The 1153433-nt window shown below is 35.7% G+C and overlaps 1 protein-coding gene, 1 non-coding gene and 5 pseudogenes across 2 annotated transcripts; 3 read left to right on the forward strand and 4 right to left on the reverse strand.

Moving 5' to 3' along the window:
- The window catches only part of LOC140502346 (ribosome-releasing factor 2, mitochondrial-like), a 22425-nt pseudogene extending 874 nt beyond the window's left edge, over nt 1–21551 (forward strand).
- Nucleotides 21552–134429: 112878 nt separating this feature from the next.
- LOC140500592 (large ribosomal subunit protein eL21-like) lies at nt 134430–134977 on the reverse strand (annotated as a pseudogene).
- A 28440-nt stretch (nt 134978–163417) lies between these two features.
- On the forward strand, nt 163418–163524 carry LOC140502942 (U6 spliceosomal RNA). Its single transcript, XR_011966660.1, has one exon. It is a non-coding gene; the product is annotated as a U6 spliceosomal RNA (small nuclear RNA).
- Nucleotides 163525–327570: 164046 nt separating this feature from the next.
- On the reverse strand, nt 327571–327962 carry LOC140502347 (RNA guanine-N7 methyltransferase-activating subunit-like protein; annotated as a pseudogene).
- Nucleotides 327963–828406: 500444 nt separating this feature from the next.
- Nucleotides 828407–837707, reverse strand: LOC140502348 (protein MEMO1-like). Its single transcript, XM_072606576.1, has 3 exons — nt 837350–837707; nt 829427–829672; nt 828407–828873 (listed from the first exon to the last, which is right to left on the reverse strand). Exons 1-3 carry the CDS (start codon nt 837705–837707, stop codon nt 828407–828409), a joined length of 1071 nt encoding a protein of 356 aa, XP_072462677.1.
- Nucleotides 837708–995087: 157380 nt separating this feature from the next.
- LOC140498261 (cyclin-Q-like) lies at nt 995088–995837 on the forward strand (annotated as a pseudogene).
- A 66492-nt stretch (nt 995838–1062329) lies between these two features.
- Nucleotides 1062330–1063205, reverse strand: LOC140502349 (pre-B-cell leukemia transcription factor 1 pseudogene; annotated as a pseudogene).
- Between the last annotated feature and the right edge of the window lie 90228 nt (nt 1063206–1153433).

The raw sequence follows: 1153433 nt of genomic DNA on the forward strand, positions 1-1153433 counted from the left end.
GTTTTAGGGGAGTTTATCGAAACTTTTGATTTGTTACCAGCTGAAAAGTTATACCCTGCAGTAGGTAGAGTAACAATGGCTCAGAGTGCTGTCTCCGTGCTCTGTGAAAGTGCCCTGAAGAATAAAGGAGTCAAGCCCTTATTAGATACCATTATTCTGTACCTGCTTTCTCCTGATGAGTGCAACAATAAATTTGTACAGTGGCATAAAAATGACTTGAGTGCCTTGGCATTTTAATGTTCTCCATGACAAACAATGTGGGCCTCTAGTTTTCGTGCACATTTATTCTGGTACAATGAAACCCCAATCAGTGGTCCATAGCATTAATGGAAACTGCACAGAGAGAATAAGCAGCTTAATATTGTCTTTGCTGACCAGCATATAGAAATTCCTTCTCTGACAGCAGGCAATATTACCCTAACTGTTAGACTTAAACAGACTTCCACTGGGGATACCATTGCTTCATCCAAGGCCTCAGCATTAGCTGCAGCCCATAGAGCTGGAAAGAATGAAGGAAAAATACACAGAAAAACATGGAAACAAAGAGTCTTTTATTGGCAGGGTTAGATATTCCAGAACCTGTCTTCTTTTGTACCATAGAACTCCCTTCAGTAGCCAAACAACCAGAACTGGATCGAGCACTGAACTGATTTCAGCATGAAGATCTCAGTTTAAAAGTGTGGTTAGATCCTGACTTTGGACAAGCTGTTCTCTGTGGCAAGGGAAAGCTGCACATTGAGATCATTAATGACAGCATCAAGAGGGAATATGGAGTTGAGACCTTTCTTGGTCCTCTACAAATAGCATATAGAGAAATTATCCTAAACTCAAGACATGCCGTATATATGTTGGATAGAACTTTAGGAGAGAAAAGAGGTTTAGTGACTGTGGAACTGGAAGTGAGTCAAGTGCAAGAGAAAAATCTGAATTGTTCTGTTTTTTCAACAATTTTCAAAATCCTGTTTGACTTTCAAACACAAAACTCAAGAGAAGCATGAAAAGGTAAACAGGAAAGCTAAATCATAAACGACTTTCTAAAGTTGAACTGTTTACATTCCTACATGGAAAGAATTTTCTTGAGACTTTTCTCAGTATTTGAGGAGTGGGAAAGATTGTACACATACACACACACGCACACACACACAGACAGAGAGCAGAAATAAAATTAAGGGGTAAGAGGGGAATATCTTGAGAGGAGAAAGGGAGAAATGGAATGGGGCAAATTATCTTTCACAAAAGTGGTAAAAAAAAGCTTTTACAATGGAGGAGAAAAGAGAGAAGTTGAGAGGGAAAAAGTGAAGCTTATTGTTTTCACATCTGGCTCAAGGAGGCAATAACATGCTCACTCAACTTGGTATGAAAATCTATCTTACATTACAGGAAAGTAGAGGAGAAGGGGACAAGAGGGGTGGGGGATCATAGAAGGCTGTGTTGCGAGGAGGGAATAATTAGAAGTAAACATTTTTGGGGAAGGACAAGGTCAAAAGAGAGATGAGAATAAATGGGGAGCAGGGTAGAATGGAGGGAAATATGGTTAGTCTTACACAACATTATTGTTTTGGAAGTCTTTTGTAGAACTACACATATGTAGCCTATTTTGAATTGCTTGACTTCTCAGTGGGAATGTGTGGGAAGGGAGGAAGGGAGAGAAGTTGAAACTCAAAGTTTCAGGAGCAAATGTTGAGAATTGTTTTTGCATACAACTGGGAAATAAGAAATACAGGTAATGGGGTACAGAAATCAATCTTGCCCTACAAGAAAAGAGAGAAGATAGGGATAAGGGAAGGGAGGGGTATGATAGAAGGAAGGGCCTATTGAGGGAAGGAATAATCAGAATGCAATGGGGCAGCTAGTGGTGCAGTCGATAGAGCACCAGTGCAGGAGTTAGGAGGACCTGAGTTCAAATCTCACCTCAGACACTTGACACTCACTATCTGTGTGACATTGGGCGAGTCACTTAACCTCAATTGCCTCATCCTGGGTCATCTCCAATCATTCTGATGAATATCTGGTCACTGGATTCAGATGGTTGTGGAGGAGAAATGAGACTGGTGACCTGTACAGCCTTCCCTCACTCAAAACAAAGTCAATTGCAAGTTATGCCATTATTTCTCTGATGGCATGATCTTCTTAGGCAACAAAGAACAAACACACACACAATCAGAATCCAAGGCACTATGGAGTGGGGGGAGGGGAGAGATGGGGAGAAAATTTGGAATACAAAATATTGTGGAAATGAAAGTTGAAAACTAAAAATAATAAATAAACATTTTAAAAAAAGATAATATAGTATGTACATGCAAAAAGTATGAATAAAATGTTATTATAGTGCCTACTAAGGATAAATCATTTATGGTGTGAGGTCCAGAAAAAACATTATGAAGAAAATGACACCTTTTCCAGTCCTTGAACAATAGGTGAGATATTAATAAGATTATATGACAGGTTATAACATTCTGCTTATACTGATGAGCAAATAAGTTCTGTGAGCAAATACCAACACCATTGCTACTGACATTATCTTTATGGTGTTCTCAAGGAATTAAAGAGTCAATATACTGTCAATGGTGACACAGCTAGTATTTATCAGAGGCAGAACTTGAACCTAGATTTTTCTAACTCATATACTGAACCTCTACATAATACATTTCTCATTATTTCTCATTCCCCCCCTCTAATTTATGCCTAGCTCTTTAAAAGTTCTTACTTTATCCTCTCATACCTTCTTCCCTTCATTCTAACACAGAAGTGAAGCTTCTCTTTTTAGCCTTTTTCTTAATCCACTTTTTCCTATACCATAAGTTAAATGTACAATATAAAATAACAAAGGTATTATGAAGTATATTCTGAGTTGAGGGTATATATGCATAGATTTATTTTCAACATTCTAAAGAATAATTCTAAAATTTACATGAGTTTCGTGGCACAGGACATAGGAATTAAGGAAAAACTTAGAAAATACAGGTGAAATATCCAAGACATATAAAGAAAATATATGTAAATTACTCCAAACAATTATAGTGCATTCTATAAAATACCTATAAAATAAATATAACTTAAAGTGCTAGTGTTTTCTCTTGCTTAACAATATCCATACTTATTGAAATAATGTATTATTCTAGACCTTACCATCTTCTGACATCTCAATTGTAAATTGATATTGTGGCTTTTATTGTGTTTCCAAAGTTATTCACATGCAGTAAAGCCTCTAGATAATACCAAGTTAAACTTTCAAGTTTATATATCAGGGTCTTTCATCAATGGAAAGCACAAATACATGGTGAGGAAAGTTGATGGTTATGAAGTCCAACTTTTCACACCAGCTAGAGAAAAATAAAAAAAAAATCACTTCAACATATATGAATATTCATTAAGCCTTTACATGACCCATATCAATATTGGAGAATTCTCCCAGCCCATCGACTTTGGCACAGCTCTATTTATTAGAGTATTCCTAAAAAGCAGGAACTTTATTCTAGTATTTTCAAAAGCTTCTTCAGTTCTTCTAATCCAACACCTTAACACTGAGATTTGTCACTTAACAAACATGAGGTGAGGAAGTTATAGTCTCTCCTATCACAGATCTCTTCTTTATTAAGAGGTGAGTGCCCTTAATGAAGAACCCTATACAAACGTATTGTGAATACCAATGACTTTTGCCAAATTCCTCATCCCTTGGGCACTTCCCAACTCAAATTAATCTGCTTTTAGTAATGTATGGTGGACAAACATCTGATTTGTCATTGCTAATGCTAAGCAGTGAACAAACAGACTAATTAGACTTACACTTCTCCATGAATACAATCTTTTTTTTTGAAATTAACCAAGGTATCCGAATAGAATAAGAACAAACTACCACTGAGAAATTTTGGAGGTTCTGATAGGTTTCTTTCTTACCAGAATTAACAAGATTTCCTCACTGCCCACACAATGCCTTTGTATATTCTCGAGAATGGTCAGCTGGCAATTCCCCAAAATCTGTGTCAACCCCGTCAACACTCTTTTGGAGCTGATTTCAGTCTAGGGGTGGGGGTACTGAAGGAGCCAGCTCTAGTCATGGAGTAGGAATAGACTGATACTTGGGGCCTCAGGTGAAATGATTTTTTAAAATAATTTTAGATATGTTTCCTTTGTTGTTAAACATGTAATTTGATTGTTAGTTTACTTCAGAATTACTAATAAAGTTACATATAATATTTTTTCAATTGGTGGTACATCTTGTGAGAGGGACAATGTACACATAGGGTTTAATAATTATACCACACAGATGCTTAACTTATTAATGAAAAACATCTAAGAAAAAGAACTTACTCATAACAGCTCAATCACAAAATGGAGGACTGAAATAAAATTGAATGAATTATGTTAAGTTGAAAAGCAATTATATTAATGTATTAAAGCTTATTCTCATTTCATATGTCAGACACTTCTTCCAATGTTGAATTGCTTTTCATGTCTCAAACATGAAAATGATGAAGCTGTCCATTTTACATTCCCTTCTAAGCTGTTTCTGATTTTCCAGATTTTACCACCATGCCCCAATATCCCCTCCCCTATTTGGTTCCCTTTTTGGAGGTGTTTCCCTCCAGTAGAATAGAAGTTCCTTGAAGGAAATGGATGTCTTTCTCTTTGTGAATATCTGAATCCCCAGTCCTTAGTATAATGCCACTCACATAATAAGTGCTTAATCAATATTTAATGGCTGACTGCCCTGTGGGTTCACAGTTCTATGCAAATAAATGCCTAGAAAAAAAGATACAAAGATATATGTGTTGGGGAAGGGGAGGAAAGTTTCTTTGTTGTCTTGTTTATATGAAGTTAATATACTCAAAGATTGATTTCAGACAAGTTGTGGAAAGCTTCCATTACACCTGAAATGGTCTCTGCATATCATATTCTTTGTATTCACTCATTATGTTCTGCAACTTTGATAAATTATGAACAGAGAACACATATCTATATTCTATATTTACTCATGTTTGCTTATTACCCCCACTCAGTCATCAATAATAAAATTTCCTTGAGGACAAGAACTGTTTTAATTTTTATCTTTGTATTCTAAGTGTGCAAGACAGTCCTCATAGATTTTGCGTAAATGTTTGTCAAAGTGAATTGAATTGTTGTTGAATTACCTTTTTTTCTTTATCTCTTTCTTTATTTATTCATTTATTAGTTTATTTATTTATTTATTTAACTTTTAACATTCATTTTAACAAAATTTTGGGTTCCAAATTTTTCTTCCCTTTTGTCCCCTCCCCCCACCCCCAAACACCCAGCATTCTAATTGCCCCTATCACCAATCTGCTCTCTCTTCTATCATCCCTCTCTGCCCTTGTCTCCATCTTCTCTTTTGTCCTGTAGGGCCAAATAACTTTCTATACCCTTTTACCTGTATTTCTTATTTCCTAGTGGCAAGAACAGTACTCGACAGTTGTTCCTAAAACTTTGAGTTCCAACTTCTCTTCCTCCCTCCCTCCTCACCCCTTCCCTTTGGAAGGCAAGCAATTTAATATAGCCCAAATCTCTGTAGTTTTGCAAATGACTTCCATAATAGTCGTGTTGTATGAGAATAACTATATTTCCCTCTATCCTATCCTGTCCCCCATTACTTCTATTCTCTCTTTTGATCCTGTCCCTCCCCACGAGTGTTGATGTCAAATTGCTCCATCTTCCCCTTCCATCATCCCCCCCCCCCACCCTACTTAACTCTTATCTCCCACTTTCCTGTATTGGAAGATAGGTTATCATACCAAAATGAGTGCATTTTATTCGGGGCACGACATACCTTTCATCGGTTTTTCAGGTCTCTCTGGAACAGAAATCTCCTCTGCTCTGTTGTTCTATGGCTTCTGTTGGTCCAGAATTTGTTGGGAGTTCTTTTTTGCGGATATTTTATGTGCTGTGGGTTTGGAGCTAGCGTATGTGTGTCTTTCTACTCCACAGTCTTGGCTCCGCCCTGAACTATCTTGAATAAACAGAAAATCCTTAGATTTTCTACCTTATCCTGATCCAAACTTTATTAGCTTTGTATGTTTTGCTATTCCATGTGATTTCACTAAAGTATCTCATAAGTACGTGCAACTATGCATGTGTTTACATATATGCATTTTAATTCATTTATTTTTAGCTTTTAACATTCACTTCCATAAGTTTTAAATTTTTCTCCTTTCTTTGCTTCCCCAAGACAACACGCAGTCTAATATAGGTTGTACATATACAGTCTTATCAGGCATATTTTCATATTAGTCATGTTCTATGGATGAATTAGAATGAATGGGAGGAAATATGAGAAAGAAAACAAAACAAAACAATATGAAACAAAAAAAGATAGAAAAGGGTATGCTTCAATCTACATTCAGACTCCATCAGTTATTTCTCTGGATATGAGTAGTATGTGTGTGTGTGTGTGTGTGTGTGTGTGTGTGTGTGTGTGTGTGTGTGTGTGTTTGTATGTATGTACATTTGATTCTTTTTTTGATCTCTTTGGGATATAGACCTAGAAGTCATATTCCTGGATTAAAGGGTATACACAGTTTTATAATCTTTGAGATCTGGTAGAACTAATTTACTTTCTTTTACATTTTTCTTTTCACTAATTTCTTTGATATTCTTGACCTTTTGTTCTTCCAGATCAATTTTGTTTTCAGTTTTTCCTAACTCCATAAAATATTTTTGATAGCTTGTTTGGTATGCACTGAAAAAGTAAATTAATTTAGATAGAATTGACATTGTTATTGTCCTACGCATGAGCAATTGATATTTTTCCAGTTGTTTACATCTGACTTTATTTGGGTGAAAAATGTTTTGTAATAGTGTTCATATAGTTCTTGGGTTTGTCTTGGCAAGTAAACTCAAAATATTTTATATTGTCTACAGTTATTTTAAATGGAGTTTCTCTTGCTGCAGAGTTTGTTGGCAACATATAGAAATACTGATGAATTTTGCGGATTTATTTTATATCCTGACACACTGCTAAAGCTGTTAATTATTTCAAGTAATTTTTTTGACTTGGTTCTATAGAATTCTCTAAGAATACCACTGCATTATCTGAAAAGAGTGATAGTTTTGTATGCTGATAGTTTTCCTAATGTTGGTTTCCTAATATTGGTTTTGTGCTGTAGGGCCTCCAGAGCTGGTAGCTCACCTGCTGTACTGCAGTTGTTCTTCCTAGTCTCACTGTGCCAGGGCCTCAGTTCCTGACTACTAATTTTCTGTGTTAGGGTTGGAGGCCTGAAACTGGCACATTGTTCTGCTAGCCTGTTAAAATGGCATCATGGGGCCTTAGTGGCTCATTTTTACTGGGACTAGGGGCCTCCTGCTGGCTAGCCTAGATACCACCTACACTTGCCTGTGCTCCCCATTTTCCCAAGTGAAGCAGAGCTTTCCTGAAAACCTTCTATGTTACCTGGGGCTGGAAATTTGTTTCACCATGTTCTTTTTTAGGTTCTGATGCTTCAGAATATGTTTTGAGTAGAAAGTGAGGAGAACTCAGGCAACTTTTTGTCTTTTCTCCACCATGATGTATCTGACTCTCACATTCTCTATTTCTTAAGAGAAAATATATTTGAATAATTTCAATAGAAATCTACTAAAACATATTTTCCCCAATTTTCATGAGATACATTCTTCACCAACATCTCATCATTTCAGTAGCTTTGGTTGAGTAGCTTTTAGTTCAATAAAATTAATCTTATTTTTCTTCCTTCCAGATAATCAACTATTCATTTCACATATTTTAAATTATGTAAAGCAATTCTCAACTTTCATTTAGTAGATGACATGAAAATACCACTTCTACGCTCATCATTCAGTTTTCTTTTTAGGAAGGCTTCAAAGTAACTAGAAATTATTTCCAGATTTTTTTTCTGGTTGGGTTATTAATCCTAAATAAATCAACAGGGGGTAGGTTATATAAATCTTGACATAATTTTTATTGTATCTCAGATCAGTGCAGAAACACATAGTATTTTATGTCAGGGAAATCTGATTATGGAAGGCCTATATCAAACCACCAATTTAGACATTAGAGAATCACAAACATGTAACATGTTTCTTCCTCCTAATCTTAGAAATATTTTTCATTTAATTTTATAGAACTTTTGAATACTTTTTATTTTTCATTTGGAATAAGAAATTTTGATTTTCTCTTCAATTTTTTAATTCAACCTTGTTGGAAAGATACTTATACTTTAAAAAGATTGTATTGCTGATTTTTAATATCACAGGCATTTCAACACTCCTTCACCCAACTTAGAGTTAAGGGAAAAAAATTAAAATCTTCCTTAGGGAAATGAAAAAAATGGACAAAAGCAAAAAGAAATTGACACAGTGACTGAATCTGACAGTATGCAAAATATTTTCTCCTGGTAGTTCCTTGTTTCTCTTCTATGAGGAAGAATGCTTCATTATATTTCATTATAATCTAGGAATTTTTTCAACTATTTATTCTGCTTCCTTTTGTCTGATATTATTTACACAGTTGAAGTCAATAAGTAGTCCACGGTAGGCCTTAAAAGTCTTCGCAGTATATATTTATATCATCTGCTTATATATTTGGAAATGAAATTTTTATCAGTGATAATAGAGAAATTCAAATATCTCTCACTCTCAATTTTCTTCAATTATATCTTGAATTTACTAAAATTTTATAATTTTTGACCTGAAAACTATTTTCTATATTCTCTTCTTTTATTTAATCAATCTATCTCTTCCTAGATATATTTGTGAAAGGTCAATGATCTTGATCTTATTGTGTTATATGGTATGAAGAATCTTAGTCTGAATGAGCAGGTCAGTGGTACAGTGAATAGAGAATTGGGACCAAAGTCGGGGGACTCATCTTCCTGAATTCAAATCTCACTTCAAATATGTACTAGTTGTGTGAGCCTAGGCAAGTCACTTTACCCTTTTTGCCTCAATTCTTCATCTATAAAATGATCTATAGAAGGGAATGACTAAATCAACCCAGTATCTTTACCAAGAAAATTCCAACTGGTGTCATAAGGAGTCAGATACAACTGAATAACTACAACAACAAATTAGTGTGAGCCAAATTTATACTAAAACTCTTTCCAAGTTTCCAAGAAGTTCTTGTCAGAGTAGAAACCCTTCTCTCAAACATGAATGTTGTTATATTTATAAATCACAAAGTAACTGTTTTATACAGATTCTTTTCATTATTATGGTAATTTATCTGTATCTATTTTCCTTTCTTTTTATCACTTATATGGTAGACGTTATGCTGAATGCTGTGCATACAAAGAAAGGCAAAAGGTAGTATTCTGAAAGAGTTCACAGTCTAATGGGGACATAATGTGTAAAGCAAGTTTAAACAAGATATATATTCATGATGAAATAATAGAAGGGAAGTATTAGAAATAAAAAGATTGGTAGAGGCTTCTTGTTTTTTGGCTGCTCTTGCTTGGGGGGAATAAAATCAGTTCAACTTGGAACAGGCTGGGTTTAATATGTCTATAGGACATCCAGTCTGAATCATTCCATACACAGTAGGAGATGTAAGACTGGACTTCAGAAAAGAGATTAAGGAAGCATAAGTTGATCAGAGAATAATTGTTATAGAGATAATTAAATACATTCTAAGGCATCTAGGTGGCACAGTGGATAGAGACTCTAGGTCTGGAGTCACAGATTCAGATTCAGACATTTACTGATTTGGTGGCATTCAGCAAGTCATTTCACCTCTTCTCCCCTCAGTTTCCTCAGTTTTAAAATATGAATGATTGAACTTTACAGGACGTTTGAGAGAATCAAATGACATACTTGTAAAGTGCTTAGTACAGTGCCTGAAACATAGTGGAAATTATGTTATTTATTATTGTTGTTGATATTATAGTCATTGTCATAGTTACATGGATGCTTATGGTATTACCAAATGAAGAGGAAAGAGAGGAAGGAATAGGAAAGAGGTCTGTGAGAGATCCATTTTTGACAAGCATAAATTGGATGAAGTTCCAGCAAAAAGGAAATGAAAAAGACTAGTCAAATAGGTAGAAAGAGAATAGGACAAAGTAATGTCACAAGAAAATAAAGAGAGAAGACTATCTGGGAGAAGAAGATGATCATACATCAAAGTCTCATCCTTTGAGATCCATGCCATTCATCCTACTTCTTAATCAAAATCATAATAGCTGTTGTATATAGACCATCAGGTCAATAAATCAACAAACATTTATTAAGTGCCTCTTATGTGCCACGCATGATACTAAATGCTAGGGATGCACAAAGGGGCAAGAGACATTTCAGGCTGTTAAGGAGCTTACAATCTATTGGGGAACAAAACATGCAAACAGATATACACAAAGCAAGAGCTAGATTGATAAACAGACAAGACAGATACACATAGATACCACATAAAAATGCATATATGTAAGCATATATGTGTATATTCACAAGTGTCAGTATATGTGGAAATATGCTTATATACTTTGTGTAAACATGTATGCATGAATGTGTTATATATGCCTTGTGTAAATACATGCATACATACATTTATGTATGCGTATATACATATATACATTTGTGTGTATATATATATATATATATATATATATATATATATATACATATATATATAGAGAGAGAGACAGACAGACAGACAGAGACACAGAGACAGAGATAGACAGACAGAGAGAATTAAGAGGATTAGGGAAGATGAAATTTTACTTGAGACTACAAGGAAGCCAGATGTATCAGTAGCGGAAGCAGTGGAGAGAGAGAGTACCCAGACATGGGGGATAGCTAGAAAAAAATCTTGGAGCTTGAGAAATAAGGTTTTTTCTCTGAAACAGATAAGAGGTCTGAATTATGGAATCAAATAGTTTGTGTTGGGGAGTAAGGGGTAAGAAGACTGGAAATTTATGAAGGGAACTAGGTTAAGAAGGTCTTTAATTATGAAACAGATAATTTTGTGTTACTCCTGGAGACAACAGGAAGCGACTAGAGGTTATTAAGTGTGTGTGTGTGTGTGTGTGTGTATGGGGGAGGGAGGGAGAGAGAGAGAGAGAGAGAGAGAGAGAGAAAGAGAGAGAGAGAGAGAGAGAGAGAGAATATTAGAGGGTAAGGAGGAGCTTTATGACAAATTGAACCTGTATTTAAGGAAAATCAATTTAGTGTCTAAATGTAAAATCTACTGGAGTTGGCCAAGATTTGAGGAAGGCACACTCACAAGGAAACATGCTATCACAGTAATCCAGATTAGAGGTGATGAGGGTCTGGAATAGAATAATGTCTGTGATAGAGGAAAGAAAAATGAATAATCAAAAGATTCTTTAAAGGTGAAACTGGCATACCTTCCCACAACACAGGGTATGAGGGAATGGAAAAATGACAAAAAAGAAAAAAAGAACTTACTATAAAAATGTATGAAGGTCACAGAGAAGATGGAGACCTAAATTTGGGCAGGGGAGACTGAAGAGGGAGCAGAAGTCAGTGATGTTAAAATAGTTACAAGTGAAGATTCAGAGAAAAAGCATAAATTAGAAACAAGCTCAACAAGAATTCCTGGAAGAGGGGGGAGGAGCCAAGATGGTGGAGCAGAAAGATACACATATGCTAGCTCTGAACCCACAGCCCATAAAATATCTGTAAAGAAGAACTCCCAAAAAATGCTGGAGCAGCTGAAGCCACAGAACAACGGAGTGGAGGAGATTTCTGTTCCAGAGAGCCCTGAAAAACAGACAAGAAAGGTCCATCACGCCCTGGACCCAGAGCAGAGCCCAGCCCTGCCTTGGCCATACAGCACCTAGAGGAACAGATCCGAGCAGGCTTCAGGGACAGAATCTCCAGCAGCTGCGCAGGTTGCTCCACCCACAGGTGCTGGGGGTGAGTGAGAGAGTCTTTTTGGCTTGCCAGGAGTGGGGTGTCTCTATGTCTTGGGCACCCTCGGGAGGCAGTAGCTGAGGCAGCAGCAGACAGGGGCTCCCCAAGCAGGCAGGAGCTCAGGATACATTGTTGAAGGTCCCTGCATAAACCCCTGAGGGAACTGAGCACGTGAGACTGTCCTGCCACAACCTGATCACCTGATCTTAATCTCACACAGAATAGCAGCCCTGCCCCACCCAAAGCCCTGAGGCTGGGAAGCAGCATTTGAATCTCAGACCCCAAGAGCTGGCTAGGCAGATCTGCAGGTGAGGTGGGGGTGGAGAGGATACTCAGATACTCAAGACACTGGCTGGGAAAATGCCCAGAAAAGGGAAAAAAAATAAGACCAAAGAAGGTTACTTTCTTGGTGAACAGATATCTCCTCCCTTCCTTTCTGATGAAGAAGAACAAGGTTTACCATCAGGGAAAAATACAGAAGTCAAAGCTTCTGTATCCCAAACATCCAGATTAAATATTCAATGGGCTCAGGCCATGGAAAAGCTCAAAAAGAATTTTGAAAATCAAGATAGAGAGGTGGAGGAAAAACTGGGAAGAGAAATGAGAGGGATGCAAGAAAAGTATGAAAAGCAGGTCAACACCTTGCTAAAGGAGACCCAAAAAAATGCTGAAGAAAATAACACCTTAAAAAATAGGCTAACTCAATTGGCAAAAGAGGGTCAAAAAGCCAATGAGGAGAAGAATGCTTTCAAAAGCAGAATTAGCCAAATGGAAAAGGAGGTTCAAAAACTCACTGAAGAAAGTAGTTCTTTCAAAATTAGAATGGAAGAGATGGAGGCTAATGACTTTATGTGAAACCAAGAAATCACAAAACAAAACCAAAAGAATGAAAAGATGGAAGATAATGTGAAATATCTCATTGGAAAAACAACTGACCTGGAAAATAGATCCAGGAGAGACAATTTAAAAATTATGGGACTACCTGAAAGTCATGATCAAAAAAAAGAGCCTAGACATTATCTTTCATGAAATTATCAAGGAAAACTGCCCTGAGATTCTAGAACCAGAGGGCAAAATAAGTATTCCAGGAATCCACAGATCACCTCCTGAAAGAGATGTAAAAAGAGAAACTCCTAGGAACATTGTGGCCAAATTCCAGAGTTCCCAGGTCAAGGAGAAAATATTGCAAGCAGCTAGAAAGAAACAATTCAAGTATTGTGGAAATGTAATCAGGATAACACAAGATCTAGCAGCTTCTACATTAAGACATCAAAGGGCGTGGAATAGGATATTCCAGAAGTCAAAGAAACTGGAACTAAAACCAAGAATTGCCTACCCAGCAAAACTAAGTATAATACTTCAGGGGAAAAATTGGTCTTTCAATGAAATAGAGGACTTTCAAGCATTCTTGATGAAAAGACCAGAACTGAAATGAAAATATGACTGTCAAACACAAGAATGAAGAGAAGCATGAAAAGGTGCCTGAGATGCTTCACAATGATGCTAGTGACCATGGATGTAGCCGCTGGGGATATTTTCCGTTACAGAATGCTGGGATTCTACTGGGTTTTGGCATTATGTTACTTATTTCTGTTTTTGAACATAAAATTGCATTCAGTATAAATTTTTAAATTGAGGTCATTAGTGTTAGAATAAATCTTTTCTACTTATTTCTTGCTATATTACAGGTCATAGGGGAGCTGGGTTTTCTTGTTTTTTATTTTGTTTTTTATGTGCTTCATAGAGTTTGTACTCAATAGTACTTGAAATTTTTTATTAAGTATTGCTGTTAGTTATGACTATAAAATTGGCTACTGAAGTAACAAAAGGTAAGTTTTAATGATGTTTAAATTATTCTGTTCTGGAAATATAGCTATGTTGTTAAGATTCACCATTATTTACAGCTTTGCTGTATGGACAAGTTTATGTGGTATGGCATGGCATGGTCTATATATATAGTTCAGTTTAAAACATATTTTTTTTCGCTGATTCCTTCAGAAATTACTTTCTAACATAGTTTTTCTCAGACCAGATTTAAACCTCTGAAGTTCTTATGTAATAAGGAGTAGTGGAGTCCTCAGTATCCTAAGATATGCCATCTATAGGAAATGGAAGATCTATCCTTGAAATTAATATGAGGAGATGTAAAGAAAGAAAAGGACCTATGAAGCATAAGTGGTAGTCTGAAGTACTATTATAATTACAAAAGAGTCACTAGCTATTTAGCAGGTAAAGAAAGAAAAGAATGTGAAAACTTTGAAATTGAATGAAAGTTTAATGGGTATACTGCAGAAAAAGAAACATTTTGATCATTGCTGTTTTAATATACTATACTCGGCTGGATACTTCGCCCTCTTTTTCTGCTAACAATACGAATAGCTTGAATAAGATGATCATCATAACACCACGCAGTATAATGGTTGGCTGAAAAATCTCAAATCCTAAACCATAGTGTGATGGCATAGGAAGCTTAGACAGGAAATTCTTGCTTCTCCAGAACAGTTTGGAAATGGGATGTCCTTATTACTTGTGACTTGCCCTACATTCCTTTACCTAAGCTACTCATTTTCAAAGGATTAGAACAGAATTACTTGCAATCTCAACTACAAGTACTAAATCCCAAAAACCACTGAGAACAATTTGATCTTTTTTTTTTTCCTTTTTTTGCTAATTAGGAAGGCACTTCATGATCTTGAAAAGCCTCAGGGTCAACATTTTGAATATTGCTTATTATTTTGTGGTACTTTAGTTGTAACCTTGTGGCATGTCCTGAGAAGCTTGTTCTTTAAATAAATATTTTATATCAAAAAAAAAAGAAATGAAAACAAATAAAAGATATGAAAAGACAATTAACAGCTTAGTAAAAGAGACAGAAATATATGCTGAAGAAAATAACGCCTTAAAAAACAGAATTGACCAAATGGAAAATCAAAAAGAGATGTGAAAGGCCCACTAAAGAAAATCATTCCTTACAAATTTAAGGTTGAGTAAGGGGAAGTTAGAGAATCCATGAGAAATAAAAAAAAAAAATAAAGTGAAAAGAATGAAAAAAAAATTGAAGAAAAAGTGAAATATCTCATGAAAAATACAAATAAAGTATAAAATAGATCAAATAGATATGGTTTCATTATTGGATTACCTGAAAGCTATGTTCAGTGAAAGAACCCAGATATTATACTTTAAGAAAATATCAAGGAAAACTGCGTTGATATCTTAGAGCCAATTACAAAATAGAAACTGAAAGAATCTGCCAATCACTGTCCAAGAGAGATCTCAAAATGAAAACTCCCAGGAGTTTTATGTTCAAATTCCACATTTCCCAGGTTAAAGAAAAAGTACTTCAAGCAGCCAGAAAGAAATAATTGAAATACCACAAGCAGTCAGATTCAAACAAGATTAACAGCTACCATGTTAAAATAGTAGTAGCATTGGAATATGATATTTCAAAGGGCAAAAGAACTGGGATTACAATAAAGAATAACCTACCTAGCAAACCTGAGTATGTCTTCAAAAGAAAAAAAATGGGTATTGAACGAAACGGAAGATTTCTAAGCAGTCCTGATGAAAAACCAGATCTGAATAGAAAATTTCACTTTCAAATGTGAGTCAAGATAAGTATGAAAAGGCTAACATGAAAGAGAAATCATAAGGTACTCAATAAGGTTAAATTGTTTACCTATATGGGAAGATGATACATTTGTCTTCTAAGAAGTTTATTATTATTAAATCAGCTAGAGAGATTCTGCATAGAAATATGACACAAGAGTAAGTTGATTATATTGGAATGATGTAAAAATGAATAGGCAAGAAAGAGAACAAAGGGAAAAGAAGAGATAAAACAAGGTAAATTATTTCAAATAAATGAGGTGTGCAAGGAAATACTTTTACAGTGGAGGGGATAATCACTGTGAATGTGTGAATGTGACTATGATGAATTCAACAATAAAATGGAAGTCAAGCAGCAGCAGATTTTGAGTTATATTCAAAAAGCACATCATCACAACAATCTTGTACTGGTTAAGAAATAGAATACCATTTTTATGATATTGACTGGGCTTGATAAGATGGCCTTATGAATGCTAACTCTCCTACCTCCTTAAGTGATCTCATTCCATACCAGCTTGAAATATGGATTGCCTTGTCTTTCATCTCCATTCTATCACTTATTTTCAATTTCTACCTGGCTAATAACCAATAGCCTACAGTCTCCCCTATAAAAAAAAAAGTAATTCTCACTTAATCCTTTCATTCCTGGTACTTATTGTGCCATATCTTTTTTGTTCTTAGTAGCTAAATTCATCAAAAAGAGTCAGTGCAATTGACGCCTCCACTTTTTCTCCTCCCACTCATTTCTCAACCCCATATGATCTGACTTCCAACCTCATCATTCCACTGACACTAGTTAATTTCATCATTCCCTGAAACTGCTCTCTACAAACTTACTAATGATCTATTGCCAAATACAATTATTTTTTCTCCATTCTTATTCTCCTTGACCTCTGTCACTGTTGCTTGTTCTTTAGTCCTTGATATAATCATCTCTCTATGTTTTTGGCATATCACTCTCCCCTGGTTCTCCCTTTACCTTCTCAGGCTCCTTTGATGAATTCTCATCCAAATCATATCCTCTACAATAAGGATCTCATGGACTTCAGACTATTCTGGACCCTCTTATCTTCTTCCTTTAAACTACTTTACTTCTCAAACTCATCAGCTTCCATGTTTTTAATTGTCATCTCTATACTGATAATGACTCTCAAATCAATCTATCCTTCCCTACTCTCTGCTGGTCCCCAATCTTATATCTCTAAATGCTTAATGTGTATGTCAAACTGGATGCATTGTAGAAATATTAAACTGAGCAAGTCTAAAACTGATATTACTATCTTTCCCTCTAAATTCTCTCCTCCTCCACCTTCCCTCTTATTGTAGAGGACAACACTAACCTCCCAGTCCCTTAGGCTTGAAACCTAGTTACCATCCTTATTTCCTCACTATCTCTCATTCCCCATAACTAATCCATTATAAGGCCTGTCAATTTCACCTTCACAACATCTCTCAAATATATTCTCTTCTCTGACACTACCAACACTCTGCTTCAGGGCCCCACTACCTCACATTTGGACTGTTGTAATGGCCTGGTATTGAATTTTCTCTTCTCACTTCACTCAGCCACTAAAGTGATTTTTCTAAAGCACAAGTCCAATCATCATACCCTACCACCTACTCAATAAATTCCAGTGCTCCCTATCACCTCCAGGATCTAATGTAAAATTATCTCTTGCCCATTTAAAATATTTTATAATCTTACCCCTTCCTATCTTTCCAGTTTTCTTACAACTTACTACCCACAATATATTCTTTGATACAGTATGATGGCAAGCAAAATAGAATCTTTTGCTGTTTTTGTTTTAGTATAATTAAGTGTCTCTGATTGAATCTTGCCTTTATCAATCAAGAGTCTTTTTTACTAGGAGTAAAGTATAGAAAGAAGAATATATTTAACTGGAAATAGTACATATATTTGTACTGTTAATTATTTTAATGTGATTAAAGATCCTCCCCACTTACTAATGGGCCTGCTCATTAAGGTAAGTTTGATTAGAGAAGATTTGTAGGAATGCCCATGCCTTTTGTTAATGAGACATTGATTCATAAGGGTTGTGATGCCCTCTGGCTCTAAAAAAAGGCATAAATACTCTGAGTTGAGGCTTTACCTTGCAGTTTACTGAATGGAAGTGTTGTTTGACCAGAGGAGGGCTTTAGGAAGCTGCTTTAAGGAGTCATCTGACTTTGAAAACCCAGATATTGATACTACCCTCTCTGGTAACTATGGTTAGACAGTTGGAACTGTCTGTTGAATTCAGTCAGAAGCAGTCATGTCTGTTGACTTTTGATTTCTATGTATTTTCTTTGAAGTTGAGAGTGCTGACTCCCCTGAAAAAGGTGAATGATATATGTGCTTGATTAAAGGAATGATATATGTGCTTGATAAAAGTGATTATTAAACCGCTCAAAAGTTCCTTTTCCTTTTATGAATGCAGATATAAGAACCTGTGATAGCAGGCCTTCCTGTGTTTGTTGGGATGCTTACTGATATACCCAGTTACACTGGACATCCTGCTACTCCACAATGAGACATTTCACCTCTATACTCCAGGCATTTTCTCTGGTGGACATCTATTCCCGGAATTCATTCCCTCCTTTTCTCTGTTCACTGGATTTCATGGCTTCCTTTAAGTCCCCAGCTAAAATCCCATCTTCCACAGAATGTTTTCCCTAAACCCTCTAAATTCCAATACCTTCCTTTCCTTCATTACTTCTGATTTATCCCTTATATAGTCTGTACATATTTGTTTGTTTCCCTGATTAGACTGTGAGCCCCTTGAAAGCAAAAACTGTCTTTGTCTCTTTTTGCATTCTCATTGCTTAGCAAATTGCCTGGCATATACTAAGTGCTTAAAAACTTTCGATTGACCAAACAGACTCAAATTCTAAATACAGGTCAAGAATGATGAGGATTGAGAAAAGGCCATCAGGCTTTACTATTAAAAGAACATAAGTAGTTTTGGATGGAGCAATTTCAGTTGAATGATGAGTTCAAAAGTCAGACAGTAAAGCATTAAGAAGGAAGATCATGTAGACAACTATTGTAGATGCACTTCTTAAGGAGTTAGCCATAAAATGGAATAAAGAGATGCAATGATATTGAGAGGGGATAGATGTAGTAAATAAAGGTTTTTTTTTTTTTTATGAGGGGGAAAAAAGAGGTGTCAGTAGCTTGTAGGGAAGTAACAAGTAGGAAAGAAGAAAGTGGGAATGACAAAGGAGGCAATTTGCTAGAGAAGATAAGATAGAATGGAACACGTGTGTATTTATATTGGTTTGTTTTGTCAAGAAGGAATTCAACTGTATAAAACAGGGGTGAAGTCAGAGATAGTGGAAACTCGCATCTGGAATTAAATGAGTTAAAAACAAGGCGTTAAGAGGAAGCTCTTGGACAACAGGTTCAGCTTTTTAGAGAAATATGAGACAAGGTTATTAGCTCAGAGACTGAGTGAAAGAGAATTCAAAGTATTTTGGGGAAAGATGAAAAATTTTAGAAAAAGGTTGTCTGGGGCATAGAATAGTGAATCAGTTTTGGAGGTGTAGAAGTATTGCCTTGCTGAAGTAAAAACATGATTGATTCATATAATATTAATTTGCAGTGAATCTAGTCTGCATCGTTTTGTAATTTTTCTGCAGCTACATTTAATAGAATGTAAGAAAGAGGACAGAAGATGGTGAGGATGATACAGGGCTGGAGTTTAATAGGGAAAAATAGCGAATAGGATTAGGTGACAAGAAATTCAAAAGAAAATGTCAGCATGGAGTTCAACTAGATTACTAAGAAGTCAGATTGGAGAAAGGTAGAGAATATCCATTGCAGGTATGAAAAGAAAAAATGGTTCTAAAGTTGGAGGATGTTAACAATGAAGAACAGGACTTAGGGTTGCAAGTTAGAGAGAAACGTGGAATGCCAATACATCATGATCATTTAAAGGAATTTGAGAGTTCATACACATGGATGTGGAACATTTTAAGGTATTGGAATAATAAAGAGTATGACAATCTCTTTGCATTACTGAAGAGTAGGCCATGGAAAATGAGTGACTTTAGTAATTTGGAAGCAAGGGATTTGAGGGATTATCAATTTTTTTGTATTCTTTCAGTATGAGAACAGTCATTGGGAAGATGAAAGAATGTCTATGAGCCAGACAGTGAACTCATCAAGAATAGAATGGGAATGTGTTGGGTTTGTTAAGTGTCAGAATTTTGATTGGGTGGGAGATATGGATTGAGTGAACTTCATTTTATGAGAGTGATGGAGGGAGAGAGAAAACTGACAATGAAGAACAAAACGCTTCCAGCTTCTCCACCTCAGCTAGTGATTGGGCAATAAATTAAAGCATAACCAATGTATCAAAGGGTAGCCAAGGAGGTTATGTCATTAGGAGTGATTTGAGTCTCACTGAAAGCCAGAAGATGAAGGGAGTATAAAAAGAAAAGATTTAAAGTGAAATCGTTTATCATCTGCAGAGAACATATTCCAAGGAGAAAATTGGAATGGGTTAGTAGCTCCAGACTGAGAAATGTGGAGGCTAGATTGAGGCGAATAAAAATAGGGGATGAGAACCAAGGCAGGCAGAAAGAAGTTTGTATACTGACCATCAAAAGTTCAAGTTCACTGGTATTAGAAGTTTATGAATGGGCAACATTTCCTACTGATTGCTGAAAGATATGAGAATGGTTACTAACATCTGTACTGGTTCAAGCTCAAGGTGAAGTCATACATCTTAAGGAGCTCATGAAAGAGGACCATTTTGAGTGAGTTCTCTCTTACTGTTAAATGCAAGGCTGCTCAGGATATAGGCAGAGATAACAGAAAAGAAGTTCGCCTGATACATTTCTGGCAGTAAGAGTCTTCTGAAAGAATGAAGAGGCCAGACCAGCATTTAGTGGCATGATTTCTCTCTAATATCCCTCTAGAAGGAAAAATACCATTTTCAACCAAGTATGTCTTTTGATGCGCCCTACATGGTAATATAGAGTAAAATATAGCAATGTCATACTTCTCTCTTACTGTATTTTACAAAATTTTTATTCTCATGATTTCTAATGACATTGAAGACTTTTAAGTAAATTTTGTTACTTTGTCTAATTTTAATGATGATGATGATGGTGATGAGGATAATGGTTAGCATTTATGTAGTGCTTACTATGTGCCAGGAACTGTGCTAATTGTTTTACAATTATTATGTCATTATGTGGTTGTTATAGCACCAAATCTGTATAATAAGTTAGGCAAGATTTTAATTTTAATTGCATTGGTCTGTTAAAAACATGAAAATTGTATATCTCTCCAATCATTTGAATCTTCTAAAAATATAAATAATCCATGTAATCTATATTAAATAAATCATATGCCTCTTATTAGATCAAATCACAGACATTTTATTAATTTTTTAATAATTGTGAATTAAATGTCTCTTTAATTCTTACTACATAATATTAATGTAGGAAACACAAGCAAAAGGTAAATATAAATGGAAACAATGCTATCCTGAATAAGGAATACAAGAAAAATGCAAAAATCAATGACTTGGAAAGACAATTATTAAAATAAAATAATGTACCAAAAATTCTGGGTTGCAGCTAAAGCAGTCACCAGAAAAAAAAAAAATTCATTGTTTTGAAAATTTATATTTATATAGAAAAGAGAGGGGTAGTGAGCTGAGTATGTATTTTAAAAAATTAAGAAAATCTACTAATAAATAAAGTTAAAATGCACACAAAAGAACATTTAAAAACTAAAAAAGAAATAGATAAAAGGGGAAACATTATAAGATTATAAATAAGTCCTTTTTTTTACAAATCTGACAGAAGCTGAATTTAAAATTACATAGTATTTTCACTCAGCTCTTCCAACTTTTTAAAAATATTTCCTATCAAATATTCAGGATAATAATTTTAAAAAATTATAGTTTCTCATTTATCCAGTCAAGGAAAACTTAACATTGAAAAAGAGGTTTGTCTGTGGATACTGGGGAAAGGACTTACCAAAAATTTACATAGAAAAAGGACGACCACCTCTGGAGCCTGTGCATAGCTGCAGCAGCCATATGGGCAGCAGCAGCAGTCGTGTCACTAAGAGCAGTAAGACACTAAACTGATCAGAACTAATTAAACAGAGTACCCCTGTGCTAGCACTGGGTACACGATCCAGCACCATTTGGCAGTTGTTTCAACCATCAACAGAACGATATCCATATAAACCCAGAAAGCACAGGAATAAATGGAGCTTTCATTAAAACAATAAATCACACGGATCTAAAACCAATATAATCAGAAAAATGAACAACTTTACCAAAGTTATAGAATGTAGAATAGTTGCACAAAAATTCCAAGAAAATCCAGCAAGAAGAGATACCAAAAAATTATATTGGTGAGCTAGGAAAAATAACAACAAAATTCGTCTGGAGGAACAAAAGGTCAAGAATATCAAAGGAATCAATGAGTGGGGGGAGAAAGGAAGGTACCCTAGCAGTATTAAATCACAAGTTATATTACAAAGTAGTGATCATTAAAACAATTGGGTAATGAATACGAAATAGGTTAGGTGATCAATGAAAAAATTGGCATATGATATACAGATGTAAGCAAACGACCACAGTAAACTAGCATTTGATAAAGGCAACATTTCAACCCATAGGAGCAAGAATTCATTAGTTGACAGAAACTACTCAGAAAACTGCAAAACATTCTAGCAGAAACTAGACATAGACCAACATCTTACATTATATGCCAAAATAAGTTCAAAATGAATATATGACTTAGTTATATCCAAAGCAAATTAGGGAATCATGAAGGGAAGTTGATTATCAGATGTATGGATAAGAGAAGACTGTATGTCCAAACAAGAGACAAATAGGATCATAGAAAAATAGTTAATTGTGCTTACATTAAATTTAAAAGATTTTGCATGAACAAAATCAATGCAATCATATTAATTTGTCATATTTAATCTCTGTCATTTTAAAAACAACAAAACATTCCAGACTCTATGATTATAGCAATGGCCAAAGAAAAAATACTAAGCCAAACAGTCATTTTTCCCAAAATGCTCACAAAATTTTGTAGAAGGGTCAATTAGATTTTGATATGAAGCATTTTTCTAATAACAAAAATTTTAATTACTTGCCGCAAGTCTTCCCAATAAATGCAAGGCATAAAGCAAGCTTCTTCCATTCTAAGACTTCTAAACTATTATTTGAGACAAACCTAGAAATGATACTTTTGCAATAAGTTACAAGAAAAAATAGGGATAAACATTAGCATCGACAAGATAGACCTCTCACTATCTCTAGATGACATGACGGATTTATAAAGAGGACAAATATGAATGAAGAGAGATTAACATTTGTATACCTAAAATTATATGATAGAGGAGCAAACATTGAAACTTTATGAGTAAAGATTAAAGTAGTCTTGTAATTCCATGGAAATGGCTTGTTAAATAAACAGTGGAAATAATCAAATTCATTAGGTGACTTTTCATGATATTTAGCACAAACTGATTAAGGAAGAGCACCCTCTTTTTCCAGAATATATGAGAATAGAGGAACAAAGCATTTTAGGGGAAATCAGGTTTAACCAACATTTTACATTACTTTCTACAATAAAATGAAAGCAAATATGCAACCTGAGTATTAACAGTTATATATGAACACAAACACATACATATGAAGTGCAGAGAAAGAAATATTATTATTCATAATGATAACAAGGGGAAGAGTTCTTAAAGAATAAACAGAATGAAAAGAGATAAGATACACAATTTCATTTATGTGAAATTGAATTTTATAGAATGAAAATTAGACAACCTAATTTGATAAGGAAAATCACTGATTGTGAAAAAGCAACCCTGAATAAAAAAGACCTCATAAGAATCTAATATCCAAGCTATACAGACAATCAATTAAAATGTGTATTAAATCAACCACTGTTCCTTAATGAATGAGGGATTAAAAGACATTAAACAACAGTGATCAAAACAAGGATGGAAAATTATTTACAAGCATATAAAAGATTACTCCAAATATCTAATAGTAAGAGAAATGCAAGCTAAAATCATTCTGAGGTTTCATCTCATGAACAGAAAATGATTAAGGATGATAAAGGATAGAAATAGTGAATGTTGGAAGGTCTGTAGAAACTTAGACACACTGTTATAGAACTGGTGAAGTGGTGATTTAAATCAACCAATCTGGAAAACATTTGATGTTATATGAAGAAATTTTTCATTAAATAAATGAATATAGCAAAGATGTTCCTATTATACAATATTGTTTGACATAAGGTATGAATTATTAGCTCTTACAATAAGGTATGAGGAGAATCCAATACCCTTTGCCCCCATCTGCTACTCATATACTTCAAGCCCATCTAAAAATAGAAGGAAAGGTTCTGTATATATAAAAGTATTAGTAATCCCATTTTGTGGTCACAATGAACTAAAATTAAATAGTTGATGATTGAATAAAGATGGAAAATGAATAGCTAAAATGTTGTAGAGTAATATGATAGATTATTTTTGTTATGGTTAATGACTGAATATAAAGAAAATGAAAAATTCAGAAAAAAATAAAGTCATATAAATTAATGCTAAGAGAAAGGAACAGAACTAGAATAAAAATAATAATATAGACAATATGTATAACAAGATAGAGAGAAGTTTAAAGAGATTACTATTTTTTTTTAACTAGGGATAAATAACTCCCTCTTTAATTGGAGAGAGTAGGGGCTCTGGAGTGCATTTATTTTGACAAAGCTGATGTCTTGGTTTTTACGAATTGCTTTTATTTTTTGCTAAATCTTTATTATAAAAATAGCTCACTGAGCTGAAGAGGAGTGATATAATCAAAATAAAATGTAAAAATTAATCAATAAATTCAATTCTAAAATAAAATAACAGCCACTTTATATTTGAAGCATGTTTATTAAATCTTATTTTTCGTTGTCTATTATGCTTTACTAAGAATTTATCTTTCCTTTATTTGCCTGTCTTGGATTTATTAATTCTATTGTTACCTTTCCTGAGATTATGATTACAATTTAAAAAAAATTACTTGACGCATAATTGATTTTGTTCTAGCCAATCATTTTCAGTCTGTACATATATATGGATCAGTTTACATGTGTTTTTTATATTGAAAATATAATTTATTTCTGTGTGGCTTTATCTATTTCTCTATTTTTTTCTTTTTATTGGGCAATTTAGTCTACCTTACATTATCTCCCATTTAAGTCAGCAATTCATCTCTACAGTTTCTTTTATAAACAGTAATGTGAATCAAATTAATTCTGCCGTAGAATAAAAATTCCTTTAGAGTACAATTTGCGTAGTTTCAATTTTTCCCCTAGTGCCTATATGCCTGACACATGGAAAGTCATAAATGTTTGTTGACTGATTGATTCCACCAACTTCTTATACCTCCTAATCCCCAAATCTATCTATTTTTATTTTATAATTTTTCTGTTTTTTCTTTATTTTATTCTTCCCTTTCCCAGTTCAGAGTGTAGTACCTATTGAAATCTACTCTTTCCTACACACATATATACACACATACAATGCATGCATGTGTACATACACATTTCATTTTTATATTACTTACATTTCTAATGTATTCCACCCTTTCCCCTCTTCCTTCTTATCCCCTTGATGCTCCTTCCCTTTCTTTGTCAGACTCATATAACAGTACATTTACAAAAGGAAAGAAAAAAACCGTTCAGCAAAATTAACATAGTCAATGAAAATATTAGACATTACCAGTCGTGCTCCATACGCATAATCTTCCATTTTGGTAAAGGAGTATATTGAAGGAAGGGAGAGGGGGCATGTTCATCTCTTCTTCAGAATTAAGCTTCTTTGTTATAATTTTGATGACATTCAATTTCAGTTGCTTTATTATTGATATTATTTTTAATGTTCTCATTTAAGAAGTACTATTTTTACTCTATGTCCTGATCTAAAGTTCTAAGTTTCTGAATGGGGAGAATTATTGATATTTATCCCTGACTTAGACCTACCATCATGTTCTCCAATGTCACCTCATGACAACACAAGAATATCATTCCCTCCCTTCATCCCTTTCTACCTTTTGCTCTGTTATCTACATAATGATCCCTGGATATGACAGTTCAGTTCAGTAAGTTTCCTATGACTCCATTCAATATACCTGTGATTTCGTAGAGAAAACTACTTTGTCCTTGTACCTGCATCAAATTTACACATACACACATGCACACACACATACTTATAAGTAAAATATGTATGTGTGTATCTATACGCTTGTAGGTAGTCCTTTATTAAAGTACAAGTGTCTCATTGATGGGAGAGACCCTCTTTTATTTTGTGTGTGTATCCCTAACACTTAGCACACAATCTTGCACATACAAGATGTTTGATATTTTTTCATTCACTTGTCATTTGTCACATTCAATGTGTGTGTGTGTGTGTGTGTGTGTGTGTTTTGGCATATGCTCATGCATTCTCTCATTTTTCAAAGTATTTTTTCTTCTATTTCTACATTGTTGCTGTACAATTCTGTTGTTCTATTTTTCAAATATTATAACAGAATGTCTTTTCAAAATATGCTCTAAGCTTGAGAATAGCTTTCCCTAGAATCTGAATATTGAGTTTGTGAATAACATATCTAAGATTTGTAGTAGAATCATTTTATACAATTATAGTATCATAACAAATGATCCATAACAAATACCTATGTCTAAAAGCTGATCAAATCTAGCTGGCTACTTGGAAGAGGTAGGAAGCAAAATAGTTGCAGTACATATTCTTAGAACCGTAAATATCTGTATATATTTATAATATATAATGGGAAATAATTCATCACCTATGAAAACATCTTTAAAGATATTCGGTGGGCTATTAATAAGTTGAGATCTATATTTAAGGAATACTGCTTTTCAGTCTTGTATAGTCTCAATTCTGATACATTTCACATTTTTAAAGTCCTTTATAGAGTAGCTGAGCATTGTCTTTTAAAAATCATTTTAGATTAAATGGAGATACCTAGAATTTCTTAAAGATTTAAATATCTGAAAAATAAGCATTATTGCTTTAAAAGTAAAAGAACCAACATTTGCCTTCAGGGAAGAAAAATTCTTGTCTTCATGCATATATGCAGGGTTTGTTTTTTTGTTTTGTTTTGTTTTGTTTTGTTTTTTTAGTTTGTTGTTCATTTTTATTAGAAATCCATAAAGATCTGAGTTTTTCACGATTGGTGAAAGTAGGAAGACATTTCTTTTAATCCTAGAAATGAACCTTGAGCCTTTTGAAGTTCTCAATTTACTTAATTGGATGACAGAAAAAAGAAAACTTGAAAAGTTTGAAATTAAACACTATTTTAAGGTTAATTAAGCCTGACACCCATCTTTTATATATATAGCTTCTGGACAGTTTCAACACATGGTACATAATTCCTGGAAGGCTATTCTTTTATTGAGTCGTGTGAAATATCAGGACTAATAGTAAAAAATTATTTATTGCATAATTATATAAGATCTAACCGATAAACAAAATGAATTCTTGGAATAATCATAACACATTAGAAGAGAACCAGAGTCAAAGAGAGATATTTTAAATTCTGTCTGTTCTGGGTTAAAGCTTTACAGTAAAAGAAAAAATCTCTAATTAGAAGTACTCAAAATTGGAGGGAAATGAGGATTTTTTTTCAAGTTGTGGTAAAGTTTAGGAAAAGCTAAAAACTGAAAAAATAAGAACATTGCTTATAAAGAGATTGAATGATACTTCTAAAACTATATAATAAAGATCAATGGTGTGGAAAAAAGTGATATGTAAAGAAAATTTTAAAGCGGTTTTGTGATCAAAACCAACTTAAGTATAATTGGAAGAAACAAATTCATTAAAAGATCCTTAATCACTTGAGATCTTCTACTTGAGGAAATATCATAATATAAGGGACAAACAACAGAAAGAATGAGATTTTATCAAAATTATAAGACATAAAGGTCAGCTGACAATAGAATGACAATATATTTTTATTTCTAAATGACTTTAATTTATATTTTATTCTGTCACGAAAGTTTCTTCATCTTTGAGAGAGTTGAAAAGAAAATATCTTCAAAACTAAGCCATATTGAAAAGGTTTAATATTTTTATATCTACACATAAATATATGTGTTTATGTATGAATACCCATTTATATGTGTGTATACCACATTCATGGATCTCTCTACTCTGTAAAGGAGTTGGATGAGAATATCTTCACATTTCTATTTTTGGGGGGTATGCTTCTTCTTTGTAATTTTGAAATACTCTCTTTTAAATGTGTTGTGTTTGTTCTTCCTATTTTGTTGTAGTTTTGTGTACATCATTTTCTTGAAGTGAAGTAAGCAGAATCAGGAGAAAATTGTACACAGTACCAGCAATATTGTAAATATGATCATCTGTGAAAGACTTATTAGCTATTCTGATAAATACAACAATCTAAGACAATTTAAAGGGAACTGTGATGAAAAAACTATCCATCTCCAGGGACAGAACTGATCAATTTTGAACAAAAATTGAAGCATAAATTTTTCATTCTCTTTTTTTCTTTCTTTTTAATGATTTTTTTGTAACATTGCTAATATGGAAATACGGTTTGTATAACTTCACATGCATAATTGATATTACATTGCTTGCCTTTTCAGTGGGTGAAAGAGGGATGAGGAGGGAAAGAATCTGGAAATCACAATTAAAAAAAAATAATGCTAATTACAAAGATAAGAAAGAAAAAGAAAGAAACCATCTAGTCTAATCCATACATGAAAAGAATCAACACTACAGTACCCTGAATAAGTGATCATTGAACCTCTGCTGGAAGACTTCTGAAGAGAAGAAACAATATCCTTCAGGCACCCAAATGCATTGTGAGATTTAATTATTGAGATATTTTTTTACTAAAATAGGTCTAAATGGACCTATTTTCATCTTTCACTCTTTGCTCCTGGTTCTACCATCTGCAGTAAAACAGAAGGAGTTTACTCCCTCCTCCATATGAAAACCCTTCAAATACTTAAACAGAGCTTCATTTTGGAGGCAGAGACTAGGATGACCACTTCTTTTTTATTCCTCTAAAGGCTTCATTCCTGACCCATCTCCATAATGCTTCTTCATGTTAAAGAAACCCTTTACCCTGGAAGTTCATTCTTTTCCCTGGACTGCTTTTCACACTGGAGGTACAATCAGCTCCTTTTTGTCAGTTCCAGGGATTGCCTGGATCCTTTCAAAACCTCCATTTCAATAAAGAAGTCTAGAAAAAGCAAGTCTTACTTCCTCTCCAGTCTGCATTCCTGATCCTCTGGATTTTGTTTGTCAGGTTAATGATCTTGCACAGCCCTCCCTCATTCAAATCAAAGTCAACTGCAAGTCCTGTCATCATCTTGATGTCATGGTCCTCTTCAAGAACAGCTTCCTCTTCCTCCCAATCTCCCTCTCTCTTTCCCTCTCCCTCTCCCCTTCTCCTCTCTCCCTCTCCTGTTCTATCCAGGGGAAGGTGCACTCTATGGCCAAAAGCTGCCTTTTTCCCTTTGGGTTTTCTCGAAGATCAAACCTTAAACCCAATTCACTCTGGAGTTCATAGAGAGGACAACAAGTCCCCACCCCTAGCACAGAGTGAATGCAATTACTAAATAGTAATTTTCTCTTTTCCCCAGGAACCCCGAAGTTCTTCCCTTCCAAGTTTGATTTTTTTTTTTTTATTAAAAGGGCTATCCCATGAGTACTACTTAAAGAAGTCTATTCACTGAATGGATGTATCTCACTCAAAGTGAGAATATGATACAATCTTAGCCTGAAAGGGCAGGGTCCCACATTGCATCATGGGGCATCTCTGGTCCTCCTGATGACTATCAGGTCACTAGATCCAGATGGCTAGGAGAAGAAAGTGAGGTTGATGACGTTGCACAGTCCTCCCTCACTCAAATCAAAGTTAACTGCAAACCCTCACTCAAATCAAAGTCAACTGCAAATCATGTCATCATCTTGATGTCATAGTCCTTTTTTAGAACAAAGTACAAACATACAATCAGACTTTGGAGCTGAATACCTTGCTTGCTCATGCCCTACCTCCTATTGTGATCTCTGTTATGTATTTTCTTCCCCCATTAGAATATAAACTTCATGTGGGCAGAGGTTGTCTTTCTGTTTGTATTTATGGTCTTAGCATAGTGTCTGGTACATAGTAAATGTTTAATTTAGTAACATAGTAAATGTTTAATAACTGCAACTGCTCTAGTCTTCTCAAAGATAAACTTCCCCTGTTACCTAATTGCTCCCCTCAAATCAAGGAAACAAGGTCCTTGACCACTTTGGCTGCTTTCCTCTAGATACTCTACAGTAATTGTGTCAAACTCAAAAACAGATTCATATTAACATAGAGAATCACAAATTAACATTATGTATATTTTATTTTATTTTTACTTGTTTTGTTAAATATTTCCCAATTATATTTTAATCTCCTTTGGGCTGCAGGGGAGTTTAATCAGCACAAATCTGATAACTCTGATCTAGAACTTGTCAATGTCCTTCTTGGACTGTGGTGCCCAGAGGCAGGTACACTATTCTTGTTAATATTTGAGGATACTAAAGTATAATGGGACCATGACTTTTCTATTACTGAAAGCACAAAATCACGTTAGCATTTTTGACTGCTACATTATACACTGACAATTCAAATTAAACTCACAGTCCACAAAACCAGAACTTCATTCAGAAAAACTGCTAGCTGACTATGCCTACCTCATATTTGCAAAGTTAATTTTAAAATCCAAGTGAAAGACTTCATATTTATACTTACTGAATTTCAACTTATTACATTACATTCAAACACTATTCTAAATTACCAAGATTCTTTTGAATTTTAACCCTGTCATCTCCTCTGTTAATTATCTGTCCAAACTTCATTCCATCTGCCCCTTTGCTGGACATGCCATGATTGTTTTTATTCCAGTTATTAATAAAACTATTAAATAATGCAAATTCAACTCCCCACCTTTGGAGTACACCATTGGAGACATTTTTCTATGTTGATATTGAACCATTGTAACAACTCTTCTTTAAATCACAGTATTCAATTATTCATTTAATCATCCATCTTATCCTTTCCATAGGTTTCTACCTTCTCTGCTAGAATAGCATGAATACTTTATTAAACTTTTGCTAAAATATAGGCAAACTACCTACAACCTTCCTCTAATCTACTAATTTATGTATTAACATTGTCAAAAACAGAAAATGACCTTGGTTTTGTAAGACTCTAATTTAATGAATCCATCTTGGCTCTTTATTGTCACTACTTTCCTTTTCATGTTACCCATAAAATTTTTAAAATAAAATACTTGGAATTTTCCAAAATTATAGCCAAGCTGATTCACAATTTGGAGAATTTGTTTAGTTTATTTTTGAAAATCAGGACATTTTTACCTTGTCAAATCTTATGATCCTTGTGTTTTTCATTATCTTTCAAATATTGACAGTTTTGTAGTAGTCACATTTACCTGTTGTTTTAGTACTGAAGTAAAAAAGCTCATTAGCACGAGAAGACTTGAATTAATCTATGGCAACAAAATATTCAATTAATATCAACTTCCTTACCTTGTGTACCAATTTCCAAGTCAATTTTATTTTATCATTTCTAGTGTAAGGATCATTCTCATTCAAAGAGAAAAAAAGAAGCAAATCAATAAGTAAATAACTCTGCTTCTTCTCTGTTTTTAGTTATCATCCCACCCACCATAAGAAAAGATTCTATTCCTTCTTTTTTTCTTTCAATATAGCTAAAACAAGTCAAAATGCAACCCCAAGGCAAAAATAAAGAAGCAAAAAAAAACATAAAAATTTAGTCTAGCCCTTTGTATTTTCTTTAATTTTCCTTGGAAATTTCAGCTCTTTCTCAGACTTAGTATTCCTGACTGTATTTTTACAATAGCAGAGCAGTGTGTGTGTGTGTGTGTGTGTGTGTGTATGTGTCTGTGTGTATGTACATATGTGTATATTTGTGCATATGCTTTTATACATATATCCTCCAATTCACACACATGCTGAGGGAGTCAAGCTGCTATGGTTGCTTATTATACTACAAGGTAAGGGAGGCACATTTTCCACTGGCCTGAAGCCTTGCCCAAGTCTCTTAGACATAACAACAACAGCAATAAGTCTCACATTAATATATTGTTTTATGGTTTTAAAAAGTGAGTCCAACACAACAATCCTGCAAAGTAAATGTTTCAGGCATTATTGTTATTTTTAAGAGATGAAGAAACTAATTGAGAAGGGTTAAGTGACACAATAAATAGTGGGGCTAGGATTTAAATTCAAAGTCTCTCCTTTTGTTCCTTCCACTTCATTTCTCCCTTTCTCTTCCTCTTCATCCTAAAAATTGAGAACATTTGCTGCTGTGAGTGGTGAGGAGAGATCCCCCTAAAGCCTCCATCCCCAAAGAGTTTACAATTTGCTCTTCTACACCACTGTGAATTTGTGGATGGATAAATCTGAAGATGTTACTAGCCAGTAAGCATTAGAAGTCAGAAAGATAAGAGTTCAAATCTAATCTCAGGTCTTAGCTGTGTGATCCTGTACAAAGTACTTAACTTCTGTCTCAGTTTCTCCTCAGTTGCTCAAATCCCTTTCATTTCTGTCTACATGAGGGCAGCATAGTTAGTAGTGTTTGTAAATTATAAAGGGGGATGGATGATTGATAGGAAGGAAAGAATGGGGAGGGGAGTTGTTCTGGGTCCAAATGTTGCTGCTGACATTTAATGTCTGGGTGACAATTGACAAGTTACTTAACTTTCCTGAGTTCTGAAGAAAGTGTTAAGTTATACCTTACAGCACTATATATATATATATATATATATATATATATATATATATATATATATATATATATATATATATATATATATATATATATATATTCTCTTGAAGGAAGGTTCTTTCTCTTGAAAGCATCCATCTTCCTACCCTTCAGTAAAAACTTCAAATCTCTTTTCAAGTACTAATTTGCAGCTCTCTATTTCCTTCCTTTTTACCTTGTTAAACAAATTCTTGTACTTATCTTCATTCTGACAAAGGTCAAGTTTCCCCTACTCAGTGTTAGATTGTACCACACTTTGCTTTATCCCACTGGAGGCTTGCTTGTCTTTCCTTAAGACTCTCTTCATTCTCTGTGGAACTCTACAGTTTGAAGAGTTGTGCACAGAGTGCTTTCACCTCTTCCTCTAGCACTAAAATCAGCATATAATTGGAACTCAGATAACACTTTTACTGTTAGGATAGAAATCCAATCATCTTACATTTAATGCTTCTCTATATAGTCTCCCCCACTGTTCACAATGATTGAGAAATTTATCTTTCAAAAAAAAAAAGAGTATATTTAAATATTTAAACATTAAGCTAAAGTACCTCATTAAAACATTTTTTTAAAAATACAATCACTTCATTATCTTGACAAACCAATTCAACTTTCTTTCCTTAGTTTCAGAAATAGCACCATACACTCCTCTTCTAACCTTACACCTATCCTTTCCATTTTCACCAATATACCTCATTAACCAATTCATTCTTCAATTTGATATGTTATCTATTTTTTTCCAGTTACCTCTTACCTGACCTTCTCTATTCCTTTTCTTTCCTGAATTTACCTCTGTGTAAACCACTCTTTTATTGTCCTTACTTGATTTACATTTTATTTAATTGTCCTTAATTGTGTTGCATCACTCCTTCATAGACTCTGAACCATTAAGAGAGATGAGATTATTTTCCATCAGACTTTCCTCATCCTCACCCCTCCAATTTTTCCTCCCCACATTCAATCTCTGACCAACTTCACTCTTGCAAACACTTCAAAGTTACCTACTCAACTTTCTTCTCTGGCTATTTCTCACAAATTAATTTACCCCCAAAATCAATTGAATTAATCAAGTAATTTAACCTAACCCTTCTCTAAACAAGAATTCTCATAATATCATTAAGTGGACATCCAGACTTTTATTAAAGGCCTTCATAGAAGTCCCATATCCCATTAGAAGCTCTAGAAGCTCTACTTGGTACACGTTGCCTTTTTTTTTTTCTCCCAGTATATCCAGTTAAAATTTGTTGCCCCAATATTCACATATTGTTTCTAGGTCTGTTCTCTGGGGATAAGAAAGAAAAAAAAAGTTGAAACTTCCCTCTATATAACAAGCATTTCAGGTAAATTATCATTTCCTATATCCCAGGTCTTTTCTTTTTCAGGTTAAATATGCTTAGTTAATCCAAACTCTCCTCATACATTATGATTTCTAGTTATTTTATCATTCTGGTTGCCCTCCCCTGAACTTCTTGCAGTTCATCCTTCCTACAAAGTAACTGTCTAATATTTTTGACTCTATATAATATTTTAGGTATGTTCTTGACAGACTACATCCTGCAGGACTATTAACTCTCTCATAATCCTATACCTATCTTAATGAAAGCTAAGGTTGTATTACATACTTTGGTTGCTTTTCACTGTCTACTTATATTATACTTAAAGTCCACTAAATCCCTCGAATTTTTTCCCCTTTTTTCTTCATATAGTTTATTATAAAACTATTTAAATATCATTTTTATTGTTATGAATCTTAAAAAATAAAGATTAACTTCTCCCTATAAAAAAGAACAGGAATACAAAGGCTTTGTGTAAAACTGTTCATCTTAAATATATGTGTCTTGCTATCTTTTTTTCATTTTATTTGGTTTTGTCGAGATGAGTTAGTTTGGTCATTTTAAATATATAATGGAAATTGTAATACCTTCCTGCTTGCCTTAGTCCCCTTCTGAACTTCCTTCTGTTTATATTAATTAATTGATATTCTTTTCTTCTTTTAAAGACATATTAACATCACTTTCTTTTACTCTCTTTCCAAAACTCTCTCTCTCTCTAGTCACATAAAAAAAATTCTGTCAGCTGTGTCTGAAAATATACGCCTTATTTTGCATCTCATTCCATCACTTCTCTGCAAAAAGAAGGGAAACCTTTTTCTTCATCATTCCTCTGGATTCATTATTGATTGTTTCATAAATCACACTTCTTAAATATTCAGATCCATTTTCCTTTACAATATTTTAACTATTGTGTGAACTGTTCTACTTCTGCTCAATGTATCAGTTAATCCAATTTCTCCTTGTCTTTCTGAATCTCTGCCTTTCATTATTTCTTATTGTATGATAATATTCTATTACATTAATATCCATTTCATTCATACATGGTGATATTTACTCCTGTCTCAATGGATGAGTACCCACTCTTTGTTTCTAGTTCTTTGCTAAGACAAAAAGTGCTATTGTAAATATGTATGCATATCTGATTCCTTTCTTTCTGTAATTTTGTCATCTTCTGCCCCCTCCCTTTGCTAACTGTCTCCTAACATCTTCTCTCCCATCTTGTACCTGAACCAATGAAGGCATTATACCAATCATTTCAAGTCCTGAGGAGATGAACTGAGAGAAGTGATGTTAATCGATAGTTCATATATTACCAACACTGAATAAGACAACTCTATTCCTTCTTTTCTTTAATGGATCCTGCTTCTGCCTTATTCCTTTTATAGTCCTATTATTTACTTGCATTAGTTTTATGTGAATGTTTTGGAAAATTTCCTTCTAAAATCCATGAGTACCAGCTTAGGCTATTTTCACATTGGCTGGTATCTTTTGTAGATTTCTGGATTTAGTCTTATCTCATCTTTCTTTTAACTCAGTTTTCTTTGAGGATGAATTAAACCAATCCTTACATGATTTTTCTTTCCTAGCTTGTTAATTACTGCTGATCTTCCACAAGTTCTCATCTTTACTCCCACTTGAGATTCAAGGATGAGAAAGGCAAGGGAATTAGCGTTAGTATATCTCTCAGTCAGTAAACAATTGTCAAGTGACATCACTATGCTAGGCACTGTGATAACTACTAGAGATACAAATGTAAGACAAAAAAAAAAAAATCTGCCCCTGTTCCGATGATGCTTAAAATCTAATTTGAACTCATAGATAATATGGAGAAAACATTGAAACAACTAAGTATGAACAATATTTATACATGTTAAACTGGAGGTAATGAATAGAAAGAAGATACTAACATGAAGGAGGATTAAAAAAGACTCCTTTTAGAAGGTAGAATTTTACATGAGAGTTGAACAAAGCTCAAAGAGAGAGATAAAGTAGATAGATAATTCCAGGGATTGAAAATAGTTAGAAATAATGTTCAGAATCAAGAATGGGATATTGCAAAAGAGGTATTCCGGTAAATGTTTAACAATCAATCAATGCTCGGGGCCTGTCCCTGTCGCCTGGAAGCTTACCTCTCCCACAAGCCAACTGCTTTACTGGTCTTCCAACGTTCCGGCCCCTCCTGTGGGGGAGGGGAATGGCCAGACAGTTCACCCGAAGAGGCTGCTCACTGCACTTTATTCACTTTCCCTTTCCCTTTCACTCCTCCTGACCTTCCCGGGTTCCCCCTTATATACCCTGCTGTAGCTCCTCCCATGTTCCGCCCTGGAGGCGGAGCCAGCTCCGTAAGCGGCGTTCCCAGCACCGAAGGCGGGTTCTCACCCCCGGGCATCTCCCGGCTCACCAGGGGGCCACGGTCCAGAGCTGGGCCCTCTACAAATCAGCTTTGGGGGTGGAATATATCAGGAAGCAATATTAAGTTTAATCTGCTTAATTAATATTTTCTCCCTCAACTTCCTAAATCTAGACATTGGCAATAGACAATAAATTAAGCAATATGTAGTATTTATTGATTTTTTGAAGTATAAATGCTTGTGCTGAAAATGTAGCCATCACTTCTCTTGAAGCAGTTAAAGTGAGCTACAACATCCCATAGTTTATATATAACAAAATGAATTTTGCTGGAACTTTATGATAACTTTTTTCAGATATGTTCAAATAGGATTTTTGATGCAATGCAGAAAATAAAGATTATTTCACAATAATTTCGAACTTAAAGATTCTAATGGACTTAAGGATATACATCATAAAAGAGATCTGGTTTCTTATCATGAATTTTGTCTTTGATTTTGAAATTTAAGTAGGAATAAAACAATTTGTAACTCATTGATGTTCCCCCAAAATCAACATATTTTCTCTTTCTCTATTTCTCCTCCTCCCTAACCCCCTCAATTTAACTTATTAAGTTGCAAAATATGTTGAGATGGATTATATTCATTTCAAATCAATATTCTCTGATTCTTTGATTATTCTCCTGGACTTTCACAATACATAACTATAGGCTGAATTAGCTCCTCCTATCTTCCACTGACAGCAGATAAAACAAGATAGGCCACTGAGAAGCGTAAACTAGAAGGACTACCATCACTCACAAATTTGAGAATAACACCAGAAGCAATGCAGAGTAGATGGGGAAAGCTACTGTTTGTCCCATCATGGTTCATGCTTTCATTACCACTAATTTCTCCATTCTTAAAAGCAAAGATAGGTAAATGTCTGAACTGGCAAAAATAAACAAACCAACAAAAACAAAACAATATTTTATCACTACTTTCCATTTTGCCTGCTTAAAGATCAGCCCCATGTGGCTCCAGATACATGGGTCCCATATGTTTCTGCAACAGTAGTGACTGCCCAAAATGAAAGTGCCAAGCAGCCTCCAGAATGGCACTAATCTAATCTATCTCTCTCCAAAGTTATTGATTATGCTACAACACTGGTCCCATTTCAGAAAATACTGTTCAGTCTGGTATTCATCATTTTTGAGGTTATTCAAGGTATCATCATCTGCAAAAAATTCTTTTTTTTTTATTTGCATGTTTCCTCATACAAAGATTGGGGGCATTTTTATCCTAAAATAGCAAGTTATGTACTACCTTTTCAGGTACTGCAATTAGGAAAAAAATACAACAATGAGTCCTAATTAATCTGCAATGATGCCTAATTACAATCATACATCATCTAACAGAGATTGTGGTAAATTACCTGGCATGTTTGTTCTACTTTTCCTAAGAATTTATTGAAACTTTAGGTCAAAAATATTTTAGAATTCTTCAATTAGTCACTCATTAAGAACCATCATAGGAATTTTAGTAAGACTAAATTTTTATAATCCAATAATTGTCACATATGTATATATGGAAACAAAGAGATAAAGAAAGTTTGTGTGTGTGTGTGTGTGTGTGTATGAGAGAGAGAGAGAGAGAGAGAGAGAGAGAGAGAGAGAGAGAGAGAGAGAGAGACAGACAGAGAGAGAGACAGAGAGACAGAGACTGAGACTGAGACAGAGACAGAGACAGAAACAGAGACAAGCAGACAAACACAGAGACAGAAAGAGAACGAGAATCATTATTAAACTATGAGACAGGAGTTATACCCACCTTCACGAATCACAATCAGTAATAAGTTGACTGAATTTATTTGATGGTATATGAATACTATTTTAGAATATGAAATGGAGATTGATTATATACAGGACATAGATTTAAACAATTTTAAATGAAGTATAGGAAATGCACATCCATTATCAAAATAGTGAGCATTTCAGAATTGCCTAATTTCTCCACCATCATTAGAGAATGAGGCACTACACTGCACATAAATTCTACAGACAATCAAAGCTTATACTTTAAACTCTTTTCATGTATATTTTAAACATTTTTTGTTGAAAAAATCCATATATTCAATAATTCCTTGTCTTTTCAAACAGAATAATTATCTTTTTGCTGTTACTTTTAGTAATTCTTTAGTAGATTTTGGGTTTTCTTTCTGAACATATGATGTCATCAATCCAGGAAACTGCAGTTAAAGAAGCTCATTTAATCAATATAGTTAACGAGCAAGGAGTGTGGGGGGCCCTAAGAGATTGAGGATTTACCTATGGTAAAAAAAAATCTATTGTATAACAAAGGTAAGCTTGTGACTCAGGTATTTCTGACTTCAAGCACTAGACTCAAACCACTACTGACTAAATCTTATGTACACACATACACACACACATAACTCAAACGTATATTTAATAATCATTTGTAGTTATGTGATATAACATTGTGCCACAGTACAACAATATTGAAGTGAATATTGAGTGCACTAAATAATCCTAGAGTTTTGTGTTTTCATGCACTTTAAAGCTATACTCTAGACTACTTTTATATCTTCTTTTTTTCATTTTTCCAACTCTTATTATATCTCTGGTTTCTAGTTAGATGGTGAATTGTATATAACATTCTAAATTAATAAATCGGAACTTGATTCTATTCACCTGCTAGAGAGTTAACAGTAAGAATATTCCACATCCCTATGGAGAGAGTGTTTTAATCTAACTTCTATATTCGTGATTGTGTGCCGAATAACTATTTCTTTGAATTCTTAATTCTTGTAAGACTGTACTTATGTTTTAAAATCTCCCCCAAATATATGTATATATATATATATATTCTTATTTTTATCAAATATATATATATATATAATTATAGGGAATTACTATACAACTATTAAATAGTATGTAATTGTTATATAACAAATTATAACATTATTATTGATATAAAGAATCTTACATATTACTCTATCATTTTTTCCAAAGGAAATGTAAAAGGTTCATTGTGTGCTTAAAAAGAGAAAAGTTTTCTCTGAGTTTCTAAATGTTAAATGGTCAGAGATCTTTTATCATTTTCGTACAGATACATGAAAGTAGAATAGAGACAGCACAAAGTAAATGAAGAATGCGTAAATTAGGAGCATCCACCCCAAATATTTACATGGACCATCTGGGCCCTACCTGTGGTAGAACATTCCGAGCTCGTATTGGTCTAATTAGCCACAGTCTGACACACTGAAATTTCACTTTATCATGGTGATGTCATTTTGATTCTCTTTGAAGATGAAAGACAACAACCAACCAACCAACAGATGTGAATTATATATATATGTATGTATGTATGCATATATATGTATGTATGTATATATACATATATGTGTGTGAGTGTATGTGTGTATATATATGTATACACACACATATATTAAGTTAATTAGGTAATGGTCTCAAGTTTCAAATTCATTTCAACAAAATTTAAGTAGCCACTATGTGCAGAGAACTATGGAAGAAAGGAGAAAGATACCTAGAGGTTTTCTCCCTTAATATATATATATATATATACATATATACATATATATGTATATATATATATATATATACATATATACACATATATATGTGTATATATATGTATATATGTTTATTTTGCTTTAAAACTGCACAAAATTCCCAATATCAATGACCCACATAATGACTGATGGAACCTATAAATTTCAATTCCATTATTATATGGAAAGAAAAGAAGGAAGTGCGCTTAATCCTGAACTCTGGGCCAATATGGAACTCACACTTACTATTTGACTTCTGCTTCCTTTAAATATTGTCTTTGTTCATGTCATTATGATAATTTTTTCTTTTCTGCTTTCTTTGCCATATAATAATTTATAATTATATTATGTATTGTATTTATAATATATAATAATTATAATTATATACATACAATTATGAAAATATGTAATTATATATTATATAATCTATATTACATAACTATATGATGGGGACAAATAGAGTAAATTATATAATATAACATTATATTATATAACATGTTATATAATACTAATGATTATTCCTAATAATTCATAAAGTTTTCTCATATTTCTCTGATTTTTTTTCGTATTTGACACTTAAGGCAGCAAAAATTTTCTCTTACATTAAAATATCGCATTTTTATGCACTGTATGGTTTTTCAGTTTATAATTTATATGTATCTATTCTTTTGTTTATTTATATATGTATATATGCATACGTGTATTGTATACATATATATGCTTACATATACTGCATTCCGCGTCATCTCCAGTCATCTTGATTTATACATTGTCCCTGGACCCAGATGACTCCAGAGAAGAAAGTGAGCTTGGTGACTTTGTATAGTTCCCCTTCACTTAAATCCAATTCACATGCTGGTCATGACATCAGGAAGGTGATTCCATGATCCTTTTGTGAATGAAGGACAGGCAACAGTATATAAACATATGTGTGTGTGTGTGTATGTGTGTGTGTGTATGCATCAGCGCTGTAATGTTATATAGGAGCATTTGCTTTCTGTAATTGGCTTCCTTGGAATTTATAGCCAGCAGAAGGGACATATAATAAAAAAATATGAATAGATTAGTAACTTTTATCTTATTATATGAAAGAGTTTGCAACAATTATTGGAAAGATTCACCACTATCTCAATAGTACTATAGTGTGCTGCTGTTTTGGTTGTCTGTTTACCACAGGGCTCTCCTAACTTCTGCACATACAAAACAAAACCAAAAACAGTATTTGATTTATAAATATTTTGCGGAATGGGTGTGGGGTAGTAACTCAAAATTAATTTACATTTCATTATAGTAATTTGAGGTATTTTCATGATTATTAATAATTTAACATTGGTGTCACTGACTTTTGTTAATTTCACTTTGATTTTTTTTTATATTTTTGTCATGTATATAATGTATATTTCAACTTATTCCACATCCGTTATTTTTATTGTAGTAACATTGTTCTTCTTTGTACAATAGTAACTCTATTATCTCTACACTTACACACCTATGAGAGAGAAATTCTGATTAGAGCAGACACTGATTCCTCTGAAGTGATCACATTATTAAAATATTTGCACACATTTCCATTTATCTGGAATCACTACACAGTTACACAACTTCAATCAAAGTTAATTTGAAAATGTGAACACTTCAGGAAATTTATTATTCTCATTATTTGGTAATCATCAAAACACTGGGTACTGGATAACAAATAGAGTGGTAGATCAGTGAAATAGATCAGATACCCAATATACAGTAGTAAATAAAACTAATAATCTAGTGTTTGATAAAGTCAAAACTTTTGGGGTAAGAACTCAGCATTTAAAAAAAAATGTTACTAAGGAAAATGGTATGAAGTTTGACGAAAGTTAGGCATAGATCAAAATTTCATACCATAAACCAAAATTAAGACAAAATGGGTAAACGATTTAATCATAAAGATTGATATTATTAAGTATATTAAAGGAACATGGAAAAAGGTACCTACAAGATATATTGGTAAGGGAAAGTTTATGACCAAACAAGAGATAGAAAGCATCATGGGAAATAAAGCAAATAATTTGATTGCATGAATTTAAAAAGCTTTTTTACATATAAAACTATTACAACCAAAATTAGAAAGAAAACAAGAAACTAGAGTGGGGGGAATTGGCAACAAGTTTCTCTGATAAGCATATGATCAATTTATTTTTTTTCTAATAATTGCCATCTTTTGCAATCTGAATGATTCCTACAATTACAGCATAAATAGTATTCTTTCTTTTTTCTTTATTCCTATAAAATCACTGTGCAAGTCTGGCATCTGCACAACTCATGGGAAGAAAGGATATAAAGGGAGAAGTGAATGTAGGTAAACTTTATATTTTCAATATAAGTTCCAAGAAATATTTTACACCTCCCCTCTCTCACTTTGGCCTGAAAAATCTTCAACCTAAAAAACATGTTCTAAGAAGAGGAGGGGAGTCTGTGGAATATGATACTTTTGTCTTCTATCTTCTACATTCAAATTACTGCAAGTCATTTCCTGATTCACGTCAATAGATTATGCTGTGCTTGATACATGTTATTTGTCATTTTCATCAGTTTTCCAGGTAGTTCTTATCTACAAGAAATTCTTCCCAGGATAGTTTGTGTTCTTTGGATTTTAGAATTCTAGTCTAAGTATGCCCAACTATTTTTCAAAATTATGATGCTATGATTTTCGCCTTTCTTTCTTTTTAGAGAATATATCTATTATTTGTATTTTATGAAGTTATCTAATGACCTTACATTTTTCATTTTTTTCTTCTTGGTTTTTAATAGTATCTCAACTTCTCTGCTATCTCATCTAAATTAGGAAATACTTTACACCTCCCTTCTCTCACTTTGACCTAAATTCCCTCTTCCTTTTCCTGGGTATATCATATTGTTGATTCACTGACATTGAACTCATGGCCTAAAACTCATGCCAGAATTAAACTTATGTAACACATACATTTTCTACATAAGGCACATCATAGTTGTGAGACTGAAAGTGAACTTAGAGATATGTTAGACAGGGCCAAGAAAGTGTTAAACCTTTCTTAGCTAGTACTGGCTGACTGCCACATTTAAAGAAGTAATAAATACTAGGGAAAAAAAAATGACATACTTGCAGGCAGGTTCTGAAGATCAGAAGTCCGTGGGAATTTTTTTAAAATACATGTTAAGTATTATAGAGAAAAAGAATTAAGCAAAAGTTTGTTTTCAACACAGTAGGAAATATATATGAAACATTTCATACGTATTAACATCTGTAGGAAATATGTATATTAAATAAGATATCTTTGGACACACAAAACAATGTTATATATTGATTGGTTGATGAAAATATTTTGACCTAATGCTGTATCTCCTCTTGGAACAATGATTCAGTATTAATTAATTCAGTGTTTGCAATGACTTCATAAAATATAACTATCATGAATGATAAAAATAAACTGTATATGTGTGTACACATATATATGTATAAAACAAGTATATATACTTACAAAATACATATATATGTATACATATATATATATATATATACGCATACTTATGTACATGGGCTATCCAACAACTTATTACATGATAGTGTCATCATGTGCTTTGAAAGGAGGCAGAATAGAGACCCACAGTCTCTTATTCCCCCAGTCCTGAGAGGGGGAGATTTGGGAATTTGGCACTTGTCACTCTGTTCTCCCTAGAGAAAGTGGGTATTAGATTATGATTATATGTATCTGTTCCCTTAAATATTATTAGTCTAGGGGATATGCTTTTTGAGTTCAAGCTAATTTTTTATCAGTGTTTCAATATTGGGAAATGGAAGATGACAAGCACTATATGCAAGGCTTGACCCCTATGCCTACAAATTTCTGTTCCTCAATGAACGTAGAGCAATAAGCCAAGTAATCCATTTATCTAAATTGGTAGCAAAATAAAAATCAGAGAAAGTATATGTACAAGAATATGTACCACAAAATACTGAGTAAAGGTGTTACTCCATTGGAAGCAGGGTAACTCAGACCAACCAAAAGACGGAGTTCTAGCGTTTACCGCAGGGGAAGTTCCCTGAATTCTCCAGTGTAGCAAGCTGAAGACTGGGACATGATGGAGACTGCCAGCTTTTCTCATGTGTCCCCAAAGGCTTTTACTTCAGTAACCCAGCATATGGTTGGTTTAAAAACAGAAAACAAGAAAATACAAAAATCCCAGGGCTGTATCTCAAAAAGATCATAAAAATGGGAAAAGGTCTCACAGGTACAAAAATATTTATAGCAGCTCTTTTTGTGGTGCCCAAGAACTGGAAATTGAGGAAATGCCCGTCAGTTGGGGAATGGTATGGAAGTAATGGAATACTATTACACTATAAGAAATGAAGAGCAGTCAGACTTCAGAAAAAGCTGGAAAGACTTATATAAACTGATGCTGAGTGAAATGAACAGAACCAGGAGAACACTATACACAGTTACAGTCACAGTGTGTGAGGACTTAACAGCAAGGCAAGGACCTAAAAACATTCTCAAAGGACTCTAGGTAAAATGCCATCCATATCCAGAGAAAGAACTATGGATTCAGAAAACAGAATGAAGCAGTCTCTTTTCTCTTGTGTTGTTTTGTTTTGTTTTTCCTCATTTGTTCCTCATTTTTTTCTCCCATTTTTTTAAATTATCCAATGTAACATGAGTAATGTGAAAATATGTTTAATATGAAAGTATGTGTAGAAAACATATAAGATTACATGCCATCTCGTGGAGGGAGGGAAAAGGGAGGGGGAGAGAATTTAAGACTTATGGAAGTGATTGCTGAAAACTGAAAACAAATAAATTAACTAAATTAAGAAAAAAGGAAAAAAAAAACAAAACTGGTAAGATACGTAAAAACAAATTAATGTTTTATAGACCTGGGGGGAAAGAATTTGCAGCACAGTACAAAAAAATAAAAGCATTATTTTCTTCAATTTTGTAATTCTTAACTGCTGAAAAAATCAGAATAACATCACCATTTTAGACAACAGAATTTATAGCTGAGCAAGGAAACATAATTTAGATCATATTATTACTGTTTTTAGATTATGTTATTGCTTTAATAAATTTCCTTAAACAGAGAGAAAAAGAAATATCAGGATTTTGACAGAATTCAAAGTTGGATTGAGTTCATTTTTAGCACAAAGAAAAAGACATATCACTTTATTCAGTGGATAACTCAATATTTCTTATCACAACAACTGGAGTTTTGTCAGCAATAGCTTCTGAGCAGAACTTGGACCAGATTATGATAAAGACTTTGACTGAATAAGGTCCAGGGGGGCAAACTATACTAGGTAAGAAAAATATCAGGTTCATTTTCTGAGGTTTCTCAATCTGAATTTCTTTTGGAAACATCAGGATTTGGCTCATATTTTGTACCACTCAGAGTCTCTTCTGGGAATGATAGAATTTGACTTGTTGTCTAGGTCTCTGCAGCAAATAAAGAAGAAATTGCTATAAAAATCCTAAGCCCAGAAACACTTCAAATACAACCTGACACTAGAGGCCAAAGATTGATACTTATATCACAAACACACATATGCTCAAACACGCACACACATACACCATAAAAAACATCACTTTTGTTTCTCCTGCAGGAGACATCTGCCTTCCTTTCATTATGATGGAATCTTTCATACTTGTACAATTCTGGGTGGCACTCTCTCAGAAAAGTATTTAGGCATTGTAGGATGTCTCATCATCTCAGGGATATTAACAGTCTTTGTCAGGAAACACCCCATCATAGTTGGAAATGGCTAGAATAGATATAACTTGAGGATATAAATATATAAATAAGAATATCAATCATCAAACAATTATTCTTCAGCACCCTAAAAGCAAGTCAGCTAGCATATGTGACATGAAAAATTTATATTATGTCAATAAAATCATTTCTATTGGAACAAAGCCTTCATCATTAGGGCAATAAGAACTAAGTTCAAAGGGAACCAATGCTTTCTATGTCATTTTTTATGTTGTTCAAGAGACAGAAGAGGGAAAGAGCCTTCCTCTTGGGCCATATCTGCCACATATAAATACTGATAAAAAGATATTTAGGTAGATTAGTCTTAAAACAAAAGTTTGAGTTTATGTATCATTAATTTTGAAATTTTGGAGTTCTAAATTCATGTTTAATTATCTGCTTTACTGTCAATGATAGAACCATTGAGCCAAATGCTCCTCAAAAATGACATTCCAATGGTGGGTCTCTGGGGAATAATCTAACAAATTTTCTTGGAAATCAGACCCAAGAGAAGAATGGAAAGGACAGAGGGGCTTAATTGACTTCATTTCCCTACCTGGTTTTGGAGACTGAATCAGGAGATGTCTAAGATCTTCAGACACTGAGTGTATGAACTAAATCCTCCGAAACAATTATTATAAGTGATATCTCACTCCTCCTCAAAAAGCAATGATTTCTGCAATCTCTAGACTCTGTCTAGCATGGAAGAATTTTCTTATCCTGTTTTGTTTTTTTTTTTAATTCAATCTGTGGCTATTTCAAGAACACAAATGTGTTTTTGAAGTGTTTAAATCAATCAATAAATGTTTATACAATACCTACAAACCACATAAATTTCTTTGTTTTTATAAAACTTTCAATGAAGTTGGAAATGAGGTACAAAACAGAGCAATAAAGGAAATTAAATATTTACTAAATCCTGTAGTGTTCACAGAACTTTGCTAAATCTGCGGGGGGTCATGAAGTTCAGATGAAATGTGGTTCTTTTCCTTATGTACCTTATAGTTTTGGAGAAGGATAGAAAATATACATCTAGCCATAATGCACAATGTTACATGATACAGAGTAGACATAAAGAATTACAAAGTGGGAAGTGAGGTCTAAGGAGGAAGGTATTACAAAGAGTGTCGGACAATGAAAATGACCTAAATAATAACAACTACTTCAATGACAAAAAATAAATACATACATATGCATATGCATTTGTGTATGTGTATATAAACATACACCTACAAAACACACGCATTTACTGTTAGCAGCAGATAGAAGAAAAAGAGATTAATAGAGTAAAATTTTTTCTTATTTGTATCCTCATACATACTGAGATTGGGAGAAAGATCCTGAAAATTCATTAAACAAAGTTATGTCTACTTTCTTCAATGTATGGAAAGTCATTACATGACCCCAAGGAAAATAAGCCAGTGTTTTCTCCTTTTCATCATTCCATAATAGCTTTCCACTAGGGGAATGTGGCTATAGTAGACATCTGGAAGTGATTGGAGCCAGATTAATTTATGAAAAACTTTGCTTCACTCAACAAGTTTTCTACTAGGGTAAGGTGGTTGGGTTGGATATCTAGTCAGGAAGGGATTCAAACTAATTTTGTGAATGAAACTTTGATGCATATTAATAAGCATGTACTGAGTGTTAACCAAGAAGGAATGTTTCATCTCATTAATGATCTTTTAGCCTTTTATGTGTGGCAGGTAGATGGTGCAGTGGATAGAGTGCTAGGTATGGAATGAAGAATTCTTGTCTTCTGGAGTTCAAATCTAGCCACAGACACTTTACTAGTCATGTGACTCTGGACAAGTCACTTAACCTGGTTTTCCTTGGTTTCTTCATCTCAACAATTAACTCAAGAAAGAAATGGCAAACTCTAGTATTCTTGCCAAGAAAACTCCAAGTGGTACAAGAAAGAGTCAGATATAGCTGAAAACAACTGAATAACAAGCCTTATCTTTAATATATTCGGTTATCAAAACACTCAAGACAATATAAAGGAAATTAGAAAATATTAATGAATGAATGAAATTAATTTATTAATTTCTTACTACGTACAAATCACTGAGAAGAAAAATGTGTCACATACTAGTCAGGGCAAAAAATACCAAATCATAGTAGCTAGATAGTGGTATCTGAGAATGAGAAATCAATGAGATAGTGAACCATAAATGAGTGAATTGGCACACTTTTTGTTTTTTTATAGCAATTACAATGTGAGTTTGATTTTGTTCCCCAAAAGAAGAGTTTGAAAAGCAGAAAGTACAGTTGGGGGTAGAGGATAGTCTCTAGTGGACTGTATATGACCAGGTCAGATACAAGGTAAGATATAAAGTCAGAGCAGAGGAGAACAATAAATAAGAGGATGATGAGAGTTTGAGTTCAATTTTTCATCATTTAGAAGTGAATAGTCTCTTTCAAAGAAATGAGTGAACAACATTCATTCAATAAATATTTATTGCACACCAACTCTGTTTAAGGCACTGTGTTAAATTCTGCAAGTGCATTGGTGAAGGTTTTAGGAAGTTTGAACTGAAAATCTCTAATTTTAAAAAAAAAAAACTTTGAAAGTATAAAGTATAAAGATTTATGACTAGGTAGAAATTCCATAGAAATATATCAGGTGGGGAAGGAGCCAAGATGGTGGAGTAGGAAGACACACATATGCTAGCTCTGAACCCACAGCCCATAAAATACCTGTAAAGAAGAACTTCCAAAAAATTCTGGAGCAGCAGAAGCCACAGAACAGCATAGCAGAGGAGATTTCTGTTCCATAGAGACATGAAAAACCAACCTGAAAGGTCTGTCTCACACTGGACCCAGAGCACAGCCCAGCCCTGACTTGGCCACCCAGCACCAAGAGGAGCAGATTGGAGCAGGCTTCAGGGCCAGACTCTCCAGTGGCCGCTCACGTACGTCTACCCACAGGTGCCAAAGGTCAGTGAGAGGGTCTTTTCAGCTTGCCTAGAGGGGAGCAGGGTATCTCCATAATATCAGGTCCCCTCAGGAAGCAGCAGCTGAGGCAGCAGCAGACAGGGGCTCCCAAAGCAGGCAGGAACTGTGATCCATTTTTGAAAGTCTCCATATAAACTCCCTGAGGGAACTGAGGCCCGTGTGGCTGCCCTGCACTCACCTGAGCACCTGAACTTAATCTCACACTGAATAGCAGCCCTGCCCCCACCAAAAGCCCTGAGGCTGGGAAGCAGCATTTGAATCGCAGACCCCAAGCTCTGGCTGGGCGGATCTGGAGGTGAGGTGGGTGTAGAGAGAAAACTCAGAAGTCAAGTAACTGGCTGGGGAAATGCCCAGAAAAGGGAAAAAAAAATAAGACCATAGAAGGTTACTTCCTTGGTGAACAGATATCTCCTCCCATCCTTTCGGGATGAGGAAGAACAATGCTTACCATCAGGAAAGACATAGAATTCAAGGCTTCTGTATCCCAAACATCCAGAATAAATAGTCAGTGGGCTCAGGTCATGGAAGACCTCAAAAAGGATTTTGAAAATCAAGTTAGAGAGGTGGAGGAAAAACTGGGAAGAGAAATGAGATACAAGAAAACCATGAAAAGCGGATCAACACCTTGCTAAAGAAGACCCAAAAAAACGCTGAAGAAAGTAACACCTTGAAAAATAGGCTAACTCAATTGGCAAAAGAGGTTCAAAAAGCCAAAGAGGAGAAGAATGCTTTAAAAAGCAGAATTAGCCAAATGGAAAAGGAGACTCAAAAGCTCATTGAAGAAAATAGTTCTTTCAAAATTAGAATGGAACAGATGGAGGCTAATGACTTTATAAGAAACCAAGAAATCACAAAACAAAACCAAAAGAATGAAAAAATGGAAGAGAATGTGAAATATCTCATTGGAAAAACAACTGACTTGGAAAATATATCCAGGAGAAACAATTTAAAAATTATGGGACTACCTGAAAGACATGATCAAAAAAAGGGCCTAGACATCATCTTTCATGAAATTATCAAGGAAAACTGCCCTGAGATTCTAGAACCAGAGGGCAAAATAAGTATTCAAGGAGTTCACAGATCACCTCCTGAAAGAGATCCAAAAAGAGAAACTCCTAGGAACATTGTGGTCAAATTCCAGATTTCCCTGGTCAAGGAGAAAATATTGCAAGCAGCTAGAAAGAAACAATTGAGGTATTGTGGAAATACAATCAGGATAACACAAGATCTAGCAGCTTCTACATTAAAGGATAGAAGGGCATGGAATATGATATTCCAGAACTCAAAGGAACTAGGAATAAAAGCAAGAATCACCTACTCAGCAAAACTGAGTATAATACTTCAGGGGGAAAATGGTCATTCAATGAAATTGGGGACTTTCAAGCATTCTTGATGAAAAGACCAGAGCTGAAAAGAAAATTTCACTTTCAAACACAAGAATGAAGAGAAGCATGAAAAGGTAAACAGCAAAGAGAAGTCATCAGGGACTTACTAAAGTTGAACTGTTTACATTCCTACATGGAAAGACAATATTTGTAACTCTTGAAACTTTTCAGTATCTGGGTAGTTGGTGGGATTATACACACACACACACACACACACACACACACAGCACAGAGTGAATTGAATAGGATGGAATCATATCTTAAAAAAATGAAATTAAGTGGTGAGAGAGAAATATATTGGGAGGAGAAGGGGAGAAATGGAATGGGGCAAATTATCTCTCACAAAAGAGGCAAGCAAAAGACTTTTTAGTGGAGGAAAAAAGAGGGGAGGTGAGATAAAAACATGAAGTTTAGTCTCATCACATTTGACTAAAGGAAGGAATAAAATTCACACTCATTTTGGTATGAAAACCTATCTTACAATACAGGAAAGTGGAGGATAAGGGGATAAGCATGGCGGGGGGTATGATGGAAGGGAGAGCAATGGGAGGAGGAAGCAATTTGAAGTCAACACTCTTGGGGAGGGACAGGATCAAAAGAGAGAATAGAAGCAATGGGGGGCAGGATAGGATGGAGGGAAATATAGTTAGTCTTACAGAACACGACTATTATGGAAGTCATTTGCAAAACTACACAGATATGGCCTATATTGAATTGCTTGCCTTCCCAAAGGGAATGGGTGGGGAGGGAGGGATGAAGAGAACTTAGAACTCAAAGTTTTATGCACAGTTATTGAGTACTGTTCTTGCTACTAGGCAATAAGAAATACAGGTAAAGGAGTATAGAAAGTTATATTGCCCTACAGGATAAAAGAGAACATGGGGATAAGGGAAGGGAGCGATGTTAGAAGAGAGGGCCGATTGGTGATAGTGGCAATTAGAATGCTCGGCCTTTTGGGGTGGGGGGAGGGGAGAAATTTGGAACCCCAAATTTTGTGGAAATCAATGTTAAAAGTTAAATAAATAAATTTAAAAAAAGAAATAGATCAGGTGACCTTAGAGGGTTGCAGATACAATGTGTGCAAATAACATAACATGATAAACAAGAAATCTTATTTTTAAAAAGTAGGTTACATTAAGACAAGAACATTATATAAGAGCAAGGAGCTGCAAGTCTCATTGTACCCTTTAGTGATCACCCTACCTCTGGAGAATTCTGTTCAGTTCTAGGTGGCATGTTTTAGAAAAGACGTTGATGAAATTCAAAGCATTCACAGGACAGCATCAGGATGGTGAATGGTATCAAGTTCATCACACACAAGGATCTTTTGAAGGAAATGAAGATATTTAGTCTGAAAAAGAATAGACTAACTCGGGGAGAGGGAAGAGAGGGAAAGAGATGCAGAAATGATAGCTGTCTTCAAGAATTTGAATGGCTGTCAAGTGGAAGAGGGATTATATATGTTCTGCTTGGCCCAAGAGGAGCAATAGATGAAAGTTGCTGAGAAGCTGATTTAGAAAATGTCACAAAATATTTCTGACAATTAGAATTATCTATATGTGGAATGGGTCACATCAGGTTTTCTTTCACTGCAGGTCTATGAGTAAATCCTGAATTATCACGTTTTAGGAGATTGCATAAGGAATGTTTTATTTTTTCTTAGCTGGCTTAAATTATACCTCAAATTCCTTGTAGCTAATATTTTTTTTTGATTCTGTCATTCTGTGATTCTGAACTCCAATGAGGTAAGTATTATTCAACAAAATTAAGTAATTTTTGTTCTTAAGGTATATAATGCTATAAGTCTAATATATTTTACTTCTTTTTTATTACCACTTTCAATGAGGGGGAAACACATGCTGTACTACTTAGACTTTATATGTTAGGGTCCAGTGGAATGTAAATACGAAAATAGGACTGATCCTTACCGTGGCTAACCAAAGTTTTGTTTCGTTTTTCCTGAGGTAATCAGGTCATTATGACTGTCACTGGGTCATAAATAAGACCAGATTCTCCAGGGCTCCAGAACTTTTGCAAACATCTCTTAAGAGATGCATTGGGTGAAGGAACTGGGGATATTCAGTTCCTTATCTATAGAGACGTTAAGATTAGTGAAGCCATAATTGATGCCTTGAAGAATTTACTGGGCTTTTATGTGGAAAAGAGGTTAGATTTGTTCTGTTTGACTTCAGCTGTTGAAGAGAGACATATCAGGTCCAATAGAAAGGAAATTTTGCTGATATTCAGAACTACTCAAAAGTGAAATAGTAATAGGTCCTATTTCATTTGAGATCTTCAATCCAAAGCTGAATAAATATTCATTGGGGATATTGTAGAATGCCTTTTTTGAAAATGTATGGTTTATACTAGAGTAGTGCTTAGGTCCCTCCAAAACTGTGCTTCTATGATCATGTGATTTTGTAATAGTAGCTTGTGGGGTCTTCATCCTGGGATATCTCTGTAATGCTTATAACATCCTGAGGAAGAAAATGGCATTGAAAATACATTACAGAACAAGACTTAATGAGCAAAGAAAAGCAGCAAAAGGAAAATGAACTGTCTCCATCTCATTGGAGTTCTTTTTACCTGCTTATTATACTTTTCTTTCAGGGCAGTTCAGCACTTGTTCAATGTTGACATAATCATTGCAGCTGTTAGACTTCTGCGGAGCTGGTTGCAATCTGTTGCAACTTTTTTTGAGGCAGGGGAGGAATATCAAATTTTATTTTGTTTCTGAGGAATAAACTAGGAATAGAGCTGAAGGATCATCAAGTATAGAAGCCCTGACTTCTGAACTTCACTGTCTGTGTCATATTGCCATCTTTCTTCAAGCCTTATCATGTCATTTAGATTCAGAGTACCTGGATGAAAATGCCAGATATGACACTTTTTACATGTGTGACTTTGAGTTCAATCACTGGGTCTCATTTTCTCTGTGGAAAAAAATCTATAATGCTAGATGACATTTAGGGTTATTTGAACTCACTAATTTACCACCATACCTCAGCTCTGCTTTTTCATCCTGGGACTTCCTTCAGTACCTGGGGCCTTTGTACCCTGGAACATCCGTGCTGATCCTCTTCTATTGGAGGATTTTTCTATTGTATTCTTTTAGAATCTCTATTTTGGGTACAGGTCCAGGAGAACCATGGTTCATTCCCATTAAGGATGTGCTTCTGACTCTCTGGACTTCATCCCCATGCTCCCATGGATATCATCTCCCCAATCACTTTGATTTTCTGCTCCTTTTTATGTGTAGTCTTCCTCCTGGCATAAGGCCTAGCTTATAATAAGAGCTTGATAAATACTCATTGCCTGCCTCAAAGCTCTAAATTTATAATCCTATAACTTGAACATACAGTAATGTACTAGCCTTCAAATTCATATACCTACTTCAGATTTCCCTTTTAACTAATCCTGTCCTTTCCAGGAAAATATTTTCCTAGAATATTAGTTTCATCAAGTGAGTACTTCAATGAAAATCTTCATTAGTTTCTTTTCCCTCTCAATAACCTCAGATTGGTCAACTACAACATTTTCACAAGAAAATCATCTGGAATTGCATTGCTTGTCATCCTTACCTAAGCACCATAACTATATCTCTGTGGTTAGGACTGCTAGGACTTATGATGAATTGGTAACCTAGTATAGTACTTAGTGTGTAATTCATAGGCCTTATTGTTATATATAGCCATATATATTGTTATATGTAGTTATATATTTTTTTAGTAAAACACAAAGTCTAACCTTGGCTGTGAGAGAAAGCCTTCAGATTCCTCCAAAGTATTAAGTCAGAAAAGGAACATCATAATCTATATATATTTGAGTGTTGTCTCTTTCATATCTTTTAGTACCACCCCCACCCTCTGTTACCCATCTCCTATATCACCTCCACCTATACTGGTTATGTGGACCAAAACTTCACACAGTCATGGTAAAAGTGAAAGCATTCTATGGAAATCTACACTGCCTCAACTTCTCCCTACCTCCTATTTCAATAATCCTTATCAGGATCCTATACTAAAATCACCTTTAACCAGGCCTCTTAAACTCCTCTGAACCATCTTGAGATGTAAAACATTAGAAACCACCCTCAGTCATTCATGTCCCAATATATATGATAGGCTTCTCATAAACCTTCTTTTAATATTCTTCCAATATTGACATCATCTTACATTTTTCTCTTTTGACTCCACGTGTGTATGTATTGCCCCTACTAGAGAGTCTGTGCCTGAAGGAATGGGGAATCTTATCAAGTATATTATTACTATACATACATAAATACATACACACAGGTATGTGCATATGTGTGTATATAAGCATATACACACATATGTACATATACATATGTATGTATACATATACAGATGCATATATAATACACACATTATATATATATACATTTATGCATATGTACATGTGTGAGAAAGCTAAATAATAATTATGACTAGACTGTACCCTGTTGAAGACTTGACAAATATTATATATCATATTATAGAAGGGGATCTAAGGATGTACAATGTAAAACATGCAGTTGACATGTGGTTAGTTATGAAATACTTTTTTCTCTTTTTTTTAACTCAACAAATAGATTTCTGGGTAGGGAATGGTCATATTTAGAAAGGAAAGTGTAAAGACAAAAGTTATCAATGATATATTTGTATGAATTTTGGGGGACATGCGTATACATATATATATATTTAATAATATAAATGGAAAGAAAAATAATAAATTAAAAAACTGGATGCTTTTTTTTTTTTTACAGTGACAGAACATGGCCCTCGAGAAAAGTTGAGAAAATGAACCACTCTGCTTCTTTGCAGAGGTAGGGGACTATGGGTGTAAAATATTGCATATACTGTCAGACAGTTGATGAGTTGGTTGGTTTCGCTGACCTGCTTGCTTTTCCTCTTTATTAATCTTTCCTAGAGGGGATAGCACAGCAGATAAGGGAGGAGAAAGGGATATTTAAGGAAATGAAGGTGAAGCTTAAAAGAAAGATGTCAATAAAAATAATCTAGTCCAGTCTCTTAGTCAGTATGAGAACCTGCTCTGTAAAATCACTGACACAGAGCTATCCACACTTCTTTTGCAGTCATCAAAATAATCACTATGGCCATTATGTACCAGAGACAGGAAATGTTTGGGAGGATTTTACTCATTTTTAGTGTTTTTATTCACTTTGAGCTATCTTAAATGTTTCTATTCTTTCTGAATACCTGATGCTGTATTTTACAATGATTTTTAGACAGACTTTTGAATGCAATGTAGTTTGGTGACAATAAAAGCCTTAAACAAAAAATGTTTAAGATTTGCTCTTCCCTTGGTTGCTTTCATAAAGTTATCTTCTGAGAAAGAGGATGGACCCTTTAACAGCAAACCTAACCTTAACACACCCAGGATGGCCTGGTAGGACAGCTTCTTTGATCGTTTTGTAAGCAAATGACAGCTTCAAAGGGGTTAACAATCATTCTTTAATTAAACATATATAAATCATCCACTCGTTCAGAGAAAAGGTCAATTGAATGTGAAGAAAACACAAATTGAGAAAATACAAGCAGAGAAATTAGCACAAAGATCAACAGACAGGGCTCTGTTTGGCAAAGTAATGCAATACCACCACATGGGAGAAGTACCAACAAGAACTGAGTGGGGGGGGGGGGAGCAATTCTTAAAAAAAGCCACTCACAGTCCCATCAAGGGAATCAAAATGTCCTTCTCATAAGCGAAACTCCCAAATCAAAATACCATGTTCCCAGTACATATAACAAAAGTTGGGCTCCTGATTGGTCCAGAGCTAGTAGGTAGGAAATCTACATAACTCAGCACAGCTGGGAACCATTAGAGTTCAAAAGAGATCAATCCTTTAGATGTTTTCAGTGAGCCTGAGAAAGTGAACTCAGAAATAAAACAACAAAACCCCACTTGCTTGCTCTTACAACACTAGATTGAGAAATAGATAAACAAAATACTGTACTTGAATATAATGGAATATTGTCCCCACAAAAACACAAATGAATGTTCAGAAGGGAAGTAAGGAAAACAACACATGAACTGATGGAGAATGAAGTGAGGAGAATGAGGAAAATGATGTGTCCCATGATTACAAGATAAGTTGAAAGAAAAAAGGAAAAAAAAGGAAAGTGATCAATGAATACTTACGATGGGCCCTGGGGAAGATTTAATAAAATGCAATTTTTTTCATGCTGCAGAAGAGATTAAGACATATAACATATAATGTATTGCTAATATTTTACTAATTATGTAGAATTGCTTTTTTGTTGTTGTTGTTTCAGAAAATGTACTTCTTGATAGGGGAGTAGGGAAGGAAACTAATTGGAAAGATAGATGTAAAAAGAAAAGTAAAAGGAAGCATCCCTGTTAAAATTGAACTCTTATTAAGGAATTAAGATGTATAAGGGCTATAGTGGGCAGTTAAGTGTAAACAAGAACTCATTTGAGTACAAATAAAACCTCCTTTGGAAAAATCACTGATGTGACCTTTGTTTGAGGGAAACTCTACTTGTTACCTACCTATCCATAAAATGAAAATCTTTCATTTCTTGACTTCAAAAGTACTCTCTAGTTTCACATCCATAATTCTTTGACCCTTTCCCTAGGGAAAAGAATAAAAATGATAAAATTAATTTCAATAGTATTTGTTGTTCAATTGTTTTTAGTTGCATCTAATTCTTTGTGAACCCATTTGGGGTTTTCTTGGCAAAGACACTGGAATCGTGTACCATTTCCTTCTCCAGTTCATTTTATAGATGAGGAAACTGTGACAGAGTTAAGTGACTTGCCCAGGGTCATAGGGCTAGTGAATGTCTGAAGCCAGATTTGAACTCAGGAAGATAAGTAGTCAGACCCAGTACTCTATCTACTACATCACTTCCATTCAAACTGTTACAGATCCATTAAGCATCATTCTCTGATCTGATTATTGAAATTCTTTAGCCTATATAGTTCTTTAAAATTCTTTTGAATTTATGGAACAGACAGAAATTAAAGTCCAAATTCACAGCAATTCTCATTTAAAAGGTTTCCAGTGGAATGGATTATGTTTATGTACACAATTAGAAGGTAAAACTCTCTCAGATTAGGCAGGGATTGAATTTCCAACCCTGCACTAGGAAAGGTCCCTCTCCCTTTCATGTCTCCCATTTGCAATCTCATGCCACAAACAAAGGAACACCTAGCAACATCAAGATCAGTCAAACATAGATGTTTATGAGAAATAATATTAAATATAGCAAATGTATTTTAACAGAATACCTTTAAGAAAAACAGAAGTGGAAGTAAGGCTATGACAGAATAGGGCCCATCTTAGCTGACTTGTTTTTGTCAAGTAAGTACCTGTAATAAAACATAGACTTTCACCATACTTTCCAGCCTGTCCATTTATATAGAGATCATCTCTAACAGTCTCAAAGAAAAGAACTGTAGCTGTGACAAACACCTGCAGCTACCCCAGTAACATCAACTCTATGAAAAAATTAGCACCTCTCCCTTCTTCTTTCCCAGTTCCAGAGTTCCCTAATTTGAGCTATAGTTAAAAGTGAAGAGGGAGGTGGAGAGATATTTATTCCCTTCATCTGCTTTTAAAGTCCTCTCTTCACAAACTGGAGGAAAATATGAAGTCCAGGGTCCTTTTTCTTTTCAACCATCCTACCCCTATCCAGGGGTTATTGCATTTCTATCATGAAAGGCTTTGCCAAATACCTTACTGAAATCCATGTAGGGAGTTAATTGGAATGCAATGCTTTGTATTTAGTCATGAAATTCAATGAACATTTTAGGACATCATTTCTTATTTGCCTTCAAGAGACCTGTAATATTTTTCATATCCTTCATATTAAATAGTCTTTCAAAAATTTGGATGAATTTTCTTTCAGGAACATAAATTATTAAGAAGAACTCTTTGTAAGGTAGAATTAGCAAGAAATGTTCAGGGACCTTTCCACCCCCCAAAAAAATGGGAATAAAATTCACAAAGGTTTTATCTACTGCATTTTCTTATTCTATCAGTTTAACAATCCTTTCAAAAAATGAAATGAGGTTTGTGTAACCTAATTTTTGCATTGCCTTTTTGGCAGTGACATGATAGCATTCCTTCCTTTCAACCTTGCAGCCATTACTTGCTGCCTTCCCCCTCCCCATCTACTTAACATGAATTGCTTGGGAGTTATAAATCATGCTGAATCTTTGTCTATTAATTTCACATGAACTGCTTTTAAGCCAAGTCATCAGGAACCTGAACTTTTGCAACTGATTTCTGTGAAGCTAAGTGCTGGACTTTACATTTATTCCTATTCAATTTCATTTTGTTCTTTTGAGCTCATTGTTGCAGATTACTAAAACCTTTTTGAATCCTAATTTTTTCATTCAGTGCATTAGAAATTCTGCTCAGATTTGTGTCATCTACAAATTAGATAAAATTGACTCCTTTTTTTATTCAAGATATTGACAACAGAATTGAAAAGAATAGAGCTGAGGAGAGTTATGACACTGAAAACCAGGATCATCTATTTGATCCTGTTGCTAGGTTAGGTATGACCAAGGTATAAAAGGAAACTTTAACCTAAGTTAACATCCACTCCAAGTAGCAAAAGACCTAGTCCAGTAAAATACTAACAAAATCTCCAACTTGGAAGTGTCCAATTTATACCTGCAAAAAAAATCTCCTCCCACCCCAATCCTGCAGAAGTCTAATGTTTCAGAGATGACTATTCTATGTTGGATGAGAAGCACGTTCTATGGCTTGGGATTGACTAGATCCAGTGGGCCACAACTATATTAAAACAAAAAAAAAAGTATAGGGGAAAGACATTTGGGAGGGTAATAGGGCAAGGTATATAGAGATAGAAGAGGGCATGAAGAAAGGAAGCTAACATCATTGCTCACATTTAGTTCACTCTTTCAGTTCTGCCTTTTGTAAAGGCTAGTGGTTTAGGGTAAAATGCTGCTTGTTTTTACATGCTTATTTGGTTTATGTTTTATTCAGTTTTAAACATTACATATTAAGTATCTAGTTGCTGCCATTCAACTAGGTACAAGGTATGAAAAAAGGCAGAAGAAGAAGAAGAAGAAGAAGAAGAAGAAGAAGAAGAAGAAGAAGAAGAAGAAGAAGAAGAAGAAGAAGGAGAAGGAGGAGGAGGAGGAGGAGGAGGAGGAGGAGGAGGAGGAGGAGGAGGAGGAGGAGAGGAGAGGAAGAGGAAGAAGAAGGAGGAGGAGGAGGAGGAAGAGGGCCTTTTTCAGAGATGTTATGGTAAATGCTTAACAAATGGGCCTCAAGAAAAGTATAGCATACTGTAATGTTTGGCAATTTCTGAGGTTTAAAAGCTCATGTTGAAAATTTAGCAGCAGATTCAAGCTTGATCTAGCACGTTTGTGTCAGGCATTCATTCCAGTAATAGTAGTACTGTGTGAAAACCATGTATGAGGAAAAGACAGTTCTAATCCTATCCCTGCTTTACTTCCACTTAATTGGTTTTTATTTTATTTTAAATTTTGTCAAAAGACTATATTTCATACATTACAAATAAGAATTTTATTAATACCTGTGACTGATTTTGCCTTTAGGTTGTATTTTGTACTTTGCAAAAGGATTGTGTAAGAGAACATTGGGAGCTGCTCAAGACAGGACTTTCTCAAACCCAGCCAAATACCTCTAATCAATTTCTGGAGCTACAGAATCTACAGAATGATAGAATGAATCAAATCTCCAGCCTAAGACAGCCTGGAAGGTCACTGGGAAGCTTCTATTGTGCCACACTGGGAGCAGAGCACAGTCCTGTGTGGACTGATCAGGCACAGAATGGAACTGTGCAGGCCTAAGGAAAACTGAATCTCTGGCACCTCTGGTGATTTGCAGACTTCACAACCCCAAAATACTGAGGAAAAATTGGAAGTTCAGTGGAAAAAAACTGATGGACCTATGTGAGAGAGTAGAGTGGTCTGGTCCCAGGGCCACAGCAGAAGAAGTGGTGGAGGAACTTGCAGCAGCTTCAGCAGGGGCACAGGCAGCAACAATGGCTGTTTCTGGAGCTCTAGGCCCACAGATTGTGGGAGATAGAGCAGCAGATAGTACACCCTCTCACCTGCATATAGCCTTGAAAGGGCTCAAAAGTCATGTACATGACTGGAGAAATGAGCAAAAACCAGAAAAAAGAATCATATTATAGAATCTTACTTTGTTAATAAGGAAGACAAAAATATACAAAGACAAAAAGACAACAACATCAAAGCTCCTACATCCAAAGCCTTGAAGAAAAATGTGAATTGGCCGCAGCACATGGAAAAGCTCAAAAAGGATTTTGAAAATCAAGTAAAAGAAGTAGAGCAAAAATTCGGAAAAGAAATGAGAGTGATGCAAGAAAGTCATGAAAAATGAGGCAACTATGGTTAAAGGGGATCCAAAAGTGCTGAAGACACCTTAAAGACACTTTAAAAAATAGACTAAACCAAATAGCAAAAGAGATCCTAAAAGTCAATGAGGAAAAGAATACCTTAAAAAGCAGAATTGGCCATATGGAAAAGGAGGTCCAAAAGCTCACTTAAGAAAATAATTCCTATTCATTTTTAGTGGAGGTGTGACCTGATCCAGCCATTCTGGAAAGCAATTTGGAATTATACCCAAAGGGCTACAAACATGTACATACCTTTGCACCCAGCATTACAACTTCTAGGATTGTATCCCCAAGAGATCCTAAAAATGGGAAAGGGTCCAATATATAAAAAAATTGAATTTCATAGTTCTTTCCCTGGATGTGGAAGGCAGTTTGCCTTAAGAGACCACTGGGAATTTTTTAGGTCCTGTGAAGGGCTAAGTTTACCAGAAAAATTCCTCACACACTGTGGTAACTGTTGTGTACAAAGTTATCCTGGTTCTGCACCTTTCACTCACCATCAGTTCAAATAAGTCTTTTCATGCCTCACTGAAGTCTTCCTGTTTATCATTTCTTATAGTACAATAGCATTCCGTTACATTCATTTACCAAAATTTAATCAGCCATTCCCCAATTGATGGGCATCTGCACCGGGCCTGCTGGGCTGTCGCCTAGAAGCTTACCTCTCCTGTAAGCCACCCGCTATACCGGTCTTCCAGTGGTTCTGGCTCCCTCCTGTGGGGGAAGGGAATGACCAAACAGTACACCTGAGGAGGCTGCTTACTGCATTTTATTGCTTACCCCAGTCGTCCCGACCTTCCCGTGTTCCCCCTTATATACCCTGCCGTAGCTCCTCCCATGTTCCGCCCTGGAGGCAGAGCTCAGCTCTGTAAGGGGCGTTCCCAGCACCCGAAGGCAGGTTCTCACCCCCAGGCGTCTCCAGGCTCACCAGGGGGCCACAGTCCAGAGCTCAGCCCTCTACAGGCATCCCCTTGATTTCCAGTTTTTGGCCACCACAAAAAGTGCTGCTATAAATATTTATGTACATGTGGGACCTTATTCCATTTATATAATCTCTTGGGTATATAGTTCTAGAAGCAATATTGCTGTGTCAAAAGGTATGCATGTTTTGTAGCCTTTTGGGCATAGCTCCAAATTGTGCTCAAGAATGGTTGGATCAGCCCACAGCACCACCAACAATGAATTAGTGTTCCAACTTTCCAACATCTTCTCCAGAAATTGTCATCTTCCTGCTTTGACATGTTAGCCAATCTGATAGGTATGATGTGGTATCTCAGAGTTGTTTTGATTTGCATCTTTCTAATCAATACTGATTTAGAGTATTTTTCATGTGACTATAGATAGCTTGAATTTCTACCTTTTGAAAATACCCTGTTCATGTCTTTGACCATTTATTAATTGGGGAATGACTTGTGTTCCTGTACATTTGACTCAGTTCTGTATATATTTTAGAAAAGAGGCCTCTATAAAAGATAGTGGTTTCAAATATTCTTTCCCAGTTTTATGCCTCCCTCTGAATCTCAGTTGCACTAGATTTGGTTTTGCAAAAACTTTTCAGTTTAATGTAATCAAAATTATCCATTTTGTACTTCATAATGCTTTCCATCTCTTGTTTAGTCAAAAATTCTTCCCTTCTTCATAAACCTGATAAATACACTATTCCTTGTCCCACTGATTTGTTTATGGTATCAATCTTTATACCACTATCACGTACCCATTTAGACTTTAGTCTTGTGCATGCTGTCAGGCACTGGTTTCTGCCACACTCATGTTCAGTTCTCCTAGCAATTTTTCTCAACCAGAGAGTTCTTGTCCCAGAAGCTGGGGTCCTCGGATTTATCAAACAGTAGATTGCAATATTCATTGACTACTATATCTTGAGTACCTAACATTTTCCACTAGTTTACCCTTCTGTTTCTTATCCAGTTCCAAGTGGTTTTGATAATTGCTGGTTTATAATAAAATTTGAGATTTAGTAGAGCTAAACCATCTTCCCTAGCATTTCTTTTCATTAGATCCCTTGATATTCTGGACCTTTTGTTCTTCCAGATGAATTTTGATATTATTTTCTACCTCTAGAAAATAATTATCTGATAGTTTGATTGGTATGGTATCGAATAAGTAAATTAATTTAGGTAGAATTGTCATTACTTCTACATTAGCTTGGTCTACCCATGACCAACTGATGTTTTCCCACTTACTTAGATCTTACTTTATTTGTGTGAAAAGTGTTTTGAAATTGTGTTCATATAGTCCCTGGGTTTGTTTTGACAGGTAAATTCCCAAATATGGTATAGTGTTTACCCTAGCTTTACATGGAATTTCTCTTTCTATCTCTGTGTCACTGGGCTTTGTTAATAATGTGTAGAAATGCAGAAGATTTGTGCAGGTTTATTTTGTAACTTCCAAATTTGCCAAAGTTGTTCATTATTTCAAGTAGTTTTTACCTGAATCTCTGGGATTCTCTAATTATATCATCATGTAATCTGCAAAGAATGATAATGCAGTTTCTTCTTTGCCTATTCTAATTCCTTCAATTTCTTTTTCTTCTCTTATTGCTACATGTAACTTTTCCAGTTGTCATATTGAATAATAGTGGTGGTAATGGACATCCTTTTTTCACCCCTGATCTTACTGGAGTACATCTAGTTTGTCTCCATTGCATATAATGCTTGCTGAAGGGTTTAGGTAGATAGTCATTATTTTATGGAAAGTTCCATTTATTCCTATCTTCTCCAGTGTTTTCATTAGAAATGTGTGTGGTATCTTGTCAAAGGTTTTTTATGCATCTTTTGAGATAATCATGTGGTTTCTTCTAGTTTGGTTGTTGATATGATCATTAATAGTTTTTCCAACTTTGAATCAATCCTGCATTTCTGGTATAAATCCTACCTGATCATAATATATTATTCTCATTATAAGCTGCTCTATTCTTTTTGCTAAAATCTTATTTATAATTTTTGCTTCTGTATTTATTCAAGAATTTGCCTAGTTTCTGCCACACAGCATCCTAATTTCCCCAGCAATTTTTGTCAAATGGTGAGTTTTTAAGACAATAACTTGAAATTTTGTTTTATCAGATATGAAATTATGTTGGGTGCTTACTACTATATAATGTGTATGTAATCTATTTCACTAATCCATCATTCTATTTTTTAGTCAGTATAAGATTTTTATGGTGATTACCACTTTGTAATATTGTTTGAAATCTGCAACTGCTAGGCTATCTGCCTTAATGTTGTGTTGTCCCTGTGATTCCCTTGATATGACCTTTTGTTCTTCCACATGAATTTTGTAATTTTATTTTCTACCTTTATAAAATTATTATTTCATTGTTTGGTAAGGTACTGAATGAATAAATTTAGGTATAATTATCATTTTTATTATATTGGCTCAGTCTACACATGAGCAATAAATATTTTCCAATTGTTTGATCTATCTTTATTTGTGTGACGTGGTTTATAATTGTGTTCATATAATCCCTGGGTTTGTCTTAGCAGGTAGATTGCCAAATATTGTATATTGTCTTCCATTATTTGAAATGGAATTTAACTTTCTCTCTTTTTACTGGGTTTTTATAGTAGCATATAGAAATGTTGATGATTGCTGTGACTTTATTTTATATTCTGAAAATCTACTGAAGTTGTCAATTATTTCAATTAAATTTCTAGTTGATTCTTTGGGGTTCTCAAAGTATAAGATTACACCATCTACAAAGAAGGATAGTTGCATCTCCTCATTGCCTACTTTTAGACCTTCATTTTTTTTCTTCTCTTGTAGCTAAAGCTAGTATTTTTAGTACAATATTGAGTAATAGGTGGTAATGGACATCTTTCCTTCCTTGTTGATCTAATTGGGAAGGCTTTAAATTTATCTCCATTAGAAATAATATGTACTCTTGGTTTTAGATAGATACTACTTAAAATTTTAAGGAAAACTCCATTGATCTGTATGCTTTTTGTATTTTTAAAAGGAATGACTATTATATTTTTGTAAAACAAATTAATTTAAATCAGAATCCTACAGAAGTAAATGAATCCTAGAAAATCAAGTAAAAATCTACTTAAAATTATAAACAACTTTAGCAAAGTTTGAGGATATAAAATAAACCCACATTAATATAACGGCAATCTGATTAAGATCTTTGGCTGTTTTTGTTTTGCTAAAAGTGCCTCTGATTGAATAATGTGATTGGGAAGGATCTTTCTCATTCATTGATGGGCCTGCACATTGTGGGAAGCTTGATTAGAGGAGTTGTTTTGTAAGAGAGTCCCACGTACCGTTTGTTTTTCTTTATATTGAGGCACTGGGTCATAAGGTTATGCCTTCTGACTCTAAAAAGCATATAAAAACTCTGAGGGTGAGGTTTTACTTTAGGGCTTACTGACTGGAAGTGTTTCTTTGGCCAGAGAGACTCTAAGAAGCTGCTGAGGAGCCACCTGTCTAAAACCCAGAAGTTGATACTTCCCTCTCTGGTAACTGTACATGTATGTAATGGTCAGATATTTTGAAGTATGTCTGTTGATTTTTTATTTCTCTGTATTTTCTCTGAAATTTTAACTTCGGTTTTCTCTGATACCTCTGTTGATTAAAGTGATTGTCCACCCCTCAAAAGTCGCCTTTCCTTTTCTACATGCAGAAATAAGAACCTGTGATAGCAGGTCCCCCTGTATATGTAGGGATGCTTACTTATACAATAAATCATCAGCTTTTCTATATGTTCCTAACAAAACCAAATAACAAGAGATGGAAAAAGAAATTTAAAGTTACTGTAGACACTATAAAATATTTGAGATTCTACTTGCCAAAAGAAACCCAGAGACTATATGAACAAATTACAAAACACTTTTCACACAAATAAAGTCAGATCTAAATAATTTGAAAAATCACCATTTCCTTGTGGGTAGACTGAGCTAATAAAAATTACAATTCTACATAAATTGATTAAGTTATTCAGTGTCATACCAATCGAACTACCAAAAATTATTTTATAGGGCTGGAAAAAGTAATAACAAAATTAGTCTGGAAGAACAAAAGTGCCAGAATATCAAGGGAATTAATGAAATGAAATGCTAAGTAAGGCTCTGTAACCATGCCAGATCTTAAATTGTATTATAAAACAGCAGTCAAAACTACTTGGTTACTGGCTAAGAAACAAAGGTTATGTACACAAGACATAGCAGTCAATGATTATAGTAACCTAATATTTGATAAACTGAAAGACACTAGCTTCTGGAATGCTGGGAAAAATGGAAAACAGTTTTGCAGAAACTGGGTATAGACCAACATCTTATACCACATACCAAAATAAAGTCAAAATGGATAAAATTTTTAAATATAATGGATGCTACTATAAGCAAACTGGGAAAGCAAGCAAGAGTTTACCTGTCAGATTTATGGAGAACAGAAGATTTTATAACCAAACAAGGGTTAGAGGACACTATGAAATGTAAAATGGATGATTTTGATTACATTAAGTTGAAAAGTTTCTGTACAAAGCCAATGCAAACAAAATTAGGAGAGAAGCAGAAAACTGGGAAAGAATTTTTACAACTACTCTCTTTGATAAATGCCTCATTTCTAAAACATATAGAGATCTGAGTCAAATTTATACTAATACAAGTCATTCCTTAATTGGGAAAAGGTCAAAGGACATGAACAGGAAGTTTTTAAATAAAGAAATTAAAGTTATCTATAATCATATGAAGAAATGTGGGGCGGAGCCAAGATGGCGGACCAGAAAGACACACTTACGCAGGGCCCTCCCCACAGCCCATAAAATACCTGCAGAGAGGAACTCTCAACAAATTTTGGAGCAGCAGAAGTGGAGAACAACAGAGTGGAGGAGATTTCCAGCCCACGGTGACCTGAAAGTCCCATGGAAACGTCAGTTGTGCCAGACACAGAGCCGAGCGTGGAGCCCAGCCCAGCCTTGGCTGAGCAGCACAGTGTGAGGAGACTGGGAGGAGGATACCTCAGAGGCAGAATCTCCAGTTGCAGCAGTGCGTCTTCAGACCCTCAGCCCATAAGCACCAAAGGTCAGTGATGGGGTTTTATTAGATAGCCAGGAAGAGAGAAGGGCCTTCCCATAGCTCCAGCAGCAGGCAGCGGCTACAGAGCCTGCACAGCAGCCTGTATGTAAGCTCCATTGTTGGAGTGTAAAAACTCCTAGGGGCACTAATGAGTCTTAGCTCAGCCCTGGGTGGAGGCCCTGGGAGAACTGGTCTTTGTCTCACACTGAATGGCAGCCCTGCCCATCCATCTTATCTGAAAATCAGCCCCCAGTGCTGACTTGGGAACTGAAGGCCAGGTGTCTATGGAGAGGTAACTGCTAAAATTCTGGGCATAAAAATCCCTCTCTGAGTCCAGACCAGTACACACTTGATTGTGCCACCTTGGAGGAACTGAGATCTCAGATTCCCAGAGTATACCCTACTCTTGACAAAGGACCAAAAAGTCAAGTAACTGGTTGGGAGAATGCCCAAAAAAGGGAAAAAAATAAGACCATAGAAGGTTACTTTCTTGGTGAACAGATATCTCCTCCCATCCCTTTGGATGAGGAAGAACAATGCCTACCATCAGGGAAAAATACAGAAGTCAAAGCTTCTGTATCCCAAACATCCAAAATAAATATTCAGTGGGCCCAGGCCATGGAAGAGCTCAAAAAGGATTTTGAAAATCAAGTTAGAGAGGTGGTGGAAAAACTGGAAAGAGAAATGAGAGAGATGCAAGAAAAGCATGAAAAGTACGTCAACACCTTGCTAAGGGAGACCCAAAAAAATGCTGAAGAAAATAACACCTTGAAAAATCATATGAAGAAATGCTCTAAATAACTGTGGATTGGAGAGATGCAAATCAAAACAACTCTGAGGTACCACATCACACCTATTAGATTGGTTAACATGACAGAACAGGAAAATGATAAATGCTGAAGGAAATGTGGGAAAATTGGAGCACTAATGCATTGTTGGTGGAGTTGTAAACTGATCCAACCATTCTGGAGAGCAGTTTAGAACTATGCACAAAGGGCTACAAAAATATTCATACTCTTTGACCCAGCAATACCACTTCCAGGGCTGTATCTCAAAGAGATCATAAAAATGGGGAAAGTACCCACATGCACAAACATATTCATAACAGCTCTTTCTGTAGTGTCCAAGAAGTGGAAATTGAGGGCATGTCCATCAGTTGGGGAATGGCCAAGCAAATTGTAGCATATGAATGTAATTAAATACTATCCTGCTATAAGAAAGAAATGATGAGTGGTGGAATTCAGAAAAACCTGGTAAGACTTATATGAACTGATGCTGGGTGAAATGAATAGAATGAAGGGAATATTGTACACAGTAACAGTCACATTGTGCAATGACTAATTTTGACAGACTCAGCTCTTCTCAGCAATTCAAAGATCTAAGACAACTGCAAAAGACTCATGATGGAAAATGCTATCCATGTTCAGAGAAAGAACTATGGAGTCTGAATGCAGATCAGAGCATACTATTTGTTCTCTCTCATTTTTTGTTTTTTTTTTTTTTCATTCTCATGCTTCCTCCCATTCATTCTCATACTTCTTTACAACATAACTAATGTGAAAATGTGTTTAATAAGAATGTATATGTAGAGCTTATATCAGATTGCATGTTGTCTTGGGCAGGAAGGAGGGGAGAAAGGTGGAGAAAATTTAAAACTCAAAAACTTATGGAAGTGAATATTTACAACTAAAAATAAATAGATCAATTTAAAAAGAAATAAGAAATCTATATCTACTGATCTAATTATGTTTTTTGTTATTATTATTGAAATAGTTAATTGTGGTGACAGTTTTCCTAATATTGAACTAGGCTGGCATTCCCAGTACAAATTCCACCTTAACACAATGTATAATCTTCATGACATATTGCTTTAATCTCCTTCCTAAGCTTTCCTTTAAAATTTTTGCACTGATATTCATTGTTGAAATTGGTCTATAGTTTTCTTTCTCTGTTTTTGCTTTTTCTGCTTTAGGTATCAAAGCTTTATTTGTGTTATAAAACATATTTTAGGACTCTTATTTTTCTGAATTCTTTTCAAATGATTTATGAGTACTGGGATGAATTTTTCCTCAAATGTTCGGAAAAATTTACTTGTAAATTCACATGGTTCTGGGAATTAATTTCTTAAGCAACTAACTGATGACTTGTTCATTTCTTTTTTCTAAGATAAGGTTATATAAATATTCTGTTTCCTCTATGATTTAATCTAGGCATTTTATATTTTTGTAAGTATTTATCAATTTCACATAGACTGCCAGTTTTACTAGCGCATAAGTGGGCAAAATAAATGCTAATAATTTCTTTAACTTTCTCTTTTGTGATGCATCCACCCTTTTCATTTTTGATACTGGTAAATTGGTTTCTTCTTTTTCTTTTTTAATGATATTAAGGAAAGGTTCATATATTTTACTGTTTTGTTATTGTTGTTGTTAATCCAGCTTCCACTTTTATTTATAAGTTCAATGGGTCTTTACTTTCAATTTTATTCATCTCTTCTTTGATTTTCAGAAACTCTATTTTGTTGTTGAATTGGGGGTTTTTAATTTTTCTTTTTGCAGCTTTTTTTAGTTGCATGCCCAAGTCATCGATATGTTCTTTGTCTCTTTTATTGATGTACATATTTAGAGGTACAAAGTTGCCCTTAAGTACTGCTTTATCTGTATACCACAGATTTTGGCATGTTGTCTCATTGTTTTCATTAAAAATTATTGGTCATTTTTTTCTGGTTCATCCTTTGGCCCACTCATTCCTTAGTATTAGATTATTAATTTTCCAATTAGCTTTTAATATATGCTTCTACAACACATTATTGAGTGTACATTTTATAGCATTATGGTGTGGAAAGCATGTATTTAATATTTTTCCTTCTCTGCATTTGGTTATGATGTTTCTATGCCCTAATACATGGTCAATTTTTCTAAAGACGTCAGGTACAGCTAAGAAAAAGTATATTCCTTTCTATTTCCTTTCATATTTCTCCAGAGGTTTATCATATCTACCTTTCCTGAGATTCTATTCATCTTGACTTTTTTCATATTGACATTATAGTTAGCTTTATCTACATTTGAAAGTAGTCCACCACTAGTATAATTTTACTATCTATTTCCTTGGGTAATTAATCCAAGTTTTCCTTTAAAAATTTTGGTTCTATGTCCCTTGATACATGTTTTGTATTGATGTTACTCCATTGTCTATGGTACTTTCAGGAAGACATTTTTCTTTTAAATTTTTTTTTTTTTTTTGCTTTGTGTGAGATCATCATTGCTACTCCAGCCTTTTGTCCTTCATTGGATACATAATAGATTCTGTTCCAGCACTTTATTTTAACTGCGTGTGAGTGTGTGTCCTTCTGTTTCAGGTATATTTCTTGTAAACAATGTATTGGATTCTGGTTTCTAATCTACTTTGTTATCAACTTCTGTTTTATTGGTACATCATATTCCCATTCTGTTATGATTAATAACTATCCATTCCTACTCACTCTTTTATTCCATTTATCCTTTTCTCCGTTTAATAATGAATAAAACATATGGCTTAATTGGACAAGTTACTGATAAGGGCAAAGCAGAGAATGGGAAATCCAAATGAGGAGACCTCTTCTAATTCAGTTTTCTTTCTACAGTACTTTCAGTTCTAGCATAAAAATCAATAGGACAGAAAATTCCTCTACTAAAGAGCACAATGGAGCAGCTAGGTGACATAGGAGATATAGTGCCAGGGTTAGAGTCAGGAAGACTCATCTTCCTAAGTTCAAATTTGATATCAGAAACTTGCTAGCTGTGTGACCCTGGGCAAATCTCTTAATCTTGTTCACCTTACTTTTCTCATATGTAAAATGAGCTGGAGAAGGAAATAGCAAAACACTTCAATATCTCCACCAACAAAACCCCAAATGGGATTAAAAAGAGTTTGGACATGACTGAAAAGACTGAATGACAACAATAGAACACAGTAATGCAGCCACAAAAGAAATAAATTGTAAACCTATTAAGAAGTCAAAAGATATTTTACCCCTCCCATATTGTATTTGTTCTTGAATTTTAGGAGTATTTCTTTTTAAAAAAAATCATAACACTATAACTACATATTTTTATTATATTTCCATTCCTACATTAATCTCATACTAAATCACAGAAATGTGAGTACTTTGGCCAGAGATGAAAGTCAAGAAGGGCCATCATCCTGTGATTTGGATTTATGGAAATCTATTGACCTTTGGGAAAATCTCACTACCCAGGGAGATTCTGATTAAGCTAACAACTCTGTTTTTTCAGACCTCTCTCAATCTGCTAACAGTACCAGTACTCATTTTCTCCTTTTTTTCTCATGAAAAAGATACACACTCTAAAATCAATTAAATATATTTTTTGTTTTGCCCTAAATGAAGATATTATATGGCAGGCTCCAAGTCCATAATTTAAAAACAAAATCCATTAATGGTTCCTCTTTCTCTTTCCTCTCTTTCCACCACTTCTTTTTGTTCCAATGAAGTGACCTCCCATAAAGGACAGACTTGAAGCTCTATGTCTAATATAATTGTATTTGAGATTTTCTCTGTACTTATCCTATCCCTGAGATCAGCACCAAATTACTGAATGTACTAATTTCCATTTTTTCTTTCCTTTTTTTTCCCCTACTGCTGTTAATCTGAGTCTCAGTAATTTGAAAATTACTGATTAGTATGCAGATTTTGGGATCTTGGAAAATCATAACCCTTTGGTTCTCTGTAATCACCTGAGATATAATTTAAATTTCTCAAAAAGAATTTTACTGGTCACAAAAAAAAATGGGAAGCATAAGAAAAGAAACTTAACCAATATAGAATTAACAAATTACAGGGTACAAGGATATAAATTTATACTGCCTCTGATTTAACCATAAGTGGCTAACACAGTTACCTGGGTGAATTAAATTCTGGGTGCATGTTCAATCAAGAAAATTTTCTTTACATGACTTCCTTCTTACCTCCAACTCAAATTCAGATTCATTCTGCTTCAAAATGGTATTCTTTCTCAGCTTTCCTCTGACTTCATTAGTCAGTGTGCTTCTAGGTATAACTAATCTCCCAAATATCAGGTAAGACTAATTAAACATTTAACATCTGTTCTAACACAGATGCTAGGTTCATCTATTAATCTTCATTTATATCAGTTCTTGTTTTTTGTTTCTTTGTTTTCTGGTTGCATAAAGCCTTGTTGCATTCTGATGAAGAATATGGAACCTTTCTTAGATTGTTTGAAATAATTTAAAGAAACGCTAAATTTTAGTTAAATATTAGTGAAAATAAAGATATGTATTTCCCATCTAAGTTCATGGAGCCCACACCTGATTTAAATTGATGCAAATCACAAAATTGCAAAATTGTACATGCATGGCATGCTCAATAATTACCACATAACATTTCCATGAATATAAGTGGATGGTCATTTTATCAAATACTATAACTAGTTGCTCATTTTCATGTTATAATTATTAGCCAAATTCAAACACATAGATAAAACAAAGGGAAATCTGCATAGCAGAGTCATTTACTGACAGCACTTGTTTACTCTACTTTTTATTTTGCTTTGCACCCCAACTATTATATCTACCAATTGTAGAAAGAATTCGATATTTCCAACCTCTTGCCTCCCACCAAAATGTGCTGTTTCAGTAGTGATCCCCTCTGCTCTGGATCCAGCACCTCTCTGAAAATGATTAGCAATTATTTTAATTTACAAGGAAAGATGACAATGGCATTACATTTAAATAATGAGTTAGACAAATTGGGGGCATGTTTTTAATAGAAGTCATTTTTATCGACCCACTCAAAGCAAATTAAGGAAATGTTTAGCAACTCTAGATAGACATAGGGTTTTCCCTGGTTTTGATCTTGGTATTATGAAATAACACTAGACCTAGTGAGAAGATTTGATATCACAGTTTAATTCTGCCACTTATTAGTCTCTTCCCTTAATTTTCTCATGTGTACAATAGAAAAATGATTTTTGCACTAACTTCTTCCTAAGAATAAAATAAAAATAAATATACATGATACATTTATGTTAGTAAATCTAAATAAACTATTTTGAAGTTTAGTACTACATATGATAATGCTGTATGATCACGTCCTTTATGTCTAATGGCCCAAATTTTCCTATTAAAAAAGAATTTATCTAGAGTTTTAGACCAAATATCACTTTGTTCATCTCCATAAAGTTCAGTGAGAGACAATGTACCTATAAAAGAAGCATAAGATTTGGGGAGAAAAATAATGCCCTGTGACAATTCAAAAATAGTAAAGTGCTCCAGGGGAAAACAAAATGCAAAACTTTTTTTTTAATTGCAAGTCATCTTACTGATTAGTTTCCTAATGCAAATAACTGATAAGTTGTCTAATTATAAACCATTCTTAACCTTTTGTCTGCTATGAAATATGGTTAATAATTCCATGCCTAGCATGTTTTTGGCACACAACATATTGTTATGGGTATTGAATTGGTGCTTCTGCAAGAAGAAAATGCTTAAAATTTCAAAGTGGCACCCATTTCACCTTTTTTGCTGAAACTCATTCCAGTGATCCAGGCATAACAATAAATTGGTTGCATGACTACCATTCTCTGCACAACAAATTGCCACAGAAAAGCTAGGACAGGAGGGGAAAAAACTCTTATTCAAACACACATCTTCAATAATACTAAGGGGGTTGTACCCAATTACTAGCAAGCAAAATTGATTTTTGTACACATGTTCTATCTTTGTCAGGCTTTCTGCAGTGCAGAAAATCCAACCTAAGGTAATCAAATATAAATTCATCCAACTGGCGCCAGATTCTCAGCTGTTAAGATCTCATTCTCATCAGTTCCACAGGATGTGGAGAGAGATGAGAAAATCCCTTGTCAAATGAAAACAAAAGTCAGAGTTCAACTCCAAAGAAAAGAGCATATGCCTTTGAATTTCTGTTATGGAACTTGGTTTGGCTTTTGTGATGTCTTCTTTAGATCAGTGAACAGTAACATTTAACCTTTAAAATAAATTTTCATTGAATTTCATTAATATTAAGAATGCCTTTACATGAAAGTGAGTTACTTGAAATTCAGAGTAGAAAGTCAATGTAATTCCATCCCCCCAAAATGAGGAACTGATATATGGCAATCCTTTTTTTTTTATTTTTTTGGAAAATAAATTTAAAACATTAAAAGAACACTTGGGAAATTTGGCATCAGACATGCCATTCTTATACATACAGAATTTTTAAAAATCAATGTTACACAAGTAAACACAATGATAAATTTTCTAGTATAAGCTATCTTTTGAGAATGTTTTGAACTTTTTAATCTCGTTGGGTATTGGGAATCTCATTATTATATCTCTTTATTTGTTAAATCATATGCAAGGATTTTTTCCCCTTGTTTGCATTAGGAATGAAGATTTACTAAGTTAAGGAAAGTGAAAATGCTGTTTAACTTGAAATTTATTTAAGATTTGTATAGTACCTTGTAAGTTAGAATTTCTCTGTCTTAATTAAATTTTAAAGTAAAGTAGTACAAATTCATGTACTCATTTATTTACAAAACATTGAATAAACAGTTGACATGAAATAATGATACAATCAAATATTTTATTCACTGGAAAAATCTTTATATTGCAAACTTAAAACTGAGTGTTTTGTCTTCTTTGATGGAGGAAGGACAGAGCAACATAGAAGGAAATTATAGAACTCATTTTATTAAGTAATATGAAATAAACAAATGAAGTAAGTTAATTTCAATTTGTTGAATTAAGAAAATGAAGTAGTTATGATGAGGAAGAAATGGGAAATAGTACCTTAAAAATCCACAAATCCACAAAACTTACATTAAAAGACACTTCCGAGATGATATAGTTAAACATGTATGAGAATAAAAGCTTTCTAACATGACCTGTGGTTTTATAACTTTAGCATGAAGTCCTCTAGTGAGTTATTATCTTCTCCTCAAGCCCATTTCACTTATATTACTGTTAAACATACCTTGTTGTAAAATCCACCCATCACTCCTAGTTCTTTCTCTGGGACCAAGGAAAGCAAGTGTATTAATACTTGTTAACACTTCCACACATTGTTCCTTTATGTTCTTAAACACATTTACTAGGTTCCCCGCAAATCTTGTTCCCAAAGTGAGCTTTTCCACATCTTTCAACTTCTTCTTCAGAGGGTTGAAACTTGAAGCTCTTTAACATCCTATATGCCTTCCTCCAGGTTATTAATGTTCTTCCTAAAATATAGTGCATAGAATGGACCTGAATAATTCAGTATGAATGCACATCACTATGCAATCAACAAGCAAGGTAATTTTTTAGGTGTTGCGGTTTATTTATAATATCAAGAATGATGAAGTTCACCACAGCCTAAGAATGATGAGATCTATGGACCAAAAAAAAAAGTATTTTTATTTCTTCCTTTTTACATATTGGAGATAAAAAAAAAAAGACTCAAAGACTCAAAGCAGGTACTTTGCCAGCTCCATGAGATATTATTTAGGAGCAGGCAATGCAATGTAATCCTACTTTTTGCTTTCATTTTTCATGTAATAGAAAAGAATTATGAAATTTAAAAGATAAAAACAATTTTTAAAGGAATTCATACACAAGGCATATAAGAAAAATATAAGACAATTACTTCTTCTCAAGTAGATTCTCAGGCACTGAAGAAATAATAGAAGTGATTCTGAGTTTCTGGCAGTGATCTTTGAGAGACCATAGAGAATGGGTATAATTACATATGCAGGATTTGAGGGTAAACGTTTTCCCTATCTTCAAAAGATAGAAGGAAATGGAACCATGCAAATTATTTTAAAATAAGCTTAAATTTGCCTTCTGGCAAAATTCTAGAAGACATTATTAAAAAGATGTTCACTGAACATCTAGAAAAGGAAACTGTGATCAACAGGATGGCTTTATCTGTAACATGTCATCCCAGACTATGCTCATTTTCTTTCCTGACATGGTTGCTAGATCAGATCAGAAAAATTCTACAGATATATTTTAAATAGATTTGACCAAAGCAAAATATTCTAAATGTTTATAGCAGAACAGGAAGCCAGACTAATGCTAATATTACAGAATTTAATAAAGATAAATGTGACATATATTTAGACTTAAAACAGAAACTTCATAGAAACAAAATGGGAGTTTTACTTGAGATTATTTAGAAGCACTAAACCTAAATATGTGTCATTATTGAGGGGAAATACTGTTTTGCTGTTGATTTCTCATTTAAAGCAAAGTCAAGTTGATGCCCTTTCTTTTTTATTGTATTCATTTCTGAATATCCCCCAGTCCTATTTATTCCACTCAGTCACCCTTGTAACAAAAACAAATTATACAATTAAAATAATAATGCAGCAAAACAAAATCACAGATTGATGATGCTGACAGCATAGACACAGTCTCTAACCTTTTTAGTTTAAGGAGGGAGACATATTTTATCATCTCTTTCCTTGGACCAACTTTAGATATTATATGTATATGATACTCAGCTTGATTTTATTATTCATTCCATTTGCATCATTTTCATAATAAAGATTGTTTTCCTGGTTCTATTTATTTCACTTTGCGTCAGTATATAATGTATTCTTATGCTTTTCCAAATTGCTTATTCTTTTGTTTTTATAGCACAATGATACTCCTCATATTAATCTACTACACGATATATTTTGCTATTTCCTCATCTATGAGAATCCACTTTGATTTTAGTTCTTTTTTATTATACAAAGTGGCACCATAAATCATTTAGCCCAGGTCCAGTAGAGTAGTTCTTATTATATTTTTTGGTTGACAGAGAAACAAGTTTAAGTGCAATTAACAAAAATGAAACATAGAAACTGGGCATAAGGAAGAAGCCAAGATGGCAGAGTAAAGGCAGAGACTTGCTTAAGCTTTCCTCCAAACAGCATTAAAATAAATACCCAAACACAATTTCTAAAGCAGAAGAACCTTATAAAGGACATGGTGCAACAATTTTCCAGCCCAGGAACTTAGAAGGTCAACAGCAAGGGTCTGTTTCATTGAGGTAAGAGTACAGCACAGTGTATAGCAGGCAATGCAAGCACACACCCTGCCCCAGAATGCAAGGAGAAAGCCTTGGGGGTGACTGAATCAGCTGCTTCCAGAGCTCTCAGCTCCAAAACAATAAGGAGATAAGACAACTAGTTGGAAAAAAGAATATAGAAAACCCTTTGCTGGCACTGGGAACATTGTCCATACACAGTTCTGGTTTGCAGTCCCAGGGTGAGGAGGAGCATTAACAGAACTAGGAACCCTGTATGGAGTTGTAGGGTAAAAAACAGTTGTTTGTAGTCACTCACCAACAAAAGGACAAACCAAGAGAACAGTGACCACACATCTTCTTAACTCATATCATCTTAAAAACTTTAAAATTCAAACCTCCTCCAAAAATAGCTCTGAAAACAACAGTATGAGAAAGCTATGTCTTGGGATAGGATGCACTCCAACCAAGGAGTAGAAACCAACTTAAATGTAAAATTAAAAGTCAAGAAATAGGCTAGGAAAATGAATAAACAAACAGTGAAGCCAAGATGGTGGAGTAAAAGCAGAGACTTCTAGAGCTCTCCCCCCAAACTCAGCCAAATACCTGTAAAAATGACTCAAAAGAAATTCTGGAACTGCAAAACCCCAGCCTCCAAGAAAAATATGAATTCCTCTCAGGACATGAATGAGCTCAAAAAGGAATTTGAAAATCAATTAAAAGAAGTAGAACAAAAGTTCAGAAGAGAAGAGAGATGTGACTCAAGAAAATCATGAAATACTAATCAACTGCTGGCTAAGAGGAATCCAAAAAAATACTGAAGAATATAACACCTTTAAAATAGACTAGCTCAAATGTCAAAAGAGCTCCCAAAACCAACAATGAAAATAATGCCTTAAAAAGAAGAACTGGTTAGACGGAAAAGGAGGTAGAAAGGCTCACAGAAGAAAATAATTCCTTAAAAATTAGAATGAAGCAGATGGAAGCTAATGACTTTAGGAAAAACCAAGAAATTATAAAACAAAATCCAAGGAATAAAATAAATAGTAGACAATGTGGAATATCTCATTGGAAAAGCAACTGACCTGGAAAATCAATCCAGGAGAAACAATTTAAAAGTTATTGTACTACTTGAATGCCAGGATAAAACAAAGAGCCTAGACATCATATTTCAAGAAATTATCATGGAAAACTGCCTTGATATTCTATAACCAGAGGGTAAAATAGATATTAAAAGAATCCACCGATTGCCTCCTGTAATAGAGCCCAAAAGGAAAACTCCTATAAATATTGTAGCCAAATTCCAGAGCTCCTATGGTCAAGGAGAAAATATTCCAAGCAGGCAGAAAGAAACAATTTAAGTGTCATAGAAATATAATCCAGATAACATAGAATCTAGCAACTTCTACATTAAGGCATGGAAAGACTTTCAATATAATATTTCAGAGGTCAAAGGAGTTACAACTAAAACTAAGAATCACCTACCCAGAAAAAATGAGTATAATACTTCAAGGGGGAAAAATGATTATTCAATGAAATAGAGGACTTTCAAGCATTCTTGATGAAAAGGGCAGAGCTGAATAGAAAATTTTACTTTGAAACACAAGAATCAAGAGAATCATGAAAAGGTAAACAGGAAAGAGAAATTATAAGGGACTCACTAAAGTCAAACTGTTTACATTCCTACATGGAAAGATAGTATTTGTAACTCTTAAGACTTTTCTAAATACTGTTATAGTTGGAGGGATTACATACATATAGACAGAGGGGACAGGTTGAGTTGAATATGAAGGAATGATGTCTTTTAAAAATAAAATTAAAAGGAGAGAGAGAAATCTGTTTGGAGAAGGAGAAAAGGAGAAACAGAATGGAGTAAATTATCTCTCATATAAAAGTGGCAAGAAAAAGCTTTTTCAATGGAGGGAAAGAGGAAGTAGGTGACAGTGAAAGAGTGAACTTTACTGTCATCAGATCTGGCTTAAGAAGGGAATAACATACACACTCAATTTGGTATGATTATCTTATACTATAGGAAAGTAGGGGAGAAGAGATTAAATGGAGAGGGGAAATAATTGAAGGGAGGGCCAATGGGAGGAGGGGATAATTAGAAGTAAACACTTTTGAGGAGGGACAGGGTCAAAAGAGAGAACAGAATAAATGGAGGGGCAGGATAGGATGGAAGGTAATGAAGTCTTTCACAACATGACTGTCATGGAAGTATTTTGCATGACTACACTTGTATAACCTATATCAAATTGCTTGCCTTCTCAATGGGAGTGGGTGGGAGGGAAGAAGGGAGAGAAACTAGAACTCAAAGTTTTAAATGTTAAAAATTGTTTTTACACACAACTGGGAAATAAGACATATAGGTAATGGGGTATAAAAATCTATCTTACCCTACAAGAAAATAGAGGGAAAGGGGATAAGAGAAGGGAGGGCTATGATAGAAGGAAGGGCAGATTGGAGGAAGGAGTAATGCATGTTGTCTTAGGGTGGGCAGAGGAGAGAGATGGGGAGAACATTTGGAACTCAAAATCTTGTGGAATTAGTGTTGAAAGGTAAAAATTAATTGATTAATTAGTGGAGGGAAAATATAAACAAATAACAAAGAAAGTTACTATGGTGACAAAGAACATCAAAACACAAACTCAGAAGATAGCAATATCAAAATACTTACATGCAAAGCCTCAAAGAAAAATAAAAATTGGTCAGAAGCCCCAAAACAAATCTAATAAAAGTCCAAGAGCAATTTTAATAATCAAATAAGAGACATAGATAAAATAGGGGAAAAGAAATGAGAATGATACAAGAAAATCATTAAAAAAGAGTCAAAAGCTTGATAAAAAGAGACACAAAAAGTACTGAAGAAAATAGCACTTAAGGGCAGCTAAGTGATACGGAGGATAGAGCACTAGGCCTGGAGTCAGGAGGGTTTGAGTTCAAATGTGTTTTCAAACGCTTGACATTTACTTGTTGTGTGACAAATCACTTAAAGTTGATTGCCCTGATAAATAAATAAATATATAAATTAAAAAAAACAACTAAATAAATAAATAACAAACAAACCAATAAATAAATAAATGAATAAATTATTAAATAAGTTAGAAAAGCAGAAAAGAAAATAGCACCTTAAAGAAAATAAGAACACAATAGACCAAACGAGAAAAGAATTGCAAAATTCGATTGAAGAGAACTCCTTAAACAGCAGAATTGGCCAAACAGAAAAAGTAGATTACACAAATTCACTGAAGAGAACTCAATAAAAAGTGGAGTTTGACAAATGGAAAAAGAAATATTATAAAAGCTCCCTGAAGTTAACTAATTCTAGGACTTAGTCACTTACTATTAACCTGATAGTCCTCAAATCTCATGTTTTTGGGACCAGGTATCTTACATAGAACCAAAGTACTTGTCTTACAAATTGCTGATCTTAACTTTTCTATTGATATACCTTCTATTGTGAATCCAGCATGGTCTGATTGAGTGATGGGTTGCTTCAATGCTGATCAGGGATTATATTCTAAATGCGACTTAGAGCATTTACTTTACAAGAATATTTTGAAGGTGAAATGGTAATGCATATAAAGTGCTTTGCAAACCTTAAAAAATGCCTGTGAGTATATGTTTCCATTTCTAACAGTCTATATATCCAATAATATTTTGAAATGTAAACTAGAGATTAACCAATTCATTCTCTTTTTAAAATAATATCATATTAAAATGGAAAAAATGAAACATAAAAGCTAACAGGATTTCAAAAATCCCTCTTCTATCAGTTTCATGCCTATAGGGAGGCATGCTATCTGGTCCATGCTTCTACAAATTTGCACCACCAAAACTTGGTAGATGGATCCTTTTTTCAAGTACTATATCTGGTCACTATGCACTATTCTTGTTTTAATTATGCAAAACTATCAAGCAGTAACGAAATCTCATTTGTTTCATTTCCTTTACTCAACTATTGTGATACTATAACTATGAATTTCACCAGCATCTTCTTGAAATTGTTTTCAGTGTATTCTACTTTAGGGGTTCATAAAACCTATATAAGTCCAACATGATACTGAAAGAACTCTAAAAAAATTACATAATGGCCTTTCATGATTTCTCCGTGCTTATTTCTGGTTCTACTTCCCAAGAATTTGGCAATTACATTATGCCTTACAATTTTGCAAACAATGGTCATATTTTCTTTATTACCTTATGTTTTTCCCCCAGATTCAGTCAGTGTGTTTATAAATATCACAGCTAGATCCTTACAATATATGTAAGTATTGTTTTCCATATATGTATCTCTCAAAGAACTTAACCTAGTTCTTGGCTCATAACAGGCAGTCCCTACATTGATCTCTGAATTTTAATGAAAGAGGAGAGTGAACTTGAGAATTCTTTCTGTCCTCAAAAAAAAATGTGTCCTTTGGTGTAGACTAAAGATCTGATAATTGAGGGTAATTCTAAAAATAAATTTAAAAAAATAAAACCTGAAAAATGCCCAAACACATATAAACAATCCATAATGGATTACTAAAATTTGATGAGATTTTACAATTTTCAGGAAAAGAAACTTTAATTTTCTGTGGAAAATATGCCATGGTATAAAGAAATAAAATAAAATGGCTTTACTCTTCTTTTCCTTGAATACAAATGTGAACAAAATGCTCTAGTGACAGGAAAATATGTCATACTGTGTGGCTTCCAGAAACATAAGGTCAACCAAAGGGTTTTGGGTCACCACACAAATGAAAAATATCAAGATCATAAGGATCGGAAAAAATACTACAGTTGTTTTACAGAACAAAGTGTGTTTCCCTGTCTAGATATATCATTCTCAAAGACAGAAAACTCCTTTTCCCTGCTGACTTCACAAGATCCAGAGAATAGTAATTCCTTAGTGCAGGACAATATTGGACATTTCTAGAAAAAAAAAAAAACAAAAAAACGAGACCAGAAGCTCAGTATTTAGATAATGGATTCTTTTGTCCTTGTTACTAGGGCATAGTAACTGTTACATATGTATATGTAGTATTCCAATGGAACCTGTCTGAACAGGTTTGTTCAGAAGTTAAGAACAATGATAGCAGTCAACAATAGGAAATAAAGGACTGAAAATATGGAGGGCATAGAGTGAGTAAAATTGTGAAGTTATGAGTATGTTTGGTTTGTCATTTGCAAAAATGTATCGTGGGTACATCATTGAAGCAGATAGAACTTTGGCCTTAGGATTTTGTAAAGGTGAGAGCTTAGAAAAGATTTTGAATTTTTTAAAACACATATGTCTCGATTAAAAAATACACAACAAATTCAACTTCAGTCTCACCTATATTTACTCCCTACCCCCCATGCTGGATAAATAAAGTATTTTAAAGACAGTTTGATGATTACCCTTTCTTACAGTATTTGCTGCAGTCGTGTTTAAAAAGCACATGACAAAGAAAAATAGAGAAAAGAAGACAGAAAGAGCCTTTTATTCCTATGAACATTAATTCCAATTTCACTAACTTACTAGAAGCCATTAATTTATTCAGTATTCAGATATATGCTGAGATATGTACTATATGTATGTATGTATATGTATAAAATCAACTGCCAAATCTTTCCATTTGTACTTCTGTGATCTTTATATCTGATCTCTTTTCTCCATTCATATAATCTCCATCCCTATTCAATCTCTTAATTAACTCTCTTCTAACTAATTGTATGTATGTGTATGTGTGTGTGTGTGTGTGTGTGTGTTTGTATAAGCCTAATTGCTCTCTGTCTGAAGTCTCTTCCCATCCCAGTCTATCCTACGCAATCTTGCCAGTAGTTTTCTTTAACCATACACCTAACACAATAAATGTCTTATTGAATAAACCCCAGCAGCTCTCTTTTGCTTCTGGGATTAAATGTAAAATTTTAATTTTTAAAGGTCTTCAAAGGCTGGATCCAATATTCTTCTATCCAACCAAACTGGATTTTTCCATTTTCCTTTTGCATATTGCCCCATCCTCCATCTTTGAGCCTTTGCACTGGCCTTCCTAAGATGTGTAATGTATTCTCTCCTTTCCTCCTCCTAGAGATTATCTCTCTTCCTTACAGATGCAACTCAAGCAATACCTTGTACCTGGAGACTTTTCTGATACTTCCAATTGCTAATGCCTTCCTTCTCAAACTACTCTGTAAATAGTTTTATTGTCTTTATCTTTGATCTGTACATACATAAATATGTTTTCTTTTCTCCCACTTGAGAATGTAACCTCTATGGAAGTAGGGATTTTGCAGCTAGAATAGTGACTGGCATACGGTAATCACTTAATTATTGCTGATTATTGATTGATTAATATTGTGAGCTAAGTAATTTCAACATACTTTATAATTGGTTTCGCTGTTAGATTGTTAGGTCTGCATTTTTAAATTATTACTTCAATGAAATCTGTAATGTTACCAGCAAATAAACAATCAAATTAAAAGTCACTCAAAATGGAAAATAATTATTCTAAAATCATCTACTCATAAATTTTTAAAGAGGATGTGAATAAAATTTAAAGTTTGAATAGATATTATCTTCTCTTTCTAAAAAATAGAAAAGATCATTGCATTGTCATCTCTAAGAAGTGACCTCTGAAGGATTGCCTCCTTTTTTTTTTCCTAGGGGAGCTATTTAGAGACTTTCAGTTCTCCTTTCAATCAAGCAAATCCCCTCCCAAAAATTTCACCTCTTCATCCTTGAAGCCCTGCCTAGGGGGGAGTTGTTTAGTGAATACTGGACAGTGTACTGGTAACAATGTGAAGGGTCCACTTGATTTTAAATTACAGTAAACAACTGAAGAAAATAAGCATTGCTTTTGTCACTGCTCATGCCAGTACCCACTCTTTTACCACTGCTGCTGCCAAACAGGAGTGTTTCTTTGTAAATTGTTGTTAAGGTCAACGTCTGTGCCCAGAAGCTTTTGGTAATTGTCGCATTGGAGCCTAGTATCTATGCCCATAGGACATTGCTATCTACTTCTCCTGGAGCATGTGTCTTTGCTCAGGTAGGTGGCAACTACTTGAGATACTAGACAGAGTTGTGGGCCTGGAGTCAGGAACATCTGAGTTCAAATCTGGTTTCAGACACTTACTACCTTTTAAACCCTGGACAAATCACATAACCTTTTTGCTGTAGTTTTCTCAAATTTAAAATGAAGATATTAACAGTACTTTCTTCTCAAGGCTTTTGTAAAGATTAAAAAAGAAAATATTTGCAAAGTGCTTAGGATAGTGCCTGGTACATAGCAGTTACTATATAAATGATTATTCCTTTCCCCTTCCCTGTTTATTGTCTACTGGGGCTTGTGTCTCTGTCCACTGAGGTCAATTCTCATTAGTACTCACATCCCTGACTATTGTGATATTGTAATAGGAGCCCTTGCTTGGCCCTCATCACTAATTCTGGGGCCTGTTTGGTTTTTATTTTTCTTTCTGTCCAGCCTGGGTCAAATGCTACCCCTTTCACTAGAGTGTAGTAAGACTAACTCTATTGACTTAGGATGAATAACTTCATTTTGGTTTAAGCTTCTACTTTATGACTTAGTAGTTGTTATAAAGTCTGTGTTGTTGTTGTTGTTGTTTTCCTATAAAAAGATAAAGGTTTGAGTAGAATAATTTGGCAATAAAGTGTGCCCCACAAATTTGATAAACAAATAGTAATAAAGTGGGTTCCAAATATGGTAAAGAACTATCATGTGTACGTTGCCCCCCAAAAAAGATAAACACTTTCTAATGACTGGTATGTATACCAAAATGGGCAAATAATTGATAAATACTTCCTAATGATGTTAAGAAGTTAAAAATGTGATTGACAGGTTTCCTGTCATCATAAACTTTGAAAATCAATTGCTAATCACAACAAAAATGTAATGTGTAAACATCTTTAGCTAGAATCATAAAAACCCAGTAGAGACAAAGCCATTAAGCTGGGTACTAGGTGGCAATTAAGGCAAACTCTAGTGTATCCTGAATTCTGAAATGTGAAGACCCTGTGTAGACTCAAGAGAAGTCCAGACTGAAGACAATTTGCTAGAGTGCCACCTCAAAAGTAGATATATATAGCCAATAGTTGAGCAAAGAGGAAATCTTGTCATGAGCACAATTTCAAAACATACTACTATCTTTAGGAATAAGAGGTTTTTTGTTTCCTAGGGGGGTTGATCTTTGAAATATTGAACAGGCAACAAAGTTTGATTGCATGCATTAAAGAGTGAAAGTCCAATTAGTGTCAGCCCTAATAAGCATACAAATCAGAATCAATTTTACACATTCACTATGACACAGAACACACACATGACATAGAACAACTATCATTACTAGACCCTGAGGTATTCTTTCCCATAATGGAATAAAGTGCTGTTACAAGCTTGAATGCTACTGTTTTGTCACTGCTGGGGCATGATTTCATCCTGCCACGGAAGCCCTGACTCTACAGCACAACCCCAGCACCTACACAGAAGATAACTACAAGCCTAAGTTTCTACTGCTATCCTATCTTCTATAGAAGTACTGTGGATGCTGCCATTGCTGGAATTGTCTTCTGACACTGAGGGAAAGACACACAGCAACATAAAAGCAATAAAGCCCTGACAAACAAGAGCCATTTCTCCTGTGGCTAAGACATTTTTCCTGGAGTCTGACTTCTGTGCGTTTCATATGCCCTTACTGAGAGAGAAAGAGAGAAACAGGGAGAGAGAAAGAAAGAAATGGAAGAGGAAAAAGTAAGATCCAGATTGACAGTTTATAGTTTAGAGAAGAATGAAAACTTTTGAATCTGGTACAGCAGTCATTCTTGTTCTCAGCTAATAAAATGGGTGCAATTGTTACATTTGTCTCTTTCTCTAATTTCAGAACTATTTTTGTGCTCCTGTGGAGAATATATCATTGTTATTACAAATCCCTTTCTTAGAGGCTTTCAACAAAGAATCACCACAAAATGCAAGTTCCAAAACAGTGAATGCTTTCTCAAATTCCAACCTTAAAACAAACATATCTTTAACAATTACTTCAATGGGATAAAGAATCCAAAAAGTTCAGAAATTTTCCTTAGTTTGCATTCAGTCATTGTGTGGGGTCCTCATACAACTCTCAATCCATGGTTATGTCCATATAAATTTTAGGACTACTGATGAGGTAAAATATCATTTTCAGAAAGTCATTCAAATCCAAGCAGTTTAGATTAATATTACTGCCATAAAAGTGGAAAGGTTTCTCTTTCCAGAGGCCTCTCCTGAGGTCAAGAGGTGATGAAGACCATAAACCATACAAAAATATAGTCTCAAAAATATTTTGACTCATAATCAAAATCAATAAAAATTCACTTAGCTTCCATTATATGCTGGGCATTATGGTAAGAAATGCCCACAAATAGTTCTGAATTTGACTTATTCTTATCAAGGAAAAATGTTTTCTGATGCCAAAAATTTTTTGCCTCCTTTTTGCTTTGAAGATAAACTAATATTTTTCTTAAAAAAATTGTTTATGGATATTACTAATATCACTACCATTTTCCCAGTGTCCTTCCTCTCTACCTTCAAATGAGTACTCCACATAATAAAATATTTTTAAAGAAAAAAAGTCCTGAGATAGAGACAAGAGGGCAGAGTGAGAACTACTCACCTAAACTCTAAGACAAACTCCTACAGGTACATCTAAAAAGAAAATTTGAACAACGTTTAGAGTGGCAGAATCCAATGGGAGACAGTGCGGCAGATTTCCATTTCAGAACAGACTGGAAAGTTGATGGGAAGAATCTATTGCACAGGGCTAGAAGAGCACACAGCACATGGTGCGCAGACTGTACCAGGGCAGACCTTGCCATAGCAAACCTGAGCAGGAAACCCCAGGTGGTATGAAGCAGCAGCAGCAGCACTGCAGAATCTCAAACACAGCAGCCAAGGATGGGCATCCAGTAGAACTGAGCAAGAGAGAACCACAGAGCCCCAGGGAACTGCAGCAGCCTGCAGACTAAATGTCCATAAATCACCTACTTCTCCCCATGCTAACTTTGAAAAAATTCCAGAGAGTATACCTCCAGGAAAAATCCAGGAACAGTGAGATCAGCTGAAGGAGTAAACATTCTCTTAACCTGTGAAACTAGCAAAATCACAAAGGGAAGGGGGGTGGTTTCCTCTTGATCAGACTGAAAGGAACCAGTGCAGGATGTGAGCTGTCCCAGACAGCCCCACCTCAGTGAAAGGAGAGGAGATCCTGAGTCCCCAGGGGGTGGAGCCTCGGAATCCTCAACACCAGGACCCCAGACATGCCTCAGCACAACCAAGGGAATTGGGAAGATACTAGTGCAAATGGGATTCACGAACCACTAAGCCTACTTATGCTCAGAAGAGGAGACCTCCAGAGGCCAGACTACCCCTCCCCCACACTTAACATAGCTAACTCCAGAGTAACTCTCTGGAAACTCTGAAAGACTTCACCTGGCTTCTGCTTTTGCACACCAGTCATCTCAGCACCAGCATTCTAGATTCTAGGTAAAAGAATCAGAGGCCAGAATACAAAAAAACCTCAAGTTCTAAGCACAAGAACTGTGAGACAGGGCCCCTGTGACACAGAAGCAGAGATCTACTTTAAAAGCCAGTAAAAGGGTGATCATCATGAGCAAGAAGCAAATCAGAAAAGATAAAACCATAGAATCTTTCTGAAAAGAACCAAAACATGAATACCAAAGAGGTCTGAATAGACACTGTACTCCCATCTGAAACTTAAAAAGGGAATATGAACTGGTCTCAACCCCAAAGAGCATTCTTGGAAGACTCAAGAAGGATTTTAAAAGCCAAATTAGGGAATTAGAAGAAAAACTGGCCAATGATTTTAAAAATATAAAAAAAATCATAGAAGAATTTAAAAGGAAAATTGTATAAATGCAAAAGAAAGCACAAAAACTAACTGGGAAAATAGGACAAATGGAAAGGGAAGTACAAAACTTAACTGGAGAAAAGAACTCCTTAAAAGGAACAATTGGATAGATAGAAAAAGAGATGCAAAAGTTAACTGAAGAAAAAAATTGTTAAAAATTAAAATTGGGCAAGTAGAAGCTAATGAATCTATGAGACATCAAGAATCAGCCAAACAGTATTTAAAGAATGAAAAAAAATAGAAGAAAATGTAAAATATCTCATGGGAAAAGCAACTTACCCGGAAAATAGATCTGGGAGAAACAATCTAAGAATTGTAGGTCTACCAGAAAGCCATGATGGAAAAAAAAAAAAAAAACAGTCTGAGGAACATCTTCCAAGAAATCATCAAGGAAAACTACCCAAAGGTCCTAGATCCAGAGGGCAAAATAGTCATTGAAAGAATCCACAGTTCACATCCTGAAAGGGATCCCAAACTGAAAGCACCAAGGAATATCGTTGCCAAATTCCAGAACTAACAAGTGAAGGAGAAAATACTGTAGGCAGTCAGAAAGAAACAATTCAAATACTGAGGAGCTACAATCAGGATCACATAGGAACTTGCAGCTTTTACATTAAAAGATTAGAGGGATTGGAATATGATATTTGGTAAAGGAAAGGAGCTGAGACTACAACCAAGGAGCACTTACCCAGCAAAATTGAGCATAATATTTCAGGCAAGGAGATGGACACTCAATGAAATAAGTGATTTCCAGACCTCATGATGAAACGGTATATTGCCAAGGTAATATTCACAGCACTGGTGGTGACTATGAATATGCCAGTAAAGTTCTCAATTGCAAAATATAAAAGGCTTTCCACATAGAAGGCAGAAGAAAAATATTTATTTAAACACCAGAAAGCCAGATCCCAGAAACAGAAAGCAAAATTTGTCATGGTGACAAAGAAGTTAATAAACATGATCACAGCAGAGGGCAAAGCCATTCTCAAACCCCTGCTCCCTCAGTCAGGACCTTCTAACTATCAAATATCATAATGTGTCAGTTGGCCTGCTTTATGTCCCTTCTGACCTGACCCCATTCACTCACTTCCTCTCTGTTCTACTCCACCCTTCATGTTCCACCTCTTCAGCAAGTTCCACCTACCACATGTGACCCAGGCTTCCCTGGGATTTAAGTAGATCATATGGCCCTATTGTTTAATGAGAATGATCTTTCCATTTAAATTACTACTACAAAGGGCCGAAGCTCAGTAGAAAATCTGATCTTCAAACACAAGTGCAAGAGAGGCATAAAAAGGTAAATGGAAAAAAGAAACTTGTTATTCAATATGAGTATACTGTTTACATCTGTATAAGGGAAGATGATACTTGTCAATCTTGAGAATTGTATATTTATTGCAATATATAAAATGGGTATGCATAGATAGAGAAATAGAGGGAATGAGTATAAATTAAATGATGTGATGACAAAAATGTGATTTAAGGGTGTGAAGGAACTGCAATGGGCAATAGGAAAAGGAGGAGGCAGAAAAAGGTAAATTACATCACATGAAGAGGCTCCCAGTCCTTCGCGCTGTGGACTGGGAGCCAGGACTGGGAGCAGAGGGCAGCCCTGCCGTGGCCGCAGCACCGAGATTGCGCTCAGGGCAATCCCTTAGTTTGGCCCCATCCTCCTACAAGCTAGCAGCCTCCAGGCAAGTGAACAGTTTGTGCAGTATAGAAACAGCCCAATGACCCTAACCCTAGCACAAACCACCAGCAAGGCCTAGACCACATTGCTGAGCAGTAATGAAGCCCTTCCTCAGAACCAGAGGGCAAAATAAAAATTGAAAGGATCTATCAATCACAACCTGAAAGAAATCCCAAAATAAAAATTCACGGGAACATCATAGCCAAATTTCAGAACTCAGAGATCAATGAAAAAGTGTTTCAATGAGCCAAAAACAAACAATTCAAATTTAATAGAGATACTGTCAAGATAATATAGGATTTGGCAGCTTCTACATTAAAGAACTAAATAAATCAAACTTTCAAATAAAAAAAAAGAAATTGAGGAGGCGAATAAAATTTTGGGAAAGTTATGTGATAGATCTCTGGAAAAAACTGAATGGAATATGCCTTTTTTTAAAGTAGTACATAACACCTACATAAAAACTGAGCACATATTAGGATATAAAAACCTCACAAACAAGTGTAGAAACTCAGAAATAGTAAACATATCCTTTTCAGATTATGTTGAAATAAAAATTTTATTTAATGAAGGACATTGGAGAGATGACAATAATTGAAAAGTAAATAATCTAATCCTAAAACACACAAGTTAAAGAACAAATCATAGAAACCATTTGTAATTTCATTAAAGAAAATGATTACAATGAGACACATACTGAAATTTATGTGATGCCGAAACAGTACTTAGAGGAAAATGTATATCTCTATTTACTGTCATCAATAAAATAGAAGAAAAGATGTTCAATGAACTGGGCATGCAACTAAAAAAAGTAGTAAAGGAACAAAAGTAGTAAAATCCCCAATTAAACACCAAATTGGAAATCCTGAAAATCAAAGAAAAGATTGTAAAACTGGAAGTAAGAAAGCCATTAAACTAATAAATAAATCTAGAACGTGTTTTCTTTTTTGGGTGGGGGACAATAAAATCAACCATTGCTGCATTTAAATTTTTTAATAAAAGAAAAGAAGAAAACAGAATTACCACTATCAAAAATGAAAGAAGTGAATTAATCAACAATGAAGAGCAAATTAAGACAATGATTAGGACCTATTTTGCCCAAAATATAAATTATTCAGATTAACAGAAGAAATAAAATACTTAATCCAATCTTAGGAAAAGAAATTGAACAAACCATTAATGGAGTTCCTAAGAAAAAATTCCCAGGACCAGAACAATTCACAAGCAATTTCTACCAAACATTTAAACAATGAATTCCAATACTACATAAGCTATTTGTAAAAAATAGGTGGAGTCCTATCAAATTCCTTTTGTCATATGATGCTGATACTCAAACCAGGAAGAGTCAAAACAGAGTAAGAAAATTATACACTAATTTTCCTAATCAATATTGATACAAAGAGATTAAAACAATATATCACAAGGATAATACTACATGGAATTTATACCAGGTTTGCAGGTCTGGTTCAATATTAGGAAAACTATGAGCTAATGGATGTTATTGAAAACAAAACTAACAGAAGTCATATGATTATCTCACTATATGCAGAAAAGCCTACAAGACTCATTCCTATTAAAAACACTAGAGAGCATAGGAATAAATGAATAATTTTTTTTTCATTTTTCTTTTATGGGGTATTTACAGCACCTTGTTGTAAAATTTGGATTAAGTATTTGGCCATAGTCTCTGTGATGTCTGCTGGCCTAAGTATGCCATCTGCGGCTTGCACAAAACTCCCCCCAAATTTTCATTTAATTTCTTATGCTGACTTGTGATATAGTGAAACCATGATGGAGAAAGACATGATGTAAAAGAGATAACTGTACTTTTTAAAGATTGTGGGCTTTGTCTAACACTCAATAGCATTTGTGTTCAATGAGCTGTCAATGGTTGATTCTCCCAGCAGGTTGATTCTCCCAGCAGTAGAATAGTCTTGACATAATACAGAACTTAACACTTATCCTTGAGAATATGCAAACAAATGTTGTCTTGGGGGTCCATATTAGGATGACAGCAAAGTGTGACAAGTTTCACTGTGGGAACATTATTTGGGTAGCTGCCAGAGAACTCCAGGAAAAATCTGTACCATAGATCTTCATATACTGTCCCAGCTACCCCATGGATGATCCCAATGCATTTGAAGTCATTGTCTGACTTTGGGAAGGTAGGAATTCCTTTGTTTCCCAACATCATTAGGGTCATCAATTTCTCTTGTATCCTCTTGTCCATGGGCCTATGGTCCAATGGTGCATGCCAACCAGAGTCTCAGCCCCCTTATGAGAGACAGTGGTGGCATTGTTGGCAGTGACTGTATCAAGGTTCTTCAAGGCCATTGGGGATCAGAAGTAAAGGAAGAGAAACTCTTAGGAGGCGACTGTCTTAAAATTCTTTAAAGTATATAGAGAAAACTAGACTTTAAAAAAAAGTCATTTCCACAAGGAAACTTATTTAGGTAACTATAGTAATAATAATCAAGGTCATGCTGCATAGCTAATGCAGCAACTTCTAGTTATCTATGGAAAAAACAAAAAGCGAGCACTTAGATTTTCTGTTCAAAAATTTCCATTCATTTCTTATTATTTCTGGAATTTCATATTATTTCTTCTATGAAAACTAAACCAGATGATAGCAGAGATGATAATTTGACATTAATTAGCCCTGCTGTTCTCAGCCTCAGGAGCAAACATGTTCTAACTTCCTATTTCAGCTGCTTTTTGTCTCTGACTTGTTGTGGTTTAGGATTATTTAGGTGTCTACCTTGGTAATTGAAGTTACTATGGTACCAACATTGACTGAGTTGGGTGCTGACCTAGGGTCTCATTTTTTTGTTTCTCGTTGTCTTCTTCCATAGACTGTCTTTGACAAGAAGGCCCCTTTCAAAATCATGGTCTCTAACCTCTAAGTATATTTTGTCTCACTGATTTATCTTTTTCTCCTGCACAGTGGTTGTCAATGTCCTTCATCGTTTCACCCTCTAGAGGAGCATTGGAATACTGTGGTCAAAAAGTATAGGTACTCTATATATAGCCAAAGTGGTAGGGACACTGTTGTTGGGGATGGCCTTCAGGAACCTACACTGACCCCTCATTCTTTGCCATGCTCTCACTGTTCTGATATTTCTACTAGTAGTACTGTAGAGGACATCTAGAATGCACATAATGTCCATAATGATTATAATCAACAGCATATTTACTGCCTTGCACTGCAACACCACCAAGACATATAACATTAGTTGCCTCTGCCCTCTTTTCTCCTTAAGCATCAAACTCTACAGTCTCTCCATCTCCTACAATGTGAAGTACTTCTTTATGGCAGCCTAGTGTCCAAATACATCTTTCTTGGTGTCATTCCTGTTATTGAAATTATAACTGTTTCTTATACTGAACCATTTTACAATTCACAAAACCTTCCTTGCAATACTTTCTTGTCCACATGAGAGGCCACCAGGACCTGATGTAGCAGGGCACGTGGGATTAGAGACTACTGGGGGAGAAGGAAAAGAGAGTTGGGGAGGGAAGATGGGATTTTAATTTGGATAAAAGTCAAATGTTGTTTGTCTTTTCAAAGAATAATCTTTTAGTTTTGTTATAAGATGGTAGCAAATCAATTTCTCCTTCTATGTTTCATCTATCCTACTTAATCTCAGTTTCTTAATAGAGCATTGGGTATATCATTAGGCCTAGAGTGAGGAAGATCTCAGTACAAATTCAGGCTCAGACACTGACTAGCTGTGATTAAGCAAATCACTTAATTTTATCTGTCTCAGTTTCCTTAAGTGCAAAATGGGCATAATAATAGTACTTAGTTCATAGAGTTATTGTGAGGATCAAATTATATGATCTATCTGTAAAGTCTTTAATGCAATACCTGACCTGGAGTAGACAAAATAATGAGTGCTTGTTCCCTTCCTCCTCTCTTCCTTTATCTGTTGGTTTTCTTTTTTTTTTTTCCCAGATGAATATGCAATTCATTAACCTCCTTTAAAAAATTGCTAATGTATGTTTTAGCGGCATATTTTTTCCCTGAAGTCTTTTTATAGTTATATCTCACAAATTTTAGTAAGAAAAGGTGAATGAAAAAGTTTTAATGATTTTCCCACATTACATCAGGGTAGAGACATGTCCTCTCTTCACAGACTCTTGCTGCATCACAGATTTTAATAAGGTGGCATATTGTATAGTGTACTGTATTTGAAATCAGGAAGATAAGTTTGAAGTTTGCTTCAGATTCTTATTATTTATGTGACCCTGGGCAAATTACTAATGGTCTTTCAGCCTATTTCCTTATCTTTGAAAGTAGAATAATAATTGTACTTGCCCCATAGAATGGTTGGGATGATTAAATGAGGTGATACATGAGTGTGTGTGTATGTATTTGAGTATGTGTGTGTGTATAAATACTTTGTAAATCTTAAAGCACTATGCATGTGTGAGTTACCATTATTCTTCTAGGTATTGTTATCACTAGTATAATTTACATTAGGCAAACAGACAGCATTACAAAGTGGATAACATACTTACATTAGGGCCAGGAAAACCTGGGATCAAATCTCACTTTTGCCACATACTAAATATAGAACCTTGTGGAATTAAGTCACTTAAATTTGCAGTGCTCCAAAAATTGTGGAAACTCTCTATATCATTGAAATCACCAATACAGTCCCAATTCCTTTGTTTTCACATATTACTCTTACTCTTTAAAAAAGAAAAAGTTTAAAATAATGTGCCCTGTATGTTTTAGAAATATAATTAAGAAGGGAGGAAAATTGTAATCAAGCCCAGACATAGGTAAAGGAGGTCACATCAAAGCATACTTGGTATAGAAACATTGTTGTAATCTCTAAAAATACTCCAGAATGCCAAGAGAAATTAATTCATAAGGGATAGAGGTGCAAGGAAGGATAAAGCAGAGACAAAACAGAAATTCTGTAGAATTACAATTGGGAGTACAGTTTGTATTCCAATAAAGTTAAGTCTGAACTCAAGATAATGACCAACCTAGAAGGAAAAGCATCAGAATTTAATCCTCATGGTGCTGGACCCTCAAAATCAAAGCACTTCAATTTTATCTCTAATCTTCTTTTGAAACAACTGCAGTTCTTACAACTGCAAAATTCTTGGCATTGAATCATACCCAACAAAAAGAATATGCCAACAGAGCTAATTACCTGCTTCTATTTTTTAAAAAATAAGTGAGATTCAAGCGTTTTCCTGTGTAAATGGAGATAAAGTGGAAGGCAAGGCAGCCTAGATATAAAGCAGCAAGGTGCCCTGAGAAAGAGAAGAGGCAACATGTGCAAGCCAAGTCACTACCACCACCAGCTTGAATACCATTTTCTTTCAAATTGAAGAAAAGAGCCCAGGATCCTGAAACCAAGATCCTTGGGAATAACAATGCCACTATCATCCAGTGTCCTCACTCAGAGCCCTGGAAAGCAACATATGTGGAGATGCAACCTGACAATTTTGCCTACAGTGGTTACAGTCATAGCTACTGAAATCACAGAAAAGAAAGTCTTTAAGAGTGTCCATGTAGCTAAGTAACATGGCAACTGGGTAGAATAGTGGATAGAATGTGAGACCTGAAATCAAGAAAACTCTTTTTTAAGCTTATAGATAGCCTAGCTATGTGACTGTAGGCAAGTCATTGTATCCTATTTGCCTTAATTTCCTCATCCATTAAATGAGCTGGAGAAGGAAAGGTGAAACCACTCCAGTATCTTTGGCAAGAAAATTCCAAATGAGGTCATGTAGCACCAACACGATATTCACAGCACCTAAGGCAGCTATGAATAAGCTGGCATAATGCTGAATCTCAAAATACAATGCACTCTCCACATGGACTAAACACTTATTAAACACCAAAAAGCCAAATCCCAATACTACAAAGCCAAATTCATCACAGCAGCAAAGACATCTATACACTAAAACAATGCAGGGGGCACCACCATCCCCAAGCTGTCCTCCAGGCAGGACCTTCCCTCAAATGAATACTCATAGCTTGCTGTCTGCTTCCTCTCTCTCCCTCAGCTTTAACTGCTGTAGCCAACTTCCTCTCAACTCTGCTTCACCTTTCCTGATCCACCACTTCCTGCTCTATCCATTTGGTAAACTCCTCCCATCACAGACTCATGTGACTAAGGCTTCCATGTGACCCAAGCAAATTATATGGACCTATTAATGGATGGGACAGATCTTTCCATTATGCAAAAATACATTAACAATACATTTGGCCCCAAGATCTTTCATATCTTTTACATAGGTTAATGGGAATTTAGAGATAACAGGTGTCAACAGAACTTTACAACAATGTAACAGAGAAAACACGGGTATTCCTGGATATGGTACTGAAATATCTTGCCTCACAGTCCAATACTCAATATTTGGAATCATATATGTTTGTTTTTTTCCTAATCACAGATTTGGGGGTCATCATTCTGGGTAGAGGTGTACTTCCTCACAATAGTCTATTATTCAAATTACATAAAGTAGTGAACAAATTGCCTCTCCAATTTTGATAATTATTAGAACTTAGCTTCCCTAACTATTCCTTCAATAATCCATTCTTTGTTTCAGTAAACCCAGATGCTTGTGAATAGTATGTATTATGACATTTCCATTCTATATTGTTTAATATACTATATGTCTTCATTTCATTACCTTTGAAATGTGATCCATTGTCACTTTAAATCTGCATTGGGGTACCATAAAACAGACCTATGATATTTAGAGTTTTACAAGTGTTTTTCTGGGTCACGTTCTTATAGGGGAAAGCCACTAATACACCTGAATAGGTGTCAATATAAATACATATAAATTTGCATCCTTTATCTTGGGGTAGGGGAGTGTGTTATTCCTCCTTCACTTAATGACGACTTGCATTTGACTGTTTTTTGAGTGAGGGAGGGCTGTGCAGGTCACCAGCCTCACTTCTCCTCCAGAGCCATCTGAATCCAGTGACCAGATATTCATCAGAATGACTGGAGATGACCCAGGATGAGGCAGCTGGAGTTAAGTGACTTGCCAAATGTCACACAGCTAGTGAGTGTCAAGTGTCTGAGGTGAGATTTGAACTCACGTCCTCCTGACTTCTGCACTGGTGCTCTATCCACTGCACCACCTAGTGGTCCAATATAGTCTATGTGCCAGATCTGGGCTGGTACTTTTCCTCTTGCTATATCTCAAGTTACTACCCAAGGAACAGTTTGTATCTTTTCCATATATGACATTCCCCTTCTACTTATTTTAACAATGAGTAAGAGATACCAATACCTTGAGCTTGTGCCCATTGACAGGTGGCCTGGACCCTTAAATGGCCAGCTGTTTGATGGACCCATTTTTCCTAGTACTGGATCATCAATTGGTTTCACAGTAGGGACAATATGTTGAGTAGCAATCTTTGCTAGTCCATCAGCATGTGCATTTCACTCATATTCTAGCATGGTGAGAGTCATATGAGCATCTACATGAAAAACGGACAAAGTAGTAAGCAAAGAAATGTCCCATCTATCTTCCTATAGTTCATTGCCCCAGACGAGTTTCCCAATTTTGATTTTTCCACATGGGCATCCACATAGCTAACACATTTGTTACCGCCCATGAATCAGTGAATATATGTCACTGTTCTCCTTCTTCTGTTTTGATAGCTTGATGTACTGTCATGAGTTCATCATACTGACTACTTCCACCTTTCCCAGTACTTTACAAAGTCTGCCTAGAACAAGGGTATATGCTACCATTTTCCAATGTCTTTTGTAGCCCAAATAACTTGCTGTCCCATCAGTAAACCATGCATATCTCCTTCATTCTTTAGTTAAACCATCATATCCCTCATTCTTTTTTACCAAGGACTGTACCAACTTTGGTTCAGGGAGTATATAATTTCCCTCAGCACTATATTTGCTATAGATTCATGCAAAGCAGAAACTCTACTTTTGCTTGTTTTAAATCTATTTTGAATTTACCATCTCCATTTAATTATGCTAGCCTCTTGTGCATATCCAATTCTATTAGAATATGGGGTACTCATTACCCAAGTCATAATCAGGATTCCAGGCTTAATATTACTTCATGACTCAGTATCTTGTTCAGTCTCTCCAAAGCCCAGTATATAGCAAACAACTGCATTTCAAAGAGGTATGTTGAAATCCAGATGAAGGTAGATTGTTAGACCAAAATCCTAAGGGTACATGTCAGCTTTGTTGTTTGTGCCAAAATCTCCACCTTGCATATTCATCCTGTACTTCTAATTCCACCTGGCCACTTTGCATAGGTCATAAATCTAGGACCAACTGTACAGCAGCCTTGACTTCTTCAAATGCTTTACTCAGCTCAAGTCCCCAATCAAATTCATATTTCTTCCTATTAACTTTATAGAAAGGTTTCAAAATCTGTCCCAGATGTGGTATGTGGTGCCTCCAATATCCAAACAATTCTTTAAGCTTTGGGGCCTCTTTCTTATTGGTAGGGACAGGAAAATCTGGAATTTTTTATCAGACTTCCTGGAGAATCTCTCCCATCCCCTTATTCCATTGTAGATGCCAAAATTTTATGGTTCGAACTGACACTTAGATCTTTGCAGGGCTAATTTCCACCCCCTTACTTTTCATATGTTCAATTAAAAATGTCAAACTCTTCTCCACTTTTTTTACATTTTTCCCTGTATCATATCATCTATGTAGTAGGTAGGCTGTATACCAGGTAGCTCTAATTCATCCAAATGTTCAGGCACAATCTTATGATAAATAGTGGGGCTATACAGATATACCTGAAGCAAGTAGGTAAAGGTATATTATCTGCCCTGCCAAGTGAAAGTAAACTGGTCCCATTGTTTAGAGTATACTGAGATAGTAAACATTGACTAAATCAATAATTGCATTCCAAGTCTCATCACATTTCTGCCTCCTTTCTGTTAACATGATAGTATCTGGAACAGCAGCATACAAGGGGGAAGTCACCTTATGTAATTGTCTATAATCCACTGTCATTCTCCATGTCCTATCTGATTATCATACTTGCCAGACAGGATTATTCCATTGAGTCGTTGTAAGGACTAACACTCCTGCCTCAACATATTCCTTTATAGTACTGGTAATTTCATGTTGCCCACCCAGCACATGATACTGCTATAAAGTAATTACTTCAGAAGGTTCAAGTAAAGTGATTACGGTCCATTTTTATTTTTCCCACTAAAACTGTGTTAGTTCCTATCTTCCTTATTGTGAAATGGTATCTGAATCAAAAGAAGGTTTGATAAGATAAACACATAATAAATAAAAAAATGAATGTTTCTAGAGATATATCTATCTTTCTATATCTATATGTAAGTCTCTATTCATCCATCCATCCATCCATCCATCCATCCATCCATCCATCCATCCATCCATCCATCCATCCATCCATCTATCCATCTATCTATCTATCTATCTATCTATCTATCTATCTATCTATCTATCTATCTATCTATCTATCTATCTATCTATCTATCTATCTATCTGTCTATCTGTCTGTCTGTCTGTCTGTCTGTCTGTCTGTCTGTCTGTCTGTCTGTCTGACTGTCTGTCTGTCTGTCGGTCTGTCGGTCTGTCTATCTATCTATCTATGTAAAAAGCAGGCATGCCCATGAGGTAAGTGAAGGAACCTGTTACTGGAAAGAAAGTGAAGTTGTGTAATAAATGTATCTTGCTCCCTGATTTGAAACATACAGAGATATTCTATAATTGATTTTAATTCACTAACCATGTGGTGAAGAGGAATAATTTTGATTGATTATGGAGGTATGACTATAGTACTTTTAAAAAACAGTAGTCAGTTAGGGTGAATCTCTTGGATTTGCCTCCTTCTGGCCTCTCTACTTATGTCCTTTGGATTAGAGTGGGACATTAGACCCCCTCTCATCTGGAGATATTGTGAAGCTGAGAGAAAATTGACCTGCTGTTACTTTTTTCTGTGATATATTGATGCTCTCTTACTTCTGAATGAAGGAATGGGAGATACCTCAAATGTCTGAAATGTCATGACTGCAAATCAGGAGCTGGAGTTCATGCCAAGGTTTTCTGAAGCCAGATGGTAAGCAATTAAGTTATGATCTGCTTGATCTGCTTAGTTTAACTGTAGCAGGAATATTGAAAGACACATATCAGTTATACCACATTTGAAATATTCTTTGTTGGACAAATCCCTTATAGAAACAACTTAAGTTTGATCTCACTCTCCCCAGACAGAGGTGGTATAGGAGTCGCCTAATTGTTGGGGGGTGCAAATTATAGTATGCATGAAATTGCAATGAATTTGTAGCAAATATTTCTTTGTTATAGAAACTTTCTGTCAATTGGTTAAATGAAATTGTGTTTCTAATCTTCGGCAACTAACAGCAAGGGAAATACACCAGAAAAAGTGTTGGAACTTAGGGAATTAGGAAAATAAAATTCAGTACTTTGGGCTACCAGTGTCCTCTAAGCAAAAGATTTAACCAGGCTGGCTCTAGATAAGATGCTGACCAAAACCTAACTTCTGCTATAATATATACAGTTTTTCTTTAATTCTTTTTTTTGTATTTTTTTAATTTTAAATATGAATACAAAATAAGAAAAAAACAAACTTTAATACTAGAACTAAAATAAGAGAAAATAAGAAAAGAAAAAACAAACATAAATACTAGAACTTAAATAATACAAAATGAGAAAAGATGAAATAAAAAACATGACCAAGTGCACAGCACCATGCCAGAGAGGATTCACAATATAAAGCAATAAATTTCCATTTTAAGAAAGCCTACTAAATTAATACTACACATTGTACTGAAAGCTATCCATCTTTTCTCTGCTTCCTTGTAAGTTTTCTTGTGTTTTGTGCCATGCACTTTTTGCTTTGTTCCACATCTACCATCAGCACCCCCAGGCTACAGTTAAGTTTATAAATATGTATGTATGTATATGTGTATCTATATGTCTCTGAGTATATATATATATATATATATATATATATATATATATATATATATATATATATATATATATATACACATATATGCACATACACACATAAATATATGCACAAGTATAAATGTACACACATAAACTCATACACATACATTCTTACACATACATATACTTGAATATATACATTTATGCTCATATATAGACATATACATTCATATGCATCTATGTAAGACCATACAATACTTATTTGTCCTCTGTTTCTCTAAGCATAAGTAACTCCTTCCTTTATAAGTACAAGTCTTTTCATATTTTTCCAAGCCCAACAACTCATCATTTCTTACACTGCAGCAATATTTCAGCCTTATACTGTCTAGTTGCTTTAAGTAGTCAGAAACAACTTTGATGAATATGGTTAACACATAATGTATTTTCCCCATTTTTCTCTTCTGATTATATCTTTTTTATCCTTAACTTTACCTGACAACATGATAACCACTCCTACCCCTTTTCCCCCAACAAATTGTGCTCCTGGTCTTTATTTTATGTTTCTGTGTATCTCTTATTTTTTATCCCTCCTGACTTAACCTATCCCCCCCTCCAAGGATCCCTCCCTTATCTTCTCATTCCAATTAATCTAAACACCTTTCTATACACCCCTTAAACATGTTCTCTCACCCCCTAAAGATCCCTCCTTTATCCTCTCCCCCCTTCCTATAATCTTAGCATTTTATTTCTTTCTAAATTTTGAAGACTTTTATACACTTCTAATATGTGTTCATTGTTCCCTCAAACCCATTTCCAATTTAAGTAGGTTTCCAGAACTACTAGCCCTCTTTCTTCTCACACTTCATTTGTATAAGATAATTACTCTTTTTAGCTGTTCTGTAACACATTTCCTTTTTAAAATCATATCATACTTATGTCTACTCCAATTATTCTTATGAACAACTCAATTAGTAAGAACAATCGTAATCATAGAATTTACATTTACTCATCAAAAGAGATAAACAGTCATCCTTATTGAGTCCCTTATAATTAGTCTATGGTATGCACCTTATGTTCTTCTTGGCTCTTATATGTCAAATTTTCTATTAAGTTTGGATTTTTTTCTTACAAAATTCTGAAAGTCTGACAATTAATTGATTGTTCATTTTGTTCATTCAAGATTATGCTTAGCTTTTCTGGGTGTGATATTTTCAGCCACAACTCCTGCAGTCTTTTGGTATCACTGATGCTAGGTCTTGTTTGATTCTAACTGTGAAACCATCATATTTAAATTGTTTTTTTTTTCCTTGTTGCTTGTAAAACTTTATCCTTAAGATAAAGGTGGAGAGGTGGGGAGAGGGTTCAGAATTTGCCTGTTATACTCCTGTGAATTTTTCTTACAGGATCTCTTTCAGGTGCTGTCCAGTGGATTTTTTTTTCAATTTCTACTTTTCCATCTTATCCTAATGTTCTTAGGGAAATTTTCTTCAAATATTTCTGGTATTATTTTGTCAGGATTCTTTTTATGATAATAGGTTTCAGGTAGTGTGATTATTCTTGTTTTCTCTTCTTGATCTCTTCACCAGATTAGTTGTCTTTCTTATGAGATACTTCACATTCTCTTCTATTTTTTCGTTCTTTATATTTTGTTTTATTATTTATTGGTCTCTTATGACTTAACTGGTTTCCCCTTTCCCAATTCTGTTTTCCAAGGAGTCATTTTTTTCCTTAATATTGTGAGTTTCCTTTTCTAATTGGTTGACCTCTTCATAACCTTGTTTTTCTTGAATTGTTCTTTTTTTTTTAGTTTGTTTGTTTGTTTGTTTTTAGTTTTTCCTCAGTCTCATTTGATTTTTTTAAGTCATTTTTTAAGTTCTTCTATGAATCCTTTTTGAGCATTTGACATAACTCTTTGGGGTAAAGGAAAGTTTCTTTACTTCAGTATCCTCTCTGTAGATCAACCCCTCTTCTCTGTTCCCATGGTAACTTTCTATTATTAGATTCTTTCTCCTTGACTCATTTTTTTAAAATTTGTAACAACTTATTTTTGTAATCTCCTCTGGTCCTGGGATATGGTGGTAGTGCCTCTGGCCTTAGCTGCTTCTTCAGTTCTTCCCTCTGACCAGCAACCAACACTAAGGCCTCCAACTTTCTGTAAGTGCCCAGATCCCCCAACTTCCTTTCCCCACTTTTTCTACACTCACCATGTTTGTGCTGGTTCTTTATTTCCCAGAGCTATGCCTCCACAGCACAGCTGGAGCTCGTGTTCCTTGTCAGTAGGGATTCCTTCAATATTGCCCAGCTTAGACATCCAACTCCCCTCACTGTCTTAGGGGTAAAAATTCCTGTGGAGGTCAGCTTCCCACAACTCCAAGGCTCATTGTTGCTTGTTCTTTAAGCATGTGTGTGTGTGTGTGTGTGTGTGTGTGTGTGTGTGTGTGTGTGTGTTTGTCCTTTGTTGTTGAAGAAGACCATGCCATCAGAGAAATAATGACATGATTTGCACTTGACTTTGTTTTGAGTGAGGGAGTGCTGTACAAGTCACCAGCCTCACTTCTCCTCCAGAGCCATCTGAATCCAGTGACCAGATATTCATCAGGATGACTGGAGATGACCCAGGATGAGGCAATTGGGCTTAAGTGACTTGCCAAAGGTCACACAGCTAGTGAGTGTCAAATGTCTGAGGTGAGATTTGAACTCAGGTACCCCTGACTCCTACACTAGTGCCCTTATCCACTGCACCACCTAGCTGCTGTGTTCTTTAAGCAGCATTAACCTGGAGGTGTTTATTCCTCACAGGGACAAAACTTTGTTTTAAGATTTTCTTCAGATCTTTTCAGATTGTCCCAGTAGAACGACTGTTCAGCCCCTGCTCATTTAATTTTGCAGCTCAGTGTTCACCCTGAAGCACTATCTTCTTTACTTTGCATGGGAAATCTGGAAAGCTTGGTATTTTCTGTCCTATTCCACCATCTTCCCAAAACCTCCTATGATATTTAAAAAATTTTTTTCCTTGTATTTTGTAGGCATTGTAAATACGTACAAACACACAAGTTTTATTGTTTGTCCAAAGTTATTATACATTTAATAAAGTATCATGTGGTTTTGATGATTTTGTTGGTAAAATTAATTGTATTGATAGTTTTCCTAATGTTGAAATATGCTTATTTCCTTGGTATAAATGTAACTTGGTCACAGTAAATGATTTATTGGATAGATTGTTCTATTTTGTTTAACAAGATATAATTTAAAATGTTTGAATCAAAATCCACTAATATTATTGGTCTGTAGTTCTCAGTGCTAGATTTATCTTTTCTGGATTTCAATAACGGTTCTATATTTTTGCCATAAAATAATTCTGGAAGACTGTTGCCTTTTTAACACTTTTTTGAAAATATTATCCTAGTATTTCTATTGTTCCTTAAGAGTTTGATAGAATTATCTGTGAATCCATTTGGACATAGGAGGGTTGTTTTTATTTCTTTCCTTGTTTTTGCTTTTCTAGATAATTTTGATGCTCTTCTGCAGATTAGGCTATTCAAAATTCAGATCAGCATTCTGTTGCCGTGAATATTTTATAATTTTAAACATAACACTCTATTTTATTTTTCCAGTTTTGTAATTATTTACTTGTCTAAAATATATTTAAATGTGTGTGTGTAAATATTTATTGAAATATATAAACATACACACATACATGTATATGTGTTATCTTTTTGGCTTTTCTACTCATTTACTTGGGATTTTATCTTGCACATTTTTATTTGTTTCATTTGATTTTCTGTCCCCTTCTTTTATGAAATTTAGATATATTTTAATATGTTCAGTCATTTGCTAAAATCTTACTTTTAATTTTTATATTCTTTTTAATTTATAATTTATGTTTATGTAACTTCATGCTTCTTTGATTTATTAATTTGTTGGCTCTCTAATTTTATAATGAATATTAATTTTATTCATCCTCTACTTTTCTATTTTGGTAATATATATTTATAAGTACATGTTTGTCCTTAAGATTACATTACTTGCCTTCTAGAAATTTTGGTGTGCTCTTTCTTCATCATCATTTTATATTTCATTTTTGTATGAATTGTTCTTTATGCACATTTCTTATGATTACATTGAGTCTATAATTTTACTTTTTAACGTTTCTTTTTAAAATCTATTCATTACTACATAGAAACTTGCTTGCTTGGTTTGGTTTTTTTAGTTTCAACTTGTGCTGCCCCATACAGATAATACCATATGTTTTTACATTCCAATTTCTCTGGCAATTTATTCAATTCTGAATTTTCTGCTTCCTTTGTCTTTCTGATACATTGTTCAATTCTGAGTAAGTGTCATTAAAGTCTGCTGCTGTAATCCTCACAATTACGTTACTTTTTCCTTTATGAATTCAGATTCTATGCATACCTTAGCATGTGAGAGTAATATTTATTTGTTCTGTGTGGTTTCTTTAAGCCTAATATAATTTCTCATTTTTTTCTTCATTTATTATGTGTATTTTTTACTTGCTTTATCAAATATTGTGATTGTAATATTTTCTTCAAAAATCACCTGATGCAAGTTAAATTTGTGCCTGCTCCTCATTTTTTCTCTGTGTATATCTTTAATTTTTATAATTGTTTCTGGTTAACAAAATATTATAGGTTTTGGTTTCTTATCTAAGCAATTGTTCTCATACTGTTAGCTTGTTTTGTTCATTCATGTAAGCCTTTATTTTCCTGTTTTTTTTTTTTCCTGAATTAGGATCAAATTTTTACTCCACTTCACTTTTTCAGGTAGTACTTTGTCTCTGAGAATGTTTTAGATCAATGTACTTTAGGGCAACCCTATACTCACATATTTTCTTTCTCTTACTCTCAATTCCCTGTCCCTTCCTATATACCAAGCACCTAGGTGGCTCAGTGGGTGTAGTCCTGAGCCTTGAGTCAAGAAGACCACTGTTTAAATCCAGCCTCAGATATTTTCTAGCTTTGTGATTGAGCAAGTCACTTAACATCTATTTGCCTCTGTTTCCTCAACTGTAAAATGAGTATGATAGCAACACCTACCTTTCAAGGTTGTTGTGATGATCAAAGTAGATGAGCTTTGTAAAATGCTTAGCACAGTGCACGGTACATAGTAGGCACTATATAAATGCTAGTTATTGCTATTAGCTACTATGTGTTGACACCTTCCCTATTTTGGAGGTTTTATTTATTGATTCAGTTTTCTTTGTTCTCATCAGTTATCTTTTTTTTCCCTTCTCAATTAATAAGTTAATTTAAAAATTCCAATTTTTCTGGTCTCCTCCAATATCTATTTGTTATTTTTAAAATATCTGCCCACTTTACTAAATAAAAAAAAAAAAGACTTCTTTACCATGTTCTCTTCATTATTATCTTCCCTTTCTATTATAAATACCTATTTTTTTTTATTTATGGCATTTATAATGATGTATTCCTTCTTTCACCTCTTATTCACCTTTCTAAAGTTCTAAGATTGTTTCTAGTTCTAAACAGGTTTCTATCTCCATGTCTTTTAGGCTTTATCTCATCACTCATTTTATTCCTGTTGTCTGCCATTTTTATTAATTCTATTTCCTGAAAGAGGTAAATCGAATAGAAATATGGTCAGATGGCTGAAATTTTCTGGTGTACCAAAATAGTTATTCTAATTCTACCCACACCATGATAATTATCTTTCCTATTTGCTATGCAGTTTCCACTCTGGGTGTCCATGCCTTTCAATCATTCTGAATCCATATTCCTCGCAGAGACTTTAATTTTCCTTCATCAGAGTCAGGGTATAGTAATTATAACCCTCTCTCAGAGGAAGTTTCTTCTACTGCATTAGATCTCTGTATATACACCTTTCCATTATAATACAAATCTCTCTTCCCATGGGGTATCCTTCTGTGGAACCTTCACCAACTACTAAGTTGATATTAACTTGGAAGTTAGTGAAGAAGAGGTACTGAATGAGCCTTGGTGATTAGTGTTTTCCACTGTTAATTCATAAGTTGTTATTTTATTAGGCCTCTCTACTCATGTTCTATGGAGATATCTATTATTACTCTTCCTTGGGAACACAATATCTTTTCTTTAATTTTTTTTTTGGACAGTTAATGTGGACTGAAGAAGATGTACAATCTTCTGCCTCATCAGGTACATGATATAAGATTTGTCTCTCTCAACTTTCTATCATTTTTTTTGGAGGGTGAGGAGGGGCTGGCTAAGACATCTAGTGGAAGTAAATGGCATTTCCCAACAAAAAGTCTTTAATTTCAGTCACTTTAGACAGTTAAATATTTGTACTTCTAATGCTACCTTTGCAAATTGATGGAAACTGAGGATTATTGTTTGAGTCTTTCAATCTGAGATGAAGGGTTCCCAGTTAACAAGAGAATAATGAAAAAGAAAAAATGGCAGGCAAATATAGTAATACCAATTAAAATGTAATAGGGCAATGATAGCAGATAGAACAGCCCAGTGAAGCAAAAGTAGAGATGATTCAGCATCTTCTTATCTTGGCCTACTGCTTTTCCTCTCTTCCTTTAATTTCCAGCAAAATCCTACCTTCTACAAGAAGATTTTCTCAACCTCTATTGGTTCTAGTGCAGTTATTCTGTTCATTATTTCCTATTGATCCTATATATAACCTGCTTTTTATTTATTCGTTTATTTGTTGTTTTCTCCTTAGACTTGAACTTCTGAAGGAAGGGACTTTTGCCTCTTTAAAAAATATCCTCAGTGTTCAGCACAGTGGCTGGTACATTTTATAATTTCTTTAAATAAATGTTTCTTGATTGATTACTTTCCTAATGTTTTGTCTCCTTGACTTTATTCTTTGACAGGCATGACAGAAGCTTTAGTTGGTGAACAATATCAATAAATAGGGGAATTTTAGTATCCAGAATCTGTGGAGAGTATTTATGATAATGTCATTCACCTCCTGGCTCCACATAACTATCCAGACTTTATTTACATGTCTTAGATGATGAGGTTCAGACTCTGGGAACCTCCTTAAACTCCCCTTGAATATTCCCACTGAAATCTGGCCTGGCTACATGGTCTGTTACCTTTTGACTGCCCCACCTGCTTCCCACCCAATCCCTTCATTGTCTGATACTTCCCAATTGCCTCCAGCTATTTCCCACCCTTGATTACATCACTAGTTACCCAGTCTCATCAAGATCCTCCTTAGACCCTCCTCCCAGACTACTAGATCACCTCTAGATCTTTTTCACGGTCTTTCTGTACATAAGTTCCATGAAGGAGCTCAGATTCAATACAGCTCTGACTCTGTATAGCTGAGATTCTATCTGGCCTGCTTGTCCGTACAAGTGTCACAAATGGTTAAGCTCCTTAAGAACCAACCCAATATGGTGAACTCCTAATAAACTTTGTTTGACTTTGGCTGGAAGAAGTCTTGAGTCCAATTCATTCTACAGGACCTGGTGTGTCAATATTTTGAAGTCCCAAGCATCCCAAACCTCATATGATTCCCAGACCTCAACATAAAACACCTTCTCACATTGGAAGATCTCTTTGTTACCATATACCCCAACTCCCATTGGTGAGTTCTTCTCATTATCCCCATTTTTTAAGATATTCCCCAGTCAGTGATCTCCTCTCCATGATATCCATTCCTGACCCTCAGGACTTGCTTTGCCACCATGTCTCATGGGTACTTTCCCCCTCTGCCCCACTCGTTTTAGCTCCCTTTTATGTATTATCTTTCCTCATCACAATGTGAACTGCTTATCTATCTTTTTGTTTGCATTTGTCCTTAGCTCAGTGCTTGGCGCAAGCAAATGCAAAGTAAGTAAATGTTTGTTGATGTGACAAATTTGTAAAGATATAATGGACAAGTGGTAACTTTTGTTAATGTAGCTATTCTAAATTCCTTTGACAGTCTTGTATTAAATCACTAAGAGTAACTTAAACATTTTCTTTTTTAAAAAAATGCATCTCAAGTACTATAGAGCTTTAAAATTTACAAGACTCAGTCTTCACAACATCACACTGAGTTATGTTGCACAAATATTATCCCCACTTTGCAGGTGCAGAAACTGAATTTCAGAGATACTAAATAGACTGTAGAAAAAATCAATAGAGGGAACTTCATCTAGTGTTGTCTATGCCATACCATACAAGGTTATCATAAGAAGGATAGTGGGCAGCAGGGGAATGGGAAAATCAGGCAGTCAATGCACATGTTTCTTAATGTCTGGCTGTTTAACAGCATGTAGACAAATCATCTTATGATTGATTGAATTTTAAACATTTTATCATAATGTTTTGGCATTACTCAAACAGAACCCTGGGGCAATTTTAGTAGAACTGATGAATCTACAAGATAAGCAATCACACAAGAATGAAAAATAAATAAAAGCATGAATGATCATTACTGAAAAAATTGAAAACAAAAGTTGAGACTGAATTAGAATTTTCCATTTTTTAGTTAGACCCCTTTAGGAAATAAAGACTCTATAGACTATTTTGCAAGGAAATGGCAGTTACCTACATCCTTATTAGTTTCCCCAGAGCAAATGGCATTTAGACTTCAATCAGAAAATAAAGGGCACCAATAGAAATTATAATGTCACAGGTGCCATTCCTTTTTCAGGCCAAAAGTCACTTCTCCCTCTTAGCTATAAGAAAGTAAGAGGTCACTCAAATAAAACTTAAATTTAAAGCTGAAAATGAAGATTTCAGGATTCCTTCTTATTGAATGAAGCCATTTGATTCCCATCTTCCCTATGAGCTGCTTCAGAGCAGCAATTGTCTTTTTTGTCACTCTTTGTATCCTCTGTACTCAGAACATTACCTAGTATATAAGAGGTACTTAGCAAATATTTATTGACTATTTTTCCCTTTCTAACAATGATACTGTTATCTAATAAAACAGTGAGCCTATATTCAGATGTAAATACAAAGATGTCTTTGGTAGGGGGAAAATTTTAGGTATCTTCCCCTTCTTTTCCTAGCTCACTAAGGAGATAAAAATGAATATATGGAGACCTACAAGAAATGGTTTCTAGGACCACTTTTCTTCCTCTGATTCTGCTTTTTTTTGCCCACTTCCCACCAGATGCAGTATTTCTTCTCCAAACTGTATAGTGAATTCCTATCCCAAAGGTTGCCAGTGGCACATTATTCTCTAAACCTTACATACACTACTGTCTGTCCAAGAGCTGTTGGTCATGGACCATCTGATCTTTCATCCTTACCTTCTGTCCAGTTGTTTTGTTCTCCAGAATCTTGGGCATTGTCATCTGCCCTAATACTACACTCTAAAAACCACTACACCTTTCCATCAGCCCTGAAGCCTAATCCTTCTAATTTCTAATTCCATATAGTAAGGAATAACTATTCGGTTTTTTAAAGGCAAAAGAATGAGTGAAGATAACCACTACTGCAACTATAGTTCATTCATTAGGGAAATGATTTTAATGGTGTCCATGGATAAATGCTTGGTTTTGTTTGTTTGTTTGTTTAGAAAACAAGGAAGGCAGAGTTATCGATACCATTCTCAATAATGAAGACAACCAATGATATAAAAATTCTGAGCTTGGGCTCACACTGTATTGAACTCCAAGTTTCTTTTAGTCCTAGCTTGACTTTAAACTCTTATCACTCAGTTACCTTTTGAATATTGTTGCTTCCATATTGAGGACCTACATTCCCAGTCCCTAGATATACTTTCTGCCTTGGGACACTTTTTGAGTGGTATTTTATGCTCATTACTCTGATAACTGACATTTCTTCTCCACAGGTTAACCTCTTGCTTTAAGACCTTTAGAAAATAAAACTTTAGCACTAAGAATTTTTCTGACCACTATTGGCACTGTGGTCTACTGTTTAAAACAAAGGGGAAGAGAAGAGGCAAAAACATAGTTTGACATGAAAAATATGAGCCCAGTGCTTGACACAGTGTAGGGGCTAAAGAATTGTTTTTCACAAATTTCCATGTATAAAATAGTATTTTTGTGACTTAACTATTAACAACTTTAGTATGCTTAAGGACATATTTGCAGTGCTATGCTCATTAAGTTTAGTATGAAAAAAATAATAATACTATTGCCTTTTTCTAAATTAACATATATGAAAGTATCGTTGTCTGAGTATTACTACAACTTGCTTTATTAGAGGTTACATCTAATTGAACCTTCCCACCACACACCTACAATGTATAAGATAACTCATAATTGTTCAATCCTTGTTTCCCAATGTCAGTCAGTTATCAATAATTTCTTAGAATTTATTATATGTCTGGCACAATATTAACTGGACTACCAATGAAAGCAAAAAGAAAGATGATCTCTGCCCTAAAGGAAGTGAAATAGTAACAGGAATACAACACACTAAAGTAAGCTGAAAGTGTTTAAAAACAAGGTATTTACTGTTGGGACACAGAGAAATGCAGAAAAGGAAAATGGTGGATAGGAAAGAGATGACTGGCATGGATGCCCTGCATAAATGGAATTTCCAAGAGTAGCCCTTCACCCTTCAATCAAAGGAAAGGACCCTTCTGAGTACTTCTGAGATGTAAGTTCCAGGGCATATATAATCTTCTAGGATGAAAATCTTCACAATAGAGAATTTCTGAGGAGTATATTGTTGTAGGAAATGAAGAGGTGGATTGCTCCTTGGCCTAGACTATATCACTATGTTAAGTAAAAGTTTAACATATATTTCAAGGTAAGAAAGTCTCAATGTTTTGAAGAAAGCTTGAGTGTTGAAGATCTCTGACTCCCATTGGCAATCCACTTCTCTCCTCAGTATTCACAGTATAGAAACAAGGACCTTGCACTGTGGACATAGTAGAAAGTGACCTTCTTAATCTATAAACTTTTAAGTTTAGGAAGATTTTGTTTGAAACACCAATCAAAGAAGATAATGAAATATTTGACCATCTATATAAAAGCACTTTGTCTAGAACAAGCAAGACAGTAATCTCACTACATTCTTGTTTATTTCTGACTACTCTTGCCCCTATGAGTTGAAAGCCAGATGTATTACATTTTTGCACTATGCCTCAAGGTTCTCACAAACGCACATTTAAAAATTATTAACTCATTATATAGAAGAAGTGTAGTATAGAGAACAGAGTATTAAACTTAGTAAGACTGGGAATACCTCCTCTTACTAAGAGAGCATGGTTGAATCATTTAACCATTAAGTCCCTCATGCAATTAACTAGGATATGTCTGCTAAGCTAAAAACAGGGTTGATTCTACCAAGACTGAAGTAATATCTACACTAGAATTACTGATAATTTTTTATGGTCTCCCCCAATACCATAACTGCAAGAATAATAACTCTGAAGACAACAATGACTAGACTACCACTTCTATCACTAATAATGCTACTAATAATGGTAATGATAATGGTAGCTAATATATTTATCTCCATATACATGGCCTGCATATTTCAAAATGAACAAATATATCTCATGTACATTTGAATACGAGGTAAAAAAACAAGGAAAATTCAATATAACATACAAGACATTTTGAGGCGTTAGGGTGACTGTGAGGTAGTACAGTGGATGTGATGCTGGGCCTGGAGTCAGGAAAATCTGAATTCAAATCTGGCCTCAGATACTTATTAACTGTGTGACCCTGGGCAAGTCACTTAAATCTATTTGTCTCAGTTTCCTCATCTGTGAAAATGAACAGGAATATAAATGACAAACCGTTCCTCTATCTTTACCAAGAAAAGCCAAAATGGTGTTATATAATTGGATAGACTGAAATGACTGAACAACAGCAACAACGATAATAACACATGACATTTTTGCATTCGATATTTAAAATATTATGACTTTGAGTAACTAACAATCTTCTAAAATCTCTTGGTTTCTTTTTCTAAAGAAAATTATTAGTTCTTTGTCATTCTAGTAACAATTAGACATTGCTGACTGATTCTTTCACATTCCCAGAACTTGGCAGTTGATGTTATATTCTCATATGTGTTTATTGGTGGTAGAGAGTGGAAGGGATGGATTGGTAACTCCATTTAGAAGGTGAGGTAAATGTATCCTCATGCCCCTTCCAAGGGGAAAGACTTCTGTACCTTCACTGAAGCTTAAAAAATAAGCCAAATTCTGAAGGGGTCTAATATAGAATACTTTCTCTGAGTTCGGTATTTTGCCAAAATGGGTAATAGATTTAGTCAATTTAAGACGTAAATTGTCAATTTGATTTTTTTAAAAAGTAACTCAAATTAACTATTTAAATTGAGTGGTTAATGTATTCAAAGTCTTTTTTTCATTAATTTTATTTATTTTCAGTATTCTACAATCACTACCATACAACTTAAATTTTTTCCACCTCCCTCCCTGCTACCTTCTCCCTCTGTCCTCGAGACAGCATACAGTTTTATATAGGTTCTACATACATATTCCTATTGAACACATTTTCACTAGAGTCATGCTGTGTAGAAGAATTAAAATGAATGGGAAAAAGCATAAAACAAACTAAAACATAATACAAAAGAAAATGATCTGTTACATTCTGCAATTGAATTCTATAATTCTGTCTCTGGATATGGAAGGCATTTTGCCTTAAAAGATCATTAGGGATTTTTTAAGTCTTTGTATTGCAATGAAGCTCCAAGTCTACCAGAAAAAAACTCTCACACAATGTGGTTATTCCTGTGCACAAAGTTCTCCTGGTTCTGCTCCTTTCACTCAGCATCAAATCATTGAAGTCTTTCCAGGCCTCTCTGAAGTCTTCTGATCATTATTTCTTATAGCACAATAATATTCCATTACTTTCATATATCATCATTTATTCAGCCATTCCCCAATCGATAGGCATCCCCTTATTGAAAATCTTAAAATAATGTGCACATTAAATATTTTACACCAGATAATCAGTACACTATTCAGCATACTAAATTCTGAAAGCTGAATGTTCTATACAGCTGGAGACTAATTTTTTCTCTCATTGTCCATGAACTCTCAGTCACATTTAAAAGAAGATCATAATAAGTTGCTTTCCTAGATTAAATGATATAGCCACTTACTATTAGATTATCTTGTTGCATAAATTACTTTTCTTCAGGGAGCAAGACATCAAGTGTTACTATGTTAAAGCTTTCAGTTCTAAAGTATTTCATTTTCTAAAATGAAAAAATAATTTACATGGGTGGTAAGAGTTAATCTCAAGTCAGTTTAACTCAATGAATATTTATTAAAGCCATGTTATGTATAAAGTTCAATTTCAGGCAAGGTATTGGAGATTAAATAATTAAAATGCAATAGTATCTCCTTTCAAATTGCTTATGTTATACAAAGGGAAGGGGATGGGAAGTTTTTCAATAACCATGTGTATAAGCTATTAATCTTTGGTGGATTAAACCTACATTAAGAAATTTTTGGACACTGTGTATAGAGAGTAAATACAAAGTCATTTTCAGAGGAGGAGAGCACTAAAATATCAGGAAAGGCCTTCAATAGGATGTACTACCAACTCAAGTTGGGTTTTTAAAAAAGGCATGTATTCCAGGAAGATGAAAAGAGAGACAACATCCAGGGTCTGTGGCACAGATAGTACAGCCATAAAGGTGGACAAAATAAATAAATAAATATATACACACACGCATATATACACACATGTATATAACACATGTGTGCACATATACACACATGTATTATGCATGCATATGCTTGCATATGCACATATATACACACATTTGTGCATATATACATACATATATACACATATGCATACATATATGTATGCACACATACATACACACATGTATACACACATATCTATAGCTATATGGCATGTAATGAGATCAGTAAATAGTCCGATTTGGTCAGGATACAGTATATAGGGTTATAAATGTGTGATCAGTATAGAAAAATTGGCTAATATCAGATTACAAGGGGCTTTAAATCCAAGGTTGAAGTATTGTATTTATCCTAAACTAGGGGTTCTTAGCCATTTTTTGTGCCATGGATCCCTTTGTCAATCTGGTATAACCTATTAACTGAATTCTAGAATAGTGTTTTTAAATGCATAAAATAAAATATATGGTTAAAAAGAGCAAATTATATTGGAATTCAACTACTGTAATTAAAAAAATTCAGATTGTGTGGGGTTAAGAAATTCAGACCTAGAATCAAATGAGATCCAATGACATTTTCACAAAGGAATGGTGTAATTAGACTTAAACTTTATCCATTTTGAAGCTCTGTGAATCATCATTTGGAGAGGGGAAATCTTGAGTAAGGCAGGACTTTTGGAAGGCCATTGCAACAGTCCAGGAGAATGGTGAGGAAGGCCTACACTAAGGTGGTAACTGTGTGAATGGAGATGGTAGATATTATTATAGAGAGAGTGTTAACAGAATTCAGCAATTAATTGAATATGGATAGTGAAGGAAAGTCTGGAAAAAAATGCTTAGATTGAACACCTGGGTGAATAGATGAATTGTAGTGCCCTTAAGAGAAATATTTAAAGGAAGATAGGAGAAGGGGTCTTTTCAAAAAATTTAAATTTACTTTCTGACCCGTTTTTTAATTGATGAAGGAAAATCTGCATTTTTTTTCTTTCTTTGACCCTTTTAAACTATCTTACAAATTTGCTTAAAACATTTTTATGTCAAAAAAAGGTGTTCAAAGAAAATTAAACAGGGAAAATGTAGTTAAATAATGTATATATTTTTGGACAAACTTCAATCATTACCAAATTCAAGACAAGTAAATCTATAGACACACAGAATAAAAAATTTAAAAGGATGGGAAAGAAGCAAGACACTTAAAAAACTTAGGAAGTAAGGAAATATTTTCTTCTAGGTGTCTTCCTAGATGAATTTCTTCTTTGGTTGAAACCCAGTATTACCTGTTTCCTAATTCTTTGGGAGCAGATCATGTGAAACAGCCCCCAAATAGCAGTCCCCAAACAAAACGTATTTTCTTCAAAAGTTAAGTAAATATGGTTTGTATAGTTTCATTGCTAGTATAGTCCCCAGGCAGAGTATGATGAAGTATTCTTACTGTATCTAATATAAGTCTCATCGTAAGTCTAAAATTGCTATTTAACAGAATTTACATTTTCAAATTAACAGGAGTTTTGAGTCAATGATAATTTGCAATTAGAAATTAAAGCTGGCTTTCTTTCTTGTTTCCAGTGCATTGTGTTTATATATACTATAGGACAAATATATGAATTAAGGAACTTAATGTTTTTCGTGTGAACTTAAATAAAGTGAGAATCTCTAATAACTAAGATTATTCAGGACAAAAACTAGAAAATGGTTCCCTTTATTTACAAGAAGCCAGTTTAAACACACAAAAAAAGTGCTGATATTTCTAATCTTCATTGATTGTTGGTTTTATTTGAATATCGAATTTCATTTACTTCTTACTGAGTTATAATTAGACTTTCATTATCAGGTGCTTTATTCAAAATAAATGCTTTTAAGATCTCCAAAAGGAATTTAAATACCTCCTTGATGCAGTCTCTTACAATATTTTAGCTAAAATGAAAACATTTTTTTTCTTAAATCAATTATTTAACAAGAGAATAGATAGATATATGATAGATAAATAGATAAAATGTTCAGAAAGCATTCGTATAGTGCCTAGAATTGTCATAACTGCTAGGGATATAAATACAAGCAAGCACATTAGACCCTGTTCTCAAGGAGATTATATTCTAATTGTGGAATGTGGTACATACATTTTTATGTCTAGTTTGGCTCTCATTACAGTTTGGTGCATTTACTTTTTTATATAGAGTTTTTGTCTAACAATAGAAAGAAATAAAAGTACACAAACAAATTAGAAGATTTTTTTATTGATTCTTGAAAATTATTTTACGTTGTCCAGACTGTGATTTGCAGTACATTGCACAGAGAACTAGATCATTTGTCCATATATCTTAAACAGTCAAATAGCAGTGAATTAGATCTAGAACCAAAAGGGAAGAATTAGGCTGAAATGCGCAGTTATTTTAAATACTCCAATCTTCTCTTTGAAACAACTGTAGCTGTTATTATTTAGTCATTTTTCAGACACCTCTGACTCTTTGTGACCCCTTTTGGAATTTTGTTGGCAAAGATACCAGAGTAGTTTGCTCTTTCCTTCTCCAGCTCATTTTACAGGTGAAACAACTGAGATAAACAGGGTTAAGTGACTTGTTGAAGGTCACATACAGAATAAGTTTCTGAGGCCAGATTTGTAGTCAGAAAGATCAATCTTCCTGATTCCAGGTCAGGCACTCTATGTACTGGGCCACCTAGCTGCCTCTGAAACAATAGCCTATCTTTTAATACCAGTATTTTCCTAGTGATGTTGTATGGATATTGAATATGGAATCTCAAAATTTCTGGAGAAAAGAGGCTGAGAATCATTCCAAGGATGAGAATAGCAATTGAAATAGAGAATTTCATGTTGAATAAAATAGAAAAAGAATAATTGATAGAAACCCTTATCTACCATCAATATCCACATAATATAAGGAGATGGATATAAAGCCTTCCAAAACAGCATAATTGATAAATCCCAAGAGGTATTTATACGGGAAACAACAGTTGAGTCACACTTAATTGACAGACAGAAATGAAACTCTACCTAGAAGGCATGCCCATATTGATGCTACTACAAATCTGTCCAAGAGCTGAAGTAGAAAAAGTAAAAAACAACTTGGTTACTTTCAATGAAATATGAGATTTTTTTTCCCTTTAGGAGTATGTAGTTTATTTCAAAGACGTATTGTTGAGTTTTTAAACAGAAAAATAACATGCATCATGCTACATATATTACATATGTAACATGTAGATTTATGTGTGTGCACATATATACATATATAGATATATGTGTAGGATGATATTATAATAAATAGTAATAGCTCATGACACCTTTGTTTCTAACCCTAATGCCAAAAGGCAAAGGAATGTATCTAGAAAAATATTTGAAGCTACCCTAATTCCCCAAATTCAAAGAAAAATTGTGAGACTTATTTTCCAAGCCCACTACTACAATCAGTTTTTGTAGTTCTTTGGGGCTTTCAGATTTCTCTTTAGCCAACTGAAGTCATTAATTTCTTCTTTCTGTCTTCATTTTTTTTCATAAAATTATAGATTGTTAGAGCTAGAAGGGACCTTAGAGATCTTCTTACACCTTCATATCCTAACTCTAAGGAGCCATGTTTCAGAAAAGATTGAAAGGCATTGTCCTGGGTGGATCACACAGCTCATGAAAAAAGAATGAACTAGAATTGAAACTCAGGTTCTTGAACTACATTTGCTTTGTACCACACTTTTTCATTCATTTGGTTTATCTATCATCCATACCTTGCTTTTCCTTAATTGTCATTCATAATTTTTTTTAGAAACAGGTCACTTTAGAACTGGAAGAAACCATAGGGCAAATGCCCTCATTTTACAAATGAAGAAACTAAAGTACCAAGAGTCTCATTTATCTTTAATTATATAAGTTATTAGTTGAAGTCTAGGAAAGATTATTTTTTCACTATAACATCAGAATTTGTTATTCTTTTAATCATTTTTTCTTTAACTATACCTATTTCTTCATCAAATTATTCTCTTTCCAACTAGCTTCCTTGTTTCTGTGTGTGTGTGTGTGTGTGTGTGTGTGTGTGTGTGTGTGTGTGTGTGTGTAATTTTGTTTGTGTAGGTATATGCTTGTATGTGCATGACACTGGAAGCAGAGAATTCTGGTAAAGCTTGATTGTTGTGCTAATAGTGCAGCAAAAAAATGGACTTTTTCACTTCTGATAAATCCTCATAATTGTGAATTATTCCTTAAGACAGACAGATAATTTGGGAATGAACAAGTGGAAAGTAGCTATGGAAATTCTAAGTAATGCAAATGAAAAGAAGAAAACAGAAAGCCCTAAATTCATCTTGAAAACAGTAGCCTCTTTACTGTGGGAAGATTCAAAGTTTTCTATTATTGAGATTGACATACATTTTCCTTGGAATTTTGCTTGTCATGGAAAATAGAATACTGGACCAGGGCTTTCTCCTTATGTAAATGAAACACAAGATGGATTTCAGGGGCAAGTTCTAATATTCCTATTGCTATTTATCTTCTCCTGGGAATAAAACAAGTAAACTTGTACCTAACTGTAGTCTCTCCAATATAACCAGGTGGTCCCATGAAAAGCATCCTGCACTTAGAATATGGAAAACCTACATTTGAATCCTGACTTATAAGTTAACCTTATGACCTTAGGCAAATCACTTAAATTGTTCTCCCTTTCTGTTTCCTCATTTGTAAAATGTGAATAGTGAAAGCACCTAGGCTTCCTAAATTGTAGTGAGATCATACATATAAGGTGCTTTGCAAACATTGAAATGCTATATTAATGACAGCTAGTGTGTGTGTGTATGTGTGTGTGTGTGTGTGTGTGTCTTAATACAAAATTCAGGATAATCTAAGTGACTACTGACACAAAAAGAATCTTCCACCCAATGATTGCCATCCCATTTCAAGTATGAGATTTAGGATCTCTTCTGTTCTTGTGCCAAGAAGTTTAGCAACAGTGATATCTGCAAAGAGAAACAGGTAGAATCCTATACAAAATACAAGAAGAAAGAAAAAAAGAAAAGGGGTGAGGAAGGGGTTTGCATAGATTTTTGATGATTGAAGGCAAAACTTTTACAAATACTCAATCTACCACTGAATATATGGATGAAGCTTAAAGAAATGAAAGTCACATCAAAGGATGTCCAGTTTATTTGCCCAAAAAAATATAGATTGTTTTGATGAAACAATTATGTTTCATAAAGTTGTGCTTTATAATTATTTTTCAAAATTATGTTAATGATTTCTCTTCAGCTTTGTAATGTTATTATTTGTCAGTTAACAACAAAGCACTTACAAACACCTACTGTTGCTAGGCACTGTTGATGCAATGAAAAGTGAAATATTTCATAGGAAATAGAAAGGAGATAGGAGATGGATAGTAATAATAATGTTACAATTCTTCATAAATAATGCTTATGTTTTCCTTAGTCACTCCAGTTTTCACTCTTTCCTTGAGAACTTTCAAGGCAATGTAGCTGGCTATAGAAAGCAATACTTGTATACTGCTGCATGAAATATTTTCATTTGTAATAAAATATACTTTGGCTTGGGTCATGCACACAGTCTGCACAAAAATTGCAATGAATAAACGGACTTTTAAAAAGAAATTCAGTGGTTGGTGGACAAATATTCTGTTCAATAATGCAGCATGCAATTATTTAATAATAGCATAGAACCAAAACAGTAAATTCAGCATGTGGGATTCATTTTTTTTATTCATGTTCACATGCTTTGTGCTTTAATTGTATGAGGGATGCAAGGTCTCAAACACAAAACCTCAACAGATTTCAAGAATTATTTTTAAATTGGGGGAATTTCCATTCATTCCTTTAAGACAATAAATTAAAGAAAACATTCTTCATTTCTGCAACTTAGAGGGGAGTTTTATCTTTCTAGTTTTCTTATTAATGTTGACCTGAAAACTTGGTTAAAGAAAAGGCAGCAGGCTAAATGCATACATTTTGTGATTTAATTAATTAATTGGTCAATTCCCCATAAAGAAAACAGTTACATAATGCATTATGGAGCCAGAAATGTTCTGGCTACCCAGTGCAGAAATCTTCTGGCTTATATACATTTTGCCGTGAGAAAGGAACTCTCCTAGTTGAACAAATCATAAATTCAGTAAGACAGGACAATTAACAAAGCAATGTCAGTCAAGTCTTGAGATTCCAAGCTGGGTAAACATATGTCCCAGGTGGTAAGGAAATCCCACCACTAGTAAGTGGCAGGCTTCCTGCCCCAAACGATAACTGATGCAGGAAAGGGCAAACAATGTTCAATAGAAATTATGACGTAAGATGTCTATATTTTCTTTACCATTATTCAAGATATGTCATAACATAGTATGTGTCTATAGATAATAAGATACAAAGGAAAGACCCATTATTCAAGATATGTCATAGGTTAAAGGTCTCCAAGGAATGCAGAGTCAGCTTTGGCTGGCTTTTGCTGACATAGGAAGAGGCATTCTCTGAGTTTGCTTCAGAGAGAACAAAGAGATTATTCCAAAATTTTATATTAAACATTATCATTAAGCATCATAGAACGTTATAACAAAATGAGACCATGATGATGTCCTAATTCCCATTTTAAAGACAAGGACAATGAAGGAAAGATAATAATTCAAAGTTATGAAGCTAGTTAGTGGTCATGCTTCAAGGAGGAACTCAGGCAATCCGTGTTCTTTTCAATGCAATATACTTCTCCACATGAATATCTTTAAAACAAATAGACAGCAAATTTGTATTTTGGGGGGAAAATAAGTAATGCCTTCAGAATTCTTACCAAAAGAATAATGAATAGTCCTTGAGAGGCTATTCAAAAGCATTTTTGTATTGCATGCAAAATATTAATTTGAAAAGCCACATAAATAACATTTAATAATAATGAAAATAGTGGGGTGAAAGTGTATTGATTTACATACAACATAATAGACTTGTTTTTGTTCCCGATAAAATAAACTACTGTATTATTAAGGGTAAATTTCATATAATGGTATGTACACTTTTTAATCAAACTGGAAAATTTGTGCTTCTATATATTCTTTTAAAAAGCTATTTTAGTGAAATGTGAGGTATTTAAACATATATGAAAAGTATGAGTACAACATTTTCAAGACCAGATGAAATTCCAGATCAATACTATTAAAAAAAAAGACTGCATCTATAAGCAAAGCACTTAGAATTTGTTAGAACAAACCAGTTCTTATGTATGTAAATAATGGGAATGTAAAAATCAAGTTTTTATTGTCCCTTCCCAGATCTCAGTTCTAAAATTCTCAAACAAGTTTATGTGAAAGATATTTGTCAATCAAAGATGAACCTTTAATTAATTAGTTTATAGGTATGTATAGAGTAGATTATGAGTTCACAAAAAAAAAAAAACAACTTATTTAATCTTATTTCAAGATTTTGCCAACTTACTAATAGAAGTGATGCTTAAATCAACATGCTAGAAATAATCTTTTCCGAAGAATTCCACCTGGCCATGAGTGAATTTAGAAAAAAAAGGATTTTTATTTCACGTAATTTCTAATGGGTGACTTGGCTTTTTCTCCCCTTGTGATAAAGTGTCCCTTCTTAGGCACAAGCACACACTTAAAGACAATTACGAAATTCTTTTTATAATCATCCAGATTTGAATTTCCCACCTTGAATCATACTGGCCAGCATTTCAGGGTTCACTAAATCCCACTCACTGATTATATCTTCTCACTTCCACATTTTAATTCCCCCTCGCTTCTCATCTTCATTTACCTTATTATTTATTTAATAAAGGGAATGCCACGCCAAAAACATACTCTTAGTCTCCTCCCCATTTGTCTGCATCAGATAGCATGAATAAGGATTTACCTCTATTGCTAAGAAAATTGACAAAAGCATGGATTTGAAGATTGAACCCAGGATATCAATAATAAAGGTCCATTTTCTAAGACCTTGGCTGGGTTAGTGGATCTAATCCTCATCTTTTGTGAATGAGACCTGGCCTGGCAGTTCTTTGATATACAGGAAAAAGCCATTTAAGAACAAAAAAAGTAGTAGATATGCTGATTTTCAGGTGGCCAACACCCCCCACTACCCCTAAAAGCAGTTTTGCCTCTTATATTAGCTACTAGTATAATTTCTGTGGAAACAAAATTCTATTATCTATTATACCTTACAAACAGATATTATAAGAATTATTATATGATATTTTTGAGTTTCAAGGATTAAAAGGCATTATCACCTTGCAGTTGGACATTATTAAAAGGGATTAAAAGAATTTGTGATGGGGGATCAAGAATCCTGAGCTTGAGTCTGTGCTCTTCCTACACAATCATCAGTTGCATGATCTTGGATGGGTTATTTCCCATCTCTGAGAGTCTTATTTATATAAGATGGAAATAACAATAGCCATGCAGCCTTATTTCCAACTGTTCTGATGCACTTTGTAGACAGTAAAATATTCTACAAATAAAAGATGTTAATTTTATTACTTTTTATTACTGATATTGCTCCATCATTATGTATATCACTACATACCCCCTTTTCCAATTTCCCAGTTCAGGAGTCTGGCTATCATGCTGTTTAATTCCATCCTGTCTGTACTATTTCCAATCCATCCCTACCACTCACTACCCTAGTTAGGCCAGGCTAGAATATTATAATGCCTCATTAGTAAGAAAATACAGTAGCTTAGAAGAAAGATTGTTGTTTTAATTATTTACTAAAAAAAATAATGAATGGAAAACTTGTGTTTATTAGTACATAAAATAAAGTCGAATGTATAGTCTGTCAAATATACACAAAGCACATATATACATGCATGCATATGTGTACATATAAATGTGCATTAGTATAATAAATAGGTACATGGACAAGAATTATATAGCAAGAGAGTACCTCAGGAAAATGACAGCATGCTTTAAATGATCTTTAATGTCTCAATCTAACAAATATTTTCCCACATATATATTGTATAATTTTAAAATGTATTGAACCACAGACTGTCATAATGCTAATACAACATAATCTTTAAAAGAGAAATACAGGGAAAAAGATAAACAGAAGCAAAAGCAAAATAACAAATACTTGTGGAGAAAAAAAGGTACTGGTAAACAGTATCAAATGATTCAGAGATACCAAGAGGGACTGGGGAATCAATATAATTTCTAATCAAAGGACCATTGAAAATCTTGGAAAAAATAATTTAAATGTAGTAAAGAGGTTAGAAGCTAGATTTCAAGGAGATAAGAAGTAATTGGGGGCAAGAAATTGGATTAAATAGAGTAGTTATTTCTCGGTATTTGATTAAGAAAGGGAATAAATATCATTCTTTCTACTATAATGCACACAATTTACATTTTATTTTTTTTCTTTTCAAATTCTGTATCTACTCATTATTCAACAAATTACTTATACAAGAATATGTTTGGAGTGACTACTATGTTACTGTCATTGTAAAATGTCTGCAAGGAATATAAAAGTATATGATAGTGTTTTTGTTCTAAAACAGTCAAAGAAATATGTATATATATATGTATTTATATATATATATATATACATATATATATATGAATTTCACTGAACAGTTATACCTCATAGCATTCTTATTTAGCATGTCTGTGATAGGTAACTCATTTAATCCACTAAAAGACAGGAAATTATTAGCTCCAGATTTTACAACACTATATTATTTTTTAATATATAATTTATTTATCTATCAGTTCTCAACATTTCCTACCACAAGAATTTGAATTCAAAAATGTCTCCCCATCCCTTCCCACCTCCCACAGCAGGACACCATTCATCCCACCTACCCCTTCCTCTTGTCTGTCTTCCCTTCTATTATCCAGCCTTTTTCTATCCCCCTCCCCCTCTATTTTCCTGTAGGGCAACATAGAATTTGGTACTCCATTGCTTATATAGGTTAATTTCCAGTTGCATGCTCAAACAATTTTTAACATTCATTCTGAAAGCTTTGAGTTCCATATTCTCTCTTTCCTTCCCCATCCACTTTCAGCGGAAAAACAAGAAATTCAATATAGGTCATACAGGTGTGCCAATGCAAAGCACTTCCATAATATTTATATTGTAAAAGACTAACCATATTTCCCTCTTTCTTATCCTGCTCTTCATTTTTTCCGTTCTCTCCATTGACCTGTCCTCCCACAATGCTATTTGTTTCTGATTATCCCTTTCTCCAATTTGCTGTGCCTTTTATGATCTTCCCTCTCCTATCCTCTTCCCCTGTGCCTTCCTGCAGGGTAAAATAGATTTCCACATCTAATTGAATGTGTGTTATCTCTTCCTTAAGACAAATGTCATGAGATTAAGGCTCAATTATTTCCTTTCATCTTCCACCCCTTCCTCTCCATTGTAGAAGCTCTTTCTTCCCTCTTGTGTGTGAGATGATTTGCTACATTCTATCTCTCTCTTTCTCTTACTCCTAATACATTTCATTCAACAGTAAATTTTATTTTTTTTAGGTATTCTCCCTTCATATTTGGCTCACCCTGGGCCCTCTGTTCATGTATATGTGCATGTGTATAGATATAGATGTATATATCCATATCTATATAATACAGACAGACATACAAACATGTGCATATGCATACCTACACATATATAATATATACATACATATATACCCATACACACTTAAATACGCATACATACATACATATACATAAACATATATACATATATACACATACGCATATATGTGTTCTCTCTAACTGCCCTAATATTGAAAAAAAGTCTCATGAGTTACAAATAACATTTTTCATGTAGGAATGTAAATAGTTCAACTTGAATGAGTGCCTTAAGGCTTCTCTTTCCTGTTTACCTTTTCATTTTTCTCTTGATTCTTGTGTTTGAAAGTCAAATTTCTATTCAGCTCTGGTATTTCAACAAGAATGCTTGGAAGTCCTCTATTTCATTGAGTTCCATTTTTTTTCTTCTGAAGTGTCGTATTCAGTTTTTCGGGTTAGGTGATTCTTGGTTTTACTTCTATCACCTTTGACCTGTGGAATATCATGTTGCAAGTTCTATGATCCCTACGTGTAGCAGCTGCTAAATCTTTTGTTATCTTGATTGCATTTCCACAATACTTGAACTGTGTCTTTCTGGCTACTTGTGACATTTTCTCTTTGAAACTGGTAACTCTGGACTTTGGCTAAATATTCCTAGAAGTTTTCCTTTTGGGATGTTGGAGGAGGTAATCAGTAAATGCTTTCAATTTCTATTTTACCCTCTGGTCCTAGAATATCATGTCAATTTTTCATGATAATTTCTTGGGAGATTACTTGTAGGCTCTGTTTTTTAACATGGTTTTCAGATAGACCAATAATTTTAAAATATTTTTCTAAATTAAATACTTGAATTTTAAATTACAACTCCTGGATCTATTTTCCAGGTCAGTTTCTTTTCAAATAAGATATTTCAAATTGCCTTCCATTTTTTCATTCTTTTGATTTTGTTTTACAATTTCTTGGTTTCTCATCTGATCCATTCTAAATTGTAAAGAACTATTTTTTTTCGTGATCTTTTGAACCTCCTTTTCCATTTGGCTAATTCTGCTTTTATAAAGCATTCTTCTCTTCATTGGCTTTTTGGACCTCTTTTGCCATTAAGGTTAGTCTATTTTTAAAGATGTCATTTTCTTCAGCATTTTTGCAGTCTCCTTTAGCAAGCAGTTGACTCACTTTTCATAATTTTCTTGCATCGCTCTCATTTCTCTTCCCAATTTTTCCTCCACCTCTCTTCAAAATTCTTTTTGAGCCATTGCCTGAGGCCATTGCATATTTTTTGGAGTTTTTGAATGTAGAAGCCTTGACTTTTATGTCCTCCTCTTACAAGATGCTTTGTTCTTTTTCATCCAAAAGGATGGAAGAAAAATATCATTTCATTCAGAAAGTAACCTTTTATAGTCTCATATTTTTCCCCTTTTTGGGAATTTTCCAAGCAATTTACTTGACTTTTCAGTACTTTGTCAGGTGGAGGGTATACTCAAGGGACCTTTAAATTCTCAGTTTCTCCAAGGTGGCACAATCTTCTGGCCTGTGCTCTGGTGTGTGAACAACCTCAAGAACTCCTTTCTGCCCTGGAAGTGTTAAGTTGGATTCCCTCTCCATAGCCACTACCAGCTTCACCATGCCAACCAACCCTCTCCTCACCCCAGGACCACCACTCAGGCCTGAGATCCAGATCAGCTGCTTGATTCTCCCAGGGTCTTTAGGTTGAGGGTCTTTAAGTTGACGTTGCTTCCACAGTGGCTGCTGCCTGGGGTTGGGCCTGGGGTTGGATCACTCTTACTCAGGGGAAAGGGCTTTCTTACTGACTTTTGAAGCTGCTTTTGAAGTTTGTGGGTTGAGAAATCTGGGAACCAAGATGATGCCCATGATTCCATGCCCTGAAACTAGCTTAAGTCCTGTCCCTGCTGGGCAACCAAGGCTGTGCTGCACTCAGCTCTGAGCTCGGTGTGATAGACCTTTCCTGTCTACCTTCCAGGCTGTCCTGGGTTGGCAATCTCTTTCACTCTGTCTATATGTGGCTTCTGCTGCTCTAGAATTTGTTTAGAGTCACTTTTACAGCTATTTTATGGGCTTTGGGGGGAGAACTTGAGCAGGTCAGTCTTTCTACTCTGCCATCTTGGTTCTGTCCTCCCTTCACAATATCATATTCTAAAATACAATTGATACAGTTACATTAAAAAAATGTTAAAGTAATTATTTTGTGGTAACACTCAATATAGAAAGTGTTATTAGAACTATTTTTTTCCTATTTTGTAACATGACATTAACTTCATGAATTTAAGTAGTCTTTTAAGCATTAGCAAATATTTATTGTTTACTATAAGTGTGATATAAATGGATAGATAGATGGATAGATAGATAGATAGATAGATAGATAGATAGATAGATGATAGATAGATAGATATGGAGATAAGTAGATAGAGACAGATGACACAGAGATGGAAAGAGAGAGACGCCATCAAATCAAAATTTATATTTTGATGTTGTCTTGTGTTTTTGGAGGGAGTCACAGTAAATTTTTCTGTAAAATCAATTTGGAGCAGCTGACTTCTACATAACCTTATAACTCTAAGGTCATTTTGTTTGATGCTATCTATGAACTTTTTATCAATTTTTCTCTCAAAGAACTTTGAAGACTCCCAACAAGTTTTTCCAGATTGGACTGCATGGACCATCCTGACATCCTCATCCTATTAATCTTCCCTTTAAGAGAACACTGATTCATTGTCTAGAATGGTGAACATGATTTTTTAAATATATATTTAAGCAAATAGGAGTAGGGGAATAGGGGAAAAAATAGGGGAATGGGGGAAAAAAAACTTACATAGAGCATAAGCTAATTGCCAATTACAGTCAGTCTTTGAGGTAGGTGCTATTATTCTCCCCATTTTTACAATTGAGAAAACAGGTTATGTGACTTGCTAATAAATGTCTGAGATTGGATTTGAATTCATTTTCCTTACTCTAGGCCCAGCTGTCTATCTACTGATCCATGATCTCAGTCTTTCACTGCCTTCCAATTGAACTCTTTCAAGAGAAAAAAAAAAAAACTTTCAACACACTCATATGGTTCAGAAATCCTATTCTGGTCATATCTAGAAATGTTTATCTCATTATTGACATTAATTTTATCACCACTTTGGGAGAAGATGAGTGGGCAAAAACAAAAACAAAACCAATTTTCAGATCTCTAGACTTTTTTTTTATCATTGTATTAAAATCTTTCAAAGTTGTTTATTTTTTAAATAATGGTTTTAAATTTGTATACGTTGCTCTCCTAGATCTACTTTGTTCAATCTGAGTTAATTCGTAAAGATCCCACTTGTCCTCTGAAACTTTCTCTTGAATCATTTGACAATCATTTCAGATCATATGAACCTCAATTAAAATCAAAGTCTGAACTAATGAACCAGAATGCTTTGCTTTACTCTAAAAATTCCTTTTCCTGTGACATCAACTTCAAAGGCCAGATAAGGCTGAAGAGGAGTTTTCTTTGTGTTTGTGACAGGATTCCTGCAACAAGAGTCGTGGGACTTGTCTTATCTTGATATCCCAGAAGCATATGTCCTATAGGGGACACTCAGATATCCTGGGGTGGTAATTTCCAACTGACATTACTTTGTCAATTTTCTCATCTCACTGTGTTTATGACTTATTTCAGAGAGCTGTTCTCTTCAATGAATTGTTTTTTCACACTTTTAAAATCATTGGCCAGTTTTTCTTCTATTTCCTTCTTCAACTCTCCCAAAAGTGCTCTTTGTGAATGCGAGCAGTTCATAGCCCTTTCTAAAATGTTAATACTGACCTCTTTGGTATTCATGTTTTGGTCCTTGTCCCCATAGAAAGATTCTATGGTCTTTTTCTTCTTGCTTTCCTTCTTCTTACTCATGCTGATGACACTTTGTGCTAGAAGCTTAAGAACCTGTTGCTGAGCTGGTTGGTGTGAGAAAGCAGAGGCCAGATGATATTTTTTTTTTTTTTTTTTTTTTGCTAGACCTCGAGTTAGCTTGTTAAGTGTGGGAGAGAGGTGGCCTGGTCACAGGAGATTTCCTTAGCTGAGCTAGAGCAAAGGCAAGCTCAGGTGTTGGTGATCCTGGCTGCTCTACTGTCTTCCCATTTCCCATGGAGCACTGAGGCACTCCTGTGCTCCTGGTATTGGTGTTTGAGAGGCTTCAGCCCCCTGTAGCTCTGGATCTCCTCCTGTTCACAGAAGTGGGGCTGTCTGGGACAGCTCTGATCCCCCACCACAGTAAGAGAAATACTTCTTAGTGATTTTCCTAGCCTCTTGTGCTTTGAGACTGTTTGCCTCTTCTGTTGATCTCACTGTTCCAGGATTTTTCTGGGGAAATAATTTATGGTTCCTTCAAGGTCAGCAAGGGGAGTGGGAGAGATCATTTACTGATAACTCTGTGTGGGTCCAAGACTACTGACTCAAATAAAAATCAGAGACTTCTTAAGGTAGAAGCAAAGCAGAAAGATTTTATTATGATCTCGCAAGAAAGCACATCTTCTCTCTGATAAGTAATCAGGAGAGTGAGACAATTATAGAAGGCAAAAATAGAGATTATATAGCCCTAACACAGATCTCACCCTTCTGCTGGTCTTTTCCTCCCACTGGCTGGGAAGTGGCCTGGGGTCTCAGTGGCTTGACTCTGCAGGACTCCTGCCCTGGGCTGCCACTCCATTGTGCTGTCACTGCCTCAGGCCACCCTGGGGCTTTCCTGCTCAGGGAAACGTTGCACTGTGTCTGTATTTATGGCTCATACAACTACCATCCCATGTTATTGATAAAAAGCATATGTAGACCATAAATTTGAATTGAGATCATTTTAAAATGTATTTAGGCTTTCTTATTCTTTTATCAATTAGTCAGAAATTTTCTTCTGGCCCCATGTGCATGTATATACTAGCTTTAAGGGAATAAATTATGTGTATATGTGTATGTATACATATATACACATATATATATGTATACATACACATATACACATATATATCATGTAGCCTATTTGTCTGTCTTATCACATTATATTCATATATCACAGTTGGATTAGTTCTTCTGTATTTGGTGGGCACCTCTTAGTTCCCATGATGAGTACAAAAAGAGGTGATATATTTTTGTATATATCTGAATTATGTTTTATCTCCTTCAAATATTGGCATAGTTATGGTCTGTAGTTGAAGAAGGTTATATGGCATAATTGTCTGGTTGAGGTATATTTTTGAGTATGGTTATAAAGGATAGTTGTGTAGTCATGATATATTGTTGAATACTGACTTCTAGTAACTTTTGGTGCATAATTCCAAATTCCTTTCCATTTTAGTCAATTCACAGCTCTATCATGAGGATACTTGTACATCTATTTTCTCACAGACCATCAAATAATTTTTATGACAACTTTTTTGGTATTTCTGCCAGTCTGATAGGTATGAGGCAGAATTGCAGAGATGCTTTGTTTACAATTTCTCAAATTTTAAGAGGCTTTAGCATTAGTTATATGGTTATTAAAAGCTTAAATTTCTTCCTTTGAAAAATGCATGTTCCAACCACTTCATTATATATCAATTGGTGAATCTCTTACTCTAGTAAATTTGAATCTATTTCTCATATATCTTTCATATGGCCCCTTTATGAGAGAAATTCCTTGTAAATTTCCCTCCCTTCTTTAATGATGCCCTTTAAATTTTGCCCTCTTTAGATTTGTTTGAATAAAATCATTTTAATTTTACATAATCAAAATTGTCTATTTTATTTTGTGAGTTCCTTTCTATAACTTTTTTAACCATGAGTTCTTTCCCATACATGTATCCCAAAGGTTATTTAATTCCTTGTTATTCTAATGTGTTTTATAATGTGATCTATTATATGTAAGATAAATCCACTTCTTATTTATTTTGATAGATGAGGTAAAAGGTTAATCTAAAACTAATTTATGCCAGAGTGCAGTCCAGTTTTCCCAGAATTTTTGGCCAAATATTAAGTTTTTCTCTCAGTACTCAGAATACTTGAGTTTATGAAACATAATCTTACTAAGTTCAATTCTATATATGTTGTTCCTAATCTGTTCCACTGATTGACTTCTCTACTTTTAAGCAGTACAAAATAATTTTTGTTGTTGTTGTTGCCATGTCAGTCATGTCTGACTTTTTGTGACCCTCTTTGAAGTTTTCTTGCTGAAGATATTGAAGTCTTCTGCCATCTCCTTTTGCACCTCATTTTACAGATGGGGAAACTGAAGCAAACAGGGTTAAATGACTTGCCCCTGAGGGCAGATTTGAATTCAGGTCTTCCTGACTGTAGGACTGTACCTCTATTCATTACACCACCAAGCTGCCCCAAATCATATTACTTGTAATACAGTTTGTGATTTTGATGGGGTACAGATTCTAGAAACCCCCTTAAAATCTCCTTGAATCTTTCCATTTGATCTGGCATTTACCTCAGGCCATAAACCTTTCATTATCCCTTTGTCCAATTGCATCTGGCTGCTTTCCACCCTTGATCCTATCAAAATTTCTATGCCCAAATCTGTTCCCCTTAAACTAGCCTAGCTCTTCATTGTCTGTTATCTCCTGATTGCCTCCAGCTGTTTCCCACTCTTGATCGTATCAAAATCCCACTCTCTTGGTTCTGACTTCTGGTCACTCCAGTCCCATCAAGATCCTCCTTAGACCCCCTACTCAAGACTCTCTCTAAACCCCTCATCCCACCACTCCAGACTACTAGACCATACCTTCAATCCTTCTCATAATTTTTCTGTATATAAGTTCCATCTTGCCTCCATGAAGGCACTCAGATTCAATCTAGCTTAGACTCAATTTAACTGAGATTCTATCTGGTCCTCTTGTTAATATAAGCACCACAAATGGTGAGACTTCTTAAGACTCAACCCATTTTGACAAATCTTAAATTTTATTTTTCCTTGGCTGAAAGAAGGCTTGAGTGGAATTCATTCTAGTAGGACCTGGGATGTCAGTATTTTGGAGTCCCAAGCACCCCAAATCTCAATATATGGTTCTCTGACTTCAGCAATATGTTACTGATAAATCCCTTTGCTTTCCAGTTCTTTTTTTATTAATCACTCTTGAGTTTCTTGATTTTTGTTCCCTAATGTTAATGCTATTTTTTTCCTCAATCTATAAAATTTTCCTTTCGTAGATTTATACAATGCTAAATGGATTAATTTAAGTAGTATTACTTGTTTTATTATATTGGTTTGGTCTATTCTCGGGAATTTAATAGTTCTCCATTTTTTGCTTTAATTTTTGCAAAACATTTTTTAGTTATATTCATATAATTTTGGGAAGTATTTTGGTAGATAAACTCACAAATATTTTATATCTTTTTTTTATTTTTGGAGTGGAATTTCTGTTTCTTCCTCCTGGAGTTTATCAGAAATATATATGAATGTTGATAATTTATTAGGATTTATTTTATGTTCTGATATTTTGTGATATTTGTTAATAGTTACTTTTAAATTAAAATCTTAAGGATTTTTAATTAAATAATTTTGTCATCCTCAAAAGTAACTTTGTTACCACTTTATGTAGGTTTATTCCTTTAATTTCTCTTTTCTCTAGAATTTCTCAGATCATGCTAGGTAGTAGCAGTGATTAGATAGCTTTAGGAAGCTGTAGCACAGCAGCCACACCTTGGTAAACTCTTTCAGCAGAAGACTAAACCAGTTTGATGGTTACTGAGATCTTAAAACCTTTGGTAAATTGGGAGGGTGTCTATCTCAGGCATGTAAAGATGTCCTGTTGTGGAATGGAGAATGAGAACAGTTTTCTTGAATGGCCTTGAAGGTGATTGAAGCAGGTACTATGGAGCATTTAGAAACTGGATAGTCACTGAAGAAAACAAGGTGACCCACTGCATACTGAGCCATCAACTGTCATCTTGACTTTTGTCTTGCCATTGGACTCCAGTGACTGGAAGAGAGAATGAGACCAACAACTTCATGCAGTTGCTTCACTTTAATCCAATTTATGTTTGAATGAAAAGATGGCACCCATGCCATTTTAGCATTTTTACCTATTCCAAATTCCTTTGGTGACAAACAAGTGACAAAATAGCAGGGTATTGAAAGTTGTAGTCACAATCCTGAACAAAGCCTGGGCAGGCCTTAGAGTTGTCTTTTCACTGGAAGCAGCCCTGTGATTCAGCAGTTCCCTGGGTAACTGAGGAGCCTCCTGGTGTGAGAAGAAGCTACACAAGGTCCCCTAAAAATTGACTGCTTCATTCAGTCCTGACCTGCTTACCAATATCAATGGAGGGATGGGGAGTCACACCCTGTGGTCAAAACACATGCCAAAACAAGTACAAAAAAAATTTGGCAAGATGATTGCACTCATCTTCAGTACATGGAATTTGAGCACATTTGTGGACACCATGAAATAGAGTAAACCTGACAGGCAAACAGCTTCTGTAGTAACAGAACTCAGTAGCTATCCAATTCAAATTGTAGCCACGAGTAAAATGAGGCTGTCAAATTAAGGCCAACTTACCAAAGTAGGAGCTGGATATCATTTTCTGGAGTGGTTGTAGTGATGGGGAGTATCATGAAACTGGCATAAGTTTCAGAATCAAAACAAAACTAGTCAACATGCTTGTATGCCTCCCAAAAGGAGTGAAAGACAGATTCATAACAATATGATTGCCACCTGTGGGAAAGCACCATGCCACCATCATCAGTGCATTATGTTCCCACTATTACAAACCCTGATTATGTGAAAGAAAAATTTTACAAAGACCACATCATCAATGTGCCAAAAGGGGGCAAACTTGCAATTCTAGGTGATTTTAATGTAGAATAGGAACAGATTATAAGTTAGTAGATATCTCAGGCAGAAAATATCCTAATGTATTTCTGACTCTAAGTCCTGAAATTAGGATTCCTGCATTAACCTTCCATACCAATATCAATGTAACCTAGTCATAGTATATAATCTTTCCAATATGTTGTTGTATCCTATTTTCTATTTTTTAAAAAAAGTTTGCATCAGTTTTCACAATGGAATGTTGGTCTATAACTTTTGAGCTCTGTTTTATTTCTTCCAGGTATGGGTATCAAGATTATTTTGAAGTCATAGAAAGAGACTGAGAAAGTGTACTCTTTGGATATTATGGCAGTTCATATAATATTGGAAAGATATATTCTTTGAATGCTTGAGAGAATTCACTTGTAAATCCATCTGACACTAGAGTTTCCTTTATGCCATGTTTAATTAATTTTTTCTAAAATCATACAAAAATAGTGTATTTCTCTTTTCCATAATGAGTATTTTATGTCGTTGCAAATATTCATCCATCTTCTCTGTCTTGAATTATTTTTTAAATTAATATATACAATTTCATTTTCTTTTTAAAAATCAAACTAGCTATTTATCCTTTTTTCCACATAAACTTTGAGATTTATTCATTTGTTCATATTTTTGCTTTGACTTTTATTAATTTCTTCTGTAATTTTCAAAATTTTTTATTTTTTTTTTACTCTATTGTAGTGGGGTGATTCGTTTTTGTTCCAGTCTATCAATTGTGTTCCCAATTCACTGATTTTCTTTTCTCTCTTTTAGCTGTGAAAGCAAAAAGTTTTCCAAAAGAATATCATTTAAATATTCCACTCTGTCCCTCCTCCTTAATTTTCTAATTCAGGGCATAGTAGAGAAATCAATCACAAAATTCTAAAGATAGTGAAATGAGATGGGAATTCACTATGTATATATGGTTACATGTATATATGCACACATACATTCCTGATTCTGCTTGCTTCACTTTGGATAAATATATTGCAATGTATTATTATTTTTATTATTATCATCATCATTAATTTACAGAAGAGGAAAGTACAAGTGACGTACATGGAATGACTTGCCCAGAATTATACAGTTAGTTAGCATCTGAGCCCAAATTTGAACACAAGTTTTCATGACACAAAATCAAGTGGTCTTACTATACCAAATTACATTGGTCCTCTCAAATAATATTTTGCAGTAACATATTGAAGGCTTTTATAACTATTCTTTGTTAGTGATATCTCATTAACAGTTTTTGATGTATTTTACGAGCTTTCAGATAGAAGAGAGGTTGGACTACTTCTGTTTAACTTCAGAAAGAAGAACTAAATAAAAATTGAAAAGAGACAGGTTTATGCTTCATTGTTATATAGAAACTGATAACATTTAGAAGTTTTCCAAAAATGAAATGTGGTGGTTTAGGAAGGGATACGTTGTTTTTCTTTCTTAGCAAGCATTTCTAAGTAAAATGTTTATTTAGTGCATGGTTAAGTAAGATGACTTTTTATCTCCTTAGCAACTTTCAGATTCTGTGATTATCTCATTTATATTTTTTTCCTTATTCCCACTGGATAGTATTCCTAGAAGAATTTAGTATGTTTTGTGTTCTCAAACTAGATGATACGAAATTTAACAAGTTACCAACATTTACACCTCATTAATATTTAGCTTGATCGTTAATATAAAATACTCATCCATAAGGAAAGTTAATTCTTTTAGCTTACCAAATAATTTGATATCAACTCTTCCATAACACTAAGTGGAACACTTAAAGAGATTTACTCTACCTACAAAATGTCTCATTTCATTAGCTACACTTTCTTTTACAACTTTTCTCTGCATTCTAGAAAAAAAGAGGAATATGATTCTCAGAATCCCCAAATTTTTCATTTAAAAACTTAAGAAAGTTTTAAAGGATGAATAATTCGAAAAGGTTCAAAGTTTTACAAGTGTCCTGGACATTTACTTTATTATTATTATTGTTTTCATATTCCATGATTTTTTTTTTTTATTAATGCCATGAATTCATAGGGGATTGGTTCCACCAGCTCAAGTTCCCTGCCTTTGGTTCTCACAAAATGTGCTTCTCTGGGTGGAGCAAACTGGCATTCCAGTTGAACCCAAGTGCCTTTATCATTGTCCTCTTTGTTCTTCTGATCATTTTCCTTTACCCATTTCAGGAAGCTATTTCTGCTCTTAGAATGTTAACATGCTCAATATGCACATTAATTCTCTTTGCCAGAATCTTGCCCTTAACCTGTTTGTTTAAAACAATTCCTACAGCATGTTGAGTAACATTATAGACTAGTCCAGTATTGCCATGCTAACATTTGTGGGGCATTCCTTGCTGAACTGTGCCCATACCCTTTATATCTAAAATATCACCTTTCTTGAATATTAGCATAGGAATAGCCAAAGGGACAACACCCATGTTTGCAAAAGGCCTAGATAACATGTGTCATGTCCCTCTCCTTTTTCTTTTTATGTTTGTCATTTTGGCAACTCACTGGAATTCAGTGGAGCTGGCAGAAAAACTATATTTCTTATTAACATTTTTACTTTTCTTCTTACATCATTGTCCTTTAAAATTGTTCCTGCACTCACCAACTGGAAGTTGCTGTGTGGCAATACATTAAGCCAATGGGAAAGAAGGTAACATTCATCTGGGGCCGGTTCTGTCTCTCCCCCTCCCCAACAAAATTAATTGGGGCAAAGCTTAGACTGGGTTAACATGAGTTATTCAGCATTGGAAAACGATAAGCCAATGAGATCTAATCTCTAAGGAACACACCATTAGAGGGGAAGGAGATGAAAATGAGGAATAGAGGAAAATAAGGTGAAAGAAACTCTGTAATTTTACCAAAAATATCAGGAGGAAAAAACTTCAGACGTTGATCATAAGAAAACAAAGAACTTGGAGAACATTAATAGACTAGGAAAATGTGGAATTCAGATACAATAAATTAATTCACACATCTATGAATAAGAATTATGCAACAAAGGAAAATGACAGAACATCTGATGCAGCAGAGGACCCTGATGAAGCAGTGGATTTTGAAGAGAGCAGAGAACCAAAGTACCCTGCTTTTGAGCACTTATAAAAGTGAGGTAACTATTGTGACAGCAAAACGTGTGGCCCACATAGCAGAAATAACTGGAAGAACAGAAAAATCTGCATCTGCAGTGGCAATTCTTACCAATAAAAACCAAAGAGAAAACAAGTGTTTCAGAATGCAAATACACAGAAGTAAAAAAAAATAAGAAAAGGGAAAAAAAAGAAAAAAAATCAAAAATATCCTGTATCCAAGCAATACTTAAAGATATAGGAGACAAAATATGTAGACAAACTCAGAATTATAGGTTTCTCAGAAGAATATACCAAGTATAAAAACTTCAAATCCATAATGCAAGAAAACTTCCCAGAAGTTCTGAACATAGAAAACAAAGTAGTAATTAAAACAACAACATTGTTTACCTCTTCAGACAAAGAAAAGCCTGCAAACTCCAACACACACAATACTTGAATTGATAATTCCATAGAGAAACAACAAATTTTCAAATGACCATAAGAAAGACCTTCAATTACAAAGGAAAAAAAAATTGAATAAGACTATTCTGCACCAACCATGAAATTTTGGAAAAAATAGAATTATAGAGCTCAAGGTACCACCCCAGTTGTTCTACCCTGTAAATGTGAGCTTAAATATAAATAAGAGAAAAGCTGGATGCTCAATAATAAATAATTTGAAGCACTAAAAAGAAAGAAAGAAAGAAAGAAAGAAAGAAAGAAAGAAAGAAAGAAAGAAAGAAAGAAAGGAAGGAAGGAAGGAAGGAAGGAAGGAAGGAAGGAAGGAAGGAAGGAAGGAAGGAAGGAAGGAAGGAAGGAAGGAAGAAAGAAAGAAAACCAGTCCAGAGGAGATCATTTACTTCTCTTTTATTGACGACTTTCTCCAAACTCCCATCCCAATTCTAGTGCCTACCAGCTGCTAATTATTTCCTAGTTATCCTCCATAGAGCCTACTTGATATATTTTGTATGTTGCAGATCTTAAGCTCTCTAAAGTGGGGACTTTCCTTTGCCCCGTTTTTATCCCTAGTACAATGTTGGCCCATAGCAGGAAATAAATAAATGATTGATTCTAGAAATATCCCATAGTTAAGAAATTCAGGAGGTGTTATTTAATGTAACAGACAAGGACAGCAACAGAATTATATCAAAGAAGCCAATAAGAGATTTTTTCCCAAGTCTAAGATAGATAAAGGACAGATAAAGGATGGATAAAGGATATAGGATAGATAAAAAGACAGTACTGTGTTTACTATGGAAGATGAAAATATTATAATGACAAAAATATTAGAGACAAATGGAAGAAAATAGGAGCCTAAATTTCATGATTGTAAATATCAATAATTAAACAACTGAATAAAATGAAAAAAGAGTGATGATTTGATAAGAAAACAAAATCTCCCAATGTATTGCTTACAAAAAATATATTAAAAAAAGACATACATAGAATTAAACCGGAAGGATGGAAAAATTAGCATTAATCAAGTGAATCTAAAAAAGGAGGACTTGTAATCAGACTACTTCGAAAAGCAAAAATGTATGACGAATTCCACAATTGTCATTTACCACCTCCTTGTCTTTTAGATTATTTCAAACATCCATTGTTTAAATTGCTCTATTTCTTCTTATTTGCTTTAAACTCAGATTATTTAATTGTTTCCAAATATCTCTGAATTCTTGACATTCAGCCAGCAAGACAATAAGCATCTATTAACTATTTACTATGTGACAGGCATTGTGCTAAGCATAAGAGATGCAATGGAAGTAAAAAACAAATACTTTTCAAAACTGTTTAAAAAAATTGATGGACTTTATTCTGAACTTAGTAAATCACCAATAAAATGGGCACTTATGCACATATATCATTTCTACAAATACACACACATACATATATAGTACAAGTGAAAAAGACGACTCTGCATGTAAATATTCATATCCTTTATGCTCAAGTTTCTTTTTAAATATATAATAAATTCAACATACAACTTTGTAAGTTGATTTGATTATGTTTTTTCAGGCCTTTCTTATGCATCAAAAATGTTTCGACTGAATTTTTTTCTTTGGTAATTCTGATTCAGTCACTTACTATTTACCTGACAGGCCTCAATCAAATGTTTTTGGCACCAGGACTCCTACATAGACCTAAAGTGCTTTTCTTACAAATTGCTACTTTGAACCTTTCACCTGACATAGCTTCTGCTGTGAATCTGGCATAGTCTGACTGAATGATGGGCTGCTTTAGTGCTGCTCAGGCACCATATTCTAATGTGACCTGATCAGGACTGCCCCTAAATTCCTGAGATTCTGGTCTGGCCCTCTTTTCTGCTCTCAGTCTCTTCCTTACCCATAATATGCCTTCCATTTGCTCCAGTCTGTCTTTGTTAAGAGCTTCAAAAGTACTCTGAAAATATTTTTATGTATTCCTAAACAAAATGGAAAAGTTAAGAGGTCATTTTTCTATTTTTACATTGTTCCTTCTGATATATTTTACTGTGTTATATACATACACATGCACTCATACATGCATACATACATATGTATGTATAGATTTTACATATATGCACACATATATGCTGGGAACACATAACAAAACATTTCTACCAATACAAAACAGACCTATACCTCAAAAGAAAAAAATTAAAATACACTAATGTAACCTTAAAATACAGATACACACCCACATAAGCATATATATAATTAACATGTATATATATGCTTGTGTGTGTGTACATAAACATTAATATAGATAATTTATATATTACACAACTTCCTAAAGCTATGGCCTATACATCATACACACATATCTATAGAAATAATAAGCATAACCATTTTCCAATCATACAATAGAGTAGTACTGTGAAAAATAGAAAATAAATAATGACATCTTAAACAATGATTTCTCAAAGACCAAATCATGGAAATGTTGAGGGCTAGAGAGATAGAGGAACCCAAAGACTGGAGTTCCCTGTGTTGGATGTCTGAAAAAGAATTGGTGGACTTAAGCATTCTTGATGTCAAGGTGGTAAATATTTATTACACTTTTCAGCAGGCAAGAGTTTTTAGGGAAACTATAACTTTAGAGGGGTACAGTTAAAATTTATGTAGGATATTCTAAAATAAGATATGTGCCAAACATGCTACCTAGGTGATTCAGGGCAGGATAAGGGAGTTAAGGAGTGTTCAGTTCTTAAAGGAATATGTAGTTTTACTACCTACTGAGCAGATATTTTACCCAGAGTTCATTGGGAAATAGTGCAAGGAGAAAATTATATAGAGGTGTGGTTTTAGGCCTGAAATGTCACTAAGTCAACTAACTGTCAGGGTTGACTGAAGAGTACCAGGCTGCTCTCATCAATGTCTTATTGAAACATAAGGGAGTACACATACTCTAAATCTAAGATATATATGATTGGTCAATGAGTAGTAAATGTCATTATGACCCAGTACACAGCCAGTTCAGTCAGTACACAGCTGATTCAAACTAATAAATTCTATAGGTGCAACTGGCTATTGTATCAGGAAAAGAGATAAAGGTTTTACTAGGACAGGATGTCCTTGGCTTGAGGAGAAACTGCCTGGGACAATGCTTTGAGGCTAAGGAGAAATGTGATTTTTAGAGAAAAATGTGATTTTAGAATTGGGGTCCAAGCACAGGCACCCAAACACCTCATCAGAAACAAGTACTAAATCTGAAGAGAATTATGATTGATGAGATAACATACTAAAATGAATAACTATTGCAAGGGGTTTGAAACTCTTGGGTTATCAGGGTCATTGTGTCCTCAGGAGAAGTCTCTTGGGATGTCACATCCTTGCATGACTTATGTGATGGACCATCCTTAAGCAATAACCAACCTTCAGCAATTATGTTGAGCAAGAGCAGCAACAGCCAAGCACATAAGCTCAGCACATAGTGTATACGAGCTTCTTGCATGCATGGAAGTAGAATGCTTATATATACTCTAAGCTAACTGAGAATAAACAGAGTGCATACCATCCTTGATCCCACCTCATTCATTCGCACCCAGAAGAAAGATCTCATGTAGGCATAGATCTTTGGGGGACTCAACAACCTGTCATTAAAACAGTCCTCAAACCTCTGAATAAATATCTAAGCAAGGCAAATACTGAGCTGAGTCTATGAGTTTTAAAATTAGGAAAAAAAGTAAATTATGATCACTCAAAAGAAGAAATCTTTAAAATTAGAAGAAAAATAGAGAAAACTTGAAAAAATAATCAAAATCCATGGAAACTTAGGGTTTTTTATTTTTATTGCCATGGATATTATATATTATAATATATGATATTATGTTATAATGATTGTATAATATGTATAACCATATTGTATATCATATATAATAATATAAATTATAGATAAATATTATAAAATAACCAATTAGCTATGCCAATAAAGAGAAAAACCCACTGATTAAAAAATTAAAATGTTACTTTACAATAAGCAGCAGTGAAAATAATTTGTTGAAGACAGTACACGTAACTATGTGCCAGAAAAGTGAGAATGTAAGAATAATTGATAATTACCTATGAGAATTTTTTAAATAATGAAGAAAAGCAGACTCAGAGAAAGAGAAGAAATCAATGAAGCCTTCAGTTAACTAGGAAAATTGGGGGTCAGAAAAGTCCTGATGAAGTGGATTTAAAAATATATTTTATCAAATATTTAAACAAAGTATAATATCTGTTCTACATAAATTATTTTCAATAAAATAGAAGTCAACGTATGTCTTTCATAAGACAAATGTTCCTGAACAAGAACAACAATAACAAAAAGAACCATAGACCAATATCATTAAGAAACATTTAGGTGACATTTTAAATTAAAGTTTTAGCAAAGAGATTTAAACAATATTTTCAAGTCATCATTCACTATCACCAAATTGTAATTATACCACATACTCAAGGATGAGATAATAAAAGAAAAATATATAATTAATCATACTATATATATATATATATATATATCATATATATATACATATATGTGTATATGTATATATATTATATCAATAGAAAAAAACTTTTCTGACTAAATAAAACATTCTGTTTTGTTAACATACACACATTAAAAACCCATAGGAGTATATCTGTGCATGCATAATATATACACATTTATGGAGACATATTGAAAACTGTTGTAATAATTAAGGAGATAAAGTCAACATTTCCTCTTTCCTTAGTGCTCTTTTAGTACTAGAATATAGTTATATAGTTATAGTAAGAACAGCAAATTAAACCTATATACATAGACAAAAGGAACTGAATTTGTGCCTTGTTTGGAGATAACAAAATGTTTTACTTAAAAAAGAGCAGTACCTAATTTTAAAAATTAATCACATCAACGAGCAGCTTCAATAAAATATTGGGACATAAAGTAGATTAAAGAAAAAAGTAGTCATTATATCTATAAAGCTATAACCACAAAAAAAATTAGTTGGAGAAAATCATTAAACTCCACTTCGAATAAAAAGTAAGATATACTCTGTATCCCATTCCTAGGGAGGGAGAGAGACAGAGACACAGAGATATTTAGGTGGATAGTATACCTACATAGAGACATACATGCACATGTATACATATACACATATGTGTGTGTGTATATATACATATATATATATTACATTCTACGAAGAGTTAGGCACTGAAGATACAAAGTGAGATGTGATGATTTCCACCCTCAAGGCAGTTATAATCTAGTCAAAGGAAACAACATGTGCCCATACACATACGTGCACACATTTATATATAAGAACACATGAATATATACAGATATGTAACACATACAAATGCATGCACATGTGTATGCATATAAAATATACACAAGCATAATATATAAATACAAAAAATGCACATATGAAGTCCAGAATCATGTATATTTGCATGTACATATGCATGCATATAGCTAATAGAAATGAGAAAATTGTGAGGAGGAAAAGCACTAATAATTAAGGAGATCAGGAAAGTCTCCATGTATAAGTTCAAATGAGTTGAAATGGAAAGAAACAAGGGATTCCAAAAGATGGAGATAAAGAAGCAATTCATGCTAAAGATGTGAGACAGTCACTGCAAATGTATGAATACAGGAGATGGTGTGCTATTTATAAGGAAGTGTAAAAAAAAAGCTCAATTTAGCTATACAATAGCATGCAAAAGTAATACCTATCATTTACATAGAGATAAAATGTTGAGGAAATGTTTATAATTATCTCACTTGTTCTTCATAAAAACCATAAAGGAAGCTTATGTTTTTGTTCTTATTTTATAGATGAGAATATTGATACTAATAGAGGTTAAGTGAATTGCTCACTCAGTCCACAAATATCTCATGTCACACTTTAACTCAGAACTTCCTGACTGTAAGTCTGGCACTTTACTATCTGACCTAGCTGCCTAAGAGAAGAGGAGTAATGTGTGATAGGACTGGAAAAATGGTTGAGACCAAAGTGCAATGGACTGTATTTCTTAAATAAGAGATTTACGTTTGATCTTAAAAGTATTAGTAGAGGCATCCTGGGAAGATGGCTAAGTAAGTCAGAAATTTTTAGTTTCTGCACATTTCCTCCACAAACAGACAGAAAAGTGCCATGAAATGAATAAAGAATAGCAAAAATAAAGGAGTAAAGCAATTATCCTCCTAAGACAAATTAAGAGGACCTCATAAAAGACTTCAGAGGTTGAGGTTTGGCCTGAGTGAAGTGTAAACATCTGAAAGCAGATTCCACTGAATCAGCAAGCACTAGGCCCTAAGGGAAAGAGGCCAGGCCTCAAGAAATTTCACCTCATAAACTTTTACCTCACAAATTTCCATCTAAGGAATAGCGGAGTCTGAGTAAAGCAATATTTATTGAAGGACCCCCAGCTGTTTCTGGAAGCCAGGTCTAGAGGTGTTGACCAGAAGTGATGAAGGGCTGTGGCTATTGATAAGGAGGAATGAGACAAATTTTGTGAGTAGGGTGGCATAGGGAGTAATAATATTTTTGAGACAGCATGGGTAGGGCTGATGATGATGATGATAATCATCATCATCATCATCATCATCATCATCATCATCTGCTAAAATAAGGTAATTTAAAAATAAAAATGAGTAAGCAAAGAAAAATGAACCTAATTATAGATATTTTGTGTTAAAGAAGATCTGGGTTATATTCAGAGAAAGATAATAAGGCCAAAAAAAAGTCACTCCTATTCCAAAGAGCAATGTCAAATGGTCATAAGCCCAAAAAGAACTATTGGAAGAACTTAAAAAGGAATTCAAAAATCAGAGAGATCAAGGAAAATTAGGAGAAAAAATAAAGCAATATAAATAAATTATAAAAAGAAAATTAACCGAATGGAAAAAGATACAAAATCAATAGGAAGAAAATAACTCCTTGAAAACTAGAATTGGGCATGTGGAATCAAACTATATTACAAGATATGAGGAAACACGAAAACTAGAAAAAATAGAAGAGCATTAGAAAATAACTGAGAGAATGGATAGAGGAAAGATAATAGAAGAATTGTCAGACTACCTGAAAGTTATAATACAAACAATCTGAATATAATATTCCAAAAATTATTAAGAAAAATTGTCCTTAAATTCTAGAACAAGATGGTAAAATATAAATAGAAAAAAATCCACCAATCCCCACCTGAAGGAAATCCCAAGAAGAAAACTTAATAGGAATGTCATAGCAATTATCAAAATCCACAGGTTAAAAAGAAAATATTACAATTTACAAAAAAAGCAAAAAGACAATTTAAATGCCACAGAAAAGAGCAGACCTAGAAGCTTCTCCACTAAAATCTGTGGGTCTTGTAACATTATATTTGAAAGAGCAAACAAGCTGAGGTTGAACCCAAGAATAACTAATTCAGCAAAGTTGAGTACAATCGTGAATGAAAAAACAATCATCATTTAGTGAACTAAAAGCCTTTGGGGTATTTGTAACAAAAAGACCAGAACTCAATGGAAAATTATATATAAAAGACCAAGAAGAAATCTACGGAAATCATTACAAAATAATTATAAGGCACTGATAAATGTTAAACTTCTTGATTATGATATATGAAAATGTTATTGATATTAGTAATAATATTCCTAAAACTTTTATCATTATGAAGGCAGTTTAAAAGAAAGTCTGGAGTTGAGTTCTGCTTGATAAGATGATTCTAAAACATGAAATTGCGTAGAAAATGGTGAAAAGGAGAAAGTCTCATAAAAACTAGGTGTGAAAGGAAGAACTAGCACAGAGGAAGCAGGTCAGGATGGAGTACTGGTAATATTGGAACCTTTCATCTGGGCTGAAGAGGAAACGATATATACATCTGAAGAAATTTGAATATGTGGAATGAGTGAAAATGTGGAGTTATAAAAGACTCTAAGAATGAAAATCTGAATAATCGAACAAATGTCTACATTCTTGACAGAAACAGACACATTTAGAAAAAGGTTGAGTTTGGATCCTTGGGGAAAAAAAGACATGCTAGAAACATTTTGTTCCATTCCAAAGCCTCTTTTTCTTGATGGCATCTTCTAGAGTTTGTGGTCATAAGGAATACTGACTTTGCAAATGCTATGTTATGTTAATGAAACAATGGAACAGCAGAATAGGACTTAAAGGGATGTATTTAAGGAAAAATAAATTAAATTGGTGCCTTCTTAAGCCTTCAGTATTGTACATATTTCCATTTATAACATAAGAGGCATCATGGTATGGTGGATGAGAGATCAATTTTAAAGACAGGACAGACTGGTCACATCACCCTGAGCAAGCCAATGGAACTCTTAGTGTCTCAGGGAAATACCTAATTTTTTCTGTTGCAAAGCAGTTGTCAATTTGCATTGGTATGTTTCTGTATTGTTTTAGTTTTAGGTTTAAGGTATTTTTTTTTCTTCCTTGGGTGATACCCACATGCCTCAAGCATTCTTTTGAAATAGAAAAATTGACACAGTAATAAGCAAAGAAATTCAGATATATCACAATATGCTTCCTCACTGTATTGCTTAAGAGAGCTACGTATGAGTATTCATAATTGCCTACTTTGTAGAGAACCTACAACTATTTTTTGATCATACCCACATTGATGTCTAGATATGGTACTAGGGGAAGGAAGAATAGATTTTCCCAGTGTCCTCTTCTCTTTCTTCTCTAAGGACTACTTTAATTCCTACCAAGAGGAGAAGCAGGAAGCTAAGGTGAGAGATTGACTAATCCTCCCTCCTCAAGGAGAAAGGGGACTGAGCTAAAATTATATCCATTTGCTCCCTTAAAAATTGTTAGTCTAGGGGAAATGATTGGTGAATTCATGTTGTGCTCTTGGTTGCTGTTCAATAATGGGGGACAAACATCTCAAGCTATATATGCAAAGCTTGACTTTTTCTCATCAAATTCCAGTTGCATAAAGACAACATGTAGCAAATAGCAAATAGAAGGGGGCAAATCAATCCTTTTATCCAACTCAATAGAAAAAGAGAAATCACAGAATATGCCAGGTAATGTACAGTTCTTCCCTTAGGAACAAGTTAACTTATCTCAATGGAAAAAGTCTCAGATTTCACCCAAGAGGAAATTCCTCAAAGCCTCCAATGTATTAAAGACAAAGGAACATATTGAAGATTCTGGTCTCTCTACATGTTAGTTTCTTCCCAAAGCCTTTGTCTCTTTTTAAGAACCTGAAGAGAGTCTGGAACCATCAATTTCTCTCCTAAACCTGGAAGTGAGAAAACCAAGATTTCTTTTCTTTTAAGCTCTAATCAATTCCAACCCTAATATGGGTGTAGAACATTGAGGAACCAATTTCCATGAATGAAAATGGTCTTACACAAATGTTTTCTTGAGCCACAGTAACAGAAGTAATCTAGTTTAATTCCTAATGGAAGACAAAATTCCTTTAAAGTTTCCTTAAAACTGTTGACCTAACTTCAATTCAAATGTCATAAATAATAATGAATTCATTTCCTTATGAAATGATACACCTGTCATATTTTAGCATCATAAATTATTGGGCAATTTTTCCTTATATTGAGTCAAAAATTGCATTCCTATAATTGCCATGTATTGAATTTAGTTCTTTCTACATTCCAAGGATAAGCAAAGAAACTTTAATTCCTCTATTATATAAAATTATGGTTTTCAAATCTTTGAAGAAAGGTATTATGCACCCTTTATGCCCTCTTTTCTACAATTTAAACCTCCCCATTTCAGTAAAATTATCCTTATATGATATGACTTAGATTTATTTTTCATCAGTCACTCTATTTCTCCAAATATAGTTACTCTATACTTGTTTTATAAATAATTATTTTAAAATGAATGATGGCAACTCTTCCATTGTCTTTCTAGAAGAACTCCTCCAGCATTTTGACTATCTTAGATTTCCATGTTCAGTTAGGGATACTGAACAATGTTTTGTTTTGTTTTATTTGGGAGATGTGTTAGATATTCTTTCTATTGTTGACTAAAGAGAAACTGTTTGATTTTTAATATTACAGAGGATGGATTTGGTCAACATAATTAGAGATAATATTTTTCTACTATCCTTTTTAATCACACAGTCTATACAGACTCATTAATATTAGTTAAAGGTAGTTAGCTGGTTCAGCAGATAGAGTGCCAATCCTGGAGTCAGGATTGATTCAAATATACCCTCAGACATTTACTAGCTATGTGACCCTGGGCAAGTCATTTAACCATGTTTGATTTAGTGTCCTCATCTGTAAAAATGAACTGGACAAAAAGAGACAAACCACTGTAGCATCTTTGTCACAAAAACTCAAAATGGGGTCACAAAGTCACACATGACTGAAACAACTCACCAATGTCTATCTATGCTTGGAAGCATTGTTGATTAGAGTTGACATCAAATCTGGTCAAGAGTAGAGGTGCTGCATCTGGAACATTCATCTCAATGTGACACATGTCTAACCTTGTTTAAAGTGATTTGAATGATTCACTCTTAGAAGTACATGTGATTAAGTAGTTTAAATAAAATAAATATTTTGAAAAAAGACTGGACATTCAAAAGTTCTCTTCTAAAACTGATGTTGAACATTATTCTTTTTTTATTTTGTAGCTTTCTTTGCTTCATAATCACATTCTAAGACAATTTGTAATTACTTTTCATTTATATTTTAAGACAGTTGAAGTTGTTTTTGATAGCGAGGTTTCTCTAGAGATAAATGCAAAATAAATTTTATTCAATGTTTTCATGTTATGTTTTGCGGGTTTCAGAGTTTGAAGAGACAGAGGTCATCTCAGGCCATAGGTGAACAATATGTTTGACAAGGGTAGTTTTTTTTGGGGGGGAGGGGTGGAGAGGGTTTACAAATACACTTTTCCTATCTTCCCCTATTCTCTGGGCCCAGGACCCCTTAGCTCAACTTTTCCCTGAGCCATACTCAGCTTTTGAGCAGTATCTCCAAAAAGGGCACCAATTGTAACCCATGCAACAAACATCCTTTTTTGTAGTTTCAGTACAAAGAGAATGGAATTGTTCCCTAATATCTCATATGCTAAATTGTACTAGGAATTATAATTACAGTAGTGACACCTAAAGAACCATCCTACTGGCCTTTTTTGTTTTTATTTTCCATTCACTGATGTTTCAAAATCTAAATTAATTAATGAGCATAATGTATAGAAACATACACTCACTGACATAACCCTAACTCCATTGTCTCTTTAGGTTTCACATAAATAATATCAGTGGGTACTTTATTCTAAATTCTTTGGTCGTATTTTAATGAGCAATCTTATCATTAATCAGAACAGTAACTTGAACTGAAAACTTCTTACATCATTATGTTTGAAGGTCTAAAGAGATTCTCATCCACTCCATAGAACCACTGCTTCAGATCCTCTCAGGAGAGTTTGCTCTCTAAAATGAGTTGGATAATGATCATACTAACAGAAGTAAGACATTGTTGCTTTCTTTATTTGGTAGAAGTATTCCTGTAGTTCATCTCTGGCTGTGTAGAAAAGATAATCCTTTGATGTAGTAGTTAAAGAGAGATTGCATAATTTTAAGAAAATGCTTCCATAGATTGAGCAGATAATTTAACTTACTATTATTTTGAAACTGTTGCCTAACTTCTGCACCTTTCCTTAATCTTGACAGGTGAATTTCTCTATTGTCTTAAATATAAATTACAATACCAAAATAATGTGTGTTAGATTTTCAAAGCATAGAAAAGTTTTGTCCTTCTTGTACACCCTAAACCCTCCCCATCCCAAAGAAGATATTAAGAATTCATTTGATTTAATTAATAAAAAATATATTTCTAACAGTCTTATGTACACAACACAGAGTACAGAATTTTCTTCAACAACAATGCATCATTATACTGCCTTTTTCTGCTTTTATTTTCCATTCATTGATGTTTCAAAATACAGATTGATTACTGAACACCATGTCTAGAAGCATACACTCTCCCACTCAGATAGCCCTTATTCCATTGTCTGTTTAGGCTGCATATAAATAATATTAAAAGGTACAAATTTTCATTTAAATGGTTCCTTCTTTCCTTTTTCATCTGAATCACTTATATTTGTGACATGAGAATTTAATTCTTGAGAATTCTTCATTGCTTTTGGCATAAATATTTCTATAATTGTAAGTTATAGGATCTTATCTATGTTCTCTCTGAGCTATTTGAAATCTGCTCTTTTTAAACCTGGAGTGATGGCTGGACTATATTTTCATTATTTCTCCTTCACAATCATAATTGCAAACTAGGTGGTATAGTGGATAGAATGCTGGATTTGAAGTGAGGAAGACCTGAATTTAAATTATGTCATACACTGTATAAACCTGAGCAATTAATTTAACTTATATCAGTCTCAGTTTGAGCATCTGTAAAATGGATGTAATAATAAAAGAGCCTTCAAAATTTTTGTGATGATCAGTGAAATAACATGGAGCATATCTTCAAACTTTCAACTATAAAACAAATGGTACCTATTGTAATTTTCTCTATAAAATCCTTTCCTGATTGCCTTACTTGAAATTTATCCCTCCCTCACATTTCATATAGAATTTTGTTTAAACTCCATATTTGAACTTCGGATATTTTACTTGATTCATATTTGATTTACTTGATTCATTTATCATACTTATCATATATGTGTCTCATTTTCTCCATTGGAGTATAACCTCCATGTAAGAAAGGATTATTGGGGTTTTCTTTAATCTATTTTACCTAGTACTTAACATTTTGTCTTTTGCATTGTAGGCTTTTAAGAAATATTAATTGTGTTTGATTTAATCTTTATGCCTGATGTCTTTAGTGTGATATTTAATTTTTTCAAGATAATTATGTTATATAGAAGTAGAGAAGTGTAAATTCCCTTTAATGACCATCAAGTCCAACTCTTCATATACCAAGACTCCTCTGTGCAACAATCACAAAATGTTCTTCTACTTAAAGATCTCATAACCAGTTCTGAGGATTATAGTAGTAATTTAATAAAGACTAGAATATTATCAGAGTCAACAAAAAGTCAAGGATAATGCTAAGAATTGGCATGGAGAAGACTGTAATACAGTTGCTGAAGTTATTGAGGAAGACTTGAAGAGTGTGCTGGTGGTTAGTATATGATTGCAACAAGGTTGGTTAGTTGTTGACCTTCCTTCTAAAAGAGTACCAAAATGACATCACTATGTTGGATTCGAGGTACAATGTGTCTGACTGTGGATGACCAGACAAAATTCAGCTCAGAACTTACCACAGATTAGATAGAAATAGTCCACATAAATATTTAGAGTAGAGATGTCTCAAAATTTGTACATCTCACATTCTTTGAGCTACTGAAATTCTGCCTTGTTCATAGATCCACCATGCTAGATGGATGGTCCTGTGCCAGTCAATGCCTTCCATGTCTCACAATTGATTACAGAGTTTTTTAGAGAGACCTGAGAATGTCCTTGTATCATTTTGTTTGACCTCTGTGTGAGCACTTGCCTTGGTTGAGTTCTCTGTAAAATAGGCTTTTAAGCAAACACATGATTGACTTTTTATCAAGGAAATCAGCCCATCAGAGTTGTACCCTCTGCAGAAGAATTGGGATGCTTGGCAAAATAGCTCAAGAATGGACCTCAGTGTCCAGTACTTTATTCTGACAGGTGATCTTCAGGATCTTTGTAAAAGAATTTAAATGGAATCAATATTTTTCCTGGCATAGCACTGGTGTACTGGCCAGGTTTCATAGGACACAGTAGTGAGGTCAGTAGACCTTCAGTTTGCTAAACAGTCTATTATGTCTTCTTTCCCACACTTTCCTTTGGAGCCTACCAAACACTGAATTAGCACTGAAAATGTATGTATCAATCTCATGATTTATGTGCACATCTCTGGAAAGTATACTGCTAAGATAAGTGAACTTATTCATAGCACTCAAAATTTCTCCAGATGTTGTAACCAATAATTCCACTTGTAGATGGTGTGGTGCTGACTAGTGGATAAACTCTCTCTTTTTAGTGTTAATTGTTAGGTGAAAATTAGTACAAGCAGTAGATCCTTGCTTTGTTGCACCTCAACTTCAGAGGTTGCATTGAGTGCACAATCATATGAAAATGAAAGGTCATATACCAGTTTACTCCTCACTTTTCAGTCTTGACTTTTAACTTTCCAAAGTAAATAATTTACCATCAGTATGGTAACTGACCTTGATGCAATTTTCACCCACATTAAAGATATTTAACAACATTGATAAAAATATCATGCTAAAAAGTATGGGGGCAAGCCCTTCTTCATTTCATTGGTGACTGGAAAAGTGCAATAGCACCACACATATCCCAAACCTGTAAAAGAGTGCCACCATAAAACTAACATACAATACTGTTGAACCTCTCCAAGTCACAAAATTTTGTCACAATTTTCCATAAGCCTTCATGACTAACAGTATCAAAATCTTGCTTTGGTCAATGAATGTTGGCTAAAGATCTCTGTTCTGCTCCTGGCATTTCTCTTAGAGATGTTGAACAGCAAACACTATATTGACTATTACTCATTACTTTCTGTAGCCACATTGATTCTCAGGTGGATGACTATTTTGCAGGTGGAGGATCAGCTTATCAAAGAGGACCCTGGCAAGAATCTCTCAAGCAATGACTAAGATAGATATCCCATTGTGATTGTCACAGGACAATCTATTTCCATTTTCTTTATAGCGATGGAAAATAAAGGCATTCTTGAACTCCTGGGGGATAATCACCTCTTGCCATATAACCCAGAAAATTTCCATCACCTTTTGTATGAGCAGTGAACCTCCTGACTTGTAAATTCCATCTGGAATAAAATGAATACCAGGTTCTTTGACACATGAGAGGAGCCTAATGACATTCAAAACCCATTCTTCAGTTGGAAATTCTACTAGAGATGGACTGACTTCAACCATAAGTGTATGGCAAATGGCTTGAGCATTGATTGATGATAGACTATTGAGATCACTGTGGAAGTGTTGAGCTCATTTGTAACAGCAAGAACCCTAACACATATAGGAGGGCCTGCTGTACAAGTTCTTAGATCTGCTTTTCTAAAAGGAAAGCAACTTTTTGAGGGATCAACAAGCACTTTAGTCAAACACATATATCATTCACATAGCTTAGGGGAAAAAGTGAGCATCCTGAATATCAGAGAAAAATATAACAGATAAGAAAAGATCAACAGACAGATTCAACTATCTTGAACATACAGACATAGTTACCAGAGAGAAAAGCACCAAAATCTGGGTTTTCAAATCTAGGGGCTTCTTAATGACTGCCCAGAGTCTCCTCTTGTCAAACAAGCACTTCCAATGAGTAAGCCCTAAAGTAAAATCTCACCTGAGAGTATTTATATACTTTTCAGAGACAGATGGCATAACGATCCTTGAGAACCAGTTAATTTCTCATTAGAAAATTAACAGAAGATATGAGCCTTCCACAAAAAAAAAAAAAAAAAAAAAAAAAAAAAAAATTCTTCTAGTCACACTTCCCTTAATGGGCAAGTCCATTAATGGGTGGGGAAGATCTTTTTAAACTAGAATTAGAATTACACCATCTCTCCAGGAACATGTTCTTAGCATTAATCAATATGACTCCATCAGCACTGTGTAATTGAGATGCACCGTAGGTCTTTGGGCCATAAATAGCTTTTTGGGCAGCATAAAAAAAACTTTGAATTGTTACTATCAGTGTAAAATTGAGTTTCATCTACCTTCTTACTGAGCCAAGAATCCTGCATATCTAAACTGTGGTTGTACTTTACTTTTGATGAAGATAAATGCTACTTTCTTGGAGACAGATGAAATATGCTGCTGGTAAACCCTATGGAGTTCTCAGTTTTCACCAATCAGCTCCTGAATTTTCCCATTATTTTCATCAAATCAAATTTGAAGTTTGTGAGTATTCCAGCCCAGATGAATAAACGCAGTGCTGTACACCAAATCTCTGAAAGCTGCCCACCCTTTTCTGCTCCCCTGTTGCCAACCACATGGTGGCTCATTTGTGCCTCCAAGTTAGCAATAAACTGTTCATAGTTAGAGAAGCATTCCAATCAGCTGACATTAAGTCTTATGGTAGTCATTCTGCTTTGGGGCCACTGCCTTTGTTAAAAGCAAATGTTTAGCTTGCAGAGAAAAAGTCTATGATCAGTGCAGCACTCTGTGCCACACATTACTTTATCATTCTCTGTCAGTGCAAGTAAGGTGGGATTTTGTTGTTGTTTATGTTTTCCTTGGAATGTGAATTGTGAATGTGTCAGTTTCCTGAATAAGGTTTAGTTTTGAATAAATAAAGGACTTATTATACCTTGCAAGTCAAGCCTTTAAAATTCATAGCAGCATTCCGCAGGTATTGTGTTGATTGGCATTACACTCTCATAACCTGTCTGCCTCTTATCCTTATAATAACATAATTTATTAAATGCCAATGTTTTTTGCAAGGGTGCATCTACAAAGTTTTATTGCATTCAGATAAACTGAAAATGGTTTTACTGATGAGAAGGACATGAGATGCATGAGACTTCAGTAATAAGTGACCATTACTGTTGCTCTTTCCAACTCTATTCCTCCATAGGACTCCCTGCCAAATCTGATAGTCTGAGCCTACTCTGATATTAAAGTCATCCAGAATTATAAGCTTGTGTTCTTTTAGCACATTGATGATGAATGTCTCCAGGTCTTCACAAAATTTTTCTTTGCCCTCATCAAGGTTTGTTATGGTGGGAGCATAGGCATGATGGTAGCATGGAACTTTCCTGCAAGTAGCAGTATTGTCAAGTACCTGTCATTCACTCCATTTGGGCAGCATACAAACATATCATCTAGATTTGTTTTGATTAGAAAACCTAAGCCAGATTCACAGTGTTCCCCATCTATGTCATCAAGATGATACCCACAGTAGCAGCTATGAATATGCCAGCATATTTCCAATTTTGAATTGCAAGATATAACAAACCCTCTTCATTGAAGTGGAGCCAAAATATTTATTCATGTACCAGAAAGCCAAATTCATCATAGTAACAAAGAAATCCATCATAGTAATCAAAAAGTTTATACTCATTATCAGGTCTTCCAACACCAACTCTCTTAAGTAAAATCACTCCCTCTCTCACTCGTAACAGCTTTTTTCCTTCCTCTCTCTTTCGTAGCTCTGCTCCATCTCACTTCCTCTCAGCTCTGCTCCACCCTTCCTCGTCTAACCTGTCCTGCAACATGTGACTTACACTCATGTATCCCAGGCTTCCATGTGACTTTAGCAGGTCACGTAGGCCTATTGATGGATGGGAAAGATCTTCCCATTCCATTAATAATACTTTAATAGTACACAAGTGAGTTCAGAAAACCATGTATCCAGCTTCTATGTCTGTTAGTTGACCTTCATTTGCCAGTCTCATGTCACTCAGAGCTATTTGGGTTGAAAAACTGCTAAGCTCTCTCATAACAAAAACTGTTTATCTTTCAGATCTACTGTATTTCACATAGTTCATAAGTGTGCTTAAATTCCATGTATCATTGGTGAGTGAAATTATCTTCCCTAAAGTTTGTATATTTGTATTTGTGTGTGCTTGTTGAATACAGGGTACAATTCTCTCTTGCCTTGATAAGCAGCCCAGGATTGGGTGAAAGAGCCAACTTTTAGGGTACCTTTTCTAATCTCTAACTCACACCAAAGGTGAGTAGTGTGGTCCTTAAAAGGGCTGCTCAGACACCCAGGAAACTGCCAATTCCCACTGCTGCTTCAGTACAACGAGAAGACAACTCTATGGCTTGATCTGCTTGTCTGCAGGGTTGTGATTACAGTTCCCAATGTATCACACCTGCTGCCTTATCACTTGCCTATTGACACAGGACTTTGACATAGGAAAAAAATGGCTAAATTGGATGGATGATGTCTTTTGATTCTCATATTAATTGGATGTAAGTGTGGCAGCACTGTGCAAAGTTCTCAGCCTTACTCTCTCTCTGAGTCATTGGAATCCAGTGGCAAGACAAAAGTCATGATGGCAGGCAATGGTTCAGGATGCAGTGAATGATCTTGTTTTTCTTCAACATCCAACTAAGCTCTGAGTGCTCCACAGTGCTTCCTTCAGCCACCTATGATTGCCTTTGGTATAAATTGTTTTCAAGCACCCATTCCACTAAGGGAAGTCTTCACATGCTTGGGGTAGACAAGCTAGTAAAACATTAATGGGTTTGAGACCCCTCAGTTCCCCTCAACCTGGTTTAGACCATCTACCATACTATTACTAAAGTGTGGTCATTGTGCTTGCTATATGCTGTGTGTGTGTTTATCCTTCATTGCTGAAGAAGAACATGCCATCAGAGAAATGGTGACATGACTTGCACTTGGCTTTGTTTTGAGGGAGGGAGGGCTGTGCAGGTCACCAGCCTTGATTCTCTTCCAAAGCCATCTGAATCCAGTGACCAAATATTCATCAGGATGACTGCAGATGACCCAGGATGAGGCAATTGGGGTTAAGTGACTTTCCCAAGGTCACACAACTAGTGAGTGTCAAGTTTTTGAGGTGAAATTTGAACTCAGGTCCTCCTGACTCCTGTACTGGTACTCTATCCACTGCATCACCTACCTGCCCCCTTGCTATATGCTACAGATTCTTGGAGCCACATATGAGATCTAGATAAATCAGATAGATACCAAAAGTGGAAAACCATCCTGAAAATGGCTTGGCAGCCCTCGAATCAGAAGTACCAGTCTTCTCTAAACACCCTACACCATAACTGCAATATGGACAGTTATATGACTGAAGCTTTAATTGCATTACTCTCAAAGGAGGAAAAGTTTTTTATTGATGTTAGTAAAGTGCTTTGAAATAGCAATGATAAAAAACTAATATGGCAAGTCCTTTTCCTGGCTCCACTAGTTAAGGGGGGGGGGGGGAACATCATATCTGGCCTGCTTAAAATTAATTTGTAAGTAAAGGAAAGCTATTTCCTTCCTGGAGAATAAGGGGAGATTCCAAATAATGATAGTAAATTGATAAGAGAAATACTCTGAGATAAACTTACAGTATGGTAATTCTTCTGGGGGAATTTATTCTTCTCTCTTTTTTTAGAGTTTTTATATTGGATTTAAGGACCTAATTCCACTTCTGATCTATATGAAAACTTTGACCTGCTAAATATTTTGGTACCAGACCTTGTATGGACAGCTGATTGGCTTAACCCAGTGCAGCGCAAACCTCATGAGCTCAAATGATGCACCAGTCTCTGCTTCCCTGGTAGCAGGGACTATAAGTGTGCACTTTTATGCCAGATTCTATTTTATCTTTTTATACAGAGAATAGAAAGGCCAATAACAACGGATGGAGGATGTGTCCCAGTTACTGGATGTAAATTTGTTGGCTCAGTATGATCTGGAACAAAGCCACCTACCTACAGGGAAGTAGTCAGTTGCAAAGTTCCCATTTTTGGCTATATTTTGAGCAGGCATTGGTCCTTAGATGTGTGTGTGTGTGTGTGTGTGTGTGTGTGTGTGTGTGTGCACGCGCGTGTGTATGTGAGGGCGAAATATGGGATGCTTATGTGTATCCAAAACTTTCCTTCTCCCACAAGACAAATGAGAACTTCTATGAAGGTCCTATCGGAAGGGAATTGCCCTCATGGTAGAATTATTAGTTTGATGGCTATATGGACCTTTGCATTTAGAGTGGAACTCCAGTATGTCAGATGAATCACCTGCTTAGCACCACTTCATTAATGTACTTGTAAAAGTAGTCCAAACCACAAGGTGGTGTTATGAATCTACAGGATTGCATAGAGCCCTAGGGATAGTGATGGGTTTCACTGGATAGGAGAGAATTGTCCAGATTTCTTAGGGTCTATGGTGATTGATTTGTGTACTTTATGCATTTTTCTGTGAAGTAAAATAAAGGTAGGTTTTTGTTTTGTTTTTGCCTAATGTGCTCATTGTTACCTTAATTGCTTATATAGCACCCTAGAGAACATTTTTATATATCCCAACAGACTTATAACCTCAAACTATTCAAACAACATTCTGGTATTTTCCCAGGAGTAATTCTGGGTAGACAAGCTTAACAGAGAAAAATGTTTTAAAGGTGCTATTAATATTAGGACTGGCCCATGAAAACTCAAAGTTTGGGGTATTAAATTATTAATTCCCTTTCATTTGGACACTCTGGAATGCCATGATGATATTCAGATTACTCAGGAGCTTATACAATATGAAATGTCCTATCATCAATTGGCTATTTCATTATACTAATAGCCATAATTCTGATAATATTCATTATTTGAGAAGTATCCTCTGTAGAATTGACTATTACTAATATTGAATGACTTCACAGTTGTCCTCCACCTTATCATGCATTTGAACAACCAGTATTCTTTAAACTTAAATTCAGGAAAGGGAGGAATTGAATCTCTAAAATTGATTTCAAGTCAATTCCCATTACTTCTATGACTTTCTCATAAGACATTAGTAATAATTATTACATAACTTTGCAAGAGTTAAATTATAGGTTTACATTCTGTATACCTTCCATGCCTTATTCAATGCAATTGGGTTTTCAAGATGCCATATCCTTAAGAATAGAAGAATTAATGTATTTCCACAACTACACATTAATAATCATTTTCCTAATTAGTTCATTAGTACTACATACTATTATTTTAATATTAACCACAAAACCCACACAAGTACTAAAGATGCCCAAGAAGTAGAAATAATCTGAACTATTTTACCAGCTGTAATTCTGGTATTAATTGTTTGACCATCCCTATGCATCTTTTGCATGATGGATGAAATCTATAACCCTTACTTAACAGTTAGACCTATAGACTATGAAATGACCTAAGAAATCATAGGAAATGACCACATGCTGACTTGCAAACTCTAACTATTCAAATAACTTTCTGATCTTTTCCTCGGAATAACTCTGGGTAGACATAATGCAAGTCTAAGAGAGAATCATTTTGTAAAGGTGTTGTTAATATTAGGACTGGACCATGAAAACTCAAAGTTTTGGATATTCAGTTATTGATTCCCCTTCATTTATTCAGTTGTGTCCAACTCTTCATAATGTCATTTGGGGTTTTCTTAGCAAAGATACTGTACTAGTTTGCCATTTCCGTCTCCTGCTCATTTACACATGAGGAACTCAGGAAAACAGGGTTAAGTGACTTGCTCAGGGTTACATAGTAAGTATCTGAGGCTGGATTTGAACACATGAAGAGGAGTCTTCCTGATTTTAAGAACAGTGTTTTATCCACTGCCCACAGTTATTGATTCCATGAGTGTAAATAAAAAGCCAGTTCTGATCAGTAGTAGTTTTCTTTGTTTGTTTGCTTGTTTTCCCTTTCCGCAAAACTCTACAAACTTAAGGGACTATAAAAGAAGTAGAAAATCAGACAGAGAAACAGAGATTTAGAGTTTGTTTCATATTATCAGGAAAGAAAGGAAAATTCTAGTGTTTGCTTCACTGTCTCCACAAATCTGTGGCTTTTCATGTAAGTTATTTGCATTCTCTAACTTTACCCAGGATTGAAAAAGATAAGAGCATATAAAGATAGGGATGACTCCGTGACTGCTACTTAACTGTGTACATGAGCTATGTCAGCAATGTCCTTCTGGACTCACCTATACAAGAAAGACTGTGGCATAGCATAGGGAAATAGAAAAAACAAGGCAATAAATATTAATATAGCATTTACTATGTGCCAGTTACTATACTAGGTACTTTTTATAAATGTTATTTCATTTGATCCCATGCTTGGCATAAAGTCTGGCACATAATAGGAACTTAATGAATGTTTAAGTGGTTCACTGATCCTCATAATGACCTTGCAAAGTAAGTGATTATCCTCATTTTACAATTAATGAAACTGAAGCAGAGGTTAAATGACTTGCTCAGGGTCGTTCAGGTAGTAAGTGTCTGAAACTGTATTTGAACTCCAGTGCTCTTTCTGCTGCCTATCCCCTGCCTCTAGACCACAAGGACCTTGAGTAGAGCATTCTTCACTGGAGATGATAGCGAAAGATATATTTTCAGCATAATGTGTGTTATGGGCTAAAAGACTGAAGGAGAATAGGAAGAAAAATTGAAGTTGAAAGGTTTTCACTGATTAAATCAACCTCAGATATAGGAAGGGCTAGCTTTATGCAATGGACCATTTGTTAGACCTCTACATAAAGCAATTTTTATATATTATGAATTTATTCCAGTAGGTGAGGAAGGGTAGAAGGGAGAGAAGGAGGAAGGAAGGAGGCCAGTAGATCATACATAGTTCAAGTACACATGGGGACCTGGGATAGAGAAGTCAGAGCAGGAGGAGGAACACATAAAGGCTGGGTTTAGACAAGTTGGGGCCTAGCCATAATCTAGAGAAAAGGGTGAGGCAGGGGTGGGGGGGGGGGAGGAAGGGGAAGGTCAAGGGGATTGGAGAGAGAGACTTGGCAGATATGTGAGACCAGAAAAGCACACAGAGTGGAGAGGGCCAGGGACAGACGCACTGTGCCTAAGCATAAACAACAGTCTGAAGGTTGGACACACAGGCTGATTGGCAGTACAGGGCAAAGGTCTTCTCAATAGAAACTCTTAAGCCAAGCCTCTATCAGGTTTGGCTTTCACTTGGAGGTTTGTTTTTGTTTTTTATGGTGTGGGTTGGGATCCATTAGCATTGACCTGAGGGGCAGGAACTGAGAGACAACATAGTACTATACAGTAATGTTAACATAGGTATTATTTTAGAATGTGGGTTTATTTCTGAATTCTTTATATAAAGTCGAATTTACAATGCAAATTTATATAACTAGAGAACCCTCTGTATAATCTTTCAATCTTATAAACAGCAATACCCATAATTTCCATGGAACGATAATAAAAATGATGATGACTCAGAGAAAGTTCCTGAGATTTAACAGCCAATGTTTATCTAATACAGCCTGTCCCACTATGCATAACACTTGGAAAATAATTTCTTTTTTCTTCTTCATTTAAAAATAAAATTCTTTAGTAATTAAATTTTTTCTTTCTGGTTTTGTTTGTTTGTTTGTTTTCCTTTGGGAAGATGGGAGGAGAAAAGAAGTATGTTTTCTTTCTTTTTACCTTGCACTATGTGCCCACTATTATTGACAGAGAGAGTTAATTTTTCCTCATTTTATGCTTAATATAAGAAAAAACAAACCTCAGTGGAATATCTTTTTATTAGCAGATGAAATGTTCGTTGCCATTCTGAGCTCACTGTTTTCGTGGTTACTCTAATTATCCTTTATAACTTGCTCCTGCTTATTTTTATAGATCTCTCAATTTTCCCTCTATAACTAAGTAATTACAAAGCAAAGTATAGTTTTATAACAAGATAATTTAACCAAATTATAAACACTGGACACTTAAACACTAAACAGCTAAAGAAAACTACTTTATTAGCGTGAATATAGCAATATTCTGTGACAACAGATCAATCGTCAAGGAAAAACAATCCAGCAGAAGAGATTACATAGTTTAGAAATAAAATGCAGTAAAAATCTTAAATATTTACAGTAAAACAAACCAGGGATTTTTTTTTATTTAAAAACAACTCAGTGTATTTTCTTTAAAAAGTTAGCTGTTTCTGTTTCAATTAGGTGCTGGTGATGAAATGTCCATTGTAACTCAGTCCCTCTGGAATAAAATCTTCTGTTATAAATTAACTAAGACTCAAATGGGTAAAAACAGTATTAACTTTTGGCTACAACCTCAGTTTTTGTGTTTCTGGAATGAAAGAAATGATTATAAATAACCAATATCTTGTGGAGACTCAAAGCTCCCCTGGCCTTCATCCAAAATCCTGACTTCAAGTTCAGTTTTTCTAGAAGGACATTTCTAACAATGAGATTACATTAACTCTCATCTGTTCTTGATCAGACCCATCTAACCTTGCTAGGAATGTAGTCCAGGGTGGGGAAAGCTATTGTGTTCTGTTCTGGCATGAGTGGGCTATATATTCTTTGAACTGATAGCCTAAAGCTGTTGGTGGTCTGGTACAGAGATACTTTCCCAATCCAAGAGATACTCAGCCCTTCATTTCCTTTTTTTTTTTTTTTAAATAAGCTTTTTTCTTTTTTTTTTAAATTTAATTAATTTTTTTTTCAGTTTTCAGCATTCACTTCCATGTCTTAAATTTTCTCCCTCTCCTACTTCCCTTGGTCCCCGAGACAGCATACAATCTTATATAAAAATTCTACGCATATATTCTTTTTAAAAACATTTTCACATTAGTCATGTTGTATAGAAGAATTAAAACAAATGAGAGAAACCATGAGAAAAACCAAGCCAAAACAAAACATAACACAAGAGAAAACAATCTGCTTCATTTTGTGTTCTAATTCCATAGTTCTTTCTCTGAATGTGAATGGCATTTTGCCTCAAGAGTCCTTTGGGAATGTTTTAGGTCCTTTCATTGCTGTGAAGTGAGCCCTTCATTTGCATAGCCCACTCCAATCACTTTATTTAACCAATTAGACTTGATTTCTGTTTGATGGATAATCTTCTGCTTTGAAGGTATATAAACTGTGAGTGCACTACCATGATTGTCTTTGGTCCAAGAGAAAGTTCAAATATCCATCCTAGTATTAACAACCTGCTGGCCCTATTAATAAAATGATTAAATTACCCTGGAACTGTTTCTCTCAAACCCTTTTAAGCATCACAGGAAGTGGTAATATTTTACTTTTTCTGTCTGTAAAAATAACAAGCTTGTATTCTAAATACTTAAACTATTGATTGCTAGATCATGAGGCTTCAAGGAAAGAATTCGAAATAATAATAACAGGAAAAGACCCATTGTAGCATTGTAATTTGTTTTTAATGATCAATTAAATTAAATTCATTTCTATTCAATCAGTATTTGTCAGTGCCTACTATGTGCAGTTTGGTGGCATGGTTGTTAGAGTACTAGAAAAGAGCCAGGAAGACTAGATTTCTTCTTCAGAGTCTGAAATCACTTCTCTGTGTGACTTTGGACAAATATCTTAATGTTTGCCTCAGTTTCCTCATCTACAAATGGGAATAATGATGTCACCTACATCTGAGGATCATTGTACCAAATGAGATATTTATTTGTAAAGCACTTTACAAATCTCAAAGCTATCTGTAATAGTTAGCTATTATTGTTATATACAAAATACTATCCTAAAGAGTAAAAATAAAACATTTTCTTTCTTCATAGAGATTACAGTTTACTACAAAATGAACAGAATATGAATTCTATTAACATAATGGAAGATTCCTTAATTACTGATAATTGCATCTAGAGACACTTTGTGGGAATCATTTCCCTATCTGATATTGACTTCAAAGTTTCAATGTAGAACACCCAAATGGTGCCATTTTCCCTAATTAGTTACCTATTTTCTTCACTTGAATTTATTTTAAAATTTCATAATATTTTTAAGGCAACAAATTTATGAATTATACTTTTTCATGTACTTTAGTAGTGTTTACATTTGTAGAATATTAGAGTCAATAGTGATCTGAGTTTCTTTTTTCCATCTACAAGTTTTATTTTCTCTAAATGTTTCTTTTTTTAAAGGGGTAGGGAGGAAGAAACTATGTATTCCTAATGAAAATGAATTTGCACATATTCAGGTTTAACTCATTTGTACAATTTATTGCTTTATTTTCTTTGTAACTTTAGGGTTAAATAATTTAATTAAATTCAATAAACATTTACTAATCTCCTGTTATATTCAAGTTTTTTGTGACAGGTGATGGGAATAAGATAAGGTTGGCTCAAGTCATCCCTAAGGAGGTTGAAATCTTCTGAAGTGGTTATGATGAGGGCTGGAGAGATAAGGGTATAGGAACTCCAAGACTGCAGTTCCCTGAGTGAGTCATCTGTGAAAGAATTCATGGACTCAAGCATTGTTGAGTTCAAGGTGGTAAAGATTACACTTTAAAGCAGGCAAGAGTTCTTAGGGAACCTGCAACCTTAGAGGGGTACATTTAAAGTTTATATAGGATATTATATAGTAAAACATGTGCCAAATGTGCTAAGTATGTGATTCAGGGCAGGATTAGAGGGTGGTTAATTTTTAAAGGAACATGAACTTTTAGTGTCTACTATGCAGATATTTTACACAGAGTTCATCAGGAGCCCAAGTGGGGGCTACATGGAAGTGTGTTTTTAGACCTGAATGATAACTAAGTCAACTAGACATCAAAGCTGACTAAGGAATACCAGGCTATTCTCATCAATATCTTATTAGACAAGATAAATGTAAGGGAGCATATGTATGTCTAAGTCTGGGATACATATGACTGCTCAGTGAGTAGGTAATGTTGTTATGCCCCGATACACAGTCAGTTCAGCCAGTACACAGCCAGTTCAGACTAATAAGTTCTATAAGTATAGCTGGTTGCTGTATCAGGAAAGGAGATTTAAGTTTTGCTGGGGCAGGCTATGTTCTTGGGCTTGGGAGAAACTGCTTGGGATAATGTTTTGAGGCTAGGGATAAATGTGATTTTTAAAGAGAAATGTGATTTTAGAATTCAGGTCCAAAAACATGCACCCTAGCACCCTATCTGTTAGGCAGGGAAAGGCATGTAAAAATAAATATGACAAAAGTGAAATATTAAAGAGAAGTATCCCCTTGTAAAACAGAAGGGAACAAAAGAGGGCAAAACAAATTTAATTAGATATCTTTAAATTAGATATCTATTCACTAAGCAAACATCTCTAGAGCATTTAAGCATGCAAACATAAGGAGGAAAGGAAATATGAGAAAATATTTGTAAAGACTTTTATAACAAAATCTCTTTTCCATGAAGGATGATAGTGACACCATATTTGGATTCTAACATTATAGTTTCAGAGGTGCTTGGAGAAAATAAACATTGTACTAAAGATAGTAAAGACAGAGTAAGCATCTGGATTAGACAAAGTCTGAATAGAGATTTGTGAAAGAGAAATTGCACTATTGTGAGGGCATTCAGAGTTCAATAAAGCAGAAAGGAAAAATGATACCATAGACATTGAAAATCAAAACAAAGACCAAAACAAAAATCTCTGATCTAATTGATGTTCAGAACAACAAAAATATCAAAGGCAATGAAGAAAACACCAATTACTAGCAAACTATATGCTTACTTTAACACTTATGTAATTTTTTACTGAAATTAAGGCATTCATCAAGGGTATTTCCTTCAATGAAAATTAATGGTAGAAGAGGATCTTGAATAAATCAAAATCTGTGGCAAGACCATTCTTCTATCTAGCTATATTCCTTTACTTATCATGCATGCATGGTATACAAAATTTCAATTTCAGCCTACCTGTACATTAATATCAGCTTCTTTCTTAGTGTCTAACTGGTATCAACAGCATCACTACCACCAGTGACACTGCTACTACTGTTAATACATGTTATAGTGCTTGCTTCGACAGCACATATACTAAAATTGGAGCGATACAGAGAAGATTAGCATGGCCCCTGCGCAAGGATGACACGCAAATTCGTGAAGCGTTTCATATTTTTCAGAAAATGGCAAATTATATCACAGGAAGAAGTACAAAACTATAGTAGAGGGAAGGAGGGGAGGGAGATGAGCATTGTTTGAGAGGTACTCTCATCTGATTTGTTCAAAGGAGGGAACAATAATCTTAAGTAGATAATCCTAACTAGCTCTATAGGTAGTAGGAGGGGAAGGGGGAAGAAAGGGGAGGGTGGCTAAAAGGGAGGAAAGAAGCAATAAGAGTAAAGGGGACTAAAAGGGAGGGGGGCTAAAAGAAGGAGGGGAAGGCTGCAGGAGGAGGGGGAGAAAAGTGAATACTATTGAGGAGGGGAAGGGAGACGGGAGAGTTAAAAGCACAAATGGTGGGAAAGAGGGTGGAGGGAAATACACAGATTGTAATCATAACTGTGAATGTGAATGGGATGAACTCTCCCATAAAAGGGAGACGGATAGCAGAATGGATTAAAAGCCATAATCCAACAATATGCTGCTTACAAGAAACACATTTGAAACGGGGGGATACACATAGGATAAAGGTCAAAGGATGGAGCAGAATATATTGTGCCTCAGCTCATGTAAGAAAGGCAGGAGTAGCAATCCTAATCTCAGACAAAGCAAAAGCAGAAATAGATCTAATCAAAAGGGATAAGGATGGAAACTATATCCTACTAAAAGACACCATAGACAATGAAGCAATATCATTACTAAACATGTATGCTCCAAGTGGTATAGCATCCAGATTCTTAGAGGAGAGGTTGGGGGAGTTGAAGGAAGAAATTGATAGCAAAACTATACTAGTGGGGGACCTCAACCTCCCCCTCTCTGAACTAGATAAATCCAACCTCAAAATAAACAAGAAAGAGGTTAAGGAGGTAAATAAAACTCTGGATAAGGTAGATATGATAGATCTTTGGAGAAAATTAAATGGGAATAGAAAGGAATATACCTTTTTCTCAGCGGTACATGGAACATTTACAAAAATTGACCATGTACTAGGACATAAAAATCTCACAATCCAGTGCAGAAAGGTAGAGATAATCAATGCATCCTTTTCAGATCATAATGCATTAAAAATTACATGTAATAAAAGGCCATGGAAAGAGAAACCAAAAATCAATTGGAAACTAAATAATCTAATTCTAAAGAAGGATTGGGTTAAAGAAGAAATCATAGAAACAATCAACAACTTCATTCAAGAGAATGACAATAGTGAGACAACATACCAAAACTTATGGGACACTGCAAAAGCAGTTATTAGGGGAAGTTTTATATCTCTGAATGCTTACATAAATAAAATAGAGAAAGAGGAGATCAATGACTTAGGCTTGCAGTTGAAAAAGCTAGAAAAAGAACAAATTGAAAATCCCCAAGTAAATACCAAATTAGAAATACTGAAAACCAAAGGAGAGATTAATAAAATTGAAATAAAGAAAACTATTGAATTAATAAATAAAACCAATAGTTGGTTTTATGAAAAAACTAATAAAATTGATAAACCTTTGGTTAATCTGATCAAAAAAAAGAAAGAAGAAAACCAAATTAATAACATTAAAAATGAAAGGGGTGAACTCACCTCCAATGAGGAGGAAATTAAAACAATAATTAGAAACTACTTTGCCCAACTTTATGCCCACAAATTCGACAATCTAAATGAGATGGATGAATATTTTAAAAAATACAAATTGCCCAGATTAACAGAAGAGGAAGTTGAATACTTAAACAACCCCATCTCAGAAAAAGAAATTGAACAAGCCATCAATGAACTCCCTAGGAAAAAATCTCCAGGGCCAGATGGATTCACAAGTGAATTCTATCAAACATTTAAAGAACAGTTAATTCCAATACTATGTAGACTATTTTTGAAAATTGGGGAAGAAGGAGTCCTCCCAAATTCTTTCTATGATACAAATATGGTTTTGATACCCAAACCAGGAAGAGACAAAACAGAGAAAGAAAATTATAGACCAATTTCCCTAATGAATATAGATGCAAAAATTTTAAATAAGATTTTAGCAAAACGAATACAGCATCTTATCACGAGATTAATACATTATGATCAGGTAGGATTCATACCAGGACTACAGGGCTGGTTCAATATTAGGAAAACTATTAGCATTATCGATCACATCAACAACAAAGCTAACAAAAACCACATGATTATCTCAATAGATGCAGAAAAAGCTTTTGACAAAATACAACATCCATTCCTACTAAAAACATTGGAGAACGTAGGAATAAAGGGAACTTTCCATAAAATAATAAGCAGTATCTATCTAAAACCTTCAGCAAGCATTATATGCAATGGGGATAAGCTAGAAGCATTCCCAATAAGATCAGGGGTGAAACAAGGTTGTCCATTATCACCACTATTATTCAATATGGCACTAGAAATGTTAGCTGTAGCAATTAGACAAGATAAAGATATTCAAGGAATTAGAATAGCCAAAGAAGAAACTAAGTTATCACTCTTTGCAGATGATATGATGATTTACCTAGAGAATCCCAGAGATTCAAGTAAAAAATTACTTGAATTAATAAACAACTTTGGCAAAGTTGCAGGGTACAAAATAAACCCACACAAATCTTCTGCATTCCTACATATTAGCAACAAAGTTCAACAGCAAGAGATAGAAAGAGAAATCCCATTTAAAGTTAGGGTAGACAGTATAAAATACTTAGGAGTCTACCTGCCAAAACAAACCCAGGGACTATATGAACACAATTACAAGACACTTTTTGCACAAATAAAGTCAGATTTAAGTAAGTGGAAAAACATTAGTTGCTCATGGGTAGGCCGTGCTAATATAATAAAAATGACAATTCTACCCAAATTAATATACTTATTTAGTGCCATACCAATTAAACTATCAGACAATTACTTTCTAGAGCTGGATAAAATAATATCAAAATTCATTTGGAAAAACAAAAGGTCCAGAATATCAAAGGGACTAATGAAAAGAAATGCCTGGGAAGGTGGCCTAGCGCTACCAGACTTTAAACTGTACTATAAAGCAGCAATTATCAAAACCACTTGGTATTGGCTAAGAAACAGAGAGGTAGACAAATGGAATAGACTTGGCACTCAAGATGCAGTAGGCAAGGAATATAGCAACCTTCTGTTTGATAAACCAAAGGACCCCAGCTTCTGGGATAAGAACTCATTGTTTGATAAAAATTGCTGGGAAAACTGGATAACAGTGTGGCGGAAATTAGGCATAGACCCATACCTGACACCGTACACAAGAATAAAGTCCAAATGGGTACATGATTTAGGTATAAAGATTGATACCATGAATAAACTGGAGAAGCAAGGAATAGCGTATTTATCAGATCTATGGAGAAGGGAAGAATTCTTTACTAAAGGAGAGATAGAATGCATTATGAAATGCAAAATGGATAACTTTGATTACATTAAACTGAGAAGTTTTTGCACAACCAAACCCAATGCAACCAAAATCCGGAGGGATGTAGTAAATTGGGAAAAAATTTTTACAGCTAAGCTCGGGGATAAAGGCCTCATTTCTAGAATATATAGAGAACTGACCCAAATGTATAATCATACAAGTCATTCCCCAATTGATAAATGGTCAAAGGATATGAACAGGCAATTTTCAGAGGAAGAAATTAAAGCTATCTATAATCATATGAAAAAATGCTCTAAATCACTATTGGTTAGAGAGATGCAAATCAAAACAACTGTGAGGTACCACATCACACCTATAAGATTGGCAAACATGACAGAACAAGAAAATGATAAATGCTGGAGAGGATGTGGGAGAGTTGGAACACTAATTCATTGTTGGTGGAGCTGTGAGCGCATCCAACCATTCTGGAGAGCAATTTGGAACTATGCCGAAAGGGCTACAAAAATGTGCATACCCTTTGACCCAGCAATATCGCTACTAGGACTATATCCCCAAGAGATCATAAAAATGGGAAAGGGTCCCACATGTACAAAAATATTTATAGCAGCACTCTATGTAGTAGCCAAAAACTGGAAGTCAGGGGGATGTCCATCAATTGGGGAATGGCTGAATAAATTATGGTATATGAATGTAATGGAGTACTATTGTGCCATAAGAAATGATGAACAAGAAGACTTCAGAGAGGCCTGGAAGGACTTATATGACCTGATGCTGAGTGAAAGGAGCAGAACCAGGAGAACTTCATGCACAGCAACAACCACAGTGTGTGAGAGTTTTTTCTGGTAGACTTAGATTTTTGTAATAACACAAGAACTTCTGAAAAAAAAAAAATCCCAATGGTGGACCTCAAGGCAAAACACCTTCCACACTCAGAGAGAGAAATATGGAAGTCACTCACATAATGTAGCAGATCATGTTTGTGTATGTGTATCTGTTTGTGTATCATGTTCTGATTTGTAATACGGATTCTTTCATTTATCTTAGTCTGACTACATAGCATCACTATAGTGAAAATATACTCAATAGGAAAGTATATGTAGAATCTATACAGAATTGTATGCAGTCGTGGGAAGGGAGGGAGGTAGTGGGGGGTGGGTGGGGAGGGATAAAATCGCAATTGTATGGCAGTGATTGTTAAACATTAAAAAAAATAAAAAAAAAATACATGTTATAGGATGTCTTCATCAGTTTGCAAACATCTAGTCTTTTTCCCTGAATGCCAAACTTTCTTAGAAACTACTCTGTGCATTTACCGAATTTTCAGACAGTTTAAGAAAGGGATCAGACCTCATTTGTTCCACTCTGAGTTTTCTTTGTGAGGTCTACATCAAAATTTCAGGCTTACTTCATCATGTCTCTGAGAGCTTTCATAATCTTTTCACTAATGATTATTTCCTCTTCAAAATTACTTTTACACCTATTTAAAATAGTGTCTATTTATTTACTATATTAGACAAAGTTTGGCTTCTATTTTTTTCTCAATACGTTGCAATTTTCTTGATTTCAGAAACAACTTCACACTTGTATTTTTAAAAATTCCTTGAGAGGGCAGAGCCAAACAGGTGGAATGAGACCAACTACTCACCTAAGCTCTTAGACATACTCCTTCAAATACCTCTAAAAAGAGAAACTGACCATATTTTGGAGGTGCAGAATCCAATAGGAGACAGACTGTGGCAGTTTCACAGCACAGAACAGACTGGAAGATTGATGGGAAGAATTTGTTCCACAGGGGTGGAGGAGCACAGAGCACACAGCACAGAACTTCCTGTCCATGGAAGGGCTGAGCACAAAAGCCCTGGGGCAGTCTGAGGAAGCAGCAGCACGGTGGGATAGCATCTCAGGGGCAGGAACTCAGCAGAGTCGAGTAAGTGAGAGCGGCAGAAGGAGCCTCAGGTTTCTGCAGCAGCTGCTCCTGAGATTTCCAGCCTGCAGATTAAATGTCTGTAAGTCACCTACATGAAACTCCAAGAGCTAAAATGGTGGAGTGATCAGTAAATGCTTTCTTCCCCTCCCCTTGTTGACCTTGAAAGAACCATAAAATATTTCCCCAGAAAAATCCTGGATCAGCAGCATCAGTAGAAGGGACAAACAGATTTGAAGCACCTGAGGCTAGGAAAATCACTAAGGAGGATTCTTCTTACTGTGGTGGAGGACCAGAGGAACAGGGGGGTGGGACCTCACATCAGGACCTCAGGCATGCCTCAGCACTCCAGGGAAAATGGGAAGATACAATGACAGCTAGGATCACCAAGCACCAAGCTTGCCTTTGCTCTAACTCAGCTGAGGAGATCTCCAGTGACCAGACCACCATTTCCCCACACTTAACAAGACAGCTCCAGGGCTAAACTGGGGAAACACAAACAGAATTCACCTGGCCTTTACTTTTTCACACCAGCCAGCTCAGCACCAGGTTCTTTAGCCACGATACACAAAGCCTCATCATCATGAGTAAAAAGCAAAGGAGGAAGGAAAAGAACATAGAATCTTTCTATGAGGGCAAAGACCAAAACATGAATACCAAGAAGGTCAGTATTGACACTGTACTCCCATCTGAAACTTCAGAAGGGACTCTGAAATGCTCACATGCACAAAGGGCACTCTTGGAAGAGCTGAAGAAGGAAACAGAAAAAACATTGGTGAATGATTTTAAAAGTATGAAGAAAGAATTCACTGAAGAGAACATCTCTTCAAAAAGGAAAACTGAACAAATAGAAAAGGAAAAACAAGGAGAGAAAATTTAAGAATTATTGGCCTACCAGAAATCCATGATGAAAAAAAGAACCTAGACAATATATTCCAAGAAATCATCAAGGAAAACTGCCCAGAAGTGCTAGGTCCAGAGGGCAAAATAATCATTGAAAGAATCCACTATTCAACACCCAAAAGAGATTCCAAACTAAAAACACCAAGAAATATTGTTGCCAAATCCCAGAACTATCAAATGAAGGAGAAAATACTACCCATCGCCAGAAAAAAATGATTCAAATATCGAGGAGGTTCAGCCATTACCACACAGGATCTTGTAGCTACTACATTAAAAGAATGAAGAAATTGAAATATGATATTTCATAAGGCAAAGGAGGTGGGACTACAACCCAGGTTCAATTGTCCATCAAAGTTCAGCATAACATTTCAAGAAAGGAGATGGACATTGAGTGAAATAAGGGATTTCCAGACCTTCATGATAAAAAAGGGCAGAACTCAACAGAAAATTCAATTTTCAAGTGTAGGTCTCAAGAAAGGCATAAAAGGGTAAACAGGGAAATAGAAGCCATAATCCAAAAATAGGTTGTTTAGGAGAAACACATTTGAAATGGGAGGATATCCACAGAGTAAAGGTAAAAGGTTGGAGCAGAGTATATTGTACTTCAGCTGATGTAAGAAAAGCAGAAGTAGCAATCTTAATCTCAGACAAAGCAAAAGCAGAAATAGATCTAATCAAAAGAGATAAGGAAGGAAAGTATATCCTTCTAAAATGTACCATAGACAATGAAGCAATATCATTATCAAACAAATATGCTCCAAGTGGTATAGCATCTAAATTCTTAGAGGAGAAGTTATGGGAGTTACAGGAAGAAATAGACATCAAAAGCATACTAGTGCAGGACTTCAACCTCCCCTTCTCTGAACTTCATAAATCTAAGTTTAAAATAAACAAGAAAAAAGTTAAGGAGGTGAGAAAAACTCTGGATAAGGTAGATATGATAGATCTCTGGAGAAAATTGAATGGGGATAGAAAGGAACATACCTTTTTCTCAGTGGTACCTGGCACATATACAAAAATTGGTAATGTGCTAGGGCATAGCAACCTGATAATACAATGCAGAAAGGCAGAGATAGTCAATGCATCCTTCTCAGATTCTAATGCAAGAAAAATTATAAGTGATCAAAGGTCAAGGAAATATAGACCAAAAATTAACTGTAAACTAAATAACTTAATCCTAAAGAAGGAATGGGTTGAACAACAAGTCATAGAAACAATCAACAGCTTCATTCAAGAAAATGGCAATAATGAGAGAACCTAGCAAATCTTATGGGATACTGCAAAAGCAGTTCATATAGGAAGTTTTATGTCTTTGAATGCCTACATGAATAAAATAGAGAAAGAGGAATTCAATAAATTGGGCATGCAGCTTAAAAATCTCAAAAGAGAATAAATTGAAGATTCCCAAGTAAATGCCAAATTAGAAATACTGAAAACCAAAAGAGAGATTAATAAAATTGAAATTAAGAAAACTATGGAACTAATAAATACAACTAAGAGTTAGTTTTATGAAAAAATATCAATGAAATTTATAAAACTTTGTTCAAATTGATTAAAAAAAGAAAGAAGAAAACCAAATTACCAATATCAAAAATCAAAAGGGTAAACTCACCTGCAGTGAAGAGGAAATTTAAAATATAATTAGAAATTACTTTGTCCAACTTTATGTCCATAATTTCTATAATCTAAATGAGATGAATGATTTCTTTCAAAATATAAATTTCCCAGATTAACAGAAGAGAAAGTTGAATACTTAAATAACTTCATCTAAAAAAAAAAGAAATTGAACAAGTCATTAAAGAACTCCTTAGGATAAATCTCTAAGGTTGTACGGATTTATAGATGAATTCTATCAAACATTTAAAGAACAGCTAATTCCAATATTATGTAGACTATTTGGGAAAATTGTGGAAGACAGAATCCTCCCAAATTTTTTATGATAAAATATGATATTCATAACTACACCAGGTAGACCTAAAACAGAGAAAGAAATTTGTATACCAATTTGTCTAAAGAATATAGATGCAAAACCTTTAAACAAAATTTTAGCAAAAAGAATACAGCACATTATCATGAGAGTAATACATTATCATCAGGTAGGATTCATACCAAGAATGCAGGGCTGGTTCAATATTAGGAGAACTGTTAGCATTATTGATCATATCAACAACAAACCTAACAGAAATCATATGATTACTTCAATAGATGCAGAAAAACTTTTGACAAAATACAACATCTATTCCTATTAAAAACACTGGAGAGCACAGGAATAAATTGAAGTTTTCATAAATTATTAAACAGTATCTACCTAAAACCTTCAGCAAGCATTATATGCAGTTGAGATGAGCTAGATGCATTTCCAGTAAGATCAGGGGTGAAACAAGATGTCCATTTTCACCACTATTATTCACTTTGGTAGTAGAAATGTTACCTGTAGCAGTAAGAGAAGAAAAAGAAATTGAAGGAATTAGAATAGGCAATGAAGAAATTAAGTTATCACACTTTGCAGATGATATGATGATTTACTTAGAGAATTCCAGAGATTCAAGAAAAAAAACTACTTGAAATAATGAACAACTTTTTCAGTTATGGGTTACAAAATAAACCCACACAAACTTCTGCATTTCTATATATTACTAATGAAGCCCAATAGCAAGAGATAGAAGGAGAAATCCCATTTAAAGCTAGGGTAGACACTATAAAATATTTGGGAATCTACCTGCCAAAACAAATCGAGGGACTGTATGAACACAACTACACGATTCTTTCTGCACTTATAAAGTTAGATCTAAGTAAGTGGAAAAACATCAGTTGCTAGTGAGTAGGCTGAGTCAATATAATAAAAATGTCAATTTTTCCTAAATTAATTTACTTGTGCAGCTCCATACCAATCAAACTATCAGATAATTATTTTCTAGAGCTGGATAAAATAATATCAAAATTCATCTGGAAGAAAAAAAGGTCCAGAAATCAAGGGGACTAATGAAAACAAATGTTAGGGAAGATGATCTAGCTCTACCAGATCTCAAATTGTATTATAAAGCAGCAATTATCAAAACCACTTGGTACTGTCTAAGAAACAGAAAGGTAGACCAGTGGAATATGCATGATACTCAAGACACAGTAGTCAATTAATATAGCAATCTACTATTTGATAAACTGAAGGACCCCAGCCTCTAGGAGAAGAACTCACTGTTTGACAAAAATTGCTGGTAAAACTGGATAACGGTGTGGGGGAAACTAGGCATAGACCAATGCCTGACACTGTACACAAGAATAAATTCGAAATGGGTATGTGATCTAGGTATGAGAATTGATGCTATAAACAGTTTAGTGGCACAAGGAATAGTGTATCAGATTTATAGAAAAGGGAAGATTTTTGACTATCAAGAGATAGAAAGAGATAAACTTTGATGAAGTGCAAAATGGATAATTTTGTTTACATTAAGCTGAAAAGGTTTTTTTTTTGTTGTTGTTGTTTTTTTCACAATCAAGCACAATGCAACCAAGATTAGGAGGGAAGCAGAAATCTGGGAAAGAATTTTAGCAGCACGTGTTTGTGTTAAAGGCCTCATTTCTAAAATATATAGAGAACTGAGGCAAATGTACAAGAATACAAGTATTCTGCAAATGATAAATGGTCAAATGATATGAACAGGCAGCTTTCAGAGGAAGAAATTAAAGGTATCTATAGTCATATGAAAAAATGTTCTAAGTCACTAATGATCAGAGAGATGCAAATCAAAACAACTCTGAGATACCACTTCACACCTGCCAGATTGGCTAACCTAACAGAACAAGAAGATGATAAATGCTGGAGAAGATGTGGGAGAGTTGGAACACTAATTCATTGTTGGTATACCTGTGTGCTGATCCACCCACTCGGGAGAGCAATTTGGAACTCTGCCCAAAGGGCTACAAAAATGTGCATAATCTTTGACTCAACAATACTGCTTCTCGGACTATATTCCCAAGAGATCATAGAAATGGGAAAGGGTCCCTTATGGTCTAAAATTTTTATAGCAGCACTCTTTGTGGTGGCCAGAAATTGGAAATCAAGGGGATATCCATCAATTGGGAAATGGCTGAATAAATTATGATATATGAATGTAATGGAATACTATAAGAAATGATGAACAAGAAGACTTCAGAGAGGCCTGAAAAGAATTATATGATCTGATGCTGAAAGTAGCAGAACCAGGAGAACTTTGCAGACAGCAACAACCACAGTGTGTGAGGATTTTTCTATTAGACTTAGAACTTTGTTGCAATGCAAGGACCTAAAAAATTCCCAGTGGTCTTTTAAGGCAATGTGCTTTCCACATCCAGAGAAAGAACTGTAGGATTCAATCACAAAATGTACTAGATCATCTTCTTTTTTATTATGTTTTGGTTTGTTATATTATTTCTCCCATTCCTTTTAATTCTTCTATACAACATGACTATGGTCAAAATGTATTTAATAGTAATGTATGTGTAAAACCTATATAAAATTGTATGCAGTCTCAGGAAGAGAGGGGGAAGAAGGGGGAAGGAGAGGGAGGGAGGGAAAAAATCTAGGTTATATGGTAGTTATTATAGAACACTGATAATAAAATAAGACATTAAAAAAAGAAAAAATAACCCTTGGGCTGAGCATACTATCTACTTGACCCATAACTGATACTTAATAAACGCTAAATTGATAGATTTATAACTCTTCAATACATATGCTAGTGATAAATTTCTTCATGTTTACTCTCTGAAATTTGAAGGAAAATTCAATAGATAAAAATGTCTCTTGTCCCATCACATTTTTAATATGAAACCAATGGAATTCTCATGGTATTCATTATATAGATGCAGTAGAAATGTCCATTGCTGACTCTGCTCTGCATTTTCCTGAAACCTCAAGGTTCCCTGCATATCTGGCTAATGAAGATTAAAGCATTCTCCCTGCAGGTTGTTCAGAAAATGGGACATTTCTAGAATTCCCTATGCCTGTGGAAGTTTTAAGAGCTTGCTACCTAATAGCTTACTCCATTCTTGACTAATTTTCATTCAAAATTTTAAACCTTGTTTAAAAAAAAGAGGATTTTGTAAGAGATAAAAAGAAATATCACTCCCACAGTAACTTTGAAGTTGTAGAAGCTTTCTTCTTGTTGCATTACCATGTCAATGTATTCTGGGTAAAGTAGGGTTTTACTATTTTTACTATTTACTAAATAAGAATTTTACTCATATTTTTCAATTCTTCTTCTAGGAATGACGTGTCTAACCCCAAACTTCAAAGGATTTTTTTTTTCTATTACTCATTCTAGTCATGTGAGGAGTATTGACACATTCTTTTGAGCTTATTAAGCAAAGTGTAATACTTTCTTCATCTACTTACACTTGTGTGATCTGTGCTGGATCACAAGTAACTTTTATTTACATATTTTTGGTTTGTTTTTAATGCTTGGTCCTCTGCTATATTAAAAATAGAAGAAGAAAGTAAGAAAGGCTTCCATCATCTGACTATATATCTTTGTGATTGAATTATAGGAGGACATATATTTGACATCTTTAATTATTTAGAAATGGCACAGATAGATAGATAGCCTTAAAGCCAGGAATACCTCAGTTCATCATCTTCTTTTAACACATAATAATTGATTGATCTTGGGCAAGTCACTTAAACTCTCAGTACCTCAAGGCAAATAGGTCTATAATATGCTGAGTTGACATCAACCTACTTCAGATGAGGTAGTTTCCTATTTCTCCCTATCCCTATTGAATATGTATCATTTTTTTTCTTTGCAATACACAAAAGGTTGGAAAGCAAGAATGAGTTACTATCTTTAGGAGAAAATATCCAAATCAATGAGATCACATATTCATTTGAGGATTTAAGTATCAGTGATAATTAGATTCTGGTAAAGGAATAAATTTCAACATGCCCTAAAGTGGGGAGAGAGAGTTAACACTATAATAATTGCCATGATTTAAGAAGGATAGAATATTGGGCCATATATAAAGGATAATAAGGATAAAGATTATGTCCTATAAATTAGTCTAAAAATCAACTTCACAAATACAAAATAGCAATAGCATAACTTGAAATTAATTATTCTGGAAAAAAAAAATGTTGACCTTTTAGTGCATTGCGTGCTAGACATGGCCAACTATGTGATATGACTTCTGAGAAGGGTAATATATATTCAAGCTTCATTAAGAAATAAACAGTATCAAAGACTGGGAAAGTGATAGTTCTCTTATACTTTGCCTTAGCCAGACATCTGTGTCACTGAGTACCAAAGCTAAGGTAGGATAATACAAAAATGCAATGTACTGAGTCACAAAGTCAAAAAATAATGTATTTATTTATTATTCAAAGCAGGAGTCCTTAACTTACAATCCATGAACCTTAGTGTTTTTAAAATATATTTTGATAACTTTATTTCAAAATTTTCCTTAGTCATATATTTCATTTTATGTATTTAAAAACATTACTCTGAGAAGGGGTTCATAGGTTTCACCAAACTGCAAAAGAGATTACTGACACACTGTAAAAAGGGTGAGAACTCTTCGATTACAGACCTTTGAAATAATCTTCATTTTATAGCTGTGAAAACTTAGGTTCAATGAGGTTAATTCATTTATACAAGACCGTAAAGGTCTCTAAGTTTCTGTGATTCTGTGATTATTACATTTGACTTCAGGTATCACATTTTTAGCAAGGACATTCTACAACCCTTATAGAAACTTAGGAGGTTAAACAGATTGATGAGAGAACTAGTTAGCTTTCCACATATGGAAGAGCTAAAGGAACATCTGTTTAGAGAACTTAATAGAGGAATTAGTTTCTTCACTTATGATTTTTTTAAAATCTTACATTATTATAGCATTTTAACATTTCTGAAGTGTTTTCCTTCTTATAATGTTGGCATTTTGACTTATTTTATAAGGTGAAAAAATTAAGTCTCACTTCTTAACTCTTTTCAGATTAACAAGAAGAAACAATATTAAAATTATTTTCCTTCAACCTTGTTGTCTTAATTTCTATTAATGGTTGGAAAACCACAAAGAAAAATTTTGGTTCCATGAAAAAGCATAATAACTAATAATAACTGAAATAATGCTTTATGGATTACAAAACACTTTGTACATTTGATTACACAGTTATTGATTTAATCGTCACAATGACCCTGTGAGATTGGTATTACTGTTATTATTATTGCTCTCATAGTGGAGGAGAAAATTGAAAATTAGAGAAGTTAATTTACTCTCCCATGATAACACAGGTAGCAAGTCTTGGAGAAAAAAATTATAGTCTAGCCATCACTGATGCTAAGTCCAGAATCTTTTGTTCCCCTCTACACTACCCTTTGACCTGAAGAACTAAGCTTCTTAACAAAGGGAGTTATCCTTAGATAGAGGGATATTCAGGAAGATAGTGATTTCCTCTTCCCTGAAGGACATTAAGTTGAACCTATATATCCACTCATCAGATATGTTCTTGATAGAATTCTTGCTCTGATAAACTGAACCAGATAGCCCTGGAGATTCCTTCTAAATCTGAGAATCTATGATATTCTCATTTTTTTTAGTAATTTGTAGACTAGAAAATGGAGAAACAGCTTAAGGGGTGAGTGAGGTAAGATTTTTTTTTTAACCATTTTTTAAGCATGGGAATGTTTTTAGACTAAGGAAGAGTCAATGAAGAAGGTGCAAATGAAGATGCATACAGGAAAGAAACATATGTGTCAGGGTTATATAGGAAACAGAAGGTGACAGGAACACAAGTACATATAACTAGCTCTGTCAAGGAGAATGGTTTGCTATTCTGCTCAATCAATAAATAACATTAAGTGCTTACTATGTGTCATCCACTGTGCTAAACCCTGAGTAAAAAAAAAAAAAAAAAAAAAAAGAGGTGAGGGGCAGTCCCTCAAGGAGCTTATAATGGAATGGGGGAGATAACATGCAAACAGATATATACAAAGCAAACTATATGCAGGATAACAGGAAATAATTAACAGAGGGAAAGTACTAAGAGTGGTAGGGAAATACATTCTGTGGAAAGTGGGATTTTAGCTGGTGCTTAAAGGAAGACAAAAGGCCTGGTAGTTCCAGAAGGAGAGAGAGGGCATTCCAGGCAAGGAAATACACCTGAGAGAATGAGAGAGATGTTCCTGCAATAGTTAGGAGATAAGTATCAGTGGATCAAAGAGTATCAGGGAGTAAGATTACTAGAAGACTGGAAAGAAATGGAGGAAAAGTGAGAAATTTGATTTCATAGCTTTAAAAGTATTAATATTTTTAATCTATTCTTCCAATGGAATAAGTTTTTAAATTGTTGTAAAAGCACTTCTGAGACCATCAACTCCCTAAGCTAACATCACAATTTCAGAGAAGAATCCCCAGTGGCAGTCTGTAATAACATGTTGATATGTACCTATAGAGGTCATTTACTAATTTTCCTGTAGAGTGGTAATTATATTGATTCTCTTGTTTTTTACATTTTCTTTCTCAGTAATATCTAAAATACATGATTTGAAAATTTTCAAAGCAATTAGTTTTTTCCTGCTTCACATACACTTGAAAGTAGAAGGTTTCTGAACTTAAAATATTCACAACTTTGTTTTCCTCTCCCATTTATGATCTTCAATTTCCCCTGTTGATCTTTATCATCTTGTATCCAGTTCCTCTTTTCTATTTTTATCTCATGCTATATTTGAGTCTTTAGTCTTGTCGTGTCATAAATTTTGTGAATGTACCATCTCTTTTGTATAAGTACCCAGACAATTCTTAGTACTCTCTCTTTCCTCAATACGCCTTGATACATTTTGTATACATATTTTATACATTTTGTATTATTTAAGTGGAATATAAGTACCTTGAGGGCAGGAATTGATCTTTTTTTATTTTTTTGGCTATTGTGGACCTGAAATTTTGGTTAAAGGAGGCAAACATGCTAGGTGATATGCAAATCCAGTTTATTTATTCCCTTAAAGCTAGGTGAAGTAAACAAACTTGCACATACTAGGAGCCAAAGCATAAGTTCTGACTGACTGATAAAAAAAATGACAAAGTTTTTATGTTTTAGAACAATCCCAGGATGTCTGTTTCCCTCAGATTTATGATCAACGTATGTTTTAATATACCATGAGAAGGGAAATTTCTGAGTTAAATAAGTTGTAAATAAAAATTGGCAAAACACTTGACAAAGTAGTGTCAGTTGGAAATTACGATCTCAGGATATCTGGTTTTCCTTGTATAGCATATGCCTCTGGGATACCGAGATAAGAGAAGTCCCACCACTGTAGTTGCAGGTCACAAACAGGTCTTTGAAGTTGCTGGCACAGGAGAGGGCATTTTTTGAGTGAAGTTAAGCATGTATTAGTTCAAACTTTGGCCCTTATTGGGGGTTCAAATCTGAAATGGTTGTCACTATATATCTCCAGTGCCTAATTCAATGCTTTGTAAATACTAGGTACTTAATTTTAATTGAAATTATTTCCACTGGATTTCAGATGTTTCTGAAGTGGAAGTCATTGCAGCTTTTCTTTCCCATTTTTTGCTCCTCATAGTTAACTCAATTTACTTTCAAAAGATTTGTATTCCAGCTTGTTTGTTTGTTTGTTTTTACTGTTTCACTGGTTGTTTTGGTTTGGGTTTTTTTTTTATCTTTTTTTACTGTAAGTTTACACTTTCAGAGAATTTGGTTAATTTGTGTTTCCTTTAATACTTATACAGTTATGAAAATGGACAGCTTGATTTGCTTGAGTTCCCCAGTTATCCAGGTAACCAGATGAGGCCTGGCTATATTGGCTGCCATATCAATAATACTTTTTAGTGACTAAGAGTAAATCTAGATGTGTATGTAAAATAAAAGCAACTCTGAAGTCAATTAAGCTCATACAAACTTTGAAGCAGATTTTGAACCATTTGGTGGTTTATGGACCTCCTCTGTGGATAGCATTCACATAAATAATGTAATAGCAAAGTGTTAAACAAATTACTGAGGAGTGTGGATTTATTTATAGAAATAGAGGGGATAATGTTTGCAATATAGACCCATGTCATTCCTATCAGCAATTACATAAAGATTACCCTTAATTATCATTGCTATTTAAAGCCATTCATTGTGCCAGGAAAATGTTAAATCCATAAATTGTTATTATAGATAGCAAATGATGAAATATCTATGTAATAAATAGAAGACATGATCAGGGTCAAAATTAAATGTAAGAAGTTCACCATCCTTTGTTAATTAACTAATGAAAAATCTCCAGGAGCACTGGCATGGTGGTGCTGGTGGCAGCTGTGGAATGGGAGTCTTACTTGCAGTTCCAGGGAAGAAAAAAATGCTTTGGGTTGCTCACAGACCAGAGCCCAGGCCAGGAGAGGAATAAACACCTCTCCCTTGACTATGCCACTTTGGAGGAACTGAAAACGTACAGATCCTTAGAGAACAGCTGCACAAAACCTCTGAAGCCTAGGACAGTATACCTTCTACTTCACAAAAGACTTACAAGTCAAGTAATTGACTGGAAAAATGCTCCAAAAGAGGAAAAATAAGACTATAAAAGGCTGCTTTGTTGGTGAAAAGGTATTTTCTTTGATCCCTTTGGATGGAAAAGAACAAAGCATACAACTAGAGGAAGACAGCCATGGTTCCTACATCCAAAGCGTCCAAAAAAATATGCAATGGTCTCAGGCCATGGAAAAGCTCAAAAAGGATTTTGAAAATCAAATAAGAGAGGTAGAGGAAAAACTGGGAAGAGAAATGAGAGCAATGAAAGAAAATCACGAAAAACAAGTCAACAGCTTGTTAAAGGAGATCCAAACAACTGCTGGAGAAAATAGCATCATTAAAAATAGGCTAACCCAAATGGAAAAAGAGATCCAAAAAGTCAATTAGGAGAAGAATGCTTTAAAAAGCAGAATTGGCCAAATGGAAAAGGAGATTCAAAAATTCACTGCAGAAAATAATTCTTTACAAATTAGAATGTAGCAGATTGAAGCTAATGACTTTATGAGAATTCAAGAAATTATAAAACAAAACCAAATGAATGAAAAAATAAAAAAAAAATAATGTGAAGTATGTCATTTAAAAAAAAAAAAAACTTACCTGGAAAGTAGATCTAGGAGAGATCATTTAAAAACTGTTGGTCTACCTGAAAACCATGATCAGTAAAAGAACCTACATATCATCTTCCAAAAAATTATCAAGGAAAACTACCCTGACATTCTAGAATCAAAGGGTAAAATAGAAATAGAAAGAATTCACTGATCATTTCCTGAAAGACATCCCCAAAAGAAAACTGCTAGGAATACTGTAGCCAAATTCCAGAATTACTAGGTTAAATAGAAACTATTACAAAAAGGCAGAAGGAAACAATTCAAATACTATGAAAATACAATCAGAATAACTCAGGATTTAGTAGCTTGTACACTAAGAGATTGAAGGGATATGATATTCCAGAAGTCAAAAGAGATAGGATTAAAATCAAGAATCACCTACCCAGCAATACTCAGTATAATACTTCATGGGGAAAAACTGAATTTCAATGAAATAGAGGACTTCAAGCATTCTTGTCGAAAAGGTAAGAACTGAATAGAAAATGTGATTTTCAAAACAAAAATTAAATGAAACATGAAAAGGTAAACAGGAAAGAGAAGCCATAAAGGACTTATTAAAGTTGAACTTTCTACCTTCCTACATGGAAAGATGATATTTGTGACTCATGAGACCTTTTTTTCAGTATTAGAGTGGTTAGAGGGTATATGTATGTATGTATGGATGCATGTATGTATTCATATATATGTATGTGCATGCATATATTTATATATAGATGTGTGTGGGAATGTATGTATGTATATTATATATTGGTATGTATATGGACACATATTCATGTGTATATATACACCTACATGTATCTATATTTCCACATATCTCTGTCTCTATGTCTATATCTAGCTATATCTGCATCAACATCAACATCTATATCTATCTATTTATCCATCTTTCTATCTATCTGTATTATATAAACACATAGACAGAGGCTACAAGGTAAGCTGAATATGAATGGAAAATAAAAATAAAATGTATTGTGGAGTGGAATGTATAGGAGAAAGGGAAAAGGAGAGATAGAATGTAGCAAATTATTTCACATAATAGAAGCAAGAAAGAGCTTTTACAATGGAGGAGAAGAGAGGAGAGATGAAAGGGAATAAGTGAGCCTTATTCTTACAGGATTTGACTTAGGCAGGAAATAACACACACTCAATTAGATATGGAAATCTATTTTACCCTGCAAGAAGGCAGGGGGGAAAAAGATAGGAGAGGGAAGATAATAGAAGAGACAGCAAATTGAGGAAAGGTATATCAAAAGTAAACAGGTAGGAACAGGTCAAGGGAGAGAATGGAATAAATGGTGGCTAGGATATGTCTGTAAGAAATGTGGTTAGTATTTTGCAACATAACTGTTATGGAAGTGTTTTGCAAGGCTACACATGTATGACCTATATTGAATTGCTTGCTTTCTCAATGAGAGTGGGTGGGGAGGATGGGAGAAGATATGGGACTCAAAGCTTTAATAATGAAAGTTAAAAATTGTCTTTGTTTGTAACTGAAAATAAGATATACGGGTACCAGGATATAGAAATCTATTTTGCCCTACAGGAAAACAAAGACCACGGGTATAGAAGAAGGGTGAGGGGTAATACAAGGGAGGACAGATTTGAGGAAGGGGTGGATGGAGAGTATGCTGCCCTGGGGTGGGGATGGGGAGAGATGAGGAGAAAATTTTGAATTCAAATTCTTGTGGAAGTTGAATATTGAATACTGGAAAATAAGTAAATTATATATAGAGAGAGAAAAAAGAGAAATCTCCATGTTATTAATATAAACCCTAAAGGGTCCCCTCAACAATTTAACAGTTTAACAAATAGACTCATTGATGGGTGGCAGCCTGGGCATTTCTCAGTGAACCCTGACTGTTTTTTGACTTAGTGATGTTGCAGGCCTAAAACTACAACACCTTGTAGCACCCTCCTTGGGCTATTTCCTGGTGAACTCTGGGTAAATGCTTGTGCAGTAGATAATAGAAGTGCATGTTCCTTTAAATACTGATATCTCCTTTACTACTAACTAATCTTTCCCTGAATCACCCAGTTATGATATTGCATACATGTTTTACTACAGTTTATTCTACATCAATTTTAACTATACCCCTCTTAGGTTCCAGGTTCCTTAAGAACTCTTGCCTGCTGAAAAGCATAACAATAAATCTTCGCCAACTTGAATTCAAGAATGCTTGAGTCCATGAATTCATTCCAGATGACCCTCTCCTGTAATCTGGTCTTTGAGCAGTCCTTGAATCCCCCACCTTTCAAATCTTATCAGTGCCTACATTCTACTTGTAGGATAAATCAATTTCAGTGATTTTTTTTTTTAAATACCCAAAATCGCTAAGATACTACTACTTCCAAGCTGAAATTTTATAGACATTTACACTAAGCAAAGAAGCAATTGATGGTGAAGTGGATACAGGGCTGGGGAATCTGCCTCTTCTAGGCTGTATGTGGCATTGTAAGTCATTAGGTGCAGGCTTTTGACTTAGCCCCAGTTTTAAAGAACCAATCCTTTTACTAAGGGAATTTGCTCTGTGAAGTTTGGATTTAGTCAAATGGTTGCACTTAAGGATCTAGAAGGCCACATGTGGCCTAGAGGCCACAGATTCCCCACCCCTGTTAGGAATACTCATATTTTTGAGTTTAAATCTGGTCTCAAACACGTATTAGCTATATGACTCTGGACAAATCACTTAACACTGTTTGCTTCATTTTTTCTTATCTGTAAAAATGAGCTGGAGAAGGAAATGTCAAACTGTTTCATTATCTTTGCCAAGAGAAACCTAAATGGAATCAAAAAGAGTCAGAGACAACTGAAAAAAAATGATTAGACAACAGCACAAAGCAAAGAGGGGAAAGTGAGCAATCACAACTGTCTAGTTTTTAAGCTAGAAAAAGTTTCACAGACTTAAAAGAAAGAGACCTCAAAAAAGATATGACAGATAATTTCCCTGATTATTTACTTCTCTTAACTTGTATTAGAATAAATGATACAATAAAGTTTTTTTTACTTCAGAAAATCAAGGAAATGTGTGGTTTTCCTAAAATATCCATAGAAAAATAAACATTATTCATGTGCAAAGACACAAAATCTCAGTTTTTGCATTATTATTTTACCTACATAGGTATGATTCCACACAGCCTCTAAGGAATATTAGAAATGCAAATTAAAATTTGCTATTAGATAAATCCTAGCAGTGAATAGCACCAACTTCTCTAGCACCAATGTTAGTTTGGGAATGACCAGAGGACATTCAAGAATTCTACAATACTCATCTTTTATTGCCTTAACTCCATAACTCCAGATAAAAAGGTAGACACTTTTCACCATGTGTAATGATAATTTTAACTCAGGGCAGAAACAGAATCAATTTCTTACTCTTACTGAGAAGAAAACATTAAAAGTGAAATGCCTGTGTATATGTACATATATATATGCATATATATATATTTATATACACACAGAGACTATATATATATAATATATATATATATATATCTGTCTGTGTGTGTGTGTGTGTGTGTGTGTGTGTGTGTATAAGACTATTTACTACAGAAGGACAAATACAAATGCAAAGCTAAGCCTTTCTCCTGAGTGGTCACTCATTTGCAATGGTGGTAAAATTGCTTTTTGGATTTTCCTTCACCAAGACAGTATCATTCATAAGCCTGAACAAATTCTATGCACCACAACAGATGTGTCAAACTTTTCACAGATGTATGAGCACTCAACATATGGAAAAGTGTCAGACATGGAAGATGAATGAGGCAGGCAAAATTCTGTAAAATCATGTTCATGTTAAAGGGTATTAAGTTGCCCATAAGCTTTTGCTGAAACATTCTTAAACTTCTCTATTTTAAAGTCTAAATTTATTGGTAAAATGTCTATACTTAAATAGTAAACATACAACATATTGATTCACCTGGTATTGCCAATGGATATGTAATTATCTTCACAAATAATGGACATACACATATCCCCCCATATATGTGTGGATGTATGCATACATATATAAATATATGCCTATGCGTATGTGTGTATGTATGCAAGGATCAATTTACCCTGTAAAAAGGTATTTATTGCATTGAATGACACTCTAAAATATATTTAGCATGTGGGATTTATATATGTATATATATTTATATATAAATTAATAGCACCTCAATACTTAAAAAATAATTCTATCTACCATCTATCTGTCTATAACTCTGTTGCTCCACAAATGTGAATACTTATGTCTATGTCTATATCTATCATTGTAATTGTCTGTCTAACATTCTCATTCTCTTTCTTCCCATTTATTCTCAGACTTTTATACCTTTTCAACATTAACCTTCTCACCCTACTCCAGGGTTTTCTCTTCTGAATCCATCTGTAAAGGCCTTAGCCCAAAACATTCAGGGTTTCCTATTGCATCCTCGGCCATCTCCAATGGTCTTGATGAATATCAAATCACTGGATTCAGATGGCTCTGGAGGAGAAAGTGAAGGTGGTGATCTTGCACAGCCCTCCCTCCCTCAAATCAAAATCAATTGCAAGTCATGCCATCATCATTTTCCCCATGTTATAGTCCTCTTCAAAAATGAAGGACAAACACAACCTGTGAGTAGTCCAAGGTCCCTGAACGAGGACCTAGACAGTTGGTTAACCCAGCTTTTCCTCTACCTCTCATATTCTCCAAAGGAAGTAAATTTTGATGGTCAGAAGCTCCCCAGTTAACTTGGGGTTTACTAGCTAGATTCCTTCCTTCCTTCCTTCCTTCCTTCCTTCCTTCCTTCCTTCCTTCCTTCCTTCCTTCCTTCCTTTCTTTCTTTTCCTTTCTTTCTTTTCCTTTCTTTGTTTGTTTCTTTGTTTGTTTCTTTGTTTGTTTCTTTGTTTGTTTCTTTGTTTGTTTCTTTGTTTGTTTCTTTTGTTTGTTTCTTTGTTTGTTTGTTTGTTTGTTTCTTTCTTTCTTTCTTTCTTTCTTTCTTTCTTTCTTTCTTTCTTCCTTCCTTCCTTCCTTCCTTCCTTTCTTTCTTCCTTACTTTCTTTCTTTCTTTCCTTCTATCTATGTTCATTGGAGCTTTTTTCTCAAACCTTATCTCAGCTGCTACTCCCTTCTTTTAATGTTCCTTGACACCATCCTCCTCCATCACCCCTAAAAAAAAGGTCTGCCCCTATCAAGTGACTTTGCCTGGATTCTCTCTTTATACCAGGGTTATTTGTTCATATTCATACCCCTGTTATTCATCTTTCATTAAATTTTCACAGACTGCCTCATTTGGAAGGGACATCAGCAGCTTAGATCCATCAATGCCTGCAAACCAATTCCTACTAAAACATATGTGGAAAAGTCATCTACACTCTCCTTGAAAACCTCTGAAACCTCCAGTGAAGGGAAACTCACTGTTTCTCAATGTAATCTCAAGTTCATCTTGAGACTTCCTTTCTGCTGACTAAATATTCCTAGTTATTTTAGTACTCCTCATATATCATGGAATGTAGGTCCTTCTCCATCTATGTTTCCCTCCTCTGGGTTCTCTCCTCTTTATTAATATCCTTAAATTATGGCGCCCAAACTGAATACAATCTTCTCCGAACACAAATATGAGCTGGCCAGAGTGTCCATCTGAAAAAAAAAAAAACAAAAAAATCTCTGACCAAATAAGCGATCAGTGCATAGGTAGGTAGATAGATAGATAGATAGATAGATAGATAGATAGATAGATAGATAGATAGATAGATAGATAGATAGATATAGCATGCAACTGCAATTTGGGGCCACAAGAAATCTTTTTAGACAGATATGTCCAAGGAAGGAATTACAATGCTTTATACACTTAAGGAGGGTAGCTAGTTAGATAGACAAAACAGTGGGTTACGAGTTGCTTGCTACTTCAACTCTGCGGTAATTTGAAGTACAAGTTACGGGAGGGAGTAGTCTATATGATAAAACAACTGAACTGCAGAAAGGGAGGGATAAGAGGAGTTGAAGGATTACACAAACAAGGTCATAGAAATTTCCTTAAAAGGATCTCTGCCCAGGACAGAGCAGTTAGAAACTGCTGGTCAGAGTAGGGTAAGGGTCTGGAATTTCCTAGGAGTTGACAAGGGCATAGTAAAAGGGACACTATTACCTCCATATTTTCAGAAATTATGTGTCTTTAAATGGAGCTCCAAAACACATATGTATTTATTAATTATGTACAATATGTGTGTTGCTGTTCAGTTATAACAGTCATGTCCAACTCTTGGTGACCCCATTTGAGATTTTCTTGGCAAAGACGTTGGAGTAGTTTGCCATTTCCTTCTGCAGCTCTTTTAACAGATTTAGAAAACTGAGGCGAACAGGGCTAAGTAACTTGCTGAGGGTCCCAGGGCCAGTAAGTATCTGAGACTGGATTTGAACCCAGGAAGAGGAGTCTTTCCAATAGCAGGCTTTGCACTCTATTCACTGACCACCTAGCAGCCCTACTCATATGTATATAAATGTACTCACACACTTGCATGCATACACACATGCACCTACATATACATATATATATACATACATACACATACATGCGTACACAGAGAAAGAGGGAGAGAAGAAAAATAGGCCAAAGCTGTCCACAGCATTGACAGGTTAAGTGATTTGTATAGGGCCATATAGACAGAATATAATAACATGTTCAATATGTCTCCATCACACATTTCTTTTCTCCGAAGTATATGTCTAGTCTAGTATCTTTTGAATGACTATAGATCTCATCAATAGTAATGTTTTAGTAAAACACTAAAGAAATAAAAGCAGAGATGATATTGGCACCAAGAAAATCCATGGCCATAATCAATAGACCAACAAGCATTTAGTAAGTACCTACTATTTGCTAGGGACTGTATCAGTCTCTGAGGATAATAATAGAAGGAATGAAACAATTCCTACTGTAAAGAAATTTACTTTCTAGTGATGAATGGAAACAATGAAAACATAACTGAATGCTACCACAATATGTCAGAATTGGAAGGGACCTCAGAGGTAATCTAGTTCAATTTATACATAAATTAAAATCTAAAGATCTTCAGACTACAGGGAACTTGCTACTTCATGAAATATCCACTTTGAAACACCACTAATTGTTAGGAAGTTTATAATATATTTTGAAAAAAACCTTTCTGTTCTTTCTGCAAAGAACATTGTGTGCCCTTTTGAAATTTCCAATACGAAGTGGTCAAAACTGATGAGAGATGACAATCAAGTGTGAAATTGCAAATCTTTGTATCAATTATTGATGAGAGTTACCATTATGAGCATTTTAAAAGATGAGGTTATTGACATTTTGAAAAGTGTCTCCATCTGAGACACTTGTTGTAACAGGTTTCACTGTGGTAAGATATGGGTGCTTTCAGCTTCTGTTGCTGTATCCAGAATTTATCTAGCACCAGAGAACCCAGTAGAACAACTTTCCTGCCAAGAAACATTTCCTTTTCTCCTTCCTGGCTGGAGCTTGACTCGCATTCCCATTCCTACCACAGAGAATTTAGAATCCTGGGTGTTCTTAGATTCACTTCTCTTTCCTCAATTACGGTAGGCTATCCTCTCATTCAAACATCCTAAAGTTCTTACCAATTGACTGTACTAAACCCTCCAGATCTGTATTTCTCCACTATTGTAAGCTCAGGGCTCCCTTGCTTTTCCATCCACCCTGCAGCTTAATTTTCTTATATGTGTTATCCCCATTTTGAATGTGTACTTTTTGAGGACAAAGACTATCAGTATTCTGTTTTTATCAACAGTGCTTAGCTTAGTCGTAGGTATATTATAAGCACTTAATTGATGCTTTTTGTTTTCATTCATTCATAAATTATTCCATATGAAAAGCACATTTGTCTTTCAGCTTTATTTTGTAGGTGTTTGTGTGTGTTTGTGAATGTTTAAGAGTAGACAACCACAAAGGTAATAATAGACTGCTCAAGCTTGACATATTTTGGGGATTATTGAGTAACTACAAATTTATCAGAAGAAATGCAAGACCTTATTTGTTCATCTAGTGATTAGAACTAGCCAGCTGCTGAAAATTTTATGATTTTTTTTAATGATTTTGTGGTTGTCAAGTGAAGGATGCACTCTTGGAACATTAAAATAAAATGAAACAGGGTAATGTTCAAAATATATAATGCTTAAAGTATTAAAAGATTCTTTCCACTATTGCAAAAGTAAGATCAAATTAAATTCTCCCATTTAGAGACAGAATTCTGCTCTTGGAATTACTTTTTTTTATTCATTTAGCTCAATTGTCATATAAAATTTCCCTTAAGTGAAGCCAACAGATATTGTAAATTATTTTTCTTCTGGAAAGACCATCAGAAAACTAGCACTATTCAAATAAAATCTGTGATCTCATTGATTTGGAATTTCTCTACAATAATTCAGATTGTCAGTCATTCTTGCCTATCTATACATGCTTTCCTGTCTGAGATTCTTATCCATGCTCTCCCAAAATTTCTTCATGGAAAGACAACCCAAAATGACAGAGAACTTTCCCACTTTCTCCTGAAAGAAAAATAGAAAGCAATAGCACAAATTTTGATTTAAAATTCATTGTATCTGTGTCTTTACCAGGGATGGAGAAGCATATGTAGAACTGAATTAAAAAAAAATAAAACTATATACATACATATGATGGTTTAAAGTTAGCAAATGCTTTTCTGAGTAGGTAGTTTATTGTTATTTTTATTTTCCAGATGTAAAAACTGTGCCTTAGACAGAGGAAGAAACTGATTGAAAATTAGATTGCTGTCAAGTGCCAGAGGTAGAATTTAAACTAAGGTCTTCCTACTCAGCCTGGTCTTCTTTTCCTTATATTGTTTTCCCAAATCTGGCCTCAGAGATTGGGACCAAGAGATCGTTTACTAGCTCCACTGCTTACTAGAATGCAAAATACAGGAAGAAGTGAGCAGTAGCATGATTCATGGAAAGAATTATGAACTTGTAGATAGAAATTTGTGTTTCAAGTACTGGATCTGCTCATAAATGGCTACATAATATTGGATAAGTATTTAACCTCCTGTCAGATTCCTTTTTCTTCATCTGTAGTGTTGGGATTGTGTGAAATCTCAAAATAAATGATTTCTCTTGTTCTAGCTCTGACATTCTAAGACCTCAGAAACCTTTCTTTGAAGACTTTCTATTGCAATTAACAAAAGTTTGTGGGATACCTGCAAATTGACATCATAATAGGTGACATATAGTGCTTTAAAAGTTATAAAGCACTTTATTGATGTAAAGCAATTTGATTCTAAAAGGAACCCTGTGAGCTAGGCAATCCAAGACATATATTCAAAATCTGCAGTTAATAGAGAGCAAGTTGAGGTTTAAGGAATTCAAATTTACTTAACCACAATGATTCAACTGCGAAATTGCAAAGTAAGGCCTTGAACGACGTATTTTGCTGTGAAATTCAGCGTTCTTTTGCCCTTCACTTTTTTGAATTTTGTTGAACTCTGGAAAAATGTGGTTTCCATCCTCTATACAAAAATTTGGAGGATAGCATCAAGATTGAGTTGGTTCTCAGTGAATTGTATGTGGATGAAAAGTAAAGGTGAATCACAACAGCAGCCATAATAAATTTCTTCACTGAGAGAGTGTTAAAGGCATATGCCTTTCTAAAAACTGGCTTCTGCAGAATAATTTGTTGAATTTCCATTGCCAGAGTTACAGAGACTAGATGAATGCTTAAGGAAAAAGGATAGGTTGGTGTTTAGGAGAGAATGTCCTGTTGGGGAAAATATATAAATTGGTCTTACGGGAAACTTAATTAAACAGAATTGTAAGAAGTATAATATAGCCCTTTGGGAAGGACACACTATGTTACTGAAAGTAGAAAAACCTTTGCATTCAGATTTAATTTTTAAATGAAGGGGTTTTAGAAGTTCTAAAGTTGAGAATGATGGATGACTTTGCAGGCAGTCTGAAGGTGAATGAGTCAGCCTAGCCATTATCCAAAAGACAAATCAAGCAGCTGGTGTAGATGAAATTCTGTAATAGGAGAAAATTACATGAGAGAAGAAAAAAAAACATGAAAACTAAGAGTATAGTGAAAAATAAAAATGGTAGAAACAGTAATTTCATTTTCATTCATACTTTGTAAATGTTTACATACTTAAATATATGCAATATATCTACCATAAATATTGAATAAATTCATTTTCATTAATTTATTCAGGAACTTCACTAGATGCTGATCAGTCAACATACTTACATTGAACCTCAATTTTGCGATCTTTGAAATGGTAATAATAATAGCTATAGTGCTTGCCTGACAGATTTAAGGTATAATGAAATACTGTATGTAAAATACTTGGAAAATCTTAAAATATGTATATAAAATATAGTTTATATATGAATATATACATACATGGGTATTATTCAATTACTCATATTAAAATGACTTCATTGTTATACATTCATATTTATACTTATCAATTCAGTGATCATTAGGGTAAAGCACATTCAACCAAGAGACATTTCCTCAGAATTAGTAACAATAGTTGAAGTAGGTATATATAGCCCTTTGAATATATCCTATCATTTGGTCCTCTCAATAGTTCTATGGGAATGCTAGGTATTGCTCCTCCCACTTTATAGATGATGAATATGATAATCAGAGAGGTTAGGTAACTTTGCAAAGGTAATACAACTAGTAAGTGCCATTGATGGGATTTCAAACTATGCTGCCAACATGATTAATGGGATAATTGTATCTGTCAAATATTGGAGAAGACATATTAAAACAAACAATACAACAGGCTAATTGCTTCTAAAGTTGTTGGTGACTGTTTTGAGTAGTTAATAAGCATTTATTGGTTGTGCTGTGTATTAAAGATGGTAAGAAATGTTTCACAAAGTTTGAATATAGTTGAGAGCTGACACCATTGCAGGACTAAACTGCAAAAAGCAGCAACAACAAAACAAAATGCACACTGGCATTAAATGTATTATTTCTAGGACAATAAAAATAGTAGCAAAAAGTTGGAGGAAGATAAATTGAAAAAGCCAGAGAGTATTTGCTCTTTCTGAAGAAGAGCAGATTGGTCTTGGTCTCCAGGGAAATCACGGTGAGAATTTTCTAACTAGAAATGCAAGAAACAAATTCTACAACACATTCAGGGAAGGGAAAAGAGAAGGAAAAAAGTGATCAGCACCCCTAGATATTCTTTTGACTAGTTTATGAGCTCAGAAGGTGAGCTGACATGAGCTAAATTCTTGGGTGAAGACAGCATCTCTCTTTTTCATGACCCTTTCTGTGCATCTCTTAATACGCCTGGCTTTCTGAGAAGAAAACAAAAAATGAAAAAAAGTTAGGCAGGCCAATTCCCAATTAAAATGAAAAATTGTCAACAAAGAATGAAGGACAAAAAACCTACCCCAGTCCAGCTGCAGAGGTGTGTGTGTGTGTGTGTGTGTGTGTGTGTGTGTCTGTGTGTCTGTGTGTCTGTGTGTCTGTGTGTCTGTGTGTATGTGTGTGTGTGTGTGTGCATGCACACATTATATGTAGGGAGTGAAGATGTGAGTAATATTTTTTCCCCACACATTTTCCTGAGTGCAAATAAAACTTGATCATCTTTTCTTCCCGTACACAGAATACCTCTGAAATGGGGACTGAGGCTGAGTTCAGAGTGAAAATAACTCTTCAGGATTTTTTGACTCCTCCTAGTATCAGTATGAGATAGCTTTGAAAGTGGCCCAAAAGACTGTTTTATGGAACATGTAAACTGTCCTAGTTGGGTGGAGTCTTGACCAAGATTGAGGACAATGTTTACAGAAGATAAGGAAAATCTCATTATCAGCCCTTCCTTCCCAGACTGATTGATCTACCAGGACTATTCTCCAAATGCGGAAATAGAAAGGAAAAGACTTCAAACCTAATTTGGCTATTAATATAACAGAAATAGAATCACTTTTCTCACATTTAAGTCAATTTTTAATGGCTAGATTTCAATTAGGAAGAAAATAAATACTTTGAAATTTTATTAAATTATGATATGTCAGCTTAAGCGAAATATATGGAATATGAAAAATCAGTTCAAATTAGCCCACAAGTGAGTTTAATTGACTAATTCTATTTATAGAATAATATATAATTATTTACATAACATATATTTGTGTGTGTATATATATATATATGTATGCATAATTTAAAATGAGATATTGAGAAAATAGTAGTATAGTAGGAAAAAATGTGGATTTTGAGTAAGGAAACTAGTTTAACTATTCCCTTTGATTTTGTATCATCACAAATAAGTCATTGAGCCCCTTGGAACATCAGGTTTTTCACACACAAAATTAAGATAAGAAGAAGTGCTCTAAATCACTCTTAATTAGAGAAAATCATTACTACTTTACACCTGTCAGAGTGGATAATATGACAGAAAAGGAAAATGATAAATGCTGGAGAAGATGTGGGAAAATTGGAACACTAATGCATTGTTGGTGGAGTTGTGAACTGATCCAGCCATGCTGGAGAGCAGTTGGAATTATGTCCAAAGGGCAATCAAATTGTGCATATCATTTGATCCAGTAATACCACTTCTAGGTTTGTGTCCCAAAGAAATGGGTGGAGGGAGGGCAAAGGACCCACATATACAAAAATATTTATAGCAGCTCTTTTTGTGGTGGCAAAGAATTGGAAATTGAGGGAATGCCTGAATCAGTTGGACAATGAAAGAACAAGTTGTGGTATGTGAAAATAATGGAATACTATTGTACTATAAAAAATAATGAGCAGGTAAATTTCAGAAAAACCTGGACTTATATGAATTGATGGTGAATGAAGTGGGCAGAACCAAAAGAATACTGCATACACTAACAGTAATGCTGAGTGATGACTGGCTATTATTGACCTAGCACTTCTCAGCAGTAGAATGGTCCAAGACAATTCCAAAATTCTCATGATGAAAATTGTTATTCACATCCAGAAAACGAACTGTGGAGTCTGAATGAATATTGAAGCATTTTATTTTCCCTTTTTTTCCCCTTTTTCTTCTGTTTCTTCTTTCGTAACATAACCAATGTGAAATATGTTTCCAGTGATTCTAGGCTATAGCCTATAGCAGATTACTTGCAATGTTGGGGAAAGGGGAGGGAAGGGAGAGAGGGACAAAATTTGGAACTCAAAATCCTGTAAAAGTGGATGTTGTAATTACAAAAAAAAAAAAAAATGCAATTTCCAAAAAAAAAAAAAAAAAGGAACTGACTGAGGTGGCCTCTAAGTGCCTATCTAAATCTAGTACAATGAGCTTATGAAAGAACATATAATACTTCACAGACTAGTTAAGAATTTTGAATGAGATAGTATGTATAAAATGCTTTCCTTGACAAAACACTAAAAATATCAGATATTATCAAAATGATTCTAAAGAAAAGCAAAAGATACTATTGGTACCAGGGAATTTTAATTTTAAGCATGTGTATCTAAAGTGAACCAAATTTTGTAAAAACTGAAAATGTGACTTTTAATTGGCCTAAACTGGCCATGCTTCACTCTCCTACCAGCTGTTTCTGACTTTCTCTGAATTCCACCAATGTCTACTCATTAAAAGACTGCCCTCTCTCCCTGGAATTTAACTCAGTGCCTGGGGCATTCTCACTCAAGATCATCCATCCACCATGCTAGTCTCCTGCCATTAGGGAGTTCCCCCAGGACTGTTTTGCAGGCAAAAGAACAACTTGAGGCTTTATTCACCTTCCAGCTGCTCTATCTCTCCCTCTCTCTCTCTCTCCCTCTCTCTCTCTGTCCCTGGTCTTTACCAATACGCCCTCTTTTAGCTCCCCACTTCCTCTCATCTCATTTAAAACTCTGTTTTTATTAAGAGTGTAAGTCACTTGAGGTTAGGGACTACTTCTTTTCTTCTTATATTTATATCCCTTTCAATGTAGAAGGAACTTATTAAATTTGTTGCTTGCCTAATTCGTCTTAAAATTATCAGCTAGGAAGCAGCTGCTATGAGTGGTACTATCCATAGAGTCTAAAAATATGTCATGAAAACAAGATGAAATATAAGTTGTAGTAAAGTTCAGACTGTCAAATACTGAGGACAAATTTGTAACAAGAAAAGGCACTGTAATAATATCAGGATCCTCAGAGAGCATTATTAATCTTTAAGCATATTCTTTAACATTAAAGAGTTGTGTGCCTTGCTCTTTCCAGACTCAATTATTCAAGAGAATAGGAATCTCATAGGCAAAATCTCTTAATAGATATGATGCCTGAAGAAAAAACATTGGGATTAGAGAGAAAGGAGTAAGTTTTAAATCTTAGCTTTGTCTCTCTCTTCTTCTCTGAATGCCCTCAGGTAAGCTGCTTGAGGACAGACTATCTTTTCTCTCTTTCGTATCCCCAGCATTTAGGACAGTGCCTGGGACATAATAGACATTTAATAAATATTTATCAAATGAATGAATTAGGGGAATCAAGAGGGTAAGGAACTGAAAAAGAGAAGTGAAATTCAAGAGCAAGGATGCATTTATAATTTTTTCATCTACAAAACTAAGCCAACAAAGTCACCATTAAAACATTAAATTGATTTCACATCAGTATTTCAAACATAGAAAACATTTAAGTTTTCATTACTTTCCTCCCTCCATTTTCTTTCTGTCCATTTCCATCAATTGCTTCATCAACTTTTCTAGGAAATTCCTGGGGCTCATACACATAAGCAAGATTTAGCATTTCTGTAATTTGAGGCATACTTTATCTGCAGCATTATGAATCTTTTTATTTTTCTTTTTAAATTCTTTTTAAGCTTCAGCATGCCTAGTTTGTGTTTTTCTTTAAGCTCAAAATCTATGCCAATTGGCTCCAAAAATCTTGTTATGGAAAATTCAGAGACCAGGTGTTTCTGTATGTCATTTCCCCCCCAAATTTTGGCTGGGTAGATATTGTCTTGCCTATTTTTAGAATATTCTATTTTCCTTAATCACCAGGATTTCCAAAGCATAACACATTCTATACGATTTTGTCCTAGTTTGTTTTTTTCTTTTCCTTATAGATTCTTGAAATTCTCTACCCTGCCCATTTTATAACTCTTTAAACATCTATTTTGTGAGAATTAAGTTCCTTTCATTTTTGTTTTTTAACTTTTCTGACTTTCATTTTAATTTCTTGTACTTTACCCACAACTGTGTTATTTCCTTTACCAAATGATTGTAGCAGGTAGCTTTAAAAAATATTGTACATACACACACACACACACACACACACACACACACACACAACCTTCCTTTCAGTCCCCTGAAATTGTTTGAGTATTACTGGAGCTTAAACTTTTCAACCATAATCTTTCATTTTCATTACATGATCTTGACATTCAAAATACCTTTTAAATAAAAGGTTTTTCTCAATCAGACTATACTTACTGTATCAAAAGAAACTCATTGGTCATTCTTATATATATTTATACTTATTCTTTTCTCTTCAATACTGTTATATTTCCTGTTGTATCTCATGCTAATGATTATGCACATTGGTTTTGTTCCAGTTTCTCTTTTGTAATTATATTTTCACATATACATATTTCACATCTTTGCTTGCCATATGCTTTTGCCAATATGATATGAATATTGGAAGGGATATTAATTCTAGAATCAAATGACTCACACCATTTTACATTCAGTTTCCTGAATACTGCAATAACAACTTCTCCTCCTTCTAATATACAAAAGCAGCCCTATTATTTATTTCATCTTTATACTTCTGCTTTTATCTCACCTAAATAGTGAGGATGTGGGAGTTGGTCACATTATTATATTATGTCATTGCATATTCACACAACTTAGCATACCATGTCTTTTGACAAAAAAAGAAACATTCATTTGATCATTCTAACCCCATGAATTACTCAATATCTTTTTTTTCCTGTTGTGGCTAAACTTCTTGAAAAGATTATAAGAGATATATCTATCTACTTTCTCACTTCTCACTGATTTGATGACAACTTACAATTTCTTATGTCATCATTCCAAAGTTACCAGTGATCTTTGACTTGCCAAATCCAATAATGTTTATCTAAGAAAGATAAACAGAATTAAACTGTATGTGTATGTGTTGTTTCCCTCAAAATGGGCCAACATGCATGCATGGGAGCTGCAGCCAGTAACTGAGCTCACTTTGGGGTTAGTTATATATACCCTATATAATTTGAGCTTAGTTAGTTTATATAGCCTTTCAACAGGGGCTGATGTTACTATAGCATCATTTCACCCCTGGACAGAGAAAATATCTCCATACCACATCACTCCCACGTTTGGGTTCTTTAGACTAAAGAATCTGTCTCTACCCAAGCTTGAGTGGAACACATTGGGCTCCCCCACTTTAGATTAAATTTGTTGCAAGTTTGGGTGGAGTCTGACCAGGATCAGGAGAGTCAATGCAATCTTACTATCAGTAATGTCCTTGTTAACAAAATGAACTCAAAGTCAGGACTTTGAGGGGGGAGGAACCCTGACCCTCCTCAAAAAATTGGTTGTTAATAATCATTTTTCATATTTTCACAATATATCCTATCTGTTGCCAGGACCTTCCAGTTTCACTTTGTAACATTTTGTGATGTATCCCCTTCTATCCTCTGACACTGCAATACCCCATTGCAGGTTCTTCACCACCTCACACTTAGACTATCCTCCTGGTGATTTTGCTTGCCTCAAGTGTCTCCTCACACTAATCCACCCTCCATTTAGCCAAAAAAAGTGATTTTCTTAAAGGATAGATGTGACCATGTCACTCACCCCTTACTCAGTAAACTCCAGTGGTTCCTTATTGTTTCCAGGGTCAAACACAACATCCTCTGTTTAATTTTCAAAGACCTTCATAACCTATCTCCCTCTCTCTCCTTACATTTTACTTCCTGCCACATACTTTTTAATCCAGTGACACTGATCACCTTGCTATTCTTTTAGCAAGACATTTCATCTCTCATCTCCAAGAATTTTCTTTGGTAGTCCTCAATGCTTGGAATACTCTCCATCCTCGTCTCTGCCTCGTCCCTGAGGTAAGTCAAATTTTAATCTAATAAAATATCTTATCCCAATCTAAACATAATAACTGTCATTCACACATTCTTCTTCTGGTTTTTATCATTTTTTTTACCAAAATCAATAAATTATCATGCTTCCATATTATATTTTGTAGCTTTACAATAAGATTCCTATAGAAATACAGTAATCCATATTTAAAATCCCTTTATACACCAGTTTCCAATTTATTTCTTTCATTGTTTCAATTTACTGAAATTTTTACCCTGCATTTATTTATAGATGATGTTTTATTCTAGTATGTAATAGCTAAAGTCCAGGAACTAGAGTCAGAAGATATAAGGGCATGAAAGTAGTTATTAGTTGAGACTAGCAATTTTGTCTTCTTGGTCTGGAGTCAAAGAAACTGGGTTCTAATTTGTATGACCTTTGACAAGTCATTAACCTTCTCTGAATATAGCTCCTCTTCTGTAAAATGAGGTAGTTAGATCTGGTGACTTTCAAAGTCCCTTCTACTCATAAATCTGTAATCTTATGATACAAGACTGAAACTTTGCCTCAAAATCCTACTACTTCTTAAGGACACTGAATTTTCTGTTAATCAACGAGGCTACTCAAATCCATTTGAACTAACCATCATATCATCACTCTCTGTAGTATGGTGAATGGGATAATGTGTATGACAGCATTCTGAACTTAAAAAGTTAACTCAAATGCAAATGGTATTTTTTTTTCATTTTTTTGTTATTCAGTTGTTTCAGTCATGTTTGATTCTTCATGACCACTTTTGTTGTAAAGATATAGGAGTTTTTTGTCATTTCCTTTTCTAGTTCATTATCTAGATGAGTAAACTAAGGAAAACCATATATTTATACATATATGTGTATATACACACACACGTGTGTGTGTGTGTGTAATCAGTAATGCTAAGTTACAGAATGAGTTGAAAGTGGTGAAGGATGCTAAGGATGAGTAAAAAATTGAATTGTTTTAAAGATAAATTGTGATAAACAGGAGAACCAAGGAATTTATGGGATCTCTTAATAGAGCTGATTAGAATATTATAAGTAGCCATTAGGGACAAGACGGAAATGTTCAGTTCTTCCATTTAATATGGCTCAGAATATGAACTCTGAACAATGAATAATGGAACAAAGTGACGAAAAATCTGTTGAAACTCATATTAACCTAAGACAAAGTAAATATACTTGATGCTTGTCATCTAAATCAGATTAATTATACATCTTCAGAATCATAAAGAAGTATCAGACAGGATTATGTAGTCATTGTCAGTTACATTTGAAAGGTAATGAAAAATGGAGACGTGCCACAAGATTAGAGGATTTAAAATGTTAGCTTTTTAAAGACAGAATAGATTATTTAATTTACCTAGATTTTAATTTTCTAAAATTTTCAAAAAATTCTTGACAATATAACTCATACAATTATTGTAGGAAAGGGGGAAAACAATCATATAGGCCAATGACATTCATTCACAATTTGTTGGATGGCCAGATGCAAAGAATAGTTGTTAATGGTTCAATGTCAACAATGTCAGGAGGCAACTAGGTAGCTCAGTGGATAATATATTGGGCCTGGAGTTAGGAAGACCTGAGTTTAAATTTGGCTTCAGACATTACCTTTGTGACCCTGGGAAAATCACTTAATTTCTGTTTGCCTTGAACCACTGGAGAAGGAAATGGCAAACTATTACTCTAGGATCTTTGCTAGGAAAACCTAATGAAGAGTATAATCTATACATCACAAAGAGTTGAACATGACTGAATGACTGAACAACAAGAAGTCAGCATTGTCACAAGAGGATACCAATGGAGTACTCCAGGGAGCTATACTTGAACCTAAACTGCTCAACATTTTATTGTAACTTAGAAAAAAGAATAGACTCTATATTCATCAAATTTGTAAAATTTGAGCACTTGAGCTAACTCATTAAGTGACATTCAGGACCCAAAAGGATTGTGACAGAATAGAGCATTGGACTGAAAATAATAAGATTACATTCATTCTGGATAAATGAAAAATCTTATATTTGGGTACCAAATAATATCAGTTTTATAAATTCAAGATGAGGAAGTCATGGCTAAATAGAAGATTTTTTCCAAAAGAGATTTTGGTGTTTTAGTGAAATGCAAACTTAATATGAGGTAACAATGTAAAGCAACAGACACAAAATTTAATGAAATCTTGGACTGCATCAAGGAAGTCATAAATTTCAGAAACAGATAGTGATGGTTTCACTCCACTTTGCCCTCATTGGAACTCGTCTGGAGCATTGTGTTCAGTTCTGGGGTCCACAGTTTAAGAAGGATATTGATAAATCTGTGATTGTTGAGAGGAAGGCAACCACAACAAAGGGCCTCGAGTCTTTGCCATATAAAGATCAATTGCAGGAGCTGGGCAGATTTTGAATATAAGAGAGAAGACTGAGGTAGGATATGATGCCCATCTCCAAGCATTGATTTTCCTTGTACTAACAATCCTTCTGACTTTTAAATTCCTTGATTCTATGATTTTTTTGACCACCAAAATTTAGGAAAACTTTCTTAGTTTTCACAGTATGATCTAATCTATGCTGTTGGACTCAGTGTATGGCACATACAGTTATTTAATAAATATTTGATGATTAATTGAATGGTTCTACAGAATATATACACTGATGAAATTGCTTGTCCTTCAAATTTTGCTGAATAGAAGCATAGCTTTTCAAAGTTGTATCCCCTAATGCAGACTACATTTCTTTCCTCATAACGCAATAAATCTATGTATGAATTGATGTAAGCCAATGAAACTTTTTTCTAAGCCAATCTTATTTGATATGAATGAAACAACAAGACTGACCTTGAATAAAATAACCCTTTTAGGTATCTGATGAATTATATAATTTATTATTGAAGGCAAAAACGTTTGCTTATTCACTTATACATAGAAACCTTATCTAATGTGTCTAGATAGAAAATAAGAAAAAAGAAAATAGAAAATCATGTTTATGCACAGTCCTTCTCCATGTTCTATGGACAATGTTACAGTTTTCATAAGGAATGGAGGAAAAAGATGGTTTCATTTTTGTTTTGAGAGTCTTGAAATATTTAACCAAGGTGTATTATGTCCAGCAACTCCAAAATCTCTTTTCTAGCAAGCTATGGTGACTTTCTCATTCATCATTTTCAACTTCAAATGAAGTTAGGGCTTAAAAAACAAAAGAGAGATAAAACATGCTTTTCAAATGCCAACAACATACTTATCTTCTAAATACAAACATTTTTCAAATATTATTACTGATTTTTTTAATTCACATTTTAGAAGGAATCCAGAGTCCTATTCTCTCTAGCACCTTAAAGCAGGTATCTCCCCATCCCCTCACCCCAAAAAATATCCCACATAAAACTCTAAAAATAAACTACTGGATATATCAATTCCTTCTGTACATTTACTAACTTTTAAAATATATGTTTAATTACTCTAAGGGAAAGTAAGATCTGCTTTATATCTCACTGAAATTATCTAAAAGTATCTAGTGTATAGAATCATCTTTGTAAATAACATGAAGATCTCTGCCCAGTGAATTCGTGTCATATTTTTCTTTATACATTGTAGTATCACTATATAGAGAGAATGTGGTAAAGTATATTTGAATCCTGATTTGATACTTTGTAGTTTATTGACCTGGATCATTCTGTCTCCCTATTCTCCTTATCAAATGTGATCAGGAAAATATTATATTTACACTGAACTTTGGGAACCTAAATTTAATATAAATATCAATAATTGTTATTATTCTTTAAAAATGATTTTAACATAGTTTGGTTATACACATAAATTAACACCAAAATGTGCTCTTCCAAAATAGTTAAGCAAACCAATTAAAAAGAGCAATTATTTCTGTATGACTATTATATATTATATAGGGTTATATATTATAGCCTTAGAGATTTATCTGGGGTTCGTGAGAGGTTAAGTGACTTACCCAGGGTCACACAGTCAGTATGTGTCACTTACTGCTTTTCTATAATTGCCACCATACAGATTTGTAATCTGATAGTCATTTAAAGAAATAAAACTGAAGCTAACTCTGGTCCTGTAAAAATGAAGCAGTGGATAGATTGGTATTTGTGTGAGTAGAGCTATTGGACATCCTTGGTACATTGTTTGTGGGGCTAGAAGTAGAAGAATTGATGAAGCAGAAGCAGAAAAAGATGTTTTGAGAACAAGGGCGAAAACTTATGAAGAGAGAAAGCAATCCATGAATTATATAAAAGTGGTATCCATAGGCCAAGTTCTCCTATTGTACAGCCATTCCTTGTCTCTTTATTCATATCACCTGGAGCAAACTCCAACCCACCCTGTATTGATAATGCATATTTGCTTGTTAATGCAATTTTGCTTCATAACGGGAAAATCTTTCTCATCCTTTAAGAGGCCCATGTTACCTACTTAAGTCACATGGAAGTCAGAGTTACATGAGTCTGGGTCACTTGGAAAAAGAAGGGGTGGAGCAGGAGGGGTGGAATAGGAAGAGGCAGAGTTGAGAGGTAGTTAGTCAGAGAGCACTCAGAGCTGGGAAAGGCAGCTGGCTAGACTGAGTGAGAGAGCTGATTTATGATTTTGTTTAATGGAGCTGATTTGTAGAAAGCCAAGTAGAGGGAAGGCTTGGGGATGGTGTTGTTCTCTGCATTGTTACTGTATATAAATTTTTGTTACTGTGATGGATTTGGCTTTTTGGTTTTTGAATAGATGTTTTGCTTCTGTCTTCCATGTGGAGAGTCATTGTATTTTAAATTCAACATATCCAAGCTAAATTCATTATCTTTATTTCATGCCCTTCCTAGTAACTAACTTTCCTATTACCAAGTAATATTACCATGTATTATTGCATATTACCACATATAGGGTAATTACTATATACTATATACATATTACTGTATAGATGGTAATTTTACTATTACCATGTATTACCATATAAAGGCACAAACATCATCCTAGTCATACTACTTCAAAATCTGGGTGTCACGCTAGAGTCTCAACTTTCTTACCCACCTCCCACATTCTGCCTGTTACTGATTCACATCAATTTTACCTTTGTAGCCTCTCTCTTTCACTCTCCCTCCCTCCTCTATCACTGCCACAACACTGATGCAAACCTTCATCTCTTCACACCTGGCTTTCTGGTTGATATCCCTGGCTCAATACTCTTCCCCTCCAATCTAAACTCTTTGAATCAGCTGTCACATTAATCCTCCTGATTCACAGTCCTGACCATGCCATCCTTATATTCAATCAATTTATCTGTCATTTCCAGGATCAAATTTAAAATCCAATTTTCATTCAAAGTCAGAGTCAGCCTCTTTCCTACCTTTCCAGTCATATTGCATCTTACTCATGACCCTGCACCCTCTTTACCATGTATTCTGTGATACAGTGACACTAGTCACTTTTCTCTTTTTCTCACAAGTCACTCCATCTCCTGATTTAGACATTTCTGTTGAGTGTTTCCCATGTCTAGAAATTTCTTCTTCTTCATCACCACTCTTGATCTTCCTGGCCTTATTGGCTTCCCTCAAATTTCAAAATAAGTCCTACCTCTTCAAGAGGTCTTTCCCAATCTCCCTTAATGCTAATGCCTTCTATCTGTGGTTATTTTTAATTCATTTCACAAACACACACATGCACACACACACAAAGATGGTCTAAACCTAATTACTACTTATTTTCTTTATTTTCAAGTTGTTTTGCTTTGTTTTTAAATAGAGAGTACTTAAACAAAGCAGCTACCAAGGCTTGTTGATTTTACCTTTACAACATCTTTAGAATACTTTTGTCTCCTCAACACTGTCACCACCTTGTGTATGCTCATGACCTGAACTATTACAATAACTATTGGAGAGTTCTGTACAAAGACACCCTTTAATCTAGTTTATCCTCCACTAAACTGCCAAAGTAATATACCTAAAACGTGTCCTTCCGTATTACCATAACACACACACACACACACACACAAACACACACAAATATACATACACACCATTCAATAAACTCTAGCATGTCCCTATCACTTCCAGGATCAAATATAAAATCTCTTTGGTGCTCAAAGTCCTTCATAATCTACGCTCTCCACCTCCTCAGCACATATGTTTTCAGTCTCATTATACCTTATATCGCAATATGTAATTTGCGATCCAGTGACATGAATTTTCTTGATGTTCCTTGAGCAATGCACTCCATCTCCTGATTCTAGGTATTTTCACTGGCTGTCTTCAATGACTAGAATTATCTGCCTCCTCATCTCTACCTTCTGACTGCCCTCACTTCCTTCAGGTCCCAGCTAAAATCCCACCTTCTACAGATAGCCTTTCCCACCCTTCCCATTCCCCATATCTAGTGACTTCCCTCTATTGATTAACTAAAAGTTACCCTGTATAACTTGTTTATACACAGTTGTTTGCATATTGTCTCCTCTGTTAAGTAGTGAATACAAGAAGAACTTTATCCATTTCATGGCTTTATAGAGATTCAGAACTATGTGATTTTATCACTTTGAAATAAAAGTAATAGCTAGCATTCATACAATGCTTTATAGTTTGCAAAGTACTTTATACATATTAACTTAATTGAGCCTTACAGCCACCCTGGGAGGTAGGCACTGTACCACAGATTGAGAAATTGAAACAAATAGACGTTGTCAGTTCCTCAGAGACACATAGCTAGTCTGAAGGCAGGTTCAAACTCACGTCTTCTAGTCTGGGGGTCCAACACTATGCATTATACCACCTAGCTACCTCAGAAGGCTGAAAAGAAAACCTTCCTCTTACCCTGAGATACTTTGAAGACCTGGTTTCTATTTATTCTGGCTCTCTTCCTACTTTAATGTGCTCTATGCTCTATAATGTGTTCCTTCCCTTTTGTTATCTCAGTGGAAAAAAAATAGTAGATCTACTTTCCAAGATTAATGGCCTCCTTGATATCAAAATCTCAGTTGCACACCTAAATGGATGGAGTGTTACAATTGTAGTCAGGAGGTCCTGAATTCAAATCCTAACTCTGACATTAAACATCTTCTGCTTGGTCATGAACTTTGTCTGAAAAATGGCTTTGGGCAGGGGCAGGGCTGCTATTCAGTGTGAGATCAAGTTCAGGTGCTCAGGTCAGGGCAGGGCCACCTCACAGGCTCAGTTCCCTCAGAGGGTTTATGCAGAGACCTTCAACAATGGATCCAGGCTCCTACCTGCTTGGGGAGCCCTGGTCTGCTCCCTCCTCCGCTGGTGCCTCCTGAGGGGGCCTGAGTCATGGAGGCTCCCCACTCCCCTCTCGACCCCCCGAAGAGACGCTGTCACCAACCCTTGTCACCTGTGGGTGGAGGGACCCATGCAGCTGCTGGAGATTCTGTCCCTGAAGCATGCTCAGATCTGCTCCTCTTGGCTCTGGGCACCCAACACAGGGCTGGGGTCTGCTCCTTGTCCACAGTGCGAAGAACCTTTTGCGAGAGGTTTTCAGGCTTTCTGGAACAGAAATCTCTTCCGCTCCGCTGTTCTGTGGCTTCTCCTGCTCCTGAATTTATTGGCAGCTCTTTTCTACAGATATTTCATGGGCTGTGGGTTCGGAGCTAGCATATTTGTGTGTTTCTATTCCACCATCTTGGCTCCGCCCCCCATCTTGGCTCACCCCCTGAGAATTTTAAATATATTTTGGTTTTTTCATCTGAAAACTGCCATATCATTTGATCATTTATCAAGTGAGGAAATAGAGTGTATTTTTATAAATTTGACTATTTCATATGCATTTGAGAAATGTGGCTTTTCGTAGAGAAACTAGAAAATACTTTTACAATTTCCAAATTTTCTCTCCGTTTTGGCTGCTTTTAGTTTTGTTTGGGTGAAAACTTTCTAATTTTACGTATTCAAAATTGTTCAGTTAATATCCTGTGATCCTCTCTGTCTCTTGTTTGCTGATAAACTTTTCTCTTATCCATAGATCTGGCAGGTTAAATTTACCATGCTCCTTGAATTTAGCTGTGATATTACCCTTTATGTCTAAATCATATACCCATACTAACCTTATCTTAGTATACTTTGTAGGATGTTGATCTATACTTAGTTCATTTCAAATTGTTTTCAAGTTTTCTCATCAGCTTTCTCATTTAGCAAGTTCTTGCCCCCAAAGCTTGAATCTTTGGTTTGGTCAGACTTGAGAGTATTATGATTACTGTTGTGTACCTAATCTATTCCATTGATCTAGTCCTCTATTTCATAGCCCATGTCAGATTATTTTAATGGTTTCCATTTTATAATACAGTTTGGAATATGGAATTGCTAGGCCACCTTCCTTCACATTTTTTTTTATTGATTTGTTTTTCCAGATGAAATTTGCTATTATTTTTTCCTAGAACTGCAAAGTGATTAACTTGTAGTTTGATTGGAATGATATTGAATAATTAAACTAGTTTTATGGAATTGTCATATTAATAATTTTGGCTTGTTTATGAACGATACTTATTTCTAATTGTTGAGATCGCTATTTGAATGAAGAGAGTTTTATAATTGTGTTATACTCTTAACTCCTGAATTTGTCTCAGTGGGTAGACTCCCAAGTATTTTATATTTTTGACATTAATTTTTAAATGGAATTACTTTTTACATCTCTTCCTCCTAGGTTTTATTTGTGATTTATAGATATGCTATTTTAAAAAGATTTATTTTATAATCTTCAATTTTGTTTAAGTATTCAATGGTTTTAAGTTTTGGGTTTGGGGTTTTTTTTGGTGATTCTGTAAAGTTCTCTACCTATGGTTTTGTTTCCTCACTGATATTCTTATTCCTTAAATGTCTTTTTCTTCTCTTACTGCCATAGCTAGAATTCTAGTACAATATTGAATAGTGGTGATACTGAACATCCTTGCTTTGCCCCTAATGTTATCGGAAAGGTTTCTAGTTTATCCACATTGCAGACAATGTTTTCTTTTGATTTTAGATGTACATTGCTTATCATTTTAAGAAAGGTCCACTTAGTCCTATGGCTTCTAGTGTTGTTAATAAAAACGTCAAAAGTCTTTTCTGTATCTATGGAGATGATCATATGATTTTATTGTTTTGTTATGGATATGGTCAATTTTAGTTATTTTTTTTTAAATTGGACCAACTCACATTCCTGGTATAAAACTCAACTGGCCATGATTTATGATCTTTTTGATAGATTGCTCTAATTTCTTTGCTAGTATTTTATTTAAGATTTTTGCATCAATAATCATTAGGAAACTGGTCTGTCATTCCCTTTATTTTTCCTCTTCCCTGGTTTGCATATCTAAATCATAGTTGTTTCAAAGAAAGACTTTGAGAGAACTCCTTTTGAATTTTTTTTTTCCAGGTAACTAATATAATACAGAAATTAATTATTCTTTCAATCTCTGGTAGAATTCACTTCTAAGTCCATCTGGTCCTGGGGATATTTTCCCTGTTAAGATGCAGTTAATTAAGTATTCTATTTCATCTTCTGTTAATCTGGGAAATTTATATATTTGTGAATGTTCATCTATTTCATTTAGTTTATCAGTTTTGTTGTCATAAAATTGGGTAAAATGACTCCTAATAGTTCCTTTAATTTCATCTTCACTGGTGGTGCATTCAATCTTTCATTTTTTGATACTGGTAATTTGGTTTTCTTGTTTCTTTATGTTTAATCAAATTAATGAATGTCTTATCTATTTTATTGTTTTCCCCCCATAAAATCTGCTCCTACTTGTGTTATTTGTTTCAATTTTGTGGATTATTTTTACTTGCAATTATATTAATCTTTCCTTTGGTCTCAAAATTTTCATTCTAGTGTAAAATTGTGGATTTTAATTTATTCTTTATTATGTTTTTAGTTGCATGCCCAATTTTCTTTATCTCTGTATGTCTCTTTTAATGTAATCATGTAGAGATATGTATTTTTCCTTAAGTACTGCCCATATATTTTTGTTTGGTATCTCATTATTCTCTTTATCTTTAATGAAGTTGTGGATTGTTTCAATGATTTGTTCTTTGACCCACTCATTCTTTAGAATTAAATTATCTAATTTTTAATTTTCAATTTGTGTGTTCATGACCTTTTATTGAATGTATTTTTTTTTTTTTTTGCATTATGGTCTGAAAGGATACCTTTAATATTTCTACTTTTCTGCATTTGGTTTGAGGTTTTTATGCCCTAATACAATGTCAGTTTTGTGAAGCTTCAGTTTTCAACATACAGCCAAGCAAAAGGCATACTTCTTTCTGTTTTCATTCAATTTTCTCCAGAGATCTTTTATATCATGTTTTTCTAACATTCTATTAATCTCCTTAACTTTTTTCTTACTTATATTACGGTTAAGTTTATCTAGTTCTGAGAGGGAAAAGTTGAGTTAACCTACCAGTATAGTTTTACTGTCTGTTTCCTCCTATAACTCAATTAACTTTTTCTTTAAGAATTTGAATGATTGGGGGTGGAGCCAAGATGGCGGAGTAGAAAACCATACATACACTAGCTCTGAACCCACAGCCCATAGAATATCTGTAAAAAAGAACTCCTGGCGAATCCTGGAGCAACAGAGGCCACAGAACGGTGGAGCAGAGGAGATTTCTGTTCCAGAGAGCCCTGAAAACCTCTCACAAAAGGTCCTTTGTCTTGTGGACACAGAGTTGAACCAAGCCCTACCTCGGCCGCATGGCACCAAGAGGAGCAGATCCGAGCAGGCTTCAGGGATGGAATCTCCAGCAGCCATGCAGGTCCCTCCACCCACAGGTGACGGGAGTCAGTGAGAGGGTCTCTTCTGGAGATTGAGGGGGAGTGGGGTGCCCCCACAACTCAGGCCGCCTTGGGAGGCAGCAGTGGAGGCAGGTGCAGACCAGGGCTCCCCAAGCAGACAGGAGCTCAGATCCATTGTTGAAGGTCTCTGCATAAACCCGCTGAGGGAACTGAGCCCATGAGGTGGCCCTGCCCTGACCTGAGCACCTGAATTTATTCTCACACTAAATAGTAGTCATGCCATGCCAAAGCCCTAAGACTGAGAAGCAGCATTTGAATCTCAGATGCCAAGCGCTGGCTAGGAGGATCTGGATGCAAAGTGGGTATGAAGAGAATACTCAGAAGTCAAGTCACTGGCTGGGAAAATGCCCAGAAAAGGGAAAAAAATTAGACTATAGAAGGTTACTTTCTTGGTGAACAGGTATTTCCACCCTTCCTTTCTGATGAGGAAGAACAAAGCTTACCATCAAGGAAAGACCCAGAAGTCAAGGCTTCTATATCCCAGCCCACTCAATGGGCTCAGGCCATGGAAGAGCTCAAAAAGGATTTTGAAAATCAAGTTAGAGAGGTGGAGGAAAAGCTGGGAAGAGAAATGAGAGACATGCAGGTAAAGCATGAACAGCAGGTCAGCACCCTGCTAAAGGAGACCCAAAAAAATGCTGAAGAAAATAACACCTTGAAAAATAGGCTAACACAATGGGCAAAAGAGGTTCAAAAAGCCAACGAGGAGAAGAATGCTTTCAAAAGCAGAATTAACCAAATGGAAAAGGAGATTCAAAAGCTCACTGAAGAAAATAGTTCTTTCAAAATTAGAATGGAACAGATGGAGGCTAATGACTTTATGAGAAACCAAGAAATCACAAAACAAAACAAAAGAATGAAAAAATGGAAGAGAATGTGAAATATCTCATTGGAAAAACAACTGATCTAGAAAATAGATCCAGGAGAGACAATTTAAAAATTATGGGACTACCTGAAAATGATGATCCAAAAAAGAGCCTAGACATCACCTTTCATGAAATTACCAAGGAAAACTGCCCTGAGATTCTAGAACCAGAGGGCAAAATAAGTCTTCAAGGAATCCACAGAACACCACCTCAAAGAGATCCAAAAAGAGAAACTCCTAGAAACATTGTGGCCAAATTCCAGAGTTTCCAGGTCAAGGAGAAAATATTGCAAGCAGCTAGAAAGAAACGATTCAAGTCTTGTGGAAATACAATCAGGATAACACAAGATCTAGCAGCTTCTACACTGAGGGATCGAAGGGAGTGGAATAGGATATTCCAGAAGTCAAACGAACTAGGACTAAAACCAAAAATCACCTATCCAGCAAAACTGAGTATAATACTTCATGGGAAAAATTGGTCTTTCAATGAAATAGAGGACTTTCAAGCATTCTTGATGAAAAGACCAGAGGTGAAAAGAAAATTTGACTTCCAAACACAAGATTGAAGAGAAGCATGAAAAGGTGAACAGCAAAGAGAAGTCATAAGGGACTTACTAAAGCTGAACTGTTTACATTCCTACATGGAAAGACAACATTTGTAACTCTTGAAACTTTTCAGTATTTGGGTACTGGGTAGGATTACACACACACACATGCACACGCACACGCACACACACATAGAGACAGAGTGCACAGAGTGAATTAAAGAGGATGGGATCATATCTTTAAAAAAATGAAATCAAGGAGTGAGAGAAAAATACACTGGGAGGAGAAAGGGAGAAATGGAATAGGGCAAATTATCTCTCATAAAAGAGGCAAGCAAAAGACTTTTTAGTGGAGGAATAAAGAGGGGAGGTGAGAGAAAAACATGAAGTTTACTCTCACCACATTCCACTAAAGGAAGGAATAAAATGCACACTCATTTTGGTAAGAAAACCTTTCTTACAATACAGGAAAGTGGGGGCCAAGGGGATAAGCAAGGTGGAGGGGGATGATGGAAGGGAGGGCATGGGGAGGAGGGAGCAATTTGAAGTCGACACTCATGGGGAGGGACAGGATCAAAAGAGAGAATAGAAGTAGTGGGGGACAGGATAGGATGGAGGGAAATATAGTTTTTCTTATGCAACACGACTATTATGGAAGTCAGTTGCAAAACTACACAGATTTGGCCTACATTGAATTGCTTGCCTTCCCAAGGAAAGGGGTGGGGAGGGAGGGAGGAAGAGAAGTTGGAACTCAAAGTTTTAGGAACAACTGTGGAGTACTGTTCTTGCCACTAGGAAATAAGAAATACAGATAAAGGGGTATAGAAAGTTATCTGGCCATACAGGACAAAAGAGAAGATGGAGAAAAGGGCAGAGAAGGATGATAGAAGAGAGAGCAGATTGGTGACAGGGACAATTAGAATGCTCGGTGTTTTGGGGTGGGGGAAGGGGACAAATGGGGAGAAAATTTGGAACCCAAAATTTTGTTAAAATGAATGTTAAAAGTTAAAAAAATTTTAAAAAAAAGAATTTGAATGATCTAGCACTTGTTGTATATATGTTGATATCGACATTATTTTATTGTACATGATTCCTTTTAACAAGTATAGTTTCTCTAATTATTTTAATTAAGCCCATTTTATGCATATGTATGTCTATAATCTCACTTTACTAATAATTCTGTAGTCTGAAGAATGGGGAAGTTGTAATTCTTCTTGTTCCCCATTGATACTTCCAGATTTTTTCCATACCACAATCATTCAGTAACAATTCAATTGCTGATCTTAATAGGTTCCATAGAATTAATTATCATCTTTATGCTGATGAATCTCAAATCTATCTATCCAACTTTAGGCTCTCCTCTGAGGACAGTTGTTTGAAAGTTACCTGAAAAAAAAGAAAAGCTTGAAAATCTTCAGCTCAACATGGCAAAACCTGAACTCAATCACTTTCCCCAAAATTCTCCTTTTGTTCCTAACTTCTTTATTATTGTCAAGGGCAGTAACATCCTCCCACAACATAAGTGTCATTCTAAGCTTCTCCATATTTCTCACTCCCCTCCCCCATGTCCAATCATTTGCCAAGACCTGTCAATTTCACATTTATAACTTCTCCTTAAATACTCCTTTTTTTCTCTGACACTGTCACCACTCTGGTGTAGGCCCTGTACTATTGCAATAGACTGCTAGTGAGTCTATCTCCAAATCTCTCTCCACTTCCATCCTCCATTAAGCCAATGAAGTATTTGAACTAAATTGCATATTCGAGCATGTCACGCCAGTACTCAATAAATGCCATTGACTTATTGCCTCTAAAATCAAATACAAAATGTTTAATTTTTATTAAAAGCTCTTCTTAAACTAATCATCTCTTACCTTTCTAATCCTCCACCTGATTCTGATATGTACTCTTCAATTCAGTGACACTGGCTTCTTTTTTCTTCCTCAGACAAGATACTGTCCCTCAGCCGTCAATATTTTCTGGGGCTTTGAAGGATGCTTAAAACACTTCCTTGCCTCATCTCTGACTCCTTTAAGTCCCTTCTCCAACCCCATTTTCTATGGCAACCCTTTCCCAATCACTCACATTTCCAGTATTTACCGTTCCTCCCTCCCACTTATTCTACATATAACTTTTTGTATATTTGTTTGTTTCTTATTTCCCCCATTAGATTATGAGCTTCTTGAGGCAAGAGACTTTTTGCCTCTTTTTATATGCCCAGTGCTAATATAGCACTTGGAATGTGGTTAGTGGTTAATAAAAACTTGATCAGAATCTTTCTGATTCAGTGGCCATTCTACTATAAAACTTATGTCAAGAATAAGGAAGAAAAACATTTAGCTCTCCAAAGCAATAAATCATTTTTGATCCTTCTACACAGAATAAAACAAACAGTTTTGGTAAAACTTCTTTTCTTTTTTCTCTTTGCTATTTTGGGTGCTTACTTTTATTTTTTCAAATGGGGAAACTGAGGCTCAGAATAGTTACATGTCATGCCCAAAGCCATATAGGTGCAAATCCAGGTCTCTGTTAATGGTCTGTCTGAGACTCTTTCCACCACATTATTCTGACACACAAAGATGCTTGATTTTATAGGACAACACATACTTTGGTGCCAAAATGAAAAATGATGAAGAGTAATGTGTCCTAAAAAGCTAAATAAGTATGTAGTATGGTTTCCGGGACAACTTTGCGTTCAATTAGATGAATATTTTTTATTACTCATGTGTATTCAAAACAACTCAAATATTCATAGAGTATGATAGTTAGCAAGGACCACCTTGTCTAGTTCAATCCACCAATTTTTCAAATGGAGAAAATGAGATCCAGAGAGTATCCAAGGCCAAACAGTAGATAAATGAGCTAGTTAAGACTCCAGTCCAGAACTTCTGACACTAGACCCAAATTTCCTTCCATCACTTCATATTTCCATTCAAAAACTGAATAATCTTCTTAAGACATAGTTAAGATTCCCTGTACTTGTGAGTATAGAGCATAGAGTCCAAAAGGATTTTCTTGGCACTAACATGCTTTCAGCATAAGGCAGTTTAGTATGATATTCAGTTCACTTTCTTATTTGAAAATGGCAAAAATGATTCAGAAAACTGTTAAAATAATCTTCCCAAGTCTCCTTATTTCTCACATTTGAAATCACTACTGTCAGGTTGTAAAGGTCAAATAACAGGTAGGTCTATTTCTGCTCATAAGGGAGAAGTTTTTAGTTAACAAATTCACACAGAGGTATACACCAAAAACACTTTCCTAATTGCAGAGATTTTGCTTATGATATTTTGAACCTTCAGAAAAATTTAATATTGATCCTTCATATTGATATTTATGGCAACTATGAATATCTACTTCATTACAAAATTCTACATTCTCTAGCCATCTTTCCACAGTAATGATTACAATTTGCTGCAGAAGCAAGTATACAAGAATCTTATTATTGTTATTATTGTTTGCATTCAGATCAGACATAAGCTTCCCAAGTAGATCAAGTCACTTCTGTCTAAATGAATCAAACTACATACTTAATTCTACTGGCTTTGCATCTCCTTGTATAATACTAGTCTATGACTTATTATAGTTTGAAGTTTTTCTGATGCATCAAGGGCCTGAAATAAATAGGATAGAAGTCAGTGCTCAGGAATGAGATGAAGCTGATAAAAATCAGCATTATACTGGTCAGAGAAGAGGACATTCCCATACTCATTGGTGAACTCATGTATACACTGGGCAAGCAGGGAGTAAAGTGAAAGAGGAAAGGAGGTAACTAACGAACTCTAAATTGACAAATTCGAAGAGCTTTTTCTTATGCTCATTCTGCTTGACTTTCCTGAAAGTTTTACCATGAAAGAGAGCATTCCTTTCTTAATTATTCTTCCTTAACCTGGATTTCCATGTTGCTGAATTCTCTTGACTCTCTAACTTTAAAGGATGTCTCCTTTAAATATAAGTTTAGTGTTTCAGAAAAATACATGAAAATTGTAAGTGAATTTAGAACTTTTTAAAGCAATGAAAATAATCAAGAAATGATCCAGATGCTTTATTATCATTCATTCAACAACATTTATTTTTATGATATCCATTTACACATCTGTGATAATAGCTGGAATTATTAAAATGAACTAAGAATACTTACTCATGGATGTTATGTTTTTGTTCATAATGGAAGAAAAAGACTGCATTGGCAGAAATGGCTAATCTGGTTACCAATGCAGCCATTATGTTAAAATATATGTCTTTGAAGAAACACAATAACACAACTAGGATAGTATATAAAGTCATCTTGACCAGTTCCAACATAACTATTGGGCAAAGCAGAAAAATTCTGCATGAAGTGTGACCCAGGATATATGGAAACAAGTGCAAAGTAGTCAGTGTAGAAAGATTAAGAAATCATGTAGCAAATTGTCCTCAGAGAAAGAATTCAAGTCAACAAACAACTAAGCTCCCTAACATTCTTGCCAAGTGGAATACTAGTGCTTTTATGATGTTTGTAAAGGTTTCTTCTCCTAAAAACAATTACATTACTCAAATTACCACTTCCAATAACTTTCTTCTCAAGGCTTTCTTATGACTACCCATTAAGCAGAACCATATAAATGTGACAATAAACTACTGCATAATTTTAATCTTTGCTGAAACACAGAAAGCATAGCATTTATATTATAAGCTGGTTCACTCTTATTGAGCAAATGTGCCAAGAACTAATTTTAAGTGATAGATTTTTGTTTCTCCAGCATATATCCTTTGACTCATTGAGGCATTTAATAAATGTTTATTTCTTCTCTCCCTTCCTTCGTCCCTTCCTTGTTTCCTTCCTTCCTTCTTTCTTTCCCTGGGATTCATTAGACATAAATAACATTTGAAACAAGATATTTATGATTCAGTTGCATTGTTTTACTGTTTAGATGTAAAAATGCATTTGATTTGTACTTTTGTGAGAAATAAACTATTTTTTGAACATAAAAAAAAATGTGTCAGTAACTCATGATTTTTCTCCCAAGCCTCGAGTTATTTTTCAGAGTAAGCTTTATACCATGGAGTAGTTTAATTCATGTTCCTTCCTTCTCATTATTTTCCTTTGATGTGTTAAAGAGAATAGAGACTATAGAGAATAATAGACAATTTATCTTCTTGATAAATAATGTGCTGTTTATAACTTACAGTAGTTTAAGTTTGCTTTCTTCAACTAGGCTTTATGCGCCAAGCAAATATTAAATTCAATTGGTTATTTTTAAATATAACAATTATCCATTGCTGGGCAACAAATTAATTTGTCAAACTGTCAGTTCAGATATGTCTGATGGGGCACAAATGATGGACCTCTAAAAGGCCCTGGATTTTCCCACAAGAACCAGTCCCTGGAATTTACCTGAGGCACCTGGCCCATACTAGCCCACCCTGATTTCTTAATTAGCTTACTTGATTTTCTTTAATCCAACTTAGACCCTTTTCTCTTGGTTACCTCCTGACAAACCCAGGCAACTTGTCGCTCCTAGATCCCATCCAGATCTTCCGTAGTTGATATAAAAATATCCAACTTTTTATCATCAAATGCATAGATTCTTAAAATCTGGCCTGCTTATATTGGTGTCACGAATAGCACAGACTCACTGGAAGTCTGGGTCACTTCCATTGGTGTTATAATAAACTCATCTCTTAGACTGAAAGAAGGCTTGAGTGTTCAAATCCTTTTGAGGCAAACCCTCGCACTGTATCTTTGCATTTTGGAGTTCCCAGCACCCTGAGGCTCCTGCCCTCACAGTATAATTTGTCAACTTATTTTTTTCTTTTCTATTGGAGGGGCTATCCCCCTGACTACTTTTTAAAGAGGCCTAATAGCTGAATGGGCATTGCCTCACTTTAAGTGAGTACCTGAAAAGACCTTAGCCTAAAAGGCCAGAGTTTCCCATTGCATCCTGGGCCATCTCCAGTCCTCCTGGTGAATATCTGGCCACTGGATCCAGATGGCTTAGGAGGAGAAAGTCAGTCTGGTGACCTGGTACAGCCCTCCTTCACTCAAAACAAAGTCAAGTGCAAGTCAAGTCATCATTTCTCTGATGTCATGGTACTCTTTGAAAACCAAGGAAGAACACAACCTGTGAGTATACTGAGCTGCCTAAATGGGGACCCAGTTATCTGGGTAACTCAGCTCATTCTCTCTCTCAACCCAGCCCTCGCTTTTTCCTTCTCCTCTCCAAATGAATGTAAATTTTGATGGCCATAAGCTTCCCAGTTAACTTGGGGTACATTGACTAGATTCCCTTCCTTTCTCTCCCCTCCCTTCTTGTTCTCACTCCTCCCCTCCCCTCCCCTGATCTTTCCCTCCCTTGCCGTTCCCTCCCTTCCCTTCCCTTCTCTTCCCTTCCCTTCCTTCTTTCTTCTGTCCCCTAAAACCTTAGATCCAATGCACTCTGAAGTCCATGCATTGAACAACAGTGGGTCCCTGCCCAAACTCCACTCAGTGATTGTTTTTGGACCCTCCTGGCTTGAAGTGAATGTCAGTAGCAAGAATTTCTCTTTAAAACATAAACCTTGAGGTTCCTACCCCTCCCAGTGTGATATATCTATTCTTTTTTATTTTCCATTAAAGTGGCTCTCCCACTGACTGCATTTTAAAGAGGGTTATACACTGAATGGTCATTACCTTACTTTAAGCGAGTACCTGAAAAGGCCTTAGTCTAAAAGGCCAAGCTCTCTCATTGCATCCTGAGCTGTCTCCAGTCATTCTGATGAATATCTGGTCACTGAATCCAGATAATTCAGGAGGAGAAAGTGAGGCTGGTGACCTTGAACAGTCCTCCCCTCACTCAAAACAAAGTCAAGTGCAAGTCATGTCTTTGCTTACTGATATATATCTCAACCTAACCATCCTACCTGCAAATAGCTTACCTGCTATTTCCTATTTCTGTACTGATTTTCTGTTAAGCCTCATATAATGAGGTTTACCTCATGAAGACTGAGGAGGGACCCTTCTTCCAGATTTCCTGTTGTAAGAAATGATGAAATAAATTTCCAAAAATATTTCAGATTTTGAAATTCTTTCTCAAAACTAATGTAACTTATAATGTCTGAACCATATGAATTTTTATGAAAAATAGTGAGTTAATCCTTGTTGTTATTCTTCTTCCTTCTTGAAGAGATCCAGTGACACCATTAAAGTTATGGGTGCTCAAGACCCCAAAATACAGACATGCTGAGTCTTACTCAAATGAATTCTACTCAATCCTTCTTTCAGCCAAAGAAAAACAAAGTTTGTTTATGATCCACCATACTGGGAAGACTCTTGAAGAATCTGATCATTTATGAAACTTGTATAGACAAACTGGACAGATAGAATCTGAGCTAGATTGAATCTGAGCATTTTCATGGAGGCAAGATAGATCTTATATACGGAAAGACTAAGGGACTGATCTAGGGTTGGCCAAGTAATCTGTGGTAACTAGAAGCAAGATTTAGGGAGGGTCTTGATGGAAGTGGCCAGGACCTTAGGTGACTACAGGTCAGACACTAGCACCCAAGAAAATGGGATTTTGATAGGACCAGGGTTGGGAAGTAGCCTGAGGCAGTCTGAGGGTAACAGATTGTGGAGGGCTAGGCTAGGTTAAGGGTAACAGGATTTGGGCATTAAAAAGATAAATCAAATGGCAAGCTTCAAAGAGAATTGAAGGTGGGGTTTTCCAGGACCTATTTACAAATAGGACTGAAATTCTTTTGGGGTAAGGGAGAGAAGTGTTCACTTGGTCTTTTTCCCTGTCAACACCATTAAGGTAAAGTCTTAACTTTCCCATGGATTCAAATGAGGCAGAGCTGCAAAGTCATCAACTTCACTCTCCTCCAGAGTCATCAAAGAAAAAGGTCAAGAGCACTGGAAATGGTCCAGCATGCAGTGGCCTTTCCAAATTAAAGTATTTTTCAGGTCCCAGTTTGTGTGTGGCTATGCCCATTCAATGACTCAGGGATAGGTAGGAATTGAAACAAACAAGAGCCCAATTTGCTTATCACAAAGACATCAGTCAGAGAGGGGAATATTTGCTGGAGTTTCTGGAAAAACAAAATAATGACTATTTTACAATCATTCTAATTGAAGCCAACAAAACATAAATTATGAGCCATGGAGGCCTGGAATGGGGCTGTTATTGGCCGTTCAATGAAAGCCAAAGTGGTTTGGGTATAGTCAAGTAGTGCCATTTAAAACACAATGAGCTTTTTAAAATCTGTCTTTTTCTGAGCTACGTTTGAAGAAATGAAAATGAAAACTAGTAGGACAAAAGTAAACTGTCCTTGCTCTTTTGAAAAAAAATAAAAGAAGGAAAAGGAGGAGAAGTGCAAGGGGAAGAAGGAGGAAAAATAGCAGAACTCCTCAACTTCTGCTCATATTGGCAGGTTGATTCCCCAGAGGATTAGTACTACTACTACTGTTACTACCACTACCTTTTATTACTTCTACTCTTATTTAACATGATAAAGACAGTTAATAGTTCCAGGAACCTCTTTGACTCCTTCCCATAAATACACATAGCATACACAGGAGGAATAACCTTAAACTTCAACCACAATACTAGTGATGATGAGAGCTGGAAGGAGGGGATTAAACCCCTGCAAAGACTGGAGTAGCAGGGGCAAGTTGCCTGAAATGAATTCACAGACTTAAGTATTTCTGAGGTGAAGGTAAAGATTTATTACACTTTTCAGCAGTCAAGACTTCTTAGGGAACCTGCGATTTGAATGGGGTACAGGTAAAGTTTATATAGAATATTCTATGGTAAAACATGTGCCAAATATGCAAACTGGGTGATTCAGGGTGAGATTAGGAAGTGGTTAAGGAGTGGTTAGTTCTTAAAGGAACACACACTTTTGATATCTACTGCACAGATATTTTACCCAGAGTTCATTAAGAAATAGCCCAAGGAGGGGTACGGCTACATGGAGGCATGTTTTACACTTGAAACATCACTAAGTCTACTAACAGTCAGGGCTGACTAAGGAATACCAGGCTGATCTCATAAATGTCTTGTTAGATAAGATAAATGTAAGGAAGTATAGGTATGACTAAGTCTAGGATACATATAATTGGTCAGTGAGTAGCAAATGTCTTTATGAACCAGTACACAACCAGCTCAGTCAGTACACAGCTGGATCAGACTAATAAGTTCTATAGCTATGGCTGCTATAGCAGGAAGAGAGATAATGGTTGCTGCTGAGGCAGGCTATGTCTTTGGGCTGGGGAGGAACTGCTTGAGACAGTGTGTTGAGGCTAAAGAGAAATGTGATTTTTTTTTTAGGGGAGCAAGGGAGAGTTTGTTTGTCAAATTTATGGAAAATGAAGAAATTTATGACCATACAAGAGACAGAGATCATTATGAAATGCAAAATGGGTAATTTTGATTGCATTACATTGAAAAGTTTTTTTAATTAATTTATTTAACTTTTAACATTAATTTTAACAAAATTTTGGGTTCCAAATTTTCTCCCCATTTGTCCCCTTTTCCCACCCCAAAACATCGAGCACTCTAATTGCCCCTATCACCAATCTGCCCTCTCTTCTATCATCCCTCCCTTCCCTAGTCCCCATCTTCTCTGTAGGGCCAGATAACTTTCTATACCCCTTTACCTGTATTACTTATTTCCTAGCAGCAAGAACAGTACTTGACAGTTGTTCCTAAAACTTTGAGTTCCAACTTCTCTTCATCCCTCCCTCCACACCCATTCCCTTTGGAAGGCAAGCAATTCAATATAGGCCATGTCTGTGTAGTTTTGCACATGACATCTATAATAGTTGTGTTGTGCAAGACTAACTATATTTCCCTCCATCCTATCCTGCCCCCCATTGCTTCTATTCTCTCTTTTGATCCTGTCCCTCCCCAAGAGTGTTGACTTCAAATTGCTCCTTCCTCCCCACGTCCTCCCTTCCATCCTCCAGCCACCCTGCTTATCTCATTCTCCCCCACTTTCCTGTATTGTAAGATAGGCTTTCATACCAAAATGAGTGTGCATTTTATTCCTACCTTTAGTGGAATGTGATAAGAGTAAACTTCATGCTTTTCTCTCACCTCCCTTCTTTTTCCCTCCACTAAAAAGTCTTTTGCTTGCCTCTTTTATGAGAGATAATTTGTCCCATTCCATTTCTCCCTTTCTCTTCCCAATATTTCTCTCTCACTGCTTAATTTCATTTTTTTAAGATATGATCCCATCCTATTCCATTCACTCTGTGCTCTCTGTCTCTCTGTGTGTGTGTGTGTATGTGTGTGCGTGTGTGTAATCCCACCCACTACCCAGATACTGAAAAGTTTCAAGAGTTACAAATATTGTCTTTCCCTGTAGGAATGTGAGCAGTTCAACGTTAGTAAAGTCTCTTATGATTTCTCTTTGCTGTTTACCTTTTCATGCTTCTCTTCATTCTTGTGTTTGAAAGTCAAATTTTCTTTTCAGCTCTGGTCTTTTCATCAAGAATGCTTGAAAGTCCTCTATTTCAATGAAAGACCAATTTTGTCCCTGAAGTATTATACTCAGTTTTTCTGGGTAGGTGATTCTTGGTTTTAGTCTTAGTTCCTTTGACATCTGGAATATCCTATTCCATGCCCTTCAATCCCTTAATGTAGAAGCTGCTAGAGCTTGTGTTATCCTGATTTTATTTCCACAATACTGGAATTGTTTCTTTCTAGCTCCTTGCAATATTTTCTCCTTGACCAGGGAACTCTGTAATTTGGCCACAATGTTCCTAGGAGTTTCTCTTTTTGGATCTCTTTCAGGAGGTGATCTGTGGATTCCTTGAATACTTATTTTGCCCTCTGGTTCTAGAATCTCAGGGCAGTTTTCCTTGATAATTTCATGAAAGATGATGTCTAGGCTCTTTTTTGGATCATGGCTTTCAGGTAGTCCCATAATTTTTAAATTGTCTCTCCTGGATCTATTTTCCAGATCAGTTGTTTTTCCAATGAGATATTTCACTTTCTCTTCCATTTTTTCATTCTTTTGGTTTTGTTTTGTGATTCCTTGGTTTCTCATAAAGTCATTAGCCTCCATCTGTTCCATTTTAATTTTGAAAGAACTATTTTCTTGACTGAGCTTTTGAACTTCCTTTTCCTTTTGGTTAATTCTGCTTTTGAAAGCATTCTTATCCTCATTGGCTTTTTGAACCTCTTTTCTAATTAAGTTAGCCTATTTTTCAAGGTGTTATTTTCTTCAGCATTTTCTTGGGTCTCCTCTAGCAAGGTATTGACCTGCTTTTGATGATTTTCTTTCATCTCTCTCATTTCTCTTCCCAGTTTTCCCTCCACCTCTCTTACTTAATTTTTAAAATCCTTTTTGAGCTCTTCCATGGCCTGCACCCATGGTATATTTATTTTGGATTTGTGGAATACAGAAGCCTTGACTTCTGTGTCTTTCCCTGATGGTAAACATTGTTCTTCCTCATCAGAAAAGAAGGGAGGAATTATCTGTTCACCAAGAAGGTAACCTTGTATGGTCTTATTTATTTTTCCCTTTTCTGGGCGTTTTCCCAGCCAGTGACTTGACTTCTGAGTTTTTTTTCCACACCCACCACGCCTCCGGATCCGGATCACCCCAGCCAGTGCTTGGGGTCTGAGATTCAGATGCTACTTCCCAGCCTCAGGGCTTTCGGCAGGGGTGGGGCCGCTATTCAGTTTGAGATTAAATTCAGGTGCTCAGGTGGGGACAGGGCTCCCTCATGGGACTCAGTTCCCTCAGGGGGTTTATGCAGAGACCTTCAACAATGGACCTGAACTCCTGCCTGCGTGGGGAGCCCCTGTCTGCTGCCACCCCAGCTGCTGCCTCCCGAGGGGGCCTGAGTTATGGGGACATCCCACTCCCCTCTCGACTAGCCAAGGAGACCTCTCACTGACCCTTGTCACCTTGGGTGGAGTGACCTGCACGGCTGCTGGAGATTCTGCCCCTGAAGCCTGCTTGGATCTGCTCCTCTGGGTGCTGTGCAGCCAAGGTAGGGCTGGTCTCTGCTCTGGGTCAGGTGTACTATGGACCTTTTGTGTCAGGTTTTCAGGTCTCTTTGGAACAGAAATCTGCTCCACTCCATTTTTCTGTGGCTTCTGCTGCTCCAGAATTTGTTGGAAGTTCTTCTTTACAGATACTTTATGGGCTGTGGGTTCAGAGCTAGCATATGTGTGTCTTTCTATTCCACCATCTTGGCTCCTCCCCAAAAATGTGATTTTTAAAGAGAAATGTGATTTTAGAGTTGGGGTCCAAGCATATGCACTCAAGTACCCCATCAGTGAGGCACACATGTAAGAAATATAAGAAAAAATTAACTCACATTACCTGCTCTGGAAATCCTTCTCTGTCTGTAGAGATCTCATGAAGAACCCTAAAAAAATGTTCTTTGTCCTTCATTTTCAAAGACAACCAATGACATCATGAAGGTTATATCTTTACTTGCCCATGGATGTGATTTAGATGAGATGGAGTTAAACAAAGTCATTAGCCTCACTCTTTATTCCACAGTCATTGAAGTACACTGGCAAAACCACCTAGTTTCTTGGAACCTCAATTTCATCATATATGTAATAGGGGGTAAGTGGGTATACAGCTCGCCTCATTCTTGTGTTCTAGGGACATACTTGACTCTTGGCAAAGAAGGTCGTGCCTGTCACTAGACTGTTCTCAAATGAATGAGAATTTAATTGAGAAGATGGGGAGCAGCAGTAAGTGGAGGAGGAGACAGGACCCCTTGTCAATCCATAAACATTTATTAAGTGCCTATTTATGTGTCAGGCACTATGCAAAGACCTCAGTTTACAAACAAAAGCAAAAGAGAGTTCCTTAAATCAGGAATATACAGTGTAATGGGGAGAAAATATGAGGACAACTATGTTTAAAGGAAGCCAAAACTGCAGATCATCAATAGAAGGAAGGTAAGAATACAGTTCTGCTCTTTACTATCCTTGATTTAGAACTGATCCCCTTAGAAGTTATATGAATTTACAAGAACCATGCATTTTGATGCATCTGAAAGGAAATTTGAACTTAAGTGTTCCTCACTCCAAGTCCACTGGCACCTATACCACACTACTACCATCACTATCCTAAGTAACCTGAGTCAATTCTCCATTCCCAGCTTTATTTTTCTTATGCATAAAGTGAGTCAACTGGAGCAGACAGGCTATAATTTAATGTTCAATTTGAAATCCATGATCTATGTCTTTCATGACCTGGAGACCCCAGAAAAACTCTAGCTGTTCCCAGCTCCCAGAGGGTGTCTCTTTATCCTTTAGAAGTAGGGCCCTGGGAAGAGTCAAGTACCCAGTGATGAGGGTCAGGGGCACCACAAAATGTTGAGGTACAAGATCATCTTGAAAGAATTAGCTCAGGCTGTCTCTAAGTCAAGTAAAGGCATTTTTTTGGGGCAAAGCCACACACCAAGCAGGCTCCTCCACCTTTTAAGGAAAATACAGCTAAAGGTAGATCCCTGAGAGAGCAGACTTAAGGGAGATGGGTCCTTAAAAGAGACTCCAGCTTAAGAGGGATACATTCCACTTAAGGAAGATGCCCCCAGCTAGGAGAGGCTAGGGATTCTTGTAGAGTAAAACCTGTCATGGTAAGGGAGATGAGATGACCAGCGGGTTTCCAGCATTATCTATTCCATAGTTTACTCTTCACTCCCCCTTCATCTGGGTGGAAGGGTTGAGGGGCACCTGGTTAGTTTTGTATTTCATTGACTAGCCTACTTGAATCTCATTGTCTCCTAAAGTAACTTTAAGAGGTACTTGAGATAGATAATGGGCTTTTCACTGACCACTATTTGAATCTCATCCACCAGCGCCTCTGTAAATTCATTCTCATGTTGTGGTCTGAGCCACAACAAGGGCAGAAATCAGGGCATGGTTAATCTAGAGGGCTGTTTCTACCTTGTCTTGCTCAGCTTTTAGATGATAAGTTAGACAATCCCTCCCAAAGAACAGTGCTTCTGAGTGTGGGTCATTGGTAAAAAAAAATATTACCATGAAAGCTTTCACAAAATATGACCTCTCTCAAAGTCAGAAATCTTTCAAATGTGTTTTTGTCAACTGAGGACTCGAAGGAGAAGTTGAATGACCTCTTTTTGGGTATGTCCAATAAAAACTTGGTATAAACTACACATTTGACTCTAGTATATAGCTCTCTGAAAAAGAACCATAACAGCTATGCTACCTTCAAATTGATCTTTTGCAAAAGAATCTTCAAGTGCAAATACTATGAATATGGATCATTCTCACAATCAATTTGAAAATAATGCACAGCATAATTTCTCTTGCAATAATGCCCTCTGACTTTCAACCTTTGAATTTTCTTTATCATTTCTGCCTCAGAATAAGTATTTAATAATAAATCATAGAGAGTAATTCATTGATTTTTTTTTTTAAGATTGACCACATTTGTCATCATCATCAACAAGAAGTTTTAATTAAGCATTTATTCTAAGCAAGGCATCATGATAAATTCTGGGAATAAAAAGAAAGGCTATAAAGAGAGGTAGTTATTATGCATCCTGGTAAAGGTACAAAGATTAGATGGGAAGAAGTTTTTGTCCACATAGGGATTACATAATAATGAGGGTATATGGACTATATATATATATATATATATATATATATATATATATTGTGAATTCAACTGGCAAAAGTGGAATAGAGGATATTCCAGGACTAGGAAGAAACATGCACTTTTGCATAGAGGCAATAAAGCATAAGCTATTCCAGGGCAAGAAGAGCTTGGGAATATATTTGTCTGAGTCACAGAATAAAATCAGTGGCTGAGAGTATTATAATACACAAGGCTAGAAAATAGTATGCTAACACACTGTGAAAAGTATTGAAAGCCAGATAGAGCAGTTAGTTTTAATTAATATGTAGTAGGGAACCACTTGAAGATTTTTGACTGGATTGGGCTTGATCATTTCTTCCCTGATTTCCTTCAGATTTCAACTAAAATCCTGACTTCTACAAGAAGACTTTCAAAATCTAGTGGCTTCCTCTTTTGATTATTTCCACTTAATAAGTATTTCCTGATAGACTATTGGTGAGTAAAAATAGCCTGGAAAAACATATTTTTCTCCTATTAAACATAAAAGTGTTGACCATTTTTGTTATTTTCAGTATGACCTGGAATTCCTGCCAATCATAGAATATTTTGCACAAGTCCCTTTAATGGGTGGAGATAATTTTGACTTAATCAATGTGCCTGCCTGAAGGTTATGGTTGGCATCAGAATTTTAGAGAGATGAGGCACTATTTTTGCTTTGTTGCTCTATAGGGAAAAATTGGTTTTGGAGTTAAATTGATGGAATCCTAATAAAACTGCCGCCAACTCCAATATTCTAACTTCCTTATGGTCCACTCTGAACAGTATACTCACTGCCCATAGGCAATTCACATATTTGAACAGGTGTGTTCTTGTACTTAGCCACAGTCACATCATCCATTTAGCCCAAGACAGCACCACCATATCTAACTATTCATATTGACCAGACAGGACCCCAATATCTAGCCTATTTTAAAGCAACAAGAGCAGGATGTTTTACCACTGAACCATAGAAGGAACCTTCTCCCTTATTACCTAATCCCTTAACAAACCTCTTCTGTCTTTTCAATATTAATCATACTCTTATATTCTATGTAAATTTTGATTGTGTAATCAGCATCATATCCTCTATCAAATTGTCTTGACTTCTTGGAATTGCCAGTTCCTCTAAGGAACTTAGCCACTCACCAGAGAATGAAACCTCAAAGCCACAATAAATTTCTCTAACTGATTTGGAGTGGGCCTGAGTCTTCAGTCTAGGTGCCCTAAAGACAATTTCCTTTAATTTCTGTTGTCCAAGAGGTGATCCTGAATACTTATGACAGATGCTTCTTTTTCTATAAGAAAATCTACATGACAATCATTTTTCCATCCCTTGTTTGTTGGCTATAACTCTAGGTTGACTTAATGTGGAAGTTTCTTGGAAGGACTTTTACTCCATAATAATATTTTTCTTTTTATTGTTACTGTGAACCCTGTGCTGTATGTATATTGAGTATTTTTTAATATCTTTTTGATTGTTTTCCATTTTACTATGCTGAAATACATTGTAAAGGTATCCTTTTAATGATTATAGTAAATATTATTCTTTCTGAATGATTCTGTTTTGGTATAGTTGTTCAGTTAGTTGGATTCATATCATCAAAGTCAAAAAGACATGTTTTGAATTATAATCTGAGTATGCTTATCACCCTTTTCAAAATATTTTGGGTTATTGGTTGCATTTTTGTTATTTATTTCATTATTAGGTGTATTGTATGTAGCTTGTTATTAAGTGAAGCTTTTTAATGAACTCACAGGTCTCAACATTTCTTTATTCTGACTTAGGTAGTTCTTCTATATCATCTATCATTAAGTTTAATTTAGGCTCTTTTTTTTTTAAATGACTGTGATTCTCTGGTCAGAAATGTATGATTCAGAGAACAGCATTAAGAAACAATAGTATGAAACGCTTTCTTAAATTAAAATGTATTATTTCCAAATTTGTTATGATGTAGTACTAGAGGAAAATGAATAAGTTTTCAGTCTATTTCATATTTTACCTACCTTATTGTTGAGGTTCTAATACAGGACATTGGTTAGAGCATCAAAATACCTGGGTTTAAACACCTCTTTGGACATTTCCTTCTTATGTGACTTTGGACAAGTCACTTTACTTCCTTTGGCTGTAGTTTGCTCAAGTATAATATGGGAGACAGGAGTTGATGATTTTTGAGGTCCTTTCTAACTCTGTGATCCTATAATTCTGTCATTTGTACTTAATCATTTCTAGCAAATGAGAGTATTGGCATGTCTTATTTAGTAATATATTCTGTCTTCTTGTGTCACCAGAGCAGAAAGGAGTTACACCCACTTTGTTGTCCTAAGTGGCACTCTAACCCTCATGATGTGTCTGAGTGGGACCAGCCTACAACCTTATGCTGCAATGTCTGTTTCTTTGACTTTTAGGAGTAACAGCAACATTATGACTTGGGCTTTATTCTAATAAATCATTATGCCAGAAGCCAAATCACCATCACTCCATTGCTCTTGGCAAGCTTTCATGCAGCTACTGTAGTAATTTCATATAGATAGATATAAAATATAGTATGCTATGATATAAAAATATAATACGGTATATAATTGCACATACACACATATGCATACACACATGTATGTACATATGTCTGTATGAATTCACTGGATATAATTCTGGCTATAGTTAATTGTTAATTCAGTCATGCATATGGATAAAGGGTTACATTTTGGGTATTGTCAACATCATCATTATCATCATCATCATCATCATCATCATCATCATCATCATTATTCTTACTATATGAAACTGACTATAATATAGTGAGCTCTCATCAGAGAAGCATTCAAACAAAAGTCAATGGACAGTTAAAACATAACATATTCTAGATTGGTGACACTAGAAGAAGGATTAGAGATAATCTAGCCCACCTTTCTCATTTTAAATATTAAAACCTAAAACTTAGCAAAAGTAAATGGTTTGTTCAATGTCATATAATTAGAATTCATTAAGAATCTAGATTTCCTGATATTAAGTCCAACTTTAACCCCCTAGTATATCTCACTATCTCTTTAAGGGATAGTCTTGTTTCACTAGGTATTTTTTTTTTTGAAGGGGAGAAGGCAAGGCAATTGAAGTTAAATGACTTGCCAAAATCATACAATTAGTAACTGTCAAGTGACTAAGGCCAAATTTGAACTCGAGTTCTCTTTACTCCAGAGACAGTGTTCTATTTACTCCTCCACCTAGCTATCCCTCATTAGATAATCTTTAAGTTGTTAATAAAACTCAAATTCATATTCTAAATGTCAGCAGTCTATAATGCTTACAATATATATTGGATTTATCTGCATTCCTACTGCCTTTCTTTTCTTTTTAAATATAGTATTTCTAATTTTTATTTTTGAGAAAAATGACAGGTATTATGCTGTGATTTATGTAGCATACAATAAAATATATTTGGAAATAAAAAGATTAAGTTGATGTTATGTAGACAGATTTAATTAAAAACAATTATAATCTATATTTTGTAAATGTCGAAAATGAAACTTTCCCTCTTTATTCTTCTAGTTTTGGCTAAAGAAATATCAATTTGATGTATGTTCTGGTTAAAGCTTATAGATACTTCTGTTCTCACCTGAGGTTTACAGAATGAGTTAAGGAAATTAAAAGAATAATTTATATTCACTAATTTCTGTCTTTGGGGACAAACTCCTTTGGTGTAATTCTCATTTTGAAAGCACTTTATGTCAGTAAAAATTACAGCTGATTCATACTGCTTTTGGTACCTGCAAAAAGAAATTCATCTTAAGGGTTCAATTTGGCACTTTAGAAAAATCCAATATTTTGAAGTTTGCTTTTTTAAAAAAAAAGATAACTTTTTAAATAACAATGAAAAAACTTCACCTTAAAACTTAACTTTACGGTTTTAATCCAGAAGAGTGCAGTGTAGAAAAATAAATTTCTCTGATTTCTTTTAATCAATGAAGATTCTATATTCTTTGCTGTACCACCTGAAGTCTACTCCATTGACATCTATTCCTTGATTTTGCTTTAATACCCCTTGTTTCTAATATCCCCAAATGGAATGTTTCATTTTGAAAGACCTTTCTTCCCATTTAGTCCCACTTTCTCATTGGTTAGCTACTCCTGAATCCTTTATTTGGAGATTGCTCCCAGGTTAGCCATCTTTCATTCATTTCTGGCTCACCTTCTGATTCTTTAGACTCCATCATGATTCAATTCTCTTAATATGTTGTCATCTCCCAATAAAATGTTAGTTCATTGTAGCTAACTTTCTCTTTGCAGCTGAGGCTCCAGCATTTAGCATAGTGACTAATATATAAGATGTGCTAAATAAATGTTTCCTGACTTGATTGTTGAAATTAGCTTGAATTCAGCAAATATTTTATGCTTTGTTTTCTTTGTTCATGAGTTTCATACTGCTTAATTTCTTGTTCGTCACATAACAATACCTCAATAAGTGTTGAATCATTAAACTTTCTCCATCCTTTTTTCTAAATCATTTAATTGTAAACTGAATGCCAAGTTTTTCTCAGTCAATCAAAAATCAGAGCTGGAGAAAAACAATACAATTTCTAGATTTCTGGATATAATTACAAGATGTATTGTATTTCTCTTTAAATTTTCACTACATATACTAACTCACCTTAGGCCTCTAAATGTATTTGTATTCTTTAATGAACTCTCAATCCATTTCTATGTATAAGTGTTTCTTTGATTTGTTTGAAATTATATATATATACATATATATATATTTATAATTCTTATAGATCTTGAATACCAATGTCCTTACATAAAAGTTTACTTATTATGCATACTGTTCATTGATATTATAACCCTGGGGGGGGGGGGAAGATAAGATGGCAGAGTAGAGGGATGACCTGTAAGAGCTCTCCCCCTCACAGCCCTTAAAATACCTGTAAAAATGACTCTAAACTAATTCTAGAGCCGTAGAAGCCACAAAAGGACACAGAGAAAGACATTTCCAGCCCAAGGCAGCCTGGAAGGCTGACAAGAAAGGTGTGTTGCATCAGTCTCAGAGCAGAGCACAGCCCAGCCTTGGCCATGTGGCACGGCAGGGACAGGACCAGAGCAGGCTTCAGGGCACTACTTGCAGCAGCTGCAGTTACCAGATCCCTCAACCCACAAACACCAGAACAGCTTCAAAGGCTAGTGAGAAAGCTCTTTCACCTGGGTGAGAAGGGAACAAAATTCACCTTCACTAGGCCCAGCTCAAGGCGGCCCCAGCTACACCCAGTTCATTTTTGGAGCCCTTGACTTAAAGCCCCTGGGGGAATTTAGTTGCTGATATGGGTCTCAGCCCTGAGTGGCAGCCCTTGGGTAACTTGGAGCGCAGGCCTGGTGGAACTGGTGAAGGCTCTGGAGAGGAAATTCTACTCACAGATCTTGGGCAGAAAAGCTTACAGGAGCTCCCAGACCAGAGCACAGACCACGAGAGGAGTAAACTCATCTCCCTTGATAATGCCACCTTGGAGGAATTGAGAACTTGTATGTCCCTAGAGTACACCCTCCTCCTGACAAGGGACTCAAAAGTCAAGTAATTGGATGGGAAAATGCCCAAAAAGAAAAAAAGACTATAAAAAGTTACTTTCTTGGTGAACAGATATTTTCTTCCATCCTTTCAAATGAGGAAAAATGATGCATACCATCAGAGGAAAGCATAAAAGTCAAGGCTTCTGTACCCAAAACCTCAAAAATAAATATTCAGTGGTCTTGGGCCATGGAAGAGCTCAAAAAAGCTTACTTATTTTGAAAATCCAGTAAGAGAGGTGGAGGAAAAACTGGGAAGGGAAATGAGTGATGCAGGAAAATCATGAAAAGTGAGTCAGCAACTTGCTAAAGAAGACCCCAAAAATACTGAAGAAAATAGCCCCTTTAAGAATAGAAAAACTCAAATTGAAAAAGAGGCCTAGAAAGGCAATGAGGAGAAGACTGATTTAAAAAGCAGAATTAGCCAAAGGGAAAAGGACATTTAAAAACTCACTGAAGAAAATAGTTCTTCAAAATTAAAATGGAACAGGTGGAAGCTAATGACATTATGAGAAAGCAAGAGATTACAAAACAAAACCAAAAGAATGGAAAGAAAGAAAGAAGATAATGTGAAATATCTTATTGGAAAAACAACAAACCTGAAAAATAGATCTAGGAGAGACCACTGAAAAATTATAGGACTACTTGAAATTTATGATTAAAAAAAGAGCCTAGACATCATCTTTCATGAAATTATCAATGAAAACTGCTCTGATATTATATAACCAGAGAGTAAAATAAATATTGAAAGAATCCACCAACCACCTTCTGAAAGAGTTCTGAAAAGAACAGCTCCTAGGAATATTGTAGCCAAATTCCAGAGTTCCCAGGTGAAGGAGAAAATATTGCAAACAGCCAGAAAGAAAAAAAAATGGGTATTGTGAAAATACAATCAGGATAACACAAGATCTAGCAGATTCTAAGTTAAGGAATTTAACCTTGGAATATGATATTCCAGATGTCAGAGGAACTATGATTGAAACCAAGAATCACCTACCCAGCAAAACTGAGTATAATACTTCAGGGGAAAAAATGGTCATTCAATGAAAAAGAGGAATTTCATGCATTTTTGATGAAAACATCACAGCTGAATAGAAAGTGTGACTTTCAGTCACAAGAATCAAGAGAAACATGCAAAGGTAAACAGGAAATAGAAATCATAAGGGACTTACTAAAGTTGAACTGTTTACATTCCTACATGGAAAGATAATATTTGTAACCCTTGAAACTTTTCTCAGTATTTGGGAGTTGAAGGATTATACACACAAACACACACACACACACACACACACGCACACACACAGAGACAGAGACACAGAGACAGAGACAGACAGAGTCAGAGGGCACAAGATGAGCTGAATAGGAAAGGATGATATCTAAAAAAGTAATTAAGTGGTGAGAGAGGAATATATTGGGAGGAGAAAGGAAGAAATAGAATGGGGCAAATTTGGAGAGAACAGGGGGAAGATGAGAGGGAATAAGTGAAGCTTACTCTCATCACATTTAGCTTAAGGAGGGAATAACATGAACACTCAATTTGGTATGAAAATCTATCTTACACTACAGGAAAGTAGGGAAGAAGGGGATAAGTGGGGTGGGGGAATGATAGAAGAGAGGGCAAAAGGAAAGAGAGAGTAATTAGAAGTAAACGCTTTAGGGGCTGGACAAGGTCCACAGAGAGAATAGAATAAATAGGGGGCAGGATAGGATGAAGGAAAACATAGTTAGTCTTTCACAACATGATTATTATGGAAGTCATTTGCAAAACTACACACATATGGCCTATATTGAATTGCTTGCCTTCTCAGTAGGAAGGGGTGAGGAGGGAGGAAAGGAAAGAAGTTGAAACTCAAGGTTTAAGGAATGATTATTGAGAATTGATTTTGTATGTAACTGGGAAATAAGAAACACAGGTAATGGGATATATAAATCTATCTTGCCCTACAAGGAAAGAGAGAAGATGGGGATATGTGAAGGGATGGAGGTCATAGAAGGGAAGGCAGATTGGGGAAAAGAGCAGTCAGAATGTATGCTGTTTTGGAATGCATGAGGGGAGAAATGGGGAGAAAATTTGGAACTCAAAATCTTGTGGAAATGAATGTTGAAAACTAAAAACAAATAAATTTTAAAAATATATTATATCCCTAATATCACATTCCCAAACATAAATGTTGCCTCTTTTGACTATGCTGGCCAATAGAAGATATTCAAAATGGAACACAGCTCTTGAGCAAAACTCTGAAGCAAAGTAAAAGGAATTACGTTATGGTGATTTTACTTTTCGCTATATTCAATCTGTGCAAAACAATAATTATACATGGTGTACAATGTTCTGCCAAATAATTATGAAAGGAAACATATTTCTTTTCTGCATAGTTAGAAATTACATAAAAACCAAATATTTTAAATATACCAAATATATTTTCTATCTGTACATTTAAAGTTTTAGCCAATTATATGAGTGAATTTCTTTTTTACTTAACTTAAATTTCTCCCAGTTCTTCATCATAGAAAAGCATCTCTTATAAGAAAGAATATGTTTAAAAATAAGAGAGAAGAAAAACCAGTAAAAGCAAATAAGACATTAAAATATTTGTACATACATGAAAATTATCTATGTTATCCTTGTTTAGACCTCTGAAAAAGCAAGATCTTATATTTCTGTTTTGTAGCCAGTCTTTTTCCTTGGAATTCTAGAAAATGTACTTCAAATGCTTGTGGTTGTTCTTTCCATTTCCGTCGTGGTAGTTATGTATGTTAGTTTATTTATTCTACTTTACCATATCAATTCATAAAAGTCTTTGTATATTTCTTTTCATCATATTCTTTTCATTTCTTACATCAGGGTAATGTTCCATTGCAAAGTTTGCTTAACCTTTCTCTAATTAATATGCATGTACTTGGCTTTTTGCTTCTTTTCTACCCCTAAAAATAGGAGATTCATCAGTTGAACAAATTAGGTGCAAAATATACAGAAGGAAATACACACTCTGTACTAGTGTTTGATAAACTCAAAGTTCACAGATACTGAGGTAGGACTTCGTTAATTGACAACAAACTTGAGAAAAGTGAAAAGTAACTTGGAAGAGAATAGATATAGACCAATATTTAAAGGAGTGTATAACATGATAACCTCTAGATCAATAAAGGGTTTAGACATAAAGGGTGTTGTCATAAAAAAATTATAGGAGCATGGAATAAATTACCTTTCAAATATATAGGCATGAAAAGAGTTCATGATGAAACAAGAAATTCAGATTTGATGTAGATAAAATGAATCATTTTGATTGTTGTTGTTGAATCATTTTCAAGTCACGACTGATCCTGTGATCCAATTTGTTTTTTGGCAAAGTCACTGGAAAGACTTACCATTTCCTTCTCCAGTTCATTTTGCAGATGAGCAAATTGAGGCAAACAGGGTTAAATTACTTGTCCAAGGTCACATAGATAGAGTCTGAGATGAGACTTGAACTTAGGTTTTCTGACTTCAGAGCTGGCACTCTATCTATTTGCCACTTAGCTGTCCCATAATGTGGTTTACATAAGATTACTTTTTTTTGGTAAAAGCAAAGTCAATACAGTTGAAATAAAAGGAATGCAGGAAATTGGAGAAAAGTTAAAGCAAGTTTTTCTGATAAAGTTGTAATTTCTAAGATATATGAATAACTATTTCAAATTTAGAACAGTAAGAGATATTTCTATATGATTGATATATGATCAAAGTTTATTAATAGGCAGCTTTAAAAAATTATTTTATTTGTTTTCAGTTTTCTACAACCACTTTCATATTTTAGATTTTTGCTCTCCCTCCTCCTCTTCCCGTTCTTCCCCACTCCCTCCCCGAGACAGTGTGCAATCATATATAGGTCCTATACATTCTTATTAAATACATTTTTGCCTTAGTTTTGTTGCATTGAAGAATTAAAATGAATGGGCAATGCCATAAAACAAAACAAAACATAACACAAGAGAAAATGTTCTGCTTCATTCTGTCATCTAGTTCAATAGTTCTTTCTCTGAATGTGGAAGGTGTTTTGCCTCAAGAGTCCATTGGGAATTTTTTAGGTCCTTGCATTGCTGTGAAGGACTAAGTCTACCAGACTTGGTTGTTGCTTTGTGCAAAATTCTCCTGGTTCTGCTCCATTCACTCAGAATCTGTATGTAGAAGTCTTTCCAGACCTCTCTGAAGTCTTTCTATTCATCATTTTTTATAGAAAAATAGTGCTCCATTACATTCATATACCACAGCTTGTTCAGCCATTCTCCAATTGATGGGCATCCCCTTGATTTCCAGTTTTTGACCCACAAAGAGAACTGCTATAAATATTTTTGTACATATGGGACCCTTTCCCATTTTCTATGATCTTTTTGGGATAGAGTTTCAGAAGCAATATTTCGGGATCAAAGGGTATGTATATTTTTGCAACTCTTTGGGCATAGTTCCAAATTGCTCTCCAGAATGGTTGGATCAACTCACAGCTCTACCCAACAATGAATTAGTGTTCCAACTCTCCCACATCCTCTCCAACATTTGTCTCCTTCCTGTTTTGTCATGTTAGCCAATCTGATAGGCGTGATGTGGTACCTGAGAATTGTTTTGATTTGCACCTCTCTGATCAATAGTGATTTAGAGCATTTTTCATATGACTGTAGAGAGCAAATTATAAATAGCAATATAAAAATGTTCTAAATCACTAATAAAGAAATGCCACTTAAAACAATTCTGAGATACTGACACAAATGCACCTTTTTTGCTCTTTTTCTTTTTGTAAAGCAACTAACAATTGCAGGACGGTATGTGGAGTGATGGTGGGGTGGGGATTAATACATTAACATATTGTTTGTAGAATTGTAAGCTTGTCCAGCCTTTATAAAAATCAATTCATAACTGAGCCAAAAAGAGAAAAAAGAGAAAAAAAGAACTGGCAAGTGTAAAAAGACACTTATTTCAGCTTCTTTTGTAGTATCAAGGAATTGTAACCTGAGGCTAAGTCCATTGATTTTAGAATGCTTGAGCATGTTATGTTATATAAACATGATGAAATGCTTTTTAAATTTAAGAAATGATGAAGGGGATAATTTCAGAGACCTGCAAAGACTTGTATGAAATGAAATGCTGTTAGGTGAACAGAGTCAGGGGAAGCAGAACTTTGTAATACTGTAAAGGCAAACAAACTAGAAAGACTTAGAACTCCAAATAACACAATTGATTGGGTTTGAAAGGTAGGGCATCCAGAGACTCCTTGAGGATTGGAGTAATTCACATATTCAAGCATTCTTTAAGTCAAGGTGGCAAAGATTCATTGTTATATTTTTCAAAGCACAAGAGTTCTTAAGGAACTTGTGGACTAAAAAGGATACAGTTAAAGTTTATGTATGACATTCTGTAGTAGAATATGTGCCAAATATGCTAACTAGGTGATTCAGGACAGGATTAGGGAGTGGTTAAGGAGCCATCAATTCCTATAGGAATATGCAGTTTTACTATCTGTTGCACAGGTGTTTTACCCAAGGTTCACCAGGAAATGGTCCATGGGGTGTGGGGTTACATAGAAGTGTGGTTTTAGGCCTGAAATGTCATTGTCAACTAATGGTCAGGGCTAACTGAGAAATGCCCAATCTGTCATCCATCAATATCTTGTTAGACAAAATAATGTAGAGAGTATATGTATGTCTTTAGTCTAGGATACACATAATGAGGGGTCGAGGGTGCATATAATGAGGTGGGGAGTTGGTATAGATAGTCCAGTGGGTGCTGAATATCTTTATGAGCTAGTCCAAAGCGAGTTAAATTTAATGATTCTTACAATTATGGTTTATTACTATACCAGGGAGAGAAATAAATATTTTCCTGTGGGCTACTCATGAGTAACTGTTAGGTTTAGTGTCATTGGGCTAGGGATAAATTTCCAGGGATAGTGTCTTGAGGCTAGGGAGAAATGTGAACTTGGAATTGGAGTCCAAGCACAGGCATCTAAGGGTGCCATCACAATGACCAAACACAATTCCATTAGACTAGTGATGAGATATGCTACTCATCTCCAGCTACAAAAGTGAACTGAGAGCAGATATAGCTCTTTTTTTTATGTGATTAATGAAGGGTTTAGTTTTGTTAATTATGCAAGTTTTTTATATAATTTATTTAATTTTAGTTTTCAACATTCACTTCCACAAGTTTTGAGTTGCAAATTTTCTCCCGATCTCTCCCCTACACCCACCCCAGGACAGTGTGCACCCCAACTACTCTTTCCCCAATCTCCCCTCACTTCTATCACCCTCCCTTTTCCCATACCCTTCCCATCTCTTTTCCTGTAGGGCAAGTTAGATTTCTGTGCCCCCATTGCCCATATAACTTATTTCCCATCTGCATGCCAAAATAATTTTTACATTCATTTTTAAAATTTCCACCTTCTCTGAGAAAGCAAGCGATACAGGTCATACATGTGTAGCCATGCAAAATACTTCCATAACAGTCTTGTTGTTAAAGTCTAAGCATATTTCTTTCTATCCTGTACTGCTTTCCATGTATTCTATTCTCTTCCTTGTCCTGTTCCCCCACAACAGTGTTTGCTTCTGATTACTCCTTCCCCCAGTATGCTGCCCCTTCTAATATCTTCCCTCTCCTTTTCCCTTCTCCCTGTCTTCTTGTAGGTTAAAATAAATTTCTGTACCCAACTGAATGTGTTATTTCCTCCTTAAGCCAAATCCAGTGAAAGTAAGGCTCACTTATTCCCTTTCATCTCCCCCACTTTCCTCTACATTGTAAAAGCTTTCTTGCCTCTTTAATGTGAGATGCTTTAATAAATCCTACCTCTCGCTTACGCTTTTGCCAATACATTCCACTCAACACTTAATTTTACTTACTAGTTGTCCTCCTTTCATACACACACATGCATGTATGTATACATATATGCATGCATATGCATATATACACATAAGTGTACGCACACATGTATGTGTGTACACGTGTACATGCATGCATGTGTACATATGTATATGTATGTATATTTTCTCTAATTACCCTAACACTCAGAAAGTTATAAATTACATGTAATATCCTTCCAAGTAAGCATGTAAACATTTCAAATTTAATGTTTCCCTTATGACTTTTCTTTCTCATTTACCTTTTGAGGTTTCTCTTTATTCTTATACATGAAAGTCGAATTTTCAATTCAATTCTGATCTTTTCAAGAAAAATGCTTAGAAGTTGTCTATTTCATTGAATGTCCATTATTTTTGCCTGAGGTATTATATTCAGTTTTGCACGGCAGGTGATTCTTGGGTTTAATACTAGCTACTTTGACCTCTGGAATATCCTATTCCAAGTCCTATGATCCCTTAGTATAGAAGCTGGTAAAATCTATGTTATCTGTATTGTGTTTTCACAACATTTGAATTGTTTCTTTCTGGTTTCTTGCATTATTTTCTCCTTGACTAGGTACCTCTGCAATTTGAGTAAAATACTCTTAGGAGTTTTTCTTTTGGTGGATTCTTTCCATTTCTATTTTACCCTCTGCTTGTAGACTATCAGGGAAGTTTTCTTTGATAATTTCTTGAAAGATGATGTCTAAGCTCATTTTTTTTTTTATTATGGTTGTTAGGTAGGCAAAATAATTTTTAAGTGATCTCCCCTGGATCTATTTTTGAAGCCAGTGGTTTTCCCACTGAGATATTTCACAGTTCCTTTTACTTTTTTCATTCTTTTGGCTCCGTTTTATAATTTTTTGATTTCTCATGAAGTCATTAGCTTCCATTTACTCCAATCTAATTTTGAAGGAGTTATTTTCTTTTTTTTAAATTTTATTTTTCATTTTTAACACAGTTTGTAACAGATAAAACAATTCAAACTTTTGGTCAGGTGATACTTCTTTTTAAAGCATTTACATTATGGACCACAAAAGAATTTTTTTTAAACATTAACCAACTCGGACACAAATAATATTTATGTTGCTAACTTCACAAACTCTTGACCTAATTGTCTCCACAGTATTACTAAGAATTAAAGGACCCTAAAAACATTGTTGCTGGTTTAAAGTCTTATGCCTAATGGCTTAATTTTAGACTTAACCTCAGATGTTCCCATACTAATAATCTATAATTTAAGAGATTTGGTGTTAAGTTTACAAACCTTTTGACTATAGGTAATTGTTACCAAGAATAGGGACATTGCAGGGATACAATATCTTCCCAACTTCATGTCAATTCCAGCCAGGATTAGATTGTCCACTTGCATTCTGCCAGGCTTAAAGTCTGCCAGGTGTCAGTGGGGAAACTGAGTCAGAAGAATCCTACCTCAGCCCAGGATGAACAGCTGCTCTCCCTCCCTTCCCCTGCGATCCCCTTTTGCAATTCAGACCAGCATCTCACAGGCTTACTGGCATCATGGATTGGAGGCTCAGACCACCTTTTTGCTATTCACACCTGGAGTTACACTCCGAAGAACTGTCATTTGATAGTCCTATAGCATCTAAAAATGGCAAGTTGCAATAGCCAAGTTTCAAATATGATTATAATTTCACTTTGGCTAAGGAACATCTTTTGAGATAAGTCTTAAGTGGCTTACATGCCTTTCTATACATGTTCTAGATCCTGATTAAATAAGAATCATAAAATCAAATTTACCATTAAAATCTTAACTTTTCCATCAATGCCAAATTTTATTCGAGGTTACCTTCCTCTAGGAATTTAGACTAAAATTCTTTTCCCCAAACTGAAGATGTCTTTGATTTGTTCTCAGTAATTAATTCAGTCAGTTGTTTTAATACTAATTGTTTTTATCTCACCTTGTAACATGTCCAATTTTTCTACCCATCACTCTCCTCCCCTGCTTTCTAATACCTTGCTTTCTGATTAGTCCCTCCCTCAATGTACCCTCCCTTCTATCACACCCCACCCTTCCCTTATCCCCATCTTCTCTCTTTTCTTGTAAGGCAAGATAAATTTCTATACCCCATTCCCTGTATTTCTTATTTCCCAATTATATGCAATAAAAATTCTCAACATCCGTTGCTAATATTTTGAATTCCAATTTCTCTCCCTCCCTAACCCCACTGAGAAGGCAAGCCATTCAATACAGACTAAAAATGTGTTGTTTTGCAAAAGACTTCCATAATAATCATGTTGTGTAATATTGAGTAAATTGTCCTCTGTCCTACTCTATCCCCCCTTACTTTTCTCCCCACAATTGACCTTGTTCCTTCTCAAAAGTGTTTATTTCAAGGAACTTCCTTCTCCCATTTACCCCCCCTTCTGTCATTCTCCTAACCCCACTTGTCACCTCCTCCCTACTTTCCTGTGGTGTGATATAAATTTTTATATTAAATTTAGTAAGCATATTATTCCCTCCAGGCACATGTGGAGAGAGTAGCTTCATTTTTTCCTCTCTCCCTTTCTTTTCCTCCACCACTGAACAAGATTTTTCTTATCTCTTCTATGAGTTATAGCCTGCCCCATTCCTTTTATCCCTTTCTCTTCCCAGTATTTTCCTCTATCACCCTTTAATTTTAATTTAATTTAATTTTATTTTTTGTGTGGATATCATCTCTTCTGATTTTATACACCCTGTACTCTATGTCTATGTGTGTGTGTGGGCATGCATGTATGTATGTACAATCTCTCCATCGAGCCAAATACTGAGAAAAGATTCAAGAGTTACAAATATTTTCTTTCCATGTAAAAATGTAAACAATTGAGCTTTAGAGAGTCTTTTATGATTTTTCTTTCCTGTTTATCTTGTCATGATTCTCTTGATTCTTGTATTGTAAAGTCAAATTTTCTATACAGATCTGTTCTTTTCCTCAATATGAATGATTGAAAGTCCTCTATATCATTGAATGACCATTTATTCCCTTGAAGTATTATACTCAGATTTGCTGGGTAGGTGATTCTTGGTTTCAATCCCAGTTCCTTTGACCTCCAAAATATCCCATTCCAAGCCCTTCAGTCCCTTAATGTTGAAGGTTCCAGATCTTCTATTATCTTGATTGTATTTCCAAAATACTCAAATTGTTTCTTTCTAACTGCCTGCACTATTTTCCCCTTGATCTGGGAATTCTGAAATTTGGCCACAATATTCCTAGGAGTTTCTCTGTTCAGGTCTCTTTCAGGAGGTGATTGGTGGATTCTTTCAATATTTATTTTGCCCTCTGGTTCTACAATATCAGGGCAGTTTTCCTTGATAATTTCATGGAAGATAATATCTAGACTATTTTTGTGATCCTGGCTTTCAGGTAATCCCATAATTTTTAAGTTGTTTCTCCTGGATCTATTTTCCAGGTCAGTTGTTTCTCCAATGAGATATTTCACATTATCTTCTATTTTTTTATTCTTTTGGTTTGGTTTACTAACTGCTTGGTGTATCTCCTAGTCATTCATTTCCCTGAACTCAATTCTCTCTTTCAGTGAATTATTTTGTTCAGTGAGCTTTTGAACCTTCTCCTCCATTTGGCTAATTCTGTTTTTTAAAGCCTCCTACTCCTCCTTGGCTTTTTGGACCCCTTTTTCCAATTGAGTTAGCCTCTTTTTAAAGCTGCTATTTTCCTCAGCATTTTTTTTTTTTTTTTGGTTCTTCTTTAGTAAACTGTTAGCTTGTTTTTTAAGCTCTTCTATTGCCTGAGGCTAGTTTAAGTTCCCTTTGGAGGGCCTGGAGGCAGGGGTCTTGGCTTCCTCTGACAGTATGCCTTGTTCCTCCTCATTGGAAAGGATGGTGGGAGACACCTGTTCCCCAAGAAAGTAACCTTCTATGGTCTTTTTTTTTTCCCTTTTCTGGGCATTTTCGCAGGCAATTTCTTGACTTCTGAGTTTCCTCTCAAAACCACCCAGCCTCCAGTTCTGCCACTGGGGAATGAGATTTAGATGAGCTACTCCACACCCTCAGGGGCTTTAGGCAGGGGCAGGGCAGCTTTTCAATGTGAGATTAAGATCAACTGCTCAAGTAGGGGCAGGGCTGCCAGACAGGGTTCAGTTACTTCAAGTGCTTTGCGAGGAGACCTTCAACAATGCTAGTCTGCTGCCGCCTGCCTAGGGAGCCCCTGTCTGCTGCTGTCTCCACTTCTGCTACCTGAGGAGGCCTGAGTTATGGGGACACCCTGCTCCCTTCTTGGCCAGACAAAAAGACCCTCTCACTGACCTTTAGTGCCTGTGGGTTGAGGGATCTGTGCTGCAGCTGGAGGTTCTGTCCCTGAAGCCTGTTTGGATATGCTCCTCTCAATGCTACATGGCCAAGGTTGAGCTGGGCTCTGCTCCACGTCCAGTGCGACTGACCTTTCCCTTAGGTCTTTCAAGTCACTCTGGCCTAGAAATCTCCTCCACTCCATTGTACTGTGGCTTCTGCTGCTCTAGAATTTGTTGAGAATTCTTCTTTACAGATATTTTATGAGCTGTGGGGTAAGAGCTAGTGTATGTGCGTCTTTCTACTCCACCATCTTGGCTTTGCCCCCAGGAATTATTTTCTTCAATGAGCTTTTAGACCTCCTTTTTCCATGTGACCAGTTCTCGTTTTTAAGGCATTCTTCTCCTCATTGATTTTTTTGGATTTATTTTGCTATTTGAGTGAGTCTATTTTTAAAGGTGTTATTTTCTTCAGCAATTTTTGTGTCTTTGTTAGCAAGCTGTTCACTTGCTTTTCCTGATTTTCCATCATCACTCTATCTCTCTTCTTAATTTTTCCTCTACGTCTCTTACCTGATTTTCAAAATTCTTTTTGGGCTCTTTCATGGCCTAAGACCATTTCATATTATTTTGGAGGCTTTAGATGTTGGGCTCTTGACCTTGCTATTGTCTTCCTCCAGTTGTGTGCTTTGGCCTTCTTCTTCAAAAGAAAATGACTTTCCACCAAAAAAATAGCCTTTGATACTCTTATTTTTCCCCCTTTTGGTCATTTTTCCAGCCAATTACTTCACGTCTGAGCTCCTTGTTAAGTGGAGAGTGCACTGCCCCAAGTTTCAGGGGCTTTATGAAACTAATTTCAGTAATATCTCTGGGGACTTGTAAATTCTCAGCTCCTCCAAAGTGTTATAATTAAAAGTGGGGTATTTATTCCTCTCCAGGCCTGCAGTCTTGTGTGTGAGCAACTGCAAGCACTCTTTTCTGCCCTGGATCTGAGAGTAAGATTCCCTCTCCACAGCCAACACCAACTCCACCATGTCATGCTTTTCCTTGCCCCAGGAGTGCCACTCAAGACTGGGACCCATATCAATTGTTATATTCCCATACAGTCTGTAGACCAAGATCTCCAGAAGCAGCCACCCCTGTAGCAGTAGCTTTCGCCTCCCTCCATCTGAGACCTGGGCTGGGACCAGACCAAATTCCTATCTCACCCAGGTAAGAGAGTTTTCCCACTGACCTTTGAATCTCTCTTTGGTGATTGTGGGTTGAGAAGTCTGGAAACCACAGTGCAATGATACAGCACCTTGAGCTCTGTTCTAGTCTAGTCTGTGCTGGCATGACCCAAGCTGGGCTGAGCTCAACCCTGGCCTTGGTACAATAGACCCCTCCTCTCAGTCTTTCAGATTGTGTTGGGCTAGAAATCTATTTCCATCTGTCATTTTGTGACTTCTGCTGCTCTAAAATTTGTTCAGAATCATTTTTTTTTTTTGCCATATTTTCAGGGATTTGGGAGGAGAGCTCAGGCAGGTCCCTGCTTTTACTGTGCCATTTTGGCTCTGCCCAGAACAGGTTTGTAATAGATTCTGATTTCCTTGCTTTCTCAGTGTGGATTAGTGATCAGGTGGAAAGAAGAAAATTTGGAGTTGAAAATTTAAAAGAAAATAATTGAATTTTATAAGAAGAGAAACATAGCCATTATATTTCTTGGAATTTGAGGCATAGGTTTTCTTTTTCTTTTCTGGAGCTGATCTGTTGATTTTTAGCTTGGTGTTCTTTTTTCTGTATTTAAAAGTTACAGTCAGTTTTCTTAAAATGTTTCTTTCATTATACTTTTCAGTTCTTTTTGTTTTCAATTTGCTATGTATTTTTAGGGAGATTTATAATTTTCAGTTTGTTTCTAAACAGAATACCACAACCTCAGAAAAATTTAAATTGTGGAGACCCAAAGAATCATGCTTGGTAGTTTAAAAAAACTGAAACATATTATCAATGGACTCTTGCATCTAGTAATTTAAATAAAACACGTCAAAACATTTGTGACAAGAATATGATGTAGCTGACTCATTATTAGTTAATTATGTCATGATGGTGCTCATGAAATATTTAAATGATCAGAGCAAGAGCTGTGTTAAGTTTAGTGGAGGCTTTATGAAGGATTTTCAGAAAACTTTGCTCAAAGATTACTTGGAAGGGAGATGATGTGGAGCATAACATATATAGTAGCAAGGAACAGTGGATATAGAGGTAGCCTCAAAGCCATGAAACTTGGATTCCAAATGTACTGCTGTAATATACAAAGTCTACCACCCTTGGGTTAGTGAGATAAACTATCAGTACTTTACACAACTCCCTAAGAATATAATTTGAAAAATGCCAGCCTGCGTGGGTAGGTAGTGTTGCCTCAGGCAAATGTTTCCTATACCAGTGAAATTACAGGTCCATTCCATATCCCTATAAAATGATTGGGGGAATATTGAATAATCATTTTGGAAAGCTAGACCAGATCCATATTGTGAAGGACTTTAAAAGTGAAACCAAGGAATTTGTGTTTTATCTTGATGCAGGGAAGTTATGTGACCATACATCTGCTTCAAATTTCAATTTGCTGTAGGATAGAAGTTGAATTGGGAAGTGATTAGTGTAGGTCAAGGAAGCCAAGAAATGGAGACATTTTAGACTAGAATGCTTGTGCTATGAGAAGAGAGAAGAGAATGGATGTAAAAGATATGAAGGAAGTGAATTTGACAAAATTTGGGAAAGGATGACATACAGGGAATCTGAGAAAGAAAAGAATCATAAATAATTTCAAGTTTGGGAAGTTCTGTGATCATTACTGGCATTTAATAAATGTTTTTTGAGTTGTGCTATCTGTATTTCCTACTTGGGACATCCCTACCGTCAGAATCATTTACTTATAGAATAACTATTTGCTAATATGATATAATTCAAGGGAAACAGAGGTGGCAAAAAGAACCTCTGGCCAATTGTGATGTCTTGATGTTAGTGACTTATTCTGCTAGGTTGGATGGATATACATAGATGACACAGAAGACAAAGAGGTAGATATAAACATACATACATACATACATACATATATACATACATACATACATACATACATGGATAGGCATTTGGAGAGAAGACAGGTAGATATACACTTACTGGAGATGGCTGTTATATCAAATTGGGTTCAGTTCTGTTTATCTTAGCAGAGTACCTGGCAAAGAATAATCGTTTGATGATTGCTTATTGACTGACAGAAACATTTGCATTAATTAACTCTTTCCTCAGAATAACTTGTTAGTTGCCAATACCTGGTTTCAAGTCATACCTCTAACACATAGTGGCTGTGTAATCCTGGGTAAGTTGATGCAGCTTCTCAATGTCTTGAATCTCTGAGAGAATAAATTATGTAGTAATTGTATATATGTATTGATATAGGAAATTTCTTCAGGGCAGTTCCCTACATTTACCTCCTCCAAAAATGAACAAAAAGTAACAACAACAAAGGCTAGTTAGTTGTCATAAATTCCCTAAATCAGGGGCTCTTAATGGAAGATGAGTTTGATGGATACCTTTGCCAATCTGTTGATCCCTGTGATCCCCTTCTCATGCATTGAGGTAAATAAAATAAAATACATAAAAAAGAAGCCAGTTATTGAAGTGTAGTTATTATTATTTATAATCAAGTCCATAGATTGCATGTTAGCCACCTCTGCACCTCAAGGAGCAAAGGTGTTAATGTGTTTCAAAGGTCAAACAAAAGGATTGGTGATTTTGTCACTTGGGGATTTTTGCATCAGAAGGGCAGGATCTGCTGGGATGCTGAGTCAGGTGACCAGCATCTAGAAAGTAGCAAGAGATCAGTGAACAACAGAGCACTAAACTGGAAAGAGAACACCTAGATATGTGAGAAGGAAATGTGTGGATAGGGAAGTGATGCAGCAAAGAACAAATTTATCTTCAGAATTTTGCAAGGGACAGAATTCCTGCCTGCTCTATAAAAGGATGAGAAAGAGCAGGGAGGGATTGTTCTTAATGTTTTACCCATGGACTTGTGTGTTTGGTGAGAAAACATTTAGAACAAGAGAAACAGTAGAAATAGTAATTTGGAACATCATATCAAGGATACTCTCCTCTTTCTCATGCCCTGCTGTGAGAAGTATCTTCCTAAGAGGAAATTAATCAGAATTAACAGATAATTTAGCTCATTCATAATTTGTAGTTTAATAACTAGAAGGTGAAATAATTAGGTTTTCACATCAATTAATAATATCAAGGAGAAATGAAGGCTAAATTGCTACATGGAAAATATAACAGGAGCTGGAATCATCAGGGAAGCTACTGCTCCTCTCTTTTTATCAGTGCCCAACACACTGTTGACATTTTCATTTTAGTCAGTGAGTCATGTGTAATACCCTATTCACCTGCATAGTGGCTGCACTGTATCCCTTTATCTCCATGAAGGCAATGCAAATGTGTGTTTTAAATAGATGAATGAACTATAGTTAAAGTGAAAGCTTCTAAAAGCAGTACTGAGGAAAATTAATATTTTTTTTAAAAAGCACAATATCAAACAGATCAGAGAAGGAAAAGTGCATTGTGGGAACAGAGATAGAATTAGAATCATGACACCTGGTTTTGAGATTTGTTTTGGTCATTTGCTCACTTTGATATGCTGATGGATACATGGTACTGTTTAGAACCTCAATTTCTTCCTTTGTAAAATACAAATAATAGAACTTGTAATTATGTGGGAAAATTGTTTTAAGAGGAGTTCTATAAACCTTAAAGCCCATATATAAACATGATGTGGTTGTGATTAATGTTATAGATCAATTAAATTCCATATGGTAATTTTCTACAACTATGTTAAAGTATACACCTTTATATGTCTTTGCCTTTCTATGACATTTCATTATACAAGTGTACTGTATATCCAGGTCAGTCTATGTGTACTTCAAATTGAAGTGAAATACTAATTCAAGGATTTGAAAGATTAAATAGAAAATTTACTTTGATGAATACGAGGAGAAACTTGGACATAAGAGATTAAACTTCTTGAAATAAATTCAATAAACATTTATTAAGTATATTTGGGAGCAGGTAGATGTCACTGTAATTAGAACTTGGCTCTGGAGTCAAGAGGACCTGAATTCAAATGTAGCCTTAGACAATGCTAGCTGTGTAACACTAAGAAAGTCACTTAACCCTCTTTGCCTCAGTTTCATTATCTCTAAAATGGACTGGAGAAGAAAGTGACAAACGATTCCATTGTCATAAAGAGTCAGACTCAAATGAAGAGATTGAAAAATGACATAGTATATGCAAATCGTTTTGCTTAGTACTAAGATTGCAAAGCCCTGGGATTATCCATTTCCTCAAGAAGCAGACATTTCACTGAGAAAATATAACTTCTGAAGATAAATAAATATAAAATAAATGCACTTTAATGCAACATAATTTCAAGAGGAAGGGGCAACGAGTAACTTGGGCAATCTGTAAAGGTCACACCTGAGAAATCATACCACCATTGTGCATTAAAGGAACTTGGGGAGACTGTGAATCATAGGTTAGGAGGAAATGTCTCCTGAATATGAAAGATTTCAACATGACCTACCTAGACATCAGAGACTACTTGTACAAAAGCTTGCAGGTAGCAATAGTAATGTCACATAGTAGTTCAGTTTGATTGGAATATGAAGTAGATGAAGAACAAGTAACATGAGATAAGATTGCAAGACAGACAGGAGCTAGGTTGTGGAAGACTTGAAATGTATAATAGGAGTTTACACTTTATCCTGGGGTCTTTGGCGGGGGGGATATTGGGGAAATGTGGTTCAGTCTTTATAGAAATATCAATTTGATGGATGATGGATTGGAGAGGAGACAATGTAAAGACTATTACAATAGTCTTGCAAAGATATGATGAGATTTGTAATAGGGATAGAGAGTGTATGAAAGGAGAGAATGGGATAGATATGTAAAATGTGGAGATGAGATTGACAAATTTTAGAAACTGAACGAGAGAGAGAGAAAAGTGAGGACTCATATCAAACTGCAGATAGACCTGAATGATTAAAGGGACAATAGTAACATCAACAGAAATAGGGAATTTACAGAAAGGATAAATTTGGAGTAAAATATGATGAGTTTTATTGTGGACATATGTAGTTTGAGATGTTTATAGGAATCTTAGCCCTAAGAAAAGTCAGAAGAATCTGAACACAACATGGTACTTACTTGTCAAACTGTAAATGATGGACTCAGGCCTTCTGAAGTAGCACAAGAGTTATTAAAAATAATTTCACATAAAGTTTAATTTAATATATTTAAAGTAACATTATTAGGGAAACGTATGACAAATTATAATTTTATTTTTTGTTTTTAAAACTAAAAAACATTTTCATGGCTTTTGTCAGATGAATCATTAAGATCGATAAGAAATTCTTTATAAACTTTCCTTTCACTTAAATTGTTTCTTTTAGTAACGCTTCTAATGGCAATTATGTATTTCACAAGTTTTAACTAGAGTGGGAAAATGTAATCCCTTTACGTAACAAATTTCAAAATCAAGTTCTGAAGCTGAAAGAAGTTAAATTCAATTTATCTGATTTGGCGTCTTGTAAGTAACTCATTATTTTTCATTTCATTAACTTTTGAAAGTTACTAGAAAATTCCCATAAAAAAATTTTCAACATTTAAAATGAATTGATTTAATTCATTGATGTTGAAGGCCAGTTTAGCCATAACAACTTTCACGATCATGAAAGCAAAAGAGGTTTCCAGCTGAAAGTAACCTGAAAGGCTGACAGAAAAGGTCTATCTCACAGGATGCTGAGCAGAGAGGAGCCCAGCCCCAGCCACACAGCACTCAGAGGAACAGGACCTGAAAAGGCCTCCAGGGCAGGGGTTTCTCCAGCAATAGCCCCAGGTGATGGCAGCAGCAGCAGCAGACTGCAGACAGCTATGGTGGCTTGGGGAGCAACATGAGTCCATTGTCCAGACAGCTCAACTTAAAGCTTCTGGCAATCAGAAGCAGCTGATCTAAACCTCAGCCCTGAGCAATGGCTGCCCCCACCCAAAGCCCCAGGGATCTGAGCAGCTGAGTCGAATCTCAAGGGAGAGGAAGGGCAATAGGACCATCTTCTTGATGGATACAGGAATCAAGTAACTGGCTGGGAAAATGCCCTAAAAGGGGGAAAAAATAAGACCATAGAAGATAACTTTCTTGGTGAACAGGTATCTCTTCCTATCCTTTCACACGAAGAAGAGCCAGGTACACTGTCACAGGAAGTCAAGGTCCCTGCCTCCAGTGCCTGTAAAGTGAACTTAAACTAGGCTCAGGCAATAGGAGAGCTTGAAAAGCAAGTTAGCAACTTACTAAAGGAGAACAAAAAAAATGCTGAGGAAAATGACACATTAAAAAAGAGGCTAACACAATTGAAAAAAGAGGTCCAAAAAGCCAATGAGGAGAAGGAGGCTTTCCAAAGCAGAATTAGACAAATGGAGGAGGAGGTTAAAAAGTTTACTGAAGAAAATGGTTCTTTAAGAGAGAGAACTGAGTTCAGGAACTGAATGACTAGGAGATAAACCAAGCAGATAAAAAACAAAAGTTTGAAAAAATAGAAGATAATGTGAAACACCTCATTGGAGAAACAACTGACCTGGAAAATAGATCCAATAGAGACAATTGAAAAGTTATGGGACTACCTGAAAGTCATGATCAAAAAAACAGCCTAGACATTTTCTCCTATGAAATTATCAAGGAAATCTGCCCTGATATTCTAGAATCAGAGGGCAAAATAAATATCGAAAAAATTCACTGATCACCTCCTGAAAGAGACTCAAAGAGAGAAACTCCTAGGAATATTGTGGCCAAATTTCAGAGTTCCCAGATCAAGGACAAAATACTACAAGGAGCTAGAAAGAAACAATTCGAGTACTGTTGAAATACAATCAGGATAACACAGGATCTGGCAGCTTCAACATTAAGAGATTGAAGGGCTTGGAATAGGATATTCCAGAAGTCAAAGGAAATGGGACTAAAACCAAGAATCACCTACCAAGAAAAACTGAGTATAATACTTCAAGGGAATAAATGGTCATTTAGTGATATAGAAGACTTTCAAGCATTTGTGATGAAAAAACCAAAACCAAAGAGAAAATTTGACTTTCAAACACAAGAATCAAGAGAAGCATGAAAAGGTAAACAGGAAAGAGAAATCATAAAAAACTTTCTAATGCTGAACTTTTTGTATTTTTATATAGAAAGATAAGATTTAGAACTCTTGAGACTTTTCTCAGTATTTGGGTAGGTGGAGGGATTGCACATACACACACACACATACACATGCATACATAGACAGAGAGTACAGGTTGTGTTGAATCAGAAGAGATGATATCCATAAAAAATAAATTAAATTAAGAAGTGAGGGAGGAAAATACTGGGAGGAGAAAGGGAGAAATGGAATAGGACATCTGTAACTCATGAAAGAGATAAGAAAATTCTTGTTCAATGGGGGAGAAAAGGGAGAAGGGGAGAGGGGAAAAGTGAAGCTTACTCTCATCACATATGACTTAAAGAGAAAATAACATGCTCACTAAGTTGGATATGAAAATCTATCTTACACTACAGGAAAGTAGGGAAGGAGGCAACAAGTGGGGTGAGGGAAATGATAGATGGCAAGGCAAATGGGAGAAGGGAGTAACTAAAATAAACACTTTTGGGAAGTGACAAGTTCAAATGAGGGAATAAAAAATAAGGGGGATAGAATAGGATAGAGGGCAGTATAGTTAGTATTATACAACATGATTATTATGGAAGTCTTTTGCAAAATGATGCATGTTTGTCTGTATTGAATTGCTTGCCTTCTCAGTGGGAATGGGTAGGGAGTGAAGGAGGGCGAGAAGTTGGAATTCAAAATATTAGAAACGAATGCTGAGAATTATTGTTGCACATCACTGGGAAATAAGAAACATGGGTAATGGGGTATAGAAATTTATCTTACCCTACAAGAAAAGAGAGAAGATGGAGACAAGCGAAGAATGGATTGTGTTAGAATGGAGGGTACATTGAGAGAAAGGGTAATCAGAATGTAAGGTATTAGGGGGTGGGGTGAGAGGAGAGATGGGGAGAAAAATTGGATGTGTTACAAAGTGAGATAAAAGTAATTGGTATTAAAACAATTAACTGAATTTATTACTGAGACTAAATCAGAGACATCTTTAGTTTGGGGAAAAGGATTTTTGTCTAAGTTTCCTAGAGACAGGTAACCTCTAGTAAATTTTGGCATTGGTGAAAAAGTTAAGTTGGTAATGGTAAATTTGATTTCATGATTCTTATTTAATCAGGAACTAGAACATGTACAGAAAGGCATGTAAGCCACTTAAGACTTGCCTCAAAAGATGTCCCTTAGTCAATGTGAAATTCTAGTCATATCTGAAACCTGGAACTTACTATTTTAAGATTTTATGGTACTATTAAGTGACTGTTCTTCTGGAGTCTAACTCCAGGTATGGATAGCAATAAAGGAGGTTTGAGCCTCCAATACATGATGCCAGGAAGCTTGTGAGATGCTAATATTAATCGCAAAAAGTGATCTCATGGGAAGGGTGGGAGAGTGGCTGTTCAGCCTGGGCTGAACTCAACTCAATTGAGTTCTCCTGACTCAATTTCCCTACTGACACCTGGCAGACTTTAAGCCTCACTGAATGCAAGTTGACAATCTACTCTACCTGGAATTGACATGAAGTTGAGGAGATATTGCTTCCCTGCAATGTCCTTACTCTTAGTGATAATTTCCTATAGTCAAAAGGTTTGTAAGCTTAGTACCACATCTATTAAATTATATAGATTGTTGGTAGGGGAACAATAGAGGGCAAGTCTAAAATTAAGCTATTAGGCTTAGGACTTTAGACCAACAAAAATAAGTTAGGGTCCTTTAATCCTTAGTAATAGTGTGGAGACAATTAGATTCAGGGCTTGTGAAGTTAGCATACATAGTGATTATTTCTGTTTCAGTTAGTTAATGCTAAAAACAAAATTCATTTGCACTCTGTGTTGTAAATGCTTTAAAAGAAGTATCACCTGATCAAAAGTTGGAGTTGTTTTATGTGATATGAATTGTGTTAAAAATTAAAAAGAACAAGAAAGAAAAAATATTAAAAGTAATAGGACATCAACAAATATAAATTAAAGAGTTGGCTATATTAAACTAAATTTTAGTAAAATTATTTAATGCATTTATTGACTTTTTCTCATATTAATGTAATTTTGAGGTAATTCTCAGAAACTTTTAGCTACCTTTTTATAAGTGCTGTACATATATCAAGACTGTTTTTATTTTATAATGATAAAAAATAAATCCTGTTTATTTACACATTTCTTTCTTCTTTCTTTTCCCTTAGCAGCATTTTAGTAGATTAAAATTGAATTGTAATAGTACATTGGAAATTTTTATTTTTAGAATTTAATTTCGATGTTTTTTTCAACTTTGCTCTAATTCATTAATCTTAGTCAATATAGAAAGTTAAACTACTGTGTTGTGATTTTCTATTTGTTTGTTTATTAAAATGCAATTAATATGGCAGAGAACAAAATTATGAATTGAAATATTTAGAAATAAGTTTAATAAGTCATCTAGCACATAGGAGAGTCTTAAAAATAGGTGGCTCATTGCAGTGATGTCTGTATGTTAAACATTATGTAAAATTCAAACGAGGGAACAAGAAATCCACAACTTATTGGTCAGCATGGAGGTAATTTCCAGATTAGACACATAGGTCACTTCAGATGTAGAGTTACCCCTTCCACATCTGAGGAGTTCAGGGCACAGCACCCTCATGATCTGGAAAACCTTTGTAAATTTTTTGGCCCTCCCTTTGTACTGGAGAAGAAATCAGATTTTCTTTTATTTTTATGGGATATTTAAAGTATCTTATTGTAAAATTTGGGCTAAATGTTTGGACACAGATTGTGTGTTATCTGCTGGCCTTTTGTGTCATCTGTGGTCTCTGCCAAATTACCCCAAAATTCTCATTTAATTTCTTAGGCTGACCCATGATTTTTTTTTTGTATGATAAGTTTCTTGATTAGTACAATCTAGTTCCTGATTTAAACATTAAATAAATCTGCTCTCTAAGCAAAAGTTTGATTTCTCAGTCACACAGTGCTTTGTTCAAATCATTTAATAAAGCTTTCTCACTTTTCCTCCTTTTGGGTGTTACACCATATACATACATGCATGCATGCATGCATGCATACATACATGTATATAGACTATGCTATACCAAATATATTCTGTGCTACATTGTTTTAAATGTGTACTATTCCATACCAAATATATTCTATACTACCACAAGAACAATTATAGAAAGAGCTAGGCTAAGGTTTAAAATAATCTGAGTTGGGGGGTGGAGCAAAAATTGCAGAGTAGAAGGACACACATGCACTAGCACCAAACCCACAGCCCATAAAATATCTGTAAAAAAGAACTCCTGACAAATTCTGGAGCAGAAGCCACAGAACAACAGAGCAGACTAGATTTCTGTTCCATAGAGCCCTGAAAACCTCTCACAAAAGGTCTGTCACATCCCGGAACCAGAGCCAAGCCCAGGCCTGCCTTGGGCACACCACACTGAGAGGAGCAGATCCAAGCAGGCTTCAGGGACAGAATCCTTAGCAGCCACACGGGTCCCTCCACTCATGGGCCCCAAAAGTTGGTGAGAGGGTCTTCTTGGCTTGCCAAGAGGGGAGTGGAGTGCCCCCATAACTCAGACTCCCTCAGGAGGCAGCAGTAGAGGCGGGAGCAGACCACGGCTCCCCAAGCAGGCAGGAGCCCAGATCCATTGTTGAAGGTCTCTGCATAAAGCCCCTGAGGGAATTAAGCCCGTGTGGTGGCCTTGCCCTGACCTGAGCACCTAAACTTAATCTCACACTAAATAGCAGCCCCGCACCCACTGAAAGCCCTGGGGCTGGTGAGCAGCATTTGAATCTCATACCCCAAGCACTGGTTAGGAGGATCTGGATGCAAAGTGGGTGTGAAGAGAATACTCAGAAGTCAAGTCACTGGCTGGGAAAATGCCCAGAAAAGGGAAAAAAAATTAGACAATAGAAGGTTACTTTCTTGGTGAGCAGGTAATTCCTCCCTTCCTTTCTGATGAGGAAGAACAATGCTTACCATCAGGGAAAGAAACAGAAGTCAAGGCTCCTGTATCCCAGCCCACTCAATGGGCTCAGGCCATGGAAGAGCTCAAAAAGGATTTTGAAAATCAAGTTAGAGAGGTGGAGGAAAAGCTGGGAAGAGAAATGAGAGACATGCAGGTAAACCATGAACAGCAGGTCAGCACCCTGCTAAAGGAGACCCAAAAAAATGCTGAAGAAAATAACACCTTGAAAAATAGGCTAACTCAATTGGCAAAAGAGGTTCAAAAAGCCAATGAGGAGAAGAATCCTTTCAAAAGCAGAATTAACCAAATGGAAAAGGAGGTTCAAAAGCTCACTGAAGAAAATAGTTCTTTCAAAATTAGAACGGAACAGATGGAGGCTAATGACTTCATGAAAAACAAAGAAATCACAAAACAAAACCAAAAGAATGAAAAAATGGAAGAGAATGTGAAATATCTCATTGGAAAAACAACTGACCTGGAAAATAGATCCAGGAGAGACAATTTAAAAATTGTGGGACTACCTGAAAGCCATGATCAAAAAAAGAGCCTAGACATCATCTTTCATGAAATTATCAAGGAAAACTGCCCTGAGATTCTAGAACCAGAGGGCAAAATAAGTATTCAAGGAATCCACAGATCACCTCCTGAAAGATCCAAAAAGAGAAACTCCTAGGAACATTGTGGCCAAATTACAGAGTTCCCAGGTCAAGGAGAAAATATTGCAAGGAGCTAGAAAGAAACAATTCCAGTATTGTGGAAATAAAATCAGGATAACACAATCTCTAGCAGCTTCTACGTTAAGGGATCGAAGGGCATGGAATAGGATATTCCAGATGTCAAAGGAACTAAGACTAAAACCAAGAATCACCTACCCAGCAAAACTGAGTATAATACTTCATGGGAAAAATTGATCTTTCAATGAAATAGAGGATTTTCAAGCATTCTTGATGAAAAGACCAGAGCTGAAAAGAAAATTTGACTTTCAAACACAAGTATGAAGAGAAGCATGAAAAGGTAAACAGTAAAGAGAAGTCATAAGGGTCTTATAAAGTTGAACTGTTTACATTCCTACATGGAAAGACAATATTAGTAACTCTTGAAACTATTCAGTATCTGGGTACTGGGTGGGATTACACACACATGCACACGCACACACACACATACATAGAGACAGAGTACACAGAGTGAATTGAAGAGGATGGGATCATATCTTAAAAAAAAATGAAATCAAGCAGTGAGAGAGAAATATATTGGGAGGACAAAGGGAGAAATGGAATGGGGCAAATTATCTCTCATAAAAGAGGCAAGGAAAAGACTTTTTAGTGAAGGGAAAATGAGGGGAGGTGAGAGAAAAACATGAAATTTACTCTCATCACATTCCATTAAAGGAAGGAATAAAATCCACACTCATTTTGGTATGAAAACCTATCTTACGATTCAGTAAAGTGGGGGATAAGGGGATAAGCAGAGTGGGGGGATGATGGAAGGGAGGGCATGGGGAGGAGGGAGCAATTTGAGGTCGACACTCATGGGAAGTGACAGGATCCAAAGAGAGAATAGAAGTAATGGAGAACAGAATAGGATAGAGGGAAATATAGTTAGTCTTATACAACATGACTATTATGGAAGTCATTTGCAAAACTACACAGATTTGGCCTATATTGAATTGCTTGCCTTCCAAAGGGAAGGGGTAGGGAAGGAGGGAGGTAAAGAATTTGGAACTCAAAGTGTTTGGATCAACTGTCGAATAATGTTCTTGCCACTAGGAAATAAGACATGCAGGTAAAGGGGTACAGAAAGTTATTTGGCCCTACAGGAGAAAAGAGCAGATGGAGACAAGGGCAGAGAGGGATGATAGAAGAGAGAGCAGATTAGTGATAGGGGCAATTAGAATGCTCGGTGTTTTGGGGTGGAGGGAGGGGACAAAACAGGAGAAAACTTGGTATCCAAAATTTTGTGAAAATGAATGTTAAAAGTTAAATAAATAAATAAATTAAAAAAAATAAAAAATAAACTAATCTGATTTGGTTAATGTAGAGGCTTTTTTTCAGAAGAATAAATCAACTCTAACTAGTCATTCAAAAAATTCTCTAAATGACTCTTGATTTTAGAAAAAGATCAATTAAATCAACTCTAAGGTACCACCTCAGACCTGTCAGAAATAACAAATGATAGAGGGAATTAGGGAACTATTGGTGGAGTAGTGAACTGGTCCAGTCATTCTGGAGAAAAATTTGGAACCATGCTCAAAAGGCTATTAACTGTGCATACTCTTTGACGCAGCAATACCACTCTTAAGTCTGCTTCCTGAAGAGATCAAAGGGGGGGAAACGATCTCTATGTACAAAAAATATTTACATCAAATCCTTTTTTAGTGGCAAAGATTTGGAAATTGAGGGATCTTCAATTGGGGTATTGCTGACTAAATTTTGGCATATATTTGTGATGTAGTAATATAGTGGTATAAAAAATGATGATGGGAGTGTGGAACCAGGAGAACATCATACACAGCAACAGGCACAGTGTGAGGACTGTTTTTGACAGACTTAGCCTTTAAAAGCAATGCAAGCACCTAAAACATTTCGAAATGAATCATGATTCAAAATGCCAGAGAAAAAATGTCAGAGAAAAAAATATGAAGTCAAAATATAAAATAAAGCAGACTTTTCTCTTTTGTTATGTTTCTTTTTGTTTCATTTTGTTTTTTTCCTGGTTTCTCCCATTCGTTTTAATCCTTCTATGCAACATGACTAATGTAAAAATGTGTTTAATTAGAATATATGTGGAGAGCCCATATAAGACTGCATGCTAATTGAAGAGGGAATGGGAAAGGAAAGGGAGAAAATTTGGAGCTTATGGAAGTGATTGTTGAAAACTGAAAACAAATAATAACTTTGGAAAAAGAAGAGATGATGAGGGGAATGCTTTAAAAAATGGCAAAATTTATATGAACTGATGTAAGCTGAAATGAGAAGAAAACAGGAGATCATTGCTCACAGTAGCAGAAATGTTGTGATCTTATAATCAATTGACTGTTGTATTCTGATTAATGCAATGATCCAAGATAATTGTAAAGGATTCATGCTGAAAAAGGCTTTTCACCTCCAGAGAAAGAACTGATTATCTCTGAGTACAAATTGAAGTGTAATTTTCTCATTTTCTTTATTGTTCTTCCTTTTTTGTAATATGACTCAGATGAAAACATGTATGGTATAATTTGACATGTAACATATTCTTCAAATCATCCAGAAGAATTGAGATGCTGTAAGAATCTAATCTTATACATAAATATGTAACTATTAGTGACCACAAATTCAGAATTGAAAAATTAAAAATAGTGAGATCTTTCATACTTACATCCTATTATACCTGAAATATGTTTAGTATTGCAATGACAGGATTATCTGTTTATGTATATATGTGTTTTAGTGTGCATCTGTGAGTATGTATCTATATCTACAGTTTTACAGTTTTAGCAGTTTCCTGTGAGGAAAAAGGAAGGACATGATTATAACAATACAAAGACTGTCCCTTCAAGGGCACAGATAGACCTGACATAAGCATCCTCAACTCTTATTCTAGGTAAGTAATACTTACCTTTATTTTGAGACAGCCAATCATAATGCAAAATTCCACATTATTCACAAGTCTCAGAATGAACGAGGTAGAAAAATTTTCTGGTTCAGAAGGAAATAGCACAGCGGGGAAATGGAGTTGAAAGGATCTTTTAACACATTTGCAAGGTTATCTGCTCAGTTTTCCCAGGTAGTTTCTCAGACCTTAGTCCCTTTGAATAACACTTGACATTTCCCTTATATTGTTGATTGTTGGCTCAATGACAAATAAATCATGCCTGAAATCAAAACTCAGGATATCAAAGTATACTTCCAAGAGATTTTTTCTCAAATCACTAATCATAGCTAAATATAGCTATTGTGATTATTTTTCTCATATTGTTGCAATAACAGTTAATAATAAAAAGCATGGGTGATTTCTTTTGAGTGATGTCTTTTGATTCATGCATAAATTGGATTTAAGTGAGGTAGAGTTGCATGAAGTTATCAGCCTCACTCTCTCCTCCACAGCCATCATAGCCCAGTGGCAGGACAGAGTCAATAATGCTGATGATGACTCAGGTTTGCAGTGGATGACCTTGGTGCCTTCAGTGTCTAACCAAGCTCTACGCACTCCACATCACCTGCTTCAACTGCCTTCATGGCCCTTGGAAAAAATTGTTCTCATGTGCCCATTCCACCAGAGGAAGTCTTCACATGCTTGGGGTAGACACCCCACCTAACTCACCAATGGGTTTGAGACCCCTTGGTTACCTTCAACTTGATTTGGCCTGTCTGCCAAAATGATTTACTGGGGTGTGGTCACCACACATGCTGCAGCTTCTTGGAGCCACAGGTGAGAGTCAGGTGGAACAGGTGAGCACCAAAGGTGGAAAGAGCCCCAAAAAAGGCTCGGTAGCCATCACACCAAGGTATTGGTCCTCCCCAAACACAGCCTATACCCCAATAATATACTAGCCTCATATATTCTTTTCTAGTTCAATCCATTCTGGAGTAGACAGTAATCATTAGAAATTAAGAAAATAATTATATTCTATGATTATATATATACAGTGAATATATATATATATATACATATATATATATACACACATATATATTTCTGGATTTGGGGTGAACTATTATATACATATAGTATGTAATAATTCACCTCAAACCCAGAAAAAGCACTAGCTACTGTAAGCTTTGAGCCTGACAGACATCCACATTTAAAGGTACTGTATATTAACCCCTAAGGTCAACAAAATATCTTAAATCCTGGTTCTGTCAGTGCTGGGTTAGTTCAAAGACACAGCTTCAATACATACAATTCCAAGTGAAATTTGAAATTTTGAAAAGCATTGGCCAAATGATCTCTAAGATAAAAATCAATCTTTGTAAAATAAATTTGAAAGACTTTGAAGCTGTAGGAGATCCTAGTTTCTCAGCAAACCTCTTCATTATTTTAAAACTTCACAAGATTCTTTCTGCAACTTGTCTCGCAAAGTTAATAAGACTTTATACTCTTGCCAAGGCTAAAGATTCAAGGGACTGAAAATCTGGCCAATCCCCAGAGAACTTCTCAAACATTTACCTTCTCGAACTCTAAGTAATTATTATTCATTTTAGGCCAACTACATTCACTTAAAGATTTGACTTTTTAGTCAAGAACGTAACAATCTCTATCAAAAGATGAGTTAATTTTTTAATTACATAATTGTATCACACCCTAGGTATTAATTTCCAAATTAATAGCATTTCTTATGCAATGATTTTTCCAAAAAATAATTGCACTGCAAGAAAAATCATAAGGCTAACAAGAACAAAAACAATATTATGTATTTTTAAAACAAACTGCAAAAAGTTTTGCCAGTCAAATAACTTCACTTTGGTTGAATACATGTCCAAATTATCTTACATAATAAATCACTTAATCCATTTATTGATTTGACACTCTGTGTTAATCACCTTTAAAAGAGCAGTATAGAATACTTAAATTTTAATTATTGATGCAGTTTGTAAATATATCACTTTATTGCCAAAACCAAGTATATTTCAATTAAGTCTTGATGAGGGTCAAACAACACAATTATCCTAACAGCAGAACACATCTCACTTTAAATGGATCCCATTATAATTCAGTTTTTGGATAAACTCAGATCTAGTTTTACAATCACAAATGAGATTCAAAATTTCAGTTTTCTCAAAGAAAACTGCTGCTGCCAACAGCAGTTTCAACAAGCAAACAAGTTTCAGTTTTATTGTGGCAATATTCTTTTCTCCTTAAGATATACCAGCATTTGCAAAAATTCTCAAACCATAATTTGGAAATTTACAGGAAAGGTATTTATTTAGTTATAAATTTAGTCTTTTCTTAGTTTGTAATGCCATACATTTCTAGAAAATAAGAAAATATTTTCCATCTCTGGCGACATGATTACCATCCTGAATGGGAAAATGAGTTGCCTTTTATATGGGATCACTGATTCCCTGGAACATCCATAGAAGTAGAGAAAAGAAGAAAACTAAAACAGAAGAAAGCAAAGAAAATATCTATAAAGAACAGAAAAAAGCTCTACAGAACTAGCAGTTTTAGGAGTTGGTACTAAATACAACACATGCATAGTTTGAAATTCGCATTTGTTCAACAAAAGGCATTTGCTAAAATTCTATTTTTTCTTCGATATTAAAAATAATTGATTTTTAATGGAATGCATTTTCTCTGCAAAAAAAGTCTAATGTAATTAAAATTTATTTTTAGATTGCATATAGTTAAGAATACTAGTAATGGCAATTCATCACAAAACAGAATCAAACAGAAATCTGGAACTGAAAATACTATTAAACATCATGAAATCTGATTTCCTCATTTTAAAAAGTGATGTCCCACACAACGGTTGCTAATTAACTTAGGTATATAGCTGACAAGTAATTGGTACAAAAGTTACCTACATCTTCTTGTAGTAGAACATAAACTGAATAAAGCAGCCTGCAATTTGACTTTGAATTCTAAAACTTTTACCTCACAGGTCAAATTATCTTAGCTTTACCTTCCAGTGTATTGCCTGTTTCATTACAAAAATGGTAATAATTAAACTAGATTATCTGTGATACAACTTGCTGCTCAATCAAGTTCTTGCACAATCATATATATATATATATATATATATATATATATGTTTTAATGATTTGGAATCAAATTAAAATTCCTTATTAATATAACATTACTCATGTGGCTTGGCGGATGTTTTCCCCAAAATTTCAAAATTAAAAAGAGATTCACTCTAAACAGTGAGGGTCTACAGACTCCTTTTTAATGAAATAATATTTAATATACTCATCTCAAGTTCTGTAGGGACTTTTTAATGATGTTTACATGCTCACAGTGTCTTGAAAGATGCTGGTCTATCCAACTATACAGAACGGTGGGGGAGTGGATAAATAAAACATATTTCTGAGATTAAGGAAAGCAATTGCATAAGAAGTGTTTGAGTTACTCTTTCTAACTCTAAATTTATGATCTTATATCTTGAACATACACAACACATATACAATGAGCTGATTCTGGAATGGAATAAAAGGAGATTGGCTTTATTGAATTTGTGAAATCTCAAAGTACTTTTTCTTCTGATACCAAGTTTTGTTGTCTCAAAATAGCATCTTTTTATGCCAGTAAACAAAGAGCCATTTTTCCCTAGAAGGAATGTCTCTATACTTCTTAGATTGGATGTGGGAGATTAGGAGGATGAGGATGTAGAGAAGGATACTCACATGTGTACGACAAACATTGTGTGTTTATCCTTCGTTGCTGAAGAAGACCGTGCCATCAGAAAAATGATGACATGACTTGCACTTGACTTTGTTTTTTGAGTGAGGGAAGGCTGAGCAGGTCATCAACCTCTCTTCTCCTCCAGAATTATCTGAATCCAGTGACCAGATATCCATCAGGGTGACTGGAGATGACCCAGGATGAGGCAATTGGGGTTAAGTGACTTGCTCAAGGTCACACAACTAGTGAGTGTCAAGTGTCTGAGGTGAGATTTGAACTTAGGTCCTCCTGACTCCTGCACTGGTGCTCTATCCACTGCACCACCTAGCTGCCTCCAGCAACAAATATAATGAGAAGAAATAAGGAAAGTCTCTCTGCTATTTACCACTTGCAAGACAATGAACATATGAATCATTCTGTTTATCACACATATCACATTCCTACTATAAAATATGTATATTGAATAAGTGACAAATAAGGGTTATTTTTAGTGACAGTTTGAGAGAAGAGACATGCTGTTCTTCTGATTTCCAGTCTCAAAAGAGGCTATTTTTGTTTCTTTTTTAAATATAATTTATTTATTTTCAGTTTTCAACATTCACTTCCATAAGATTTTGGAATCCAGATTTTCTCTGCATCTTTCCCCTAATTCCACCCCAGAACAGTGTGCAACCCAACCACCTCTTTCCCCAATCTGCCTTGTCTTCCATCTCTCCCCTCTTCTCCTATCTGTCTCTCCTCTATTTTTCCAGTGGGGCAAGATAGATTTCTATATCCCATTGTCTGTACAACTTATTTCCCGATTGCATGCAAAAACAACTTTTAACATTCATTTTTTAAGCTTTGAGTTCCACATTATGTTCCTTCCTTCCTTTCTACCCACCCTCATTGAGAAAGCAAGCAATTCAATATAGGTCATATATGTATAACCATGAAGAATACTTCCACAGCAGTCATGTTGTGAAAGACTAACCACATTCCTTCTATCATGTCCTGCCTTACATTTCTTCTATCCTCTCCCTTGACCTTTTCCCCCATAATAGTGTTTGCTTCTGATTACACCTTCCCCCAATCCACCATCCCTGCTATCATTCTCCCTCTGCTATTCCTTTCCCCTTGCCTTCTTGCAGGGTAAGATAGACTTCCAAACCCAACTAAATATGTATTATTCTCTCCTTAAGTGAGGTCTTTTTTGTCTTTTTATGTGAGATGATTTAGTACATTCTGCCTCTCCTTTTCTCTTCCTCCCAGGGCATTCATCTCAGCACTTAATTTTATTTTTTAGCTAACCCTGTGACCTCTGCCTATACACACACACCTGCACATACATACATATATATGTATATATAACATATTGTACATATTTACACACATACATATGTACATATACTTACATATAAATACACACACACACACACACACACACACACATATATATATATATATATATATATATATATATATATATATATATATATATATATATATATATGTATATTCCCTCTAATTACCCTAATAGTGGTAAATGTCTCAGGAGTTAGAAATATATTTTTTTTGAAGTTTTAAAAATTTGATTATCAATTCCTCACATCTCTACAGCACTTTTTGGTTCACTGAGCACATTCCTTGGAACAACCTTATTATTAAAATATATATTTTGAGTGTTATTTTTTTTATTTAATTACTTTATTTGCTTCAGTGTTTGACAATCCCTTCCATGTCTCTTAGATTTTTTTTTCCACTCCCTCCCCCATATTCCTCTTCCCTCCCCACTCCCTCCCTCAGGTAGCATATAATCTTACATAGGTTCTACACATACATCCCTATTAAATGCATGTTCCATAGAAGAAGTACATTGAGTGGGAGAAACCATAAAACAAAACAAAATAAAACATAATACAAAATGAAATTATTTGTTTCTATCTACATTCCAGTTCCATAGTTTTTTCTCTGAATTTGGAAGGCATTTTGCCTAGAGTCCATTGGAAATGTTTTAAGTTCATACATTTCAATGAGGTACTAAGTCTACCAGAAAAATTCCTCACATACTGTGGTTGTTGCTGTGTACAAAATTCTCCTGGTTCAGGAACTTTCACTCAACATCAGTTCATATAAGTCTTTGTAGTTTTCTCTGAAGTCTTCTTGTTCATCATTTCTCATACCACAATAGTATACTGCTGTATTCATATACTATAACTTGTTCAGCCATTCCCTGATTGATGGGCATCCCCTTTATTTCCAGTTTTGGCCACCTCAAAGACAGCTGCTATAAAAAATTTTTGTACATGTGGGACCTTTCTCATTTCTAGAATCTCTTTGGGATAGGTCCCAGAAGAGATATTGCTGGGTCAAAGGATATGCACATTTTGTAGCCCTTTGCGAATAGTTTCAAATTACTCTCCAGCGTGGTTGAATCAGCTCAGAACTCCACCCATAATGAATTAGTGTTTCAACTCTCCCACATCTTCTCCAACATTTATCATCTTCCTGTTTTGTCATGTTGGCTAATCTGATAGGTATGATGAGGAATCTCAGAGATGTTTTGATTTGCATTTCTCTAATCAATAGTGATTTAGAGCATTTTTTCATATGACTATAGATAGCTTTGCTTTCTTCCTCTGAAAACTGTCTCTTCATATCCCTTGACCATACATCAGTTGGGGAATGACTTGCATGCTTGTACATTTGACTCAGTTTTCTACATATTTGAGAAATGTGGCCTTTATCACAGACATTAATTGCAAGAATTCTTTCCCAGTTTTCTGCTTCCCTCCTAATCTTGATTGCATTGACTTTCTTTGTATAAAACTTTTCAATTTAATGTAATGAAAATTATGCATTTTACACGTCATAATGTTATCTATCTCTTGTTGGGTCATAAATTTCTCCATTCTCCTTCAATTTGACAAATACAGTATTCCTTGCACCCCTAATTTGTTTATACTATCAATTTTTATACCTTGATCTACCATTTGAACGTTATTCTTGTGTGTGGTGTCAGGCATTGATCTATGTTCAGTTTCCGCTACACTGTTATTCAGTTTTCCCACTAATTTCTGTCAAACACTGTGTTCTTATACCAGAAGCTGGGGTCCTTGGGTTTATCAAACTGCATGCAGTTTGCTATATTCATTAACTACTTTATGTTGAGTACCTAACTTTTCCACTAGTCTACCTCTCTGTTTCTTCAATAGTAGCAAGCGTTTTTGATGATTGCTGGTTTATAATACAAATTGAGATGTGGTAGGGCTAGGCCATCTTCCCTAGTATTTGTTTTCATTAGTTCCCTTCATATTCTGGACCTTTTGTTCTTCCAGATGAATTTTGTTATTATTTTTGTAGCCCTAGGAAATAATTATCTAGTAGTTTGATCTGTATGAATAAGTAAATTAATTTAGGTAGAATTGTCATTTTTATTGTATTAGCTCGGCCTCCCCACAAGCAGCTGATGTTTTTCCACTTACTTAGATCTCACTTTATTTGTGTGAACAATGTTTTGAAATTGTGTTCATATAGTGCCTGGGTTTGTTTTGGCAGGTAAACTCCCAAATATTGTACAGTGTCTACCTTAGCTTTATATGGGATTTCTGTATCTCTATGTGGTTGATCTTTGTAAGTAATATATAGAAATGCAGAAGATTTGTGCAGGTTTATTTTGTAAGCTGCAATTTTGGGAAAGTTGTTTATTATTTCAAATAGTTTTTTTTTACTTGATTCTATGGGATTCTCCAAGTCTATCATCATATCATCTGCAAAGAGTGATAATTTAGTGTCTTCTTTGCCTATTCTAATTCTTTCAATTTCTTTTTCTTCTCTTATTCCTACAGCTAGCATTTCTAATGCCATATTGAATAACAGTGGTGATAATGGAAATTCTTGTTTCTCCCCTGATCTTACTGGAAATGCATCTAGCTTGTCCCTATTGCATATAATACTTGCTGATGGTTTTAGGTAGACAATCGGCTTACAATTTTATGGAAAATTCCACTTATTATTATGCTTTCTAGTGTTTTCAGTAGGAATGGGTGTTGTATTTTGTCAAAAGCTTTTTCTTCTTCTATTGAGATAATCATGTGGTTTCTGTAAGTTTTGTTGTTGATATGATCAGTAATGCTAATAATTTTTCTAATATTGAACCAGTCCAGCATTCCTGGTATAAATCTTGCCTGATTATAATATATTATTCTCATGATAAGTTGCTGTATTTTTTTGCCAATATCTTATTTAAAATGTTTGCATCTATATTCATTAGAGAAATTGGTCTATAATTTTCTTTCTCTGCTTTGGCTCTCTCTGGTTTAAGTATTAGAACCATATTTGTACCATAAAAAGAGTTTGGTAGGAGTCCTTCTTCAGCAATTTTCTGGAGTCATCTATATAGTATTGGAATTAACTGTTCTTCAATTGTTTGATAGAATTCACTTGTAAATCCATCTGGCCCTGGAGATTTTTTCCTATGGAGTTCATTGACGGGTTGTTCAATTTCCTTTTCTGAGATGGAGTTATTTAAGTACTCTACTTACTCTTTTGTTAATCTGGGAAATTTATAGTTTTTAAAAGAACCATCCTTCTCATTTAGATTGTTGAATTTATGGGTATACAGTTGGGCAAATTAGTTTCTAAATATTGTTTTAATTTCTTCCTCACTGGAGGTTAGTTCACCCTTTTCATTTTTGATATCGGAAATTTGGTTTTATTCTTTCTTTTTTTTTAATCAAATTGACCAAAGGTATATCAATTTTACTGATTTTTTTATAATACCAAACCTTACTTTTACTTATAAGTTCAATAATTTTCTTAATTTCAATTTTATTAGTCTCTCCTTTGTTTTCAGTATTTCTAATTTGGTATTTACTAGGGGATTTTAAATTTGTTCTTTTTCTAGCTTTTTCAGCTACATGACCAATTCATTTATCTCCTCTTTCTCTGTTTTATTCATGTAGACATTCAAAGATATAAGCTTCCACTAAGAACTGATTTTACGGTATCCAATAAGATTTGGTAGGTTGTCTCATTAAGGTCATTCTCTCGAATGAAGTTGTTGATTGTTTCTATAATTTCTGGTTTAACCCACTCTTTCCTTTGGATTGGATTATTTAATTTCCAATAAGTTTTTAGTTTATATTTCTGTGACCTTTGATTCCACATCATTTTTATTGCATTAAGATCCAAGAAGGTTGCACTGATTTTCTCAGCCTTTCTGCACTGGACTGTGAGGTTTTTATGGCATAATACCTGGTCAATTACTGTACATGTACCATGTACTGCTGAGAAAAAGATATATTCCTTTATACCCCCATTCAGTTTTCTCCAGAGATCTATCATATGTACCTTATCTAGACTTTTATTCACCTTTTTAACTTCTTTCTTGTTTATTTTGAAGTTACATTTATCAAGTTCATAGAAGGGGATGATGAAGTCCCAGACTAGTATAGTTTTTCTATCTGTTTTTTTTCTATAGCTCCCTTATCTTCTCCTCTAATAATGTGGATGCTATACTACTTGGAGTGTATACGTTTAGTAATGAAATTGTTTCATTTTCTATGGTGCCTTTTAGCAGAATATAGTTAACTTCTTTATCTCTTTTGATTAGAACTACTTCTGCTTTTGCTTTGTGTGAGATCAGGATTGCTACCCCTGCTTTTTCTTACATCAGCTGAAGGACAGTGTATTCTGCTCCAATCTTCCTGAGCTCTTCCAAGAAGGTTCTTTGTGTTTCACATCAGTTCATATTCCCTTCTGAAGTTTCAGATGGCACTACATTCTCAGTGCTGTCCTCTTTGGCATTTGTGTTTTGGTCCTTGTCCCCATAGAAATATTCTATGATCTTCTCTTTTCTGTTTTTCTTCTTACTCACAATAATAATGCTTTTTCCTGACTTTTAAAGTAAATTTCTGCATCTGGAGCATGGGGGAGCTTTGTCTCACAGTTCTTGTGCCTAAAACTTGAGGCTTTGTGTGTTGTGGCCTCTGGTTCTTTCAGCTAGATGCTAAAATGCTGCAGCTTACCTGGTGCCGAGCCAGTTGGTATTGGAAACCAGGAGCCAGGTGGGTTATCTCACAGTTACCCTGGGCTACTTGAGTTAAGTGTGGGTCACCAGTGGTCTGACCACAGGAGATCTCCTCTTCTAAGCTAGAGCACAGGCAGGCTCAACAGTTTGTAATCCCATTTGTGCTAGTGTCTTCCCGATTCCCCTGGGGTACTGAAGCATGCCTGGGATCCTGGTGTTGGCAGTTGCTGGTTTCACGTCCCTGGAGCTCACGATCTTCTCCTGTTTTGTTGAGATGGGGCTGTCTGGGTCAGCTCCGATCCTGCACTGTTCCCCTTCAGCCACAGCAAGAAGGACTCTCCTTAGTGATCTTCTTAGCCTCATGTGTTAAGTGTCTGTTTACCCCTTTATCTACTGCCACTGTTCCAGGGATTTCCCCAGGGAGCTATTCTTTGCTCTTGTCAAGGTCAACCAGGGGAAGGAGATAGCAATTACCAATCACTCCACCATCTTGAATCCCAGAATGATTAGTCTATTTTTAAAGGTATTACTTTCTTCAGCATTTTTGGGGGATCTGCTTTAGTAAGCTATTGATATGTCTTTCATGATTTTCTTACATCACTCTCATTTGTCTTCCCAATTTTTCCTCTACTTCTCTTATTTGATTTTCAAAATATTTTTTGAACTCTGCCATTGTCTGAGACCATTTCATATTTTTCATGGAGTCTTTTGGATGTAAAAGTCTTATCCTTGCTGTCTTCCTCTGGTTTTATACTCTTATCTTCCTCTTCATGAGAAAATACCTTTTTGTATGTGATTATGATGGAATACTATTGTGCTGTAAGAAATGATGAACAAGTTGATTTTAGAAAAACGTAGACCAACTTTCATGAAATAATGAGGACTAAAATGTGAAGAACCAAGAGAGCATTTCATAGAGTAATAGCAACCTTATTAGAAGGGTAACTATAAATGACTAAGCTGTTCTGAGCTATATGACTATTCAGATCAACTACAAAGGACCTATGAAGAAGATGATATCCACCTCCAGAGAAAGAACTGCTACACTGAAGTACATATTGTATGGTTTCACATATGTGTATGTATCAAATGTTGAGATTCTCATTGGGATAGAAAGAGGGAAACAGCTTGGAATCCAAAATGTGTGTGTGTGTTTGTCCTTCCTTGCCAAAGAAGACCATGCCATCAGAGAAATGATGACATGACTTGCACTTGACTTTGGTTTGAGTGAGGGAGGGCTGTGCAGGTCACCAGCCTCACTTCTCCTCCAAAGCCATCTGAATCCAGTGACCAAATGTTCATCAGGATTACTGGAGATGACCCAGGATGAGGCAATTGGGGTTAAGTGACTTGCCCAAGGTCATACAGCTAGTGAGTGTCAAGTGTCTGAGGTAAGATTTGAACTCAGGTCCTCCTGACTCCTGCACTGGTGCTCTATTCACTGTACCACCTAGCTGCCCCAAACCAAAATGTAACAAAAGAATAAATACTAAACAGAAAAATAGGATAAGTTTAAGTGGAAAGCCTCAACTCTCAGGCAAAGAAGTTTGTCCTTTAACAAGGAATAGGGAACCATCGAAGGGTCTTGACAAGAGCAGGATGTAACCATCAGCGTTTCTGTGCAGCTGATTCCTTGGTGGTTTCACTTAAGGTTCAACTAGTTGAGGTAGGGTATGACTGTTGAGGTCATTTCACCTAAGAGTAGCTAAAAAGGAACTTAATAAGTTAATCATTAGGACCACTTCATGAAAACGCTTCATTACTTTTGAGCACTATGTAAATGTGAGTAATTATTGTCCTGCAGTGAGGTAATCCTACCTCTAAAAGCACAAGCAAATGAGTAGAGAACCAGATCTAGCTATACTTGACTCCAACCAGAATGAAGGTTATCCTTGACCAAGAAGAGCATGAACTGCACCATGCCTTCTCTCAAGAGGTCATATAAATCAATAGAAAAATTGCCCTTACATTGCCTAGAAGCACTCATTTTAGCTATTTCCTCTGAAAAGTTTCCTTAGAGGTGGTTTTTCTTGGTCAAATACTAGAAAGTAAATATGACTTGCCCTAATATTGTTGTAAAGAGAATATAGTCACTAAAACATCCTAATGGCCATGTTATTTTTTTTTAAGTCCCAGTGTACTGTCCCTACTCTTTTTTAATGTTTCATTTATACTTTCTTTTATATCAGTGTTGCTTTCCCACCCCTTCTCTGTTGTAACAAGTGAAGATCTTTGTGAAAAAAAAATTACCATGTTCACTGTGGAGAAAAAATTCCTTTTCACCAAGAAAGTAACATTCTATAGTTTTATTTTTTTTCCTTTTTGATCCTTTCCCTAGCCAATTACTTGTCTTTTGTGTGCTTTGGTAAGTGGAGCGTACACTGCCCCAAGTTTCAGGGATTTTGTGCAGCTGTGTTCAGAGCTATCTCCAGATACCTGTAAATTCTCAGCTCCTCCAAAGTGGTATGATCAAAGGAGAGATGTTTATTCCTCTCCTGGCCTGCACCCTGACCTGTGAACAACCACAAGCACTCTTTTCTGTCCTGGATCTGATAGTAGGATTCCCTCTCCACAGCCACCACCAGCTCTACCATGTCAACACTCCTGCTCACCCCAAGACCACTTTCCAGGACTGGGACCCAGATCAGCTGTTTGATTCCCTCACTGACTACAGGCCAAGATCTCTAGAAGCAGCCACTTCTATAGTAGTGACTGCTGCCACCCTGGGGCTGTGGTTATGGTGTGACCACATTTCTCAGTCACCCAGGTGAGAGAGATTTCCCACTAAATTTTTTGCTGTGTTTGGCAATTATGGGTTGAGAACTCTGAAAAATGCCACAGCTGCCAGTAGTTCCATACCCTGAGGTCTACTCCAGTCCTACTTGTATTGCTGTGACCCACATTGGGCTGGGTTCAGCTTTGAACCTGAGCCTGGTGTACTAGACCCTTCTTGTCAGCCTTCCAGATTGTCTTAGGGCGGAAATCTGTTTCACTCTGTCTTTTTGTGGCTTTTGCTGCGCTAGACTTTGTTTAGAGTAATTTCTACAAGTATTTTGAGGGGTTTGGGTAGAGAACTCAGGTGGGTCCTTACTTTTACTCCTCCATCTTGACTGTTGCCCCACCAAGAGAAACTATTTATACATGGTTCCCAACTCTCCTCAGTTGACTGATTTGAAAGCAAGACACTAGGAAGAAAGTTTCATATAGAGTATATGACATTTCAATCATGCCTTTATTGTATGAAACTGAAGACTGAGGGGAATTTCTTCTCAGATGAGTACTGAGACTCTTTTGGTTGAGATGATTTATCTTCCCCCAAAGGGAGAATTCATTCTGTATGTTCTCATATGTGTAACTTCTCTAATTCTTGTTTTGCTATCAAAGTGGATAAATGGGTTTACTTATTATCTGCTTCATGTTTCCATTGTGAAACTGGAATTCTATGGGAAAGAAATCAAACCTTGGATATATAAGCTGAGGAACTTCTTCCCGGTTAAAGGATAGCAATCAGTAGTAAAACTTGGATCTATTTTTTTTTCTTTAGACTAATAATATTTAAAGGAGCAAAGAGATATAATTCTCACCTCTATATTAGAGGACAACAGATTGACTAGCCTCTGGTCTCAACCTCCTGCTTTCCCCCTAAGAATCAAAGTCTGTTTTGGAGAAGAGGTAGGGGGAAAAAGTTCTAGGAAATGGCATTCAGAAAAAAGTAAGTATAACTTTACAAATTCATGCCAGACTATACTCATTATATTCCCCAAATTTATAAACTACTAATCAGCAGAATGTCATAGTTAATTGATCTATAGTTTTTCAAAGAATTTCTTAGAAAAAGTAGACATCGGATGACAAAATATTTAAGTGGATTCAAAGCTTTTTTTTTTTTTGTGACTAGTCAGAATCAGTAACCATTAATAATTCTTTGTCATCATAATAGTAGTTTTCTAGTGGACTGTCTCATGGACTTATGACTTGCTTCTTTGCTATTTAAAATTTTCGTCAGTGGTTCATATATTACCACATAATTACTAATCTTAGTTGATTTATAAATGAGACAAATCTGGGAAGATAGCTATTCCTATTACACTACAGGAGAGATTCAGGGAGTGTGTGTGTGTGTGTGTGTAATTATATAAGCTAGAATCCTGGACAGATTTAAATGAGAAAAAGATCCATACTGATAAGAGTAAAGTCTTGCACTATATAAGAGTAAAGAAAAAATAAGTTTCACAATCATAAGGTGAGAACACCATGACTAGAAAACTATTCATTTTTTTGGTAGGGGGAAGGGAGTATGATATAGAAGTTTTAATGAACTTCCTGTAGTTGGTCATGTTGTTCATTAGCAAAACAAAACAAAACTAAAAAACAAAACCCAAAAGTAATTTTCAACTACATTAACAATGACACAGCCTCCTGAAAAGGGAGAAAATAGGAGGTAATAATATCATTTAGTTCTACCCTTGTCACAGTCTTTTAATTCAGAAGTGGAAGAAGACTTCTTGAACACCTATTTCAATTCCTCCTCCTCTCCCCAAAGTAATTCCTTATATTACTTGCTCAAGGTATAATCTATCCTTTCCTTTAAAACTAATGAGATTGTAATTCACAAATTTATCTACATAAATTTATAGATGAACTGCTAGTCCACATTCCATGTTCCTCCAGCTTGTGGTTGTGAAGTTGATTTATGTGTGTACGACATATATATGTATACATAGATACATAAATAGATACAAACATATGTATATAGCATGCAAAATATATGTAACTTGAGATATGGCAGCATTTTGAGTGCTTCAAACTCAGTGCCACAATGAGGGATCAATTAACGTCAGAATTTAGTGGATCAACTGTAACATTCAAGTAATATTTTAGTAGCTCCCATGGTAGTAAAATAGGCTCACTAGTGCACTTGAGATAAAAACTCTGAAAAAATGTTTAAACATGTTGAACTTCATTCATTTAGTGTGATAGATTTAATTGTTCAGAGTGTCATATGCCCATTCATTCAATATTCATCTCATCTTTCTTGAATAACTACTCCTCCTTTTGCTCAATTTAGCCCTTGGGAGGGTGATATAAAAGCATAACAAATAGTCTCTGAAATCTAAAGAGTAAACAAAACACATAAAAATATTACAATGTAGCTCATGATTAAGTGTTAACTAGTATATATATATATGTATGTATGTATATATATGTATATATATGTATATGTATACATATACATGCCCACATATATGCGTATATGTATATGTATAATATACAAATTCTTTATGAATTCCAAGGGAAAATTATAAGATATTTTTATCAAAGAAAATTCTTTCAAATTCATTTCTTTATTGAAGAAGTGGGATTTGAGAAGGCTCTTGAATAGTGGATATAATTTCAATAGAAAGAGAAAAGGTTATTCAAAGTGAAGAACCTGAACAAAGATGATAAAGTGGGAAAAGTCTATTTGGCTTCTCCAATGTTAAACACTAAAATTTAAATTTGACGTTAAATTAATTCTCCTATCTACACATTTTAAGGCATTCAAATTCTGCATATTGAATTATCACATAACAGAAGGTGCCTTCATATATAAAAGGTTTTGGGGTCCAAATCCCAGTGCTGTCTAACAGTAGCCTCTCCAGACTGTACGTTTAAGGGCAAATCTTTAAATTTAGAGCCTTTTCTAGTTCATAATCAGTTTATCAAAGGGAGGATATGGTTTTTCCTTTCACATTTCCTAACAGCTATCAAATTACATGCCATTTGGTTTACTTCTTTAAAATCCATTTGAAGTTACAAAAAGTTCACAGGTTTAATCATGCTGGCAGAGTATTAGTATTTAGAGACTCTATTAACATGGTAGAGCTCCAAAATTCTCTAGAGAGCAAAATACTGAACACAAAATGAGGAAAAAATAAAACAATTCAAAAACCTTTCAGCACTGTGTGTATCAGCCATGATTTGTAAAAACATTTCATAACTCATACCAGTTTATAATTAGTGCATATCATATATAATTATATGTACCATATGTCACACCTGTAATTATATATTACATATATGCCACATATAATTATATATCATTACATTGTAATATCCAATAGAAAACTTTAAGAAATGTGACAATTATTATTAGTAATGTGATAAAATGTTATTATAATAATTTGTTATTAAGTACTTTGACAAAATTAGAGGGGTAATTTAAATTGAATGAAATGGAAACATGGGTGATTCTTTTTTCCCCAATTTATTTATTTATTTTTAGTTTGCAACATTCATTTCCGCAGTATTTTGAGTTTCAGATTTCCCCCCCATCTCTCCCCTCCCCACACCCGAAAACACCATGCATGCTGATTAGCCCTTCCCCTAATCTACCCTCTTTTCTGTCATATCCCTCACTTCCCTTGTCCCCATCTTCTCTGTTTTCCTGTGGGGCAAGATAGATTTCTATACCCCATTGCCTATATTTCTTATTTCCTGGTTGCATGCAAAAACAATTCTCAACATTCGTTTTTAAAATTTTGACTTCTAAAGTCTCTCTCTTCCTCCCTCCCCACCCATCTCCTCTCAGAAGGCAAGCAATTCAATATAAGCTATATATATTCAATATAGGTTATGTATTTGCTTAAGGTTTCCATAATAGTCATGTTGTGAAAGACTACCTATATTTCCCTCCATCCCATCCTTATCCCCCCATTTATTCTATTCTATCTTTATATTCTACCTTCTCTTTCCTCAAAAATATTTACTTCTAATTACTCCCCTCTTCTCATTTGCTCTCAGTTCTATCATCCCCCACACCCCACTTATTCTCTTCTCCCCTTTCCTGTAGTGTAAGATAGATTTTCATACCAAATTGAGTGTGCATGTTATTCCCTCCTTAAGTCAAGTGTGATGAGAATTTTCTCCCCTCCATTGAAAAAAACTTTCTTGCCTTTTTTATGAGAGATAATTTGCCCCATTCGATTTCTCCCCTTCATCTCCCAATATATTCCTCTCTCACCCCTTAATTTTATTTATGTAGATATCATTCCTTCCTTTTCAACTCACACTGTGCCCTCTGTACGTGTATATATATATATATATATATATATATATATATATATATATATATACATTTGTGCAGTTGGAGAGATCATACCTATATATGTATATACATCTACACAGATATATGCATATATACATACATATATGTGTGCATGTGTGAGTATGTAAATGTATAATCCCTCCAACTGCCCAAATACTGAGAAAAGTTTCAAAAGTTACAAATATTATCTTTCTATGCAGAAATGTAAACAGTTCAGCTTTAGTAAATCCCTTATAATTTTCCTTTCTTTCTATGCAGAAATGTAAACAGTTCAGCTTTAGTAAGTCCCTTATAATTTTCCTTTCCTGTTTACCTTTTCATGCTTCTCTTGATTCTTGTGATTGAAAGTCAAATTTTTTATTCAGCTCTGGTCTTTTCATCTAGAATGTTTGAAAATTCTCTAATTCACTGAATGAACATTTTTTCCCTTGAAGTATTATACTCACTTTTGCTGGTTAGGTGATTCTTGGTTTTACTCCTAGTTCCTTTGACTTTTGGATTATCATATTCCAGGTCCTTTGACCCCTTAATATAGAAGCTGCCAGATCCTGTGTTGAGCTGGTTGTATTTCCATAATACTTGAATTGTTTCTTTCTAGCTGCTTGCAATATTTTCTCCTTTGCCTAGCAACTCTGAAATTTGACAATATTCCTAGGAGTATCTCTTCTTGGATCTCTTTCATGACGTGATCATTGGATCCTTTCAATATTTATTTTGCCCTCTGGTTCTAGAATGTCAGGAAAGTTTTCCTTGATAATTTCATGAAAGAAAATGTTTAGGCTGTTTTTTTTTTTCTTCATGGCTTTCAGGTAGTCCCATAATTTTTAAATTATCTCTCCTGCATCTATTTTCCAGGTCAGTTGTTTTTTCCAATTAGATATTTCACATTATCTTCTATTTTTTCATCTTTTGGTTTTCTTTTGTAATTTCTTGGTTTATCACATAGTCATTAGCTTCCTTCTGCTCTACTTTCATTTTTAAAGAACTGTTTTCTTCAGTGAGCTTTTGAACCTCCTTTTCCTTTTGGCTAATTCTGCTTTTTAAAGCCTTCTTCTCCTCATTGGCTTTTTGGACCTCTTTTTCCAATTGAGTTATCCTATTTTTAAAGGTGTTATGTTCTTCAAAAATTTTGGGAGTGTCCTTAAGCAAGCTTTTGACTCGTTTTTCAAGTTCTTCCATGGCCTGAGCTCATTGCATATTCATTTTGGAGGTACTGGATGCAGAAGTCTTGACTTCCTCTGACAGTATGCATAGTTCTTCCTTATCTGAAAGAATGGATGGGAATTCCTTTTCACTGAGAAATTAATCTTCTATTGTCTTAAATTTTTTTCTCTTTTTGGGGCGTTTTCCCAGCCTCTCATTGCTTCTAATTCTGTCCTCTAAAGCCAAGTGGAACAAACCTGCTCTCTCCTCTTTATGACAGCAGCCTTTACAATCCTTGAAAACATTTGACTTCTGAATCCTTTGTCAAGAAAAGGGTCCTAGTGTCCCTCCTCCCCCCAGGACCATGCTCAGGGCTCAGATTAACCCTGAGGTTCAGATTAACTACTCACTTGCCCCAGGATCTTTAGGTGGGACATGTCTGCCACCACTGCTGCCACCACCGCCACTACAGCTGCTGCCCAGGGTAAGTGCTGGGGGGGACTCTGCTCCCCTCTTGCCCAGGTGGAAAAATTCTCTTACTGACCATTAAAGCTTTCTTCAGCATTTGTGGGTTTACGTATTTGAGACCCCCCATCTCTGCTGGTGATTCTGCTCCTGAGGCCTGTTTCTGTCCTGTTCTTCTCAGGGCTGCACAGCCAGGGCTGGGCTGTGCTCCACTCAGCATCCCATGGGATAGACCTATCCTGTCGGCCTTCCAAGTTACCTTTGGCTGGAAATCTCTTTCACTCTATCATTCTGTGGCTTCTGCTGCTCTAGAATTTTTTAAGAGTCATTTTTTCACAAGTCCTGTATGTGCTGTGGGGGAAGAGCTAGTGTATGTGTGTCTTTCTACTCTGCCATCTTGGCTCCTCTCTCTCTCAGGAAAATTTTTTAGATGGAAATATCAGACATAAAAAAATAACAGCAATTAAACATGTTGATTTAATTGTTATCAGACAATTAAGTTCTTTGTATTTTGTTGATGGGAATGAAAACAAGACTTCAGATGATTTATCCTAAGGCTTTAATCAGAAAGCATGATTTCTTCCATTTCTTTGCCACATGCTGTTTGCCTCAAATGGCACTTCATTTCTTTCCTGCACTGCAGTATCTTTCACTATGTTACTTAATCCACTCTTTCCTAGCTGCTTCTGCACTTGATTTATTTCTAGGTTACATCCCAAAGAATGCTACGTTAAAACCTATCTGATAATACTCTCCATTTCACAGGTGTACTATAGTTAGTCTTTCTTTTTTTCTTTTCACACACAGATTTGCTTCCAACTTTTAAGACAGAAAGCAAATGTAATTGATTCTTTTGACTGTACGTTTTGTTGCACACGTGAATAAAACATTTTTCTTTTATTTTCTACATGAAACTATTTACTTTCACAGTTTGATATATAGCATTTTCCATTGACCTGTGGCTAAAACATATTATTCTATTTGTTTACAAGCTGTGCCTCCTGAAAATGTTATGTTAACCATGAGCATTTGGATCTTACCCCCTGCCAGTTTTCATTTATAGAAGGAAATTCCAAATTTCTTTCTTTTTATTCCTATCACACAACTGGTGTTTGTGCTAAAGTTTACCTTTGCATTAAAGGAGCAGTTGTCTTCTCATATAATGTATGCATTAATAATGTATAATGGTTACAGGTATGCATGCATATATGTATAGTAATGTATATAAGTCCACAAGGAGACTCAGTTAACCTAATTTATTCTCAAGAAATTATATATATATATACTTATTTCTATGACTATAATTCACTTTTTTTCCGTACCTTTCAGAAGATAGACATAATCTTTAAATTTGAAAATCTAATGCAATATATATGTAACCTACAATCCAAGCATCTGGGACCAATAGGGTTTATGGTTCAATTTCTGGGAAATTCTAATGATATCTTTTCACTTTACTATTCAGTTGGTAAACTGATGATTTATGTCTACTAATTTCTTTGTTCAAAACCAAGACAGTGAAAGATAAAAGCTGGAGAACATATATGTGTGTGTACATGTGTATCTATGTATACATTTTCATGTTTATATATGCAGAAATACACATGTATAAACACCAATATATTTGTTTTTATCTGCATTATAGATATAGATACATATTTCTATTTTTAATTTTAGACAAACACCAGCATACAAATGTAAAATGAAGCAAAAAGCATAAACTTAAATATTGAAAGTTAAATACAAAGTAAGAAAAGGGAAAAAAAGCATGTTATGTTCATAGCAGAACATGAGAGAGGATTTAAAATATGTAGTGATAAATTATCATTTCGAGAAAGCCTATATGATAAATACTACATATTTTATTGAGAATTGTCCATCTTTTCTTTGCTTCCTTTTAAGTTTTCTTTTATTCTCTACTGTGCATTTTTCACTTTGTTCTTTTTCCCCCTTCCTTTCCCCGCAGGGTGTTACAATTAAGTCTGCATATAGTTGTAAGCAGATACATACATATATTTATATATGTATATGCATATTTTATATACAAATATATCTATATTTCTATATCTATAGACATATGCTTTCCATAACAATTTTACTCCTGATTTTTATTTTTTATGTTTTTACATATCTCTTATTTCTTCTCACTTGTGACTCCTCTACTTTACTACTAACTGCTATCTTGCCCTCCTCTTAGCCTATACCTCTCCAAGGATGCCTCCTATTCCCATAAATCTAAACATCCTTCTATAACCCACTTTAGCCTATTCCCTCACCTTCCTCTGTACAGACCCCTCCTTTCTCCTATCCCCTCTCTCTATCCCCTTACTGATTTCTTTTGATTTTGGAAGATTTTTATACTCTTCTAGATAACTATGTATTGTTCTCTGTTCCCTCTTGAAACCATTCCTGATGAAAACATGTTACCAGAACTTCCAGCCCTCCTTCACCATCTCATTTGCCAGTGTTGATTCTTTGTCTTGCAACTCATTTGTAAAAAAAAAACAAAAAAACAAAAAAACAAAAAAACCAAACAAAGAAAAAGAAAAAATAGACTTTTCTTAGCTGTTCCTAAATGGTTTTACTTTTTAAAGTCATATAGTAATCATGTCTACCCTCAATTTTTCTTACAAACTACCCAATCACTAATGACAATCTTAGCCACACATTTTACATTTAACATGTGTAAAAGAGAGTCTGACCCTATTGAATCCCTTGTACACTGTCTTTGGTATGTATCTTATGTTTCTCTTCATTCTTGTATGTCAGACCTTGTATTTAGTTCAAGTTTGTTTGTTTTTTTAACAATGTCTTAAAAGTCTGATAGTTGATCAAATGTCCATTTTTTTTTTCATTTAGGATTATGCTTAACTTAGTTGGGTATGAACATTTTGCCTGGAACCCCAGTTCTTTTGCTCTTCAGTACATAATGTTCCAAGACCTGCAATGTTATTGTGTCTCTGCTGTTAGGTTTTGTTTGATTCTAATTGTGGCATCATTATAATTTTTTTTCTTGTTGCTCATAATATTTTATCCTCATGATGGATGTTTCAGAATTTGACTATAATAGTCCTATGCATTTTCCTCATAGGATCTCTTTCAAACGATTCTTAAGTTTTCCTCAATCTCTTTCATTTTGTTTTAAAAGTTTTTTTTTAAGTTCTTCTATAATTTGTGTGGGGGGGGGGACAAGTGACTATCTGACATTACTCTTTGGGAAAGAAGACGGTTTCTTTGCTTCAGTGTTCTCCTCTGAAGATGAGCCTTGACCTTCTCTAATCCCATATTAACTTTCTGTGGTTGTAGTCTTTCTCCTTTGCCTGTGCACTTTTTTTTAAATTTTAATTAATTTATTTAACTTTTAACATTCATTTTAACAACATTTTGGGTTCTGAATTTTCTCCCCTTTTGTCCCCTCCCCCTCCAAACACCAAGATTCTAATTGCCCCTGTGACCAATCTGCTCTCTCATCTGTCATCCCTCTCTGCCCTCGTCTCCATCTTCTCTTTTGTCCTGTAGGGCCAGATAACTTTCTATACCCCTTCACCTGTATTTCTTATTTCTTGGTGGCTAGAATATTACTCGACAGTTGTTCCTAACACTTTGAGTTCCACCTTCTTTACCTCCCTCCCTCCCCACCCATTCCCTTTGGAAGGCAAGCAATTTAATATAGGCCAAATCTGTGTAGTTTTGCAAATGACTTCCAAAATACTTGTGTTGTATAAGACTAACTATATTTCCCTCCATCCTATCCTGTCCCCCATTACTTCTATTCTCTCTTTTGATCCTGTCCCTCCCCATGAGTGTTGGCCTCAAAGTGCTCCCTCCTCCCCATGCCCTCCCTTCCATCATCCCCCCCCACCCTGCTTATGCCCTTATCCCCCACTTTCCTGTATTGTAAGATAGGTTTTCATACCAAAATGAGTATGCATTTTATTCCTTCCTTTATTGGTATGTGATGAGTGTAAACTTCATGTTTTTTTCTCACCTCCCCTCTTTATCCCTCCACTAATAAGTCTTTTGCTTGCCTCTTTTATGAGAGATAATTTGCCCCATTCCATTTCTCCCTTTCTCCTCCCAATATATTTCTCTCTCACTGCTTGATTTCATTTTTTTAAGATATGATCCCATCCTCTTCAATTCACTCTGTGCATTCTGTCCCTATGTGTGTGTGCGTGCGTGTGTGCATGTGTGTGTGTGTAATCCCACCCAGTACCCAGATACTGAAAAGTTTCAATAGTTACAAATATTGTCTTTCCATGTAGGAATGTAAACAGTTCAACTTTATTAAGTCCCTTATGACTTCTCTTTGCTGTTCACCTTTTCATGCTTCTCTTCATTCTTGTGTTTGAAAGTCAAATTTTCTTTTCAGCTCTCATCTTTTCATCAAGAATGCTTGAAAGTCCTCTATTTCATTGAAAGACCAATATTTCCCCTGAAGTATTATACTCAGTTTTGCTGGGTAGGTGATTCTTGGTTTTAGTCCTAGTTCCTTTGACTTCTGGAATATCCTATTCTATGCCCTTCGATCCCTTAATGTAGAAGCTGCTAGAGCTTGTGGTATCCTGATTGTATTTCCACAATACCTGAATTGTTTCTTTCTAGTTGCTTGCAATATTTTCTCCTTGACCAGGGAACTCTGTAATTTGGCCACAATATTCCTAGGAGTTTCTCTTTTTGGATCTTTTTCAGGTGGTGATCGGTGAATTCTTTCAATATTTATTTTGCCCTCTGGTTCTAGAATATGAGGGCAGTTTTCCTTGATAATTTCATGAAAGATGATGTCTAGGCTCTTTTTTTGATCATGGCTTTCAGATAGGCCCATAATTTTTAAATTGTCTCTCCTGGATCTATTTTCCAGGTCAGTTGTTTTTCCAATGAGATATTTCACATGATCTTCCATTTTTTCATTCTTTTGGTTTTGTTTTGTGATTTCTTGGTTTCTCATAAAGTCATTGGCCTCCATCTGTGCCATTCTAATTTTGAAAGAACTGTTTTCTTCAGTGAGCTTTTGAATCTCCTTTTCCATTTGGCTAATTCTGCTTTTGAAAGCATTCTTCTCCTCATTGGCTTCTTGAACCTCCTTTGCCAATTGAGTTAGCCTATTTTTCAGGGCGTTATTTTCTTCAGCATTTCTTTGGGTCTCCTTTAGCAGGGTGCTGACCTGCTGTTCGTACTTCGCTTGCAAGTCTTTCATTGCTCTTCCCAGTTTTTCCTCCACCTTTCTAACATAATTTTCAATTTTTTCTGAGCTCTTTTTTAGATTTTCCCAGGTCTGATCCCATTTAGTGTGCTGGGATACAGAAGTCCTGACTTCCATGTCTTTCCTTGATGGTGAGCACCGCTCTTCCTCATCAGAAAGGAGGGGAGGAGAAACCTGTTCACCAAGAAAGTAACCCTCTATAGTCTTGGTTTTTTTCCCTTTTCTGGGCATTTTCCCAGCCAGTGACTTGACGTCTGAATATTCTCTTCACACCCACTTCACCTCCTGATCCTCCCAGCCAGCACTTGGGGTCTGAGATTCAAATGCTGCTTCCCAGCCTCAGGGCTTGGGGTGGGGGCAGGGCTGCTATTCAGTGTGAGATTAAGTTTAGGTGCTCAGGTCAGGGCAGGGCTGCCTCAAGGGCTCAGTTCCCTCAGGGAGTTTATGCAGAGAGCTTCAACAATGGATCCAGGCTCCTGCCTGCTTGGGGAGCCCTGGTCTGCTCCCGCCTCCACTGTTGCCCCCCGAGGGGGCCTGATTTATGGGGGCACCCCACTCCCCTCTTGACCCTCCAAAGAGACCTTCTCACCGACCCCTGTCACCTGTAGGTGGAGGGACCCACGCAGCCGCTGGAGATTCTGTCCTTGAAGCCCGCTCGGATCTGCTCCTCTTGGTGCTGTGGCCGCGGCAGGGATGTGCTCGGCTCCCAGTCCGTGGCGCCCAGTCCGTGGCATGAAGGACCTTTTGCGAGAGGTTTGCAGGTCCCTCTGGAACAGAAATCTCCTTCACTCCACTGTCCTGTGGCCTCTGCTGCTCAGAATTCACAGTGAGTTCCTTTTTACAGATGTTCTATGAGTTGTGGGTTCAGAGCTATGTGTATGTGCATCTTTCTACTCTGCCATCTTGGCTCCGGCCCTGTGCAGTTTTTTGTAGTAATAGTTTTATTTTTGTAATTGCCTCTAGTTCTGGGGTATGGGGGATAGTGCCTCTGGTCTCAAATCTTCAGTTCTCCCCTCTTCTTTTGCATTCATCCTTCATTACCGAAAGAGACTATGCCATCAGAGAAATGATGACATGACTTGCACTTGACTTTTCTTTGAGTGAGGGAGGGCTGTACAGCTCACCAGCCTCACTTCTGCTCCAGAGCCACCTGAACTCAGTGACCAGATATTCATCAGGATGACTGGAGATCTCCCCTCTAGGCTGGTAACAAAACCAAACCTCCAGCCTCTTGTAAGTGCCCACAGCCAGGGGCATTGCTCTCTATAGCACTGCTGTGTTTGGTGTTCCTTGTCAACAGAGGTTCCCTGGATCTTCCTGGCTCATACACTCAGCTCCCCTCACTATCCTGGCAGTAAATTTCCTGTGACTGGGGCTGAGGCTGCCTCCCAATCTAGTTATCCCCAGGGATTGTTGCTTCCTGTTTAAGCAGCTTGCCTCTGCTTATTCTTTCATAGGCCTCTAGCCTACAGGTGTTTACTCTTCACTGGGAGCAAAACTTGATTCTGGAAGATCCCTGTTGTGTCCCTATTCTGACTTATTTTTGTATACATTTTGTTTACCCTGAGGTACTATTTTATCTCTTTTCTGGGGGAGATAGAGCTTGGAATTTTCTGACATACTCAACCATTTTCCCAGAATCTTTTCCCCTCCATAAATATAGATAGATAGATAGATAGATATGGATATGCATATATATATATATATATATAATATACATAGATATAGATATGCATATATGTGCGTGTCTTGTCCAGTTTCAAGACACCTCCAGGTTTGGTTTACCTCAGACATGATACATTACATCTACTCATTTTATTTCTATTGTACAGGTTATAAAACTAGTGGAGGCTATCATTATTCTTTTATCATTGCATAATTCTTCACACCTCAAACTCAAGCTGTCTGTATGAATGTAGAGCCTCTTGAGAAATACAATCATTATTTCTCCAATAAATATTCTATTCTGTATCTAGGCATAATTGGAAATATATTCATGTCTCCACTTCAGTTATATCTCTGTATGACTACAGTTGGTTATCTTTCATATCTGCCACTTATCTTTCTATTTATATAGATATTCAGTTATAACTACATATGCATCTACTTAGCACAACATTTATTTATAGACCTATTAAAATGTATATATACACATACATACAATTTCTAAGTTTTTTTGCTATCTTTTCCTTTAATATTTTCTTTATCTGAGAATATATTCCTTCCTCTGCACCACTGAAAAGTAAGAAAGACATATCTATCTATCTACCTATCTACCTATCTATCTGTCTATCTGTCTATCTATCTATCTATATATCTATCTCTACATAGCTATCTAGATAAATGTATGTGTGTGTGTGTGTGTGTGTGTAAATAAATGTCATAGAGATAGAAGAGAGGGATATAGATTTAGAAGTGTTTACTTTGCTACCTGTTCTTTGTCACTACAAAACTGTTATTATGAATATTTTGATGTTTATGAAATATTTCTCTTTCATTTTTTTGGGTTATATGATTAATAGTGAAAGCTCTTGGTCTAAACCAGAAGACATAAAATAAGGAGGAGGATGAAATAGTAGAGAAGAAAACACTTCCATTAATTTTATATTTTGTAAAGTCAACATCAAGAGGTTGGGAGAACAGGGAAAGAGAAAGAGAGAAAATTAGAAATGAACAAAACAATGCTAAAAAAAGAGGGAGATGTTGGAAAAAGAATGTAGGTAATAGCAGTCTATTGCAGTGAATGTAGAGTATGCAAATAAAATTAGTGTTAGGATCAAATTTACTAGAGCTGCTCTATGAAAATGTGCTATGTGGAAAGATTAGAATCTTAGGGGAGAAAGCTCAAATCCATAAGATCCCAGAACTGTGTAAATTTTTTTTTTTGCATTCTTTTAAAAGTATCTTAGAATCACAACATTTCTCATTTAACTACTATATACATAGTTCAGACATTTCAAAGATTTATACATTACATTTTGCTCTCTAAATTTTCAAGAAATTATTTGTAATAACTCTTTAAAATCCACTTGTTATTCTCTGAATTTGAATAATTAATTGGAAAATATATTTGCTACTATAAGACTCATTTCTATCTTTTCAAAATATTTTATTTTATGTAATACATGCAAAAATTTGTAACATTATTTTTTTTTTAAATTTGGACTTCCCAAATTTTCCCTCCCTCTATTTTCTTCCCCTCCCATTGAGATGGCAAGCAATTTGATATGGGTCATTATGTAAAACATAGACAAAAAAGCAAAACAAAAAAAAAATATTTAAAGTATTCTTTTATCAACGTCCAGACTCTTAACAGTTCTTTCTCTGGAGATGAATTTCATTTTTTCTTTAATAAGTTCTTCAGAATTGTCTACAAGTTTGGGGAATCTGCAGCATTAAAGATACATGTGGCACTCTTGGTCCTCAATTCCTGCCCTTTGACTGAAGCCAAATTTCATAGAACTTTCATTCATGATTTGGCAGACACTGCAAGGATTGCATGTATATCTAGCTTGATGGGTGCACAGACTGCCTCCTGATTAGATGATTCTGATTCACAGATCAGTTCAGCTTCCTCTGGATAGTAAAGAAGCTCAAGCAAAGCAAGGTGCTTAGGAAAGTCATCAACCATTTCATTTTCACAGTTTACATAATTTTTACATTAGGTTTAGCATTGTTGTCTTCAACTGAAAACTGTGTGTTCACATCCTGAGATCATTTATCAATTGGAGAAAGACTTTTATTTTTATAAATTTGACCTTGTTCTTTATATGTTTGAGAAATGAAATCTTTAATAAAGAAACTTGTAAATCCTCCCCTTCCCTAGTTGCTGCTTTATTTCTGATCTTGGCTACATTGGTTTAGTTTGTAAAATCATTTTAATTTAATGAAATTGAAGATATTTTATATTCCATAATATTCTGTCTCTTATTTGGTCAGAAATTCTCTCTTCTCTCTCTTATTTTGTCCTGTCCCTCCTCAAAAAAATCTATTATTCTTTTCACCACCTTCCCTAGTCCACCTTCCCTTTTCTCAGCCTCTCATACCACTCCACTCCTATTTCACTGCCTGGTACTACAGCTTTCTACAGTTAACTGAGTGTGTGTGTTATTCTTTCTTTGAATCTATTTTGATGAGTGTGTAAAAGTTTTGGACTTGTTAACTGATTGCTTTTCCATGTTTATATTGTTTAGCTCTAACAAAAAAATCCTAGAAATTTTCTTTCAGGAACTGTTTTGAAATACTATAATTTTTGTTTGTTTGTTTTAAAAACATACTTGTGAGTAAATTTGGGGCTATATCCAAATAAAAATATTAAAACCATTTTGAAAAGAAAAAAAGACAAGATATATTGGTTTGCTTGTTTATAAGATAGCAATATTTTCATAGAAAACAAAACAAAACAAAACAAAAATTCTCACACTTAATACAATCAAAACAGTTTAACTTAGGCTAGTCCTTTAGTGGTCTAGTTTGATCTGCTTGCTACCTGGTTGATTAGTGTATGAAGCTGATTGACAGGTGCTGCAAAATCCACAGAGGCAACTTCTTGTAGAAGGAATTGCTTTTTGTGAAAAGTCAGTATTTAACCTTAACCAGTTTTAAGCTATCCTTGTTTTATTTCAGCACACCGGACTTCTCCCCTGGGGCTTCACTGTCAAAGTCTGTGGGAAACAAACCACATACCCTTTAAGAATTATGGAAGTGGAAGACCAATTCTGACTGTCAAGTATATCTAGCTCATTTTCATAGACACCTGTCAGTCACAAATTCATTTTGAACTTGTTATCTGATTGTTTTTCTATGTTTCTATTGTCTAGCTCTGACAGCTTTTTGGATCAAGTATTTTGCTTACTCTACCAACCTGAATCTGAGAGGGACAGCTAACATATATATGATGACAGAGTCAGGGTCCTCAAAGATCTTGACAGGCTTGAATGATGGACTAAATTATAAGGAAATATAAAAGAGATAAAGCTAAAATAGAATCAACTTCTCAAGTACAGCATAGGAAGGAGCATACTTATAATGCAGATGCACTGAAAAAGTTCTGGGTTATTAAGTCACCAATAGACACAACAAGAACCACCATTTGATATGTCACCATTTTAATATGAACTGAGGTTCCCAGCAATGGAATCTGACTTGTTAATGTCCTTACTTAAATTTGACACCCAAAATTGAACACGATATTTCAAATGTCTTTTCCTCAGGGTAATATAGAGTGGTACAATCATCTCCTTTATTTTGGTTGTTGTTCAGGTTTTTTTTTAGTCATTTCCCACACTTTACACCATTTGCAATGGTCTTGGCAAAGATACTGGAATGGTTTGCCACTTTTTAAAGTTCATTTTGAAAATTAGGAAACTGAGACAAACAGGGTTAAGTGACTTGCCCAGGATCACATAGCACATATTTGAGGTCAAAATTGAACTCATTCCTCGGATTCAGGACAGGCATTTTATCCACCGTTTCAACTACATGCACTTTATTTCTGATGTTATGACAATCTCTTTTTTTTTTCTTCTGTTCAGTTCTTTAACTGACTTTCTATTTTTTTTATTAATTTTATTTATTTTCAGCGTTCTACAGTCACTACCATATAACTTAGACATATTCTCCCTCCCTTTCCCTTAAACTGCCCCCTCCCTCCCCAAGACTGCATACAATTTTATACAGGCTCTAACACCATTCCTATTAAATACATTTTCACTATAGTCATGCTGTGTAGAAGAATTAAAATGAATGGGAGACATTATATAACAAACAAAAATGTAATAAAAAAGAAAATGATCTGCTGCATTCTACTATTGAATTCCATAGTTCTTTCTCTGGATGCGGAAGACATTTTGCCTTAAAAGACCACTGGGAATTTTTTTAAAACCTTACATTGCAAAGAAGTTCCAATGGTACCAGAAAAAACTCTCACACACTGGGGTCATTGCTGTGCACAAAGTTCTCCCGGTTCTGCTCCTTTTCCTCAGCATGAGATCACATAAGTTTTCCAGACCTCTCTGAAGTTTTCCTGTTCATCATTTCTTATAACACAATATTATTCCATTACATTTATCTACCATAATTTATTCAGTCATTTGCCAATTGATGGGTGTTCCCTTGGTTTCCAGTTTTGGGCCACCACAAAGAGTACTACTATAAATATTCTTGTACATGAGGGACCTTTTCCCATTTTTATGATCTCTTGGGAATACACTTCTAGAAGCACTATTGCTGAGTCAAAGGGTATGAATATTTTTGTAGGCCTTTGGGCATAGTTCCAAATTGCTTTCCAGAATGGTGGGATCAGCTCACAGCTCCACAGACAATGAATTAGTGTTCCACCTGTCCCACATCCTCTGCAGTATTTATCATCTTCCTGTTCTGTCATGTTTGCCAATCTGACAGGTGTGATGTGGTACCTCAGAGTTGTTGAGATTTACATCTCTCTAATCAATAGTGATTTAGAGCATTTTTTCATATGACTATAGATATCTTTAATTTCTTCCTCTGAAAACTGTCTGTTCGTATGCTTTGACCACTTATCAATTGGAAAATGATTTGCAATCTTTTGTTTTATAGTTTTATTTATTTATTTGTAGATTTTGACATTGATTTCCACAAAATTTTGAGTTCCAATTTTTCTCCCCATCTCTCTCCTCCCACCACACCATAGCACCTTGCATTCTGATTATCCCTTCCCTTAATATATCTTCCCTTCTACCATACCCCACTCTTCCCTTATTCCAATCATCTCTCTTTTCTTGTAGGCCAAGATAAATTTCTATACCCCATTATCTGCTTTTTTATTTTATTTCTCAGTTATATGTTATAACAATTCTCAACATTCGTTTCTAATACTTTGAATTCCAACTTCTCTCCCACTCTCCCTCCCCACCCATCCCCACTTAGAAGGCAAGAAATTCAATACAAGATATATATGTGTCATTTTGCAAAAGTCTTCTGTAATAATCATACTGTGTAAGTCTAACTATATTGCTCTCCATCCTATCCTGCTCCGCTTTTTGTCCATTTTCTAATTTGACTTTGTCTCTTCCTAAAAGTATTTACTTCCACTTATTCCTTTCTCCCTTTTGCCCTGTGTTCTATCATCCCCCTCATTTCACTTGCCCCCTTCTCCCCTACTTTCCTGTAGTGTAAGATAGATTTTCATAACAAATTTAGTGAGCAGATTATTCCCTCCTTAAGCCATATGTGAAGAGAGTAAGCTTCACTTTTCCCCTCTCACCTCTTCCTTTTCCTCCTCCATTGAATAAGATTTTTCTTATCTCTTGAAGGAGTGATAGTCTGCCCCATTCCGTTTCTCCCTTCTTCCTCCCACTATTTTCCTTTCTCACCCCTTAATTTTATTTAATTTTTTTTATGGATATCATCTCTTCTGATTCAAGTCAACCTGTACTCTGTGTGTGTGTGTGTGTGTGTGTGTGTGTGTGTATAATCCCTCCACCTACCCAAATACTGAGAGAAGTCTCAAGAGTTACAAATATTATCTTTCCACATAGATTTCTCAGCTTCAGAAAGTCCTTTATGATTTCTCTTTCCTGTTTATCTTTTCAAGCTTCTCTTGATTATTCTATTTGAACGTCAAAATTTCTATTCAGTTCTGGTATTTTCATAAAAAATGCTTGAAAGTTCTCTATATCATCGAATGATGATTTTTTTTCCCTTGAAGTATTATACTCAGTTTTGCTGGGTGGGTGATTCTTGGTTTTAATCCCAGTTCCTTTGACTTCTGGAATATTCTGTTCCAAGCCCTTTGATCCCTTAATGTAGAAACTGTCAGATCCTGCATTTTCCTGATTGTATTTCCACAATACTTGAATTGTTTCTTTCTAGCTGCTTGCAATATTTTCTCCTTGGTATGGCAACTCTGAAATTTGGCCACTATATTCCTTTTTTATTTTTTCATATTCAATTTCCTCTTCTGTTAATCTGGGCAGTTTATATCTTTTTAAAATACTCATCCATCTCATTTAATTTGTCAAATTATGGGCATAAAGTTGGGTAAAGTAATTTCAAAGTATTACTTTAATTTCCTTCTAATTGTAGGTGATTTCACCACGTTCATTTTTAATATTGGCAATTTGATTTTCTTTCTTTTTTTAAGCAAATTGACCAAAGGTTTATGAATTTTATTAGTTTTTTTTTCAAAAAATCAACTACTAGTTTTATTTATTTAATGGTTTTCTTAATTTCAATTTTATTAATCTCTCCTTTGGTTTTCAGTGTTTCTGATTTGGTATTTACTTAGGGATTTTCAATTTGTTCTTTTTCTAGGTTTTTCAGCTGCATGCCCAAGTCATTGATCTCTTCTTTCTCTATTTTATTCATGTAGGCATTCAAAGATATAAAACTTCCCCTAAGAACTGGTTTTGCAGTATCCAATAGGATTTGGTAGGTTATCTCATTATTGTCATTCTTTTGAATGTTGAATGTTTTGAATTCTTCTGATTGTTTCTATCATTTCTTGTTTAACCCACTCCTTTCAGGATAGATTATTTAGTTTCCAATTAATTTTTGTTTTATCTTTGCATGGCTTTTTATGACATGTAATTTTTATTACATTATGATCTGAGAAGAATACATTAACTATCTCTGCCTTTCTGCACTGGATTGTAAAGTTTTTATGCCTTAGAACATGGTCAATTTTTTGCATATGTGCCATGTACCACTGAGATAAAGTATGTTCTTTTCTTTCCCTGTTCAGTTTTCTCCAGAGATCTGTCATATCTACCTGATCCAGACTTTTATTCACTTCTTTACCTTTTTTCTTGTTTATTTTGAGATTAAATTTATCAGATTCAGAGAAGGGGACACTGAGGTACCTGACTAGTATAATTTTGCTTTGTATTTCTTCCTGCATCTCCCCCAACTTCTCCTTTAAGTATTTGAATGATATACTACTTGGAGCATACGTGTTTAATAATGATATTGCTTTATTGTGTATGGTGCCTTTTAGCAGGATATAGTTTGCTTCCTTATCTCTTTTGATTAGGAATAATTCCTTAAAAGGAGTAATTTGGCAGATGGAAAAGGAGGAGCAAAAGTTAACTGAAGAAAACAATATGATAAAAATCAGAACAGGAAAAATGGAAACAAATGATTCTATGAGACATCAAGAATCAGTCAAACAAAATCTAAAGAATTAAAAGATAGAAAAAAATGTAAAATATCTAAATGGAAAAACAGCTGACCTGGAAAATAATTTCAGGAGAGAAAAGTGAAGTGAATAAGGATAGACTTACCCTCCCCACCACAAATCTAGCTGAGAAAGGAGTAAGATGCCTAGAAAGATAACCTGAGGGGAATGATAGAATGTATGTAGAGAGGAATTTTAGGGATAGAAAGACTAGAGAATATTTGTACGCAGCAGGTTAGAAACCAATATCTATGGAGATATTAAAGATGATCCTCAGGACATTCTGCCATAAAATTAGGAGCAGATCACAAAACATGCAGAAAGCAAGAAAAGCTGTCTCTTCAACAGAGACTAGAGTAAAGAAGGAATCTCTGTGTGTGAATGTGTGTTTATGTTTGTGTGTTTTTGTGGGGGGGGGGTTGTGTCAAGCTTCCATGAGTAGTAGAGTACTCTTCCAAGAGTAGTAGAGGAGAATTCAGACAAATGGAATTTATTTTCTAGTTCAGATATGAATATAGATTTTCAGCTGAGCTACAGGAGAAAGAATTGTGTGAAAAATTTCAGGAGAAAAGGAAAGATTGAAACTAAAACTATGGGAAGCAAAATAGTCATTTAAGTAGGGAAGAGCAGAAGGCTTTTTTTACTCCACTGAGGGCAATAAGCACAATAGTTGAGATGAGATAACATAAATGTGTCATAGATCAGACATAAATGGTGGGAGTAAAATAGAGTTGGGGTTTGGCGAAGCAGGAGTGGCAACAGAATAAAGGAGCAAGGAAATAGAGGATACATTAGAACTGAACTGGTCAATTAAAGGAAGAGAGGAAAGTGAAGCCAGAGATGGAATCATGATATGAGAGAATACTGAAGGGATGGAGGGATTGAAGGTCATGGAGAAGATAAAGAATAGTTTTATAAGGATGAAGGCATGGGAAAATATAGAACGATAGAAGATTATGATGAAATAAAGAAATGTGGGTTATTGATCATAAAAGTGGAACACCTGTGCATGTGGTGAAATCATAGATTTCCCTATTTTTGTGTATAGCTGAGATAAAAGAGAAGTACATCGGGGAACTGAGTAGACTGAGAAGATGGAAGGTAAAAGTGTCTGAAGCAATATCAATATGTATGAATAAATATAGTAAGGAAGACTTTGAGCTAGATAAACTCCTTGAGAAAGGAAAGGAAATGTCATTATTAATTATTGTTGTTATTAACATTACTATTACCAAACATTTACATCATGTCTATTATGTGCCAGGAATTGTGTTGCTTTACAAATATTATTTAATTTTCACAGTAATATTGAGCAGTAGATATTATTATTATTATTATCATTGTTATTATTATTTCCATTTTGTAGTTGAGAAACTAAGGCATAGGTTAATGCAAAAAGTCACACAGCAGTAAGTGTCTGACACCAGATTTAACTCAGATCTCTCTAACTCCAGGCCCAGAAGTCTATACATTGTACCAACAACTTCTTCACAATGACTGCAAGCTGGTAGATAGAATCCAGATATCTAAACTAATTATAAGCTGGCATAGGGTGAACTCCATGGAAAAAGAGATTGTTGAGAGCTGGTAACAAAGGGAGAGACTGGAAATAACAATGGGAGCAAGGAGAATTCCAATAGAACCCCAAGGGTGAATGCTCTTCCAGGTCCTCTTCCAAAAGCAGTTTTCAGGTTGGAGATTATAATTGTTACCAGAAAAGATAACCTCAGATGTAGAGTCAGAACATGAAATAAATAAGAAACATGTCAGATAGACAGACAAGTGGATGACAAGAAGAAAGAAAGAAAGAAAGGAAGAAAGAAAGAAAGAAAGAAAGAAAGAAAGAAAGAAAGAAAGAAAGAAAGAAAGAAAGAAAGAAAGAAAGAAAGAAAGGAAGGAAGGAAGGAAGGAAGGAAGGAAGGAAGGAAGGAAGGAAGGAAGGAAGGAAGGAAGGAAGGAAGAAAGAAAGGAAGAAAAAAAGAAAGAAAGAAAGAAACATTTAGATAGAAAGTATATAGACTGACAGATATGGATAGAATGTTTATCAAGTGCTTATTACGTGTCAGGTGCAGTGCTAAGTAATGGGGATACAAATATAAGGAAAGAGAAAATAGCTCATATTATATAAGAGGCTTATATTATAATAGAAATGTCATCTCATATAGAGAAACTGGAGAGAAGGTTATACAAGTTGTGACAAAATTATTGGTAAAGGGGTAGTGAAAATTAGACAGTGAGCAGAGCATAATATGAAAATAGTCTGGGTGTTTCATGAAATGCTAATCTAGGTTAGGACTAACCAATTATAAGGGAGGATTACAAGATGGAAATTTCCCTAGGGTGGTAGAATGAAAGCTAAAAGGAAAGGAAATGTGTTAACTATGAAAAGGGAAGGATCAGTGAGAGCTGGAGTGTGCAATGGAGGCATAGGGCTGAAATAAAGATGAAGGAATGTACATTGAGGATTGGGGAAAATGTATATTAGAGAGAATGTGGAGTTGTAATATCATGGAGACTGAGAAAATAATAGGGGAATGGTTCCACAATAGGGAGATGACTCCAGTTGTGCCATGGCGGTCATTGGGCTGAAAGCCAACTTAGTGATATGGAAAGATTGTCAGTGCTTAAGACCGACTGTATTAGTTCCTTACCTTTTCTGGGTGTACTGGGTTGCAAATACAAAAGTCTCTGTCCTTCAGCTTGTATTCCAATAGGAGGAAAAATCTTTGTATGGGAGTGGTGCTTAGAAAAAGATGTAAATAACATGGATGATGAGTGGAATGGTAGGAGAGAATAAATTTGAAACATGAGACAACTTATGCTAAGGCATAGAGGTGGAAGAATGGAGGGCTAATCTTGGCATGGCATTAAAACAAGTAGGCTAGTTTGGTGGGAACATAGCAACTGAGAGTAATATGAAATATATTTGGAATTAGAGATTAAAGACTGACATTGAAATGCTTTAAATGACAGATGGCATATTTTATTCTACAAGTAAGAGGAACCACTGAAGAGCAGGGAGATAGCCTGGTTATGCCTGTACTTTGGGAAGATTATTTGGACAGATACAGATTGGAGGATAAATTGAAGAGGTTAAATTATTGATGCAGGTAGTGGCAACAGTAAAATTATGACGTATTACTTCTTCCCCCTACTCTTTTCTTTCCATGACTGTGTTCCAATTTAAGGTTGCTTAGCTCAAATGATTGAAACATTATGATAAGAAGAACATAATTACTAAGTAATTTGGCTTTGTTTTGCAGTCATGAGAGATAGCCTGATATACCAGATTAAAAAAAAATCATACATGAGCCAAAAACATGAGTTCAGATTAGGCCTCTCTGATATATGAATACACACATAATTCTTCATTTGTCTAGGCAACTTTCTAAGACAAGTGGTGGTGAGAGTCGGGGGGAAAGTACTGTCCTACATTGGTAGAGGCCTTTCCTCAGCTAGGAGTTCCTTAGATCAATGAAATAATAGGTCAAGTATTTATCTCAATCCTGTTTAAAACCACACATCACACTTTATCTCCAACTAGTTAATTGTAGTCATATAACAACTAATTAAAAAAAAATTAGATTGGCACTGCTAGTCATCACCGTGCAATGTCAAGAGCATGGAGGCTGAGCAACCAGACTGGAATACTGGCTCTTCTATTTGCTAGTTGTGTGATCTTAGAAAGGAAAAAAAAAAGGATGTAAAAATAAAGGAAAAAAAGATATTGCATTATATACTTTTAAGTTTACTCTGCCTCCTTAATGCTTTCTTAAGGCTAGGCATACGACAAAACAATAAATCAAGCTGTAATCTGTACTGTTTCTCAATGTTCACAAACTGCCTGCAGTACACCTCTGGACTAAATGAAATCTGAGGGTCTATCCAGCACTAAATGCATACAACTACTATGAACAGATTAAGACAAAAACCATGACTACCCTTGGCATAACAGTTCCAGTACACACACACACACACACACACACACACACACACACACACACACACACTCACACACATCATTATAATTGTTCTTTTTTATTTTTATGACTATTTCTTTGAGTGTCCAGAGGTAATATTTCACTGGATGAAGATAATAGAGGAAATTTGGAACAACCTGCTCTTAAGTAGCAAAGAATATAACAAGGGAGAATGTAACCTTTTGGTTAAGTCAATTTCAGGAGACAACTGGCTTACAACTGAAACCAAAATCACTTATCTAGATATTTTACGGATTTTATTTTGACTGATCCTAAAAGCATGATAATTTAAGGAGAATAAAATATGCTAGAGTTCAAAGAGTTTGTGATACCCTGGTGTATAAATAGCACCACCTGATAATCCATCAGTAACCCAGCCACTTTTCCTACAGAACTAGGACAATCAATGAAACAGAAAGATAATTTTAACCTTTCCATGAAATGTAATTTTATTTTCTCAGACACTGGATTAAAACAGAAAAGGAAAAAGAAAAATCTACTTTGGAAAGGAGCCCAAAGCTAAATTTGGGGGAAAAAAACAAAGAAATGTATTCAAAATCCCACAAAAGCTTACTGTTTGCAATTCACCTTTTTCAACATTTAGAATATAGAATATGGGAAGTTTTTAGCTGAATGAATAGAATGGTAAGTATCAGTACCCATGTGGATTCAGTGGTATGCCTGTTCTCAAGTTCTTAAATAACTGAAAGATAATAATATTGATGGTGATGAAAATCATAATAAGAAAGCATTCCATAAAGTAGTTTGAAAAACATTTTGATGATACTGACCTCAATTAAAAATATAAATATAGTTGGAGAAAATGAATAGAGGTAATAGTATTTTAATATTCATACCAGTTTCCTTAAAAACACAATGAAAAATTCACTTTCAAACAAAAAAAAATCTTTCTTTTTATTTTTTTTTCTTCCTAGTATTATTTTTTTTTTGGTCACACAAGTACTAAATTGTCTGTTGTAGAGATATAATACAGCCTAACCTGAAGACTTTATTTTGAGAAGGGAGGTAATAGAAGTACGAAAGGTCACATAATTGCTCTACAATATGCCTAAGGAACCTCATCATGTTGAGTTGACTAAAGAATATTAAAAAATGACACCTATTGCTAGTCAGTGAGATCAATGTATTTCAGCTTTCTGCAAGCTTTCCCCAAGGATTCTTTGCAATGTTTTAGCACTACATGCTTTAGCTCAAAAAAGTAAATATTATGAGGTTACTCTTCTATGGAAGCTATTGCACATAGTAGTGATATTAGACAAATTTAAAAATGTAGTGAGTGGAATTGCTTTCTCTTTATATAATTTTACACATGGCAGGAATCCTGGAACACATAGGCTCTCTAAATGCATAGATGGAATAGGTGACCACTTACATAATGCAATTTAAAGAATTCTGAAAAGGCCAAAGTGTTTAAAAATACATATCAGTCCTACCTTCTAGGATTCTGCCTGGAAAATTGGAAAAGGGTCAGGAAAGATCAAGTTACAAGACTTGCCTATGATATTACATGTGTGACTCCAGCAAAGTCATGTCATCTAAGGGGACTTATTTTCCTCACTTTTAAAATCAGATAACAATAAATATTGTAGTCCTATCAAATGAGATTGTGAATAGAAAGTACTTCATGCCAATCGTCATTATTAATAGTGTTATTTTCATTATGAAAGACATGCTGTGTCTTTCATTACCTCACAAATATTTTATTACTTTAGCTTAAAGTTAATGCAAATACCACTGCCATTTTAAACAATTATATGGATCTCTATTGACTCTTAATATCATTAGTCTGGAGCAAGTAACTTAATCAGAAGCCCATAAGCTATCCATCATGTTTTCTGTCTTCACTCTTCTGTTCATTTTTTTTTCCCTTTGTTCCTAGAATGTCCTGCTCCTTCACTTCCATGTGGTGACATTCTACTTATATTTTAATTCCCAATTTCATTATACCTTGTCACTGGAAGTGATTCCATTCTAATCTACTTTAATTATTTTTTTTTTTGTTCTGCATATTGTGATTTGTGATAGCATTAATGTAGAGAAATCCTGGTGTGCGGTCTCCCTTCACCAAAGCAAATTGTAATCCATCTATGGCTTACAAAATCAAGACTGTGAAGTTGCTTAAAAATAAAAGGTGCAGTGATTTGTTTAGGAACACACAGAAAGTGATATTTGCATTAGAAGTAAGGTCTAAACCCCATGCTATTTGACCCTGTTCCAGTGCTTTATCAGCTGTGTCTTATTGAATCTTTTATAGCATTATTTTAAACTTCCATTGCAGTGAATTGCATTATTATTTTCTCATAAAATATATGCCTATATAGACCATTCTTTTTTTCTTTATATCTCTCTCTTCCCTGTAACTTGACATAATGAATTATGCATAATAGTTGTTTAAAATGTATAGCTGAATATTTTTGAATGAACTGCATTCATTCAATTTTACTTCTATGAGAATAAGTCAAGTCTCAGGAGAAAAGGTTTTAGTAGGTGGTTGAAAACACGACAGAATTATGTACTTTCATGGCACAACCAAAGGAATGGAATAAAATGAAGACAAACATAGACTAGACTAGGGAGCCTGAGGGTACCAAAGCAACTTTGTTTACACGAACATTTATTATGTGAGGACTGACTTTCATGTAAGAAAAAAAAAGAAATACATTTTATTATAGGGCCTCTTGGAATATCAGGCATATCCATACTCAACAAAAGGGCCAATCTATTTCAGGAGACAGTTTCTGATGATGGAAGACATCTGCTTTGTATCTGCCACATTTCTAGGCTCCTTTTCATAGGTTAGGAATAACTGATAATCAAGAGAGTTTTCATTATCTCCAAAGCTGGCAGAAGGGAAAATTTTTTCTTTGTACTTGGAAGTTTATTCTGAACACTAAGAAATATCTGTGTATATTTCAGTGGAGAAAATCAGTATTTGATACCAGGTGATGAAGTTAAATCCTGCTTCTTTCACTTAACATTTTTGAATCTCAGTTTCCTTATCAATAAAATGAGGGGGTTAAACTAGATGGATCATAGTGTAGGTTCTATTTTGAAAACTCTTTTTAAAATATGATCCTATTTCTGTTTGATTTCTTATTACTCAGACAATTGTTCCTAGAAATCAACAGTGCATCTAGAGCCAAATAATAACTAAAGTATTGTTGTAGGTCCTCTTGGAGTACTAACAATGTTTTATATTCATTTTCTTGGTTGCACCAACTCTAACTTTCTTTATCTTTCCATTGACCTTCATACCTGAATATTTTATTTTTCATTTAGCAAAAAGCACTTTTTGCTCTCTGGTGTATTATATGCAACAGAAGAAATGGATATATTTAAAGGTATGTTCAGAGTGTAAAGAAGGTTGATTCAGTTCATATTTCTAAAACAGTTTCAGTAAAAAATTGTGCTTGATTTGAATCATGCAAACCATACACACAATTATCGAAATTTTCCCTTCCCCTTTTTATTTAACCAGTTTTATAATATGATGCCTATTTTATGCAAGGCACAGCATGAGTGGTGAAGGTTATCCTTCAATTTAAGTATTTATAGTAATGTCATAATCAACATACTTTAAAGATAATGAAAATAGTCTTGAACATTATACAAAACTAAAAAAATGAGCATATTAATGTATCGGGACTTTCATTAATATAAGGATTCCATTTAATGGTGTGAAAAACATCTTTGTCTTTTTTGTCTTATGAGTTTTGTCCATGTGATCCTGGAAATCTTTCAGGCAGGGTCCACACACCACACCTGAGTGCCTTTTTCTGGGTCGTCCCCCCCCCCATTGCTTAGATAAGAGAATAGTAAGCATCGATCACAGGCTATCTAGTAATATTACACTCTTGTTAAATTAAATTAGTCTAACTCCTTTTCTGGTCATATATCTCTTGAACATAATACTCATGACACTATTATCTCTTCTCTGTGATTTTACAAGTCAGAATTATTTTCCTTTCTCACCTCTGCCTCTTTTAATTTCTAATGTTCTGTTGCACTGATTGTATATATCTTCTTTGTATGTATATATTTATATATATACTATCTTCTCAATTAGAACATGAGCTCCTTCAGGACCCAGATTGGTTTGTTTTTTTTTTTTACCTTTCTTTGCACTCTTAACACTTAAAATAGTGTCTGGCACAACTTTAAGTACTTATTCATTGATCGGTTCTTGTATATAGTTCTTGTCGGTAAGATGCTACAGTTTATGTATATACCTATCATTTTTCCTTGAGAATTATATTGTTTCATGTTTCAAATCCATTACTGGAATGATATTGATGTCTAACAGATAAATTTTTGATTCAAGGAGAACTTGGAATCATTAAAATTACTTTTATGATTTCCCAAAATTAACTCAGCTTGCTCTCTCCCTCATGATCAGTTATACAGCTGACTTTTCAGTATTTGTTTATATATACACATGCAAACACATACTTTCTATACCCATATGCATATGTACATAAGAGATATTTAGATAATGTATAACACATGTATAACATACATGTATACATATATTGAGTCATGTATGTATATACACACATACATATATGTATATATGTATGTGTAACATGTGTGTGTTTATATATAGTATAATATATGTGTATATATGTACGTGTATACACATGTATAATATATGCATCTATTTTCTCTCTTCTTTGTTTCGCAGAGAGTTGTTCTACCCAACAATAGGTAATCTTAATCCACTTGAGGTTTGTTTGGATTATTAGACTCATGACTTCTGAGTTATATGAATACAAGTTAGGAAAATCTGTAGTGTTTCTGAACTTTATGTAATATGTACAATGCTATCCACAAATAGGAATATATACAGGAATACAACATCTTTAGGGATTCCTCTTCAATTTGGATCATTCCAGTAGGATATAAGTTCCTTAAGAGTAGGGGTTGTTTTATTTTTCTATTACTAATCCTTTCTCCAAGTATAGCATGTTATATGTGGATTGGCTTTATACAGGATATCTACATGACAGTGACAAACACCTTGACCTCCTGTGATACAGTAGAACACATTGTTTCATATTAGCTGTTGAACAGATTTAACACTGTAGTCATATTTATCAAGGTGACTTGTATGTTCAAAATAATTAAACAAAGGAAACTATGATGGAAGGACATTTAAAGGAGCATTTTGCAGTAACACGTAAGGTTTTTTTATGTTTTTAATCAACACAAGATAATCACAGCATTGTAATCTTTTAACTATTCAGTCAATTATGGAATCCTAAACACAATGTCTATGTGAGTCTACTATTCTGAAAATTATTCTCATTTTTCTCTAGTCTTGTATATTTCTAACGTATTTGTCACCATCTTCTCCTATGCCTATCTTTGTTTTGAGGTCATTGATTTCTTTTCTTCTGGTCCATTCTCTGTCCCTTTGCAATGCTACCAAAATTCATCTCCAAGGTAAATTTGTGATAAAGCTGTGTCCATTCTTTAAGTCAAATTGCCCTGTGTTGTTCTTGCTCTTTCTTTAAGATTTATCAAGCATTGTTTCATGAATTAAGCTATATTAATACTGTGATGAATAAAAAACAATAGGAAGATAAAAGGAGGAACAACTGACACCATTTGGCTAAAGAAGAAATCTGGAAAGCCTCAAATAAGAACAACAAGAAACAAAACAAATTCCAATGGAAGTGAATGTTGAAAACTAAAAGTAAATTAAGTAAAAGCAGCAGCAACAATAACAACAAAAAAAAAAGCAAAACGAAAACAACCCGGCACTTGCCATAGTCAGCTTGCAGAATAAATCTAACATTGTTTCTTTGAATTTGGGGAGAGGGGAATAGCTTCAAACATATTTACAATTACATTCATTTGCCTGTTGGTCTTAGTGCTAGGGTTATTCTAGGTTATTTCTCTTATTGCTCAGTAGCTTTGCTTTAAACCATTCGCTGTTACCACAAATTTTTGTTAGGATCTCTGAAAAATCCCAATGAAGAAATCCCTTCTTCCAAATTCGATTAGCACTTCCAAAGATTATAGCATTAGAAATATTTGGGGCACTGGAAGGTTAAGTGACTTTCAATGTCACACATCTGGCATGTGTCAGAGGCAGAACTTGAACCCATCTCTTTCACTCTTAGTTTTGCTATCCAAATGTTAGGTAATAGCATCTTTCTTTCATCTATACATGGCCAAATTTGAGTATGAAATAAGACAATCAATCAATATTTATTTAGTTCCTATCATGTGTCAAATACTGTTCTAAGTGCTGGGGATTCAAAGAAAGGTAAAAGACCCATTTCCCTGCTCACAAGAATCTTGCATTCTAATCTGAAAGACAACATGTAAACAGGTATGTACAAGTACATTATGTACATGATAAATCATATGATTCAAGAGAGTTAAGAGTGCACACAATTAAGGAAAGAGAAATAAAGAAAAGGAAAATTTTAGAGTTGAAAGGTATCAGCAAAATGGTGTCTTAAAAATTAGCCTTATCTCCAAGAGCAGCCTCACATAACATGTTGAATAAGTGAGGAGACACATTCAAGAACTGTGATGCATCTCCTTGGAGAAAGTGCTCTGGAGTGCATAATATCATATTTGAGGAATTTCCTGATAGAAAAAAAGAAAGCTTTTCATTGTTCAAAAAAAGACCACATTTTCTATCTCTACTGTAGAGGTCACTTTTTAAAGCTTATCTAAGGACTTTTTTTTAGAAAAATCATCACTCCTAATGAAAATAGAAACACATTTTTCTTGGGACAAATAAATCCCAAACATTCATAATTTATATTTCTATAAAGCAGATCATTTTGTATTAAAATTTTCCTTCTGAATAGTAGAAAGTGCCATTGGAGCTACTCAAGTGGTATTTTCTGTCAGTTGAAATAGAGAAGAAGGAAGCTTAATGAATAGTTCATTTCTTTAATCTCAGGCTTGAAAGTCACAGATTTTTAGAGCTATGAAGGACTTAAGCGATGACCTAGTGCAATACCCTGGATTTTATAAAGACACTGAGGCCCATAGAGATTACTTTTTTCAAGGACACACAGCTACTTACTGGCACTTTCAAAACTAAAAGTCAGGTCTCTTAATTCAGAGTATTTTTCTATTATGTCATGTGAATGTTCCCTTTGAATATGTATGCATGGAAACAAAACACACTTCATAATCTTACAAATTAGTTTGGGGTCATAGTTCAGTGAGACTAATTAGAAATAACTGTATCCTAGAATTCTACTACTAATCCCTCATATTTATTTCAATTAAATTTTGTGTAGGTGTGATATGGGACAGTTGGAAGAATGAAAACAAACCAAAGGGGGAATAAAAAACATAGCACCAATGAAAATATTTCCTGACTTGAACAAAGAGCATAATAAGTTTTCTTTGTTTTTTAACCATGCATTTATACATATTTTCTAATACAAAAAAAAACATGAAAGCATGTTTCAGTAAAATTGTAATACAAGATGGTCTTAATAAAACTATTGCTGTATACATTTGTATGACATACATTCCCAGTGAATCACCAAGTGTTATAGTTGAATGAGATCTCAGTGACCATCTAATCCAAATTGTACCTGAGCAAGTACCCATTGAGCAATATGCCTGAGAAGTGGGTGCCCAGACTTTGTTGGAAGACCTCCAGTGAAGGGAAATACGGTATCACCTAATGTAGTCATTCTCCAGTTTTGGATGAGGCAACGTCCTGTAGACAGATAAAATCTTTAGGGGCTAAATGTATAATCCCTTGGGAAATTTGATTCAACATCTTCATGCACAGTTTGTAGACAGTACTGCACTAAACTGTATATAGTAGGAGTTGAGAGAGTCAGTGGCAGAGGCAGAGGTAGAGCAATTAAGAAGTCGAAGAAGCAGCTGAGAGTGTAATGGTAAAAATACTATCAGTAGCAGCAGTGGAGTGGTGGTATCTATTCCTTTGCAGATCCACAAGGAGAAGAAAGACAAATATGCTTATCGGAAAGGTAAACCAATTACTCTTAATTATGAAAGCCTCACTTTGTGACTGAAGCTCTAGTCAAATTGCAGATGCTGTGAGGGGAATATGCAGCCATTAAATTTTCTCATATTCCCCTCCACTTTTCCACTTCCTTGTTCATTAGGAGACATTTCTTTGTGATTTTTTTTTCCTGGTATGTATTATAATGTTTTCTGTATACTGACTTTTATCCTTTCTGTATGCTTATTTTTACTCATTCTGGCTATATGTTTGATTGGCCAAGGAATTTGTTTGCACACATACCTTTGACTGTGGTCTGGTAAAGTGGATGAGAATATTCAGTTGGGTTATTCACAGAGTGTACCAACTGAAAACTTCTACTTCCAACTTGGGCTAGCTATGCATTCCCTGAGGATCTTGATGAACTGCTATTATTTTTGTGAATGATTCTTTAACTCTCTTAACAAATAGAATCTTAAACCTAAAGCTAACTCTTTGCTTTCATTTTCCCTAGAAACAAAACCCACTTTTGGGTTGTAACATACCTAGCAGTGTGATGTTAGACAAATCACCTAAACTCAGTCCAAAAAAGAAGGAATTTTACTTATTATTTTTAAGGAATATTCCAGCTCTGATATTATAAGGTTCCATCATTCTATAAGGAGATTTTCTTTCCATGATTGATCAAAAACAATCTGAGTTTGTGTTTCTACGTTTTTATACCATACTAATAAACCCAGGGACTTGAGTCCTGTCTTTGGTCAGTATTAGTCTATGGCATAGATTGCTGACTGCTTAAAAGAAAAAAAAAATGTAGACAGTTTCTCAGATAAAGCTTTTGTATCTCAAATATATAAAGAACTTTGTCAAATCTATAGGATTATGAGTCATTCTCCAGTTGATAAACGGTCAAAGGATATGAATATATGGTTTTCCAATGAAGAAATCAAAACTGCTTATAGTCAAATGAAAAATAAATGCTCCAAACCACTATGGATTAGATAAATGCAAATTAAAACAGCCTTGAGATACCATTTTGCACCTATCAGATTTGCTAAAATGGTTGAAGGGGAAAACAACAGTTGTTGGAGGGGATATGGAAAAACTGGGACACTAATTCATTGCTGGTAGAATTTTGCAATGATCCAACCATTCTGGAGAACAATCTGGAATTATGTATAAAGAGTTATTGTCCATACCTGAGGGTCCAGGAATACCATTACTAGGTCTTTTTCCAAAGATTATTAGGGAAAAAGGAAAGGAACCTATATGTTCTAAAATATTTATAACATTTCTCTTTGTCGTGTAGGGTGTGTACAGGAAAGACTATTAGGTCCAGTGCAATGTCTTGGTAGTTCTTTTCAGGTCTGCTTTCTACCTCTGGAGTCCATCTGTCCCCCTAACTCTCATCTGTGGCTCCAAGAATCCGTAGCATACACAATGGTCACACCTCAATAAACAATTTTGGCAGTTGGACTAAACCAGGTTGAGAGTAACCTTGGGGTCTCAAAACTGCCAATTTGTTGGCGGGGGGGGGGGGTGTCTACTCCACGTATGTGAAGACTTCTCCTGCTGGCATGGGTGGATGAGAACAATTTGTTTCAACAACCATGAAGGCAGCTGAAGCAGGGACTAGATTGGTTGAACATCAAAGAAGCCAAGGTCATCCACTGAGTGTCAAGCCATCACCAGTTATCTTGATTCTGTCCTGCCACTGGTGTGATGACTCTGGAGGAGAGAGAGGCCTAAGACCTCCTTCAACTCTGTCTCAGTTAAATCTTATTTACACATGAATCAAAAGATATCATCCATGACATTATACCATTTTTACCTCTCTCAAAGTTCCGTGGCAACAGGTAAGTGAAGCAACAAGTGCAGATACATTGAGAGCAACCTTGTGTATAGACAGTCTAGGCCTTAGGGTCATCTTCTCACTGGAAGCAACAATGGGATTGGGCATCTCCTGGGTATCTGAGCAGCCTTTTAAGGATCAACTTCTGATGTGAGGAAGGGGCTAGAAAAGATGTCTTAAAAATTGTCTGTTTTCCCAGCCCTGGCCTGCTTACTGTGGATCCCACCCTGCAGCTGAAACACACACACACACACACACACACACACACACACACACAGACAAAATGTACAAAAATTTCTTTAAAGATGATTCCACTCACCCTCAGTACATGAAATTTATGTATACTTATAGACAATACAAAATCAATGAACAGCTCTTGTTGCAAGAGAAGTCAGCAGGTATCATATCCAAATAGCATCCTTAAATGAAATAAGGGTGGCAGATGAAAGCCAGTTTACTGAAATTGGAGCTAGATAGCTGTTTTTCTGGGAGTGTCCACAGTGAAGAGGAACACCATGAAGTTGGTATAGGATTTGCAACCAAAACTAGTCAATGAGCTTGTATCCCTAATACAAGGAGTGAATGACAGACTCATGGCACCATGATGGTCATTTACAGGAAAATTTCTCACTACCATCATCAGTGCCCATGCTCCTACCATGAGGAATACCAATGAAGTCAAAGAAAAATGTTACAAAAATCTGGAGACCCTTGTCATCAATGTACCAAAGGAGGATAAACTTATTCTGGGTAACTTTAGTGCTAGAAAAGTCTAACACTACCAGACTTGGAAAGGAATCCTTGGGAGGAATGTAGTTGGAAACAGTAACAACAATGGTCACTTAACTTTGCATCTCATGACTTTCTCATCACCAACATTGTCTTCTATTTACTTAAATGCAATTTAATTTAGTTTAAACTTTTCATTTTGCATTTTATAGTGTTTTCTTTCTTTTGTTTGGTCATAAACTCCTTACCTCTCTATAGATCTGACAGGTACAATATTCCTTGTTCTCCTATTTGTGTATGGTATCACCCTTTATGTCTAGATCATATACCCATTTGACCTTGTCTTGGAACATAGCATAAGATGTTGGACTATGTCTAGTTTCTCTTTTTGACAGCTAAGTGAAGAAGAATTTTAAAGAAGTTAAGTGAATTACAAGAAATAGACAGCAAAACTGTACTAGTGAGAGATCTCAAATATCACATTTCAGAACCTGATATATTAAACCAAAATAAACAAGAAAGAAACTCAGGAGGTGAACAGAATCTTAGAAAAGTTATATATAACAGAGATTTTGAGAAAACTGAATAGGAATAGAAAAGAATATACCTTTTTCTTAGTAGTATATGGCACCTACAGAAAAATTGACCATATATTTAGGCATAGCAACCTCAAAATCAATTCTAGAATGGCAGAAATATTAAATATATTCCTTTTGGGTTATAATTTGATAAAATTTACATTCAATAAAGGGCAGTGGGAAGATAGATTAAAAATTAGTTGGAAATTGAATACAATCCTAAAAATGTGTATCAAAAATAATAGAAACATTCAGTAATGTCCATAAAGAAAATGGCAAAAATAAGACAGTATGCCAAAATTTATGGGATGCAGCCAAAGGAGCAATTAGGGAGAAATTAATTTCTCAAAATTCTTACGTCAATAAAACAGGGAAAGAACATGCCATTGAATCAGGCATGCAAGTGAAAAAAAACTAGAAAAAAGAAGAAATTAAAAATCCCTAATTGAAGCTCAAATTGGAAATCCTGAAAACCAAAGATGAGATTAATAAAACTGAAAGTAAGAAAATTATTGAGCTAATAAATAAAACCAGGAGAAGTTTTTTGAGGGAAAATCCAGTAAGACAAGCCATTGGTTAATTTCATTTAAAAAAGAAAGAAGGAAACCAAATACCCTGTATCAAAAATAAAAAGAATGAGTTCACAACCAATAAAAATTAAATTAAAATAATTGTTAGGAACTGTTTTGCCTAATTATATGCCAATAAATCTGTGAATCTGAACAAAATCAATGAATATGTATGAAAACAAAAATTACCCAGATTAACAGATGAGGAAAGAGAATGCTTAAATAGCCTTATCTTAGAAAAATAAATTGAAGAAGCCATTGGTAAACTCCCTAAAAAAAAGTCTCCAGGGCCAGATGGGTTCACAAGCACATTCTATCAAGCATTTAAAGAAGAATTCCACTATTATATAAACTATTTGGGAAAACAGGCAAAGAAACAGTCCTAGCAAATTCCTTTTATGATACAGATATAGTGCTGAGACCTAAACCAGGGAAAGTTAAAATGGAGAAAGAAAATTAGAGACCAATTTCCTTAGTGAAAATCAATGCAAAAAATTTTTAAGTAAAATAATAGAAAAGTGATTACAGCAAATCTCCATGAGTAATAATGCACTATCACCAGGTGGGTCATAAATAATATGATAATACACTATACCAGGAAAGGGCTAGTTTAGTAATAAGAAAACCTTCAACATAATTGACTATACCAATAAACAAGCTAATAGAAATCATATGATTATCTTAATAAATGCAGAAAAAGCTATTGATTAAATACAGCACCCATTCCTATTAAAAACACCAGAGAACTTAGAGATAAAATAAATATTCCTGAAAATGACAATCAATATCTATCTAAAATCATCATTAAACATTATATGTAATGGGAATAAACTGGAAGCCTTCCCAGAAAGATCGGGGTGAAGCAATGACACCTATTATCACCCTATTATTCAATATTGTACTATAAGCATTAACTGTATCAATAAGAGAAGAAGAAGAAATAGAAGAAATTAGACTGAGCAATAAAGAAACAAAACTATCACTTTTTGCAGATGATATGATGATATACTTAGAGAATCCTAGAGAATCAACTAAAAGATACTTGAAATAATTAGCAACTTTAGACAAGTTGTAGGATATAAAATAAATCCATGTAAACCATCAACATTTCTATGTACCACCAAAGCTCTGCAGCAAGAGATAGAAAGACAAGTTGCATTTAAATTAATTGTAAACAATATAAAACACTTGAGAGTGTACTATTCATGACAAAACCAGGAACTATATAAACATAATTATAAAACATTTCTCATGCACATAAAGTCAGATCTAAACATTTGGAAAAATAGCAATTGCTCATTGGACTTTGAGCCAATAAAAAATGATAATTCTGCCTCAACTAATTTGCCTATTCCATTCCATATCAATTGAACTAACAAAAAATTATTTGACAGAGGTAGAAAAAGCTATAACAGAATTCATCTGGAAAAACAAAAAGTCAAGAATATCAAGAATATTAAGGAAGGAAAGTGTAAAGAAAAACAGCTTAGAATTGCCACATCTTAAACTGTATTATAAAGCAGTAATAATCAAAGGTCTCTGGTTTGGGGTAAGAGATGGAGTGGTGGATCAGTGGAATGCATTAGATATACAAAATGCAGTACCAGATGACCATTGGTTGTCATCCTTTGTTCTCAAAGAGGACCAAAATGACATCACCATGATAAACTCAAGTTTCATTGTTTCCAACTGTAGCTGATCAGACCAATATGAGCTCAGAATGCTCCACTATAGATAGGCCACAGATAGCTTGTTTGAACATTTGGGGGGATACTCCAAATGTGTGCTTCCTACGTTTACTTTGTGCTGTCTAAATTCTGTTGTTTCATACAGCAAGGCACCCTTTCTGATGTGGGCATGCCATACTCAGTGAGCAAATTACTACAGTAACCTCATGTTTGATAAACCCAAAGAACCCAGTCTCTGAAACAAGAACTCATTATTTGGAAAAAATGTCTGGGAAAACTAGAAAAGAATGGCACAAAGCAATATCGTACACCATATACCAAAATAAGGTCAAAATGGGTACATGATGGAGACATAAAGGGTGATACGATAAGCTAATTAGAAGGGCAATAAATATTCTATCTCTTAGATTGATGGAGAATGGAAGAATTTATGGCCAACTGAGAAATAGAGAACATTACAAAATGTAAAATGGATAATTTTGATTATATAAAATTTAAAAAAGTTATTGCAGAAACAAAGCCGATGTAAACACTTCTAGAAGTAAAGCCGAGAGCTGGGAAACAATATTTGTAGCAAGTATGTCTGAAAAAGGTTTCATTTCTCAAAAGTAGAAAACTGAGTCAAATTTGTAAGTATACTAGGAATTCTCCAATTGAAAAATGGTCAAAGGATGTGAACAGTCAGTTTTCAAATCAAATCAAATCAAATAATCATATGGAGAAGTGCTTTAAATCACTTTTGATTAGAGAAATGAAAATTAAAACATTTTTGAGGTACCACCCCAATCTTATCAGATTGGCTAATATGATTAAAAAGAAAAACGGTGAGTGTTGGAGAGGATGTGGGAAAATCAGGACACTTAAAAAAATAAATACACTGCACTGTTTCAGGTATTGTGAACTGATCTAACCATTCTAGAAAGCAATTTGTAACTATGCCTAAAGGACAATCAGACTGTGTGCACCTTTGCTCCAGCAATGCCACTACTGCGTTTTTATTCATAGGAATCATTTAAAAGGGGGGAAAGGACCTATGTGTGCAAAAATGTTTATAGTAGGTCTTTGTGTGGTGGCAAAACATTGGAAATTGAGAGGCTGTCCATCAATTGAGGAATGGCTGAACAAGTTGTGTATATGAATGTAATGGAATACTATTGTCAAACAAGAACTGACGAGCAGACAGACTTAGGTAAAACCTGAGAAGACTTGTAATGAAATGACACAGTGAAATCAACAGAACCAAGAACATATCGTGCACAGTAACCACCTTGTGAGATGATCAACTCTGAATGATTTAACTATTCTCAGCAATACAATGATCCAAGATAGTTTCAAAGGATTCATGATAGAAAATGCTATCCACATCCAGATAAAGAATTGGTGGACTCTGAATGCAGAGCAAAACATTATTATTTATTATTACTTTCACTTTATCTATTTCATGTTTTTTTTTCTTTAAGTCTGGTTCTTTCTTCACAACTGTGACTAAAATTGAAATATGTTTTACATGATTGCACATACATAACCTATGTCAAAATTGCTTACCATAATTAGGAAATTGGGAAGGAGAAAATTTTGAAACTTCAAATCTTGCAAAAATGAATACTAAAAATTTTTTTATATATAATTTGAATAAAAAGCTATGAAAAGAAAAAAAAAACAAAAAAGGAAAGAATAATTCCTTCACAGTGCAAGCTAATTGCATAGGAAATTGGGATCAGATCTTTTCAGCTTTGACACTGGACCCAAAATACAAGGGGTTGCGTATTGTTATGCATTAAATGATAACAATAAGCAGGGTAGAAAATAGAGTACACAATTATGTAATCTGATTTCTAATTGGAGGAAAAATTGGGGATTATCTAATCCAGGAGGTAGAGAGTAAACAGGTGCAATTCCCTGAAATTAGAAAAAGAAGGATTGAATTCACCCCACCCCCACTCCAGTACCTGAATTCAATTAAATGAACATGGAAGTAATTACTGATTGACCAGTATAGTTAGCTTTTAGATGAGATATATGGGTTACTTGAGATGCATAACTGTGGAGGGCCTGGTAGGAAACTCCTTAACATCAATCTTTAGATCTGACTGGGTTGCTGGTTAGCATAAACTACTAGGTCCTTAATTGTGGGTCTCTAAGCCACAGGTAGAGGTAGTCCAGCTTCCCAGACATGAAGGGCTAAAATCAAACAGTGCAGCAAAGTTTCCTCACAATTGCCACAACTGAATAAAGTTTTCCCAAAAGACAGAAACTATAATAAACCCATAATTGAATAGAAAACGAACTGATTTAAATCCAGAATTGTGTCACAACATAGAATCAATATGGTTCACTCAGTTCCTACAATTTTCTCACCAGATGGCTTTGAGAAGATAAAGGCAAATGATTCTTCCTTTAGGTATGCTCTTCATTCTGAACTCCATATCCTTGCTGTATTCAGCACTACTTGGTAGTTACAATAGTAACAGCTTCCTTACAAGAAAGCAAGTTAGTTGAGGGGTTTTATAATTACAATTACTTACTGGAGTACATACCTTTAAGGATGGTAGTCCTCATAGCTATCCTCATCCACCCCTCACCTCACTGTCTCCACAAAGCACTATTATATAGCATCTAACTGGATTTTTTGCACATAGTAGTTAAGTATATGCAACTATTACCATGAAATTAAAAAATGCTTGCTCATTAGAAGGAAAGCTATGGCAAATTTGGACAGCATAAAAAGAGTAGATATCATCTTGCCAAAAAAGGTCCATATAGTCAAGAATATGATTTTTCTTATAGTAATGTATGATTATGAGATTTGGACTGTAAGGGAAAACTGAGTACCACAGAATTGATGCTTTCAAATTGTGGTGTTGCAGAAGACTTTCCAGAATTCTTTGGATGGCAAGGAGATCAGATCAGTCAGTATATATATGAATTAATTCAGACTGTTCACCCAAAGGCTACATGCTGAAGTTGAAGCTTGAATAGTTTGACCACATAATGAGAAAACAGCTCTCACTGAAAAAACACAAAAAAACTGATGTTTAGAAAAGATTTAGAACAAAAGAAAGGAATGGCAGAGCATCAGAGTCATGCAAGCAATGAGTGTGAACTTTTAATGACTTCCAGAGATAATGGAGAATAGAAGAGCTTGGCATTCTGTGGTCCTTGAGGTCATGAAGAATCAAACATGACTGAACAACAACAAAATGCTTTTTTGAATATATGAATACACTTTAAATTTTTCTATTGTATTAAAGAATTTATGTGAATAATGATAACAACTAATGTTTATATAGCACTTGAAAGTTTAAAAATGTTTTTCAAATATCATTTCATTTTATCTTCACGACAACCTTGAGGGACAGGTATTGTTTTTATTCCCATATTACATTGAGCAAAATTTCAGAATGAGGTTAAGTGAAAGCAGAATGGTTCATGGTCACAATGGCAAGCTGGCAAGTGTCTAAGGCTGAATTTGAACTGAGGTCTTCTTGACTCCATGTATAGTTCTGTTTATGTTACAACACTGAAAACTTTAATTTCAATTCAATAAACTTTGATTTATTAAACTATTGCCCTGTTTCAAGTGCTATTCCAGGTGCTGGGAATATAAAGAAAAAGATCTCTTTCCTCAAGGAACCAACACTGTCCTGGAGAAGGTTTGCGGTAAGTAAGTAAGATTTATCATGAACACAAAAAGTCAAATATGTGAAATATGAGATGAGAGAGAATGTTACAAACTGTACAACTGGAGGGATCAGGAAAGGATTTTGGTGGAGTTAATGTCTTAAATGTGTGCAGAGATTTAAATTGGGGATTTTCCTGGATAGTTCTGAGTTAAAAGTAAAGAATTTTGTCTTGGGCTTTGTGAAATAAATATATTTTCCCTTTATTTTGTAAAATATATGCAATCAGTTTACAGAGTTGCAATAATTCAGAAATCAATAACAAAAGCAGGTGCATCCATTTTCATATGAAAAAAAAAAGAAACAGACTTGAATGAAGATTTTGCTTGAGAAAAGAAATTACCAAGCAAGACAATCTGTTGATTGCAAGCAAAATAAAATCAATATCATAATAAAGATCTAAGGGAATTAGAAAGTAAGAAACTTATTCTTGAGTTTACATATTAGTTGTTATCTTGGGGCACCTAGGTGGCACTGTGGACAGAGCTCAGCCCTGGAGTCAAGAGGATCTGTGTTTAAGTGTAGCCTCAGGCACTAACTACATGTATGACCCTGGGCAAGCCATTTAACCCTACTTGTTTTTGTTCCTCATTTTAAAATGAGGTGGACTAGGAAATGGTAAACCACTCTAGATCTTTGCCAAGAAAACCCCAGATGAAGTCGTGAAGAGTCTGACACAAGTGAAATGACTCAATAACAACAGTCCTGTTTTGCCAGACACTAAGCTTACCTCACTCTCCCAATTTTTAACTTAATATCCCTAAAGGTAGCTTGTTACTTAGTAGTTCTTTAAAAACTTTGATTGAATGAATCATAAAGGAATTCTGCTATATTGACATGCATACACATTACTGAGCGAACTATTAAAAAGACAAACAAACAAACAGCAAAAAAAAAAAAAAAAGAAAAACCCAGAGCTCAAAATCATAAAAGTGACATGCTTAGAGAAATAATTCTCAATATTGAAAGGATAATAAATCTACTTTATATCTCATACTTAGTTTCATGTATTCAGCTGGGGTAGAGGTAATAAGGTGGAAATTCTAAAAGGTCTTTTGGCATTTGTGGGAGAAACAGTGGCAAAATGAAAATAAATCAGTTGTATTTGTGTACATTTGATAAATGTTTATGGATGTGACTTTCTTGACTCGGTCACAAGTTGGCTAATGATTTGGAGTGAATTTGGAAAGCAAGAGCATTTCTCATTAAGAGGCAAAGCTCACTACTCACTGATAAACTAGAGAAGCCAGAGGAAGAGAATATGCATGGTGAACATTTTCAAGTCCGTATCATATGATGTTAAGTTGAAGAAACTAAGGATATTTAAATTAAAGAAGAGTAGAGAAATGAATGTGTATAAGCAAATTAGCTGCATCCAAATATTTGAAAGGTCATTTATAACAGAATTGGATCTATCCTTCTTTGCCCTATCATGAGAAAGCATCTTGTTGGTTCTGTTCTAACAGTGGCTTCCAGGAACTCTTCCCACTAAACTTTTATTTCATTGAATTAGGTGGCAGAATGAAGAATGATGGATGTATGATTCATAGAGGACAATTTAGGCTCTATTTGAGGGCAAAAAGAAAATCAACAACAACAACAAAAAAAACTTTTTAAGTGAAATCTTCAAACTATTAAATCTACCCAAAAGAGAAAAGGGCTACCCTGTGTAAGTGGTAGGGTTCAACTTCATTGTAAATTTTCATCTATATATTGGATGAACACTTGTAAGAATAGGCATAATAGGATTGAATTGGGATGCAGTATGATCTCCAATACTTGATAGAATGTTTTTCAAATGCAAAATTACGATACTGGGATGATGTTGTTTTTTTTTTTTTTTTGTTTTTGTTTTTGTTTTTTAGCTTATACTTAATGAATTTGAGGCAGATAGTTGGTCGGGGGATCAAATGCTGGACCTGAAGTTGGAAAGACCTGAATTCAAATCCTGCCTCAGATACTTAATAGCTATGTGACCTATGGTACATCATTAAGTTTCAATTCGGTTCAGTTTCCTCTTCTGTAAAATGAAATAATAATGGCATCTATACCCCAGGGTTGTTTTGTGGATTACATAAGATATTTTCAAAATGCTTTTCAAGTCTTTAAATATGATATAAATGCTCCTCCTTTTTCTTCTCTATATGGAGTGTGTCCATGAATACTATTTGTTATATTTTAAAAAGGTCAACTTAAAATAAGGTAGACGTTCCTATCCATTAAGAATATTATGGAAGTCAAGCTTTGACCCAAAATTATTGAATTCCTTTCAGATGATTCATGTTATACAAATACCTTTGTTTTTTTTTTTAAATTTATAATACAAGCTAAACTTTTTCGCCATAAGTTTTCAAACACTACAGTTTTTGCTAACAGCAAATCTCTCACATGTATTATATCATGACATGCACATGTGTTATTGCTAATGACACCCTTTCCTCCTTAGCACCTTCACTACAGCTTTATCTGGTATACATTCATCTCCATGGGATCAGATAAAAAGAGAGAATGCATAATAACTATTTGCCTCAGGGAAACCATATTGATTTGGGTTAAGAAAAACGAAATGATGGAAACACATGTTGCGTATAATGTCCAAGGTTGTGTTGCATAGTAGAGAGTGGGTGAGCCTTAAAGTTAGGAAGACCTGGATTCAAATCTTGCATTTGACACAGTCATTTACTGACAAAGGAAGATGCTTCATCTCTTTATGTAATAAAGAAATCTCTAAAACTCTTAAGTGGCAGATGAGTTGCCTCAGTAGAGGGAGCTCCCATACCTAGATTTCCTCACAAACATAGACCAAAACCAAAGACAAATGCACACACACACACACACACACACACACACACACACAAACAAACAAATACACAAACTAATTTGATGTCTATTACCATATAAATAGACTACAAGGCTAGACCAGTAGCAGAAAATTTGTGGATGCATGTGGTGATATGATATGTTTTAATTCATTGAGACCAGTTTTTCAGAATATTTGAAAAATATGCAGTGATTAGACCTTCTAATTGGGGGACAAGAATAAGCAATTACAAAGTACCTACTATATGCTAGATACTGTGCTATGTGCTTTTTACAAATATTTACAATATCATTTGATCTTCAGAACAACCTTGCAATGTAAGGTTGCAGTGTAAAGGCTATTACTGTCCTTTTTTCAAAACTGAGGAAACTGAGGCAAACAAAGATTAGGTAACTTGCCTAAGGATGTACAGATAGTAATTATCTGAATCCAGATTTGAACTCTGGGCTTCATGACTCAAACTCCATGACTCTACACTGTATCATCAGCTGCCTCTAGTACTCTAATGTATTCAGTGTGAGTTGGGCAGTTCTGTGTGGAATGACTGTAAATCATATCATATTCTTTAATGTCCTGTTCAAGGACATTGAATATTAATTTAGCAAGAGTTATTTCCTTTAGAGAAAATACTCTCTATTTTCTTCATGAGTATCTGAGAAGATGGGAGGTGGGAAACAATTAGAAACAATTATCTTTCTTCCTTTTGTTTACTTTTGGAGATTCTTGGCTGAGAGCTGGGTGGGCATCATTTCCAACAAGCCCATATTTCATGCAGCACCACTGGTTATTAAGCACTTTGGTACAGCAATATTTCTTGTATTCCCCTTAAAGTTTTCCCCTATGAAAATTGTATCCTGGTCAATTGTATGTTGTTTGTATTTTGAATAACTTAAGAACAGAAGCCAAGGGCATTAGTATGTATGTCACAAAAATAAGAAATTAATCAGATGAAGTATTTTTTTTTCCTCAGCAATATGGACAGTTTTTTTTTTTCTTTTTGATTTGGAGAAGCTTAATTCATTTAGATACTTTTTATCAGAGGCTTTGAATAATAACAGGGAAAGTTCTGAAGCATGTAATCTTTTGGCTAAACTAAACAGCAAATGCAAAATTCTTAAAGAATTTGAATCTGTCAGTAAAATTTCAGGATTGAAATATGAGCTCTTTCTCACAATGTCAGGGGAAAAAAACTAGAAAAATTTTTAAAAAGTACCCATATCTTTCAACTTTAACATTAGTATATATATATATATATATATATATATATATATATATATATATATATAGATAGATAGATAGATAGATAGATAGATAGATATCTATATCTATATATATATCTATATATATCTATATATATCTATATATATCTGTGTGTGTGTATACATATATATGCGCATATAAACACACATATATGTATATTATATATATGTGTATATATTCATATATATACACATATATATGTATATGTATAAGCAAACTTTATTATGGTGCGATGGTGGCACCTATTGGTGTATGAAATACATGAATCTGAATTGCAGAGAGATCTTTTTCCCTGGTTGAATCTACATCCAGGTGACCATACCTGCATGCTGAAAACAGTACTGGAAAAAAAATTTTTTTCCTTGTGAAAATAAGGCATTGCTCACACCTCCCACAGATATTGACAATGTCTACAGAAGCTATTCACCACAGTGGGCAGATTTCTTGCACCACAGGACATTAAGGAGTGTATATCCTCATATCCTTCAGACAGTGACATTTGATTTTCCCTTTATTATTGTGATTTATTTTTTACTTGTAAGAAATGTTTCAGAAGTCTGTTCAAACCTGAAAACTGATTCCTATATCTGGGCTCCTTGAAAAGAATTTTACAAAGGATACCTTGGTTATTTATACCTTTAGCTCCACACTATTAATGTCACAGGGAGGTGCAATATTTTCCATGGCTCACTGATGTCTTATTTTACATTGAAACCGGAAGAAATATCCTTTTTTTAACTGTAGTAATTAAGCTAGGAAGCAGCATGGAATGGGCAGGTAGGTGGGATAGTGGATAGAGTAGTGTGCCTGGAGTCATGAGGACTAATCTTCCTGAGTTAAATTCTAGTCTCACATACTTACTAACAGTGTGACCCTGGCAAGTCACTTAATCCTATTTGCCTCAGTTCCTCATTTTGGAAATGAACTGGAAAAGGAAATGGCAAACCACTCCAGTATCTTTACCAAGAAAACCCCAAATGGGGTCATGAAGAATCGAACATGACTGTAATGACTGAACAACAGCAACGATGACGACAACAGCAATAAGTATGGTATAGGATGGTGAGGTGCATGGGAAAGGTCACTGGGTCTGAGTTCAAGCTCTCTGCTACTTACTATGTTACCTTGGGAAACACATTTCATCTCATAAGCCCTATATTTTTCACCTGTAAAAGCAGAGTGCTATAAATATTGTTTTAAATTAAAAAAAAAACTAATTACTTTGAGACGATGATTAACCTTATCAATAGGAACCCTTACTTTTTTCATTTCTGTTGATCGATAAATGCTAATTTAGCCTGGCATTTGCTTTAAATTTCTTTTATGTTCATTTTATTTTTTTATTATTAAATTTATTTATTTAACTTTTAACATTCATTTTCACAAAATTTTGGGTTACAAATTTTCTCCCCTTTTATCCCCTCCCCCCGCCAAACACCAAGCATTCTAATTGCCCCTATGACAAATCTGCTCTCTCTTCTATCATCCCTCTCTGCCCTTGTCTCCGTCTTCTTTTTGTTTTGTAGGGCCAGATAGCTTTCTATACCCCTTTACCTGTATTTCTTATTTCCTAGTGGCAAGAACATTACTTGACAGTTGATCCTAACACTTTGAGTTCCAACTGCTTTACCTCCCTCCCTCTCCACCCCTTCCCTTTGGAAGGCCAGCAATTGAATATAGGCCAAATCTGTGTAGTTTTGCAAATGACTTCCATAATAGTTGTGTTGTATAAGACTAACTATATTTCCCTCCATCCTATCCTGTCCCCCATTACTTCTATTCTCTTTTGATCCTATCCCTCCCCATGAGTGTCGACCTCAAATTGCACCCTCCTCCCCATGCCCTCCCTTCTATCATCCCCCCCACCCTGCTTATCCCCTTAACCCCCACTTTACTGTGTCATAAGATAGGTTTTCATACCAAAATGAGTGTGCATTTTATTCTTTCCTTTAGTGTAATGTGATGAGAGTAGACTTCATGTTTTTCTCTCACCTCCCCTCTTTATCCCTCCACTAATGAGTCTTTTGTTTGGCTCTTTGTGAGAGATAATTTGCCCAATTCAATTTCTCCCTTTTTCCTCCCAATATATTTCTCTCTCAATGCTTGATTTCATTTTTTTTTAAGATATGATCCCATCCTCTTCAATTCACTCTGTGCACTCTGTCTCTATGTGTGTGTGCGTGTGTGCATGTGTGTGTGTGTGTAATCCCACCTAGTACCAGACACTGAAAAGTTTCAAGAGTTACAAATATTGTCTTTCTATGTAGGAATGTAAACAGTTCAACTTTAGTAAGTCCCTTATGACTTCTCTTTGCTGTTCACCTTTTTATGCTTCTCTTCATTCTTGTGTTTGAAAGTCAAATTTTCTTTTCAGCTCTGGTGTTTTCATCAAGAATGCTTGAAAGTCCTCTATTTCATTGAAAGACCAATTTTTCCCCTGAAGTATTATACTCAGTTTTGCTGGGTAGGTGACTCTTGGTTTTAGTCCTAGTTCCTTTGACTTCTGGAATATCCTATTCCATGCCCTTCGATCCCTTAATGTAGAGGCTGCTAGATCTTGTGTTATCCTGACTGTAATTCCACAATACTTGAATTGTTTCTTTCTAGCTGCTTGCAATATTTTCTCCTTCACCTGGGAACTCTGGAATTTGGCCACAATGTTTCTAGGAGTTTCTCTTTTTGGATCTCTTTCAGGCAGTGTTCTGTGGATTCCTTAAATATTTATTTTGCCCTCTGGTTCTAGAATCTCAGGGCAGTTTTCCTTGAAAATTTCATGAAAGATGATGTCTAGGCTCTTTTTTTGATCATGGCTTTCAGGTAGTCCCACAATTTTTAAATTGTCTTTCCTGGATGTATTTTCCAGGTCAGTTGTTTTTCCAATGAGATATTTCACTTTATCTTCCATTTTTCCATTCTTTTGGGCTTGTATTGTGATATCTTGCTTTCTCACAAAGTCCTTAGCATCCATCTGTGCCATTCTAATTTTGAAAGAACTATTTTCTTCAGTGAGCTTTTGAATCTCCTTTTCCATATGGCTAATTCTGCTTTTGAAAGCATTCTTCTCCTCATTGGCTTCTTGAACCTCTTTTGCCAATTGAGTTAGCCTATTTTTCAAGGTGTTATTTTCTTCAACATTTTTTGGGGTCTCCTTTAGCAGGGTGCTGATTTGTTTTCATACTTTGACTTCATGTCTCTCATTTCTCTTCCCAGCTTTTCCTCCACCTCTCTAACTTGATTTTCAAAATTCTTTTTGAGCTCTTCCCTGGCCTGAGCCCATTGGGTGGGCTGGGACACAGAAGCCTTGCCTTCTGTGTCTTTGCCTGATGGTAAGCATTGTTCTTCCTCATCAGAAAGGCAGGGAGGAAATGCCTGTTCACCTAGAAAGTAACCTTCTATAGTCTTATTTCTTTTCCCTTTTCTGGGCATTTTCCCAGCCAGTGACTTGACCTCTGAATATTCTCCTCACACCCACCTTGCCTCCTGATCCTCCCAGCCAGTGTTTGGGGTCTGAGATTCAAATGCTGCTTCCAGCCTTAGGGCTTTTGGCGGGGGCAGGGCTGCTATTCAGTGTGAGATTAAGTTCAGGTGCTGAGGTTGGGGCAGGGCTGCCTCTCAGGCTCAGTTCCCTCAGGGGGTTTATGCACAGCCCTTCCACAATGGATCCAGGCTCCCGCCCACTTGGGGAGCCCTGGTCTGCAGCCGCCTCCCAGCCTCTACCTTCCGGGGGGGAGGGGCTCAAGTTATGGGGGCACCCCACTCCCCTCTCGACCCGCCAAAGAGACTCTCTCACCGACCCCTGTCACCTCTGGGTGGAGGGACTTGGGCGGCAGCTGGAGATCCCGTCCCTGAAGTCTGCTCGGGTCTGTTTCTCTTGATGCCGCAGCCACAGCAGGACTAGGCTTTGCTGGGCTCCGCGTCTGCAGTGCCACGGACTTTTTGCGAGAGGTTTGCAGGTCCCTCTGGAACAGAAATCTCCTTCTCTTCACTGTTCTGTGGCCTCACTGCTCCAGAATTCGCCGTGAGTTACTTTATACTGATGTTGTATGGGTTGTGGGTTCGGAGCTATGTGTATATGTGTCTTTCTACTCCGCCATCTTGGCTCTGCCCTGCCCTTTTATGTTCATTTTAAACTTATTTGGTAATACACACAAAAATACAAAGTCCATTAAAATATTTTGACTGCTTATTTCACTCATATTCAAATATCAGTTTAGTAATTAAATAACTAACAGTTATATATTCCTTTAATGTTTTTAAACTTCTTTGCATAAGTCAACAAATTTGAAACTTACAATAACCCTACAAGCCAGGAGATATTATGTCCATGATACAGATGTGAAATTAAAGACAAGAAGGATTAAGAGATTGACCGGGGTCACATAGCTTATGATTGATATGGTATCTTTCACAGTGAAAGTTACAACTATTATATAAATCATTATCTCAAATTTTGATAAAATAGAGGAAGAGGAATTTTAAAAGGACTTTCTTGATTTCACTCAACTCATCAAATCCTGTACTTTATGAGAAAGTGTATGCCTACATATGCAGGAAAATATGTGTGTATGCATGCATGCATGCATGCATGTATACATACACATATACATGTATATACATATGTGCCTGTATATATGTACGTGTATGTGTGTGCATGTGTAGCCACACCCATCCATATACATGTATGTATAATATATGTATACATATTAATATTGTGTATCTATGTATATATTGATTTTATATAGATATATACTATACATTTGTATAGAATATATAACATATTATAGATCTCTTTCTTTCTGTGTAATCTCATGTGTGAGGCCAGTGTTAGTCTTAGATACATTTCAGAGATGAGATTATTTGAGTTAATGTAACTTGTTCAGGGTCACACTGCTAGTAAATCTCTGAGGCCAGATCTAAACTCATCCTTCTGACTCCATGTTCAGTCCTATATTCACTACTAGAACCAACTAACTGCTCATCAAACTAACTTATCAAAGTATGAGAGAAATCAATCCCCACCTCCATATATTTAGGCAAAAAATTTGTACAGAGGTAAGGTAGGTAGCAGCATCGATGTACCACTGACCTTGGAGTCATTTCCATGGAGATAGTGTTTTAACTGCCACAGTTTTAAGTTTTCTTTTTTTTTTTCATTTCATAATACATTATTTTTTCTAGCTACATGTAAAGGGAATTTTCAACATTCACTTTTATAAGATTTTGAATTCCATTTATTTTCTCTCTCCTTTCCTTCCCCCAAGATAGCAAGCAATATGATATAGGTTATGCATGTGCAATCATATTCAACATATGTCCACATTAGTCATGTTGTGAAAGAAGAATCAGACCAAAAAGGAAAAACTGTGAGTAAGAAAAAAAAGAGAGAATGATATGCTTCAATCTCCATTCAGACTATATAGTTCTTTCTTTAGATGTGGATAGCATTTTCCATCATGAGTCTTTTGGAATTGTCTTAGATAATTGTACTGTTGAGAAGAGCCAAGTCCATCAAAGTTGCTCATCAAACAGTGTTGCTGTTACTGTCTACAGTGTTCTCATGGAGATAAAAATTAATCTTATTAAACTTATAGGAGCTGATGAGAGAGAGAGAGAGAGAGAGAGTGAGAGAGAGAGAGAGAGAGTGAGAGAGAGAGAGAGACAGAGAGTGAGTGCAGTACAGCACCAGGGGATACACTCACAAATAAGGAGCATGATATAAACTATGCTTTGAAAAAGGAAATAAGGAGTAGTCAAACTAAGAGAACCAAGAAAAACAATATCATGAAAACTCTAATAGAAAATATTCAGAAAGGATGGGAGAAAGGGAATGAGAAAAATACCAACTTTTTCACTATGGTATTAGACATAATAATCAAATATGCTAATACTAGTTCTGAAAAAGGCATTTCAAAGAACTGGCTTATGGATTACCTCTTCTCATTCTGACTCCCAAGACCAAAAACTCCCAATACTCTATGCATAATAGACTCCTATAAAAATGTAACAAATTTTGATCAAAAATTATTTCCCCTTTCCTTTTTCTTTAAATCCCTAGTACTTGGCATACAATGAATGTGTATGTGTGTGTGTGTGTGCAGACACAGCACACATATATGCACACACATGGATGTGTACATATCTATATGTGTATATGCACAATTTTACATACATATGTGCACATTTCCACTATGCACCATATACATATATAAATGTATGCACACATGCACATATGTATATGATATACCTATATATTCCATACACATATGAACATACACATAGGAATTTATTTTCATACATTTTTACATACACATACTTATGCACATATAGATGTATATTTCTTTCATTCATGATTTAACTAGTGTTAATAATTATTAAAGAAAAAAGGATAAAACCTGAAGATAGCTATAATCCATTTGATGATAAGGAAGAAATAAACATTTATATAATGCCTACTATATGCCTGACACTATGCTAAGTACTTTAAAAATTATCTCATTTAATAAATCTCTATAAGATAAGTACTGTTATTATCCCCTATTTTACAGCTGAGGAAACTGAGGTAAATAAATTTTAAGTAACTTTACCACAGTTGCACAGACAGTAATTGTCTGGGGTTAGATTTGAACTTAAGTGCACCTGACTCCAGGCCCAGTGCTATATCCACTTGGCTCCTAACAGTCTTTATTGCAAGACAATATTATAGAAAGTTGTCACATAGAAATCATCTGGTGGTTGGGAATTTAATTAATTAAATTAATTGAGAATTTATTTCTAAATATGTATTTTCTGCATTAAGACAAGAAATGATAAGCCTTTCCCAAATAAGGATTTCCCTTTAAACAACAGAATAAAGGCCATTTTTATCCTTAATTATAAAAAAATGATGAAATGTATGCTTATATTTCTATCAAAACCTTTTTTTTTTTTGCTCTACAAATCTTTATGACTAACACTGTGCTGTTTCTACATGATATTAGAGGATTGATCAAATTTGTTCTTGGAGTTTTCTATCCTGTTACTCTGTATCTATATGAGTCTAAAGAAATGCTGAAAAACATTGAGTGAATTCAAACTATATCTACACACAGTATGAATTAGAAATATAATATTGTGCATATATTTATATGTATATGTATTTCACAGATAAAACACAGGGGGTACCAGAGTTTTTGGACTCCAGCCTTGAACAGGTTCACTCTTGATCTAGTCAGATAGGCAGACAGCTTCGAAGGGGTTAATAATCCTACTTTATTCTAGTCTAGTCTTTTCAAGAGGGAGCTGTTGATAATGGGAGGCCCAGCTCCTCCAGTGTTCCCTAAACACCCTTCTCACAGGGGCCAGTTTGAATGGGAGGCAACTACCTCTACATTTTGATGGGGGTCAGTCAAGACAGGCACAGCTTGTACATTCCCCTATATCCTCTCAAGCCTCAATGGGGGCCAGTTGAGATATGTACATACATTTTTCTATTCAATACCCAAATCCCAAATGAGTTCGTCCATGAGTTCCCCTATGGTTCCCTATGGATTCACTTATTTGGTTCCAACTCACTGACTAGTACCCGATTGTTTTATAGGGCAATGGACAAAGAAGGCATCTTGCCAGCAAATGGCCTCACAGATTAACTTTAGCAATATTGTCACTCTTCACAGGTGTTGTAAATATCACATTATGTCACCCCATATCTCATTGTGCAGCCTCAGTAAGACTATCTATCACTATGATCCTAGGAATTACTTTATAGGATCCTGGGGCTAATCTGGAAGTCATTATCTAACACTTGGATACTAGACATTGCCATGGCCATGGATCCTAATGAACTAAACTCTAAAAAGATAACATAATCCTCCTTACATACAGTATGTATACATGTATGTGCAATAGAGGACGGCTAGGTGACACAGTGGATAGAGCACTGGAATTGTAATCAGTAAGATTCGTCTTCTGGGGTCCAAAGAATCAAAGATGACTGATAAAACTGAACAACGACAAATATGCAACATCTAAGTATGGCTTTGTCTATTTATTTACTTGTTAATGTTTATCTAGGGACAAATTCTTCTATCACCACCATGATTAAATTTAATTTTTTCATTTTAATGATTAGTTAATTGTTATATTTATGGATGAAGTCACTTCTTTGAAAAGCAGTTGTATTAAATTAGGTTCACTAGAGTTCTACATGAAAACAATTATCTCTACATCCTTAATCATTACTAAAACATGCCGAGATGTGAGATACATTAAGAGAGTTTAGCCTTCAACTGGGGACCTTTAAAAATATTTGTTTTTATTATTGCTATTTTGTTATTATTTATTGTTGTTACATTAAAAAGTTCATGACTTGTTCCCCGTCTCCCACGTAAGTCTTTCTTTTGGAATTCGTGAAAGTACAAATAATCCTTAACACTATTGGGTATTTATATAGATAGCTATGTTTTTTAATTTAGTAATTCAGATAAAGTGCTGAGGTCCACTAAATTATAAGCCACCTTTTTAACTGTCTTCATTTCAGGTCTGAAAAAGTAAGTGAACAGATGGTTATTTCCTTGATAAGCAACATCATTTCAAATAATCACCCTATTCGGTTTCTACTATATGAGATCTTTTTTTTTCATTCATTCCACAATCACTAATTTCTTGTTGTTGTTCAGTTATTTTAATCATCTTTGACTTTTTGTGACCCCATTTGGGTTTTTCTTTGCAAAGGTATGGAAATGGTTCTTTCTCCAGCTCATTTTATGGATGAGGCAATTGAGGCAAACAGGGTTAAGTGGCTTGCCCAGGGTCACATAATTAATAAGTGTCTGAATATAGATTGAAACTCAGGTCTTCCTGACTTCAGATCTGGCCCTCTATCCATTTACCTGTCCATGAATATTTTTTTCTGATGCTTTAATCACCCCAGAGCAAAAGTCTTCAGTTCCCTGATTTCATAATCCAGCAGATTATTAGAGTTATATAAATTCACTGCCAGGGGTTCAATTGCAATTTTAGTCTTTCACCCTCTAAAATATCATATTCTCCCTAGTGTTGATAAATTTGTCATACAGTTTTCCATGAAATGTTTAAGTATATAGACCCAATTTCTTTTGTCCACAGAAGAATTTTCTTGACTTAAATATAAGTCCAATTTGTTTTAAGAACAAGTTTCCTATCGATTTTTTTACAATAATGGTCTATATTCCACCCAAGAAGTATATCAGGATTGCTACTTTTTTATATTGTTCTTATAAATAGCTGACTAATTACATAATAAAATCCCTCTCCTACTGCTTAACTCTAATGGCTTTTTCTGCTAAGTCATAATTCAAGGATTCTATAATTCAGAGCAATTTATTATATCTGTAGTGTGGTGAATTTAGATTCATAATACTGAAATGAGTTCTTTAAATTTTTTAGTTTGTACATGGGATGTTCAAATAATTTTTTGGCTCTCCTGGCAGATATCCAACTTACTACTTGGGAAGAATTCTTTATTTTTTTTTAAGTTTGTAATGGAGAAGTAGAAAGTTTCCTTGAGCTGTGGTTTGGCAAATTGTAAGAATTTATTCTCAATGCCCCATTACTTTTGTGAAAAATTTCTACTGTCAGAATTGAGAAAAAAAGAATAATGTGTACAGTTTCTAGCAAGAATATACGTGTTGAATTCACTGTGTAAATTCTCAAGGGAGAAATACAAATGTGTCACTTATAGGTCAAATCGTGACAGATAAAAGGATTATCTTTAAATTAATTTTAGGTTTTTCTGACTATCAGTAAATTAATTTTTATTTTCAAATAAGTGTCTTATTTTTTTTGCTTTTTATACAATAATCACTAATTTTTTTAATCTTTTCTACCCCACCATGTAAATAAAACACATTTTTCTAACAAAGTGTAAAAATACTTGTAGCATTACTGTACTTTGACCCTATTCTCTCATGGTTAAGTTAGTTACATTTTACCACTTTCTCAGTGGTTTTTAAAGCTCAGGTGAGTGTGTGAAGAACTTCTTTTACCTGCCATTTTCTAGATATTGATTGATGGTGTACCCCCAGTTTTAGGGTAAAATTCTCTTTAACCATAGTTCCATTTAGCTATTTACATCCCACTAGCTTTTATAACTGTATAGGTAACGTAATTATTTTCATTTTATATATCAGAAAACCAAGGTTCAGTGTAGTATAGGGACTTGCACTATGACTACACTTTAAATACAAGAGGTGAGATTTTAAAACTAAGCTTTTCTTGTATCAATATCTCTAAAATTTCAGCCCCCCTTTTTATATCATTTTAAATTGATAGGTAAACAATGCAAGATATGGACATTTAATAAATAGAATCAAAATAGAGAAAGAAAAGTAAGTTGGAAATATCTATAATAAATAATGATGCAAAAATGTTAAATGAAATATTAACAATGAGACCACAGTCTTCAACATATCACAAAAATTATGCAGAACGACAAGGTGAGCTTTATACTGGGAATGTGGGACTGGTTCACTATTAGGAAAACTATAAACATAGAGCTTATCAATAATATATACAACTAAAAATTTATTATATCAATCAATGCAAGAAAGGTTTTTGATAAGATACAATAACCATTTCTGAAAAAATACTGGAAAACAGGAATAAATCGGTCTTTCTTAAATCTAAGTATTATTTATCCAAAATGAAGAATCTATATTATTGCTAATACAGATTAATCAAAGCTTTTTGAATAAGATCAAAGGTAAAGGAAAGATGTCCAATGGTACTAGTAATAGTAATATAGTGGTAGAAATGTTGACTATATCAATAGGACACGAAAAAGAAATCGAGAATAAAGATAAGGCAAAAAGAAAACAAAACTATCTCTTTTCACAAATAATACCCTTGGATATTCCTAGAGTCAATCAAAAAAGTGTGAAGAAGAGGATCTAGTAGTACTCAATTCCAAAATATACCAAAAAAGCAGCAATATTCAAAGCAATTGTATAAAGGTTAAGGAAGAGCAAAGTTGATCAATGAAGCACACAATATACAGAAGTTAACAAGCACAGTAGTTTAGCGTTTGATGAATCCAGAGATGCCAGATATCAAGACAAGAGTTCAGCTTTTAATCTCCCACTCCCCAAAACACACTTTTGGGAAAACTGGAAAGTCGTGTGGCAGAACCTGGGCATAGTCAAACAACTCACACTTTATGTGATGATAAGTTCTAATTATCTAAATGATACATAAAGTATGGCATCGTAAGAAAAACTGGGGGAGCAAAGAAGTCATTTCTTTTCAAATCTATGGACAGGGAAAAGTTCCATGACTAAACAACAGATAGGATCCCAAAAGATAAAAACAATTCTGTTTCCATAAATTTTTTAAAAAATGCATCACAAGCAAAACCAACAAAGCTAACATTAGAAGAGAATTAAGTACGTGGTGAAGAGATCTTTGTAAAGTTTCTTTGATAAAGGTGTCATTTCAAACACATATGGGGAACTAATTGAAATTAATAAGAATAAAAAAAATTCCCTCAATTGGTAAATGGAAAAGGATATGAACAGGCAGTTTTCAGTGAACGAAATCCAAGTTATCCATTACTATATAGAAAAAATGCTCTAAATCAACAATCATCAGAAAAATGGCTATTAAAACAAAACTGATATACCACCTCATGACCCATAGAATTGTCAAAGCTGACCAAAAAAAAGGAAAATAACAAATGCTTGAAGGGTTATGGGAAAACAGACATATTAATGCAATCTTGGTGGAGTTTTGTACTGGTTCAGCCATTCTGGAAACCAGTGTGGAACTACATGCAAAAAGCTATTAAACTTTGACCCCATACCACTACAAGGATTCTTCCCAAAAGAGATCAGTGAAAAAGAGAAAAGACACCATATGTAAAGAACTTCTGTTAGATGTTCTTTTCCTATTGTTTACTACTACAATCAGTTGAGGAATAGATGAACAAACTAAAGTATATGAATGTGATGGGATAGTATTGTGCTATAAGATATGAAAATTATAGTTTTGGATAATCCTGGGAAGACTTGGATGAACTGATGCAGAATGAAGTGACCAGAACCAGGAGGATAAATAATAAAATAACAGAATTTAAAAAGTAGATTTCTATTCATGTCTTCTTTTTGTTAACAGCAAGGAAGAATTCAAACCTTTAAAACAGACATTCAAATAGCATGGCTGTTATATCTAAATTATCAAATCAAGTGAGAGGTAAATCAAACATAATGTGTTTCAGATGCTTCCAGATATGATATTTTGTAAGCAAACATAACTCTCTTTTTTAATATAACTGCCTCTTGATGAATTATTTCATTAAAGTATGTAAAATTCCAGAAAATTCATATGCGTGTTTGCAGATGCTCCTTTAAATTGCAAAGAAATCATTTTTTCCCGTTCCTAATCATGCCTATGTTACAAACTTATGACTAGTGGCACCCTTACATGGAAAATACATGAAGTTCAATTCACCAACAAAATATGAAATAAAGATGAATTTGAGGTAGAATTTTAGCAATGTAGTACATAACTGCTTGACAAGATACATCATTCCCAATTACTATCTTATCCGTCCAATTCATTTGTACATGGAAGTTTCAAGTTACCTAAAATTTTCTGCACAAATTTGTATACAAAACATGATCAAACAGAGGAAAGAGGCAAATTTTTGACATGTTAAAGGAGAATTACTTGATGACTGCCAACATTTATATTAAAAGTAGCCATAAAGCTACTTTTTTTTTTTTTTAAGTAACTATAGTGTCCATACATATGGTAGTGAAATTCTTGTCTGTGCTGGTTATAGTTATTACCCCAGGGTCTTCCATGGCACTGATTAGGTCTGTTGCTATTTGTCCAACCCTATGAAAACCCTTTGTTATCTTGCAACCAATTATCTCGTTCCTTTGATTACCACTAAATCTAATATTCCACTCTTCAACCATCAGAGGGGAGTCTGCTGGGTGTTTCAAATATTCTTGATAGTCTTTATCATGTTCTGTGAATTGACTGGCAAACATCCCTTCAAAATTTGAAATAGCATCAGGAGTGTCAGTCATTCTGAGAATATCAATGGCTTAGGCCTGCTACTATATTTAGTTGCCATTTTTCAGTAAAGAAATTAAATCTGGGAGTCAGAAGCCCCAATTTACTGTCTCAGTTTTTCATATTTTTTGCTGAAATGTAAAGGAAGGGATAGAGACAGGTGCCTGCAAATAGGACTAGGACAGTGACACTGCTGTGGTCAGCCCTGATCAGCCCTACTTTGCCTCATCCCTGTTGGACCTAGGGCCTAGACCAAGCAATCAATCATGCAGGACTGGACTTCTTTCTCACTGATCCTGTTTCTTCAGCATCTTGGTTCTACAATAACAACATTTTTGAGAAAACAATACACTTTAAAAGATATCCCTAAACCAAATCACACCAACGAGAACTACAAAGGGCTCAGGATTAAATATAATGCTCATCTCCTAATTGAGAGGTGATACACACACGCACACACATGCACATATACACAAACATGTATACATATATATGTATACACACACATATATATATATATATACACATATATTTATATATTAACATGTCCAGTGCAATAATTTGTTTTGCTTAACTATTCTTGTTGTAACAAAGATTTTGTTCTTCTAACTTTCTTACTTGAGGTGTTCAGTGGGGTAGAGAAAAAATAGATCATAGTTTTTTAAAATATAAATTTTAAATAAGAAATGTATCTAGGGTCAGATTCTTTTTCCAATTACAGGAAATGAGAGAATACGTGAAAAAACTAAGAAATTTTAAGCAATAGATATGAGCTGAATGTTCTCATGTTGTATTACATTGATTTTCTCAATATAGTAATTAAAGTAAATATTTATTTATATAACACTATGTGCCAAAAGCTGTACTAAGTGCTTTACAACTATTATATCATTTAATCTTCACAAAACACTGGGAGATAGATACTATTATTATTGACATTTTACAAATGAAGAAACTGAGGCAGACAGGTTATGTCACTTGCACAGAGCCACACAGCTAGATTTAAAATGAAATATTTCCAGTTCCAAACCCAAAGCTCTATCCACTGTGCTATGTAGTTGCCTCAGAGCAGGAGGTCGAATTCATCTTGTGGAAATGAGAGTTGTTTTTGGACTTGAAAGGAGAGTAGGAAAACCTTTTTGCACTGTCACTGTCAAGAATGAGATTGAATAAATATGGATAGAGTACAATAATTTTTAATAGCAATAAATACTGATCTAAAATTATGATGAAAGGCGCAAAACTTTATTGGCTACTTTTTTTCCAGCATTGCTCAGTGACCATAAAATAGTAATGCTGAAATGCAATTATATGAATTGCTCAGGAATGAGGGTTCTCATCTAAGAAATGACCTAAAGTCAGTATGGCAAGGGATTCCATGGTGTTAGCAAATCAAACATTAATTTGGCAAATCATGAAATCATCCTTAAGGATGGAACCAAGTGAAGTCAGAACTATGTTATATGGAAGTGGAGAGAATAGATAAGAAACAAGAAATGGGATGCTCTGGTGAGGAAAAAATGAGAGCAGGAGTGCTATGAAGACTAATATTTTAAGTAAGGAAGTTTTAAATGATGATTTCAAATGTTCAAATCTTGAAATTAGTGAAATTTTTTAACATGATAAGGTCTAATGTTAGAGCAAGGTGCTCTCTAATTGAAATAGGAAGAGAAAGGAAGTTGCTGAATTTGTGGTAGTTGAAGAATTATGTGATCAGATTATTCAAACGACACTTTAGTGTGAATTCTGGAATTTCCAAAGATAATTCAAATGTCACACATCTGAAGTGGAAAGGAACCTACAAGGTCTTCTAGGTCAAAATATTGACTTTAGAATTGTACACTTAGAGACTCACAGAGTATCAATGGCTATATAAGCAATGTGTCAGATATGTGGTGCAAACACTGCTCCCTTAACTCTAAATCCTCCTTTATTTTCCATGTACTGTACTGATGATGTTAGAGCATCAAATGGAAAGAAAACCCATGAAACAGTATGAAAAGAAAATTGAGGAAATTGGGTATGGAGAAAAATAAGTAAATGACAGCAACAAAGGTGGGAAAAAGTTTTCATAAGTCACATAGAGATATTTAAAGAGAGATGATCTGGAAGTAGCAATAGACTGAAAAAAAAAAGATCCTCATCACTTCTCTTGACTTGGTGAGTTGGAATTGGGGGGAGTGTGCAGTACAAAGAACTGAAAGGTATATGATATATCAAAGTTAAAAAAAAAAAAGAAAGAAACAGTTGTCAGTTGATTGAAGAAGGTGGAAGAAATATTGATGACTTCTAGGGAAGTGTTTGAGAACTTGTAAGCACTTATCAACTCAAAAGATAAATTTCTATGTGGCAAAATGGCAGGCAGAAGGTAAGATGATCTGGGTGGGTGACTGAATGGTATGTGATGATAAAGTACTGTTAAGAGTCTGGAGCATTCCATGAGCAAAGTGTTCTTATTCACACTTATTCCACTCATTAGAGAAAATGAGAAAATAATAGCCAGCAGAAAACAAGGTGAGTTGGATAGGCAACTGAATGACATGTGATGTATGATTTGATATGTGGAGCCAGCTATATAGGGATCAGGAAGTAGACCTTAGAAGTAAAGATCAGATCATGGTAAGGGGGAATGATAGAAGTGAGAAAAAGGTCAGGTACAGGTATTGAAGGACCTGCAAAGAATCTTAAATGCATGTTTCCTGACAAGATGTTTTGAAAGTATTCAATCTCTGAATCTAGATTTGGCTCACTGCCTTCCTAGTTACTAGCAGAGACAATAATTATTTAGGTCTTGCTTTTTATATTGCTGTACTCATTTAGTCATAAGTTAAGTTACAATGAGTACTATTGATATGTTATGCCCTTAATCAATGATAGAAGAGGCAAAAATCCCTATTTTTCTTATATTTAATTAAGATTCTTATATTTATTTATATAAACCTTAAAAACTTTTATCACAGAATGTCAGAATTGGAACGAACTTCAACTGCTTTCTATTTTAACCCATATATGAAAGAAACAAATCCTCACCAAAAACTAAGTGCATGTCTAGAATCAGCTTGAAACATTCATCATACAACAAACTCTTAACTTTCCCCCAAGACCTATAAGATTTTTTGGCTACTATTGTAGCGCCAATGCAATATTCACAGTACCTATGGTGGCCATGAATATTCTGGTACAATTCTGAATCGGAAATACTGCAGACTCATCACATGGAAGACACAACCAAAAGATTTATTCAGACCAAAGAAAGCCAAATCCATCACAATGGATCCACGATAACAATGCAGAGGACAATAACATCCCTGAACATTCCCCCTGCTAGGCTTCCCACAAATTAGCTCCATTCAACAAAATCACAAACAAGTTCTTTCACTCACACCATCCAGTAGCCTGCATCCTTCCTAGCTCTGACTAATCTCATGATTAACTTCCCCTCAGCTCTGCTCTAGCTCGACTTCTTCCTGTTCCACCCTTCCAGTATCATCCATTCAGCAAACTTCTCCCACCAGAGGCTTCATGTGACTCAGACTTCCAAGTGACCCTGGCAGGTCACATGGGTCTATTAACGAATGGGAAAGCAGTTCCCATTTAAATTACCATCACCATTATGCAGCACACACCTTGTAAATAAACATCCTTGCCCAATATATACAGATAGGCAAATATTCTACTGCTTACAGTCCTAAAGAGATTCTTCTGGACATTTAAAGGTCAAATGACTTGCCAAGCATAACACTGTATGAGTTAGAGGCAAGGCTTGAACACAGGTTTCCTTAAATATTAAATGAACTTTCCAGAAACTGACTTGTGGATTTTATTTGTTATGTTAAAATTTTGACATTCACTATTGCCAAATAATTTTGTAAATAAAACAAAACAAGAGTTTTCCTTCTCTGCAATGACAAATGTATTTACCATTTTAGATACTAAGTGACAAATGAAAATATATACTTTCCTCTTAATCCAACCATTTGATCCAATCAAATACTGTATCTTTCCTAAATAATCATCCTACCTGAAAATGAAGTGGATTGTCTAGTGTTATATTACACTACAGGTTCAAAGTATAAGCTGCAAAAACCATTTGTAGGGATTTTGTAGGAAACTTGAAAAGTTTTCGTGTCATTCTGTTCTTTCTTTTTAGTGATTAGGTGAACAGGGACTTTGTTTTCAGGTTGACATTAATGCTCAGTTTGTTAAAGAATCCAAGATAATAGCATAATACTGTTAGAAACTTGTTTTGTGTGTCATTTCTGCGATCTTGCATCCACTGAGAATAATATTTTGAAGATTTAAGATATTCTGAATCCCTCCATTCTACTTATGGTAGGTGTTAGTCATCACATAGGCCTCATCACAGAGAAGCTTTAATTAAGAACACTTGGTAGCTCAAGGTCTTTGAATTTTGTTTCACCTCTACATCTGGCAGACTCATTTATGTACATTCTTGGTATTCATGTGTGTTTCTGTATATGTATGTATGTGTGAGTGTGTATGTGTGTGATAGAGAAATATAGACAGAGAGACAGAAGTTTACCAATCTTTATACATATGTATGTGTGTATATGTGTATGTGTGTGTGTATATACATATATACACATATATAAAGAGAGTCAGTCTCAGAAACTCTGCTATGTAATTTTAATGAAGCAATTTCTTTATCAATTTCAGTAATATTGCACATCATATTGTAATTTTGGGAAGCATACCCAAGGGCTCTTTTTGATTTAAATTGCTTTCTAAATGTATTCCCTTGTAACAATAACTTACAATACATTATGTGACATGTCCAAGGTTATTGATTCAAAATGAAGAATTCTGTGAGAATATATTAATACTATTTTAATGGACTCAAAAAATGTGCAAATAATTAGACCTCTTCAAAAACATTCCTTCATAGTAGTGAATATATTACTTTTTAAAAAAGAGTTATCTAAAATAGAATTAGGAAAATAATATTCCAATGAAAAAATGTTTTTAATTTCAAACTTTGTTCTAGAGAAATAAAAAAGTGTAGTATGCATCAGTCTAGAACAGGGGGTTTATTTTTTCTGTGTAGTCAAAGCACATATTTTTCTAGATTTTTTTTTGTTGTGTATGAAATCTTTGATTAGATTTCAACTTATTCAAAGGCAGGAACCATATCTTTTACTTTATTTTCTTTTCTTGTCATGTGTAGCAATTCATTGCTAAAGGGTACATGTTCTATATACCAATTAGTTGATTAATAAAATGAAATTTAGTACCTCAAACCCTCCCTAACCAATATTAACTTATAACCTTTGATAAAGAACCTTTATTCTTTTCCTTTTTTCCTTCGTTATTTCCAGATTTAAGTGAAAGAGATTTGAGTTGGCTATAAACTCGTGAGCTTCAAAAGGTTGGAAGATTGAACCACCAGAATCTCATCCAGCAGTAGTGTTGATTTCAGCTTCTTTGGCTATCCAGGCAAGCATTTATTACCAGAGTAATAGCTTGTGGACCAAATCCATTGGTAGTTCAGATCAATTACCATTTAGATTAATAATCACTTTTACCATATTTGAATGTGAAAGTGGTAATTTGAATATGAAGGAAATACTGCATTAATTCTGAGCCTACTCTGCATAGGGACTGAAATGGCATGTGGAAGAGGGAGACCTAGCTATTGTGGGGAAATATTTTTAGTTTCCTTCCTATTATATCATCAAATATTCCTTATAGAAGTTAACTAATATTATCTCATTAATAGAACTGTGGCATTAATTACAGAAGAACCTTCACTCAAGAATCAAGGGTACCCTTAAAATTTCTAGGGGATACCTAACCAAGCAGCTTAGCTTTGAAATATTGAGTCCAGAGAAATTATTACACTGAATTCAGTAATATGGCTAAGAATTTATTTAACGAACTGTAAATATAACAGTTAAATTTTAATAAAAATTCCATAATAAGGTAGAAAAACAAGACCGTACTGTCCTTATCTCCTAAAGAGAAAATCATTGTCTCTTTCTCCATAGATACTAAAATGGTCTTCAAGTGTCAAGTGAAGAAATGAACTAATTCTGCAAATGGTTCTGACCAAAATATTAAAGGTACGCTAATATATAGAAAATCAAAGTATCATTTTTTATTGCATAAATTATTGAAAAGATGACTACAGATTGTTGGTAAATAAAAGGGATTCCTATCTCATTATCTATTAATTTATATAGTTCCCAGCAATTTTCTCACTACCCTACCATGCTGCATTCACTTCCAGCATTATCGTCACTGCTCTCCCCACTCCCATTGAAACCTTTTCCTCTTTTCCTGGGTTTCATACCTGTGATAAGTAAAGTTTTCCCTTTAAATAAAACTGTTATGATGTTCCTCATCTTCTCTACAACTTGTTTCCCTCATTGTCTCTATTAACATGTACTCTTCTTCAAATAGAATTTGTATTTATTGAAGACAAGGGTTGCATGCTTGTTTTTGAATCTGTGATGCTTAGAAGTAGTGTGCATAATTTAAATTATGACCACATGAACATAAACAAGTGATGACTCCTAGGTCAACTGGAATGATGAAAAAATGACTATAAGTTATGAAAGTGGATTGAGCACTTTTGTAAAGACTTTGAATAGCAGTGGTGATAAAAGTTTGCATGGTTACATGGAATGTATGGTTAAATTTAAGTCAGAGGAACTGGCATTAAATCACATCTTTGTTACTTGCTTCATCTGAGATCTTGGGCAAATCAGTAAATCCCTCTGGGCCAGAATCTTCATCTGTAAAATGAAAGGCAGGGTGATACACTGACTAAGACCTTGGACATCAGAAAAATCCTTACTCGAATTCTGTCTTGGAAACTTTCTATGTGACCTATACCAAAGCATTGGATATAACTGTGCTTCCTTTTACTTACAGGTAAAAAGAGTAACTTCGACTTAATGGTCATTAAAGTCCAATCTAGTTCTTAATCTATCATAAGATAGGTTGTGTGTGTGTGTGCATGTGTGTGTGTATGATTTTCTTATATAAAATGACTGCCCTCCTAGAGAACATAAATGACTAGCACATGGACATACAGCTGGTATTAGAACTCAGGTGTTGCATAGCAATATTTTGGAATACATTTTTGTTGTCTGCTTTACCTTTGCCTTCTTCTCTATGATAGTTGTAATTGTTAGATTTAGCCATTTATTAAAATCATAATTTATTAATAGACAATTTGATTTCATCAGAAATGTACAGGAAAAATCCTTGCTGGAGGCCACAGAATTAGAATGAAATTGTTATCCATTTTATTTCTCTTTTTTTTCTTTTTAAGCTCTCTCTCTATATATACATTGATATTAATTATATTTTCACATTAGTCATGTGAAGAAGAATTAGAACCAATGGGAGGAACCACAAGAAAGAAACAAAAACAAACAAACAAAAAAAACAAAAAAAAATGAGAATAATATGCTTTGATCTACATTCAGATTCCATAGCTCTTTCTCTGGATGTGGATATCATTTCCATCCTGAGCTTTTTGGAGTTATCTTAGATCCTTGAATTGCTTAAAGAGTTAAGTATTTCAAAGTCAGTCATCTGACAATGTGACTGTTACTGTTATAAAGTTCTCCCAGTTCTGCTCTCTTCACTCAGCATCAGTTCATACAAGACTTTCCAGAATTTTCTGAAATCCACTTGTTCGTCATTTCTTACAGCACAATAGTATTTCATTACATTCATATTCCACAACTTTTTCTGCCATTCCCCAATTGATGGTCATCCCCTCAATTTCCATTTCTTAGCCAAAACAAGAAGAGATGCTGTAAGTATTTTTGTATATGTGGATCCTTTTCCCATTTTTTTGATCTCTTTGGGACAGAACCCTAGAAATGGTATTGTTAAGTCAAAATGTATGCACATTTTTATAGCACTTCATGCAGAGTTCCAAATTACTCTCCAAAAGAGTTGGATCAGCTCAAAGATTCACCAACAGTGAATTACTGTTCTAATTTTTCCACATCCTCTTCAACATTTATATTTTTCCTGTTTTGTCATGTTAGCCAATCTGACAGGTGTGATATGGTAATTCAGACTTGTTTTTATTTGCATCTCTCTCATGAATAGTGATTTAGAGCATTTTTTCATATGACTCTAGATAACTTCAATTGCTTCCTCTGAAAATGTCTTGTTCACTTCCTTTGACCATTTATCAATTGGGAAATGACTTGTATTCTTGTAAATTGGCCTCAGTTTTCTCTGTATTTTAGAAACAAGGCCTTTATCACATACACTAGTTGTAAAAATTCTTTCCCAGTTTTCACCTTCCCTCCTAATTTTGGTTGCAATGGCTTTCTTTGTGTAAAAACTTTTCAATTTTATGTAATCAAAATTATGCACTTTGAATTTCACAGTGTTCTCTATCTCTTGTTTGGTAATAAATTCCTCCATTCGCCATTAACCTGACAGATAAAGTATTCCTTGCTCTGCTAATTTGTTTATAGTATCAGCCTTTATTCATAAATCGTATACCCATTTGAACTTTATGTTGGTATATGGTGTCAGGTGTTGATCTCTGCCCAGTTTCTGTCATACCATTTTCCAGTTTTCAGAACAGATTTCTTAAATTAATTAATTTATTTTTAGTTTTCAACATTTATTTCCACAAGATTTTGAGTTCCAAATTTTCTCTCCATCTCTCCCCTCCCCCCACCCTAAGACACCATGCATTCTGATAACCCCTTCCACCAATCTGCCTTCTCTTCTATCACACCCTTCCCTTGCCTTATCCCCATATTCTCTCTTTTCTTGTTGGGCAAGGTAGATTTCTATACCCCATTACCTGTATTCCTTATTTCCCAGTTGCATGCAAAAGTAGATCTCAACATTCCTTCCTAAATCTTTGAGTTTCAACTTCTCTCTCTTCCTTCTTCCTCATACATCCCTAAAGTGAAGGCAAGCAATTTAATATAGTCAATATATGTGTAGTTATACAAAAGACTTCCTTAATAGCCATGTTGTGAAAGACTTTTTTTCCCTCCATCCAATCCTGTCCCCCATTTATTCTGTTCTCTCTTTTGTCCTTGTCCCTCCTCAAAAGTGTTTACTTCTAATTACTCCCTCCTACCATTTTTTATCTGTTCTATCATCCCCACCCACAGACCACTATCCACTTCTTCCCTACTTTCCTGTAATGTAAGATAATTTTTCATACCAAATTGAGTGTGCATATTATTCCTTCCTTAAGCCAAATATAATGAGTAAACTTCACTTTGTCCCGTCTCACTTTCCCCCTTTTCCCTTCCATCAAAAAATTTTTTCTTGCCTCTTTTACCAGAGAGAATTTTCCCCAATCTATTTCTCCCTTTCTCTTCCCAATATATTCCTCTCACACCCTGTAATTTTATTTTTTAGATATTGTCCCTTCCTATTCAACACACCCTGTGACCTCTCTCTATGTGTATATAATCCCTCCAACTACCTAAATACTGAGATAAGTCTCAAGATTTACAAATACTGTCTTTCCATATAAGAATATAAACAGTTCAATGTCAGTAAGTCCCTTATGATTTTTCTTTACTGTTTACCTTTTCATGCTTCTCTTCATTCTTGTCTTTCAAAGTGAAATTTTCCTTTCAGCTCTGGTCTTTTCACCAAGAATGCTTGAAAATCCTCTACTTCACTGAATGACCATTTCCCCCTGAAGTATTATACCCAGTATTATACTACTACTGCTGAGTAGATGATTCTTGGTTTTAATATTAGTTCTTTCGACTTCTGGAATATCATATTCCAAACCATTGGATCTCTTATTATAGAAGCTGCTAGATCTTGTGTTATCCTGATTGTATTTCAACAATGCTCAAATTGCTTGTTTTTGGCTGCTTGCAGTATTTTCTCCTTCACCTGGGAACTCTGAAATCTGGCTACAATATTCCTAAGAGTTTTTCTTTTCTGATCTCTTTCTGGAGGTGATTGGTGGATTCTTTCAGTATTTATTTTACCCTCTGTTTCCAGAATATCAGGGCAGTTTTCCTTGATAATTTCATGAAAGAAGATGTCTAAGATTTTGTTTTCATCATGGCTTTCAGGTAGCCCCATAATTTTTCAGTTGTCTCTCCTGGATCTATTTTCTAGGTCAGTTGTTTTTCAGATTAGATATTTCACATTGTCTTCAATTTTTTTTCATTCATTTGGTTTTGTTCTGTAATTTCTTGGTTTCTCATAAAGTAATTAGCTTCCATTTGCTCTATTCTAATTTTGAAAGAACTATTTTCTTCAGTGAACTTTTGAACCTCCTTTTCTATTTGGCTAATTCTGCTTTTTAAAGCATTCTTCTCTTCATTGACTTTTTGATCTCTTTTGCTATTTGGGTTAGTTCATTTTTAAAGATGTTATTTTATTCAGCATTTTTTTGAGTCTTCTTGAGGAAGCTGTTGACTCCCTTTCATGGTTTTCCTGCATCACTCTCATTTCTCTTCCCAATTTTTCCTCCACCTCTCTTACTTGATTTTCAAAATCTCTTTTGAGCTGTTCCATACCCTGAGGCTACTGCAAATTTATTTTGGAGGTTTTGGATACAAAAAGATCAAGGAAAATACGTGTTCACCAAGAAAGTATCCTTCTATAGTCTTATTTTTTTTTCTCTTTTTTGGACATTTTCCCAGCCACTTAATTGACTTCTGAGTACTTTGTCAAGTGGAGGGTATATTCTAGGGACCTGTAAGTTCTCAGTTCCTCCAAGGTGGCACAGTCAAGGGAGAGGATTTTACTCTTCTCTTGGCCTGCACTCTGGTCTGGTGGTAACCACAAGCTTTTCTGTCCAGGATCTGTGAGTAGGATTCCCTCACCACAACTGCCTCCAGCTTCACCTCTCCAGTGCTCCCCCTCAACCCAGGGCTGCCACTCATGGTTGAGATTCACATCAGCAGCTTGATCCCTCCAGGGTCTTTAGGCTGAGATCTTCAAAATTGGACACTGTAGCAGCCTAGGGCTGGGGCTACATCAGTACCCTGTTCCCTTCTCATCTCAGGTGAAAGAGCTTTCTCACTCACCTTTGAAGCTGTCTTTGGCATTTGTGGGTTGAGGAATCTGGGAACTGCAGCTGCTACCTGTGATTCGGTGTCCTGGAGCCTGCTCTGGTCCTTTCATTTTTGCCTTGCACAACCAAGGCTGGGCTGTGCTCTATGGGCTGTGCTCAGCTCTGAGCCTGGTGTTATAGCCCTTTCCTGTTGGCCTTCCTTGCTGGCTTGGGCTGGAAATCTCTTTCCCTCTGTTGTTTTGTGGCTTCTGCTGCTCTAAAATTTGTTTAGAGTCATTTTTGCAGGTCTTTTATGGGCTTTGGGGGGAGAGCTACAGCAGGTCTGTCCTTCTACTCTGCTATCTTGGCTCTGTCCCTTTAGTGGCAGTTTTGGTCATTTATTGAGTTGTTCTCCCAGAAGTTCAAGTCTTTGTGTTTATCAGAAAGTACGTTACTTTAGTCATTGACTACTGTGTCTTGTGTATCTAATCTATTCCACTGATGCAGCACCCTATTTCTTAGCCAGTACCCAGAAGTTTTGAAGGCTGCTGCTTTATAATACAATTTAGCATCTATCTGGTACAGCTAGGTCCTCTTCCCTTGCATTTCTTTTCATTAATTCCCTTGATATTCTAGACCTTTTGTTCCTCCAGATGAATTTTGTGATTATTTTCTCTAGTTCTCTAAAATAATTTTGGTAGTTGGGTATGGCACTGAATAAATACGTTAAATTACTTAGAATTATCATTCTTATTATATTAGCTAGGCCTACCCTTGGGCAATTGATAACTTTCTAATTAGTTAGGTTTGACTTTATTTTTGTGAAAATTTTTTTGTAATTGTGTTTATACAATTTCTGGGTTTGTTTTGGCAGATAGATGCCCAAATATTTTACAATGTCTACAGTAACTTTAACTGGAATTTCTCTCTCTTTCTGTTGGGTTTCGTTAGTAATATATAGAAATGCTCGTGATTTATGTGGCTTTATTTTACATCTCGCAACTTTGCTAAAGTTGTTTATTATTACAAGTACGTTTTTACTTGATTCTTTGGAATTCTCCAAGTATACCATCATATCATCTGCAAAGAGTGATATCTTTGATTCTTCTTTGCTTATTCTAATTCCTTCAATTTCTTTTTCTTTTATCGTTAAAGCTAACATTTCTAGTAGAATATTGAAGAGCAGTGATTATAATGGACATCCTTTTTCACACCTGATCTTAGTTGAAGTGTATCTATCTTACCTCCATTGTATATAATGATTGCTGATGGTTATTGATAGATGCTGTCTATCATTTTAAGGAATACTCCATCTATTCCTATGCTTTATGTTTGTAATAGGAATAGGTATTTTATTTTGTCAAAAGTCTTTTTCTACATCAATTGTGATAATCATATTATTTGTTAGCTTTGTTAATATGGTCAGTTACATTGATATTTTCCTAATATTGAACTGACCCTACATTCCTAGTATAAATCCTAACTGGACATAATATTTTATCCTCGAGATAAGTTGCTATAACCTCTTAGAGATATTTTATTTAAGAGTTTTGTATCTATATTCATTAGGGAAATTGGTCTATCCTTTTCTTTCTCTTTTGGCTTTTCCCATTTTAGGTATCAGTACCTTATTTGTATCATAAAAAAAAAAAAAAAAAAAAAAAAAAAAAAAAAAAAAAAACTTTGGTCAAATTATTTATTTGTCTATTTTTCCAAATAGTTTCTATAAATGTTCTTTAAATGTTTGGTAAAATTCACTTGTAAGTCTCTCCTTCCCTGGAGATTTTTTCATAGGGGGTTCATTGATGGTTTGTTCAATTTCTTCTTCTTAAGTGAGATTATTGAAGTATTTTATTTCTTCTTCTTTTAATCTGGGCAAGGTACTGTGTAATCCTAACTGTGGTTCTGTAGTATTTATATTGTTTCTTTCTGGCTGCTTGCAGCATTTTCTCTTTGACATGATAAGTCTGGAATTTGGCTGAAATATTCCTTGGCATTTTTAATTTGAATCTCTTTCAGGAGGTGATCAGTGTGTTCTTTTGTCAACTATCTTACCTTCTGATTCTAGGACCTCAGGGAAATTTCCTTGATATTTTCCTGAAAGATACTGTCCAGGCTCTTTTTTTTTTTTTCTTGACTTTCAGGTAGACTAAGTTAGAACTGAGTTCAGCAACATTGAAGCTCTAGGAGTGTGTGGAGGTCTGGCCCCTGAAAGATGCCTGCTCACCCAGGCTGCTCTGAATCACTGCAAGATTTAGCAGGTGGAGGATGCCTGTTCACCTGAAGTTGTGTTTCTTGGAATTGTGCTGAAGAACTGGATGTTTGGCTATTGGGAGAAATGCCTGCTTGCCTGGGGTTTTGGAACTTTTGGTGCTTTATAAGGTGTTGTAATATAGAGAGACGTGATCTCTGCTCAGTTGTCCTTACCCAGCAAGGGCCTCTTGGTTTCTTGGTATTTCAGTTGCTACCACTACTTATGGCCCCTCCTCTCTTTGGACTATAAACAGTAATGGTATACTCAGGGTCCCTGATCTCAAGGAGGTGAAAGTTTTACTGATGCTTTTGATTTCCACTCTGCCTTAACCAAAAGTGCCCCTCTCTGCCCTTGAAATGTAACCTAGAAGTGGCTATAGGCAATGAAGTTGCCAAAGACATCTTATCCTGCAATGTAGTGCTAGAATGGGGTACCCTGAAATATCTCTCTCTTCAGTTGCCAGGTACCCTTACTATTTTTGTTTTGTGAGTTTTATAAGTCATTCTTGCTTCTGTCACCACCACCTAGCACCACCACTATTGTTTTATCTATGTGGGCTCCAAGTCAGACTCCTCCATTGTGTCACAGATCTTTCTTTCTCACCTTGTAAGTAATCTTAGGCTGAAAGAATCTCTCACTCTAACTCTTTGTTGACTCTGCCACTCCAGAATTCCTTTATTTTCACATTGTTTAGGAATAAATGTTTGGAGAACTTGACTGAGTGCTTCTCTGTTCCACCTTCTTGTTTCTACCTGTTTTGTTAATTATTTTTATTGCCATGTTTATTCATTTTATGTTGTCAATTCTCCCAATTTGTTTGTAAATCACTTGACGGCAGGTCTGGAAGACATTTCTTTTTTTCTTTTTTTTTTCTTTTCATGCTTTCATCCCCAGTATTAAACAAAGTTCCTTGTACATTTTAAATACTTAATACATATTTGTTGGATTGACAAAATATGGTGATAGAACTGGTTCTCTATCAGTCTTGAAGAATTTCCTCAAATAAAATGCCTCTGAACATATAATGCAATCATGTGATATACCTTGCTGAATACTGCAATGGACATTATTGTTTGAAAAAACTGATTAAAAATTAATATCAATCAAAGAATTGAGGTTTTAAATATATGTTTACTTAAGTAAGGTATTCATGAGATGCTTCATGTATAATGCAAATATAAGATTTCCATAATGTGAGCTACTAAAGATTTTTCTGTTTCATCCATTGTGTTGGTACCACCATCACTTACCACATCACCTGGCACAAAACAGGTTCTTAAAAAATGCTTATAGAATGATTAATTGGTTGTTGGAAAAGTTCTCAAAATGTTCTCATTTGTAGAAGAACCTCTTATGAGATCAAAATGTGGAAAGTACCTTAGAGATCATAGAGTCCAATGCCCTTATTTCCAGATAAGGAAACTGGGGCTCAGAGAGACAAAGAGACTTTCCTAAGGTCATAAGAAAATAGATATTAAAGCTGAAATTAAAATTGAGATCTTTTAACTCTCACTTCCTCTCTGCATATATATATATATATATATATATATATATATATATGTGTGTGTGTGTATGTGTGTGTATATGTATGTATGTGTGCATATACATAAATATATATATATATATACACATATGTACATACACACACACATATTTCCTGGTAGACTGTTCTCCATTGCTTTGTTGCACAAAGACGCAGATGATTACAGTTAGTTCAATGAAATTCATGATAACGTTAAAGATAATATTTCCAATTATATTAAACATCTTGCTTCTACTTAAACCTCTTCCATGTAATCTATAAAATTCCTTTGATTATACCTGTGAATTATATAACACCACAACCTTAGAAAAATAAAAATTGCAAAGAGTTCAAAGAGCAATAGAAAGTTGCATGGCAGGCATCAGTAGTCTGTATCATATTACTGAAAGTACGTGTGTGTGGAAGTGGACTAATTTACATCATCAAAGATGTAAAAGCTTGAGAAATAAGGTAGCCTTGTCGTTTTATGAATACAAGACACAAAAAAATAATGAACAAATAAGATGCTCTCCCAGTCTTCCTGTAAATCAAAAGAATGAAAGGAAAGTCTTGCTCATTACATGAATCACCTGGAAAACTGATAGAAAAACATCAATAATACTCAAACAAGATTAAAAATCATAGGAAGGCAGTGATGTTGACATGAGTAAAATCACAAACTTATCAAAGTATCTATAAGCCCAACATTGGAACATGATAGTTAAATACATTAGTTTACCACGCATTATATATCCTGCATCAAACAAAATATTATTAGTTTCATCCTTCTTGTCCACCTTTGGTAATTAATTCATCTGTCTTCTGCCTTAATACATTTTAAGAATAAAGTTTCAATATATGCCATATCTGCCTCTGAATGAGATACAAAATCTATTAGGCTTCTTATTTTGGATTATTTTTTCTTTCAAAAGGAACAAAGAACCACTTTCCCCTCTTCTTAAAATACACGCATTTATAGGCTGTCCTGAAAAATAGAATAGTAAAATGATTTATTCTTCAATATTCTAATAATTTATATTCACAAACTCAATCCAAAACTAAATGATATATTTAAAAAATATTCATTTATGCTAAGCATTATTTTCTTTTTCAGTTTTGAGTTCAAAATTCTCCACTTCCTTTTAAGGCTCTCTCCTCCTTTAGGAGGTAAAAAAAATGTATCATTTATACATATGAAATAATGCAAAACATATTTCCATATTTCAAGAAGGTAAGAAAAAATTTTAAGAAGATAATTATACTTTAATTTTTACTCAGAGTTCACTAGTTCTTTCTCTCTGGAGATAGTATTTTTCATTATGAGTACTTTAGAATTGTCTTGGATCATTATATTGATCAGAATAGCTAAGACTTTCACAGTGGTTCATCATCACAACATTGCTGGTGCTGTGCACAGTGAACACTTGGTTATTCTCAGTTCACTTGGTGTTAGTTCATGCAGTTCTTGTCATATTTTTTTTTTCCTGAAGCCATCCCCCTATCATTTCATATAGCATAATATTACTGCATTAAAATCATATGCCACAGCTTGTTTAGTCTTTCTTCAACTGATGAGCAATCCATTGATTTCTAATTCTTTGCTACCACAAAAAGAGCTACTGTACACTTTTGTAGATATATGTCCTTTTTCCTTTCTCTTTTGTATCTTTTGGATAGGGAACTGGTAGAGATATTGCTGAGTTGCCAGGCATGCGCAGTTTTAGAAGCCTTTGGACAAAGTTCCAAATTGTTCTCCAGAATGGTTGGATCAGTTCACTACTTCACCAGTAGTTCAGTAGTGTACCTATTTTTCTCTCATATCCTTTTTCTTATTTGTTACTTTTGATAAATGTGAGTGGTACCTCAGAACTGTTTGATTTATATGTCTCTTATCAATTGTGATTTAGAACATTTTATGTGATTCTTTAGATAGTTCTAATTTCTTCTGAAAATTGCGCATTTTTATTTTTTTGACAATTTATCAATTTTGGAATGGCTCTGATTTTCATAAATTTAGCTGTTCTATTCTCAGTATACATTTGAGAAATGAGAACTTTATCAGATGAAAGTGCTGTAAAATTTTAAAATAGTACATCGTCTATTAAAACTTTTTAGCATAATGTAGTTTTCCTGATTATATCTTTTAATTAGCTTTATTTTTGCTTTTACTTTGTATGAGATCATAATTGCTACCCCTGATTTGTTTATTTAAACTGAAGCATATTAGATTGTGCTCCAGCCATTTATTATAACTTTGTGTGTAATTGTGTATCAATTGACTCTTGTAAAAAATATTAAGTTGTTGGATTCTATTTCTAATTCATTTTACCCTCTACTTCTATTTAATGTGTGAACTCATTCGTTTCACATTCACAGTTATGATTGCTACCTCGATATTATGTTCCATCACATTTTCTTCTGTTTCTTTCCTTCTCTTTTATTTTATCCTGTCCCTTCTCAAAAGTCTATTTTGCTTTTAGCCACTGCCTCACTTTAATCCATGCCATTTTTATCATCTTCCTTCTTCTCTTGACCTCTTCTCCTTTCCCTCTATTTGATAGGTTACATTTCTAGACAGAATTGAGTGTGTGTGTGTAAACATACACGCACACACACACACACAGACACACACACACAGAGAAATACACACATATATTCTTTCAATTCTAATGAAAGACATTGAAGCATTGCTACTACCCCTACACTTCCCCTTCCATTGTAATAGCCCTTTCTTGTGTGCCTCTTGTATGTATAGGTTATTTTTAGTTATATCTAGTTCATTTGTCTTCCAGAATATTAAATATCAAGCCCTCCTCTTTTTTAATGTGGCAGCTAAAAAATATTTTGCGATCTTGACTGTTGATCTACAATATTTGAATGTTTTGTTTTTTTTTTTTTTTCTGGAAGTTTGACACATATTCTCTGACTTGAAGCTCTGACATTTGGCTTTAATATTGTTTGTAAGTTTACATTTTGACATTTTTTTTCAGGAGTTGATTTTTGGAGTCTTTCAAGACATCAGGACAATTTTCCTTGATAATTTCTTGAAATATTATTTCTAGACTCTTTCTTTGATCATAGCTTTCAGATAATTTGAAAATTCTTAAATTATCTCTCCTTGATTTGTCATCCAGGTTACAGATACTCTGATGAGATATTTCACATTTTTCCAATGTTTTCCCATTCTTGTGGTTTGTTCTTTTGTTTCTTAATGTCTCATGGAGTCATTAATTTCCACTTGCCCAAATCTAACTTTGTTTTATTAACTTTATTTATTTTCAGTGTTCTACAGTCATTACCATATAACTTAGGTTTTTCCCCCTCCCTCCCCAAGATGGCATAAAATTTTATGTAGGTTCTACACATACATTCCTATTAAATACATTTTCACTAGAGTCATACTGTGCAGAAGAATTAAAATGAGTGGGAGAAGTCATATAACAAACCAAACTGTAATACAGACACACACACACACACAAGATCTGCTACATTCTGTGATTGAATTCCATAGTTCTTTCTCTGGATGTAGAAGGCATTTTGCCTTAAAAGATCATTGGGAATTTTTTTTAAGTCCCTGCATTTTAATGACATTCCAAGTCTACCAGAAGAAACTCTCACACACTGTGTTCATTGCTGTGCACAAAAGTCTCTTTGTTGTGCTCCTTTCACTCAGCATCAGATCATATAGGTCTTTCCAGGCCTCTCTGAATTCTTCCTGTTCATCGTTTCTTACAGCACAGTAGTATTCCCCTACATTCATATACTAAAATTTATTAAGCCATTCCCCAATTGGTGGGCATCCCCTTGATTTCCAGTTTTGGGCCACCACAAAGAGTGCTGCTATAAATATTTTTGTACATTTGGAGCCCTTTCCCATTTTTATGATCTCTTGGGGATACAGTCCTAGAAGAGGTATTGCTGGATCAACGGATATGCACATTTTTGTAACCCTTTGGGCATAATCCCAAATTGCTCTCCAGAATGGCTACATCAGTTCATATTTCCAACAATAATGAATTAGTGTTCCAACTCTCGCGCATCCTCTCCAACATTTTTCATCTTTCTGTTTTGACATGTTAGCCAATCTGATATGTGTGATATGATATCTCAGAGTTGTTTAGATTTGCATCACTCTAATGAATAGTGATTTAGAGCATTTTTTCATATGACTATAAATAGCTGTAATTTCTTCCTCTGAAAACTGCCTGTTCATATTCTTTGACCATTTATCAGTTGGGGAATGACTTGTACTCTTAAACATTTGACTCAGTTCTTCATAGATTTTACAAATGAAGACTTCATCACAGACACTAGCTGCAATATTTTTTTCTGACTATTTTGTTTCTCTCTTAACCTTGGGTGCATTGGATTTGGTTGTACAAAACTTTTCAATTTAATGTAATAATAATTGTACATTTTACACTTCATAATCTCTTCTATTTCTTGTTTAATGAAAATTTCTTCCTTTCTCAATAAATCTGAGAGATTCACTATTGCAAGCAGCGAATATTGAGAAAGGAAGAAATTTGTTTATAGTATCAATCTTTATACCTAGATCATGTACCCATTTGTATTTTGTTCTTGTGTATGGCATCAGGCGTTGGTCTATACCTAGTTTCTGTCACACTGTTATCCAGTTTTCCCAGCAATTTTTGTCAAACAGTGAGTTCTTATCCAGAAGATGGGGTCCTTGGGTTTATCAAATAGCAGACTGCTGTATTCATTGACTACTGTGTCTTCAGTATGTAACATATTCCACTAGTCTACCCTTCTGTTTATTAGCCAGTGTTTTTGATAACTACTACACTGTAATACAAAATGAGATCTGGTAGAGCTAGGCCACCTTCTCTACCACTTCTTTTCATTAGTTCCCCTCACATTTTGGATCTTTTGTTCTTTCAGATGAATGTTCTTATTATTTTTTTCTAACACTCGAAAATAATTATCTGATGTTCAATTGGTATGGCACTTAATAAATTAATTTAGGTAAAATTTTCATTTTTATTATGTTGGCTTAGCCTACCCATGAACAATTGATGTTTTTCCACTCACTTAGATCTGACTTTATCTGTGTGAAAAGGGTTTTGTAATTGTGTTCATATAGTTCCTAGGTATGTTTTGGCAGGTAGACTCCCAAATATTTTATAATGTCTACTCTTATTTTAAATGGAATTTCTCTTTCCATTTCTTGCTGTTGTGTTTTCTTAGTAATATATAGGTATGCAGAAGATTTGTGTGAGTTTATTTTGTAACCTGCAACTTTGCCAAAGTTGTTTATTTTTTCAAGTAGTTTTTTATTTGATTCTCTAGGATTCTCTAAGTATATTATCATATCATCTGCAAAGAGTGATAATTTAGTTTCTTCTTTGTCTGTTCTAATTTCTTTAATTTCTTCTTCTTCTCTTATTGCTAAGCTAATATTTCCAGTACCATTTTGAATAATAGTGGCCATAATGGACATATTTATTTAAACTCTGTTCTTAATGAAAATACATCTAGTTAATCCCCATTGCATATAATGCTTGCTGAAGGTTTTAGTTAGATACTGCTTATCATCTTATGGAAAGTTCCATTTATTCCTATGCTCTCCAGTGTTTTCCAAAGTAAGTGGTGTATTTTGTCAAAAACTTTTCTGAATCTATTGAGATAATCACGTGTTTTCTCTTAGTTTTTTGTTGATATGATCAATCATGCCGATAGTTTTCCTAATACTGAACCAGCCCTGCATTCTTCGTGTAAATCCTACCTGATCATAATGTATTATGATTATGATAAATTGCTGCATTCTTTTTGCTAAAATCTTATTTAAATTTTTTGCATCTATATTAATTAGAGAAATTGGTATATAATGTTCTTTCTCTGTTTTTGCTCTTCCTGGTTTAGGTATCAAAACCATACTAATAGCATAAAAAGAATTTGGGAGGACCCCTTCTTCCCAAATTTCCCCAAATCACTTAACCTTTTTGCCACAGTTTAGTCCACTTCAATATCTTTGCCAAGAAAACCCCACACAGGGTGATGAAGAGTTGGATATAACTGAAATTAGTAAACAACAACAACAACAACAACAACAACAAACATTGTTGCAAAGAAAGGGCTATCCTTTGATTCAGCACCTAAAATGGGCTTGGCACTCTGGTAACTGCTGGGGATACAAGAAAGCTACTCTTTCTTCTCAAGAAGCTTGCATTTTAGTGGGGCAAGACAAAATAGAAAAGGAAGTTAAAAGGGGAAGGAGAATAGGTATCTGATTGTGGTGGTGCTGGTACCAAAATCAGTCAAGGAACTCTCCAAAGTAGTGCAGACAGTTGAGAAATGAGGACGTGTCTTACCTGGGCTTTCCTCTAAAAAGGAAGCTTGGAATCCATGGTCTCCTCACTAATTGCAAAGGTAGAGGGTAGTGATCAAGTGGCATCTGAAGACTGATGAGATCCTTTAGGATGAGGAGGTTATGGCCATAATGAGCTTCCAGGAGCATAATGTAGATAGAGTCAATCAGAGAAATCCCAAAGCAGTATAATCAGGCAAGAAATAATGACTATGATTATGACTATGAATGCCATGGAATATTATTATGCCATAAGAAATTGCACAAGGAAGAAATATGTGAAGACAGGAATTGATACAGAATGAAGAAATTGAAAGGAAAACAATTTTGGAAAGCTTAAGAATCAATTAAATAACAAAATATGGTTTCATAAGATTGATGGTTAAACATGAATCTGACTTCTTGTTAGAGAGACAATAAACTGTACTCTAGGTGATTGTCACCATCTGACTTTTCTGCCCCCAAATGAGAAAGTTGAAGGAGGAAATCACACAACTGGATATACATCAAATTTATGGTTTTTAATTTTACCTCAGCTCTTCTTTGTTGCATTGAAATTCTTTTGATCCTTCCTAAGTGATTCTCAACATATTCTAAACTCTTCTTTCAGATCCCATGTACTATGAGTTCCTGGTTCTAATATGTTGTGGAAGGATATAGGTCAATCCATAATATCATCCTCTATTCTGCTTCTATTTGCTGCATTAATCTGAAGAGGAGTTCACTATTTCCTTCCTTTTTCATTGTAGGATTGTCCACTCAGTCATCACTTACATCTATTTCATCTTCAAACTCTCCTTTTCAACCATTTACTTCTTTGCTCCCTATATTTTTATAAGGTTCTCCATTCTTAATAATAAAACAAAATAAAGAAGCAGAAAAGCAAAACCTGTCACTGGACCTTTATATTCCCTATTCTATCACTCTACATCTGTACCATTTTAATTATTTATACAAATTTATAATCACTTTACTATAAAAAGAGAGGAGTCCTGCTAATGAATGCCAGAAACATTCCAGTTCTTCTCAAGGCATCTGAATGGGACCCCACCTAACTGCAGAACCTGATTTCTGTTTAGTCTGTCCTTGCTCCCCTTTATTAGTTTAAGAAGAAACAGCTCATGAAGAAGAAACTAAACCAGAGAGAACTTGAAAAGTAAGGGGGTGCTTAACAAATGAGAAATGGCCAAACAAATGAACATACATGCATGAAAGCTGGTGCACTATAAGAAACAGTGACAGGTGTGGTTTTAGGTAGCACAGAGTTTCCTGAATACCTCAGTTTCTATGAACTAGTACCGAGTGAAGTGAATACAAATAGAAAATAATTTATACAATAACATTTTTAAAGCAAAAAAAAAAAAACCAAAATGAACTAAAAAAAGAATATAAACTCAAGCCAAAAAAAAAAAAGAGAAAAAAAAGACTTATTACATTTCATTAATGTAATTTTGGAGAATTTATGTTGAATCATACTATTTACAGAAGAGAAGAACTTAAGATGCAGATTGAGAAACATATTTTTGGACACGGCCAGTGTTACAATTTATTTTGATTGCCTATTCATATTTTGAAAAAAAGGTTTTTTTTTTTTCTTTCTTTTCTTTCAGTGGTATGGGAGGGAAACAGAAATACAAATAGAGTTATCAAGAGAAGTAGAAGAAAGAGAAAAACAAAGGTAAAAATAAAGAGCAGTAGAAGTATTTTTTAAAGTACAAAAGAGAGCAAGGATGTTCAGTGACAAACAAGGAAGATAGCTTTGAAAATAACATGCTGAATGTGTAAAAGAAATTGTACAACCTACAGATTTACAGGTGCATATGTAATCTTTTTGTTGGTTTTAAGTTGTATATGAAAATGATTGACTTAGCTTATTGTTAAGGTCAAAATAAAACAAAGGATATTTAAATATAGCTATTAGTTTTAAGAGTTAAATGGTAATGTTTTTTATTACCATTTAATGATGAGCTCACCAAAATAGAGAGGATGTATGGAGAAACTGAACAGGGCAAAACTGAAGGAACCTTGGTGATTAATGATCAATAAAAGCTACTGCAAATAAGTCAGAGAAATAGGAGGAGAACCAAGAGATATTAATGTAATGTAAGCCAAAATACATTCAACACACATTTGTTAAGCACATATATGCAAGGTGCTTTATATCTGGGGAAGTGGAGGGGGTGGGGGTGAGACTAGTTCCATTAAAAAAAAAAAACTTACAATTTACTAGTACAGCAAAAAAAAAAAAAGTAGATAATACAATATGAAAAATAAATACAAAACCAACTTAGGGGACCCATGAAAAGTGATATTTATGTTAATAACATATTTAGGGAGATCCAGAAAGGCTTCAAGACATAGACAACACTTGAGATGCACCTTGAAGGGGTCTAGAAATTCTGCTAAGAGAACGTAAAATGACAGAGCATTTGTTCCCTAAGTAACAGATGTACAAATTCACAGATGTGAGAGGTGGAAATCAGCTTACATTGAATAACAAAAAGGCCTTTTGGTTGGATTTAAGGTTTCATGAACTCCCAACTGAAAGGAGAAAACATATCTTTGTAGTGGAACCTGAATTTCTCTTTGTAAACCTTTGATATGCTCTTCAACACACAACTAAGAGCAGAAAAAACTAATGGTGGGCCTAAAACAAATCTAGGATTTCTCAAGACATGACTGGAATGGACCAAGAAATCTATTCATTTGGTAAAAATGTGAAGGGAAAAAAATGAGATTTGACTCTGTTTCAAAGATTTGGAAAAAAAGGAAAAATTTGAAGGAGTCGGGTCATTATAAGAATTCCATAATGAAATCTTGAAATATCTTTCCAGATCTCTCTTAATGCCAGTGCTCCCCTGCTGATTATAACCAATCTATCCTGTATGTATGTATCTATGTGTATATGCAGATGTATTTGAAACATAGTTATTGAATATTGTCTCCCTTATCATAATGTGAGTTCCTAGAGAAAAGATCTTTTGTCTTTTTCTCTTCATCATCAGGACAGTGCCTGACACTTAATATTTGCTGGTTGATTGATATGCAAAAGGTTATATACCACTGGAGGAGTTGAGACATTTAGAGAGTGAAAAATCCAATGACTCATATTTACATTTATGTGTATCAGATATATGTGTACTCTTTATGGACCAGTCTAGTTAAATTCAACAAGGCCTATCACCAAAGTCATTAAGCAGTGATTTTTCTTTTAATTCACAAATGTAAAACTCAATCTTTCTATTAAGATATAGGGAGATTTTGATTTGTAATTGTGGAAGGTGTACAAATACCATTTAACAAAAGATCATAGATTTAGAGGAGGGGACATTAAAAGTGACTTCCTTCACTCCTCTCATTTTATATATGAAGAAAATGTGCCTTAAAGATGAATTATTTATCAAATATGGCACAGAGAGCAAATGCCAAAGCTGGGATTCAAAATCAGTTCTTACTTTAAATTCATATGTAAGTTGCTTAAATTTTCAGTGCCTAAATAAACATTCAAAATTTACTAATTGAAGATCAGTGTGGAAGAAACTTCCATAATTGCTATTGTATGCATGGAAAAAAAAATACTAAGACTAGATTCTCCCTCTCCCACAAGAAACAAGAAGTAGTTTAGTGTTGATTTTGGTAATTATTATGCACATGTTTTATCTTATGTAGTACAGGGGCTCTTTTATCCCAAGAAATTAGCCTAGTGCCAGGCACATAGTAGGTATTTAACATTCATTGACCATATTGGTCAATATATATAGGTATATATGGTGATTTTCTTATCAATAACTTCCTCAGAATACAAACCTTGCAATGTAATTTCTGGATCAAAATACCTAGATATTTTAGTCACTTTATTTCTGTAATTCCAAATTAGTTTTCAAGATGGATGTAATGATTCATATCTCCACCAATAATGCATCAGTGTTTCTATCTTTCCACAACTCCTCCAACATTAACTGTTGCCATTTTTGTCAAGTTTATCAATTTGAAGAGTTGGAAGTAAAACCTCAAGGTTATTTTGATTTTCATTTCTCTTATTATTAGTGATTTGGGACATTCTTTCATATCATTGTTAATAGTTTGCACTTGTTTGAAAACATTTTGTTCATATTTTTTGATCAATAATTCATTGAGGAATGGTGTTTAGATAAGTGTGTGTATATATATGTATATATATATATATTTATATATATTTTTTTTTCATACATACACACATACCTGTACATGTACATAAAATATACATGCACTTGCATATATATGAATACACATGCAAACATTTGCAATTCATATATTTATATACAAACATATATACACCCACATATGTAGCTACTAAAACTTTCATATACATGTGTGTACATACACACAGAGACATACATATGCACACATAACTTAAAATGCTACTTGAATTTTGGAAATCTGTCTATTTGTATAGCTCTTTGAAATGTGTTTTCCCCGTTTCCTACCCTAAACGTAGACAGTGAACTCATGAGCTGAGACTGTCTTTTGTCTCTGTTTTTCCCCCAGAGATTAGTTTATTCTTTAGTGCTTAGCAGATACTTAATATAAGCTAGCCAACTACTTGACTGATTGACAGACTGATTCGTGTGAGGGCAAATTATTGATGAACACTTCTATGAGGAAGAGAGATATTTCATAATGAGAGGTGGGGACCTTAATAGGGCTATACACTTCGGGAGACCTGGTGCTTAAAGAGACCACTTATCTTCCCACAGGAAAAGAATGATTTAAACTCCTGAGGCAACTCTAAGAGATACATGAGAGAATTAGAAAAAATGTCTAGTTTTCCATTTTATTGGTCATGTGACCTGGGACAGAGAAGAGTGGAATTTAAAAAAAAATATTGTGTCATGCTTCTCTTTGGCAGTCTGGGAAAGTCTATGGATCTCCTTACAGAATGATATTTTTAAATGCATAAAATAAAATAAAAAGTATGATAAAGGAATAAACATGCATATATATATATGCACATATATGTGTATATGTATATATACATGCATACACATATAGGTGGTCACACCTGTCCTAGTACAGTTTTAAGTTTCTTTGGTACTCTGTTGTAAAGCATTATTGTTTAAATGTATATATCCTTAAATAAGAATCCTTTCCCTTGTACAATATAAGATTTTTGAGGACAAAGGATAATTAATTTTTTTCTATATATTCTTAGTATCAAACACAGCGCCTTGGTCATGGTAGTCACATGAGTGATGGCATGTTACTCTAATATGTGTTAAAAGCTACAGAATTATGGGAAGGGTTATTCAGCTTGGTAAATTGTAAGAAAGATGTAGGCTTATTTTGTACTAATCACAATTCTTTCTATATAGTTTTTACGGAATCTTTTGTTTAGTTGTATCAACCAAATTAATAAGAGTGAAACACTGGGATATACTATTTTGCTTGTTGATGAAGACTTTAAGAGGAATAGAATCAGTTTGGGTCATTTCATGTATGAAGAAAATTTATATTCTATATACAGTAAAACTCAGTAGAGTTGTCAAAAACTTTTTAAAAATGATAAAGCTAGTAACTCATCATATAGTTTGGGATTTCATTACCCTTGGGGCATTTTTCAATTTTACAATTGAAACTTTCTGACTTTCTCTACTTCAGCTCAAAACTAGGTGAAAACTTGGCAGGTTATGTTGACTTTCCCTTTGAGTTTAATGATTCAGTGAAAACAAAAATCTCAGGAAAATGCAGCAAGTGCAAATCTTGACAAACTGAAACAACCACCTCATGGTTCACAAGCACAGAAAGCCCCTGGGAATGAAGAGTGCTGAGTTTTCCCCCGATAGTCAGAATTTCAAAGTGACAGGTAAACAGGAGAAAGAAGAACACCTCTAGGGATTCTGTAGAAACTCAGGTTCAAGGGGTTCAATGAAGATTCATTACAACAGTTACAAAGTGAGTCTGTGATGATGCATGTTTGTCAAGAATATTTAATAATTGGCTTCCAAATATAATTCCTTTTCCTTTTCTATAATAAACTATTTTCATAGGTACTTCATTCTTACTGTCCTTTAGGATTTGGGAAAATAAATGCTATTTTAGTTTTCAAAAATAGTATTCCATTATATTCACGTAATAGTTGAATGTAGAAATAATTTCTCACATGACTCTAGACTTAACGCATTTATGACATGTAATATGATATTTTCAGATGACATTTTCTGTTAAAATTATGTATTTAAAAATTAGATAATGTTTAATTTCCCATAATTAATTTCCTAGATCTGTCAACTGGAGAAGACTCAAGGGAAAGATAATAATTATTGTCAAGTTTTTGATATTTGAATGTCAAGTGGATAAGGACTTAGAATTATGCTGTTTGGCCTCAGAGGGCAGAATCAGTACCAATGGGTGGAAGTTCCAACTAGGTAGATGTAGTATTGATGCCAGTGAAGCAACTTCCTAATAGAGTTGTATAAAATGTAAAAGGATTTTTGGGGGTGGGTAGATTGACTTCTTCCTCATTGAAGGTCTTTGAGAAAATGCTAAATGACCACCTTTCAGGCACATATTAGTGTGTATTCTTCTGAGGGATTGTTATTGTTCAGGCATTTTCATTCATGTCTGAATCTTGGTAACCCCACTGTGGGATTTTCTTGGCAGAGATACTGGATTTATTTACCATTTCCTTCTCCAGCTGATTTTACAGAAAAGGAAAATGAGGCAAACAAGGTTAAGTGGCTTTTCTAGTTCTACACAGCTAGTAAATGAAGTGGCTTTTCTAGTTCTACACAGCTAGTAAATGTCTGAGGCCAAATTTTAGCCCAGGAAGAGGTGTCTTCTTCACTCCAGTCCTGGCATTCTATGCACTGTGCCACCTAGTTGTCTTCTGAGGGTTACAGGATTAAAATCACAGTTCTTGTTTTTTTTCTAGCTAGTCCCATTTTGTATGGTTTTCTCATTTGTAAAATGAGAAAGTTGTACTATATGACCTCTACAGTAACTTTGAATTTTAATCTTAAGATTTCCCATCTGAAATATTGCAATTCTGTGAGTCTTTTCCTAATGAGAATATTTCTAACAAGTTAAGGAAAACATCCCCTTGAGCACCACATTAATTTATTTGTAGCTAACTGCCTTTTAATATTAAGAAAAATAAACCCCACTTACAATTCCCTAATTCTATTAGGTTAAATAGTATATATGTATGTACAAAAATTAAAACTTTCACTGACATGAGAAAAGAATTTATATTGTGCTTTGCTTTTGTCAGATAGAAAATCCAACAGATCAATGCACAGGTAGCTTTTTATTTTAGCTTTTTTTAAAAAAAAAATCATTTTTGTAGTTACCCCTTTTGAAAGACCTTGGAATAGCAGAAATTGATTAACACTATGAAACTCAGCTTATTGCTCATTTTCTAACTCCTCTATTACTAGTAGGTCCAGCTATACAGGGAAAATAAAGTTACTTTTGGTACGGACAGACAGACAAAGAAATAGAGATACTACAGTTATTATTTCTTTGGTATAAAAATGTCCTAATGAAGATCTCCCTCTACCAATGAAGACTGATAAATTGCTAGATTTTATAGTCTTAGAGAGTTGCCCAGAGCACTGAAAGATTAAACAGTGTTCACAATCACAAAGCCAACATATTTCAAGGATGACACTGAAATTCAGTTCATCCTTGTTCTGAGATCATCTTTCTATCCACTATGCTACACTGCCTTTTTAGATAGTTTGAGAGATAAAAATTGATATGTAATATACATGTAAATATATATGTCTATATACAAAAGTATGTATAACAAGGACTGTTTTTTTTAATTCATGAGAAATGAGTAATCTTGAAAGACAACGATTTAAACACAAATTAAGAAACAGATTATAAATGCAATATAGTTACAGATATTTTATAGGAAAGTAGGCCATTAATGACTAATTATTCAGCTTTCAGAAAGTCAAATAATCTCTAATGGGAAAAATAAACAAGGAAAAATAATTTGTTCAGAAAAGATCATTTTTTTAAGGACATAAATATTCAAATTATCTATTGGACAACTTTTTATAGCCTTTCAACTTTCCCAAATTAAATGCTATTATGATCTCTAAATTTCTTTCCAAATATAAAATTGTACATTCTGTGACAGACTATTATTTCTAACTTTCATATATTGCAAAGAAAGAATCCTACATATGTATATAAGAAATCAGATACATGCATTCCCACAAAGATAACTCAGAAGTTATCACATTCTTGGATTTTTATAAAACTTTAAGGTGGACTCCTCCATCTTAGCTATAATTAAACAAATGGAATGATTTCACTAAATTAAAATATTCAATCTTTGGTCCACAAGGATCTGAGTGGCAATTCAGTGAATCTAGTCATCCTGAGAGAAGAAAAAAAGATCCCTTAGAATAACAGTACTCTTGTGAGGTTTTCTGTCTTACCTCAAAGATAATTATGATTCACTTTGGGTTTTCAAAGTCCTTTCTCAGGAATCATCAATTCCCATCATTCTTCACTACTGAAGCTTATGTTTTTGGCTTTTCATATACCATTTAGAAAACCTTCCCTTAGAGTATCAAGTTAGATATTGCTTGATAGGTTGATCTTCAAGATCTTCCCAAGACAATTCAAATAGAAATAACTTAGTTTCCTAGCACAGGACTGGTAGACTACCCAGGTTTCACAGGCATGCAACAATGAGATCAGCACAATAGCTTTGTAGACTGTCAGTTTGGTAGACAGCCAAACTCTTCTCTCCCACACTTTGCTTCAGAGCCTCCCAAACATTGAACTAATTCTGGCGATGCATTCATCAACCTCATCATCTTTGTGTATATTCCCAGAAAGTATACTGCCAAGGTAAATGAATTTATCCACAGAATTCAAAATTTCTCTATTCTCTATAATGAGCTAATGATAGAATAACAACTAATGATGAGAGCAGAGTTAACAGTTTGACAGTTTGTCATCTCCTATTTAACCTTCAAACAAGAAAAGGACGGTAGGAAGAGCCTTAGATTTTCTGTCATAGCATCTGGGTTCAAATCAAGATTGTTACTTCATACCTACATGATCTTGGGTAGTCACTTAATTTCTCTGGATCTCACATTATTTATTTGTACATGTAATGGTTGTACTAGATAACAATAATAACAGCATCCACAGTAACTAATATTTATATGGGGCTTATTAAGTACCTGGCACATTGCTAAGTGTTTTTTAAGTTATCCCAATTTATCTCTGTAACAATTCTAGGAAGTAGGTATTATTATTATACTCCTTTTACAGATGAGAAAAATGATGGAGAAAGAGGTTCAATAACTTGCACAGGATCACACAGCTACTGAGAACTTAGTGGAATCTAGGTTTGTGTACGTCCACTCTCAGCTTGAAAGTGAATTGAGACTATAGCAATCTTTGATCCAGAAGGCAGAGCTGAGTCACTATCAGGCTCATCTTAAAATTAAACTCACAGTCTTCAAGTAACAGACTGAGAAAAAGAAGGGGAACCTCAAGAGCTAAATTAGAAAGAATAGGTTGAAGCATGTCAAGAGACAAAAGGAAAAAGAAAAAGAAAGCATGGCAGAATTGCAGAGAAGAAGAGAGATATCAAGAAAGGCTTTGACCCCTACGGACATCTCAATACAACCAACATTAAAGCTCCTGCCTATATTCACCACCAGAAGGTCTGAGAGAAATTCCCATAAAATGTCTGGTTTTTCCCCAAAACTCACCCTCCTAGAACCTATCTATTAAAGAGACACTGAAATATATATACTCTTTCTTTTCCCTTAATATTTATGTTAACCTGATTTTTGTCTTAATAAAAACAAAAAAGATCAGCATCCAGCGAGAGATAAATCTAAATTCAATTTAGGTAAAGTGTTAAACTTATATCTAAATCTGTAATAGTATAAGCTTCCTAGAAAGTAATAACATAGAAACAAAGAAGAATCTTGATACTGATATCATTGTTGGCCTTGTTTAGCAGGTGACAAGGAAGAAGGCAGGTGTCCCCTTATTTTCTGTCTAACATTGCCAAATACTTTAAGCCAGCACTAATGGGCAAGGGCAGCAAATGTGATCAATGGGAGCAATGGTTATTGCCCTCAGAACTGCTTCTGTCATGACTATGTTTCTGAAAAACCACTATGACTTAATAGTTTCTTGCATATCTGGCAATGTACAGAGGAGGAAGGGCCTATCACATAAGCCAGGCTAAATTGCTATCTTGTCTGAATTAGGAGTGGTAGATCTCCTGGGTTTATTGCAACCCTATGCTGAAAAATGAACATCACAATGACTGAAGGCAGAGGAAAGTGGAAGGCTTGACCATGTATCCTGAGTGGAGAGAATGAAAAATAATAAAATACAAGAATATCCCCTCTAAAACTAAAGACCACTATGATATAAGAAATCTCTAGGTTAAAACTTCAGGAGTTTTGAATAATATAAATGTAATTAGAATAACAGGGGGAACAAGACTTGATTGACCCAAGGATTCACCAAATGTTTGGAAATCATACTAAAGTTAAGGAAAAGGTAAGGAGACAAATTCAAACTCCTTAAGAAAAAAGACATTAAAAAATAAACAACTTATAAAGGAAAAGGAGAATGTGGAGGCAGGTAGGTGACTCAGTGAATACAGCACTGGGCCTGGAGTGAAAAAACCTGAGTTCAAATCTACCCTCAGATACTTACCAGCTGTGTGATCCTGGGCAAATCACTTAACCTCTGCTTGACAAAATCCAGTGGAGAAGGGGTCACAAAGAGTCAGGAACAACAGAAGAACAAGAAAATTTTACCAAAATGGTGAACACAAAAAACAGAATGAATAGAAACAGCACTCAAAACACTAATGTATCAAAATGTATTAGATCAAAGTGAAAGCATAAAAAAACTGAAACTATTCCTGAAAACAAGCGACATGAAAAAGAAGTGGATATATAATTTAAGAATCATTGCACTCACTGAAGTGTAAGATAAAGCAAAGGGAAATGTGTGTACACACACACACACACACACACACAATTACAAGAGATCATAGAAGAACACTGACCCTAAACTATTGGAATCAGAGGGCAAGTTAAAAAAAAGAAGTAGAAACATTCCTCAAGTCACCACTTGTGATGACAATCAAAATAGGATGTTTTGCTGTTTTTGTTTTAGTATAATCAAGTGCCTCAGATTGAATCTTGCCTTTATCAAACAAGAGTCTTTACAACTAGTAAAGTATAGAAACAAGAGTTTCTTTAACTAGAAACAGCACGTGTATTTGTATTGTTAATTATGTTAATATGATTAAAGATCTCTCCCACCCGTTGATGGGTCTGCCCATTGTGGGAAGCTTGATTAGGGAAATTATTTGTAGGAGGGTCCCAAGTACCTTTTGTTCTTTCTGTTGAGGCACTGGGTCAAAGGGCAGTCTGACTCTAAAATATATATAAATACTTGAGGTTTTGCTTCGGAGCTTAGATTTTGGTAAGAAGGTTAGAATGCCAGATGAGGACTTTGGGAAACCACTTAGGAGCTCCCTAGCTTTGAGAACTCTTATGTAATGCTTCCTTCTCTGGTAACAATGGTCACACAGCTGTACCTTCCTATTGAATTATGGTCAGGCAGAGGAAGCCATATCTGTTGATTATTTTGGGGCTTACTGACTATAAGCGCTTGTTTGGCCAGATGAGGCCTCTGGGAAGCCATTACTGGAGCCTCCTGACTTTGATGTCATGCTTCCCTCTCTGGTAAGTATGGTCAGACAGTTGGGATACAATTGTCTGTTGAATTCAAACAGAGGAAGCCATGTCTGTTGATCTTGTGATTTCTCTGTATTTTCTTTGAAATTCAAGATGCTGCCTCTCTGAACTAATTGAATGATATGTGTACTTGGTTAAAAGAATGATACATGTTAACTCCTTGAAAGTTGTTGTCCTTTTATGAATGCAGATCTAAGAACCTGTGATAGCAGTAGGCCCCTTTGCTTCTTGGGGTGCTTATTGATGAGTCCCTTTAAACGAGCTTAATCCCTCATCACCATGGCAGTTGCAGAGAAGAAGTAGTATAAAACTCTAAAATGAATGAATTTCATCAACTTGGAAACAGTTCATTAGCTTAAGTCATGGTAGTTTATGTAACTGACAGTAATACAACTGCTTGTCTTTTAAAATATTCAGACTTCATTATTTCAGATTGGCCTTTACTGTGAACTGCAGGAGGAAATAGTAAGCTTTTCCAATATATTTACATTTTATCTTGTGGAATATGAAGAATAACAAGCTATATGAAATCCACCTTGTCCACAGCAAAGCAACCTAAAATCTAGCTACTATGTTCACAGAAGCCAGTGAAATAAAGTTTATTACTAACAATCACTACCCTCTGCTTAACTTATTGACAGATTTATTTGTTCATGAATTACTGAAATATCTTCTGGAAGATACCTTATGAAAATCATGTCTGTTGATATCATATACACCAGACAAATTGTAGCTCACAGAAACTTCCTACTAGTTGCTATGAAGACTAGATTGTACTGCTTGTGCTTTCATTCTTTTTTACTACAGTCCAAGTTAATCAGCAAATATTTATTACCTATTGTGCACCAGATTATGTGTTAGGCTCTCTATATAAAGGCAAAAATAAAATAACCTTGGTCCTCAAGGAACTCAAGTTTAATAAGTTGAAGAAATATATTCACATATAATACTACCAGAGAAAACAGATGTAATCACTACTAATACTCACATAAAGTTGCATATCTTCTAATATCTCCATTTTACAGTTGAAAAAATTGAGGCAAAGAGCAGTGAAGTAACTTGACCAGGTATCTAAGACTGGATTTGAACTCAGATTTGACCCCAAATCCAGCATTGTGCCATCTACCTCTCAGATGGAAGTTGTGTCTCACATTTTATATGACTCCATTGTCTCTGATAAGCCTTTTAGCATGTTATTTGATTAATTTATCAATTGTGGGGGATTGAGGTATGGATGTGACCATTATCCCCACTTGTCAGTAGAAGAAATGAAATATCTATGCAACACAAACTTTTCTGAAATCCTTTAGTCCTCGACACCAGTGAAGTTATTCTACAAGGATAATGTCACTATATCTGGGAAACCAAAAAATTTTTTGGATCGGATATTCAGACAATGAATCTAAAATATGCCTCAGCCACACTTCAGGTGACAGCATAGTTATATAATAGGAAATAAATGTATGCTTAAGATTAAGGGCAATTGAGTGACTATTCCTTAGATTATGCTTGGAAATGTCCTTGTGAAGGGATGTACAGATCATGTGCAGATATTCCCTAGTTCTAATCTTATACACTGAATTATGGAAAATTGTTTCCATCTATATTTGAATGAGATGGTTGGCATTTTATGGTAATGAAAAGTCTTTTAACTTGCTGCAGTGCAGGAAGAATTGATGAATCAGAAAGCAAAGAGTTGTAATGAATTTTACATAAAAGACAAGCTTCCCAAGCTGTCTTTTTTTAACACTTTTCTTGGCAGTGAGTAAGGTAAGTACTGTTAGAAACTTTTCAGTGGGGGAAAGAGTGCGTGCTCTTTCTCCCACTTTGTCACTGTGTCTTTTAGGATGTATACTCCTATTTTCCATTTTCTCTTTTCCTATGTCAATTGATTGATTATCTGAGAGGAGAGTGCCTATGTGACAGTGAGTTCAAGATATCCATAGCAGGTGACACCAGCAACTAGAAGTTATGGTAGTTGAGTCAGCTGTAGATCACAACAGTCACCATAAGAGTACTAGTGACAACTGAAAACAGATGAAGTGCCTATAGAGAGTTTTGAAAAGATAGTCACTTGAGGAGAGTGGCAGATGAAACTTATCTAGAGAAGTGCTGACTATCAACTAAAAAATATCAATCATCAACAACAACAACAACAACAACAACAAAAAAACAATACACCTAAGGGTATTTAATGGAGGCTGCCAAAAAAAGGGGAAAGGACATCCAGGTCAAGGAGTCAAAAATATTCCTTAGGGTGTATGCAGAGATTCATGACTCACTGCCTTTCAAGGTTTGAATCTACTCTTCCTAGGGTTTTGTATATATACATGGAAAAAGTGAACTCTAGTTTCAGTGTAATATTTTATATCAACTTGACTTGCTACATTTTCATTGTAAGTACCCTTTTATAAAGGCTAATTGAATTTGAGTGCTTAATTATTAATGGGGTACATGTTGGTAGAGATTCAAGTATTATAGCAGTAACACACCAAACACTCCTGTTTATCCCCTAGCACCCTAACAGAAGTTAGAGGCATTGCCTTCTCACAACCCAACAGCGTGGTAGAAGAGTGAGTGGAAAGGATGTGTTACAAAAGTAGCATACTATCTCTAAAACAAAGTAGTTTTGAGTGGTGAGGAAATTGTAGCTAAGGAAATTTGGATAAATTGTTTTGATTTATTTTTGAGATATCAGTTAAGCTGAATTTTGAAGAAAATGAAAGATTCTTGAATGTTCAAGTGAGGGAGGGAATATATCACAAATATCTAGGATAGCCAGTTGAAAGACAATGACAGAAGATGCAAAGTTACTTGTAAAGAACAGTAAAGAAGCAGGTGGCTAATAGATTCTCAAAAAGATTAAAAGCCATGACATTTAAAAACAATTATAAACATTGCCTGAATCACTTTAATGATAATAATTCATCTAGATTCTTTAAAACATAGTTTTAATTAGCTAATTTAATGGGTTTGTTTCTGCTTTATTTTATGCTACTTTTGATTCTGATGAGCATTCAAAAAACTCAATTTAAAGAAAACTTGCATGAAATGTCATCATTGTCTTTAGGATCCTGCTTCTGGGGAACTGGTGAAATATCTCAGTCAAAAAGTCTGTCATTCTAAATGACAATGAAAAAGAAATACTTTATTCAATTAAAATTTAATAGAGTACATGATGATTTCAGAGTGCTAGAAAGGAAAGAAATAAGAGTTCTTAATTTCTTTAGGATAGAAATTTTAAAAATTCCTTAGCAGGGAGGATGGCATTAAACTCTAGTAATGTACAATTAACATTTCATTGGTCTTTAACAGAGAAAATGGTTCACTTTGTGTATAAGTGTGTGTGTGTATGTGGATGGGTAAATACATGCAAGATGAATTTGAGTTTATCCTTTGCACACTATAAGTACCTATTTTCTCATACATAACTGCACTTTATTCACACATACATAGGTGCTGCTATTATTATACCTATACTTTTATTTACACTTCTATTTGTCTATATATACATACATATATATGTGGATAGATATTGAAAAATATCTATGTATGAATTCATTTCTAAGAAAAAAATGTATCTTCCTAAGAGAAATGGATGGAAATCAACATAAAAGTTTCTACCTTTTGGAAACTGTAATAAGTTACGCATAAAGCAATCTTTAGGGGCAGATTTTGTGTCAATATATAAGACAGTTGCTTAGACAATGTACATGTGCTATAATAAATAAATAAATGAATGAATAAATAAATAAATAAAAACCTAAGAGTAATGAACTAGATTTAGTCCCCTTAATGGATTTCACTTTTAGCAATACATTTCAGGGATCATTGCAAAGTCATTGATGATCTGATCTGAAATTTTTTTCACCTCTGTCAGATTAAAAATTCAGCTGATCATCCTATCCTATCCCAGCATTGATGAAAGGTATCATTTTCTTTTGTGAGGGCAACTAAATCATAGTTTCACATTTTATCCTGTTGCTGATTTACTTTTATTCTCTCTCTCTCTCTCTCTCTCTCTCTCTCTCTCTCTCTCTCTCTCTCTCTCTCTCTCTCTCTCTCTCGGCTGAATTGAACTAAATTTACACTTTCCAAAGATAACTGATAGTCAACATTGAGAATATGTGAACAATACAAGTAAGTATGAACAGTATTTAATATCTCTACTCTTTTGAGGTCAATGATTAAAATATTAAAACTATACCATACTGAATTTATCATAAGAAAATACCACTTGAATATTACTTTCTAAAAAATAGAATTATTAGCATATAACTATTCTGAATAGAGATTGATATCAGAATCTCTATGACCTTGTATCTTTGTATGACTCAGTAGTAATTTATAGGAACTAATTACTTCCTATGCATCACTGCCATCTGTAAACACAAGATGCTTAGAAGGTATTATAAAACATCATGCAAAATGAAGAATCCATTGAAATATAGGTCAAATTCTGACTCAGTATACTTATTTTCAATGCTTTTGTTGATTTCTTTACACATGAGGGCTACATATTTAAGCAATTTCATCTTATTTATCTATATTCTTTTGATTTATATATTGTTAATCTGTTTTCCCTGAATCTAAAGTACGGAATAGATCAGGGGTGGAGAGCCTAAAGTCTCGAGATTCTCTTAGATTCAGTCTAAGGACTGCACTTGAGGACCTAGGGGGTTACATGTGGCCTTGATGATGCAGGTTCTCCCCGCTGGGATTATTATAAATTATATATGTGTATAGATTATTCCCAGCTTTCCTGCCCTTCTCTCTCAAGATCTCAAAAAGCAAGTAGTCACTTGTCCCTAAGATTCCCACGATTTTGTCTTTAACAAATTCTTTGCTAGTCAGAATAAGATGCAAGATGCAAGTGCAACTTGTACTTGCCATCTTTAAAATGCATTTTGAAAATTTATCAGCTACTCTGTCTTTGGCAGAGAGTTCCAGAAATTGTGTGAATTGTTGAAATGTCCAATTGCTACATGATCTTATTTCTGTGTTGATCCTGCTTCTTTTTTTGGTACTGAACATAAACCCTGGTAGGTCTAAATGTGTCAGTGCTCTAACTCCTTCCTTTTCAAACTAAAGAATTTTTAAACTCATGAGTTTCTAGGTACTCAGGCTTTTAATAATACTTGGTACTTGAAGCATATCCTTGATTAAAAGATCAGCATCAAGATATTTGATGACATCAACACAATAATGAAAATCTTACCTTTAATTGCCATCTTCTGGACATCTGTTTACTCACTAAATTTATCTTTCTCTTCTGAATTTTCTACATTCATGTTTCCCTGTATCGGCAGGCACTCCAACATACACAGGGGTGTCTGCTGTCTCAGGTTCTTAGATCTGCATTCATAAAAGGAAAGCAACTTTCAAGGAGTTAACAACCACTTTAATCAAGCACATGTATCATTCCTTTAACCATATACATATATCATTCAGTTAGTTCAGGGAGTCAGCACTCTGAATTTCAAAGAAAATACAGAGAAATCAAAAGATCAATAGACATGGCTTCCTCTGCCAAATGCAACAGACAACTGGACCACAAGTGTCTCACCAGAGTTACCAGACAGGGAATCACGACATCTGGGTTCTCAAAGCCAAGGGGCTCCTGTAGCAGTTTCCCAGAGTCCTCATCTGGCCAAACAAACACTTCCACAGAGCATTTATACCATTTTTTAGAGCCAAAGGGTATCATAACCCTTTGACGCAGTGCCTCAATAGAAAGAATAAAAGGTACTTGGGACCCTCCTTGAAAAGAGCTCCCCTAATCAAGCTTCCCACAATGGCATCAATGAGTAAGAAAGATCTTTAATCACATTAAAATAATTAACAATACAAATACATACACAGTTTCTAGTTAAAGAAACTCTTATTGGGGGGTGGAGGCAAAGGTGCATATCCTCGAGCACTTCCCCCACAGCCCACAAAATAGCTGTAATAAATGATTCTAAACAAATTCTATAGCAGCAGAAGCCACAGAACAACAGAGTGAAAGACATTGCCAGCCAAAGGTAACTTGAAAGGCCAACAGGAAATGTCTTTCTCATGGGATGCTGAGCAGAGTGGAGCCTAGCCCTAGCTGTGTTCTGGGAGGAACAGGACCTGAACACACCTCAGGAGCAGAATTCCCATCAGGGAGGTTCCCAGATCCCTCAAGCCACAAGTGACAAAGAAGGCTCCAAAGGTTAGTGTGAGAGGGCTTTCCCAGCTAAGAGAGAGGGGAATGGGGATCCCCCAGCACTGACCCCAGGAGGTGGTAGCAGCAGGCAGTGGGCAGCTATGCAGAAGCAGCCTGGGTCCATTCTCCAGGCAGCTCAGCTTAAATCCTGTGGCAGAATTGAGCAGTTGATCTGAACCTCAGTCCTCAGTAGTAGCCCCACCTCCACCCAAACCCCCTGGGGGAGTTGAGCAACTGATCTGAATTTCGGCCTTGAGACTGGGGACAGGAGGAGCACTAGGACTCTCCTCTTGACAAAGGATTCAGAAGTCAAGTAACTGGCTGGGAAAATGCCCCAAAAAGAGAAAAAATAAATAAGACCATAGAAGGTTACTTTCTTGGTGAACAGGTGTCTACTTGCATCCTTTCAGATGAGGAAGAACAAGGCATACTGTCAGAGGAAGTCAATGCCTCTGCCTCCAGTTCCTCCAAAATGAATATGAAATGGGCTCCTGCCATAGAAGAGCTTGAAAAGCATGTCAGCAGTCTGCTAAAGGACAACCAAAAAAAAATACTGAGGAAAATAACACCTTTACAAAGAGGCTAACTCAATTGGAAAAAGAGGTCCAAAAAGCCAACGAGAAAAAAGAGGCTTTAAAAAGCAGAATTAGCCAAATGGAAAAGAAAGTTCAAAAGTTCACTGAACAAAATAGTTCTTTAAAAGAGAGAATAGAGTCCAGGGAAGCTAATGACTACAAGATAAAACAATAAGTTAGAAAACAAAACCAAAAGTTTGAAAAAATAGAAGATAATGTGAAACATCTCAATGGATAAACAACTGACCTGGAAAATAGATCCAGGAGAGACAATTTAAAAATTATGGGACTACCTGAAAGCCATGATCAAAAACAGAGCCTATACATTATCTTCCATGAAATTATTCAGGAAACTGTCCTGATATTCTAGAAACAGAGGGCAAAATAAATATTGAAAGAATCCACGGATCATCTCCTGAAAGAGACCCAAAGAGGGAAACTCCTAGGAATATTGTGGCCAAATTTCAGGCTTCCTAGATCAAGGAGAAAATACTGCAAGCAGCTAGAAAGAAACAAATCGAGCATTGTGAAAATACAATCAGGATAACACAGGATCTGGCAGTTTCAACATTAAGGGATCAAAGGTTTTGGAATAGGATATTCCAGAAGTCAAAGGAACTGGGATTAAAACCAAGAATCACATATACAGCAAAACTGACTATAATATTTCAAGGGAATAAATGGTCATTCAATGATATAGAGAACTTTGAAGCATTCTTGATGAAAAGACCAGAACTGTATAGAAAATTTGACTTTCAAACACAAGAATCAAGAGAAACTTGAAAAGGTGAAGAGGAAAGAGAAATCATAAAGGACTTTCTAAAGCTGAACTGTTTACATTCCTACATGGAAAGATAATATTTGTAACTGTTGAGACTTTTCTCAGTATTTGGGTAGGTGGAGGGATTACACACACACACACACCACACACACACACACACACACACACACACACACACACACACACGACAGATTGAGTTGAATCAGAAGAGATGATACCCATAAAAAAATAAAATAGAAATTAAGGAGTGAGGGAAGCAAACACTGGGAGGAGAAGGGGAGAAATGGCATGGAGCAGGCTATACTCATAAAAGAGATAAGAAAATATTGTTCAATGGAGGAGAAAGGGGAGAAGGTGAGAGGGGAAAAGTGAAGCTTACCCTCTTCACATATGGCTTAAGGAGGGAATAAAATGCTCACTAAATTTGGTATGAAAATCTATTTTACACTACAGGAGTGGAAGCAGGGACAAGTGAGGTGAGGGGGCTGATAGAAGGGAGGACAAATGGGAAAAGGGAGTAACTAGAAGTAGACACTTTTGGGAAGGGACAAGGTCAAATGAAAGAATAAAAATGGAGGGGACAGGGTAGGATAGAGGGCAATATAGTTAGTTTTACACAACAGGATTATTATGGAAGTCTTTTGCAAAACAGCATATATATGGTTTGTGTTGAATTGCTTGCCTTCTCAGTGGGGATGGGGAGGTAAGGAGGGAGGGAGAGAAGTTGGAATTCAAAGTATTAGAAATGAATGTTGAGAATTACTATTGCATATAACTGGGAAACAAGAAACACAGGTAGTGGGGTAAAGAAATTTATCTTGCCCTACAAGAAAAGGGAGAAGATGTGGATAAAGGAAGTGTGGGATGTGATAGAAGGGGAGGGTACATTGAGGGAAGAAGTAATCAGAATGAAAGGTATTGTTGGGTGGGGAGAGGGGAGAGATGGGGAGAAAATTGAACTCAAAATTTTGTGGAAATAAATGTTCTAAATCTAAAAATAAATAAATACAACAACAGCAACAAAAAAAGAAACTCTTGTTTCTGTACTTCACTCCTTGTAAAAACTCTTGATTGATAAAGGTAAGATTCAATCAGAGGCACCTGATTATACTAAAACAAAAACAGCAAAAGATCCTATTTTTATTGCCATCATAGTCTCCTAAACCATTCAAGAAATTTTTTGATGTGGACTTTTGGTTCTTGTTGTTATCCAGTCATTTGGCAGTGTCTATCTTTCTGTGACCCCTCATGGGGTTTTCTTGGCAAGATGCAGGAGTGGTTTTCCATTTCCTTTTCTGATGGGTTAAGGCAAATTTAGGTTTAATGACTTGCCCAGGGTCACATAGCTAGTGAATTTCTGAGTCTGAATTTGAACTTAGGTCTTCCTGACTCCAGGCCTAGCATTCTATCCAATGAACCAACTAGCTGTCCCCTTTCATTTGTTTGGCTATGATTTCCTACACTTTAACAGTGCTTCCCAGATACCATCTAGTCATCCCATTTGTTTTAACTTTAGATATCAAAAATAGAATTGGGGAATCATATTTAATAAGTCTCTGGAGACTAGCTGTCACATATACATTACATGTCACAGGAAGACAGAAGTTCTATCTATTATTTTTGTCCTATTGACAAATAGCTGTTTTGCTGAGAGTTACCAACCACAACTAGTTATGTTTTCTCTAGTAATGAATAACCTCTCACCTGTTGGCTGCTGTTACACATTTTCATTCTTTGGGACACAAAGGAATGAGATGCTACAGCACCACAACCTATCCCTCCAAAAAAGTCATATTTATTTATAAATTCCAAGTGTTGAGTGGTCCTTCCTCCTTCCTATCACAGTGTCATAAACTTCTCAGTAAATGCTAGAATGCACCTTTGCCTTTTTACATTCTCCTTATTCATTAATTATTTTCTCTTTGAGTCCTTTCCCCCCAATTCTTTCAAGGAATAATTAATTTTCTTTGATAACCTAGTGAGTACTGGCATTCCTCTACTCTGCTATTCTCTTCTGGATAGAAGCCCATAGGTGCAGCCTGGGTTTAGCAGAAACATGTACATATCATAGTCTCTGTTGGTCACTCCAAAATTCTCCTTTCCCTCTACACTTACTTGAAACTAGATAGCAGTTAAATAAGAAAGATTTATTAATTACTTAGTATGTGGCAGGCACTATGTTAAGCACTGTGGATAAAAAAAAAATCAGTTTCTTCCTCTAGTGAGATTATATTCTAAAGGGAGAGACAGGTTGTACATATTTAAGTTAATAAAAGTATTAGAAAATGCAGGTGTAGGGTAAAAGTAAGGGAGAAGGTATTACCATGTGAGGAAGTGGGGTGGGAAGGACTGGGCTAGAAAAATCTCTTCCAAAAAGTGGCTATTGAATTAAGTCTTGAAGGAGGTCAGAGATATAACGACATGGAATCAAGGAGGCAAACATTCCTAATCAAAAGACACTTAGTCATTCTTTCTTATTTCAGACAAACAACCAAAAACCCAACAACAGTTAATCACTTGGCTAATCCTTATGACTGATTCTGACTAGCAAAGAACTTTTTTGTTAAAAACAAAATAATAGGAATCATATTCAATTTTTAGTGTGCTTTTTTTGGTTTGCTTTTGATACTTCCTTCCCTGTTTGGAGGTTTTTTTGTTTTGTTTTCTTTTCCTTTCTTTTTCTGAGAGAGTTGGGAGGGTTCGGAGGACAGTTTAATTTATTTACATCATTTTTCCTCATCTTTCTTCACTTTCTTGTAAAGAATTTTCTTCTCAGCTTCCTTAGTTCTTTCTCTCTATACCCTAACACAGGCAGAAGCAAACAGAAGACAAAACACAAGAAGAATTGCAATTATTTAACTAACCTCAGAAGCTTATTTCTTTTTATCACTAATCTTTGGATATCTCTCTGTACCAAAATGGCTTCCCTAATACATTTAGCCTCAAAGATCAATTGTCAGAATATGCATCTTTTTTTTTTCCCAAATATGGATACTGAGAAACAGAGAGATGCAGCGACTTCCCCAAAATCTTGTCTCTTCTAAATGACAAAAATAAGACTTGAACCAAAGAGTTTATGTAAGAAACATTATTTCATTATTTCCAAATTATACATAAAAATAGCAATCATTTAGAATTCTTTTGAGTTCAAACTCTCTCCTTCCTCCATGACTCCCATCTTTGAGAAGGCAAGCAATTTGATATTGATTAAATGTGCGAAGTCATATAAAACATTTCCACATTAGCCATGTTGCAAAAGAAAACATACATTTATCTGTGTTTATGAAAACAATATTTATGACAAAGATGCATTTATCATCTTCCCATATAGAAAGGTAAAGAGCTTAACAAGACTAAGTCCCTTTTGTTTTCCCTTTCGTGTTTGCCTTTTTATACTTATTCTGTGTCATGTATATGAAAATAAAATTTTCTGTTCAGCTCTTGGCTTTTCATCAGGTATGCTTAAAAGTATTCCCAGATCTTTTGCCTTCTGAAATATCATAAGCCCTCTTCTCCTTTCATATGGGAGCTGTTAAATCTTGTGTGATCCTGACTATGGCTCCACAGTATTTGAATGGTTATTTTCTGACTGCTTTAATTATTTTCTTTTTGACCCAAGAGCTCTGGATTTTAGCTGTAATAGTACTGTCAGTTTTCATCTCTGGCTTGGGATCTCTCCAACTTGTTGCTGCTTCTTTCCATTTCTATTTTATCCTCCAGTTTTAGGATATTTCTTGAAGTATCATGTATATTCTCTTTCTTTGATTATGGCACTCACACAATCTAATAATTCTTAAAATGTCTTTGCTCAACATATTTTCCATGTACATTGTGTTTTCCAAAGAGATACTTCACATTTTCTCTTTTTTTCCTTCTTTTGACTTTTTTGTTTCTTTTTGGGTCATGGAGTCATTAGCTTCCAATTACCAAAATCTAACTGTTTAGCAATTATTTTTCTTTAGTCAGATTTTGTAGCTCTTCATTTTTATTTTGCCAATTATTTTTAAGGTGTTATTTTCATCAATGAATTTTTGTACCTTTTTTCCATTTGACCAATTATTTTTTTAAAGTGTTATTTTTCTGTACTGTTTTTGTGCCCCTCTTAAAAGGTTTCTAATTGTTCTTTCATAAGATTTCTTAATTTGATTTATTTGCTTATTTTTTTTAGTTTTGTAAATTATATTTATATATACATAAGAATTTTTCAGTAATTCTTGTTGCTTTGTGTCTAATTCACAAATTTTTCTTAGAAGACTTGATTTTAGCTATTTTGACTTCATTGTCTTCTGTGTTTCTGTCTTGATCTTTCCTGTCATGATCATAGATTTTTATTATCAGATTCCTTTTTTGTTGTTTGTTCATTTTCCCACCTTATTTCTTGATTTGGAAGTTTATGTTCATGCTAGGCTCTGTTCCAATTATGGAAAAGGCAAGGTCACTTTTTCATGCTTTTGGCTTTAAAAATTGTCGGTACTTTTAGGATGGCCTGATCAAGAAAGACGTGTGGTCACTGCTACTTTGATTTGTACTTTGTTCCTTATCCAGGAATGATCTCTGATCCCTTGAAATTGCAATTGCTACCCCTCCTCTTGTAGGACCAGAAAGGTCATTGCTTCTCAAGGTTCCTGATCCCTTGGTGTCAGAAACAATATTGCCTCTCAGTATTTCCACTCCTTGATGAAAAGTGCTGCTTTCAGCCCTTGCACTATGATCCAGAAATGGGTCATTTATAATGAAATTGCCAAACAGTGTCTGGTCTGGTATCAAGTGCTGTAACAGGAGTACCCCTGTAATCTCCTTCTGACCAATTGCCAGGTCTTTTACCTTTTTTGGCTTGAGAGCTTCCCAACTTGTTGCTACTTCTGATACCACCATCTAGTCTCAGTCCTGGAGTTTCATGTGCATAGACTCAGGACCAGGCTCTTCCCTAATGTCGCCTCTCTTTCTGTCCTCCTATGTTGTCTTGGGCTGGAAGTATGTCTCACTCTGACATTTTGTTAGCTCTGCCACTCCGGAATTCAATCTGAAGCATTATTTTAAAGTTTTTGGAGGGAAATGTGGGACAGTTCAGCTGAGCGTTTTCTTTACACTCTCATATTTGCTCTATCCCAAGAAGTCAAGAACCAAGATCTTATTAACCAAGGTCCATTTTGGGTAAAATAGTTGCTTTATTTTGTTGATATTGGTTGTGACCCCTTCCTAGTGTCATAAGAGAATTTTAGTATTGCAGCCATTTTGCCTGAGATAGCAAGTGATGTACTGATAGATGAGTGTCTGGCTCAGAGGTGATAAAACACCTCTATTTACTTTAACTGAGACATATAACTTTAGATCTCTTGTTATCTGGTTAGTTTCTTCTTCACAAGTTCCAAAACTCTTATAGAAGTCAGGATACATACATTTGGAATTCCAGTTAATATTCCCTAGCATTTGCTAATGTGATTGACATTTTACCTGATACAGAGCTTCTCATTCTTCTATTGGTTCTTTATTATATAAATCTTTACCTCCCCCTCTCTATACTCTCTTTAAAATTCTAACTGTATCCATCCTTATATGAGATTTTTTGGAAGCACTTGTGCCCTATTGGTTTAATTGTTCCATGAGATTTTGGTCTAAACATATAACAAACTGTTACTGAAGTGCCTCTTTGTGGTAATAAGTATGATTAGCATTAATCCCCTATCAGTGATTATTCCTGGATATTTTTATGTCATTACTTGACCAGTCTTATTACTCTTTACTCCCTTTCACACATCTGTTGTCTAGCTACACACCTACTTGTAGCTTCTCAAAACTCCATTTGTCAGTTCCCTGTATTTCACTGGCTGTCCCAAGTGCTTAGAATGTTTTCTTTTCTTCCATTATCCCTCTGGTTTCCCTGGCTTCTTTTAAGACACCTTAAATAATATCTTCTGCAAGAGGCCTTTCCTGATCTTCCTTCTGAGATTAACTTTCATTTATACTGCATGTTTATCTAATTATCCCTATTCATCTCTATCTGTATATATGTATACATATAAATATATGCATAAATATGTATATGTTTATATACATTTGTACATATGAATATATGCATATATCTGGAGTGTATATAATTATTTGAGTGTTGTCTCCTCATTTTGGGCAGCAAGCTGGCACAGCAGATAGAGATTTTGGTCTGGAGTCAGAAAGACTCATCTTTCAGAGTTCAAATCTGGGCTTAGACAATTACTAAATGTGTGACCCTGGGCAAATCACTCAATTCTGTTTGCCTCAGTTTCCTCACTTGTAAAATGAGTTGGAGAAGGAAGTGCCAAACCACTCAAGCGTCATTGTCAAGAAAAGCCCAAAGAGGGTCACAAAGTGTTGGAGATGACTGAAAATGACTGAAACAACTCCTCCATCAGAATTTGCACTCCTTGAAAGCAGAGAACTTTTCTTTTTACTTTTCTTTGTATCCTCAGGTCTTACCAAAGTGTGCAATTTAAAAACCAATAAATGTTTGCTCTCTAATTATATATATATGAAAATCAGCCTCAGGATTATTTTGTTACTACATAAAGGAGTCACTTCCTTCTCCTTTCACCCATGAGCTCCTTGATAAAATATCTAGCAATAGAAGAAGTCCTGCCACAGAAATCATAAAAGAAAAAAAGAAAAGAAACTTGGTCAATAAAATGTAAGACATGCATATTAGATAGTAATGAAAAAGAAAAGCAATGAAATACCAGTTGCAAAAATAGGACTGTCTGCATTGTATTTACCTAAACACACACACACACACACACACACACACACACACACACACACAAACTTCCCTTCCATTTTCTATGTTTCCAATTTTGAGTAGTAGAAGAATGGAACAGAATATTTTTCTTCTTCATGATTTCCATCTCTCCTCCATGCTGTCTTATGGCTACTTTCAACAACAGTATTTTTGAATCTCTATGTTGGAATGGTAGTAGTTTTAAAACAAATTCTAGCAATTCTTAGACATTAGTTTTTATCATTTTGTTTTACTGACTGTTCTTACAGGGTTTGGGGAATAGAAGTAAACTTTCAGTCTCACAGGAGCTTCACAAACAATGGCAAGACATTTCAACAAGGAATAAAGGTACCCTTGGTCTAGCTTTTCTAATTCAGTTTGAACCAGTAACTAAAGATTTGAAACACTTGCTTATTTATATGTTTTCTCCCAAGACTACATTGAAACCAAGGAATGGAAAGGAAGCCCCATGTTCCTTTCTTTACTTTCTGCTATCTGCAATGAATTTGCTCTCTTTTTTCTTTTTGGTATGACTGAAAAATAAAATATTAATAAGTAAGTTGTATCTGAGAGAAATCATAAGAAAACTAAGTTAATATGACTGACAAAAATGGTATGTCTCAATGTGCAAAATAGTCACTCTGCAATCCAAGTAATCTAGTTGGTACAAAGGACTCAATTAAAGATTGCTAAAAGGTAATGTCTTAAATATTTCTTAGTTTAGAAACACAGGCAAAGCCTGTGTCATTGACCTTGCCCATTTTTGTTTTTCTTCCCAACAATATGAGTCATTTTTTTTTTTGTTTATTTTTTCTCTATTTCTTTTTAGCCTTTTGTCAAAAACACTGGTGCTGAATACTGATGAGACATTTGTTTACTTCCAGCCTGTTGATTTTCCACTTAACATCTTTAGGAAAGGAACTTTTAATCTATGTTGATTCAGATATCACTGGAGTCTGCTAGCTTAATTTATTGTGGGGCTCTTTTTGGTCTCTGCTTCTTGTGACTGATTCAGACACAAAGGGCTCATCTCTCCAAACAAAAAATATAGCAGCAGGAACTTCAGCCTTGTATTGATGATACTTCCCCTGTCAAAATTTATTGTGTGTGTTCTCTTTCTCTCTCTGTCCCCTTCCAATTTCCTGCTGGGGTACTTCTTCTAGGACAGCAGTAGTGAGTCTGTCATTCAACTCTATACAGAACAATTTTCTTTCCCAATTCTTGACTGACTCATAGATGTATCTATTACTTGCTATTTTGTGCTCAAGTATCACCACTCAGTCATACCATTTAGGCCTCTTTCTCTGATTTTAAAAAGCTTAATTTTTTCAGAAATTATTATGCATTGTTTTTTTCTCCACCCAAAAACAACCCCATAGATAAACAGTGTACATTAGCATCTGAAACAACCTACATTTCTTCATGCCTATCAGTTGAATGGTAGGGTAACCCTTCCAATAGAGTCAAAGAATAACATATCTTGACTTTATTACCATTTTGATAATAATAGAAGTGAGATCATAATAGTAGATATGATTCTGTTTATGTTATCATTGAAGCCTTATGGGGAAGACTATTTTTAAAAGTTTGTTTAGGGAGACTGAAGAAATGGAGGGGAAACCTCTTGACAGAATGTAATTTAAGGGAATGTGTTCTGAAAATACAAAGTTCTATGCAAATAAATATTGCTGCTATTATTATTGTAACCAACATAACTATTTTTACCATTAATCACAAGTTAATTTCAGATAGCTTTTGGGTAAATTCTACACTAGGCGTTAATTGCAAAAGAATTTTGTTGACTCAATATCTCTGTCATAATTTCACTTGATCGTATCCCTAACAAGCCCCTACAGCTTTAACAGTCTCCAACACAGGTAATTTACTAACTAGCTGTCACATTTGCCAGTGTGAAAATAGCCAACAAGTGAGAAAGTTAAAGGTGTTCCCACTGCATGCATGTGTATATTTGGTTTGATTTTTAAAAATAGAAATATCAGAAGTTAGTAACATATTAAGCTAAAATCAGTTTTTAATGTTCAAAACAGTCTTTTTGAAAATTGCAGCTACTATATTTTCAATATTTGGGGATGAATTAATAATTTAAATAGTCCAGTAAATTGCTTCCTTCGTAAGTTATGCTACATTTATTAAACTGTATTAAAAATAGATTGAATGCATATTTTATGAATTTTCTATTAGACAAATTATCCAAGCCAGAGCATAATTCACAGAGAGATAATCTAGAAATATGATAGAGGAGATATTTTATTAAAGATGATTTTTTTGGTTTTAATTTATGGAGAACTTTCAGTAAAGATAATATAGGCAAATCTGGATTATCTACCTTAAAGACTATTTCTGATTTTGAAAAATTCCCAGTTTGATTACCCCCTTACCCCTAGAAGACCACAATCATGGTCAGTTGCCAGGTAAATACTAATTTTAATATTAGCATACATGCACCATATATACTGTAACAGAAAGACCCACTCAGACCCACAAATTCTACACTGAAGCTGGAGTAGCAAAGCTATGTTGGGAAATCAAAATAAGGCAGATATAGCTCAGTCCCTATTTTAGTGCATTATCTACCAATACAAAGGCATACATCAACTAGCAAAGAACTTAATTAACACAGAAGAACAATGTAAATGAGAAAGAAAGATGAAGTATTAGGATCCAACTGGGTGATGAAGTTGATCAATCAGTGGGATTGGAGCCACATGACTTAAATTCAAATTCAGCCTCAGACACTTATTAGTTTTGTGACCCTGGGCAAGTTGTTTAATCTCTCTACCTCAGTTTCTTCGACAGTAAAATGGGGATAATAATAGCACCTACTTCCTGGGATTGTTGTGAGAATCAAATGAGATAATGATCATAAAGTGCTTAGCACAATGGTTGACATATAGTAAGCACTATATAAACGCTATTTGTTGTTACTCATTTTATTATTTTCAGCACCATCATCCTATATGTGAAATTGTATAATCTCTCACAGAATCCCACACCCTAAAGAAAAGGGTTCTTTTTCATGTAAACCATCTTCTAATTACAGAAGAGTAGCATCCTAGCCTCAAGAAGTATCATAACTCCTTCTCCTTATAGACAATGTGGAACATTTGAAATAAGTCTTTGTTTAGAATGCTAGGACCCAGATTTGTATGTTGGCTATAATATGGGGCATTCCCAAAGTATTAGTATAGTTTTAAAATTACAATTTAAAAGATTCATGGTTGATGTCAGTTATATGACATAGGGTTTAAAAAATTCTCTTAATTCATGTTGAAGTTCTGATTATCGCAAACTATTATAGTCTAAAATTGAGGTAAGCTTTTGGAATACCATTTTAAAGTAGGTGACCAGCAATAAATAGTTGCTTCTTTCTGTAGTACCCAGTTTCTTTATATGTAAAATTAGAGATGAGACTAAATGAGGTGAACGTCTCCTTCTTGTCCTAAAGAGCAGCCCCAGCACTATCAACATCAACAACAGCTTGTATTTATATGGTGCTTTAATGTTTGGGAAGTATTTTACCAACATTATCTCATTTTATCCTCACAATAATCCTTGTAGGTAGGTACTCTTTTAGAGAGTAGGTGACTTGAACAGGATAACAGGGTGTTTGAGAATGAATTTGAACTCAGTTCTCTCCCAGTCCAATGCTTTTCTGTATAGACTCCTTTATCTAGGTACCTCATCTATGAGATGTTAACAGTTGTTGGCTCATTGCTTCTTGCCTACACCCATAGTAGCTCTTTTATAAGGTTCTGGGGATGCACTTGATGTTGCCTCTCCATTCTGTCTCTGAAGCTGCTGCTGATGTTTCTTTTCTGCGTTACTGCTGCCACCTGCTGGTTCTGCCATCTGTTGCTGTGACTTTTTTGGGGATAATGTCTTCCCTGTTTTTGGAAGATTGTCCTGGGCCAATATGCTTCAAGAGTTAAATCAATAGTTCCACTCTTTTGTGAATCCTGCATAAACTAAATAAAATTACGCTTCAGGAGCCATCTAGATAATTTTCTACTCATCCTCCTTTCACCAAGAGTTTCAATCAAAGCTAATAAATATATTTTCCATGTTCCAAGGTAGAAAATGTGTACCTCCCCCTGTACCCCAGGCATCTGCTTAGTTTTAATAAAGCTGGAAATCATGACATCTATGAGGTTTTATTTGCCCTTTTAAATTTTATCCTAGCCCATTCCTGTTAGGAAGTACCTAAATCATGCAAATTGCTTTTAAGTTTTGATAAGCCTCAAGATGGTACATCTGAATATCGTAGGGAGGTAGGGAGAGATGGATTTTCAGCAACTTTGCACTTTATTCTGCCTTCATAGAAAACAAAAATAATCCTGGACAATCATACAAATAGCAAGGTCAACCTAATGCAGAATTACACTGACACTGTGTTTTAAATATAAATAGGGAATAATTTCTGATTATCACTTACTTTTTTAGTTACTCAAATGATGATAGTACTTAGACTTAATTAACACAGATATGGCAAGATATGCATAGCCTCATTAAACGTCCATCAAATGCATACCATATGTGTAGTATGATGACACTGATGTTTTGAAAGTATTGACCAAAACATTCTTTTGTGAAAACAGTGTACAAATTATCATGCCACACTCTGTTCCTAACCTATCTATATATGTAAAGGTTCATAGTCAAAAAGAACAATGGATTATACTGTTACCAGGAGACCAAATACAAGGAAGTAAAGACTTACAAGGGGAACATTAGCACTACTGAGTGTTTGCAGACCTTCAATCAAGGTGGTCTCCCAAGAAGAAAGAACAGATTTCATAGAAGCAACAAAAGAGATTTAAAGATGAAGTGAATTGAAAGAGACTAAATTGATGAAAGCCTAAACTGAATGGAAAACAGAGATCCTGAAGATATAGAACAATTCAGCAAGTTGGAGGTGGTAGAAGAAGCACTGAAGAGATAATATGTGATTAAGAACATACCAACCAGCTAGGTGGCACAGTAGATAGAGTGCTGGGCTGGGAGTCAGAAGACTGTCTTCCTGAGTTCAAATCTGGAATCAGACACTTACTAACTATTTAACCCCATTTTTGCCTCAATTTTATCTCTAAAATGAACTGGAGAAGGAAATGGCGAACTATTCCAGTATCTTTGCCAAGAAAACCCCACATGGATTCACAGAGTTGGACACAACTAAAATAACTGGATAACAACAATAATCCATGAACTGCATAAACAGTGGTTAACTCTATTATATTCACTTTTTTATCTGCAAAATACAGTACAAAAACATGGTTTACAGAGGCACTCAGTTAGAAAACTGGCTCAACAGTAATAGATGAGGGAAAGTGTTGTGACTGGGTAATCACGGAAGAATAATGGGAATTATGAAAAAAGGTAGACAGACAATTTGCTTTAATTAAATAAAACCTTACTGGTGATTGATTTTCTACTCTAGACCACCTACTTGAGGTGATAGTCTCATTCACTTTGTACAAGGAATTGACAGAGATTCCTAATCAATTAAAAGCAGATTCCCGAAATGGTGTCATATCAAAAAAAAAAAAAAGTCACATCTAGCCATGTAGTAAGTTTAAGCCTTGATGTATGACTGAACCTCTAGGCTAGGAAATAGAAAGCAGATAGCTTTTTGAAGCAGTTTGAAATGAGAGTTGCTCTAGAGGGCTACTCAAAAGAACTGAAGATTGTGAATCTTACTGAAGGACTTTTGTTTGAAAAATAGGCTGACATTGAAGTTTTCTGTCCAGTAGAATCCAACTGGGATTTCATTTTTGGCAGATACATGTAATAAATGTAGGAATATGGAATAGGACTGCTTGCTTCTTCTGTAAGTTTTGCATAGTCCATTAAATTTCTCTCATGAGAAATAAATCTAATCGTCTTAGATCTTATGGAACTCCTGAAGGATTTTGTTGGGTTGAGTTTCCAAAATGTTGTAGACTGACAGTAAGGAATTTAAGATGAATTAGTAGGAATTTCTAACCTTAAGTCATATGGTTGATATAGATCAAGTATCTTGAATCAGAGACAAGAGAAAAGTGAGTAAGAGTTGATAAAAAAAGGAAGTGAACAGGATGGTTAAATAATAGCTTATCTGAAAACAAATAAAAACAATTAGGGTTTTAGTAGATTCAGGATCTAAAATTCAGTGATGCTACTAGGTTTTTCTCACTGTCAAAGTGTGGTGATTAGTAGCCTTAGGTTATGAACAAAGAGTCCTCAATTAGCTGTTTATCCCTAGCAAATTATAGCTGAGACCACCGCAACAAGGAGGTTGCCCTGATAGAAGACTGTCTAGGGGGCAAGGTATGAATTTTGGATCACAACTTATTATAAAACACTAATAGTTATTTGCTGGACATATCTTACACCTAATAACAGCAAAAAAAAAAAAACAAACACTGAAATCTTGTGACTCTCATTAAAGAACTGGAGTGTGTGTGTCTTTCTACTCTACCATCTTGGCTCCACCATTCCACTTGGAAGGGGGCAGCAACTGAAAAGAGACAAGATGGGAGAAATTATTCCAATATATATCTACCAAGAGGTATACTACAAAAAGAAAGTACAGTGTAGAAAGAAGAATGGAGAGAAACAGCTGAAAAGGGGAACAGTTGTCCCAATAAATATCAGAAGATTTTTTTTAAAAGATACAAATTGACCAGACTAGAAGAAGAGGAAGTTGAATACCTAAATAACCTCATCTCAGAAAAAGAAATTGAATAAGCCATCAATGGACTCCCTAGGAAAAAAAATCTCTAGGGCCAGATGAATTCACAAGTGAATTCTATCAAACATTTAAAGAACAATTAATTCCAATACTCTATAGATTATTTGCTGAAATTGGGGAAGAAGGAGTCCTCCCAAATTCTTTTTGTGCTGCAAATATGGTTTTGATACTTAAACCAAGAAGAACAAAAACAGAGAAAGAAAATTATAGAGCAATTTCTCTGATGAATATAGTTGCAAATATTTTAAATAAGATTTTACCAAAAGGAATACAGCAAATAATCATGAGAATAATACATTATGATCTGGTAAGATTTATACCAGGAATGCAGGACTGGTTCAGTATTAAGAAAACTACTGACATTATTGATCATAACAACAACAAAACTAACAGAAATGACACGAAAATCTCAACATATTCAGAAAAAGCTTTTTGACAAAATACATCTATTCCTATTGAGAACACAGGAAGAAATGGAAGTTTCCATAAAATAATAAGCAGTGTCTACCTAAAACCTTTAGCAATCATTGTATGCAATAGGGACAAGCTAGATGCATTCTCAGTAAGATCAGGGGTGAAACAAGATGTCCAGTATCACCACTGTTATTCAGTATGGTACCAGAAATGTTATCTGTACCAGTAAGAGAAAAAAAATAAATTGAATAATTAGAATACACAAAGAAGAAGCTAAGTTATCAGTCTTTGCAGATGATATGTTGATATACTTAGAGAATCCCAGAGAATCAAGTGAAAAACTACATGAAATAATAAAAAACTTTGGCAAAGTTGCAGGTTACAAAATAAACTGGCACAAATCTTCTGCATTTCTATATATTACTAACAAATCCCAACAGCAAGAGATAGAAAGAGAAATCCCATTTAAAACTACGATGGACACTACAAAATATTTGGGAGTCTACCTGCCAAAACAAACCCTGGGACTGTATGAACACAACTACAAGACACTTTTCACACTAATAATGTCAGATCTAAGTAAGTAGAAACCCTTCAGTTGCTCTTGGGTGGTCTGAACCAATATAATCAAAATCACAATTCTGCTGAAATTAATTTACTTATTCAGTGCCATGCCAATCAAACTATCAGATCCTTATTTTGTAGGGCTAGAAAAAATGTCAAAATTCATCTGGAAGAACAAAAGGTCCAGAATATTAAGGGAACCAATGAAAGGAAATGCTAAGGAAGGTGGCCTAGCTCTACCAGACATCAAATGGTATTATACAGTAGAAATTATCAAAACCATTTGGTACTGGCTAAGAAACCGAAGGGTAGACCAGTGGGATAGGTTAGGTAGCCAAGGCAGAGTAATCAATGAATGAAGCAGTCTACTGTTTGATAAACCCATGGAACCCAGCTTCTGGGATAAGAACTCATTGTTTGACAAATATTAATAGGAAAACTGGATAACTGGAAACTAGGCATATACCAGTGCCTGACCCCAGGCACAAGAATAAAATCCAAATGGGTACATGATCCAGGTATAAAGACTGATACTATAAACAAATTAGTGAAGCAAGGAATAGTGTATTTATTAGATTTTTGAAGGAAAGAATTTTTGACTAAATGAGAGATAGAAAACTTTATGAAATGCATTACATTGTGATTACATTAACTTGAAAAGTTTATGCACAAACTAATCCAATGCAACCCAGATTATGAGGGAACCAGAAAACTGGGAAAGGATTGTTGTAATTAGTGTCTATGATAAAGGACTCATTTCTGAAATACATAGAGAAGTGAGTCAAATGTACAAGACTACAAGTCATTCCCCAATTAATAAATGGTCAAAGTATATGAACAGGCAGTTTTCAGAAGAAGAAATCAAAGCTATGCATTTTCATAAGAAAAACACTCTAAATCACTATTGATTAGAGAGGTGCAAATCAAAAAATCTCTGGGATACCACATCACATGCATCAGAGTGTCTAATGACAAATAAGGATGATGTAAATTTTGGAGAAGATGTAGGAAATTTAGAACTCTAATTCACTACTGGTGGAGCTGTGACCTGATCCAGCCATTGTGGAGAGCAATTTGGAACTATGCCCAAAGGGCTACAAAAATGTGCATACTCTTTGACCCAGCAATGCCTCATCTAGGACTGTATCCCCAACAGATCACAAAAAACGAGAAAGGGACCCACATCTACAAAAATATTTCTAGCAGCTCTCTTTGTGGTACCTAATGTGGTATTCAAGGGGATACCCATCAACTGGGAAATGGCTGAATAAATTGTGGCATATGAATGTAATGGATTGCTATTGTGCTTTAATAAATGATGAACAGGAAGACTTCAGAGTAATCTGGAAAGATTTATATGAACTGATGCTCAGTGAAAGGAGCAGAACCTGGAGAACTTTAAACACAGCAACAACTACAGTGTGCAAGTATTTTTTCTGGTAGGCTTAGAACTTCATTGCAATGCAAGGACTTAAAAAATTCCCTATGGTCTCTTAAGGCAAAATGTCTTCCACGTTCAGAGAAAGAACTATGGAATTCAATTGCAAACTACAGCAGATCATTTTCTTTTGTTTTACATTTTGTTTTGTTTTATGATTTCTCTCTTTCATTTTAATTCTTCTATGCCACATGACTAAGGTGAAAATGTATTTAATAGAAATGTATGTGCAGAATCTATATAAAATTGTAAGTCGCCTCAGGGAGGAGTGGGGAGGGAAGGGGGAAGGAGGGAAAGAGGGTACAAGGGAGGGGGAAAAGTCTAAGTCATATGGAAGTGATAGCAGAACACTGAAAGCAAATAAAATAGTAATAATAATATAAAAAATCAATAAACAAAAATAAAGTGAGTAACCTAACATGCACAAAAAATAGAAAAGAACAACAACAACAAAAAAGAAAATATTGCAATCAGCCAGAAAGAAGCAATTGAAATATTGTGGAAATGTAATCAGGATAACACAAGATCTAGCAGCTCCTACATCATGAGATTGCAGGGCTTGGAATATTCCAGAAGTCAAAGGAACTAGGATTAAAACCAAGAATCACCTACCCAGAAAAACTGAGTATAATACTTCAGAGGAAAAATGGTCATTCAATGAAAGAGAGGACTTTCAAGCATTGTTGATGAAAAGATGAGAGCTGGATAGAAAATGTGACTTTCAAGCACAAAAATCCAGAGAAGCATGAAAAAGTAAACAGAATAAAGAAATCATAAGGGACTTACTAATGTGAACTGTTTGCATTTCTACATAGAAAGATGATATTTGTAACTCTTGAGACTTTTCTCAGTACTGGGATAGTTGGAGGGCTTATATACATACAGACAGAGGACGCAAGATGAGTTAAATATGAAGGGATAATAACTAAAAAATAAAATTAAGGGGTGTGAGAGGAACGTGTTGGGAGAAGAAAAGGGAGAAATAGAATGGGCAAATTACCTCACACATGTGAGATAAAAAAAATCTTTTTCGTGGAAGGGAAGAAGGAGGAGGTAAGATGGAAAGAGTGAATCTTGCTCTCATCGTGTTTAGCTGAAGGAGGGAATAACATCCACACTCAGTTTATTATGAAAATCTATCTTACACTACAGGAAAACAAAGGGGAAGTGGATAAGCAGAAGTTTGGGAGGATGATAGAAGGGAGGTCAAATGGAAGGAGGGGATAATTAGAAGTAAATACTTGAGGAGGAATAGGATCAATGGAGATAACAGAACAAATGGGAGGCAGGATAGCTTGGAGGGACATGTAGTTACTCCTTCAAAACATGACCATTATTGAAGAGTTTTGCATAACTAAACATATATAACCTATGTTGAATTGTTTACCTTCTCAGTGGAGATGGGTGGGGAGGGAGAAAGGGAGAGAAGTTGGAACTCAAACTTTTAAAAACGAATACTAAAAATTGTTTATATATGCAACCTAGAAATAAGATTTTCAGGTCATCTGATACAGAAATCTATCTTGCCCTACAAGAAAATAGAGGCAATGGGGATAAAAGAAGGGAAGGGTGACAGAAAGGAGGGCAGATTGGGGAAAGTGATAACCAAAATGCACGCTGTCTTTGGGTGGGTGGAGGGGAGAGATGGGAGAAACTTTGGAACTCAAAATCTGATGGAAGTGAACGTTGGAAACTAAAAATAAATACATTAATTTAAAAATAATATCAACAACAATAATAAAAATGAGGAATCATGGAGTAGAGGACAGAGGACTGACCATGGAGTCAGTAAGATCTGGTTTCATGTCCTGCCTCTAACAAATACTGGCTACATAACCCTGGGCAAATCAAGTAACTTTTGTGTGCCCCAGGTAACTCTCTGAGATTATAAATCACAAGATGTCTGTCTTTATCAGAGTAGGCAATTTCCATAAAAACTCATTGTATATGGGTCATTTCTCCTCTCACATCTCTATAAGATTCATAATGCTAGCATCATTTTCTCCATTTTATGGATAAGGAACCAAATTACGACAGCATTTGAGAAATTTGGAATTGTTTGACTATGTTAAAGTATCCTTTAATTAAAGTCTGATAAGCTATTTTCCCGTTTTTGTTATTTTCCATATGCTAGAAATTGTACTGGTGTGCTATAGTGTACCTCTGCTAAAATCTTCCTCGAATTTTATTATGACACAGATACGAAAACCATTAGTTTGTGAAAGTATGCTGGTGGTTATGAATATCTGTGAGAAATTAGTGTAATGCAGGGAAGCAGTATAATCAAAAGAGCCTCCTTTCAATCTTGGATCACCACCCCCCGCCCCCCATCCATTTGAGATTACAGGGTTGGAACTTTATTTAAACAAAGATGGATGCCTCCTATGGATAGGTTCATGGACATTGCCCATGCTGAAAGACTCTCTCTCTCTCTCTCTCTCTCTCTCTCTCTCTCTCTCTCTCCCTCTCCGTCTCCCTCTCCCTCTCCCTATCCCTCTCCCTCTCCCTATCCCTCTCCCTCTCCTTCTCCCTCTCGTGAATAGTTCGGGTAATACAGGGAATCCATCAATGTTCTTCAGTGTCAGAGATCTGACTTCAAAATGAGTTGCCTGGTATTAGGGTGAATAAACTCTTGTCGGAAGGACATTCCCTTTGATCCCTATAAACATGAGGCTCTACTCCCTTTAAAATCTCCTTTCAGAAACCCCTCAAAGTTCCCAGTGACAATGAAAGCCTGAGATTGGTACACCTCTTCTGATAAGTGTGTTGCTGCAGAAATCTTCCCACTACAGTTAGCCCAAATCCCAAACTTGGACATTCTTGACCCAAGAGGTTATCATTATTTCTCATGACTGCTACTTACTGACCTACAATTATAAAGGAAGATTTAAAAAAAGAACCTCTCCCCCATCACTGGGAAGTAATCAAGAGTCCCCTGTGTATTCTCAATAAGATTCCAGATCTCTATCAGGAAGGCCTAATTCACATGTTCAACTGGGTGAGAAATGGCGCATTTACATATGAAGAGAAGTTCATAGACTCCAACCTCTTCAAGTATTGAGGAGCTGGGGGAATTCTGACTTATCAGAGGCTCTCTTATTTATCATTATATTAGCATTGGTCATAAGCTTAAGTTTTAGAGAGAATTTAATGTAACTAATGAGATGTGCCTCTTCTTTACATCTCCAGTTTTTTCCCCTGGAACAATTTATCTCTTTAGTCCTAATTTTTCTCTTCTGTAAATTGGATAGTTAGAATCAAACAGTCTCTAAGGTCAGCTTCAACTCTGTAATTCTATTGCTTCTTATTAACAATAGCACAGATAATGGGAAGCATATGTTTTGGGGTTCTAATAATATTTGATTTAGTGATTAATTGCTATCCACATGAGAAAATAAATAGAACGAAAAGAGTGATGAGGAAAGCTATGGAAGCAGAGCTCCTTGGTGTTTATGTGCTATGTAAACATGTCTTGCAAATATAAGTAGGAAAACTGAATTGTATACCTAGGTATAAATCCTCTCTAAACTTTTTTCTGATGAAGCTAACAAAGAACTTTTGAATTATTTTGAATTACTTATTGTGTTTTGATTACCTTCTCCCTCACCATATTGATATGTCTTAATACCACTTTAAAAATCTACCCAGCTTTTATAGCTTTTGTTGATACTAAATTATTACTGTAACTAAATTCTAAGTGATGAGGTATAGAAAAATACTTTTTTGGGTGGCTTCATTCACATTAATGCAAACCTCTCAGTTTCTCAAAGACCAAAATACTACAGCCATGAGACTCAAAGGACTGAAGTTTGTTGGCCACTTTTTCCTGGAGATTAACACTTAGAGTTAGCAGGGCAAAGGCAAACTGATGCTGAAACATTTTGTTGACCTTGGAACATACCAGAAATACCATTTGGATACCTTTTAACTACCAATCATTTATTCTTTAAGTCTTTCATACCAGTCTACAAACTATTGGACTGCCTCCTAAATCTCTGTCAACCAATGACAAAGATCAGTTTAAACTGCTTGCTCACATAACTTCCTTTCAAATCTTCATCTAAAATCAGCCCTAAACATTCATGGGATCACTCAAATCAATTTTAAGCATCTCATATCAATATGCCCCTGTGTCCATCGAGGACCCAACTCATGAGAATGAGCTCAGGTTGGAGAAGTAACCCACGTGTGGTACTTCACTAAGATGCAGACTTGAGAGCTGAGCAAAGCATACTAGAGGTCCACTGATCAAGGAAGAATATAACAGAACAATCCCCTACTTACTGCTATAGTCAATATATCTATTGTTGTTCCTCAAGATTACATCCCATTGGGTCCTTTGTAACATCTAATGGATTTGAAGAAATTTGTCTGCATGTCTCTCTTTTTAATGTATTATTACTTCAACCTCCTTAATTTAAGAGACACTTGTCTAAAAATGCTAATAATTCCAACAGCTAGGATTTACGTAGCACTCATTATGAGCTAGGTACTGTACTGAGTGCTTTACAATTATTGTTTCATTCGAATGAACTTATCAACAACCCAGTGAGACAGGTGTTATTACAATCCCCATTTTATTAGCGAGTAAAGTGAGGCAGACAAGGAGAAAGTGGAAGTATAATGTATTGTCTGCAATAAATAGTATTTCAAGGAATGTGATATTTTGCTACTTAATCCTGAAGATACCATACGCCTTGAAGTATTCCTTATTACATATTATTCTTTCTTCTTCCCCTAGCTGAGAGGGATATGAGGAGTAATGGGATTCTTTGTTTCCTTCTCTTTCCATTTCTCTTTGCTCTTCTCTTCACTCTTCACATTCTTCTCATTTTTGTGTTCTCTCTCTCTTCCTTTCATATCACATATATAAAATGTAACATAAACTTCTACTCTAAGCCTAATTTCTGCACAACTGCTCTTGTTTTGTTTTTTTTCCAGTTGTCCTTTTAATATATCAGTTCCTTCTCATAATGACTTACCTTTTTAGCTTTGTCAAAAGCTCTCTTTGATTGCTTCTGGTTCTTGCTAATATTATCCAATACTAAATTTCCTTTTTTCTTTTTTTTTTTTACCTATTTTCTTTGATACACACATTTTTCACTATTTCTTTACTTACTCACAATTTAGGTCTCTGTGTTTTCGTATTTTTCTTTATTATGATATGTAAATGACCCTTATTATCATTATATTTTTTGCACTTGTGAGTCATTTATACTCTAGAATAGGAGGCAGGTAGGTGGCATAGTGAATAAAGCACTGAGCCTAGAGTTAGGAAGATAAGTTCAAATGAAGCTTCAGAAACCTATTATTTATATGATCTGGGGCAAGTCACTTAACCTCTCTCAGCCTCATTTTCCTCATCTCTAAAATGGGCATAATAATAATAATAATAATAATAATAATAATAATAATAATAATACCTTCTTCGCAGGGTTGTCATATTCAAAGGAGATAATATTTGTAAAACTCCTACCACAATACTTGGCACATAATAAGCATTCAACAAATGCTTATTCCTTTCCTTCCCCTAAAATGGAGTCAATTTTTGTAAAAATGCTATAAATGCTGCAGAATATGGATATTTGTTATTCACATTTTTGTATCATTACAAAGCTTTCAAATATGTTTTCACTATTTCCTCTCTTTGTTTTGCACTATGTGTTTTTCTTTTGAATTTATCCATCTCTAAGAAAGAAATATTAGAGACTATTACCATAAGAACAGTAAATATTATTTAGTAGTAAATTTAGTAGTAGAGTAAAAGAGACTATACTCTTCTATCAATAAGTACTTACAGATCACTTAAATTTTCCTTAAAGAGTGAAAACACTATGTCATTTGAATAACATCACAGAAATAAGCTTGTTCCATTTTCTGCTAAAAATCAGCATCATGTGGGATCGAATGAACTTGTGATTAGGGAGCTAGTATTGGAGTCAAGTTGACTGTCTTGTGACCCATGGTGACTATATCACCCTGGATAAGCTTAATTTCTCAGGGACCCAGAAAACTCTCTAAGACCAAAAGTTACAGATCAAGTATTTATCTGTATTGCTAGTTTCCTTGCCAGGTGTTCACCTCCTCAGTGAAATATGAGATCTTTTTTTTTAACGATATCAAATGAGACCTAAAAGAGGCAAATACTAAATCTACTTCTTTGCTACTTTTAAAGAAGATTTTATTTTCATTCCCCAAATAGGAGTGTGATTCTTTATTGACGAGAATATTTTGCAAATTCATCTATTCATAAAGGACACTGAGAGTATATATACAATGGGGGGGGGAAGAACTTAAAAGAAATCAATTTACTTATCTATAAAGAAAAAAGCAAGTGAAATATTTATTCTGTGAAGAACAGCAGTAGCAGTAAAAGCAACACTTATATGGGTTTTTTAATGTTTCAAAGCAATTTATAAATATTATCTAATTCGATCCTTATGTCCACCATGGGAGTTTTGTTGAGTTGATTCAGTTATGTCTAATTCCTTTTTTAAACCATATTTATAATTTTTTTGACAAAGATACTAGAATAGTTTCCCATTTTATTTTTCAACTAATTTTTCAGATGAGGAAACTGAGCAATCAGGGATAAGTGACTTGCCAAGGGTCACATAGCTAGTAAATGTTTAAGACCACAATTCTAGAATGCTATTGCTATTCTCATTTGTAGATAAGGAAATATAAGCAAACAAAATTTAAGAGGAATCAAGAGTAATGGAAAGCAGCATAGTATGTGTAAATATGCTGCAGTTTATTACCAACTATGGGGTCATATGAATTCAGTGGCATAAAAAGACACTATCAAAGATATAGAGAACTGTAAAATAGAAAGGTCAGCTAAGTAATAACAGTAAGGGGAAACATGGTTGCATTGATTATTACATTGCATTGATATCTATAAAATAGTAAATCTGAGAAAAGAAGGCTTAAATTATTTTAGCTGGAATTTTGGGGAGAAGGGAAAGCTGTAAGAGATCATGAACAGAAAATGCAATGGATTGAATGAATGAATTATGATTTGTCACATTGAAGAAAGTATGTACACAAGTGAGAGCTTGGGTTCATTGCAATATTGCAGTATATATTATTGGTTGTGTATTGTTTTGTTTTAAAGGGATTTAAAATATTGAAAATTACCGTATATATTGGAAAGAGATTCAACATGGATCCAACTTCAAGTTTCAGTATTTCATTAAAATATTTTGTATGAAGAAACGTTGTAATACTTATTTCAAAGACAGAGTAGACTTGGTTGGGTATGAGTCTTACCACTCGAGGAAATCCTTCACGAATGAGATCATAGAGACATCAAAATATTGAAATTTTAAACTTATACTAACATGTATGTTAGTATGTTAAAGTATGTTAAATGTATGTTAAAGTCAAGAACCTATTCTCGTGCCCAAGAAATTATATTAAGGGCAAGAAAATAATCAGTATAATTTGGAAAACTATGATAATTTAAAAAAAAAAGATGGTATCAAAAATTATAAAATTAATTTAATAAAGGATGTTAAAGCCTCTGTAGTCATCCACACTGCTTGTACCTGCTTTTTTTGGCCAAGTAACAAAACTTGGCCACAAAAGACAAAGTGTTGCATCTGCATTGAATGCCTTTCGTTAGTTTCTGACAGAATTGTAAGAGTTTAAAGAGGTTTTAAAAAGACACTCCGGATTTTGGAGTTCTGTTATTAATAGTGACAGACTTCTCCTCAACAATATGGGGGAAAAAGAGTGGAATACAAGACATTTTTATCTAGGGCAGCAGGCTGAGACTACTTCTTATGCCATGTCTCATTCATTTTACTAATGCAGTGTCAGCATATTGTTGATGTTCAAAACAGAACTGTCACAGATGGTGTGTTCTAAAATAGAACTGACTGATTTTGGTTTCACCTGAAGAGAATTTTAATTTTGTTTTACTTTATGGGGCATGTGTGCAGGTGTGTTTGTGTGTATGTGCATGTGTGCACATGCCTAAATGTAGTTCTGAAGTAGCCCAAATTGTACTCATGTAGAGACTGCATAGTTACCTGAACAGAGAGATGGTTCCAAAGCCATGTTTTCTTATTCATCTGCCCACCACACCAGTTTTTACCACTGATGCTAAGCTGATTTTCAAGTAGTTTATTTATTTTTTATTTTTTTTAATTTATTTATTTAACTTTTAACATTCATTTTCACAAAATTTTGGGTTCCAAATTTTCTCCCCATTTGTCCCCTCCCCCCACCCCAAAACACCAAGCATTCTAATTCACCCTATCACCAATCTGCCCTCTCTTCTATCATCCCTCCCTTCCCTGGACTCCATCTTCTCTTTTGTCCTGTAGGGCCAGATAACTTTCCATACCCCATTACCTGTATTTCTTATTTCCTAGTAGCAAGAACAGTATTTGACAGTTGTTCCTAAAACTTTGAGTTCCAATTTCCTTTCATCCCTCCCTCCCCACACATTCCCTTTGGGAAGCAAGCAATTCAATATAGGCCATATCTGTGTAGTTTTGCAAATGACTTCCATAATAGTGGTGTTGTGTAAGACTAACTATATTTCCCTCCATCCTATCCTGCCCCCCATTGCTTCTATTCTCTCTTTTGATCCTGTCCCTCCCCAAGAGTGTTGACTTCAAATTACTCTCTCCTCCCATTGCCCTCCTTTCCATCATCCTCCCCACCCTGCTTATCCCCTTCGCCCCCACTTTCCTGTATTGTAAGATAGGTTTTCATACCAAAATGAGTGTGCATTTTATTCCACCCTTTAATGGAATGTGATGAGAGTAAACTTCACGTTTTTTTTCTCATCTCCCCTCTTTTTCTTTTTTCTTTTTTTATTATTTTTTAATGTTTAACAATCACTGCGATACAATTGAGATTTTATCCCCCCCACACCTAACCCCACTACCCCCCTCCCTCCCCACGACTGCATACAATTCAGTATAGGTTCTACATATACTTTCCTATTCAGTATATTTTCACTATAGTAATGCTATGTAGTCAGACTAAGATAAATGAAAGAAATCATATAACAAATCAAAACATGATACACAAAAACGTACACATACACAAACATGATCTGCTACATTTTGCGAATGATTTCCATATTTCGTTTTCTGAGTGTGGAAGGCATTTTGCCTTGAGAACCACCATTGGGATTTTTTTTTTTTAAGAAGTTCTTGCATTATTACAAAATTCCAAGTCTACCAGAAAAAACTCTCCCACACTGTGGTTGTTGCTGTGCACAAAGTTTTCCTGGTTCTACTCCTTTCACTCAGCATCAGGTCATATAAGTCCTTCCAGGCCTTTCTGAAGTCTTCTTGTTCATCATTTCTTATGGCACAATAGTACTCCATTACATTCATATACCATAATTTATTCAGCCATTCCCCAATTGATGGACATCCCCTTGACTTCCAGTTTTTGGCAACTACAAAGAGTGCTGCTATAAATATTTTTGTACATGTGAGACTCTTTCCCATTTTTATGATCTCTTGGGGATACAGTCCTAGTAGCGATATTGCTGGGTCAAAGGGTATGCACATTTTTGTAGCCCTTTGGGCATAGTTCCAAATTGCTCTCCAGAATGGTTGGATGCGCTCGCAGCTCCACCAACAATGAATTAGTGTTCCAACTCTCCCACATCCTCTCCAGCATTTATCATTTTCTTGTTCTGTCATGTTTGCCAATCTTATAGGTGTGATGTGGTACCTCACAGTTGTTTTGATTTGCATCTCTAATCAATAGTGATTTAGAGTATTTTTTCATATGATTATAGATATCTTTAATTTCTTCCTCTGAAAATTGCCTGTTCATATCCTTTGACCATTTATCAATTGGGGAATGACTTGTATGATTATACATTTGAGTCAGTTCTCCATATATTCTAGAAATGAGGCCTTTTTCCCCGAGCTTAGCTGTAAAAATTCTTTCCCAATTTACTAAATCCCTCCGGATTTTGGTTGCATTGGGTTTGGTTGTGCAAAAACTTCTCAGTTTAATGTAATCAAAGTTATCCATTTTGCATTTCATAATGCTTTCTATCTCTCCTTTAGTAAAAAATTCTTCCCTTCTCCATAGATCTGATAAATACACTATTCCTTGCTTCTCCAGTTTATTCATGGTATCAATCTTTATACCTAAATCATGTACCCATTTCGACTTTATTCTTGTGTACGGTGTCAGGTATGGGTCTATGCCTAATTTCCACCACACTGTTATCCAGTTTTCCCAGCAATTTTTATTAAAGAGTGAGTTCTTATCCCAGAAGCTGGGGTCCTTGGGTTTATCAAACAGAAGGTTGCTATATTCCTTGCCTACTGCGTCTTGAGTGCCAAGTCTATTCCACTTGTCTACCTCTCTGTTTCTTAGCCAATACCAAGTGGTTTTGATAATTGCTGCTTTATAGTACAGTTTGAGGTCTGGTAGCGCTAGGCCACCTTCCCAAGCATTTCTTTTCATTAGTCCCTTTGATATTCTGGACCTTTTGTTTTTCCGAATGAATTTTGATATTATTTTATCCAGCTCTAGAAGATAATTGTCTGAGAGTTTAATTGGTATGGCACTAAATAAGTAAATTAATTTAGGTAGAATTGTCTTTTTTATTATATTAGCACGGCCTACCCATGAGCAACTAATGTTTTTCCACTTACTTAAATCTGACTTTATTTGTGCAAAAAGTGTCTTGTAATTGTGTTCATATAATCCCTGGGTTTGTTTTGGCAGGTAAACTCCAAAGTATTTTATACTGTCTACCCTAGCTTTAAAAGGGATTTCTCTTTCTATCTCTTGCTGTTGGACTTTGTTGCTAATATATAGGAATGCAGAAGATTTGTGTGGGTTTATTTTGTAACCTGCAACTTTGCTAAAGTTTTTTATTATTTCAAGTAATTTTTCACTTGAATCTCTGGGATTCTCTAAGTAGATCATCATATCATCTGCAAAGAGTGATAACTTAGTTTCTTCTTTGGCTATTCTTATTCCTTCAATATCTTTATCTTGTTTAATTGCTACAGCTAACATTTCTAGTACCATATTGAATAATAGTGGTGATAATGGACATCCTTGTTTCACCCCTGATCTTATTGGGAATGCATCTAGCTTATCCCCATTGCATATAATGCTTGCTGTAGGTTTTAGATAGATACTGCTTATTATTTTATGGAAAGTTCCCTTTATTCCTACGTTCTCCAGTGTTTTTAGTAGGAATGGGTGTTGTATTTTGTCAAAAGCTTTTTCTGCATCTATTGAGAAAATCATGCGGTTTTTGTTGGCTTTGTTGTTGATGTGATCGATAATGCTTATAGTTTTCCTAATATTGAACCAGCCCTGTAATCCTGGTATGGATCCTACCTGATCATAATGTATTAATCTCGTGATAAGATGCTGTATTCGTTTTGCTAAAATCTTATTTAAAATTTTTGCAACTATATTCATTAAGGAAATTGGTCTATAATTTTCTTTCTCTGTTTTGTCTCTTCCTGGTTTGGGTATCAAAACCATATTTGTATCATAGAGAGAATTTGGGAGGACTCCTTCTTCCCCAATTTTCAAAAATAGTCTATATAGTATTGGAATTAACTGTTCTTTAAATGTTTGATAGAATTCACTTGTGAATCCATCTGGCCCTGGAGATTTTTAACTAGGGAATTCATTGATGGCTTGTTCAATTTCTTTTTCTGAGATGGGGTTGTTTAAGTATTCAACTTCCTCTTCTGTTAATCTGGGCAATTTGTATTTTTTAAAATATTCATCCATCTCGTTTAGATTATCGAATTTGTGGGCATAAAGTGGGGCAAAGTAGTTTCTAATTATTGTTTTAATTTCCTCCTCATTGGAGGTGAGTTCACCCCTTTCATTTTTAATATTAGTAATTTGATTTTCTTCTTTCTTTTTTTTAATCAGATTGACCAAAGGTTTATCAATTTTATTAGTTTTTTTTTCATAAAACCAACTATTGGTTTTATTTATTAATTCAATAGTTTTCTTAATTTCAATTTTATTAATCTCTCCTTTGGTTTACAGTATTTCTAATTTGGTATTTACTTGGGGATTTTTAATTTGTTCTTTTACTAGCTTTTTCAACTGCAAGCCTAAATCATTGATCTCCCCTTTCTCTATTTTATTTATGTAAGCATTCAAAGACATAAAACTTCCCCTAATAACTGCTTTTGCAGTATCCCATAAGATTTGGTATGTTGTCTCACTATTTTCAGTCTCTTGAATGAAATTGTTGATTGTTTCTATGATTTCTTCTTTAACCCAACCCTTCTTTAGAATTAGATTATTTAGTTTTCAATTGATTTTTGATTTATCTTTCCCTGGCCTTTTATTACATGTAATTTTTAATGCATTATGATCTGAGAAGGATGCATTGATTATCTCCACCTTTCTGCATTAGATTGTGAGATTTTTATGTCCTAGTACATGGTCAATTTTTGTAAATGTTCCATGTACCGCTGAGAAAAAGATATATTCCTTTCTATTCCCATTCAATTTTCTCCAAAGATCTATCATATCTACCTTATCCAGAGTTTTATTTACCTCTTTAACCTCTTTCTTGTTTATTTTGAGGTTAGATTTATCGAGTTCAGAGAGGGGAAGGTTGAGGTCCCCCACTAGTATAGTTTTGCTGTCAATTTCTTCCTTCAACTCCCCTAACCTCTCCCCTAAGAATTTGGATGCTATACCACTTGATGCATACATGTTTAGTAATGATATTGCTTCATTGTCTATGGTGCCTTTTAGCAGGATATAGTTTCCATCCTTATTCCTTTTGATTAGATCTATTTCTGCTTTCGCTTTGTCTGAGATTAGGATTGCTATTCCTGCCTTTCTTACATGAGCTGAAGCACAATATATTCTGCTCCATCCTTTGACCTTTATCCTATGTGTATCCCCCTGTTTCAAATGTGTTTCTTGTAAGCAGCATATTGTTGGATTATGGCTTTTAATCCATTCTGCTATCCGTCTCCGTTTTATGGGAGAGTTCATTCCATTCACATTCACAGTTATGATTACAATCTGTGTATTTCTCTCCATCCTCTTTCCCACCATTTGTGCTTTTAGCTCTCCCATCTCCCTTCCCCTCCTCAATAGTGTTCACTTTTCTCGCCCTCCTCCTGCAGCCTTCCCCTCCTTCTTTTAGCCCCCCTCCCTTTTACTCCCCTTTACTCTTATTGCTTCTTCCCTCCCTTTTAGCCACCCTCCCCTTTATTCCCCCTTCCCCTCCTACTACCTATAGAGCTAGTTAGGATTATCTACTTAAGATTATTGTTCCCTCCTTTAAACAAATCAGATGAGAGTTCCTCTCAAACAATGCTCTCCTCCCTCCCCTCCTTCCCTCTACTATAGTTTTGTATTTCTTCCTGTGATGTAATTTGCCATTTTCTGCTTCCTCCTTTTCACACCTCCTATTACAATCCCTTCTCATATTTAAATCATATTTTTGACATGACATCATCTACTTTATACCCTTTCCCTCTACATATATCCCTTTTATCATAATAGCTGCACAGTTCTCAAGATTAACAGGCATCATCTTCCCTTATAGGCAGGCAAACAATTTGCCCTAATTGAGTAGCAAGTTTTTGTTTTTGTTTTTTCCACCCTCTTTACCTTTTTATGATTCTTTGGAGACCTGCATTTGAAGATCAAATTGTCTATTGAGTTCTGGTGTTTTGGTCAGGAAGCTCTGGAAATCCCTTATTTCGTTGAATGACTTTCTCCTTGCCTGAAATGTTATGCTGAACTTTGTTGGGTAGTTGATCCTTGGTTGAAGTCCTAACTCCTTTGCCTTACGGAATATTGGGTTCCAGTTCTTTTGATCTTTTAATGTAGAAGCTGCAAGGTCCTGTGTGATCCTGACTGTATGTCCTTGATATTTGAATTTTTTCTTTCTGGCTGCTTGTAGTATTTTCTCCTTCACTTGATAGCTCTGGAATTTGGCAACCATATTTCTTGGGGTTTTGAGTTTGGGATCCCTTTCGGGAGGGCAACGGTGGATTCTTTCGATGACTGTTTTGCCCTCTGGGTCTAGTACTTCTGGGCAGTTTTCCTTGATGATTTCCTGGAAGATATTATCCAGACTCTTTTCTTCATCATGGGTTTCTGGCAGGCCAATACTTCTTAAAATTTCTCTCCTGGATCTATTTTCCAGGTCAGTTGTTTTTCCAATTAAATATTTTACATTTTCTTCTATCTTTTCATTCTTTAGATTTTATTTGACTGATTCTTGTTGCCTCATTGAGTCATTAGTTTCTACTTGCCCAATTCTAATCTTCATCGTATTATTTTCTTCAGTTAACTTTTGCATCTCCTTTTCCATCTGACCAATTTTTCCCTTTAAGGAGCTATTTTCTCCATTTAATTTTTGTACTTCTTTTTCCATTCGACCAATTTTCCCAGTTAGGTTTTGTGTTTCCTTTTCCATTTGATCAATTTTCCCAATTAGGTTTTGGGTTTCCTTTTCCGTTTGATTAACTCTTCCTTTTAGGGAATTATTTTCTCCAGTTAATTTTTGAACTTCCTTTTCCATTTGTTCAGTTTTCCTTTTCAAAGTGATGTTCTCATCAGTGAATTCTTTTTTTATAATTTTAACATTATTGGCCAGTTTTTCTTCTATATCCTTCTTCAGCTGTTCCTGGTAAGCTAGTTGTGCTTGTGAGAAATTCATAGTCCCTTCTGTAGTTTCAGATGAAAGTACAGTCTCAGCTCTGACCTCTTTGGTGTTTGTGTTTTGGTCCTTATCCCCATAGAAAGATTCTATAATTTTTTCCCTTTTAGTCTGCTTTTTCCGATTCATGATGTTGGCTGAGTGTTGTAGCTTCTGGTTCTTTCAGTCAGAAGGTACAGAACTTCGTGTTGAGCTGATGTGTGAAGAAGCTAAAAGCAGGTTTTTGTTTTTTGTTGCCCAGATCAACTCTGGGGTTAGCTTGTTAGGTGTGTGGGAGGGGTGGTCTGGTCACAGGAGATCTCCTCAGCTGACCTGAGGCAAAGGCAAGCTTGTGGGATTGTGATCCCAGCTTCCCTATTGTCTTCCCTTTTCCCCTGGAGTGCTGAGGCACGCCTAGATGCTAATGCGTGTACCCACCCCTCCTGGGGCTAGTCTCCCAGCGCTGAGGCTTGTCTGGGTCTCAGTGCGAATTTTCTCTGCCCTGGGTCCTCTGTCCTTCCGGATTGCCTCCGCCACAGTAGGAAGAATCCCCCTTTGCTATTTTCCTAGCCTCTGGTGTTATGAGACTATTTTCCCCCTTCTGCTGTTCCCACTGATCCAGGATTTTTCTGGGGAAATATTTTATGGTTCTTTCACGGTCATCAGGGGGGAGGAGAGAGCATTTACTGATCACTCCGCCATCCTGGCTCCCGGAAGTTCAAGTAGGTGACTTACCGAAGTTTATTCTTCAGGCTGAAGGTTTCAAGGGCTGCTGCACTAATATCTGGCACTCAGCGGCTCTCACCGGCTCGGTTTGGCTTGTCTCCTGCTCTGCTGGTTTCGCCTGCCACTCTCGGGCTTCTCGGTCCCTTCCACCCTGCTGCGCTGACCACGCTGTGCTGTGCACTGCTGCGGGCTCACCCCCGTGAAACAGATCCTTCCCATGGACCTTCCAGTCTAACCTGGGCTCCGAATCCGTCAAAGTCTGTCACCCACTGGATTCTGCACCTCCAAAGTTTGGTCAGATTCTCCTTTCAGAGATATCCAGAGGAGTTTGTCCAGGAGCTTAGGTAAGTCGTTGCTTTCAGTCCGCCATCTTGGCTCTGCCCCACCTTTCCCCTCTTTTTCCATCCACTAAAAAGTCTTTAGCTTTCCTCTTTTATGAAAGATAATTTGCCCCATTCCATTTCTCCCTTTCTTCTCCCAGTATATTTCTCTCTCACTGTTTAATTTAATTTTTTTGAGATATGATCCCATCCTATTCAATTCATTCTGTCGTGTGTGTGTGTGTGTGTGTGTGTGTATGTGTGTGTGTGTAATCCCACCCAGTACCCAGATACTGAATAGTTTCAACAGTTACTAATATTGTCTTTCCATGTAGGAATGTAAACAGTTGAACTTCAGTTAGTCCTTTATGACTTCTTTTTGCTGTTTACCTTTTCATGCTTCTCTTCATTCTTGTGTTTGAAAGTCAAATTTTCTTTTCAGCTCTGGTCTTTTCATCAAGAATGCTTGAAAGTCGTCTATTTCATTGAAAGACCATTTTTTCTCCTGAAGTATTGTACTCAGTTTTGCTGGGTAGGTGATTCTTGGTTTTAGTCCTAGTTCTTATGACTTCTGGAATATCATATTCCACACCATGCAATCCCTTAATGTAGAAGCTGCTAGATCTTGTGTTGTCGTGATTACATTTCCACAATACTTGAACTGTTTCTTTCTAGCTGCTTGCAATATTTTCTCCTTGACCAGGGAACTCTGGAATTTGGCCACAATGTCCCTAGGAGTTTCTCTTTTTGGATCTCTTTCAGGAGGTGATCAGTGGGTTCCTTGAATATTTTTTTGCCCTCTGATTATAGAATATCAGGGCAGTTTTCCTTGATAATTTCATGAAAGATGATGTCTAGGCTGTTTTTTTGATCATGGCTTTCAGGTAGTCCCATATTTTTAAATTATGTCTCCTGGATGTATTTTCCAGGTCAGTTGTTTTTCCAATGAGATATTTCACATTATCTTCCATTTTTTCATTTTTTTCATTTTGCTTTGTGATTTCTTGGTTTCTCATATAGTCATTAGCCTCCATCTGTTCCATTCTAATTTTGAAAGAACTGTTTTCTTCAGTGAGCTTCTGAACCTCCTTTTCCATTTGTCAAATTCTGCTTTTGAAAGCATTCTTCTCCTCATTGGCTTTTTGAACCTCTTTTGCCAATTGACTTAACCTATTTTTCAAGGTGTTTTTTCTTCAGCATTTTTTTCCATCTCCTTTAGCAAGGTGTTGACCTGCTTTTCACTCTTTTCTTGCATCTCTTTCATTTTCTTTCCAGTTTTTCCTCCACCTCTCTAACTTGATTTTCAAAATCCTTTTTGAGTTCTTCCATGGCCTGAACCACTGAATATTTGTTTTGGATGTTTGGGATACAGAAGCCTTGACTTCTGTGTCTTTCCCTCATGGTAAGCATTGCTGTTCCTCATCTGAAATGATGGGAGGAGATATCTGTTCACCACGAAAGTAACCTTCTATGGTCTTATATTTTTTTTTCCTTTTCTGGGCTTTTTCCCAGCCAGTTACTATACTTCTGAGTTTCCTCTTCACACCCACCTTGCCTCCAGTTCTGCCCAGCTAGTGCTTGGGGGATGAGATTCAAATGCTGCTTCCCTTCCTCAGGGCTCTGAGTGGGGGCAGGGATGCTATTCAGTGTGAGATTAACTTCAGGTGCTCAGGTGGGGGCAGGGCAGCCACACAGGGCTTAGTTCCCTCAGGGGGTTTATGTGGAGACCTTCAACAATGGATCTGAGGTCCTGCCTGCTTTTCCAGCCCTGTAGGCTGCTGCCTCTGCTGCTGCCTCCTGAGGGGGCCTGAATTATGGAGACACCCCACTCCCCTCTCGGCAAGCTGAAAAGACCCTCTCACTGATGTTTGGTGCCTGTGGGTGGAGGGACCTGCTTGGCTGCTGGAGATTCTGTCCCTGAAGCCTGCTCAGATCTGCTCCTCTTGGTGCCATGCGACCAAGGCAGGGCTGGGCTCTGCTCTGGGTCCAGTGCACTATGGACCTTTCAAGGCAGTTTTTCAGGTCTTTCTGGAACAGTAATCTCCTCCACTCTGTTGTTCTGTGGCTTCTGCTAGTCCAGAATTTGTTGGGAGTTCTTCTTTACAGATATTTTATGGGCTGTGGGTTAGAAGCTAGCATACGTGTATCTTTCTACTCTGCCATCTTGGCTCCTCCCCATGTAGTTTATTATTTACAGAAATAGAGGTACTGGAAAAAGACTGGAGTTCTTTGGAATGGGGTACTCCAAGTTAAAGAAACTCCCTCTAGTAGTGCAGATTGGCCCATTCCATTCCACTTCTAGTCTTAGAGAACTACCTATAGAACAGAGAGGTTGTGACTCATATGAGTCATATGGAGTGGAGAAAAACTTGTTGCCAGTAGACCAATCAAAAGGGTATTACAATTGGTGTGGTGTCTGGTGATAAAAAATAAATAAATAAATAAAAGAAAAACTGTGGTAAGTTGGTGGAAGTATCAGGGGAAAGTTTTCTGTAGCAGAAAAGGTTTGAAAATTGATTAGGATTTAGCAACAACTTGGTGAGAAACAGAGAAATAGTGAAAAGTCAAAGAGGCCACTTAAGTTTTGATCCTGGGTTACTGGAAGAATGGTCTTAATTCTCAAAAGTACAGGGAAATTAGGAAGAGGAAGTGAATTGCTTAATAATCAGATGATTCATTCAATGGCCTTAGTTTTTCAGGCAAATATGAAGAAAAGTTATCAGTTCTGAGGTTTGGTGAGTAGGATAACTATGAGAGTTTTAAGGAAATGAAAAGGTTTGGAAAAGTCATTATGGGGTAAACTGAATCAACTAAAGAATTATAAAAGGATTTCCTTGGTATAGTAAGGGCCTAGTTGAGATAATGTAATTCAATTTAATTCAATAAATATTATTAATTGCCTACTTTATTAAGGTATAGCGTTAAGCACTGGTTATATAAATAAGAAAAATAGAGTACTTATCCTCAAAGAGGTTACAATCTGCTAGGGGAAAACAATGCACAAATGGAAGCTAAAAAATGAGGCAGCAGGCATGATGATAGTGGAGTTAAATTTAAGGAGTGAATCTGGTGGGAAATGTAAGAGCTATGAGCATTCTTCAAATGGAAGCTTTGTGAGAAATTGCTTACTCTGCCCTTCAATCAGAAGGGCATAAGCTACTGCAAAAACAGGTGTGGTGTGATTCCAAAAGTTGCAGACATTTTGGGGATAATGAGTTTTCTGATTCTGAAGGAATAATGTAAAATAAATTTATAGTAGATCCAGTCAGCACGATTGTATGATTTTCTCAAGCATTTTCATTATGAATAGGTGTAAAAGCATTAGATGGTAATAGAAATCCAATGGTGAGAACTGGCAAGGTAATATTAACAAAAGAACAATGGGGAAAGGGACTTGAGCAAATAGGATGATACAGAGTTGAATTGGTTCACCAGGTGGGGAGTGGAAGCTAATATAGTGAAAAGGGTTATGGCCTGGTACCAAAATGAAAGGTAGAGGGACTGGAGGTCTTAGTGCAGATTAAGAACAATGTTTGAGGTTGTAAAGAAGATGGAGAAGTGAAATGACAAAAGATGGTGAAAAAAATAAGGGAACTTCAGTGTTTATGAATATGAAAGTAGAATATTTGCTGGTGATGGAGAAATAAAAAATTCTGACCATTTCTACATAATTGAGACTGGTTAAAAAGAGTAAGTTATGGGAAATGAATAAGTTGAGGAACTTAAGGCATAGATAGATAGACAGACAGATAGATAGATAGATAGATAGATAGATAGATAGATAGATAGATAGATAGATAGATAGGTAGATAGATAGATAGATAGATAGATAGATAGATAGATAGATAGATAGATAGATAGGAATGGCATCTCTCTCTGTTTTTTGAAGGTAGGAAAAGGCCAGGAGAGGATCCCAGTAGACAATAGAATGATCTCTCCTCTCTCCATTACTATCTCTCTCTCTCTCTCTCTCTCTCTCTCTCTCTCTCTCTCTCTCTCTCTCTCTCTCTCTCTCTCTCTCTCTCTCTCTCTCTCTCTCTCTCTCTCTCTCTCTCTCTCTCTCTCTCTCGACACTTCCTTTTCAGTTAGAAAGACAATTAATATTGAACTTCTGAAAATATAATATTTTTAAAAAAGAAACACTGCAGACCAGGAAACATGAAAGTCTCTTGATTTCGTTCTTCCACGTTTCTTCTTCCTTTACATGTTTTTGTTTCATCTTCTCTGGAGAACTGGTTGTATGGAAAAGACATTTCAAGTAGACTTTCTAAGATTTAAGCAAATGAAAAGTAAAAATAGCAAATAACTGCCCTTGGAGACAAAAAAAAATCTAGGTTCAAAACCCTGCTTCCAATATTACTGTTTTACCTTGAGAAGTCACTTAAGCTATGGGAATCACTTATGCCATCAGTAGCTCTCATTTCTCTCTAAGATGATAAATTACAGTTCAGTTTTCTAACTACATCACTGTTGAGAGTCTGTACACTGGCCTCAATTTATGTAATTCTTTTACCTTGACAAAATCGCAAGCCCAGACCCAAAGTTTCATTCAAATAAAACTCTTAGAATCAATTCTAGAAATTGTCAACTCCTGATTCAGAATATTTTTTTTCTTCATAGCAAGTAGACAGATGTATACATTTTCAAGAAGAAACTGTTGCATTTTTTCCTCTTAGTCTATCTTTGAATCTCATACATTGGTGACAGTGTACTGAAATACTCTTATTTTTCTTGGTTTATGATTAAAAAAGTTATAATTAGTCCCTCTTCATCTATGAGGCATCATAACCAGCTTCCCTGCCTGAAGAGAAAATCAACAAGAGAAGACATATTGAATTGTGGGCTCAAATTACAGCTCTTGCTTTCTCTAATCTGAATGTTCTTTCCAACTGTGCTGCAAAATAATAGGTCATTTATCAATTCCCAACAGATATTTAATGATATTCCTAAGAATACTCTCAAATAACTTTAAATATAAATGAGTAGCATCTCTTTCTGAATTGTTTCCTCCTTTGTACTCATAAATTAAGGTGGTATAAAATATCCCAAATAGTTATAAATAATACTTGTGAGCTCTAAAAATATACATGAATGCTGACATATTTGATTATTTCCTTCAATTCTCTATCCCCATAATTTTCCCATAAAATAACAATTCTTAAACTTCAACAACTTACTATCAAAAAGATTTTTCAGGAGAAAAATTTCTTTTATTTTTGCATTAACTTTCTCAGGTATAGAAAAAAAGGAGAAAAACAAACATTCTCTGTAGTGCCTTTCATCTCTGAGGCCCATCATCCCATAATCTTGTGCGTTTCAGCAGCTAACCTAATACCTTATATATAGTGGGTGTTTGATGTTTGTTCTATCTTTTTTTAATTAAAGATAAATTCAAGAATATGTCCTTTGTATTATACAATTATAAAAAAGATGCAATATCTTATCACTTATGATGTAGTAATGTAGTTAAATTAGAAGTTGAAATCACTAAGATATTTAGCTGAGGCATGTATCCTGTTTTGAGAAATGAACAATCTACTGAACAAAAGCAATATAGTATAAACAGAAGAAATCACTTTATGTTTTCTAGAACAAAGAATTTCCATAATGGTAATTATAGTCTTCATTGGTGATGTGATATAATAACAAGCCACTTTAGTCTTTACTTACAGGATATTGTTATGTTATTTTCAATATTCTAAACAGATTTCTATACTTGGGGTCAAGATTCGAATCCTAACTCTGACCCTTGTTCACTATGTGACAACCCTGGGCAATTCACTTCATCTCTCTGAGCTTCTCTTTCTTCATGATAAATGTGAAGGACAGTAGAATTTATCTTGCTGTTTATATTGAATGAGATGAAATATTTTAAGAGCTTTGCAAATTTTAAAAGTGTTTTATAAATGTGACCTATTAAAATAGACTACTGGACTGGACATAAAAAATACACATTAATATGAAATATTAGTTAGTAGCCAAGTCCCTGAATTAGGAGTTGACAATTTTTAAAATTGATTTTAGGAGTTCTATTTGAGTGAAACTTTTGATCTGAGTTTGGGATTTTATCAAGGTAAAGGAATTCCATAAATTCAACCCAGTGTATAGACTTTCAACACTGAACTATAATTTACCATCTTAGAGAGAAATGGGAGCTACTGATAGTATAAGTGATTCCCATAGCTTAAGTGACTTCCCAAGGTAAAACACTCATATTCGAAGCAGCATTTAAACCTACATCTTTTCATCTCCAAGGGTAGCTTTTGCTATTTATCTATTACATCATATTGACTTTCCATTTATTTAAATCTTAGAAAGTCTCCCTAAAATGTCTCTTCAATATAACCAGATTCAAAAATAGTACTTATAGTCATTCAACTATATGTCAGCTAACAGTTATTAAATGCCTACCATGTGTAAGACATTCTATCAGTTCAGGGAATAAAATGAAAAACAAAACAAAACAAATAGTTCCCCCCACCCAAGGAGCTCATAGTCCAATAGAAGAGAAAGTATCCAACCAGCTATGTGACAAAAAAAAAAAAATTCATAGAGGATACTTTGAAGGTCATATCAGAGGAAAGGTGCTAAGATTTAGAAGGACTAGGAAAGGCTTCAGACTGTTTTGGACTTTAGCTAACACTTGCTGAAAGTCATTTAAGCTTGGATTCACAAATCAGGAAGCAAATCATTTCAGGTATTAGGAAATAGCCATTGAAAATTCTCAGCTGAATGATGAAGTGATGTATGTGAGGAACAGGAAGAAGGCCAGCATCACTGGATTACAGAATACATGGGAGGGAGGAGGACTGGAATGCAAAAGACTGGAAAGGTAGGAAGTGTCCAGGTCATGAAGGACTTTAAAAACCAAACATATTTTATATTTGTTGCTTAGGGTAACAATGAACCACTGGATTTCATTAAATAGGTGGTTGATATGGTTAGATCTATATTTTAGAAAGATAATTTTTCTTTTTTATTTAATATTATTTTCTTTTTTTCAATTACGTGTAAGACAATTTTCAACATTCTTTTTAAAAAGGATTTTGAGTTCCAAATTTTTCCCCCTCCTTCATTCCCTTCTCCTCTTCTTTCCCGCCTCCTTACTTTAGATGGTAAATAATCTCATATAGGTTATTCATGTGCAATCATGTAAATATATTTTTCCACATCAGTCATGTTGTGAAAGAAGAAACAGAACAAATAGAAAAAAAACATACAAAAGGTGAAAACAGTATGCTTCAGTCTGCATTTAAACTCCATCAGTTCTTTCCCCTGATGTGAACAGCATTTTCCATCATGAGTCTTTTGAAATGGATTTGGAGGAAGATAAATTTGACAGGTGAGTGAAAGACAAATTTGAATGGGGAGAAAGGCAGGGAGACCAACCAGCAAGCTATTGCACAGACCAGGCATGAGTTGATGAGGGCTTGTTCCAGGGTCATGGCAGTGTCAGAGAAGAAGGAGGGACAAATGTGAGAGATGTTATGAAAGTTGCAATTACATTATTTGAGCAGTAACTGGATATGGGAGGGAGGAAGAGAGAGAGAAAGACACACACACACACACACACACACACACAGAGACAGACAGACAGAAGTTGAAGATGATACCTGCTTTGGAGCCTGGGTGACTGCAAGTATGGTCCCACTTTTGACAGTAATAGAGAAGGTAGAAGAGGGGAAAATTTAGAGGAAAAGATGAGTTCAGTTCTGGATGCACTGATTTCCTGAATATATTGAACTGATTAAGAGAGATCAAATAATCTAATGGCTATAGAGGCCTTTACTGGTCATCTAATCTTACTACTTCTTTTTGTAGTAAATCTCATCATCCTCATCTCTGATCATTGTGCAATTAATTCCTTACTCAGAATTACACTACTTAGTGGAACAGATCTTATTAACACAGGTATAATTCTGACTCCCAATTCACCATTTTCCCCATTATTCTGTGTTGGTTTAGAAATAATGAAGGGAGACTGATACACCAAGTAAGCTAGATCCTGCTCCTCCTAAGGATGTCCTCAGTACCAGAGTCCCTTTGACTTGTAATTACAAGTATACCTGTACATAGACAGTGCACTGGATCTATATTACTATACTCTAGGAGAGCATTTCATTGGCTTTTCCAGGGACTTACAAATATTGCTCACTGTGATTCTCTAGAGTTTTTCTGATTTGTTGTTTAGTTCATTACAGAGTTGATTTAGACTTCAAATCACTTTGTATTCATCATTAATGTATAGAGCGACAAATGATAGTGATGGGCAACAAAGCCATAGTAAGTAATTCTGATGCTTAGGAAAAATCCCACAAACATACAAGTTTAGTGAGGGTGAGGAGACTTTGGACCTTGGAACATATGACCCCATGGGCAATAGTAATCCCAGGATACTTGGAGCTTAAATAAAGGAGCAGCGTGATCCAAAGATGGTGAAAGATTGCTAAAGTATGGCCCTTTTTAGCTACTTATTTAAATGAATTATTTTGTCCACCTAGTTGTTAGACTCAGCTATTTCTATCAATGGAATAGTTATATTTGCAGTACCTTATAAATTTTAGCTTCTTCAGTAAAAGTCTCCCTTACTATTCCCTATTTATCATTCTGACTGATGATGTACAAGTTGAATGCTCTATATGCTATGTTCCATTTACTTTGGTATTCTAAAGACATAGTCTAATTTCTGGTGTTTCCACAGCAATTAATTGGCTCAAAGTATGAAAATCTAAAGGTTATTTTAACTAACCCAGGTAGGTCACTCAGCAATATTTTTCACTTTCAAATAAGACAACAGTAAATTGTTGACAATAAAATCGCAAGGTGTTCTAAAAATAATAGAAATATTTCATGGTTATTAACCCCGGGGAGATTTAGTGAAAGTTATGTGGAAATTTTTTAAATGAGGAATAATTAAAATTTAAATAGTTTCAGCAGAATGTAAATTATTTCAGGGCAAGAGATTTTACATGATTCTTTATCGAGTCCTTTCTGCCTAGCTGAGGGCCTGTACATTGTATGTGTTAAACAAGAGACTTCCGAATGACTGAATTATTGATGTAATTTTCCCATATAAAAACTTTAATTCCTAGATATGACATGGCATTTCCTTTTGTTTATGTTATGTTTCATAGGAATACTCATTGAGAAACCTAAGTGGCCATTAATTTAGTTTTATCTGGTGGGCTTTTCTATAGGGTAATTAAGGGAAAAAAACAGTGTTTTCCAAAAGTTGTTTAAGTTACTTCACTCAGTTATGAATAAGTGTAAATCTCTTCACAACTTCTCTGTAAGGATTTGAATGACAATAAAATTGAATAACTTAGAGATTGGCAGCTTGAAGGCTCACATGAATAATCAGTTTGAACAAACATTTTATACTTAATACAACCCACCACAAACAGGATGTGTATATACATGCACACGTATACATACATGTAATATACACATATTTGTCTGTGTGTATATACATACATACATACATACAGAGAGAGGGAGAGAGAGTATGTGTGCTTTCTCATTCAATTTATTGAACAAACAAACCTCAACTAATTTTTGTGGAGTTTTTTATTTTAAAAATTGCTGAAAATTTTTTTATATTTAATTATTTTAACTTATCTTTCTTCTTTCTCTTCTTCTTCTACGCAGGAAAGTGGCTCAGTAGATAGACTGCTATGCCCAGATTCAGGAAAATAAGAGTTCAAATCTGGCCTCAGATGTTTACTGGCTGTTTGATAGTTGGCAAGCTGCTAAACCCTTGTTTGCCTCAGTTTCCTCAATTCAAAATAGGGATAATAACTTTCAGGGTTATTTCGAGGATCAAATTATATACTATTTCTAAAACACTTGGCATTTCTAAAAGACCTGGCAGATAGGTCTTTATTCCCCTCCCCCATTCTTCTTCGATAAAAATGCCAGATACAAATGATAATCATAATAATAATAAAAAAATAAATAGTCTATGAGAAGAAAGAAAACCCTTGCCACTGGAAAATTACTTTTCAATTTTTGTATTTGATTCATAAGCAAATACTAACAGTGCTCTAAGCCAAAGAACACAAACTATATTACAGAGTTAGCATTGCAATATCATCAATAACATCCTAAATTTTTTCAGTCTTTCAATGTCTTTGAATTTGAAAATTAAATCACTTTGATACCACATCATTATAATTTTATGATGTTATTTCAAATGTTTCAAAGTAATGAACAGTTAATAGTTTTTGAATGATATGATTATATTCGTGGGTGGAATATATATTTTAGTAGACGTTCTCATGGAAACTGAAAGAAATGAAATGGAGGCCAGGATTCTTAATCATTTGGGTCACTATATATGAAATGTTTTCTTATACATACATAGATACTGCGCATTCATTTACATTTATTAACAGATGTTTTGTTGTTCACTCATGTTCTATTCTTACTGATCTTCGGTTTTTTCTTTTGTTTTTGGCAAAGATACTGGAATGATTTGCCATTTCCTTCTCCAGATCATTTTGCAGAGGAAGAAACTGAAACAAATATTGCTAAATGACTTGTCCAAGGTCACACAGCCAAGAAGTGTCTGGGGCCAGATTTGAAGTCAGGAAGATGAATCTTCCTCATTCTAAGCCCAGTGCTCCATCTTCTGAAGAGATAAACACTAACTACAAATTGGTGACTGAAAAATTAACTTCTTTTCATGACAAACATGAATTTTAGGATTTTTAGTAGATATTTTTGAATATCTTGTGACTGAGAGAATAAAGTTATCTGTGCAGAATTAAAAGACTAAATTACTCATTGTTGTCCAGTAACTAATGAAGTAAAAAAATAAAATTATTTTTTTCTGTTTCTATGTATTTTAAGAACTATATGTCCTAAATTTTAACACTTGTTTCTATCTTTGCTGTTTTCCAACAATTCTCTATTTAAATCATAATGGCAATTGCAGTTATATTTTGAAGGTCACTAATTGTATAGTAATTTGAAAAGACTTTGTAGGAAATCCATATTCATATTAACTAGAAAATTTTTTTCTTTATTGCCTCTAATAGTCATATAACAATAAGTACAAAATGTTCCAAGTAAATTTTTCTCGATAGTCTTTTTAAGGAAAAAGGCATCTGACAAGGGTTGTCTTTAGAGCTTATTTAACTCTATAATGAGATGAGTCTAATTGTGAAGGCAAAATGCACACATTTGAAATAATTTCAAATAATGTAAAACATTGATATGTATGATATGAATTGTGAGCATTGTTAAAGACCCTACCATACTATGGAGGGCTAATGTTCCAGGAAAAGGAAGAACTCTCCCAACCTCAGTACTTTCTTCAAGCCAGTTTTCCTACTGCCCAGATACCACTGGCATATGTTATAAGAATAGGCCTAGTGATCTTAAAGCTAATTTGACAGTCTCCCTTCAAGGGAGGCCATAGTTTATAAAATCTATACTTGAAAAAATACTAGCAGTGTAGTGTGCGGATGTACAGCTGTACTGGTAACAACAGTTTTGAGGTCACTGTGACTATCTATTCCAAATTTCATGTGTGCCTTGAACCCAATATAAAAACTGACCAGTTCCAGGTAGCTATGAAAAATTAGGGTTTAAGTATCTCACTCTCAGAAGAACACTTTGGAGCATACCATCCCAGCTGAATAGACACATATCTCTGAGCTCCCCAGTGTAGCACTGTAAGTTTTGTGAATTATATGTTACATTCTATTTTACTGTATGTGACTGAGTTGTGTATTAAGTCCTTATCTTCTTTTCCTTTTCCCTCCCTTCCCCATTGTTTAACAATAAACATTGATTCTCATTGTTTCATATGTTATTCACAGTATCTGAATTCACATCCCTGACTGGCCTATGGCCTTTTCTTTACGCATGAACCAGGCACCCAGACAGCTTACCTGTTGATAGCTGCACCTATAATGGGGGAGGATAGCACTATGAGCTGATTCTTAGAAAGCAAGGGTGAACAAGGCAATCCTACATGCTCCCATGCTTATTCAAGAAGACTATCACAAAAAACATGTAATCCTAATTCCTTCCAATAGCTCTTTCCTTTTTCACTGTCTAGTTGGATTCTGACCCTCCCTTCCTTCCCACAATCACAGAAGAAAGTCCACAGAGTCCATTGCTCTTGACCTTTGGACCCATCCCCCCTTCTTGATGGTCACTGGATCAGCTTCCTTCAACTTCCCTTCTACCCTGCTTTGGATGAATTGAGATAATATTTGTGAAGTGCTTAGTACAATGCCTGCCACATAGTAGGTATTAATAATTGCTTATTCCTTTCCACTTCCTTTTCAGTATACTTGAACCATTATATAGCTTTAATGATACAGGCGTAAATACTTGCAATCCTTGTGCTAAAATTCAGGACCACAATACCTTACAGCATGCATTGTCCTTCACGATTGGGACAACCATATCCTGTCACTGAATCTTCAGATACTTAGCATTATCATCTGACCTGGTGGCAATACCATATGGGCCCCCCGAATCTTGTTTTCAAGCCTACTTGTGTATCATGAACACAGTTGGTCCTTTCTATGTACCCTGTATCTGAAATCCTCACATATACAATCTTTCCCAGTTAAAATAGGAGTCCCCTGAGAGCAGGGATTTAATCTCTTTTCTATTTGTGTTTTCCTTTCTTAGTATAGTATTTGACGGTTAATGAAAGTTCTTAACCAATACTTTTACTATTCACTTGCAGAATTTTAAAGAAAGGAGAGATCAGTGATGAATAGAATAGTTGGAGAAAGTGCCACAGAGAAGAAAAGATTTGAACTGGTCTTTGAGGGTTTCTTAGGCTCTGGATGAGCAAAGGGAATAGGAAAGTGCATTTCAGGTAAAGGGAGTAATTTGCACAAAAGCCTAGAAGTGGGAATAAAAATGTTTTGGTGGTAAAGCATTATGTAACAAGTAGATTCCAATTTTTCAAGCAAGAAAACCAAGGACATGGTTTCTTAAGAGAAGTGATTTTGAATGAGGTGAGGTGATGCACACAAAACTGCTCTGTAAATCCTTAGCAATGGAACTTTTCAAGGAAACCATCAATTGTCTAATAAAAAAGTTATCAAGCAGTAGAGTTCTTGAATTTTTTGCATATAAAATACCCATTGTGAATATTAAAACAATCATAATGGACATCTCCAAATGCATACCTTCAAATATTACCCAAACTGACAAATGGATTGTTGATGATGGTGTTTGTTTTGCTGATAGAGCTAATAACCCATTCATGTCTGCTCTTCCTGTGTGAAAAACATTTTTCCATGTTCCTCATGGAAGATGTTTCAGAGGACCACTGAAAGTTGTTACAGAGGGTGTTTGTAACACATAGTGATCTTCTTTATTTTCTCTTTTTTCAAGGATACTAGTGAAGCATAGAAACAATTTAATAGTCATCTCTTACTTTCACCACATAATCAAGTTATCTTCTTTTTAAGCCTGTTTCTCTGATGACAACCTTTATTTTAGTTATCTTCATAACTTTCTATCTGTTATGTGTTTTAGATAGCTGATACCTACCAAAAAAATTCTCCACTGAATTTAGAGTGATCTGCATTTTTTCAATTTCTTGGAAACTGACTCAAGAACATGCAACATTGGTAACATACTAGTTTAAAAAAGCATTTTCACAGAGAAGCTCAATATCATTTAAAGGGACTTTTGATTTTTCTGGTGAATCTAAACACTTTGTTTTGCATTAATATTGAGGATTTCAAATTATTGTTCATTTAAACTATTTGTAGTCAGGAGTGCATAAGTGTATCTATGTTCATACATGGACACAGAAGAATGTGAACTATGAGCCATACATCTAAATGCATATCATAATCTTTAGCATTAGCATTCTTTATCCACTTGGATTTTCCTGAGTAATTTCTTAGACCAAACTTCCAAATTGTTTAATTTTTATTTTAGAAGACTCTGAAAAGTTCCCGACATTGATTCAGCCCGAATTTTGTCATCCTCTACTTGTGGAATTATGATTGTGAAACCTTGCCTATTTACTACTGGCAGTCTCTTTGAATATGCCCTTGATATTAATAGATTCTTCTTCATTAAAATATACATTTGGACTATACATATTAATTCATGGTACAGGGAATTTCTAGAGAGGAAACTCTTGTCATCCAATTCAGGTTGGAATGTGCTATACCATTTATGATCTTAGAGATTTTCCTGTCTCATTGAGAAATTAAGTGATTTACCCAGAATCACATATCAGCATATTTTTAAGGAGACATTTGATCTTGTTCTTTCATGTCTCTAAAGAAGTCTTCCAAAACACTATACTATGCTTTCTGTATAAAGTTTTTGTGAAGGATAGATTGAAGAAGGCAGAGTTTCAATCAGCAAGATTTTGTTTAAAAATAATAAGTTTAAAAAGTAGGTGTTTAGGCTAGTAGTTGTTGATGCTGTCTCAATCACTTTTTTCCTTAGTATTAATATGATCATTTCTCAGCACCTTTGATTTATTCCTTACTTCCAAATACCCCATGAATTGATTCCACAATGCACTTAAAAATGTGCCTACATCAATCTTTTCTATGTAAACTTGGTCTAATCCACTTGCTTTTTTGATCTTTTTGTCTTTAGTTACACTTCTATACTCTTTGTAACTGTATGCAGCAATGTGAAGGTAAAATGCAGATGTGGTAATGTAATGTTAATGAGATTTATGTTAATGAAAGATCTTCCCTTCTCATTAGTAGGCCTCAGGTGGAGCCCACTGAGGAAAACTTTTGTTAATTTCTATTAAGACATGAGGGTCTTCCCTCCAGCTCTGAAAAGTGTATATAGACTCTGAAGTGAGGTTTTGCTTTGGGGACTTAATCTTTGGAAAAAGGTTCATGTGTTACATGTGACTCTGGGAAACCATTAAGGTGCCCCTCGGCTTTGAAAACTCAGATGTTGGGAGGGGCAGAGCCAAGATGGCAGAGTAGAAAGACACACATACACATAGCTCCGAACCCACAACCCATAGAACATCTGTAAATAGCAACTCACTGCGAATTCTGCAGGACCAGAGGCCACAGAACATTGGAGGGAAGGAGATTTCTGTTCCAGAGGGAACTGCAAACCTCTCGCAAAAGGTCCTTTGCGCCGCAGACTGGGAGCCAAGTACAGCCCTGCCGCGGCCACGGCACCAAGAGGAGCAGATGCGAGCAGGCTTCAGGGACAGAGTCTCCAGCAGCCACATGGGTCCCTCCACCCACAGGTGACAGGGGCTGCTGAGAGGGTCTCTTTGGCAGGTCGAGAGGGGAGAGGGGGGCCCCCATAATTCAGGCCCCCTTGGGAGACAGAAGCAGAGGTGGGAGCAGACAGGGGGTCCCAAAGCAGGCAGGACCCTGGATCCATTGTTGAAGGTCTGTACATAAACCGCCTGAGGGAACAGAGCCTGTGAGGCTGCCCTGCCCTGACCTGAGCACCTAAACTTAATCTCACACTGAATAGCAGCCCTGCCCCCGCCAAAAGCCCTGAGACTGGAAGCAGCATTTGAATCTCAGACCCCAAGCACTGGCTGGGAGGATCAGGAGGCGAGGTGGGTGTGAGGAAAATATTCAGAGGTCAAGTCACTGGCTGGGAAAATGACCAGAAAAGGTAAAAGAAATAAGACTATAGAAGCTTACTTTCTTGATGAACCGGCATTTCCTCCCTTCCTTTCTGATGAGGAAGAACAATGCTTACCATCAGGCAAAGACACAGAAGTCAAGGCTTCTATATCCCAGCCCACTCAATGGGCTCAGGCCATGGAAGAGCTCAAAAAGGATTTTGAAAATCAAGGTAGAGAGGTGGAGGAAAAACTGGGAAGAGAAATGAGAGACATGAAGTCAAAGCATGAACAGCAGGTCAGCACCCTTCTAAAGGAGACCCAAAAAAATGCTGAAGAAAATAACACCTTGAAAAACAGGCTAACTTAATTGGCAAAAGAGGTTCAAAAAGCCAATGAGGAGAAGAATGCTTTCAAAAGCAGAATTAGCCAAATGGAAAAGGAGATTCAAAAGCTCACTGAAGAAAATAGTTCTTTCCAAATTATAATGGAACAGATGGAGGCTAATGACTTTATGAGAAACCAAGAAATCACAAAACAAAACCAAAAGAATGAAAAAATGGAAGATAATGTGAAATATCTCATTGGAAAAACAACTGATCTGGAAAATATATCCGGGGGAGACAATTTAAAAATTATGGGACTACCTGAAAGCCATGATCAAAAAAAGAGCCTAGACATCGTCTTTCATGAAATTATCAAGGAAAACTGCCCTGAGATTCTAGAACCAGAGGGCAAAATAAATATTCAAGGCATCCACAGAACACCACCTGAAAGAGATCCAAAAAGAGAAACTCCTAGGAACATTGTGGCCAAATTCCAGAGTTCCCAGGTCAAGAAGAAAATATTGCAAGCAGCTAGAAAGAAACAATTCCAGTATTGTGGAAATAAAATCAGGATACCACAAGCTCTAGCAGCTTCTACATTAAGGGATCGAAGGGCATGGAATAGGATATTCCAGAAGTCAAAGGAACTAGGACTAAAACCAAGAATCACCTACCCAGCAAAACTGAGTATAATACTTCAGGGGAAAAAATGGTCTTTCAATTAAATTGGGGACTTTCAAGCATTCTTGATGAAAAGACCAGAGCTGAAAAGAAAATTTGACTTTCAAACACAAGAATGAAGAGAAGCATGAAAAGGTGAACAGCAAAGAGAAGTCATAAGGGACTTACTAAAGTTGAACTGTTTACATTCCTACATGGAAAGACAACATTTGTAACTCTTGAAACTTTTCAGTATCTGGGTACTGGGTGGGATTACACACACACACACACATGCACACACGCACACACACATAGAGACAGAGTGCACAGAGTGAATTGAAGAGGATGGGATCATATCTTAAAAAAATGAAATCAAGCAGTGAGAGAGAAATATATTGGGGGGAGAAATTGAATTGGGCAAATTCTCTCTCATAAAAGAGGCAAGCAAAAGACTTATTAGTGGAGGGATAAAGAGGGGAGGTGAGAGAAAAACATGAAGTCTACTCTCATCACATTCCACTAAAGGAAGGAATAAAATGCACACTCATTTTGGTATGAAAACCTATCTTACAATACAGGAAAGTGGGGGATAAGGGGATAAGCAGGGTGAGGGGGATGATGGATGGGGGGATATGGAGAGGAGGGAGCAATTTGAGGTTGACACTCATGGGGAGGGACAGGATCAAAAGAGAATAGAAATAATGGGGGACAGGATAGGATGGAGGGAAATATAGTTAGTCTTATACAACACAACTATTATGGAAGTCATTTGCAAAACTACACAGATTTGGCCTATATTGAATTGCTTGCCTTCTAAAGGGAAGGGGCAGGGAAGGAGGGAGGTAAAGAAGTTGGAACTCAAAGTGTTAGGAACAACTGTCGAGTAATGTACTTGCCACTAGGAAGAAATACAGGTAAAGGGGTACAGAAAGTTATCTGGCCCTACAGGACAAAAGAGAAGATGGAGACAAGGGCAGAGAGGGATGATAGAAGAGAGAGCAGATTGGTCATAGGGGCAATTAGAATGCTTGGTGTTTGGGGTGGGGAGGGGACAAAAGGGGAGAAAATTTGGAGCCCAAAATTTTGTTAAAATGAATGTTAAAAGTTAAACAAATTAATTAATAAAAAAATGAAGGATGAACACAGCAAAAAAAAAAAAAAAGAAAAGAAAACTCAGATGTTGGTGCTTCTTTTTCTGGTAACCATGTATGTACATAATGGTCAGACAGTTAGATCTGTCTGTTGATCTGTGAGGTATGCATTGCTTATGGTCAAACAGTTAGAAACCCTATCTGTTGGTCTTTATTTCTCTGCTTGTTTTCTCTGTTGGTAAATGTAATTGAAGTAGATTGTTGACCCCCTTTTAAGTTACTTTCCTTAGAAAAGCAGATCTAAGAAATTTTGCCAACAGGTCATCCTGGATGTGTGTCACAGTGCTTGCTACTACAGGTGGCTCTACTGTCCTTGATAGAACAATATTTGTTACCATTATTTTGCAGGTCATTTTCCATTTCTCTTCTTTTTTGATGTTTCCTCATTTTTAATGCTTAAAATGACATGGAAATGACTCTTGTGTAGTTGATTGACAAAGATATCCTTTGCATTGCTATCACTCACAAGTGTTCTATTCATACTCATGAACTTTCAAATTACTTTATCTGATCATCACCTTTTTTAATTCAATCTTTCCCTCTGTCTTATCATCACTAGAGCCAACTTTTATCCTGATGAGGACCTTCAAATCCTCTACATCTCCATTCTTTCAGGCTGTATATACCTTCTGAGTTCTTCTCCCTTGATGAACCAGTTCAATACTTCAATATGCTCGATTCTCAAGTCACTAATCTCCTTCTCCTATCATAGTCCTTTCTCTGCCAAGGTTCAGGCTTGGAGTACTGCCATCATTCCTTCCCTTCTCTTCTATTATTGGACTGATGAATGGAGCTGGATAAAATGTTGAGATTGCTTTTTGTATCAACTAAAATTTTATGTTACATAATGTCAACTTGTCTCCCACTACTACAAAATAAGAATTTTATATCTTTCTAATTGAGTTGGTATCCCATTCTTCAGAGTGGCTCTTCCATATTTATTGCTTCCCCACCCAAATTCAATCAGCTGGGAAACTTGCCTAATATTTAACTGAAATAACTGAGTCTATTCAACCAGAGCTCCTTTTCCTTTCTTCCACCTCATCTCATTTCTTATCAGTTAGATGACTCTCATCAGTATCTCTTCCTCTACCCCTGTCTTACATGAAGAGCTGACTCTTCTCCTTTCTGAGACAAATGACTATGTACAAGTGATCCAATTTCATCATACCTTCTCTATCAGATAGCTCTCTTTTTCACCTTATTCTCTCACTAACCTTCAATATCTCTTTTTCTATTGATGCCTGTCTTGTTTCCTACAAACACAACAATCCTTAAATATCCATTACTTAATATACATGTATGTATGCATATATGTATGTGTGTGTGTATATATATATATATATATATATATATATATATATATATATATATATATATATATATATATATATATATATATATATATATATATACACTTGCTATCATTCTATATCTATCCTCCCTATCATGGTGAAATTTCTTGAGAAAGCCATATGTAATTGGTAACTCTACTTCTTTTTCTTTAAGTCCTTTCTAACCTCTCTGCATTCTGGCTTCTGATATCATGATTCAACTGTTGCTACCCTCTCTAGTATTAGTAATCATATATTTATTGCTAACTCTTGACTTTTTCTCTATTGAGACCTGACTATGGCCTTTGACAATGTCAATCACCCTTTTCAACTTGATATTCTCTTCTTTTTTATTTTTGGTGATAGTCTTCTCTCCTGGTTCTCGTCCTACTATCTGACAACTCATTCTGAGTCTCTTTTGTTACATATTCAGCTAGATTGGGCCAACTAAGTAATTTCTAAAGCTCTTTCCTTATCCTACTTCCCTTTCCCCTCTATACTATTTTGCTTAGTGATTTTATCATTTCCTGTGGTGCCAGGCCTAGAGGCCTGAGGGCTACCCGAGTCTTACCTTACCTATCGTAGGTCTTCGGCTGGCCAAACCAGATAAACGTATGAGAGAAGAGACTTTCCGGAGTCGAACAAGGGTTAGGCTTTATTCAGGGTCCTGGTTACATGTGCAGGGGGAAATCTTCCTTAGGAGAGTGAGAGAAATCTCCCAAGGAGGCAAAGATCTTACATTAAGAGAATGAAAGCAGAAGTGGAAGTGGGGAGAGAGGGGGGAGGGAAGAGCGAAGAGAGGAAAAGGGGCCTTCTGTCCTGTAAGGGCCCCTCAGCGCTAAGAGCGCCTTCAGGTTTTCCTGACCCTACTTAAGCTCTCCTGCCACATAGTTTGCACCTGAATACCGTGCCTGTTAGATTACAATAGGTGTGCCCAGATCCGGGCCAGTCTCGAGGGCGGGGATGCTCTCTCCCATCACGTTCTCACGGGAAGAGGTGGAAATACACGAGATCTCACTCCTCAATTCCCTGCTGTTTCCTGGGGTCCTCATGAGAACTCTAAGGTTTAGAAGTCCTCACCTTTACCCATCCGAGACTGTCCACATGGAACTGAGCTTACACCCCCAACACTGTGGATTCTAAGATATTTTTATACATGCCTAACCTCCCTCATGACCCATAGTCTCAATATCTCTAATGTCTTATTGGTTATCTTAAATTGGATATCCCATAGATGTCTTAAATACAAAATGCCAAAAACTGAACTTTTTGTCTTCCCCTCTTGACCCTCCCACATTCAAATGTCCGCATGACTGTCAATGGCACCACCATCCCAGAGTTACTCAGGTACACAACCTGCATATCATCCTCAATTCCTCATTTCCTCTTTCTAACTATTTCCAATATATTGCACTCTTTCTTTCCTCTGCTTTTGATACCATCTGTATGTTACCATCATCATTTCACACTACTGTCACAAAATCCTTTTTGTTGGTCCTCCATCTTTAAGTTGCTCACTCTAGCATATCTTTCACTCAGCTACCAAATCGATGTTCCTTAAAATCAGATCTAACAATGTCTCTCCCTTACTCAGTCAATTCTATTTGCCCCCTCTTATTTCTGTAAATAAGTTTCTGTAAAACTCTCTGTAAACTTTAAAAGGCCTCCATAATCTAGCCAATTCCAACCTTTCTAGATTTTTTAATACATTGCTCACCTCAACACACTCTTTTATCTAGTAACTGCAACTTCCTTGTTTCTGACATAAGACCTTGCATCTACCATCTCAGTGCATTGCTATGGCTGTCTACGCTAAGAATGCTATACCAGCTGTCATCTGCCTCTCAGCTTCCATGAATACCTTCAAGTCTCACATTCTGCAAAATGTTTTTCCTGCTACCCATTATTGCTGGTACTGATATTCTGATACTACCACCTATTGCTGCTACATTTATCTGGTATGCATGTATGTATATATGAGGTATGCATACATAGTTGTTTACATGTCAGCTTCCCCTATACAAGTGAGCTTTTTGATGACAAAGACTGCTTTATTATTTGCTTTTTTTTTTGCATATGTAGAGACTAGCACAGTACCTGGACCATAGTAAACACTTAATAAATGATTTTTGAGTGACTGACAAAATTAATTACAAAAATTAAAATTACATCAATATTTTTCAAAGTATAAAATAATCTGTTCTTTTTGTCCATTTTGATTCTACACTCAACTCATTGTCCATCCATTTCCAGCTCTTGTCTCAGACAAATGGGAGATGTGTACCTATTGAATGGAATATGCATAAAATTCATGCTAGATTCCTGAAATTAGATAATTTCATACAATTTACTTGTATGTCCAAAGGGTATGACAATATCATTTGAGTACTCATTACCCTAATTGAGAAAGTCCTATATTATTTCAATTTTGTTCAATCAGCACTATATTAAATACAAATAGGACCATCTTAAGAACCTCAAAGTCTGCATGGAGTTTTTTTTTTCATTTGAAATTTTTTCAAGACATTCTTTGTGGCATTTGAGGTTACCTTTGACAAGTGAACTATCTGTTCATAGCATGATACTGATAATCAAGATGTCACTGAACAGGGAAATTGTGTTCCCATTAATTAAGGAATCTTGTATGATTTTCATGTGTACAAGAGAGATTTCTTGTTGAAAGAGAATCTTTAAGGCAAGTCAAAAATTCCAGTGTTTAACCAATATAAAAAATACATAAAACAGGATTTTATATTATATTCACCTTTCTATTCATTGAGTAACTTAAAAGATGTAATGTGCTACATTGGATCATTTGTAAAATCCCAAATTTTCTTTTCTGTATATTCATCAAGGAAATCCTAGATACCTGCCCAGATATTTATCACAAAGGTTTTATAGAGATGACAAAGTCAGTATAGGAGTCAATATATTTTAACAGATTCTGTACTAACATGTTCCATATTTTTTTTCTATTTGATTATAGCTTCAGTTCCCTAAAATATCTGGTAACACAATCACTCAGTCTTATTCATTTTATGTCCTTGGTACTTTTACTTCCTCCATGTAGACTTGCTGTGGTCAAGACAACATTTCCAACTTTATCTAAAATTCTATTTAAACTTCCTCTATACAGTAATGACTAGGTTGCTAGCTTTCAAATGAGGTCTTTCCATTGTTATTGATAGTGAAAATAGAATTGTTGACAGATATGTTTCATTTTCTATCTGTTGATCATCTTCCTGTCAATTCCATCCGTGGGTATTGATTGTTTTGGGTCACTTTGGCCTCATACCAAGGGATCTACTCACTCTTTCTTTTGATATTGCTTTTTTGCTCTTTAAATAAGGAAACTTATTTTATTAAGTATAAATAATAAGTCAAGTACTGCACTGAGAGCTTCAGAAATGCTATCTCATTTGATCTTCAAAATAATCTGGGGAGGGAGGTGTTATTTTGGTCTCCATTTTTTTTATGTGATGAAATCAAGATAGGTTTAGCTTGGATCAAACACCTAAAAATTTCTGTGGTCAGCTTTGAAATGAAGTTCCCTGATTATGGGCTCAGAACTCTACTGCTCCATCTAGTTGCCTCTAGACAAACTCCTTGAATCTTTCATCAGTGAAAGAAAAAAGACAACAAATAATTGTAATTGTGTTAATCATCTTGAGGCTTGTAATAGAATTCAAATCTTCATTTTCAGTTGTTTAGTGTTATTTTAAGGTAATGCTTAAATTCAGTGACAAACTTTGTTCCATAACTTCCTCTAGTTCATTTAATTCAACCACTATGTATTTCATCACTTAATAAACTTTTATAAGTTTCTCAAAAAGTTATAAGTCAAGTTATAAGACTTTGTCCTTGGTGAATGCTGTGCCATTTTGTATGTCAAGTCTTCTTAAAATCTTTCTAAAATAGAGTCACTTTACAAGATTATATAAGCCGATTAGATTTACCTAAACTGCAATTCTGGTCAAAGTCATCTTTAGTTTGTTTTTTTTTTTTTTTTTCAAACACTAAATACATTTGAGCTCCTCACAAGGCAAATATTCCATCCAGCCAAGGTCTAGAAATAGTATTGATTATTTCTTGAAAAGAGATCTAATTTATCAACAGTACATTTTAGTTATGATTATTTTCATTTTATTTTATATTGAAACATCTCTGAAACTAATGAATTTTCTATTAACATCTGCACCATGCAATTCCAAAGTATGCAGTAAGCATAAAAGCATCTATTTTAATCTATATAGTAACTACAGTAAATAGAGATGCACTCAAGCTATGGAAGCTATTAGCTTGGCCAGACATCATATCAATTTGAGATGAACAGATTAAGGTTCAAAATCAATAAAGTAAATGGGAAGACTGGAGTGAATAGTGGATATAATGAATTCCTTACTTGAAGAGTGTGTGTGTGTGTGTGTGTGTGTGTGTGTGTGTGTGTCTGCAGATGAGACAGAGAGAAAAACAGAGAGACAGAGAGAGACATTAACAAATATCCAGAGAGACAGAGAAAAAGAAAAATAAAAAAAATAAAAAACCAAGAGGAATAGAAAGGGGGAAGAAGAAGACAAAGAATAAGAAGAAGAGGAAGAACAGTGAGGAGACAGAGAGAGAGAGAGAGAGAGAGATTGAATTCATTAGAATATTATATTCTGACATTCTTTAAGCATGGCCAATACATTTTTTTTATACTGATTCATTTTCTTTGTGAAGTAGTCACCTTAATTTAAACTTAATATGTTTACAACCAAAACACTGGATTTTTTTCTTCCCTTTCATTTGTTATGAAAACATAACATCTCTTTCTGTAAAGAAGTTGTTAGTATGCACATAATGATGTCAATACTCATTTGTATGCATGAAAGTTTCTAAGACTTTGTGAATGTAGCATTTTATTCAATAACTACCAGTGAACTACTAATTAAGTTTATGTTGAGAAATATAGAGGGTAGATAGGTAAATAGTTGATAGTTAAGTAGCCACAGCATTTATTTTTTAAACTTAAATACATGGTAAGCAAAGAAAAAGAAACATATTATAAACTTAAATATTGAAACAAATACAAAAGAAGAAAAAATATTTCCATGTGAACAGCAGAACATAAAAGAGTATTCAAAATATATAGCAATAAATTTCCATTTCAAGAAAGTCTTTATAATAAATACTACATATATATATATACACACATGCATATAAACATGTATGTATACACAGAAATTATATATACACAAATCTACATACATGCATACACTTACAAATGCATACATATACTTAGCTATCTATAATTATATTCATATATAGACTCATGTATTCATATGTATCTATGTAAGACTGTACTATATTTATTTGTCCTTTGTTTCTCTGAAGATGAATAGCCTTTTCCTTCACAATTCCAAGTCTGCATATTTTTCTAATTCCACCAACTCATTTTTTCCTATACCACAGGAATATTCCAACCCTATACTTTCTAGATATTTTAAATAGTCTAAAACAAGTTAATACCATTAACATATAAATTAGTTTCTCTATTTTTCTCTTTTGATCAAATCTACTTGAGCCTTAATTTTTTCTGATATCATGATTACTAACCCTGCTTTTTTACCCCCTAATAAATTCTTCTCCTGATGTTCATTTTATGTTTCTGTTTCTCTTATTTCCTATCCTTCCTGACTCCTCTACTTTACTTCTACCCTCTACCTTGACCTCCTATTACTTAACCTACACTGTCCCCCCAAGATCCAGTCTTAATCCTCATATTCCTATTTTCTAAACATCCTTCTATATCCCTTCCCTATTTTCCTATTTACTCCCTGTTCTCTTGAAAAATCCCTCTCCTCTTCCTCCTTCCTATTCCCTTACCCATTAATTTCTTTCTGAATTTAGAAAACTTTTATACTCATCTAGATACATATGTATTGTTCCTTCTTTGATCCATTCCTGATTAGCATAGGGTTCCAGACCTACCAGCCTCCTCCTCCATCTAATTCCTTTGTCTCAGTTCTTCCTCTCACTCATATAATTACTCTTTTTACCTTTTCCGAAACAATTTCACCTTTAAAAATTATATCACACTCAGGTCTTCCCTAATCTTTCTTTTGAACTACTCAATTACTCATAATAATCTTAGACATGCATTTTTCATTTATTCATAAAAAAGTAAGCAGTCTATCCTTATTGAATCCCTTGTAATTAGTCTTTCATAAGTGTTTTATATTTTTCTTGTATCTTGGATGTCAAACCTTTTCTGAAGTTCAGGTTTGGTTTGGTTTTTTAACAAAATCCTGAAAGTCTGGAAATCATTGAACATCCATTTTCTTTTTCATTAAGGATTATGCTAAACTTTGCTGAGTATGCTATTTTCTGTCCCAATCACTGTTCTTTTTCTATTCATATTTAGTATTATAGAACCTCAGATCTTTTAGTGGCACTGCTAATGTGTCTTGTATGGTTCTGATTTTGAAACTGCCATATTTAAATCATTTTTTTTCTTCTCATTCATAAAATTACTTTCCTTGAGCTGGGGATTTTGGAATTTTACTGTGACATTCCTATAGACTTTCCTCACAAAGTCACTTTCAGGTAGTAATCAGTGGTGTTTTTTTTTTTTCTATTTCTAGTTGCCCCTCTTATTCAGGACAATTTTCTTTTATCATTTATTGTGTTATTGTATCAAGATTTTTTTTTGATTATAGCGTGAGGTGGTCCAATTATTTTTATGTTTTCTCTTCTTGGTCTATTCTCCAGATAAGTTTTATTTTCTTATGAGATATCTCACATTCTCTTCTATTTTTTATTCTTTATATTGTGTTTCATTACTTCTTAGTGTCATAATTTTGCTAGCTTCCATTTGCTCAATTCTAATTTTCAAGGAGTCATTTTCTTACCTAAGACTCTGGATCTATTTTTCTGATTGGTTGACTATTTTTTTCATAATTGTATTTTTCTTGCATTATTCTTATTCAGTTTTTTTCCTTCAATCATTCTCCTCTGAAGACAAACGGCAATCTTCTCTACTCCCATAGTAACTTTCTGTACTTGGATTCTTTCTCCTTTTCCTGCTTATTTTGAAAAATCTATCTGTCTGTCTGTCTGTCTGTCTATCTATCTATCTATCTATCTATCTATCTATCTATCCATCTATCTATCTGTCTGTCTATCTACCTATGTACATTTGTAGAGGCTTAACTTTTTTTGTAATCACCTCTAGTTCTGCAGCAGGGAGGAGGCCTCTGGCCTCAGATTCTCCTTCAGTTCTTCCCTCTGGATTGGAATTGAAACCAAAATCTTCACCCTCCTTTAATTGCCCACAATCACTGGTTTCTTGCCCCAGTGCTTCTGCACTCACTGGAAGGCCTCTGGTTCCTTCTCCCCCAGGGTTGTCTCAGCACCACAGCTGGGTTTGGCATGCCTTATCAGCAGAGGTTCTCTCAATCTTACCCCTGCTCAGATTCCTGACTCCCGATAGTGTTGGGAGGAAAAAGGGAGGTAGTATGTGTAAATTACTGTTGCTGGAGCCTAGGCTGCTTTCCAACTGAGCTAGCCTCAAGGCTCACAACTGGCTGTTTTAGGGGAACTATTTACACTTCACAGGGATCAACCTTTGTTCCTGAGATTTTTATTGGATCTTCTCCAATTGTTTCAGGAGCACCACCATTCTTTTTCCCTTCAAAATTATTAATTGTTTTCAGTTTTCACCATTCACTTCCATAAGTTTTAAATTTTTCCCCCTATAGTCCTTGTCCCTCCCCAAGCTAGGCATGAAATCTTGTATGGGCTCTACATAAACATTCTTAATAAAAACATTTTCACATTAATTATGTTGCATAAAAGGATCAAAATGAATGGGAGAAACCATGAGAAAAATAAAACATAAAAAAAGAGAAAATACTCTGCTTTATTCTCTGTTCCAACTCCTTAGTTCTTTCTCTGAATGTGGATGGCATTTTGCACCATAAGTCCTTTGGAAATGTTTTGGGTCCTTACATTGCTGTGAAGGGCTAAGTCTACCAAAAACAGGAAGATCTCTATTATTGCCCAACTCTTGTTTATTTTTGCCTCTCTTTGTTTGCTCTAAGGCTCTATTTTATCTTGTTTATGAGGGAAATTTGGAAAGTTTGGAATTTTCTGAGCTACTCTGCCATCTTCCCGGAATTTTCTCCCAGATAGAGCATTTAACAAGTACTAACACTGTATCAGCAACTGGGTGAAGCAATCAATATAAGATTGAAAGCAAAAAAATTAAGTCCCTACCATCAAGGAATTCATATTTTAATTGGAGAGAACAACACATAAGAAAAAAGCCAGGAAGGTGGTGGGTATAGATCAGGTTTACTCCAAGGGCAGGGTTGATAGGGAAGATTTGGAAATGTTCAGAAAGTGAGAAGTGAAAGATGATGCAAACTGAGCATATACTGATCACTTCATGAAATCATAGTTTGAAGTAGAGACTCACCGATGAGAAGAGATGATTTTAGGGTAGAGGTAGCTGCAGTCTAAAGGTTGCAAGCAATAAGGTGGAGAATTTAGGGACTGAAGACATTCAATATGAGATAACAAAGCAAACTTAAGAATGTGAAGTTTTGTTGGAAATGCAAGATATGTACATATGTATTAATATTTGTTTGTATATGAAATTATGATAAAATATTATCTGATACCAATCTAAACTGTTTAGGAGATCTTTAAAAGGAAAGGTTAGCATACGCCATGTTTAACTTTGTATTTCAAATCCTAAATTCTAGAGATTACCTGTGTCATCAAAGATGGACCCAGTGATGCTGATATGTCCCTCAGTGGTCATAGGTCACTCAGTGCATTGAAAGTCGGGCCTGGAATCAGGAAAATTGATTTTTGTGAGTTCAAATCCAGCTTCAGACCCTTCCTAGCTATGTGATCCTAGACAAATCACTTAACTTTGTTTGCCTCAGTTCTTCACTTCTAAAATGAACTGGAGAAGGAAATGCCAAACCGTGGGGTCATGAAGAGTCAGAAATGATTGTAAAATGACTCAAAAACAGCAAAATAACAAAAAATGTTCTGGATTGAACATTTCATCACACTATTCACAAATGTCTTCAAGCTCCTCATGCATAACATTTATTTCTTGTCACTATTACCTTTGCATTGGCAATTCCTGTAACTATAATCTACACCTGCCTCATCTCTAACTCTTAGAATCCCAATTTTCCTTCAAAGCTCAGCTCAAATTGCTTTATACATAACAACTTTCCTGGTCCCCAAAACAGTTAGTGTCTCACCCCCCCCCCACGTCCCACCCATGTATTTACACTCTCTCTTCTGCCTCTCTGTCTCTCTCAGCCTAAGTGTATATATGCATATGTAAATGCATATATAAAGAGTGATTATCCACATTTATGAATTAAATCAACAAGCTCATATTTAAGGCTTACTATCCTCCAGGCATTCTCCTAAGAGTTAGAGATTTATATATGTAATTATAATATATGTATATATTTAATCCTTCGTATCAAGGAGCTTAAGTTCTAAAGAGAGACACCACATGTAAATATAAACTACCTTCACATACATGGAGAGTAGATGGAAAGTAATCTTAAAGGGGAAGGCTCTTTGGCAGATAGAAGGACTGAAAAATAGATTGAAGAATGTACATCTTAAACTGAGTCTCGTAATGGGGGTGTTATAAGACAGAGTTGAGAAGGGAAAACATTCAAGGCATGCAGGACAGCCATTGAAAAATCATGAATTGTGATTAGGAGTGTCCTGTGTGTGGCAAAGCAAGTACACCAGTGCAGCTAGACTGTAGAGTATATGATTTGGAGCAACAGGGATGCTTAAATGGTAGAAAGGGACCAAGGTTGAAGAATTTTAATATTAAATGACATTGTATTTAATCTTAGAGTTAATTATAGTGTTATGATATTAACAAACATGTGAAAATAATAATGGGAATGAGAAATGTGTGGAGAACCTCAGAGATATATACATGGATTCTACAGAACAATATAATTTTCTTATGATTTATGTGACAGCAACTGTTCATGTTTATTTAGTTTTCATCATTAAATTAGAATAAATTACTCTATATTAAGCATTCACTGTGTGTCAAACACTGTGTGGAAAGCTGAAACACCGTGGGAAATGCCAAAGGGGAATAATAAGAGATTTTTTTTTGCCTTCCAAGGAGCTTGTACATTGTTAGGTAGGCATTATTAACACTTTTCAAACAATTTAATGGACAAAAAACTTAATAAGAATATTCCACAGCAAGAGTTTTTAATGTTTTTCTTCAGTTCAAGGACTGCTTTGATGGTCTGGTGAAGCCTATCCTCATTCTCAGAACAATCGTTAAATGTACAAAATTCTAGTAAATGTATAAAATTAAATGCATAATATAAAATTTAAAAACAATTATATTGAAATAGTAGTAAAATAACAAAAATTTCAAAATTCATAGAATCCCAAAAATGAACCTAGGTTATAGAGTAATTACGAAAATAATTGATGATTTCTACAAAAATAAGGTGAGTAATAAAGCACATTTATTTTCAAGAAGCTTAAACTCTGATAGAGGAAAGATCAGTAAACAAATGTTATTCAAGAAAGAGAAAATTAAGATAGCAACACAGAGAGAAATTTACAATAAGAAACATTGGAAAAGAGTTAAGTTTCACCTTTAGATATGGTGTTTGGGAAAGATTGCTGGAAGAAGTAACATCTGAGTTCCTCCTGAAGGAAAGAATAGGTTTTAGTCATCTGGAGGCCAAACAGCTAATCTCTCAAATCATTTTTTATTAGAGAAGTTTACTGTGTGATGAGCTTGCAGTCACATCAGGGAAGTTAAGATACAAACCAGCACAACACACAGGAACATAAATTAGGTTTGTTAAAGAATGAAATTCTGCTAGGTAGTTTGGTCAGAAAAAATCAGGCACCAACAATTCTAAAACAAATGTGCATCTTTTTTGGATAGATTGCACACATGAAAGAAGAAAAAAAGATTATTATTGTGGTCCTCAGAGCATAAATAGGACTAGAGATGGTGAAACTCTGCTCAAAAGATGATGAAATGCTGCATAGACCCTCTCCAAATAAAGAAATAAAGAACATTGGTTTCTAGAGGCATATTAAATATTACATAGGCCATAAAATACCTTTAGTGGTTGAAGATGCTTTAGAGGATAGAAACAGATGGAAATCTTTGATCATCAACCTCTGATACAATGTCAAAGGCTACGTAGTAATGAGGGAACATTACCCAGGGTTACAGAAAAGGAAGCTGAAAGTTCATCATCATAGTCATTGAGGAAGGCACTTTGGTTTAGGTTAGGGAAATGGATTTAATTCAGGAGGAGTAGAAAACCTTTGTCCCAAAGATGGACTCATCTCGATCTTTTTCTACAGGTCATAAAAATTTGCTAGGTAAAGAGTCTTAAGATGTTATACATTTTCTAATTTTGGACTGAAAATGCCTGTCTGGTGTAGGATTGGGTAGGTCGTTTGTGGGGGACAGAAATTCTAGTGCTAACTATATGAATACATATTTTTATCATTTTAGTTATATTTTTGGTGTCTCTTCACATCTCCATTTTAGCCTCATTTCTTTCTCCATCTTTATTACTTTGTCATATTTACAATGAAAAATTTCAGAATCCAGTTTAGTATTTCATTCATCTAGCATCTATCAATTGAATGCAAAATCTCCATTAAACAACATAATTTTTATTCATGAAAAGTTAAAAAGGTGAGCCATTTTTAAAGATCCAATTAAAGGATTTTAATAACATAATTAGCTATAATTTCAATTGGTTATTCAATTAATTGAGCCATAAACACTGAGATCACTCAATACTCCAGGTACCACACTAGGCTTTGGGGACACAAGGGCAAAAATGAAAACAAAAATCCGCCTTCAACAAGTTTAAATTATATCAAAGTGAACAGAATATTCAGACATAGACATAAAGTAATGCACTGTAACTGAGGTTTCAGTGGCATGAGGAAATTTCTGATTAAGAAACTCCTATTTACTCAACTTGTCTATCTCTCTGAAATTTATAACCTTAGAGCACAAACTAGATTAGTGAGTAATTTCTCACTTATGTGACTTATTCAGGAAGACATTTCAAATACATGTCAAAGTTAGGACTTGAACCTCTGTGTTACTATCGCTGAAAGTCTGCCTTTCTACCTAGTATGCCATGGTGGGTGTACCATGTAATTAGGTGCACAGGTATATATACCATATGAATGTATACTTAAGTGCTCTCTCATTCTCTCTCTCTCTCTCTCTCTCTCTCTCTCTCTCTCTCTCTCTCTCTCTCTCTCTCTCTCTCTTTCTTTCTCTCTCTCTCCCTCCCTCTCTCCCTCTCTCCCCCCTTGGATTCCCCAATTCAGTGCAATTTATTTTACAATTTTTAACCACTCTGCTGCTTCTCAGGTATAAACAAGGTCAGCCTAACACCATATTACTTTCTTATACAGCAAACACGCTAATCATAGCCAGAAGTGGACTGGCATGTTTTCATCAAAACTCATGGCTAAACTTGATTTAATAGCTAATGATTTGAATGTCAAATTTTTTAGGATATTGATGGAGGCAATTATCCCACAATTAATTTGACTAGACAGAAAATGGGACTTGCCTTGATTATCTGCCATTATAAATCAGTTTGCTCTTATACACAGATGGAGGATAAAATGCTCTTGTCTTATTTTTTCCTGATAAAGTTGTCATTTTTAGGGAAAAAAGAGACCAGATGACTTTGAAAAGATGAATTGAAGAAAGTTCCAATTGAAATATTGTGATATGCATTCTAGATTATATATGTACTCTGCTTCTACAATGCTAATAAACATGTTAATTTTGAGTAACTGTCTGCTTCCATCCCAAAGTTCTCATAGCATATGTAGACCCAGAGAGAAGTATAAAAGTCACCCAACCTCTCTGAACCTCAACTAACATACTTGAAACATTATAAAGTTCAACTAGCTTAACCTTAAGGTCCACATCAGAATCTCTCTTCCTAAGTACAATTATGTGTGACTAGCAAAGATAAGAAAGGAATAATAATAAATAGTCAAGGGGACTAAGAAGTAAGTCAAAAGGACTCCAAAATCTTACAAATGTTCCAAAATTTTACAATGCACACAATGTTTTACTCCATGTTTATGAACTACATTTTCCTTGGATTTATTATAATGTCTTATCATTCCACCTTTCCTTCTTCCTTATAATCTCTATGTTTTTTTTTTTTAATTCTTACTATGACATCTGGTTCCTCTGCACCTTAGTTCTTTTCCATGCTGTAACCCATGAATTAGTTACATTCTTTTTCCCTTCCCTATCTTAAACAATTAGTGAACCATTTCACATCTAATAATCCTCTATAATTGTGTCCATTGTCCACTGATCCTTTAACTGGATCTAAAAAGAACCTAACAAGATCTTACAACGTGCACACATGTCTGCTTCCATATTTTGAGCCTCAGAATTCTTTTGACTAATCATAATCAGTCAACTTGGGTTTCCCAAATCACAAAATTTGGATTATTCCCACCATCCATTGCTTTCACTCCTATTTATAAGATGCTGAATGGAGTCAGAAAACATCAAATGTCATATTGATTGAATCCAGTAAAAATGTATTACAGTCTCAATTGAGCCCACAGTACATCAAAGCTACATAATTTTATTCCAGTCCCTGGAGTAGATATTCCAAACCTTTTAATTCTTCCTCAGACTTCCTTGTCACATCTCCCCTATACCCTAAGGAAATGATCTTGTCTTTTATGTCACTGATATACCCCTTTTTCCTTACTCCCCATTCTATATCTCATATCTCAAAATATCGCTTCCTTCACCGCCTTCTCAAATAATTAAGATGCTCTGTGCTTACAATGGCCAGCCTTTCTCCTTGCAACTTTGATCCCATGGAATCCTGTCTTCTGCATTTTCATACTATTCTTACTGATCTTCAATTTCTCCTTTTTTACTGGCTGCTTTCCTACTGCCTCCGAACAAATAGGTAAAAAAAAAAAAAACCCTCTGGTCAAATCAAAAGTCAACTACACTCACCACCTCCAATTTCTCTACCCTCAGATTCTAAATTCTTGAAATATAACTTTAAACCTTAACTGAAACTGCTTTCTCTAAAGTTACCACTAGTCTCTTAAATTGTCAAATCTAATGGCCTATTTTCAAATATCATTCTTCTTCATCTCTTTTCAGGCTTTGACATTACCAATCACTTTCTTCTTCTCCATACTTTCTCTTCTCTATGTTTCTGTGACATTGTTCTCTTCTAGTTTTATTCCTACCTACCTGACAATTCCTTCTCAGTATTTTTTTCTGGATTTTATCAAGGTCATACTGATTAATCACAGGTTTCTTTACCCTAGACCATCTTCTCTTTTCCTTTTATGTTATCTAACTTGATCATATTGATGGGGTGCTTGGGTGCCTGTGCTTGGACCCCAATTCCAAGACAATATTTCTCCTTAGCCTCAAAACACTATCCCTGGCAGTTTCTCCCCAGCCCAAGGACACTGCCTAGCACTTGCTCATGAGTGGGCCCTAGCAAAGCACTTATCTACCTCCCTGACATAATAACAAACCATACCTGTAGGAATTACTAGTTTGAACTGACTTTGTACTGTATCATCAGAGGTGTATCATCAAGAAGTGTATCATCAAGATATTCAGTACTCACTGAATTGTCTATACCAACCATCTACCTCATTATATGCATTCTGGATTCCTCATTATGTGCATCCTAGACTTCAGACATATATGTATACTCCCTACATCTAATTTGTTAAACAAGATATTGATTGGTGGAAAACTGTAATTTTCAATCTGCCCTGACTTAGTGACATAGCAGACCTAAAATCCCATCTCCCTGTGCTGCACCCATCTCCCCCAACCTCATGAGCTTTTCCTGTTGAACTCTTTATAAAATGCCTGTGCAGTAGATTTAAACAGTGCATATTTCTTCAAGAGCTGACACCTTCTTAACCACTCTTTACTCCCACCCTGAATCACCTAGTTAGCTTACTTGGCACATGTTTTACTATAGTTTTTTTTTTCTACATAAACTTTATCTGTACCCATCTAAGGTCACAGATTCCTTAAGAATTTTTGATGGCTGAAGAGCATAAAAATCAGCTTCTGCCAACTTGACTTAAAGAATGTTTGAGTCAGCAAATTCTTTCCAGACAACTCTTTCCTGCACCATGGTCTTTCATGGGTCCCTTAATCCCTCAAAACTGCATGAATATCACTCCCATGTGGTTCAAATATACAAACACAGACAAAACCATAGACAAGCTTGATATAACAGAGATATACATGTACATGTGCAAAGTATATTCATGTATGTGTGTGTACCCACCTACATAGTAGAATAAATAGATTTTGAACTCTCATTTTCAAGATGCACACCTACACTCATGGAGCTAGGTGGATATAGATATATATTCATATAGCCACATATATGCATACTTATAATTATACATTTATATGCATATATACCTGCATGAATATTTGTAAATCTACAGTATATATGCATGTGCATAGGTACAGGAATAGCTATAGGCATTGTTATCAGTGTTTCTTCTTTATTCTCAAAGAGGATTAACAACATCAGGAAGGTGAAACCTTGACTTGCAAGGGAATTATATTTAAATGAGCCAGGGCTGTGCAAATTCATCAAAATCACTCTCTGAGTATTGTCTGAGACAACCTCCATTCAGTGATTAAAGGCTAGGTAATAATTGAGGCAAAAGATCACTTAGTTTGACTTCCCAAAAGATATATTCTAGGAGGGTAATATCCAAAGGGTTACTGGCAGAAGCAGAAAAAAATGCTACTTACACTATAGTTAAAGGCATAAGTGTATATGGAAAAGTGATTCCCAAATCTATTCATCCAGTTTTATCTAATGGATCATAAAGATACAGCTTCAAAAATCCAGTATCTTTTGGCCATTTCAGTGTTTATGTTCTATAGACATATCCAATACTAATATATCCAACTTACCAATGATGCAATATATCCAAGACTGAACTCATTATGTTTTTCCCAAAACTTTCCCCTTTTCCTGTAAAAAAATGAGTTTTACCTCCTCTTTGTAGATATTTAAGATTCTCCTCACCCACTACAAACAATGTTGCATTTCTTTCTTTTATTTTCCCTTCTGTTTTGTTCGTCAATATTGCTTTGTAGGCCAGATTGTAAAGAATTTTGAGAGCTTCCCAGAAATCACAGACTTTGAATTCCAATGCTATATGATTAAGAAGTTCACAAAAGTGGTGGAGAATGTTGTCAGAGACAATGATTACCATGGATCATAAAGACTGTAGAGGTGTCCTGAGCTAGATTGTTCCTAGGCATTCAGGACTGAGTAATTCACTTTATGTCTACAGAGATCTTGAGGAAGCTTTCTTCCCCCCTTGTTTGAGGGCAGAACACAAGGAATCAGAAAGATGAGTGAGAAAGGGGAAGACAAATAAAAGGATCTGCAGCCATTTATCAAGCACCTACTCTCTCTGCTAGACAATGTGTTAGATATGGATAATAAAAGACAATAAAAAATAATCCCTTGTTTCAACGAGCTTAAATTTATCATGAGAGACAACCTACATATAGACACACATGCATATGTACATACTGATAATACAAAACATATATAAGCAGGGGGCGTGTCTTCCCCAAGCATAAGAAGACTTCCCCTAGCAGACAGGGTGGATAAGAACAATTTGTTCCAACAGTATAAAGGCAACTGAAACAACTGTGCAATGTTGAGAGATTGGTCAAGCATCAAAGATGTCAAGGTCATCCACTGCATCCCAGACCATCACCAATCATCTTCACTTTGGTTCTTCCAGGGGACTTTGATGACATAGAAGAGAAATTGAGGCTGATGACTCTCTGCAACTCTGCTTCACTTAAATCCAATTCATTCAGGAGTGAAGACATCATCCTGTGATGTCATTTGTCCTCTCTGAAAACAAAGGAGGAACAGCAGTATATATGATAGGATAAATACATATGAAATAAATTCTAAATAAATGTAAGACGGTTAATTGCCAGATACTTAGGGAGAGATAATTAACAGCTGAGGGAGTGAATGTATCAGGAAAGGATTTATGTAGCACATGATGCCTCTGTTGCATATTGAAGAAAATTAGGAATTCAGAGAGAGAGACAGGAAAGGAGTGATGATTTTTGAATATTTGGAACAGCACTTAAAAGGCATGAAGATAGGAGATGTAATGACATATGTAAGCAATGCAGAAAATACTATAGAAAAAGGAAGGAATACATGAGACTGGCTAGATAGTATGTAGCCAGATTTTCAAAGAATTTAAAAGCCAAACACAGGTGTTAATGTTTTATGCCAGAGGCAATTGAGTCACTGTAGGATTGGATATCATGTAGGTATCTATAATTCAATATACAAAAGAGGAATAATTTTCTCTAATACCTTTCATTCTTCCTGTCTTTTTTATTTCTGTGAAGGGCATCACCATCCTCCCATTCACTCAGGCTTGCAAACTCCATGTTACATAGAGGTTGTAATCTTTAACTCCTCACTGAAAATAACCACATAGCCAATCTATTTTCAAATTTTGTCGTTTTTAGCTTCACAACATCATACACATACATAAACATATGTGCACAATATATATGAACATAAAATAATATGTACACATGTATGTAATGCATAAACACATGCATGTATATATGTATATGTTTATATCTATCTCCCCTTCTCTCTAATCACATTACCTGTACCATGGGGCAAGGATAGGAATACCTATACCACACCTAACCATTTGCAATGATTTCCTAACTATTATATGTGCTTCAGGTCTCTCACCACTATAATCCTTCTTATGTTCATCAACCAAAGTGATTTTTCTTAGTTTAAACTCAATAATTTGTAGTGGTTCCCTATTATCCCTAGGATCAAATTTATTAAAAGAAATCACTGCTTTTTTAAAGTACTCCAAAATGTAGCCTTTTCCCATATTTCCATCTATTTACACTTTACTCTTCTTTATATATTTGATGATCCAGGGATACTAGATTGCATACTGTCCTTTGCAAAAGCCATTCTCATCACTGGCTACCCAACATGCTTGGAATACTCTCCTTGGGTACCTACACTTAATAGCTCAGCTTGCTTCAAGGATCTATTGGAATGCTCCTTTTTTGGAAGAGGCCTTTCTGCACAGCCCCACCCATGCGCTAGTATCTTTTCACTGCCAATACATTGCATTATTTTTTTGTATGGTTTCTCCATCTTTTGCATGTGACATCCTTGGGGGCAAGGATAACATTTTTGCTTTTGGTTGCACATCCAGAACTTGGCAGAGTGTGTGACACCTTACTGAGTGATTTCAACTGACCTATATCACTAGCCATCCCTCCTTTTTCAAACATATATGCTTTTGGTGATGTCTTTCCTTCTGCTCCTCATGCACAATTCAGTATAGATACCATTATGTAGCCTAACTGTACATAATATGTATACTTTCATGTTGCTTAGGTTGATTTGTAAATTAACTCAATGTCACCTCAACACTTTGGTCTTATTTCTACCTTATTAAAAAAACAGATTAGATACATTTTCCATGTGACAGTCATTTGCATCTTTAATGACAGTATATCCTGTTCCCAAATTTGATTTATAAAATAACTTGCCTAGTATGCACAACTATTCTGATATGGCATGTTTTTGTGTCTCCTGATCACCTGGTTTAGCCTTTTGTAATATACTGTTTATAAATATCCTTTCTAAAATTTTATAACAAATCTTAACATTCCTTTAGGGTAATACTGAAGCAGAATGGATTAAGGCAATCACCTTTCTAATACTAGACAAGGAGGCAAGACTAACTAACTAAAGCTCTGTGATACAGGGTTGGAAGCTGGTTTATAATCCATATGGATGAAACAGAGTAACGAGACTAGGTGGGAGTGACAGAAGCAGAGGTAGCTTCAGGACTTGTCTGAAGTCAGAGACAGTAAGGAGAATTGATCAGAAAGTAATTACAGAGTATCCCTATGCTAGCACTGGATGCAGGACCAGATAAGGTTTGGCAAATCCATTGGCTATACCCACTTCTGGATCATGTTTCAAAGACAGCAAGGAACATTTTTGGGCAAGATGGAATGGAAACCACGTGGCAGTTTCACTTTGGTTCCAAGTGAGGAGGGACCTTGAGGGTGTCATAGTAAGACAATTAGGTTTGGATGATATAAAAATATGGACATGTAAGAAAGAGGCATTTGTTGGAAGATGGACAAAGGGAGAAGAAGAATGTGGAAAATTACTTTTAATTTTTTTTTTATTTTTATTTATATATTTATTTTAAGTTTTCAACATTCATTTACACAATATTTTGAGTTCCAAATTTTCTTCCCATCTCTCCCCTCCCTCCACCCCAAAACACCTCGTATTATGATTGCCCCTTCCACCAATGTGCCCTCCCTCCTAACACCCCTCCTTTCCCTCATCCCCATCTTCTCTCTTGTCCTGTAGAGCAACATAAATTTATCTACCCCATTACATGTGTTTCTTATTTCTCAGTCGTACACAAAATGAATTCTCAACATTTGGTCCTAAACCTTTGAGTTTCAGCTTCTCTTCCTTCCTCCCTCCCCACCCATCCCCACTGAGCACGCAAACAATTCAATATAGGCTATATACATGTAGTTTTGCAAATGACTTCGATAATAGTCATGTTATGTAAGACTAACTATATTTTCCTCCATCCTATCCTGCCCCCCATTTCTTCTATTCTCTCTTTTGACCTTGCCCTCCCCAAGAGTGATTACTTCTAATTACTCCTTCTTCCCATTTGCCCTCCCTTCCATCATCCCTCCAACACTGCTTATCCCCTCGTGCCCTGCGTTTCTGTAGTGTAAGATAGATTTTTCATACCAAATTCAGTGTGCACGCTATTCCTTCCTTGAGCCAAATGTGATGACAGTAAGCTTCATTTTTTTCCCTCTCTCATCCACACTTTTCCCCTCCATTGGAAAAACTTTTTCTTACCTCTTCTACGAGAGATAGTTTGGTTCATTCCATTTCTCCCTTTCTCCTCTCAATTTATTCCTCTCTCATCCCTTAATTTTACTGTTTACTTCCTATTCAACTCACCCTGTGCTTTCTCTCTCTCTGTCTCCGTCTCTCTCTGTCTCTCTGTCTCTGTCTCTCTGTCTCTCTCTGTCTCTCTGTCTCTGTATCTCTGTCTCTGTCTCTCTGTCTCTGTCTTTCTGTCTCTCTGTCTCCTTCTCTCTCTGTCTCTCTGTCTCTCTGTCTCTCTCTCTCTGTCTCTGTCTCTCTTTCTCTGTATATATATATATATATGTATATATATACATATATACATATATATATATGTACATATATGTATATATATATATATATATATATATATATATATATATATATATATATATATATATATATATATATATATATATATATATATATATATATATACGTGTGTGTGTGTATAATCCCTCCAATTAACCAGATACTGAGAAAAGTTACAAGAGGTACAAATATAATCTTTGCATGTAGGATTGTAAACAGTTCACCTTTAGTAAGTTCCTTATGATTTCTCTTCACTATTTATCTTTTCAAGCTTCTCTTCATTCTTATGTCTGAAAGTGAAATTTTCTTTTTACCTCTGGTCTTTTTATCAGGAGTACTTGAAAGTTAGGGGGTAGAGCCAAGATGGCAGAGTGAGAGCAAAGACTCACCTAAGCTCTTAGACAAACTCCTTCAGATACTTCTAAAAAGGGAATCTGACCAAATTTTGGAAGTGCAGAATCCAACAGGAGACAGACTATGGCAGATTCAAAGTCCAGAACAAACGGGAAGGTCCACGGGAAGGATCTGTTCCATGGGGGTGAGCACACAGTGCACAGCACAGCACATCCAGTGCAGCAGAGCAGAAGGGCCCTGGGAACCTGAGAAAGCAGCAGGCAGAACCAGCACAGCCGCAGTTCAGGATGAGAGACCAGCAGAGCAGATTAAAAGTCTGTAAGTCACCTACTTGAACTTCCTGGAGCCAGGATGGCAGAGTGATCAGTAAATGCTCCCTCCTCCTCCCTTGATGACCTTGAAAGAACAATAAAATATTTCCCCAGAAAAATCCTTTATCAGCAGGAATAACAGAGGGGGCAAATAGTCTCATAACACCTGAGGCTAGGAAAATAGCTAAGGGGGATTTCTCCTAATGAGGTGAAGGCAAATTGGAAGAAAAGGGGCCCCAGGGCTGAGGAAACATACACTAGGATACATGCAAGCCTCAGCACCAGGAGAGGAGTCCCAGAAGGGGTAGAAACTCACACTAGGACCTAGGCTTGCCTCAGCAATCCAGGAGAAATGGGAAGACCATAGGGCAGCTGTGATAACCATCACCTGAGCTTCCCTTTACCTCATTTCAGTTAAGGAGATCTCCTGTAACCAGACCACCCATCCCTCACATTTAAAAAGCTAACCCCAGGGCAGATCAGAGAAACACAAAACAAAAACCTGCTCTTAGTTTTTCACACAAGTCAGCTCAAAACCAACTTCTGCAGCTTCTAACTAAAAGAACTAGAAGCCACAACACACAATCAACATCATGAACAAGAAAAAGCAAAAGAAGGGAAAAAACCATAGAATCTTGCTATGGGGGCAAAGACTAAAACAAAAGTACCAAAGAGGTCAGTGGTGAGACTGTATTTCCATCTGAAACTTCAAAGGGGACTATGAACTGCTCGTATACAAAAACAGCTCTCCTGGAACAGCTGAAGAAGGAAATAGAAGAAAAACTGGCCAAGGATTGTAAAAGTATAAATAAAGAATTCACTGATGAGAACATCTCTTTCAAAAGGAAAATTGAAAAAATGGAAAAGAAAGTACAAAAATTAACTGGAGATAATGATTCCTTAAAAGGAGTAATTGGATAGATGGAAAAGGAAGCACAAAACCTAACTGGGAAAATTCGACAAATGGAAAAAGAAGTACAAAAATTAACTGGAGAAAATAACTTCTTGAAAGGAAAATTGGACAGAAGGAAAAGGAGATGCAAAAGTTAACTGAAGAAAACAATTTGATAAAGATTAGAATTGGGCAAGTAGAAACTAATGACTCTATGAGAGAGTAACAATCAGTCAAACAAAATCTAAAGAATGAAAAGATAGAAGAAAATGTAAAATATCTAATTGGAAAAACAACTGACCTAGAAAATAGATTCAGGAGAGAAAATTTAAGAATTATTGGCCTGCCAGAAAGCAATGATGAACAAAAGAGTTTGAATAACATCTTCCAGGAAATCATTAAGGAAATTTGCCCAGAAGTGCTAGATGCAGAGGTCAAAATAGTCATAGAAAGAATCCACCGTTCACCTCCCAAAAGACATCCCAAACTCAAAACCCCAAGAAATATCGTTGCTAAATTTCAGAACTATTAAGTGAAAGAGAAAATACTACAAGCAGACAGAAGGAAACCATTCAGGAGCTACAGTCATGATCACACAGGACCTAGCATCCACTACATTAAAAGATCGAAGGAATTGGAATCCAATATTCCATAAGGTAAAGGAGTTGGGACTACAACCAAGGATCAACTACCCAGCAAAGGTCAACATAACATTTCGGGCAAGGAGATGGTCATTCAAGAAAATAAGGGATTTCCAGACCTTCTTAACAAAAATGCCAGAACTTAAAGAAAATTCGCAGGTCTCAAGAGAGGCATAAAAAGTTAAATGGGGGGGGCGGGGGGGAGGGGTGGTTGAACTTGTTACTCAATTTGGGCAAACTGTTTATCTCCATATAAGGGAAGATTACATCTGTTAATCTTCGGAATTGTGCATCTATAATGAAATATAAAAGAGATATACATAGAGTGAATGAGTATAAAGTAAATGATGTCATCTTAAAAATATGATTTAAGCAAGTGAAGGCATTATAAAAGGAGATGTGAAAAGGAGGAAGCAGAAAATGGTAAATTACATCATAGGAAGAAGTACAAAATTATAGTAGAGGTAAAGAGGGGAGGCAGATGACCATTGTTTGAGAGGTACTGTCATCTGATTTGGTTCAAGGAGGGAATAATAAATTAAGTATAATCCTAAATAGCTCTATAGGCAGTAGGAGGGGAAGGGGGAAGAAAGGGGAGGGAAGCTAAAAGGGAGAGAAGAAGCAGTAAGGGAAAAGGGGAGTAAAAGGGAGGGGGGATAAAAGAAGGAAGGGAAGGCTGCAAGAGGTGCTGCTGAAAAGTGAAGACTATTGAGAAAAGGAAGGGAGACAGGAGAGCTAAAAGCACAAATTGTGGGAAAGAGGATGGAGGGAAATACACAGATTGTAACCATAACTATGAATGTGAATGGAATGAATTCTCCCATAAAACAGAGACGGAGAGCAGAATGGATTAAAAGATATAATCCTACAATATGTTATTTGTAAGAAACAGATTTGAAACGGGAGGATACACACAGAATAAAGGTCAAAGGATGGAGCAGAATATATTGTGCTTCAGCTGATATAAGAAAAGCAGGAGTAGCAATCCTAATCTCAGACAAGGCAAAAGCAGAAATAGATCTAATCAAAAGAGATAAGGATGGAAACTATATCCTGCTAAAAGGCACCATAGACAAGAAGCAATATCATTATTAAACATGTATGCTCCAAGTGGCATAGCATTCAAATTCTTAGAAGAGAGGTTGGGAGAGTTGAAGGAAGAAATTGACAGTAAAACTATCCTAGTGGAAGACCTCAGCCTCCCCCTCACTGAACTTGATAAATCTAACCTAAAAATAAACAAGAAAGAGGTTAAGGAGGTAAATAAAACTCTGGATAAGGTAGATATGATGATCTCTGGAGAAAACTGAATGGGAATAGAAAGGAATATGCCTTTCTCTCAGCGGTACATGGCACATATATAAAAATTGACCATGTACCAGGACATAAAAACCTTCCAATCCAGTGCAGAAAGGCAGAGAAAATCAATGCATCCTTCTCAGACCATAAGGCAATAAAAATTATATGTATTAAAAGGTCAGGGAAAGATAAACCAAAAATCAATTGGAAACTAAGTAATCTAATCTTAAAGAAGGAGTGGGTTAAAGAAGAAATCACAGAAACAACCAACAACTTCATTCAAGAGAATGACAATGATGAGACAGCCTATCAATCTTATGGGATACTACAAAAGCAGTTCTTAGGGAAAGTTTTGTATCTTTGAGTTCCTACATAAATAAAGTAGAGAAAGAGGAGATCAATGACTGGGGCATGCAGCTGAAAAAGCTAGAAAAAGAACTAATTTAAAATCCTCAAGTAAATACCAAATTAGAAATACTAAAAACCAAAGAAGAGATTAACAAAATTGAAATTAAAAAAAAACTAGGGGGCGGAGCCAAGATGGCGGAGTGAAAGCAACGACTCACCTAAGCTCCTGGAAAAACTCCTCTGGATATATCTGGGGGGAGAGTCTGACCAGACTTTGGAGGTGTAGAATCCAGTGGGAGACGGACTTTGACAGATTCGGAGCCCAGGCTGGACTGGAAGGTCCACGGGAGGGATCTGTTCCACGGGGGTAAGACCCCGGCGCACAGCGCAGCGCGGTCGGCGCGGCAGGGCGGAGGCAACGCGAGGGGCTCGAGAGCTGCGGGAGAGACCAGCGGAGCAGGAGATAAGCCAGGCCGAGCCAACGATATCAGCGCAACAGCCTCTGAAATCTTCAGCCTAAAGACGGGACTTCAGTGGGTCACTACTTGAACATCCAGGAGCTGGGATGCCGGAGTGATCAGTAAGTGCTCTCCCCTCCCCCCCGATGACCGTGAGGGACCCATAAAATTCTTCCCCAGATTGATCCTGGATCAGTGGGAGCAGCAGAAGGGGGCGGGTGGTCTCATAACACCAGAGGCTGGAGAGGTGGCAAAGGGGGATTCTTCCTACCGTGGTGGAGGCTATCTGGAGGGACAGACGACCCAGGGCAGAGAAAAATTCGCACTGAGACCCAAGCAAGCCGCAGCCCGGGAGACGAGACCCAGGAGGGGCGGGAACACGCATTAGACTCTAGGCGTGCCCCAGCCCTCCAGGGGAAAGGGAAGACAATAGGGAAGCTGGGATCACCATCCCCCCGGACCTTGCCTTTGCCTCAGGCCAGCTGAGGAGATATCCTGAGACCAGACCACACCTCCCACACACCTATCAAGCTAAACCTAGGGTTGATCTGGGAAACAACAACAACAAAAAAAAGCCTGCTTTTAGCCTAGACAAACATCAACTCAACTTAAAAGATCTGTATCTTCTGACTGAAAGAACCAAAAGCTACAACACTCAGCCAACATCATGAATCGGAAAAAGCAGACGAAAAGTGAAAAAACCATAGAATCTTTCTATGGGGATAAGGACCAAAACACAAACACCAAAGAGGTCAGAGCTGAGACTGTACTTCCATCTGAAACCTCAGATGGGACTATGAATTTCTCGCAAGCACAACTAGATTACCTGGAACGTCTGAAGAAGGATATAAAAGAAAAACTGGCCAATGATTTTAAAACCATAAAAAAAGAATTCACTGATGAGAACATCAATCTGAAAAAGAAAATTGAAGAAATGGAAAAGGAAGTTCAAAAATTAACTGGAGAGAATAATTCCCTAAAAGGAAGAGTTAATCAAACGGAAAAGGAAACTCAAAACCTAATAGGGAAAATTGATCAGATGGAAAAGGAAACCCAAAACCTAACTGGGAAAATTGGTCGAATGGAAAAAGAAGTACAAAAATTAAATGGAGAAAATAGCTCCTTAAAGGGAAAAATTGGTCAGATGGAAAAGGAGATGCGAAAGCTAACTGAAGAAAACAATAGGATCAAGATTAGAATTGGGCAAGTAGAAACTAATGACTCAATGAGGCAACAAGAATCAGTCAAACAAAATCTAAAGAATGAAAAGATAGAAGAAAATCTAAAATATTTAATTGGAAAAACAACTGACCTGGAAAATAGATCCAGGAGAGAAAATCTAAGAATTATTGGCCTGCCAGAAACCCATGATGAAGAAAAGAGTTTGGACAATATCTTCCAGGAAATCATCAAGGAAAACTGCCCAGAAGTACTAGACTCAGAGGGCAAAATAGTCATCGAAAGAATCCACCGTTCCCCACCGGAAAGGGATCCCAAACTCAAAACCTCAAGAAATATAGTTGCCAAATTCCAGAGCTATCAAGTGAAGGAGAAAATACTACAAGCAGCCAGAAAGAAACAATTTAAATATCAAGGACACACAGTCAGGATCACACAGGACCTTGCAGCTTCTACATTAAAAGATCGAAAGAATTGGAACCCAATATTTCGTAAGGCAAAGGAGTTGGGACTCCAACCGAGGATCAACTACCCAGCAAAGTTCAGCATAACATTTCAGGCAAGGAGAAAGTCATTCAACGAAATAAGGGATTTCCAGAGCTTCCTGACCAAAACACCAGAACTCAATAGACAATTTGATCTTCAAATGCAGGTCTCCAGAGAATCATAAAAAGGTAAACAGAGGGGAAAAAACAAAAACAAAAACTTGCAACTCAATTAGGGCAATCTGTTTACCTCCCTGTAAGGGAAGATGATACCTGTTAATCTTGAGAACTGTGCAGCTATTATGATAAAAGGGATATATGTAGAGGGAACGGGCATAAAGTTAATGATGTCATGGCAAAAATATGATTTAAGTATGAGAAGGGAATGTAATAGGAGGTGTGGAAAGGGGGAAGCAGAAAATGGCAAATTATATCACAGGAAGAAGTACAAAACCATATAAGAGGGAAGGAGGAGAGGGAGATGAGCATTGTTTGAGAGGTACTCTCATCTGATTTGTTCAAAGGAGGGAACAATAAACTTAAGCAGATAATCCTAACTAGCTCTATAGGTAGTAGGAGGGGAAGGGGGAAGAAAGGGGAGGGTGGCTAAAAGGGAGGAAAGAAGCAATAAGAGTAAAGGGGACTAAAAGGGAGGGGGGCTAAAAGAAAGAGGGGAAGGCTGCAGGAGGAGGGGGAGAAAAGTGAATACTATTGAGGAGGGGAAGGGAGATGGGAGAGTTAAAAGCACAAATGGTGGGAAAGAGGGTGGAGGGAAATACACAGATTGTAATCATAACTGTGAATGTGAATGGGATGAACTCTCCCATAAAAGGGAGATGGATAGCAGAATGGATTAAAAGCCATAATCCAACAATATGCTGCTTACAAGAAACACATTTGAAACGGGGGGATACACATAGGATAAAGGTCAAAGGATGGAGCAGAATATATTGTGCTTCAGCTCATGTAAGAAAGGCAGGAGTAGCAATCTTAATCTCAGACAAAGCAAAAGCAGAAATAGATCTAATCAAAAGGGATAAGGATGGAAACTATATCCTACTAAAAGGCACCATAGACAATGAAGCAATATCATTACTAAACATGTATGCTCCAAGTGGTATAGCATCCAGATTCTTAGAGGAGAGGTTGGGGGAGTTGAAGGAAGAAATTGATAGCAAAACTATACTAGTGGGGGACCTCAACCTCCCCCTCTCTGAACTCGATAAATCCAACCTTAAAATAAACAAGAAAGAGGTTAAGGAGGTAAATAAAACTCTGGATAAGGTAGATATGATAGATCTTTGGAGAAAATTAAATGGGAATAGAAAGGAATATACCTTTTTCTCAGCGGTACATGGAACATTTACAAAAATTGACCATGTACTAGGACATAAAAATCTCACAATCCAGTGCAGAAAGGTAGAGATAATCAATGCATCCTTTTCAGATCATAATGCATTAAAAATTACATGCAATAAAAGGCCATGGAAAGAGAAACCAAAAATCAATTGGAAACTAAATAATCTAATTCTAAAGAAGGATTGGGTTAAAGAAGAAATCATAGAAACAATCAACAACTTCATTCAAGAGAATGACAATAGTGAGACAACGTACCAAAACTTATGGGACACTGCAAAAGCAGTTATTAGGGGAAGTTTTATATCTCTGAATGCTTACATAAATAAAATAGAAAAAGAGGAGATCAGTGACTTAGGCTTGCAGTTGAAAAAGCTAGAAAAAGAACAAATTGAAAATCCCCAAGTAAATACCAAATTAGAAATACTGAAAACCAAAGGAGAGATTAATAAAATTGAAATAAAGAAAACTATTGAATTAATAAATAAAACCAATAGTTGGTTTTATGAAAAAACTAATAAAATTGATAAACCTTTGGTTAATCTGATCAAAAAAAAGAAAGAAGAAAACCAAATTACTAATATTAAAAATGAAAGGGGTGAACTCACCTCCAATGAGGAGGAAATTAAAACAATAATTAGAAACTACTTTGCCCAACTTTATGCCCACAAATTCGACAATCTAAACGAGATGGATGAATATTTTAAAAAATACAAATTGCCCAGATTAACAGAAGAGGAAGTTGAATACTTAAACAACCCCATCTCAGAAAAAGAAATTGAACAAGCCATCAATGAACTCCCTAGGAAAAAATCTCCAGGGCCAGATGGATTCACAAGTGAATTCTATCAAACATTTAAAGAACAGTTAATTCCAATACTACATACACTATTCTTGAAAATTGGGGAAGAAGGAGTCCTCCCAAATTCTTTCTATGATACAAATATGGTTTTGATACCCAAACCAGGAAGAGACAAAACAGAGAAAGAAAATTATAGACCAATTTCCCTAATGAATATAGATGCAAAAATTTTAAATAAGATTTTAGCAAAACGAATACAGCATCTTATCACGAGATTAATACATTATGATCAGGTAGGATTCATACCAGGACTACAGGGCTGGTTCAATATTAGGAAAACTATTAGCATTATCGATCACATCAACAACAAAGCTAACAAAAACCACATGATTATCTCAATAGATGCAGAAAAAGCTTTTGACAAAATACAACATCCATTCCTACTAAAAACATTGGAGAACGTAGGAATAAAGGGAACTTTCCATAAAATAATAAGCAGTATCTATCTAAAACCTTCAGCAAGCATTATATGCAATGGGGATAAGCTAGATGCAGTCCCAATAAGATCAGGGGTGAAACAAGGTTGTCCATTATCACCACTATTATTCAATATGGTACTAGAAATGTTAGCTGTAGCAATTAGACAAGATAAAGATATTCAAGGAATTAGAATAGCCAAAGAAGAAACTAAGTTATCACTCTTTGCAGATGATATGATGATTTACCTAGAGAATCCCAGAGATTCAAGTAAAAAATTACTTGAATTAATAAACAACTTTGGCAAAGTTGCAGGGTACAAAATAAACCCACACAAATCCTCTGCATTCCTATATATTAGCAACAATGTTCAACAGCAAGAGATAGAAAGAGAAATCCCATTTAAAGTTAGGGTAGACAGTATAAAATACTTAGGAGTCTACCTGCCAAAACAAACCCAGGGACTATATGAACACAATTACAAGACACTTTTTGCACAAATAAACTCAGATTTAAGTAAGTGGAAAAACATTAGTTGCTCATGGGTAGGCCGTGCTAATATAATAAAAATGACAATTCTACCCAAATTAATATACTTATTTAGTGCCATACCAATTAAACTATCAGACAATTACTTTCTAGAGCTGGATAAAATAATATCAAAATTCATTTGGAAAAACAAAAGGTCCAGAATATCAAAGGGACTAATGAAAAGAAATGCTTGGGAAGGTGGCCTAGCGCTACCAGACCTTAAACTGTACTATAAAGCAGCAATTATCAAAACCACTTGGCATTGGCTAAGAAACAGAGAGGTAGACAAGTGGAATAGACTTGGCACTCAAGATGCAGTAGGCAAGGAATATAGCAACCTTCTGTTTGATAAACCCAAGGACCCCAGCTTCTGGGATAAGAACCCATTGTTTGACAAAAATTGCTGGGAAAACTGGATAACAGTGTGGCGGAAATTAGGCATAGACCCATACCTGACACCATACACAAGAATAAAGTCCAAATGGGTACATGATTTTGGTATAAAGATTGATACCATGAACAAACTGGAGAAGCAAGGAATAGTGTATTTATCAGATCTATGGAGAAGGGAAGAATTCTTTACTAAAGGAGAGATAGAATGCATTATGAAATGCAAAATGGATAACTTTGAATACATTAAACTGAGAAGTTTTTGCACAACCAAACCCAATGCAACCAAAATCCGGAGGGATGTAGTAAATTGGGAAAAAATTTTTACAGCTAAGCTCGGGGATAAAGGCCTCATTTCTAGAATATATAGAGAACTGATTCAAATGTATAATCATATAAGTCATTCCCCAATTGATAAATGGTCAAAGGATATGAACAGGCAATTTTCAGAGGAAGAAATTAAAGCTATCTATAATCATATGAAAAAATGCTCTAAATCACTATTGGTTAGAGAGATGCAAATCAAAACAACTCTGAGGTACCACATCACACCTATAAGATTGGCAAACATGACAGAACAAGAAAATGATAAATGCTGGAGAGGATGTGGGAGAGTTGGAACACTAATTCATTGTTGGTGGAGCTGTGAGCGCATCCAACCATTCTGGAGAGCAATTTGGAACTATGCCCAAAGGGCTACAAAAATGTGCATACCCTTTGACCCAGCAATATCGCTACTAGGACTATATCCCCAAGAGATCATAAAAATGGGAAAGGGTCCCACATGTACAAAAATATTTATAGCAGCACTCTTTGTAGTTGCCAAAAACTGGAAGTCAAGGGGATGTCCATCAATTGGGGAATGGCTGAATAAATTATGGTATATGAATGTAATGGAGTACTATTGTGCCATAAGAAATGATGAACAAGAAGACTTCAGAGAGGCCTGGAAGGACTTATATGACCTGATGCTGACTGAAAGGAGCAGAACCAGGAGAACTTTATGCACAGCAACAACCACAGTGTGTGAGAGTTTTTTTTGGTAGACTTAGATTTTTGTAATAACACAAGAACTTCTGAAAAAAAAAAAAATCCCAATGGTGGACCTCAAGGCAAAATGCCTTCCACACTCAGAGAGAGAAATATGGAAGTCACTCACATAATGTAGCAGATCATGTTTGTGTATGTGTATCTGTTTGTGTATCATGTTCTGATTTGTTATACGGATTCTTTCATTTATCTTAGTCTGACTACATAGCATGACTATAGTGAAAATATACTCAATAGGAAAGTATATGTAGAATATATACAGAATTGTATGCAGTCGTGGGGAGGGAGGGAGGTAGTGGGGGGTGGGTGGGTAGGGATAAAATCGCAATTGTATGGCAGTGATTGTTAAACATTAAAAAAATAAAAAAATTAATAAAAAAAAAACTATTGGATTAATAAATTAAACCAATAGTTCATTTTATGAAAACACTAATAAAATTGATAAACCTTTGGTCAATTTGATTAAAAAAAGAAAGAAGAAAATCAAATTACTAATATCAGAAATGAAAGGAGTGAACTCACCTGCAATGAGGAGGAAATGAAACCAATAATTAGAAATTACTTTGCCCAGTTTTGCGCCCACAAATTCGATAATCTAAATGAGATGGATGAGTATTTTAAAAGATACTAATTGTCCAGATTAACAGAAGAGGAAGTTGAATACTTAACTCCATCTCAGAAAAAGAAATTGACCAAGTCATCAATGAACTCCCTAGCAAAAAATCTCCAGGGCCGGATGGATTTACAAGTGAATTCTCTCAAACATTTAAAGAACAGTTAATTCCAATACTATGTAGAGTATTTTTGAAAATTGGGGAAGAAGGAGTCTTTCCAAATGCATTCTATGATACAAATATGATTTTGATACCTAAACCAGGAAGAGACAAAACAGAGAAAGGAAATCACACATGAATTTCAATAATGAATATAGATGCAAAATTTTAAATAAGATTTTAGTAAAACGAATACAGCATCTTATCACAAGAATAATACATTTTGAGTAATACATACCAGGAATGCAGGGCTGGTTCAATATTAGGAAAGCTATTAGCATTATTGAACATATCAACAAAATAACTAACAAAAACCACAGGACTATCTCAATAGGTGAAGAAAAAGCTTTTGATAAAAGACAACACCCATTCCTATTAAAAACACTGGAGAACATAGGAATAAAGGGAACTTTCCATTAAATAATAAACAGTATCTACCTAAAGCCTTCAGCAAGTATTATATGCAATGGAGATAAGCTAGATGCATTTCCAATAAGATCAGGGGTGAAACAAGGATGTCCATTATCATCACTAATATTCCCTATGGTACTAGAAATGTTAGCAGCAGCAATTAGAGAAGATGAAGTAATTGAAGGAGTAAGAATAGGCAAAGAAGAAACTAAGTTATCACTCTTTGAAGACAATATGATGATATACTTAGAGAATTTCACAGATTCAAGCAAAAAACTACTTGAAATAATAAACAACTTTGACAAAGTTGCAGGTTACAAAATAAACCTGCACAAAATGTCTGCATTCCAATATATTAGCAACAAAGTCCAACAGCAAGAGATAGAAAGAAGAATACCATTTAAATCTAGGGTAGATACTATAAAATACTTGGGAGTTTATCTGACAAAGCAAACCCAGGGACTATATGAACACAATTACAAGACACTTTTTGTACAAAGAAACTCAGATCTATGTAAGTGGTAAAACATCAGTTGTTCATGGGTAGGCTGAGCTAATATAATAAAAATGACAATTATACCTAAGTTAATTTGCTTATTTAGTAACATATCAATTAAACTATCAGATAATTATTTTCTAGAGCTGAATAAAATAATATCAAAATTCATCTGGAAAAATAAAAGGTCCAGAATATCAAGGGGACTAATGAAAAAATGCTAGGGAAGATGACCTAACGCTACCAGATCTCAAATTATATTATGAAGCAGCAATTATCAAAACCACTTGGTACTGGCTAAGAAACAGAAGGGTAGGCAAGTGGAATATCCTAGGTGCTCAAGACACAGTAGACAAGGAATGTAGCAATCTCCTGTTTCATAAATTCAAGGACCCCAGCTTCTGGGATAAGAACTCACTGTTCAACAAAAATTGCTGGGAAAACTGGATAACAGTATGGCAAAACTAGCCATAGACCCATGCCTGACACTGTACACAAGAATAAAGTCCAAATGGTTACACGATCAAGGTATAAAGATTGATATCATGGACATACTAGAGTAGCAAGTAATAGTCTATTTATCAGATTTATGGAGAAGGGAAGAATTTTTGATCAAAGAAGAGATAGAAAGCAATATGAAGTGCAAGATGGACAATTTTGATTACATTAAACTGAAAAGGTTTTGCACAACCAAACACAATGCAACCAAAATTGGGGGGGATGTAGCAAATTGGGAAAGAATTTTTATCCCTAATCTTGGGTATAAAGCCTCATTTCTAGAATATATAGAGAACTGTGTCAAATGTACAACAATACAAGTTATTGCCCGATTGATAAATGGTCAAAGGATATGAACAGGCAATTATCAGAGGAAGAAATTAAAGATACCTGTAATCATATGAAAAAATTCTCTAAATCACTTTTGATTAGAGAGATGCAAATCAAAACAACTCTGAGGTACCACATCACACCTATTAGATTGGCAAACATGACAGAAAAGGAAAATGATAAATGTTGGAGAGGATGTGAGAGAGTTGGAACACTAATTCATTTCTGGTGGAGCTGTGAGCTGATCAAACCATTCTGGAGAGCAATTTGGAACTATATCCAAAGGGCTACAAAAATGTGCATATCCTTTGACTCAGCAATATTGCTTCTAGGACTGTATCCCCAAGAGATCATAAAAATGGGTAAGAGTCCCACATGTACAAAAATATTTATAGCAGCACTCTTTGTAGTTGCCAAAAACTGGAAATCAAAGGGATGCCCATCAATTGGGGAATGGCTGAATAAATTATGGTATATGAATATAATGGAGTACTGTCGTGCCATAAGAAATGATGAACAAGAAGACTTCAGAGTGGCCTGAAAGGACCTATATGATCTGATGTTGAGCTAAAGGAGCAGAACCAGGAGAACGTTATGCACAGCAACGAACCCAGTGTGGGAGAGTTTTTTCTGGTAAACTTGGAACTTCATAAGTACACAAGAACTTAAAAAAAAAAAAAAACAACATCCCAACAGTCTTCTAAGGCAAAATGCCTTCCACACCGAGAGAAAGAACTATGAAATTCATGCACAGAATGTAGCAAATCATGTGTGTGTGTGTGCTTGTATTATATTTTGATTTGTTACATGATTTCTTCCATTTATTTTAGTTTGTCTACACAGCATGACTATAGTGAAAAGGTATTCAATAGGAAAGTATGTGTAGATCCCATAAAGAATGTATGCCGTCTTGAGGAGGGGAGTGTGTAAGTAGGGGGAAAAATGTAAGTTTTATGGTAGTGATGGTAGAATATTAAAAATAAATTTTTTAAAAAAAATTAAAAAAAGAATGCTTGAAAGTCTTCTATTTTATTGAATGACTATTTTTCCCCTGAAGTATTATATTCAGTCTTGCTGAGTAGGTGATTCCTGGTTTTAATACTAGTTCCAAGCCCTTCAATCCCTTAATTTAGAAGTTGGTAGATCTTGTGTTATCCTGATTGTCTTTCCACAATACTAGAATTGTTTCTTTCTAGCTGATGGCAATATTTTTTCCTTAACCTGAGAACTCTGGAATTTGGCCACAATGTTCCTAGGAGTTTCTCTTTTTGAATCTCTTTCAGGAGGTGATCAGTGGATTCTTTTGAAATTTATTTTGCCCTCTGGTTCTAGAATATCAGGGCCGTTTTCCTTGATAAGTTCATGAATGATGCTGTCTAGCCTCTTTTTTTTTGATTATGACTTTCAGGTAGTCCCATAATTTTTAAATTATTTCTCCTAGATCTGTTTTTGAGGTCAATTGTTTTTCCAATAAGATATTTCACATTATCTTCCTTTTTTTTCATTCTTTTGGTTTTGTTTTGTAATTTCTTGATTTCTCATAAAGTCATTAGCTTCCATCTGTTCCATTCTAATTTTGAAAGAACTATTTTCTTCAGTGAGCTTTTGAACCTCCTTTTCCATTTGGCTCATTCTGCCTTTTAAAGCATTCTTCTCTTCATTGGCTTTTTGGACCTCTTTTACCAATTGAGTTAGCCTATTTTTAAAGGTGTCATTTTCTTCAGTATTTTTGGGGTCTCCTTTAGCAAGCTGTTGACTCACTTTTCATGATTTTCTTGCATCTCTCTCATTTCTCTTCCCAATTTTTCTTTCACATCTCTTACTTGATTTTCAATGTATTTTTGAGCTCTTCTGTGGCCTGGGACCATTGCATAGTTATTTTGGAGGTTTTACATACAGAAACCTTAACTTTTATGTCTTCCCCTGATAGTAAACTTTGATCTTCCCCATCAGAAAGGATGGGATAGAATACCTGTTCACCAAGAAAGTAACCTTCTATAGTCTTATTTTTCCCCTTTTTTAGGCATTTTCTCAACCAGTTACTTGAATTTTGGATCCTTTGTCAAGAGTAGGGTATACTCTAGTGGCCTGTAAGTACTCAGTTCCTTCAAGGTAGCACAATCCAGGGAGAAGAGTTTGCTCCCTGGCATGGCTTGAGGCTGAGAGTCAGAGAAGTTGCTCAGTTCCCCCAGAGAATTTACTCTGAGCCTCTAACAATGCCTGCCTCTACCACCACCACCTCAGCTGTCAGTGCCTGCTGCTGCTGCCTCTGCCACTGCCACCACCTGGGTCTGAGACTAGGGGAGGACCCTGCTCCTTTGTCATGAAGGTGAAAAAGCCCTCTCACTGACTTCTGAAGCTGTCTGGGGCATTTGTGGGTTGGAGGGTCTGGGAACCTCTGCTGTTGCTGCCGGGGATTTCACCCCTGAGGCCTGCTCTTGTCCTGCTCCTCCCTGTGCCACATGGCCAAGGTGGGCCTGGGTTACATTTGGCATCCAGTGCAACAGACCTTTCCTGTAAGCCTTCTAGATCACCCCGGCCTGGAAATCTCCTCCATTCCATCGTTCTGTGACTTCTGATGCTCTAGAATTGGTTGAGTCTTTTTTTCACTGTTATTTTATGGGTTCTGAGGGAAGAGCTAGAGTATGTGCATTTTTCTACTCAACCATCTTGGCTCCACACCTGGGGAAAATTACGTAATATAAAAGAGGTGTGTAAGGAAAATCTTTTACAGTGGAAGGGAAATAGGGGTGGAGTGGGAGATGCTTGAAGATCATTCACATCCAAATTGGTGCAAAGAGTGACATACACATACATATGTGTATTATATATATATATATACATATATATATATATACATATATAAATGCATTTAAATTAAATTATCAATAGAAATCTATTTTACCCAAGAAGGAAATAGGAAGGGAATGGATTATGAAAGATGGAGGATGATGAAAGAAAGGATAGATAAAAGAAAACAATGGTCCAAAGCAAAAGAACCTGTAGAGGAGAGACTAGAGAGAAAAGAAAAAGAAAGAAGAATAGAACAAAATAGGGTGGAAGGACTTGCACAGTTTATAATTATAACTGTGAATGTAAATGACATAAGCACACTAATAAATCAGAAGCTAATTGAAAAATGGATTAACAATCAGTATCTCAAAATATGTTGCTAAAAAGCAACACATTTGAAACAGAGACACACAAAGGTAAAATAAGGAGCTAGAGCAGAATCTACTAAGTTTTAACTGATGTACAAAAAGGCAGGGAGTAATAACCATGATTTCAGATAAAGCAAAGGCAACAGTAAATGTAATTAAAGTTAATAAACATGGAAACTGCACTTTGTTGTAAGGGATCATAGACAATGAAGTGATGACAATATAAAATATACATGCACCCAGTGGTATGTCATCTAAATTCTTAAAGGAAAAGTTAAATTAATTACAAGAGGAAATAAACACTAAAATTATATTAATGGAGGTCCTCAGCTTTCTCCTTTTAAACCAAGATAAATTTAATGATAAAACAAATAAGAAAGAAGTCAAGGAGAAGAACAGAATCTTACAAAATTTACATATGGTAGACCTCTGAAGAGCACCGAACGGGATTAGGAAGGAGTTGTGCCCCAGAAGTAGAGATCCACATTAAAATTCAGGAAAACAGCAATTACCAGGAGCAACAAGCAAATTGGAAAAGCAAAGACCATAGAATCTTATTATAGGGACAGGGAAGATCAAAATATGAATTCAGAGGAGGACACCATTAACACTATTCCCACATCTAAAACCTTAAAAGAGAATATGAACTTATCACAAGCCCAAAGAGCATTCTTGGAAGAGCTCGAGAAGGATTTTAAAAACCAAATTGGAGAGGTAGAAGAAAAAATGACTGATGATTTTAAAAATACAAACATCTCCTAAAAAGCAAAATTGTCCAAATGGATAAGGAGGTACAAAACCTAGTTTAAGAAAATAACTCTTTAAAAGTAACAATTGGACAAATGGAAAAGAGGTACAAAAGCCAACTGAAGAAAACAATTCATTAAAAAATAGAATTTGGCAAGTAGAAGCTAATCACTCTATGAGGCATCAAGAATCAGTCAAACAAAATCTAAAGAATGAAAGGAAATAGAAGAAAATGTAATATATCTCACTGGAAAAGCAACTGACCTGAAAAATAAATTCATGAGAGAAACTCTAAGAATTATTGGTCTACCAGGAAGCCATGATGAAAAAAGAGTCTAGTCTGTCTGTTCCAAGAAATCATCAAGCAAAACTTCTCTGAGGTCCTAGATTCAGAGGGAAAAATAGTCATTGAAAGAATCCACTAATCACCTCCTGAGATTACACATTGAAAATGTCAAAGAATATTATTGCTAAGTTCCTGAATTATCAGGTCAAAGAGAAAATACTGCAACCAACCAGAAAGAAATAATTCAAATGTTGAGGAACTACAGTCAGTATCACACAGGATTGTGTGCACCTTCCATGTTAAAAGATTGGAGGGATAGGAATATGATACTCTGCAAGGCAAAGGTGCTTGGACTACAATCAAGGATCAATTAATTACTCAGCAAAATTGAGTATAATCTTTCAGGAAAGGAGATGGACATTCAATGAAATAAGGGATTTAAAGACTTTCTTCATGAAAAGACTAAAGCTGAATGAAAAATTTGATCTTCAAATACCAGACTCAAGAGAGGCATACAAAGGTAAACAGGGGGAAAAAAAAACAAAACAAACCTTATTATTTAATTGTTTTTTTCTTCAACTCTTTCTTTTTTCTTTGTCTTTTTTGCTTCTTTCTTTCCTTCCTTCCTTCCCTCCTTCATTTATTCCCTTTCCCTTCCTTCCTCTCTCCCTTCCCTACTTTCTCCCTTCCTTCCACCCTCCTGCCTCTCCTCTCTCTCTCTTTTCCTTCTTTCTTTCCTTTCAATTTTACTTTTCTTATTGCCTTCTTCATTTTTTCTATATGGTTGCTTGAACATGCCAAAGGGACAAATAACATTAGTTACTATATTTGCTACCTACTGTCGCCTCCCAAATAATGAAGTGAGCATAAATTAATGAAATTAACAACCAGTGGTATAATTTTCTTTTTCACATTCATAATTATAGGAAAAACTCGAATTTCACAGCAATAATAGGTAGAAGATCAATAATATAAAGTCGATCTCAAAAACTCTTCTCCTTTGTCACAAAAAGATGAAGTTGGTAAAAATCAAAAGAATATAATTCCTTTATTTCTTTCAAGAGTTATTTATTGAGTCCATACTATTTGAAAGTCACTGTAGATACACAGTGATAATTTTTGCTTAATGTAATGGGAATATGAAAAAAGACAGTCCTCACTCTCAGCTATTTATAGTAAAATCCTTTAAATCCTCTAAAAATGTCATCTAAAGTTTCTCAGTGAAATAAGGTGAATACAAATTACTAAAATACATTTTAATTTAACAAACATAATTAAGGCGTTATGGTCAAGGCCACTTTCTATGTACCAGTAAAAAAATCCAACAAAATATAAGGTAATGTTCAATGTAGCTGGCACTTCACATGAACCTTAAGGGATGAGGAGGAAGTCGGCAAATAGATTTTGGAAAGGAAGGTCGAGAACAGAATAATATAAACAATATTGTAGAGGAAGAAAGATGTAGTTTTGGTGAACAGGAACTAGTTTAACTTTATGAGGATGTAGGGTACATGAAATGCAGTATTAAAGATAAGAGTTGATTCACTTCTTGGCAAAACAATGTCAGAAAAGTAGAAAGATAAGAAATATCACAAAATTCATTGACTGGCATACAAGTCAACCATAGCACAGGTAGGACTATAATGCTAGTGAAATATAGAGGAATGATTTATTATTTTAAACACACATAACCAATTAATTTCATTTTTTTTCTTTTTACTCCTGAAATCTTACATAGAACTTTCTGTGAGTGTAAAACAGGTTCTTACATCTGCATTTTTGAAAGGAAAGCAACTTTCAAGGGGTCAACAATCGCTTTTGTCAAGCACATATATCATTCACTTTCAATCATTTAGATCATGGAAAAAGTTAGCACCATAAACTTCAGAAAAATGCAGAGAAATCAAAATCTACAAACATGCTTTCAAATTTCTGACATAAGTAATGCATATATCATAGACAAACAGACAGATCCAACAGACAGATCTAACCATAGTTCCCACAGAGTGAAGCACCAACATATGGGTTTTCAAAGTTAGGAGGCTTCTTAACAGTTTCCCAGAGCCTCATTTGACACACAAATCTTCTTTCATAAACTAAGCCCCAAAGTAAAACATCACTCTCAGAGTACTTATACATGTTTTAGAGCCAGAGGGCATCACAACCCTTAAGAACCAGTGCCTCATTAATAAAAGGTGCTAACCTTCCAACAAATTTTGCCAGGCCTATTAATGGGTGGGGAAAATCTTCTTTAATCATATTAAAACACTTAACAATACAAATATGTATATGCTGTTTCTAGCTAAAGAAACTCTTGTTTCTGTATTTTACTCCTGGTGAAGACTGTTGGTTGGTAAAGACAAGATGTAATCAGAGGCACCTGGTTCTAGTAAAATAAAAACAGCAAAAGATCCTACTTTGCTTGCCATAATAAACAGTTATCCTTTTATCACATTCTATTTTCCATTATACTTATTACTTAGCTATTCAAAATTATGATTATTTATTGATTATACTCAGTATTTGCTTTTCTATTCATATGGTAATCTCCCTTACCCTTTAAAATCTATGTCCTTCAAGTTCAAAGACATTTGTTCACTTTTATCTTTGTATCTCTAGCATGGGAAACATAGTTTGTGTTTAATAAGTGTGCTAAATTAAATTGAATTTCATGATTCAATATGTCCCATTAATATGAAAACAAAATTAACACAAAATATGTAATCTAAATTATATTTTTATCTTCATCAGTGCCTAGTAGAGTATTTCTTATAGGTTACATTTATTTTTAAAACATCATAGCCATAGGAAGGGCTTAATAACTGGTTTTACTTGATTGACATACTTTAATACTTATTTTATTTATTTTTTTTCATTTTTAATTGTGAAATTAATTGTCAAAAAATATGAGTAATGCCATTTGCATAGAAGAAATAGAAGGGATTATGTGAGGAGCTGGATTTCCATTTTGTACAAGTAGGTATAATTTGTATATCTTTACGTATATAATTTAATAAAGTAATATTGCATTTTCTATTTCATTGTCCGTTAGCATTTAAAAAAAAATCTTTCATGTTTAAAAATGTTTTACTAACGCTCTTATTTTTGTCTCCATTTTCCTGTTAACCCACTCCTTCCACTACTGTGAAGGCACCTAAATCAAAAGAAAACAATTTTGTAAGACTTCACATCTCTGCTCATAGTAGTGATCTATTTTGTCCTTAGGAAACTGATGATGAGACAGACCTCTTGCCCCTTAACAGAGAAGTGATAGTTTAGAGGTGCAGAATGAGTCATTCTTTCTCAGACATGAGTTTATCTTCATTGAATTTGTTTGACTAGGCATACTTCAATATTTCTTCAAAAGAGTTATGATTTCTTCAGAACAGAAGTACCTCCTTCACTGATATGGGCCACATTTCTTCTTCTTGGTTATGACTAGAACAATAGTAAAAAACAGAAACAAAAACAAAAAAGCATCATCTGGTGGTCGACCTAATGGAAACAAGTCTATCTGAATTTAGCTAATGCAGTTCTTAAGTGGCAGACTAATTTTATTACCATTAACTAAGCCTTAATAATTACGTACATCTTGAGAAAACATATATACTACTGGCAAAGTTTTAAAGAGTAAAAAGTCCCCTCCACCTTAAGGTAGTAGAGGGTACCATATTAGTACTTCAATATGGAATAACCTTATATGTTGTAATAAAATATTCACATAACTCTTATTAAAACAAAGTTGCCTTGTGTTCAGAATTTCATTATTTTCTTTTTTTTTAAATCTAGAAACTTTTTTTCTTCCTTCTCTATTTCTACCATGTCACCTATTTTCTAGGTGATTCCTTTCTATACTGTATTTCTTTTATATCAGAGAATTGAGAAAAATACTAATTATCTCATATTTTCTCCCTAAAACTTGAAGAACACTTTTTTTTTAAATTAAGTCCAAGATCATCCTGTCTGGAATAATTTGCAATCTACATATTGAAAAGCTACTAGGCCTTTCCAGCTCTGTGAGCTCCATAATTCCGTGGTTTTCTGAAAGTCATTCAAGCTTGGTGCCCAAACTCACTTTTTTGTAAGTACTATTTGCTATTCAAGTATCATAGGATTTATTGCTGGTAGTTGTCTCAAACATTATTCTTTGAGTGAGCAATCAATAGCCAGGCATTTTGCTAAGAATACTGGATCCGAATCTTTCCAGTAGCAATTTGTTCTCACAATCTTTCTCCTTCCTCATAGGTTTTTTTTCATTTTTTTTTCTTCAGTTTGCCCATTCATGCTAATAATCCAACACTCTTCTCAAAAAAAAAGAACAAAAACAAAACTATGGAAAACTGAGTGTCACTTTGTTTCATATTATCCATATCCATTTGCTTCATTATCTGCAAAGGACATCTTCAATGACAATGATGTCACAAAATTTAGAGCTGAAAGAGAATTTCAAGAAGATCAAGTACAACCATCTCATGTTACAGGAAGAAAAATAATGGACAAAAAGGTTTATGAGATTTGGTCAAGTCACACAATTAGTGGCAGAACTGAAATTTCAACCGAAGTTTTCAGCCCTGAGCCCAGTGTTTCCACTATACTATGAATGAATACTTTTTTTAAAATTTTATATCATTTATTTTTTTCTAGTGATTCAGTTTAATATTCTAATATCATCTGTATTTCAAGCTTGTTAAAATTCAGATCTAAAACTTAGTACTAGTTCATATATTTTTAAGGCATAAAGAATAAAAAACTTCATTTACTTTTAGAAATAAACAAGCCCTTTAATGTAAAGTGGGTAGTCTGATTCCTATAATATCAACCAACCATAAGCAGGTGATAGAACGGTGGAAAAACTCTTTAGAGATGTTTGTTGATTGTCAACTGATATCCAACAGATTGAAAATATTTTGATTATCTCTACCTTTCTGCACTGGATTGTGAGATTTTTATGTCCTAGTACATGGAAATCTCACAATCCAGTGCAGAAAGGTAGAGATAATCAATGCATCCTTTTCAGATCATAATGCATTAAAAATGACATGTAATAAAAGGCCATGGAAAGAGAAACCAAAAATCAATTGGAAACTAAATAATCTAATTCTAAAGAAGGGTTGGGTTAAAGAAGAAATCATAGAAACAATCAACAATTTCTTTTTTTTTTTTTTATTTAGCTTTTAACATTCATTTTCACAAAATTTTGGGTTACAAATTTTTCCCCTTTTCTCCCATCCCCCCCCAAACGCCAAGCATTCTAATTGCCCCTATGACCAATCTGCTCTCTCTTCTATCATCCCTCTCTGCCCTTGTCTCTGTCTTCTCTTTTGTCCTGTAGGGCCAGATAGCTTTCTATAACCCTTTACCTGTATTTCTTATTTCCTAGTGGTAAGAACATTACAGTTGATCCTAACACTTTGAGTTCCAACTTCTTTAGCTCCCTCCCTCTCCACCCCTTCCCTTTGGAAGGCAAGCAATTCAATATAGGCCAAATCTGTGTAGTTTTGCAAATGACTTCCATAATAGTTGTGTTGTATAGGACTAACTATATTTCCCTCCATCCTATCCTGTCCCCCATTACTTCTATTCTCTTTTGATCCTATCCCTCTCCATGAGTGTTGACCTCAAATTGCACTCTCCTCCCCATGCCCTCCCTTCTATCATCCCCCCCCACTCTGCTTATCCCCTTATCCTCCACTTTCCTGTCTTGTAAGATAGGTTTTCATACCAAGATGAGTAGGCATTTTATTCTTTCCTTTAGTGGAATGTGATGAGAGTAGACTTCATGTTTTTCTCTCACCTCCCCTCTTTATCCCTCCACTAATGAGTCTTTTGCTTGCCTCTTTTATGAGAGATAATTTGCCCCATTCAATTCTCCCTTTCTCCTCCCAATATCTTTCTCTCTCACTGCTTGATTTCATTTTTTTTTAAGATATGATCCCATCCTCTTCAATTCACTCTGTGCACTCTGTCTCTATGTGTGTGTGCGTGTGTGCATGTGTGTGTGTGTAATCCCACCCAGTACCCAGATACTGAAATGTTTCAAGAGTTACAAATATTGTCTTTCCATGTAGGAATGTAAACAGTTCAACTTTAGTAAGTCCCTTATGACTTCTCTTTGCTGTTCACCTTTTCATGGTTCTCTTCATTCTTGTGTTTGGAAGTCAAATTTTCTTTTCAGCTCTGGTCTTTTCATCAAGAATACTTGAAAATCCTCTATTTCATTGAAAGACCAATTTTTCCCCTGAAGTATTATACTCAGTTTTGCTGGGTAGATGATTCTTGGTTTTAGTCCTAGTTCCTTTGACTTCTGGAATATCCTATTCCATGCCCTTCGATCCCTTAATGTAGAAGCTGCTAGATCTTGTGTTATCCTGATTGTATTTCCACAATACTTGAATTGTTTCTTTCTAGCTGCTTGCAATATTTTCTCTTTCACCTGGGAGTTCTGGAATTTGGCCACAATGTTCCTAGGAGTTTCTCTTTTTGGATCTCTTTCAGGTGGTGTTCTGTGGATTCCTTGAATATTTATTTTGCCTTCTGGTTCTAGAATCTCAGGGCAGTTTTCCTTGATAATTTCATGAAAGATGATGTCTAGGCTCTTTTTCTGATCATGGCTTTCAGGTAGGCCCATAATTTTTAAATTGTCTCTCCTGGCTCTATTTTCCAGGTCAGTTGTTTTTCCAATGAGATATTTCACATTATCTTTCATTTTTTCATTCTTTTGGTTTTGTTTTGTGATTTCTTGGTTTCTCATAAAGTCATTGGCCTCCATCTGTTTCATTCTAATTTTGAAAGAACTATTTTCTTCAGTGAGCTTTTGAATCTCCTTTTCCATTTGGCTAATTCTGCTTTTGAAAGCATTCTTCTCCTCATTGGCTTTTTGAACCTCTTTTGCCAATTGAGTTAGGCTAGTTTTCAAGGTGTTATTTTCTTCAACATTTTTTTGGGTCTCCTTTAGCAGGGAGCTGATTTGCTGTTCATGCTTTGACTTCATGTCTCTCATTTCTCTTCCTAGCTTTTCCTCCACCTCTCTAACTTGATTTTCAAAATTCTTTTTGAGCTCTTCCATGGTCTGTGCCCATTGAGTGGGCTGGGACACAGAAGCCTTGATTTCTGTGTCTTTGCCTGATGGTAAGCATTGTTCTTCCTCATCAGAAAGGAAGGGAGGAAATGCCTGTTCACCAAGAAAGTAACCTTCTATAGTCTTATTTCTTTTCCCTTTTCTGGGCATTTTCCCAGCCAGTGACTTGACCTCTGAATATTTTCCTCACACCCATCTCACCTCCTTATCCTCCCAGCCAGTGTTTGGGGTCTGAGATTCAAATGCTGCTTCCAGCCTCAGGGCTTTGGGCGGGGGCAGGGCTGCTATTCAGTGTGAGATTAAATTCAGATGCTCAGGTGAGGGCAGGGCTGCCTCTCAGGCTCAGTTCCCTCAGGGAGTTTATGCACAGACCTTCAACAATGGATCCAGGCTCCTGCCTGCTTGGAGAGCCCTGGTCTGCCGCTGCCCCTCAGCTTCTGTCTCCCGAGGGGGCCCGAGCCATGGGGGCACCCCACTCCCCCCTCGACCCGCCAAAGGGACTCTCTCACAGACCCCCGTCACCTGTGGGTGGAGGTACTTGTGCGGCCGCTGGAGATCCCGTCCCTGAAGCCCGCTCGGATCTGTTCCTCTCGGGGCCGCGGCCACGGCAGGGCTGTACTCAGCTCCCAGTCCCGGAGCCCAGTCCGCACCACGAAGGACCTTTTACGAGAGGTTTGCAGGTCTCTCCGGAACAGAAATCTCCCTCGCTCCAATGTTCTGTGGCCTCTGGGTGCAGAATTCGCCGTGAGTTACTTCTTTGTAGTTGTTCTATGGGTTGTGGGTTCGGAGCTATGTGTATGTGCGTCTTTCTACTACGCCATCTACAATCAACAATTTCATTCGAGAGAATGACAATAGTGAGACAACATACCAAAACTTATGGGATACTGCAAAAGCAGTTATTAGGGGAAGTTTTATATCTTTGAATGCTTACATTAATAAAATAGAGAAAGAGGATATCAATGACTTAGGCTTGCAGTTGAAAAAGCTAGAAAAAGAACAAATTGAAAATCCCCAAGTAAATACCAAATTAGAAATACTGAAAACCAAAGGAGAGATTAATAAAATTGAAATTAAGAAAACTATTGAATTAATAAATAAAACCAATAGTTGGTTTTATGAAAAAACTAATAAAATTGATAAACCTTTGGTCAATCTGATTAAAAAAAAGAAAGAAGAAAACCAAATTACTAATATTAAAAATGAAAGGGGTGAACTCACCTCCAATGAGGAGGAAATAAAGACAATAATTAGAAACTACTTTGCCCAACTTTATGCCCACAAATTCGATAATCTAAACGAGATGGATGAATATTTTAAAAAATACAAATTGCCCAGATTAACAGAAGAGGAAGTTGAATACTTAAACAACCCCATCTCAGAAAAAGAAATTGAACAAGCCATCAATGAACTCCCTAGGAAAAAATCTCCAGGGCCAGATGGATTCACAAGTGAATTCTATCAAACATTTAAAGAACAGTTAATTCCAATACTACATACACTATTCTTGAAAATTGGGGAAGAAGGAGTCCTCCCAAATTCTTTCTATGATACAAATATGGTTTTGATACCCAAACCAGGAAGAGACAAAACAGAGAAAGAAAATTATAGACCAATTTCCCTAATGAATATAGATGCAAAAATTTTAAATAAGATTTTAGCAAAACGAATACAGCATCTTATCACGAGATTAATACATTATGATCAGGTAGGATTCATACCAGGACTACAGGGCTGGTTCAATATTAGGAAAACTATTAGCATTATCGATCACATCAACAACAAAGCTAACAAAAACCACATGATTATCTCAATAGATGCAGAAAAAGCTTTTGACAAAATACAACATCCATTCCTACTAAAAACATTGGAGAATGTAGGAATAAAGGGAACTTTTCATAAAATAATAAGCAGTATCTATCTAAAACCTTCAGCAAGCATTATATGCAATGGGGATAAGCTAGATGCATTCCCAATAAGATCAGGGGTGAAACAAGGTTGTCCATTATCACCACTATTATTTAATATGGTACTAGAAATGTTAGCTGTAGCAATTAGACAAGATAAAGACATCCAAGGAATTAAAATAGCCAAAGAAGAAACTAAGTTATCACTCTTTGCAGATGATATGATGATTTACCTAGAGAATCCCAGAGATTGCAGTAAAAAATTACTAGAATTAATAAACAACTTTGGCAAAGTTGCAGGGTACAAAATAAACCCACACAAATCTTCTGCATTCCTATATATTAGCAACAAAGTCCAACAGCAAGAGATAGAAAGAGAAGTCCCATTTAAAGTTAGGGTAGACAGTATAAAATACTTAGGAGTCTACCTGCCAAAACAAACCCAGGGATTATATGAACACAATTACAAGACACTTTTTGCACAAATAAAGTCAGATTTAAGTAAGTGGAAAAACATTAGTGGCTCATGGATAGGCCGTGCTAATATAATAAAAATGACAATTCTACCCAAATTAATATAGTTATTTAGTGCCATACCAATTAAACTATCAGACAATTACTTTCTAGAGCTGGACAAAATAATATCAAAATTCATTTGGAAAAACATATCAAAGGGACTAATGAAAAGAAATGCTTGGGAAGGTGGCCTAGCGCTACCAGACCTCAAACTGTACTATAAAGCAGCAATTATCAAAACCACTTGGTATTGGCTAAGAAACAGAGAGGTAGACAAGTGGAATAGACTTGGCACTCAAGAAGCAGTAGGCAAGGAATATAGCAACCTTCTGTTTGATAAACCCAAGGACCCCAGCTTCTGGGATAAGAACTCATTGTTTGACAAAAATTGCTGGGAGAACTGGATAACAGTGTGGCGGAAATTAGGCATAGACCCATACCTGACACCGTACACAAGAATAAAGTCTAAATGGGTACATGATTTAGGTATAAAGATTGATACCATGAATAAACTGGAGAAGCAAGGAATAATGTATTTATCAGATCTATGGAGAAGGGAAGAATTCTTTACTAAAGGAGAGATAGAATGCATTATGAAATGCAAAATGTATAACTTTGAGTACATTAAACTGAGAAGTTTTTGCACAACCAAACCCAATGCAACCAAAATCCGGAGGGATGTAGTAAATTGGGAAAGAATTTTTACACCTAAGCTCGGGGATAATGGCCTCATTTCTAGAATATATAGAGAACTGATCCAAATGTATAATCATACAAGTCATTCCCCAATTGATAAATGGTCAAAGGATATGAACAGGCAATTTTCAGAGGAAGAGGTTAAGGCTATCTATAATCATATGAAAAAATGCTCTAAATCACTATTGGTTAGAGAGATGCAAATCAAAACAACTCTGAGGTACCACATCACACCTATAAGATTGGCAAACATGACAGAACAAGAAAATGATAAATGCTGGAGAGGATGTGGGAAAGTTGGAACACTAATTCATTGTTGGTGGAGGTGCGAGTGCATCCAACCATTCTGGAGAGCAATTTGGAACTATGCCCAAAGGGCTACAAAAATGTACATACCCTTTGACCCAGCAATATCGCTACTAGGACTATATCCCCAAGAGATCATAAAAATGGGAAAGGGTCCCACATGTACAAAAATATTTATAGCAGCACTCTATGTAGTTGCCAAAAACTGGAAGTCAAGGGGATGTCCATCAATTGGGGAATGGCTGAATAAATTATGGTATATGAATGTAATGGAGTACTATTGTGCCATAAGAAATGATGAACAAGAAGACTTCAGAGAGGCCTGGAAGGACTTATATGACCTGATGCTGAGTGAAAGGAGCAGAACCAGGAGAACTTTATGCACAGCAACAACCACAGTGTGTGAGAGTTTTTTCTGGTAGACTTAGATTTTTGTAATAACACAAGAACTTCTTACCAAAAAAAAAAAAAAAAAAAAATCCCAATGGAGGACCTCAAGGCAAAATGACTGCCACACTCAGAGAGAGAAATATGGAAGTCACTCACATATTGTAGCAGATCATGTTTGTGTATGTGTATGTGTTTGTATATCATGTTCTGATTTGTTATACGATTTCTTTCATTTATCTTAGTCTGACTACATAGCATGACTATAGTGAAAATATACTCAATAGGAAAGTACATGTAGAATCTATACAGAATTGTATGCAGTCGTGGGGAGGGAGGGGGGGAGTGGGGGGTAGGTGGGGGGGATAAAATCACAATTGTATGGCAGTGATTGTTAAACATTACAAAATAAAAAAAATAATCTCAAAAAAAAAAAAGAAAATATTTTGAAAAGTGTAGAAAGGAATATCTATAATTTATTTCCCTTTCTCCTACGTGGGTGTTTTTGTTTTGTTGAGATAATTCATTTGTCCCTCCTGTTGTCATATCATGCTGTTATGTAATCAATCAGTCAATAGATATTTCAATAAACCCACTGTATGCCAGCACAATTCTAGGCCCATTTTAAGGATACAGAAAAGTGGAAAAGAGAATCTATGTTTCAAGGAGCTCACAGTCTAATTGAGAAGACAACACACAAAAAACTATAAAAAACTATATATATGTGTGTGTATATACATGCATGTATAAATATACATATGTATGTGTGTATAAATATACATATATGTGTATATATATGTTTGTGTGTGTGTGCAAATAACCAAAAGAGAAGACAGAAGTAGTAAGAGGAATTGAGAAGGACTTCCTATAGAAGATATAATGTTATTGGAACTTGGAAAAAAAACCAAGAAATCCAGGAGGCAGAGATCAGGAGAAAGAGTATTCTTGAATGGAGAGAGCTAGTGAAATGGCCAGAGTAAGGAAATGAGGTGTCTCAGTCTAAGAATAGGTTGGAGGCCAGTGCCACTGGATTGTAGTCTATGCAAAGTAAGGTGTGAGAAGAATAGAAAAGTAAGGGTGAGCTGGCGCAGGTTATGAAGGATTTTGACTGCCACATATAGGATTTTATATGTGATATCAGAGCTGATAGGGATCTACTGCTTTTTATTGAGTTGTGGAGTGAATTTATTATAACTATACTTCAGGAAGATCACTTTGACAGTACAGTGGATGATATATTGGATATATTATGATATATTGGATATATATGCCAAGAGACTTTTGGCAGGAAAATCAACCAATCAGCTATTGTAATAGTGCAAGTGTGAGGTGATGATAGCCTTCACTAGTGTGGTGGCAGTAAGAAAGGGGAAAGGAGAGATACTATAAAAATAAAATTGACAGCCCTTGGCAAAATATTGGGCAAGAAGGGTTGGTGAGAGAGAGGAGTTGAGGATGATATCTAGGTTACACTTTTGAGTTACTAGAAAGATACTGGTTCCTTTGACTCTACTAGTAATGTTTGGGGGCAATGTAGAGGGAGTGGCTTAAGGGAAAGATAATTAGTTCAACTTTGGACATGTCATTTAAGATGACTCCAGGACATCCATGTTGAAATGTCTAATAGGCAGTTGAAGATGCAGGAATGGAAGTTAGTGGGTAGGTAAGTAATTGGTAGGCAAGGTAGTGGATAGAAGAAAGTAGGTAAGAAGTAAGAAGGAGGCAAGAGGGAACAAGTGATAGGCACAAACATGAAAACCAAAAATCAGGTATAGAACAGTTTGGGATAATATATGTCTACATATCTAGGTATGTATGTATGTATATATGTGTGTGTGTGTGTGTGTGTGTGTCTATAGTGATAGAGAAATATAATAAACTTTATTGTTGCATGCTGGGAGAGTAGAGGGAGGGGGAAGAGAACAAAGTAAAGAAGTTCACAGCAGAGAACAGGAGAATTAACAAAGAATCAAAGAAAATAAACAAGTATTATTTATTGTACAGGCTTTCTTGAAATGAAAATGCATTGTTACATAATTTGAATGCTCTTATATTCTACTATGCTCATGACATGTTTTTATTTCATTCTAAATTTGTATTTAAATTCCAATATTTAAGTTCATAATTTTTTTGTTTCTTTTCTCTATTCTGTGTTTGTGTTCTGGCATTTCAGTATAAAATAAAATTTTAAAAAAGGAATGGAGATCAGGAGAGGTTATATCTGCACAAGTGGATGAGATAATCATTGGCAAAGAGATAGTAATTGAATCCATGGGAGTTGGTAAGATTAATTGAGTAAAATAGTATGGATGGGAGGCAAATCCCCAAGAACAGAGTCCTTCGGGACTCTCAAAATGAGTGAGCATGAACTGGATGAAGATTAAGCAAAAGAGACTGAAGAGAGTTCATATTGGCAAGAGAACTAGCATAGGAAAGAGTCATTAAAATACAGTAGAAAGAAGAGGGTCATTACCTACAGAGATGTCAAGAAGAAAGAGGAATGAGAAAAGGTCATTGAATTTGGAAATTAGGAAACCTTTAATAGTGTGGAGAGTGATCTCTTTTAAATTAGTAGCACTGAAATTGCAACTACTTCTGTAGTGTTTCTGCCACATTATGAAAGAAAGATTGGAAATAAAGCCAAGGAGAGTTAAGAAGAGAAAAGCAATGAGAAGAGAAGTTCAAAAGAGAGTAAGAGGAAAGAAGGAAGATCTTATTGCAGATAGTTTTCTTAAGTTTAGTCACAAAAGGCAGAAGAGATTTGGGATGATAGCTGGTGGAGGTGGGTGAATCAAGTGAGATTTTTGTTACTATTTTCTTTTGTTAATTAATTTGATCGTTTATTCACTTATCTATTGATCTATTTATGTGTTTCACTTTGGGCACAGGCATGCTTGTTGCCAGTAGGCTATTATCCAGAAGGCAAGAAGAGATTGAAGATAAGAGAGTGATGATAATAAAGTAGAGAATTTGTCTGTGAAGACTGGATATAGTGTGATGATTTGTATATGTAGATAGGTTGGCCTTAGCAAGCAGAAAAGGATACTTTATTATGGGAGATTGGTTGAAAGAAGAAACAGTGGCAGAAGTTGTCTGGGTAATATGAGATTAGTAGAAATAGAGAAAGTGGAGCTGTTGGAGAATGACCTCAATTTTTCTCACTGAAATATGAGACAAGGTTCACAACTGAGGGGCTGAGGTAGGTGGATCTGTGAGAGATTTGAAGATTAATGTAATAATTTGTAATAATTTACTATGTTGAGTAGGATAGTAAGTTAATTAGGGAGATTTAAAAAGATTGTCTTATGGCACAGAGGGCATAGCTGAGATTTTGCAAGAAATTTGTAGTGAACCCTATAAGTGAAGGCAAGAACGGCAACCTAGGATGAAAGCCTATATGTTTCGGACTTTAATGATCCCATTGATATTAATAACAAAGGTAGAAATAAGACAAAGAATGAGGGAGAGCCAAATAATTAATGATGCTTGAATAAGTGTTTCAAAGTGTTTAACTTCAAATTGTTTATTTTAAAATGACTAAGTTTAGTTTAAAACAGATGTTGATGGCCATCCATTTTGAGATATCCAAAGTGAGATGAGGTCATGAGAGGATAAGGATGAATAAATACATCTGAGAATAAATAGATTCTTCTGATACTGTCAGTGATGCAATGTGATTGATAGAATAGTATTTTAAAAAAGAAATTGCCCCCATTTCCCTTCTAAATCACAGACACACATTTTAGATGCAATCAACTCAATCTGCCCCCCCAAACCTTATTTTCTGACCTTTCTAGAAATGTGTAATGGCGTGACTATGGAAAGAAGAAATTGTACAGTTTAGGAAGAGAACAAGGAGAGAGCAGTGTCAAAACTAACCTCAAGGGGGAAAAACTATAAAGGAGAGAGAATATACAAGAGAAGAGGACAGTCACCAATATTAAAGGCTGCAGAGTTGTTAAGAAGAATGAAGCTGAAGAAGAGTCCATCAGATTTGCTAATTAAGAGATCCATGGTGACTTTAGAGAGATTAGTTTCAGTTAAATGATGATAACAAGTCAAGTTGGAGATCATTTAGACTCTAATGAGAGTAGAGGAAAGGGACTATCTTCTTATAGACAGTTTTCTCACATAGTCAGGCAAGATGGGCAGGAGATATATAGAATAATAGTGATCACGGATGGTAGTCTCAAGTATATTTCTTTTTTTAATCATGGGTAGTCATGAGCATGTTTATAGTCATTAGGAAAGAGATTAGTAGATAGGAAAAGATTGAAGTTTAGAGGGACATTGAGAATAAAGAGGTGAGGGGTCTGCTGGAGCAAACAGCATAGGAAACGAAAATACACAAAAAATGGGATTGCCTTGGCATGGAAAATAACTGGCCACATGAAACATATTGTAACATTCTTTTATTTGATCTCTTCTTCCTAATTCCAATCTACCATTTACATGCCATCCAAAATATCATTCCTGAAATAGGCTTGGCAGGCTTGGCTAAACCACTTATTTGTTCAACAAAATTGCATTACATCTAGTATAAATTTAAAACTCCATTTAAGCCATTCATGTCTAACCCATTAAACCAATCCATGTCCCCAAGTTACTTTAAAATTATTTTATTTAAAAATAAAATTTAATTCTTGTCTTTGTTCCTTATTCCATTAGCATAAGGTCCTCCTGTATTCCTCACCTTCCCAGTCATCCCATATAATCATGGTAGTTTTTTGTTTTTTGTTTTTTGTTTTTTTTTTTAAAGACAGAAGTCAGCATAACTAATCAGTACACCAAACAAGTCTGAAGCCACATGTAGCTTGCAACACTTGTGGACTTCCTACTTCTGTAAAGGTGTCGAGTCAACCAATCTTCTAAATGCAGTTTGAAGTACCTATTCCAGCAGTTTTCCATCAGCAAGATTGCTCTTTTTATTCTTCTTTACAGAAAACACTGAATCTCCTATTTTTGTTCTTTTCCTCAGGCTGTACTCAAGGGCTATAATGCACTCTCTTCTCACCTTTACCTCTTAAAACTTTTAGTTTCCTTTAAAGTTCACCTCTTATGGAACTTCTTTCCTGATCTTGCTAGCTGCCAGGAACTTTCCTCTGAAATTCCCGCATGTGTGGATATGTAAATATAGTCTCCTTTGGGGGAAAAAAATGTAACCTCCTTAAAATCAAGGATTATTTGTCATGTTAGGGACATTTTTTTTTTTTAGACTACATTTCACAGGTGAGGAAGTCAGCGTTCAGAGAGATTTAGCAATTTGGCCAAGAAATAGTTACCAGTAAATTGTGGTTTCAGATCCAGAACAGGAGGTTCAAGTTTACATCTCTTCATGACTTATTCATGACTAGAGTTACCCTACAGTGATTTCCAAATTGTACCTACATCTCTAGTGATTTTTGTGTTCTTGTAATTTCATAACATCCTTCTATAACTGAGGCTATCTTTTTTAAACAATACTATCTACATGATAGTATAGTTAACAGCAGAAACTAATGTTTTACAAATTATACCAATGTTCTCATGATTCGTTTTGCAATGCAATTTCTAAGACAATATAGTTGCAATGCTTTGGGTCATTCATTCTATTGGAAATTTAAAAAAAATTTGGCATAGATAATTGTGGAACAGTTTAACTGTTATCTTGGTGAACCTAGTGATACAATTATTAATTTTAAAAATTTATTTATTATGTTGTAAATTGCATAATTAGCTAAGAGCAATAACTTGGAAAATAAATTTGATGGGCTAGGATAATATTTATGTAGGCTAATGTTAAATGAATCTCCTTTATTGAAATTTATACATAGAGAGCAAGAATGAGGACAGTTGCAGTTCAGGAAAATCTTGGAATCAAGATAAAGAATAATTTTAACCCATTCCAAGGTTATTCTCCAAAACAGTGATATCAGGGAAACTCAAAATTAAAGTAGAAGTATAGGCTGATGGAATCCTAACTAATAGTACACTAGTTAATTATTTCCCATGTCGTTATTTATGAAATATTAGGCTAAGTGCTTTTTATCCTATTATCAATGAGAAAAATAGTCTCATTTCTGATTTTAAAAAGTGAGTGATATTCACAATTCAATTACCTGATTATAATTATAAGCTTATTCCCAAATATATATGTGTATACATATATATATATAGTATATATGTACATATATATAATTACATTGAATTTAATTGTACATACAATTTAAATTTCAATTCTGAGTTTCAAAATTGTATCCTATACATTTATTATATGGAAATAGTCTTTTTGGTGTATATTTTCTTGGTGACCATGAACAAGTAATTTAGTTGTTTTTTTTTTCCTACTGGAGTTTTCTCACTTGTTAAATGAACACACAAAGCAGAACACAAATTAAAAGAAACCCCCTCACATTTTTATGGTGAGTTTAAAATAAAATTATGTATATCATGTGTGTTATTGTTCTCATTCCAAAAACAAAAATCCAAATCTTTCATAAATCTTTAAACAGTTTATAAATATCAGTGATAATTGCTATTTTAAATTGTAATTTCAGCTTTACCACTGCTACTGATAATCGGTTCCTAGTAACTATGTATAATAGATGCAATCCTTCAGAAACAAAATACAAATGAAAAGCATGGTCAAGTGCAGAATTCATCTTGCTCCCCCATTAAAATATAGGTTCTGAAGAATTCTTACTCTGTAATCATACTTTCCATAAAGGCAGATTTTAAAGCAAGACTTTCCTTAGCATAAAGTTTAATGACAATTTTGGCCAGGGACTCTACATTCTAAAATGTGGCCCCCTCAAAAGAAGTATGACGGAAGAAGAGATTTCCCTCCTTCCGATTATTTCTATTTCACTGTCTCTCATCATTAACCCATGTAATAGAACTCTCTGATTCTATTACAACCTTTCCCTATCCAAATGCAACTGATATTGTTTAAAAGTTGAATAATCCATCACTGGAATTCAGGTCGCTAATCCTTAATTACTTTTCTCTCTTTCTTTTTAAAGGTTTTCTTCAGCAAACCTAGCAACTCCATTTTTTTTTTCTGGATTAGAATCAAGATGGTTTGATCTTAGCACACATTATTAGATGTATCCCCTCAAAAAACAACAACATATACACAAAACATAAAAAGAGATTTCCATTATATAACAGGATGGCATATCAGAAATGTATAATTAATCTGCATAATGGGTATTTTGGTATTTCAGAGGATCTATGATCTCAAAAGTAACTCTCATTTCTTCAGTGAATAGCATAGCACACCTATGTTTTCTCACGTGGTGTGATTCTTTGTAATTTAATTCTATAGATATTGCATGGAACTTTTTCTTTATGAGAAAGATAGCCCTTGAGGCCATTTGCCTTTTCTGATTACCAGAAGAACAGTTAGGCTCTATGTCTCTTAGTAACATATAAGATAATAAACTTGTGTTAATCTTAAAATGTTATATATGCTAGATATTATTGCTAATATTACTGCTGTTATTTAAATATTTTAAATGCTGTTATATATTCTTACTATTATTATTATCTCTAATCACAGGATATAGCTCATTTTTTCATAGATATTTCATAAGACATTGATCTAATAATTTATTGCACAAAGTTCGTCACCTGACTTTTCCCCATACATCATATACTATGGTATTCAAGAGTCTTAATTTTAAAACATCACTGAAGGAAAATTTCTGTTGAATAAACGAACAATTTGGGACCATTAGAATCACATTAAAACAACCTTAATCGACCATACAACATTCTGTCCTCTTTTTTTGTCTTTCTTTTTTAAAATTTTGTTTTAGACTCAAATGCCAAGAATACAAATACAGAATAGATAAGAGAAGGAAAAACACACCATACACTTAAATATTGGAACTTAAATACAAAGTAAGGGAGAAAAAAGAAATGTCATGTGTATAGCAGAACATAAGACAGGATTCAAAATACATAATAAATTTTCCTTTGTAGAAAGCCTGTATGGTAAAATAGTCCATATTGTGTTGAGAACTGTTCATTTCTTTGCTTCCTTGTAATTTTCTTTTTTTCTTTACTGTACACTTTTTTTTGCTTTGTTCCTTTTTCCTTTCTCCCCTCCAGAAGGCTGCATTTAAATTTAGATATATTTCTCTCACATGTATACCTATATACATACATCTATAGACATATACTTTTCCTAACAAATTCTATTTCTAAACTTTGTTTTTATGTTTGTTCATATCCCTCTTGCCTCCTCTACTTTACTGCTACCTTACCATCCTATTATCTGCCTACCCTTCTCCAAGGATCCCTCTCCTATCCTTCCATTCTCATAAGCATGAACTATCTTTTAAAACCCATTTTATCTTTTCCTCACCCTCCTCTTTAAAGATCTCTCACTTTTTCTGCCCCTCCCTATGCCCCTACCACTTTGTATCTTCTGAATTTACAAGACATTTATACTCCTCTAAAGACATGTGTGTGTGTGTGTGTGTGTGTGTGTGTGTATGTCTTGTTCCCTCTTAAATTCATTTCCAATTTAAACAGGTTACCAGAACTGCCAGCCTTCCCTCCCAACCTAATTCTTCTGTATCAATTTTCCTCTTGCATTTCATTTGTATAAAATAATTATTCTTTTTAGCTGTTCCTAAATAATTTTGCTGTTTAAACTCTTATCATGCTCAGGTTTGCCCCAATTTTTCTTATGAGCTACCCAATTATTGATAAGAATCTGAGACATGTGTTTTACATTTACATGTATTTTACACATATAGATATACATTATATATGTATATATATGTGTGTGTGTATGTATGTATGTATGTATGTAAGTATGTATATCCTTGTGTTTGTGTAGTAAATGGTCTGTCCTTATTGAATCCCATATATTTCCCTTGGTTCTTATATGTCAAATCTTTTATTAAATTCAGTTTTTTTAACAAAATTTAAAAGTCTGAGATGATCAAATATCCATTTTTTCCATTCAGGATGATGTTTAATTTTGCTGGATATGATATTTTTCATCAGAGACTCAGTTCTTTTGCTCTTTGATATATAGTGTTACAAGACCTGTAGTCCTTTCATGTCTCCACTATTATGTCTTGTGTGATTCTAACTATGGCACCATGATATTTAAGTTGCTTTAATCTTGTTGCTTTCAGTATTTTATCCTTGAGCTGGGGGTTTTAGGATTTGACTATGATATCCCTATGAGTTTTCCTCATAAAATCTCTTTTGAATGATGACTGATGGATTTTTTTTCTCTATTTATACTTTCCCTCCCCTTATTCTAATGCTTCAGGACAATTTTCTTTAATTTTTTCTTGTATTATTGTATAAAGATTTTTTTCATCATAACTCTTGGGTAATTTGATTAATTTTATGTTTTCTCTTCTTGATCTGTTTTCCAGATCTGTTATTTTTTATTTGATATTTTACTTTCTCTTCTATTTGTTTCATTATTCTTATCTTGTTTCATAATTTCTTGATCTCTTATAATTCCACTGGCTTCACCTTGCCCAATTATAATTTTCAAAAAGTCGTTTTCTTTCTTAGGATCCTTGACCTCCTTTTCTAATTGGTTGACTTTCCTTTCATAATCCTATTTTTCTTGAACTATTCTTATATTTTTTAGTTTTTTGCTCCATCTCACTCATTTGATTTTTAAAGTCTTTTCAGTCAGGTGGCCATTTGACATTACTCTTTGGAGTAGAAAGGGTTTTATATGATTCAGTATCATCTCTGAAGATGAACCCTGGTCTTCTCTATTTCCATAATAGTTTTCTGTGGTTGGACTGTTTCTCCTTTTCTTGTGCATTTTTTGTAATAATTGCTTACTGTTTGTAATCACCCTAGCTCTAGGGTGTGGAGGATGGTGTCTCTTGCCCCAGATATTCAGTTCTCCTTTTAGCCTGGAATCAAAGTCAAAGTTCCAACCTCCTGTAAGTGACTACTGCCAGGGACATTCTGCCCCACTGCCTCTGCACTCACTGTGTGGTCTTTCCTTCTCATCTCTTCTCTTTTTTGCAACACAGCTGTATCTGGTGTTCTTTGTCAGCATAGATTTCCTCGACCTTCCTGGGCTCAGGGGAGCCTCCCGAAGGCTGTCCCATGCACAAAAGTTACTATGGTTGGGGTCAAGACAGCCTTTCAAACCAAGGAACTCCAGTATTTGTTGCTTGTTGTTAAAGGAGACCCTAGCCTGGAGGTGTTTACTCTTCAAAAGTATCAAAGCTCATCCAGGGATTTTTCTTCTGATCTCAAATTGTCCCAGAAAGATCCCTGCTGTGCCCCTATTCTTATTTATTTTTACCAGAACTTTGCTTACCCTAAGGTGCTATTTTATCTTTTATGTTGGGGAAAATCTTGAGAACTTGGAATTTACTGACATATTTCACCATATTCTCAGAATCTTCTATTCTTCTTTCAATTTTGGTTATAGTTCTGTGTTACTTTGTTATCAAATGATCTTCTGAACACATATTCTGATCGATAATATGTATGAAATTTGTTTATTGCTTTTCGTCTGTATTTTGTTAAGACAATATTCTTTAATAATCATAAATCTTATTGAGAATGAGTTATAATGTTCTTGAACTTGATGCAATATGCATATTGACATCCTCACATAAGGAAATTTATGATGAAATATTTTATTTGGATACTTGATACTCCTCAAGCAGTGGATATAATTTTAGTGAGTATATATATATATATATATATATATATATATATAGTCTCTCTCTATATATATACATATATATGTATATATATATATATAGATAGAGAGATAGATGTATATTATGAATTAATTGATGATAGTAATCCACCATTGAATAGTTGTATGTGTGGTTAAATTTTTCAAAAAAAATCGATTTATATTTGAAATTATTGAAAGATACTTAAAAACTCTTTTCTATTCAGTCAAATGGATTTAGTCATCAGAATTAGTGAATTATATTCTTTTCTTCTTTCAGTAATTTGTATGATTATAAATTTGTAAATCATGAAGAATTATGAACATACCATTACTTATTTTCATAAGAAATAACACAAATGTATGTCAGCCATGTTTTTACATTACAGTCTTCTCCTTCCCTCATATGCCAGCCTTGACTTTGAGACCCTTTAAAACTGATGCGTGCAATTTCACTTTGTTTAGGACAAAATCCATGATGCTACACAATAAATATCTTCTCAGCTTCACCTTCAAATCCAACATGCTTTCTTTGGTTCTGAATTTCTGATAGGTGAAATGTCAATACATAGAGCAGTGGATAGAATGCAGGGACAGAAGTCAAGAAGACAAGAATTCAAATATGGCCTCAGATGCTTATTAACTAGGTGACAGGGGGCAAATCACATAAACTTGTTTGTCTCAGTTTCTTCATCTATAAAATGAGCTGGAGAAGAAAATGTAAAACCACTTTAGCATTTTTGCCAAGAAACCAGAGAAGGAATCGGGAAAAGTTGGACACAACTGAAAAACAATATAACACAACAGTAATGATAGCAGCAGCAGCAAAAGCAGCAACAACAACAAGAACAGATATCTCCAGACTATATACCATGAAATTCCTCTCATCTTGTCACAATGCTTCTGCACAGACACACTGCAAGGTAACTGATGTCTTTATCTTATTTTCTGATAGTGTCTCCTTCTTTTACTTTACCACCAGACCAAAGTAGATGATTTAAAGGAAGGGGTGGTTTTTGTAGGAAGATGTAAAAATGGAGAATGAAAAAGGAAACATACTCTTTCCTTTTTGGTTCCAATTTCTTTCAGCATTGAATTTATATTAGTGTTTCTCTATTGTTTGTTACAATTTCAGATATTTTTATTGTAAACTTGAAGATTGCCAGTTATTCCCTGAAAAATAGGGGTTGAAATTTTCATGAGATTTCCTTTCTACAGTATAATTGAAAATATCCTTTCAAACAAACTCTTATATTAGATTTTCACAGATTCACTGAATTTCAGAGTTTGAAGGGAACTTTGAGGCTATTTAGTCCAATATTTACCTCAAAATTCATCCTCTAGGGGGGTGGAGCCAAGATGGTAGAGTAGAAAGACATATATACTCTAGCACTTCCCCCACAGCCCACAAAATACCTGTGAAAAGGACTCTCATTAAAGTCTAGAGCAGCAAAAGCAACAGAACAACAGATCAAAAGAGATTTTCAGCCAAAGGTAACCTGGAAGGCCTACAGGAAAGGTCTGTCTCATGCAATACTGAGCACAGCAGAGCACAGCCCTGGCCATGCAGCACTGGGAGGAACAGGACCTGAACAGACCTCCAGGCAGAGTTCCTAGCAGGGAAGATCCCAGATACCTCAACCCCCCAGGGACAAGCAAAGTTACAAAGATCAATGGGAGAGGACTTTTCCAGCTGGACAAGAGGGAATGGGGTTTCTCCAGCAATAGCCCCAGGTGATGGCAGAGGCTGCAACAGCAAACTGTAGGCAACTACAGAGGCTGGGAAGCAACCTGGATCCACTGTTTAGGTAGCTCAACTTAAAGTTTCTGGTGGTAGGGAGCAGCTGATCTAAACCCCACTCCTGAGTGATGGCCCCACCCCCATGCAAAACCCAGGGCAAACAAGCATCTGAGTCTAGTCTCTTGACAAAGGATTCAAAAGTCAAGTAAAGGGCTGAGAAAATGCCTAAAAAAAAGGAAACAAGATAAGATCATAGAAGGTTACTTTCCTGGTGAACAGGTGTCTCCTCCCATCCTTTCAGATGAGGAAGTACAAGGCTTACTGTCACAGGAAGTTAAGATCCCTGTCTTTAGGGCCTCCAAAGTGAACATAAACTAGGTTTAGTCAACAGAAGAGTTTGAAAAGTGAGGTAGCAGTTTGCTAAAGGAGAACCCCCAAAATGCTGAGGAAAATAACACCTTTTAAAAGAGGCTAACTCAATTTGAAAAAGAGGTCCAAAAGGCCAATGTGGAGAAGGAGGTATTAAAAAACAGAATTAGCCAAATGGAAGAGAAGGTTCCAAAGCTCACTGAACAAAATAGTCCTCTGAAAGAGAGAAATGAGTTCAGGGAAATTAATAACTATGAGATACACTAAGCAGTTAGAAAACAAAACCAAAATACTGAAAAATAAAGGAGATAATGTGAAACAACTCATTGGAAAAGCAATTGACCTGGAAAATCGATCCAGGAGAGAAAAATTTAAAAATTGTGGCCAAACAAGGGCCTACACATTATCTTCCATGAAATTATCGAGGAAAATTGTCATGATATTCTAGAATCAGAGTGCAAAATAAATACTGAAAGAATCCACCAATCATCTCCTGAAAGAAACCCCCAAACAGAAACGCCTAAGAATACTGTGGCCAAATTTCAGAGTTCCAAGGTCAAGGAGAAAATACAGCAAGCAGCTAGAAAGAAACAATTTGAGTATTTTGGAAATACAATCAGGATAACACAGGATCTGGAAGCTTCAACATTAAAGGATCAAAGGGCTTGGAATAGGATATTCTAGAAGTCAAAGGACCTGGGATTAAAATCAAGAATCACCTACCCAGTAAAACTGAGTATAATACTTCAAAAGAATAAATGGTCATTCAATGATATAGAGGACTTTCAAGCATTCATGTTGAAAAGATCAAAACTGTATAGGAAATTTGACTTTCCAACACAAGAATGAAGAGAAGCTTGAAAAATTAAACAGGAAAGAAAAATCATAAAAGACTTTCTAAAACTGAACTGTTTACATTCCTTCATGGACAGAAAATATTTGTAACTCCTGAAACTTTTCTCAGTATTTGGGTAGGTGGAAGGATTGTACACACACATGCACACACGCAAACATAGACAGAGAGTAAAGGCTGTGTTGAAACAGAAGAGATGACATCCACAAAAAATAGATATAAAATAAAAATTAAGGGTGGAAGGAGGAAAATACTGGGAGGAGAAAGGAAGAAATGGAATGTAACAGGCTATAACTCATAAAAGACATAAAGAAAAATCTTGTTCAATGGAGGAGAAAAGGGAGAAAGGAAGAAAGGGAAAGTGAAGCTACACTTTCATATGACTTCAAGAGGGAATCACATGCTCACTAAATTTGGTATGAAAATCTATTGTATACTATAGGAAAGTAGGGGAGGCGGCAACAAGTGGGGTGTGGGGAATGATAGAAGGGAGGACAAATGGGAGAAGGGAATAACTAGAAATAAACACTTTTGGGAAGGGACAAGATTAAATGAGTGAAATAAAAAAATAAGGGGGGATAGAGTAGGATAGAGGGCTATATAGTTAGTATTACACAACATGATTATTATGGGAGTCTTTTGCCAAATGACACATATATAGCCTGTATTGCATTGCTTGCCTTCTCAGTGGGGATGCGTAGGGATGGAGGGAAAGAAGGCAGAATTCAAAGTATTAGAAACGAATGTTGAGAACTATTATTGCATAAAACCAGGAAATAGGAAATACAGATAATGGGGCACAGAAATTTATCTTGCCTTACAAGAAAAGGGAATATGAGGATAAGGGAAGAGTGGGGTTTGATAGAAGGGAGGGCTCATTGAGGGAAGGGATAATCAGAATGCAAGGTATTAGGGGGTGGGGGAGGGGAAAGATGGGGAGAAAAATTAGACAAGTTACAAAGTGATGTAAAATCAATTTGTGTTAAAACAATTGACTGAATTAATTACTGAGACTAAATCAGAGATGTCTTTAGTTTGGGGAAATGAATTTTAGTCTAACTCTCCTAGAGGCAGGTAACTTTGGGTAAAATTTGGCATTGATGGAACAGTTAAGATTTTAATGGTAAATTTGATTTTATGATTGTTATTTAAGCAGGAACTAGAACTTGTATAGAAAGGCATGTAAGCCACTTAAGACTTGCCTCAAAAGATGTTCCTTAGCCAGTGTGAAATTATAGGCATATCTGAAACCTGGTTATTGGAACTTGCTATTTTAAGATGCTATGGGACTATTACGTGACTGTTCTTCTGAGTCTAACTCCAGGTATGGGTAGCAAGAAAGGTGGTCTGAGCCTCCAATCCATGATGCCAGTAAACCTGTGAGATGCTGGTATGAATTGAAAAAGGTCATCTCATGGGAAAGGTAGGAGAGCAACTGTTCAGCCAGGGCTGAGGTAGGATTCCCCTGACTCAATTTCCCCACTGACATCTGGCAGACTCTTAGCCTCACTGAATGAAAGTTTACAATCTACTCCTGCCTCGAAGTGACATGAAGTTGGGGAGATATTATTGCCCTGCAATGTCCCTACTCTTAGTGGCAATTTCCTATAGTCAAAACATTTGTAAGCTTAATACCAGGTCCATTAAATTATAGATTGTTGGTAGGGGAACATTTGAGGTCAAGTCTAAAATTAAACTATTAGGCTTAGGACTTTAGGCCAACAACAATAAGTTAGGGTCCTTTAATTCTTAGTAATAGTGTGGAGATAATTAGGTCAAGTGTTTATGAAGTTAGCATACATAGTAATGATTAGTGTCTCAGTTGCTTAATGTTAAAAAAAAATCCGTTTGTGGTCTATAATGTATATATTTTAAAAGAAATATCACCTGATCAAAAGTTGAAATTGTGTTATGTGATATAAATTCTCTTAAAAATGTAAAATAAAAAAAAAAACATGGAGAGGAGACTGTCTGAGGAGGAGAGGACTATCTCATGACACTTTATACTCCAGAATTACTTGGATTGGTTACCCAAAACCCAACTTTTATAAATTTAAATACTTATATCCTGGATGATAAAGTATCTCTTTTTTTGTTTCTTTCTTTGGTATTCTTTTCATGGTGACTTATAAAATACTTGGCACATAAAAAAATGTCATCCTCTCTACAATATACTTGACAAATGAGTTGAAAAATATTTTATTTATAGGTCTAAAGTGAAGAGAACCTACTATCCTCATTGGCAGTGTATTCAACTTTTAGGTGGAACTAATCATTAAAATTATTTTTTCCTTTAATCAAACTTTTTTCCCTTTTATAATATATTTAAATGTATTATCTTTGCATTCTTTTCACATAGAGCACTTATATTTTCTACCAATCAGGTAAAAAGTGTCATGGCAAAATGGTTTGCATAACTCATTGAAACTATGCACTATAACATGTAGAATTACCCAAGATGGGCAGGTCAGAGAAAAGAGTTCTAACAAAAGGTGACCTGCAGAGAAGGAAATGGTAAACCACTCCAGTATCATTGCCAAGAAAACACCATGGACAGTACTAAAATGATGAAAAGATGGCATTGAAAACTGAGTCCCTCAAGTCACAAAAGCAGCAAGTGACAAGTTTTCAACCATTATTTTCTCTTTCTAGTCTCTAAACACTTTCGTTTAGAGTCAATTACATTATTTGCTTATTATTATGAGGATTATTTATGTCAGGCTTATTATTCCCCATAGAGACTTTTGAGAAACTATATACAAAAGAATTCATATCACACAGTGAGTATGAAGAAGTATTGTAAACACTTACTTTTCTTCCTATAACCTGAAGTTCATTGCAAAAATGTTGGGAAAAGAATACAGTATTTTATCTCAAAATGAACTGCCAAGAATATCAAAAATCTTGAAACATTTTTTGTAGCATGGTGAGTTTTCAAATTAAAGATGGGGACAAAATAATGCAATTAATTCTTAGTGTAAAACATTAATTTATGCTGCATAATTTATTTCTATTAAATTTCATCATCTTATATGCTTGTAAAAATGATGTCAGGAATTTTAACGTTCAGATAAGCTAAGACTGGTGAGGAAAACCAATGTTGAAAATAAAATCCATTATACACTCCTAGACATACCCCTACACATTACATACACACATATATACATAAAACATATATATGTAGATATGTTTGTGCTTGTGCAGATGCATATGCACATATATTTATTAAATACCTATTATATGCTAGACACTGTGCCCTACTCCAGTCAGACCACATCTGGAATATCATGTTTAGTTCAGTGGGTTCATATCTCAATAGAAAATTGATAGGCTTTTCAGTGGGTAGAGGAAGATGATGAGGGTGGCAAAGCACATTGAGTCTATGTCTTCTTGGAGGAAGTGAGAGAAGAGAAAACTCAGATTGTTTTGATAGTTTTTCTTTTTCACAAGTATAGAGGGTTGTAATGTGAAAAGAGATTAGACATTTTAATTTGGACACTTGAGGTCATAAGTAGGGACAATGTTTGGAAGTTTAAAAAGTGGGGGTGGGGGACAAATATGGCTTGATCTCAGGGGAAAAAATCCCAAACAAATAAAACTATAAAAGATAGAATGGGCTGCTTAAGGAAAGATGGCTTCCACTCATCGGAGGTTGTAAAGTAGATGCTGGATGACTAATTTTCAGTTATTTTATTTTAAGATTATTTTGGATATGGGTTGGAGTAGATCATTCTGAAGGTCACTTACATTTTGAAACTTGGAGATTTTTTTCAAATAATTTTATTTTTCTTCACTGTGATCTAAAAAGAAATGATAACACCACTATATTCTGTACTGATATGTTATTAAGTGTTACAAGAATTTTTTTTTCAAATATTCTGTCTATCTTTAACACTTAAAAACAATTAAATTCAGGTCCAGTAAGGATTATAATATCTGAAGTTGTGTATATACATACATATATTTGTTTATGCTTATATCTATACCTATATATATATACATACATATATATATATACACAAATTAAAATTTCACTTTTTTCTTAAATGCCATGTCAGACAGTCATCAGATGTGTACCAGCAGACAAACTTCTCAACCCTCCTTAGATTCCTTGCCAATAATACAGGTATAATTATATCTGAAATACTTAATTCATTGGGTTCTTTTAATGGTAAATTGAAATAAACTCATAGTTTACAAACATCAAAATATTGGATAAGTGTCAATACATAAATAAATAATAATAATTTGTATTGCTAGTATTAGTTGTCATTGTCATCATCATCATAGTCATAGTTGCAGTATAGTAGTATCTGTCTTTAAGTTAGTTTCTTTATCTTGAACCTGAGTCCTGGAAGTGACCAAATTATTGCAATCAAGAGCAACAGCTAGTTTCTTTAGTTCTCATAAGCTGTGAGTATTGTTCAGATAGCTGGTTATCCAACTCTCTGTTCCAACCTACTTACACTTTTGTACTTCAACTGTGTTTTATATTGAACTCAGCAACAATCCTAATTAAGTTTCCAAGTAGATATTTCCCATCTAATCTGTTTTTAAGTCTATTAAAATTGTAAAGAACTAATACCTCATTGAACCAGACAGAATTTAAAGATTAGTTTATATATTAGTTTACATATATATATATATACATATATATACATATATATACATAAATATAAAATTTATATGGTAGTTTATATTACAAAAATTAGTTCCATTATTATTGGTTAGCCTTTTGTACACACTACTAGAATAATTTGACCCTTTGATTTCACCTCTGAGAAAATACAGTTGGTTTTCTTACAAAAACTGTTTTTGTGGACTTTTGTTGTACCTTTCTTGATCATTATTTTTCCTTCTCTTTTAAGTTTTGCTTGTCTTTAAATTTCTCATTATTTTACATTTTTTGGCAGCTATTGTTATTAAAAACCCAGTTTCTTCCCTGAGTTGAGATAATATTTGCAAAGTACTTAGTACAATATATGTTTTATAGTAGGCATTTGATAAATATTTGTTCTCTTCCCTCCCCTTCCCCACACAGAATATTAATCTGGTTAATATTGACATATCTCATCTTTATCAAGACTTACTTGATCTCTCATTATTTTCTATGATCCTTTAAGGGAAGGTAATACACTAGGATATAACAATGTCAGGTAGCAAACTATTCATGATGTGTAAAAGATAAGAAAATATTACTGGCACTATGTTGCTTATTAGGTATGGACATCTGTAATGATAATTTAAATGGGAGATCTTTCCCTTTCATTAATAGACCTATGTTACCTGCCTGAGTCAAATGGAAGTCTAAGTCCCATGAAATCTGTAGTAGGAGGAGCTTGCTGAACAGGTGAAACAGGGAGGTGTGGAACAGGAGAATGTGGAACTAGAGCAAAGCTGAGAGGAAATTGGTCAGATTCTAATTAGAGCTAGGAAGGATGCCGGCAAGCAGGCTGGATGGCTAATGTGAGTGAAAGAACTTGGTTTTGGTTTTTGTTTAGTGGAAGCCTGCTTGTGATTTATTTAATGGAGCTAGTTTCTGGGAAACCTAGCAGAAGAAAGGCTTGGGGATTGTGCTGTTCTCTGCATTGTTACTGCATATAGATTTTTATTACTATGATGGATTTGGCTTTCTGATGTCTGAATCAATGTTTTGGTTCTGTCTTTCACATGGTAAGTCTGTTGTAGTTCGTGATTCAGAATTCTGTTGGGATATTCATGGCCACAATAGGCCCTGTGAGTATCTCACTGGTGCTTCAACATCATGGTATCCATGGGGTTACCTATATAAATTGTTGATCAGATAACTTATTTTATAGCCATTCCACCGGATTCTTGTTGATAGCAAAAATAGGTAAAACCAAGTACAACTTGATAGAGAGCAGCTGTCAGAGTTCCTCAGAGTAGCTGGTAGTTAGCTGCTTGCATGGTTCATCAATAAATCATTCAATAACCACTTCTTAAGTACTTACTATGTGTTAGGCACTATGTTAAGTGCATAGTCACCTGAAACATCCCATAAAGACTACTGAATCCAGAATACTCCAGAAAAGCAGATCAAATAAACCACACTGCCATGTGTTGGACAAAAATGACCATTATAATCAACAGGCTTAAAGGGAGATTGTATATCAGGGGAGAAAGGAAGAATGAAGGAAAGTCTAAATGAACCTTATGGTCGAGACTGGATAGAATGATCAATATCCCTTGGCAAATTCCTGATATGTGTATTCAACTCCTCTATTGGTTGTTCTCAGAGCTACTAATGTGAATGACACCAGAGACATAATGGTAAATACTTCTGAATTTACTTCTTCGTATTTGAATCTACTTTATAGGTGGCCTGGCAGTTGGAACGTTCTTGTTTGTGAAATCAATCATTCAGTAAACATGTGGTGGAACAGGTGGACACCAAATGTGGAAAGAGTACCAAAAAGATCTCAGCAGTCATCACACCAAAGGTACTGGTCCTCCCTGAACTCATCCTACACCTCAGAACAGAGGTCTGTACACAACATTTGTAGGTCTGACCAAGGTCTTTGACACTGTTAGTCTTGAGGGCTTATGGAAAATTTTGCCAAAATTTGGTTGCCCAGAGAATTTCATCAATATTGTACGTCAATTTCATGATGGCATGTTTGCCTGGGTTCTGGATAATGGACAATGCTCTCTTCCCTTCCCAGTAACCAATGGAGTGAAACAGAGCTGTGTGCTTGCTCCCATGCTCTTTAGCATGATGTTTTCATCCATATTAACAAATGTTTTCAATGAGGATGAACACAGCATCAAGGTCAACTACCATAGTGATGGCAAGTTCTTCAATTTGCAAAAACTCCAAGCCAAGATCAAAGTAGAGGGAGTGTTGGTGCATAATTTTCTGTTTTCAGATGATTGTGAACTCAATGCCATCTCTGAAGCTGAGATGCAACAAAGTATGGATCAATTCTCTGCTGCCTGCGCTAATTTTGGCCTAGTAATTAACACCACGGAAACACAGGTGCTCCATCAGCCACCACCACACCATCCATATGTGGAACCATCGGTTACAACAAATGGAGAAGGTTTGAATGCTGTGGATAAGCTTACTTACCTTGGTAGTGTACTTTCCAGGGATGCCCACATTGAAAATGAGGTTGATACATGCATTGCCAGAGCTAGCTCTGTGTTTGGGAGGCTCTGAACAAAAGTTTAGGAGAGAAGAGGTACTCAAATGACTACCAAACTGAAGCTCTACAGAGTTGTTCTGCAGACCTCATTGTTATATGCTTGTGAAACATGGGCAGTCTACTAAGGCCATGCCAGCAAATTGAATCACTAACATTTAAACTGTCTTAGGAAAATTCTGAGGGTCACCTGGCAGTATAAAGTACCAGACACTGAAGTGCTTGCTGGAGCTAAGTATTCAAGTATTTCAATTCAAGTATTCAAACTATGCTTCAGAGAGTGCAACTTCAAAGGGCTGTCCACATAGTTCGAATGCAAAATGTATGCTTGCCAAAAAGAGTATTTTATGGAGAACTAGCATGGGGCAGGTGATCACATGGTGGCCAGAAGAAATCATACAAGGACACTCTCAAAGTCTCTCTAAAGAACTTTGGATTTGACTTTGGAACATGGGAGACGCTAGCACAGGGCCACTCAGTATGGTGTGCCCCCATCAGAAAGGGTGCTGTTCTCTTTGAACAAAGCAGAATTGGGACAGCACAAAGTAAACACAGGATGCACAAATTTGGGATATCCACCCCAAATATTCATACAAACTATCTGTGCCCAACATGTTTTAGAGCATTCCAAGTTCATATTGATCTGATCAGCCACAGTTGGACACACTAAAATTTCACTTTATCATGGTGATGTCACTTTTGTCCTCTTTGAAGATGAAGAACAACAATCAAATATGTCCTTATGAATTGCTTACTATGGGATGAAAGAAGGTGAATGACTTTCTTGAGAAAATAGAACTAGTAAAAAGCATCCGAGTTTGGAACCCATATTCTGACTTTAAATACAGCAATTATGGAATAAATAAAATTGATCTCTTAATTGAAACAAGCAAAACTGTCTAAAGTACCAGCAAAGACATGATAATGTAAAAAGGAAAAAAAATTGTAGAAACAGAGTAAGAGACTGAAAAAGAGAAGAAAAGATTGATGAATGGAAAATATGGAAGGAAAGTAAAAACAGAGAGATAGAGTGAATAGTGCCAATGGGTCAGAATCATAAATTCATGTAACATATATTACAATAACTTATCACTCATTAAGGACCTAACCATCATTAGCATACTTATCTAAGGTTTTATACTCATTTCTATTTGGTAAAACTAGTGAGGGTGTTGGAGTGAGTTTATTTTTTTCTCTGCATTTTATTTCATGTTATTTCCATTGGGGTTTCATCTTATTCACTCATTTAGTCATTTATCCATCAAAAGCTCAGTAAATAACTAAGTTGTTAGTCACTACGTCCAGTTTTGGAGGATGTATTTTTTTCCTTTTTGTTTTCAGAAGGTAATTCTTAACGATCTTTTATTCAGAAGAGACACAAATGTCATATTATTGTAAGAAATATTAATTGTTTACTCCAATATAAAATGTATAATTGTAGTGGTTAAACTTCAAAATCCAGCACTTATACATTGGTATAATGTGTCACTTGGGAAATTCAATTTAAATTTTATGTGTGATTCATATGTGCCATAAAAAGATATTTTTCTAATTGGATTTAAAGCCAAAAGAAAATCTGAGGATTTTAAAGAAGTCAGGTCAAATTGCTTTTCAAGAGGAATAGTCTTGGTAATATTCACAGTACTCACTTAGTGTGGACTCTACAAGATGACAAATGAATATTTTCCTAGTGCCCTTAGTGGCAACATACTTTTTGAGGGAGTTCTAGGGAAAAGGTGGAGCTATGTGATGCTGCCATTACTGACACAGTTGGGAGTATCAGTGTCTAGATTTTATTAGTGGTAAGACCAAAGCATCTTTCATATACTTCCCTGATTCCATAGGCATTAACATTTCAATACTGCAAAATTTTTCATGAGTTTCTTATATTGAGAAGGATAGAAAAAAATCCCCTAATATCTAGTCTTCCAATGAGACTTTCAACCTAGGCTGGTCTTCACATTTTTAAGATCTGAATCATTCTATCTCTTTCCCTATGAGAAATATTTTCTTAGGGGCAGAAAAAAATGTTTAAAGTGTGGCATAGAATATCTGGGTGGCATTTCCACAATGTTAGAATAAGGTACTCAGTTAAGATCTCTCCACATTCTCTCCAAAAAACTTTAAAATAAAACATCAAGTCAAAATTTGGAGTGGCAGAGCCAAAAAAAGGTCAGAGTGAGACATTATTCTGGACCACAATAACATGGGATGTTGAAAGAGAGATCTGTGACATAAGGGACGAGGATGGGTCAGAGCCTATGTGGATGAAAAGCCAGGGGTGGGACAAGATAGTTGTGCCAGAAGTAATAGCAGCTTCAGGATCACTCAAGCCAGAAATGATTGGTTGATTGTTGTCCTTCATTCTCAAGGACCAAAATGACACCACTGCGTTAGAGTCACGGTACAGGGTGTTTGACTGTGGCTGATCAGAACATTGTGAGCTCAGAAGACTCTACCTTTTGGGAAACAGATAGTCGATATAAACATTTGAAGTGGAGAAGATTCTCATTTGTGCATCTCATATTTCTTTTGAGCTGCTACAATTCTGATTCATTCATATACCACAGTGCCTTCTTTCATGTAGGCACAAGATGCTGGTTGGTCCTTTGCCACCCATGTCACAAAATTGATTGCAATTGTCTTCAGAAAGACCTTGAAAGCATCCTTGTGTTGCTCGTTTTGACCACCATGTGATCACCTGTTTTATGTTAAGTTCACTATAAAGCAATCTTTCAGGAAAATATGTTTGGTATTGGAACAAAGTGGGCAGTCCATCAAAGTTCCAGTCTTTGAAGTAGAATTTGAATATTTGGTAATTTGCATGAGAAAGGACTTCAGTGTCCAGTACCTTATCTTGCTAGGTGATCTTTTTTAGATATCAATTTTTAAAAATTTATTTATTTTTACTTCTCAAGATTCATTTCCGAAAGATTTTGAGTTCCAAACTTTCTCCCCATCTTTCCCGTCCTTCCTCCCCAAGACATCATGCATTCTGATTACCCATTCCCCCAGTCTGCCTTCCCTTCTGTCACCGTCCTCCTTTCCCTTATCTCCAGCTTCTTTATTTTCTTGTAGGGCAAGATAGGTTTCTATACCATATTACCTTTCTTATTTCCTAGTTCCATGCAGAAACGATTCTCCAAGTTCGTTCATAAAACTTTGAGTTCCAAATTCTCTCCCTTCCTCCCTCCCCACCCACCCCCACTCAGAAGTCAAGCAATTCAAGATAGACTGTCTGTGTAGTTACGCAAAACACTTTCATAATAGTCATGTTGTAAAAGTCTACCTATATTTCCCTCCATCCTAACCTGCCTCAACATTTATTCTATTCTCTCTTTTGACCTGGTCCTTCTCCAAAAGTGTTTATTTCTAATTGCTCCCTTCTCTCATTTGCCCTCCCTTCTACACTCCACTTATCCCTGTATCCCCTAATTTCCTGTAAGGTAAGATAGATTTTCTTTCTTTTCTTTCTTTCTTACTTTTTTATATTAATTTTGTTTGTTTTCAGTGTTCTACAGTTACTGCTATATAACTTAGATTACTTTTTATCCTCTCCCTCCTCCCTACTTCCCCCCTCCTTCCCCAAGACAGCATACAATTTTATATTGGTTCTATACAAACATTCCTACATTTTCCCCATAGTCATTTTGTGTAGAAGAATTAAAATGAATGGGAGAAACCATATAACAAACCAAAATGTAATGAAAAAGAAAATGATCTGCTACATTCTGCGATTAAATTCCAAAGTTCTTTCTCTGGATATGGAAGACATTTTGCCTTAAAAGATCACTGGGATTTTTTTTTTTTAAGTCGTTTCATTGCAATGAAATTCGAAGTCTACCAGAAAAATCGCTTGAACACTGTGGTCATTGCTGTGCAAAAAGTTCTCCTGGATCTGCCCTTTTCGCTCAGCATCAGACCACATACATCTTTCCAGGCCTTTCTGAAGTGTTCCTGTTCACCATTTCTTATAGCAAAATAGTATTCCATTACATTCATATACCATAATTTATTCAGATATTCCCCAACTGATGCGCATCCCCTTGGTTTCCAGTTTTTGGTCACCAAAAAGAGGGCTACTATAAATATTTCATAGATATATGTGAGACCTTTTCCCATTTTTATGATCTCTTGGGGATATAGTCCCAGAACTGGTATTGCTGGGTCAAAGGACATACACATTTTTGTAGTCCTTTGAGCATAGTTCCAAATTGCCCTCCCTAATGACTGGATCAACTCACATCTCCACCAATAATGAATTAGTGTTCCAACTCTCCAACATTTTCCCCAACATTTATCATCCAACTGTTCTATAGTGTTAACCAATCTGATAGACATGATGTGGCATCCGAAAGTTGTTTTGATTTGCATCTCTCTAATCAATAGTGATTTAGAGCATTTTTTCATATGATTATGATATTTTTAATTTCTTCCTCTTAAAACTGCCTTTTCATATCCTTTGACCACTTATCAGTTGAGGAATGACTTGCATTCTTGTACATTTGACTCAGTTCTCTATATATTTTAGATATGAGTCCTTCATCACAGATAGTAGTTGCAAAATGTCTTTTCCAGTTTTCTGCTTCCCTCCTAATCTTGGTTGCTTTGGATTTATTTGTGCAAAACTTTTCAGTTTAATGTAATCAAAATTATCCATTTTGCACTTCATAATGAATTCTATTTCTTCTTTAGTCAATTTTTTTTCCATTCTCTATAAATCTGATAAATAGACTAATCCTTACTCCAATAAGCTAGATCATGTGCCCATTTCTACTTTACTCTTGTGTACGGTGTCAGGCATTGGTCTATGCCTATTTCCCGACACATTTTATCCAGTTTTCCCAGAAATTTTTGTCAAACAGTAAGTTCTTGTGTCAGAAGCTGAGGTCCTTAGGTTTATCAAACAATAGATTGTTATATTCATTGCTATATTCTCATGAATGCTGTGCCCTGAGTACCTAGCATATTCCACTTGTTTATCTTTCTGTTTCTTAGCCAATACCAAATGGTTTTGACAATTTCTGCTTTATAATAGAATTTGAGAACTGGTCACCTTCCCTAGAATTTCTTTTCTTTAGTTCCCTTGCTATTCTCCACCTTTTGTTTTTCCAGATGAATTCTGATATTATTTTATCCAGTCCTAGAAAATAATTATCAGATAGTTTGATTGGAATGGTGATACATAAGTAAATTAATTTAGATAGAATTGTCATTTTTATTATATTGGCTTCACGTTCCCAAGAGCAACTGATGTTGTTCCACTTACTTATGTCTGACTTTATTTGTGCTAAAAGTGCAATTGTGTTCATATAGTCACTGGATTTGTTTTGGCAGGTAGACTCCAAAATATTTTATAGTGTCTGCCTTAGCTTTAAATGGAATCTCTTTTGATCTCTTGCTGTTGGGCTTTGTTAGAAATATATAGAAATGCAGAAGGTTTGTGTGGGTTTATTTTGCAACCTGAAACTTTTCCAAAGTTGTTTATTATTTCAATTTATTATTTTTACTTGAATCACTGGAATTCTCTATCATCATATCATCTGCAAAGAGTGATAACTTAGTGTCTTCTTTTCCTATTGTAATTCCTTCGATTTCCTTATCTTCTCTAATTGTTACATCTAACATTTCTAGTTCCATATTGAATAATAGTGGTGATAATAAACATTCTTCTTTCATCCCTGATATTATTTGAAATGCATCCAGCTTATCTTCATTGCGTAGAGTGTTTGCTGAGGGTTTTAGATATATACTGCTTATTATTTTATGGAAAGTTCCCTCTATTCCTATGCTCTCCAGTGTTTTTTTTAATGGGAATGGGTATTGTTTTTTGTCAAAAGCTTTTTCAGCATCTATTGAGATAATCATGTGGTTTCTGTTAGGTTTGTTGATGATGTGATCAATAATGCTAATAGTTTTACTGTTGCTGAACCCACCATGCATTCTTGGTATGAATCCTACCTGATTATAATGTATTATTCTCATGATAAGTAACTGTATTCTTTATGGCAAAATCTTATTTGTAATTTTTTTGCTTCTCTATTCATTAGAGAAAATGTTCTACAATTTTCTTTCTCTGTTTTTGTCTCTGACTGATTTAGTTATCAAACCCATATTTGTATCATACCAAGAATTTTGGAGGACTCCTTCTTCCCCAGTTTTCCCAAATAGTCTATGTAGTATTGGAATTACCTATTTAAATATTTCATAGAATTCACTTGTAAATCCATTCGGCTCTGGAGATTTTATACTAGCGATTTCATTTATGGCATGTTCAATTTCTTTTCCTGAGATGGGTTTGCTTAAGTATTCAACTTCCTCTTCTGCTAATCTGGGCAATTTATATTTTTTAAAATAAGCATTCATCTCATTTAGATGGTCAAATTCATGGGCATTATGTTCAGAAAAGTAATTTCTAATTACTGTTTTAATTTTTGATTTATCTTTCCATGGTCTTTTATTACATGTTGTTTTTATAGCATTATGATCTTAAAGGGATACATTGAGTATTTCTGCCTTTCTGCACTGGCTTGTGAGGTTTTTCTCCTGGTCCATGGGCAATTTTTGCATATGTGCCATGTACCACTGAGAGAAAGTTATATTTCTTTCTATCCCCACTCAATTTTCTCCAGAGATCTGTCATATCTACTTTATCCAGAGTATTATTCACCTCCTTAACTTCTTTTCTTGTTTATATTAAGGTTAGATTTATCAAGTTCAGTGAGGGGGAGGTTGAGGTCCACAACTAGTATAGTTCTGCTGTCTATTTCTTCCTGCAACTGCCCCAACCTCTCCTCTAAGAATCTGGATGCTATACCACTTGGAGCATATCTGATTAGTAATGATATTGCTTCATTTTCTATGTTGCTTTTTAGCAGGGTATAGTTTCCTTCCTTATCTCTTTTGATAAGATCTATTTTTGCTTTTGCTTTGTCTGAGATTATGATTGCTATCCCTGCTTTTTCTACATCAGCAGAAGCACAATATATTCTGCTCCAATAGTTCACCTTTACCTTGTGAAGATGCCTCTGTTCAAATGTGTTTCTTCTAAACAACTTATTGTTGGATTATGACTTTTAATGCATTCTTCTATCTGTCTCTGTTTTATGGGAGAATTCATCCCATTCACATTCACAGTTACCATTACTATTGGTGTTGTTCCCTTCTTCCTTTTTCCCACCGTTTGTGCTTTTAGTCCTCCCTTCTCCCTTCCCCTCCACAACTGTTTTAATTTTTTATCACCACCTCCCGTAGTCTGCCCTTCCTTCTTTCAGCTCCCCTCCCTTTTACTCCCTTTTACCCTGACTACTTCTTCCTTCCCTTTTACCCTCCCCTTTCTTTCCCACTTCTGCTCCTACTGCCTATAGAGCTAGTTGGATTTATATACTTAATTAATTTTGTTGTTCCCTCCTTGAACCAAATTAGATGAGAGTACCTCTCAAACAATGCTCATCTCCCTCTTCTCTTTCCCTCTACTTGTAATCTATTTGTTTTTACTTCTACTGTGATGTAATTTACCATTTTCTACTTCCCCCTTTCCACATTTCCTGTTACAATCCCTTCGCATGCTTAAGTCACATTTTTATCAACACATAATTTACTTTATATCTATTCCCTCTATCTATGATTATCCTTTTATACTTCATGATAGATATACAATTCTCTAGATTAATGAGTGTCATCTTCCCTTATAGGGAGGTAAACAGTTTGCCCAAATTCAGTAACAAGTTTTCTTTTCCCCATTTACATTTTTTATGCCTTTCTTAAGACCTGTGTTTGAAGATCGAATTTTCTATTTGAGTTCTGGTCTTTTTATTAGGAAGACCTGAAATCCTTTGTTTCACTGAATGTCCATCTCCTTGCCCTGAAATATTATGTTGACCTTTGCTGGGTAATTGATTCATGGCTGTGGTCCCAGATCTTTTTCCTTATGGAATATCATATTCCAACTCCTTCAGTCTTTTAATGTAGAAGCTACAAGGCCCTGTGTGATCCTGCTTGTAGCTCCTTGATATTTTAATGCTTTTTTTTTCTTGCTGCCTGCAGTATTTTCTCCTTCACTTGATAGTTCTGGAATTTGGGAACAATATTTCTTGTTGTTTCTAGTTTGGGATCCCTTTTGGGAGGTGAACGGTGGATTCTTTCAATGACTATTTTGCCCTCTGGATCTAGCACTTTGGGGCAATTTTTCTTGGAAGATATTGTCCAGACTCTGTTTTTGATCATGGATTTCTGGTAGGACCATAATTTGTAAATCTCTCCTGGATCTATTTTCCGGGTTAGTTGTTTTTCCTTTTAAGTATTTTACATTCTCTTCTATCTTTTCATTCTTTAAATTTTGTTTGATTCTTGATGTCTCATACAGCTTCTTCTTGTCCAATTCTAATTTTCATCAAATTGTTTTCGTCAGTTAAATTTTGCATTGACTTTTTCATCTCTCCCATTTGTCCTTTTAGGGAATTGTTTTCTCCATTTATTTTGTGTACTTTCTCTTCTATTTGTCCAATAGACCCTGTTAGGTGTTGTGCTTCCTTTTCCATTTGTTCAATTTTCCTTCTTAAAGAACTGTTCTCTTCTTATAATTCTTTTCTCATACTTTTAAAATCATTGGTCAGTTTTTCTTCTATTTCCTTCTTTAGCTGTTCTAGGACAGCTGTTTGTGCATGCAAGCAGTTCATAGTCCCTTCTGAAGTTTCAGATGGGAGTGCAGTCTCAATACTGACCTCTTTGGTGTTAGTGTTTTGTTCCTTGTCCCCATAGAAAGATTCTATGGTCTTTTCATTCCTCCTTTGCTTCTTGCTCACGAATGTGAGGGTTTGTATGTTGCAATGTCTGGTTCTTCCAGATAGACACTGAAGAACCTAGTGCTGAGCTTCCTAGTGTGAGTAAGCAAAGGTAAATTCTGTTTGTGCTGTCCTGGATTAGCCCTGGAATTAGCTTGGTAAATGTGGAGGAGGGGTGGTGTGATCACATAAGATCTCCTCAGCTGAGGAAAACAAAGGCAAACTCAGGGCTTGGTGATCCCGGGTTCTCTATTATCTTCCTGTTTCCCACTGAGTACTGAGGCACAACTGGGAGGCTTCACACCCTTGGAGCTATGGCTGTCTGGGACAGGTTCATTCCTCTGCTGTAATAAGAATATTCCTTAGCAATTTTCCAAGACTCAGGTGCTACAAAACTGTTTGCCCCTTCTGCTGATTCCATTGATCCAGGATTTTTCTGCGGAAATATTTTATGGTTCTTTCAAGGTCAGTCAGGGGAGGGGGAGAGAGAATTTACCTATCAATCCACCATTTTGGTTCCTGGAAGTTCAAGTATGTGCCTTACAGGCGTTTAATCTGTGACCTGAAAGTCCCGAGTGCAGCTGCTGCAGATACCTGGGCCTCCTTCCTTGGCTCTCACTTGCTCTACTCTGCTTGACTGTCACCCTGAGCTGCTATCCTACATGCTGCTGCTTCCTCAAACTGCACTTGCACCTGAGGTTTTCCTGATCAGCCTTGTCACTGCAGAGATGTTGTACTGTGAGCTGTGTGCTCCTCCACCCTCATAGAATAGATTCATCCCTTTGATCTTCCAGTCTGTCCTGGACTGTGAAACTGCCACAGTCTGTCTCCCATTGGATTCTGCATCTCCAAAATTTAGTCAGATTCTATTTTTAGAGGTATCAGATGGAGTCTGTCTAAGGGCTTTGGTGAGTAGTTGCTCGCACTCTGCCATCTTGGCTCTGATCTCCATAAGAAAGCTTTTCATACCAAATTGAGTGTGCATGTTATTGTCTCCTTAAGCCAAATGCCGTGAGAGTAAGTTTTACTTTTTGCCTCTCACCTCCCCCCTTTTCTCCTCCATTTTTTCTTGCCTGTTTTACCAGAAATAATTTTCCCCCTTCCAGTTCTCCCTTTCTATTCACAATGTATTCCTCTCTCACTCCTTAATTTTATCTTTAGATGTCATCTCTATCTATTCAACTTACCCTGTGCCCTTTGTCAATACATATATAATATCTTCAACTTCTCAAATGCTGACAAAAGTCTCAAGAGTTATAAATATTATCTTTCCATGTAGGAATGTAAACAGCTCAACTTTACTAAGTCTCTTATTATTTCTCTTTCCTGTTTACCTTTTCCTGTTTCTCTTGATTCTTGTGTTTGAAATTCAGATTTTCTATTCACATCTGGTCTTTTCATCAAGAATGCTTCAAAGTCTTTTATTTCACTGAATGACCATTTTTCTCCCTGATATATTACACTCAGTTTTGCTGGTTAGGTGACTGTTGGTTTTAATCCTAGTTCTTTTGACTTCTGGAATATCATATTCCAAGTCGTCTGATCCCTTATTTTAGAAGTTGCTAGAGTATTTCCACAATACTCAAATTGTTTCTTTCTCGCTGCTTGCAATATTTTCTCCTTGACTTGGGAACTCTGGAATTTCACTACAATATTCCTATGAGGTTTTTTTTTTTTTTCAGGAGGTGATCAGTAGATTCTTTCAACATTTATTTTGCCCTTTGCTTCTAGAATATCAGGGCAGTTTTTCTTGATAATTTTATAAAAAGATGATGTCTAGGCTCTTTTATTAATCCTGGCTTCCAGGTAGTCCCATAATTTTTAAGTTGTCTCTCCTGGATCTATTTTTCAGGTCAGCTGTTTATCTAATAAGATATTGCACATTGTCTTCTATTTTTTCATTCCTTTGGTTTTGTTTTGTAATTTCTTGGCTTCTCCTAAAGTCATTAGCTTGCATCTGCTCCATTCTAACTTTTAAAGAACTATTTTCTTTAATGAGTTTTTGAACGTCCTTTTCTATTTGACCTATTCTGCTTTTTAAAGCATTCTTCTCCTCATTAACTTTTTGGATCTCTTTTGACATTTGGGTTAGCCTAAATTTAATAGTGTTTTTTCTTCAGCAATTTTTTTGTTTCTCCTTTAGCAAGCTGTTGACTCACTTTTCATGGTTTTCTTGCATTGCTCTCATTGCTCTTCCCAAATTTTCTTTCACCTCTCTTATTTGATTTTCAAAATCCTTTTTGAGCTCTTCCATTGCCTGAGACCATTGCATATTTTTTTGGAGGTTTTCAATGTAGAAGCCTTGACTTTTATATATTCCTCTGATGGTGTGCTTTGTTCTAAATGGAAGAAAATACCTGTTCACCAAGAAAGTAAATACCTATAGTCTTATTTTTTCACTTTTTTAGACATTTTCCCAGACAGTTACTTGACTTTTCAGTCCTTTGTCAACGTGAGTGTATATACTCTAATGACCTGTAAGTTCTCAGTTCCTCTAAGTTGTGGCACAATCAAGAGAGAGGAGTTTCCTCCTCTCCTGGCCTGTGCTCTGGTCTATGAGCATCTATAAGTATTTCTTTCTGCCCAGGATCTGTGAGTAGGGTTCCCTCTCCACAGTCAACACCAGTTATTCCATGCCAGCTCTTCTCCTCGCCCCAGGACCGACACTCAAGACTGAGACCAACATCAGCTGTTCAACTTCCCTAGGGTCTTTAGGTGGAGGGCTGCTGATGCAGTGGCTACTGCCACCCTGAAGTTGGGGCTGAGGCTGACCCTGCTCCCTTCTCACTGAGGTGAAAGGGCTTTCTTGCTGACCTTTAAAGCTGTCTTGGGAATTTGTGGGTTGAGAAATCTCAGACCCGCAGCTCCTACCCATTATACCATGCCCTGAAGCCTGCTCCAGTGCTGTCCATGCTATGTGATCCAGGCTGGGATGTGCTCTAGCTCTGAGCCCAGGGCAATAGACCTTTCCTATTGGCCTTCCAAGTCAGCTTGGGCTGGAAATGTCTTTCACTCTGTAGTTTTGTGGTTTCTGCTCCTCTAGAGTTCTTTTAGAGTCATTTTTACAGGTATTTTATGGGCTATGGGTGTAGAGCTAGAGCAAGTCAGTCCTGGTATTCCCCCTCTCCCTACTCCCTCAGGTGATCTTTAGGATCTTCCTAAGACAATACAAATGGAGGTGATTCAGTTTCTTGGCATGGCACTGGTATACTGTTTCAGTTTTGCAGGTATACAAGACTCAAGTCAGTATAGTGGCTGTGTGGACCTTCTTTTGGTAGTGAGTCTAATACCTCTTCTCTTCCACTCCTTCTTGTCCCACTTTTTTGTCCTGTCAGAGACTAGTGACAAAATAGCTAAAAACATCATGGTAAAAAAAATGGGAGCAAGCACATAGTCCATATAAGTTCACAAGTCAATTCTTGTAAATATTTAGGGAACAATTAATCCTCATGGTATACAAACTATTTGAAAAAAAATATGAAGAAGTCTTATCAAATTAAGATGGGAGGCACAAGAGGAAAAATGATTGTTATTTTTTTTACATGTAGTAATTTTTTCATTTAATGAAATAATTAAAAAATAATTTTAAATAGACATGGTATAGTGAAGAGAAAGTATCCCCTAGAAACAGAAATACATTCAAAGATCTATTCTTTGACAGATACTGTTTGGGTAACCCTAGGCCTATCAAGTAACTTCTTACTTCCCCAAATGAACTCCCTCAACAACTGAAAAGCTTGAATTTAATTATCACTTTGCTCCCAACTGACATTATGATTCCCCAAAAAGGACAACCCACCGTCCTAATATCTGCTTTTATGTTCTATGTAAGGACTAGAAATTTCCTAGAATTAATGGAGTGGTTTTTAGCCTGTTGATAGGTTTAATGTTTAGTTTTCACTTTAGATTTTGGGGACTTCGAGGCTAAAGGGCTTAGAAAAAGTTAAGTTGATTTTTTAAGTAAGTAAAAGGCTTTCCTCCAACAATGCAGATCTTAAACATGTCAATTAATAAAGCAGAAGACATAGAAGTTCACAGCACACTTTCAAGCATCTCACAAAATTATATTTAAATCTTAAATTTTTAATAAAAACCCAAATTTACAAATAATCAGTGCATATGCCTGAGTGAGTATTTGATTCTTAGATGAAGTATGAGGATTATCAAGGTGTGCTCTCCATAATTATAATTTTCATAAAGTAGCTTTAATAATGCTGAAAATGATTATGACAAAATATTTTATTCCAGAAAATTGCCTACTACTCTATTAACTCCAGAAAAATCAAAATGCACTCTTTTCATTCAAATCATTCATCATTCTATAAAAATATATACCAGAGTGTTGTGTTTCAACGTCTATGTCTTTGGCATCTTTCCCCTTAAAATATTGAAGTAATTTTAAACGCATAAGAGGTTTTACTTTACTTATACAGTAACTATGTCTATTATTTTTATTACCTTTCAGTAACAGGGAAAAATACTTATGTCACTTTGAAATAAGTAAAAATCACAACAGTGGGGGCAGTAAGAAAAGATATCATTTTGTAGGGGAAATTTGCTTTCCTTGTTTTTATAATTCTGAATATATATGAAGTGGGGTATTGATAGCTAAAGGTATATATTGCGATTTTGCTTGGAAAATTATATCTCTAAAGCATTTTTTGAAATAGCTTAGAATCTGCACTGAATTATGAATTTGCAATATGTACCAAAATCACTTATTATAAGGAAAATCTTTAGGGAGGATAGCTTTTCTAGGCAACTACATTATAATTTAATGTATCTAGTGTAATAAAGTTTTTCCTATTTATTAGGGAAAGTAGAAAAAACTCACAAGTCACTGAAAATATGAGCATTCATTGAACATTTGTCCTGCTACTCAGCTAGGTCCAACACCCATCAATCAGAGTAGCAACCTTGTAAAAAAAAACAAAAGAGGGATCCAACTATCATCCCTGCTATCTCCAGTATCATCTACAATCCAATAACTATCAACAAGAACATAAGCCCGAGAACAGTGCCCAATAACCCTTCTGAGTGGGACAACCCTTGTGGAAATACAATGTTAGATGCTGTCTTCCATAGGAAAGTACCCTCAACCAAAGTCTTTCACACTGTCAGATGGTTCAGTGCCTGAAATGGATACAGTTTTTCAATGGTAATGATATTGTAGAAGTTTTATTTCCATCTCTTTTTTTTTTTCATCATTCCCTAAGGACTTTATTTCTTCTCATCTGACTTACAACTTACATTTCCTTTACTTACTATCTCTTCATATTAGCATGTGAATTATTAGAGAGATGGTTCAGTCTTGCATATATATACGTATATGTACATGCATACATACATGTACGCGTGTGTACATACATGGATGTATATATACACACATGCACAGAATATATATATAATATTTCATATGTATATGTGTTTATATGAATATGTATGCACACTCTTAGCACTTAACATAGATTTTATATATAGTAAGCAGTGAACACATATTTTTTCATTCATTCTTTCATTCACTCGTGCATTCAAATATTCTTATCTTAACATTTAATTCTTAAATATCTTTTAAATGAACTTATGATTAAAGCTCCTGAAACTTTTTTGGTCCTTATATGTTTTCATTGCTAGGGTAACTTAACCAAACTGATAGGGAATTTCAAGGGGTAAGGTAATTTAATTTATTTCCTTTTTTTGCAACTTGATGGAAACTATATATTCCAGCTTGCCTAATATTGATTATAGCACAGGCATATGACACCACACTAAGAAATAAACAGAGTCATTGGGAAAGATTTGATTCACAGCCTCCTGGAAGTATCAAGTTAATTTTCCTAGTCCTGACAGGAATAAGCACATAGTAATAAAGTGTAGGCTTGAATATAACAGTGTCAATTGAAAGAGAGGATAACATAGAAGAGCACAAGAAAGAATGAAATTAGGTAGATAACAATATAATAAAAATGTTGGCCCCTTTTTATTTATTATACTATGAGCTTTTTGAAAATAGGGGATTGTTCTGTTTATTTTTATTTGTTCCTTTGCATCCCCAATTCTTAGCACATGATAACCTCTTAATACATACTTCTTGACTTTAAATGGCTATAGAACATATTCTTTAAAATATAGCTTAAGCTCTTCTTGAGGGGCAGATTGATCAACTACATTTGGAATTTTGAAGACTTAAAGTCTTTGTTAATCAATTGCTTACTGTGAGTCTTCAGGCAATTTGAAATTTTCCTGGATCTAAATTATTCTAAAGGTAAAATAGGGGTAATGAATGTAATTGCAGTACTTACCTGATGGGGATGGAAGCTCAATTCCATGTGGACAGTCTCGGGCAGGTAAAGGTGGGAACTTCTAAATCTTAGAGTTCTCACGAGGCCCCCCCAGGAAACGACTGGGAATCGAGGTGAACCAAGCTATCTCGTGTCTTTCCGCCTCTTCCCGTGAGAAACGTGATGGGAGAGAGCTCTCCCCGCCCTCGAGATTGTCCCGGATCTGGGCACACCTAACAGCACGGTATTCAGATGCAAACTATGCGGCTGGAGAGCTTAAGTAGGATCAGGAAAGCCTGAAAGCTCTCTTAGGTGGGAGGGGCGCGGAGCGGACAGGACAGAAGGCTCCGCTTTTCCTCTCTCTTCTCTCCCCTCCCCCTCTCTCCCCACTTATACTTCTACTTCCAATCTCTTATTGTAAGATCTTTGCCTCCTTGGGAGATCTTTCTCTCTCCCTCCTAAGGAAGAATTCCCCTGCACTTGTAACCAGACCCTGAAATAAAGCTCAACCCTTTTTCGACTCTGGAACGTCCTTTCTCTCATACGAGCATCCGTTTTGGCCAGCCGAAGACCTCCTATAGAGGTAAGGTAAGACTCGGGTAGCCCTCAGGCCTCTAGGCCTGGCACTTACCTCACAGAATAATAGTGAACTTCAAATATATATATATATATATATATATATATATATAAAGTGATTTGTAATTGTAAAGTGTATGTTAATTATTTCATTTTTTATATGAACTTTTGTGTTTGTGACAAATGAGAAAAAAATACATGAGACAGTTTTCAGGCAGAATATAATGTGAATGGATAAGGTTTCATGGAGAAGAAAGGATTTATTAGCAAAAAAATAAAGATTTATTTTCAGGCTTTGTAGTACAGATTTACATAGATTCAACTTCTGGAAGTCAGTCAAAAGTACAGGAAGGAATGGGTGTGTTTTCTCAAGGATATTGGAAGAGGAAGATGGAGGTGGGAAATATAGAAGTCAAAGTGAAAAGGGAACATTAATAGTCCCTAATGGTCAGATAAGTAGCCTTTCAGCTGGGTGAAAACCTTGATGGTTAGTACAATGGATACTAACTGGAGAACATCTGAAAGCTTTTAGGGAATTGATGGTCTTGATTAAAGTAGTAAGAGAAAATTATGAGTTTGGTGTTCCAACCCCCAGAAGGAGAACACTGGAAGATTTTACCCTCCTCTGAATGGAGGGAATTGTCTGATATAAAGAAAGAAAAGTCAGGTGAAAAGGGGAAGTTTGTCTCTAAAAAACAAATGATTATAGTTAGCTGCAGAAATGGAAAGAGCTGGACATTTGTGTTTTCTAAAACTAAAGTATTCTCCCTTGGAGAAACCACACACAGTAAATGCTAAGGTACTGCAAAAAATAGAAATCATAAAATCACAGTTATATATTTTTTATAAAATTCATTTTTGTTGCTTTTGAGTACTCAAAACATTTTGTAACTGGAAGAAACTTCAAAGTATGATTAGTAAAACAAGAAAAGTACCACAGGTCCAGATATGTAAGATATTTTATACAAATTCACATGGCTGGTTAGAGAAATCTTGTGAAACATTAGTTTCCTAATACTCAGCCTAGTGCTCTCACAAACTATGCTAAATGAACTATGAAAACATTGTTATACAGACATTTTACTTACTTGGCTTCTATTTTAGTGTAGCAAGTGTATTTGGCTCTTTTCCCCTTTTATTGCAGCTTGAATATCTGCCTCTTTATTGACTTCTCATAACGAGAGGAGGTCTCGTCTCCGGTTTATCAACTGTCACTTTATCTTACCTGGTCCCAGGCATGTCATTTCCAAACTATGTTGCCTCAACTCTCATCTCCTTTCCTAACCTGAGATTAAACTCGCACACTTGGAATCTTGGGCTCTAATTGATGAGCTTTCACTATATTGTGACGCTCTTAGGTCTACCAGGTCATACCCCTACTATCTCTAAGCCATGCTATCAATCCTCCTCCCCTTCCCATTTTCCAGTTCATACTCCCTAATGAATGTTTTCTTCACTGATTACAATGTAAGCCTCTTATAAGCAGGAAGTTTCTTACTCACTCATTTGTTAATTCATTCATAAGGCATAAAGATGGGTCTTAGATTCCATAACATGTTTTACAAACACTTGAGGATTACAAGAAGTTAGCTAGGAGGATACATGCAGATGTAACAGAGAAGACCTATTTTTCACGGAGTGAAAATAATAAAAAGCACTTGCTCTATTGTTGTTGTTCTGGTAGCATCATCTTTATGGAGGCCTGCATAAGGTCACCAAAGTTAATCTGAGAATTTTTTTCTCTTAGTAATACACAGCTATCCTTCAATTAATGCTCCAAGACAATAAAAGAAAACATATTTCTGGACAAATGAAATAGCTTGGTTTATCATTTGTGACAATTCTAAGTAAATAAATACATGGATGGCACTGATTTTTAGGCCTTTGAGATTTTAGAAAGAAATAAAATATTTCCTCTCTAAGTTGATAGGTAGATGTGGGACAGGGACCAGATTTGTAATTTCATTAGTATATGACAAATCTGCATGAGGAAAATCCCATTACCAATGCAAGTCTTCACTTTTTCTCTAATTTTAGTCTTGGACATTTGTTTAAAGAATGGAGAGGTTAAATGATTAAGGTGGGATCATAGATCCAGTATACAACAGAAGGGGAACTTGAATCCAGGTCTTTGTGACATCAAGGTAGTAATCTATCCATTATACCACATTATAAGTTGATAATATTTTAATCCCTAGAGTTAAACTTTCTGAATAAAAGTTAGTAATTTAATCATAGACTGTTCTAGTATTGCCTAAATTCATTTTCTCAGAAATATTCAACTTTAAATGATACATTTAAAATTGTCTATTCGATAAGTGGAACTGAGTTTTGAGTTTTAGAAACTAATATAATGTGGTAGGAAATGGGAATAAGCTGAGTTCCCTAACTTAAACAATTGGCATTCAAGTGACACTTCCTAATTGTGCTTCCTTGTATGGCTTTCCAACGCTGATTTCTATCTTGGTTACATTCAAATGACAGGTTGAACTTAACTAATACAATTTTCTATTAATGTTATGAGGACCAATTCAAAACTCCATGTGGAACCAGTCTCTCATTTTCAGAGAGTGACATAAAAATCTTTATTAGCATTCAGCTCAAATTTATAAAAAATATTTAACACAGTGAGTTGAGATTGAAAATTATTCAGTAATCTTACTGCCTTGATAAATAAAGAAAAATCAATTGAATTGACTTCCACAATCCTTTTCTCTGAATGTTCAATAATAATAACATAACATTTCTGTTTTCAAAGTATCAAAATTGGTTTCCTCACAGCAATTCTTTGAAGTGAAAGTTCAGAATATTGTCATCCACATTTTGAAAATGGGGTAACTAAGGGGCAATGAAACTAAATGAGCTGCCCATGATTGCACATATTATCCTAACTATATGATGTGGAATTTAAATCTGTCACCTAACTCAAATTTCAGCATTCTATCTACTACACCATACTATTTCTAATTTTGACTGAATTGATGTACGACTTACCATTACCTTAATAAAGTAAGACTTTTTTATTGTCATTGTACCAAGAACAATGGACAACCCATCAACATCTTACAAATGTGGTTGTATGATTGAGAATCAAAATTTCTGAAAAATTCAAGTGTCATTCAGAACACAAAGTAAAAATGTACTGTTTGTAAATGTGGTGTAATACATCAGAAACAGGGACTTTTGAAGAAGAATGCCTTTTGGCATAAAAATGTATGACTAAAAATGAAAACGGGAGGATCACATGGTGAGAACGAGGAATAAACAATGGAAAGTCTATATTCTCCATCATCCCAGTCATATTAAAAAGTGAAAGAATCAAGCAGATTAGGATATCCAATGGTTAATTGTCTGAATTGGATTAACTCCATATTGTGATAAATTCTGAAACTAATTTAGTTTCTATTTAGTTATGGGTTTGGTCCAATTTTTGTCTTGTGAGAAAATTTCATGCTTTGGTGGGAACTGGAAGAAAACCTTATTATTTTATTTGAACCTAGCCATGTGTGGCTGAAAAACTCGACCACCTCTACCTGCTCTTCAAAGAGTCTTAACTACAGAGCTATGTTACACTGATTAGAAAACTGACCAGATCCAAAAATTCACGGAATAAGTTTCCTTACAATTATATATCTGAAACATTCCACATATTTTGATGGAAAACTGCCCCATTGTGATTAATCAGTTATTGTTTCCCTGGCTTTGATTATTCGCAGACACTTTGGGAAACTGAGACACCTTCTTTTCTGAATTTAGGGATTTGTACCTGTTCACTTTCCCCCACCCAACTTAGAAAGTCCCTAATCTCTTTTCAAATCAGAACTCGGATTGCCTAATGCTATATTGTTTCCTTTTAATTAATTAGTTCTATTTGATTAGTTGTTTCTAATGTCTATCTCCCCCCTATATTTCCCATTCAGGCCTTAGTTGAGGATTAAGCAATGGCATGTGTTGCTTAATAAGTTGAAATACTCAGAGGCTCAAACCTCAGTAAATTCATCTTTCACTCACCACAGAAGAAGCCAAGAACGTTTCTAGAACATTGACTTGGATCCTTCTGGCAGACTTATGGGAAAATACAGACAAGTGTAACACAGAATGATAGAACGCAAATTCTCACATTGTGACATCAAAAGCAAATTGAATATTTGAATATCAAAATGCTTAGGTTTTTACATGATACACTTTTTTAACTTCTATTAGCTTTTCTGAAGACCCTTAAAGTATAATGTGTGTTTCATGATACCCTATGTATAAGAAGTTGGCGGAATCTCCACAAGTCCCTGTAGAATAATGGAAAAGTAGGAGGAAGAGAGCATTACTATCAAGGTAGAATAAATAAATAAGTATAGCTTCACTACTAATTGAATGTTAAATGGAGTTAAAGTACTCCATGAAAAATATTGGGTTTTTTTTTTTGCTAGATTTGGTATGTATTTGCCTCAAAGGTTATCTCAAATTTAAGAGGACATATATAATATTTGTTTTCTGATTATAGATTTCCTGTTTATAGCAAAAACATATTTTCAGAATATCGTCAAACTGTAGGTCTCTTGCTCAGTTGATTCTTAAATGGGATGAGTTTTCACTCCTTCTGTTGTAGTTCAGTCTATGTAAAGAAGGATGTGTTTCTCTTCCATCTAAAGGGATGAGAACCTCTTTCTGAATTCTGATTCAACTTACATTATTAATACATCTCAATGGACAATATTGTTTTAACCAGTGAGTCAGACCTAACTGCTTCTGTCTCCCCTGCTCCTAAATGAGTAAAAACAAAGGGAGGAAGTATTTGGTAAAGGGTGTTTGATGTTGTATGCCTGCCAATACACTGTGACTGAAATGCACTAGTATCCCACTGGAAGTGACAAGGAATTCAGAATCTAGAAAATAGATACGACCCAAACTTTCTTCATCATGCACTAAGTATGCCCACTGACCTATCTCTCCTTCTTCCCAGAAATCTCCAAAGCTAAGTTTAAAAAACTTATCACCAAACTAGTGAAGTGTGAGGCAGGATTTATTCCTCAGTTCTATAATATAACTATTTATATGGGAGCCTGTGAGGCTAAGATTACCCTAACCAAATTTTTTATGACATCAAAGTTATAAATGTGTAAGTGAACAAATAATAAATAAAAATTAAAGTATAGTTTATACTCCCTGTTCAGTCAGTAATTTCTTTTAAATGCCACTAAAAATTGGAATTGAGTTTACTTACTTTTGTGAAAAATATAAAATTAAATGTGTATAAAATAAAATAATATTCCATTGTTAAAATTTTTATTTATCCTAAAAGTGTTTTTTCTCCCAGGATGAAAGTGATTTATGTTTGAAGTATTGTATCCTTTAAGAAGCTTGAAACAACTTATACATTTAATTATTTCTGCAAGATTATAAAGCAAGTGTAGAAGAATTTCCAAATAAATTTTGAATCCAGCCTACATACTTTATACTGTCATTCATTTGAATGCCCCAGAGTGAACAATATAAGTTCTGCCTACACTGACCAATTTGTTTGTAATTTGGAGGACTCCAGGTTTACAAGTAATTAAAATCAAAATCACAATTAAAAACCCCACAGAATAAGAAAATTACTGAACATTTTTCTACCATTGTTTTGAGCTCTCCTGAAAAGAGTTTATTTCTATAATAAAAAAGTAGTATGGAATGTGTGGATTGAGAATGTTTGGCAAAAGTTCTTGAGAAAAAATCCGGGGGTGGAGCCAAGATGTGAGTAGTAGCAGAGACCTGTTAGAGCTCTCCCTCTACATCCCTCAAAAAGAAACCTGTGAAAAATGGCTCTAAACAAATTCTAGAGCAGTAGAAGCCCCAAAATGGCAGACTCAAGCAGATTTCCAGCCCCAGAAAATCTGGAAGGTTGACAGGAAGGCTCCATCACACCAGGATAGGAGTGGAGTGCACTTCTACATGGGCCACACCAGTGTGCACAGAGCTGGAGCAGGCCTGAGGGTACTGAATTACTCTCAGTTACTGTGGTTTTCAGATATCTCAACCCACAAATGCTGAAGACAGCTTAGAAGTTCAATGGAAAGGGTCGCTCATCTGGCTGAGAGAGGAATATGGCCCATCCCCAGCTTCTGCTCCAACCCAAGTCCCAGGGTGGCAGCACCGACTACTGAAGCTGAGGCTGCTTCTGGAACACTCCACTTAACAAAGAGTTCAGAAGTCAAATTATTGGCTTGGCAGATGCTTCTGAAACCCTCCATTTAAAAAAAGAGTTCAAAAGACAAGTAATTGACTGGGAAAATGTGAAAACAGGAGGAAAAGAAACAGATTATAGATAATTACTTTCTCAGTGAAAAAATATTTTCTTACATCATTGGTGACAAGGAAGAACAAAAAATGCAACCAGAATAAGACAACAAAGTCACAGCTCCTGCATTCAAAGCCTCCAAGAAAAAGTTGAATAGGTCTCAGGCCATAGAAGTCCTCAAATAGGATTTGAAAAATCAAGTAAGAGAACTGGAGGAAAAATTTTGAAAATAAATGAGAGCGATGCAGGAAAATCATAGAAAACGAGTCAATAGCTACCTGAAGAAAACCCCTCCAAAAAAATAAAGAAAATAACAGCTTTAAAATCAGACTAACCCAAATGGCAAAAGTGGTCCAAGAAGCCAATGAAGAGAATGTGTTAAAAATAGAATGGGCAAAATGGAAAAAGAGAGCTTCAAAAGCTCACGGAAGACAATGATTTCTTAAGTATTAAAATGAAGCAAATGAGAAATCAAGAAGTTATACAACAAAATCAAACTAATGAGAAAGAAGAAGACAATGTGAAGTATCTCCTTCGAAAAAAACAGATGATCTGGAAAATGGATACAGAAGTATAATTTAAAAATTATTGGATGACCTGAAAGTTGGGATAAAAAAAAAAAGATCCTAGACATCATCTTTCAAGAAATTATCAAGGAAAACTGCCCTGATGTTTGAGAACCAGAGGGTGAAATAGAAATTTAAAGAATTCAGCAATCACTTCCTCAAAGGGATCCCAAAAGGAAAACTCCTAGGAATGTTGTAGCCCAATTCCAGAATTTCCAGGTCAAGGAGAAAATATTGCAAGTAGCCAAAAGAAACAATTCAAGTATTGTGAAAACATAATCAGGATAACACATGATTTAGCAGCTTCTATACCAAGGGATCAGAGGGTTAGAATTGTTATATTCCAGAGTTTGAAGGAGCTAGGATTAAGAACAAGAATCACCTACCCAGCAAACCTGAGTATAATACTTCAGGAGAATAAAAGTGGAACTTCAATGAAATAGAGAACTTCCAAGCATTTATTTTGAAAACACCAGACCTGAAGAGAAAATCTGACTTTTGAATACAAGAATCAAGAGAACTGAAAAAATAAACAGGAAAGAGAAACCATAAGGGACTTTTTAAAGTTGAGCTGTTTACATCCCTTCATGAAAAGATGATATTTGTAACTCATGAGACCTTTCTCAGTAATTGGATAGTTGGAGGGAATACATATATGCATACATACACACATATATACACATGTAAGCATGTATGCCTATGTATATTTATGTATGCATATCCATGCATATGTGTGTATTTACATGTGTATGTCCTTGTATGTGTGTGTATAGAAAGAGTTGGGCACAGGATCGTATCGTATTCATCCTTCATGAAGACATGACTTACTCTTGACTTTGTTTTGAGTGAAGGAGGGCTGTGCAGGTCACCAGCCTCACTTCTCCTCCAGAGCCATCTGAATTCAGTGACCTGATATTCCTCAGGATGACTGGAAATGGCCCAGATTGTACTGAGAGACCTTGGGCCCTTGAGGCCAAGGTCTTTGCAGATACTCACTTAGGATGACATAACACCTTTCATTGAACAGGCCCGTTTAAGCAGTACCTTTGACATGGCCCCTTTAATGAGGTCAAGAAAAACAAAGATATCAGGCTGGGTGGGAAACAGAAACAGTTACTATTGATAATCACTGTAAAGTTGGAAGGATCTAGGAGGCCTTGGCAGGGGCCCCTTGTAGTCCCAGTTTCAGAGTATAATAGGTTTAAGGTTTTGGGAGAGGACAGGGGCAAGGCAAGGCAAGGCAAGGCAATGCAAGGCAAGGCAAGGCAGTAAAACCCAGGTCAACTGGGCTACTTTTGGCCATCCAAATTTACCTTCCATTGGAGAGGAGAAAGAAGGAGAGGTAGAGGCAGACAGGAGAGGAGGAGGTGAGGTACCCAGCTAGCATTCAGTTGGCTGCATCTACTCACAGGATCATATTCGTCCTTCATTGCCGAAGAAGACCATGCCATCAGCAAAACGATGACATGACTTGCACTTGACTTTGTTTTGAGTGAACAAGGGCTGTTCAGTCACCAACCTCACTTCTCCTCCAGAGCCATCTGAATCCAGTGACCTGATATTCCTAGAGCACCAGTGCAGCAGTCAGGAGGACTTGAGTTCAAATCTCAGCTCAGACACGTGACACTCACTAGCTGTGTGACCTTGGGCAAGTCACTTAACCCCAATCACCTCATCTTCGGTCATCTCCAGTCATCCTGATGAATATCTGGTCACTGGATTCAGATGACTCTGAAGGAGAAGTGAGGTTGATGACCTGCACAGTCCTCCCTCCCTCAAAACAAAGTCAAGTGCAAGTCATGACATTATTTCTCTAATGGGATGGTCTTCTTTGTCAGGCAGGATGAACACACACTTGAGGGGGCACAGGATGAGCTGAATATGAAGGCGTGAAATCTAAAAAAATAAAAAGAAGTATTAAGAAGGTGTACTAGGAGAAAGAGAAAGGGAGAGATAGAATGTGATATGTCATGTCACATAAAAGGGGCAAGAAAGAGTTTCTACAATGGAGGGGAAGAAAGGGAAGGTGAAAGGGAATAAGTTAGCCTTATTTCCATTGGATTTGAGTTTAGGAGGGAATAACACATATACTCAATGGGGTATGGAGTTTTACCCTGCCTTTCAAGAAAGTACGGGGGGAAGAGGATAAGAGGCAGTATAATAGAAGTGATGGCATATTGGGGTTAGGGGTAATCAGAAGCAAGCACTTTTATGTAGGGACACATCAAAGCAGAGAATAGGATAAATGGAAGGCAGGGCAGGATAGAGGGAAATATATTTAGTCATTCACAGCATGACTATAATGGAAGTGTTTTTCCTGACTGCATATATATAACCTATAACAATTTTCTTGCCTTCCTAATGAGAGTGAGTGAGGAGAAGGAACGGGAGAGAATGTCGAACTCAAAGTTTTAAAAACGAATGTTAAAACTGTTTTTTACATGAAACTAAGAAATAAAGCATATAAGCAATTCGGCATAGAAATCCATCTTGCCATACAGGCAAATAGAAGGGAAGGGGATAAGGGAGGGGGAAGGGGTTGACAGAAGGGACGGCAGATTGGAGGAAAGGGTAATCAGAATGCATGCTGTCCTGGGCTAGGGAGGAGAGGGTGATGGGGAGAAAATTTGAAATTTAAAATTTTGTGGAAGTGAATGTTGAAAACTGTAAATAAATTAATAAAAGAAAAATCAACAAACCTTACATAGATAAGGAATCAAATAAAAGATTTACATAGAACATTTATTCTATATAGCATTGCAGTGTTTATGCAGGGATATGGAATAACTATAAAATAAAATTTCAGGGCAGAATTGGGGAAATTATACAGATTGTCAAGGCAAATGATCCAAATAGTAATATTGTATGAACTATATACATACAATTTCTTAGAATTACTCTCAGTAAAACTGAGACAATTTTGGATAAAAACAATATACTAGAAAAAATTGTGCACCCACATATATGTACACCTATGTATTTATGTGTATATGTATGTACACATATATATTCAATATCATTTTAACTTGTGGAATAAAATAATCATTACCATAACATAATACAATAAAAAAAGATGATTGCACATGAAACTGAAAATCTATTGTGGTCAACTTGCTATTCCTTTCACAGATACAACAAAATTATCACATACATTTCTTTTTTTCTTCACTTCCTCCCCCCACCTTAGAGATGGTTACCATTAGAAACAAATAGGAATATATGTAAAATTATTCTTTCCATACTTTTATTTTTCAGTTCCTTCTCTGGATCAAGATTTAAATAATATTTAAATCATATCTGTATATTTAAGTAATTAAAATTATCATTTTTGATGTGGATAAGAATTTTGAATGGTTTTTGAGTTAGGCTATCCCACCATTTCTTAAACTTACCATCTAATAACACAAAGTAAAAGGCAAAGAATGAGGTATTAAGCTAACTCAGAATATTTCTATGTGGCTATATATAACTTTATGTAGAATTTAGTCAATCAGTCTCATGCCAGATAAGTGCTAGTAATGTAGAGAAAGGCACATGTCATTTGCTGTGGTCAAGATGTAAAGTAGTTCTCCCTGAAAGAATTAGAAAGGAATAGTGACCACCTGATTGGTAAAAGTTTGTGTGAAACATGCATAATCCTTAAAAAAACGGATATTTCAAGAGAATTTAAGGTGTAGTTGAGAAACAGCCAAGATGGAATAGAGAATCTCTATTGTATAATAGACACAGAGAGAAGCAGCATGCTAGAAAGGAAGATGCTTCAAGGAGCAAGACCTTTGGATGTACAGAAGAGAGTGTGTTATGGTTTCAAGAGATCACTTTCCCTTTCATCAAAGATTAGAGCTGCAGAGAGGATCAGATCGAGTGGGCCCAACTAAGAAGCAATCAAAGCAGAGATACTGAGTTAAAAGCAAAGATGTCTAGAACCTCATGAGATGAGAAAGGAGGTACAGGCCCTGGTCTGAGCTGCTTTGGCCATATTTGTTATTTACACGAGTCTTAGCATCAGTATACTCTATATTTGTACTCACTCTTTCCATGATTCTTATGTCTACTTGCAAGCAAATGTTCTCTAAATGAATCAGCAAATGTCTTGGAGCTTCAGTCTTTAACAACGTCAAAGTAGGAACTACTTTAACTTTGTTTCTACCATCTAACTATTAAAGTTAGACACAGTATAGAGACTTGGGAATTTTATTCTTAGGAGTGCAGATTTACAAGTTAGCTTTGTAGCCTGGGAAATGTCACTATCAGGGGACACAACCTGAAAACTCAGGAGTCCTGAGTTGGGGAGGTAGCCCAGAGGAAGTGCTACATATGTTAGGGACTGTTTTATTTTTATCTTTCCAGTATAGGGACTAGATTAGTGCCTTTCTTCAATATAATATTTGTTCAGAAAATGTGTACTGAATTAAACAGAAATGATCACTAACTTAACTTTTTAGCTAAACTTCTCAAAAAGGCCATCTACAATAGATGCCTCCACTTTCCCTTACTCTCTTCTTAATCCCTTACAGTCTGACTTCTGACCTTATCATTCCATCAAAACTGCTCTTTCCAAATTCACTAATGATTTCCTAGTCACCAATTCAAATGGTCATTCTTCTTGACCTCTCTGCAACCTTTGACACTGTTGATCATTTTCTCCTCTTCAATATTCTCTTCGATTTGGGTTTTAGGGATACTCCTGTCACTTAGGTTTTGTCCTACCTATGTGGCTGCTAGTTGTCTGTCTCCTGTGTTGGATATTCCAGACCATGACTTCTAATTATACTTGTTCCTCAGGGTTCTGTTCTGTGTCCTCTTTTCTTCTCCCTTTGCACTTGGAAATCTCATCAGCTTTCATGAATCTAATTACCATATTAATGTTCAAGATTCTCAAATCTTTCTTTCTTGTCTTGGTCTGTAGAATGACCTCCTATCTCACTCCTCCAACTGTCTTCTGACTACTTGAACTAGATGCACAGTAGACATCCTAAACCCAATAGGTCCAAACAAGATTTCTTTTTATTATTTCCTGAGCCCACCCCACCCACCCTCTCTATTAGTGTAGAGAGCAATATCATCCAATCACACAAGCTTGCAACCTAGGAATCATCCTAGATTTCTCAGTGTATTTCACCTTTCCCGACCCATATCCAAGACTCAAAATCTTTCAATTTTATCTTTGTAACATTTATTTAATATATTTCTTCCCCTTCTCTTCTCACACACTGCCACTACATAGGTGCAACCCCTCATCATCCCAATCTTTGCTTATTGCAAAAGTCTGCTGGTGGGTCTGGCTATCTCAAGTGTTGTTTCACTCCAGTCCATTCTCCAATTAACATTAAAGTAATTTTCCTTTAAAACAGGTCCGATTACATCATACTCACACACTTGCCTTCTGATCAATAAACTCTAGTGGCTTCTTATTGCCACCTGGATCAAATGCAAAATGTTCTATTTGGCATTCAGAAAACTTTGTAATCTACCCCATCTTAACTTTTCCCATAGTCTTACAACTTACTCTCTGCCACATATTCTTCAAACCAGTGACACTAGCTTTCTGTCCATATCGTGAACAAGACACTCCATTGCTTCTTTCCAGGTATTTTCTCTGGTGGTTGCCTATACCTGGAATGCTCAACTTTTTCTGCTCTAATTATACACTTCCTAGTCTTCCTTTAAATCCCAATTGAAATTGCATCATCTACAGCAAGATTTATCTAATCTATCTTAATTCTAGTACTTTCTTCTTTATAGTTATCTCCTTCTTATATTACATTAACTATTCCCCAAGTACACGTAAAATAATTTTACTTATAATTAAAAAGATGGACTTCAAATTTCTCTCCCTCCCTCCAGTACTTCCACCTCCACGAGAAAAAAAATCAATCTGGTACCAATTATATATGTGAAATCATGTAAAAATTATTTCCATATTAGCCATGTTGCAAAAGAAAACACCAAATATTGTTTTATTAACTGTAAAAATAAGGAAAGTAGATCCTTAGGACTTCCAGGAGCCAAGATGGTGGAGTGAGTCATAAGTTGGTCTCGCTCTCCCTTACTGATCTCTAAAATCCCAGAAAATATCACACCAGGTAATATCCTCTAACAATGGAGCTAGCAGCAAAATGTGTAGGAGCATTTCATTAGCCCAGGCACCTTGGAGCATGAGGGATGAAGGTCTCTCTTGTTCTCTTGGAACAGGTGTACAGCCCCAAACTGCAGATGCCATGGTAAGCCCTTTCTCAGCAAACCAGCGGGAGCTCTTGAGCCCCGCAGTTGTGGATCAGATAATTGCCAATCCCAGGACCACTTTGTGCCTCAGAAAAGGCAGGGGAACTGGCAGACTCCAATTTGGAGAACTACCACATGTGCCTGGTGGGCAGGCATCCTCCAACAGCTAAACCACACAGTACTTTGGAAGGCAAGCCCCAGTAACTGCTTTCCCCATTTTTCAGTGCAGCCCCGGGTGGCAGACTTCCTTCAGCAGGCAAATATTCCAGAGCACAGCCCGAAGGTATCCTCCAACAGCAGACTACTCCATGCTTCAGTATGCTTCAGTGAATACCTGGTAGGCGGACAACCCACAGAGGCCAACATCCCCTTGCTTCAGCACAGGTCTGGGTGGACTGGCTTCCTTTGGTGACCAAATCTTGCACCCTCACCCTGAAAGCTTCAGTGGAGAAAGTCAGAAAACCACAGGTGATCCCATCACATGCCAGACACCACAGTTAGGACCCCAGATCAGCCTCATTTAAGCAACCCAAACCCAGTAGCATCTATTTGCCAGCATCCAAGGCCCCAGCTCACAAAGCCAGTGGAGGCTACTGCTCCTCCTCAAGAAGTTTGTGACAGTGTGCCCCATGCCCCAGTAGGAGAGCTTAGCTTTAATAACCAGAAACTACACAAATATCATGGGTAAGAATCAGGAAAGAACACTGACCATAGATTCTTTCTGTGGGGGAAGGGAAGATCAAAACACAAATTCAGAAGAGGACAACATTGTCAATTTACCCACATCCAGAACTTGAAAGGGGAATATGAACTGATCTCAAGTCCAAAAAGTCTTCTTGGAAGAGGTCAAGAAGGTTTTTATAAGTCAAATAAAAGAGGTAAAAGAAACATCAGAAAAAGAGTTATACAAGAGAGTGCCAGCAACTTGGAAATAGGATAAAAATTGACTGTAAAAATATTCCTTAAAAAATACAATTGGAGAAATTGGGGGTAGGTGGGGGAAAATCCACTGGAGAAACCAACTCCTTAAAATTAAAATTGGCCAAATGGAACAAAAGGCACAAAAACGCACCAAAGAAAAGAACCCCTTAAAAATGTAGAATTGACCAAATGGAAAAGGAGGTACAAAAGCTAGCCAAAGAAAATAATTCTTTGCAGGGGGTGGGTTGGAGTGAAGATGGCAGAGAAGAAAGACACATCTACTCTGACTCTTTCCCACAACCCACAAAATACCTGTAAAAAAGGACTCTAAACAAATTCGAGATCAACAGAAGCCACAAAACGACAAAATGAAAGGGATTTCCAGCCCAAGGTAGCCTGGAAGGCAGACAAGAAAGGTCTATCGCACAGAGTGTGGAGTGTATCACAGCACATGGAGTCCAACTGAGCCTTGGACATGGGATACCAGCAGGAATAGGACAGGAGCAGTTCTCGGGGGTGGAATTATCCACAGAACCTGCGGGTCCCAGATCACTCAACCAACAAACATCAAAGACAGCTTCAAATGTCAGTGACAAAGGTTTTGAACCCAGGGGAGAAGGGAACAGGGTCCTTCCCTATCCCCGGCCCAAGATATTGGCAGCAGCAGCAGCAGCGTCCATTTTTAGAGCCTTCATCCTAAAGATGCTGGGAAAATTGAGCCATTGATCTGGCTCTCAGTCCTGAGTATCAGTCCTGTGGTGAGGGAGAATGCTGTGACAGTGGAGCTGGGGGAGGATGTGGAAATGGAATTCTACATGCAGATCCTGGGCAGAAAAGTTTTGGTAGCTCCCAGACCAGAGTGCAGGTCAAGAGAGGAGTAAACTCCTCTCCTTTGATTATAGCACCTTAGAAGAACTGAGATCTTACAGGTTTCCATATTACACCCTCCTATTTACAAAGGACTCAAAAGTTAAGTAACTGCATGAAAAAATGCTCTAAAAAGAATAAGACTATAGAAAGCTACTGTCTAGGTGAACAGTTATTTTCTTCCATCAGTTCAGATGAAGAAGAAGAATGAATAACATCAGAGGAAGTCAAGGCTTCCAAAACTTCCAAAATAAATATGCAATGGTCTCAGGCTGTGGAGAAGCTGAAAAAGGACTTTGAAAATCAAATAGGAGAGGTGGAGAAAAATTGGGAAGAGAAATGAGAGTGATGCAAGAAAATAATGAAAAGCAGATCAAAAATTAGTTAAAGGAGACTCTAAGAATGCTGAAGAAAATAGCACCTTTAAATAATCTAACTCAATTGGTAAAAAAGGTCCAAAAAGCCAATGAGGAGAAGAATGCTTTAAAAATCAGAATTAGAGGGGAGGAGCCAAGATGGCGGAGCAGAAAGACACACATATGCTAGCACTTAACCCACAGTCCATAAAATGCCTGTAAAGAAGAACTCCCAACAAATTCTGGAGCAGCAGAAGCCACAGAACAACAGAGTAGAAGAGATTTCTGTTCCACAGAGACCTGAGAGATGTGAAAAACCAACACCAAAGGTCTGTCATGCACCAGACCCAGAGTAGAACCCAGCCCTGCCTTGGCCCCAGGGCACCGAGAGGAGCAGATCCAGAGAAGGCTTCAGGGATGGATCTCCAGCAGCCTCTCGGGTCCCTCCACCCACAGGCACCAAAGGTCAGTGAGAGAGTCTTTTTAGCTTGCTGAGAGGGGAGCAGAGTGTCTCCACAACTCAGGCCAGCTCAGGAGGCAGCAGCAGAGGCAGTAGCAGACAGGGGCTCCCAAAGTAGGAAGGACCTCGAATCCATTGTTGAAGGTCTCCACATGAACCCCCTGAAGGAACTAAGCCCTGTGTGACCTCCCTGCCCCCACCTGAACACCTGAAGTTAATCTCACACTGAATAGCATCCCTGCCCCCACCCAAAGCCCTGAGGCTGGGAAGCAGCATTTGAATCTCAGCCCCAAGCACTAGCTGGGCAGAACTGGAGGAGAAGTGGGTGTGGAGAGGAAACTCAGAAGTCAAGGAACGGGCTGGGAAAATGCCCAGAAAAGGGAAAAAAAGTAAGACCACAGAATGTTACTTTCTTGGTGAACAGATATCTCCTCCCATCCTTTCAGATGAGGAGGAACAAGGCTTACCATCAGGGAAAGACATAGAATTCAAAGTTTCTGTATCCCAAACATTCAAAATAAATATTCAGTGGACTCAGGCCATGGAAGAGCTCAAAAAAGATTTTGAAAATCAAGTAAGAGAGGTGGAGGAAAAACTGGGAAGAGAAATGAGAGAGATGCAAGAAAAACATGAAAAGCAAGTCAATACCTTGCTAAAGGAGACCCCAAAAAATGCTGAAGAAAATAACACCTTGAAAAATAGGCTAATTTAATTGGCAAATGAGGTTCAAAAAGCCAATGAGGAGAAGAATGTTTAAAAACCAGAAATAGCCACATGGAAAAGGAGGTTCAAAAGCTCACTGAAGAAAATAGTTCTTTAAAAATTCACTTAAGAGAACAGCTCCTCAAAAAGGAAAACTGGACAAATTGAAAAGGAAATAGAAAAACTAACTGGAGAAAATAACTCCTTAAAAGGAATAATTGGACAGATGGAAAAGGACATTGAAAAGTTATCTGAACAAAGCAATTAGATAAAAATTAGAATTTGGCAATTAGAAGCTAATGACTCTATGAGACATCAGTAATTAGTCAAACAAAGTCTAAAGAATGAAAACGTAGAAGAAAATGTAAAATATCTAAAGGGAAAAACAACTGACCTGGAAAATAGATGCAGGAGAGAAAATTTAAGAATTATTTGCCTACCAGAAAGATATGATGAAAAAAAGACCATGGACAACGTCCTCCAAGAAATCATCAAGGAAAACTGCCCACAAGAGCTCGATTCAGAGAGGAAAATAGTTATTGAAATAATCCACTGTTCATCTCCCAAAAGGGATCCCAAACTAAAAACAACAAAACATATTGTTGCAAAATTCTGAAACTCTAAAGAGAAGGAGAAAATACTACAGGCAGCAAGAAAAAAGAATTCAGGGGGAGGAGCCAGGATGGTGGAGTAGAAAGATACACATATGCTAGCTCTGAACCCATAGCCCATAAAATATCTATGAAAAAGATTCTGGAGCAACAAATTCTGGAGCAGCAGAAGCCACAGAACAATGGAGAGGAGGAGATTTCTGTTCCAGAGAGACCTGACGCAAAAGGTCCATCAGGCCCTGGACCGGGAGCTGATCCCAGCCCTGCTGTGGCCCTGTGGCACCAAGAGGAGCAGATCAGAGCTGGCTTCAGGTACGGAATCTCCAGTGGCTGTACAGGGCCCTCCACACACAGGTGACAAGGGTCGGTAAAAGAGTCTTTTTGGGTGGCCAACAGTGGAGTGGGGTGTCCCCGTGGCTCGGGCCCCCTCAGGAGGCAGCAGTGGAGGCGGGAGCAGAACAGGGGATCCCCAAGCAGGCAGGAGCCCGGGATCCATTGCTAAAGGTTTCCGCATAAACCCCTAGAGGGAACTGAGCCCGTGAGGCGGCCCTGCCCCCACCTGAGTACCTGAAATTGATCTCACACTGAATAGCAGCTCTGCCTCCACCCAAAGCCCTGGCTGGGAAGCACCATTTGAATCTCAGCTGGCTGGGCAGATCTGGAGGCCAAGTGGGTGTGAAGAGGATGCTCAGAAGTCAAGTCACGGGCTGGGAAAATGCCCAGAAAAGGGAAAAAAAATAAGACTATAGAAGGTTACTTTCTTGGTGAACAGGTATTTCCTCCCTTCCTTTCTGATGAGGAAGAACAATGTTTACCATCAGGGAAAGACAGAGAAGTCAAGGCTTCAGTATCCCAGCCCACTCAATGGGCTCAGGCCATGGAAGAGCCCAAAAAGGATTTTGAAAATCAAGTTAGAGAGGTGGAGGAAAAACTGGGAAGAGAAATGAGAGAGATGAAAGAAAAGCATGAGAAGCAGATCCACACCTTGCTAAAGGAGACCCAAAAAAATGCTGAAGAAAATAACACCTTAAAAAATAGGCTAACTCAATTGGCAAAAGAGGTTCAAAAAGCCAATGAGGAGAAGAATGCTTTCAAAAGCAGAATTAGCCAAATGGAAAAGGAGGTTGAAAAGCTCACTGAACAAAACAGTTCTTTCAAAATGAGAATGGAACAGATGGAGACCAATGACTTTATGAGAAACCAAGAAATCACAAAACAAAACTAAAAGAGTGAAAAAATGGAAGATAATGTGAAATATCTCATGGGAAAAACAACTGACCTAGAAAATAGATCCAGGAGAGACAATTTAAAAATTATGGGACTACATGAAAGCCATGATGAAAAAAAGAGCCTAAACATCATCTTTCATGAAATTATCAAGGAAAACTGCCCTGAGATTCTAGAACCAGAGGGCAAAATAAGTATTCAAGGAATCCACAGGTCACCACCTGAAAGAGATCCAAAAAGAGAAACTCTTAGGAACACTGTGGCCAAATTCCAGAGTTCTCAGGTCAAGGAGAAAATATTGCAAGCAGCTAGCAAGAAACAATTCAAGTATTGTGGAAATACAATCAGGATAACACAAGATCTAGCAGCTTCTACATTAAGGGATCGAAGGTCATGGAATATGATATTCCAGAAGTCAAAGGAACTAGGACTAAAACCAAGAATCACCTACCCAGCAAAACTGAGTATAATACTTCAGGGGAAAAATTGGTCTTTCAATGAAATAGAGGACTTTCAAGCATTCTTCATGAAAAGACCAGAGCTGAGAACAAAATTTGATTTTCAAACACAAGAATGAAGAGAAGCATGAAAACGTAAACAACAAAGAGAAGTCATAAGGGACTTACAAAAGTTGAACTGTTGACATTCCTACATGGAAAGACAATATTTGTAACTCTTGATACTATTCAGTATCTGGGTACTGGGTGGGATTACACACACACACACACACACACACACACACACACACACAGAGGACAGAGTGAATTGAATAGGATGGGATCATATCTTTAAAAAAATGAAATTAAGTGGTGAGAGAGAAATATATTGGGAGAAGAAAGGGAGAAATGGAATGGGGCAAATTTTCTCTCATAAAAGAGGAAAGCTAAAGGCTTTTTAGTGGAAGGAAAAAAGAAGGGAGGTGAGAGAAAAATGCGAAGTTTATTCTCATCACATTTGACTAAAGGAAGGAATAAAATGCACCCTCATTTTGGTATGAAAACCTATTCTACAATACAGGAAAGTGGGGGAGAAGGGGATAAGTAGGGTGGGGGGGGATGATGGAAGGGAGGGCAGTGGGAGGAGGGAGCAATTTGAAGTCAACACTCTTGGGGAGGGACAGGATCAAAAGACACAATAGAAGCAATGGGGGGCAGGATAGGATGGAGGGAAATATAGTTAGTCTTACACAACAGAACTATTATGGAAGTCATTTGCTAAACTACCCAGATATGACCTATATTGAATTTCTTCCCTTCCCAAAGGGAATGGGTGGGGAGGGAGGGAGGAAGAGAAGTTGGAACTCAAAGTTTTAGGAACAACTGTCGAGTACTGTTCTTACTACTAGGAAATAAGAAATACAGGCAATGGTGTATAGAAAGTTATCTGGCCCTACAGGACAAAAGAGAAGATGGGGACAAGAGAAGGGAGGGATGATAGAAGAGAGGGCAGATTTGTGATAGGGACAATTAAAATGGTTGGGTGTTTTCGGGTAGGGGTAGGGGACAAATGGGGAAAAAATTTGGAGCCCAAAATTTTGTGAAAATGAATGTTAAAAGTTAAATAAGCAATTTTTTTTTTTTATAAAGAAGAGCATATACTCTGGAGGCCTGTAAGTTCTCAGTTTCTCCAAGGTGATGCCATGAAGGGAGAGGAATTTCCTCCTGTACTGGCCTGCACTCTGTTCTGGGAGCAACCACAAGCACTCTGTTCTGCCCAGCATCTGCCCTCAGGGTTGTCTCTCCCAAGTCTCCACCAGCTCCACCAAAAGCACCCTTCCTCAATGCAGGAGCACCTCTCAGGGCTCAGATTCAGATCAGGGTTTCAATTCCCCCAGGATCTTTAGATGGTAGGCTCCAAAAATGGATTCTATAGTTGCAGTGAACGTTACTGGCAGTTCCACACTGCCTTCCCTTCTCACCCATGTGAAAGAGATTTCTCACTGATTTTTGAAGCACTCTTTGGCGTTTGTGGGTTGAACGGTCTGGGAACTGCTTCTCCCAGCAGCGTCCTGAAACTTGTCCTGGGTCCTGTACCTGCATGTGCATGGTCCACCCTGGGCTAAGCTCCACATCTGGTGTCATAGATCTTTCCTGTCAGTCTTCTAGGCTGTCTTGGGTTGGAATTCTCTTTCACTCTTTTGTTTTGTGGCTTCTGCTCTAGAATTTGCGTACAGTCATTTTTTTCCAGGCATTTTATGGGGCATGCAGGGGAGCTTCTACAGGTCCGTCTTTCTATTCTGCCATCTTCACTCCTCCTCCCTCCTCAAGCAACATGCTTGTTGAAAAGAACAGGGGTGAATAGAAAATTTGACTTTCAAACGCAAGAACCAAGATAAACATGAAAAAATAAACAGGAAAGAGCAGCCTGAAGGAATTGTGTGTGTGTGTGTGTGTGTGTGTGTGTGTGTCTGTGTAAACTACTGAATAATCCCTGGTTCCCATTTGTAGAGTTAGTTTCTTCGCTATGACCTTCTTACCCTCGTTCAATCTTAACTCTTATACTACCACTCTCTCTACCAAAAATGCACATGGGTTAAAAAGCAAACAAATCATTACTAAAAGCCAGAATAGGAGAAACATACATTGTCACAAGTTCAATTAAAATAATGTCAAATTTTGAGATCACTTCATTTATAAAATGAGATAGTATTATGTGGTTGCCAAATAAGCTAACATGATACCTGAAAATATTACAGAAAAATGTTTTTCTTGAGGAAAGGGCAGAGAGATTTCTACTATGGTTTAACCTATTATGATTTGAATTATAGTATAATTTTCAGTTGTAGACATTATACTGTGAAGAAATAGTCCCAAAGTAGTTACAGATATTAGGGACAAATATTACAAATATCCCTAAATTTTCACAATGGTGAATATATCGAGAGTCTAGGTTATAGTAGGTGTCAAAGCACAAGTACACTAATACAACACTGGGGAATAGGTACCAAAATTTTATAAGGTTATTAGGAATTATACTAAAGAAATGATTAAAATATTCTTAACTAATGATGCATAAATCCCGCCGTTAGATTCACATATTCTAGGAGGTCCAGTATGTAGAAGGAAAGATCAGATAGCTAGAGAGATAATAGATAGATAGATATAGAAAGAGAGACAGATGTAAATACATATATATGTACATATATGTAGAGATAGAGATATCTTTATGCTGACATATGTTAAAGCAGTAAAGCAGTAAAAATAAGCTAAATCATCAGTTGATGAAAGACTAAATAATTATGATACGGTGAATATAATGTAACATTGTTATTCTATTTTGAATAACGGATATGAAGAATTAAAGGAGTCATTGGAAGACTTTCATTCATACCAAATGAAGTAAAAAAAAATTAGAAAAAAACACATATATAGATAATAACTAGCAAAGTCAATCAAATCAACAACATCATAAAAAATGAATATTTTGTAATTTTGATGAAAGCATTTCTTGCAGAGGAATCAATGAAAAGAAAAAAAGTTTCTCACCTTTTTTCAGAAGTAAATGATTATGGAGGCAGAACACGTGTATTGAGGGACTTCATTAATGCCTATTATTTTAGCTTAACATTTTTATTTTTATTTTTTGAATTATTTATTATTAAGGATATCTCTGTTGATGGTAGAAAGGGGAGAGAGATTGAAAAATGAAGATGCTGTAAATACAACAAGTTAACAGTGTAATTGAAAATATATCATACAAATTTTATTTGAAGGAAATTTGGTTGTTTCACTTAAAAAAACAGAGTAATTTTATCTTCAATTAATTAAAGGATTGGCTGGTAGCAGAAGAAAAATAAGTACATAAAAGTCATAGGAAGTCATAGCATTTAAACTGAATATAAGACAGACCTTTATAACACTTAGAATTGTCTAAAAATGTAACACGATGCCATGAGTTACAGTGAGTTACAGATTTCCAAGAATTTCAAGTGAAGCTGAATGATTCCATCTTACATGATAATGAAATTTCACAATGATGAATTTCATGGGGAAAGGAAGTATGACAAAGAGGACCAAAGAAATCCTAAATAAATTTATCTCCTTGAAAATGGGGAAAATTCTATGCTTATCTCCTTCACAATCACACACACAATTTGGGGTATCACCACACATATAAAATGGCCATTAAAGAAACGCAGTTTGTCCTATGATGGCCAGAAGTCTAGAATCAGAATCTGAAACTCTAGGTTTCAGTCTGTTCTCCACCATCCACTAACTGAATGACCCTCACCATATAACTTAACCTGAGCCACAGTTTCCTCATTTGTAAAGTGGATAATGTTACTTGTAGTACTTACTTCAGTGTTGTTTTGACCATTCAACAATTAATATTAATGGAAGAATGTTTTTTAAAAATATATAAATGATATTCAATTTTTAGAAATTGTGCTAACTTTCAAAGTTCTATCATATTATTGAAATCATTGCTATTCCTACAAGTAAGTTCTTAAAGGAAGTGTGTATGTTATGATAATTATGCTCTGCCATTATGCAAACTAATGTCTATTTTGACTGTTCACCCCCAATACAGAAGTTTATTGTATGGTTATTGCATACATGGAAGGAAGGGATAGATGGCTTGGGTTGAGCCCCTTGCTTAAACTTAAAGTTAGGAGTTTCCAAATGTACTTTTCCCGTAAGAAAAAAAAGAGTACATGATACCTACAAGTTTTGAAGACTTCTCCAAACTTGACATTTTATGTCATTGTAGTATTTGAACAGCTCTTTATATGACCTTAGAATGAAAATATTTGTTTACATATATGTATATATGTATGCATGTATGTATGTATATATATGTGTGTGTGAATATATATATATATATTTATATATGTATGTATGTATATAACATTTGGAATACACCAAACTTTAGAACATTGTAAGAACCTATGATTTCAAATTCATTTTATTGATCCCTGTGAGTTTCTTGCTTCATCCTCTAGTATACAAAACTATGGTTTCTAAAACATGGAGAGGCACATAATTGAATCATTGCTGAAATATGGAAAGTAATATATACTCCACTTTGGTCTTTCCTTCCTACTCTATATGAAAGCCACATTGCAAAAGAGAAAGATAACTGGGATATTTGTTTCCTGGTGAAGTCTAGAAAGGGTAGGAGTGGTGATTTGATAACCTTCCTTTTAACATATTTAATGCCAGTCTTTCAAATTCCTTATTATTCTTACAGTCCCTAAAGGCAGTCAAGTCATTTTTTTTATTTTTAACAGATAGAAGTAAAATGCAAAAGTGATAATTTTGAGGTGGAAAGGGAAACCTAGATACAAATTTATAACAAGCTTTTCCCCCCGTTTATCTTTTTATGCCAACCTTGAGACTTGTGTTTGAAAATTGAATTTTCTATTGAGCTCTGACTTTTCATCAGGATGATCTGGAAATCCCTTATTCCACTGATTGTCCATCTTCTTGCATTAAGTATTATGCTGAACTTTGAGGGTAATTGATCCTTGGGTGGAGTCCAAGATCCTTTTCCGTATAGAATACCATATTCCAATACTGTCAGTCTTTTAAGGTAGAACCAGCAAGGACCTCTGTGATCCTGACTATAACTCCTCGGCTCTGAATTTTTCTTTCTGGTTGCCTACAGTATTTTATCCTTCACTTGATAGTTCTGGAATTTGTCAAAGATATCCCTTGGTGTTTTTATTTTGGGATCCCTTTCAGGCGGTGAATAGTGGATTCATGTGATGACTATTTTGCTCTCTAGATCTAGAATTTCTGGGCAGTTTTCCTGGATGATATGTTGAAGATAATGTTCAGGCTCTTTTTCTCATCATGGCTTTCTGTTAGACCAAAAATCCTTAGATTTTCTCCCCTTGATGTTTTTTCCAGGTCAGTTGTTTTTCCATTTATAAATTTTATATTTTCTTCTATCCTTTCATTTTGTAGATTCTGTTTGACTGATTCTTGATCTCACAGAGACAAGCTTTTACTTGCCCAGTTCTAATTTTTATCAAATTGTTTTCTTCATTTAACTTTTTAAAAAATGAATTATTTTATTTGTTTTCAGTGTTCAACAATCATTTCCATATATTTTAGTTTTCTTTTCTACTCCCTCCCCCTTATTCCTTCCTCCCTCCAAATTCCCTCCCCGAGATAGTGTACAATGGATTCAACACCCAAATTCCTATCAACTGCATGTTGCATAAAAGAATTAAAATGAATGGAGGAAACCATAACACAAAACAAAATGTAACAAAATACAAGACAAAATATGTTGTATCTGTCTGTGATCCAGTTTCATGGTTCTTTCTCTGGATGTGGAACGTGTTTTTTCCTCAAGATTCCATTGGAAATTTTTTAAGTCCATGCATCTCAATGAAATAGTAAGTCTACCAGAAAAGTCCCTCCCACATTGTAGTTGTTGCTGTGTACAAAGTTCTCCAGATTCTACCTTTTCACTCAACATCAGATCATATAATTCTTACCAGACTTCTCTGAAGTCTTCCCATTCATCGTTTCTCATAACAAAATAGTATTCCATTACATTCATACACCAAAACAGTTTCACCCATTCCCCAGTTGATGGACATCCCCGTGATTTCCAGTTTTCGGACACCACAAAGACAGCTGCTATACATATTTGTGTACATATGGGACCCTTTCTCATTTTTAGAATCTCTTAAGGATACAGATCTAGAAGCAGTGTTGCTGAGTCAAAGGGTACGTACATTTTTGTAACCCTTTGGGCATAGTTCCAAATTGCTCTCCAGAGTGGTTGAATCAGCTTACAGTTCCACCAACAATGAATTACTATTCCAATTCTCACATATCTTCTCCAGCATTTATCATCTCCCTGTTTTGTTATGTTAGTCAATCTGATAGGTGTGATGTGGTGTCTCAGAGTTGTTTTGATTTGCATCTCTCTAATCAATAGTGATTTAGAGCATTTTGTCATATGTCTTTAAAAATCTTTAATGTATTCCTCTGAAAACTACCTGTTCATATCCCTTGACCATTTATAAATTGGGGAATGTATTGTATTCTTGTACATTTGACACAGTTCTTTATATATTTTAGCAATGAGGACTTTATCACAGACACTAGTCGCAAAAAATTGCTTCTCAGTTTTCTGCTTCCCTCCTAAACTTGTTTGTATTGGGTTTGGTTGCGCAAAAATTTTTCAGCTTAATGTAATCAATACTATCCACTTTGTACTTCATAATGCTTTATATCTGGTGTTTAGTAAAAAATTCTTCCCTCCTCCATAAATCTAATAAATACATTATTCCTTCCTTCATCAATGTTTTTATACTATCAATCTTTATACCTAGATCATGGACCCATTTGGACTTTATTCTTGTCTACAGTATCAGGCATTGGTCTATGCCTTATTTTAGCCACACTGTTATCCAGTTTCCCCAGCAATATTTGTCAAACAGTGAGTTCTTATCCCAGAAGCTGGGGTCCTTGGGTTTATCAAACAGTAGATTGCTATATTGATTGATTACTGTGTCTTGAATACCCGGATTATTCCACTTGTCTACCCTTCTGTTTCTTAACCATTACAAAGTGGTTTTGATAATTGCTGCTTAATATTACAATCTGAGATCTGGTAGAGGTAGATCATCTTCCCTAACATTTCTTTTCATTAGATCCCTTTATATTCTGGGCTTTTGTTCTTACAGAAGAATTTTGATTTTATTTTTCCAGCTCTACAAAATAATTATCAAGTAGTTTGATTGGTATGGCAATAAATAAGTAAATAAATTTAAGTAGAATTGTCATTTTATTATATTTACTCAGACTGGCCATGAGCAGCTGATGTTTTTCTTTTTTTTTTTTTTTCATTTACTTAGATCTGACTTAATATGTGCGAAAAGTATCTTGCAATTGTGTTCATATAGTCCCTGAATTTGTTTTGGCAGGTGGATTCTCAAATATTTTACAGTGAATACCTTAGCTTTAAATGAGATTTCTCTTTCTGTTTGGCTTTGTTACTTATATTAAGAAAAGTAGAAGATTTGTGTGAGTTTATTTTGTAACCTGAAACTATGCCAAACTTGTTTCTTATTTCAAGTAGTTTTTTTTCTCGAATCTCTGAGATTGTCTAAGTGTATTATCATATCATCTGCAAAGAATGATAACTTAGTTTCTTCTTTGCTTATTGTAATTTCTTCGATTTCTTTATCTTCTCTAATTGATACATCAAACATTTCTATTACCATATTGAATTACAGTGGTGATAATGGACATCCTTTTTTCCCTCCTGATGGTATTGGAAATGCATCTAGCTTATCATTGCATATAATGCTTGCTGAAGGTTTTAGGTAGATGCTGTTTATTATTTTATGAAATTTTTCATTTATTCCTATTCTGTCCAGTATTTTAAAATAGGAATGCATGTTGTATTTTGTCAGAGGCTTTTTCTGCATCTTTTGAGATAATGGTGTGGTTTCTGTAGGTTTGTTGTTTATATGATTAAGAATGCAAATAGTTTTCATAACATTGAACCAGCCCTGCCTTTCCGGTATGAATCCGACCTGATCATAACGAATTATTCTCATGGAAAGTTGCTGTATTCTTTTGGCTAAAATCTTATTTAAATTTTTTGCATCTACATTCATTACAGAAATTGGTCAATAATATTCTTTCTTGATTTTGGTTCTTCTTGGTTTAAGTGTCAAAACCATATTTGTATAATAAAAAGAATTTGGGACGACTCCTTCCAAATTTTCCTCAATATTCCATATAGTATTGGAATTAACTGTTTTTGAAATGTTTGATAGAATTCACTTGTAAATCCATCTGGCCCTATAGATTTTTCCTAGGGAGTTCATTGATGGCTTTTTCAAATTGTTGTTCTGAAATGGTGTGGCTTAAGTATTCAACTTCTTCTTCTGTTAATCTGGGCAATTTAAACTTTTTTAAAATAATCATTCATGTCATTTAGATTTTAGAATTTATGGGCATAAATTTGGGCAAAATAATTTCTATTTTTTTTAAATAAATTCCTCATTGGAGGTGAGTTCACCACTCCTATTTTAATATTGGCATTCAGTTTTTCTTCTTTCATTTTTTAAATTAAATCGACCACAGTTTTATCAATTTTGTTGTTTTTTTCATAAAACCAACTCTCAGCTTTATTTATGAGTTCAATAGTTTTCTTGATTTCATTTTTATTAGTCTCTCCTCTCTTTTTCAGTATTTCTTGTTTGGTATTTACCAGGGGATTTTACATTTGTTCTTTTTGAGCTTTTTCAGATGCATGCACATTTTATTGATGTTATCTTTCCCTATTTTACTCCTGTAGGCATTCAAAGATATAAAGCTTCCCCTAAGAAATGCTTTTGCAGTATACATAAGTTTTGGTAGGTTGCCTCATTGTTTTCATTCTCTTGAATGAAGTTGTTGGTTGTTTCTATGACTCCATTTAGTTTTGTACTTTCTTTTCAATTTGTCCAATTTTCCCACTTAGGTTTTGTGCTTCCCTTCCCATTTGTTCAATTTTCCTTTTTAAAGAGCTGTTGTTCTCTTCAGTGAATTTTTTTTCATATTTTTAAAATCATTGGCCAGTTTTTGTTCTACTTCCTTCTTCAGCTCTTCCAAGAACGCTCTTTGTGCATTTGACCAGTCCATAGTCCCTTCTGAAGTTTCAGATGGGAGTACTGTCTCAACAATGACCTCTTTGGTGTTCTTGTTTTGATTCTTGTTCTCATAGAAAGATCCTATGTAGTTTTCCTTCCTGCTTTGCTTCCTACTCATGATGATGATGCTTTGTGTATTGTAGCTTCTGGTTCTTTCAGCTTGAAGCTAAAGAACCTGGTGCTGTGCTGATTGATGTGAGAAAGCAGAGGCCAGGTAAAATATTTCTTTTCGTGTTTCCTGAGGATTAGCCCTGGAACTAGCTTGTTAAGTGTGGAGGATGGGTTAGAATTCCTCAGCTGAGCTAAAACATAGGCAAGCTCAGCAGTTGGTGATCCTGGCTGCCCTACTGTCTTCCAGTTTCCCTTGGAGTGCTGTGGCATATCTGGGGTTCTGATGTTGGTGGTTGTGGTTCTCTATCACCCTGGAGGTCTGGATTTGCTTCTGGTTCTCTGAGGTAGGGCTGTCTGGGACAGCTGTGGTACTTTAGAGAAATACTCCTTAGTGATGTTCCTAGCCTCGTGTGCTACGAGACTGTTTGCCCCTCTGATGATCCCATTGTTCCAGGATTTTCCTGGGGGAATATTTTATGCTTCCCTCAAGTTCAACAAGGGGAGGGGGAAAGAGTATTTACTGATCACTGCCATTTTTGCTCCTAGGAGTTCAAGTTGATGATTTACAAGCATTTAAATTGCGTGCTGATAGTCTCAGGAGCAGCTGCTACATATACCTGGGACTCCATGGCTCTCACTCCTTCATTTCCACTGGAATACCATCCTGGACTTTTTTGCTCGAGATTCCACTGTGCTGCCACTGCCTCAGATTGCCCTAGGGCTTTCCTGTTTGGCCCTGCTACAGAGGGGAGGTGTTGGGCTGTGCTGAGCTGAAGGAAATTTTAAAGATTATCTAGTCCTAGGATCTCATTTTTAAAAGTGAGGAAAGTGAGCTTATGAGAGGAGAACTAACTTTTCTCAGATAATATAGGTAAAAAGTAATGCAGGTCAACTTTACACTTAGGTTATGTGACTCCAAAGCCAATATTTGAGGGATTTTTTGGTTTGTTTGCTTGCTTTTTTACTGAATCGTAGTCCAAGCTTTGAATTTATTAAGACAGCAAAAACATATGAACATATACATGACTGTTGCAAGCTTCTTGTAGAATAATAGGGTATTCTATTTCAAGAAGCTTTAAACCCTTTGAGACATATGAAAATAAAACAGTTACACCTAAAATAGAACAAGGGTTAGTGCAGAATTATTCTATCAACAATGATTTTACTTGATATTTTTATAGAAAGAAAGGTTGTTTTAGTCTTCTCAAAGTGAATTTGGTTTATATGATATTAACTGTTAAATAATTAAGGCTCTGAGAAGTTTGTGCCATGGATTTGATGAATAGTTCTATCAGATTTGATAAGGTGTTGAGAATGAATGATAATATCACTCATGATAAAGTAGGGGTGGGCATAACAAAAAAATAGTCAATCACGTTCTTAAAATAATGAACTCTGAGTAATCTTATGAAAATAAAATGATTTTTATAAAGCATTCTCATTCTTAGCATGCAGCAAAAAAAGCACGCTAAGTCTGTAGTCAAATTCAAATTTTATATATACGTTAAAGAGTCCTTACAGCAGCAATAAGTTTAAAGAAGAGGCAGCTTTTGAAAGACTCAAGAATCTATGCAAGATAGTCACCTATAAAGCTAGTACTTTGCTTTTCACATCAGAAAACCATTCTATAGAATTTAAAGTTAGAAAGCATCGCAGAAAGTCACCTGCTTCTACCCCTATCAAAGGCATGAATATCTTGCATAGGACCCTCATGGAGTGGACATATCCTTAGGCATAACACTTTATGGTTCATATGAAAATGTTAGACATTGTCACATAAATGCGTTCATATATTAAAAATAGTTGCCTGAATTTGCTCTCTACTTCATGATATGAACATGTGCATTATTTCTAAACCCACATTTGTCACTAACTTAAAAATTTCATTCCTGTCAAATGTATTTCTGCTTTGCATTTCATTGTGTAGCCTAAATATGCCACATTTGTCTTAAGACTTGTCTTGTTAATAATATGAGTGATTTCTGGATCTCACCAAATCATTCCATCTCAGTTAAATCTGCTATTTTTGTATCATGTATTTCCAGAAAATAAAGCTACGAAAATTTAAAAAATAAGTATTAATAAATTCACGTTAAAATATTTAATCCAGAAAACCACTTTATTTGCCCTGTGAACAGAAAAATATGTGGTGAGCCATACATAAATTAATGTAAGTTATTGTTTTATATTATCTACCACCTTTCTAGGCTCTACTGTTACAGATAATTGATAATAGAATGAACATGGAAAAGGAGAAATGGCAATATAATAAGCTCTAATTTTCTGTGAATTATTTTATTTATAAGTTCCATTTTAAAATAAATTCTCTTTTGTTATGAAGTAAAAGAAAACATTTGATAACAGTAAAGTCTATTTTATTAGTCTTGATTTAGAATATGGCTCCCTTTGAAATGATTTTACAAATTTTTGCAACATTATTAAACAGTGGTGAAGTTAACTGACATCGGATTAAAATGTTAATCCAAATGAGTTCATTTTAATTAATGTTATAAGAAGTGCCAAAGTGATTAGAAATGAAAGAATCATTATTTTACAGAATAACTCATTTCTTTAAAGAATTATTATGGTAGAATATACTTGCAAGATTATATAGCATGCATGATTGTTTTATTCAGGAATAAAATTACATGATCAATATATAGTTTTCTAGAACTCCAGGTTTATAGGTGAGATCTGATCCATGACTTTCATACTTTATGTCAGTAACATTTTTCCATTGTAAACAGAATAAACTACATTATTAATGCTAAAACTTTTTTAAATAAACTATTCACACTGTATCCTCTAAACTCATTCTAACTTTCTTATCCCTCATCTCATATAAATGAGAACCAATAAAAATCATTCTATTCTTTCCTATCTGGTTCATAATCCTTCCAGCTAAATATTATACATACAGAGAGAGACAGACAAAAATAGAGATAAAGATAGAAAGAATGGTAGGGAAGGAGGGAGAGGGGGAAGAGAGAAGGATGGAGAAGAAAGAGAGATAATTTTACCAATGAAAGTAAGAATACAAACTTGGAAAGTTATTCTCATTGCCTAATAATAATTTATTAAACTGTTATTGGGTACTAAACATTGTCACAAATACCTGTTTGTGCCTACAAGGATACTAATTAATGCTAGGAAATAACAATAAAAATGAAGAATTCTTTTTTGTTTTTAAAAGACACAGGAATGCTAAGTGAAGCCATAGGGAAAACAAATAAAATGTTCTTTTGAAAAATAGTCTGAAGGTATATAGCAAGAAGTGTACCAACAAGAACAGATAAAATATTGGAACCATATTCCAGATGTCATTTTATATTAATATACTTTTTTCTAATTTTTGTTCTTTTATTAGAATGATTTTAGAGAATCATTTTAAGTTTAACAAACTGGGATAGATAATTTAAGAATTAATAGATGACTTGAAAGCTTTGATCCAAAAAGGGACCTGGACATCTTTCAAAGAATTGTCAAGGAAAACTGTCCGAGATCTAAGAATCAGAGGGTAAAATAGTCATTAAAAATCCACTGATCATCTGAAAAAGATCCCAAAATTAAAATTCCAAGGAATATTGTAGTCAAAATGGAGAGTTATCAGATTAAGGAGAAAATACTGCAAACAACCAGAAATAATTCCAAAAATAAGGAGCCAAATTTAGGAATTCACAGAACTCAACACCTTTTATATTAAAGTATTGGACGCTATTGATTACAGAAATACAAGTCAAAACAACTCTGATGTACATTATCACAACTATCAGACTGGCTAACATGACAAAAAAGGAAAAATCATAAATATTGGAGAAGATCTGGGATAATTAGAACAATAATGCATTCTTGGTGGAGTTGTGAACTCATCCAATCATTGTGGTGATTAATTTGGGACTACTTTCAAAGGGCTATAATGCTGTGCATACGCTTTGACTCTTCAATACCACTTCTAGATCTGTATTCCAAAAAGATCATAAAAATGGGAAAAGGGCCACATAAACCAAAATATTCACAGCAGCTCTTTTTTGTAGTGGACAAGAATTGGAAATTGAGGGGATTAATTGGGGAATGCCTGAACAGCTTATGGTATATGAATGTAATGGAATACTATTGTCCTATAAGAAATGATGAGCAGGAAAATTTCAGAAAAATCTGGAAGGATTTATATGAACTGATGCTAAGTGAAGTGAGGAGAACCAGGAGAACACTATACCCAGTAACAACCAAATTGTGTGATGACTAACTTTGATAGATTTAGGGCTTCTCAGCAATGCAAGGATCTAAGACAACTTGAACAGACTCATGAAGGAAAATGCTAACCACATGTAGATAAAGAACTTTGGAGTCTGAATGCAGATGAAAGCGCACGTTTTCCTCTCTTTTTACCTTTTTTTTTTCTTATTATTTTGCATGGTTCTTACCATTGACCTTAATTCTTCTTCACAAAAGTACTAATGTGAAAATACGTTTAATGTGAATGTATATGTAGATCCTATATCACACTGTGTGCAGTCTTGGGGAGGGGAAAGGAAAGGAAGGGGGAGAAAATTTAAAAAGTCAAAATCATATGGAAGTGAAAGTTGAAATCTAAAAAGAAATAAATTAGTTAAAAAATCAGAGGCCTTGGATTATGATATTCTGGAAATCAAAGAAACTTGTATTATAACCAAGGATCCACTACCCAGAAAAACTGAGAATAATTTTTCAGAGGAATAGGTGGATATTCAATGAAATTGGGGAGTTTCAAACTTTCCTGATGAAAGACCAGAGATGAATGGATCATTTGATCTTCAAATACAGGAAAAATTAACAGGAAAAAATAAACAAGGTATTTAACAATATCAATCTATTTTCATCCTTGCAAGGGAAGATCATTGAAACAACTATTGACAATTATATCTCTATTAGGGAAGCTAAAGGAGTATACGTAGACAGAAGGTATGGGTATAAGTTCACTTTAATGTGATGGGGAAAAAAGTGGGTAAAATTTGTACTGGGAGAAAAGGAGGAGGAAGAATAGGATAAATGATATGACATGGCGAGGTGCAAAAAATCTATTACAGTAGTGAGAATTAAGAGAGAATGGAAAAAAATTTGAAGACAACGTGAAATGCCTCATTGGAAAAAACGATTGGTCTAGAAAAGAGATAAGGAGAGATAATTTCAAAATTTCAGGACTACTTGAAAGGCATGATAAAAAAAAAAAAAACACGAGCCTAGATATCATCTTTCAAAAAAAATTATCAAGGAAAATTATCCTGATATTCTAAAACAGGGAAGTAAAATGGTCATTGAAAGAATCTGTCAATCACTTTGTAAAAAAGATCCCAAAACAACACTGCCAGGAATACTATAGGCAAACTCCAAAGTTCCCAGGTTAAGGAGAAAATATTTCAAGCAAGCAGAAAGAAACAAGTCAAGTATCGTGGAACCACAGCCAGGATAACACAAGATTTAGAAGTTTCTAAATTAAAGGATTGGATGGGTTAGAATATGATATTCTGGAGGGCAAAGGAGCTAAAATCACAACCAAGAGTCACGTACCCAGTAAAATGAGTATAATTCTTTAGGGCAAAAAATGGATATTGAATGAAATACAGGACTTTCAGGCATTCCTGAAGAAAAGAACAGAGCTGAATAGAAAATTTGTCTTTCAAATATAAGACTCCAGAAAAACATAAAACGGTAAACAGGAAAGGGAAATCAAAAATGACTAAATAAATTTAACCTGTTTACATTCCTATATGGGAAAATGGTACTTGTATCTTAGAAGAACTTTTTCATTAATAGGGTAGATAGAAGGTAAGTGTGAGTTGAATATGAAGGAATAATTTCAAAAAAATTAAGGCATTATAGAATAATGTATTACGTGAAGGGAGAGGTTGAATGGGGTACATTATCTCACATAAAAGAGGCAGGAGAAATATTTTACAGCAGAGCAGAAGAGGGGGGTGAACCTTAGTATCATCAAAATTTGGTCAACAAGGAAATTTCATACACACTCAATTGGGTAAAGAAATCTTTCTTACCTTACAGGAAAGTAGTAGGGGACAGGGGGAAGTAAAGGGGGGGGGGGGGTTGTGATGGAAGGGAGGGCAGATTGGGGAAGAGGACATTCAGAAGCAGGATACTCTTGAGGAGGGACAGGGTGAAAGGAGAGTGAAAGGAGGATAAATAGGGAGAAGTAGGACGGAGAGAAATATAGTTATAAATAGAATCCTTGAAAAAAATATTAAATCGATGTTTTCTGAGAAAGCCCTCATTTCTGAAACATACAGAGAACTGAGTTAATTTTATAAAAAAAGAGCTATTCTCCAATTGATAAATGATCAAAAGATATGAACAGTTTTCAGATGAAGTAATCATAGACATCTATCGAAATATGGAAAAATACTCTAACTTCAAGAAATATACATTATAACAATTCTGAGGTATTACCTCATACCTACTAGATTGGCTAACAGGACAGAAAAGGAAAATGGCAAATGTTGGAGGGGATGTAGGAAAAAATGAAACTTTAATGTACTGTTGGTGGAGTTGTGACCTGATGCCACCTCAAAGGGCTATGAAATCATTCACACTTTTGTACCTACCAATACCACTACCACGTTTACATCCCCCGAAAGTGAAAATAAAATGACACACGAAGGAAGAGTATGTATATGTACAAAAATATTTACCACAGCTATTTGTTGGTGTCAACGAATTGGAAACTGTGGGATGCCCATAAATTAGGGAAGGGTGAACAAATTGTGGTTTGTGATTATTAAGAAATACTACTGTGCTCTTAGAAGTGATGAGCAGGATACCCTCAGAAAAACCTGTAAAGACTTACTTTGTTGATCCAAAGTGAACTGCATGTGTACAAAGTAATAGTAATGTTTTAAGATGATGATCTGTTCATGACTTAGTTATTCTGAGCAATACAATGATCCAAGACAACTCTGAAAAAGAAGTTATTATGAAAAATGCTCTCCATCCCCACAGAAAAGAAATGATTTTACCTCAATTCAAATTGAAACAAACTTTTTAAAACTTTATTTCCTGTTTTTGTTTGTGTTTTCTTTAGAAATGTCACTATTATGGAAAAGTTTTGCTGAACTATACATGTGTAGTCTATATGGAATGGCTTGCCTTCTCAATAGGGAGGGAGGGACAGGTATGGAGGGTAGAATAGAGAGAATTTTTAACTCAAAGATGTCTTTGATTTGTTTAGTTTTGTTTTAATTTCAGAGTAAATTTGATGACAAATATTAGTTCCAAAGGACTGATATTGATAACATGCTTCCTTCCTTTAGAAATACTAGTGATGAAGATCATAGATAATAAGCTGATTCTGTCAAATAGAATAGCTTTGCTCTTTTTAAAATTAATTTATTTTAAGTTATCAAGATTTACTTCCATAAGATTTTGAGTTTCAAATTTTATTCCCATCTATGCTCTCCCTCCACCCAACACAGCACACATTCTGATTACCTCTTCTCCCAATATGTGCTCTCTTCTATCACCTCCCTCCTTCTCTTATTCTCTTCCCTTCCATTTTCCTGTAGGGCAAAATAGATTTCCATACTCCATTGCCTGTGTATCTTATTTCTCAGTTGAATTTAAAATCAGGGACTCAGAGTTTTAAGATCAAATGTTAAAACTGCTTTTCCATGTCACTGGGGAAAAATAAAATACTAAACAAGAAAATAATAGTGATGATAATAACAAAAATAATAGTATATTTTTAAAAATAGAGAAGTATCAAAAAGGAACCAGGATAGAAAAATCATAAGGATTTGATAAGGGTAAACTCTTTACATTCCTAAATGGGGAAAATGATACTTGCAACTTCTAAATACTATCTCCTTACTAGGGAAGTTAGAGGGAGTTTATATAGAAAGAAGGCACGGTTGTGAGTTAAATATGATTGAATTACTATGAAAGAATGCAAAATATTTGAGAAAGAGGAATGCACTTTGAAAAAATGAATAGGAGAGGTATAGTGTTATGAATGATCTCATGTAGAAGAGGAAATAAAGAACTTTTACAGTTAGGGAATTATGGGGAAGATAGAAGGGCATGCTTGAATCTTAATCTCTTCAGAACTGACTCAAAGAATCACAGAGAGTCACATACACAACACACAATTGCATATAGACAATTATCTCACCCTATGGGAAAGTAGCAGGGGAGGGGATAAGACAAGGCAGAAGATGATAGAAGGGAAGGCAGACTGAATACATAAAAGCTGGAAGCAAAACACTTTTGATGAGAGGCAGGAAAGAGGTAGAGTAGGATGAACATGTGTGGTGGGGAGTAGGATGGAGGGAAACATAGAGCAATCATAATTGTGAAAAAAATATGGCAAATTTCTCTGGTAAAGACTTTATTTCTCCAGCAGACAGAGAACTGAATCAAGCTGATAAAAGTAAGATCCCTTCCTCAGTTGATCAATGTTCAAAGGATATGCAGAGGCAATTTTAAGAAAAAGTAATAAAAGATATCTATAATCATATGAAAAAATTCTAAATTATTATTCATTGAAGAAATGCATATTAAAACAACTCTGATCTACCACCCAACATCGATTGAATTGGCTAAAATGACAGAACAGGAAAATAACAAATGTTCTAACGTATCTGGGAAATTTGTGACACCAATGTACTCTTGGTAAAGTTGTATACTGATTCAACTGTTCTATAGAATAATTCCGAACTATGCCCAAAGGACAATGAAACCATGCATACCTTTGACCAAAAAATACCACTACCAGGTCTGTATATCAAAGAGATAAGAAAATAAAATTAAAATTAGAAAGGACTTATAAGTAGAAAAAAATCTATAACAGCTCTTTTAATGTTGGCAAAGAGTTGAAAATTTTGGTCTTCTCCATAATGGAAACGCTAAACAAGTTATTATATATGAAAATTTAGAAAGATTTACATGAACTAACACCAATTGATATGAGTAGAACCAGGAGACTGTACACAGTAACAGCAATATATTATTATGATCTACTTTGAATGACTTAGCTGTTCTCAGCAATACAATGATTCAAGACAGTACTAAAGGACTTATGAAAAATGCTATTTATCCCTGTATAAAGAACTACTGGAGCCTGACTACAGACTGAAGTGTACTTTTTCTTTATTTTTTTTATTTTTCTTGTTCTTGACTGTGTTTTCTCTCTAAACATGATGAATATGGAAATATGTTTTTCCTTACTGCACATGAATAACCTATATCAAGCTGTTTGACTTCTCAAGAATGGGGGATTGGGAAGAAAGAAGGGAAAGAATTTGGAACTCAATTTTTTTATTAATGTTAAAATTGTTTTAATATGTAATTAGGAAAAAAACAAAATAGTAATTATAATTTAAATGTAATAAGTTTCTCAACTGTCATTCAAAAAGCCTCCAAACCTCCACTAAAATTCGAGTATTAGTCTTCATTATATCATGAAAGTGAGCCCAGATTACTGAAGGTTAAGCCAGTAATGAATTAGCTATGGCAGGTCCTGAGCATCTAAAACACAGAGATAGGCAGCAGCAACAACAGCAAGCATTTCAGCCATGGGAGCAATAACAGATGTAGAAAGTACTGTCACCACAAAACCCTTCACAGTATTGAGAAAACAGGTGAATTATGATCCTAAACCATACCATACACACAAACACACGTGCACACATATATGTATGTATACACACATACACACATATACCTCTTTTCTTGCCATGAGGCAGAAGTTAATTCCTAATTCCTAAAGTATATTAAGAACATGTCTGATACCTACACATATCCCTCTGGAATAAGAAGATATGTTACTGGCAAATATTAAAGACTTCAAATAGTTGTATACCATTGGAATTATTAAATGAACTCCAAGTGACCTAACTGTGAGAATGAAACCTAGGGGATGCCTAAGAAAAATATACCATACTACACTACACACACATATACACACACATCTATGGATGCGATTGTGTGTAAGGGGCGCTGACTGCCACACCATCTGGGATGCCACACTGATGGACATCAGGTAAACTGAGTCCGGTGCAGGGAAAGGTGAACAAGATGGCACTGGAAGGGGCGGCCCCACCCCTGGTTTGTTTTTGTCACTATAGTTCCAGCTTGTGTTCATTACTATAGCTTCGGGTTTGTTTGTGTGTGTTACCATGGTTCACTGGGCTGGCTGGCAGAGCCTATATAATTAGAGTGCTTGCTTGAATAAATCGGAGTTGCTTCATGACCCGCTCTCCTGCCTCATTCTTTTACTCGCGAGCTCCACAGGAGGACAAGCAGCCTGCTGGTCAGGCATAAGACTTGCTGCTCTCGGTAAGCTATGCCGTCACCATAGTAATTGTGTAATTGACATTCCATATGTATGTGTATAGAGACGTGTATATGTGATATTTGTGACCTTATATATGTTATGTTTATTGATATAAAGGAGTTTATGAGAGAATTCAGGATGGGGCTATAATCACCAGAAACAATTGATTTTAAGAAGCCTGAAAATAGTATAATCAATGCAATTTATGAGATTCAATGATAAAGACTACGAAAAATATTCCATAGGTTACAAAAATATACAGCCTACTGAATGCTTAGGAAGACATAATGTGATGGATAGAATTAGGTATCAGAGGGTCATGGTTTATCATATACTGACAAAAGATATATCCTCATTGTACAGGTATAGAAATATCCCAAAATATCAAGGACAGCTCCAGCAATGTACTGTACGCGATTATAGCAAAACATAGAAATTTTGTCTTCAATTTCTCATACATGAATCTGATCCATAAAATTTGAAAACGTTGTTAGACCACATAACCTCAAAGAAAAAAAAACAGTTTTCAAAGTACAGTATTTGTCATGGAGATCAAAATTGTGTGGATTATTATGGTACAAATATCATTCCTATTTCTCTATTTGTTCTTAGAGTTAAGTAGGAAATAGGTTCAAATAATTTGAAGAGAATGAGCTCACATACTAGCATGTTTTGTTTAATTAGGTACAAAAGCGAGCATTTTGTCTACCTTTGCATTTGTACATATAACAGTGAATATAAAAGGATAAGTGCAGGAAGACAATTTGTCATAAGAGTTTTTCTATCTGAGTTGAACTAGAATTTTTCTATCAAAAGTTGAGAATGAGATGACAACAAAAGTGAAATTACTAATGATGATACTTAATATAACAACAACTAGTTTTTACATAATACTTGGAGATTTGCAAAGTATTTTATAAATATTAGTCCATTTTATCCTCCCAATAACCCTGGAAGATGTGTTATTTTTATTTCTATTGCACAGATGAGGAAACTGAGGCAGATAAAAATGAAGTAACTTGAAAAGTATATCAGTTAGTGATAATGGTTATTATTATGATAATCATCATCATTATTATAGGTCTTCTTCTCTGAATGACTCAGTTTATATCAGATGTTATAATTTTATGCAAACTGAGTACAACCTTTGGAAAGAGACATGAATTTAGAAAGTTTATCACAATAAATCCATCATCTTTATTAGGTATACCACCACAATTACCCTCCCTCTAATCAGCATTATCATCATCATCTTCAAAACCATCATAAAAAAGTATTAATTAACAATGAACTACATACTAGAAACTGTGCTACGAACTGGGTTTACAAACAAAAGGAAAATGAAGGTCTCTTCCCAGAAAAAGTTTGCATACTAATGTAGAAGTCAACATTTAAACAACTGCATGTGTCAAAGAAATGGACATGGGCACTCTGGCATCCTCAGAGTGAAAATTCAATGGAATGAAAAGAAAAATAATTCTATTTTTCTTTGTAAATAATACTTTATTTCCATCAATTACATGTAAAGAAAATTATCAACATTCATTTTATAAGATTTTGAGTTGTAAATTTTTCTTTCACCAACACTGCCACTCCACTCTATTCCCAAAGATAGAAAACAATCAGATAAAGGTTACACATGTGCTATCATATAAATATATTTCCACATTAGCAAAGAAGCAAAACAAAAGGGAATAGCCACAAAATGATAACAGCATGTTTTGATATGAATTCAGACACCATACTTCTTTCATCGGATGTGGATAGCAATTTCCATCATGAGTCCTTTGGAATTGTCATAAATCATTGTTGGCTGAGAAGAAATAAGCCTGACAAAGTTGGTCATTGCACAATATTACTCCTACTGTGTATAAAGTTCTCCTGGTTCTACTCACTTCACTCAGCATGAGTTCGTGTCGTACCAGGTTATTTTTTTTTTTTCTTTCTGAAATCAACCTACCCATCATCACAGAAAAATAGTGTTCCTTTATATTCACAAAGGACAACTTATAAAGCAATTCCCCAACTAATTGGCAATTTGAAGGAATATCTCAATTTCCAATTTTCAGCCACCATAAAAAGAGCTGCTATGTGGAATTTCCTGTTCTGGGAGCCAAGATACTATCTTCTTCCCTTGATGAGCTTCAAGAGCCCAGAGAATATCTCCCCAGGAATAATCCTGGAACAGTGAGAGCAGCAGAAGGAGTAAAGAGTCTCTTAGCACATGAGACTAGGGAAATCGCTAAGGAGGGTCCCTTTTGCTGTGCCTGAAGGGGAAAAGTACAGGATCAGAACTGTCCCAGAGAGTCCCACCACAGCAAACCAGGAGAAGATCCTGAGCCTCATGGGGGTGAAACCTGCAACCACCAACACGAGGACCCCAGATTTGCCTCACAACCCCATAAAAATCGGGAACACACTAGCACTGACGGGATCATCAACCACTGAGTTTCCCTATGCTCTACATCAGCAGAGGAGACCTCCTGTGGCCAGAAAAACCCTTCCCCACATTTAGGGCAGCTAGCTCCAGGGTAACTCTGGGGAAACCCAAAAGGAATTCACCTGGTCACTGCTTTCCAACACCAGCCAGCTCAACACCAGGTAAGCTGCAGCACTTTAGCTTCTGATTGAAAGAACCAGAGGCCACAACATACAAACCCTCAAGTTCAAGGCACAAGAACTGTGGGACAGAACCCCCTGCCTCAGATACAGAGATCTACTTTAAAAGCCAGGAAAAGGATAATCATCAGGAGTAAGGAGCAAAGGAGAAAAGACCACAGAATATTTGTAAGGGGACAAGGACCAAAACATAAGTACCAAAGAGGCCAGCATTGAGACTGTACTCCTATCTGAAACATCAGAAGGGAATATGAACTGGTCTGAAGCAAAAAAAGAAAGCATTCTAGGAAGAGCTCAAGAAGAATTTGAAAGCCAAATTTGAGAAATAGCAGAAAAATCGACCAATGAGTTTAAAAATATGAAAAAAGAATCACAGAAGAATTTAAAAGGTAAATTGGACAAATGGAAAAGGAAGTGCAAAACCTAACTGTAGAAAATAACTCCTTAAATGGAACAGTTGAACAGATGGAAAAGGAAATGCAAAAGTTAACTGAAGAAAATAATTTGATAAAACTATAATGAGAAAAGTAGAAGCTGATGAATCTATGAGACATCAAGCATTCAAAGTGAATCTAAAGAATGAAAAAAAGTAAAAGAAAATGTAAAATATCTAATTGGAAAAACACTTAACCTAGAAAACAGATCAGGAGAGAGACTCTAAGGATTATTGGTCTACCAGAAAGGCATGATGAAAAAAAGGATGCACAAAATCTTCCACTAAATAATCAAGGAAAATTGCACAGAAGTCCAAGTTGCAGAGGGCAAAATAGTCAAGGAAAAATACACCATTCACCTCCAGAAAGGCATCCCAAACTAAAAACTCCAAGAAATATCGTGGTCAAATTCCAGAACTACCAACTGAAGGAGAAAATTCTGCAGGCAGTCAGAAAGAAACAATTAAAATATGGAGGAGCTATAGTCACGATCACACAGGACCTTGCATCTTCTACATTAAGAGATCAAAGGAACTGGAATACTATATTCCATAAGGCAAAGGAGCTCAGACTACTACCAATGAACAATTACCCAACAAAGTTGAGCATAACATTTCAGACAGGGAGATGGGCATTCAATGAAATGAGATATCCAGAACTTGCTGATGAAAAGGCCAGAAGTCAATAGAAAATTCAAGCTTCAATCATTGAAACAATAAACAACTTCATTCAAAATAATGACAATAATTAGACAACCTACCACACCTTATGAGATACTGTAAAAGAATTTCTTAGGGGAAACTTTATATCTTTGAATGCCTACATGAATAAAATAGAGAAAGAGGAGATAAATGAATTGGGCATGCAGCTGAAAAAGCTCAAAAAATAACAAATTGAAAATCCCCACGTAAATATCAATTTAGAAATACTGAAAACCAAAGGAGAGATTAATAAAATTGAAATTAAGAAAACTATTGAACTAATAAATAAAACTAAGAGTTGATTTCACACACCACACACACACACACACACACACACACACACACACACACAAACTAATAACATTGATAAACCTCTGGTCAATTAGCTTCAAAAAAAGAAAGAGAGAAAAGAATACCAAGTTAACAATATCAAAAATGAAAGGGTTGAACTCACCTCCAATGAGGAGAAAATTGAAACAATAATTAGAAAATACTTTGATCAAATTTACATCCATAGGTTCGACCATCTAAATGACATGGGTGATTATTTTTTAAAAAAAGTATAAATTGCCCAGACTAACAGAAGAGGAAGGAGAATATTTGAACAACCTCATCGCAGACAAAGAAATGGAACAAGCCATCAATGAACTCCTTAGGAAAAAATCTCCAGGGTCAGATGGATTTATAAGTGAATTCTGTCAACATTTAAGGAACAGTTCATTCCAATAATATATAGACTATTTGGGAAAATTGGAAAAGGAGGAATTCTCCTAAATTCTTTTTATGATACAAATACGGGTTTGATACCTACTTAAATCAGGAGAAACCAAAACAGAGAAAGAAAATTACAGACCAATTTCTCTAATCAATATATATGTAAAAATTTTAAATAAGATTTTAGCAGCAAGAACACAGCAGCTTTTCACAAGAATAATAGACTATGATCAGTTAGGATTCATACCAGGAATGCAGGGCTCATATAATATTAGGGAAACTATTAGGATTATTGATCATATGAATCCCAAACTTAACAGAGACCATATGATTTTCTCAAGATGCAGAAAAATTTTTGACAAAATACAACATCCATTCCTATTAAAAACACTGGAGAGCATAGGAACAAATGGACCCAAAAGTCAAGTAACTGGTTGGGAAAATGCCCCCCAAAAAGGGGAAAAAGACTATAGCAGATAACTTTCTGGTGAAGAGGTATTTTCTCCCATTCTTTCAGATGAGGAAGAACAATGCTGACCATTAGGGGAAGACATAAAATTTAATCCTTCTGCTTCCCAAACATGCAAAATAAATATGCCAAGTTCTCAGGCCATGGAAGAGCTCAAAAGAGATTTTGAAAATCAAGTAAGAAAGATAGAGGAAAAATTGGGAAGAGATATGAGAGAGATGCAATAAAATCATGAAAAGCGAGTCAACAGCTTGCTAAAGGAGACCCAAAAAAATGTTGAAGAAATTAACACCTTTAAAAATAGGCTAACTGAATAGGCACAAGAGGTTCAAAAAGCCAATGAAGAGAAGAATGCTTTAAAGAGCAAACTTAGACAAATGAAAAATGAGGTTCAAAAGCTCACTGAAGAAAATAGTACTTTAAAAATTAGAATGGAATAGATGGAAGGTAATGAGTTTATGAGAAACCAAGAAATTATAACATATAACCAAAAGAATGAAAACATAGAAGGTAATGTGAAATATCTCACTGGAAAAACAACTCACCTGAAAAACAGATTCAGGAGAGACAATTTAAAAATTATGGGAATACCTGAAAACTGCTATCTTAAGAGAGCCAAGATATATTCTTTCATGAAATTATCAAGAAAATCTGCCCTGATATTCTAGAATCAGAAGGCAAAATAAATACTGAAAGAATCCACAGATCACCTCCTGAAATAGATCCCAAAAGACAAACCCTTAAGAATATTGTAGCCAAATTCTAGAGTTATAAAGTCAAGGAGAAAATATTGTAAGCAGCCAGAAAGAAACAATTAGAGTATTGTGGAAATACAATCAGCATTATACAAGATCTAGCATCTTCTACATTAAGGGATTGAACAGCATGGAATATGATATTCCAGAAGTCAAAAAGGAGGATTAAAACCAAGAATCACCTACCAAGCAAAAGTGAGTATAATACTTCAAGGGGAAAGAATGTCATTCAATGAAATAGAGGACTTTCAACCATTCTTGATGGAAAGACCAAATCTGAAATGAAAATTTGACTTTCAAGCACAAGAATGAGGAGAAGCATGAAAAGGTAAAAAGGAAAGATAGATCAGATGGGACTTACTACAGTTGAACTGTTTACATTCCTACATGGAAAGATAATATTTGTAAGTCTTGAGACTTTTCTCAGTATTTCAGTCAGTGGTGGAATTTTGCACACACACAGACACACACATACAACCCCTCTATATATATATATGTGTGTGTGTGTGTGTGTGTGTGTGTGTGTGTGTGTGTGTGTGTGTGTGTGTGTGTATGTACAGAATGAGACACAGAGAGAGAGAGCATAATGTGAGTTGAATAGTAAGGAATCTTATCTAAAAAACAAAATTAAGGGATGAAAGAGGTATACATTGGGAGGAGAAAGGTAGAAAAGGAACGTGACAAATTATCTCCCCTTAAAGAAGCATGAAGGGGGCAGAGCCAAGATGGCGGAGTGAAAGCAACGACTCACCTAAGCTTCTGGACAAATTCCTCTGGATACCTCTGAAAGGAGAATCTGACCAAACTTTGGAGGTGCGGAATCTAGTGGGTGACAGACTTTGACGGATTCAGAGCCCAGGTTAGACTGGAAGGTCGGCGGGAAGGATCTGTACCGCGGGGTTGAGCCCCAGCACACAGGGCAGCGTGGTCAGCACAGCAGGGCGGAAGGGACCTGAGAAGCCCGAGAGTGGCGGGCGAAACCAGCGGAGCAGGAGACCAGCCAAACCGAGCCGGTGAGAGCCGCTGAGCGCCAGATATCAGCGCAGAAGTCCTTGAAACCTTCAGCCTGAAGACTAAACTTCGGTAAGTCACCTACTTGAACTTCTGGGAGCCAGGATGGCGGAGTGATCAGTAAATGCTCTCTCCTCCCCCCTCATGACCGTGAAAGAAGCATAAAATATTTCCCCAGAAAAATCCTGGATCAGTGGGAACAGCAGAAGGGGGAAAATAGTCTCATAACATCAGAGGCTAGGAAAATAGCAAAGGGGGATTCTTCTTACTGTGGCGGAGGCAATCCGGAAGGACAGAGGACCCAGGGCAGAGAAAATTCGCACTGAGACACAGACAAGCCTCAGCACTGGGAGACAAGCCCCAGGAGGGGTGGGAACACGCATTAGCATCTAGGCATGCCTCAGCCCTCCAAGTGAAAAGGGAAGACAATAGGGAAGCTGGGATCACCATCCCCTGACCTTGCCTTTCCCTCAGGTCAGCTGAGGAGATCTCTTGTGACCAGACCACCCCTCCCACACACATAACAAGCTAACCCCAGGGTTGATCAGGGAAACAAAAAACAAAAAACTGCTTTTAGCTTCTTCACACATCAGCTCAACACAAAGTTCTGTACCTTCTGACTGAAAGAACCAGAAGCTACAACACTCAGCCAACATCATGAATTGGAAAAAGCAGATGAAAAGTGAAAAAACCATAGAATCTTTCTATGGGGATAAGGACCAAAACACAAACACCAAAGAGGTCAGAGCTGAGACTGTGCTTCCATCTGAAACTTCAGAAGGGACTATGAATTTCTCGCAAGCACAACTAGATTACCTGGAACAGCTGAAGAAGGGAATAGAAGAAAAACTGGGCAATGATTTTAAAATTATAAAAAAAGAATTCACTGATGAGAACACCATTTTGAAAAGGAAAATTGAACAAATGGAAAGGGAAGTTCAAAAATTAACTGGAGAAAATAATTCCCTGAAAGGAAGAGGTAATCAAATGGAAAAGGAAACCCAAAACCTAATTGGGAAAATTGATCAAATGGAAAAGGAAACACAAAACCTAACTGGGAAAATTGGTCGAATGGAAAAAGAAGTACAAAAATTAAATGGAGAAAATAGCTCCTTAAAGGGAAAAATTGGTCAGATGGAAAAGGAGATGCAAAAGTTAACTGAAGAAAACAATACGATGAAGATTAGAATTGGGCAAGTAGAAACTAATGACTTAATGAGGAAACAAGAATCAGTCAAACAAAATCTAAAGAATGAAAAGACAGAAGAAAATGTAAAATATTTAACTGGAAAAACAACTGACCTGGAAAAAAGATCCAAGAGAGAAAATTTAAGAATTATTGGCCTGCCAGAAATCCATGATGAAGAAAAGAGTCTGGACAATATCTTGCAGGAAATCATCAAGGAAAACTGCCCAGAAGTACTAGACGCAGAGGGCAAAATAGTCATCGAAAGAATCCACCATTCCCCTCCCGAAAAGGATCCCAAACTCAAAACCCCAAGAAATATCATTGCCAAATTCCAGAGCTATCAAGTGAAGGAGAAAATACTACAAGAAGCCAGAAAGAAACAATTCAAATATCAAGGACATACAGTCAGGATCACACAGGACCTTGCAGGTTCTCCATTAAAAGATCGAAAGAACTTTAACCCAATATTCCGTAAGGCAAAGGAGTTGGGACTTCAACCAAGGATCAAGTACCCAGCAAAGTTCAGCATAATATTTCAGGCAAGGAGAAAGTCATTCAACGAAATAAGGGAATTCCAGAGCTTCCTGACCAAAACACCAGAACTCAATAGACAATTTGATCTTCAAATGCAGGTCTCAAGAGAATCATAAAAAGGTAAACAGAGGGGAAAAAACAAAAACAAAAGCTTGCTACTCAATTAGGGCAAACTGTTTACCTCCCTATAAGGGAAGGTGATACCTGTTAATCTTGAGAACTCTGCAGCTATTATGATAAAAGGGATATACGTAGAGGGAATGCGTATAAAGTAAATGACGTCATGTTAAAAATATGATTTAAGTATGAGAAGGGATTGTAATAGGAGGTGTGAAAAGGAGGAAGCAGAAAATGGCAAATTACATCACAGGAAGAGGTAGAAAACTATAGTAGAAGGAAGGAGGGGAGGGCGATGAGCATTGTTTGAGAGGTACTCTCATCTGATTTGTTTAAAGGAGGGAACAATACTCTTAAGTAGATAATCCTAACTAGCTATATAAGGTAGTAGGAGGGGAAGGGGGAAGAAAGGGGAGGGAGGCTAAAAAGGAGGGAAGAAGCAATAAGAGTAAAGGGGAGTAAAAGGGAGGGGGGTCAAAAGAAGGAGGGAAAGGCTGCAGGAGGAGGGGGTGAAAAGTGAATACTATTGAGGAGGGGAAGGGAGATGGGAGAGCTAAAAGCACAAATGGTGGGAAAGAGGATGGAGGGAAATACACAGATTGTAATCATAACTGTGAATGTGAATGGAATGAACTCTCCCACAAAACGGAGACGGATAGCAGAATGGATTAAAAGCCATAATCCTACAATATGCTGCTTACAAGAAACACATTTGAAACAGGGGGATACACATAGGAAAAAGGACAAAGGATGGAGCAGAATATACTGTGCCTCAGCTCGTGTAAGAAAGGCAGGAGTAGCAATCCTAATCTCAGACAAAGCAAAAGCAGAAATAGATGTAATCAAAAGGGATAAGGATGGAAACTATATCCTGCTAAAAGGCACCATAGACAATGAAGCAATATCATTACTAAACATGTATGCTCCAAGTTGTATAGCATCCAAATTCTTAGAGGAGAGGTTGGGGGAGTTGAAGGAAGAAATTGATAGCAAAACTATACTAGTGGGGGACCTCAACCTCCCCCTCTCTGAACTCGATAAATGTAACCTCAAAATAAACAAGAAAGAGGTTAAGGAGGTAAATAAAACTCTGGATAAGGTAGATATGATACATCTTTGGAGAAAATTAAATGGGAGCAGAAAGGAATATACCTTTCTCTCAGCGGTACATGGAACATTTACAAAAATTGACCATGTACTAGGACATAAAAATCTCACAATCCAGTGCAGAAAGGTAGAGATAATCAATGCATCATTTTCAGATCATAATGCATTAAAAATTTCATGTAATGAAAGGCCATGGAAAGATAAACCAAAAATCAATTGGAAACTAAATAATCTAATTCTAAAGAAGGGTTGGGTTAAAGAAGAAATCATAGAAACAATCAACAACTTCATTCAAGAGACTGACAATAGTAAGAAAACATACCAAATCTTATGGGGTACTGCAAAAGCAGTTATTAGGGGAAGTTTTATATCTTTGAATGCTTACATAAATAAAATAGAGAGAGAGGAGATCAATGACTTGGGCTTGCAGTTGAAAAAGCTAGAAAAAAACAAATTGAAAATCCCCAAGTAAATACCAAATTAGAAATACTGAAAAGCAAAGGAGAGATTAATAAAATTTAAATTAAGAAAACTATTGAATTAATAAATAAAACCAATAGTTGGTTTTATGAAAAAAACTAATAAAATTGATAAACCTTTGGTCAATCTGATTAAAAAAAGGAAAGAAGAAAATCAAATTACTAACATTAAAAATGAAAGGGGTGAACTCACCTCCAATGAGGAGGAAATAAAAACAATAATTAGAAACTACTTTGCCCAACTTTATGCCCACAGATTCGATAATCTAAACGAGATGGATGAATATTTTAAAAAATACAAATTGCCCAGATTAACAGAAGAGGAAGTTGAATACTTAAACAACCCCATCTCAGAAAAAGAAATTGAACAAGCCATCAATGAACTCCCTAGGAAAAAATCTCCAGGGCCAGATGGATTCACAAGTGAATTCTATCAAACATTGAAAGAACAGTTAATTCCAATACTACATACACTATTTTTGAAAATTGGGGAAGAAGGAATCCTCCCAAATTCTTTCTATGATACAAATATGGTTTTGATACCCAAACCAGGAAGAGACAAAAAAGAGAAAGAAAATTATAAAGGAATTTCCCTAATGAATATAGTTGCAAAAATTTTAAATAAGATTTTAGCAAAACGAATACAGCATCTTATCACGAGATTAATACATTATGATCAGGTAGGATTCATACCAGGATTACAAGGCTAGTTCAATATTAGGAAAACTATTAGTATTATCGATCACATCAACAACAAAGCCAACAAAAACCGCATGATTATCTCAATAGATGCAGAAAAAGCTTTTGACAAAATACAACACCCATTCCTAGTAAAAACACTGGAGAGCGTAGGAATAAAGGAAACTTTCCATAAAATAATAAACAGTATCTATCTAAAACCTACAGCAAGCATTATATGCAATGGGGATAAGCTAGATGCATTCCCAATAAGATCAGGGGTGAAACAAGGATGTCCATTATCACCACTATTATTCAATATGGTACCAGAAATGTTAGCTGTCGCAATTAGACAAGATAAAGATATTCAAGGAATAAGAATAGCCAAAGAAGAAACTAAGTTATCACTCTTTGCAGATGATATGATAATCTACTTAGAGAATCCCAGAGATTCAAGTGAAAAATTACTTGAAATAATAAACAACTTTGGCAAAGTTGCAGGGTACAAAAGAAACCCACACAAATCTTCTGCATTCCTATATATTAGCAACAAAGTCCAACAGCAAGAGATAGAAAGAGAAATCCCATTTAAAGCTAAGGTAGACAGTATAAAATACTTAGGAGTTTACCTGCCAAAACAAACCCAGGGATTATATGAACACAATTACAAGACACTTTTTGCACAAATAAAGTCTGATTTAAGTAAGTGGAAAAACATTAGTTGCTCATGGGTAAGGCTGTGCTAATATAATAAAAATGACAATTCTACCTAAATTAATTTACTTATTTAGTGCCATACCAATTAAACTCTCAGACAATTATCTTCTAGAGCTGGATAAAATAATATCAAAATTCATTTGGAAAAACAAGAGGTCCAGAATATCAAAGGGACTAATGAAAAGAAATGCTTGGGAAGGTGGCCTAGCGCTACCAGACCTCAAACTGTCCTATAAAGCAGCAATCATCAAAACCACTTGGTATTGGCTAAGAAACAGAGAGGTAGACAAGTGGAATAGACTTGGCACTCAAGATGCAGTAGGCAAGGAATATAGCAACCTTCTGTTTGATAAACCCAAGGACCCCAGCTTCTGGGATAAAAACTCACTCTTTAATAAAAATTGCTGGGAAAACTGGATAACAGTGTGGTGGAAATTAGGCATAGACCCATACCTGACACCGTACACAAGAATAAAGTGGAAATGGGTACATGATTTAGGTATAAAGATTGATACCATGAATAAACTGGAGAAGCAAGGAATAGTGTATTTATCAGATCTATGGAGAAGTCAAGAATTTTTTTACTAAAGGAGAGATAGAAAGCATTATGAAATGCAAAATGATAACTTTGATTACATTAAACTGAGAAGTTTTTGCACAACCAAACCCAATGCAACCAAAATCCGGAGGGATGTAGTAAATTGGGAAAGAATTTTTACAGCTAAGCTCGGAGATAAAGGCCTCATTTCTAGAGTATGTAGAGAACTGACTCAAACGTATAATCATACAAGTCATTCCCCAATTGATAAATGGTCAAAGGATATGAACAGGCAATTTTCAGAGGAAGAAATTAAAGATATCTATAATCATATGAAAAAATGCTCTAAATTACTTTTGATTAGACAGATGCAAATCAAAACAACTGTGAGGTGCCACATCACACCTATAAGATTAGCAAACAGGACAGAAAAAGAAAATGATAAATGCTGGAGAGGATGTGGGAGAGTTGGAACACTAATTCATTGTTGGTGGAGCTGTGAGCGCATCCAACCATTCTGGAGAGCAATTTGGAACTATGCCCAAAGGGCTACAAAAGTGTGCATACCCTTTGACCCAGCAATATCGCTACTAGGACTATATCCCCAAGAGATCATAAAAATGGGAAAGGGTCCCACATGTACAAAAATATTTATAGCAGCACTCTTTGTAGTTGCCAAAAAACTGGAAGTCAAGGAGCTGTCCATCAATTGGGGAATGGCTGAATAAATTATGGTATATGAATGTAATGGAGTACTATTGTGCCATAAGAAATGATGAACAAGAAGATTTCAGAGAGGCCTGGAAGTACTTATATGACCTGATGCTGAGTGAAAGGAGCAGAACCAGGAGAACTTTGTGCACAGCAACAACCACAGTGTGCGAGAGTTTTTTCTGGTAGACTTGGAATTTCATAATAACGCAAGAACTTCTTTAAAAAAAAAAATCCCAATGGTGGTTCTCAAGGCAAAATGCCTTCCACACTCAGAGAAAGAAATATTGAAGTCATTCGCAAAATGTAGCATATCATGGTTGTGTATGTGTAAGTTTTTGTGTATCATGTTTTGATTTGTTATATGATTTCTTTCATTTATTTTAGTCTGACTACATAGCATGACTATAGTGAAAATACACTCAATAGGAAAGTATATGTAGAACCTATACAGAATTGTATGCAGTCGTGGGGAGGGAGGGGGGTAGTGGGGGGGTAGGTGTGGAGGGGATAAAATCTCACTTGAATGGCAGTGATTGTTAAACATTAATAAATAAAAAAAATAAAAACAATTGTGAGAGAAAAAAAGAAGCATGAAAAAAAATTTTTTTTTTCAGTGGAGGGGAAAAGGGGGAAGGTGCGAGGGAAAAAGTGAAGCTTACTCTCATCACATTTGGCTCAAGGAAGGAATAACACACACACTCAGGAGGGAATGGAGGAAAATATAGTTAGTCTTAGACACCGTGACTGTTATGGAAATCATTTGCAAAACTACACTTATATAACCTATATTAAACTGCTTGCCTTTTCAGTGAGGATGGGTGGAGAGAGAGGAAGGAAGAGAAGTTGGAACTCAAACTTTTAGGAGCAAATGTATAGATTCTTTTTTTTTTTCAAAAAACTTGGAAATAAGAATTAGAGGCAATGGAGTATAGAAATTTGTCTTGCCCTACAAAAGAGAAGATGGGAGTAAGTGAAGGGAGGGATGGTAGAAGGGAGGGCAGTTTGGTGGAAGGGGTAATCAGAATGACTGGCGTTTTGGGGTGGGGACAGAGGAGAGATGGGGAGAAAATTTGAATCTCAAAATTTTGTGTAAATGATTGCTGAAAACTTAAAATAAATAATTTTAAAAAGAAAACAAAAAATTAAAAGTTTTTGCAGATCCAAACCCAATTCAACCAAGAATAGGAGGGAAGCAGAAAACTGGAAAAAATTTTTGGAGCTAGTGTCTGTGATAAAAGCCTCATTTCTAAAATATATAGAGAACGGAGTCAAATGTGAAAGAATACACGCCATTATCCAACTCATAAATGGTCAAAAGACTTGAGCAGGCAGTTTAGAGAGGAAGAAATGAATGTTATCTATAGTCATATGAAAAATGCTCTAAATCACTATTGATTAGAGAAATGCAAATCAAAAGAACTCTGAGATACCACATCACATCTATCACATTGCCTAGCATGACAAAACAGGAAGATGATAAATGTTGGAGAAGATGTGGGAGAGTTGGAACACTAATTCATTGTTCTTGGAGCTGTGAGCTGCTCCAACCATTTGGGAGAGCAATTTAGAACTATGCCCAAAGGGTTACAAAAATATCCATAACCTTTGGCCCAGTAATACTGCTTCTAGGACTGTATCCCCAAGAGATCATGAAAATGGGAAAGGGTCCCACATGTACAAAACTATTTATAGCAGCTCTCTTTGTGGTGGTCAGAAACTGGACATCAAGAGGATGCTCCTCAATTGGGGAATGACTGAAAAATTGTGGCATATGAATGTAATGGAATGCTATTTTGCTGTAAGAAGTGATGAAAAGGAAGACTTCAGAGAAGTCTGGAAAGATGCTGATTGAAAGGAGAAGAACCAGGAGAACTTTGTATACAGCAACAACCACTGTGTGCCAGGAATTTTTCAGGTAGACTTAGTACTTCATTGCAATGCAAGGACTTAAATAATTCCCAATCATCTGTTAAGGCAAAATGCCTTCCACATCCCAGAGAAAGAAGTATTAAATTCAATCGCACAATGAAGCAGATTATCTTCTTTTGTATTTCGTTTTAGTTTATTTTATGATTTCTCCCATTCGTTTTAATTCTCTTATGCAACATGCCTAAGGTGTAAATGTAAATGTATTTTATAGGAATTCATGTGTAGAACCTATTTAAAAGTGTGGGCCTCCTCAGGGAGGGAATGGGGTAGGTAGGGAGGCAGGGAGCGGAAAAATCAAAGATGTATGGAAAGGACCGCAGAACACTGAAAACAAATAAAATAATAAGAAGAAAAGAATTAGCAACAATTATCTTTTTATAAGAGGATGTAAAGTGTTTTCAAATATATGTCAAGAATGGAACTATAAACATTTCATCTTTTGCTTCCAAATCCTGAATGTGTACTCATACTTAAACCATCACAGTCTTTAGAGAAAATTGGGTTCAAGATATCAGAGTTTCTACAATGGTCTCATCAACTTCAAATTGAAATGTTGTAGTGCTGTCAAATGAGTACTGAATTTAGCTACCATGTGAATTGACTCAAAAAAATCCCTCCCCAAGACATTGATTCTGGGTTGTGTTCAAAAGTAATAATTCGCAATAACCCCTGAATACTCCCAAATGATTTGCTTTCCTAAATTTTTGAAATTAAAAGAATAATAGTCTTTGATCTTTTCATCTAAATTGAAAAAAATACTGAGGCAGATACAGAACCAAAGTCTATCTTTTGTGGGGTCATCTGTCTTTAGAGAGGAAGTCAGAGATCTCTCCTCACATTTTTTTTTCCACCAGATGCAACAAATAGTGAAGAGACTGATTAAAATTCTTTTTAATGCTATTGGAGCCATTCAAGACGTATCTTATACCTCACATGGTTGATTAGCATGGCATGTCTATGTATACTTCAAAGTCTCTCTGAGTCAGTTCCTTTACATTTCCTTTGACTGTAACATAAATAGGCTATCCAGACTTTTCCATGTGGAGAGGGCTGAATCAAAAACACCTTGTATGTGTACCAACCTGAATCACACTCCTATGGCCTACTAACTCAAGTATCCTTGGGCCACAACCGTGATATCAACTGACAGCAACATCCAAAGCTTTAGAAGAGAAAATTTTTGTTTTTGTTTTTAATTGAGGTTATTTCTTCCTGACTAACAGGGTATACGAAACTTAAATCTTTGGGAATGCAGTTTTGATCGAATCTTCACAGTATAGTTCATGTCTAATCACTTTACATGAACACGTTACCTTCCCCTGATCATTCTAGACTATCACATTAGTCTTCTAATTAGTTTTCTTTTCTTTTCATTTTCACCTACAGTTCATTATCCATTGTTGTTAACTTGATATTATAAACACACAGTCTGACCATATCCCTATTGTTGTTGTTGTTTTTCAGTCATGTCCAACTACTCATGAACCCATTATGAATTTTCTTAGCAAAAATACTGGAATAGTTTGTCATTTCATTCTCCAGCATATTTTATAAATCAAAAAACTGATGCAAACAGGGTTGTCTTGCCCAGGGTCATACAGCTAGTAAGTGTCTAAGATCAGATTTGAGCTCAGGTCTTCCTGACTCCAGGCGACTACCCCAAAATCCTTCTTCTATTTAACAAAATCAAAAAGACGTATATCTATAGCAGCTCTCTTTGTGTTGGTCAAAAACTGGAAATCAAGGGGATGCCCATCAACTGGGGAATGGCTGAATAAATTGTCATATATGAACGTAATGGAATACTATTCTGCTATATGAAATGATAAACAGGAAAACTTCAGAGAGACCTGGAAAGACTTTTATGAACTGATGCTGAGTGAAAGGAGTAGAACCAGGAGAACTTTATATACAGCAACAATCGCTGTGTGCCAGGAATTTTTCAGGTAGACTTAGTACTTCATAGCAATGCAAGGACTTAAATAATTCCCAATGGTCTGTTAAGGCAAAATGCCTTCGACATCCAGAGGAAGAGCTATGGAATTCAATCGCAAAATGAAGCATTTGATTTTCTTTTGTATTATGTTTTTGCTTGTTTTATGATTTTCCAATTTATTTTAATTCTTCTATGCAACATGACTAAAGTGAAAATGCATTTAATAAGAATGTATATGTAGATTCTATATCAAACTGTATGCTGTCTCAGAGAAGGATTGGGAAGGCATGAGGGAAGAGAAGGAGGGGAAAAATCTAAGATATGTGAAAGTGATTGTAGAATACTGAAAACAAATAAAAGAATAAAAATAATAATAAAAGCACTTTGTAATGAACTATGCCACTTATTATGGAGGGAAATTAATCAATATTCCAGATATTTCTTTGAGTAGCCAAAATAAATTCATTCCCTCCAAAATTCTCTTAATAAACCAGTTGATATAAGGCTTAGAGTGACTTTCCTATAAAGTATTTGCCGTCCTCTATTGCTCCTGTTAGTCATCATTGTCTGCAAATCTTTCCTATAACTCCTACCAGAGGGTTTTAAAAGCTATCACTGAAGTAGGAAACTCCGCCCTATAATTCTCATCTTGTGATCACTTCATCTCTTCCTAAACTGTGAGGAAATTGAGTTATGATTATTTTCAAGTCTGTTACTTGGCAATTAATCCAAATCATGCCAGATTAATGAGTACAAATCTGTTTAAAATAAATTTTATTGATATCAATTGGTTTTATGTCTCTCAAATTCCTCCCATTGTCCCTCCCTTTCACTCTCCCAGTGAGATACATTCCAAATAAGAAATAACATTTTAAGTAAGAGAAAGAGAAATATTTTAAAGGTAAATCAGAAAACTCAATGAATTCATCAAAAGAGTTTCAAAATATATAAAATGTTCCGCATCTGTGTAACTCTCACTTCCTCAAAGTGTTGAGGTAAGGTGTGCTCTCATACATTTTCTTGAGTTCACGGTTTTTATGTAATTCTATGCAGTCACCCTTTTATTGTTTTGTGGTTGTTATTTCTATTTGTATTACTGTACTAAATGTCTGTGTATTCTGTTCATTTCTCTGCTTACTAGAATCTCAATTCATTTATATTTTCATGCTTCTCTGTACTCGTCACTATCAATTTTCTTTTAGAAGAGCAGTATTACTTTTTATTCATATATTATATTTTTTCAGCTGTTCCTCATTTGACGGAGATGCACTTTTTGTTCTTTGTTAATGCAAAAAGCAATGCTATAAGTATTTTGGTATATATGAGTGCTTTCGTCTTACTAATCAAATGTATGAGATTTTTTGTCACATATGCATATTTCCAAGTGGTTTTCCATTATGACTGTACAGATCCATACACTGACACCAACAAAGCATTAGTGATCCTGTCTTCCCACCAATAACTTTTCTTCCTATCTTTGAAATCATTTCCAGTTTATAGGGTATGAAGTGAAATATGAGGGTTTTTAAAGATTTTAATTCTTGTTATAATTAACTAATTGAAAAATTACTTTAAAAAAGTTATTTATAGCCTGAAATTCTACTTTTGACACTATTAATATTAATTCATCACTTATTCTTTAGGGAATAGCTTTTGATTATGCAGACACATGAACACAAAAACATAGACATATGTATGTATATACAGGGTATTCAAAGTGTTGTAGTGCAGTTTTAAACAATTAAAGTTTTATGACACCTCTTATGCTGGTTTATATGCAGAAAATTGCATATACATATGAAAATTTTATGTATGCATAAATTATACCATTATAAGTATTACTGATTTATTAAGAATACTTTCTAATATTTATATATATTTATTGTCTATATGTCTTGGATACCACACATTTATCTACAAATTTGATAGGAAGGTTTTTTTCCCAATTTAAATATTTCTTTTCTTTGCTTAAGGGTAATAATGTTGTTTATAAAGACATTTTGCAATTCCATATAATCATCTCTCTTTTCCCTTTTGATTGCAACTTTCTTGTATGACTAAGAAAAACTGTCAAAGGAGTGTTTATTGGCTTCTCTTTTAGTTTTTGTAGCTATGATATAGAACTTGAAGTAATTCATAAAACTTAGTTAAGATACATAACAGTATTGTTAATATGTTCTCATTTTAGTTGTTCTTTTTAGAGTCCTGTTTGTAGGTGCATTATGTTGTTGCAAACAATCAGCATCTCAGATCACCATGAATTTGAGTGACCAAACTATTTTTATACAACTGACAAATTGATTTAATTAAGCAATTAAAATATATCTCTATTAACCAATTTTTGAAGAAACTATAGCAATGAAAAATAAGGCAAGCTAATTTATAAAGTGACATTTTTCAGAAGTTATTCATTATAATTATCTCTTGGAATAATATGGATTAAATAATTATTTCAGTGATGTACTATTTTTCTGTATAAAAATAGCTTTATTACATCCCAACATCCCAATGCCTCTAGAGGAGAGTTGGTTAGGTAGCCATGTCCAAAATTAACATATAAATGCGTTGGAAATTGCCTCTGTGTGTGTTTTTTGTGTGTTTGTGTATGTGTATGTGTGTGTGTGTGTGTGTGTGTGTGTGTGTGTGTGTGTGTGTGTGTGTGTAGGTCACATCAGGTTGGAAAGAGATGAAACGCTTTCTAAGCATTTTTTTCAGTATACCTTGTCAGCAATGTTAGTTTTGTCTGTTGCTTTTTGAAATCGTAACATTTTGGTGTGTAATAGATTTAGAGTTGAACTATGCTTGCCTGAATCTAAGTGTCTGGATCAATCAGGGCCGTATCATTTGTCACAACCACTTTAGGTAATGGCAGCTCTCCTCCAAGAAATGTTCTTTCATTGAATGTGTATTATGCTCAAATTTCCAAGAAACTAATACTTAATTGAAAGGTGCAATGGTCTGAGTAGAAGATACAGCCATAATGAAGTTTCAGTAGTGACAGATTCGTGTTAACGTCATCCATAGGAACAGCAGTGTTGTGCTTCTGATATGAACAACATTCAGTACAATTCGTTCTTTTGGGTCTAGAGAGTGCCACCTCCTGGGAACAGATCCCAGGAACAGTGGGCTTTCTCCTTATCCTCCTATGCTACATTATGCCAGGCATATCAAAATAGTCATTTTCTTGTCCCTTTGTAGGTTTGAAGCATTCTTTCATCATTTCAGTATTTATCTGAAATGGTGAAGGTAAAGGGTTTCAAAGTTATTCAATTTTCTCTTTAAAGGCCTTTCATTTTCTTCTACTGCAACTTAAATACAATGACAACTTCCAGAACACTTTGAGTTTTATTTTGTCTTGATTTGTTTCCCTTCCCCTTTGCTGGAAAAATATAGACAGAGATGGGGGCAATCGAAAGGACAGTTACAAAGAGGGAAAGAAAGAAGAAAACTATTTGTTTTTTATTACTCCCACTTCAAGTTCTCTTAGGGGAAATGAAATAATATTGAAGCATTTGTAGATAAGTTTGATCCTTTGGAAAATATCCAACATGATCCAGTTATATCTTTTTGAACTTCATGGTGAGATGTGCCATAAGCTCAGCTGAAGGCAAGTGGCTGATATCACATGCGAAAAAAAATCAATGAATAATATGGTCTGGGGTTCCTCTTACAGAGGCATGGAACTTGAGTGGTGGTTCCATTGTGTTCTACCCTTGTCAGAGCACAACTACAATAAATGTGCAGCCTAGTTTAAGGAGGACATTGATGACCTGGGGAAATTCTAGAGGAGGACAACTAGAATGCTGAAAATGTTCAAGACAATGCCAGATGAGCTAACTTCAGGTATTTAAGGTGTCTCTTATGGAGAAGACAATAAATTTTTTTTATGTTTGGCATCAGAACTCAGATATAAGCAGTAAGGAGACAGACACATATAGCTATGATTTCGGTGGCAAAAACAACAGCAGTAGCAACAACAACATAAATGTCTACATCTTCCTAAAATTCAAAGCTGAACTTTATATTGAGGTATATGTCAGTCTAGATGGTAATTGAGTTCCCATTCAAATATGGAATCATATGCTTTTTGGAATAATCTATTATGACAAGCAATGATTTTATTTTTTTCATGGTAGATTTATTTTAAAATGTGGAAAAAATTTTTATTTTAATAGCAGTGGGTCCAAGGAAAGGGAGAGAAACAGTTCAGGGAGTGGAGCCAAGATGGTGAAGTAGAGGAAATACTCAGCTAACTATTTTCAGAGGACCAGAGTTAGACCAGGACAGAAGGGATCAGACCTCTGCCATGATCACGCTTCACCTTGGAAACACTGAAACCTTCTATATTACCAGAATGAGTCTTGAGAATAGAAGTGTGAAAAGCTTGAATTGTGGGATTATTTCCCTATGTATCCTCATGCTGGGAACAGAAACTGATACCAAAATAAATTCAAAGTAAAGACATATAACTGGGGAAATGAGAAAACAAGAAAAGGAAAACAAAAAACCCTGATCATAAAAATATACTATGACTATAGAGAAGACTATGGCACAAACTTGAAAGAACACAAAGAAGTCAAAAGAGCTACAGGTGAAGCCTCAAAGAAAGATGTAAATTGGACACAAGCCCAACAACAATAGTTGGTATAACTGAAAATGATTCTCAAAACCAAATATGAGTGATAAAGAGAAAAATAATGTAAAGAAATGAGATACAAGAAGAAAATTATGAAAAGACAATTAACAATTTGGTAAAAGAGAAATAACAACAACAATGATGATAACAATGACAACAATGATGACCACAACAAAACTGAAGAAAATACGGCAATAAAACAGAACAGTTGACTAAATTGAATAGAGGTACAAAACTAGACTAATAAAAAACAAGCACTGAAAAAGAAGAATAAGCTAAAATGGGAAAAAAAGGAGGTAAAAACTTATCTGATAAACATAATTCCCTAAAACTCATAATTGACCAAATAAAAAAAATATTTACAAAAGCATACTGAAGAATTTTTTTACACTTAGAATTGAACAATTGGAAGCAAATGACTCCATGAGACATCAAGAACTTATAAAACCAAGTCAAAAGAATGGAAAAAAAATAGAAGAAAATGTAAAATATCTCATTGGAAAAATACGGACTTGTAAATAGATTGAAGAGTGATAATTTAGAAATGATCAAACTATCTGAAAGTCATAAGAAATAATCAAGGAACACTGCCATGATATCCTGGAACCAAAGGGTTAAGACACATGATAAACAATATAATAAATAGCATAGCTGTTACAAAGTAAGACAAGTGTTGATAATACAATTGTCTTTCTATGGTTTGCTATTGTTGTTGTTTGTCCTTTATTCTCAGAGAGGACAGTGATATCAGAAGGGCAATATTATGACTTGCAAATGAATTGGATTTAAGTGAGGTAAACCTGTCAAAGTCATTAGCCTCACTCTCTCCACTTGAGTTATTAGAGTCTAGTGGCAAGATGCAAGTCAGAAAGAATGGTGATGGCTGTGGATACAGTGGTAGACAACGATCTTTTTTAACCTAAGGTCTTTCTGAGGTCTTGGTTTGATTGAGGCAACATCCATTCACTAGTTAAAAGCTAAGTAAAAACTGAAGCAAAAGATGGCCTACTTTGCTTTCACAAAGAATGCATCTGGAAGGGGAAGACCCTCAGTTTGACTAACATGACATAAAAAGCAAAATAACAAAAGGTATAGGAGATATGGAAAAAGTGGAACAGTAATGAATGATTAACGGAGTTATGATCCAACCATTCTGGAGAACAATGTGTTGAGATTTAGGAACCATAATGTTGAGGTTTGGAGTGGTCAGGACCCTAAAATACCGACATACTGGGTCTATCAAATGAACTTGACTCAAGCCTTCTTCTTTCAGCCAAACTAAGACAAAGTTAATTAAAGATTTGCAATATTGGATTGACTCTTAAGAAGCCTAACCATTTGTGATGCTTGTATTGACAAGCTGCCAGATAGAATCTCAGCTAGACAGAATCAGAGCTGAATTGAATCTGAGAAGCTTCATGGAGAAGAAATGGAACAGGAAGTCCACAGGAAAGATCCAGAGGTCGTCTAGTAGGATGGGAGGAGGGTCTAAAGATGATCTTGTTGAGACTGGGGTAACTAGTGATATAATCAAGGGTGAGAAACAGTGGGAGCAAATTGGGAGGCAATTGGGAGGACTTGGGTGGGAAGCAGGTGAGGTAATCGGTTAACAAAATGGAGGACCAGATTAGGTTAAGGGTAGTAGATTTGGGTATGAAAGTCCAGATTAAATGGGAAGATTCAAGCAGAGTTCAAGGGGTTTCCCAGAGTCTATACTTCATCTTCCCCCCTCAAACAAATAGAACCCGAATTCTTTTGGGGTAAGGGCTAAAGGTCTCTGCTTAGGAAAGTACTTTCTGCAGCAAGAGGTGTAGACCTGTCTCTGCCTCCATGGATCCTGTTCAAGGGATGCATAGCCTGAGCAGACATCTGGAAGTTGATGACTTCAACTGTGGAGGAAAAAAACCTGGCAAAGAGATTAAGCAAACAAGGACAAACAGGCACCAAAGGAGTATAAAGAGAAGACAATTTCCCTGTTATAAAAGACAATTTATCTGGAGAGAATTAAAGATGACTATAGGAAAGGCAAAATATAAAAGGTCATGCTTGATAATGGAGGGTTTTTTTTTTTTTTTGCTCTCAGGTATCCCTTTTCTTTCCATATTGCTCCATGGGCATGGAGAATATGGAAATCATATTCTGAGTCAATAAAAACATCAAGGGAAGAGGCTGAGGAGGGAGGTAACTCAGCAAGACCTGGGGCTGGGGACAGAAGCCTTGTGGGTCCCAAGAAGGAGATCATTTAATTGGTCCCTTTTTTGGGAAGATCTAGCTATTAGCATCTTACAATCTTTCCTGAGAACAGGATTCAGAGAGAACTCAACAAAGCTTTTTATGTAGGAAACTTCTATCCATTTTCCTTCTCTGCAACAGTATAATTCCAACTGAAAGAGAGTGCTCATTTTTAAACTCCCCAAACTGGGCCATGTTTTGTGGCCCTCTAGGCAATACTGAGGCCAAACAGTGCTGCAAAGAACATGAGCTTTTTCTTTTTAAGTTCTTAATAAAAATTAAATATCTTGCAATTTTATAAAAAGTAACCCAAAGGCAAACTTTTGGGAATTGCAAAGGAGTTGCCCTTTATAGGTATGGGGGCAGGAAGTCCCTTCCTTCATAAAGGAGGATCTAAGAATGAATCTCAAAAAACAAACAAAACAAAACAAGACAAAAAAGAAACACAAAATGACTTTCCCAATTCCCTATCACTGAGAATTGAAAGAATCTTGCCTACACTTTCAAACAGGACCTCTGTCCCTGTCCTCCATGCTTTAGAAAGTGTGCCCAGGTCCATAGCTTCCAACATAACCACTGGACCAAGAACCTGTACTAGACAGACTCCTAGCTGTCTAACTTACTGGAACCTGAGAAATCAGGCCTGGAAAACCCCTACAATGTACCTGAAGAGGGAAGGGGATTAGGAAAGGGGGAGGTTTACATATTTTCCAGGCTTGACTAGAGAAGAGCTTGAGATTAACAGTGTTTCCCAGTCAGGGAACCATATGTTGAGGTTTGGGAACCATAATGTTGAAGTTTAGGGTGCTTGAGAACCCAAAATACTGACACTCTGGGTCCTGCTGAATGAATTCGATTGAAGTCTTCTTTCAGTAAAAATAAAGTTTATTAAAGGTTCACCGTATTGGATTGAGTTAAGAAGCCTAATCATTTGTGATGCTTGTTATTGACAAGTTGGTCATATAGAATCTCAGCTAGACAGAGTCAGAACTGGATTGTATCTGAGCACTTTTATGGAGGAGAGATGGAATTTATACACAGAAAGTCTGTGGGAATGATCCAAAGGTTGTCTAGTAGTACAGGAGGAGGATCTAAGGAGGATCTTGATAAGACTAGAGGAATTAGTGATGCAATCAAGGATGGGAAACAGCTGGAGGCAATTGGGATGTATCAGACAATGGAGGGCTTAGGTGGGAAGCAGGTGGGGCATTCCAGAGGTAACACAATGGAGAGCCAGGCTAGGTAAAGGGTAATAGAAATGAGTATGAAAGGCCAGATTAAATGGGAAGATTCAAGCAGAATTCAAAGAGGTTCCCATAGTCTGTGACCCGTCATTTGGAAAGTCCCTCAAATGACCATAAAATTGTACATACCATTCAATCAGCAATGTCACTACTAGGCCTGTATCCCAAATTGTTCAAAGAAAAGAGAAAAGGAACTATTTGTCCAAAAGTATTTATTGCTCCTATTTTTGTGATTGTAAGATATTAGAAATTGAGAGGATGGTCATCAATTGGGAGTTTATCTAAAAAGATGTGGTTTATGACTGTAATGGATTGTTATTATGCAATAAGAAATGATGATCAACATGTTTTCAGAACACCCTGGGAAGTCTTATATGGAAATGCAGTTAAGTGAGCAGAATTAGAAGAACACTGTGCATAGTAAAACCAACATTGTAAGGATAATCAACTGTGAAAGACTTAGCTATGCTGCTCAGGATAATGATTCAAGACAGTTTTGAAGGACCCAGGATGAAACATGCTGTCCATTTCCAAAGAGCAAATTGATGAACTTTGCTTATTGAAGCATATTTTTTTTAAATCTTTATTTTAGTTGTTTGTGTGTTCATTTGCAGCATGGTGTAAGGCTAATGGGATATAAGATCTTCCTCACCCACTAATAGGCCCCACTAGGAACCCTGGTGAGGGATTCCTGGCCAATGAGGGATCAGAGAGGGACAGAAGATGGTAAGAGAATTTGGCACTTAAAATTAAAACACAAAGAATGTTAAATATAATTTGCTAATATTTGACAAATAATTTTTAAACTATATGAAGAGAAAATAGAAAGTAAGTGGGGAGAAGGAAACAAGTATTTATTATATGGCTACGTGTGTTAGGCACTATCCTTAGTAATTTACAAATGTGATCTCATTTGATCTTCACAAAATCAAGAGAGGTAGATGCTTTTATTATTCCAATTTTACAGATAGATATTATGTGATTTGCACAGAGTTTCAAGTTATCTTAATTAATAAGACTGAATTTAAAATCAAATTTTTTTTTAAACTTCAGGTACACTATTCTATCCTATGTACCACTTACCTACAATAGACTTAAAATATGAAGGACTTGTTTGAAAAAGATGGCTCCAAAACTTTCTAAATAAATGATTTTCCTTGTGCAAGGAACCTCACCTACTTTGCTTCTTTTATTCCTCATTCAAAAGGTAATGATGATAATGATGATGATAGCTACATACTTCACAGCTCTATTATGTGGCTTAAGTTGTATGAAGCATTTCACAAAGTTAAAATTATTAATGGGCTTGTTGGTATAGTAAATATAGATATAATGAAGTACATCTATGTCTATGTGTATATACATGCACATATGGATTAGATTATGTGACATGGGAGATCCTGGCACAGGACTGCTCAGCATGGTGTGCCCACATTAGAAAGGGTGCTGTTCTCTATGAGCAAGCAGAATTGAAACAACACAAAGGATATGTAGGATGTGCAAATTTGGAGTATCCACCCCAAATATCCATGCAGACTATCTGTGCCCAAACTGTGGTAAAGAATTCTGAGCTCATATTGGTCTAATCAACCACAGTCAGACACACTGAAACTTGACTTTATGATGGTGATGTCATTTTGATCATCTTCAAGAACAAAGGACAGCAATCAGACCAGATGTATGTCTGTGTATATACACATGCACATTTTTATATATGTATGTAAGAATATATGTATGCATGTATGCATGCTCTCATGCTTTTCCAGGCACCAGTGAAGTGAAGCTTGTTCCCATGTTTTTTAACATGATGTTATCAGGAATATTGCTGGACCCCTTCAACAAGGACAAAAATGGCATAAAATTTACTACCATGCTGATGATAAATTATTTAACTAAAAAGGATGAAACCTATGACTAAAGTGGAGGGAAGGTTATGAATAACATTTTGCTCACTGATGATTGTGCACTCAATGAAGCCTTTGAAGCTGAGATGCAATAAAATATGAATCAATTTTCTGCTGCTTGTGCCAATTTTGACCTAACAATTAACTCAAGAAAAGAGAAATTCCATACTATCCACAATGGCTACAAGAAATGGAAAAAAAAAATGAATGCTGTGGTTAAGTTCACTCATTTTCACAGTGTACTTTCCAGAGATGTTCACTAGATGATGAGTTTGACACACATATTTCAAGAGCTGTCAGTGTTTCAAAATTTCCTAAAATGTGTGGGAGAGAAGAGATATTAAGCTGTCTACCAAACTGAATGTCTACATAGCTATTGGGATGACCTCATTGCTATATGCCTGTGAGACCTGGACAGTATACCAACATCATGCCAGAAAACTAAATCATTCCCATTTAAATTGTCTTTAGTAAGGTTTTGAAGATCATCTGTCAACACTGAGATCCTTTCTCAAGTTGAACTGCCAAGCATGCAAACTCTACTACAGAGAGAACAGCTTTGATAGGCTGACCACATTGTTTGAATGTCAAACATTTGTTTACCTATTCAACTATTTTAAGAATAACTTCTTCTTGTTCTAGGTTTCTTGAGGGAATCAAAGCAGATAATATTAGTTAAGTACTTATGATAGTGCCTGGAACTTAGTAGGTGCTTAAAAATTCTCATCTCCTTTCCTTTCCTTCATAGACAAATTAAAATTGTGTTGGACGAGAGAGATCCTCAAAGAATCTTGGGGCCTTCTTTGTTATGCTAACACATGAGAGAATTGACTGAAACTTGGAAAAACTGTACCTACCTATTCACTTATGCCAAACAGTGAAAAGTCATTGGCATGATGAAATCGCATCAGGATTTAAAAGTGTGTGTGTGCATTTGTACATGAGGTACAAACTCATTTGTACCTATGAATGAATATTGGTTTAATTTAAAGTTACTGAAACTTTGAGTTTCTCACATTATTTCTCTCTCTCTTTTTTAATTTAAAGGCTGAGAAATGGGGTTGTTTTGCATAAATAATAAAAGCAAGACAAAAATTTGTAGACAATAAAAGATATGATGTGAATTTTTCAACAACAAAGAATTTTATTGCACCTTAGTATGATATGAATATTATAATATCATCATTAATATAGATTTCCAATTAACATTTAATGAATTGAGGTGATCCTTTATAAGGTACATAGCATATCTATTCCCTAACCAAACTAAAAATTCAAATAATTACATGGATTTCTACTTAAAAGTTCATAATTTGGGAAGGAATTTGTCAAGTTCCTATGTATGTTTTGATATTTAATTATAATTTAATAACAACTAATGGATAATATTTATATAGCACCCACTATTTGCCAGCCGCTGTGCTATTTGTTTTATAGATATTATCTCATTTGGTTCTCACAGGAAATATATTCTATCAATATCATCATTTTATAGTTGAGGAAACTGAGTCAGAAAAAAGTTAAGTGACTTGCCCAACATCATACAGCTAGTAAATATCTGAACTGAGATCTTCCTGAATCTATTCCTAGCACTCTATCCACTGTACCACCTAGCTCTCAAGTGGGCATGTGAATAATTAGTCAAAATAATTTATATTCACATAGTATATAAAATGTTAGGTTAGAGAATGTATCTGAGATTTCATCAGTCTGGAGAAATCCCAGTTGAGAAACTTCTTTCTATTAAAGAGTGTTATCCCATTGGCTGCAACTCAGAGAATAAGAACTTAAGTGCCTTGACCAAGGTCCTGTAATCAGTATGTGTCAAGAAGTAGTATTTGAACTCACGTTTCCTGGATTTTAGGCTGACTCAGTATTCACTACTTGTATGGCCTTTATCATTTATAAAGTGTTTAGACATTCATTATGTTATTTGTATATCATGATGAGTCTGTTATCCAGGTGACAAAAATAAAAGACTATTCTGAAGTGTTCCATAAACTCACACCAACAACCTTGTAAGCTATATAAACTTGTATTGTCCTTATCATTTTATTGACTAAGAACTTAAAGCACCCAAAGCTGACATGCCTTCCCCATATCAGAGGGCCAGTAAGGAAGGGTCTCAAACCCAAGTCTTAGGATTAGGTCAAAGGACTTGTACATAACTTTGTGTAGGATCCCTATCAAAGTCTTCTGATAGGACAATGATTAAAAATTATTTGATTTAGAATTAGAGGGCTTGAATTCAATTTCTGAACCTGATATTTGCTAGTTTTGTGATCATAGACAAGTCACTTAAATTCTGAATCTCAGTTTCTTCAACATTGTTGTTGTTCAATCATTTTTCAGTCATGTGTGATTCTTCCTGACTACATCTGGGGTTTTCCAAGCAAAGACACTGCAGTTCTTTGGTATTTCTTTCTCCAGCTTATTTTTACAAATGAAGAAACAGGGTTAAGTGACTTTTCCAGGGTAATATAGTTAGTAAGTGCCAGAGGATAGATTTGAACTTAGGAAGATGAGTCTTTTTGACTTCATACCCAGAACTTTATCCATTGTACCACCTAACTGCCTCTTCAACATTTAAATTTGGAAAATAGCACTTACCCTAGCTACTGTGAGAATCACAGGAAATAATATAGGTGAACAATAATTTGTAAACAAAAAGTGGTCTATAAATGTATGCTTCATTGTTCGTTCAACATCCTTTAGCATCTCCTCGTAAAGACAGTATGCCAATTGTCAGCTCTTCATCAGTCACCTTGCATACTGGGAGGGATCAGTTTGATTAAATATAAATTTCAGAGCAGTCTCAAAAACTAACATTCGATGCTGTGCAGGAGCTATTTACTTGAATGAAAACTCCATTCATTCAGATGGCCTCAACATAGCTTTCATTCTGTTTGAAAGAAATAAAGATGAGTTAATCATGAAGGGAAGGCAGTTTTACTGTCTCTCCTCCCCCAATATCAGTAACCTAGAGGCAGTGAAACTTAAGCAGATATAAATATTTAATGCTGCCTGCAAACATAGCTGAAATACCTTTGGAGGTCCTCCAGTTTCAGATGGGAGGAATCTAGATTGACATCTAAGGTACTTTCAAAAGGAAGTCAAACAGAAGGAAAAAAAAAAATACTTCTACAGAAACAACACAAACAACTTCCATGAAAGAATCAGGAACATATTACATGTTTTTGTATTATATAAAAACAGTTAATTTGGTTGAGGAATGTGTGCCCTGCTTCAATTTCTCAGAGCATTTACCTGGAAGGAATTTAGCAATTATAAGGCAGACAGTATGTTGAGGTGTGGAACTTCTGACAGGGCAAAGATAAATTAGGAGAGAGAACTTGTCTAGAATTGTGTTTTAGGATAATGTTTTCCTGTTTCCAGGAAGGCGCTAAGGCAAAGGTAAAGGAAAATTGTAATTGATGTATTTGTTTTCAAACTGAGAGACATTTATAAGATAGGAAATTCTACAATGCTGACTTTGTTTCTTTTCTACAAAATGTTTATTGAGGTAGATATTCTCATGTCTGATCTATATTGACGCAATAGCGCAAGTTGATGCTGTGGCCTCCACTCAGAACTTGAATCTGGTTGGCTTGAAGGAAAAGTCAAAGTTTTTATTTACATAATTAAAAGTAAGACAGTGTATACAAATAAGAAGTTTTTGTAACACGTAGTTAACTCTTGCTAGGCTCCTTGAAAACCCTCAACGTCTTTCGCTCCAAGATCTTTTTTCCCCTTTTCTCTTAAAGACAAGCTTAACCCTGAATCACTGTGGTTCTCTAAATCACTTCAGTTCTCATTGATCAGCCATTAATAAGTCCCAGATCAAGCCCTATTTGGTCATTGTTTGAGCCTAGATTTTCTCAGAATGAATGTAAATAGCAATTATTTCTGTTTTGCCAGAATCTCTGAGGGTCTTGCCCTCCAAGATCTTTTTTTTTTTTTAAGAGGCCACAGTTTGACTCATTTCTTATTAAATCTTAATCACTGAATAGGATTTGACTCAGTCAAACTCATACCTATCACAAATCTTAGCTTGAAAAGCCCAATTTTCCTCATTACAACCTGGGCCTTCTCCAATTGTCCTAATTACTATCTGGCCACTGGACTCAGATGGCTCAGGAGGTTAAAGTTCCACTGATGAATTGGCATAGCCCTCCCTCACTTAAGCAAAAACAACAAAAATAGAAGTAGCAAGTAGGCTTCCCAATTCTCTCTCCTATCACAAATATATGCTTAATCCTCTTTCCCCCCTTTTCCTCCACTATTAAGAACTCTAATAAGTTTCAGTTCCTCCTATCACCTCTTCTTACTTATTAGATAAATTCTATTTTTCAAAAAATTCCAAAGACATTTGTCTTCAGATTAAAATAACACATCACATTGACCTGAATAAATTAAAGAAAATCTTTGGAGATGTGTCTGATTGTAAAATCATTCATTTAATTCCCCCTCAAGTCCAAATTCACCCATAAAACCATCCCTGAACCATTCTTACTTCATAAGAATAACTTCCCAGCCAATCACTACTGAAACTCATTTTTTTTTTTGATGCAGCCAAAGCAATCTTTATTTTTTATTTTTTTTACATATATAATTTATTTATTTTTCAGTTAACAGTCACTTCTACAAGAATTTGAATTCAAAATTTTCTCCCCATCTCTTCCCACCCCCACCCCAGGACAGCACCTATCCCATCCATCACTTCCTCCTATAGGCCCTCCATTCTACTACCCAGCCTTCTTCCATCCCCCTTCCCCTCTGTAGGGGAAAATAGATTTCTGTATTCCATGGCCGGTATAGCTTAATTTCCCGTTGCATGCTAAAATAATTTTAACATTCCTTCTTAAAGCTTTGAATTTCATATTCTTTCTCTCCCTCCCTCACCACCCACCCTCATTGAGAAAACAAGCAATTTAATATAGGTCATATGTGTATACTCTGAGTACCTTCCATTCAACAGTAAATTTTATTTTTTTAGGTATTCTCCCTTCATGTGCAGATCACCCTGTGTCCACTATGTTCGTATATACATACATACATACATATATATACATATATACACATATACATACACGCACATATATACACACATGAGCATATATATACACACATACATGTACCCATGTGCATATACACATACACACATATATAATATACATACACATATGTATCCATATACACCTACACATATGTGCACGCACACACACACTATACACACACATGTGTATGTGTGTATTGCGTGTAGCTACCCTAATTCTAAAAAAGGTCACATGAGTTACAAATAGCATGTAAACAATTCAACTTTAATGACTTCCTCAAGGCTTCTCTTTCCTGTTTACTTTTTCATGTTTCTCTTGATTCTTGAATTTTAAAGTAGTATTTTCTCTTCAGCTTTGTTCTTTTCAACAAGAATGCTTGGAAGTCCTCTATTTCATTGAAATTCCTTTTTCCCCCTGAAGTATTATATTCAGTTTTGCTGGGTAGGTAATTCTTGGTTTTAATCCTATCTCCTTTTACTTCTGGAATATTATATTTGAAGTTCTTCCATCTCGTAGTATAAAAACTGCTAAATCCTGTGTTATTTTGATTTTATTTCCACAATACTTGAATTGTTTCTTTCTGGATGCTTGTAATATTTTCTCCTTGACCTGGGAACTGAGCAAATTAGCTTCAGTATTCCTAGGAGGTCTCTTTCATGAGGTGATCAGTAAATTCTTTCCATTTCTATTTTACCCTCTGGGTCTGGAATATCAGAGTAGTTTTCCTTGATAATTTCTTGGAAGATGATGCCTAGGCTTTTTTTTTTTCATCAAGGTTTTCAGGTAGACCAATAGTTTCAAAATCATATCTCCTGGATCCATTTTCCAGGTCAGTTATTTTTCCAATGAGATATTTCACATTGTCTTCTATTTTTTCATTGTTTTGGTTTTGTTTCGTAATTCCTGGGTTTCTCAAATATTCATTAGCTTCCATCTACTCCATTCTAATTTTTAAAAACAATTTTCTTCAGTGAGCTTTTGAATCTCCTTTTCCATTTGGCTAATTCTACTTTTTAAAGCATTCTTCTCCTCATTGGCTTTTTGTATCTCTTTGCCCGTTTGGTGTTATAACATAACATAACATGAAGGGGTTATTTTCATCAGCATTTTTGGGGGTCTCCTTTAGGAAGCTATTGAATTGCTTTTCACGATTTTATTGCATTGCTCTCATTTCTCTTCCGAATTTTTTTTCCACCTCTCCTACTTGATTTTCAAAATCCTTTTTAAACTCTTCTATGGCCTATGACCATGACATATATATTTTGGAGGTTTTGGATGTTGAAGTCTTAACTTTTATGTCTTCCTCTGATGGTATTCTTTGTTCTTTCTCATCTGAAATGATGGAAGAAAATACCTGTTCACAAAGAAATTAACCTTCTATAGCCTTATTTCCCCTCCTTTTTGAGGCATTTCCAAGCCAGTTACTTGACTTATGAGTCATTTGTCAAGTGGAGGGTATACTCTATGGACCTGTAAATTCCCAGTTCCTCGAAGATGGCACTATCATGGGAGAGGAGTTTATTCCTCTCTTGGACTGCACTCTGTTTTGTGGGCAACCATAAGCATTCTTATCTGCCCAGAACCTGTTAGTAGGATTCCCTATCCACAATCACCACCAGCTGCACCACACCAGTGCTTTTCCTCACCCCAAGATTGCCACTCAGAACTGAAACCAAATCAGTTCCTTGATTCCCCCAGGGTCTTCAGGTTGAAGAATCCAAAAGTGGATGCTGGACACAGCTGTCGCTGTAGCTGCCTCTAATCTGGGGTAACTTCTTGTCTTATTGTATAGTCATTAGCTTCCTTGGACTCCTCTCTCACTTTTAAAGAGCTATTTTCTTCAATGAGCTTTCAAACCTCCTTTTCCATTTGGCTAATTCTGCTTTTTAAAGTATTCTTCTCCTCATTGATTTCTTGGACCTCTTTTTCCAATTGAGTAAGCCTATTTTATAGGTGTTATTTTACTCAGCATTTTTTTTTTTTTTTGGTTCTTGCTTAGTAAGCTGCTGACTCGTTTTACAAGCTCTTCAATGGCATAAGGCCATTTCATATTCATATGGAGGTGCTGGAGGCAGAAGCCTTGTCTTCGTCTGAAAGTATGCATTATTCTTCCTCATATGAAAGGATGGAAGGAGATACCTGTTCACCAAGAAAGTAATCTTCAGTGCTCTTATTTTCTTTCCCTTTTGGGGCATTTCCCCAGCCAGTTTCTTGACTTCTGAATTCTTTGTCAAGAGGATGGTCCTAGTTCTCCTTTTCTCCCCAAGACCTTGCTGAGGGCTGAGATTCAGATCAGCTGATCAATTTTTCCACGGGCTTTAGACACAGGTTGAGCCACCACTGAGGGCCGAGGTTGAGATCCCCTGTTTAATTCCCCCAGAGGCTTTAAGCTGAGCTGCTTGGACTCTGGACCCAGACTGCTTCCAAGGCCACCATAGCAGCACATGGCCTGCTGCTGCTGCCGCCACCTTTGCTGCCACCTGGGGCCAGTGCTGAGGGGACCCTGATCCCCTTTCTCCCAACTGGAAAAACCCTCTCACACTGACCATTGAAGCTTTCTTTTTCACTTATGAGTTGAGAATCCCTGCTAGGGATTCTGCCCCGGAGGCCTGTCCTAGTCTTATTCCTCCTTGTGCTCCATGGACAGGGCTGGGCTCTGTTCTGCTCAGTGTCCTGTGGGATAGCCCGTTCCTGTCAGCCTTCTTGGCTACCTTTGGCTGGAAATTTTTCACTCTGCCATTCTGTGGCTTCTGTTGCTCTAGAATTTGTCAAGAGCAATTTTTTACAGGTATTTTGTGGGCTGTGTGGGAAGCACTAGAGTATATGTGTCTTTCTATTCTGCCATCTTGGCTCCACCCCTAAAATTGTTTTCTTAATACAAAATAGAGATAGCAAAGTATAGAGTAATATGCTGATGAGAATGAGGAAATGTAGGTAGAAAGGATGAAATTAAGTCCTTCCAATTCCTGGGCCCTATTTCTTTGTTGTACACTTTGTATATTGTCAACTTTCTCTACTTTTAAATTAACAACAAATATTTAACAAGTACCATACAATATGCTAAACTAGTCATTTGGCATAAAAATACAGAATTGAATCTTAGAGAATTCATGACGAGGTAGAGGAACATACATGTACACACATATATACACGAAATAGAAAATGCTATGGGAACTTCAAAGAAGAGATAGCCATGTGTGTGTGTGTGTGTGTGTGTGTGTGTGTGTGTGTGTGTGTGTGTGTGTGTGTGTGTGTGTGTTATGAGAGTAAGGTCAGGGTATATCTCATGAATTATGTGGCATCTGGGATATAACTTGAATAAATGGAGCTGGGCAAACGACATATCAGTGTCAGTTATGAACTTCAGGGTGAGCAAATATCCAAAAGCTCTCCAGTGCCTAACAAATAGGCACTTTGTCCATAGTAGATATAAAATAAATGCTTTTTGAATGCATGTATTAGAAAAGGCAAAAATGGAGAATGAATGGAAAATTGAATAATTTTATTATGCCTTGTCTTTATCCTTTCAGCATTTCATAAATTACTCCCTTCTTCTACTTCCATATCAGTAAGCACCCCAACATACATGGGGTTGGGGGGCTGCTGTCACAGGTACTTTGATCTGTTTTTTATCTGTTTTTCTAAAGGGAAAAGCAACTTTTGAGGGATTAACAGTCTCCTTTAATCAAACACATATCGTTGACCTAGTTCAGGGGGAAAAGTCAGCACCATGAACTTCAAAGAGAATACAGAGAAATCAAAGATCAACAGACATGGCTTCCAACTGTCAGATCATAATCAATATATTTATAAAAAATCAACAGACGTTTCCAACTGTCTTGTCATAGTTTCCAGAGAGAGAAGCACCAACACCAGGATTTTCAAAGCTGGACAACTCTTCAGTGGCTTCCCAGAGTCTCCTGTGGCCAAAGAAATATTTCCAGTCAGCAAGCCCCAAAGTAAAACCTCAGCTCAGAGTATTTGTATGTTTTTTAGAGCGAGAAGACATCACAACCCTTGAGAACCAGTGCCTCATTAACAAAAGGTGTAGATATTCTTACAAATCTTCCCTAATCAAACTCCCCTTACTGGGCAGGCCCATTCTTTGGTGGGGAAGATCTTTAATCACTTTAAAATAATTAAAAATACATATACAAATACTATTTCTAGTTAAAGGAAATCTTGTTTCTGTGTTTTACTCCTATTAAAGACTCTTGGTTGAAAAAGGCAAGATTCTATCAGAGGCACTTGATTATACTACAGCAAAAACAGCAAAAGATCCTACTTTGCTTACCATCACAAATTGACAGAACAGCTACATAGACCTTCCTACTGTGCCTTATATCAGTTTCTGTATGTCTAAGTCACTGCACCTGACGTTTCAAATGTCTGAAATAAACCTTCCCCTAACTTTTAGAATCTCTTCTTTCCTTTTTTTGAAGGACCACTTTACATGTGAAGTCTCTCATCCTTCCTTTAGTTTTGAGTGTCTTTATTCTGCAAATTGTCTTGTATGCATTTTATATATGCCTTATGGACTTATTGATTAGAATAAATGTTGAGAAACGGCAGTGTAAGTTTATTTCTTCTTTGTGTTTCCAATCTATAGCACAGTGACTGGGTCATTAAAAAAAGTCTAAACACTGGAAGTTAATTGAACTGCAGTGTATTCATAAAGTAAAAATTGTGTGAGATTGGAATAGGAAGTTAGTTTTGGGCTACATTATGAAAGGGTTTCATTTAAAAAAAATCAGGAGCCATTGACTTCAGGGAGCCAAAATAGTAAACAGTAAATAAGTATCACTCACTTACTGATCTTTAAAAACCCAGAAAATCATTCAAGAAAAATCTATGAACGCAGAACCAGCAGAAAGATGGTGTGCAACAGTCTTTTAGCCTGGGAGGGTTGGGGGATTATCAAGAAAGGTCCATCTCAAATTGATGGAAGGGGATTAGTAGAGTAAAAGAGACATCTCAGCAAACCAGTGGCAAGCTCTACCCCAGCAAAACAGCGAGAGAACCTCACTCCCATAGTGGTGGAGTAGGCAAGCTCCAACACCAGCATCCTGCGTGTGCCTTAGCACAGGCAGGGGAACCAGTGGACTCCACCACAGAAAACTGCCAGATGCACTGTAAGGCAGGAATCCTCCATCAGTCAAGCCTCCCTATGTTTCAGAAAAACTCCAGGAAGCACAACTCCAGGTGGGCAGGAATTCTGCAGCAGCTAAAACTTCCCATGCTTCAGAGCAGCCCAGATGAGCAGGCTTCCTACAGGGGACAAAAGCAGAACTTTAATGAGGAGAGAAAGGAAAAAAGGAGAGAGAAAAGCATAAACAGCAGAGGAGAGGGAAATAGAACAGAGGCAAAGACACAGCAACCATTACTGTGAATTGAAAAGGGATGAACTCTCTCATGAAGCAGAAATGAAAGGAGAGTGGCAGAACAACCATAATCCTACAATAGATTGTTTACAAGAAAAAACATTTGAAGCAGAAGAATGCACAGAGTAAAGGTAAAATGCTGGAGGAGAATATATTATGCTTTAATTGAAGGAACAAAAAACAAGCAGGGGTGCCAATATTGATCTCAGACAAAGCAAAAGCAAAAATAGATCCAATTAAAAGAGATAAGGAAGGAAATTACATCATGCTAAAAGGTACCTGTAACACCAACCAGAGCAGCACACCTGACGAATGCTACTGTGAATAATTTCAAGGGTCTAATTCGACAGTATAATGAACCCTCTGTTCGGCAATAAATTAAACATTGCTCAATAAAGTAAAACAACATTCATAGCAACACTCATTTTTTAAAATTTAATTTATTTCCTTTCAATTTTCAACAATCACTTCCATAACTCTTAAATTTTCTCCCTCTCCTTCCCCTCTCCCTCCCTCAGGTGGCATGCAGTCTTATATGAGTTCTACACATACATTCTTATTAAACAGTTTTTTACACTAGTTATGTTCCATAGAAGAATTAAAATGAGTGGGCGGAGGGAAGATGGCGGAGTAGAAAGACGCACATACACATAGCTCCGAACCCACAACCCACAGAACGACTAGAGGGGACCAACTCACGGTGACTTCTGCACCCAGAGGCCACGGAATATTGGAGCAAGGGAGATTTCTGTCCTGGAGAGACCTGCAAACCTCACGGGGGGTCCTTCGCGCTGCGGACTGGGTGCCAGGACTGGGAGCTGAGTGCAGCCCTGCAGCGGCTGGGGCACCGAGAGGAAAAGATCCGAGCGGGCTACGGGACGGGATCTCCAGCGGCCACTCGGGTCCCTCCACCCACAGAGGGACCTGCAAACCTCTTGCAAAAGGTCCCTCGCACTGCAGACGTGGAGCCCAGCCCAGACCTGCGGCGGCCGAGGCTCCGAGAGGTACAGATCTGGGAGAGCTCCGGAGGTGGGATCTTCAGTGGTGGCACGGGCCACCCCACCAACAGGTGACTGACGGGGGTGGGTGAGAGAGTCTCTTTGGTGGGTTGAGAGGGGAGTGGGGTGCCCCCATGGCTCGGGCCCCCCCGGGAGGTGGGGGCTGAGAGGTGACTGCGGCCGGGGGCTCCCCAAACGGGCAGGAGCCTGGATCCATTGTGGAAGGTCTGTGCATAAACCCCCAGAGGGAACTGTGCGTGAGAGGCGGCCCTGCCCTTGACTACCGGAACTTAATTCTCACACTGAATAGCAGCCCTGCCCCCGCCAAAAATCCTAAGGCAGGAAGCAGCATTTGAATCTCAGTCCCCAAACGCTGGCTGGGAGGACCAGGAGGCGAGGTGGGTGTGAGGAGAACATTCAGAGGTCAGGCCACTGGTTGGAGAAAATGCCAAGAAAAGGGAAAAGAAATAAAACTATTGAAGGGTACTTTATCGGAGAAAAGACACTTCCTCCCTTCCTTTCTGATGGGGAGGAACAATGCTTGCCATCAGGCAAAGACACAGAAATCGAGGATCCTGTGTCCCAGCCCACGCAATGGGCTCAGGCCATAGAAGAGCTCAAGAGGAATTTTGAAAATCAAGTTAGAGAGATGGAGGAAAGACTGGGAAGGGAAATGAGAGGGAAAAGGGAGAAGCATGAGAAACAGATCAGCTCCCTGCTAAAGGAGAACCAAAAAAATCTTGAAGAAATTGGCACCTTGAGAACTAGCCTAACTCAGCTGGCAAGGGAGGTGCAAGGGGCTAATGAGGAGAAGAATGCTTTCAAAAGCAGAATTAACCAAATGGAAAAGGAGATTCAAAAGCTTACTGAAGAAAATAGATCTTTTAAAACTGGAATGGTACGGATGGACGCTAAGGACTTTTCGAGAAAGACAGATATCTCAGAACATACCGTGCAGATTCGAAAAATGGAAGATAATGTGAAATATCTTATTGGAAAAACAACTGACCTGGAAAATAGAATCAGGAGAGACAATGTAAAAATTATGGGACTACCTGAAAACCATGATCAAAAGAAGAGCCTAGACATCATCTTCCATGAAATTATCAAGGAAAACTGCCCTGAGATTCTAGAACCAGAAGGCAAAATAAATATTCAAGGAATCCGCAGAACACCGCATGAAAGAGATCCAAAAAGAGAAACTCCTAGGAGCATTGTGGCCAAATTCCAGAATTCCCAGGTGAAAGAGAAAATATTGCAAGCAGCTAGAAAGAAACAATTCAAGTATTGTGAAAATACAATCAGGATAGCACAAGATCTGGCACCCTCTACATTAAGGGATAGAAGGGAATGGAATAGGATATTCCAGAAGTCAAAGGAACTAGGACTGAAGCCAAGAATCACCTACCCAGCAAAACTGAGTATAATACTCCAGTAGAAAAAATGGTCTTTCAATGAAATAGAGGACTTTCAAATTGTCCTGATGAAAGACCAGAGCTGGAAAGAAAATTTGACTTTCTAACACAAGAATGAAGAGAACCATGAAAAGGTGAACAGCAAAGAGAAGTCATAAGGGACTTACTAAAGTTGAACTGTTTACATTCCTACACGGAAAGACAATACTTATAACTCTTGAAACATTTCAGTATCTGGGCACTGGGTGGGAGTACACACACACACATGCACACATGCACACATACATAGAGACAGAGTGCACAGAGTGAATTGAAGAGGATGGGATCATATATTAAAAAAAATGAAATCAAGCAGTGAGAGAGAAATATTGGGAGGAGAAAGGGAGAAGTTATATGGGGAAAAATTATCTCTCATAAAAGAGGCAAGCAAAAGACTTATGAGTGATTGGATAAAGAGGGGAGGCAAGAGAAAAAACATGAGGTCTATTCTCATCACATTCCACTAAAGGAAAGAATATAATGCACACTCATTTTGATAGGAAAACCTATCTCATAATACAGGAGAGTGGGGGACAGGGGCACAAGCAGGGTGGGGGGGAGGATGGAGGGGAGGGCATGGGGAGGAGAATGCAATACGAGGTCGACATTCATGGGGAGGGAAAGGACCATAAGAAAATAGAAGTAATGGGGGACAGGATAGCATGGAGGGAAATATAGTTAGTCCTATACAACACAACTAGTATGGAAATCATTTGCAAAACTAAACAGATATGGCCTATATTGAATTGCCTGTCTTTCAAGGGGAAGGGTGGAGAGGGAGGGAGCTAAGGAGGTTGGAACTCAAAGTGTTAGGACCAAATGTAATGTTCTTACCACTGGGTAACAAGAAATACAGGTTAAGGGGTCAAGAAAGCTATCTGGTCCTACAGGACAAAAGAGAAGACGGAGACAAGGGCAGGGAGGGAGGATAGAGGAGAGAGCAGATAGGTCACAGGGGCAATTAGAAAGCTCGGGTTTGGGGGGGGAGGGGATAAAAGGGGAGAAAATTTGTAACCCAAAATTGTGTGAAAATAAGTGTTAAAAATTAATTAAAAAAAAAAAAAAAGAAAACCAGCCTAACTCAATTGGCAAAAGAGGTTCAAAAAGCCAATGAGGAGAAGAATGCTTTCAAAAGCAGAATTAGCCAAATGGAAAAGGAGATTCAAAAGCTCACTGAAGAAAATAGTTCTTTCAAAACTAGAATGGCACAGATGGAGGCTAAGGACTTTATGAGAAAGACAGATATCACAGAACATAGAGAGAAGATTGGAAAAATGGAAGATAACGTAAAATATCTTATTGGAAAAACAACTGACCTGGAAAATAGATTCAGGAGAGACAATGTAAAAATTCTGGGACTACCTGTAAACCATGATCAAAAGAAGGGCCTAGACATCATCTTCCATGAAATTATCAAGGAAAACTGCCCTGAGATTCTAGAACCAGAGGGCAAAATAAATATTCAAGGAATCCACAGAACACCGCATGAAAGAGATCCAAAAAGAGAAACTCCTAGGAACATTGTGGCCAAATTCCATAATTTCCAGGTGAAGGAGAAAATATTGCAAGCAGCTAGAAAGAAACAATTCAAGTATTGTGGAAATACAATCAGGATAACACAAGATCTAGCACCCTCTACATTAAGGGATCGAAGGGAATGGAATAGGATATTCCAGAAGTCAAAGGAACTAGGACTAAAACCAAGAATCACCTACCCAGCAAAACTGAGTATAATACTTCAGGAGAAAAAATGGTCTTTCAGTGAAATGGAGGATTTTCAGGTTTTCTTGATGAAAAGACCAGAGCTGAAAAGAAAATTTGACTTTCAAACACAAGAATGAAGAGAACCACGAAAAGGTGAACAGCAAAGAGAAGTCATAAGGGACTTACTAAAGTTGAACTGTTTACATTCCTACATGGAAAGACAATATTTGTAACTCTTGAAACATTTCAGTATCTGGGTACTGGGTGGGAGTACACACACACACATGCACACACACACACATACCTAGAGACAGAGTGCACAGATTGAATTGAAGAGGATGGGATCATATCTTAAAAAAAAAATGAAATCAAGCAGTGAGAGAGAAATATTGGGAGGAGAAAGGGAGAAATTGAATGGGGCAAATTATCTCTCATAAAAGAGGCAAGCAAAAGACTTATTAGTGGAGGGATAAAGAGGGGAGGCGAGAGAAAAACATGAGGTCTAGTCTCATCACATTCCACTAAAGAAAGAACAAAATGCACACTCATTTTGATAGGAAAACCTATCTCACAATACAGGAGAGTGGGGGACAAGGGCACAAGCAGGGTGGGGGGGAGGATAGAGGGGAGGGCATGGGGAAGAGATTGCAATCCGAGGTCGACACTTATGGGGAGGGAAAGGATCATAAGAGAATAGAAATAATGGGGGACAGGATAAGATGGAGGGAAATAGAGTTAGTCCTATACAAGACAACTAGTATGGAAATCATTTGCAAAACTACACAGATTTGGCCTATATTGAATTGCTTGTCCTCCAGAGGGAAGGGGTGTAGAGGGGGTAGGAGCTAAAGAAGTTGGAACTCAAAGTGTTAGGATCAACTGTAATGTTCTTACTACTAGGAAATAAGAAATACAGGTTAAGGGGTAAATAAAGCTATCTGGCCCTACAGGACAAAAGAGAAGACAGAGACAAGGGCAGAGAGGGAGGATAGAAGAGAGAGCAGATTGGTTACAGGGGCAATTAGAATGCTTGGGTTTCGGGGGGGGAGGGGAGAAAAGGGGAGAAAATTTGTAACCCAAAATTTTGTGAAAATAAATGTTAAAAGTTAAATAAAAAAATATATAAAAAAAAAGAATTAAAATGAGTGGGAGAAAGCACGAGGAAAACCAAACCAAAACACAACACAGGAGGAAATAGTTTGCTTCATTCTACAATCCGATTCAACAGTTCTTTCTCTAGATCCACATCCTTAAATAAAACATGTCATTGTCTTTGTGTGTGTACATTTATACATACATATATCTATATATGTATATATGTGCATATATACATACACACATATAATCATAATAATGGCAACAGCTGTAATCAATACCAAGTATCCAAGTAAAATTCTTTTACAAAATACCACACTATCCACCCCTAGGTCACAGTAAGAATAATCTTTAATTGATGCAAAGTGTCCAAGTAAAGTCCTGTTTCATCTTAACTTGAGATTGACTTCCAAGTCCCATGTATCTTCCTCTGTGGGCTGACTATTCCTGACTCTGGCATGGGTTCACACTTAGGAAGCTCTCCACTCCTGCTCCATGTCTTGGCTCAGGACAAGGAGCTCAGATGGACTGCTCCACTCTTCAGTTTTTATTTCTGGGAAAACAAAGCTCAACAGGCCAACAACAATACTAACACACACCACCAGCACCATCATTTCAATTCACATCCAAAGTCCAGAGGCTCTGTGAAAAGAGCTCAGTTTACTTTAACAACTCTCAAAATCAAGTAAGTTTCATGGGAATGTTTCTGCCCTACATCTCTGTTCCATTTCAAAATTCAGAGCCTCCTTCAGCAAGTTTCTGCCATCAGAGATCTCCTCCTGGCTCTCAGATCTCCTCTTAGCTTTCTTCTTAATGCTGGCTCACCCCTTCAGGGCTGGCTCTCTTCATATTTGCTTTCTCAATACCAGCTCTCTATTTGCATACAATTCTATTCAGCATCTGATTGGTTAGAACCCACATGTATGTATCTGATTGTCTAGAGCCTACATACAAATACCTGATTGGTTAAAACTCAATCCAGAAAAAAAAAAAACTAGAAAGACCCTACTTTTCTTGCTCTTAAAGTACTATAAAAAGTGTAGTACTATCATTACTAAACGTATTTGCACCAAGTGGTATAGTATCCACATTCTTGGAGAAGTTATGAGAGTTGGAGGAAGAAATAGACAATATAACTATACTAGTATGAGAACTGAATTTCCCCCTCTCAGATCTAGATAAGCAAAACCACAAAATAAACAAGAAGGAAGTAAAGACTGTGAATCAGATTTTAGAAAAGTTAGATATGGAGACATCTGGAGAAAATGGAACGTGGATAAAAAGGAATAAACATTTTTCTCAGTGCTCATAGCATGTGCACAAAAATAGACCATGTATTGAACATAAAAATCTCACAATTAAAAGCATAAATATTAAATGCATACTTTTCAAATGATAATGCAATAAAATTTGCATGTAATAAAGGGTCATGGAAAGATAAACTAAAAATTATTTGGAAACTAAATAAGGCAATCCTAAAAACAACAAATAATAGAAAAAAATCAATAATTTGATCCAAGAGAATGACAACATTGGGAGAACATTCAAAAAGTTATGGGATGTACCCAGATTGGTTCTTAGGGAAAATTTTGCATTTCTAAATGCTTACATGAGTAATGTAGAGAAAAACGTGATTAATGAATTGGGCATGCAACTAAAAAAAGCTAGAAAAAAAAAAGAACAATTTAAAAATCTTCAATTAAATACTAAATTAGAACTGAAAACCAAACTAGAGGCTAATGAAATTGAAATTAAGAAATCTATTAAAAATTAAACAGACAAACTTTTGGTTAATTTGATTAAAAAAGAAAGAAGAAAAACGGATTACCAGTATCAAAAGTGAAAAGTGTGAATTCACCATCAATGAAAAGGAAATTAAAACACCAATTAGAAGTTATTTTGCCCAGTTGTGTGCCAATAAATCTGACAATCTTAATGAAATAGATATTTACAAAAATATAAATTGCTCAGATTATTGGAAGAAGAAATAAAATACTTAAATAAATCTATTTTAGAAAAAAGAAATTGGATTAGTCATCAATGGACTTCCTAAGAAAAACATCTCCTGGAATATATGGATTTACAAATGAATTCTATGAAATAATGAAAGAAGAATTCATTCCATTAGTATTTAAACTATTTCTTATTGGGAAAATAGGTGAAACAAGAGTCCTATCAAATTCATTTTATCACATAAATATGGTGCTCATACCTAAACCATGAAGAATCAAAATAAAGAATAGAATTATACCAATTTTGTGAATGAATATTGATATAAAAATATAAATTAAATATTATAAAGGAAGTCACAGTAACTTATCTCAAGGATAATATACTATGACCACGTAGAATTTATAATAGGAATTTAGGGTTACTTATAATGGAAATTCAGAAAACTATCAGCATTATTGGCCATATCAGCGACAAAACTAACAAAAATATTGTGATTTTCTCTATAGACACAGACAAAACTTTTGATAAAATATAACACCCATTTCCATTAAAACCCAAGAGACTATAGGAATCAAAGGAATCTTTTTTACAATGGTAGCTAGCATGAGTCTAAAATCATCATTGACCATTTATGTAATGAGGATAACCTAGAAGCAATTTTAATAAGTGAAACAAGTATGTCAATTGTCAACACTGTTATATAACATTGTAATACAAATATTAGTTTTAGCAATTAGAGAAGAAAAAACAATTGAAAGAATTAAAATAGCTAAAGAAGAAATAAAGATATCACTTTTTCACAGATGATTTGATGGTATACTTAGAGAATCCTAAGGAATCAAGTAAAAAAAAAATTATTTGAAATAACAAATTTAGCAGCATTGCAAGATATAAAATAAATCCACAAAAATATCATCATTTACATACATTACTAACCAAGCCCAACACTGAGACACAGTAAAAGAAATTCCATTTAAAATTATTGCAGACATATTAAAATGCTGGGGAGTCTATTGGCCAAGACAAACACAGAAATACAACTACAGAGCAACCTTCACACAAATAAAATCAGATCTAAATAATTGGAAAAATATCAGTTCCTCCTGGGTAGGCCTAGTTAATGTAATATAAATGGCAGTTCTACCTACACTGATTTACTTATTCAGTTCCACACCTATCAAAGGACCAAAAATATTTTATCAGTCTAGAAAGAAATAGTAATAAAATTCATCTGGAAAAATAACAGTTCCAGAATATTAAGGGAATTAATGAAAAGAAGTGCTATAAATGGAAGGTGGCCTAGGCATAACACAACTTAAATTGTATTATAAAGCTGCAGTCATCAAATCTACTTGGTACTGGCTAAAAAACAGAGTGGTGGATCATTGGAAGAGGTTAAATATACAAGACACAATAATCAATGACTATAGTAATCTACTGTTTGACAAATCAAACTTCTGGGATGAGAACTTAATATTTAACAAAAACTGCTGTGAAAATTTAAAAAAAAAAATAATGTTTTGGAAAGTAGACATAGACCATCTTACATCTTGTACCAAGATTAAGTCAAAATGGTTATGTATTTTAGATATACAGGCTAATATTGTAAGCAAATTAGGAGAGCAAGGAAGAGTTTTCCTGTCAGATCTATGAGAAATGGAAGAATTAATGACCAAAAAAGAGATAGAGAATATTATGAAATGCAAAACAGAGGATTTTGATGACATTTATTTGCAACTGTTTTGCAAAAAACAAATCCAATGCAACAAAGATTCGAAGGGAACCAGAAATCTGGGAAACAATTTTTACGGTCAATGTCTCTGACAAAGTCTTCCTTTTTAAAGGGTTTAGAGAAATGAGTCAAATTTATAAAATACAAGCCATTCCTCAATTTATTAGTGGTCAAAGAATATGAGCAGTCAGATCTTAGAGGAAGAAATTAAAGCTATCTAACGTCATAAGAAAAAGTTCTCTAAATCACTATTGATTAGAGAAAAGTAAATCAAAATAACTCTGAGGTACCACATCGTATTGATCAAATTAACTAATATGAAGAAACAGGAAAATGATAAACATTAGAGAAAATATGGGAAAATTTGAACACCAGTGCATTGTTGGTGAAGTTGTGAACTGATCTAGTCATTCTGGAGAACAATTTGGAGGTATGCCCAAAGGCTACAAAAATTGTGCATACCCTCTGACCCTTCCAAACCACTTCTAGGTCTGTATCTCAAAGAAATCATAAAAAAAAGGGCCCACATGTACAAAGATATTTATAACAGCTCTTTGGGTAGTAAATAACAATTGGAAATTGAGATGAAGTTCATCAATTGTGAAATGGTTGAAAACAAGTTGTGATATGTGAATATAATGGAATAATATTGTTCCATAAGAAGTGATGAGAAGGCTGACTCAATATAAAATCATGAATTTCCATTTCAGATTGTTACTAAAAAATACCTATGTAAACATATTGCATATTATTTTCAAAGTTACCTTGCTCTTCTATGCTTCTTTCTAAGTATTCTTTTGCTGTCTACTGTGCACTTGTTATATTTTCTTCCTTACTTCCCACACCCACATCTCACCTTAGAGAGCACTACAATAAAATATGTATGTGTGTATACACAGCTATGTAGATACGTTTGTATTTATATATGCATAAAAATGCAAATATATAATAATATATACTATATCATAACAATGGAACGTGAAACAGAACACTAATAAATATGTAACCTATATGACATTGTAATATAATAAATATGGATATATCTATATCTAACTATATACATATTTATGTGAAACCACACTGTACATATTTCGACTTCTCAGATTTTTTTCTGGGAAGGTAGATAGCATCTTCCTTTATAGGTCCTTTGCATTTGCTTTGAGTATTTATGACACACAAGATAAACTAATTCTTGAACAAAGTTGTTTTTATGAAAACATTTCTGTTACTTTGTAAAACATTCTCTTTGCACTGCTCATTTCACTTCTTATCATTTTCATGCAAATCTTTCCATGTGTTTTTCTTTATCTAAAACCAAGTAGATTATTATTTCTCATGTCACAGCAGTATTCAATTGCAATTATATTCCACAACTTCTTTAGCCATTCCCCAAGTGAAGCACATTTATAATTATTACTCCATCTGATAGTTGTAAGATGATATCTCAAAGTTCTTTCAGTTTTCATTTCTTTAATCAATAATGATTTAGAGCATTTTTATATGACTTTTTTCCACAGCTTTTAATTTCTTCATTGAAATTCCCTGTTCACTTACTTTCATCAAGTATCAATTGAGGCATTACTCATATTTTTACAAATTTGAGCAATATATATATATATATATATATATATATATATATATATATATATATATATATATATATATATATATATATATATATATATATATATATATATATTGAGAAATGGAAACTTTTATCTGAGAGACTAGCTACAAATTCTACCCACCCCCAATTTACTGCTTTCCTTCTAATCTTGTCTACATTTCGTTTTGGGCAGCTAGGTGGTGCAGTGGATAGAGCACCAGTGCAGGAGTCAGGAGGACCTGAGTTCAAATCTCATCTCAGACACTTGACACTCACTAGCTGTGTGACCTTGGGCAAATCACTTAACCTCAGTTGCCTCATCCTGGCTCACCTCCAGTCATCTTGATGAATATCTCGTCACATGGATTCAGATGGCTCTGGAGAAGTGAGGCTGGTGACCTGCACAGCCCTCCCTCACTCGAAACGAAGTCAAGTGCAAGTCATGTCATCATTTCTCTGGTGGCATGGTCTTCTTCAACAAGAAAGACGAATACACACATTTGGATTTATTTGTGCAAACTTTTTTAAATTTAATGGAATCAAAAATTGTCCATTTGACATCCCAGAATGCTCTCTCTCCCTTGCTTATTCAAAAATTTTTCTCCTGTTTATAAGTCTGATCAGTTATATGCTCCATATTTTTCATATTTTCTTGTGATATCTCTTTTTATATCAACCTCATGTATCCATTTGTCTTGCTACACGATTTAAGATATTATTCCAAGCCAAATTTCTGCCAGATTACTTTCGAACTTTCCCAACAGATTTTTTTTCAAAATAATGAACTCTTACCTTAAAACTTAAGTATTTATATTTGCCAAGGAGAAAGTTACTGCAAAAGTTACTAATGTGTATTGAATGTCTACTCTGTCCTACTGATCTACCTTTCTATTTCTTAGCCAATACCATATAGTTTCATTACTGCCTCATAACAGTTTAAGATTCTGTCCTGCTAAACCACCTTCCATTACATTTTTTCATTAGTTTATTTGAAATTTTTGACCTTTTGTTTTTCTAAGTGACTTGTATTTTTTTTCTCACTTAGTAAAAATGGAAAATTTAATTAGGATGGCATTGAATAAATAGATTCGTTAAGAAAAATGTCGTTTTAATTAGATTGGCTTTGCCTACATATGAATAATGAATATTTCCCCAATAATTTATATCTAACTTTATAGGTACGAAATACATTTTACAATGCTGTTCAGTTAGTTCCTGGGCATGTTTTGGCAGGTTTACTTCCAGGTGTTTTCATGCTGTCTCTAGTAATTATAAATGGGGTTTCCCTCACTATCTTTTCTTGCACAGTTTTCTTAGTGATATGTAAAATGCTGTTGATTTATGTGGTTTCATTTGCTATTCTCACTGTTGTATCAAAGTTGCTCATTGTTTCCACTAAGGTTTTTGCTGAATTGTTAAGATTTTCCAAATTTCCCAATATATAATCTGCAAAAAGTTTTAGCTATCTCATTTCCCGTTCTGATTCATTCAATTTATTTTTCTTCTCTTACTTTTATTGCTAGCATTTCTAAAAACTATTGATTAATACTGGTGACATAAGGTGAGTTCCATGTATGCCTCTTTTAATTATGTCTGTTTCAACTTTATGTTTGTCTGGGATCATGATTGTTACCCCTCCTTTTGTTTTACATCAGCAGAAGCATAATAAATTCCATTTCAGTATTTTTAAAAAATCTATTGTTTATCTCATTTTTTATTTTGTTTCTTGTTAACAATGCATTGTCAGATTCTGGTTTCTGCTATCCATTTCTGTTTTATCAGTGAGTTTGTTGCATTTGAGTTCTAAGTTATAAATCCTAATTTTGCATTTTCATTCATCCTGTTTTTCCTTGGTATTTATCCTTCTCTATTTACCCTGTCCCCCTTCACACATGCAATTTAATTCTAAAGACAAGCTTGCACTCCTTTTACTCTTTAAGTCTCTCCCTTATCCTCATTCTCCACCAAAAGTACCCCCCATTATATTATAACCTTGCCTTCCTGTTTCTTCATGAATTTAGAGTACTTTTGTGACCTTCTAGATATAAACGTTATTCCCTTTTTAATCCATTATGATACGTGTAAGAATACAGCACTACCAACTCTCCATCCTCATCTATGATATTCCTGCAAATTTTCTTCTTGGAATCACCTCCAGGTGGTGACTGATTTTTTTTTCTTTTTTCTCACTTAATAACAATTACTTTTAACAATACCATATAAGTATAGGTTTCAATATTAATTTTATAAGATTTTGAGGTCCAAAATTTTCTTTTTTCCATCCTCAACCACCTTCCCAACACTGCAAGCAATCAGATATAGGTTACACATGTAATTATGTTGTGAAAGAAGACTAAGAACTAAAGGGAAAACCATGAGAAAAAAAAAAGTGAAAATAGCTTCTTTTAATTTGCAGAATCCATAGTTCTTTCACTAAATGGGACATTTACCTTCATGAGTCTTTTGGAATTGACTTAGATCATTTCATTGTTGAGAGGAGATAAGTCAATCATAGTTTATCATCACAAAATATTGCTTTAATGGTGTACATGGTTATCTTGGTTCTGCAGACTTCGCTCAGAATCAGTTCATGTAAAACTTTCCAGGATTTTCTGAAATCTGTCTACTCATCACTTCTAATTGCACCATACTATTCCATTAAATTCATATACCACAACTTATTCAGTCATTCCTTAATTTATTGGCATTCTGTCTATTTTTAATTCATTTGAAAAATAATTTTTAGTTTTCAACATTCATTTGCCTAATATTTTGAGTTTTAAATTTTCTCCCCCTCTCCCCTCCTTCCTCCCAAATACAATAAACAATCTGATATAGTGTCTATACATACATTCATATTAAACAAATTTTTAACATTAGTTATATTGTAAACAAGAATTAGAACAAGTAAGAGGAACCCTAAGAAAGAAGAAACAAACAAAAAAAATAAAAAAGAAAAAAAAATACTATGCTTCCATTTGAGTCCAGATTCCAAAGTTTTCCTCTGGATGTGGATAGCATTTTCTATTATGAGTCATTTGGAGTTGTCTTAGATTCTTACATTGCTGAGAAGAGTTAAGTCTACCAAAGTTAATCATCCCACAATATTCCCTTCGTTCTGCTCATGTCACTCAGCATCAGTTCATGAAAGACTTTCCAGGTTTCTCTGAAGTCTGTCTACTTATCATTTCTTATAGAACAATAGTATTCCATTATATTCTTATACCACAATTTGTTTATCCATTCACCGACTGATTGGTATCCCCTTAATTTCCAATTCCTGGCCACCACAAAAAGAGTTCCTATAAATATTTTTGTAGATGTGAGTCCTTTCCCTATTTTGTTTTTTTTATATTATTTTATGTATTTTTAGCGTTCTACAATCATTACCATAAAACTTAGATTTGTCCCCCTATCTACTCCTCACCACCCCACTCACTTCCTGAGACAGCATCCAATTTTATATAGGATCTACACATATATTCCTATTAAATACATTTTCACTATGGTCATGCTGTGCAGAAGAATTAAAACAAATGGGAGAAATGATGTAACAAACCAAAACATTAAATACACATACACAAAAATAACCTGCTGGGTTCTGTGATTGAATTCCATAGTTCTTTCTCTAGATGTGGAAGATATTTTCCCTTAGAATATCATTGGGATTTTCTTTTAAGTCCTTGCATTGCTATGAAGATCCAAGTCTACCAGAAAAACTCCTCACACGCTATGATCATTGGTGTGCACAAAGTACCCTTGGTTCTGCTCCTTTCACTCAGCATCAGATCATATAAGTCTTTCCAGGCCTCTCTGAAGTCTTCTTGTTCATCATTTCTTATGGCACAATAGTATTCCCTTACATTCACATACCATAATTTATTCAACCGTTCCCCAATTGATGGGCATCCCCTTGATTTCCAGTTCTTGTCCACTACAAAGAGTGCTACTACAAATATTTTTGTGCATATGGGACCCTTTCTCATTTTTATGATCTCTTGGGGATACAGTCCTAGAAGTGACATTGCTGGGTCAAAGGGTATGCACATTTTTGTAGCCCTTTGGGCATAGTTCCAAATTGCTCTCCAGAATGGTTGGATGAACTCACAGCTCCACCAACAATAAATTAGTGTTCCGACTCTCTCACATCCTCTCCAACACTTATCATTTTCCTGTTCTGTCATGTTTGCCAATCTGATAGATGTGATGTGGAACCTCAGAGTGGTTTTAATTTGCATCTCTCTAATCAAAAGTGATTTAGAGCATTTTTTCATCTGATTATAGATATCTTTAATTTCTTCCTCTGAAAATTGCCTGTTAACATCCTTTGACCATTTATCATTTGGGGAACGACTTGTATTGTTGTATATTTGACCCAGTTCTCTATATATTCTAGAAATGAGGCCTAGATTAGCTGTAAAAAAATTTTTCCCAGTATACTACATCCCTCCCAATTTTGGTTGCATTGGGTTTGGTTGTGCAAAAACTTTTCAGTTTAATGTAATGAAAATTATGCATCTTGTACTTCATAATGCTTTCTACCTCTTGTTTAGCAAAAAAAAGTCTTCCCTTCTCCGTAAATATGAAAAATACACTGTTCTTTGCTCCTCCAGTTTGTCCATGGTATCAAACTTTATACATAGATCTTGTGCCCATTTGGACTTTATTCTTGTACATGGTGTCAGACATTGGTCTAGTTTCCACCACACTGTTATCAAGTTTTCCCAGCAATGTTTGTCGAATACTGAGTTCTTATCCCAGAAGGTGGGGTCCTTGAGTTCATCAAACAAGAGATTGCTGTATTCATTGCCTACCATCCCTTGAGTGCCTAGCCTATTCCACTTGTGTACCCTACTGTTTCTTAGCCAGTACCAAGTGATTTTGATAATCACAGCTTTATAATACAATTTGATAATTGGTAGCACTAGACCACCTTCCCGACCATTTTTTTCATTAGTCCCATTGATATTCTGGACCTTTTGTTTTTCCAGATGACTTTTAATATTTTTTTATCTAGCACTAGAAAATATTTCTCTGATAGTTTAATTGTGATGGCACTAAATAAGTAAATCAATTTATGTAGAAGTGTCATTGTATTGGCTCGGTCTACCAATGAGCAACTGATGTTTTTCCACTTACTTAGATCTGACTTTATTTGTGCAAAAGGTGTCTTTTAATTGTGTTCATATAGTCCTTGGGTTTGTTTTGGCAGGTAAACTCCCAAATATTGTATAGTGTCTACCCTAGCTTTAAATGGGATTTCTCTTTCTATCTCTTACTATTGGACTTTGTTACTAATATGTAGGAATGTCAAAGATTTGTGTGGGTTTATTTTGCAACTTATAACTCTGACAAAGTTGTTTGTTACTTCAAGTAATTTTTTACTTGAATCTCTGGGATTCTCTAAGTATATCATCATATCCCCAGCAAAGAGTGATAATTTAGTTTCTTCTTTGCCTGTTCTTACTCCTTCAATTTCTTTATCTTGTCTAATTGCTACAGTTAACATTTCTAGTACAATATTGAATAATAGTGGGGATAATGGACATTCTTGTTTCACCCGTGATCTTACTGGAAATGCATCTAGCTTATCTCCATTGCATATAATTCTTGCTGAAGGTTTTGGTAGATACTGCTTATTATTTTATGGAAAGTTCCTTTTATTCCTATGTTCTCAAGCGTTTTTAATAGGAAGGGGTGTTGTATTTTGTAGAAAGATTTTCTGCATCTATTGAGATAGTCATGTGGTTTGTTAGTGCTGCTATTGATATGATCGATAATGCTAATAGTTATCCTAATATTGAACCAGCCCTGCATTCCTGGTATGAATCCTACCTGATCATAATGTATTATTCTCGTGATAAGATGTTGTATTCATTTTGCTAAAATCTTATTTAAAATTTTTGCATCTATATTCATTAGAGAAATTGGTCTATAATGTTCTTTCTCTATTTTGTCTCTTCCTGGTTTAAGTATCCAAACCGTATTTTTTATCATAAAAAGGACGACTCCTTCTTCCCCAATTTTCAAAAATAGTCTATATAGTATTGGAATTACCTCTTCTTTAAATGTTTGATAGAATTCACTTGTAAATCCATCTGACCCTGGAGATTTTTTCCTAGGGAATTCATTGATCCTTGTTCAATTTCTTTTTCTGAGTTGAGGTTGTTTAAGTATTCGACTTTCTCTTCTGTCAATTCGGGCAATTTGTATTTTTTAAATTACTCATCCATCTCATTTAGATTGTTGAATTTGTGGGCATAAAGTTGGGCAAAATAATTTCTAATTATTGCTTTAATTTTCTCTTCATTGGAGGTGAGTTCTCCCCTTTCATTTTTTGATATTAGTAATTTCATTTTCTTTTTTTTAAATCATATTGACCAAAGGTTTATCAATTTTATTAGTTTTTTCATAGAAGCAACTATTGGATTTATTTATTAATTCAACAGTTTTCTTAATTTCAGTTTTACTAATCTCTCCTTTGGTTTTCAGTATTTCTAATTTGGTATTGACTTGGGGTTTTTCAATTTGTTCTTTTTCTAGATTTTTCAGCTACATGGCAAGTAATTGATCTCCTCTTTCTCTATTTTATTTAACTAGGCGTTCACAGAGATAAAACTTCCCCTAAGAACTGCTTTTGTGGTATCCCATAAGATTTGGTAGGTTGTCTCATTATTGTCATTCTCCTGAATGAAGCTGTTGAGTGTTTCTATGATTTCTTCTTTAACCCACTCCTTCTTTAGGATTAGATTATTTAGTTTCCATTTGATTTTTGGTTTATCTTTCCATGGCCCTTTATTACATATAATTTTTATTGCATTAAAATCTGAAAATGATGCATTGAATATCTCTGCCTTTCTACCCTGGATTGTGAGGTTTTTATATTCCAATACATCGTCAGTTTTTGAGTATGTGCTAGGTACTGCTGAGAAATAAATGTATCCCTTTCTATTCCCATTCAGTTTTCTCAAGGGATCTATCATATTTACCTTTTCCAGAGTTTTATTTAACTCTTTAACCTCTTTCTTGTTTATTTTGAGGTTTGATTTATCAAGTTCAGAGAGGAAGAGGTTGAAGTTCACCACTAGTATAGTGTTACTGTCTATTTTTTCCTTCAGCTTCCTCAATCTTTCTTCTAAGAATTTGGGTGCTATAGCACTTGGAGGATGCATGTATAGTAATGATATTGCTTCATTGTCTTTGGTGCCTTTCAGGAGGATATAGTTTCCTTCCTTATCTCCTTTGATCAGATCTGTTTCTGCTTTTTCTTTGTCTGAGGTTAGAATGGCTACCCTTGCTTTTCTTACATCAGCTGAAGCACAATATATTCTTCTCCAACGTTTTACGTTCACCCGATATGTATACCTCAGTTTCAAATATGTTTCTCGCAAACAACATATTGTTGGATTATGGCTTCTAATCCATACTGCTATCCATCTCCGTTTTATGGGATAGTTCATTCCATTCACATTCACAGTTATGATTACAATCTGTGTATTTCCCTCTATCCTCTTTCCCACCATTTGTGCATTTAGTTCTCCCGTGTCTCTTCCCCTCTTTTTCACTGCCACCTCCTGCAGCTTTCCCTTCCTTCTTTTAACCCCCCTCCCTTTAACTCTCCATTATTCTTACTACATCTTCCCTCCCTTTTAATTTCCCCTCCCCTTTCTTCCCTCTTCCCCTCCTACTGCCTACAGAGCTAGTTAGAATTATATACTTAAGTTTATTGTTCCTTGCTTGAACCAAATCAGATGAGAGAACCTTTCTAACAATGGCCATCTCCCTTCCCTCTTTTCCTCTAGTATAATTCTGTATTTCTTCTTGTGATGTAATTTACCATTTTCTGTTTCCTCCTTTTCACACCTCCTGTTACAATCCCTTTGCATGCTTATATCATATTTTTATCACCACACCATTTACTTTATACCTATTCCCTCTATGTACATCCCTTTTATTTTTCGCAATTGATGTACAATTCTTAAGATTAACAAGTGACATCTTCCCATATAGGAAGGTAAACAGTTTGCCCAAATTGAGCAACGAATTTTTGTGTTTTGTTTTTTTTTCCCCTTGTTTACCTTTTCATGTCTCTCTTGAGACCTACTTTTGAAGATTAAATTTTCTATTAAGTTCGGGAGTTTTTGTCAGGAAGGTCTGGAAATCCCTTACTTCGTTGAATGACTTTCTCCTTTCCTGAAATATTATGCTGAACTTTCCTGGGTAGTTGATCCTTGGTTGTAGTCCCATCTCCTTTACCTTACAGAATATTGGATTCCAATTCCTTCGATCTTTTAATGTAGAAGCTGCAAGGTCCTGTGTAATCCTGACTTCAGCTCCTTGATCTTTGAGTGGTTTATTTCTTTCTTCCCATAGTTTTTTCTCCTTCAGTTGATAGTTCTGGAATTTGGCAACAATATTTCTTGGGGTTTTGAGTTTGGGATCCCTTTCGGGAGGTGAAAGATGGATTCTTTCCATGATAATTTTTCCCTCTGTGTCTAACACTTATGGTTAGTTTTCCTTTATGATTTCCTGGAAGCCGTTGTCCAGACTCTTTTTCTCTTCATGGCTTTCTGGCAGGCCAATAATTCTTAAATTTTCTCTCCTGGATCTCTTTTCCAGGTCAGTTGTTTTTCCAATTACAAATTTTACATTTTCTTCTATCTTTTCATTCTTTAGATTTTGTTTGACAGATTCTTGCTGTCTCATAGAGTCATTAGCTTCTACTTGTGCAGTTCTAATTTTTATCAAATTGCTTTCTTCAGTTAACATCTGCATCTTTTTTCCATCTGTCCAATTTTTCCTTTGAAGGAATTATTTTCTCCAGTTAATTTTTGAACTTCCCTTTCCGTTAGTTCAATTTTCTTTTTTAAAGAGATATTCTCTTCATGGGTTTCTTTTCTCGTAGTTTTAAACTCATTGTCCAGTTTCTCTTCTATTTCTTTCTTCAGGAGAGCTCCAGGAGAGCTTTTTGTGCATGCAAGCAGTTCATGGTCCCTTCTGAAGTTTCAGATGGAAATACAATCTCACTATTGACCTGCTTGGTATTTGTGATTTGGTCTTTGTCCCCATAGAAAGATTCGATGTTTTTGTTTTGTTTTTTTTTTTTTCACCTTTATTATGCTTGTTCATGCTCATGAAGGTGAAGCTGCAGAACTTGGTGTTGGTCTGTCTGGTGTTAAAAAAAAAAAAAACTAAGGATAAGTGTCTTTTTATCTTTTTGTTTTGTGTTTCCATGATCAGCCCTGGGGTTAGCTTGTTAAGCATGGGGTAGGGGTGGTCTAGTCAAGGGAGATTCCCTCAGCTGAGGTGAGGCCAAGGCAAACTCAGGGGTTGGGGATCTCAGCTGTCCTATTGTCTTACTCTTTCCCCTGGAATTATGAGGATCACCTGGGTCCTAGTGCGAGTTTTCATCACCCTGGTGCTCTTCTCCTTCCAATTTGCCTCTTCCACTGTAGGACAAATCCACCTTGGCTACTTTCCTAGGCTTAGGTGGTATGAGCCTATTTGCCCTCTCTGCTGTTCCCACTGATCCAGGATTTTTCTTAGGAAATATTTTATGGTTCTTTCAAGGTCATTAAGGGGGGAGGAGAGAGCATTTGCTGATCATTCCACCATCCTGGCTCTCAGAAGTTGAAGTAGGTGACTTATAGTCTTTTAATCTGCTTGCTGGAAGTCTCAGGAGCTGCTGCGGCCGATATCTAGAGCTCAATGGCTGTTATTCTGCTTTGTTGGTGTCTCACCTTGGGGTCCCACTCCGCTGTTCTACCTGCTTCTGTCTCAGGTCTCCCTGGGGCCCTCCTGCTGTGATGATTACTGTAAGTCTTATTCATTCCCTTCAGACTTGCATTCCTTTTGCTGTTTTTGTGATCTCTTTGGGAAATAGCCCTAGAAGTGGTATTGCTGGATGAAAGGTTATTCACAGTTTGTAGCCCTTAGGGAATAGTTTCAAATTCCTCTCAAGAATGTTTGGATCAGTTCTCAACTCTACCAACAATGCATGAGTGTTCTAATTTTCCCATATATCCAACATTTATCACATTCCTGTTTTAACATGTTAGGCAGTCTGATATGTTGTGCCTAAGAGTAGGTTTGATTTGCATTTCTCTAATCAACTGATATTTATGGCATGTTTTTCATATGACTCTAGACAGCTTACTTTCTTCTTCTGAAATCTGCCTTTTCTTATCGTTTGACCATTTATCAATTGAGGAATGACTTGTATTCTTATAAATTCATTCAGTTCTCCACCTATTTTGGAAATTATGCCTTTCTCAGAGACACTTGATGTAAAAATTGTTTGTCAATTTTCTGCTTCCCTTCTGTTCCTGCTTATATTGGCTTAGTTTGTGCAAACTTTTTAATTTAATGTAGTCAAAATCATCCATTTTGGTTTTCATAATGTTCTATCTATCATTTTGTCATAAATTCTTCCCTTCTACATATATCTTACAGGTAAACTATCTTTTTTTCCCCTACTTTGCTTATAATACCAGTCTTTGTATCTAAATTTTATACCCATTTTAATTTTACATTGGTGTAGGGTCTATGCCTAGTCCCTAACATGCTGTTTTCCTGTTTTCCCAGCAATTTTTGCTAAATAGTTAGTCATATCACAGAAGATGGAGACTTTAGGTTATCAATCAATCAATTACTATAGTCGACTATTATGTCTTGTTTCTATAACCCATTCCTTTGATGTGCCCCTTTGTTTCTTATCTAGTACTAAGTAATTTTAACCATGACTGCTTTAAAATACAATTTAAGAGGGCAGAGCCAAGATGACAGTGTAGAAGCATGAACCTGCTCTAGCTTTCCCCCTAAAGTCCTTAAAATGCCTGCAAAAATTACTCTAAGCAAATTCTAGAGCAACATAAGCCACAAAATGACAGAGTGAAACAGATTTCCAGACCAAGACAACCTGAAAAGCCAATAGAAAGGGTCTATTACACCAGGTTCAGAGAAGACCACAGCTTAGCGTGGACCATGCTGACACAGACAAGACTGGAGCAGGTTTCAGGGCACTGAATCAAGGGAAGCTGATTTGGTTTCCAGGTTTCTCAACACACAAATTCCAAAGGCATTTTCAAATGTCAGTGAGAATGCTCTTTCACCTGGGTGAGAGGGACATGGTCTGGTCCTAACCCTAGCCCCATTACATCAGCAGCCACTGCATCATCCTTGACTCTTTGCCTAGAGACTGTTAGGGAATTGTGCAGCTGATCTGAGCCTGATTCCTGAGTGGTTGTCCTCAGGTGAAGAGAAGCACTGCTGTTGTAGAGCTGGTTGAAGGTGTGGAGAGAGAATCCTACTTATAGTTCCTGAGGAGAAAACAGTGCTTGTGATTGCTTACTGACCATAGCACAGGCCAAGAGGGGAATAAGCACCTCCTCACTGGCCATGACACTTTGGTGGAACTGAGAACTTACAGGTCCCTAGAGATATCTCAGAAAACAGCTGCACAAAATAACACCTTTAAAACTAGAACAACTCAAATGTCAAAAGAGTTTCAAAGAGCCAATGAGTAGAAGAATGCCTTAACAAGTAGAATTGACCAAATGTAAATGAAAGTCCAAAAACTTACTGAAGAATAAAGTTCTGTAAGATTAGAATGGAGCAGATGGTAGCCAATGATTTTATGAGAAATCAAGAAATTATAAAGCAAAACTAAAGAATTAAGAATTACAAGACAATGTGAAATGAAACAACTGTCTTGGAAAACTGATCCAGGAGAGAAAATTTTAATAATTGATTTACCAGAAAACCATGGTGAAAAAAAAAGAGCCCAGACATCATCTTCCAAGAAATTATCAAGGAAAACTGCCCTGATAATTTAGAACCAAAGAGTAAAATAGAAATGAAAATAACTCACTGAGCATCTCCTGAAAGAGATTCAAAAGGAAAATTCCAAAGAATATTTAAGTCAAGTTCCAGAGTGTAGGTCGAGAAGAAAATATTACAAGCAGTGAGAAAAATAAACAATTCAAATATTGTTGAAATACAATCAGGATAACACAGCATTTAGCTGCTTGGAATATGATATTTCAACTGTCAAAGGGGATGAAATTAAAACCAAAAATCACCTACCAAGAAAAATTGAGTATAAGACTTTAGAGGGAAAATGGAATTTCAATGAAATATATAAGACTTCAAAAATTCTTTTTTAAAAGACAAGAGCTGAACAGAAAATTTGACTTTCAAATACATGAATCAAGAGAAACATGAAAGGATAAACAGGAAAGACAAGCCATAAGGAACTTCTACATGGAAAGATCGTATTTGTAACCCATGAGACCTTTTTCAGTATTAGAGTAGTTAAAGGAAACATACATACATACATACATACATGTATATGTTTGCATATATGTGTGTGTATGTGTGTGTACGTACACACCTGTATATACGCAAAAGCACACAATATATGTACGTACATACATATACATATATTTGTAGGTATATATGAGTATGAATAAGTATATTATATATGTGTACATATCTGTGTAAGTATATACATATGTGTGTATACATATATAAATGGGTGCATGTAGGTACATATGCATATACATATGTGTATCTATGTGTAAATATGTGTATGCATGTATCTATTATATATGTGTGTGTATTCATGTATACACATATGCTTATATACTCACATATACATTCTTAAATATATGCATATATATGCATATATACATACCTATGCAGAGGGTACAGGGTGAGCTGAACATGAAGGGAGAATATGTAAAAAATAAAATTTGCTGTTGAATGGAATGTACAAAGAGTAAAAGAAAGGGAGGAATAGAATATAGTACATCATCTCACACAAAAGAGACAAGAAAGATTTTTTTGTCATGGAGGAGAAGAGTGGGGAAGTGAATGGGAAGAACTGAGCCTTATTCTCATGAGATTTGACTTAAAGAGAGAATAACACTCAATTGGGTATGGAAATCTATTTTTCTCTGCAGGAAGACAGGAGGGAAGGGTATAAAAAAGGGAAGATAACATAAGGGAATAACAACAATTTTAATGGAAATATCTTTCCCATTCATTAGTGGGCCCATATAGCCTGTTTAAATTACATGAAAGCTTAATTAACATGTGGTAGGAGGAACACGCTGAAGGGTGGAACAAGAAGGGTGGACCAGAACAGGGAGGAAATTAATGAAAGTGATATGGACAGAGAAGAGAGGATGCAGGCCAAAAAGCTCAGAAAGGCTCTTGAGTGTTTGTTTATAAGAAGACCCTGGCAGAGTGTGGGAGGCCTGGGAATCCCCAACAGTACGAATGTATATTGACTTCTTGGCTAGTAGGATAGACTTAACTTTCTGGTGTGGGAATTTGGTTTTCTGGTGTCTACACAAGTGCTTTTCTTCTTCCTTCTATATGGAGAGTCTTTCATACTTTGTGATTCGGGGCAATGCCAGCATATTCATAGCTGTCCTCAGTGCTGTGAATATTGCCCACGTGTTAAAAAGGGACAGCAAATTGGGGAAAGGGATATTCGGAAGCAAACTCTATTGGAAGGGAACAAGTCAAAGGAGAGAATGTAATAAATAGAGAGTTGGACAAGACAGAAGGAAAAATGGAATAAATAGAGAGCAGGAAAAGACAAGAGGGAAATGTGATTAATCTTTCACAGTATAACTCTTATGGAAGTGTTTTGCATGGCTATATATGTATGACCTATGTTGAATTGCTTGCCTTCTCAGCCAGGGTGGGTGGGCAGGGAGGAAGGGAGAGAATATAGAATTCAAAGCTTTAAAAATTAGTGTTAAAATTGTTTTCTTCTTAGAACTTGGAAATAAGATGTACAAACAATTGAGTATAGAAATCTATTTTTCCCTATGGGAAAATGAGGTGGGAGAGAAGTAAGAAGAGGTGGGTGATAGAAAGAAGGACAGATTGGAGGAAGGAGTGGATGGGGTGCACACTGTGCTGGGGTGGAAGGGAGGGAGAAATGAGGGAAAATTCCTATAGAAGTGAATGTTGAAAACTGAAAAAGAAGTAAATTATGTACATGTTTATAAAAATAAAATAACATAAAATTTTAGATCTGATGCGGTGAGGTTACCTTCCCTTGCACTTCTTTTCATTAATTCTATTGATCTTATGAAACTTTTGTTCTCCCAGATGAATTTTGTTGTTTTTTTCTAGATCAATAAAATAATTTTTGATTGTTTGATTGGTATGACAGGGAATAAGTGAATTACATTAGACAGAATTATCTTTTTCATTATATTAGCTCAGCCTACCCATGAGCAATTAATATTTTTCAAAGTATTTAAATCTGATTTTTCTTGTGCTAAAAGTGTGTTGTTACTACAAATGTGTACATGATCTAGGTATAAAGACTGATACTATAAACAAATTAGTGGAGCAAGGAATAACATATTTATCAGATTTATGGAGAATGGAGAAATTTTTGACTAAACAAGACATGAAGTACAAAGTGGATAATTTTGATTACATTAAATTGAAAAGTTTTTGCACAAACAACCCCAATTCAACCAAGATTAGGAGAGAAGCAGAAAACTGGGAACGAATTTTTGCAACTAGTATCTGTGATAAAGGCCTCATTTCTAAAATATAGAGAAAACTGTGTCAAATGAACAAAAGTACAACTCATTCCTCAATTGATAAATGGTTAAAGGATACGATAGGCAGTTTTCAGAGGAAGAAATTAAAGCTATTTATAGTCATATGAAAAAATACTCTAAATCACTATTAGAGAGATGCAAATCAAAACAACTTTGAGATACCTTATCACAACTATCAGATTGGCTGAGATGACAAAACATGAAGATGATAAACATTGGAGAAGATATGGGAGACTTGAAAGACTAATTCATTGCTGGTGGAGATGTGAGCTGATCCAACCATTCTGGAGAGCAATTTGGAACTATGCTCAAAGGGCTACAAAAGCTTGCATATCCTTTGACCCAGCAATATTGCTTCTAGGACTGTATCCCCAAGAGATCATAAAAATTGGAAATGGTCCCATATGTACAAAACTATTTGCATCAGTTCTCTTTGTGGTGGCCAAAAACTGAAAATCAAGGCGATGCCTATCAATTGGGGTATGGCTGAAAAAATTGTGGTGTATGAATATAATGAAATACTATTCTGCTATAAGAGATGATGAACAGGAAGACTTCCGAGAGGCCTGGAAATATTTACATGAAGCAATATTGAGTGAAAGGAGCAGAACCTGGAGAATTTTGTACACAGCAACAACCACAGTATCCAAGGAATTTTTCTGGTAGACTTAGTACTTCATTGCAATGCAAGGACTTAAAAAATTTCCAATGGACTCTCGAAGCAAAACGCCCTCCACATCCAGAGAAAGAATTATGGAATTTGATCACAGAATGAAGCAGATCATTTTCTTTTGTATTATGTTTTGTTTTATGATTTCTTCCATTCATTTTAATTCTTCTGTGAAACATGACTAAGGTTAAAATGTATTTAAAAGGAATATATGTATGGGACCTATATGAAATTGCATGCCATCTCAGGGAGGGAGGGGGAGGGAGAGAGAAAAAATGTAAGATATATGGAACAAAAAAAAATGCTTTGTTCATACGTTCATATAAGTCCTTGGCATGTTTTCTCTAGTAGACTCATCAATACTTTATAATGTCTGCAATAACTTTAAATGAAATTTCCCTCTATATCTCTTACTACTGTACTTTCTTGGTAGTATATAGAAATACCAATGATTTATGTGGATTTATTTTATATCCTACCACTTCGTTAAAGTTGTTATTATTTCAAATACGTTTTACTCGATTCTGTAGGATTCTCTAAGTATACCATCAAACATCTGCAAAGAGTGATAATTTTATTTTTTTGCCTATTCTAATTCTTTCAATTTATTTTTCTTCTCTTACTGCTAAAGATAACATTTCTATAATTTTTAATACTCTTATTCATGTGAGGGGTGGAGTTTGCAAGAGTTGAGAGGAAGAAAGAACCTTGTCTTCTGGTTTCCATCTTTGAGAAAGAAGGCATATGGTTTCATCTTTTCTTCACTTTTTCTTAATTTTTTAATCAGTATTTTATTTTCTCCAGTTATGCATAAAAATAATTTTCAAAATTCCTTTCCAAAACTTTAAGTTTCAATTTCTCTTCATTCCTACCTCCCATCCTTGACTCCCCATGAGAAAGCAAGCAGTTCAATATAGGTTCAACTTGAAGTCATGTAAAGCATTTCAATAATTGTCATGTTGTGAAAGAAAAAAAAAACCAGAAAAAAAAAATCCTGAAGAATAATAAATTAAGAAAATATGCTTCAAACTGTATTCAGACACCATCAGTCCATTTTCTGGGGATGGTTCACATTTTTTTTCAAAATAAGACCTTCAAAGTTGCCTTGGATCGTTGTGTTCCTGGGAATAGCTAAGTCACCCACAAGTGCTAGTTTAAAAATGTTACTGTTATTTTGTGTACAGTACATTTCATTTTGCGTCAGCTCATGTGAATCTTTCGAAGTTTCTCCAAGAGCATCCTGCTTATCATTTCTGATAGTACAATATTATTCCATCATAATCACATATCACAACTTGTCCAGTCATTTTGCAATTGATGGATATCACCTCAATTTTTTTCTCAAAGATGAAAGCCAGAAGACCAGGTTCTCTTTTCTTCTGAACCCTTCTAAAGTCCACCCCTCACGTGAATGAGGAATATTAAAAATATTATACCGAGTATAAAATGCAAATGATCTTTAGCAATGAGGTAAAATTAATTCAACAATGGTTGATTACTTACTTATCATATGTTTTTCATTATCTGGAGAATTTGTGTTCAAGAAATACTAGAATATGCACAATTATGACTTCTTGTCTTTGTAAAGAGAGGATCATAATTACACGCAAGTTTTTCTACTAATGTACAAAATTTCTAACCAAGGGTTGCCAGTTGGCAGAAGCCTTGAAGTATTACTGGTGTACTGTGATGTAGTAGACAGAGCTGGCCTTGGAAATAGGAAGAGTAAGGTTTAAACCAAGCCTCAAATAAACGAGGATGTGTGAATTTGGGCAAGCCATTTAACCTCAAGTGAAGACAACAAATTTTTAAGAAGGTGCTGACCTCCATTTTTGAAAGGTATTTGCTCATAAAAATGTTCCCTTTACCTTGAATTTCATAGGAAGTTTTAGGGAAAAAAATAAGCACATAATTGTAAAAGTTCTGAATTTTACTTATTCAATGAAATCTTTGGATTGGTTGTTAGATACTAATGAGCAGGTATTCTGTTTAACATCCTGCTCTTAGTGCCCAGTATAATATAATTCATATATCCATAAATACTACATAGATAGAATACATTTTTATTGACTGGTAGAGTGTAGATGAATACCTACCTCTTTTACCCACAAATGTCCCTGCTGCTTTTTGGACTAAGTGAAAATTTAATCTCCCAGAGTTATCCCTGGATTTAGATACAGGTGGAAGAACCATTTAAAGGTTATTTTAAAAGACCAGGGTCAAATAAAGGAAAGTTGCTCTGTTTGAGCAAAGCCATCAAGAGGTCTGAGCAAGACACTAAGAAGCAGTCACAAACCGCAAGATGCAGCTTAAGTAGCAATTACTTGAGACAGAAATGGACCAAAGAACAACATTACATGTTCACGTTGTCGCCAAATGCTAAATATCTCTTGTCAAAGGTCACTGAAAATATCATGACATTTTGGAATGAATTGCAGAACTACTTTCTAGCTCAGTCATATACTTCTTGAATTTATGGATTTGCTGTATTGTGACTCATATTTCTTTCCCTAAATTTTTGCTGTATAATACCATTTTATTCCCCAGGTATGCCAACCTCAGTGTTGATTTCTCCTCTCTTTTTACATATGCATGACACTTCAGCAAATCTTTAACATTATAGCTTTTTCTTTCTTAGGAAAAAAAATTGAAGGCACAACAAACCTTTGATTATCAATGTTAACTGGGAACAAGAATAGTTAGGGTAATTATATCTGTACATAATTAAAGAACCTCATTTTAGTCAGTAGAGACAGGTACCATAGTTGTTTGTCTCTCCCTCAGCGCCCTTCCCCCCCACATACATATATAAAAAAGCATTTACCCAAGATAGCAAGGAAAAAATGAACTGATTTGCTACCATATTTTAATTCTTTTATCAGAACAGATGAATACTGAGAAGTGAAATGATAGAAACTCAAAATCCTACAAAATGTTTTTTAAAAAGGATTGCATAATTCAGAAATTCAATAATCAGCCTACAGGAAAGCATACAAGATGGGCTCTTTATAGTCTACAGGAAAATCAAGGAAAAGTGACATTTGCAGAGTTTTGTATATGTGTATACTATATATTTACATATACTTATAAAAATGTGACTAACTTTTAATGGCAAATGCAATAAAATCTCTTCATCCTGACTAATTTGATAGTAACCATTTACTAATTCTTAGAGGAAATGTGAATTTAGTTGAGCCAATATCTGTTTGACTGTATTTTTGGCTTAAATTACATAAAGAGATTGAATTTTAATTTAACTCCACAGATTTATTCCTGTAAATACTTGACAATTTACCATAAATATGATATCTCTATTAGTCTACATTCCATTAAAATAATCTTTCCAATAAAAAATATGCTTATTCATTAGGGATCGAAAAACCCTAGGAATTGTTGCAAAATTGTCATCTTTCAATCACAATGACATAAGGTATAGTGAGTTAACAAGTGTATTGATACACAGCAGAGGGATGAATAAAATTATGACCTATATTCTCATATTAATGTCTTGTTTTCTACTAATCAGTTTTAAGTGATATTTTGTAAGACAGATTTAAGTGCATTAAAAAGCATAGTCAGCATTGTGAACAGTTTTCTTTTTTTAATTGACATTTTTCCAAGATGTTTAAGTAAGACACATCAATTCGTTAAAAGAAATGAGGTTTTAATTGACATGTTTATCTGCGATAATGGACAAAAAACAAAGTAAAGTTATGATCATGCTCTCATTCCCAGAAGTAGAAGTATGCTGCATGTTTTTCTTGGAAAATTCTATTGTAGGTATTTATATATTAGTTCAAAAGCTTTCTTACAGTTTAGGAGTTGACAGGTAGAGAAACAGAACCAAAGAAGAACTGTCATTTTTTAATGGCAAATTTTAATCTGCATTTATGTGATAACGAAAAATTCTCTAACTAGCTATAGTGAGGTATGTGAAATGAGATCATTAAAATGCACAGAGGAAAAAAGTGTACCTTGAGGTTCACCAATGTTTCCTCACTTAATGGCAACCATATACAAGCTAATGTGGCTTAAGTATTGTTTGATAAATTATAGGTAAGATTTTACTCTAGAAACCTGAAATCATCATTAAGCTGTGGTTTCTGTAGTCCATGAATTTTGTTAGTGTGCTTAGTTTGCACAGTTACACACAGAGTCTACAATTAATCTGGTAAATCCAAGAAAAATAAGGAAAATTCAAAGATAAATTTAATAAAATATGCTTCTGTCCACATTTGGGGAAAAAACAATGCATGTACATTATTCTGTTCACCGTATGGTTAAAACCCGATTTTTATAGAAATCTCTTTAATCCAATACAAGGACATTCAAGAGCCTGTCTTAGATGCTGAGCATAGAAAATGAAAAACAAACTAGTCCCTCCCAGAGATGATAGAGTGTCAGGAATGCATATTTTTTCTATATTGACTCAGGTAATTAACTAGCTTTATGACCCTGATAAAGTTGCTACCTCTCTAAGCCACAGTCTCTTTACCTTTAAAATGAATTGTGTTCATCTCCAAGAACTTTAAGGATTCTTTCCCCTTCAAACCTATGATATTATGGTTGAGTCTGAGGATGACAAGGATGCAATATTCATAAAAATTAAGCAAAGTCAATAAATTTGATATAGCAGAGAAAATTTTGAGGGCTAAACAAGATTTTAAAGAAGAGTTGGCCCCTGAGCTGAGTATAAGAATGCAAAGTTAAAATTGGTGCTAGTTCGTTTATTCACTAAGAAACCATAAAGAACCCACTATCTGCAGAGTACTGTGCCAGAAACTGAGAGAGATGCATTATTTCTCTTTCCCAATGAAGTTCTGGGTTCAGTAGTATCAGGGCAAATAATTACAACTTTAGCATTATAAGTGCATTAGAGAACAACAATACATGATAATATGTGGATCCAAGAGACAATGTAGATTATTGACACCATGTCGATAGTATTAACAAAAATGAATAGTACCAGGAGCTTTCTGTATTATAACAATTTAAACTATTCCCTAATAGAGATGGAGGTGTGTGAGAGGGAAGTGAGAAAAGAAACAGTAAATGACAATAACTTGGTTGAAGAATTTTAGTTCCCCTTTTCTTATCTCGCCTACTATAGTTTGAAGATTCATAACAACAAGTGCAATCTATAATTAAAGTGCCATCAAATAAAAATTAAAGTGATTATTAAGTGCTGAGGAAAGTCATTAAAGAAGTGAAGGAAGGTTGTGATGAATATGGATCATCTCAAGTTTGTAATCTGGTAAGTCCCATACAGATAAAGATACTCTTTCTCTCAAATCTTTAAATGTATATATCCACATATCTATAAGTCTTTATTTCTGCATATGTATCATTTGAATTGGATAGCTGGCATATTTTTTTTGAAACTGAAGGCAGGTAGAAAACGGAGTTTCAACTGGTTTGACTTTTTCTTCTATTTTGTTTATTTTTAGTTTTCAATATTAGCTTTATTAAGATTTGGTATTATAATTCTTTCCTTGTCTTGCCTCTCTCACTACCCCAAGATAATACAAAATCTGATATAGGCAATACCTATACATTCTTATAAAATACTTTTCTATATTAATCATGTTGTTAAAAAAGAATCAGAACAAAAGGAAAAAAACAATAAGAAAAACAAAACCAAATAAGACAAAAAAAAATCAGTAGTTTTGATTTACATTCAGACTCCATAGTCATTTTTCTGGATGTGGATAATATTTGCTATCATGAGTCTTTTGAAATTGCCTTAGATCATTATATTGCTTAGCAGAGCTAAGTTAATCAAAGCTGGTCATCACATAAGGTTGCTGTCAATGTATACAATGTTCTTGTTTTGTTCACTTCACTGAAGATCAGTTTATGCAAGTCTTTCAAGGTTTTTCTGAAATCTCTCTGCTCATCTCTTTGGAACAATAATATCCCATTACATTCATATGCCACAACTTGTTTAGTCATCCCCCAATTGACGGAAATTCTTTTAATTTTAAATTCTTGGCCACTACAAGAAGAGCTGTTATAAATATTTCTGTATATATGGGTCCTTCCCCTTTTTTATGATCACTGTGGGATACAGAACTAGTAGTGGTATTGCTAGATCAAAGGGAATGCATACTTTTATTGTTCTTTGGGCATAGTTCCAAATGCCTGTGAAAATGTTTGCATCAGTTCACAACTCCACCAAGAATCCATTAGTGTTTCAATTTCTCCAAACTTTTCCAACATTGATAATTTTCCTGTTTTGCCATATTAGCCAATTTGATAGGTGTAAGGTGTTTGCTTACAATTGTTTGATTTGCATTTCTCTGAACAATGGAGAGTTAGAATATTATTTTTATTTTCATGTGATGATAGCTTTAATTTTTTCTTCTGTTCATATCCTTTGAACATTTATCAATTGGGGAATAACTTGTATTCTTATAAATTTGAATGAGTTCTCTGTATATTTTGGAAATGAGGCTCTTATCTGAAAAGCTGGCTGTTAAAATTGTTTCCTAGCTTTCTGCTTCTAATTTGGGTGGCATTGGCTTTGTTTGTGCAAAACATTTTTAATTTGATGTATTCAGAATTACTGATTTTGCATTTCATAGGGCGCTCTCTCTTCTTTGGTTATAAATATATCCCTTTTCCATAGATCTGACAGGAAAACTATTCCTTTTTTTTTTTTCCTAATTTGATTATGGTATCACCCTTTGGGTAAAACTTGTGTACACATTTTGAAATTATCTTTTTATATAGTGTAACACGGCATATGGTTTACATCTACTATTTCCCATAATATTTTTCACTTTTCCAGTACTTTTTTGTCTCTTAGTGGGTTCTTATCCCAGAATATTGAATTTTGGGGTTTATCAAATAGTAGATAGATGACTGTAGTCAATAACTACTATGTCTTATATATATATATATATATATATATATATATATATATATATATATATATATATATATATATATATATATATATACATATATATATATATATATGTATATATATATATATATATATATATATATATATATATATATATATATATATATATATACATATATATAATCTATTCCACTGATTGACCACTCTATTTCTTAGTCAGTACCAAGTAGTTCTGCAGATTGCCACTTTGTAATACAGTTTTAGATCTGGAACAGCTATGCCACTTTCCCTTGAATTTTCTTTCATTAATTCCCTTTATATTCTGGGATATTTGTAACTCCTGATGATTTTTGTCATTATTTTTTCTAACTGTGTAAAATAACATTTTGGTAGTTTAATTGGTATGGCACTGAACACGTAAGTTAATTTCAGTAGAATTGTCATTTTTAGGCAGAGCCAAGATGGCTAAGTGAGAGCAATGCCTCACCTAAGCTCTTAGACAAACTCCTTCAGATACCTCTAAAAAGAGAATCTGATCAAATTTTGGAGGTGCATATTCCAATAGGAGACAGACTGTGGCAGATTCAAAGCCCAGGACAGACTGGAAGGTCCACAGGAAGGATCTGTTCCATGGGGGTGACCTCACAGCAGACAGTGCAGTGTGTCCAGGGCAGTGGAGCAGGAGGGCCCTGGGAAACCTGAGACAGCAGCAGGCAGAACCAGCAGAGCCTCAGCCCAGGGTGAGACAGCTGCAGAATCGAGCCAGTGACAACCACTGAGTGCCAGATATCAGCTCAGCAACTCCTGAGACTTTCAGTCCACAGATTAAACGTCTATAAGTCACCTACTTGAACTTCTGGGAGCCAGAATGGTGGAGTGATCACTAAATGCTCTCTCCTCCCACCTTGATGACTTTGAAAGAACCATAAAATATTTTCCCAGAAAAATCCTGGATCAGTGGGAACAGTAGAGGGGGCAAATAGTCTCATAACCCCAGAGGCTAGGAAAATAGGTAAGGGGATTACTCCTACTGTGGCAGAGGCAAAGTGGAAGGAAAGGGGACTCAGGGCTGAGGAAACTCGCAGTAGGACCTAGGCAAGGCTCAGTGCCAGAAAAGGAACTCCAGGAGGGGTGGAAACGCGCACTAGGATCTAGGCTTGCCTCAGCTCCCCAGGGGAAAGGGAAGACAATAGGGCAGCTGGGATCACCATCCACTGAGCTTACTTTTGCCTCAGTTCATCTGAGGAGATCTCCTGTAACCAGACAACCCCTCTCCCACACTTAACAGGCTAATCCCAGGGATAATCTGGGAAACACGAAGCAAAACCCTGCTCTTAGCTTTTTCACACAAATCAGCTCCAAGAACACCAAGTTCTGCAACTTTTAACTGAAATAACCAGAAGCCACAACATACAATCACCATCATGAACAAGAAAAAGCAAAAGAATGGCGAAAAAACCATAGAATCTTTCTATGGGGAAAAAGACCAAAACACAAATACAAAAGAGATCAGTGGTGAGACTATACTTCCATCTGAAATTTCAGAAGGGACTATGAACTGCTCCCATGAACAAACGGCTCTCCTGGACCAGCTGAAGAAGGAAATAGAAGAAAAACTGGCCAAAGATTTTAAAAATATAAAAAAGAATTCACTGATGATAATATCTCTAACAAAAGGAAAATTGAACAAATGGAAAAGGAAGTTCAAAAATTAACTGAAGAAAATAGCTCCTTAAAAATAACAATTGGAGAAATAGTAAAGGGGATGCAAAAGTTAACCAAAGAAAACAATTTGATAAAGATTAGAACTGGGCAAGTAGAAAAAAATGACTCTATGAGACAGTAAGAAGGAGTCAAACAAAATCTAAAGAATGAAAAGATAGAAGAAAATGTAAAATATCTAATTGGAAAAACAACTGACCAGGAAAGTAGATCGAGGAGAGAAAATTTAAGAATTATTGGCCTGCCAGAAAGCCACGATGAAAAAACAGTCTGAACAACATGTAACAGGAAATCATCAAGGAAAACTGCCCAGAAGTGTTACATATAGAGGGCAAAATAGTCATCAAAAGAATCCACCGTTCACCTCCTGAAAGGCATCCCAAACTCAAAACCCCAAGAAATATCTTTGCCAAATTCCAGAACTATCAAGTGAAGGAGAAAATACTACAGGCAGCCAGAAAGAAACCATTCAAATATCAAGGAGCTACAGTCAGAATCACAAAGGACCTAGCAGATTCTACATTAAAAGATTGAAGGAATTGGAATCCACTATTCTGTAAGGCCAAAAAGTTGGGATTACAACCAAAGATCAGTGACCCAGCAAAGTTCAGCATAACATTTCAGGCAAGGAGATGGTCATTCAGCAATATAAGGGATTCAAAGATGTTCCTGGCAAAAACGTCAGAACTTAATAGAAAATTCAGTCTTCAAATGCAGGTCTCAAAAGAGGTATAAAAAGGTAAACAGGGGGAAAAATAAAAACTAGTTACTCAATTTGGGCAAACTGTTTACCTCCCTATAAAGGAAGATGATACCTGTTAATCTTGAGAACTGTGCATATATTGTGAAATATAAAAGAGATATACATAGAGGGAACGGGTATAAAGTAAATGACGTCATGTTAAAAATACAATTTAAGTGTGTGAAGGGATTGTAACAGGAGGTGTGAAAAGGAGGAAGAAGAAAATGGTAAATTACATCACAGGAAGAAATACAGAATTATAGTAGAGGGAAAGAGGGGAGGGAGATGAGCATTGTTTGAGAGGTACTCTCATCTGATTTGGTTCAAGGAGGGAACAACAAAATTAAGTATATAATCCTAACTAATCCTAATTAGCCCTATAGACAGTAGGAGTGGAAGGGGGAATAAAGGGGAGGGGAAGCTAAAAGAGAGGGAAGAGGCAGTAAGGGTAAAGGGGAGTTAAAAGGAGGGGGGTTAAAAGAAGGAAGGGAAGACTGCAGGAGGTGGTGTTGAAAAGTGAAAACTATTGAAGAGGGGAAGGGAGATGGGAGAGCTAAGACCACAAATGGTGGGAAAGAGGAAGGAGGGAAATACACAGATTGTAATCACAACTGTGAATGTGAATGGAATGAACTCTCTCATAAAATGAAGAAAGATAGCAGAACGGATTGAAAGCCATAATCCAACAACATGTTCTTTACAAGAAACACATTTGAAATGGGGGGATACGCACAGGATAAAGGTCAAAGGATGGAGCAGAATATATTGTGCTTCAGCTGATGTAAGAAAAGCAGGAGTAACAATCCTAATCTCAGACAAAGAAAAAGCAGAAATGGATCTAATCAAAAGAAATAAAGATGGAGACTATGCCCTGAAGCAATATCATTATTAAACATGTGTACTCTAAGTGGTATAGCATCCAAATTCTTAGAGGAGAGGTTGGGGGAGTTGAAGAAAGAAATTGACAGAAAAACCATACTAGTGGGGGACCGCAACTTTCCCCTCTCTGAACTTGATAAATTTAACCTCAAAATTAACAAGAAAGGTTAAGGAGGTAAATAAATCTTTGGATAAGGTAGATATGGTAGATCTCTGGAGAAAATTGAATGGGAATAAAAAGGAATATACCTTTTTCTCAGCAGTACATGGTATATTTACAAAAATTGATCATGTAGTAGAACATGAAAACCTCACAATTCAGTGCAGAAAGACTGGGATAATTAATGCATTCTTCTCACATCATAATGCAATAAAATTATATGTAATAAAAATCCATGGAAATATAAACTGAAAATCAAATGAAAACTAAATAATCCAATCCTAAAGAAGGAGTAGGTCATAGAAGAATTCATAGAAACAATCAACAACTTCATTCAAGAGAATGACAATAATGAGACAACCTACGAAACCTTATGGGATACTACAAAAGCAATTCTTAGGGGGAGTTTTATATCTTTGAATGCCTACATAATTAAAATAGAGAAAGAACATATCAATGAATTGGGCATTCAGATGAAAAATCTAGAAAAAGAACAAATTGAAAATCCCCAAGTCAAAACCAAATTAGAAATACTGAAAACCAAAGGAGAGATTAAAAAATTGAAACTAGAAAAGCTATTGAATTAAGAAATAAAATCAACAGTTGATTTTATGAAAAAAACTAATAAAATTGATACACTTTTGGTCAATTTGAATAAAAAGAAGAAAGAAGAAAATCAAATTGATAACATCAAACATGAGAAGGGTGAACTCACCTCCAATGAGGAGGAAATTAAAACAATAATTAGAAATTATTTTTTCCAATGCTCACAAATTCAATAATCTGAATGAGATGGATGAGTATTTTAAAAAATACAAATTGCCCAGATTAATAGAAAAGGACGTTGAATGCTTAAACAATCCCATCTCAGAGAAAGAAATTGAACAAGCTATCAATGAACTCCCTAGGATGAAATCTCCAGGGTCAGATAGATTTGCAAGTGAATTCTATAAAACATTTAAAGAACAGTTAATTCCAATACTATACACACTATTTTTGAAAACTGGGAAAGAAGGAGTCCTCCCAAATTCTTTCTATGATACAAATATGTTTTGATACCTAAACCAAGAAGAGACAAAACAGAGAAAGAAATTTATAGACCAGTTTCTCTAATGAATATAGATGCAAAAATTTTAAATAAGATTTCAGAAAAATGAATACAGCATCTTATCACGAGAATAATGCATTATGATCAGGTAGGATTCATACCAGGTATGCAGGGCTGGTTCAATTGTAGGGAAACTATTAGCATTATTGATCATATCAGCAACAAAACTAACAAAAACCACATGATTATCTCAACAGATGCAGAAAAAGCTTTCTACAAAACACAACACCCATTCCTATTAAATGGACAATGTAGGAATAAAGGGAACTTTACATAAAATAATAAGCAGTAACTATCTAAAACCTTCAGGAAGCATTATATGTATCGGGGATAAGCTAGATGCATTTCCAGTAAGATCAGGGGTGAAACAAGGATGTCCATTATCACCACTATTATTCAATATGGTACTAGAAATGTTGACTGTAGCAATTAGACAAGATAAAGAAATTGAAGGAATAAGAATAGACAAAGAAGAAACTAAGTTATCACTCTTTGCAGATGATATGATGATATAATTAGAGAATCCCAGAGATTCAAGTAAAAAACTACGTGAAATAATAAACAACTTTAGCCAAGTTTCAGATTACACAATAAACCTGCACAAATCTTCTGCATTCCTATATAATAGCAACAAAGTCCAAGAGCAAGAGATAGAAAGAGAAATTCCATTTAAGTCTAGGCTAAATACTACAAAATACTTGGGAGTTTGCCCACCAAAACAAACCCAGGGACTATATGACCACAACTACAAGACACTTTTTGCACAAATAAAGTCAGATCTAACTAAGTGGAAAAATATCAGTTACTCATGAGTAGGCTGAGGTAATACAATAAAAATGGCAATTCTACATAAATTAATTCACTTACTATTTTTTATTATTATTTACTCAGATGATCAGATATTTATTTTCTAGAGCTGTATAAAATAATATCAGCATTCATCTAAAAGAACAAAAGGTCCAGAATATCAAAGGGATTAATGAAAAGAAATGCTAGGGAAGGTGGTCTAGTGCTACCAGATCTGAAATTGTATTATAAAGCAGCAGTTATCAAAACCACTTGGTACTTGCTAAGGAACAGAAGGGTAGACTAGTGGAATAAACTAGACACTCAAGACACAGTAGGCATAGAATATAGTAACTTCCTGTTTGATAAACCTAAGGATCCCAGCTTCTGTGATAAGAACTCACTCTTCCACAAAAATTGCTGAGAAAATTGGATAACAGCTTGGCCAAAACTTGGCATAGACCCATGCCTGACACTGTACACAATAATAAAGTCCAAATGGGTACACGATCTAGGTATAAAGATTGATACCATGGACAAACTGGAAGAGCAAGGAATAGTTCATTTGTCAGGTTTATGGAGAAGACAAGAATTTTTGACCAAAGAAGAGATAGAAAGTATTATGAAATTCAAGATGGATAATTTTGATTACATTAAACTGAAAAATTTTTGCACAACCAAACACAATGCAACCAAAATTCGGAGGGATGTAGCAAATTGGGAAAGAATTTTTACAGGTAATCTTGGGCATAAAGGCCTCATTTCTAGACTATATAGAGAACTGAGTTAAATGTACAACAATACAAGTCATTCCCCAATTGATAAATGGTCAAAGGATGTGAACAGGCAATTTTCAGAGGAAGAAATTGAAGATATCTATAATCAGATGAAAAAACGCTTTGCATCACTTTTGATTAGAGAGATGCAAATTAAAACAACTCTGATGTACCACATCACACCTATTAGATTGGCAAACCATGACAGAACAGGAAAATGATAAATGTTGGAGAGGATGTGGGAGAGTTGGAACACTAATTCATTGTTGGTGGAGCTGTGAGTTCATCCAACCATTATGGAGAGCAATTTGGAACTATGTCCAAGGGGCTACAAAATCGAACATACCCTTTGACCCAGCAATATCGCTTCTAGGACTGTATCCCCAAGATATCATAAAACTGGGAAAGGGTCCCACAGGTACAAAAATATTTATAGCAGTACTATTTGTCGTTGCCAAAAACTGAAAATCAAGAGGATGCCCATCAATTGGGGAATGACTGAATAAATTATGGTACACAAATGTAATGGAGTCCTCTTGTGCCATAAGAAATGATGAACAGGAAGACTTCAGAGCAGTCTGGAAGGACTTATATTATGTCATGCTGAATGAAAGGAGAAGAATCAGGACAACTTTGTGCACAGGAACGACTGCAGTGTGTGAGAGTTATTTCTGGTAGACTTGGAACTTTGTAACAACGCAAGAACTTAAAAAAAATTCCCAATGGTCTTCTAAGGCAAAATGCCTTCCACACTCAGAGAAAGAAATATGGAATTCATTCGCAGAATGTAGCAGATCATTTGTGTGTGTGTGTGTGTGTATTACGTTTTAATTTGTTATATGATTTCTTCCATTTATTTTAATTCATCTACACAGCATGACTATAGTGAAAACATATTCAATTGGAAAGTATGTGTACATCCTGAATAGAATTGTTTGCCATCTTGGGGAGGGAAGGAGGTGGGGGGGGTAGGTACGGGGGAAAAATTTAAGTTCTATGGTAGTGATTGTAGAACATTAAAAATAAAAAAAATAAAAGCTTTAAAAAAAAAGATTTGTAATTTTTATTAGGTTAGCTCACCCTATCCATCAACACCTTATGTTTTTCAAATTGTTTAGGTCTGACTTTATTTGTTTGAAAAGTGTTTTGTAACTGTGTTCATGTAGGGTTTGTCTTGGATTATATTCCCAAATATTTTATACTGTAGACAGTTACTGGAAATGCATTTTCTCTTTCTCTCTCTTGATCCGAGATTTTGTTACTAATATAGTGAAATGATGATTTGGGGGTGGAGCCAAGATGGCAGAGTAGAAAGACGCATATACTTTAGCGCTTCTACCACAGCCTGAAAAATGCCTGTAAAAAATGACTCCCCACAAATTCTAGAGTAGCAGAAGCCACAGAGCCACAGAGTGAGAGAGGTTTCCAGTCAAAAGTAATGTGTAAAGCCAACAGGAAAGGTCTATCTTACAGGATGCTGAGCTGAAAAGACCCCAGCCCTGGCCATGCAGCACAGGGAGTAACGGGACCTGAACAGAACTCCAGCGCAGAATTCGCAGCAGGAAATATCTCAGATCCCTAAATCCACAAGCAAGAAAGTAACTGCCAAATGTCAGTGTGGGCTTTCCTAGCTGGAAGAGAGGAGAGTGGAGTTCACCCAGCACTGGCTCCAGGTGACAGCAGAGGTGGCAACAGGAGGAGCAGCAACAGGCAGGAGGCAGCTATGGTGACCACAGAAGCAACCTGGATCCAGTGTACAGGCACCTCAGCTTAAAGGCTCTGGGGGAATTGAGCAGCTGCACTGAAGCTCAGTTCTGAGCACAGTACTGGGGAGTAGAGGAGCATTAGGACCCCCTTCTTTATCAAGAATTCAGAAGTCAAGTAACTGACTGGGAATATGCCCAAAAAAGGGAAAGAAAATAAGAGCATTGAAGGTTACATTCTTGGTGAACAGGTACCTCCTTCCATTTTTTCAGATGAGGAAGAACAATATGTACTGTCAGAGGAAGCCAAGGCTTCTGCCTCCAGTACCCCAGTACCTACAAAATGAATATGAAATGGCCTCAGGTCCTAGAAAAGTTTGAAAAATGAGTCAGCAGCTTGCTAAACTAGAACCCAAAAATTGCTGAGAAAAACAACACTTATAAAATAGGCTAACTTAATTGGAAAAAGAGGACCAAAAAGCTAATGAGGAGCAGAAGGCTTTAAAAAGCAGAATTAGCCAAATGAGAAAGGAGGTTGAAAAGCTCACTAAAGAAAATAGTTCTTTAAAAATGAGAGTGGAGTTCAGGGAAGCTAATGACTATACTATAAACCAAGAAGTTACAAAACAAAACCAAAAGATAGAAAAAATTGAAGATAAGGTGAAACATCTCATTGGAAAAACAACTGACCTGGACAATAGATCCAGGAGAGGAAATTTAAAAATTAGGCGACTACCTGATGTCCATGATCAAAAAAAGAATGTAGACCTTATCTTTCATAAAACTATCAAGGAAAGATTCCCTGACATTCTAGAACCAGAGGGCAAAACAAATATTGAAAGAATCCACTGATCACCTCCTGAAAGAGACCTGAAAAGAGAAACTCCTAGGAATATTGTGGCCAAATTTCAGAGTTGTCAGATCAAGGAGAAAATATTGCAAGCAGCTAGAAAGAAACAAGTTGAGTATTCTGGAAATGAAATCAGGATAACACAGGATCTGGCACTTCTACGTTAAGGGATCAAAGGACTTCAAATAGGATATTCCAAAAGTCAAAGGAACTAGGATTAAACCAGGAATCACCTCTGCAGCAAAACTGAGTATATTACTTCAAGGGAATAAATGGCTGTTCAATGATATAGAGGACTTTCAAGTATTCATGATGAAAAGACTAGAACTAAGTAGAAAATTTGACTTTCAAACACTAGAATGAAGAGAAGCATGAAAAGGCAAACAGGAAAGAGAAATCATAAAGGACTTTCTAAAGCTGAATTGTTTTCATTCCTACTTGGAAAGAAAATAATTTTAACTCTTGAGACTTTTCTCAGCATTTGGGTAGGTGGAGAGATTACACACACACACACACACACACACACACACACACACACATATATATATATACAGAGAGTACAGGTTGAGTTGAATCATAAGAGATGATATCCGTAAAAGAAATAAAATAAAATTAAAGGGGGAGAGAGGAGAATACAGGGGGGAGGAGAAAGAGAGAAAGGGAATGGGGCATACTATCACTCAGAAAAGAGATAATTAAAATCTTTTTCAATGGAGGAGAAAATGGAAGAGGTGAGAGAGGAAAAGTGAAGCTTCCTCTCTTCACACATCGCTTAAGGATGGAATAACATTTTCACTAAATTTAGTGTGGTAATCTGTCTTACACTACAGGGGAGCAGGGGACAAGTGAGTTGAGGGGGATGATAGAAAGCATGGCCAATGGGAGAAGAGAGTAACAAGAAGCAAACACTTGTGGGAAGGGGCAAAGTCACATAAGATGATAGAAAAAAGGGGACAGGGTAGAATGGAGGGCAATATAATTATTCTTACACAACATGACTATTATGGAAGTCTTTTGCAAAATGACACATATATAATCTGTATTGAATTGCCTGCCTTCTCCATGGGGGTGTGTGGGGAGGGTGGGAGGAAGAGAACTTGGAATTCAAAGTATCAGAAATGAATATTGAGGATTGTTATTGAATGTAAGTGGAAAATAAGGAATGCAGGTAATAGGGTATAGACATTTTTCTGGCCCTACAAGAAAAGAGAGAAGATGGGGATAAGAGGAAGATCCAGTGTGATGGAAGGGAATAATCAGAATGCAAGGTATTATGAGGTAAGGGAAAGGGAGAGATGTGGAGAAAAATTGGAACTCCAAATTTTGTGGAAATGAATGTCCAAATCTAAAAATAAATGAAAAAAATGATGATTTATGTGGCTTTATTTTATGTTCCACAACTTGGTTAAATTTGTTAATTATTTCAAGTAATTTTTAGTTGATTCACCAAATATAACATCATGTCTTTTGCAAAGGGTGATAACTTTCTTCTTGGCTTATTTTAATTCTTGAACATTGCTTTCTTCTCTTATCGCTAAAGCTAACATTTCTGGTACAATACTGAATAACAGTGGTGATAATGGACATCCTTATTTCACCCATAACCTTTTTGGAAATTCTTCTAGCTTATCCTTATTTCATATAATGTTTGTTGGTGGTTTTCTTTGGGAGTTCTTTGATCACTTTTTCTTTTTTTTGAAGTAGTATTATTTAGGCATTTTATCAATTCTTCTGTTAATCTGGGCAATTCATATTTTTTGTAAATATTAATCCATTTCACTTAGACCACCATATTTGTTGGCAAACATTTGGGCAAAATACCTCCTAAACATTTTTTAAATTTCTTCTTCATTGATGGTGAAATCACAGTTTTTATTTTTGACTGGCATTTTAGCTTTATTCATTTTTTTTAAATCAAGTCAACCAAAGGTTTATCTATTTTTTTGCATTTTTCATAAAACAAATTCTTGGGTTTATTTATTAGTTCGTTAGTTTTCTTAATTTCAATTTTATTAATCTATCCTTTGCTTTTCAGACTTTCTAATTTGTTATTTATTGGAAAAATTTTATTTCTTCTTTTTCTAACTTTTCAATTGTATGTCCAATTCATTAATCTCCCCTTTCTCTATTTTATTCATATGTGCATTTAAAGATATAAAATTTCCCTTTACACGTGCTTTGTGTACATACCATAAGTTTTGGTGTGTCATCTCATTGTTGTCATTTTCTTGGATGAAGTTTTTGATTGTTTCCATGATTTGTTGTTTGATCTTCTCATTCTTTAGGATTAAATTATTTAATTTCCCAATAATTTTTGTCTGTCTTTCCACAACCTTTTTTTACATGGAATTTTTATTTGGTATTTTCTGAAAAGGGTACATTTTTATTTCTGCTTTTCTGCATTGAATAGCTATGTGTCTATGACAGAGTACATGGTTAGTTTTTGTCTCTGTGCAATGTACTGCTGAGAAAATGATGTTTCTATTCAGAAAACTCTATCTCTATTCAGTTTTCTTTAGATGTCTATCATGTTTAGCCTTTCTAAAATTCTATTCACCTTCATAACTTCTTTCTTGTTCATTTCATGTTTATTTATCTAGTTGTGAAAGGGTGATGTTTAGATGCCCTGCTAGTATAATTTTGCTTTCTAGTTATTTCTGTTAATAATAACTTCTCTAATTATTTGGATATTATACTACTTGTTGTACATATATTTAGTATTGATACTTTGTCTTTGTGTATCTTACCTTTGAGCTAGATGTGGTTTCCTTGCTTTTTCCTTTAAATTATATTTAATTTTTGCTTTTTCTGATGTATGTATTGTTATATCTGCTTTTTTTAAAATTTTACCTGAAACGTTATCTATTCTTCTCCAGTGTTTTACCTTTATTTTGTGGTTATCTTTGTGCTTCAGATATGCTTACTGTAAACAACATTTTCTAGTATTATGGTTTTTAATCTTCTCTGTAATCATATTCTGTATTATGGGAGGTTCTGTCTTTTAGATTCACAGTTATTATTAGTTACCGTTTCTCTACATTCTATTTTCATCTCTCTTTATGCTTTGTTCTCTCCCTTCTCCCTTTCCCACCTCACTAGTGTTTTGTTTCTGGTCGCTGCCTCCCTCATTCTGCCCTTCCTTCTATTAGTCATCCTCTAATTTTCTTTTCCCTTTCCCCTTCTACTTCTGTCCTAGCTTCAGCCATCCCATGTATCCACTCTTTCCTTCCCCCCTTTCTCTGCATACTTCCCTAAAGAGTAAGACTGATGGCAGGGGCTGGGAGAGGGAGCCAAGATGGTTGAGTAAAAAGCAGTGACTTGGTTGAACTCTCCTCCAAGCCCTTCCAAATACCTTTGAAATGATTTATATAACTCTAGAGCAGCAGAACATACAAAATGACAGAGTAAAACAAGTTTCCCGTCCAAGATAACCTAGAGGGTCAACAATAAACTTCTGTTGCATGGGTCTGGGACAAGAGTACAGTCTGGTTGAGCCATATCAGCACAGATGGATCTGAGCAGGTCTCAGGGCACTGAATAGCTAGCAGTTGTAGTTTCCAGACTTCTCAACTGTAAAACACCAAGAACAACTTGGAAGGTCAGTAGGGAAATCCTGTATGGGAGAGGATCACAATCTGGCCCCAGCCCTGGGGAGGTAGAGTTGGTGGCAGTAGACACTGTACCAGCAGTGGATGCTTCCAGAGCTCTCAGCCCACAGATGGTGGGAGGATCAAGTGGCTGATTAGAGAGGCATTTCAGGAATCTCTTTGACAGTGCTAAAGCAGGGTTATCTTTCTTTGCACTGCTTGGATCTGTGTTGTAGTCCTGGCGGGTCTCCTTGGGCAAATGTTAGCATGGTGGAGTTTGTGGCAGCAGTAGAGAGTGAATCCTCCTTAAAGTTCCAAGGCAGAAAATAGTGCTTAAGGTCACTCACATCCCAGTAGAGGAGTAAAGCATCTCTCCTTTGATCATACAAACTTGGAACAGCTGAAAATTTGCCACTCCCTAGAAGTATCTCTGAAAATAACTGCACAAAATATCTGCACCACCACTCTCACTGGAATCAGAGACCTACCTTGAGAAAGAGCTAAAAAGTCAAGTAATTGAATGGGAAAATGAGAAAACAGCAGGGAAAAAAATACAGAGTATAGACATGCAACCAAAAGTAGATAACATTCAAAGTCTCAAAGAAACATATGAATTGATCTCAGGCCATGAAAGACCTCACAAATGATTTTGAAAATCAAAAAAGAGAAGTAGAGGAAAATAGGGAAGATAAATGGCAGTGATGAAAAATGAGTCAACAATTTCCTGCAGGAGACCAAAAACTGCTCGAAAAAGTAACACCTTTAAAAAAAAAAAGACTAACGCAAATGTCCAAAGAGGTAAAAAAAAAAAAAAAAAAACAAAAAAAAAAACAAAAAACAATGAGGAAAAGAATGCCTTATAAATCAGAACTTGCCAGTAGAACAGGAGGTCCAAAAGCTCACTGAAGAAAACAAGTCCTTAAAAGTTATAAGGGAGGAAATTTATGCTAAGGACAATAAAATTAAGAAATTGTAAAACAAAACTAAAAGAATGAAAAAGACAAGAAGACAATGTGAAATATCTCCTTGGAAAACAGCTGACATGATAAATAGATCCAGGAGACAGAATTTAAGCTTTCAAAGTTTAGTAGTTTATTGGTTTGAAGTTTTCAAAAATCCCTTCCACAAATTCCAAATTTTTTCCCCTTCCTCCTGTCCTTCCCTCCCTCACTTCCCAACACAGCATGCAATCTGATATGGGTTCCACATATACCTTCCCCTTAAACACATTTTCACATTAGACATGTTGCATAGAAGTAAAACAAGTTGAATAAACCATGAGGTAAACTAAGCATATCAAAGGAAAATGTAGTCTGTTTCATTCTGCATTTTGACTCCATAGTTCTTTCTCAGGATGAGGGTGATATTTTTCATCAGGAGTCCTTTGGAAATGTTTTAGGTCCTTGAATTGCTATTAAAGGCTGAGTCCATGAAAATAGTCCTCCTACACTGTGGTTGATGCTGTGTATAATGTTTTCCTGGCTCTGCTCACTTTAGTCAGCATCAGTTCATATAAGTCTTTCCAGGTTTTTGTGCAGTCTACCTATTCATCATTTCTTATAAACCAACAATGTTCCATTACATTCACATACCAAAACTTGCTCAGTCATTGCCCAATTAATGGGCCTCCACCGTTTCCAGTTCTTGGTCACCACAAAATAGGAGAGATAATTTAAAGTTTTTTGGGTTTCTTGAAAGCCATGACAAGAAAAGAACCTAGATTTAATCATTAAAGAAATATGAAGGAAAACTGCCCTGATATTCTAAAAGCAGAGCATAAAATAGATATTAAAAGAATCCACTGACCACCTCCTGAGAGAGATTCCAAAAGAAAAACTCCTAGGAATATTCTAGCCAAACTCCAGATTTCCCAGGTCAAGTAGAAAATATTGCAAGCAGGCAAAAAAACCAGGATAATACAAGATCTACCTGCTTCTACATTAAGGGACTGGAGGACTTTGAATATGATATTCCAGAGGACAAAGGAGCTAGGATTAAAACCAAGAATCACCTATCCAGAAAACTGAGCACAATGCTTCAGGAAAAAAAAATGGATATTTAGGGAAATAGAGGAGGTTCAAGGCTTCTTGATCAAAAAACAAGAGCTGGATAGAAAATTTGACTTTCAAATACAAGAATCAAGAGAAGCATAAAAAGATAAACAGGAAAGAGAAATCATAAGGAACTTATTCATGTTGAACTATTTACATTCCTCCATGGAAAGATAACATTTGTAATTCATATGACTTTTCTTAGTATTAGTGTACTATATATATATACATACACACACATATATATACATATATACATGTATATATGTATATATTTTTTTCTGAGTGCATCTGTATGATTTGTGTACGTGTATATATGCACATATATACATACCTATACATATTGCATTAATACTAAGAAAAGTCACATAAGTCATATATATGGGGAGAGAGAAAGAGAGAGAGAGAGAGAGAGAGGACACAGGATGAGTTCAATGTGAAGGGATAATATCAAAAAAACAAAATTACAGGGAGATGGAGGAATATACTAGGAGAAAGAGAAATTGAAAAGTAGCATGGTCTAAATTATCTCATGTAAAAGAGGCAAGAAAAAGCTTTTATAATGGAAGTGAATGGGGGGGGAGGTGAGAGCAAATGAGTGAACCTTACTTTCATCAAAATGGTGTGTGTTCGTCCTTCCTTGTTGAAGAAGACCATGGCATCAGAGAAATAACGGCTTGTCTTGCACTTGACTTTGTTATGATAACGGGAGGGCTGTGCAGATCACCAGCCTCACTTCTCCTCCAGAGCCATCCAAGTCCAGTGACCAAATATTCATCAAGATGACTGGAGATGACCTAGGATGAGGCAATGGGGGTTAAGTGACTTGCCCAAGATCATACAGCTAGTAAGTGTTAAGTGTCTGAGGTGACATTTATACTCAGATCCTCCTGACTCCTGCACTGGTGCTCTGTCCACTGCACCACCTAGCTGCCCTTCTCATCAGATTTAGCTTACGGAGGAAATAATGTACACTCTCAGTTGAGTATGGAAATCTATATTACTCTACTGAAAAGTAGGGTGGAGATAGTAAGAAAGGAACAGAATGGCAGACAGGAGCACAAATGGGAGGAATGGGCAACCAGAAGCAAACACTTTTGAGGAGGTATAGCGTTAAAGGTCAGAATAGAATAAATGGCAGGCTGGATTGAATGGAGAAAATGTGGTCTTTCATAAGATGACTGTTATGGAAGCAGTTTGCATGACTATGTTGAGGTTTAAACACAAAGACACCAAAAACTGTTGAGGTTTCATGATGTGGTGTGGTGAAACTATCTCAAAGTATTCAGTCAGATCACCTGTAATACAAGTAAAGGAATTTATTGAGACTGACTCCTCTCATGAAGCTGGCTGTGTTCCAAGAGAAATCAGCAACCTCAGAGAGAGCAGATGGATTTTTATAGGGTAACGATGCAATTATATAACAGAAATTTCACACAATATAGTAATATTCTAGGGTCCAAGCTTAGATGGCAGAGTGAGAGCAACCACCCACCTAAGCTATTAGGCAAGGTCCTTCAGATACCTCTAAAAAGAGAATATGACCAAATTTTGGAGTTGCAGAATCCATTAGGAGACAGACTGTGGTAGATTCACAGACCAGGACAGACTGAAAGCTCAACAGGAAGGATCTGCTAGGCAGGTGTGAGCCCACAGCACAGTGCATCCCACCATGGTGCAGCTGAGCAGGAAACCCCCAGGGAGACCTGAGGCAGTAGCAGCAGAGCAGAACGGCAGAGTGCCAGCCCAGGACAGGAGACCAGAGGGGCCCGAACAAATGACAGCCACTGAGCTCTAGGTATCAGCCACAGCTGCTTCTGAGACTTTCCATTCGCAGACTAATCATCTCTAAGTCACCTACTTGAACTTCCAGGAACCAAAATGCAGAGTGATTTGTAAATACTCTCTCCCTCTCCCTTTACTGACTTTGAAAGAAACATAAAATATTTCCCTAGAAAAATCCTGGATCAGTGGGATCAACATAAGGGACAAACACTCTCATAGCACCTGAGGCTAGAAAAATCACTAAAGAATATTCCGCTTACTGTGACTGAGGCAAATTAGAAGGATAGGAGTCCTGGACGATGGAAACTCCCAGTAGGACTCATATCAACCTAAGTGATGCAGGGAAAACAGGAAGACAAGAGAACATCCAGAATCATGAAGAACTGAGCTTGCCTTTGCTCTAACTCAGTTGACGACCACCCTTCCTCTACACTTAACAAGCTATTTCAAGAGCTAATCCAGGAAAACAGAAAACCAAAAGAAAAAGGGCACTTGTCCTTTGCTTTCTCACATCAACAGCTCAACGCCAGGTTCTCCAGCTTCTAAATAAAAGAACTGAAGGCCACAACACACAAAGCTTCACCATCATGAGCAAGAAGCAAAGGAGTAAGGAAAAGACTATAGAATCTTTCAAAGGGGAAAAGGACCAAAAAACAAATACCAAAGAGGTCAATATTGAGACTGTACTCCCATCTGAAACTTCAGAAGGGATAATGAACTGCTTGGAAGCACAAAGAGCACTCCTGGACTAGCTGAAGGAAATAGAAGAAAAAGTGGCCAATGATTTTAAAAGTTTGAAAAAATAATTCTTTGAAGAAAGCAACTCTTCAGAAAGGAAAATTGAACAAATGGAAAAGGAAGCACAAAACCTAACTGGGAAAATGGATTAAAGATTAAGAGAAAGAAGGGAGGGAGATAAGCATTCTTTGAGAGGTACTCTCATCTGATTTGGTTGGAGGGAACAACAAATTTAATTAAGTACATAAATCTAATTACTTCTATGGGCAGTAGGAGGGGAAGAGGGAAGAAAGGGGAGGGAAAGCTAAAAGGGAGGGAGGAAGTAATAAGGCTAAAGGGGAGTAAAATGGAGAGGGGCTGAAAGAAAGAAAGGAAGACTGGAGGAGGTGCTGATCAAAAGTGAAAACTCTATTGAGGAGAACTAAAAGCACAAATGGTGGAGAAGAGAATGGAGGGAAAGACACAGATTGTAATTATAACTGTGAATGTGAATGGAATGAACTCTCCCATAAAACAGAGACAGAGCCTTAATCCAACAATATGTTTCTTCAAGAAACACATTTGAAACAGTGACATACACACAGGGTAAAGGTAAAAGGTTGGAGTAGAATATATTGTGCTTCTGCTGATGTAAGGAAATCTAATCTGAGATAAAGCAAAAATAGAAATAGATGTGATCAAAGGAGATAACGAAGGAAACTATCCTGCTAAAAGGCACCACAGAAAACGAAGCAATGTCATTATTGAACGTTTCCTCCAAGTGGTATAGCATCCAGATTCTTAGAGGAGATGTTGGGGGTGTTGCAAGAAGAAACAGACAGCCAAACTGTACTAATGGGTGACCTCAAACTCCCCCTCTCTGAACTTCATAAATAGAAGCTTAAAATAAGCAAGAAAGAAGGTAAGGAGGTGAGAAAAGTTCTGGATAAAGTAGCTATGATAGATCTCTGGAGAAAACTGAATGGATGTGGAAAGGCATATTCCTTTTTGTCAGCAGTACATGGCATATATACAAAAGCTGACCATGTTGTAGGGCATAAAATTCTCACAATCCGGTGCAGAAAGGCAGAGACAGTCAATGCATCCTTCCCAGATCATAATGCAATAAAAATTATATGCAATAAAATGCCATGGAAAGATAAACCAAAAATTATTTGGAAATTAAATAATCTAATCATGAAGAATGACTGGGTTCAGTAAGAAATCATATAAACAATCACCAACCTCATTCAAGAGAATGACAATAATGGAATAACCTAACAAACCTTAGAGAATAATGCAAAAGCAGTTGTTAGGGAAAGTTTTATATCTTTGAATGCCTACATGAATAAAATAGAGAAAGATGAAAGCAATGACTTGGGCATGCAGCTGAAAAAGCTAGAAAAATAATAAATTGATAGTCCCCAAGAAAATAACAAATCAGAAATAATGAAAAGCAAATGAGAGATCAATAAAATTGAAATTAAGAAAAATATTGAACTAATAAATAAAATTAATAGTTGTTTTATTTAAAAAACAAATAAAATTGATAAAACTTTGGTCAATTTGATTAAAAAAAACGAAAGAGGTGAACTCATCTCCAATGAGGAGGAAATTAAAACAATAACTAAAAATTACTTTGTCCAACTTTATGCCCATAATTTCAAAAATCTAAATGATATGCAGGAGTATCTTAAAAAATATAAACTGCCCCAATTAACAGAAGAGTAAGTTGACTACTTAAACAACCCTATCTCAGAAACAAAAATTGAATAAGCCATCAATGAACTCCCTAGGAAAAAATATCCAGAGCCAGCTAGATTTACAAGTGAATTCTAGCAAACATTTAAAGAACAGTTAATTCCAATGTTACATAGACTATTTAGGAAAATTGTGGAAGAAGGACTATTCCCAAATTCTTTTTATGATATAAATATAGTTTTGATACCTAAACCAGGAAGAGGCAATACAGAGAAAGAATATTATAGACCAATTTCTCTAATGAGTAGAGACGCAAACATTTTAAATAACATTTTGGCAACAAGAATACAGCAACTTATCATGAGAATAATATGTTATGATCAGGTAGGACTCATACCAGGAATGCAGGGCTGGTTCAATATTAGGAAAACTATTGGCATTATCAATTATATCCACAACAAAACTAACATAAACCGCATGATTATCTCTTTAGATGCAGAAAAATTTTTGACAAAATACAACACCCTTTCTTCTTAAAAACACTGGAGAACACAGGAATAAAGGCAGCTTTTCGTAAAATAATATGCAGTATCTACTGGGAACCTTCAGCAAGCAGATAAGTTAGATGCGTTTCCAATAAGATCATGGGTGAAACAAGGATATCCATTATCACCACTGTTATTCATTACGGTGCTAGAAATGTTAGCTATAGCAATTTTAGAAGATATAGAAATTGAAGGAATTAAAATAGGCAAAGAAGAATCTAAATTATCAGTTTTTGCAGATACTATGATGATACTCTTAGAGAATCCTAGAGATTCAAGTAAAAAACTACTTGAAATAATAAACAACTTTGACAAAGTTGCAGGCTACAAAATAAACCCACACAAATCTTCTGCATTTCTATATATTAGTACCAAAGCCTAACAGTAAGAGATAGAAAGAGAAATCGCATTTAAAGCTCGAATAGACACTATAAAATATTTGAGAGTTTACCTGTCAAAACAAACCCAGGAATTATATGAATACAACTAGGAGACACTTTTCACAAAAATAAAGCCACATCTAAGTGAGAGGGAAAACATTAGTTGCCCGTGGGTTGGCTGAGCCAGTATAATAAAAATGACAATTCTACCTAAATTAATTTGCTTATTTAGTGTCATACCAATGAAACTATCAGACAATTATTTTCTAGAGCTGGAGAAAATAATATCAAAATTCACCTGCAAGAACAAGAGGTCCAGAATATCAACAGGACTAATGAAAAGAAATGCTAAGGAAAGTGTCCCAGCACTACCAGATCTCAAACTGCATTATAAAGAAGCAAATCTAAAGTATCACATCACACCTACCAGATTGGCAAACACGACAGAACAGGAGGATGATAAATGTTGGAGAGGATGTGGGAGAGTTGAAACTCTAATTCATTGCTGTCAGAACTGTGAGCTGATTTAATCATTCTGTAAGGCATTTTGGAACTATGCCCAAAGAGCTATGAAAATATGCAAACTCTTTGACCCAGAAATATCACTCCTAGGACTGTATCCCCAAGAGATCATAAAAATGGGAAAGGCTCCCACATGTACAAAAATATTTATAGCAGCATGCTTTTGGTGTCCAAAAACTGGAAATCAAGAGGATGCCTATTAATTTGGGGAATGGCTGAATAAATTATGTTATATGAATGTAATGGAATACTATAAAGCTATAAGAAATGAGGAAGAGAAGACTTCAGAGTGACCTGGAAAGATTTCTATGATCTGATGCTGAGTGAAAAGAGCAGAACCAGGAGAACTTTGTGCACAGCAATGACCACAGTGTGTGAGAGATTTTTCTGTTAGACTTGGAATTTCACTGCAATGCAAGGACTTAAAAAAAAATTCCAGGAATGGAGCCAAGATGGCAGAGTAGCAAGACACACAAACACAGGGTCTCCCCACACAGCCCATAAAATACCTGTAGAGAGGGACTCTCAACAAAGTTTGGAGGAGCAGAAGTGGAGAATAACAGAATGGAGAAGATTTCCTGCCCAGGGTGACCTGAAAGGCCCACAGGAAACACTGGTTGCATCTGATATGGAACTGAGCATGGAGCCCAGCCCAGTCTTGGCCATCACTCAGCGAGGCTCTGGGAGGAGGACACCTTGGGGGCAGAATCTCCAGTTGCAGCACTGGGTCCTCAGATCCCTCAACCCACAGGCGCCAAAGGTCAGTGACAGGGGGTTTTTCAACTGTCTGGGAAGGGAGAAGGGCCTTCCCATAGCTCCAGCCTCAGGCAGCAGCCCACAGAGACCACATCTGGCAGGCAACAGCAATTCTCATGGCAGCCTCTACATCAGCCCGCATACATTGTTGGATCGTAAAAACCCCTGGGGGCACTGAGGAGCTGAGTCTTGCCTCTGCCCTGTGTGGAGACCCTGGGGGAACTGGTCTTTGTCACACACTGAATGGTGGCTCTGCCCATCCAGCTTATCTGAAAATCAGCCCCCAGCACTGACTCGGCAGAACTTGAGGCCAGGTGGCTGTGGAGACGTAACTACTAAGATTCGGGACACAAAAATCTCTTCCTGCTTCCAGATCAGTGTACACACTGGATTGTGCCACCTTGGAGGAACTGAGATATTACAGATTCTGAGAGTATACCCTACTCTTGACAAAGGACCCCAAATTAAATTAACTGGCTGGGAACATGCCCCCCAAAAGGGGAAAAAATATAAGACTATAGAAGGTTACTTTCCTAGTGAACAGATATCTTCTCCCATCTTTTTGGATGAGGAAGAACAATGCCTACCATCAGGGAAAGATATAAAAGTCAAGGCTTCTGTATCCTACACATACAAAATAAATATGCAATGGTCTCAGGCCATGGAAGAGCTCAAAAATGATTGTGAAAATCAAGTTAGAGAGGTGGAGGAAAAACTGGGAAGAGAAATGAGAGACATGCAAGAAAATCATGAAAAACTGGTCAACATCTTGCTAAAGAAGACCCAAAAGATTGCTGAAGAAAATAACACCTTGAAAAATAGGCTAACTCAATTGGCAAAAGAGGTCCAAAAAGCCAATGAGGAGAAGAATGCTTTCAAAAGCAGAATTAGCCAAATGGAAAAGAAGGTTTAAAAGCTCACTGAAGAAAATAGTTCTTTAAAAATTAGAATGGAACTGATGGAGGCTAATGACATTATGAGAAACCAGGAAATCACACACTCAAAAAAAGAATGAAAAATGGAAGATAATGTGAAATATCTCATTGGAAAAACAACTGACCTGGAAAATAGATCCAGGAGAGACAATTTAAAAATTATGGGACTACCTGAAAGCCATGATCAAAAGAAGAGCCTAGACATCATCTTTCATGAAATTATCAAGGAAAACTGCCCTGAGATTCTAGAACCAGAGGGCAAAATAAATATTGAAAGAATCTGCCAATCACCTCCTGAAAGAGATCCAAAAAGAGAAACTACTAGGAACATTGTGGACAAATTCCAGAGTTCCCTGGTCAAGGAGAAAATATTGCAAGCAGCCAGAAAGAAACAATTCAAGTATTGTGGAAATACAATCAGGATAACACAAGATCTAGCAGCTTCTACATTAAGAGATCAAAGGGCATGGAATATGAAATTCCAGAAGTCAAAGGAACTAGGACTAAAACCAAAAATCACCTACCCAGCAAAATTGAGTATAATAAGTCAGGGGAACACATGGTCATTCAATGAAATAGAGGACTTTCAAGCATTTTTGATGAAAAGACCAGAGCTGAAAAGAAAATTTGACTTTCAAACACAAGAATCAAGAGAAGCATGAAAAGGTAAACAGCAGATAGAAATCATAAGGGACTTACTAAACTTGAACTATTTACATTCCTGCATGGAAAGACAATATTTGTAACTCTTGAAAACATTTTTTTCAGTATCTGGGTAGGTGGTAAGATTACACACACACACACACACACACACACACACACACACACACATAGGGAGAGAGACAGAGAGCACAGGGTGAATTAAATAGGATGGGATCACATTAAAAAATGAAATTAAGCGGTGAGAGAGAAATATATTGGGAGGAGAAAGGGAGAAATGGAATGGGGCAAATTATCTCTCATAAAAGAGGCAAGTAAATGACTTTTCAGAGGAGAGATAAAGTAGGGAGGTGAGAGAAAAAACATGAAGCTTACTGTCATCACATTCTACTAAAAGAAAGAACAAAATGCACACTCATTTTGGTATGAAAACCTATCTTACAATACAGGAAAGTGGGGGGAAAGGGGATAAGCAGGGTGAGGGGCATGATGGAAAGGAGGGCAATGGGAGGAAGGAGAAATTAGAAGCCAACACTGTTGGAGAGAGATAGGATCAAAAAAGAGAATAGAATAAATGGGAGGCAGGACAGGATGGAGGGAAATATAGTTAGTCTTACACAACAAGACTATTACGGAAGTCATTTGCACAACTTCACAGATATGGCCTATATTGAATTGTTTACCTTCCCAAAGGGAATGGGTGGGGAGGGAGGGATGAAGAGAAATTGGAACTAAAAAATTTAGGAACAACTGTTGAGTATTGTTCTTGCAACTAGGAAATAAGAAATACAAGTGATGGGGTATAGAAAGTTATCTGGCCCTACAGGAGAAAAGAGAAGATGGGGATAAGGGAAGGGAGAAATGTTAGAAGAGAGGGCAGATTAGTGATAGGCGTAATTAGAATGCTCGTGGTTTTGGGGTGGGGGGAGGGGAGAAATGGGGAGAAAATTTGTAACCCAAAAATTTTTTTGGAAATGAATGTTGAAAACTTAAATAAATAAATTTTTTAAAAAATCCCAATGGTCTTTTAAGGCAAAATGTCTTCCACATCCAGGGAAAGAAATATGAAATTCAACTGAAGAAAGTAGCAGGACATTTTCTTTTGTGTTACGTTTTGGTTTGGTATATGAATCCTCCCATTCATTTCAATTCTTCTATACAGCATGACTATGGTGAAAATGCATTTAATAACAATGTATTTGTAAAACCTATATAAAATTGAATGCCATCTCGGGGAGGGAAGGGAAAAGTAGGTGGAAGGGACTGAAAAAATCTAAGTCATGTGGTAGTTATTGTAGAACATTGAAAATAAATAAAATTAATAAAATATTAAAAAGAATATAGGAATATTATTAATATTAAAAAGCAAGGAGCAGGGTTTTTTTTTACGGGATTAGGTAATAGAGGAGTGTCCCATCTATGGTTTGGTTGTTAAACATTCTGGTCATGCTACCCTCTATTTGGCTAACTATTGTGGTCTTATCTAAGTCAAGAATGGTGTTGTAATCTTTTCTTGGGCTAGATGAATGAAGTGATTGGGATTAATTATAAGATCACATCTATTTCTGTGGAATGGATCTGGGGATCATGACTGGTTAGAGGCAGTGGCTGGATTCCTATGCCTGCTATTTCTAAGAGAATTTTGAGTTTCAGAGACACACCTGTTGTTCTAGTGAGCAGGGAGACATATATGAAGAAGTGAGGACATTGGCGGGAGGAGGGTTGACATAGGCACAGTGGGTCTGTAACGAAGTTAGACGACTGGGACTGGGGACATCTTTATTAGGAATCCATGAACTACACACAAACACACACACGTATATGTGTGTGTGTGTGTGTGTGTGTGTGTGCTTGTGTGTATAATTCTTACCTTCTGAATAACAGGGGGTGAAAGGAGAGAACTTGCGACTCAAAATTTCAAAGATAAATGTCAAAATCTGTTTATACATTCAGTGGGGAAATAAAGCATGCAGGTAATGGGGTGTAGAAATCTGTCTTATCCTACAAGAAAATAGACAGGAAGGAGATAAGAGAAGAGAGGGATGTGATAGAAAGGAGGGCAGACTGAGGGAAGGGGTAATCCAAATGCATTTTGTGTTTGGGTGGGGAAGGGGAGAATTGGGGATTATGTTTGGAACTCAAAATCTTGTGGAAGTGAATATTGAAGATAAAAGTAAAATTAATTAATAAAACAGAATAAAAGACATAAAGAATTAAATTTAAAACGAGTTAGACTGATTTCTGTAAAGCACTCAGTGTATATGGTTTTGACTTTTTGACCCAAATCCTTTGAGGGTAAGGTTCAAACAATATTTGACTCCCTTCCTTCTTACCCTTTTCTGTAGTAGAACTTTGCATCCCTTCATATGATATAATTCATGCTCTTCTGCCTCCTCCTTTCCTTTTCTTCCAATACATTCCTTTTTATCACTTCTTAATTAATTTTTTGTCATTATGTCAAATTCAATTTATATCCACATCATCTATGTATACCCCTTTTGAATCTGACAACAGTGATAGTTTTCAAGTTACAAATATAATCTTCTCATGTAAGGATGTAAACAGTTTAACCTTATTAAATGACATTTTTTTCTTCTGTTTGAATTTTTATGCTTCTCTTGAGTTTTTTTTTTAAAGATAGAAATATCTGTTCACCCCTGTTTTTTTTTTCAATCAGGAATGATTAAAAGTCCCCTATTTCATTGAATGTTAATCGTTTCCCCTGCAATATTTATGCTCAGTTTTGCTGAATAATGGAGTTTTGGTTTTAATCTTATTGCCTTTGCCTACCACAATATCATATTACAGGCCCTCTGATCCTTTAATGTGCTGTGCAATCCTGATTGTGGTTGGATGATATTTGAATTGTTTCTTTCTAGCTCCCTGCAGCACTTTTTCCTTAGTTTGTTAATTCTGCAATTGGCTACAATATTCCTTGGCATTTTCATTTTGGGATCTCTTTCAGGAAGTTATTGCTGGATTGTATCAATGTTTATTTTGTTCTTTATTTCTAGGATATGAGGGCAGTTTTCCTTGACAATTATTTGAACAATCTGGTCTAGGTTCTTTTTTTTTTTTTTTTGACCATGCCTTCTCCTCCTCTTCCTATTCTACCTTTTAGTCTTTCTCTTCCTCCTCCTTTTCTTACTACTCCTCTTATTCATCTCCTGCTCCTTCTGCTGCTACTTCTCCTCTTCCTTCTTTTCCTCCATTCCTTAGGTTTGAAAAAAAAGAAAGTTCTATCTTGAGGGAGAAATAAACTGAAATAATGTCACCCCTTTCTTGGAGAACTCAATCAATGCCCATGAACTCAAATGCAGTTATCTCTATGTAGATAAGTTCCCAAAGTAATGCTAAATGCTCTTCATCTATCTTCTGAACTCCAATTCCACATCGTCAGTAACCTGATAGTTCTCTGTACTTGGACTTCAGATACACAGATTATATTCAATATATTTAAAACACAAGTCTCAGCTTTCTTTAACTCCCTCTTCATAACATTCCACCCTCCATCTCCAAGCCTATGCATATTCTCCTATGTCTATGGAATTCACTCCTTCTTTACCTCTCCTGATTTCCTTTAAAGTTTATACCCAGGACTATTTTCCATATGAAACTTTAACTTATCACCTCATTTTCTCTCACAACTCCGACCTAATTACATTTCATTTGTTGTCTGTATGTTTTGAGTATACTTGTAAGTGACCATACTTTACCTAGAGCAAATATGAGTACCTTTTGGTTAGTGACACTATACTGTTTTCCTTTGTATCTCTGCTTTAATCATAAATAAACTGGTGCTTTGAACATAATAGGAAGTTAATATATATTTTCTCAAGGGTTTTATTAAAGGAAAGAAAGAATGGATGGAAAACAAATGAGTTTAATACATGAATTTACTTTTGTTTAGAGAACATATGCCAATATAGATTGGGGAAGATTTTTGACTTCCCTAGCTCAAAATACGCCAAAATACTTTAAAGAATTTAGTTTATTCCCCAATTACTCAAACTCTTCAGCTGTGGGAACATGCTTGAAATTTAAAGCTGCTTTGGGATGCAATAAATAATGAGTGATTGAATGAAATAATTAATAATACCATGACAGTGTAAGTTCCTTCACTGGTACCTAAATTTATGATGCCAGAAGCAAGAAGAGATGTGATTAATATTCACTACATAAGGTCAATAAAATTTATTTTTAATATTATGGGATCCAATTTTACACTGTATAAGCAGAGAAGGAAAGTGAGACAGAGTGGAAAAATGAAGACTATAGGAAAAGTGAACCATATTAAGTGCAATTTATATACTCAGATAGTAAAAAAGATGATTCATCTCATTACTATTAAGAAGCTCAGTGATAATATATACATGTATATATCACATTACATAAAGGTAATCATATTGTATCTGACACAATAAAATACATATTTTAAAATATACATATTTGAGAAGAAATTAATTTCAGATATTATATTTTCCTAATTTGGGAATTTTTACCAATATTTTTGAATGTTCTTTTTCAACCTCTCAACCCCTTTCCTCAGTTCTTATCTTTGTCTTCTTTTTTCTTCTTCATTATCACCATCAAACATTTATTGATTACCCCTTGAATCTTTAATAGAAGTGCTTTAGATTCATATCATATCATTTATTCCTATGTTTGCTTACATAAGGTAACATTTACATGAACACACATATATGTGAATATTTTTAGTTGATCTTTATATTTAATAACTGCCTATAACAGTTAGATGTATCCTGGCAAAAGTCAAGCTCCATATACTGGCTGATCTCTCAAAATTCCTTTTTTTATCTGGAAATTTTACTATTGTGGCCTTTGTTTCTCCATTGCTTTTTCTCTATGAAAACTGAAGGGTTACTTAAATTTCCATAGAAAGAAATAGAATTTGTGAGACACCAGGAGGAAAAATAAAATGTGCAATCCTTTCTACAAGAGAAAGGCAGGAAAGACACACTTCTCCAAGCATGAACAAGGGAAAGATAGGACCCAGCCTGTAACCTAACGGGGGAGTCCAGTTTCAGTTTGCGTATTTCCTTTAATTGCTTTAGAAAAGTGAGTTCCCTGATCACCATGGGGGTAATAGGCTTCAGGGAACAGCTCCCCCATTTCCTTTTGGTTGATTCATTTATTTGTTCATTCCTTCTAGGTATAGCAAGAAATTTCTATTGATTGGGTGAGGTGGTTAGTAGTTCCCGAGCAACTTATGCAAAATAAGGACCTATCTCAAAAAAAGAGTGATCTGTCAAGCAGAGCAGAATGAAAAAAATAAAGAGCTGATGGAGAAACAATCTATATCAAAGAGAAAACTGGAAAAATGAGGAAAACAGAGTAGGATTGGCCAGTAACAGAGGAGGAAGAAATAGATTTGGACCTGTAGCCTAACATATATCTTGGAGCAGAATACTCAAGTTACTAACTATACAAACCTTCTTAAGAAATAAGGAAAATTCTAAAAATAAAACCTGCTGTTTCTTAAACTTACCCACACTATGTTAGGAGCAGCTTATGTTAGCAGACACTGTAATACACTCTGTTTCTATGAGCCAGAATTTCATGATAATCCCTATAAGTAATGTAATAAGTAATAACTAATCTATGTTTAAATATCCCTTTAAAGTTTATAAATCACTTTATAAATATTATATCATTTTGACCTTACAAAGCTGGAGGGTAAGTGCTACTCAATAATAGCTAGCATATACATAGCACTTACACTATTCCAGATACTGTACCAAGTACTTTATAATGGTTATCTCATTGGATCCTCACAACACTCCTAGGAGATAAGTGCGATTATCATCCCCTTTTTACAAATGATAAAACTGAGGCAAATAGTGAATCAACAACATATGTCGTTGGTCAGGAATTTCAGTTGTGTCCTATTCTTTCTGATCCCATTTGAAGTTTGTGGTTTGTTTCTTTGGTTTTCCAAACAGGCTGGAGTTGTTTGCCATTTCCTTCTCTGCCTCACTTTACAGATGATGAAATTAAGGCAAACAAGGTTAAATGATCTGCTCAGGGTCACATAGCTAGCAAATATCTGAGACCAGATTTGAATTCAAGAATATGAGTCTTCTTGACTCTAGTCACAGCATTCTGTCCACTGGACCCTCTAGCTTTATGGAGATAGTGCCTGAAGCTGGATCTGAATATAGGTCTTTCTGATTCCAAGCCCGGTGCTCTATCCTTTGTACCACGTAGTTGTGTACCCCACTACCACATTTTATAGATGAGGAAACTGATTTAGACAGAAGGTGAATGACTACTCCATGGTTACACAGCTAATAAATATCTAAGGTCAGATTCTAATTCAAGTCTTCTTGACTTTTGGCACAGTGCCTTTCTATTATACCACTTCAATGTCTAGGGTTTAGTTAAAAGCAATTGTAAAAGTAAATTGAGGGAAAGAACCAAATATCTCCCTAGAGGTTAGGATTTATTTGTCTTAACTGAGAATTCAGAGTGCTAGTGATTGTTCTTCTATCTTTTTATTTCAGTCTCACTCCCTATAGAAGTAGTAGAGTGAAAATTATACTTTTATTTGTACATAGAGTTCATAAGTTCTCTCTCTTGAGGTGAATAGCACTTTTTCTTTCTGATTCCTTTGAAATTGTCTTGAATCATTTCATTGAGCAGAGCAGTCAATTATTTCACTGTTGATGATCATTAAAATATTGTTATTACTTAGCACAATGATTTCCCAGTTCATCTCACTTCACTTTGCATCAATTTATATGTCTTGCCAAGTTGTTATTTTTGTAACGAGCTTCCTTGTAATTTTTTATAGCACAACATTACCCCATCACAATTGTATTCTCCAACTTGTCAAGCCATTTCCCAATATATGAGCATTCCTTTGATTTACAATTTTTTGCCATAAAAAAAGCTGCTATTAAGATTTTTTTTGTATATTTTGGGTCATTTCCCTTCTTCTTTGACTTCTTTCATAAAAAGTCCTAGTAGTGTTACAATGTTGGCAAAGAGTATGCAGAGTTTTAACATCCTTTGGGCCTCATTCCAAATCATTCTCCAGAATTGTTGGACCACTTCATCACTTTGCCAATAATTCATTAATATACCTATTTTACCCTTCATTCCCCGCAGCATCTGTTATTTATGAGAGGTGTGAGATTGTATTTAGACTCATTTTAACTTATATTTCTCTAAAAAACAGTGATTTAGAATATTGTTATATGACTATATATAGCTTTGACTTCTGAAAACCACCTCTTCATATCCTTTGATCATTTATCTATTGGGGAGTGGCTATTATTTTTTTTTTTAAATTTGACTTATACAATCAGTTATATACTCACAATTGTTTGAAAAATGAGGCCATTGTCAGAAAAATTTGCTGTATTTTTTTATATTACTCCATTATCTGTGGTACTTTTCAACATATTTTCCTTGATTGTCTCTTTTATTAAGACTATCTTGGGGGAGGAGCCAAGATGGAGGAGTAGAAAGATATACATATGCTAGCTCTGAAACCCACAGCCTATAAAATTCCTGTAAAGAAAAACTCCCAACAAAATCTGGAGCAGCGGAAGCCACAGAATAATGGAGCAGAGGAGATTTCTGTTCTAGAGAGACCTGAAAACCTGATGCAAAAGGTCCATTGCACACTGGACATGGAGCAGAGCCCAGCCCTGCATTGGCCGAGCAGCACTGAGAGGAGCGGATCCAAGCAGGCTTCAGGAACAGAATCTCCAGCGGCCACCCAGGTCCCTCCACCCACAGGCACCGAAGGTTGGTGAGAGGGTGTCTCTGGCTGGGCAAGAGGGGAGTGGAGTGTCTCCATAACTTGGGCCCCCTCAGAAGGCAGCAGCTGACAGGGGCTCCCCAAAGCAGGCAGGAGCTCAGATCCATTGTTGAAGGTCTCCACATAAACCCCCTGAGGAAACTGAGCCCCGTGTCATGGCCCTGCCCCTACCTGAGCACCTAAACTTAATCTCACACTGAATAGCAGCCCAGGCCCCGCACAAAGCCCTGAGACTGGGAAGCAGCATTTGAATCTCAGATCCCAAGCACTGGCTGGGCAGATCTGGAGGCAAGGTGGGGGTGAAGAGGAAGCCCAGAAGTCAAGTCACTGGCTGGGAAAATGTCCAGAAAAGAGAAAAAAAATGGGACCATGGAGGGCTGCTTTCTTGGTGAACAGGTATCTCCTCCCTTCCTTTCTGATGGAGGGGAACAGTGCTTGTCGTCGGGGAAAGACACGGAGGTCGGGGCTTCTGTATCCCAAACATCGAGAATAAATGTTCCATGGGCTCAAGCCATGGAAGAGCTCAGGAAGGATTTTGAAAGTCGGGTTGGAGAGGTGGAGGAAAAACTGGGAAGAGAAATGGGAGAGATGCAGGAGAGGCATGAGGGGCAGGTCAACACCTTGCTGAAGGAGACCCAAAAGAATGCTAAGGAGGATGACACCTTGAGGGATGAGCTGGCTCGATTGGCAGGAGAGGTTCGAGGAGCCAATGAGGAGAGGAATGCTTTGGAAAGCAGAGTTGGCTCGATGGAAGGGGAGGTTCAGAGGCTCACTGAGGAGAATAGTTCTTTGAAAATTAGAATGGAGCAGATGGAGGCTAATGACTTTATAAGAGACCAGGAAATCACAAAACAAAACGAAAAAGAATGAAAAAATGGAAGATAATGTGAAATATCTCATTGGAAAGACAGCTGATCTGGAAAATAGATCCAGAAGAGACAATTTAAAAATTATGGGACTATCTGAAAACCATGATCAAAAAAAGAGCCTAGACATCATCTTTCATGAAATTATCAAGGAAAACTGCCCTGATATTCTAGAACCAGAGGGCAAAATAAATTTGGAAAGAATGCCCCAATCCCCTCCTGAAAGAGATCCAAAAAGAGAAACTCCTAGGAACATTGTGGCCAAATTCCAGAGTTCCCTGGTCAAGGAGAAAATATTGCAAGCAGCTAGAAAGAAACAATTCAAGTATTGTGGAAATACAATCAGGATAACACAAGATCTAGCAGCTTCTTAGAAGGGCATGCAAATGATATTCCAGAAGTCAAAGGAACTAGGGCTAAAACCAAGAATCACCTACCCAGCAAAACTGAATATAATACTTCAGGGAAAAAATGGTCTTTCAATGAAATAGAGGACTTTCAAGCATTTTTGATGAAAAGACCAGAGCTGAAAAGAAAATTTGACTTTCAAACACAAGAATCAAGAGAAGCATTAAAAGGTAAACAGTAGAGAAGTCATAAGGGACTTTACCAAAGCTGAACTGATTACATTTCTACATGGAAAGATAATATTTGTAACTCTTGAAACTTTTCAGTACCTGGGTAGTTGGTGAGATTACATACATACACACACACACACACACACACACACACACATACACACAAGCACACGTAAAGACAGAGAGCACAGAGTGAATGGAATAGGATGGGATCATATCTTGAAAAAAATGAAATTAAGCGGTGAGAAAGAAATATATTGGGAGGAGAAAGTGAGAAATGGAATGGGGCAAATTATCTCTCATAAAAAAGTCAGGCAAAAGACTTTTTAGTGGAGGGAAAAAGAGGGGAGGTGAGAGAAAAACATGAAGTTTACTCTCATCATATTCCACTAAAGGAAGAAATAAAATGCACACTCATTTTGGTATGAAAACCTATCTTACAATACAGGAAAGTGGGGGATAAGGGGATAAGCAAGGTGGGAGGGATGATGGAAGGGAGGGCATGGGGAGGAGGGAGCAATTTGAGGCCAACACTCATGGGGAGGGACAGGATCAAAAGAGAGAATAGAAGTAATGGGGGACAGGATAGGATGGAGGGAAATATAGTCTTATATAACACTACTATTATGGAAGTCATTTGCAAAACTACACAGATTTGGCCTATATTAAATTGCTTGCCTTCCAAAGGGAAGGGGTGGGGAGGGAGGGAGGAAAAGAAGTTGGAACTCAAAGTTTTAGGAACAACTGTCCAGGACTCTTCCTGCCACTAGGAAATAAGAAATACAGGTAAAGGGGTATAGAGTTATTTGACCCTACAGGACAAAAGAGAAGATGGAGACAAGGGCAGAGAGGGATGATAGAAGAGAGAGCAGATTGGTGATAGGGACAATCAGAATGCTCAGTGTTTTGGGGTGGGGAGGGGACAAATGGGGAGAGAATTTGGAACCCCAAATTTTGTGAAAATGAATGATAAAAGTTAAATAAATAAATAAATAAAGATAAAAGAAAGGGTAGAGCAAAAAAAAAAGAGAGAGAGAGAGAATAGAAGCAATGGGGGGGCAGGATAGGATGGAGGGAAATATAGTTAGTCTTACACAACACGACTATTATGGAAGTCATTTGCAAAACTACACAGATGTGGCCTATATTGAATTGCTTGCCTTCTCAAAGAGAATGGGTGGGGAGGGAGCGATGAAGAGAAGTTGGAACTCAAAATTATAGGAACAACTGTCAAGTACTGTTCTTGCTACTAGGAAAGAAATACAGGTAATGGGGTACAGAAAATTATCTGTCCCTACAGGACAAAAGAGAAGATGGGGACTAGGGAAGGGAGGGATGATAGAAGAGAGGGCAGATTAGTGATAGGGGCAATCAGAATGCTCGGTGTTTTTGGGTGGGAGGAGGGGACAAATGGGGAGAAAATTTGGAACCCAAAATTTTGTGAAAATGAATTTTAAAAGTTAAATACATAAATTTTAAAGAAAAAGAACTTAAAAAAAATAAAGAAGACTATCTTTGCTTTTGCTTTGTGATCATGATTGTTTTCCCAGCCCCTTTTATTTCAGCTGAAGCCTCCAGTCCTTCATTTTAACTCTGTGTGTCTTTTGTTTCAAATGTGTCTTTTTTTTAAGAAATGTATTGTCGGATTCTGTTTTCTAATGCATTCTGTGGTTTTTGTTTTATGGTCGAGTTCATTCCATTCACATGGACAATGACGATTATAGTGCTTTACCCTCAATCGTATTTTTTCTGTTTCTTCTCCCTCTCCTGCTCCTCTCCTCCCCCATCCTGTCCCTGCTCAAATACTCATTTTGCTTCAAACCATTGTTCTCTTAATCTGCCCTCCCTTTTGTCATTCCTCATCTTTTTTAACTAATTTGTCTCTTATTTTCTTATTAGATAAATTTCATTTCTATATACAACTCTGTATGTATATATGTGTATATTTACATATACACATATATGTATACATATACAATTTCTCTGAAAAATTACAACAAGAATGAATTTAAAGCAATGTCTACCACCTCTTTTTTCCACTCTTTGTAAAAGTTCTTCCTTGAATGCCCCTTTGATGTGAGAAAATTTCCCCCAATTCTACCTCTCCCTTTCCCCTTCTCCCACAGCATTCCAATTTCTCATTCCTTTAATTTTGGGTGAAATTATTCTAATATAAATTGCTCATACTCTTGCCTTTTGTCTGTGTAAACTTCTTATGGTCCTAATAATGGTAAGTTCTTCGGTGTTTCACATGAGTATATAAACAATTGTGCTTAGTCTCATCATACTTTCCTGTTTAACATTTTATGGTACTTTATGAGTCTTGTCGTTGAATGTCAAGTTTTCTATTTGGCCTCTGGACTTTTCATCAGAAACGCTATGGAGTCCTCTTTTTCCTACAATATCAGTTCATTTTTACCAAAAGAGTTGCAATCAGTTTTGATTGATAGGTTATTCTTGCCCCTTTACCTTCTAGAATATTATGCTCCAAAGCCTCCACTTCTTTAAGATGGAAGTCATTAAATCTTGCATGACTCTGACTGTGTGCTACAAGTTATTTGTGTTGCTATTTTTAGAGCTAGTTCTAGTGGTATGTGAGTGTTTGGTGCTTTCAAGGTGACCTGATCATGGCACAGGTATGGCCACTGTTTTCTTTCGAACGCTGTTGTTTTAAAGTACTACTTTTTTCAGTATTTTTTTCTATGTCCTTTGTCAAGCTGTGAATTCTTTTCATAATATTCTTTTTTATAAAGGAATGTATTATTTTATTGTTTTCTGTGTTCTACAAACACTTTCATATGACTTAGATTTTTTTCTCTTATCTCCTCCTCCTTCTGCCCTCCTTCCCTCCTCCCTCCCTGAGACAGCATAAAATTTTATATAGGTTCTACACGTACACTATTATTAAATACATTTTTACTTTGCTCATGTTTCATAGAAAAACTAAAATGAATGGGAGAAATCATAAAATAAACCAAAATATAATACAAAAGAAAATGATCTGTTTCTATCTCTGATCCAACTCAGTAGTTATTTCTCTGAATGTGGAAGGCATTTTGCCTTAAAGTCCTTGTATTGCAATGAAGTTCAAGGTCATCGAGAAAAAATCCCGACACACTGTAGATGTTGCTATATACAAAGTTCTCCTGGTTCTGCTCCTTTCACTCTGCGTCAGATAATGTAAATCTTTCCAGGCCTCTCTGAAGTCTTCCTATTCATCATTTCTTATATCACAATAATATTCCACTATATTCTCATCACACAATTTATTCAGCCATTCCTGAACTGATGAGCATCTCCTTGATTTCCAGTTTTGGCCACCACAAAGAGTGCTGCTGTAAATATTTTTGTACATGTGGGACCCTTTTCCATATTTATGATCTCTTGGGGATACAGTCCTAGAAGTAGTATTGCTGGGTCAAAGGGTATGCACATTTTTGTAGACCTTTGGGCATAGTTCCAAATAGCTCTCCAAAATGATTGGATCAGCTCCCAGATCCTCCAACAATGAATTAGTATTGTAACTTTCCCACATATTCTCCAACATTTATTATTATCCTATTTTGTCATTTTAACCAATCAGGCAGGTGTGATGTGGTATCTCAGAGCTGTTTTGATTTGCATCTCTCTAATCAATACTGATTTAGATCATGTTTTCATATGACTATACATTCCTTTAATTTCTTCCCCTGAAAACTGCCTGTTCATATCCTTCGATCATTTCTCAACTGGGGAATGACTTGTATTCATGTACATTTGACTCATTTCTCTATATATTTTAGAAATGAGGCCTTTATCACAGACATTAGTTGCAAAACTTCTTTCCCACTTTTGTGCTTCCCTCCTAATCTTGGTTGGATTGGGTTCGTATATGCAAAAACTTTTCAATTTATTGTAATCAAAATTATCAATTTTGCACATCATAATGTTTTCTATCACTTGTTTAGTCAAAAGTTCTTCCCTTCTCCATAAATCTGATAAATACAGTATTCCATGGTCCACCAATTGGTTTAGAGTATCAACTTTTATACTGAGATCATGCACCCATTTGGACTTTATTCTTGGGTACAGTGTCAGGCATAGGTGTAAGTCTAGTATCCATGACACAGTTATTCAGTTTTCTGAGCAATTTTTGTCAAACAGTGAATTCTTTTCACAGAAGATGGGGTCCTTAGGTTTATCAACGAGCACATTCCTATATTCACTGACTCACAGTATTCCTAGTATCTTGGGTACCTAACCTATTCCACTAGTCTACCCATCTGTTTCGTAGCCAGCACCAAGTGGTTTTGATAATTGCTGCTTTGTTATACAATTTGAGATCTGGTAGAGCTAGGCCACCTACTCTAGCATTTCATTTCATTAGTTCCTTTGACATTCTGGATCTTTTGTTCTTCTAGATGAATTTTGATATTATTTTTCTAGCTCTACAAAATAATTATCTGATAGTTTGATTGGTATGGCATTGAATAAGAAAATAAATTTAGGTAGAACTATTATTTTAGTTATACTGGCTCATCTCACCCACGAGCAACTGTTGTTTTTCCACTTATTTATATCTGACTTTATTTTGCAAAAAATGTCTAGTAATTATGTTCATATACTCCCTAGGTTTGTTTTGACAGGTAGAATCCCATATATTTTATAGTGTCGATGCTACCTTTAAATGGGTTTTCTCTTTCTCTCTCTTGCTGTTGTGCTTTGCTAGTAGGGTATAGAAATGCAGAAGATTTGTGTGGGTTCATTTTGTAACCTGCCACTTTGCCAGTGTCATTTATGATTTCACGTAATTTTTTACTTGATTCTCTGGGATTCTCTAAGCACATCATCACATAATCTGCAAAGGGTGACAACTTAGTTTCTTCTTTGCCTATTCTAATTCTTTCAGTTTTTTTCTTCTCTTATTGCTACAGCTAACATATCTGGTACAATATTAAATTATAGCAGTGATAATGGACATCCTTGTTTTACCTCAGATCTTATTGGAAATACATCTAGCTTGTCCTCCTTGCAAGTAATACTTGCTGAAAGTTTTAGGTATACACTGCTTATTGTTTTATGGAAAGTTCCTTTATTCCTGTATTCTCCAGAGTTTTCAACAGGAATGGGTGTTGTATTTTGTCAAAAGCTTTTGCTGCATCTATTGAGATAATCATGTGATTTCTGTTACTTTTGTTGTTGATATGGTCAATAATGTTAATAGTTTCCTAATACTGTACCAGCTCTGCATTCTGGGTGTAAATCTTACCTGATCATAAGTGTTATTCTTGTGAGAAGTTGCTCTATTCTTTGTGCTAAAATCTTATTTCAAATATTTGCATCTATGTTCATTAGAGAAATTTATCTATAATTTTCTTTCTCTGATTTGGCTCTTTGTGGTTTAGGTATCAAAACCATATTGGAATCATAAAAAGAATCTGAGAGCACTATACCAATTTCCTCTATCTATACATATTTCTTTTACATTTCATAATAAATACAAATTTCTCAAAACTAACAACTATCATCTTCCCTTCTAGGGATTTAAACAGTTTGCCCATATTGTGTAACAACTTTTTTCCCTCTGTTTACCTTTTTGTCTCTCTTGATACCTGCATTTGAAGATGAAATTGTCCATTGAGTTCTGGCCTTTTCATCAGGAAAGTCTGTAAATCCCTTATTTCATTGATTATCCATCTCCTTGACTGAAGTATTATGCTCAGTTTTCCTGGGTAACTAATCCTTGTTTTTAGTCCCAACTCCTTTGCATTAAGGAATATCATATTCCAATTCCTTCAATCTTTTAATGTAGAATCTGCAAGGTTCTGTGTGATCCTGACTTTAGCTCCCCGATTTTTGAATTGTTTCTTTCTGGGGGGCTGCAGCATTTTCTCCTTCACTTGATAGTTCTGGAATTTGACAACGATATTCCTTTGTATTTTTAGTTTGGGGTCCTTTTCAGGACAAGAATGCTGGATTCTTTTGTTGATTATTTTGCCCTCTGGGGCTAGGACTTCTGGGCAATTTTCCTTGATTATTTCTTAGATGATATTTTCAGGTGCTTTTTTTTTCATCCTGACTTTCTGGTAGACCCATAATCCTTGGATTTTCTCTTCTGAATCTACTTTCTGTGTCAGTTGGTTTTCCAGCTAGATATTTTACATTTTCTTCTATCATTTCATTATTTAGATTCTGTTTGACTGATTCTTGATGTCTCATAGATTCATTAGCTTCTACTTTCCCAATTCTGTTTTTAATTAAATTGTTTGCTTAAGGTAACTTTTGTATCTCCTTTTTAATCTGTTCTGTTCTTTCTTTTAAGGAATTATTTTCACCAGTTAGGTTTCCTCCTTCCTTTTCCATTTTTTCAATTTTCCTTTTTAAGAAGATGTTTTCTTCAGTGAATTCTTTTTTCATACTTTAAAAATTATTGACCAATTTTTATCCAATTTCTCTAATTTGGGTTTTAAACTCCTTCTGGAGTTCTTTCAAGAAGGCTTTTTGTGCTTCAGACCCATTCATATTCCCTTCTGAAGTTTCAGATGGGAGTACAGGCTCAATGCTGACCTCTTTGATATTTATATTTTAGTCCTTGTCCCCATAGGAAGATTCTATGATCTTTTCTTTTCTGCTTTGCTTCTTACTCATGATAATATTCTTGGCTTTCAAATTAAATCTCTGAGTCTGTTGCACAGGGAGCTCTGTCCCACAGTGCTTGTGCCTATGACTTGAGGCTTTGTGTGTTGTGGCTTCTGGTTCTTTCAGCTAGAAATTAAAATGTTAAAGTTTACCTGGTGCTGAGCTGGTTGGTGTTTGAAAGAAGAGGTGAGGTGAGGTCTTTTTGGATTTTCCTAGCAGCTACCCTAGAGCTACATCATAAAGTGTGGGGGAAGGGTAGTCTGGATGCCAGAGGGTCCTCTGCTGAGCTAGAGCATAAGCAAGTTCAGTTTTCTGCCCTAATGTCTTCCCGCTCCCACTGGGGTGCTGAGGCATGCCTGGGTTCCTGGTGTTGGCAGTTGCTGGCTTCACCAACCTAGGTTCAGCATCTTCTAGTTTGTTGAGATAGGGCTATCTAGGACAACTGTGATCCTGCACTGGTCGCCTTCAGCCACAGCCATGGGAACCCTCCTTAGTGATATTTCTATCCTCACAGACTGAGAGTCTATTTACCACTTCTGCTGCACCCACTGTTTCAAGGTTTTTCCAGAGGAGATATTCTCTGGGCTCGTCAAGGTCAACACGGGGAGGGTGACAGCAATTACTGATCACTCCACCATTTTGCCTCCTGGAACAGGAAATCTCTTTATGATTTTCTTGCATCACTCTCATTTGTTTTTCCAATTTTTTTTTTCTCTATCACTCATTTCTTTCTTTAACTCTTTTAGCTATTATTGTTGGACTTCAGTTCAATTTGAATCTTTTTTGGGGGGTTTGTTTGTAGCTCTTTTTAAATTATCGTTGTCTTCTGTGTTTTTGTCTTGGTCTTCACTGCTGCTATGTAATTTTTTTGGCTAAGTTATTTTTTGGTGTTTGGTTATTTTTTCAAGCCTGTTTTTGACTAGGAACTTTATGTTAATATTGGGCTCTGTTCACCTGAGAATGGAGAGGTATTGTCTTAAGAGTTAGATTTTTTTGGGTGTTTTTCTAGCTAATTCTGGAAATCTGAAAGTTCATGATGCTTTTAAATTGAAGTGGTCTGTTAAGAGGTCTGGTCAGTGCTCTCCTGGTCTGCACTGTTGTTTTTTACTCAAAAAGTCCTGTGGTTCCCTGAAAACACAAAGGAAAGCTAACTCTCTTCTTGGCTATGCAAGTATGACCAGGTAGCCTGTTCTCCTGCAGCCACAATACCATGACTGCTCTCTTCCTTGAAATTGACCAAGGTTCTTGAACTTCTGGGAGACAAAATGATGGAGTGATCAGTACATGCTCTCTTCACCACCTTTGTTGACCTTGAAAGAACCATAAAATATTTCTTCAGAAAATTCCTGGATTACTGGGATCAGTAGAAGGGGCAAACAGTCCAGTAGCATGTGAGGCTAGGAAATTCCCTAAGGAAGATTCCTTTTTCTGTGGCGTAAGTGGAAAACTACAGCACCAGAGGTGTACCAGACATCTCCACCTAAGCGAGCGAGGTGGGGGTGGGGGTAGATCCTGAGTCTCATGGTTGTGGAACCTTGCAGCCACCAACACCAAGACCCCAAGCATGCCTCATCTCCCCAGGGCAAAAGGGAAGACACTAGGGCAGCCAGGATCACCAGTCCTTGATTTTACCTTGGCTCTAGCTCAGAGAAGGAGGACCACTGTGACCAGACCAGCCCTCCCCCACACTTCACAAGCAGACTCCAGGGAAAATCTGGGGAAACACAAAAAGGCTTCACCTGGTCTCTGCTTTCTCACACCAGCCTGCTCAGCACCAGGTTCTTTGGCTTCTAGTTGAAAGAACCAGAGGCCACAACACACAAAGCCTTGTCATTACGAGTAAGAAGAAAGGCAGGAAAGAAAATAATCTTCATAGAATCTTTCTATGGGGACAAGTTCCATAGAGGTAAGCATTGAGCGTGTACTTCCATCTGAAACTTCAGAAGGAACTATCAATTGCTTGCAAGCACAAAGAGCACTCTTGGAAGTGCTGAAGAAGGATTTTAAAATACAAATTAGAGAAATTTAAGAAAAACTGGCTAATGACTTTCAAAGTCTGCAAAACTAATTCACTGAAGAGAACAGCTCCTTAAAAAGGAGAATTGGACAAATGGAAATGGAAGCAAAAACATAACTGGAAAAATTGGACAAATACAAAAGGACATACAAAAACTAACTGGAGAAAATAATTCCTTAAAAGGAATAAGTGGACAGATGGAAAAGGAGATGCAAAAGTTAACTAAGGAAATCAATTCACTAAAAATTAGTATTAGGTATGCAGAAACTAATGACTCTCTGAGACATCAAGAATCAGGCAAACAAAATCTAAAGAGTGAAAAGATACAAGAAAATGTAAAATATTTAATTGGAAAAACAAATGACCTGAAAAATAGATCCAGGAGATAAAATCTAAGGATTATTGGGCTACCAGAAAGCCATAATGAAAATGGGTGAACTCACCTCCAGTGAGCAGGAAATCAAAACAATAATTCAAAATGACTTTGCCCAACTCTATTCCCATAAATTCGACAATCTCAATGAGGTGAATGATTATATTAAAAAACATAAATTGCCGACATTAACAGAGGAGGAATTTGAATACTGAAGTAACCCAATCTCACAAAGTAAAATTGAACAAGCCTTCAATGAACTCCTTAGGAAAAAATCTCCAGGGTCCGATGGATTCACATTTGAATTCTATCAGACATTTAAAGAACAGTTAATTCAAATATTATATAGACTATTAGGGAAAATTGGGGAAAGAGGAGTCCTCCACATTTCTTTTTATAATACAAATATGGTTTTGATATCTAAACCAGGAAGAGCCAAAACAGAGAGAGAAAATTATAGCCCAATTTCTCTAATCAATATAGACGTAAAAATTTTAAATGAGATTTTAGTAAAAAAAAAAAAATACAGCAACTCATCATGAGAATAATACATTATGATCAGATAAGATTTATACCAGGAATGCAGGACTGGTTCAATATTAGGGAAAACTATTAGCATTTGTGTTCATATCAACAACAAAATAACAGAAAACTCCTTTTCTGAACAGATGCAGAAAAAGCTTTTGACGTAATACAATACCCATTCCAAATGAAAACACTGAAGAACATAGGAATAAATGTTATTTTCCATAAAATAAGAAGCAGTATCTACCTAAAACCTTCAGCAAGCATTATATGCAATGGAACTAAGCTGGATTCATTCCCAATAAGATAAGGGGTGAAAGAAAGTTTTCCATTATCACCACTATTATTAAATATGGTACTAGAAATGTTAGGTGTAGCAAGAGGAGAAGAAAAAGATAATGAAGGAATTAGAACAGGCAAAGAAGAAACTAAGTTATCACTCTTTGCAGATAATATGATGCTATACACAGAGAATCTCAACTCTTCATGTAAAAAAACACATGAAATAATAAACAACTTTGGTAAAGTTGCAGATTGCAAAATAAAGCCACACAAATCTTCTGCATTTCTGTATATTATTAACAAAGACCAACACCAAGAGATAGAAAGAGAAATTCCATTTAAAGCTGGGGTAGACACTATAAAATATTTGGTAGTCTACATGCCAAAACAAATTCAGAGGCTTTATGAACATAATTACAAAATATTTTTCACACAAATAAAGTCAGATCTAAAGTAAGTGGAAAAACATCAGTTGCTCACGGGTAGGCCAAGGTAGTATAACAAAATGACAATTCTTCCTAAATTAACTTACTTGTTAAGTGTCATAACAATCAAACTATCAGATATTATTTTCTAAAGCTCAAAAAAATAATGGCAAAATTCGTCTAGAAGAACAAAAGATCCAGAGCATCAAGGGAACTAATGAAAAGAAATGCTAGGGAAGGTGACCTAGCTCTTCCAGATCTCACTTTCTATTATAAGGCAGCAATTGTCAAAACCACTTGATACTGGCTAAGAAAAAGAAGGGTAGACCAGTGAAATAGGTTAGGTACTCTGGACACAGTAGTCAATGAATATAACAGTCTACTCTTTGATAAACCCAAGGATCTCAGCTTCTGGAATAAGAACTCAGTATTGACAAAAATTTCTGGGAAAACTGGATAACTTTGTTTTGGAAACTAGGCATAGATCAATGCCTGACACCATACGGAGAATAAAGTTTAAATGGGTGCATGATCTACTTATAAAGAATGATAGTTTAAATAAATTATTGGAGCAAGGAATGGTGTATTTAGCAGATTTATGGAGAAGGGAATGATTTTTGACTAAACAAGATATAGAAAGCACTATGAAGTTCAAAATATATAACTTTGGTTACATTTAACTCAAAAGTTTTGCACAATCAAACCCAATACAACCAAGATTAGGAGGGAAGCAGGAAACTGGGAAAGAATTATTGCAAATAGTTTCTGTGATAAAGGCCTCATTTCTAAAAGATATATAGAGCTGAGTCAAATGTACAAAAATATAATCATTTCCCAAATGATAATTGATCAAAGGATATGAATGGGCAGTTTTCAGGGGAAGAAATTAAAGCTATCTATAGTCATATGAAAAAAATATTCTAAATCACTATTGATTAGAGAGATGCAAATCAAGACAACTCTGAGATACCATATCACACTTATCAGATTGGCTAACATGACAAAACAGGAAGATGATAAATGTTGTAGAAGATGTGGCATAGTTGAAACACTTATTCAGTGTTGGTAGAGCTGTGAGTTGATCCAACCATTCTGGAGAGCAATTTGGAACTATGCCCAAAGGCCTACAAAAATACTCATATCTTTTGACCCAGCAATACTGCTTCTAGCACTGTATACCCAAGAGATCATAAAAATGGGAATGGGTCCCACATGTACAAAAATATTCATAGCAGTTCTCTTTGTGGTGGTCCAAAACTGAACATCAAGGGGATGCCCATCAATTGGGGAATGGCTGAATATATTATGGTATTTGAATGTAATGGAATACTATTGTGCTATAAGAAATGATGAAGAGGAAGACTGAAGAGAGGTCTGGGAAGATTTTATGAACTTATTCTGAATGAAAAGAATAGAATTAGGAGAAGTTTGAACACAGCAACAACCACAGTGTGCTTTGGATTTTTCTGGTAGACTTAGTACTTCATCACAATGCAAGGATTTCAATATTTCCCAATGATCTCTTAAGGCAAAATATCTTCCACAGCAAAGGAAAGAACTATGGAGCTCAATTGCAGAATGGAGCAGATCATTTTCCTTTGTATTATGTTTTGGTTTGTTTTATCATTTCTCCCATTCATTTTAATTCTTTTATACAACATGACTAACGTGAAAATGTATTTAATAGGAATGTTTGTGTTGAACGTATATAAAACTGTATGCCATCTCAAGGAGGGAGTGAGGAATTAGGGGGAAGGGGGAAAGCAGGGGTGGGAAAATCCAAGATATACGGAAGTGATTGTAGAACACTGAAAAGAAATCAAATAATTAAAAATTTTAAAAAAAAGGAATAAACATTTTTTAAAAAGTATAAAGCATTAAAGAAATACCATGAAGATTTCAACGTGTCTCTCCAAATTAGATCAAGATTTTCTTTGGTAATACCTATGTAAAGGTGGGAATAGGCAAAGTTTAAGCAAGGCATTTAAGAATGAAAACAAGAACCCAACCCTATTCCTAAAAAGACAAGAAAAGCAAAAGAAATTGAAATTAGTATGTAAAAATTTTAATTGATTTTGAACATCAAAAAGTGTTCAACAACCATTGATTGAGTACTTACTGAGTGTGAGGCTCTGTGATAATTGCTAGGTGGACAAATTAAAAGAACTTAGATGGTTCCTGTCATTGGATTTACATTCTAATGGTTTGTTAGAAGGCATATAGGCTAGTGGTGTTCAGAGATAGGCATTCAGTTCTATGTATTTTCTGGGATATCTTTTTTTCAGTTATATACGATATTTTTTTTAGCTATTACAGTGGTAGTAACTAACTTATAAGAATGTGGAGGGTCATGCTTTTCCCAGAGTCTCTGCTAGTATTTAATTTTATGGTTGTTCCCATATTGTGTTATAGAGGCAGTCCGAGTATAAAGTTCCATGCCTTCTGCCAAGGTAAATGCAGCATAAATATCATTACTCTGTCTGCTCTTTGTGTCCTAATGACTGGCTGTATGACATGTAAGACATATAGTAGGTTAGTTTTAAATCACTCACAAATGAGTTTCCATTATCGCCAGGGCAGGGCTATTCTAAGCCTGGGAGCACAATTACCCACTCCTCCAAAGGTGAGGAGACATGGCCTTTAGATATGTGCTCTAGATCTAGGGCCAGCAGTATTTAGATGGTGGAATATTCATGCTAAATGAGCAATGCAGCCTTTGCAGCCTTCCAAGACATTAAACTTTTCTTGAATAAATGAATGAGATCTACGACGATAAAAGCATAAGGTTCAGATTATATTATCATCCTGAATATATGTGTAGAAGAATTTAGATTGATAGAAAAAAAGAGAAGAAATAAGAAAAAGCAACTAGGTGAGATTAGATGAAAAAAGAGGAGAGCCACACCAGAAACTAACATTCATTTACTCATTTTACAAATGAAGAAAGTGAGACACAGAAAAGTTAATCAAAGTCACAAAAAGTGGAAGAGTCAAGATGTGAACCTATATCATTTGATTCCAGATCAGGAATTGTTTGTCACTATACCAATCACTACTGGCTAATTTATCAAACAAGCCAGGCTCATAACTTTTTTTCTCCAAATTTTATTATTTATTGAAAACCAGAGTAATAACTGACCTTATGTAAAAGCTTTTTCAAACATAAATAAAATGAGTTGCTTAGTCAACTTTATTTCTTCCTATTTTTATTAATATATGTGAGGAAAAGAAGCATTACTTCTTTCATGGAAACTCATGGAAAACCCAATTAATTCTCATCTGAAACCATGATGACTATAACTAACGTGAACACTATTGGATCAGACATGTGAGAGGCCAAAACACAACCTAATCTTCTCTGTGGGAGTCTTAGAGTCTATTAATTATTAAATATAAAAAATCAGCTCTTTGTACTAGATCATTATTCTTTTTTTCCATATATTTACTTAAAAGCAAAAAAGTAAAATGAAATTTCTTATTCAAAATTGGCATAAATTTGTACACAAAATTTTTTTCCTATTAAAAATAGAGATAAAAACATTGTTAGTTTGCTAATAACAGACAGGTGGGGCATAGAATAATTATATTTTTAGAATTTCAAAAGATAAAAGAGGTCATGCAGTAATCATATTTCTTACATTCATCCTCTTTCACTAGTTTCTCCCCTGAATCCAGGGCCATCTCCACTCATCCTAATATATATCTTGCCACTGGACCCAGATGGCTCCAGAGGAGAAAGTGAAGTTGGTGACTTTGTACGCCCCTCCCTCACTTAAATAAAGCTCACTTGCATGTCATGTCTTCACCTTCCTGATGTCATGGTCCTCATCAATAACAAAGGACAAATAAGGACAGCAACAACATATACACTAGATTAGCTCATCAATACTCACTGCAGTACCTTCCTGTTTGAGCTCCAGAACTGTATTCTCTCTCCACTCCAATTGATCCTTAAATCAACTGTGAGTTATTTTCTTAGACATCAAGTCTGCTGTTAACCTCCTATTCACTAAACTCAGAGGACTGACTTTTTATTGCCTCTTGTTTAAAATAGGAACTTTGCTTGACTATTAAAACCTTCCACAATCAACACCCAATCTAACTTTGCAGCCTTCTTATACATTATGCCCTTTCTTTCTTTTTTGTCTCTCAAAGTGAGACTGGTTTTCTTGCTTTTCCTCCTTATCAGGACTTCATTTCATACGTTTCTTTGCACTGACAATCTTGAATGCTTGTGATGCATTTGTTCCTCATCTCTGCCTTGTAGAATCTCTTACTTCCTCTCTAGTTTTTAGTGTCATCCCTCCCTAAATTATCATATATATTTTCTCTTTTATTGTTTTGGCTTCTGCAGAGTGTTTTATTTTTGTCTATTTCCAAAACTTGGCACAGTCCCTAGAATATAATAGGCACTTAACAAATACTTGTTGATGGGTCACTGATGAAAGTCCTTAAGCATCAACAAGTACCATGGCTTTTATGAAAAAGGTATTCAACAAATGCTTTTATTTTTAAGCTTGATTTCCTGCATCCAATAATAGATCATTTTTATCACCATACTTGTAGAAACCTGGAGGCATTGTGGCACAGGAGGAGAACTTCATTTAGAGTTGAAAGATGTGGCTTTGGATCCTAGTCCTGTTAGTTATTTCTCTTATGAGTTTGGGCAAATCACCATCCCCTTCTTCAGAGAGCTGAAAATTATCTGTGAGTAAGAGACAAGAAACTTCCTCCAAATACAACGTTGTTTCATGCAGCTTTGTTACAGTTGCCAGACTCCAGAATCCAAGGATTTCATCAATTAAATCATGTGGCTTGCAAAGGTCTAGTGATATAACCAGAAGAAATTAACTTTTAGAATTGCACCTCCAGTATAGATGATTTCCACACAGTATATAGTAAAGTCAATACCTAGGGAGAACACCTAGGAACATCTGAGAACTTCACGAAGGTTCTCTTACTTCAAATTCTTTCTTTACCATGATGCCTTGTATGTCTTTGACAAAATAAAGGAGAAGAAAGAAGAAATGAAGTCAATTAGTTTCTTATACTTATGTAGTTTCTGTCTCCTGTGCCTTTAATTATAATATGAAAAGTAGAAAGAGAGAAGAGCTTGGAGAGGATAGAGATAATAAGTTTAGTTTTAGAAATATTGGGTTTAAGATATCAATATGGAATCCAAGTAGAAATGTTCTTTAAGAGCTTGTACTTTTCTGAACATATAACTACTGATATGTGTTTTCATATATATATATATACGTATATACACATATATGTATATATGTGTATATATGCATATATATGCACAAATGTATTTGCATATGTATGTATGTATGAAGCTAAAATTTTAGAGGAACAGTTAAGGAAAAGAAACATAATATTATTTTGATGTTTGAGTGAATTATGTAGGATGATATTCAGGTGGCCAGCAGCTCCTCATGTTAAATATATGAAAACTACCATTCTTCAGCTAGAATTTTAATCTTGTCTTATTCATAAAGGAGATTTGAAGCTATGGATAGAGAGTTACCTGCACATAAACATGACATGTTATATGCCTCCCAATTGAATGTAAACTCTTTGAAGCATTGGACTTTTTTGTGATTTATGTACCTATCACAGTGCTTTTCTAATATTATGATGTTTAATAGCTACTTGACAGACTGGAAAGAAGACAGAAAATATATAAAACATAGTCCCTATAGCTCAAGAAATTCAGAAGCTGTGACCAATTTAGTGATAATTTAAATGACACTCTGTGCCCTTAAACCCCCTTGGGTTATGACTTTATTTTAGCACAGCACAGTGATTGACATTTATGATGATGAATGATCGAGATATAATTAAATTATATTCACTATACTCTATTCTGTGATGAAGAATATCTCTTGTCAAGACTTTGATATGCAGTTGTATGAACAACATGTATGGCTTATCTTTCAGTATATGTGAAACCTCAATAGACTTAGTTAATGAACTAGGCCTATAAATAAATAGTTGTAAAGGTGACTGGACTACCTTTTTGAAGTTATACAATAGTTTTAATGCTTCCATGCTTCCTGAAACAAAAATTAATCCTTAAAACAGATATTTTCCCAGTGATGTTGTATGACTCTGAATTATGGTATCGTATGATTTGCAAAAATGTAAGTTACTAATAATACCACTAACTGTCAATGTTGTAACTATAAAGTGAGGCAATATTGGCAAAGCTCTTTGAAAATATCAAAGCACCATAAACTGAAGAAACTAATAAAGGACTTAAGTCAGAAAGCATTTCTTAATTGTGTGCTATGTGTTAGGCACTCTGAAAAGTACTGGGGATATAAATAAAAGCAAAAACACTCCCTAATTTCAAGGAATTCATAGTATAATAGAGAAAGAGGTACATGGTTCAGGTGTACTGGCTAAAATACATTAGAAACAAGGAATTACATGGCAGAAGTGATGTGAAGAGTTATATAGTGGAAATGCAAAACTGGGGGAAAAAGAAAAGACTAGAAATAGACCAGTCATATATAAAAATAAGTGAGAAAGCTATGCATAACCCATACACTTCATTAGGATCCTAGAAATGTCACCATCCTTCAATTAAAGCTCCAAGAATGATGGGAAACACATTATATAACAAATTGTTACATGGCAAGTCATAAAATGTGCACATGCATGTATGAATCATAATCTGAATCTCTGGAAGCAAAACTCATATTCATGAAATTGCTCTTCACTCTGCATTGCTGCTTTGTCTGGTTTCAACTTCACAGAACAATATTCTCCTCCTAAACTGAATTCATTATCTCTTATCTCATCACAGTGCTACTAACTAAAACAATAACTGACACTACCACTCTTAGACTCCTCTCCTCTCAGTTTGGAAGCATTGAGTGGGGAATACCAAACCCCCAGTAATGCCTTCCTTGCACAAGCAAATATATTGCTAGTGCATAAAAACCAAAAATAAGTGTAAAAATGTAGAAATACAAAATGATCCTTCATAGACCTAATAAAATGGCCCAGTCAAAAAGCAAGCAATGATTGAGACAAATTAAAAGATACAAACCTAAATTGAGATTCACTAATGGTAGCTCAAATAAAAAAATAAAATGTAAATAAATAACGCTATAAAAGAGAATTATATCAAGGAGCCAAGAACATTATTAAGGGAAACATATCTTTGAAAAAATGGATAAAAATAGAACAACATAAGTTAATGAATTAGAATTCTGTTAGCATATAAGTTCTTCTAAGGAAAAAAAAAAACATGTTTATTACCAAATAAAGTGGCATAATAGATATTGCACTGGTCATGGAGTGAGGAACACTTGAGGTCAAATCCAACCTCAGACATTCACTAGTTGTATGGACTTGGACAAGTGATTTAACTTCTTTGCCTCAGTTTCCAAAACTTTAAAATAAGGGTAGTAATAGCACTTTACATCCTAGATTTGCTGAAATGATAAAATGTGATATATGTAATGTACTTAAATGAATGACTAAAAATAGCAAACACTATATTTATTATTGTTATTAATTTTATTCTCTCATTTTATCTCTTAAGCTTAATATAATAACTGATACACAATATGATCCTAATAAGTATTTGCTGCCTGATTGACTGATGAACTGATTTTATAATTCAAAAACCTAAGAAAACAACAAATTTAAGAACTTCATGACAGATTTAGTCACTGTATTAGAAATCTTAAAAAAAAAGATAAACTGGAAAACAATAAGGCAATAGCAATCTAAAATGTAAAATTATTAAATAATACATAAAATCAATGTAGCAAGCATAATGGAGAAGAGTACTCATAGAAAAATATTTACATCAGAAAAAATATGATAAGTTGGAGAAGAAAATGGGAAACCGCTCCAGTTTCCTTGCCAATAAAACCTCAAAGATGGTCATGATTGAATGTGACTTAAAGAACAACAACTCTGATCAAGGTTTTATATGCAAAATATGTAGGTACTTAACAAAGGTTTACAAAAATGGCAACTATTCCACCTGTGCATAAGTAGTCAAACAGTATGAAAAAACAGTTACCAAAATAATTTCAAACTGTTAACAACCATATAAAATATTGCTTCAAGGTATTCACACTAGTAAAAATTCCAATAAAGACAATTCTGAATTACCACCTCATAAGTATCAAACTGGGAATAAGAATAAAAGATGGAAAAAACTTTGGAAAGGATATGAAAAGAAAGAAAAGTGATATATCCTTTTAATAAAGCTGCAAATTAGTCCAGTCATTATGGAAAACAATTTGCAATCATTCTAAGAAAATGATATAAATGTTCATATGATTTCACACTAACTAAATGCTTGTTGATTGACCCAGATTTCTAACAGGGAGATATTTATTATTTACAAGTCAGAAACAAAGAGAATAGCATCATATATATTAAATCTTCATAGCAGTACTTTTGTGGAAGCAACAAAGTGGGAATAAATTAATTGATCTTTGGGAAATTGTTAAACAATTTGGAATACATGAATGTAATGGAATATTGCTAATATTAGTACATCATAACAATTGACAAGTATAAAGAATTCATATCACCTGGACAAGATCCTTATGAACTGATGTGGATTGAAGCAAATTAAACAAAACAGATAGCATATGTAACATATTATATTGATAGATAGATAAAGGCAAGCCAGCCTAGTAGACTCAATGGGGCAACCTCAGGGAGAAACAGGAAGCATCATACACCAGTCAAATCAAACCATCACTATCACCTTTTCTCTGAAATTTATATGTATAGAGACAGCTAGGTAACACAATGGATAATAAGCTAAACTTGAATTCAGGAAGACCTAACTTCACATTTTGTCTTAAAATTACACATGAGAACCTAGGTACATTACTAAATATTTATTTGAATTGTTTTCTTCATCTGTAAAACAGATATAGCAACAGGATTATGAGTAGTATTAGTATTTTGTTTTTTCTTATTTCTGTGAAACCTATTTTAGAGCAAGGACTCATTGCATTTTTTAACAGAAAAATTCTTGATCCCAAAGAAGAGTTGCAAATTACCAAGAAGCATTGCAGGTATTAGTGTCCTGGATACACATTTTCATTTCTGACAGCTCTGAAAAAGATTTAGAACTTTAAAACAGGTCACTGGAGCCCTCCATTCCATCAACTAGGTGAGACAATGGATAAAACATGGGACCTGAAGATCAGCCCTTAATTCAGGTATGGCCTCAGACAATTAACTAGATGTCTGACCCTGGTCAGGTCTCTTAACTTTTATTTGCTTGTTTTCTCATCAGCAAAATGGGAATAATAATAGTACCCACTGCCCAGGGACTGAATAGGATAATAATTCTGAAAAATTTAGTGTAGTATATTATATAAATGATAGCTACTATTAATTCATTTTTTGTTCTTTATTATTGATTAAGCTAAATAACAGAGAATACTTAAAATTGAAAGCATTTTTTCCAATGAAATATCATATGTTTGTAGAAGACTTGTTGCAACTCTATGATGCTGCTCCTAGAAATTATCTCCTCAATTAGTATAAAGTAGCAAATCTGATTTTAAAGGCTTTTTTTATTTTAACCTGTTTGCTTTTACAAGTATGGAAATCACATTCTACACTCTTATAGTCAATGAAAATGGATTGCTAAATTAAATCAGAAGTAAAAGTTGAACCAAAACCTTTCTGACTCCAGGATCTGCCATCTGTCTTCTATTCTACACTGCTTGTGTAAAAGATTGCCTATTATAGTAAGTAGAGGGTTAATGTGATATCAAGAAGATATATTATGTGAACTGTGATCTTGCCAATTAATTAATAGTGAGTAGTGTTTAAGCCCTGCAACCATTACAGAGCAAGATGTTCGTATTTCTGAACACATAAATTAAGTATTCGCAATTCCTTCTCTTCCTTTCTCCCAGCCCCATGCCTTAGATCACATACAGAATTAATAGTATTAGAGTAGTTAGGAACAACCCTTGGGGTATTGGAGATGACAGCATTTCCAAAGCAACTGAAGACTCCTGAAAATCTCCTATCTCCTATCCTTTTGAATTTCCTGCCTTTCTTCAGGCTGGAGCAGTCTATGTGAAATAACATGTGATCGAAATCATACATTGTGTAGAAATGTAACTGCATCCTCAATTAGGCACAGAATGGTCAGTTTCAGACAGAATGTTAGATCTACCTTGCTGACAATGAACCCACAAAACCTTTATGCTGAAGCAGCTATTCTTTACCAAATTCTACCTGTGTGCAGAATGCAGGGCTTCAAAAAAAAAAAAATAGAGCGCAGTTTTAAAAGTCATCACTCCAGGCAAGTGTTGCAATATAAAATTTAAAGGGTAAAGGGACAAGGAGGCTGTGTTTAAAAAAAAATCATATTATGGAAATTCCTAAAAATCTTTGGCACTTTCAGCTCTTTCCTGATAGATTAATCTAGCACATTTAGACACCCTCCAGAGCATAAAAAGCTAATTTTAACCTCTAGTTAAATTATATTAATCAATGGACTTATATTTTTAAATATTGAGAAAACTCATTTGATTTGAACTTCTCTAAAAATGATACCAGATGAGTCAGAAGGAGCTACCTTAAAAATTAATTTTCATATTTCCATAACCAAACAGTGTGACCAGTTGGCAGAACATAATCCTATTCCTTCTTTCAATTTCACATACCAGGAAGAAACAGACAAAATTCAACTTTAGGCTAAGAGAAGTGACAGGAGGGCACATTCAATCCAACAAAATTACTAAACAATAAGCACTGTGTTAAGCTTCAGGATACAAAGGGAAAAAGGAAGAAAACAACCACATCTTGAAGACCCTAAATTTAGGTGTTTTGGACATAGATAGAAGTACATTTAATGGGCTTTATTTCTTTGACTTTATCTCTTCATTCCACTTTTTTCTTACATTTCTTACATTTCCTTGACATTCTTTCCTTATTTTTTTTTTATTATTTTGGTTCATGTACATTTTTGAACCAGCGTTCAGAGCCATGCTATTTTTTATGTGAAGCCATTTAATAATAATATTTTAACTTGCTTTGGAGAATACACATATAGTAGAAATATAGAATGCTTATCACTTAAAATTAAAAGGAAGAGTTGAAAAGAAGATAAAAATACCTTGGTATTTTCTGGTAACAGGATGAAGATATCTGATACTAGTGTATTACTAGTAGACCCATATAAGAGTAAAATCTGTGGTCAGAGTACCTGACTTCAAGACTTAGGTTTGATACTACCATTTTTGGCCTTGGGCAAAATAGTAAATAGCTTATGAGCAGCAGTTTCCTCATTTGTAAAATGGATGCGATAGTAATATTACCTGCCCCATAAATTTGTTTCAAAGAAAATATACATCTTAAAATCACATACAAATGTGAACTATTAATATTGGTATAGTCTAAGAAATATTTATTGATATCTTTTCAAAAATGCATAATGGTTGCCTTTCCTGCTACATAACATCTAAACCCCTTACCTTACCTTATATTTAAAGTACTTCACAATGTGATCTTACATACATTTTCACGCTTATTTCTTGGTATTCCTAGATAAAGGACCTGACTTTAATTAAACTCATCTATTTGATTTTCCTTACATATATTAAATAGTCCTTTAACTCTTAGCCTCCTCATATTCATTTATAATCTTACCTTGTTATATATTATCTTCCTCTTAATCTATCTCCACTTAGTAAAAGGCTTACATATGTTTCAAAGACCAATTCCAATAACTGCTCCTATATAGTCTCTGTCTTTTCATCTTTTAGAACCTTTTCTTTCACCACTAAAATGAAAAACCTAATAATTTCTTAAATTTTAGTTATTTGACTATTTCTATCTTTTTAATAGAGGATTAGCCTTGTAGTTCAGTGTTTTTTAAGTATTTTACAAACAATAAAGACCAAATTAATAACATTTGAATGGATTAATAGATGATTGCATGGATAAATGAAGTTTTTTTTATTGCATTTTCCCTTTTCCCCTTCCAAACCAAAAGATAAGGGTAAAAATATGATGGTTAGCAATTTGGTAACAATAACCATCCATATTAAAGTTAATTTTCATGTTCATTCTCAGCCTGAGCAACTTCTAAACAAGAAATAGTTTAGACATTAAAATGGACAACAAAGACATAATACAGTACAATATTTGGTATGACGAACCTTTCAAACAGGTCTGTGACATGGTATCACGAGGCAATGAAATTCACTTTGCTGACTATTTCCAAAGGTTTAGCCAAATAGTCTCCTCTTTCAAAGCTGTCTTTAGTGTTTATTTCTCTTAAATCTTAAGGCCCAGCAATATAGTTTGTCATTAAACTACTGTGCCACTTATAGAACTGAGCATATGGTCAGTCAGTTTAAAATAAAAGGATGTTTTTTCATAAGTTAGAGAAAATTAAATTCACATAAACATCATTGTAATTATAATTCCCACTAAACATGAAGACCCAAACTTTTGAGTCAGAGATGAAATAACTAAATTAAATTCTATGAGTTAAATAACAAAAATACATTCTTGTCTCTGATTAATCTTTGAAGATTAAATCAAAATTGAAAATCTCAATAGAATAAAAGGAATTATCTCATCACACATATGGGAAAGAATTCAGACCAAGTTGTTTGCACCGCCTGAAATTAAGTATACATTTGTTTATTTATTTGAAGGAAGCTTTGACGTAGCACCAGTGAAATTATATGAGAAGGGACAACATTCATTGACAGAGGGATTAAAGTGACATACATTGCCCAGAGAGTAATTTTTCATTCAGTGACTGATTCAATTTTTTTCCTAAAGCAAGCACCCCTACATTGGCATGCCCTTCACCATGTTCTGTCTTCTAAGGACCAACTTAATTTAGGCCATAGAATTCAAAATGCACCTATAGTTATACTCAACCGAAATCAGTGAGATACCTATATTAATCATGAATTAGTTGGAACCTGCAGGATACAGCCCACAGGGTCACCCCACAAAATGAAAATGTATTGCTTAGTGGCAACCTTCTTAGTGCTAATTCAAGGTGGTCTGGAATATTCCTAGGATATTGCATCCTTGGTGAAAATTATTTCAAAGCATTAGTCATATATACTACAATGTCTGGAGATTCAGCACAATTTTCCAATAGGTAATAACTGAGTTGAGATTGCCCTGGGTAAATCCCAGAATTATTTAAAGAACACATTTAGCAAGGCAGAGTAGAAGTGACTTGAGAAGATTATAAATGACCCCTAAATGCCTGAGCTATAAGATTTTATGCACTACAGTGAATATGTGATTAAGAATCTTTCTTAAAATAAGAGATGTAAATACCCTCTGATTTTCAGTAACTTCATTTGTAAAACGAGGAACATCGAATTAGACAACTTCTAAAGTAACTTTCTATTCTAAAACTTAGGGCATTATGCTAATTATGTGCAATTGTATACAAGCTCTTTCACATTCTGTCTCCCAAGGTGGAGCACTTCAACTACTTTTCTAATATGAAGAAGCATGGAGTAGTTGATAGCTAGTAGAATATGGAATCAGGAAGACCTGGATTCCGATTTTCCTTTCAACATTTACAAGCTGTATGACCATAGGAATGTAATAGCTTTGGGGAAGTAGTTTGAATTTTGAAAATTATTAACAAAGTGCCACCCTACAGAAAGTTATTGTGGGGAATCTACTGACATATGCTATTTAAAATTCTTTTTAAATCTGATAAAGATCATACAAGTGTATAGAAACCTTTTCTAATAATGTTTTTGATATAGACTTTAATGAAAACGTGAATGTCATCAGTAAAAATAAAAAAAACAAAAACAAAAAAAGCAAAAATACATTTGTATTGTCTTGCCAATATCAAAGTATTTTGTTTTGTTTTGTTTTTTTCATTCGTATCAACCATTAGCAGAGTCCAGGAGTATGCATGGCAAAGAATATAGATCAAGTGGTAAAAGAGTTAATTTATATGTTCTTAAGTACCTCTTTCTGAAGTTCTCAGTGTATTTCCCTTAAGTGCAGTATAATTTCCTGATGCACTCCTTATAAAGTATTGAATGTGTCTTTTTTGGTGTTTCTGTGTTTTCTTTACTTCTTTGTACACACAATGCCACCAGATGCTTAGATGTTTCTGATTTAAGAAGTATGGAGATACACACACATATACAAAAGGAGAAAGAGAAAATATTGTAAAGCCTACAAAATTTCACCTTCCATTATTTTATCAGTGTTGTCAATATTTTATAGCAGGTATTTTTTATTACAGTTACTTCCCTAAACTTCTATCTGTTTTGTATCTCTTCATAAAATTAAAATTCGAAAATGAGGTTGCTGTGTAGTCATGTTGATCTTTTTAAAAAATCTACTTTTTTCCCCACTTAATCATTCATTTCTTTTTTTGTTCTAGGTTCCTGTCACATTTGTTGCAATATTTGTGGATATTTTAACCAACTTTTCCTTTCCTTGAGGTATGGGGTGATGAAACTACATTTAATTTCTCTGAATTGTTTGAAATATATCCTCTCAAAATCTAAGGTACATTCAAGACTATGTTTATATTTATTTTGAGAGGGGCAGAGACAAGATGGCAGAGTGAGATCATGTATTCACCTAAGTTCTACAACAAAATCCTTCAGATACCTCTAAGCAGAGAACCTGAACTAATTTTAGTGACAGAATCTGCTAGGAGACAGAGTGTGGCAGATTTCCAGCCCAGGACAGCCTGGAAGGTTGACAGGAAAAACCTGTTGCTCAGGGCTGAAGGAGCACTGAGCACACAGGCTGTACCAACTCAAACCCCACAATAGTAAAGCTGTGGAGGAAATGCCAGCCATCTGAAACAGAAGCAACAGTGCAAATTCTCAAACATATCAGCCCAGGAAGGGAGAACAGTGGAACTGAGTGAGACAGAAACACAGAACCACAGGTAACAGTAGAAGCTTCTCCTGAGAATATCAGCCCACAGATTAAATGCCTGGAACTCACCTGCTTGAACTTCTGGGAGCCAAGATGGCAGAGTGCTCTGCAAGTGCTCTCCCCTCCCCTTATTAACCTTGGAAAAACCCAGAGAATATTTCCCTAGGAAAATCACAGAATAGTAGGATAAGTTGAAGGAGTAAACAGTCTCTCAGCCTGAGAGGCTAGGGAAATTACAAATGGAATGTGGTCCTTCTTGCTGTGCTTGAAGGGGACAAGTGCAGAGCTGGAGTTATCTCAGAAAGTCCCACCTGAGAGAACTAGGAGGAGATCCTGAGCCCCAGGAAGTGGAGCCCATAAGACCCAACACTAGGACACCAGGCATGCCTTATCACAACTAGGGAACTCAGGAAGACACTAGCATAGATAGGGGTTCACCAACTTTTGAGCCTGTGTGTGCTCTAGCTCAGAAGAGGAGACCTCCGGCTCACAGAGCACCCCTCCCCCACTTCTCATGCAGCAAGCTCCAGGATAACTGAGGAAACTCAAAAAGACTTCAACTGGCCTCAGGTTTGGCACACTGACCAGTTCAGCTCCATGTAAGCTGCAGCATTCTAGTTTCTAGTTGAAAGAACCAGAGGCTATAGTACAGAGAACCTCAAGTTCTGAGCACTAGAACTGTGCAACAGAGCTCCCTGTGCCCCAGAAGCAGGGATCCACTCTAAAACCAGTAAAAATGCCATCTTCATAACCAGGAAGCAACCCAGAAAAGACAAGACCAGAGAATCTTACTATAGGGACAAAGACCAAAACATGAATACTGAAGAGGTCAGCATTGAGAATATCTTCGCATTAAAAACCTCAGAAGGAAATATGAACTAGTCCCAAGTACAAAGAGTATTCTTGGAAGAGCTGAAGAAGGATTGTAAAAGTCAAATTATAGGGATAGAAGAAAAATTGGCCAATGACTTCAAAAATATGAAAAAAAAGAATTCGTGGTTGAATTTAAAAAGAAAATTGGACAAACAGATAAAGAGATACAATCAATATACACTTTACCCTTATAATTGTTGCCTTTAATAGGAACATGAGTATAGGTGACAACTGGAAAAGTGTCTTGGAAAATAAAGTATGGAACACAGAAATGAAAAAGGCAAAGGTATATGTTGACTGCTCAGAGTTTTCATGTCTTTACATAATGAGGACTTTTTATGAATAGAGTCTGAAGGTGGTTGGTACGGTGAACACTAAGTAAACAGGTATTATTCCCCCATACCCATAAATGCAATTATATATTTTAATGGACAAAAACTGGCTAGTTATTTGAATATAATTATAATGTGATTCATTTAAGAATTAGCTATTTGTTCTACAGATGATTAGATCAAAAATCAAAATCACTGCCATGTCAGGAGAAAATAAAAGATGAGAAAATGGCATTGATTTCAATAAAAGCAGTACCAAGCAGACTGACTTACATAACCAATCTATATCAGTAAATTAAAAATAATGATGGACATTGTTGTTCTTGTTCAGTCATGTCCAACTCTCTTTTACCCCATTTTGTTTTTTCTTGGCCAAGATATTGAATAATTTGACATTTTCTTTTCTAGCTCATTTTGTATATAAGGAAACTGAAGAAAACACAGTTAAATGAATTATTCAGCATCACAGAACTAAATGTTTGAAGTGAGTTTTAAACTCAAAAAGATGAATTCCTGACTAAGCCTGGTTCTCTATCCACTGGGCCACTTAGCTGCCTAAGAGACATAGGTTAAGACAATAAAAATAATTTAAAGGGGGTTATTCATAGAGAATGGAGTCACATTTATGAGAACATGTCATTCCCCAATTGATGAATGGTCAAAGGATACAGAAAGGCAATTTTCTAATGAAGAAATCAAAGTTATCTAAAGTCACATTTTAAAGAAATCCCTGAATCATTTTTAATAAGAGAAATACAACTTAAAATAACTCTGAAGTACTACCTCATACTTAAAATGTTGGTTAATATGACTGAAAGGGAAAACGATAAATGTTAGAAAGGATGTGGGAAAATTGGGACATTGATCCAAGCACTCTGGAGAGCAATTTTGAATTATACTCAAAGGAATATAAAAGTATATATATATATATATATATTCGTTGAACCAATGCTAGGATATATATATATATATATATATATATATATATATATATATATATATATATATATATATATATATATATATATACACATATATATGTTCATTGAACCAATGCTAGGAACGTATTCCAAAGAGATTGTTTCAAAGGTAAAAAGGACCTATTTATGCAAAAGTATTTATAACAGCTCTTTTGGGGTTGGAATTGGAAATTGAGGGGATGTCCATCAATTAGGGGATGACTGAACAAATAGTGACATGTGAATGCAATATAATAGTACTAAGCTATAAGAAATTATGAGCAGGATGATATCAGAAAGAAAAACTATAAAGACTTACAAAAACTGATTCAAAGTGAAGTAAGAAGAACCAGGAAAACAATTGCAATCTTTCCTAGTAATAGTGCCATCTTAAGATGACATCTACATAATTATAAACTAAATTGCAAAATATCATGGAAGAGGAGAATAGAATTTTGTTAAGCATATGCCCTTTGAAAAGAAAACTAAAAGGGTATTAGGAGAAAAACGGTCGCAAAGGATTTGACTGGGGAAACCAAGTAAGTCAGAAAATTTTTTAAAAAATATTAATTAAATTAAAAAAAACAAATAATAATTATACATGAAAATGAATCAATTCTGTGAATGATGAAGTGTAATAATCTATACTTGTTAGTGATAAGATTGGGAATATCATGTTCTATATTTACCATGTTAGTCCCAATATATGTAGTGAAGAAGTAGTATGGGCACTCATGAAAATATGGATGACAGGAAGAGTCCCACAAACACCATGCACTTAATAAAAGAAAAAAGACATTATCTACACATGCCCTCTCACTTTCCCAAAGGCAATATATCTTTTACGGGTTTTGTCTGCATACATTACCAAGACGTGTAATTTTGTATTTTGAATATGCATGGATATACAGATACATGCATACACATTCATAAATATACATGCATATATGTGTGCATGTACACATGTGTGTGCCTGTGTATACACATATGCAAAGAGACAAAGGCAGAGACAAACAGAGATACATATATTCATTGGATATATAAATACATACAACTTTATACGACATATACAGAAAATACAAAATATATTCATATATATACACACACATGAAATCAGTAGTGGATTAATTATGGTTCAAAAGTCAATCCATATTTTTGTTACTTGCATTTTGTTCCTGTACTAGTCCTTATAAGCCATACTAACCATAATAGTATAGGAAAAATCTTTTGAAATAGTACCTATTTTGGTCAAATAAGCAGTCCATTTGGAGGCAGAGCCAAGATGGCAGAGCTAAAAAACAGTCTTTCATAAGCTCTCCTCCAAAGCCTTGTAAATATCTATAAAACTGACTCTAAATTCTAAAGCTACAGAAGCCACAAAATGACAGGGTGTAACAAATCCTCAGTTAAAAACAAACTGGAGAGTTGACATGAAGGGACTATCACAGAGCAGAGTGCAGTCTGACATGGGCTGCACCAGCACAGAGAGCCAGAAGCAGGCCTTGGAGGACTGAATCATTGGCAGCTGTGGCAGTTTCTTGACTTCTCAATCCACAAACACCCAAAAGGTCAGTGGGAAAACCCTGTGGAGCCTGGATGAAAGATGAGTGCAAAATCTGCCCAGGTCCTGCCTCAGCCCCAGGACCATGGAGATGGTAGAGGTGGCAGGTGGTGATGGCAGCAACAGCATCAAAGCTGAAGCAGCAGCAGTAGCTACTTACAGAGGTCTGCCACCACAAATGGTGGGGGATAGAGCAACTGATACAAAATCCCTGAAGACAGGGAGAGTGTATTCACGCTAACCCTCACTGGAACCAAAGTTCTACCTTGACAAACAGTTAGAAAGTCAAGGGTTTGACTGGGAAGACAGGTAAACAACATAAAAGAACTCAGTCTATAGAATCTGGCTTTGGTGACAAGGAAGATCTGGGCATACAACCGAAGCAGGATGGCAGAGTCAAAACTCTTAAATTAAAAACAAATGCCTCCAAGACAGATGTGATTTGGTTTCAGGCTATGGAGGAGCTTAACCATGCTTTTGAAAATCAAGTTAGAGAAATAGATGAAAAATTGGAAAAATCATGAAAATCAAGTCAACAGCTTGCCAAAGGAGTCCTAAAAATATTGACGAAAACACCACCTCCAAAAATAAATTAACTTAAGAAGTCAAGAAACCCAATGAAGAGAATGTCTTAAAAAGCAGAATTGACCAAACGGAAAAGGAGGTCCAAATGCTCACTGAAGAAAATACCTTCTTCAAAATTAGAATGGAAGAGATGGAACCTAATGGCTTTATTAGAAATCAAGAAATTATAAAGAAAAATCAAAAGAATGATAAGATAGAAGACAATGTGAAATGTCTCATGAGGAATAGCACTGACCTGGAAAATAGATCCAGGAGAAATAGTTTTTAATTATGGGACTACCTGAAAGTCATGATCAAAAAACAGCTCAGACATCACTTTTCAAGAAATTATCAATGAAAACTTCTCTGATATTCTAGAACAAGAAGAGAAAATAGAAATTGAAAGAGTCCCCTGATCAATCTTGGAAAGAGATCTTAAAAGGAAAACTACTAGCAATGTTGTAGCCAAATTCCAGAGTTCCAAAGTCAAGGAGAAAATATTGCAAATACCAGAAAGAAACAATCGAATTTTGTGGAAAGACAATAAGGATAACACAAACATAGTAGCTTCTACATTAAGGGATGTCAGGGATTAGAATGTGATATTCTGGGGGTCAGAGGAGCTAGGATTAAAACTAAGAATCACCTTCCCAGCAAAACTGATTATAATCCTTCAGGGGAAAAATGGACATTCAATGATAAAGAGGACTTTAAAGCATTCTTGATGAAAAGACCAGAGTTGAGTAGAAAATTAGACTCTCAAATACAAGAATTAAGAGAAACATGAAACATTAAATAGGAAAGAGAAATCAGAAGAGATGTCTTATAGTTGAATTGCTTACACAGCTACAGGAAAAGATTATATTTATAACTCATGAGATCTTTCTCAATATTAGGGTAGGTGGAATAAATAGATATAGAGAGATAGATAGGTAGGTTGGTAGATAGATTAGATAGATAGATAGATAAACAAAGAGACAGACAGGCAGGCAGGGAGACAGACAGACAGACAGACAGACAGACAGACAGACAGACAGACAGACAGACAGACAGACAGACAGATAGATAGATAGATAGATAGATAGATAGATAGATAGATAGATAGATAGACAGACAGACAGACAGATAGACAGATAGATAGCTAGACGGATAGAGGGCAGGGATAAGGGTGAGATGAATATGAAGGGGTGATATCTAAAATATAAAATTAAAGAGAGAAAGGATAATGCGAGAGGGAGAAAGGTAGAGATTATTTGGGATAATTTATCTCACATAAAAGAGGCAAGATATAGGTTTCACGATGGATGTGGAAGAGTGGGGAAGTAAGAAGGAATGTGGGAACATTACTCTTATCTGATTTGGCTTTAGGAGGGAATAACATACACACTCAGTTGGGTATCTTACCCTTTTGGAAAGTAGGGGGAAAGGGATATGAGCGTGAGTGATAGAATGGAGGGAAGACTGGGGGAGGGGTAGTAAAAAACAAACTCTTTAGAAAAGGGACAAGGTCAAAGGAGAAAATAGAATATTTGGAGGGAATAGTATGTAAAGAAATATAGTTAATCTTTGACAACATGAGTATTGTGGAAGTGCTTTGCATAACTAAATAATTACAATCTATATTCAACTGCTTGCCTCCTTAATGAGGTGGGGTGGGGAGGGAAAAAGGGAGTTAATTTGGAACTCAAAGTTTGAAAAGCAGTTGATAAGAAATTATTTTCATATGCAACTGGAAAATAAGATATGCAGGAGTGTAGAAAACTGTTGTGCCCTTCAAGAAAGTAAAGGGGAAAGGGATAAGAGGGGAAGAAGATAAAAGGGAGGACAGACTGGGAGAAGAAGTAATAAGAATGCATGACATCACTGAATGCGGGGAGGGGAAAGATGGGAAGACAATGTGAAACTCAAAATCTTGTGTAAATGACTGCTGAAAACTGGAACTATATAAACAAATACAAATTGAAAAAAAATAGCAGTGCATTGAGTAAAAGTTGTGGCCTCTGTTGCTACCTACAATTTAAAATATATGCAAATATACTTTTGGGTACATAATGAAAAACTATATAGTATTCTCAGCTGCCTTTCTAATTTATTAGCTTGGGGTATAGAAATAGATGAAAACATGGAAAAATAAAAAGAGTAGAGTACAAAAAGAATAGACACAATAAACAAGAAATGAGACAAATTGCTCAAGAGAAAGGAAGAAAAAATCTTCCAAATATCCTCCAAGAAGAAACCTTGATGATTCCAGGGATGTTTTCGTGAATAGATTTTCAGTTCAGTAATTTCAGGTTATTAAGAGAAAGAAAGAGTTTGAGAGAGAAACAACTTTTTTTCAGTACTATTTATAACAGTTTCTTTCAATCCACCAGAGAATGAAGACCCAAAATGGATTCTTTTTTCTACCTTTGCAAGGTTTTATTTTTTCTTCAGTTATTCATTTATTTTTAATGCTTATTTATTTATTTTTAGTTTTCAACATTTATTTCCACAAAATTTGAGTTCCAAATATTCTACCCATCTCTCTCCTTCCCCCACCCCATAATGCCTTGCATTCTGATTACTCCTTCTCTCAATATGTCCTCCCTTAGATCACATCTCTCCCTTCCCTTCTTCCCATCATCTCTCTTTCTTGTAGAGTAAGATGGACTTCTATACCTCATTACCTGTATTTCATATTTCCCAGTTCCATGCAAAAACAATTCTCAGAATTTTTTCCTAAAACTTTGACTTCCAACTTCTCTCTTTTCATCCCTCCCCACTTATTCCCACTGAGAAGCCAAGCAATTCAACATAGTCTGTATATGTATAGTTTTGCAAGACTTCCATAATAGTTTCACTCACTGTTGACCAAATACATTAAGACTAATCCTTTGGGGGGGGGGGGGGGCGGCGGAGCCAAGATGACAGAGTGAAAGCAACTACTCACCTAAGCTCTTGGACAAACTCCTTTGCATATTTCTGAAAGGAGAATCTGACCAAATTTTGGAGGTGCAGAATAAAGTGGGAGACAGACTGTGGTAGACAAAAACGCCAGAACTTAATAGACAATTCAATCTTCAAATTCTGGTCTCAAGGGAGGCATAAAAAGGTAAATGGGGGGGGTGCGGAAAGGAAAAAAAAAATTTTTACTCAATTTGGGCAAACTGTTTACCTCCCTATAAAGGAAGATAATACCTCTAAGTCTTGAGAATTGTGCATCTATAATGAAGTATAAAAGGGGTACACACAGAGGGAACGGGTGTAAAGTGAAGGATGTCAGGCTGAGGGAGTTGAAGGAAAAAATAGATAGAAAACCATACTAGTGGGGACCTCAATCTCCTCCTCTCTGAACTAGATAAATCTAACCTCAAAATAAACAAGAAAGAGGTTAAAGAAGTAAATAAATCTCTGGATAAAGTAGATAAGATAGATTTCTCAGAAAATTGAATGGGAATAGAAAGGAATATACCTTTTTCTCAGCAGTACATGGCACATATACAAAAACTGACCATGTACTAGGACATAAAACCTTCACAGTAAAGTGCAGAAAAGCAGAGATAATCAATGCATGCTTCTCATATCATAATGCAATAAAAATTACCTGTAATAAAAGGCCATGGAAAAATAAACCAAAAATCAATTGGAAACTAAATTATCTAATCCTAAAGAAGGAGTGGGTTAAAGAAGAAATCATAGAAAAAAACCAACATCTTCATTCAAGAGAATTACAGTAATGAGACAACCCTCCAAATCTTATGGGATATTGCAAAAGTAGTTCTTAGGGGAAGTTTTATACCTTTGAATGTCGACATAAATAAAGCAGACAAAGAGGAGATCAATGACTTGGACATGTAGCTGATAAAGGCAGAAAAAGAACAAATTAGAAATACTGAAAAACCAAAGGAGAGATTAATAAACTTGAAATTAAGAAAACTATTGAATTAATAAATAAAACCAATAGTTGGTTTTATGGAAAAAACTAATAAAATTGATACACTTTTGGTCAATTTGATTAAAAAGAAGAAAGAAGAAAATCAAATTGCTAACATCAGAAATGAAAAGGGTGAACTCACCTTCAATGAGGAGGAAATTAAAACAAAAATTAGAAATTATTTTGCCTAACTTTATGCTCACAAATTCGGTAAGCTAACGAGATGGTTGAGTATTTTAAAAAATACAAATTTCCCAGATTAACAGAAGAGGAAGTTGAACACTTAAACAGCCCGATCTCAGAAAAAAAAAAAAATTGAGCAAGCCATCAATGAACTCCCCAGGAAAAAATATCCAGGGCCAGATGGATTTACAAGTGAATTTTGCCAAACATTTAAAGAACAGTTAATCCCAATACTATTTACACTATTTTTGAAAATTGGGGAAGGAGTCCTCCAATATTCTTTCTATGATACAATATGGTTGTGATACCTAAACTAGGAAGAGAAAAAACAGAGAAAGAAAATTATAGTCCAATTTCTCTAATGAATATAGATGCAAAAATTTTAAATAAGATTTTAGCAAAACGAATACAGCATTTCATCATGAAAATAATGCATTATGATCAGGTAGGATTCATCCCAGCAATGTAGGGCTGGTTCAATATTAGGAAAATTATTAGCATTATCAATCATATCAACAACAAAACTAACAAAAACCACATGATTATCTCAGTAGATGCAGAAAAGGCTTTTGATAAAATACAATATCAATTCCCATTAAAAACACTGGAGAACATAGGAATAAAGGGAACTTTCCATAAAATAATAAGCAGTATAAACCTAAAACATTCAGCAAGTGTTATATGCAATAGGGGTAAGCTAGATGCTTTTCTAATAAGATCAGGGGTGAAACAAGGACGTCTGTTATCACCACAATTATTAAATATGGCACTAGAAATGTTAGCTGTAGCAATTAGACAAGATAAAGAAATTGAAGGAATAAGAATAGGCAAAGAAGAAACTAAGTTACCACACTTTGCAGATGATATGATGATATACTTAGAGAATCCCAGAGATTCAAGTAAAAAACTACTTTAAAGCATAAACAACTTTGGCTAAGTTGCAGGTTACAAAATAAACCCGCACAAATCTTCTGCATTCTTATATATTAGCAACAAAGTCCAACAGCAAGAAATAGAAAGAGAAATCCCATTTAAAGCTAGGGTGGACACTATAAAATACTTGGGAGTTTGCCTGCCAAAACAAACCCAGGGACTATATGAGCACAATTACAAGACACTTTTTAAACAAATAAAGTCAGATCTAAGTAAGTGGAAAAACATCACTTGCTCATGGGTAGGCCAAGCTAATACAATAAAAATGACAATTCTACATAAATTAATTTACTTATTAAGTGCCATACCAATTAAACTATCAGATAATTACTTTCTAGAGCTGGATAAAATAATATCCAAATTCATTTGGAAGAAGAAAAGGTCCAGAATATCAAAGGGACTAATGAAATGCTTTGGAAGGTGGCTTAGCACTACCAGACCTCAAATGGTACTATAAAGTAGCAATTACCAAAACCACTTGGTATTGGCTAAGAAACAGAGGGGTAGACAAGTGGAATATACAAAGGATATGAACAGGCAATTTTCAGAGGAAGAAATTAAAGATATCTATAATCACATGAAAAAATGCTCTAAATCACTTTTGATTAGAGAGATGCAAATTAAAACCACTCCGAGGTACTACATCACACCTATAAGTTTGGCAAACATGACAGAACAGGAAAATGATAAATGTTGGAGAGGATGTGAGAGAGGTGGAACACAAATTCATTGTTGGTGGAGCTATGAGCTCATCCAACCATTCTGGAGAGCAGTTTGGAACCATGCCTAAAGCGCAACAAAAATGTGCATACCTTTGACTCAGCAATGTGACTACCAGGACTGTATCCCCAAAACATCATAAAAATGGGTAAGGGTCTCACATGTACAAAAATATTTATAGCAGCACTCTTTGTAGTTGCCAAAAACTGGAATGCAAGAGGATGCCCATCAACTGGGGAATGGCTGAATAAATTATGGTATATGAATGTAATGGAGTACTATTGTGCCATAAGAAATGATGAACAAGAAGACTTTAGAGAGGCCCAGAAGGACTTATATAATTTGATGCTGAGCGAAAGGAGCAGAACCAGGAGAACTTTGTGCACAGGAATGACTGCAGCGTGCAAGAGTTTTTTCTGTAGACTTGGAGTTTCCTAACAATGCAAGAACTTACAAAAAATAAATTCCCAGTGGTTTTCTAAGGCAAAATACCTTCCACACTCAGAGAAAGAACTATGGAATTCATTCGCAGCATGTAGCAGATCACGTTTGTGTGTGTGTATGTGTGTGTGTGTGTGTGTGTGTGTGTGTGTATTATGTTTTGATTTGTTATAGGATTTCTTCCATTTGTTTTAGTCCGTCTACACAGCATGAGTATAGTGAAAACATATTCAAAAGGAAAGTGTATGTAGATCCTGTATAGAATTATGTACCGTCTTGGGGAAGGAGGAGAAGGTGGGGTGGGGTGAATCCAAGTTTTATGGTAGTGATTGTAGAACATTAAAAAAATAAATAAATAAAAGACCTCCATAATGGTCATGTTGTGTAAAGTTACCCACACTCCCCTCCATCCTATCCTGCCCTCCCATTTATTCTCCTCTCCCTTTTGTGCTTGTCCTTCCTCAAAAGTCTTTACTTCTAATTACTCCATCCTACCAACCCCCCACCCCAGTTGTCCCCCTCTCCCCTACTTTCTTGTAATGTAAGATAGATTTTCTTAGCACACCTAGTGAGCATGTTATTCCCTCCTTAAGCCAAACATGAGGAGAGAAAGCTTCACTTTTTCCCTCACCTCCTCCCTTTTCTCCTCTGTTGCAAAAACTTCTTGTCTCTTTTTTGAGAGAGTATTCACCTCATTCCATTACTCTCCTTTTCTTCCCAATATGTTCCTCTCTCACCCCTTAATTTTATTTTTAGATATCATCCCTGTGCTCTCTTTCTGTGTGTGTGTGTGTGTGTGTGTGTGTGTGTGTGTGTAATCCCTCCAACTACTCAAATATTGGAAACGTCTCAAGTGTTACAAATATTATCTTTCCATGTAGAAATGTAAACCGTTCAGCTTTAGAAAGCCCCTTATGTTTTCTGTTTCTTATTTATCTTCTCATGCTTCCCTTGATTCTTGTGTTTGAAGGTAAAATTTTCTGTTAAGTTCTGGTCTTTTCAGCAAGAATGCTTTAAATTCCTTTATTTCATTGAATGACTATTTTTTCCCCTGAAGTTTTATTCTCAGGTTTACTGGGTAGGTGATTATTGGTTTTAATCCTAGTTCCTTTGAATTCAGAGATATCATATTCCAAGCCCTTCAGTCTCTTAATGTCGAAGTTGCTAGATCTTGTGTTATACTCATCACATTTCCACAGTACTGAAATTGTTTCTTTCTAGCTACTTGAATATGTTCTCCTTGACCTGAGAATCCTGGAATTTGACTCCAATATTCATAGGAGTTTCTCTTTTTACGTCTCTTTTAGGATGTGATCAGTGGTTTCTTTCAATATTTATTATGCCCTCTGGTTCTAGAATATTAGGGAAGATTTCCTTGATAATTTCATGAAAGATAGTGTCTAGGCTCTTTTTTTGATCAGGCTTTCAGAGAGTTTCATAATTTTTAAACTGTCTCTCCGGAATCTATTTTCAAGGTCAGTTGTTTTTCCAATGAGATATTTCACATTATCTTTTATTTTTTTTTTCATTCTTTTGGTTTGTTTTGTAATTTCTTGGTTTCTCATAAAGTCATTAGATTCCATCTGTTCCATTCTAATTTTTAAAGAACCATTTTCTTCAGTGAACTTTTGAACCTCCTTTTCCATTTGGCTAATTCTGCTTTTTAAAGCATTTTTTCTCCTCTTTGGCTTTTTCGTTCTCTTTTTGCCAATTGAGTTAACCTGTTTTTAAAGGTGTTATTTTCTTCAGTATTTTGGGGGCCTCCTTTAGCAAGCGGTTGACTCTCTTTTCAACCTCTTTCATGGCCTGAGATCATTGCATATTTCTTGTGGAGGTGCTGGACGTAGAAGCCTTGACTTCCTCTAACAGGATGGATTGTTCTTCTTTATCCAGAAAGGAAGGAAGAAAATACCTGTTCCCCAAGAAAGTAACCTTCTATGGTCTTATTTTTCCCCTTTTTTTGGGCATTTTCCCAGCCAGTTACTTGACTTTTGAATCCTTTGTAAAGAGGAGTTTATATTCTGGGTATCTGAAAATTCTCAGTTTCTTCAAGGTTTCACAATCAAGGAAGAGGTGTTAGCTCCTGGCCACGCTGGAGACTGAGATTTAGATCAACAGCTCACTTCCTCCAGAGCCTTAGGCAGAGGACAGGACAGCCACTCAGGGCTGAGACTCAGATCAGTGGCTCAGTTCCCCCAGGAGCTTTAAGCTGAGGGTTCCACAAGTAGACACTGCTGCTGCCCTCGCCACTGCTGCCACTACTGCTGCTGCCTGGGGCTGGGGCTAGTGCAGGACCCTACTCCCTTGTCATAGAGGTGAAAAAGTTTTCTCACTGACCTTTGAAGCTATCTTTGGCCTTTGTAGGCTGAGGGATGATAGAACCTCTGTCGCTGCCAGGGATTCCACCCCCAAGGTCTGCTCAGGCCCTGATCCTTCCACCTGTGTGCCCAAGTCTGGGCTGCACTCTGCTCCACCCTCCTCGGGATAGACCTTTTCTGTAGGCCTTCCAGGCTGTCTTGGGCTGAAAATTTCTTTCTCTCTGTCATTCTGTGGCTTCTGCTGCTCTGGAATTTTTTGAGAGTCATTTTTTAAAGGTATTTTATGAACTGTGGGGGAAGAGCTAGAGTATATGAGTCTTTCTGCTTCATCATCTTGGCTCCCTATCCCCCTCCCTTTGCAACTTTTAAAGAGAAAATAAAAGCATGTTAAAGGGAAATCTGTTGAGGGAATGATGGGTCAAAAAATATAAGACAATCAATAAAGGCCATCATAGTTAGAGAATATTTTATTATAATAAGGAAAATAGTAGTTATTATACTTTTATAAAAGATTCCTGAGGGTTTTATCAAGCAATTCCCTTGCTTTAAGGAGAAAAAAATTCTAGGTATAATATACTAAGGTTTATTATGCAGTTTACTAATTATACCTAGGTTCTGAATACATTTATGATTCAAATTATAATATTTATTTTATAATAATATTTGTCTTGTAACACTTGTGTTTTATAACATCATATTAGTATGTGGAAAAATGCTTTGATAAATATGTGTTCTTATACTGGGAAGCTTGTACCATTCCCAATTCAAGACTTTTGCTTCCATTACATTTAAAAAATAACTATGCCCCTAGTAATCTATCTTACCTATGTACCAGGACTTCAATATAGATAAATGTGTATTTAATTTTATATTTAGATAGATATATTAAATATAATTTTATACATATATATGTAGATGTATATATATATATATATATATATACATTTGTTGATGTTGTTGTTTTAATTATTATTGTGTTTGTCCTTGTTTTTGAAGAAGACCATGACATCAGAAAAATGTTGACATGATTTGCATTTGACTTTATTTTGAGTCAAGAGGATTGTTCAAGTTTACCGGCCTCACTTTCTCCTACTGAGACATCTGGATTCACTGACCAGATATTCATTAGGGTGGCTGGAGGTGACCCAGGATGCAATGGGAGACCTTGGCTTTTTTAGGCTAGGCTTTTCAATATACTCACTTCAAGGAAGGTAACGTCCATTGAACGAATAGGCCTCTTTCAGAAGTAGTCAGGGAATGACCTTTCAATGAGCAAAAGAAAAAAATAACTAAATCAAGCTGAGAAGGGAAAGAGAAACTTACTACTGAAAATCACTCTACACCAGCAATTAAGTGGAGATTGGGCAAGGACCTATTGATGTCCAGCCTATCGGCTTCAGAGTATACTGGGTTTAAGGTTTGGGCAGTGGGAAGGAAGGAAGGAAGGAAGGAAGGAAGGAAGGAAGGAAGGAAGGAAGGAAGGAAGGAAGGAAGGAAGGAAGGAAGGAAGGAAGAACATCTAGCCAGTAAACCCCAAAGGAAATGGAGAGGGAGAAAGAAGGGAGAGGATGAGATGGGTTACGCAGATAACTGGGTCCCCACTCAGGCAGTTTGGTCTACTCACAGATTGTGTTCATCCTTCATTTTCAAAGACCACAACATCAGAGAAATGATGACTTGACTATATGTGTATAGCATATATACATATGCATATATAGTGTATATATATAATCATGCATATATGTATATGTTATGTATATAGTGTGTGTATATGTGTACACATATATATACGTGTATGTGTATGTGTATGCATATGTATGCACATGTTATATATATACATATATATGCATATATACATATATACCTATGGTATGATATCACATATTTATAATAGACAGAAAGATAGATAGAGGGGTAGACAGAGGGACAGACACAGACAGATAGAATATGTGAATATGTGTGTGTGTGTATATGTATATATATATATATATATATATATAGTGTGTATATGTATATGTATATATACATATTTATATAGTATATATGCATATATTTAGATAGAGATATTAAAATTAATTTTATATATATGTATCTATATAGTGTTTATATGTATACACATGCATATATGTGTGTATATGGGTGTGTATATATACATATGTATAGACATATAGACATATATGTGCATGCATGTATATATTTCCCTATGGCACATATGTATGTGTGTGTATGTGTGTGTACATATATACATATACACACATGTATGTGTGTGTGTATACACACACACATATATACACATATATATATATGTATATATGTGTATATGTATGTATGTACGCTTGTGAAACATGGAAAGTCTACCAGTGCCATTCCAGGAACCTGAATTGCTTCCATTTGAACTGTCTTAGAAAGATTCTGAGGATCACCTGATAGAATACGGTACTAGACATTGAAGTCCTTGCTTGAGCTGAACTGCCAAGTATTCAAACTAAGCTTCAGAGACTGCAACTCCAATGGGCTGACCACGTTGTTCGAATGCAAAATGTATGCTTGCTAAAAAGACTATTTTATGTATAACTCGCATGGGGCAGGCTATCACAAGGTGGCCCGAAGAATCTATACAAGCTTAGTCTCAGCGTCTCTCTCAAGAACTTTGGATTTGACTGTGCAACATGGGAGACACTGGCCTAGGACAGCTTAGCATGGCATTCCCACATCAGAAAGGTTGCTGTGCTCTTTAAGTAAAGCAGAATTGAGGCAACGCAGAGTAAACACAGGATACACAAATTTGGGATATCCACCTCAAATATTCACACTGACAATCTGTGCCCAACCTGTGGTAGAGCATTCTGAGCTCGTATTGGGCTAGTCAACCACAGTTGGATACATTGCAATTTCACTTTATCAAGGTGATGTCAGTTTGGTTCTCTTCGAAGACGAAAGACAACAACCATACACACACACACACACACACACACACACACACATATGTGTGTATGTGTATGCATATGTATGCACATATTATATATATATATATATGCATATATACATATATACCTATGGTATGATATCACATTTATAATAGGTAGATAGAAAGATAGACAGACAGACAGACAGACAGACAGACAGACAGACAGACAGACAGATAGATAGATAGATAGATAGATAGATAGATAGATAGATAGATAGATAGATAGATAGATGGATGGATGGATGGATGGATGGATAGACTGGCAAGGAAAGAACTGATTTCATAATAATGAGTTAGCATTGATTTGGATCTCAAAGAGAGTACCTATGCTTATCCCTCTGAAAGTCTTTAAAAGTAGCACGATTACCCATTGTTTCTGACAGTTTTATTTCTGGCATTCTGCACAAAGATCAAGACATAAAATATGTGACTATTGCATATACATCTTTTTGTGACTATAAAATTGTGTATTTTTATGTATCTATTTATCTACATACAGAGTGTACAGAAAGTCAATAAATATTTGCTATAACATAACTCTAAATGTATAGATGATAGTAGTACATATACACAGATTTTCAGACATAATGAGCAAATAATGGATAATGTCAGATCATATAACTTGGCAAAGTTAATGGAGTGGACTTTGAGGACTTTCCTTAGATTTTTTGATACCTTTCCTCATATTGACAGGAAATTGATGGAAATTCGTCTGAGTATTGACACATTTACATTTCATGGAGCATAACTGAGTCTTTGAAATCTGAGATAGCTTCACTGGGTCAGACTATTATAGATATGAATTTATTAAAGAGAATACACAAATATGTAAATGAATCAGTTGTGAACCAGAATTGAATATGGAGACAAGTAAAGTTTGAGAACTATAAATAGGTTAGCGTGAGATTGTAGGGAGGTGGGAGGAACATACAAAATAATTCATGCATTAAGGGACATATCTTTCCCTTAGAATTGGCAACCAGGTAAAAGGGCTTACAAAGTCACTAGAAAAGAGTCAATCATATGATCATATATGGCAGCAAATGGGAGAAACTACTGGTAAATGTACACTGTACCCAACCTTCTAGAAATTTCATAAGATTTTAAACCATTGGCCAAGAATTATATCCTGGATGGAAAGATATATTTTAATTAAAAAAAACAAAGCAAAACAACGACCTATTTCTGAATTCTACATCTTCTACATAGTATATTTGTGACAATTGGCAAAACATTATGAACTCAATTCCCTGATGTTTTATCATTAGTTGGTGATCTCTGTAAGTGGAGGGATTTCTCAACTCACAAAATTACATTTACATATACATATGTTAAAGCACGGAAGTACTAGCTTGCAGGTATCAATCCCATGATAATGTGGTATTGTGTTACAAAGCAAGCACAATCCCTGTCAGACTTCCATTGGGGAAAAACAGAATAAACTCCCCATCTTGTATTTACTACTTGATTCATTACATTATTTATTCTTGTATGCCAAATTTGAAAAAAATCATGGTAGATTCTGATATTCCAGATCTAGTAGAACTGAGATGGTGGGTGAGCACACAATGATAAATTCTACTAAAACAAAAATGATTTCCTAAACATAAGGATTAGTAATGAATTAGTTTTTCTAAAGGAGTACAGATAAGTCCTCCCCCACCCAACCAAGGTCTTTTATATATATATATATATATATATATATATATATATATATATATATATATATATATATATATATATATATATATGTCCACAAGATTTTGAATTCCAAATTTTCTCCCCATTTTTACCCTTCTCTCACTTCAGGAGAGCACGTACCCCAACCACTCGTTTCCTCAATCAGACCTCCCTTATATCACACACTTTTCCTTTGCCACTCCTGTCTTTTTTTCCTGTAGGACAAGATAGATTTCTACATCCTATTGCCTGTACAACTTACTTCTCAGGTGCAAAAAAGAAGAATTTTTAACATTCATTTTTAAAGGTTTGAGTTCCACATTCTCCAACTTCCTCTCTCCGCCTCCAACCCTTAGAGAGGAAGCAATCAATTAGATATAGATCATACATATGTAACCATGCAAAACACTTCCACAAGAGTCATGTGGTGAAAGCCTAAATGCATTTCCCTCTATCCTGTCCTGCCCTCCATTTTATTCCATTCTCTTCCTTGAACTTTCCCATCACAATAGTATTTGCTTCTGATTACCTCTTCCCCAAATAGGTCATTTCTTCTTTATCCTCCCTTTCCTATCCCTTTCCCCCCAGGCTTCCTGCAGGGTAAGATAGATTTCCACACACAATTGAATGTGTTTTTCCTTCTTTAACCTTCTTTACGCCATTCTCCTCCATCGTAAAAGCTATTTCTTGCCTCTTTTATGTGAGATATTTACTACTTTCTACCTGAAAACCATGATCAAAAAAAGAGCTTAAACAACCCAAGAACAAGAGATAGAAAAAGAAATTCCGTTTAAAATTACTGTGTATATTATGAAATATTTGGGAGACTTATCTCTCAAAAAAACCAAACCAGGTACTATATGAACACAATTACAAATACTTTTTGCACAAATAAAGTCAGATCTAAATAAGAGGAAAAATAGTTGTCCATGGATAGAATGAGCTAATATAATATAAATGAAAGAAGTACATAAATTAATTTACTTATTTGGTGGCATACCAACGAAACTCACAGAAGAATATTTTGTGGAAGTAGAAAAAATAATAACGAAATTCATCTACAATAACAAAATTCTCTTCAAAATATCAAAGGAATTATGAAAAGAAATGCAATGGAAGGTGGCCTAGGCCTCCCAGATTGCTAAATTGTATTATAAAGTAGTAATCATAAAACTGCTTCATACTGAATAAGATTCTTCTTGTATTCGAAAGTCAAATTTTCTTTTCAGCTCTGGACTTTCAAGAGGAATGCTTGGAAGTCCTCTATTTCATCAAAATTTACATTTTTCCCCTTAAGTATTACACTCAGTTTTGGTGGGTAGGTAATTCTTGGTTTTACTCCCAGGTCCTTTGATCTCTGGAATATCATATTCCAAGCTCTCTGATTCTTTAGCATGGAAGCTGCTAAATCTTGTGTTATGATGATTGTGTTTCCACAGTACTTGAATTTTCTTTCTGGCTGCTTGCGACCTTTTTTCCTTGACCTAGCAACTCTGGAATTTGACAATAATGTGCCTAGGAGTTTTCATTTTGGAATCTCATTCACAAGGTGAATGGTGGATTCCCTTCCAGTACTATTTTACTATATTCTGGTTCTAGAATATAGGTCATTTCCCTTGAAAATTTCATGAAAGATGAACTTTTGTATGACCCGGGGTCATTTCTTACTTTTTTAGATTCTTTGGATGTAGGAGCCTTGACTTTGGTGTCTTCCTCCATTTGGATGCTTTGGTCTTATATTTAGTACATCAAACATATGTGAGTTTTATAAAGTAGAAATGTGCTTCACTAATGCACATTTCAACTCCTCTCTGGCTAAACGAATAACATTTATGATGTGAGGATTTAACTTCCCACCCTCCTTGAAATAAATGGAGTTAATTTTATCCTGATGAAGAGGTCTTGGACTCTGTGAGAAAGAAGGTGGTGCTTGTATGAAAGGGTCTTTGAATCCTGTCATCAGGACACTCTAGACAGCTACTTGGTACATCCTAGGTCTGTGTTCCTGAGTCTAGGGACTAGATACGGAACAAAAGGAAGCACATTCTAGATTTCAATTTTCCTCCTCTCCTCCTAGTGCACCTCAAGATTTGATGGACCAGTGGCAAGAGAAAACAGTACAAGATATCCAAGACAACTCCTGATCTGGAAGTAGATGAAAATGATTTCAACATAGTTACCCTAGAGGAGATTTGACTTTGTCCAAAGCAGAGCAACATATAAAAGTTTTGACAGATTCAGGAGTGTGTGATAGCTCTCCCTTATTTCTGTTCCTATTCATTGGATCTTGTCTCCATGTCTCCTGTACAGAAGGATATCAAGACACACTGTCATGTGGACAGTGGTCACTGTTGGGTTCCTGAAAGGTTTCAACCACAAGTCTTCCCCCTTCCCGAAGATTTAAGTGATTTTATACTTCTGTTAAGGAATTTACAGTCCAGAAGAACCTAAGGTAACAATAGTCACAACACTCTATTACCTCTGTCCAGATAGAAATATCTGTCATTGCAATGTCCCTTGTGTGCCATAGATAACTTGCAGCTATCTTTGGAGTTCTGGGTGTTCCTAGTCCCCTGTAAGAGACAATGCCCCTGCAACACTGAAGTCAGAGAAAATCAGTCCATCTATGTAATACTTCATAGCAGAGCAAGAAATGATCACTCAGTGTCAATCCCTGACGTATAGTCAGTGGAGTCATTTTCTCACCAGTAGTACAGAGTGATAACTTTGTATTTCTTAGTCAGTACGAAGTAGTTTTATGATTGCTACTTTATAATACAATTTAGCGATCTGGGAGGCCTAGGCCACCTTCCTTTGCATTTCTTTTCATAATTCCTTTAGAATTTTGAAGAGAATTTTGTTCTTGTAGATAAATTTCGTTATTATTTTTTCTGCTTCCATAAAATATACTTTTGATAGTTTCATTGGTATGGCACCAAATAAGTAAATTAATTTATGTAGATCTTTCATTTATGTTATATTAGCTCACTCTACCTATGCACAACTATTTTCCCTATTATTTCGATCTGACTTTATATGTGCAAAAAAGCATTTGTAATCGTGTTCATATAGGCCCTGGTTTGGTCTTTTTGAGAGGTATACTCCCAAATATTTCACAATATCTACAGTAATTTTAAACGGAATTTCTTTTTCTATTTCTTGTTCTTGGGATGTTTTTCTGCATCTATTGAGATAATCATATGACTGCTAATAGTTTGTTGTTGATATGGTTAATTATGTTGATAGTTTTCCTAATATTGAACCAGTCCTGTGTTCACTGCATAAATCTTACCAGGTCATAGTGTATTATCCTTAAGATAAGTTGCTGTAATCTATTTGCTAATATATTATTTAAGTTTTTTGTATCTGTATTCAGTAAGGAAGTTGCTCTATAATATTCTTTCTCTGTTTTCTATTTTTCTGCATTAGATATCAGCACCATACTAGTATCTTAAGAAGAATTTGGGAGGACTCCATCTATTTTCCATATAGTTTATATGGTATTGGAAATAAATATTCATTAAATTTTGTGTAGAATTCACTTATAAATCCATATGGTCCTGAAGATTTTTTCCTAGGGATTGCATTGATAACTTCTTCAATTTCTTTTTATTTCTTCTTCAGTTAATGTGGGCAATTTACATTTTTGCAAGTATTCATCCATTTCACTGAGACTGTGAAATTTATTCACATACATTTGGGCAAAATAGCTTCTAATTATTGTTTAAATTTTCTCTTCATTGGTGGTGAATTTATGCTTTTCATTTTTGCTGCTGGTAATTTGGTTTTCTTATATTTTTTATCAAACTATCCAAAACTTTATCTGTTTTATTGGCTTTTTCATCTAACCAGATCTTAGCTTTATTTATTAGTTCAGCAGTTTTCTTAATTTCACTTTCTTAATCTCTCCTTTGGTTTTCAGAAATTCTAATTTGCTATTTAATTCGAGATTTTTAATTTGTTTTTTCTAGATTTTTAGTTGCATGCCCAGTTCATTGATCTCCTCTTTCTCTAATTTGTTTATATCAGCATTTAGAGATATAAGCTTCCCAAGAACCACTTTACCTCTACCCCATAAGTTCTGCTCTGTTCTCTCATTATTGTCATTCTCTTGGATGAAGTTACTGATTGTTTCTATGATTTTTTCTTTCACCCACTCATTTTTTAGGATTAGATTATTTAGTTTCAATTTCGTTTTTAGCCTATCTTTCTTTTGCCTTGCATTGAATCTAATTTTTATTGCATCATGATCTGAAAAGAATGCATTCAAGTTTTCTCTCTTTTTGTATTGGACTTGTATTGGTCAATTTTTGTGTAGGTGTCCTTTTCACGAGAGGTTTACCATACTTAACTTTTATAAAACTCTATTCACCTTCTCAACTTCTTTCTTGTTTAATTTGTGATTTATCTTTCTCTGAGAGTATAGTCTATTGTCTATTTTTTTTCCTGCAAGACCCTTAAGAATTTAGATGGTACACTCTAATTAAGCCTCAGGAAATAAACAGATATCCACTAGGACTTAGAAACTAGAGTGGTTAATATGATCATAGATTTAGATAGGACTATAAGTGATCTTAGACATCTTTGAACACACCTCCATAATTTTACATGAGAAAACTGAGGTACAGAGTGGTTAAGTGACGTATCCAGAGTTTCTTGAAGTTAGAAGAGCAATGAGACTAACTCTATTTTATTTTTAAAATTTAGTTTATTTTAATCAACATTCATTTCTACAAGATTTTGAGTTCCAAATGTTCTCCCCATCTCACCCCTCCCACCCACACCAAGATGGTTTGCTTTCTCATTACCCCTCTCTGAGTATGTCCTCCCTTCTATTACTCCATCCCCTCTTTTATCCCCCTCCCTCTCACTTTCTTGTAAGACAAGGTAGAATTCTATACTCCATTGCCTGTACATCTTATTTCCCAGGTGCATTTAAAAACATTTTTTAACATTTGTTTTTAAAACTTTGAGTTCCAAATTCTCTCTCTTCTTCCCTCCCCACCCACTCTCATTGAGAAGGCAAACAATTCAATGCAGGTTATACATGTACAGTTATGCAAAACACTTCCATAATTGTTGTGTTGTGAAATATTAACTATATTTCACTCCATCCTATCCTACCCCCCCAATTATTCTATTTTCTCCTTTGATCTTGTCCCTTTTCAAAAGTATTTGCTTCTGACTACCCCCTCCCCTAATATGTCGCCTCTTCTGTCATCTCCTTCTCCCCCATCTCAGCCTCTTATCCTCTTTGCTCTACTTTCCTGTTGGGTAAGATATCCAATTGAGTGTGTGTGTGTGTGTGTGTGTGTGTGCATGTTATTCCCTCTTTAAGCCAAATCTGATGAGAGTAAAGTTCACCCACTCCCTCTCAAATGCCCCCTCTTCGCCTCCACTGTGAAAGCTTTGTCTTGCCTCTTTTATGTGAGGTCATTTACCCCATTCTATCTCTCCCTTTCTCCTCCTTATATATTCCTCTCTCAACCCTTAATTTTAGTTTTAAGATATCATCTCTTCATATTCAACTCAGCCTGTGCCTTCTGACTATATACATATATATATGTATGTATATATATACATACATATATATACACACACACACACATACATGTGTGTGTGTGTGTAAGTATGTATTCCATCCCACTACTCTAATACTGCGAAGGGTCTCATGAGTCATAAATATCAAATGGGACTAATTTTTTTTAAAAGGCACTAGTTGTTGATATGAAGAAAAAAAGGCTCTCCCTGAGCAAGACTATATTGACTGAAGTGCTAAAGATTGGAAAAACACTATATTGTATTGATGATACTAATTTTTTTTTTCTTCCAAAGTTATCTTCATAAGAAATCTTGGTTAACACATAAGATTTGAGAGTCCTCCACTAACTGAAATACATACATTACCAAAAATATTTTGTCCTATGATTTCATGAAATTATAACATTCAAGCTTGCCCACAACAAAAATAATCTATGATTTTTGTAATGCTGTGGGACTATGACTTAGGATATCACATAAAATATCACACTTTTTTCAACAAACTGATCAGTTTTCCTCAACTGATCTTTTTAATGTTTAAAAAAATTTGTTATAAATATTTTATTTTCTCTTGGAGTAAAAGAAGGAAGAGATATACTGGGAATGCAAGTTATGTAAAATCTAAAGATATAAATGTTTTATTTTTTAAAAACCCAAGCTGTTTTTTCTAAATGTACCTTATTTACTTTTGAATAGAATTATTGAATAGGATAGGGGAATTCCAGGGATATAATTTACCTAGATTCCAGCAAAGCATTTGCCAGTGTCTGGTGTTATTCTTGTAAAAATGAGGGAAAAAAGGAATTAATTAATAATATAGTTAGGTGAAATTAAACAGGTTGAATGACTAGACTTCAAAAGAATAGTCACTAATGACTTATTGTCAGTTATCCAGGAAAGTGTCCCAAGAATCTGTGTTTTGTCCTATATTGTTTTACATTTTTGAATCACTTGTAGAAAGAAACATAAAACATGTCAATAAAGGAAGGGGATGCCAAATAGCAGGGAATAATGATGAACAGCAAATAACTGTATGGATTCAAAAAGTTCTTGAGAATCTAGAACATCATGGAGTCTCTGAACTTAAAAAATATTTCTAATAAAATTAATTTACTTTGCAAAAAAAAAATTAGGTGGTATGCCACTTGGTACATATATGTTTAGCAATGATATTAATTCGTTGTCTATGGTACGCTGTAGCAAGATGTAGCTTTCTTCCTTATCTCCTCTAATTAGATATATTTTTGCTTTTGTTTTGACATCCTGTTGTCTTACTAGTCTTGCTTTTCTTTTTAACTTCAGGTGAAATATAATATGTTCTACTATCATCTTTTTACCTTTACTTTCTGTGTATCTTTGGGCTTTAAATGTGTTATTTTGTAAACAATATAGAGAATTATGGTTTTTAATATACTCTGCTTTCTGCTTCCATTTGATGGGAGAGTTCATCCCATTAACATGTACAATTATGGTTACTATCTGTGTTATGCTTTTCTCTCTCCTTCTTCCCTTTCTCTTCTCAGTAGAGTTTTGCTTTTCGCCACTTCCTCTCTCAATCAGAACTTCTATCTGTCAGCCCGCTCCATTTTCTTCCCTTTTATCCTTATCACTTCTCTCCTCCCTTCTAGCCATCAATTCATTTTTCTTTCCCTCTTCTCCTCCTATCTCTGTAGACTATGTTAGACTTATCCACCCAAGTATGTTATTTCCTCTTTGAACCAAATCTGATGAGAGTAAGGTTCAAACAATCTTTTCCCTCACTTCTTTCCCTCTACTATAATAGGTTTTTATTCCTCTTTGTATGATATAATTTACCCCTATTTGCCTCCTTGTGAGGGGCGCTCTGGACCTGGGCCCCCTGGGAGGATAGGAGACGCCCAAGAGTCTGGACCTGCTGACGTGGCTTTGCCACGGCGGCACCGCTGACGCAGCATTGCCACCTCAGCACTGGGGCGGCTCTATGCTGGGCTGGGCTTCGCCCTCAGGGAGGAACTGGGGAGGGGCTTACCCGGAATAGGAGGGCGAGTTCTGGGGGATATAAGGCACAACATGGAAGGGGACGGGGGGACTTCTGGCTGACTATCATGTAATAAAGGTGCTCTTATCCACCTCCGGAGTTCTGCCTGGTAATTTCTCCCCCTGATCCCCAAGGGGGGAGCCAGAGACGTCTGAAGACCACTGGGCAGTGTAAGTTGGTGCGGTGATCAGGGTTCCACCCCTGAAAGCTGGCACCCGAAACAGGGACAGCTGTAGGAGACCGCTAGCCCCCCAGACCGCAGGCGGGTGGGGGAAGATCAGGCAGCCCTAGAGTCGGAGGACTTTAGGAAGGATGGGACAGAAGCAGATAAAAGCCCGCATTGATCCGGAGGATAAAGGCGTTCTCGCCTGTCAGATTTATAAAGTCTGTAAAGAACAAGGCATCAGGATTCACATCAGAGACTGCCGAGAATGGGTGAATAAGATCTGGATAGTCAGCCCTTGGATAGAGCATGCAGGAATAGATCCGGGCAGATGGGCAGTGGTGGGCCAACAGATGGCCCCCTACCATAAGGATAATCCTTCGCTCCTAATGCCCAAGGATTTTGTAGTATACTCGGCAATTGGCGCGGCATTTAACCCCGTGCTGCCTCCCATTTCTGGAAATCAGAGTACTCAGGTGGGAGATTCCATTATGGGGGCGGACAGCGAAGACGAGGGAGAGAAACTGTACCCCTGGGAAGAGATGAGGCGAAGTGAGAATACTGACCCCCCTAAATGGGACTTTCCTCCGCCTCCCGATTGGGACCAGCTAGAAAAACGGGAACAGTGGAAAGCTCCAAAGGGAGCTCAGGCTGCTCAGAAAACTCCTAAAGGGGTAACAACCCACAGAGGAGCAGGACAAAAGGAAGAGGGCAGGGAAGGAGAAGTTACCACTCTTATGGCCCAATTATCCACTGGGCCCCCAGTGAACTTTCAGTATAAGTCCGAGCAGGTTGGTAAGAATGCAGGGTTTGAATATCGCCCGCCCTCACAGACAGCCCCCCCGCCAATGAGCCTCCTCACTCGTAGCCTCCAGCAAGCTGCGAGAGACGGGGAAGATGTAGAATGGGCGGAGTGGGGGACAGGCTTTTACCCGGTCTTAGTTGAGAATCCCGGCCAGGAAAATGAAACTAGACATCATCGGCCAGTTCCCTTTAAGTTTATGAAGGAATTGAAAGAGGCCGTGTCCAAGTATGGCCCAGGCTCGGTATTCATACAGAAGGCATTGGCTTCCTCGGTGGCAGCCTTTCCTTGGCTTCCATATGACTTCCTAGAGGTGATGCAGGCGATCCTTGACCCAGCCACCTTCATAGCCTATAAAGCCTATGTGAGTCGCGCTGCTAAAGCCTATATAGAAGAAGCCAGAATAGCCAACACCCAGGAAGCCCTGAAGATGATCACCGGGTCGGGAACTTGGTCCATGCTACAGAGGCAGTTAGACTTTGATGGGAACGTCAGGCATGCCGTGAATGTGGTCTATCTTAGGGCTCTGGAGAGGTTAGGTACCCCTGGGGCGGGGACCATGTTGTCCTCCTTAAAACACAGAAAGAACGAGAGCCCTCTGGACTTTGTAAGCAGGGTAAAGGAAACTGTCCATGCCACGTTTGGAGGTAACCGGGGAGCAGCCCCCCATCTAGTGGTGCAATTAATCAAAGAAGGGCTCAAGCCAGAATTTGGCACCGTCTTTTCCTCACTCCCGTATCCACCCACCCTAGAGCAAATAGTTGAGAAGTTAATGGACCTCCCCCAGAAAGACCCCTTTACAGCCATAGCCGAGACCTTGGAGGGCCAACAGCGCCTCCTAGCGGCAGTATTGGACAAGAAGGGAGGCAGGCCAACATGCTTTAATTGTGGCAGAGAAGGGCATTTCAAGGCTGCCTGCTGAAAAACCCCCAAAGGAGTTCAGTGCTTTTCTTGTGGAAAGCCCGGGCACATAGCTAAGTACTGTAGATCCAACCCACAGGGGTCGGGAAACGGGGAGAGGGGGTCTCCAGGGGAAGGGGGCCCCTGAAACTCATCTCAGAGGACTCAGCAACACCCCCGAAACTAATGGAGGTTTTAATGGTAGACCAAAAGAATAAATGCCCATTAGAAATCCCTCCCTGGACCACCGTGTCGGTCTCAGTCCTGAGCCGTAATTTCCCCCGCTTGGTAATTGGATCAGAACATTGTCCCTCCGTGGTGGTCCACAGCCAACTCCTCTCCCCCCAGGAAAGAGAGATATGGGTCACCAATCCTCACTCCTGGTCAGTGACGTTTACTCCCGAAACTGAAATAGCAAAGGCCATCAATCTACCATGGCTCGATAAGGATCACCGTCCACAGGGCCCATGAAGCTTTCTCTGTTGGACACAACAAATTCTGTCAGAGAGGCCCACAATCACCTTAATGGTGGATGGGCGCCCCCTGGAGGGAATGGTAGATACCGGGGCAGACGTCTCGGTGATCAAAGACTCAGATTGGGACTCCCAATGGCCTACCCAGCGAGCTTCGCAAACTGTGGCCGGGGTAGGGGGAACCCAATTAGCTCAAAAGTCGGAGCGCTTTCTGGCGTGGCAATATGAGGATACCCAAGGGAAATTGAAACCGCTCTGCATGCCTGGTCTCCCCATTAACTTATGGGGAAGGGACGTTCTGAGCGCTATGGGTGCCCACCTTTGCACAGAGAGCCATTTAAACTAGTTGGGGTCACTCCTCCAGTGAGGGCCATTCGAATGCAGTGGAAAGATAACACCCCTATATGGGTTGAGCAGTGGCCCCTTACAATGGAAAAACTAATGGCCCTCCGAGAGATTGTTAGTGATTTGTTGAAAAAGGGGCAAATTGAGCCATCCTTTAGCCCCTATAACTCCCCAGTATTTGTGATTAAAAAGAAAAGTGGCAAATGGCGCATGCTCATTGATCTGAGAAGAGTCAATGAGGCGCTCCTACCTTTCGGTGCGCTGCAACCTGGCCTCCCTACGCCAACCGCAATCCCCAGACATTGGTCTATGACAATAATAGACATTAAGGATTGCTTTTATTCAATACCACTGCACCCTAGAGATAAAGAGAAATTTGCCTTTTCGATACCCTCTATCAATTTGGCCGCCCCCACAGAGAGATATCAATTCAGAGTCCTCCCTCAAGGGATGGCAAACAGCCCAACAATGTGCCAGGCGTATGTAGCCGCCATCCTACAACCAGTCAGAAAGAAACATTCAGAGGCCATGATAATTCATTACATGGATGACATCCTGGTATCATGCGCCACCGAAAAACAAACCCAAGGGGCTTTACAGGAGGTCATCGACGCCCTTAAGGCCTACCAACTATACATAGCTCCTGAAAAGATTCAGATCACCTCCCCCTATCAATATCTTGGTCATCACATCGATGGGGACAGGATCACTCGCTCCGTCCCACATATACGAACTGATGAAGTAAAAACCCTCAATGATTTTCAGAAGCTTATAGGATCTATTCAATGGCTCCGGTCAGTCATTCCCCTCACCGACCAACAGATGGAGCCCCTATATCGTATTCTGCGGGGTGACTCTAACCTTATGTCCCCTCGTCAATGGACGGAAGAGGCCTATCGTGTTATAGAACTAGTTTATCAAAAAGCCTCATCCTCCTTGGCTCGCATTGATCCCGATATACCTGTTCAATTGGCCTTACTACAGGACTTGGGAGGCATTGCAGCCCTTTACCGATCCCATGGAATTCTAGAGTGGATTTACAGCCCTAAGCAGAAGAAGGTTCTGCCTAATGAGTGGGAGGTACGCGCACTTTTCCTTTTACAAGCTAGCGAAAAGTGCGTGCAGAACTTTGGGGTCCGACCTATCATAAACCTGTCGGCCTCTCCCGAGGCCCTGCGTGCCCTTGCGCAGGCCTCCTTGCCATGGGCTGCACTTTATGTCAACCATGACTTCTCAAATACTCCACTACCACTCCCTTTACGCGGATGGCACACCTTACCCCTCTCCAGGCCACCGCCAATTGTAGCATCACAGCCAGTAAAAGGACCCAATGTATTCACAGATGCTACTAAGGCTGGAAGGGCTTCAGTCTACGCTCTGCAGAGGAAAATTTTGCATGTGTTTTCTACTCCATACTCATCAGCACAAAAGAATGAAATGGCCGCCATCATTTGTGCTCTTGAGATGTTCTCCGCAGAATCTTTTAATCTTATTACTGATAGTCTTTATTGTGCTAATGCTATTCTCCAGCTGCAAGAAGCTATTGTGGTGCCATCTTGCTCTACCATTGCTAACTTACTCTCCAAGGCTAAGAGTCTTCTTCAATGTCGCTTGCACCCTATCTATGTGCTTCATGTTCGTTCTCACGTTTCTCATGAAGGCCCTATCTTTCATGGTAATCATGTTGTTGACTCTTCCCTCTACTCCCCAGCCTCATACATTTTCTATGCCACCCCCACGGAGGCGCATAACAGATTCCACCTTTCTGCGCGCTCCCTTAGGATGCTCTATGGCATCCCACGTGACGAGACTAGAAAGATTGTAAAGCGCTGTACTGCCTGTGTTCCTTTCCGTCCACCCCCTCGTGATCAGGTCGTTAATCCCAAAGGCGAACATCCCAATGATCTTTGGCAAATGGACGTTACCCACTACCATACGTCTCTCCTCCATGTGTGTGTAGATACCGCCTCAGGGTTCATTATGGCCACCTTACAACCCCGAGAGACGACCTCAGCCGTTATTGCCCATCTCCTTGAATGCTTTGCCATCGCTGGTGTCCCCAAGGTCCTTAAGACCGATAATGGCCCTGCCTACACCTCTAACGGCTTTGCCACCTTCCTTGCCAAGTTTGGCATACGGCATGTTACTGGGATCCCTTATAACCCCACTGGACAGGCCATTGTTGAGCGAGCACACCAGACCTTAAAAAACATGCTCAAAAAACAAAAAGGGGGAGTTGCGGGACGGCTGACACACGCACAGCTAGCCCGCGCTGTCTATACCTTAAATTTTCTACAATTCCGGGACGATGGCCTCACCCCAGCCATGAGGTTCTACGGGCACTGTAAAAGCATGAGCCCCCAAAGTCCCGAATGCAATAAAGCACCCCCTCGTCCGGTAGGGAGTAAAGTCTGGTGGAAAGACGACCAGGGAGAATGGCAGGGTCCCAACTAGGTCATTGTGAGGGGGAAAGGGTATCTTTGTGTCTCCACAGGCAACAAAGAACCTGGAGTCTGGGTCCCCCTCCGAAGGACGAGAGAGGCACCGCCTGCCACAGAAGAGCAAGAGACGGCGCAGAGGAAAGAGGGGGAAGAGGAAATCTCGGAGTCTGCGAAAGATGCAGATGGCTAGGATGCTGCAGCTCCTGACGCTAGTTCAGGCAGTTTCCCTGACGACTGGGATTTACTTTAACGAGACCCTTCTAGCGCCTGCAGGGTCGCAGCCGCCTACACATTGGGCCGTCACTCCCCATCTCCCAGTGTTTCAGCTAGTGACCTGGCACCATGAGGCAATTCCGCTCATAGTGACGGGGAATGCCACCCTCATTGCCGGGGGAGCAAGGGCCCCCTTGCCAGCTGCCCTGAAAAGATGCAACACCACCCTGTCCTGGCATTCATGGACCATGCCCATATGCCTGCGGCTGAATGACACCACGTCGCACTCCACCCATGGCCCTGCAGATACTTGCTTTCCATTGCAGACACAAATCGCAGATCAGGCACCGCACCCAGTAAAGCACCCTGGGGCCTTACGGGTCCACATGGCGGTCATCCCCCACACAGGCAAGGGGAACCACAGTGCAGTCGACCCGTCTCCCCTGCCGCTGTGCCACCCCACCCCGTGGGTTTTTAGCCCCATGCAGGCCTGCTCCACCAGCATCCACCGGCAGGGGCCTGCCAAGAATGGAACGCAGATCGTATTCTGGGACGGTGGGCTGGTGCCCACGCTGGTGGCACCAGTGCCAGTTGCTCAGCCAGGAAGGGTGCAGACGCACTTGTGGAAGATTGGGCTGGCCCTGAACCGTACCGTGGTGGCCATCGAGTTCGACTCCTCTATTGCCGACCTTTGGTCCCACCCCGATGAATATCATGCTTGGAAGCCGGTGTTTGACCACGATGTCCACTGCCCCTCCGAGCAATCTGGCAGCGTGTATATGTGCTCCAATCTGACAGGGACAGTCCAGACAGGCCCCAACGCCATGTTTCTTCTGTGCAGAGCTGGGAACCTGAGTATTACGGGCTAGGCAGAGGTAGGGTATAATGTGAGCTGTAACTAGCCGATTATCACCAATACTCTTAACAGCACGTGTGCCGAGTACTTTATCCTGCTCCTGCGAATTCCTCCGTACACTATTCACCCGGTGAGAGCTGCGCCATATGCTATCTCGCCCGCAGATGACTTGCTAAGCAGAATCCTGTGCCAAAAGAGGGAAGGTCCTGGGTTCGGAGACGTGCTATCAGTAGTCAACTTGGCATTGAATATCCTAGAGGAAGTGCAGATTCAGAAGATGCAGAGGGAACTGAACTTTCTTGCGGAATCCCTACAAAAGTTCATGGTTCAGTCTGGGATTGCGTGGGAACACCAGGAATATATCGATAGAGTACTGTTCGAACAAGTACAGGCAGTCTCAGAAGTTGTTGAGGTGCTGACACATCAGCAGTCCCTCATGTTACGTTATATGAGAATGCCCTGCCATTATAGGTATTATCCTGTCTGTGTAACACCTGTTCCGTATAATAATACCCTGTACAAAGAGCTCGAGGACATATTGAAAACTGCCACTACAGTCACTAACTTTACCTCTGAGTTAGTGGCACTAGATTTGGTGATTAGAGCCATGGAGAATGCAACAATACAATTCCATGAGGACTGGGAGAAAAACTATAATGATGCAAGGGATTGGTGGGACAGGTTGAGCCTGCACCAGCTGCTCCAGTGGGTGTCCTTAGGGGGCGTCATGTTGATTCTTGGGTTTCTTGTCTGCTTATGCTTACCGTGCCTCATCTCATGTTTGTTTAGAGCTGTCCGTGAGACCCTTGAGTCCATAAAGGCAGAACTCGCCCGCCCCCATCATTAAAACAAAAAGGTGGAGTTGTGAGGGGCGCTCTGGACCTGGGCCCCCTGGGAGGATAGGAGACGCCCAAGAGTCTGGACCTGCTGACGTGGCTTTGCCACGGCGGCACCGCTGACGCAGCATTGCCACCTCAGCACTGGGGCGGCTCTATGCTGGGCTGGGCTCCACCCTCAGGGAGGAACTGGGGAGCGGCTTACCCGGAATAGGAGGGCAAGTTCTGGGGGATATAAGGCACAACATGGAAGGGGATGGGGGGACTTCTGGCTGACTATCATGTAATAAAGGTGCTCTTATCCACCTCCGGAGTTCTGCCTGGTAATTTCTCCCCCTGATCCCCAAGGGGGGAGCCAGAGACGTCTGAAGACCCCTGGGCAGGGTAAGTTGGTGCGGTGATCAGGGTTCCGCCACGACACCTCCTCATTTCCTTTTTTCCCAGTACAATCCTTCTTATCATTTATCAACTTTTTTTTATCAGCACATCAATATCAACTTATATCCAGGTCCTCTGTCTATGTATATCTAGGTATAACCCTTCTAAATGTCCTAATAAAGTACAATTCTCAAGGGTTACAAGCATTATCTTCATTTATTTAGATGTAAACAATTTGCCCTTATTAACTTTTTTCTTTCCTGTTTACCTTTTTTTACCTCTCTTGAATCTTATATTTGAAGATCAAATTTTCTGATTACCATAGTTGGTAGTGATCTTTTTAACCCAAAGTCATTGTGTTCATATTTATCTCTTTGCAATCTGTGTCCTCCAAGGAGAATTTGTGCTCTTTTAGGTCAAGTACTATTTTCATATCACAAACACCCAGCACAATATCTTGCATATAGCAGGTATATATTTGTTGATGTTTCATCTATACCTCCTGCAGAAGTGATCATTTGTGTGGTTCATTTTATATCAAAAGTCCATAAGCATGCATGTCGTTATTGTTTTGTTTTAATTCATTTGTTTCATCTAAGTCCAAACTTTGTGGCTCCATCTGGTGTTTTCTTGACTAAGATATTAGAATAGTTTGACATTTCTTTCTCCAGCTCATTTTACAAATGAGGAAATTGAGGGAAATAGGGTTATTTGACTTGCCAAGAGTCACAGAGCACAGACAAAGTTTGATTCCAGGCTCAATATTTTATCTGCTATGCAACCTGGCTGCCTTTAGGGATGCATGGGACTTTTAATTTGCATGTGCACCTAAATAATCATTTGCAAAGATATTTATTTATTAATCATACCATTAATAAACAGAAAAGTTAGTGGGAAGCACAAGTTGATAAAAAAGAATATTCATTATGCACCTATTATGTAGCAGGAACTGTGCTGAAAACCAGAGACATCAAGAAATAAGATAGTGTCTGTTTAACATTGAACGTGGTGAATTTGAGGTACTGGAGGCACTCCTAGTTATACAGCAGGAAATTGGACATTTGAGACTGGAAATCTGAAGAGAGTTTGGGAGCACAGAAATAAGACTGGAAGTCATCTGCGTTATTAAAATATCATGAGTGGGGGGAGCATCAAGCAAATGTGTATAAAGAGTCACCAGGTGAAAGTCAAGGAAAGAGCTATAAGGGACACTCAAAATTAGATAGTAAGATAAAGAAAAATCCTAGATGCCAAAGAAGTTTAATGCCTAAGACTTGAAAGGGCAGGGCATTTAGTACCAGAAATCCACAGTCTTTGGAATTCCAAAATAACAATAAGTATTCCATATGAAAAATTGAACTTTGGTGCAAAAATCTTGAATAACATTCCAAGAATCCCTTATCACAACACAAGATGTGGCATAATATTTATTCATTCAATTAAATATATGCTTGTATATAATCTGTAAAACAACTGACAGAATAATCCTACATGTTGCAAACAAGCAAAAAAAGCTTAAAAAACAAAATGTTTTAGGGGATGAAAAGTCATTTTTGCAAAAGTAGACTTGATGTCTGATGAAAACTAAATTTACACTCAAAGTTTTCAGGGACATATCCATCTCTAAAAGAGAATCACACACACACACACACACACACACACACACACACACTTAAAATTGTGCATACCTACACAGCCAAACAAAGTTGGTAACTTTTCAAATGGGAGATGGGGGGAGGGGATCAGTTACATTAGAAAATTGGACTGTATTTAAAAAATGGAACATTCACTGCTGATTTTTTACCACTTAGTTATCAGTAACTGAGAAGAAATATTGCAAGTTTATCAATAGGGACAGAATAGAAACACCTACTTCAGCCTGATTTTCTATCAGTGTCCATTTTGACATAGCAAGAGACTACCTAGGGATCAATTACCTTGCTTATGTTCTGAGTTTCCTTGTTTTCTTTAGAGGCACAAGAGTGAAGCTCAGTCTCTGGGGATCTTATTGTTTTGCTTTCTTTTCACAATCACTGTTATAATAGAAACCAGTCCTAACACTCAAAGGCTGTTCAAGCTGCCTTTTATAGTACTGAAATGCTAATGAATCACAAGTAATAAAACAAGCAAAACTGATGATGCATTGTTTAAGCCACATGTTTTGACTTCCCATTTTTCTTTTTTTCCCCCATAGCACTCAGACATCTTCCCTTTTATGGTTTTGGCCTATTAGGTATTTTACATTAATTTACTCAAAAGATAATTTGCAAATGTTGAGCCACACACCTGCCATTTTTGAAATAGTGTACAAACTTGTCTTACTACTTTAAACTTCTTCAGGCATTAGTTTGAAAGAATAACATTATTCCTAAGATATCTTTCTTATTGTTCCATCCTAATTGATAAAACTCTATTCTGAGTTATTCCTTCAATGAGTTTGTGAGGCTACCTGTGTGATCTAGCTATCCAAACATGCAGGCCACAATCCACAAATATTTTGTTGCACTAAATGGCTCTTTTGCATGGACTCCATCAGCAAGTCCACTTAACATGCTGAGGTGCTCTCTCTTGTACCTTGATATTGAGTAGATACTAATATTATAAATGAGAAAAAAACATACTTTTCAGATTTTTCAGTGTGATAGAATTAACTAGATTTTTTTTTAATTTAAGGGCAGCACAATGGATGGAACTCTGAGTCTTAACTCAGGAAGACCTCAGTTCAAATCCATCCTCAGACGCTTACTAGATGTGTGACCCTGGGCAAATCGTTTAATGCTATTTGTCAGAATTTCCTAATCTGTAAAATAAGTTGGAGAAGGAAATGGCAAAACTCTCCAGTATCTTTTCCAAGGAAACCCTAACTGGGGACCAAAGAGTCAGACATGAATGAAAAGTAATAATAAAGTTGCTAGAAATAAGAAATAGATATTTTTGTTTTCTACAAATATAAACTTAATGGTTAAAAATTGAAAAAATGTAAATAAAAGAAAAAATAAATGGATAAGAAAATTATTGATGACTACTCTTGTCATAAGTCAATTTCCTCACTTTTTCTGCTTTTGATTCTTTATAAAAATAAGAATGAATTCTTCTCTGCTACCCCTTTGACACCCCACACAAAAAAGATCTGGAAAATAAAACCTATTTATTTACATTACCAGATGTTTCATATTTATTCTATCATTGAGTATTCTTCTTCTTCAGTTACTTGGTCCATTGCTTGATCATTGTTTACCGAGATTTTTATAGAGTTTGTATTATAGTCAGAGGACTATTTTAACCTTTGATCACAAGCTCTTTGGGAGACTTTTATTTAACTTTTACCTATATCACAATAAGTGATAAGTCAAGATGGAGGAATAAAAGCAAGCACTTGCTTGAGCTCTCCCCCAAACCCCTCCAAATACTTGTAAAAAATGAATCTAAACAAATGCTAGAGAAGCAAAATCCACAAAATGACAGAGTGAAAGAAATTTCTAGCCCAACAGAAATTTGAAGGTCAACAGGAAAGGTCAACAGTCTGAGAGAGGAGCACAGTCCAATGCAAAATATGGCGGTATAGACCCACCCCTTGCAAACCTACAGCAGGCCTCAGGGGACTGAAACAGTGGCAGCTGTGGTGGTTTTCAAGTATCTCAACCTACTAATACCAAAGACAACTTAGAAAGTGTTTAGGAAAGGTCTGTTTGACCTTGGTGAGAAAGGAACCCTGGGGCAGCAGCAGCAGCAGCAACTACTTCTGGAGCACTTGACTCACAGATGGTGAGGGCATGAGGCAGCTGATTAGTGGGGGATTGCCAGAATCTCTTTGCTGGCACTGAGGCAAGATTTTTATTGCTTGTCCATGCTTGGACCAGGGTCACAATCCTGGGTGGCAGTCCTGGGTGAGGAGGAGCACTGACATGGTGGACCTTATGGCAGCATGGGAGAGGGAATGATCTTCACATTTACAAGTGCTTGTGGTCACTCACAGACAGAGCACAGACCAGGAGAGGAATAAACTCCTCTCCTTTGATCATACCAACTTGGAAGAGCTGAAAACTTATGAATTCCTAGGAGTATCTCTGAAAACACTTGTATAAAACCCCTGAAGCTTGGGACAGTACCCCTCCACATTAGAAATAGAGTCCTATTTTAACAAAGTGTTAAAAAGTCAAGTGCTTGACTGGTAAAATGAGCAAACAATGGGAAGAAAATCCTCAGAATGTGTAAGTTTACTGTGGTGACAAAGATGAAGACATAAAACCAGAAGTAGACAAAAAAGTCAAGGATCCTACATCCGAAGCCTCCAAGTAAAAATAGGAATTGAAAGGACAATATGTGCAAAAATATTCACAGCAATTATTTTTGTGGTGGCCAAGAAATAGAAATTGAGGGGTTATCAATCAAATGGTGTATTGTTAATGTATATTAATGTATTTTGGTGCTTAATTTGCAGTTTTTTCCCATCCATTAATAAACCCAAGTGAACTGCTTAAATCATGTGGAAGTCTAGGGCACCTGTGTTGGGAGGAGACTGCTGAATGGGTGGAACAGGAATGGGTAGAGCAGGAAGGGTGTAAGAGGAAGTGGCAGAGCTGGAACACAACTGAGAGAATCTTGTTCAGATTAGTCAAAGCTGAGAAGGAAAGAGAAAACAGACAGATGGCTGTGAGTGAGAAAAGGGCATTTTGCTTAAGGGAGCCTCTTTGTGGGAAAGCCTGATAATGTGTACAGACTTCTTGGTTACTATGATGGATTTCCTTTTTGCTATAATGGATTTGGTTTTCTGGTGTTGGTATTCAGCTTTCTGGTGTTTGAACAAATTTTTTGATTCTGTTTTCCATGTGGAGAGTCTATTATATTTTGCAATTCACCACTGTGCTGACTTATTGGTAGGTGCCACGAGGAGCAGTGAATATCATGTTGGTGTTACATTAGGGAATGGCTGAACAAATTGTGGCATATCCATGAAATGAAATACTATTGTGCCATAAGAAATGGACAGGCAGACTTCAGAAAAAACATGGAAAGACGTGAATATGAAGTCTTCTATCAACTACTGCTGAGTGAAGTAAGCAGAACCAGGAGAACATTGTACATAGTAACAATCACAATGTGCAATGATTATTTTGATAGACTTAGCACTTCTCAACAATGCAAGAACCTAAAATAATTACAAAGAACTCATGATGGAAAATGCCATCCACATCCAGAGAAATAAATAGTGAGTGAGAATTCAGAACAAAGCAGAATATTTTCTTTTTTGTTTTGTTTTTCTTCCTCATGCTTTCTCCAACTAATTATAATTCTTTTATGCAACATGACTAATGCTAAAATGTTTTTAATAGGAATGTATATGTAGAGTCTATACCACATAGCATGCAGTATTGGGGAGGGAGGGAGAGAAAATTTAAAAGTTATGGAAGTGAATGTTGAAAACTAAAAATATATCATTTAAATAATTAAAAATATATCATTTATAGTTTTTCAAAGAAAAATATGAATTACTTGCAGGCCATGGAAGAGATCAAAAGGGCTTTTGAAAATCAAATAACAGAAGTGGAGGAAACATTTGGAAAATAAATGAGAGTGATACAAGAAAATCATGAAAAAGTGCTTGCTAAAGGGGTCCACAAAAAGAGTGAAGAAAATAACTTCTTGAAAAATAGCGTAACCCAAATGGCAAAAGAAGTACAAAAACCAATGAGGAGAAGAACACCTTAAAAAGCAGAATTGGTTAAATGGAAAAGGAGGTCCAAAAGTTCACTAAAGAAAATAATTCACTGAAAATTAGAAAGGAGCAGATGGAAGCAAATTACTCTACAAACAATCAAGCAATGATGAAGTAAAATCAAAAGAATGGGAAAAAAAAGAAAACGGGGGGAAGAGCCAAGATGGCAGAGTAGAAATACACACATATGCTAGCTCCAAACCCACAGCCCATAAAATATCTGTAAAGAAGACCTCCCAACAAATTCTGGAGCAGCAGAAGCCACAGAACAGCAGAGCAGACGAGATTTCTGTTCCAGAGAGACCTGAAAACCTGACGAGAAAGGTCCATCCCGCACCAGACCCAGAGCGGAGCACAGCCCGGCCTTGGCCATGCAGCACTGAGAGGAGCAGATCCGAGCAGGCTTCAGGGATAGAATTTCCAGCAGCAGCGCGGGTCCTTCCACCCACAGGTGACAAGGGTCAGTGAGAGGGTCTCTTTGGCTGGTCGAGAGGGGAGTGGGGTGTCCCCATAACTCAGCTCCCCTCGGGAGGCAGCAGCGGGGGCAGCAGCAGACAGGGGCTCCCCAAGCAGGCAGGAGCCTGGATTCATTGTTGAAGGTCTCTGCATAAAACCCCTGAGGGAGCTGAGCCCATGAGGCATCCCTGCCCCACCTGAGCACCTAAACTTAATCTCACACTGAATAGCAGCCCCGCCCCCTCCCAAAGCCCTGAGGCTGGGAAGCAGCATTTGAATCTCAGACCCCAATTGCTGGCTGGGCAGATCTGGAGGCAGGGTGTGGGTGGAAAGAAAACACAGAACTCAAGTCACTGGCTGGGAAAATGCCCAGAAAAGGGAAAAAAAAAATAGGACTATAGAAGGTTACTTTCTTGGCGAACAAATAATTCCTCCTTTCCTTTCAGATGAGGAAGAAAAATGCTTACCATCAGGGAAAGACACAGAAGTCAAGGCTTCTGTATCCCACACATCCAAAATAAATATACCATGGGCTCAGGCTATGGAAGAGCTCAAAAAGGATTTTGAAAATCAAGTAAGAGAGGTGGAGGAAAAACTGGGAAGAAAAATGAGAGAGATGAAAAAAAAGCATGAGAAGCAGATCCACACCTTGCTAAAGGAGACCCAAAAAAATGCTGAAGAAAATAACACCTTGAAAAATAGGCTAACTCAATTGGCAAAAGAGGTGCAAAAAGCCAATGAGGAGAAGAATGCTTTCAAAAGCAGAATTAGCCAAATGGAAAAGGAGGTTCAAAAGCTCACTGAAGAAAATAGTTCTTTCAAAATTAGAATGGAACAGATGGAGGCTAAGGACTTTATGAGAAACCAAGAAATCACAAAACAAAACCAAAAGAATGAAAACATGGAATATAATGTGAAATATTTCATTGGAAAAACAACTGACCTGGAAAATAGATCCAGGAGAGACAATTTAAAAGTTATGGGACTACCTGAAAGCCATGATGAAAAAAAGAGCCTAGACATCATCTTACATGAAATTATCAAGGAAAACTGCCCTGAGATTCTAGAACCAGAGGGCAAAATAAGTATTCAAGGAATCCACTGATCACCGCCTGAAAGAGAACCAAAAACAGAAACTCCTAGGAACATTGTGGCCAAATTCCAGAGTTCCCAGGTCAAGGAGAAAATATTGCAAGCAGCTAGAAAGAAACAATTCAAGTATTGTGGAAATACAATCAGCATAACACAAGATGTAGCAGCCTCTACATTAAGGGATGGAAGGGCATGGAATAGGATATTCCAGAAGTCAAAGGAACTAGGACTAAAACCAAGAATCACCCACCCAGCTAAACTGAGTATAATACTTTAGGGGAAAAAATTGGTCTTTCAATGAAATAGAGGACTTTCAAGCAGTCTTGATGAAAAGACCAGAGTTGAAAAGAAAATTTGACTTTCAGACACAAGAATGAAGAGAAGCATGGAAAGGTAAACAGCAAAGAGAAGTCATAAGGGACTTACAAAAGTTGAACTATTTACATTCCTACATGGAAAGACAATATTTATAACTCTTGAACTTTTCAGTATCTGGGGAGTGGGTGGGATTACACACACATACACACACACACACACAAACACGCATATACACACACAGAGTGCACAGAGTGAATTGAAGAGGATGGGATCATATCTTTAAAAAAAATGAAATTAACCAGTGAGAGAGAAATATATTGGGAGGAGAAAGGGAGTAATGGAACGGTTTAAATTCTCACAAAAGAGGCAAGCAAAAGGGCTTTTTAGTGGAGGGAAAAAGAGGGGAGGTGAGAGAAAAACATGACGTTTACTCTCATCACATCCCACTAAAGGAAGGAATAAAATGCATACTCATTTTGGTATCAAAACCTATCTTACAATACAGGAAAGTGGGGGAGAAGGGGATAAGCAGGGTTGGGGGGATGATGGAAGGGAGGGCATTGGGAGGAGGGAGCAATTTGAAGTCATCACTCATGCGGAGGGACAGGATCAAAAGAGAGAATAGAAGCAATGGGGGGCAGGACAGGATGGAGGTATATATAGTTAGTCTTACACTACACGACTGTTATAGAAGTCATTTGCAAAACTACACAGATATGGCCTGTATTGAATTGCTTGCCTTCCAAAGGGAATGGGTGGGGAAGGAGGGATGAAGAGAAGTTGAAACTCAAAGTTTTAGGAACAACTGTCGACTACTGTTCTTGCTACTAGGAAATAAGAAATATAGGTAAAGGGATATAGAAAGTTATCTGGCCCTACAGGACAAAAGAAAAGATGGAGACTAGGGAAGGGAGGGATGATAGAAGAGAGCGCAGATTGGTGATAGGGGCAATTAGAATGCTCGTTGCACTGGGGTGAGGGGAGGGGACAAATGGGGAGAAAATTTGGAACCCAAAATTTTGTGAAAATGAATGTTAAAAGTTAAATAAATTAATTTGAGAAAAAAAGAGAAAATAATGTGAAATACCTCATTGGGAAAACCACTGATCTGAAAAATCAATCCAGTAGTGATAATTTTAAAATGATTGGACTTCCTGAAAGTCAGGATGGAAAAGAGAGTCTAGAAATCATCTTCCAAGAAATTACCAAGCATAACTTCCCTGACATTATCGAACCATAGGGCAAAATAGAAATGAAAAAAAAAAATCAATTATCAGTTCCTGAATGAGATCTCCAAAGAATAACTCTTAGGAATATTACAGCCAGATTCTAGAGTTCCCAATTCAAGGAGAAAATATTACAAGCATCTGCAAATAAACAATTCAAGTACTGTGGGAACACAATCAGTATAACACAAGATTTACCTGCTTGAACATTAAGAAACTGGATGGCTTGCAACATGATATTCTGGAGACCAAAGTATCTAGAATTAATACCAATAATCACCTACTCAGCAAAATTGAATATAATCCTTAGAGGGGGGAGGGAGATAGAATTGCAGTGAAATAGAGGATTTTAAAGTATTCTTGATGAAAATACCAGAAATGAAAATTTGATTTTCTTTTTTTTTATTTTAACTGAATTCTTTTTTTATAATTGAATTTATTTGTTTAAGTTTTAATATTAATTTTCACAAAATTTTGGGTTACAAATTTTCTCCCCTTTTATCCCCTCCCCCTCCAAACACCAAGCATTCTAATTGCCCCTATGACCAATCTGCTCTCTCTTCTATCATCCCTCTCTGCCCTTGTCTCCATCTTCTCTTTTGTCCTGTAGGGCCAGATAGCTTTCTATACCCCTTTACCTGTATTTCTTATTTCCGAGTGGCAAGAACATTACTCGACAGTTGATCCTAACACTTTGACTTCCAAATTCTTTACCTCCCTCCCTCTCCACCCCTTCCCTTTGGAAGGCAAGCAATTAAATATAGGCCAAATCTGTGTAGTTTTGCAAATGACTTCCATAATAGTTGTGTTGTATAGGACTAACTATATTTCCCTCCATCCTATCCTGTCCCCCATTACTTCTATTCTCTTTTGATCCTATCCCTCCCCATTAGTGTCGACCTCCAATTGCACCCTCCTCCCCATGCCCTCCCCTCCATCCTCCCCCCCACCCTGCTTGTCCCCTTATCCCCCACTTTCCTGTATTGTGAAATATGTTTTCATACCAAAATGCGTGTGCATTTTATTCTTTTCTTTAGTGGAATGTGATGAGAGTAGACTTCATGTTTTTCTCTCACCTCCCCTCTTTATCCCTCCACTAATGAGTCTTTTGCTTGCCTCTTTTATGAGAGATAATTTGCCCCATTCAATTTCTCCCTTTCTCCTCCCAATATATTTCTCTCTCACTGCTTGATTTCATTTTTTTTTAAGATATGATCCCATCCTCTTCAATTCACTCTGTGCACTCTGTCTCTATGTATGTGTGCGTGTATTCATGTGTGTGTGTGTAATCCCACCCACTACCCAGATACTGAAATGTTTCAAGAGTTACAAATATTGTCTTTCCATGTAGGAATGTAAACAGTTCAACTTTAGTAAGTCCCTTATGACTTCTCTTTGCTGTTCTCCTTTTCATGGTTCTCTTCATTCTTGTGTTTGAAAGTCAAATTTTCTTTTCAGCTCTGGTCTTTTCATCAAAAATGCTTGAAAATCCTCTATTTCAATGAAAGACCAATTTTGTCCCTGAAGTATTATACTCAGTTTTGCTGGGTGGGTGATTCTTGGTTTTAGTCCTAGTTCCTTTGACTTCTGGAATATCCTATTCCATGCCCTTTGATCCCTTAATGTAAAGGCTGCTAGATCTTGTATTATCCTGATTGTATTTCCACAATACTTGAATTGTTTCTTTCTAGCTGCTTGCAATATTTTCTCCTTGACCTCGGAACTCTGGAATTTGGCCACAATGTTCCTAGGAGTTTCTCTTTTTGGATCCCTTTCATGCGGTGTTCTGTGGATTGCTTGAATATTTATTTTGCCCTCTGGTTCTAGAATCTCAGGGCGGTTTTCCTTGATAATTTCATGAAAGATGATGTCTAGGCTCTTCTTTTGATCATGGCTTTCAGGTGGTCCCATAATTTTTAAATTCTCTCTCCTGGATCTATTTTCCAGGTCAGTTGTTTTTCCCATGAGATATTTCACATTATCTTCCATTTTTCCATTCTTCTCTCTTTGTTCTGTGATTTCTTGCTTTCTCGTAAAGTCCTTAGCCTCCATCTGTGCCATTCCAATTTTGAAAGAACTATTTTCTTCAGTGAGCTTTTGAATCTCCTTTTCCATTTGGCTAATTCTGCTTTTGAAAGCATTCTTCTCCTCATTGGCTTTTTGAACCTCTTTTGCCAATTGAGTTAGGCTAGTTTTCAAGGTGTTATTTTCTTCAATATTTTTTTGGGTCTCCTTTATCAGGGAGCTGATCTGCTGTTCATGCTTCTCTTTCATCCCTCTCATTTCTCTTCCCAGTTTTTCCTCCACCTCTCTAACTTGATTTTCAAAATTCTTTTTGAGCTCTTCCATGGCCTGAGCCCATTGGGTAGCCTGGGACAGAGAAGCCTTGATTTCTGTGTCTTTGCCTCATGGTAAGCATTGTTCTTCCTCATCAGAAAGGAAGGGAGGAAATGCCTGTTCACCAAGAAAGTAACCTTCTATAGTCTTATTTCTTTTCCCTTTTTTGGGCATTTTCCCTGCCAGTGACTTGACCTCTGAATATTCTCCTCACCCACCTCGCCTCCTGATCCTCCCAGCCAGCATTTGGGGTCTGAGATTCAAATGCTGCTTCCAGCCTTAAGGCTTTTGGCGGGGGCAGTGCTGCTATTCAGTGTGAGATTAAGTTTAGGTGCTGAGGTCTGGGCAGGGCCGCCTCTCAGGCTCAGTTCCCTCAGGGGGTTTATGCACAGACCTTCCACAATGGGTCCAGGCTCCTGCTCCCTTGGGGAGCCCCGGTCTGCACCTGCTTCTCAGCTTCTACCTTCCGGGGGGAGGGGGGCTGAGTTATGGGAGCACCCCACTCCCCCCTCGACCTGCCAAAGAGACTCTCTCACCGACCCCCCATCACCTGTGTGTGGAGGGACTTGTGCGGCCACTGGAGATTCTGTCCCTGAAGCCTGCTCAGATCTGTACCTCTCGGTGCCCCGGCCGTGGTAGGTCTGGGCTGGGCTCCGCATCTGCAGAGCGAGGGACCTTTTGCGAGAGGTTTGCACATCTCTCTGTGGGTGGAGGGACCTCTGTGGCCACTGGAGATCCCGTCCCTGAAGCCCGCTCGGATCTTTTCCTCTCGGTGCCGCAACCGCGGCAGGGCTGCACTCAGCTCCCAGTCCCGGCACCCAGTCCGCAGCACAAAGGACCACCCGCGAGAGGTTTTGCAGGTCTCTCCAGAACAGAAATCTCCCTCGCTCCAATGTTCTGTGGCCTCTGGGTGCAGAATTCTCCGTGAGTTACTTCCCTGTAGCCGTTCTATGGGTTGTGGGTTCGGAGCTATGTGTATGTGCGTCTTTCTACTCCGCCATCTTGGCTCTGCCCCCCTGAAAATTTGATTTTCAAATACAAAACTCAAGACAAACATGAAAAGATAAACCAAAAAGAGAAATCATTAGTGGAACGTTAGAGGTGAACTGTTTACATTCCTTCATGGAAAGATGATATTTGCAACTCGTGAGCCTTTCCTCAGTATTAGGGTACATGGAGGAAATATACACCCACACATACACACATGCATATATACATGCATACATATGTATGCATTCATTCTTATGTACGCATAATACATGCATATATACATACACATACACATATTGTATATGTACACATACATATAATGTACACATGTACATACATACATACACACATATATGTATGTTTACATACACAGATATATATATATGTATATATATATATATATATATCATACTGTAAGTAAGTGTCTGGAGTGATCTTTGCATCCAGTAATATAAAATCTGACACTGCTTCTGATTCTTCCCCCTCTTTTTGTTAGGAAGTGGTTGGATCACTTGCCAGGATATATTTTTTAATGTTAAGCTTAAAGTCAGATTTACACTCCCCACTTTCACCCTCCTAAGAGACAATTTAAATCTTCACTTTCTGCCATCAGAATTATATCATCTGCATAACTCAGACTGGTTATATTTCTCCCAACAACTTTAATTCTGGCTTTTGATTTGCTCAGCCTACCACCTCACATGATGTTCTCTAAATAAATATAAATAACGTATCAATATGCATTCATGTTGTACTGCTTTTCCAATCATAATCCAAACACTTGTTCCATATTTATTACTAACTGTAGCTTTCTGACATGAATAAAGATTCCTCAGAAGAAAAGCAAGATAATCCTGTACTTCAATCTTTTGAAGACTTGCTATATTTTGCTGTGATCCACATAGTTAAAGGATTTATTGTAGTCAATGAAGCAGAACCAGAAGTAGTTCTTGTTGTTGTTGTCATATTCTATTGTTTATTGTTTCCTCTGGAACTTTCTTGTTTTCTTCACAGTCCAATAAATGTTGGTAATTAGGTCTCTTGTTTTCCTGCTTCTTAAAAATACCAACCTGTTTTTCTAATAATTCTCAGTTCACATATTGCTAAAGCCTACCTTGTAGATTATTAAGCATAGCCTTGTTGAAATGGGCACACTTGTTTAGTAATTTGAACATTCTTTGACATTGCCCTTCTTTAGGGTTGGGTTATAAACTGATGTTTCCCAAAGTAGTTGTCATTGCTGAGTTTTCCTTATTTAGTGGGACACTAAAAGCAGTATTTTGACAGCATTGTATTTCAGCATTTAAGTAGATCACCTGGAATTCTATCATCTCCCCTATCCTTATTATTAGAAAATCTTCATAAGGACCACTTGACTTAAATTTAAAAAATGTAGGGCTCTAAATGACAAATTGAGAGCAACTACTCACCTAAGCTCTAAGACAAACTCCTTCATAGAACCTCTACAAAGAGAATATGAATGGATTTTGGAGTGGCATAACCCAATAGGAGACAGACTGTGGCAGATTCCCAGGCCAGGACAGACTGGAAAGTTGTTGGGAAGAATCTGTTGCGGAGGAAGAGCACACAAGGTGTACCAATATGGTCCTTGACAAAGCAGAGTCAAATAGGAAGCCCCAGGTGGTCTGAGGCAGCAACTGCACTGAGAAATCTTGGGCATATCAATCCAGGATGGGAGTCCAGTGGAATCAAGGAAGACAGAGCATGGAGTCTCAGGTAACTGCAACAGCCCCTCCTGAGGCTATCAATCCATAGGTTAAATGTCTGGAAGTCACCTACTTGAGCTCCTGGGAGCCAAGAAGGTGGAGGGAACGATAAATGCTCTACCCCTTCCCTTGTTGACCTTGAAAAACCCATTAAATATTTCCACAGGAAAAATCTTGGAGCAGTGGGATCAGCTGAAGGAGCAAATAGTCTCTTAGCCTGTGAAGCTAGGAAAATTGAAAGGGGGTTCCCTCTTGCTGTGGCTGAAGGGACCTGTGCAGGCCTGGAGCTGTCCCAGACAGCCTCACCTCAGCAAACTGAGAGAAGATTCTGATCCCTAGGGGAATGGAGCCCACAACCACCAATATAGTGACCCCAGGCACACCTTAGCAACCCTGGAGAATTGGGAAGGCACTAGCACAGACATGGACACCAATCACTGAGCTTGCCTAGGCTCTAGCCTAGCAGATGAGACTTCCTATGGCCAGATCACTCTCCCCCTCATTAAGCACAGCTAGCTCCAGAGTACCTCTGGAGAAACCCAGAAAGACTTCAGCTGGTCTCTGCTTTCAAATGCTAGCCAGCTCAGAGCAAGGTAAGTTGCATCATTTTAGTTTCTAGATGAATGAAACAGAAGCCACAACACACCAAGCCTCAAATTCAAGGCACAAGAACTGTGAGATAGAGCCCCCTTTTCTCCCAAAACAGAGATCTACTTTAAAAGCCAGGAAAAGAGTGATGATCATGATATTTGTGTTTTGGTCCCTGTCCCTGTAGAAAGATTTTATGGTCTTTTCTTTTCCGCTTTACTTCTTCCTCATAATAACTCTTTTCCTGGCTTTTAAAGTAGATCTCTGTGTCTGGGACACAAGGAACTCTGTCCCACAGCTCTTGTGCTTAAAACTTGAGGCTTTGTGTGTTGTAGCCTCTAGTGCTTTCAGGTAGAAGCTAAGATGCTGCAGCTTAACTGGTGCTGAACTGCCTGGTGTTAGAGAGCAGAGGTCAGGTGAGGTCTTTTGGGATTTTCCAGCAGTTACCCTGGATCTTGCTGGCTATGTGTGGGGGAGGGGTGATCTGGCCACAGGAGCTCTCCTTTGATGAACTAGAGCATAAGCAATCTCAATTCTTGGTAATCTGGTCTATGCCAGTGTCTTTCCAATTCCCCTGGGGTGCTGAGGCACGCCTGGGTTCCTGGTGTTGGCAGTTGTTGGCTTTTTACCCCTGAGGCTCAGGATCTTCTCAGACAACTCTGATGCTGTACTAGTCTCCTTCAGCCACAGCAAGAGGAAACCTCCTTAATGATCTTTCTAGACTTAAAGGGTGAGTATGCTTACTCCTTCTCCTGCTCCCATTGTTCCAGGGTTTTTCCTGGAGAGATATTCTCTGGGCTCATCAAGGTCAACAATGTGAGGGAGATAGCAGTTACAGAACACTCGCCACCTTTGATCCTCACTCTGCTATTGTTTTATTTTGTACACAAAGAAAATGAAATTAAACTATTTTCTGGAGGTGACTTCTCTTCATATATGATAAATGTATAGAATACATGCTTTAGCATAAAACATGATTTTTATTTTCAACCATTTTTATAAATTTGAATTGATATTGTTTTGTACTATCATAATTAATATATCTTTCCATTCCATTTTCTATTCCAATGATCTATTTGTATAAAAGAGAAAGAAAGATATTTAGGTAAGTAAAAGTGTCTAACACATCAACAAAGAAACTGGAATATTCAACATTTTGCACTCATACTTCCTTACTTCTTTGAAGTAGAAAGTGAAGTTCATTTTCTCCCCTCTTCTGTAGTGACAAACATAATCACCTCATTGTTTTTAGGTTTGTGTATTTCTGTGCTGTGTTTGTTTCCACTTCCATTGTTTCAGCCAGTATTCATATTATTTCTTTAATTCTTTTTCACTTTGCTTCTTCAATTTCATTGCTTCCTATGTTGCATGATTTATGACCTCCTTAGACCGTAAGTTGTATAAAAACTTCTCCGTTGAAAGGATAATATTTTATCATTAGTTCTTTACTACCATAAAAAGCACTACTATGAAAATCTTGGAATAAATGAAACCTAACCATGTTGGGTTTTTTTTTCTCCTTGGTATGTCTAAAAGTGGATTTTGAGTCCAAAATTATACTCACTTTCTTAGTATAATTCTAAATTGTTTTGTAAAGTTCTTTCATTATTTAATTTCAATGAAAAGGTATTAGTATGACAGTTTTTCCATAACTGTATCTACAAAATTGAATATTTATTTGTTTTATTGTCTTTAACACTTTGTTAGAGGAGAAATGGAATCTCAGAATTGCTTTGCTTTAATTTCATTTATTATTAATTTGAAACAGTCCTTCATATTATTTGTAATAGTCGAAAATTCTTTTGAGAACTATATTCAATAGTTTTCTTAGAGTAGTTTATCTCTGAATATGAGATAGATATGAGGAGACTGTTAACTAGAATTTTTCTTGCACACGTTTTCCATGGCAGCAACATGGATTAATTGAAATGCCTTTAATAGGTAATCGTCTTTACCTATCCTTCATATGCTGATATTGTGTATGGTGTTTCAGTGGCAAACACATTATAGAATAAGAGTATTTTATGAGTCTCTGTTTTCTGTATTATTATTCCAAAAAATATTTTCAACCAATGATAGTGCCCTGCCCCCATTCTGAGATAAGTCAAAGGTAAGGAAACAATAACATAGTTCTGCCTTCATGAAACCATACCAACTAAAAGTGACTTCAATTGTCAGGCAATTTTTTAGCAGTAATATTTTTCCCTGAATTTTTTAAAACAACATTTTGAAGATAAGAGGATTAAACTTTTCCTGGTTCTCTGATCAGAAAGTTTTCACTGCTTAATTTGAACGCTAATGCACATTTCTATAGGGAATAATTCAATATGAAGATATATGCAAAGCTGTCCAACCAATGTTTCCCAAAATAATCCATAGACTTTATGCTGTCATCCATTTATTTTAATAAGTTAGATACAGGTAATCTTCGTTATTATCAACATTGTACTTTTTCAGACACTTTTCTTGTTTTCTTTTTTGACAAAATGTTCTCTGTATTTCTTTTTCTCTTTTTACCGCAGAAGATACAACTACGTGGCAGGATTATTTTTTCCTTCCTAAAATCAACTTCATTTTTTTTAAAAGATGGAAATCACCAATGTAGACATCCTAAGTTCAGTTCTTTTTGTTATCAAGGGATATGTATTTTTTGACCTCAGAAAGCAAGAGATAACCTCCTGATCCCTTCCAAAAGTATTTCTCTATCCTTCTCCTCTATTCTAACAAAGTTCATTCTAGGAGAACCTTTGAAAACTACCAAATTGCTCAATTTCTAAAATCTCTAAAAATTTTTGAAAGTGAGAAAAAGTCTCAATTCACTTGTTACTTGTGACATTTACTAGCTCTTTGACCTCTTCAAGTCATTTCATTTCTCTGAGACTAATTTTTCTTATCTGTAATACAGTAGATGAAAATATCAGCAGTGTGTAATTTACAGAGATTTTGTAAGGTTCAAAGAAAGCAACACATATAAAGCACATTGCAAATATTAAATGCATTTTAAAATATCAATTACTATTATTGTTATAACTTAACTTTGTCCCATGCACAAAGTCCCCTCCCCCACATTGGGAATGTGGGGGCTCAGATACTTGCCTAGGCATATTATTAAGCTGATCTTGAGGTTTCTCTTGTCTTAGTTTGGACTTTGTTAGGTTCATCTGGTTTCAAATACTTGCTAGCTGTATGGCTCTGCAAAAATAACCTAAGCTGTTTGCTTCAATCCACTCAAGCAGGAAAAGTCAAAGTAGAAAATGCAACTGATGCTATAGCCCATGGAATCACAAAGAGTTGAACACAGCTAAACAACTAAAAAGAACAAAGTTTGATAGAGGCTTCAGAGAAGAAGAGAAGCCAAGAATAGGGGTCATAAATAAAGTAGTAAGAAGTTCCAAAGATCACTTTCCACAAATTATGGTCCACCTCTTTTCTTGGCCACATCCCTATTTATTCCTCCTTACCAGAATTCATCACCTTCCCATTCAAATTCAATAACAATGTCCCCAGAATCTCAGGAACTCCTGATCATCTTCCAGGCCTACCGGCAAATACATTGATCTACATGTTTCCATGGCAGTATTTGAGGTTGCAGGGATAAAGCTGTTACAATGCTACTGTAGTAGTTAATATTGTTATAATTTTTATCATTAAAGTAGCTTCATTAGTTTTACTAGATATTCATCAATGACATAAAGATTTAAGAAAAAAATAACACTGAAGCAGCTATATACCAAATGGGTCCATATTTAAACTTTCCCTTAGCTTCCAAAATAAACATAAATGGTTCTTAAAGTACTATCTACCAGAAACCAGTAAGTTCCCTTCACCAGTCCAGTGAACAATAACAATCATTCACTAACTGTGTAAAATGTTCCAAAGCCAATCCAAGTCAATAATCTGAATTTTCCGCATTCTTTCAATTGGTCCAAATAAGAAATACTGGGAAATCTGCAAAGTGAGGGGAATATTAAAATAAAAATTGTGAAATAATGCATTTATTTGATAAATGTTCCTTAAGGATCAGCAGGAACTGCTTTGTATAAAAACAAGCAAAACAACAACAACAAAAAATCCAAAAACTATTCTGAAGTGATGTGTGCTCTTGGAAAAAAGCTCCTTGTCCTAATAAGGTAAGAATTATGCACAGGACTGACTTCCCACTCCACGTACTTCATATGAGTAACTTTAAGCTACCTATGATGCTTTCAGACATATTATTAATAGTTCTAATGTTAGGATGGTTTCAGTAAAATAGTTTGACAGAAACCTGAATTTGTTCAACAATGAAAAATGTGACTTCATGAATGATTCTCTTCACCAGTGGAACATAAGAGTCTCTGAATTAATTTCTTCTTCCTGGGTATTATTTCAACCTTTGGAAATATAGGTGATGGAATGAAAATGACAAATAATTTATGTATTATAGTTATAGGCAATTAGTTGTCATAAATTTTTTTCTGCTTCTCTGCACTTAAAAAAACCATAAAACCTTTATCAAATTGTAAGCATTGATGCAAAGACAGTTGTTTGCATGAAAGTTTTTAAGTTGTGTGCATGAATGTTATTCATATGCATGAAGAAAACAATGAATATATTGGAAAAATATGGAACTCGAATGTGACCATTGTTATAACTTTTTTTCAGGCTCATAGCATAATGTTCTTTAAGAGTATATCATTCATGTAAGCACAAGATAAAGCACTGGATTATAAAAGTGAAGAGAAAATTGGTACCTAGACCATGTAGTGAATATTCATCCTTTACCACAAGCTTGTGAAAAAAAAGTTTTTAAAAACTTACTCATTTGAATGTAGTTCAATAAGCATTTATTAAATAAATATGGTATTCTCAGTGACTGGCTAACTATTATTGGAAACATCATACCTGCTGTACGGAGTTTATACTTTAGAAAATGACTGAAAAATAACATGTAAGAGAGTATACAATTGTATGATATAAATAATATACCTATATTTTCTGGGGATTCAAAATAGTAAGCACACCTCTCCTTAAATCATACCACCTTGGAATAACTGAAAGCTTACATACTTCTTCCACACAGAAGCGCAAAAAATCTGAAGCTTCAGACAGCGTCCTTCCATCCCTAGAGCAGAACTCTAGGAGTTTTTAACCAAAGTTAAAAATCAAGAAGTAGATTTGGAAAATGAGTAAACAATAACAACAACAAAAACAAAACAACAGGGCCACAAAAACTTACTGTGGTGACAGGGAAGATCAAAACATAAAAACAAAAGAAGACAATGAATTCAAAACTGCTAACTCCAAAGCCCCCCAAAGAAAAATGTGAATTGGTAGCAGGTTCAGAAAGAATTCCTGTAAGAGTTCAGAAAGCATTTTAAAAATCATATAAGTTAAATATAGGAAATCATAGAGGTTAAACATAGAAAATTTAGACAGAAAAAGAGGGATGAAAGAAAATCAAGGAAAAAAAGAGTCAACAGCTTGGTAAAAGAAGCACAAAAATTGTAAGGAATATAACACCTTAAAAATAAAAGAGGCCAAATGTTCAAAGAGTACAAAGATCTACTAAAGACAATAATTCATTGAAAAGTAGAGCTTGTGCAATGGGAAAAGAAATCGAAAACATTACTAAAGGAAAGAACTTAAAAAGTAGAATTGGAGTTCTCAGTTTGTTTTGGGAGACAGACTCTCAAATATTTTGGGTCTTTAGTAATTTTAAATGGGATTTCTCTTTTTATCTCTTGCTGTTAGGTTTTCTTAGAGATGCATAGAAATACAGATTACTTCTTTGGGGTAATTTGGTGTCCTGCAACTTTGATAAATTTGTTTACTATTTTAACTTGGTTTTTATTTAATTTTCTGTTTCTCTAAAATATATCCTCATATTATCTTCAAAGAGTGATAACTTAGTTTTTTCTTTGCCTATTCTAATTCCTCCAATTTCCTTTTCTTCTCTTATTGCTCAGGCTAACATTTCTAGTACCATATTGAGTAACAGTGGTGATAATGGACATCCTTGTTTCACCCCTGATTTTATTGGAAATGCATCTAGTGTATCCTATTGTACATAATGCTTGTTGATGGTTGTAGCTAGGTGATACTGATCATTTTAAGGAAGACTTTATTCCTATGCTCTCCAGTGTTTTAAATAGGAATGAGTGTTGTATTTTGTAAAAAAGCTTTTTCTGCATTTATGGAGATAACAATATGGTTTCTGCTAGTTTTCTTGTTGTTATGATGAATTGTTCTGATGACTTTCCTAATGTTGAGCTATCCCTACATTCCTGGTATAAATCCTACTTGATCAAAGTTTATTATTCTTTTGCTAATATCTTATTTCAAATTTTTGCGTCTATATTCATTAAGGAAATTAGTCTGTAATTTTCTTTCTCTGTTTTGTCTTTTCATGGTTCAGGTTTCAGCAACATTTCTTGCTCAAACATCAAGCCTTAAACCCAATTCACTGTGGAGTTCATAGACTAGAGAAGTCTCCACCCACCTAGCACAGAGTGGATGCAATAACTAAATAGCAATTGTTTCTCTTTTACCCAGGAACCCTGAGAGACTTCCCCTCCCAGTTTTTTTTTCTGTTTTTTTTGTTTTTTATTAAAAAGGTCATCTCTTGAGTAAATTAAAGGAGCCTATTTATTGATTGGGTGTTATCTCCAGAAAAGTGAAAGTGTGGTATGACGTTAGCCTGAAAGGGCCAGGGTCTCACATTGCATCCTGGGCCATTTGCAGTCCTCCTGATGAATATCAGGTCACTGGACCCAGATGGCTCAGGAGAAGAAAGTGAGGTTGGTAACCTTGCACAGTCCTCCCTCACTCAAATCAAAGTTGACTGCAAGTCATGTCATCATCTTGATGTCGTGGTCCTCTTCAAGAACAAAGAACAAACACAACAAATCAGTGCCATATTTGTATCATAAAAAAGAGTTTGATACGACTCGTTCTTCACTAATTTTCTCAAAAGTCCATATAGTATTAGATCAATTATTCTATAAATGTTTCAAACAATTCACTTATAAATCCATCTTGCATTGGAGATTTTTTTTTCCTGGGGAGTTCATTGATGGCTTCTTCAATTTCTTTTTCTGAGATGGAGTAATTTAACTATTTTACTTCCTCTTCTTCTAATACAGACAATTAATATTTTGTAAATATTCACCCAGTTCATTTAGATTGTCAAACTTTGAGCATACAATGTGGTAAAATAATTTCTCATTATTGTTTTAATTTCCTCTTCATTGGAGGTGAATTCACCCTGTTCATTTTTGATATTAATAATTTGGTTTTCTTTGTTTTTAATCAAATTTACCCAATGCTTAACAATATTATTTTTTTCATAAAACCAACTCTTAGTTTCATTTATTAGTTGAATAGTTTTGTTAATTTTAATTTTATCAATCTCTCCTTTTCAGTTTTAGCATTTGAATTTGTTATTCAGTTGGAGATATTCAAATTGTTCTTTTTCTAGCTTTTTCAGTTGCATGCTCAATTCATTGATCTCCACTTTCTCTATTTAATTCTTGTAGGTATTCAGAGATATAAAACTTCCCATAAGAATTGCTTTCATTGTGGTTTTGCTAAATTTTTCTCATTATTGTCATTCTCTTGAATGAAGTTACCTATTGTTTCTATGATTTATTGTTTGACCTACTCATTTTTTAGGAATAGATTATTTAATTTAGAACTACTTTTTTCCTCTACTTTTGGTGTGCTATTACATATAATTTTTGTTGCATCATCTAAAAAGGATGCATTGCCTTTTCCTGCCTTTCTGCACTACATTATTATGTTTGTATGCCCTAGAACCTTAGTACATGGTCATTTCGTTTTTTTTGTGTGTATGTTCCATGTACCACCGAGAAAAAGGTATTTTCCTTTCTATCCACATACAATTTTCTCCAAGCATCTATCATATCTACCATTTCCTGAATTCTATTCAGCTCTTTAGCTTACTTCTTGTTCATTTTGAGGTTAGATTGATCAAATTCAGAGAAGGGCAGGTTGTGGTTCCCAAATGGTATAGTCTTGTTATTTTTTTCCTGCAACTCCCTTAAATTCCTCTCTAAGAATTGGGATACTATACCATTTGGTGCATATATGTTTAGAAATGATATTACTACATTGTCTATGGTGGGTTTTAGGAGGATATAGTTTCCTTCCTTATCTCTTTTGATTAGGTCTGTTTTTGCTTTTGCCTGGTTTGAGATTAGGATTGCTTGATCTGCTCTTTTTCCTTCTACTGAAGCATAATGTATTTTTCTCCAATCTTTTACCTTTACCTCGTTTGTATTCCTCTATTTCAATTGTGTTTTTTTGTAATCAGCATATTGTAAGTTTAGGCTTGTTAATCCATTCTGCTATCCTCATCCATTTTATAGGAGAGTTTATCACATTCACATTCAGAGTTATGGGTATTTTCTGTGTCTTTCCACAATATGTCTCCCCCAGTTTATGCTTTATTTCTCACTTTCCTTCCTCAAAAATGTTTTACTTTGACTACTGCCTACTTTAATCTTCCCTCTCTTCTAACAGTCTCTCTCCCATTTATTTCCATTTTCCTTACTACTTCATCCCTTGATTGCAGCCACCACTCCCTCTTCTTTCTCTTTTTCCCTTCTGCTGCCTGTAGGGCAAATTAAATTTCTATACTTAACTAAGTACACACACACACACACACACACACACACACACACACATACATACATACATATATACATATATATATATATATATATATATATATATATATATATATATATATATATATATATATATATATATATATAATATGTTTCTGTGCCTCTTCATGTGATGTAATCTAAGCTTTTCTGCCTCCTCCTTTCCTCTTCTCACATTACAATTCCTTCATACCCCTTTATTAGGTTGTTCATCATCACATCAGTTAATTTATACCCACAGTTTCTCTCTATGTGTACCCCTTTTAAATGTTGCAATACACATAGAATTCTCTAAATTAGCAAATACCACCCTCTCATATAGGGATTTAAGCAGTTTGCTCTTATAGAATAACAGGTTTATTTTTTTATGTCTACCTTTCTATGTCTCTCTTGAGTCTCATATTTTAAGATGAAATTTTCCACTGACCTCTTACCTTTTCATGAGGAAGTTCGGGGAATTCCATATTTCACTGAATGTCCATTTCCTTGCCTGAAATATTATACTTAATTTTGCTGGGCAGTTGGCCCTTGGTTGTAGTCCCAACTCCTTTGCCTTACAGAATATCACATCCTAATCCCTCAGTCTTTTAATGTAGAAGCTACCAGGTCTTATGTATTGCTGAGTGTAGTTCATTGATATTTGAATTGTTTTTTTTTTTTTCTGACTGCTTGCCGTATTTTCTCCTTTACCTGATAATTATGGAATTTGGCAGCAATATTTCTTGGGATTTTCAATTTGGTATCTCTTTCAAGAGGTGAGATGTTGATTATTTTGGTGACTATTTTGCCCTCTGTTTCCAGGACTTCTGAGCAGTTTTACCTCCTGATTTCTTGGATGATACCGTCCTGACTCTTTTTTCTTTCATAATGGCTTTACAATACCAATAATTGTTTGCTTTTTCTCTCCTGAACCACTTTTCCAGTTCAGTTCTTTATCCAATGAGATATTTTTAATTTTCTTCTATTTTTTCATTCTTTAGATTTTTTTGACTGATTCATGATACTTCATAGAGTCAGTAGCTTTTATGTGCCCAATTCCAATTTGTAATGAATTGTTTCCTTCAGTTTGCTTTTTTACTCACCTTTACCATTTGGCCAGTTTTTTCCTTTTAAGGAGTTATTTTCTCCAGTTAGGTTTTGAAACTTCTTATCCATTTTTCTATATATGTAACTATATATGTAACCATGTAATGATAATCAAAAGTGTGTCTATTGGTCCCTGTATGTTGAATGTTATGAAAGTGATCATTGAACCCTCAAAAGTTGCTTTTCCTATCATAAATGCAGGTCTAAGTACCTATGAAAGCAGCCCCCCATATATGTTGAGGTGCTTGCTGATTCACCAGTCTAAACTGTAAGTAGAATAAGTCAAAATTGCCATACTGATTAGTGTGGTAATAGACCAATGAGTAAACCCTATATTTCCAGCCTGAGTATATAAGGAGACTCAGTCAAAGAAAGAGAGAAGAGGAAAGAAAAGAAAGCTGCTGCTGTAGACGAATTATTTTGACACATGTCAAGTGTGTATTTGACATAGAATAAATACAACCTAACATTATCTCTCATTCATCTTTTTATTATCAAAATATTGTGTGTCTTCAGTATAGTAGGTGCATATGTCATATTTACTATCATAGAATCAAAGAGATGGAAGAGAACACAGAAGGTATGTAGTACATCCCCTGAATTAAGATTACTGAATTCAATTTTAGTATAACTCAAAACTATTGATTAGACACATAAAAAATTCAAGTGATATCAGAGAGCTTAACAAGGTCAAAGAGAACAGAACAATGAAGGTGATCTTTCTTTGTACTGCAAGGTCATAGCACTTATAGAGTACCACATTTATTTTTAGCACACTATTTTCAGAAGAACAATGACAAGATGTTCTATATCTAAAGAAAAACTAGGATGATGATACAGTTTTAGATCATGACCCATGAAATTGGTTAATATTATATATGAGATTGAAGAAATCTGACTTTGTAAGCTTGGAGAAAAGAAAATGTGGACTATAATATTGGTCATCAGGGGTGGAATCAAGATTAAGGAGTACAGGCAGGAATATAACTGATCTCTCCCCAAACCCACTCCAAATATCTTTAAACAAAACTCTAAACAAATTCTCAGGCAGCAAAACTGAAAAATGATGGAGTAAGCAAATTTCTGCTCTTCCTTGGAAGGAAGACAGGAAAGATCTGTGGCACCAGAGTGAGAGAGGAGCATAGTCCTGTGCAGGCAGCACCAGCAGAGACTAGACTCCAGCAATCGAGGAGAAGGCCCTCAAAATGACTCAATCAGGAGCAGCAGCAAATGATACTGGAGCTCTCAGCCCACAGCTGTTAAAAGGGTTGAACAAATGATCAGAAGGAAATTACAGGGAGCTTTTTGCTAGCATTGTAGAGAAATATGTTCCTTCCCTCATAATCAGATCAGTCCTAGGGTGAGGAGGATCCTTGCCATACCAGAGCTAGCAACATTGGAGAGGAGACCCTCCACACTGTTTCACTGAAGAAAAGGCTGCTTGTGTTCACTCACAGAGCAGAACAGAGCAGAGATCAGGAGAGGGGTAAACACCTCTCTAAGAATCATACCATCTTGGAACAACTGAAAAAATACATGTCCCTAGAATTATTTCTAAAAACTTCTGCACAAAACCACTGAAAAGTGGGACAATGGGATCTCCACCCTGCAAACAGAATTTTACATTAAAAGAGAAGTAATAGGGGAGGAAAATGAGAAAAAAATAGAAAAAAACAATCTCTGACTATTGAAAATTACTATGGTGATAAGGGAAATCAAAACATAGAAGAAGACAATAAAATCAAAACTCCTGCATTAGAAGACTCCAAGAAAAAGATGTTTTGTTTCATACCTTGGAAGAGATTAAAAGTGGTTTTGAAAATCACATAATAGAGGTAGGGAAACACTGGAAAGAGAAATGAGTGATGCAAGAAAACCATGAAAAAAAGAATCATCAGCTTGGTAAAGGAGATAAAAAAAATTCAAGAAAATAACGCCTTAAAAAGTAGATTAGATCAAATGGCAAAAGAGGTTCAAAAAGTCAATGAGGAGAAGAATGACATAAAAAAGCAAAATTGGCCAAATGGAAAGGGATGTCTAAAAGCTCACCAAAGAAAATAATTACTTAAAAACTAGAATGGAGCAGATGGAATCTAATGACTCTATGAGAAATGAAGAAATTGTAAAACAAAACCACAAGAATAAAAACAATAGAAGACAATGTGAAATATCTTATTGGAAAAACAACTGACCTGGAAAATGGATCCAGGAGAGATAATTTAAAAATTATTGATCTACCTGCAAACTATGATCAAAAATTGAGTCTAGACATCATCTACCAAGAAATTATCAAGGAAAACTTGCCTTGATATTTTAGAACCAGAGGGTAAAATAGAAATGGAAAGAATTTACAGATCACTTCCTGAAAGAGACTCCAACAGGAAAATTCCTAGAAATATTTTAGCCAAGTTTAAGAGTTCCCAGGTCCAGCAGAAAATATTACAAGCAACCTGAAAGAAATAATTCAAGTATGGTGGATCCACAGTTAGAATAACACAAGATTTACAATAGCTGTCATCAAGTATTGGAAGGATTTAAATTTATGTGAAAAACAAAAATTATACTGGTTTTGCCAAAGGTCATAACAGATTAGCGGATACAGACTTCAAAGAATTATATTTTGAAAAAAAATAAAGCAGCCTATTAAATTAGTTTTCAAAATGTGAAATGACATGTCTTAAGTACTTGATTCCCCTTCATTGATACAAAACGTGTATGACTATTTTCATGGATATTTTAAAGGGATATTCAAATCACATCAGGGGTTATTCTAATTAACCAATCATATCCCTACTAATAATGAATTTCTATATTAAAAACCCAAACTCTGCCCTATGTGTCTCTAATAAATTATTATCCAGATTTTTTATAACACTTCCAATAACAAGAAATTCTTGGTTTCAAACAAAAAAGCATTCCATTTCTTAGACAATTCTAATTATAAGGAAGGTCAAGCTCTCTCTCTCTCTCTCTCTCTCTCTCTCTCTCTCTCTCTCTCTCTCTCTCTCTCTGTATCTCTGTCTCTCTTTTTGCATATATGTATATATATATTTCAATTTCAAGTTCTATATGATATTTATCTACATCTATATCTATCTATATAATTATTCAAAGTTTGCAAAATGCTTTACAAATATTATCTCATTTGATCCTCACAACAACACTTTGAATTAGGTGATACAATCTCATCTGCAGCTTTTTTTACACAGGATAAAACTAAGTTTGAGACATATCAATTGATATGAGCAGGGTCGTGCACATAAACTTGCATTCTAAAACACAGAACACCTGTTATATTAAAGGCAAAATTTTACAAATTATTTCCAGATTATGGCCCTAAAAGAGCTCTGAACTAATTTAGTTATAATAACATCTCATCCATAATAGTTCACATCATTTCATCTTTAGAAAAATATGAAATATCTCTATCAAAATCTATACCTAAATCTAGGCAAATAGTTAAAGCAAAAACACATCTAAGCAGATTTTTATCAGATTTACTCCTTTATATCTTAGTACACTTAAAACAAAGAAAGATTGACAGGACATTTCTGTGATGAATTCATGTTAAGTAATTGCAACAATTCGTTCTATTTCTGATTATGAACAACCCATTCTAAAATTTTTCAGAACATAGAATTTCCACAATATCTGCTTCTTTACCTAGGAATTAATTGAGGCAATTTCCTATGGAATGTATTCATAAGAAAACAAAGAACTAAGAATTTTTCTAATTTGTATGGCTTAAGGAATAATTAAAGTGGTTAATTGTTTATAATCCTCAACTAGGTAAGAGGTAAATGTGAACATGACATATATGTGATATATACATACATACCTATATATATGTATACATATATATGATATATGTATGACATATACATATCAAGAAAGAAGAACAAGGCAGCAAACCCAAGAGGATGGAGTAGAAGGACAGACCTGCTCTAGCTCTACCCCCATATCCCATAAAATACCTGTAAAAATGACTCTAATTCTAGAGCAGCATAAGTGAAAAGAAAAGACCAAGTGAAAGATATTTACAGCCCAAGACAGCCTGGATGGCCAATAGGAAAGGTCTATGAGCAATCCGTGAATTCCCTAGGAAAAATCTCCGTGGTCAGATGGATTCACAAGTGAATTCTATCAAATATTTAAAGAAGAGTTAATTCCATTATTATAGAGACTATTTCAGAAACTTGGGGAGGAAGGAGTCCTCCCAAATTCTTTTTATGAAACAAATATGGTTTTGATACCCAAACCAGTAAGAGCCCAACAGAGAAAGAATATTACAGATAATTTTTTCTAAAGAATATAGATGCAAAAATTTTAAATAATAATTTAACAAAAAGAATACAGCAACTTATCACCAGAATAATAAATTGTGACGATTTAGGACTTACACCAAGAATGCAAGGCTGCTTTAATATTTGGAAAACTATTAGCATTATTGATCATATCAACAACAAAACTAACAGAAACTATATTATTATCTCAATAGACACAGAAAAAGCTTTTGAAAGAAATACAACACCCACTCCTATTTTTTTCCTTTTAATATTTTATTTTTCCCAACAACATGTGAAAACAATGTTTAGCTTTCAGTTTTACAGATTATGAGTTCTGATTTCTTTTCCTTCACTTCCTCTTTCTCCCCTTCCCTCTTCCTAAAATAGTAGGCAATTTGATATGGGTTATACATGTGCTACCATGTAAAACATATTTCCATATTAGTCACAGCTGTGAAAGAAAAAACAGATGAAAAGGAAAAAAAAACATGAAAAAGAATAAATCATGTTCGAAAAGTATGCTTTGATCCATTCAGCATCCATCAGTTTTTTTATCTGGATGTGGATAGCATTTTCCTTTTTGAGTCCTTTCTTATAAGTTTTGGATTATTGTGTTTTTAAGAAGAGCTGAATCGTTCATACTTGATCATCACACACTGTTGTAATAGTGTGGACAATGTTTTCCTGGTTCTGCTCATTTCATTTTCCATCAGTTTCTACAAGTCTTTCCAGGTTTTTCTGAGATCTTCCTATTCATTACTTCTTATTACACAATAGTATTCCATTACAGTCATATACCACAGCTTGTTCAGCCATTCCTTAACTGATGGACAAATCCTCAGTTTTCAGTATTTTGCCACCATGAAAAGGGCTGCCAGCAATATTTTTTGCACATGTAGGTCTTTTCCCCTCTTTTATGATCCCTTTGGGATACAGACCTTGTAGTGTTATTGCTGGATCAAACAGTATGCACATTATTGTAGTCCTTTGGGCATAGTTCCAAACTGTTCTCCAGAATGGTTGGATTAGTTCACAACTCCATCAAAAAGTGCATTAGTGTTCTAATTTCCCCACAGCCTCTCCAACATTTGTAATTTTCCTTTTTTTGTCATATTAGCCAATCTGATAGGTGTGAGGTGGTACCTCAGAGCTGCTCTAATTTGCATATCTCTAATCAATAGTGCTTTGGAGCATTTCTTTATATGCCTGTAGATAGCTTTGTTTTCTTCATCTGAAAACTGACTGTTCATATCCTTTCACCATTTTTCAATTAGAGAATGTCTTTCATTCCAATAAATTTGACTAAGTTCTCATACATTTGAGAAATAAGGCTTTTATTTAGGTTATATCTGTCTATTCATGCAAAACATTTCCATAACATGTTGTAAAAGAAAACATAGACACATACACACACACATAACTTAAAATAAACTTTAAAAAGTATGCTTCAATCTGACACTATCAGTTCTTTCTCTGGAGGCCAATAGCATTTTTCATCATAAGTCCATCAGAGTTGTCTTGCATTGTATGGCTGATTCACAGCTGATCAAGTTACATTATTTTTCAATTTGTTTTTTTTAAATACATATGCATACTCATTTTATTTATTTTTAATGTTCTACAATTTCTACCATAAATCTAAGATTTTCCCCCCTACCTATCTCCTACAACTCCCCTCCTTCCACAAGATGACATACAGTTCTATATAGGACCTACATAAACATTCCTATTGAATACATTTTCACTATAGTCATGCTGTGTAGAAGAACTAAAATAAATGGGAGAAATCATATAACAAACCAAAACATAATGCACACACAAAAAAATGATCTGCTACATTCTGCTATTGAACTCCATAGTTCTTTCTCTGGATGTGGAAGGCATTTTGCCTTTGAAGACCATTGGGATTTTTTTTTATGTATTTGCATTGCTATTAAGATACACGTCTACTGGAAAAAAAAAAAAAAACTCTCCCCAACTGTGGTCTTTGGTGTACACAAAGTTCTCCTGGTTCTGCTCCTTTCACTCAGCATCAGATCATATAAGTATTTCCAGACCTCTCTGAAGTTTTCCTGTTCATCATTTCTGGTAACGCAATAGTATTACATTACATTCATATACCAAAATTTATTCAGCCATTCCCCAATTGATGGGCATCCCCTTGATTTCCAGTTTTTGGCCACTACAAAGAGTGCTGCTCTAAATATTTTTGTACACATGAGACCCTTTCCCACTTTTATGATCTCTTGAGGATGCAGGCCTAGAAGCAATTTTGCTGGGTGAAATGGTATGCACGTTTTCATAAACCTTTGGGCATAGTTCCAAATTGCTCTCCAGAATGGTTGAATGAACTCACACCTCCACCAATAATGAATTAGTGTTCCAACTCCCCGACATCCCCTCCAACATTTATCATTTTCCTATTCTATCATGTTTGGCAATCTAATAGGTGAAATGTGGTACCTCAGAGTTGTTTTGATTTGCATCTCTCTAATAAAAAGTGATTTAGGGTATTTTTTCATACAATTATAGATAGGTTTAATTTCTTCCTCTGAAAATTGCCTGTTCATATCTTTTGGCCAATTATCAATTGAGGAATGAATTGTATTGTTTTACATTTGACTCAGTTCCCTATTTATAATAGAAATGAGGCCTTTGTCCCTGAGATTAGCTGTAAAAATTCTTTCCCGATATACATCCCTCTGAATTTTCTTTACATTGGCTTTGGCTGTGGGAAAACTTTCCATTTTAATGTAATCAAAATGATGCTTTCTATCTCTTCTTTAGTCAGAAATTCCACCCTTCTCCATAAATCTGATAAACAGATTATTCCTTGCTCCTCCAGTTTATCTATGGTATCAATCTTTATACCTAGATCGTGTATCCATTTGGACTTTATTCTTGTGCACGATGTTAGACATGGGTCTATGCCTAGTTTCTGCCACACTGTTATCCACCTTTCCCAGCAATTTTTGTCAAACAGTGAGTTCTTATTCCAGAAGCTAGAGTCCTTGGTTTTATCAAACAGGAGATCTCTATGTTCATTGCCTACTGTAGGTTGAGTACCTAGGCTATTCCACTTGTCTACTCTTCTGTTTCTTAGTCAGTACCAAGTGGTTATGATAATTTCTGCTTTATAAACAATTTGAAATCTGGTAGTGTATAAATATATTTATAGCACCTCTCTTTGTGGTGGCCAAAAACTGTAAATCAAGGGAATGCCCATCGAATGGCTGAATAAATTGTGTTTATAAGAATGTAGTGGAATACTTTTGTACTTCAAGAAATGATGAACAAGAAGACTTCAGAGAGATTTGGAAATACTTATATGAACTCTTGTTGAGTGAAAGGAACAGAAGCAGAGGAACTTTGTACACAGTAACAACCACAGTGTGCCAGTATTTTTTCCGGTGGACTTAGTACTTCATTGCAATGCAAGCACTTAAAAATTTTCCTGTGGTCTCTTAAGAAAAAATGCCTTCCACCTCCAGAGAAATAACTATGGAATTTGATCACAGAATGGCGCAGTTCATTTTCTTTTGTATTATCATTTGGTTTGGTTTATGATTTCTCCCATTCATTTTAATACTTCTATGCAGCATGACTAAGATGAAAATGTATTTAGTTGGAATGTATGTGTAGAACCTACATAACATTGTATGCCCTCTCATGCAAGGAATGGGGAGGCAGGGGGGAAGGAGCAAGAGGGATGGGAAATATCAAAAACATATGGAAGTGATTGTAGAGAAATGAAAACAAACAAAATAATAATAATAAAGAAAACAGTGCTTGTGGTTGCTCACAGACAAGAGTGCATGCCAAGAGAGGAAAAAATTCCTCTCTCTTGATTGTGCCACCTTGGAGGAACTAAGAACTTACAGGTACCTAGAGTATACCTTTCACTTGACAAAGGACTCACAAGTTGAGTAGCTGCCTGGGAAAATGCCCAAAAAAGTGAAAAAATTAGACTATAGGAGGTTACTTTCTTGGTGAAAAGGTATTTTCTTTCATCCTTTCTGATGAGGAAGAGCAAAGCACAGAATCAGAGGAAGACATAAATGTGAAGGCTTCTACATGCAAAACCTCCAGAATAAATACCAAATGGTCTCAGGCCATGGACAAGCTCAAAAAGGATTTTGAAAATCTAGTAAGAGAGGTGGAGGGAAAATTTGGTAGAGAAATGGATGCCAGCCAAGAAAATCATGAAAACTGAGTCAACAGCTTTTCAAAGGAAATCTGAAAAAACGTTTAACAACACACCTTTAAAAAGTGACTAACCCAAATTTAAAAAGAGTTCCAAAAAGTCAATAAGGAGAGGAATGTTTGAAAAGCAGAAAATACCAAAGAAAAAGGAGGTTCAAAATCTCAATGAAGAAAATATTTTTTAAAAAAATTAGATTGGAGCAGATGGAAGCTTTATGACTTTATGAGAAACCAAGAAATTTCAAAGCAAAACCAGGAGAATGAGAAAAAATAGAAGACAATATGAAATATCTCATTGGAAAAACAACTGATCTGTGAAATAGATCCAAGAGAGACAACTTAAAAATTATTCGTCTACCTGAAAACCATGATGAAAAAAAGAGTCTAGACATCATCTTTCATGAAATTATCAAGGAAAATTGTTCTGATATTCTAGATCCAGAAAAGAAAGTAGAAATGGCAAGAAATGGCAATAATTTACTTCCTGACATTACCAAAATTAAAACTCCTAAGAATATTGTAGCCAAATCCCAGAGTTCCCAAATCAAGAAGAAAATATTACATATAGCCAGAATTAAACAATTCAATTATTGTGGAAATACAATCAGAATAACAGTGGATTTAGCAGCTTCTACAATAACGGATCAAAGGGCTTGGAATAGGATATTCCAGTGGTCAAAGGAGATAGGATTAAAATGAAGAATAATAACCTACCCAGCAAAACTGAGCAGAATACTTCAGGAGGGAAATGGAATTTCAGTGAAAGAGAGGACTTCCAAGCATTCTTGTTGAAAAGAACAGACATGAATAGAAAATTTGACTCTCAAATACAAGAATCAAGAAAAATATGAAAAGGTAAACAGGAAAAAGAAGCCTTGAGAAACTCATTAAAGTTGAATTGTTTTTATTCCTACATGGAAAGATTTTATTTGAAACTCAAGAGACTTTTATCGGTATTAGGGTAGTTAGAGGGAATATATATATATATATAAATACACACACATACATATATATATTTATACACACATATACATGTAGGTGTGAATGAGTGTGCATGTATGTGCATATTATACATGTGTACATATATATGTACATGTGTGTGTATGTATATATACACATCTCTATATATACATACATCTATATGTGTGTATGTACATATATACATAGACAGAGGGCACATGAGCTGAACAGGAAAGAATACCTAAAAAAATAAAATTTACTCTTGAATATTGGAATGCACTAGTAGTAAGATAAAGGGAGAGATAGAATGTAGGAAATCATCTCACATAAAAGAAGGAAGAAAGAGTTTTTGCAGAGGAGGGGTAGAGGGGGGTGATGAAAGGAAATAAGTGAGCCTTACTTACATGGGATTTGTCTTGAGGGAATAAGAGACACTCCATTGGATGTGAAAATCTCTTTTACCCTGCAAGAAGACAAGGGGGAAAGGGATAGGAGAAAGAAGATGAAAGAAGGGACACCAAATTGAAGAAACGGATAATCAGAAGCAAACACTGTTGTGGGGGTACAGGTTATGGGAGTGAATGGAATTGTTCGACCTTGGGGCCGATGGGCTACCCGAGTCTTCTTACCTTTCGTCCAAGTCTTTGGTGGCCATCCAGATAAACATATTGAGAGAAGAGACTTTCCAGAGTCAAACAAGGGTTAGGCTTTATTCAGGGTCTTAGTTACGTATCCATATGCAGGGCAAGTTCTTCCCCAGGAGAAAGGAACCCTCCTCCTCCCAAGGGGCAAGGATCATACAGCAATAGGATGGGAGTGGAAGAGGGGAGGGATCCTCTTCCCTCCAAGGGCCCCGCAGCAAGAAGAGAGCCTTCAGGCTTTCCTGTCCCTACTTAAGCTCTCCCGCCACATAGTTTGCACGTGAATACCATGCGTGCTCTCAGCCCCTAGCTAATTAACAACAGGTGTGCTCAGACCACTGACCAATCTCAAGGGTGGGATGCTCTCCCCAACAAGTTTCCCACTAAGAAGAGGTGGAAAGACACAAGATAGCTCGTGTTTCATGCCTCAATCCTCAGCTGTTCCCTGGGGGGCCTGGTGAAAACTCTGAGGTTTAGAGGTCCTCACTTTTACCTGCCCAAGACTGTCCATGTGAAAACTGAGCTTACACTCCAACATGGAATAAATGAAGGGCAGGATAGGACAGAGGGAAATGTGGTTTGTCTTTATCAACACAACTATTATGGAAGTGCTTTGCATTGTTATACATGGATAACCTGTATTGAATTGCTTGTTTTCTCAGTGAGGGTGGGTGGAGAGTGATGGAGTGATTATGAAACTCAAAGATTTATGAATGAATGTTAAAAATTATTTTAGCATGCAAGTGGTAATTAAGGTATTCAGGCAATGGAGTACAGAAAGCAATTTTGCCCTAGAAGAAAAATAAAGGGGAAGGGGAACGGAAGAAATGTGGATAATAGATGGGAGGACAGACTCGAAGGAAGTGGTGAATGAGATGCATGCTGTCTTGGAGTGACAGGTGGGGAGAAATGGGGAGAAAATTTTGAATTCAAATTCTTGTGCAAGTGAATGTTAAGAACCAAAAATAGATAAATTATATGTTGGAAAACAAAAAAAGAATAACAATTACTTATCAGGGCTAACAGTAGAATGCCTGTCTACATAATGGAACAAAATTGGTGGCAGGTAGATTCTGGATAAATATAAAAAAACAATTCAGAAAATGGAACACTTATAGGTGTAGCTACAACAGATACTGTTAGTTAAGCAAATTCAGAGAAAATGTAGATCTTTGTTTACACTTCTAGGAGTACCAAGGTTATTGGAATGCTTTGGATCTTAGAAGATTACCTAGAAACTAAATCACCTTTGAGCAGAGCACTGAAAAGAGGAAATTAATAGGGGATTACAAACACTGGTACATCCTATATTTGTTTCCATATGTCTAAGCAGCTCAACAGTCTTGCTTTCCAATAAAAGGGAATAAATGAGAAAAAACTTTTAATACTTATTATATTTGTCAGATTTGCAATTCTCTCAAAATTGAATTACAATTATTTGTTAAGTAGTCATATGCTTTGTGATTAAAACATTTCTAATTTTCAATCTATAACTAACTGAAATACAATGAAAACTAAATTCATTTAATAAAATTAGAAAACTGAAAATGAAATCAAACAAAATATCTTTATTCAAGTATGGCTGTATATTTCTTTAGAAGAAATGCTGAAGTAAAACCAAGATATCAGAGTAAAGAGAGGTGTGCTTGAAATCTCTATTAAACACCCCAAATAACTTTAAAAATGATTCTAAACAAATTCTAGAGTACTAGACCTCACAAAAGATGGAGTGAAACAATTTTCCAGTCCAAGACAACTTGGAAGGTTTTTCAGAAAAGATCTCTGTTGCACCTGGGTGAGAGTGTAGTGTCTTCGAGCCCAGGCTGTGCCAGAACAGACGCAGACCCAGGGAACAAAAGCAGAGCATAGGAGTGACTGAATCAGCAGGAGCAGAGGCTGCTTCCAAAACTTTCAGTTCACTGATGGTAATAAGGTCTAAGAATTGGTCAGAAAAATATTATTGGGGTCTATTTCCTAGCACTGAGTCAAGACTCTATTGCTTTGCCCATACAAAGATCTGACTTGTAGTCGTGGGTGGCAAAGCAAAGGCAAGGAGCAATACTAGAAATACTAGTAGAGCTTGAGACCACAGTTAAGGGAGGCTCTTCTCTCCATTTTAGGGAAGAAAACACTGCTTCTGGTCACTCACAGCCTAGACCAGAGCACAGGTGAAGAGAGGAGTAAATACCTCTCTTAGATCATACAGTCTTGGAAGAACTGAAAACTTACATGTCCCTAGAATCATTTCTAAAAAGAGGTGCACAAAATCTGTGAAGTTCAAAGAGTATGTCCTCCACCCTGTAAACAGAGGTCTATACTAACAATGCGTTAAAAATCATCTAATAGGGTGGGAAAATAACAAAACAACAGAAAAAAATATGTCACTGTTTAAAATTACTACAGTGACAAGGGAAATGAAAGTACACCAAAAGGTAATAAAGTCAGAGCTCCTACACCCAAAATCTCCAAGAAAAATAGGGAAGAGCTCATAAATGATTTTGAAAATCAAGCAAGAGGTAAGGGAAAAATTGGGAAGCGAAATGAGAGTGATGCAAAATTTAAAAGAAAATAACACCCCCCCCCCAAAAAAAAACCTACCAGGACAAATAGTAAAAGAGGTTCAAAAAACGAGTGAGGAGCAAAATACCTTAAAAAGAGGAATTGACCAGATGGAAAAGGAGACTCAAAAGCTCACTGAAGAAAGTAATTCTTTAAAAAGTAAAATAAAGCAAATGGAAGTTAATGACTTCATGAGAAATCAAGAAACAATGAAACAAAATCAAAAAATGAAAAAAAAAATAGATGATGTGAAATATCACATCAGAAAAACAACTGACATGGAAAATAGACAGGGAAAGATAACTTAAAAATCGTTGGATTTCCTGAAAGTTATGTCTTTTAAAAGGTCTAAACATGGTGGAGTAAGCAGTAAGTCATTCTCACTTTCCCTTACTGCCCTCGAAAAACCCAGAAAATATCATTCCAGGAAAAATCTTAGAAGAGTGGAGTCAGCAAAAACACAGGGTGCAGAAGTTTTCTGAATTGTGAAGCTAGAGGGATCAACAGGAAAGGTTAGTCTTGCTGTGGCTGAAGGGGACCAGTACAGGATTGGAGGCATGCTGGATTATAGCTGCAAGGCTCACCTCAGGAAATCAGTGAGAAATTCTGAACCCCAGGACGATGCAAAAAGAATGCTAGAATCAGGACTCCTGTATGTCTTTGCACATCAGAGACATCAGAGAGGATAAGTATCACTTGTGTGGCAGACTGGATTTCACCAGCAGCTGAGCCTAACTATGTTCTACTGCATCCCACAGTGAGTAAACTAACTTCAGTGGCCATATCAACACCCACTTCAACCCACTAGCTTCAGTGTAACCTGGGGGAAATTCAATAAAACCCCACATAGCATTGGCACACACCAGTCAACAACACCAGCTCTAGCTCAGCACCAGGTACACTACAACCGCTCCAGCTTCCAGCTGTCAGAAATTGAAGCCCCAGAAGAAAACCCCAATAATTAGGCCCCTCATATCCAACACAAGAAGTGTTGAAACAGTGCCCCATATGACCCAGAAGCAGAGATCACTTATTAAACCAGGAAAAAAGGAAAACACCAGGAGCAAGAAGCAATATAGGAAATCAAAAATCTTGTATTCTTACTATGGGGACAGGAAAGATTAAAACACAAATTCAGAAGAGGATAGCATATACTCATATCTGAAATCTCAAAGGGGAATATGAACTTGTCTCAAATCCAAAAAGCCTTCTTGGAAGAGCTCAAATGGATTTTAAAAGTGAAATTAGAGAAGTAGAAGAATAATTTAACAATTCCTTTAAAAACACAATTGACGAAATGGGGAAAAAAAGTACACTGAAGAAAACAACTCCTTAAAAGCAGAATTGGCCAAATGAAGGGTGGTGGGGTGGTGGACAGTAAAAAGCCAACTGAAGAAAATGATCTGTTAATACTTAAATTTGGTCAAGTGGAAGCTAGTGTCTCTATGAAGAATCAAGAATCAGTCAAACAAAATGAAAAGAATGGAAAAATAGGAGTGCCAGGCCTAGAGGCCTGAGGGCTACCTGAGTCTTCCCTTACCTCTATCGGAGGTCTTCAGTTGGCCAAACCGGATGCTCGTATGAGAGAAAGGACGTTCCAGAGTTGAACAAGGGTTGAGCTTTATTTCAGGGTCTAGTTACAAGTGCAGGGGAATTCTTCCTTAGGAGGGAGCGAAGAATTTCCCAAGGAGGCAAAGATCTTACAATAAGAGATTGGAAGTAGAAGTATAAGCGGGGAGAGAGGGGGAGGGGAGAGAAGAGAGAGGAAAAGTGGAGCCTTGTTGTCCTGTCCGCTCCGCGCCCCTCCCGCCCAAGAGAGCTTTCAGGCTTTCCTGATCCTACTTAAGCTCTGCAGCGGCATAGTTTGCATCTGAATACCGTGCCTGTTAGGTAACTAGGTGTGCTCCAATCCGGGACTATCTCAAGGGCGGGGAGAGCTCTCTCCCATCACGTTTCTCACGGGAAGAGGTGGAAATACACGAGATAGCTCGGTTCACCTCGATTCCCAGCCGTTTCCTGGGGGGTCTCATGAGAACTCTAAGATTTAGAAGTTCCCACCTTTACCCGCCCGAGACTGTCCACCTGGAATTGAGCTTCCAACCCTAGCATAGGAGAATTTTGGAAATACCTCACTGGAAAACAAATTGTGTGGAAAATAGGTCTAGGAGGATAATTGACAAGAAATATTAGTCTACCTTAAAGCCATGATGAAAACAAAAGAGCCTGAGTAGTATTCTCCAAAATGACATGAAGGAAAACTATGCTCATGTCCAAGAACCAGAGAGTAAAATAGACATTGAAAGAATTCACTGATCACCTAAAAAAGAGTTTCTAAATTAAAAATGTCAAGGGATAGTATACCACATACCAAAATTACCAGCTCAAGGTAAAAATGCTCGAAACAGTCAGGAAGAAACAATTCAAATATCATGGAACTACACTCAGGATCCCACAGGATCTTGCAGCTTCTACATTAAAAGAATGGGGGCTGGGGAATTCAAAGATGATATTCCATAAGGCAAAGGAACTTAAATTAAAACCAAGGATAAATAAGATATCAAAATTGAGCATAATCTTTCAGTCAAGGAGATGAACATGCAATGAAATAGGAGACTTCCAAATCTTCATGGTGAAAAGACAAGACCTCAAAAGAAATTTTAATCTTCAAATACAAGACTAAAGTGAGGCACAAAAAGGAAAATAAAAATGAAAAAAAAAAGTATGTCCTTGAATAAGAGCAAACTGTATACATTCCTACATGGGAAGATGAAACTTGTAAATCTTGAGAATTGTATCTTGATTATGATATTTAGAGGGATATACACTGACAGAAGATATGGTTCTAAATTAACCAATGTGGTGACAAAAACATAATTAAATTTTGAGAAAGGAGTGGAGGACAGGAAAGCAGGGGGCAGAAAAGGGTAAATTACATCACTTAAAGAGGCACAAAAATATACTACAGTAGAAGGACCCATGGGAGAGAGATGAGCATTGTTTGAACTTTGCTCTCATTGAATTTGGTTCAAGGATGGCATAACATACTCAGGTATAGAAACAGGCAGTAGGAGGGGACAGTCGAAAGAAAAAAGATGGGGTAGTTAGAAGGGAGGGAAGAAGTAGTCAGTTAAAAGGTAAACAAAAGGAAAAGGACTGGTGGAAGGGAAGGAAAACTGAGGGAAATGGTGGTCAAATGGAAAACATTTTTGAGGAGGGGGAAAAGGGAGAAATAAAAATATTAACAGTGGGGGAATTAGGATGGATAGATAGATAAAGATAGGAAACAGAACTGTGAATGTGAATGGAATGAATCTTCTCATAAAACAGAAGGGATATCAAAATAGATTAAAAAAAAAAACATAATCCTACAATATGTTGTATACAAGAAACACATTCGAAACAGGGAGACACACACAGGGTAAAGCTAAAAGGCTAGACTAGAAAATATTACTCTTTAACTGAAGTAAAATAAAGGAGGGGTAGCAACTCCTCAGACAAAGCAAAAGAAAAAAAAAATATATATATATATATATATATATATTAATCAAAAGAGATGAGGAAAGAAACTATAACCTCTTAAAAGGTACCATAGACAAAGAAGTAATATCATCACTAAACATACATGTGTAAAAAGTGGCATAGCATCTGAATTCTTGGAAGAAAAGTTAAGGGAGTTATAGGAAGAGACAAACAGACAGTATAGTGGGAGACCTCAATCTGCATCTCTCTGAAATAGATATATTTAACCTCAAAATAAGCAAGAAACTAATTGAGGAGGTGAATAGAATTTCAGAAAAGTAAGATATGGTAGACCTCTGGGGAAAACTGACTGGGGATAGAAAGGAATACATCTTTTACTCAGTGGTACATGGCATCTACACAAAAATAGGCAATGTGCTAAGGCATAAAAACTTCAAAATTCAACGTAGAAAGGCAGAAATATTAAATGCATCCTTTTCAGATCATGTTGCAGTAAAATGATATGTTCTACAAAGCCATGGAAGATAGAAAAAAAGTGACTGAAAACTAAATAATCAAATCCTAATGAATAAGTGGGTGAAACATCAAATTACAGAAACAATCAACAACTTCATCCAAGAGAATGACAATAATGAGACCACATACCAAAAATTAAGGGATTCAGCAAAAGAGGTTCTTAGGGAAAGTTTAATACCTCTCATTGCCTATATGAATAAAATAGAGAAAGAGAAAATCAATGGATTGGGCATACAACTAAAAGAGCTAGAAAAAAGAACAAATTGAAAATCCCCAATTAAATGTCAAGTTAGAAATACAGAAAACCAAAGCAGAGATTAATAAAATTGAAATTAAGAAAACTATTGAACTAATAAATAAAACCAAGAACTGGTCTTATGAGAGAAAACAATAAATATAAAAACCTTTGTCTTATTTCATTAAAAAAAAGATGTAGAAAATAAAATCACCAGTATCAAAAATGAAAATGGTGAATTCACCGCCAATGAAGAGGAAATTAAAACAATAATTAGGATGGTTCTTTTTGCCGAAATACATGACAATATATATATTTTTTTCTTTTTCAAGTGACTTCATTATTTTTTTTTATTTTTTAATGTTTAACAATCACTGCCATACTATTGAGATTTTTTCTCCCCCACACCTACCCCCCACTACCCTCCTCCCTCCCCATGACTGCATACAATTCTGTATAGGTTCTACATATACTTTCCTATTGAGTACATTTTCACTGTAGTCATGCTATGTAGTTGGACTAAAATAAATGGAAGAAATCATATAACAAATCAAAACATGGTACACAAAAACATACATATACACAAACATGATCTGCTACATTCTGCGAATGGCTTCCTTATTTCTTTCTCTGAGTGTGGAAGGCATTTTGCCTTAGAAAATCACCACTGGGATTTTTTTTTTTTTGAGAAGTTCTTGCATTATTACGAAATTCCAAGTCTACCAGAAAAAACTCTCGCACACTGTGGTCGTTGCTGTGCACAAAGTTCTCCTGGTTCTGCTCCTTTCACTCAGCATCAGGTCATATAAGTCCTTCCAGGCCTCTCTGAAGTCTTCTTGTTCATCATTTCTTATGGCACAAAAGTACTCCATTACATTCATATACCATAATTTATTTAGCCATTCCCCAATTGATGGGCATCCTCTTGACTTCCAGTTTTTGGCAACTACAAAGAGTGCTGCTATAAATATTTTTGTACATGTGGGAACCTTTCCCATTTTTATGATCTCTTGGGGATACAGTCCTAGTAGCGATATTGCTGGGTCAAAGGGTATGCACATTTTTGTAGCCCTTTGGGCATAATTCCAAATTGCTCTCCAGAATGGTTGGATGCGTTCGCAGCTCCACCAAAAATGAATTAGTGTTCCAACTCTCCCACATCCTCTCCAGCATTTATCATTTTCTTGTTCTGTCATGTTTGCCAATCATATAGGTGTGATGTGGTACCTCAGAGTTGTTTTGATTTGCATCTCTCCAATAAAAAAAAGGGATTTAGAGCATTTTTTCATATGATTATAGATATCTTTAATTTCTTCTTCCAAAAATTGCCTGTTCATATCCTCTGACCATTTATAAATTGGGGAATGACTTGTATGATTACACATTTGAGTCAGTTCTCTATATATTCTAGAAATGAGGCCTTTATCCCCGAGCTTAGCCATAAAAATTCTTTCCCAATTTACTACATCCCTCCGGATTCTGGTTGCATTGGGTTTGGTTGTGCAAAAACTTCTCAGTTTAATGCAATCAAAATTATCCATTTTGCATTTCATAATGCTTTCTATCTGTTCCTTAGTAAAAAATTCTTCCCTTCTCCATAAATCTGATAAATACACTATTCCTTGCTTTTCCAGTTTATTTGTGGTATCAATCTTTATACCTAAATCATGTACCCATTTGGACTTTATTCTTGTGTACGGTGTCAGGTATGGGTCTATGCCTAATTTCCGCCACAGTTATCCATTTTTCCCAGCAATTTTTGTCAAACAGTGAGTTCTTATCCCAGAAGCTGGGATCCTTGGGTTTATCAAACAGAAGGTTGCTATATTCCTTGCCTACTGTGTCTTGAGTGCCAAGTCTATTCCACTTGTCTACCTCTCTGTTTCTTAGCCAATATCAAGTGGTTTTGATAATTGCTGCTTTATAGTACAATTTGAGGTCTGGTAGTGCTAGGCCACCTTCCCAAGCATTTCTTTTCATTAGTCCCTTTGATATTCTGGACCTTTTGTTTTTCCAAATGAATTTTGATATTATTTTATCCAGCTATAGAAAATAATTGTCTGATAGTTTAATTGGTATGGCACTAAATAAGTAAATTAATTTAGCTAGAATTGTCATTTTTATTATATTAGCACGGCCTACCCATGAGCAACTAATGTTTTTCCACTTACTTAAATCTGACTTTATTTGTGCAAAAAGTGTCTTGTAATTGTGTGCATATAATCCCTGGGTTTGTTTTGGCAGGTAAACTCCTAAGTATTTTATAATGTCTACCCTAGCTTTAAATGGGATTTCTCTTTCTATCTCTTGCTGTTGGACTTTGTTGCTAACATATAGGAATGCAGAAGATTTGTGTGGGTTTATTCTGTAACCTGCAACTTTGCCAAAGTTGTTTATTATTTCAAGTAATTTTTTAATTGAATCTCTGGGATTCTCTAAGTAAATCATCATATCATATGCAAAGAGTGATAACTTCTTTTCTTCTTTGGCTATTCTTATTTCTTCAATATTTTTATCTTGTCTAATTGCTACAGCTAACATTTCTAGTACCATATTGAATAATAGTGGTGATAATGGACGTCCTTGTTTCACCCCTGATCTTATTGGGAATGCATCTAGCTTATCCCCATTGCATATAAGTCTTGCTGAAGGTTTTAGATAGATACTGCTTATTATTTTATGGAAAGTTCCCTTTATTCCTACGTTCTCCTGTGTTTTTAGTAGGAATGGGTGTTGTATTTTGTCAAAAGCTTTTTCTGCATCTATTGAGATAATCATGTGGTTTTTGTTAGCTTTGTTGTTGATGTAGTCGATAATGCTAATAGTTTTCCTAATATTGAACCAGCCCTGTAGTCCTGGTATGAATCCTACCTGATCATAATGTATTAATCTCGTGATAAGATGCTGCATTCGTTTTGCTAAAATCTTATGTAAAATTTTTGCATCTATATTCCTTAGGGAAATTGGTCTATAATTTTCTTTCTCTGTTTTGTCTCTTCCTGGTTTGGGTATCAAAACCATATTTGTATCATAGAAAGAATTTGGGAGGACTCCTTCTTCCCCAATTTTCAAAAATAGTCTTTGTAGTATTGGAATTAACTGTCGTTTAAATGTTTGATAGAATTCACTTGTGAATCCATCTGGCCCTGGATATTTTTTCCTAGGGAGTTCATTGATGGCTTGTTCAATTTCTTTTTCTGAGATGGGATTGTTTAAGTATTCAACCTCCTCTTCTGTTAATCTGGGCAATTTGTATTTTTTAAAATATTCATCCATCTCATTTAGCTTATCGAATTTGTGGGCATAAAGTTGGGCAAAGTAGTTTCTAATTATTGTTTTAATTTCCTCCTCATTGGAGATAAGTTCACAACTTTCATTTTTAATATTAGTAATTTTATTTTCTTCTTTCTTTTTTTTAATCAGATTGACCAAAGGTTTATCAATTTTATTAGTTTTTTCATAAAACCAACTATTGGTTTTATTTATTAATTCAATAGTTTTCTTAATTTCAATTTTATTAATCTCTCCTTTGGTTTTCAGTATTGCTAATTTGGTATTTACTTGGGGATTTTCAATTTGTTCTTTTTCTAGCTTTATCAACTGCAAGCCCAAGTCATTGATCTCCTCTTTCGCTATTTTATTTATGTAAACATTCAAAGATATAAAACTTCCCCTAATAACTGCTTTTGCAGTATCCTATAAGATTTGGCATGTTGTCTCACTATTGTCATTCTCTTGAATGAAATTGTTGATTGTTTCTATGATTTTTTCTTTAAACCAACCCTTCTTTAGGATTAGATTATTTAGTTTCCAATTGATTTTTGGTTTATCTTTCCATGGCCTTTTATTACATGTAATTTTTAATGCATTATGATCTGAGAAGGATGCATTGATTATCTCTACCTTTCTGCATTGGATTGTGAGATTTTTATGTCCTAGTACATGGTCAATTTTTGTAGATGTTCCATGTACCGCTGAGAAAAAGATATATTCCTTTCTATTCCCATTCAATTTTCTCCAAAGATCTATCATATATACCTTATCCAGAGTTTTATTTACCTTCTTAACCTCTTTCTTGTTTATTTTGATGTTAGATTTATCAAGTTCAGAGAGGGGGAGGTTGAGGTCCTCCACTACTATAGTTTTGCTGTCAGTTTCTTCCTTCAATTCCCCCAACCTCTCCTCTAAGAATCTGGATGCTATTCCACTTGGAGCATACATGTTTAGTAATGATATTGCCTCATTGTCTATGGTGCCTTTTAGCAGGATATAGTTTCCATCCTTATCCCTTTTGATTACATCTATTTCTGCTTTTGCTTTGTCTGAGATTAGGATTGCTACTCCTGCCTTTCTTACATGAGCTGAAACATAATATATTCTGCTCCATCCTTTGACCTTTATCCTATGTGTATCCCCCCATTTCAAATGTGTTTCTTGTAAGCAGCATATTGTTGGATTATGGCTTTTAATCCATTCTGCTATCCGTCTCCGTTTTATGGGAGAGTTCATTCCATTCACATTCACAGTTATGATTACAATCTGTGTATTACCCTCCATCCTCTTTTCCACCATTTGTGCTTTTAGCTCTCCCGTCTCCATTCCCCTCCTCAATAGTATTCACTTTTCACCCCCTCCTCCTGCAGCCTTCCCCTCCTTCTTTTAGCCCCCCTCCCTTTTACTCCCCTTTACTCTTATTGCTTCTTCCCTCCTTTTTAGCCTACCTCCCCTTTCTTCTCCCTTCCCCTCCTACTACCTATAGAGCTAGTTAGGATTATCTACTTAAGATTATTGTTCCCTCCTTTAAACAAATCAGATGAGAGTACCTCTCAAACAATGCTCATCTCCCTCCCCTCCTTCCCTCTACTATAGTTTTGTACTTCTTCCTGTGATGTAATTTGCCATTTTCTGCTTCCTCCTTTTCACACCTCCTATTACAATCCCTTCTCATATTTAAATCATATTTTTGACATGACATCATTTACTTTACACCCGTTCCCTCTATGTATATCCCTTTTATCATAATAGCTGCACAGTTCTCAAGATTAACAGGTATCATCTTCCCTTATAGGGAGGTAAACAGTTTGACCTAATTGAGTAACAAGTTTTTGTTTTTGTTTTTTCCCCCCTGTTTACCTTTTCATGATTCTCTTGAGACCTGCATTTGAAGATCAAATTGTCTACTGAGTTCTGGCGTTTTGGTCAGGAAGCTCTGGAAATCCCTTATTTCTTTGAATGACTTTCTCCTTGCCTGAAATGTTATGCTGAACTTTCCTGGGTAGTTGATCCTTGGTTGAGGTCCCAACTCCTTTGCCTTATGGAATATTGGGTTCCCATTCTTTCGATCTTTTAATGTAGAAGCTGCAAGATCCTGTGTGATCCTGACTGTATGTCCTTGATATTTGAATTGTTTCTTTCTGGCTGCTTGTAGTATTTTCTCCTTCACTTGATAGCTCTGGAATTTGGCAACAATATTTCTTGGGGTTTTGAGTTTGGGATCCCTTTCGGGAGGGGAATGGTGGATTCTTTCGATGACTATTTTGCCCTCTGGGTCTAGTACTTCTGGGCAGTTTTCCTTGATGATTTCCTGGAAGATATTATCCAGACTGTTTTCTTCATCATGGATTTCTGGCAGGCCAAATAATTCTTAAATTTTCTCTCCTGGATGTATTTTTCAGGTCAGTTGTTTTTCCAATTAAATATTTTACATTTTTTTCTATCTTTTCATTCTTTAGATTTTGTTTGACTGATTCTTGCTGCCTCATTGAGTCATTAGTTTCTACTTGCCCAATTCTAATCTTCATCGTATTGTTTTCTTCGGTTAACTTTTGCTTCTCCTTTTCCATCTGACCAATTTTTCCCTTTAAGGAGCTATTTTCTCCATTTAATTTTTGTACTTCTTTTTCCATTCGACCAATTTTCCCAGTTAGGTTTTGTGTTTCCTTTTCCATTTGATCAATTTTCCCAATTAGGTTTTGGGTTTCCTTTTCCGTTTGATTAACTCTTTCTTTTAGGGAATTATTTTCTCCAGTTAATTTTTGAACTTCCTTTTCCATTTGTTCAATTTTCCTTTTCAAAGTGATGTTCTCATTGGTGAATTCTTCTTTTATTATTTTGAAATCATTGGCCAATTTTTCTTCTATTTCCTTCTTCAGTTGTTCCTGGAAAGCTAGTTGTGCTTGCGAGAGGTTCATAGTCCCTTCTGAATTTTCAGATGGAAGTGCAGTCTCAGCTCTGACCTCTTTGGTGTTTGTGTTTTGGTCTTTATCCCCATATAAAGATTCTATGGTTTTTTCACTTTTCGTCTGCTTTTTCCTATCGATGATGTTGGCTGAGTGTTGTAGCTTCTGGTTCTTTCAGTCATAAGGTACAGAACTTTGTGTTGAGCTGATGTATGAAAGAGCGAAAAGCAGGGTTTTGTTTATTGTTTCCCAGATCAACCCTGGGGTTAGCTTGTTAAGTGTGGTGGAGGAGTGGTCTGGTCACAGGAGATCTCCTCAGCTGAACTGAGGCAAAGGCAAGCTTGTGGGATGGTGATCCCAGCTTCTCTATTGTCTTCCCTTTTCCCCTGGAGGGCTGAGGCATGCCTAGATGCTAATGTGTGTTCCCACCCCTCCTGGGGCTTGTCTCCCGGGCTGAGGCTTGCCTGGGTCTCAGTGAGAATTTTCTCTGCCCTGGGTCCTCTGTCCTTCCGGATTGCCTCCGCCACAGTAGGGAGAATCCCCCTTTGCTATTTTCCTAGCCTCTGGTGTTATGAGACTATTTGCCCCCTTCTGCTCTTCCTGCTGATCCAGGATTTTTCTGGGGAAATATTTTATGGTTCTTTCACAGACATCAGGGGGGAGGAGACAGCATTTGCTGATCACTCGGCCATCCTCCCTCCCAGAAGTTCAAGTAGGTGACTTACTGAAGTTTAGTCTTCAGGCTGAAGGTTTCAAGGGCTGCTGCGCTGATATCTGGCTCTCAGCGGCTCTCAGTGGCTTGGTTTGGCTGGTCTCCTGCTCTGCTGGTTCCGCCCACCTCTCTCAGGCTTCTCAGGTCCCTTCCACCCTGCTGAGCTGACCAAGCTTCACTGTGCGCTGGGGGCTCACCCCTGCGGAACAGATCCTTCCTGTGGACCTTCCAGTCTAACCTGCACTCCGAATCCGTCAAAGTCTGTCACCCACTGGATTCCGCACCTCCAAAGTTTGGTCAGATTCTCCTTTCAGAGGTATCCAGGGGAGTTTGTCCAGGAGCTTAGGTGAGTCCTTGCTTTCACTCTGCCATCTTGGCTCCGGCCCCCATGACAATATTTTTGACAATATTAGTGAAATGGATGAATAGTTACCAAATATGAATTACCCAGATTAACAGAAGAGGAAGTAAAATACTTAATTAGTCCCATCTCAGAAAAAAAAGAAGTTGAACAAGCCAAACTCCTTAGGAAAAAAAAAATTTCAGAGGCAGGTGGCTACACAAGCAAATTGCATCAAATATTTAAAGAACAATTTATTCTGATAATATATAGACTGTGGTAAAAGTGGTGATGAAGCCATCCTACCAAAATTCTTTTTATGATTCAAATATGCTATTGATAACAAAACTGAGAAGAATCACCACAGAGAGAGCAAATAATAGAACACCTTCTGTACTGAATATAGATGCGAAAAATTTTAAAATAATATATTAGCAGAAATATTACAGCTTTACATAAATTACAAAAATATTACAGCATTTCCATAAGAATAAAATAATATGATCAAGTAGGATTTATAACCAAAATGCAGAGCTGGTTCAATATTAAGAGACTTATCAGCATAATAGATCATGTCATCAACAAACTAAACATAAACCATATGGTTATCTCAATAGATAAAGAAAGAGCTTTTGACAAAATACAACACCCATTCCTATTTAAAACACTATTGCTGGGTCAAAGGGTATACACAGTTTTATATCCCTTTCAAATACCACTTCCAAGACTGTATCCCAGAGAGACCATAAAAATGGGAAAAGTATCTACTTGTACAAAAAGTATAGCACCTTTTTGTGTTGGGTAGGAACTGGAAATTGAGAAGATGTCCATCAATTGATGAATAGCTGAACAAGTTTGATATATAAATGTAATGGAATACTATTGAGCTGTAAGAAATGATGAGCACGTTCACTTCAGAAAAAAAAAAGGTGGAAAGACTTGTATGATCTGATGATGAATGACGTGAGCAGAGCCTGGAGAGCATTGTACACAGTAAGAGCAACATTGTGTAATGATTGACTTTGATAAATTTAGCTCTTCTCAGTAATGCAAGGAGCTAAAACAACTCCAAAAGATTTTTGATGGAAAATCTCATCCACATCCAGAAAAAGAAATGTGGAGTCTGAATGCAGATCAAAGTATACTCTTTGCTCTCTTTTTTTTTTTTTTTACTTTTTTCTTTCTCACGGTTCCTCCCATTCATTCTAATTCTTCCATAAAACATGATTAATGTGAAAATATGTTAATAAGAATTTTATGTAGAGCCCATAATGGGTTGGATACCATTTTGGGGTTGGTGAGGAAGAGCCAGGAGGAGAAAATTTAAAACTTAAGGGAGTGCATTTTGAAAATTTAAAAAAAAAAATAGTTTATTAATTTTTTTTTACAAACCTAGATTAAGGACTGAGGTATCCAGAAGTGAAACACTTTAGATGAGGGACAAGCTGAAAGGGGAAAGAGACAACAGAATAAAAAGGGGTTAAGTAATATGATCTAACTAAACACAGTTAGCAATTATAACTGAAAAAAATGAAGCAAATTTCTCTTATACAGACCTCTTTTCTCAAATATATAGAAAGCTGAATCCAATTTTTAAAAAATGGGATCCATTTCCACAACTGATAAATAATCAAAAGATATGATCACTTTCCACATGAATTATTCAAAGTTGTGTATATCCACATAAAAAAATCTTCTCATTCACTCTTGATTGCAGAAATATGATTTGAAACAATTCTATGCTATGCTACTACCAGGTACCTAATAGATTAGCTAATAGGGCAGTAGAAGTAAATGACAAATATTGAAGGGGATGTGGGAAAAATGAGACATTAATGCACTATTGTTGGAGTAATGAACTGACTCAAACATTCTGTAAATCAATTTGTAACTATGCCCAAACGTTTATAAAAACATGCATACCCATGGAATTATCAGTACCACTACAAGTTCTATATCTCTAGAGGTAAAGAAAAAAACAAAAAACGAAAGGGAACTATATGTACAAAAACATTTATAACAGCTCTTTTCCGGAAGCAAAGAATTAGAACCTGAGGCAATGCCTGTCAATCATATAATGGTTAAACAAGTTGTAATATTTGAATATGATGGAATATTTTGTTCGAAAAGAAATGATGAGCAGGATGCTCTCAGAAAAACCAGAAAAGACTTACATGAGCTGCTGCAAAATGAAAAGTACTGCATAAAAACAATGTACTAAGATGATCAGCTGCAAATGACTTAGTTTTTTCTTAGCAACGTTATAACCAAAGAGAATTCTGAGGGACATATAAGGAAAAATGTGATATATCCCCAGAGAAACACCTGATGGAGTCTCAATAACGATTTAAAGATACTTCTTATTTACTTACTTTATTTTATTGAATTTTGTATCTCTCTGTCACAACATAATTATGGAAATGTTTCACATGATTTCATATTTATAACCTATATTGAATTGTTTGAATTCTTAATTAGCAGAGTTGAGAGGGAGGGATGGAGAGAATTTCAAACTCATTTTTTTTAAAAATGAATGTTAAAAATTGTTCTTACATGTAACTGGGGAAATATAAAATACTAAGTTGAAAGAAAGAAATGTCCATCAAAAGAGAGAAAAGAAATTATACACTGATTTCTCTAATGAATATAGAAGCAAAAATTTTAAAGAAGATATTAGCAAAAAGAATAGAGCATCTTATCATAAGAATACTATATTATGATCAGGTCGGATGCATACCAGGAATTCTGGGCTGGTTCAATATTAGGAAAACTATCAGCATTATTGATCATATCAACAACAAATGTAACAGAAACCACAGGATTGTCTCAAAAGATGCAGAAAAAGCTTTTGACAAAATGCAGCATCCATTCCTATTGAAAATACTGCAGAACATAGGAATAAATGGAATTTTCCATAAAATAATAAACATTATCTAACTAAAACCATCAGCAAGTATTATATACAATGGAGATAGATGCTAGATGCATTTCCAAAAGATCAGAGGTGAAAAAAAGTACATTATTCCCACTATTATTCAATATGATACTAAAAATGTTAGCTTTAGCAATAAGAGAAGAAAAAGAAATTGAAGGAATTAGAAAAGGCAAAGAAGAAATTAAGCTAACATTCTGCAGATGATATGATAATATACTTAGAGAATCCAGTAAAAAACTACGTAAAATAAAAAGCAACTTTGGCAAAGTTGCAACTTGCAAAGTAAGCCAGATAAATTATCTGCATTTCTATATATTACTAAGAAATCCCAACATCAGGAAATAAAAAGAGAGGGGAAGGAGCCAAATTGTCAGAGTAGAAGGACAGACCTGCTCTAACTCTATAGCCATAGCCTATAAAATACTTGTAAAAATGATTCAAGACAAATTCTAGAGCAGCAGAAGACACAAAACAGCAGAGTGAGAGAGATTTCCAGCACAAAACCTCCTGGAGAGAGAGTCAAAAGGAAAGGTTTATCTCACCAGGTTCAGAGCACAGAGCAGCCTATGCTTCGCTGCCCAGAAACAGGACTGGAGCAGGCTTCAGCACGTGGAATCATGGGCAGCAACTGCAATTATCAGATTTCTTAAAGCAGAAAAGCCCAAGAAAGCTTTAAAGGTCAGTAAGAAAACTCTTTCACCTGGGTGAGAAGGGAGCCTTGCCTAGCCCCAGTCCTGCCTGCAAGGTGGCAGCAGTCACTGGAGTGGCAGCATCCACTCTTGGAGCACTCTGTCTAAACATACAGGGGAAATCAGGCAGCCAATCTGCTCGTGAGTGGCAGGTCTGAGTGGCAGTCCTGGTGTGAAGAGGAGCACTGGCACGGTGGACCTGGTGGAGACTCTGGAGAGGGAATCCTGCTCACATACCAGAGCACAGCCCAGGAGAGGAGTCAAATCCTCCCCTAAATTGTGCCACCTTGGAGAAACTGAGGACATACACGTATGTAGAGGACACCCTCCACTTGACAAAGGGCACAAAATTTAAGTAACTGGCTGGGAAGATGACCAAAATACGGGAAAAAATAAGACTACTTTTCCCTGGTGAATAGGTATATTCTTCCATCCTTTCAGATGAGGAAGAATGAAGTATACCATCAGAGGAAGACATAAAATTCAAGACTTCTACCTCAAAAACTTCCAAAGAATGCAATGGTCTCAGGATATCAAAGAGCTCAAAAAGGATTTTGAAAATCAAGTAAGAGAGGTGGAGAAAAAATTGGGAAGAGAAATGAGAGTGATGCAAGAGAATCATGAAAAGGGAAACAATACCTTGCTAAAGGAGATGCAAAAAAAAAGTGTTAAAGAAAATAACACCTTTAAATACAGACTAACCCAAATGACAAAAGAGGTCCCAAAAGTCAATGAGAAGAATGCTTTAAAAGTAGAATGGTCAAAGAAAAAGGAAGTTCAAAATCTCAGTGAAGAAAATAGTTCTTTTTTTATTGTTATTTTGTTCTACAACCATTTCCATATGTCTTAGATTTTTTCCCATCAATCCATGTCTTCCCCACTCCCTCCCTGAGAAGGCATAAAATTTTATATAGGTTCTACACATACATTCCTATTAAATACATTTTCACCCTAATAATGTCGCATAGAAGAATTAAAAGGAATGGGAGAAATCATAAAACAAAACAAAAGAAAACATAATACAAAAGAACATGGTCTTATCCATTCTGTGATCAAATTCAATAGTTCTTTCTTGGGATATGGAAGGGATTTTGCCTCAAGGGTCCATTGGGAATTTTTTTAAGTACTTGCATTGCAATGAAATACTAAGTCTACCAGAAAAATTCCTCACACACTGTGGTTCTTGCTGTGTACAAACTTCTCCTTGTTCTGCTCCTTTCACTCAGAATCAGTTCATATAAGTCTTTCCATGTCTTTCTGAAGTCTTGCTGTTCATGATTTCTTACAGCATAATAGTATTCCATTACATTCATATATCACAATTTATTCAGCCATTCCTCAATTGATGGCCATCCTCTCGATGTCCATTTTTTCACCACCACGAAGAAAGTTGCTATAAATATTTTTGTACATGTGGGACCCTTTCCAATTTATATGATCTCTTGGGGGTACAGTCTTAGAAGCAGTATTGCTGGGTCAAAGGGTATGCATATTTTTGTAGCCCTTTGGGTATAGTTTCAAATTTCTCTTCAGAATGGTCCTATCAGCACACAGCTCCACCAACAATGAATTAGTGTTCCAACTCTCCCACATCTCCAATATTTATCATCTTCTTGTTTTGTCATGTTAGCCAATCTGATACATGTGATTGGGTACCTCAGAGTTGTTTCGATTTACATCTTTCTAATCAGCAGTGATTTAAAGCATTTTATTATATGATTGTAGATAGTTTTAATTTCTTCCTCTGAAAACTGCCTGTTCATATCATTTAACCATTTTTCAAGTGTGGAATGACTTGTAGTATTGTACATTTGATTCAGTTTTCTACATATTTTAGAAATGAGGACTTTATCACAGAAAATAGTTATAAGAATTGTTTCTCAGTTTCATGCTTTCCTCATAGTATTGGTTGTATTGGGTTTAACTGTTCAAAAAATTTTCAATTTAATGTAATCAAAATTATCCATTATACACTTCATAATGTTTTTTAATGTCTTGTTTCATTAAAAATTTCTCCATTCTCCATAAATCTGATAAATACTCTACTGCTTCCTTCACTAATTTGTGTAGAGTATCAGCTTTATACCTAGATCATGTACCCATTTGTACTTTATTCTTGTGTATGGTGTCAGACATTGGTCTATACCCAGCTTCGGCCACACTGTTATCCAGTTCTCCCAGAAATTTTTGTACATCAGTGAGTTTTTACCCCAGAATCTGGGTTGGTCTGGTTTATCAAACAGTAGCTCGCTATATTTATTGACTCGTGTCTAAAGTACCTCATCTATTCCTCTGGTCTAATCCTCTGTTTCTTGTTCAATATCAAGCAGTTTTGATAATTGTGCTTTATCATACAATTTGAGATCTGGTAGAGCAAAGGTACCTCCATTAGCATTTCTTTTTGTTAGTTCTGTTGATATTCTGAAATTTTTTGTTCTTTCAGATGAATTTTGATATTATTTCTATCTAGCTCTAGAAAATAATTGTCTGATAGTTTGATTGCTAGGACACTGAATAAGCAAATTAATTTAGATAGAATTGTCATTTTTTTTATATTGGCTCAGCCCACCCAGAAGCAGTGGATGTTTTTCCATTTACTTAGATCTGACTTTATTTATGCGACAAGTACTTTGTAATTGTGTTCGTATAGTCCCTAGGTTTTTTGCTGGCAGGTAGACTCCCAAATATCTTATACTATGTGCTTTAGGTTTAAATAGGATTTCTCTTTCTATCCCTTGCTGTTAGGCTTTGTTTGTAATATGTAGAAATACAGATGATTTGTGTGTGTTTATTTTGTAACCTGCAACTTTGCCAAAGTTGTATTTTTATTTCAAGTAGTTTTTTACTTGACTCTCTGGAATTCTCTAAATATATGATCATATCATCTGCAAAGAGTGATAACTTAGTTTTTATTTTGCCTATTCTAATTCCTTCAATTTCTTTTTCTTCTTTTATTGCTACAGCTAAGATTTCTAGTACCCTATTGAATAATATTGGTGATAGTGGACATTCTGGTTTCAACTCTGATCTTATTGCAAATGCATCTAACTTATCCCCATTGCTTATAATACTTGCTGATGCTTTAGGCAGATACTGCTTATTATTTTATGGAAAGCTGCATTTATTTCTATGCTCTTCAGTATTTTCTCTTTTTTGTTTTTAAATTTATTTAAGTTTTCAGTATTCAGTTCCACAAAATTTTGAGTTCCAAATTTTCTCACCATTTCTCCTCTCCCCCCCACCCCAAAATGCCGACTATTCTAATTACCCCTATCACCAATCTGTCCTCCCTTCTAACATCTCTCCCTTCCCTTATCCCAATCTTCACTTTTGTCTTGTAGGGCAAAATAACTTTCTATACCCCATTACCTGTATTTCTTATTTCCTCGTAGCAAGAACAGTACTCAATAGCTGTTACTAAAACTTTGAGTTCCAACTTCTCTTCCTCACTCCCTCCCCACCCGTCCCCACTGGGAAGACAGGAAATTCAATATAGGCCATATCTGTGTAGTTTTGCAAATGACTTCCATAATAGTCGTGTTGTGTAAGACTAACTATGTTTCCCTCCATCCTATCCTGTCCCCTATTGTTTTCATTCTTTCTTCTGATGCTGTCCCTCCCCAAGAGTGTTGACTTCTAATTGCTCTCTCCTCCCACTGCCTTCCCTTCATCACCCCGACCCTGCTTATCCCCTTCTCCCCCACTTTCCTGTATTGTAAGATAGGTTTTCATACCAAAATGAGTGTGCATTTTATTACTTCCTTTAATTGAATGTGATGAGAGTAAGCTTCATGCTTATTCTCTCACCTCCCCCCTTTTTTCCTCCACTGAAAAGTCTTTTACTTGCTTCTTTTCTTAGAGATAATTTGCTCTATTCCATTTCTCCCTTTCTCCTCCCAATATATTTCTCTCTCATCCCTTAATTTCATTTTTTAAAGATAGGATCCAATCTTATTGAATTCACCGTGTGCTCTGTGTGTGTGTGTGTGTGTGTATGTGTGTAATACCACCAACTACCCATATATTGAAAAAAGTTTCAAGAATTACAAATATTATCTTTCCATGTAGCAATGTAAACAGTTCAACTTTAGTAAATCCCTTGTGACTTGTCTTTGCTGTTTAGCTTTTCATGCTTTTCTTGACTCTTGTGTTTGAAAGTCAAATTTTCTTTTCAGCTCTGATCTTTTCATCAAAAATGCTTGAAACTCCTCTGTTTCATTGAAAGACCATTCTTTCCCCTGAAATATTATACTCAGTTTTGCTGGGTAGGTGATTCTTGGTTTTAGTCCTACTTCCTTTGACTTCTGGAATATCATATTCCACACCCTTCAGTCCCTTAATGTAGAATCTGCTAGATCTTTTGTTATCCTGGTTGTATTTCCACAGTCTCTGAATTGTTTCTTTCCAGCTGCTTGCAATATTTTCTCCTTGACCTGGGAACTCTGGAATTTTGCCACAATGTTCCTAGTTTTTTTTTTGGACCTCTTCCAGGAGGTGATCGGTGGATTATTTCAATATTTATTTTGCCCTCTGGTTCTAGAATATCAGGGCAATTTTCCTTGATAATTTCATGAAAGATGATGTCTAGGCTCTTTTTTTGATCATGGCTTTCAAGTAGTCCCATAATTTTTAAATTGTCTCTCCTGGGTCTATTTTCCAGGTCAGTTGTTTTTCCAGTGAGATATTATCTTTCATTTTTTCATTCTTTTGGTTTTCTTTTGTGATTTCTTGTTTTCTTATAAAGTCATTAGCCTCTATCTGTCCCATTCTAATTTTTAAAGAACTATTTTCTTCAGTGAGCTTTTGAATCTCCTTTTCCATTTGGCTAATTCTGCTTTTGAAAGCATTCTTCTCCTCATTGGCTTTTTGAACCTCTTTTGCCAATTGAGTTAGCCTATTTTTCAAGGTGTTAATTTCTTCAGCATTTTTTTGGGTCTCCTTTAGCAAGGTGTTGACCTCCTTTTCATGATTTTCTTGCATCTCTCACATTTCTCTTCCCAACTTTTCCTCCACCTCTCTTACTTGATTTTCAAAATCCTTTTTGAGCTCTTCCCTGGCCTGAGATCATTGAATATTTATTTTGGATGTTTGGGATAGAGAAGCCTTGACTTTTATGTCTTTCTCTGAGAGTAAGCATTGTTCTTCCTCATCAGAAAGGAAGGAAGAAGATATGTGATCACCAAGAAAGTAACCTTTTCTAGTCTTATTTTTCACTTTTTTGGGCATTTTCCCAACCAGTTACTTGGCTTTTGGTTCCTTTGTCAAATGTAGGGTATACTCTGGGAATCTATAAGATCTCAGTTCTTCCAAGGTGGCACAATCAAGCATATACACTGGTCTGGGAGGAGGAAAAGATTTTTGTGCCCAGAATCTTAGCAGAGTTTCCTCTCCACAGCCACCTGGCCTCCAGTTCTTCCAAGTCAGCACTGGGGGCTGAGATTCAGATAAACTGCTTGAGCAGGGCCGCCATTCAGTGTGAGATAAAGATCAGCTCCCTCAGGGCCTCCTCACAGGATTGAGATAATAATCAGCTCCTCAGTGCCCCCAGGGTTTTTACCATCCAACGAGGCTCCTGTGGTAACTTCTGCTGCCTGTCCAATGTAGTTTCTGAGTCCCCTGCCTAAGGCCGGAAGTATGGGAAAGCCCTTCTCCCTTCCTGTCCAGCTGAAAAACCCTATCACTGACCTTTGGCGCCTGTGGGTTGAGGGATCTGGGAAAAATTGATACTGTGACTGGAGATTCCATGACTGGAAATTCAGCCCTTGAGGGCTGTTTGCAAGCCTCGCATGCATAGCTCAGACTGGGCTGGGCTCTGCTCCTCATCTGGTGCAACCAACATTTCCTGTGGGCCTTTCAGGTCACCCTGGGCTGGAAATCTCCTCCACTCTGTTGTTCTCCACTTCTGCTGCTCCAAAATTTGTTGAGAGTCCCTCTCTACAGGTATTTTAGGGGCTATGTGGGGAGAGCCAGCATGTGTGTCTTTCTACTCTGCCATCTTGACTCTGTCCCCTCTCTCCAGTATTTTCAATAGGAATGGGTGTTGTATTTTGTCAAAAGTATTTTCTACATCTATTGAGATAATCATGTGGTTTTTGTTACATTTGTTGTTGATACGAACAATAATGTTGATAGTTTTTCTAATACTGCACTGTTGGTATAAATCCTACTTGATCATAATATGTTATTTTCCTAAAAAGTTGCTATATTCTTTTTGATAAAATCTTATTTTAAATTTTTGCATCTATATTCATTAGAGAAATTGGTCTATACTTTTCTTCCTCTGTTTTGTCTCTTCCTGAATTAGGTATCAGAATCATATTTGTATTATAAAAAGTATTTGGGAGGTCTCCTTCCTCCTCAATTTACCCAAATTGTTTGTATAATACTGCAATTAACTACTCTTTAAATCTTTGTTAGAATTCACTTGTAAATAAATCTGGCCCTGGAGGAATTTTCCTAGGGAGTTCATTGATGGATTTTTCACTTTCTTTTGCTGAGATGGGGTTATTTAAGTATTCAACTTCAGCTTCTGTTAATTTCAGCAATTTATTTTTTTTAAAATAATCATCCATCTCAATTAGCTTGTCGAATCTATGGATGTACACTTAGGCAAAGTAATTTCAAATTATTGTTTTAATTCCTTCTCGTTGGAGGTGAGATCATCTTTTCATTTTCGATATTGGTAACCCTAACCCTAACCCTAAATTCGATTCTAACCCCAAATGCCTCCGATTCTATCCAATTCTAACCCTAACTCTAAATGCCTCCCATTCTAACCCTAAAATACGATCCAATTCTAAAGCTAAATGTGCTCTGATTCTGTCAGGTGGATTCTTTCAGTATTTATTTTGCCCTCTGGTTCTAGAATATTAGGGCAGTTTTACTTGATAATTTCATGAAAGATGATATCTAGGCTCCTTTTTGATCATGACTTTCAGGTAGTCCCATAATTTTTAAATTATCTCTCCTGGATCTATTTTCCAGGTCAGTTGTTTCTCCAGTGACTTGTTTCACATTTTCTCCCAGTTTTTCATTCTTTTGATTTTGTTTTCTAATTTCTTCTTTTCTCTAAATGTCTTTAGCTTCCATCTGCTCCATTCTAATTTTTTTTTTAATTTTTTTATTTAACTTTTAACATTTATTTTCACAAAATTTTGGGTTACAAATTTTCTCCCCTTTTATCCCCTCCCCCCCCATACCCAAGCATTCTAGTTGCCCCTGTGACCAATCTGCTCTCTCCTCTATCCTCCCTCCTTGCCCTTGCCTAAGTCTTCTCTTTTGTCCTGTAGGGCCAGATAGCTTTCTTAACCCCTTAACCTGTATTTCTTATTTCCCAGTGGTAAGAACATTACATTTGATCCTAACACTTTGAGTTCCAACTTCTTTAGCTCCCTCCCTCTCCACCCCTTCCCCTTGGAAGACAAGCAATTCAATATAGGCCAAATCTGTGCAGTTTTGCAAATTATTTCCATACTAGTTGTGTTGTATGGGACTAACTATATTTCCCTCCATCCTATCCTGTCCCCCATTACTTCTATTCTCTTAAGATCCTTTCCCTCCCCATGAGTGTCAGCCTCGGATTGCATTCTCCTCCCCATGCCCTCCCCTCCATCCTCCCCTCCACCCTGCTTGTGCCCCTGTCCCCCACTCTCCTGTATTATGAGATAGGTTTTCCTATCAAAATCAGTGTGCATTTTATTCTTTCCTTTCATGGAATGTGATGGGAGCAGACCTCATGTTTTTCTCTTGCCTCTCCTCTTTATCCCTCCACTAATAAGTCTTTTGCTTGCCTCTTTTATGAGAGATAATTTGCCCCATTCAACTTCTCCCTTTCTCCTCCCAATATTTCTCTCTCACTGCTTGATTTCATTTTTTTTAAGATATGATCCCATCCTCTTCAAATCACTCTGTGCACTCTGTCTCTATGTATGTGTGCGTGTGTGCATGTGTGTGTATGTACTCCCACCCAGTACCCAGATACTGAAATGTTTCAAGAGTTACAAATATTGTCTTTCCATGTAGGAATGTAAACAGTTCAACTTTAGTAAGTCCCTTATGACTTCTCTTTGCTGTTCACCTTTTCATGGTTCTCTTCATTCTTGTGTTAGAAAGTCAAATTTTCTTTCCAGCTCTGGTCTTTTCATCAAGAAAATTTGAAAATCCTCTATTTCATTGAAAGACAATTTTTTCTCCTGAAGTATTATACTCAGTTTTGCTGGGTAGGTGATTCTTGGTTTTAGTCCTAGTTCCTTTGACTTCTGGAATATCCTATTCCATTCCCTTCGATCCCTTAATGTAGAAGCTGCTAGATCTTGTGTTATCCTGATTGTATTTCCACAATACTTGAATTGTTTCTTTCTAGCTGCTTGCAATATTTTCTCCTTGACCTCGGAACTCTGGAATTTGGCCACAATGTTCCTAGGAGTTTCTCTTTTTGGATCTCTTTCATGCGGTGTTCTGTGGATTGCTTGAATATTTATTTTGCCCTCTGGTTCTAGAATCTCAGGGCGGTTTTCCTTGATAATTTCATGAAAGATGATGTCTAGGCTCTTCTTTTGATCATGGCTTTCAGGTGGTCCCAGAATTTTTACATTGTCTCTCCTGATTCTATTTTCCAGGTCAGTTGTTTTTCCAATAAGATATTTCACATTATCTTCCATTTTTCGAATCTTTTCGCTATGTTCTGTGATATCTGTCTTTCTCATAAGGTCGTTAGCGTCCATCTGTACCATTCCAGTTTTGAAAGATCTATTTTCTTCAGTGAGCTTTTGAATCTCCTTTTCCATTTGGCTAATTCTGCTTTTGAAAGCATTCTTCTCCTCATTGGCTTTTTGAACCTCTTTTGCCAATTGAGTTAGGCTAGTTTTCAAGGTGTTAATTTCTTCAAGATTTTTTTGGTTCTCCTTTAGCAGGGAGCTGCTCTGCTTTTCATGCTTCTCTTTCATCCCTCTCATTTCTCTTCCCAGTTTTTCCTCCACCTCTCTAACTTGATTTTCAAAATTCTTTTTGAGCTCTTCCATGGCCTGAGCCCATTGGGTGGGCTGGGGCACAGAATCCATGATTTCTGTGTCTTTGCCTGATGGTAAGCATTGTTCTTCCTCATCAGAAAGGAAGGGAGGAAGTGTCTTTTCTCTGCGAAAGTACCCTTCAATAGTTTTATTTCTTTTCCCTTTTCTGGGCATTCTCCCCAGCCAGTGGCTTGACCTCTGAATATTCTCCTCACACCCACCTCGCCTCCTGGTCCTCCCAGCCAGCGTTTGGGGACTGAGATTCAAATGCTGCTTCCCGCCTTAGGGCTTTTGGTGGGGGCAGGGCTGCTATTCAGTGTGAGAATTAAGTTCAGATGGTCAGGTCGGGGCAGGGCCGCCTCTCAGGCACCATTCCCTCGGGGGGTTTATGCACAGACCTTCCACAATGTATCCAGGCTCCCGCCCGCTTGGGGAGCCCCTGTCTGCAGCTGCCTCTCAGCTTCTATCTCCCTGGGGGGCCCGAGCCATGGGAGCACCCCACTCCCCCCTCGACCCGCAAAAGAGACTCTCTCACAAACCCTCGTCACCTGTGGGTGGGGGGGCTTGTGCTGCTGCTGGATATCCCGTCCCTGAAGCCTGCTCGGATCTGTACCTCTCGGAGCCCCGGCTGCCGCAGGTCTGGGCTGGGCTCCGCGTCTGCAGCACGACGGACCTTTTGCGAGAGGTTTGCAGGTCCCTCTGTGGGTGGAGGGACCCGCGTGGCCGCAGGATATCCCATCTCCGTAGCCCGCTGGGATCTTTTCCTCATGGTGTTGCGGCCGCTGCAGGGCTGCCCTCTGCTCCCAGTCCCGGCGCCCAGTCCACAGCGTGAAGGACCCCCCGCGAGAGGTTTGCAGGTCTCTCTGGAACAGAAATCTCCCTTGCTCCAATATTCCGTGGCCTCTGGGTGCAGAATTTGCCGTGAGTTACTCCCCTCTAGCCGTTCTGTGGGTTGTGGTTTCGGAGCTATGTGTATGTGCGTCTTTCTACTCCGCCATCTTGGCTCCACCTCCCTCCATTCTAATTTTGAAAGAACTATTTCCTTCAGTGTGCATTTGCACCTCCTTTTCCATTCAGGTTAATTCTGCTTTTTAAAGCATTCTTCTTCTCATTGACTTTTTGGACCTCTTTTACCAGTTGAGTTAATCTATTTTTAAAGTTGTCATTTTCTTTAGCATTTCTTGGGTCTCCTTTAGCAAGCTGTTGACTTTCATTAGTTTCTTACATTGCTCTCATTTCTCTTTCCAATTTTTCCTCTGCCTCTCTTGCCTTATTTTCAAAATCCTTTTTGAGCTCTTCCATGGCCTGATACCAATGCATATTTATTTTGGAGTTCTATGATTGTAGGCATCCTTCTTCCTTATCTGAAAGAATGGAAGAAAATACCTCTTCACCAAGAAAGTTATCTTCTGTAGTCTTTCTTTTTTTCCTTATTGGGTACATTTTCCCAGCCAGTTACTTGCCTTTTGAGTCATTTCTGAAGAGGGGGGGTATATTCTAGGGACCTGTAAGTTCACAGTTCCTCCAAGGTGGCACAATCAAAGCCTCTCCTGGCCTGTGCTCTTGTCTGAGAGTTACCAAACCTTTTCTGCCCATTATCTGCAAGTAGAATTCCCTTTTCCGATCCTCTAGCAGCTCCACCATGCCATACCTGTCAACAATATGACATACTTGAGTATCTATCTAAGACAATTCTTCCCCACCCTTGGGCTGCCACTCAGGGCTGAGACCCAGAGCTGCAACTTAATTCCCCCAGGTGCTTTAGACTGGAAGTTCCAAAAATGAACGCTGCTGCCATCTGGGACTGGGCCTAGGGGAGTATCCTTCTCTCTTCTCACTGAGGTGAGAAAGCTTTCTCACTGACCTTTGAAGCTGTCTTTGGCCTTTCTGGGTTGAGAACAGAGAGCCACCGCTGATGCTGGGCATTCTGCTCCAATGTCTGTTCCAGTCCTGTTGCTGCTGGCACTGCAGGGTAAAGGCTGGATTGGGCTTTGTGGGGTGAACTCTTTTCCACACCCTGTGTGATAAACCTTTACTGTTGGCCTTCTAGGTTACCTTGGACTGGAAATCTCTTTCACTCTGTCGTTTTGTGGTTTCTGCTGTTCTAGAATTTTTTACAGGTATTTTATGGGCTGTAGGGGAAGAGATAGTGTATGTTCATCTTTCTACTCTGCCATCTTGGGTCTGCTGCTGAAACATTTTTTTTTAAAGGAAAAGAAATGGAATTAAAAGAGGTAATGAAGATACAAAACTCTCACTCCTTGCAGATGATGTCATCATATACTTAGAGAAACATGTAGTATCAACTGAAATACTAATTGAACTAACTCACTTTAGGAAAGTTATAGGATATAAGAGAAACCCATGTAAATTATCAGCATTTGTTTATATGACCAACAAAGCCCAACAGTAATAGAAAGCATTTTAAAATACCTGTCAACAATATGACATACTTGAGTGTCTATCTGTCAAGACAAATTCAGGGATTATATGAACACAATAACAAAATACTTTTTTCAGAAATAAAGTCAGATCTACATAATTGGAAAAAATATCAGTTGCTCATTGGTGTGCTGAACCAATGCAATAAACATGACATTTCTGCCAAAAATAATTAGCTTATTCAGTGCCCTATTAAGTAAACTACTAAAAAAAAATTTTGAGTTAGAAAAAAGCAACAAAAAAATCATCTGGATGAAGAAAAGGGCAAGAATAAGAAGGCAGTTAAAGGAAGGGGAGGGGAATACAAAGGAATGTGTCCTACCAGATCTCTAACTCTATTATAAAGCAATAATAGGGAAAACTATCTGATATTGGCTAAGAATTAGATTGGTGATTCAGTATAACAGATTAGGTACACAAGTCACAGTAGTAAATGATCATAGCAACCTAGTGTTTTATCAACTCATAGACCCCAGCTGTTGGATAAGAACTCATTATTTGACAAGCACTGTTGGGAAAACTGGAAAACAACAGGACACAAACTAGGTATAGACCGACATCTCACACCACGTACCAAGATCATCTCAAAGTGGGTGCATGGTTTAGACATAAAGTGTAATAACGTAAGTAAATTAGAAGAGGAAGGAATAAATTACTTTAGAGACCTATGGGGAAGGGAAGAATCCTTGACCAACCAAGAAGTAGAGATTCTTACAAAATATAAAAAGATAGTTTTGATTATGTTAAATGGAGAAACTTTTGTATGAAGAAAACCAATGCAAACAAGATTAGAAAGAAAGCGGAAAGCCAAGAAACAATCTTCACAGCAAGTGTCTCTTAGAAAGACCACATTTCTCAAATATATAGGGAACTGAGTCAAGTTTATAAAAGTGCAAACAATTTCCCCATTAAAAAATGGTCAAAGGATATGAATAGGCAGTTTTTAGATGAAGAAATCAAAGCTATCTGTAGATACATAAAGAAGTGTTCCAAATCACTTTTGATTAGAGAAATGTGAATTAAAACAGTTTTGAGGTATGACCTCACATCTATCAGACTGGTTAACTTGACAAAAATTGGAGAACTAATGCACTGTTGCTAGAGCTGTCAACTGATCAAATCATTCTGAAAAGTATTTCAGAACTATGCACAAAGTCCATAAAACTGTGCATAGCCTTTGATCCTTCTTGTTCTTAATTCTGAAGATATCATTAAAAAGGAGAAAGCATCTTCATGTGCAAAAATATGAGTAGCAGCTCTTTTCATGATGCAAAATATTGCAGATTGAGGGGATTCCCATCATTTGGGAAAGAGCTGAGCAAGTTGTGGTATGTGAATATAATGGGATACTATTATGCAAGAAGAAATGAGGAAGAGGTAGATTTCAGAAAAGGAAAAAGAAAAACCTGTAAAGACTTGTTCTGACTGATACAAAGTGAAATGAGTAGATCCAGAAAGAACATTATACACAATATCAGCAACACAGATGATCAACTATGAATGACTCAGTTCTTTTCAGCCATGCAGTGATCCGAGAGAAGTACAATGGACTTATGAAAGAAAATGCTGTCTACATCCCAATGCAGAACTGATGAATTCTGAATGCAGGTCAAAAATTCTTTTCCATCTTATATTTTTTTTTCATTTTTTCATTTGATCTTTTCTTCGTTCACAACTGTAACTAATATCAAAATGTGTATTACGTGATAGTACATGTATAATCTATACAAAATTCCCTACCACTTTTGGAAGAGGTCAGGGGAGGGAGGGAAAAAACAATGTAGATCTCAAAATCTTATAAAATTGAATGTTAAAAATTGCTTTAGATGTAATTGTTCTTTATTTTTTCCCTCTTGTTCTATTGCTTCAGGATATCTTGCGCTACTTATTTCTTGTACTGTTTCTTGGACTATTGTATGAAGATTATCTGTAGATCATATCTTTCAGGTTTCACATTCTCTTTTACTTTTTCATTATATATATATATGTATTTATATGAATATGTATATATGCGTATATTGTATATGTATGTTAATATATGCATGCATATACATGTACATGAGTATATAGATATATATCTATAAACACACACATATATAATAGGTATATGTGTGTATACATATATTCATGTGCATGCGCATATCTAAGTATATGCACATGCACATACATACATGCATGTGCATTACATGTGCACATATATACACATATGTATTTTATATATGTATGTCTGCATATATGTATACATGCATACAGAAATAATATATGTATATATAGACACACATAAATGTATGCACATATGTATGCATGTTTATGTGTGTATATGTGTATAAATATATGCATACGTATTTTATATTTATATGTGTGTATGTGTATATGTGCATATGTATATGTATATATAATCATATGTGGTATATGTGTATATATATGTGAATATATACATATTTATTGTATGTGTGTATGTGTATACAGGTATATACATTGTGTGTGTGTGTGTATATAGATAGATAGATAGATAGATAGATAGATAGATAGATAGATAGATAGATACACACACACATATATATATGTGTGTGTGTGTGTGTGTATATATATATATACGTATATATATAATTACATACATATGCAATTATTCTTTGTCTTATAATATCTCACTTCCTCTTGCCAGATTCTGATTTTCAAGGAGTCATTTTCTTCCTTAATATTCTATATACCCTTTTCTAATTGGTTGATTTCATAATTTTCTTGTTTTTCTTGAATTCTTATTTTTCCTCAATCTCATGTGATTTTAAAAATGTTTTTAAAAGTTCTTCAGTTATTTCTTTTTGAAAAGTTGACCATTTGACGTTATTCTTTGGGGGTATGAGAGGGTTTCTTTGCTTCAGTATTCTACTTTGACCCCCAGTCTTCTCTGTCCCTGTAGTAGATCTTTATGGTTGGATTCTTTCTCTTTTGCCTTTTCATTTTTCCAGTAGTTTTGTTTTTATAATCACCTCTAGTCCTGGGATATTGGGGATGGTGCCTATTGCCTCAGATACTCTTCAGTTCTCCCCTCTGATCTGTAACTCAAACCATGATTTCTAGCTTCCTGTAAATGACTAGAGTCAGTGTCATCCCCACCTCATTGCTTCTGCATCCAGCAGGCATGTGTTGGTTCCTTCTTGCCCCCACTGAGTCTCCACAGAACAGTTGAATCTGGGGTTCCTTGACAGCAGAGATTCCTTAGATGTTGTCCAACTCCCCTCATTGTCCTGGGGATAAATGATCCTGTGGCCAGGGCCAAGGCAACCTCCTAATCCACCTAACTCCAAGGTCTCCTGCTAATTGATCAAGTGGTCCCTAGACTAGAAGTCTTCACAGTCCCGAAACCTCATCCTGGGATTTTTCTTCAAACCTTTTTATGTCGTCCTAGGAGGCTTCCTGTTGTCACTACTCTTATTTATTTTTATCATTCTATGTTTTTTCAGAAATGTTGTTTTATCTCTTTTGTGGAGGAAAATATTGACATCTTAAAATTTTCTGACCTACTCTAACATTTTCCAAGAATTCTATCCCAGATACTATTGGGAAAACAAAACAAAACACTTGTTTGGAAAGCTGGAAGCCAGTCTTGAAGAAATTGGACATAGACCAATATTTTGTAGCATTTACCAATATAATGTCAAAATGGATATATATCCTAAATACAAAGAAAGAAACTACAAGAAAATTTGAAGAACGTAGAATATAACACTTATTAAACTTATGGATAAGAGTAATCTTTTTTAAAAAGAAGTTATATAGAGCACTCTGAGTTGTAAAATGTATAATTTTGCTTATAATCAATTGCTAAGTTTTTGTTCAATTAAAATAAATGTAGCCAAAATGAGAAAGAAAGCAGAAAAGGGGAAAATCCAGGACATTTCTCAGATAAAGGTCTCATGTCTCAAACATATAAAGAACTTTTTCAACTCTAAAAGAATACAAGTTATTTCCTAATTGATAAATGGTTAGTATATATGAATAGAAATCAGAACAACTTATAAGTCTATGGACTAAATGCTCTAAATGATTATTGATTACTGAAGTGCAAAAACAAATGACCTTGAGATATAATTTTACAACTATCAGATTGCTTAAAATGATAGAAGAGGCAAGCAACAAATATTAGAGGGAATGTGGAAAAATTGGGAAGCTACTTCACGTTGGGCGAAAGTGTGAACAATTCCAATCATTTTGGAGAAAAATCAGGAATTATGGTAAAAGAGTTATCAAATTAATTAAATTAAATTGAAGTAAATTAAATTAATTAAAATAATTAAACCCTTTGACCCTAAAATGCTAGCAGGTTGGGGCGTTTAGGGAAAAAAAGAAAGAAACACATTCCTTCTAAAACATTTACAGCAGTGCTCTTTGTGGTGACAAAGAACTAGAAATGGAGGGTGTATCCAACAATTGGGAATGTCTGAAAAAAATGTATGTGATTGTGATGGAATACTACTATGCTAATAGAAATTTTGAGCTCAATAATCTTAAAAAATAGATAAACTTGAATAAAATAATAAAGAGTGAGATGAGCAAAAACAAGAGACTATTGCATACAGTAATAGGAAAATTTTAAAAGAAAAACATTTATTGACCAAATCAATTTTACTACTTAAAATATCTCAATTAATTACAATGGATCTATGAAGACACCATGTGCATCGAGTAAAGGACTGATTATATATATTAATATGTATAAGTGATTTTACATACATATATGTATATGTATATATACATACACAGACATATATGTATACATACATTTGTGTGTATGCATATGTGTATGGATATATTTATGTATGGATGAATGTATCTTTGCGTATATGTATGTTTTTCTTTCCTGTGGTAGCCTTCTCTAGGGCATGGCTAAAGCTAAAATAAAAAGGAAAAAAAAGTTGTATGATAACTAGTATATATTTAATCGGAATAGTACATTGTACGTAACAGATTTAAAAGTTCATGCACAATTATTTTTTAATTCTACTCTACTATGTTATGAAAATACTTGTTTTGTTCCTTAAGTTTAGAAGAAAAATCAATTTTTAAAAAAAATCTATGTTTCTGTCAGCTATGAAATCAAAAGTTCTTGTTTTATTTTGAACAATCTAGAAATACTTCTTTAATTTACAATTTTATCAGTTATAACTGTTAAACTTGAGAATCTTACACACAAATGAGGTTATACAACACAATACCTTGAAGTTCTTTCCTCGATAATTTTTCTTCTTTCCAACAGGTCTTCTCCGTATATTTCTCTGAGTTGTGTTTCTCTATTGAGCGCTAGGTGATTCTCTGCATTTATGTCTCTAACATTTTATCTGAGATTGATTTCAAAAGTTTATTTCTGTCTTTTTCTTACAGAAATTATTTTTTTCAAACACCAAATTGATTTCAAGCCATCAACACTCAATATTGTAATTGCTAAGGGAGAGAGGGACAGAATTACAGAGACAGACAGAAACAGGAGAGGGAGACAAAGACAGATTAACAGAGGCAGAGAGAGAAGACAGAGACAAAAAGAGATGAGAGAGAGAGAGAGAGAGAGAGAGAGAGAGAGAGAGAGAGAGAGAGAGAGAGAGAGAGAGAGAGAGAGAGAGAGAGAGAGAGACTGGAGAAAGCAGGATGGAGTGAGTAGGTGCTTATATTTAGCATTTTAGAAGAGTTTACTTTTAATTTATAATTTCCTATACAATGTGGTAAACTATGATAAAACTGTAGCACTTTTGTCAAAGGCTTTATTATGTAAGAGCACAGGACATTATCAGACGTGATAGAACTTTTTGTCAATAGAACAGTAAAAATTTTAAAACTGGGTGTCAAATTTTTTTTTTCTCCCTAAAAGAAGCTGAACTGCAGTGCCTGTTTATCAATGATGAATCAGTACAAATGATTTCCTAAGACATTTTCTCAGGGTGCTCAAAACTGGGGACTAGAGGACAGATATTCTTTTTCGTTGTCTTTTTTCCTTCCTACCTTACACTTTAATTTTATTTTAGCTCGTCCTCACTTTCTCTTTTTCTGCCTGTCTGTGTCTGTTTCTGTCTCTTTCTTGCCCCATGGCCCCCTAAATGGATTCAGTGAACACTGGTGAAAAAATCATAATTGTTGTTTCTGTTGTAACTCATATTTTCTGTATGAAGATTAATGCCTTGCAGTTTTTCATTGTACTAGTATATCAGTTGCTGTTTGTTACCAATTCAGAACTACAAAGTCATTACATTGAATAGGATAATGATAATGAGCAGCAATTAACTTTAATCGTGATGGGGCATCCATAGTACAATTCAGTTCTGTGCTGATGCATGTAGTGTTATCATATTAATAAGAACTTCTGGCCAAAACATAACCATCAATTACTATTTTGTTGTCTTAACCTCTCTTTTTTCTTCTTTACATTTTTGGGATAGTTTTAGGACTGAAATGGAACTGAAAGGTCATTTGGTCTAAACCATTTATTTTCCACATGAAAAGTGAGACCCAGAGAAGCTGTGATTTGCCTAATTTTATATTGGAACTAAGGGTTAGAAATGGAATTCAAGTTTATGGCCTGTGTCATCAAGTTGTGCTCCCAACCTTACGACTTTTTCTTGACTTTGCATGTATTTGGCATTTCTTTTTCTATAACCATTTTTTGGTTTTGGTTTTTGGTTTGCTTCGTTTTTGTTTATTTAAGTTCAAAGTAGCTTTAGAAGTGAAAATTGGAAGGTCACAAAGAATCATAACTCTTGGGTGGTTAGCCCTAAAAGGCAATTAGATATAATTTAATCATTGAAAATTAAATAGGGAGTAAGAAGGAATATCTTACAGTAAGTCAGATTTTAACCTTGGTCACTAAGAAATACAAGTCAAAAATCGTTTAACCCTAACACCATAAGAGCACCAATGAGCTGGAAATGATATGATTCAGCAATCCAAAGAAGTTGGCCTGGGCTAAGGGATATCCTTTTTAAGAGGAAATATTTCAGCCAAAAGTGATAGAAACATGCAGATTTATTTGTGTATATGTGTTGGGGAGCTAAAAGATATATATATATATATATATATATATATATATATATATATATATATATATATATATATATATATATATATATGTGTGTGTGTGTGTGTGTGTGTGTGTACATATGTACTTATATACAGATATGTGTATGTATGTGCATACATATATATAAATATGCATGCACACATAGAGAGAGAAACAGATAGGATGGACAGACAGAGACAAAATAGGGGTATATGTAGGTGTGTGGGTTATCCATCTCTTTAAATGAAAACTGAGTGTTTTAGTACTTTGCCTTCCTATAAGTGCTGTGAGAAAAGTTTCTAGATTATAAATTAAAAGAACAATGGCAGAGACTACATGCCTTTTGAGCAAGAGTTAGCATCCTGCCAGATCAATCTACTTGAATTCAGAAACTGAAAGAGAGATTTCACCATCTCCTGTCTAATTTACCTGTACTAGTCAGAAGTTAACATGGAATCAATGAAATAATGTTGAGTAGTTACCACAAAAGAGCATTGTGGAGTAATCTCTGATGGAGACTATATACCACAAGTATTTAATTGGCAGAATCATCACTCTTGACAAAGGTTATGTGCCCTACACTCGGTAGGTGTTTTTCGAAGCCACTGTCAAGGAATCCCAGGAGAAAAAATGCAATGATACCACCAGAAGACATCAGTGGCCCTGAAACACTGGAGGTATGAATTGTATACCTATATCTTCCCACTGGTCATGTTTGCATTTGTAGGAGAATATGTACCAGATAACAGGGGAAAATTGATACTTTTCTTACTTAAATGTATTTTGTGAATTAATGTTTTATTTTTCTGCCAAGCCAACTATGAAAGGTAAACATTCTATGAACAATCCATTCTATAAGTTGTAGTTGTGGCTGGGAGATTTTCTTCAAGTTAGCCAGGAATTGTGGACAACCTCTGTAAAGGCACAGAGGATGGAGAAGAAATTAAGAAAAATGATTACTTTTCTCTCAAAATTTTTAGCCAAATACTACTCCAGGACTTTTTTCCTGTCTTGTTTCCTTGTCCAGTCTCTCAAGCACATGAGTTTTGGAAGATAAGATTAGTGTTCCCCTAACTTTGCAGGTCATTATTTCACCCAACTAAATCACACTTCAAATCTGTAGCAAAACTCCCCCTGTTGAGGCTTCAGTGAGGGCTAAATTCTTTGTTTAAATAGCCCAAGGTAACTTAGAAAGAAATGACATAATCAAATTTCATTTGAATAAGTTCAGTCTTTCATTTTAACAAAGAAGAAGAAATAAGCAGAAAGGAGAAAATAGTGTGCTTTGATCTCCTTTCAGACGCCATAGTTCTTTATTTCTGGATGCGGATAGCATTTTCCATCATTAGTCTTTTGGAATTGTCTTAGATCTTTGCATTGTGAAGAAAAGCTAAGTCTAACAGAGTTGGTCACCACACAGTGTTGCTGTCACAGTGTGAAATGTTTTCCTGGTTCTGTTCACTTTGCTCAGCATGAGTTCATGAAACTCTTTCCAAACTTTTTCTGGTCTACTTGCCTATCATTTCTTATGGAATAATAATATTCCATTACATTCATATACCACAAATTACTCAGTCATTCCCCAATGAATAGATGTCCCTTCTATTTCCCATTCTTGACCACCACACAAAAGAACTGCTCTAAATATTTTTGTACATGTGGTCCTTTTCCAACTTTTATGCTGACTTTGGGATATAGACCTAGTAGCAGTATTGTTGGGTCAAAGGATAGGTAGTTTAGTGGCCCTTTGAGAGTAGTTTTAAATTGCTCTCCAGAATGGTTGGATCAGATCACAACTCCATGAACAATGCATTAGTTTTCCAATTTTCCCACATTTTCTCTAGAATTTCTCATTTTCCTGTTTTGTCATGATAGTCAGTCTCATAGGCGTGATGTGATACTTCAGATTTCTTGTGATTTGCATTTCTGTAATCAATATTGATTTAGACCATTTTTATTACCATGGATAGCTTTATTTTTCCCCCTGAAAACTGCTTGCTCATATCCTTTGATCATTTATCAATGGAGAAATGGATTTTATTCTTATAAATTCAACATAGTTCTTCATAGATTTTAGAAATTAAACCTTTATCAGAGACACTGGTTCTAAAAAACATTTCTCAAGTTTCTGCTCTCCTTCTAATCTTGGTTGCATTGATTTTATTTGTGCAAAAATGTTTCAATGAAATGTAATCAAAATTATCCATTTTGTTTTTCATAATGTTATCCATCTTTTGTTTGGTCATAAATTCTTCTGTTCTCCTCATGTCTGACAAGTTAACTGTTGCTTGATCTCCTAATTTGAAACAGAAAACTTTGTATCGAATCTTATAGGTTGGTTCTAGACTCCCCTTTAGTATAATTTCAAACAAAAACTCTAAAATCACAAATTGAGAGGTTTTAGTTAAGATGTGACTAGATACAAAACCTTTTCAAACTCCTGGATATCAGTCAACTTCAGTAATGGTATTGTGCTATTCCCAGAAGCACCATTAAAAAAGGTACTATGTAAAAGAAAAAGATTTACCATATAGATGCTAAGTTGAATAATAACTTGTAGTCACTGCAGGCAAACATATAACGTTTTCCCATATGCCCCAATATGATCATGTCATTCCTGATCACACTCTAAATCCCATTGCTCTGAAGGGAAAGTTACTCTAATTAATCCTATTAACAATAGGATTAATTGGGATAAAGTATTCACTGAACTTGATCACACAGTGTCATCACAGACTACTTTTAAATGGTTCTCATCATTCTTGTACCTATGGGGATGTTGGTGGAGTATTGCTATGGCCCCACGTTGGTGGGCACCAAGTTGCTATGGCCCCATGTTGGGTGCCAAGGTGCTATGGTGACGGCATAGCTTACCGAGAGGAGCAAGTCTTATGCCTGACCAGCAGGCTGCTTGTCCTTCTGTGGAGCTCACGAGTAAAAGAATGAGGTGGGAGAGCAGGTCATGAAGCAACTCCGATTTATTCAAACAAGCACTCTGATTATATAGTCTCTGCCAGCTAGCCCAGTGAACCATGGTAACACACACAAACAAACCTGAAGCGATAGTAATGAACACAAGTCGGAACTATAGTGACAAAAAAAAAAAAAACAGGGGTGGGGCTGTCCCTTCCAGAACCATCTTGTTCACCCTTCCCTGCACCAGACTCAGTTTACCTGATGTCTGTCAGTGTGGCGTCCCAGATGGTGTGGCGGTCAGTGCCCCTTACAGAGTGTTTCAATCTGAACACTGTCAAATTAAGCATTCGAAGAGAAAAATAGAGACATCAATATCTTTCCTAGATAGATACAAATAAATCAACATGAGCTTGTATGTGATTTAGAAGACGAGATACCTAGGTTACTACAGCTACAACCAGAGCTACAGTCTGTCAGATGCATTATCACAACTGGTGTGTTCCCTGTCTTTTCCCCATTTGTACATGCCTGTCTTTTTCGCCTGTTATGTTGGAAAAGAGTGCAGTTTAAAAATTGTAGTAGGATAAATTTTGGTGTTTTTTGTTGATGTATAGATATATATATATATGTATATATATATATATATATATATATATATATATATATATATATATATATATATATATATATATATATACACACACACACACACACATACACACACACATATACCTATATATACATACACACATGTGTGTATATATGTATATATATGTATGTATGTATGTATACATGTTCATTGTTCTTTCTACCATGCTACCTTGCCTAAGAATTAAATAGAGATAACATGGTTGAGGCCTTGGGGTTTTGGGTTGCAATTGCTGCTCTCATAACATTATCATCTAATGGCATTGCCTTAACTACTAAATTAACCTTTTTCTTTTCGCTGGAAAAAATCCCCATAAATTCCAAATACCTTTTGAATAAAGTTCAAGTTCATTAGCTTGACATTAAAGACCTTCAATTTATGAAACTGTTCTAATTCTCAACTATATTTTCACTAATTACTTCTTATTCTGAAAGTACTTTAGTAATTATTAGGAATAGCAAAGCAAAACATGACCTCATTCTTGACATATTTGATTCTTAGTTTTCACATGTGTTGAATTTGGCGTGCCAGAGAGAAATGCAGGTAGAGGTGTCCAATATGACGTTGTAGATATACTGGAGTCTGGGGGGTAAAACTGATGCATTTTGGAGTGAGGTTCATATAATGATAACTGAGTCTATGAAAGTGAAGTGATTTCATGGAGGAATAAAGTGTTAAAAGAGAAAATAATAAAGCTTAAGGAGACATCCAAAATAGGGGATCAAAAAGTATACAATGGGCTGATGGGGAGATGGAACAAAAGGAGACAGGTACATAGGAGAACCCACAAAGAGCATTGTTGCAGAAATTAGAGAAGAGAGTACCCAAGAGGAAAGAATGGTCAAAACTACTGCTACAAGGGGAGGAGCCAAGATGGAAGAGTAGAAAGAAACACATACACTTAGCTCTTACCCCACAGCCCATAAAATTCCTGTAAAGAAGAACTCTCAACAAATTCTAGAGCAACAGAAGCCACGGAACAACAGAGTGGAGCAGTTTCTGTTCCACAGAGACCTGACAAACCGATGGGAAAGGTCTGTCATGCACCAGACCCAAAGCACAGCCTAGCCCTGCCTTGGCCATGTGACACTGAGAGGAGCAGATCCAAGCAGGCTTCAGGGACAGAATCTCCAGGGGCAGTGCAGATCCCTCAAACCACAGGTGCCAAAGGTCAGTGAGAGGGTCTTTTCTAGCCAAGAGGGGAGTGAGGTGTCCCCATACTCAGGCTCCCTCAGGAAACAGAAGCGGAGGCTGCGTCAGACAGGGCCTCCCAAAGCAGTCAGCGGCCCACATCCATTGAAGGTCTCCTCATAAACCCCCTGAGGGAACTAAGCCTCCTGTGATGGCCCTGCCCTGACCTGAGCAGCTGAACTTAATCTCATACTGAATACCAGCCTTGCCCCCACAGAAAGCCCCTAAGGCTTGGGAGCAGCATTTGAATCTCAGCCCTCAAGTGCTATCTAGGTGGAACTGGAGGCAAGGTGGTTGTGGAGAGGAAACTCAGAAGTCAAGTAACTGGCTGGGAAAATGAACAAAAAAGGGGGAAAAAAAAGACCATAGAAGGTTACTTTCTCAGGGAGCAGGTGTCTCCCCCTATCTTTTTGGATGAGGAAGAACAAGGCATACTGTCAGGGGAAGTCAAGGCCTCTGCCTGCAAAGGGAACTTGAAATGGGCTCAGGCAATAGAAGACCTTAAAAAACAAGTTAGCAGTTTACTAAAAGAGAACCAAAACAATGCTGAGGAAAATAACAGCTTTAAACAGAGGCTAACTCAATTGGAAAAAGAGTTCCAAAAAGCCAATGAGGAGAAGGAGGTTTTAAAAAGCAGAATGAGCCAAATGGAGGAGAAGGTTCAAAAGCTCACTGAACAAAATAATTCGTTGAAAGAGAGAATTGAGTTCAGGGAAATGAATGACTATGAGATAAGCCAAGAAGTTAGTAAACAAAACAAAAAATTTGAAAAACTAGGAGATAAGGTGCAACAATTCATTAGAAAAACAATTGACCTGGAAAATAGATTCAGGAGAAATAATTTAAAAATTACTGGACTACCTGAAAGCCATGATCAAAAAAGAGCCTAGACATTATCTTTCATGAAATTATCAAGGAAAACTGCCCTGATGTTATAGAATCAGAGAACAAAATGGATATTGAAAGAATTCATCAATCAACTCCTGAAAGAAACCCAAACAGACAAACTCCTAGGAATACTGTGGTCAAATTTCAGAGTTCCCAGATCAAGGAGAAAATACTGCAAGCAGCTAGAAAGAAACAATTTGAATACTGTGGAAATACAATCAGTATAACACAGGATCTGGCAGCTTCAACATTAAGGGATCGAAGGGCTTGGAGTGAGATATTTCAGAAGTCAAATGGACTGGGACTGAAACCAAGAATCACCTACCCAGCAAATCCAAATATAATACTTCAAGGGAAAAAATGGTCATTCAGTGATATAGTCGAATTTCAAAATTTCATGTTGAGGAAAAGACCAGATCTGTATTTAAAAATCTGACTTTCCAAGACAAGAATCAAGAGAAGCACGAAAAGGTAAACAGAAAAGAAAAATCATAAAAAGACTCTCTAAAGCTGAACTGTTTACATTACTACATGGAAAGAAAATATTTTTAACTCTTGAACCTTCTCTCAGTATTTGGGTAGTTGGAGAGATTGTACATATACACACACACACATAAATAGATAGAGAGTACAGGGTGTGTTATATCAGAAGAAATGATATCCACAGACACACAAAACAAAACAAAAAATAAAATAAAATAAAAATTAAGGGGTGAAGGAGGAAAATTCCGGGAAGAGAAAGGGAGTAAAGGAATGGGGCAGGCTATAACTCATAAAAGAGATAAGAAAAATCTTATTCAATGGAGGAGATAAGAGAGAAGGGGAGAAGGGGAAAAATAAAGCTACTGTCCCCAGATGTGGCTGAGGAAGGGAATAACATGCTCACTGAATTTGATATGAAATTTTATATACATCACAGGAAAGTAGGAGAGGAGGCGACAAGTGTAGTGAGGAGAATGTTAGAAGGGTGGGCAAATGGGAGCAGGGAGTCACTAGATATAAACGCTTTTGAGAAGGGACAAGTTCAATTGTACAGGGGAAAAATAAGGGGGGAATAGGGTAGGTCAGAGGGCAATATAATTAGTATTACATAACATGATTACTATGGAAGTCTTTTGCAAAACAACACATGTTTAGTCTGTATTGAATTGCTTGCCTTCTCACTCTGGCTGGGGAAGGAGGAGGAGAGGGAAAGAAGTTAGAATTCAAAGTATTAGAAAAGAATGTTGAGAATTTTTATTGCATATAATTGGGAAATAAGAACTACAGGGATGGAGGTATGGAAATTTATCTTGTCCTGCAAGAAAAGAGAGAAGATGGGGATAGGAGAGGGATGAGGTGTGATGGAGGGGAGGGTACATTGAGGGAAAGTGTAATCAGAATGTAAGGTATTAGAAACGGGGGGAGGGGAGTGATGGAGAGAAAAATTGGACATGTTACAAAGTGAGGTAAAGCAATTAGTATTAAAACAATAGACTGAATTAATTACTGAGAATAAATTAATGGCATCTTTAGTTTGGAGAAAATAATTTCTTTTTAAATTTCCAAGAGGAAAGTAACCTCGAGTACAATTTGGCATTGATGGAAAAGTCAAGGTTTTAATGCTAAATTTGATTTTATGATTGCCATTTAATCAGGAACTAGAACATGCATAGAAAAGCATGTAAGCCACTTAAGACCTGACTCAAAAGACGCTCCTTAGCCAAAGTGAAACTATAATCATATTTGAAACCTGGTTATTAGAACTTGTCATTTTTAGATGCTATGGGACTATTAAGTGACTGTTCTTCTGAGTCTAACTCCAGGTATGGGTAGCAAGAAAGGTGATCTGAGCTTCCAGTACATGATACCAGTAATTGCATAAGGTGATCTCATGGGAAGGGTAAAAGAGCAGCTGTTCAGCATGGGCTGAGTCAGGATTCTCTCTGGACTCAATTTCCCCACTCACACCTGTCAGACTTTAAGCCTGACTGAATGCAAGTGGATAATCTAATCCTGCCTGGAACTGACATGAAGTTGGGGTGATATTGTACCCCTGCAATGTCCTTACTACTGGTGGCAATTTCCTGTAGTCATAAGGTTTGTATGCTTAATACCAGGTCTATTCAATTATAGATTATGGGTAGGGGAACATCCGAGGTTGTCTAAAATGAAGCTCTTAGGCATTGGATTTTAGACCAACAACAATAAGTTAGGGTCTTTTAATTCTTAGTAATACTGTGGAGATAATTAGGTCAAGAGCTTGTGATTTAGCAACATAAATATTATTTGTGTCTCAGTTGACTAATGTTTAAAAAAATTTCTTTTGTAGTCCATATTGCAAATGCTTTAAAAAGAAGTATCACCTGTCCAAAAGTTGGAATTGCTTTATCTGTTATAAACTGTGTTAAAAATAAATAATAACAATAATAAAACTACTCCTACAAAGTATGATAAAAGAGTCTATGGTTGCGTGTTTGTGTGTTGGGGGGCGTGGGGGAAGGAATTAGCAAAGAAGAAGGCAGTGGTAATATTGGAGAGAACAATTTTAATAATATGATAGAGGTAGAAAACATGGTTCACAGGATTGAAAAGTGAGTTGGTAGATAGTAGAGACAGTGAATATTAACTCTTTTTCTATTAATTGTAGAATAAAACGAAAAAGAGCATGGAATTTTTTAAGAAGGGAGAGATGGATGAAAGGAGAGTTTCAGGGGTTTGTGGTGAGAATAAATTTGAATAGAAAGGAAGGAAATGTGTCTAGTTCTCAATACTAGCCCAAACCAACAAATGATCCCCAGTATTGATACTTTTTTTAATACCCGGAATCCGTAGTTTACAGATAACTGTTAAAACATTACAAACATTGCATCTTTCACTACAAATGTCCACTTTCCTTCACTATTTACCTATGATTCACATTTATATATTTTCCCTCCCTCCCTCCATTCTTCTCTCTCTCTCTCTCTGTCTCTCTCTCTCTCTCTCTCTCTCCAACTTATTAATACCAAATGTGTATGTGTCTAGACAAATATACCCACATACACATGCATGCATACATACATACATGCATACTTGACCGTTCCATACAATAATGAGAGGGCCCAGAACTAAATAGGAGGAATAAAGTACAGTGGATTATATGTATGAAACTCCTTATTGCCTTCAGTCAAACCAAACTTGTATTATAGTAAACTCAACTGCTTTATTTTCAATATTTTTCTAGGTATTTTAAATGGCTGATAATTATGAATAATCAAAATTTTTAAAGGAGCAAGATTTTAAATGACTGCAAGTTTAGTACATAGCAACTGCAAGGTCAGTGTAAGCATGATTCTCCATATTAATACAAGTAACTAATAGTAAAGATGATCCAATAAGTCCTAGATGATGATAAGCAATATTATATTACCATACTCTGGTTGAGAAAGTCCTCTGTAAATGAATCAGTAGAATAACACATAGAAGGATGAAGACAGCTTTGGCTTAAGCCTTCTAAAACTGAAGTTCCTGAGAGGAATTGCTATCCTTGCCATTGCTGTTGTTGTAGTTATTAGTCTTTTGTTCTGGAAGAGGACCAATGACATCACAAGTGTGACATCTCGACTAACTTGTGAATGGGATTTTTGGAAGGCAGAGCTGCCCAGTTTTCAGCCTCATTCTCTGCTCCAGGGTCATCAAGTCATCAGAGTCCAGTGGCAAGAAAAAGGACAAGATCACAAGTAATGATCCCCTCTATACAGTGAATGACCTTAGCCTTGCTATAGTAAGGTCTTTCCCTGATCTCAGTTTGTGTGCACAAAAACTTCAGAGTCAGAACCAGCCAACAAAAAAAGTGAGGACTCAGGCAAAAGTATTTACAGTTTGAGAAGTAGTCAAGGAGAGGAGTAAGTTTGCAAGGTAGCATAGGTTCTATGGCATAATAGAGAAAATTCTGGAAGGATGAAGTCATGACATTTTTATCATACCTTTAGTGATTTCTCCTTCTATTTTCTATGTTGCTTTCCAAAATTGGATGATATCATAGTTCCATTAACATTTCATTATGATGCCTTTCTTTTCATAGGCCTCCGACATAAGCGTTTTCTGACTTTTATTATCTTTACCAATTTTCTTTACGTGAGATAAAATCCCAAGAAATTAATATTTCACAGTTTCTTTTTCAGAATATGCTAATATAAGCAATATAAAAAAGATAATAAGTACAGTATGATATAACAAGATAAAGAAAAGTCATTATAATCAGTATCTTAGGATACATCTAACTGGTCAAAAATGCACTTTCTATTGGACTTCATAACCCAGTTTCTACTGTATTGCCTGATTTCTGATAAGTAGAGCTCACACTCATTTAGTAAAACATGCTAAACTTTGCACTGATTCCTCCGCATTACTATTCTTAAAAGAACTCAAATAAAATCTTATGAGTCTCCAATAAAGTAAGCAGAAACAACTTTAAAAAAATAGTAAAACAAATGTATTGATTTCTGTTCAAGTGAGGAAATTTGAGAAAAATAGAGAAGAAATAAGATTGTAGAAGGAAGGAAAGCAATTTCTATAGGCTATTTTTATTTATATTCTTACTAACAAGGTCAATTATACAAGTACTTTTAAAGTGATGTACTTTGGAGATGTAATTACTGAATCAGGTTCTCCTTCTTTTACTTGTAGTAGTCTTATAGTTCACCATTAGTTGGTCACGAAAATCTAGGCTAATGGCTATGATTTGTTCATCCGAATCAAACAGTTTTCTGTATTTAATAACATTCTTTCTCAGTATTATGGTAAATATATTAGAAATGAAAACTACTCTATATGCAAATTTGAAATAATCCAAAAGCAGCATCTGTTGACACAACTGCATATGGTGCACAGTTATTTCATTTCATTCATTGTATAAGACAATGACTTGAATTTCTCCCCAGTTTTATAGAGGAGTGCTGGGATGTTGGTTGTAGTGTATGGAACACTAAATTGGTTCATTATTTTCATTTCATAAAGGCCAGATATGTCAAAATCATTTAAAAACACATCTGATTAATGCCTCCTAAAGACAAAATAACTTCCCTGCCCCTTAACATATGGTAATATACATATTAAGTTTAATTTTGCTCTTAGAGCAGTTAATGAAAAGCAACCACTTCTTCCTATATTCCAGAGTCTGTCAAAGTTATTCCTAATTCAAAGGCAGAATTTCTTTACTAAGGTTAGGGGTAGAGAAATAAACCTGTCCATTGCTTTGTTTTCCTATTCCTGTTTGAGAAATCTGCAAAATAACAATAATAGTAATTACCATATCTATAGCAATTAAACATTTACAAACATTCTTCCACCACAGTCCTATGTAGTAAATAGTAAAAATGTTATTTCTCTTTTTGATAGATGAAGATTCTGAGGTTTGACATGATTACTTGACTTCCCACTCATTTGGTTGTAACACTGGTGAATTGCTCAGGAAGTATTTCAACCAAGATATCTTCATATCAGGGTGGATACTTGTTTGGTTAAACCACACTGGCTTTCAATAATAATAATAATAATAATTCAAATTTTTGCAGTGTTAAAGGCTTGTGAATGTCTTACCTTATAAGAACTGTATGTGACAGGAAGTGAAAGAATTATTTGGCCATTTTTTATTCTCCACGAGACTCAGAGTGATTTGTTAACTTGCCAATTGGTGACCATATGGGTTATATGTCACAGGTGGGAATTTAAAATTCCCACAGATTTCCTGTCTCCATATGCCAAGAAAGAAAGAAAACAATACAAGGGATATGCTCTTTAAGTTGAATGACTAAGTAAGACTAATTTTGGCTGACATTCACTCACAGGAAAAGTTGTGGTTTGCATTTTTATGGAAATATTTAATTCCTTTAAATTGTGGATAAGTACTAATCTTTCATGTAATCTGACCTCTTAGTTGATTTCCAAGATCATGAAATTGTACAATATGGTGTTCTAAATAAAAAAATAACAGACTGATGACAATAGGGATAAAAGCTAGGGTTTTAGAAGTTGCTTTTTGGAGGTGGAGCCAAGACGGCAGAGTAGAGCATATTCTAGCTGTTCCCACATAGCCCATAAAATACCTGTAAAGAAAGACTTCCAAGAAATTCTAGAGCAGCAGAAGCCACAGAATGACGAAGTAGAGGAGATTTCTAGCCCAGAGTGACCTGGAAGGCCAATGGGAAAGGTCTGTCGCTCTGGACATGCAGCAGAGGGCAGCACTGCCTTGGCCTCATGGAGCCACGAAGAACAGGACCAACGTAGGCCTTGGGGGTAGAATCTCCAGTAGCAACAGCAGAGGTTCATAGATTCCTCAGCTCACAGGTCCCCAAGGCAGTTTCAAAGGTCAGTGAAAAAGCTTTTTCACCTCTGTGACTAGTGTATAGGGTCCTCCCCCAGCTCTGGTCCCAGGCAGTAGTGGCAGCAGCAACAGAGGGGCAGTGGGGCACTGCATGGAGGTGGCCAAAGAAGGCAGCATAGGTACAAATTTCTCTTCAGAATGGTTGGATGGCCTCACAGCTCCACCAAAGATTAATTAGTGTACCAACTCTCCCACATCTTCTCCAACATTTATGATCTTCCTGTTCTATCATGTTTGCAATCTGATAGGTGTTAAGTGGTACCTCAGAGTTGTTCTGATTTGCATCTCTCTAATCAATAGTGATTTAGCATATTTTTTTCATGACTATAGATATCTTTAATTTCTTCCTCTGAAAACTGGTTGTTCATATCCTTTGACCATTTTTCAATTGGGGAATGACTTGTAGTTTTGTACATTTGACTCAGTTCTCTATATATTCTAGAAATGAGTCTTCATCACATACACTAGCTGTAAAAATTCTTTTCCAGTTTTCTGCATCCCTACGAAACTTGGTTGTATTGAGTTTGGTTGTGTAAAAACTTCAGTTTAATGCGACTAAAATTATCAGTCTTGCACTTCATAATGCATTTTATCTCTTCTTTAGTCAAAAATTCTTCCATTCTCCATAAATGGGGTAAATACACTATTCCTTGCTCTATCAATTTGTCCATAGTATCAATCTTTATATCTAGATCATGTAGCCATTTGGACTTTTTTTCTTTTGTATGGTGTCAGGCATTGCTCTACGCCTAGTTTCCACCACACTGTTCTCCAGTTTTTCTAGCAACTTTTGTTGAATAGAGCCTTCTTATCCCAGAAGCTGGGGTACTTGGGTTTGTCAAACAATAGATTACTGTATTCATTGCCTGCTGTGTCTTGAGTACCTAACATATTCCACTTGTCTATCCTTCCATTTCATAGCCAGTACCAAGTGTTTTTGATAATTGTTGCTTTATAATACCATTTGAGATCTGGTAACACTAGGCCACCTTTCCTAGCATTTCTTTTCATTAGTCCCCTTGATATTCTGGGCCTATTGTTCTTATAGATGAATTTGGATATTATTTTTTCCAACTCTAGAAAATGGGTATCTGATAGTTTAATTGATATGGCACCAAATAAGTAAATTGTTTTAGGTAGAATTTTCAATTTTATTGTATGGGTTCAGCCTAACCACGAGTAACTGATGTTTTTCCACTTACTTAGATCTGAGTTTATTTGTGCAAAAAACTATCTTGTAGTTGTGTTCATACAGTCCCTGGGTTTGTTTTCGCAGGTAAACTCCCAAATATTATTTAGTGCCTGTCTTAGCTTTAAATGGGTTTTCTCTTTCTATCTCTTGTTGTTGGACTTTAATACTAATATACAGCAATGCAGAATATTTGTGTGGATTTATTTTGTAACCTGTAACTTTGCCAAAATTGTTTATTATTTCAAGTAGATTTTACTTGAATCTCTGGGATTCCCTAAGTATGTCATCATATCATCTGCAAAGTGTGACACCTTAGTTTCTTCTTTGCCTATTCTTATTCCTTCAATGTCTTTATCTTGTCTAATTGCCACAGCTAACCTTTCTAGTACCATATTGAATATTAGTGGTGATAATGGACATCATAGCTTCACCCCTGATTTTATTGGAAATGCATTTAGCTTATTTCCATTGCATATAATGCTTGCTGAAGTTTTTAGGTAGGCACTGCTTATTATTTTATGGAAAGTTCCCTTTATTCCTATGCTCTCCAGCGTTTTTAGTAGAAATGGGTGCTGTACTTTGTTAAAAGCTTTTTCTCCATCTATTGAGATAATCATGTGGTTTCTACTAGTTTTTTTTGTTGATATGATCAATAATGCTAATATTTTTCCTAGTATTGGACCAGCTCTGCATTCCTGGTATGAATGCTACGTGATCATAATGTGTTATTCTCATGATAAATTGCTGTATTCTTTTTCCTAAAATCTTATTTAAAATTTTGTGTCTATATTCATTAGAGAAATTGGTCTATAATTTTCTTTCTCTGTTTTGTCACTTCCTGGTTTAGATATCCAAACCATATTTCTACCATGAAAAGAATTTCAGAGGACTCCTTCCACATTTTTTCCAAATAGTGTATATAGCATTGGAATTAACTGTTGTTTAAATGTTTTATAGAATTTGCTTGCAATTCCATGTGGCCCAGGATATTAATTCCTAGGGAGATCATTGATGGTTTGTTCAATTTCTTTTTCTTAGATGGGGTTGTTTAAATATTCACCTTACTCTTCTGTTAATCTGTGTAACTTGTATTTTTAAAATATTCATCCATCTCACTTAGATTTTCAAATTTATGGGCATAAAGTTGGTCAAAGTGATTACTAATTATTGTTTTAATTTCTTCCTCATTGGAGTGAGTTCACCCCTTTCATTTTTGATATTGGTAATTTGGTTTTCTTCTTTCTTTTTTAAAATCAAATTGACAGAAAGTTTATGAATTTTATTAGTTTTTTTCATAAAACCAAATATTAGTTTTATATATGAGTTCACTAGTTTTCTTAATTTCAATTTTATTAATCTCTCCTTTGGTTTTCAGTATTTCTAATTTGGTGTTTACTTGGGGATTTTAAATTTATTCTTTTTCTAGCTTATTCAGCTGCATGCCCAAGTCGTTGATCTCCTCTTTCTCTATTTTATTCATATAGGCAATCAAAGACATAAAACTTCACCTAAGAACTGATTTTGCAGTATCCCCTAAGATTTGGTAGATTGTCTCATTGTTGTCATTCTCTTGAATAAAATTGTAGATAGTTTCTGTGACTTGTTGTTTAACTCACTCCTTCTTTAAGATTATATTGTTTACTTTCCAGTTGATTTTTGGTTTATCTTTCCATGTCCTTTAATTACAGATAATTTTTATTGCATTATAATCTGAGAAGGATCCATTGACTATCTCTGCCTCTCTACACCAGATTGTTTTTATAGCCTAGAACATGGTCAATTTTTGTATATGTGCCATATACCGCTGAGAAAAAGATATATTCCTTTCTGTCCCCATTCAATTTTCTCTGGAGATCTATCATATCTACCTTGTCCAGAGTTTCATTTGCCTCCTTAACTTCTTCCTTGTTTATTTTGAGGCTAAATTTATGAAGTTCAGAGAAGAGTAGGTTGAGGTCTCCCACTAGTATAGTTTTGCTATTTCTTCCTGCAACTCCCTCAACATCTCCTCTGAGTATTTGGATGCTATACCACTTGGAGCACACATGTTTAGTATTGATATTGCTTCATTGTCTACGGTCCCTTTCAGCAGGATATAGTATCGTTCCTTATCTCCTTTAATTAGATTTATTTCTGCTTTTGCTTTATCTGAGATTACAACTACTACCACTGCTTTTCTTACATCAGCTGAAGCACAATATATTCTGCTCCAACCATTTACCTTTACCCTGTATGTATCCCCCCATTTCAAATATGTTTCCTGTAAGCAACATATTGTTGGATTATGACTTATGATCCATTCTGCTATCTATCTCCATTTTATGGGAGAGTTCGTTCCATTGACATTCACAGTTAAGATTATTATCTGTGTCTTTCCCTCCATCCTCTTTCACACTGTTTGTGCTTTCATTTCTCCTATCTCCCTTACCCTCCTCAATAGAGTTTTCACTTTTGACCACCACCTGCTGCAGTCTTACCTTCCTTCTTTCCCTCCCTTTTACTCCCCTTTATCCTTAATTCTTCTTCCTTCTCTCTTAGCTTCTCCTTTCCTATCTTCCTCCTTCTTCACCTACTGCTTATAAGACTAGTTAGATTTATATACTTAATTAAGCTTATTATTCCCTCTTTTAATCAAATCAAATGACAGTATCTCTCAAACAGTGCTCTTCTCCTTTCCTTCTTTCCCTCTACTATAATATAATTTTCTACTTCTTCTTGTGATGTAATTGACCATTTTCTGCTTCCTCCTTTTCATATCTCCTGTTATAATCCCTTCGCATACTTAAATCACATTTTTATCTTCACATAATTTACTTTATACTCATTATCTCTATCTCTGAATATCTCTTTTTATTTCATTTTAGATATAAAATTCTCAAGATTAATGTATACCATCTTCCCTTATAGGGAGGAAAACAGTTTTCTCAAATTGAGTAAGAAGTTTCCTTTTCCCCGGTTTACCTTTTTATGCCTCTCTTGAGACCTGTGTTTGAAGATTGAATTTGCTATTGAGTTCTGGCCTTTTTGTCAGGAAGCTCTGGAAATCCCTCATTTCACTGAATATCCATCTCCTTGCTTCCAATGTTATGCTGGACTTTGCTGTTTATTTGATCATTGGTTGTAGTACCACCTCCTTTACCTTGTGAAATATTATATTCTAATTCCTTTGATCTTTTAGTGTAGAAACTGCAAGGTCCTATGTGATCCTGACTGTAGCTCCTCAACATTTCAGTGATTTCTTTCTGACTGCCTGTAGTATTTTCTCCTTCACTTGATAGTTCTGGAATTTGACAACAATGTGTCTTGATGTTTTTAGTTTGGGATCCCTTTTGGGAGGTGGATTCTTTCAATGCTTATTTTGCCTTAGGGATCTAGCACTCCTAGGCAGTTTTCCTTGATGATTTTTGGAAGATATTGTTGGGATTATTTTTTCATCATGGTTTTCTGGTTGGCTAATAATTCTTAAATTTTCTCTCTTGGATCTATTTTCCAGCTCAGTTGTTTTTCCAAGTAGATATTTTACATTTTCTTCTTTCTTTTCATTCTTTAGGTTTTGTTTGACTAATTCTTGATGTCTCATAGAATCATTAGCTTCTACTTGCCCAATTCTAATTTTTAACAAATTGCTTTCTTCAGTTAGCTTTTGCATCTCCTTTTCCATCTGTCCAATTATTCCTTTGGAAGAATTATTTTCTCCAATTCTAGTTTTTGTGCTTCCTTTTCCATTTGTGAAATTTTCCTTTTTAAAGAGTTGTTCTCTTCAGTGAATTCCTTTTTCATACTTTTAAAATCATTGGCCCGTTTTTCTTCTATTTCCTTCTTCAGCTGTTACAGGGCAGTTGTTTGTGCATCTGAGCAGTTCATAGTTCGTTCTGAAGTTTCAGATGGGAGTACAATCTCAATAGTGACCTCTTTGGTATTTGTGTTTTGGTCCTTGTCCCCATAGAAAGATTACATGGTCTTTTCCTGCTTGCTTTGCTTCCTCTTGCTCATGATAGCAAGGCTTGGTGTGTTGTGGCCTCCGGTTCTTTCAGTGAAAAGCTGGAGAAACTGGTTTTGAGTTGACTGCTGTGAAAAAGCCACGGACTGGTGACTTTTTTTCTTCTTGTTTTGTGTTTCCCTGGATCAGCCCTGGGGCTTGTTTGTTAAGTGTGGAGCAGGGGGTGCTCTAGTCAGGGAGGATCTCCTCAGCAGAGCTAGAGCAAAGACAAGTTCAGTGTTTGGTGATCCTGACTGTTCTATTGTCTTTCCATTTTCCCTGGAGCTCTGAGGCACACCTGGGTCCTAGTGCAAGTATCCACCCCCTGTGGGGCTCCTAGCCTTCAGGTTCTCCTCTGCCACAACAAGAAGAATTCTCCTTAGCTATTTTCTTAGCCTCAGGTGCTATGAGACTGTTTGCCCATTCTGCTGATCCTACAGATTCAGTATTTTTCTGGGGAAATATTTTATTTTTCTTTCAAGGCAACAAGCGAAGGAGGAGAGAGCATTTACAGGCCACTCCACCATTTTGGCTCCCAGGAGTTCAAACAGGTGACTTACATATGTTTAATCTGTGGGCTGATAGTCTCACGTGCTGCTGTGGCTGATACCTGGTGCTCAGAGGCTGTCACTTGCTTGGCTCTGCTGGTCTTCTGCCTTGGGGTGCCACTCCACCATTTTACCATGCTGCTGCTGCCTCAGACCGCCCCAGGGGTTTCCTACTTGTCTGTGCTGAACACGCTGCTCTATGTGCTGTGGGCTCACCCTCTTGGAACAGGTCCTTCCCGTTGACTGTCCAGTCTGTCCTGGTCTGTGCATCTGCCACAATCTGTCTCCTATTGGATTCTGCATCTTCAAAATCTGGTCAGATTCTCTTTTTAGAGGTATCTGAAGGAGTTTATCTAAGAGTTTAGGTGAGTAGTTGCTCTTACTCTGCCATCTTGGCTCCACCCTGGGCAACTAAAGGAGTGAAAGAATCCACCCATCACCTCCTGAAAGATATCCAAAAACAGAAACTCCTAGGAATATTGTAGCCAAATTCCAGAATTCCCGGATCAAGGAGAAAATATTACAAGCAGCTACAAAGAAACAATTCAAGTATTGTGGTAATGCAATCAGGATAACACAAGATCTGGCAGCTTCTACATTAAGGGATCTAAGGACTTGGAATATCATATTCCAGAAGTCAAAGGAACTAGGATTAAAATGGAAAATCAACTACCCAGCAAACTGAGTATAATAATTCAGGGAAAAAATGGTCATTCAATGAAACAGGATTTTCAAACATTCTTGATGAAAAGACCAGAGCTAAAAAGAAAATTTGACTTTCAAATACAAGAATCAAAAGAAACATGAAAAGGTAAACAGGAAAGAGAAATCAGAAATGATACTAAAGTTGAACTTTTTACATTCCTACATGGAAAGATAATATTTGTAACTCTTGAAACTTTTCTCATTATCTTGGTAATTGGAGGGATTTACACACACACATGCACACACACACACACACACACACACACACACACACACACACACATATATATATATATATATATATATATATATATATATATATATATATATATATATATATATATATATATATATATATATATATATATTGAAAGAGAGAAACAGAGAGACAGAACAGAAGGTGAGTTGAATAGAAAGGGATCATATCTAAAAAAATAAAATTAAGGGGTGAGAGAGGAATATATTGGTAGGAGAAAGGGAGAAATGGAAATGGAATTGGGGAAATTATCTCTCATAGAAGAAGCAAGAAAAACCTTTTCCAATGGAGGGGAAAAGGGGGGAGGTGACAGGGAGTAAATGAAGCTTACTCTCATCACATTTGACTCAAGGAAGGAATAACATGCACACTCAATTTGCTATGAAAATCTGTCTTACACTACAGGAAAGTAGGGAAGAAGGGGATAAGCAGGATGTGGGGGATGATGGAAGAGAGGGCAAATGGGAGGAGGAAACAATTAGAAATAATCACTCTTTGGGAAGGGAGAAGGTCAAAAGAGAATAGAAGAAATGGGGGCAGGATAGGATGGAGGGAAATATAGTCTTACACAACATGGATATTACGGATATAATTTACAAAATTATACACATGTAGCCTTTGTTGAATTGCTTGCCTCCTCAGGGGGGATGGGTGAGGAGAGAAAAAGGAAGAGAAGTTGGAATTCCAAGTTTGAGGAACAAATTTTGAGAATTGTTTTTGTGTACAACTGGGAAATAAGAAATACTGGTAATTGGGTATAGAGATTTATCTTGCCCTACAGGACAAGATAGAAGATGGAGATAAGTGAAAGGATGGGTGTTAGAAGACACAGCATATTGGCGGAAGGAGTAATCAGAATGCATAGTGTTTTGGGGGGTGAGGGGAGAGGTGAGGAGAAAATTTGGAACTCAAAATTTTGTGGAAATGAATGTTGAAAACTTAAAATAAGTAAATTTTAAAAAATAAGAAAAAATGGACATTGCTTTTGCAAAAAATCAAAACAAAACAAAACATTCATATCCTGTATATAATCAACAAAGATGGAATGTAAATGTTATAGAACAGAAATATACTACCAAATAATTTCATTGAATTTTTAACAAGGTGGGAAATACATGTGTATATGTATGTATTGTCAACCTGCACAGTTTGCTCTAAGAATGACAAATGGATTTATGTTGCATCCATGTTTTTATTTCTTTCAAACATGGTGGCATGCATTGCATGGAAGCTACTGTATAAAACTGCACTCCCTAAAGGTACCACTCTGGAATCTGGTGCCTCTTGGGGTTAGGGTGAACAGCTTATATATCTTTCCAATTGGGGGCTCACGTTATCCCATCATCATTCACCACTGGAAAGGGGAAATGACTTGTTTTATCAGATCACCGTCAATCACACAAGACGACTCCAAGTCTTTGGCTGTCTACAAAGAAGAACCTGTCTCCACCCAAGCCTGAGCAGAACACAGTGGGGCTTTTGTAATTTAGATTAAATCACTTTCATTCTTGGGTGAGAGCTGATGAGGATATTGAGAAACAATGCAATCACATTATCAGAAATGCCCTTCTGAGGAAAAAATGAACTTAAAGCCTGAACTTTGGGAAGGAGGTTAGGGGAAAGCTCTGAATCTCATGTTTTACAGTATGTAGGAACAATTTTTTTTGTGCGTATGCATGTATGTGTGTGTGCGTATATAAGTAGCACAAATGAGTTGTAAGATTGATTGTATCTTAGAACATATTTTGTAATTATACTTTAAGATACAATAAAGTTCTTTCCATGAGAAACAAGTTACTAATCATTGAGCTATTTGAATGTGGTCAAAGGTTGAGTACTCTTCCCTTGATAGACTATCATAACATCTTTAAAGAATTTACTCATTCACTAATATATTAGTTTGGGATATTAAAGATCATAGTTTTTCTGATGGCATACGTTCTTGTCTCAGAATCACTTTCCAATATGTAATTCTCATAGTTTATATTGTTCCAAGGTAGCATGTAGCAACAATGTGAAAACTGACTTATTTTATTTAAATTTCCCATTGTATAACTATGAGGAAAGAAACATATAAACATATATGTTTGTCTATATTTATATCTGCAATTCACATCTGACTAAAAAGAAAAATGGTTGGTTTCACTGGGAGAAAAAAAATGCTGACATATTTGAAGATGATTTCTAGATATTAAATGTATAATTTCTTTGTTTCTTCTAGTAATTGATCATTTTTCAATGTCATCTTTACTAAGGGGAAAATATTGCCTGTGTAATAGAAGCAAAATTAATATAAATTAAAACAAAATCTCAGATTTTGTGTTGAATAGCATTAGGAATCACCCAAGTTCCTATTTTTCATTTTCTACCATTTCCAATTGTAGGCTGAAGGAAAACCTGATAAAAATTCTACATAATTTTTGGTAAGATGCAAAACATATGGGTAATTGAAAAACAGTAGAGTCATTTAACTGATCATTTGCATATAAATGATGGACAAAGCAGAGCTGTAGGACAATGGAAAAATGAAATCAAGGTTTTTAAAAAGAACATAAAAATTCAGCTACATACAGTCTACTTTATATGTGGAAATAAACAGGATTGTTAAAAGCCACTGGAGTGAAAGGCATCTCTAAGGAAGAGAAAGAAACAGAAGGCTGATTTCATGTTGTTGCTGTTCATATTGTCAATGGAAGTGTTTATGTAACATGTCCTTATTTCAGATTGGCTTTATATAATTATGTTAAATATAGGAAAATGGGATTCAATCTTCTTTTTCAGCCAGGAATGAGTAGATAGTTGAACCATGAAGTTAGCTATCAAGCCAATTCCATAGTTAATGTAGCCAACATAATTATTTTGACTACTTTGCAGTTACAAGGCAAAAGCTGCAGTTATAAGGCAAAGGTTACACCTCTCCACCTCAATTAATATGACCATAAAGGGCATAAAATATATCACAAAATATAAAATATATGTTAAAGAAATTTCCTATAATTCCACAAAAATTTAATTACATATAATTAAGGATTCTTTCAATTATATTCATTTTTACAGTGAACTTGACATTTTAAAAATTTAGTATTCCCATACACAAATTAAAACAAAAAAATCACAAATGAAATCAGAAATCAGTTATATAGCTTCCTTCTCATTTTCTGTATACTATGAATTCAACATGCAACTTTCAAGGCTGTTCTGCTTATATTCTTTCTAGCCTTTCTCACTTTTCATCTGTGTGCAAAAATGTTCCAATGATCTTCTCTTCTTTCATTTTTGATAAATTGCTTTTTGCCTCTTTCCACCCCTAAATAAATAAATCTTGGCGGCAAATATGCCTATTCTGCAAAATAATTTTCATGTTGATCTTGTCTGAAAAATCTATTTCTCATTCTGCACCTTGAGCTTATTCACTCTCTGACAGAAAGTGACATAATTTTCCATAGACCCTCACAACTAATAGTATGAGAGGCCTTGGTCATATCTGCAAATGTGTACAGATCTGTGTTCTTCTCCTGGCATTTCTCTTGGAGTTGTAGGGCTGGAAACACCATATTGATTGTTCCTTGGACCTGTCTGAAGCCACATTGGTTTCCAGGTAAATGACCATCTTCTAGGTTAAAGATCAGCCTAATTTATGGAGAGTTGACATATGGTGGTCAGAAGAAGTGATAAAAGAACACTATTAAGGTGTCTTTTAATAACTTTGGAATTGTAACGTAACATAGGAGACACTGGCGAAGTAATGCACAGTATATCATGCTCACATCAGAGAAAGTGCTGTGCTCTATGAGCAAAGCAGAATTGAGACAGCTCAAAGGAAGTGCAGGATGTGCAAATTTGGAGTATCCACCTTAAATGTTCACATGGACTATTTGTGCTTGACCTAAGGTAAAGCATTCCAAGTTCATATTGGTTTAATCAATCACAGTCAGATACATTGAAATCTGATTCTCACCTAGTGATGCCATTTTGGTCCTCTTTGAAAATGAAATACAACAACCAACCAACCAATGACAGGAACTGAGAACCACTATTCCTTTTCTATTCCCTGGAATCATGATTGGTAATTATAGTTATCATTCTTTACTTCTGTGCATGTTGCATGCTTTTAAAGGGCTGTTATTGCATAAATGGTTCCCTGATTCTCCTCATTTTATTTTATATCAGTTTATACAAGTATTGACAATTTTCTCCTTTTACATCATATGGCAGAATAGTTTACCATCACATTCACTAACTATAATTTATTCAGTGATTCCCCACTTAGTGGGCAGTCATTTAGTTTTTGTTTCTTTACTATTATAAAAAAAAAGCAGCTATAAATTATTTTTGGTACAAAGTGTTCCTTTTACTACTTCTTTGATCTCACTGAGACATAAGTTAAGTCATGGTATAGTTGGGCCAAAGGATATACATATATGTGTGAATTAAGTTCTTTCAATTAAGTAAATTAACAATCCCTTTTCATTGTTTACATTTCTTATCATCATATTAAAATCAGCTTATAGCCATGCACTTTGTCTATGTATACCCCTTTTAAATGTAGTAATAATGCTACAGTTCTTAAGAGTTACAAGTTTCATCTTCCCTTGTAGGGATATAAACAATTTGCCGACATTATTAGCGTTGTTGTTTCTGTTTTCTTTCTTGTTTATCTTTTTATGTCTCTCTTGACTTTTGTATTTGAAGATCAAATTTTCCTTTGAGATCTGGTATTCCCCTAAAATATTATGCCCAGTTTCACTGGGAATTTGATCCTTAATTTTAATCAAAGTTTCTTTGCCTTATGGAATATTATATTCCATGCCTCCTGATCTTTAATATAGAAGTTCTAAGATCCTTCATGATCCTGACTGACATTCCATGGTATTCAAATTGTTTGCTTTCTCCTGACTGCAGTATTTTCTCTTTCATCTGGTAATTTTGGAATTTGGCTATAGTATTCCCTGGCATTTTCAATTTGGAGTTTCTTTCAGGAAGTGAACAGCATATTCTTTCAAAGACCATTTTGCCCTCTGGGTCATAGACATCAGTATGCTTTTCTTTGATGATTTCATGAAGGATGCTGTTCAGGTTGTCTTTTGTTTCCATCATGGTTTTCAGGTAGACTGATAATTTTCAGATTTTCTCTCTTCGATATGTTTTCCAGGCCAGTTGTTTTGCCAATGAGGTATTTTATATTTTTCTATATTTTTCACTCACTTTTCTTTGGTTGATTCTTGATATTTCATGGAATTATTAGCTTCCAGGAGCTTTCCAGAATACTTAGTTAGAAGCAGCAGGCACCAGTTGCCACTGCCCAAACTCTGTGCTGAAGAACTTGTGTCCCCCTCCCCCAATCTTCTCTTTCTTCCACTTTCTTCCCCAACATTCCCCAACCAGCTCCTGGGCAGTGCCCTCTCACCTCACCCAGACGTGAGCATTTCTGGACCAAGCTTACCATGAGCATCACTCCCCAGCTATAAAAAATACAGAGAACACTGGCCCAAACTTCTTGTGCTGGGGGACAGGGACCTGGTCTCTGGCTTTGTGTGCTGGGGCCTCAGGTACTGGCAGCTAGAGGCTGTAGATCTGTCAGCTTACCTGGTTTTGAGCTGGGATCAGCAACACTGAAGTTCTTGGGATGGGGGTGCAGAGCTTACCCTAAGATATTCAATGATTAATCGCATTTTTTAAACAAAATACTTCCGCTCTGCAATTGTTATCTTTTTCCTATAACTACTTTTCCTCACTTTCCTATTTTTATTTCAATGTACTACTACTTTTATCTGTTATGATAGTACCATTCACCCCACTCCTATGTTAATTTTGGTCTTTCTTTGGTCTTCTTTCATAAATAGCTACCTTTCATATCCAGTTTTACATGCCTCTTCATTTCCATTGCAGGCACAACTCTTACATCTGTTTTCTTTCTCCTTCAATACCACTAGTCAGTTGGCCAGCTAGTAGCAGTGCTTCATAAACTATCTGTTATGACCACATATGGTTTTGTGACCCATAGTTTATGGGGTTACAAGGGGTTACAAGCAGAAAATTTTTAAGAAGCCCTGGTCTAAACCATATGTGAACATGATCCCTTATGTAACACACCTGAACAATATATTTGAATATCTCCAGTATAGAAGCCTTTCCTTATGCTCCAAAATACTCACATCTCATTTCTTCTGCAGTTATTCCTTTGAGTTCTTCTATGGCTATCATTCTCTCCCTCATTGACTCTTTAGTGGTTATATATTATGTTCATCCTTTGTTGCCAAAGAAGACCATGCTATCAGACAAGTGATGGCATGACTTGTACTTGACTTTGTTTTGAGTGAGGGAGGGCTGTACAATTTCACCAGCCTCACTTCTCCTCCAGAGTCATCCGAATTCAGTGGCCAGATATTCATCAGTGCAGGTACTCTCTTAAGGTGAGGTAACACCCATTCATTGAATAGGCCTGTTTCAGAAGTAGTCAGGACACGACCCCTTTAATGAGGGGAAGAAAAAGAAAGACATCAGACTGGGAGAAAAACAGCAGCAGTTACTAAGTTACTAAGCCCTTAGATAGGGGCCCTTGGCATTCCAGCTTCAGAATGCAACAGGTTTAAGGAAGGGAAGGGAAGGAAACTAGTCAGTAAAAACCAAGTCAACCGTGCATTCTTTGATCATCCAAATTTACCTTTCCTTGAAGAGGAAAAGGAAGGGGAGGGGGAGGCAGACGAGAGGAGGAGCTGAGTTAATCAGTTAGCTGGAACTGCATCCAGCCATCTGCTTCTGTTCACAGGATTGGGTTCATCCTTCTTTGCTGAAGAAGATTATGCCATCAGAGAAATAATGACATGACTTACAAGTGACTTTGCTTGAGGGAGGAATATGCAAGGTCACCAGTTTCACTTTTCTTCCAGAGCTATCTGAATTCAGTGACCAGATATTCATCAGGATGACTGGAGACGATCCAGGATGCACTGGGAGACCTTGAGTTCCTCAGTATATTGTTACATATGATGTATATGGTTACATTTACTTCAAAGTTCCAATTGGACTATAATTTTTGGCCACCTATCTGTGTTGCCTTATTAAAAGACACTCACATGGATGCAGACAGCAATGTTTACTTTTTGTAATGCTGTCTGCAATGCTTATAGTATATTGCACCATGGCAAATATAGAAAAGAAGGGGTATATCATAGTTATATAAGAAATGGAATGTTTAAAAATGTACACAAACTTTATATGGTTACCTAGAGAGTTAGGTAGCACAATAGATAAAGTGCTAGGCATGAAATCAGAAATATTTGAGTTCAAATCTGACCTTAGATACTAGCTGTGTGCCTCTGTTCAAGTGATAAAACTGCTATTTGCCTCAGATTCCTCATCTACAATTTGGAGATAATAATAGCACCTATGTTTCAAGATTGTTGTTACAATCAAATAAAATAATGTCTGTTAAGAGTACTTGGCACATAGTAAGTCCTATATAAATATTAGCTATTTTTGTTGTGGTGGTTTTTCTTATTCTACATAACATGAATGGGGAGCTTAAATTAGACAAAAATTGGAGGGGGCAATTTATCATATTAAAAGCTATGAATCATAAAGCAATCATAATGATCTATGGACTGATCTCTCAACAGAAAAAATAAATCTCATAGCGTTAAAAATGCTTGCTATATCTTTGTTATATGCTTATAAAACTTAGATAAATTTTCCATGTGACTAATTAGTTTATGATATATTGAAGTAGAGTATATACTCCTTGAAAGAATGGACACTATTTTGTCTTTGTATTCTCAGTGCTTAGAAAATATCTTTGCCTACTAGAGAAACTATTATAAATTTGTGGGAGAAGACAATACTTATTATTTTGGATTAGATGATCCTACCATGATATCTCATTTTTTTTTTTTAAATCAATCAACCTCACGTAGATGATTTGCTCATTATCTCTCTAAGATTCAATGATTTCCACATAAATCTCTTTTTAAGATTCAATGATACTCTGCAGACCCTTGTACGTGAATTCTATTATTTCTTTTTGTGCTAGGTATGTCTTTCCATTGCTGATCACCTCTTAAAAGTCATGTATTTATCTTGCATGATTCCTCTGAATAAATGGACATGAATAATATGAATATAAATATGCAAACATGTCTAAACTTTTAAGACACTATTTTTTCTGGTGTTAAATCAGCTACTCATTTTAAAAAGTGGCTTATTGACTGCGATCAGTTCTTTTTTTTCTTAATTTTCAGTTCAAACCAGTCTTTGACAGAACTCAAAATAGCAGGCAAAGACATTTTCTAAGATTTTGCCAGATCCAGCAATCTAATTCTCATTCTCTTAGTAGTACATTCTCACCCAGTCATTCATTCTTAATATTCTCCTTTGCTTTCTAAACTCTTGACTTTTAGTTTCATATATTATAAAAATTCTGTGTTCCAAGATCTTAATTTCCTTTCATGACCCCCTAGTCCTTAGATATGTTTTATGAATGTTGCTACTGGCACTATTTACCACGACAAGAATTGCACTACAGAGTACATTGCTTCACAACATTCTCTATCATTCCTGCATATATGCAACAGAGAGGTAGCCTACCACTACTGTATTCTTTTTTTTAATTTTTTTTTAATTTTAACACAGTTTATAACAGATGAAGCAATCCAAACTTTTCATCAGGTAATACTTCTTTTTAAAGCATTTACAATATAGACAAAAAAGCAATTTGTTTTCTAAACATTAACCAACTGAGACACAAATAATATTTATGTTGCTAACTTCACAAGCTCTTGACCTAATTGTCTCCACAGTATTGCTAAGAATTAAAGGACCCTAGCTTATTGTTGTTGGTCTAAAGTCCTATGCCTAATAACTTCATTTTAGACTTAACCTCGGATGTTCCCCTACCAATAATCTATAATTAAATAGATCTGGTATTAAGCTTGCAAACTTTTTGACTATAGGAAATTGCCACCAAGAGTAGGGACATTGCAGGGATACAGTATCTCCCCAACTTCATGTCAGTTCCAGGCAGGGTTGGATTATCCACTTGCATTCAGTCAGGCTTAAAGTCTAACAGGTGTCAGTGGGGAATTGAGCCAGGAGAATCCTACCTCAGCCCAGGCTGAACAGTAGCTCTCCCACCCTTCCCATGAGATCACTTTAAGCAGTTCACACCAACATCTCACCAGTTTACTGGCATCATGGATTGGAGTCTCAGATCACCTTTCTTGCTACCCATACCTGTAATTAGACTCAGAAGAACAGTCACTTACAAGTCCCATAACATCTAAAAACGGCAAGTTCCAACAACCAGGTTTCAAATATGATTGTAGTTTCACTTTTGCTAAGGAATATCTTTTGAGGCAAGTCTTAAGTCCACCACTGTATTCTTGACAGGTTATTGTGCATCTCAAATTGGTAATAATCCCTAATGGCAATGTGTCTCCTCTTCATATGAAGAGTATTTCATGGCTTTCCCCCCCACTCCCATGGCACATATGGTATATTCACACCATTATTCCATGGAACACTAATAGGTTTTGTGAAATACTTAAGAAATGGAAAGATTTCTATCATTTCTTTTTTAAGATATATTAAGCAGGAAAATTTGATTAAGTGGTACAAACTAGTAAATAACTACCCTGTGATAAGCAGAAGGGGCATGTGAATATCATTTTTCCCCAGCATAAAATATGACACTAACAGAAACACCTCAAAAATTCAAACCTCTGGTTTGGGAAAGCAAAGCTTCCTCTATTAGATTCCTTATGTTTCTAATTTGTTTGTTTGCATGATAATTTCAAAATTGTACTCCAGATCATTCTTTACGATTGACCCAGTCCAGAACATTGTTTTGTTAAGTAATCACAACTTATGTAGCAACCATAACTGCCTGGATAGATATCTTTAGGGGTCTGGGAGGAAAGGGCTTTAGGGAGATGGATATTCATACAACAGAAGGTCAGATGGCAAAGTATTCAAGATATCCAGGATGGATTAATGTCAAGTATGACCTGTGGCAAGTTAATAGAATTACTTCTTCCTCAAGATTCCTTATCAATGTCCAAATGGTATTTGTTAAGGTACCAAGTGCTTAGTCATTGGAGAAAGTTTTCACATTAAGAGCCCAGTTAAATTACTATTTGTAAGTGATCTAAAAGTTGTTTGATTCTTAGTACCCCTAAAACAGCCATCCTTGTAAAAACAGAAAATGACTCTACATGGCTAAGGAACATTTTGTTTTTGTGTTTATTTAATTCTTCACAATGATAAAAAAAAATCCAGCTCCTCCTCACTCAAGAAGTCAGTCTTTCAGTTATGAATAACTTCTCTGGGCTGTTCCATGGAAAAGTAGACACAATATATTTTCCCTCCGGAATCATACTTAGAACTTTCCTAGCTTGGTAAAACTTACTTGACCTCTTGCTATAAATGTTAGTCAAAAATTTGGAATCTACCCCTAAGTAACTTCAATGTGATAGGTGAACTTTTGCTTTATCTGCTCAGACTTATATTTGTATTCAGGTCCGTCTGGATCCTTGCTATGTCACCTGTCCATGTACTCCAATCCATTTCCAGCTTACCTTTATATAATATTTTCTTCCAAAAGAATATAAATTCCTTGAAGACAGGATTTAGAATGAAAATCCCTTGGTGGATTGTATTTTTATTCACATTATTTACCCGTCTTTGGCATATGCTTAATATATACTCTATCCTTTATCTGTCATCTACATAATTAATACTTGAAGGTTTATAATTTTGTGGGTATATGAATTCCCCTCCTGCATGAAAGATAAACCCATTTCAAACTAAAGATGGCTTTTTAAAGTGTTTTTGACAAGAAATTTATAAGATTGTGAACAATATGGGTTTTTTAGCTTTTCTGAACATAGTCAGCAGTTATAAGCAGGTAGGCAGACCAGTGGATAGAGCCCTGGGTCTGGAGTCAGCAATATGCGAATTTAAGTCTGGCTTCAGACAATTAAGAGCTGTGTGAGTCTGACCAAATCTGGGCAAGTCCCTGTTTGCCCCAGTTTCTTTTTCAAGAAAAAAGCACAGACCACATGCATCTGTAAAATGATATGGAGAAGGAAATGACCAACCACTCCAGTATCTTTGCCAAGAAAACTCCTCACAAAAGAGGTCACAAAGAGTTGGACATTACTAAAACAACTAAGCCGTTTATAGAATCACAAAAGAAAGGTAAAAAGCAAGATATCTGTCGTCAAGGAGCTCACATTACAATGGTGGAGACAATATGCCAATAACTATAGGTGTGAAGTATGCAGTTAAAATCAAAACTGATCTCTGACTGAAGGCATTAACAATGGGAAGGAACTAGTAGAAACCTCCCAAAAAAGTAGACATTTAGTTGAGATGTGAAGGAAGCCATGGAAGATAGAAGGTGGTTGTGAAAAGGAATAATATTTCAGGCAGGTGGTATTGCCAGTGAAAAGTCATAGATTTTGGAGATGGCATATCTAATGTAAGGCACAGTAAAAAGGCCAGTTTCTCTGAAAATATATGGAAAAATGGGATGTTAAGGGCTTTCAGCTCCAAATAGATGGTTTTATATTGATTACAGATAGCAACAGATATCTGCCATAGATCATTAAATATCAAAGTTATATTGAATGACATCTACTTTATCACATTGGAGTTGAATAGGAGATGAATTGGAGCAGGAAGAGACTTGGAGCAGAGAAATCAATTAGGAAGCTTTAATAGCCCAGGCATGAAGTTTTAGTAAAGAAAAGATAACATATATGAGAAAACTTATGAGGGAAGAAATTAGAAGGCATGGTAACAGATCAGATTCATGGAACAAAAGGAACATAGAAGATAACATCAAAATTGCCAATCTGGTAACTGGGATGATGGTTGTACTAGCAACGGAAAGGTGGGGAGTAATAGGAAAGAAGGTAAGAGTGAAGGGCTTGGGCAGAAAGATAACGAGTTCTGTTTTGAACATGATCAATTTGAGATACTGATGAGACATAAAATTTCAAATAGCCAAGAGAGGTTTGATGATTCTCAAATGGAGGTCATAAGAGAGCACAGAACTCTATAAATATATCTGGGATTCATCTACTTAGAGATAACAATTGAAACTATGGAAGTTAAGGATATCAATATTGTCAAAAGTCAATAGACATTTATCAAGTGTTTACTAAGCATCAGGCATTGTCCTAACACTGGAGCTATGAAGAAATGCAAAAGATAGCACCCTCCTCCTAGTAGATGACAATTAGGGAAGACAACAAATTTTCCAAAGCTAAGAAAGATTTGGAGAGAATATTGGGAAAATGATGAAGAACTGAAACCATATAGGAAATTATGACAATGCTTCCTTGGGTCCCCTTCTTTTTTTTTCCCTAATTTATTTATTCATTTTTAGTTTTCAACATTCATTTCCACAAGACTTTGAGTTCCAGATTTTCTCTCTATCTCTCCCCTCCCCCACCTTAAGACAGCATGCATTCTGATTACTTTTCCCCCAATATGCCCTCCCTTCTATAACACTCCTCTCTTCTCTTATCCTTATCCCCTCTATTTTCTTGGAGGGCAAGCTAGATTTACTTTTTTAAAATTTCAATATTATAATTTAATTTAAAATTTCAGTACAGTGTATTTTATTGTAGTGTAAATTTCTAGGAATCTGTGTTCTATGAATGGCAGATAATTGTGGCCATTTTTTGTTAACTGTAATGTTCATTCATCAAAAACATCTTATTCCACAGTCATTTTAAGTGTACAAGATACAAAAGATGTTAAATAAGTGGTTGAGTACATATTGTGTTTGTTTGTTTGTTTACATTTTTCTTAATTTATTCATATCGAAATGGTTTCACCCAACACATCTGATTTTTAATTGGTTACTTTAGTGTGACTGACTGTGAAGTATGTGTTTTTCCCAATTTATTTATTTCAGTTTTCAACATTCATTTCCACAAAATTCTGAGTTCCAAAGTTTCTCACCATCTTTCCCCTCCCCCAGCCCAAAACGCCATGCATTTTGATTATCCCTTCCCCTAATCTACTCTCCCTTCAATCACACCCCTCCCTGATCCAGATCAGTTGCTTAATCCTCCCAGTGGCTCAAGGTCAGGGCTCTAACAATGGAAGCTGCAGCTGCCTGGGGCCAGTGCTAAAGTGCTGTGCTGGGTTCCCTTCTCACCCATGTGAAAGAGCCCTCTCACTGAACCCTGATGCTGTCTTTTGCATTTGTGATTTGAGGAATCTGGGACCCACAGCTACTGCCAGTGGGGTAACACCTTGAAGCCTGCTCAAGTCCTGCCCTTGCTGTTATGCTCCACTAAGCTCCTATGCTGGGCTGTGGTCTGCTCCACACCTATGCTGGGCTGCCCTTGGGTTCCCTTCTTAAATGGAATATGTATGAAGAGCTTTCCAACATCCATCCTCTACCCTATTCAGTCAGGTATAAAAGACTCCAGGGTTAAGGTATAATGGGAAGGTGTGAATTTCGTGGTTGATCCAATCTTGTAGAAAGATAAGTTCTGGAGAAAATGATGAAGCTCACCAGAGAAACCAGGGCCAAGACAGTGCAGGTGCTATGCAAGGGATTATAAAGAAAGGAAGAGTACCCAAGATATATCCTTGGAGAATACCCATGGTTAGTTGTTATGACCTGGAAGATATTTATGTGCGTTCATCCTTCATTGCTTAAGAAGACCACGCCGTCAGAGAAATAATGACATGACTTGCACTTGACTTTGTTTTGAGTGAGCGAGGGTTGTGCAAGTCATCAGCCTCACTTCTCCCCCAGAGCTATCTGAATCCAGTGGCCAGATATTCATCAGGATGACTGGAGATGACCCAGGATGATGTAATTGGGGTTAAGTGACTTGCCCAAGGTCACACAGCTAGAATATCAAGTGTCTGAGGTGAGATTTGAACTCAGTTCCTCCTGACTCCTGCACTGGTGCTCTACCCACTGTACCACCTAGCTGTTCCCTAGACCTAAATGAAGATACAGAAAAAAAAGGAAAAAAAAAAACGAGTAATAATTAAAGAGTTAGAAAAGGAATTATTAGAAAAAAAAGCCTCATGAAAACCTAGAGAGGAAAAAGTATACAGGAGAAGAGGTAGATTTGTACTGCAAAAGTTTATGGTTGATCCTTGGCAAGAAATCTATGATGACACAGACATTTCAAATCTTTCCAGTTATGTATACTCTGACATAGTGTGATTCCATTGGCACAGCCTTTCAGAACCCGGTGTTCTCTCCTTGATGATGATATATTAGAGGACTACCCCAGAGTAATAAGTAAATAATAACTTATTTTTAATGATGTCTTTACAGAAGGTTCTTCAGGTGTGTAATCTTACCAAAAAAGTAGCTCCTGCTCTAAAGTAGTTCAGTCTAATGGATTGAATAGTATGGAAACAACTATGTACAAACAGTATATATACAGATCAAAATGGAGAAATCAACAGAAGAAAGACATTAGTAAAGAGGATCAGAAAGGCTTCCCTAGATAAGTAAACTTACAGAATTTTTTGGTAAAAGTTTGTAAGATGAGTAGTCTTTGGTCATAGTAACAACAGCTCAAATATATATGATATTTTCTTCAAAGCAGCTCTATGATGTTGGTAATAAAAATATCCCTGTCCCTATTTTGCACTTCAAATAATTGAGAATAAAAGTAGCTAAGTGGATTGCCAATAGGTTAGTAGATATTACAGGTAAGACTTCAGACCAGGCTTCATAATTTCAAATCCAACAATCTTTACAATACTCTATGATAACCCACACAGTGTAACTCTTGAGCTAAACACATTATACTCTTTTACAATAGCATTCTGATTAATTAGATCAATACAAGTATGAATTATAGAATTATTATTTTAGAATGGGGAGCAGTCGTAGATGTCATGTGGGCGAAAGATTTAATTGTATAAGTTAGATGTTGAAGCCAAAGAAATTGTTTAGTGTTGGTCACAATTTTAATTTGTGTGTTTGATATGATAATTAGATATTCCAAATTTTTTTATCAGAGTCAGAATGATAGATTTGGAACTAATATTAGACATTTTCTAGGTATCTCATTTTAATATTTATATCAATAATTGTCTGAAATTTCCCTATTTAACTTTAGATTGATGTAATGAAAACTACAATTATGATTGGAAATGCAGATGCATATCACAGCAATACCTTAACAGTTTCTCATAGAAATATAATATTGAAGGCAGCTACTCTTGCTTATAAATATATAATTCTGACTCTACTAATTGGGGAAATAGGGCACCCTCTTTCAGAGGTGCTAGGTCAGATTGGACAGTAAGATGACTTAGGGGAATGGGGAAAAGATAAATTTCAAGAGAGAAAGGAAAATAGTCAGTGAATTAAAATTCAGAATAGATTAATGAGGAGAGAAATGTTTACTGCCTTATTGAGAGCAGGGGCAGATTATGGAAGAATAGATGGTATTCCAGCTAATGAACTATATAAAATATGCCAGAAAAAGGGACTTAATATTAGACAGAACGGGGAAGTCAGAACTGCCCCTACAAATCCTCCTGATTCATTGTATCCAAGTTGATCACACGTTCAAGGAGAATAAGAAATTAGGCAAGCCTAAACTCAGATTAAAGAAGTACACAGACAGGATTACAGACATCATTTCAGTTTAACCATATATTGGAAAAATGGATCAACCACTGTAACCAGGTCATTAATAGATATTGGGGGCAGGCCTCCCTTATATATGAAAACCCTGATAAAATTAAACATGGAACTCCTATTACCATCACAGGACTGGGAAGGTCTGAGATACCAGCCAGATACACTAATGATGGAAATTGGGAAAAGAAAGATTATACAGTGGCAATTGTACCTGTTCCTGCATCCTATTGTTGAGATAGATATATTGAGAAGTATGACCTTAAATTTGTCTGAGGGGAGATACCAATCTGCGTAAAGAAGACAGGAATTAGTGCAGTTCTAGTGGGTTCATGGACTCCAGAAGCATGGCTGATGCTATATTTATCCTGCTCCTGGTTATTTTCTCATTCTTTTGGGCCTTTATTTGTTTGAACTGTTTACTATATTTGCCTCCTATAAGCTTAGTGCCCTCCACTTGTAGATGACACACTACTTAAGCTGGATGACATCCTCTGTCCAAGACTATGATACATCACCCCAGGACCTAGCATTGATCAAGTTCTGCATACTGGCTGAGGAACTGACCACTCAAATGAGACCTCACAAGACAGTGACAGCTCTACATCCAATCTCAGCAAGTAATAGTTTCAGAAGATGAAATCTTTACCCTTTCCTCCAAGAGATTTTGGGTTCCATTCTTTTGAGGGGGGAATAACGTGGTGCTTATGCCCAAACCTCCACCATAAGATATTGTTTTATGTGTTTAGTTTGTGTCATCCTTTTTATATTGTTATAAAATTTATGTTGAATCAAGTTACCCCTATAGCCCCACCAGCCTATGTAATGGACATGAAAGATCTTGGGACTGAATGTAATGCTAATAGAATAGGACGATCTTCCCTGTCCATTAATAGGCCTAACACATGGAACCTATGGTCACATGAAGCCTGGGCCACAAGGAGTTCAGACTAGAAAGAGTTTGCCCACCCAAGGAGAGAGAGAGAGAGAGAGAGAGAGAGAGAGAGAGAGAGAGAGAGAGACAGAGAGACAGAGAGACAGAGAGACAGAGAGACAGAGAGACAGAGACAGAGAAAGCACACAAGCAGAGAGTGACAGCAGATAGAGCAGAGAAAGAGAAGCAAGCTGTGAGTGGGCAGAGGGAAAAATTTGTCTAGGGGAACTTGTTTCTGTGGGGAGGCCTGACAGAAAGAAGGTTTAAGATGTTCTTACTCCCTGAATTAGTGATAAGTGCCCTGTTATATCTTACTTCCTGGTATTCTAATGATATCTCAAGTAAATATTTTGGTTTAGCCTTTGAGGAATAGAGTTTATTATATTTTGTGAATTTACTCTGGAAATACACATGCATATTCATAGTGCGTGCTATGGGTATCACATTGGCATCACAGTGACTTGCCCAGTAAGTTTTTGAGACTGGATTTGAATCCAGTTCTTTGCAATTCCAAGTCTGGTATTCTGTCCATTACACAATTTAGTTGCTTTGGTAGGTATTAGACTGCTAGTTGTCATCTCTTCTCTCTCCATTCTTTTTTCTAAGTAGGACAGAAAAGACTTCAAAGCTTAGTCTATTCTGCTGAATTATTTTCCATTTGTAATGTATGTGCTATCTTTCAATAATGTATAACTCCTCTTGAAATTAACACGTCATCCCTCATTTTTGTTTTGTTTTGGCAAAGATACTGGAGTATTTCGCAATTTCTTCTCAAGCTCATTTTACTAATGAGTAATTGAGGAAAATAGAGGTAAATGGTTTGCATAGGGTCACACAGGTAGTATATATGTCAAGCCAGATTTGAACTAATGAAGATGAGTCTTTCTGACTCAAGGGTTGGCACCCTATACATTGCACCATCTAGGTGCCCCATGTCTTTGCGAGTGAGTGTGTGTGTGTGTGCATGTATGTCTATATAGCATAAATTTTTATTCAATTGGAAAGTTGTGATTATCCCCTCAGGAGTTCCATTTCGAGAATATAGTAGAGAAGATTCCTCTCGAGGTATGTGTTAGGTTCAATAAGATTTCTTCCAAATTTGAGATTTTTTATTTAATGACAGTTTCTTTTAGATGGTTAAATGTATCTTTAAAAAGAGAAAGAGACAAAGCAAAATAAATTCAAACACCTGTCTCAAAATTAGTTTTGATTAAACAATCTAATTAATAATAAACATTCTTTCAGGAGCTGAATTAGTACTATATGGTATCAACCTGAAATTCTTATAATTAAATTATTTTAAACTCACAAAGCAGCCAAATTTTTATTTATAAATAGTTTTGGCACAGATTATGATTAGAATTTTACTTTTTCATTCTTTCATATTCTGTCTTGTTTATACATATAGGATGCATACTGGCTGCTGAGTCTAGACTTCAGGAGCATTTAAAGTTTTATTTTTTGGTAGAAGCAATCTCTACATGGGCATTTTTTCCCTGTTTGCTCACCATGTGAAATTTTGGTGGAGTTTTGAGGTAGAGGTAAGAGTACTTTTAAAAGGCACCGATTGAATCATTTTTGCCCTCTACTTCCTGGTTGGAATGAAGGGAAATTAATTTTTAAATCTCTGAACTAAGAGGAACATATCCCTTTATAAAAGCGAATTGATTTTAAGTAGATAAATGAAATTGGAGGATGAATCATTTGAGGGTATTGGTTACATGAGGGAGATAATGTTAACTGACTAATGCTGTTGATAGAACATACCACAGAGGGAACAAGAGTAGAGAAAATGAAAGAAAGCCACCTCCAGTTCTTCACATTCCATTAGACTGTGAGATTCTGGAGACTAAAGAGTTTTACCTTTTTTTGTATCTTCAGTACTTACCACAGTGCCTATCTGTTAATAAATGTTAATTGATTAAGTTTGAATCTTGACTCAGACACAGACTAGCTGTGAGACCATGATTAAATATTTTCACCATTCCCAGCTAGAGTTTCTGAACTGGTAAACTGAGCATAATGATTGAACCTATATGTACCCGATGGAGAATTTTGTCAAAAATGCTACAGTTCGTAGAGTGCTGGGCATAGAGGCAAATAGAATCCTACTCCTGAGTTCAAATCAGACTTCAGACATTTACTAGTTTTGTGACTCTGGGAAAATGATTTAATCTTGTTTTGCTTTTTTTGTTTGTTTTTCTTTTCTTTTCTTTTTCTTTTTTCTTTTCTTTTTTCTTTTTTTTTTCTTTTTTTTTTTACTTTCCTCATTCATAAAATGAGCTGGAGAAAGAAATGGAAACTACTCCAGTATGTATGGCAGAAAATTCAAAATAACATCATGGAAAGTGAGAGAAAACTGAAAAACAACTAAACAGCAACTAAAGGAAGAGATTTGCAAACCATAAAGCTGTATGTAGATTTTAGCTACTATTACTATTTTTTCTAATTTTAATTTTTTCATTTTTAAACACAGTTTGTAACAGATAAAACAATTGAAACTTTTGGTCAGGTGATACTTCTTTTTAAAGCATTTACAATATGGACCACAAAACAATGTGTTTTTTAAACATTAACCAACTGAGACACAAATAATATTTATGTTGCTAACTTCACAAGCTCTTGACCTAATTGTCTCCACAGTATTGCTAAGAATTAAAGGACCCTAACTTATTGTTGTTGGTCTAAAGTCCTATGCCTAATAGCTTAATTTTAGACATAACCTCGTATGTTCCTCTATCCATAATCTATAATTGAAATAGATCTGGTATTAAGCTTACAAACCTTTTGACTATAGGAAATTGCCATCCAGAGAAGGGACATTGCAAGGATACAATATCTCCCCGACTTCATGTCAGTTTAAGGAAGGATTGGATTATCCATTTGCATTCAGTCAGGCTTAAGGTCTGCAGGGTGGGGAAATTGAATCAGAAGAATCCTACCTTGGTCCAGGCTGAACAGTAGCTCTCCCACCCTTCCCATGAGATCACATTTTCCAGTTCATACCAGGATCTCACCAGCTTACTGACATCATGGGTTGGAGGCTCAGATCACCTTTCTTGCTACCCATACCTGGAGTTAGACTCAGAACAGTCACTTAATAGTCCCATAGCATCTAAAAAATGACAAGTTCCAATAGCCAGGTTTCAAATATGATTATAATTTTCACCCTGGCTAAACAACATCTTGTGAGGCAAGTTTTAAGTGGCTTATATGCCTTTCTATGCATGTCCTACTTCCTGATTAAATGGCAATCATAAAATCAAATTTACCACTAAAACCTTAACTTTTCCATCAATGCCAAATTTTACCTGAGGCTACCTTCCTCTAGGAAATTTAGACTGAACTTCTTTTCGCAAAACTAAAGATGTCATTGATTTATTCTCAGTAATTAATTCAGTCAGTTGTTTTGATTCTAATTGCTTTTGCCTCACTTCGTAACATGTCCAATTTTTCTCCCCATCACTCCCCTCCCCCTGCTTCCTAATACCTTGCATTCTGATTACTTTTTCTTTCAATGTACCCTCCCTTTTATTACACCCCACCTTTCTTTTATACCCATCTTCTATCTTTTCTTGTAGGGCAAGATAAATTTCTATACCCCATTCCCTGTAGTTCTTATTTCCCGATTATATGCAATAAAAATTCTCAGCATTCCTTGCTAATACTTTGAATTCCAACTTCTTTCCCTCTCCCCCTCCCTCCCCAGCCCCACTGAGAAGGGAGGCAATTCAATACATAATAAATATGTGTTCTTTTGCAAAATACTTCCATAATAATCATGTTGTGTAGTACTTATTATATTGCCCTCTGTCCTATTTTATTCCCTCTTTTTTTCCCCTACAATTGACCTTGTCCCTTCTTGAAAGTGTTTATTTCTAGTGACTCCCTTCTCCCATTTTCCCTCCCTTCTAACAGTCCCCTCACCCCACTTGTCACCTCTTCTCCTTCTTTCCTGTATTGTGATAAAAATTTTCATATCAAAGTTAGTGAGCATGTTATTCCCTCCTTCAGCCACATGTGTAGAGAGTAGCTTTATTTTTCCTCCCTCTCTCCTTCTCTCTTATGTCCTCTGTTGAATAACATGTTTCTTATTTCTTTTATGAGTTATAGGCTGCTCCATTCCATTTCTCTCTTTCTTTTCCCAGAATTTTCCTCCTTCACCCCTTAATTTTTAATTTTATTTTATTTTTGTGTGCATATCATCTCTTCTGATATAACACACCCTGTACTCTCTATCTATGTGTATATGTGTGTGTATGTACAATCTCTCCATCTACCCAAATACTGAGGAAAGATTCAAGAGTTAAAAATATTTTCTTTCCATGTAGTAATGTAAACAGTTCAGCTTTAGAGAGTCTTTTATGATTTTTCTTTCATGTTTACCTTTACATGCTTCTTTTGGTTCTTGTCTTGAGAAGTCAAATTTTTCTGTACAGATCTGGTCTTTTCTTCAACAAGAATGATTGCAAGTCAATTATATCATTGAAGAACCATTTTTTCCCTTGAAGTATTATACTCAGATTTGCTGGGTAGGTGATTCTTGGTTTCAATCCCAGTTCCTTTGACTTCTGAAATATCTCATTCCAAGCCCTTTGATCCCTTAATGTTGAAGCTACCAGATCCTGTGTTATCCTGATTGTATTTCTACAGTACTCAAATTGTTTCTTTCTAGTTGCTTGCAGTATTTTCTCCTTGATCTGGGAACTCTGAAATTTAGCCACAATATTCCTAGGAGTTTCTCTGTTTGGATCTTTTTCAGAAGGTGATCAGTGAATTCTTTCAATATTTATTTTGCCATCTGATTCTAGAACATCAGGGCAGTTTTCCTTGATAATTTCATAGAAGATAATGTGTAGGCTCTTTTTTTGATCATGGCTTTCAGGTAGTCCTGTAATTTTTAAATTATTTCTCCTGGATGTATTTTCCAGGTCAGTTGTTTTTCCAATGAGTTGTTTCACGTTATCTTCTATTTTTTTCAAATTTTTGGTTTTGTTTACTAACTGCTTGTTTTAACTCAAAGTCATTTGTTTCCCTGAACTCAATTCTCTCTTTCAAGGAATTATTTTGTTCAGTGACCTTTTGAACCTTCTCCTCCATTTGGCTAATTCTGCTTTTTAAAACCTCCTTCTCTTCATTGGCTTTTTAGACTTCTTTTCCCAATTGAGTTAGCCTCTTTTTAAAGCTGTTGTTTTCCTCAGCATTTTTTTTTTTGGTTCTCCTTTAGTAAGCTGCTAACTTGATTTTTAAGGTCTTCTATTGCCTGAGCCCCTTTTAAATTCCCTTTGGAGGCAGGGGCCTTGACTTCCTCTGACAGTAAGCCTTGTTCTTTCTCATCTGAAAGGATGGGGGGAGACACCTGTTCCCCAAGAAAGTAACCTTCTGTAGTTTTATTTTTTTCCCCTTTTTTGGGTATTTTCCCAGCTAGTTACTTGACTTCAGAGTTTCCTCTCCACAGCCACCTTGCCTCCAGTTCTGCCAATCCAGTACTTGGAGGCTGAGATTCAAATGAGCTGCTCCAATCCCCCAGGGGATGTACATGGGAGCAGGGTCGCTATTCTGTGTGAGATTAAGATCAACTGCTTTGGTGGGGGCAGGGCTACCACCCAAGGTTCAGTTCCCTCAGGGGCTTTCTGATGAGACCTTTAACAATGGATGTGGGCTAGTGCCTGCTTTGGGAGCCCCTGTCTGCTGCTGCCTCTACTGCTGTCACCTGAGGAGGCCTGAGTTATGGGGACATCCCGCTCCCCCTCTTGGTCAGCTGAAAATACCCTCTCCCTGACCTTTTGCACTTGTGGGTTGAGGGATCTGTGGTGCCACTGGAGATTCTGTCCCTGAAGCCTGCTCAGATCTGCTCTTTCTGCTGCTGCATGTCCAAGGCAGGGCTGAGCTCTTCTCCATATCCAGCATGAGGCAGACCTTTCCCGTTGGTCTTTCAGGTCTTTCTGGGATAGAAATCTCCTGTACTCTGTTGCTCTGTGGCTTCTGCTACTCTGGAATTTGTTGAGAGTTCTTCTTTACAGGTATTTTATGGGCTGTGTCGAAGCGTATGTGCTTCTTTCTGCTCTGCCATCTTGACTCCTCCCACTGCTACTATTACTATTATCTGGACTTTTAGTATCCCTTCCTTCCTTTAAGATTCTACTCATGTCCTACCACTTATAGGAAAGTTTTCTTTATCCTTTGATCAAATTACTATGTATTTACTCACTGTTTTCTCTTAACAGAATGTAAATTTTTGAGATAAGACTATTTTAAAAATGTCTACGTATGCTTTATTGCTAACCCATTTTTGTTCATTGCTAATATAATTTTGCTTCTTTAATTAGATCTTCCCAACCATTAATGGGCTTGAATATTAAGGGGAATTTGACTAGGGAGGATAAGCAGGAAGGTCCATATCTTTTATTATTTTCTTAATGAGATACTGGTTCTCAAGTGTTTTTATGTACTTTGGCTCCAAAAAATGTATAAATACTCTAAGTGTGAGGTTTCACTTTGGGGCTTATGAACTGGAAGTGTTTGTTTGGCCAGAAGAGGCTCTGGGAAAATGTCTAAGAGCCCCCACTTTTGAAAACCCAGATATTGGTGTTTCCCTTTCTGGGAACTATGTACGTGTGCAATGGACAAAGAGTTGAATTTATCTGTTGAACTATGAAGAATCTATTGCTTATGTCAGACAGTTTGGAAGCTCTGTGTCTTGGTTTTGATGTCTCTGTATTTTCTCTGAAGTTAAGGGTACTGACTTTGTCCCCTGACCTAAGTGAATGATATATGTGCTTGATTAAAGTGATTGTTGACCATTCAAAAGTTGTCTTTCCTTTTAGATAAGCAGATCAAAAAATCTGTGATAGCAGCCCCCCTCCCTGTGTATGTTGGAGTGCTTAATGATACATATGTTCAGTTTCAATGTACTATTCTTTGTGTGTATTGACATTTTACAAATGCTTATTGAATTGAATTTTATTATTCCCCTTTTGAGTTATTTATAACCCCAGGTCAAATGCAATAATAATTATTACCTTAGAAGTAATGTAATCAAAGCATGCATTTGGCATAATACAACTGAGGCAAATAAACCTCAAAATAGTGACCACTATAATAAATGCTAAATGGTCAGAGTTCCAACAAGAAATTTGAGAAGAACTTAAAAAGGAATTTTAAAATGAGAGAGAATGAGGAGAAATCAGTAAAAAAATAAAAAAAAAAACAGTTAAAGAGCATTATGAAGAGACAACCAATTGGAAACAGAGATACAACATCTCAAGGAATAAAATTAAAAAATAATTCAAAAATCAAATAAGAGAGAATGGGGAGAAATAGAAAAAAAAAAGCCATCCAAGAAAATTAAGAAATTTAACTAGTTAGAAAAAGAGATATAAAATCTTAGAGAAGAAAAATAGCTCTTTGAAAACTGCAACTGGACTCATGGTTTCTCCCATTGACTTTAATTATTCCAGGCAACATGACTAATGTGAAACTGTGTTTAATCAGCATGTAAGTGTAAAGCCCATGTAAGACTATATGCCATCTTAGGGAATGGAAAAGAGGGGGAGAAATTTTGAAGTATGGAAGTGAGTGTTGAAAAGAAAAACAAACAAATTAATAAATTTAGAAAAAAAATTAAAAAGAAAAAGAGAACACTGCAATTGAGCAAGAAGAATTGAATGTCATTATTTTCAACAAATATGCAATAAAACTAAAACTAAATATGTATGAGTAGATATATATATTTACATAATTATATAAAATTGAAACTAATATAGTATAATTAATACAGTATAATAAAATACAGTACAATATAATATAGGATAATATACTATAACAATGTAATGTAGCATAAAATAACATATGATGTGATACCATACAATAAGATACAACGCAGCATAGTATAATATAATATAGTACAGTATGATATAATATGATATGATATGATATAATGGAATGTGACATAACAATATATTATAATAGGCAAAATATATAAAACTAATGTAATATATAAATATAAAACTAATAAAATAAATCTAAAATATCTCATTAGAAAAGCAACTGATCTGGGGAACAGACTGAAAAGAGACAATATAAGAAGTGCTTTTCTATCTGAAAGTTTGGTCAAAAAATAATCTGGAACCAATATTACAAGAAATTATTAAGGAAAATGCCCTGAGAAGGGGGGGGAAAAAGAGAAGGAATCAGTAGAGGGAATGAAGTAATAAAACTCTCATTTGCAGAAGATATGATATAAATGATGGAAAATTTAACAATTCAATGAAATAATTACTTGAAACAATTAATAATTTTAACAAAGTAGCAGGTTATAAAACAAAGCCACACAAATCTTCAACATTCCTATGTATCACAAACAAAACTCTGCAATAAGAGAGAGCAAAATAAAAACACCATATTGAAAATAACTATAGACAGTGTAAAATACATGGGAGTACACCTGCTAAAACAAACCCAGGGAATATATAAACAAAATTATTTTTACAATTTTCCAAATAAAATCAGATTTAAATAATTGGAGAAATATTCATTTTTCATGGGTAGATAGGGCCAGTATAATATAATGACAATTTTACTGAAACTAACATATATTCAAGCATCCCAATTAAATTAACAATTTAACTAATTTGGAAAAAAAATAACAAAATTAATTTGGAAAAACAAAAAGGAAGGAATGTCAAAGGAAATTAAAAAAAAAAAACACAAGAAGGAGATTTACCAGTACCAGATCTTTAACTATATTATAAGGTAGTAATAATTACATTTATCTGTTACTGACTAAAAAATGGAAAGCTATCACAATGGTATAGAATACCATTTACAGCAGAAAATAAACCTAACCTTATCTTTGACAAGTGTAAAGACAAGATTTTGTGACAAGAATTCATTATATTATAAAAACAAATTGTTGGAAAAACTGGAATGTAGTGTGGTTCAAACCGAGCATAGACCAATATCTTACACTATTTACCAAGGTAAAGTCAAAACAGATATATGACCAAGCTAGAGAGAGATTTTACAATGAAATCAGGAAAAACATGGAATATATTGATTATCAAACTTGTAGGAAGGCAAACAATTTATGAATAAACAATAGACAGAAAGCAAAGCGTAAAAAGGACAATTTTATTTAAATAACATTTTTGAATGTACAAATAAAACAAATTTAGTCTACCTCAAAAAGAAAGCAGACAACTGGGGCTAAATTTTATGGTTTATCAGATAAAGGGCTCATATTTAAGATACAGAAGAAGCTTTGTCAAATCTCTGACAATACAAGTCATTCTTCAAATGATAAAAGGTCAAAGCATATGAACAAGCCATTTTCATTACAGATGATATGGAGATATACTTGGAAAATCTAAAAGGCTAAATGAAATAGGTACTTCAAACAATAATTTTAACAAAGTATCAGGATATATAATAAATCCACATAAAACAGAAAAAAAGCTGCTGTTTCCATTGAAGAATGAAGAAATATAACAATTTATACCAATATGAAAAATGTTCTAAATCATTACTGATTGGAGAAATGCAAATTAAAACAACCTTAAAATATCATTTTACAGCTACCAGATTGGATAAAATGATAGAAGGAGTGACCTATATTGAAGGGGAGATGGAAAAATTTGAACAAATTCATTATTTGTGAAATTGTGAAATGATCCAACCATTTAGGAAGGCAATTTATAATTATACCCAAAGAGTTGGCAAACAGGCTATGCTCCTTTTGGCCTAGAAATACCACCAGTTACTCTATTTTGACAGATAATTTGGGTAAAAGGAAAAGAACCTATATGTTCTAGAGTATTTATAGTAGCTCTTTTTGTGGTGGAAAAAGACCAGAAGTCAAAGGAATACTCATTAATTGGGGAATGAGTGAAAAAGCTGTGATATAAGATTGTGAGGGAAGAAGATAGCAGAGTTGAAGGACTGACTTGTTCTAGCTTTCCCCGCATAGGCCATAAAATACCTGTAAAAATGATTCTCAACAAATTCTAGAGCAGCAGCATCCACAAATTGACAGAGTGAAACATATTTCCAGCCCAAAAAACCCGGAAAGGCTGACAGAAAATGTCTATCACACCAGGCTCAGAGTGCAGCCAAGCCCAGCCTGGGCCTTGGGACACTGACAGGACTGGAGCAAGCTTCAGGATGTGGAATCACGGGTAGCAGCTGCGTTCCCAGATTTTCAACACACAAACACCAAAAACAGATTCAAATGTCAGTAAGAAAGCTCTTTCACATGGGTGAGAGGGGTCTGTGATCTGGCCTCAACCTGGCAGCATCCACTTTTGAGCCTTCTGCTTAAAGACCCTGGAGAAATCAAGCGGCCAATCTGTGTCTCAGCCCTGAGCTCCAGTCCTGTGATGAGGACGGTGGAGTTGGGGATGGCTGTGAAGAGGGAATCCTACTCACAGTTCCAGGGCAGAAAAAAGTGCTTGTGGCTGCTCACAGACCAGAGCCCTGGCAAAGAGAGGAATAAACTCCTCTCCCTTGATTGTACCACCTTGAAGGAACTGAGAAATTACAGGTCCCTGGGGCATAACTTCCACTTGACAAAAGACTCACTTTAAAGGAACTAGCTAGGAAAACATCTTAAAAAAGGGAAAAAAATAAGACTGTATAAGGTTCTTACTTGGTGAAAAGGTATTTTCTTCCATCTTTTCAGATGAGGAAGAACAAAGCATACCATCAGAGGAAGACAACAAAGTTAAGGGTTCTACATCCAAAACCTCCAAAAATTTTGCAGTGCTCTCAGGTCGTGGAAGAGTTCAAAAAGGATTTTGAAAATCAAATAAGGGATGTGGAGGAAAAATTGGGAAGGGAACTGAAAGTGATGCAAAAAAATCATGAAAAGCGAGTCAACATCTTGCTAAAGGAAATCCCCCAAATTCTGAAGAAAATAACACCTTTAAAAATAGACTAACCCAAATGGCAAAAGAGGTCCAAAAGGCCAATGAGGAGCAGAATTCTTTAAAAATCGGAATGGGCCAAATTGAAAAGGAAGTTCAAAAGCTCACTGAAGAAAATAGTTCTTTAAAAATTAGAATAGAGCAGATGGAAGCTAATGACTTTATGAGAAACCAAGAAATTATAAAACAAATTAAAAGACTGAAAAAATAGAAGACAATGTGAAATATCTCATTGGAAAAACATCTGACCTGGAAAATAGATCCAAGATAGATAATTTTAAAATTATTGGTCTTCCTGAAAACTGATCAAAACAAGAACCTAGGCATCAACTTCCATGAAATTATCAAGGAAAACTGAACTTATGTTCTATAACCAGTGGGTTAAATAGAAATGGAAAGAATTCACTGATCACCTCCTGAAAGAGATCACAAAAAGAAAAGTCCTAGGAATATTGTAGCTAAATTCCAGAACTCCCAGGTCATGGAGAATATACTACAAGCAGCCAGAAAGTAACAATTCAAGTATTGTGAAAATGCAATTGGGATAACACAGGATTTAGGAGCTTCTACCTGAAGGGATCAAAGGACTTGGAAAATGGATTCCAGAGGTCAAAGGAGATAGAATTAAAACCAAGAATCACCTACCCAGAAAATTGAGTATAATAAAAATGGAATTTCAGCAAAACAGAGGACTTCCAAGTATTCTTGTTGAAAAGACCAGAATTGAATAGAAAATTTGATTATCAAATATAAGAATCTAGAGAAACATGAAAAGGTAAACAGGAAAGAGAAGGCTTAAGGAAAGGAGAATACCTAAAAAAATAAAATTCACTGTTGAATGGAACATACTACCAGTAAGAGAAAGAAAGAGGCAGAATGTAACAAATCATCTCACATAAAAGGGAGAAGAAAGAGATTTTACAATAGAATGAAAGAGGGGCAAGATGAAAGCAAATAATTTCACTTTACTTTTATGGAATTTTCTGCTTAAGGAGGGAATAACACACACTCCATTGGATATGGAAATCTATTTTTGCCTGCAGGAAGGCAAGGGAGAAGGGGTAAGAGAGGAAAGATAATAGAAGGGACAACAACTTAGGGAAAGGGATAATCACAAGACAAGACCAGTGTGGGAGGACAGGTCATGGGAGAGAATGGAATAAATGAAGGATAGGATAGGAAAGAGGGAAATGTGGTTAGTCTTCTACAACAAAACTATTATGGAAGTGCTTTGCATTGTTACACATATATGACCTATATTGAATTGTTTTTTATTTTTTCTCAGTGAAGATGATTGGGGGTGGGGAGGGAGAAAATATAGAACTCAAAGCTTTAAGAAGAAATGTTAAAAATTGTTTTAGCATGCAATTGGAAATTAAGACATACAAGCAATGGAGTATAGAAATCTATTTTGCCCTACAGGAAAATAGAGGCGAAGGGGAACAGAAGAAGGGCGGGTAATAGATAAGAGGACAGACTGGAGAAAGGGGTGGATAGGATGTATGCTATTCTGGGGTGGAGGTGGATAAGGATGGGGAGAAAATTTTGAGATCAAATTCTTGTGGAAGTGAATGTTGAGAACTGAAAAATAAATGAATTGCGAATTTAAAAAAAACACATAAAAAAGTAAAAAAAATTGTGATGGAATGCTACTATGTTATAAGAAATGATGAGCTCAGTAATTAAAAAAAACATTGAAGGACTTTCAATAAATAACTAAAAGAGAAATGAGCAGAATTAAGAGAACTGAGTTTATAGTAATAGCAATATTGTTTTAAGAATGACTGAACGAATAAGTTATTTTGACTATTACAAATAACTAAATTAACTACGATAGACACATGAAGAATGATACTGTCTACATCCACAGAAGCAATTGATAGAAGTGTGTATAGAATAATTTTATACACACACACACACACACACACGCACGCTCAGGTGCTTGCATATGCATATATGTATGTGTGTGTGTATGTATGTCTATTTGTGAATAAAGGAAGTTTTCTCTAGTGTGGGTGGGAGGGAAAAAATAAACTGACATGATAGTTTTGTTGTATATTTTAAATGAATAGCATGTTGTACATAGTAGATGTGAGGTCTCATGCGCAATCATTGTTTCATCACATTGTGTTATGAAAATGTTTGTTTTATTCCATAAATTAAAAATGCAATTTTTAAAAATCACCTCATGGGGGTTCATCATTGCAAATAATTATGTGCTAATGACTGTTTCATGGCACTTTTATTCAAGTGTCAATCGCATTGTCATGAGCCTGTCATTCATTCCTTTTAGAAAATATATAAGCTTGTTAATTACATTAATTTTGATTGAGAAACTTATGCCAATTTCATGATGGTTTTCCATCCTTGCAGCCACTCCAGAAAAACAGTGTGTAATGAGTTCTAACTTCAGTAAGCTGGTCTTGAGTTGCCATCATTATTTCACTCAGGGCTGCTATTTAGATGTGATAATGGCTAAAATTTCTTGTAACAAGAGTTGTTCATGTGTCAGGTGTATTAGATTTTGGTTGTCCAAAGACGTGTGCGCATTCTGTGTACCAACTGTGAGTGGGATCACCTACACAAAAGTTGGGTATTGTGTGTGTGTGTGTGTGTGTGTGTGTGTGTGTGTGTGTGTTTGTGTTTTGACCATAGGGGAACGTCCCCATCTGACACAGTAAGAATGCAAGATTTTGATTAGGTGAAAAAGACAATTTTTAGGATGCATTTTTCCTAGCCCGTGTCTTGTGTCAAGAGGTGAACAAAGTAGTCCTTAAAGCAGTGCATATGAGTGTTCATGGAAGACTATTACCTCAGGCATAAATATTGCCAAACCCTTTCCAGGGTTGCTTTCCACTTCTGTGTCTAACTGCCACCAACCTCTCAATTGTGGTTCCAAGAAGTACTACTGTGCCCAGTGGCCATATCTTCATAAATATTTTTGGCAAATGGGCTAAACCAGGTTAAGTCTGACCAAGGTACCTCAAACTCATTGTTAGGAGACTATCTTTGCCAAGTGTTTGAAGACTTCCTCTGTAGAATAGGCAGATGTGAGCTCTTCATTACAAGGGGCCATGAATGCCACAGAAGCAGACTGTGTGGGGACTTTAAAGCTTGGTTAAACATCAAATACGCCAAGATCATGCACTGTATTCCTACTCATTGCCAGTCATCTTGACTATTGTCTTGCCATTGAATTTTTATTACTCTGAAAGAGAATGAGGCCAATGACTTCACATAACTCTGCCTCACTAAATTCTAATTTGTGTGAGTCAAAACATGTCACTCATACCATTTTTACATACCTCAAAATTCTGTGGCAACAGGCAAGTGATAAAGCACTAGGTGGGCATACACTAGGAGCTCTATGCTCTTTACCCTGCACACAGGTGGCCCAAGCTATAGGATCATCTTCTAAATGAATTGAAGCAGTAATAGAAGTAGGCATTTCCTTGGTTGTATGACCAGCCAATCTGAGCAGGTACAGAAGTAACTCAATAGCCACTGAGTAGATGTTCAAATTAATTCCCATACTATCAGGAAAAAATAATTTTTAAAATTTAAAATTTTATTTGGATTATGCTTATACAAAGTTTTTTGGTTTTTTTTTTTATGTTCTGATATAACACCTTCCCTGATCCTCCTCCCAGATGCATTCCTTCCAAGAAAGCTTTTTTTTTTTATTTTTAAGACAGAGATAATAGTTCAGTAACTAACACATACATCAAACAAATCTGAAATTCTGTGAATTACATGAAATTATAAATGTTCTCAATTCATAGTAATTCACCTCTGCAAAAAAAAAGAAAGAAAATGTCTCTCCATATCTCTTTTATTCTCAACATAGTTCAATCCTTACAGTATTATGGCATTCAGTTTCACTTGTGTTGTTCTTTACAATGAACTTATTTATGTTGTTTTCCCGTGTCTATTGACTTCATGCTGAATGTATTTCTTTATCTTTCATATTAATCGTTTTTATGGCACAAGTCATGTTCCATTGTATTCATATAACACATGTTGTTTGGTTATTTCACAATTAATGGGCATCTAATTTCTTTGCAATTTTTCCTCACAATGCTAAAGTATTTCATTTAACATTGACTTCCATGGGATATATACTAAGAAATTGGATGTCAGAAGAAAAAATCCATTTACATTTTATTCTTTTTGCTTGCATGATTTCTTACTGCTTTCCAGAATGTCTGGAATAATTCACTGCCTAAAAAGAATGTATTAAAGAATTACAAAATTCAAATGTCATAGTCGAATTTATTAGTTATCTGTTATTGCCCATAGACTCAAAGAATTTTCACTATAAGTTGAACAACGGGGGATAGACCCTAGATGATGGAGTAGAAGGACTCTTCCCCCACAGCTCATAAGACACCTGTAAAAAATGACTCTAAAGAAATTCTAGAGCAGCAGAAGCCACAAAGCGACAGAATGAAAGAGAAGGTAGCCTGGAAGGCTGACAGGAAAAGATTATTGCACTAAGCTTGAAGTGGAATGCACCCCAGTCTTGGCTGCACAGCATGGCAGACACAGGACCAGAGTACACTGCAGGGTGATACATGCAGGAACTGTAGTTCCCAGAGCTTCAAAGGTCAGTGAGAAAGTTATTTTACCTGGGTGAGAAGGGAATAGGATCCTCCCCTAGTTCTGGTCCCAGGCAGCGACAGTAGCAGAGTGCATTTCTGGAGCCCTCAGACCTAAAGACTCTGGGGAAATTGAGCTGCTGATAGGGGTCTCAGCCCTGAGTGGCAGTCCTGGGGTGAGAAGGAACTCTGGCTGGTGGAGCTGGAGGAAGTTGTGGAGAGGGGATTCTACTTGAAGATCCTGGGCAGAAAAGCTTGAAGTAGTTTCCAGACCAGAGTGTAGGCCAAGAGAATAGTAACTCCTCTCCCTAAATTGTGCCACCTTTGAGAAACTGAGAACATACAGGTCCCCAGAGTATACCCTCCTCTGAATAAAGGAAGTAACTGACTAAGAAAATGTCCTAAGACAGGGAAAAAATAAGACTATAGAAGGTCAGTTTCTTGGTGAACAGGTATTTTAATCCATCCTTTCAGATGAGAAGGAACAATGTATACCATCAGAGGAAGATATAAAATCAAGGGTTCTGCATTCAAAACCTCCAAAATGAAAATGCAATGGTCTCAGGCCACAGAAAGTTCAAAAAGCATTTTGAAGATCAAGTAAGAGAGGTGGAGGAACAATTGGGAAGAGAAGTGAGAGCAATACCAAAAAAAATAAATAGTTCATTCAACAGTTTGCTTAAAGAGTCCCCCCAAAATGCTAAGAAAATAGTACCTTTAAAAGTTGGCTAACTGAATTGGCAAATGAGGTCCAAAAAGCAAATGAGGAGAAGAGTGCTTTAAAAATCTGAATTAACTAAATGGAAAAGGAGGTTCAAAAGCTCTTTGAAGAAAACAGTTCTTTAAAAATTAGAAGGGAGCAGATGGAAACAAATAACTTTATGAGAAACCAAGAAATTACAAAAGAATACCAAAAGAATGACAAAATAGAAGACAATGTGATATGTCTTATTGGAAGAACAGCTGACCTGGAAAATAGATCCAAGAGAGACACTTTAAAAATTATAGGACTACCTGAAAGACATGATGAAAAAAAAAGCCTAAACGTCATTTTTCATGAAATTATCAAGGAAAAGTGCTCTGATATTCTTGAACCGGAGAGTAAAATATATATTGAAAGAATTCACCAATCACTTCCTGAAAGTGACTCCAAAAGGAAAACTCCTAGGAATATTGTAGACAAATTCCATAGTTTCAAGGTCAAGGAGAAAATATTGCAAGCAGCCAGAAAGAAACAATTGGAGTATTGTGGAAATACAATCAGGATAACACAAGATCTATCACCTTCTACCTTAAGGGATAGAAGGGCTTGGTATATGATATTCTAGAATTCAAAGGAATTAGTATTAAAACCAAGAATCATCTACACAGCAAAACTGAGTATACTTCAGGAAAAAAAATAGTTGTTCAGTGAAATAAAGGACTTTCAAGCATTCTTTATGAAAAGACCACTGCTGAGTAGACAATTTGACTTTCAAACACAAGAATCAAGAGAAGCATGAAAAGGTAAACAGGAAAGAAAAAATCATAAGGAAGTTGCTAAAGTTGAACTGTTTGCATTCCTACATGGAAAAATAATATTTTTAATTCTTGAAGCTTTTCTCAGTATTTGGGTATTTGGAGCAATTATACACATACACTCTCACACATAGATACATACACACATATATAAAATTAAGGGACGAGAGGAATATATTTGGAGGAGAAAGGGGGAAATGGAATGGGGCAAATTATCTCTCATAAAAGAGGCAAAGAAAAGCTTTTTCAATGGAGGGAAAACTGGGGAAGTGAGAAGGAAAAAGTGAAGCTTACTCTCATCACATTTGGCTTAAAGAGGGAATAACATGCACACTCAATTTGAAATGAAAATCTATCTTGCTCTACAGGAAAGTAGAGAAGAAGGGGAGAAATGATGTGGGAGATGATAGAAGGGAACATAAATGGGAGGAGGGAATAATTAGAAGTAAACACTTTAGGGGAGAGACTGTGTCTAAACAGAGAATAGAATTAAAAGGTGGCAGGACAGGATCTAGGGAAATATAGCTAGTCTTTCACAACATGATCGTTATGGAAGTCTTTAGCAAAACTACACATTTATAGCCTGTATTGAATTGCTTGCCCTCTCCCCGGGGATGGGTGCGGAGGATGGAAGGGAGAGAAGTTGGAACTTTTTAAGGAATGAATGTCGAGAATTGTTTTTGCAAGGAACTAGGAAATAAGAAGTACAGGTAATGGAGTATAAAAATCTATCCTGCCCTACAAGAAAAGAGAGAAGATGGTGATAATGGAAGGGAGGGGTGTGATAGAAGAGAGAGCAGATTGGGGGAAGGGGTAATTATAATGCACAGTGTTTTGTGGTGGGGGAGGGATGAGATGGGGAAAAAAATTGGAACTCAAAATCTTGGGGAAATAAATAATGAAAACTAAAAATAAATAAGTAAATTTTAAAAATTAAAAGCACAGTTCAACCTTCCCTTTAAATAATATGAACATCAATTTGTCATTCATCCTTTCCTTTAAAGGGTCTATGGATGAGATCAAATCTGAAGGTAATGCAGTCTACTTTTTGACAGCTGTAATTATCAGGATGAGGTGCATATTTGTGTGTTTTCTTCTTTTATTTGGTTTTTTTTTACTGATATTCAGCCTCAATTTCCCTTATCCTAACATCTGAGCAATTTTTCCTGGTTCTGCCTTCTGAGGAAAGTAGAAGAAATGTAATTCTCCCAAGATATAACACCCTTTAGCACACACGAATTTAGCTGTCATGTCTGCCTGAGACTTCTCTCTGTCTAATTAAACATTCGTGTTTTCTTCAACCAAGTCTCATTATGTCTCTAGCCCTCAAAAGTCTCTAGGACTTTTAAAATCTTTCTTGCCTTCCTCTGGTTCCTTAATGATCTTATTTAACCATGATGCCCATGACTCAATCAAATGCAACAGATGAAGTTTGAATATGGTAAAGTTAACCGTAATTATCACCTAATTATTCCTATAACCTAAAGACCTCTTAAACAAGACCAACACCACACGATTTTTCTTTTTGTTATCCCCTTCAGATAGCTAACTCATGTTAAGCTTGCATTGTACCAAATCCCTAGATACCCTTCTTTAAAATTCCATCTGCCCTTGCCTTATCCATGTTACATATTGTGAAGCTGATTTTTTTTTGTGCCCAGGTATAAAGATTTATCCCTTTGGGATTTCTTCTTCTGAGACTCAACACAGTTCTCTAGCCTGTCAAGTTTCCTTTGAATCTTGATTCTAATATGTCTATATTTCTCTAATCCCTTCAGCATTTATGGTTCGAACATGTTGTGATTTTTGACAGTTTGCTAATTGTTAGAGAAAACCTCAGTAGTCCTTTTGTTTTTTCCCAAAAGCAGTGATTTATACAGTCTTTTGTATTTTGAGTAGAATATTTTATTATCTGTAAAACTCTAATTTCATGCTTCCTCATCCGATTACATATACATCTTCAATAAGACGTAATAAATTTATTTCAATTCTACAAATAACTGGTTTTGCATGTTGTAGAAATATGACCTCTAAAAGATATTATTTTAGATGTCTCTAGTTAATATCTTTTTAAAAATATTTTTGAATAATATATTGTGTTTTTTCATTGTTGAGATTTTCTTTTATATCCCTTCTTCCTCGTTAACCTTTCCTTATAACAAAGAATGCATTTTAAAAAGAAAAGAAGGAAGAATAAACAAGTATCAGTCAAGCCAATAAATGATTTAAAAAACCTTTAGTTATTTGTAATATTCTATTCCCATGAACTCCTGTCCCAACTCTATAAACAAATAAGATGGGGGAGGGGATTCTTTCAATATGTCTCTCTTGGAGTCAAATTTGTTTTGTTTTGATTTGTTTTTTACTATTTTAAACATTCATTTTTGTTCATCATGGAAATGAATCATCCTTGCATTACTCCTATATTTACTGAAAAAATTTACAGTGATTCTATATTGAATGAAATGATAGATTTTTATTTTAGATACATATTTTAGTCATATTTTAAAAATAGCCTTTGTGGTGATATTCAACAGGGTTTAGCATAAATTGAGCTTCTAATTAGGTCCAATTTAGACAAGGGGAGACTGACTTTTGCAGTTGCCATTAAGGCAAAATTTTTAAAAATCCATAATAAGCATAGGCCTGTGCTACAGTGACCTCTTTATATGTTACTTCTTCACTATCAGTATGTTGGTTTGTTGAGGGCGTAGCCTGTCTTTCCCCTTTGAGTTTGTATCCCTCCTCCTTAGCATAATACTTGGTGCATGGTAAGTTTTAAATTAATGTCTTCCCCCATTTCACTTATTTGTAGCCACATGCATCCCCACGTGTAGAAAGAGGGATAAAATGTGTAGCAAGGTCTGTCCTTATGTGGCTTGAAGGGAGGCAGAATAGTCACCTCTAGATTCTTCTCCCTCCACCCTTCTCCAAAGGAAACTTTCGTTCCCGACAGCAAGGAAAACAAGAAGTTGGGACCAGAAGCCATTCTGCTCTTTTCAAAGAGAAAGGGGTGTAGAAGGCTAAATATCTTCTTCCTTAAATCTTGTTTGTTAAAGAGATATAATCAATTTCTATGTAACTTGTGATCATTTTTTAAATAATTTTTTAAATCACTTTTAGAATTCTTTGGGAAGGTAAAGGCAACAAGCTATATTTCCAAGGTTTGACTACTTTCCTACCTAATAACAGTTATAAAATGAACACATATAGACAGTGGCAAAGAAGTTCTTTTAATAAAATCATAACAAAAGAGAAATCAGAGAAGTAATACAGAAGAAAATATTATAGAATGTAGGTGTTTTCTTATTGGTAAGGAGATAACTAAGTTCAACTACAAGAGAATATCCAAGGTCTTAACCATGGAGAAATTTCTTAAAATCCCTAGAGTACCAAGCTCAGTACAGAAGTATGATGGAGACTGCACATTTTTCTCATATCTTTTCAGTGTTTTTTCCTTCAGAAAACCTGAAATTTCGTTGAAAACCTCCATCTTCTCTCAAAACTGGAAGCTGATGATTCTAAACCTGAATACACTCACTTGGAGATTCCCCCAAAAGAGACTCCCACTTCAAGAGAACCTAAAGAGGAACTGACTTAAAACTGGATGCTCACCAACTCTACCTTGCTCCTCACTCAGCACAGAACCTTTATCTCCTCCAATAGGGAGAGAATAATTAAGGACAAGGACCACTCTTTCATTCAAAAATTAGTATTCTCCTTTAGTAGATACTTTTTCTCTAACAATTTTTGTTATTATATACTTTGGGATGTTTGTGTTTTTGATATGACTATTCATATTACTAATTAAAACTTAAAATTCCAGATAAAAAGTCAATTTGGTGATATTAAATACTTTTCAGGTGTACTGTTGTAGTTATTTTTACCCAAATTGTATTTAACAGTTATAAATCAATACTTGTGATTGAAATTGATCTATATCAACATTATCTTTCCCTTGTTTAGGTGTTAGGTGTTTATTACCTTAATTTTTCCCCTATTTTTGAAAATAATTTGGGTACGAATATTATTTTCTAAGAAAATGAGGGATTTAAGTCAGTCTCAGAAAAATCAATGCTTATTAGATGGTATACCAATTTCTGAAGATGTAAAATAATGTTTTTTTAGTTGCAACTAAATATTCTAATACAGATCCTTTATAAGTGCAATTTTCATTATTAAAAAGCTTCCATCTTTTTTTGCTTGTTTATAATTTGCAAAACTATTCTGAAAGGTGAATATATGTGCACACATCTGCAAAGAGTGCAAATTTAGAATATGGTAAATGATTTACAGATTGTATTTGATGGACTATATGCCACCATGACTTTACGTCCATCATCACTTTTAAATCATAAAATATTTTGATGCCAGCCTTCCTTCCTTCCATTGTCCTAAACAAGAAAACATTTCATAGTGAGCTAAAATTAAGGAAGGACTACACCTACTAGAAAAGGAGGAGAAGAAAGTTCTATCAATTTTGAGATGTCAGTATTCCAAAGACCAGGAACTGCATCTTTGTAAGGGCTATGCTGGGAAGCAATTTAGAGAATGAGTATGTGCAGGTGGTATCCTTGAATACGCAGAGCTTCATCGGACTGTAAGTGCTCCAGCTGCATAACTCACTGAACTGTCTTGTCCGTTTCTGCACTGATTTGACTGAGCATAATTCAAAAATGAAAAGCTCATATTCATTCCATTCTTCTGGAGCTCTGTGATTGCATTTAGTAACACCCAAATGGAACGTTTTCCACATATTATGCTATGGTATTTCTTCAAGCAATTGCTAAAAGATATGGGATCTAGTTGTTCTATAATACTCATGCCCATTTTATCTAGATGTTCAATGGATCTATAAAGGTCCCCCTGGGATTCATCATAGTAACTGTAACAGAACCTTTGATCCCAATGGCAGAAATCAGAAGAAACCACAAAGAGATTACAAGAATCCACTAGACATTTACTAAAGAGTTTTCCGAATTTCTGTTCTTTTGACTCACTCAGAGCTCCAACCAATACAGGATTAATGGTAAACTCACTCATATGGCTTTCCATGGCTTCAGCAGTATAAGACTAATGCATTTCAATACTGTGTTCATCTTCATCTGTCTGCAGAGATATGTGCTCAAACGTTACTGTCTTCCAAAGTTTTACATAAATCTTTTAATCAATGTGAAGGTCATACAAAGTTGTTTCATATATATATATACACATATATATATATACATACATATATACACACACACATATATATATACACATATACATATATATGTATATATACACACACATATATACAGAGCTGTTCTATATTTCTGCATATATATCTATATAGATCTATTTCTATAGATCTATAGATACGTATATGTATACATGTATACACATGTATATGTACATATGTACTTACACATATGCATACATATATACACATACATATATATGTGTATGTGTGTGTGTATATATATATATGTATATATGTACTGGAAAGAGCACATCAAGATAGGGGCGTGTGATAGGAAGGCCCAAGGATGAATATTCTCCAGGTAATAGATGGATCCACTTATTTGTAAGAACGAGCAGCATAAGACCCACAGTAAGTATATCCTACACGGGAGGCAATAATGGCTCTAGTAGGTCTTCTTGTGGACTGTACCTGTGAAAGCCACCCTTCTAATTGGACATTCAGCTGAGGACCTGAGGCTGTGTACCAGCTCCTGGCGTGACTGGCTTCCTGGCAGGCTACTCGGTTGGATATCTTGGAACCTGTGCTGCTTATGATGCACGAAGATGAATGAGGAGGAGGAGGAGATGGAGGCTGCAGGAATGGCTTGAGAAGGGGATGAGGCACCACCAATGCTTTTTATAAAACTAAGCAATATGTTATGGGAGTTTTGGAAGGAATTATCTATCTACAGGTCAAGAAATCACACTCCTAGCTATGTTCTTGGATTTCCATTATCATTTATCTCTGAGAGTGTTATTGTACTCTCTGAGATTTTCCTCTGTGAAGTTTGGAACCCAGAGAAATTTTCCTGTACAACAAAGAGAAAAACATAAATCATCTATAGTAAGGGGAATTGATTTAAGAAAGCACTCAGAAAGCTAAGTCACCAAGGTAAAGAAAAGTACATTAATGCAAGAACCTTATTATTATCTTTTGGGCAGTTATTTTTTTACATGCTTAGTGAAAAAAAATCCTCTTTAAAAAGTTAGAAAATTAGAGGTAATAGATTGAAAATTACTCTTAGTTCTCTTTTAAAATAGAAAAAGATCTGCAGTAAATTTAGAGCTTGACCTAGAATAAAGCAATGGGCCTTTCTGCTTTCATTGCTTCCCTGGAGAGATAACAAGTTATCAGATAGACTGAACTGTCTGGTGTCAGGTTCAATAGACAATTTTAATACAATTATTTAAACTGGGAGCAGAAAAATAACTATCTCAAAAGGCTTCTTTGTTTCTGGAGAAATTTCACTGACTTTCCACTTTATTAGTAAACATGCTCATAGAAAATTAGACAGTTATTTGTGAACCAAGAAAATGAGGGGAGGAGGCAAATGATTGCCTTAAATTTTTATTGAAAAAAAATTGAAATGGTCACAGTGATAATATATAGTGATTCCCAAATTGGTGCAGATATTGCAGATATCATTGTTTTAATGTCATTTGTTTTACCCTAATTTCACTTGGAGTCTACTTTTGTTGAAGTTCAGAGAATATATCCTTGGAAGAAACATGTATAAGACTGCTGTAAATTATGAGAAATTAGTATCTTTATGAAGCGTTAAACTTTATGAAAATCCTCTAACTGTTCCAGATAAATGTGTTAAATTAGGAATTAGTGGTTGTTGCATATTTGGGAGGCCCCAGAATTAAATCAGCTGGGGAGAAAGAGAGAGGGAGAGAGAGAGAGAGAGAGAGAGAGAGAGAGAGAGAGAGAGAGAGAGAGAGAGAGAGAGAGACTTACCAAAAATCAAAAATATAGGGAGAGAATTAACTTAAAATATTGATCACATATTTTTTTTCCCCCATCAAATGATCAAAAGTCTTAATTTAGTCAATAAAATTCTCTGTTCTGAAGCTAGGATCTCCAAGGTTATACCCACAGTAAAAGTTATGAATATTCCAGCATATTTTCAGGTTTGAATCACAAGATATTGAAGATAGAACCAAGATATTTATTCACATACCAGAAAGCCAAATCCATCACAGTAACCAAGAAGTCTATACATACTGCAGTGACTGCAGTGAGCATCACCATCTCCAAGCTTTCCCTCCATTAGGCCCTCCCAAAAATGGGCTCCCTTAAGCAAAATGTTCTTCTCTCACCCACTAGTTGGTCTCTGTCTCTCTGCCTCCTCTCTCCCTCTCTTCAAGACCCAACTCACACCATCTTCCTTTTCCACTGCTTCTTGCTCAGTCCCTTCCTATTCCATGTGACTTAGTCTTAGATGACTCAGGTTTCCATGTGACTCAAGCAAGTAACTTAGTTTAATTATTAATGCATAGGAAAGATCGACCCATTCCATTAACACCACATTAATGATAAACCTATATGTTTTAGTTAAATATCAGGTTTTTTTCTTTTATTGAAAAAATAGCTAATTAAATGAACATTGAGGTTGGAGCCAAGATGACAGGGAAAAGTTAGGGTCTCGTCTGAGTTCTCATAAATTTTCCTTCTAACAACTTTAAATTAGATCAAATACTGGAGAGTCAGAATTTTTAAAAGCATAGAGTGGAAAAAAATAATTTTCCTAGCCTAAGACTACTTAGAAGGTTGTTAGGAAAGGTTTATAGTAGTGAGACAAAAGTGCAGGACACTTGACTTCAAGCTGCACTGGTGCGGACCTTGTCCCAACAAGCCAGCAGAAGACCTTGGGGTCACCTGAAGCAGTAGTGGGAGCAGTAGCTTCTGGAGCTCTTGGATCCTTCATGGTAAAGGGTTAGACAACTGGTCAGGAGGACATAGAAGGAAATTCTTTTCTAGCACTGGGTGCAAAACTCTGTTTTATTGTATACATTTGAATATGGGTTATAGTCCTAGGTGACAATTCTGTATGGCATTCATAGGGTGATGAGGAGAGCTAGAATATGAGAACTTATGGCCTTGGGGGGCTTGGGGACCCTCCTCCCAGTTACAGGACTAAAAGGTGTGCTTGGGGTCACTCACAGACCAGAGCATAGGCCATGAAATTGGTAAACACATCTCTCTTTACATTGTAGTTCATTGGAAGAACTGAAAACTTACAGATTTCCCAGAACTAGCTCTAAAAGTAGCTTCACAAAAATTCTGAAGTTTGGAATAGTGCTCCCTTCACACCTGGAGCAGAGTCCAACTTTACTGTGAAGCTAGAAGTCAAGAAATGAACTAAGAAAATGAGCAAACAACAAAGAAGAACCAGGCTGCAGAAAATTACTATGATTAAAGGAAAGATCAAAACATAATCCTTCAGGGGAAAAATGGATATTCAATGTAACAGAAGACTTTCAAGAATTCCTGATGAAAAGACCAAAGCTGAATAGATAATCTGACTTCCAAATAATATACTCAAAAAGAATATAGAAAGGTAATCAGAAAAGAGAAATCATGTGGAATTCAATAAGGTTCAAGTATTTGCACTCCTGTATGGGCATTTAGATGGAGTTAGACAGAGGGTGTGAGTGTGAGGTGAATATGATGGGATGACCCCCAAAATAAACAAATAAACAAATCAATGAACGAATGAATGAATGAATAGATGAATAAATAAAATTAAGGGGTGAAAAAGAGGAATGCATTGACAGAAGGCAGAAAGGAGAGGTTGCATGGGGTAAATTATCTCACATAATAAGGGCACAAAATAACCTTTCCAAGGAGGGGAACATGAAACAGGTAGGTGGCAGCCTTTGAATCTTTGGAATTGTTTCAAGATGTTAATAACTTACATATTCATCTGGGTGTAGAAATCTATCTCACCCCTAAAGGAAAGTAGGAGGGGAAAGGCATAAGAGAAGGGAGGGATGATAGCAAAGAGGGCAGTTTTAAGGAGGCAGTATTTAGTAGAACAATGCTTTGAGGATGGGTAGGGTTAAAGAAGAAAAACAGTTGGATAAATAGGGGAGGGAAATGATGGAAAGAAATACACAGTAATCAAAACTGTGAAAAAAATTAAATATTTGTTAAAGGTCTCATTTTTCAAATATATAGAGAACTGAGTCAAATATACAAAAGTAAGAGTCATTCCCCAGTTGATAATTGGTGAAAGGATATGACCAGGCAGTTTTCAGGCAAAGTAATCAAAGCTATTGATAGTCGTATTAAAAAAAAGGCTCTAAATCACTATTGATTAGAGAAATATAAATTAAAACAATTTTATAATAACATTCCTTATCTATCAGATTGACCAAGGCGAAAGGAAAGGAAAATGAAAAATGCTGGGGGGTGGCATGTTGAGAAATGGATGCAATAATACACTGTTGGTGGAATAAAGAAGACATTCAATCCTTTTGTAGAAGAATTTGGAACTATAAACAAAGGGTTATGAAACCATGTATACCCTTTGACCTAGTAATACCACTCATAGTTCTTTTTCAAAAGCAATAAAAAAGAAAAAGGACTTATAGGTACAAAACTATTTATAGAAAATTCTTTAGTGTTGGCAAAAAAAAAGCAGAAATTGAAGGAATGCCCATAAATTGAGGCATGACTGACCAGATTATGGTATTTAATTGTGATGGAATGCCATTGTCCTCCTATAAGAAATGATGAGAAGAGTACTTTTTTGAAAAGTCTGGAAAGACTTACATGAACTGATGAAAATTGAGATAACCAGAGCCAGGGAACAGTGTACACACTAACAACAATAATTTATTGTGATCAGCTATGAATGATTTATCTATTCTCAGCAATATAATGATCCAAGAAAATTCCAAAGGACTTAAAATGAAAAAAAAATGCTGTCCATCTTCAGAGGAAGAACTGATAGACTCTGAATGTAGATTGAAACATACTTTTTAAAACATTCTTTTTCCTTTTTGCCTGTTTTTTTCCACAATATGACTAGTATGAAAATATGTTTTGTATGGTTGTGCATGTATCACCTATATCAAAGTCCTTGCTTTCTCAATAAGGGTGAGGAAATGAAGCAAGGAAGAGAATTTGAGTTCCAAATTCTGTGTTAGGGGGTGAGGTTTCACAGAACAAAATAAAATAATTTTCCCTCAAGAAAGTTATATCTTACTCATTGTTTCACCATCCCTGCTTTAAACCTCTTTGCTCCTCCAATCTAACTTATATACAACTGCCAAAGTGATTTTCCTGACAGTACCAATTTACTCTTACTTTCATGACCTCAAATACCTCCTGCTAATTAAGAACTATGAGCAAAAGATGAAATTAGATCTGCCTCCACAGCATAGGTCACGAAGAACCTTAATTCATCAAAAATTCTATGAACTTAGAGAAGAGAAAACTAATTCTTAAGCCTTAACCTGTTCACTCAGAATCTCCTCGACTATTCTCCACCAAGCTCTGGTACGACTGAACAAGCAGACTCACCAATTTGCAATGAAGTTCCACTATATTAACCACTTCCCTTCCTCCTCCCAAGGCTTAGAAAAAAAAAAGGTATTTGCCCTGACTGAACAGTATGGCATTGCTGTGTGCAAAAGATCTAAAATTGATAACCAAGAATTAGGGAATTATGGCAGGATCAGTGTGCAGGGTTTTGTGGAAGTCTGCTAAATTTGAGTGAAAGGACCCAGCATTCAGTTGATGCCAGTTCTGTCTACTTTGGGCAGGTAAATTTGGCATACCATGAATTATCAAGGGAGGATGCTAAGAAAGTGTTGAGCTCCAGCCCACTAGAAATTCTGACAGAGGGAAAGTAGTTATAAATGATTGTATTTTTAACTCATTACCATTCATCTTTGTCTGCCAATGAACTTTGAAGACTCTGTCAGTGAGGCTGATTAAGTGACACTATTCTATTTCTCCTAAACTTATTTCATGGGCAAATCAACTTATGATGATATTGGTCTTCTTAAAAAACTGAAAGAAAAAGAACAACAGTTTATGCAATGGGACAGGCATGTCAAATTCTTTGGATTCTATCTGAGAAAGATTGTGATAGCAATGAAGAGTAATGTTTCAATCACAAGTTAATAAGACACAAGTAGTGCAGGGGCATATGACACAGGAAATACAGAGACAACTTCTGAAGGCAGGGTAGAGAGACAAACTGTGGATGTGGGGGTGGGGTGGTAGATAAAGGTAGGGAGTGTGGGGAGAGTGCAGAGAGTAACTCACATTGCTAGGTTTAGGATAGAAATATCCAAATTCATGAGCCAGATAGAGATGGAAGAGAGCTGGGGGAGAATAGGAGTTTGGAGTTTCATTTTACAGGGTAAATAACTCTTATCAGTACCACCTTGGAATTGTTCATTAACATATCCATATCATACCAAAGCTTTTAGCAAAACTTTAAGGTTAACCACACCATCTCAAAGTTATTAACACCATTTGGTGTTCTGCTGGTCTTAGAACAGATGCCTAGAGTTATTCCGAAGTTTTCATATGAGAATAGAAAGGCTGTAACAGTAAAGTGTAGATGTTTTCCCCTATTTAGCACATAGTATCTGGGTGTAATTTTTGATAAATGTGTAATAAAATTTACAAAGTATCCTTCTTTGATCTTTGTGATAGTCTGTATCTGACTTCTAGGTTCTCTTCTGTTATCATTTATTTCCTACTATTGTTATTTTATATTGGCTATATATAAATTTACATACTACACTGACTATAGGATTCAGAGGAATGGTGAGGGAGACCCAAAAAGGATACACTTTGACACGGTGAGCAACAGCAAAATCAAAAGGGGGAAAATTTGAAAGCTTTCGCAAATCTCAGAAGGAGGAAAACTCAAAGACCTTCAGAACAGCAGATAAAGCAATAGGGAAGATATTAATAACAGAAAATAAAATCATTTGGTGGTTGTCCTTTGTGCTCAAAGAGGACTAAAATTGCATCACTAAGTCAGGGTCAAGGTACATTGTGTCTGACTGTCTCTGATCAGTCACATGTGAATTTGGAAAGCTCTACCATAAGCCTGGCACAAATAGTCCATGTAAATATTTGGGATGAAAATATCTGTAAATGTGCTGCTATCATGTTACTTTTGAGCTACCAACATTCTCTTTTGCTCATAGAGCACAACTTATTTGATACAGGCACACCATACTGTGTGGACCTGTGTCAGTGTTTCCCATGTCTCACAATCGATTCTAAAATTCTTCAGAGAAACCTTGAGAATATCCTTATATCACTTCTGATCTCTGTATGAATGTTTAACTTGTGTGAGTTCTGTATAAAGTATTCTTTTAGGAAAAATTATGTTTGGCATTTGAGCAATGTAGGCAGACCTTCGAAGTTGTGCAATCTGCAATAATTTGAATGTTTCATAGTTCAGCTCAATAAAGGACCTCAATGTCTGGAATCTTGTCTTTCCAAGTAATCTTTAGAATCTGCCTAGGTGTAATGGTAATTTAAATGGGAAGATCATTCTGATTCAATAGTAGACCCATGTGACTAGTCTGGGTCACACGGAAGTCTGAGTCTCATGGAGCCTGTGGTGGGAGGAGATTGCTGAACAGGTGAAACAGGAAGGGTGGAACATAAAGAGATGCAGCTAGAGCACAGATGAGAAGAAATTTGGTCAAAGAGCGGTGAGAGCTAGGAAGGATGCTGGCAAGCAGCACAGGTGGCTAGTGTGAGTGAAAGAGCTTTCTTATGGTTTTGTTTAAGGGAGTCTGCTTGTAATTTGTTTAATTGAACTAGTTTGTGGGAAGCCTCACAGGGGGAAGGCTTGGGGATGGTGTTCTCCTCTGCTTTGCTACTGTGTATAGATTTTGATGGATTTGGTTTTCTGGTGTCTGAATAAATGTTTTGGTTATGTCTTCCATGTGGAGAGTCTGTTTTATTTCATGATTCAGAATTGTGCGGGGATATTTACAGCCCCCGTAGGTGGTGTGAATATTGTTTTGGTGCTACACTGACAATTCAAATGGAAGCAATTCAGTTTCTTGGTATGGTGCTGGTATACTTTCCAGGTTATATACGCATACAAAAATGAGGTCAGCACAATGACTCTATAGATCTCCAATTTGATAGACAGTCTAATACCTCTTCTATACCATACTTTCCTTTGGGTTTCCCAAAGACTGAACTATCTCTGGAACGCATGCATCAGCCTCATCATCTATGTGAACATTCCAAGAAAGCATACTGCCAAGGCAAATGAATTTATCTAAAATATTCAAAATTTTTCCATGTCTGGCAATTTTATGTATGTATGGTGTGCTGCTGGCTGGTGGATAACCTCTGTTTTCTTGTTGATTGTTAGACTACAGTTAGCACAAACAGCAGAGAATTGATACATATTTTGTTACATTTCATTCTCAGAGGCTGCACCAAGTTCACAATCATCTGTAAACAAAGCCATTAACCAACTCTACATTCACTTTAGTTTGAACCTCTTTTCAGGTTAAATAATTTGCCGTCAGTGCCATTTTCATTCTTTTTGAAGGTATCTGACAATGTCTCTAAAAACATCGTGCTAAAAAGCATGGAAGCCAGCACATAGACCTGTTTCACTTCACTGGTTTCTTGCATGGTCCAAGAGCATCGTCTGTTTTCCAGAACACATGTAAGCCTGCTGTCAGAGAACTGGTGTAAAATACTGGCCTTTTCCAGACAAACAAATTTTGTCACAATTTTCCATAAGCCCTCATGAATGACATTATCAAAGGTATTGATCTTGTTGACATTGTCTACAGACTTCTGTTCTCCTCCTGGCACTTCTACTGGAGCTGTTGGATAGCAAATACCATATTGACAAATCCTTCCTGAAGCCATACTGGCTATTGGATATATGACAATATTCCGGAGGAGGCATCAGCCTATTAAGAAAGACTCAGGCAAGATTCTTGCCAGCAAAAACTAAGAGAGAGACTGCCCTGTGATTATCAAAGGACAACCTATTTTATTTTCCTTTATAAGGGTGAGTCATGGAGGCTTCCTTGAAATCCTGAGGGATATCCTCCTTTTGCCATATAAACAGGAAGATTTCATTCAGCTTTTATATGAGCATCTGACTTTCTGTCTTATATCAGCACCAGGTTCTATGACACATGAGAGGAGTCTAATGACATTCAAAACTTCTTTATTTGGAAGTTTGGCTGGAGAAGAATTGATGTCAGCCTGAGGGATAAGGGCACTGGTTTTAACATTGATTCATGATGATCTCTTGAGATAGCTATGGAAGTATTCAGCCCATTTCTCCAAGATCATGCCCTTATCACTTGGCTCCATCAGAGCTGAGTCATTGAGAAGCACCATAGGTGCCCTAAATTAGCATTCAGGCCATCATGAAGGAGTTTGAATTGCTTCTATCAGCATAAAACTATACTTCATCTGTTTTTTTACAGATCCAAGAATTTTGTATGTCTCTGAGTTTAATATGTACTTTACTCCGATTGAGTTAAATGCTGCCTTCTTAGAAATGGATGAACTGTCCTGCTGATACATCCTATGTAATTCATGTTTTTCATTGAGTAGTTTCTGAATTTCCATGCCATTTCATCAAACTAATATTGATGTTTGTGAGTATCCTGACCCAGATGAGTAAAGGCAATGTTGTACACCCAACTTCTAAAAAGCTATCCACTTCTTTTCTGCTGTCCTGTTGCCAACCATTTGTTGGCTTAGCTTTCCCCTCATATTAGGAACACACTTTTATTGGTCAGAGAATCACTTTAATTTTTTTTATGTTAAATTAGAAAGTTGTCTTGCACCAAAGCAGTTGCTTATATATTGAGGAAGCAATTTTGAACCTTTGTGATTATACATTTTGAAGCAAATATTTCTGTGTCAATGTTAATCTGTCTGTGGCAAATGGAGCTGAGGCACAATAGACTACCTTTAAGACTTAGAAGGATATGCTGCTAAGGGATAGAGTCATTTGAAGAGAGATCAGACACCCCCAATCCCATTAAGCATACCAGAGAACCTGAGTGTGTGGAGAGTAAATGTCCTTCAGTAGAGTCCAGGTACTTAGTGTGATATGTGGAGACTTTTTTTGGTATAAAATTGGGCCGTTCACATTTGTGAATACTTCTAGAGAGATTCTGTCTTGGGACTTTTGATTTGAGGAACACTTAGACTGTGAATGCTGTGCTGAATTTTTCTGGAGGTGGTCCATGAATTCTTCAGATTGCCAACTTGTTTTCTGGTTTCAGAAGTTCTGGGTAGTTTTTTTTTTTTAAATGCCTTTTTTTTTACATTTTTCAATTTTTTTTTTCAAGATTAACTTCCATAAGTTTTAAATTTTCTCCCCTTCCTTCTCCCCTCCATCTACAAGATGGCATGCAATCTAATATGGGCACATATGTTCCTATTAAACACATTTTCACATTAGTCATGTGGCATAGAAGATTTATAACAAATGGGAGAAACCATGAGAAAGGAGGAAAAAAACATAAGGAAAATAAAAAAGAAAATAGCCTGCTTCATGATTCCATAGTTCTTTCTCTGGATGTGGATGGAATTTTTTATCATGAGTCCTTTGGAATCGTTTTAGGTCCTTGCATTGCTGAGAAGTCTATCAAAAGCAGTCATCACCCACTATGGCTGTTTCTGGGAACAATGTTCTCCTGGTTCTGCTCACTTCACTCACCATCAGTTCACATAAGTCTTTCCAGGTTTTTTCTGAAGTCTGCCTATTCATCATTTCTTATAGAACTGTAGTATTCCATTACATTCATATACCACAAATTGTTCAGTAATTTTCCAATGGGTGGACATCCCCTCAATTTCCATTTTTTGCCACCACTAAAAAAGCTGCTATAAATATTTTTGTACATGTGGCTCCTTTTCCTATTTTTATTTATCTCTTTGGTATAAAGCCCTAGAAGTAGTATTGCTGCATCAAAGTTATACACATTTTTATAGCTCTGGGAAGTTTTCTTATATTGCTCCTTCTATTTTGGGATCTAGATATTTTTCAGCTGTTTTCCATTTCAAAATGCTCTGCTTTTATGAAGGAAATGTACTATCATTTTTGTGCATTTTCATTCCCAATCAGTATTTTTTCTTTCTTTTCCTTTTTTATTCTCTTTGATGAGATTTGTGACTCTCCAAGGATTTATTTTTTGCATTTTTGTCAAATACATCTCCTTAGCAGAACAAAAATTTTACAATCCTTCATTCTTCTGGAAATATTCAGAAACAGCTTAGTATCTTTCTATGAACTTTTGGGAATTCACATTCTGCTGCGATCAATCAGGTATTGATGATTTTTCTTTATCTTGAAATATTTATTGTTAATGAATGGGTTGTAGAGGTATTCAAGGAAGACCAATATATCTGGCGTGAACTTTCTACAGAAAGTTCCATTTAAGCTTATGATATCCAGTGTTTTCAAAAGGATTGGGTGTTGTATTTTGTCAAAGGCTTTTTCTGCATCTATTGAGATAATCGTGTGGTTTCTGTTGGTTTTCTTATTGATATGATCAATAATGGTAATAGTTTTCCTAATATTGAACCAGCCCTGCACTCCTAGTATAAATCCTACCTGATCATAATGTATTATTGTCATGATAGATTGCTGTATTCTTTTTGCTAAAATCTTATTTAAAATTTTTTCATCTACATCCATTAGACAAAATGGCCTATAAGTTTCTTTCTCTGTTTTGGCTCTTCCTGGTTTAGGTATCAAAACCATATTTGTATCACAAGTAGAATTTTGGAGGACTCTTCTTCCTCAGTTTTCCCAAATAGTCCACATAGTATTGGAATTAATAGTTCTTTAAATGTTCGATAGAATTCACTTGTAAGTACATCTGGCCCTGGAGATTTTTTCCTAGGGAGTACATTGATGGTTTGTTCAATTTCTTTTTCTGAGATGGGGTTATTTAAGTATTCAACTTCCTCTTCTGTTAATCTGGGCAATTTGTATTTTTTGAAGCAATCATCCATCTCATTTAGATTGTCAAATTTACGGGAATACAGTTGGGCAAAGTAATTTCTCATTATTATTTTAATTTCCTACTCATTGGAGTTAAGTTCACCCTTTTCATTAATTCTTTCTTTTTCAATAAAATTGACAAAAGGTTTATCAATTTAGCTGTCTTTTCATAAAATTAAGTCTTAGTTTTACTTATTAGTTCAATAATTTTCTCAGTTTTAATTTTATTAATCTCTGCTTTGATTTTCAGTATTTCTAATTTGGTATTTGCTTGGGGATTTTCAATTTGTTCTTTTTCGAGCTTTTCTAGCTGCATGCCCAATTCATTGATCTCCTCTTTCTCTATTTTATTCATGTGGGCATTCAATGATATAAAACTTTCCCTAAGAACTGCTTTTGCAGTGTCCCATAAGATTTGGTAGGTTGTCTCGTTATTGTCATTCTCTTGAATGAAGCTGTTGGTTGTTTCTATGATTTGTTGTTTAACCCACTCATTCTTTAGGATTAGATGATTTAGTTTGCAATTAATTTTTGGTCTATCTTTCCATAGTCATTGATTACAGATAAGTTTTTACTGCATTATGATCTGAGAAGGATGCATTAACTATCTCTGCCTTTCTGCACTGGATTCATAGTCAATTTTTGTATATGTGCCATGTGCCACTGAGAAAAAAAGGTATATTCCTTTCTATCCCCATTCAATTTTCTCCAGAGATCTATCATGCCCAACTTATCCAGAATTTTATTCACCTCCTTCACTTTTTTCTCGTTTATTTTGGGATTAAATTTGTCGTGCTCAGAGATGGGGAGGTTGAGCTCCCCCACTAGTATAATTTTGCTGTCTATTTCTTCCTATAACTCCCTTAAATTCTCCTCTAAGAATTTGGAGGCCATACTACTTGGTGCATATATGTTTAGTAATGATATTGTTTAATTGTCTATGGTGCCTTTTAGCAGAATATAGTTTCCTAGAACTGTCCCAGAGTTCTTGTGCCTAGAATTTCAGGCTTTGTGTGTTGTGGCTTCTGCTTCTTTCAGGTAGAAATTAAAAAACTGCAGCTTACCTGGTGCTGAGCTGGCTGGTGTGAAAAAGCAGAGTCCAGGTGAGGTCTTTCTTTGTTTCCCCATAGTTGTCCTGGAACTAGCTGTGTTAAGTGTCAGGAAGGGGTAGTCTGGCTACAGCAAGTCTCCTCTGATGAACTAAAGCATAAGCAAGCTCAGGGATTGGTAATCTCGTCTGCCCTAGTGTCTTCTTGATTCCCCTGGGGTGCTGAGGCATGCCTGGGGTCCTGGTGTTGGCTGTTGAGGGGTCTACCCTCATGGAGCTCAGGATCTCTTCCTGGTTTACTAAAGGGGACTGTCTGGGACAGCTCGCATCCTGCAATAGTCCCATTCAGCCACAGCAAGAGCGACCCTCCTTAGCAGTTTGCCAAGCCTCACATGCTAAGAGAATGTTTGCCCCTTCTTCTGATCCCACTGTTCCAGGATTTTTCTGGGGAAATATTTTATGGCTCTTTCAATGTCAACAAGGGAAGGGGTAGAGCATTTACCAATCACTCCACCATCTTGGCTCCCAGAAGTTAAAGTACATGACTTACAGACATTTGATCTGTGGGCTGATAGTCTCAGGAGTAGCCTCTGCATATACCTGAGGCTCCACAGCTCTCACGTGCTGGGTTCTGCTGGACTCCTGTCCTGGGCTGATATGCCTGAGATACCGCAGAGCAGTTGCTGCATCAGAGTGCCTGGTGCTGCCTCAGAGCACCCGGGGCTTTCTGTTAGGAGCTTCTGCAGCAGGGACGTGATTGCTCTAGTGAGAATGTTGTTGAGCCCCTTTCAGGGCTCCTTTCCAACAATAGTGTCCACCTGATCAGCCAAGCCAATCTGTTGTTCCAAGAAGTTGTAGCATGCTCAGCAGCCACATCTGAGTTAACTGTATTACCAGGTGGTTAAACTAGGTTAGGGGCAACTATGGGGGTTCAAATCTGAAATCTATTAGCAAGTTAGGAGGTGTCTACCCCAAATATGTACAGACTTCCTACAGTGAAATAGGCAGTTAAGAAAAATTTGTTCCAATTGTCATGAAGGCAACTGAAACAAGTGCTATGGAGCACGTACAGTTTGGTTAGAGACTGTAAATGCCAAAGATATCCACTGCCTCTGAAGATATGATCAGTCATCTTGACTTTTGTCTTGCCACTGAATTTTGCTGGCTGACAACTTCACAAGATATTGTCTTACTTAAATCCAATGTGTTCAGAAGACAAATAGATCACTTGTACCATTTGTACTATTTTGCCTACCTCAAAGTCCTGTGGCAAGAAGCAAGTAATGAAGCCACAGGTGCAGATACACGGAGAATTGTAGTCACAACTCTGCATGCAAGTGGGATTCCGAAGTCCCCTGGGTGTCTGAGTACCCTTTCTAAAGGACTGCAGCACACACTTCCTAGCATAAGTAAGTTGCTTTAGAAATTGTCTGTTTCAGCTAACCTTGGCCTGCTTATCTTGGTATGTGAGGATTCCATGCTGTGATCAAAACACACACAAAAAAATTGTACAAAATCTTTTGTGGAGATGATTGTACCCACCATCAGTACACAGAATATGTGTGCATTTATGTATACCACAAAGTATAGTAGACCTGAAAGACCAATTGTTCTTGTGAGAAAACTCAACAGATATTACATTCATATAACAACCCTGAATGAAGCAAGACTGACAAATGAAGGCCAGCTTACTTAAGTCAAAGCTGGGAAACATTTATCTGATTTGATCACAGTGATGGGGAATTCTGTGAAGCTAACATAAATTTTGCAAATAAAACTAATCGAGTAAACAAGCATGTATGCATCTCAGAAGGAGTGAATGACAGACTCATAACTATATGATTAACACTTTTCAGGAAGTGCCATAGTATCATCATCAGTACATATACTCCAAACATGAGAATTTCCTTAGAAGTTACAAAGATCCATGGAGGAATCTGAGGTGCCCTTTGGGATAAGGAACAGAGAGAAAATTGTCTGGGCATTTACAGTGATCACTCATGCCATAGGAACTCCTAAAGTATTTTAATATATCCTGTGTAGAAACGGACAGTTTTTGTCCAGTTGGATATCCTTATGCTTTGAGGGAATCACTGAAGGAATTTCCAGCAAAGTCAATTTTCCCATTTGAGAAAGAAATAATGCTAAGGTGATCCGAAGCTCAAAATCCCTATATGGAGAGATCCATGCAGCTTGGAAAATCCAGTGTGGACCAGTTTCAAGATGTAAGCCAATTCACTTGGTCTTTACTCTTATGTTTGTGGGTTGAGAAAACAAGTAGACATATTTGGTCAACTTTTAAAGATGTTCCTCATTTTGTTGGGCTCTTTGGGGAGCTTTGTGAACTGTTCATTGTCATATGATTAGTAAAGTCTTTTATTAGAAAATAATGGTGATTTTCAACTATACATGTAAAATTATGTATGATAATGGAACATTAGTTTTTTTGAAGCTTTACTGTAGAACACTGAGGGAACAAGCAAAAATAGAAACATTATGCCCCCTCAGAGAACTTAGAAAACTGTTTTGAATTTGGAAGATGATTTTGTTTTTCATAAAATTCACTCTCACTTATTTGCTACAGATTTCAAATTTCAAACAGGAGGGAATGACATGAAAAACAGATTACTGTGTACTTTACTGACTAGGAGGTCAAAAACGTTAGATTTTCATTTGCCTCTTACTTAAGCTCTCCAGTTCCTTTAAAGGGATGTATATGTGCATCTAGATTCTCTGCAATAGTTTTGGGAATATATATGTGTGTATATGTCTCTGTGGATAAATATATGTGTGTGTATATATATATGTGTATATGTACATATGTGTGTATATATGTATACACACATATTCTTACATGTTTATGTATGTGTACATGTGTTTATAAAAACATGTATATACAAGCATGTCTATATGTAGTAAATACAAGTATGTATGCATATATATGTATATATATACGTGCATGTTTGTATTTGTATGTGTATAAGAATGCAAGTGTGTATAGGGGTGTGTGCTTGCATGTGTGTGTGTGTGTGTGTGTGTATGCTATCCCCTATGACTGAGATCCTCTCATTCTTCTGCTTGGATTACTGACTCCATGGTTTCCATTAAGTTCAAACTAAAATCTCATTTTCTACCCAAAGCCTCCTATAACCTCTCTTACTTCCAATGTCTCTTTCATATAATTATTTTCTATTTATCCTCTACATAGCTTGTTTTGATTATATTTGTTTGCATGATGTCTTCCCAATTCATTGTATGGTCCTTGAGAATAAAGTCTGTCTTTTACCTCTCTGTATCCCCAATGTTTAGTATATAGTAGCATATTGTAGCCCCACTGCCTAACATATAATAAGTACTTAATAAATGTTTATTGAATAGCTGTTAAGGCAGATAAGCAGTGCTTTACTTTGGGGCTTGATTTTGGTAATAAGGTTTGAATACCAGATGAGGACTCTAAGAAGTTGCTAGAGAGCCCCTCAGCTTTGAGAATCCAGATGTCATGCTTCCCTCTCTGGTAACTGGTCAGACAGCTCCACCTGTCTGCTGCATTATGGTCAGATACAGGAAGCCATGTCTGTTGATTACTTTGAGGTTCAGGGTGTTGACCCCCATGAACTAGGTAAATGATATATGTGTTTAACTAAGGGATTGATAAATGTCTTTGATTAAAGTGGTTGTTAACCCCTCAATAGTTGCCTTTCCTTTTATAAATGCAGATCTAAGAACCTGAAGTAGGAAGACCCCCTGTGTATGTTGGGGTGCTTACTGTTACAGTATGCCCCAAATGTGGAGATGAGGAAAAGTGCTGCAACCAAGTTCAATTTAGCCATTGGATGTTTAGCTTTTGCACACAAAAAAATACTTCATAAGGTATAATCACAAATACAAACTCCCTCCCCAAACACATGGGAGACATAATCTTCCCTTATATATCACCTCAGTCTCTGGTAAGCAAAAGTGGATTAAGTTCAAAATCTCAAGACAGTCACTGTTGCATTATTATATACAATCTTACATGTAGAGATGAAAATTTTAATCGTCTTCAAGAAATCAACAAAATAAGCATTTTAAAAAGTTGACTAAATGTCTCTGCTTGCTTTCTCAACCCATGAAGAGGAGAAAGAGTAAAGACAAAGAGAATTGACTTCTTTCTTAAACAGCAACCTCAGCTACACTAAGCTATGCAAGCTACATGGAGCTCTCGCCACAAGGATTGAGGCCTAAAAGTTTGTTCCTTTCTCAAATGAGAAAACTGTCCGGGGTATAAACTTTCCCAATGATTTCTTCAGGGCAAAAGACCATCCTTCTGGTGTCTGAACTAAAGGTTTTCCTTTCTGAGTAGGACACATTAGCATTCTCTAGGCATCCTGCTAGCATAGCGTATCCCCAACGATGTTCAGGTAAGTTCATCCCAGTCTCTCATTCTACAGGGTCCCTGCAATTCCTTGATGGAGTCCTGCAACTTCTATGGAAAACCAAATGCAACTGCAAACTCACCCATCAGAACAAGAGGTTAGGTAGATTCAAGTAGAGAAGTAGCAGAGACTATCAATACTTGTGAATTTTCGTCATGCAATCCTTATGCTAAGAAGTTATAATATACTTTGGTTTCACCAAAGGAAATAGTCTAGGTATGAATAAATATAAAGGGATAAAATAGGCACATTTTACTAGGTAGTAAATATCTAGGGATTTCCACATTTTTTCACATTAATCTTAAAATTAAGTTTCAGTGACATAAAAAAAAACATTAATTTTTCAGATCTTATTCAGAATTTGGTACCACCAGAAGTTATCAGTATATTAGAGTCAACAAATGAAATTCAGAAAATAACACCAATGAGACTAATGTGTGATGGAACACACACCTGAAAAAATCAGTTGTGCAATTAGAGCCTAAAAATGATTTGCTAAATTTCTCTGGGATCTCACATTCTAGAGAATCTCAAAAATGATAAATGCTAGGCAGGACATTTTTAAAGAAGTACCTGAAAAAATGAAGGGACCAATTTTATCTGAGACAAGGTCCAGATATGTAATAGATCACCTTGGTCCCTACTGACTGCCGGTCAAAACATTAGGTTTATTATTTAGCCAGGATTGTCTGGTACACTTAAGAGATTTGGGGAGGGGTTGTCTAGGTTCTCTGGAAATAGCTTCAGCTCCTACTCATGGTGTTCCTTCAAATGTAGGGATGATCTTGCTACTTCAGTTCCATTTAGCCAGTAACTGTCAGATTAGTTTTTATACAGAAATATTTCCTTCAAAAGATATAGCAAATATGCAAATGTACCCCCAGCAGGTGTGAGCTAAATCCCTTTCTATCCTTATTTACAATGTTGTAGTTACTATGCAAATTGCTTTCTTGCTACTGCTTATTTCAATCTGAATCAATTCATATAGCTCTTTGCATGCTTCTCTGAATTCATCACATGCAATATTTGTTAGAACACCATAGTGTTGCATTGCACCATGAATCTCAATGTTTAGCCATTCTATAATTGACAGTCTTTGTATCCACTAAATAGCAATCTGAAAAAAAAGAAATAGATAGATACGTCTAGATAGATAGATAGATAGATAGATAGATAGATAGATAGATAGATAGATAGATAGATAGATAGAATGCACAGGCTTCTCTTTTCTTATATATATAGTTTTCTTAGGATATAACTCCACTAATGAAATCTTTTTCTTTCTACTTTCCTTCTCATCCTACATTAATGTCTTTGCAGTTTTTCAATTTCGGTAATTAAAGTTATCTAATCTAAGTAATCTCTTGTAATTGCTTTTTTATTTCTTTAAGAATATCTCTTCCCCCTAGCTGTGAGAAGTACATGAAAAGGTAATATTAAGATCACGTATCCATTTAGAATATATCGTCATTTTTGGTATATCTTGTAGTTCTAATTTTAATTTCTGCCAGACTACTTTTCAGTCTTTCTATTAGTTTTTATAGCATAAAGGCTTAAAGTTGTTTGACTTTTTTTTTTACTTTAACAAAGTCTGGGTTTTTGAGTTATATTTTTCCAAATCATCAATTTCTGGTCTGTTCAATTAATCTCTTTGTGCTTTGGCCAATAACAGAATGTTCTGATGATGGCAACTTCATAGTATAGATTGATGTTTGGAAGAATATGATTCCCCCTTGACGCTTACTTCTTGCAATCATTCCTCTGGATATTCTAGATCTTGTTTTGCTTGTCCAAATTATTTTTTAAAATTATTTCCAAGCTGTTTATATTACCCACTGGGTAATTTGTTTGGTATAGTATTAAAAGTATAAATTGGCTTTTGTGGTAGTGTCATTTTTATCATATTAACACCAAGGCCGTTTCAATACGATAAAAATGACAGTAATACCAACTACACTCATCCTTTCAAGTTGTGGGGGTTAGGGATGTGGTTCCCACAGGATCTGAAAAATATCTGTAAAATTTTGGACCTCCCTTCATGCCTAAGAAGAGTATGAATCATTATGATATTGAAAGATAATATATTGATATTATTAAATGTTATACATATATTTTATGCATTTCTGAGTTTCTAACCTTTTCCAGTGTCATGTGCTGACCTTTGGGAGTAGTCTGCAGCTTCCATAAAACTCCTCAAAAATCTTATTTAGTTTTTTTTTTTATGCCAACTCATGATATATTAAAACCATCATAAGGAAAATTGTGATGTGAAACTGTTTTTAGATTTTTCCTTATTTCTTTAAGGAGTACTTTGCAGTTAAATATATTTAACTATTTTTCAAGCTTTGTCAGTATTACTTTGAATGATATTTGTGTTGTCATTTATTGTTATTGTTACTATTATGATTATTTCAAACATCTGGTGATTCTCAGGGTTTATTTTGTAGTCTGAAACTTTGCAGAAGCTATTGATTTTCTCACTAGATACCTTGGATAACCTCTTGGAGTTCAAAGTAAACCATCATAACATCAACAAAGAGGGATAATTTTATCTCCTATTTTCCTAACATTACTGTTTGAATTCCTTTCTCTAAACTTATTTTGATTGTTAGCATTCGCAGAACTATATTAAATAATGGTGGAGAGAGCAGACATCATTGGTTTACTTAAGTTTTGATTAGAAAAGGTTCTATTATATTTCACTGCATATGATGTTTGCTTTTGGTTTAATATAGTTTTATACATACATACATACACACACACACACACATATATATATATATATATATAAATAGGTTTTCTACCTATCTAAAACGATCCTTTTATGCCTATACTTTGCAGAATTTTATTGCATAAAATTGTTCATTTTGTAAATTGGGATAATCATGTCATTTTGGATGATTTGCTTTACAATATAATTAAATATATTGCTTGTTTTCTTAATGCTAAAACATGCTTGCACACTTGGTATAAACCCCACTGGAATGAATGACTTCTTGGAAAATCTCTCACGCATTTGATAGGATTTTGTTTAATATTGTTGAATTTGTGTTCTTTAGTGACATTATTCTGTAGTTTCTTTCTTTGTTTTAATTTTTCTTGGTTAAGGTATTAGGAAAATATTTTTTTTTCCTAAAAAGGATTCTGATAGGGCTTATTATTTCCAACTTTTTAAGAATAATTTTTGAAGAAGGAATACTAACTGTTCTTTAAAAGTTTGATAGATTTCTCCTGAGAACATAAGAGGTTCATGAGTTTTTGTTTGTTCCCCCTGTAGCTCCTTCAGAGTTAGACGAGTTTCATTTTCGTAGACCTGGTTCTTTAAGATCTCTAGTGGAACTCCCAATAATTTGGATGTTTTTTTTTTTTATTTGTGAAGATATTCCTTTATTTCTTTTATATTCTGGTTTTTTTTTAGAATGAAACTGTGCATAATATGTTCTGATTATTATTTAAAGTTCTTTTGTTTCTTTTGTGTTCTCTCTCATTAGCATACAGTTGTGTATCTTTTTAATTATTCTTTGAATTTTTTTTTCTGATTTTGCTGTGATTTCTCCTTGCTCACTTGGTATTTGATTAAATCTTCTGTTCTCTTCTTTCTGTGATGAGATTAGGTAAATGTTTATCAATATTAATAGGCTTTTCTGAGAATCAGCCTTTACTGTTATATGTCATTTTCGTGGGGTTTTGTTTCCAAGTTATCTATTTTCCCTTTATTTTTAATTATCACTTTTCTGTGCTTATTTTTGTATGTTTGTTTGTTGGTTTTTCAATTTTTCATAAAGGATTTTTAAATTTTTAAGTTAAAGACTGGAAGAATATGACTCCCCTACTCCATGACCATGAACTCCCTTTGTTGCACCTCATGAGTTTTGCACTATAATTTTGTTTCATTTAGTTATTATTTATTTGTGTGATTGTTCTTTGACCTAATTATTACTTAAGTTTTCATTGTTAAGTATACATTTGATTTGGTATCTTTGGTTTTTGTTCCCTGAACCAATTTCTATGTTTATTGAATTATGATCACTAAAGAATATATTGGATGTTCCTGGACTTTTACATCACTTTACAATACCTCTGCATGTAACACATTGTCAATTTTTTTTTCAAAAGTTTATCTGTTGTAGAGATTAATGTGTATATCATTTTGTTGTTCCATTTAGAAGACACCATAAGACTTGTAGCTCTAGTTTCTCTAGAAATTTGTATACTTCTATATTTTCCTGTTGTTCATCTTTTGGTTATATATTTCCAAAATGGATAGAGGGATGTTGACATCTTTGTCACTAGTGTGTTACTGTCTATATCTTCTTGAAGCTCAGACAATGAGTGTCCTTTATAAATATGGAAGTTAAGTCATTTGAAGTACACATATTTATTACTGAGATTGGTGTGTTCCCTGTGGTTTCTTTCAACATAATATATCCCATAATATCATATCTTCTATGTTTTGAATACTTGTTGTTGTTTTAGCTGATAGCATAATGACAACACTGATTAGTTTTTTAGATTCATTTGATGGTTGGTAAATTTTCCCCCATCCTTTATGTGTTATTTTGAGTATTTCTTACTTTTTTTATTTAATGTTTCTTGTAAGCAACAGATTATAGGGTTTTATTTTCTTATTAATTCTGTAACTCCTTTTCTATTGGATTGTTTCATTGATTCACATTAAATGTTTGAAGACAAATCTATATTTTCCTACTTCTACCTCTAAAATTTGTTTTACTTTTAAGATTTTCTCCTCTTCTGCCATAAACACATTGTAACGTTCCTTCAATTATTTTGCTTTAATCTTATTTTAAGGCACCCTTTTCCACACTGGTTCTCTTCCTCTTCACTTCCCCCACACATATACCCTCTTCTCACTTGGTAGCATTTCTTCTTAGGGAAGTCTTTATTTCTTCCAAGCTTCTGCAATTGCCTGCTTATATGTTTCTAAATCCTTTCTCTTCTCTGTTAGTCAAGTAGATTCCCACTTCCTCTCCTTCCCTTCAGTTAGTCCTGTTCATTAGTTGCTTTTTTATTAAATTTCATATTGTGTGCCCCTTTCCAATAAGTATTTTTCTCACTCTTTGTTATCTAATTTCTCCTTCTTTCTACTCTAGACCCTTATTCTCTGATTCGTGACCACTATACTCATCTAGTGTCTCTCTTCTCTATTTTCTCTGTATGATTTTTTATGACCCATAAAAAGTCTAAAATTACTTTTTCCTCAAGGTGCTTTACTCTTCTACCTGATATGGTTTACTCTTTGGATTTTGCTTTTCTATTCAAAACTATGCCAATAATTGCAGATTTGGTAGAGAACACTACTGCCATGGTAGCATTCCCTCTTCCCAACCCCTCACACACTAATGTTCTCTCTCTCTCTCTGTCTCTTTGTCTCTCTTTGTCTGTCTTTCTGTGTCCCTCTGTATCTCTAACTCTCTGTCTCTGTGTCTCTGTCTCTGTCTGTCTCTCTGTCTCTCTCTCTCTGTCTGTCTCTCTCTCTCTCTGTCTCTCTATTTCTGTCATCGACCTCTGTTTTTCTACATTTCCCTGGAAATCTCCAACTAATGTTCATGATTTCCTCCTCCTCTAGGTTCCAATTGTCCTTAGGGATTACAATTTCGTCTCTACCAGAAAGCAGATTTTTCAGGTTCAAAATTCTTAAGCCTTCACCAAACATAAGGTCTTTATTTCCCTGTACCCAAAAGAGCATTCATTATCGGAATCACCTCCTACCTCCAAAATAAGACCTTGTCCCTCACTTCAATTTTCCCTCCCCACTTCATCACCCACTCTCCTGTAGGTTCTTCTTTTTCTGAAAACATAAAGATCATCTTCCCATTAATACTAACCCTAGATTTGACACTGGTTCATCCCTCACTCTTCCATATTGCCTTGCTCCCCTCTCATACTTTCATGTGCCCTCTAATGCTATAATGTGGCTCAATAAAAGGAGCATTCTCCTGTAGCCAGGGTATCACCAGGCTCTGTCTACTATGCCCTCAGTGCACCTCTTCACTGTTAGATCAACCAGATTTTCAATTCGACGTCTATCTCTTTTTGAATCATTAGAAAGAAGTGTTTTATTGAGTTTTTTGTTGTCATCCTGTTGTTGCAGTCTGAATTTAACTCCTCCTGAAGTTTTGTTGCTTTGGGTGTTTGAGAAGCAAATAATCTTTCTAATTCTGGTTTTCTCTTTTTAAAAATATTTCAAATTTCTCTTTCTTACTGAACATCCATCTTTTGGCCTACATGATTAAGGTCATAGTTTGTGGATATGATTATCTGGGCTTCATTGTGAGTCCAAGTATTAACTTTGACTCCGCTGTTACAGGATTTTAGAACCCAGATTTATCACCACACTATGATGAGTTGAGAAGGACTTTCATAGAGGTAAATACCAGGCTGATATGCAATTTGCTCCCAAACTTTTGCCCATCAATCTTCTATAAGATTATGATTAATTTTGATATATTTATGAGATCCATGTCTTGGTCACTAGATAACATTCTTCTATAAGTTAAGAGGATACACACACACATATAGTTAAGAGTTTTTCATTTTAAGTCATCAATACATTGTGAATAAGAATTCATTTATATACTTATACATACACAGCCATACATTCTTCTTATACCGTTTGTGCTACATATTCCAGAGATTGCCCTCCATCTTCATCTTACTGCTAGCATTACTGAAACTTTAAAACTCCTTACTAAACTGCCATATTGATGGGCATTTCAAATAATGGGATATCAAAATTGGTCAGTGGACAATTTTCTAAAAACAAATGTGTAGTATTTTAATGAAATAGTTAACATTATTAAAGAAAATATAAACCATGAACCTAGATTCACAAGTCCTGGGGCTACATTAAGGCAGTTATAAGTTATGGAATATTCCATCATAATGAAAAAGTATTAGTGATAGTCAGTCTTTGTATCTGATATATGAGGACCAGCCTAGCTAAATTCAAAGAAACTCAAGCCGTGAAATCTGACCAGGAATGAGTGCACTTTTTAGGCCATGCTCTTTCTGGTTGAGTCATAAATCACTAATCCCTCAGAACAGTGGAATGGGATGTATGGTAAAGTTTCAATCATTACAGATATTTAAGCACTGATTCACTGGGTGATAAACTAGATTACTGAATATCCTTTGACATTCATTTCCAGGATTCTATGCTAATATATATTCCTATTTTCTTTAAACAAAACATAAACTATTTTCATCTCTTTATTATGGTGGAAATCACATTAAATAAGATGACTTAATGAAATCAAAAGTATTGTAAATTAGAAGATTCTTAAAATTCCATTATGTCCATAATTAATTATATAAGTGTAGAGTTTTCTGGTTTCTGCTGAAGTTTTCCTAGTAAGTACCTGGAGATGGAGAAACAGTAATTGAATGGAACCACTATTTTGCAGCATCCTTACATAGAAAACACAAGCTTCCCAGAGGTAAAATACATTTTTGTTATTCTTTCAAAGTCTCAAACAATTATTCAGTTGTCTTCACAACAATATATTTAAAGTATTCTCTACCTATAAAGCAGTCTGAGTTCCCATAAAGTTATAATAGAAATTAGACAACAAAACTTTCTTCCTTTCATATTTCATTATGAGCAACATGAAGAAATCTGCCTATTATATCAAGTGCTATATAAGATTGGAATGTTCAGAAGGACAGAAAATATTTTGTCATATTATGTAACCTACACAATATTTCTCTTATAATCTTCCTTCTTGGAAGCCAAGAATATAGCACCATCATGTCAAAAATTATATGTGTAAAATAACTTCAGTTCAATTACAATTTATTAATATTTACTATTTTCAAAGCACTGAGTTTTGAGCTTAGTAAAATATGTTGTCAAGTATCACCTATTCCTTCTTTCAACAAACTCTCCTGTCAGATTTTTTAAAAATTTTGTCATTGATAAAATGATTATTATACATAACTGAAACTAGATTGTCGTATTTAAAACTCTGAATTCATCTGATTATTTTTTTATTTCCATTTTAGGTTTATCAAGAGGCAATGGACTATCTAGTCCTTTCCCTAGATGTATGAGCAGAGCAGTGCCCCTCATTTCATATATATCTATATGTATCTATATCTATATCTATACATATATATATATATATATACACTCAGTTGTATCTTTACAAATCACTTGTTAATCATAAATAATCATTGCTACTGCATTTTGCTTAAAACTTATTCATCTTTCTCTTGAAGTTTTGAATCTTCCATTAGAAGGTAAGCTATTTGAGTGCAGGCACTGTGTTTTCTCTTTCTTTGAATCCTCAGTGCTTAATGCATTGCCTAAATCACAGTATTTTAAAAAATAATATTGTATTTTACTCAATTACATGTAAAAACAATTTTTACTATTCATTTTAAAATGAGGTTCCAAATTCTCTTCCTCCTTTTCCTCCTGACCCCATTGAGAAAGGAAGCAATTTGATGTAGATGATGAATGTGCCATCACGCAAACCATATTTCTATGCTAGTCATGTTGTGAAGGTAAAAACAGATTCAAAAGAAAAGAAAAAGAAAGTTTAAAAGTACATTTTGATCTGCATTCAGATTCATTTAGTTCATTTTCTGGAGGTGGATGGCATTTTTCATAAGTCCTTATGAACTTGTTTTGCAGAAAATAGCTCAGTCATTCAGAGTTGATCATCATACAACATTGCTGTTACTGTATATGACATTCTCCTGGCTCTCCTCATTTCACCTGGTGTCAAGTCATGTAAATCTTCCCAGGTTTTTTAAAGAACATCCTGCCTGTGTTTTCTTATAGCACAATGATGTTACATCACAATTGTATACAACAACTTCTTCAACCATTCTCTAATTGATAGCTATCCTCTCAATTTATTATTCCTTTTCACCACATAAAGAGATACTAAAAATATTTTTGTAATACATATCCTTTTCCTTTTTGCTATTTTTCTCTTTGGGAGACAGACCCAATGGGGGTATTGCTAGGTCAATTTTTATAGCTCTTTGGTCATAGCTCCAAATTGCTCTAAAGAATTACTGAATTATTGAAATCAGGTTACAACTTCAACAATAGAGCAATAATTTTTCTCACACCCTCTCCAACATTTTCTTTTCTTTCACATTAACCAATCTGATAGGTGTAGGTAAGTAGCTCAGAATCATTTTATTTTGCATTTCTTTAATCAAAATTGACTTACAATGTTTTTTTCTTATAACTATAGCTAGTGATTGCTTTGATTTCTTTAATGAAATCTTTGTGTCCACATTCTTTGAACATTTATCGATTGAGGAATGGCTCTTATTAATATAAATTTCACTCTGTTCCCTCTATATTTTAGAAATGAGATATTTATCAGGGAAATTCAATGTTGATTTTTTAAAATTATGGTTGCTAGGTATTTCCCTCCATTTTATTTCCCCTCTCCCTCTCTCTCTAATGTCCATGTTCAAAATCTTTTTGCTTATGACTTTTACCTCCCTTTTAATCCGCCCTTCCATTTCTGGCCCTCTTAGTTTTTCCTCTTCCATTTCTACTTTCCTGCAGGGTGAGATAGATATCTATATACAACTGAGTGTGCATGCTATTCTCAATTTGTGCTAATTCATTTGAGAGTAAAGTTCACAAGCTCACTTCCCCACCACCCTCATCTTCTGCTTCACTAAAAAAGCTTCTTTGTCTCTCTTTTATGTCAGATAATTTACCCCTGCTTTACTTCTCCCTTTCCCTTCTCCTAGTGAATTCCACTTACACCCTCCTTACTTTTTTTTAGGTAATTATACCATCATATTCAACTCACACCCATTCTTTCTGTCAATTTACTACTTTTTACTTCCCTAATAATGAGAATTTTTCTGGGACTTACACTTATCACTTTCCCATGTTGGACCGTCAATAATTTAACCTTACTGAATCTTTGATGATTTCTCTTCACTGTTCACCTTTTTATGCTTCTCCCAAGTCTTGTACTTGAAAGTCAAATTTTCTATTCAGCTGTGGCCTCTTAATCAGGAATGCTTGAAAGTCCTCTCTTTCATTGAATATCCATTTCATTCCCAAAAGACTATACTCTATTTTTTCTGGGTACTTGATACTTTGCTGTAATCCTAAGCACTTTGCTCAAAAGTATCACATTCCAAGCCTTCTAATCCTTTAATTCAGAAACTGCTAAATATTTTTCTGACTGTGAATTCTTGATATCTGAATTGCTTCTTTTTGGCTTCTTGCAATATGTTCTTCTTGAGAAGTCTAAAATTTGGCAATAATATTCCTTGGAGTTTACGTTGTAAGGTATCTTTCAGAAGGTAATGGGTGGATTATTTCAGTTTCTATTTTACTCTCTGGATGCTGAAGAGCTGAGAAATATTCCTTGTTAGTTTTTGAAAGATGCTAGGGAGGTATTTGTTTTTTGTTTTTTGTTTTTTTAATCATGAACTTCAGACACTCCAATGATCCTAAAGTATCTCTCCTTACTCTATTTTCCAGGTAAGTTTTTCCAATGAGATATTTCACATTATCTTGTTTGATTTTGTTTTCTTAATGCTTGATGTTTCACAAAGTCATTAGCTTCCACTAGATCATTTAGGAATGATTTTCTCTTTTAAACAAATTTATTTTAATTAAAAAAAAAAAAAGAATTATAGAGCCAGGAATAAGGACTACAAAGTTCAGCAACAATGCCTCATGTGTACTGCATGTAGAAAAACTTGAAAAATCATTCCTTGGGAATTTTATCACATTCATACACCAATAAAATCCAAAAGTATTTTTTTTAGCATATGGGGGAAGTATATTTTAACAGCACATTTTCTCCTCTATATATTTTATAATTCAGTCACACTGGCATTCTTGCTTTTCATGACATGTGGGACTATTTCCTGTCATCACGCTTTTGTTTTGGCCACCCCTCAGGTACACTTCCTGTCCTCAGCTTTGTTTTCTGACTTCCCTGACTTTTTTCAAGGCTCAGCTCAACTCTGACCTTATTTTCCTCTAATTTATTTATTTATTTTTACTTTTCAACATTCATTTCCACAAGATTTTAAATTTGAAATTTTATCCCCATCTCTCCCCTCCCCCCACCTCAAAATACCCTGCATTCTGAGTACTTCTTCCCCCAATCCATCCTCCTTTCTAGCACACACCTCCCTTCCCTCATCTTCTTTCTTTTCTTGTAGGGCAAGATAGATTTCTATACCCCATTACCTCTATTTTTTTTTTCCCAGTTACATGCAAAAACGATTCCCAACATGTGTTATTAAACTTTGAGTTCCAACTTCTCTCCCTTCCTCCCTCCCCACCCATCCCCACTGAGAAGGCAAGCAGTTCAATATAGGCTATAAATGTGTAGTTTTGCTAAAGACTTCAATAGTAGTCATGTTGTGAAAGACTAACTATATTTCCCTCTATCCTATTCTGCCCCCTCCATTTATTCTGTTCTCTCTTTTGATCTTATCCTTCCCCAAAGTGTTCACTATGACTTACTCCTGTCCTCTCATTTGCCCTTCCTTCTCTCATCCCCCCCACACTCCACTTATCCCTTTCTCCCCCACTTTCCTGCAGTGTAAGATAGATTTTCATTCCAAATTAAGTATGCATTTTATACCCTCCTTAAGCCAAATGCAATGAAAGTAAGCTTCACTTTTTCCTCTCACCCCCTCCCCCTTTTTATATCCATTGAAAAAGCTTTTTCTTGTCTTTTTCATGAGAGATAATTTGCCCAGTTCAATTTCTCCCTTTCTCCTCCTATCATATTCCTTTTTCACCCCTTAATTAGCTTTAAAGTGACTATCAATAGTAACTGTTGCGGTTTCCCACATAACCTGTTGTCTTTGTTTTTCTTGACTCATTTAAGGGACTATGCCTGGCTATTCTTAAACAGGCCTATTCAATGAATGGGCATTGCATCACCTTATGTGCGTACCTGCAAAGACCTTGGCCTAAAGGGCCCAACATTTCCCAATTCATCCTGGGCCATCTCCAGTCATCATGAGAAATATCAGGTCACTGGATTCAGATGGCTCTGGAGAAGTGAGGCTGGTGACTTCCACAGCCCTCCTTCACTCAAAACAAAGTCAAGTGCAAGTAATGTCATCATTTCTCTGATGGCATGGTCTTCTTCTGCAACGAAGGACAAACACAATTTTTATATAACAACCCTTCCTACTCAATGCAGTCTGTGCCCTCTGTGTATACATACATATATATATACATATATGTATACATTTATATATATACACACACACATATATATATACACATATATTTGTATATATATAACTATATATATAGCTATATATATAGCTATATATAAAACTATGCATATATAACTATATATATAAAACTATGTATATATAACTATATATAAAGTTTTGTATATATATGTATAACTATATATAAATATAAATATATGTATAAATATAAATATAAATATATATATATATATATATAGTTGTATAACCCTTCCATCTACTGAAATACTGAGAATATTTTCAAAAGGTACAAATATTATGTTTCCATGTAGGAATATAAACAGTTTAACTTTAGTAAGTCCCTTATGATTTCTCTTTCCTATTTACCTTTTGATGCTTCTCTTGACTCGTGTTAGAAAGCTAAATTTTTTATTCAGCTCTGGTCTTTTCATCAAGAATGCTTGAAAGTCCTGTGTTTCACTGAATGCCATTTTTCCCTTGAAGTATTATACTCAGTTTTACTGGTTAGGTGATTCTTGATTTTAATTCTAGTTCCTTTGACTTCTGTAATTTTGTATTCCACACCTTTCAGTCCCTTAATGTAGAAGCTCCTAGGTCTTTTGTTATCCTGATTGTTGTTCCACAATACTTGAATTGCTTCTTTCTGGCTCCTTGCAACATTTTCTCCTTGATCTGGCAACTCTGGAATTTGGCTACAATATTTTTAGGATTTTTTTTTCTTTTCAGATATCTTTCACAAAGTGATTTGTGAATCCTTTCTATATTTATTTTGCACTCTAGTTCCAGAATATCCAGGCAGTGTTCCTTGATAATTTCATGAAAGATGATGTCTAGGCTCTTTTGCTGATCATGGCTTTCAGATAGTCCCATAATTTTAAATTATCTCTCCTGGATCTATTTTCCAGGTTAGTTGTATTTTCAATGAGATATTTCATATGGTCTTCTATTTTTTTTTTATTCTTTTGGTTTTGTTTTGTAATTTCTTGGTTTCTCACATATTCATTAACTTCCATCGGTTGCTTTGTAATTTTTTAAAAAACTATTTTCTTCAGTGAGTTTTGAACCTCCTTTTCCATTTGACTAATTCTGCTTTTTAAAGCATTTTCTCCTCATTTGCTTTTTGGACTTCTTTTGCCACTTGGGCTCGTCTGTTTTTAAAGCTGCAAGTTTTTTCAGTATTTTTTTGGATCTGCTTTGGCAAGTTGTTGTCTCACTTTTCATGATTTTCTTGCATCGCTGTCATTTCTCTTCCCAATTTTTCCTCCACCTCTCTTACCTGGTTTTCAAAATATTTTTTTGAGCTCTTCTACGGCTTGAGACCACTGCATATTTACTTTGGAAGTTTTGGATGCAGAATCCTTGACTTTGGTTCTTCTTCTAATGTTAAGCATTGTTCTTCCTCATCCAAAAGGATGGAAGAGAATACCTGCTCACCAAGAATGTAACCTTCTATTGTCTTATTCTTTCTCCCTTTTTGGGGAATTTTCCAAGCCAATTACTTGACTGTTGAGTTCTTTATCAAGAGGAGAGTAACTCTGGGGACCTGTCAGTTTTCAGCTCCTCGAAGGTGTCACAATCAAGGGAGAGGAATTTACTCCTCTCCTGACCTGTACTCTGATCTGAGAACAACTACAAGTGCCCTTTTTTGCCCAGGATCTAGCAGGAGAATTTCCTCTCCAGAATCTCCACCAGCTTCACCACACCAGCCTGCGCTCTTGCTCCTTTCCCCATGGCTTCTACTCAGGGCTGAGATTCATATCAGCAGCTTAATTCCCCCAGAGTCTTTAGGCTCGGGCTCCAACAGTGGAAGCTGCTGCTGCCTGGGTGTGCCTGGGGCTTAAGCTAGGGCAGGAGGACCCTGCCCCCTTCTCATGCAGGTGAAACAGCTTTCTCACTGACCTTTGAAGCTGTCTTTGGCATTTGTGGGTTCAGCAATCTGGGAATTCTGCTGTGGTGGCATCCTGAAGCCTGTTCCAGGTGGTGTCCCAGCCTCACTGTGGCCCGTGCTGGGCTGTGCTCCACTCTGTGCCCAGTGTGATAAATCTTTCCTGTTGACCTTCCAGGCTGCCTTGGGCTAGAAACCTCTGCAAAACTTGTTTTGTGTCTACTGCTGCTCTAGAATCTGTGTGAGTCATTTTTACAGGTATTTTGTGGGATATGGGGACACAGCTTCTGGAGGTGTGTCCTTTTACTCACCATCTTGGCTCTGCCCAGGAATGATTTTCTTTAGTGAACTTTTGTACCTCCTTTTCTATTTGGCCAGCTCTGCTTTTCAATTTATTCTTTTCTTCATTAGATTTTTGTGTCACTTTTACCCCTTCGATTTTCCTGGTTTTTTAAGGTGTTATTTTCTTTAATATTTGTGTGTGTGTGTGCTACCTTTACTAATCTGCCACTCCAAAATTACTTTTAAGGCATTATTTAAAGTTGTTTGGAGAGGTTTTGTTTAGGGTAGAGGGGATTTCCCTGTCTTTTCTCAGCCACCTTGACTTTGTCTCCATAGTAAGTTCTTAACAAATCCTTATTACCTTTCACCACATGTAATCCATGCTAAATCTTATCCTACTATTTTTCTAATTCTGTCCTTTTCCTTTAGAAGAAGTTTTCAGTTTTACTCTACTTATGCAAAACAAGATTGTACACAATGGAACTGATGAATGAAGTGCCACATTCTCTGGGAAACTGCCCCCAAAATTTTAGTTACAATGACCTCTTTGTTACCCATCAATTTGTACTTTTATTGCTTCCCACTTCTCATAGGAAAGAGTTATATTAATTCTGCGAAGATTTATTATTTTTAATTTCTATGTTATTGGGTGGTGAGGGAGATTTGTTTTTAGGTGTACAGGAAATTGTTTCTCCACTTTTGCATCTTTGACTCTAATTAGAAGATAAAATGTCTATGAATAAACCAAACTGTAACACTTTAAGAAAGAAGATAAATTCAGAATGAGATGGATGACAGTACATAAAAGGAAGATATCAAATAGAAGTAGAAATGAAAAGAGCAGTGAAGAGCAAATATTTAATTATTTTTATGTAACCCTTGTGAAATAACAATTACAATCAATAAATAAAATGTGAACAAAAGAGGCATGCCTAAATTGAGACTGAATAATGTGAGAATAGTGCAAAAATAATTATTTGTTGTTAAATCATTTCTTACTCTTCATGACCTATGGGCCGTAGCTGGCCATTTCTTTCTCCAGTTGATAAAGGCAAACAAAGGTTGTGACTTTCCCAGGATTTCATAACTGTAAGTGTTTGAGGTGAGATTTTAACTCAATTCTTCCTGAATCCAAATTCAATATTCTATCCACTGAGTCAATTATCTGCCTCCTACCCAAATAGCAAATGGATCAAAGAGAAAAAATTCGGAAAATATTCAATTTTATTGAAAAGGATGTTTTTGTTGTATTTGTCCTTCATTTTTTGAAGAGAACCATGACATCAGGCAAATGATAAAATGACTTACAGTTGACTGTGGTTCGAGTGAGGGAGGGCTGTGCAATGTCACCAACCTCACTTTCTCCTCCAGAACCATCTGGATCCAGTGGCCAGATATTCATCAGTATGCCTGAACATGGCCCAGAATGCAATGGAAGACCCTGACCTAAGGCCTTAAAAGGAACATCCCTTGGCTACTTTCTAAAGATGCCTGATCACTGAATGGGCATTAGGGCTTATCTTAGATTGCATTATCTACTTATCTACCGTTTTAGAAAATAAAGTATGATTAAGCACATTTATTAGTAAAACAAAGATTTTTAACATGATTAAATTTGAAGATAAAAAATTAAAAATCTCAGAACAAAAATATAAGAAGACATTTTACACATCAAAGAAAAGATAATGGCAAAAAGTAGTAGAACTTTTCATCTAGTGTTTTAAAAGAACTTTTACTTTGAATAGACTAACAATGCTTGCAGGAAAGTACTTTTAATTATTTTGATTTACAAAAACAGAAAAATAAAAATTTTAGTCTCCAAATTGGAAGGTGGCATTTGCAACAATTGAAAAAAAATTTTCATTTGATATTATGTAGAATTTTATAATAGAAACATGCTACTTGGATAAAATAGGTTAACATCTAAAATGTAAATTATGTGCAATAACTGGACAGAAAATGAAAAATCTAAACTCAAAAATGTCAGAAATTCTATTAGAAGAAATGCTCAGATCTAATGATCACCTCAACCTTCTAAAGAAAATAAATGGCAAAGTTTTGTACAAAAATGAAGTGTACGATTGTGAATTATTTTGTTGTTCCTGCTTTTTATTTTATTTTTCTATCTTATTTTTCACTATAAATTTTTCATTATGAATCATTATAATCAAAAAATGAATTAATTATTTGAGGGCAAAAATCATTCCTTATCGTGGTGTTAACATCATAGTGGGTGCTGTATAAGTAATACTCAATATATAATTTCTTGATTGTTAACAAATGTTATTGTTATATAGGGCTTATACTTCCTTTGTCTTCCATCATATCCTTGTACCCTAGTATAAATACAGTAATCCCAAATGGTTGATAAATGTTCTTGTGGGAAGATTGACAACAAAATATCTTTGTTGGACTCAAATTTTGAGTTATATTATTTTGATGGACTGGACTTTATCAAAGAAATTATTTCTTTGTTGCTATTTGCTGAAACATGTTTGAAGTTGATATGCTGGGTGTTTTTCTGTCTTTTTTTGTGATTTGAGTTTGTAGGCAAGAAAGAAGTACTAGTCATGAGGGAAAAAGAGAGATTATTTTCTTCCCCATTATCTTCCCTTGCTGCCTTAAATCCTACTGCTTCCTGTCTCTCCCCTCTACTTGGTTGCTCACCTCACTTAGATGACTCAACACTCACTAACTAGAAGCTTTATCATGAGAAGGAGAACCATCAAACCTTTTTATTTTTACTAACACTGTTTTATCTCTTCCTCTGAGCTTTACAATATGCCCTTGCACTGCACCTTCCAGAAAACATGCCTTCCTACCTAAAACACTCCCCAAGATATCTGCTGATTTACCCTAAAGACTGTTGGACCTCATATTCTGCTGCGTAGCTAAATTGTTTTATGTGTTGCTTTCCTCAACAAAAAGCAGAAATTTCTGGAGAGTAGAGACGATATTTTTAAATTGTATCCCCAACACTTATTATAGTACTTAGTAAATTATTTTTCTTTAACTTATGAATTCATCTCAATTGGTTGTCCTTCTTGTGGCATGTTGTAATCTGAAAACTACGATTTATTCATTGGCTAAACCAAATCTTTTCAACGAACATAATGATTCAAAAGATGTTGATGAAATCAGCATAGAATTAGCCATTAACAAATGCATCTATAGAAATTTTCCCTCTTTAAGGAATCCTTCTTTTTGGACTTTAAACAGTACATCCTCCATGATACTGCAAATATCTATTTAGTATAAACATCTATTTTTATGTGTGACAATGTCATTTGTCAGTGAATCACTGGAAAAATTATTTTCATTTTTGTTCTTGTTAAAGTCTTTAGCATCTCATGGAAAATGGCTATGCTGAGAAGAGAGGGGGGATAAAAATGGCTAAAACCAACAAATTGTTAATAATTTCCAAAGGACAGAAAGATAAATATATATTTTAATTATCTTAAATTACACACATCCAGCCAATGATTCTAGCTATGAAATTCCCAATGGAGTCTATTTTGAGTGAGCTGAATGAAGTCTATTGAACCTACTGGTGCTATTTATGTTTAAGCTTTTTGGAATGGCACATGAAATGAAACATTCTGAAAGTGAAAATGCACAGTGATAGTTCATTTTATGGACAGCAGTTTCATAAGAGTTCAAACTGTTTATAATTTAAAACATACTGCATTTCAAAAGAACACTTGCAAGTCACTTATTCAGAGATTAGAATGAACTTTTCTATACATTATAAAGAGAAATTCGGCTCCTCTTTAAATACAGGAAAACAAAACAAAAAGGAAATGATTAATAATACACTTGAAGAAAAATTCTGAGAGTACTATTTCAATTACATCTAAATATCATGTTTCTTCTATATAAAAATACGTTCTGATGTATAACGTATCGCAACCTATACAACACACCTCTTTCTTCCCATGAAGCAGAAACAGTCTTCTTTATCGTTTGCTACTTTGGCAGTGGTGAGATAGAAGAGTTGAGTAGGTAACACATTTATGTAGCAGTTACTTACTACCTCTTTACAGCTGCATAAGAAAAAAAGCTATTGGGGATAGAGTTAAGATGGTGAAGAGAGAGGACATATTTTTGCCTTAGCTCTCATAATATCTCCTTCACAACGACCAAGAAAGAGTGGCAAATCAAATTCTACTAAGGAAATCCCAGAAAAAATCACAGTAAGTCATTTTTTCCAACCCGGGGAAGCTGATGAAAATAGAATAGTCTGTAGACACCAGTGTAGGTGCTGATGAGGATTATATATCATCAGCAAAATGACAGCTCTAGGCAGGAGTAGTTGTAGGGAGTGTGGGGTAGCACGACTGGCAGGATCTAGTGGTAAGGAGACTGGATACCTAGGATAAAAGACAACTCTAGGGAACCTTTCTACTAGCACCAGGAACTTCATGGGTGCCACCTGTCAACTCTTTCACCCATTACACAATCACAGATCCAGGTATAAAAGGAGCAGTTACAATCATGAGAGAGCAGAGGTAGTACCCATGTAAGAAGCAAGGAAAAAATTCCAGAAGCATAGCTGTGTTGTTCTGAGTCCACAAGAAAAGCAGGGCCTCATTTCTAACCTTCAACTCAGCAAATAAGCCTGTAGTAAAATAAATCACAGCAGGAGACCAAAATCAAAATGGATCCAACAGTTCAGTTACTCCGAAATTATAGAATCTCCCAACTGTCATTGAATATAACTACATCAATAAAAAAGGAAAAGAAAATTCATATTATTATTTCAGTGAATGCAGAAAAGGCGTTTTATTGACAAAATGTAATGCTTGTTCCTATTAGAAATACTGGAAAGAAAAGGGATTAATGGAGATTTTTTAAAAAATGATAAGAAGATTTTCTCTAAAAAGAAAGGAAAGCATCATCCATAGCGGGGAAAACTAGAAGACTTTCTAATAAGATCAGAGGTGAAGCAAGGATGTCCATTATCACCATTTTGATTCTATATTATACTAGAAAAGCTAGGTATAACAATAAGACAACAGAAAGAAATTGAAGGAATAAGAATAGGTCATGAAGAAAACAATTTATTACATTTTTTGCATGTGATATGATGATTTTCTTAGACAACCCTATTTAATCAACAAACAAAAATCTAGTCAAAACGTTTAATAAGCAACTAAGTTGCAGAATGTAAAACAAACCCACATAAACCATCAACATGCCTATATATTGACAGAAAACTGAAAGGGGCATGATGGAAAGAGAAATTCCATTTCAAATAACTACACATAGCATAAAACACTAAGGAATGTAGCTGCTGAGATAGACATAGGAACAATTTTACAAAGTATTCTTCACACAAATTAAGATTTATCTAAAGAACTGGAGAAATACTCATGAGTAGTCTCATGAGTAGGCTGAGCCAGATAATGAAAATCACAATACAATTTAAACCAATTTACTTTTAAAGTACAATATCAATATATTAATCCAGCCACCAAAGAACTATTTTATTAAGCTAGAAAAAATAATAACAAAATTCATCTAGAAGAATGCAATTTCAAGAACATCAGGGAAACCAATAATTTTAAAGATGCAATGAAAGGCTGCCTAGCTATACCAAATCTCAAACTATTCTGCAACAATACTCTTTATACTCTTCAAATAATTTGGTACTGGATAATACTTATAGTGACAGGTCAATGGAACATAATACAGAAGCAAATGAGCATAGTAACCCACTGTTTGATGAATTTAAGATTCCAGTTATTGGGGCAAGAATTCAGTATTATTGACAAATACTGTTAAAAAGTTGGAAAAAAGTCTGGCAAAAACGAGGCATAATGGAATATATCACATTGCATACCAAGATCAGATCAAAATGGATGTATGACTTAGAGATAAAGGATGATATAAGAAATTAGGGGAGGTTGGAAGAAATTACCTTTCAGATTTATGGATAGGGGAAGAGTCTATGACCAAGAAAGAGAAAGACAGGTTCATAGCAGATGAAATGGATGACTTTGATTGCATTAATTTGAAATGTTTTTGCACAATCAAAAACAATTAAAAGAATTAGAAGAAATTAGAAGAAAAACAGGCAATTGGGAAATTTATTTGCAGAATTACTTTGATAAAGTTCTCTACTCTCACATATATAGGAAATAGCCATTTTTTAAATTAAAATAATTCCCAAATTAACATAGTGCCTATGGAAAAGAGCAGGCAGTTTTCAGAGGAAGAAATCAAGTTTCTCAATTGTCATATAAAAATATGCTATATTGCTAATAATTAGAGGAATGCAAATTAAAACTTATCTGTGATTCCATCTCATGTCTATCAGATTGGCAAATATGTGGGAAGAGAAAAAAAATGATAAATATTGGGGGGAATGTGGGAAAATAGAAAGACATCTCGTTGTTGGAACTGTAAATTAATCTAATCATTATGGAAAACATTTTGGAATATGCAACAAAACGAATCAAAATAGGCATATTCTTTCACCCAGAAATTTCAATGCTAGGAGATACCCCAGGAGATCAAAGAAAAAAATAAAGGATGCATATTTCCAAAAATCTACTATTAATAGCAGGGTTAGCTTGTTTGTTTATTTATTTTGCCATGGCAAAGATTTGCAAATGTGGGAATGGCTAACAACTGGGAAACTGCTAAACAATTTGTGGCATGTGAATGTAAGAAATACTTTTGCTCTGTAGAAGATGATGAAGGGAATTTTTTCAGAAAAATTATGGAAGACATATGAATGGATGTAAAATGAAGTGAACAGAATCATGACAACAAAATATAAATAACAATATCATAAAGAAAATCAATGGTATAAGATTTAGTAACTCTAAACAAAATACTGACCCACCATAATTCCAAATTACTCATAATGAAAAATGCCAGGAGCACCATGTGAAGACAAAAATCCAGGAAACATGTTTCTACTCTCCTCTCTTTCCCTCTCCTGTCTTTACCGCTTTCCTAAATGAAGTTTTTTTTTAGTCATTATTTTTTACTACTGAAGAAAGTAAATTTACCTATTTGTCTCATCTATTAAAACTATAGGAATATTTAAATACAAGCAAAGTAAAAGGCAAACTTTAAGCTTTTTTCATGTAACATGCAGGTAACAGAATAGTTTCCTAAGTGTATATCTATGTATACACATATATACACATATACATATATGCATGCATACATAAAAACATGTAAGTGTTTGTGTGTGTATAATGATTTTAAAGTGCTTACTCATTATCTTTTGCTATGTGGGGTCTATATTAATAGAGGTTCTATTTAGTAATAGAGCTGTCATTTCACAGTGCTACTTTATAAGAACTGATACATGACAATGTGCTAAGAAGACACTTTATTTTTGATGACCATGATGATCCCAGGCCATTTTCCTGATTAATGCCATTTCTTGACACAGAGTAAGTTCCAGGTGTTCATGAGTGTGGGCTAAGTTCTCATACTTCTGTAGCTTGACTATGACAGTGAATGCAACTAAAGTCACTAAATCTTAAATGTACTCAGTGAGGTATAAACTGTGTAGAAAACATTTGGCAATGAGTATTATATGCCTAACAAAAGTTGGCTAACTCAGTGTTAAACATTATAGCATGTTTCAATTATCCTCTGTCGCAAATATTCTGGCTTATTTTGGTATACGAGCAGAAGCTCTCTGTACTGGAAATTGTCTGTATTAGTCATCAGACTCATTAGTGGGATGAATGTTTTCTTGAGCAATCAGTGACTTCATTGCTGAAAATTCATTCGCCACAAAAAAGTATTTAAAAAGGCATTATCATGAAGATTTTTTTCTCAGATAACCTCATCAGCAAAATTAGTGTTTCCAAAACAATTTTAATAGTTTTTTTTGTTTTGTTTTGTTTTGTTTTTGCTTTCTTTGCCCCATAAGAGAGCTACAGATAGAAGCAACTTCAGATGCCAGACAAATTTGTAAACTTCGTGGAGTATCTCTCTCGCCTTTCCTCACTTCTGAAATTGACCTCTAATAATCAAGGTTACAGAAACCTTAAGTAGTCTCCTACCCTGGGGATTCAGAAGGTCCCTTCAACAAGAGCTCATTTTAGTAGAGACAAGATCCATGGTTTTTAAGATATGCTCCAAATATTTCAACTCAAGATATCAAGTGGAAACAGACAAAAGTGAAACAATCTTTTCTCTTTAGCAATTCCTAATCTACTCAACTACCATGATTTTCCCCCTTGTGGAGTCAGTATTTAATTGCCATTACCATTTTCTGCCTGAGGAATGTGTATAGCATGCATTCAACAATTATTTCATTCTGTTATATCAAAATGCTAATATCTGTGTAAATTGTTTGGGTTAGTTTATCTCCCTCTCTGCCATATCTGGTTCTGGGGAGCTCACATCCGTAACCCTGGTGAAGCCTAACCAGTTAACTTCCAATGAATGGGTTAGAATTGACAAATAATTATAAAGAACAATGTTCTAACACTTTGTTGAATTTTTTTTCACTTAATATCCTTCCTTATATAAAATGAAGATCACAGCGTCTCCATCCTTAATATTAACTTAACTAGAGGCCAACCTTATCGTCATAAGTATCCTGTCTCTATGTCCTTCAGGATGAAACATATACATATACACACACATGCACACACACATATCTATCTATCTATCTATCTACCTACCTACCTATCTATCTATCTATCTATCTATCTATCTATCTATCTATCTATCTATCTATCTATCTATCTATCTATCTGTCTGTCTGTCTGTCTGTCTATCCCATCTATCCATCTATCTATCCAATGACCTAGTGCTAGAAGTGCCAAAAAAAATTGTTCCTTTTCGTCACTGGAGAAATTGTGATATATGGATAACATCACAGCAAAAAAAAAAAAAAAATTCCATTGCTTACAAAAATAAAATGGTCGTTCAAATAAATGAAATAGAATATTGATTTCAAATAGTCCAATGTCTTTCAGAATAAATATGGCTGAAAAATGAAACTTTAAAAAAATAATGGGGGGGAAGCAGAGTCAAGATGGTGGAGTGAGAGCATGGACTCACCTTAGTTCTTCCACAAATGCCTTCAGATACCTTTAAGAAGAGAATCTGAACAAATTTTGGAGTGGCAGAACCCACTAGGATACAGAGTGTGGAGAATTTCCAGCCCAGCACAGCCTGGAGGGTGGATGGAAGGGATCTGGTGAGTGGGGCTGGGCAAGTGCAAAGCATACAGGCTGGAACAGCACAGATCCCACCATAGTGGAGCAGGGTAGGAAATGCCAGGGTGGACTGAAGCAGAAGTCCCAGAGTGAATTCTCAAGCGTGTCATCATAGGAAGAGAGTCCAGTGAAGTTGAGTTAAAGAGAGGTTCAGGACCTCTGTTAACAGTAGCAATCACTCCTGGGACTATCAGCCCACAGAGAGAAGGTTTGAAAGTCACCTACTTGAACTTCTAGGAGCCAAGACGGCAGAGTAAACTCTAAGGATTTGCATGCTCCCCTTGATGGCCTTGAAAACTGCTTCAGGAAAAAAAAACCTGGAATAATGGGATCAGTTGAAATGGCAAACAATCTCTCAGCTCAAGAGGCTAGGGAGTTTGTCAAGAATAGTCCTTCTTACTGTGGCTGAAGGGGACCAGTGCAGAACTATGAGGTGTCCCAGACACCTCCACCTCAGTGAACCAGGAGGATATCCTGAGCTCCATGGAGTGGAACCTGTAAGCACCAACACCAGGACCCCAAGTATGTCATAGCACAGCAAGGGAAATTGGGTAGATACCAGAGAAGATAGGGGTTCACTGACTGCTGAGCCTTCTTGTGCTCTACCTCAGGGTCTGTGGCCTTCCCAATACCTCATGCAGTGAGCTTCATTGTAATGCGGGGGAATCTCAGAAAGCCTTCCCTTGGTCTTTTCCTTGGCATATACCAGCCAGTTTAGCACCAGGTAAGCTGCAGCTTTCTGGCTTCTAGCTGAAAGAAATAGAGGCCACAGAACACAAAGCCTCAAGTTATGAACACAAAAAAATGTGGGATAGAGTTTCCTGTGGCCCAGAAGCAGAAATACACTTGAAAAGTCAGGAAAGAAGCAGTCATCATGAACAAGAAGCAAACCAGAAAAGCAAAGACCATAGAATTTTACCATGAGGACAAAGACCAAAATATCAACTCAGTAATGGACAGCATTGAGATGGTACTCAAACCAGAAACCTCAAAAGGGAATATGAACTGGTCTCAAGAACAAAGGGCATTCTTGGAAGACCTCAAGAAGGACATTTTTAAAAAAAATTGCATTATTTTATTTGTTTTCAGTGTTCAATAATCACTTCCATATATCTTAGAATTTTTTTCCACTCCCTCCGCTTTATTCCTCCCTCTCTCATTACTCTCTCCCTGAGATAGTGCACAGTCTTATAGAGGTGCCACACTTACATTCCTATTAAAGGCAAGTTGCATAGAAGAATTAAAATGAATGAGGGAAATCATAAAAGAAAAGAAAACATAACATAACATAAAAGAAAATGGTCTCTTTTGGTCTGTGATCCAACTCCATAGTTCTTTCTCTGGATGTGGAAAGCATTTTGCCTCAAGAGTCCAATGGAAACTTTTTAAGTCCATGCATTTCAATGAAGTACTAAATCCATCAGATAAATTCCTCACTGACTGTGGTTGTTACTATGTACAAAGTCCTCCTGCATCTGCTCTTTTCACTCAGCATCAGTTTATATAAATCTTTCCAAGCTTCTCTGAAGTCCTCCTGTTTATCATTTCTCATAGCACAAGAGTATTCCATTACATTCATATACAACAGCTTGTTCAGCCATTCCCCAATTGATGGGCATCCCCTTGATTTCCAGTTTTCAACCACCATAAAGAGAGATGCTATAAATATTTTTATACATGTGGGTCCCTTTTCAATTTCTATGCTCTCTTTGGGATAGAGTCTCAGGAGGGATATTGCTGGATCAAAGTCATGTCAATTGCACATTTTTGTAGTACTTTGGGCATAGTTCCAAATTGCTCTCCAGAATGGTTGGATCAGCTCACAGCTCCACCAACAATGAATTAGTGTTCCAACTCTCCCACATCTTCTCTATCATTTATCATCTTCCTGTTTTGTCATGTTAGCCAATCTAATAGGTGTGCTGTGGTACCTCAGAGATGTTTGGATTCGCATCTTTCTAATCAATAGTGATTTAGAACATTTTCTCATATGATTAGAGACAGCTATAATTTTTCCTCCAAAAATTCCCTGTTTTTCTCCTTTGATCATTTGTCAATTGGGGAATGACTTTTATTCTTGTACATTTGACTCAGTTCTCTATATATTTTAGAAATGAGGCCTTTATTACAGACACTAGTTGCAAAAATTCTTTCTCAGTTTTCTATTTCCCTCCTAATCTTGGTTGCGTTGAGTCTGTTTATGCAAATACATTTCAATTTAGTGTAATCGAAATTATCCATTTTGCACATCATAATATTTTCTGTCTCTTGTTGGGTCATAAAATTCTCCATTCTCCATAAATCTGACAATATGCTATTCCTTGCTCCCCTAATTTATTTACAGTACCAATCTTTATACCTAGGTCACATATCCATTTGGACTTTATTCTTGTGTACAGGGTGAGGCATTGGTCTATGCCCAGTTTTCCCCACACTGTTATCCAGGTTTCCCAGCAATTTTTGTCAAATAGTGAGCTCTTATTCCAGAAGCTGGGGTACTTGGGTTTATCTAACAGTAGATTGTTATATTCATTAACTACTCTGTCTTGAGTACCTAATCTATTTCACTTGTCTATTCCTGTGTTTCTTAGCCAGTATGAAGTGGTTTTGATGATTACTACTTTATAATATAGGGCTAGGCCACCTTCCCTAGTATTTCTTTTCATTAGTTCCCTTGATATTCTGGACCTTTTGTTCTTCCAGATCAATTTTGATATTACTTTTGATAGCTATAGAAAATAATTATCTGGTAGTTTGATTGGTATGACATTGAAGAAGTAAATTAATTTAGGCAAAATTGCCATTTTTATTATATTAGCTCAGTCTACCCCTGAGCAACTGATTTTTTTCCCACTTACTTAGATGTGACCTTATTTGCACAAATAGTGTTTTCTAATTTTGTCCACATAGTCACTGGGTGTGCTTTGGCAGGTAGACTCTCAGATATTTTACAGGGTCTATCATAGTTTTAAATGGGATTTCTCTTTCTGTCTCTTACTGCTGAGCTTTGTTAGTAATATATAGAAATGCAAAGGATTTATCTGGGTTTATTTTGTAACCTGTTACGTTGCCAACCTTGTTTATTATTTCAAGTAGATTTTTACTTGATTCTTGCTAAGTATATCATCATATCATCTGCAAACAATGATAACTAAGTTTTCTCTTGCCTGTTTCAATTCCTTCTATTTCTTTTTCTTCTCCCATTGCTACAGCTAGCACTTCTAATAGCATGTTGAATAACAGTGGTGATAGTGGACATCCTTGTTTCACCCCTGATCTTATTAGAAATGGCATCTCACTGGTCCCCATTGTATATAATGCTTGCTGATGGTTTTAGGTAGATAATGCTTGTTATTTTATGGAATGTTCCATTTATTTCTATGCTTTCCATTGTTTTGAATAGGAATGGGTGTTGTATTTTGTCAAAAAGCTTTTTCTGTATCTATTGAGAAAATCATGTGGTTTTTGGTTAGCTTTGTTGTTGAAATGATCAATAATGCTAATAGTTTTTCTGATATTGAACCAGCTCTGCATTCCTGGTGTAAATTCTCCCTGATCATAATTTATTATTCTAATGGTAAGTTGTTGTATTGTTTTTGCTAATATTTTATTTAAAATTTTTGCATCTATATTCATTAGAGAATCTGGTCTTTAATTTTCTTTCTCTCTTGTGGCTCTTCCTGCTTTAGGTGTCAGAACCATATTTGTATCATAAAAATTATTTGATACTACTCTTTCTTAGGCAATTTCCCAAAGAGTCTATATGATATTTGAATTAACTGTTCTTTAAATGTTTGATAGAATTCACTTGTAAATCCATCTGGCCCTGCAGATTTCTTCCTAGGTATTTCTTTTGTGACTTATTCAATTTCCTTTTCTGAGATGGGGTTATTTAAGTACTCAACTTCCTCTTCTGTTAGTCTGAGCAATTTATATTTTTTTCAAATAATCATGCATCTTATTTAAATTGTCGAATTTATGGGCTTGGAGTTGGGCAGAGTAATTTCTAATTATTGTTTTAACTTCTTCCTCATTGGAGATTAGTTCACCCTTTTCATTTTGGATATAGGGAGTTTGGTTTTCTTCTTTCTTTTCTTTAATCAAATTGACCAATGGTTTATCAATTTTATTGGTTTTTTCATAAGACCAACTCTTAGTTTTATTTATTAGTTCAATAATTTTCTTCATTTTAATTTTATTAATTTCTCCTTTGGTATTCAATATTTCTAATTTTGATATTTACTTGCGAATTTTCAATTTATTCTTTTTCTAGCATTTTCTGCTGCATACCCAATTTATTGATCTCCTCTTTCTCTACATTATTCATGTAGGTATAAAAAGATATAAAACTTCCTCTAAGAACTACTTTTGCAGTATCCCATAAAATTTTGTAAGTTGTCTCATTATTGTCATTCTTTTGAATGACATTGCTGATTGTTTTTATACTTTTTTGTTTAACCCATTCATTCTTTAGGATTAGATTATTTAGTTTCCAATTAGTTTTTGGTTTATATTTCCATGGCCTTTCCATATTAGTTAGTTTGCATTATGATCTGAGAAGGATGCATTTGACTATCTCTGCCTTTCTGCAATGGATTGTGAGGGTTTATGGCTTAGTATATGGTAAATTTTTGTATATGTGCCATGTACTGCTGAGATAATGGTATATTCATTTCTACCCCAATTCAATTTTCTCCAGAGACCTATCATATCTGCTTTATCCAGGTTTTTATTCACTTCCTTAACTTCTTTCTTGTTTATATTGTGAATATATTTATCAAGTTAAAAGAGGGGGAATTTTCAGTACCCCACTAGTATAGTTTTGTTGTCTATTTCTTCCTGTAACTTTCTTAACTTCTCCTCTAAGACTCAGGATTCTATGCCACTTGGAGCATATATGATTAGTAATGATATTGCTTTGTTTTCTATGATGCCTTAAAGCAGGATATATTTTCTTTCCTTGTCTCTTTTGATTAGATCTATTTCTGCTTTTGCTTTGTCTAAGATTAGGATTGCTATCTCTGCATTTTTATATCAGCTGAAGCACGAAATATTCTACTCCAAACTTTTACCTTAGCCCATTGAGTATGCTCCCATTTCAAATATGTTTCTGGTAAACAACATATAGTTGGATCCTGGTTTTCAATCCATTCTGTTATCCATCTCCATTTTATTGGAGAGTTCATCCCATTCATATTCATAGTATGATAGCTTTTTGTTTTCCCTCCATCCCCTTTACTCTGGTTTATGCTTTTAATTCTCCTTTCTTCATTCTCCTCCACAAGAGAATTTTAATTTTTGACTACCAAGTCCCTCAGTCTTCCTTCTCTTCTTTCAGTTCCCCTCACTTTTAATCCCCTTTTCCTTTACTACTTCTTCCCTCCCTTTTAGCCTCCCCTCCCTTTTCTTTCCCTCTTCCCCTCCTAATACATAAAAAGTTAATTGTATTTGTATACTTAACTGAGTTTTTTGTACCCTCCTTGAATCCAATCAGATGAGAGTACCTCTCAAACAATGCTCATCTCCCTCCCCTCCCTCCAGTGTAATATTTTTTTTTGTCTCTTCCTGTGATGGAATTTATTTTTTTCTGCCTCCTCCTTTACACATCCCACATTATAATCCCTTCACACCCTTAAATCACTTTTGTTATCATCATATCATTTAAATTATACCCACTCCCTCTGTGTATTTCCCTCCTACATTTCTTAATAAATATACAGCTCTCAAGACTAATAAGTATTATCTTCTATCATACAGATATAAACAGTTTCCTCATACTGTGTAATAAGTTTGTTTTTTCCCCCTGCTTACCATTTTATGCCTCTCTTGAGACCTGTATTTAAAGATAGAATTTTCTATTGAGTTCTGGCCTTTTCATCAGGAAGGTCTGGAAATCACTTATTTCTTTGAATATCCATCTCCTTGCCTGAAATATTATGCTCAATTTTGTTGGGTAATTAATTCTTGGTTGTAGTCCCAGCTCCTTTGCCTAATGGAATATTGTATTCCAATTTCTTCAGTCTTTTAATGTAGAAGCTGCAAAGGCCTGTGTGATCCTGGCTGTAGCTCCTGGATATTTGAATTGTTTCTTTCTGGCCCCCTGTAGTATTTTTTCCTCCATTTGATAGTTCTGGAATATGGCAGTGATGTTCCTTGGTGGTTTTAGTTTGGGTTCCCTTTCAGGACGTGAATAGTGGATTCATTCAATGACTATTTTGGCCTCCAAGTCTAGGAATTCTGGGCAATTTTCCTTGATAATTTCTTGGATGATATTGTTCAGGGTCCTTCTTTCATCACAGTCTTTGGGTAGAGCAATAATCTTTATATTTTCTCTCCTGGATTTACTTTTTAGGTCAGTGGTTTTTCCATTTAGATATTGTACATTTTCTTCTCTTTCATTCTTTAGATTTTGTTTGACTGATTCTTGATGTCTCATAGATTCATTAGGCTCTACTTATCCCATTCTAATTTTTATCAAATTGTTTTCTTCAGTTAACTTTTGCATCTCCTTTTCCATCTGTCCAATTGTTCCTTTCAAAGAGTTATTTTCTCTAGTTAGTGTTTGCACTTCCTTCTCTATTTGTCTGATTGTCCTTTTAAATTCTTCTGTGATTTTTTTTCATATTTTTAAAGTCATTGATCAGTTTTTCTTCTATATCTCTAATATTGGTTTTAAAATCCTTCCTGAACTCTTCAAGTAAAGCTCTTTGTGCTTCAGACCAGTTCATATTCCCTTCTGAAATTTCAGATGGGAGCAGTTTCAATGCTGACCTCTTTGCTATTTATTTTTTGGTCCTTGCCCCCACAGAAAGATTCTATGGTCTTTTTTTTCTGCTTTGCTTCTTACTCATGATTGCAACCCTTTTCCTGGCTTTTAATGTAGATCTCTGCATCTCTGACACAGGGAGATCTTTCCCACAGTTCTTGTCCCTAATACTTGAGGCTTTGTGTGTCATGGCCTCTGGTTTGTTCAGCTAACAGCTAAAATGCTGTAGTTTACCTGGTGCTGATCAGGCTGGTGTTGGAAAGCAGAGGTGAGGTTAGGTCTTTGTGGGTTTCCCCACAATTATCCTGGATTTAAAAGTCAAAACAGAGAGGTAGAAGAAACAGTGGCCAATAAATTAAAACAAAAAAAAATTGACAAAATGAAAAAAAAATTGCTGAAGAGAATATCTCCTTAAAATGAAAATTTGTGCAAGTGGCTAAGGAAGCACAAAACCAAATTGGGAAATTTGTACAAAAGGGAAAAGAAGAACAAAACTAACTGAAGGAAAAAAAAACTCCTTAAAAGGAACAATTGGAGAAATGGAAAAGTAGGTGCAAAAGTTAATTGAAGTAAACAATTTATTGAAAATTAGAATTAGGCAACTAGAAGATTGTGATTTTATGAGACAACAATAATCAGTCAAACAAAATCTAAAGAATGAAAAAGATGGAATAAAATGCATAATATGTAATTTAAAAAAAAAACAACTCACCTGGAAAATAGATCCAGGAGGGAAAATTTAAGAATTATCCATCTATCACAAACCATGATGAAAAAAAGATCCTGGACAATATGCTCCAAGAAATCATCAAGGAAAACTGCCCTGAGTTTCTAGAATCAGACATCAAATAGTCATTGAAAGAATCCATCTTTCACCTCCTGAAAGGGAGTCAGAAAGAAACAATTCAAGGAACTAAAGTCAAGATCACCTAGGACCTTGCAACTTCTACATTAAAGGATTAGAGAGATTGGAATATGATATTCTGTAGGGCAAAGAAGTTTGGACTATAAGCAAGGATCAATTACCCAGCAAAATTAAGTATGATATTTTAGACAAGGAGATGGACATTCAATAAAATAAAGAATTTCCAGGCCTTGATGATGATAAAGTCAGAGTTTAATAGAAAATTTCACGTTCAAATGCAAGACCCAACTGATGCATAACAATGTAAACAGGGGAAAATAAAATTTATTATTCAATATGGGCAAGTTATATGTCTCTTTGTATGGGAGGATGATGTTTATTAATTTTGGGAGCTGTATATTTACTAAAGCATTTAAAAGGAATATACGTAGATAGAGGGAATGGGTATAAATTAAACAGTGTGATGATAAAAAGCAACATTAAAGGGTGCATGGTAATTGCAATGGGAGAAGAGAAAAAGGGGAGACAGAAAAAGGTAAATTACATCATAAGAAGAGGCAAAAAATCATAGAGGAGGGAAAAGGGAGAGGGAGATAAGCATTTTTGGGGATTCACTCTCACCTGATGTGGTTGAAGGACAGAGCAACATTCTCAGTTAAGTATAGAAATCTAACTTGCCCTATAGGCAGTAGGAGGGTAGTAGGGAAAGAAAAGGGAAGGGAGATTAAAAAGGAGGAAAGAGGTACTAATGGAAAAGAAGAATAAAAAGGAGTAGGGCTGATAGAAGGTAGGGAAGAGTGAGGGAGGGAGTGGTTAAAAATAAAAACCTGTTGTGGAGGGGAAGTGAGAAGGAAGAAACAAAGACATAAATTGGGGGAAATAGAATGGATAAAAACACACAAATAGTACTTGAAATTGTGAATGTGAATGGGAGGAACTTTCCCATAAAAACAGGTGGATAGCAGAATGGATTAAAAAACATAATCTTACAATATTTTGTTTACAAGAAACTTGAAACAGGGGGATACACACAGGGTAAAGTTTGGGGCAGAATATATTTTGCCTGTGCTGATATAAAATCAAAGGGGTAACAATCCTAATCTCTGACAAAACAAAAGCAGAAATAGTTCTAACCAAAAGATATGAGAAAGTAAAATATATCCTGCTAAAAGACACCATGGACAATTAAGCAATATCACTACTAAACATATGCACCAAGTGGTATAGCATCCATTTTTTAGAGGAGAAGTTGAAGCAGTCACAGTAAGAAATAGACAGAAAAGCTATACTAGTGGGGGACCTGAATCTCCCCCTCTCTCAACCTGATAAATTTAACCTTAAAATAAACAAGAAAGAAGTTAAGGAGGTGAATAAAAATGGGGATAAAGTAGATATGGTAGATCTGTGGAGAAAACTGAATGGGGACTGAAAGGAATATACCATTTTCTCAGCAGTACATGGCACATACAAAAAATTGGCCATGTACTAGGGCGTAAATCCTCACAATCCAGTGCAGAAATGCAGAGATAGTCAATGCATCCTGCCCAGATGGTAATGCTATAAAAGTTATATGTAATAAAAGGTCATGGAAAGAAAAATCAAAAATTACTTGGAAACTAAATAATCCAAACCTAAACAATCAGTGGATTAAAAAATATAAAAACAGTAAATAATTTCATTCAAGAGAATGACAATAATAAGACAATCTTTCATGACTTATGGGATGTTGCAGAAGCAATTCTTGGGGGAAGTTTTATGTCACTGAATGCCTACATGAATAAAATAGGGAAAGAGGAATTCAATGAATTGGGCATGAAGTTGAAAAAGCTACAAAATAATACAAACAAACAAACAAACTTGAAAATCCCCAAGTAAAATACCCAATTAAAAGTTCTGAAAACCAAAGGAGAGATTAATAAAATTGAAATTAGGAAAATTGAAATTAGGAAAACTAATAAATGAAACTAAGAGTTGGTTTATGACAAAACAATAAAATTGATAAACCTTTGGTCAATTTGATTAAAAAAGAAGCAAACCAAACTACTGATTTCAAACACGAAAAGGGTGAATTCACCTCGAACGAGGAGGAAATTAAAACATCAGGTAGAAATTTCTTTGTCTAATTGTATGCCCATAAATTTGACAATCTAATTTACATGGATGAGTATTTTAAAAATATAAATTGCCCAGATTAACAGAAGAGGAAGTTGAATACTTAAATAACCCTATCTCAGAAAAAGAAGTTGAACAACCATCAAGGAACTCCTTGGGAAAAAAAAATCTCCACAGTAAGATGGATATAGAAGTGATTTTTATCAAATATTTAAAGAACAGTTAATTCCAGTACTATATAGACTAATTGGGAAAGTTGTGAAAGAGTGCTACTAAATTCTTTTTATGATACAAATATGGTTCTGATACCTAAACCAGGAAGATCCAAAACAGAGAAAGAAAATTATAGACCAATTATCGCAATGAATATCGATGCAAAAATTTTAAACAAGACATTATCAAAAAGATTACAGCAGCATAGCACTAGAATAATGCACTACGATCAGTTGTGCTTTATATCAGGTATGCAGGGTTGGACCAATATTGAGAAAATCAACAGCATTATTGATCATATCAACAGCAAAACTAACAGAAACCACATGATTCTCTCAATAAATGCAGAAAAAGCTTTTGACAAAAGACAACATCTATTACTGTTGAAAATACTGGTGAGCACAGGACATGGAGCCTTCCTTAAAGTAATAAGCAATATCTACATAAAAGCACCAGCAAGCATTATTTGTAATTGACACAAGTTAGACTCATTTCCAATAAAATCAGGGTTGAAACAAGGATGTTCATTATCCCCACTGTTATTCAATGTAGTATTATAAATGTTAACTTTAGAGATAAGAGAAGAAAAAGTAATTGAAGTACTTAGAATAGGAAAAGTAGAAACTAACTTATCACTCTTTGTAGATGATATGATGATATAGTAAGAAAATCTAACAATATCAAGTAAAGAAATTACTTGCAATAATAAACAACTTTAGAAAAGTTGCAGCTCACAAAATATGCTCACATAAATCACCTTCATTTTTATATATTACTCACAAGCCCAACAGCAAGAGAAAGAAAGACAAATCCCATTTAAAGTTTTGGTGGACACTATAAAATATTTGGGAGTCTTCCCACCAAAACAAACTTAGGGACTTTATGTACACAATTACAAAACAATTTTCCCATAAATAAAGTCAGGCACAAGTAATTGGAAAAATATCAGTTGCTAGTGGGTAGACCAAGCTAATATAATCAAAATGACAATTCTACCTACATCAATTTACTTATTCCGTGCCATATCAATCAAATTGCCAGAAAATTATTTTCTAAAGCTAGAAAAAATATTATCAAAACTCATCTGGAAAAACAGAAAGTCCAGAATATCAAGGGAATTAATAAAAAGAAATGCTAGAGAATGTGGCCTAGCCATAACAGATCTCAAGTTGTATTGTACAGTGGCAATCATCAAAACTGGCTAAGAAATAGAAAGGTAGATCAGTGGAAGAGGTTACATACTCAAGACACAATTATCAATTTATATAATAGTCTACTGTTTGATAAATCCAGCTTATTGGATAAGAACTCACTGCTTGACAGAAACTGTTAGGAAAAATGGATAATAGTGTGGTGGAAGCTGGACATAAACCAATGACTGGCTGTGTACACAAGAATAAATTACAAATGGGTATACAATCTAGGTATAAAGGCCAATATTATAAACAAATTAGGTGAACAAAGATAGTGTATTTTTCAGATTTACAGAGAATGGAGAAATTTATGATCAAACAAGAGATAGAAAATGTCATGAAGTGCAAAATGGATAATTTTGATTACATTAAATTGAAAAGTTTTTGAACAAAACCTATGCCATAAAGATTAGGAGGGAAGTAGAAAACTAGGAAAGATTTTTTTACAACTAGTGTCTGTGATAAAAGGGTCATTATTGAAATATATAGAAAACTGAGTCAAATTTACAAGAACAAAAGCCAATTGATAAATGGTCAAAGGATATTTACAGCTCAGTTTTCAGAGGAAGAAATTAAAGCTATCTAGAACCATATAAAAAATGCTCTAAATCAGTATTGATTAGAAATAGGCAAATCAAAACCACTCTGAGGAACTACATCACACCTATTAGATTGGCTTACATGACAAAACAAGTAGATGATAAATGTTGGAGAAAATGAGGGAGAGTTGGAACACTAATTCATTGTTGGAGGAGCTGTGAGCTGATTCTATTATTCTGGAGAACTTTTTGGAACTATAATCCAAGGACTACAAAAATGTGCATACCCTTTGACCCAGAAATATAACTTCTAAGACTGCATTCAAAAGGGATAAAAACAAATGGGAATAGGTCCTACATATATAAAAACACTTACAGCAGTTCTTTTTGTGGTAGTCAAGCACTGGAAATCAAGGGGATGCTTATCAATTGAGGAATGGTTGAACAAATTATGGTATATGAATATAAAGAAATACTATTGTGCTATAAGAAATGACAAACAGTCTGAATTCAGAAAAACTTAAAAAGACTTATATAAACTGATGCTGAGTGAAAGGAGCAGAGCCAGGAGAACATTGTACACCTTAAAAGCTACAGTGTGCATGGACTGTTTAGACTTAGCCCTTCACAACAATGCAAGGACTTAAAACATGACCAAAGGACTCTTGTTGCAAAATGTCATCCTTGTCCAGAGAAGACACTATGGAATCAGAGCACAGAATCAAGCAGACTCTTTTCTCTTGTGTTATTTTTTGTTTTGGTTTGGTTTTTCTTATGATTTCTCCCTTCATTTTAATTCTGCTACATAACATGACTAATGTGAAAATATGTTTAATATGAATGTATGTGTGAAACCCACATAAGACTGCATGTTATCTCATGGAGGGAGGGTAGAATGAGCAGGAGAAAATTTAAGACTTATGGAAGTAATTGTTCAAAACTGAAAACAAATAAATTCATTAAATCAAAATAATTAAATAAATAAAATGGCATTTTACATCCTTAAAAATGTTTTAATGAATTCTCTTCTTCCTCCTATAAACTAAATTCAAATTAATTTTATATTAAATATTATAATCAAATACTCCAAATATTACAGGCTTATCTATTGTAGATTAATTGTATATCATGTTATTTTAAATTCTATGTTGTATTAATGTTAATTATATTTACTAGGACCTTGATCATTTGTTAAAAAATGTCTCTGTGGCTTCATTTCTTTATTCTTGCCTCCAACTTTTCTCTCCACTTCTCTTTCCCAGTATGATATTTATTATTCTCCAAAATGCCACCTAACTTAGAAACTCTGTAATCTACCATCAGCAAAAATGTCATTATGCTGCTAAGCATACAGAGGAAAGGAATTAATTAAATCATGGCTAAAATATTAAAGTAGGCTTTTTAGCACTTTTAATGACAAATTCTGACACGATTTCCTAAAGGTGTTTTTTTTTTTTTTTAATCAGCTAGAGACAATACTAATGCCCAGTAATTCAGAGCCCAGTGACATTACCACGGGAGTCCATGCTAGGGTTAGTCACACTTCTATTCCTTTGAACTTTCCAAATTCACTCCCTATTAACTAGACAATTAAAGATATTATCATAAATAGTTAAGACAAACATGAAAGAGAAAAGTATTGTTAGTTCTAATATAACAATTGTTTAAAAAACATGAATTTATTCAAATGATTTCAACCAAGTTTTACATTTGCCAGTACATGATTTCAACCATGAGAAAACTGCACAAATTAATAATCACTCACAAGCTTCAAACTTTCTGATTCCCCCCTTCCATAAGCATATTTCAGGTCTTTTTCACGGTAAAGTAACATTTATTGCATTAATTCCCAGTGTGGGATGATGAGGACTAGACTGTCTCCTTGCCTTCTACTATAAACTTGGACTTGATGTCAAACATGTGTGAAGCTTTACCCCTGACCTTGGCAACTTGGAAACACGTGGAGCAACAGTCTGAGATTTTGTATGCTACTATTATTTATTTCAGTATGTGTGTGTGTGTAGATAGATAGATAGATAGATAGATAGATAGATAGATAGATAGATAGATAGATACATAGATATATAGATACATAGATACATAGATATAGATATAGATATAGATATATATTAGACATTTGACACTTAAAAAAACTGTCCTATTGTTTTAATCATCTTCCTAACTTTTATTGTATGTCCCTGATGAAATTTTTTACCACTTTCTTCCAACCCAGGCAATGTAGGTGATGTAATGGATAGAGTGTCAAACCTGAAATCACAAAACTCATCTTTCTCAGTTCAAATCTGGTCTCAGACACTTACTAGCTCTGCTACCCTGGACAATTCACTTTTCTATTTGTCTAAACTTCCCCATCTTAAAATGAGCTTGAGAAGGAAATAGCAAACCACTCTAGAATCTTTGCCAAGAAAACCCCAGATGGGGTCATGAAGAGTTGGACACAACTGAAAATGACTGAACAACAACAAAACTCACAACCCTGTTTTTACTTCAAGCCTTGTGGTTTTTATTGCAAATTTTTGCATAGCATGGTGCTTTGAGGAAATGCACATGTCTTAAAGCAGAACCAACTGTACTCTCAAATTGTGAGACAGTAATCTGTGTGGAGAAGTGGGTAGGAGAGGAGCAGTGACAATGATTTACCCTTGAATGGAATGAGATATGAGAAATGGACTGAGAGAAATCCCTAGATTAATTCTATACATGAAAGCTCCAGGGTTTTTTTGGGTTTCTTTGTTTTTTGTTTTTTTATCACCATATGATGGAGACATATCATTCTACTTTACTGGATGTCTTTTTTTCACTCCTGAAAAGGGTTCTGAAAAGGGACAATGTGCATTTATTGCTGTGGTTTATTATATAAAGTCTTGAACTTTGAGTCAGGAACAGCCAAGTTTAAATCCTTCCTGAAGCAGTTGCATGACCCTGGGCAAATCATTTGCCTTCTACCAGTCTCGGTTTCCCCATATGTAAGAAAAAGGATATTAATGGCAAATAATGCTCAGGAATTCATAGACTATCAAATTATATTCCATAGATATGTATATGTGTGAATATATATGCCATCTATGCATCTCTATATATATAGATAGAGATCTATAGAGATTTATATAGATCTGTACCCCATGTATGTAGTAATTGTGACTTGAACAATATCTTCATGAAGGCTGGCCTTCTGGGAAGGTGAGATAGGTCAGAAGGTACCAATTGGTGTATGTAAGCTATATAGAACTATATATAATTTATGTAGATCTCTCTCTGTACGTATATATATATATATATATATATATATATATATATATATATATATATATATACATATATGCATTTATGTATATGTATATGTATGTATAACCACATACAGAGACAGACAGACAGACAGATAGAGGGGGAGAGAGAGAGAGAGAGAAAGAGAGAGAGAGAGAGAGAGAGAGAGAGAGAGTGAGTGAGTGTAGTGGGAGTTAAAAATCTTCCCAGCCCATTGATAGACCTCAGGTGGGGCTATTGAGGGAGATTTGATTAGGGGAGGCTTATTTTGTTTGAAGGTCCACACATTCTGTTGATTGCTAATGAGACACTGGGTCAGGAAAATTCCTGTCCTCCAGCTCTGAAAAGTGTATATATATGCTTAGGTAAGATTTTGCTTTGGGGCTTAGTTTTTGGAAGAAAGTTCAAGTTCCAGATGAGACTCTGGGCAGCCATTTTAAGAAACCCCTGGGCTTTGATAACCGAGATGTTGGTGCTTCTCTCTCTGGTAACAATGCATGTATTGGCTATGGTCAGACAGTTGGAAATCTTGTCTGTTAGTCCTACTTATATTTTCCCCGTTGGTATACGTAATGAAATATTGTTTACCCCTCTTAAAGTTGCTTTTCTTTTAGAAAAGAAGATATAAGAATCTGTGCAGCAGGTCCTTCTGGGTATCAAGATGCTTACAGAGAGAGAGAGAGAGAGAGAGAGAAAGAGAGAGAGAGAGAGAGAGAGAGAGAGAGAGAGAGAGAGAGAGAGAGAGAGAGAGAGAGATTTTTAGAGGTGTTTTAAAGGAAACATCAGTTCAGATAAGAGTTGGACTAGACAACTGCTACATTTTAAGATTCTGAGCAGGATAGCAAGAGACTCTCATAATATCCCCCATTTTCACCATTGTACCTATACTTATGAACACCAAACAAACAAGCAAAGAACTGCAAGACAAGCAAAGATATGCTTATTTAGCAATTATCTGAGGATAGCAGACTAAGTACTGTCCTCAAGGTAATTGAATTAATATCTATAGAACTGACCTCAAGGTTTTCATAAGACATATGGAGACTCCTATTGATTCTTAATGCTAGACCTTTCAATGTGCAAAGTGTGTGTGTCCTTTATGACCAAGTGACTCAATTATTCTCCAGCCTCCACAGGTTTTTTTTTTTTTTAATACAAATTGAACTCTAAAATTTGAGTGACAACTTAAGAATAAAACAATATATATGAGTGTGATATATACACATATATACACAAACATATATATGCATACATGTGTATGTATGTTACACATATACATTATATATACATATACATATATACATATATATATAATATCATTATTTGTTCAACCACAATCAACAAACAACTACAAAAAAAAAGTGTAATGGATTTGATGGGAAATCTAAATCAAGACTGACACTATGTACTTAACTAGGAGATATTTGTTTTGGATGGGACTTAAAATTATAAATGAGTCACATAAGACATGTCATATTGCATAGCTAATAAATTGTTTACAGATATTTAGTTTAGATTTGTGACATATATGTTCCTCCTTGAAAGAGCTAGAGGTAGATGTCTATGGATGGTCATTTAACTTCTTTGTGTCAGAAGAGGTTGTCCCCTCCCACCAAACATATAAAATAAAAACAAACCCTCAAAACCTGTTTTCCCTTTAATGTTTCCTGACAGAGGATAAGGAAGATGTCTGCAGATAATTAACTTATTTGTTTTCAATTTTAAACAATCAGTTCCATAATTCTTAAAATTTCTTCCCTTCCCTTTCCTCTCCCTCCCCAAGACAGCATGCAATCCTTATATGGGTTCTACAGATACATTCTAATTAAACTCGTTTTCACAATAGTTATATTGCATAGAATAATTAAAACAAATGGAAGAAACCATGAGAAAAGTCAAACCAAAACAAAACATAACACAAGAGAAAATAGTCTCCTTCATTTTGTGTTCTGATTCCCTAATTTTTTCTCTGGAGGTTGACATTTTCTTTGAAAATTTTCTCTGTTATTCACTGGGGTAGGTGTTAGCTAAGAGCCCAGTCTACCAACAGGTGCATGTAATGTTAATGTGTTTTAAGGTATTTTTGCATAATGGGAAGACCTTTTTCTTTGATTAACAGGCCCATGTGACCTGCTTGAGTCACATGAGTCCGTAGTGGGAGGAGCTGGCTGAGCAGGTAGAACAAGAAGAGTTTGATCAGCTGAGAGGAAATGAGAGAGACCAGTCAGATCTGGGAGAGAGAGAGACAGCAGACAGATGACTATGAGTGACAGAAGGGCATTTGATTTGAGGGTGTTCATTTGTGTGAAGGCCTTATAATGTGTACAGAGTTCTTGGTTATTATGATTTCTTTGTTCCTATGATGGATTTGACTTTCTGTTGTCTGAATAAATATTTTTCTTCTGCCTTCTATATGGAGAGTCTGTTATACTTTGAGATTCAAAACTATGCCAATATATTCAGAGTCACCATCAGTACTGTGAATATTGCTTTGGCAATACATTACGTAAATCCTTCAAGAGATAAGTTGAAGTCTGGGTAACAATAGTCAAGGAAGCAACTCTCTATCTAAGAAGAAACACAGGGAAGGTCTCCAATCTAATAGAGTACAAGACATTTTATGGTTCATTTTTGTCTTTTTTTCTCCAGCGCCTAGGTCATTGCCTGGCACATTTTTCTTGGTCTGACATTAATTTTCTTGGCATAGGGAATTCTGGGGCAAAAATAAGCTGTGGCAATGAGAATCAAAACTCAATTTGCAATTAGGGTATTAGAGAATTGCTTGGAGGGTCCTGATAGATTAAAAGACTTGCCCAGAGTCACATATTATTTGAGGTTAGAAAAATAATTATTTAGTTTAATTGAATGTCTGGAAAGAAAGAAATAGTTTCCTTCACATCAAGGAATGCCTACTTCTTCATTAAATGGTAGGTTTGGTCCTGGTGTGTTATTTTGTTTTGTTTCACTGCCTTCACAAACTGCAGGTCCTTGGTTGCTGCACTATTTTCTTTAGGATGGTAATGGCAATTTGAGTTGGAATATCTTTCCTATTCATAATAGGCCCATTCAGTCACATGGAGCCTGTGGCGGAAAGACTTTACTGAATGGGTGGAGCAGGAAGAGGCAGAGCTAGATGACAGCTGAGAGGAAATTAGTCTTCAGAGCAGTCAGAGCTAGGAAGAATGCAGGCTCCTAGTTATCATGAGTGACTTTGTGACTGTGATATTGTTTAAGAGAGCCTGCTTGTGATGAGTGTAATGGACCTGGTTTGTGGAAAGTCTAGTAGGGGTAAGGCTTGGAGATGATATTGTCCTCTGCATTGTTATTCTGTATATATTTTGTTGTTGTGACAGGTTTGGTCTGAATAAATGTTTTGGTTCTGCCTTCCTTGTGCAGAGTCTCTGTTATTATGAGATTCTGAACTGCCCCGAGATATTCATGGCTGCAAGGCTGTTGTGAATATTGAATTGGCACTACAAGGATACAGGGTTTGGGGATTCTTTGGAGATAATTAAAAGGCTCCTCAAATTAGGAGATATACAGAAAATTTTCTTTTTTTTTTCTTTTTCTACTCTTCCTTCCTTTTTTTCCCCTTCTCTCTCTCTCTCTTTGTCTGTCTCTCTCCCTTGGTGTCTGCTATCTGTCTGTCTATCTGTCTATCTCTCTTTCCCTCCCTCCCTCCCTCTCTCTCTCTCTCTCTCTCTCTCTCTCTCTCTGTCTGTCTCTTTCTCTCTCTCTCTCTGTTTTTCTTTTCTTCCATATTTTATTGGAATTATGTTCTTTTATTCCCCTGCTCAGACATCAATCCCTGTGTTAGAAGTAGGATTTATATGTTTTAAAATATTATATTATATATAGATGAAAGATCATGGAGATAGAATTATGGTTTCCCATGAGGATACCCAAAGTATTTCTTACATTCTCATATTTTTCCCACCTGCTCTGTAATGCAATCATTCCCATAAATCCTTAAATTTCAAGATTCCTGATTATAATTTCAAGTACCAACAGATAACCAGCTTAGTGTAGTAGAAAAATCACTAGACTTGGAGTCAGTGCAATGATGGATTTGAATTCCAAATGTGATGCTTACTATATGATCTTCAGCACTTTATCTCTCTCTGCCTTAGTTACCGGATTACCAAAATGGAGGTAATGATATTGAGACCATCTGCATAACTGAGTTTCTATTTGAAAGCATTTTATAAGCTTTAATATACTAAATAAATGCCAGCATTAAGACCCTTTGTTCATAAATGCTTTAATATTTTCTGAATATCCTATTTTCACCCCTCCCCAATCCTTGGATTAGGCCTCCTATAGAAGATATCAATTTATATGGCTACTCTCTGTATAACAGACTCTTTATTACGTTTCCTTCATACATCAACTTTTCCAGTCTTATCTCCTATTACTCCCCTCCAGGTTCTCTATTTTTCAGTCATCTTTGGCTAACCCCTGCCAATAAATCAACAAGTATCTATTTGGTTTGTGCTAACTATTGGTGATATATAGGAGGGGGGCAATTTTAGTCTCTGCTTTCAAGCTGCTTATCTTTTAATGTGGGAGAGGCTGGAACATGTAAATATTTATATATGATACAGAGCAGATGAAAATCAACATTATAGGGAAATGTACTATTAGATAGGGAGAACCAGACACAGGGGATAGCTAGGCAGTGTAAAAGATAAAACAACTTGACCTGAAGTCAGAAAGAGTTAGAAACAACAACAAAAACAAAACACACCTACACATTTGTGTGCTCATGAGCAACTAGTTGGTACAATGGCTAGAGTGCCAGGCCTGGAGCCAGGAAGTCTTCCTGAGTTCAAATCTGGCCTCAGACATTTACTGGCTGTGTGTCTCTGAACAAGTCACAACTTTGCTTGCCTCAGTTTCCTCATCTGTAAAATGAGCTGGAGAAAGAAATGGAAAACAACTCTTGTATCTTTGCCATGAAAATCCAAATGGGTCATGGAGACCTGGAAACAAATCAAAATGGCTGAACAACAACACCACCAGAAACAGGTGATAGCAGAAGGTAGTTTTTAGGGGAAGTTTTGAGGGAGCCAGAAATTATAAACATTGAAAATGAGAAGAGAAAGCATTCTAGTTATGAAGGGCAAGTAGTGCAAAATATTTCATATGGGAAATGGAACTTCATGATGAGAAACAGATATTAGGTAGCTATTTAGGGGTCACGAAGTCTATGGAGGGTAGTTATACGTAAGACAATTTGAATGATAGGAAGAGGCCAGATTGTAAACAGTTTTGAAGATCATACAGAGGAGTTCTATATTTAATTATAGAGATAATGAGAAACCACTGGAGTTTATTGAACGGAAGGTGTGACGTGATCAGAGTTCAGCAAAATTACTTGGACAGCTGTGTAGATGGTGGATTGAAGTAGGAAGAAATCTTTCCACCTTCAATTATTTTCTCACATTCTTCACTCTCTGTAGTAGTGATTCTCCCTTATCTTTCACTATCATTTTCATACCTAATCTGAAAAGTTCAACTGAAAAGTCAACTTCTTCCAAAACATTTCTCCTATCCCTCAAATGATAAAGATCTTCCTCAGCACTCACATCAGATTTTGCATTATAACTTTTTAACATACTTGGTTTTGGTTTTTGTTTATTTGTGTGTTTGCTCTGGTAGAAAAAAATTATTACACAGACAGAACATTATAACTAAATAAAGTTAAAGTAGCAAGAACAGAATTTTCCTAGATGGAAGATGGCAGAAAGATCTTTGAAAATGAAATAGGCAATGGTAGCCTTAGTCTTTTTTTTTTTTCAGCTTTCAACACAATTTGTAATATATATCATACAGCCTTTCTTTTTTTTAATGTTACTTTTCATTTTTAACACAATTCATATCACATAAAACAATTCCAACTTTTGGTCAGGTGATCTTTCTTTGAAAGCATTTAAAATATAGACCACAAACGAATTTTTTTTTTTAATGTTAACCAACTAAGACACAAATACTAACTATGTATGTTAACTTCATAAACACTTGACCTAATTGTCTTCACACTATTACTGAGAATTAAAGGACTTAAACTTATTGTTGTTGGTCTAAAGTCCTAAGTCTAATAGTTTAATTTTAGACTTAAGCTCCAATGTTCCTCTACCAACAATCTATAATTTAATAGATCTGGTATTAAGCTTACAAACCTTTTGAATATAGGAAATTGCAGCTAAAACTAGGGACGTTGCAAGGAAACAATATCTCCCCAATTTCATGTCAGTTCCAGGCAGGAGTAGATTGTCAACTTGCATTCTGTCAGGCTTAAAGTCTGCCAGGTGTCAGTGGGGAAACTGAGTCAGGAGAATCCTACCTCAGCCCATGCTGAACAGCTGCTCTCCCACCCTTTCCATGAAATCACCTTTTTCAGTTCATACCAGCATCTCACAGGCTTACTGGCATCATGGATTAGAGGCTCAGACTGCCTTTCTTGCTATCCATACCTGGAGTTAGACTCAGAACAGTCAGTTAATAGTCCCACAGAATCTTAAAATACCAAGTTCCAATAACCAGGTTTCAGATATGACTATAATTTCACATTGACTAAGCAACATCTTTTGAGACAAGTTTTAAAGTGGCGTAGAAGCCTTTCTATACATGTTCTAGTTCCTGCTTAAATAACAATCATAAAATCAAATGTACCATTAAAACCTTAATTTTTTCCATCAATGCCAAATTTAATCCAGGTTACCTGCCTCTGAGAGACTTAGACTAAAAATCGTTTCTCCAAACTAAAGATGTCTCTGATTTAGTGTCAGTAATCAATTCAGTCAATTGTTTTAATATTAATTGCTTTTACATCACTTTGTAACACGTCCAATTTTTCTCTCCATCTCTCCCTTCCCCCACCCCCTAATACCTTGCATTCTGATTACCCTTTCCCTCAATGAACCCTCCCTTCTATCACACCCCACCCTTCCCTTATCCCCATCTTCTCTCTCTTGTTGTAGAGCAAGATAAATTTCTATACCCCCTTACCTGTGTTTCTTATTTCCCAGTTATATGCAATAATAATTCTCAACATTCATTTCTAACACTTTGAATTCCAACTTTTCTCCCTCCCTCCCTACCCATCCCCACTGAGAAGGCAAACAATTCAATACAGACTAAACATATGTCATTTTGCAAAAGACTTCCATAATAATTATGTTGTGTAATACTATTTTGCCCTCTATCCCCCTTTATTTTTTTATTCCCTCTTTTGACCTTGTCCCTTCCCAAAGGTGTTTATTTCTAATTCCTACGTTCCCCCATTTACCCTCCCGTCTATCATTCCCCTCACCCCACTCGTCGCCTCTTCTACTTTCCTGTAGTATAAGATAGATTTTCATACCAAATTTAGAGAGCATGTTATTCCCTCCTTAAGCCACATGTCAAGAGAGTAGCTTCATTTTTCCCCTCTCCCCTTCTACCTTTTCTCCTCTACTGAACAAGATTTTTCTTTATCTCTTTTATGAGTTATAGCCTTCCCCATTCCCTTTTTCCCTTGCTCCTCCCAGTATTTTTGTCCCTCACCTCTTAATTTTTATTTTATTTTATTTTTTTGTGTGGATATCATCTCTTCTGATAAAACACAGCCTGTACTCTCTGTCTATGTGTGTGTGTGTGTGTGTGTGTGTGTGTGTGTGTGTGTGTGTGTATGTACAAATTCCTCCACCTACCCAAATACTGAGAAAAGTCTCAAGAGTTATAAATATTTTCTTTCCATGTAGGAAAGTAAACAGTTCAGCTTTAGAAAGTCTTTTATGATTTCTCTTTTCTGTTTGCCTTTTCATGCTTCTCTTGATTCTTGTGTTTGAAAGTCAGATTTTCTCTTCAGTTCTGGTCTTTTCATCATGAATGCTTGAAAGTCCTCTATATCACTGAATGACCATTTCTTTCTTTCTTTTTTTGGTCATTTCACGTAACAATGTGATGGCAATGAGGTTTTATTTTGTGCAGGTTTTTTGATAGTATTTTTTTTAATTTATTTAACTTTTAACATTCATTTTCACAAAATTTTGGGTTACAAATTTTCTCCCCTTTTATCCCCTTCCCCCCCCAAACCCAAGCATTCTAATTGCCCCTGTGACCAATCTGCTCTTTCTTCTATCATCCCTCTCTGCCCTTGTCTCCGTCTTCTCTTTTGTCCTGTAGGGCCAGATAGCTTTCTTTACCTCTTTACCTGTATTTCTTATTTCCTAGTGGTAAGAACATTACAGTTGATCCTAACACTTTGAGTTCCAACTTCTTTACCTCCCTCCCTCTCCACCCCTTCCCTTTGGTAGGCAAGCTATTCAATATAGGCCAAATCTGTGTAGTTTTGCAAATGACTTCCATAATAGTTGTGTTGTATAGGACTAACTATATTTCCCTCCATCCTATCCTGTTCCCCATTACTTCTATTCTCTTTTGATCCTATCCCTCCCCATGAGTGTCGACCTCGAATTGCATTCTCCTCCCCATGCCCTCCCTTCTGTCATCCCCCCCACCCTGCTTGTCCCCTTGTCCCCCACTTTCCTGTATTGTGAGATAGGTCTTCCCACCAAAATGAGTGTGCATTTTATTCTTTCCTTTAGTGGAATGTGATGAGAGTAGACTTCATGTTTTTCTCTCACCTCCCCTCTTTATCCCTCCACTAATGAGTCTTTTGCTTGCCTCTTTTATGAGAGATAATTTGCCCCATTCAATTTCTCCCTTTCTCCTCCCAATATATTTTTCTCTCACTGCTTGATTTCATGTTTTTTTTAAGATATGATCCCATCCTCTTCAATTCACTCTGTGTACTCTGTCTCTATGTATGTGTGAGTGTGTGCATGTGTATGACCATTTATTTCATTGAAGTATTATACTTAGTTTTGCTGGGTATGTGAGTCTTGGTTTCAATCCCAGTTTCTTTGACTTCTGGAATATCCTGTTCCAAGCCCTTCAATCCCTTAATGTTGAAGCTGCCAGATCCTGTTATCCTGATTGTATTTCCAACAATAATCGAATTGTTTCTTACCAGCTGCTTGCAGTATTTTCTCCTTGACCTGGGAACTCTGAAATTTGGCCACAATATTCCTAGGAGTTTTTCTTTTTGGGTCTCTTTCAGGAGATGATTAGTGGATTCTGTCAATATGTATTTTACCTTCTCGTTCTAGAATATCAGGACACTTTTCCTAGATAATTTCATGGAAGATAATGTCTTGGCTCTTTTTTGATCATGACTTTCAAGTAGTCCTATAATTTTTAAATTGTCTCTCCTGGATCTGTTTTCCAGGTCAGTTGTTTTTCTGATGAGATGTTTCACATTTGGTTTTGTTTTCTAACATCTTGGTTTATCTCATTGTCATTCATTTTTCTGAACTCACTTCTCTATTTCAGAGAACTATTTCGTTCAGTGACCTTTTTAACCTTCTTCTCCATTTGGCTAATTCTGCTTTTTAATACCTCCTTCTCCTCATTGACTTTTTGGACCTCTTTTTCCAAGTGCATCGGCCTTTTTTTAAATGTATTGTTTTCCTCAGCATTTTTTTGGTTCTCCTTTAGCAAGTGGATAACTCACTTTTCAATCTCTTCCATTGCCTGAGCCTAGTTTAAGTTCGCTTTGGAAGCCCTGGAGGCTGGGGTCTTAACTTCGTGTGACAGTAAACCTTGTTTTTCTTCATCTGAAAGGATGGGAAGAGACACCTGTTCACCAAGAAAGTAATCTTCTATGGTCTTATTTTTTTTCCCCTTCTTTGGGCATTTTCCCAGACAGTTACTTGACTTCCAAATCCTTTCTCAAGAGATTCAACTCAGTTGCACAATTCCCTTGGGCTTTGAGTGGGGGCAGAGCTGTCACTCAGGGTTGAGGTTTAGATCAGCTTCTCCCTACTTCCAGAGGCTTTCAGCTGAGCTGCCTGGACAATGGACTCAGGTTGCTTCCTAGCCACCATAGCTGCCTGCTGTCTGCTGCTGCCCTTCTGAAGTTGCCTGGGGCTATTGCTGGAGGAACCCCTTCCCCTTTCACCTTGCTGGGGAAGCCCTCCCACACTGACTTTTAGTGCTTTCTTTGTATCTATTGAGTTGAGGTATCTGGGACCCTCCCTGCTGGGGATTCTGCCCTGGATACCTATTCTGGTCCTGTTCCTTCCTGTGTGGAGTGGCCAGGGCTGGGCTCTGTTTTGCTCAGTGCCCTTGAGATAAGTCTTTCCTGTTGGCCTTCCAGGTTACCTTTGGCTGGAAACCTCTTTCTCTCTGTTGTTCTGTGGCTTCTGCTGTTCTAGACTTTGTTGAGAGTCATTTCTAACAGGAATTTTGTGGGCTGCAGGGGAAGCACTAGAGTACATTCATCTTTCTACTTACTATTCCATCTTGGATCTACCCCGCCCCCAGCCTTAGTCTTGACGTACCATAAGCCACTTTGGAATGTGGGGTGGTTTCTGAGCAAAAATGGCAAGAAGTTGTTTTTTTTTTTTCTTTTTTGGGGGGTAAGTGTGTGTGTGCGACAGACCACTCCACCCAAATGCTCCCGCTTCACCATACAACCAGGAGATACAAAGGTTGGGCTTTGGTTGGATTCTCACCCAGGAATATGAATTTAAAAGAAGGTATGACATCTCAAAAGACAAATTTCTCCTGAGTCACTGAACTTTTATACACCTGGTTTAATGGGATGATTTCCACATGATCTACATGAAGTTCATAACCATCAGTTAAGTGAAGTTCAAAACATTCAATATTCTTATAAATTTAATTCAGTTCTCTACATATTTGAGAAATGAGACCTTTATTAGGTACACTTGGTACAAGATTATTTCCCAACTTTCTGCTTTCCTTCCCATCTTTTTTGTACTTCTTTTGTTCATAAAAAAACATCTTAATTTAACAATCAAAATTATCTATTTTAAATTTAGTAATGTTTTCTATCATTTTTGGTCCTGGATTCTTCCCTTCTACATAGATCTGACAGACTATCTTTTGCTCTTCCAATTTGCTGGCAATATCACTCCTTATGTCTAAATCATGCCCTCATTTTGACCTCATCTTGGTATGCTGTGTGAAATGATGGTTCATACCTAGTTTGTGTCCTATTGTTTTCTGGTTTTCTCAGCAGTTGTTGTTAACTAGTGAGTTCTTATCCTGAAGGTTGTGGTCTTTGGGTTTATCAAGTGCCAGGTTATTAACATCATTTACTACTATGTCTTATGTACCTAATTGATTCCAGTTATCCACCCTTTATCTCCCCACCCATGTTTTGCTTCTGTCTACTCCCTCTCCCAATTTACCCTATTCATATTAATCCATTCCCCCTCTTTATTTAATTTCCTTCCTCCTACTTACCTATTGAGTAAGACAGATTTCTATATTCATATTTATGTTTATGATTTCATCTTTAGGACAATATTAATTAAAACAAGGTTCAAGTCATGCCCATTGATCATCTTCCTGTGTTCCCCCATTGTAATAGGTCTTTTGTACATCTTCATGAGAAATAATTTATTACTTCTCCCTTCCTTGTGCACCCAATATACTTCTCTTTCTGATTCCTGAGTATGTTTTATGTAATGCCCTCAAATTCATCTTATAACCTTATCTTTTATTTATGTATATTTCTTCTATCTCTACTAATACTGATACAAATTTTTAACAAGTAAAAGTACCATCTTCCCACATACAAATACAAACTCTATTAGCTCTGTTGAATCAATCATGCTTTCTTTTAGATTCTTACCTGTTTATGCTTCTCTTGGATCTTGATATTGTAGGTCAAATTTTTGGTGTAATTCTGGCCTTATCCTTAGGAAAACTTGAAATCCTTACATTTTATTGAATGTCTATGTCTCTTTGATTGATTATTCTTATTTGTGATAAGTAATTGATTCTTTCTCCTAATCCTGTTTTGTTTTGTTTTGTTTTGCCTTCTGGAATAAGCAGGTAAATCCCATGTAATCCTTTTTGTGATTCTCTAATGCTTGAACTGTTTCTTTTTGGCCACTTCTAGTATATTTTCCTTGACCAGAGAGTTCTGAAATTTGGCTATTATGTTTTTTGGAATTTTTGTTTTGGGATCTCTTTCCAGAGATAATCAGTGCAGTCTTCCAATGACTATTTTGCCCTCTAATTCCAGAAGATTAGGAAAGTTTGCCTTAACAAGTTTTTGAAAAATGTTGTCCAGATGCTCCTTTTGATTATGGTCTTCAAATAGTCCACTGATTCTGATATTGTCTCTCCTAGATCTATTTCCAAGGTCAATTATTTTTCCTATTAAGTATTTTACATTTTGTCCTATTTCTTCATTCTTTTGAATTAGTTTGATTGATTTCTGATGTCTCATAGAATCATTAGCTTCCACTGGCCCAATTCTACCTTTTAAGGAGTTGGATTTCTCAGTTATCTTTAGTGTTTTGTTTTCTATTCAGCCAGTTGTACTTTTTAAGAAGCTGTTTACTTCAGTGAATTTTATCTCCTTTTTCATTTGATCTATTCTACATTTTAAGCAGTTCTTTTCTTTTTCCATGTTGTTGATTCTTTTTTCATATTCTCTTGCATCACTGTCACTTATTTTCCCAATTTTCTTCTCCCTTTAGTATATGATCTTCAGCCATGTTTTGAGTTCTTAATTGAATTCTTTTTGTGCTTGAGACAACTTCCCATTTTTCTTTGGGGTTTTTCCCATAGATGTTTTGACATTGCTATTCTCTGCTGATTTTGTCTTGATGTTCCCTGACACCATAATAACTTTCTTTGATCAGATAATTGTTTTTGTTGTTTTGCACATCTTTTTTGGCCTTTTTTCCTTTATTTTAAATTTGAGCTGTTTCTGAGTTGAAAGGGTTGCTGTCTCAGGCTTCTTGTGCCAGTGGCTGCAGGCCCTGGCTTTTTATCTGGTGGTTCCTTGAGGCCCATGTGGGACTCTTGTGTCTGGTGATGTGTTAAGGGATTGGGGGTGTGGGTGCCACTGTTAGAGGCATTAGGTGTCTGGCATCCTCCCTAGTGCTGAACCAGGATCCTCCTAGTAGTGATGTTTGCTGTGTGCCAAGGCCATTGGGATGTTTCTGCATTTTCCCAGGTTACACTGAAGGACATGGGGGTCTTACCACTGGAGACTGTATGCCCATGGATGCCAATATTTTTTCATATATTTAATTTTATTTTTCTGTTTCTTCCTAATCTCCACTCTAGCAAAAATCTTTATTGTTTGTAAAGTGCTTGCTTGATCAATTTTGGGTACTGTTCTACCTTTGTAGGATTCCTCTCTCTGTTTTACTGTTTCTTTTGCTCTTTCACAGTATGGTCTATATAATATTTTCCTGCCTGAGTCACATCCAGGGCCCTCTTGCTCTGATCCTGATCTAGAAGCAATTTACAGGCTTCATCAGCAGACACAAGAACAAAACTTCTGTCCAGATTAACAGAAGAATAAATAAAATACTTTAAAAGTTCCGTTTCAGAAAAAAAGAAATTGAACAAGCCATCAATGAACTCCCTAGGAAAAAAAATCTCCAAAACCAAATGAATTTACAAGTACATTGTATCAAACACGTGAAAAAACAACTAATTCCAACACTATATAGACTATTTGAGAAAAGAGGTGAAAAAGCTCAACCAAATTCTTTTTATGATACAAATGTGCCATGAAGAGCCAAAACAAAGAAAGAAATATACAAATCAATTTGCTTAATGATTATAGATGAAAATTTTTTAAATAAGGTAGTAGCAAAAAGATTACAGTAACTTATCTTTAGAATAATACACTATGACTAGATAGGATTTATACCAAGAATTCAGATCTTCTTCAATATCAGGAAACTACCAGAAAAATTAACCATATCAACAATAAAACTAACAGAAACCATATGATTATCTTAGCGCTTGCAGAAATAGCTTTTGACAAAAGACAACATTGATTCTTATTAAAATAGCAGATAGCATAGGAAGAAATCAAATTTTCCTTAAAATGACAAATAGCATTTATCTAAAACCATCAGCAGTCATTACATGTAATGTAATGGAAAGAAGCTAGAGACATTTCCAATAAATTTAGGGGTGTATATTTTTACCATTAACATTCAATATGGTAGCAGAAATGTTACCTTTAGCAATAAGAGGAGAAACTGAAGCAATTAGAATAGACAAAGAAGAAACAAAACTACCACTCTTTGCAAATGATATGATGGTATACTTAGAGAATCCTAGAGAATCGAATAAAAAAACTGTTTGAAGTAATAAACAACTTCAGCAAAGTTGGAGGATATAAAATAAAGCAAAACAAGTCATTGGCATTTTGATATATTACTAACAAAGCCCAACAGCAAGAGATAGAGAAATTTCATTTAAAGGTACTATAGACATTATAAAATATTTGATAGTCTACCTGCCAAGACAAATCCAGGAAGTTTATGAACACAATTAGAAAACAATTTTCATGCAAATAAAGTCACATCTAATAATTTAAAAAAAAAAACATGCATTGCCCATGGGTATGCTGAGCTAATAAAAATGGCAATTCTCCTTAAGTTAGTTTACTGATTCAGTGCCATATCAAACTACCAAAATATTATTTTATAGAACTAGAAAAAGTAACAAAACTCATCTGAAAGAATGAAATGTTCAGAACATCAAGGGAATGAATGAAAGTAATGCAAGAGAATGTGGCCTAGCTATACCAGATCTTAAATTTTATTATAAAGCTGAAATCATCAAAAGGATTTCGTACTGTTGAGGACGTAGAGTGGCGGATCAGTAGCATAGGTTAGATATGCAAGACACAATAGTCAATGACTATAGTAATCTACTCTTTGATAAACCCCCAAACTTCAGCTTCTGGGAGAAGAACTCACTATTTTACAAAAGTTCCTGGAAAAACTAGGAAAGAGTATGGTGAAAACAAGACATAGACCAACAACTTATACCACATATAAATATATAAATTCAAAATGACTACAAAATTTAGATATAAAGTCAAAATGGCTATAAAATTTAGATGTTAATGCTGATGTTATAACCAAGCTGTAAGAGCAAGGAATAGTTTATCTGTCAAATCTATGTTGAAGGGAAGAATTTATGACCAAGCAAGAGATAGAACTTATTATAAAATGCAAAATGCATGATTTTCATAACATTAAATTGAAAAGTTTTTACAGAAACAAAGGTAATGCAGCCAAAATAGAAGGGAAGCAGAAAGCTGGGGAAAAGTTTTTACAGCTAGTGTCTCTGATTAAGGCTTCCTTTTTTAAATATATAGAGAACTGAATCAAATTTATAAGAATACAAGTCAGTACCCAATTGGTAAATGTTCAAAGGAGATGAACAACAGTCTTCAGATTAAGAAATTAAAGCTATCTATAGTCATAGGAAAAAAAAAAACATTAAACAACTATTGATTAGAAAAATGCAAAGCAATACAACTCTGAGGTACCACATCACAGTTATCAGATTGGCTAGCACGGCAAAACAGAAAAATGAAAACTCTAGAGAATTTGTGGGAAAATAGGAACACCAATGCATTGTTGATAGATTTGTGATCGGTTCAACCATTCTAGAGAACAATTTGGAACTATGCCCAAAGGATTATAAAACTGTGACTATGTCTTGTCCCAGCAATTTCTCTTCTAAGTCTGTATCTCAAAGAGATCATAAAAAGAGGTAAGATACCTACAGGTATAAAATATTCATAGCATCTCTTTTTGTGGTAGCCAAGAATTTGAAATTAAGAGGATGCCCATGAATTGGGGAATGTCTGAACAACTTGCGGTATATGAATGTAATGGAATACTATGGGGCTGTAAAACAGAATGAGCCTGCAGATTTCAGAAAAATCTCCAAGGTCTTATATGAACTTATGCTGAGTGAAGTGATCAGAACCAGAATACTGCACTCAGTAAGAGCAACATTATGTGATGATGCACTTTGATAGACTTTTCTCTTCTTAACATTGCAAGGATCTTAGGCAACTACCAAAACTTGTAATGGAAAATACTGTTTATATCCAGAAAAAGAACTCGAGAGTCTGAATACCGATCAAAACATATTATTTGCTCTTTCTCGTTTTTTCTTTCTCATCATTTTATTTCTTCTTTGCACCATGACCAATTTGAAAATATGTTTAATATGAACATATATCTAGAACCTGTATAAAATTTCATGCTATCTTGGAGTGGAGGCAGAGCAGAGATGGGGAGAAAATTTAGAAATCAAAATCTTATGAATTCAATGCTGAAAACTAAAAATAAATAAATTTAAAAACAAACACTATCATCTTAGTTCTTTGGAGGATGAACCAATTTGAGGATGAATCTGAATTGTTTCTTGATTTCCTCATCTGAAGTCTATCTGGGCTGATTTCAAAATATGGGCTACATTTAAAATCAGGTTATCCAAGCAGGGTCAGTCTCTATATGTGTACATATGTATACACACATATGCATATATACATACACACACATCATATATATATATATATATATATATATACATGTAATGTTACAACAGTATTTCTTTCCTCTATTTTCTTCTTGCTATAGCTGTTCATAAATGCTTCCTCAATGGAGCCACCACCACTTCCAAAAACCTTCCTTCCCCTTGAAACTACCATTTTCCCCAATCCAACCATTACATTTCCAATGTGCTTGTGACAGTATATTATATATTGCAGCAATCTATGATTGTTTCTTGCTATATATTACTATCTCAATTTCATGAAGCCAAGAAATGTCTCCTAGTTAAACTTATTACCACCTGGACTTCCCAAGCACTATAACAATGATCTTTATGCAGCAGGCACTTGAATGTTTGTCATTCTTTTCATTTACCATAGGCTTTCAAAGGCAAGTTGCCTTGCTTAAATGAAGTCATGTCTACTTCCCTATAAAGCCTCCAGAGAGGGGATAAAATGGTCTGTGCTTACATAGAATTTGTGGATGTACAGGTTGTTTTTTTGCTCCTCTCCAGAGGCAAGGGAATACCTCATATTTTGGGGCTGAAGTGATAAAACAATAAAAGGTGAGCCCATGAAAACAGGAAATAATATAAAATTGTGACAAAATGTCTTGGACTTTTCCCTGGACACTTGAAGCAACAAGACCATTGAAGTTGTGGTAGAAACACAGGCAGTTCCTTATCTCAAACCTTCACCTATTCCTGGAACACTAGAATAAAAAAGCACGTGGTAAATTATAAGACTGAATTTTTATTGTTATTGCTGTTATTCTGTTGTTGTTGTTTTTTTGTTTGAAGGTACTTGCTCAGGTGACTAAAGTGATGACAGGAAATGTAAAAAACAATGAGTTACTACTGGTGCTTACCTCCTCACTTCCTTATTTCATATGGTCGTGACTGTCAACCCTGTATAATCAGGTTACTTTATTCTGTCAAGGACTTCATCTGAGTGAGCCAATCTTATTTTTTATACACACTTGTCACTGATTTTATTCCTTTGATTTCCTGTATCTCTTTATTTAGAGCATGTGGTCAAAGGACAGCTCTGAGAGTCACACAAAAAAGGAAGAACTTTCTCATACAAGACTGGAATTTTCTCTCTGAGGACATAATCAGGAAGCATTAATATGTTTCATCACCATACTTCTGAAGTCAGAATTATTACAAATTTGTGACACATCAAATTTTGAGCTTAATGTGGTCAGTCCTAAAGTTTACATGTATGTTATATGATTTTTTAAATTTCATTTTCTCTGCTTACATCTGAAAGTGTTTTGTGTGTATGTGTGTGTGTGTGTGTGTGTGTGTGAGCACTGAGATTAACAGAAACTTAAGAGATATTATGGGTTCTATGGGGACATAAACAGGGATAAGTGCACATGGTAATTTAATAAGATTTGTAATTCTTAAAAGCAGTTTTTAATAATTTATCTTTTGTGTCAAATATACCTCAATATAAAGAAATTTAACAAGAATGATATTTGAAAAATTTGAGGCCTCATCAGTTCTTGAATTATCAATAAATATAAAAAATACAACTTTTTCATCTTAAAAATACTTTTCTAGTTTTATTTTGAGCAAATCAAATATATATGAACAAGAAGCCCATCATCCTTGGCATGTGATCTGTTTTCCCTGAGAAATAGCTGTGTTGTCATAAATGATGCTAATAAACTTTTATAAAACATTGATAGAAACTAACATGGTGAATATACATTAAACACTAATTAGCCTGTGTTAATTATATTCATCCTATCCATATAAGCTGACATCCTGTGGGTGGAAGAATTATAGCTACCCCAGCTTAGCTTAACAGGACAAAGTTTTGCCTGCACCTTTCCCACATTATAGTCTCACTAGCAAATGTATAAAAAAGAGACAATGGGCATGTAGAACTCATCTCTTGGTACTGCCATCTGTATATTAACACAAGAAGTACTTTCAAACTATCTCATGAGTTTAAAGGGCTTTCTGATTTGAAGAGCATGTTCGACATACAAACCCGATTTTGAGTTGACATGACTTAATGTTTTTCCCCAGTACTAGTCAGTTTTTGGACAAAGATGATTTTGATTACAAATTAAAGTTAAATAATGAAACAACAAACTGCTAGCAACTTCTGTGAAACATAACACGATTCATTTCTGCTGTCTTGTTCTATTCAATTTAGTTGTATTCCCCGGGTCACAAACATCCAATGTGTTTGAAATCATTAAAATTGATTTGATTCTGAATAGTTGTTACTCTTTCTGAATTCTCATTTCATTTAAAGACCTGCTTCTTCAAATGGTCTCAACCAATGTTAGAAGATGGAAAAATCAAAGATGAAAATAGTTTCTGTCTGATTCTTCGGTTCCTATTTTTTTCTTCCTTATTTTCTCTTCCCTAATTGAGCCATTAATTTTTATTTTGTTTCCATTTTCCCTCTTATGTTTGCAATTTTATTTTGTCCTGACCAAGAATACAAATGAGATTTCTTGATTTTGACCCTATACTTCCTCTCTTGAAGTCTTCTCTCAGGCTGGATAATTCCTTTAAATTTTAGTTCAGCCATACATAAAATAAATCTCTGAAACACAGGTTATTTATCAATTAGTCAACATGTACTAAGCATCTGTTATGTACCAGGCACTATACAAAACACTAGATATACAAAAAGATGCAAAAGACAATCCTTCCTCTTAAGGAGTTTACCATGTAATGGGAGAGATAACATGCAAAGAAATACACAAAATGCAAGTTACATAAATAATATGTAGGAAATAATTAAAAAGAAGGAAGCCTTAGAATTGAGTGATTATGAAAGATTTACTATAAAAATCTGAATTTATTCATATATAAAGGAAACCAGGGATGCTAGTAAGTGAAGTTGTAGAGGGATTACATTCCAGACATGAGAACAGGGAAGAAAGTATTTCCAGAGCTGAGAGATGGAGTGTCTTGTTTATGGAGGAGGTTGGTATCATTGGATTGAAGAGTACACAGATCCTAATACTTTATATTATTATACATATAATATATAATAATATGCTAATATATTATATATTATATAAATTATAAATATACATTTATATATATTATATATAATATTATATATTATATAAATTATAATATATATTATTATTATACAATACTTATGCCTTCTCTTTATAACTTTATCCCTCTATCTACTACAATTCTACTGGTAAAGGCAAATTTTATTTTGTAAATATTTATAAAGTAACTACCATGTACAGAGCAGTGTGCCAAGTTCTTAGGTTCTGAGTATACAATGACAAAAAGAGTTCCCTGGTCTTTTTTATTCTAAATGAGGAAGGGTTGAAACCTCTACTGACAATTTCTCTAAAGCTATTGAACTAGAATACCAGAATTTCACTATGCATTTCTCTTCCTTTCTAACACTACTGTTGGACTGTGGGTTTTGCACATGTCCAGATCACTTCAGATTCTGGGAGACCAGATTCAGGAAGATGAAACTATGCATTCTCCTATCACATGAGTGGGAGTAACATCTGTATTAACTGTGAGGCCAGAAGAGGCTGCATTTTTAAAACTTCCAAACTTGGATATTCTTTCTCTTTCTCCAGTGCCTAGAGATGGTGAAAGTCACAGGATCAATTTCACTCACAGTTTAGGTGTACCATGTACTGATTTGGTATGGGGAAGGTCTTGTGGTTCCAAGAAATGTGTTTTAGATTTTGTTCTTGTTGGTTCTGTCTCATTCATGCTTGTCATTTCTAGGAATAAGTCTTCAAATCTTTAATGTGGCAAAGAGACCCAACCATGGCAAACTTGAAGGCAAAATCTTATGCTGGATATGCATCAAGCCAGCCCACTAGTGGAGAAACTTTGAGAACCCAAGGTGCCTGGGACTTGAGCCCATTGGCTTGGGATTTTGGATGTGGAGTTTGGTAGAACCATGCTATAAGAGAACTGAAGTAAACTATGAAATAAATCCTCTTTCAAAGTAGTACAGGGGCATTTTGCACCCCCAGGGAGATAGTAGAATGTTTATATGCTTATTCTTGCTGTTCTTTTGAAGCAAATATTCCTTTATGTAAGCTAACCAGTCTAGCAAGTTTTCAAATAGAATTGACCTGCATAGGTCCTCTTATAATTGGAGAAACACCACTGGTACCAATAAAAGAGTCAATAGACATCACTACACCTATTATTGGTTAAATTCAGCCCTGAAGCAGTGAGCACCAGGTTATTACCTGTTAACCCGTATTTGCTGAAGAGAATGTGTACCAGAACTATAGTTTACGAGGGTGACAACTTCTCAACTGTATATTCACTCATGTATCCAAACCAGTAACTTATAATCTTAGAGAATATCCTGGGAAACTGAAAGACTGAGTGATTTTCCCTTGTTCACTCAGCTGATGTTTGCATGAGGGTGCAGGTCTTCATAATGGCATGACTAGCCCTTTATCCACTATACTACAGTGAATGTCTAAAATTAAGAAAGAATTATGCATGACTGCTCAATATTTTAGTAATGATAAAACACTAAACCCCTTTTAGGAAGCACAAGAGCCACATTTTATTTTCATTTGAAAGAGAATATAAATGATAAAGCTAAGTAGGAAAGGAAGTGGAGGGAAGGTAATATTAATAAAATGGAAGAAGTCTAGGATTTTGAGTCAGAAACATGGGTGGGAATCCCAACTTTGGGCTTTAGATAAGTTGCTCCACATCTCTATGTTTCTGATTGTAAAATGAAGAGATTGCCTCCCCCCACCCCAGTCTCTAAGATTTCTTCTAGCTCTAAGTATATGATCTGGGAAAGAAAGGGTTAGCTCTTGAAAGACTGAGGAAGAAAATATATGTATATAATATATGTCATTTTTCTTTCCATTTTTAAAAAAATTTTCATAAATTTTCTATCTACATGTGAAATATATGTCTATATGTGTAGACAGGGAGAGACAGAAAGAGAGAGAGAGAGAGAGAGAGAGAGAGAGAGAGAGAGAGAGAGAGAGAGAGAGAGAGAGAGAGAAAGGAAAGATCATGATTTCAAACATAACTTACAGAATGGTGCTAGGATTTAAGAAGGCCTACATATATTTGAGATTCAACAAATAGATAGGACACAAAGACAGTATGAGGATGAATGTAAATGCAGAGTTCTTAAACTATTTTTTACCATGGACCCTTTAGTCAGTATTGTGAAGCCTAAGTGCACCTTGTCAGAATAATATATTTAAATGAATGGGATAAATATATTAAATTATAAGGGACTTCACTTGAACAAAAATATCATTTTTTAAGCTTCATATAAACCTCTTAACAAGTCAAATCAAAAACATTTATTAAATGCCCTGTTGTATGTCAATCACTGTATTCAGTGTTGTTGATATAAACACAAACAAAAAGAAATACACTCTCTGCCTTTGAAGAGCTTCCAGTCTAAGGGAGCTGAAAAGTTAGAGAGATGGGGCATGGTGGCAAAATCCAGACAATTAAGGATGGCTAAGTCTAAGTCTTTCTTTAAAATGTAGATTCAAGGAATAACCCATGGTGGGGAGTAATGAAGGTTAGAGAAGAAGGTATGGAAGTAAAGTCAGGAGAATGAAGGATGACAATTCAAGGTTATCACTCCTATGTTTTAAAACCTCTTCCTTGTTAACTACTCTCAGGCATTCCCATCACAGAAAGGTTAAACAAAATGTGTTGATTGATGAGAGGAGATGAAATTGGAAAGTGATTACTTGAAATATTAAAATTAATTTAATCCTTATATCTAGTCAACTAGCTACATTGAAAAGGAGTCCTGAGATCCTCAAACAAAAGTTCCTTATATTAAATTATCCTTGAATGTCTTTCCCAGATGAGCTCTATCACTCAGTAAGAGAGCAAAAGAATCCTGTCTGACAGGGAACTATCATGGACAACACAGATGGAACCAGGTTGCAATTAAGCTGAAAATCCCCACAGAGACTTGTGGATGTATGAAATGACAGAGGGAGCTGAACAAACTTGAAGATGTGTCTCTATATTTAAACTAGGCAGTAATATAGTATTTGCAAGGCTTTTAAAATGCAAATACCACATGGCAGTGTTTTTGTTTTAAGTCTGACAACTCATAGGCTAATTTGGAACACCTGGCTCTGGGACTTTTCAATGCACAATATAAAGTCTGTGTACAGAGGCAGAAACCTCAAAAGCTAAAGTATATTTAGCATAACAAATATCATGTAAGGTGCTCAATGCAGGTGTGGTGGTAAAAATAAAATTATCTGTAAAGCCCTGACTGATGAGTAAACAGGAACTGAAATGATCTTAGGCTGTTCTGTTATTGCAATAGAACACTCATCACAATATCTACAGTTACCTTAGTGGCTATAGATTTTCTTTAACGAAAATTCAAAGTTGGCACTTTGGAATAGGCATAGAAAGCCGTTGCTCCTGATCATCTAATAGTAGAAAGCATGACACTTCAATTGTTACAATAGACTTTTCACATAATACAATTCTCCTATACAAAAATCTCACTAATAGTGACATAAGAATTTTTTTCTGTCTTTTAAACCTGAATTTCTTGACATTTATACTAAATTATTTCAACTGTCTTCAGATATCTACATTCAGCCATGATATATGTTAAGAAAATATACACCTGGTTTTGTGAGGTTTTTCTCCATTGTTTTGCATAAATAATTTTGAGCACCCTATTGGCATCCAATATTTCCGAGGTTTTTAAAACTTCTAAAAGTCTAGCACTTAATCAATTACAACCTTCAGTACTATGGATTCATTCTTTCATTACTTCACTTTGAACCTATAACATATTGTGAAGAATTTCAGAGTTTAGAGTTAATTATTATTATTATTATTATTATTATTATTATTATTATTATTATTATTGCCGTATTGTCTGGTGCTTAATGCACACATATAAATAGGTAAGGATAAAAAAATCCAGAGTAGGAGTTTCTGTTAACTCATCTTTAAGAGACAAAGATAATTTATAAATAATTTAATTGTATCTCATAAATCCACATTGGGGTCTTTAGTTATTTTAAAGCTAATTTGCTTAGCTAGCCAAGAGAAAGAGAGGGGAATATTTATAGCTATCGTAAGTGGTTTAATATAATTTTGAACATAGCACTGAAACAGAAGCTGCAGGTGTTTATCATTCTTGCATTCCTTCAACTTCTTAGATGACTTTATTCTGGGAAAAAATACACAATTGTTTACTTAATTTTTGGAGAGAAAAATATCCATATGAATTTGGGTAATTTCATCATAAATAGTTACAAATAATTCTAAGTAATGAAATCTGCAAAAATTTTATCTACTGCAGTTTCCCACAAAAATAAAAATAAAAATAAAAAAGCACCTCTCTCACCTGAGCAGAAGCAGCTTATAAATCAACACATCTATCTGCACTTTTGTTCTTTATTAGTGAGGATGAAACCAAGGAAAACGTGCTTTTATGACTTGCAATGGTTAGAAATGATGGAATTTGCCAGGAGTGAAAAATAGAGCTTTGAAACATGGAGCTTTCAGGGAAAAGCCAAAGTGATGGAGTAGAAGGGCAGACTTGTAAAAGGTCTTTCCCATAGTCCATAAAATACCTGTAAAAAAATTCTAGAGCAGCAGAAGCCACAAAAGGACAGAGTGAAGGAGATTTCCAGCCCAAGACAGCCTGGAAGGCTGACAGGAAAGGTCTACCACATGGGATGTGGAGTGGAGTGCAGCCCAGGGGCACAGGAGGGACAGGACCTCAGCGGGCCTCAGGGGGTGGAATCTCCAGCAGCAGCTGTGGTTCCCCAATTGCTCAACCCCAAAACCCCAAAGACAGCTTCAAGGGTCAGTGAGAAAGCACTTTCACCTGGATGAGAAAGGAACATGGTCTGACCCTGACTGCAGCAGCCACTGCTGCAGCAGCTTCCATTTTGGAGCCTTCTTCCTAAAGACCCTAGGAGAATTCAACCACTGACTGGGATCTGAGCCCTAAGAGGCAGTTCTGGGGTGAGGAAGAGTGCTGATGTGCTGAAGCTGGTGGAGGTTCTGGACAGGGAATTCTACTTGCAGATCCTGGACAGAAAAGCTTGTGGTACCTTCCATATCATAGTGCAGGCCAGGGGAAAAGTAAACTCTTCTCCCTTGGTTGTGCCACCTTGGAGGACAATGTATAGGTCCCTAGAAAACGCCCTTCTCTTGACAAAGGACTCAAAAGTCAAGTAACTGGCTGGGAAAATGCACAAAACAGGGGAAAAATAAGACTATAGAAGGGCACTTTCTCAATGAACAAGTATTTTCTTCCATTCTTTTAGATGAGGAAGAGGAATGCATACCATTAGAGGAAGATATTAAAGCCAAGATTTCTGCATCCAAAACCTACAAAATAAATATGGAAAGGTCTCAGGCCATGGAAAAACTCAAAAAGGACTTTGAAAATCAAGTAAAAGAGGTGGAGGAAAAATTGGGAATAGAAATGAGAGTGATGCAAGAAAATCATGAAAGATGAGGCAACAGCTTGCTAAAGGAGACACAAAAAATGCTGAAGAAAATAATCCCCTTAAAAATAGACTAATTCAAATGACAAAAGCCAATGAGGAGAACAATGCTTTAAAAAGCACATTAGTCAAATGGAAAAGGAGGTTCAAAAGCTCAGTGAAGGAAATACTTCCTTAAAAATTAGAATGGAACAGATGGAAGCTAATGACATTATGAGAAATCAAGAAATTAGAAAACAAAAGCAAAAGAATGAAGAAATAGAAGACAATGTGAAACATGTCACTGGAAAAACAACTGACCTGAAAAATAAATCCAGGAGAGAAAATTTTTAATTTTAATTTTAAATTTAAATTTTAAAATTATGAGACTACCTGAAAGACACGATCAAAAAAAGAGACTATACATCATCTTTCATGAAATTATCAAGGAAAATTGCCCAGATTTTATAGAACCAGAGGGTAAAATAAATATTGAAAAAATCTACCAATCACCTCGTGAAAGAGATCTGAAAAGAAAAACTCCTAGGAATATTATAGACAAATTCTAGAAAATTTGGATACCAAAGAGAAAATATTGCAAACAGCTAGAAAGAAACAATTTGAATATTGTGGAAATACAATCAGGATAGCACAAGGGTTGCACAGTTTCTATGGTAGGGGATTGAAGGGCCTATAATATGATATTCCAGAAGTCAAAAGAATTAGGATTAAACCAAGAATCACCTACCCAACAAAACTGAGTATAATATTTCAGTTGAAAAAATGGTCATTCAACAAAATAGAGGACTTTCAACCATTCTTGATGAAAAGCCCAGCGCTGAATAGAAAATTTGACTTTCAAACATAAGAGTCAAGAGAAGCATGAAAAGAAAGACAGGAAAGAGATATCTTATGGGACTTACTCAAGTTGAACTGTTTACATTCCTACGTGGTACAATCATATTTGTAACTCTTGAAACTTTTCTCAATATTTGGGTACTTAGAGGGATTAAACACACACACACACACACACACACACACACACACACACAGTCAGAGGGCACAGGGTGAGTTGAATAGGAAATAATGATATCTAAAAAATTAAAATTAAGAGGTGAGAGAGGAATGTATTGGGAGGAGAAAGGGAGCAATGGAATGTGGCAAACTAGATCTCAAAAAAGAGGTAAGAAAAAGTTTTTTCAGTGGAAGGGTAAAGGGGGAAGGTGAGAGGGAGAAAGTGAAATTTTCTCTCATCACATTTGGCTTAAGGAGGGAATAACATATACATTCAATTTGGTATGAATATCTATCTTACACTACAGGAAACCTGGGGAGAAGGGGATAAGTGGGGGGGGGGAGGGATGATAGAAAGAAGGGCAAATGGGAGGAGACAGTAATTAGAAGTAAACACTTTTGGGGAGGGACAAGGTCAAAAATGAATAAAATTAATGGGGGGCAGGATAGGATGGAGGGAAATATAGTTAGTCTTATACAATATAACCATTATGGAAGTCTTTTGCAAAACTAAATGTATATAGCCTATATTGAATTGCTTGCCTTCTCAGTGGGGATAGGTGGGGAGGGAGGAAGGGAGAAATGTTAGAACTCAAAAGTTTTAGGAACAGATGTCAAGAATTGATCTTATATGAAACTCAGAAATAATACATACAGTTACTGAGGTATAGAAATCTGTCTTGCCCTACAAGAAAAGAGATGATGGAGATAAAGGAAGGGAGAGGTGTGACAGAAGGGAGGGCAGATTGAGGGAAAGGGTGTCAGAATGCACAATGCTTTGGGGTGGGAGGAGGGGAGAGATGAGGAGAAAATTTGGAACTCAAAATCTTGTGGAAATGAATGCTGAAAACTAAAAATAAATAAATAAACATTTAAGAAAAAGAAAAAAAGAAACATGGAGTTTTCTAGCCAGACTGGAAACCATTCACCTGGATAAGCATTTCCTTGAATATTATATTTAGGCACCTGAACAAGAAGACTGCAATAGTCTGTCATGTGAGTTGTTTAGTTGAGTACAGTCAGCTTTCATTTGGTCCTGAAAATGGGATATCAAATGACACTATCAATTTTAAATAAAAGATAATCCAAATGAGAAAACAGTAGGGAAGGAAGAGAGAAAACATTTAGCTGAAAGTGAGGAGAAAATGTCATTCAAATCCTGCCTCTAACACTTCATGACTGTGAGACCATCCACCTTTTCTATAATATGGATTTCCTGGGGTGTAGAGTGTGTTCAGGGAGGACCATTATATTTGGTGTGATTGCTGCTGAACCCTTTGCAGGGCTCTTCCCACCTTTGGTGTGCCCACTTGTTCCACTCAACTCTCATCTATGGTTCCAACAAGCTGTAGCATGCACAGCAGTCAAATCATTTCGGCAGATGGGCCAAACCAGGTTGAGGGTAACCAAGGAGTCTCAGACCCATTGGTGAGTTAGAGATGTGTTTACCCCAAGCATGTGAAGACTTCCTCAGGTGGAATGGGCAGATGAGAACAATTTGTTCCAATAGCCATGAAGGAAGATGAAACAGGTTATGTGGAGCTCTTAGAGCTTGGTTACACAGACACCAAGGTTACCCACTGCATTCTCAGCCATCATCACACATATTGACTCTGTCCTGCCACTGGACTATGATGACTCTGGAGGAGAGAGTGAGTTTGATGACTTCCTGCAACTCCACCTCATTTAAATCCAATTTATGCACAAATCAAAAGACATTACCCATACCATTTTACTATTATGCCTCAAAGTCCTGTGGAGACAGGCAAGTGATGAAGCAGCAGGTACTGATACACTGGGAGCTGTAGTCACAACCCTGCACACAGGTAACCCAGGTCATATGGTCATTTCTTACTGGAAGCAGCAGTTGGACTTGGCAGCCCCCCTGAGGGCCTGAGCAACCTTTTAAGGAATGCACTGCTCACCTGTTGGTGTGAGGAAGGGGGATAGAAAAGGTGTCCTAAACATTGTCTGCTTACTCAATGACCTGGTTGCCATAGTGGGTGGGGTGGTAGAAAAACAAAAAAATGTACAAAATGTACAAAAACATCTGCAAAGATGATTCCACTCACCATCAGCACATGAAACATGTGCACAGTAATAGACAACACAAAGTCCAGTAGACATGAAAGATGAATAGCTCTTGTAGCAAGAGAACTCACCATGTATTGCATCCAGATAGCAGCCCTGAGTGAAACAAGGTTGGCAAGTGAAGGCCAGCTTACTGAAGTTGGAGCTGGATACACATTTTTCTGGAGGGGTGCAGTGAAGGGGAGCACCATGAAGTTGGTGTGGGTTTTGCAATCAAAACTAATCTAATCAGCAAGCTGCTATGCCTACCGGAAGAAGTGAATGACAGGCTCATGGCAATGCAGTTGCCACTCACAGGAATATGCCATGCCATCCTCGTCATCAATGCCTATGCTCCCAACATGACAAACCCTGATGAAGTGAAAGAAAAATTTTATGAAGACATAGAGACCCTTATCATCAATGTGCCAAAAAGAGGACAAGCTTATAATTCTGGGTGAGCCTAGAGTAGGCTCAGACTAGCAGACTTGGCAGGGAGTTCTAGGCAGGAATGGTGTTGGAAACAGCAACAGTAATGGTCATTTACCGCTTAAGAGCTGTGCATCGCATAACCTTATCATCACCAATGCTGTTTTCTGTTTATCCAAACTTGATAAAATTTCATGGATGCAGCCTCACAGCAAACATTGACCTCTAATAGACTATGTGATTGTAAGGAGAAGAGACAGACAAGATGTGAGAGTGACATAGACAATGGGTGGTGCAAAGGGCTCAACTAATCATATACTTGTCCTTTCCAAGCCACACATTTGCATTAACCAAAAGTGCTACCCCCAGGCAAAATGACTACTAGAAGAATTAGTGTCGACAAATTAAAGTTCTACTCTGAGTGTGAAGAGTTTGTTGCTACCTTGGAGGGAAAGTTGAGCTAACACACAGTTGGCAACAATGGAGCAGAAAAGGAGTGGATAGCTTTCAGAAATTTGGTGTATAGCACTGCATTTGCTCATCTGGGTCACAAAACTCCCAAACACCAAGACTGGTTTGATGAAAATGATGAGGATATTCAGGAACTGCTAAATGAAAAATGAGAACTACATAGGATTTAGAAGAAGGATAGATCATCCATCTCTAAGAAGGCAACATTTAATTCCATCAAAAGCAAAGCTTAGAGAGATGCAGGATTTCTGGCTCAGTAAGAAGGCAGATGAAATTCAGTCTTATGCTGATAGTAACAATCCAAAGCACATTTTTGATTCCCTGGAAGCTATTTATGGACCACAAACCAATGGTGCATCACAATTATTCAGTGCTGATAGAGTCACATTGATTAGTGATAAGGACACGATCTTAAGAGAGATGGGCTGAACACTTCCATAGTGTTCTCAACAGACCATCATCAATCAGTGCTGAGGACATTGACCATCTACCTCAGGTTGAAGTCAATACCTTCTTAACTGAACTTCCAATTGAAGAATGGTGATGTCATTTTGGTCCTCTTTGAGAACAAAGGACAACAACCAATCAGATTGAGAGAGGCAATGGTCAGAAGCAAAACCATAGTGAGGGGGGAAATGGAGAAATGAGAAAGACATGATTAAGTGTGAATGTGAATGGTATGAACTCTCTCATAAAATGGAAGCTGATGGTAGAGTGGATTACTTGGTTTACTTACAAAATTTTTTACAAGAAATACATTTGAAACAAAGGGATACAAACAGAGTAAAGGTAGAAAGTTGGAGCAGAACATAATATGCTTCAGCTGAATTAATAAAAATAGGGAAAGCAATCCTGATCCTGGACAAAGCAAAATCAGAAATAGATCTAACTAAAGAGATAAGGAAGTTTCAAAAGTATATCATGTGAACAACAACATAAACAATTAAGTAACATCATTAGGAAAAATATATGTGCCAAATGGGATAGCATCCAAATTCTTCAGGGAGAAGTTAAGGGAGTTACAGGAAGAAACAGTCAGAAAAACTATACTAGTGGGGGACCTTAACTTCACCCTCTAAACACTTGATTAATCTAACCACAAACAAGAATGAAATTAAGGAAATGAATAGAATTTTAGAAAAGTTAGATATGGTTGACCTCTGAAAAAACTGAATGGGGATTGAAAAGAATATGCTTTTTTTTTTTCTCAACAGTACATGGAACCTATACAAAAACTGACCTTGTACCAGTACATACAAATGCCACAATTCACTGCAGAAAGGCAGACATATTAAATGCATCCTTTTCAAAACATAATAGAAAAAAAATTGCATGTAATAAGATGCCATGGAGTGATAGACTAAAATTTAATTGGAAACAATAATCTAAGCCTAAAGAATAAGTGGGTCAAACAACAAATTATAGAAAGAATAATTCATCCAAGAGAATGATAATATTGAGACAACATAACAAAGTTTATGAGATTCAGTGAAAACAGTTCTTAGAGGAAGTTTTATATCTCTGAGTGCTTTTAGGAATAAAACAGAGAAAGAGGAGATAAACGAATTGTGCATTTAAGTAAAAAAAAAAAAAAACTAGAAAAGAACAAACCAAATTCTTCACTAGTTTTGAATTACAGACATTCTCAAAATTTTGTTGACCTTTGACTCATTCTTTTCTTTACTTTCCAGTTGCCAAATCCTGTCCATTCAACCTCGATATTACTTTTTCAAATCACTTCCTTCTTTTCCATTCAAAGCTTTATCATTTCTCACTTGGCCTATTGTAATAGTTCCCTAATTAGTGGCTTTGCTTCTTATCTCCCATGTACACTTCTATGCTGCACACTGCAGCTAAAATAATCTCAGGTATGATTCTGCTATGCTACTACTCTGATCAAAACACCTCCAGGAACTTCCTATTGCCTATCATGAAATGGAAGCTCCTCAGTCTATCATACAGGTTTCCCAATTCTTTCCCCAACATATTTTTTCCTTTCTTAGACACACTTTACTACAATTATTGTTTTAGCAATACTAGACTATTACCTTGTTTTATAACAATTTGGGCCTTCCCACCTTTTTGTAATCTTGGAGGCCTTCCTCAAGCCTAGAGTTCCTTTTACCTCATTATTACCTGTTGAGATCTATTAGATAAAGTGCTTAGTGCTCCTGATAAGCTTTCCCTCTCAAACATTCAATCAATAAATATTTTTAAAGTAACTTCTATATCCCTGACATTGTGCTGAGCTGGGGACACACATATGAAAAAGAGAAACAGTCATAAATTACCCTACAACTCTTAAAAAAGTACTCCCTCAATGAGTTTACAGTCTCAAGGGGCAAGATGGTACAACAGCAACAACAAAACTAAGCTGAAACAGGCAGAGGAGGTACAAGGTGTGGGGAAAACGTGCTAGAGTACAGTTCAAAGCAATGAATCTGCATGGAAAATAAATGGCTACCCTGGGAAACTTCTTTAAATAATATTCCTTATCCTGCCCTCTAGCACCCCAATCAAAGGTCAAAGGATACTGAGGGTATTGAGACTTAAGTAACAAAGGTGATATAAATTGCAAACAGATGGATATCCTATTGATGAGGTTGCTGGGGGCATGATGAATTCCAAAGAAGTGACCCACTATTTGGTAGATTGCTAGGTATGGTGTCAGAAAGTCCTGAGGTCAAATATGGCCCAAAACACTTATGAACTATGTAACCCTGGCCAAATCACTTAACCTCTGCTCACTTAACTTTCCTCAACTATAAAATGGGGATAATAATAATACTACCACTCAAGGTCCTTGTGAAGATCAAATGAGTTAGTATTTGTAAAAATCATTTATCAAAATGCCTGAAATATAGTAGGTTCTAAATAATTATTTGTTCTCTCACATTACCTTTCCTTCCCCACAAAATGATTACAACCATTGCCCATATAAGGTTCATTTTCTACTCTTTGTAGAAAATGTGTTTCTTAGGCAAATAACTCGATGGCACAACATAGAAACTCCTTTGGTTTCTACCTTATGGAACATGATTCAATATATCTATATCAACTGATAAAGTAAAGAAAATTTTATTAAAAATAAATCTTTATGAATTTGCTTTTTTTTATTTCAAGCGTTGTTTATTTTCTCACCATCTCATTATTATGAATCTATGTGGACAACCGTATCCTTAAAAGTTTTCTTCTATTACTCATCTTCCTTTTTTTGTAAGTCATTCTCCAAGAGTCAAACTATGTTTTTTCTTCTTCTTTTTTTTCTGTATTATCAGTATGGCAATAATTGATAAAATGGGAGATTTGGAGGCAGGAGGGATTGAGATTCAATCCTTTCTTTGACAGATAAAAGTTGTATGATACCATTCAGGCCTCTAAAGTTCTTCAATCATTACTTTCCTCATATAGAAAATTGAAAATAAAACGTCCCTAACATAGAGGTTGGTTGTGAGCATCAAATTAATTACTGTACATAAAATGCTTTTTCAGCTTTGAAGTGACATTTGTATTATTTTCTTATTCTCTCACACAGTGTCAATATTATCTCTATACTATTATCTCTATGTCTCTTACTTTTAAAATTATTTCGCCTAACTCTTCTCTCTCTCCTAAGCTCTGGTTTTGCATTTCCAAGTGTCTACCAGGCCTTTCCATGAGGTTGTCCTACCAGAACCTCTTATTCAGCATGTGCAAAACTGAAAATCTGACTGGTCCATTAATTTCATAAGTTCATGGCACCACTAATCTCAAAGTTCTAGGCACAAAATTTCAGTCATCTTTGATTCCTATGTTCTCATCACCTAACTATTCTGTCTTGATCAATGTTATGTCTGCTATTTCTCATCTCCTTACTGCTTTCTAACCCCAATGAAATGACCCTAATTCAGGACATATCACTTCTTGGTTGGTTCACTGAAAATATCTTCCCAATCAATTTAATTCTGTGTCATCTCTCCCTTCCAAATTATTCTACAGTCCATTACCAAATAATGTCATCCAAAGGTAACTCTGATCATGTTACTTCTCTTCTAAAAATAAAAGCAAACGAACACCACCAACAGAAACCCTATAATTGTCCCCCATTTCAAATTTAATAAAATCTAAACTCTTGATATTGGTGGAAGAGATATCTCAAGAGAAATGTGAGACTTTCCCTACCTTTGTGGGCAACATTGTTCAATATGGCAACTTTCAAGGTTATCTACACCATACTTTTCCAACTTTATCTCACTGCTCCTTTTCACTTGCATTTTCTAGCCAGACCAGTTTATTTCTCCTTAACTCGGTCTCCTGTAATTTTTTTCAGCTTCAAAATTTTTCTTATACCGTTTCCTACAATTAGAATACCCTCCTCTATATCTCTGCCTATGAGAATATTCCATCTTTTTAAAGACCTTGAGCAAAAAAAAAAAAAAAATCTACCTTTTCAATGAACTGTTCACTGTTACCTTCAGTTCAATATGATTTATTCTTCTTCTGAACTCCTATAGCACTCTGTTGTTTCTCCATATATCCACCTGCCATACTCTAAGCTCTATTTTCACTATTATTTTTACAATTTTATGATTGTCTACCCCTAATTCATATTTACATTTATAATAATAAAATACTGCTTACAAAGTATTTTATATAGTTATTTGAATATATCTAATTTTCTCAACTCCATCATAACTATTGCAATGTTTAAGATGATGAGGTATTCATCTTTCTATCTTCCTAGGTGTCCACCACAACAGCTTGTACATAGTAGGCTTCTACTGCATAGAATTCATAGCTGATTTAACTATTAGGGTTTATTAAGCATCTACTATATGCTAGGCACTGTGCTAAGAGTTGGGCACCATGATTTACAAAGCATTTTAAACAACTTAAACATTTGTGCAATGAGGGGAAAGAACACTGATTAGAATTACATGACTGGTTTCCTATCTCATCTCTGAAATTACCTGTGTGTCCTTGTGCAAGTCATTAAAGCTCTTTTGTCCTCAGTTGGACTAAATAGTCTTTGAAGGAAGTTCAGTCTTATGATACCTTAAATAGATACTTTAAAATTTCCATTTTGTAATAAGGAAATTAAGGACCAAAGTTTATATCTTACCTATTGACACCTAGCCAAGGTCTTATATAAGTGATATTATAAAGGATAAAATAAACACAGGTTTATCTTAATTTTACATCCAGGTTTCTTCCCACTACACATAATTCTACCAGATTTGTTGAATTAAGAAAAGCCTCAGTTTCATGTTCTTGAACACACTTTACTACATTTAAGAAAAGAAATATGGGCAAAATTTAAATTTAAATATTGAACCATTCACTTTTGTGAAAATCAACTGTATATTTCTTGATAGAATGTCAGCCTAAAATCAATATCAATTACTATTTCCACTAAAAAGAATACTAATCCATTATTTTCAAATTTTAAAAATGCCAGAAATGTTACTTTTTACTTTTAAAAAGTGATCCTGGGGGGCAGAGCCAAGATGGCGGAGTGAGAGCAACCACTCACTTAAGCTCTTGGACAAACTCCTTTGGATACTTCTGAAAGGAGAATCTGACTGAATTTTGGAGGTGCAAAATGCAGTGGGAGACAGACTGTGATGGATTCGGAGCCCAGGCTAGACTGGAAGGTCCACGGGAAGGATCTACTCCATGGGGGTGAGCCCCCAGCACACAGCACAGCTTGGTCAGTGCAGCGGAGTGGAGTGGAAGGGACCCAAGAAGCCTGAGAGTGGCGGGTGGAACCGCGGAGTGGGAGACAAGCTGAACCAAGCCAGTGAGAGCTGCTGAGGCCAGATATCAGCGCAGCAGCTCCTGAGACCTTCAGCCTGAAGATTAAACTTCGGTAAGTCACCTACTTGAACTTCCAGGAGCCAGGAAGGCCGAGTGATCAGTAAATGCTCTCTCTTCCCCCCTTGATGACCGTGAAAGAACCATAAAATATTTCCCCAGAAAAATCCTGGATCAACAGGAACAGCAGAAGGGGGCAAATAGTCTCATAACACCAGAGGCTAGGAAAATAGCTAAGGGGGATTCCTCCTACTGTGGCAGGGGCGAACTGGAAGGACAGAGGACCCAGGGTGGAGAAAACTCACACTAAGACCCAGGCAAGCCTCAGCGCCAGGAGAGGAGCCAGGAGGGGTGGTAACACGCATTAGCATCTATGCGTGACTCAGACCTCAGGGGAAAAGGAAAGACAATAGGGAAGCTAGGATCACCATGCCCTGAGCTTGCCTTAGCCTCAGTGCAGCAGAGGGGATATCCTGTGACCAGACCACTCCTTCCACACACTTAACAAGCTAACCCCAGGATTGATCCAGGAAACAAAAAACAAAAACCTGCTTTTAGCTTTTTCACACATCAGCTCAACACAAAGTTCTATAGCTTCTGACGGAAAGAACCAGAAGCTACAACACTCAGTCAACATCATGAACAGGAAAAGGCAGATGAAGGGTGAAAAAACCATGCAATCTTTCTATGGGGATAAGGACCAAAACACAAACACCAAAAAGGTCAGAGCTGAGACTGTACTTCCATCTGAAACTTCAGAAGGGACTATGAACTTCTTGTAAGCACAAGCAGCTCTCCTGGAACAGCTTAAAAAGGAAATAGAAGAAAAACTGGCCAATGATTTTAAAATTATAAGAAAAGAATTCACCAATGAGAACATCATTTTGAAAAGGAAAATTGAACAAATGGAAAAGGAAGTTCAAAAATTAACTGGAGAAAATAATTCCCTAAAAGTAAGAGTTGATCAAACAGAAAAGGAAACCCAAAACCTGTTTGGGAAAATTGGTCAAATGGAAAAGGAAACACAAAACCTAACTGGGAAAATTGGTCGAATGGAACAGGAAGTACAAAAATTAACTGGCGAAAATAGCTCCTTAAAGGGAAAAATTGGTCAGGTGGAAAAGGAGATGCAAAAGTTAACTGAAGAAAACAACATGATAAAGATAAGAATTGGGCAAGTAGAAACTAATGACTCAAAGAGGCAACAAGAATCAGTCAAACAAAATCTAAAGAATGAAAAGATAGAAGAAAATGTAAAATATTTAATTGGAAAAACAACTGACCTGGAAAATAGATCCAGGAGAGAAAAGTTAAGAATTGTTGGCCTGCCAGAAACCCATGATGAAGAAAAGAGTCTGGACAATATCTTCCAGGAAATCATCAAGGAAAACTGCCCAGAAGTGCTAGATTCAGAGGGCAAAATAGTCATCGAAAGAATTCACCGTTCCCCTCCCGAAAGGGATCCCAAACTCAAAACCCCAAGAAATATTGTTGCCAAATTCCAGAGCTATCAAATGAAGGAGAAAATACTACAAGCAACCAGAAAGAAACAATTCAAATATTAAGGACATACAGTCAGGATCACACAGGACCTTGCAGCTTCTACATTAAAAGATCGAAAGAATTGGAACCCAATATTCCATAAGGGAAAGGAGTTGGGACCTCAACGAAGGATCAACTACCCAGCAAAGTTTAGCATAACATTTCAGGCAAGGAGAAAGTCATTCAGTGAAATAAGGGATTTCCAGAGCTTCCTGACAGAAATGCCAGAACTCAATAGACAATTCAATCTTCAAATGCATGTCTCAAGAGAATCATAAAAAGGTAAAAAAGGGGGGTAAAAACAAAAACAAAAACTTGTTACTCAATTAGGGCAAACTGTTTACCTCCCTATAAGGGAAGATGATACCTGTTAATCTTGAGAAATGTGCAGCTATTATGATAAAAGGGATATACATAGAGGGAATGGGTATAAAGTAAATGATGTCATGTCAAAAATATGATTTAAGTATGAGAAGGGATTGTAATAGGAGGTGTGAAAAGGAGGAAGCAGAAAATGGCAAATTACATCACAGGAAGAAGTACAAAATTATAGCAGAGGGAAGGAGGAGAGGGAGATGAGCATTGTTTGAGAGGTACTCTCATCTGATTTGTTCAAAGGAGGGAACAATAATCTTAAGTAGATAATCCTAACTAGCTCTATAGGTAGTAGGAGGGGAAGGGGGAAGAAAGGGGAGGGAGGCTAGAAGGGAGGGAAGAAGCAATAAGAGTAAAGGGGAGTAAAAGGGAGGGGGGCTAAAAGAAGGAGGGGAAGGCTGCAGGAGGAGGGGGTGAAAAGTGAATACTATTGAGGAGGGGAAGGGAGATGGGAGAGCTAAAAGCACAAATGGTGGGAAAGAGGATGGAGAGAAATACACAGATTGTAATCATAACTGTGAATGTGAATGGAATGAATTCTCCCATAAAACGGAGATGGATAGCAGAATGAATTAAAAGCCATAATCCAACAATATGCTGCTTACAAGAAACACATTTGAAATGGGGGGATACACATAGGATAAAGGTCAAAGGATGGAGCAGAATATATTGTGCTTCAGCTCATGTAAGAAAGGCAGGAGTAGCAATCATAATCTCAGACAAAGCAAAAGCAGAAATAGTTCTAATCAAAAGGGATAAGGATGGAAACTATATCCTGCTAAAAGGCACCATAGACAATGAAGCAATATCATTACTAAACATGTATGCTCCAAGTGGTATAGCATCCAGATTCTTAGAGGAGAGTTTGGGGGAGCTGAAGGAAGAAATTGACAGCAAAACTATACTAGTGGGGGACCTCAACCTCCCCGTCTTTGAACTCGATAAATCCAACCTCAAAATAAAGAAGAAAGAGGTTAAGGAGGTAAATAAAACTCTCAATAAGGTACATATGATAGATCTTTGGAGAAAATTGAATGGGAATAGAAGGGAATATACCTTTTTCTCAGCAGTACATGGAACATTTACAAAAATTGACCTTGTACTAGTACATAAAAATCTCACAATCCAGTGAAGAAAGGTAGAGATAATCAATGTATCCTTCTCAGATCATAATGCATTAAAAATTACATGAAATAAAAGGCCATGGAAAGATAAACCAAAAATCAATTGGAAACTAAATAATCTAATCCTAAAGAAAGATTGCGTCAAAGAAGAAATCATAGAAACAATCAACAGTTTCATTCAAGAGAATGACAATAATGAGACAACATACCAAATCTTATGGGATACTGCAAAAGCAGTTATTAGGGGAAGTTTTATATCTTTGAATGCTTACATAAATAAAATAGAGAAAGAGGAGAGCAATGACTTGGGCTTGCAGTTGAAAAAGCTACAAAAAAACAAATTGAAAATCCCCAAATAAATACCAAGTTAGAAATACTGAAAACTAAAGGAGAGATTAATGAAATTGAAATTAAGAAAACTATTTGTAAGGGGCACTGACTGCCACACGATCTGGGACACCACACTGAAGGACATCAGGTAAACTGAGTCTGGAGCAGGGAAGGGTGAACAAGATGGCACTGGAAGGGATGGCCCCCACCCCTGGTTTGTTGTTGTCACTATAGTTCCAGCTTGTGTTCATTCCTATAGTTTCGGGTTTGTTTAGGTGTGTTACCATGGTTCACTGGGCTAGCTGGCAGAGACTATATAATCAGAGTGCTTGCTTGAATAAAAATCGGAGTTGCTTCACTGACCCGCTCTCCTGCCTCAATCTCTTACTCGTGAGCTCCACAGGATGACTAGCAGCCTGCTGGCCAGGCATAAGACTTGCTCCTCTCGGTAAGCTATGCCGAAACCATAGCAACTTGGGGCCCACCAACGTGGGGTCAAGCAACTTGGCGCCCACCAGTGTGGGACCACAGCACTTGGCACCCATCAACGTGGAGCCACAAGCAAGGGGAAGGAGCAGGAAGCTCAGCCAAGGGAAATTAGGTCCCTTAAGAAACGCAGCCAAGGGAAATTAGGTCCCTTAAGAAACTTAGCCGAGGGAAATTAGGTCCCTCAGGAATCTCAGCTGAGGGAATCAGGTCCCTCAGTACCCCCTGAGTGAGTCAGGCTCTCCAGAAGCCTAGACAGTGTACAGGAGCTATCAGGACAGGGTCAAAGGCCAATACCTGAGCGGGACAGGAAACAGTAGCCTGTCTGCCTCCCTGAGTCCTCCGGGAAGCGAATTCGAGAAGTGGACGCAGGAGAAGACGTGCACATTCAGCTCGGTGAGACAAGGTGTAACCGTGAGTAAGATTGAAATGGGGCAAAGCTCACAAAAGATGAGTCAGGGTCAGTACACATTCTTTCTATATAACTTGCTGAAGAATGTGTTCATAGAAGATGGTGGCAAGGCAGTGCAAATGAGAATATTCATCACATCCTCACAGACAGCCCCGTCAGAGTCAGAGAGTAGTACAAGGAACAATAGCCCAGAAAGGCAGCCAGCACTCATATATCTAAACTTAGAAGAGAGATGGAAGAACAAACAGATGGTGCAGAATTTGCTGGACAGTGTTAAAGAGTTAACTGATAAATTGAGAAACCTACTGAAGAAAGAGAAAAGACACCTCAGAGATAAGGCTTTGAAACTCCCAGGTGAAAAGGAGGAGACTTGGTGCCGCTGGACTTTGTTCCAGAGTCTCCCTCACTTCCACTTGCAGTTTCACAACTTTTTCTTTCAAAAACATTTTTAAGGAGTGACCACAGATGTGAAATTTTCTTGAGTAAAAGTTAGAACCATCAAGATTTTTATTTTACTCTATAATCCAGAAATGATGTTAGAGAAAGCAATTTGTAATCTGAATTTTGTTGAAACTAAAAGATGTTGGAAAAGTTATGTTATTTAGAAAACCAGGTATTTTCACCTTTGTCTGTTTTAATGCTAAACCTAAAATTGTTAATGGATTACTATGTGTGGAAAGAAATAATTATTTAGACTGGTTCCACCCATTCAGAACAGTCCTCCTGTATGTTTGGGGTTGGGAGGCATGGGATCCATGCCAACGCTCCTTTCATGTGGACACGGTCATCAGTCCTAAGAAAATTGTTTGGCTTGTATAATTCATAAATAATAATGTGACTTGCTCAAAAGTTGTAACAATTGGCTTTTATATCAGGACAAGTTTTAAATTTGAGAAAGAAGGATCTGAAATGAAATCTCTTATGTATGTGAGTCTTGTTAATGTGCATTGCTTATTTCAAATTTTGTTTCAGACATGATGCAACTTTTTGGTCATTCCACCTCATCGTTTAATTGGCTAGGTCCATTGTTGTCAGGAAGTTTTGTTATCCTGATTGTTATATGTCTCATACCAGCATGTCTCAAATATGCCCTATGAACTGTAAAAGATATTATGTGGACGCTTACTGAAAATCAGTTCAAGCTGAGAGATGTACAAACCCGTGAAGGTCATCAGGTCTAAAACAAAAAGGGGGAGTTGTAAGGGGAGCTGACTGCCACACCATCTGGGATGCCACACTGACAGACATCAGGTAAACTGAGTCTGGAGCAGGGAAGGGTGAACAAGATGGTGCTGGAAGGGACGGCCCCACCGCTGGTTTGTTGTTGTCACTATAGTTCCAGCTTGTATTCATTTCTATAGTTTCGGGTTTGTTTAGGTGTGTTACCATGGTTCACTGGGCTAGCTGGCAGAGACTATATAATCAGAGTGCTTGCTTGAATAAATCGGAGTTGCTTCACTGACCCACTCTCCCGTCTCATTCTCTTACTCACGATCTCCACAGGAGGATGAGCAGCCTGCTGGCCAGGCATAAGACTTGCTCCTCTCGGTAAGCTATGCTGAAACCATAGCAGCTTGGCACCCAAACGTGGGGCCACTAGCAACTATTGAATTAATAAATAAAACCAATAGCTGGTTTTATGAAAAAACATAAAATTGATAAACCTTTGGTCAATCTGATTAAAAAAAGAAAGAAGAAAATCAAATTACTAATATTAAAAATGAAAGGGGTGAACTCACCTCCAATGAGGAGGAAATTAAAACAATAATTAGAAACTACTTTGCTCAACTTTATGCCTACAAATTCGATAATCTAAATGAGATGGATGAATATTTTAAAAAATACAAATTGCCCAGATTAACAGAAGAGGAAGTTGAATACTTAAACAACCCCATCTCAGAAAAAGAAATTGAAGAAGCCATCAATGAACTCCCTAGGAAATAATCTCCAGGGCCAGATGGATTCACAAGTGAATTCTATCAAACATTTAAAGAACAGTTAATGCCAATACTATATAGACTATTTTTGAAAACTGGGGAAGGAGTCCTCCCAAATTCTTTCTATGATACAAATATGGTTTTGATACCCAAACCTGGAAGAGACAAAACAGAGAAAGAAAATTATAGACCAATTTCCCTAATGAATATAGATGCAAAAATTTTACATAAGATTTTAGCACAATGAATAAAGCATCTTATCAGGAGATTAATACATTATGATCAGGTAGGATTCATACCAGGACTGCAGGGCTGGTTCAATATTAGGAAAACTATTAGCATTATTTATCACATCAACAACAAAGCTAACAAAAACCACATGATTATCTCAATTGATGCAGAAAAAGGTTTTGACAAAATACAACACCCATTCCTATTAAAAACACTGGAGAACATAGGAATAAAGGGAACTTTCCATAAAATAATAAGCAGTATCTATCTAAAACCTTCAGCAAGCATTATATGAAATGGGGATAAGCTAGAGGCATTCCCAATAAGATCAGGGGTGAAACAAGGATGTCCATTATCACCATTATTCAATATGGTACTAGAAATGTTGGCTGTAGCAATTAGACAAGATAAAGATATTCAAGGAATAAGAATAGCCAAAGAAGAAAATAAGTTATCAGTTTTTGCAGATGATATGATGATTTACTTAGAGAATCCCAGAGATTCAAGTAAAAAACTACTTGAAATAATAAACAACTTTGGCAAAGTTGCAGGTTACAAAATAAACCCACACAAATCTTCTGCATTCCTATGTATTAGCAACAAAGTCTAACAGCATGAGATAGAAAGAGAAATCCCATTTAAAGCTAGGGTAGACACTATAAAATACTTAGGAGTTTACCTGCCAAAACAAACCCAGGGATTATATGAACACAATTACAAGAAACTTTTTGCACAAATAAAGTCAGATTTAAGTAAGTGGAAAAACATCAGATGCTCATGGGTAGGCTGTGCTAATATAATGAAAATGACAATTCTACCTACATTAATTTACTTATTTAGTCCCATACCAATTAAACTATCAGACAATTATTTTCTAGAGATGGATAAAATAATATCAAAATTCATTTGGAAGAACAAAAGGTCCAGAATATCAAAGGGACTAATGAAAAGAAATGCTTGGGAAGGAGGCCTAGTGCTACCGGACCTCAAATTGTACTATAAAGCAGCAATTATCAAAACCACTTGGTATTGGCTAAGAAACAGAGAGGTAGACAAGTGGAACAGACTTGGCACTCAAGACACAGTAGGCAAGGAATATAGCAACCTCCTGTTTGATAAACCCAAGGACCCCAACTTCTGGGATAAGAACTCACTGTTTGACAAAAATTGCTGGGAAAACTGGATAACAGTGTGGCGGAAATTAGGCATAGACCCATGCCTGACACCGTACACAAGAAAAAAGTCCAAATGGGTACATGATTTAGATATAAAGATTGATACCATGAATAAACTGGAGAAGCAAGGAATAGTGTATTTATCAGATTTATGGAGAAGGGAAGAATTTTTTACTAAAGAAGAGATAGAAAACATTATGAAATGCAAAATGGATAATTTTGATTACATTAAACTGAAAAGTTTTTGCAGAACCAAACCCAATGCAACCAAAATTCAGAGGGATGTAGTAAATTGGGAAAGAATTTTTATGGCTAAGCTCGGGGATAAAGGCCTCATTTCTAGAATATATAGAGAACTGACTCAAATGTATAATCATACAAGTCATTCCCCAATTGATAAATGGTCAAAGGATATGAACAGGCAATTTTTGGAAGAAGAAATTAAAGATATCTATAATCAAATGAAAAAATGCTCTAAATCCCTTTTTTTTATTAGAGAGATGCAAATCAAAACAACTCTGAGGTACCACATCACAACTATATGATTGGCAAACATGACAGAACAAGAAAATGATAAATGCTGGAGAGGATGTGGGAGAGTTGGAACACTAATTCATTGCTGGTGGAGCTGTGAGCTCATCCAACCATTCTGGAGAGCAATTTGGAACTATGCCCATAGGGCTACAGAAATGTGCATACCCTTTGACCCAGCAATATCGCTACTAGGACTGTATCCCCAAGAGGTCATAAAAATGGGAAAGGGTCCTACATGTACAAAAATATTTATAGCAGCACTCTTAGTAGTTGCCAAAAACTGGAAGTCAAGGGGATGCCCATCAATTGGACAATGGCTGAATAAATTATGGTATATGAATGTAATGGAGTACTATTGTGCCATAAGAAATGATAAACAAGAAGACTTCAGAGAGGCCTGGAAGGACTTATATGATCTGATGCTGAGTGAAAGGAGCAGAACCAGGAGAACTTTGTGCACAGCAACGACCACAGTGTGCGAGAGTTTTTTTCTGGTAGACTTGGAATTTCGTAATAACGCAAGAACGTATTTAAAAAAAAAAAATCCCAATGGTGGTTTTCTAAGGCAAAATGCCTTCCACACTCAAGAGAAAGTAATATGGAAGTCATTCACAGAATGTAGCAGATCATGTCTGTGTGTGTGTGTTTTTGTGTATCATGTTTTGATGTTATATGATTTCTTCCATTTATTTTAGTTCGACCACACAGCATGGCTATAGTGAAAATGTACTCAATAGGAAAGTATATTTAGAACCTACTCAGAATTGTATGCGGTCGTGGGGAGGGAGGGGGGTAGTGGGGGTAGGTGTGAGGAGGATAAAATCTTAATTTTATGGCAGTGATTTTAAAACATTAAAAAAATTAAAAAAAAAAAAGTGATCGTGGCTCAGATCCAATCCAGCTCAGACTCTGTCTAGCTGGGATTGTATCTAGCTTGTGAATGCAAGCCATACAAATGCTTAGGCTCCTTAAGAGGCAACCCAACTTGGCGAATCTTCAATAAACTTTGTTTTCTATGGCTTTAAGAAGGCTTGAGTCAAATTCATTTGAGCATGACCCAGACTGTCAGTACTTTGGGGTTCCCTATGACCCCCCCAACCTCATCATTTATTGTTCCCTGACAAGGAAAAGCTGTTAATCTCAAGTTCTTCTGCTAAAACTGGAAGGTATGTAAGCTTCCCCCTCTCTCTATCCCCTACTTGCTCTCCAAGCACCTTGGAAGTGCATTTTTGGACCTGGATGCAGGTCCCAGTATCAGGCAAAGTCTCTGAACTTTCTGGGCACTAGAGAGTTAGAGAATCAGGTTGTGGGTCCATTGGTTAGGCAGTAGACCTGGGCATAAAGTGGGTGCCCAACTCTCTGGATTTCCTGGACGCAAGGAAATCAGGGAAAACTCGGTTATTTTCTTGTGTGTGCCTAAGTCTCTGAACTTTCTGGTCTCCAGAGAGTTAGAGACTCAGGTTGTTGGTCCAGTGGTTGTGTTTGAGGTCATGGACCTGGGCATGTCCTCCAAAGCACAATTCTCTGAACTTTATTGGCGCTAGAAGGTTAGAGAAATGTCAGTTAAGTGGGTGCCCAATTCTCTGGATTTCCTGGGCACAAAGAAATCAGGGAAAACTCGATTATTTTTATCATCTTTTTTTTTTTTTTCCAAGGCTTACTTCCACGTCCTCCTTTAGGGAAGCTAGGGACTTCCAGACCCAAAGGGAAGAAAAAAAATGGGTCAAAATTCATCAATTCCAAGGAATTTGCCTTTGGGCTGTCTTTTACAAAATTGGAAAAGAAATTAACTTCTCTAAAGACCTTAAAAAGAAAAAGTTGATATTCTTTTGCAACACACTTTGGCCTCAGTATCACCTGGAGGACAATGAAGTCTGGCCCATGTTTGGGACCTTACAATGTAATATCCTTCTACAATTACAATTATATTGCCTCCAAAAGGGAAAATGGATAGAAATACCTTATATAAGGGCCTTTGTTGAACTCTCTCAGGATCCCATTCTCAGAACAGATTGCAAGATGCTTGTAGCTAGAGCCGTCCCACAAAAAGGAAATGGGGGTGAATTGCACGTTTTGAATGACCCCCTGTTTATGGCTCCTAGGGTCTCAGCCTCACTTCCTCCCCTATCTCTGTTCCCAACCCCCACTCAGTTCCCAGCCATGGGGCTTGCTGAGGTGCCTCCCTCTACAGCCCCTCTCACTGGGGCAACGTTCACTCAGATCTCAGGCCCCACCCCCATTGTAGTCTCTATAGTATCACTGCCTGTAATTTACCCCTCCTTGGGGACTCTACCTCAGTCCCCAACTATGGGCCTTGCTGGGGTGCCTCCCTCTGGAGCCCCTCTTGCTGGGTGAATATTCACTCAGGCCTTAAGCCCCACTCCCATAGCATTGTCTGGGGCATCTCCCCCTTTGATCCCTGCTCTTCCTCAGGTGCCAGCAGATCTTTTCCCTTTCCAGCCAGATCCTCTGGCCCTGCAGCCTAATCCAGTTCAGCAGGCATTCCCTAGCCCCTCCCTCACAAGAAGTGGGACTTCCTATCTTCCTCCACAAGCCCCTGTCCCCACTGGGCCATCAGGGCTGTTTCCCTTGAGAGAAGTGCCTACCCCACCCAGTGGAACAACCAGGGTGCATGTTCCGCTCTCTCTTTCGGATCTTACCCAGATTAAAGAGAAACTGGGGAGATACTCCAAAGACGCCACTATGTTTACTGAGAGTTTTAGGGACATATCCCTACAATTTGAACTTTCTTGGAAGGATCTGCATGTTCTTTTCTCTGTCTGTTGTACCATTGAGGAGAAGGGGAGAATTTGGGAACATGCCCAAAAGTTTGGGGATCATATGGCTAGCAATAATCCCATAAAATACCCCCCAGGAACAGCTGCTGTTCCCACGAGTGACCCCAGATGGGACTATCAAAAGTGAGGACAGGGAAAAGAGAGACTTTTATGGTAATTTGCCTGTTAGAAGGCCTAAAAACTGCATTTCAAAAAGAAGTAAATTTTCAAAAGATTAGGGAAATTACTCAGGGAGAAAAGGAAAACCCTGCCCTTTTTCAAAACTGGCTAGTAGAAGCTATTAAAAAGCATACAAATTCGGATCCTGACTCCACAGAAGGGGCAGAAATCCTTAGCATGTATTTTATTAATCAGTCTGCCCCAGATATTGGGAGGAAACTGCAGAAATTGGCAATGGGATCCCAAACACCTCAGGCCCAGTTACTGGAGATGGCCTTTGGAGTCTTTTAACAATGGAGACCTTGTTGCAGCAGAGGAAAGAGAACAAAGGAGAAGGGCCAGGGCCAGGGAGCATGCTCAATTCTTGGCTGCTGCCTTGAACAGGAAAAGACCCAGGGAGCACCCCTCCAGGGCACCCCCTTGGAGGAAGGCTGGCCACTTGGGCAGTGGGGAAACCTACTTTCATTGCCACAAGGAGGGTCACTGGTCCAAAAAGTGCCCCTCCAGGGCCCCCCCCCCCCAGAGGGAGCCCCAGGAACCAACACCTGTGGAACAGTGCCCATGTGACCAGGAGGGACATTGGAGGAAAGATTGTCCCTCAGGTGGGAAAAGTGGTGGAGCCGCCCCCCAGTACCCTGTCCTCCAGTCTTCTCAAGACTTGGAACATTGGGAAAGCCTGGGTGCTGGCAGTGCTCCCACTTTCTCCACCTCTCTTACCAAGCCCTGGGCAAAAACGAAGGTTGAAGGTAAGGTTACCCACTTTAACATGGCTAAATTCTCTGCTTTAACCACTCACTCTGGACCTACCCATCCCTTGACCCCGTGGGTCATAGGCATTGAAGGAGAAATTAAGGAATGTCTCCAGACACACCCCCTCCCCAGCCTGCTTGAGAATCTGTTGTTCAAACACTCCTTCCTTATGCCTTCCTCTGACCCTGCCCCCTGGTTGGGAAGGGACCTGATGGTGAAATTGGGAAGCCAATTTTCTCTAGTTAAACCTTCCATCTCCCTTTTGCCGCTGTTCACTATGTCTTCCACCATTTGCTTGAGAGTGTGGGAGACAGTCAGGCCAAATATTTGGGACACTGGAATTCCAGAGAGAGCTACTTCTGCCACCCCAGTCACTGTTAATCTCCCAGATCCTAAAGTGCTCCCCCATCTCAACCAGTATCTGATTAAGACTGAGACCTGGGAAGGACCACAACCTTTAGTTGAAAAATTCCTTAAGTATAGAATCTTTGTCCCTTGTTCATCTCCTTGAAACACTGCAACCCTTCCCACAAAAAAGGCCTAATGGAGAATACTCACAATTTATTTTTGCTTTTCAATGTACTTTTCCTGGGGAATCAAATCCATATCAGCTAACATGGACAGTCTTGCCCCAAGGGACTCGAGATAACCCTCATTTATTTGGCTAGGCTTTGGGAAGGGATTTAAGGAACCTGAAACTAGCAGGCAGTAGCTTAATTCAGTATGTGCATGATATTCTTATTTGTAGCCCCACCCAGGAGGCTTCTTTGGATGCTGCCAGAGAAGTCCTTAATTTCTTAGGCATTCGAGGCTATAGGGTCTCTTGGAGCAAAGTCCAGATGTCATGCCAGTCCATAAAGTATCTGGGCCATGAACTCATGCCCACCTCTCTCTCCTTAACCTCTGAGAGAAAAAGGACAATACTGTCTATCCCTGTTCCAGCCACTAAGAAACAAGTTCGAATGTTTTTAGAAATGACTGGATTTTGTAGACTCTGGATTCCTAATTCTGATTTTATTGCTAAACTCCTTTATGACCCTCCTCAGGCCCTGACTCAGACCAGGCTAAAGCTTTTGAGACTCTGAAAACTAATTTGATCACCACCTCATCACTAGACCTACCCAATCTGGGAAAACTTTTCATTCTGTATGTTGATGAAAGGAGAGGGCAGGCTTTGGGAATCTTTACCCATTCCTTAGCACCTGACCCCAGGCCAGTTGATGTTTTTATTTACTCAAAATATGCTTTCCTTGTTCTACATACCTATGGAGCAATCTGGAAAGAAAGGGGATATCTGACAGCAAAACACTCCGCTATCAAACATGCCCTTCTATGTTTTGGCCTTGCCACAGTCATCTTTAATTCTCTCCAGAGAAATTATCTTTTATGCCAGGGAAATTGTCTTTTCTTTTTACTCCTTTTGTACCTGTTTGGTGTGTGTCTGCCTAACCTCCTTGCCAGGTTTGTCTTTTTCAGAGTGCAAGCCATCAACTTCCAGATGACAGCCCAGGCTATATACCAACCTCTGTCTGAATCCTAGGTCTCCAGCTCACTGGACCTGGCACCACCCAGATTCTGAAGTCTGACCCTTTGAACAGGACCCATCGAGGCAGGGACAGCTCTACGCCCCTTGCCAGCAGGAAGAAATTTCAGAAACTGAGACCTTTGCCCTTTACTCCAAAAGAATTTGAGTTTAGTCTGTTTGAGGGGGGAATGATGGGGTTCAGACTCTGGGAACTTCCTTGAGCTCCCCTGGAATCTCCTCACTTAACCTGACATTTAATACTCAAATTGAGCTCTCCTTGTATCTCTCCACAGAATCTGGCTTTTCATACTCAAATCTGTGACCATTGTCTGTTATCTCTCAATGGTCCCATCTGCTCCCCACCCAAAACCCTCCATTGTCTTCTATCTCCTGATAGCCTCCAGCTGTTTCCAGCCTTTGACCCTCCTTGGATTCCCTCCTTGGACTTCTCAAGACCCTTTCTAAACCCCTCCTCCCATCACTCTGGATCCCTCCTATACTGTTTTCTGTATTTAAGTTCCACCTTGCCTCCATGAAGGTACTCAGATCTAATCCAGCTCAGACTCTGTCTAGCTGGGATTCTATCTGGCCCACTTGTGAATGCAAGCGTTACAAATGCTTAGGCTCCTTAAGAGGCAACCCAACTTGGCGAATCTTTAATAAACTTTGTTTTCTTTGGCTTTAAAAAAAATAAAAAATAAAAAGTGATCGTTTAAAGGATTTATAAAATAAATCTTAAGGGAACATTTAAATTGTGTAAATAATCTTAAACTTAATTTAACAAAGAACAATGGAAAGTAAACTTTACTTCTTGATATTTTCAAAGTTTTGATAAAAAATTACTTTAATAACATTGATTCTTAAGCCTCCTTTATTCAGCATAATGAAACACTGTCAATTTCAAAAGTCTTCTCACTTTAACTAGAAATAATGTTTTCCTTCTTATAAATACAAACCGATTACCAGTATTAAAGAATAATTCCGTATCATTGAGCAACTGGAAAAAAAAGCTTCACTTCAAATCGAATTAGCAACTGTCATAGAAGCAAATGAGACCTGCCATCAAACTGACAAGGAGATTTGACTGAGGAATCAGTGTCCTATGCAACACATCCATATATTTCTAGCCTTAAGCTGGAGACTTTAGATTGCATTAGAATGCACAAGATAATGGGATAGAAAATTCACATAATATCTAGTTGTACTCTTGTTTTTATTTGTCTTTCATCTTGAACTGTGGAAAAATTATCAACGGGCAAATCTTTTTAAGGGATGTGTATGTAGTTATCAGTTAAGTATTCTGAATCACTTCAGCAACTTAGGTTAGAAGGGACTACACACACACACATACACATGCATATGTATATGTTTATATGTATATGTCTGTGTGTATGTCCCAATAGTTCTTTCTATTCACAATCTCTCTTGCTCTTCATAACGACCCTGTGAAGAAAGTTTTGTAGTTATAATTACGATTTCAATTTTATAAATGAAGAAACAGAACCTGATTGGGTTTGATATCTACATAATCCCATGGCTATTAATTGATTTGATCTTATGCTCACCTGATTCCACTATTGTGCTTATAATTATGTTTTGGTTTGATCTAAAGAGATGGCTAAAGCTTTTTTTTCAAGGTATCAACTCACTTGTTGATGAAAATTAAATGTCAGCATATCAGGCACATCTACTGCAATGAAGCAAAAAACAAATATTAAGCATATATGTGTCACTCAGTGTTAGACATTGATACTACAAAATGAGAAAAAAGAAATATTCCTCTTCTCAAAAACTTATATTCTGTTGGGGGAGAAACCATATTCACATGTAAGCTTACGTGAAGTTTTTGCCAAAAAATGCAGTAATTTTCATGGGGGTATATCCTAGCAACTACAGCAATCAGTTAACTTCCTACAGAAGATAATGCTTGAACATTCTATGCATTTTCCAAGGTAGGGTTGGGGAGGGAATTCCAGCCAAGGATGAGGACCTGTTCAAAGACATGATGATGGGACATGAAGTGTCTAGTGTAAGGAACATAAAGAAGGCCTATTTCTTTAGGTTATAGAGGTCATTAACAGAAATAATGTGTTATAGAAGGCAAGAGTGTAGATTTGTGTAGCTTTAATAATATTATAATTTCTATGTAAAGCTATATATTTCAAATGTGTGCTTTATGGTTCAATGTTTTGTTTTTTTTTATTTGCAGTTGCACACACACACACACACACACACACACACAAATACACACTGTTGCAAACACCCTATCACCAACATCACCACCACCACAACCACAACCATTACCATCAACACCAACAAAAGGGCTTTATATTCAGTAAAGACTTTATAAAACTTTATTAAATGATTAATTGAATGCTAATATCTTTTTAGGTAATAATCGGACAACTGAAGCAATGAACATTCAATCTCTGTCTGTTGGAATTGAAGCTAGAGTAATTACCTGGAATATCAATTTTCACCAATCTCTAGCTAAAAAGCATCTATAGACACAGTAACATTCCTAGTTCACCAATTAAAGCAGATAAACTTTGCTATGGTTTAAAAATAAAAAAGTTTGTGTGTTCAATACATGAATAGATTGTGGGAAGTAGGAACACAGCATGTCTCATTGAGAGAGCACAGAAGAAAAGATATTTTGCATCACCAAATTGAAATTAATTTAGCAGAAAATTAGTTTAAATCTAGCACAAAGCTGCATAAGAGATCCAACTCTAAAATATCAATATATATCATTATATCAATATACATATATGTGTATATATGTACGTGTATCTATATATATGCATGTCTATTTATGTGTGTATATATATGCATGTGTGTGTATATATATGTATGTATGTGTATATGTGTGTATATATATGGTTTCTGGGGATGCATGGTGAAATTTAGTAGGGGTGGGAGTGGGGAAAGTTATGTTTGGCCAGATCCTATTGCCTCAAGAATGCCAATTGCTAAATTTCCAGTGGCAATATTTCTGCTTCAGAAATCATCAAATGCTGTAAGTCAGACCTTGATTTATTGCTTTTGATTACTTGCATTTAAGAAAGTGATTGAGAAAATGTTAACAAAATCAGATTAAATGTCAAATTGTGCTATAAGTACATATTTGGGGTTGAACCAGTTCTTAAATATCAACTACAACTACATGGGAATTAACTTATTATTTGGGGGAAATTGTTTTTAAAATAGAAATAGAAGAACCAAATTTACTGCATTTTTGTAACTGTGTGACATGTGACATGGCAAACATATGACTAGACAGAAGCAGGATTAGGAATACCTGAAAAAAGACAAAGAGTCCTAGGCACTGTATAACTAAGAAGAATCTCACTGCCACCTTATTCCCTTCTCCTGAATCACTGAGGCGACACATTCCCATGTCTCACTCAGAAGCAGGGCACCAGAGCAAAGCAAACCCTCTCACACATGCCAGCTTCTTTTAATCCTGTCCCTAATTGCCCAGGGTTGAAAGCAATGCTAGCAAGAGAGCTGATGCTGATGATCTTGAGACAAACCTGAGAAGCCCTGCATCAATAGGAGTTTACTGAAGCACACAAGAGATTTATTACTCAAGAGATCTGAACTGTATCAAAAATTCAAGGGAGAGCCAGTATATATAATCATTTTGGAGCCCTGCAATGTTTAATTCCCTCATGTAAGTAAGTGGAACTGACATTGCCTTTCATGAGGTTGATATTCAAGGGAATTTGGCCTTGTGTGTTTCAAGTCGTGTATGGGAACTCAGGGTTAGGGATCCATTTTGTCTTGTTTTCTCCTGATTTGTGGGAAACAGTCAGGATCAGGATCTGTCCTCATTTACAGTGGATTTCTAGTGAAGACATTGTTAATGAGTTCTTTATATATTTTACCCTGGAGCCTTCACCATTATCATGGAAGGTAATAGGTATTGAAAAAGGCAGTTCTTAACATTATTTAACAAATGAGACATGGAAATAACAGACTTTTCATCCTTCTTGGGCAAGTAGACTATCTCCCTTAAAAGTTCAAAATACAAGCATTAGATGGTGAATAAAATATACATTTTGTAAGAGTAATGCTTTCAATTCTTAACTTATCTTTCTATATTGAAGAACTCCCATATAATAAAAATAAAAGTGACATTAAAATTTAATGAAACTAATCAAAGCATCATTCAGGTGTTATACTATGTGCACTGTTCCGTACATATAATCTCCATTACCAACCCTTCACCCCCACAAAAGGATCAGTGAAGGAAGTACATTCTCATCCATTTTCTCTGTGGCCTGTCTTTGTCATTAAAATTTCATAGGGATTTAGTTGAATTACTTTTACTATATTATTTCTATGTATATTGTTGTGTGTCAAACTTTATATTATTCTCCTGATTCTTTGTATTTCCTTTTTACATCAGAAAATAAAACTGTTCCCATGTTATTCATTTTTATGTTTGTATACCAAATTTGTTTAGCCATTTCCCTCTCAATAGCGATTTATTTTTTCCACATATTTTATTTGATACTCCAAAATGATGCAACATATAGATAGATAGATAGATATAGAGAGATAGATATAGATAGATATTGACATGTAGATATATATTGAAATATATATTATGTATAGGGAAACCCCTTTTGGTCTCTGGGAACTATTTCCTCATCCATCTCTAGGATTCTATCCTTTGTAAATTAATGGGCATATATGTATATAATTTACCTGTATGCAGTTTCAGTACCTTTGTCTTAATTAGTTTATCATAAGTGTATATGTTACGTACATTGTTTTAAAGGGAAAAGGGGTTGTGAAGCAGAATTAGAGTAAAGAGTATCAAAATGACCACAAAATGAAATGATTATGGAAATAAAATGAAAAAATCTTTATGTACCCTGCTGATCTTCTCTTGATATGAAGAGAAATTACAGAAATCCTCCAGCATGTTGGGTAGAAATTCTAGCACATTTTTGATAGGACATGGACGACCAAAAACTCCCTCAAATATTCAGACATAGGTGAATTGCAATCATCATTCTATGATAGAATACTCATGACACTGAACTCATTTGAGTAATTGAGAACACCATTTTGAAAATCAGTCAATAAGCATTTCCCCTTCCTTTCTTTCTTCCTTCATTTATTCCCCTTTTACTCTTCATTCCTTCCTTCCTTTTCCTAAATTCCTTTCTTTTTCCTTCCAAATTTCCTTTCCTCTTCCTTCTTTCTCTTTCCTTCCTTCTTTCCATTATGTTGGAGAGGATATTGAGAAGATGGTGGAGTAGGTAAGAAAATTCCAAACTCTTTCCATTATGTTGATCATTTATATTTACTCTCCAGAAAAGTAAGGATTAAAAACATTTTTTCAAGTTCATCAAAATGGTCTTCATTCAATCATGTGCATATTTAGGATAGTTGTGCAAGCAGAATAATTTTAATTGGTCAAAATAGAATTACTTACTTTCAAAATATTTGACCTCCTTGTAATTCATGAAAGTATTGAACATAATGTGTACTGATTAATTGGGGGTGATCCAGTTCATATTACTATCTTCACAAGACCTAAAAGAAACAAAATCTTTGTTCTTCCAATTTCTTATGCATCAATATATTTAAAAAGTAATTTAAAGGTGATTTAATCGAGTTCTCCCCATTTTACATATATGAAAAAAATGAAGCCCAGAAAGATTAAGTGGCTTATCTATGGTATCCCAGAAAATAATTAGCATCGCAAGGACTAAAATTACATCAACAAACATATTAAGCACTTATTATAGGCTATAAATTTTGCTAAGTAATAGAGATAGAAAAATCATGAAGAATATCCCCTGTCCTCAGGAAATTTCTGTCTAATGGGGGAGGCAGTCAGTTTGGACAATTCTAATTTTTATGAAATAATTGTTTTGTTTGTCTGTTTGTTTTTCCTCTCATAAAATATAAATTGCCTCTTTGGCAACTTCTGCCTATTCCTCCTTGTTCTAAAAGAATGAGTTTATTCCCTATTCCACATGCCATCCCTTGAAATACTTGACAATATTGACCACGTTGATCCCAAGTCTTCTTTTCAGTCAAAGTTCACTCAAGAGGCATTCATCACAGTACTATTATGTGACATGTAATGTAATAAGCACTAAGGACACCAAAAAGATAAAAAAAAAAATAAACAAAAGAAAGCCTCTTCCTTTGAAGAACTAGCTCCTATTTTAATGGGGTCCATATTCTTATTACTTTAAATAATCTTCATATGGACAAAAAAAGCCACAACCCTTCACGTTATAATTGTCTTTCTTTAGACACTCTCCAACTTATTTACAGCCTATTTAATCTTTAGTGACTAGGACCAAACATGATAATACTCTAGATGATATGTGATGAGAGTAGAAAACAGTGAGATTATTACCTACATATGTGGAAGCTATGCCTCTTTTATGGAAGCCTAAGATAGTATTAATTTACTTATCATACAGGTAACTGTTATTTACTAAACCATCAAGCTATTTTCAGGATATAGCTACTGCCTATCCATATCTCCTTCATTTCATATTTTTTGAAGTGAAATTTTCATGACCAATATGAGATTTTATATTTACCGTTATTGAATTATCTTATTGGATTCAGACTAATCCTCTAGCATGTTAAAATACTTTTAAAGAGATTATCTAACCTATCTGTTCCAGCTTTGTGTTATCTCTAACCATTTGATTTTAAAATATGTACACTGAGGTCAAGAAAGTTAAAGTAACCTATGCCAGGTCATACAGGTAGCTAGTATCCAGTTTCACTGAATACAAACAGAATACTCTTTCCACTTTGATATATTTCTCCTCAAATATATTCTAAACGTTTTATTTGGATATCAGGAAGCAGAAAACGAGAGTTTGGGCTTGGGATTATTTTATGAATAAAGAAGTGGAACGCGCAGGTTAGATACAAAGTGAAGATGACTACTCTACCTGCAAGCTATAGACATGGAAGTCTGGGAAGAGAACTACTGAACCTAATTTATAGAGTGGTCTTCCAGTGCAGTGCTTGTGAAAGGAGATCCAGACCTGGTCTAATACATGTAAGGGCTCCTCATGGATAGAGTTGTGATGAGTTCCCTATTTACATAACTTTCTGGATGTTTACGAAATGTGTTAAACTTCAATCGTGCTAGACAGATTGTGGGACTTGCAGTATATGGGGATTGACCTGCAGGCAAAAGATGGATGTTCAAATCATAGTTTATATAGAAGAACCCACTCTCATTAGAGGAGGGAACAAGTTTTTATAACAATATCCTCTTAAGGATGTAAAGTATTTCTCAATTATCTTAATAGCAGGAAGTTCAGCACCTGAGATAATGGTTCATGGTTTAGTTTGTGATGTCTGTTTGATCATTTTGCTAGGATGATATGCCATGGAAAGGTCCAACTGTACATGAAGAGAGATAAATTGTGGCATTAAATCAGAGATGGCATAGGAATGTCAGGGAATAGATAGCAAGTTTAAAAACTATCTAAATGACACAAAGCTGAGCTATTTAACATACTAAGTGACAGAAAGAATCCAAACTGATCTTGAAAATTTAGAAGAAAATGCCAAATCTATTCAGATAGAATTTACAAGGAAAATTTAAAGTATTATATTTGCTCTCAAAACATTGATTTTACAAGCACAATACAGAGGAGGAGGCATGATTTTGCCAAATTTTATTGGAGTGTAAGTTGAGTTTGAATAAGCAAAGTGATACAGATATTTTTAAAAAGATAATTCAATTTTGTTTTGCATCAAGAGATTCATAGTTTCCAGAAAGAGGGAAGAAATAGTGTCCCCTCACCTAGACATCATCCAGACTATTGTGTTCAGTTCACAGGTTAGGAATAATGTTGATAAGTTAGATTAAAATAAAGGAGGTCAATAAGGTCAATGAATGAATCAATGATGTATTTGTTGAACACTTCCTATATATAAAGCATTTTTCTAAAAACTGGGAAGAACTCAAAAAATAAAATAGTCCCTTATCTCAAGGAACTCACCAACTGATACATGATGTAATGTCAATTCCATCCATACCATATCCCAATATCTAAAGTAATACTGAGGGTGTTGAGCTAGGAAAAGATAAAATTCAATGGGTATATGATGTCTTTCATAATGGATGTATTTGAAGAGTTATCATGTGGAAGGTGTAGACACCCTGTTTTTTGTAGCTCCAGAAGCAGAATCAGGAACAATGTAGAGAAGTTATAAAGAGGATAATTTAGTCTTAATGTCAAGGGATAAAAGATAGAATATCCATAAGTATAATGGGCTAGCTTAATAGATTTTCAAAGGCAGTCTAGATAAATATTTAGAGTGGAAATTTTTGATTAAATGTTCATTGTAGTGTTTTCCAACTTTAAAACCCTATGATTCTCTGAAGCTGAAAAATTGAATGACTTGATATAATATCTTTCAGAAATAAGCTATCTTCATTCTTAGTGGCAGATCTAAATACCAGGAAGAGAACTGTATACATAAGAATCTACTCTACAACAATACCCTCAAATGAGGGGTAGTTCTATGATTAAATCTTACATTGTGCACACCTTGAAATCAATGGAAATTGGCAGAGCCTACAATAAATCAGTTAGTTAATCCACTGGGTCTTTGGTTGGATTACCCAGTTCCTGTCAAGGAATATGGTGGCTGCCCTATCACAGAAGATAATATCCAAAACCATGAGCAGATATCTACATAATACAAAATAAGCCTCTGTAACCCACCATCTCCTAGGTATTTTGATAGAAATGGATTACTATTAATCCAGTCTCAGAAAGTAAGACTATACAAGCACCAATGAAGGTACAAGACCCTCTCTGAAAACCATGCTCATTTGGCACAAATGTCTTGTCTGACTGAATTAAAAAAAAAAAAAACTAGTCCTGAGGAAAAAAAAAATGAGTCTTTTATTTGCTGGTGGAATTGTATAAGTTTCAGGTCCTTGAAAATTCGTGATTTGAATACCAGTATGAGATAGTGTTAGATCTGTTGGCCATATTATTTTGGCTTTACATGATTGCATGTGCACATAGATTGCAATTTCTGGGCAGACAGCTGGTAATAAAGTAGAATCTACTGAAAATTTTACCCAATAGATATGAAATTGCCTTAACAACCAGTTGGACTGAAGATCTAATGAATGGAAGAATCTATGGACTAAAAACAAACACTGTAATATCTTGAGGCATGCCTTGAGGCCTCAAATATAGACATTTCAACAAATAGGTACTTCTTATGGATTACATAGGTCTTTGGGGATTGTTTTGAAGACATTAAGGACACTGTGATCAATGAAACAACTGTTCCCACAATGATGAGGGAGGAAGAGAAAGGGAATAAGCACTTATTAAGTGCTTATTATGTACCAGACATTTTACATATCTATTTTGTTCCTCACAAAAACACTGGGAAGTAGGTACTTTTATTATTCCACTTTCACAGATGAGGAACCTGAAGCACAAAGTGGTTAATGACTTGCCTGGGTACACATAGCTAGTAAGTGTCAGAGGCTACATTTTTTTTTTAAATTTTATTTATTTATTTATTTAACTTTTAACATTTATTTTCACAAAATTTTGGGTTCCAAATTTTCTCCCCTTTTGTCCCCTCCCCCACCCCAAAACACCAAGCATTCTAATTACCCTTATCACCAATATGCTCTCTCTTCTATCATCCCTCTCTGCCCTTGTCTCCATCTTCTCTTTTGTCCTATAAGGCCAAATAACTTTCTATACCCCTTTACCTGTATTTCTTATTTCCTAGTGGCAAGAACATTACTCAACAGCTGTTCCTAAAACTTTGAGTTCCAACTTCTCTTCCTCCCTCTCTCCCCACCCCTTCCCTTTCAGAAGGCAAGCAATTCAATATAGGCCAAATCTGTGTAGTTTTGCAAATGACTTCCATAATAGTCGTGTTGTATAAGACTAAATATATTTCCCTCCATCCTATCCTGTCCCCTGTTACTTCTATTCTCTCTTTTTGATCCTGTCCCTCCCCATGAGTGTTGACCTCAAATTGCTCCCTCCTCCCCATGCCCTCCCTTCCATCCTTCCCCCCACCCTGCTTATCCCCTTATCCCCCACTTTCCTGTATTGTAAGATAGGTTTTCATACTGAAATGAGTGTGCATTTTATTCCTTCCTTTAGTTGAATGTGATGAGAGTGACTTCATGTTTTTCTCTCACCTCCCCTCTTTATCCCTCCACTAATGAGTCTTTTGCTTTCCTCTTTTATGAGAGATAATTTGCCCCATTCCATTTCTCCCTTTCTCCTCCCAATATATTTCTCTCTTACTGCTGGATTTCAGTTTTTAAAGATATTATCCCATCCTCTTCAATTTCCTCTGTGCACTCTGTCTCTATGTGTGTGTGTATGTGCGTGTGCATGTGTGTCTGTGTAATCCCACCCAGTACCCAGATAGTGAATAGTTTCAACAGTTACAAATATTGTCTTTCCATGTAGAAATGTAAACAGTTCATCTTTTGTAAATCCCTTATGACTGCTCTTTGCTGTTTACCTTTTCATGCTTCTCTTCATTCTTGTGTTTGAAAGTCAAATTTTCTTTTCAGCTCCGGTTTTTTCATCAAGAATGCTTGAAAGTCCTCTATTTCATTGAAAGACCAATTTTTCCCCTGAAGTATTATACTCAGTTTTGCTGGGTAGATGATTCTTGGTTTTAGTCCTAGTTTCTTTGACTTCTGGAATATCATGTGAATGCCCTTCTATCCCTTAATGTAGAAGCTGCTAGATCTTGTGTTATCCTGATTGTATTTCCACAATACTTGAATTGTTTCTTTCTAGCTGCTTGCAATATTTTCTCCTTCACCTGGGAACTCTGGAATTTGGCCACAATGTTCCTAGGCGTTTCTGTTTTTGGATCTCTTTCAGGTGGTGATCTGTTGATTCCCTGAATACTTATTTTGCCTTCTGGTTCTAGAATCTCAGGGCAATTTTCCTTGATAATTTCATGAAAGATGATGTCTAGGCTCTTTTTTGGATCATGGCTTTCAGGTAGGCCCATAATTTTTAGATTGTCTCTCCTGGATCTATTTTCCAGATCAATTGTTTTTCCAATGAGATATTTCACATTATCTTCCATTTTTTCATTCTTTTGGTTTTGTTTTATGATTTCTTGGTTTCTCATAAAGTCATTGGCCACCATCTGTTCCATTCTAATTTTGAAAGAACTATATTCTTCAGTGAGCTTTTGAACCTCCTTTTCCATTTGGCTAATTCTGCTTTTGAAAGCATTCTTCTCCTCATTGGCTTTTTGAACTTCTTTTGCCAATTGAGTTAGCCTATTTTTCAAGGTGTTATTTTCTTCAGCATTTTTTGGGGTCTCCTTTAGCAGGGTGTTTACTTGTTTTTCATGCTTTGCCTGCATGTCTCTCATTTCTCTTCCCAGTTTTTCCTCCACTTCTCTAGCTTGATTTTCAAAATCCTTTTTGAGCTCTTCCATGGCCTGAGCCCATTGAGTGGGCTGGGATACAGAAGCCTTGATTTCTGTGTCTTTCCCTGATGGTAAGCATTGTTCTTCCTCATCAGAAAGGAAGGGAGGAAATACCTGTTCACCAAGAAAGTAGCCTTCTATAGTCTTATTTTTCTTCCCATTTCTGGGCATTTTCCCAGTCAGTGACTTCCCTTCTGAGTGTCCTGTCCACCCCCACCTTGCCTCCAGATCCTCCCAGCCAGTGCTTGGGGTCTGAGATTCAAATGCTGCTTCCCAGCCTCAGGGCTTTTGGCAGGGGCAGGGGTACTATTCAGTGCGAGATTAAGTTCAGGTGCTCAGGAAGGGGCAGGGCCACCTCCTGGGCTCACTTCCCTCAGGGGGTTTATGCACAGACCTTCAACAATGGATCTGGGCTCCTGTCTGCTTGGGGAGCCCTGGTCTGCTACTGCCTCCGCTGCTGCCTCCTGAGGGGGCCTGAGTTATGGGGGCACCCCACTCTCCTCTCGCCAAGCCAAGAAGACCCTCTCACCAACCTTTGGGGCCCGTGGGTGGAGGGACCTGCGTGGCCGCTGGAGATTCCGTCCCTGAAGCCTGCTCAGATCTGCTTCTCTTGGTGCCATGGCCAAGGCAGGGCTTGGCTCCTCTCTGGGTCAGTATGCTACGGACCTTTCACATCAGGTTTTCAGGTCCCTCTGGAACAGAAATCTCATCTGCTCTGTTGTTCTGTGGCTTCTGCTTCTCCAGAGTTTGTTGGGAGTTCTTTTTTACAGATATTTTATGGGCTGTGGGTTTTGGAGCTAGCATATGTGTGTCTTTCTACTCTGCCATCTTGGCTCCGCCCCCCCAGATGCATTTCTAATAAGATCAGAGGTGAAGCAAGGATCTCCATTATCACCAATGTTATTCAATGCGGTATTATAAATGCTAGTAATAAGAGAAGTAAAAGTAATTAAAGGAATTAGAATAGGCAAAGAATAAACTAAGTTATCACTCTTTGCAGATGATATGATAATATACTTAGAGAATTCCAGAGAATCAAGTAAAAAAGAAAATTACTTGAAATAATAAACGATTCTGACAAAGTTGAAGGTTACAAAATTAACTCACATAAGTCATCAGCATTTCTATATATTACTAACAAAACCAACAGCAAGGGACAGAAAGAGAAATCCCATTTAAACCTATGGTAGACAGTACAAAATATCTGGGAGTCTACCTGCCAAAGCAAACCTAGGGACTGCACAAATACAATGACAAAACACTTTTCACACAAATAAAGTCTTATCTAAGTAAGTGGGAAAACATCAGTTGCTCATGAGTAGTCCAGGCTAATATAATAAAAATGACTGTTCTACCTAAGCTAATTTAATTATGTAGTACCATAGCAATCAAACTACCAGATAATTATTTTCTAGAGGTAGAAAATAATAATATCAAAATTCATCTGGAAGAACAAAAGATACAGAATATCAAGGGAACTAATGAAAAGAAGTGCTGGGGAAGGTGACCTAGCCCTACCAGATCTCAAATTGGTCTTAGGGGAAGTTTTACATCATTGAATGCCTACAAGAATGGAGAAGTTTATGATCCAACATGAGATACAGAACATTATAAAGTGCAAAACTGATAGTTTTGATTACATTAAATTAAAAAGTTTCTGTACAAAGAAGTCCAATGCAGCCAAGTTTAAGTAGGGAAGCAGAACACTAGAAAAGAACTTTTGAAACTAGTTCTGTGATAAAGGCCTCATTTCTAAAATATATAGAGAACTAAGTCAAATGTACAAGAATTCACATCATTCCCCAATTGATAAATGGTCAAAGGATATGAACAGGAATTTTCAGAGGAAGAAATTAAAGCTATCTCTAATTATATGAAAAAATGCTCTGAATCACTATTGATTAGAGAGATGCAAATCCAAAACATCTCTGAGGTACCACATCACACCTATCACTTTGGCTAACATGACAAAACAGGATAATGATTAATGTTGGAGAAGTTGTGGAAGAGTTGAAACACTAATTTATTGTTAGTGGAGCTGTGTAGTGTTCCAACCATTCTGGAGAGCAATTTGGAACTATGCCTTAAGGGCTACAAAAAATGTGCATGCCCTTTGACTCAGCAATATCTCTTCTGGAACTGTATCACAAAAAGATCATAGAAATGGGGAAAAGTTCCACATGTACAAAAATATTTATAGCAACTCTCTTTGTGGTGATCAAAAACTGGAAATCAAGGGGATGCCCATCAATTGGGGAATGGCTGAATAAGTTGTGGTGTATTAATATCATGGAATACTATTGTGGTATGAGAAATGATGAACTGGAAGACTTCAGAGAAGTCTGGAAAGACTTACATGAACTGATACTGAGTGAAAGGAGCAGAACCAGGAGAACTTTGTACACAGCAACAACCATAGTGTGTGAGGAATTTTTGTGGTAAACTTACTACTTCATTGCAATGCAAGGACTTAAAAATTTCCAATGGACTCTTGAGGCAAAAAGCTTTCCACATTCAGAGAAGAACTATGGAATTGTATCGCATATAGGTACAGACCACTTTCTTTTTTACTATGTTTTGTTTTGTTTTATGGTTTCTCCCATCCATTTTAGTTCTTCTATGCAACATACATTTAATAGGAATACACATGTACAACCTATATAAGATTGTATACCGTCTCAGGTAGGGAGTGGGTAGGGAGAGGTAAATGAGAAGGAGGGGGTAGGAAAAAATCCACCATACGTAGAAGTGATTGTCATACACTGAAATCAAATTAAATATTTCAATTAAATAAAATGAGGGTATTTGGGGGCAATACTCTTGCCCACATTAGGTGAGAAAATCCAACATTAAGATGACCATGGTATTGGAAAGTGAGAAAAATTTCAGACTCCAACTGATGGTTATGTCAGGAGAGAATACATATGTAATCTATGCGATTCAATTCAAAGCAGTGAGGTTTGAATGCAATGTCATTGTTGTTGTTGTTGTTATTGGATAATCTCCAGCACTCAGGAAACGCTTGTTGACTTCCTTTGATTTGAGTTTCCCCTAGTATCATGTGGTAGCTGTGGTGTATTGTGTTGCCCAGCATTTTCAGGAATAATGTCTAGGCTGAGTACCATTGGAGTGTTTTCTCGCCCTTGGACACACAAGGTATTGTTGTACTGGGTCCATCATTAAGTCCAAAGTGAATACTTACCAAATGTTTTGATCATCACTTAGGCAGAACAGGGTCTTTGAAACATCTGTTCTTTGTTAGTCCTAAAGGAGTCACAGGATTTAAAACTGTAAAGAAGTCTCAAAAAGAAAAGTAAATTTTCTAAGATCAAGTGAGAAATAAGAGCATAGCCAAGATCGCACATAGGTCTTCTTTTCCCAAAATTCCATGTTCTTTCCACTAAATAATACCATTTTCCTATAACAATAAAAGCTCTGACTTGAGGCACTGAATGATAGCCATGTTATCTATAGGGAACTGCTCTCACCATTAGGCTCCACATCTTCCCACCTGGAGCATACTCATAGTTTTGGTATTGAAAGTGGAAGTGACTGAGAGTGTTTGACTGGCAGTGTTGACAGGGTCATGCAGGGGGGAAAAAGTTAAGGTAGAGGCAGAAAAAAAGAGGGCCAGCAGAGGATACCAAAGGTCAGGACAAGTGGAAGGGTGATGACAGGCAGAGGAAGGTGGGTCTAGTCCCAGAAAACCTTACTAGGAACCCTGATTTCTCTCAGACAATGATAGCAGTTGTAAAGTTAGCAGAGGTCCCTCAAAAGGGGTGAGTCGGAGAAGTGCTAGAAGTTCAATTTGGGAGGTCAGAAATAGAAATATATCAAATAATGAGAGTAAGAGAATAAGTTCTCATCATCTTCTTGCTCATCATGAGAGGAAGGCCAGTAAATAGGAAAGATTTTGACTCAGATTTTAAGTTTTTGAGAGCTTCTTCACAAGAAATATTGGCCACTAGCTGATGAATATTTTGTTTTGTTTTCAGTCACAGAAACTAATGGTCACCTACCTTAGCAGATGAAGGAGTTACAATAGAGAGGAGGGAGAAAATAACCATATGATAAAAAAATTGCCCATCCTTGAATTATTAAAGCATAATTTTCTTACTAAGAAAATCCAAGCTTAAAGTTTTGTTTCATTAGCAAGTAGATTGCCATACCCTGGCCATAAGTTAATTAAATGCAAACATCAAGTATAACCTGCATTTTGTTTTTCTAATGTTAAATTGCTATCTTTTATGAATTAACCATAGGCAGTGTGAAATACTAAATAAGTATTTTCCTGAGTCAGTAAGAGAAGCATTCAGGTTTTATATCGAACACATACTGTCTCTGCAGCCATGGGCATGAGATAATCTCTCAACGTCCCAGAGAGTTGTCTAAGATTATGAATTGAACATCAGTTGTCCATCTGTGTTTGTTTGATATGACTTCTCCTTGGGAGTGGAAAAGGAAAAAAAACAAAACAGGTATAAATGAAAAAGTAACCACTTTATTTTCCATACTATTGTTTGAGTGTCTTCAAAATGACTTGTAATAGAAATCATTTCTGATATTAGAAATCAATGGGAAAATTTTAATTTTAACAACAATATTTACTTTACAATCAGCTTTTGAAGAGCCTAAGGTTAAGCACTACACGTATTTGAACACTATTTATGAGGTCATTTTCAGACCCAGTGAATAAATGGTGACTGCCTTACATTTTACCCTTCTAGAGTGAGTTTGAGACCCAGAAAGTGGAAGCTTTTATGACTGCACAACACAAACTCTCTATAGAGTCTTGTCAGTTCAATTTGTCACCTTCCTATTTTCAGTGTTCTTTATCTCAGTAAAGTTTCATCTTCCCAGTACATTGCCATAGGCTACTGATCTTGAACAAAACTCATCTGAATTGCAAACATAAGGAAAATGAGAGATGACAAATGAGAACTACTCAGAGGCATCAATACAGATCTTAAGCAAATAGATTTCTTATGTTCTGGAACATCAACCTTTATGAAGGTTTTAATGGGAGCAAAAGTAGAAATGAAAGCAGACTGTATTTTGGCTAATTAATTATATTAAAGCTATACTTGAGAACTGGTTGAATACCCTGACTGTGCTCCGTCATTCAAAGATTTAAGCTGTTTCTGTCATCAAATTCTCTATCAAGAAGCAGACAGTCAAAAGTGATAAATTTCATCCACACATTGGCAGTTTTTACTGTAAAATTAAATTAAAGGAAAAACTGCTACAAAATGGGAAAATACTGAAATATAACGAAAACAGTTCCTTAATCTTATTTAGAATACTGCATTTCTCATTTGGGCACAGGAGGCTACAATGATATACCATCCTGAGAAGGATAAAAAAAATTTTCTCATTCTTTCCTAAGTTAAATTTGTTTCTGAGAGAATATTCTAGAAATGACTGGAAAACTAAAATGTATGCTTTCTGCTTAGTAAAGAACACAGAGTAGACTTGTTATTTTACTTGCATAGGGAACTCTCAGATGAGGAAACCCTCATTCGGGGCAGCTCAGCATAGTCTCTGCAAATTATAGTGTTAGAATGTTGACTTAGAGTACTAACAGGTTAAGTAAATTGCCCAGCATCACAGAGTCACTATATTTTAGAGATATGGCTTGAATCCAGATCCTTCTGGTTTTAAGGCCATCTCTCTATTCAGTAGATCATGCAACTCCTTTCATTTTTTTCAAAATTAGTGGAGTAAAGAGAAGAACAACTTTAACACAGGAAACTGTACAGCATCTGACATATAGTAGATGGTGGTTAATTTATTGATTGAAAATAATTTTTCTACTGAAAAAAGAAAACCTTGATAATAGTATGTTTCCTGGGCCAGAGAAATGTCTCTTTTGTTACTGTTGTTTGTACTGAGTAAGAGGGAGTATGTTACATTAGACAGAGTCAGGAGAATCTGGGTTTCATTTGAGACTCTGGCACATAGCTATCTATCTGACAGTGTGTAGATATAGGATATTATCCAAATCAATGCAAGAGATTAAGATATGTGAAAGAAAAAAATGCGGAAAGTCTTTAAATCATGTTCGGTTTTTCTGGAATTGCTCACATTCTGAGTTGATAGAAGCTACTTTTGTTGCCATTTGCTAGTAAGTCTAAAGCCTATCTCCCTCCCTAATGGAATCCTCTTTTTCTTAAGGGTCTAGGTTACAAGTAGGTAACTTGATTGTTTTAGGTGACACAGGCTACATAAATTCCTTCACTCAATCTGTTTTACCTGTAGCCTTCTAGACTGCTAATAGTGAAATTAAACTTTTATTATTTTATTTTTAGCTATTGCAGTACTGACTTTTTATGAATTTCTTTTAAACTGAAATATACATAAAAAGAAAAAGAAATATATTATAAGCTTAAATATTGAAACAAATGCAAAATAAGAAAACAAAACAAAACATTGCCATGTGCATAGCAGAGAATAAGAGAGAAAACAAAATATACAGCAATAAATTTCCATTGCAAGAAATCCTATAAAACAAAACCTATGCATTGTGTTCAGAATTATCCACGTTTTCATTGCATTCTAGTTTTCTTTTGTTCTCTGCTGTGCACTTTTTGTTTTGCTAGTTTTCCCCTTCCTCCATCCCCTCTCCCAGGAAGGCTATAATTAATCAGAGATACATACATACATACATACATACATACATACATACATACATACCATACAAATATATATCTGTCTATGTACACACAAACATATATATACACACGCATATATATGTATATATCACATATATTTACACATATATAAAGATATGTGTATATACATGTATATATACATACACAGACATGTGCACATACATACACACTTATAAATATACTTAGATATCTATAATTATATTCACATATAGATGTATAATGGTATGCCTCTATGTATACTTGTTTGTCCTATGTTTCTCTAGGGGTAGATAACATCTTCCTTCATAAATTCAAGTTCATACACCAGCTCATACACCAGCTACATCACAGCAATATTCCAACCTTATGCTGTCTAGTTATTTTAAATAGTCAAAAACAATGCTGATTGATATACCTGACATATAGTGAAATCTCTATTTTTCTTTTTTGATTGCATTTATTTTAAACTTTATCTGAGATAATGACTACTACCTCTGCTTTTTTTCCCTAATAAATTCCACTCTTGATCTTTATTTTATGTTTGTGTAGATTTATGTTTTGTTTATGTTATGTCTGTGTGTATCTTATTTCCTATAGTTCCTGCCTTCTCTACTTTACTTCTACCCACTATCTTGCTCTCCTGTTACCTAACCTACACTCCAAAAGATCTCTCCTTTATTCTTCCATTTCAACTGATTTAAAAAACGTATTTAAAAACCCATTTATACCCCTGTTATCCTATCCCCTTAAGCTTTTATCATATAAATTTAGGAGACTTTTATTCCCCTGTAAATGAATAAATTGTTCTCTTTTTAACCTAGATTCTCTGTGATTAGGGTTTCCTCTGAAAAATGTATCCCTTATCATTTCCCCCCATTCCTATCCCCTTAGCTTTTCATTTCTTTCTGAATTTAGAAGATTTTTTTTGCACCGAGTTAGCTACAGTAACTGTAAAGGCCTGACACCCTTGAGAATAGGGCAATATCATTGATTGGGCTAGCAAAATTGTTAATGATAAGCAACTGCTTTTAAGGGTCAAATAAATAAAATGAGAAATATAACACTACACTTGACCCCACTTGTAAGCACATGATTGTCAATTTAATGCAAAGGACAATGGATTGAATGATGCTGCATCTTATCTGATAGTATGCAAAGACAAGTTACAAGAGAGTACGTGGATTAACATACCAGTATTTCAACTTCTGGGAATGTTTCAGTGCACATGGTGATAAAAAATAAAGCAGGAAAATATGAATGAATATGAAAAGGACTAAATAAATCATTTTAATTTGTATGTATAAATTATAAATGTATAAATTATTATCAAATAAAGATATTTTCATAATACTAAAGTGTTATAAGAAAATGGTAACAGTCATTATCAGTGAAAACAATGAGTTCGTATTGATTTTTGTTAATGGTAACTTTAGCTCCACATAATATTATAATGTTTACCAACCAGTACAAGGCCACCTATCATAAAATGTCACTTTGTTCCTAAAATTAAAAATCTAAAAAGAAAAAGTTGAAAAATGAGGAAACTGAAAATATTTCCATAATATGAACTCCACAATCATAGTTAATTCCAAGTGGCTGACAAAGTAGCACTGATATATCAAATCAGTTTGAAAAGGAGATAGGAATACTGAGACTAGAATTCCAAAGAGCATTTTTTTGAGTATGGCATAAATTCAATCATGAGAAAAATATATTAAGACAATATTAAAAAAATTGGCAACTGCAATGAACATCATGAGAAATGACATTTGCCTAAAGCAAAAAAAAAAAGGGGGGGGGTGGGGTTTAAAAAAGCAGCCCCTTCAAAGGCAATCTATATGATGGTCATTACCACAGTATGAACCATAAAAGGAAAATGGAGAAATCAAGGAATACCCCTAAAGACAGTGATGAAATGGCACCTTGACAAAAGGGACTGGAGAAAGGTATTATAGATTTGCATAAAGTCTTTGTTAACTGTTAACAAGTTACTAACAGGCAAAATAAAACAGATGCCACATCATCTAATTAAACTCCAAAAAAATCAAACATATAGTATGAAATGCTCAAAACAAAGGATTTTCAGAAATTAAAGATTACTTTGGTCAGCAACTGAAAGTAAAATTGAAAAGGTTAGCACAATATAAAGTGTCACTAGAGAGGGGAAAATTACACTTTGAAAAAATTGCTACTAACAGGAGATAGAGAAGTAAAGGAATCAGAGGCTTGGGTCCACAATAATTTTGGATGCCAATGGGGTAAAATAAGAAACACTTTGAACGCTTTTTAATATAATCAATAACAGAAAATTTATATTGATGAAGATGTCTGAAACTAACTTTCAAAATAAGAAAGCATCAAGGCCAGATAATATCCACGCATTCATTACTTCAGATATTTCACAGGTACATATGAATTATTAAACAAACACTTCATCAGCTTCTTCTAAGAAATAGATATAATCTCACTTTTAAAGTAGAATATACTCCATAATTTTAATCAAAAGTGAACAGATCACAAAGCCATCAAATATAAGCCAATTACATATTTATCCACTTTATTTTAGGATTAGAAAAAAAACCGAAGATCTATAACCACTTACAAAAAACAATACATACTAAAGAGCAAAACAGTTAGGCCAAATAAATCGTAAGATGTACAGAGTAAGTTATCAGGTAATTGTTGAAATAGGTGCCCTAAAGTGTCATAACATTTATACGACTTTCATTTATTATCACAAAGTCCTTGACTAAAATCCACACTCATGGGTAATGGCTTTACCCCAATCCTTATCTTTCTTGACCTTGGTTCACCCTTGGATGTTATGGATCATCCTCTTCTCCAAGATAGTTTCTTTTCTCTAGGCTTTCATAACATGACCCTAGGTTGGTCCAGTCAGTCTGACCATGTTTTTGATATTATTTTTGGTGGGCTACAGGGCTATTTCTTGGATCCTTTTATCTTCTTCCTATATACTATTTTACTTAGTGATTTCATCAGCTTCTATGGATTCAATAAACATCTCTATGCTGATGATTCTCAAACCGAATTTTCCAACCTTACCTAACATCAATGATGAACTCCGGTATCACATTTCCAATAGTCTACTGAACATGTAAAACTGAATAATTCAGACATCTCAAAATCAGTATGTCCAAAACTGAACTCATTATGTATCCCTAAAACCCTCTCCTCTTCCTAACTTCTTTATTAATGCTGAGTATCTTCGCAGTCACCGAGGTTCACAACTTTGATAATATCCTTAGTTTCTCATTCTCTCTCTCTCCCTCCCTCCCTCCCTCCTTCTCTCTCTCTCCCTCTCTCTCCCTGTCTCTGTCTCTCTCCTCTCTCATATCTAATCTGTTATCCAGATTTGTAAATTTTACTTTTATATACCGACTTTTCTCATTTCAAAGTGCCACCCTGGTGTTGGTACCTTCATTCCTCTATGACAGGACTTTTGAAATAGCCTGCTTTGCCACAAATCTCTCCCCACCCCAGTCTATCATTCACTCAAATGTCACGATAATCTTCTCAAACCACAGACATAGTTATGTTAGCTCTCTACTCAGTAAACTCCAGTGGCTCCCTATCACTTCTTGGATCAAATATAAAATTAGCTGGAATTTAAAACTATTCATAACTCACAACTCCTCTCCCAACTTTATAATCTTCTTACACTTATACTTCTTACTTTAAGCCCACTGCCACATTCTCTGGAGTAGTAACCTCCTGCCCAAACAATACTTAATGGCTATTTTTGGGCCCTGCTGGGTCAGAGTGAATGTAAAAAGTATCTGTTTCTCTTTTGACCAGCAACTCTGAGGGTCTTCTCCTCCCACTTTTTTTTTTTTTATTAATTTTTTTAATTTAAGGCACTATCCCTTCACTCACTTCTTAAAAAGACCAATTCACTGAATGAACATTATCTCTCTTTAAGTGAAAACCTGAAAAGGCCTTAGTCTAAAAGGGCCAGGATCTCCCACTGCATCCTGGGCCATCTCAAGTTGTCCTGATAAATATTTGCCCACTGGACCCAGATGACTCTGGAGAAGAAAGTGAGACTGGTGACTTTGCACAGTTGTCCCTCATTCAAACCAAAGTCAACTGTAAGTCATGTCATCATTTCCCTGATGTCATGGTCTTCTTAAAAATGAAGGACAGGCACAACAACAATTTGATTAACCAAAATTCAAATGCATATTGCTCCTTAAAAAGAGAATAAATCTCCTGATTATGAGCATTTTTGTTGGGTGTTTCCCACGCTTGGAATGCTATTTGGATTCATCTCTGCCTATTATTTTTTATACTTCAAATCCCATTGAAATTCCTCCCTAAATAAAGCCTTGATCATCTAGTGTCTTCCTGGTGTTGATTATTTTCATTTTATCCTGATTATATTTTGGTTTGATATAGTTGTTTGCACTTTGAGAGAAGTTCCTTTGCCTTTCTTTATATCTTCCATTCTTAGCATTGTGTTGTACTTAGTGCTTACTTAATAAATCTTTACTGACTTACTGAAGTAAACCCAGTATAGTGAGAACAATAGCATATTTGATAGCCATGAAAAACTTTTCTCTGTTTAAAAAAATACCATCCTAAGTATCAAGAACAATTCATGTTAATAAAGGCTTGTTTTAGGGAGAATTTGAATCTATTTTGGTTTTACTTACCCTCAAATAATTATTAAACCACCATTTCACCTAAATAAAAGAAAATATTGTTTTCAAATTAAAGATAGAAACCCTCATTTCTGTCTCAATTTCTCTCAGTTATGATCCTGATTATATGACTGATCCAGTTTCACCAAAAGCTTGGCCAATGGCAGAGTAGGAAAACAGGAAAGAAGTGCAGACACTCTCTCCTTCCTCAACACCCAGGAGTCATTTTCTGTGAATTAGAAATGCTGTTGTGCTAAATAGTTCCTTCATGTTACTCATCTCACTGTTGAACTCATCCTGCTTTTGTATTTAGACCAAGAAATAAGATTTAATCTTCTCAACTAATCACAAGACATTTTGTTTGTAGCATCATCTGCCTTTCATCGGATAAAAAAAATTTTATGAATTTTAAATGGACATTTTTAAGCCCATATAATTTTTGTTTCTTTTAACATTCTGATAACAGCATTTCAATATAATTGGTTTCCTTTGTAATCTTGTGTGTTTTATTTTATGCACTTAAATACATTATTCCTAGAAGGCGTCTATAGGTTCCAAAAACATTCAAAACAAGTCCATAACCAAAAAATGGTCAAGAACCTCTTATTTAAGGCTGCTCCTCACATTGTGCTGAGATGATCAGAAAGTTTTTTATGACTAATTTAGCTTATGAATTAATTGAAAAATTAGGAAGGAATAGACATTCTTTCTTTTATAAAAATATATACATGATATGTGTATATACATATATAAATTTATCATTAATGTTTTGAAAAGAGATAACTATGTGTTCCCCAATATTTTTTCATATTGTCAGTTCAGTGATGAAAACATAGATAAAGACTTCCTGTTTAGACAGGTTATGAGGATTGGTAGATTCAACTCTGATTAAATATCTAAATAGTCCCATGGTTGTGGATTTTTAGTATAACATTAATCTGACCATGTCTGACCTAGCTGTCTTGAGAGGGTATCCAAGTTGCCCAAGACATTGTTATTTGTATTTCATCAGGACAAAAAGAGGGGAATCTTATGGGATCAGGAGTTTTCTGTTACAGCAGAAACTTTAAAAACTTCTTGGGAGAGGGACATAAGATTGGTAGTAAGAGGTGAAGAAAACTTGCAAAAGTAACTATGATAGTAGCAACAACAGAAGACAGACAACTCTTCCCAGGAGACTGCTCTACAGACAATAGTAGCTGGAAACTACTTTCCTTTTCTAAGAGCTTAGTTTATTCAGTCAACCTTGCTGACAATGACTGAATTCTGACTTCTCCAAGAAACTGCTAAAATAATGGTGAAAGTAATACACTCTCTGTTACTCACATTTGTTTTCCTGATTCAACAACCAGCAAGGATCATTACTAAGGGTTTCTTCATTTAAAAGAAATTTTTGCTGTCTGATTATTTGTAGTTTTATAATGGTGTATTGCTTCATCTTATGGTTAGGCTTCTACTATAGAGGGCATGAAAGAGAAGGGGAACTTGTGAATAACTGCACTAAATCCAGCTGGCTAGGGCATCATCCCCCTGTGTTTAGCGGTAAATGAATTGCCCAGAGATTTAGAGAATTTTGTGAATTGTATTTGCCATCTGCTTTTTGAAGATTTTTAGCTTTGTAGAGAAAGGGAGTCAAGTGGGACTATCACATAGAACTGGACCTCTAGACTAAAACCTTCAATAGATGATCTCATTATATCTAGGCAGATATTGTTTTATTCCAGGGGTCTTTAGGTTTCCTTCTATTCAGTGAAGTAGGAAGTTGTGGGGAATATAGACCTCAACAGATGTTCATACCCTGACCCAGTCACAATGATCTCTGTCAGTCAAAATATGATTTTATTTTTCTCAATATATTTCATCATCTGCCTTATTTTTAACATACATTTAAAGCTTCTTTAAAAAAAACAATGGTGCTGGGGGGTAGGGCAGTGCAGAACAGGAAAATAGTGATATGGTCAATTAAATATCTGAGAATGTGACTACACAACTCTTGATTTCTGGCGAAAAATATTTCAGCTATCACCTGACCTGCCTAAACCCTGATAATAGCCTTTTATCATCACCTAGATCATGTTGGCCAAATTAAAAATAAGCAGGACAGATTCAAATGGGAAACAAATGATATTTTAAATATGACATCATGACTTTAGCAATAAAATACAAAATTAATTATAATTGGTGAGAAAAAAAATACAACAATTTTTCACTAGTACACCAATATCCAGTGGTAAAAATTTCCTTTTCAGAAAAGCAAGTTGTCTACGAACCACTCCAGGCAATTATCAATCCCACATCTATCTCATGGGACTATGCCATCCTGTACTGATACACAATGATTTTCCTCTTCCAGGGGGCCACTTTCCCCCCAACTGACATGGAGGTGAAGAACAGACTTTCTATGGAAGTTACTACTTGTCTTTCAAATCAACTGCATCTACAAATAAACTATCTTTTCAGAACTGTCAAATGCACACTGGAGGCATTTGGTCCATAATATTTCCAAGTGCCATCCAAATTAGATTGAAATTAGTAAGAAAAATAAAGATAAAATAAAATATCAAAAATATATTTTAAAAATTGAGTAATAGGTGCTCCACATAAATCTTTATACAAGATCTAGTGGCCGTTATTTTTATTTGACACCATTGTTCTACATCATTTCCACATAATTCCCCAATTTGCGTACCTATTTTTCCCTTCTTTAACTTCTCAAAAGAATATTTTCTACCCAGGAATCATAATTCCTAGTCAACATAATTCCTGATTGTTTACATATAAATGAATCGTGTTAAAATTACTTATGCCCTATGCTCAGCATGTTCTGTTTTTCTATGGTCATATCTCAGAACTTCATCTCTCTGTCACCACCTACTGGGTTTCTGTTGGTCACTGTCTCCACCACTAGAAAGAATATTCTTGTCCTATCTTGTAGGATACCTGTAGAACAAGCAGTGATAGAATGCAAAGGAAGATGGCTGGATTGCAATTGAATGAATGCATTCTCTCTTAGAACATTAAGAGAACACACATATAACATATATGTAAAATGTATAGATATATAATAATAAAATATATGTAATATTATCATACAATATATTAATATAATATATTAATATGCTAATATACATTATTGTGATTCAATAACATAATAAAATGTATGTATTATATAATTATTATTTTATTAGTACATAGAAAAATGTATTTGCATGTGTGTACACCTTAACAAATTATAATCCTCTTAGAATGTGTCTTATTAAGCTTGTCATTAAATTTATATTTTAAATAGAAATATAATGCATCAATACTTAATTTTCTCTGAGTAGATTATTCACTTGGTGCATCATCTCTAATAGAATTTATCTTTACATTGACATTATGAGTACTTCTGCAGACTTTTTTTTTATTTCAACTAGCAAATCCTTTCTAAGCTCCTTTCCCTTACTGTACTTAGGGATGTGATCTCATTCTAATATTAGCCCAAGAAAAACATAATTAAGAATGTAAATCTACTTCAAAACAAAACATAATGTATTCCAATGCCAAAATCAAACGATAGTTGAATTATCTGTGTAATTGCTCCCCTCTATTACCTACAGAATGGGTTATATTTTTTTTAAATCTTATGCATATAAATGCATGCTTAAGTGGATTCTCTTCTAACATCACATTAATAGTAAAGGGATTGATAAGCTGAGAGTAACTCCAGAGGAAATTGGCTAAACTACAGCAAGTGAAATTGGATTGATGTAACGAAGAATTTCTTTACTGTGTGGATTCCTATACTAGAATAAATTGTGAAAGAATATTAGAACCCTTTCATTGTAAGGGAGCAATTGATCTTGTCAAGTATAGCTAGAGAGCTGTCTTGAAAGAGGAGATAGTATAGGTGACATCTCAAGTTCCATTGTCCTCTCTGTATAATTCAGGAATTAAAATTATAAACAAAAGGAAGACACCAATTACGTAAATCTTCAGAACTATAAACATATTCAAGAAGCAGTATGTTATAATGAATAGAGAGCTATGCTAGGAGGTAGAAAACACATGCTCACATTTGTCTTTTTTACAAATACTGGCTGTGTGATCCTGAATAAATCATTTAACCTCATTGTGCCCTCAGGAAGTTCTCTATGACTAAGTTATAGCATAGTTGGAGATTTACAGCAATTGAGTGAGTTTTCTTAACACGAATTTGCTATATAAATGAAATTACAGATTTTTATTAAATTTATCAAGACAATAACTGAATGTTCAATTATATGCCTTTTGGTCCTATAACGCATCTATTATTTAAAGAATTGTAAACGTGTCTTTTCTTTATATATCCAATTTTTTGTATATGCCTAAACTCTTCCTTCCATGCCAAATATTTGTTGCTTTGTTTGTCGTTCTCAGAAGACCATGATGTCAAGATGATGACATGACTTGCAGTTGACTTTGATTTGAGTGAGTGAGGGCTATGCAAGGTCACCAACCTCAATTTCTTCTCCCGTGCCATCTGAATCCAGTGGCCTGATATTCATCAGGATGGCTGGAGATGACTCAGTATGCAATGTAAGACCCTGGCCCTTTCAGGCTAAGGTGCTATGGCATTTTCACTTTGCATGAGATACAGCCATTCAATGGATACCCTCCTTTAATTAGTTGCTCAAGGGATGGTCCCTTTAATCAAAAAATAAAAATCAAACTGGGAAGAGAAGACCCTCAGAGTACCTGGATAAAAGAGAAACAATTACTGCTTAGTATTTAAATTCACTCTGTGCTAGGTGAGTGGGGATTAGTCCATTCCATGAGCTCCACAGTGAATTGGGTTTGAGTTTTGATCTTTGAGCAAGAAATGTAGCCAGTAAATCCAAAGGAAAAAAGGCAGATTTTTGAGGTGAAACAGAGGAGGATAACTAGAAGGAGGAGGAGGAAAGCTGCTACTCACTCACAGGTTGTGTTTGTCCTTTGTTCTGGAAGAGGACCATGACATCGACAAGTGGTACTCTCCCATTCAACACCAAACAAAGTAAAACAAAAATTACTAGTTTATTAACTGATTTTTCACTATATATGTAATATTTTGTATTTATAATTTATTGCCTCCATTCAGTAATCATAGTTTAATATTTATTCTCTAGGAAAATTATACCTTTTTTGATTTCTTAGAGTTATTCTCTATTTTGGTGATTTCTTCATTTGTATTACAGTCATTGGGCATATTCTTCTGTTTAAAAAAGAACTTTATGCAAAAAATCCTAAAAAGTGGAAATGATCAAATAAATTTGTCTACAATATTTTAAGAAATGCTGACTTTTTAAAAAATATAAATTTCTTCCTCCTCCTCCTCCTCCTTCCCCTCTTCCTCTGCTCCACCACCAAAAGCTGCCTTTTTCCCTTGGGGTTTACTGGCTACATCTCTTGGGCAAAGATCAAGCCTCAGAGACTGAACAACAAGTCACCACCCTAGGTCTAGGAGGAAATGTCCCACTTCCTTCTTTGATGTCATTTCGTTAAAAGTCTATGTAGCTTGGGAAACAGAGTAAAGGAGAAGGGGGAAGAAATCCACCTTAGTTCCCCCACTGCATTTTTTTCCACAAAGATTTGAACAATGTGCTAGACTGAGTTGTAATTAGGAAATTCAAGTAAAACATCACAGCAATTAATTTTTCCAGTCCATGGCAGTTCATGGAGACAAGAAGGGAGGTCTGATAACCCTGATAACAAAATCTTTCTGGAATCACACTGTGTACATAGACAGGGACAGGAAAAATGGTTAATACTGTGTATCATGGCAAAAACAAAACAAAACAAAAATAAAACAAAACCTCAAGGCTTCCCTTAACAAACACAGAGTATGGGAACAGGTGCCATCTGGTCTCTCCACTGCCCACTACCCAGTTCATGTTCACAGAACAAGGTCAACTAAAGGAAGTGCTCTTTACCTAAACATGTCAGAAAGGAAAGGCCATGGTTTTAGGCTTTGGTGCCCTGAGTGAGGAACAAGTTCAGAAGAAGATAGTCACTATTTAAATCTTCTAGAAGCCAAGCAGATACTCATTACTATTTTTCAACTCAGAATGAAGCCAGCAGTGGAATAACCAATGCAGAATCTCAGACCAAAGAGGAGCTGACCATTTACTCACTCTGAAGCTACAAGGCCTTAAAAGGGCTGAGTCCAGCATCATTCTACTCTAAAACTGTGGAACAAGAGCAAGGTGACATAAACAGACCTGTTTGGGGAACTTTCAAAGCACAGATAAGGAAGGCAAAGAATAGAGTTAATCCTAAATCAAATCACTTTGGGAGTTCTTAAAACTGGCGGAACTCCATTCTAAACTATGAAAGCAGCAGAAAGATACAGGAGTAGAGAAATTTAGTCCTGATCTTTACTCCTTAAGTGCATGGATCCCAGCTATAACACTAAGTTCAAAGTCAAAGAGCAGACAAGGAGAATGAGCAAATAAAAAATAATTCCATGATAAAGAAATCCAACCACATTATTGAGTCAGGGGAGTTAAACACATAGATGTAGAAGAAAATGATTTGAAAACATCTTAGAAGCAAAGCCTCAAGCAAACATTTAACTTGGAAACTCCAACCAAAATTCCTCAATATATTAAAAATTTTAAAAGAACGTAAAAATCAGAGTAGTCTGAAGAAAAATGGAGAAAGAAATGTAAACTGAAACAATTATTTGGAAATAAAATTAATAATGAAAAAAAGGTTTAAAAAAGAACTTTATGCAAAAAATCCTAAAATTGGAAATGATCAAATAAATTTGTCTACAATATTTTAAGAAATGCTGATTTTTAAAAATGTATATATTTCTTCCTCCTCCTTCTCCTCCTTCTCCTCTTCCTCTGCTCCACCACGAAAAGCTGCCTTTTTTCCTTTAGGTTTACTGGCTACATCTCTTGCTCAAAGATCAAGCCACAAAGACTGAACAACAAGTCACCACCCACCTAGCACAGAGTGAGTTTAAATACTAAATAGTAATTGTTTCTCTGTTACCCAGGAACCCTGAGGGTCTTTTTCTTCCAGTTTGATTTTTTTTTTTATTAAAAGGGTCATCTTTTGAGCGACTACTTAAAGAAGCCTATTCACTGAGTGGGTGTATCTCACTCAAAATGAGAATGTTATAGGACCTTAACTTAAAATGCCAAGGTCTCACATTGCATCCTGGGTCATCTCCAGGCATCCTGATGAATATCAAGCCACTGGATCCAAATGACACAAAAGAGAGTGAGGTTGGTGGCCTTGCATAGCACTCCCTCACTCAAATCAAAGTCAACTGCAAGTCATGTCATCATTTTGATGTCATGGTCCTTTTCAAAAATGAAGGAGAAACACAACTTGTTTAGTTATTTTTAGTTTTCAACATTCACTTCCATAAGATTGTGAGTTCTAAATTTTCTCTTCCTCCCTCCTCTCCCCCTCCCCAAGACAGCGTGAAATCTGATGTAGGTATTACATAATCATATTAAATATTTTCACATTGGTCATGTTGTAAAAAAGAATTAGAACCAATGGGGGGAAACATGAGAAAGAAGAAAGAGAGAGAGAGAGAGAGAGAGAGAGAGAATAGTATGCTATAATCTGCACGCAGAATTCATATTTCTTTTTCTGGATGGGGATGTGGATTTCCATCATGAGTCTTTAGGATTTCTCTTATATCCTTTCTTTGTTTGGGAGAACTAAATCTATCAAAGTTAGTCATCACATAATGTAGCTGTTACTATAAACAATGCTTTCATTCTCCTCACTTGACTTAGCATCAGTTCATGTAAGTCTTTCCAAGTTTTTCTGAAGACTACCTACTCATCATTCCTTATAGCACAATAGAAATGGGAGGAGGAACCAAGATGGAGAATAGAAGGACAGACCTAATCTTAGCTCTACCCCCAAAGCACATAAAATACCTGTAAAAAATAACCCTAAACTAATACTAGAGCAGCAGAAGCCACAAAATGACAGAGTGAAAGAGATTTCCAGTCCAAGACAGCCTGGAAGGCCAACAGGAAGTGTCTATCACATTGGGCATGGAGTGGAATGCAACTCAGCCTTGGCTTCTCTGCAAGGCATGAACAGGACTTAAGCAGGCAGAATTCCAGGCAGTTCTGAGATATCTCACCCCACAAATGCCAAAAATAGCTTCAAAATCAATGAGAAAGTTCTTTCACCTGGGATTGAAGGGAGTAGGGTCCAGCCTTAGCATCAGGCCCAAGGCTGGCAGAAGTCACTGCAGCACAGAATCCATTTTAGAGCACCTTGGCCTAAAGACCCTGGGGGAAGTTAGCCTCTGATCTGGTTCTCAGCCCTGAGTGGTGGCCTTGGGGTGAGGAGGAGCACAGGCTGATGGAGCTCAAGGCAGCTGTGGAAAGGAACCCTACTCTGAGATTGTGGGTAGAAAGCCTGTTTTTGTTCCCAGACCACAGCACAGGCCAGGAGAGGAATAAACTCCTGTCCCTGGATTGTGCCACCTTGGAGGAACTGAGAATTTACAAGTCACTAGAGTGTACCTTCCTCTTGACAAAGGACTTAAAAGTAAATTAGCTGGCTGGGAAAATGCCCCAAGAAAGGAAAAAATAAAACTATACAAGGTTATTTTCTTCCATTTTTTAGATGAGGAAAAAAAAAGCACAACTTTAGAGGAAGACATCAAAGTAAAGGCTTCTTCATCCAAAACTTCCAAAATAAATTTGCCACAACCTCAGACCATGGAAGAGTTCAACAAAGATTTTGAAAATCAGGTAAGGGAGGTAGAGGAAAAATTGGGAAGAGAAATGAGAGCAATGCAAGAAAATCATGAAAAGTGAATCAACAGCTTGTTAAAGGAGACTCCCCCAAAATGGTTAAGAACATAACACCTTTAAAAATAGACTAACTCAAATGGCAAAAGAGGTCCAAAAAAGTCAATGAGGAGAAAAATGCTTTAAAAAGCAGAATTAGCCAAGTGGATAAAAAGGTTCAAAAGCTCACTGAAGAAAAGAGTTCTTTAAAAATTAGAATGGAGCAGATGGAAGCTAATGACTTTGTGAGAAACCAAGAAATTACAAAACAAAACTAAAAGAATGAGAAAATTGAAGACTATGTGAAAGATCTCATTGGAAAAACAACTGATGTGGAAAACAAGTCTAGGAGAGACAATTTAAAATTTGTGGGGCTACCTGAAAGACAGGATGGAAAAAAAAAAAAGCTTAGACATCATCCCACATGAAATTATCAAGGAAAACTGCCCTGATACTGTAGAACCAAAGGGTAAAATAAATATTGAAAGTATCCCCCAATCTCCTCCTGAAAGAGATCCAAAAACAAAATCTCCTAGGAACCAGATTCCAGAATTCCTACATCAAGGAGAAAATATAAGCAACCAGAAAGAAACAATTTGAGTATTGTGGAAACACAATCAGGAATACACAAGTTCTAACAGCTTCTACATTAAGAGAATGATGGGCTTGGAATATGACTTTCCAGAAGTCAAAGGAACTGGATTGAAAACAAGAATTACCTACCCAGCAAAAGTGAGTATAACACATCAAGGGAAAAAATGGTCATTCAATGAAATAAGGGACTTTCAAGCATTTTTGATGATAAGACCAGAGTTGAATAGAAAATCTGATTTTCAAACACAATAATCAAGAGGAGTAAGAAAAGAAAGAGAAATCATAAGGGATATACTAAAGTCGATCTGTTTACATCCCTACATGGAAAGATGGTATTTGTAACTGTAGACTTTTCTCAGTGTTTGGGTAGTTGGAGGGATTATATACATGTAGACAGAGAGCACAGGGTAAATTGAGTAGGAGAGGATGGTATCTAAAAAATAAAATTAAAGGGTGAGAGAGGAATATATTGGGAGGAGAAAGGGAGAAATGGAATGGGCCAAATTCTCACAAAAGAGGAAAGAAAAAGCTTTTTCATTGGAGGGGAAAAGGGGAGAGGTGGAGAAGGAAACTTGAAGATTACTCTCATCACATTTGGCTTAAGGAGGGAATAACATGGAACCTCAATTTGGTATGAAAATCTCTCTTACACTATAGAAAAGTAGGGGATAAGGAAATAAATAGGGTATAGGGGGATGATAGAAAGGAGGGCAAATGGGAAGAAGAAGTAATTAGAAGTAAACACTTTGGGGGAAGCACAAGGTCAAAAGAGAGAATAGAATAAGTGGGGGTTAGGATAGGTTGGAGGGAAATATAGCTAGTCTTTCACAACATGACTATTATGGAAGTCTTTGGCATAACTACACATATATAACCTGTATGGAATTGCTTACCTTCAAAGTGGGGATGTGTGGGAAGGGAGAAAAGGAGAGAAGTTGGACCTCAAAGTTTTAGAAATGAATGTTGAGAATTGTTTTTTGCATACAACTGGGAAATAAGAAATATAGATAATGGTGTATAGAAATCTGCCTTGCCCTACAAGAGAAGAGAGAAAGTAGGGATAGAGAAAGGGAGAAATGTGATAGTAGGAAGGGCAGATTTGGGAAAGGGGTATTAAGAATACATGGTGTCTTGAGTTTGGGGGAAGATAGAGATGGGGAGAAAATTTGGAACTCAAAATCTTGTGGAAATTAATGGTTAAAACTAAAATAAATAAAGTAAAATAGAAAGAATTCCGTTGCATTCATATACCAAAAAACTGTTGTTCAGCCACTTCTGAATTGATGGGCATCCACTCAGTTTCCAATTCTTTGCCACCACAAAAAGAACCACTGTAAATATTTTGCACATGTAGGTCCATTTCCCTTTTTTATGATCTCTTTGGGGTATAGAACTAGAAGTGGTATTACTGGGTCAAAGAGCATGCATAGTTTTATAGCCTTAGTTGAATCAGTCCACAATTCCACCAAGAATGCATGAGTGTCCCAATTTTCCATGTCTCCAACATTTATCATTTTCCTGTTTTTGTCATGTTAGCCAATCTGATAAGTGTGACATGGTCTGGCAAAGTTGTTTTGATTTGAAGAAGTGTTAAACTTTTATTTTTAAGCTTTTAAATTAAAAAAAAATATATGACCACATAAAAAAATTAAAAAATGACCTGGAAAACATATTAAAAAGAGATAATTTAAGAATCATTGGACTTCCTCAAAGACATAACAAAAGAGACTATATATCATAATTCAAGAAATCATAAAAAATACTACCTAGACTTCTTGCAATTAAGGAGCAAAGTGGAAATAGAAATATAACACTGCTTTTCTGGTTAAAAAAAATCCTATGGTGAGAAAGCTCAAGACTATGAAAGTCCAAATCCAGAGCTTCTAGATAAAAAAAAATTGCAATCAGTCAAAAATAAATAATTCAATCACTGAGGAACCACTGTTAAGATCACATGAGATTTAGAGATAGAAAGCTTGGATTATGATATTTCAGAAAGCCAAAGACCTTGGCTTGTAGCCAATAATAGCTCATCCAGGAAAACTGATTTCAATCAATTCCACTGGGAGAAATGCTGAAATTTAATTAAATAGAAGAATTGTGGCATTCTTATTAAAAAGATGAGTGCTGAGTAGAAAAAATACATTGGATCTACTATGTTACATCCATTAATTTGGCCAAAATAACATGGAAAATGATAAATTCTGATGGGGCTACTGTCATAACTATGAACTGATCTAACTATTCAGGAAAGCAATTTGTAATCATGCTCCAGAAGATAGTACACTATGTTTTGCCTTTGATCCATCAGTATTCCAAGAAGTTCTATATGACAAAGAAATAAAAAGCCCATATATACAAAAATATTTCTAGAATCTCTTTTCATGATGACAAAGAATTGGAAAACTGATAGGCAGCCTATCAATTGCAAAAATTCTAAATAAATTCATGGTATATAAGTTAAAAGGAAGACTTGTTCTATAAGATATTATGGAAGGGTTGGTTTCAGAAGAAACCTGCGAAGACTTGTAAGAACTACTGAAAAATGAAGTGAGCAGAGCCAGAATAATTTGTAAAGACAAGCAACTTAGAAATATTCAAGAACTTTAATCAGCATAATCACTAGCCATAATTTAAAATAACTCATGATGAAATATGCTACCCATTTTCAAATAGGGAGGTTGTGAACTCAGAATGTAGGTACGCACACACACATACACATGCATATGTGTATGTATGTACATATGCATATATGTATGTATTTATGTATAGAATTTATTTTGCTTGACTGCCAGTATTAGTAATAGATTTTTTCCCTAAAAGTAATTTAACAAAAGCAATAATTGAATCCATTTTAGATCACTTTCATAGAATAGTCTGGTATCCAATGAAATTTGATTAAATTGAAACATTTCCTATTTATCTGTAGAATATATTTTTTCACAATTAATAATCAAAATAATAGTTTTAAACATTTTTGCAGAAAGAAGAATGGAATTTAGAATTGGAAGGAATTTTAGGCATTCATTTAGTCAAGCCTCTTCATTTTTGAAATAAAGAACTTGCCACTCAAATCTTGAATAACTTTCAAAGTCATCAAATTATGTAGTGATAAAAATTAAATGAAAATCTCCTCATCTCCAAATACAGATTTCATTCCATCATACCACTTTCTCTCCAATTTAATCATTCAAATCTTAACTTACTGGTTATTGTAAATACCATTTGCAGGGCTATATTAGAGAGACACTGTTTTTGAGATGTGTCATGATCACAGAAGATGAAACATAGCTACCATGCTGTGCAGGCTGCTGTGAAATAAAGGTTAAGTAGAGTTTTACTGTCAATCAAAAAAGAAAAAAAAACATAAGTAGAGAAAATTGATGACATGAACTACAAAAAGAACGTCAAACAGTGTATACAATTCCCAGACTACTCTTCATTATTTCTCCCTGATAGCATTTGTGGAAGAATTCTAATATTCTTCTTTCTTATCTACATTTTACCCTTGGCAACTTTCAATCAAGAATCACTTATAATTAACATGAGCAAAAAAAAAAAAATGACCACATTTTGAGAAAGTGAGAAGCTTGTCAGTGAAATGCCAGATTAAATAAACACTCTAAGCTTGTGCCATTACTTCCTTTAAAAAGTTATCCAATTCCAAAGTAAATTACAGAACTTAATCAAAGTGCATGTACAGTGTACATGATTCACCATGTCAGCAAACCTTATGAGGGTGATAAAGGAGGAAGCTGAGAGCAAAATCTAAATAGTACAATTTGTGGTAAATGTCAAGGAACATTATTCTGATAAATGTCATTGCAATCATTAGATGGAAATTGTTCTGAATAGCACAAACTATATCATCACTTTTGATAAAAAGGATCAAAAGGGTATATTTTATGAATACTCGTTGAAGAGACTTGTCAGCAGCTTTACTGCAGTCAGTTCCTGGGAACCACACTTTCTTATAAAATCTACCCACTTGACTATGTTTCTGGTTTGCAAAATCTTTATCTGAAAATAAAATGTAAATATAATTCCATATTAAGGAGTCAAGACAAGGAAAAATGCATGTTTATAAATCAATTAATAACTTAAAAAGAAATTAATGTAAAGTAAAATTTCATTGTAAATAGATTGTGTGAAAGTCCATATCTTCGCAGATATTTGTAGCTAGTTCTGATAGTGAAAATAATGAAGTGGTTTAATTCTTTGATTTTGCACTGCATATTTTCATTGAGTGGGAATCACCATATTTCACTTAATTAAAACTTCTAATATTAAAAATGAGAATACATGTGACTTAAGAGATTCATTAATCTCACTAATTGAGATCAATCCATATTTGCTTACATCTTCATAAAAATCAAGACCATGGATATTGAGATTCACAAAATTATACAACCCATTTAATGTCTAAAGCAAGTTGATAAAACTACTGAAATGAGAATCAAGACCTTCTGTTGTAAGCTCATTGAGAGCATTTTTTATTCCACTGTATCTTTAAGTGCTTAATACACTACTCAGTGCACTGCATATTTTGAAAAAATGTTTGTTTAGATTGAATTAAACTTAACTAGGATTTATTGGATTCTTTCTACTTTGATAAAGATTTTACTAAGCACACGGGCTTTTCTTTTAAAGTAGAAGACACAGTATGTATCCTAAAGAAACTTCGCATTCCATTGGAAAGGCTAGTATAATATAACATGATTTAATTTTATTTATACAAGCACATAATTATATATGTATACATTTGCACATATATATATTTGTGATCAAGATCTAACAAAAATCATATATATCATATCACAAACTTATGAGTGCATGTGTATGTATATCACTTGAATATCACAATAACCTTTTGTCTTAGGCATTACTATGCCTGTTTAATAAATAAGTGAACTTGGAGAGAAGTGAAACGGCAGGTCCATGGTTACATAGCTACTAATTTGAGAGATAATAATCAAATGCACATCTTTCTGACTCCAATGCCAGTACTCTATCCACAATGGGCATGTTACTTCCTGAAAAATAACATTTGATCAGTGGCACATTCCTGGTTAAGGACAACAAATACTGTAGTAGTTGTTAAAAAGCAAAAATCACTGAGGACTAGAATTGCCTAAGAAGACCCCACAGTGTAGGTGAGAGGGTCAAGGAATTAGATGTTTATTGGATCTTGAAAGATACATTGGATATAAATCATTTACTTCTCAGAGTCACCTGCTTATATGATTAATAAGCATAATTTTTTGCCTCTCTTATATGTCCCCTAATTTAAACACGCATCAAAATAATCTGCATGTATTATTACACATTGTAAAAGCACTGCAATACCCTATTATTTATGGTATCAACATCTATAGAACCCTCAGAATACACTGTCCCTAGTTTCCATGGCTAGGGCAACATTGGCAAGTTGGGATACCTGGATATTCATTTCTAATTGGGCACAAATAAAGAAAAATGACTCCAAGAATTTGAAAGGAGACTAGGGTGTTACGTGGTGAGATGATCAGGGAATTATCATACAATATTGTTGATCTTAAAAAGTATTAAGTCTTTATCTGGAACATTTTTTTTATTATCAGAGAAGGTATGCATCTGTCCATTAAAGCATTGTTAGAAAAAGTACAGTTTCTAATAAAGTCTCAATACACATCTGTTGTTTGCACTCTGATGAATTGTTAACTTGTAGTCACCCTTTGCTGCCTTCCAAGACATATATTTCAGTGAGTGGGGCTGTCTTAAAGACTATTTCCTTGGCTTGGACTCAGGAGACAAATTTTGTCAAAGAGCCACACCTACAACTTGACAAAAATAGCCTTATGTTGAAATATAGACTTTTGTCTTTTCACTTTACTTTTTTTCCTGGAAAGAGGAAAATTGTAATGGTGATGGGAGAGAAGAATCCCATCCCCTTCTCTAGTATTTCTCAAGAAGTCTTCCTCTTAGAAAAAGAATAAAATTGTTCATATGTTCCCCCTCAGCATCTACAAGTAGAGTACAAGAAAAAAATTACAGCTATAACTTGAGGGTTCAAAAGGGATAGACTAAAGGACATTATTAGGCTCAAATGAGAAAAGAAATATAAGGTTTTTTTCAAACTTTAAAACATTATCTAAATAATAGAATTAGTTATTATTTTTGTGATTATTATCTGACTACCAAATTTTCAGTCTGATGATGACTTCATTCCCTGAACTTTCTACTGTATAACTGATGAGCACTAGCACTTTTTGTAGAGCAATATAAGGACATATTGATAAACATTCAACAACTTTTATCTCTAGAAAAAAGACACATTTATATTCTTAAGTTTAATCTGCTTTATTAACATTTTCTTACAACTTGAGAATCAATAAAACAATAAATTAATCCTTGATTAATAGTATTTTTTATTTCTGAATTTAAAATGCTTACACTGAAAATGTGTAAAAATTGTGTGAAAAAATTTTTATCCCTAGCATTTACCATAGTGCTTGGCGCAGATCAGGTGCTTAAGAAATATTTATTGATTAACTGATTACCTTCCCAAGCTGGTTAGACCTGACTCTAGAATATGCTTAGAAGGGCATGTCATCTCATCATTTTTGAGACATGTGTGCGATGGAAAGGAATTAAATGCTTATCTAACATCTTTAAAAGGTATTTCCCTTCCACAGAGCATCCAGCATGGTACTGTCATGGGTAGGACTATTAGCGATCCTGTGGTAGAAAGGAAATGTCAGAGTATAGCCTGCTTATAATCAATACTTGTAACAGCAATCCAATATTCACAACTCCCACAGCAGCCATGAATATCATGGCACCATTCAAAATTAGGAAATACCACAGGCTGTCTACATGAAAGGCAGAAACAATACATTTATTCAGACCCAAATCCATCACAGCAACAAAAATCTATATACAATAACAATGCAGAGGACAACACCATCCCCAAGTCTTCCCCCCCCTAGGCTTCCCACAAACCAAGTCCAGTGCACTCATCACAAGCAGGCTCTCTTAAACAAAACCACAAACAATCACAAAATCACTCAATCTACCCAGGAACCTGCATCCTTCCTAACTCTGACTATTCTCAAAGCTAACTTCCTCTCAACTCTGCTCTAGCTCTGTCTCTTCCTGTTCCACTCATTCACCAAAACTCCTCCTGCCACAGGCTCCATGTGACTTAATGGACCTATTAATGAATAGGAAAGATTTTCCAATTCAAGTTAACATTAAAATACTTCAGTATCATTTTGTAACTATCAATGGAGGACTCTAGCACTTTATGTAACAAATTACTCAGAATAGAGAGAGAAATTGTTTCCACTGATTGTAGGCTATTAAAAATCAAAATGTTCTTTTGTTCATAAGTTTCTGTTGGTCTTTTGCATGTTGTTTTTATGTGAGGTGAAATAAGGGCTATCATAATTGATTTTATTTATAATTTGGATGACTATATAGGAGCTATAGACTCTTTTACTGGCATCTATGGGAACCTAGACATAAGTACGTGAATCTTCAAGGAAAACTTGAGTTCACATCCTGCATCTGACACTAGCTCCTGAATAATAAACTCAGTTTCAGGTCCTCATTTTTAAAGGAATGTTAATGATAACAAAAACGACAATAATAATGCTTCTTTTATTTACTTCACAGGGTTGCTGGAAGGATTACACACTTTAAAGTACCAGATAATATTATCTCCTAGACACATCTAAAATTCAGATTGACTTAGCGTAGGTCTAGTTAACATTTTTGCTCTCCTTTGTTGTTGTTCAGTTGTTTTGGTCATGGCCAACTCTTTATGACCCCATTTGGGATTTCCTCAGAAGACATACTAGAATGATTTATCCTTTCCTTATCCAACTCATTTTATAGATGAGGAAATTGAGGCAATGGGGATGTAGTGACTTGCCCAAGGTCACAATTAGTAAGTGTGAGACCAGATTTGAACTCAAGCTTGCTGACTTCAGGCCCAGTACTCTAGCCATACACCACCACTTACCTTCCTTAAGAAATAAGAATTTCATTGTTTTTCAACCAATGTAGAACAATTGTGTAGACATGCTCATTTATTTCTTTTAGACAATAACCTCATTTGTAATTAAGGAAAACATAAAGATGTAAAATTTTTTAATCACCTGGAACTCAAACTAGGTCAAATTATAAATACTTTGTAAAATTGCAATGTTGAACTGCATTCTTTACCCATTTGAATTTTTAGAACCTTGATCATTTTTACACAAAAAAATATAACTTCTTCAAAGTTGACTTTTAATGAACTAAGACACATGCTTAAATGAGATTTAAGTAAAAACACTTTTTGAGTTTAGTTAGGAAAAAAAAAAGTTTCATGACCATGCCTCTTCATATGTGAAGCACTGCCAGTGTGCCTCATATAGACTCCTTCGACATGTAAAATTCTTCCATTTTCCTGAAACAGTTAGTCAAACTGTTGACAGGGACTAATTTGTTTTTTTCAGTAAATTCTTTCTTATTGTACAAGCAAAAAGTTCTCCACCTTTTGTTCAACTATTTGTCTTCCCTCAGTGATTTATTTTACTGCTTCCAGATATACTTTATTATCTCTAGAACTGTCATGGGTTTTCTTGGGAATTCAGTGAGCCCTCATTATAAATGAATTTAGTAACATTTTATATTTTTGCAGTCAACTCTGGAAGAGGTTTTATATTATTTTGCCTAGTAAGCCTTGCTAGTTTTTGTACAGAACCAAAACCAAAGTGAAGTTATACCCAGATTAAGATTGTCATTGATTCAGTTGACTACAGGATTTTAAAAATAGGTCCTTTAGCCATGGCATAACCATGAAATAGGAGAAAAACCAATTTGGGAATGTTAGATTCTTCTTGCGCTTTAGGCAGTTACACAGGTGGGGTAAGCAGTGATTATATGGCTAGATTTGCAGTCAAAAATATGTGTGTATGAGTGCTACATCTAACACTTATCAGATATCCCATGATACACAATTGCTTTGCTTTTTCTAAACCTCAGTTTCCTCATCTCCAAAATGGAATTCATAATGCCTGTAGTCCCATATGATTGCTAAGAAGTTCAAATGTAGTAATGATTATATAGTATTATATACATTTTAAAGTGATTTATAAATGCTATCTATAGCTATTATCTCAGTTTCTTTGTGCCTGTCTCCACCTAGATAAATTTAACTGGAGGATTTTGGAATTGGTGGCACAGTGAATGGGCCTGGATCTCAGTCCTATTACTGAACTTTAATTGAAGAAAATCTCTGTTTAACTCTAAACTCAGGCACCTGTATGACCCAGGGCAAATTACTTAACCTCTCTCTGCTTCAGTTGTTTGTTAAACACCTTTGCAAACCTTAGAATGCCATCTATATGCTAACTTTTGTTAATATAATCATTATTGTTACTATTATTGTCATTATTATCATCATTAATCTGATATAACAAGTGAGAATCATTAGAAGTGAATTCTGCTGACAGTTTTCTCAGCTCTTTAGTTCTCTTTATTCCTAAAATATGAAATATGTAGTTATTTCAGATAAGCAATTAGAAATCTAGGAACAATTTATTTAAACTGACTGAAGTTCACTGGGATTCCTTTCCATATGCACATCTGCTTAAACATTTATCATGAGTGAGCAGTATTGGGTAAGAAAAACTTCAGTCAATTAAAATATAAATTTGAGAAAAGTTGATTACTTTTAGTGAAATTTTTGTCAAGTGCTATTGGGTTCAATCTTTTCATCAAGAAATTGTAGATGAAGCTGTTCCAGGAGATGATGCTGTAACAGTTGTCATTAAATGATATGTTTGATGAAAGGATCATTACCAAAAGAAAAGAGGTTTCTAACAGAATAGAAGTAAGAAACTGAGTAAAACTCTGGCCCTAAAAGATTTTTCCATCTCAGAGATCTATGTCAGTCAGGATTTCATGGGTTAGATTGGATTTCTACAGTTGGTATCACACTGATGATACCAACAAGGTATTTCATTACAGTAGAAATCTATTACTTAATCATAGTGTATCTTTGTATAGCACTTGAACACTTTTAAAGTGGTTTTGTCTGTGAGATAGTGCAAATATTTTTATACAATTTTACAATGAGAAAAGTCAGGTTCAGTGAGGTCAAGTGACTAGACCACATTCACTCTGGCAGAAATGTTCAGAGCATGGGATCAAACCAAATTCTTCTGATTTCAAACCATGACGATTTGCATTATATTGTGTAGCCACTAACAGCTCATTCCATAAATCTCATATAATACATGGTAGATCATTCTAAGATATTAAAATAAAATGGATATGGAAAAGAAATGAATCAGAGGAAATTAACAAATTAGGAAATTAATCTTATTTGATGATAAGGAAGGACAAGTAGAATAGAGTATCCCTGAAATCCAGGAGAGGAATATTTTCAAGGAGTTGTAAGAGTAGAGTCATATCAAGGACAGTAGAATAATCTAGGAGGATGATATTTGGCCAAGAAGAGAGTATTGGCATCTTAGTGGGAATCTTTTCAATGGAATGCAGTTAGAATCTGAGCAACAATGTCTCAAGAAGAAAGTTGGTGAGAAAATGAGGTCAGAATATATGTGCAAAGATTTTTCATGAAAAAAGAGCAATGAAACAGAGTCTGGAAGAGGAATTTTTACCACAGGACAGTTTCTTCTGAAATAACAAAATCTAGATACTGATAAAAGGAAGAGTGGACAAAGTCCTACTACCTTCAAGAAGGGACAAAAAGTAATGCATAAAAGTGGATGGCATTGTCAGTCCATAGTTTCAAATCTTTCCTTTCACATATACTAGCTTGGGGCTACGTGCAATTCACTCACACTATCAGTGGTCCATCGATCCAGGAATTTCCTCACTATATATAGTTTGGAGGCTCAAAAAAGAATAAAAAAAAAGAAAGGTAGTCTTGAGGGAAATAAGAAAGTAAACTACTCAGAAATAAGAAAAGAATGCATTCCAAGTTTATGGCAAGACCAGGGTCAAGTCAAGAAGAAAGGACATGCAATGTAAGGAACAGCAGGGGATAAGAATGCTTAGGCTGTAGAAGGTGGAAAAGGGGATTAAAATATAATTAGATTAAAAAGATCAGTGAGGCCTGTGCTTGAAATTCAATTTATGGACAAATCAAGACATCACCCCATGAAGTCACTGGTCCTTTTCAAAAATTAAGGACAAACAAGAGACAGAGCCAAGATAGCAGAATGGATTAAAAACCATAATCCAACAGTATGTTGTTTACAAGAAACACATTTGAAAATGGGGGATATACACAGGGTAAAGGTAAAAGGTTGGGGCAAAATATTTTGTGCTTAATCTGATGTAAAAATAGCAAGGATAGCAATCCTAATATCAGAAAAAGCAAAAGAAGAAATGGATCCAATCAAAAGAGATAAGGAAGGAAACTAAATCCTGCTGAAAGGAATCATAGACGATGAAGCAATATCATTACTAAACATTTGTGCTCCAAGTGACATAACATCCAAATTCTTAGAGGAGAAGTTAAGAGAGTTACAGAAAGAAATAGACAGGAAAGCTATACTGGTGGGGGACCTGAACCTCATCTTCCCTGAACTTGATAAATATAACCTCAAAATAAGCAAGAAAGAAGATAAAGAGGTGAATAAAACTGTAGATAAAGTAGATATGATAGATCTAGGGAGAAAACTGAATGGGGATGGAAAGGAATAAACCTTTTTTCTCAGTGGTACATAGCACATATACAAAATTTGACCATGTACTAGGGCATAAAAACCTCACAGTCCAGTGCAGAAAGGCAGAGCTAGTGAATACATCTTTCTCATATCATAATGCAATAAAAATTATACGTAATAAAAGGCCATGAAAAGATAGAACAAAAGTTAATTGGAAACTAAATGATCTAATCCAAAAGAATGAATGAGTTAAACAACAAATCATAGAAACAATCAACAACTTCATTCAAGAGAGTAACAATAATGAGACAACCTACCAAATCTTATGGGATACTGCAAAAGCAGTTCTTAGCGGATGTTTTGTATCTTTGAATGCCTACATGAATAAAATAAAAAAAGAGGGGATCAATGAATTGGTCATGGAGTTGAAAAAGCTCAAAAAATAAACAAACTGAAAATTCTCAAGTAAATACCAAATTAGAAACATTGAAAACCAAAGATTAATAAAATTGAAATTAAGAAGACTACTGAACTAACAAATAAAACTAAGAGTGAGTTTTATGAAAAAAATAATAAAATGGGTAAACCCTTCATCAATTTGATTTTAAAAAAGAGAGAAGAAAACGAAATTACCAATATCAAAAATAAAAATGGTGCACTCACCTCCAATGTGTAGTAAATTAAAACCATAATTGGAAATTACTTTGTCCAACTGTATGCCCATAAATTCGACAATCTAAACTAAATGGTTGAATATTTTTTTAAAATATAAACTGCCCAGATTAACAGAAGAAGAAGTTTAATACTTTAATAACCTCATATCAGAAAAAGAAATTGAACAAGCCATCAAGGAACACCCTAGGAAAGTCTCCAGGACCAGATGAACTTAAAAGTAAATTCTATCAAAACTTTAAAGAACACCTAATTCTAATACTATATAGACTCTTTGGGAAAATTGGGAAAGAAGTCCTCCTAAATTCTTTTTATGATACAAATATGTTTTTTTTTTTTAACCTAAACCAGGAAGAGCCAAAACAGAGAAAGAAATCATAGACCAATTTCTCTCATGACCATAGAGATAAAAATTTTAAAGGAGAATTTTTTTCAATTTAAATTTATTTATTTAAGTTTTCAATGTTCATTTCCACAAAGTTTTGGGTTCCAAATTATCTCCCCATTTGTCTCCTCCCCCCACCCCAAAGCACCAAGCATTCTAATTACCCCTATTACCAATCTGCCCTCCCTTCTAACATCCCTCCCTTCCCTTAGCCCCATCTTCTCTTTTGTCCTGTAGGGCAAGATTACTTTCTATATCCCATTACCTGTATTTCTCATTTCCTAGTTGTGGGCAAGAACAACACTCAATTGTTGTTCCTAAAACTTTGAGTTCCAACTTCTCCTCATCCCTCCCTCCCCACCCTTTCCCTTTGGGAAGCAAGCAATTCAATATAGGCCATCTCTGTGAAGTTTTGCAAATGACTTCCATAATAGTCATCTTGTGTAAGACTAACTATATTTCCCTCCATCCTATCTTGCCCCCCATTTCTTCTGCTCTCTCTTTTTGATCCTGTCCCACCCCAAGAGTGTTGACTTCTAATTGTTCCCTCCTCCCCTTACCCTCCTTCCATGATCCCACCCACCCTGCTTATTCCCTTCTCCTCCACTTTCCTGTATTGTAAGATAGGTTTTCATACCAAAATGAGTGTACATTTTATTCCTTCCTTTAATGGAATATGATGAGAGTAAGCTTCATGTTTTTTCTCTCACCTCTCCATTTTTCCCTCCATTGAAAAGTCTTTTACTTGTCTCTTTCATGAGAGGTAATTTGCCTCATTTCATTTCTTCTTTTCTTCTCCCAATATATTTCTCTCTCATCCCTTAATTTCATTTTTTTAAGATATGATCCTATTCTATTCAATTCACCCTGTGCTCTTTGTCTTTCTCTCTACGTGTGTGTGTATGCACGTGAGTGTTTGTGTGTGTGTGTGTGTGTGTGTGTGTGTGTGTGTGTGTAATCCCACCATCTACCTAGATACTGAAAAAAGTTTCAAGATTTACAAACATTGTCTTTACATGTAGGAATGTAAATAGTTCAACTTTAGTAAGTCCCTTATGATTTCTCTTTCCTGTTTACCTTTTCATGCTTCTCTTGATTCTAATGTTTGAAAGTCAAATTTCTTGCCAATTCAGGTCTTTTCATCAATAATTATTGAACAGGGGAAGGAGCCAAGATGGCGGAGTAGAAAGATACACATATGTTAGCTCCTTGCCCAGAGCCCATAAAACACCTGTAAAGAAGAACTCCCAACCAATTCTGGAGCAGCAGAAGCCACAGAACAATGGAGTGGAGGAGATTTATGTTCCAGGGAGACCTGAAAAACCAACACAAAGGGTCAGTCATGCCCTGTGCCCTGGACCCAGAGCAGAGCCTAGCCCTGCCTTGGCTGCACAGCACCAAAAGGAGCACATCCCAGCAGGTTTCAGGGACGGAATCTCCAGCAGCCACGCAGGTCCCTCCACTCACAGAAGCCAGAGGTCAGTGAGAGAATCCTGGCCAAGTGGGGAGTGGGATGTCTCCATATCTCAGGCCCCCTTAGGAGGCAGCAGCGCACAAGGGCTCCCAAAGTAGGCAAGAGCTCAGATCCATTCTTGAAGATATTCTTGTAAACCCCCTAAGGGAACTGAGCCCAGTGTGGCTGCCCTGCCCCGACCTGAGCACCTGAATTTAATCTCACAATGAATAGCAGCCCTGCCAGCACCAAAATCCCGAAGGCTGGGAAGCAACATTTAAATCTCGGACCCCAAGTGCTGGCTGGGCGGATCTAGAGTTGAGGTGGGTGTGGAGAGGAAATGCAGAAGTCAAGTCACTGCCTGGGGAAAAGCCCAGAAAAGGGAAAAAAAATAAGACCATAGAAGGTTACTTTCTTGGTGAACAGATATCTCCTCCCATCCTTTTGGATGAGGAAGAACAATGCTTACCATCAGGGAATGACATAGAAATCAAGGCTTCTATATCCCAAACATTCAAAATAAATATTCAATAGGCTCGGGCCATGGAAGAGCTCAAAAAAGATTTTGAAAATCAAGTTAGAGAGGTGGAGGAAAAACTGGGAAGAGAAATGAAAGAGATGCAAGAAAAGCATGAAAAGAAGGTCAACACCTTGCTAAAGGAGACCCAAAAAAATGCTGAAGAAAATAACACCTTTAAAAATAGGCTAACTCAATTGGCAAAAGAGGTTCAAAAAGCCAATGGAGAAGAATGCTTTAAAAAGCAGAATTAGACAAATGCAAAAGTAGGTTCAAAAGCTCACTGAAGAAAACAGTTCTTTCAAAATTAGAATGGAACAGATGGAGGCTGATGACCTTACGAGAAACCAAGAAATCAAAAAAAACAAAACCAAAAGAATGAAAAAATGGAAGATAATGTGAAATATCTCATTGGAAAAACAACTGATATGGAAAATAGATCCAGGAGAGAGATTTTAAAAATTATGAGAATACCTGAAAGTCATGATAAATAAAAAGAGCCTAGACATCATTTTTCATGAAATTATCAAGGAAAACTGTCCTGATATTCTAGAACCAAAGGGCAAAATAAGTGTTCAAGGAATCCACCAATCACCACCTGAAAGAGATCCAAAAAGAGAAACTCCTAGGAACATTGTAGCAAAATTCCAGAGCTTCCTGGTCAAGGAGAAAATACTGCAAGCAGCTAGAAAGAAACAATTCAAGTATTGTGGAAATACAATCAGGATAACACAAGATCTAGCAGCTTCTACATTAAGGGATAGAAGGGTGTGGAATATAATATTCCAGAAGTCAAAGGAACTAGGACTAAAACCAAGAATCACCCACCCAGCAAAACTGAGTGTAATAATTCAGGGGAAAAAATCGTCTTTCAAAGAAATAGAGGACTTTCAAGCATTCTTGACAAAAAGACCAGAGATGAAAAGAAAATTTGATTTTCAAACAGAAGAATGAAGAAAAGCATGAAAAGGTAAACAGCAAAGAGAAGCCATAAGGGACTTACTAAAGTTGAAGTGTTTACATTGTTACATGGAAAGACAATATTTGTAACTCTTGAAACTTTTCAGTATCTGGGTAGTTGGTGGGATTACACACACACACACACAGACACATACACATACAGAGAGAGAGAGAGAGAGAGAGAGAGAGAGAGAGAGAGAGAGAAAGACAGAGAGAGAGACAGAGAGACAGAGAGCTCAGAGTGAATTGATTAGGATGGGATCATATCTTAAAAAAATGAAATTAAGTGGTGAGAGAGAAATATATTGGGAGGAGAAGGGGAGAAATGGAATGGGGCAAATTATCTCTTACAAAAGAGGCAAGCAAAAGACTTTTTAGTGGAGGAAAAAAGAGGGGAGGTGAGAGAAAAACATGAAGTTTACTCTCATCACATTCCACTAAAGGAAGAAATAAAATGCACACTCATTTTGGTATGAAAACCTATCTCACAATACAGGAAAGTGGGGGAGAAGGGGATAAGCAGGGTGGGGGGGATGATGGAAGGGAGGGCAATGGGAGGAGGAAGCAATTTGAAGTCAACACTCTTGGGGAGGGACAGGATCCAAAGAGAGAATAGAAGCAATGGAGGGGGGCAGGATAGGATGGAGGGAAATGTAGTTAGTCTTACAGAACACGACTATTATGGAAGTCATTTGCAAAACTACACAGATACGGCCTATATTGAATTGCTTGCCTCCCAAAGGGAAAGGGTGGGCAGGGAGGGATGAAGAGAAGGTGGAAGTCAAAGTGTTAGGAACAACTGTCGGGTACTGTTCTTGCTACTAGGAAATAAGAAATACAAGTAATGGTGCATAGAAAGTTATCTGGCCCTACAGGACAAAAGAGAAGAAGAGAGGGATGATAGAAGAGAGGGTAGATTGGTGATAGAGGCAATTAGAATGCTAGATATTTTGGGGTGGTTGGAGGGGACAAATGGGGAGAAAATCTGGAACCCAAAATTTTGTGAAAATGAATGCTAAAAATTAAATAAATAAATTTTTTTTAAAAAAAGAATTCTTGGTGGGTGGAGCCAAGATGGCGAAGTGAAAGCAACGACTCACCCAAGCTCCTGGAAAAACTCCTCTGGATATCTCTGGGGGGAGAGTCTGACCAGACTTTGGAGGTATAGAATCCAGTGGGTGAAGGACTTTGACGGATTCAGAGCCCAGGTTGGACTGGAGGGTCCAAGAGAGGGATCTGTTCCACGGGGGTAAGACCCCAGCGCACAGCGCAGCGCGGTTGGCGCGACAGGGCGGAGGGGACCTGAGGGGCCCAAGAGTGTCAGGCGAGACCAGCAGAGCAGGAGATAAGCCAGGCTGAGCGGATGAGAGCCGCTGAGCGCTAGATATCAGCGCAGCAGCCCTTAAAACCTTCAGCCTGAAGACTGGACTTCAGTGGGTCAGCTACTTGAACTTCCAGGAGTTGGGATGGCGGAGTGATCAGTAAGTGCTCTCTGCTCCCCTCTGATGACCGTGAGGGAACCATAAAATTCTTCCCCAGATTAATCCTGGATCAGCGGGAACAGTAGAAGGGGGCGGGTGGTCTCACAACACCAGAGGCTGGAAAAGTGGCAAGGGTGGATTCTTCCTACTGTGGCAGAGGCGATATGGAGGGACAGACGACCCAGGGCAGAGAAAATTCGCACTGAGACCACGGCAAGCCTCAGAGCCAGGAGACAAACGCCAGGAGGGGCGGGAACACGCATTAACTTCTAGGCGTACCCCAGCCCTCCAGGGGAAAAGGGAAGACAATAGGGAAGCTGGGATCACCATCCCCTGACCTTGCCTTTGCCTCAAGTCAGCTGAGGAGATCTCCTGAGACGAGACCACCCCTCCCACACACCTAACAAGCTAACCCCAGGGTTGATCTGGGAAACAACAACAACAACAACAACAACAACAAAAAAAGCCTGCTTTCAGCCTAGACACACAGCAGCCCAACTTAAAAGATCTGTATCTTCTGATTGAAAGAACCAAAAGCTACAACACTCAGTCAAAATCATGAATCGGAAAAAGCAGACGAAAAGTGAAAAAACCATAGAATCTTTCTATGGGGATAAGGACCAAAACACAAACACCAAAGAGGTCAGAGCTGAGACTGTACTTCCATCTGAAACCTCAGATGGGACTATGAATTTCTCGCAAGCACAACTAGATTACCTTGAACGTCTGAAGAAGGATATAAAAGAAAAACTGGCCAATGATTTTAAAATTATAAAAAAAGAATTCACTGATGAGAACATCACTCTGAAAAAGAAAATTGAAGAAAGAGAAAAGGAAGTTCAAAAATTAACTGGAGAGAATAACTCCCTAAAAGGAAGAGTTAATCAAACGGAAAAGGAAACCCAAAACCTAATTGGGAATATTGAACAGATGGAAAAGGAAACCCAAAACCTAACTGGGAAAATTAGTCAAATGGAAAAAGAAATACAAAAATTAAATGGAGAAAATAGCTCCTTCAAGGGAAAAATTGGTCAGATGGAAAAGGAAATGCAAAAGCTAATGGTAGAAAACAATACAATGAAGATTAGAATTGGGCAAGTAGAAACTAATGACTCAATGAGGCAACAAGAATCAGTTAAACAAAATCTAAAGAATGAAAAGATAGAAGAAAATGTAAAATATTTAATTGAAAAACAACTGACCTGGAAAATAGATCCAGGAGAGAAAATTTAAGAATTATTGGCCTGCCAGAAACCCATGATGAAGAAAAGAGTCTGGACAACATCTTCCAGGAAATCATCAAGGAAAACTGCCCAGAAGTACTAGACTCAGAGGGCAAAATAGTCATCGAAAGAATCCACCATTGCCCTCCCGAAAGGGATCCCAAACTCAAAACCCCAAGAAATATAGTTGCCAAATTCCAGAGCTATCAAATAAAGGAGAAAATACTACAAGCAGCCAGAAAGAAACAATTCAAATATCAAGGACACACAGTCAGGATCACACAGGACCTTGCAGCTTCTACATTAAAAGATCGAAAGAACTGGAACCCAATATTCCGTAAGGCAAAGGAGTTGGGACTTCAACCAAGGATCAACTACCCAGCAAAGTTTAGCATAACATTTCAGGCAAAGAGAAAGTCATTCAACGAAATAAGGGATTTCCAGAGCTTCCTGACGAAAACACCAGAACTCAATAGACAATTTGATCTTCAAATGCAGGTATCCAGAGAATCATAAAAAGGTAAACAGAGGGGAAAAAACAAAAACAAAAACTTGCTACTCAATTAGGGCAAACTGTTTACCTCCCTATAAGGGAAGATGATACCTGTTAATCTTGAGAACTGTGCAGCTATTATGATAAAAGGGATATATGTAGAGGGAACAGGCATAAAGTAAATGATGTCATGTCAAAAATATGATTTAAGAATGAGAAGGGAATGTAATAGGAGGTGTGGAAAGGGGGAAGCAGAAAATGGCAAATCATATCACAGGAAGAAGTACAAAACTATAGTAGAGGGAAGGAGGGGAGGGAGATGAGCATTGTTTGAGAGGTACTCTCATCTGATTTGTTCAAAGGAGGGAACAATAATCTTAAGTAGATAATCCTAACTAGTTCTATAGGTAGTAGGAGGGGAAGGGGGAAGAAAGGGGAGGGTGGCTAAAAGGGAGGAAAGAAGCAATAAGAGTAAAGGGGAGTAAAAGGGAGGGGGGCTAAAAGAAGGAGGGGAAGGCTGCAGGAGGAGGGGGAGAAAAGTGAATACTATTGAGGAGGGGAAGGGAGACGGGAGAGCTAAAAGCACAAATGGTGGGAAAGAGGTTGGAGGGAAATACACAGATTGTAATCATAACTGTGAATGTGAATGGAATGAACTCTCCCATAAAACGGAGACGGATAGCAGAATGGATTAAAAGACATAATCCAACAATATACTGCTTACAAGAAACACATTTGAAACGGGGGGATACACATAGCATAAAGGTCAAAGGATGGAGCAGAATATATTGTGCTTCAGCTCATGTAAGAAAGGCAGGAGTAGCAATCCTAATCTCAGACAAAGCGAAAGCAGAAACAGATCTAATCAAAAGGAATAAGGATAGAAACTATATCCTGCTAAAAGGCACCATAGACAGTGAAGCAATATCATTACTAAACATGTATGCTCCAAGTGGTATAGCATCCAGATTCTTAGAGGAGAGGTTGGGGGAGTTGAAGGAAGAAATTGATAGCAAAACTATACTAGTGGGGGACCTCAACCTCCCCCTCTCTGAACTCGATAAATCTAACCTCAAAATAAACAAGAAAGAGGTTAAGGAGGTAAATAAAACTCTGGAAAAGGTAAATATGATAGATCTTTGGAGAAAATTAAATGGGAAGAGAAAGGAATATACCTTTTTCTCAGCAGTACATGGAACATTTACAAAAATTGACCATGTACTAGGACATAAAAATCTCACAATCCAGTGCAGAAAGGTAGAGATAATCAATGCATCCTTTTCAGATCATAATGCATTAAAAATTGCATGTAATAAAAGGCCATGGAAAGAGAAACCAAAAATCAATTGGAAACTAAATAATCTAATTCTAAAGAAGGGTTGGGTTAAAGAAGAAATCATAGAAACAATCAACAATTTCATTCAAGAGAATGACAATAGTGAGACAACATACAAAAACTTATGGGATACTGAAAAAGCAGTTATTAGGGGAAGTTTTATATCTTTGAATGCTTACATAAATAAAATAGAGAAAGAGGAGATCAATGACTTGGGCTTGCAGTTGAAAAAGCTAGAAAAAGAACAAATTGAAAATCCCCAAGTAAATACCAAATTAGAAATACTGAAAACCAAAGGAGAGATTAATAAAATTGAAATTAAGAAAACTATTGAATTAATAAATAAAACCAATAATTGGTTTTATGAAAAAACTAATAAAATTGATAAACCTTTGGTCAATCTGATTAAAAAAAAGAAAGAAGAAAACCAAATTACTAATATTAAAAATGAAAGGGGTGAACTCACCTCCAATGAGGAGGAAATTAAAACAATAATTAGAAACTACTTTGCCCAACTTTATGCCCACAAATTCGACAATCTAAACGAGATGGATGAATATTTTAAAAAATACAAATTGCCCAGATTAACAGAAGAGGAAGTTGAATACTTAAACAACCCCATCTCAGAAAAAGAAATTGAACAAGCCATCAATGAACTCCCTAGGAAAAAATCTCCAAGGCCAGATGGATTCACAAGTGAATTCTATCAAACATTTAAAGAACAGTTAATTCCAATACTACATACACTATTTTTGAAAATCGGGGAAGAAGGAGTCCTCCCAAATTCTTTCTATGATACAAATATGGTTTTGATACCCAAACCAGGAAGAGACAAAACAGAGAAAGAAAATTATAGACCAATTTCCCTAATGAATATAGATGCAAAAATTTTAAATAAGTTTTTAGCAAAACGAATACAGCATCTTATCATGAGATTAATACATTATGATCAGGTAGGATTCATACCAGGACTACAGGGCTGGTTCAATATTAGGAAAACTATTAGCATTATTGATCACATCAACAACAAAGCTAACAAAAACCACATGATTATCTCAATAGATGCAGAAGAAGCTTTTGACAAAATACAACATCCATTCCTACTAAAAACATTGGAGAACGTAGGAATAAAGGGAACTTTCCATAAAATAATAAGCAGTATCTATCTAAAACCTTCAGCAAGCATTATATGCAATGGGGATAAGCTAGATGCATTCCCAATAAGATCAGGGGTGAAACAAGGTTGTCCATTATCACCACTATTATTCAATATGGTGCTAGAAATGTTAGCTGTAGCAATTAGACAAGATAAAGATATTCAAGGAATAAGAATAGCCAAAGAAGAAACTAAGTTATCACTCTTTGCAGACGATATGATGATTTACCTAGACAATCCCAGAGATTCAAGTGAAAAATTACTTGAATTAATAAACAACTTTGGCAAAGTTGCAGGTTACAAAATAAACCCACACAAATCTTCTGCGTTCCTATATATTAGCAACAAAGTCCAACAGCAAGAGATAGAAAGAGAAATCCTATTTAAAGCTAGGGTAGACAGTATAAAATACTTAGAAGTCTACCTGCCAAAACAAACCCAGGGATTATATGAACACAATTACAAGACACTTTTTGCACAAATAAAGTCAGATTTAAGTAAGTGGAAAAACATTAGTTGCTCATGGATAGGCCGTGCTAATATAATAAAAATGACAATCCTACCCAAATTAATATACTTATTTAGTGCCATACCAAGTAAACTATCAGACAATTACTTTCTAGAGCTGGATAAAATAATATCAAAAAAAGAATTCTTGGACATCCTCTATTTCATTGAAAGATCATTTTTTAAATTTATTTTTAACACAGTTTATAACAGATAAAGCAATTCCTACTTTTGGTCAAGTGATACTTCTTTTTAAAGCATTTACAATATGGACCACAAAAGAAAAAAATTTTTTTTAAACATTAGCCAACTGAGACAAAAATAATATTTATGTTTCTAACTTCATGAGCTCTTGACCTAATTGTCTCCACAGTATTACTAAGAATTAAGTTACCTTAACTTATTGTTGTTGGGCTAAAGTCCTGGGCGGAGCAAAGATGGCAGAGTAGAAAGATGCACATACACATAGCTCCGAACCCACAACCCACAGATCGGCTACAGGGGAGCAACTCACAGTGAATTCTGAACCCAGAGGCCACAGAATATTGGAGCAAAGGAGATTTCTGTTCCAGAGAGACCTGCAAACCTCTTAAGGGGGGTCCTTCGCTCTGTGGACTGGACGCCAGGACTGGGAGCAGAGGGCAGCCCTGCAGCAGCTGCGGCACCGAGAGGAAAAGATCCAAGCGGGCTTCGGGGAAGGGATCTCCAGCGGCCGCACAAGTCCCTCCACCCACAGGTGACAGGGGTCGGTGAGAGAGTCTCTTTGGCAGGTCGAGAGGGGAGTGGGGTGCCCCATGATTCGGGCCCCTCCGGGAGGTAGAAGCTGAGAGGCGGCTGCAGACAGGGCCTCCCCAAATGGGCGGGAGCCTGAATCCATTGTGGAAGGTCTGTGCATAAACCCCCTGAGGGAACTGAGCCTGAGAGGTGGCCCTGCCCCAACCTGACCACCTGAACTTAATTTCACACTGAATAGCAGCCCTGCCCCCGCCAAAAGCCCTAAGGCTGGAAGCAGCATTTGAATCTCAGTCCCCAAACACTGGCTGGGAGGACCAGGAGGCAAGGTGGGTGTGAGGAGAATATTCAGAGGTCAAGTCACTGGCTGGGAAAATGCCCAGAAAAGGGAAAAGAAATAAGACTATTGAAGGCTACTTTCCTGCAGAACAGACATTACATCCCTTCCTTTCTGATGAGGAAGAACAATGCTTACCATCAGGCAAAGACACAGAAATCAAGGCTTCTGTGTGCCAGCCCACCCAATGGCCTCAGGCCATGGAAGAGCTCAAAAAGAATTTTGAAAATCAAGTTAGAGAGGTGGAGGAAAAACTGGGAAGAGAAATGAGAGAGATGAAAGAAAAGCATGAAAAGCAGATCAGCTCCCTGCTAAAGGAGAACCAAAAAAATGTTGAAGAAATTAACACCTTGAAAACTAGCCTTACTCAATTGGCAAAAGAGGTTCAAAAAGCCAATGAGGAGAAGAATGCTTTCAAAAGCAGAATTAGCCAAATGGAAAAGGAGATTCAAAAGCTCACTGAAGATAATAGTTCTTTCAAAACTAGAATGGCACAGATGGATGCTAAGGACTTTGTGAGAAAGCAAGATATCACAGAACATAGCGAGAAAATTAGAAAAATGGAAGATAATGTAAAATATCTCATTGGAAAAACAACTGACCTGGAAAATAGATTCAGGAGATACAATGTAAAAATTTTGGGACAACCTGAAAACCATGATCAAAAGAAGAGCCTAGACATCATCTTCCATGAAATTATCAAGGAAAACTGCCCTGAGATTCTAGAACCAGAGGGCAAAATACATATTCAAGGAATCCACAGAACACCACCTGAAAGAGATCCAAAAAGAGACACTCCTAGGAACATTGTGGCCAAATTCCAGAATTCCCAGGTGAAGGAGAAAATATTGCAAGCACCTAGAAAGAAACAATTCAAGTATTGTGGAAATACAATCAGGATAACAGAAGATCTAGCAGCCTCTACATTAAGGGATCGAAGGGCATGGAATAGGATATTCCAGAACTCAAAGGAACTAGGACTAAAACCAAGAATCACCTACCCAGCAAAACTGAGTATAATATTTCAGGAGAAAAAATGGTCTTTCAATGAAATAGAGGATTTTCAAATTTTCTTGATGAAAAGACCAGAGCTGAAAAGAAAATTTGACTTTCAAACACAAGAATGAAGAGAACCATGAAAAGGTGAACAGCAAAGAGAAGTCATAAGGGACTTACTAAAGTTGAACTGTTTACATTCTTACATGGAAAGACAATATTTGTAACTCTTGAAACATTTCAGTATCTGGGTACTGGGTGGGAGTACACACACACACATGCACACACGCACACATACATAGAGACAGAGTGCACAGAGTGAATTGAAGAGGATGGGATCATATCTTAAAAAAAATGAAATCAAGCAGTGAGAGAGAAATAGTGGGAGGAGAAAGGGAGAAATTGAATGGGGCAAATTATCTCTCATAAAAGAGGCAAGCAAAAGACTCATTAGTGGAGGGATAAAGAGGGGAGGCGAGAGAAAAACATGAGGTCTACTCCCACCACATTCCACTAAAGGAAAGAATAAAATGCACACTCATTTTGATAGGAAAACCTATCTCACAATACAGGAGAGTGGGGGACAAGGGCACAAGCAGGGTGGGGGGGAAGATAGAGGGGAGGGCATGGGGAGGAGAATGCAATCCGAGGTCGACACTTATGGGGAGGGAAAGGATCATAAGAGAATAGAAGTAATGGGGGACAGGATAGCATGGAGGGAAATATAGTTAGTCCTATACAACACAACTATTATGGAAATCATTTGCAAAACTACACAGATTTGGCCTATATTGAATTGCTTGCTTTCCAAAGGGAAGGGGTGGAGAGGGAGGGAGGTAAAGAAGTTGGAACTCAAAGTGTTAGGATTAACTGTAATGTTCTTACCACTAGGAAATAAGAAATACAGGTTAAGGGGTAAAGAAAGCTATCTGGCCCTACAGGACAAAAGAGAAGACGGAGACAAGGGCAGAGAGGGATGATAGAAGAGAGGGCAGATTGGTCACAGGGGCAATTAGAATGCTTGGGCCTGGGGGGGGGGGAGGGGATAAAAGGGGAGAAAATTTGTAACCCAAAATGTTGTGAAAATAAATGTTAAAAGTTAAATAAAAAAAAAAAAACAAGAAAATGTAAGTATACTGACAGGAGGCTGAAGAAAGGGAGGTATCAAAACCCCAGGTGGGCTGCATAACACTCCAGAGTGTGGTTTGAACAAGAATAAAATGTAATTGAGAAATATTTAACAAAATCAATAAAAATACAGTAAAGCATGGATAATATCACATTTTACAACTAAGTCAATATAAGGTCCACAGGGATTCTTGTGTATAAATTAATGGTCTTTATTTCAGTTAGAGTTTGATGACACTGATCTAGTTCAATCCTCATTATTTTGTAGAGGAGGAAAATGAAACTCAGAAGGGGAAATAATTTTCCAAAGATCATACCAATTTTCCAAAACTTCAACAAGGTCTAAAGTCCTATGCCTAATAGCTTAATTTTTGACAACCTCAAAGGTTTCCCTACCCGTAATCTATAATTGAATAGATCTAGTAATAAGCTTACAATCCTTTTGATTATAGGGAATTTCCACCAATAGTAAGGACATTGCTGTGATACAATATCTCCCCAACTTCATGTCAGTTCTAGGCGGAATTAGATTATCCACTTGCATTCAACCAGGCTTAAAGTCTTCCGGGTGTCAGTGGGGAAACTGAGTCAGGAGAATCCCATCTCAGCCCTTGCTGAACAGCCATTCTCCCACCCTTCCCTTGAGATCACCTATGCAATTCATACCAGCATCTCATCAGCTTACTGGCATCATGTATTGGAGGTTCAGATCGCCTTTCTTGCTTCCAATACCTGGAGTTAGACTCAGAAGAACAGTCACTTAATAGTCCCATAGCATCTAAAAAATGACAAGTTCCAATAACCAGGTTTCAAATATGATTATAGTTTCACTTTGGCTAAGGAACATCTTTTGAGGCAAATCTTAAGTGGTTTACATGCCTTTCCATACATGTTCTAGTTGCTGGTTAAATGGCAAACATAAAATCAAATTTACCATTAAAACCTTGACTTTTCCATCAATGCCAAATTTTACCCGAGGTTACTTTCCTCTAGGAAATTTAGACTGAAATTCTTTTCTCCAAACTAAAGATGTCATTGATTTATTCTCAGAATTATTTCAGTGTATTGTTTTAATACTAATTGCTTTTACCTCACTTTGTAACATGCCCAATTTTTCTCTTCATCACTCCCCTCCTCCCACTTCCTAATATCTTGCATTCTGATTACTCCTTCCCTCAAGGTACCCTCCCCTCCATCACACCCCACCCCTCTCCTATCCCCATCTTCTCTCTTTTCTTGCAGGGCAAGACAAATTTCCATGCCCCTGTCCCTGTTGTTCTTATTTCCTGATTATATGCAATAAAAATTCTCAACATTCATTTCTAATGCTTTGAATTCCAACTTCTCTCCTTCCCCCCGTCCCTCCCCAGCCCAAGTGAGAAGGTAAGCAATTCAATACAGACTAAATTTGTGTTGTTTTGCAAAAAACTTCGACAGTAATCATGTTGTGTAATACTAATTATATTACCCTCTGACCTACCCTATCCCCCCCTTATTTTTCCCCTTACAATTGACCTTGTCCCTTCTCAAAAGTGTTTATTTCCAGTGACTCCCTTCTCCCATTTGCCCTCCCTTCTAGCATTCCCCTCCCTCTACTTGTCACCTCCTCTCCTACTTTCCTGTGGTGTATAAAAATTTTCATATCAAATTTAGTGAGCATGTTATTCCCTCCTTCAGAGACATGTGGGGAGAGTAGCTTCAATTTTCCCCCTCTCCTCTTCTCCCTTACCTCCTCTGTTGAATAAGATTTTTCTTATCTCTTTTATAAGTTATAGCCTTCCCTATTCCATTACTTCCTTTCTCTTCCTGGAATTTTCCTCCTTCACTCCTTAATTTTTATTTTATTTTATTGTGTGTGTGTGTGTGTGTGTGTGTGTGTGTGTGGATATCATCTCTTCTGATATAACACACCCTGTACTCTCTATCTACATGTGTATGTGTGTGTGTGTGTGTATACAATCTCTCCAACTACCCAAATACTGAGAAAAGATTCCAGAGTTAAAAATATTTTCTTTCCATGTAGTAATGTAAACAGTTCAGCTTTAGAAAGTCTTATATGATTTTTCTTTTCTGTTTATCTTTTCATGCTTTTCTTGATTCTTGACCTGAGAAGTCAATTTTTTAAATACATATTTGGTCTTTTCCTCAACATGAAATCTTGAAATTCGGCTATATCACTGAATGAGCATTTTTTCCCTTGAAGTATTATATTTAGATTTGCTGGGTAGGTGATTCTTGGTTTCAGTCCCAGTCCATTTGACTTCTGAAATATCTCACTCCAAGCCCTTCGATCCCTTAATGCAGAAGCTGCCAGATCCTGTGTTATCCTAATTGTTTTTCCACAGTACTCAAATTGTTTCTTTCTAGTTGCTTGCAATATTTTCTCCTTGACTCTGGAGAACTCTGGAACTCTTTAATTTGGCCACAATGTCCCTAGAAGTTGCTTTTTTGGATCTCTTTCAGGAGGTGATCAGTGGATTCTTTCAATATTTATTTTGCCCCTGGTTCTAGAATATCAAAACAGTTTTCCTTGATAATTTCATGAAAGATGATGTCTAGGCTCTTTTTCTCATCATGGTTTTCAGGTAATCCCATAATTTTTAAATTGTCTCTCCTGGATCTATTTTCCAGGTCAGTTGTTTTTCCAATGAGAGAGTTCACATTGTCTTCCATTTTTCCATTCTTTTTTTTTTTGTTTTGTGATTTCTTGGTTTCTCATAAAGTCATTAACCTCCATCAGTTCCATTCTAATTTTTAAAGAGCTATTTTCTTCAGTGAGCATTTTTTGGGGGGTTTCCTTTAGCAAGGTGTTGACCTGCATTTCATGCTTTTCTTGCATCTTTCTCATTTCTCCTCCCAATTTTCCTCCACCTCTCTTACTTGATTTTCAAAATCCTTTTTGAGCTCTTCCATGGCCTGACCACTGAATATTTATTTTGGATGTTTGGGATACAGAAGTCTTGGCTTTTCAGTCTTTCCCTGATGGTAAGCATTGTTCTTCCTCATCTGAAAGGATGGGAGAAGATATCTGTTCACCAAGAAAGTAACCTGCTATAGTCTTATTTTTTTCTCTTTTTCGGGCATTTTCCCCACTGGTTACTTGGTTTTTGTGTCCTTTGGCAAAAGTAGGGTGTGCTCTGAAAGTGCATAAAATCTCAGTTCCTCCTAGGTGGCACAATCAAGCGAGTACACTGGTCTGGCAACAGGAAGAGATTTTTGTGTCTAGAATCTTAGCAGAGTTTCCTCTCCACAGCCAGCTGGCCTCCAGTTCTGCCAAGCCAGCAGTGGGGGCTGAGATTCAATTAAGTTCTCGGGGCATGGCCGTCAATCAGTGTGAGATAAAGATCTCAGGCCCTCAGGGCCTCTACACAGGGCTGAGGTAAGAATCAGCTTCTCAGTGCCCCCAGGGGTTTTGCGATCTAACAATGGATGAGGGCAGTTATATGGGGCTGCTGCTCCCACCCAGTCAATGTGGCCTCTATGGGCCACTGCCTGAGGCCAGAGCTATGGGAACGTCCTTCTCTCTTCCCAGCCAGCTGAAAAGACCATGTCACTGACCTTTGATGCCTGTGGGTTGAGGGATCTGAGAACCTGCTGCTGCTGGGACTGAGGATTCTGCAACTGGAGATTCTGCCCCTGAGGTGTCCTCCTCCCAGAGTTGCCCCATGTGGCCAAGGCTGGGCTGGGCTCTGCTCTGTGTCTGGTGCAACAGACATTTCCTATGGGCCTTTCTGGTCACCCTGGGCTGGAAATATCCTCCACTCTGTTGTTCTCCACTTCTGCTGCCCCAGAATTTGTTGAGAGTACCACTCTACAGGTATTTTATGGGCTGTGTGGGGAGAGCCTGCATATGTGTGTCTTTCTACTCCATTATCTTGGCACCACCTCTCATAAATGAGATTTTATCAAAAAGAATAGAACAACTTATGAGAAGAATACACTATGATCAGGTATGATATGTAGCAGTTGGATGGCCAGGAAGCTGAATCAGTACATCAATTCATATACATGAAACAGATATTGCTGATGGATACAAGCTGGACTGACAATCACATAGGTAACCACAACGGGGCAGCTAGGTGGTGCAGTGGATACAGCACCAGTGCAGGAATCAGGAGGACCCGAGTTCAAATCTCATCTCAGACACTTGACACTCACTAACTGTGTGACCTTGGGCAAGTCACTTAACCCCATTTGCTTTATTTTGGGTCACCTCCAATCATCCTGATGAATATCTGGTCCCTGGATTCAGATGTCTCTGGAGGAGAATTGAGGCTGATGACCTGCACAGCCCTCCCTCACTCAAAAACAAAGTCAAGTGCAAGTCATGTCATCATTTCCTGATGGCATGATCATCTTCAGCAACAAAGGATGAACATACACATCATATTCTGGACAAAAGAGATTTTTCATCTTTTTTCCCCTGTGTGTGAACTCCATGTTGTGGGACTTGAATCCACAACAGGAACATGAGAGGACATCACTGTCCATTTTTGCTCTGTATAGACCACCTTACATGACACTGATGTGTACCTTTGGTGAGCATTCCTCTTGTCTTTTATTCTTTATTGGATGTTAGTGATTGAAGTGTTGTTTGTCAGCAATATCCTGATTGCATTCATCAAGAAATCTTGTACTAATATAATTATTAGGGATTCCTCATTAGAAGAGAACCCTTAAGTGGTGTTTTTTTAATCTGTGAAGCCAAAGGCTTCTTTATTGTCCAAAAAACCAAAAAAAAAAAAAAAAAACACTCAGTACTGCAGAATCTTGTTTTCTCTTTACTTTTCAGGGAATTGAGGGATTATAAAGATATGTGGTATGCCATAGGAAATCTTCTGTGAATGCTGACAGGTTCATAGTTTTAAGGTTTCCATGATATGTGAATAGATCATTCCTGCAAAGACCTCATAGTAGTAGTATGTGTTTCTTTCTCTTTCATTTATCTCATTTTGTTCTCTCTTGTGACTTAAATTGGATTTTTGTTTGGCATTGAGGAACCCAAGGGACCAGGTATACATTGGGGATGAGAGTGTCAGCCATGGAGTCAAGACAGAGTGAGAGCATTGCAGAGACTGATAAAGTGAGGAAAAAGGGACACCCAGCCTCCGAGGCCAAAGTCCACTTCAAAGTGACTCATTTCATCATGGGTGCTGGTGTCAAGCTAGGATTGTAATCCATTCCAATTGCCACAGCCTGTACTATTTATCATAATTTTTTATGTGAGACCAGATTAGATGCATATGACCCTTACCTCATAGCCATGTCAGCCATTTACCTGGCAGGTAAAGTAGAGGAGCAACACCTCAGGACAAGAGACATCATCAATGTTTCTCACAGGTATTTAAATCCCAAGAGTGAACTTTTGGAGTTAGACTTCTGGTTCTGGGAGTTGAGGAACAGCATTGTTCAGTATGAATTACTAATGTTGAGAGTTTTGCATTTCTGGGTCTCCTTCCAGCATCCCTACAAATACCTGCTCCACTACCTTATTTCTTTAAAAAACTAGATGAACTGTCATAGCTGGGAGATGACTCCCATTTCTCTGGCAGTCTGGGTGCTGCTGAGGCACAGCTACCATGGAGCATTGTGCCTTCAGTATTCTGCCTAGCACATAGCTGTAGCAGTGCTTTATCTTGCCATGCAATGGTATGGAGTGGAGGTTGCTGCTGATTCCGAGGCAGAAAAGCCCTGGTGGCAGGTTTTTAGGGAAGACCTTATCAAACCAGTCATTGATAATATTGTGTCTGACCTGATTCAGATTTACACAATGAACACAGAAATCCCTTAATTGCTCTAGGGCTATCCAAGGAAAGGTAAACTTAATGTATCTGAGGACTGGATTTGACCCAATAGAACCAGTCCCAACTTCAAAAGGTTGGTAAGTCACAGGGACCAGTTTTGTATTAGCAAAAGGGGAAGAATTTTCTGATTGCTCTTTGGTATCTGTGGTGGCTCCCCCAGCAGGTTTAGAGCTCGTGTTTTGATACAAAGAGGTCCACATTGAAAAAGGGATGTATTGTGTTCAGTTGCTTTTTGCAGCTTAGGAATTTTTTGAAGATGAACCTTTGAATTTGGTGGAGGCTGTTGCTAGACATCTCTTCATTAAAACAAAAGCCAAAATAGAATATTTGATTGTACCCTTTGGGATATCTTTTCAAGTCATACATAAACTTAACCTTCCTACACAAATGAACAATATTTTATTTTGCATATTAGAAAATAAACAAAAATTATTTTTATAAAGACATCAAAATTGGCATAAATTTTAAAAGTTTTTAATGTTCTGTGGACCACACTGGGGATCAGGGGGTGATATTAGCCACAATTTTTTTCCATCTTGTGTTACTTTCTTCACCCTGAAATATATTATAAAATATGATCATCTTTTCAACATGAATGTTCTCTCAAGAATCCTATATGTTCAAAATCTTGGAATGCTTTGATCTGTGAAGAATCAAAGTTTTCCAGGAGACCCTGGAGTAAATAAGAGATAGGTAGTGGGGAAAAAGTATGCCTATTTCCACTGATGACTGTGTGCAAGAAATGGTGTCAAAGGGAAAACTGATGGACCAGCCATGTAGCAATGACTAGGGAGTAACAGAAAGACAACATAAGTGATGGACTACTGTCCACAAAATGTAAAAAGCAGAGAAATACCTCTAGTGTACTAGATAGCTATGTGGAAAATCTTTTTGAGACACCAGGGAAAAGAATCAGAGAAAGAGACCTTAGAGATGGGTTACTATCAGTACCAATAGAGGGAGTGCGCTCATGGATGAGGTCATGGATTGATTGAAGTGTTGGGAGAGTAGAGAAACACTTTTACAGTTAAGGAACCAGGGCCATATTGCTAACAGTTGGCCAAAAGAAACAATTCAGCCTAAGATTTTCACTTACGCAATTTTCAGAACAAATTTGCTGTTTATACATAAAAACTGTTTGTTGGTTTCCTAATAAAATATTTTTTTCCGAGAAAGAAGATACAGGGGGGGTGGAGCCAAGATGGCGGAGTAGAAAGATGCATATATGCTAGCACCAAACCCACAGCCCATAAAATATCTGTAAAAAAAGAACTTCGAACAAATTCTGGAGCAGCAGAAGCCACAGAACAACGGAGCTGAAGAGATTTCTGTTCCAGAGAACCTGAAAACTTCTCACAAAAGGTCTATCACGCTGTGGTCATGGAGCCAAGCCCAGCCCTGCCTTGGCCATGGCACCAAGAGGAGCATATCTGAGCAGGCTTCAGGGACAGAATCTCCAGTGGCCCCACAGGTCCTTCCACCCACAAGTGACAAGGGTTGGGGAGAGGGTCTCTTTGGCTGATTGAGAGGGGAGTGGAGTGCCCCCATAGTTCAGGCACCCTCGGGAGGCAGCAGCAAAGGTGGGAGAAGACTGGGGTTCCCCAAGCAGGCAGGAGTCCAGATCCATTGTTGAAGGTCTCTGCATAAACCCCCTGAGGAAACTGAGCCCATGAGGCGGCCCTGCCCCAACCTGAGCACCTGAACTTGACCTCACACTGAATAGTGGCCCCACCCCTGTCGAATCCCTGAGGCTTGGGAACAGCATTTGAATCTCAGACCCCAAGTGCTGGCTGGGCTGATCTGGAGGTGAAGTGGGTGTGAAGAGAATATTCAGAAGTTAAGTCACTGGCTGGGAAAATGCCCTGAAAAGGGGGAAGAAAATAAGACTATAGAAGGCTACTTTCTTGGTGAACAGGTATTCCCTCCCTTCCTTTCTGGTGAGGAAGAACAATCCTTACCATCAGGGAAAGACACAGAAGTCAAGGCTTCTGTATCCCAGCCCACTCAATGGGCTCAGGCCATGGAAAAGTTCAAAAAGGATTTTGAAAATCAAGTTAGAGAGATGGAGGAAAAACTGGGAAGAGAAATGAGAGACAAGCAAGCAAAGTATGAAAGACAAATAAACACCCTGCTAAAGAAGACCCAAAAAAATGCTGAAGAAAATAACACCTTGAAAAATAGGCTAACTCAATTGGCAAAAGAGGTTCAAAAAGCCAATGAGGAGAAGAATGCTTTCAAAAGCAGAATTAGCCAAATGGAAAAGGAGGTTCAAAAGCTCACTGAAGAAAATAGCTCTTTAAAAATTAGAATGGAACTGATGGAGGTTAATGACTTTATGAGAAACCAAGAAATCACAAAACAAAAAAAAAAGAATGGAAAAATGGAAGACAATGTGAACTCTCTCATTGGAAAAACAACTGACCTGGGAAATAGATCCAGGAGAGACAATTTAAAAATTATGGGATTACCTGAAAACCATGATCAAAAAAAGAGCCTAGACATCATTTTTCATGAAATTATCAAGGAAAATTGCCCTGAGATTCTAGAGCCAGAGGGCAAAATAAGTATTCAAGAAATCCACAGAACACCACCTGAAAGAGATCCAAAAAGAGAAACTCCTAGGAACATTGTGGCCAAATGCCAGAGTTCTCAGGTCAAGGAGAAAATATTGCAAGCAGCTAGAAAGAAACAATTCAAGTATTGTGGAAATACAATCAGCATAACACAAGATCTAGAAGCTTCTACATTAAGGGATCGAAGGGCATGGAATAGGATATTCCAGAAGTCAAAGGAACTAGAACTAAAACCAAGAATCACCTACCCAGAAAAACTGAGTATAATATTTCAGGGGAAAAATTGGTCTTTCAATGAAACAGAGGACTTTCAAGCATTCTTGATGAAAAGACCAGAGCTGAAAAGAAAATTTGACTTTCAAACACAAGAATGAAGAGAAGCATGAAAAGGCAAACAGCAAAGAGAAGTCATAAGGGACTTATAAAAGTTGAACTGTTCACATTCCTACATGGAAAGACAATATTTGTAACTCTTCAAACTATTCAGTATCTGAGTACTGGGTAGGATTACACACACACACATGCACACGCACATGCACACACACATAGAGACAGAGTGAATAGAAAAGGATGGGATCATATCTTAAAATAATGAAATCAAGCAGTGAGAGAGAAATATATGGGAGGCGAAAGGGAGAAATGGAACGGGGCAAATTATCTCTCATAAAAGAGGCAAGCAAAAGACTTATTAAAGCAGGGATAAAGAGGGGAGGTGAGAGAAAAACATGAAGTTTACTCTCATCACATTCCACTAAAGGAAGGAATGAAATGCACATCAGTTTGGTATGAAAACCTATCTTACAATACAGGAAAGTGGGGGATAAGGGGATAAGCAGGGTGGGGGGGAGGATGGAAGGGAGGGCATGGGGCAGAGGAAGCAATTTAAGGTCGACGCTCATGGGGAGGAATAGGATCAAAAGAGAGAATAGAAGTAATTGGGGGCAGGATAGGATGGAAGGAAATATAGTTAGTCTCATACAACACGACTATTATGGAAGTCATTTGCAAAACTACACAGATTTGGCCTATATTGAATTGCTTGCCTTCCAAAGGGAGGGGGTGGGGAGGGAGGGAGGAAAAGAAGTTGGAACTCAAAGTTTTAGGAACAACTGTCAAGTACTGTTCTTGCCACTGAGAAATAAGAAATGCAGGTAAAGGTGTATAGAAAGTTATTGGGCCCTACAGGACAGAGGAGAGGATGGAGACAAGGGCAGAGAGGGATGATAGAGAAGAAAGCAGATTGGTAATGAGAGCAATTGGAATGCTCGGTGCTTTGGGGTGGGGGGAGGGGACAAGGGGGGAGAAAACTTGGAACCCAAAATTTTGTGAAAATGAATGTTAAAAGTTAAATAAATAAAATTTTTAAAAAAGATACACTGATGTCCATTATCACCACTATTATTCGAGAACAAGATACAAGAATTCAAGTACAGGACATGTTAGCTGTAGCAATAAGAGGAGAAAAAGAAATTGAAAGAATTAGAATAGGTGAAGAAAATAACTAATATGTCACTCTTTGCAAACAGTATGATGATATACTTAGAGAATCCCAAAGAATAAAGTAAAAAACTACTTGAAATAATAAACAACTTTGGTAAAGTTGCAGGTTAAAAAATAAACCCACACAAATCTTCTGCATTCCTATATATTACTAACAAAGTCCAACAGCAAGAGATAGAAAGACACACCCCATTTAAAGTTAGTGTAGACAGTATAAAATATTTGGGAGTCTACCTGCCAAAACAAATCCATGGACTATATGAACACAATTACAAAACAGTTTTCACACAAATAAAGTCAGATCTAAGTAAGAGGAAATACATCAGTTGCTCTTGAGTAAGTCAAGCCAGTATAATAAAAATGATAATTCTACCTAAATTAATTTGCTTATTCAGTACCATACCAATCAAACTATCAGATAATTATTTTGTAGAGCTAGTAAAAATAATATCAAAATTCATCTGGAAGAACAAAATGTCCAACATATTAAGGAAACTAATGAGAAGAAGTGCTAGCTCTGCCACATCTCAAACTGTATTATAAAGCAGCAATTATTACAACCACTTGGTACAAGCTAAGACACGGAAGGGTAGACCAGTGGAGTATGTTAGGTACCCAAGACACAATAGTCAATGAATATAGCAATCTACTGTTTGATAAACTCAAGAACCCCAGCTTCTGGGATAAGAACTCACTGTTTGAGAAAAATTCCTGTGAAAACTGGATAAGAGTGTAGCAAAAATTTGGTATAGACCAATGCCTGACACCATACATGAGAATAAAATCCAAATGAGTACATGATCTAGGTATAAAGATTGATACTATAAACAAATTAATGGAACAAGGAATAATGCATTTATCAGATTGATGGAGAAGGGAATAATCTTGACTAAACAAGAAATAGAAAACATTATAAAGTGCAAAATGGATAATTTTGATTACATTAAATTAAAAAGTTTTTGCATAAATAAATCCAATGAAAACAAGATTAGGAGGCAAATAGAAAACTGGAAAATAATTTTTGTAATGTCTGTAATAAAGACCTCCTTTCTAAAATACATAGAGAACTGAGTCAATTGTACAAGAATACAAGTCATTCCCCAATTGATAAATGGTCAAAAGATATGAACAGGCAGTTATCTGAGGAAGAAATTAAAGCTATCTATAGTCATATGAAAAAATGCAATAAATCACTATTGATTAGAAAAATGTAAATCGAAAAACTCTGAGATACCACATCATACCTATCAGACTGGCTAACATGACAAAACAGGAAGATGATAAATGTTGGAGAAGATGTGGGAGAGTTGTAACACTCATCTATTATTGGTGGAGCTGTAAGCTCATCCAACCATTCTGGAGATCAGTTTGGAATTTTGCCCAAATGGCTTCAAAAATGCGCATACCATTTGATGCAGTAATACTGCTTCTAGGACTATATCCCCAAGAGATCATAAAAATGGGAAAGGGTCCCACATATACACAAATATTTATAGCAGCTCTCTTTGTGGTGGCCAAAAACTGGAAATCAAGGGAATGCTAATCAGTTGGGGAATGGCTGAATTAATTGTGATTTATGAATGTAATGGAATACTGTTGTGCTATAAGGAATGATGAACAGGAAGACTTCTGAGAGGCTTGGAAAGACTTATATGAAATGATACTGAGTGAAAGGAGCAGAACCAGGAGAACTTTGTACACAGCAACAATCACAGTGTGCGAGGAATTTTTCTGGTAGACTTAGTACTTCATTGCAATGCAAGGACTTTAAAAATTCCCAATGGTCTCTTAAGGCAAAATGCCCTCCACATCCAGAGAAAGAACAATGGAATTTGATAGAATGTAGCAGATCATTTTCTTTTGTAGTATCTCTTGGTTTCTTTTATGATTTCTCCCACTCATTTTAATTCTTCTGTGCAACATGACTTAGGTGAAAATGTATTTATTAGTAATATATGTGTAAAACCTATATAAAATTGTATGCCCTCTCAGGGAGGGAATGAGGTGGTAGGGGGGAAGGAAGGGGAGGGGGAGAAAAATCTAAGCTACATGGAAGTGATTATAGAAAACTGAAAACAAATAAAAAAGTGAATTTAAAAAAGCAAAAAATTAAGGACAAACAACAATTCTAACCATTTTATATATGAGGAAACTGAAGTTTAAAGAGATTAAATGATTTGTCCATGAGAACCTAGAAAGCACATTTCAAAATTAGGATATGAATCCAAGTCCTTCTAATTCCAAGTACATTATGAAATCCTCTGATTTATTTTGAGCTGGTATATATCATGACTTGTAACCAAAAACACCTTTAGCCACCATGTATTGAGTTTTTAGAAGTCCATTCCCATTCCATAAAGAAACTGAGAGAAATCAAATGGAGAAAGGAAAGACAGAAATTTCGGCAATAACTAGTCAAAATCATCAAATACTTGGAAGGGAAATAAGGGAAGAACCACAGAGGTAAAAGCATCAGCATCAGGAACTTGATTGCCCTATAAGAGAAGGGATAGCACATTGGGGAAGGGATAATCAGAAGTAAATACTTTAGCAGAGGGACAGGTCAAAGGAGAGAAAAGAATAAATGGAGGGCGGGACAAGATAGAAATGTAGTTAGACTTTCACAGCATAACTGTTATGGAAGTGTTTAGCATGACTACACATGCATAGTATATGTGTAATTTCTTGCCTTCTATATGAAGGTGAATGGGAAGGGGGAAGGGAGAGAATGTGGAACTCAAAACTTTAAAAATGAATGCTAAAAAATTATTTTTACGTGCAACTAGGAAATAAGATATATAGGCAATGAAGTATCGAAATCTATCTTGCCCTACAGGAAAATAGAAGGGCAAGGGATGGGGATGATAGCAGGGAGGGATGATTGGAGGAATTGCCAATCAGAATACATTCTGTCCTGGGGTGGGAGGAGGGGGAAGACAGGGACTGCAATTAAAAATTTTGTGGAAGTGAATTTTGTTAACTTAAAATAAATAAATTTTAAAACAAATAAAAAGAATGTGATTGCCCTTTATATGAAACTTCTTTTTATTTTATTTGTGCTCCTGTGATAAACCAGACCTCTCACTACAACAGTCAGTATAGTAAGATATTTTGGGGTTAGTTTCAGAGTACTGCAATTCAGAGGAATCAAAATCTCATTTCATGGTCCCTGGCTGCATGGCATAAGTGTCTCAGTCTCCCAAGGATCCTGTCACTGTTAAGCCATCTCCTAGGGCCATTTTGTTTTCTATACACTCATTACTCTATCCCACAAATGTAGAAGCCAAGGTATTATTATGACTAGTTCCAAGTGTATTCTCCTTTTAATGTCAAATTTTCATGTCTGCTCGCTTTATATTAATCCAACTTTTTCTTCCTGGAGAAGTGCTTCATTTTTATGATGAAGTCATTATTCCCAAATAGAACTCTATAGGGCATTTCTTTTAAAACACCTACCAATGACATATTTTTCAGCAAGATAATTAAATATGTGCTCATTGCTTTGATTTTTTTTTTTTAACCTTATACACATTATCATCTGAGAGAACAAATTAGTATTAGGAAAGATTGGGAAAGACTTCTTGTAGGCAGTGAAATTTACCTGGAATTTAAAGAAACCGAAGGAAGTAGGCTGAGATAGTGAGTAGAGTGAGAAGGGAAAATGCTTAGATAGCATGTCTTGTGCAGAGAACAACAAGGCCATATCAGTAGATTAAATAATAGTAGACTTTAGCAACATGTGAAAACTGGAGTAGGAGGAAGGGAGAAGTTCTGAAGGCTTTTGATCAACACAGGATTTTATGTTTGACCCTGTATGTGAAAGGGATCCATTGGAATTGGTTGCATATCAGGGTAATTTGGTCAGACCTGTAATTTAGGAAGAATGATTTGATATTTGGTGAAGGATGGAATGGAATCTCAATTGTGGTGATTCTCAGATCTACTTATCCAGCTCTAACCTGTAGTCTGCATCTCCAACTTCCTAGTAGAGAATGTCTCACTTTAAATTCAATATATACAAAACTGAACTCATTGTCTTTCTGCTCAAAGCCTCCCTACTTCCAAATATTCCTATTACTGTCAATTACAACACCATACTTGCATACCTCAGGATCACAATCATTGTCAATACTTCACCCCCTCTCTCTCTGTCTCTGTCTCTGTCTCTGTCTCTGTCTCTGTCTCTCTCTCTCTCTCTCTCTCTCTCTCTCTCTCTCTCTCTCTCTCTCTCTCTCTCTCTCTCTCTTTCTTTCTCTCACCACTCCCTCAAATCCAATCTGTTTCCAAGGTCTATTAATATCTTCAAAACATCTCTCACATTCATCATATCTTTCTTCTGACACTGCCAAAACACTGATGCATTTCCTTGTCACCTAACATCTGGACTATTTCAATAGCCTGTTTGTTGTTCTGTCTGCCACAAGTGTCACCCAAACGCAATCTATCCTCCATTAAAATATTAAAGCAATTTTCTGCTCAGACCATGTCATCTTCTTATTCAATCAGCTTTAGTGACTCTCTCTCACAAACAGGATCAAATACAAAATTATCAGTTTGACATTCAAAACATTTCATATTCTAGCCTCTCCACCCCAGTTTTTGCAGTATCCTTGATCTTATAACTCATGTGTATTCTTTACAACAGCAGCAATTGGCCTCTGCAGTTCCTTGAAAAAGACACTTCATCTATCAGTTCAGGGCATTATCTCCCAAACTTTGAATGCTTCTCAATTTCTGTCTCTTGGATCCCTGGATTCCTTCAAGATCCAGCTAAAATATCAGCTTTTATGAGAAACTGACCAATCTTGATTATATTTATTTTCATTAGTTGCTAATTTTCTATTTATTCTGTATATAGCTTCCTTATAGAGTTGTTTCCCCAATTTGGTTGTGAGCATCTTGAGGGCAACGACTGTCTTTCCCTTTCATTATATCGATAGCACATAGCACAGTACTTAATATATAGTTGGTTGTTGTCTTACGTACTTAAAGAGGATAAAAATAACATAACCATGATAAAGTGAAGTTTCACTGTGTATGACTGCAACTGAATAGACCCATATGAGTTCAGTATTCTCTACCACAGATTGGGCACAGAAAGTCCCTGTGAACATTTGTGGTGGTTAATCAAAATGTACACATCTTATGTTTCCTTTGTGCTGTTTCAATTCTGCTTTATTCATAGAGCAGAGCACTTTTTCTGATGTGCATACCCCATGCTGAGTGGTCTTGTGCCAGTGTCTCTCATGTGCTACAATCAAATCGAAGATTCTTGAGAGAGACCTTGAGAGTGTACTTGTATCTCTTCTTCTGACTCCCATGGGATTGACTGTCCCATGTGAGTTCTCCATAAAATAGTCTTTCTGGCAAGTATACATTATGCATAGTTTGAATGGGTGGCAGTTTAGTTCTAGCAAGTACCTCATTGTCTGATACCTTATCTGACCAGGTGATCTTCAAAATCTTCCTAAGACAATTCAAATGGAAGTGATTCAGTTTCCTGACCTGGCCCTGGTAGACTTCATTTTTCGCAGGCATGAAACAATGAGGTCAGTACAATGACTCTGTAGACCTAATACCTCTTCTCTCCCCAACTTTTCTTTGTAGCCTCCCAAACACTGACTTGGCTCTGTCAATGCATGTATCAACTTCATTGTCAATGTGTGTATACCTAGAAAGTACACTAGCAAGGTAAGTCAATTTATCCACAGTATTCAGAACTTCTCCATTTTTTGTAACTGATGGTTTCACATATGGATGTTGTGGTAGTAGCTGATGGAGCACCTGTGTTTTCTTGGTGTTGATTCTTAGGCCAAAATTAGCACAGGCAGCAGATAATTGATCCATACTTTGTCGCATCTCAGATTCAGAGACTGCATTGAGTGCACAATCATCAGCAAACAAAAAATCATGCACAAACACTCCCTCCACTTTGGTCTTGGCTTGTAGCCTATTCAGATTTAAGAACTTACCATCAGTACAGCGGTTGAACTTGATGCCTTTTCATTCTCATTGAAAGCATTTGACAACATGGCTGAAAACATCATACTACAAAGCATGGGAGCAAGCACACATCCCTGTTTCATTCCACTGGTGACTGGGAAGGCATAAGAGTCTTATCTACTCTCCAGAACCCAGGCAAATATGCCATCATGAAATTGAAATACAATGCTGATGAACTTCTCTGGGCAACCAAATTTGACACAATTTTCCATATGCCCTTATGACTAACAGTGTCAATGGCCTTGGCCAGATCTAGAAACATTTTGTACAGACCTCTGTACTGCTCTTGGCATTTCTCCTTAAGTTGTGTGGCAGCAAACCCTGTGTTGACTGCTCCTTAGCCCTTTCTGAAGCCACACCAGCTCTCAGGTATATAAACATCTTCCAGGTGAAGGATAAATCTATTAAGGAGCTCTCTAGTAAGAATGTTTCCAGTCTTGGCTAAGAGAGACCCTCATGTGGTTGTTGCAGGACAATCTATTCCCTTTACCTTTATAGAGATGGACAATGGAGGCATCATCAAACTGCTGGTGGACAACTTCCTCTTGGCATATAACCTGGAATATTTCAGTCAGCTTTTGTATGAGCAATGCTCCCCCTACATGCTTTGCCACATAAAAAGAGCCTAATGGCATTCAAAATCTCTTCTTCAGTTTGAAATTTAGCTAAGGAGGGACTGACTTCACCCTGAGGTAAATGGTCAGAGACCTCAGCATTGATTGACAATGGTGTGTTGAGAACACTATGGAAGTGTTCAGCCTATCTCGTGAGGAACATACCCTTATCACTTATAAATGTAGCTCTATCAGCACTGAATAGTTGTGATCCACTATAAGTTTTTGGTCCATGAATAGCTTTCAGGAAATCATGAAATCTCTTTGAATTGTTACTATCATCATAAAACTTAATTTCATCTGCCTTCTTACTGAGCCTGGAATTCTGCATCTGTCTAAGCTTTGCTTGTACTTTACTCTTGATGAAATTAAATACTGCCGTCTTAGAAATAGATGAACTATTCTGCTGGTAAATCCTATAGAGTTCTTGTTTTTCATTTATCAGCTTCTGGATTTTCCCATCATTTTCATCCAACCAGTCTTGGTGACTGAGAGTGTTCTGATTCAGATGAGAAAATGCAATACAGTACCCCAAATCTCTGAAAGTTGCCCACTCCTTTTCTGCTCCACTGTTGCCAACTATGTGCCGGCTCAACTTTCCCTCCAAGTTAGCAAAAAAATTGTTCATGCTCAGAGAACAGCTCTAATTTGTTGACATTTTGCCTTGGGGGGGGGGGGGCACTTTTGATGAATGCAAATATTTAGCTTGGAAAGGATAAGTCTGTGATCAGTCCAGCACTCTGCTCCACACATTGTCTTTGCCAATCTCACATCTGGTCTGTCTCTTCTCATTAGAATCACATAATCTATTAGATGCCAATGTTTGTTACAAGGGTACATCCATGAAGTTTTACTGTGTTTATGTAAACAGAAAACAGTGTGCTGAACACACCCTACACCACACTTAATATATAGCAGTCACTTAATAAGTGACCCATTGTAGTCTGGGTCATCTCCATTCATCCTGACTAATATCTAGTCACTGGATGCAGATGACTCAGGAGGAGAAAGTGAGATTGGTGACCTTGCACAGCCCTCCCTTACTCAAAACAAAGTCAAGTGCAAGTCATGTCTTATTTCTCTGATGTTATGGTATTCTTTGAAAATGAAGGATGAACACCACCTGTGAGCAGATGAAGCTGCCTGAGTGGGGACCCAGAAAACTGGGTAACCCAACTCATACACTCCCTTTTGTCTTCCTGTGAAAGCTGAAGGGAGAACAAAAAAGGTGTGGAGTTTTTTTTAAAACCATGGATTTGGCAGTTTGAAAGAGAGTAGTTTTGGTTGAATCAATTCAGGAGTCAGAATGTAGTGAATTAAAAAGAGTGTAAAGAAAATTTTATATTTTTGTTTAATTCAGGAAAGATTTATTAAACACTTTTAAACATTATTGAGTACAAGGCACTCTGCTATGCAAGAAAGATACAAAAGCAAACAAACAAAAAGTCCCTGCATTGAAGAAACATGCATTCCATTGGAGTTGGGAGGAAAATTATTCAGTATTAACATGGATAAATGAATAAGATAATTTAAGTAGAAAATATGAACAGCTACTTGGACAATAATGAGGGGAATGGGGGAAAATCAACCTTGATACAATAAATGGCAATCTGGCTCTGGTGCCAAGAATAACTGGGTTCAAACCCTGTTTCAAGTATATCCTACATGTATAAGCCTTTGCAACTCAATTTATCTCTTAGTGTTATAGGAAATACTCTAAGACTACCATATATCCTTGCATTGATAAAGAGGGTGTCCTCATCTGAGAGTTCCCAAAAATGAAATTTTAAGTCTATTCTTTTGTCTCTATGCTTCACATAAGAGCTAACAAGTAAAATGATATTTGAAGTTAAAAAGACTAAGATACCAACATGAGAATGGAATTGGTTCCAGGAAATGGGGGTGGGATTGGCATTCTTTGCAATTGCACCCAGATGTGACATTTGGAGTCCAGGGAATAGTTAACATGTCAATTTGACTAAGATAAAGGATATTCAACAATTCATTACCAAATTTATAAATGATCAAAGCATATCAATAAGCAGTTTTTAAAGGAAGAAATTAAAGTTTCCTATAGTCATATGAAAAATGCTCTAAACCACTACTGATTAGAGAAATCCAAATCAAAACAACTCTGAGGTACCACAACATTCCTATCAAATTGACTAACATGACAAAAGAAGAAATGATAAACAGTGGAGAAGATTTGGGAAAATTAGAACATTAATGTCTTATTGGTAGAGTTGTGAACTGATTCAACTATTCTGGAGAGCAATAGGGAACTATGCCCAAAGAACTACAAAACTGTGCATACCCTTTAAGTCAGTTATACCATTTCTGGGTCTGTATCCCAAAGAGATCATAAAAAAGGACCCAGGTGTACAAAAATATTTATGCAACTACTTTTGTGGTGGCTAAGAATTTGAAATTGAGGTGATGCCTATCAGTTGGGTAATGACTGAACAGGTTGTGATTTATGAGTGTAATGGAATACTGTTGTTACATAACAACTGGTAGGCAGACACATTTCAGAAAAAGTCTGGAAACACATGCATGAATGAATGTTGAGTGAAGTGAACAGAACCAGGAAAACACTGTACAACAGTTATACAGTAATGGCAACACTGTATGATGACCAATTTTGATAGACATACCTCTTCTTAGTAAAACAATAATTGATGGCAATTCCAAAAGACTCATGATGAAAAAATGCATTCTTATCCAGAAAAAGAACTTGAATTTGAATGCAGATTGATGTGTATTATTTTAAATTTCTTTCCTTTTTTTTTCTTCCTCATGGTTTTCCCCTATTGCTCTGAATTTTTTTTTCAAACACGACTAATGTGGAAATATGCTTACTAGGATTGTACATATATAGCCTATATCAGATAACGTGCCATCTTGGACAAGAGGATGGGAGAGTTTAGTGCCAATGCAATATTCACAGCAACAAAAATCTACACGTAATAACATACAGAGTACAACACCATTCCCAAGTCTTCCCCCTTCTGGGTTTCACACAAACCAGGTCCATTACACTTAACACAAGCAGGCTCTCTTAAACAAAATCACAATCACAAAATCACTCAAGCTACCCAGGAGCCTGCATCCTTCCTAGCTCTGACTGCTCTCAAAAATAAGTTCCTCTCAGCTCTGCTCTAGCTCTGCCTCTTTCTACTCTACCCATTCAGCAAACTCCTCCCACCTCAGGCTCTATACAACTTAATGGTCCTATTAAGGAATAGGAAAGGTTTTCCAATTCAAATTACCATTACACTAGGCCCCAAGATCTTTCATTTTCATTACATAGGTTGGTGGGGCAACTGATGTCAACAAAACTTTACAACAGTATAACAGGGATCACACAAAATAAACACATAAAACAATATCTTAGGGTGAGGTTTAAACACAAGCACCCCATCATTCCCTCCTCAAACAAATGGGGCCAAAAATCTTGGGGGTAAGAGGAAAAGATCTCTTCTTCCATAGCTATTTCCTCCTGATTGGATATAGAGCTGTCTCTGCCCCAAAAGGTCCCATTTGAGAGATCTCTTCTTTAACTGCCATCTGAAATTTGGTTGACTTCAGGTCCAGAGATGACACAGTGCAGTCATGGATAGGGGGTGATATCCAGCTTAAGTGATCATAAATCTGCAGGTGGAGGGTATTAAGCCTTCAGAAAACAAATCTGACAAACAAGGCGAGGGAGAGAGCAGTTACAGATTACTCTGCTATCTGTCTCTATTTTATTTATGTAAGCATTCAGAAATATACAACTTCCTTTAAGAAGTGCTTTCATCGTATCCCATATGCTTTGGTAGATTGTCTCATTATTATCATTCTCTTGAATGAAATTATTGTTTCTGTGATTTGCTGTTTGACCCACTCATTCTTTCAGATTAAATAGATTATTTAGTTTCCAATTAATTTTTGGTTTATCTTTCCATGGCCCTTTTTTACACAGAATGTTATTGTGTTGGCTATTTCTGCCTTTCTACACTGGTTTGTGCCCTAATACATGGTCAGTTTAGTGTATCTGCTATGTACCACTGAGAAAAAGGTATATTAGTTTCTGTCCCCATTCAGTTTTCTCCAGAGGTGCATCATGTTGTAATGGCAAACAAAGTAGGATTTTTTGCTAGTTTTGTTTTAGACAGTCAAATGCCTCTGTTTGAATATTGTATTTGAATGAATCAATCAAATGTCTTGGACTAAAAACAGATTATATATTATATAGCATGTAATATATATAATAAATGTAATATATAGAATACATGTGGACTCTAGCCAATCAGATGCTGAGTAGAACTGATGCAGCTTTGAAGAGAGCCAACAATGAGAAGATGAAAGTGTGGTGTGGTAAATCTCTGAGAGTAGAGAGCAAGACAACTGAGAGCAGAGTGGGAGACCTCCAAGAGCCAGCAAGAGACCCCCCAGAGCTGAGAGAGGAGACTTCCTCCTGTCTGTTGATCTGTGTTGATTTCTGAGACAGAAGTCCTGTCTGTTAGTCTGTTAATTTCTCAGACAGAAGTCCTGTGTCTTGATCTGTGTTCATTTCTCAGACCAAAGCCTGTCTGTTGGTCTTTATGAGTGAATTGAGATGATGTTGGTGATGGTGTGTGTTAGTGTTGTTGCTGTCTTGCTGAAGTTTGTTTTCCCAGAGGCAGATGCTACAAAATGGAGCAGTCCCCTTCAACTGAGACATGGGACAGGAGCAGAGAATTGCCTATGTGTGAATCCAAGGGTGGTCAGCCCACAGAGGAAGAGTCATGGGACTTAGAAGTCAACTGTGACTTAAGATGAAAGATGTTTTTAGTTGAACACTTGATATTGATTTTAAAAAATTGTTCTTAGAGTAACCTAGAGGTTGAAAGTGCGTTATTTTGAAAGAGGACTCTACTTGGATACTTGGTATTGAATAAAGATGTTACTACTGTTATTATATGTATGTAAGTTGCTCTGAATGTCATGCTTTATTGAACAATGCCTAGTTTGTTGCTGAATAGAGAGTTCATTATACTATGTGATTAGACACTTGGAAGTTTGAGGTTACAAAGGACTTCATTGCTGAGGTGGTTTCAGTTTTGAGAACTGGAATGATTGTCTTATGGGGTAAACTGAAATATAATCATGTCCCTTTAAAGTGTGGTGATGACTCAGTGAAAGAACTTGAGCAATGACAAATTCATCCAAAAAGCATTTTTTGGAAGAATACAAGAATGAATTAAAAGCGAAATTAGAGAAATGGAAAAAAAATTAACCAATGATTTTAAAAATACAATTGACAAAATTAAAAAAAAAATTCACTGAGGAGAACAGCTCCTTAGAAAGTAAAACTGGCCATAAAGATAAGGGAATTTCTCCTCTTTTTTATTCTACCCCATACATATAATCACAATTTCATTCTTTTAAAATTTCGATTTTAAACTTCCATGAACCAAGTTGATGAAGTAAACAGAAGTCACACTCACCTTCTATTATTGTCCTTGAAAAACCCAGAGAATATTGCTCCAGGAAAAACTCTGAAAGAGTGGTGCAAACTGATAGGTTACTGCAGACTTTTAGTTTGGGAGGTTAGGAGGATTAACAGGAAAGGTCCTTCCTGCCATGACTGAAGGGGACTAATACAAGGGGCTCCCATATGGGAGCCATCACAACGAACCAGTAGCAAGTCCCACCTCAGTGGACCAGGAGGAGATTCTGAAATCTAGGGTGGTGAAGTTGTCAAGAGGCAATACTAGGACCCTTAGCATACCTTCACCTAGCCAGGGAAATTGGCAGACAGTAGAGCAAAACACATCAACCAGTAGCTGAGATTTCTCATGCTGTAACCCAGCCTTAGGGGAGGAGGAGATCTCCAGCAGCCAGACCACTCCACCCCAACATCTCATGTTGCAAGCTTCAGTGTAATCTTGTGGAAATGCAGAAAGACTACATATGCCTCCACACACTCCAGCAAGCTCCAGCTTAGCACCAGGCAAGCTATGACATTATGGAGCTTCCAGCTCCCAGAACCAGAGGGCACAGCACAAAAAACCAGTAACAAGCACCTACCCCCAAGCACAAGGAATCTAGGGAAAAAGCAATCACAATGAACAGAAAACAAATTACAAAAGCAAAGACCATAGATTCTTACTGTAGAGATAGGGAAAATAAAAATAAAAATTCAGAAGAGGACAGTATTGACACTCTACCCACATCTGGAATCTCAAAAGGTAATATGAATTGGCCTTAAGCCAAAAAGCATTCTTGAAAGAGATTGAGAGGGATTTTAAAAGTCAAGTTAGAGGGGTAAAAGAAAAAAATGATCAATTCGTTTAAAAACAAAATGAGAAAAAAATGGGAAAAAAATCACTGAAGAAAACTACTCCTTAAAAAAGTAAAATTGGCCAAGTTGAAAAGGAGATACAAAAAATAATTGAAGAAAATAATTTATTAAAAATTAGAACTCAGCAAGTAGAAGCTAAGGACATCACTGAGCATCAAGAATAAGTCAAACAACATCTAAAGAAGGAAAAACTAGTAGAAAACCTGAAATATCTAGTTGAAAAAACAAATGACCTGGAAAATACATCCAAGAGAGAGAATTTGAGAATTATTGGTCTCTTGGAAAGCAATGTTGGAAAAAAAAGATCCTGGCCAGTATCCTAAAAGAAATAACCAAGAAAAACTTCCCTGGGGTCCTAGACCTACAGGGAAAAAGTAGACATTGAAAGAATCCACCAATCACCTCCTAGAAAAGATCTCAAATTGAATTCAGCAAATAATATTGTAGCCAAATTCCAGAACTCTCAGGTCAAGGAGAAATACTGAAAGCAGCCAGAAAGGAACAATTCAAGTGTCATGGGATTACAATCAGGATCACACAGGACCTTGCAGCTTCTATCGTAAAAAAAAAAAAAATGCAGATCATGGAATATGATTATTCTGAAAGGCATAGGAGCTGGGATTATAACCAAGAATCAATTATCCAGCAAAACTGAGCATAATCTTTCAGGTAAGGAGATGGACTTTCAAGAAAATAGGGGCCTCCTGACCTTCCAGATAAAAAGACCAGAGGTCAGTGGAACATTTGAACTTCAAACGTGAGTCTCAAGAGAGGCATAAAAAGGTAAGCAAGAAAAATTATTTATTATTTAATATGACATTCTGTCTACATCTCTATATGGAAAGATACTACTTGTAAATTTTGAGAACTGAATTTTTTTATGACTTTTAAGAGGGATATACATAGAAAGAAGGTGTGGGTACAAATTAACCTATGTGATGATAAAAACCTAATTAAAAAGTGAAAAAGGATTGTAATGGGAGAAGAAGAAAGGAAGAATTAGAAAAGGATTTTAAGATGCACAAAAAGTATTATATATTATATATATATATTTCATATATGTATACATGCATGTATACATATATGCATGTATATATGTGTGTGTACAATACGTACATATTTGTTTGTATATGTGTATATATATATATTTGCGTATGATATATACGTATATATATATTTGAAGAATAGAATGGAAGGAGATGAGCACTGTTTGAGACTTACTGTCTTGAGATTTGGTTCAAGGAGGGAATAACATGCTTATCTAAGTATAATAATCTAACTTGTCCAACAGGCAATAGGAGGAGAAAGGGCAAAGAAAAAGGAGGGATGGTTAGAAAGGAAGAAAGAAGTGGTAACAGAAAGGGAAAAGGGAGGGTGACAGATAGCAATGGGACAAGATTCAGGGAGGACATGGTCAAAAGAAAAACTATTTTGGGAAGGGAAAGAGAGGAAGTAAAAAATAAAAGCATAAGCAGGTAGGAGGAATGGGATGGAGAGAAACACACAGTAATCATAAATGTGAATGTGAATGGGATGAACTCTACCATAGAACAAAAGCAGGTAGCAGAATGGATAAAAAATAAAATCCTACAATAGGCTGTTTATAAGCAACACAATTGAAACAGGGAAATACAGAGACAAAGGAAAAAGGCTGGAATAGAATATATTATGCTTCAGCTGAAGTGAAAGTAAAAGAAGCAGGGTTAGCAATCCTAATCTCAGAAAAAGCAAAAGCAAAATCATAACTAATAAAAATGACAAGGAAGGAAACTATATTCTGTTAAAATGCACCATAGATAATGAAGTAATTTCATTATTAAACATATATCAGCCAAGTGTTCTAGCATCCAGATTCTTTGAGGAGAAGATAAGGGAATGACAGGAAGAAATAGACCACAAAACTATACCAGTGGGAGACTTCAACTTCCCCCTCTTTGAAGTTGATAAATCCAACATTAAAATGAAAAAAAAAAATGAAGTTAAACAGGTGAATAGAATTTTAGAAAAAGGTAGATTAGGTAAACTCTGGAGAAAATCAAATGGGGATAGAATGGAATGTACCTTTTTCTGAGAGGTACATGCCACATAGATCAAAACTGATCATGTACTAGGGCATGAAAACCTCACAATCCAGTGAGGAAAGGGAGAAAGAGTCAATGCATCCTTTTCAGATCATGATGCAATAAAAATTATATGTAATCAAGGGCCATGGAAAGATAGGACAAAAATTAATTTGAAACCAAAAAATCTGATTCTAAGAATGAGTGAATAAAACAACAAATCATAGAAACAATCAATTCAAGAGAATGACAAAATGAGACAACATATCAAAACTTATGGAATACAACAAAAGTACTTCTTAGGTGAAGTTTTATATCATAATGCTTACATGAATAAAATAGAGAAAGAGGAGATCAATGAATTGGGCGTGTAACTGAAAAAAGCTAGATAAAGAACAAAGTAAGAATTCTCAGTCAAATAGCAAATTAGAAATATTATAAATCAAAGGAGAGATGAATAAAATTTAAATTAAGAAACTATTGAACTAATAAATAAAACCAAGAACTGGTCCACAATATCAAGGAATTAATGAGAAGAAATGCTAGGGAAGGTCGTCAAGCCCTTCCAGATCTTAAATTGTATTATAAAGAAGCTATCATCAAAACTACTTGGTACAGGCTATGACAGAGATGAGTGGATGAATGGAATAGGTTAAGTACACAAGAGACAACAGTCAATGATTACAGCAATCTACTGTTTGATAAATATGAAGACCTAGCTTCTGGGATAGTAACTCACTATTCGACAAAAACTGCTGGAAAAAACTGGAAAATAGAATGGCATAAACTGAGCAGAGAGCAACATTTTACACCAGATAACAAAATAAAGTTCAAATGGGTACATAATTGAAATATAAAGACTGATACTATAAAAAAATTAGGGGAGCAAGGAATAATTTATCTGTCAGATTTATAGAGAGTGGAGGAATTTATGACCAAACAAGATAGATAGAGATACATACAAGATAGAGAACATTATGAAAAGCAAAATGAATTATTCTGATTATATTAAATTGAAAAGTTTTTTTTTTTTTGCAGAAACACAGCAAATGCAATTAAGATTAGGAAGTGAGCAGAAAACTGGGAAAGATTTCTTTCTTTTTTTTTTTTTTTTTACCAATTGTGTCTTGGATAAAGTCCTCATTTCTTTTTCTCTATTTTATTTAATTTAATTTTATTTTTTATTTTTATTTTTTTATTAAATTTATTTATTTAACTTTTAACATTCATTTTCACAAAATTTTGGGTTACAAATTTTCTCCCCTTTCACCCCCTCCCCGCCCCAAACATCAAGCATTCTAATTGCCCCTATGACCAATCTGCTCTCTCTTCTATCATCCCTCTCTGCCCTTGTCTCCGTCTTCTCTTTAGTCCTGTAGGGCCAGATAGCTTTCTATACCCCTTTACCTGTATTTCTTATTTCCTAGTGGCAAGAACATTACTCGACAGCTGATCCTAACAATTTGAGTTCCAACTTCTTTACCTCCCTCCTTCTCCACCCCTTCCCTTTGGAAGGCAAGCAATTCAATATAGGCCAAATCTGTGTAGTTTTGCAAATGACTTCCATAATAGTTGTGTTGTATAGGACTAACTATATTTCCCTCCATCCTATCCTGTCCCCCATTACTTCTATTCTCTTTTGATCCTATCCCTCCCCATGAGTGTCGACCTCGAATTGCACTCTCCTCCCCATGCCCTCCCTTCTATCACCCCCCCACCCTGCTTGGCCCCTTATCCCCCACTTTCCTGTATTGTGAGATAGGTTTTCCTACCAAAATGAGTGTGCATTTTATTCTTTCCTTTAGTGGAATGTGATGTGATGAGAGTAGATTTCATGTTTTTCTCTCACCTCCCCTCTTTATCCCTCCACTAATGAGTCTTTTGCTTGCCTCTTTTATGAGAGATAATTTGCCCCATTCAATTTCTCCCTTTCTCCTCCCAATATATTTCTCTCTCACTGCTTGATTTCATTTTTTTTTAAGATATGATCCCATCCTCTTCAATTCACTCTGTGCACTCTGCCTCTATGTATGTGTGGGTGTGTGCATGTGTGTGTGTGTACTCCCACCCAGTACCCAGAAACTGAGATATTTCAAGAGTTACAAATACTGTCTTTCCATGTAGGAATGTAAACAGTTCAGCTTTAGTAAGTCCCTTATGACTTCTCTTTGCTGTTCACCTTTTCATGGTTCTCTTCATTCTTGTGTTTGAAAGTCAAATTTTCTTTTCAGCTCTGGTCATTTCATCAAGAAAATTTGAAAATCCTCTTATTTCATTGAAAGACCAATTTTTCCCCTGAAGTATTATACTCAGTTTTGCTGGGTAGGTGATTCTTGGTTTTAGTCCTAGCTCCTTTGACTTCTGGAATATCCTATTCTGTGCCCTTCGATCCCTTAATGTAGAGGCTGCTAGATCTTGTGTTATCCTGATTGTATTTCCACAATACTTGAACTGTTTCTTTCTAGCTGCTTGCAATATTTTCTCCTTGACCTGGGAACTCTGGAATTTGGCCACAATATTCCTAGGAGTTTCTCTTTTTGGATCTCTTTCAGGTGGTGTTCTGTGGATTCCTTGAATATTTATTTTGCCCTCTGGTTCTAGAATCTCAGGGCAGTTTTCCTTGATAATTTCATGAAAGATGATGTCTAGGCTCTTCTTTTGATCATGGCTTTCAGGTAGTCCCATAATTTTTAAATTGTCTCTCCTGGATCTATTTTCCAGGTCTGTTGTTTTTCCAATGAGATATTTCACATTATCTTCCATTTTTCCATTCTTCTCTCTTTGTTCTGTGATGTCATGCTTTCTCATAAAGTCATTAGCCTCCATCTGTGCCATTTTAATTTTGAAAGAACTATTTTCTTCAGTGAACTTTTGAATCACCTTTTCCATTTGGCTAATTCTGCTTTTGAAAGCATTCTTCTCCTCATTGGTTTTTGAACCTCTTTTGCCAATTGAGTTAGGCTAGTTTTCAAGGTGTTAATTTCTTCAACATTTTTTTGGGTCTCCTTTAGCAGGGAGCTGATCTGCTGTTCATGCTTTTCTTTCATCTCTCTCGTTTCTCTTCCCAGTTTTTCCTCCACCTCTCTAACTTGATTTTCAAAATTCTTTTTGAGCTCTTCCATGGCCTGAGCCCATTGTGTGGGCTGGGACACAGAAGCCTTGATTTCTGTGTCTTTGCCTGATGGTAAGCATTGATCTTCCTCATCAGAAAGGAAGGGAGGAAATGTCTGTTCTCCAAGAAAGTAACCTTCAATAGTCTTATTTCTTTTCCCTTTTCTGGGCATTTTCCCAGCCAGTGACTTGGCCTCTGAATATTCTCCTCACACCCACCTCGCCTCCTGATCCTCCCAGCCAGAGTTTGGGGTCTGAGATTCAAATGCTGCTTCCAGCCTTACGGCTTTTGGTGGGGGCAGGGCTGGTATTCAGTGTGAGAATTAAGTTCAGGTGGTCAGGTCGGGGCAGGGCCGCCTCTCAGGCTCAGTTCCCTCAGGGGGTTTAGGCACAGACCTTCCACAATGGATGCAGGCTCCCGCCCATTTGGGGAGCCCTGGTCTGCAGCCGCCTCTCAGCTTCTACCTTCCGGGGGGGCCTGAATTATGTGGATACCCCACTCCCCTCTCGACCCGCAAAAGAGACTCTCTCACTGACCCCTGTCACCTGTGGGTGTAGGGACTTGTGAGGCCGCTGGAGATCCCATCCCTGAAGCCTGCTCGGATCTGTATCTCTCGGTGCTGCGGCCGCTGCCGCAGCAAGTCTGGGCTGGGCTCTGTGTCTGCGGCGCGACGGACCTTTTGCGAGAGGTTTGCAGGTCCCTCTGTGGGTGGAGGGACCCCCGTGGCCGCTGGAGATCCCGTCCCTGAAGCCCGCTCGTATCTTTTCCTCTCGGTGCCGCGGCCGCAGCAGGGCTGCACTCAGGTGCCAGTCCTGGCGCCCAGTCCGCAGCACGAAGGACCCCCTGCGAGAGGTTTGCAGGTCTCTCTGGAACAGAAATCTCCCTCGCTCCAATGTTCCGTGGCCTCTGGGTGCAGAATTCGCCGTGAATTACTTCCTTGTAGCTGTTCTATGTCTTGTGGGTTCGGAGCTATGTGTATGTGCGTCTTTCTACTCCACCATCTTGGCTCTGCCCCCCTAAAGTCCTCATTTCTAAAATATGTGGAGAACTGAGTCAAATTTACAAGAATACAAGTCATTCTACAAATGATAAATGGTGAAAGAATATGAACAGGCAGTTTTCAAAGGAAAAAATAAAATCTGTCTATAGTCACATAAAATACTCTAAATCAGTATTTATTGGAGAAATTCAAATCAAAACACCTATCTGACTGACTAAGAATGACAAAATAAGAAAATGATAAATGTTCAAGAAAATGTGGGAGAGTTGGAACACTAAACCATTGTTGGTGGAGTTGTGAGCTGATCCAAACATTCTGGAAAGAAATTTGCAAATACCCCCAAAGGGCTAAAAATTTAACATACTCTTCAATCCAGCAATATCACTTCTAGGACTGTATCCCAAAAAGATCATAAAAATGGGAAAATGACTCTCCTGTACAAAAATATTTGCACCAGCTCTTTTCATGGTGGCCAAGAACCAGAAATGGAGGGGATGCTCAACATTTGGGGAATGGCTGAACAAACTGTGGCATGTGAATATAATGTAATATTATTGTGCTATAAGAAATGATAGTTAGGTAGATTTCAGAAAAAACCTGGAAAAACTTATGTGGACTGAAGCTGAGTGAAGTGAGGAGAACCAGTAGAACAATGTACACAGAAACAGCCGTAGTATGTGAAAACTGAATATGATAGACTTTTCCCTTCTCAGTGATGAAAGGACCTACAACAATTCCAAGGGACTCATGTTAGAAAATGCCATCCACATCCAGAGAAAGAATTACTGAGTTTGAATACTGAGTTAAGCACGCTATTTTCTTTTGTGGCTGTTGTTGTTTTGTTTTGTTTTTCCTTTCCCATGGTTCATCCGTTTTATTCCAATTCTTCTATACAACATGAATAATGTGCAAATAGGTTTAATAAGAATATATATGTAAACTTAGATGAGATTGCATACCACCTTGAGGAGGGGAGAAGGATGTAGGGGTTGTAATGTTAATATAAGACCAATGGTGGGTGGGGGAAAGAGTTAAAGATCATCCTTATTCATTAATAGGCCTCAATATCTTTAGTTAATTTCTATTGAGCCCCTGGGTCAGAGGGTTGTGTCCTCTGGTTTTGAAGAGTGTGTAAATACTCTGACGTGAGGTTTTACCTTTTGGCTTACTCATTGTAAGTGTTTGTTTGGCCATATGAGACTATGGTTGGACAATAAGGAGCTCCTCAACTTTGAAAACCCACATATTGGTGCTTCTGTCCCTGGTAACTACGTGTGTATGTAATGGTCAGACAGCTGGATATGTCTCTTGATCTGTGATGCATGTATTGTTTATGGACAGACAGTTGAAAGTTCTATTTATTGGTCTTTATTTCTCTGCTTGTATTTTCGCTGATTAAAGTGACTGTAACCAAGATTAGGAGGGAAGCAGAAAACTGGAAAAGAATTTTTGCAACTTGTGTCTGTGACAAAAGGCCTCATTTCTAAAATATATGGAGAATTGAGTCAAATATACAAGAATACAAGTCGTTCCTCAATTGATAAATGGTCAAAGGATATGAACAGGGAGTTTTCAGAGGAACAAATTAAAGCAATCTATAGTCATAGGAAAAAAACTTATTTAAATCACTATTTATTAGAGAGATGCAAATCAAAATAACTCTGAGGTACCACATCACACCTATTGGATTGGTTAACATGACAAAACAGGAAGATGATAAATATTGGAGAAGATGTGGGAGAGTTGGAACACTCATCCATTGTTGATGGAGCTATGAGCTGACCCAATCATTTTGGAGAACAATTTGGAACTGTGTTCAAAGGGCTATAAAAATGTGATTACCCTTTGAACCAGGAATATCACTTCTGGTGCTGTATCCCCAAAAGATCATAAAAATGGGAAAGGGCCCCACTTGTACAAAATTATTTATAGCAGCACTTTTTGTGGTGATCAAAAACCGGAAATCAAAGGGATGTCCATCAATTGAGGAATGGTTGAACAAGTTTTGATACATGAATGTAATGGAATGATATTGGGCTATAAAAAATGATGAAAAGGAAGACTTCAGAGAGGCCTGGAAAGACTTATATGAACTGATGCTGAGTGAAAGGAGCAGAACCAGGAGAACTTTGTACCCACAGCAACAACCACAGTGTGGGAGGAATTTTTCTGGTAGACTTAGTACTTCATTGTAATGCAATTTAAAAATTCCCAATTGACTCGAGGCAAAATGTCTTCTACATCCAGTGAAAGAATTATGGAACTGAATCCCAGAATGAAGCAGATCATTTTCTTTGTATTATGCTTTGTTTTATGGCTTCTCCCATGTATTTAATAGGAATGTACATGTAGAACCTACATATATATACGTATGTATATATGTATATATACATAGGTATATATATATATATATATATATATATATATATATATATATATATATATATATATATATATATATATATATATATAGTTTGTACGACATCTCAGGGAGGGAGTGGGGAGGGAGGGGGAAGGTGGGGGAAGGAAATGGAGGAAGGGGAAAAGATCTAAGATGTATGGAAATGACTGCAGAACATTGAAAACAAACAAAATAATTTAACAAAAACTTCAAAATAAATTAAAAAATAAGAAAATAGATGATTATTGACCTCTCAAAAGTTGTTTTCCTTTTAGAAAAGTAGATCTAATAACTTATAGAACAGGCTGTCCTCTAAATGGCAAAGGGTCTTTGCCATTACAGGGAGAAAATTTAAAACTTATGAAAGTGAGTTTTGAAACTAACAATAAATAAAATTAACTTTTAAAAAGTTTAATGATTTGTTCAAATTGATTGGCTGTTTTGAAATCATGTAGATACAGCAATTCTGCATATAAACATTCTTTTGACAAAACAGTTTCATCACCAGATAGCATACAGTAGAAAATTCTTCTTTCTTGAAAAAATATTAAGGTCCGCTCTAAGAATGTGAAGCAACAAGATACTGAAGGAACACAAAGAAAAAGCAACAAAAAGAAAAGACCCATATTCAGAGCTGCTAAAACACCAAACAGAGCAAACAGTGGATCAGATAAATGATAAAAGAATATTAAAGTAGTTGGCAGTCATTGCTTAAATTAATTATATTAACTTCTCAAAATTATATCTTCAAAACTATACTTAGTCTCTTTTAAAGGGTAGCATGAAAAGGATTATCTGTGTTATTTTAAAATGTTATTTGCAATGTTACATTTGAAAAAAGTATGGCATTATCCAATTACAAATTAGAAACAAAAGGAATATTAAGAAAATAAATTGAAAAATGTTAGAAACCAGAATATACAAAGATCCTTTTTAATAGTGCTAGTATGTGAACTCTGAGCATAGATGAATGTAGCTTAGTTCATATTTTATTCCCCTTATGACTTTTTTCAAATAAATTAAAAAGAAAATTATGGATTTTTAAATTAATTTTTGATGAATCTTTTTAAGGTTTAGCATTAGGACCAACAGAATATGTAACTTTTAAGAGTATTGAGAAATATTGTAGTTTAGATATTAGGCATCTGAATAATGTCCTAGTTTTACTATGAACTAACTTTCTAACTTTGAAATGTGCAATTTCACAAACATATATGTTACTCTCTTGATATATAAAGTGGGATTGAAAATATTATAGCCTTTATCTGTCAAGGCCTGAAGATTTGCTTGATTGAAGGTAAAAATGAAACCAAGGTATAATCATTTCCTCCTCTCACACTATCCCTCTTCATAGAAAAAGGAAATTAGCAGCCTGATGCAGATATTCCATTTCTCCTCCCACTGGCCAAGACCTGCACCTTAGCTTATTCTCACAGAAAGATTATATAAACTATTGATGGTGGGGGGAAATTGAGTGGTCCTCATGATGGGAATGATGAAGAAACGTTACCTAATAGTCAAGTTTCCTAATAGGCAACAGTGACAGTTGATTTAGTTTTTTGTTTTTTGTTGTTTTTTTTGTTGTTATTGTTGTTCCTGCTGTTGTTGTTGTTGTTGTTTTGTTTTTTGGTCTAGGGGCAAAAGATCCAGACTTAGCATTATCAGCTTTGAAATGTTTACTAAAATTCATAAATCATTATCATCATCTCTCCTACAGTTTCTGAAACCTCTGAAAATGTGGAAATTTACTGGAGATTTATTTTTGCCTGTACACCAAGAGGAACCACAGTTGTTCTCTTTTGCAACTCTCTCTTTTTTATATAATTCATTTTTAATTTTTAAAATTCACTTCCACAAGATTTTGAGTTCCAAATTTCCTCTCCATTGCTTCTCCTCTGGCACCCTAAGACAGCATGCATTCTGATTACCACTTTCCCTATTCTGCCCTCCCTTCTACCACATCTCCCTTCTATTGTCCTCTTCTTCTCTGTTTTCTTGTAGGGAAAGATAGATTTCTATACCCTATTACCTGTATGTCTTATTTCCCAGTTGCATGTAAAAACAATTTTTAGCATTCGTTTTTAAAACTCTGAGTTCCAAATTCTCTCCCTTACCCCCGACTTGAGAAGGCAAGCAATTCAATATAGATTATACATATGAAGTCATGCAAAAGGTGAAAGACTATCTAGAGACCTCCTCAAAAGAGTTTCCTGCTCCTTACCCCCCTTCCCATTTGCCCTCCCTTGTATCATTCCCCCTCTTGTCCCCTTCCCCTCTGCTTTGCTGTAGGGTAACATAGATTTTCATATTCAATTGAATATGCATGTCATTCTCTCCTTAAATCTAATCTAAATCTTTTATGTGAGAGAATTTAAACTGTTCTGTTTCTCCATTTCTCCTTATCCAAATAAATTTGTCTCTCACCCCTTAATTTTATTTTTAGATATCATCCCTTCATATTAAATTTACCCTCCAAATACCCTAACACTGAGAAAATTCTCAAGAGTTACAAATACTATCTTTCCTTGTAGGAATGTAAACAGTTCACCTTTAGTAAGTTCCTTATGATTTCTCTTTCCTGTTTACCTTTTTGTGTTTCTTTTGATGGTTGTATTTGAAAGTCAGAATTTATATTTAGCTCTGGTCTTTTCATGGAGAATTCTTAAAAGGCCTCTGTTTCATGCAATGACCATTTTTCCAATGAAGGATTATATTCAGTTTGACTGGATAGATGCTTCTTGGTTTTAATTCTAATTCTTATGAACTCTGAAATATCATATTCTAAGTTCTTTAGTCCCTTTATGTAGAAGCTACTAGATCTTGTGTTATCCTGGCTACGTTTCCACTATACTCTAATTGTTTCTTTCTGGTTGCTTGCAATATTTTCTCCTTGACCAGAAAACACAGGGATTTGGCTACAATATTCCCAGGAATTTTGCTTTTGTGTTCTCTTCCAGAAAGTTGATGTATTCTTTCCATTTTTTTTTTTTTTTTTACTCTCTAGTTCTAGAATATCAGGGCAGTTTTCCTTGCTAATGTCTTCATCAAGTCTAGGCTGTTTTTTTTTTTTTTCTTATCATGGCTTTCAGGTAGTCCAATAATTTTAAAACTATCTTTCCTAGACATATTTTCACTGTGAGTTGTTATTCCAGTTAGATATTTCACTTTGTCTTCTTAGTTTTTTTTTTTATTATTCTTTTGGTTTTGTTTTACGATTTCTTGACTTTTCATAAAGTCATTAGCTTCCATCGGCTACATTCTAATTTGAAGGAATTTGTTCATTCAGGGAACTTTTGGATATCTTTTTCCATTAGGCCAACTCTGCTTTTTAAAGCGTTCTTCTCCTCATTAGATTTTTGGACCTCATTTGCCATTTGGATTAGTCTGTTTTTAAGGTGTTATTTTCTTTAGCAATTTTGGATCCCCATTAGCAAGAAGTTGACTCATCTTTCATGATTTTGTTGCATCACTCTCATTTCTCTTCCCAATTTTTCTTCTACTTCTCTTACTTGATTTCTAAAATTCTTTTTGAGTTCTTCCATGACCTGAGACCAATTAATATTTTTCTTAGAGGTTTTCAAGGTAGAAGGTTTGACTTTGTTTTATTCTTCCAGTTGTATATTTGGATCTTCCTTGTCACTAAGGCATGTCTATAGAATGACTTTTTTTTTTCCCGTTTGCTTGTTTCCCCAGCCAATTGACTTTTAACTCTTTGTCAAGTAGTTCTCTGATTCCAGTTGAAGAAGGGGCTACTGCCCCTAGCATCAGCCATTTTGTTCAGCTGTTTTCAGAAATACTTCTAGGAATCTGCAAATTTTTAGTTCCTCCAAGGTTGTAGGATCAAAGTAGAGGTATTTATCCTCTCCTCATCTGTGCTCTGATCTGTGAGTGACCTCCAGCACTCTTTTCTGCTATGGAACTTGAACACATTTCCCTCTCTAATGCTGCTACAAGCTCAACCATGCTAGCACTCCTAGCTCTAAGAACACCCAGGACTGCCACCCAGACCCAAGCAGAGCATCCGCATCAGCAAAGTGATCCCTGCTTACCATAACCCCCCTCTGATCAGTTCTTCAGTCCTCCCACAATCTGTAGGTCTAGATTCCAGATTCTGTTGTGACAACTACAGGCTACACTGCATCCTCTGCCTCCCAAGTGGTGGGGCCATACCACAGTATTCTCTCACAGAGGTCTGACTGACTTTTCCCACTGATATTCCAAGTTGTCTATAGCATCTGGAGGTCGAGAAATCTGGAAACCACCACAGCTGCCAGTGATTCAGTCGCCTGAGGCCTGCTCAGGCAGCATCTAGGCTGGTGCAACTCATGTTGAACTGTACTCCACTCCCAGTCCAGAATGATGGAAGCTTCCTATAGACCTTCTAGGCTGTCTTGAGCTGGAGATTTACTTCACTCCATCATTCTGTGGGTTCTACAGTTCCAGAACTTGTTCAGAGTCATTTTTAAAGGTATTTGGAAGGGTTTGATGGAAAGCTAAAGAAAGTCTCCGTTTTTACTCTTCCATCTTGGCTCTGCCTGCTACTCTCTTTTCACAGATAATGAAACCATAATCAAAAGAAGTTGGAACCAATCTTTCTTTGCATAGAGTAATCTAACATTAAAATATCAATGAATCCAGAATTCTGAAAATGAAATTTGAGGAAAGCATTTTTCGAAAAGTATTTATTCTTTTAATTTATGAAATTTTCATATAGCATTGCCACAATGTAGCATACTAAAAAGAAAAGATGATTCCACATGAAGTTTAAGTTCTCATGTAAGTTGCTTTTTTTTTTCTATTTTTTTCTTCTCTCCCCTCTCCTGCCTAGAGATGGCCATAGACACAAATATGCATGTACTCACATACACACATACATATATGCAGACACATATATGTATGTATATGTAAACACATATGTATATGTATATGTGTGTATTTGAACATAGAGCATTTTTTTCTTCTTTTTTCCTTAACTGCCTTTGGATATAGATGTAGTACTTATATTATTGTACAGGCAGTTTAATAACTCTTTGGGCATATTTGAGTATTCCTTTCCAAAATGGTTAAATCAATTCACAATTCAATGAAAAATGAATTAGTGTCCCATTTTTTCCACATCCCCACCAACATTTCTTGCTTTCCCTTTCAATCATTTTGGCCAATCTGAAAGGTATTAAATGATATTTCAAGTTTTTTTTTTTTAATTTTCAATTCTCTAATCAATAACAGGCATTGCCTTATTCAAAGTGAGCACTCAAAAAGACCTTAACTTTTAAAGGCCGAGGTCTCTCACTGCATTCTGGGCCATCTCCAGTTGTTATTATCTATATCTGACCACTGGACCCAGATGACTCTAGAGGAGAAAGTGAGGTTGGTGGTTTCATACAGCTCTCCCTCACTCCAGTTCAATTACAAGCATGCCATCATCTCTCTGATGTCATAGCCCTCTTTAAGAAAAAGGAAAAACCACACAACCACATGATAGACCACTTTTTTATATGACAACACAATGTTTTGATTTCTTCACCTGAAAACTGTCTGCTTCTATCATTTGACCATTTATCAATTCAGTAATTACTTGTATTCTTGTAGATTTTACAAAGTTATTTACATATTTGAAATAAATGTGTCATATGGGGTTTACTCGGGTGGATTTGCATGTAAACCTACAGATTTTTTTTTATTATTCCCCACTATATATGCCTTTTTAGAGGGATTGATTAGATCTAAAAGCTAGGTGTTTAATGGATAAAGTGCTATATCTGGAGTCTAGAAAACAGTTCAAATGCAAAATCAGAAATTTACTGACTATATGAACTTGGGCAAGTGAATTAATATTTGTCTGCCTCATTTACCATATCTGGAAAATTAGGATAATAATAGCATCTACCTCCTATAAATATTGTGAGGATCAAATGAGAAAATAATTGAAACCTGTTTTGCAATTTAAGCTATAATTGTTATTATATACAACAATTCTAAATACAGATCTTGGATCTATCTAAAATTTGTGAATGGATTTAACTATACATAGTTTGTTCAATGAATTGTTATGTAGTGGAATATGAGCTTTTCTAGGAGTCAAGAGAACCTAGGTTCAAGTTCCATATTTGCTACCTACCAGCTGCTTGACTTTGGACAAGTAATTTAAAATGTCTAAGTCTCTGCTTCCTCATCCGTGAAGTGGAAGCAATAATGTTTGCAATATCACCTCTAGTGAGTTTTATGAGTCAAGGACTTTACAAACCTTAAAATTTACAGCTTTAAGATTAACTATTATTGTGAACTTCATTCCTTTGATTTTTATTGTTTGTTGTTGTTGCTTGCTGTTATTTTAATGCAAACATACAATTTCATCATTTAAATAATTTTTTAGCAAGTAAATTGATTTGTGAAATCACATTCTGCCATATATAGTTAGAAAGCTGACAAGAGAAGAGAGATATTAAGTGACTTGCACAAGGTTCCAGGGTCAATATGTTAGAGGCAAGACATGAATGCAAAAGTCAGATCTCTATCCATTAGACAGCAATAATTATATCTCATTCTGTAATACTTAATATATTTTAAAAGTATAGTAATACAAATGACAATATAATTATTTTAATGGAGGACCTAATATGTGTGGAGTTAAGAACATTTAACTCCCAGAGCTATTTTGAGCATCAAATGAGATAATAATGTTTAAACACTTAGCCCTGTGCTTGGCCCAAAGTCAGTATTATATAACAGATAATTGGTAGTCGTAGTAGTAGTAGAAGGAGGAGGAGGAGGAGGAAGATGAAGAGTCATAGTTGTAGCAGCAGCAGGAGCAACAAGAGTAACAGTAATAGTATTGACTGTCTGACATCTATGATTGTGTACTTAATAAAATGCTTTAGTAGGAAGAAAAGTAAGAGAACAAAGAAGAAAGATTATTTTTGTGTTTTAAATTGTGTGAAATTTTTTTAATTAAATTTATTTATTTAACTTTTAACATTAAAGTTTATTTAACATAAACTTTTCACAAAATTTTGGGTTACAAATTTTCTCCCCTTTTGTCCCCTCCCTCCCCAAACACCAAGCATTCAAATTGCCCCTATGACCAATCTGCTCTCTCTTCTATCATCCATCTCTGCCCTTGTCACCGTCTTCTCTTTTGTCCTGTAGGGCCAGATAGCTTTCTATACCCCTTTACTTGTATTTCTTATTTCCTAGTGGCAAGAACATTACTCGACAGTTGATCCTAACAATTTGAGTTCCAACTTCTTTACCTCCCTCCCTCTCCACCCCTTCCCTTTGGAAGGCAAGCAATTCAATATAGGCCAAATCTGTGCAGTTTTGCAAATGACTTCCATAATAGTTGTGTTGTATAGGACTAACTATATTTCCCTCCATCCTATCCTGTCCCCCATTATTTTATTCTCTTTTGATCCTATCTCTCCCCATGAGTGTCGACCTCGAATTGCACTCTCCTCCCCATGCCCTCCCTTCTATCACCCTGCTTGTCCCCTTACACCCCACTTTCCTGTATTGTGAGATAGGTTTTCCTACCAAATTGAGTGTGCATTTTATTCTTTCCTTTAGTGAAATGTGATGAGAGTAGACTTCATGTTTTTCTCTCACCTCCCCTCTTTATCCCTCCACTAATGAGTCTTTTGCTTGCCTCTTTTATGAGAGATAATTTGCCCCATTCAATTTCTCCCTTTCTCCTCCCAATATATTTCTCTCTCACTGCTTGATTTCATTTTTTTTTAAGATATGATCCCATCCTCTTCAATTCACTCTGTGCACTCTGTCTCTATGTATGTGTGCGTGTGTGCATGTGTGTGTATGTAATCCCACCTAGCACCCAGATACTGAAATGTTTCAAGAGTTACAAATATTGTCTTTCCATGTAGGAATGTAAACAGTTCAACTTTAGTAAGTCCCTTATGACTTCTCTTTGCTGTTTACCTTTTCATAGTTCTCTTCATTCTTGTGTTTGAAAGTCAAATTTTCTTTTTAGCTCTGGTCTTTTCATCAAGAATGCTTGAAAATCCTCTATTTCATTGAAAGACCAATTTTTCCCCTGAAGTAGTATAGTCAGTTTTGCTGGGTAGGTGATTCTTGGTTTTAGTCCTAGCTCCTTTGACTTCTGGAATATCCTATTCCGTGCCCTTCGATCCCTTAACGTAGAGGCTGCTAGATCTTGTGTTATCCTGATTGTATTTCCACAATACTTGAATTGTTTCTTTCTAGCTGCTTGCAATATTTTCTCCTTGACCTGGAACTCTGGAATTTGGCCACAATGTTCCTAGGAGTTTCTCTTTTTGGATCTCTTTCAGGTGGTGTTCTGTGGATTCTTTGAATATTTATTTTGCCCTCTGGTTCTAGAATCTCAGGGCAGTTTTCCTTGATAATTTCATGAAAGATGATGTCTAGGCTCTTCTTTTGATCATGGCTTTCAGGTAGGCCCATAATTTTTAAATTGTCTCTCCTGGATCTATTTTCCAAGTCAGTTGTTTTTCCAATGAGATATTTCACATTATCTTCCATTTTTCCATTCTTCTGGCTTTGTCCTGTGATTTCTTGCTTTCTCATAAAGTCCTTAGCCTCCATCTGTGTCATTCTAATTTTGAAAGAACTGTTTTCTTCAGTGAGCTTTTGAATCTCCTTTTCCATTTGGCTAATTCTGCTTTTGAAAGCATTCTTCTCCTCATTGGCTTTTTGAACCTCTTTTGCCAATTGAGTTAGGCTAGTTTTCAAGGTGTTATTTTCTTGAACATTTTTTTGGTTCTCCTTTAGCAGGGAGCTGATCTGCTGTTCATGCTTTGACTTCATGTCTCTCATTTCTCTTCCCAGCTTTTCTTCTACCTCTCTAACTTGATTTTCAAAATTCTTTTTGAGCTCTTCCATGGCCTGAGCCCATTGTGTGGGCTGGGACACAGAAGCCTTGATTTCCGTGTCTTTGCCTGATGGTAAGCATTGTTCTTCCTCATCAGAAAGGAAGGGAGGAAATGCCTGTTCACCAAGAAAGTAACCTTCTATAGTTTTATTTCTTTTCCCTTTTCTGGGCATTTTCCCAGCCAGTGACTTGACTTCTGAATATTCTCCTCACACCCACCTCACCTCCTGATCCTCCCAGCCAGCGTTTGGGGTCTGAGATTCAAATCCTGCTTCCAGCCTTAGGGCTTTTGGCAGGGGCAGGGCTGCTATTCAGTGTGAAATTAAGTTCAGGTGGTCAGGTTGGGGCAGGGCCACCTCTCAGGCTCAGTTCCCTCAGGGGGTTTATGCACAGACCTTCCACAATGGATCCAGCCTCCTGCCCCCTTGGGGAGCCCTGGTCTGCAGCTGCCTCTCAGCTTCTACCTCCTGGGAGGGCCTGAGTTATGGGGGCACCCCACTCCCCTCTCGACCCGCCAAAGAGACTCTCTCACTGACCCCTGTCACCTGTGAGTGGAGGGACTTGTGCGGCCTCTGGAGATCCTATCCTTGAAGCCCGCTCGGATCTTTTCCTCTCGGTGCCACGACCGCGGCAGGGCTGCACTCAGGTCCCAGTCCTGGCGCCCAGTCCGCAGCATGAAGGACCCCCTGCGAGAGGTTTGCAGGTCTCTCTGGAACAGAAATCTCCTTCGCTCCAATGTTCCGTGGCCTCTGGGTGCAGAATTCGCCGTGAGTTACTTCCCTGTAGCCGTTCTATGGGTTGTGGGTTCGGAGCTATGTGTATGTGTGTCTTTCTACTCTGCCATCTTGGCTCCGCCTCACCGTGTGCGAATTTTTTAACATAAGATGCATTTGTAAATCCATTTGGACATACACTTGCAAAAACATAGTCAAGGAGATATCTATGGCATAATTTTCAATTATTTTTGAAAATTACACTTTTCTTGGTATTTTTTCTATATGTTTTTGAATTATTATGCAGAAACAAACATCCCATATGTGTGTATTTTTTCTTTATCTGTTGACAGAAAATGATGTTAAATCCTGCAATTTCCCCAAACATCAGTGCCCTGAATAGAAAGCAGCTAATGTAGAGCAAACTCTGCAGTTTTAATTAGAAGGTAATTCAATTGTCAGTGTAAAGAAAAAAGTAACAGCTAGAGAGAAAATGACAAAAACCTACTGGGAAAGATAGATAATGACATTCATTACAACCTTCATTTGTCACTAATCATTATCCAAATCCTTACAAGTAAGTATTTCAGAATTTAATTTTGACATCTATAATAAATAACTAGATTTTAACTACGGTATGTTAAATCTGAGGAAAACTTTTTAAAAATAATCTGCTAACAGTTTTTACTCATTATAAAATTAAACTTGTTTTTTACCCTTAACTTTTAAAAATTAGAAATGATCCATAACATCAAACATAATAAATCATTTCTTTTCCTAAGCTATATTATGGCAATCTCAGAGATCAAAGATTTCCATATTGTTTGTATTAAATTAGGAACTTTTTTCCTGTAAAAAAGCAATGAAACTTTAGGATATTATGGGTCTGGTCCTATTTATGTGTGTATTAACATTTGGATAATTGGGAGCCAAGGAGAAGAATATGGTTCATTATTAGTTAATAGTATTTAGGCACACTGATAATCTGAACTGTTGGCAGAGTGAAACTCTGAAAAGAACACTGAATTTTAAATTAAAAGCTTTGAGTTAAAATTCTGAATAATTTTCTACCTGAATAATAAGGGACAAGTCACTTAACATGCCTCTGTCATCTCCTTCAAGAAACATAAAAAATAGCTTAAGCAAATACACACACATAGGTACATACATACACACACATGTAAATATACATGCATACATATAGACATACACACACTTCTCTCCCTTCTTAAGAAAAAGTAGATAACTATTGACATTGAATGCTACATATACTGCCAGACTAATATGATGTACTATTTAGTTTGGCTGAATGACTTTTATTTTTCTTTCTGTTTTCTTCTTTCTTATAAGAGATGACTTTCTGGGTAAGGGGTTAAAGGAAAAAATGGTTTTGATTGTTGTTTTGGTTATTGTTATTCTAAACCTGTGATATTATTAGTGTGGGGGATTTCTGGTAAGGAAACTCCTTCTATCAATATATTTTTGCAATTGTTCTGATACTTTAGCCTTGGGAGGGGGGTGGTACTTGAGGAGAATGAGAAAGTAAGTGATTAACCCAAGGTAAAATAGACAGTATAGTTCAGAGGAGGAAATTGAACCCAAAGAGAATTATCTAAAAGCAAAGATATTAATAAAATTTTAAAAACTAAAAATCAAATCAAATGAGTGGGTTAAATGAGATGTTACCTAATGGCCCTATTGCTTTTAAATCTCAGATTTTATGAGAGTTCTTTTTATGACACATGAAGTAAGCTTGATCTCAGACCTATCTAAATTAACTTAACTTTGAAGTTTAATTCAAGATGCATTTATTCTACTTCACTTTACTCCCTTCTTGAGAATCCTACTGGGAATATGAAGAAGAATAACACAAAATGCAGTTACTGAGACAATTAACTATGACACTGCCTGAAATTCTGATCATCAAATAGATCTCTTTGAGTAAGCAATTACCCTACTCAAATTGGGAGTATGCCATAAGGTAGAAACACAGTGAGGACTGGAGTTAAATTATAATAGCAAATCTAAGACTTTAAACAAATATTCTCCATGTAACAAAGCAGGAAAAAAAATAGTTAAATGTGAGTTTGGCTCACAGATGATGGTCTACAATCTCTGTAAGTAAGTGAAATAACATACTTATTAATTGGACCCTACTCTAAACATTTGATTTTTTAAATTTTACCAGAGAAATTTAGAGAAAGGAGTTTTTTTCCCTTTAATATATGGCAAACTGAAGCAAATGGAGCTGGTTGGGTTCCACTATCAAGGTGACATAAGAAGGGGAAGGAAAAGGTAACCATAAGGAGAAAGGAAGAAAAAATCAATGAGAAAAGAGGGTTGGGATGCAGAGTCATGTCCCATCTTATAAAGGTCACAGTGATGGATGGATATTTCACATAGAGGAGGCCCATGTACTAATGAAAGTTACTACAGATGTGGCATAATGGCATTATGCTGAAGTCTGGAAAATCAGACTTAGAAAAAGGGACAAGTGGTTTAGATAGCTAGGAAACTGACTGGTGCAGAACAATTTTGATGGTGCCAAACATCTCTTAGGTCATGTAGATGATCAGATACTTTGTCCATAGACAGGAATAACCTTGGTACACCAAATCTTTAGCTATACTTGTAAAGATTTGCTCTAAAAATGGCATTTAAAATGTTAGGATTGCAAAAGCATATGCGACTAACGGAAACTTAGTTGCTAAACAAATGCATGTGAATGGGTAAAAACTCCTTGCAAAAGAAACTCATAATAATACTATCATGAAGTCAAAATCTTTGAAAAGCAGTATTCCTTTTAATATCCCTTTAGCCAATGGGAAAAAATAATTGCCCTTTTACAAATGGAAAATAAAATAAATGATTGCCTGGTGAATAAGGAACAAGAAATTCAAAACATCAGATATGGAACTAAGAGCTTTTGACTTATACCAATGTTTTTTTTAATAACGTGAGATTTAACTCCACCCCATACTTAAAGGAATAAAAAAGAACTGCATTTATTTAAAGCACAATTTATCTTTTTATTAATATATATGTATATGTTTGTATATACATATATATGTATGTGTCATAATTGTTTTTTAGAGCTAATTAAGGAATATGTGTCATGTAAGGCTAATGAATTTCAGGAAAGAACACAAGACTGGTGACACAATAGTGACTCCTTGTAAGATCTCAAAGCTTTTCATGATGATATTCATTCTGCCATTTTTCAGGCATCACAGCACAATTTGAGGAGTCACTGTGATGGAAGAACTTTGACAAAAACAATTTATGGCCTGTATGACAAAGAATATAAATATTTCCTTTATATTTTTCAAAAATTAATTCAAAGAATAAAGGTGTATTTAAGAAATTGCTTTATCATTTGGTTTCTAATTCCTTCCCTTATGCTTTTGTTCTTTCTCTTTTTTTTCTGTCCTATCAATAACTTTTTCCTTGTTATCTTAAAATGTAAGCTAGAAAGGCATAAGAGTGAATTGTCTCCATTGTTAACTGTCCATGAGTCAGCTAGATGGTGTAGTGGACACAATGTTGGTCTTAGGAAGTGCTCAATTGAAAGCCAACCTCAGACGCTTATTAGTTGCATGACTAATGACAAGTTACTCATGCTCTGTCAGTCTCAATTATTTCATGTGTAAAATAACAGTAATACTAGAACCTACCTCTTTGGGTTGTTGTGAAAGTAAAATGAGATGTTTATGAAACACTTTGCAAACCTTAGAGTGTTGCATAAATCCTAGAAATTATTATTAGTATTATTATTATTATTTCTATATAGCAGTAAGTAAAAAATCAGTTACAAGCATTGGACTATTCTTAGTAGAAGTGAAACTATAGAGGAAATGATTAGATAATACCGCTTTTTTGGAGTCTTAATTGTAAATTTATAACATTTGATGGAATATTTTTTTCTTTCCAGAAATAAGTCTTGTTTCACAATTGACTATCTAGGATTGAGTGGCATAAATAATTGCCATAAAGCCATTAACTGAAGAGCTATAAGAACCCTGTTCTGGTATTTTGTCCAGTTCCCTAATTTTATAACAAAAATGATGGCTTAAAGGAGCTAATTGACTTAGCTACCATCTTGTTTGTGGTGAAATCACTTAGTAAATTTAGGTCTATTGATTCTCAATCTAGTGCTTTTTTGTTTGTTTGTTTTTCACTACTTCATTGTATCATTCATGGAACTGATCAAGGTGATGGTTTCATAATATAAAATTTTCTGTAACTGGGCATGCCCATTGATGGTCTACAAATTTAAATTAAGATTATGCATTTCTGTCCCTGCTGACACTTCTATTGTCAACCTACCTATCCAACTATTAGTTTAAAAGAGGGTTTATGTATTCAGAGACTGAAAAGTTCATGACTTGAAAGTGAGGGGTGATTGTAGGAATAATTTAATATGATTAATATATAGTTAACCCAATTAATTAAAAAATTCAGAGTTATGTACACTCTAACTTGTACTTTTCACAAAATTCAATTCAGTATAAAATAATTGAGTTTCATAAGCTTACTAAGAACCTAGACAGAGAGAGCTAGAGACAGGGCGAGACAGAGAGAGAGAAAGAGGGAAAGAGAAAAAGATTATACAGACACACACATATATCTATATGTATCTATCTATATGTATGTATATATATATATACATGTATATACATTTAACTTACTGTTTTTCAGACTGTTATATAAGTGGAAAATTATCAATCTTTAAGTAAATACATTCATTGAAAAATAAGTGCATCTTTTTTGGGGGCACCAAAGGGATCTCAAGACAACTTTAGCAACAAACATAAAGAGATGATGTGTACCTCATTCAATTCACATATAACTTTAATTTCTTTGATTAAATATCTACATTTAAAAAATTTTTTCATGTACCATAGAATGCATATTTCTAAGTGGTTGGTGGCTTATATGAAATGCTAATTTTTATTTTTCAATATTATTATTATTGGGGGGAGGAGCCAAGATGGCAGAGTAGAAAGATACACATATCCTAGTTCCTAACCCACAGCTCATAAAATACCTGTGAAAAAGAGCTCCCAACAAGTTCGGGAGTAGCAGAAGCCACAGAACAATGGAGTGGAGGAGATTTCTGTTCCAGATAGACCTAAAAAACTGACACGAAAGAGCCCAGCCCTGCCTTGGCCATGTGGCACTGAGGGGAGCAGATCCTATCAGGTTTCAGGGACAGAATGTCCACCAGCAGTGCAGGTTCTGCCACCCATAGTCTCCAGAGGTCAGTGAGAGGGTCTTTTTGGCTTGCTGAGAGGGAAGAGGGGTGTCTCCATAACTCAGGCCCCCTCGGGAGGCAGCAGCAGAGGCAGTGGCAGACTGGGGCTCCCGAAGCAGGCAGGAGCTCAGATCCATTGGTGAAGGTCTCCACAAAAACACCCTGAGGGAACTGGCCCCATGTGGCAGCAATGCCCCCACCTGAGCACCTGAACTTAATCTCACACAGAATAGCAGCCCTGCCCCCACCCAGAGCTCTGAGGCTGGGAAGCAGGATTTGAATCTCAGCCCCCAAGCACTAGCTGGGAAGAACTGGAGGCAAGGTGGGTGTGGAGAGGAAACTCAGAAGTCAAGTAACTGGCTGGGAAAAGGCCCAGAAAAGGGAAAAAAAATAAAACCATAGAAGGTCACTTTCTTGGTGAACAGATATCTCCTCCTATCCTTTCTGATGAGGAAGAACAATGCTTACGATAAGGGAAAGACGTAGAAGTCAAGGCTTCTGTATCCCAAACATCCAGCACAGGTATTCAATGGGCTCAGGCCATGGAAGAGTTCAAAAAGGATTTTGAAAACCAAGTTAGAGATGTGGAGGACAAACTGGGAAGAGAAATGAGAGAAATGCAAGGAAAGCATAAAAAGCAGGTCAACACCTTGTTAAAGGAGACCCCAAAAAATACTGAAAAAAAATAACACCTTTAAAAATAGGCTAGCTCAATTGGCAAAACAGGTTTAAAAAGCCAATGAGGACAAGAATGCTTTAAAAAGCAGAATTAGCCAAATGGAAAAGGAGGTTCAAAAGTTCACTGAAGAAAATAGTTCTTTCAAAATTAGAATGGAACAGATGGAGGCTTATGACTTTATGAGAAACCAAGAAATCACAAAACAAAACCAAAAGAATGAAAAAATAGAAGATAATGTGAAATATCTCATTGGAAAAACAACTGACCTGGAAAATAGATCCAGGAGAGACAATTTAAAAATTATGGGACTACCTGAAAGCCTTGATCAAAAAAAGAGCCTAGGCATCATCTTTCATGAAATTATCAAGGAACACTGCCCTGATATTCTAGAACCAGAAGGCAAAATAAGTATTCAAGGAATCCACCAATCACCTCCTGAAAGAGACCCAAAAACAGAAACTCCGAGAAACATTGTGGCAAAATTCCAGAGTTCCCTGGTCAAGGAGAAAATATTGCAAGCAGCTAGAAAGAAACAATTCATGTATTTTGGAAATAGTATCAGGATAACACAAGATCTAGCAGCTTCTACATTAAAGGACAGAAGGGCATGGAATATGATATTCCAGAAGTCAAAGGAACTAAGACTAAAACCAAGAATCACCTACTCAGCAAAACTGAGTATAATACTTAAGGGGAAAAATTCAATGAAATTGGGGACTTTCAAGCATTCTTTATGAAAAGACCAGAGCTGAAAAGAAAATTTGATTTTCAAACACAAGAATGAAGAGAAGCATGGAAAGGTAAACAGCAAAGAGAAGTCATCAGGGACTTACTAAAGTTGAACTGTTTACATTCCTACATGGAAGGACAGTATTTGTAACTCTTGAAACTTTTCAGTATCTGGGTAGTTGGTGGGATTACACACACACACACACACATACACACACACAGAGAGAGAGAGAGAGAGAGAGAGAGAGAGAGAGAGAGAGAGAGAGAGAGAGAGACAGAGACAGAGAGAGAGAGAGCACAGAGTGAATTGAATAGGATGGGATCATATCTTTAAAAAATGAAATTAAGCGATGAGAGAGAAATATATTGGGAGGAGAAGGGGAGAAATGGAACGGGGCGAATTATCTCTCACAAAAGAGGCAAGCAAAAGACTTTTTAGTGGAGGAAAAAAGAGGGGAGGTGAGAGAAAAACAAGAAGTTTACTCTCATCACATTCAACTAAAGGAAGGAATAAAATGCACACTCATTTTGGTGTGAAAAGCTATCTTACAATACAGGAAAGTGGGGGATAAGGGGACAAGCAGGGTGGGGAGGAGAGTGCAATTCGAGGTCGACACTCATGGGGAGGGATAGGATCAAAAGAAAATAGAAGTAATGGGGGACAGGATAAGATGGAGGGAAATATAGTCAGCCTTATACAACACAACTATTATGGAAGTCATTTGCAAAACTACACAGATTTGGCCTATATTGAATTACTTGCCATCCCAAAGGGAATGGGTGGGGAGGGAGGGATGAAGGGGAGTTGGAACTCAAAGTTTTAGGAACAACTGTAGATTATTGTTCTTGCTATAGGAAATAAGAAATACAGATAATGGGGTATAGAAAGTTATCTTGCCCTACAGGACAAAAGAGAAGATGGGGCAAGAGAAGGGAGGGATGATAGAAGAGAGGGCATATTAGTGATAGGGGCAATTAAAATGCTCAGTGTTTTGGGGTGAGGGGAGGAGATAAATGCAGAGAAAATTTAGAACCCAAAATTTTGTAAAAATGAATGTTAAAAGTTAAATAAATTAAAAAAAAATAAAAACATGAACACTTATTGAGTGCTTAGTGATATAGGACATTATTTGTAATAATCAAATAAAACAAATAAAACTTAAAAATATTATTATTATTGAATATAAATCAAATGGACAGGAATGATTCAGATTTTTTAATTCTAAAGGAATTTTGGTTAAAAAAAACTGTGAGGTTTAGAAAAAGAGAAATTTTTCAATGATTATTTTTGTCCTTTTTTTTACAGAGAAATTTCAAGCTATTAATAGCTCAAACTACTTTAATTCATTTGACTATGTAAATCCAATTTGTAATGAAATATCATTCAAAGAATATGAATAATCATCTTTTATAGTCCTTGACTGTAGGAGTAAATCATCACTGTTTCAGCTCTTTGGATTTATATTATGCTGAACAACCACTTTAGATAAAAATTTCAAAAAATAATTCCATTTCAAGTGGTGAATTGTAATTTGAAGTTAAAATTCCAGTAGCTGAACATAAGGAAAAAAGAAACCCAAAACTGCTTTTCTTTATTTCAATAACAGAAATAAAAGTTCAGCTAATTTGAAAGAGAGATTTTGTAACCAAAACAAACTGTCATTTTTCAAAGGTGGAAACATTCAAAATGGAACTACAGAGGTGAATACTTAAGAGCAAACTGAATTTCTTTTTACTTCTGACTTTGAAAAGGAATTATTTGAAGGATCATATGTATTATCACTTGATGGTTTTCATTGTATGGATGACAGTTGTTTGTTATAAAACTGCTCCAACCAATTTTGGTCAAATCAATCCACCATAGCCCATCTATACCATCGTAAAATCAGCTGTGATGGTGAAATATCATACTCTCCAACTTCTCCACCACTACATCAACAGAATGCAGCTGAAAGACTGCATTAGAATAGTGCTGTGACTAAATGTTATTGTTTTCCTGAAAGTGGCTAGGAAATTTAGAAACTGATTATCATCACTCTCTGATTATGAACTCCTAATTTTGACTCATCCCTACTCCAACTCCCACCAATCACTGTGTCTCATTTTAGCTTTATAATCACTTTTGAAAAATAACGATTATGAAAGACATTTGCATATTATATGTGGCTATTTTGTAAAGCCATCGTTATTTTTCCCCAAACAAAAATAAGTATCACATTTTAAGCTAACTGGGAATGGCTTCTGAATGTCAATATGTGTTAGGGTACTGTATAGTGAGAAAAGATCTTACTTGAAGATGCCTGGTACAAGCAATAACGCATTGAATTCTTCAATCATTCCCCTCAAATTAACTTTAAAAAATAATGCTTCTAAAAGAATTTTAGTGTCATAGAAAAGAAAAGGTCAAAGAAGATATTGTTCAAGCCCAAGACAACTTAGGAAAGATCAAGTTGAGAGCATGGAGCACATATGGCAACACTAGCAGCAGGACGTGGAGGTGGCTGTGACAGTGGAAGTAGCAGCATTAAAAACTCTCAGTCCAGTTATGATAAGGGGGTTGGGCAACTAGTCAGAAAATATTACAAGAGACCCTTTGATGATACTGATGTGATGGCAAGAAAAATGGAATTTTTGCTGTTTTTTTTTTTTTTCTGGTTTTATCTAGTGCCTCTGATTGAATCTTGCCTTTATCAATCAAGGCTCTTTACTAGGAATAAAGTACAGAAATTAGAGTCTGTTTAGCTAGAAACAGTATATGTATTTGCATAGTTAATTATTTTAATGTGATTAAAGATCTTACCCACCCATTAATGCCCCTGCCCTTTAAGGGGAGTTTGATTAGGGAAGATTTGTGGGAAAGTCCAAGCCATTTGTTAATGAGGCAGTGGTTCTCAAGGGTTAGGATGCCCCTGGCTTTAAAAAAAGTATAAATCCTTTGAGTTGAGGTTATTCTTTGGGGCTTACTGACTGGAACAAACAAACTGTTTGTTTGGACAGATGAAGACTCAGGGAAGCCACTTAAGGAGCTCCCTGACTTGGAAAGCCCAGATGTCTATGCTTCCCTTCCAGGTAACTATGGTCAGACAGGTGGACCTGTCTGTTGATGGTCAAGCAGAGGAAGCCATGTCTATTGATCTTTGATTCCTCTGTATTTTCTTTGAAGTTCAGGATACTGACTCCTCTGAACTAGGTGAATGATATATGCTCTTGATTAAAGTGATTGTTAATTCCTCAAACTTTGCCTTTCCTTTTATGAATTCAGATCTAAGAACCTGTGATAGCAGCCCCCTGCCTCGTGTAGGTTGTGGTTTTTACTGATACAGCTGGGTACAAAATACAGTTGCATTATCTAGGTGCAGTTCCAGGATGAAGAAAAGCATTAATGCTTATGGTCTCAGGGGAGCAGGGGCCCTCATCATAGTTCCAAGATGGAAGGGAGAATTAGAATTTTCAGCTTCAGGAAAACAGGGCTCATAATCACAGTTCTAGGACAAGAAGAGTGCTAATAGTTGTATTTGGAGGGGAGTAAGATTAATTGCTGGATAAAGACCAGAGCACAAGCCAGGAGAGCAATGACCACACCTTTCCTTCAGTCATATCACCTTGGAAGGACTATAATTTTGTAGATATTCAGAAAACAAAAGCATAAAAAAACCTGAAGCTTGAGACTGCTCTCTTCACCCTAAGAGCAGAGTCAAATCTTAATATAAAGTTAAAAGTCAACAAATAAGTTGGAAAAAAGCAAGCTGCAAAAGAACCTAACTACATAAAAACTACTACAGTCATAAGAAAAGTCAAAATACAACTTAGAAGACATTAAAGTCAAAATAGCTACAAGAAAAGATGCAAAGTAGAAAAAAACAGAGAATTAGACAGAAAGTCAACAAAATCCTGGAAGCACTCAAAAAGGATTTAAAAATCAAGTAAGAGAAGTAGAGGGAAAATATGGAAAACAAATTAGAGTGATCCAAGAAATTTATGAAAAAATAGTCAACAATTTGGTAAAAGAGGCATAAAAATACTGAAGAAAGCATCTTTTTGGCAGGCCATCTAAAAGTTTTTGAGGTGACACAAGTGGCCTGTGAGCCATCACAGCTTGTGCAGGCCTGCTGTAGGGTAAGATAGATTTTTGCACTCAATTGATTATGTGTATTATACCCTCTTTGAGTCAGTTCCGATGAAAGTAATGTTCAAGTTTTCCCTACTGCATCCCCCATCTTCCCCTCCACTGTAACAGCTCTTTCTTGAGTCTTCTATGTGAGATAATTTATTCCATTCTACCTCTCTCTTCCCCTTTCTGCCAGTGCATTCCTCTTTCTTACTCCTTGATTTTATTTTAAAGATATCATCCCCTCATATTCAACTCACACCAGGGCCCTCTTTCTATACCATTCCTTCTAACTGGCCAAGTAATGTGAAACTTATGTTACAAGTATCTTCTTCCCATATAGTAATGTAACCAGTTTAACTTTATTAAATTCCTTGTGATTTCCCTTCTCTGTTTATCTTTTTATGTTTCTTTTGAGTCTTGTGTCTGGAAGCCAAGCGTTCTATTCAGCTCTGGTCTTTTCATTAGGAAAACTTTAAAGCCCTGTATTTCATTGAATGTCAGATTTTCCTCCTAAGAATTAAACTCTTTTGCTGGATAGGTGATTCTTCATTGTAATCTTAGACTTAACTCCTTTGTAATCTGAAATTTTGTATTCCATGCATTCAGGTCTTTTAATGTAGCATCTGCTAAATCTTGTGTTACCTCAACTACCTCCATGACACTTGAATTGTTTCTTTCTGGCTGCTTGAAATATTGTGTCCTTAACATGAGAGCTCTAGAATTTAACTGAAAATGCCTGGGAGTTGCCATTTTGGGATCTCTTTCAGGAAGTGATTGGTGGAATCTTTCAATTTCTTTTTTACCTTCTGTTACTAGGATACCAGGACAGTTTTCCCTGGTAATTTCTTGAAAGGCTACGTCTAGGCTTTTTTTTTTTTTTCTAATCATGTCTTTCATGAAGCCCACTAATTTTAATTTATATTTCCTGGAAACTTTTTCAGGTCACTTGTTTTTCTAATAAGATATTTTACATTGTCTTCTGTGTTATCCCCTTTCTTTTGGTTTAGTTTTATTGTTTCTTGATGTCTCATCAAGTCATTAGCTTCAACTTGCTCAATTACAATATTTAAAGAATTTATTTTCAGGGAGCATTTGTACCTCCTTTTCCATTTGATCAAACATAGCTATTTTAAAAATTATTTCTACTGTTCAATGAATTTTCGTTCCTCTTTTTCCATTTGCCCAATTTGGATTTCCATTCTTTTTAAAATTTATTTATTTATTTTTATTTTTGACATTCATTTCCACAAGATGTTGAGTTCCAAATTTTCTCCCCTTCTCTCCCCTTTCCCCACCCCAGGACACCATGCATTCTGATGACCCCTTCGGCCAACCTGCCCTCTTTTCTATCATACCCCTCCTTTCCCTCATCCCCATCCTCTCCTTTTTCTTGTAAGGCAAGGTAGATTTCTATACTCCATTACCTGTATTTCTTATTTCCCAGTTGCATACAAAAATAATTCTCAACATTCATTCCTAAACCTTTGAGTTCCAGCTTCTCTCCCTTCCTCCCTCCCCACCCATCCCCACTGAGAAGGCAAGCAATTCAATTTAGGTTGTACATGTGCAGTTGTGTGAAAGACTTTCATAAGAGTCATGCTGTGAAAGACTAACTATATTTGCCTCCATCCTGTCCTGCCTCCCATTTATTCTATTCTCTCTTATGACCTTGTCCCTCCCCTAAAGTGCTTCCTTCTAATTACTTGCTCCTCCCATTTGCCCTCCCTTCTTTCATCCTCCCTACCTTACTTATTCCCTTCTCCCCTACTTTCCTGTAGTGTAAGACAGACTTTCATACCAAAATTGAGCATACATGTTATTCCCTCCTTAAGCAAAATGTGATAAGAGTAAGCTTTACTTTATGCCTCTCACCTACCTCCTTTTCTCCTCTATTGAAAAGGCTTTTTCTGGGCTCTTTTATGAAAAATAATTTGCCCCACTCCATTTCTCTCTTTATACTCCCAATATATTCCTCTCTCACCTCTTTATTTCTTTAGATATCATCCTTTCCTATTCAACTCAACCTGTGGCCTCTGTCTATATGTATATAGTCCCTCCAACTATCCAAGTACTAAGAAAAGTCTATAACATTACAAATATTATCCTCTCATGTAGGAATATAAACAGTTCAACTTTAGTAAATCCCTTATGATTTCTCTTTCCTGTTTACCTTTTCATGCTTCTCTTGATTCTTGTGTTTGAAAGTCAAATTTTCTATTCAGCTCTGGTCTTTTCTTCAAGAATGCTTGAAAGGTCTCTATTTCATTGAATGACCATTTTTCCCCTGAAGTATTATACTCAGTTTTGCTGAGTAGGTGATTCTTGGTTTTACTCCTAGTTCCTTTGACTTCTGGAATATCATATTACAAGCCCTTTGATCCCCTAATGTAGAAGCTGCTAGGTCTTGTGTTATCCTAATTTTATTTTTGCAATACTGGAATTGTTTCTTTTTGGCTGCTTGCAATATTTTCTCCTTGACCTGGGAACTCTGGAATCTAGCTATAATATTCCTAGGAGTTTTTCTTTTAAGATCTCTTTCAGGAGGTGATCAGTGTATTCTTTCAATATTTACTTTGCCCTCTGGTTCTAGAATATCAGCACAGTTTTCATTGATCATTTGATGAAAGGTGATGTCTAGGCTCTTTTTTTGAGCACTGCTTTTAGGTATCCCCATAACCCCACACCTTGAAACCTGATCTCATCTTGCCCCTGCTGCACCACATGGCCAACACTGGATAGACATTTCCTGTCAGCCTTCCAGGCTGTCTTCGACTGGAAATTTCTTTCACTCTGTCGTTTTGCAGTTTCTGCTGTTCTAGAATTTGTTTAGAGTCATTTTTACAGGTATTTTATGGGATATTGGGAGGAGACCTAGAGCTGGTAGGAACTCCTACCAGAAACCAGATTTCTTAATGCTTGTGTTACCCTGTCAGAAGAGAAGGCCTTAACATGAGCTGAAGAATCAGAAGGGAACTATAAGTAAGATAAGGCCCTTGGAATTCTAGTTGGAGTTCCCACTGCCACAAAAGATAGCTTTGCTACTGCTTGCATTGAAACAACACGTGTGTCCAAAAGGCTAAAAGGTTGTATATCTCCTTATAATAGTGTAGTAGTTAAAAAATTAATCAATAGGGGGCTGTTCTAAGAAAACTGAATTTTAATGAGTTTCCTATGGGACCTGGAAACACAGATGGTGTAATTGGGTCAGGTAGAAACCCCTAGAGTTACCCAAAGCAATACTGAGAAAAGTGAAAGCAGAACCACCACAGAGTGGACAAAGATTCACTTTGAATCAATCAAGAGCCAGCTTTAGAGGTAACATTGCTGCTGCATTCACATACATGCTTTGCATTTTTGGGGTCAAATGCAGGTAGTTAAACAAGAAACCCATCTACCTTGGATGGGCTTGTTGTTTTAAAGCCAACTTATGGACAAGTTTCCCATTATGTTCTCATTCCACTGGAGAATTTTATGAATGTTTTAGAATCTTAAAAAAAAGGTCTGTGGATGACGTAGCAATCGTGTTGAGTGCTCTGGCTGGTCATGATCCCCCCAAAATTCTACCATCACACAAGACCCTGTTGAACTACTTTACAATTTCCGCTTTGAGAGACATCAGTTTGTTATGTACAGAAATACCAAAGGAAAATCATACACAGGGTTTTATCAAGTGAAACACAAGCCTTTTGGTCTAATGTTGCTGGCTATTTGGGATCTAAGTGAACCAAAGTAGTCAAAGTGTCCCTACCCCATACCAGTTACTCAATTGTCTCCTATCATGTTTTATGCAGAGAAAGGGTGGCATAAAACTTGGCAAGATTTCATGGGCTAGAAAATGGACACTGGAGTAATGTAAAGGTATCTACTCAGGCCATGTGTGTTAAAGAAGAAAAGAAGAATGATGGGGTAAGATGGAGAATTCTCTAAGGATTTTTTCGTTATTTTTTTCTTATTTTTTTTAAATTTATTTTCAGTATTCCACAATCACTACCATACAACCTAGATTTTTTCCTTTCCCTCTCTCCAACTCCCTCATCTTCACCTTCCCCCTTGTTCCCCAAGAAGCCACAAAATTTTATAAAGGTTCTACAATACACTGTTGTGAAATACATTTTCACAATTTTCATATTGTATAGAAGAATTAAAATGAATGGGAGAAATCATACAGCAAACCAAAACTTAATAAAAAAGAAAATGATCTGCTACATTCTGAGATTGAATTCCTTAGTTGTTTCTCTGGATGTGGAAGGCATTTTGCCTTAAAAGACTATTGGGAATTTTTTAAGTCCTTGCATTGCAATGAAATTCCAAGTCTACCAGAAGAGATCCTTGCTCACTGTGGTTGTTGCTGTTTACAAAGTTCTCCTGTTTCTGCTCTTTTCAATCAGCATAAGATCATATAAGTCTTTCCAGATTTCTCTGAAGTCTTCCTGTTCATCACTTCTTACAAGACAGTAGTGTTCCATTACATTCATATACCACACTTTATTCAGCCATTCCCTAATTGATGGGCATTCCCTTGGTTTCCAGTTTTTGGTCACCACAAAGAATCCTATTATAAATATTTTTGCACATGTGGGACCCTTTCCCATTTTTGTGATCTCTTGGGGATATAGTCCTAGAAGCCATATTGCTGGATCAAAGGATATGCACATTTTTGTAGCCCTTTCAGCATAGTTCAAAATTGCTCTCCAGAATGGTTGGATCAGCTCGCAGTTCCACAAAGAATGGATGAGTGTTTCAACTCTCCCACATCTTCTACAGCATTTATGATCTTCTGGTATTGTCAGGTTAGCCAATCTGATGGGTGTGATGTGGTATTTTAGAGTTGTTTTGATTTGCTCTAGAAAATAATTATCTGATAGTTTGATTGGTATGACACTAAAAAAGAACATTTATTTAGGTAGAACTGCCATTTTTATTATATTGGCTCACCGTGCCCATGAAGAGCTGATGTTTTTCCACTTTCTTAGGTGTGACTTTATATCTGCAAAAAGTGTCTTATAATTGTGTTAGTATAGTCCTTGGATTTGTTTTGGTAGATATACTTCCAAATATTTTATAGTGTTTACACTAACTTTAAATGGTATTCATCTTTCTATCTCTTGATATTGGGTTTTTTTAGTAATATATAAAATGCAGAAGATCTGTGTGAGTTTATTTTGTAACCTGCAACTTTGCAAAAGATTTTTAATATTTCTAGTAGTTTTTTACTTTAATCTCTGGATTTCTCTAAGTGTATCATCGCATCATCTGCAAAGAGTGATACCTCAGTTTCTTCTTTGTCTATTCTAATTCCTTTAATTTGTTTACCTTCTCTAATTGTTACAGCTAAAATTTCTAGTACCGTATTGAATAATAGTGGTGATAATGGACATCCTTGTTTCACCCTTGATCTTACTGGAAATGCATCTACCTTATCTTCATTGCATATAACACTTCCTGAAGGTTTTAGGTAGACATTACTTATTAATTCATAGAAAGTTCCATTTATTCCTATGTTCTCCAGTGTTTTCAGTAGGAATGGGTCTTGTATTTTGTCAAAAGCTTTTTCTGCATCTATTGAAATAATCATGTGATTTCTGTTAGGTTTGTTGTTGATATGATCAGTAATACTAATAGTTTTGCTAATATTGAACCAGCCTTGCATTCCTGGTATGAATCCTACTTGGTCATAATGTATTATTCTCACGAAAAGTTGTTGTATTCTTTTTGCAAGAATCTTATTTAAAATTTTTGCATCTGTATTCATTAGAGAAATTTTTCTGTAATTTTCTTTCTCCGTTTTGGCTATTCTTGTTTTAGGTATCAAAATCATATTTGTATAATAAAAAGAATTTGGGAGGACTCCTCTACTTTTCCCAAATAGTCTATATAGTATTGAAATTAACTCTTCTGTCAGTGTTTGATAGAATTCACTTGTGAATCCATTTGGTCCTGGAGATTTTTTCCTAGGGAGTTCATTAATGGCTTGTTCAATTTCTTTTTCTGAGATGGGGTTGTTTAAGTATTCAATTTCCTCTTCTGGTAATCTGGGCAATTTATATTTTAAAATAATCATCCATCTCATTTAGATTGTAGAATTTGTGGGCATGCAGTTGGGCAAAGTAATTTCTAATTATTGTTTTAGTTTACTCCTCATTGGAGGATAGTTCACCCCTTTCGTTTTTGATATTGGTAATTTGGTTTTCTTCTTTCTTTCTTTTAATCAAATTGACCAAAGTTTTATCAATTTTATTGGTTTTTTTTTTCATAAAAGCAACTCTTATTTTTATTTATTTGTCCAACAGCTTTCTTAATTTCAATTTTCTGAATCTCTCCTTTGGCTATCAGGAATTCTAATTTGATATTTACTTGGGGATTTTCAATTTGTTCTTTGTTGAGATTATTCAGCTGCATGCCCAATTTATTGATCTCCTCTTTCTTTATTTTATTCATGTAGGAATTCAAATATATAAGCTTCCCCTGAGAACTACTTTTGCAGTATTCCATAAGATTTGATAGGTTGTCGCATTATTGTCATTCTTTTGAATGGAGTTGATGGTTTGTATGATTTATTGTTTAGCTTACTCATTCTAAAGAATTAGATTAGATTAGATTATTTAGTTTCCAGTTGATTTTTGGTGTATCTTTCCATAATCTATTATTACATATAATTTTTATTGTATTATGAACTGAGAATGGTACATTGACTATCTCTGCCTTTCTGCACTGTATTGTCAGGCTTTTATCCCCTAGTACATGGTCAATTTTTTTACATATGCCATGGACCTCTGAGAAACAACTATATTCCTTTCTATCCCCATTCAATTTTCTCCAGAGATCTATCATATTTACCTTATCCAGAGTTTTACTCACCTCCTTAACTTCTTTCTTATTTATTTTAAGGTTTGATTTATCAAGTTCAGAGAGGGGGAGGTTGAGGACCCCACTAGAATGTTTTTGCTGTCTATTTCTTCCTGTAACTCTCTTAACTTCTCCACTAAGAATCTGGGTGCTATACCACTTGAAGCATATATGTTTAATAATGATATTGATTCATTATCTAGGGTGCCTTTTATCAAGATATAGTGTCATTCCTTATCTCTTTTGATTAGATCTATTTCTATCGTTGTTTTCTCTGAGATTAGGATTGCTACTCCTGCTTTTCTCACATCAGCTGAAGCACAATATATTCTACTCCAACCTTTTACCTTTACCCCATGTGCCTACCCCTGTTTCAAATGCATTTCTTGTAAACAACATATTGTTAGATTATGGCATTTAATCCATTCTGCTATTTCTCCCTGTTTTATGGGAGAGTCCATCCCATTCACATTCACTGTTATGATTACAATCTATTTTTCCCTCCATCCCCTTTTCTCTTGTTTATGCTTTTAGTTCTCCCTTCCCCTCCCCAATAGAGCTTTAATTTTTGACCACCACCTCCCCAGTCTTCCCTTCCTTAAGCCCTCCTCTCCCTTTTATTCCCCTTTACCCTTATTACTTCTTCCCTCCCTTTTAACCTCCCCTCTCTTTTCTTCTCCCCTTCCACTCCTACTGGCTATAGAGCCAGTTAGATTTATATGCTTAATTAAGTTTGTTGTACCCTCCTTGAGTGATATCAGATTAAAGTACCTCTCAAACAATGCTCATCTCCCTCCCCTCTTTCCCTGAACTGAAATGAAATTTTGTACTTCTTCCTATGATGTAATTTACCATTTTCTACTTCCTCTTTTTCAAATTTCTTGTTATAATCCCTTTGCATGCTTAAATCACATTTTTATCATCATGTAATTTACTTTATACCCTGTTGGGATTGGAAGCTCAATTCCGTGTGGACGGTCTCGGGCGGGTAAAAGTGGGACTTCTAAATCTTAGAGTCTTACGAGGCCCTCCATGAACAGCGGGGGTTTGAGAAGGTCAGACTGAGCTAGCTCGGCTAGCTCGGGTATTTCCGCCTCTCCCCGGGAGATACGTGATAGGTGGAGTCTCCCTGCCCTCGAGGTTGTCCCGGATTGGAGCACACCTAGTTACCTAACAGCACGGTATTGAGATGCAAACTGTGCGGCTGAAGGTTAAGTAGGATTGAGGAAGCCTGAAAGCTCTCTCTTAGCACGTGTGGAGCCAAAGAGGACAGTAGGCTCCGCTTCTTTTCTTTCCTCTCTCCCCTCCCCCTCTCTCCCCGCTTGTACTTCTACTTCCAATCCCTTAAGCTTAGCCTCCTTAGGAAATCTCCCCCTCTTCCTCCTAAGGAAGACCCCCCTGCACTTGTAACCCAGACCCTGAAATAAAGCTCAACCCCTGTTCGACTCTGGAACGTCCTTTCTCTCATATGTGCATCCGGCTTGGCCAGCCGAAGACCTCGGAGGTGAGGTAAGAAAGACTCGGGTAGCCCAATACAGGCCTCTAGGCCTGGCAATACCCATTCTCTCTATGCATGTATATTTCTTTTATATGTCATAATAGATATGCAATTCTCAAGATTAACTAGTATCATCTTCCCTTATAGTGAGGTAAACAGTTTGCCCAAATTGAGTAACAAGTTTTTCTTTTCCCTTGTTTAACTTTTTATGCCTCCCTTGAGACCTGAGTTTGAAGGTCGAATTCTCTATTGAGTTCTGGGTATCTGGAAGGTCTGGAAATCCCTTATTTCATTGAATATCCATCTCCTTCCCTGAATTGTTATGGTGAACTTTGCTAGGTCATTGATCCTTGGTTGTAGTCCAAGCTACTAGGCCTTATGGAATATCATATTCCAATTCCTTCTCTCTTTTAATGTAGCAGCTGCAAGGTCCTGGGTGATCCTGATTGTAGCTCCTTGATATTTGAATGTTGTTGTTGTTGTTGTTGTTGTTTTTCTAGCTTCTGGTAGTATTTTTCTCCTTCACTTGATAGTTCTGGAATTTGACAACAATATTTCTTGGTGTTTTTAGTATGGGATGCCTTTCAGGAGAAAAATGGTGAATTCTTTTGATGACTATTTTTCCCTCTCATTCTAGCACTTTTGAACAGTTTTCCTTGATGATCTCTTAGAAGATATTGTCCAGATTCTCTTCTTCATCATGGATTCCTGGTAGGCCAATAATTCTTAAATTTTCTCCCCTGGATATACTTTCCAGGTCATTTGTTTTTCCAATTTGGTATTTTACATTTTCTTCTATCTTTTCATTCTTTCGATTTTGTTTGACTGATTCTTGATGTATCATAGAGTTATTAGCTTCTACTTGCCCAATTCTAATTTTACCAACTTGTTTTTTTCAGTTGCCTTCTGCATCTCCTTTTCCATCTGTCCCATTATTCCTTTAAAGAAGTCATTTTCTCCAGTTAATTTTTATACTTCCTTTTCCATTTCTTCAATTTTCAGTTTTTAAGGAGCTGTTCTCTTCAGTGAATTCTTTTTTTCATACATTTAAAAGCATTGCCAGTTTTTCTTCTACTTCCTTCTTCAGTTCTTCCAAGAGTGCTCTTTGTACATGCATCCAGTTCATAGTCCCTTCAGATAGGAGTACAGTCTCAATACTGACCTCTTTGATATTCGTGTTTTTTTTTTTCCTTCTTACTTTGCTTCTTCATACTCTTGATGATAGCACTTTGTTTATTGTGGCCTCTTGTTTTTTCAGCTAGAAGCTAAAGAACCTGGTTCTTTAAAGAAGCTGGTTGGTGTGAGAAAGCAGAGGCCAGGTGACTTTTTTTTTCTTTGCGTTTCCCCAGATTAGCCCTGGAGCTAGCTTGCTAAGTGTAGGGCAGGTGTGGCCTAATCATGGGAGATCTCTTCAGTTGACCTGGAGCAAAGGCAAGCTTAGAGGTTGCTGATCCTGGCTGCCCTATTGTCTTCTTGTTTCCCCTGGAGCACTGAAACATTCCTGGGCTCCTGGTGTTGGTGGTTTCGAGGCTCCGCCCTCCTGAAGCTCAAGATATCCTCCTGTTCCCTGAGGTTGGGCTGTCTGGGACAACTTTGGTCCTCTGCCACAGTAAGAGGAATACTCCTTAGTTACTTTCCTAGTCTCATGTACTATGAGATTGTTTGTCCCTTCTGCTGATCCCACTGTTCCAGTATTTTTCTGGGGAAATATTTTATGGTTCATTTCAGGTCAACAAGGGGAGGAAGAGAGAGGATTTACATTCACTCTGTCATTTTGGCTCTGGGTATTTCAAGTAGGTGACTTACAGACATTTAATGTGTGGGCCAATAGTCCCAGGAACAGCTGCTGCTGATACCTGGGGCTCTGTGGCTCTCTCTTTGCTCTGCTTAATTCCCTCCCTGGGCTACCACTCTGCCATATTCTTGGATTTTTTTTTCTAAAAGAGAATCATGATGATTACTTTGTGAAGTCACAAAAAGTGAGACAACTTACTAATGACATTGTGAGGTCTTTAATTCTGGTGTAGATATATCTTACTCCCACAACCCTTAGTGATACAGTGTCATACTTGGAGTTCCTTAAAGAAGACAACAGAACCCACAGTGCCCAAGATGATATTTTACAGAGAGTACAAACGTGGCAGATTTGCTAGATGTAAATATCTTCATTACTGTTTCTTTCCCAAGTTTTCTTGGGCTGCAGCTGATGAAACATGCATTTAGTGACAAAAAACTCCTTGCTGTTAGCAAGTAGTTTGAAAAATAGGTGCAGTTTCCTATTATTTTGCTTTAAGAATGGCTGAATAATTATCAAATTTTCTGCATGAAAAGTTGGCTTTAGTCTTACTAAAATGGCAATGATGCAATTTTTTGGCAAATTAAAATTACTTTGGAAGTATTCACATTCAAAATAATTAAACACAAAGACTTATAAGATGTCAAGTAATCTCACTAAGTGATTGTAATTATGTTAATTTTAAACAATAACTTCAAGATTTTTAAAAAATATATTCTTAGTATTATAGGTTTACTAATTGTAAGCAAAAACTTTTCAACTAGCCAACATTTACTGATTACACTATATTCTAAGCATTCTTCAGTGAGGAGAGGTAACTAATGAAAGGAAGCAATCAATATAACCTTATGTTGATGACATCTCTACTTTGAGACAAGAGAGCAAAGAAAAAAAAACTGAGGCCCCTGTAACAGGTGCAATATATCTAGGGTCCCCAATCTTTCTTCTCCTTATTGTTACTTATGAGTTTCCATGACGTAGAATCATTTACTATCATGAATACAATTTAAGATAACTTGCTCTATCAGAGTGAAAGATCACAATTATTTTATCCCTTAAGTTATATAAAACTGCCCATACTGACTTTTCATATTCTGCAGTAGTATCTCATCTAACAGCTTAATGTTTGACAGTTTTATAGCAAAGGAAAGTCATTGGCTTAAAAAAAATTATTTGATGGAGCAAGCATCCATTGAATCTATTTGTAACTTTATAATCTGAAATAAAGAGTATTCACATTTCAAAGACAATAAAGAGAAGCATGAAAAGGTAAAAATGAAAGTGAAATAATAAAGGCCTTAAGGGGGTTAAACTGCTTACATTCATAGATAGGAAGACCATGCTTGTAACTCTTGAGATATTTCTCATTATTAGAGCAATTAGGTGCATTCATAAACAGAGTGCAGTGATGTTATTTGACTGTGATGAAATAATCTCAGAAGTGAATTAAGGGGTTAGAAAGAAGCATGCACTGGGAGAAGAAGGAAGGGAGAGAAAGAATTGGGATAATCATCTCAAGAAGAAAAAAGGAAGAGGAAGAATTGGGGTAATCATCTCGCATAAAAGAAGTTCTCAAAAAATATCTGTAAATAATCTGTAAAAGTGGAGGGGAAAATGGTGGGAGGCAGGCACTAGTTGAACCTTCCTCTCATCTAAATTAGCTCAGAAAAGGAATGACAAAAAAGGGTATAACAATAACAAAAGGGAAGTTAGGAGGGGTAAGGGATAAGAAAAAGTGGGAGAGAAATTAGGAAAGGAAGGATGAATTTAGTGTTTGGAAGTAAAACAGACTTTTGGAGAAGGATAGTATAAAAAATAAGAGAGGAGGATAAACAAGGGTAAAATAGGATGGTGAGAAATAAATAGTTAGTATTCATAACTTTCAATGTGAATGGGGTTAACTTACCCATAAAATGGAAAAAGGATAGTAGCAAGGATTAGACTCCAGAATTGTAGAATTTGATGTTTACAATACACAACACACACACACACACACACACACACACACACACACGAAGAAGAAAGATAGACACAAAATAAAAATATGGAGTTGGAGCAGAATATATTATGCTTCAGCCGAGGTAAAAAAAAAAAAAAAAAGCAGGTGTAACAAAATGCTATCTCAGGAAAGAGAAGCAAAAAAAAAAAAAAGAGATAAAATTAAAAGAGATAATCAGGGAAATTATATTTTGCTAAAAGGTATAGTAGACAATGAAGCAAGATCATTATTAAATATGTATGCATCAAATGCTAAAAAATCCAGATTCTTAAAGAAATGCTTCAGAGGATTATAGAAGGAAACATTAAAACTATACTACTCAGGGACCTCAACTTTCTCAGAATGAGATAAATCTAATCATAAAATAAATAAGAAAGAAGTTAAGAAGATGAATAGATTTTTGGAAAAGTTAGATATGATACACCTCTAGAGAAAATACAACAGAAAAATAATGAAGTAAAACTTTTTTTTTCGGCTGCACATAGAACCTTCACCAAAATTCACAACGTCTTAGGGCATAAAAACTGAATTCAGAAAAGAAGAAGTATTAAATGTATCCTTTTCATATCATAATACAATAAATTATATTCAACAAAGGGGTATTAAGTAAATTAAATTAATTGGAATTAATCTAATAGACTCAATTCAATAGATTAAATTAATATTGTAATTATTATATTATTAAATATAGTAGAATATATTACACATATAAATATATTATATATAAAATGTAGTAAAATATATTACATCAATTTTATAATTTATTATATTATATTAATTGTATTATATTATATCATAATATATTATAATAATAAATTAATTAAATAGATTAAATAAAATTAAAAATAGATTAAAATTAATTGGAAATTTAAAAATCTAATCCTAAGGAACGAGTCACAACTAATTATAGCAGCAAATACTGTTATTCAAGACATTGACGGCAATGAAATTTGTATTTGAAATACCAAATTTGTGGGATAAATTTAAAGTAATAACTTAGGGGAAATTTTGTATCTCAAAAATGTCTGTAAGTAAAAGAGTGAAAGAACAGATCTATAAGTTGAGTATGCCATTAAAAAACTCTAGGAAAAGGACAAATTAAAAATTCCCTATTAAACACCAACTTGGACATCCCCAAAAGAAAGTGAATGCAGAGAGTAAAATATTGCCTCCTTCCTCAGAAGTATGACACAAGAGGCATAGGAGATCATATGGTCTAACCAGACTCAACATTATGGGAAAGCTCAATGTTCAGTTGTAAGGTTGGATCTTGAGGATCTTTTGTTTTTCCTTTCCTCTTCCCTGGAGATTACAGAATAGTAGAGCTCAGAAGAAATGCTACTTGTAACCCATTCTTAATCCTAGGATTTATTTCCTATATACCCTGCATATAGCTTGCTTTGTACATATTTGTTTTCATTCTGTCTCTCCATTAGGCTATGAGCTCCCTGAGAGACAGGACTGTCTTTTTTCTCTTTTTGTATCCTCAGCACTTAGCACAGTACCTGGCACAGAGTAGGCAGTTAAGAAGTGTTTATTGATATTGAAGAGCAAATCAGATACCCAATTTACCAAAATGTGCATGTCTGATATTTTTAAGAGTAGTATTAATAATTACAGTTTCAATTTATGGAAGTTAAGTGAGTTTTCAAGTTATATGTACTAAGCAATATGAGTTTATATATTTTATGCTGGTCCTGAACTCCTTTCCAAACTGTAGGTGGTCATTTGTGCTTTATTACATCTCTCTGTCTAGGAAAACAGCAATAACAACAACAACATGAAGTATTTAATCTACATAGTTAAGGCCACAGAGCATGTTAATGTCTATTGACAAAACATCTCGGGTTCAAGAGAGTATATTACTAGCCTTCTACAGAGTTTGTGCTATAATGTTCTTCACAGTTACATTGGGGGAAAATGAGCTAACTTTCAAAAACTTATTTTTAAAAGATGTTGCTTCAGAAAACTGGGAATTGAAAAAAAAGGAATGTTTAGATTGTCATTTTTTTTATAAATTCAACTTCTGTGTGTGTATGTGTGTGTGTGTGTGTATACATATATACATACGTAACTGTTTACACAGAAAATGCTAAAAGAACCATTAAACTAGTTCAGCTGACAAACAATTCATCTGTTTGTCAAGAAGAACGATGGTAGCCAAGGAAAATCTTAGATGACAGTATATTCTCACTTGTAAAATATTAGGTAGCTTGATAAGGAAAGATTTGGACCAATTTTGTGTTGCAACATAGTATGAAGTAGTTGAGAAGAAACTGAAGCTGATACAAAGTTGGCACAAGACTTGGCCAAGCTGAATTTTTCTGAGAACGTTTACAGTTGGCAAGAAAGATAATAATACTACTTTTTAAAATTAAAGGTTGAATTTAATATATTTTCTGCTAAATTTTCAGCAATTTCCTTCCTTGTACAAATTACCTTATACTTATTTTTAAAATTAATTTATTTGTTTTCAGTTTCAAAAATCACTTCCATAAGTCTTAATTTTTCTCCCCTCTCTCCCTTAGGTGGCATGTAATCTTATATGGGTTCTACACATGCATTCTTATTAAATACATTTTCACATTAGTCATGTTGCATAGAAGAATTTAAATGCATAGGAAAGACCATGAGAAAAACAAAATGGAAACAAAACATAACACAAAAGAAAATAATTTGCTTCATCCTGTGTTCCAAATCTGTAGTCCTTTCTCCAGATGTGAATGGCATTTTGCCTGAAGTGTCTTTTGGGAATATTTTAGGTTCTTGCATTGCTGTGAAGGGCTAAGTCTATCAGAATCAATCTACATACACTGTGGATGTTACCGTGGATAATGTTCTCCTGACTCTGCTCATTTCACGCAGCATCAGTTCATATAAGTTGTTCCAGGTTTTTCTGTAGTGCTCAATTTGTCATTTCTTATAGCACAACAGTATTCAAGTATATTTGTATGCCAAAATTTGTTCAGCCATTCCCTAATTAATAAGCAATAAAATAATAAAAGTGGTGATGATGGACACCCTTGTTTCACCCCTGATCTTACTGGAAATGCATCTGGCTTATATCCATTGCATATAATGCTTCCTGACAGTTTTAGGTTGATTCTCTATTTCAGGAAGTCTCCATTTATTCCTTTGCTCTCCAGTGTTTTCAATAGGAATGAGTGTTGTGTTTTCTCAAAAGCTTTTTCTGCAACTATTGGGATAATCATATGATTTCTGTTAGTTTTGTTGTTAATATGATAAATAATGCTGATAGTTTTCCTAATATTGAACCATCCCTGCATTCTTAGTATAAATCCTACATGATTATAATATATTATTCTCATGATAAGTTGCTGTAATCTCTTTGATAGTACCCTATTTAAAATTTTTTCATCTATATTGATTAGGGAGATTGGTCTATAATTTTCTTTCTCTGTTTTGTCTGTCCCTGCTTTAGGTATCAGAACCATATTTGTATCATAAAAAGAATTTGTTAGGAGTCCTTCTTTGCTAGTTTTCTCAAGCACTCTTTATAGTTTAGGAATTAACTGTTCTTTAAATGTTTGATAGAATTCACTTGTAAATCTATCTGACCCTGGAGATGGAATTCGTTGACGGCTTGTTCAATTTTTTTTTTTTTTTGTGAGATGTGATCATTGACATGTTTTACATCATCTTTGATTAATCTGGAAAATTTATATTTTTAAAAAAATATTTATTCATTTCACTTACATTGTAAAATTAATGGGTATACAGTTCGGCAAAGTAGTTTCTGAATATTGTTTTAATTTCTTCCTCATTGGAAGTGAGTTCATCCTTTTCATTTTTGATACTGGTAATTATTTTTCTTTTTTCTTTTTTTTTAAAATCAAATTTGCCAAAGTTTTGTGAATTTTATTGTTTCTTTTTCATAAAACAAACTCTTAGTTTTATTTATTAGGTCAATAGTTTTCTTAATTTCAATTTTATTAATCTCTCCTTTCAGGATTTATAATTTGGTATTTACTTGGGGATATTCAATTTGTTGTTTTTCCTAGTTTTTTTAACTGCAAGTCCAATCCATTAATTGCCTCTTTCTATATCTTATTCATGTAGGCATTCAATGATATAAAAGTTCGTCTAACCACAAGTTTTACAACATACCATAAGTTTTAATAGGTTGTCTCATTATTGTTAGTCTGTTGAATGAAGTTGTTGATTGTTTCTATTTTTTTGTTTGTATAACTCATTCTTTACGATTGCATTATTTAGTTTCCATTTAATTTTTATTCCATCATTCCATGGCCTTTTATTACATACAACTTTTACTGCATTGTGGCCTGAAAAAAATGCTTTGATTATCTGCCTTGCTCCACTGAATTTTGAGGATTTAATGCCCTAGTATATGTGCCATGTACCACTGAGAAAAAAGGTATATTCCTTTCTATTCCCATTCAATTTTCTCCAGAGATCTATCATATCTATCCGTATTTCTATCCAGAGTTCTATTCACCTCCTTAACTTCTTTCTTGTTTATTTTGAGGTTAGTTTTATCAAGCTCATAGAGAGAGTAAGGTTATACTAGTATACTTTTGCTGTCTGTGTCTTCCTGTAAGTCCCTTAACTTTTCCTCTAAGAATTGGGATTCTATACCAATTGGAACATATATGCTTAGTAATGATATTGTTTCATTGTCTGTGGTGCCTTTTATCAGGGTATAGCTTCCTTTCTTATCTCTTTTGATTAGATGTATTTCTACTTTTGCTTTGTCTGAGATTAGAATTGGTACACCTGCTTTTATTACATTAGCTGAACCATAATATGTACTGCTTCAAACTTTTACCTTTATCCTGTGTGTATTCTTGTCTCAGATGTATTTCTTATGAACAACATATTGTTGGATTATGGCTTGTAATTCATTCTGCTACCTTCCTCCCTTTTATGGGACAGTTCATCCCATTCACATCCACAATTATGGTTACTATATGTGTCTTTCTCTCTATCCTATTTTCTCTCATCTATGCTTTTAGTTCTCCCTTCTGCCTTTTCCACAATAATTTTATTTATGACTACCACCTCCCTGAGGTTTTCTTCCCTTCTATCAGGTCCCCTTCCTTTTTATTCCCATTTTCCCTTACTACTTCTTCCCTCATTTTTCTTTCCCCTTTCCCTTCCTACTACCTAAAAGGCAAGCTAAATTTCTATACTTAACTGAATATTAAGTTAATTTTTGTTCCATCATTCAGTGGCCTTATTACATATAACTTTTACTGCATTGTGACCTGAAAAAAATGCAATAAGTTAAATTTCTATAATTAATTTCTATACTTAACTGAATATTTTGCTCCCTCCTTGAGCCACATCAGGTTAGAGTAAATCTCAAACAGTGTTCATCTCCTTCCACTCTTTACCTCTACTATAATATGTTTTTGTGCCTCTTCCTGTGATGCAGTTTACCATTGTCTGCTTTCTTCTTTTGTCTTCTCCTCTCACACCCATAAATCACATTTGTCATCATCACATCAGTTGATTTATACCTACTCCCTCCATGTATACATATCTCTTTTAAATATCATAATAAATATACAATTCTCAAGATTAACAAGTATCATACACCCTTATAAGGATGTAAGCAGTTTGCCCATATAAAATAACAATTTGTTTTTTATCTTGGTTCCCTTTTTGTGCCTCTCTTGAGTATTGAATTTGAATATCAAAATTTCTATTGAGTTCTCTTGTTTTCATCAGGAATATCAGAAATCCATCATTTCAGTGAAAGTTCATCTCCTTGCCTGAAATACTATGCTCAATCCCACCTGTCTTTTAATGTAGAAGCTGCAAGATTATTTTTGATCCTGAGTGTAGTTCCTCAATAATTGCATTGTTTCTTTCTGACTGCTTGGAGTATTTTCTCCTTAACTTGATAGTTCTAGAATTTGGCAGCAATATTCCTTAGTGTTTTCAATTTGATATCTCTTTCAGGAGATGCTCAGTGGATTCCTTCGATGATTATTTTGCCCTCTGGATCCAGGATTTCTGGGCAGTTTTCCTTGAAGATTTCTTGGAATATATTGTCCAGGTTCGTTTTTCATTACGACTTTCCAGCAGGCCCATAATTGTTAGATTTTCTCTCCTGAATCTATTTTGGAGGTCAGTTATTTTCCAATGAGATATTTTACATTTTCTTCTACTTTTTCATTCTTTTGATTCTGTTTGACTGAATCTCGATGTATCATAGAGTCCTTAGCTTCTACTTGCCCAATTCCAATTTTTATTGGACTGTTTTCCTCATTTACCTTTTGCAATTTCCTTTTCCATTTGTCTAATTCTTCCAGTTAGGTTTTGTATCTCCTTATTCATTTGCCCAGTTTTCCTTTTTAATTCTTCAGTGAATTATCTTTTCATATTTTAAAAATCTTGGGCTAATTATTCTTCTACTTTTCTAATTTGGCTTTTAAAATCCTTCTTGAATTCTTCCAAGAATGCTGATTGCACTTGAGACCAGTTTATACTCCCTTCTGAGGTTTCAGATGTGAGTACAATCTCAATGTTGACCTCTTCTATCTTTGTATTCTGAAATATGTCCTCATGGTAATATTCTGTAGTCTTTTCTTTTCTGGTTTGCTTCTTGATCATGATGATTGTCTTTTTCCTGACTTTCCAAGTGGATCTCTGCTTCTCTGGCCCAAGGAACTCTGTGTCACTTTTCTTGTGCTTAGTATTGTGGGCTTTGTGTGTTGTGGCCTCTGGTTCTTTTAGCTAGATGCTAATATACTGCAGCTTTCCTGGTGCTGAGCTGACTTGTGTGTGCCAAGGCTGAGGGCAAGTGAAATCTTTCTGTGTTTCCCCCAGAGTTACACTGAAGCTCACTGTGGGAGGTGTGAGGGAGGGCTGGCCTGGCTGTAGGAGGTCTCCCCCTTGAGCTAGAGCACAAGCATCCTCAGCAACTGGTAAATCTCCATCTGCACTGGTATTTGCCCTATTTCCCTGATTGTGCTAAGACATGCCTGAGTTCCTGATGTTTGAGCTCACGGGTTTCACCCACTGGGACTCAAGATCTCCCTCTGGTTCTGTAAGGTGGAGCTGTTTGGGGCATCTCAGGACCTGCACTGGTCTCCTTCAGTCACAGCAAGAAGAACTCTCCTTTCGGAGGTCCCTGGCCTCCTGGGGTGAGAGATTGTTGAACCTTTTAACTGATCCCACAATTTCAGACTTTTTCCTAGGGCAGTATTCTCTGGGTTTTTCAAGGTCAACAAGGAGAGGGAAAGAGTACTTACAGTTCACTCTGCCATCTTGGCTTCTACAAGTTCAAGTAGGTGACTGTCAAACATTTAATTTGTGGGCTGATAATTTCAGGAGTGATTATTGCTGTTACCAGAGACTCTGCATTTCTTTCTCTCTCAGTTACACTGAACTCCTATCCTGTGCTGATATGTTTGAGAATCTGCCCTGCTGCTTCTGTTTCAGTCTGCCCCATCCTCTGCTGTGGAGGGGTCTGTGCTGGTGCAGCCTGTGCACTCTGCAGTCTCTCAGCCAAGTGTAACAGATCCTTCTTGTCTACTTTTCTGGGCTTTCCTGGGCTCTAAATCTGCCACACTCTGTCTCCTACTGGAATCTACCACCCTAATTTTTTTTTCAAGTTCTCTTTTTAGAGGCATCTGAAGGAATTGGCAGTAGAGCTAAAGTGAGTTGGTGCCCTCACTCTGCCATTTTGGCTCCATTCCTCCATTTTTTAAAAGACTTTGGAACTTTATTCTCCTTGATAAACTTTCAACTAAAAATGGTAACATTTGTATCAGTATTTCCAGAAATGCACAAACCTTTTCACAGGGAAGTCTGAATTTACAAAACCTGAAATTAGAGCTACATGAAATCATAGACGATGCAACTTCTACTTAGAGTAAATCTCAGTAAATTTTTGGTAAAATTATGTTTGTTTCAGGTCAATAAGCTCAGAATTTATAGAATGAATCTCAGTTAATAGAATAAATTATTTCCCTATACAAAATTACAATACACAGAACTTGTACAAGTACCACACAGGTTTAAATTGTTAGTAACTATCCTGTAGCACAAAAATCTCATAGGAAAAATGTGTAAATTAAAATAAGTCAAAAAATTTAATTGAAAAATTTATGACAAGTCCTTGAAGAGATATTTCAAATTCTTACCATAAAATTGCTATTTAAAGAATGAATTTGTTTAGGAACAGGAAACAGGTTCTCAAATAATTTTAAATCCCAATGGATCTAAGAAAAAAGATAACTCCAATGTGTCAGTTTGAGACGTAGAGAGGTCTTATTGTAATGACAATCTTTTATTGATTCCAACTTTTATGAGGTAATTAGCTATGTCAAATTATAAGAATAAGAATATTGGCAACCATGACAAATTACACTATTGACCTCTTTCCTCTCATCAATAGGTCCCAAACCTAATTAGATGAATCCAAATTAACACTGCCTGGGTCCCCAGTAAGTGAAGTGATAGATGACAGGGTGGCAGCATCCTGCCAGCTGCCATTTGTATCAGTTCTCTGCTCTTTATACAAAGGATTTCCAACAAGGGAGTCCTATCTGCCTGTGTGGTGTGTAACACGATGTAAAGAATCCATCTGTGACAGCCCACTGGCTCCCACTAGGGAGCTCTGGTAGGTCAGAGACTAGTTTAATAAAGGAATCCTTAGAATTTATCATCTTGAAAAAGCCAGAGGAGACAGAGGAAGAGAGAGGATGGGGAATTTGCCTGGTTTCCTTGGGCCGCCACAGTAGTTGCATCCACTGCTTTCTTTGCTGCGTAAATGTTAGCTTCCTCACGAAATTTCCGTATGTTCCTTTTATATAGGATTCTCTTATTGCCAAACCAGTTAGACACATGGGAGAGGGTGATGCCACCCTTCTTGGCTAACTCTTCTTTGGTTTCTTCACTGAGGTAAGGGTTGCTCAGGTGGGAATAAAAATGTCTGTGTGCTGAAATTACTGTTTTTGCTGGGCATCTAGAAACTGGGAACTCAGGATCATAACTGCTTCACATATACTCTGCTTCAGCTGCATCTGCATGGTACTGAATTTCCCATGGATAAACGTTGATTGGTCTTGTTCTGCTCTGCTCACTAAGAAGATTCATGACTTGAGCAGTAAACTCCCTACAGGCCTGATATTGCTGCTACAGTCAACAGTCCTCCTCTTCCTCTTTTCTCAGGCCCCCGTGAGACACCCTCTGCCAGCAATATGTTATTTAGTGTCATTAGCTGAGTGTCTTGGGGCAGTGGCAGGAGGTGGTGTGACCCCAGTCTACAGCTCCTAGGCATAGGGTGGGATACTGTAGAGCAAACTCACAGGCTGCATAGGCCCAGCAGCAGCTGCCACCACCAGCAGCCAGGAGGGGTAGTCCAAGGCCTGGAAGCCCTGAGGGAGGGAGCACACGTGGGGCTTTCAGTGGCATCATAGGGGACCAACAGCCCCGTGCCTCGAGACTGCCTTGGGTGTTCCAACAGGCTGACCCTGCCATGGGGGGCTCACCTCTATTTATTTTGGATGTACTTATTTTTGCATACATTATCATTTCCATTAGAACATAAACCCTTTGAAATGTGAGACTGATTCATTTGTGTATATCTGTATTTTTAGAATCAAGAAATGCAGCATTAATAGTCAGCAGATTAGCAAACATTTATTAAATATTTATTTGCTGAGCATTGTGCCAATATTGGACATACAAAAAAGGACAAAAGACAAATTCATGCTCTCAAGGGTATCAGAGTCTAATGGAGTAGACAATATGCAAATAACTATGAGTAAACTCTATTCTGGATGAACTGGAAATAATAAATGGAGGGAAGACATAATGACCAAGGGAAGTAAGCAATGTTTCCTGTAAAAGGTAGATTTGTAGCTGGCACTTTAAGGAAGCCAGAAAATACAGGAGGGAGATAGGAGGGAGGAGAAAGTTTCAGGTTTGGGGAAAAGTCAATGGAAATTCACAGTCTAAACTTAGGTGTCTGGAGATAGATCCTGCCAGGAACATCAAGGAAGCCAATGGTGTTGGATAATACAGTACATGGTGAGGGAAGTAAGACATAAGAAGACTGAAAAAATAGGAAGAGGAAGTTATGAAAGTCTTTAAACACTGAATAGATTTTTGTAGTTTTTCCTAGAGGTGATAGGGAGTCACTTGATTTAATTGAACAAGGGGATATCATGTCAAATTCACACTTTAGGAAGATTAACAGCTGAGTGGAAGATAGACTCAGAAGGGGAAAGACTTGAGCCAAGACTAGCAACCTACAGACTATTGCAATACTATGAGAACATGAGGTGATGAAGGCCTGCTCTAGGACACTGGCAGTGTTGGAGGAGAGTGCTTATTGATTGTATGATTGATACTGGATAAGAGCAGAACAGTTACATTTATATACCACTGCTTTTACATCATATACTTAATATAAAAAAATGGAAATGATGTGTGTGTTTGTGTTTGACCACCACTACAGATGAATCAGGTATTGGACCTACATCTGAATCACAGATGACAAGTAATATAAATCTCATTTAGAAAAAAAGTCAGCATTTCCATTATTTATAATCTATTTGCCATAAGAGCCAATGTTTTTTTAAATAACATGACCTCTTATTACAAGTCCCCTTAATTGCACTTAGCTACAAGGCATGAAATACCACAGTCTCACAAGAGTCAATATTTTCATTTTCAACACTTTTCTCCAGAATGAGCTTAACACTGTGCTAATTAACTCAGTTTTTCATATTCGATACTTTCTTAACTTCCTGAGTTTCCTTTACCCATTGATTGAAGAGGCAGAAGATAGAGCAGTAAATTGCTCCCAAAGATATCTGTAGTATGACTTAGAATTTTCAAAATTTTCCAAAGAACTCCATTTTCTGTCATCAGCTCTGTTTGAAATTTCATGCCCCTATGCAAAATATCTCCTGGAGCCACCCATACCACCATCTACTTTTCAGCTTGTGTGTGTGTGTGTGTGTGTGTGTGTGTGTGTGTGTGTGTGTGTGTTGTCTGCCCCCATTCTATCCTAAACTCCTTGAGGGAAAGGGCTTTTGTTCTACTTGTATCCTTAGCACAAATCATAGTGCCACATATGTTACCTACTTAATAAATATTAATTCAATTGAATCAATACTAGTAATTTAGTTTTTCTCTTTCTTTTCTAACTCAAATTATATAATTTTCCAAAAACTTCTAGTATTATTAAATCATTCTTATATTTCCATGTATATGAACATTTTATTAATTTATTTTAAATTTAAATACCCAAGAAATGAAAAAAGCATGATAAACAAATACTAACACTTAAATACAAAATAAGAATAGAAAAATCAAAGCATTGCCATGTGCACAGCAAAGTGTAAGAAAGGACACAAAACAGCATTAAATTTCCATTTCAAGAACATCTTCCTGCATAGGTCCAATCCATTTGTAGCACCAATGTAATACTCACAGTGTATACAGAAGCTATAAATATGCCAGCACAATTCTGAATCACAAAATACAACATACTCTCTACATGGATGACAGAACCAAAACATTTATTCAGACAGAAGAAAATCAAAACCATTATAGTAACAAAGAAATTTATACACAGTAACAATGCAGAGGGCAACACCAGCCCCGACATTTCCCTCTGCTAGGTTTCCCACAAACCAGCTCCCTTAAACAAAATCACAAACAAGCTCTCCCGCTCACACTAGTCAACTGCCTGTTCTTTCTCTCCCTCTCTTTGTCTGTTCTGCTCCTCTGACCAGTTTCCTCTCAACTCTGTTCTAGCTCTGCCACCTCCTGTTCCAATGTTCCTGCTCCACCCCTTCCTGCCCCATGGAAATTGACTCATGTGACTCAGGCTTCCATGAGACATAAGCAGGTGACAGGGGACAATATTAATGGATGGGAACGATCTTGCCAATAAGAAATTAAATTACATCAACAGTTAGCAAAAATGCATTATCAATACAATTATATAACATTAATTTTTCATTTCAAGGACATCTTTCTTCATAGGTCCTATCTATTTCCATTTTTTCTAAGTCTACCAATTTGTCAGTTCCTATACCACAGCAATATTCCAACTATGTATTATCTAGGTATTTTAGATAGTCTAAAGCAATAATTATTAATATAACTGACAGTGCAGTTTCTCTATTTTTCTGTTTTGATTAAATCTGTTTTAGTTTTAGCTTTGTCTGAGATTGTGATTGCTACCCTTGTTTGTTTTCTTCTAATAAATTCTGTTCCTGATTTTTATTTTATGTTTATGTGTATCTCCTATTTCCTAACCCTCCTGAGTCTTCTATCTTACTTACACCTGTTACCTTGCCCTTCTCTTACTTAATTTACCCACCAAATATCCTTCCCTTATCCCCTTCCCCCTAAATAATCCCTCTCTTATCCTCTCCCTCCTCTGTATTCTCTTATCCTTTTATTTCTTTCTGAATTTAGAACTTTAATGTCCATATATATACATATGTATGTATATCTATACATACATATGTGTATATATGTGTGTATTTCCTTCTTTTTGTATTTAAAATTCATTTTTTATTAATATGATTTTGCTTCTTAATGGGAACGTTTCCCATCCATTAATAGGCCCATATGAACTGCTTAAATCACGTGGAAGCTTAAGTAACCTGTGATGGGAAGAGCATGCTGAAGGGTGGAACAGGAAGGGGTAGAGCAGGAAGGATAGAATAGGAAGAGGTGAAGCTAGAGCAGAGGTGAGAAGAAGTTAGTTAGAGAGCAATAAGAGCTGGGAAAGGCAACTGGCTAGGGTGAGTGAGAAAATTTGCTCGTGATTTGTTTAAGGGAGCTGGTTTGTGGGAAGCTGTTGAGAGCCAAGGCAGAGTGCAGGTAAAGTCCAGGCTAGAGTTTCTCTGAAACCTGCTCTATAATATGTGCTCACAAATATCTGTTATGGCCCTCTACAACCTCTTGCTTTGTTGTATCCATGGGAACGCAGAGAACATGAAGAGTACAAGGACATTGAGTGAAGAGATAGGAGATACTGAAGATGTCTACTTTGGGAATAGAATGTCTAAAAAGTAAACTAAAAGGTATTCTCATGGGAATCACCTTGCCTGCTTGCTTGCTTGCTTGTAAGGTTCTATATAAACTCTTGTCCTCAGTTAATAAATGGGAATTGTCCTTCACTTTCCCTGCCTGACCCATTGTTCTTTTCTTTATTACCACTTCACTGAACCACCCAAGGCTGCTGGCCATCCCCCTGCAGGAAGCCTAACAGAGGAAGGGATTATGGATGGTATTGCCCTCTTTGTTACTATGATAGATTTGGCTTTATGATGTTGGGATTTGGCTTTCTGGTCTCTAAATAAATGTTTTGGTTCTTTCTTCCATATGAAGAATCTATAGTACTTCATGATTCAGAATTGCACTAGCATATTCATGGATGCCATAGGCACTACGAATATTGTGCTGGTGCTACACCCACTCCTAATGAGAGTAGTACTCCAACCCTCCTTCACCATCTAATTACTATTTGTCAAGTCTTTCTCCCTCATCTCATTGGTATAGTTGCTTTTTTAAAATCTTTTCCTAGATGATTTAATTTGTAATATTATATCATATTCAGCTCTGCCCCAATCTTTCTTTCAAATTAAACAATTACTAAAAAGAATCTTAGACATGTGCTTCACATTTTATTTACATAAAAGGCAAATGGTCTGTTCTTATTGATTCCCTGGTAATTCATCTTTCATAGTTACCTTATATTTCTCTTGAATACATATGCCATATTTTCTATTGATTTCAGGCCTTTTTCTAACAAAATTCTGGAAGTCTGGCAATTCATTGAATATCTATTTTTTCCCATTAAGGATAATGCTTAGCCTTGCTGTGTATGATATTTTCAGCCACAACCCAAGTTCTTTTGCTCTTTGATTTATAATATTCAAGTGCATTTTTTTCTAATGTTGAGACTGCTAGGTCTTATGTGATTCTAGTTGTGTCTCCAGCATATGTGATTGTTTTTCTTGTTGCTTGTAATATTTTCTCCTCAAGCTGGGGTTTCAGAATCTAGTTGTGAGATTCCTGTGAGTTTTTATCATAGGACCTCTCAGCTATTGATCAGTGGATTATTTTTTATATTTTTACTTTTCCCTCTTAGTCAATTGCTTCAGGACAATTTTCTTTCATTATTCCTAGTATTATTGTAAAAATATATTCATGTTTTTAAATCATAGGTTTCCAGTAGTCTAATTATGTTTTCTTTCTTTGATCTTCAGATCAGTCGCTTCTTTTTCATGAGAAGTTTCACATTCTCTTCTTTTTTTTTCTCATTCTTTATATTTTGTTTTATTATTTCTTGGTCTCTTATGACTTTAGTAGCTTCCCCTTGTCCAATTCTGATTTTTCTTAAGAATCTGGATTTCCTTTCCTAATTGGTTGACTTTCCATAATCTTCTTGATTTTCTTACATTGTTTCTATTTTTAGTTGTTTTTTTCAATCTATTTCATTTTGTTTTTATAATATTTTTGAAGTTCTTCTATGAATTATTTCTGGGCAAGTGACCATTTGACATAACTCATTGGGGTAAGGGAGGCTTTTTTTTTTTTTTGCTTTGATATCCTCTTGTGAAGACAAATCTCAGTCTTTTCTATTCTTATAATAACTTTCTGTGGTTGAGTTATTTTTTTGTGCTTGCCTGCTCTTTTCTTTTTTTTTTTTTTTTGGTTTTTGGTAGGAGTTCATTGTTTGTAATCCCCTCTAATTCTGGGGTGTGGGGGTTAGTATCCCTGGCCTGGGATCCTCTTTTAGTTCTCCACTTTGGTCTGGAACTAAAATCAAGAACTCTACCTTCCTGCACATGTCCCCAGTCAATAGCATCCCCACCCAAATGCTTTTGCACTTTCCAGGGATATGATGGTTCCTTCTGCCCCAGGGCTACATCTCAATAGTACAGCTGAATCCAGTATCCCTTATCAGTAGAGGTTCCTTCAAACTTCCTCCACTAAGATGCATGACTCCCCACATTTTAGAGGGTGGGGGAAATGAGGGGATAAAGAGCTGAAAATTCCTGTGACTGAAGCTCAGGCTACCTACAAATGTAGGAATTGCTTCTTGTTGTTTCAGTGGAACTGGCCTGGAGGTGTTTACTCTTCATAGAGACCAAACCTGTTCCTGGGATTTTTCTTTGGATCTTCTCACAATGTTCCAGGAGGACCATTGTTCTGCCCCAATTCTTGTTTATTTTTATCACTTTAAATTCTCTCTGAGGCTCTATTTTATCTTATTTTATGGAAGCAATCTGGAGAACTTGGAATATTTTGATCTACTGTGCTGTCTTCCCATAATCTTCTTTTAAAAAATATTTCTAGCACTTTTGTTTATCTCCATTTCTTTTTAAATTTATATATTGACATTTAATTAGTTACTTTTTTTAGTTTTCCAGATTTGTAGTTATTTGTCAAATATCTCTCTCTCTTTTTGTCTTTTGGTGATGGAAATGTATGGAAATATAAATTTTCCCCAAGGACTGCCTTGGTTACCACTCAAAAATTTGATAAATTGGTCATTTATTGTCATAATTAATGAAAGTATCTATTTATGCTTTTTTCTATGACCCACCAATTTGTTAAAATTGAATTATTTAGTCTGAAAATAATAAACTTTTCAACAATCCCTTTTTAATATATTTTATTACATTATTGTCAGTAAAGAATATGTTGAATATTTCTGATTTTCTACATTTATTTGTGAGATTTTTATGACCTGATTAATGGTTAAACCTATCTGTAGGTAATGAGTATGCTTAATCTTTTCTATTACCATTATGAAATCATCAGAGATTTATCATATCTTATTTTTCTAAAATTAAATTCAACTCCTTTAATTCTTTCTTATTAATTTTTGGTTAGATTTGTCTAGCTTTGAAAGTGGATACATTGGAGTACCCTACTATTCTCATTTCATTCTCTATTTCTCCCTGCTGTTTGCTTGGATTTTATTTGAAGAATTTAGATATTATGTTAGTTGATACACATATATTAAATACTAATACTAATTTATTTTAACTTTTTTAAAAATTTTTTTGTTTTTCATCTTTTAACACAATTTATAATAGATAAAACAATTCAAACTTTTTGTCAGGTGATACTTCTTTTTAAAGCACTTACACTATGGACCAAAAAAGAGTTGTTTTTTTTTTTAAACATTAACCAACTGAGACACAAATAATATTTATGTTGCTAACTTCACAAGCTTTTGACCTAATTGTCTCCACAGTATTGCTAAGAATTAAAGGACCCTAACTTATTGTTGTTGGTCTAAAGTCCCATGCCTAATAGCTTAATGTTAGGCAACCTCGTATATTCCCCTACCCATAATCTATAATCAAATAAATTTGGTATTAAGCTTGCAAACCTTTTGACTATAGGAAATTATCACCAAGAGTAGGGACACTGCAGAGATACAGTATCTCCCTGACTTCATGTCACTTCCAGGCAGGATTAGATTATCCACTTGCATTCAGTCAGGCTTAAGGTGTGCCAGGTGTCAGTGGGGAAATTGAGTCAGGAGAATCCTACCTCAGCCCAGGCTGAACAGCCGCTCTCCCATCCTTCCCATGAGATCACCTTTTGAAGTTCATACCAGCATCTCACCAGCTTACTGACATCATGGGTTGGAGGCTCAGATCACCTTTCTCGCTACCCATACCTGGAGTTAGACTCAGAAGAATAGTCACTTAATAGTCCCATAGCATCTAAAAATCACAAGTTCCAATAACCAGGTTTCAAATATGATTACAATTTTCATTTTGGCTCAACATCTTTTGAGGCAAGTCTTAAGTGGCTTACATACCTTTCTATACATGTTCCAGTTCCTGATCAAATAGCAGTTATAAAATCAAATTTACCATTAAAACCTTAACTTTTCCATCAATGGCAAATTTTACCCAAGGCTGCCTTCTTCTAGGAAATTTAGACTGAAGTTCTTTTCCCCAAACTAAAGATGTCATTGATTTATTCTCAGTAATTAATTCATCCAATTGTTTTGATACTAATTACTTTTACCTCACTTTGTAACACGTCCAATTTTTCTCCCCATCACTCCCTTCCCCCTGCTGCCTAATACCTTGCATTATGATTACTCCTTCCCTCAATGTACCCTCCCTTCTGTCACACCCCACCCTTCCCTTATCCTCATCTTCTCTCTTGTGGGGCAAGAAAATTTCTATATCCCATTCAATGTAGTTTTTATTTCCCGATTATATACAATAAAAATTCTCAACATTCATTGCTAATACTTTGAATTTCAACCTCTCTCCCTCCACCCCTTCCTCACCAGCACCACTGAGAAGGGAAACAATTCAATACATAATAAATATATGTTCTTTTACAAAAGACTTCTATAACAATCATGTTGTGTAGTACTCATTATATTGCCCTCTGTATTATTCTATTACCCCTTATTTTTCCCCCCACAATTGCCCTTGTCCCTTCTCAAAAGTGTTTATTTCTAGTGACTCCCTTCTCCCTTCTAACAATCCCCTCACCCCACTTGTCACCTCTTCTCCTTCTTTCCTGTGGTGTGATAAAAATTTTCATATCAAGTTTAGTGAGCATGTTATTCCCTCCTTCAGCCACATGTGGAGAGAGTAGCTTTATCCCCCCCCTCCCCTTCTCCCTTATCTCCTCCATTGAATAACATTTTTCTTATCTCTTTTATGAGTTATAGCCTGCCTTGTTCCATTTCTCCCTTTCTCTTCCTGGAATTTTCCTCCTTAATTTTTTTATTGTATTTTATTTTTTGTGTGTGGATATCATCTCTTCTGATATAACACACCCCGTACTCTCTGTCTATCTATGTGTGTGTGTGTGTGTGTGTGTGTGTGTATGTACAATCTCTCCATCTACCCAAATACTGAGAAAAGATACAAGAGTTAAAAGTATTTTCTTTCCATGTAGTAATGTAAACAGCTCAGCTTTAGAGAGTCTTTTATGATTTTTATTTCCTGTTTACCTTTACATGCTTCTTTTGATTCTTGTCTTCGGAAGTCAAATTTTTCTATACAGATCTGGTCTTTTCCTCAACAAGAATGATTGAAAGTTATATATATCATTGAATGACCTGTTTTTCCCTTGAAGTATTATACTCAGATTTGCTGGGTAGGTGATTCTTGGTTTCAATCCCAGTTCCTTTGACTTCTGAAATATCTCATTTCAAGCCCTTTGATCCCTTAATGCTGAAGCTGCCATATCCTGTGTTATCCTGATTGTATTTCCACAGCACTCAAATTATTTCTTTCTAGCTTCTTGAAGTATTTTCTCCTTGATCTGGGAACTCTGAAATTTGTCCACAATATTCCTAGGAGTTTCTCTGTTTGGGTCTTTTTCAGGAGGTGATCAGTGACTTCTTTCAATATTTATTTTTCCCCCTCATTCTAGAACATCAGGGCAGTTTTCCTTGATAATTTCATGAAAGATAATGTCTAAGCTCTTTTTTTGATCATGGCTTTCAGGTAGTCCTGTAATTTTTAAATTATTTCTCCTGGATCTATTTTCCAGGTCAGTTGTTTTTCCAATGAGTTGTTTCACATTATCTTCTATTGTTTTCAAATATTTGGTTTTGTTTACTAACTGCTTGTTTTAACTTGAAGTCGTTTGTTTCCCTGAACTCATTTCTCTCTCTAAAGGAATTATTTTGTTCAGTGAGCTTTTGAACCTTCTCCTCCATTTGGCTAATTCTGCTTTTTAAAACCTCCTTCTCCTCATTGGCTTTTTAGACTTCTTTTCCCAATTGAGTTAGCCTCTTTTTAAAGCTGTTGTTTTCCTCAGCATTTTTTTGGTTCTCCTTTAGTAAGCTGCTAACTTGATTTTTGAGGTCTTCTATTGCCTGAGCCCAATTTAAGTTCCCTTTGGAGGCAGGGGCCTTGACTTCCTCTGACAGTATGCCTTGTTCTTCCTCACCTGAAAGAATGGGGGGAGACACCTGTTCCCCAAGAATGTAACCTTCTATGGTCTTATTTTTTTTCCCTTTCTTTGGCATTTTCTCATCCAGTTACTTGACTTTTGAGTTTCCTCTCCACAATCACCTCACCTCCAGTTCGGCAAACCAGCACTTGGTGGCTGAGATTCAAATGAGCTGCTCCAAAGCCTCAGGGGCTTCCGTGGGGGCTGCTATTCAGTGTGAGATTAAGATCAGCAGCTCAGGTTGGGGCAGAGCTGCCACACAGGATTCAGTTCCCTCAGGGGCTTTCTGATGAGACCTGATGTGGACTACTGCCTGCTTTGGGAGCCTCGTCTGCTGCTGCCTCTACTGCTGCCACCTGAGGAGGCCTGAGTTATGGGGACACACCACTGAGCCAGACAAAAGAAAAAAAACCCTCTCACTGACCTTTAGCTTCTGTGCATTGAGGGATCTGTGCTGCCACTGGAGACTCTTTCCCTGAACCCTGCTCAGATCTGTTCCTCTCAGTGCCACGTTGGGTGTGCAATAGACCTTTCCCATGGGTCTTTCAGGTCTCTCTAGGATAGAAATCTCCTCCACTCTGTTGTTCTGTGGCTTCTGCTGCTCTAGAATTTGCTGAGAGTTCTTTACAGGTATTTTATGGGCTGTGGGGTAACAGCTAAGCATATGTGCTTCTTTCTACTCCACCATCTTGGCTCCTCCCTCTGTACCTGATGTATTGTAACTTTAAGGTAAAAAACTTACCTTAAAGTCTCTCTCTTCCTCTTTCAGTTAGGCCTACATTGCTTGAGATCATAATTGTTTCTTCAGTTTTATTGAGGGAATGTTAATCAAAATAAATATTACTCTAATCACTTATTTTAACTCTGTGTTGTTTTTCCATTTCATGTGTGTTTCTAGTAAAAAAAAAAAAATTCTCTTCTCTAATAAATGATATTTTCCTCTTCTCTTCTTGGTAAGTTTATTCCATCCACTTTAACAGTTATGAGTCTTAGTTGTGTATTTTCCTCTTAGTCTATTCTCTTATTTTTTTTCTCTTTTTAACCACACCTACATTTTTTAAAAACAAGAATAGTGAGAGAAGAATGTGTTCAGCACCTGTGCTCTACTCATACTGTTATCTGCTTCTACTTCTATACCCAACTTCCTTTCCCCTTACCCAGACACCTGCATTTTCTTTCTTTATAAACCCATTTTCAAAATTCCTCTTCCAAATTTGGTTTTGTTGTTATATTTGGGAGTGTGTGTGTGCGTGTGTGCGTATGTGTGTGTATGTGTGTCTGTGTGTGCATGTGTTGGGGTGGGTTTTTTTTTATTCTGCAAAGGTATTCAATATGCTTTTAGGTAGGTGATTACTCTACATTCCCTATTTATTCTCTTTCTGTTTTTTGTTTTTTGTTTTTTTTGGCTAATTTCTGCCATTATATCCCTAACATCAGATCTAATGTACATCTTGAACCTGCTATCCAGAAAATAATTAACAGCTATGAACAACTTGATGCTCCTATATCCTTCAGTACCTAGATGTCTAACGTACTAGAAACCCCCAAATCTAGTAATGTTCTTTCTTATTTATTTATTTTTTTGAGCATCTTCCCTAGGAGAGTTAAAGATGCCAAGAAAATCTTGGATAATTTTAATAATATACATATAAGGTTTTCTTCAGCATATCTCATGATGCTGATATAGTATTGTATTTTTGTTGACAATGTATTAATTTCTTCCTTAGCTTCATAGATAATCTTCTCTCTCAGGATGATTCATTCACTTTCTGTAGCACCTTATAATTCCCTACTTTTTTGTTGTAGCCCTTTCTTCATTTAATTCTGCAAATTCTACTCAAACAGCTACTATTGTTTTCCTACATTTTTCTCCTTTGATTATTTTCATCTATTATGCCTTTTCCTTCTTTTATGATTACATGTCGACCTCTTTCTCTTTGTTTCCCTCAACCTTTTTTTTGCTAAAATGTTGCTATATGTAGCTAAAATGTTTCCCTGTTCTTGCCTCAGACCTTTCCTCCTAAAGTAGAGTCAAAAGCTTCTATTCTCTCTGAGTTCACTATCTTTAGAGACAGCAGGTTCATAGCATCCACTTTACCATCACTGAACCTTCTTTTGGGTAGTAGAAGCTTAATGTCTTTATTGACCCAGGGCCCAGGTTCCTGTTTGTAGGATCATAGAACCATAGATGCAAAGGTTCTCAGTAGCCATGTATCCCTACCCCCCTTTTTATATACTAATATCTAAAATTGTAAAGTCACTTGCCCAAGGACACAAAAGTATTTTTGGAACATGAGATTTGAATCCAAGAATATCTATTCCAGAGTCAACATTCTCCTTGACTCTACTGCCTCCCTTGTATCGTTGTACAGGCATCAAAAAGTTTGTATTGGTCCTACCTCCACATACTCACTGAAGGGGGTGGAGGTAATGTTCATATTGTCTTTAAAAAGTTTATATAGCTGTGACCTGTATAATTTTTTCATTTTCTACTGGTAAATTGGCCTAGGAATCAAGAAAACTAAATTTGAAGTGTCTCATCTGACATATTCTGGCTAGTCAATCATAACCAAGTCACAACTGGTCACTTGGGCAATTTTCTAAAACTACAAGGTGCAAAACAATTCTTGTTATGCATCAGGAGAAGTGGCTTCCTCACTAGGATTCTCTATACTAATGAAATCACAGGTCTGGACCAAGAAGCAGCAAAGATAGAACATCTAGTACTAGCATCTGAGTGATATTTAAGGCAGCAGGGTGCCACAATAGAGAGAGTGCCAAACCTGGAGTCACGAAGAGTTGAGTTCAAATCCAGGCTCACACACTAAAGGCTGTGTCTTCTTGAGCAAGTCACTTCACTTTTACGTGCCTCAACTTACTCATCTTTGCAATGAGAATAATAATAATAAGATCTGATTCCTAGTATTGTTGTGAGAATCAAATGAGATAATAATTGTAAAGAACTTAATGCCTGGTACATGGCTGATCCTATCTAAATGTTAGCTATTATTATTATCATTATATGGGAAGAGATGTAAGAAAGGAACAATGCACGTTATATTCATGGGGATGAAAAGATGAGTTATAACTTATGAAATATAGGATTCTGTTATCAAGCATAAAGTTCAAACTGAAGCTGTGTTTTTATAGCAGGCTTATTTCCTGTAGTTACAAGTCAGAGAGATGTGAGTTTAATAAAGTTGTTTTAACAATCGAGGTTTCCTCTGTGTTCTTCCTGGTCATGGTACACCACAGTTGAAGGTGGGTCAGGGAGCAAATGTCCTTTCCTCTAATACTGCAGTCGGTCATGCAATTGAATGAGCACATCCATCAGACTTCACAGATTGTCAGGGGTAGATATTCCCTATGAGGCAGTCTTTGAGTTCATCACTCAGCTTCTGTTTTAAAATCTCCATCAATACTACTGCCTCTGAACCTAAAACTACTTTCAAGGGCAAAAGCACATTTGGAAATCTCATAAGGGTTCTTACCTTCTATCTAATGCTCACCATTCAAGTTACAGAATCCTCTGACCAATGTGAATAGTGAATTATATCTTTAAACTCACTTTTGAAAAGCTATAATTTTCCAGCAGAGAGAATCCTCTTATTAATGGTACTAATTGGTCCAAAAAATACCATCCAAATTAAAATACCAATGTCCTCACTGAAGGACACTTATCATTGTAAAGAAGGATCCCACTTCCTCAACACAAGCACCACCAAATGAAAACCAACTGCCCAGCACAACAGTCCCAAAGTGGCACTGTCTCCCAGACCACGTCTTGCTCCTAGTTCCAGATTCCACAATCATCATCTAGGGAAGCAAATCTTTTGAAGAACTCTTCAGCCATTCCTACCAACTGATGCTTGAAACTACCTACATAATAGACATGCAAGTGCAGCTGAAACAACATGAAATGCTGAGGAATACAACATTTGCTAGGCAGGTCAAACTATTACTAACACCCAACCAATATCTCTCTTCAGATCCCAAGCAAGACAAAAGAGAGACTTGAACCCAAAAATCTTGGGAATAGAAGGTGTCTCCCCTTCCCCCTTTTGCCATCACAGACCAATCTGGTCCCACCTTCATCGTGGACAATAGCCGTCTATTGAAGAAAACACTTAAAGAAGTCCACCTTCATCACAAGCAGCACCAAGTGCTGATCAACTGCTATTGACTGAAAGGAAAATTCAAGTCCCAGTTTTAGCATCACCACTCATGATACTGATAGTAAAGCTATCAAACCTGGAATTAATTTGGTTTTAATTTCAGTCTGGCAGCTGCTGCTTTGGGTACTTCAGCCACAACGACTGAAGATCCAGACAAGAGAGTAGATAGCTGCAAGCAATGTCCTTGGTATTATAAAATAGTTCAAGATCAGAAAACGACATGATGTTGCCAGTGAAAATAGCAATGAACAAAGAGTATTGCTATATGCTTTGCTGATGTACCTTAAATATCCTTGGACCCTTCTATGTTCCTTGCAGATGAAATTTCCCATATGTGTTCTTTCACTTTATTATAAGATGCTTGAGAAAAATGTGTTTATAATTTTTATCATCGTATCCTCAGAGCTTAGTACAGTCAGTCAAATGCAGTAAAGAGTAAATGCTTTTTTTCCTTCATTCAGATATGTGAGGATGCATTCTAAATACCATTCTAATCACACTTCATCAAGAACTTAGGAAAGGAAAAAAAAATGATTGCTAAGGAACTGAGGTCTGGGAAGAAAGCAATATTACCTAAGAGTCTTTAAAATTGTTTCTCAGCTGTAAGATTTTGATAACGAATTTTCAGAACTTCAGATTCAGAAAGTTGCAAGGAATTTCAGGGATCATTTATTTCAATAAAGACTTTCTTCTCTACAGTACAATCATATTGTAGTGTTTAGCATAAATAAGAGATAACTCATTATCTCTTTGGGGCACATTCCACTTTGGTGTAACTTAGATTACTGGGACAAATTTTCCTTATATTCAGCCGAAATTTGTTGCTTTGCAACATCCATTATCTGGTCACACTTTTGTCTTGTGGGAACCAAGACCAATGCATTCTTTTTAAATTCATTCATTTATTTATTTATTTTTGGATTTCAACATTCATCTCCACAAAATTTTGAGTTTTAATTTTTCTCCTCATCTCTTCCCTCCACCCAATGCATAATACCGCGCATTCTGATTACCCCTTCCCTGAATGTATTCTCCCTTCTATTACACTTAACCCTTTGGAGCAGCTAGGTGGTGCAGTGGATAAAGCACCAGTGCAGGAGTCAAGAGGACCTCAGTTCAAATATCACCTCAGAAACTTGACACTCACTAGTTGTGTGACCTTGGGCAAGTCACTTAACCCCAAGTGCTAATCCTGGGTCATTTCCAGTCATCCTGATAAATATCTGGTTACTGGACTCAGATGACTGTGGAGGAGAAGTGAGGCTGGTGACCTGCATAGCCCTGCCTCACTCAAAACAAAGTCAAGTGCAAGTCATGTCATTATTTCTCTGATGGCATAGTCTTCTTCAGCAATGAAGGAGGAACACACATATGTGAAAAGAGTAAGCATCACTTTTCCCCTCTTACCTCCTCCCTTTTCTCCTTCACTGAACAAGATTTTTCTTATCTCTTTTATGAGTGATAGCCTGCCCCATTCCACTTCTCACTTTCTCCTCTAAATATTTTCCTCTCACAGCTTAATTTTATTTTATGTTTTATGGATGTCATCTCTTCTGATTCAACTCAGCCTGTACTCTGTGTGTGCTCTCGTGTGCGTGTGCGTGGGTGTGTGTGTGTGTGTGTGTGTGTGTGTGTGTGTGTGTAATTCCTCCACCTATTCAAATACTGAGAAAACTTTCAAGACTTACAAATGTTATCTTTCCATATAGGAATGTAAACAGTTCAATTTTAGAAAGTCTGTTATGATTTCTCTTTCCTGTTGTTTACCTTTTCATGTTTCTCTTAATTCTTGTGTTTGAAAGGCAAATTTTCTATTCAGTTCTGGTCTTTTCATTATGAATGAATAAAAGTCCTCTATATCATTTAATGACAATTTATTTCGTAGAAGTATTATATTCAGTTTTGCTGAGTAGGTGATTCTTAGTTTTAATTCCAGTTTTTTTGACTTCTGGAATAACATATTCCAAACCCTTGGATCCCTTAATGTAGAAGCTGCCAGAAGCTGTGTTACCCTGATTATACAATACTCCAATTGTTTCTTTCTAGCTGCTTGCAATACTTTCTCCTTGACCTGGGACTTCTGAAATATGGCAACAATATTCCTAGGAGTTTCTCTTTTCGGGTCTCTTTCAGGAGATAATTGATGGATTCTTTCAATATTTGTTTAGTCCTCTGGTTCTAGAAAATCAGGACAGTTTTCCTTAATAATTTCGTGGAAGATAATGTCTAGGCTCTTTTTTTTAAATTTAAGTTTTCAATATTCATTTCCACAAAATTTGGGGTTCCAAATTTTCTCCCTATTTTTCCCTTCCCCCCATACTAAAACGCTGAGCATTTCTAATTACCCCTATCACCAATCTGCCCTCCCTTCTAACATCCCTCCCTTCCTTTATCCTCATCTTCTCTTCTGTCCTTTAGGGCAAGATAACTTTCTATACCCCATTACCTGTACTTCTCATTTTCTAGTTGTAGACAAGAACAATACTCAACAGTTGTTCCTAAAACTTTGAGTTCCAACTTCCCCTCTTCACTCGCTTCCCACCCATCCCCTCTAGGAAGGCAAGCAATTCAATATAGGCCATATCTGTGTATTTTTGTAAATGACTTCCATTATAGCCATGTTGTGTAAGACTAACTATATTTCCTATTCTGCCCCCCATTTCATCTTCTCTGTCTTTTGACCCCGTCCCTCCCCAAGAGTGTTGACTTATAATTGCTCCCTTCCATAATCCTCCCCACCCTTCTTATCCCCTTCTCCCCCACTTTCCTGTATTGTAAGATACAAAATGAGTGTACATTTTATTCCTTCCTTTAGTTGAATGTGATGAGAGTAACCTTCATGTTTTTCTCTCACCTCCCCTTTTTTCCCCTCCACTGAAAAGTCTTTTACTTGCCTCTTTTATGAGAGATAATTTGCCCCATTCCATTTCTCCCCTTATTCTCCCAATATATTTCTCTCCCTGCATAATTTCATTATTTTAAGATATGATCCCATCCTATTCAATCCATCCTGTGCTCTGTGTGTGTGTATGTGTGTGTGTGTGTGTGTGTGTGTGTCATCCCACCAACTACCCAGATACTGACAAAACTTTCAAGAGTTACAAATATTGTCTTCCATGTAGGAATGTAAACAGTTCAACTTTAGTAAGTCCCTTATGATTTCTTTTTGCTGTTTAGGTTTTCATACTTCTCTTGATTCTTGTGTTTGAAAGTCAAATTTTCTTTTTAGCTCTGGTCTTTTCATCAAGAATGTTTGAAAGTCCTCTATTTCATTGAAAGACCATTTTTCCCCTGAAGTAGTATACTCAGTTTTGCTGGGTTGGTGATTCTTGGTTTTAATCCTAGTTCCTTTGACTTCTACAGTATCATATTCCATGCCCTTTGATCTCTTAATAGAGAAGCTGCTAGATCTTGTGTTATCCTGATTGTATTTCCACAATATTTTGAATTGTTTCTTTCTAGCTGCTTGCAATACTTTCTCCTTGACCTGGGAACTCTGGAATTTGGCCACAATGTCCTTAGGAGTTTCTTTTTTTGGATCTCTTTCAGGAGGTGATCAACGGATTCCTTGAATGCTTATTTTGCCCTCTGGTTCTAGAATCTCAGGGCAGTTTTCTTTGATAATTTCATGAAAGATGATGTCTAGGCTCTTTTTCTTATCATGGCTTTGAGGTAGTCCTATAATTTTTAAATTGTCTCTTCTGGATTTATTTTCCAGATCAGTTGTTTTTCCAGCAAGATATTTTACATTATCTTCCATTTTTTCTTTCTTTTTTTTTTTGTTTTGTGATTTCTTTGTTTCTCATAAAGTCATTAGCCGCTGTCTGATCCATTCTAATTTTTAAAAAAACTATTTTCTTCAGTGAGCTTTTGAACCTCCTTTTCCATTTGGTTAATTCAGCTTTCTAAAGCATTCTTATCCTCTTTGGCTTTTTGGACCTCTTTTGCCAATTGAGTTAGCCTGTTTGTAAAGGTTTTATTTTCTTCAGCATTTTTGGGGACTCCTTTATCAAGGTGTTGACCTGCTGTTCATGCTTTTCTTACATCTCTCTCGTTTCTCTTCCCAATTTTTCTTTCACCTCTCTTATTTGATTTTCAAAATCCTTTTTGAGCTCTTCCATGGCCTGAGCTCATTGATTATTTATTTTGGATGTTTGAGATACAGAAGTCTTGACTTTTAGGTCTTTCCCTAATGGTAAGCTTTGTTCTTCCTCATCCAAAAGGATGGTGGAAGATATCTGTTCGCCAAGAAAGTAACCTTCTATAATCTTGGTTTTTTTTTCCCTTTCTTGGGCATCTTCCCAACATGTTACTCAACTTTTGAGTCCTTTGTCAAGAGTAGGGTATACTCTCGGGATCTGTAAGATCTCAGTTCCTCCTAAGTGGCACAATGAAGCCCATACACTGATCTGGGTGGCAGAGAGGGAATTTTTGTGCCCAAAGTCTTAGCAGAATTTCCTCTCCATAGCCACCGGGTCTCCCATTCTGCCAAGCCAGCACTGGGGGCTCATTTTCAGATAAGTTGGATGGGCAGGTCCTCCATTCAGTGCAAGACAAAGACCAGCTTACCCAGGGCCTCCACACAGGGCTGAGCCAGGAATCAGCTCCTCAGTGCCCCCAGGGTTTTTACAATGCAACAATGGATGCGGGCAGCTGTATGGGACTGTTGTTCTCACCTGCCCCATGTGGCCTCTGTGGGCCGCTGCCTGAGGTCAGTGCTATGGGAAGGTCTTTCTCTCTTCCCAGCCAGCTGAAAAGACACTGTCACTGACCTTTGGTGCCTGTGGGTTGAGGGATCTGAGAACCTGCTGCTGCTGGGACTGGGGATTCTGCAACTGGAGATTCTGCCCCTGAGGTATCTTCCTCCTAGAGCCGCCCAATGTAGCCAAGGCTGGTCTGGGCTCTGCTTCACGTCCAGTGCAACAGACATTTCTCATGCGCCTTTCAGGTTACCCTGGGCTGGAAATCTCCTCCACTCTGTTGTTCTCCACTTCTCCTGCTCCAAAATTTGTTGAGAGTCCCTCTCTATAGATATTTTATGGGTGGTGTGGGGAGAGCCTGCCTTTGTGTGTCTTTCTACTCCACCATTTTGGCTCACCTATAGGCTCTTCTTTTGATCATGTCTTTCAGGTAGTCCTATAATTTTTTAATTGTCACTTCTGGATTTATTTTCCAAGTCAGTTGTTTTTCAAATGAGATATTTCACATTATCTTCTATTTTTTTCAATCTTTTGGTTTTATTTTGCCACTTCTTGGTTTATCTTATAGTTATTAGCTTCCCTAAACTCCACTCTCTCTTTTAAAGAACTATTTTGTTCTTTTGGACCTTCTTTTCCATTTGGCTAATTCTGCTTTTTATAGCCTCCTTCTCCTCATTGAATTTTTAGACCTCTTTTTCCAATTGAGTTAGACTATTTTTTAAAGGTTTTATTTTCCTCAGCATTTTTTTGGTTTTCCTTTAGCAAGCTGTTGACTTGCTTTTCAAGCACTTCTATCACCTGAGCCCATTTCATATTCATTTGGGAGGTACTGGAGGCAGGACTCTTGACTTCCTCTGACAGTATGCCTTGTTCTTCCTCAACTGAAAGGATGGAAGGAGACACCTTTGGTGCTTTCTTTGTCCCTTGTGGGTTGAGGGATCTGGGACCCTCCCTGTTGGGAATTCTGCTCCAGAGGTCTGTTCAAGTCCAGTTCCTCCCAATGTGTCATGGCCAGGGCTGGGCTCTGCTCAGCTCAGTATCCCATGAGATAGACCTTTCCTATCAACCTTCCAGGTTACCTTTGGCTGGAAACCTCTTTCACTCTGTTGTTCTATGGCTTACGCTGCTCTAGGATTTGTTGAGAGTGATTTTTTACAGGTATTTTGTGTGCTGTGGTGGAAGCACTAGAGTACATGCATCTTTCTACTCCACTATCTTGCCCCCTTCACCCCTGCCAGACTTAATTTAATCTTTTCGACATGATAGACTTTCAAGTACTTAAGACAATTTTCATCTTCCCATGTCCATTTACCTCTTTTCAATTCCTTCACCTGGCTCTCTGGAGAGCATAAATTCCAGGCCTTTGACCATCCCAAGATGCCTTCTTTAATTTATCGCCATCTTCACAAATATGAGGGTGAGTTACATAGATTACTCTTTAACAAGGAATAGTAGTTACCTTTTTTAGGCAAGTAAACACTTTTTGATTGAATAGATCAATCAGAATTAATTATAAATAAGGTCTAGGTACCTGATTGAATCTATCAAAGGTATTTCTTAAAGGTACGATAGTAAATCTGCTCCAAGTGTGGTGCGGAACTTGGTCATTCCCCTTTTAACTTATGAGAAAGAAAGATCTCATTCAAACCAAATAGTTTGAGAGTTTGACAAAGGAAGAGAAAAATTAATGGTGGTATTAAAACCACCATTAATTAAAAGCTGAAGCCATAAAGGATTGATCACAGAATGATAAGCAGATAAAACAGGAGAAAGAAACTGTAGGACTGAGATGTAACAGAGAAGGGAGAGACTGAGCAGACATATCAACTCTAAGTGTATTTCAAAGAAAAAACTAACACTGAGGCTGCCAGTAGCACCTATCTCCCTCAGTGATGGAGGGAAGTTCTAAAAAGAGGTCTACTTACCTATCCATAAGTCTGAGAGGCAATTCATTCTACGTTCTTCAAATTTTCTTGTATTATCTATCTTTTTTACCTAGATCACGTATCCTTTTATCTTATCTTAGTAAATGGTATAAGATACTGATGTATACCCAATTTCTGTCAGACTGCTTTCCAGTTTTCCCAAAGACTTTTTTTTACCAAGTAATGAATTCTTATCATGAAAACTTAAGTTATCGCACTTCAATTGGGGAATCACTGAATCATTTCTTGTTGATAATGCTCATGAAAAACTACCGTGCTGTTAGAAATGATGAGCTTGGTGATCTTAGGAAAACATGGATAGACCTGCAAGAAATAATGAATTTCAGAAAGGCAGAACTAAGGCAACACAGTACACAGTAATAGAAATATTGTTTTAAGAATGACTTTGAGTGACTAAGTCATTCTATTATAAATACCTAAATGAAATGCAAAAGACATATAAAGGAAAATGCTATCTGCACACAGAGAAAGAAATGTTAAGTAGAAGTATGTATGGAATGATTTTACACATATATGCATATATGTGTGTCTACACACAGACGCATACTTGTGTCTTATAGTAGGCATCTCTAGGGTGGGGGAAAAGAAAAAGTGGGGGAAAGCAAGTTACATGATAACTTTACTACATATTTAAAAGGAATAGCAAGTTGTACACAATAGATTGGCAGTATCATGTACAATCATATTTCTATTCTAATATATTATGGAAATGTTTGTTTTATTTCTCAAGTTCAGAAAAAAATATTTTTTGAATATGATCTCTTCTTTCCCCCAATTTTTTCCCAGTGCTTGTCTCTTCACAATTGCTATGATACATACTTCTGGTCCTTTATACAAAACATTTCCAGTTATTTGTATTTTGGGTCAGGGGTTAGCTAAAGACAAATTTTAAAATCAGTTAAAACAGAGAACCAAACCTCTGCCTAAATATTAAGAATTTTCCCAACCAGGATCTCAGATCATTTATAGTTTATTATAATACTTTTCTTTAATATAAACTATGTGAAAAAGGAGAAAAGATAGTATCTTGAACTGAGGGAACATTTTATTGTCCCTAATTTTAAAAGCGATAATTATGGTAATAATGTTATATTAAAGTGTTGTCACTAAGCCTGAGTATATTATTCAACATATGTCCTGACAAGTACAGAGTCTAAAGTCTTTATTATCCTGATTCTTTGATTCTGTACCTGTAACTCCAGCTAAGTTTGCATTATTTTTCTTCAGTCTCATGTTGGACTGTTTATTTATGTTCATCTTGCCATCTACTAAAAACCTCAGAATTTTACACACAAAATACAACCAAACTCAATTCCTTTTTCTTTGAATTCCAAAGTTTATCACTTTGATATCCAATATATGTTTGTAACTTTATGCCTAGCAAATTACCTTATATTTTGCCCAATTTTCTTCTAGTAGACTATCATGATATTTTGGAATCCTGGCTTTGCTATTAATTGTAGAACTCTCATTTTTTTTTGTCTGATCTGCAAAAAGAAGAACTATGCTATCCATTTATCCTAAAGTCATTGAAAAGTAAAACAACTGAAATGTTAAAAGTATTAAGCACTGATCCCTGCGGCACTCATTGCATAATTTTATTCATATTACTACAGACATTAATAAAAACTTTATGGGTCTGGCCATTTAACCAACTCTGAATTCACTTAAGTTCTAATATGTCATCTCTATCTCTGTATCTGTTCCACAGGAATCATACAATACACTTTGATAAGCAGGTGCATTAAATTCCTCAAAACACTTGAAAACCCACCTAAGATGCATAAAAGAGGAAATTTTCTCCATCCAATCAAACATTTCACAAGCATGTCTTAATTATCTACTATGTGAAAGGTATTGTGGTAGGTTCTCCTTATACAATGACAATCTACTTATATCATTCAAAAACAAATTATGGTAGTACTGATGTTATTATGTGGGATTAATTTGCATGCCCATGCTGTTATCAATCACATCCAGACATCCACAACCCTTACATGTCCCCACAACACTTTCTTCTCTTATGCAAGTATATTTTATCTCCTTTTTACTTCTCTCTACCCTCCCCAACCTTCAAACACAGACTGATGAACTACTCCATCAAACTTTACATCTCTAACTCCACATCAAGTCACTGTTCCTGAATGACCAGTCCCATGCCCCCTTACACCTAGCTCCTTGTCACACTCTTTCATAGCCATGCACATTTTCAACAAGTCCAAAAGCACATCTTCTACCATCAGAATCAAGGTTATTTCCTGAAACTGCTTACACAGCACAAGTTTTAACTAACAACTAGGAACATCCATGTGGTGCTGCAACTTTTTATTGTTTTTGAGTTGTTTCAGTCGTGTCTGACTCTTTGTGACCCATTTTAGGGTTTTCTTGGCAAAGATATTGGGGTGATTTGCCATTTCTCTCTCCAAATCATTTTACAAATGACAAAAGGGAGAAAATCAGAACTAACAGCATTAACAGGGTGTTGTCCAGGGTCACACAGCAAGTATCTGAGCCTAGATTTGAACTCAGGAACATGAGTCTTCCTGATTAATTGCCTGGCACTCTATTCGCTGTGCCACCTAGGTGCCTAGCAATGTTATCATATAGTTAATTCTTTCACTTATACACATGGAGTTTAAACCCTCCCTCCCATCTTCTTCCAATGGTATTCTTTTTCGGTTAATCAATACCTTCAATATTGCCTAGTTCAGAATTTAAAGACTTATATTTTTCTATTTCTTTTAAATTTTCACAAGTTAGAGATGGTCTTAGGAATATTTTATTCTGTTGTATTCCCAGTGATTATGCCCACCATAGGTTCAATATTTTCAACCTTACTCCCCAAGAAGACTGTGTAATATTCCCTACAGATAGTTCTCCCATCAGGATTGTTACTTTGTTATATGAAGTTAAATTCTGTTTACATTACTAAGAACAGATTATTTAGCTATTTAATGATTTCATCAGAAAAAAATCTAGAAGAATTTACTACTTCATCTCTAGCTGTTGTTGTTCTTTTGCCTGGTAAGATTGATGGGGCTGGACAGCTAGGGCAAACATATCTATTGTTCTGATCCACATTTCACCAAATTATCAAATGTTTTAATTATCATTTACAATAATTCAAAAGAACAGAGCTTTATTTCTGCTTCTAGGATAAGCTTATAATGTGAGCAGCTGATGATGTTTTATTTTTAAATTAGATGCTTGATATGACAGTTATCAAAGATTAATGAATATAGAAATCTAAAATTTAATTGTTAAATCATAATTATGCTATATTATTTAATACTAATTTCAAAAATGATTTTGAATGTTCATCTGCAAAGCTTCCAATGATTAGCATGATGGCAATAACAAACCTGGAGACAAGTCTGGTTGGCTTACTAAGTACCAATTGAAACTGTAGCTTTTAAGTAAATATATGTTTACTTAAATTATATATATATATATATATATATATATATATATATATATGTGTGTGTGTGTGTGTGTGTGTGTGTGTGTGTGTGCGCGCGTGTGTGTATACATATATATCTTTGTCAAAAGAATGACTCAGTCTTTTGAGGTAGCAATAATGTTTTTGTTTTCTTGCTGTTTTGAATGCTTCATACTCAATTTAATTCATTAAATATTTATATGTACCTTTTGTATGCAAATCACTGGATTAAGTACTAAAGTCAACAGAGACATGATTTTGAATTCTACCTCTGTCATTTACCAACTATATGAGTGAGGAAAAATCTTGTAATTTTCCCTTCAATAATGCTTTCATAATAAAGACAGAAGAAATATTTCTATCAGTTTTCATAGGTAAAATAGATCAAATCACGCCAGTGATGACGAAGTTATTTTATCCACTTTTGAAAAAAACTCAGGTATGCATAGTGTGGAAAGAGTACTGAATTTGGTTATAAATCTTCCTGCTGACATTCAATAGTTGAGTGTCTATGAATTTTTCAATTAATATCTTAGCAGCTGACTTTTTTGTTCAACAAAATGGGGAAAGTGATACTTTAACATGCAGCTCTGAGAATTATAAGGATTAAATAAAATGTATATACACAGGTAAATATAAGTTATTTTAAATGTTTTTTCAGACTACAAAATTATAAACTATCTTTTAGTTTGTCTTAAAAAATAGGAGAAAACATTCAGAAGATTACACCTAACTTATTTCAATACTGATCAAAGGGTACTAGCAAAACAATTTGAAACAGCGATCACATAGGTTGTCTAGGTAAAGCCATCTTTAAAAAAATAGAGAGAGAATAACCTTTATATTTCACCAACAATGAGCAGCCTAGACATGAACTTGAGTTTTCAATCACTTTCAAGGAAGGAAAGTAATTGCATAAGGTCAGGGCAAGGGCTATGTGTTTAAAATTCATAAAAAAACTTGAATTTCACCTTAAATACAATCAGTGAATCATATTTCACACAAAAAAACCCCATGCTGCCCCCTGTGGAACTGAGGCAGCAAAACTATGTTACCTTGCTGGTACAAAGGCTAGGGGAAAATATCCTTAGTCATGAATTACCTGAGACAAGGATGTACTATATTGGAGAAGAAAAATAATTATGTAGAAAGCCACATGAGGCTGGGGGAGGCTCTGATGTTGTCCCTTCTTATGAACCCCAGTCACTATTTTATTTTGTTTTGGTGTGTGTGTGTGTGTGTGTGTGTGCACGTGCGTGTGCACGCATGTATGTGCACCTCAGGGGCTCGACATTTCTTCTGTACCTGAGTGTGGAGCAATGGTACCTCTGTATCAAAATACACATAAAGTTCCTCATATATAAAGTTAGGCCAAATATTAACACTAGTCCATTTTCCCCGTCTCATTCACATAAGTAAGATCTACATTATGAAACCCTAATGTGAATGTGAAAGAACTTGTCTTTTTAGATAAAAAATATCTTTTTCTCTAGATTTTTAATTCACAATTAATTCATTTTACTCATTCTTTGACAAATTTTTATTAATATCTTTGTATTAGCAGAAGATGTTCTAGGCACTAGGGAAATAATGAGGTTACTATTTAAGGAATTAAATACTCTCTAATGTATTTGATCATATTTGATAATTTAATATTTACCAGTCAAATATGTGGAAGAAAGATGTCTGCTGATTCATTAATTATTTTCACAAAATATATGTCAAATATTTTTAAATTTCTCTGTAAAGTGCCAATAAGTTCATCCTAAACTGGATTTGGAGGCTTGAGGAGATGGATTTAAAGATTAAAAATAATTGAGGTCTTTAAGATAGTAGAAAATGATTGGAAATAAATTTGAAATGGAGCTAATACATAGAGGAATAAAAGAATTTCATAGCAGTATTTCAGACTCAGCTGAGATTAACTAGCATGAGGTTTATAGATGATACAAAAGCATAGTTTCATTATTTTCTTCAATAACACTTAGCACTCGAGAGGATAAGCAAAGAATTGCTGATGATAAAGGTTTAAATGGTCAGAGGACATTATTTCTTGGGACTCATCAAATTCACTACTATCATGCTTATGACATTAGTTTTGCTGGGAGAAGTAAAGAAAAAAAAGTATAAAATGTTCCTGTTTGATGAATAGACATGGAATTTATCTGATTGAACTCATATTGAACTGAATCAGGTACAAAATAAGGAGAGAATGTTATTAAAAATTAAATTGTAATTAAAAGAGGAGGGTATAGTGAATGAATAAAAGTGGCAAAAACAATAATAAAATCAATTTTGAGAAGAATACACCCCTTAGCCTATATTATAATGTATAAAGTTAAATTTGGCGAGAAAGGATTGTAGTTTTACTGCATGAGACTTTATCAGATTCAAATTACTTTTGATAGCATTACTTATACTTTAAAATTCTGAAAATAAGATTTAGGAGTTTACACATCAGAGTTCTTTCAACTTTCGTATAGGAGACTATTAATTACACTGAAAAATAGCTTTATGATTCTACATAATAGTATAGTTTAATGAAAATAAAGTGTTCTGTATAAGCCTTAGTCTTTGCAAATGATAGTATCAGTAGACTTTTGTCAGTCAATAAATATTTGTTAAGCACCTACTAAGTACTAGGCACTATGCCAAGCTCCGGGGATATAAAAGGAAGGAAAAAAAAAAAAAACCAAACCAGTCCTCATTTCAAGGAACTCACAATATTATGAGGAATACAATTAACAACTATGTTTGAACAGGATTAATAAGCATTAATTAAAAAGAGGGAAGGCACTAAAATGCAGAGAGTTTGGGATATCTTTCCTGTTGTTGAAGATTTGTATTGGTTGGGGCTTAAAAAATAATCAGGTTATCCAGGAGGTAGATATGAGGAGAGGAGTATTCCAGGTATATAGGACAGCCAAAGAAAATGCCTAGAACTGAGAATGGGGAGCAAGGGAGGCTACTGTCACTGGATTGAAGAGTATGTGTCAGTGAGTAAGGTTTAAGAAGCCTGGAGGAAGCTGCCATGGAGGGCTTTAAATGCTAAGCAGATGATTTTGCATTTGATTCTAGATGTGTTAGGACATCATTGGGATGTATGTTCCTGACTCCAAGTCCAACACTTTATGCACCTTGTAACCTGAGTGAAGGTTCAGGAAATGAGATTGACAGAAAAAAGTCTGATTATTAGAAACAGAAACATGAAAAAGTGGTATCCACAAAGCCTAGATTGAAGAACATATCAAAGAGGACAGAATGACTTACAACGTCAAATGCAACAAAGATGTTGAGGAAAATGAGGATTAAGAAAATGACATTTGATTTGGCAATTAGATCATTAGTATCTTTGGAGAGGACAGTTCTAACCAAATGATAAAATTGGAAGCCTGTTTATAAGGGAATCAGAAGCTACAGTTTGAAATCTTATGGAAGTGGATGTTGCAAACTAAAAATAAATGAATTTAAAGAAAAAAGAAGACAAAGGAGAGAAAATGGAGGGACTGATTGTAGATGACCTCCACGAATTTAGCCAATAATAACAGAAAAGATAAAGGTATAGTTAATGAGAGTGGGAAGATTAAGGGTTTTTTTGTGTGTGTGTGTGATAATGGGCAAGCTATATGTTATACCTTATTATGTAAGTTATTTGTAGGTTGCTTTTATTTTGGTCTTGTTTTTTACAGCATGACTTATTTGGAAATAGACTTTGTGTGACTACACATGTCTAATCTATATCAAATTGCTTGCCTTCTCAATGAGAGGAGTGGGGAGAGAGAGAGCGAGAGAATTTGGAACTCAGTTTTTTAAATATCCATGCTGAAAAGTTCTTTTACATGTAATTGGGGACAAGTAAAAATATTGAATAATAACAATGATTATGGTCAGATAAAGAGGTCTTTTGAAATCTAGAGCACAGAAGTAGAACTTTCATGGGGCCTGGAAAGATCAAAAGTATAAACATCTTTGTATGTGGCTGAAGTGAGTTGGAAGCTCATGAAAAGTCAGTTAAGTTTTGGAACTCAGTATTTACGGTGTATTAGTGAGAGTCAATTACATATGAGGGCAAGAGTTGGAGAAGAGTGAAAAAGTTATAAACTATGTGTCAAACTCATTGAAGAAGGAAGGGGCACAATCTGGGGACTTATGTAAAACTTCTACCAGAATACTCTTGGTGGAAGAAATGAATAGCGAAAAGTGATTCTTATCTTTGAGGAGCTCACATTCTAATTGAGGAGCCAACTTTCAAATTGATTTAAAAACATATTGGGCACATTTTAAATGTTCAGGTAAATGTATTATTGCTATAATTCAAACTAGATCCAAAAATACCTGAGAAAAATGATGTGTACACAAGATTTATAGTTACAAAGCTTGGGGTTTAAATCCCAACTCAGCTATTAAATAGCTGTGCAGCCCTGGGTAAATCACTTCTTTCTGAGACACATTTGACTGATCTGTAAAAGAGGAGATTAAACTCTAAGGGATGAACTCTAAGATGCTTCAAATTCTAGAGTCTCTGATCTTATGATTTAAATTGGATTCTTAGAATTTTGTAGATTGCAAAGAGAGACCAGCATTCCCTATTAAGTAAAACATTTTCAATCTATTCCCAAAATGAGTGAGGGAATGATCAAGGGAATGAAAGAGGAAACAAAACTCACATCAATTCAAATTTTTATTCCTTTTGGTCCCATTTTCTAAATTTTATTCCATTGTCAAAATTCTTCTCTGCACTTGTCCTTGAACTATTAGTAAAGAAAAATCAGTGGATCCAAACAGTAGGAGAATGATGTCTCAAATATTACAAATGACCGAACGTTGCCTTATGTTATGAATTTTTTTCTTACCTGTAATTTCCCTATGGTGTACCCCAGAACTCCACAATAATTCCTTAGGATAACACCTATTTAAAATTCTCATCTTCACCAAGGAAATATATAACACATTTCACTGAAGAAAGTTGTATTTCAGGATAAAATGTAGCATAAACTAGGTTTGCAAAAGAAAATGGGAGTCATCAAAACCCAGAATCAATGTGAAAAAAGCAAACAAAATAAGCATATGAGGATAATATAATATTGTCTGTGAAATAATGAATCCTCCATAAATTTTTGTATTTCTTTGAAAGTTGATATTCTTAAGTGAAACATAAGCTATTTATATTTTACATATTATAAATGTTCTATATTATTTTTGTTGAGGTAGCATCATAGAAGTACTACCCTCCCAATTAGGGCAGAAAGTTTTTCTTTTTTTAAATAAAATGTTTCATCATAAAAGAACATTGGTTATGAATACAAACAGTAAACTTGCTAATAATTTTTTAGACTTAAATTAATTTCTACATGCAAAATATCATGTTTTCAACCTGTTGCTCTATTTCCTCATGCTAATATCAGCAGTAGGTAAAGCCTGAACAAATAGTATAAATTTGATGCAAAACTCAACAGATTTGCAGATGCATTTATAATTATTATCAAAAGTAGCAATAGTGGAAAGGTCACATCTGTACTCTATCACATCGATATCTCATTCAATTTATAAAGTCACTGAAATGACACGTAAAAAGTTGAAGTCTTGAAAAAAAGCTGAACAAAATTAATTTGTATGGATAGAAAAATTCATGTCAGAATCAAGTTGATTTTAATAGCACTTAGGGATAGTTCCTTCAGGTATCAGGAGAGAAATATTCCAAGATAAAGGAAAATATAAATCTATGCTTTTTGAATGAATTAGTCAACTGAAGGGAAGACCAGAAGACATTAACACATATCAACTTGTCCACACATCCTTGCATTTCTTTGAAATCTTTAGCCTGGTATATGGAAAAGAGAAAGCAAAGAATGTCGGTTCAAATGCAAATATTGATCTCTATGAGACTTTGAAGCATTCAGTAGAAGATGAAAGAATGGGTATTTAGACATGAGTTCACTTAAAAAAAAAGACAAGGGGATTTTAGTAGATTACAAATTCAACTGAAGTAACAGTATATTATCGGCCCCATGGAACCTAATGTAATCAACTCCATTAATAGGGGAATATTATCCAGCAACAAGCAGGTGATAGGTCCACTATACTATAAACTGATTAGACCACATCTTTTTTTTCTTTTAAATTAGGTTACTTATTTTTATCTTTCTTCTTTGAAAACACCCTACACTGGCTATACATGTACAATAATATTAAACATATTTGCATGTTAGTCACATTGTAAAAGAAGAATCAGAACAAAAGAAATAAAACAAAACAAGGAGAGCTACTGCAAGCATTTTTGTACTTGTGGGTCCTTTTCCCATTTTTATGATCTCTTTATGACACAGTCCTAGAAATGATATTGTGGGACAAAAGTAAAAACACATCTTACAGCCTTTTGGGCATGGTTTCAAATTGCTTTACAGAATAATTGGATCAGTTCAAAACTCCACCAATGATGCATTGGGGTTCAAATTTTCCCACGTTGTCTCCAACATTTATCAGTTTCCTGTTTTGTCATGTTAGCCAATCTGATAGGTGTGAAGTGTTACCTCAAAGTTGTTTTAATTTGATTTCTGTAATCAGTAGTGATTTAGAGCAATTTATGTTTCATTTGACAAGAGATAGCTTTCACTTCTTCCTCTGAAAACTGCCTATTCGTATCTGTTGATCATTTATCAATTGGAGAATGATTTATATTCTTATAAATTTGACTCAGCTCTCTGCATATTTTAGAAAGAAGGACATTATCAAAGACATCAGCTGTAAAAAAAAAAAAAAAAAAAGTTTCCCAGCTTTCTGTTTCCCTTCTAATCTTGGTTGCAATAGCTTTGTATGGACAAAACATTTTTTTAAATTTAATGTAATCTAAATCTTCCATTTTGTATAATGTCCTCTATATCTTGTTTGGTGATAAATTCTTCTATTCTCTGTAAGTTTGACAAGTAAACTATTCTTTGCTCTCCTAATTTGTTTATAGTATCACTCTTTAAGTCCAAATAATGTGCCCATTTTGACCTCATCTGGTATATGGTGCAAGATGTTGGTCAATGCCTAGTTTCTGCTATGCTGTTTTCCCAGCAGTTTTTGTCAAAGAGTTCATATCCCAGAAACTGGAGTCTTTGGGTTTATCATACAGTAGATTAATAAAAGCATTGACTATTGTGTCTTCAGTAACACATATATTTTCTAGATGAAGTTCCCAATGTGAAGGTAATAAATGAATCCCGAATGATATTATATGCTTTAACTTAGAGAAAATTAAACATATATTAACATGCAGCTAGTATTTTGTAGTGTTTTCAGGTTTTCAAAGCCTTTACATATATTTCATTTTATCATCACTACTGACTTGGGAGATAGGTATTACTACTCCCTTTTTACAGATGAGAGTCAGAAGCAGATAATGATGACTTGACCAGGATCATACAGTTAGATTTCTGCAGAAGTCTTTCTGACTCTATGGCCAGTATTCTACTTGGTAATTTCCTGCCTTAAAGTTTGGAGTGCTATTCTTACTTTTAAATGTGATTTTCAACTTCTTTGGAACATTTTTCTATTTTTTAAAGTTTCTATTCCTAATTGTATTTCTCTGCATCATATTCTTCTCACCTCCGTTTATTTGTTTTTGCTCTCTCCTTTTACCCTGTCCCTCTTCAAAAGTATTTTTATTCTGACGACCTCCTCCAACAATCTGACCTGCTTTTTTTCACCTCTCTTTTCCCTTATCCTTTTCCCCAATTACTTTTCTAGAAGGTATTATAGATTTCTCTACCCAATTGCATGTGTCTGTTATTTTCTCTTTTAGTCAATTCTGATGAAAGTGATTCACATTCAACCTCTCACTTCATTACTCTTTCCTTCCACAGTAAAAACTTTATCTTGCCTTTTTTATGTGAGATAATTTACCCCATTCTACCTCTCCTTTTCTCTTTCTCCCAGTAAATTCCTCTCTCATCCCTTACTTTTAGCTATCATCCCTTACTATTCACTCACACCTATGTCTTCTGTCTACATATATACATATATATGTGTGTGTGTGTATATATATATATACATATATATATATATATATATATATATATATGTATATATATATATATACACATATATATATTCCTTCTAATTACCGTAATAATGAGAAAGGTCTTATGAGTCACAAATATTATCTTCCCATGTAGGAATGTAAGCAGTTTAACTTTATTAAGCTCCTTATAACTTTCCTTTCCTATTTGCCTTTTTATGCTTCTTTTGAGTCTTCTATTTGGAAGTCAAATTTTGCATTCAATTCTGGCAGTTTCATCAAGAATGCTTGAAAGTCCTCTCTCTCACTGAATAGCCTTTTCCCCCCAGTTTTGCTGAGTAAGTCATTCTTGGTTTTAATCCTAGCTCCTTTATCCTCCAGAATATCATATTTCAAGCGCTTCTATCCATTAGAGTAGAAGCTGCTAAATCACGTTTTATTCTGACTGTGGATCTACAATACTTCAATGGTTTCTTTTGGACTGTTTGCAAGATATTCTTCTTGACCTCTTGAACTTTGAAATTTGGCTATAATATTACTGAGAGTTGTCATTTTGGGATCTTTTTCAGGAGCTGATCAGTGGATTCTTTCAATTTCTATTTTACCTTCTGGTTCTAGAATATCAAGGTTGTTTCCCTTCATAATTCCTTGAAAGATAATGTCCAAGCTCTCTTTTTTTTCATGATTTTAATGTTGTCCAATGATTTTTAAATTGTCACTACTGGATCTATTTTCCAGGTCCGTTATGTTTCCAATGAGATATTTTACATTGTCTTCTCCTTTTTTTCATTCTTTTAATTATGTTTCACTGCTTCTTGATTTCTCATAAAGTTGTTAGCTTCTATTTGCTGCATTCTGATTTTTAAGGAATTATTTTCTTTATTGAATTTTGGACCTCCTTTTCTATTATAACCAGTTTTGCTTTTTATGGCATTCTTCTCCTCATTGACTTTTTGGGCCTCTTTTGCCATTTATCCTAGTCTGTTTTCTAAGTTGTTATTTCCTTCAGTATCCTTTGTGTCTCCTTTACCAAGCTGTTAACTCTTTTCTCATGATTTCCTTTTATCACTCTCATTTCTCTTCCCAGTTTTTCCTCTACCTCTATTACTTGACTTTCAGAAACTTTTGTGAGATATTCCATGACTTGGAACTAATTCATTTTTTTCTTCGTGGCTTCAAGTGTAGACTTTGCTATTTTCTTCTGAGTGTGTGTTTTCACCTTCTTGTCACTATAATAACTTTCTCTAGTCAGAATTTTTTCCCCATTATTTGCTCATTTCTCCAACCTTTTACTTGACTGTTTACTTTTTGTTAGAGTAGGCTCTGCTCTCAGGGCAGAAGTTGCAGTCCCAAACTTCATGGTTTTGTGCAGCTATTTTCAGAAACACTTCTAGGGACCTGTGAGTTTTTAATTCTTCTGTGGTGGTGTGATCTAAGTAGAGGTGTTTACTACTGCTCTGGAACTATGTGGAGGGTCCCCTCTCCACTGTGTCTGTAAACTCTGCTATATTAGTGTTCCTCCTTATCCTGTCAGTGAGAGGATTCAAATGAGTACAGTTCCTTAATCCCATCCTGACTTACCCACTCATCACAGCGCATGAAGAGTTAAAATATATTCAAATAAATCTAAATAAAGAAGTTACAAAGAGGAAAGAGAGGCAAAATCTCTTTTTCTAGCTTTTAACTTTTAAAAAGTTAAAAGAAAAAAACATAACACCCAGAAAAGGAAAATTAAGTAACAGCAAAAAGAGGAGGAAGCAGAAACAGAAAACAGAGGCAAAAATACTGTAAGTTGATGAATTCATATTCAAGATGAATAAACTCTGATGAGAAATAACCTGAAGATATACATATACACACACACATATACATAAATATACATATACGCACACATATAGATATATACATATATACACACTTGTATACATATATGCAAGTAATACATATATGAGAATACCGAGTTTAAGTGAGATTGACACTTACCCATAGTGATGCTATGTATATAAGACATACATAGGTATATATATATATATATATATATATACATGTATGTGTATGCATGTATGTACGTATATTAAATAACCCATCAAACAGAGCTGGACCTAAAGTGAGAAACATTGAATCAAATAATAAACACTTGAAAATAAATTTAAAAAAGGATTTCTCATCAGTGATTTTTAATAATAAAATTGGAACAAGACAAATTGATAACAAAAATCAATAATATGTAACAAGCTGAAGAAAACTGAATAAATAAGTGGAACCAATGGATAATTCAGTTCTCAGAGTGAAGGAATATGCACCAAAATGAGAAGAAAGGACAAATTAAATGGAAAATGCCTCAAAAACTCTCCTAGCAAAGATGATGTACCTAAAACATGGAGTTCAAAGAAATGATTTAATAATTAGTGGATAATTTCTAAAATACAAAGAACTATATGATTCCAAGCCACATTTTAAAAGCTATCAGATGGTATCAAATCTATACAAAAAAAGGTGTTCAAGTACTTTTGCAACCAAGAAAAAAATCACCCTGTCTGCATATTAAGTGAAGATATATCTAAAAGTATGTTTTCATAATGTATTCCCCTTTGACCAATCTATTCTAACTTCAAATACTTCAAATACAGTGCAGTGCTTAGCTTGGTTTTAAATGATTTGAACTTAAGGGTTACAGTTTCTTTAGTTTCCATGAAAACTCTGACAATATATATGAGCACTTAAGGATTTCTTTGTTATCCAATTTGGATAAGTGAAATGTATAGTAGTACCAGATAAATTAAAAATACAAAATGTTGAAGTAAGAATTTAACATGCATACATTTTGGGCAAAAAAAAGAAAATAACCTGTATAAATACTGATTTAAGCTAAACAACATGTTCTAAATAATCACATCACTATGGCCAGGAATAAAGGAACATTTCCCCTCACCCCATACCTTCCTTTAGTATTTGTGGTCATTTAAACATGTCACAGTTAATCATTATAAGGAATCCTAAGCAATTGATTAAATATATTCTATTATTATAATTTGCAGAATAATATAGATTTTGGAATACTTTTTCTGAACAACGAAAACCTTTAGATTTATTAGACTTTAGCTCTTTTCACTTGCTACCTATGTTAGATACCTATCATCTGTCCCCTATGGAGCAGGTGATAGGTATCTAAGATCTATAGTATTTGTTGGCAATGGCTTATATGGTGCTCATCACATCATCAAATAGACGTTAGAACCAATCAGAGAAGTAGGTGTGATTTTATCACATAATTAAAAACTCTAGAGGGTTATATAACTCTGAAGAATAATACCTTATTATGGTGCCACATGTCTTCATTTTGAGTTTCTGTGTTACGTAATCAAAAGTAAAGCAGAAGCCAACAAGTAAATCTAGCATTTGATAACCTTTATATGTGTGGATAGATAGATAGATAGATAGATAGATAGATAGATAGATAGATAGATAGATAGATAGATATAGATATAGATATATATATATAAAATCATGAATGAGGTCTGTTATTTAAGAGATATAGGCCAAATGAAAGTTCAGGATGATTTTAAAGCATTTGGTTGAATCTCTGTTTCACCCAGGCAATGTTCACACCACCAATGGCAACTATGTATAAATAGGTGTAGTTCAGTATCAGAAAGTATAACAGATTGTCCATACAGAAGGTGGAAGCAAAACATTTATTCAGATCCCAGAAAGCTAGATCCCAAAAATAGAAAACCAAATCCATCATAGCAAGCAAGAAGTCAATACACATTTTCACTTAAAGGGACAAAGTCATCGCCAAGCTTCCCCCTCTCACTCCCCTGCTGGTGCCTTCCCATAAAGAAACACTCACAAGGCTAGCTGTGCCTGCTTGCCTGTATCCTCTCTCTTTCTCTCTCTCTACCCTAACTGCTTTCAATAACTTCCTCCCAGTTCTGCTCCACCCTTCATGTTCCACCCATTCAGCAAGCTCCTTCTACCATGTGTGATTTAGAATTACATGTGATATAAGCAAGTCTCATGGACCTATTAATGAATACAGAAATCTTTCCATTTAAATTACTGTTATAATCTCACAGTGTGCTGGATGTGAAGTGAGTCCTTTAGTCAAAGGAAATGAAAGTGGATTAACCATAAGAAAAGAATATTTGCTTATTCAGGTTGATCACAATAGTGTTAGATATGGCAAGGTGGTGCAATATGCTGAAAATCTATAAATATCACTGGGGACAAAATGGACACCAGGGCTGCTCAAACATGGGTCAATAAAATTGAGCATAATCTTTCAGGCAAGGAGATAGATATTCAATGAAATAAGAGATTTTCAGACCTTCATGATGAAAATGTCAGAGCTCAATGGAAAATTTGAATGTCAAATACAAGACTCAAGAGAGGCATAGAAAGGTAAACAGGAACAAAACAATGGTAAAAAAAAAAAACCAACTTGTTATTCAGTAAGGGAAAACTGTTTACATCCCTATATGGGATGATGATACTTGTTAATCAAGAGAATTGAATATTTATTACAATATTTAGAAGGGATGTACATAGAAAGAGGGTGTGGGTATGAATTAAGTGATGTGATGATAAAAAAGAAAACTAATTAAAGAGTGCAAAATGATTGTAATGGGAGAAGAGGAAAGGAGAAGGCAGAAAAGCATAAATTACATCACATGAAGAAGCACAAAAATATATTATATTAGAGGGGAAGAAGGAAGGGAGATGAGTATTATTTGAGCAATACTCTCATAAATTTGTTTCAAGGAGGGAATAATATACTTAATTAAGTTTGGAAAGCTCACTTGCCTTATGGCAGTAGGTGGGGAAATGGGAAAGAAAAGGGAGGGGGTGGTTAGATAGGAAGGAAGAAGTAGTAAAAGAAAATGGAAAGAAATCGAAAAGTGGGGGTGGATAGATAGGAGGGAAGATGGAGGGAGGAGGCAGTTAAAAGTAAAACCCTTTTGAAGAGGGGAAGGGAGAAGGCAGCAATGAAAGCAAAAACAGGAGGGGGAAACAGAATGGAGAGAAAGACAAAGATAGTAATCATAAATGTTAATGTGAATGAGATGATCTCTCCCATAAAACAGAGTAGGATAGCAGAATGGATTAAAAATCATAATCCTACAATATGATTTTTACAAGAACCATATTTGAAACAGGGGTATACACACAGAGTAAAAGTCCGGAATAGAATATATTATGTTTCAGCTGAAGTAAAAAAAAAAAAAAAAAAAAAAAAAAAAAGGAAATGTAGCAATCTTAATCTCAGAGAAAGCAAAAGCAAAAATAGACCTAATCTAAAGAGATAAGGAAGAAAACTTATTTTACTTAAAGGCACCATAGGCAATCCAGTAATATCATTACTAAATCTATATACACCAAGTGGTATAGAATCCAAGTTCTTAGACGAGAAGTTAAGGGAGTTACAGGAAGAAATGGACAGCAAAACTATACTGGTGGGGGAATACTGGTGGTGACTAGAATTCTAGAAAAAATAAGTATGATAAACCTCTGGAGAAAACTGAATGGGAATAGAAAATGATATGCCTTTTGCACAATGGTACATGACATATACACAAAAATTGACCATGTACTATGGCAAAAAACAAAAACAAAAACAAAACACACAAAACTTCACAATCCAGTGCAAAAAGGAAGAAATTGTCAATATCCTTTTCAGATCATAATGCAATAGGAATTATATGTAATAAATGGCCATGGAAAAATAAACCAAAATTAATTAAAAATTAAATAATCCAATCCTAAAGAACAAGTGGGTCAAACAACAAATCTTAGAAACCATCAATAATTTCATTCAAGACAATGACAATAAGGTGACAGTATAAGAAAACTTAAATGGAATACAGTGAAAGCAGCTCTTAGGGAAAGACATGTCTGTGAATACTTACATGAATAAAAGAGAGAAAGAGAAGATCAATGACATGGGCATGCAACTGAAAAAGTCAGAAAAAGAACAAGTTGAAAATCTCCAATTAAATACCAGATTAGCAACACTGAAAATTAAAGGATAGATTAGTAAAATTGAAATTAAGAAAATTATTGAACCAATAAATAAAATTATGAGCTGGTTTTAGAAAAAAAGAACAATAAAATTGATAAACTTTTGGCCAATTTGATTGGAAAAAAAAAGAAGAAAAATAAATTACCAGTATCAAAAATGAAGAGTGTGAATTCACCTCCAATTAAGAGGAAATTAAAATAATACTTAGAAATTATTTAGTCTAATTGTATGCCCACAAATTTGACAATCTTATTGAAATGGATGAATATTTTCAAAAATATAAATTGCCCAAATAAACAGAAGAGGAAGTAAAATACTTAAATGACCTCATCTCAGAAAAAGAAATTGAACAAGTCATCAAAGAAATTTCTAGGAAAAAATTTCTAGGGTCAAACAGACTGGCAAGCGAATTCTATCAAACAGGTAAAGAACTGTTAATTCCAAGACTGCATAGATTATTTAGGAAAATTAGTGGAGTCCTACCAAATTCATTTTATGATAGAAATATGGTGATGATACCTAAACTGGGAAGAGCCAAAACAGAGAAAGAAAATAATAGATCAACTTCCCTAATGAATATAGATGCAAAAAATTAAATAAGATATTAGCAAAAAGATTACAGCAACTTATCATGAGAATAATACATTTTGATCAGGTAGGATTTGGAGTGGGAATGCAGTGATGGTTCTATATTAAGAAATAATTGATCATATCAACAACAAAACCAACAGATCATATGATTATCTCAATAGATGCAGAAGAATCTTTTGACAAAATACAACATCCATTCTTACTGAAAACACAGGAGAATATCGGAATAAATGAAGCCTTCCTTTAAATGATAAGCAACATCTACCTAAAAGTATCATCAAGTATTATATGTAATGGGGATAAACTAGATGCATTTCCAATAAGAATGGGAGAGAAACAAAGATGTTCATTATCACCACTTTTATTCAGTATGGCACTAGAAATATTAGCATTAGTAATAAGAAAATAAAAATAGATGGAAAGAATTAGAATACACAAAGAAGAAACTAAGTTATTGCTCTTTGCAGACAATATAATGATATATTTTGAGAATTCTAGAGAATTAAATTAACAACAAAACTACATGTAATAATAAACAACTTTACCAATTTTCAGGACATAAAGTAAACCCATATAAATCATCAGTATTTCTATATATTACTAACAAAGTCCAATAGCAAGAGATTGAAAGAGACATCCCAATTAAAGTAACTATAGACACTGTAAGATATTTGAGAGTCTATCTGCCAGAACCAGGGACTGTATGAACACAATTACAAAACACTTCTCAAACAAATAAAGTCAGATCTAAATAATTGGAAAAGCTTCAGTTGCTCATGAGTAGGCTGATCTAATATAATAAAAATGTCAGTTCTACCTAAATTAATTTACTTGCACATTGTCTAACTACCAAAAATTATTTTATAGAACTAGGTAAAATAATATCAACATTCATTGAGAAGAACAAAAGAAACTAATGAAAAGAAATATTGTTAAAGGTGGCCTAGCCATACCAGATCTCAAGTCATATTATAGAGAAGCAATCGTCAAAGCCACTTGATACTGGCTAAGAAATGGAGGAGTAGATCAGTGGAATAGAGTATGTACACAGTACATAGTAGTCAGTGATTATAGCAGTCTAATGTTGGATAAATGCAAGGACCACAGGTTCTGTGATAAGAACTGTCTGATAAAAACTGCTGGGAAAACTCAAAAATAGTGTGGAAGGAACTGGGTATGGACCAAGGCTGGACATTGAGTAAAGTCCAAATAGGTACATGATCTAGGTGTAAAGGCTAATACTCTAAGGAAATTAGGGAAGTAAAGAATAGTTTATTTGTCACATTTATGGAGAATAGAGAAATTTATGACCAAACAAAGATAGAGAACATTAGGCAATAGAAAACGGATAACTTTGATTACATTAAATTGATTTTTTTTTTGTCAAACAAAGCCATTGCAACCAAGAATAGGAGGGAAGCTGAAAAAGGGAAAGAATTTTTGCAAGTGGTATCCATGACACAGGTTTCATTTCTAAAATATGTAAAGAACTGAGAAAATTTTTTTTTAAAATATAAGTCATTCTCCATTGATAAATGGTCAAACAATATGAATAGGCAGTTTTCAGAGGAAGAAATTAAAACTATATATACTCATATGAAAAAAATGCTCTAAATCACTATTAATTAGAGAGATGAAATCAAAACAACTCTGAGGTACCACATCACACCTATCAGAGTGGCTAAGATGACAAAAAAGGAAAATGACAAATTTTAGAAAGATATGGAAGAGTTGGAACACTAACTCATTGTTGGTGGAGCTGTGAGCTGATCCAATCAAGTTGGAGAGCATTTTGGAACTGTACCCAAAAGTACAAAAATCTGCATATCCTTTGACCCAGCAATACAGCTTCCAAGGGCTATATCCCAAAAAGATCATAAAAATGGGGAAAAGAACCCACTTGTTCAAAAATATTTATAGTAACTCTTTTCGTAGTGGCCAGGAACTGGAAAATGAGGAGATACCCATCAACTGGGGAATGACTAAACCAGCTGTGGTATGTGAATGTAATGAAATATCATTTTGCTGTAAGAAACAAAGAACAGGTAGGCTGCAGTAAAACTTAGAAAGACTTATATGAACTGATGCTGAGTGAAGTGAGCAGAGCCACAAGAATATTACACATTGTAACAGTCATGTTATGCAAGGAGTGATTTTTAGAGACTTAGCCCTTCACAGCAATGCAAGGACCTAAAACATTTGAAAAGGACTCATGATGCAAAATGACATGCACATCCCAAGAAAGAACTATGGAGTCAGAATGCAGAATGGAGCAGACTATTTTCTCCTTTGTTATGTTTTGTTTTGTTTTTCTAATGTTTTTCTCCTATTCACTATAAGTCTTCTATGCAACCTGACTAGTGTGAAAATGTGTTTAATAGGAATGTATGTGTAGAGTCCATAAAAGAATACATGCCATCTTGGGGAGAGAGGGGGAAAGAAGGGGAAGAAAATGTACAACTTAAAGAAGTGAATGTTGAAAACTAAAAAGAAATATATTAATAATTTTGACAAAAAAGAAAAGGAGCTCTCTGAACTGAAACCCCAGGAGGATAATCAAACAGAAGGCTAAACTGGGCTGAGGTCAGGGAGTCAGGTAAACAGCTCAGAACCAGAGTTGAGAAAAGACTTCAGGTCTTCTAAGTCTAAATTCAGTGGTTTCTCCAGAGCCATTCTTCATCTTTAGGATATAATTAATAATACATCATTACTTCTCTGTAACACCAACAAAGAGAAGGCAAAAAATAAATATTTCCTGAAGCAAAAAGGTGACATGGCAAACAGGAGGTAGTGTAACTCTGAATCTCTCAGCAAATTACCCAGCTGCTCTTAACCTCATTTACCTCATCTATAAAATGGAGATGATAATAGCACCTGTAACACAGAGCTATGTGAGGACCAAATGAAATGATATATGTGAAGTGTTTTGCAAACCTTAAAATTCAAAGTAAATACAAAAATGCTATATCTATCTATCTACCTATCTATCTATCTATCTACTATCTCTCTCTCTCTCTCTCTCTCTCTATCTATCTATCTATCTATCTATCTATCTATCATATATCTATCTATCCATCCATCTATCCATCATCTGTCTACAAATACTTACATGTATGCATTTTTATACATGTATATATGTATTACACATATATGTTACATGTGTATATGCTTTGGATGTGTATATATTTATACAACATAAATATAAATTCAATATAAGTCAAAAAAGAAAATCAGAAGTGGACATAGGTGGCAAAGTCATAAGAGAACAAGAAATAGAAAAGAATATATATACATATGTATGTATATGTATGTATATGTGTATGTATGTGTGTATGTGTGTATGTGTGTATACATACACATACATTAATATATGTGCAATATATGTATTTCTGTGTGTATATATAATATATATGTAGTATATAATATATATTACATATATGTGTGTGTGTATATATATATACATATATATATATATACATATGTATCATGTGAAACACCTCATAAGAAAATTGATCTGGAGGACAGATCAAGAAAAGGAAACATGAGAATAATTGTACCACCTGAAAGCTATAACTAGAAAAAGAATATTGATAAAATGATACAAAAAATAATTTAAGAAAATTGTGCTGAAGTGACAAATCAAGATGGGGAAAGGAGAAATAGAAAAAATCCACTGATGAGCATCTGAAAGAGATTCTATAAGGAAAACCCATAGGAATATCAAAGTCAAATTCTGAAACCCCCAGCTAAAGGATAAAATAGTACAAGTAAAAAGAAGAAAAATAATTAAATACCACAATGCCTCAATCAGAATTACACAAGACCTAGAAGCAGTGACCCTAAAAGATGCAGATCTGGAAACACTATATATCATAGAGCAAAAGAACTGAGGTTGTGACTGAAAATATCATACCCAGAAAAACTAAGCATATTCTTGAATGAAAAAAGAAATCACATTTAATGAAATGTCAGACTTGCAGGATTTTGTTAGAAAAAAATGAACTTAATAAAAAATTTGACGTACAAGAGCCAAGAAAAATATAAGGTATATACAAAAGACTAGTTTAAAAGGGCATAATAAAGAAAGACTGTTTATCATTTTTATGAGGAAATGTAAAATGTATGTCTAACATTGTTATTAGAAGTCAGATAATTCATATGAAAGATTGGGGTAGACCAGAGTATGTATGATATGATTTTAAAAAATAAAATTTTTGAGGAACAGCTAAAAATTATACAAATAAGTTGCAAGAGGAAGAACTAACACAGAGTTATTAGATGGGCCAGGAGGGTTGGTAGTTTTGGAAACCCTCTTTTATCAGGAATGGGCTCAAGCTGGAGCAAGAAATATATATATCTAGAAGAGTAGAAATGCCACCACAATTCAGGAAGAAACAAAACACTAAGGGGATAGGGAAGAGGGTGAATTCAAGGAAGGGGTTTTTACAAGGGAAGGTGAGGGAATAGGTTAAAGGAGTATATAGGAGGGTGTTTAGATTAATGGGAAGGAGAGAATAAGTCAGGGATCTTTGCGGGGTGGGAGTTAGTGGGGAAGAAGTAGAGAAGTAAGGAGGTATAGGAAATAAGAGATACACACAAACATAAAATAAAGATCAGGAGTAGAATGTGTTAGGGGAGAAGGAGAAGGAGTGGTAACTGTGATTATGAAAAAGTTAAGGTTAAAATAGATTTAATCAGAAGAGAACAGGGAAACTACACTATGTGTCAGCTATATTCATGAACATTGTTTTGGACTATTTAAAACTACTAGAGAGTACAAGGCTGCAATATTACTTTGGTGCAGAAAATGATGAGTTGGAAGACTTGAAAAATATGGAAAGGCTTGGATTTACGAAGGAAAATGCTATCTGCTCTCAGAGAAATGGAGGACAAATAAGTATAGTACAGTCTTACATAGATGCATATCAATGAACTTATCTATATATGAGTATAATTATAAATATCTGAGTAAATGTATATGTAAGTGTATATATGTACAAGTATATTATGAATATGCACGTATACATATCTTTGTGTGTATATGTCTACCTACGCATAAGTATTATATGCATAAGCATGTGTATACGTATGTCTATGTGTGTACATGTGTGTTATACATATGTGTGTATCCATGCTTAATTGTAGCCTGTGAGAATTGGAAGAGAAAGTGGGGGAAAGAAAAAGTCAATAGTGCACAGCAAAGAACATAAGAAAACTTAAAAGGAAGCAAAGAATGTACTGCATAGTATTTACTACATAGGTCTTCTTGAAGTGGAAATTTATTGCTGTATATTTTGAATACTCTCATGTTCTGTGGTGCATATAGAAATTTTTCTCTTTTCTTATTTAATTTTAGTATTTGTTTATTTTTTTCTTATTTTGTATTTAAGTAAAAATTAAAAAAAAAAAACAAGAATAAAACCTGACTCTTAGGCCACTCAAGCATCCCAAAATTCAATAAACTACATTCAATTAACTAGTTCAATTAACCAAATCACATCTCCCTCAGGGAATCTACAGAAACCAGGCTTGGGGACAGATGTCTAGAACTGAAAATGACAAACTAAGGAATAGCTGGAAGAAACAACCCCAATGCATCCATGAAATGCATCCATGATATGCATGCAAGCTGATTTTATGAATATTGTAAGGGGATTTGCTGCTAGTCATGCTTTGACTTTTATCCAGGCAGTGGTATACCTACTGATATTGTGTCTCCCCCACAAACCTCTCACTTTCACGGTATTTCCATGTCAGACTCAAGTGGGTTACCCACGGGTAATGGTAACTTTTTCTGAGTTTGGTATACCCCTAAATATTCAAACATTGTCTTCTAATCAATGAACTATAGCACCAGCAAAAGGTTTAACAAATGTATTTTCTTGAATTTCATGAGAGAATGGGAGAAGGACGTTTGTATGAGGGCCAATGGCCATGCCACTTCTTACTTTCTCTTCTCATATTTATAAAACATGTCACTAAGGGACTGGAAGTTGGCTTTATTCTGCATTTGCTACTCTTTCCACTCCATGGGTAAAGATGCCATTCTTAGGTTAAGCTCATTACCTCTAATTTCATCACCAACCTGCTAAAGCAAGTCTTTATTGATACCACCTCCCTCAGCCTCATCTCCCCTCTTATTGGAGGGGTTTAGGATGGTATATAAAATTCCTCCCAATTTCTTCCTTTTTGGAGAGCAAAAACTAGACTTTTTTTGGCTTACTCAACTCTGTATCTGCTGTTCTACCTGCTTTCAACTCCAAAGAACAAGATCCCCTTGTACTGGGTAACCCCTGGTCTTCCCTCCTCCTGATTTCCTTCCTGATGCTGTGTGTGGTCTTCTCTTTTTATATTGTAAGCTCCTTCAGAGAAGGGCTTGCCTTTCTTTAATTAATTGTATCCTCTGTGTTTAACATGGAGACGATGCATAGTAGACATTTAGTAAATGCATTGAATTGGATTATATTTGATTCTTACTCTTATTTATGTCATATTTTTTCCTTAGTAAAATTTTATTTTTTCTCAATTACATATAAAGATAGTTTTCAACATCAAAGGAGAATGAGAATTACGTAATTAGAAGGAAATGGATGATTCATGAAATAAAATTCCAGTAAGACAATAAATTTCATTAAAAATATAATGGAGTTCACAGAGGAATGGAAGGACAGACTGGAGTAAGGACAAGGCAGGCAGGGGGTGGGGAGAGGCAAGGAATAAATATCGATGGAAGAAGAAAATAATGGCCAGAAAAGTGATGATTTATGCAGTGTATATAATACAAAATCATAAAGATTTTCACTGGGATCATAGAAAAACAGACTATTACACCTCATGTGTTTGCTTGTTCATCTATTTATTTATTTATTTTATTGGTAAAATTAGCCTCCACCTCATTTTTCTTTATTCTTTGTTTTCAAATTAATTATTTTTTTTTAGTTTTCAACATTCACTTCCATAAGATTTTGAGTTCCAAACTTTCTCCTTTCCCTGCCCTCTCACAATCCTGAGACAGCATGTAATGTGATATCATCTCTTAAATATACATTAACATTGAACATATTTTCACATTCCTCATGTTGCAAGAAAGAATTAGAACCAATGGGAGGAACCATAGAAAGAAGGAAAAAGAGAGAGAGAGAGAGAGAGAGAGAGAGAGAGAGAGAGAGAGAGAGAGAGAGAGAGAGAGAGAGCGAGCAAATAGTATGCTTCCATAAGCAGTCAGACTCCCTAATTCTTTTTCTGCATGTAGATAGCATTTTCCATCATTAGTCTTTTTGAGTTGTCTTAGATCCTTGCATTGCTGAGATGAGCTAAATGTATCAATGTTTGTAGCAAACATCACACAATGTTGCTCTTCCTGTGCATAATGTTCTGGTTCTGCTCACTTCACTCAGCATCAGTAAACATGAGTCTTTCCAGGGTTTTCTGAAGTCCACCTTCTCATCATTTCATATGAAACAATAGTATTTCATTACATTGATATACAATAGGTGTTCACTCATTGTCCAATTGATGAGCATTCCCTCAATTTTCAATTCTTGTCCATCACAAAAACATCTGCTATAAATAGTTTTGTATGATCTCTTTGGGATACAGATTTAAAAGTGATATTCCTGGGTCCAAAGGTATGCACAATTTTATAACTCTTTGGGCATAGTTCCAGATTGCTCCCCAGATTGGTTAGATCAGTTCTTAACTCCACCAACAATTCATTAGTGTTCCAATTTTCACACATCTTCTCCAAAAATTATCATTTTCCTATTTTGTCACGTTAGCCAATCTGATAGGTGTGATGTGGTACCTCAGAGTTGTTTTGATTTGTATTTCTTTACTCAAGAGTGATTTGGAACATCTTTTCAAATGACTGTAGATAGCTTTAATTTATTTTTTTGAAAACTCCATTTACCAATGGGGGGATGATTTGTATTCTTATAAATTTGACTTAATTCTCTCTATATTTTAGAAATGAGTGCTTTATCAGAGACATTGGTTGTATATATTGTTTCTTAGCTTTCTGGTTCCCTTCTAATTTTGGGTGTTTAGACTTTATGTGTGCAAAAGCTTTTCAATTTAGTGTAATTAAAATTATCCATGTGGGATTTCATAATGTTCTCTACCTCTTTTTTATCATAAATGTTCAATTAGCCATAAATATGACAGGTAAACTATTCCTTGCTTCTTTATGGTAGCAATCTTTATATCTAAATCTAAATTTTGACTTTATTTTATTATACATTGTAAGTTGTTGGTCTATGCCTAGTTTCTGTCATACTATTTCCCAGTTTTCACAGTAATTTTTGTTATATAGTGAGTTCTTATCCCAGAAGCTGGAATCAAACAGTAGATTACTCTAGTCATTGACTACTGTCTCTTGTGTAGCTAAGGTATTACACTGACCCCCCCCCCCCACTATATTTCTTAGCCAGTAACAAGTAGTTTTGATGTTTGCTCCTTTGTAATACAATTTAATGAAGGCACCTTCCCTTCTATTTCTTTTCATTAATTCTCTTGATATTCTAGACCTTTAGTTCTTTCAGGTGAATTTTGTTACTATTTTTTTCTAGTTCCATAAAGTAATTTTTTGGTAATTTGATTAGTATGGCACTGAATAAGTAAATCAGTTTAGTTAGAATTGCCATTTTTATTATATTAGCTTAGCCTACCTATGAGCAACTCAGGTTTTTTTCTAATTATTTAATACATCTGGCTTTATTTGTGTGAAAAAAATATTTTGTAATTTTGTTCATATAGTTCCTGGGCTTGTCTTGACAGGTAGACTCTAAAATATTTTATAATGTCCACATAACTTTAAATAGAATTTCTTTTTTTATATCTTGCCATTAGACTTTGTTAGTAATATGTAGAAATGCAGATGATTTATGTGGGTTTATTTTATATCCTGAAACTTTACTAAATTTATTTATTTTTCAATTTTTTTTTTACTTGATGCTATGGGATTCTCTAAATATATCATCATATAATCTGCAAAGAGTGATTTCTTAGATTCTTCTTTGCCTATTGTAATCTCTTCAATTACTTTTCTTCTCTTATTGCTGAAGCTAACATTTCTAGTACAATATTTTGCTATACCCTTTTTAGAAGCAAAGAAAAAATTCACTGAATTATTATTTCTTGACCATGAAGTAGAAAGATTTTTTGGTTGAAGTGCCGAGGAAGATGGCAAAGTGACTTATCTGACTGTTAGTTTGTGAGATGTGCTTTCAGTGCCTTACCTAGACAATCAATGGCTGGAGAAACTCTGCCCAAGAAAAGATGCAGGACTGAGCAATTACTCCTCTAGGTTAGGAGAGAGAAGGGTCTCAGAAAATTTATAGGTTTATAAACACACCTGGTGGTGACAGAGTTCAAATATTGTTTCTGAAACACAACGGATATATGATCATAGGCAATGCACTTAAAATCTCAGTATCCTCAGAAATCGTAAGTTACGGAAGAGACTCAGCTTCATTGGTGGAAGAATTTTCAACAAAGAGAGTTACCTATATTGATCCAATCACAGAGACACTTAAGAAAGAAACTTAGCAGGCAAGTTTCAAGGGCATTTTGAAGTCATTTTCCATTTTTGTTCAAAGCTCTATAGTGCTGAAGATAGAGATGGTGGAAGCATTGAGAACTGTCCTGCCACTTTTCTCAAACCTCTAGGTTTTGATAAGGACAATCTGTCAACACACATATAAGCAAAAGGTCTGTCATCTTATTTCTTTTGTACATACACTTGACAAAATTGGACCATGACAGACAGCAGTGCTGAATTTTTCAGTGTTAGCTCTTCCAAAAACTAATTTCAATGCCCATGAATTCTATAACTTAATATTTATATTTCATTCTATCAAATAACTTAACTTATGCAACCTTGTTATTGAAGACAGAAGTCAGTGAAACTAAATTAATTTTGATATATTCTTGTAGGCAGTAAGAGCTATAATAGGGTCTATCTAGTCAAGTCAATGGAATCATTCAACAAATGGTATTTTTTCATGTTTTCTGGTGTTTGAATAATTCAAAAACAACTTTAAAAATTCAAGTTTGGTTTCTTCTAAGGTCAAGCTTGTTTTGAAAGCCACCAAAAAGTCACAATTAGTTACTTTCCCTGGTCTCAAACCTTGTGTTCAAAGTGCATGCCTCGTTCCAGTTACTCTTTGAAAGACATTTGCTTCCCATATTCTTTTGTAAGTTAAAAAAAAAACCTTGCATAAACCAAAAAATTTCTGACCCCTATGATAATTTAAGAAACAATTTGTCATGTTCCCCAAAAACTGAAATGTAGTAAAATGTACAATTATAGATGATTTAGATTCAGAAGCTCAAAAAACACCTACTTGAATTTTAATACTACTAACTATCATAGATATTATTCTTTTCACAGTTAGAGGTTTTGAATCTTCATCCTCATATTTGGTGCCATTTAGTCCCCAGAGGAAGCCACTTATTGGGGAAAAGGTGCTAAACCATCTGCCTCATGATGAAAAGTCATCTTTGAAGTCTGGAAATTTTCAACAACAACAAAGAAGGGTGAAGTTTGAGGATAGGACCTGGGTTTTATTGGTATAGGCAATGTTTGGAATGAGTAAACTCCCTTTCATAGTGCAAATCTGCAGTCCTGTAAAATTTGTTGTTGTTTGTCTTTTGTTCTTGAAGAAGACCATGGCATCAGGAATGCGATGCCATGATTTTTAAGTGAATTGAATTGAAGTGAGGGAGGGCTATGTAAAGTCCCCACCGTCACTCTCTCCTATGGAGCCATCTGGGTTCAGTGGCAAGACAAGGATCACAACTACTGGAGATGGTTTCAGATGTAGTGGGAGACCTTGTTTTTAAGCTAAGTTCTTTCCTAGATCTCAGTTTGTCTGAATCAATACCCATTAGGTGACTAAGGCTAAGGAAGAAAATATGAGGCAAAGGATGACCTCTTTTACTTAATTAAAAAACTCAGTCTGAAAGGGGAAGAATTTCAGGGTTTCTGATCAAAACAGAAACATTTGTTATTTACAGTCACTCTGAGCCATCAGAGGCCAAACAATTACTAAATGAGACTTGGGCTGGGACTTACGCATACAATTTATAGTCTTAGAAAAGAGGTGTACAGAGGGAATTAGGTGGTGCATGAAGAGTCAGGAAGACCTAGGTTTAAATGAAGTATCAGATACTTCCTAGCTGTGTGACCCTGGTCAAAACACTTAACTTCTGTCAACCTCAGTTTCTTTATCTGTAAAATGAAGATAATAATAGCACATATATTCCAGGGCTGTTGGAAAGATCAAATGGCATAATGTGTGAAAAACCCTGCAGAAAATTTAAAGCACTATGTAAATGCTAATTAGTTAAGTGACTTTCCCAGGATAACATCACCAGTATATGTCAAAGACAAGACTTGAATACAAGTCTTCCTGGCATCAAGTCTGACTCACTATATCCATTTTGCCACTCTTTAGGGATCTTGAAGGGAGTACAACAGTCAAATATTAAACCATAAAGAGAATATTATGACAGCTATGTCTAGTTCATAATAGGACTAACAAGATGGAAGGATCAGAAACCATACTAGAGCAATGGGATAAATACCTTCATTTCTTCTCTTCAGTTATATATAATATAGGAGTTCTTTATTTGTGTGTATCACAAACCCCTTTGGAAGTTTAGTGAACTCTGTCTCTCTGTTTCTATCTCTGTCTCTCTCTCTCTCCCTCTCCTCTCTCTTTCTCTCTGGATCACAGCTTGTGATTTCCTTTTTCTAACACCTCCAACATCTACTTTAAGAGCAGATATAAAAAGAGATTGATTTCCCTGCACAGGGCTCCTTTATCTCCCTTTTTTTTCTTTCTACTATTATTCTTCAGTCTGTGTGTCAGATTTCATAATTTGAGTTGTTTTCCTTCCTTTCCCTTTTCTTGGGTTTGGAGGATCAGATCACTTAGAGATGAGAGAACATCCTAGAAAATATCCAGTTCAACACTGTCATTTTATAGATGAAGAAAAATTTGTTGCTTGTCACCCATAGCCAGGTGAAAATGATTCCTTGGTTTTTAGTTATTCACAGGGATCCATCAATCTGCCATACACTGAAAGATGAGCTGCACTAGTTTCTGAACATGAACTTTTTTTACTATGATCATTTGCTTTTCATGATTGTCTTCAGACCTGGAACTACAATGAGAAGAAAGAAATATGCTTTTCAGCTGTAAACTGCCCACATATCCTGAAGCCACCACTGTGAGCAGCACTAAATATGTCATTCTCAAGGTCTCTAGTTGGGAGGATGAAGATTCAAAACCTCTTACTGTGAAAAAAATAATATTTCTGATGGTTAGTAGTATTAAAATTTAAGTAGGTGGCTTTAGAGCTTCTGAATCAATGTCATGTATAATTATACATTTTACTAAATATCTAAATCATAAGAAAATGAAATTTTTTAGCAGACATCTTATTAGTCTAGTAGACCAATGCCCACTAAGTGCTCTCTGGTATAAAGAAATACTTGTTCTTACCACTTTTTCTACTTAATAATGTTATTTCATCACTAAATTTACTCCAGCAATAGTATCTTCCATTATGCAGCTGTTATCTCTTTTGTATGTAATTTTAAACTCCTTGAGATGATAGATTATTTTATTCTTTGTATTTGTCCCCAGCATGTAGCACAATGTCTAGCATATAATAAGGGTTTTATAAATCTTGTTGGTTGATTGATCCTTGCAGCTACCATACAGCATAGATTGTGTTAGTATTATGGTAATATTCATGAAGTCACATGCCTATTTATGTTGAAGCTAATATTCCATTTTGCACCATCTACCTTCAAGCCTTTTGCTTGACATCATAGCTGGTTGATATAGTGGATAAAGTCTTGGACTGAAGAGCAGCTTCAGAGCCTTCCTCATATACTTAGTAGCTAGGAGACCTTGGAAAAGTCATCTAACATCTCCAAGACTCTGTTTCCTCATCTATAAAATGAGATGATGAAACTTGGTGGCTTCCTAGGTACAATCCACCTCTAGATCAATGACTGTATGAACCTACTGCAGAAACTTCTGACCACTCTTGAGCCCTCTTATCATCCACCAGTTGGTATTTTACGTAGTTTTGAGCTCTACATTCAGTAATGATTAATTTTGGTACCATTTTGAATTACTGATAATTGAGTTAATTTATGCACCTACTACATAGTTTCTATGACAATGATTTCTTTGACTATAAATAAGATAATGAGAGAAGCTGTGTGTTTACCACCTTGGGAACCCTCTACTCCAGAATTTTCAGTTATGTTCATATTCCTTCCAAAATCTGTCCCTGGTCACTTTCCTGTGAAGATCTTAGATGTGACACTGCAAATGTGCAAAGCAAACACCTTTAATATTTTAGGTAGAACAACATGAAATTCACTCAACAAAAACTGGGTTGCTTTCCAATCTGAAAGACAAGGATAAGGAACTGATAACTCAGAAAAGTTACTGAGGACAGTGAAAAGTAAGATAAAAGAACATCAACAAGGAACGAAGGAAGCATGATAAGTGTTTTGAAGTGTTGTCATGGAGAAGATGCATTAAGCTTGCTCTTGCGCCATGAATACAGAACTAGTAGCAATAAGAGGAGATTATGAGATTTAAGCTCACTTTTTAAAACATCACTAAAATTAAAGTTATTTAAAACTAGGACTGAACTGCCTAATGTAGTATAGCTCATATTATGTAACTAAGAATCAGAGAAGGTATATAATTTGAAGGATATGACATAGAATGAAGGAACAGCTAATAATGTGTTAAAGCCAGTATGCTAACTCATATTGACTAACTCCAAGATTGCGCACACACACATACAAACATACACAGATACATGCACACACAAGCATTTGTACATGTGTGCATGTATATACATATACCCCATACATGTGCACATACGTATGGATATAAATGTGTATATATATATATATATATATATACATATATATATATATATACCCATATGTATGTGTAACACTCCACCTCCCTTCCTACCGAAGCAACTTCTTACCATAGCTAGTCTCACTTAGACAAAAATCTAGTCTGTATTTATCAGATGGTAACAGTATTGAATCATTCACTTTAGAAACTTATTATACATTATTTGATCTATTCTTCAGGATCACTTTGGGAAGTAAGTGCCTATGGGTTCTATTATCCCTATTTAATAGATGAAGAAACTGAAGCTTAGACAAGTGATATAATTTGCTTTTAGACACAGGGATAGTAAGTGTCAGAGGCAAGATTTGAACTTATTTCTCTTGACTCCATGTTTGATGTTCTTTCTACTATGCTGCAGTGCCTCTTCAGTCTTCACTTTCCTCAACATCCAAGTCCCTCTTCTCTGACTGTACTCTGTTTTCCTTGACTTTTCAATGTATTTCATAAAATTCTGGTGCTCACAACACAGCACAATACATTATATGTGCTTTTACTCGTTAAACGTAGATGGGAATTTAATTCAGGTTCAGGTTGACCTGGATGACTTTGAGATAAATGTCAGTGAAATTATTAGAGAGTTAGAGAAATCCTGCTTAATATCTGGGAGGTCAGGAATCATGGTAAGTGGATCATTATGGCTAAGGGTTCCATGGAATCAGAAAGATTTTAGATCCAAGGACAGAAAATATTGACATAGGTTACTTGAAAACATGGAAATCATGCAAAGTCAGCCCTAAGAGGCACCAGGAACAATGAAGAGCTAGAAACTTCAAAGGTCATACTCCCTCCATGGTTCTCTAAGCAGATCCTGTAGGGAACAATTTTTTTTTTAGTATGATCAACACAACCTGGAGGATAGTAGCCATCAATCACTCCTACTATTATCAGAATGATGATAAAAGGAAATGTTCCAAACAAACTGGTCTGAATTCAATAAGGATTTCTGAGTGTTTCAGGTTCTACTAAAATGTGAACAAATTGGGAATGAATGGGGAATTCTAGAATCACAGAAGGTTTATCTGGCCTATCCTTAGGGGTGTGCTGAGCCAGGGCACACATGTAATCTGTTATTAAATTTCCAGCTTAAGCATTTATAGGTATGAAATTACCAATGTCTACAAATCAGAACTTGATTTATTGTTCATTGTAAAGTCTTAAGAAAGTGATGTAGAAAGCGTTCATGTATATTTAACTTAACTGTTTGTCTTAGGTACATTTTCCCTCTGTAGCTAGTTGACAAAAACTAGCACACCATTGTCTGTAGCCCATGTCACTAGTAGTGAAAACAAAGGGCTGTTTATTCCCCAACAGATGTAAATCCTGTACCATTCTAATGTTAATACCTTCCCCTTATTCTGAGAAATTTGTGCCCCATAAGTAACAACAGTAAGGTGTATTAGTTGGCTACAATATTAACAATGATATTTGAACATACAATATGTGCATTTCTCAAGTTGGATTTCTTCACCCATTTTGCTGATTTGCCTGGATTATTCAATGTTGGTAGGATAAATATGAGAGCAACTCATTCTGGGGCGTTTTCAATTCTCATTCATTCCTGAATGTGAGTGGGGGTGGTCGTATGTAGATGGGATCCAGAGCCTGGGAACATAACACATGGCCCCATAGAAAATGTAAACTACCTTGAATATGAATGAATGAAACATCAAAAGAAAACTTGTTTGTGATTTTGGGCCATCCCTGGAACTGTGCCTTCTTTGTTCTTCTTCTATATAATACTTACCCTGGCCTGAGGATGAAGCAAGGATCCATTTTACTCTGTCTTGTTGTCCAGGACTGGTCTCCTATGAGTAAACTTCCCAATTAACCTAATAAATTCTAATAAATCTACACATAAAGCCCATACTGGCATGGACTGCTTTTTCTTCTTTGGTATCTCAGTATTCTCTTGGACAGTCTTCTACCTTATAATTGCCATAATCATCCCAGAACAAATCTGTCCCCTTACATACTCGCAATTACCTATATGATTCTTGATTAATTCAGTTATCTCCACTGAAAACTGTCTGACCAATTCTGTTGTGTTCTAGGTTAGATCATGACCAAAAGGTACTTTCACAATCAATCAGAGATATAGACTTGGTGAAATGACTGGATGTTTCCAATTGCACTATTAGTCCAGAGGCAATTGTGAAATATATTTTTGACTTCCCTAAGTAGGGATTATAAGTCTTTCAGGACATACATACACATATACATATACACATAAATGAATACACACGTGTCTGTGTATATATATATATATATACATATATACATGTATATAAGCATGGTTATGTACATATTAGTACGCGTATGCATATATATACATATGTATATATATTTGTTATGTACATATGTGTGCACATACAATAGTTATATCCATATCTTTTCAAACCATAGCTATTATCTTTCTGTCTATTTATCTATTCACCTACATATTTATGGTGTCTCAGTAGTCTACCAGATATGAGAACTTTAACTACACAAATTCCATTTTGGCCTAGTTTGTGGTAAAGCTGAAGGGCTCAGAGGTTTCACAGGAACTGGGCCTGAGCCAAGAAATTTCATAACTTGCAAGAATGTTCAAGAGATTTCTCAGTGTCTTAAGGGGGAGCAGAGAAGGTAGCTAGAAATCTATCATAAAAAAAAAAAATACCTGACAGAGTTTGTGAGAGATGTCACTAATATCATGGAAATTGAACTGCAAAAGAAGAAAGGGATGCGGTGTGAGTGGTTTAGTTTATAAGAATCAAACAAGAACTCTTAGAATGTGAACTGCAAATGGATATTTTGGCTTGTTCACTAAAGCATTATACTCCTCTCTGCTTCTGTGTACCAGCTAATCCCACCCTTAAGATTGAAGAGCGACATTACAGCCACACAAAAATCAATGGAAGAGAAAGTACTATGGAGATGAGATGGCTAATAATAATAATAATAATAATGAATATTTGCTTAGAATATGAATACCAACAGTGTCCAAGCTTCAGGGGAATAAAAGAGAATGGAAATTGACAAATATTTAAGATCTTAAAGTGTCCCAGGGTCATTATAGGCAAGACAAACCATGAATATATTATAATGAGATCAACAGTGATTATTTTTCTATCTATATATCTATATAAATAAAATTTTGCATATACTTGACAAATATTTAAAACCTAGTACAATTCCTATATTTTAAGCAGGTGGATGTGGTAATGGTTACAGAAAGTATAGGAACTTGTGTACAATTTGTGCAATGTAACTTGGAAGTTACTTTTTCCATTTGTCATCTATTTATTTATTTGCCCTTTGTCACTGTTTGCATAAGTAAAATTCAGTGATGTTGGGATGGGAAGGGAGCAATCAGTAATTCTATAATTCCAATATTTTGGATTTCATGTATATTAAAGTTTACAAATAATTTAGTCAAATTTCATACATGTGGGTGCAAATATAAAACATCACAGATGGGGTAAGAGATTTTGCTATTTTTTTATTGGTAAAAATAAAATGATATTTTTTTTTTTTTTTTACTGATTGTAATGGTAACTTAAATGGGTAGAGCTTTCCTACTCACTAATAGGCCCATGTGGCCTGCCTAGGTCACATGGAAGCCTGAGTCACATGAGTCTGAGTTACATAGAGCTTGTGGTGGGAGGAGTTTGCTGAATGGATGGAACAGAAAGGGTGGAACAGGAATAGGCAGAGTCAGAGAAGAGCTGAGAGGAAATTAATGAGAGAGCAGTCAGAACTGAAGGATACAGGCAAGTCTGCAGCTGGCTGTGAGTGTGAAAAGGGCATTTTGTTTAAAGGAAGCCTACTTGTAATTTGTTTAATGGACCTGGTTTGTGAGCAGCCTAGCAGGGGAAAGGCTTAGGGATGGTGTTGTTCCATGCATTACTATTGTGTATAGATTTTTGTTAATATAATGGATTTGGCTTTCTGTTGTCTAAATAAATATTTTGGCTCCACCGTCCAAGGGAAGGTCTGTGGTATTTTGTGATTCAGAATTTTGCTGGGATATTCATGGCCACTGTAGGCACTATGAAGATCACGTTGGCACTACAAATGACAACAGGGATGTGATTGAAGAATATCAGACCTCCATTTGGGGACAGAAAGGCAGAGGAGACAGAGGAAGAAATGGATATACCAGGGAGAGTGGATATTCATTATTCCTCCCTAGCAAGAGAATGGGATAAAGGTACAGGACTCTGTGAAAATTGGAAACAAAAGCTACAGAAGGGAGAACCCAGATACTTAGAAAGATGTTTGCAAGGAATACTAGTAGAACCAGGGAAAGAAATTGCAGGAGTATGTAGAAGAGGGTGGGCATTGTCAGCAATCTATAGAATTATGTGTAAAAGCAAAGGCAAGTTTCTGAAGGAGAAGGCTCAGATGGAAAGGGAATTGGCTGGTTTGTATGAGAAGCTATTTATGCTGCAGTATTCAAACTCTCCTTTAGCAGAACAAGCTGGGGGGTCTTAGGTGGTAGAAAAAGCTGTTGGTAGTTTAGCTTACAAAAAGAAGCAAAAAAAGTAATAAAAGAAAGACTGAGAAACACAACAGGAGAATTAAGGAGGGGGGCACAGTGCTTGGGGAGGTAATTGAGGATTTTACTCAGCAGAAGTTCACAGATATTTTGAGTTGATTCATGCAAAGGAGGAGAGAATCATTGGCACTTTGGATAGTGATAGTCAATGGAAAAGACATATTTACTCGAGAGATGAGTAAATAGCTATCAGATTCAAAGTCAGAATAGATTTACAAGAAAAGAATTGTTCACTACTCTTTTGAGAGCAGAGGTAGATTTTGAAAGAATAGACAGCATTCCAACTAATGAACTATATAAAATGTATCGAGGAAAGAAGCTTGATTTTAGATTGAGCAGGGAGAAGATAACTGTCCCTACAAATCCTCCTGAAACATTGCATCTAAATTCATCAAGCCTGCAGTGAGAATGGGAGATTGTCCAATCCTCAGTCAAAATTAAAGAAGATATAGCTCTAACCAGAATGATGACCCCAAAACTGCAAATTAGAAAAGAGCAAACAATAGTGAATGAGACTATGATAGTGGGTTCATGGACTCCAGAAGCCTGGTTTACTCTTTATCTACTCAGCTTCTGGTTGTTGTCTCCTTGTTTTTTTTTTTTTTTTTTCTCTTTGTCTCCTTGTTTGTCAGATTTGTTTCTGTTTTCTACAGGCTTAATGTCCTTCACCTGCAGATGCCTGATCCTTTAAGCCCAATGCCACCCCCTGTCCATGACTGTGATATGTCACCCCTAGACCTGGTATCAATCAAGCTCTGGATATCAGCTGAGGAGCTGACCCCTCTAATAGAACCTCTTGGGCAGAAATAGTTCAATTTCAGCAAGAAGTAGCTATGGAATAAGAGGCCTTCACCCCTTACCCCAAGATGTTGAGCCTCATTCATGCAATGGGAGAATGATGAGGTACTTGTGCTCAAGCTCCACCCTGAGATATTGTTTCATGTGTTCATTGTGTGTGATCCCTGTTATATTGTTATAAAGTTCTATTGACACCAGTTGCCCATGATATTGTTTTATATACTTATTTTCTGTTATCCCTGCTAATGATCTGTTGATTCCAGTTGTCCCACCTAGCCAACCTATGTAAAGAGTACAAATGATCTTGAGTCAGCATGTAACAATAATTTAAACAGGGAGATATTTCGTATTCATTAATAGGCCCATGTGACCTGCCTGTATCAAATGGAAATCTGAGTCACATGGAGCCTGAAGTGGGAGGAGTTTACTGAATGGGTAGAATAATAAAGGTGGAACAGAAAGAGGCAGAGCTAGAGCAGAACTGAGAGGAAGCTAGTGAGAGAGCAGTCAGATCTGAAGGATGTAGGCAAACCTGCAGCTGATTGTGAGTGTGAGAAGGGCATTTTGTTTAAGGGAAGCCTGTTTGTGATTTAGCAAGGGGAAAGCTTAGGGAGAATGCAGTTCTCTACATTGTTATTGTGTATAGATTTTTATTACTATGATGGGTTTGGCTTTCTGGTATTTAAATAAATGTTTTGCTTCTACCTTCCTTGTGGAGAGTCTGTGGTATTTTGTGAATCAGAATTGCACCAGGATATTCATGGCAGCTGTAAGTGCTGTAAATATTGCATTGGTGCAACACATATAAAAAATTTCAGTGAGATGGAAAATGACTCAGTAAATAAATCAGCCTTGAGCTTTGGTCTCAGGAAAACCTAAGCTCAAGTCCTACCTTTGTCATGTACTAGCTGTGTAACTAGGGCAAGCCTCAACAAACATTGTAAGACTGTAAGCTTACTCATATACCTTAGGTAGAAGGTTTCTGCCCTGGAACTCCCAATGAAATCACAGTTTTGGATCCTTCCAGAACTATTTTAATTGCATAGCAAGTACAGTACTGGGAAACCATATTAAATGGAATTCTATTATAGTTCTAAAAGCAGATAATAAGTTGTCTCATAGAATCTCATTTCAAAAGTACAAATTTGAACTTTCTTAGAAACAATCATTCTTACATAGGACAGGGTCTAAATACACATTTTTATATAGGCCATGTCTAAATAAACCAAGAGTTGTTTCAAGAATATTAAATTTCTTGTCTCAAAATCTCATCCTTCAATTTAAAAACTATGTAGTAGAACTTGCAATTGTGTTACCAGTGTTAGAATTACAACAATTCACAAGGACATCCTTAAGCATCAGACACCAATGACTTAACACCATGTTATAGACTCTGAAGCTATCCACTCTGATATAGGCTTGTTAGGAGGCACCTAGAAATTTCCTGAACTGGTAGAGGCTTACACCCATGTCCATATAATTTTTCTATTATTCCCTTCTATTTTTAGTTATGAGACTGGAAATCAGTGAGATGGTGAGGTCAATGACTCATTCTATTTTTCCTGTTACCTAAATCTACTCAAATGGATGGAACCAAATATCAGTGATCTCACAGTGATAAGTGTAGAATACCTTTCATTCCTTTCAAACTGAAAAATCCAAAGTACTTTGTCAAGGACTCAGGAAGCCTCCTTAATGTCCTAGAACAATCCTGAAGGGTAGAGTTTTTAAGACCTAGGCAGCTCAAAGCTCCATTTGTTCAACTTGCACATCCAGGAGAACTTTAAGAGTAACTTCCAGTCCTGATCTGGCTTAAATTTTATTCATGCTGAGAAAATGGGACTATCCTAACTTCTGCTGTATCTTCCAATGTGAGCTTTGCAAATGTCATGATGTTTTTTCTACTTTAACTCCTGGTTGTTTTTCACCTAGATTAAACATTTTTGATAGGAGGTTACGCTTTATAGGCCCAATATATAGCAACATTCAAGTTCAGGTATGTCACAGAGCTCCAAATGTTGGATAAATATCAAGTAATCAGGAAAAAGGGATTCTTATCCTATCTGTTTCTGCCAAAAATTTGACACAGAGTGTTTAGTATTCTAACCTGCATTCGATGGTATGGTCCACCAGAGGGTGTGTGAGGGGTGATGCTACATTTGCACAGGTGTTATTGTAGATGCCACTAAGCAGGGTGTCTCCCAAACCATCTTGCCCCCCAAACAAAAGATGAGTGACATTTTAAACATTCTGACTAAGAGTCTCTTTTTGCTTGATAATGTTTAATAACTGACTAAAGAGATTTTAGCTGTTTCTGGCTAAGTAAACACAGAGTAATTGCTAACACCTGAGCAGATTAGCAAGGATTACCAGAGAATGAAATGGGAGCATATAGGCTGACTTCCCAGGAATGCCCACTGGGCAAAGAGCTCAGGAACATGACGAGCAGGTGCAGAAAACATATGATTTGACATAGTCAAGGGGATTTCTGAGGGCAACAAAAAGATATGAAGTGCAATTAGAACCTCATGAGGCAGTAATCCCAAACTAACTTTCACAAAGAATATAGAAAAGCATTTTTTTGAGGTGGTATTTTTTCTAGGAAGTCTCATCAACTATGTTGCATTAAATAAAAGTTTGCTTCAGAAGAAACTGAAAGCACTTGAATTCTGCTTCCTTATGTTCAATTCAACTCATGATACATTCATAGAACACCATCTAAATGTTTCTGGCTGGTTAGAGAAGGTGAGTCTGAAGGCAGAATGGAAGAAAAAAGCCAAAAAAGAAAGTGAAAAAAAAAACTTTCTGGGGAAGTAAAGGAGATTCAAAATTAGTGTCACAAGGTAAGAAACAAACAAACCTAAGGAGGAGAAAACAATGCTGAAATACTTGCATAATGAAATACAAGGTGAATCTCATACATCATCATATCCTTTGGTTTGCAAGAGAAAAAAAAAATTGACAAGATTTGGTAAGTGATTAGATATAGGATATGAGGGAGAATACAGAATCAAGGATTAGTTGGAATTTGAAATCCTGGACACCTGGCGGAATGGCAGGGGCTACCACAGATATAGGGGGAAGTAAATAAAATTGGAGGGGAAAAACAACCATATAGGAAAATAGTCAAGAAGGAAGATTTTCTGGGAAAGATAAAGTTCTGTTTTGGACATAATTCAGTTGGAAAACTCTAGGAAAAACATTTAGAATAGCAGTTGCCATGTCTACTATTGGGTAGAAAGGTAAAAGCATCACCTAGCACATCTCTGTGTGGTTCATAATAGTAGAATTGATGTCATTTTGGGCAATACTCACAACAGACTACCTGGATATGTAATGTATGCTGTTTTCCCCAATATAAATCTCAAAACTGGCCAAGAGTATGATAGACTGTGAGAAGGGATACCATTTATCTTGATATTTGCTGGAAGTCTCTAGCCTCTATGAGCAAAGTACTTGGTAAATTCCAGCCTCACTTTGTTGATAAATGAATCATGTAGAAGGAAGAGGCAGCAATGAAAGACTGTAATATTGTGAAATTTGATGAATTAAGAGTTTCTGCTATAGGCAATCCCTCCATAGATACAAACTAAAATCTCTATAGTGTCTTGTTACATTGGGAAATATGTATTCATGTTTTCATATAAATCATCTATGGAGGATCTACTCAAGGTGCTGGGTTTATTCCTGAAGTGCTTCCCTGTATTTTGAATGAATAGAGCAACACAAGCATCTGTTATACCTTGAGTTACATAATTGTCCATCTTCTTTTCTTATAGTTTATTGCCCAAATAATATATTTTTAATTATTGAATTGATTTATAGTTAGTGATTAGTGACAGACCTCATATATCTACTACACTTAATACTTTAGCTCATCTTCAATTTTTATTCTTTAGAGATTTCAGTGCTCAATAATGTTCATCCATTTAGTATATAGGGGATAATAGACATGACCAACATTGATGGGCATAAAAAGTTTGTTATTATGTTTATTAATAAAATAATCAAAATTGAGTATGTTTAATTTATTATTTCACATTTCTGTTCATACTAATAAATTATAGATAATTATTCATAGATTAAAATGTAACACTCAGAATTTCTTAATATGGTGGACAATTTCACAAATGTAGTCAAGCTAAGTTCCTTATCCCATTCAAATCCTTTTCCATCTTGTTGCTGTCTGAGAGACTGGACTACTCATTTGGTGGGCTATCTATGTTACCATACCTATGTATGTCATAATCTGACCAATAGACCTTTTCATACATTTGTTTTCTTTCCCATAGATTTATTTATTTTTAATTTCCATATTAATCATGTTGTGTGTATACACATACATCCATACCCAAACATATATATGTATGCATGCACACATAAACAGATATGTCTATATGTAGATGTACATGCATACATGTATATGTATGTGCATGCATATACATGTACATATATATATATATATATATTCATTTTCAGTGCTTCAGGGATTCTTTTATCTCAGAGACTGTTAAATCCTCATGTGCAGTTTGTGCAACTTGTTCCTTTGTTCCATCTACAAATGCTATAGTTTGTTTATCCATTTATGTGTCAGAATATACCTAGTGTTAGTCAGAATGGACCTACAGTTAACTAGTTTCTTTTTCCCATAATATTCATTTGAAACTTCTTTGTTGTTTAAAAACTTTGTGATTCCTGGGAAAGTATGACATTTCTATCATGCTATTTTGGCCAAGTCGCACTATTATTGTGCAGAGTAACTCCAAGGGACTGAGGACTTATTTGTACTATGGTTCATTGCTTTCCAAGGAAGTCAAAGGGGTTAAAAATTGAACTTGCTGTCAAGAAGACATTGGTTTAAATCCTGCCTGAGATACTTGCAGGATGTGTTACAAGTCAAATGACCTATCAGTGGCTCAATGTTCTCAGCTGTAAAATAACTCGAAGGTCCCTTGCGTTTCCTTATGATACTATGAAAGTCAAAGGGTACATTGCCTATTGACCAACTTACTGAAGAGAAGTCTCTGTATTGATAGTCTAACTGCTTCACGGATACTAAACATATCTCTCACTGAAATTCTACTTAGAGTATTTCAAACATCATAAGATGTTCCAAAGATTTTACTTTGATTTGTTTTAGTTTTTATTTTAGTCATAAAAATATATGTGGATAATTATTTAAAAACACCTACAGGTAGAAACAATAATAATAAAATAAAACAAGATTTTTGTCTTTTGAAATATGGATGAATTATACTATGCTCTTTGTAATGTCCTGAAGTGCACAATCTGATGTTACTTTTACTTTACTAAATGATTTATTTCTAGACTTAATCCCAGAAGAATGAATTGATTTGGAGGAGAAAGAGCAGACAAACAATGACTACCACCACACAGGAAGTGATAAATAATTTGAAAGCCAAAGTATATAAAGTTATACATTAGCCATAGATGTTTTATTCCTCATCAATTATTTAAAACAATCCATCACATTCTTTCAAGGTTGCATGTGAAATATTCACTGTAGGGATTTTAGATTTTATGTAGTCATTCTGAATCTATCTCAAGTTTCAAGAGGGAAATGTTGAACTCTGAGCAAGTTGTTTGATTTCAATTTTCCTTACAAAATCCAAAGAGTTTCTTGGTGAGAGCTAAATCATGGAAAAGCTTTATTAAGCTGATATGGAAATACATAAGCTTCTTACTTGTATTATCTCAGCAATGTATATTCATGCTTTGTATCACTGACACTAATCCTACCGACAACTGTATAATTTTAATTCTATTGAAAATCTCAACACTGGAACAAGTTAATCTATGAAGCAAGAAAGTATTTGATAACAAAAAAGATTAAATCTGACAACATCATGATCATTCAAAGGTGACTTTTTTGTACTGGATAATGAATAAATATATCAGTAATCTCCATCTATAAAAAGAAAATTTGCATTAGAAAATAAGCATTTATGTTAGAAAAATTTATAAGAAAAATTCCTAGAAGATGTTAGAATCCTCAATACACATTAGCTCACTTTAAAAAAAAATCAATGGTCAATAGTTTTATATATAAATTTTATCTTTTACCCCTCCTATTGAGGGCTAATTAATGTTGACTATGTATTAAAATTGAGAAATTCAGTGCCCTCAGCCTAAAAGAGATCTGTTTATCTTTTCTAATCACTGAACAGAGACTAACTGCCCTGCTGTATACTAAAAGTAGTCTTCAGCTAGTTACATCATATTCCATCAAATCCTCTTTCATACTATACTTAAGCATGAATAATCAACTCAGACATTTCAATCTTAATCATTTAAGGGGGAAGATAATATAAAATTAAAGGAAAAAGGATGGAAAGATAGCAATAAAATCTTACAACACAGAAAGCAGGCAGCATCTAGTATAAGGAGTGGAGGATCAGCTAGGATATTGAGGGGAAAGGACAATTGACAATTATCTTTCCAGAAATTAAAAAAATATATTCCTACTTAATAGTATTTTATTTTTCCAATTACATGTAAAAGTGATTTTCAACATTTACTTTTATAAGATTTTGAGTTCCAGATTTTTATTTCTTGCTCTCATCCTCCTTATCCAAGATGGTATGCAATTTGAGATAGGCTATACATGCACAATCATACAAAACATATTTCCACATTAGTCATGTTGTAAAAAAAGAATTAGAACAAAATAGGAAAACCACAAGAAATAAAAAAAAAAGAAGAGAAAATAGCATGCTTCAATTTGTATTCAGATTCCATAGTTCCTTCTCTAAGTGTAGATAACATTTCACATGATGAGTCTTTGGGAATTTTTTTAGATCATTATATTACTGAGAAAAGTTGAGTCTATCAAAGTTGGTCATCACACAATGTTGTTGCTACTCTGCATAGTGTTCTCCAGATTCTGCTCACTTCACCCAGCATCAGTTCATGTAAGCCTAGGTTTTTCTTAAATCCACCTGCCCATCATTTTTTAATGAACCATTATATTCCATTACATTCATAATCCACAACTTGTTCATCCATTCTCTAATTGATGGGCATCCTCTCAATTTCCAATTCTTGGCAACCACAAAAAGAGCTGCAATAATTTTTTTTTGTAAATGTGAGTCCTTTTCCTGTTTTCATGATCTCTTTGGGATACAGACTTATTAGTCAAATTCCAAAAATTCTTAAGAGACTACAATTCACTGGACTCAATCTTAATGCTTCCATTTTCTTTACTATCATTATTACTATAGCATTATGCAAATATAGTGTCAATGCAATATTCACAGTGTCTATGGCAGTCATGAATTTCCTGGCACAATTCTGAGTCACAAAATACAACAGAGTGGGGGCAGAGCCAAGATGGCAGACTAGAAAGACACACATACGCAGGGTCCTCCCCACAGCCCATAAAATACCTGTAGAGAGGAACTCTCAACAAACTTTGGAGCAGCAGAAGTGGAGAACAACAGAGTGGAGGAGATTTCCAGCCCATGGCGAAAGGCCCATGGAAACATCGGTTGCTCCAGAAGCAGAGCTGAGCTTGGAGCCCAGCCCAGCCTTGATTACACAGCATATCACAAGGAGACTCTGGGAGGAGGACACCTTGGAGGTGGAATCTCCAGTCACAATGGCAGGGCTTCAGATCCCTCGACCCACAAACACCAAAGGTCAGTGACTGACTGTGCTTTATCAGCAGGCCAGGAGGGAGAAGGGCTTTCCCATAGCTCCAGCAGCAGGCAGTGGCCACAGAGCCTGCACAGCAGACTGTACAGAAGCTCCATTGTTGGAGCATAAAAACCCTTGGGAGCATTGAAGAGCTGAGTCTTGCCTCCACCTTGGGTGGAGGCCCTGGCCCAGCTGGTCTTTGTCTCACACAGAATGGCAGCCCTGCCCATCCAGCTTCTTTGAAAACCAGCCCCCAGTGCTAACTTGGGAACTGGAGGCCAAGTGCCTGTGGAGAGGCATCTGCTAAGATTTTGGGCATAAAAATCCCTCTCTGTGTCCAGACAAGTACACACTTGATTGGGTCACCTAGGAGGAAATGAGATCTCACAGATTTCCAGAGCATACCCTACTCTTGACAAAGGACCCAAAAGTCAAGCAACTGGTTGGGAAAATGCCCAAAAAAGGGGGGAAAAAAGACTATAGAAGGTTACTTTCTTGGTGAACAGATATCTCCTCCCACCCTTTCTGATGAGGAAGAACAATGCTTACCATCAGGGAAAGACATAAAAGTCAAGGCTTCTGTATCCAAACATTCAAAATAAATATTCAATGGGCTCAGGCCATGGAAGAGCTCAAAAAGGAGTTTGAAAGTCAAGTTAGAGAGGTGGAGGAAAAACTGGGAAGAGAAATGAGAGAGATTCAAGAAAAGCATGAAAAACAGGTCAACACCTTGCTAAAAGAGACCCAAAAAATGCAGAAGAAAATAACACCTTGAAAAATAGGCTGACTCAATGGGCAAAAGAGGTTCAAAAAGCAAATGAGGAGAAGAATGCTTTGAAAAGCAGAGTTAGCCAAATGGAAAGGGAGGTTCAAAAGCTCACTGAAGAAAATATATTTTTAAAGGTTGGAATGGAACAGATGGAGGCTAATGACTTTGTGAGAAACCAAGAAATCACAAAACAAAACCAAAGGAATGAAAAAATGAAAGATAATGTGAAATATCTCACTGGAAAAACAACTGACCTAGAAAACAGATCCAGGAGAGACAATCTAAAATTTATAGGATTACCTGAAAGCCATGATGAGAAAAAGAGCCTAGACATCATCTTTCATGAAATTACCAAGGAAAACTGCTCTGATATTCTAGAACCAGAGGGCAAAATAAATATTGAAAGAATCCACTGAGCCCCTCCTGAAAGAGATCCAAAAAGAGAAACTCCTGGGAACATTGTGGCCAAATTTCAGAGTTCCCAGGTCAAGGAGAAAATATTGCAAGCAGCTAGAAAGCAACAATTCAAGTACTATGGAAATACAATCAGGATAACACAAGATCTAGCAGCTTCTACATTAAGGGATAGAAGGGCATGCAATATGATATTCCAGAAGTCAAAGGAACTAGAACTAAAACCAAGAATCACCTACCCAGCAAAACTGAATATAATACTTCAGGGGAAAATGGTCTTTCAATAAAATAGAGGACTTTCAAGAATTCTTGATGAAAAGACCAGAGCTGAAAAGAAAATTTGACTTTCTAACACAAGAATGAAGAGAAGCATGAAAAGGTAAACAGCAAAGAGAAGTCATAAGGGACTTACTAAAGTTGAACTGCTTACATTCCTACATGGAATGACAATATTTGTAACTCTTGAAACTTTTCAGCATCTGGGTAGTTGGTGGGGTCTCACACACACACACACACACACACACACACACAGACAAAGAGCAGAGAGTGAATTGAATAGGATGGGATCATATCTTTAAAAAATGAAACTAAGGGGTGAGAGAGAAATATATTGGGAGGAGAAAGGGAGAAATGGGAATGGGGCAAATTATCTCTCATAAAAGAGGCAAGCAAAAGACTTTTCAGTGGAGGGAAAAAGAGGGGAGGTGAGAGAAAAACATGAAAGTTACTCTCATCACATTCCACTAAAGGAAGGAATAAAATGCACACTCATTTTGGTATGAAAACCTATCTTACAATACAGGAAAGTGGGAGAGCAGGGGATAAGTAGGGTGGGGGGGATGATGGAAGGAAGAGCAGTGGGAGGAGGGAGAAATTTGAAGTCAACACTCTTGGGGAGGGACAGGATCCAAAGAGAGAACAGAAGCAATGGGGGGCAGGATGGGATGGAGGGAAATATAGTTAGTCTTACACAACACGACTATTATGGAAGTCATTTGCAAAACTACACAGGTATGGCCTATATTGAATTGCTTGCTTCCCAAAGGTAATAGATGGGGAGGGAGGGATGAAGAGAAGTTGGAAGTCAAAGTTTTAGGAACAACTGTTGAGTATTGTTCTTACTACTAGGACATAAGAAATACAGGTAATGGGATATAGAAAGTCATCTGGCCCTACTGGTCAAAAGAGAATATGGGGACAAGGGAAGGGAGGGATGTTAAAAGAGAGGGGAGGTTGGTGATAGGGGCAATTAGAAGTCTCGGTGTTTTGGGGTCAGGGGAGGGGAGAAATGAAGAGAAAATTTGGAACCCAAAATTTTGTGAAAATGAATGTTAAAGTTAAATAAATTAATTTAAAAAACAAAAAAACAAAATACAACAGACTCTCCATAAGGAAAACAGACTCAAAACATCTATTTAGAAACCAGAAAGCCAAATCCATCATAGTAATAAAAATCAATACACAATAGCAATGCAGAGAACAACACCATCCCCACCCCTTCCCCTTGCTAGGCTTCCACAAATCAGCTCCATTAAACAAATCACAAGCAGGCTCTCTTTAAAAAAATCAAAAATGACTCTTTCACTCATGCTAGTCAGCAGCCTATTTTCCTGCATCCTTTCTAGCTCTGACTAGACTCTGACCAATTTCCTCTCAGCTATGCTCTACCTCCATGTTCTCCTCTGCTGCTCTTTCTGCTCCATCCCTTCTGTTCCATATAACTTAATTAACCGGTCACATGGCCCTATTAATGGACAGAAAAGATAGTCCTTTAAGCTAAAATATATTAAGCCATTATGCAAAAATATATTACCGTTACAGCAAATAAGAGCTGTTTATTTCCCAGATATCATAGGGGTATAATCAAAGTGTTTTAAAACTTTTACTTATCCTACATAATGAAATATTATTATAATATTTCAAAATGTTCAATGTGAAGAATTCAGAGAAACTTAAGTAGAGTTACAAGAACTTATCCTAGCTGTGTGACCTTGGGTAAGTCACTTAACCTTGTTTGCTTCAGTTCCTTATCTGTAAAATGAGCTGAAGAAGAAAATATCAAAACATGTCAGTACTCTTGCCATGAAAACTTCAGAGGGTTACAAAGAGTCAGACATAAGTGAAACAAGTCAACAAAAATAACATTTTTCCTATATATCATTTAATTTGCATATATTTGCCTGCTGTCTCCCTTATTAGATTGTTCCCTTTTTGAGGACAGAATTATTTTTTACACTTTTTTGTATCTGTAGCATTTAACATAGTGTCTGGTGTTTAGTAATCTCTTAATATATTTGATTGATTGACTGATGTATTAATGTTGAGAAAAATAAGCATAACCAAGAGAACAATTTGCATGGGATAACTAATAATAGGAAAGAAAGTAATATTTGCTAGCCTTCAAAATTCAAATTAACTCAGAAAACTCTATGGTTTCCAGGTGTGGAATGAGATATATATTTTCAGATATGTACAATGTGCTGGTTTGTTTTGGTTGGTTGTACGTTTTCTTTCTTTCTTTTTCTTTTTTTTTTTTTGTTACAATGGAGTGGATTAATTCAGAAAAGACATTAAATAGAAATATTAAAAAGAACAGCAATGAAATATTTAAAAACTTTGACAAAGAATGTAAGTTCTATATGGCAGAATCTGTTTAACTTTTGTCTTTCTACTACCAGAAGTTTTTTGTTTTTGTTTTTGGTTTTTTTTTTGGCTGACCTCATTCTTGTATACCTGTGAAACATGGACAGTCTACCAGTGCCATGCCAGGAAACTGAATCACTTCCATTTGAACTGTCTTAGGAGGATTCTGAGGATCACCTGGCAGGATAAGGTACCAGACACTGAAGTCCTTGCTCGATCTGAACTGCCAAGCATTCAAACTATGCTCCAGACAGCACAACTCTGATGGGCTGGTCACATTGTTCAAATGCAAAATGTATGCTTGCCCAAAAGACTATTTTATGGAGAACTCATATGGGGCAGGCAATCACATAGTGGTCAGAAGAAGCAATAAAAAAACATTCTCAAGGTCTCTCTTAAGAACTTTGGATTTGACTGTGTGACATGGGAGAAACTGGAACAGGACTGTTCAGCATGATGTGCCCACATCAGAAAAGGTGTGGTGCTCTATGAACAACATAGAATTGAGACAGCACAAAGAAAATGTAGGATGCACAAACTTGGATTAACCATCTCAAATATTCACAAGAATTATCTGTACCCAATCTGTGGTGGAGTATCCCGAGCTCGTAATAGTCTAAGCAGTCACAGTCAGACAAACTGAAACTTCACTTTATTATGCTGATGTTATTTTGGTCCTCTTTGAGAATGAAGGACAACAACCAACCAACTGGTACAGTGCTTGAAATCAATAGCAGTTTAACAAATGTTGTAGAGATTCTCTCTGTGCTACTTATACCAGTTCATTCTTTGAAGTTATAAAGGGGTTGCAATATATTTATGAAGAGCAACCACACTGACTAAATCAGAGATCCTTAAATGATTGATAAAGTTGATAAAATGCTGCCCTCAGGACTAACCATCCTAGGATATAAACAGTACAAATATAATTATTCCCATTCCAAAGTCACAGGGTTAATGGAGTCAAGGTTTGTATCCAGGTTTTCTGGCTCACTTTTGTTGAGGAATTTTTATTGGATAATATCTTAAGTTCCTTCTGGTTTCAATGCCCTATACTTCTATATTTGTATGATCTGAGGAGACATAGAACTATGCAAAAACAAGCTGCTACCCCAGTTATTGTTTCCTTGGCAACATAAACAACTCTTCTTTCATATGAAAGCAGGCAAGATCCTTATTCACATAAGGTCATACCCAGTTGTGTAAGGTTTTCTGTGGACTATGAAATGATTAACACTGTAGACTGTTATTGTTGACATAATCCTTTTGCTGTATTTGAAAATACTACTTTTTTTTCTCTTCCCCAGCCATTACTACTTCCTTGCTTAGATCTCATAAGGGAGATATGTGTGTCTCTAAGGATGATTTGCAAATAAAATGCAATAATGAGTTAAGAGATATTCTCTTATTTGGAAGGTAAGTTATGAGTAGCAATGCAAGCAGTGATTTAATCATGTATTCTTTTTCTTTGCTGAATACATCATGTATAAACCCAGAACACTGTAGAGAAGGCATTATTTTGTTTGTATAAAACATGCTTTCTACCTCTTCTCAGAGAGAATTTTCCACAGGGTGCCTGAAAAAATGAAAAAAAAAGAAAAAGTTATGATGAAGTTTCATATAGGATGCAGCAAGGTAACATATCAGAGCAAAAGAAATAATATAAAATAAATATGCAGTCAATGAGAGAAACTTGAAAAGTCAGAACACTAATCAAGTCATATTTTACAATAAGAAAGAGAATTAAATATGAATTTTAAAAAACAGAAATCCTTTTTCTGTAGCCTACATAAATTTGATACACAAAGGCTCATGGGTATGAATTTTACACAACAGTCCTATAGCCAACATATTTTCAGATACCTCAGCTCTAGAAATATGTTAACAAATTGACAAGAATTCAGGAGAGCAAGAAAAATGGAAAAGGAATGAGAAAAATAACTCAGTGATTTATGATTTATTGTTTAAATTTGCATAATTTTTCTATTGTAGAAGAGCCCTGGGATTATTTGCAAATAAATAGAGAAGAAATGATAATATAAGTCCTTCATATTTGAATTATTAAAGCAATTGTCAAAGGAATCAAACATTACTTAATTGCCACCAGGAGAGTAAATGTCATCTTGGGTATTTGTTTACATCACAGAAATAATAAACATTTGTTAGTCATTATTTAAAGTATACTCATTGTGCCAGAAGGTTTTGATGGTTATAAGATTATAGGGAATGTAAAGGCTATCAGAGGCCTCTAGGATGGGCTGGAATGTGGGCCCAACTCCCCTAGATACAAATAAATTAAATTTATGTAGAGGAAAGTGAATTCTTTAAATTATGTAAACTTGGACCCTCTGTTTTATACTTCAGTCTAATTAAGATATGCTTACTCATAGAATCTTGTTTTTAATCTCACTATCTGCTCTTGTTTCTTGATAAATATATGAGTCCGTAGGTGTTCATATCTTCTTGCTCATCATTTTGGTTTTGGGGGAATTTATTTTACAAAACTTATCTACCTTGTGTTTTTCCCTAGAATATGATAATTATTTTCTTTTTGATATAATACAGAATCATCACAGGTTAAGGCTGAAATGGACCTTAGAGATGATGATCTAATATAAAACTTTTCATTTAATATTTGTAGAAGGTAAACTCTAGCACTAAACTCCCAAAGATATCAATGAAAAAGGAAAATATTTTATATGTACTTATACTTCTACTTACATGTACTTTGTACATATAAACTCTTTTGTGCTAGCCCCAAAGTGGAAATTAAGGGAATATTTTTTCTTCCTGGGGAAGGGCTAAACTAGCTCTATTACATTAATATAGTGGAATATTATTGTGCCATTAAAATAATGATGGAGAATTTCAGGGGAATCTGAAAAGACTTCCATGAACTGATGGAGAAGGATATAAGCAGAACTAGAAGAACAATTAAGCAATAAAAGCAATATAAACATAACCAACTCCAAATATTTTGCAAGTTTGACTAATGCAATGATAAATTAAGGCCTGAAAGAACAAAAAGAAATATTCTATTCCCCTTTCTGACAGAGGAAACTTCAAATGCAGAAAGAAACAACCATTTTTAGACTTGTTTAATTTGAAATTTTCTTTTGCCACACTATGTAATTTTGTATAAAGACATTTACTTTCCAGAAACAATGACTGGGGTAGCAGCTTGTTTCTGCACAGTCCTGTCTGTCCTCAGATCATACAAATATAGAAGTATAATAAAAATTATTTTTAATTTTCATAATGGAGCAGGTAGCAGATACGAATACCAATTGAACAAATCACTTATTTTTTGAAAAATAAATATAATACTCTATTAAAAAAAGAAAATGAAATGAATGTTCGTTGAACTAGAAAATGCTGGAACTGGGACTTGAACTTGGGTTTTCTAATTCCTATAATTTCTAATTCCTATAACAAGTTTGTTTTTTTTTTTTTTTTTTACTACACAATAGCATGAGAATAGACTACTATAAAAAATATTTTACGTCTATTTACTCACTTCCTTTCAGGTTCATTTAAATGTCTTCTCAGGACGATGTGGCTGAGTTTGCATCTGTCATCCACATCTTCATTCCTATTTTCCCTTCAATTACTTTTTTTATCATTTGTGAGGCAGTATTACTTCTAATCTTCCATTATCTTCTTGAATAGTATAGTGTAAATAAGTGTGTGTTGCACACTGATCTTGTCTTCTGTTGCCTTCTTTGGTTGTAAAGATTTTTCAGAAAGACTCCATGTGCATTCTTTCCTCCTTCCATGATTTCAGAACTTTATAACTAAAAATAAAGGAGATTAACCACACAATGCCTAACCACCACTTTTTACCTACCCTCTTTCCATGAACAAACTAAACTCATTCTCAGGCTTTCACAATCTAGAAATAACATAGACGGTAGAAAGTGACTGAAAGCAAGGAATAATTTCAGATTTATTTGACTCCCAACATTTTTTTTCCTGTCTACCAAAGATGTTTTGATAGTTCTATCTGGTAAAATGCTACTGCTACTGATTCTTCCTCTCTATCAAAACACAATATAGGTTACCAAGAAGCAAGAGACTTCCTCATTAGGACAAGACATTTATCTTCTCATATATGAGATATAAATGTAAAATGAAAATATGTAAAATACTTTTCTGGCAAAGGGCTTCCAAAATGGACTGGTCTCTGATAGATAAGGTAAATGAAGCTTTTACCACTTTTAAAAAATGAATATTAAAATATCTTAGAAAGCAACATATTAAATGAATTGCTTCATAGCATTTTGTTACTGGAAGGAAAAATGCATAAGAGTATGTAGTATTCATAATGGAATCTTTGTCCAAACTCAAATTAATTATATGGAAGATACTGATTGTGCTTTATATTCAGGAATTATTAATTATAATTTATTTTGTGGAATGAGCTGCACTGAGATTTTTTAATAAGCTGATCTATGGAAAAATATCATGTCTTTGATTTAGAATACTTTGATGGAATATGATTTGCATTTGAAAACTAAGGGTACTGCTAAAGTGATCTTTAATTTTTTTTCTCAGATGAATAGAAGTGTCACCACTGGAAGAAAATGTGAAATGATTTTGCAAGCAACTGCTTCTGACTCAAACTATGACCGTGGACAATCCAAATCATCTCTTTAGGTTACATGTTGTCATGAGGAGAAACTTAGGGTTAGGCTACATGATCCTTGGAACACCTGGTGGTTTTTTTTTTAATGGATTATTTTAAAACAATTTTCCAAGCCTTACTATGTTAACATCCAGGTAGAAATTGATTTATGAGCAAAAGACTTATGAGCAAGAGTCTATATCTGTACATGGAGCTGTGGATAAAGACCTGTGTTCAAGTCCCACATCTGTATCCCAAATATGTGAATACAGTAAAGTCAGTTAACTTGGCAGAATCTCAGTTTTCCTATCTATGAAGTCAGCATATCTGCAGTGTTTTTTAAGAAGGATGTTACATGTAAAGTACTTTGAAAAAAACTTAAGCAGTATAGGTAAGTTATTAATTACTATGCTTATGTATGTAAAAGATGGATTGGAGTAGACTAGAGCATAAATGAACTTCTATTATCAGATTACTGTTACCAGGTATCAGGTAGCAGACTAATACTAGGGTAGAAACAATCATTTCAAAGAAGAGATAAAAGATGTGTCACATTGAGTTGGCAGATTAACAAGATTTGAATTAGTTTGGATATAAAAACTTACAAAGAAGTAAGTATTACAGGGTTTGAAACTGTAAGCACAGATGTAGTGCCAACAAAAAGAAGTCAGGTGCAAAAAACAATGGCTTTAAAATATATCTATTTATCTATATCTATATAAAATTTGAGGTATATATAGGACATACAGAATGAAATATTCTGTAGACCACTTTATTCAGAAAATAAATCAGGCCTAGAAGTAAGTTTTGGGGAGTTATTTGCATAGTGATGGTTGTTTGATACATAAGAATGAAAGAGATTGTGAAGCGTTAAGAGAGAAAAGACTAAGGCTGTAGGAAACCTTACAAATATGTCCTTAAGAATGACCAAAGATGACCAAAAAACAACAAAGTAATGGATGGAAATATAAGAAGAGAGCAATGTCTTAATGTCAGATTGGCTATAAGGATATATGTAAACTCACATGTTAACTAGAAGGAAAACACACAGTCTACTCATTGTTACTGTAGCAGCAAGATTTTTTGCAAGAATTTAGAGATCATTTACTCATCTCCGATTCCTAAGAGGCTAATGAAAATAGTCTTGGTCAGTGGCTTTCCTAGCACAATCATTCCTAGGTTCCACTACCTATACTCAGGAACCTTAATATTGTTTGGAAAAAAGAAACACACTGAAAAAATGCAGCTCTGTCATTCTGAGTGGCCCATCCCTGCTGTAATATTTCAAAGTTGCATAAGTTTTGGTTTGTCCCTGTTCCACATTAACAAATCTAAAGGACGTTTTTTAGTCTTAGTCTCATTAACCCTTCTGCATCTTTTGGTAATGCTTTGGAGGTATTTTTGTAAGGAATTATTAAATAAAAAAGAGTAGCACTAAGAATTTTTGACAACCATTTTTTGGGGATATGAGAAAATTCATATTCATATATAAGGATAAATTTGCATTGATGAATTCTGGGGCCTCTTAAATACCTTAGGGAATGGAAAGGGAATGGAAAGGTAACGGAATAAGAATTTACATGACACCTATTATATAAAGCTAGACATTTTACAACTACTGTCAAATTTGATCCTCAGAACAACTTTGAGAGGTAGGTACTATTATCTTCATTTTTCAATTGAGAGCACTGATGAAAACATAGGCTGAATGATTTGTACAGTGTCATACAGCTAATAAGTATCTGAAGCTAATTTTGAATTCATGTCTTCCTGATTCCGGGTCTAGCACTCTACTGCATCACCTAGTTGCCATAAGTTTAAAATTTAAGCTGCCTTAATAATTAATTGTTGTCTTTCATGCTCAGAGAAGACAAAAATGATATTACTCTACTGATATCAAAATACAGTGGCTGGTCAGACAAATACATGTTGGGCACAAATCATCTGTATGGACATCTGGAGGAGAGATGTCTCTAAATTCATGTATCTAACATTACTTTTGAGCTGTTACAATTCTGCTTTACTCATGGAGCACAATACCTTCTTTGGAAAGGGCATGCCATGCTGGGCCGTCCTGTGCCAGTGCCTCTTATGCTTCACAATTCCAAGTTCTTCAGATTGACCTTGAGAGTGTCCTTTTATCACTATGTCAGGCCTCTGTGTGAGTGTTTGTTTACTAGTGCGGGTTGTCCATAAAATATTACTTTAGGTAAATATATATTTGGCATTTTACCACAGTAGAACTTGAATGCTTGGCAGTTCAGCTAAAGAAAGGACCTCAGTATCCAGTAACTTATCTTGTTAGGTGGTCTTCAGAATCTTCTCGAGAAAATTCAAATGGAAGCAGTTCAGTTTCCTGGTATGGAACTGGTAGATTGTCCAGGTTTCACAGGCATACAACAAAGAGGTCACCCTAACGGCTCTGTGGACCGTCAGTTTGCTAGATAGCCTAATACCTTTTCTCTCCTAAACTTTTCATTCGGAGACTCCCAAATAATAGCCTACCTCTGGCAATGCATGCGTCAACCTCATCATCTATGTGTACATGCCTGGAAAGTATACTGCCAAGGTAAGTGTACTTGTTCACAGCATTCATGGTTTGACATATGGATGGTGCAGTATGGGATGGTGGAGAACTCTGATTTCTTGGTGTTATTGAACCAAAATTAGCAGAAGCAGCAGAGAACTGATCCATGCTCTGCTGTGTCCTAGCCTCAGAGGCTGCATTGAGTGAACAATAACCTGTGAACAAAAAGTAGTACCTAAGTTTCCCTCCATTTTACTCTAGGCTTTTCAAGTTAATGAATTTAATATCCATGTAACAGCTGATCTTGATATCATTTTCATCCTTCCTGAAGACATCCAACAACATTACTGAAAACATCATGCTAAAAACCATGGGAGCAAGCACACAACCCTCTTCGTTCTATACAATAAGATAATGTATGTACAGTATATTATGAATAATGATGTTCTTTTTAGATGCTATTTGTTTAATCATGGCTATAATTATCAGTTGCACATACACAAATGGACAGGGATTTGGGTCAAAAATTAAATGAGAAAACAGTGTTTGAAAACTCTTTTAACAACCTCAATTTATTCCAATAATAAAGCATTTTTTAATGTCAGTCTTATACTCATGTTGATATTTGACTGCAATAAAGACCTCCTGAAGGATAGAAAATGTGTACTATAAAAAGGCAACGGAAAGGTTCATGGTGGACATGAAGAAGGTATAACATGTAACGTATAAGAAATTTTGAAAAACAAGAATAAAATTTATCATTGGAGAAAACTTTGATTGAAAAAGAAAATTTATTAATCACATGGTAAAGATGCTCTATGAGCATCTACTTGATAGTAAGAGAAAGTGATGGAGGTTCCCAGCACTTTAGGCCAGTCTCCTATGGAAAGTCTCCAGCAAGATATGAACTATAGTAATACAGTATAGGCAGGCATGAATGGGTTGAAATTGGCCTCAATGGAGGAAAAATAAAAATTGATGAGATCTTTGATACATTTGAGTATTATTTGAATGCCATTATTATTATTCTACCATACACTGTTCTTTTGTACATTCTTTTTCTCCAAGATATTTTACTACAGATAATAATATTATAATGGAAAGGGTATCCCTGGGCTGATGCAAATCATACCTTTGTCACTAACCTGTTTTAATAGCTTGAGAAAGCCACCATTTGGTTCCAGGGGAAAAAAAAAACAACTTAGTGCCACCTTTACCTATAAAATGAGATGCTGAGACTTGAAAATTTCTAGCTCCAAAAAGCAGTGAGCCATGAGGTCTAAATAATTCCTGGAAAGTGTAGAAGGGAAATTGTCACCTTGGAATTTTCATTATATGTTACTAGGTTATTTTGAGAAAAGAATTATGTTTATGAAGTACACCTCAGCTATCAAGTTGAATGGAAACAAGGAACAGAGTATTGGAATAAAAACAATTCCTGAAATCCTATCCTCTCTGACAAAGTTAGCACATCTTCTAGAAAATGACATATCTCTGCTATCCAGTAACATCTGGGACTTGGGAATTGAGTGCTCTCATTTGCTACTATTAATGATATCTTATATCAGTCATTAAATTAAATGTAATTTTTATCCAAACCAATGAGTTCATTGGTATAATTCATTCATTTATCAAAGTGGACCAAGCAGCACACTGGTTAGAGCACCAGGACTGGAATCGAGAAGACTCATCTTCATGAGTTTAAATTCAGGCTCAACAGATAGGTTTACAAGTGAATTTCATCAAACATTGAAAAAACAGTTAATTCCAATACTGGGAAAATTGATATAGTCCTACCAAATTCTTTTTATGATACAAATATGGCTCTGATGCCTAAACCAGGAAGAGACAAAACAGGGGAAAAAATTGTAGGCCAATTTCTCTAATGAATATAGATGCAAAAATTTTAAATAAGACATTTTCAAAGAGAATAAAGCAACTTCTCATGAGAATAATACATTATGATCTGATAAAATTTATAGCAGGATTGCAGGGCTGGTTCAATATTAGGAAAACTATCAGCATTATTGATCATATAAACAATGAAATTAATAGAAACCACATGATTTTATCAATAGATGCAGAAAAACTTTTGACAAAATACAAGTCCCATTCCTATTGAAAACACTGGAGAGGATAGGAGCCATCCATAAAATAATAAACAGTATCTACCTAAAACCATTAGCAAGCTTATATGTAATAGGGATAAGCTAGATGCATTTCCACTAAGATCAGGGTTGAAACAAGTATTTCCAGTATCACCACTGTTATGCAATATGGTACTAGGAATGTTAGCTTTAGCAATAAGAGAAAAAAAAAGAATTGGAAGGAATTAGAGAAGGCAAAGAAGAAACTTAGTTATCACTCTTTGAAGATGATATGATGATATACTAAGAGAATCTCAGAGAATCGGGTGAAAAAAAGGCTTGAAATAATGAACACCTTTGGCAATGTTGCAGGTTACAAAACAAACCCACATAAATCATCTGCATTTCTTTATATTACTAACAAAGCACAACAGCAAGAGATAGAAAGAGAAATTCCATTTAAATCTCCTGTGGACTATATAAACCACATTGGAGTCTACCTGACAAAACAAACACAGGGACTATATGAACACAATTAAAAAACACTTCTCACAAATACAGTCAGAACTAAATAAGTGGAAAAGCACCAGTTGCTTGTGGGTAGGCTGAGGTAATATAACAAAAATGACAATTTGCCCTAAATTAATTTATTTATTCAGTGCCATACCAATCAAACTACCAGACAATTATTTTCTAGAGCTAGAAAAAAATATCAAAATACATCTGGAAGAAAAAAAGGTCCAGAATATCAAGGAAATTACTGAAAAAAAAATGCACGGGAAAGTGTCCTAGACCTACCAGATCTCAAATTGTATTGTAAAACAGCAATCATCAAAACTACTTGGTACTTGCTAAGAAATAGAGGGGTAGATTGGTGGAATAGGTTAGCTACTTAGGACACAGGAGTCAAGGAATATAGACATTTACTGTTTGATAAACTCAAGGACCCCAAGTTCTGGGATTAGAACTCACTGTTTGACAAAAACTGCAGGAAAAACTGGATAACAGTGTGGTGGAAACTGGAAATAGATCAATGCTTGACATTGAACACAAACACAAAATCAAAATGGGTACATTATCTAGGTATAAAGAGTCATACTAAGGGCAGAGCCAAGATGGCAGACTAGAAAGACACAATTATGCAGGGTCCTCCACACAGCCCATAAAATACCTGTAGAAAGCGACTCTCAACAAATTCTAGAGCAGCAGAAGTGCAGAACAACAGAGTGGAGGGGATTTCCAGCCCACAGTAACTTGAAAGGCCCATGGAAACATTGGTTGCACCAGAAGCGGAGCTGAGCTCAGAGCCCAGCCCAGCCTTGGCTGCACAGCACGTGGCAAGGAGACTCTGGGAGGAGGACACCTCGGGGGCAGAATCTCCAGTCACAGCAGCAAGGCTTCAGATCCCTTGACCCACAGGCACCAAAGGTCAGTGACAAGAGTTTAATCAGCAGGCCAGGAAGGGAGAAGGGCTTTCCCATAGCTCCAGCAGCAGTGGGTGGCCACAAAGCCTGCACAGCAGACTGTACAGAAGCTCCATTGTTGGAGCATAAAAACAACTGGGGGCATTGAAGAGCTGAGTCTTGCCTCCACCCTGGGTGGAGGCCCTGGCCCAGCTGGTCTTTGTCTCACACCGAATGGCAGCCCTGCCCATCCAGCTTCTCTGAAAACCAGTCCCCAGTGCTAACTTGGGAACTGGAGGCCAAGTGCCTGTGGAGAGGTATCTGCTAATATTCTGGGCATAAAAATCCCTCTCTGTGTCCAGATAAGTACACACTTGATTGGGCCACCTAGGAGGAAATGAGATCTCACAGATTCCCAGAGCATACCCTACTCTTGACAAAGGACCCAAAAGTCAAGCAACTGGTTGGGAAAATGCCCACCAAAGGGAAAAAAAAAGACTATAGAAGGTTACTTTCTTGGTGAACAGATATCTCCTCCCATCCTTTCTGATGAGGAAGAACAATGCTTACCATCAGTGAAAGACATAAAAGTCAAGGCTTCTGTATCCCAAACATCCAAAATAAATATTCAATGGGCTCAGGCCATGGAAGAGCTCAAAAATGAGTTTGAAATTCAAGTTAGAGAGGTGGAGGAAAAACTGGGAAGAGAAATGAGAGAGATGCAAGAAAAGTATGAACAACAAATCAGCACCCTGCTAAAGGAGACCCAAAAAAATGCGCAAGAAAATAACACCCTGAAAAATAGGCTAACTCAATTGGCAAAGGAGGTTCAAGAAGCCAAGGAGGAGAAGAATGCTTTCAAAAGCAGAATTAGCCAAATGGAAAAGGAGATTCAAAAGCCTACTGATGAAAATAATTCTTTCAAAATTAGAATGGAACAGATGGAGGCTAATGACTTTATGAGAAACCAAGAAATCACAAAACAAAACCAAAAGAATGAAAAAATGGAAGATAATGTGAAATATCTCATTGGAAAAACAACTGACCTGGAGAATAGATCCAGGAGAGATGATTTAAAAATTATGGGCCTACCTGAAAGCCAGGATCCAAAAAAGAGCCTAGACATCATCTTTCATGAAATTATCAAGGAAAACTGCCCTGAGATTCTAGAACCAGAGGGCAAAATAAATATTCAAGGAATCCGCAGAACACCGCATGAAAGAGATCCAAAAAGAGAAACTCCTAGGAACATTGTGGCCAAATTCCAGAGTTCCCAGATCAAGGAGAAAATATTGCAAGCAGCTAGAAAGAAACAATTCAAGTACTGTGGAAATACAATCAGGATAACACAAGATCTAGCAGTTTCCACATTAAGGGATCGAAGGGTGTGGAATAGGATATTCCAGAAGTCAAAGGAACTAGGACTAAAACCAAGAATCACCTACCCAGCAAAACTGAATATAATACTTCAGGGGAAAAATTGGTCTTTCAATGAAATAGAGGACTTTCAAGCGTTCTTGATGAAAAGACCAGAGCTGCAAAGAAAATTTGACTTTCAAACACAAGAATGAAGAGAAGCATGAAAAAGTAAATAGCAAAGAGAAGTCATAAGGGACTTTACAAAATTTGAACTGTTTACATTCCTACATGGAAAGACAATATTTGTAACTCTTGAAACTATTCAGCATCTGGGTACAGGGTGGGATAACACACACACACATGCACACGCACATGCTCACACACATAGAGACAGAGTGCACAGAGTGAACTGAAGAGGAGGGGATCATATCTTAAAAAAAATGAAATCAAGCAGTGAGAGAGAAATGTATTGGGAGGAGAAAGGGAGAAATGGAATGGGCCAAATTATCTCTCATAAAAGAGGCAAGCAAAAGACTTTTTAGTGAAGGAAAAAAGAGGGGAGGTGAGAGAAAAACATGAAGTTTACTCTCATCACATTCCACTAAAGGAAGGAATAAAATGCACACTCATTTTGGTATGAAAACCTATCTTACAATACAGGAAAGTAGGGGATAAGGGGATAAGCAGGGTGGGGGGATGATGGAAGGGAGGGTGAGGAGGGAGCAATTTGAGGTCAACACTCATGGGGAGGGACAGGATCAAAAGAGAGAACAGAAGTAATGGGGGGCAGGATAGGATGGAGGGAAATATAATTAGTTCTTACACAACACTACTATTGTGGAAGTCATTTGCAAAACTACACAGATCTGGCCTATATTGAATTGCTTGCCTTCCAAAGGGAAGGGGTGGGGAGGGAGGGAGGGCAGATTGGCAGACAGGGGCAATTAGAAAGCTCAGTGTTTTGGTGTGGAGGGAGGGGACAAAAGGCGAGAAAATGTGGAACCCAAAATTTTGTGAAAATGAATGTTAAAAGTTAAATAAATTAATAAAAAAATTAAAAAAAAGAAAGAAAAGATGATAAATGTTAGAAAAGTTGTGGGAGATTTGTAACACTAATTCATTGTTAGTGGAGCTGCGAGCTGATCTATTCCTTCTGAATTTGGAACCATTCCTTAAAGGCTACAAAAATGTGCATCCCCATTGACCCAGTAATATTGCTTCTAGGACTGTATCCCAAAGACATCAGCAAAATGAGAAAGAGTTCCACATGTACAAAGTTATTTGTAGAGTCTCTCTTTGTGCTGGTGAACAACTGGACCTCGAGGAGATACTCATTAACTGGGAAATGACTGAACAAGTTATGGTGTATGAATGTAATAGAATACTATTTTGCTATAAGAAATGGTGAACATGAAGATTTCAGAGTGACCTGGAAAGACTTATGTGAACTGAGGCTGAGTGAAAGGAGAAGAACCAGGAGAACTTTGTACACAGCAACAACCACAGTATGCAAGGAATTTTTCCAGTAGACTTAACCCTTCACAGTACCTAAAAGAACCTAAAAAATTCTCAAAGGACTTTTCAGGCAAAATGCCTTCCACATCCAGAGAAAGAACTATGGAATTGGACTGCAGAATGGAGACTTTTCTCGTGTTATGTTTTGTTTTCATGGTTTCTCCCATTCATTTTAATTATTCTATGCAACATGACAATGGTGAAAATGTATTTCATAGTAGAACCTATATAAGATTGCATGCTTTCTCGAGGAGGGAGTGGGGAGAAAAGTAGAAAACAGGTGGAAGGGAGGGGGAGAAAATCTAAGATATATGGAAATGATTGTAGAAAACTGAGAACAAATAAAATAATTTTTATAAGGAATAGAAAAAAAGAATTCTGATAAAAAACAATGAGGAAGGATATTTCAAGAGAAATTTAATAAAGTATTTCCTGGTGTAGAAATGATGGAATTATGATTCAGACATGCATTTTAACCTGACTACTGTGTATATTCGTTAAACTTGATTATACTTTTTCATCACAAAAAAAAGAAATTCAGGCTAAAACATTAACTAACTGTGTAACCCTGGGTAAGTCATTTAACCCTGTTTGCCTTAGTTTTCTTGTCTATAGCATTATCTGGAAAAAGGAAATGATAGTCCCCTCTACTATCTTTGCTAAGAAAACTTCAGAGCCTTCTGGGAGCCAAGATGGCAGAGTAAACAGTAAATGGCTGTCACTCTTCCTTATTGATCTCTGAAAAATAAAAGCAGAAAATAGTGCCCTAGGAAAAATCCTGGAACAGCAGAGCCTGTGGAAAGATGTGATGGAGCAGTCTCTCCTTTTTTAGATTTTATTTAGCTTTTTATTTTCCCCAGTTCCATGTAAAAACAATTTCTAACATTCATTTTTTTTTTAAATTTGACTTCCAAATTCTCTCCCTTCATCCCTCCCCAACTACCCTCACTGAGAAGGCAAACAATTCAATATAGGTTATACGTGTATGGTCATGAAAAACATATCCATAATAGTCATGTTGTGAAATAAAACATAGACCAAAAGAAACTCAAGAAAAATAAAGTAAAAATGATATACTTCTATCTGTATTCAGATGCTATCAGTTCCTTCTCAGGGAACGGATAGCAGTCCTTCAGAGTTGTCTTGAATTTCTTTTACTTTGTACAGAGCAGTTTTCACATTTCATCAGCCCATGCAAGTCTTTTCAGGTTTTTCTGAGAGCATCCTGCTCATTTCTTTTAGTACAATAGTATTCCATCATACTCACATACTACGACTTGTTCAGTCATTCTCCAGTTTATGGGCTTCTCCTCAATTTCTAATTCTTTACCTCCAGAGAAGAACTGCTAAAGATAGTTTTGTACTTATAGATCTGTTCCCTTTTTCTTTTTGTTTCTTAACTCTTTTGGGATACAGTCGTAGTAACAGGTCGAGGTATTTGCATGATTTTATAGCCCTATGGGAATAGTTCCAAATTGCTGTACAGAATGGTTGAATCAGTGCAAAAAGAGTGCATTAATATCTTATTTTCCCCACATGCCTTCCAACATTTCTCTTTATTTTTCTGTACTATTAGTCAATATAATAGTTATGAGATAATACTTTAGAATTGATTAAATCTAATTTTTTCCAATCAATAGTGAATGAGAGTATTTTTCATATGACTGACTTTTTTCAGCAAATATTCATTATGAGACAACTATGCACACGCTATTTTAGACTGAAGAAACTCTTTCCTTTTTTTGAGTGAATAAGTTAAGGAAATTATTGGCAAACAGTCTCTTTTCATGACAGCAATGGGGATGGTTTAAGTATTTCCTGTTCTAGTTATAATCATTGTCACAAGGAGATTCATGTTATACTATTTATTATTTATCATTCACATTATACTCTTTGTCACAAGACTGGGGCATCGGAATTTTAATGTCCTATATATTCTCTAGAAGATAATAGTATGGATAGCTTTCATTACTTTATCATAAAATTGATTATATCTTTTGATAATTTATCAATTGAACAATGGTTCTTAGTTTATCAAATTTGACTCAGTTCTGTATATGTTTAAGAAATGAGGCTTTTTCAGAGCAACTTATCTCAAAATGTTTATCACAGTTACAACTGCTAACTATATTTTCCTCCATTATAGCTCCCCATTTATTCTACTCTCTCCTTTGACCCTGTCCTTCCTCATAAGTGCTTGTTTCTGATTACTCCTTCTCCCACTTGTCCTCCCTTCTATAATCCCCATCTCTCTTATCCCCCCACATTTCTGACAGATATTCATGCCTAATTAAGTATGTATATTATTCCCTTCTGAAACCAAATCCTATGAGAGTAAGGTCCATTCATTCCCTTTCACCTCGTCCTTCTTCCCCTCTAATGTAAAAGCTTTTTATTGCCTCTTTTATGTGATACAATTTATCCCATTCTACCTCTTTCTTTTTCCTCCCGTTTCATTCCTTTCTCACCTTTTAATTTTATTTTTTTAAATACCATCCATTCATATTCAGCTCACTTTTCCAATTACCCTCACACTGGGAAAGGTCTGATGAGTTATAAATATCATCTTTCCATGTAGGAATGTAAACAGTATTAAGTCTCTTATGATTTCTCTTCCCTGTTTACCTTTTCATGCTTCTCTTGATTTGTGTATTTGAAAATCAGATTTTCTACTCACCTCTGGTCTTTTAATCAAGAATGCTTGAAATTCTTATATTTCATTGAATATATATCCTCCCCCTGAAGTATTATACTCAGTTTTGCTGGGTAGGCAATTCTTGGTTTTAATTCTAGCTTCTTTGACCTCTGGAACATCATATTCCAGGCTCTCTGATCCCTTAATATAGAAGCTATAAAATCTTGTGTTATCCTGATTGTGTGTTCACAGTCCTTGTATTGTTTCTTTCTGGCTGCTTGCAATACATTTTCCCTCACCTGGGAAATTTGTAATTTGACTATAACATTCTTCAGAGTTTTTATTTTGGGATCTCTTTCTAGATGTGATTGGTAGATTCTTTCAATGACTGTTTTGCCCTCTTGTTCCAGAACATCAGGGCAGTTTTCCTTGATAATTTTTTGAAAGATGATGTCTGTGGTCTTTCTCTGATCATGACTTTAAGGTAGTCCAATAATTTTAAAGTTATCTGTCCTCGATCTTTTTTCCTAGTCAATTGTTTTTCCAATGAGATATTTCACATTTCTTCTATTTTATGCTTTCATTTTTCGTTTTGTTTTATAGTTTCTTCAGTCATTAGCTTCCATTTGCTTCATTCTAATATTTAAGGAATTATTTTCTTCTGTGAACTTTTGGACCTCCTTTGCCATTTGGAAAGTTATGCTTCTTAAAGTATTGTTCTTGTGACTGACTTTTTAAAACTCTTTTGTTATTTTCTCTAATCTGTTTTTTAAGGTGTTATTTTCTTCAGTATTTTTTGCGTCTCCTTTACCAAACTGATGACTCATTTTCAAGATTTCTTGCATCATTCTTGTTTCTCTTCCCAATTTTTCTCTACATCTCTTGTGCAATTTTCAAAATTGAGAGCTCTTCAATGATCTGAGACCAATTCATATTTTGGGGGTGTCTTTGAATGAAGGTGTTTCGATTTTGTTGTCTTCTTCTGAGTGCTTGTTTTGCTTTTCCTTGTCACCATAGTAATTTTTAGTAGTCAGAGTTCTTTTATTCTGTTGTTTGCTCATTTTCTCAGACTATCAATTGACTTTTAACTGTTTCTTGTAGTAGGACTGTGCTTTCATGGTGGAGGGTGCAATGTTTTCAGATATACTTCTAGGGACCAGTAAGTTTTCATTTATTCCAAGATGGTAGGATCTAAATAGAGGTTTTTACTATTCTTCTGGCCTGTTCTCTGATCTGTGAGCAACCAAAAACAGTCTTTTCTCCCTAGAACTGTGTAAAGGGTCCCCTCATCACTGATGCCAAGATTTGCTATGGTAATGCTGACTGTGATCCAGATATGAGTATGTGCAAAGCAACAGAATTCTGCCTTATTGTCAGCAAAATAATACCTGAAATCTCCTTCTGACCAGTTATTCAACCCCCTTACTGTCTGAAAGCTGAGATCTCCAGATGCAGCTACTGCTGCTGCCATTGCTAATCCAGCCACTCCCAAGGCTGGGATTGTGCTAGCATGGGCTGTATTCCATTTTCACCCAGGTATGACAGACATTTTCTGCTGGCCATATAAATTTTCATTGCAGTATGTTGGCTGAAAAGTCTAGAAATTGCCACTGCTACCAGTTATTCAATCATCCCCAAACTGGTGTGAGTTTCCTGGGACATGATCTCTGTTGGCACAGCATGAGGTGGATTGAGCTCCTCTCTCACCATGGTGCAACGACCTTTCCTGCTGATCTTCCAAGTTGTTTTGGTTGAGAAATTTGTTTCATTTTATTTTTTCTGGGTTTTTCTGCTCTAGAATTTGTTTAGAATCATTTCTTAAAGGTACTTGGAGAAATTGGGGGGAAACTCAGGAGAATCCCGGCCTTTTCTCTGTCATCTTGTCTCTGCCTCTTGGAACAGTATTCTATCCCATGTAACTTGAAGGCTCAGCAAGAAAGGTCCATCTTACTCCAGTAACAGTGGAGTACATCCCAGGAAAAGAAACATCCAAGCAAGTCAGCAACTAGTCCCACTTCAACAAACCAGTGCATGACCCAGAGTTCTATGTTGGTGGAGCAGGGAAACACCAACACCAGGACACCCACCTGCCTTAGCATAGTCAGGTTAACTATCATATTCCAGCTCAGAGAACCACCATGTCCACAGGCAGAGCCCTGGCAAGCAGATGCCAAACCTACACATGCATCAGTGAAGCACAGGATGAGCAGACATTGTCCAGTGGCCAGAGTGCATATGTTTCAATGTAGCAATGGGTAAATGCTGAAGAAACTCTAACTGGTCTTTGAAAATGACAATCATCACTATTAGGACAACAGGTAAGCATCAGGTAACTTTCAGACCCCCACAACATCCAGCTGCTAGCACCTGAGGTCCCAGCATACAAAGCCAGTGACAAGGCCCCAGACCTCCACCACAAAAAGCTTTAGATAGTACTCCTAGTGCTCCAGAAGCTAAGCCCAACTAAAAGCCAAGAAATAGGCAAACAACATGAGCAAAGACCAAGAAAATAATGACCAGAAAATATTTCTAGGAGGATAGAAAAAATCAAAACAAAAGATCAGAAGAGGATAACATTGTCAATATACCTACACCCAAGAAGTCAAAGGGGAATACAAATTTACTTCAAACTGCAAAAGCCTTCCCAGAAGAATCTAAGGAGGATTTTAAAGGTCCAAGTGAGGTAGAAAAAATTGGGAAAATAAAAGACAAGTATGCAAGAGAGTCAACAGTTTGGAAAAGGAAGGAAAAAATGATTACAGAAGAAAATTCCTTAAAAAATACAATTGGCTGAATTGAAAAAAAATACACTGAAGAAAACAACTCCTTAAAAAGTAGAATTGCCCAAATGGAAAGGGAGGTACACAAATTCACTGAAGAGAAGAGCTCCTTTAAAATTAGAATTGACTAAATGGAAAAGGAGGTACAAAAAGCTAATTGAAGAAAATAATTCCTTAAAAATTAGAATTGGGCAACTGGAAGCTAATTACTGCATGAGACATCAATAATCAGTCAAACAAAATCAAAATAATGAAAAAAATAGAGGGAGTAGAGTATCTCATTGGAAAAGAGCAATTGACGTGGAAAATAGATCCAAGACAGATGGATAATTTAACAATTATTGTTCTATATGGAAGCCATGCTCAAAAAAGGAGCTTGGACAGCATCTTTCAAGAAATCATTAAGGAAAACTTCCTGGATGTCCTAAAATCAGAGAGTAAAATAGTCATTAAAAGAATTCATTGATCACCTACTGCAAGAGAACCCAAACTGAAAATGTCAAGGAATATTGTAGGCAAATTCCAGAACTATCAGGTCAAGGAGAAAATACTGCAAGCTGTTATAAAGAAACTACTAAAATTTCATGGAACCATAGTATTATGAAAGATTTGGCTATTTCTGCTTTAAAGGATCAGAAGATTTGGGATATGATATTGCAAAGGCAAAGGAGTTTGGATTACAACCAAGAATCAACTACTCAACAAAACTGAACATATTCCTTTAGAGGGGGGAGATGGACATTCAAGGAAATAGGGAACTTTTAAACTCCCTAATGAAAAAAAAAAAAAGAACAGAGCACAAAATTAGATCTTCAAATACAAGACTCAAGAGAAGCATAAAAGGTAAAGAGGAAAGAAAAAAATATATTCTTAACTTTTTCTGTTTCTAGCTTTTGTATTTGTGTGCCCAATTCATTGATCTCTTTTTTCTAAATGTTATTTATGAAAGCATTTATAAATATGAAACTTCCTCTAAGAATTGCTTTTGCTGCATCCCATAAATTTTAGTGTCTCATCTCATTATTGTCACTCTCTCAGCCCTCCCTCACTCAAAACAAAGTCAAGTGCAAGGCATGTCATCATTTCTTTGATGGCATGATCTTTGTAAATGAAGGAAGAACCCCACAACTTGAAGTTATTGATTGTATCTATGATTTGATGTTTGACCCACTAATTCTTTAGTATTAGGCTATTTAATTTCCAATTAATTTAATCTATCTTTTTTTTTCTACATGTAATTTTTATTGTGCCATGACCTGAAAAGGATGTATTTAATATTTCTGTCTTTCTGCATTGGATTGTGAGGTTTTTAATACCCTGTTACATGGTAAATTTTTGCGTAAGTGCCATGTACCTTTTCATCTCCATTTGCTTTTCTCAGGTGCATACTGTGAAGAGAATTCTGATTTTTATAATAGTCAATATGATATGTGTAAAGAACATACTCATAGATTAGACTTTTCATAATTCTCTTTTCTAGCTTGTGTCAGACTCACAATGCAGCTTGAAGTGATCAATAAAACTTTGAGAGGACCTATAATCACTGGGATCCTTGTGCCTGCAAAGCTGAAGTGAAGTGAGTCAAAGAGTGTACAACCTGTTCACATCACAGAATTATTGTCCTGTGACCCTCCAAAAATGATCCCCAAGGACATGAACACAGGATTCTAGAACTGATGTATTGTCTTCCACTTGTGGGTTTGTCATGTGGGAAACCACTCTGGCCCTGAGAACAATTGTTTCTAATTCACCTTACCACTTGTGATTTATGTATATAATCTCTGTCTTCATTTCAGCAAGGTGAAAATCTGATCAGAATTCTTGATTTGCAAATCAGTTCATTGCAATCAAATCAATTAATTAAATGGCTCTCTGATTACTGGCACTTTGTCACTAGCCTCACTATTATTCTCATTATTATTATTTATTATTATTTATAATCCTTCATTATTCTCAGATTACAGACTGACTCAATAAAATCCTGTTAACACTACC

Source organism: Notamacropus eugenii, chromosome 4 (assembly GCF_028372415.1).
Source record: "Notamacropus eugenii isolate mMacEug1 chromosome 4, mMacEug1.pri_v2, whole genome shotgun sequence".
NCBI lineage: Eukaryota > Metazoa > Chordata > Mammalia > Diprotodontia > Macropodidae > Notamacropus > Notamacropus eugenii.

What these genes read in the sequence shown, in the direction of transcription:
- LOC140502348 (XM_072606576.1), bottom strand. Translation starts at nt 837,707, where the DNA reads ATGGCTTCAGGAAGGATTTGTCAATATGGTATTTGCTATCCAACAGCT. An exon ending in GAATGAAAATGGCACTGACG is followed by an intron (nt 829,673 to 837,349) that starts GCAAATTATTTA and finishes TTTTATAAAAAG; the next exon opens with CATTGGTGGTGCCTCATCCC. An exon ending in TAGAGCCATTATTGCCTCCC is followed by an intron (nt 828,874 to 829,426) that starts GTGTAGGATATA and finishes ATACTGCTGAAG; the next exon opens with CCATGGAAAGCCATATGAGT.